Raw genomic sequence first — 947,944 nt, forward strand, 5'->3', positions numbered from 1 at the left:
GTTGCTAATGGGTTCCTGACGCGTTGAAGTTTACTTGCGAGCTTCGTAATCATTAAATAATCGTTAATGGGCGATTGTATGCACCATATTTTATGTATAACTATGCTTGGTTAGATAAGTTACATGAGTGCAAATTGCGCCGTGCACCTATGGTGCGCTACAACGACCAACTGGCGCACTTGTTTCGTCCCCGTCACGCCCTTATGCATTGCAAAAAAAACAAACTCACGAACCGTTGCTACAGAAGCCAACGTTAAACCGGTTTAAATTCTATACGATTTGGTCTAAATATTTTTTTGCTTGCGCTATGTCCGAAATATGTTGATTACCTGGTTGCAGCAAATGCTGTACTGACTGCACGTTGCAGCAACCGCTGTATTGACTGTACGTTGGCTGTGTTTTAAAAGTATTTACAAAATAATCTATAAGTGCAGATGTTGACAGAAATTCCCTTTCCCTCCAACCTCAACCCACCAATCCTAGACCTACATCTTGCTGAATAAACTGCAACTGCCCTAATTTTGTAATACAAATTTAAAAAATAAATTAAACAGCGCATCCAAATAAAACCGAGTTTCCAATCAGTTTTTGTGTAGCAATTGATGTCACATTACTTCCCTCCAACACTAGGCACTAGGCTACGTCATCTTCAACAATTTCAACACATAGGCAAAAATCTGCTTCCGTGGACATCGTTGAACGTGCGTAATTTTCTGTCATACCGAAAACTGAAACGTTGCATATGGTTATGTTCTCGCTTACAATATCATGCGGGTCAAATCCATGGTGTTTATATGACTTTGATTCGGGTATTAGCGCAATGCATTCAAGCGTGACGGGGAGGAAACAAAAATGCACGCAATTCATGTACGTCGGTGACGTAATCTTAGAGGAAGTTTTCAACCCATAGTCTCAATCTCTTGCACAAACTGCCATAGCTTCACTAGACCATGCCATCACCTCCAAAATCCCCCTCAAGGAAAAAAAGTAAATAGCAATAGCCTAACTAAACCATTTGTTTTAACATTGTAGTACTCGCAAACTATATTCCTATATGCAATAGTAAATTATGCGTTTAACATCATAGTTTATTTTGTAATATCATATTATTATCACACTGTGTCTTGCTATATGTTATTATAAAACTATGTATTACCATTGCTCAATGCTTTACTTTTCTTAACAAACAAAATGTTTTTTATTTTAGATCTTCGAAAACAAGTTAAACCCAGGCCGCCTCTACATGACTCACATGATAAAACTATCGACACAGATTCTGAAGATACCACTGCTAACAGCTCAAATTTGGAGACAACAAATGACAGCATAGACCTTTCAACAAGCAGTTCAAATGATGAAAAATCATTTGATGAAAAGTCCAACAAAGACACCAGTAATATATCTGGAAAGAAGAATTCACCAAAATCCAAGTCTCCAAGACAACTGCCCAGAGATGAGAGATATAACACTGTTGAACCTACAGCTAAGAAAGACAAAAACTTTGAAATTTCCCTCTTGGTCACTCTTATTCTTGTTGCTGTTGCTGTTGCAATCGCTATTTACTATGGAAAAACAGATTCCCACTCTGAAAAAATGGAAAAATCTAACGTGGAAATATACAAGGAGAAAATGCAGAGTTTACAAAATGAGTTTCCTTCTCAAAACAAAAAATTGTGGAAAATTGTCAGGTAAATATCTTCAGGTAAATATGATCTTATGTGATGTGCTTTATCATTCCAGAGTTGCCATGCAAGAACACCATGATAAGAAAGATAACCTCCAACCTGCTGTGTTGATGTTAGCATCCAATGCTGATGCAAATCCAACCATGCAGTGTCTTGCATCTAAACTTGCTGATATCTATTCCCATAATTGCTCACAACCTAAATTTGTGGTAAGACTGAAGTTACTTTTTCATTTCATATGTACATCGTAAATCCTAATGGAATTAGAAAATGTACATGCTATGCACGCCAATTTTAATGATGGTACGGTGAGCCCTTGCGAAAAATAACCGCCTTGCATGCGCGAGATCTCGTCTAAACTTCCATATTCTGCAGACTTGCGCCCAAGTTTGTTTACTCGTAGCGTGTTTATTTTTTGTTACTGTATTCGAAGAGATAAATAAAATTTATGCTATGTCTATCCAAGAATACAATGATAATATTTTATGTTCTTTTTTAACCCAAAAAATGTTTACTTCTTTACAGGTGCCTGAAAATGAGTTTAAACACTTGTCACCAGAATCTGCAAAAGTGTTGCTTGACAACAAAATATCATCAAAATTTCAAGCAGGATCATGTGCAAGTGTGGTCCGGCATTTTGAATTAATACCCCCAGCTGCCACAAAAGTTTTCTACCAATTCTGTGAAAATGATAATGCCCCATACAAAAACGTGGCAGTCATTCTAACACTACAGGTAAATAATGTTTATTGTCATTGTGAATTTGTATTGGTGCATGGACGGCAAACAAACGAGAACTAATGACTCTACAAACCAATACAACATGCTATGTTAAGATGCCTTCATTATAATCAAACTGCAAAGTTGAAAAACAGTCATACAACACTGTCTTTGCATATAATTCTCAACCTTCAAATGTTAGAATACAACCTTTAAAATTAAACCAAACATGCCAATATTTACTTTTCGAGGCAACAGTTAATATTGGCTGTTACAGTTCAGTGTTAGTCATATTTTTAATTAAGAAGGCTTTCAATGTAAGTGTATATATTCACATTGTAATACTCCCCAATGTCCACATATGACATACATTATTATTAATAGTAATGCAATACCGACATTAACTCAAGCGCATAAATCGTTTCAGGTAGAACCAGGTGATTGGAGTATGCCATACCCAAACCTTGACAATTTACCTCCAAAATTCTGGGACCGAGTCGTTGACGGTTTCCTAACCCATACATTGGCCACTGGTGACCCAGTCGTCATGACAACTGATATGATTGGTGCATTATTATCGCGTATTACACCTTCTGTTGTTTGGGTGAGACGGGAAAACGACTTACATTGTTAAGATCTTCACAACGAAAATAATAAAAATATATTTTTTCACCTGAAGCAATTAATTTTTTTCTATAAAGTTCGTATTGTATTTTTAATATGTAATTGTTGTGTGTAGTGAGTAGTCGATACCTAGCGTTACCCGTGTGTCGTTAACAATTTCTATATACATGTGTGTTGTGTGTGTGTTGCAATAAAATTAACCATACAAAATCGAATAAAGGCTTCTGACATTTTTGAATATGTATTATGTTTTGAAATCAATCAAGTTAAAGAATAAATCCGAGAATAAAGAATGGGTACATGGAAAAAATCATGACAAATAACAGGTACAAATGTTCGACGAAAAGCATCTGTATGGCCACTTTTATACGTGCTTAATTATACAGTATTGAAGCCCACACAAGGCAACGAGAAATGTGGGAATTTAAATCCACAGCGTCAATTATTTTGGTTAGCCGACGTCCCCCGCTTTTCGTTTATTCCCGGGGCATGTAAAACGTCGTCCTTGCAACACATTGCAACTGTACAAGGCAGTTTAGATGATGCAACGACAAAGCTACACTGTTTGGATGAACTCAGTGTAGGATTATATTTGTTTCTTCTACAAGAGTTAAAGTTAAGTCATATTGCTATTCTTTAGGATTTTCCATTTTTTTGGTTTGCACCTCGTTTTAATATTTTGTTGTCGTGCACATGTGTATGTGCATTCGCTGTATCATTTTTTGTCTATTGGGGTTTCTTTAACCTGCGTGGACAGTAACATCCCGCAAGGGTTTCTCACCAGAGTAGAAACCCACTACCATTGGCTGGGGGCTTGTCGTGCCGTAGTGGCGGCTTTCCACCAACGCCAGCCACATAAACTATTGATCATTTTAGTTCTGATACTTTTTCGGACTGCAATTAATTTCTCGAGACTATTAGCGACTGCTGTAATATTTTTCACTGTTATAACAATAATGGTATCTTCTCGTTTAAATGCACTAAAATAATGCATAAAGTTTTGAATATTTTTTATGACAATCAAGAGAATATTAAACAATAAATGCGTGAATTATGAAATTTAGACACGTGGAAAAACTATGCCAAAGAACAAGAACAAGTATTCGGCGAAAAAGGAAATGACGACGTACTTGCTGAACTGGATGTAAGATAACGTTGGATGTTGTCGGTAGGTGGTGTGAGAGAGCGATATGGCAAGCTTCATTTATATTTCTCAATATTTTTCCACACACGTGACGCGTCCGTCAGGTATTTTAAATTTAGATCTTTATTGCCTAAATTTAAATATCAATTGAACTCAATACAACAAATATTTCTTAGTTTTATTTATTTTAAACAAACTATAAAGCTAAAGTGAGTTTTACTGAAAAATAAAATTAAAATTAAACAAAATTTGTTACACGCTCTTATCAGCATGTTTTGTTTATTTTTCGGCGGCAACTACGTTAGGTTACTGTCATTTTACGAGCGAGGCTGAACGACAAAGGCTGCCGCAGCGATATTGTTTTTTAATACTAATTCTCCGCTTTGTTTCGGGGTCTTAATCAATACATTACGGGCTCCCTATTCAGGTATTGTTAACCGATTCTTTAGAGCAGTGATGCCATGTAAAAATATTTAAAATCCTGATTTTGTTTATACGCCCTCTCTATATACAGATTTGTGTATATAAGCGCATCGTATGTAATATATATATACGCCTCTTTATATGTAAATTACGCGTGTCTCTGGAAAGAATTTAAACCTTGAAATTATACTGCAACGTAACCGAATATTAAACATAGTTTTTTTTCGAGTTGTACCGTATTTTCTACTTTGGTATGCCATATACACCATCAAGGAATATGCGTTTAAGTGTCTTGCTTTCTCAATGCAAGTAAATCTAGTGATCTAAATATACCACAGTTCCTCTCTTGGGACTTAATGCTTGTTGCTCTATCAAACTGGGCCGTTACTTTTCTCTACGGTCCGTCACTTTTTCTCCGGGAACACTGATCTACACCGAGCAACAACAATGGCCACCGAACCTTGTTCCCACGATGGCCGAGAAAAGGAAAAAAGCGGGGGGATTCCCCGATTACGTATATAGTAGCATCGACGAAACATTTCTTGGATTTTGGGAGCCGTCGTCATCCAAATTACTCCAGCAAAATATTCAGGAAAATTTAAGTCTATACTGAAGAGTTTTTGAGCGATTTTTGTCAAAGGACTGAAAATAGAAGCAAAAAGTTGCAGAAAGGAAAAGTAAAGTAGACAGAAAATTGATTCGTGAGGAAAAATGTTTTCGTGACTGAAAATAGAAATTATGACATAAATAACAACGTTTTTTTTATTTTGTTTAAAACTTAAATTTATAAACATATTAATATGGGCGGTTATTTTATATAAGAAACAATTAACCTGTATTTCACATCTATACTTTATATTTGATAGTATAAATATTTTTCCCGTGCATAATATTGACTCGATGGAAATTCATCAAAATGGCGACTAGCGCGCACAGCGAACGCATTGCAGTTTCGGCATTATATAATCGCTGTTATAAAGCGAAACTTTTTTCAAAACCATAATAACTTACAACTATACCCCCAAAAAATCGTAATTCGTTTTTAATTTTTTTAAATATTGCTAGCTTTAAAAATGGTGCGAATGTTTTTATAAATCAAAAGTAGTTTTTTTTTCTAACGGTTCCTATAACACTACTGCGTTACGATTCCGAAACCTGCTTCGGATTAGCTTATTAATTTCGGTGGGACTTTGGGCGTCCACGGGCCGATATCCCGTTGCGTTAATCCGCACCGATTTGGTGCAATTCGGAAAGCCCTTCCATGTCGGCCATTGTACGGAACACCACTCCTCCGAGCCCGAGGTCTCGCGCCACGTTTCGATTCAAATTTTATTTAAAAGTTTCGCCGAAGTAGTTTACAGATGTACGAAAGTAGTTGCCTGTTGCACCTGCTCGTGTAGACTCAATTTCACGACGGTTTAAACCACGGACAACAAGACTCCAATTTTAGGCTTGTTTTCAAGATTCGATCCGTACTGATAAAACTGTTTGCTCACAAATGTAGTAACAAACCCATTTCCAAGGCCGCTTTTCCGCTATCGCTTAACGATAACAGCAGAGTCGCGTGCCCACACCACGCAAATATAAGTATCAGCAAAGTGACAACACCGAAATAGCTCACCGGCGGCTCCAGAACAAATATTAACTCATTCTGTTTATCGCAGTTCCGGCCAAATAAAACAACTGTTCCACGATTAACACTCTGCGGCTACAGGCTCAATATATCCCCGCCTTACCGTGTTCGTCAGCGCCAAATCTCATTCTTATCGCTCCGTCATATGTTATGTTGTCCCGACTTCGATTTTCGTGTTTTGAATTTGCTTTCGGAAACCGCGATATCTTCGAAATTTTATTTTGTCGTCGCTTGTTTTTGTTATGTACCGAAAACCGAGATGGTTAATGTTTGAAATATAAACCTTGGTCGAATTAAACAGGATAATATGTTAAAACAAGCAGACGATAAATAAAATGATATAGTAGGGTGGGGGGAGATAGGACACCTTTTCAATCTGTTTTCTCGTCCAATTTGGTAGTAAACAAAGAACATTCAAAGAAATATGAAACCGTATTTTTACGACTCCCATGCACCGTTGTTAATTGTTTAAAAACACAACTAGAAAGTTTAGATATTATGTGGTAAAGGTGTACCGTCTTCCCCCGTTCTACTTTAAAAAAATATACAAAAAAACATATTAATTACCACCAAGACATATTCTTTGTAATTTTTGCATGCCTTTATGAATTGTTTACCTTATAATTTTAAACCTTACTGACATTATTTTAATGACAGACATATACTGTTATATATAAAGGACTTTTCTGATTTAGGAAAATTTACATTTTCTGTCTCTGGACATTTTCGGCGAAATATTTTAAATGGCGACGTACGATTCTTGTAGGCAAGCCAGCAGCATGGCGTTGTGTTTTAATAGGGAAAGTCTTCCACATAAAGGTACGTTTATATTATACAACTATAGTAGAGTGGGGTAGGATGGGACATGTTTTCATTCACTTTTTACGTCCCATTTGGTTGTAAACAAAGAATATTTTCAGTTATTTAACCGTAGCCATAACTCTAATAGCGTTGTTAATTATTTGAATCAGGAAATGAAATTTATGATTTATTTGCTTACGGTCTCCAGCTTACCCCACAGTACTATATTAGTATACAAATACGAATTATATTGTGCAAGCGTGATTCGCATGTTCTACGTGCACAGCATTCAGCAACATAATATAAATATCGGTGAGGTTGATTAACAAGCGATTTGCGGTTCGCTAAACGAAAGTTCTATGCGTCCACCACAGAGAAAGCTTCCATGATTTGAAATTCCCACGTTACCGTTAAACTGCGGGACTCGATTAATGCGTTGTCTCCTTTGTGGATAATTCGAGCTCCTGCTTTCCACAAAAGCGCATTAGTGCTGGAAGGAACGAAAAGGCCGCGTTCCATTATATGGTTAACACTGATTTTTCAACCGACCTTGATTACCCATCAGTGGCCGAATCGAACGCCATTTATTACGTTTTAAATTGGGCTTGTATAAAACAAACTTGGGTGTGAGAAAAAAAGGTAGTTTACAAATTGCTATGGCCCTACCATACCCCTCGCCTATTGTATAATGGGCTGGGGGGAGACGGGACACATTTAGCACATAATATTGAAATATCCTGAACGTGTTTTAAACAATTAACAACGGTCTATAGGAGTCGTAAGCGGAGATGTACATTTATAATTCCTTGAATACTATATTTTTTTCAAAAAATCACCCGAAAATATGTGCGCATAAAACTATATAGCATTGTATGCATATATTGCAAACGAGATATAAATCCCCTTCTCGAAAACTGTATCAATTCAATAATCTGCCTGATAAGTATCCTAATAATTGTCCAAATACTCGAATCGTCATCCAGCGATCGAGTGGGTCATTCCGCCTAGTTTAACACGATGGGCTAATCCTGCGTCCTTGGAAAACGGCGATATTAAATCACTAAAATACAGTGAGCGCAGAATTCATTAAATGCCGACCGATGAGTCGTGTTTGCCGTTTTCCAGATTGAAATCGGATTGCGTTTGATTGGGAACGAGTGAATGTCCAGACTGTATGTCGCCGCTCGCGTTGTATCAGTTCATCAGGATCCAGATGGAAGATGCGCTTGTTATAATTGATCCAGATCAGATAATAAACTGGACATATAACAAATTGTGAAGTGGCCAAACAACTATTTTTAAGTGCGCAAAATGGCTAAATACGTAGATATGGCGTGAATATATTTACTATACGTTTCTTCATTATTTTTTAAAGTTTGTCGTAGATATTATGTCATAAAGTGTTTATGTACCGCTTGTAGTCGTGTAAGTTTACACGACATTTCAACGAACGTAGCTAATTTTTACGATCTGCGCTATGACGCATTATAGCACTGCTTGTGTAAGATGAAATTTATGTGTGACCTATTACGACACAATCGCTCACGAACCGCAATTTGTCTTAAAAAGCGAACGGTCACCCACGATTTATCACAATAGCGTTAATGGATTGGAAAGAAATGCGACGACTCCTAAAACAATCGAACTGAGGGTTAACCAATTCAAAAATACGCGCACCCCGCCTCGTTCTCGGTTCGTATTGTGACGTCATAGAATAAAACAATTAAACGCATCAGCCTACGCTCGACCGCGCGCACATGATTTACGGCTCCGATGTTTAAATTTTCGCGCGAATTTACAAATTCGCTTTTTAAACATAAAGACAGTTTTAGTACGTTTATGTATAGTAGGTTGGGGTAACATGGAACATGTTTAATTATCTTCATATTTGGTAGCCAATAAAGAATAAAATAGTTATATAAAGGTATTCTCCCAACTATAAGAGCGTTGTTTTTTGTTGAAAACGCGATTAGGAAATATGGGATATTATGAGCTCACAGTGTCCTATTTTACCCCTTATATCGTTATACTAACTCTTATGTATATTTCATAAAACCTGGTACGAATTTGGACAAGCCAGGTCGAACCGTGACATTTTCCTTTAGAGTAACACACTAAAACATCACTAATCCCCCTTTTGTTACTGTATGTCTGTACTTTAAAAGCAAGCGCGAGCGGGCTATTGGGAATAAACGACGCGCAATTCAACGTCTTAGGTAAGGGAAGGGAATATGCCAAACACGCTGTAAGACTACTAATCTATATTTCCTTGCGACGCGTATGTTTATTGTTTACGGTTAAGTTCTGTGCGAAAATCAATGCGCTTTGTAACCTTAAATGATATGAGAAATATTGTATAACTTAATATATAAAAGCAAAGTTTTGTTACGTTGGTGTATCTACTATATATACACATAAACTTTATTGAAACATTAGGTTAACTAGTTTACCTCGATTTTTCTGATTTAAATGATTCAGTTTTAATTCAAATATTCACGGGCTAATACTATGTACACACCTATTTAAAACACGTTACCTCGATTTTTCTGATTTAAAAAACATTTTTGTTTCGCGTTTAGGTCATAGCGGAATGAATCAATTAGGCGGAATGTTCGTCAACGGCCGACCCCTTCCTGACAGTATTCGTCAAAAAATCGTCGAATTTGCACATAACGGTGCGCGCCCTTGCGACATCTCGCGGATCCTGCAAGTATCGAACGGATGTGTCAGTAAAATTTTAGCAAGGTGAGCTTTTGTATATTTTTATGGTTTAAAACTTATTTTGTAATGATTGTTATAAGTGTGTAATGTTAAAAAATATGTTTTACACTTCTGCCATGACAACTTGAAAACTGTGGTAGAGACGACAATGAATATATGTTTGATACGATTTTCATCTCAAACGTTTCGATTTAATTACAAAAAATATTTAGTGATGTCAAAAGTTAAATATCTTTCATATGTGCTGTTATTTTTCTATTGAAATCGACAAATTAAAAAAAAAAGTTTTAAACATAATTTTTTCTCTCGGTCACAGATATTACGAAACTGGGACAATCCGTCCACGGGCAATCGGGGGAAGCAAGCCTCGAGTCGCAACCCCGGAAGTGGTCAACAAAATCGCTTCCTACAAGCGGGAGTGTCCCAGTATATTTGCATGGGAGATCAGGGATCGTTTGTTAAACGAAGGAATTTGCAACAACGATAATATACCGAGTGTAAGCGTTTAAACTTCGTATGAATATAATTATAATGTACAGTTATATGCCTTGGACGTGTAGATTGGATTGGCTGGCTTTGAGAAGCATAATATAAAACGGAATGTATAATTAATGTATTTTAATACCGAACAAATAAATATAACATAAAAATAAAATGTTTTTTTGTATCTGTAAAATATCAATTCAACTTAATGAACTATAGCATATTTCAAAACAGAAACATCAGTAAAAAATTGTGTTAGAAAAATCAATGGCATCAAAAGTTACCTAGACATTTAAATATAGGTGTCTTCCATAAACCGCGTTCTTCGAAACTTGAACGGTGACCACCAAACCGGAGGTTTCATTGAGACGACTGGTCGAGATCCAAAATCGGGTTCGCAGTTGGGGTTAGAGTGGTCATTAACTTGTAACGGTTGGTTGCCCCAGCAAACTATGTGCCAGGAACAAATTGCGGCCGAAGGTCTTATGGGACTGAAAGGTAAGACCCCTGTTTAGCTTACAAATGACGTATATATATGGTGTCCATTTATTTAAAGTCACTTTTGTGAATCGCGGTATTTATAAACGAATTTATATAAGGGTGCATAAAACACGGGTTTTCTAACAGTTTTAATACAAACATGGTGGTTTTAATTTTAAACGGAAATGTTTAAAATGAAAATTATATCACACATGGGGTGTCATGTTTGCATTGGAATTTATAAAGTCTGTGTGTTAAAAAAATATGCTTTCACGATTGTGTGTGCAGGTTAAATTACTTTTTAACTTACGCAAAAACCTTTTCATCAAGATTGCTCGTTACTTTGGTTTTCCCATATTTTTCACCAGTATTTTAGTTTTGTGGGCCAAACAGTTGTGCGTAGGATTAGCTTTATCTCTGTGTGATCATCGCGTCGACATGCAAGCCGCCGCGTGTCAACGCTTTGAATTATCGAGTTTTTAAAATGATTATCGACGACCACGGTGCCAAGGAGGCAAGTGTACTGATTTCAATCTTAACTAGAAATTTGTCCTTTGCCCCGCGCTGTGGGCGACACGCGGCATTAAAAGCGCAAAGTACTGCTGCCCGTCGATTTTGGTGGTTTGGAATTTTCTTAAAGTTGTCTTGCTTTGTCACCTCTGTTTGCCTCTCTAAAATAATTACGTTGAGCTTAAACCATCAACGGGTCTCTGGTTTCCATTAGTTGAAAAAATAAAAACTATTTCCCGACCACTGACAGCCGTATTAATGATTAATTGGACGGGATTTCAAGACGATTCCCGAGCCGCGTTCGAAAATAAATAATAAAAGCTCTTTGGATCTCTCGCCCCGTCGCGTCACGTAAAGATCCGTCGACCGCAACCGGCCAGCCCAGCCCCGCATTTCCTATCTGACGCTGCAGCTAATTCCAAGATAAACCGAGTTATTATGAATCAAGTTGCACCGCGATCGATACCGGCGTGTCATCGATCCGTCGGCGGGCTCTCGACGACCAAAAACCCCGCCGAAGTTTCGCTTAAAACCCGGCCTACTCGATTATGAGCGATCGATTTTGGAGAGAATGAAAGACATCCGTGACACGGCCAGAGCTAAGTAGTTTGTTAGCGAATTCTGTTGACATTCCGTAGCTTGCAACATAACTCTATTTCAAGCCTGAATAAGCGCACATTCTCACGTTTGTACGGCGATAGCTGCCACCCCAGGGGTTAGCCGAGCATAGCATATACCTACGTTAGAGTTTTGGGGTCATGTATTATTCGAGTTATATCTTTGCTAAAGTTTTAAGTCAAGTTGATCAACGAAAATCGTCAGTAAAAATCAGGGAAGGTGGAAAAGACGAGGCAGAAAGTTTCTCGCAACGTATTTCTCTTCCGCGACTTACAGCCTCCGAGAGGAGGATTTATCCTCATTGATTTTTAAGCTTTTGCTTCTCTCCTCATTCGCTCCATTTCACATCGGAATGAATGGGGTCTTAGCGCCGACAAACCCGCTGGGCCTCGACTGTTCGACAACAATCCACGCACCATGACGAAGTATTCGCGGACAATGTCCTTCAATCTACCATTGTATATACTGTCAGAACTCAGCCACGATTCTTCGCCTGTAAAACAAAGTATACGAAGACTTTTAACCTAAGCCGAACGCAGGGTCAAATGAACTGATATTTTATTCACATTTTTTGCAAAGAAATCAGTTGCTTACAATTCGCCCGAAAAACGATTATCGTCTACGACCGATTCGGGATAATCCATCTCAGAATAGTTTCTCACAACGGGCAGTGCACGTCCCTACCCCGCTACCATGTAAGCTACTTCGCCACTCAGCTGGAAGGAAATTAATTTGAACATGTGGATTAGGGTAAACTGGCTGCCGACGTTGTCCAACACAGCAGCATAAAGCAGCCGCGTATATATCTCTTTCCTTTTTACCCGCACCCCCAGCAATAGGCGTGTGAAGCAATGCCAAAAATCGAGTTATTTTTTAGTAACATACAGAACAGATTTCCAGGTCTCAACTCCGCAGGTGTGTTTTCACCATTCGCGACCGCATTCGTATTGTTTATCTTTCCGCCAGCCGATTCGGTCCTAAAGTTTCTGCTAGATTACACACGCTCTCAGATTCCAATACCTGGCTTCGACCAGCAGTTAAAAACGTGCTAAGCTCGCTTTTAACCCGCGATTAAACAGATATAAACAGAAATGCTTTCCTTGGGATATACTTTAGGTCTGAATCATAGTAGATTTCTGCTCCGTGAGAAATAATGACGCATATAGAGTGTTTTATCCTTCATATGCGGATCCGTAAATCGGCGTGAATCCGTTTTCAGTTTCGCTTCAAGAGTTAGTCACTTTGGATTGGAATGCATTAACTCAATTGAGCGAGCGTTAACCCCTGTCAAAAAGACAACAGCACAAATATCCATACCGCCGCAAAAGTATTGGTTCCCATGTCAAATATTTCACCCATAAGTTGCATCGACGCGCGGGCTAATTATTTACAAAAAATAATAATCAAAGCCTTGATGCCAAGATGTCGACATCATCTGCGATATGACAACATTCTGATTGCGCCGAGACTTTAATCATGTGTAGGCCGACACGGGTCACGTCGCCTTAACACGATTTTTAGTTTTTGCTGCTTTAATCCCCACCCGCCCTCCGAAAATTGAATCCCCTACGTCACAAATGTCGCCCGCTAACGCTACAACCCGTATGTGTATTAAAGCTGTCAACGCGTGTTATATTTTGACGTTTACCCTCCACTGCACAAAACGTGGCTCATGATGGAATTAGAAAGTAATCCGGAATCAAAAATCAAATACAAATCAATCATATGACAGTTTTCTCATCTTCTCGTATATCTTATACATAAGATAAAATAGAATATATTTCAATATATACTGTTAGCCTGAGTTACGAGTCACATAACCTATATATACAGTTATAATGAATAAATATTTTAGTATGAAATTAAAACCCGATGCATATATATAGTGGGGGAAGATAGATTTTTTTTCATTATTTTTAACAATCAACAACACACTTTTACTGGACATATTTGTATATTTCTATAAATATTCTTTGTTTGCTGCTAAATAGGATGATAAAATGGAATAAAAACATGGTCTATTTTACCCATACCTACACGGCACTAGACTACATGTTGTATACAAAACCTTTTCCTATTCAAGTTCTGCCAATTCATTCCTATATACCAGCTTAGCAATCCAGATGTATATGTGTATTTATAAACACTATTTCGTGCTGTTACCTCCAGGCAAGGAATCGGTTGTGGAATCAGAAGCCAAAGACGGTAGTAGTGAAGCCCGCCTTCAATTGAAACGTAAACTCCAACGAAACCGAACCTCTTTCACACAAATTCAAGTCGAAGCTCTTGAAAAAGGTATTCATGAAAACCAAAGAAAATATAAACACAACTGCCCATGTGCATAACCCGATTTTCAATTCAATTATTTCGGTTTAAAACAAACACCATCTTTAGCGATGTTGGAAGTTAGAATGACAACTGTCTATTATAAGTGACCAGATACTCCACGTTGTATGTACCTAAGAAAACTTGTTTATATGTTGAAAACAAAATAAAACAAATTTATATGCAAAATGTTAGGCATTGATTTCAAGATCAAACTTGTAATAATTAACACAAATGTAACTTTATTTCTTCAGAATTTGAAAGGACTCACTACCCGGATGTTTTCGCACGGGAAAGGCTGGCAACAAAAATTGATTTACCCGAAGCTCGAATACAGGTCGATATCATATTAACTACAGTTCGGTTTTCCCATAATAGACTTGTGCCTATCAGTTAAAAGTTGTGCAAAAGTTTTTAAATATGCGATTTATAACCCCTATAAAATATGGCATTTCGTATTTAACTTTTTATATGTTTTGTTTTTTATGAGTACCGCTTTTTGCTGACTCGACTCCATTTTGTTTTTAGGTTTGGTTTTCGAACCGTCGCGCAAAATGGCGACGTGAAGAGAAAATACGTAGCCAGCGCAGCAGCGCCGCTAGTGACGGCTCTGACGTAATGCGTAGAACGAACGATCAACAAAGTATCGGCCAATGTGGTGTCTACTCCAGCGTTACACAACAGCATGCACAAGGTAAAAACACAAGTATAGTAAGATGGGGGAAGATGGGACACCTTTTCATTCTATTTTCTCGTACATTTTGGTAGTAAACAAAGAACATTAAAAGAATTATAAAACCTTGTCCTCGCGACTTTCATAGACCATTGTTATTTGTTTAAAACACGACCAGCATATTTATATATTTTGTGCTAAATGTGTCTCATCTTCCCCCACCCCACTAAATAACTTATATACCAAACTCTAAATACGTTTTTCTGAAAGACAGACAAAACGTTAGAATATGTGTAACGTTTATATACAAAAACCGACACAGATTATTTTACATTATACCTGGTAGCAGAAGTAACACAGATATTATTTTACCTGCTTTATATTTGTGCAAAGTAATTAGCCTGATGGAAATTCACTAAAAATAATCACCAATAAAGTTACAAACGTGGTAATTGTAAGCGGGCACGAGGTGTGTTAAACGGAACACCCGTGTTATAACGACTATCGTTGCTCTCCACGCGAGAATAAACAACTTACATTTCATTCATAAACCACTGATTTAACACTACTACCTCACCCAGCCAACCACCAGCTCCCAGCTTACCACATGCCACCCGAACCTTACACGGGAATGAACGGATACCAGATGACGTCACTCCCTCAAACCATGAGTAAGCAATCATTAATTTATCCGTTGTCATTACAAAGTAACATGCGTGGTAATAAGTTAGCGCACACGAGGTGATGAAACAGAACACACGTGTTATAAGGACTGTTGTTTTCCGTTCACGCGAGAATAAAGCAAGTTACATTCATTCATTCAAATTTACGTATAGTTGTGGGGTAAGATAAGACGTTTTTATTCTAATTTCTCGTACCGTTTAGTAGTACACAAGCAGTATCAGCAGAATTATATAACCATATCCGTCGACTTGTTAAAAAAAAACAACCAGGAAGTATGATATATGGTATCAACAGTTTCATTTATTCATTCGTTTCTAACTTGACTTTTTACTCAGAAGTCGAGCACTTCCCACCCATGCACAGAATGCACGAAGCTCCATACTTATACGGGTTATCCAGTGGTGGTCCAAGCAACCTTACACCCCCACCACACTACACATCGTATGATCATGACCGCAGAGTTGAAGAACCATCCCACAACACAATACCCACGCCCCCTAGCTCAGCCAACCAACCATCGCCCGATCACGACCACCACGGCTCTCATATGCAACCGCTAGACGGCGGTATATACCAAGCATCGTTGAGTGGTATGCACGTAGGTAAGTGACCCAAGTGTTTTTATTGCTTTTTCTCTCTATATGTTTCTTTTTTTTGTTTATACTTTTTTTAATAACACATATAGTAGGGTGGAAGAAGATGGGACACCTTTAGCACATAATATCCAAATATTCTGATCGAGTTTTAAACAATTAACTACGGTCTATGAGAGTCGTGAGAATACGGTTTTATAATTCTTTGAAAGTCCTTAGTTTAATACCAAATCGGACGAGTAAGTAGATTGAAAAGGTTTCCCATCTCCTTCTACCCTACTATATGTTAGTTCATGACACAGCTGTCATTATTCAGTATCAGTTGTTCATTTATATAATCAACTAACTGATTAATATTTCTCAACGCAGGCCATCAACACCATGCACTAGTTGGCGCCCAAGCTACTGACCAATCAGCTTCGTCCATGATCGTTCCTCCAATGACTGCCCTGCAGAATCCTGCCAACTTCCATACTGCCGAGGGTTATTGGCAGTCAGGCGTCCAAGGCTAAACAACCGCAAAAGTGACGTTCGATAGTTCAGTCAGTAGGCCATGTTTGAGTTAACCTATATATTATAATTCGGGCACTTGTGTGTTGTAAATAGCCATGAGTTGATGCCCAAACTACCTCCCTAGTCAAAGTTAATTTATGAACATTTCCGTAACGCCCGTCGTGTATTAATCTTTATATATATAAGCACATTGAGGCGTTTATGACTTATTTACTTTTGCTTGACTTGTTCTGCAACCAATATTATACAATGTACTATATAATGATAATTAAACGGAACTGTTTCTTGTACTCCGTGAATACTGATTTGTGCTCGTTGAAATAAATGTCCCATTCATGTTTAAAAGTGTTCACCCTTTTCAATAAGTAAGTATAGTGGCGTGGGGGAAGATGAGACACATTTAGCACACAATATCTCAATATTCTGATTGTGTTTTAACCAATTAACAACAATCTATGGGAGTCGTGTGGATGCGGTTTTGAAATTCTTTGAAAATTTTTGTTTACTACCAAATGAAAAGGTGTCCCATCTTCCCCCACCCTACTATATAAGTATGTATCGAACTTCCGCCATGCGGAGTAATACGAGTCGGCGCTGTGGCAAAGTGGTTCGTGCCACAGCCGCCAACATATAGAGTTACCGGGTTCGAGGCTAGATGTTGCTATCGTTGTGACGTACGTTACCAAGGACAATACATGTAAGCTTACTTGCTTTTAAGTTGTCCAAACTTTAGTTTAAAAAAAATGTAAAGTAACTAGCAACAAAGCTAAACTCGTGATAACCAATAAACATGCACCAGGTTTATGAAACAAAACACACGTGATATAACGACTGTCATTGGCCTGCTACGCGTGGATAAATAACGTACATTCATTCAAAGTACATGAACTTTTCTCTGACGTACAGACTAGTTTTCCACCATAATAACGTCTTGTTAGCGATTCCTGATGATGAATCAGCTGTTCAGTCGTTCTACTTGCGGAAAGATAAATATAACTTTGAGCTAGCCAACATATCAGTTCGTTGTCCTTTGCTTTTGCTAAACAAATTGGTGAGGCGAGGTGACTGAAAAACGCCGCTAGCATGGGGCGTGAGTGAGATACGAAGAAAACGACTGTTACTCTTACATGGCGCTCATGAGTTGAGTAGAGTTTGGTGCTTTCTAGAACAATGAGTCATCGTAGTAGGTTCGGTGACACGGACAGTTGACGTGCATTATAAACTAGATTTGTATGCCAGTTTAGATAGACAGCACGTATATAAAGGAAAACAATGTGATTCAGAAGGATTGTAGTTTTGTGGGGGTTTGTGGAAGGTGGCCAGGCATAGTTTGCGTTGTAAATTATATGAAAAGTTAGTTGACCTATCACATTACAGACTTAAATAAATCAAACCGTAGACCCGCATGTTTTGCAGTGCACGATTTCCTAGTGACACATCGTGTTGTATAAGACAGCATCGCGTGTGTTGGACAGGATTGATAGTTATGACAAAGGTACAGCGACCCGTTGATGCCCTTTGCGTTTCCGTTTCCAGGATACAGAATAAACCATAATGTATGTGCCGGCATATATATGAACACCAGTAGTTATCATATTAAGTAATAGCATTTATACTAAGCCCAGAGGGTATAATATATGATGGGCAGAGCGGAAACAAATGCCCTTAGTAATTTTACTCATGACGTTTGTACCCTAATCAAGCCGCGGGCGTCGTGGTAATAATTTGCTCTCGAGCGAAACATGAATTCAATTTTCGTGCGGCGCAAACGCGTGTCAGCTATTTCTCTCCGTTTCAACACACAGTGTAATAAAGCACAGTGTAAACATGTCAAGACGGGACATGTTTGCTCTGTTTCACTAACGAGATACAAATTTCCCTTAATTACAGCTTATAGCATTGACAAGATTGTGTGTAGATTCGAAACGGTGACAGCAGTACATAGATTTGTTCCAGGTCATTGCGTGTAGCTACAGTGCGTGTCAAGGATACGCAAAGCACATTTTGTCTGAATCTTACATTGCCGACATGGCAGTAGAACGTATATAAGAGCCGAGGAAAATTTCTCCTAACTAATCTTTTTCTCTTGTAGATTTTTTTGTAGATGAGTAACATTTGTCATGGCTGTTACTTCCCTTCAGAAGTTTTGATATCCAATTTTAAATAGGTAAGTTTTTCTTGCTATTTTTATTATGTACCTGCGACAGGTGAATCACAGCACGTTACGTAGGCACAGTATTTTGGTTTTTATTTCTGTATAAACTATTACATGCCATGTTTTCAATTGCGTTGCAATGAACGGTAACGACCGAGTGGGCTAATCTATATTGGATTCGTGTTATCACAATGAGTATTTTCAAAATAAAACGTGCTGGGTTATTTAAAAACAACAATCTCCAAAAGCGTGGAATACGGAACCGTTTTAGCGTTCTACTTTCTGACATTTAGGCGGCTTTAGTTTCGCCAACATGGAGCCGTATTTAGTCCATGGAACGTGCAGTTTCTGCCTTGCGCCGTTGCCATGTGATTAGTATGACTCAACGCAAACAAAATTTAAAAGTGATTGAAGAATAAATATAACTAGGGATCGATATGGACGGGATTAAATAGAAACAAAAGCTATAATTTGCATGTGTTAATATTTATATCTTCACTATTTATTTAAATCGTTTATTGACACAGCTGGAAACTATTTACACAACGCTATACATTAAAACATAGATGACTTGATTTCTTAGGCAGCATGAGGCGCAGTTTATAGATTTAAAATAAATATTAAATTAATTTTAATGGTGTCTTGTCGTAGAGAGGTCAGACGAAATGTTAAAATAATAAAATTTATTAAAATAATAAAATTTATGTTTTTTTACCTGGAGAGCTATTAGTATACATGGGCTATTACGTTGTTCCCGGTAGACACATCAGCCGTTTATTCCTTATCAGGTTTAGATTACGTGAGGGGACTTTACAATATGTTTACCACCGTTTGTTAAATATAGAGGAAAATGATGATGTATTAGTTGTTCGCATTTCTACAGCAATGTAGTAAGGTGGGGTAAGATAGGACATCTTTTCATTCTATTTTCTCGTTAAATTTGGTTGTAAACAAGGAATATAAGAATTATAAAATCGTATCCTTACAAATCCCATAGACCGTTGTTAATTGTTTAAAACACGATCAGGATAATTGGATACGTATGTGCTAAAGGTGTCCCATCTCCCCCCACCCTACTATATTTAGACTTGTATCCCGTGTATAGGAAGTAAAAGGTCATTATTAAATGTTGCATTACGTTAATAATCGTGAAGGCGCAACTTGGTGTATAACATTGTGTGCCTGGTGTATAACATTTGTTCATTTCATTCAGTGGTGAGTGGAACCCAGGCCACATGTACTTTGTTTCGCTGCAAAATTTTATCTCGGAATAGTCGTGTTTCTGTAATTGTTGTTTTCCGGCTTTCTTCGTGATTTTTGAAAACAAATGATGAAATAAATTGAAATTTGTTCAGCAGTTATTAAGAAAAGATGTTATCTTTATTTAGAAGAAAGACACGCGTGAGTCTGTTAACAGCCGTGTATTGAATATATTTATAAAGCCAATGAAGGCAGTGTATTTCACGTGCATGTTTCACAACCGTTCTAAGTGATATTTACGTTTACAGACTTACATGGGCGCACGAAAAATGCCGAGTAGCGACAATCTTTACCGTTCCTCGAGTCTGGATGATTTTATTGATGTCGAAGACGACGATTTACCGCCACCGCTAGATGTTGAGCTTGAGCCAGTAGAAGAAGATAAAAAACGGAAGCTGGCATCTCGTCGCCCCCTCAGACCCAAGCTTAAGACGTCATTATCCACCACAGCACTACTAACCGGCAAACTTGCGACCTCGTTAAACAGAGGTAAGTTGTATATTAAATCACCTGCCTTTATGACAAATGTTCCGGTTATTTGTGCGGTTGTAAACTGTTAAGCTGTTGACATAACGTCCTTCAACAATAACGACATTGGTTTACAAGTATCGGTTAATTATTACTTCGGTAAACGATGGCGTATCCGTACTGATAAGAGTTAACACAAAACCAACCCCGCGTCGCAATGATGGATCTTTTGTTTGTTGTGAAACTGAATTAAAGAAAATGGGATTTTAAATCGTCGAAGCGATTCGGTCCAATGAAGGTATGGCTCATATTTAAAAGCAATGGCCCGCGACCTTTTACACGTGACACTTCTATGGTCACCGGCACAGTTTATTCTTTTGAGATTGTGTTTGATCCTTCAGCTGAGTCAAAATTATTTTTAAAAAAGGTGAAAAACAATGCCAAGAAACCGCCTTGAGGATTTGCTTGGTAGCTTATTTGTTTTGTGTTTCGGTGCGAAATATTTACTGAAAGATCTTTCTGTCCATGAAGTTGCCAAGACTGCGTGCAAACACAGCAAAGAGAGGAGCGAGTGGTTTTAAGAGCAGACTCTCTTTCAACGGGTATACACTTGGTCGCTGATGGGCTCCGTCGTAAAAACGCCGGAGAAAATGCGCCTTTCTCTTTCATTTTCGCTCGCCAAGAAAAAAAGCAAACCCTTGCCCCTTAAAATATGAAAGAACCTGGTTTACCTGTAGAGAGAAGTCAGAATTGAAAGCGTGTTTATCAGAAGCACTCGCCGTGGAATAGTTGTCGTACTATATAAATACATTACCAGTTTAGTTTTCAGTCTATATAGACAAAAATCATGACAACGTAAACTGCTGATATAAGAAAGGCGAATATTGGAACATTCTTTTGGTCAAGAAGTTGCATTTAAGCCAACGACAACAACATGTCTGCTCTTACAACGAGGTCGCACCATGCAATACGAAGGAAAACAAATGGAGAAGTTAATTCTTACAGCAGGAAACAATTACAACTTGAACGCGACTTTTCCGCCGTTCATGTTGACGATATCGACGGCGTGGAGAACTTTTTCGAAACTCGAAAGCAGAATTCAATCTCTGTCCCCAGCATCCGTGTAAACACCACGGCTGACGATCGAAGGAGGGTTTTCTTTCGAGATGAAAGCGCAGATGGAGAAGAATACCAAGATTGTTTGTCGGAGTTAGCGGAGGAAAGTCACAACCAGTTGAAACCATCCAATTCTAGTTATGATCGCACGGATCGTGTTAAGAACCGCCAGTATCATCGTAAGTTATAAGTGATGCTGTGTTTGGTGTTGCTTTACTCTTTCTCTCAAATTGCTCACTGCTATATTATACTAATTTACTGGAATGATAAAGTGTTTACTTTAACGAATAACTTTTGATAAGGGTTATCATAATTGAATAAGATTTTGTTTCTTATTTCGTGACTAAAAAAACATAGTTCAAAGACTCCGTATTCACAGCTTGCATTATAGTTGTTATTTCAGGCATGTAGTTTTGCAATGATGTTTAGTTTCGGAAGCACATCGGCTTATAAACCTGTGACGCATTTATATCAAGCTGTTAGTGAGGTGTATGATGCGGTTAAGAATAATATGTTTGTTAAGCAAAATTTCGGGCTCCTTTCAACAATGGCTTGGAATCCCCAACATTGTCATACTTTCTAATGTGACCAAATTTCCGGTTCCTTGTTTCGAGGATTGATTTAAATGTGGACATGTTGTGGAAGTGAGCATAAGATAGATTTAACAGCCAAGTGCAGTAGGGATTATAGTACAGAATACACGATGCTAAGTATTTTGGAAAGACGAGAATTGGAACCTGCGCCTTATGCTGTTAATTGTGAACTTGCATCTATAAGTAAGTCTCGTCTATTAAGTAAATACGGCCTTTCCAAAAAGATGGTGGCACGATTTGGCAAAATAAGTGCAACAGCAAGATGTGATGCATGTCTTTGTCGCACGATGCCTGAGCTAACCACGTTCACGCCATTTCCGTTTGGGTTTTCGTCTGCATTGAAAACACATTACCGGTATCACACTCAGCAAGCCGCCACGGGTATAACTACGTACCGCGTTTTAATTTACGCTATTAAAATTTGCGCTGTACGGGCAGTGTCGCGCACTCGACCGAGAAGAAAATTTCGACGCAGTCTGACCATCTCGCTGTCTCTGTGACGTCATGCCTGAGTCACCCAAATAATTCATTTCGTCCGGTCGTTATACGCAATGTTATCCATGTCCTGTTACGCCATCAACTTTTCTGCTTATGTATATGTGGTTGGCGAATAACTTCTCGCACGACTTGTTATGCGAAGGCATTTATCGGGCTATGCCCGCAGCGCAAGTGGCCAGACAGACAAAATAAGCAGTTATATTTTTCGGGCTAGCCAGTAGTCTGGAAATGCTGTTTGAGTCAGGACAGCGAAGTGACAGTCGATGTTATGAAGTCGTTATACTAAAACAGATCGAGGAAAGAAATTATTTTGAGGCAGTATTTGTTGTATTGTGTGTTAAAAACCATATGTTGTGTTATATATGTTGTTGTGTTGAATATAACAGCTAACGTGACAAATAAGTTAAACGGTATAGAGCAAAATATGCTTTGTCACGATTCAGAATGTGTGCGTGCTGTGAACCTGTTTTAATAACGGCCGATCACTTGGTTAAAGCAACGTTTAAAGCTGCTTCCGTGTTATAATATCCTGCCTACATACGTATACTCACTTTACTTTAAAACATAAAAGCTATACACAAAGCATTGCCTAATAAACCACGTACATAGGTGACGGAATGCACCTATATAGTCAGAACGTCACCGTTTTGAAATTAGGAAATCACATAAGAACAGCCTCACTGTATTGTACGTGGGATGAATATTATGCGTTGGTTGATTGGTGTTTTTAGTCCAACAGTCTGACATCTACGTTGAATGTTCCTGTATGCACCAACTATTCCTTGTGACTGCATGTTGCGCTTGTTGGAAGTGGTTGGTTGTTAGTGCAGGCAGGACAACCTTTGCAAAGGCTTAGTTAAAAAATGAAAAAATAAGCTTAAATTTTAAACAGACACACTATTTTGAGGAGAGGGTTGAGTTTACCGGATATTTACCCAAAATTTAGTCTTTTTGTATTTAAATTGTTCACAGTTTGTTTTGCAAGTTTAGTTATAGGAAATTAGGTGAGGTTTGGTTATAAAAACGATTTGGAACACCAAAAGCGACAACTATGTCGGTTCGGTTCTTCCAGTTTCCAGACAACTTAGACATCGGGCAAGCGGCAGAAATTTCTGATAACGCGCAGGATTCTGAAGCTGTCCTTAAGGCGTTTTCGGCGCAAACGCTCTCGCGCTCCGGAGCAGTTTATCGGTCAAAGACAGATGTGAGTGATCCCGTCACACAGAAGCAGGTCCTCACGTTTCATCAGCTCAGACTCGAGGCTGAGGCACGCGGAATTTGTAAGTGTTTAATTCATTTAAATTGATGTTATGTGTAGGACCACGCGGGATGCTGGCTCTGATTTATTACGAATTTTAAACCGCGCTGCGATTCGGTATCTGTTACAACCGTTCAACTCGTGCAGCGTATATTTTAACAGTCGGTAAGCTCGATCACAATGCACATGTGCAAACTAAATTAGAGAGGTCTTTTTTTCGCAATGTCAAATGATGTCACACTTGCACAATCGTGTATTTCAACGCACGCAAGAGTCAAATGATTGCGACACACACTTTAATCGGAACCGTGGCGGCATATAATAAAGTGTGAGGTGATATACACTTGTTGTTTTGTTACGAAAAGGTTGCGGTTGTTCAAATCTGTTTGATTCTGGAAATAAAACGGCCCCTCCTCGCGCGGTGCTCCACAACGCTACGTAACGTCCGGTTATATTTTTCGAATTTACTTTGCATGTTGTCGACGTATTCGTTCGAAGCGAGCATAGCCCTAGTAACAGCAAAGAAGTAATTGTACTGTGTGTTTAGTTTAGATTCGTTTTGTTGTTTGCGCGAAATATCGATGGCAACTGAAAACGAACAGCAAAAGTTTGAGGTGGGGGCTGTCAATTCGCGCCTACGTAGAGTTACCGATGGCCAAGTACTCGGAAGAAATCAGACCGAACCTAAAACGGGAGGCAACTTTTCAAACGGTTCTGAAGCCGTTAACGGACAGAAGAGAGAGTTAAACAGGCAGAAATGGTTGTGTAGGTTTGTGGAAGCAAAAGAGATGATGCCAAGCGAAGAAACTCAAGACGTTATGAACAAGAAATCGAACTTGGCTGGGTCGAATCGAGTTAGGAAACTAAGCAGGGGTGTTCACTTTAACGAGGAGGTTACAATACATGAACCACCTGCAACAGAACGCAATAAAGCCGCCGACATCCAAGCTGATATTGTAATGAAGTATTTGTTTGAGGAAGACAAGGATCAAGAGAAGCATCCAGCATCCAGGTGGAGAGGACTTGGTCTCGCTGCGGATGTCACAGCAGCAATGAGGAGCTTGGCGTCCAGGGTCCTCTCTACTCCGGAGACCAGTAAAGAAGATGGGGAAGAAATTAATGAGATGGAGTCGGACAGTGGGTATGCTGATGCGGGCGAAAGTCCGGACGAATTAAAAGACGAAGTTGAGGTTGTTTATGTAGAAGAAGAGGACCCAAATGAAGAGCTAGATCCTCCTAAAGCAAACGAGGAGGCTGGAGAGACAAATATATCGATTCCGGATGTTGTGATTCGTCCTGCACCTGAAATCGTGGTGGAAGAAACGATTGAAACCACTGAGGCTGAGGAAGAGGAGTGTCTAAAGAATTATCTGACTCGAAACCTCACTGTGGAGTATGAGTCAAGCGACGAAGATAGTTCTGTTATGGTTGATTATCAGACCAAGTATTCCCTTCAAGGTCAGGGTTAATCTGCGAGTCTGTGTTGGAAACATCGGACTAAATTCATTAGTAACGGCATGAGGTTGTAGAAATGTGTTAGTGCTACGATGTGTTTAGTTTTTTGGCCAGCAAACGCGATGACAGCAAGCAGTTGTACGTGCTTCCCGATATTAAGCAACTCCCGTCAGAAAGTTTCCGCGTATAGTAACGCGTGTTCTATTTACTGGGAAATAATTACGCACATATTGCCCTACTCTTATATATTGTTAATTTTATATTAAAAACACCGCCTTTATCGTGTACATTCGAAATAACGTTGTTGTTTTTACAGTTCGAGGCAACGGAGAGAAAACTGATCCTTTCCAATTCTTTGAGGTGAGGTACTTGGGCGGTCGGCATGACGTACTTAAATTTATATAGTAGGGCGGGGGGAAATGGGACAATTTTCTTTACAATTTCCAATATTTTCTCTTCACATTTGGTAGTAAACAAAGAACATTCAAAGAATTAAAAAACATATCCCCACGATGGACCGTTTTTAATGGTTTAAACAGGATCAGGATTTTTGGATGTTTTGTGCTAAAGGTGTCCTATCTTTTCCCACCCTACTGTATTTACTTGTGCTTTAAAATACATTTTGTGTTGTATATGAATAGAACGCATCACTCAGCAAAACCATTGTCCACGCTTTAAAAGGCTGTTAATGCATCGCCATTTATTGTGTGCACGCCATAGAACGCAATGTCAACCTTTTAGTCTGACATTAAGAGCCAAATACCGAGTCCACTTACTAACAACCTACGTGCAAAAGCACCCATTCCAATTCCTCAAGCCTACGTCAAACCACGGCCAAAATAGTAGCAAAAGAAATTCACACCAATGCCCAGCTGATGCGTGCTTTGTTTTGTGACTCAATACTTTGTACATCCGGCTGTTTATGTGGCTGTGACGCAATTTGTGTACAGTATATCAAGCGTATTGTGTTGGGCGCTGTATAGATGATCGAACACTTAGGTTATATTATCACCTACTGTGTAAAACACACGGGCAATTTTTAACGTCAGCAGTTCTTTTTACGCGGCCAATGAGACACACTTTCTTAGAAACTATGATAGCAATTTCCCCGGCTTTAATTGACCCGAGAACGTAATGACAACTCATTCACATATGACTACGAGGTCAAACATGTCATGGACCTGGTGTTTCCAAAGCATCAAGGTCCAAGAATAATCAAGCGAGTGTATATAGGTTAAATGCGGTCGATTTATTTATTAAACTGCACTTTGATCGCTTCTCATTTAAACGCTTAAGTAGGGTGGGGAAAGACGGGACACCTTTAGCACGTAATATCCCAATATCCTGATCGTGTTTTAAACAATTAACAACGGTCTATGGGAGTCGTGAGGATACGGTTTTATATTTCTTTAAAAGTCTTACTTTCAAATGTGACGAGGAAAATGAAAAAGTTGTCCCACCTTTCCCCAACCTACTATATATATATATATATAGTATACCGATTACTGTCACAGCTCTTAACATAACGACTTCATATATATTAGGTTGCCCACGAACCCTGTCATGTTTTGAAGGTCCGTGTATTATGTGGGCGAAATATCACCAAAGGCCGTCTCGGGGATTACAGTAAGTACTTCATCCTTTTGTGAGTTCTTCACACACGGTGGTTTTCGTTTCTATTGTGACTATTGCGGGCTTTGGAAATTCCGCGGCGGTGAAAACGATTTTTTTGCGCACTTAACTGTTATGAAAAGGATTTTGATTTGATGAGAAATGTCCCCACTCTGCGGTATAATATGTTTATTTAGTCATAACCTACTTTGGTAGGGGGGAACTAGATTTTAATTCTGACGTATCACCCAGTCCAGTAGACGTTTTGCGTCATCGCTTTAAATATCAAAGGTCCACTCCACGCACTGCCTGTACCTGGTAACATAGCGCCATACGTAAGCCCACGACGCATCTATGACGTCACAATGGCTTGTCAACTGTTCCGGGAACAATGGGAAAATTGCCAACCCGATAAACAACCGGAATTTTTTCTCCTCGCTTATTTAGACTGTTTTCACCTTAAGTGCGCTGAGTGCTGACGGTAGCTAAATACCACAACAGTAGCAGCAACAACCGCGATTGTTTCAACAAAGGGTGTCAAAGGTTATTTTAAATAGGATCTTATGGTTTCAATATTTATCTCTTGTGTTTTGAACAAATAAAATTTCGCTTGAATGTTTAACGCAACACGAACGTTTTTTTTATAAATAACCTTCCTAAGTTAATTGGCGAGTCATCCCATTCAATACCGCGAGGTATAGAAATTAGTGGTTGGAACACTCGCAAAATCAGCTATAGAAACCTGATTCTTGATTCTTACAAAAACATCAAAAACACTGATACACTCGCCTTTAATAGAGCAAAATGACTCTGCTAGGAACACTAGTTTACAAACTCTAGTTTTAGTGACTTTCTTTTCTCCGCCACGCCAAAATAAAATACTAAGAATGTTGCGTTTATTTATTAACATATTAATTTACTCAAAACCACATTAAGATTATACAATGCACACAATCCATTTAACTATGGGGAAATTCTTGTTCTGTCACGTGAGGTTAAAGTAGTTCTTTTTATTTATTAACCTAACAAACACATTACCACTATACAGTGGACACACCGGACCCGTACGTGGTCGTTCACATCAGAACTGCTCCTGATGGTCGAAAAGCTACAAGGCATATCGACAACGATATCAACCCGGAATGGAACGAAGAGCTGTCGTACCTTCTACCAACCCAGGACAACGTACCCATTAAGGCAGAGGTAATTGAAATAATGAATTATATTATATTCTATACTGTTATGGGGTAAGATGGAACACATGTAGCATATAATATCCAAATATACTGGTCGTGTTTTAAACAATCAACAACGATCAACCCAGAAGACATTACCCCAATATTTTATGTGCACATTCTATTCTATATGAGTGAAGTCCTACAGCGAAGCACGCTATGGGACCTGAGATTCAGGGAAGAGTTGGCCCTTTACTCGACTTGATAAATGAGATACTTTGCGTGTGAATCACCCTTGCAATTACGTGGCTAGGGGAATGTTTTTTTACAAGGAGAATTCGCTTGTGGTCGTTTAAGTGTTTATACACGTGGATTGCTATGCGATTTAAAATTCCGCGAATTTGACCCGTGTGTAAAGTTCTCCTGTATCTTTGCCCTGGTGTTTCCCGCGTGGTACAACAGGCCATATTAGAATATGCAGAACCATGACCTACTAAATATATCTCTAGTATGCCATGACAAAACCCACGCATAATATTTCCGGCCCACAACCATTAGCTTAATTGTCAATAGAATTCTGATCTTAATGAATAAATGTCAAACCGCAAATTATAGAAGCAGCAGTTTTATACTGGGGGATTGTAACACCTTGTGCCCAAATATCAAATAGAAGAATAACTTCACAACTTCCCATAGACCGTTTTGATAGTTTAAAACATGATCTGGATATTTGGATATTACGTGCCAAAGATGTCCAGTCTTCCCCCACCCTACTATATATATAATTTTTAATTAATCTTAAAATAACCTTTACCGTTGGTATTCAAAACCCAATAACTGACATCTTTCACTATCATATTTATAGATCAACCTAATGGATGCAAATTATGCCGTGGACGAAAAACTTGGTTGCGTGGAGTTTGACGTCAGCAAAATACCAAGAGACGAAACCGTGTTGAAAACCTTTAGTTTTAATGAGGTAATTTGAAAATTAATTTAAAGATTTTATATGGATGAGGATCTTGTCGGGGACCTGGGATTTGAGCTAAATCTGGTCCATTACCACAACACCCAAGCCGCTTATATGTCGTTCATACATACAAAAGGTTGTGACTCTGTTATAGCGGAAAATAAAAAAGTTATATTTTGTATTTAAAGAACATAACGGTAAATGTAACCTAAATTTTTATCATGTTTCTGGGTTTGGAAATTGAGTCCGGGGTGTTTGGTGTTCTATGCGCATGCGCAGATACTTTATGCGCAGATGCCACATGCGCAACATATTTACCTTTCATCATCAGCATCATATATACGTCGTTGAAATTCTTCTATATGGTCGGCTACTTACATGCCCACGCATTTTTACAGAAGCTAGACTTCCTGCTCGTCAGAATAGTAGAATTCTTATAAAAATCCTCGCTTTTTTTCACCATCACGCTATGCACCTGGAATTTGGGTCAGAGTTGGCAAATTACGCAACTGCTTCCCCAAAGCCTTGTGGTTGCGTGTTGACAGTAAATACACGGTTCACAGAGTTCCAAGTATTGTAGAGTTAAAATAAAATCCTTTCTGGAAGATGACCAATTTCTATCTTTGCAGACATCAGAGGTGGACATTGAATTCACAAAAGAACTAAAGTAAGTTACGATAATGTAAAGGGCGTGTCGGTGTATTTGCAAAGCTTCGAAAAAGACCATATTCTTCCATTCATTCTTTCATTCCGAATGCTTGAACAATACATCAGTAGGCGCCGCAGTTCAACGCTTACATCTTACCGGTCATATATCAACCGGTAGCAAACAATAGCTGTCGAGTTCTTTAACAAAATACATTGAATTACATGGCAGGTACGACCAAGACATTCGATCTAGCCTTGCTCTTTGCAAAGAAGAGAAGGAGTTTCGTTCGGCCCGCAAACGTCGTGCGTTCTCAGCCATGCGAAACATGATGACGGCAGGCGGCCCCCGGTCCTTACGCGAGGTGAATATAGAAGATAGATCTATTAGAACCTGTACATTTACGCACTCAAAGAAATTGGCTGCAATTACGGTTATTTGAAACTAGGCTAAGTGCCGTCGCACGGACCTGGCCAGGATTCAACACCGAAAGCCAGGGTTGCATTTTTAGGTCTATAAGTTAAACTTGATAACAAAGAATTAACTGCAATCCGGGCTTAAAGTTTTGCAACCGCCAGAGTGGTTCCAGTTAACTGAATATCGAGCACCTTGAACGGTTGTTAAATGGTTATCGGCTCTGAACGATTCTTACGTATATAGCAAAGAAATTATGTGCATTGGAAATGTTGGATGCTAAACTTAAACAAACGACTTGTAGTGCAATGAACCTCGTAAAATGAATTAACCCCAAAAAGAACACAACGATGTTTCTACTTGATCCTGTTAACCATTCATAAACAATTTAAAATTAATACTTTGCAAACGACTGCATTTATTTAATTGATTTATTCCCTTTTTCAGACACCAACGATTGCCATCTTAGGTTCAGGTGGTGGCTTTCGTGCAATGACTGGCATGTCTGGCGCCGTTAAAGCTCTCAACGACTCTGGCATCCTCAACTGTGCAACTTATATATGCGGCTTGTCAGGTTCATCTTGGTGAGTTCAGTTGTTATATTTGGTTTTGCCCACCATGGTTTTGGAATTTTTGATTCGCCAGGTGCATTCATTTACATTGGCGCCGTTGCAAAGTGGTTAGCACTTCTGCCTTCAGCCCATGGTTTGCGGGTTCGAGGCTGTTACCATTGCGGGTGCATGTGTAAGATAAACTCCACGGCAATTGTTGCTTTAACCCAGTGGTCCCCTATGAGTTGCCTAAATTTTCAGCCACATGATAGAAAATGCTCTTAAACTAACACCCACAAAATTACATACGTGCTGCGATAACTCGGACACAAAGTGTGAAAATCCGTGTTATACCTGTTGCCCACCACGCGAAGTTAATAAAGTTACATTTATTTAATAAGTTTGATAACACATTAATTACTGCAAAGTAAATGCACAAGAGTGATTACTTTAACAAACACGGGTATTAATTGTTCCAGCGTTAAAGTACATAAAAGTTTTATTGCTTTTTACGACTCTCCTTCCCCTTATTGACAGTTGTATATGTTTGTATATCAAACAGGTATTTATCCGTTTTGTTTGCACACGGTGATTTCCCATCGGTCGGTACATCTGAAGTGAACGCCGAAATTCGACGTCACATTGCATCCAGCCCATTCTGGCTACTCAGACCTGAATGCCTCATGAGATACAGGTATATTTCAATTACCACATAATAACTACCACTCCCGTGACACTGCGTTCAAAGTAATTTTCCGGTGTTTTTCCATTCAGTCATCGACTGCACACAAAAATGAAGGCGGGTCAACCAGTAACGTTCACTGACTTCTTCGGCTTGCTGATCGGACAGACATTGCTTGGCCCAGAGGTTCACTACTTTAAAGTTGCATTTCAACCATCTTCCTACAGTTGGTTTAAATTCATTATTCCTGCAGAGAATGGAAACTGCAAAACTGACTGACTTCCAGGAGAAAGTTCGCGACGGGAAAGCCCCCCTTCCGATACTCACATGCTTGCATGTTAGACCAGATATTTCTGCCATGACGTTCCACGGTAAGTTTAACTTTAAAATAAGTCGCCATACTTTGGTCGCCTCTGGTAAAAAAAACGAAAAGCGTATTTTGTGCACTCGCCGCCTGTCCTTTGGGAGCCGTTTGAAAATTTTCGCTATGAGCAAATGGTAACCCTCAAATTCCGTGTTCACCGCAGATTGGGTTGAGTTCAGTCCGTACGAGATCGGCATGGCCAAGTACGGGACCTTCATGAAAAGCAAATATTTTGGCAGCAAGTTTTACATGGGTGTGTTAGCTAAAGAGTACGAGGAGTATCCACTGCACTTTTTAATGGTTAGTAGCAGTTTTACACGTAAATTAACAGCAAATGATGAACTTTGTATATTTGAAGCTTAAACCAGCTCACATTGGTGCACAAGGGCATTTTTGGTCACACAAAAAATATATATATTCATCCACAAGGTACCATATACGTGGTAACTCGTAAGCTGGGCATGAGGTGTATGAAACAAAACACCCATGTTATAACGACTGTCGTTTTTCGGCCACGGGAGGAAAAAAAACTTGTTTAAAGCTGTTCAAATTTGGATATAAACATTTATTGTCTTTTAGGTATGTTCCCAATGGGTTTTAAAATAAAGTCAGTTTTAAATGTTTTGTAAAAAAACTTTTTTGACTTTCTGCTATTTTATTAAAAAATGATCTTGAATTAGAGTTTTAGAAAAACTGTTTATAACAGGGTGTGTGGGGAAGCGCGTTTTCTATTTTATTCAATCGCCTTGTGGAGAAAAGTCAGGGTTTGAAACGAAATTCACCGGGACTGAACCAAGAAGAGGACATGCGTACTATATTAGGGAACAAGATAGGTAAGTAGGGGGTGAGATGGGACACTCTTTTTGTTCCATTTTCTCGCCCCATTTAGTAGTAAACAAAAAACATTCAAAGAATAATAAAACTGTATTCTTACGACTCCCTTAGACCGTCGTTAATTGTTTAAAACACGATCAGGATATTTGGATGTTATGTGCACAAGGTGTCCCATCCTCCTCCACCCTACTATATATGCGATCCTGTAAATATTTTTTGATAAAAGGAAAAAAAAACAAGGATAATTTTACCCAACCTATTATTTACACTTTCCATGGTATGCAAAAAATATGAATAACCTTTACTCCAGCCTGTCTGTACTATAATATTCAACGTTACTATGGTATGCAGATCAATCGTTCAAACGTGAAACGGGGTCAAACAAAGGCGGTATTTCAAGCGATAGCGACGACAGCGATGACGAAGAAAAATATTGGGATGCAGCGGAAGAAGAAAATATGAAGAAACAGGAACAGTAAGTTTTTATGGAACTTAACTATACTGTGGTGGCAACTACGGACCTCTCGCATAAATCTTCTTTATACGTATACCGTAGTTTAGTTCAGCACTAACTTTCGTGGAGCCGTGATCGTTATAACTTTTTGTAGCGCGTATAAGAATATTTAAAGCGTTTTGCAACTACTGCCAAACCCAAGTCGCTTGAGTTGTTTTGGTCTTACTGTGTGGTCGTAGACCAATAGTTCAAACTGTGTTTTATTGCCGTTATTTCACACGACGGGATCATTTCGGTCTCATATCGTATCGAATGGCCTTTTTGACTTGAAATAAATTCGGAGGTACATGCGTGTTCTTTTTCTAAGTAAACAGTTATTTAAATATTGCGTTCCAATGACTGCACAGGCGTGGAAGACGAAATACTTGGGTTCCTGGATCAAAAACCGAACCAGAGTTTGTTCAAAGCTCAGATAATTCTTCTAACAGGTTTAAACGTGAATTTGAGCATTGGATATTGACACGTCCCGCTTTTGCTCGTATGTTTTTTGTATTGTCTTGTTCAACTGATGCATCGTGTGTTGCATGAGTGGCAAAGTGTCTTCATGTGTTTGCTTATATCAGTTTAAGAAATTTCGAAGAAAAATACTACAGTTTGTGAAAACAGGCGTCCATTGCACAAATTCTTCTTTGTGGGAAAGTAAAATCTTTCCCCGTTGATTGAATACATCGGAAACAGATGTATTCAGTAGGCATTGACGTATTAAGTTTCTTAATAAAGATGTATCCTTGCATGGGAATGGTTGGATGTATTATGCTGCTCGCCAGACATCTCTTTACCCTTATGCTAAATCCTTTTACTTCTTATCTGACCCTGTGTTTTTCTTTTAATAGGAAAACCGATAAACGTCCGAGTATTTGGGGCAGTTTATTTGGTGGCGGATCAGCACCACCACCAAGCAACGAAGAAGAAAAGGAGAAGTCGAAGAAAGGAGGGTTCTTCAATACCATAATCGGTGGAATGTTTGGCACCAATTTTATGGAAGTAAGTTTGAAGTTATGGATGATTGTAATTTACTTTCATACTGTGTGGTAATGAGCCAATTCTGACGTAAATCCAACGTCCTTAGCAAGGACCTCACCTATATGAAAATTATTATATTGAAAATTATTATATTGAAAATTATTATATTGAAAATCTAACTGTTTTACACATGTCAGTACTAAAAATCTTTAATGGTATTCATAACTTATTCTATCCTCTCTAGTCTCGAGAATACAGAGCTGGCAAGATCTTGAACTACATGAGGGGTATCGTCATCAGCCGTACATACCCAATCTCACCGTTTTCACCACTGAGTGCGGTTCCAGAGGTCACAATAGCAGAAGGTAAGCTTGTTATTATCACGTAACAACAGTATTAGCTGTTTTAAATCTAGATGTATAAAACTCGGACATTCTTGCCAGTTTCTATACAAACATAACAGCGCATATGTCCGATCTGTAATGGTTTTAATTTTTAAATCAAGATGTTTGGATGAGAACCGTTTCATACATATGTTCTTTCATGTTAGTTTTGAAACTGTTTAAAACATCCGTCTAAAAATCATTTATTCGGTTTCAAAACCTATTTATGCCTCATAGCGAACGAGTTCGGTAAGATCCACGAGCCGATGGAGGTAAAAAAGAAGAAAGTTCATCTGGTTGATGCAGGACTCACCTTCAACTCCCCCTACCCCTGCATCTTACGTCCTCAGAGAGCAGTCGACCTCATTATTTCGTTTGACTTTAGCGGTCGCCCCAGCGAAGTTTGCGAGCCGTTCAAGGTACGTAGGCTACTACTTTGTATACTTCCATGGTACGTTTTATATACGGTTGAGGTGCGTATAGCTTTGTACCTTGTCACGCTCACAAATTCGTATAAAACTTATCTATTTTAGGAAATCCTGCTTGCTGAAAAATGGGCTCGTATGCACCACCTACCGTTTCCTAAAATCGACCGCACTGTGTACGACAGAGAAGGAATGAAAGAATGTTATATCTTCCAAGACCACTCGGATGATAGGGCCCCAGTTATCATGCACTTTGTGCTATGCAATATCTTGTTTCGAAAGTATTCTAAACCAGGTGAATATAGCGTCCGGCGCATTAATTGGCATAGTGGATATAGCGCGCTTCTCTCTAGCACAGAGTTTACGGGGTTAACGTGCATAAACTGTGGGCATAAGTTATCTGAAACAGAACACCTACGTTCTACTACTGTTGGCCGAACTTACGTCAGTTTGGCCTAGTATTCGCTTTACCACACACGCTGCAAAATATAACTTCCGGGAAAAATAAAATTATCGTGTATAATAAATATTGTATAGGCTTGCTTTATATCTTTACTTTAAACAGTCCTATTTGATTAAAAACATGTTTGTTTTTTTTTCAGGCGTAAAAAGAGAAGTCGGTGATACGAGGGGCGACTTTAACATCTATGATCCTAAGAGTCCATACTCTACCTTCAACTTCCAATATCCTAACGAAGCATTCGATCGCCTACACGAGTTGATGGAGTTCAACACGTTGCTTCATATAGAGGTAAGAATCCTATACTTATGCTATGATAAATCCTAATGCTGGTTTTGCCTGTTGTTATCATCATTATTTGAGCCTTCTTGAAAAAAATATTCTAAAAATTACGTAGTGGAAACTATACAGCAACTGACCTAATTTACCACGTACACACCCATTATTCATTCTTGCTCTGTCTGCAATCTTATAATCTGTTCTAATCTATATGGGTGAGGTTCCGCAGCGTGGCACATCATGGGTCCCTAGACCAAGACTGGCTCATCATTACCACAACACCCCGGGGTGCTGAGGCGTGGGCATCCCCCGATTCTGAAGCTGTATATTTCCCCAAAAGCAGTCTCAAATGTCATAATACGTTTTCGTATTGCAGGACATCAAAGATCAGATCCGGCATTGCATTTCTTTGCGAAGACATTCCCAGTCGAGATGCTCCATTACTCTGAACGACATCAGAAACTCTTTCCATATGAGTGACAAGAACAAGCGTTCCCTTGAACGTCGAATCATAGATTCCGGGAGCATTCCCCTTGATTAAAATGTCCTGGATCGTCTTAGAAAACTAATAGATTCATGACTTTTCCAGCAGCAGTTTTCGCATTTCGAACTTCAGGTGTTTCTGATTAGCGTCGAAACTCTTCATACGTAATTTATTCCCCACTTATCGCAGGCGCACAAGTAAGCTTGTTTGTGATCATCGTAGAAAACAACTGCTTGTAAAGTGCGAGCCTATTTTCGCTGCACTCCCAAAGCTGCTACGTTCCGTTTTAAGAACAACGTTGTGGGTAATATTTGCTTAAAACTGCTATACAATTAAGCTATAAAGTTGTCGCAAGGTGTACTAAAGGGTCTCATTCTACGACAGTTCCTATATCGGTGCGTTTATAAACACTTCCTTCATCGACGTTTGCTGATGCAACCTTTTTATTATATGTAGTAGGGTGGGGAAAGATGGGACATCTTCTATTTTATCTCGTTCCATTTGGTAGTAAACAAAAAACATTCAGAGATTTATAAAACCATATCTTCACGACTCCCAAAACCGTGGTTAATTGTTTAAAACACGATCAAGATATAATGTGCTAAATGTGTCCCATCTTCCTCGCAGTACAATTTGTAATTCTAATCCCTCGATTTTGAATTCTCAAGGCTGCACGGCCTTTTAACAGTGTTGCAAAAACGATTGAACTTTAAATATAAAACCTATTAATGTCATCTTCAGCATTAACATGCTGCTACTCCGCGTCTATTTATTGCTGTTGTGATTTTACTGTCAAATACACCACCACCGTGTATGTGTTATTACTGTTTCTCATTACCTGATATACGTAGTTTAACTATACAATACATTTTTTGCGCGGAAATGTATATTTATCGTGTCGGGGTTTACCTCTGCGTTGGTAAGTAAAATGGACGGCTGCTGCATGTAGAACTGTATTTCCAAGAAGTTAAAAGCGACGCCATATATAGCTCAGTCAGTTGAGCGTATATACGCTGCAAAGATCGGAAAAGTGTGGGTACGAAGCTCAATGCTGCTGGTCTCGGGGGTTTGACAAACTCACTTGTTGACCAATAGCACAGTTTGGTTGGCAAGAAAACAATTATTACACAGAACTGTTCACTTTAAATCGCAATTACGTGACGCACAATATGAGCTGTATAAATCCTGCGGCGAGTTGTTCTGCCATGCTGAAGAAGTGTTAATGCGAAGACTTAGTGTTTGATTAAAAAAGCGCAGGTGTTAGTCTAGTTAGAAGAACAGAGATTCGAGACCAATCTTGAACTAATTAAAGGCGAATCCATATAATATGAATATATAAACAGAAAGCAATATATATTCACGAAGTTACAAACGTTGTAACTTGTAAGCGGGCACAATGTGCTGTATGAAGCAAAACACCTGAATGAATGAATGAATGTAACTTACTTTATCCTCGCGTGGCCGGAAAACGACAGTCGTTATAACACGGAATTAACACCTCGTGCCAGCTTACGAGTTACCATGTATGTTACTTTGTGGGTAATTATTATTTTTTTATGTATGGCTGATAATTTGGACAACCCATTAGTGACCACTGGATTGGAGCAATTGTCGTTAAGTGTCTTGCCCAAGGACACATACGCCCACAATGGTAGCAGCGTCGAGCCTTGTACCCATTACCTCTGGGTTACAGGAAGGCGCGCTAACCACTACACCACGGCGCCGGGCGAACTATGTTATAAACGACTGCCATTTTAATGAAGATATATAGGTTATATTTATTCATGAAATGACACGTTTTGCAAGTAACTGTACAAAATATGAACGAAGAAGCTTTGGTGAGACGTAGATCTTAATTGCTACGAAACCGAAGTCATTCTAGTTACATACAACTTCTTCTATATCGAGTAAGTACCTGCAAGTTTATTGAAAACGTTGTAGTTCGTACGTTACAAATTACAAAATAACTTGTATAGTAGAGTGGGGGAAGATTGGACACCTTTAGCACATAATATCCAAATATCCTAATCGTGTTTTAAACAATTAACAACGTTCTTTAGGAGTCATGAGCATACTGTTTAATAATTCTTTAAATGTTCTTTGTTTACTACCAAATGTGATGAGAAAATAGAATGAAAAGGTGACCAATCTTCCCCCACCCTACTATATAGTGGGGTGGAGTAAGATGGCATTTTTTTCGTAATGAACAAAGGATATTTACCGAACTATCTAACCATAGCCCGTGACTCAAAAGGGGCGTTGTTGTTATTTAAAACACGATCAGGACACATTGGATACAATATTGGATATAGTAGGATGGGGGAGGATGGGACACCTTTTCATTCTAAATTCTCGTACATTTTGGAAGCAAACAAAAAACATTCAAGGAATTATAAAACCCTGTCTCGCGACTTTCATAGACCATTGTTAATTGTCTAAAATACGATCAGGATATTTATATATTTCGTGCTAAAGGTGTCCTATCTTCCCCCACCACACTATATATATATGGGTGGCAACGGTGTCCATTTTAACCCACAGTACTGTATACACACCTTCCTCTGCCCTCCAGATAAGATTCATGAACCCGTTTGATGTCATTCGTTTTCTTGTGACGTTGACAGTGAAGCCCCAGTCAAACACAGATAAAACTTCGACATCGAAAACTCCTTGGTTTCCCGCTTTATCAATCACATCATAACACAATACGGTTGGGACAGACGAGCGGCAACGAGGTGGATTGAATGGGATCTCGTGAACTAAATAAGGGGACCCGGACCCCTGAAAAATGGTGTAGTTTCCGGATATCTCTTCGCCTGAGAATTAAAGTAAGTGTAAGAACTTTTCAGATTGGGTATAAGAATAAACGACCATAAATTAAAAGGCTTAAATTAAAAGGCTTATTTCAGCTTCTGCTGGCTTATATCTGCACTAACATAAATAATTAAAACGTTGTCGTATATTAAAACGTTTTATTTCGCTTGGCAAACTAGGTCTATCACGTTATGAAGGTTTAACGGAGGCGACTGTAACCTACGTTTTAATTTGTTAAATACAATACATTACTTTCTTCTTTTTTTTCTTACCAATTTAAATGTAAACTTACCATTGATGTTTGAAAATAACAATTCAACTGAAAGAACGAACACACAAAACCTTAGAAACATATTATTGCTTAAATGTTCTGCTGTGGTTTGGCTGATATAAGTTAAACTGTGCTTGCTTTAACAAAACAATAGTAACAACATTTCGTCATGGTTTCTACACTAATTACCCGAAAGTAACTCGCATTGACGTCATAACCGAACAAATTCTGTTAAACCACACTCGCGTAATTTCGCGTAAACGACTTTTGTGAAAGAAACACTGCGTTGGCAAATGTATCACAAACTATTTTGGACTCAGTGAGCAAATATGGGTTGTCAAATTGTCAACAAAAAATAACTGCAAAGTTACATATACGTTATAAGTCGTAAGCGGGAACGAAATCTGTGAAATAGAAAACCCGTGTTACAACCACCGCCGCTGTCAGGCCGCCCCAGCACTGCCGTGTTGTCCCAATTTACACAGGTATTTAGTCGTATTCATACGACTCTAAAGGGGCGTTCTTAGTTGTTGAAAACACGATCCGAAAATAAAAAAAAACACATGAGATCAAGGTGCTGAAGGTATCCCATTTTACCACAAAATATACAGTACGTGTCCAATGATTTAACTTGGGATCCCCATTTTGTTGAGCTAAACCAGTTACTGTTGTCCCTCTTACCTTGAATGTTAGGATTTATTCTAGGAGAACGAGCTGTGTATGAATGTTGGGTAGAACAAGGCGTTGCTATGTTTGTTTTCGATAAGCAAATCAGTTTTCATTAATATTCAATCTGTCACTTTCAAACTTCTAAGGTAGACCATTTACGTACACCACTGAGAATCAATATCTGTCCTAAGTAAACGATACTATGTTTAATATGCGTACTGACAAAGCGGAGACTTCTTAGGTAGTGTTTGGTTTATACAATAAATTGTTCCAATGCCAATCCTAGATTGTTTTAATCGTTATATTTAAAACAGTTTAAGTTACATGTCGAAAACCTATGATATTGGAGCTGTGTACTAAAATGCACCACATGCCCTCTGGCATCACGCGCGCCGGTAGCCAAAATGTTTACACACACCCGTAAGGGAGTTTATATATCGCAATTACATAATAATGTATCTCAGTGAAAGTAGACTTTGGCATGGAGATTTGTTATTCCTATATATTAGTCAGAAACAAAGGACAACCTATATTTATTTCAGCTTACAATTTTTGTGATTCACAGAAAGCAAAAACGTCAATAGGTTAATTTGTATCATTGTATGTACCCTGCCCTGTTCGGACCATTGAATTACAATCGTACATGTTATCAGTTAGCTGTAATAGCATTTGTACTTCTCCATGTCTCAAATAATCGCTGATAATGTGGACGTTGCTTGTTATTACACAACAAAGCACTCGTGGAGGGGAAAGTAAGAAAAACTTTGGTTTCATTTGTTTCAAACAGTTACATTACATAAACCTTGTTTATATTTTGCATGTCATTAATATTAATTTTGCTTCCCCTTTGCTGTGTGAATGCCAGTTATTTTATATGCAGTGAATGAGAAAAACAGTGACATGCTGGTATTGGGGTAATGTTGTGTTAACCTTCATGTTTGGGTTCAATAAAAATATATTGATAAACCTTCACGCTTTGTAATGCTGATGTACTGGTTAACTTTTTGTCTAAAACATGAGTGTGTATTAAATGTAGTTACAGCCTATTTGGCTGGCATAGCACCATAAAGCATTATAGGTAGCATAGGCCTATCTTCTTTTGTAATACATAGTAACCATACAAGATAATACTAATAAGACATGTTACCATGCTATTTTCAGATACAAACGTTTGTTTGCCGTTGGAACGAAAGGTATTACGACGTACAATCCAAACTCATTAGAAATTACAAACCAAGTAAGAATCAATAGGAATAACCTAAATTGTTTATTTAACACAAACTAACAAAATCAACATAAAAAAGCTCTTTTTCCAGCAATGTTTTTGACATACAATAATAATAATTCATGTATTTATGAAAATATTTTTACAGTGGTCATACAGCGACTTTGCTGGAATACTTGCCGATACCAAATCGAAAAACAACAATGAATTCATCATATCACTCAGAAAGACCGGAAAAAAGCATGAAACGATGCGATTTTCAAGCGACTATAGAGAAGATGTTATAACAGAAGCTCTGGTAAGAATACTTAATGAAAAGTCATTAGTTAAAATAAGCAATTAGATCAACGAGTTTAGATTTTTTATTGTATGTATGTATTATATAGGATATGTTTTAGGCTGTGTTTATTTTCAGCGCTACTGCAACCATTTCTCCGAGACTTACCATAAAGTACAAAGGTTTAATGCAATGAAACATCACTGGACAGACACCAGGCTACCTGTTGTGCTTGAGGTAAGATACTCCATCTCAAACACATACATATGGTATGATGTGATCATAAATAACTAATATTTTAAAGGTAGTGCCAGAAACCTAGTTTATTTCTGTCTTGTTTTTAGCCAACAATAGTTTTTGAGCCAACAATTTTAACTATGTCACCCCAGATTTGTTAAAAAATATGCCTATGCCGTGGCATTGCATAAGGTAACTGACTTTTGTCAATTAACAGGTTGGGGCTGGTGGCTTGCATCAAATAGAAGCTTCAACCAAAGCCATTTTATCTTCGTATGATTATAAAAGCATTGAAGGTTTTACCGAGGTGAGCAACAACAATAACTTTTATTTTTTATATTGTACATAATGTCTACTGTTTAGCTCAGATTACATATTCGTTCTTGTTTGGTTCTATGATTCAACAGAATCAACTGTTAATTGTTAACCATTGTAAAAGCGATATTATTTTTATTGTTCGCTTTGGTGACTTTTCTACTTTTCTATTTGCGAAAACACAATTATATTTCTACATTACACGTATATTCATTACAGTTGTTATGGTTTATTAATCATGAAATGTTTTAGGTTTCTGGATACCCAGGTGGCATAGCAGTTATTTACAGCTTTGGAAGAATGGTAAGTGTGCCAACTCCTAACTATATATAGGTATACCTCAAACAAACCATTGCTTACTGATTAATGCAAGGCAAAGAATTCCACCCATGTTATACCGACTGTGGGTGTGATAAATAAGTGAGGTATGTCTACCTTGCCACCCCAGGTTGGACATAATAAAGTGAAACGTTAATATCCATGCTATGTGTTCAGTATTGTAAATAATTCTCTTTCGACAGCATTTATTTGCGTGTCAACAAGCGGATGATTTGATCCGAGCTTGTGTGGATGCGGCTGCAAGGAATGTAGGGATTGTTCTAAAGAAGAGGAAGGAGCCAATCACGTTTGATCAGTTTGTAAACTACCGACTGGGTAAATATAGTGAGGATGAACATATTACTTCGTTGGCGGAGTTCCCTGTGCAAAAGATCACAAATCGTGCAATGGTAAGATATTGGATTATTTATTCGGATTATTTATTCAAGTAGTGTATTTTTCATATTATATACCAAATACCAAATAAGCAGAAAAAATTACTATTTTGCAATATGGCAGTTGTAACAAAAAAATGAGTAAAACGTTAGTATGTCTCAATGTCTGTTGTGAATATTTTCAGATTATTTCTTAAGTTTTTGCTGATTTAAATTTTTTGGTAGTTTATCGTGTAGGATTTATTACATTTGTGTTGTTGTTGCAGGAGCCAGTCAGGAGAACTTTATGCTTAAGTGAGACTTGTATATTGGAGAGAGATCCTGGCACTTATTGTATTCCGACTTTGCACCCCTTATCTGAGGTAGCCTATGTTGTGTAATGTACAAGTAATATGGTAGGCCTATGTAATATAATGCATTGGTAATAATGTTTATTGGTATATAAAATATACAGGTATTTTGGTATTTGTGTAATAGTAATAAGTATTACTAACATGTAGCCGTCTATATTGTACCGGTATTTTGTGTAGCATGTTGCACAGAGCATATGTATAATTGGTGCGGGGTATAATAGTACAAACATTACTAATATCTGGTGTAATGCATATCCAGGTTGAATAGCTACACTGTGTCACTGTTGTATTTTTAGTGTTTGTAAATATAACTATGTGTTGCTATGTAACTATGTCTATAACTAGTGCAAATAATGCAATTTCAAAGGTTTTATTTTATAGTAATTGTTTTTTTATCATGTAATTTATTGAGGTATTTTCTTTTCTTTTTATCCCAGTGGTTTATGTTGTGGACTTTTATTGTTTTATTATGAAATTTGTTCAAGTATTTTATACTCTCATTGTCTTATCTTACTAAATATGTTGGAAACTTAAATTATTCCACAATGATAGATCTTTTCACTCGTTCGAAGCATGCATGACCCACAGAGATTCACTATCGAATATCGTAACGGACAAAGTCGGCATTATGCTTCTACTGACAGGGATTCATTGCTTGCTACTTTACTTGATGGTGTGCGTGCCAGTGGTAACAGGGATGTCTGTATTAAGGTTAGATTGTCAAATATTATATAGACTATATAGTATTTCTATTTTATGTATGTGAGGTCTCTGAGGGCTGAAAATTTAGGCCAGGTTTCGCCCATTACCCCACCACCCTTGTGAAGTTCCTTATTCTTGTTTTGGCTCCAGCGCCCCGATAAGTTCCCGTTTTCTGTTCCGACTTTTGTTTTCAGGACTCCATCTAAAAAACACATAGTTTGTATGAATACATCACTGTTGTGGCTACACAAGCCTTATTTACTTTCATTTCGTAAAACAACAGAAAATGAACATTTAGCATTTTAATTGTTTGCAACATTTTACATATTTATACTTTGGTAATAACCTAATTATTACCCCGCGTTTCGAAAGTTGTTTCTTAAATTTTTTTGAATAAAATGATTGTAATACACTTCCATTTGTACATGTTCAGTTGCCTACTGCACAGTGAAAACATTCTGATTTACCCAGCACAGTTGTTCATTAACCCAATGTTTATTGTTGGTTGCTGATCCATATATACGTCTGTATGCAACCAAAGCATATCAAATGGCTGCCAAATAAATACCCGGCTATTTTCACGTTTCAGACACATTTTTGAAAGTTTTTATACAATGAGATTACAAAAACATTTTGAATTTGTATTTTACAATAAAAATCTACCAAATAATTATCCATCTATCTATCTATATATATATCCTAAATACTAAATGATTGGTGTTTTGATTGCTAGTCATAGTTACACCTGCAGTTAAACAATTTAAATGCTACTATGTATTTAATAAACATTACAAGTTTAAACCATAGTGCCCCGGTAGTAAAAACAGTCCATTTTAGATAACTTACTCGTTAAGAACAATTGTTTGCCTATATCTTCCTCTGTCTTTTTATACATATTTTTGTGGTGTATATTTTTTATATTTTACGATTTGTATTTTTTCAACAGATGACCCCAACTAACTTGGGTCAAAGGTTGGGACCCCAGAGAGTTTATTTAGACGAGGATGTGGAGAGCATGCACCTTAAGTTCCTTTCTCAACATCCAACTGGAAACTTTACTGATGCTGTGTTCAGATTTAACAACTGCGTGCAATACAGGTCACATATTGGCATTTGGTTTTATTTAAAGTCATATTTTTGGGTTTTAAAATGTATTTTTTGGGTTATTGAGCGTTTGAAGTTTTTCATAGGCAAAATCTTCTAGTAGACAGAAAGTCTTAATTTTAAGTTGTTACTGTTTATTAAAGTTAGAGCTTACTTAATGCATTCATAATCAGTTGATCAGTTTAAATTTGACCACGTGATGTTAATTTATTTAATCTGCTCAACAGGGGTTTACTATGGGCAGTTAAACAGGATGGATTCTTTTCTGAAAACAAAGAAAAGATGATTAACAGTGCAATAAACGCCCTGCTGGAAAAAGAGGGTAAGCCGTGAAAAGTTAGTTTACATTTTAACAAAAGCTGGATGGTTTCATTTATGAAACTATATTTTTCACTGAATTCAACTCGTTTGACTTTTATTTTGTCTATAACGTAATTCGTAGCACTTTATACTATAGGCCTATATCTTTACTTTGATATTTTTCAAAAGTATATTTTTTTCATTTCTCTCACTAGGTGATCAGGATAAAATATCTGACCAAGAGTTGGAAGCACAGTTTCACGCTCTGCGTAGACTGGTGGCTTCCAAAGCTGGTTTCTGTGCTTTCACACAACTTCCAAGGTAATATCTTAATATAAGGTAATATGTCAACTCGGCCGAAATGTATGTGTGTTATGGTAATGGGTTGACTCTACCTGAATCTCTGGGTGTTGGGGTAATATGTCAACTCGGCCTAAGTTTATGGATGTTGGGGCAATGGGCCAACTCTACCTGAATCTCTGGGTGCTGGGGTAATAGGACAACTCTACCTAAATCTATGGGTGTTGGGGTAATGGAATGGGCCAACTCTGGCCTAAATTTATGGGTGTTGGGGCAATGTGCCAACCCTGGACTAAATCTCTGGGTATTTAGGTAATGGGCAAACTCTGTCTTTATCCCAGGTCCCATGGCGTGCCACACTGTATTGCCATGGCGGACGTTCGAAAACACACTATATTTCTTATACCAGATGAGCCGTTGATAGATTATTTACATTATGCCTGGTAGCAGAAGTACTAGAATATGATATTCCATGTACCAATGTACAATTTGTTTAAATGTTTAGGTTCAGGGAGAGCCTTGGGATGAAAGTGATTAAAGCTTTGCAGAGGAACAGTGATGGTGTGACACACGCTGCTATCGATACTTTGTCTACATTGCTGAGTGTAAGTTCATTTATCTCCTATTTAAGGGCAACATATTTAATATTTGGAATTTAAATTAAGAATTTTTTCACCTGGGTTTTGATCACTACAGTTTACGCATTAGGCGAAATATTTTTAAAATTTCGTACAAAATCTTGGCAGACTTTGCTAAATTGCAGGTACGCTCATAGTTGTAAAACATTCGACACCCTCACTGATTAAGTTTTAAGTACCGTGCACTTTGGCTCCAGTGTTTGTATAAATACCTAACTGCAGAATAAAAGCTGTTTTCAGCCTAAAACACGGCGCTAAAAGTCTAAAACATATGATGTTACCCTTGTAAGTTAGGAGGTCCAAAACCCCCTAATGTTACGCCAGTGATTCAAACTTTTTTAAAATTATGTCTGTTCTGTTTTTTTTGCATTTTGATTAAAAAAAATTTACTGTAATTGCACTCCCAGCCTATGCACGATAAATACGATCTTCGGCAAGAACAACTGAACAAAGCATCATTGCTCTCATCCAAGAAGTTTCTGGAAGCTTTACTTAAGCAGTTTGAAGAAAGAGTGGTCAGTTCTATTTTTACTTACCATAAACTGCTTTTAACTTGTTATAATTTTCAATGGGGCTTTAGACTAAGATAGTGGTTTATAATTTTTAATATGTAGTTGAATTTTTTACTGCTTTGCAGTTATCTAAACAAGTTTACATAGGACGTAGTTAACATTTATAAAATTTCAAAACAATTTTTGCTCTTTACATTTTTTGTTGTAAATTATAAAAACATTTCTTTGTTATTCAGTTCAAAGGCAGGGGAGCATTGGTGATAAGTGCAATGTTGGATTTCCTCACCTTTTCATTATGTGCACCACATAGTGAAACTACTGAAGGAAAATGCTTTGACCAATTGCTGCAGTTGGTGGCTGACATGGGGCGCTGTCTGTTCAAGTTATTTCAGGTATTTATAAATTATAATAGACCATAGAAAATGTGTTATGGGTTTCTACATCAAACCACAGCATAAAATACATAACATATTATTAATTTCCTAAAAAGACACTTACATTTTTTTGACAGTTTTCATACAAAAAATATGCTATGTACAGGTACATGTAAAACAGGAGTTATAGTTTAATAGCAATATGTCTGGCACTGCAACTCAGTAGTTGGGCGCATGTATCGTAACCTAATTACCAGGTCAAATGCTGATACCGACTCTGAGTTGTATGTGGCTTTAGAAAGTTAACAAACATTGCCCTCAGTCTGGTAGTCAGGGACCTCGGCAACTTTGGCGTAAATCTTAAGTCTAATGGTATGCGATGCTGTAGAACTGACCCATATTGAAGCGGCATGGCCCGCATGGGTTCTAGAATTTAGGCAAAAATTGACCCATTACCCCAAAACCTAACCCATATAGAATAGAAAAAAGAATATCATCAACAAACCTCTTTAAATGCATCCTATTTAAACCCATTTACTAGATTCAATTTGAAGTCACACGGCATGGCACGCCTGGGTTCTAGAGTTTAGGCAAAAATTGACCCATTACCCCAAAACCTCGCCCACATAGAATAGAAAGTAAAAATAAACATCATCAATAAACCTTTTAAACTAATTCCACCACCACAGCATCCATCAATGGCGATAGTTAAAGGGGCTGGGTTGGTCATGAAAGCAATTATTGAGGAAGGAGATTCAGAAACTGCAGCTCACATGCAGGAACTCGCCCTTGCTGAGGTACGTGGACGTGCAGTTAATTGCTTCATTGAAATGTTTTTATCATGTTCTACATGCAGTTGATTGCTTTAGTAAATTGTTTTATTGTTTTATAATTTATAAAGTAAAAATTGTGTTATAATTTTTAAATTTTTTAAAAGTTTTGTTTTTATATTATTATATTTCATACTTATCATCTGTATTACCCCATAACAGTTTTTATCATAGTCTTATCATTTTTTCGAGTTTGGTAAGTGCGGTATTAAAACACAGAATTAACTTTATTAACACACAAAACACAACTTGCAGCTGTAGTAGCTGTTATACATTCCGTGAATCGAATCTAGTTCATATAGAGATTCTGTGAAAAAAATCCAGTAAGGATCTGGTGCCACAAAAAACTACAAAAACTGAAAAATCTGTTACATTTTCGTAGCAGCAGATCCTTGAAACTGTAGTTTTCGTTTACGTAATTTTTACCAAAACCGAACCCCCCATTGTAACACTACCCACCAACACAGGGGGCATTACCGCGCCATCTTCACACTGCAATGTTCACGATGTCAGCCGACACTCGTCTCCTCATAAACCGCCAACTAAGTCGTCATCTACTCGGCTTATGGGTGACGGGCCATCCGCCAGCTATGGGGTTACTCAAAAGAATTCTGGTTGGTGTTTGAATAATTTTATAACTTCTTTGGCAGTGACCAGTTTTGCATTTTTTCATCTGCCTACAATGTTGTGGTAATGGGCCTACTCTGGCGTGAATCTCAACCACACTTTTATGTTCACAGCCTGCAGGTTTGCTAGCTTACCTTGATTCAGATGATGAGGTTCCACAAAGTGAACAAGACTTGCTTCATATGCGTGATAACCTTAAGTCAGCAATCGTAAGTTGCATGCAAACAGATAGGTAAAAATGGAAGTCAAAATTTGTTGTTGTTAACTTTAGGATCAGACAAAGCAGAATTCGCAATGGAGGCAACTTGACCGACAACTTAAACAGGTAGGAGCAAAACCATGATATATATTTTTTTCTGCACTATTATGGATTAAAAATTTTCAACGGTGCGCTTACATTTCCATTAAAATGGCCTTTTTCCCTTATCCCATTTCCCTTGGCTTACCATAGGGCCTCAGTCTAGCATGGCATGTTATCCTCAGTCATATGGAACAGAATGCACCAATATTATACAACTAATTATTTCAATATTTCACAAACACCTGTGTTTCAGATTGAGCGACTTGTCAGCAAACAAGCCAATGTTTTGCTAACTCACTGGAGAGACACGATTGGAATTGAAAAACAAAACCAGAATCAACAAAAACCTATTGTTTTACGAAAACGAAGACAGAGAATTAAAACAGAGGCCAACTGGCCCTTGTTTTACTATAAGTAAGAGTTGACGTGCATAAAAATTATTCTTAATTTGAATATATTGAAGCAATAACTTGTTTTCTTCTGGTGTGAACTTTAACTTGATTAGTTATGATGTAACCAAAGCATTTCTTTTGTTTTAGTTTTACGATTGACCACGCCAAGCCAAATCTCATTTGGAACCACAAGGTATGATCAGTTTAAGGTTTGAAAACTATGTAAATAATTATATTTAAGTATTGTTAAAAAGGAACCTTTTTTACCCTATTATTGATTTCAATTGTTTAAGTAATTTTGTTATTGCTTTAAAGAGGTTTTTATCTTACATTACGTAGTGATGCGCAGTTATTTTTTAACCAATTTACCATAACACAAAGTATAGTTTTAAAATCACTCTGCGCAACAGTAATACAATATAATTCTACAGACTCGTGAAGAATTGAAAACAGCTTTAGAAAACGAGATGAGAGCATTTCATATCGACCAGGAACTTGGTAGGACAACCGAAATTGCATGGAATCATCATGAATTTGAGGTATTAAGCTTTTAGACGTTTACCATCATTCATTCTGTTATAGCAAAAAAATAAGTGTAAAAAGCTAAAACAGATAAAAAAATAAGTCGAAGTCAATTTATTTCTTTTTTTGTTGCTAGTCATTTCAAGATAGTCATTATAAACAAGATTTTTTACATAGAAAATTAATAAAAAAAACTATTTTTTATGTGGTCAATTTATATAAAATTTAATCCGATACTTGATAAATTGGACATTTTTATATTTATTGAATTTTAATTAACTTTTGTACCCAATAAATAGTGTTTTAACTCTTTTTTTACTTTATCATTTTAATATACTGAGTTTCCCTTTTATTTTTAGCAGGTTTAACTTTACTTATATGGAATAAACTGTAAGTTATAGTTGTTTATACCCCACACCTCAGGTCCAATACGAATGTCTTGCTGATGAAATAAAGATTGGAGATTATTATCTTCGTTTGCTCTTAGAGGAAGAGTTTGAAGAGGAGTTAGCGATCAAGCGATCGTAAGTTAATGTTTATATTGTTCTGTTACTTTTGCTACCAGGCATAATGTAATTAATCTTTCGTTTGGTATAAGGTAGTGTAATTCCCTTATATCATTTATGTAACCAGTACGTTGGGTATGAAATGTTGTATGAAGTGACACAGCAGTAGTCACTTATTTTGTTACTTCTACCACCAGGCACAATGTAAATAATCTTTCAAAGGCTCATGCAGTATGAAAAAAACGTTTAATCTGGCTAAAAAATGCTTGAAGATTTTCCAATGTTTCGTCTGCCATCCAGCAAGAGGAAGTTGGATCTTTTTTACTAATTTGGACACTAGTTTCACCGACTTATTTAACTGCATATGTTTAGTTATACTTGAGTTGTTCAACAGAAGACAGCACACACTCCTAACTTTGCTTAACACACCTTAGATATGAGTTCTTTAATGATCTTTACCATCGGTTCCTACTTACCCCCAAGACTGCCATGAAATGCATGTGTTTGCAAGCCATGGCTATTGTGTATGGGAAGTGTTGGGAGGACATTGGGGCTTTCAATGACACCAAGTACATTGTTGGGATGCTGGAAAGGGTAAATGCTTGCTGTAATAATCAGCTATTGGTGATTTTTTTAATCAGAACAGAACAGTTTTACACTTTTTTGAACAGGATAGTTTTACACTGAGAATATGTGCAAGTTATTTTATAAGATATTTATAATTAATGTAATAAGATTTCTGTGTTAATAACTAACATATACAGTAATGGCACACATACTTGTCTTATATATTAACACAAATCACTCAAGCAACACAAAGAAAGTTGTATGAGTCTTTTTTTTTCCTATAAATACAAAAGATCGAAATTCTAGATTTGATATAAAGTATTCTAGAATACCTAATTATTCTGTAATGTGTATCCCTAACTCTGGCTAAATCTTAGGTCCCATAATATGCCATGTGATAGGACATCCCACATACAATATAATACAAAATATTAATATATAATTATTATTTTCAAAATTGTTTTATTTCATATATTTATTAATCCACAACCATTTCTTTCATCAGTGTTCAGACAGATTGGAACGAGATCGAATAATTTTGTTCGTTGAGAAACTGATAAAGCATAAGGTTGGTAACTTACTTTGGGGAAGATGGGACACCTTTAGACTTAATATCCAAATACTCTGATCGTGTTTTAAACAATTAACGACGGTCCATTGGAGTCGTGAGGATACGGTTTATAATTCTTTGAATGTTTCTTGTTTACTACCAAAATGTGAAAAACAGAATAAAAAGGTGTCCCATCTCCCCCACCCAAGTATATATCACGGTTGTAAATACTAAACAGATCTAATTCTTAAATGGCATTTTCGTTTGTTGAAGTGATTAAAATGTTGATATATTTCTATGTAACTATCAACAACCAAGCCCTCATCATAACTGTAAATGAATCTTAACTTTCGGACACTAGGCTTTATGGTTGTCTTAACGAACAAGAACAATTTATTCATAAACACAGAATAGGTCTATATATTGTCATTGCTGTCCTAATATTCATGTTCATTTAGTGCTGCTAATTCCTTTCTCTTTGCTGTTTTAATTAATCTCAAATAGAAAAATAAAGTGTATGCTATCTTGTCTTAAACCATATGTTATGATATTTGATATAAGTTTTCCTCTATCTTCTCAGAGGAACGTAAAAGAGGTTCTGGATGCAAACGGAGTCCGGATTCTTGTTGACCTTCTCAGCATGGCCCACTTGCACACGACGCGCGCACATGTGCCCACACAGCGCAACGTGATCGAGGCCACAGCTGAGATGATGTCGGGTGCTGGGGAAAAGGAATGGTATTTTGGGAACAAGGAGAAGGAAAGACTCGGCCCTTACAGCTTCAACGAGGTAAATACTTTGTGCTTTCCAACATGAAGGCCCTTTTTTATTTGCTGAAAATCAAAAAATACAAATTGTATCATGCATATTGGCTGTCATGTTTATATTTTTGACTGTTAACTAAAAACACAACTAATACACAAAGCGACTTTTCCACAGATGAAAGATTTCTGGGAAGACGGGACTTTGACGGCGAAGAGCAGATGCTGGGCACAAGGTATGGATGGATGGAGACACGTTCATTCAATCCCACAACTTAAATGGATCCTTATGGCTAGTGGGCAGGCTGTGATGAATGGTACTGACCTCTCTATTACAATACTTAACATTCTGATCAGGATATGCGAGTATTACCCAAGCAGGTGAGAGGGTGCTTATATATACTTGGTATTTTGTTTTTTTTAGTAGAAAAAAATGTATTGCATGTTTTTTTTTATATTAGAATGTTTATATTAGAATGTGATTAAGATGATTTCAAGCAGTGTAGAATCTATAAAATTTGTCATGTGTTTCTGTTTCATAAGAAGACTAGCAATTTAAAATTGCCAATATACATACAACATACAAGCTAAAATCTAATAACCTTTGTATTTGTTTTGTCCTAGTATTAATATATGCAAAAATGCATTTACAAATTGGCACCTATGGGTGCATGTTTACATTAAAACTTGACTGTACCAGGTTTAGAGTAAAAATCTTTGAATGATTTTCAACTTAATGTGTGACCCCATTATTTGTGTTCTATATGTGTGACCCCATTATTTGTGTTCCATGCAGGGACATGAACAATGCTGTTATACGACCTCTACCAAGAGTTAAAAGGTTGCTTAGTGAGACAACTTGTCTTCCACATTGCATACAGGTGCATAGTTATTTATTTGATGTCAATATAAATATTAGATATATATCATTTTTAATTTTCTGTCATATAGAAACTATTGGAATTGTTAAATATACATTATTTAAAACAGTTGATACAATTACTAGTAGCTGTACATTTTCGTAAAAAGGTTTTTCAAGGTAATATGTCATTATGCCTAATTAGGGCCTTACTTTTGGCACTGCCTGCACATAATAGATCAGATATTCATCGTAATGTATTTCCAGTTGCTTCTTACATTTGATCCAATCTTGGTGGAAAAGGTTGCCATTCTACTGCTTGATGTGATGATGGACAATCCTTCACTCTCTCGCATTTATTTATCAGGTGAGAAAATTTAATCGAAAGTTTATTTTGAATATGTGTTTGGTATCCAGTAAACGATTGCATGAATGAATGACAGTTATTTATACACCTTGTGCCCGCCTACAACTTGTTAAAAGTTACCAGGTATGTGGCTTGTTTATCCTCGCATGGCGGGGCAACAAAAGTCGTTATAACACAGGTGTTCTGTTTTATACACCTTCTGCCCTCTTACAACTTGTTACAAGTTACCAGGTATGTGGCTTGTTTATCCTCGCATGGCGGGGCAACAAAAGTCGTTATAACACAGGTGTTCTGTTTCATACACCTTGTGCTCGCTTATAAGTTACTACGTATGTAATTGTAAGTGATTTTTGTACACATGAGCATTCAACATTAGTGCCTAAAGATATTTTTTTATAAGAATTTTACATATGTTTTTTCACAAGCATTTTTTTAATACAGGATGTAGAATATATAAATTTAAAAAGTAAAATAAATTAAATTGGTTATCATTATTTAAATTAAACTCAATACATTTTCAGGCGTTTTCTTCTTCATCTTAATGTACACGGGTTCAAATGTTCTTCCTGTTGGAAAATTTCTTCAATATCTTCATCTTAAGCAAGCAACAAGAGCTACAGAAGAGGTAGGTGTATGTTGTATTGTATACTAATACACGCAGGAAGTAGGTTGTTTGATTGTATTATGAATCCATGATACATGCAGTATGTATATGTTATATGATAACACCTACAGTCAGTACTACTTTTTTTAAAATCAATATTTTTTCCATTTTTCTGCGAAGTTTTAATTTCCCTTTTTTATATTTTTTCAACAAATTCACCTCCTAGCTCATCATAATCTTCTTTCCTTTCAGTCCTCTAGTGAGATGCTCGCACGCAGCATCCTGGGAGCGCTCTTCCCGGAGGCGATGATCCATTACCTTGAAAACTATGGAGCGGAGAAGTTTTCCGAGATTTTCTTGGGAGAGTTCGATACTCCTGAGGCGATCTGGAACAGTGAGATGAGGTAAGACGGTTTAATGGGCTTTTCGTTGCGTAGGAACCGGTATACACTGGTTATGTGAAAAACAGTATATACTTATAATGTATCAGTGACAGTGTTTACTGGTCCGGCGAAGATCCCAGGTTTTCTGACCAACCATAAGATTGGCAACTTAACCTAAAATGGAAAAATGGCAAAAAATGTCTCTAAGACTTGGGATTAGAGACAAAATCTGCCCTAAAACTTTGAGTAATAAGCTAAATCTAGCATAAAAGCTACCTTAATTGCAAAAAAAACGGGGCTCGACCTACATGAAGTAAAGTAAAAAGCCAATTGAACCGAAACATAACGTCACCCATTACCTTTTTATAGGAGATACATGATAGAGAAGATAGCAGCTCATATTGCCGACTTCTCTCCACGTTTAATGAGCAATGTGAGAGCCATCTATCAGTACGTACCTATTCCTGCCATCAGCTTCCCTCAGCTAGAAGAAGAATTATTTTGTAATATTTATTACCTGCGTCACCTATGCAATGAGACTAGATTCCCAGACTGGGAAATTAAAAATCCGGTAAGATTTTTGAGATTTTTTAGATGGTTTTCATAATTTTTGGTGGGTTAAACATATTGTTCATTAAGATTCAGTCATGTTTTTTTTTTGGGGGGGGGGATATTTTCTAGTTAAGTTGTTTTATATTTTTGGAAGATATTTTGTAAAGTGTCATTGTAGATTTATTGATTTCTGTGTTAGAATTCGGGGAAATAGAGGAACTAACATTTTTTATTAAGCTTTGTGCAATACAGAGGGATTTCTGTTTTATTTGCTCAAAGTCCCGAATAAAGGCACACCCAGGATTTAGGCCAGAGTTGGCTACTCTTATGGTTTTTCAAATATGGTCTGCCCATGTTTCATGTAAATATGATACTTGGTAAAATCTCTTATGTTTAAAGAAATAATCTTTTTATAGTTTAATTTTTTTTTCTCATGATTTACATTTAACACCACACATAGGTCTCATTCCTGAAAGATGTGTTGGGAGCTTGGAAGAAAGAAGTCGAGAAAAAGGGGCCAAATATGTCGTATGATGAAGCATATGATACACTACGTCTGCCTAAGGATAAAGCTCCGTAAGTTTTGTGTTTTAATATATTCTCAATAAATATGTGTGGTATTGCCCATTAAGTTGTTATCAGAAATATGAATGAATAAATGTAACTTATTTTTCTCCACGTGGCAGAGTTATGACAGTTGTTATAACACTGGTGCTCTGTTTTATACATAGGAATATATTTTAGTTAACGTTGATCAATTAACACAGCACTTACAACTCATATTCCCAGGTTTAATGAAAGCCAGATACGAAAGGCTTACTTTAGAATGGCACAGAAATATCATCCTGACAAGAACCCAGAGGGCAGGGTAAGTTTAACTTGGTTTCGAAAAGTTTTTATATTTTTATCAGCAGAAACTGATCTTTGGGCTTTGAATGTAGTTTTATAAACAGTTTTTATTACAGTTTTATAAACAGAAATTGATTTTCAATGTAATTTTACCGGCAAAAATATTTGGTTTTATTTTAGCAATACAGGTATCCAAAACCATTTATTCTCAATACAAATTCGTAATATAAAATACTGTTTTTAATAAGTAATATTACCCTATGTAAACAACCTTTTCTTAGCAGTTTTCTGATGAATCTTGGATTCTAAGTTTAAACCTACCTTACCTAAGCAGGAAAATATATTCTTATGTCCAACTTTTATCCCAAATCCAATTACATTTTAAACAACACAACCATGTACTATTAAATTTCCTGTTACATAAAGCATGACCAATTTCTTCAATTTCAGGATATATTTGAAGCAGTGAACAAAGCTTATGAGTTCCTCTGCACAAAGAAGAAGAGAGTAGTTGATGGTCCTGATCCGCAAAATTTGCTACTTATTCTCAAAACACAAAGCATATTGTTCAGGAGATTCAAGGAAGGTTAGAATGGGGTGGAATATTTTTACAGTGTTTCCTATTTTTGTTTGTGCAAACACAAAGTATAAATTTTTGTTTGGAAGCACTGGTAATATTTGTAATATGGCTGTACTATGAAATTTCTAGGATTGCAAACTTTTAAAAACATAAAGATAGCAAGCAATATATATATCCTGAACATAAATTACTGGTGCCAATATTTTCTATAAGTCTCGTTTGCAATATTGTAATAAACGAAAATGGTTTTATAAAAATGGTATGATAATGATGAATATACCTAATTTATTCATGTCGTGCCCGCTTAAGAGTTACTATATATATATAACTGGGGGTTTTTTAGTTAAGTACAATTACATACACATAAATATACACATTTCTCTTTGCTTTCAGAGCTCGCGCCATACAAATACGCTGGCTACCCTGCCCTTATTAAAACCATCACCATGGAAACTGGGGATGTAGATTTATTCAGTAAAGCAGAACCCTTGTTACCTGAAGCAACCGAACTGGCTTTCCATACCGTCAACTGCTCTGCATTAAATGCTGAAGAACTGAGGAGAGAAAATGGAATTGAGGTTTGTGGTTTATATTGGTTGGTTTACTTATTATGTAATGATGTTGAATTTGGTGCTGTTGTCATTATGAGAGTATGTGTCCTCATTTCTCCAACCTAGTGGTTATTAATGGTTTGTTTAAATTGTCAGTCGAACAGACTTCAGATGATCTGAGTTTAAAGGTTGGTGCTGCTATTATTATGTGCGTATGTGTCCTTGACTACTTGCCCAAGTAAAAGAAAGTTGTCGTTTTTTGCATCACTATATATAAACCAACTAAACTGTTCCAACTGTCAAGTTTCAATAACCTACATATATCTTTTATATCAAATAAAGCTTTACCTATGACTTTAAAAAGGTACGTTTTTCATCAAAAAAAATTTTTTTTTCTTTAAAAACACCAAAAAAATTTATATAAACTATTTTTTTTTATCAGATCCTTCAAGCTGCCTTTGCACGTTGTGTATCCATGCTCTCATTCTCTTCCACCCAAGATGATGTAGCAGTTAAAGTTTGCATGCATGTGTGTCGCTGTTATGCGGTGGCTGCACAGTTTGAGGAGTGCAGGGAAAAATTTATGGCATGTTCGAACATAGTAAAGGACGTTTGCAGAATCCTGTATTACAAGGTAGTTGAGAGTAAATTGTATGCTACATGAATTGTATGTATTTTGGTAAATATTGGTTTTGGAAAAACAAATTGGAATCTAATAGCTTTATTTGTATTTGACTCGCAATTGATTGTAGTCATTTTCGGCAAGATTTGCTTCACACTGAACTTTTATAAACTGTAGAAGTGGCTTTTTAAGAAGTTATTTAGTTGTATATGTAAAGTTTTCAGGGTATAAAACAATTCCTTTTTTTTCAGGGTATTAAACAATTTTTTATTTCAATTTTTTTTTTTAAAACTAGTATTTTTTTACTACTCTATGTTTGTTTAACATAGGTTCAATATTTTTCCAATGTAAACAAACATTTTATATATTTTTTATGTATTTTTTTAACTGAATATTATTTTCAATACCTTATGTTTGTTTTTCAGACCCTACCAAGACTATGCAGCGTTGCTACAGAATGTGTGAGTGCTTTTGCTATGGACATGGCTCTACAAACCCAACTATTCAAGTGTGGAGTGTTATGGCATCTGTTGTTGTATTTGTTCAACTATGACTTTACACTGGAGGAAGGAGGAGTTACTAAGAGTGAGAATACCAATCAACAGGTAAAGCAAGCAAATAATTGGATCTGATGTTCTGTTCTGGATATTAAACTTGAAATAGAGAAAAAAAATGTGTAATATCATACAGTATCATAATTGTTCTTGACTTAGTATGTTTATGTACTCCTAAAAATATACAAAAATTGTTAAATTCCATCAAAAATTATATATATATATATATATATATATATATATATATATATATGTTGTATGTATATATTTCAAATTATTGGACTTTTTTAAACTTCATTTATTACTTTAAAAATCTAAAAAAATAGCAGGATTTTCCAAAATATTTTCGTCTACAGGAAGTTGCAAATAGGTTGGCAAGGCTGAGCATTCATGCCCTTGCTTGTTTGGGTGGTTACCTTACACAAGAACCCGTCAATCCATTGCTTCATAAATCCCTGTGTTCACTAATCACGCCTTATCTCACCAAACTTATTGGGCAAGCAAAATATTCGGAGGTGAAATTTATTTGTATGGTTATTCTGAATTCTTAACTGCTGTAAGAGAAATCTGTTGTACATAGTGGTAAAAAATAAAAGTATTGTTAGTCTTTTGAATATTAGTGTAAGAATATAATTTACAATTGTTTAGTTTTTAACTAAAATCAACCTCTTTGTTACAAGACATTTAGGGTGAAAGTTCAGGTTTAAAAAAATATATTTTGGGCTCTTTTTGTTCATTTTATGTTGACTAAAAAAAAAAATTTAGGCTATTTTTTTCATTTAATTTTATATAAGATAGTGAACTAACTCCAGACTAAAGTGTCCATTTTCTGCTACAAATAAAAATAGATAACTGAGCATTATATTTCATGTATAGGTATTGAAAGTACTTAACAGCAACACTGAGAATCCATACTTAATGTGGGATAATGGTACCAGGTTTGAGTTGGTTGAATATCTTGAACAGCAACAACAAGACACTGTTCGGACTGTAAGTAACTATAGTTTATAAACAAACTTTTTAACGACTCATCTGGTATGAAAAATGTAGTGTATTTCCTACGTCTGCTATACGGTAAGACTTCTTAGAAAGTCTTGGCAGATGAGCCCTTCAAAGATTATTTACGGTATGACTGGTAGCAGAAGTAGAAAAATAACTGTACAGATAAGAATGGGAAAACTAAATAAATCATTTGTTGCGTGTAAGGTGTAAAATATAACAAACCCATTTTTGAAGTATAAAAATTTAAAATGTGGTATTTTTGTACCTCAAATTTTGATTACGACTGTTTAGAAATATTATGAAAATAAGTGAAACTTCCATGATTAATAGGTTCCATGCAAGATATTACAAATCAATTTCTGAAATATTTACAAATAGTTATTTATTATCATTATAATGCAGGGAAATTGTGATCCCTCGTACGGAGCAGATTTTGTCTTCTCTCTTCACCAGAAGGAACTCATTGTTGGCGATATATTTGTTCGAATATACAACGAACAACCAACTTTTGCTATTGAAGTATGTGGATTAAAAAATTAAAATATTTTTTTGTATAGGCCTATTATTAATTTTGTGGCATGCACATAATTGGTGTATGTGTATTAAAAATACAAACAAATTACTTGTTAATATTGTTGTATTGCTAAGAAATTCTAAAATTTGAAAAAAATATATCATTTTGGGGTTAACAAAATAGTACTATAACATCGTTTAATTTGCCTTATACCGTAGGCTTTGTCAGGGTATAACTGTATGGCAGTTAACAATTTTGGGTAAAATAAATCTATAGATTTATGCCAGTGTTTTATATATTAAACTTTGTCCACTAGTGAGCAGCAGGTTTTTGTTTAAATTTAACAAATTTTGTCTTCCAGGAACCAAAGATCTTCTGCCAAAAACTGCTTGAATATCTTCTTAAAATATCTGAGGTAATATGACTTTGTTTATATTAATATATACATATAATATAACTATATAACTGTTTATGTATAATTTCTGTTTGAAAATCAGATACTTTGAGTTTCTTCCCTAAAATGTCTAAGGTAAAATACCTTTGTTTGGTTAAAACGTGGTTTGCTTGAAAATCAAATTGTTTTCTACTCAGCTGGTTCCGTATTCGTATAGATTTATAAACTGCCAACTAGCGGACTCTTTCTACTTAACATTTCTGTATGAAAATCGAATATTTTTCTCCAGTTACCAACATTAAGTGAGGAGAACTTGACGTACTGTAGTTATGCCTTGCAAGCTTTATCCAATGTTATAAAGAACAACCCAGGTAATACATACAACTCAAAGCTATATATATATATATCAGAGATTAATTGCAATTGGTTTCGATTGCAAAATTTTATTTTTGCCTATGATGGTATTTAAATCTTAATTCCATGGGTAAGGTACTGTAGCAATGGTTCCAATGCATGTGCCATCATTCATACAAGATGACAAATCACATTCATTCTGTCCTTTTCAAAATTTTTGCCGTAACAATTGATTTTAATTGCAAAATTTTGGGGGGCTGTGTTGCTACAGTACCTTACCTTAAGGTGACAAATCATATTCATTCTATCATGTTTGAAATTATTGCAGTAACAATTGATTTTAATTGACAAATTTTATTATTGGCTGTGTTGGTTCATAAAACCCAATTGTATCTAGACTGCAATTCGGCATGACATCAGAGGTTGGTTTTTATTGTTTCAACTGTTTGTAAGAGACTTCATTTCCACTCGCACAAGGGTACTGGGGTGATTGCCCAAATCTGGTTCAAATCCTAGGTCTTCAAAGCCCCACTCATATAGAGAATTAAATCAACTTTTATTATATCAACCTAACTCCTTCATACCTCGCAGGCAATGAGGTTGAATGCATCGGACACTTCCAACTTTTATTCAGTTTACTCAACAGTAAATATAAAGCTGATGTTCAACTAATGGCATTGGAGGTAAACGAAGCTTTATTTTTATGTTTTGAGCATCTTGGCCAATATAAAGGACATATTCTGAAAATTTTTCTAAGGGCACATTTGGTGTAAAAAACGCAGTGTATTTCCAATGTTTAGTGTGCTATTCAGCAATGAACGATTAATTGCAATATATGTATTGAAACTGACCTGAAAATCCTTATATTCCGCACAAAAATACCGAATACCTAAACCTCCTTTCTTGCCCAGCTACTAACAGTGGTCACGAACAACAAGATGTGTGTAGAAAACATAGCTGACTGCAGGGTTTGTACTCTTCTCCTTCTAACACTGCGTGGTCTCAGTAGTAATGGCGCAACGAACGTACTCAACATTTTTCATGCTCTATCTTCCAACACCAAAGTCGTTAAAGAACTTCTACAGCAAGGTAATGGAATATTAATATCTTTTTTTGATTATCTTTTTTTTTGGTATTTTAATATTCATTTTTATTTTCTTAAAGAACCAATAATTACCTAGTCTGCATAATTTTACATGTGCAATACCTTTTTCAATAGTTAGTACAATACTTGTACTGGATTCTTTTTGAATAAAAGACTGATAAGATCATTTAGGGAAATACGCATATTTTATCATACAATTCGTTGGACTTAATTTTAAGTAAAATAATTGAAAAAGGAATTTTGTGGTAATTCATTTTGAATTGTTTTTCTAATTAAATTTAACATTACTTCCCGTAATACAGGAGCTGTGTTGTATTTATTGAACGTATTCTGCAACTCCACCAACCCAGCGTTGCGTCAACAAACGGCTGAACTATTTTCAAAACTCACAGCAGATAAACTAACTGGGCCCAAGGTAACCTCAAGTTTCTAATGTTCCCATTAACCAATATGCGCCACATGTTGCTATGCTGTCTATCTGAATGTATATCTTGCTACCAAAGTGTGTTTTATAATGTTTCATAAACTTGAAATGTTTTTCCACTTTTTCATGGAATATTTGATATAGAATCGTCTTATAATGAATGTATTACATAAGCGCCAGATTTACTGAATATGTCATAGTTAAATTTAGTTGTTTAGTAAACACTTTTTAACTAATATCCCAATTGTATTTAAGCCATAATTTACTTTCAACAAATCCAGAAATTGCAAGGTTCTGCATAGAAATATCTTTTATTCACAGTTTCACACAAACTGAAATTTAACTAATTGTAGTATTACAGTGTTTTAATACCACACTCTGTGTTTTAATACCACACTTACAAAAAGTTCAACTCACATTGAATGTTTATTCAGTTTTTCATGAACTTCAAACTCCACTCAAGTTTTCTGTTTGTATAAATATATTTCAACATCTTTGTTCCCTTGTACCTCCCATAGATCCGCATCCATCTCAGCAAGTTTCTTCCTGTTATCTTTGTGGATGCGATGCAGAGTTCCCCTGAAGCATCAGTTCATATGTTCGAGGGAAATCATGAAAACCCAGAGCTTATTTGGAACGATCAGTCTCGTGAAAGTGTCTGTGGTTCTGTGAAGCAAATAACAGCAGAGTGAGTGATAGGTGTTTCATATGTACTCAGAGCAGCATAGGATGGGGTAATGAAGCAAATTTGGTATAAATTTAAGTTTTTAAGGACTTCACCCATATAGAATACAATGATATGTAACTAGTAGTAGTTACTAACTACTTCTAAAGTTCTTACTGTCGCTGTAATGGGCTTATTTCAACTGAAGTCATATTACATAAGCCGTTGAAGCACCCATACAAAATAGAATTAAAAACAGAATAGAGGTACTGGTTTTAATTTAAACTGCAAAAAAATGTAACATTTGGTAGTTTAGGGAATTGGGCACTAATCATATTGACCGGTACACGATTTAATTTTGTTTTCCTTTTTCGTTTGATACAGCAATTTAACTATGCACGAACCTATAACTTGCTTATAAAAAATAAAAAATTACAATTTTTTGAATTTTTTCCACAGTCTATACAAGGAACAGTTGGTGAAACCAAACACCCCGTGGCATCTCCCGAGTAACTTTGTGCCTGTGTACCAAGGTGTGGATGCCGATGAATTAGAGGTATGGTGGTGGTGTGTGGATATGATAAGTTCGGAACTTCACCTCATGCTTATTTTACACTAAAATAGTTTATTTTGTATTCTAGGCATAATTGTTTTTGTATGCCCTTATATTTTAATTTACTTTTTAAGATTAATTGATTTTTTTAGTCTAACCTAAATTATTCTTTATTTTGAGCTAAATTAGTATTCCTTGCCTTCGTTTGCACATACAGTCAATGTTGTGTTGTTAAATGGATATCAGGTGTTATTTTATGGTAATTTATTTCTTTTCTCTAGGTTGGGGGTGTGTACCTGCGTTTGTTCATATCCCAACCAGGTTGGGTTCTTCGTAAACCTCGTGAGTTTACTGTTGAGATCATGAATTCTTTCACGAAGATTATTTCATCAACAAAACTTCACGTGAGTGTTTCATATTCTTGAAGCATATGTGAATGCGGAAATTGCGTAATATATATTTGTCTTGAATAATCAGAATTACCGTTTGTCTTGGGTACAAACGAATAACAATATGCTGTGCTTATCAATTTTAAGTTAGTGTCACATTTATAGTTTATTTTTTACCTCTAGCATTGTTTTAACAACTTTCATTTTGTTGTTGATTTTCTTCTCTTTTTCTTCGCTGTTTTAATTCATTTGATCTTTAATAATGTTTTTGAAAACATAAAAAATTAAGTTATATTATGTAACACTGTCACTAACACTATTTCTAACAGGGTGAGACACTTGAAACTGTTACTCAAGCTGTTTGTTGCTTGTTTGCCATGCAACCGACACTAGCTGAGCATATTCCATCGCTTGGCCATCTCCCAACTGTATTCAAACAAATGGCGAATAAGAACGACGCAATTCCCAACGCGTGCATTTCAGTGGTGCACGTTTTGTCCGATAATGAGGTGAGAGAATTAGGTCAAGTATGATAAGCTTTTCATTGCGAAACACTGGTTAAATTATGTTGACGAACATTTATGTTTAAGAGTATTTAAGTGTTTTACAGAGATGGAGCATTTATGTATAAGTGTATCAACATTTTTTACGCAGACAGAGTATTTATGTTTAGTGTATCTATGTTTTTTACACAAACATGGCGTTGTGTATGATTATATCTATATTTTTTCACAGACATGTGTGCAAGGTTTTGCGGAGACAGATTGCATGAAACCTCTGATAGTTGGAATGAAGGCGAGACCTGACAAAGTTGGTCTTGCATGCGAGGCTCTGCATCGAATGTTCAGTAAAAATATCAGCCCCAAACTTATGGCCCAGGTAATTTGTCGTGTATATATTATGTATAGCATTGTGTATCGTTGTGCCACAGCAAAGTGGTTTGCGTGCCTGCTACTAGAGATCAGAGTTTACGGGTTCCTGAATCGTCGCTGTTACCATTGTGGGCGTACGTATCCTTGTACAGGACGCTTAACAACAGTTGCTCCAAACCATCGGTTGTTTTTGGGTTGTTTAAATTGTTAATTACAAATTATAACAAAAGTATTCTTTACTTTCAAGGTTACATACATAGTAACTTGTAAGCAGGCACGAGGTGTATGAAACGGAACACCTGTGTTATAACGACTGTCGTTGCCTTGCCACACAAGGATAAGAAAAGTTACATTTATTCCTTCAAATTCAAAAACTGAACCCCCTACAATCAATCAGTCCACTTCAATGTAATTGGCCTCGACTTTGTTTGCGTGTTATCGGTCGTTTGGGCAGTTACACTCAATTCCTTGAAATCCAAAAACTAAACCCCTACAATCAATCTGTTCCAAAATGTTCTTTGCTCTTTGTTTTAAACAAAGTCCCAACACAATATTTTTCACATTTCCCATATTTTTCCCATCAGGTTGTGCAATCAGGGCTTGTGGCTTACCTATTACAACTATTAGATGACACAGCTTTACAAAACACTGGAATGTCTTCAACCAAAGCTCAGATCGTGAAGTCTTTGAAAGCAATGACACATAGCTTAGAGTATGGTGAACAGGTGTGTAATGTACAAACTTATTTATGTGGGTGAGGTCTTTGATAAAGATGTGGTTAAGGTTTAAGGTTTGGGATTTAAGCTCGATTTGGCCCATTACCCCAACACCAAGGCTGCTTGTGCATAATTTCAGGTTCTTTAGATTTTATTTCAGGAGCTCCCCAATTTTACCAAAAATTAAAAATTGCATAGTTTTTAAAATATGAAATTTATATTTTCATTTAATGTAAGTACGAACTGGTTTTCTGACTGCATTGGTCCTGTACTGCACATCACATGTTAATATTAAATGAATTGATTATACATTTCCCATAATTTTCCCATCTAATTTAAGTGACTTTTTAAAAATAAATTGGCTTGCTTGTGTAGGAAGCAGGTGTTTCAACAGCTGCTATTTTAAATAACATTTTACAAATCTCTTTTTTCTAAGCTTATATTTAACATATTAAACATATTAAATAAACACATTTTTGCTGTACTGTAAATTGCAAATGATAAAATCACTGATTTGTGCCAAATCTAACCTAAATCCTAGTTTCTTGACCAGGACCTCACCCACGTAGAATAAAGTCAAATGTTTCTGCTTACAAACTTAATCGAATTATTCCCAGATTCAAGAAGAATTAAACAAATCCAGGACATGGGCAGCATACAAAGATCAAATGCATGATCTCTTCATATCCAACACTTCAGTGGCCGGCTATCTAACTGGTAAGTCTCACTTCATAAATCAAGTATCCGGTGAATAGAACTATTTAGAACTGTTTGATTTACATATGTGGTAACCCGTAAAGCTGCAAAAGAGGTGTATAAAATATGGGACCTGTGTTATAATAACTGTCTAAAATGACATTTTTTCTCAGCTATGACACTCTTATTTTAAACCTGTAATTCTGCTGTGGTTTAAAAACTGTTATTTATTTATGCATACAAATATCCATTTATTTAGCATCTGTGTTTGTAGCATAAAGGATATTTTTTTACTTTTTCATAAACGGTAAAACTAATTGCTTTTGTTTCAGGCGGACCCGCAGTGGCTGGCTACCTTACTGCTGCCCCAACTCGTTCAATGCCCCAATCACCCCCTTCTGTTGATGATGTTACCCCCTAAAAGACCCCACATTTATATAGGGGGGTCTCGTGTTAAAGTGGGATCTATTATTGTTGCTCCGTTATTTTTAAATCAACCAATCATTCGCGATACGAGCGCCAAATTTCAGATGGTTGTTTAATAATTTATAAATGATTGAACTCACTTTGTTTGACTTTAACGCCTGTCCGAATGTCGTGTCACATTAACCATTATTGAGACTTAATATTTATCAATTTAAAAAAACGATCCTTCAATGAACTATAGTGCCAACTGTTTAGGAAGTTCATTAAAACCCAACATTTTCATATTTTTGGCAGATTTCTTGTACAACTTCAAGCAACAATTACTCGTATGATTTAAAAGCATATTGTTACCATACACCACTCTATGCATGATCCCAAGTAATATCTCCGTTTCGAAATGCATCATGACTTATAGTAATTGGAAAGTAGCAATGTGACATGCCTTGCTCACCGTGGTCCAATTTGGTCGTTTTTACATTTTTCTCAATTTTTATGTTCCGTTTGTGCAATCTGTTTGTTGTGAAATTGTAACCGTGTCTAAGTGAAAAATTGTCGAGAAATTTACTTTGCTCAATACCTGTTTCCATTATCAGCAAGTGCCGTTCTTGAAACTGCGAGTTCAAATTCCTTCGCCTTTTCTACCCTAATCTGTCAATTCCATAATATTAGACGTGTATTTATTTTCCCGCACTAACGAGGCCTAAATGTGTGATTTCATTTATCTTATAATATTTTGCGATCGCATACAAATAAAATTGTTTTATTCATTGTACAAATCTGTTATTTTTGTAATTTTACCTTGAATTTGAACATCCTAGTATCTAACAAAACATATCGTTTCTGGCAGGTTAAGCTAACATTGTTGACACTTGTAATCAAAACTAGATTTTGTTTGTTGGGTAGATTTGTTCAGTGGACAACGCGAATAGCAAGCAGCGTAATGTCAAGTGTTTACTTTTCTACTGTGTAAGGTGGCTGTTACTGTTTCTATAATAGCACGCAAAGGCAAACATTATTGTATATGATTTCTGTGAGGTTTGCGTTTTTCGGTAATTTTTCACAACAACCACAAGTTGAAGTTTTGTTGACAGATGTAGTTAGGCGGTTTGTTGTACACAATTAGTCGGTGAAGGATTGTAGCAACCGATGTTAACGGTTCGGTCGGACAGAAAAATGCGTGTGAGACCTTTTACGGGATTAAAATCATTTTTGCAACAGTGACAGCAGCTATATTATATATATTTCGTGTTCCCGTGTACGAATTCGCTAAATTGTATTTTACTATATTATAGAAAATGTGCTGCTTGGTATTTTATTTAAGTTTAAAAAATACGCTGTTGACTGAAACGAACTAGTGTTGCTGCTTTGGTATATTGTATCTAGAACGCGTTATTTTGGCACGTATTAAAGAAAAAAATTGCTGAAAATGTGGTATATTCTGCTAACTTCACATCTCATGGTCAACTGAGCAAAACAGTTGACTTGATATGTCAATTTCAACATCTCCTGGATCTTCCAAAGTTGAGTTCAAGATTTCAGATGATGAAAGTTCATCTTTTGATGCGTCATCAGACACTCAGTCCTCCAAGCCAACGAGTGCGCTGCCTGCCATTCCCAGTAGTCTTGCTAGAGAAAGGTGACTTATAGTGAAATGTATATCTTTTAGTATACCATTGGTTTGACTTGATTTTTGTCTGATACGTTTTTTAGCACCAGATCATTACTGTATTTCCTTACACAAGAATCGTTCAACTTTATGAGCACCAGATTGAGGTCAGATTTATTACAGGACAACAGCCATGTAACAAAATAACATTTAGAATCAAGTGTTGCAAAAAAAACTTACAATTCGAAATAATGAATTGTGTAAAATATATATTTCATCTAAAATAGCATCATTAGACTCCTATTTAAATAAAATCTTTATTGTACGGCAGTTTAAAAATCTTTTGTTTTTTATACAGAAACTTCCTAGTGGGCCATATGTCTAAATCGAAGTCAGTCGTCGGTATCGATGAATTGAACCGATATTTTCCTCAGCAAAGACTTCGGCTGTTTGTTGGTGAGAAATTAGCCTGCTCAGTAATTTATATTATAGGGCTACTATGTGTATATATATAATTATATTTAAAATGTAATTAATTAAAACGCAGTTACAGGCCTATCTCTAAAAATATATATATATGAAAAAAATGTGTATAACTCTTCTTTTCTGGCTGTGCCGTACCACACTGTATAACCTTCAACCCAAATCCAACAGCGTTAGATTTTTAACCAGTATTGTTACAACAGGTACATGGAACATGCAGAGATGTGAAGTCCCGGAAAATGTTGATGATTTCATTCTCCCGGACCATGAGGAGTTTGTACAAGATATGTATGTCATCGGGGTGCAGGAGGCCCCTCAGGATCAGTGAGTCAAAAACCTTTTTTAATGTTATGTGTTTTGGGGGGATAATTTTTTTGCTTATTTTAATGATAATTTGTTAAATTTAACAACTGTTTAATGTTTGTGGTGATGGTGCACTAATTTTTGTTTAACATTTTGTTTTATCAAATGGCTTGGTTTTATATTTCTGCCCTTGATTTAACATGGTGTCTTAACCTGTATCTGTTTCACGGTGTTGGTACTACTAATGTTTAATCATGTTGCAAAGTATCTCTTGTTTTTCGTTATACGCACCGTTTTACAAAACAAGTATAATATGCCTGACATCAACAGTATTATATATCTCCACAATTTTTTGGGAATTTGGGTTTTAATTTTTAACTCAAGTTATTCAACCCACCAGGAAAGCTTGGGAAATCAAACTACAAGAAACCCTTGGTCCTAACCATGTTCTTGCTCACTCTGTGTCTCATGGAGTCCTTCATCTTGCTGTGTTTGTACGACGTGACCTCATCTGGTATTTCTCGTGTAAGTGTTTGTTAATTTATTTCAAATTATTGCGGCGTATTTTTTATTTTTGTTACGAAATCTTGGGTGAAACTCTGATTACATTCATAACATGGAACATAGGGAACTTTGTAGATTATGTGTCAAATAAACTATAAAATAGCCCTGCCTGTTTGTTTAGCCTTTTTACAGCCGGGTTAAAGCTATATTAAGGTGTAAAACCAGGGTGCTAAAATATGATACAGAGTTGTGAGGCTTGGCTCCTATGCTTATAAGCTAAAGTTAACCCATTGGCCATTATAATACCAAAAAAACATGAATGAAACTGGATTTTAATACCAAATAAACAAAAAACATGATTAAATAAAAAAAATGTATAAATCATATTACATTCAATTCTCCATAGCACACTCATCCATATATAGATACATAGATATACCATTTAATCATATAGAAACACCTGTTTTCCACCTGGTTCTGCTTATTTTATGTAACCACACGTTATGTGTGTTTGCCGTGCTAGTTCAATTAAATATCTACATTTAAATGTAGCTTGTCCACCCAGTGTTACAGGTTTGTAACTAAATGTTGTCACTTAGATTTTGACGAGGACAGAATAACAACGCGAATGATTTCTCAAATTAAAACCAAAGGAGCCGCAGCAATGTCCTTTCAATTCTTTGGCACTGAGTTCTTATTTTTGACTTCACATTTTCACTGTGAGTTTTTACTTTCTATATATAGTAGTGTTGGGGAATATGGGACACCTTTAGCACATTATATACAAATATTCTGATGGTGTTTTAAACAATTAACAACTGTCTATAGAAGTCATGAGGATATGGTTTTAATAATTCTTTGAATTTTCTTTTTTTTACTACTAAACACAATAAGAAAATAGAATACATATACAACGCCACAATGCTGTCCCGTCTTTCCCCACATTACAAATATACGTTACATTAGACGTTATATTCCAAATAAGAAATTGATATTAATCTTAAATCCCAAAACCAAATCTTCTATAGGTTTGAGTTTATTTTTAAAATTCCTTTTATACCCCTTGGTCATTAAATTTTATTTTCCTGCTAATTGGCAACTGGCAGCTGGTGAAACGAAGGTAAAAGAGAGAATTGATGATTATAATAAAGTGATTAAGCAGCTTCAGTTACCACGGCAGTCGAATGAAATCTACAAACAAGAATCTGGAAACCCTTTTCCAAGGTACATTGTTTACGTTTAGAAAACTTAATTAAGCTTTGTATTCGTAAGCTAATTCAGTGTTCTTATCTTGAATGAATAAATGTAACTTACATTATCCTTGCGTGAAGGGGCAACGACAGTTGTTATAACATTGGCGTTCTGTTTTATACACCTCAAGCCGCTTGCGAGGAAACTTTGGGGCGTTTTGTGTTTATGTATGGCTTAGAATTTATCCATTTTTAATTACTTTAAGTGTTTACTGCTTAGATGTATAAAATTTGTGTGTGTTAAAAATTAGATAAAGTTTAAATTAGTTTTCCTCTCATTAAGCTGTGTTTTGACCAAAGTAATGAAATTTACTTCAGTCAAAATGTGCTGTATAGATTCTAGAAGGTTAAAACATCGCAAATAAATGCCAGAAGGGCTGTTTTTATAAAAGAAGGAATATTGATGGCATTTATAAATACTTTTAAGCTGTAAGTTGGCAGCTTGTAAATATGCAATAGTGAGCCATAGGAAGAACATCTGTGCCAAAACATTATAATCTGGTAAATCTTAAAGTAATCAATATTTCCAAGTCAACATGAAATAAGCTTGGCTGTATATTAACATGATGTGTGTTGGTGGTATTCAGTTTTAACACTATGTTTATATATACTGATATACAGGTTATGCTTATTATTTAAATTACATTGTATTTATGGCTTATGTAAAAACACATTATAGAATAAATATTGTCAGAATTTTTCTTTTGCTAATTTGTTTAGTATCGACTAAACCAAATTTTTAATAAACGTATTTGACAAATTTGAATGAATGAATGAATGAATGTAACTTACTTTATCCTCGCGTGGCCGTAAAACGACAGTCGTTATCACACAGGTTTAACACCTCGTGCCAGCTTACGAGTTGCCATGTATGTTACTTTGTGGGTGATTATTATTATTTTTTGGGGGGATTTTTTATTTTTTTTTATTTATGGCTGATAATTTGGACAACCCATTAGTGACCACTGGGTTGAAGCAATTGTCGTTAAGTGTCTTGCCCAAGGACACATACGCCCACAATGGTAGCAGCAACGAGCCTTGAACCCATTACCTAATGGTTACAGGCAGCCGCCCTAATGGTTACAGGCAGGCGGTAGCAGCGACGAGCCTTGAACCCATTACCTAATGGTTACAGGCAGGCGCGCTAACCACTACGCCACGGCGCCGGACATTTGATCATCATAATTAATTTCTTTATTGTCGTTTATATACGTCATATCAATGACGTATATTAATAATCTTGTTTTTATCAAATATTTTATCTTACGTACGTACAGGATGTTATTTTGAGGTATTTTAATACACGCGTCATGTTAGATGTACCAGTAAATCTCACCATCTTATACGCTATTAATGTAACTGTACTTTAACTATGTCAACCCATTTTGTTAAAAATTCATAAAACGTGACGCCTATGGCCATATGTACTTTAAATGCCACAGTAACCACGCCATATATCATACAGTAATACAACATGAGTGTGTATATTGATTACGATCTGTATGACGATTACGAAAATTCTCCTTACAGATTCGACAATGTATTTTGGTTTGGCGACCTTAACTTTCGTATAAGCCAACCCCACCACCATATGAAACAAGAGGTGGAAAACCCAGCTACATACGATATTAGGGAAGCTCTTAAATGCGACCAGTTGAAAGGAAATATGAAGAGAGGTAGGAAAGAAAGAAATAAGTTTAGTCAAAATGTGACGTTAAACGTAGATTTTTTATGTGAAAATGGGTAACTGTGTTTCTCTATAAAAGGAACGACTGTAAAATGTAGAGTTTTTCAATAAATAGGTTGTGTTGAGCGTAGTAGTGCATGGTTTAAGGTCCAATATTTTGGGTATAATTTCTTCTTAAGACTTAAGTTATGCACGTAGTTAAAAATGCATCTTCTGGCCCGTATATAATTCATACTTTTCGTAAACCTGTCAATCATATTCCAGTCATCAAATCATATGTATGACAAAATGAGTCAGTTATTTTCCACCCCCACGTACTTCCCATCGACTGCGGTTCTCCGTCGTTAATTCTCCATACACGCATTCTTTATCATTACTTGCAATCGCATGGTTGCCCTTTCACGAAAATAAGTATATCTAGCAGATCGAGCGATTGTAAACTAGGCTGTACGGCATTCGAACGACTTATAATAGCCGGTACAACTAAGTCCTCCGACAGATGGCCATACACTGTTAGCTAGTACGGTTTGCAACGTATTAGGAATCTAAACCCTTTAATATTGTAGGGTAAGGAAGATAGATACCGTTGGCACATATTATCCCATATTTATTTACCATTCGTATTTTTAACAATCAACAACGCTCATTCAGAGTCGTGAGGGTACGGTTATATAACTATGTAATGTAATTATTCTTAGTTTAGAACCAAATGAGACGATAAAATAGAATGAAACATCAAACATGGACCATCTTACCCCCACCCACTATATATTCATATGTGTTATTTATACCAGGCAAAATATTCCACGGTTTCCACGAAGCTCCCATCAACTTCCTACCGACGTACAAGTTCAACCCTGATTCGGACCAATACGACACTTCGGTAAAGTTACGAGTGCCTTCTTACACGGTGAGTCGATGCATTTTTTGCCCACTCAAACCGCGTAAAATATTCATAAACTGCGCGTTCTGCAAAGCGAACTTTGCACGTCATGGGTAAATACGTCATAGGCAAATACGTCATTCTTCATACGCGGTGAATTGATTAACTTGAACAACTTACAATTTCACATAAGCTGGAAATAGTTCGCCGGTCTGTTCTTATTGCAGCGCCTGCTTTCATGAAAGCGGCTTATACGGTGTGTAACTTAGTATAGTTTTAAAGCCGCATACGAATGAGCTATCCATTAGATAGTTTTGGTGCGGTACAGTGTATTTACCTAACTATATACGATATTTCAATACCACAAACAGTTGGCAGTCTATATTTAGTTCATGTTTAAACATTTACTTTGATCGAAAACATGTCTGTGTGCTTCTGCCACGCTGCGTAAACTTTATTTTGTCATTAACGCTATGTTATTATCGTTGCTAAACAACGCTGGTGGTCACGCATGCTAATCCACGACCTTAAGTTGCTGATTAACAATTGAATTCAATTGTTATCGCGTTTTAAATGGTGATTAATCGACCACTTAATCGACACACTTGAGGTTTTATCGCTTCCTAATTGCTTTGTAATTATAACAATCATTACAACACATGCTTTAATAGAAAGGCGATGTAATTTCCGAACGATCCCCATTACAGGTCACTTACATAAGGCTGCGGTTTACTCGCATTAACAAGATTAGAATTAAAAAAATGCGATTTGAAATCCGTACGAATCAATTAATTTATTCGATTGGTTTTTAATTCACTAATGCTCCATAAAGTCAATGAAGTTTGATCGATTTTTCATACAGTAGGATGGGGGAAGATGGGACACTTTTTAACTCTATTTTCTCGTTTCATTTAGTAGTAAATAAAGAACTTTCAAGGAATTATTAAACCGTATGCTCACGACTCCCGTAGGCCGTTGTTAATTGTTTAAAATACGATCAGGATATCTGGATATTATGTGCTAAAGGTGTCCCATCTTCCCCCACCCTACTATACATATATATACCTAACTTATAATGTAATAAGGCGGTCAGTGACATTTTAAATTACCCGGCTATTATATACGCACCCATTTACATTGTGTGAATTGTGGTCCGTGAATCGGTATGTATTATTTCACATATAATAAATAACGTGGGTTGTGTTAGGAACAGCATTGTTTAATATGGCTTACCGGGCCGTTGTGGCTATTGTACCTGACCAACACTTAGCAACACCACTACACCGATATTCTTACTTCTGCTATACCCGCCGCAGGCACAAAGTAAATGATTGTTCAATGATTCATCTGATATGATAAAAAAATCCCGACTTTCCGATCTTATTTTCGACAAAACGTTGGAAATAGTCGAAATACACTACGTTTTTATACCAAATGAGCTGTTTAAAGAATATTTACATTCCTACACCTTGTTCGTTAACTTCTTTGTTGCAGGACCGAATTCTTCATCGAAGCAAAACAGAGTCGGATGTTACATGTCTGCATTACAACAGTGTGCAAAATATACGGACCTCAGACCATAGACCTGTTTATGCTGTATATGATGTTCTGCTTAAACCAGGGCAAGAAAGGTAACTTGAAATTCGACTCATAAACTTGCGATAACCTTAGTTGTAGTCATATAATAATGTGGCTTTAGGGTAAGAACATATTTCCTGATTTTGTTTTGAACATTTAACAATGCTATTTAAGAGCCCAATGCTATGTCTTTGTAATTCTTTAAATTTTCTTTATTTACTACATAAGCATAATATAAATAGAATGAAAATGTACCATGTTATCCCAACCTACTATATATGTTAACTTGTATATTTTTCAAATCTAAACTACGCATATTATTTGCCATAATTCGAGGCCTCTATTTCCGCAGTAAAGTCCCGCTTAGCACCGGCCAGTTCAACAGGCAGGTCTACATGGAAGCCGCCAAACGTCGGGCACACGGGACCAAGATGCCACAGCGCAGTACTATCTGTACTTTACTCTAACACCTCATTGAATATTTATAAACCATTCGTTTATTTTTCAACTTATTTAAAGCACTGTGAGGCGTCAATCTTTTTGTGCCCTGTATTCTCGTCTTTAAGCGAGCCATTCTCTATACAGTAGCCAGAATTACCCAATGCCTGTCGTTGTGTACCGGTGTGCATCCCAGCAACGACCTTCAAGTCATATTAACCACGAACGCAATTTTCGCTCAATCATACGTAATCTGTAGATAAACTATTACTTTAGATTAGAATGTTCAAATAGTTATTAACACACTTCCCAAAATTTTAAGATTACACATTTTCACCCGCTTTTGCGGAAAGGCGTTGACTTTTTTAAAACTGTGTCTCGTAGTTACTCAACTTCTGTACAACGACAGCCGATCACAAGAGCTCTCATCTAGTCCGTAATGCTTCAAGTCGATACCCGTGTGGTTCTTTACGGTTTTAAGAGCTTTGAGAATGCTCTTACAAGTCGTTGTGTCTAATACTACAATTGGACCGTTGCGTGACATCTTCTGTTCTGTCTTTCTTAATGTTTTAATCTCAAGCGTGATACTTACCTTCTAAACTGGGCTACCTATACGTTATAGTTTTCGCGCCTGTGCAATGTCCGTTTGTTTCTTTAAAGCTGTTACGTTCTACACTGTGTAACACCCGTGAAAACGAAATTTGTGTAACTATAAAAAAACGCAATTTGTGAAACTATAAAACGCAATTTGTGAAACTATAAATTGTCTATATCCTATAGTACAGTAAAAACTGAAACGAAAACATCAGTTTTGATTCCCAACCTAAAAATCCAAATGTCAAATCACCAGAACGGTTTCCCCCATATACCTTTACCCAATTTTATCCGTTTCCCCCTTATTACCTACAACGATTTTACTTCATTATTTTGTTCATCTTTTCTCTACTTTGCGTACCACTTCTCCTGCTGCTCAGGAATCTGTGGACATCAGTTAAAATAAACGAGAAACAAAATATTTCATTCGTCATCTTCGCTTCAGTAACTATTTGAAGCTATATCCAGCAGTTAAGTTTAGAAGCCTCTTCAAAATTCGCTACACCGTTTTATTACTTCTCTGGTAAGTAAATGCGTTCCACCTCTTTAAAGATATATTTGATATTTTTCTTTTCCCCAGAACTACTTGAATTTCGTATCGGATTCGAATTTGTTTGAATATGTTGCAGTCAACGAGTTCTAACTCTTTTTAAGACAAGTAAGAAACTGTTCTATGCACTTCTCTATTTTTACATTCTATAGTGGGGTGGGGAAAGACAGGATACCTTTAACATATAATATCCTGATCGTGTTTTAAACAATTTATAATGGTCTATGGGAGTCGTGAGGACACGGTTTTATACTTTTTTGAAAGTTCTTTGTTTACTATACCAAATGGGACGAAAATATAGAACGAAAAGTGTCCCATCTTCTCCCACTCGACTATATCACTGTTATGTTTTCAGTTAAAAGTGTGCAATTGTGGTCAACAGTGCTGTCCAAACAGAATTGTTGATACATGAGTAGGCAACACGCGTAAATGCAGGTTACTCATACCCACATACACAATGATGTCTTTGCTCACAAGGCGAATTACGTCATTCATGTGACTTAGATGTGACTTAGAATGCATTTATACCTTCACAGACGGCTACTTCCGTGTAGTTGAGCTTCGTGTCATGCAAAGCGCAGTTGAGCAAACTATGGCAAGAACTGAATTCCGTATTCTTACTTCCTTCTTGTTATCTCTTGGATATTTCATCATTGGGACTAATGGTAAGTTGTTACGTTTAATAGGGTGGGGTAAAATGGGACATGCTTTCTTTTTTCGTACCATTGGTAGAATACAAAGAATATTTGCATAATTACATAAAGGATCCCCACGACTTTTAAAGAGCGTGGTTGTTCGTTAGTAAAGCGATTAGGGATTTAGGTTTTAAAGTGCCCTATCAACTTACCCCACAGTAATATATAGGACTTTTAGCACATTTTATTCAAATATCCTAATTGTGTTTTAAACAATTCGCAACGGTTCATGGGAGTCGTGAGGATACGGTTTTAATATTTTTAGAATGTTATTTGTTTACTACCAAATAGAACAAAAAAAAAACAGAACAAAATAGTTCCCCATCATCTTAACTGGAAGTCCTAATATATATTCCGCCATGTACCGACCTAAAGCAACTTGCCTCTTCTGCCAGGTTATGAAACCGTCGTCGAATCAGTTGGTATTTACTCTACGCCCAATTTTACTTGGACAGAGGGCGTACCTAATGTGACGATCAGATTTGAAATGAAAAATGGATATCACTATTTTTATAGAAGAGCTTATGTTTACAAGGTCGTGAACACCTCTTCCACGTATATCACAAGGGTGTATTTTCGTGATCATTTTCCTGGATATTGTTATAACAGTGGAGTCAACCTTGCCATGTTTGCAATTAGTTGTAAATCGAACGATAGTTACCGAAGCATCGATGTTACTTTTCAAAAACCCAACGTGTCCGACAACGGAACAATAATCGGAGTTAATTGGGATTTTACCACAGTCAAGCAAGTTATACAAATAGCGTGTAAGTAAGCTTGATATATAGTACTGTGGGGTAAGGTGGGATACTGTTAGCACTGAAATTCCTTGGTTCATAATTGTGTTTTGAACAATTTACAACCCCCCTTTACAGTATGGTGAGAACATGGTTATATAATTCTGTAAATATTCTTTGTTTCTCACCAAATGAGACAATAAAAAGATTATAAACATGTTCCATCTTACCCCACCCTACCAGAATTTATGTAAGACTAAACACATTTTTTAAACATTGTTTTTCACGAAGATTGCCCGGATGTTGTGGACAGCATACTGACGAAACCAAAGCAGCAAAACGTAACTTACAATGAGGTCGCACAAGTTCAATGTTTGGGTGGTTTGCCTCTGTTTAAAGGAGCATACGGATCACTCGCAATGAGAAATTCCCCTGGTAGAGCAATCATATATACGTGTGGTGCGCATGCTGAATGGGAAGGTCCTGACGTGGAATGTTGGAAAGGTAGAAATATGGTAGGCTGGGGGAAGATGGGACATCTTTTCATTCTTTTTTCTCCCCACATTTAATATCAAACAAAAAGTATTCACAGAAGCATGTAACTGAACGTTGTGAATTGTTTAAAACACGACCGGGTGAAAATGTATGATTTAGCTGCTACAGGTATCCCATCTTACCCCACAGTACTATATACAGTGTCATCGCAATTGCAGATAACACGTATTGAATGTTTTTGCGTGCGTTTTGCTTAGGTCAAGCTGTTGACATTCAAAATAGCGAGAGCCGCCCCTTCATTCTTGCGCTAAACACTCCCACTCTATTTTTCTGCGACGTCACTGGTAAAGATAATTATGACGTCATAATGACCGTGGGAACTCAAAGATTTTCACAGAAAAACGTAGGTGTTTGTATATATATATACTAATAATCTATGTATAAAAATCTGTAAAAAATAATGTTTGTGTATATACATTTTTCGCATACGTTGCAACAACGCTAAAATGTACAAAAACTATATTTTTGATATTTGAGTGTTGCTAATTTGAACCCTGTGCATAGATGATTGTATTTGTAACAAGGTGTTTTAAATTGGGTGTATCCGTACAATACGTCACCAGTATATACTTAGCCAACTGTGTGGCCTTAATGTTTGAACTTTTAAACAGAACGTTGCTGCTATTTTAACACTGAGTGTGGAGGATTTCAACAAAACAGTCGAGTGCTACAGCCAACGAAATATTTCCTCAAAGAGACAAGTATCGCTATGGTTTTTATGTGCGTGAGTTGTATTATATTGCGTGTTTACATGTGTTTTCATTTCGACGTGCTAAACAGGTCTCATTTTCACTGTGAATGACCCTCAACAAATAATAATTGTTAAATTACTTTTATAAAGACGACCTGTACAGAACGTTAAAACGTTGGTACGCAAATAAGTGTCAGAAGTGACGCTTTGAATAACAAGCATAATATCTCGGGCAGTATTCTTTAATTCTTTGCTTGGGGATGAGAGTAACCTTACAAGACAACTGCTTTGTTTAATCCTAGGTGTTTCGGCAACGAGCCAATTTTGGGGATGAATTTTGGAATTCAAACGCGGCATTTTCACTTCCCATAACCAGCATCCGTGTATGCACAAAAGATCAAAAATAGAATTTTCCCCAACTTTTCATTCATTCATTCATTCATTTTGTCACTTCTTCCATTCTTAAACAGTTCCTCCTCAACTTTTGAATCGGCAAACTTTTGTTCACTACTTGTGTGTCGGTGACGCGTCAACTGCTATTGTGACGTTTCGTTCCAATCCACCAATCACCGAATGCGGGAAAGTTCGTGTTAATAAACAAGGTAAAAACCTTTACCAAGTCTCTACTAACTTTGGTTTAATTTCCACGGTTATTTACTTTCCTATACGTTTTATTCATAGTGTGTTTAAACGACCGTTGTTTTGTTGTGGATTCCATTTTCTTCATTGTTTAGTTAATTTGGTCTTCGCTATCGTTTTAAAAGACAAATTAAAATGACGTAATATAGTAGACTCGGGAAGATGGGACACCTTCTCAATATATTTTCTCGTCCCATTTGGTAGAAAATAAAAAAATCAAAGAATTATAAAACCGTATCCTCACAACTCCGATTGACCGTTGTTAATTGTTTAAAACTCAATCAGGGCATTTTGACATTATGTGGTAAAAGTGTCCCATCTTCCCCCACACTACTATATGTTAAATATTACCGTTGTATATTAACAAGCAAAGAGCATTAATTGAGTGTTAGGATATTTTCATTCTTAGTTTACTATGTTTACACAGTCCTACATTTACAGGAAAGAGTTTCACAAGTTTCGTTTTACAAAGTAGTGGTGTGACAAACTTCATCAAGTTTATATTTCCGAAGGTAAATAAACGTATTGCTAAACCAATATAGTGGGTTAGGGAGATATGGTTCATGTTTTCACTCTATTTTAACCCACAAAGTAACATACGTGGTAACTCGTAAGCTGGCACGAGGTTTATGAACACCCGTGTTATAACGACTGTCGTTTTCCGGCCACGCGAGGATAAAGTAAGTTTCATTCATTCATCGTCCCATTCACCCATTTAGTAGTAAACAAAACATCTTTACAAAACTAAAGGTTTCTTACTTATAAAACTCGCATTGTCTGTTTTTATAGAGGGTATAAATTAAACACCCGAACGCATTTTTCAGTTGTCCAAATCGGATCTCGGATATTATGACGTCATGGTGACGTCATGTGAACCGGTATTTTCAAATAAGACAATTCATATCGAGATTAAAGAATGCAGCACCCCGGTTGCAGTTGTGACAGTTCATAAACCCGATTCTCGTATCACCATCGGTCTGTCCACTGTCTGTGCTTGCCTCGTGTTATTGTTGCTGATTGCAGTCACTTGCATAGCTGTCAAGCGCCGTAATAACGGTTTGTATTATGAAAGTAAACTGCTTTTGTTGTACATTAGAAATTAATATTTCCTATTTGGGCGCTGTTTCTACCAGGTATAACGTGATATTAAAGTGGAATGTGACATCACTATGCGGTTCTTCGTAACAAAGAGGGCATTCATTCCCCTCTTGCCCCCTATCTATATTTACTTATGTGTAAAGATTTTATTAATTACAGCACCACACTCATCTGAACAGCCACGTTCACAGACGCCATGTCGACCAGCCATGTAAGCCTCTAATATTATTTCAAGCATCACATACAAAACTTGTGTTCAAATGACATACATGGTGGGGTGGGGGAAGATGGGACACCTTTTGTTTCTGTTTTCTCGTCTCATTTGTTGCATAGTAATCAAAGAACTTCCACAAAATTATAAAACCGTATCCTCACGACTATCATAGATCGTTGTTAGTTGTTTAAAATATGATCAGGATATTTGGACATTATGTGCAAAAGGTGTCCCATCTGCCCCACCCTACTGTTGTATCAGCTATTCACTTTACTTTCCTATAGCACATTCTAAAGTTGTTTACAATTATAATTTCAAACTTTTTTTGCCCAACAGAAATACCGAGCAACCGTCCGTATATTTTAGACCGAACGCAAGTAACTCCTGCAACGAATATGGACAACAACAATCTGCAGATTATTGCGTCATATCTGACCGAAGAGGTTACGTAAACATGCCGTTACCGGGTGCCCAACAATCTCAAAATGATCCCAGATTCCAAGGCGGAGCATCGCTGGATGCGGGAGCGTATGAATCCTATTTCATACCAGGATAATCATTTTTTATATGAAAATCCCTAAGAAAAAATAAACACCGACAGTTAAATGTCAACGCCTCGCCACGCGAAGATGAACAAGTTCAATTTTTCTTTTTTACTGTGTTATAAAACTGGCCAGTCCGTATTCCGCCATTGTCTAATATACACGTCCGCCACTATAGCACAGCTGTGGTAAGAGCGTGGCTGTTTTGTATTCAGAAGTCTCCGGGTTCAAAACTCGATGCTGCCAGCATTGCGGCTGCTTTACCCTAAAACAGTTCGTGGTGATTGTCTAAGTTCGGTCACTAATGGGTCGCTACAATAGCAGACACACAGAGAATAAGTAAAAACAAAATCACTGACAAATATATCGTACTTCGTAAACTCAAAGGCGGGTATGATATATTATAATTATATAGCAGTTCACCATCGCGCTAGAAAATATTCGTTCTTTTTTGCGTCATAAAATAATTAATCATATTAATTTGAATGAAATTACTTCCAAAGTTCATTCATGCAGACCTTTATGTAGCGAAGTTCATATCTCCTTTGACAACCCATTAGTGACCTCTTGAGTGAATGTATTATTCATTGCTTCTAACATAATAACCCGATAGCTAGAATGACACTTTGAATCCGCGAGTAGCAACGATTTATTGGTTTTAAGAATAGTTATAAGCAGTGACAGCAGATAACCTTAAATATGTTTTACAGTCTTCTGTTTTTATACAGATTCGTGTGCCAAATAAGAAACCTGGCATATATACACAGCACTTTTGTGTCTACGTTGTTTTTTATGTTTATTTTAATAATATCTCATATTACGAATATTGTATCGTCTTTCAACAAGCTTAAGTGTCTCACTTTTGCAAATATTTGTCACTTCGTATAATTATAGACGAACGTCGTTATATTTCGATGAAAATTTCAACCAAATGTTTTTATTATTGAAGCGCATGTGTCAACTCTAAACATTTACTGTGTTTGACTATAACTGTGACTTTATTCACAAGACGCGCAAATATGTAGCCTATCTTAACATAAACTGGCGAAACACCCGACTATGAATTATTACAAGTTTTGTGCATTTGATCCCTGCTTTAATTTTGTCATTTACTTTTTGCACCGAAACTGTCTGAAAAAAATGCACATGAAAAGGTTAAACCTCACACGTAATGCGTCTTAATTAGAGCCGTCTACGTGGGCGCCATCGGCCGTTCATTAGGCAATCGAGCCTTTATTTCGATTATTCCTGTATTTCACCTGATTTGAACTCAATCCTTCTGGAGCGGTTTTCGTTGATTAGATTACTCGACGCCTTTGTTTGGCCGTTGGTCGTGCCTAGAAAACAGTGAGATTGAAATGAACTCTGGTTTGTTTGTTTATTAGTCTGCAGCGTCTACCTTAGCTTGAATAATTCATTTAGTATTTGTTTATTGCCACAGGTTCGTCAAGATTGTATCAGCTAAAGACAGTCGCAGTGCATAGTTGCTTTAGCTTTAGCTATATATAGCGAATGATAGATTTTGTTAGAAGCATTTAAACGTTAAGCTAATGGTAACGCATATATATATATAGTAGGGTGGGGGGAGATAGGACACCTTTAGCACATAATATCTAAATGTGTTTTAAACAATTACCAACGGTCTATGGGAGTCGTGGTACTAAAGGTGTCCCATCTTCCCCCATCCTACTATCCTACTATACAGTAGATTTGGACTGCGGGTAAAAAGTGCGTATAGGGCTGTTGGTTCGTCATTTCAATCCACTATAACCGCTACCAGGCCGTGAATCCATATAATTTGACAGACGTTCCAGCAACAGTCGGGTGCGTGCTTTGATTCAAGCGTAAAACAATTAAGCGCGACCTGCGTGACTTGGCCCTGAGTTTTCTGGCACATCAAGAACACGATTAGTCGTAAAACGTGGGGGAAAACAAGGTCTCGGCTCATTTAAAGATAAATCACTTGCCGTTTATGCATAATGCATTGGCCAAAGCAGCAAGATAGGGCCACCTTAATCCGATAAAAGTAATGAGTGAAAAATCGTAGCATATATTTGATATGGATTGCGGTCGAAGGTGCATAAAGAAATATCCGATTCACCTGCCGATTTGGCTCAGTGGCATATACGTCCGGATGCAGCCATGCACATATTGTCGCAGTGAATTAACCGCCTTGTGCCCCGACTGCTCTCTGGAGACTTTATAAATGAGGATAATATTCCGACTGCTGGTCTGTGGTTTCTTTTTTTCATCCCATATAGCAGACGATGGGTCTACAGGTACTCCATTAGTGTCGGCAATCGCATAGTTTAAGACTGGGATGGTTCGATAGCCGTATTGATATTTCAAAAACTGTTAGCGCGCCCGTCCGGTCAGCTACAGAGTGAAGTTTAAGAATCAGAGAAGAGTGTTTGGATCTTGTAGATTTTTTATATAGTATAGGGTGGGGAAAGATGGGACACTTTTTAATTTTTTATCGTTCCGTTGGTAGTAAACATAGAACATTCAAAGAGTTATAATAATAATATGTACTAAAGGTGTTCCCACATAGTACTATCGTAATTCATATTCAGGTGTAAAATCTTATAATTTGAGCGCCGGTTAATGCTTTACTAACGGTTTAGGAAATCATTTGACGTTTTTTCTGTAAGTTTGGCAGTGTTTTTAGTTATAGACCATTGATTTTAAATGTTATTGGTCGAGACTAATGTTGCCCCTATAGAAGTCGCGTATTAAATTGTTATACTTATCTTTAGTGTGTTTTAGCATGATTAGGCGTGATAAAACAAGATTGAATTAACTTGAATTTAGTCCAGACTTACATACTAATTTTGGTTGCCGTTTTCGGATCAAGCAACCTGCAAAGTGGGATCACGGAGACCTCATGTTAAATTCACCCGGTAAGTATTAGATTTTATGTTTAAACAACTAGGAAAGTGGTCGTAACGCTCGATAGACTAAGACGATTGATTTTCTTGCTAATCAAAAATCAAAACTTTGATTAGCCTGTCCTTGTATAGTGCATGTCAAAGTAACGTTGAGAGGTATAGACTTTGTTACACTTTCGGCGACAACGCGTTGAATATTTATGTGTGTGGTGTTTCTAATGGGTTCGCATTCACCAATGCCCATTATGCTTATTTTAGTGGAATTTCAAAATTGATTCACTGTCATGTGAGGGCACCCAAGTAATTTTTGGGCGCGATTCGAGCGGTGTTGTACCACCGACCACCGATGCCATTAACCTTTTATACCATTACCCACTGCGCGTCGTGCGGTTGAAGCTTCGTTAGGCAGCATATAATATATCCCTGGTTGTATATATTGTATATACAGTAGTGTGGGGGAAGATGGGACACCTTTAACACATAATATCCAAATATCCCAATCGTGTTTTAAACAATTGACAACAGTCTATGGAAGTCGTGAGGATATAGTTTGATAATTTTTTGAATGTTCTTCGTTTACTACCAAATTGGACGAGAAAATAGAATCAAAATATGTCCCATCTTCCCCCACCCTACTATATATAACAGATCCCTGATGCATATAATAGATCCCGCTTATATTGTTAAATATTCACGATCGCGCTTTTTAACGGTAAGATGATTTTTTATTCCCTTTTATGTCGTCATTGGTAGAAAACGAAGAATATTTAGAAGAAAAAAAAAATAACTGCAGTTTTAAAACTGTGAAAAAGCATTGTTAATTGTTAAAAATACGACTGAAAATATGGGGAATTATGTGATAACGTTATCCATTTTACCCAACCGGACCTTTTTGTTTTAAACAATCAACAACGGTCTGTGGGAGTCGTGAGGATACGGTTTATAAATTTTTCAATGTTTTTTGTTTAATTCCAAATGGGATGAGAAAACAGAATGAAAAGGTGTTCCATCTTTCCCCACCCTATAATATATGTTTATTAAATTCTGCATTTTTTCCTGGGCGATGTTGTTTTTTTTTTCTGGAGGTTTTGATCACCGTAGGCAATGCCCTGTCAGTAGCACTGGCATTGAATGAAAGGTGTTGTTACTAAATTTACTCCCAATTGCCTAAACTAATTTAATTCTCCTGGTTTTTCAATAAATTTGTTTGCTGTATGGTTTTACTTTATTTTATTATAATTTTAATTAAGTTAATGCCTGTCACTTACAAGACAAAAAATGAACTGACTTTGTCCATCGATCCGCTAAAGTTTTGATAACGATCAATCTTACTGAGTCCGTGCGCAATAAAACTGCCCTCACATTTAAGCAACTCGTATTGACTTTTTTCGTTTCTGTTCCAGTCGAATCTGACCTGAATCTGCCTGCCTTGAGTAATGCGACGAATGAAACTCGAGCGAGCATGTTGATGGCTGACATATTAAAACCTGATGAAAATGTCTCACGATCAAGTTACGAGGAGTATATGACTGTCGCTTATGTTGAAACCGACAACTTAAGACACATTTCAAATGTCAGTGATCAACCGCATGGTGGAACCAACGGGACAACGTCTGTCAAACAGATATCGACCGAAATAATTGTTCGCTTGGCAACCTCGGTTATATTTAGCTGCATAGCGGCGTACATCGCAATTTCCCTCTCGGTCTACGAGTACAAAATCCGGCGTCGGACACCGAAGCGACGCGTTGGTGTGGTAGCAGCATTTATAGTGCGTTCAGTAGCGGTCAACGGTACCGGTAACTCAGACCAGATGGCGGCAAGGATGAGGGCATGCTCCATCATAAGTTCTAGCGCTGCATGCGCCATGTTCACCGGCAAATTAGTTTACGAATTACTTCACACATTCTTCGACGGCTTCCACCATTGCGAAGCAATCACCAACACTATTTTCGTTCTAATGACGTCCTCGCTAATATCTGTATACGTTCTCCTGTGGTTGCGCCAACGCTCGTTCTATCTACACCCGTGTACAAGGCATTTAGAGACTATAGCAGTAAGGTGGCTTAGCCCGCTAACTCTTGGCTGTATAGTAGTCACTGGACTTTTGGTTCCCGCTCTTTTCGGTCTCGCTCGTCATTACGAGGTTTCTAGAAATGGCTGCCATCTTCTCGATGGAAGCCTAAGCTTCCACTTCGTATATTTAGTCGTAACGGCCGCGCTCTCTATTGTATTTCATCTATGCCTTCTTTACCTTTTTGTCCGCCCGATTCTCACCCATCGAAACAACGTACAAGGAGGTATGAACAATATCAAATCCCGGGGAACAGAAAGACTGATAGCTGTTGTAAAAAGAGCGGTTGGAGTAACGATAGTCTGCGTCATCCTAGACGCTACCATTGCATCCATAACCTTCCTATCAGCCAACGAACCCGTACACACAATTGTGGAAGACATAATAGTCCTTGCGAACATTATAGGCATGCCGCTCACTTTTGTGGATTGGAGGCGCCGTCTTAATATACCGAGAATGAAATTCTCACTGCGGAAAAGCTTTCGCCGGAGCACGAAGTCAAATGCGTCTGGTTTAGCGTTGGCTACAATCGATCCCGAGGTTTACTAATTAAGCCTTTTCAAGATTTATGACTTTTGTTTTAATGCCATCATCTCGTTGCACAGTGTTTTAATACGAACGTTATTAAATATAAAACTTTATATTTAAATCTGGATATCGATGTTTTCACGAATAATAGAAGTAATAACAGTTATTCTCATTTGCTGAAACAGTCGATATATAGTGGGGGGGGGAAGATGGGACACTCTTTCAATAAATTTTCTCGTCCTATTTGGTTGTAAACAAAGAAGAATTAAAGAATATAAAACAGTATCTTCGCGACTTCCATTGATGTCGTTAATTATTTAAAATACGATCAATAATTTGGATAATATTTTTTATAGAAGTGACCCGTCTTCCTCCACCCCACTATACAGAACTGCAGCGATAATTAAGTCACAAAACGAACGGAAAATGGCAATAAAGAAATATCGAAACAAATAAAAATGTACAAGGCCCAGCGTACTGATATTCTCATGATACGTGTTTGTAAGCTTTTAAGATACTAGATTTTTAGCACGAGCTCGGGTATGCGCTTGAGTTTCTAGAATAGGAAGTGATCACTTGATATCGGGCTGTGACATCCTGGTTGTTATCAACCATTTTAACGCAGTTTGAGGATATCGGGCTTTCAAACGTGCTGCACATACACTCAGCGTGTGGGGTGCGCGTGTGTGCATTGGAGTGAGTGGGAGATCCCATGCTTTGGTTAATAGTACCAACACATAGTCGACCGGAATGCAAGGACGTGTCGAACGTGGACTCGCACGCCGAACGTCGTATTAGGTAATTACGAAGTGGTGTACTGCTGAGTGAATCGCTCGCTCCTGGCACTTGATGAGAAGTTTCCTCCTGTGAGGAGCAACAATTAGGTTGGCAGGAGGCGCATTTTGCTCCTGTGACCGATTGGGTCAAACGGGCAAAATTCGTTTTCATTGTAAACGGTCGAGTTTGTATTTGATTGAGCGAATTCACTGCGTCTGTTGTGTTGATCGTTTTTTCGTTGATCTGTACAGATTTTTCGCCATTGAGTCTTCGTTTTGGAGTTTTGTTTGAGCTGTTTGAGCTGCAGCAGTAACATGCATTGCCAGTCGATTGGTTGCAATATCCAGTTACATTTTGTTGCGAAGCATGTATACTGGTAGAACTGCTGCTGTTCGTTTTCCGGTCGTGCTGTACTGGACTACAAGCAGCAAATTTCGCGTTGTAGTGTCGCGAATATTGCGCAAGTTCTTTAAGTTCATAGCCAGAATTTACAGTGTGCCTTCGAAATTTTGTCGGCAAAGACGATAAGATATTATGGTGCTTGATAACTGGTGGTACCGTAGTCGAAAACCCACTATTAGTAGTTGGTACGACGGTTCGTTTTTTCGCCACAAGGCAACTAAGAGATTCGCTCGCTCGGCTGGCGGTTATTTGAGCTGTCGAGTCTGATGTTATCTCAGGATCAGAAGTGACAGTTTTGGCAAGACAAGACAGCCTCGTATTATCCATTTTGCTCCTTATTCGGTCAAGTTCGCAAGCAATGGTTGACAGTTTTTCGTCAAAGTTTCGTTGAGTTGCTTGCCGTCGTTTTTCACTCTCAACGCGCAGGGAACGCGCTTCCTCTTTTACGCTATCTATCAAACCTGTGACATTCAATTTTTTTTTAAATTCCGAGTATCGAATGACTTCATACCCATGGCCTACTCAATATGTATGGAGTAGGTCTTAATGTTTTAAGTACGCCATGATATACAAAACCAATACCAAATCGACGTTATATCGTAGACTAATACTTTGTTTTAATATTACAGCTAAAATTTCTTTCTTTTAAAATTTATTCATTGTTTGCATTATTTCTTTCAAAAGATTTTAGAAAGTTTGTTTTTAGGTAATTTCCCTTCAGGAAAACCACCAAATTGTTGTTTGTTGTTTTTCGCGGTGGAAAATAATATACTAAAACACGCCCGGTGCGGGGCCCGGTGAGGCCCGGTGGGGCCCGGTGGGACCCGGTGAGGACCCGGTGTTACGAGTCATACTAAAACACGCCCGGTGGGGGGCCCGGTGAGTATTTCTTGAAAAGGGAGCTTTCCCTATTCAAGATCCACCAAAATGTGATGCGTGTATTCAGATTTTTAGCCTAATGAGACCCCCGAGTTGAGTTTTTTGAAAATTAACTTTGATTATGAATGTACAAGGTTTGTTTCGTTGTACACTTACATAATGAACTGTATTTTTAGCAAAAGTTTATTCGTTAAATTTGGTTAATAGGGGGTGGGGTAAGATGGGACACCTTTTTATTCTATTTCTCGTCCCATTTGGTAGTAAGCAGAGAACATTCAAAGAATTATAAAACTATGTCCTCACGACTCCCATAGACTGTTGTTAATTGTTTAAAACACGATCAGGATATTTAAATATTATAGTAGGAGTCTTGTAGGACGGGGGGAGACGGGACACCTTTAGCACATAAGATCCAAATTTTCTGTTCGTGTTTTAAACAATTAACAACGTTCCATGGGAGTCGTAAGAATATAGTTTTATAATTCTTTGAATGTTCTTTGCTTACTACCAAATGGGACAAAAAACAGAATGAAAAGGTGTCCCATCTTACCCCACCCTACTATATGTGCTATAAGTGTCCTACCTTAGGCCACAGTACTATACATACACTTATACTTGATCGAAGTTTTATTATTAAAAACTTTAAAAGACGAACAATGTAACTTTTAAAACGAAAAATGTAAATATTAAACATGATGTGTCTTTTAGTTAGCGTGTTAGGCTTTAAAGGGCCTAAACACACCCCAAATGTACTTCGCTTTAATCGATAGAGTGTGTTTTTCTAATTCCAACGACACCTTACTTGTTTTAATCGGTTCTGTATAACCAAAGATATTCCAGCTCAAACACCGTGAAATTCAAAAAACTGATTTGAAAGTTGCGTGGCGAAAAAAATTGAGAAGTGTACTACCCACGTGACAAACACGTAACAAAGTTGTTGAAGCGTGGCCGCTCTCATTCAGAAAGGCGAGAGGCAGTGTTTTCTGCGAAAAACGAGAGAACAAAAAAAAACGCAAAAAAGCACAAAAAAAACGCAGGTTTCGCTTTTACGAATGAATCAGTCACGTGACTAGTACGTTCCTACGTCACAATCACGGAGCTCGTAGTAAAAAAAAGATAGCGCTAGAGATCACTGTTTGAGGACGAATATCTCCGCCTATACTGGACCAATTCTAATAAGCAAAGTATTTTTGGAATCAATAAAACGGTCGCTTTATGAATTTACCATAAAAAATAAAAGTGACGTGGGGTGTGTTTAGGCCCTTTAACGTATTCGGACAAGCCCTCAGTAACGCGATCCCACGTTTGTTTCCGTTTTAGCAGAGCGATAATTAAAGGACTTGCGAATTACGTGTCCATTTTCATCATCATGTTTTATTTCCTATGCACATTTTGTTTCAGCGATGACGTGCGAAGCAAGAATGTAACTTCTACCACCGAAAATTGCCATCTTTATGCCTTGAAGACAGACAGTATCTTCCAATTTTTTCACAAGTTCTGTTTCACACACGCAATTTGGTGGCTCTTGCATAGGGAAAGCTCCCCTTTCAAGAAATACTCACCGGACCCCCCACCGGGCGTGTTTTAGTATGACTCGTAACACCGGGTCCTCACCGGGTCCCACCGGGCCCCACCGGGCCCCGCACCGGGCGTGTTTTAGTATATTATTTTCCACCGGGCCCCACCGGGCCCCGCCGGGCGTGTTTTAGTAGGACCCGTTTTTCGTGAAGTTACGAAGTTGGTCTACAGTCCTATATATATTCATGTCTGGTTTGGTTCAGACCAAAGTTAGTATAGACCAAGTTAGGAAACGGCGCTCGCGTCCGCCATTACGGAGCCCACAGAGCGTGAATCGCCTATACAAATGCATGGTCGGCATGTGTTCATTTAGTTCTTGTAAGCGATACAAAGCTAAAAAACACGTATAGCGGTTGTTTTAACATATAAAATATAATTTCTAATATAAATCTTGTTATATAATATTAAATCTAGGATTTAATGTGGAGTAAATTAGTATTTTGACTGGTTTTCGGCGTACAGTGTGGTTTAACAGGGTACTTTACGTTGGCGATTAAGACTAGCAGCAATCAGCTTAGTTTACATTATAATATATGATCATACCTACGAACCTACAGAGCCATTCTTTACTACATTTATAATCCAACATGAGTGGACATGCAGCTCCCAACTGCTTAAGTACTAGCAGATAAGGTGTTCGCGTTTTCCGATTTCATAAAGACCCGGAACGCAGAAAAGGTAGCTTACTAATTCAAGCAAAGGAACAAAAATAGTAACTCAGTATTGTTTTCCTCAATGTCACTTCGATATTAGGCAAATTTTACAAAGATACCTTAAGTTTCGTTGCCGGGTATACGCGTTGAGTTTGTGAGCCAAAAAGTAAAATCACGGCAATTTACATGCAAAACTGCAGCTAGATACACCAGTTTATGGTAATGTTATGCGTTTTTATATTTTAAACACGTTCTTTTATGTTTTTGGTTAGTAAACTTGATATTTTCTGTTTTTTTACTCTTGAATCGATTGAGTGTTCAATAAAAGTTGATTATTTTTGTGAGGTTTATTATTGTGATAAGATATAACATTAGTAGAAAGCCATTTTTACGCGCAGAAGTGCTTGGTTTTTAAAAAATCGCAATATTTAAACGAAAAACAGCACCCAGCAATGATAAAATGCTATGCCGTGGGCTCCGTAATGGTGGCTTCTATGACGTCATAGACGCGCGACAATGGATAACAAGACTCGTTGTTTTACAATCCGTTTCCTAACTTGGTCTATACTAACTTTGGTTCAGACAGGATAACCTTTACAAAATAAAAAGTAAACCACGTATTTCCTAACAGACATAAAATAAATAGGAAACGACAATAACTTCTCAAAACGTTGCGAATCGTGTAATATTTCATCATCATGTTGGACTTTTATCTTTCACGTCTCACCCTTCATTTTCTCGTTAGTTGCTTGCATTCTTCGTTCCCTTAGTTCGTGATAGCATAACAGATCTTCTGCATTCCGGAGCCTATAACGTAGCGACCCTGCTTGTCTAAACAAACGTTCCCGGTGCTCAAGTGCTATTCTTTCCAGCTTGGATCTCCACATTTGTGCTTCTGCTTTCGCACGTTGTTCGATTCGTAACGAGCTTCTTATTCTATCTGACGCGACTTTATATTCAGCCAGCAATCTTTAAGGATACCGCCAGGTAAGAGAATGTAATACATAATATATATACTTGTATTACTAAATATAACTGTGTATTGTTTATATATAGGCTACCACCGGGTAAAAGATTGTTATATTGTAGGGTGGGGGGTAATGGGACAGCTTTAGCACACAATATCCAAATATCCTAATCTTGTTTTTAACAATTAACAACGGTTTTTGGAGTCGTGAGGATACCATTTTATAAATCCTTATTTTTTGGGGAGGTTTGGAAGAAAAATGTGTCCCATATTTCCCACCCTACCATACATATTATATATACTTATATTACTGAATATATGTGCGTATTGACTATGTTTAATTGTTTATAATTGTTTATATATAGGTTAAGGCTAATATGCATTTATAACATCATCAGCATATGTGTACAAATGAAAACTGTTGGGTATTACATGACAAAAAATGTTTTTACCTGTTTTCGTCTTTTTTCCACTCGAAACTGGAGCCGAATGTCAGGTTGTTTTGCTTCGTTTGGTTTGGTTGGTGTTGTGGTTTTGAATCAAATTTTGTTTTTTTTATGTTGCCACCACCAGCAGAACTTGTAGAAGAAGACTTGCACATGATTATTTTCTTTGAGTGTCTTTTTCTACGGATCCTGGGCGCTTTTTCCTTTTTTGGAGGTTTCGGTTTATTTGCCATCCTCGGCACTGTAGGTTTTGGTGGATCTAACTCAATCTTGTTTGGCAGTTTTTGGGGAGTTTTAGTTTGTATTCTGTTTTTCACAGTAGTGATATTGTTATTGACTCTGTTTGCTCTGATGCTTGCTGCTTTGCTTTCTCTTCTTTTAGGAAGCTCCTTTTGGTTCATAACCCTTGCTTCATCATGTTTGATAACTTTTGTGCTTTCTTCATTAATTGTTTTATCAGATTTCACTTTTTCCACTGAAGCAGGTTTTGTATTTCTTGGTCTGTTCAAAGAGACAGCTTGATTGCGAGTACCACCAAGCGTTACTACTTTTTTCACCGTTGCAACCCCACATGAATTGCCCATGTTGCCCTATCTGTGTCTTAAACAATACAATTCCATGCACAGATAATTAGTTCCTCAACCAGACAGATAATTACTTCAAAATGAAACTGGTCTTCACTCTAAACAAAAGTTGGGTACTAATGCCACCAGCAGTTCAACCAGATTTTCCACTTAAGCTGATCTTAAGTGATATACAAGTAGCCAAACAATTACTACAAGGCTACTTCTTTTACTTCTAAGCTCCTTGACTTCGATTTTTTAATTGATTTATTTTTAACTGAGAATTGTTCATTTAAAAATGAACTTTGCCGCACAGTATTATTTTTTAAGCTTTTGGTTACTTTTTACTTACTACGAAAATACAAAAAATAAAACATATGAATATTTTGATTTCACAATCCTATGTTATTTCATATTATTGTTCTTTGTAGCTGAAACTTTTACCAAACTTTTTTACTTTAGAATGGCAAGTAAAGAAACTGTCGTGCTCGCATACAGTGGAGGTTTGGACACTTCATGTATTCTTGTGTGGTTGATTGAACAAGGTTACAAAGTAATTGGATTTCTGGTGAGTTTATGTTGATTAAGTTTTTTTTACAAGTGGGTGATGCCCTGCATCAAGGCATGCCATGGAACAAGGGATTTTTTATTTTTAAATAAGCTTTGATGCACCTTGTACTAAAGTATGCGATCACAATGATATATGACATGCATGGCATATATTTTAATACTGAAATACTGGATTTTACATCACTAACGTATGGGGTATATATTAGTCATGTCATGTGGTTACACCCATAAAGAATTAGACTTTGGAAAACTTATAGTCAGACGAAATTTATATTTGATTTTTATATTTTAAGTAACTCAAACAGTCCATTCGATTTTCGCAGGTTCAAATTACGTTTAAAATTTTGTGAATTTTTTAACAAAATTGTAAAAAATTTCAGGCAGATGTTGGTCAGAATGAGGATTTTGAAGTAGCACGAGAGAAGGGTTTGCGTCTTGGTGCTGAAAAGGTGACAAACATGATAAATAATGGTCCGTAAAACATTTAACAAGGCTATGTATCTCACATTTTTGTAGAGACTTCTTGTGTATAAAAGACACAAATATTTGGGTTAATCTTTTTTTTTCTATTTGTCCTTATATGTCTAAATGTCATTTTTTCTGAAACACAGAAATATATAAAACAAAAAAAAGATTTTTTTTAGTATTTTTTTATGGGAATAAGAGAAACTAACGCAATTATTATTTCATTTTTGTCATGCTGACCTAATACACATGTTTGACCAGATGTACATAGAAGATTGTAAAAAGGAATTCGTTGAGGAGTTTATTTGGCCAGCAGTGCAAGCAAACGCGAAGTATGAGGATAGATACCTCATGGGCACAGCTCTTGCTCGACCATGCATCGCTCGTAAACTTATCGAAGTAGCAAAGAAAGAGAATGCTACATACATATCTCATGGAGCAACTGGAAAGGTATTTTATATGAACTTTTTTATTGCAATTTTTTTTCAGTGTAAAAATATAATATGACATTTAGATTTTATGTTTTTATTAAATTTTATATAATGAATACTTTTTGTATAATGAAAACTGTTTTATTTAGTGCCATTGGGTCAGTGTAATTTTCTATATTAGTTGCTAAAGTGGGATGATGGATAAGTATTGCTTTATATTTGCCAATTACTATGCACTAACTGATAATTTTCACAGGGAAACGATCAGGTTAGGTTCGAAATAGCTTGTTACGCCTTATTTCCAACGATCAAAGTAATAGCACCTTGGAGGATGGAGAACTTCCTAAGGTATTTCGACAATATGTTGGACTTAAAAATAGTTGTAATTAGTTTATCCGAAATGTACAGATGCTGTGGCAAAGGGTACTGTATGTAGATATAGAGTATCTTGTTCATAAAAGTAAACGTTTATAGTAGCCGTGAAGTGATATGGACATATCCAGTGCTTTTGAGTATTTGTTTACCCGGCGCCGTGGCGTAGTGGTTAGCGCACCTGCCTCTAACCCAGAGGTAATGGGTTCAAGGCTCGTCGCTGCTACCATTGTGGGCGTATGCGTCCTTGAGCAAGACACTTAACGGCAATTGCTCCAACCCAGTGGTCACTAATGGGTTGTCCAAATTATCAGCCATACATAAAAATGAAAAAAAAATATCAAAAAAAATAATCACCCACAAAGTAACATACTTGGTAACTCGTAAGCTGGCGCGAGGTGTACACCCGTGTTATAACGACTGTCGTTTTCCGGCCACGCGAGGATAAAGTAAGTTACATTCATTCATTCATTTTGTTTTCATTGCCCCTGACTCTTGTTGTTTTGTTTTGTATGTAACTTGTTTGCTAGTATATTCTTACTGCTAATATGTTTTTATCATTTAAATTTTAAATCGGGGTTTCCCAAACTAGCGGTCATGTTAAGAACTTTGGGGTCGCCGAGAGTTCACCAAATTTATTCAAACTACGGCTTTACCGCTTATTATATACTATTAACCATGAATGGTCGCGCAGGATTTTAAAAGATTAAAAACAATAAAAACAAAGAATGTGTGCGAAAAAAGTTTGGAAAGCCCTGAAATCTTCACTACTGCAATCGAAGAGACAAATAAAAAAGTTAATATACAATAATATTAAATCAAGTTTAAGTAGTAGTACATGCTTATGTATTTTTCTACAGTCGGTTTGCTGGTAGAAATGACTTGTTACAATACGCTGCTGAAAAGAACATTCCAGTTAGTGCAACGAAATCTAAGTCCTGGAGCATGGATGCTAATTTAATGCATATCAGGTAACGCTATATGATGTATATGATAAGTAACTAATGCAATGCTTAATGTATAAATCTAAATTGTCAGCCATACATTAAATTGAAAGAATTTCAAAAAATAATTGCCAGCATATTTACTTACAGCGGGTAGGGGGATGTGTAAAAAAGACTTTTTTATTCAAATAGTTTTTACCCGTAGCTTATTATTAAGATTTTAATTCTTTTTTTTTTCTTTGTAATTTTAATAATTTGATCTTCATTACTGTATTTCAAGCAATAAATAAAGTTTATGTTGTGTAACTAACTTAACCATTCTAGTTTCGAGGGGGGTGAGTTGGAAAACCCAGCGACAGCAGCCGACTCTGACATGTATATGATGACTGTGTCACCGGAGAAAGCCCCTGACAAGGCAGATCACATCTCTATTGAGTTTAAAACAGGTTATCCTGTCAAAGTGAAGACTCATGATGGTCGTGTATTGGAAGAATCACTGCAACTGTTCGTATATCTGAACGAAATTGCGTAAGTCCACTTTTTCCGTTTGCCATGTTTGTTTTATGTGATATAACTTAGTGTCGTGTTATTATAGGTCTAACACACGCAAGCAGACGTGTTTAGTTTTCTTCATATTTCCCTTTTACATGCGGGCTTATAAAAGATCACGCCTTTTCAGTTCACGTATTATGGGTATGTAACGAAAGAAGAACTTCACTACCGCGAGCACGTCACTTCTGGACGTACAAGGGTGTTGGGGTAATGGGCCAAGTCTGGCCTAAATCCCAGGTCCTCACAGACCTCACCCATACAGAATAGAATAGAATGTAACAAATTAGTGTATGAATGAATGTAACTTATTTATCTTCGCGTGGTGCGTAAGCGACAGTCGTTATTATAACACAGGTGTTCTGTTTCATACCCCTCGCCTACAGTGGTAGCAGAATCGAGCCTCGAAACCGTAAACCCTTAAACCGGAGGCAGACGCGCTAATCACTGTACGACCGCGCCGAACGTTAATGGTCTGAATTTTTAGCGGAAAGCATGGAATTGGACGCATCGACATTGTAGAGAACCGGTTTATCGGTATGAAATCGCGTGGTTGCTACGAAACCCCGGCAGGGACGGTTCTACAAGAAGCACATATTGACCTGGAGCTTCTAACCATGGATCGTGAAGTGTTAAAGTTGAAGCAATACCTGAAACGAGAGTTTGAGACTCAGGTTTATAATGGTAAGCATTGCTGATATAGTAGGGTGGGGGAAGACAGGACACTTTCATTTCCTAATACCCACATATTCTGATCGTGTTTTAAACAATTAACACACACTACGGGAGTCGTGAAGATACAGTCTTATAAATCTTAGTATGTTCCTTGTTTACTACCAAATAGGACAAGTTGATAGAATGAAAAGGTGTCATGGCGACGGTCGTTACCCCGCCGAGTTAGGATAAAAGAAGTTTCATTCATTCATTCACATCTCTGTGTATGACGTCACTCATAATAATAATGCACGTTCAATGTATTACAGGCATGTGGTATAGTCCGGAGTGTGAATACACTCGAGCGTGTATTGCTCTGAGCCAGAACGTTGTTGACGGTACTGTACATCTTAAATTATACAAGGGAGGCGTCTACGTGATGTCACGTGAATCTCCCCGCTCGTTGTATAACCAGGATCTTGTAAGGTAAGTTGTAGCGTGTAAGAAATATATGTGATATGGCAGAGTTAGTGATATTTCCGGTGTTTCTGTGTTATAAGTTTGTCTTGAATGAATGAATGTAACTTGCTTTTATCCTCGCGTTGCCGGAAAACAACAGTCGTTATAACACGGATGTTCTGTTTCACACACCTCGGTCAAACATACTAGTTACCTGGAATGTAATTTTGAGGGGAATTTTTTGGATTTTTTTTTTGTTTTTTTTATGTATGGCTGAAAATTTAGGCAACCCATTAGTGACCACAGGGTTAGAGCAATTGCCGTTAAGTGTCTTGCCCGGATTCACATCTGGTTTTGTGGTGAAGTGACTTTTCGGAGGATTGTATAATTCAAATGTCTAATTATTTGGCCAGTGCCGCGGGAGAATGATTGGCTTTCCTGTGAAATCGTGTTAAGGTTCGATACGGCTAGCAGAACTCTCCTGTTATAACGACTGCCGTTGGCCCGCCACGCAGGTTACATATATGCGGCATATACGGTTCTTTGTTGTTTTACAATATTTGTTTTTCATTCATATTCTACCCGGCCTGCCACGCTAAATAAAATTTACCTGTACTTTTCCACTATAACCTTTTAACGACCCTTCAGTATGGAAGTGGAAGGCGATCACAACGCCGCTGATGCTACAGGCTTCATTCGGTTGAACGCTCTGAGGTCTCGGGAGTTCCAGAGAGTCAAGCGGTCGTAGAAACCCAACATTGTAGCTTTCAACAAGCGGTATATCACCCGTATGCAATATTAGTATATAGCCCGGTGGCTGTTTTCGAATCGTATTGACGGCTTCGCATTTGTGCAATTATTGAATACAACACAACCTTTATTTATGCACATATACATCCACAAAGTTTCGTTTATAATATTGAACACGCAATGTTGATAGTGATTTTTAATAGAACTCTTAATTGCCTCTGCCATAGCGTCTGTGTAATGAATAAAGCGCACAATATATATCAGAGTCTTACAAAAGATCTGGGTATTTTTCCCAGATCTTATCAAACCCTGGATACTCCTTTCCAACTTTCTTCATCTTTTCGTCAATTTCTTGACTCTGTTCCTCCGACAACGTATTCCTCCAATCGCCGGCCGCTCCCTTCCTCATAAATTTCAGATCTTTAGGAGCAATAGTGATGCACTGAAGACGAAAAGAGGATGTGTTCGTTTTCTGCTGCAGTTTTATTATTTGGCTGTCAAGGCTTAAACATTAATTTTCTAGTCGAACACGCGAACAAGTGTAGTGTTTTGTAAAAATACGTTTATCGCACAATTTGGGAATTGCTAAGTTTTGGCCACATTGCACAAAGCACTATATAAATATGCTTTATAAAGGGTTGAAGAGTATCTCCTATGTTCCTTATATGTTGTTGCAACCACAATTCGTATGTAAAAGAGGCCCTTAATAAACAAGAAACAAACCGTATAAAAAAGAAACAAACCAACAAAAGCGAGAACATCGTTCTATTCCAAACTTGAGTTTTTATAACTCACATATTTCAAATGGTTGGACTTCATTGAGTTGAAAGAAGAGTTCTTGATGACGTTTTCTAAAACTCCTTCACGCTTGATTGAATCTGACCATTTCGGCCCCAAGAAATTCGCTAATTTTTCAATTTCCCTGAAATGCATGAACTTTAGGTAATAATGGAAAACCTTCAGTCCATAAACCAACACGCCTCGGCGTAAGACCTTGCTTATATAGAATGAAAAGAATTTGGACTCGGTCATACACAGCAGTCGCTACAAAACAGACGTCGATTACTATGTACCTGTCATATGCTAGATATATTTAGGTATATATAGGTATTTTGCTTGGTTGAGAAATCTTCAAAATACTTACTCGTATGCGACAACACAATTCTGGAGATTATGAAAGTGCAACAAACTGAAATTGAGTAAACTATACGGTCATAACAAACGTACGATTTGGGGTCAATTTTCATGTCTTCGTAAAGCACGAAATGGACATTTTTCTCCTTCAAGCTTTTCTCGTACCACCTTGGCACCATAACGAAATAATCGCCCCAGTCAACTTTGCCCTGCATGAAAATCTTAAAGTAATCGTCAAACTTTCCGCCCTTATATTTGTAGAAGTTATGGAAGTCAAGCGTATGGTGGAAGAACGAGACAACACAATCTTTCGGGTTACGAGCTGCGGAAATAGAAAACAACGTGAATAGATGGACTGCACAATATATATATTGTAGGGGTGGGAGAAGACGAGATACCTTTACCACATTTTATTCAAATATCCTGATCTTGTTTTAAACAATTAACAACGATCTATGGAAGTTGTGAGGGGTTTTATATTTTTCGAATGTTTTTTGTTTACAACCGAATGGAAAGAGAAAATAGAATAAACAGGTGTCCCATCTTCCCCCACCCACTATATTTGGTCTGTCTGTTTAAATAGTAGTGTACCAACGAAAATGTATTTGACGCCTTCTTTGTGCTTAATCATTCGGTCGTCCAAGTGAGTTTTAATGACCCTCGGTGCTTTAAACTCCTGTACCTTGTCACCGCCGACTAATTCTAAGAAGGGATAGTGATAGTTAAGGTTGTCGTTGCTACTAATCATGTTCCCTCCATGCTCAATGAGGTACAGTATATTCAGCATCCATGTTGTCCCACACTTGGGATAGGTGACCACAAAAATGTCGGACGAATCCGGCTCGTAGGCTTGAGCTGAGTCGAAAATCTCTTGCGTGCAACCAGGAAACAAAGGATAACCATCGGGGAATAGCGGGTGCTTGAGATAGCTGTAGTCTGGTTTCGGTTTTTCGGGTGTGCTAGCAGACATACTGATTGAAAATATATACTCTAACCACGTTATAACTCTGCTGAAGTAATGTTTTTTTAGACCAAAAATTCATTTTATGGTTTGGTAATTGGAAAACATATGTATTGTGTTTCGTAAATATAAAAGCGACAGTGTCTTGGCGTGTTTCAATTTAAACTGGTCTGACCTCGAACTTTAATGTAAGTATGCATTGACTTAATATTGCTCAACAAAAACCTGAAACTGATTTCAAACTTTGAACTAAGTGTTTTAAATGCTGTGCAAACAACAGATAGCCTAGTTGCAAAATAGTTTCCAACTAAACCGGAGACCTCGGCAATTAACACTTTTTTAACTAAACAGTTTTAATGTGTGGTTTTTATTGACTGCCATTCGCTCTAGTTACTGTAAACCTTATCCATAAAATTTTTGTTCGCAAACCTCGGCAATGCTATTTAGGCTACGCTGCATGAAATCTAATCCTAAAAGGGTAAATAGCCGTAGGCCTTTTTTTGTTAATAAGTAACCTCAGTTATACTGATGTTAAGCTTTGGTGGCGAGATCACACGTAAGTAAACACCATCCAACCAAAACTTAAAGCAAACCGAAGCTATATAGTAGGGTGAGGAAGATGGGACACCTTTTCGTTCTATTTTCTCGTCCATTTGGTAGTAATAGAACAACATTCAAAAAATTATAAAACCGAATCATTACAACTTCCATAGACCGTTTTAACTGTTTAAAACACAATGAGGATATTTCAATATTATGTAGGCCTACTAAAGGTGACCCATCTTTCCCTACAGTACTCGTTAAAGGCGGGCTAATAAACAAAGACACGGTTAGGCCTAATAAGTAACCTCTTCAATACTAACTCGGGGTGCGATTGAAAGTATATGCGCAATTTTGTTGAATAAAGTATACAGACTACCACTAAACAAGTCTATGAGGGCAAATCAAATCGAAGAATTTGTGGGGCCATGGCGATTTGGGTCGTAACATCAAGGTTTACGCTATATTTTGTGCAATGTTTCATCTTTTTTCTCATACTTATTACGACAGGTGGTTTAGTACATATTACAGAGTTAACTGCGCCCTACTTTGTCTATATTAAACTTCGAAGGTGTCTGCTTACTTTCGAGCGAAACCAGCGTGCACACGTTGTTCGTTTGTAACTTGTAAATAGAGACGCTATAAAGAAACTTTATAAATTATGTCTACGTAACCGCACTCTCTATTTTTCTGTGTTGTTTTTTTGGCTAGTGGTTGTACATTACTGCGAAAAAAGAAACAGCGTTTTAGTTTTGGCAATTTGCGGATATCTATGCGCTCTGACGTCACAAGCTTTTTTAGATTTCTATGCTACGCGGCAAGTACAATTTTGTAAACAACGATTTTCTTCAATGAAATAAAGGATAAATTTAGGGTTTTGATTAAAACTAGGCAGGTTTTTCTGTTAAAATATTACTTAATTTGTTATTTGTGTGTAATGTAGCATATAAAAGGTTATGTGTAATGTAGCATATAAAAGGGCAGAAAAATCATAAAAGTTTTTATATTTTAGCAGTATAGTTGATATAACAAGCAAATTTTTTTTTGTCGGAAGTTTAAAAATATTTTGTTGGAAATTTAAAAATATTAATAAACTTTATTTAGATATGTATTGGCTATATGTGTTTAATAAGTTGATCCGATTTACAGACTTCTCTTAACTAATGAAATAAGATAAGGGAATAATCAGATATCATCTCTTGTATTTAAAATGTCAGTTGGCACAACAAATGAGAACAAATATGTTGGAATCTATGACGAAAATACGATGCACACACAAGTATATTCTCCTGTGCCAGAAAAATACATAAAGTCCAAAAAATCAAAGGCATTTGGCATGACACTGAGGCCTAGGATCCCTCTTAAGCAACTGAATGCTGTCTCAAGCATAGCACGAGTGTACTTGACTACTAAGCACAAACGTTTGGAATCTGAAAGTGATTTTGAACGCCCAACACCCCAGGATTCAAAGTTAAAAAGAAAAATGCAAACCACTTTTAACTTTGTGGCTCAGGTATACTTTGCTTCATTATTTGAGAATACATTTATTTCTTATTTTTTATATATATGTATTGCATATCATTATCATATGCATTTTGCTATGTCATGGAATGCCCTAAGCTTTATTTTTGTGTGATTTTTTGTTAGTAGCTTATTTCACAATATGTAGCACCTTAGATGTTATAAGTCTATTTGTTCTTATGGTGACCTACAGTTTAGTGTTTAAACTGTTTATCCTATAATTTCCTTTTATTTTTGCAGCTTACACTATTTTTAAATATTATTACCAAAGGGCAAAGATCCAAGAAAATTACATTTAATTCAGATCGAAACTGCATTTTTGTATATTGAGTTAACTCTGCTTTCATCATTATTATTAATTTAATTTTATAGTCTACTGCACTATTTTGCCATCAACCATAAATTTCTCAGCATCAGTTTGAATCCAATTTCATGTTTCCCCTTTCTATGCTGTAAGACAGTGGTTCCCAAACTTTTTTTTCACCCGGCGCCACTTGAGCTATTCAAAATGTTTGCGGCGCACTTAGCCAAAGGTCTTAGAAATAAAAACGCATTTTTACAGTTTTATCGTGTATTTTAAGATTAGGCTCGTTTAAGCATATGAAACTTAAGCATATGAAAAGTGTTGTACCACAGTCTGGACATGATTATTGCAAACCGAAAGAAATAATTGGCATTGTTACGTAATATACAAATCTACTGTACAGATAGAAATGCGAAAACAAACTTTTTAAATTTTATTATTGAACAAACACGTTGGATTTTTATATAAAACAACAATTTATATTGCAATAAAATATTAATACAAATCAATTATCTCGACCATGCTAAATTGGAAATGTTTCTGCAAATTTTCACGGCGCACTTGACGAGTTGCGTCGGCGCACTAGTGCGCCGCGGCGCCCACTTTGGGAACCGCGGCTGTAAGAGTTTACTAAATCCTGCAGAAAATCACGGGCAAACAGAAACGCCAACGTTTAGAATCCAATCAGAAAGTAAACGAGAAAACCCCACGTACACAATACAGAGAACGAATGAATTTTTCTCCTTTGACACCAAACAACCCGTTTGATTCCCCTCCAACAAACTCATGTTCTCATTCACTTCGTAGCAGGTAAGTACTACAATTTCCAGCTGGCTGCTGTTAAATGTTTGTATTTAGTATGATAAATGGAATGATACAAAACAAATTCATTTGGTAGCAAGCATGATACATGGGCGGCACCGTTCGCATGAACGACTTAAATGGACTTCCCGGGTGTTGGGGTAATGGGCCAAATCGGATCTAAAAAGTATGATACGTTTTTGTATGAAAAGTTACGTTGAATGCATTTGGTATGATCAACCCCACGCAGTAGTATTTTTGTTGGTTGTTACTTCTTACTTGTATTCAGTATTAACTAATAACTTAATTTTCTTGCAGTGTTTCTACATCTTCTTCTAACAAACGGAAAACACCAATCAGCCGTAAAAGGTTAGCTGATAATATATATTTATAAACATTATTTTTTTCCAGGAGTTAGTTTATAATACCTTGCAAGTGTTTTTAAATCAAACCTTTCAATGATGTTCAACCGCATTTTTTTAGGTTTTTATTGTAAAACTATTTAAACATCTGGCATATAATTGTCACTTATAAAAACTGGTATAATTGTAACTTAATGCCTATATCTTCAGATCATACAGAGCTGATGATTTTAACAACCACTTGGAGCAAGTATCATGTGGAATACAGCAGCTACAAGCGAACAGTGATAACCTGGTTACTGTAATAGATGATAATGTTGGCTCCTCTGCTAAAAAGTAAGTTTATCAGAAACTATGATTTATACCTAATGTTTTACATATGTTTGCTTTGCATTTTAGCAAAAAGTGTTTAACAGTGTTTATAAAATATGATTGTATTTAATATTTTCTTCCCAAAAAGTTCTTTAATCATAAATCACCCACAATGCTACATATGCAGTAACTGGTAAGTGGACAATTTTTCTAATTTTAATCTTACACGATTTATTTTTAGGAAACGTCAAACTCAAACAGAATCCAACCGCTACAAAGAATTGGGAAGCAGCTCACCTGAAACGCCACGCACTCGCCGGGCGGTGGCGCGCAGGAGCGCTAGAAACCTCGGGCTGCGTTTCGCCAAGTCAGCGTCTCACATCCAAGCTCGCGTGTACGGAAAACCCCGATTTGAACCGATGACGTCATCAAAAACGCTCCGCGGAAAATGCAACTCGGCAAGTGACGTTATATCGAAGAATCAGCGGCACAACCATTATGACGAACTCGCATAAGGTGAGCACGTGTGGTGTGAGTGCACGAATCCAAGGTTGTCTGTTCACCAACAAATACGACTCGTATTACAAACTTTTAACCTTGGCCTTACCGTTGTTGAAACCAAGACTCGTATACATTATTAACAATATTTAAGAAGTCGTAACAATTAATGGTTAACTTGGAGACGGTTTGTGTAATTCCCCTACGTTTCGTGGAACTCATTAACAGTACGAACGCCTATTACGTCAAATGCGTTGCTATTTGTAGTTTGTACACATAGAATATTAGAACTAAAAGCAAATAGGTCTATACGTAGACTAGTCTACTCATTTGCAAATTTGTTCTTGCTACTGGCGACTTGTAGTTTAAACAGCAACCGCTAATATACAAATGTTATTGCTTGCTACCATAACAGTGCTTTCGCAACTTAGTGTTAAAATGCCGCTTTTACGCCAAACTTTTGCTACAAACTTACCTATTTCTAATTCATATGTTTTGTAAAATCATGACGGTGCTTCCTTTTTTAACCAACGCATGCTTTTTGTGCCATGCTCGCTGTAGCTATATTGCCTGTGTATTTGTATGTCGATCACTATTTGTAATGTTATAGCTTGTAGTTTGCAATTTAAACATAACAAGCCCAATACGCTATGCTCAGAATCATGATTGCTTTCATAATCTTAAAGGTGTTGATTTTTAAAGGGTTTGGTTGAATACACTCACAACACGCAGTGTGAGGTATTTTTATCAAGGAAATTTATTCAAGGGTTTTATCGTTTAAAGCAGGTAGTCAGTGAAAAAATTAATTTATTATTGTTAAGAGTTTAGAGTGATAAATTAGTTTTCTGGGCGGAACAAATATGGTTATAGGCAGATAGTCAGCAGTGCCTTTAGATATAAGTTTACCTCAGCAAGTGTCTGTATCCACACAAAGAAAGTAGATAATAACTATGTTGCTTAGAAAGCTTCAGTTTCATAAGTTTAGCGGTTTAGCTACGTCTCTTGAAGAAAAAACTATTTACAGATATAGTATAGGGTGGGGGAAGATGGGACACTTTTAGCACATAACATCCAAATATCCTGATCGTGTTTTAAACAATTAACGACGGTTTATGGGAGTCGTAAGGATATAGTTTTATAATTCTTGCAATGTCCCTTGTTTACTACTAAATGGTGCGAGAAAATAGACCCAAAAACTGTCCCATCTTCTCACACTCCACTGTATATATTGGGGTGGGGTAAGATGGAACATGTTTTTATTTCCTTTATTATAAATATGTTGACAGAATAATACAAACATAGCCCGGCCACTCTAAAAAGCGTTTTAAAAGGTTTAAAACACCTTTAGGAAATATGGGATTTATGTGTGAACGGTATCCCGTCTTGCCCCACAGTAGTACTATACTTCTATATATCTATAAAACCCGTCAATTTAAACCACGTATGTTTCTCCAATTAAACCATCGTTTTATTCGCTAAAAAGCATAACTAAGCAAAAAAAAAACGGTTACGTTTCTACTTCTACAAAAGTGCATGTGGGGGTTGTGGGTTGATGGTGGCCGCTCACTTTGGTATTGGACCTCGGTTCATCGCGACCATTCCAATACAAATGTAAAACAAATGCCCCATGAGTGATAGTCAGCGGTAATAAAGATATACAGCTCGTTCTACTTTGTAAAAACAATTGAAGAAATTAATTTATGGAGTCTTGATATTACTGATCTGCTTTTTTTTATTCCCAATCGTCTTTGTGATTAAAAACTGCGTTATCCAGTCATTTCCAGCATGCGGCCAAGTATGGCCATTATTGCTAAACAGAACATGGCGCTAGAGAGCTGAAGTTTATTTCCAGAGCCAGTAGTTGTGGTTAAGTCGACTGGCTTTTCTGTAGGAAGGGTTTCCGATTTGTTTGTTGCTGATGGTGGATTTTCTGTAGGAACGGTTGCTGATGGTGGAGTCGTGATGTTCGGTTCAGTAACATTGGTCGTTGGTGGGACGGAAGCACTGTAAAGTAACGATAATATAACATGCCTTTTATTTATAGTCAGATGGGGTAGGATGGGACATATTTTCTCGTCCCATTTAGTAGTAAACAAGCATTTGTTTATAGAATTATTTAACGGTATGCCCGCCACTCTAAAAGAGCGTTTTTAAATGTTCCAAACACGATTCGGAATTATGGGGTATGGGTGCCAACGGTGTTTTTTTCTTGGCCTAATGGATTGTCTAAATTGTCAGTCATTTATTACAAAATATTACTCACACAGTTACACCCGTGGTTACTCGTAAGCGGACACAATGTGTATGAAACAGAACACCCTTGTTATAACTGTTGCCGTTGCTTCGACACGCGAGGATAAATATAAGTTACATTCATCAACGATTTAACTTGATATCTGTATAGGTTTGAGTATGTATGTGCTTCTATCTATATAGTAGGGTGGGGGAAGATGAGACAACTTTAGTGCAAAATATACAAATATCCTGATCGTGTTTTAAACAATTAAGAATGGTCTATGGGAGTCGAAAGGATACGGTTTTATAATTATTTGAATTTTCTTTATACTAAATGTGACGCGAGAATAGAATGATAAAGTGTCCCATCTCCCCCACCCTACCATAAACGTTATAAATCTTTGCATACTTTGTAGCAAGCACAGTAATCGTATCCGTTGGTAGCTTTACATAGAAGACCATCTTCGATGTCACCACTGTAGCGCTGTAAAGTGATAACGTTATCTTTAGCTAGGAACAAATCGATATTTCAGTTTAATAAATAACTGATTCCCCGGAACGCAAAATTTACTTTCGTTTTGATTTTCCAGCATTACTCTTTATATAACTTACAAAACCGTGTAGTCATTGCTGCTGGTAATTTCTGGTGCTGCCCATTGAAAGACCACTGGAAGTGTCTTATCATTTCTGTCTGTATGGGTGAGAGCACCAGCGGTTGTATTACAATTTAGGGTTTGGTAGTCCGAGCTTGGTTCTGCCCAAGATCCTTGCGCGGTTACTGTATCACCACTGTTTAATCTCGCTTCCAACAAAACTCCTTTGAATTTCTCTGTCCCGTTCAAGGTTACTGAGATTTAAAATAAAAGGTAAAAGCAGCATGTCAGTTAATTCAAAACTGGTATAGTAGGGTTGGGGGAATGGGGCCCCTATTTGTTGTTTTCTCGTCTCATTTAGTAGTAAACAAAGAACATTCAAAGAATTATAAAACCGCAACCTTACGACTCCTATAGAACGTTGTAAATTGTTTAAAACACGATCAGGATATTTGGATATTATGTGCCAATTGTGTCCCATCTTACCCCATAATACAGTATATAGATAAATATGCTTAATGTAATCTGAAGTTGGCGCCAACGTTTCTAAAAACTAAACAGACGCTAAAAAACGCGTAAAATCGAACCGCTGGAGTAAAATAAATTGGATTTCTCATAAAAATGTCACTTACTGTTAACAACCATTCCCGATGCAATGCTCCCAACATTCGCGGTGACATTGTACGGAGACACTTCATTCGTAGTTGCATTGGCGTTATGTTTATCTGGACTAGGATCGGGAGTCATAGTTACGCATGCAGCTTCCGGTGCTCCTGTTGGCGAACCGCGCGCAAACGCTAATAGCCCGAGAAATGCAATGACTGAATATAACATGATGTGATAAAACAAATAATTTTTTAAACATAAATCGCAAAATCTAAAAACAGGAAGTTTTTTGATTATTTTAACATTACGTTCGCTTCATACGCATTTAGATTTTGCCTTTATTTTTTCTGCGATCTAATATTTCTACTTTTATCATTCCTGCACTGCATTATAACTGATCCAATAACGGTTAAGCTTTTTGTCAGCTTACATACTTTATAACAAGCTAATAAATTGCGGAGTTTATAAAAGGCTGCGAATTTGTTTAGCAATTTAAACCCTTACCATAAAAGCTTTCCATTTCTTCCCACATTTACACTAAGTTCATATTAATGTATAGTAGGGTGGGGGAAGATGGGACACCTTTTCATTCTATTTTCTCGTCCCATTTGGTAGTAAACAAAGAACATTTAAAGTATTAGAAAAACGTCCTCACGACTCTGATTAACCGTTGTTAATTGTTTCTAACACGATCAGGATATTTGGATATTATGCGTGAAAGGTGTCTCGTCTTCCCCCACCGTAATATATACCTTCTTACTGGTTGCCACGCAACAACAACAACAAACTTCTGATCTTGCCTTTTTTTAAATGCAACACCAGTTTTTGAAATGACTTCATAAACGTACAAACATTGGTTACGAAACATATTTGCCCAGCCTATTGTTCCTGACTATTAAGTAGCTTGCTCTGATAAGAAGCTACTTATAATCGCTAATTGCGTGACTGCGCGTGACCATGATTGTAGAACTAAGGTGTGCCATGTAAATAACCAACAAGGCTGTAAGTACGTATGTGGACTAAAATGCAAACCATGCAAAAAATTATTCTTGCCCAGCAACAAGGTCCCAACCAGATGGCAACTGCCTTTGTTGTGGCTTCTGCACGGGCGTTGCCTTTCTGGTTATGTCTGTTTTACGTCTTACTTATAATGGCAGTAAAACTCGGTCATTATTCTAGCTTACATAAATTATTTTACAGCTTTCAGAAAATGCTCACAAAAGTTACTGAATTGCTTAAACAAACAATAAGACACCTGCGATACATTATAAACTATTGCTAAGATACGAGAAGTATCACGAGACCGTATCGCGTGCTTCAATGTCGTTTTTTTGGTAACTGCCAACGCACCGCGCCCAAACAATAATTTATAACCATGGTATCCGAGCAACAAATACTAACATGTAAAGCGTCCCATGACTGCGTACCATTTACCTATAGTGAAAATTGTCATCCTATGTGGACTAACTCGTCCGTCACTCATATAGCATTCTTATCACATAGCAAACACTGCGTAGATAAATGTTGTCGGGGCTTTTTTTTGTGACGTCATTGTCTCAGGAATTAATCGGTTTGTATTTATTTTAGGAAATGACAAAATGAAAATAACGATAATATCAATTAAAGCGTGCCCCATCAGGTAGAATATTCTAAAAGGTGGTTCTAGCTCTTATAATTTATAGGAAAGTAAAATAACATTCGTTTAAATTTTGGTTCTATATTTTCTATAAAATTCTAAGGTAAACTTCTTTTTCGTCGAAAACATTTTACGCTTTAATTGATGGCTTAAGAAAAAATAACTTTTTAAAAACAAATAACTTGGTATATCGCAACTACGTTTATAATTCAAAAATGTTAAATTCAAAAAAGGTGTACAACAACAGTTAGGTTCGAAAAAATCACGAAATAGTGAATTATGAATATAAAGTATTTTAATCTGTATACCGCTATAGATAAATCACTTATGTTTCTTATATTATAAAAGTCAATGATGCTAGCATTAGTGTGTAAACATGTTAGCGGTCGATATATCAGTTGATTTTAAAAAACGAACCGTACCGGTATATATCAGTTGATGTTACCGGTATATATCAGTTGATTTTAAAAAACGAACACGGAAATACTTACTATAAATAAATTCTAATGTCTAACGTAAAAGTCGTCTAAAAAATCGTTTTTTTAATGTATTGTTCGTCACAGTATTTTCCAAAGGAGGCTTTAATTTACAATAAACGTTTGGATACAAAATTTGATAAACGGTCCCGAAATTGTTTGCTTTGGATCAATTGATCAAATATTTAATACGAAGTTGTTTGTCTCCGTTGATTATTTGGATTCTGCGGGACGATATAAATTACTGCTGTGTTTTAAACGAGTAAACACAGTATATGGGTAACGCCCATAATGTATAGATCTATCTTAGCAGCGCCACTGCGTGTACGATTGCAACAAATAATGTCATCGATAGCGGCGGTAGAGAAACGCCAGTTCCACCCGAACCCGGTGGTTTGCAAATTCTTTCACCATTGCCACGAACGACTGTATCGCTTGGGATTTTAACGTAGAATGTAGCGTATTCTTGCACGATGGTAGCACTGTGTGAAAACGATAAACAAATTATGTTTGGCAGGTTGGGGTAAGATGTTCCCTGTTTTCATTTTTTCTCGTCTCATTGGGTGGTAAATAAAGAATAATTACATAAATATATAACCGTAGCCCCCCCCCCCCCCCCCGCCACTCTAAAATAGCGTTGTTAGTTGTTAAAAACTAAGAAATATGGGGTTTAAGGTGCTATATCGATATCATGTCTTGCCCGAAAATATACTATGCTTGCTATAACGTATAAAGCAACACAGTCGTAACATCATATTTCATGTCACAGTTTACTTTTTTTAGTCTACCACTGGCCAATGTGTATACCGTGTGATACTCACTAAAATCTGTAGTCAGTTGTTGAGTTGCAGGGCGCGATCCATACAAATCGACTTGGTGCCGCTTTGGACATCCCATCGCTGTGTGTGAGGGCCGAGTTTTTGTTGCCTGCGCATTCCATTTGCTTAAAACTGGTCCCGTTCGGTTTTTCCCACCAACCAATCGCATTGTTAGGACTGTCTTCGCCCCTCGCTTGCAGAAACATCCCTTTAAAGTTTGCTCCGCTACTGAGGACAGTGACTGTAAAAATATATCGTTTTTATAAATAATCGTACATTTTACAGAATATCTGTATTTTCTCAGTCACTCGTTGTGTAAAATTTAATTATTCATGTTGAATTTCCTATCGAAACTCAAGGGTACTTGACTAAAGCTAAGTACAGCGTGTAGGAAGCGCAAGGAAAACTAAACTAAAACTCGGTTCATATAGTATACTGATGTGATAATATACGGTTTTAATGGTCCAATTTCTCTTACCAGTGTATGGATGTTTCATTGTAAACATAATAACCATATCTTGTAACACTTATGTAGTAGGGTGAGGAAAGATGGGACGCCTTTAGCACATAATGAACAAATATCCTAATCGTGTTTTAAAAAATTAACAGCGATCTATGAGAGTTGTAAGGATACGGTTTTATAAGTCTTTAATTTTCCTCTGTTTATGACCAAATGGGTCGAGAAAATAGAATGAAAAGATGTCCCATATCACCCCCAATCCTACTATGTTTAAATATATCGCATTCCTAAACACCAGGCACCTTTAATTGAACTTACCGATTATTTTCTCGCCCGGCAAATATGAAGTCGCAGAAACGTTCAAATAAAAGGGACTCTGGTCTAAGTTGCTTGCAGGAGAACCGTGTGCAGGTGTCATGTGTCCGCATGATCCATCCGGTGCTCCACCAGGATAAGCACTTGTTGATGTAGCAAGATAAATCCACAGAAACCAATACAACATGGCAACCATGTTCTAACAAATATTAAGTATATAGTAGGCTGGGGGAAATAAGACAAGTAGTAAACAAACAACATTTAAAGAATTATAAAACCGTATCCCCACGACTTTAGTATACCGTTGTTAACTGTTTAAAACACGTTCAGGTTATTTGGATAATATGTGCTGAAGGTGTTCTATTTTACCCCACCCCACTATATAATAATGTAGCGTGTCGGGTAAGATGGAATATCGTTAGCACCTAAAACAATGTTTCCTAATTGTAGTTTTAACAAGTAACAACGCCCTTTTAGAGTCGCGGGAATACGGTGTCGGTTGTAAAATTCTGAAAATATTCTTTGTTTACGACCAAATGGGACGAAAACATAGAATGAAAACATTTTTCATCTTACCCCACCCTGCTATAATCGTTACAAAAATTGACTTTACCGGTGCAACCATATTTTACGAACTACTAACTATTCGTTACAACAACAAACAGAATAACTTACAAACAGAATAACTTACAAACAGAATAACTTATTACTATACTATGTTTTATACGACTGAACACGTCCTAGAATGCGTTAGTAACCTGCTGTATATAATGGTGTTTAATTCTCCTCACGTTTGCTTATATTCTGTTCAGGTACCGCTTGTGAGTGTGTTTGTTTACACACAAAGCACTTTATGCGTTCTAACTCGACCTGCATTCTGTTATGACAATGACCGTCTGTATATGCAAATTCATGAATCTCAACAAAACACACAGAGATTATATACGCAAACCTAACAGATAAAGAAACTAAAATACCTTTTACACGCGAAAATTAACTGCTATCTTCTATCCGACATCAAAACAGTTAAAACCCTTTTTCCCTGCACCGAATCGGGTCTAGAGGCTTTAGAAATGACGCCAGCGCAAATTTGTCAAATAGTTTCCGCCTTGGCACCAATTGAGTTGCCTGCAGCAAAATTACTCAACAAAGAGAAAAAACTTGGTCGCTTTTACACCAAACCCTAAAATTACCGTTTTACATCTGTTCGTTAACCGCAGTAATTCTTTGCATGCACCGCCGACTTTAGAGGCTGCATGTTTGTAGTCCGCCCTGTTTCTTGCATCTATATTACAGTAGGGTGGGGGAAGATGGGACACCTTTTCATTCTAATTTAGCGTCCCTTTTGGTAGTAAACAAAGAACATTCAAAGAAATATAAAACCGTATCCCCACAACTTCCATAGATCGTGGTTAATTGTTTAAAACACGATCAGGGTATTTGGATATTATGTGTTAAAGTTGCCCCATCTTCCCCCACAGTACTATATAAAAGATCCAGTGCGTTTATAGTTTTAAATATTGTATGAGAGTTTGCCAATTAAGTTTAAATCAACCCAAACTTGGACTTTGCAGAAAACAAAGTGTATTCATTGCACTTGAATAAATGGATGTAACATGTTTACTTACGCGTGGTGGGGACGATGGTCGTTGTAACACGGGATGTAAATTTGTCAGATTGTAGTTGTAGTGGTGTTTTTTAAGTAACCGCTAGGTGGTGATGCTGAGGGGTTTCTAACGTAAGCGGGAGTCCTAAAAATCTTGAATCCCCTGGCTTTGCTGAACAGTTGCTAAAGTTTCAACTGACTTGTCTACGCTGGCATTTTTTTTAACTTAGTCCAAATTATAAACCGTGTTTTGTGATTTAACTCTCACATCACTAAACATTTTAAACTAAACGAGATGAAAATCGTATCATACATATGGACTGTCTTGTTTGTATTAAAACTGGCAAGAAAATCCATTTTTTCGCCTAAGTTCGTGTGATATATTGTCATTGGTCGTTTATATTGAGTTCATACAAACTTTGTATAAAAAAAGTAAGGTAGGAACAGATGGGAAACCTTTTTATTCTATTTTCCTGCCCCATTTGGTAGTAAACAAAGAACCTTTAAATAGTTATTATTAAACCGTATCCTCATGACTTCCATAGACCGTTGTTAATTATTTAAAACATTGATCAGGATATTTGGAAATTATGTGTTAAAAGTGCCCGTCTTTCCCCATCCTATTCTGTATATTAGTAACCAACGTATGCAGCCTAGCTGCGGAAAAGTAGGTCGTGGTTCGCTACGTAAGGTTTATATTTAAAGGCTTCAGGCTTGTGGTAAGAACCTACACTAGGTCATACGCCATAAGAACATGAACCACGAACTGGAGATATCAAGCGAACCCGTACTTGGCGGTTTAAACCTTCCGAACTGTTTACTGTCAATAATATTTGTCTATAATTTGATTACGAACTTAAGCTTACAAGTTTTTTCACGAAATTTTTAAACCGGCTTCTTAGTCAGGTGTTCAGATAAATTTCAGGATTTATAAGAAAAGTAATTGCACGAATAACGCTCTGGTTTGCAGTATTTTTTTTAGTGTTTTATCTGTGACTTAGCATTTTTTTGGTCAGAATTTCAACTTTATTTTATGCTGTTTGTAAGTATAGTAGGCTAGGGTAGATGAGACACCTTTTCATTCTATTTTCTTGTCGCATTTCGTAGTAAATAAAGAACATTCAAAGTATTATAAAACGTATCCTCACGACTTCCACAGACCGTTGTTAATTGTTTAAAACACGAACAGGATATTTAAATATTATGTGCTAAAGGCGTCCCATCTTCCCTCACTCTACTAGATTACTATACACATACACCGCAGTGACAATTATCTTGTTTTAATTGATTTTTAGTGGAGCAAGATTTATCTTTGTGGTGATATCTTGCCACTTGTTTTGTTCATCCGTGAGCCAGGAATGCCTTTTTACAACGTGGTGAATATTAACTGCTCAATCTTTCGCCACGTTCTTGGTAAACTCGGCCTTGTAGAGTTACTCGGCCCCTGGCTGCGGCAATCGTTGCCCCACTTTAGAGCTCTTGCGGTTAAAGCTGCTGACTGCGCTCGAACCATCGCGTTGCTGATACAGGCTAAGCATACACGTACGAGTCGTTAAACTACTTCGACTCCGAAGAGAAACAAAGTGTATTGTAACCACAGAAACAAGCGAATTACTAACAATGTATTAGAAGCGAAAAACAAGCAAGCGTTGATAATTGCGTGTTGTACTCGATGCGAGCCACCCTTACCGTTAATATTACCAGACGTAGTTACATCATTCACTTACAAAGGGATTTGAAGTTACCCGATACACCTCAGAATCGAAGGTCACAGCGAAAAAGGTAAAAATAACACTGGAAAACGTATGTCTACACTTGAACACATGAACGTTTTTGCGTTACGTCCAGTTGAGAATTACGAAAAAACACCTTCCCGTGCAGGCAAGGCAAACGCTAGTTTTGGAAGTCAATTACATTTCATTCCGCATATTTTGAACAGTTTGGCGTGACTGGTAATGAGAAAAGGAGTGAGTTTAATATTTCCAATTCTCCAATTCCAAAATCTTTCCGATTGCCCGTTTGACGTCAAAGACCGTGTGATCGGCGCGGGTCATTTCCTCTGTGTATGGAAGATCACGGTGTCCGTGATCGATGACCGAATCTCTCCTCTTGGGTTGAGGGGGAGCCACAGGCGAGACGCTGGGCTCCAACTCCGAGTTTTGGAAAACCTCATCCTCCCCAATGGTCTGGTTGGGGTCACCGAGCTCAGGTTTGTAGACTCCAGTGCAAACAAGCACGGACGTGCACCTGAAAGGGCATGATTGGGTTATTTGGGTTTGTATTCCAACCTTTGCGTGCTGTGTAATAGCGGTATATTTGCCGACACCTGTTGCTGCATTGCGTAACGCCGACTCATTTCAAAACACATGACGTCAAAACCGACAACAGGGTATGGAACTGTACTTGACTACATTCGGTTCATGCGCTTGTGCAAACAAAGATTGGTAAGAGTCAGCGGAATTTACAATCGACAGAATGGATATACAGAACGATATCATCAAACACACAACGACCGTTGCACGAAAGGTCAGCACTGTGGCAACGATGTTTGCATGTTTACTCTGCAATAATCATACCGGGGATAAATAACAGTCAGCTATTTTTATCCGTGTGCAAAGGTGGGTCACGTGTCAAGGCTAAATTGGGTCAAATGTACCTTTTTATTCCCCGCACGTTCGTGATATCACCGTGTAAAGAGAAATGGGAATCGGTAGAGCTGTGGTTCGGCTCAACTTTTGCGTCTGATGTGCTCCTCGACCTGCGACCTACTTTTGGTGATCTGCAAGATGATATTTTGGGTTAACAGATCCGATCGAGCTTGGAATATAAAATGTTAAGAGTCATTAAACGGTAGTTTACTTACGCGTTGATCAGCTCGAATTCCCTTTTTTTCTTTTCGATTTCTCTCCGCTTTTTGTCAAGGAATAGATTGAACATATTTGCACCGTATATGTCGGTTAAAGGGTTGTCACTGCGGAATTTGTTCATTAAAAATCAACTACTTTATATTCAGATAATAATGTAGTGTAAAAAGCCTACCCGATAGCATACACTGTATCCAGCTCTGGCATGTTCAGCCCGGTAGCAATTTCTTCGATGAGCTTCTGCGAGTATTCGTACGTAATCTCGCTCGGCTTTCCGATCAAGGCAGTATACTCAAGGTCACGGCCGCAAATCTTTTTGTACAAGTTCTCGAGGCAAACTAAAAACGCCCCATGGCCGAATCTAGAGTAAAGTAAAGCGTCATTCGCAAATCCCAAATGAAAAGACCGACGGGAAACCAGTGTCGTGCTATGCGCCCGGTACAAATTTAACGGTCGGAACAAATATATCGCGACACCGTCGCATGATGCCTCACCTTGGTATATTAGCCTTAGCCATCCATTGCAAGTCCATATTGACAGCCAACACTGGCAGCTGAGGTCCTTCAATACACGGTGGTTGGTTGGGCTTCCCTTGGGTAACCAGGACGTCAATGATGAGTTGCAAGTTCGTCTCCCACCTAGAAAAAGAAACCGGTTTAAAGAAACAACAACCAACACTCCCAATTGCGACAAAGAATAAGAAAACGGACAAGAATCCTCAGAAAATTAACAAAAAAGAAGAGTAACAGAAATCACGAAGAAGTTTCAATGAATAACAACAAAAAAACTACACGTTTTTCACTGCATTCTACCTGATAGGCTCTCCCAGCATAACAATCGCTTCGATGGTGGGGAACGAATCGTCATCTTCCATCTGTTGATTTGGCCACCGTGTTCGGTCCACCCAGTCTAAGTAAGGGTAAGCCTCACGCAAATCTTCAATGGTGATTATCTTTGTGAAGCCGAGGCTGGATTTTAAAGAAATTGAATTTAAAAGTGATTATATAGCGTGGTATATACAATATTGTGGGGTAAGATGGGATACTGTTAGCACATAAATCCCAAATTTCCTGTTTTAAACAGTTAACAACGCCCTTTTAAAGTCGCTAGGCTACCGTTATATAGTTTTGTAAATTTTCTTTATTTTCCACCAAATGGGTTGAAAAAATGGAATGAAGCCATGTCCCATATTACCCCACCCTACGTTATATGGATGAATGTCGTTACCTTTCTGCAACTTTTTTGCTCCCGCCGTCGTGTTCGGGACCCGACACCAAGCACCACTTATCATGGAACTCGTGGAACATCTCAAGTGGAGTTTGCGACATTACGATTTGATCAGGGTTTACCTGGCAAGAAAAACTCGAATCAGTATTTTGAATATTTAAAAAAAATTGCTTAGTATTTTTGTAATTTTGACAAGAAAACATTCAAGAAAAAAAAATGACAAGAAAACAAATTTATTTTGGAGTTTTCGAGAAAAAACTTTGTTCAGTGTTTTGTAAAATCAAAGTAAAGCGATTGATATTTTGTTTCTTTTCTCACCTTAACACCAAGTTTATCCGAAAGCGTGGCCGCTTTCACCTCCCTCAAGCCGAACCCGTTTGTGCAGAAAACAGCGGGAACTTCGTATTCTGTTTCGTCCTCATTCATCAACGCTTTGAGGGCCTCAGCCGCTCCAGGGATGGGGGTTTTCCCCCTTAAGAGAACGCCATCGATATCGAACATTATTCCGAACTTCGGTTTCTTGGGACTCATGTTCTACATTAGAGAAAAGTCGCCGATCAGTTTACGATTTCGTAATAACTATTGTCTATTCCATCCGCCCGATATACAATATACATGACTGGCACATATGTTGCTGACTATCACTTTCACACAATAGCATGTGACGTATACTAGCGTGTTCGATTTCGAAATCTAGCCGGTCTTCGGTCGCGCATTACGAAAGCCGATATTTTGCCGATTCGGCCAATATGTCGAAATCGATTTACAAAATTTGGTTCATGCAGAAATAGGACCGCATGGAATCGAAGGTTCATCTAAGTTCGTTTCACTTATAGTGGATTGGTGTCAATTTACCCTCAGATCGTAGAATCAGAACAGGAATTATAAAACTCAAAACGACCTACTTTATCGTCTTGCTGCTGTAGCGCTCCAATATACGCTTTAAAAACATGGCATTGTCCAACTATTGTTTTCGACTTGCACAAAATGCAGCGAACGCTCAAGCGACCCGGGACTCCGGAAACAATAAAGATTATGAAACGAAACGTCAGCCAATGGCCTTCTCGTTAAATATGCTGGAACGCCAGCTGCTGCAGGTTTACAATCCCAGAACGCTGGTAATGAGTAATTTGCTGCTACCACATGCTGCGCTTGTGCGTTTCAACAGTAATACCCTATACTGGATTATATAGTAGGGTGGGAGAAGGTGGAACACTTTTTCATTTTATTTTCTCGTCCCATTTGGTGGTAAATAGAGAACATTCAAAGAATTATAAAACCGTATCTTCGCGACTCCTACAGACCGTTGTTAGTTCTTTAAATACGATCAGGATATTTAGATATTATAGGGTAAACCTGTCTTTTTCCACCCTACTATATTTTATAACCATCGTATCATTACAAAAGAGATGTTTTCAGTTCGTAACGATTCCTAAGAATTTCAGACGTAACCACTGATCGTCGGTCTTGGTTTGTATTCTATATAACGCACACAAACAAAAGAGGACGTGTTAGAATATTTACCTGTTTTGAATTGTTGTTGTTCATATCAAACGTAGCGAACTTCTCTTGCATGGAGTTCATGATGTAGGAGCGAATAGTTTATACGTTAAACAAGTACAGACAATATAATATGTAACGTTGTCTCGTCTAAAAAAACTGCAATATATAAAACGCCGAGGTTAAAAATCGCACCGGTTTAGAAGCAATCCACTTTTTAAAAAGTTCGTAGCGCGATCGAGTGTCGAATATATAACACACAACTTGTTTATCGGGTGGTAGGACCTGACCAACGCACGTAGCAATTCATGCAGGATTTGTTTTCGCAAATAATTCTTTTCCTCTCTCTCTCTCACGGCCCCGACATAATCAACAGCGCGTATTGGCCGCTTTGCTGCCCCCATAGTCTTGCAGGGCCTACATAGGTTTAACCGCAATTATCGTCATAACTTGGTACCCACTGCTCGCTTCAATAACGTTAATACTTTGGGTTCTTCCGCTGAGCCCATCGAATGCACTATATCCTTAGTCCGAACACTCGTGCTTATATAGCTACCACAAGACCATAAATAAGCAGGCAAGTATATGTTACGCTTAATCAACGGCAGTAAATGAAATAACGACTGCCGTGTGGCGCTACTCAATTGACGTCAGCAACGCTTGTTGTCGCGAATTACAAGATTGCGAAAACAGCGATCGGCCGCGAAAACACAATCACGTGACGATTTTTGAATTCCGAACACCCGAGAACACACCAGCGCTAGAGAGAACCAAATTCGAATTCGGTATAAACAACATTCACTCGTATTTTGTTTGTCGCTTGATGAAAACATCAAAACAATCTACTTCCTTCGGTTAGAACAGGAGCGAATTAACCTCAAAGCAACGTTGCTGCCTATACGCGTGATACATAGTCACTGATACTGGGCAAGCATAAGCGCTTATTAATCAATTCTTATTGCCCACTATCTGTTTACAACATATATCAATAACTAAAAATGACGCTTTGCAAGAACGGAAACGTAACGCGGACCGCAAGACGTATTCTTTGTCATCTGGCAAGCAATGATTTCTACGCCCGATTTTATTCGCGGGATATTGACAGAGCTCTCCACAGCGAGCGGTTTCTCCCACCCTCTGCAAAACGACCCACAGTTGCTTCTGAGCGAGCTGGAACGAACTGAACCAGGTCGTTTGTTTTCATTTCCCTAGCGCCACGTGAATTGTGCAATCTAGGTTTTTACCACGCGGCCGGTGCGTGCTCGGTGTATGCGCAACGTGTGCGTTGTTAGTGGACAGCGGCGGATCGATCTCACTCCGCTCCTCCTCTTGTTTCTTTATTCTCTTCACCGCGCGCGCCGATCAGCTGATACCCATATGCTTGCTTGTTTTTCAGAATTTGATTTGAACTCGGTAGTGTGACGTGTGTTACACATACGGTGCGATTACATCATTGCAAACAAATATAAAATCTTTCAAGTACCATCGCACTTGACTGGTGCAACCTACGGGAAAATTAAACTTTCGAAACCCCCCTGTACATATAGTTCTTTACGGTTACATGGGTACACTTAACTCCTAAATCCCATATTTTCTAATCGTGTTTGGAACAATTGACAACGTTTTCTACAGTCGTCGTGATGTGGTTATTTAATTCCGCAGATATTCTTCATTTATTACGAATAATGGGGCAATAAACGAGAATTAAAACATGTCCCATCTTACCCCACCCTACTATATACACACTTTTATTCCAAATTCTAAAGCAGTTCCATATCTAAATTAAATACCATGGCGGACTTCCTATTGGGCCGTTTTGACCACTTTTCCTGTGGGATATGCGGCACAAACCTTACATTAGGAGTTGCCTAACGAAGTAAACATATGCAATGTTATAAACGCGCCACAAAAAGCTATGAGTAATTACTGCAAATGGGGGAGTAATTTCATTATAAAGTTTGATGGGTTATAATAAATGTTGGAGTAAAATAAACAATGTTTTCTTTCTATTTTTCCTCCCCATTCGGTATTACACAAAGAATATTTACAAAATTATACAAACGCTTTCCTAAGACGCGTTGTTAACTGTTAAAAATGTGATTAGAAAACATGGAATATTATGTGATATTTATATTACCCCACAGTTATATACAACGAATCGAACCCCAAATTTTGTAACTTCCTTATTTAAGAAAAGTTTCGCAATTAATTGCAGACAAGTACCACCCCGCAAATAATTGCGCCACATGTGCGACTTCGATATATACGGAATAAACAACTCAGTATACACATGTCGCAACCCCGCCATCTCCCGACCACAAACTGCGTAATTTTCCGAAAATAAATCGATAATTTTCAGGATATGCGTGGCCAGTGTATGGATAGATTTCCACAATGTGCGTGGGCAGAGCCTGCTTAGCGCGTGGCTGGTGAGATTTCCCATCACGTGACTGTTATGGGGTGATGTAATAAATTTGAACGACGCTTTGAAAATTTTTTACCAAGTCAAAGTTTGGTCACTTGAGTAGTTTAATAGCTTTCGTTTGGCTGCTAACCTTTGCCGCTTTACTTCTCTTTGCCGCTTTACTTCTCTTTGCCGCTTTAATTAATCCGGTCCGCGTTTCTGTATTCGAAGATAAAGGTTAAATGTTCGTTTGAATATGTAGAATATATCTCAGCAAATGTCGCCTAAATAACGCAGACTGTTCCGCAGCAAGATATATTTGTTTTTTACACGTCGTGAATTTTCTGGGAAATAAATTCACCTAAATTGAATCCTGCTGCCTGGTGAGACACTTATTTTGACGCATTTGTTGTTTGAAGACATATATCATCACAACTTCCTGTCCAGTATACGTATCACACGTGTTGCTTCTTGTACTGTAAACACAAACATATTGTTGATGACGTCATATACCGGCCGGCAAATGACGTCATCCATAGCCGGCAGCACGGTGAAGCACGTTGGTCACACATTGTTGTCATGTATTGTACATTACTTGAACTTTGTTGTGCAATTGTAGGCTTTACGTGAACGTTGTAAAGCGATGATGATGTAGGTTATGGCACGTATTTGTGTTCGGCTTAATTGTTGTTTGGTTTGATGTTTTAGAATGACATATAGTCGGGTGGGGGGAAATGGGACACATTTTCATTCTATTTTCTTGTCCCATTTGGTAGTAAACAAAGAACATTTATAGAATTATAAAACCCTATCCTCACGACCGTTTTTAATTGTTTAAAACACGATCAGGACATTTTGATATTATGTGCAAAAGGTGTCCCATCTTCTCCCACAGTACTATATGTTATTTCATTATTATCCCTAATGTGTAGCGTATACGTGATTGGTTTATAGCAAAAAATCGTGTTCGTTTGGAATTCATTGGTTATTTTTTTATTGCAGTCTCTGTTACCAACAAATATTTTGCTAAATACTTTCTGTTGTTGTCGTCAACCTGTTTCTGGGTCAAAAAATAAATATATACGAGTACCATACGAATAATATGTTTTCCGTATATAGCCGCACACCCGTATAGCCTTTGACACATTTAGAGGGCCTATATAAAATACTTGTTTTTCGATCGCTGGTTTAAAGAATGTATGCGCGAGGCTCGATGTACAGAAGTTATATAACTTTTCAAATGACCAAACATGTTTTTACTTTCTGCGGCCGAACCCGTTTGACCTCTACAGTTTCCAGCATAACAGAACGTTTCAGTTTTATGCTCGCTGAGTCCGGCAGATGTTTGATACGCCCGTTTATAAATGTAACTTGTTGCGACCACTAGGCTGTATGGTGTTATGTTTAGTGCCCAAAGTCGCATATACGCCCGCAATGCTAGCAGCCTTGAACCCGTAACATAACATCTATTTTCATTGCTTCAGCGTTATTTGACTCGGATATATTAAATCGTCATTTCCGCTTTGTCAGAAGACGACAAGAGCAAACGGGTTTTGTTTGATGATTTGATTCGTTTTTCATCAGACAACAACACGCTTGTTGATGCGGAAATTGTAAGATTGCATCAGCACGTGTATCGGACAGCCACGTGACCAGCGCGTGCACGGCGCATGCAACTGTGCATGCAAGTATGCGGTTTGAGTAGGACCGCATGCTTCAAACTATAATCAATACAACAGCTGCTATTTCTTTGAATAAGACGTATGTGCCGCCCCCCTGGGTAACGTATATACGGTTAAATGTACAAACAAGTATTGTCATCCAGTTTTCATATGAACCAAGAAACGTCAAACTAGCCGTAAACGGAGTGGGCATCGGCCGACGATGGTACACTTTTTCATTCTATTGTCTCGTCCCATTTGGTGGTAAACAGGAACAAGTCGAAGAATTATAAAACCTCATTCTCACGACTCCGATAGACCGTTGTTAATTATTTAAAACACGTCCCATCTTCCCACACCCTACTATATATAATACTGTGGGGTAAAACGGACACAGTTGGCACATAATTTTTCATATTTCCTAATCGAACAACGCTTAATTAGAATCGCGAGGATACGATTATATTTAGTTCTTTAAATATTGTATGATTACCAAATTAGACGACTATCAACTTAAAAGAGACTAAAAATATGACCCATCTCCCACTATATTTTACCCTATACTATATTTTAAAAGTTTGCCGCATCCATAATCAAGCCCCATTTCCCCCACAAAACTGTATTGTACATTTACATGCAACACATACGACACATTTATTATCCAGTATGTAGTACTGTGTGGGGAAGACGGGACACATTCAGCACAAAATATTCGAATACCGACCACTTCTTTGCTGTTAAGATTCTTGTGACTACAATATCATTATTGTGGTCAGTGCATTATTTTCGAGTGTTTTACCAACATTTCAGGTTGACCATTTTCACAAATGTATGCTCAGTCGCGCCCACAAGCGTCTGTTTTGTTATAAGTTTTATCCGCTAATTTTTACCCGAAACAAAATGTTAATTTATTTGCATACCTCAGCACTTCAAGTGTAATAACTAATTTAGTGACTTAAATACCACCAACATTATCAGACAATTCGTCGTTTAGCATTATATGAAGCTCATATATTTTCTCAACATGGATGAATGTAACTTACTTTATCCTCGCGTGGCCGGAAAACGACAGTCGTTATCACACGGGTTTAACACCTCGTGCCAGCTTACGAGTTACCATGTATGTTACTTTGTGGGTGATTATTTTTTTTTCTTTTTATGTATGGCTGATAGTTTGGACAACCCACTGGGTTGGAGCAATTGTCGTTAAGTGTCTTGCCCAAGGACACATACGCCCACAATAGTAGCAGCGTCGAGCCTTGAACCCATTATCTCTGGGTAACAGGCAGTCGTTAACCACGATGCCACGGCGCCGGACGTACTACCTATTTAATGGATTCTAAATACATGGCATCATACAGCAAAATGCAACTACAAATTTTCCTGCCACACGAGGATAAACAAATGGTATTCACGATTTATTCAACAACGTTAAAATGCAAGCAATGTTTTTAATAAAGAAATCGGTATTTTTTATTCATTTAAACGCAATACCACGCCCATTACCATCACGGTATCATTTAACCTTCTTTCCAAGCCTTTATAGATTGAATCTGCACAGTGGTTTAGGCGCAGCATGTGTTACATCTATATCGAACATGCCTTTATCTGAACGTGAATGCATTATCGGAACTTCAAATGCCATTTGTAGCGAAGTAGATCCAGATCTTGGGTAAGTTCGATACCATTCAGTAAACGGAGCACGCGTACCATTGGACATGTAAGCGACACCCCTCTGCGGAAGCAGGTATAGTATAGTGGGGTGGGGTAAGATAGGACGTGTTTTCGTTCTCTTTTCCCACCCCATTTGATAGTAAACAAGGAACATTTACAAAATTATTTAAGTGTATCATCTCAACACTAAAGGAGCATTAATTGGTAATTGTTTAAAACGTACGATTATGAAAATTGGGATTTAGATGCTCCTAACAGTATCCCAACTTACCCCAATTTGCTGCATTTCATGAGCTATATTCTACAATTTCCCCAAGTTATATATTATATGGTTAATATTTACCTGCGATGTCATTCCTAGCCACACTTGTACATAGGGCTGTATGCTTGTCCAGATACGTTTAACGTAAGCGAAGAATGCGCGGTAGGTTTGCTCGGAATCGACCTCAGCTAATGTACCGCCATGATAACGACACAAGTGCAATGCTGTTGCGAAGTTCACTCCACTGCCCGAGCGAAACAAAAGTCGATAGCAGTAACCGTTGTGAACCAACCCGTCCCAACAAGCGATCTGATCTGTAAAGAAATAAAGCTTAAATCAAACAGATCATAACTTCAACAATACATAATACATATACACAAGCAACCTTGTATTGCACGCAAGCGACTGTCAATTGCTGCGTTCAAAACTTCTTGATTGATTTGTCCGGGCTCTCCTTGGGGCCCGACTGGTCCTATTGGTCCTGGTGGTCCGCGCGGCCCTCTTTTCCCGGGTATACCAACGGAGCTGCTGTGATTGCGACTTGATTGGATTTCAAATAGAGATTCGACGGTCTTACACACAGTGTAAGTTGTTGAGCTTTGTACATACTGCAAGTAGCAAAGTAAAAGAAAGACACAAACAGTTGTCCTCATTGTATGTTTCGTTACCCTAATGCAACGTGCTTGCAACACAGCGTTATTTAAACTCTAGGTTTGCTCTTTTACAACCTCTGAAATTTCGCAGTGTTTATGGAAAGTACAGCCTAGCTCGAGTACTTTTAAGTACTCTATACCACGTAATTTCCGCCAATTCATCGTGATATTTCAATGTTTATTAATGATGTGTTAACACGACCAACACACGCGTCGAAGAAGCACTATTTATCACGCCAGTATCAATGTACACAAATTATAGATAGCATATTAGTTATGCATTTATACATGCATAAAAATGAATATGTAACATTGAAGCATACCCTTACAGTATTCTTTATATCCTTATAATAAACAGACATTACTCTTTACTCCCCATGCGCCCTGTTGATTTTAGAAATTCAGAGTGACATATAGTGGCGAAAGGCAAATGCAAAGACGCACAGCTGATTTACTCATTAATTCTGCTGTGTGATTTGTTTACTGTCGCGAGCCACAATCCGAACTTGCGTTATTTTAAAATTAATTTTAAAACAGAGAACACCCGGTTTGTTATCTCAGGGGAAGAACGGTTAAATTTGACGGGAAAGGAGGCAACATCCATAATTACCGTATCATCGTTACGCATATAGAGTAAACAACCCGGTAGTTATAGTGGCGGGTATATAACGTTATTCCTCGAAAGTGCAAAGGTTGTTTAAATGGATGTAAATGTGGAACTTTTCACTTCTGAAAAGAGCGGACGCGGTCTGAAAGCAAAGCGTAATTTAAACCCAGGTTCTACTGTTCTTTCATCCGAGCCATATGCATATTCACTATCGAAAAAGCAAAAAGGCGTTTATTGCGATTTTTGTTTCAAAAAGCAAGATGGTCTGTTGCAATGTTCTGGATGCAAATATATGAAATACTGCAACAGAAACTGCCAGAAAATGGCCTGGAATGAACACCACAAAGCAGAGTGCCCCGCACTGAAAAACGTAATGCCAAAAAGACCACCAGATTTTGTCATTTTACTTGGAAGGTTGCTATGGAATATGCAGCAGTACAGCAGTGCCAAATTACCAGAGAAAAATTCGATTTTGGATTTAGAGTCAAATTATAATAAATTGTCGCAAGACCAAAAAGAGGCCTTGATGAATTTCCTTGTTATTTTACATACATTTTGGAGCCCAAAACCTCTTCCACCTCAAGTTAACGATAACAAAATGCTGTTGGAATTATGTGCTAGAATTAAAAATAACAGTTTTGCTATATGCAATGAAGAGCTGCAGTCGGATGTTGGCACTGGCGTGTATCTCAATTGCAGCTTCATAAACCATAGTTGTGAGCCAAATTGTGTTGCAGAGTTTAACATGCGAACATTGAAAATAAGGGCAGTGAAAAATATAACTGCAGGGGAAGAAGTCCTGATAAGTTATGTCGATTTGTTTGCTCCTAGCTTTGAAAGACAACGAGAACTAATGAGTATTTACCGTTTTCAATGCACTTGTCATTCTTGCAATGCTAAAACTGATGATGATCAAATGATGCAGGACTTTGATGGAAAAATAACAGAATCAAAACTATCTTCTGTAAAAGACATGTTGAGTCAAATGGAGGAGTTAAGAAAACAATGTGATTATCAGAAAATAAAAGACCTTGTGGAGGGTTGTGTAAAAAGGAAAATACTGCCACATGAGAATATATACATGGCAAAAGTTTTGGATTTTGGCATGGATGCTTGCATTGAACTAGGTGTTTTGACACAGGCATTTGAGTTTGGTTCCATGGCTTTATTTAGCTACAAATTATATTTACATGCAAACCATCCTATGCTGGGCATACAACTTATGAAACTCGGAAAAATTTTACTCCATGAGGAAAAAAATCAAGACGCTATGCAATTTTTGCGTGAAGCATTTAAAATTCTCACTATAACACATTCGCCAAACAGCTCTGTTTTAACGGAGCTACAAAATTTACTGGGCCAATGTTTAGCAGAAATGCAAAACTAAAAATATTTTTGGACTGATAATAAATGATGGCTAGTCTCATTTTAATGATTGTGTTCAATTTTAAATGATGTTTACGTAATCAAATTGTCAGCAGACTAAAACAAACACTAGTAAAACCAACACATGCTGTATTATTACGCAACCGAATTACCTGTTTAAACATCATGAGAATTTAAAGCAGGGTTGATACACAAACCCAATAATGCATGCCCACACTGTGTTGCATGTACACTGTTGCAGTTTTTTTACATTTTTAGAAATATAACCAAGTAGGCGCATTTAAACACAAACAGGCCTGTGCGAGGCAAAGCAAAATGGCGTATCTGCTTAATGGGTCCAAGCAAGTTGCCAGCAGCAAACTTGTCAATGTGTTTGAAAGGGATCATCAGAAAGGAGAGGAGCTTGTCCATGAATTGTGTGATCAACTACTTGACCCATCTAAGTTTGGGGAACGGTAAAGTTAATATAGGATGCGTATTTTAAACTTGATCAAATTATATTGTCTACGATGACATAAGATATTTCAAATAAGGCATATATATATAAACATATACTACTTCGATTTTTTAGGGTTTTAATGCTTAAGTAGAAAAAAATTAACTAACGATTTAAAGTGGGTTGCTCAATAAAAAATATAATAATACACCCACCTGTCCCTGCAGTCAATAATATCATCATGTATCGGTATTTATGTTGTGCATATTGTGGTTTATATATATATTTTTAACAAATATATTTTTGCAGGAGTGATACCATTGAATGGTTGAAAGCTTTAATAAGCGGTGACGAAGACTTTACAAAGTTTTGTACAAGAGTCAAAAACATGGATTCTTCCCCGCTGTGTGGGTGCGTGTGGACTGCTAACTTTGTGGCTTACAGGTGTCGTACTTGTGCAGCCTCGCCATGCATGTCGTTGTGTGCAGGTATGTGCAAATTTTAACCATTATTTTGCTGTAAATCCCCATTTTTCCTGTTCTCTGATCTTCGCTACTTAAACTAAAGACATAAATAAAACAAAATTCAATTTATGTACAATGTGCAGGTATGAGCAGATTTAAACAACGGTTTTGCCGTTAATATTCCTTTTTCCTGTTCTTTTTAATCTGGTCCTCGTTACTGTGTTTGGAGAGATAAATAAAAATTAAACTAATTTATAAAAGAAAGTTTAGTGTACATCATTGATTTATATACTTCCTTTTGTCTGTGTTTTTGTAAAAAAATCATTTATTTTACACAAAAGCACTCCGATACCATACACCACATAAACTGGTGACCCTGAATTATTAAACCTGAGACAAAATCTAGTTTGGATTTGCTTAAAATATATTTCGTTTTTCCATTTTTTTCTGTATGTACTTGGCTAGATGAACTGATAGGCTTACTCTTAAAGATATTGCGACAGCTATATATGTATATTCCTTATCTTTATAATTAAAACACATATTAACCTATTCTAACAAATCCATAAAGTTACATACATAGTAATTTGTAAGCTGGCACAAAGTGTAACAGAACGCCTTGCTATAAAGACTGTCGTTTCCCTGCCGTGCAAGGATATATAAATTACATTATTTCATTCATTACATTCGGTATCTTTTATATTTCATGCAATCATACCTATCTCTTACGTCAGCCTGCTTTGAGAGAGGAAACCACGATGGCCACGATTACAACATCTTCCGTAGCGAGGCAGGAGGAGCGTGTGATTGTGGCGATCCTAGTGTGATGAAGAAGTCCGGATTCTGCTCTCATCACGGACCTAATCGTGTTCCTCCGGAGCTAGCCCCTCCAGGTTTTCTTTCAGCTGGAAAGGTAATTTTTTATGTTTAATATTTTTGGATGTATATGAGTCTTTTATCTCTCATTAAACTTTTTTTCATACGTGATTAAACAGTTTGTGAAATTTTTCTACGTGAAATTTTTTCATGCGTGATTAAACAGTTTGTGAAATTTTTCTACGTGAAATTTTTTCATGCGTGATTAAACAGTTTGTGAAATTTTTCATACGTGATTAAACAGTTTGTGAAATTTTTCTACGTGATTAAACAGTTTGTGAAATTTTTCTCTGTGATTTAACAGTTTGTAAAATTTTCATACGTGATTTAACAGTTTGTATAAATTTTTTACCTGATTAAACAGTTTGTGAAATTTTTCATACGTGATTCAACAGTTTGCGAAATTTTTCATATGTGATTTAACAGTTTGTGAGATTATATGCGCTTGCATAACAAAAATTACATATGTTATTAAACTGTTTGTGTAATCCCGTTAATTGATCACAAACAGGTGATGCTTGACCGCATCATACTCGCGATGGTCCACATATTGAGGAAATTTTCATCTCACGCTTCACTCCATGAAACTTTCATTGTGAACTTCACGACCGAGATTGAAGAATTTTTTGCTTTTATTCTTGAACTTGTAAAGCTGGGTGAGCAAAACTTGTGTTGTTTTTCATCAAAGTTGAAAATTATTTCAAGGCCTTTTATTTTCAAAGACCTCCTAATATTTTACAGTTTTTTTAAAACTTTGTAAGTACTTTATCAAAAAAAAATTCCCATTTTTTTATTCTACACAACAAAAAAAAAATGTAAATATTTTTTGCAATATGTATATATTATATATATATGTTTTTTAAGGATGAGTATTACTTTTTTTGCAATATGTATACTGTATATATATAGTTATGTTTTTAAAGTATGAACACTTATATATATGCTTACAGGTTCGCCAATACGAACTCATCTTACCCAACTCTTACTTAATGAGAAGCTTTACCAAGGTTTGATGCGATATAAAGGATACAAGTCGATTGAAAACCCGGACACATCAATCCGAAATTACCATAAAAACAGCATTTCCTGGTTCTTACATTCGGTTGCGGTACGTTGTGTTTAACTTGTTGATTGATGTTTATTAAAAGAGTTTTTTTTGCGACCCAAAAAAAAGATTTTTTATATCATGTTTAGAATGAATTTTAATTTTGAAATCATATTTTTGCCCTTTTTATAAAAAAATACTGAATTTATTTATCTTCGAATTCCAGTTGAATCTTATGTTTAATAGAAAGGTGCTGTGACCAAGATTTAGGAATAAATTAGTAGTTAGAAACAACAAAACAAAGATTTTTTTATTTTTTATAAATATGTATATATATATTTTTTTGTTTTTTTTTTGTATAACTGACCTCAATTTATTATTAAATTTTTATATTTTTTATCTCAGTGTGTAAAACAACCCATCATACCTCCGGATATCCCAGACAGAGGACAATTTAAACGGAGTGAAGAATATAAAAATTATGTGGATGAGATAACTTTTTGGATAGTAAGGTAAGACAATAGAGCAAACTGCCATTTTTTTGTTCCTGTTATTTTGTTTGTTTTTTTGTTAACTGTTTTTCCATATCTATCGGTATTCAAAAATGTTTTTGAATTAGATTATTTACCAAGGGAAACAAGAGTTTTTGCTGTTAGTGGTTAAGCATGTCTTTTAATAAATCATTTTATTGTAAATTTGTAACTTACCTATATTTGCCACATTAGTCAATGAAGTTTCCATGTTTGCTGACTATAAGTATAAGTGAATTATAATTGTCATCCCAGATTTTACCTCGATGTGTCTACTGTCAATACAAACAAACAAAGCCAAAGTATATCACATTCACTATATTAATCAATATGGTTTTCTATGTTAACCTATTAATTGTTACTAAATTTTATCAGTGCCCCCCCTCCCTTGTTTAAAAAAATATATTTAAAAATTTGGATTTTGTTAAAAAAATGAAAACGTGACGACTTTGCTTTTACTCCAGGTACGAGTTCCCGGAGCCGGTGATTCTTATCATCCTTAACCTTCTTCCTGATCCGGACATGAAAAGGGAGTTTTCGAAAGCGTTTGCCCGCCATTATTCAAGGATCGCTACTTCTCTTGCTAATTCCACGAAAGTGGATCAACTATCTACAAGGTAGGTTGCTGAAATTACATGAACTAAACCTGTAAAGTTTATGCGTGTTGTTTGAACATCTGTTATACAGAATACAATGCCTTGTTTTAATTTTAAATTAAGCATAGCATTTTAGGAGTAATGGGCCAACTGTAGTCCTTATCTTAGGTATACTTGCATGTTGTACCTATTTAATTCCATGTTAAAAGTAATATTATTTAAATTACGAGCCAAATTAAGCTTAGCATTTTTGGGGTAATGCCAAGTTTGGCTTAAATCCTAAGTTTCATTGCGTGTTATTCATTAAGACCTCATTCATATAGAACAGAATGCTAATCTAATATTATATGGTAATTCTTTTAGAGTCGTTCACATATCTGTCCAGCTGTTCAGTAATGACGACCTGGCTTACATGCTAGCAATGGAAGAGCATTTACTGCAGGTATTCTAATCAAGCAAAATATGTTATACCATTTTAATCACTGCAACAGGTCAATGCCTATGAGAGCAACAGTCTGATTGGACTTGGTCTATGTATGCTAGCATGCAAGATAACGTTCTTATAATTAATAATATTTAAATTCATTTTATAACTATTGAGTACTGTAGTATAATTGTATGGGCACAAAATTAGGAATGGCCAACTTTTAAAACTGAGTTGACACCAGAGTTTTACAGCGAAACAGGTATTACTCTGCTGTTAGGTGTCTATACAAACAAGCAAAGCTAATGTATATTGCATTCACCACATTAATCAATGAGGTTCCCCATGTTTGACAACTATGAGTGTAACTGTATTTCATGTATGGCCCCTTAGATTTGACTAAGAATTAAAAAAAAACATGAAACCTATGTCTAATTTATTGCATACTATATATTGGCAATTAGCAGTGTTTGAACTCTGTTTCTATTTTTCAGATCTTTGTAGTTTCTACATACAATATTATAGACCCAAGCCTCCAAGCGTCAAACACCACTGAAAAGGATTTCCACCAGTGCGTCTTTTTTGTTGGTACGGACCCAGGAACCAACGCTTACTGGCCGATTGTCAGTGACTTTGTTAATGTTTTAAGCCACCCAAGGGTTGCAATGATGTTTCTCGCCGATAATAACTTGGTCAGGTAACAGTTTTTGTTTTAAAGATTGAGTGAATGTAACCTAATTATCCTTGCGTGGCCTGGATCAACAGTCACTGTAGCTTTAAACAAATGTTGTGCCACATTAATTAATGCCTTTGTGCACAACATATTAATTTAGCATATTAATTAATGAGCTTCTTATGTTTTACAACTATGAGTGTAACTGAATTTTAGAAATGTTACTCTAGATTTTGTGGAAAATCTCAAAAGAATTTTAGCCTGTAAATCTATGTTTGTTTTTTGTCTGAACTCTTAAACAACTTGACACAGTGTAAAAATGAACTTTGTTTTGCACACAAATAGAATTTGACTTTGACTCTGCAATGTCAGCATTTCAGTGTACCACATTCACTGCATAGCAATTGTCCTTGGGGAATTAACAAAGTTGTTTCGCATGTTGTTGTTTTGCATAGATATATTGTTGTGTATTGTCGTGACCTATGCCTTGTTTAAACGAATGTTTAATTAATCACATAATACGCCATACACTCTTGATGTCATTTTATGCAAACAGTTCTTTAATCAGTTTCTGTTTATCCGCAAACACCCCTAGTGTGTTGAACATGTTTGTGACTTTGTTATTTTAATTTGAGAATTTCCCCACAAACTTAATAAACAAGTCACCACTGTTTGAACTAAATTGACGCAACGTTCCAAAACATAACTATCACCATAGGCGCCTAGATTTCAAAATCAGCGGGGAGGCGATACTATTTTATAACAAAAAGTAAAAACGAGAAACATCAAATACGCTGTCTCTTTGCGATTACGGTCGCGTTTGGACGAGTTTGGGAATTTAGCTTTGATTGCGCAACAAGTTTACCGGTTGCATCATAACTACGAGTCTTACGTAAAGTTAGATAAACACGTATTTCTGTTATGACACAGTACCAATCCACACGTGGATTATTCGGGATTGAGTAACAATTAGATTGTTGCAACACAGCAGCAATTGTTGCGTCGATTATTAATACAATAGTGGTTTATTGCCTTTAAGGTGTTGGGATTAAAAGTGTGTTTGCTTCATAGAACAATTGCGGTTTTATGCTGAGAAATATTTTGAGTATCTAGTCGTTGTTAGCGTATAGAAGTTGCTATTCGCTACAATGCGACGCACACTGAACGAAGGTAAATTGTTAACGTGTGTCGGCGTGATTAAAACTCTTGGTAAGTTTAGCAAGATTAACGAACGCCTTCGCGTAAGGTATTTTCCAGCCTGATGTTAGGTTTCCCCACACTTACGTCAGAATTAATGCAGAGCGCTAACTTGTTCATAAACGTAAACTCGTTCGTATACCTAATTCAACTCGTTCGTAACAATCTAACGCAGCGGTTTCCAAACTGCGGTCCGTATAGCAGTTTCAGAGGGTCCGCAATAAGCAATGATTGTGATTCAAAACCAAACCATACATTGATTTAATTGCAGCAAAACAAGTGCACCCATCCCATTAAACAGCTTACCGTGTTTGATAGTTTTTTCTTTCATTGGTGTGGTTTTCGCATTTTTCTATAGCATTCTTTGATTTTTATAGGTCCGCGAAATATCAAAATAATTGCAAAGGGTCCACCAGGTAAAATTTTTAGAAAAGATTGGGAACCGCTGATCTTACGTATAAGTCGAAGCGTCTGATCAGGCGTCCACCGCATGTCATGTTTATCAGGCGCGTGTAACGTCGAGGTTACTTTAGGTCACTTACGCATTTTTTTGAGCCTCAACGTGATACACAAATAAACTGCATTGGCTGATAAATACAATGTTTGTTTAATGGAAGGGAGGTAAAATTTATTTGAAAAAATTACAAATTAACCAATTAAGTAATTACAAGTTCACTAATAACTAATTATAATAATTAAGCCTGTAGTTTGATTTTTATTAGCTATATCAGATTTTTCGGTTTCAATCAGTCTAGTTTTCTAGGTGCATTAAAGTATCGGATATCGGCAACTGAAATTTACAAAATATCGGTATCGGTTTGAAAAAAGCAATATCGGTCGGGCTCTATATACGAGACACCCGCATTCGCAGTAAAATCTAAACAAGACTTAACAAAAGCAACTGCTGTGCCACCATCATAACTATTACTGGAAATGACACACGTAATATCACTAAGTAAATTTCGGAATGTTTCAACTGTTAAGGAACAACTTTGAATTGCAACGTAGACGGGATTTACTATTACAAACATTCGATTTATCACTTGTATATAAAAGTATGTTTAACACTTTTTCATGCGCAAATGAATAGATACAAGACTTGTAGATGTGATCGTCCATTTCTGAATTTTAAGAAGTTTGTTCCTGCCAATCTAATACGTTTTCGTATTCTTGCAAGAATGCGTCTATCGCTGCATAACGAGGCACCCATCTCGTCGGCCATAAAAGCCTAAGTGAATGTTCATATCTATCTTTACCGAGTTTAAATGTAGTAAAGCTTGCGTTTTGGAGAAGAAAGAGAAAAAGTTACAACGAAAGCCAATTACCGAGTTTCTCGTTAGCCATTATACCGAATAAATGGTGAACTGTTTGCTTCTCTGAATACCGAGCACAAGACGTTTACAGATTCCAGCATTTCGTGTTGTATTTTAAGTCTAAGCAATAAAAAATGTTGCTGTTTTAGACACAACTTAACGTCAAATACAACGTTTGAAATAAGTTTGAATCCTGGTCCTCGTGACCGCGGATAGAACAGCCTTGGCGTGACAGATCGGTTTTGTTGCAGTATTTTGAAGGTTTTATTTCCATTGTTTAAATGGTTCTAACCTTCTATCCAAACTATTTGTTGATCTTGGGCGAGAATCTGTTATTCGAGAATGCAATAAGCGTCTATTACGAATTACTTCTCCGCGAATTCAATACTGTCACGTTATACCGTTTGCCGAAGCTATGTGTACATTGTTTAGACAGCCTAATAATTAGCATTTTTACCTATTCAGCACATGAAAGAAGTTATTCCTTTTTTCGTAGATACGTCGCTTACGTGAGTCTTAGTTTTTGGCGGAAAGTGACGGCCGTCGACGCGTGTTATAGTGAAAACATATAATCGCGCTTGGTCCAACAATGGAGATGGACAATACGTTTTCGTTGCAGGGAACATTTAACATTGTGCAAGAAAAATAAAATTTGTCTATAAAACGGTCAAAGCATTTTTTTCGGTTGGAGAAATACGCGACGTTTAGACTTACGCGACCTGTTTTTCTGACGTCATAACGGTAAATACCGGGGAGGCGTCGCCTCCCCGCCTCCCCATACTAGGCGCGTATGACTATCACTGTCACTAGTTTACAACAACAACAATGTATCTTATACTATAACAACTGTCACTGTTACATTTGACCCAAATTTAAATTGTTTTCTGGAACCATTAATTTAAAGGTGACATATTTTTATTGTGTCAATTAACTTACCATTCAGATTCAATTACTCTAGAAATCCATATCTGTCTTATTGTCATTACCTCCTAATATGTAACCTCTATTACAACATACAGTTCATGGGTCCAGCAGTTAACTTGCTTCAGTGGAATGAACCTTATACGTCGAGCCATTAGCTCCCACATTGAATACGAACCATCTAATGCCCTCATAGCTTTCTACACTGAGCGTGAAGCGTGTGCGTCACCACTGTGGACAATGTTAGATGTTTTACAGGTTGGATCATTAATATGCTACATTGTTATGTTACTTAATCTTTTAACAGCTCTTCTGGTATGAAAAAATAAAGTGCATTTCCGATGTTTTCGTCTGCTATCCGGAAAGACCTGAAGTCTAAACCTTTAAACGTGACTAATTTTACACAACATCGCACTTTCTCAAAAAGTTTCAAATACAGACAGTTGTGTTTTCCACAAAACTTCTCGTCTTTGAACATAGTTAGCTGCTGTTTTCATTACAAAAATAAGGTTAGATTAAAAATTCAGCACATCTTTTTTTAGGATCGTGAGTCCTCCAGCCTCAGCATTAATGTGATCCGAATCCTTCTTGATGCTCTCACTGAGTTCTTCGATGCACTCGGGTTTGAGGGTAAACCACCGCTACCCTACGACCAGATCAGCTTCCACTACCCTCTACATAGATATCTCGCACATTTCTTATGTAATGCCATCAAAAACCAAGGTTTGGGATGATTATTTTAGTTTTATTTTGTTCTATGTTGGTGAGGCACACCAAAGGTCTGAGGGTTAAGGCCAAAGTTGGCCCATTACGCAACACCCGGGGTGCTACCGCATGGACCTTACCAGTTTTTAGAGCCTGTTGCTTCCCAGAAGGTAGGTGACAAGGTCTTAAATGGTAATGGATGGGAGACTTTCGTTGACAGCTTAGCCATGCTTAGAACTTCCTTAGTTACTTATGAATGTAAAACGTTTTAAAATGCAGGGGAGGCAGTAATAGTTAGATGAAAATTCTTTTAAACAATGATACCATTGTTAACTGATTAACACAGTACAAAATATTCAGGTAGACCTGACTACCATGCAACCCAGGTTTGGTGCCGATACCCTTAGGTTAAATATTGATCACTTTCACTTAATGTTAAGCCATGTGTAATTAACCCACTAGCAACTAATATGAGCAGGTCAATTGAGTTTAAAAAGTTAAATCAATAAATCACTACTAAATATGCAGCAAACAAAAATCGATTCTAACTAATAGTGTAGCAACGAGACATATATTTGGTAATTACAATTACTAGCCTTTTTAGTACACCATTACTTTGCCTTCAACCAGAATTTCCCGACAACATGAGTAGCAGACAATGGCAGATGAACGAAACATCCCACATTGCATTTTAGAAATTTAGTTCTTAGGAAGAGCCATGTTAATGTACCACCATTATTTTTTTTTTATCTAAATGTAGTATATTTTTAGTCCACAAACTTGTAGTGGTAACGTTAGAGTGTCATAACACAGATTTTGAAACAACGGTAGTATAAGCTTTAGCTTTTAAACTTTCTGTTAGGTGTCTATAGAAACAAGCAGAGCCAAAGTATATTGCATTCACCACATTAATCAATGAGGTTCCCTATGTTTGACAACTATGAGTGTAATTGCATTTTAACAACGTCACCCCAGATTTCACTCTGCTGTTATGTGTTACTAGATACAAGCAGAGCCAAAGTATATTTTCACCATATTATTCAATGTGGTTTACTATTTTTGTCAAAAAAATATATATAATTTTTTTTTTTCACAGCTGTTGAGATCTCTGACATTGGTGTTGACCATGATGAAGCTGTTAAGTTAATGGCACATCCATTGCAGGTAATGGATGCTTGTGAATTAATTTTGTATAAGTCATTTAAATCAATGAGTGTACACTAACATTACTCTGATAAATATTACAACTTGAATAGGACTTTAAAACATTAAATTTCTAGATGAGTTGTTTTGGGCTTATAATAGACATTTGTAGAAGCAACATGTAAACTGAATATACATGTGTAACAGCCATTATATATTGTACAAGTATTATTATATTTTGTACAAGTGTTTTTTCTGTATGGTTGATAATTTAGACAACACTTTAGTGACCACTGGGTTGGAGTAATGGCCATTAAGTGTCTTGTTTAAGGGCACGTACCCGCATATACCCAAAATAGTTGCATTTATAAAATAAACTTATGTCATTATATTATGTATGTAGGTTCTGGCTTGCATGCATGAGATACAAGTTGGGATGTGGGTCCGAAATGGTGCTTATATCTCAACACAAGCTCTTGCTTACAAACAATATTTCTTCTGCTCATTTTTCTTTGATGCCGACTTATACTTGTTACAGGTATCTATAACTTGTTCTGGGGTAATGGGCCGAATCTGGCCTAAATCCCAGGTCCCTGACAAGGACCTCACTCATTTAGAAAGAACTTGTACTACAAATGTACTCGAATGCAGTAGTTTTTAATTTAAAACAATGTTGTATTTTTTGAACTGTAATAATAATGATAATATTGTTCACAATAAGTGCAACTTTGTTATTTGACAAAAATTGAACCTTTATAATCATGGTTCTAATAAAAAATTGCAACTTTATTGCCAAGCTGACAGAATTACCCAACAATCATTTTTAGAGTTGGGAAATTGGGCTAAATCTTGGCTTTGACCTAAATCCTAGGTCTTTTTTCGCAAAAAAATGAATAAAAAATGATTTATAAAAAAATACAAGCGTATTCTAAACAAATATATATAAAATTATTGCAAAAAAATACAAAAAGTAAAAGTTCACACAATCAATATTCCCCACAGTTTTGTGCTTCCATAATCTCGCCGGATCTTTTCATTGCTTCAATATTTGAGCGATGCCGAGTGACAAACCACCTCACGGTGTCGGATCACAATCCATCCTCATCTGATTCAAGTCCAGATGAGGATCGAGCTCCCAAGATGATGGAAGCGGCTTTCAACATCCTCCTCTCTGTACTTGGGATCCAGATTCACCTTGGTAAGTCTTGTTGCTGAATATTTTTTTTGTAACTGAAAATAAAAAAAGAAAATAATTTGAAACTTAATTTAAAAAAAGTTGTAAAAACTTGAAACTAAAACTAAATAAAGATAAAAGTTTAAAAAATAAACTCAAACAATTTTTCAATTGTTTATCGTGATATGTTAATAGGTTTACCAGATGATGAAGTGATAAGGTCTGAAACAGTTGTCCTGCTTTCCTCTCAATCTTGTACATACAGTAAGTTGTCTGACCATATACCTCAGTGTCATGAGTCGCACTCCGGTCTCAGGTCTCGACATTATATGTCTCTCTTCAGTGATTGCCTAAGCCAGCTTGCTGTCAAGAAAGAAGGTAAGTACAACTAAATATATCTATTTCTGGAAACCATATACTTTATGTAGCTGATGTTTGCATTTTGCCACATAATCTCACTTAAAAATAGGAAACCGTAAAGGTGTAAATCTTAACTTGTGAGTAGGTACTGCCTATTAGGATAAATAAGTTATATTCATTCATTCACTTGTATAAGTAAACCTTTACTTGTAAGTAGACATTGTTGTTCTCAATTAGATATATAAGTTGTCTTGGGTGCTGGGGTATCGGGCAACTTTGGTCTAAATCCTAACTAACTAGACCTCACTTAGATAGCTAAAGGTACAACACCACTAGGACAAAAAGTAAATTTGTGTCTCAGTATTTTTCCTAAAATTACTGATACAACATTACAATAAAGGAGAGGCAATGGACCAAACCACATACATTCTAAACAACACCGCGTGGAAATATTACGACCCGGTGTTTACCGAACATCGGACGCTTTACAAGAAGGTTGTTCAACAGGCAAGTAACATAAGATTTGTAACATCACTGTACACGTTTACTAAGTACTTAAATAAGGATAGTCAATTTTTGTAGCTAAGCGATTTTAAAAATGTGAACGCTCATGCAATAATAATGGAAACACTAAATGCTAGAATAGAATTTATTTAAATAGGAGACTTATATTGCTAGTTTTTGGTGAAATGAACAAATCTTTGGTACACCATTATACCCTTTTTGCATGGTCACTTTTATGCGCGTAAGTACTCGCATATTTACTCGCAAACGCTTATGACGTTATGCGTGTTAACTTTGTTTTTGCGAGTAAATATGCGAGTACTTACGCGCATAAAAGTGACCATGCAAAAAGGGTATAAGTTAGACTCAATTTTTTTCTGCATGTTTGGTAGATTGTGTCCATTAAATTATAAGCTATTATTTATGCTAATAAAAGTTGTTTAATCAATTATTTATTTAATACACCAGGCACATACCAACTACTTCCAACACCTCAGAGATAACAGTCTAATACCACAGCAAGGAATAACTGAATCTACGATATGGCCACCATATATACGTAAGTACTAATTTTACCTTCTACAAAAATGACATCTATATATATATATATATATATATATACAAAAATGAGACCCCCAGGAGTAAAGTTATGTTGGTATAGATACTGCAGCGCCTGCTTGTTTTTGTGCTAGTTTTACAAGTTAATTTGAGATTATTCTCTTCTCGTAATTTATGATTGTAATGCTACAAAAAACTTTAAACTACAAAAAAGCCTCCACTACTAAAAATGTCACATTTAAAAAATGGTCAGCTGTGTTTATATCGGTGTTGCTACATTTAATCTGATACCACTTCTGTTCTATTACAGCTATTTCTGAACCACCCCACAGCTACAAAGGGTTAACTCGTATATTACACTGTCGTACAACTCATGCCTTCATCTATGTTATATTATACAAAGCGCTTCACGATCATGCTGCTGTTACAGAAACAGTAAGTTCGCAGTTTTACAAAATTTGATCTGTGCTAACACTATTTAGAGTAAAATGTTAAAATCCGACACCAATTATAGTGTAAAAAACTTTTCACAGTACCCTAATTGTATTGTGAAAAAAAAAACAACAAATTTTGGCAATAATTATATCGTTAACATTAAAATCGTTATTTGCAATTATAGTTATATATAGAGTATATATAGAGCAATGTAACTGTACATTTTCCTGATAAATTATTATGCCATCAAGATATATAGCATGTCTGTATGCTATACAAGTATAGGAGGGTGGGGGAAATGGGACACCTTTTCATTCTGTTTTTCTTGACCCATTTAGTTGTAAACAAAGAACATTCAAAGAATTATTAAACCGTATCCTCGCGACCCCCATAGACCGTTGTTAATTGTTTAAAACACGACCAGGATATTTGGATATTATGTGCTAGAAGTGTACCGTCTTTCCCCACGTTAGTATTTAAATATTTTCACAGACACTGGCGATGGCTCTTCATGTATTAGAGGCAGCATTAAGCTTACGAAACAACCACACGGAAGATGTGCACGGTCTCAGCTCCCCAGATTTGAAACGTAGCAAAGTGGAAGACTCGTGGCACAAACTCTTCCACTCCTGGTTTGAATCGGAGGACATACTCATCAACATCCGGAAGACAATAGACATGGTGCAGGCTCCTCTTTGGAAGAAGATGGACACTTCACACGATATGGATGTCTCACAAGGTATGGCTTGCTTCTATTCTATATAGGTACATATACTGGTATAGTAAGGTTCTAGAGATCTGGGATTAAACTCAGAGTTGGTTCATTAACTCCTAGTCATATGCAAATTGTTATAGAGTGAAAAATGATTAAAAATTGATACAAAAAGTTTAAAAAAGTGACACTCGTGCTTGTAGTATTCTTTGGTTACTGAAAATATGCATAAACTTTAGACCCAAAAAATCTGTTTAGTTGTGTAATAAAGTATTTTTCCATAGCTACTTTTTGTAGCAATTTTAAAAAAAATGTCCAATTGATTTTTTTGCTAGCACAAACACCTGTGTTGTTAGAGAGAAAAATGAGACAAATGGTCGAAGCAGAAAATTTGTGAAATATATCTTGTTTCTAAAAAGAATATAACGTTTTTATTTACAGAGCAAAATAAAGAGAACTCGGGAAATTCACAAACAACTGGTCAGTCGGCAACCTTTGTCGCAACAGGGGTAAATATTTGTTATTTTGAGATGACCAAAATATATGTAATATATACCAAACTTGAATTTATAAAGCATTGGTTGAAGAAACCTAAATTACAGAAAAACTTCCACAGTTTTGTTAACTAACAATTATGAAAAAAAACCCATAAAAAATATTAAACTCCTACTTTAAAAAAAAACTTGTTTTTCCAACAATTTTTAAAATAATTTTAACACAGAAAAAAACGTTATTTTTGAAAGGAAAATTGTTTAAAATGTAACTGCGCAGGAAAGCATGTTAAGCATGCTGATTAAGCTGCATGATAAGTTTCATGGGAACGCTGGCAGTTTCCATCTTGACATAAATAAACTGTTTGGACGCGAACGTACAACAGTTATACCATCCACCCCAACAAATGTCATTTCCAACGTTCTTCATGTGGCTGCCTCGAAAAGCTCTGAACTCCAAATGGTAATAAATAAGTTTAGTATGATGTTACATTCACTATAACTCGTAACCTGGAACAAGATATGAAATAAAACATCCATGTTATAACCTGAACCGATGTTGCTCTGCCCCACTTATGCTAGAAAAGTACCAATCTAGACTTGTCTAGATTAACCATTTTCAAGAAAAAAATGTTTTCAAGAGAAACCTTTTATCTGTTAAGGAAAATGAACACAAAAAAGAAAGACAAATTTCTGTTTTTATCAAAATAATTTCTGTTTTTATCAAAAATTTAAATAAAAAAATGTTGACAGATTTATTTACTTATGTTTTTTTTACTTTTTTTTAAATGTTAACTAATAATTTTTTACTTTTTCTCAGACCATCCAGGTGATCCTGAAGAGCTTGTCTCCGAGTACTTCCTCTTCCACCTCCCCTATGAACAGTCAGGATGGTGGAGGACCAAGTGTGGATTATGAGAAGATAAAGAGGAGGAAGCAAGCAAGGGAAGCGAGGATTAGAATGATGCAACAACTCGCTGAGAAACAGAAACAATTCATGGGTGAATAATATTCCAGCTACTGTTAAACAATTCATTTGTAACTAAAAAATTTTAAAAATAGTTTGCTCAAACTTTTTTGCAAACTTTTTAATAATTTCCTTTAATTTATTTAAAAAATATTTTTTGATAATTTTTATGTGTTTAAATATTTGTTTGTTTCCCTAACTAAAATTTTTCTTTTTAAATTTAACAATTTTATTTGGGGTGTTGAGGTGACCAACTCTGGCCTAGATACTGCAACATGCCATTCTCCTATAGAGTTGGGGCTACAGGTATTTAATTGTGTAAAGATGCTTAGTTTAATACCAAATAGGACGGGAAAAGATAACAAAAACATACCCCATGACCCATCTTAACCCACCCTACTATACAATTGTTTGAACATTTAAAACAATTCCTGAATCAAGCGTGACCGTTTCCATTTCTTTTATTTTTTAGAAAATGTTGAAATGAATGAACTTGACTCTTCTAATGAGGAAACCACGGCATCTGTGTCCACGGAACCTCCATTCAATACTTCGCCACTTTCTGATGACACTGAACCACCAGCAAAGTACGAGTGCGTGATCTGCGGCACTGTGGAGACAGAAATGGAGGCGCCATCGGTAGTGAATGCTCCAAACCGAGAGCAGAAATTGATGGGAATTATTTGCCTTGCTCAAGCCACATCTGTGCTGGGTGAGATTTTGTTATTTATTGCAACAAAAGTCGCCGTGGCAAAGAACTTAGCTCAGAGGTGATGGGTTCAAGGCTTGATGCTGCTACCATTGTGTGCATCTGTTTCCATAAGCAAGACACAAGTGCTCCAACCCAGTGATGTTTTTTAAATTTTTGAATTGTCAGCTTCACATGAATAATCACCCACCAAGTTACATGCGTGTCAATATAATTTGTGGTAGCTCAAAATAAACCAGACTTTTACATTATGATACTTTTCTATATTCCAGGCCATCGTAGTGACAGCAATAACAGGTTGGCTCCCTTCAAACCTGGAAATCCTCACCGCATGATACCACACAAGAACTCATACAAATATTTTGTTCAGAAAAGAAACAGTTGGTTAAGATTGAGCTCATACAAGCATGTTATTGGAGGTTAGTTGTGATATACGATATTTTTGGGAGAATAGTCTTGTGGCTCATGGTCATAGCTCATCGTGTAGCGACCACGCTTATTTTCTTCCAACTAAATGTAAATATGTTTTTAACAGTAAGCGCATTTTAGCAACTGCTGTTTTGTTCCTATATCCAGTCTTTTCTTTAAATGACAGTATTTCTAAATCTTTGCTACTGTAATCGAAGAGACAAATAAAAGTTGTTATTACATATTATTATCGTAACAAGAAGATACTGGGTTAGGTGTTGCTACTGTTGTGGTTGTGTGACTCTGGACAAGATGTTTATTGGCTATTGCTCCAACCCAATGGTAACTAAGTGGTTCTAGAAATCTGTAATTATTCTTTGTTCACTACCAAATTAAACGAGGAAAGAAAAGCACGTCTCAGCTTACCCCACCCTACTATATAATAATCCACCAAAATACATCTCCTGTCCATCTTTTTTTAAAAAACAAAATCTTTGCAGAGACTGAAACAGCTGACATTGCCGTGGGCGCGCACATATCGACCTGCGGCCACCACGTGCACTTTTCGTGCCACCGGGACTACACGGACTCCGTGTCCCAGCACGAATCATCACAGATCAGCAGGGATATGCCGCATGGTTTCCAATGCCCCATGTGTAGGCAGGTCTCTAATATTATTCTGCCATGCAATATACGATACAGGCGTACAAGTGAACTGAGGTGAGAACTATTTTTATTTACTTTGTTAAAAGAAAAATATTAAACTAATTTTAAACTTTAAAAAAAAAATTAAACTTTACAAACTATAAAAACTGACAGTATGGAATGCCAAGCTTTTTTACTTTCCTGAGAAAGCATTAGTTTGCCTCGGAGTTACTTTTTACTTTGTTATTTACGCCAACACCCAGCCAGAAAAAAATTTGGGGGGGGGGTTAATAATTTTTTTTTTAAATTTTTTTAAAAGTTTTTTTGGGTTTAAAAGGGGGGGTTGTGACCCTCTAACCCCCTGGCTGCGCCAGGCCAACACCTATGGTTGATCGTTACACCTTCATACACAGACCTGATGTTCCATCTGATACAAACATCGTGAATGCTTGTTCAACCACAGCAACAACAATATCACTAACAATTCAAACCACCCTTCATGTTATAATGATGGTACGGCTGAACTTGGAGCAACATCTGCTACAACTCGGCAACACTTTACTTGCGTCTTCAACATCATATGGGTCGCCACGCGGAGCCAATTCTTGCATTCAAAGAAAACTACCTATTGGTAAATATGCATGGATAAAAAATGGCATTAACTTGTTTTGGTGGGGTAAGAACAGTGGTTATAACACGGGTATACACCTCGTGCTTGCTTTTGAGATGTATAAAAAATCATAAATTTGTATATTGGTAGAAATGCTCAAATGCAAAACTGTTATGTTGTTTGATACTTTGGTGGTACTTTTGAATCCTTTAAGGTATTTTCATCTTTTGTCATTGTTGTGCCCGTTTAACCCAGTAATCCTTACAGGTCCCATGTTCTTTCTACTTCAACGAATCAACATAGGTCTACACAAATCCTCCACCAGCAAAACAATCAAAGATTTGCTTTCTAACCTTGAATCCCCAACTTCTGACTTGAACTCGAAACAAGAATTACCTTTGTTGCTACAGGATCCAATCTCTCTACTGATAAAGGTAATTATTTTGCATTTTGTTTTTATTTTTGCAACTCGATTTTTACACAACTTATTGGGTCATATAAAATCCAAAAACAATGTCAGAAAATCTCTTTTATAATACTTCTGGCGGCAACAACGTATATTTTTTTGGTAGTATACAAAGAATATTCAAAGAAACATAAAACGGTATCTTTTTTGTACTCTCATAGGCCATAGACCGTTGTTAATTGTTTGAAATACGATTAAGGTATTTGGATATTATGTGCTAAAGTCGTCCCTTCTTCCCCCACCCTACTATATATATATTTTTAAACTATATGCCTACCCTGTTACAAGACAACCATATTTTCTCAGATCAGCTCAAGTTTCTATCCTTCCCTTACGCAATACCGCAGCCATGTACAACTACTATACAACCTTGCGTACGTGCAATCTCTTATACAAGTATGCACCCAGTTCTCACACGACGAACGAAGGTAATTAAAGTAGATTTACGAATACAGCCCGTTTTATAAGATTAGTCAAATTATTTTCACTGTTTTTTTATTACGTGAGTTCAATGTTCCTACTTTCCCCACTTCTCTAAGAGTGTGCGACTAATTTACTCAGTATCAGTTTAATTGTATCTAAATATGGACTTTTTATCCCAGAAAGTTGTTTATGCTGGACCATGAGTATAGTGTATAAAAGGTTACATGAGTTGTACAATTATAGCTGCATGTGTTACGGGTCATAGTTACATAAGTTACATTTCCAATGTGTCGTTGTTTAAGCAATTACACCAGTTTCACCAGTTAAAGTTAAAAATCTGATGCCGAATCATGCCTATAACATTGGCTACTGTAAAAAAAACAACAAAAAAACGAAGCAATTGATAAGTTGATTGGTTAAACGATCAAAAACGATGCAGATTGATTAAAATAATCTTATTTCCCTCAGAGCATGGAAGAGCAATGTTAGTGCATCACTTGGCGGGATTCCTTTTTCCCCAACTGATATGAACTGTTTGTTGGGACTTGTAATTCAAACACTGGATGCAAAAACTTTTAAAACAGATGAATCTCATTTATTTAGTAGCAGTGGTCTTGGTTACCTTAACACCGTCTTCTCACCCCAGGTTTGTGTTGAATAAGAACATCATCCCAACAATTAAATAAGTCTGAACATGCCATTCAGTGCAAAATATATCTCTTATATTATACAATTTGCTGAACTTAATTTTTGTCTGGTATGTCTTTCGTAGCACCAAATCCTGACTGTATTTCTTTACAAAAGAGTCATAAGATTAATTAAGTCTCATTTATCCATTTGTTCACCAATTTATTTTGTAACATTATGCGAGGATAAATAGTTTACATACGTCGTAACTCGTAAGCAGGCACGAGCTGTATGAAACAGAACACTCTTGTTAAAACGACTGTCGTTGCCCTGCCACACAGGGCTAAATAACTCACATCCACTCAAACATTATGTAACATTATGTGGGGATAAATAAGTTGCATATGGTAACTTGTGAGCGGGCAAAAAGTGGAGAAACCTATCATTGGCTCACCACGCAGGGCTAAATAACTCACATCCACTCAAACATTTATTATGTACCACAACCCCAAACCACAGTCAGTAGTAACCAACGTCGAGCAATCCCTCCTCTCCTACCTCCGGATCGCTGCTCTTCTACAATCTCACATCTTCTCCCAACATCCGATCCCCATCCAATCAGAGTCCGGAAACGAATTCTTAGAGCTTGTCAAAATTTTAGGTGATTTAAAAAAAAATTAAAACAAAATTTTAAATTAATTTTTTTAACATATTTTGAGTTTAATTAATGTAAAAACAACTTTTAAATATATACTTCTATAAAAATAGAAAGGTAACAGTTGTTATGACACAGGTGTTCTGTTTCATACATCTCGTGCTCGCTTACGTATCACCACATATGTAACTGTGTTTTACCATTTTGCAAAATCACTACAAAGTATATATGAATATACTTACCTAAATATTTTTACGCAGGTTTATTTGAAGGCAAGGATAGTGTGAGTGCGACCAAATGCTTAAAATGGAGGTCGCCTAGGTCGGTTATAACGCGGTGGTGTGACGCTGTAAGTTGAATACGAGGTTCTTTATCGATTGTGTTTGCTTGAAATAATCATTATAAAGTTTAGTAACAATCACCCACGTAGTTACATATGTGGTAACTCGTAAGCAGGCACGAGGTGTAACAACTGCCAAGACACACCAGGATAAAACAAGTTACATTCATATATAAGAGTTTGAGACGTTTTAAACACTTTCACTCAAGTTTTTATATCTGTGGTTTGTTTTAACCACTGTCGTTTTGTTGCTATTTTCATTCTATTTGGTATTTTGATTAAACTCTACTTTATTCCTGTATCGAAAGAGATAAAATACAGTTCATATATTAGGGTGGGGGAAGGGACACCTTTAGCACATCATATCCAAATATTCTGATCGTGTTTTAAACAATTAACAACGGTCAATGGGAGTTGTGAGGTTATTGTTTTATATTTCTTTGAATTTTCTTTGTTTACCACCAAATGGGACGAGAAAGTAGAATAAAAAGGTGTTCCATCTTCCCCCACTCTAGTTATACTATATGTTGTTCAAACTCACCATCAAACACAACCTTATAAAACACAACTTTTTTTACAGCTCAACAACTTTGTGAGGACAGATGTCGTAATATCCCGTCAATTAATCAACGCTCGCAAGGAATGGTTTCCACCCAAACTAGTAGAGTTACCACATGAATACAGTGTGTTGTTTCAACGATACAGACAAGTGGTAAACACAGCTATGAGTAATGTCCATGGGATCTAGGATTTAAGCCGTACTTTGCCCATTACCCCAACACCCAGGGTTTTAAGTTAACTTACTAAAACGTTTTTTATTTGAATAAATGAAGTTTTTTATCCTCGCATGGCAGAATAACAACATTTATTATAGTCTCTGTTTTATACACATTGTGATTGTTTACAAGATATATTTCACCACTTTGTTGGTGATTGTTTGTTGATAATTTTGGTAGCAGCGTCGAGCCTTGAACCCATAACCTCTGTGCTAGAGGCAGGCACGCTAACCACTCTTGCCGGATTTTTAACCTCTTTGTTTCTAGGAATGCGACAAATGCAAAACAGTGCCCAAGGACCCGGCCCTGTGTCTTGTATGTGGTTCCTATATTTGCTACAAGAGCAAGTGTAAGTTTGTTGAGACAGAACCTGAACTACAAGAAACCATGGCTCGCTTACTAGAAGCTAACAGAAGGTTGCGACAGGATAATGCAGCCAGTCGCCACTCAAAGACTTGTGGGGCAGGCACTTGTATACTGCTGTTGATTAATTCCTCTATTGTGGTCGTTATAAGAGGGTCCAGGGCTTGCATATGGGGTGAGTAGTACTGTTATAGGTTAAGATACATTGTGTTTGTATTCGTTATGCATGCAAGTTAGTATTTACATGCAGATAACATAGCCAGAACGACTTGTTAATACGTAGCAGCTAGTAACAGACGTGTGTAACAGCTAGGTTAGATTTCAGATAGGAATAACAAAATGGCGCCCATTTTTTTGCATGCTGTAATTGACTTTGCGTGCCCATATCTGCTTACGGATTCTCTGACGCGAAACTTCGATTCAGGAACTCTTTATTTGGACGCGCATGGAGAGGAGGACAAAGGTTGGAAAAGAGGAAAACCACTATTTCTAAAACGGGAACGACTGGAGTTATTAGAACGACAGTGGATTCAACATTCGTTCGATAACTCTTGCAAGAACTGGGCCGCCCATCGGCAAACACTGTGAGCATATAAGAGATATCCGTATATGATTCAACATTAAGCGGCAATGAGTGTACAGCCATCATGCCTACTATCATAAACATAGCGTTCAAAGAGCAAGTTTGAATTGCTAAGTGGAATCTAATGCAAGATAAGTATCACTACATATCGGTCGTGCCGTCTCGGGGCATCTCTTCGTTTATCATCATTACTGAGTCTTATACATGCGGTGACGTATTACTTCTTTATTGTTACATCATACATCTGTGATACGTCACAGGCAACGTCATTTTTTCTCTCCTGACTTCCTGAAAAGTTCCACCTCTGATTTTGATTTTACTTTAAAAATTAATAAATTCCTCTTTTAAGCTCTGCTTTCCGGCACTTCCCAACTTTATACAACTCTTTGATTCTCCTAATACAGTTATATAACCACCAGCACCAGATATTTAAACACTTGTTCCAGCTTTTACAGTGTTCGGTATTGGCAGTATACTTAATTCAATTCATTTGACATTTTCCCTTTAAGCTTGCCATCCATTATTGAACTGTGGTGTTTCTCGTTTCTTGCACCGAAAATGCAACTGTAACCCGTTTTATTCTACCACAAACTTACATGGCGCTTTTCTAGATTTTTTTTTTAAAATAAAAGTCAAACGCGACGATTTTTTCTTGTGAGTTAAATAAATTCTTGTGTGGCGGGAAACGACAGTCGTTATAAAACCTGTTTTATTTTCATATTTTTATAATGTAGCCGCCAATCAGACGACTAATTAAGGACTCTTGGTAGCAGCGTCGAGCCTCGAACCCGTCAGCCCTTTAAATGATAATGCTATAATGAGATGGCTTTAACAACCAATGGTCTTGATAGTTTGCATTTGACTATTTAATACACTTCAGAAACTCCTAACGTATACAGTACTATAGCAATTATTTGTGCTTTTGACAATAAACTTCGCATTTTTAGAGTCGCAGGGCTACAGTGACTTAATTCTGTAAATATTCTTTGTTTACCACCAAATGCGACGATAAAAAGAATGAAAACATTGACAATCTTACCCCATCCTGTTATGTTTAAGTGCAGGTGATTGTATGTAATATATGGACGAGTATATTAGGGAAACACGCGCTTACATTGTTTACCAATTAGGGTGTCGTAGGTTAATAACATGCAATCAAAACATCTGACATCAATGTTAATATTCTCTACTGGCCAATTAGCTTGGTTATGTTTCGTAACCTTTGTGCAGCAGTTGCGATATTGCAATGCCCTTTAAGGTTTTTGGTTATTGCCATATACACAATTTAGTTATTGTCCCACGTGTCACTTTTCAATGGTATCTCTACCTTCAATCTGTATTGTTATACAGCCTGCTATTTCAGCGGCCCACGCGTTCTTTAACTGCCCCCACCTTTCAACGGCAATTTCGGTGCACCAAATCTAAACTTACGGTTCGGTTTGACGGGAATACAGGCGCCGAAAATGTCAAAGCAGATTGTGGGGAATTAGATAATGATTCAAGCTGCAGATAAGACAAGAGAAAATGTCGCTGCAATCAATCTGTTCCCATTGAAGTTTTACTCGTATATAGCTAAAACCGGTCTAACCGCTGCAGCAAAATCGAGCCACTTACAAAACATCCCTATTATAATTTTGATTTTTCAAGACTTCAGTTACACGCATACCGCACGAATCCGTTCGCCCGGCGTGCCCTGCAATCAAATCTTTAAATTAAGGACACCAACACTTTAAAACCCTGTCTTCCACGTAGAGTTAATTTCATGTCAGTATAGATTACGGTTGATCCTTTGCCCAATACGTGCAGTATATTTGTTGTGAGTTCATAAACTTCGAACCAAACGACCTGAAACTTGCTTTCAACAAGACACGGGTTGTTGTTCGTATTTATTTACTAACATGACGTCACGTACAACTCATCGCGCATCAAACTACACAGCGAGAACAGTCGTCATGAGAAGTGGATTTCTTGCAGCTCATTTTCCCACGACCTCCAGACTGCGATACGTTTTCAAAATCAACCCATACCAAATTTTAGTTTTATATACAAGTTAATTGGAGAAAATAACAAAGCTGTCACTTTAATTTAATGTATAAATCAGAGATTTCTTGTCAGTTTTGATACAGTTATGATAGACCATATCTCTATGATACAATTTTCATCTCAAACGTTTTGATTAAAAAGCTAAAAACCATCTTTGGTGATGTGGGCAGAGTTAAAAACGATGTAACTTTGATTTCGCTTTTGTAGTTTAATATATGACCATAATTTCGACATAATTAGCATTGAGTATTTCATTGGCATAAAAACAGCCGCACATAAAAACAGCTGAGATCTTACCAAGAATAAGCAAGTCAATTAGGTAATCAGATACAGACGAATTGGCACCTCAATTTGCCTTGGGGCTGATACACATAAACGTTTATTCGACTATTTGCACAGTTTTGTCTTCGCAATAACCATTCCAATAAAGTTCGGCAATTAGAAAACGACCGTTCATTCATGAACTTATTGCTTGTTGATTTTAAAGAGTCTTTGCCACGGTTCGCTATTTCATGTTTTTCGATACTTTTCGTGTTTTGCGGTGTTAGTTGTAAATTGTACCAGTAATGTGCTGACCGATGAGTTTGTACCTGGACCAAAAAGTGACGTCTTAATTCGTACTTCCACGCTAGCTACGGAATTCAACGCGTTATGACATCAAAGGCATCAAACCTAATCTTTAACCACCTGACATTTTCGACCAACCACAAACCGCACCTGGACCAAGTTTTTATCATACAATCAAATCATGACGTATGCAACAGCTCATGATTTCTGTGAAAACCTTTAAAGGCAAAAAGGAATGCAATGTTGCTGTACTGTATTCCACCAACCGTTAGCACATAGCACTGTGTATTTTATAAACCGTTGTTGTAACATAAAATATAGTGGGGTGGGGGAAGATGGGACACCTTTTCGTTCTATTTTCTCGTCTCGTTTAATAGTAAACAAAGAACATTAAAGAATTATAAAACCATATCCTCGCGGGTCCCATAGACCGTTGTTCATTGTTTAAAACACGTTCAGGATATTTGGATAAATTGTGCCAAAGGTGTCCCATCTTACCCCCCAGTATTATACAGTATTTCGTACACCGTTCTTCAGCACACAGCATCCTTAATACGCTGATAGACCTTACGTTTAGATATATCTTACAAGTTAACATATATGGTTCGTGAATGAATTTCAAAATGGCATTCCAGAGGTTTTTAACTCGTGTTTGTTTAAATTTCAGGGTCTTCTAAATCTGAATCCGTCTTTGTTTTTCCGGTCAGCTGTTACTGATTGTCGGTCTGCATGTGAAATTACAACCTGTGACATGGCCGATGTGGTTCTATTTGCAAACCAGCAACCAGAAAAGCCGGAAAACTCACGAGCTTTAAATGCCGTATGATATTCTACACTCGTGGATCAACTGGTAGGTGAGTCTGACTTAATACAATGTCGTCACGGATTTCGTATTGTAAAGCCATCTTAATGTATTACGTAGCTTGGTAATCAACCTTAAGTGGCTTAATTAGACAAACGAGATTTCAAGTTGATGACGTCAACAATTTTAATGTGAATGACGTATTTGTAGTGGACAATAAGGTGGCGGCGCCCGGGTTCAAGTGGACTCGCTTGGCCTTAAGAGATATAAACACACCTTTTGTCATAATGAACAAATTATATTTAACGTTGAGGTCATGTATTTATGCTGCTACAGTCACCGTGGTGTTATCTTAGGGTCGGAAAAACTTTTCTGCACGTTGTGTATTATCGCGGTCATCATAATTACCGTGTCACCCGCAGATTTGGAAATAGCGAATCCAAAAAGGGTAACCGTAAGCTTCAACCCTATATACACCATCAACTTTGTATATGATGTGTCTATCTAGATTAGAACGATTGCGCTGGTGGTGTTGCTAGTTAATCAGCATTAGTTTAAATCTATATATAATCATCCGTACATGCATATACGCTCCGGGATATACATGTATACTGCGTGTAAAACATCGCTCCCCTGCCCGGAACAATTGGTATAAACAACACTGACAAATGTTGTATATACGTTTTTGTCGTGCGGATTTATTTTCATTGGCGTGTTGCGGTTATTATAAATTGCCTCGCCGTGTATCTAATTTCTCTTATATGGTATAAATTGAACAGTGATGGTCTGTAACTGGACGTTTGTTTTTGCAGCGAACTGCCCGCGCTTACGGCTACATTTAATTCCGGTTAATTGCGATCAGTATACGTCGCCACCAGATGCGCTACCTGTTATATTCATTATAGACCGATGAACTTTACGGCCAATTATTATACGGACACGCTTGTTCCACGGACCCAGCGCCGCAAAGTAATAGCAGATCGTCGATCATGAAACAGTATTGACTCCAATTAGCCGTGGAGAGATTAAAGGCTAAAGGTTTTAGTGGAAAATCACAACAAGTGTTAACGGAATCCTTTGGTTCGGATGCAAACTGATAAACAGATCAAGAAACGTTGCGGATCCAATCGTGGCCTTTCGTTCAGTCACGACTTTGAGAACGGAGTTTTTTTCACGGGCAAATTTTGCTATATAACTTCGTCTCTACGTGGTATAATATGCGACCATGCATAATGTATGCGCCGGGTAAAACGCCGATGGTTTTAAGAGGAATATAAAATTAGTTATCAAACGTTTCTATAGGCAACGATGGCTTATCAGGGGAGGCAGGTGATGTCCACAATGAAACAGCGGTTTAAAAATTAATATGAAAGCCCACGAATTTTACCGTATGCTTGGTCTGTAGAATAATTTGTGTGTAGAATAATTTGTGGAGTTCGTTTATCGCGTAAAAGTTGAAAATCCTGGCCCACTACCCAGTGTTTTATGCAAATTGCTGTCATTACGTTTTTAATTGAGATGTAAGCATGCTTTATGGAACTTGGAAATTGTACATTTGCCGTAATGGACGTGAAATGACGCTCCTGGCAGAGACAACACTTGAGAAACCGACGATTCAGAAACCAGAAGTTGAAAAGTAACGTTCCAATGGGGATTCCGGTTTCCTTTGCAAATACGGCCGAGTCCGGTTCTCGCTGCGGTAATGGACGTCGCTAATTGAACAGCACCTGATATTGCGACCACTCAAACCCCGAATTAATCGGTCGACGCCATTTTGTTGCCAGCCGCAGGGCAGCTCCAAGGTCACGTGACCGACGCCTCGCCTTCGTCGTAATAAGAACACGCAGGGGAAATGCACAAGAAGAAGAAGAAACGGCCAGGTTGCCCTAGCGTCTTGTAGTTTCCGTTTACCCATTTAGGCAGAGCAGTCGACCTGACAGGAGGCAAATTTTTCTCAGATCGAAAAAAACTAACCACAGCTTTAATGATAAGATAGGGGACTTTATAATTCCGACTCATAAAGTTATCAAAACAACCGTAGCGTCCGTGCAGTGCATCGGTACCGTTATCAATCCCGAAAAACTCTTCGGAAATGCGTTTCTATGAGTTGTAAATACGTGCGCAAAATTCACACGCATTGTTTCGGTGCGTACGTGTCTTGTAACCAGATTCAAGTGAACGGCGACAAAGTATTAACGATCTCAATAAACAAAACCGATGTCTCGTCGCGGCCGCTGACACGCAGGTTGAAAGAGTAGTTTTCGCCGCTTTGTTTACAGCTGCCTCCTCGTCACTTCTAAACTTTGCAACTTGGTACACGTATTCGACAAGTCCACGTCAGGGAATTGGTAGCAGGGCACATGTACCACAGTGGTGTAACTACAGTTGATACTTCGCAGTTTGTTTGTAACTTTAACAGCGCGTATTGTGTAAAGGAAATTGTCTATACCGAAATATACCAGTTTTAAAATCGATAGATATACGAATTGCTGTCTTAGACGAAGAAACAGGTATACGCGCTATAGCCAGGAATCTAAATTAGGTCTTTGAAATGCGTGCATAAAATATTCATTGCAGAAATAGTACTTGAAGATCGAAGATATTTTGCGTTTTAAAAACGTCCTTCGATTCTGGCAATAAATACGTGATAATTTCGGAATTCCGGCACTCGTCGGCTGACATCTGTGGGCGGATCGTTGACGTATGCTCTCGACCATTATGACCTAATAATTAAAGCCCACGTGGTATGCTAAACAGTAGGTAGGCTTAATTGCGAAAACGAGCTATTTTTTCTACATGCGCCTCAGCACGAAATCTCCTTAAGACTCCAATATTAAGACCAAATTCGCGAGCCCAAGCCGTAACAGAATATCCCACAGTTTTAGAATGTTCGTACCCGTCAGAGTTTGATTTTTTATTGTGTTACTGATATAATGTATCTTAATACATTCTATTTGCAGCCTTTTCAATATACAGCTGAAATATAGTTGTGTATAAGTGGTATAAAGTGATTGAATTGAATTGTTGCGACGTGTTCTAACCTCTCACTTCCCATCGAAGAAAATCTTTTGAGAACGAAGACAACTACTAATGTGAGTGAACTAGTGATTAACTATTTAAGCATACACCATGTTAGCTTAACGTTTTAAACAGTTACCTTCTAACTCTGATACTTAAACCAGAAAAACATGATTTCATGTAGTAGGTATACTTTAACGTTTGTTCTTTTTCGATAACGGAAGCGTAGTTCGTTTTATTCCAACCGGAAAAACCATGATTCACTTTGATCGGTACACCTCAACAGGTTTTCCTTTTTGATAACCGTAGAGAAAAGTACATTTATTTCTATATGTAAAATTAAGGAACACAGCGATTAAACGAAAATCAATAAACCACGCCTATAAAAAAGGAAAATTTACGTTTCATGTTTAGAATATAGTGCAAAATCAAAATGTTTTAAGTTTGCAATATAGCTGATATTATTCTGTATGGGTTGGATCCTTAAACGGAGTTACAGACCGCACCTGGATATGAGTTAACGAGGGATTTTACTTTATCTTGTTTTTGTTTGGTCAAATTTGACGGCAAGAAAAACAATTTATTCGCGCGTCACTGCTGTCATTGTAATCTTTTGAAATCGACTGCGCATGTAAATGCGAAAATGGCCACACTATAATCCCCAATCTGTAACCCGACACGGCCCCATGCGCGATCGGTTTCTAGAATTGTGTTTAATAATGTAGTTATATGTTATACTGAGGTGTCAATCAAATATTTCGCTTTATATACTGAAGAAAGGGCTTCAGATTTAAAGCACAAAATGGTCTCGTTTTTTTGCGGGAACTGAAAACAGGTTTTAGATAAAACCTTAGAGGAATTCGGATTCGGCCAAGAAAGTGGTGACAGAAACAATTTTGCTCATTTAAAATTCCATGTTGAAAATGGCCGTTATTTTTTCGGACAAAAATATGGAATTCCGGGGGCGTTTTTAAAAAAACACGGTGCCCGCCAAGGCGGTGTCCGAAATTAGAACATTAGGGGATTTATAATTTTGTGAACGGTCATGACCGCTGAGTGCTGGAGTCAGTATACCAAGTCAATTTGCCATTATCCTCGTCCGTGTAGAGGCATTACAAGTTCATCGGCGATAGCAATTAAAAGTTTACATCAGTACAAAGCTCATCAGAGCACCAACTACTCGTGTACTTGCGTCATTAGACCACTTAATGGAACTATTAAAAATTTCGCCGTCGCGAATTTTCATACCGGCACTTTTGTAATTTTGAAAAACTACATTCAAATTCTTACAGTATAGGGTGGGAGAAGATAATGTGGCACCGTCTTACATTGTTTTTCCGTTCCATTTGGTAGTAATAAACATAAAACATTTAAAGAATTATAAAACCCTCGCGACTCCTATATGACCGTTGTTAATTGTTTAAAACACAGGATATTTGGATATTATGTGGTTAAGGTGTCCCATCTTCCCCCACCCTACTATATAAAAGCCCCGTTTGTATAAAGTGTCAATAGAATCTACTTCTGAAAATATGTATCGCTTCTAAGAGCTCAGAGGTAAATTCACGGTGGAAAATCGGGTCTTCTCAGAATCGCGTAAACTCATATATAGCGTCGCACAAAAGTTTAATTTGTAAAGCACAAATCTACGTAAGAGTTTCTACCTCGCGGGTCACGGCAGCAAACTGTCTTCAGACAGCCGTATATAACCCTTCGATTTATCACCCCCATAAAAAACTCTAACCTTGTTTGCGATAAAAATCGGGGAAGTGGGAAAGACACGATACCGGTCGCTGCTATTTCCTTGAACCGAGATATTAACGAGCGATAACCTTAGGGCTCATGTGCCGTATGTGCATCACATCGGTCACCTATTCTTTGCGTATAAAAATAAATAGGGCCACTGTCGTCGTAAATTGGATACAATTCCGTAAATTGTCGGCACGCAATTTTGCGATCAGGTTTCAATCGCATCACAAAAGATGATTTCGGGCGTGGTTGAGATTTTTCACTGTTTTAACCGCCCGACTCTTCTTAGCATGACAGACATTGATTTTAAAATTGCGCCGTCGTGATAAAAAGGGGTCAAGTTTGTGGCATCATTACTGTTTCTAGAAAAAGTGAATAAATGTATCTCTACTTGCGTGGGGGGTAAAAGACAGTCGTTAAAACACGGGTGTCCTGTTTCATACACCTCGTGCTTGATAACGAGTTACCACAAATGTAACTTTGTGGGTGATTCTTTTTAGGATTTTTTTTTTAATTTCTTTGTAAAGTTTGGTTTACAGTGTAAATCACTTTGCTACGACGCCAGAGAAAACGGGATTTTACTGTTTGTGGTTGAACTTACTTGCACACACCTCATCCACATAAAACATTTATTTTCGCCGTGATTTCTGCGTGCAATATTCGCCACAAAACGGTGTTCTTGGTTCTACGTTTTGCTCCCAAACAGTGTCCGGACACGGTGTTAAAAGCCCTCCTGTCCTGCGCGTTGTATTAAAAGGTGTAAGGACACAGTTGTCTACAGCAAACTTCAACATAATGCTTATCTTAATGCAAACTTGGCATTTGCGAGAAGGGAAGTGCGAGTGGTCGACTTTAATAATTCATTCCAGCATTTTTAGGAAAAAATTAAAATTTGCTTCAACTTAATGCATTGTATGCTACCCTATGATGAAAGTCTCGAAAACAACAAAATACATTGCTACCCAGGCGGTATGATATCTGACTATACAAAATATTTCGTTCAACAGGGTGCATAGATTCGTATCAATGCCAATATAAATATATAACCATCTTCGCTGACAAGGCATGACCTGGTTGATAATATTTAAACTTTCTGACGAAGCTTTTCGTGCAAATGAAGCTTCTAATCAACTTTAGATCTAACAGGACGATTTAGTTCTCAAGACGGAGCAAACCGCGTTAGATTTTTGTTAGTTCGCAAATTACGCGGTCGCGATTTCTCACGACTGCTTTTTGACTATATGCCATTTTTTAGCAGCCACAAAATTAATCAGCGACGTTACTTGTCTCTTTGCTAATAAACAACAGCGTATGTTGAACAGAAAAATTGTAATCATCTAATTTAAATACAGCTGGATGGCTTTAACGAGGAATTCCCGGGGTTTAAATTCTGTGACTGTATTGCGTATAAGAGCTCATATATTTAGTTTTAAAAAATAAAGAATAAAATAATATAAGACATGAGATAATGCTTAAATTGTGGCGATTTTGTTCTACTTAAACCAAATTGTGTTGTTTAAACACATACACGTGTCCCATGACGTGTAGAATTTAAGGGCCATTTGAAACAGAATGTCTCATTGAATTTATTGCGTATATATACGGCATTACAGCATTGTAAATGGAGTCTTACCGTGAATTTCAATAGTTATTTATACACTCGTGCGTCGTACACGTTTATATTAAAACTGCGCACGATTTACGGCAAATAAAACGCATTAAATTGACTGAGATGGGTAGGCGTATCATTGGCTTAATTAGCTTTAATTATACTCAAGCGAGTATGATATATAAGAGGGTGATTGTATTTATACGACTCTGTGTGTGTTAAGTGTCTTAACTATTAATTTAAAATTAATGTTGATATAAGCATACGTAAACAAATACTTTCGATTTTATAAATTTCATTACTTTATATGGGTCAATATAACCTTAGCAAAAAAAAAACGCTAAAAGTTTAAGAACAGCTGTCGTTTTGGCCGTTGGGTTGCGCCGTTTACCTTGTAACTGATTTAGGCGTCGTTTAAACATATAGACATATTCACTCTTTTAAATTTTCTTATCGGATTCCGCATCGCATTTATAAGCACTTAGTTGCAGCACAGCTGTCATTAATGCGATTTTTTTGTTTTGTAAGTTTTTCTTAGTTTGGTTATATAAGACCAGCAAGTGACTTTTCGAATAAATACGCGCGACTTTGTATTAATTAAAACGATATTAATTATAATGCGCACGGAATGTAACTTTTTAATCGTATTATTCTGACACAGAATCTGATAATTAACGTCAACGAAACTTGTATTCCACAAGACTCTAAATCTTCGGTCGATTCGGCTTGAAACTTAAGCTGGTGGTTTCGGCACGCATTTTCGCACTATCGGCTTAATTAGTTGCGGCGCAATGTCTACAATCGTTGTATTGTATTCGCACATGTTTGGTACACATATCGTACTCGTGTTTTGACAGCTGTGAAAATCCTATTTGTATTGTTTAATACGCAGAATATAAGCTTATGATATGTCTTCATAACGAATTCAAGCCGTTTTAACCTATCGCGAATATGTACAGGTGACAGACTTTTAAAGTCGGAATTCTGGCTGATTATAGATAGCAGCAAATAAAACAATGCCTGTCGCATTATTAATTTTCTATGTCGAAATACCAAACATGTCTGCTGGCTACACCTTGTGTATTGACCCCGGGTAAAAAGGTCGAACTCATTAACTCCTGATTCCCGCAGATAAATGTTTGTTATGCGAATACATATTGACAACTCGTATGGAGTTTCCGAAAGTCAACTATGAAAATTTCGGGGAAAAAAACGCTATTACAATGTAGGCCATTATAACAGCTGGGTAGATTACATAAACAAAGTTCCTTACGACAAGTTAACATAAATGCAAAGGTTGCATTAAATATAAGTTTCCCTTACATATGTTTAGTTTTCGGTGTTATGTTTTGAGGTATAATCTTTAATCCCGAAGGCAAGGGCTTGAGCCATCGTCTAGGCCATAATGGGAAACACATGTATATACACATAAATTGAAAACTTTAACGTAATCTATAGGATTTCGAAGCATTAGTTAACCGCCTTGTGCCCCGAGCTAGCATATCAACTTTCCAATGAAACAATTGCCTGTCAACGACTTCTTTGATCAGCGAGATGAAAGCCTGAGATATACCTTGAGTTTATTTTCACATATTAGTCACATGTTACATTGCATAGGCGTGAATGGTAATGAGAAACGATAAAGCATAGTTAGGGGGTGGGTAAGATGGGACACCTTTGTTACATATTGTGCAAATATCCAATTAACAACAGTCTATATGGAGAAGCCGTGAAGATACAGTTTTATAATTCTTTGAATGTTCTTTGTCTACCACCAAATGAGACGTGGAAATGGAAAAGAAAAGGTGTTCCATCTTCCCCCACCCTATTAATATTTAAGTTTGCGTGAAAATTTCCAAGAAGTGAATGAATGTATAACTTTTTTATTCTGGCGTAGCGGGCAATAACAGTCGTTCACGAGTTTTCCGAAAACTGGGTTTAGGCCTATTCTAAAACGCTATGTCATTTTTCGACGTCACTTTCCAGTGACGTTTGCGGTCTTGCATCTGCCGAAGTGCTTATTAATCATCCGACCTGGCAATTTCAGAAAAATGCCGAAAAATCCAAATATCCAAGCTATCGGTATAAGTTCATGTCTAAGCTTAATCAATACATCCAACCATACTAAAAGTGCTTGTGTTTTCACAAAACCCTTTTTAAACTATTTTATATAAAAAATGTGCTGAAATGTTTTCTCTTCTTTCCAGCAGAATGAAGAGCGTATTCTTAATCTTAGGAATGCTCGCGGCAGCCGCCATAGCACAAGGTAAAACCTCTAAAATATTCAAAGTATAATTTATTTTGTACGTTTTTACCATCGTAAGAAGTAAATAATTATTCACCGACTCACCTGGTATAAAAATCGCAGTGGGATATTTGTCCCTCATGAAGTCTCGCTAAATGGTGGGCTAGTAAACGTTGGAAATACACTACGTTTTTCATATAACCGATAAGACCCGTTAAAAGAATATTTACGTTATGCCTGGTAGCAGAAGTATAACAAAATATTTTAAGAAATAGTCGTTCCTTGTAGTTTTGTGGTTATATATTTAACTTTATTGGAGATATCTCCAGGCCGTGCTTGTTCGCATCAATTTCTGCATTTGGGACTGACGTATGTTATCCAAATATAGAACACTTCAAGTCCAAATCACGCCCATATAACACGTGTATGATCTCTCACACATGCGTATTAGATGAATTCTAATCACCGGTCACCGTTTTTACAGATGTGGTCCAGGTAGTTTGCTCTCAGGCGTCCATAACCGCGAAGATCCAAAAAGAAGTGGTGACGTCGGCCGGCTACACGAAGGAAGACGTGCATCTCAACGACCGACAATGCCCATTTGACTCTGAGGAAGAACTTTTCTTTGTTAAAGTTATTTCGCCCCTCAGTAGCTGCGGCACTCATCTCACGGTAATACTTATATGCTGATGGCTCTTGCTTGCTTTTGCGGGTTGTCGTAAAGGAGCCGCTCTTGTTTACGTTAGTTTGAAATATTTATTAACATCTCTGACCGATGGTGCTTACGGGTCATCCGTATATGTGATTGGTTCCATATAAGGTGAAGACGTTGTTGTTATCTCATACAGATACAGCTGCTCAAACTATAAATGCTGTTATTTAAAAAAAATCGACTCTGTGGGCTTTCCAATTTGCATAACAACCTCAAAGAATTTGCCCTTAAAAGGTCGACATGACCTAAATTAGGTTTAATTTTCGCATGCTAAACGTTCCTCTGTAATAAGCGCGGAGAAGGCTATGAAATATGGATGAGCTGGCATGCCATTATATTTTCATCGCAATGAATAATGGAGATACGCGCTGAAATACATCGGGTGCGAACCAGGGCGTCAGCCAATATTCTGCGGGTGCTGTCCTCGTTTGTGTACATGGTTGTCATGGCTACCACAATAAACAAACGCTTATAAGTTGTGCAGCTCGTACTTAATTAAACTTTTGCACAACTCTGCAATGCGCTGCAGCTGAAACGTTTATTTATTTAGTTCTCAGATAAATTTTATTTTCTGGTTTTCATATATATATGATTGGGGAAATATGGCTTTCAAACTACATAAGAAATAATATGCAGTTACGCACCGGAATCGTTACAGTAATATAAATATGCAGCGACATTGGTTATTCCAATATTTCATACAATTTCATAAACTGTCGCAACAAAATTGTTTGGACTCATTTTTTTGCAAATTTACATTAGCTTGCCAAAAAAGCTGAAAAATTGTAACGTGTTTTATCCATGCATGGCGGAGTAACGACAGCCAGTATAACACGGGTGTTCTGTTTAACAAATCCTCGTGCCCACTTGCTCACCACGTATGTGACTTTCTAGGCAGTTATTTTTTTGAGTTTTTTTTGTGTGTTTTTTTCGTAATGTATGGCTGAGACAACCCATAAGTAACCACTGGGTTGGAGCAACAACCTTCCCTTACTAGGCTTGTTATTTATAAATACAAAACTTTAACAACCAATAACTTCTTCTTTAGGCAAACGACACTCACGTTGTTTTCACCAACTCCATTTCCACCGTTGACACCGGACCTACATTTCCGTATGGAGTCGTAGTTGGACCGCAAGCAAACGAGAAAGTGCTCAGTGCATTTATCAAATGTACTTACAGAATTGACTTGAATGTGAGCACCATGTTTATCCCAAACATCACAATAATGTAAGTGGAATATTCATTTGTTTATTGGTTTACAAACCATAACTGTCATGATATGTTTTTCGACCCGCGAACTTTATGCACTTATTTTCAAATAATTTACACATAAAAGCAAAAACCTTTGTTTTGTTTTTTAAACATCTTATACACATATAAACAAAATACTTGTTTTTAAGTACCTTATATACGAAATAAAATCAACCACACATTGACAATATGGTGTTTTCAAACTTACCTAAAAATGTTATAACCAGATACTCAATTTATAAACAACAACAAAATTATGATTATTAAAACGTAGTCAGAAAGCACAGTTTAAACTTTTTAGTTTATGCTTAACAGCGACCACGTGCGGACAATAAATTCTTAACTCATTTTTTCTTGCAGTCCCATTCAAATTCCCGATGCCTTTGGCATTGGTGAGTTCCGTGCCGCCATGGCTCTCTACACAGACAACACTTATCTTACTGCATATTCCAGCCCGCCCGTTATGGAACCCGAGGAAACCCTTTACGTCGGTATGTAGTCTACTACTAATTCCTGTACTATTCTACATAGGTGATAAATGATTGTAACATACTTTATCTTCGCATGACCGACGGTCTAAATGACACAGGTGTCTGTTCATAAACCTTCTGCCCGCTTACAGGTTACCACATATGTGTAACTTTGTTGATGACTTTTTTTATGTATTGCTGATAATTTGCACAAACCATTACTGATTGCTGCTGAGTTGAAGGTTTAATCCGAAAATATATGTCATACATAAATGGACCGTGATATTGGTATATATATTTTACACTGTTTGTTTCAAAATTACAGAAATTCATTTTTTAACCGTGAAATTCTTTTAGGTGTTACTCTGATCGGTGACGTCAGCAGTGACGTATACCTCCTCATGAAAGAGTGCTGGGGTACGGTTTCTGACAGTCCAGGCGCATCGCCACAATACCCACTGGTCCAAGAAGGGTAAGCATTCGTTTTATAAACTTGGAATAACAGTTAGTATATATATAAACTTATATATATATACGATTATATACACATGTTTAATAAGCCATTCATAGTATCGCTGTACCAGAGCTCTTTTCTTTGGTAATATATAAACATGTTTGTCCATTGACCCACTTGAAAGGTTCCTTCGTGTAAACGGAATGAGTGATTTGGTGAAACTTAGTTATACAGGCTGTCGAATCGCGAAGACGTTTTATATTTTATATAGAAGTGTGTGTAGAAATTATAAAACGACAGTCACCGCTTTGATTTTGTTTTGTAAATAATCGCAACAACATTGTTTTCACGTTTTCTTAAACTAACTAAACAACCAATATACAGCTTAAAAGTATTTCTAATTTAAAACTGATCATATTTTGTCGAAACACTCCTGCGCGACACCTCGTGTGCGTTAAACAAATTTAAACAATCGGTAGTTGGCGCAACATTTTATTAAGTCGTAGCTTGCAGGTTTGTTTCGTGGCTTTAGATTTTTAACTTAACTCGTAGTAGCCTTGGGCTGTATAACTCATTCTAATCTATATCTCAGACGCTCTGAACAAATTACGATAGAACTAAAGTTAAGGTTAAGAAAATACGCAACGATTCCTTTTGAATATAAACAGTGCGACAAATTGAAATGCTTTTACTCTTACCTAAACTGCAAAGATAACACCTTCAAAGCAATTTAAACAAACATTATAAACATGACTCAAATGCAGGCGGACTGACTCATGTACAGTGCGGGTTATAGCACTGTGGGGTAAGATGGATACCGTTAGCGCATATTATCCTATATTTTCTAAGCGTGTTTTTACAAAAAGTATTCACGCTCGTCAGAATCGTTGGGACACAGTTGTATAATACTGTAAATATTATTTATAATAAATAGTCAATTGGACGATAAAAGTGAATGAAAACATGTACCATCATACCCCAACTTTCTAAACCCATATCAATAGAGTTGTTTAGCTTGCGTAATGTGTGACCGATACTTTGGTTTTCCGTCGATGCGGTTAACTATTTTTTTAAATATGAGCTGTCATGTTTTCATTGAAACTGACCAGAAAATGTGTGTTTTATTCGCCTCAAAGTTGAAACATGCGTTTTAAACCGCAAGGACCTATCATATATATCACCACGTTTTGCGTTTACCTAGCAAATTATAAACTAAGTCATATCTCTTTTCTCAAATGTATTTGTGTAAAGAACAAGACCAAATAATCTCAATCGTTTGTTTTTACAATAGCAAACACATAGTCTTAACGGTGTACGACTTTGCTTAAGATAAGTCGCCATGGAGGGATGATCTTGTAATATACAACATCCGCAACCACACTCGTAGAAAGGCTTCGTTATATTTCGATGTTATTTCTCACGTTTATGTTGCATGTTTGGCATTCAGTGAATTCCATGCTACTTCAGATGCGGCTTTCTCACCAACGGCTTTTCCGTGTAATTTTCAGTAAACAGCCGCGGGCGACTTAACTCTTACAGATAACGGGCAATCTTCATAAATAGTTAAATTGCTGAGTATTTTGCGAATAATTTCACAAGAGCGTTTTCTTAAACAAATGAAATTGCTGCATATATATTGTAACTTAACTTTTTAAATGCGAATTCATATAATAGCCACATTCGTCCTAAAACTAGTTTGAAAACACCAACATACGTGTACAAGCTCCATATAAAGCAGCGTTTCAAGGCTTGATGTTCTGATAAACCCATTTTCGATCGTTGTCTATAAACCACCATCGACTTCAGAAATCAAAATAAGCAGTCTTTGAATATGGCCATAACAAACATTGCCTCATTTTTACTACAGTGACATCATATAGTTTTGAGCTTTTTAAAACTTGCGGGCAAATATATCTAAAACATTTGATATCGTCCTAAATATACTGTAGTTGGTCCAACACATGTTAATAAGTTATTGTTTTCTGTAAGACGCCTGTTTTTGGTAAAAAAACGTCTTGTATGTTTACCTGTATGTCGTGAGTTCGCGGCAGGGGTACAAATCAAATGAAAATCTTTGTATGGATTTACAGATACCTCTATGCCTGCCGCGTAAAAAAGCAAGCATATTTGACTTTAAACATGACCTCGCTTGGCTTGTGTCAAACTGTCCAAGTTTATATCAGTTTATAGGACATTGTATGACACATTGTAGATATGGGACCTGATAAGCCGCTTAAAGAGTTGCACGATTGTACCATCGTAACTATAATCGTGACGAAGTTGGTTAGCTTCGACCAAATATAGAAATGCATGGATAACGATCATCCTGTACGCCCAGGGCGACAACGGTTGCCGTCGATCGAAGACGTTGGTGCGGTAATAACCGGTATTTCGAAATTTCAAAAATATCCAAACAGCCAGAAAACAAGGCGTGCTTAGATTTTCATTGGATGCTGACACCTCGTGACGGTGATACGCCCCGGGCCAATGCGGCTCAAAGTAATCGGCCTCCTGAACCAATCAAAATTCAGGACTTGTTCTCTTTAGTTTTTCTTGCGAGTAGTTAATTACTGACTGCTCCTATAATTGTTAGTCTCACGGCGCGCCAGCCCGCCGGCCATTCCCGGTAAATGCGCGAAAGATTTTTCGCTTATTATCTTGTTTCTTTCTTGACTCCTCGCGCCGCGCTCCTCCGGCGGTAGGTAGGGAAAAACGCAAAGTGAATGAAATATGCTGCGTCTCCTTGCTCCGAGTATCCAAATTACGGCGCAGTTCACCAGCAGTTTCGTGGCATTTGTGTTTTTCTGTCTCAGTTGAAACGTGGCGATTTTGAAACCAGTGTGATTTGGTTTGTTATAGCTGTGGATTAGAAAATGAAATCAAAACTACGAGTTGAACAGAGTGAGTGCATTTGGTAGCATTCTTCTACGTTGTAGGATACAGGTTTAGTTATTTAAACTTGTATTGTAATTTCTAGTTGTGCTGTTGCTTCCTCTGGCGATGGGGCTGTTCGTGTAACACAGAATGGAGTGAGCCACCAGGGTATGTGGAACAGCCCGGTGTTCAAGTTTGTCGGCAACGATCCCAGCTTCGAGAACGTATGGCTTCACTGCAACCTTCAAATTTGCATCAACCGAAACTGCGAACCGGTACGTTTAACCTTTATAAGATTGAACTTCATGCTTCATGGCTTAAATGTATTTAAAATCAATTAACTTTATTTTAATCCCTGCATTTCGTTGTAGACTTGCGCCAAGCGAAGACGGCGTTCCGTTGATAACGAAGGCCGACCAATATGGGGACCAGCAGACCATACCAGTCCCCACGTCATCACCGTAGGTCCAATCACAAGACTTATCGTTGAGACCGTTCCACAAAACGAGACCAGAACCACCTACGAGAATCAAGGCCCGAACCGTGAGCCACACCCAATACTTCTAACCAACACCCCAACTCACCAGACAAGTAAGCGTTCATAGCATCTTACAGCATATAATGCAACGTAGAGTCAGCCTATTGGCCGCTCACCAGTGATCATGAGTTGCCGGAATCTGGCTGTTAGCGCAACCACTTGTGAATCTCCAACACTCGGCTTTGTCCACGACTTTGTTGAAGAATTGCAGGTGGTAGGTGCTTTCAAGCCGTATCTACATCATCCCGTTTCATACAGTGTATACTAAACTATATTATCTATATATATATACATATACAGTAGTACTTCACCAAATATTGGTGCTAATGTGTGCATATTACAGACAACTTAGGATGGTCATCTGGTCATACCGTGATCCTGGTTTCGGTCCTTGGAGGTTTGGCACTCATCTGCGTGATGTTGGCGATCATTGTTGTCATCATGCGCATTCGTGGCCGAACATCCAACACCGGGTTCGACCTCGCTGGCAACTCCAACAAGTCCTATGTTGCTTAAACCAAACTCATTTTGATGCGGCGCGATTGCGGTCTTTGCTTATATATAAACATTACACGCGTACCAAAGAGCTTTAACTCAACTCTACGGGCTTAAACCTTTAAGATTTTTAATGTGATTCGTGATAACAGCCCTTTATACCACCACTTGCGTCAACACGGTCGGCTGAGTTCATCCCACCAGCTTTGAAAATATTGCTTTAAGGCTTTCTGCCGGCAACCCATCTTTTTGAGGTTGCTGTACCATAGGCTGGTCCGCTGTTACGTTTAATGCGGTTCATAGTTCATTGTTATGCTTGCATATTCTCGCTGCGCTTTGGTGTAGTATGGTGGGGGAAGATGGGGCACGCTTATCTTTATTTTCTGCTCACATTCGGTGGTAAACACATAAGAATTATAAAACCGTATCCCCACGACTCCTATATGGACCGTTGTTAATTGTTTAAAACACCAACACAATTTTTGGATGTTATTTGCTAAAAGTGCCCCGTCTTCCCCCACCCTGCTATATATTTCTTGTTGTCTTGGTAAAAGTGCTGAACGCACATGTGTGGTGTTTTGCCACCCAATAGGAAATAATGTGTTGTACAAACCTCAACTCTGGCATATTGTATTCCCGGTAATACAGGTTATTAACAACAGTTGTAGTTTTCTTGCTGTGAACTAACCATTCGCATTTGGCCAATAAAAGCATGTGCTTGCAGTCGTTTAAAAGATTTCCAGTGACGTGGCACGATCGCCACGCACAATACTACCGAACAATTCAAGTCTGTTCTTTTCCACGAAGTCTTTGCGTGCGCCCCAGGGCAGGGTAGGTCACCGCAAAACTGTCCTATCTGTGTTGTTACTCTCCATAAATCTCAATCTTCTAGAAATTGTTCGCTCTAAGCAAGAATTATTGGGTCGACGCTTAAATTTCATTGACTTTGGTACATTTTATACTAAATGTCCAGAACACTAAACTGTTTTAGGTTTGTTATAAAAAATGAAAATACTCCGGTTAAATAAAACCTTTTAGTTTTCCTAATTTGCAACACTACAAACAATTGTGCAGTTTAAAAGTACACTACCTAAATTTACATAGTTCGTGTAATAACTTGGTTACAAAACTCGTTCTGCTTTCTTACATTATTTTTATTGACCGTTAGGTGACACCAAAGAGCTATGACAGTGTGCGTAAAATGCTGATAAAAAACAATCTTTCGTGGTATTTCGTATAGCAGTAAAAACCTTTATGAAAGTGATATTAATAACTATTGTAGTTCAACTTTGTTTTGATGTAGAACAGCATATATCTGGTACGTTAAAACATTTCACATGTTACGCGTAAAATATTTTTATTGTAGTCCTTACACAGTGTTCGCAATATTACACGAAAAAATGTTTAAAAAGTCGGTGAAGAACTTTCTAAATTGAGTTGACGTTTCTTCGCCACGGCGTATTTGTTTTAAGTATGCTTGGGGTGTTTTGATTTCATTCCTGTCACTCGGAACGCGTTGTTCACGTCATCTATCGACCAGCATGAAGCATTAACGCTCCCGCGTGGGAAGCTAAGTCAGTTTCTTGCGAAGTAAAACGCCCGCGAACTCGCTGCGGTAAAGGTTACGGGGTCCAGCTACGCTCCACCGCGAAGCTCCATCCACGAACAAGTCAATGACGTCGCCAGCGGAAAGCTTGATGATATCCACATACGGTACCAATGCGTCATATACACCCCCTGTGTGGTAAACTGTACCGTTTGGATTAATCCCGCCAAAGTTCTGTCTTATTAGCGACGCGTACGGCCTGTGGTTCTTGCGAAGAACGACGTTGATGCGCGGTAGGCTGTCACGCGCATCTCGCTTTAGCAAGAGGATGTGGGCTGTAACCAGATAAAGTCCCGTCACCGGTGACCTGAAATAACCCGATTCGAATCCGCCCCCGTCATTCATGGTGATCTGATCGAAGCGAATGATCTCGCCTGTGGGACCCGGCGAGAAATCTTGTCCCAAAATTGCATGGAAAGCAACGTGATATTCTGAAAAATTGAAAACTATGGTAGGGCGGGGTAAGATGAGACGAGTTTTGATTTTTTATCTCGTCTCATTTGGTAGTTAACAAAAGGGTATTTACAAATTTACACAACCCACTCACAAGAGCCTTATTAAATGTTTAAACTACGATTCGGAAATAAAGGATTTATGTGTTAACGACACCCAATCTTACTCCACAATACTAAATTTTAAGGTGGCCCGCTTGACAAAAGTTAAGATTATTTATAGTCTTTCCACCAGCGCGGTCAACTTTATAATTTATCGAATATGAAAGCCATTTTACCCATGTTTCTGACGATGCCCATGTATTGACGATCCAGTGCTCCTAAACGTTGGTGAATTTGCTGTCTTAGAAATCTCTGGCCGCTTTGAAATTCCCGCAGCGAATCCCCAATCTCGCGAAACTTTGCCACGTAGTAGCGATGTGGGTAGAGAGTTGTCTTCGTTTGCGCATTGTCGCTGTAAAACGTTAGTTATTGACGCATGCATAATTCAGTGGCAAAAATCGATGTACAATCTCGCCTGTTTGAGATGTGTCACTACGCTAAAACAGATGGACACAAAAGTCGTGAACGCGTAACAGCGAGTCGTCAGCAGTACATTGCGTTGGCTCTAACCCCTAACGCCGTCCCATAAGACTTCATGTCCTACCAGCATTTGAATTTCGCTTTTGTTCCATTGGTCACTTCAGCATCAGATAGCGAATCCGTTGTCTGCTTAGGTGTCTCCTTAACAGGGTGCCAGCTCGCTGTCGACGTATCATTGATGGCCTGTTAGATATAATTCTATTTTAAAACCACACGGATGTGATCCGAGCCACTCTAATAAAAAAAGATTGCCACGTATAAGCCATTACGTTTGCTGCGGTTAATTTTTCAGGGTTGAAGACTTCCTTATTCAGCAAATCTATTTTCATCAGTAGCTCCTTGTTCTCGAGCATCCGCTTGTAATTCTCTATCGCTGAAAAACGGGACAGGGGTTGCGTTAATTATTCATTATAGTGTTTGGCCCTGCACATTTAATTCCATAAGCTATGATCGATAATCACACCCGCATATTAGTGCTGGAAATTTTACCGAATATACCATACTTCATACAGGTCAAACGTACAAAACGTACACTACAATTACTCTAAGTACAGCTGCAACACTATAGTGTAATTTGATATGCATAGTGTCCTTGTAATTTGAAACGGGTATGGTTTGGTGTACATTGAATGTTTCACTTTAAAAATCATTATCTGATAAGCAAATTGGAATCGCTTTAAGTTGTTTTTCTCAAATTCATGTCCGGCTGTTACAATTGTCTAGCCGGTGACACCGAAATAATAACTGGCTATGGGGTGTTGTATGCCACTTACCTAAATGAATCGTAAAACTAGATGAGAGTGCGGCGAGACTTAAGCTTAAAATAAGCATGCAGGTGATAAGTTGATCTCTTGAGCGAGCAGCACTCGCCGTTTTGTTTTCGAACTGAATATCTCCGTTAGGATTCCTGTAACTTGGCCGAAATGTGCGTTGTGACGGAGTAGCCATGTAATAACTAATTTGAAACTAAACAAATCTTAACAAAATAATTTACGTTTTGAAATATTTCCTATTGTATAAGGCGCTGCATGAAGTAAATAAATTTGGCATTGTTAGTTCAAGCTCATTGCGGTCATTGATTTTTTTCGACAGCCGGTGTTGGTTTTAATCGCCTTCGCCTTCTTGCAACTATGTTGAAACCTTACTGAATCAATATGCACGTGTACAAAGTCACGAGAAGCAACTGATTGCTAAAAAAATATATTACCCGTTTCACAAAGACAAAAACTCGTAAAATATAGATAGGGTTGGGGAGATGGGACACCTTTTTTATTTTCTCGTCTTATTTGGTGGTAAACAAGTAACATACAAAATATTCTAAAACCTTATCTTCACGAAAACTGCTGTTTATTGTTTAAAACACGATCAGGGTTTTTGGATACTATGTGCTAAAGGTGTCCCATCTTACCCAACAGTACTTAATAGACGAAATGCCACCTATTGTATTTGTATATTCCTTTGCATGCAAATTACAAAACGAACAATAAATCGAACAGCTTGACCAAAAAAACGTTCCACCCTGACTAATCACCTGAAGCACACAGTTTACACTTTTAACAACCATTTAAAAATCGTTGTAATGATTTTACGAAACAAGATAAACGACGGAATGTCCAATGATTGAATTTCAGGGCGACATATGTTCGCCTAAAAGCGAAGTTTGTCCACAATAAGAAATTTACTTTTCGTCTTGTTCTCTTAATTTATGCACCTGTACATTTTCCAAAGGCCTCATACAGCTCCCAATTCTCACACACCTACAACCCATGTAGCACCGCTTTTATCTTGCTCTCATAGACTTACAAAGTACCAGCTTTAAATAACTTACAGTCATGCGGGCGCTTATCTCGAATTCTAAATATTGCAAGTGCGTAAATGCACCGACGAAATGGCCACTCTGCGTAAAACATATAGGCCATGTATACAGCTATCTTTGTTCGCTGCCAATTTCGCCCGACCTTAAGCAGAGGTGTCTTATTTAACACATCTAACCGCGACCCTAATGCACTTTTTGGAAAGCAGCTGCTTTCAGTAACCGCTATACCACAGGGAGAACCGCAACACGTTTTTTTCTACTTATACAATGTATTCGACCGCAGATATTATAATGCACCCAAGCCCTTTGGAATACGTCTCGTTATTTCGACCTAACTGCCGCCACCAACAGCATAAGAGCCAATGCCTACTGTAATTTACCTCTAAACGCGCATCTCCGCATAAAAAAGGGAAACATGTTGTATTTTTTAACACACACAGTATGAATGAATGTAACTTACTTTATCCTCGCGTGGCCGGAAAACGACAGTCGTTATAACACGGGTGTGCACCTCGCGCCAGCTTACGAGTTACCAAGTATGTTACTTTGTGGGTGATTATTTTTTTTGGATTTTTTTCATTTTTATGTATGGCTGATAATTTGGACAACCCATTGGTGACCACTGGGTTGGAGCAATTGCCGTTAAGTGTCTTGCCCAAGGACACATACGCCCACAATGGTAGCAGCGACGAGCCTTGAACCCATTACCTCTGGGTTAGAGGCAGGCGCGCTAACCACTACGCCACGGCGCCGGGGTAACCAGTAGGTTGGGGCGGGATGGTTAATGTTTTCATTCCTTTTTGTTGTCCCATTACTAGTAAACAAAAATCTATACAGAACTATAACTGTATCCTCACGACTCCAAAAGAGCGTTGTTAATGACGTAAAAGACGATAAGGAAGTATAGAGTTTTATGTGCTAACGGTAGGCTTATCTGTATCATACTTCACAGTACTATATGCTGTATATCTTCCCTCTATATTTCGTATGGCTATATGCAATAAATAAAACAATTCTTCACACATCTTAATTACTCTCAGTTAAATAATGTGATAATTGCACAAAATAAAAGCGAAACCCAGTTTCGAAGCTGGCCCTGTCTTACGCAGAGTGCTGGCTTAACGAAGATTTAAACGCAATCGTATGGTCAACTTTTTTCTTATTTACATACCAGGACAGCTTTTCTTTTTGTTTTTTTTGCGGCATAAATCAATATAGAATTTTCCGCTTCGGCTCAATTAGTTTCCAGTGAAAGCCAATCAAAAAAGTTGCTATGTGGAGTAATGCAGCACCTGGATCAAGAGACGCGAATCGATAATTTTCGGCGTTACAGTCATTCTGCAAGAGGGTACGCGTACTTTTCGCGGTTAAAAGCGGTTGTTAACTATGGGATCGCTTGTTCAGTTATTCAATAAATCGTTATTAAGAGTTTTTGAACATTTCAGTTCGTTAGACTTACTAAAACACTATAATTTTAGTTAAAATCCAATATTTGGATATGTATTTCCCACTTTCTAGCCAAAGTTGGTTTGCCGCCGAGACGTCTGACTGTCGGTGTTTTGATCAGCGGCCCAGTTGTCGTAGAAGCCACAACGAGAACCAGTTTGCCAATAAAATACTCACACCAATATCAACTTTCTGTTCAATATGACAAAGTGTTTGAATATAAACACTCAATATTACACATTACTATTTTTTATGACTATGTTTGTTTTCTGAATACATGTTGAACTCATGTATGCATGTCTTTTTCGTACTTAAAACTATTTATTGCTTTATTGCGGCGTTTTAAACCCCCAAGTTAAACGGTCATGCTATATTTGTGCTAAGCCAAAATTCACACCCGGGATTTTCCCTCTGTAAAAATCCGCCTAATCATTCTCGTACACCAAAACAATTGTACATGGTACACATTTTCTTAGAGCGACTCAAGACGTATTTTGTACTCAAAGTTAATTTATTGCATTAAGATGGACGAAGGGATATCTAGTCTTATCCGTAACCTGTCAATTAGCGATGATCGACTTCAAAGTTTGACCGAAATTAAAACGTTTGTTGTGAGTTCCCATTCGTCAACTTTAAAGAATGTAGTGCAGGCGTCGGACTTGGAAACTCTGTTTCAATGCCTTGAAAACAACGACAGGTAAACCAGTATAGTAAACTTTTTGTTTAGTTTGTTATATGCACATTTGGTAGGCTCATGTTGTATTAGTTGTGAATGTGAATGTGAATGTGAATGTGAATGTAACTCACTTTATCCTCGCGTGGCCGGAAAACGACAGTCGTTATAACACTGGTTTAACACCTCGTGCCAGCTTACGAGTTGCCATGTGTTTTTTTTTTGGATTTTTTCATTTTTTTTTATGTATGGCTGATAATTTGGACAACCCATTAGTGACCACTGGGTTGAAGCAATTGTCGTTAAGTGTCTTGCCCAAGGACACATACGCCCACAATGGTAGCAACGACGAGCCTTGAACTCATTACCTAATGGTTACAGGCAGGCGCGCTAACCACTACGCCTTGGCGCCGGACATAGTTATGATAATATTGAATAGTTATGATAATATTGAATAAAATTATGTCTGCCAACAAAACTAGCAACGACAAGACTACTGAATATACTACCATACCAATTAAAAGGGTATGGGAAAAGTTCTATCTTGTTTCCAGTACCTGGCTTTTAGTTTTGAAAGTTTGCTTTTTTGCATGGCCTTGTGCGTTTTTTCGTGTTAATTTATTAAGGTTTAACTCAATGGTATTCATTCTTCTCCAAACTAGCAAAATTATTTTTTCTAACCTGGCCAACCATTTAGTTATTTTTTCATGCTAACTAATAACTACATAACCACTCATTGTAATGTTTGCGTACAGAGATGAAGTTGAAGCAATATGTTTTATTCTCTCGTCACTTCTTCCCATCGTTGACCCAGTAGATGTAGCCGTTAAACTTGCCTCTGCAATTCAGAATGGACTCACTCATCCAAATCCTGATGTGCAACACTTAACACTCAAAGAGGTAGGTGGCAGTAAAGAACAACTTTGCGTCATAAGCTTACTACCAATCAAACCACATAGATGAAGCATTAGGGATGTCTCAATTGTCTGGGCTACCAAATCATGTCACCCAAGTTTTTAAGACACAGGTGACCAGTTTCACACTTTAATATTGGTTATATAAACCTTGTTGTTGGGTATCTGTATCTCTATGATTGGTGCTATTGAAGAATTCTGCTATGCTACATCATGTACTTTGCTTCCACTAACTCTACATGTGCAATGTTATGAATATCTTGGGCAACATGTCAGCCCAAATTTGAAACAGGGACGACCAGTTATACAAATTGATTTTATCTTCGTGTAAGGTGTTTATATAAAGAAGCAGATTTAAATATGTTTTTTGGTACGTGTGTCTTTGGTTAAGACACTTCATGGTCATTGCTCTAACCCAGTGGCCAATAATCAACTGCCCAACGAGTCAGCGATAAAAGTAGAAAAAATCAATGTTTGTAATAGTTAGATACATATATATGGCAACTTATAATTGGCAGAAAGTTCATGAAACTGAACACCCATATTATAGAAACTATAATTGTCCCGCCAAAGACAAATAATAATAAATATATAATATGTCTCATTCATTTATTCAAACTGTACCATTACTGTGTGTGGTCACCTAGTATTTAAACTCTTCTTTTCAGCTACAAAGAGTTGTTGCTGCATCAGATGGCGCCACAGCATTATTGGACTCCCCTGACATAACGAGGTTCGCTATTTTCTTGGTTGGTGACGCAGATGAATCGTTAGCTGCTGCTGCTGTCAAATTTTTGTCGGAATTTGGGCGTACGTCACCCAACGCTGCTCGTACAATGCTTAAACCAGATTTCCAACCTCATTATAGAGACCTTAAGACTGTGATGCAGAAAAACGATGTTGTAAAGTTCAGAGTGTATGAGGTGGGGGTTCATGCTGTTTCTGTGTATTTACAATACTGGTGTATGACTATCAGAATTATTATTTTAGCATGTACAGTATAGTTCTAAGATGCAACTTTGTTTGGTGTGTTTTGGTATTAAGTATCATTTTATTTACAACCCAAGTCTTAACATGGGTAGCACCATATCTTTCAGCACCCTAGTTTTAGACCTAAAACAGCTTTTAACCTGCTGTTAGGTATCTATATGAACCAGAATAGCTAAATTATGTTGTATTCACGTCATTAATCAATAAGGTTTCATGTATTTGATGTTTGTTTAAAAATGTGACGCCTATGGTAACAGTATGAAAAACAACATTTTGTTATTTATATGATAATTCAAGTACATATATGTATGTAATTTTTTTGTTTATGATTTCTTGATTTTATTTTAGATTGTTTGCAACATTCAAGCAGAATCTCAGGAAATGTTGGACTTGTGTGTAGAATCAGGAATTGTTAGCGATCTTGTGAAAGAACTTGACGGTAAGCTGACTTTACACATGTATGTAATACAACTGATATACATATACAGTCAACCCCACCTAATCGGCCCACCCGCTTAATCGGATCAGTTTGGCTTGGTTCCGATGTGGTTCGATTAAGCGGGGTTGACTGTAATACAAACGTAATAGTTTACATAGGTGTGTGGTTTGTATCTCAGTTGTCTCTTACAATATTACAGTTGCTTGGTTATCACTAATTTATGAAAGCCGGTAACTTTTTATCCCCTCGTGGCGGGGCAACCACAGTAATTATAACACAGGTGTTCTGTTTTATACAACATGGTACCCACTTTGTGGGTAATTATTTTTGGTGACCTTTAAATTCTATTTAACATTTCATATAATATAGCCTGCACTAGTTTCATGTATTAATAACGTCATGTAATATACTCAGGTAGTGATGTGCTTGGGAAAGTAACTTGTTGTACAATGTTATCTGGCATGGCATCTTCAAACCATAGTCTGGATTATTTGGTACAAGCTGGCGTCGTGTCCAAAATGACTGAAATGTTGAAGGATTCAATCACTGATCCATTCTCAGACCTTTATGTTCCAGGTAAATATTTACCTGTTCATTGCTTGTTGGGGTAATGGGCCAATCTAGGACCCATGGTGTGCCATGCTGCGGGACCTCACCCACGCATAATAGATAGAGTAGAAAAGTTTGTCTTCCAGACATAGTTTGCTGTTATATTACCCTGTATGCCTGCTTGAATGGTGGATTGAGTGTACAACATCAATTGTTGTAAAACGATGTTGTATAACTTTTTATGTGATACAAGTGTAGGTTTGGGGACATTTTTATTCTTTTCGGGTATGATTGGCAAATTAGAGAACCCATAGGGGTTGGAGCAATTGCTGTTAAGTGTTTTGTTTCACAATGATAGCAGCATCAAGACTTGAACTCGTAACCTCTTGGGGTGGCATGTGTAACAACTACTAGCTTGTCTAATGCTCAATGTATATGTAATATGATTATTTATTATATGTTTCTGTTACTTCTGCTACCAGGCATAAACAATATACACCAGATGAGCCACTAATATATTATTTATTTTATGTGGTTCAACAGGTGTTATTCGATTTTTTGGTAACCTATCCCTCTACAATGGGCCTAAATTTGTGCTTGAAATCTTCCCCAATTTCTGCAAAGTAATCTTTACTATGGTGGGAAGCAACGATCCACCAAAGCAACAGGTTGCCATGGAAACATTGGGGATAATAGGAGAGACTTTGGAAGGAAAGAAAGTTTTATCTGAACAAGGTAAAGATTTTCGGTGCATGATGTAAGTTTTACACAATGTATATAAAATATAACACGTTGATTTTCTGGTCAGTTTCAATACAAGCATGAAATGGCAACCCATATGTTGAGATATATAAATAATATCAAATATGCGGTAATGCGGAATGTCATGTTTTATTGAAAATGTACAGTTTCATTTTAAATCTTAAGGGTGTAGTTTTATAACTAACTTATTTGTTTTAATTGAATCTTAATTTAATAATTGAGGCCAGTCGCTGCTTTATTTGTTCCCATATGTGTTCGTGGGAAAGATTTTCTAATAGGTTGTCTAAATTGTCAGTGATACAGTAAAAAATATATACTGCTTAATTGGTTGTTTTGGAGACCTGAAAAATACATAAACTGTTTTTCCAACCTATTTTTTTTACTATTTTTATTTTTGGCATCCGATGTAGGAGTAGTAACTGACATATGTTAATCCTTAACAGGAGATGATTGTACCACCGCTGTACAAGATGTTTGCCAGATCTTAAAACACGGAAAGCAAGACATGCGACTGATAGCTGTTGACTGTATGAGTCGTCTGCTGGATCATAAAAAGGTACAACCTTCATTGTAACTCTAATAGTGAGGTTTTGTCTGACGCTAATAACTCATACCTGATATTCTATTCTATAAGGGTGAGGTCCCGCAGCGTGGCACGCCATGGGTCCTATGATTTAGGCCAGGACTAGCCTATCACACCACAAACTAATATCTGATAACTATAATGTTAAGGTTTAAATCACTGTTGATAATTTTTATTTTAATTTAACACCAACTGTTGTTTACATTTAAATTTCTGAGTGTGGGTAACTGACTAACTGAATTCTACTTGAAAAATAGACTAATGATACCATATTGGTCCGAGTATATCTAACAGAATACAATTCATTCTACTTATTTGTTGGTGTTTTGTAGCACTGGTTTCTGATTGTTATTCCGTTGAAAGACCATTGAGGTTTATTTCCTATACTGCCTCCTGTTTAATTGGTTGTGGGCACTGTCACAGTGAATGAATGTAACTTACTTTATCCTTCATGGCTGAGAATTTAGACAACCCATTGGGCAAGTGTGCTAACCACTGCCCTAACGGACAAATATCTGTATTCTTTAAATTACACCAAACAATAAATGTTGTGAAACTTTGATAAAAGAGCATAAAACATGCTGCACGTTACCCCAACTTATAACATATGTTGTAAACATACACTGTGTTTAATATTAGGTCAATGAGAATGAGACAGATGTTGCATACAAGATCACATTGTCTTGGTTTCGACTTTTATCAAGCAATCCAATTGACACAATCATCAACTTATGTAAACAACCATTTATGGATATTCGATGCTCTGGATTTGCTTTGGTAATTTATATTTTGATGTTTTTATGTTGAAATTTATGTTTTTATATAGAGTTATTGATGAATGTATAGTCGCACTTATTTATTAAACGGTAGTTGTTTTAACACTGGTGTTCTGTTTCATACAACTTGTGCCCACTTACAAGTTACTACCACATATGTTACTTTGTGGGTGATTATTTTCGTCTTAATGTATGGCCGATGGTTTATACAACCCATTAATTAGGATACATAAGTTACCTTCTTGTTCATTATTGGGGTGTTGTGTACAACTGTGATTAGTTCAGAGCACAATATTGGCAAATTTCTCACAAATTATAAAAATGTTGATCATTTTATACCATTTTTTCATCATTTTATATATAAGTTTAACATATTGATGATATTTTTTTATCCTTTTATATGAGTTTTTTAATTTGATTATATTATACATCTTCAGCTCAACACATTGGCCGACTGTCAGTGGGGTGTTGAAGCAATGGTGGAATTTGCTACGCTCGTTGAATTCCTGATCGACAGGAGCACTGAGACCGAAAAAAGCAGCAAAGACGCGAAGTTCGCAGTCGTAAAAACTCTCACTAAATCTCCCAACGTTGCAAGCATATTCGGCAACCGGAACTATCTTAGATTCAGACAATTCGTCAATGAAGGCCCGTATTATGTCGGGACTCAATTGTCAGTAGCCATTGACGAGGCTTGAGTTTTCAATAAATAAATGAAATTTATTTTCATTCTTCGGTTCTTTATATAAGCTGCTATTTACGGCTATACTGCTGCATGGTTAGTCTGCTGAGTTGTTGTGACAAAGTACATGTTTTTTTTCAATATTGCTCGTTTTTTATGGCCCTTTTATTTGGCTTCTGAATAAAACTTTTGTTTGAGAGCGGTTAAAGCGGTCTGATTGAGCACGTAAGGAGTATATAGACAGTCGGAAAAATTGCAAAGATTTAAAAAAAATATTTGTGAAAAAAATACAAAATTTGAAAAAATTATTGACTAAACATGCACAAAATATCTGTAAAAAAATTTACAAAATTTAAAAAAAATATCGACAAAACATGTGCAAAAATTAAAAATTTTGAAAAAGTTATTGATATACCATGGACGAAACATGTTCAAAATATTTTACAAATTTAAAAACAATTATTGACAAAATATCTGTAAAAAAAATACAAAATTTAAAAAAATTATTAAACAAAATATATGTAAAAAAAATTAAAAAATTTGAAAAAATTATTGATAAAACATTTGCAAAAAAATTTAAAATTCTGAAAAAAATATTGATATACCATGGACAAAACATGTTCAAAATAATTTACGAGTTTGAAAAAAATTATTTTTAAAATATCTGTAAAAAATACAACATTTAAAAAAATTATTGACAAAATATGTGTAAAAAAAATTAAAAAATTTAAAAAAATTATTGACAAAACATAAACAAAATATCTGTAAATAAAATACAAAATTTAAAAAATTTTTGACTAAATATGCACAAATATCTGTAAAAAAATTTACAAAATTTAAAAAAATTATTTTTAAAATATCTGTAAAAAATACAACATTTAAAAAAATTATTCACCAAGCATCGATATCTGTAAAAAAAATACAAAATTTAAACAAAATTATTGATAAAACATTTTTTTTTACAGATTTTTTTTTGTTACAGATTTTTTCAAGATTTTTTTCAGAATTTTAAATTTTTTGCACATGTTTTGTCAATAATTTTTTCAAATTTTTTTACATATATTTTGTTTATGTTTTATCAATAAATTTTTAAAATTTTGTATTTTTTTACAGATGTTGTGTCATTAATTGTTTTTAAATTTGTAAATTATTTTGAAAATGTTTATTGACAAAATATCTGTAAAAAAAATACAAAATTTAAAAAAATTATTGATAAAACATGTGCAAAAAATTAAAATTCTGAAAAAAAATATTGATATAACATGGGACAAAACATGTTCAAAATAATTTACAAATTTAAAAAAAAATTATTGACAAGATATCTGTAAAAAAATATTCAAAAAATTTCAAAAAGTATTGACAAAACATGTGCAAAAAATTTAAAATTCTGCAAAAATATTGATATAACATGGACAAAACATGTTCAAAATATTTTACAAATTTGAAAATAATTATTGAAAAAATATCTGTAAAAAAATTTACAAAATTTAAAAAAAATTATTGACAAAACATGTCCAAAAATTTAAAATTCTAAAAAAAGTTATTCAAATAACATGGATAAAACATGTTCAAAATAATTTACAAATTTAAAAAAAAATTATTGACAAGATATCTGTAAAAAAATACAAAATTTCAAAAAATTATTGATAAAACATAAACAAAATATCTTTAAAAAAAATAAAAAAATTTGAAAAAATTATTGACAAAACATGTGCAAAAAATTTAAAATTCTGCAAAAATTTTGATATACCATGGACAAAACATGTTCAAAATATTTTACAAATTTGAAAATAATTATTGACGAACTATCTGTAAAAAAATTACAAAATTTAAAAAAATTATTGATAAAACAAAGACAAAATATATGTAAAAAAATTTTTAAAAAATTTCAAAAAATATTGACAAAACTTGTGCAAAAAAATTAAAATTCTAAAAAAATTATTGATATAACATGAACAAAACATGTTCAAAATAATTAATGAGAGTGAAAAAAAAAATATTGACAAAATATCTGTAAAAAAATACAAAATTTCAAAAAATTATTGATAAAACATAAACAAAAAGATCTGTAAAAAAAATACAAAATTTGACAAAACATTTGCTAAAAATTTAAAATTCTGAAAAAATATTGATATAACATGGACAAAACATGTTCAAAATATTTTACAAATTTGAAAATAATTATTGACAAAATATCTGTAAAAAAATTTACAAAATTTAAACAAAATTATTGACAAAATATGTCCAAAAATTTAAAAATCCTAAAAAAATTTATTGATATAACATGGACAAAACCTGTCCAAAATATTTTACGAATTTGAAAATAATTATTGAAAAAATATCTGTAAAAAAATTACAAAATTTAAAAAAAAATTTGACAAAACATGTACTAAAAATTTAAAATTCTGAAAAAAATATTGATATAACATGGACAAAACATGTTCAAAATAAATTTACAAATTTAAAAAAATTATTGAAAAAAATATATCTGCAAAAAAATTACAAAATTTGAGAAAATTATTGACAAAACATGTGCAAAAAATTTAAAATTTTGAAAAAATATATTGATATAACATGAACAAAACATGTTCAAAATATTTTACAAATTTAAAATTAATTATTGACAAAATAAATGTAAAAAAAATAACGAAATTTAAAAAATAATTGACTAAACAAGCACAAAATATCTGTAAAAAAATTTACAAAATTTAAACAAAATTTTGACAAAATATGTGCAAAAAATTTAAAATTCTGAAAAAAATATTGATATAACATGTTCAAAACATGTTCAAAATAATTAATGAGAGTGAAAAAAAAATATTTACAAAATATCTGTAAAAAAATACAAAATTTGAGAAAATTATTGACAAAAATGTGCAAAAATTTAAAAATCCTGAAAAAATTTATTGATATAACATGAACAAAACCTGTCCAAAATATTTTACGAATTTGAAAATAATTATTGAAAAAATATCTGTAAAAAAATTACAAAATTTAAAAAAAAATTTGACAAAACATTTGCTAAAAATTTAAAATTCTGAAAAAAAATATTGATATAACATGGACAAAACATGTTCAAAATAATTAATAAAAGTGAAAAAAAAATATTTACAAAATATCTGTAAAAAAATACAAAATTTCAAAAAATTATTGATAAAACATAAACAAAATATAGGTAAAAAATATTAAAAATTAGAAAAATTTATTGACAAAACATGTACAAAAAATTTAAAATTCTGAAAAAATATTGATATACCATGGAAAAAACATGTTCAAAATATTTTACGAATTTGAAAATAATTATTGACAAAATATCTGTAAAATAAATACAAAATTTTTAATTTTTTTGACTAAATATGCACAAAATATCTGTAAAAAAGTTTACAAAATTTAAACAAAATTATTGAAAAAATATCTGTAAAAAAAGTTACAAAATTTAAAAAATTTATCGATAAAACATGAACAAAATATATGTAAAAAAAATTAAAAAAATTTGAAAAAAATTATTGACAAAACATGTGCAAAAAATTTAAAATTCTGAAAAAAATAATGATATAACATGTTCAAAACATGTTCAAAATAATTAATGAGAGTGAAAAAAAAATATTTACAAAATATCTGTAAAAAAATACAAAATTTCAAAAAATTATTGATAAAACATAAACAAAATATAGGTAAAAAATATTAAAAATTAGAAAAATTTATTGACAAAACATGTGCAAAAAATTTAAAATTTTGAAAAAGTTATTGATATACCATGGATAAAACATGTTCAAAATATTTTACAAATTTGAAAATAATTATTGACAAAATAAATGTAAAAAAAATTACGAAATTTAAAAAATATTTGACTAAACATGTACAAAATATCTGTAAAAAAATTTACAAAATTTAAACAAAATTATTGACAAAATATATGCAAAAAAAATACAAATGTAAAAAAAATTATTTATAAAACATAAACAAAATATGTGAAAAAAATACAAAATTTTAAAGAAATTATTGACAGAACATGTACTAAAAATTTAAAATTCTGAAAAAAAATATTGACATAACATGGACAAAACATGTTCAAAATAATTTACAAATTTAAAAATAATTATTGACAAAATAAATGTAAAAAAATTACGAAATTTAAAAAATGATTGACTAAACATGCACAAAATATCTGTAAAAAAATTTACAAAATTTAAACAAAATTATTGACAAAAAATGTGCAAAAATTTAAAAATCCTGAAAAAATTTATTGATATAACATGGACAAAACCTGTCCAATATATTTTACAAATTGGAAAATAATTATTAACAAAATATCTGTAAACAAATTACTAAATTTAATAAAAAAATTGACAAAACATGTACAAAAAATTTAAAATTCAGAAAAAAAATATTAATATAACATGGACAAAACATGTTCAAAAAAAAATTTACAAATTTGAAAAAAATTATTGACAAGATATCTGTAAAAAAATTACAAAATTTAAAAAAAAAATTGACCAAACATGTAAATTTGACTAAAAATTTAAAATTCTGAAAAAAAATATTGACATAACATGGACAAAACATGTTCAAAATAATTTAGAAATTTAAAAATAATTATTGACAAAATAAATGTAAAAAAAATTACGAAATTTAAAAAATAATTGACAAAACATGTTCAAAAAAAATTTACAAATTTAAAAAAATTATTGAAAAAAATATATCTGCAAAAAAATTACAAAATTTGAGAAAATTATTGACAAAACATGTTTAAATTTTACTAAAAACTTAAAATTCTGAAAAAAATTATTGAGAAAACTATTGACAAAACCTGTTTAAAATATTTTACAAATTTGAAAAAAAATTTTGACAAAATATCTGTAAAAAAAATTCAAAATTTAAACAAAATTATTGACAAAATATATGCAAAAAAATACAAATGTAAAAAAAATTATTTATAAAACATAAACAAAATATGTGTAAAAAATACAAAATTTTAAAGAAATTATTGACAGAACATGTACTAAAAATTTAAAATTCTGAAAAAAAATATTGACATAACATGGACAAAACATGTTCAAAATAATTTACAAATTTGAAAATAATTATTGACAAATTATATGCAAAAAAATACTTACAAAATATAAACAAAATTATTGACAATATATCTCTAAAAAAAGTTACAAAATTTGAAAAAAAATTGACAAAACATAATCAAAACTTCTGCAAAACATACTTACAAAATTTAAACAAAATTATTGACAAAATATCTGTAAAAAATTTACAAAATTTAAAAAAAATATTTATAAAACATAAAAAAATATATGTAAAAAAATTACAAAATTTGACAAAACATGTAGTAAAAGTATAAAATTCTGAAAAAAAATATTAATATAACATAGACAAAACATGTTCAAAATAATTTACAAATTTGAAAATAATTATTAACTAAATATGCACAGATATCTGTAAAAAAATTTACAAAATTTAAACAAAATTATTGACAAAATATTTGTAAAAAAATACAAAAATCTAAAAAAATTATTTATAAAACATAAACAATGTAAAAAAATTAAAAAAATTGAAAAAATTATTGACAAAACACAAAATTGCAGAATAGGCTGGTGGAAATGTTAGAGGTTGGTGGTTAGGAGTTATAGGGATAAGTAGTTTGGGTTAGCAAATAAGGTGGGGGAGAACTCTTTATTAGCACCTGTACAAAACTTTATAAAAAAAAACAGTGACAAAACATGGATAGCTTAGTCACTGGGACAAATTGCATTAATTGTTTCACCTTTTTTGCCTAGTGGAATATTTTTGTTTCAGCGAGAAACTTTGTTCAGAACCTATTATTTTGTCCAATATCATTTTCTGGGGAATACTTTAAGCACCTTACTATCTCTGCATTTATCGAGTATTTTAAACTAAACCTTCTACCTTATTAAATCCGTAAGAGACTTACAACAATTAACGTTTAAAAATCATTTATTGCAGCAATGTAACAAAGCGAAAAACTCACGCAATGTTAAAACGAAGTGAAACTACAATCGTGTGGTGGTTGTGATGTATTAAGTAAGATTGTTTTATCTTGTGAATCATCTGTGACATCATTAACCATGACGTCATCGATGACGTCATCACGCTTAATATGTTCAGTGAAGGGGAATTCCCGACTCCAACATCCACTGCTTGTATTCTAGAACAAAACAATGAGTTACTATGATGTCATGAAAACAAACAGAATGCACTATTATAACGTCATAATAATTCCATAAATGTTCGTTAGTGCAAATTGTCGGCCATAAAGAAAACAATCACCCATAAATTTACATACGTAACTCGTATAAGCGGGAACGAGGTGTTTGAAACAGAACACCCGTGTTATAACGACTCTCGCTGCGTGTTATGCGAATATAAATAAGTAAATATAAATCATACTATCTTAATAACAACGAAAACATAGAAACCTCACATTGACGCTTACGTTCGTCCAAGCGCAGAAAACTCTCCGCAAGGTAGGGGTAGAGCACCGCACCAAACTCTTGGAAACATTAAATGGAATATTTTGCTTGAAATAAATTCTTCAATGGTGTAAGTTTGACGTTGATATGGTGAAGTTATAACGATGTTGTTTAGGCATAGCATTTATATTTTGTCCAATTCAGATATTTTGTTCAAGTAAAGCATTTTAATTCATTCAGATACTTTGTCTGTTGTTACGCTTACATTCACACATGAATAACGTGTTCACATAAAGATGAATGAAACATATGTTATATGCTGAGTGAACAATTTTTTTTTCACAATTTTTTTTCTCACAATTTAATACCTTTATCAAACTAACGATTAACCTTTTCACTTCTTTACTTCGTCCATGCGGATGAACAGACAGAGGATCGGTGTAGGGGATATTCCCACTGACGTAGCTCATTTGGCTTGTAACTTGTGATCTGGGGAAAATAACCAAGGTGTGTTTGGGGCATTACAAGATAACTCGATTAGGGGCAATTTTCAATTACTTGTTATTTACTAAGTTATGTAAAGCCGCACGAGGGCGTAGTTGCGTCACATCAGCGAAGTATTTGAAGCATAAATTAAAAAAAACACGGATCTATTTTTGTAGTTAGTCTTAACGCCTTGAAAAGGTAAAATTTCCCTAAAAGCTAAAGAAATGGCTTGACAGACTATTAACAACGGTCTTAAAATTCTTTAAATTTTCTTTGTTTACTACGAAATGCGACAAGAAAATAGAATAATTTAGGTAGTTTTTTTTTAGGAATATATGTTCGCTACCCACGCATCCATTTTTATTCCGTTTATCTCCCACCCTGTTCCAATATATTTAGACATCCGTTTCTGCTCTTGGGTAAAACACGAAAGCCGCCGATCAAAGCGGAAAATCAAAAGTTGTTGTTTAACAACTTCATATTTACGACCCAAACACTCAACGTTAAAAGGAAGGAAATGCAACAGCAACACTTTCAAAGATCAAAGCCGATGAGAGCGAAATTTACCCCATACATAACCGTGTCCTGTCGACTTGTCGCTTTGATATCAACTGATCACCGGTAGGTCGCACCTGGAGACTTGTGTTCTAATAACAAGTTGTCCGACCACCATTATCAAGGGGTGGGGTGGCTAGTAATCCGTGAAAAAAATGTTTACATGGAAGCTTGAACTTCAAGGTGGTCCTGCTGTTCCCACAGTATAATTATTACAGCGTAGGCGGGCGGGATATAATGTTGTATAGTAGAGTGTGGAAAGATGGGACACCGGGTGAGTGGGGGAAGATGGGACTTATGCAAATTTTACCCAATATTTCCAAAATTAAAATACATGACGGGTTTTGGGTGAAGCTACGACCAATATTGTCGTATGTTTCTGTATTGAACCGTACACGCATACCGCGATCACTTTTGTATTTGGTTCACTAATTAAAACGTGATTTTTTTTATTTTAATTTTGTTTGAAATGTAACTGTAACATATTGTGATAAAATGCATGGATGATAGCGGTTCTATTTTCGACATCAGCGTCACGTGCGTGCCCACTTGTCAGTTGTAAATCTCAAAGAGTCGTCCACTACCTTACTAACGCCGTCATGCTAATTAACTTTTACTGCGACAGGGTCTATTAGGGCGGTCGCGGCCAAGAGTGTGACAGCAAGAAGAAGACAAAACGTATGCAGAGTATGACAAGATTTTGGGCAGTCATAGAACAGGTGAAGACGTGTTTAGGTTAAGGTTTTGCTGTTTCTACCGACCGGAAGTAGAAACAATTGATGAAGATGCAATCCGGTATTCAGAGAGCCGAGTGTGTGAAAACTTTGGGAGACGAGACATTTTTAGAAAGAATTTTAAAATGAGTTTTGCGGAGTGCTTTGCGTAATATTGGCAACGACAACGAATACAGAGCGTATAAATAGGGTCGATATGGGGGTGTATTGGTATACGCTGGTTGGGCGCGAACCTTGTAAATTGGGGTGAGACGGTTATTGCGACTACGCGGGGCTCTTAAAATAATACATATGTAGTCACATAACAGCGAGAAGCTAAACCGCGGGCAATTTCTAGCCGGGCGGAAATAGAAACCCGGGATATCCCGTAATCTATGCATTCTGATGACTGAAAGCGTAGCAATCGCGCCCTTCCTACACGTCACAAGCGTCATTGTTCGCGCAATTTTCCGCGGGCGGATATTTTCGGCGGCGGAAATTCGGCCAAAACAATATCATTTGCGGCGAAGGGAATTCGGTTTAGAATAGGCTATCAGGTAAACATATGATGTTATACATACAGATGGAAATACATATGCGTGACGAATAAATAGTAGAAGGTAGGCACCGAAACTATGGAAATTAGGTTCGGTAAGGAAGTAATTAAATTGAAGAATTCACAATTTCAAATTAATGCAAAATCTCTATCGTTTTTACTCTCTAAGCCGTTCTACACAAAAACATGCAGTTATAGTAGAGTGGGGGGTGGAACACCTTCAGCAAATACTGTATCAATATCCTGAAAGTGTTTTAAACAATTAACAATGGTCCACGGTTTTATAATTTTTTGAATATTTTTTATTTGGTACCAAATAGAACGAGAAAAGAATGAAAAGATGTCCCATATTCCCCCACCCTACTTTATAATCAGAATAATCCGTCTTCACAGCGGCGTCTTCCAAACTAAAAACGGCATTCCTCATTTTTGACGCACTCCCCATAAAGTCTCGTGTCTAAATTATATCGACGTTTGATGCAACGGTATGCGATAGAAGTCAACATTTACATTATTAAAGTTAACAATCTGTTAAAATGAGTAAACGTTCGCCATGGTATTAAATCACTCACGTAGCGCCAATGACTCCGTCGGTTAAAGATTTTTGAAAAACTTGATCCAGATAAAACATTTATACGTAATTCGATCTCCAACGAGTGCTTGCTGGGTGTGGTGAAACGGGTGAAACAACAAAATTCCTGAGAATCTATTCTTTGTCATCAATATCGTAGCGATTATCAAAGCTTGGTCAACTTATGACGTATTAGTGGGTACCCGAACCCGCCAACCCTGGTTTAGCTTTCACAAGATGTGAATCTTAGGCCGCAGGGAAGGGTTAGAAGCCGCTAAGTCGAGATAGAACCACCAGAGAGTCAAATCTGAAACATTTAGGGCTCGTGGCGCCTTGTAAATAGATGCGGGTGACCGGAACGACAAATTGATTCAGCTCCTCGGAACTTATATGGAAGTGAATGGGCAACAAGTGCCAGAAACATTTCTGTCATTTTAGGGACGTCGCTCAGCCGAAATATTCAGCGGTACGACTGTCTTGCTGTGGCGTGGAGTTTAGACTCTCTGAGCAGCCATTTGCGATTATAGCAAGGATAATATGACGCAGACTCCCTCGGTTATGATAAATGAAAGGTTATTACATAGGGCAGGTGACACCAGACATTCCGAGGCGTAATTACGGCAAAATTTATCTAAACGGCGATTACGCACAGTAACATCTCACTGAAGCATGCGCAGATCGTAAAAGCGTAAATTGCCCCCGACGATATGCACTCGCAAAGTTAATAGGGTAACATCAACATACTTTCGCATGGCAATCGTAAAACTTCTGCAAGCGCCTCGGCATTCGAAACGCAAAGCAAAAACAACTCCTGTGCATCTATACATGTTCAATGTATAGGATGGAGGAAAATGGGGCACCTTTAGCACATAATATTCAAATATTCTGATCATGTTTTAAACAACTAACAACGGTCTATGAGAGTCGCGAGAATACGGTTTTATAAATTCTTTGATTGTTCTTTGTGTACTACCAAACTACCAAATAGGACGAGAAAATAAAATGAAAAGGCGTCCAATCTCTCTCCACCCCTCCTATTTTTTTATACCAGGTAGGCATTCAGAAAAAAAACTGTTTGAAAGCAAATTTGAACGTAATTGTGGGACCAATTTGTTTCTCAATCACGCGTCAGGTGTAAACGATTACTAAACAAGCATCGTCTTTGTATTGGAAAGAAAACCATGAAACAATCAAAGAGAAAACAGGATTAGTGCTAACTATACCGCAAACCGCGTTGATAAGAACCGACCGTTTGAAGTTCGAAGCCACGCGTTAAAAGCGGGCGGTGGAACAAGCGTGCTGCTTGCTATTAATAGACGGTTGCCGAAAAAGAACCTTTGCCGGGAGTGAAAGTAACAATATCCAGCATAGCAGGGCTAATTGCGTCATTCTGGGTAAAACAGCGGCTTACGTAATGCTTCAAGGAGCCGCGGTGCCACAAAACCCGGGCCATGCGGGCTAGGGGGGTAAGAGTACGCGAAATCAAAGCGGTACTTAAGCCGCACTGATTTCCATACCCAATTAGCCTTATAGTAGCGCGTGCCGAAAACAATAGACAGACCTGACCCATTGTTCACAGCGGGGCCTGCGCTACATCGGGTCTTACTACGCTCCAGTGACGTCACCCGATGCGCTGCGGTTGCTACGGTAACAACGTGGGTGTCGTTGGTGTGACGTAGCACTCTCGTTTCATATTCCGCCTATGCTGGTTTTTCTTCGATTACGTAATGGCTATATTCCGGCACCCGAACGAAGGATGTAACATATATTTATCCTTTAGCAAGCTGTTATTACTTAAGACCATTCATGCGACTAATTCTGTGTGGGTAGTACATATGTCAAGTGAGAAAAAATTTATTGTCAGTTTAGGAGAAAATGTCAATTGGAAATTCGTAATCTTTTCCCCGGGTATATGAAATACCACATAGATCAAAGTAAGTGTATGACACATATGATTAGTGAACTACGAACGCCCAACCCCCTCCCCTTAAAGCTTTGTTTTGATAATCGGCGCCCAGATCCTATGACTCCCAAGCGTCCGGTGGAAAGAAAAACGAGAAAAAATCGAGACGAGTATTTTAAGGCGACCCACTGCACTACCGGTCAAATTGCGTTTGGCAGCATTATGGTGCAGGGGTGGAACGGGCTGCTATGTTGCTGCGAAGCATCCATGTTAGAGAGACAACGAAAAACTGCACGCTGTTTTGAAACGAGATAGAAAATATTTTGCTAAAACGTTTTTTCTGTGTTTACAAGAAGCTGCTTGTACGCAAACTATCCGTGTTAATTTGCAACTTAACCGTAAGCAATTTCGTTTACAGAGATATCAGTTTTGATATGGTGGCAGTTTGGCAGACTAGCCAGACGACGACGACCCAGACGTATCTGTTAAAATGTCTTTATTATAAAGAGTTGTTGTGATTGTGCATTTGCAAACCTCATAATTGGAGAATAAGTGTGTTTTAGCAAAAGCATCAGATAAAGTTCTCGTTAGTTTTTACTTTACCGGTACGTGGTACGGTAAATGGCAAAGTTTTGGGAATGCATTTACGTTAAAATCGGCAGTGTCGTTATTTACTTATCGTTATTAACCCCTTATCTCGGCTCTTCTTGGTCTTTTAAAACATGCGCGCGATAAGCTGGAAAATTCAGTATGCACTTTTCGACGGAATGCTACGCAGTGACAGCCCCGTTTCTTTCGTCATAAAATAAAACAATGAAACTTCGATATAGCGTCGAGGGACATGGGCGACTTCTCTTAATAACCGACGTAATGGTTGCGGCAGTCGCCTTGATTGACAGTTTCCGGCACCCAACGACTCCGCCTTTTCCACCAAGCTTCATTGCTTATGTTTCGCAAGTAAAGGTAAATCGAAACAACACGTAGCTAATCGCCCGTTGACAAGTCTTAGGCAGTTTTCAGGCGTATAATAAGGTGATTTTCAACTTTACTATGCATTTTGGTATTGGATTGCGAGTTCTTCAATCAGTTATTCGTTTTCGTAATATCTGGAAATTGTTTAACGTTAACAGTAATTGAGACTATTTTTCCCGCAAATTTATCAGTTGTACTTTGGCCGTGTCTTAGTCGCAGGTCAAGTTAGGTTCAGATTTCCATTTGTTTTATATTAGATTCGTGATTTATATATCCAGAAAACCGTAACACGCGGGTCCGGTTCTACAAGTCTAACAACCAGTTTAATCTAAATTCGGATTCCTGCAGTGATTATTACTTGTGACTTGCGCGAACGGTGTTAATTCGTGTGATTCACCATACTCCAAATATAACACGATGGAATGTTTCCCGTATATTTGGCGAGCGTGTCGCAGTGGATGTTTCGTGATCGAAGCGGAGGCAGTCGGTAGAAAATTACTAGTTTGCTGTTTCCGTTACCTATCGTGATAGCAGCGAACGTTCTTATTGTTTCGCTGAGACTTTTTTTTAAAGTTCCATTTTAGCGCTTTCTATTTTCGGATTACGTCACTGTTCTACGTCATGCGTGTCGCGTGCTTACCAACGAAGTCAACAAAGCTAAATTGCACTAAGCGTGACAGAAGGTCAACCTATCGCATGACGCAAGTACTTTACGTCATTTACGGTGTGACGTAATCGCAGCCAACGTCACGAGCAATGACGTCAGTACGTGTTTTCGAACGCCAAGTTGCGTTTAACAATATACCAATATTTATGTATGCAAGATATACAAATAACGATCCAGATTATGGGCTTAATATATACTAAAGCAATATAAGCTGATGAGGATCAGAACCATTAATTACGTTTTGTGCAAATATGAATGAGCATGGTATGCGTTTTTATGTTTATAGTTAAATTATGCATTGTATTGGATTACAATCAACAAGGTATACGGTATCTTAATAGATTTTGTCTTCTGCTAACAGCGTGTTTTATCAGCAGCGATAATTTGTTTCACATTTACTGATCACAAACTGTATTACTTAAACATTCACCTGTCTCGTGGTGAGAACCACTAAACCATCGTTGAGAAGCAAAGTCGATCCAGCTATTTCTCGTCTCTTCACACACAGTGACACGAAGCCGCTAAAAGCAAACAAATTCAAGTGTTTCGAATTCCTGGTGTAGAAATCTGCATAGAATAAATATTATTACACAACCAAGTTATTACAAGGGGAACGATTTACACAGCTGGCAGATTATTTCTTTGCGGTTTGAGACACAAGCAACGATGGCAATATCACGTAAACTTTGTCGGCTCTTGGTCATTACAACTTTAACTGGAATGGTAGGTTTTAAAGCTAAAGTTAATGTATATGAGGTATATACATATATAGTACTCTGAGTGAAGATAATAAGACACCTTTAGCTCATAATACCCAAATATCCGGATCGTGCTGTTTAAAATAATTATAACGATTTATGGGAGTCGTCGAGATACGGTTTTAAAATCATTTGAATGTTATTTGTTTACTACCAAAAAGAACGAGAAAATAAAATGAAAGGTATCCCATTATATAGTCGTAAGGATATGGTTTTATAATCCTTTAAAAGTTTTTTGTTTACTACCAATTTTGACGAGTAAATAGAATAAAAATATAAAACATCTTACTCCAATTATATGTGAATTAATTCGATGCATTTGAATATGACAGGTTTTCTCGTTGTGCCCGTACGAGTGCATGTGTCGAGACGAACCAACACATTGTCCTGTAGCTGTCAGTCTTGTAACAGACGGTTGCAATTGCTGCAAAGTTTGTGCCAAACAGACGGGAGAAGAGTGCAACGACCAGGAGAAGGTTTGCGATCCGCATCGGGATCTCTTCTGTGATTATTCCGGGAGCAGGAGCGGAGATTGGGGAGTCTGTAGAGGTGAGAAACTGAGAAATGTTTACCAGATTTTATTAAAAAAACACTTATATTTGGTTGTATTTTTTATTTTAATATATGATTGAAAAATATACTTAGTACTGTGGGGTAAGATGGCATCTAAATCCCATATTTCATGTTGGTGTTTTAACGATTAAAAAAATATAACGAAAACCATGTTACCCCACCCAACTGTATGGTTGAACAAATTTAAGGTTCATTTTGTTTTTCAGCGAGGTCGGGTCGTCCTTGCATGAACAACGGTGTACGATTAAGCAGTGGCGCAATGTACGAGCCCTCGTGTAAGTTTAGGTGCTGGTGCATGGACGGGAACGAAGGCTGCCAACCACTCTGCCCACACGAAACACATATCCCCAAATTTGACATTTGTCCAAACGCGAGGCTACAGCCGGTGTCTGGCGAATGCTGCGACCGCTGGATGTGCGACAGCTCCTCAGGGGAGGAATTCATGCTCCCGATGGAGAGGTTCTGGACTGACTTTGTGGAGGAAAAATCGGAGGAGGTTCCAGCTCCCAGTGTCCCGGAGACTGGTAATGGAGTGATGGATGGGATCATTTATGAGGATGATGTTGGAGAAACGATAGACGAACTGATGGACGAGCAGTTTCCACAGAGCATGGTGTATGAACCTGCCATTGAACCAGAAGCGAACTGGATCGATAACAATGCAATACCAGGGGACGTGGACGGTAAGAGTTTGAAAGTCACATTGTGAAATTAGCTCGTTTGTGCCTGTATAGTAGGTTGGGGTACAATGATATATGTGTTCTTCTAATTTTCGCCCATTTGTTAAAAAAAAACAAAGAATATGTACGGAGTTATATAACCGTATCCCCATGTCTCTGTAGCGTTGGTAATTGTTAAAAACGCGATCAGGAAATTATGTACTAGAGGCATACATCTTACTAGCAATACTATATAAAAGATTAGCTGCTGGCAACTATTGTAGGAATCTTGTGAAACGCAAAACTGGGAAATTAACTTAATCACTGTCGCGTGTTAGACGACTGAGAAATTTTATTTTGTTCTTGTTTTTCGGAATTCTTGTTTACCACGCGTCCCATCCCATTTCACGTCATGGAATCGAAATTGGTTACGAGATATTAATGTCGTTATCTCGGTAACCGAATGACCCCGTGGGTCAATATATACATCGTGTGTGTCTGTGTGTGTACGTTGCGCTGCGATGTACGTGGGGACTTCACGGTTTGGAATGTTGCTGGTCGGTTATTAGCATACTTGTTGTTGATGATAAACGACAGCGGGAGTATTGTCCATACTTCGGGTGGTTTGCACACGTTGTTTATTGCCACGCTAATCTGCACATAACCGTGGTATGTGTATGACGCAGAGGGCCGACCGCTCCGTAATACCCATTCAATCATGGATGATGCTATTTATAGGAAACTCTTGTGGCTTCCCACGCTTGCGACCGCCGCCGAAAGTCTCGCGAGCCGCGACGAATTGCTGAATAGTTCCCAAACACCTGTTCCGTGTGCGAGGGCGCTATGTCCTCACGCAACTGTAGTGTTTAAACACCGGTTTAGCCGCCGCAATTAAAAGGCCCAGTCTGTGATTCCGGCAACGCTGTGGTTAAATTTGTCGGCGGCTGGCGAGCTCGGCCATTTTTAAGCAAACTGATCGCGTCGGTGAAAATCTCGCCGACTGATTTCCGACTTTTTCCAGTCGTCGTTTTTGCATCCGACATCAAAGAAAAGTTCTTTATAGGTTCCAAGCCTTTACGTAGGCAGAAACGGGACAAAGTAATGCTAATAGCGACATAAGCGAAGACCATAAGCCCCGGGTACAAAAGCCGGGATTTTAATTAATTTTTCCTCCTTTGTTCTGGTGGGTATACCGCGCTGCGATTTGCGGCTTTGCCAGTGTAAATAACAGTTATTAGAGTCCTGTAACGTCGCATGGCGGGGAATTCGAGTCCGCTGCCGGACAATAAAGAATCGATTCTGTAAAGGTCCTGTTTGCCCGAGCACAGACGGTTTGTGGTGTGATCGCTTTCGCGACATAACAATCCCGATTCAGACAACAAAGCAGTACTGTCGCATCTGCAAGCGTTCAATTACCGCATACCAGTGCAAGCTGAGGGCATCACCGGTCCTTCGACGCGGCAAAAACACCGCGGCGGACGAGCGAATTCAGCCCACTTCAAATTGAATGGTTTACGAGCGATTTGACACGTTCCCCCACAAGCTTCCACGCTCCTTTTCCGGCAGAAATAGACGGTAGGAAATTGAATCGCGTTTTTGTCGCGCTTACGTGCCCGAGGTGACATTGGGGCAAATTTTATTCTTTCCGTGTTTTTTATTTACGCAAAGGTTTCCATGCGTTTACTTTTATGCAGTACAGTACAGCGTGCTAAGCGTAATGATAAACATGAACTAGGCGACGTAATATTAGCTGGCCGACGTCTATAATAGTTACACACGATTTCAAAGTCATTTAAAAGCAGCATAAGTATACGAAGATAGCAAACACATTTAACTTGATTTAGCCCAACATGTTGTGTCCATATGCCCTTGTATGAAACTCAGACTGCACAGAAATAATTTTCATGTGTGTAACGTCACGAAAGTTACATTGTCGCTCTAATGGAATCTCCGGCATCTGCGAACATTCCATAAGCTTAAACGTGTTTACTTTCCTACAGCTGCTCGTCGAGAACAACGCAGCAGGACAAGAGGCCATTCTTCTTGTGATGTACACACTTCTGCCTGGAGCCCGTGCTCGAAATCGTGTGGCCTTGGCGTTTCCGTACGCGTGTCCAACGATAACCCCCGGTGTCAGCTCGGCAGGGACATGAGACTGTGCCAACTGAGGCCATGCCAAGGAAACCGCTACGGTCCAAAGGTATATTTGTTACATCAAATTACGTCTGGCAGCGGAAAATAAGTTCACCGCATTCAGACTCTTGTTTTGTCATCTTTGTGACACTTTGACAGTGGGTAAACCTAATGGTCCGCCATAATATCAACCAAACATTGGGCGGGTTTCTGTTTACTCCAACTCGGCGTAATTCCATTGGTTTACTGCCGCCTTGGGGTATCACGTTTTGACGCAAATTGATTTTAAAAAGACAGCAACCGTGACACTCTGTGCAGAAATCCAGAAAACCGCAACATTTCGTCCCGAATTAAAACGCGTGCTGCACAAGTTTAGCGTAGGCATGCGCCATCGCATCGACCATTGGAGTCGGGGAAACCAGATATTGCGGCCGCGTGACGCGATGACAGATTATGATAGCGTTGCGGTTTGGTGGATACATACGTCACTTTACAACAGCGATCAGAATCTCTAACATCGTAAACATCAAGCCGCGATCACTGAACGCCGCTAATGTATTTTCCTCGTCTGCAAGCTGGCGTTCCGGGCATGACTCTTGGGCTTGAAAAGAACAAGGTTGTCGTGGGTGCTTTGGATTTTAGCCAAATCGCCGATAGAGTATTAAGGGATAAATGGTAAGAGAGACTGAAATCCGCCTTGATCCAGTTGAAACCGCCACGAGCATCACATCATACTCGTGCGCCGCCCTGCCATGCTTATTCGTGGTGACCGCGGAACGCGAATGTTGTCGGTCCATGGTCGAATTTCAGACGACTGATTGAACGCAGCTGATCAAACAGACAATATAATCATTATAGATAGGCCAATTGCTTGTCTTAAACACCTGGGTTACGGTATGCCGTAAATTGTCTTATTTCTGGGTTGGGCTCGTCAATAGGGCAATGATTCAAAATCAGGGACGGAAAGGAGGGCAAATATAGATCGCGCGGACAGTGACAAATTGCACATCGGTATTCGAACTACGATAGTTACGCATACACTTGTAGATACGGATACATTTACCCGATCGCCTGCTGGATCGGAAACCTATTATTATGCGCCGCAATTTTACGGGATGTTGGAGATTCTGTCTAGCAAAGTTTTTCGAGTAACTTGCGTTTTGTTTGGCGACGAAAATAAACAACTACGTATGTATTTTTGTTTTGCAGAAGGGCCGACACTGCATGCGTCAAAAACGTGCCCGTAAGCGAGAGACACTGACGTACGCCGGCTGTACAAGTGTGAGAAAGTCAAGACCACGATACTGCGGTGGATGCCATGGACCTTCAAGGTAATTATACAGCCATACATTACGACCCTGACATGCCGTCACTGCACTATTTGACAATGCAGTGCAATCTCGCTGCCTATTGTTTACCGAGGCGCGTGCGTCAGAGTTGATACTATTTATATCGGCTGCACCCGGGCCCGAAAAGGTACAAGTTTACAGCCTCCCAAATTACACATCCGGAATCAGGATTAAAAGTTAAATTTACTGATTAAACCAAGCCATGAAAATAAACCTCAAAACGATTGTATATCGGTAGTGACAGCTCTGTTTTAATTCGCGAAGACCTACCAACCAATATTTCTTAACAGGTGTTGCACTCCGAAATCCACACGCACCATCTCAGTTCAATTTCAATGCACGGACGGCAGTTTATTCTCAAAAAAGATGATGGTGATCCGTAGTTGCTCCTGTCATTCCAACTGCTCGCCCAACGTTGTTCATAGAGAGGTGTTCCAGTATGCATTACACAACGACATGCATCAAGCCACCGCCCGATAAGAGATGAACGATGGACTAAGCGTTCCTTCATTGCCGTGTCCAGCGCACCCCTTCGCACCCTTTTCAAGTCACTCTCAGCACCCAAAACCCCAAACACATTTTAACTGTTTCAAAACCAAATTCGTGTCCTGTTTTCAATATAAAAATCGCTGCTTGTTTCGCTTGCCGGTGGGTGTCACTAGAGAGTTTTCACTGTGACTTTCAAAACAGGAAACACTTCGCTGCGTTACCACGGACGGTCCAAGTTATGTACATAGTATTTTCTACACAAAGTTTTCTATTTTTTCGTAAGCCATTTCCATCGTACTTTGCTTCCGTAACTGCCTTGCGCTGATCGAACTATTTATTTATTCGCTTACGACCGTCGGGTTTTATAACACATTTGGTTTCTACTAATCAATACAACACACCAAAGCAGAATGGTGCCAGCGAAAAGTGAAGCGAAAACTGCAAATTTAAAAACAAAAAAATAAACTGTTATGACAATTCCGCGTTTCTATTATAACAAAAGTTTCGGAAAAATCACATGTGGAAATTAATAAGAACATTTAAAAAAAAAAACAATTTTATTTTATTTATGCCATTTACGAATACTACTTTGCTTTTACTGATTTTAATAAACAAAGATTAAAAATTCTTGTGTTTGTACGTGCATTTTAACACGGCGGTAACATGTATGGTCAGGCTATATATGTAATAAAAGTGTTTATAGAAAAGGCGGCACTTATAATGTGTGAGCGTGTGTGTGGTATACAATAAGTTCATATACATATATTAATTAGGCTGTTAAGATATGCGAGACATAAGCGTTCTGATGCGGTAACATAAGGAGTTTTGCCGCTGATGAATTTCTGCTTCGGAAATTAGTCTGTGTTGGAAATGAAATCGTCTGCACCTGGTATTTGTAAGAAGCTATCACTGACTATGCTTATTCTATAATTGGCAACGTTAGCAGGGCACTATATATAACATACTGATCATTCGTAACCATCAGAAGTAAGATGCATGTGTTATGCAGCCACATAATGCGAGCGTCGGGCAACAGATCAACTAACCAAAGTGTAAACATAGGTGGGAAACATGTGAGCCAGCATACCGTTATTTATATTTCCACACGCTTGAATGGAGTCGAAACTAAACGTTTGCGGGCGAGTTTCATCATTAATCAAACTATGAGTCGCACGACTTCACTTGCGCAATGGGAGAAGCAGTAAATGCGGCCGAGATTTCATGCACGGGTTACGTAAGGTTACGGAATTAGAACAGCAAGCACTCTGTCAAAAAATGGCATTTTCGGTAGTCAGGGGAACTGGACCGACGTACGTGATTAATAAAATGCATCCGATGCGTTGATTGGTCTTGGCGTGGTCGACAGAGCGTGGCCCGATTATTGGAAGGCAACGACCGCTGGTGATTGTTTGGTAAACAAACCGAGCGTGGAAAAACAAGATGGACTGTCGACAGACCCCGTCAGCTAATCCGTCGCCTCCACAACAGACAGCACTGTTTTACCGGCTATTTTTAAGTCTTACGTAAGCGGTACTGCGCCCGGGCATTGACTAGGAGCAAACCGCGAACGGCAGATGTCGGTGGTTTACAACTTCCGACTTGCTTTGTTCAGTTCGCAAGCGCCGGTATTTGTACCTAAAAATACAGGCTGTGACAGCTCAGTACCATAATCTGACATTACAAGATTGCGCACGGGAGCCCACTTCCTATCCAGACCGCCTGAACCCAAAGCCGCCTCAGGCGTAAACAAATCCAAAGGGGTTTTCGACGTGAAAGATTTGTTCTGCGTGGGTGGCAATTTGGGAGTTCGCCGCTGTGCGAAGTAATCTGCGCTGTAACGAACAGAGCGGCGTAAAACAAGACCGCGTTTGTCTGACTTCTGCTCAGATTTGATGAATGTGTGTATTAGTTTCGGGCGGTTAGCACGGGCCGACGTTGAAAAAACAGACTTGAGATCTTGGGTTACGAGTTTCGGTTACATCTCGGAGATCGAGCGAATAATCTCATCCAGCGAGGCTTCGTCTGCTCTTGTCAAGCTAAAACGATAAAAACGAAGCGGTTCTTAAATTAGCGTGCCACGGGCAAGAAAAAATAGCCTGCTACATTTGCGGCAGCAACTATAGGGATTAGTTCGTCTTAGAGGGATTATAAAACAGGGTTCAGTTACAGAACAGGTCGTGAATATGAACTTGTACAGATAGGATGCACAGCAGCAAACACAGTTAAGATAGAATTTGGACTTTGAGTTTAAACGAAAAGAATTGACCAGCAAAGAGTTTAGGAATGTGTTGTGTTATTAACTATGTTTAGATCAAACATACGCCTGTAATACGCCCTGGTGGGTGTAGGTCGTCAAAATTAACAATAAAGCAGGATTTATAAAGTCGCTGATATAGCTGTAAATGCGTTTTTAGGGGAAAATATTCGGTTTTAATTTACCTGCCGCGATTTTTAGTTTTTGGACTCGATGTCGATTGACTGGAGCTGCCCATAGACGAGGCTGAAGATGTCTGAAAATCCTTTATGGTATCAGTTGCTGATGTGTTTTGGTCTTTCATTATTCCAGCTAAAGCGTCAGATGTTGAGACTTTTCGGATTAGTTTCAAAATATCTCGTCCTTTCATGCGGTCTGCTGGTACATCGGGCTCGGTGTCCGTACCAAAGCAGAGCTCTTCTAAGATTTTGTCTTCCACGATCCTAGGGGTGGTTGGAGCGACGGAAGATCGTCTCCGAACCCGATTAGGGTGGTTTCTGATGATCATTAGGTCTTCATCACGTTGTAAGCTTGAGGTGCTGAACGGTTTAGATGGCTTCGAGTATATACATCGGGAAAATGTCGTGCCCATTGTCATTGCTAAGTATATACGGAAATCAAGTTACTGATAATGAAAAGCGGTCGTCGCATTTTTCCAAATCAGTTCTTTCTTCCGTAAAGGCTCATGTTTTAATGTTTAAAACTTTGTTTACTTTAAGTTTTTATCAGAGAAAAATGTCACAAAGCAGTTTGTGACGTCATATATCACCATTGTGACGAAGGATGTACAGACAGTTTTAAGTTTCAGACTGTCGTTAGGTGGTGTGAGAGCGCTGCTGGTATGTCTCTTCAACTAACCAAAGAAACACAGTAGCAAAGTACAGCCAGTGATACTGTTGAAATTTACGTGAATAATGTTGACCTTCGCGCCGCCGCCCATTAATTAGCGTACCGCACGCAATAACAACCGTTTCTGGATTTAAACAAACAGCCGAAACATTTGCGTAAGCGCTCGTTAGCAGCGGAAATGTATAATTTCGGTGTCATTGAAGTCGGTGGGAGAAAAGCGAATAAACCGCAGCAGATGGTGTGGCGGGACTACGTAAAGCTGCGATTGTGCTGGCTGTGGAATAATTGCATGTTGCGTAAGCTATAGGGTTATTCACGTTTAAACCTTTGGTCGGTACAGAACGGAAGATGGGATACCGCACATAGTTACGTATTGTGTGTATTAAACCCGTGCTCATGTATGACATAATTTATCCAACTACAAAGCATTCAAGTGTGCTACACTATAAATAGCATAAATAAGTATATACGTGGAAAGAATGAGCAATACCGGCCGGGTAACAGAGCTTTAAATTTTGACATGCGGTGGCGTAAATACAATTGTACGGATTTCGAAAGCGAATTTTAAAGCCATTAATCATCGACTGTCAACGTTAGGCGACCTTTCTTCGGCTCATTTAATATTCATTCCCATCCCTGTGTTATAGGTGGAAGAAGTCAACCTCTCCATGATATTCTCCTCCATAAACGTCCCGGATACGGGTGTGACAAGGGACAGTGCATGGCTTAAGTTGTCTCAGGTTTTACACAAGTGGGATAAAGCGGGCTTATGCGTATTTAGGGGTCCAGTAGACCCAGCGCTTGAATAATCAGGTACTAACCCCACCCTTCCCAACAATGTGTTCCGTCCACAAACGGACCCACCCCGTACGTGCGTTTCCTACGCGCGTGCCGGATAAAGGGTCAACCCAGTGGCGTCTGGGCGACCAAATAAAGACTGACCACCCCGAAATGGATGTCTGAAGTCGGCCGCATTGAGTTATATATGAGTTCGCGAAATCGCTTGCTATTTTATTCAGCGATCGATTGCGAGTCGGTCTACATCATAAATCTATTATAAGTATATACAGCTAAGAGAGAGCCCGGCTATTATCTGGCTATTATATAGCTATTGTATATAGCTTGAACAATATTGATCCAAAGTACCCACTTTTCAATCCATCAAATCTGTTTTAAGATGGCGAAAAGTAAATCAAGTCGTGGTTAAGACATTGACAAGTAGTTGCGCGAATCTGCACGCGAGCTCTGGTTGTTTTGCGCCGTATCCGCTGAAGCGAGCACGAGGTGCCGTGCAAGTGATCGACCCGGTTTTTGAGGCAAGAGTAAGCGAGGGTTGGGAGTTGGAACTGAGTCAGGCACGCAGGGCCGATTAAACCGAGAGTGAGAGAAGTGTTCGGGAAAAACACCCGGTCTGTCGCCGTTAAAAGGAGTGGAAATCGGGAGGGGACTTCGAATTTGTCCTTGCTGCTCCAGCCGCCCTTCAGAATGCGGCGACGAGCGGGCGAGCAGGGCCAAGACAGGCAGGCCATCTGATTAAAAGGGAGATCGGCGCCATCGCTGATGCTCTGCGGCGGCAGGGTGACGCATTCCCGGCAAAGGAGAGTGGCGTTCCCGGCATACCGCTTTCGGTCTCACATTTAGGAATGCCACGAGAAAGAGATAGCGAGATACAGCAGCACGATTCAGTTCAGTCGCAGAAGTTTTGCGATGATAGATAGTTTACGTTTTCAGCGTAATCACTAACGTCCTACGAATTTATGAAAAATTCATATATTTTTAACAACTTTAATTTATTATAAAATATTGAAATATTTTTTTTGTAAGTTTGAAATAAAATGTTTGATCGTTAGTTCTACATTTTTACGTGTTCAGGGAGAACGTCTAAGACGTATTTTAAAACAAATTTGAAACAGCTGTATAATTCCAAACAAAACTATGGAAACTTGTCGAAACCTAAATACTCCATGTTGGGAAAAGATTTCATTCCGAAAGAAGAGTTCAAGACGATCAACAAGATCAACAAGATCAACATATCGCATCACGGGTGCTTGCGTGGCGCTTGTCCTCTTCTGTGTTGTCCTCTCGATCCCGGAGGTTGCGGCTCGGAGGCGAGGGAAGTGGAAGACGGACTGCAAAGTGAGAGCATCGCCGTGGAGTAACTGCAGCAAGTCGTGTGGTATGGGTTCCTCAGTAAGAGTACGGACTCGCGGAAGATGCAAGCTAAGACGGGAGTCGCGCCTCTGCCAAGTTCGTCCTTGCGATCCCGATCACTTTGGCACTCGGATAAGGGTACGTGTATATTGCTGTGTGGTATATTTGCGCAGAGTGTTGACATGAGTGAAGTGGTTTAATTTATGAGCCATAGAACTGCTCGCTTATTGATCAGCAAAGCAAACGAAGCCTTTCCTTTGTCGTGTCGATTATCCCATGCTTGCACAACATGAACGGACATTTTTGTTTCATGCTGTTCAAATATAGCAAACGAAGCCGATTTTAAAGCATGAAACTATGCATGGAACGAGATACAGACTGAACTTATTGCTGAAAATCGCCGAATAATAGGCCCTAAATGGCCACATTGATATATAAGTTAGTTTTGAGCTTCACCAAGACAACCCATTTGCGTGATCAAATATAGAGGTTAAATGTAAACGACGTCAATTAGCAGCTTCACGTTAACGGTCCCGGCAACGAGTCGCTAGACTTGGGCCGGAGTGCTGATGCCGGTTCGTCTGCCGTTAATAGCTGTTTACAAAACAGCAAGTGCAGGATATTAGCATGAAAACTAACGCGCTCCGCGGTTTACGGTTAATGACGTCTGGCCTTGCTGGTATAGTGCTGAATTACGAAACATGTACCCCATAACTGGCCAGTGCATTAGCAGGAGTTGGCCATAACTTGCAAAAAGCTTCAAAAACAAACAAGGTCTAATCATGCCACATTGCGCCGTAAAAACGCAAGGAACCATAGCGATACTTTCGTTGATGAGGCGGCCAGATTATGTGCGCGCTAATGTTTTAAGTGGCATTTAAAGCTTAGCAAGGCAAACAGCTCGGGAGCTCAGCATAATTTACTGTTTATCTGCTTTGTGGGGATTTGTTTGCACAAGCAGAAAAGATTTCGTTTGAAAGGCAGTAAGCCTGGCGCATAAGACGCAGAATTTTTGAACCGTTCTTCGAAAAGGCGAGGCACACGAACTGTCGAACTGAGCTCGATTGATACATGGCCACGGAGAATAATTTAAACGTATGCGCAGAGCGAAATAATGAAGCTCCTTCGAATTCCGAAGCGGGGCAGCGGCGAGTGCTGCCATTATTGACCTGTTATTGCGTTCTGTTTACCGGCAGTGAGGCTTCGAAGCCAACTCTGGCGATTAGAGGCGGCTAAAGTTACAGCAGAAATTCCTGGGCGAAGGCGGGAACGTTTCATTGCTTTTAAATGTCCGATTCTGAATGAACCGGCAGCAAGCTTATACGGCATTGCTTCCTGATTGTAGAGATAAGGAGCGGGATCTGGCTCAGCGAGACGTTAGCCGGACTATGAGTTGACTTTCGCATTCGCTTCTGTTTGCGGAATGTGGCTTTATGAGCGGGTCCGGGGCGAATCAGGTTTTCTCAGCGTCGTGGGCCCCAATCAACCACCACGTACATCCTTGACCTTTCCCACGATGGCCCGATGCCAATACCGGATGTATTTAACATGATCTCCGCTTTATGGGGTAAATGGGGGTAACGAGATCGCGCACCGACCGGGTTAGTTCAAGAAATTCTGGAAATACGTTTTAACATTTCTCGAATACTTAGAATACGCGAGACGTTACGTAACCGAACAGGAAAACGCTGAAATTGAGAAATATAACAATGCGAGAAAAATAACGGTCGTGTTTTGTCCACAGGGTAAACGGCAATGCATCAACCAAGTCAGTAGTCGTTCACGTTTACATCTGGAGTATATTGGCAGTAAAAGCGTGAAAACGTACAAGATGAAATACTGTGGCATTTGCAAAGACAGCAGCAAGTAAGAACATGGGTTTCACAGCTGACTAAACAGGCGAACTGGCTAATTGCAGATTGCATTTTTTTCTATGTCCCCCATAGCTTATAATACCAATTGTGGATTAGTTATAAAGGAGCTGGCTTATAGGTGTTCTATACTGAAATGTACAAGCTAAATAGCATTTGATTTTACAGATGTTGTACTCCGTTCAAGACCCGGACAAAGAAGGTCTGGTTTCGGCGAAAGAACGGCAGTCGTTTCGCCAAAAAGATGGCGTTTGTACGAAAGTGTCGGTGCCACACAAACTGTCTCGAATCTCCGGGAGTTTTTAAGATTAATCTGCACAATGACACTTACCCAGTCACACTTTGACCGGGTTTTTGGACTTAAGCGCCCCAACCGCCTATACCACAAGTAACCTTTCCCGCAGCGCCAAGATGTGACCTTGACCGGGCAACAGCTTCTTATCATCAATCTCACTATAAGAAAACGTTTTATTTGCCGATATTTAAACGCATTTGTCGATTTTTTACAAAACCCAATCTGTAAACGCGTTTTCGCGGATTTTTTTTGTAGAAATCGGGCAAAGGTTGCGGAACGTACATATACTGGGGTCGTGTTACCTCGTTCTACAACGTCCTCATTAACTCAAATCAATGCTAAGCCGTGAACGGCAGAAGCGGAAGAGTTGGCGTGGGGTCTTGCATTCTCACGCGTGCGGTTTACGCCGATGTTTTGGGTTGGTTGGTTGAAACGAACCCAACTAAAGCGACGTTTCGTAACTGCCTGCTTCTTCTAATGGTACAAGAGCATGGATCGTTATATGTTGACATTGCCCCAACACACGAGTGGCCATTTGACAGCAGTTTAACTATTTGAGACTCTGTCGTCAAGGACAAAGGACTGAAAGGACGCGTTTGATCACTCGCTGTTGTGTGTTTGATACAGTGTTTGTCAGCAAGCACTTGGGAAATTGGGAAAGGTCCGACAGACACCTTAGTTTCTTGCATCTCCTTGTGAGTGTCGATCGTCCTCACAATATACATGAACAGACGGTCTAACCACGCATGTGCGTTTGACGCACTTTGTAACATTGGGACAATATTATGGCATCAAGACCCGTGTGCGAAACAGGGCGACTTTAACCGCAGAGGTCGTCGTATTCTACTTACATCATTAGGGTCGTTGGAGCAATCAGTGGGTTACCTTTCGTTGATGACGTCATACCGAACCCGTTACGTCACCTGTCGAAACTAAAGCCACCATTCAATATGTGCCAACATCAACTGATAAAATATATGCTGCCAATTTAATGGCACGCCGTGTATTGTGGCATGTAACACAAGCTTCGGCGCTGCGGACGACGATAAAATATATCGGAAAGAGGCATTTATTTGCATTTTCAAACTTTTTCTTTATCGCTTTATTTATTTTTATTATCTATACATATCTTGCTATTTTATCGTTTAGTTACTGTATACAAATCGCGTGTCGTTTCACTTTGTCGAATAAAAGTTGCTACAACGTACATACATTACATACCTATAAATATGCAGAAGGCAGAAGACCGTATACGTGGGTAAAATGTATTTGACAAAAAGTCGCCGACGTTCCAGGGGATTCTGGAATGTTTGTTTTGCGGTCAAGGGGAAATTTTAAAACTAACAAGCTAGATTTGGTTACAGCCCGTTGCCACTGCTTAGGTCTAAAGCTTTTAAAACGCGGTGCCAAAGTCGTAAGACGAAACATTAACCCCGAATAAGCGTTTTGACGCATGGATAAACGTGTCAAAGCGTTCTGTACAACTTGCAATAGTACATAGTCGATGGAGAATAAAACTAATGCAGAATTTGACTCGAGTGTTAAAAGCGTGAACGATTTGCAGCAGTTTGAGAATAATTTTAGGCGCCATCCTTGCGATATGTCCCGGAAAGACGAGCGAACAAATAGTCCAGCAAATACGTTAAGTGTTTGTGGCTGAGAGGCGCCCAGTTCGAGCACAACGACTCGTTGAAACGCATACAGATCTATGGTTCGCCGCACTAAGTCCACAGGCCGTTAACGAGCGAGACAAAATAACTGTTTCGCTGAAGGCAGAGCGCAGCGAACACGAATAATACTGGGGCCGTGACCTGAGCGTCCTCACCTTTTTAAACACCCAATATATTAATGTAGTTTTTACCAACTTTTTATTCCTATTTTGAACTGTAAATGCAAAATTTAAAAACCTTTATCTAATGTGCTTGTTAACCGGTAAGCAAGGTCTGTTTTATCTGGGGAGACTGATAAAACATAGCGGTTGGAAAATTTGACAGCCTGTGAGTTAAAGTGTATACTTAAGTTTTAAGCGACGGCCGCTAAAATGGCTGTGCAAGTTTGCTCATTGCGTTTCAATTTTATAATTTAAAACCGCGAGGTGCCATCAGACAAACACCGGTGAAGAGGAAAACACTTTTTGTGGCAAGATATTTGGGCAAAAGAAGACACAGATATACGGATCGGCACCAGAATGAATATTCTCTGTTTGTCATGTTGGCCAAATCACATCGTCGACTAGGCGGAATTCGTGGAATGCATGGGGAACAGGCGTCGCTCTTTCCTTTTTAAACAACACAGAAAAGAAAATAAACAGCGCCAGGTGTAAACAGGAGGTTTGCGGCATAAGGTTGGGACTTGATGCACTCTTCGGGATGCTGTTAACCGGAAAGGTAAACAAACGGCGAAGAATGCTCTCATTTAATCGCCACCCACTTTATCGGGCGCGAGATTTTTCAAGATTTATACGAACCACGAACGCATGTTTGCCGATGCGTAGTCAATGGGTCGCTTGTTCTAATATGCAGCGCATGGCGAGCTAAGGAGTTTTCAGTCACTGTCAATCATACGCACGCGTGGTCGACGTCGCTTGCAAACGCTTGGCTGACGCTGCTCACGAGTTTGCTGTTGTCCAAACTGACGATAATCGCACCGAAAAAGCACGCCTTTAAATTATTTAAACCGTTTTTTTTAAGCGATGGTTAATTTATGTTATCTTGATAAGCCGTGATGGAGTTGGCCTAAGCGTTCGCTCTTCGTGAGAGAGTAAGCTTAGCTACGCTTAGATGATTGCAAAAGCGGGGTCTTCTCACCGCATTCTGACCCCTGAAAATGCCGGGTGCACGCAAGAAAGGAAATTTTACAAATACTGATAGTTGCTTAGGGAAAAGTGACATCATAAAACAGCTGCTTAATCCAGGGATTACGGGTTTAGTTTTGTAAGGATTGGATACTATTGCAGAATTTCCTTGGCGGCCCGGCCGCCGGGGTCGGAATGCAAATTGATTTAATTGGGAGGTGGGTAAGAGCTGTTGGAGAGTTTTGGCTGCGAATGGGTTATATGGCTGCATACCAAGTAAAGTCAAAGGTGGAAAGCTTAAATGCTCTCGAGTCCGAAATGGAATGCGAAAAATTCATATCTTTCAGATGCTCTATACAGCGCAAGAACACACAGTGCGTTCAATTAATCAAGTTTGGCTGCTCGGTGGCAGAGGCAGTGCGCAAACACGTTGACAGGTCAACCTTAGACTATATGCCATTACCGCCACTTATTGCGACCAAAAGCAAACTTTAACACTGTCAATAATTCTAAGGGGCATTGTGTATTGGTATAGTGCGGTTAGGACACCTACCGAGATATCCATCGCTGCTTTATCAAGAGAAAACCCACACCACAATCAGCTGCCCCAACACTTCAGTTCAACAAAGAAAGAATACATCATTGTGTAAGTTCACGCTATGACGTTATCTGATTGCAAAGCATTGAGAAACCTTATGCAGTCGCTACACCTACAAAACGACCCATATCGAAAACCTCACTCAAACAGGTGTAATTTTTCGCGGAAACGCAACATAATACGCACAGTGCATAAAACCGGGTCTCCAGAGTCCGTCGTGGCCTTCATAATTGCCACACGGGGTGGCGATTCTGACGATCGCGGGCAAATTGACATAGGTGTTCCGAGGATAAATACATATCCAGTGACACGGGAGAAGCACACGGGCACAGATTAATTACGTTGCAACGAAGGAACACGGGGGGGGTGTAGGTCAGATGGATGTTTGTTATCAAAAGTTTTTCTCATGTTTTTGTTTCGCGTCGGCACCTCTCCAGCAGAATGCACTAACAAGCGCCACACCCATATGGCAAAACGAAAACCAAATATCGAATATACAGCTACCAATACACTGGCAAAATATGGGCAATGGAAAAAAGCTACATTCTGCAATTACACCGTGATAAACATGCGCAAACCTGGTATACGAATTGTTATAATACGAATTCCTAAAACACGGGGCTGATTTTTAAATTGAACTAACAGTGCTTTGTACTTCGTAATTAGTTTTGCGTTGTTAGAGGGTTGAACCTAAAATAAAAAACTTAAAATGTATAAGTAGGCTAGGAGATGGGACACCTTTAGCGCCTAATGTTCAAATGTCCTGATCTTGTTTTAAACAATTACCAACGGTCTATAGGAGTCGTGAGGATACGGTTTTAATATTTATTTGAATGTTCTTTGTTTACTACCAAATGGGACGAGAAAATAGAATGAATAGGTGTCCCATTTTCCCCCACTCTACTGTATGGTTATACATCGTTCAATTTAACACTAGAGGAAACTAATATTAGCTTCTCGACTGGCGATGAAAGACGGGGTTCTAACTTACATGGAGACGTTGGCGTTCACCCCCGTTTTGTGCGGGGTCTGTAGTGATTGACACGAAGTAAGTAGAAAAGGAGGCAATCGCCCAACACGCCCATAATGTTGGCTTTAGCGGCCAGAATTAATTCAACCGAATATTATATTTAGAAGGCTTATGTATTAAACCGACCGCAAATTACAAGGTTCAGTTGAAACGTTTCTATGATTAATGATTGAATTGTACAAAGTCATCGTAAAACTTTGAGGGGATGACAGGCTTTGTATAGCTACACGTGTAACGAGCAACGGATGGGAACTTTAACTTGTCGGTTGTAACATTGTAAGGATATAGCAGGTTGTGTTTATGTATTGGTTTTGAAACACTTCGGAAGCCGAGCCGTGAGAACTTTCAGAGGCTTGAAGTTCGAGGCTTCCGCGAAGTAATTAAGTCGCGTTATTTTGGGCGTTCATAACCCTTTGTACCGCTAGGGTCCATGGGCCGAGACAAAACACAAAATAAACGTTAGCTTCGTTTCAGATGAAGGGCGCGCGTCGCGTGCGTAACACGTATGCGTCACCGCTGACGTAAACGCTACGTAATTGTTCCGGAAACGGGTGTGGAGTTTTGTTGGGCCATTTTCCCGAACTTTAAGCTATGCAAATATTTTTACGAACGTATAGTTGACTTATCGGCTTGAGAAATCTTGGTAAACAAGTAGATTCACACCTTGCACATTCTAAACGGTTGTGAGTTGTTTCGCCGAATCATCCATCGTTGGTTCAAGCGGGTTTCGAAATTAAAAGTGGTGACGCACCTGGCGTTGGGCGTCAGGGTGGAGCTCGTATACCGGGGAAACAGAAAATAAGTGACGCACCCGCGGATTATTGTCTCGGCTACCACGCGACCACACACATTTCAGCATCTGTTCGAACCGGTGAGGCAAGGCTATTAAATTCCAGTTGACGAGCAAAATTAGCGGTCGGGGAAATCGAAATTGGACTTATAGACCGGAATTACAGGTCAGGATTTCGCGTACGAGGGCGAAAACGAAAGGGGCGACACACGCGATTTCACTATTAAGCGCAATAAGGCGTGGGCATATTTCGGTTAAGTGGAAAGTGTATTGGGCGTACAAGCAGGAGGCGCCAAACACGGGCAGGTTGTAAGAAGGTGTCTCCGTCGCAACAAGGTGGCAAATATTGGAGCCAATTGGGGGAACCGTTGACGCGCCCGGCACGTATCTTAGGGCGAAACTACCTCCACACAAAAGTTGATCACGACTAAATAAGTCCGGTGTTGGTTTAACATTTTGACAAAGATCATGCAGGTTCGCGGGGGCGATTGATTGCCAATATCGAAGCGTAGACATCGACGTGACACGCCCAGTCGCTGCGCCGCGTTCTGGTATTTCTTTTGTTGCGACACAACAAAAATATTTACGTATCATGCGGGCTATCATACAAATCCTATGAATCGAAAGGCCTTTACACGTTAAGCCACATACAGTCTCTATAATGACGCAACTCGACTGCGGTATTATCATTTAATGTATTTACCGTAGTAACATATGGGTTGGTAACCCGGGATGACGACATTGAAAACAAATTCCTGTTTTGGATACGCCGTTCATCAGCGCCACCAAACGGACGGTATTTTGTCGCGAATTGCATTACAGCATGGCGGAAGCACGTTGGTTATGCGAGTGATAAAGTATAGCGGTAAGATACAACTGCTTGTTGCGGAGCATGTCAAATGAGTGTGAGGTATAGTTTCCGAGTAGGGGGCGGGGCAAACGATGCCACTTAGTCTAAGGGTCTGCAAGACCACGGATGCCTGTTTAACGTGATTACGAAGCCCAGTGTTGCACTATGTTACGCGGTACACCGAAATTACTACACGGGACAGTGCTGCAGAGTTTGCCAGTGAGCAACACTGACGAATTGGCAATGATGTAAGCGCCTACATTTTAGCATCATCACTCACAAATTACAATTTTCGTCGAGATACGGCGCGGCTGGATGGTGTCAACTGGTCCGGTCGTCGGTAATTTGCCGTTGCGCTCATTAAAGGTCACGCACGCGACGCGAATTATTCACAATTTTAAAAGGAATGACGGGTGTCTTGGGTATGCAAGGCTAAGATACTGGGCGCCTGTTGGACGGCTGCTTCAAAAAAGGAAAACTGCCAACGCATGCTATTACGAATCGTCCTGAATTATGACGTAGTTGGCCGAGTTATGATAACGCTACACGTCTGTCATTGTGAGGGTGTGGTGATCGCTTTGGCTGGAGTAACCGTGATAGATCGAGAACGATAAAGAGCGAATCTTAAGCTATATATGCACACCTAATATGTTAGGGGGAAATGGATGGAAAGAGTGACATAAATCGTGCACTGACTGTACGGATTAACGCCCATACTTATATACTCGGGTGGGGTAAGATGGGACATGTTTTCATTCTCTTATGTAATCCCATTTACAAGTTAACAGAGAATTTTTACAGAATTATGCAACCCCCACAGTACTATATTAGTCTTTCTGGTTTATATCCGCTTTAACGATGAAAAATTTCACTTTTTGCACGGAAAAACGTGTAGAGGGGTGGGGCATGTAACGATAAGTTTACTACACACGTATATCCACCACTGTAAAGAGAACGAGGCCCCTCGCCAGCACGGTAGCTACCCACGGAAAGGGAGGGGTGATATGGGTTACTCTCCCACACTAAACAACCATATTTATATGTGTCGGTTAAAAATAAGTCACTCCCGCGGATGGCGGACGCGGGTTAGGAGATATTCAACTATAAAGCGTCTATGGGTTATGGGTTAATCTGGTACAGCAGTGATAGAATTTCAAACCGGTACCGCTACACTGTCACATCGGATTTGTTGGATTTTGTGGGCGGCGACTAAGCGTCAAGTGTTAGGACTTTACGGAACCGCGAATTCAAAACACTGACTATCGTAAGAAGTGGCTACGCATGTCATTCGTGTTAAGTGTTTTTTAAAGAGCCGAAAATACGATGTTGCGTGCCGCTGCTGGTAGTTTAATTTCCACCAGTAAACAGCTTAAATTTTATAAGAGGGTGGGGAAAATAAAACATGTTCTTATGCTTTTTCTCGTCCCATTTCGTAGTAAACAAGGAATATTTGAAAATGTTATATAACCGAAGTCCCGCGACACTAAAAGAGCGTAGTCAACTGTTAAAAAATACGATCATGGAATATAGATTTTGGGTGCTAACAGTATCTCATCTTAACCACTATAACACCAATCATTTCACCCCGCTTTTGAATTGACCAAATAGTACACATATTTTGGTGAAACTGGAAATAACCAGTTTTGACCGGCCGTTTACGAGTCACTGGTCAAGTTGTGACAGCAAATCTCGCATCTGTGTTCGGGTATATACAGCAACCGAGCCAGGTACAATGTTATTTAAAGCACTTAGAGCTCGAAACCGCAGATTAAAGCAGATTACGTAGACCCCTACAAAGGAATGTTGTTATTACCCATCGCTATTCCATCGTCACCATGACGAATCATTCAGTTATCAAACGTTTATCGAATGGGAAATCTTGATACCGACAAAACAACACTATACGATAGCGCATGATGAATTTATACCATCATTGTTTATTTATCTCTTCCATAGCTAAGGCCATACACTAAATAAAGAAGAGAAAGGAATCTAAGTCGTTATAACACGCATAAAAAGTGTGAGAAAGTGCATCAGTTAAAATGCGCGGTGGTTATATTAAACCAAAACTAGAATTATTGTTTTATGTTAGAGAGATTTAACTGAAAATAAGACGTAAGCATTTTTTTTCCAAGTTAATTACTCTATAAAACAGCTGATATATAAACTTACATAATACTGTCTGAATCTACCAAAGCATTCCCACGCACTAATTTTACTGTTTAAAAACATCGTACTGTTTAGCGCCACCTTGTATTAAAAGTAATTGTAGAATCTGACCACTAGAGAGCAGTGTTACGAAATTATACAACACGAACTTGGCCTTGCTGTGAAGAATAGCATTTTCGATAGTAAGGATACCACTGTGGGATAAGATGCGGTGACATTAGCACTTGTATTCTCGTATTCTCTGATTGTGTTTTAACAATTAACAACCCTTTTAAGAGTCGCGGGGCTTCGGTTATATAATTGTGTTAATATTCTTTGTTTACTAACAAATGGAACGATAAAAGCGAATGAAAACGTGTCCCATCTTACCCACCGTACTGTATGTAAAAACGTTTCAAAATAAAAAGCATTAAAATACAACAAAGGAGAAAAAAATACGCATCTTCAGTCTACTCTTGCGGGCGGGTTTTGCTGTGAAACAGGCTCCGCACACTTGACGTCACTGCTAGGCGCGCATAAAGCGTCGTCAAAAACCGCTGCTTCTTCGGGTCGTACTACTATTATCTGCGGGAATTCGATCACCGTTTTGCCGCGAAGGTTCTCTCTTAGTCCCGTGCTGCCATCCAGCTTAAAATACCTAAGTTAAACGCAGTGTTACTGTTTTTTTTTGCGATACGTCATCAACAATTGCGATACGTCATGCACATTCTTAAGTACTACAAAAAACAAGAAGGTGTTGGGGTAACGGCGACAATCTGATCTAAATCCCAGGTCCTCGCAAGAACCTCACCCATTTAGAATAAAATATAAAAAATCACCTAAACACCACTGATGATGCAATGCGTTTTCAGTCATTAAACGTCGAACAAACCCCCACTCAAAGTACACATGGGAACACTATATAATATACAATACATATTATAATCACAAACACAAAATTGACTCACTGTTTAACATTCGCAGGAGTTTCCTCTTTTTTCAAGTAGAAAAATAATTCCGATTCTTTTGAAAACAAATTCAGTCTATAATACAAGAACGTCCAAACATTAAAAATCATCCAATGTTTAAAACTAAACAAAACTTACTGTGAATTAAATGTATCCATGGATGCTTCTGGCAAAATAAACTTCTTTACGGCGTTGTTTAAAGGAGTTCTATCAGGTAAACTGTAAAAAAGAAGTAATTTAATTATATAAAAGAGTGCTATGTTAAACTATATAAAAGAGTGCTATGTTAAACTATATAAAAGAGTTTGTTAAACTATATAAAGGAGATGCTTTGCCAACGTTGAACCTTTCCACACATGATAATTATTTTAATATAATACTGAATAGCCTTTAACACATATTTTCCGTTCATAGGAAAAGTAGCAGCAAAAAAATGATTTTAATTTTTAAGTTGAAGGTTTGAGATAAAAACCATATTATACAAATGAACTGTTATTTGTATTGAAATTGACCAGAAATCTGTGTTTTATGCACCAAACATAATACAACATCATTTAAAATCAACCAGAATTTAAGACCAACAAAAAATAGTTTGTTTATACATATGGGATGTAATGTTTGTATTGAAACCGACCAGAAAATTTGTATTTTTTGCTGCGATTGTTTAAATAGTTAATAGAAAAAATATAAAATTGCAATGTAATGTAATTTACAATTAGTCAATTACCTTTTATCAATCTCCGTGACACCCGAGTTGTAGAAGATCCATTCTACACGCCACAGGAACGACTTGCTCCTACAAAATGTATAAGCTTGTTGGGTTTTGGCACAGTAGTATGACCTTTGTCAAGGCATAGTAGTTCTATTTTTTTAGGGTCGACGACAACTCGGTTTATTAAACAACGAAACAATAGACATCAAACCGGACAAACGTGAGGACAGAAAGAGTGAAAGAGAGCTGCTACAGCTCTTGGCATAGTAGTTCTAGCCAAAGGATCCTGGGTTCAAGGTCTGATGCTGCCACCATTGGTACCTGGTGGTGAATAAACCCTTGCCAAAAGTTTGAAATTAAGGAAAATAATAACCGCAATGCCCATAACATGCTGTGGTACAGGACCTAATTATATAAATAATATTATCTAGCTGCTATTTTTTTATAACTGAAACAACTACCATGCGAGATAGGTAATAAATAAATACCTACCCATAGTTGTAGTAAGTTGTGTTCTGCTTTCGTTTCGTAAAACCTTGAGGCAGAAGTTTCAACTTAATACGCATGGCGGCAGCTCGGCTGATTTTCTGTTTCATCTGTAAAAACCAAAGTAAAATTTTCAATATTAATTTTAAAATTTCACCAAATGAATTACAACAGTTTAATTTTTTGGAAATGTAAGAGTATGTCCAAATACAGCAACATGGCATGAGAAAAAGAATTCAAACATATGTAACGGTAGATTGCTCACAACAAAAAATATGCCCTCTCGTTAAAGAACCTCTACTGTAACCTATTATGCATTTAAGTTTCTAAAACACTTACATTCTTGGACTTTGGGTAAGGAAGGACATTCCTATCATTGGTACATGCACACCTGTTCACTTCTTCCAAAAACTTGTAATCTGTAAATACAAACACATGGTTTAATATGATATGTCAGTTAAGTTACAACAGATCATAGATATCATGCGTATTCTACACTATGTAAACACCCCATTACCCAAAAATGTTATATGTCTGTTCATATTTGAATGTAAAGTGCTGTGACAACAGCTTGTCCATCTATGTAACACATAGTTTATGCCACACCAACTTTTAGAGATTGTGGCATTACAGGTAATGGAGTAGTGCAGTAATTAGTTAATACAGCATACACATATTTGATTCTCAAATAGTAATGTGCAATGGGGTTGGCATGCCAAGGGACTTAGGATTATTTCCAGGGTTCGGCCGTTACTCAAAAAACATGTGTATACACATATTAAACAGTATATTATACAAAGTATAAAATAGACAATAGACATACCACTTAACAAGTTTGTTTCTGTGAAGTTTTCTTTTGCAACATACTCGGTCTTGCAACGAATTCCGTCGCATTCGTTTAATTTCTTGTGATGTTTCACACATTCAACACTGTTTAGATAAGAGTTGGTTACAGTTAGCAATACAGAAATAGAAACCAGCTTTTGATTTCAACTTAAACTTTTTTGGTTTCAACTTTGATTCCACTATTTTCCCAACCACCATATCATAGCATATTCCAGCAATGTTTCTTAAAGGGACACCAACGAAAAATGAAAATTTGTGTAACTCATAGACAACCATCATAGCATACACCAGCATTATTTACTTGTACAAGATTCTTCACTAGTAATCTCTCTTGGTTTTAACCTTTAATGGTATTTCTACACATAAGATATAATAACTGGAAACTTAAATACATGCCACACACTATTAAGATGGCATGTCATAATGCTATAATCCAGAAGCAACAAGGCCAAAGCTCAGGCCCAAGAGAATTTGTACCTGGATGTTCGTTGATATGCCTCTTTAAAGTACAAGGCTTATGTTAAAACTTCTGAGTTGTCTTACCATGCAAGGATAAACAAATGCCATTTATTTGTTTAGGAAACTTTGGTGCTGATGAAGAATCTCCCCCCCCACCTTATTTGCTAACCACTAATCCCTAACCCCTAGGTAGGGGGTTAGGTGGCAATGGTTAGGGGTTAGTGGTTATAGGGGTTAGCAAATAAGGTGGAGGGGAAGAAGACTCTTCACTAGCACCGAAACTTGTTTTAGAGATACTGTAGTATTGTAAATTAGACCATGGACAAAGTATTTTCACCTGCACGTTCTGATTGAGCATTTGGGACATTTATACTTGGCAACTTTATCCTTGCAACTCCAGCACCTGAGAATATAATTCATTTGTAAGAAAATAAAACTTAAAAAATTGTAGAAATAAAATGACGACATTCGAATAAGGGCTATAATGGTAGCAGCATAAAGTACATAAAAAAGTTTTTTACTTTAAAACTTCTTTCTTCTGCAACGACTGTTCTTGTCCATTTTGCTCCATATTACCCGTATCACAATTAACAATATTTTCCATTGTATGCAGATCTTTACTATTTACCATTAACACTACTTTATTTGTAACAGTTAATGAGTAAAACGCTGCTACTGTTTTGAAAAATTAACATGTGATGATTTTTACTCTTTTCATTTTAGGGACTTTTTTTCTTGATGTAGCATAGAAATCGTAAACATTAGGCGGGGAGAGATGTCCATTTACATTCTACAAAATTTTGTGTGCCAAATTAAAAGGCAGTAAAGTAAATAGTTTTCTGTGTTTGTGTAACAGGCCAAGCAAAATCAATCAAACACGCTCATAAATAAAATAAGTTTAAAAGTTTTTCTTCGTGTAGCCTATATCGAATTAATATCAAATAAACCAACACACTTAAGAAAAACGATTAAGTTGTTTTCGCATTTTGAAAGCATTTCGATTTCGTGAGTTTAAATCGTGTTCCACGGTGGTTTCAAAGTTGATCAATCACGCATTCAGTATTATGCATTGTCATTTACTCTGCCGAAGAACCTATCATTTTAAATCTTTAGTTCGTTGAAGGTTATTAACCAAAGTGTGAGGTAGAGTCGCACCGTATTCACAGATTGACGAGGGTTTATCGAAAACGAGATTGATTTTGATCGCCCGCGCGGATTAAGGATACAGCCACTCAAGTCGAGGCCGACGTTTAAACAAAGCCTCACCTTATAACGACTGCGTCATATCTTCGTAAGAGCTGGTTTTGCCGATCTAATTGGCAGACGGCAGAAAGCTAGCAAGCACTATACTAAATTCTTCCCTATTTTGATTGGATAATCATCTCTCAATCGTTCACACTCTATTCGTGGTTCTAATGACGTCTTCCCACTTATTTTAGGTCTAGTGCGTGGTAATGGACCAAGATCTGACTCAGAAACCCCTCAAACGGAGCTGTGTATATTTTTATAGCTCCTTATAATCTCGTGCGTTTAAATGTTTATGACTCTTTGAATTCTATAGCCTATCTAAACAGATATGACAAATTAAAATGTTGCTCAAACCTGTTCAACATTTCTCATCGGTGTTAAGTAATTCTGACGTAAAGCTCCAAAAATAGCATATTAGCAAATGTTGAATTTTATTGAGAAGGGGAGCACGCTCACTGTTGGCATGGAAAGATTACGTGAAGTGCGCAATAAATACAAAATAAATAGGGCTGTATAAAATAGTGCACAATAAAAGTAAAGCAACACTCTAATGACTATCATTACAAAACGGTCTGGCATACAAAACGCTAAAAGATCGTAGCAAAAATATATTTTTGAAATACAAAAACGAGTGATTCCGAAAGTAATTAACTGTCGACCGCTAAGTGAGATCTAGCACTGTGACTGCCAGGAAGGCCGTTCCATATCATGACGTCTGTGCAGTGGCGATGACACTTGCAACTTTTTATGACCATCATCCGTTTATAGAAAGCTCTTCCATCCTCGCATTCGAAACGAACGGTGGTGGTTCTTGTAGAACGAGGGGTGCAACATCTGCCATGTACAGTGTACGTTTAGTCATGTTATTTCAGAACAAATAAAGCAAGGAGGAAGTGGAACCGTTGTCTCGACGCTATTATTACGAATTTAATAAAAGTTCCTTGAGCACCCGGTAATGTTTGAAGAGCTATTTTAAATTCTACCCCCCAAGTATGTTTCATATTAGTTCCAGGTATCCAGGACATACGGATAGTTTACCTGTCCTCGCTTTTACACAATCCACAATGTCGAGGTCTGTACGATCTGACACTCGTGCAACCCGAGTAAACAATATGTTCCTTGCGCGGAGCTCGCCTCTGTTTCATGCAACGTCTCCCGTGCTAAAATAAAAACAATATTAACACCTTATATTTCTAAGTATGGAGCAGGGTGAAGAAAGATGGGACACCTTTTATTCTATTTTCTCGTCCCATTTGGTAGTAAACAAAGAACATTCAAAGATTTATAAAATCGCTTACCCACGACTCTTAGTATACCGTTGTAAATTATTTAAAAATCGACCAGGATAAATCTATATTATGGGTGTCCCATTTTCCCCAGCCTATTGTATATATGTTTACTTACTCTTACCTTAGGTGTGAGAGATTCTTCTTGGTTGCAAGATCTCACTTCGCATAAACGAACTTCTCTCCTCAGTTTACATTCTGCATTTGCGTTGCTTACGCGAGTCGAAACACCCAGCCCGCAACTCTTTGTACAGTAGCTCCACATCGACGCTTGTTGGCGGCAACCTGACTTGCGATTTCCCGCAAGCGAACGGCCTCGGGTAACTGAAGACGCAAAGGATGAAGTTGAGACTGCGCACACGATAACAGCTGCAAAGACCACGGCGACAGAAGTCGGTATTTGCGGGAATTTCGCCCTTGAATTCCGGCGAGATTTAAGAACACAACCGGATTGTTTTGAGGTTTTCATATCGACTGTCAACGAGGAACTGCACCCGTGGATGATGGATGTTCGCATTTTAATAGAGACCTCACAATTTCTTGGGAAAGGTAATGGGTGTAGCGGTGTACGTTTGAATGCCGTTTAAAGCGGGCGGCACGCGGGCACTTCAGTGGTATTTTAATTGAATCGTTAAATCGAAATTGTCCTAATAGTTGCTGCGTATATACTTCTGTATTGCTGCGAAACACGAAGAAGTAATAAAAACGTTGTTGTTGTCTGAGTGAAAGTATAAAAACCACCCAAACAGGCGCCAGACCACCTGTCTCCTACTTGAAAATTGTCATGCCTAAAACTACATGACAAACCTAAATGATATACTCTTATATGAAATAATATAATGTCCGACTGTCTGCCACGTTGCAGGCTTCCTCAAATTATTTACCGATGGGACCCTCGCTGTCACGAAAACTGCCTGTAAAACGTTAACTAAATTTTAAACTAAACCACCCACTATATTTTCCGGTAATCTGTTTGGCAGGTACGCGGGTTACTGGCACACAGTGACACAACAATCACAATTTCTCGCTAGTTTACACAAATCGCGTCCTCGCGCTACTGAAAGTTAAATGTCGCGATAATTAGAACGCGGCTCGTAACCCCGCGCGTGCTGAGTGATTGCGCGAAAAAGCGTCTCTACTTTATACGAACTACGCTCGCGCGATGCAATCTGCGGATTACGTCAGGCCGACGCTTATCGTTACCACGCGCTTATTAACTGCGGTCCACACCGCGGTTGACGTACGAAAGTGTTTCTTTAATTCGTCCAGAAAAAGCTTCGGTGCGAAAAGCGAACAAAATGATAGTCATTCGCTTGCGTCATTTCACACACAGAGAAAGACGGGAAATATAAATAAATGCGATCTATTTCAATTATGTTGTTTTCTCCTATTTATTGATAGGAATTCCACGAATGTGCTTCCCCGCTTAGTCAGGTGCTAACCAACGCACTCGAACGGTATAAGTGCGCTATTTACGGTACATTTATTCGGTTCATGATGATTAAACAGCACTTACCCTCTCCTGGAATTAGATTCGTTTCTGACCAGCTGTCCTCGTCCCCCACGTCGATCTGCGGTGAATCAACGTACCGAAGCTGATAATCGATGATTTCGTCCCCGTCCGGGCCACCGTCGGACTCGTACACTACGTCATCGGCCACATTACTGCCTAGCTCTTCCACGGTGGCAAGCGGTAACACCGAACTCGAAATATCGGTCGGTTCATGTTCGGAAACATACTCGTTCCAAAACCGGTCCATTGGTAAAACAGCAGACTCCCCAGATGGCGCGTCACATACCCAGGCACTGCAGCATTGGCCAGGAATAGGTTGAAGCCGAGCATGGGGACATACATGGGGCAGTGGGACTTGAATCTCATGCGGACATAGTGAGGTACAAGCATCGGCACCGTCCATACACCAACATCGCAGTTTACATGTTGGTTGAAACATTGTACCGCTACTGATCCTTGTGCCCTCGTGTACGCAAGGTCGGCCATCTTGTGCTGAAAATGGTGGAGACGGTAAATATACACCAAACCGTGTGACCTCGTCAGTATTGAAATTTTTATCCATGAAAAGTAGAATCGATAAGATATGAAATAGTTCCAAATGACAAATGTCATAAATAATGACAAATTGTACTGTGGGGTAAGATGGGATATCGTTAGCACCTAAATCCCATATTTCTTGATCGGATATTTAACTAATAATAACGCTCTTTTAACGTCGCGGGCTGTGTATATATATTTCTATGTTTACCACCAAGATGGGACAGAATAACAAAATAAAACGTGTCCAATCTTACCCTTCCTGCTACATCTCAAAAACTACATATTCTAAAACGTCATATTTAGTTTCTCACCTCTACAGACTCCCCAATCTCCGCTCCTGCTCCCGGAATAATCACAGAAGAGATCCCGATGCGGATCGCAAACCTTCTCCTGGTCGTTGCACTCTTCTCCCGTCTGCTTGGCACAAACTTTGCAACAATTGCAACCATCTGTTACAAGACTGACACCGCTGGGACACCGTGTAGGAGCATTACTGCAGTCGCAGACGAGAGGACACATCCCGTTTACCTATTTAGGAAAATATATATTTAGCTTATGGTACCATTAATACACAATTAGATTTACAGGCAAGTTTAACTTACGATTGACACAAAATGTAGAAAAGCCGCCACAAGAGACAGGGAATAAATAAGAAAACTCGTGCTTCTCATGCTTTAAAATACTTTTTAGTTGTTTGACCTATTACTGAGTTGATCTGAAATTATTTTAAGTTTAAAAATTTATCACAATATTTCGATTTAAGATTCAATTTTTAGAACTCTTTTTCTTGGTAAACTTACGTATTACAGATCTGTTATCTTTTAGCTGAACCTATACTGCACGTATTGCCCCGGGGTAACAGAGGCCCCACGGAAGCGAAACTTCTGCCGCACAATATGGACATTCGACACGACTTATATAGGTAAAGTGAGCAGCAACAACAATGAGGGTACTGTCGTTTAAACCCCTGCTTTTAGTTTGCGTCGGGCGACTGCCTTTCACCGAATACGCGCACGTTTCTAAATCCGTTAAAACACGGAGGAGGATTATTGATCGCAACCTGTGTGAGGGTCAATTTCGTAGCATGACGTCACCGAAATACGCCATCACCCTTCAACATCAAAGGCGTGTGAAAATTAGGTTATTACGAAAAGAAGCAAAGCGGGTTCTGGGATTTTATTTTTGCATCTGTTCGGTATAATCGCGTATCGGGTGTTGCTATATGATACGCGTAAACAAATCAAAGCTGTGAAAATTAGGAAAACAAATTTTCGAACCCGTTCCGCGCGCAAGGTAAATGGCATAGGTTGATTAAGGTGTGGCGAACGTATACGTTTATTGGATTTATCATTCTATTAATTTCTTCGTTTGGCGAGTGGTATGTCCCGTTTACTTAGCACGACATGTGGTGTGATAGTCGAACCGCCAATTCGGGGAAATAATTGATGCCCTCTTAGGCGTTGGCAAATTACGTCCAACCGCAGTGAAATTAAACGAGGTATTAAAGTTGAGGAAAACTACATAAATAGTTGTCAGCGACGAAGTACAACGTTGTGAGAACGGGATTATAAATCGACAAATTATTAATCCCTTTCTCCCAGGGCTAAAGTTTAATCTGCGCAACATCGCTGATCAAAGATGTGATGTTTGCTTGCTAAACATTGGATCCCACAAATCTACTGTGATCGACGTCTATAAAGATGATGTTAACACCCAGTATACCCCTCATTTCGCACCTTCCGCGCCTTTCCCTTAATGGGTGATATACGAGGATCCAGATTACTTGTGTCTGGGGGAAGCAACAATGAGTACCTAGTGTTCACGGGATCTATAAGTGGGGTCCCACGCATTGGGTTGTTCAATCCCCGTATTCACTATAGAAGCAACTGATACTAAGTCAACAGCGTGATGCAGTTACTGTCGGAAAATTTGGTTTCTCACTTCGATTTTTGCTGGGTCAGACTGATGACGGAGGGAAGATCGTCATAACGTGGCGTCATTGTAACAATGACGTAATATGTTTGTAATGGTGCATGGCTAATGACGTAACTACCCTCGTCGTAGAAGCCAATGCCTCGCTAAACAACAACTGAGAGCGCTTACGTAACCCGACCGAATAGATCCTGTTTCGTCTTCCGTCGTCGGGACGCTTTGTCCTAAAAAGAATACGCTCTTATGGATAAAAAAGGATAAAAATAAGAGCACATGACCTCCAAAGATACTAGTTTTGAATGGAACAAGAGCCAAAGACCGCACTGACCCGTGTCGCTTGTAATGTGGCCGACAAAGAAAACGTAGCAATGAGACCTCCTGACCCCAGAGGCCCCGAAATGTCGGTACCGCCACGACTTTGGAAGTTGTCTATGAATACCGTTGTAAGTAGCGGTTTGGGTATAACTCGGTACAGTTGTGTGGCACGAGCGTATATATTCCCTCGCATAACGTAAGTGCTATTTTAAGTGATGAAAGCGATTCGTAACGGCGCATTGTAAACAATAGGTTTACTTACCTAGCGTGTGTATGACTGTATGACTTAACCATATGCGTGAGCTGTTTCAATAACCTTCTTCAAAGAGTGGAAGGTGGTTTCATTAAATTGAAAAGACCATCAGATCGCCGCTTTGTAATTACAGTATCTGAACGGCTGTACTTGTGCATAGCCGGAACAAACAGCTTCGCCGCAAGCGAAAACTTGACAGGTTTTCTGTCGCCGACCGACTGCCGTCAGAGACGAGCACGAATTACGATGCATTATGAAGTGACTAACCTTACACAAACACTGTCAATTACTCTATCGTTGAAATGATTTATAGAAGATGGTGAAGCGGTTGCTTTGCGGTGGTTGCTACCGCGGAGGATCCACTTAAGTCACTCTCCATAACATGCAATCCAGATTACCATCAAACGCAAACAATGAAACAATACAAGAGAGAATATCTGCTGTGTTACAATTTCACGCTGCGGGCTGCTATGACATCAGGGCCTCGCAACGCCAGTCCCGTGTTACCTTGCTGGCTTAATTTCTAATTAAAACTGAGCCGCAGCGTCGTGACACAGCTAGGCGATATCAATCCTAAGTGTCACAATGTTTATCAGGGATAAGCGACTGCGCGGTAAAAGAGGTCGCATTGAGATGAATGGACGTAATTTCGCCGCTGAAAATGACATGGCTGATTGACAGAGTGACTCAATTATCAGCGTGCAATCTTACCATAAGTTCGTTCGAACTTGTTGCGCTTTTAAGTGAGGTATTAACAAAATAGGCCTTTGTTCCAAGCCAGGTGGTCCAACTACAAATACGGAGCCAGCAAGTGTCACCAATGAGCATCATCATTACCGGTGTGTATTTTCAGCGAACGGCCGCTTGCATTAATCGAACAGATGATCAAGATAGGTGCCGGGTCGAACAAGGCGTGAATTGGTATAGGGCATACGAGTGACGCTCGTCCGAATTTGGTTCTCTTAATGGAATTCTAATGCGTCAATGTTTTGCCACAGGAAACGATCGGCCAGCAAACCCTAAATTAGGAACAAAACACACTGAGCGAAAGAATGCCAATACAGACTTATAAAACATTTATAAATTTGTTTCATTTACTTTTATTGGCAGTAATTGGGGTTTGAATTTACTGTTGATAAAAATTAAAGCAACCGTAATTTAAAATTATTAACTAAAAAATTATTATGACTGGCGAACTTGCTTGATATAAAAAATAATCGTGAAATACCATAAGAGTATATTGACAAAACATATGTAATACAAAATAGTGGCAGACTCCAAATAGAATATACGCAGACGTTAAAATGGAAAACCACGAATAACTCGTAATATTAAAAACGGTAACTGAAAATCGGGAATCGATTCAGGCACCACCTAAACCTAAGTGACAATTTGCGCATTAACTTGGCTTTACTTCCATTTACGATTAAATCTTCGTGACTACTGGGTCGTTAGGTAGGGATGGGCGGGACGAGTCAATATTTTGTTGTTAAATAAAGTCGAAACTGAAAGTCTGTTTTAGGTTCGGGCAGAACTTTATAAGTATTAAGATTTTAAATGCAAACTACAAGATAGGCTGCGTGCGTAAAATGCTGATAAACACGACATGGATTCTGATAAATGGTACTGGATTGGTTTTGGATCTGTTTTGACTGTGGCCTCGGGGTTAGCTCTATTTTGTTGTCTACGAGTCGCATTTGGAGTCTGCGCAAATACAAAGTAAGAGAACTGTATATATATATAGTAGTGTGGGGTAAGGTTTCTTTTTTGTTCCATTTTACATAAACGGAAAATATTGACATAATGTAACTGTAGGACCTCTGGGTCAATGGACCAAAAAAAATAAATCCCGGGTCGACCCCAAAGATCGTTGAGCCTTTATTAAATGTTCGAAACACGATCAGGGAGTATAAGGTTTGGGAGCTGAGAGTATCCCATCTTACCCCACAATACTATGTATTGCACAATTAATAGGTTACCATTTGAAAGACTACTCGTGCGGCACACTCGTTTTAAGGAAGTGACCGTTACTATGACAACGGAGATAAAAGAGAGCGGAGACCAATTACCTCCCGAACAAACGCAAAAAGACGAATGGAAACAACCAGAGAAATCATCACGAAAATTTGAAGATCCGCGTTTCGTTTTAAAAAACAACAAAGTAAGAAAAAGTCGGCGTTATTAATGTGGTGTTATTACTTTATTACTATGGCTTTAATAATGTGTGTGCGACTTATACTGGTGCTTGTTGTAGCCAATGAGACTACATAACAGCAATACAAGAAACCTAAAATTTTCGTACCGTTAGGTAACGCCAACGATCACAGAGACAGAGCAGTACCAAACTTCAATAAACATGCGGGTCTCAAAAACATTTACTTCACAAACGTACGTGTATTTATGTTGGTGTATAAAACTAACAGATGTTTTAATATTTCTAAATACCTTGATTTAAAAGGTTGAACGTTCAGAAAAGAAGCCACATTCGTAGTCTATCTCGAATGCTGTACCAAGACCTTAGCGTGCAAAACGAGTGCGAGACAATACACAAACAGGTTTTGGAATCTTTTGATATAATTTATCGATCATAATACCTGCGCTCGAATATATCATAAGCTTTATACAGACAAATAAGTCATCTGTGGGCTTCGCAAACGATGGATTTACTGAAAGACAAACTGAGTCACAAAACAACGTTGTAGTAAACGCGGAAGCGTGGAGCGATTCAGTAAAGAAATTTTTGTTTGCGAAACTGGCGTCTGGCTACTTTACAGTGGACAGTACGGGAGCGTTATGTAAGGTACGACTTCATGTATATTATGTGCATGCTTAATACAGAAGGTAAGGAGTAAAATCACGATAACTAGAAATTGTTGAGATGCACCGAGGGTGTAAAACCACGTCAGTTCGTGTGCATGGATTCTTCTTCAATGTCCATTTATATGATATATATATATCTTAAAACATATATTAGGGTGGGGGAAGACGGGACAGCTTTAGCACATAATTTCGAAACATCCTGATCAGGTTTTAAACAATTAACAACGGTCTATGAGAGTCGTCAGGATACGGTTTTATAATTCTTTGTTCACTACCAAATAGGACCAGAAAATAGAATGAAAAAGTGTCCCATTTTCCCCCACCCTACTATATGTGTAACATATTAAAACACGTTTGGCGCTTCACTACGTTTGTGTTCATCAAGGCTATACACGTGTTGCTGATATAGCAGTAATCTCAAACCGCACTGCTGTGTGTTGTATATCTATTATGGTGGGGAAAGATGGGACACCTTTTTTATTTCTCTTCTCGGTAAAGTAAACAAAAACATTCAATAAATTTTAAAACTGTCTCCCCACGACTCTTATTGACCGTTATTAATTGTTTAAAACATGACCAGGATATTTGGATAGTATGTGTTAAAGATGTACCGTCTTCCGCCCCCACCCTACTATATGTGTTAAAGGTCTCTCGTCCTCCCTCACTCTACTCTATATATCCACATGTAACACTGCAGTAATCGGCGACCTTGTTTGCAGGTGAACGATTGGAAACACGTAAGCGAGAAGGATTTAAAATACAGGGAGAAGGCGATCTTTCAACTTGTATCAAACAATCAATTAGAGGTTATGGAAGAAAAAAAGGAAACAGAAAATAAACCACCACAAAAGTCAAGCTCGGCACCAGCGCTGTAACGTGGTAACGAAAGCCGGAACAAATCAATTACGAATGATGGATATAGGCTCATTATCTATGGTTCATACATTGAGTTTACATATTCAATACACATTAAGCCATTACAGGTGAATAACATGATCTAAAGCGAATAATAAGGGCATGAATAAATTGGATAGTTAAATATTAACTGTTTGCTATGTTGAATGTAACTAATTCATCACGTGAAGTTAATGAAAGACTGAGGTCTCCGGCTTCTGCGGCGTGTAAGTTACACGGAAGAAATCGACCAAGATTTATGACGTAAAGGCTTCGAGATAAATTACAAATTTGAGATAAATTAAAGGTGCTTCACAATTGAGATACATAGTATAGGCTGGGGTAAGATGGGACATGATTTTCTCTTTTCCTTTATCGTTCATTCTGGTTTAGAGTAAAACAACATTATAACATAACCGTAGCGACTATAAAATAGCGTTGATATAATTGTTTAAAACAAGATCAAGAAATATTGGATTTAGGTGCTAACGGTATTCCATCTTACCCCACTATAGAGAATTGACTAGTCAAAAGCGCCTTCGTAGTAAGCTTCTCTCGTCATCTTATCCACGTAGTTGGGAAAGAGAGCTCGCATTAGGGGTATCCATGACACATATCCCGGGAAATAAATCAACTTTTCACGTGTCATTATCCCACGAACTATTTCAGATGCGCATTCAATTTTTGAGGCTCCAGTGGCTTTTATTTTGTTCGCGATTGCTTTTGAGGAATTTGTGGCTGGGATGACATAGAAATATTAAAAATCCACAAAAGGGTTCTTGTCCTCGCCTCTCGTGGCGGGCAACGATGGTAGTTATAAGACGGGTGTTTAAGCAGAGAAAATATGTTAGTATTATGAACGTTAGTTTTATGTTTTAGAATGTTAGTTTCATGAACCATGAATATATATTCAATAATAAATTCTGTATATATACCTACGTATCCTAATTGTATAAGAGAAACGGAGACGCCCGTTTTGTTTATGGTGAGTTCGTGCTCAAGACTCCTGAAAAATCCACCCAAGGCAAATTTTGTTGTTGTGTAAGGTACGGTGAAGGCCCCACCTAACAAAGCTGAAACGAGAGAACAGTTTGGCTAATAATTAATATACGCTATACGTTAGGTTTTACAGAAATTAGTTCAAAAACTATTTTGCTGCTCGCTAATTTAAAGGTTATTTAATACATATGCGTATGCACGTCACGGCAGTCAGTTGTTAACTGCAATCAGTTTAAAGTTTGTTGGTATTACCTGGTCAAAGTATATATTTGATAGATTTATGTCGCATACCACACGGATCAACGGTTTATGTCTATGGTGTATTCATGGCTCACCGACTGCAGATGAAGTTGCGGCAATCCTGCCTTTGTTTTCTATGAGCGACTCCATAGCAACAGACGCTAAATGCGCATGCGTAAGCATATTTGGCATGAAGAGCTTCTCAATATCTTTTGCTTCGTGGCGATAACTGCCGAGATAATTGTTGGTAAAGTGATTTAAAATCAACACATCAATTCCGCCTGTTGAAAAACGAGAAACAAAATTAAATTTCCTTTTACCGCAAAATGCCATTCTTTATACACTGATTACCGAGTTTTTCAAGTGCGTCCTTCACTGCGAGTGTCGAGTTCTCATAACTCGACAAACTAATTGTCAAATGGTGCGATTCGATCGCTCCGAGCTCTTTAGCACGTGCAGCAACCTGTGTACTTAGTTTTGTTAAGTAATGAAATAGGCGAGTGTACGATTAACTTAAAGGGGTAAAAACGAAGTTACTTTTTGTAAGATTGATTCACGTCGAGCAGTGATATGCAGTTTAGCGCCCATTGACGCAAATTTATAAGCGATTTGTTCTCCTATTCCAGAACTAGCTCCCGTGATAACGACTCGCAGTCCTTTTACCTCATCTGCAGGGAAACAAAAAAATTAACTTTATCAAATCCCGATATTAAAACAGTTACTTTTAACACAATTTTAAGTAAATATTAGATTCATTTAGAAGATATAACTGAAAAAAACATTATATATTCAATGAGAATGTTAGTTCAAAGAATCAAAATGTACTGTTTTAACAAACCATTTGAACCGTAGTCATAAACCAAATACTACTACGCGTTCTGTGCGGTAAGGAATATGTTACGTCATCTCGTCTAGTATACCCTTCTTATCAACAAAAACAAACATGGCGGAACCATGACTGGGTCGCTAATAATAAAACAAGGTACACTGCTAGAGTGCTAGCTAACACAGACTTAGTAGCCAATGTATAAAACAAAGTTAACCGCATAGTACGGAAATACTGTTGGTACACTATTTAAAGATGTAGAAAATATGCAATGTTACAAATATTGCACTTTACCTGGATTATATCCGCTCTCACGTACTGCTGAGTACAGAATACAAGCAATTACAACAACAGCAGTAACTCGTAGCCAACCCATTTTCAGTTATGCGCCTTTACTAGTTTGACATAAAGCAGACTTGTTTCTGTTACTGTTTAACTACAGGTGCCACTAACCTTGAAGTCCTACCATACAAACCGCGAAATGTTAAGTCTTTTTTGCTGAGTTGCTACTTCACTCGCAGCCGGAACGATCGAGTTACATAGAATTATTTAGTTACTTGTTAAGTGACGCTTTCTTGTGGGCTTATTTCAAGGAAATAGCGTTTCACACTCGACAGACTGTCTGCATTACGACACAGGTGGAAACTGTACAGTACAATCGCAGATACATGCCTTTGCTGTACAATCTTATGCTCGATTGATCCTGAATCAAAATATTATATTTACGACAAATAGCATCCAATATCTAGTTCACTTTCTGCATAGGCATTTTTTTTATTTTATGCTGGCTCAATATTTCAAATCGTCTAAGTCCCGTTGTCAATATAAATGCAGTGGTGACGTGATGAGGTTGTTTACCCACATAAAATTGACGGATGCGCGTCTACGTATCAGGTTTAAACGTTGACACAACCAAGCTACGTGAAGCCAACCGTGTGACAAGAACAATTAGCGGTTTAAATATCTGCCATTTCAACTCATTAATCAATCAACCAACAAAACGGTGATGACTAATTAAATCGTGAAAGGGGAATCTATAAACCAAGACAATTCAGTTATAGAAACCAGTACCCGCAAAATATTTTAGACTTCCTTGTAAATGTATTTATTTAGATTTTAGCAATATGTCAAGCCACGGCCTACTAGAGATCTAGTAAGCCGTGGTCAAGCGTATTTCAAGTCTACAAATATATTCATTACTGCAAATGGTTGAGGCGGTACCACGTTAAACTGTTTCCTCTTATCACTTATTTAAACATTGTCCTTGTGCTATATTGTACAATGTACATTATGTTCTACTCAATACATAATCAAGTAGGCCATGTGTACATATCATTTCCTCTCAGGCTGCTTTTGTCTACCTAATGTATACTCAGTATTGAGTCAGCTATGCAAGGTTAAATTTTGCTCTAACCTACAGTTCATAGGCCTACGACTGATGTCGACAGAAGCTGCATGCTTGGCAAGAACAGAATCTTTGTACGATTGTGTAATAATAACTGCACGGTGAATTGTTTCAGGTAAACCGACGGCTTTAGCAACATCGGGTAATTCTACGAGTTGCTGAATTTCCAAGCGACTGCCTATACAGTCTACACTACACTGTTAACGGCCTCAGTAATCCATGACACGATGCAATGATGGAATGCACAGTTTCATGAGAGCAGTTTGAAAGCAAATGCAACAATCCAGCAGGTTCAGCAAAAAGTGGCAGATATTTTGAAGCATGATTTATAAAAACTGAATAATCTGATATATTTGAATGTGATATTTGCAATACCGTTGCTGTTTTAATTCGGTTTGTGCTGAAACAATTGCAAAGTCGATTTCACCCTGAAAGTGCAAAACAGTGCACGAGGTTATTAAACATTATGAAAGCATAAGTCAAGGATTAATCACCGCATATACATTCTAATCACCTTTCTGCCATAGGACCACTGGCTGATATTGAAAGCTTTAAAAGTACATCTTGTGCTCCAAGAGCTCGGAATTTCTCTTTTCTAATTGCAGAATCGGCCGTTTCACTTTCACATAAGGTGTACATACATGCTACTGCTGCAGTCTGGAGCTGTGTAAAATATATCCTGAGTGCATGAAGCAATAATTTGTCAAATAAAGAAACAGAACTACATTTTAATTTATATGGGAAGACAGTATATTTAAAAGAATAATAAGTTTGATAGGTATACGATTTCAAAGCTAACAATGTGTCATACCTCTTCGTCTGCACGGCCTGCGAACTCAACTAGTTTTCTCAACAGGTCTTCGTTTTCATGCATGTATTTTCGAACGGTGCCCGTGTCACCTGCAGCCACGCAGTTAAGCACACACAGCGCATGCGTGGCGACTGCAGACGAAACATCACGTTCGCCTAACGTAGCCCAGGTGGCAGGAAGGGGTGGCGAAGTCGTTTCCATGACGACAACACATGCTTGCATGACCGTGTCACCATGTAAAGCCATAACAGTGTCGGTGTGCTGGGATAGTAGGAAAAAGGTAGTGTTTTCGTAATTTAAAAAAAAACAGCAAAATGTGTATGAATGAATGTAAATTATTTATTTGAAGGAGAACAACAGTCTATAATGAGGTCTCTAAAGTTACCACCTCTGTAATTTTGTAGGTAATTGTTATTTTTAGATTGTACTATATGGCTGGCATTTCAAATTTTAGTCAACACATAAATAACCACTGTTGTGCTCACCATTTTACGCAAACATGAAACCACTTACTAAATCCAAAACCAAATTTCCAGTTTTTTTCCCAATTTAAGCAGAGAAGTGGTAGATAGTAACTTACTTCGTTGTTGGTTAATACATTGTTGAGAATTCCTAATGTTTTGGTCACCACATCGTAATCAGTACTTGTAAGTAAATTAAACATCACGTCATGGCCAAGCAATGTCATTACGTCCAACTTTAGCTTTAATTCAGCCTAAAAAAGGTAACTTAATGAATGAATGTAACTTGTTTTATCCTCACATAGCAGGGCAACAACAGTTGTTATAGAGATTGGAACACTGTTTCATACACATAGTGCCTGCCTTTGAGTTATCTTGTATGTAACTTTGTGGGTGATTTTTTATTGGTTATTTATATATAAATACATTTTTTTTAATGTTCACTGACAATTCAGACAACAAAATTACGTACCACACAAAATTAAACACAGCCCCAAACCTGAAATGTAAGATTACATAGACACCAAACAGCGTTTCGTCTCAGGTTTGGACTCGTCTCACTTTCACACCAATTCTTGATGGTCTGTAGTATATTTGCAGAGAGAATTTTCGTCTTGCATGGACTGAACTCAAGCAGAAGGTTGCAGAGTAAGCCGCTCACAGCTACCATCTCTTTCATTGAAGATGGATCGTTAGGTACCAGTGGTTTGTGGGCGATCTGTAGAAATTATTCGCAAAATATAAAATCCAGTATTTACTTACTTAAAGTCCCGTATGGGTTGTTTAAATAATCAGATATACATAACAAAAAAATTAAAAAGAAAAAAACCTTAAAAAATACAGCAAATTTGCCTATGTGAAGGTGTGTGAAACAGAACACCTGTGTAGCTGTGTAGCTGTGTTATAATGAATGTCATTTTCGAGCCACACTAGGATAAAGTAAATTACAATAATTCATTCAATATTGAAATAACAGCTGTTTAATACTGTAATGATGAAACTTACCTTTAAAACTGCTTTCCAAACCTCAGTATCTTCAAATGTAGTTCGTAATATTTGCACCGATCTTGATAAACTTAACAAACATATAAGCGCTGCTATTCGAACCTGTAATGAAACAGTCAGTTAGTCACATGCTTATTTTTTTACACACAAATAAATATAAAACATTATTTTACACTGTACTAACAGCAAATATCCAAAAGAGTTTTTTTAAACTTATTAATATATTGGATTTTTTAGAAATCTAACATTAGAAATCTATAGATAAACAACACAACAACATTTACTGGGTAAATAATTAGCCTGCCCAAATCGTAGAAGCCACCTTAACCTGAATTTGTATTTTTTTTATATATTCTAACAAAGCAAACCACCACTTGAATAAAAAAGTTTAGTTGCAGTTTATAAAATCCTGTCCCCAAAACCTTACATTAGCTGATGAATTGTCCATGGCTTGTACCAGGTGTTGTAGCAACGATTCATTACACACAATCTTTCTCATGTCTTCATCATTGGACAGTAGAGCAGCATACGCGAGGAAAACTGACTCTAGAAGTTCGTTGCCACGCCCTAACTCATTCTTAAACTATAGAAAGATACATTCAAATTAATTTTTAGATTTCCTAAATATTGGTCCATAGTCCAGGTTTTTATTACTAGTCCAAAAATATTCAAAAATAAAAAACAATTTAAAAATACAGGTATGAATAAATGGCATACTGACAAATATGTATGTAACATGTCCTGATTTATGCAAATCTTGTTAAGTTTGGATTGTAGGCTATTGTTTTGGTTCATGGTGGCATTGACTGGTAATTTAGACCATTTGTGACTACTGGATTGGAGAAATGACCATCAAGTGTCTTGCCAAAGAAATAAACATGGTATTAGGCAACAGAATCTATGTTTAAACCAAGATCCTTTGTTTAAAGGTTACAATGCAAGTTGTCTTTAAACCACTGTACCACACACTACTAGTAAATGGCTGCTTTACATATAATGTCTACTCTCCACACATAACAAAACTTATATATTAAGCTACTACTAAACACTCACTCTTCTTATATCAGCCATATTCCCGGTGTCTGCAGCCGTTGGATGTCGAAAGTAAGCTTCTAATTTCTTTGGGAATTGCTCACATATGAGTGCATGCCTCTGTAGTTTTGGTTCATTCTCTATCAAGTAAGCTAACGTCCTTGCACCAACCAATCTTTCCTCTATATCAGATGATGCATCACACATGCGGACTAGGCAGGGCAAAACCTGGTATTAATAGAATTTAAATATGGCTAAATACAAAAAAACAGAATATGTTTGTTTATATGAGCAAAACCTCAGTGAACAAATTAAATGATACTTAAAACAAAGGTTTAAGTTAATATAAATAATTATTGATTTTTAAAAGTTTCAAAAGTAACCAGATACAAGGATTAAATTGTGGATTGAGTCTTAGACGAAGTCACACAGTTTGCATGAACGTGTACATAAGCAGCCTGGGTGTTGGGGGCTCTAAATCCCAGGTCTCAACAAGAACCTCATTCATGAAAAAAAGAAATGAAATTCCTTAAAATACCTTTTTATAAACTACTTCTTTATCAAGACAATGTGCAGCACCGCTTCTGTATAAATAAGTCATGCATTTTGCTGATAATAGTTGAATTTGCACAGGTTGACCACGGGATAACATTTCCTCCAACACAGATACGACAGAGCGGTCTTTTGTTCTAGCTAAAAAATTAAAATTTTTAAAAACATTGATGTTCAGATTTGGATAATTGACCAACTCTGGCTAAATTTGCAGGTTTTATGGTCAATCTTGTGAAGCAGAAAATTTAAGTGAATAAAATATTAATTTTTTCCTGTGTTTTGCTGTGAAGTGGAAAAATAATATAAGGTGACAAAATGTAAAGATGGCTTTGATACAGAAATGTTAATTGTATTTAGTTCATACCTTTTAAAACAGCATCGCATACATTGTCATTGCAGTAACACAAAACTGAAAAAGTGTGAAGTGCTTTTAATTGAACACGTAGAATATTTGATACCAGAAGATCAGCCAACTGTGCGAGGACCCCCAAGTTATACAACAAATCCTGATGGTGCTTTGTCTGGAAATAATATATAAAAAGTTAAACTGTTTATAAACATAAACAAGTTTTTTCATATGGCAGACTAAAGATTGGTTTAAAAACCAAGAAAAAACAAACATGAGTGTATTAAAATGTCAACTTTTACTGGATATAAATTTAACAAATAGCTGAGCGACAATGGAAGCATTTAGAACCTACTCTAAACACAAAAAATACCAGTTGCTATAGAGAATCGATCACTCACCCATAAAACTAAATAAATATATTAAACATTATTACATAAAATTTGTTACAGATAGTAGTTAGTAGGCAGTTACCATGCAACAGCAAGATAGAATTTCACAAGTGCATTCCTGTGAGCATGTGGATCTATTGATGGAATCAAGTAATATTGATACAACTGAAGGATCAACAAATATCAAGTCGGAAGTTGCACGAGATGATGTTACTATGGTTCGTATGCAACGTAAACATGCTTCGTATAACCTGAGAAAAAAAAGTTAAAAACATTTGAATTTTAAACACATGCAAACCTTAGCAATAAATTCATGAAACAATTTTTAGCAAAAAATCAGCTTTGAACTTATTTAAAATTTATTTGAAATTTAAATATTAAAAAAGTATACAAATAAACTTAATGTAGATTGTAGTACACGGTAGAACTTTCTACATTTAAAGAACAGTTTACACATAAACATCTAAACATATACATACACTAAATACAAAATTATAAAATTCATATATAATTTTTTAAAAAGTGTTTCAAAAACGTAAATATTACGGAGACATTTTCTCACTTTATATCTGGTTGTTGTAGTCCATAAAACATGACATCCATCACACCATAATCAAGCAAACTCTTAACGTTCGCTTCCATGCCTTTAGCCAAGCTACCAAGTATAACAGCACAGTGGGTTTTGGTTGAAATATCGCTACTTTCATGTTGGATTAAATACACAAGCCTGGAATTTAATGTTTATTGTTATTTTGTTATGTAAATTAAACTGTATATAGCATGTTTACAATAAGAGTCTTTATATATATATACTTTTAATACTGGTGCCACAGGTTGTTAACTAATCTAACATTTAAAATTTGCATTAAATTTATGTAAAACCTAATTACCACAAAAATAAAAAAAATAGGCTAAATTTTAGTGTCATTTATGGTTAACGTTTGTGTTTTGCCCATGTATATTGGCATTCATGTTCACATTCACATGTCTATTTTCACAATTACAATTTATAGGATAAAAAACAATACTGAATACAATACCCATTCAGTTTAATTACAACAAATATAATGCCAACAATTAACGTAAAGTAACGCAACATACAGTTTATATTATGATAAAAACCTAATACGTACCTTGGGACAGCTCCCAATACAATAAAGTTTGACTTCTGTTTATTATTCCCAATCACAAGGTTCTTGATTTGAGTAAGTCCTTCCACCACAACCTTTCCATTATCGTTATAAAGTTTTTCCACATATGGTTGGTACATTGCGCTCACCTCCTTGGAAAATGTAAGGTGTGCAATTATTTTGGGTGCCAAACTGTGGTCAGCTTGTCTCCCTCTAGCCCCAGTGTTTAAGAGTTCAAGGCCTGATGCTGCTACTAATGTGAGTGTGTATGTCTTTGTGAAAGACACTTAACAAAAATTGTTCCAACCCAGTGGTGTCTTACTCTTATCTAAACTGTTAGCCAAACATTAGGAAAAAAGTTTACCCACAAGCTTACCGAGGTAGTAAGCGAGTCCGAAGTATATGGAACAAAACATTTGTGTTATAACGACTGTCGACTGTGTCTGTCGTTACCTCGCAATGCGACGATGCGAATATCAACAGTTATATCATTCACCTTATGTTTTTAATATAGAGCATCATATTGTTGCTTCTTGAGCAGTACTCACCGAAAGCAGTCCTGGTATTGGAGGAAAAACCTCGTTTATATTCGGTTGATCGACTTCCATCGCGAAACTTTTGTTTTGCAACTTTTCAACGTTCACCCAACTAACGTTATTCAGCATATAAACTGCTGTATCACAATATACAAACAAGAGAGCAACATTTTAATCGCTATGGTGCTCTCTGTTATAAAACTAAGAAAAATATAATTCTGCTACATTAAAACAGAGCTGCGGGAATTTTATCATTTGTCACCACATAACTCACTTCCTAATATATTGGTGTGCATTAGCTCACCGATCACAAAACAAAGTAAAACACAAAAAGAATTGATTTCTATGTGGTGTATGGTGTATTTTCGCGCATAAAATTCTGCAATTGGCAGTTGAAACTGAAATATCGGCCTTAATAGTTTTAATTCATTAGAAGAATGCAGTTCAAATATTTCCACTCCAACTAATGGTCAGTAATCTCCGTCACAACTGTGCCCTGTTGGTTGTTACCATTAGTGGTAATTGGTCCAACAAAGATATCAGTAATTCTCGCTGCTTCCCTGAATCCACTCAACAATGCACCATGCACAGTAGCTGGATAATTTCTCATGGTGTGTTCTCCTTGAAAAAGCAATGTTTGGTTAATTTAATATAAAATACCAAAACAAAAATACAACTATGGCCCCAATAATACGCTTAACCAAGAGCTGTTTATTTCAGAGGCTTATAAGTAGGGTTCAAAGTTCAGAATAATATCAGCATAACAATAACTTGTAATAAAGAACAAGATTAATAAAACAGAACATCCTGTCATAGCGACTGTCGTTTTCCACCATGCAAGGGTAAAGCAAGTTACAAGTTAAAACAACAATAGAATAAAAATTTGTTTGTAACAAACCTGCAAAAAATAGCCTTGGGTTTCCACTACTTGACATCATCTGTTCGTATGAAGCCCCCGCCCCATCAACAGGACACGCCATCACATCGTAATCATCACCTGATGAACCAACAGCAACATAAGAGTAACTTCCTTTTGCCCAAGGATCTGAACCCCAGCGTGTGACCGTGTAATTGACCGGCTGCAATATAACAACAATTGATTAAGGTTGATAAAAATGGCACAATGGCATACAATACAATATGCGCAAAATAAAATTACTTACAAGACACTATGTTATATAGGTGGTAACTCAAAAGCGAACATAAGGTATATGGAATAGAACAGTCTGCACGTATGTTATAACAACCGTCATTGCTCCACGAGGATAAAAAAGTTGCATTCAGTTATTTGTTTATTTAATGCAATGTCGCACATTTATTTCTAAATACTTAAAAGATAATTTAAAAAAAGGGGCAACATTTTATTTTAAGGTTATTGGAAAAAAGAGTTAACCAAAACATACGTCTGGAACATTCTCAGGGCCAAATATTCCCTTCAAGACGGCTATGGCTCTAGAAAGAACAACCCCATCCCCAACATGCTCCATCACATTGGCTGACTTCCCCGCCACCAATGCTATCAACACAGGAGCTCTGTAGATCGCCCAGAAGAGGAAGAGTTCGCCCCTTGAGCTTGTGGTGGCTCCAATATGCCCGAATAAATTGGCAGACGCTGACTCCCAGAAATTTCGGTCGAAACACAAGACTACCTGCATGAAGATGTACGGATAATATTTAGCACTTAAGACGCATACTTAACAGTGACTGAAAGGAAGTTTTCTCATGAAATTTCTTTCTAATTAATAAAATAATTCTTTGGCTTTTTATTTAAAAAAAAAAAATTCAATGAAAAAAAACAACAACATGTTCCACACTAATGTCGACGGATGTAAAAAAATTGCAGAAACACACCTTATTCAAGTTTCCAAATCCCATTCTTTTCATTGCTTCAATTTTCCAACTTGGCAGTGGAGGATCAAACTCTATTGCTGGCCCATGGTCTAACTCAGGGTCGGGTGGGTTCAACACACCAAGAGGTAGGGTACATAATATAGCATCGCATGTTATTGTGGTTTGTGGAGAAGCAGTCTGTGTGGATTGTATTACGACTGAACAACCTGAAAGAACAAGTGTACAACATATAAAATAAATATTCTTGGATACTTAAAAAACTGAAAAAAATCTATCATTTTAGTATTTCACTTATTGTTGCACAAATACTGTCAACAAAAACATCTATTAAAAAGGCAATTTTAAAACACAAAACAACATTTCGAAACTTCTTTTAAACAAAATTCATACCTGTATCGCTGTAGCTCATTTTTCTTACAGTGGTGCTGAGACGAATGTCTAAACCATCTGCATAGGCTGTTGGGAGGATGGAGTAGCCGTTTCTAACAACAAGGTGACTACCACTGAACTCATAAGCATCATCCTATAAGAGATCACTGTTAGTTTACATTCAGTAATATAAGTGTTGAACAGGTATGGTTAGGAATTTTATGATTTTCCTAAGTTGGGTAGTGGATTTTCTTATATTACCAAAAACTACAGTAATGGAAAAAGAACAATTACTGAAAATGTAAGTTGATATAACCTAAAAAAAACATATAGAAAAGTTTAACTTTTTAAAATTTAAATAACAACCTAAATGGTGTAACTTTGCATCATATTCAATGAAATTAAGCTGAGATGTCAAGTACAATATTTCTTTCAATTCTTTGCATAATTATCATTAAAAAATCCACCTACTTGATTCCAATGTTTTAGACTGAGCTTATCTAACGGGGCAGCATTGGCGAACTCAAGGTTGGCGAGATGCCAGTCAAGTAACTGCCGATCTTTAGAGGAGAGGTAAACATCGCTTGGAAGGTTGTGTTCCATGGCTACTATCTCAGATTCAAGATTCTGTCGGGTTTCGTTTAGTTTAAAAAAATCCTAAGAAAACAATATGATTTTTTTTAATAAAGAGATAAGTTGTAGCTTTCCTTAAATAAAAACTTTTAAAAAAAGAAGACTTTCTAACATAATTTAGGTGATTAGACGGTGTACATTTTTTCAGCAAGCTCTTTTATATTGGTTTGAAATTTTTGTAAATTCAGTATAAATAATTCTGTGGGTGTCAGACAACAGAGAGAAGCAGTCTCCCCACCTTGCATGCTTCCCTGCAATCTTTCATGAGGCACCTTCGTCTGAATTCATTAGAAATTGCTTTTTCACTTTCTTTGTCTTCCATATCGTTTAAAGTAGGAATAGTGGATACGACTTCACGGGATTTGAGCGCCTTCTGTTTCAATGTTGCCATTCTCTCCACGATATCTTTGTGTCGTTCGTGCAACTTGGCAATCTGGTGCCAATGCGCCAGGAGTTGTTCTTTTACACTTTTCTCTTGTAGACTGTGAAAATTTGTATGTTGAGTATGCCGAATGGGACAGCATGTTAAATTGATCAGGTTTGTTTAAAAATTTTTTTTTTTATTTTACTGACAAACCTTGGCATACTCTATTTAGTCTACTATTCTTTTAGTTTTATAAAGGTGTCATAAATTTAACAGTCAGTAATAATACATGAACATATCATTCTTTGTATTAGCTAAAACTACGTCAAGGTTTGGACTTTGGACTTTGGAGACAATGAGGTTTACTGAATGCTGCAACAGATGGTAAACAACTGAATTGTCGGCCGTCATCTGTTGGTTTCAAATTACAATGTGTATCAAACCAAGCTTCGGATCAGGCAGGATATCCAAGCAAGCAGTAAAGTCATTCACACCTTATTACAAGCTCAAAGGCTTTTCCTAAAGACAGCTGTTTGTCTTTAAATGTATCAATTTCCATCTCATGGCTTAAATGAGCAGTAGCTTCAAGAAGTTTGTTAAATTCTTTTTCAACAAGAACGTCTTTCTCTTTTGGAACCTGCATGATTTTGATATCAATTGTAAATAAATGTTGAGAATAAAGTTCTCATAAGCCTCAATGCACAGGTAAAAAAAATATTCACATTTTGTTTAGAAACAAAACATTTGTCTAAATTCCCAAGATTCATTTTACTCGAAAAGAAACTAAAACTTGTTTAATACCATTGCGCAAGTTTCATATTATCTTAGTTTTTGACACAAAATAGAAGCAAATTTTGACAGTCTAGTAAAATTAGAAATCTGAATACAACTGTTCATGTTTTGTTACAAAACAACGTAGATTTCTGCAGAGACAAAACATACCCGACTTCCCCCTGTTTCATAAAGAGGGCAATCCTGTTTAATCTTATGCAACTCCATGTTGATTTGTTTACTGATCACTGTAATAGGGTTTCCACCAAGGCCAGTGACCACCATAGCACCAAGATCTGCCACAAATTTCCCTTTTCGAAAAGTGCTCACTCTACCGCCCACTCTGTCCTAAAAATACATAGCTGTTGTTGAAGGTTGAATGAGTGTAACTTTCGTGGCCGGAAAATAATAGTCGTTATAACCTGGGTGTTTTGTTTCATACATCTCATGCCCGCTTATGAATTATTACAACTAACTTTATGGTGATATTACTTCTTTACATTATTTTAAACCAGATAACAAAAACAAATAACATTTTCTATATATACGATAATAATACGAGTGAAAATCAAGTGTTAAATAAAAAGCGTGGTTGCTAAACTCATAACCATAAGGTAGTATATCAATACTAAATAAACTAAATCTCCCGTCAAATTACCCGAGCTTCAATAGTGATAACCTCCATACCAAACGATGTTAGCTGTCGAGCGGCTGCAAGACCAGCCATGCCAGCTCCAATTACAACGACCTTGGCTTTCTTGATTTCTGAACCACAAGATTAAGTTAAGGTGTAAAAGCCAATTATAATCTTTGAACATTATGAAGTTTAGAATTTTAGAAAATGCAAAAACAGCAGTGTAACATGAGAGGATTAAAACAAAATTTAATTGCAAAAGCAAAACTTTTTAATCTGGCCTATTAGTGTTTAAGTGCTTAGGCAAACTAAATGCAACACTAGCCTATTTTATCTTCTAGCACCCACAAACCCAGACAACAGAAACAACCTTAAACTTACTTCTAATTGGATGAATACGTTTGAAAATTCCAAAATTAATAAATCCATGACGTTCCAGGTATTTGTGAATCTTTAAACTGAGTGCAACATTTTCGGGTGTTATTTCTTTTAAGTCGGTCAGTCTTTGAACAGCTACTTCATAAATGAGCTCAATCTTTGGATTATCGAGCCACATTTGAAGCTGGAAATAAGAGTAGTTAAGCAGGTGCAATATTTAGATAGAGAAATGTGATGTATAGTAGCTGGTTCGTTGATTGAACAATTGACCAAATTATGGTTTGCAAAAGTTTGTAAACAAAATCATGTTTGTACATTGCACTAAATAAACTTGCTATACTCTGCAGACAGCCCATGCTCTTCTTATCATTTTCTTTTAATTTAAATAGAAAAAAGTGCATTCTACCAATATGGTACAATCATAATAAAACTCTTTCGAAAAAATTTGGCTTTTAATAAAATGGAAGAAAAATCTGTTAAACGATTGCAATAGGCCTTGGCTCTTTAAATTTTAAACAGAAAATATTTTTTTAATCACCCCACAAAATCAAATTGAATTTACATAAACTTACAATTCTGTTTCTTATGTTGAGAAATCCAAGATGGCCGCCGACGTCACTTGCAACGTCTGGAAACAAATCTCTTTCTTCAGGTGAAAGTTCATTGTAGGGAAGCCTGCTTTGAAATGCAGCACCTTCCAAACCTGAATCAATGAATGTAACTTATTTATCCTCGCCTGGTAGAGTAACGAAATCATTATAACACGGGTGTTTCACAAAACTTGTGCTTGACTATATACACGTTGAACACCTATTTTACTTTCCGTGGTTATTTTATTTTTAGGATTTGCTCCATTTTTTAGAATATATGACTGACAAATTGGACAACACATAAAGGACCAATGGGTTAGAGCAATTGTCGTTAAGCGTCTTGCCCAAGGACACCGCGCATGCATGAAGCACCTACAATGGTAGTAGTATCGGGTCTTAAGCCATTACGGTTACCACTGTGTCAAACCTAAGTTAAAAACATTATTTTAGTTATTAATATGAACTTTAGACTGTTTACCTATGATAAACTGGTGCGGAAGTTGAAATGGTTCAATTATTTTAAAATGTATACAGGCCTACCTCCAAGGTTGTCGGTGAATTCCATGGCAAGAAACTACCGTAGAATGAATTTGTGTGTGTGCGAAAGCCTAAAATACCCAACGGTTGCGTTTATTTCATCAACTTAATGCAGAATTTACTTTTGGTAGCTTACATGTGCAACGCAAAAAAAATAATTCAAAAACAAAAACCATAGAAATATCATTACAAAATTCATAACAGGAAAATAGAAATGTTAAACGAGCGATTGCAGCAGCAACAAGTACATGCGTTGGGTAAATAGGAGATATTAGAATCATTAAACCAGTAAAATACATGTGCCCCTACATCTTGTAAAATGAAGTGTGTGTTTAAATCAAAAGTTTTTAACAAGAAAATTAGGTCAGTTTTGTGTCCAGTCAAAACTCACATTTCTAGACTACGACATGGCCAGCGGATACCCGAACATTTTTACAACTCAGTCGGTTTCCTGTAGGAGCCGGAAATGTTTATCTGGGTAATGCCTACGCATACGTGAAGCTAAGTATGAATCACTGATACAGCAAGTTCGATCGGGCCAGCGAATTTTATAACGCCCACTCAAAACAGTGGGTTTGTTTAAGTTTTCTCGTTTATGCCTATACACAAAACACGCTTTTTCCCGTGTATTTAAACAGAACAAACTTTTTCCCGTGTATTTAAACATAGATAGGAATAAATATTAAATAAACAGCAACCACAGTTAAAAATACGTACATCAGCCGTGGTAACGTCAATTGAGGCATTTAAAAAGGTTACTGCATAGCGAATTGCAATGGAATATGCTATTTTGCTTATACCGTGCAATGCTACTGTTTACCTTATTAGGATAACACCGCTACTGCTTACGCATATTCGTGTTATGTTTGGCGAGCATGTGTAACAACAGTGTAACAGTATAGATTGGCCGAGGTCACAAGAGCAGCATGCTATTATTAGATAAATTGACCGGTAACTCCCGTTCACAGTAGGCTATATGGCGGCAAGCCTTTTCTCACAGTTTCTGCTCCCGGGCATCGCCGCCCACACTTTTATCTTTGCGGCCGACGGAAACGCACGTGAACGTAAAAACGACGGAAAATATTCTGATTACCGCCTACGCTATGTGTGGTTACTCTCATTTGGGTAACCGCTGTTATTTCGTATCGTTTTGAAATCTGTTGCGAGCGTCACGACTTTTTAGGGGGTATTCCACGCGTAGAGTTGCACCGGGTGTAACAACGTAATGTGTACAGCGTTTGTTGTTTCCAATGCGTGACAGATGTAAATGCAACAAAACAATAGACTCGTATAACCACCGGCTTACATTACAATGCTATGACGTTGTTAAATTGACCCAAGATTCTATCATCATATCCTACACATGGTCCAGAACAAAGGGAACGGATGATGCATCCACCCCACATTGTACACGTATTGATGCATATTGTTAACAATACCGTGTTGCTCAAACGTGGAATGAGTAACGGCGACATACTTTACTTAAAAGAAACCCGGTTTAATAAACAGACACATTTGTTTATTACTTGCTGCATGGAGAATACTTTATAGGTGTACATATTTGTCGTTTATTAGCATTTTTTTATTGTTGCCGGCTGTTTTGATAACAAAACAATTATTTTTGTTAATAATTATATAGTAGTGGGGGAGAGGAGACACCTTCAGCACTTTATCCAAATATTCGATTCGTGTTTTAAACAATTCACAACGGTCTATGCGGGGGAGCCGTGAGGATACGGTTTTATAATTCTTTGAATGTTCTTTGTTTACTACGAAAATTTAAATAAAAATATGTCCTATCTTCCCCCACCCTACCATATTAATATATCACGGGCCAACTAACTTCTGGTTGGGTATTTCCATATCGTTAAAAGCCTGTGCTAATGGAAAGATTCCGTTTCAACATAAACAAACCAATAACAACGTATCAGATGTAATTATGTAATGTTTTGACAAACAATTTGTAAATGAAACTGTTTTTCCCTTTGAATGTCGCTTGTGGGGAGTAAATCCTAACAGCAAACAAATTAATCGCAGATTTAATTAATTGCAGAATAAATTAGTTGTAGATTATGGGGCGTTTTTTAAATTTAAAGAAAGGTTGCTCGGCTGGTGCGGTGTGCAAACTCTTACGTCACAAGGATTTAATGTTGCCTTGCGTCATATCGCCCACGCACGCAGAAAAAGGGTCAGGGCTCGCGAAAGCTATAAATCTGCGCGACTGGTTGCAGAAGCAGCAGAATTCGCCGAAGATCAAAGCCAGATTCCTCTGCAATATCTTTGCACTGATATTTAGTTGGGCTGAAAAATCATTTCTTGGCCGACGTGTTAGTTTAATTTTTTTTTTATAACAGCTTTCTGCAACCTAGGGTGTAAAAGAACAACGCAGTAGTAGATCCTGCGGCTTGTATAATGATGTTACATATAACATCGTACGTACTTCTTCTTGGTAAGTTTGCATGTTGTTAATTTAAAATAGAAATTGCTCAGGCTAACACGGTTTTCTATCTTTTTTAGATTTATTCATTGGACATCATTTAGCATTTGCTCAAACAGAAAAAGAATGCAACGATGTGGTTCTTCAGCAGGGGCAAAATTATCCTCTAGAAGTCATTAACGCGTGTGCTCAAAGTAAGTTCAGTCATAAAGTAGTGGTAAGGGCAATAAACCTTTAAAACACACATCGTCTTGCCCCAAGGCTGTTCGTAATATTGCAAAATGTTTTAAGTGCGATCTCTGTTTTGATCTGCAGGAAGATTGAGACAAAACTCGCCGTCAGGAGCTTTAAATTCTCCATGCACCGCTGAACCAGATTGCGGAATTGAAACCTGCGTGTTTGGCTTTCGTAAAGACGCATCTGGTTGTCGTGTTTCTTGCCAATGCAGCGATGGCGAAGGTAATTGGAAAAACACACACACCTAGACACACCTTAAAACGTTGAAGCCACATAAATATTATACACTGTACTTTACCATTAACTTGTACTTAATTTAATAACCTCGCTGCTACCGTTGTCGGCGTATATTTGTCTTCGGAAAGATAGTTAACGGCAGAGTTAAATACGTGGTGACTTGTAAGCGGACACGAGGTGTATATAAAAAAAAACAACCGTATTATAACCACTATCAATTTTCAGCCACGCGAGGATAAAGCAAGTTACATTTATTCAGTTACGTTAACTCAAAACCCTCATATGTTTTCCCAGGTTTGTATGAAGGCGACATCGAGCTGACAGATCTTACCAAAACCTTCCTGTTGAAAAACGTCGACACAGGCGTCCCGACTCCGGCACCCACCTATGACCCACTTGTACAACATGCTGCAGGAAGGTCCATCAGGTTATGGAACAATATAAGAGAAGGGAATAACTTTGTCGTCCCCTACGCGGTATCTAGGGGCATTGGTAAGTTTCAACGTTTGCTCAAGAGTAGTAACTATATTAGAATTTCTCTCTTGCCTGATCTAGAGCTCATGGAGCATCTGTTATTAGAATCTTATATTTGAATCAGAAATACAAAATATAATCTTAATAAAGAAAATACTGGTGATGCCAGTTTGTACGAAGCCTATATCTCCCATACACTATTCGTTAGAAGACTTTTACGTTTTTGTAGCTGATTACTAAAATAATGCCAGCATTCTAAAAATCCTGGTTATACCCTTGTATCAACATATGCAATACTGTCATGGTACGTGGTTAAAATATTCCCAATTATTTGTATTTCAGGATCAAGTGGACGAGCGGCGATTGCTGCTGCAGTTCGTGACTTCGACGCCAACACCTGCATACGGCTTCGACCCAGCACACGATACTCGGGGCGGCCATACCTGTATATGTATCCAGGTGGAGGATGCTCTTCACCTGTAGGAAGGCAATCGTCCAGACAACAAGTAAGTATTAAAATATAATGGTTTGTAAACTGAGACTTAACTTTCCTAACTCATAGTTTTTTTGTTTTTTTTTCTCAACTTTTTTCTAACTTTTTCTTAACTTTTTTTTAACCCTTTCTTAACTTTTTTTTAACCTTTTCTTAACTTTTTCTTATTTTTTTGGACTTTGGCTCGCCTTCCTTTAGCCAAGCGTTTATGGGTTCAAGGTTCGGCACTGCTACCATTGTGGGTGTGGGTGTTCTTGGGAAAAACCCTAAAATACCATCTACACCAAAGTTGCATAAGTAATATTTCGTAGGCAGGTACGCGGTGTGAAACAGATCACCCATTTTATAACAACTGTCGTTGTCCCGCCACTCGAGAATAAATACGTTACATTCATTCTTTCAGCCTAGTGATTTTACTCTTTCCTAAAACCTTATTTAAATTGAGGTATCTTTGGCTTCTGGTTGCTGGCAGAAAGGGACAGTAATCCACGAGATTCTACACTCACTGGGTTTTTGGCACGAACAAAGTCGACCTGACCGGGATTCGCATGTAAGGATCAATACAGCCAATATATTCAGAGGTTAGTAAACTATAATAAGCCCCGTGTTTTAATGTAAATACAGCAGACCATTTAAATAAGTTATACAACTATAGGCATGGCGTACAACTTCAACAAAATGTCGAACCGACAAATCAATTCGCGAAACTCTCCGTACGACATTGGATCAGTGATGCATTACAACAGCTACGCATTCTCTTCCAATCGTAGACCTACCATTACAGACCTGCAAGGAAGGCCTATTACTACTCAGGTGAGTCTTGTAAAATAACTGGCTTTTTATCGTGATGTACCCCAACCTATGTAATGTTATATATAGTAAGGGAAATGTGACATATTTTTGTTCTATTTTATCGTCTCATTTGGTAGTAAATAAAGAACATTTAAAGAATTATAAAACCGCATCCCTACGACTTTCATGGACCGTTGTTAATTGTTTAAAAACATAATCATGATATTTGGATATTATGTGCTAAAGGTCTCCCCCACCTTACAGTATACTAAAGCTTATACCTTGTTTATTTTTGTTAGAGAAACGGATTTTCCCGTCAAGACCTTATCCAACTGAATGCCATGTATGGTTGTACCACAACAGGAACCGGTGGGGGTGGAACTGGCACCGGTGGGGGCGGAACTGGCACCGGTGGGGGCGGAACTGGCACCGGTGGGGCGGAACTGGTACCGGTGGAGGCGGAGGAGGCGGCGGCGGAAGTTGCGTAGACAAAAATTCTTTGTGCTCTTCATGGGCTCAAAATGGAGAGTGCAGAAACAACCCGAGGTACATGCTCCCAAACTGCTGTAGAAGCTGTAGAGGTGGCACCACATGTACCGACAACAGCGTCAACTGTCCAGTATGGGCGAGGCGTGGTGAATGCCAGAATAACCCGAGATGGATGACGCCCAACTGCTGCCGAAGCTGCAGAGGTATATGCTATAGTCGCAATTGAAAAGTTAATATGCAACTAATTAATTATTTTTACAGCTTCACCTACCAGACCACCAACAACAACCCCAAGACCTCGGCCAACCTCATGCTCCGACAAAAGTCGTAATTGTCCTGCGTGGGCCCGAGCTCGCTACTGTAGTGCGCGACTCTACGCATCATGGATGTCAATCAACTGCCAGCGAAGTTGCAATCGGTGCAGCAGAGGTTAATCGTCTCCTTGACGTTTGTCGTCGCCTTAATTGCTCGTGACGACAATTAAGATGGTCAATTCTATTCTAAATCAGTTTTAATGACTTTTAATTGACAACTTGTTTAAATTTTAATGTTTTGTTAGTTCTTTATATCGCCTCAGTCATTTTAGTGCAACGGTCTGTGCTGTAAACATGCTCAGAGCAATTAACCCACTTTACTATTCTCCACGAAGCTGTTTGAACGTTTGTAATTAACAAGGGTTGTTTACCGATTGTTTACAGCACCTAATGACTTCCTATGCGCGCTCCTTCATTCGTATTATGGCCACGCAAGAATGCCGTATGGAATATGTTCAATCTCAACCCCCATTCACCAATCATTTCCACGAAAATCTGGATTTTCGTCTAGATTTCCGTAACTGTGTTCCTTAGCCTTTATTAGCATAGAGGGAACTGAATGTGTAGATGTAGTTGTTTGGCATGAAAGGTATTTTGTTGCATGCTGGACGTGGCTTTTGTTTTTGTTCATTATTCAAGAAATAAAACAATTTTATCAATTCGTGAGGTTCTTTATAAACCGAACCAGGTTTTAAAATGATTGAGAAATTGGTATGTTGTTTGACGTTTAGCTGAAGTATTTAAGTAGCTTCTTACATGTGTATATTATAATACAGTGGGGAAAATATGGCACATTCAAAGAATTATAAAACTTTATCCTCGCGACTCCTATAGACGGTTGTTAATAGTTTAAAACATGATCAGGATATTCGGATATTATGTAATATTGGTGTCCCGTCTTTTCCCATCCTACTACATGTTTATAGTATTGGTATAATGGATTTCAAGTACGATTGTTTACATAAAATAAGCAAGGAATGGTTAAAAAGTTTGTAAAATTTACTTTTATTTATTAGCATTGCCTAACAATGTGCTTCAATGGTAAAGCGTTAGGTTCTGTGGTACCGTATGAACAACTTTCTTCAACGATTTTATCAACTGAAGATGGAACTGCATCAACAATATGCTGATTTTTAAACAACATTTCGTCATCGTCTGTTAAAAACGCCTGTCTTTGGATGTCTTCTTTGCGCCTGGAACGTGGTTGTTTTAAACAGTGAATGTTACGAGTATATGTTTTACCTGTAATACTTCATGGCAACTATTCCAAGCACGAAAACTTGCAGAATCATGGCGTAATTACTGAAAGCTGAAACACAAGGCTGTATGAATACCAAGGTCGAACTAAATCAAACAAAAAAATCCAAAAATATATAAACACCCACAAAGTTACATACATGGTAACTCGTAATCTGGAACGACGTGTATGAAACAGAACACACGCGCGTGTTATAACGACTGTCGCTTTACGACCACTTGAGGATAAAAGCGAGTTACAATCACTCATTTAAACAAGCATATAATGTTCACCAGTAATATAGGTCTTACCGTCGTAATTTTCCCTAAAATTAAACGGTGCTTCGCATGGGAAGACATTATAATGATCCAAAACACTGAAAATTAGACATTCGTATTCAGTTACGAATGTTAATAAAGTCATGCAGAGAGTTTTCCCTTTTATTGCATGCAGTTTCTCCATACCTGTATAATGGACAACACAGTAAGAATAAGCATTGCCCAAACAAATACGGGTTGTTGGATTTACCTTCAATTTTTTTGGCAATACGAAACATAAGGTTAAACCCATACATACACACAACCGCAGATAAGCTGTAGAATATTGCAAGATACAATGCTGGGTTCGTACCCTAAAAAAAGGTTGAAGTGTTATGTTACTTTTTACCACCACCCCACCACACTATATACCTGTGAATCGTTTAACTTGTAGTCCGCCTTCAACAACATGGCGATTACACCATAGAACGGAATCATAATAACGTTTTGGAAGATCATCCACTTGGCAAGCATCATTAGAGATCTGTGTACAGTTTTAAAATACAAAAGAAATAAATATTTCATTATAAACATGGCAGCTCATAAGATACGAATTTTAAACATATGTAAGCCATATACCAGGGTAGGGGATGATGGGACACCTTATGCACATAATATCTAAATCTCTTGATCGTATCTTAAAAAATTAATAACGGTCTATGGGAGTCGTAAAGATACGGTTTTATATTTTTTTTTTATTATTATTATTAGTTTTTTTTTTACCAAATGGAAGGAGAAAATAGAATGGAACGTGTCCCATCTTCCTTCACTTTACTACACATATGAGTTGGCATGTTTGTATTTAAACCGACTAAAAAAATATGTTTTTTTACGAATACTTACACAGAGTTTTTAACTTTTGGGAGACAGATTAAGCAGCAACAGGGTGTGTTGTTTAATCCGACATCTATATGTGTGGTTTTATCCACAAAGGATTTGGTTCCCCCAGCAAATGTAATGATCAAGTAGAAATATTTGTATTCGGCGTATGCGAGATATATTTCGGATATAAACGAGAGAACGACCAGCGACCGAGGTGTGAAAACAGCGACAGTGCCAAGCAGCAATACAGCCTGAAGACATGCATGATGGTTTATGATATAAGAGTGTGGGAGGGAGGGAGATAGGACACTTTTTTATTCTGTTTTCTCGTCCTATTTGGTAGTAAACAAAGAACATTCAAAGAATTATAAAACCGCATCCTAACGACAGCCGCAGACCGTTAATTGTTTGAAAAAAGATCAGGATATTTAAATATTATGTGATAAAGGGGTCCCGTCTTTCCCCAGCCTACTATATATATATAGTGTCTATTGGTTTGGTATGAAGCGAACTTACTGGGTAGCTGCCAAGAATCCAAAGAAGAGAATTTCTAAGATCCTTTGAATTTGACTTTAGAAGTATGTAATGTATTTCCTCGAAGTAAATAGCAAGCATTATTACTAGAAGAATCGGCGGTATAGCAAGGAAAACAACACCCCCAGCACCCCAGCTTTCGAATACAACTGTCATGCAGGAGATTAGAGAACAGTATTGTAATCAGTTTGTGACTGAATACATATTAATCAATTTCGTAATCGTGTTTTAAGAGATAAATAAAATTAATGTTAAAACTTCTACTTACTTTCAGAAAACTTGTCAGAGGTCGGGGCCAACAAGTTACAGACTGACTTGTTCCAAATCTCTTTCTGCAATCTTAGGCCTGCCAAGCCTTCCATTTTATAAAAGCATGTGTAACTACAGTGAACCAGTAACACCTGCTTAGGCTAAGCTTAACTTTAGCTTTTGACAAACTATAACTGCACAACTGTACTTAGGTAACAGTTTTCAATAAAGTTACTGTGTTCAGAAGTAACTATTTCAACTGTCTTGAGCATCCAGTTATACGAGCGGCACATGTGCTAAACAGGTTTCCTATAATGTTCCCATATATTCAGTGTATAAGCTTCGGTTCGTTGAGCAAATAAACCTCGTCACGGGTTACACAAAGCACCAAGCTATATCGCGTTACACAAACATCACGACGAGAACCAACGATATAGCGAAAGTACATAACATGTTCAATACAAGTGAGTATTGAATCTTTATTCAATTATATAGTAGGTTGGGGTAAAATGGGACAGGTTTTAATTTTACTGTATGATCTTATATAACCGTAGCGCGCGACATTAAAGGGCGTATTAATTGTTTATTACATGATAGAAAAACATGGAATATTATGTATTAGAGGTATCCCGCCTTACCCCACAGTAATATATCGATTTAGGTATTGTATTTTTTAACAGTCTTCCTCTAACACAAGATTGCTATTAGACGCACTGTCGGGGGTTTGTACATCATTTGAATTTGAAACTCCGGTTCCGTTATAAGATGGAACATTATCGCCAAGCACTTTTGTCACGGAAGATGCAACTGCTCCATGGGCACGACTGTATGTTATTGTAGTTTCATCGTCAGTTAAGACTGCCTGTCTTTGAATATCAGCTTTTCGTCTGAAAATGCAGTGTTATAAATGGTGTGGTAAGATTGTACACCGAGTTACCTGTAGAAATGTCGAGCCAGCACACCAAGAAGAAATATCTGGATTACTACGGCATAGTTGTTGTAGGCTGAAAAGTACAAGCATGAAGATTGGCATACAAAGGGTTAAGTTATATAGTACATTAGCACATAATATCCAAATATCCTGATCCTGTTTTAAACAATTAACAACGATCTATGGGGGCCGTGAGGATACGGTTTTATGATTCTGGATTGTTGTTTGTTTACTACCAAATGGGACGTGTAAATAGAGTGTAAAAGTGTACCATCTTCCCCAAATCTTTTATATCTTAGCATTTTGTAAGCGCCTACCTTTACGGTTACTGTAAAAGTCGAACGGTGGGTCGCAAGGGAACAAGTCAAATTGAGCTAATACGTTGAAAATTAAACTCTCAAAACCAGTTACGAACATAGTAAGTTGCATGCATATTGTCTTCCCCTTGATTGCATGCATCTCCTCCATACCTGTAGTACAAACATTAATTTCGCTGAAACCAGTCTGTTCAACTGACCATTATACATTAAATATAACAGGAAATAATTTAGGTGGATGTAAGGGAAAAAATGCATTTTATTATAATTGTAAACCAATACATCAAGAATAGTGATTGGGATTAGAGAAAAACACAACTGATCAAGCGGTCGGGTAAAATTAAGAATATAATTCAACAACTTTGTAGCTACTACACCACATATAATGATACAAACCATTGGCTGCTATACCTTCAATAGAATTGGCGATAATTGCGATCGTTTTGAAGCCATACATACATACCACCGTGGATAGACTGTTAAATATGGAAAGGTAAACAGCAGCGGGAACCTCCTGCGTATCAAGCATGAGATTTTTAACACTTTACTATTTAGAATTTCAGCACCTAAAACTTTAAAACTTATACTTTTAGCAATTTCAAAAGAAAACGTTATGTACCGACCGTGGTACTGTACAGCTTGAAGTCAGATTTAAGAATCATCCCAAGAGCTCCGTAGAAAGGTGTGAATATAACGTTTTGGAAGATCAACCATTTAGTTGTTGTTGTTACTCGCCTGTTTATTGGTGCTTGTTAATTCGGAATAAAAACGAATGGATTTATTTTTGGAAGTTTTGGAATACAAATTATTAATTGTTAATATCCCGTGATGTTGGAGACATTTCTTGTCTAACATAGAATTAATATGACGAGATATTATCCATACTTCGTCCTTGTTGACACACAAACTGCCCATTTTATGGAACAAGAAATGTCTTCAGTCTAAATCATCAAATAGAACTGCATCGTGTTTATAGGATGAATACTGCCATGGATTATGTACTTACATTGAGTTGTTTATGGTTGGAATGCAGACCAAACAACAGCACGGGACGTTGTTTAGACGAATGTCATTAGATTCTGTTTTATCCACGAAAGGTTTGGTGCCGCCAGCAAACACGATGATGAGGTAGTAGTATTTGTACACGGCAAACGCGACGTATATTGTGTACATGAACGTCATGTACACCAATGCGCGAGGAATAAACACAGCTATTGTAGAAATCAAGATTACAGCCTGGAAAAGGCAAGGGTGTCAGATCAGTCCAAATAAATAAGGATAGAAAAAAAATATATATGGTAGGATGGAAAGGGACACTTGTATCACATACTACCCGCATTTAAGAACGGTCAATCAAGTCTTGAGGATACGATCTTATTATTCTTGAAATGTTTTTTTTTGGTTTACTACCGTATGAAGCGAGAAAATAGAGTAAAACCATGTCCCATCTTCCCCCACCCTACAATATACGACGTTAAAGTTAATTTCATCGCTCACTGGGTATGTGCCAAGTATCCACAGAAGGGAAGTTCTCAATTCCTTTGAATTCGACTTTAGGAAAACATAATAAACTTCCTCGCAGTAAAGAAGGATCATAAGTAGACTGAGCACAGGCGGTATAGTGAGAAATACAACACCACCTGCACCCCATTCTGTGTTGACGTCTATAAAAAGGAAATAAGTTTTGAATACGAACAAGTATGCTAGAAATTATGTGTTAAATACCTTTTGAAAAATCTTCTGATAACGGTGCAAGCAAACGACAAAATGAACTGTTGTTCGGGGCAGCAAATAACGCGGGGTCTATGTTATTTAAAACCGACATACTAACGCTTGTAATGCCTAACTTTTAATTTGTCATCATTTTACCATAGCCTCTCTGTTATAAAGATGAATAGCAAGCGCAATTATACAACAGCAAACATATTACAAATCTAAAGCATGCAGACGACTAAGTTATAACCTATAATTTCATAGCAATACGTTGATCATTTTGAGTATGAAATGAAAGTGTAATATTACCGCACGTGATTGGCTTGAAAAGTTAAACATTAACGACTGTTTTCGAGTCATACCGTTCGGTAAACACATAACGACATAACTATATCAGGATATCGGTTGTTTACCCCTCACTTATACACTGCACATGCCGTATACTGACACAGGAATATACCAGCACACAATAATCAAGCATGACAATAAATCAGCATGCCTGAGCACGTGGAACTTAAAATATAAGGCATATGGCTATATATAGCAGGGTGGGGTAAGATGGGTTTTCATACTCGCTTGGCCCATTAAGTATATAATGAACAAAGAATCTTTACAGAGTTTTATAATCGTGGCTTCACGATTTAAAAAAAGCGTTGTTGATTAATAAGAACATCAGGAATTTGGGATAAGGTTGCAAGCAGTGTCCCACTTTACCCCATAGTAGAGTAAACTGCACATACGGATCACGTTATACCGATTGTTATTATTTTACATGCGTTCAGATGTGTATACACCTGGCATATATGTGTTTAGCAAGTGGATTTATAGGTTGCTCTTGCATGTCGCTAACTTGTTTTACTGAGGTAATTTATAACTATCAGCAGGATTGCTCAGATTTACATTGTGAGAATTAACTATAGATTGCGACCACCAAGTATTTCGATAGCTTGGGTTTAGAAGGCTTTCGTAACCGAGCGAAATATCTGAGTGATTTCTACAAGGAAAGAAGAGATATGGTCGAGGGTTTGGTTAGGACTCACTTACGGGGTAATTTTCATTATCATTACTCAGCAAATACAACATAATCAACAAAACAATGTTTATTTGACGTTATTTACGCAGGTTTAGTAAACTGGCCGGCTCCAACTACAAGAATGTACTTGTGGCTTAGTATTTCAAATACAGACGGCAGCATGTTTTTGGCAGATGAGGCGTTATGCAGGAAATGAGGCGTTATTATGCTTGTCGTATCCGTTGTCGATTACGCTTGTGGTGTAGTAGTGACAAAGCCGTGCAATAAAGGTCGCCGCTTTGCTTCGCTCGGGCAACTCAAGACGACTTTGAAAAAGTAAATATAGATTAATCTATATATAGTAGGGTGGGGAAGATGAGACACCATTTCATTCTATTTTCCCGACCCATTTGGTAGTAAACAAAAAATATTTATACGATCATACCGCATCCTTACGACTTTCACATACCTTTGTTAAATGTTTAAACACAATCAGAATATTTGTATATTATGAGCAACCGCATATACTTTTTTGCGGGTAGTGGGTTTTTATTGTTATGTGTTGATATATTAATGCTTGAGACTTATAGGGAATACCAATGCTGGCACAAATTATTGGTGAGAACCGGAACAGAAACGTTTGACACGCAAGGCTTTTTTCCATTGAAATCCGTTATAATTCATCGTTTAAGTTTTGTAGAATGTAGAAGCAATAAAGAACAACCGAAAGATCGCAGAAGAAAATGTCATGCAGACGCGCAATGCGTCAAAACTTGGCTTACTTACGAATGCATTGATTTTATGTGCGCATGCATTCATACCTTATTCTACATACTTTGGCAAATAAACCAAAATAATACTCTGGCACTTGACTACTTAATGGTGGAGATAATAAAACGTCAACATTTTAATTGGTTGAATCAGTAGCCGTGTATGAACATGCTAAATTTATACACAATGTATAGAGTAGATCACGATTAAGCGGGTTTTGTGGTTACATCTTGTCTACTGTAATAAATGCCATTTATAAAACATTATGCCAGTAACAACGGCCATGAGAATTGTCATGACGCGGCAATTTGACGTAGAAACGAGAGAAAAGAGAAAGACGGAGAAGTTTGCTTAAGTTTACAGCGGTGCAAGTTTCGCATGATAGCGTTCGTTAAAATTCAGTTGCAGCTATAGCGTACAAACCATGGCGGGTGCAAAGAGCAGAAATTAACAAATATTCCGACAGTTTTTCAGATATTGCAACGGAGTTACAATCAACGCGTTATTGTGACCGCCTTGATAGTAAAGTTTACGTTAATGTTAAAGCTGATTCTCTTTGAGTGTTTATCAAAAGTTGAACAAAGCACAAAGTTCGGTCACTTATAATGGATTACAAAAAGTAAGGTTCCAGAACTGATTTTGATAAAACATAGGTGTACACTGTGTTTGCAGTTTTTATTGTTTAAATGTTTATTTTATTTCAGGTTTCTGTCAGAGGAGATGGACTCAAGTGTGTTTTACTTGACCAGGTGGGTTTGTTTGTTTTATGACGATTTTTCGTTGGTGTGTTGGTGTGTGTTGTTACGTAGTTGATAACGCAAAACGGTCGGCAAAATTTACATTGTTTTTAAAGGAAAATGGTTTATTTATCATGGTCTGTACCTGGGTCAGTGGAAATTGCTTCTGGCATGCCCAACCCGGAAACTGTTCCGTTTTCGAGCGCAACCTTTAAGTGCAAAGATGGGACAGAACTTCATGTGAACGAAGACACGATGAGAAAAATTACTCCTTACCAAAGAACGCGAGGGTAAGATTTTTCAATTTGGACAAAATTTCAACTAAAATTCTTGTAATTCCACAGCATGGACGACCTCTTAAAATGGATTTCTTTAATCCACAAAGAATTCCACAGCCCACCAAAGATGGGTGCAGCCAAAGATGGGAGCCAGTGGGGAGCTTCGGTTTGTCCTGGTTCGTTAGGTGGAATGGACTTCCTTTTCCAAGCCATTATGGAAGAGAATGATGTTGTGTTATTGGACGAGTTCGCGTTCGGAGGAACAAAGAAATTGGTTGGTAATTTACTTTTACATTGGAAGTGCAAACAATAAAGACCTCTTTAATGTTTGTGTTGCAGGTTCATAAAATGAACTCTGTTTATCTCGGTGTTCCAATGGACGGAGAGGGATTAGTGCCGGAGAAACTCAGAGATATTCTTAATCGATGGGAAGAACTTTCGGCACCGATTGCTAATGGACGAAAGATGAACAAACCAAAGGTACTGGTCACAACGCCAGTGGGACAGAACCCGACTGGGGTTAACACGACGCGTGAAAGGAAACAAGAAATATACAAAGTGAGTTGATTGATTTTAATTGATCAATGTCTTCGCCGTAACCTAAATTATCTTTTCTGTTCCAGATAGCTCAAGAATACGACTTGTTAATAGTGGAGGACGATCCTTACTATTATCTGCAGTATGGAAAGGTGAGGATGAGGATTGGAAAATAAACTCACACGGGCATTTTGTTTCGAAAATGACATCTTTGATAGTATATTAACCAAATTTTTCAGACTTACATGCCAAGCTATCAAGCACTGGACGTGGACGGAAGAGTAATTCGATTGGATTCAATGTCAAAGGTGAAACGAAATTTCAATGTATATATGCAACAACCTCGTGATGGATTAGCAATCGCATAATAGTTAAACAATGTAACTTCATGTCGCTTAATGTAGAAAGTTAAATTGCAGTTTATTACTCCTTCAATGAGAATCGGGTGGATGACTGGACCCGAGGCGATCATAGAACGTGCAAGTGGATTTATGGGTTGCTCTTGCATGTCGCTTTCTTGTTTTAGTGAGGTATAGGTTAAAAGTGTTCACTGACATGTACGTGTAAAATAACTTCTTTTTAAACTTCAGATTGCTACCATCAAATATTTCGATAGCTTGGGTTTAGAAGGCTTTCGTAACCGAGTGAAATATCTGAGTGATTTCTACAAAGAACGAAGAGATATGGTTGAGGGTTTGGTAAAGACTCACTTAACGGGTATTATTTTTTATCTTCCTGTAAGTACATATGGTTGTAGGATCGAGGCTTGGCGCTGGCAACATTGCCTGCGAGTCTTTGGATACGACACAGCAAACTCTGATAATGATGTCTCGACGTATGTCTGATGAAAATGTTAGTTTTTTTGAGTTTGGAACACAAACATTTTTAGAAGTTCTCTTTAACATTCAATATGATATATTTGAATTTAGCACACTCGTCACATAAACATCATAGCTAATACACTTATCTTGTAAAACTTCGTAACAATATCATTTGTAATACGCAGGTATAGTAAGTTGGACAACACCAACGGCGGGTATGTACATTTGGCTCAACCTGCTCAACACGGACGACAGCATGTTTTTAGCGGATGAGGAGTTATGCAGGAAATACAAAGTGTTCGTCGTACCCGGGATCGATTTCGCTTGTGACTCATCTAAGACGTATAGCCAGGTCCGCCTTTGCTTTGCTAGGACAACTCAAGCGGATTTTGAAAAGGTAAACAGGTGATATACGCTTTTTAAGAGTTTTACTAAATAACTGTTTTTTTATATCAGGGTATACCACTGCTGGCAAGATTTATTACTGAAAACATCGGTAAAAAAGTTTAAAGAGAACCGTCGCTTTATTATAGCTTTGACTTAATTTTCTAATTCATTAATTTTAAAGGCGATCCAGACATTATTATGTGCATGACGGATAAAGCCTATTGTAGGAAATACAAAAAGTTCGTCGTCCTATCAGGGAACGCTAACAAAAATGTTTAACATACAGAGATTCTATTTCATTCAATCAGCTTTTACATTATCGTATACTAAAAGTCTTGTTTGTAGGCAATTAAAAGACCTGACGTATTGTAGTAGAAAAATTACGTCATGATAACGCGCCTTTTTCGTTAAAATTTATCTCACATTTCGTTACTATTAATGCAGTTGTTTCATGAGCGCATGCATTTCTTCCATAGCTCTGTCGCAAGCATTTCAAAGTTGAAATAAATAATTGTTCACTGTCGCTGGTACAATATTGGTAAAAGTGACAATCAATAAAGTTGATTCCCACGATTATGTCGTGGGGGTGGGGAAGATGGGACACCTTTTTATTATATTTTCTAGTCCCATTTGGTAGTAAAAAATGATCATTCAAACAATTATCAAACCGTATCCTAACGACTTTCATAGACAGTTGTTAATTGTTTAAAACACGATCTGGACATTTGGATATCATGTGCTAAAGGTGTCCTATCTTCCCCCACCCTACTATACGACAAGGGAATAGGAATATAGGTTATGGTTATATATGTAAGCGTATGTTTCGTGGGTCTAATCTCTCTACAGTAGTTTGGGATGTTATTTCTGTAGCCGACAATTCTGTAGACGAGCCGTGATTTAAATGTGATTGTTGTGACTGCTGTGTATTCGACACGGTATACGAGAGAAAAGAGAAAGAAAGATCAGTTTGTTTAAGCTTGAAGAGGTTTATAATAAGTATCGCATGATAACTGTCGGTGAGTTGAGTTGCAGAACACGTGGAAATAGTCGGGTATTAATTTTGACAAAACCAAAGATTCGGGCAGTGTTCCAGGCCTTGGCCCGAAAAACGTTGTCAGTTAAGAATATTTCTTAACGTATTGCCTAATCTGAATTTCTGTGCTAGTACCCCAGAAAACCATTGACCAGAACTAAATAACTATTACGTAAAGTTAAAAAGGTAAACAAGCTTCGGTTACAACTTATTTAAATAAAACACACCAACAAGTTTGGTCAAGCAAAATGGACTACAAAAGGTGAGATTTTACCACTTTTTAAAAAAAACAAAGTTATATTTTGTGTTCACATTAGTTAACTCTTATGAATATTCGTCACGATTAAAGCGGATTGCCATTTCTTATTTATAAGTAACCGTGTCATGACGAAATAAATAGGTCATTTATTTTGTAGTTTTTTCTTGTTTAAATTTATGCCAATTACTGTATAGTTTTTGTTGTTTATATTCATTTTATTTGATTTCTAGTTTTTCATATTTAATTTATAAAACAACCACGTTATTAAGAATGTAATTTGTTAATTACAATATGGTTTTGCTTGTTAAATATTTATTTTATTGCAGATTCTTGTCAAACTTTTCAGAAGCAAGTGAGTTATACATGATCAGGTTTGTTTATTTTAAGACGCGTTATTCAAACTATTGTGTTGTTACTGTGATTGGTGACGTAATAAGTGGGCCTGCGATGCAACATTTACATTGTGTTTAAAGGAAAATGGTTTATTTATCATGGTCTGTACCTGGGTCAGTGGAAATTGCTTCTGGCATGCCCAACCCGGAAACGGTTCCGTTTTCGAGCGCAACCTTTAAGTGCAAAGATGGGACAGAACTTCATGTGGACGAAGACACGATGAGAAAAATAACTCCCTATCAGAGACCACGAGGGTAGGTTTTTCTTATCTTTTTTTAAAGAAGCCTATTTAAAAAAGTCTAAAGTTGTAATTTTACAGCATGGACGACCTCTTAAAATGGATTTCTGTAATCCACAAAGAATTCCACAACCCACCAAAGATGGGTGCAGCTAAAGATGGGAGTCAGTGGGGAGCTTCGGTTTGTCCTGGAGCATTAGGTGGAATGGACTTCCTTTTTCAAGCCATTTTAAAAGAGAATGATGTTGTGTTATTGGACGAGTTCGCGTTCGGAGGAACAAAGAAATTGGTTGGTAATTTACATTCTTATTGAACAGACCTAGCTCATAAACGGTTGTTTTAGATTCGTAAAATGAAATCTGTTTATCTCGGTGTACCAATTGATGAAGAGGGATTAGTGCCGGAGAAACTCAGAGATATTCTCAATCGCTGGGAAGAACTTTCGGCACCGATTGCTAATGGACGAAAGATGAACAAACCAAAGGTACTGGTCACCACGCCAGTGGGACAGAACCCGACTGGGGTTAACACGACGCGTGAAAGGAAACAAGAAATATACAAAGTGAGTTGATTGATTTTACTTGATCAATGTCTTCGTCGTAACCTAAATTATCTTTTCTGTTCCAGATAGCTCAAGAATACGATTTGTTAATAGTGGAGGACGATCCTTACTATTATCTGCAGTATGGAAAGGTGAGGATGAAATTGCATATACAGTAGGGTGGGGGAAGATGGGACACCTTTTCATTCTATTTTCTTGTTCCATTTGGTAGTAAACAAAGAACATTTAAAGAGTTATAAAACCATATTCTCACGACTTCCATAAACCGTTGTTTATTGTTTAAAACTTGATCAGGATATTTGTATATTAGGTGCAAAAGGTGTCCCATCTTCCCCCACAGTACTATATACAGTATGTACATAAGACACTTCCTGAGTTTCTAGCATGATATTAACCAAACCCTTCAGACTTACATACCAAGCTATCAATCACTGGACGTGGACGGAAGGGTAATTCGATTGGATTCAATGTCAAAGGTGAAATTTAAGTGTTACATATACGTAACAGGGTCTAAGAACTTGGTTTAAATTGTAGTTTATGATTCCTTCAATGAGACTTGGTTGGATGACTGGACCCGAAGCGATCTTGGAACGTGTGATTGGGTTTATGGGTTGCTCATGCATGTCGCTATCTTGTTTTTCTGAAGTAAGTTTTAAAGGTGTTTGCTGAAGGGTACTGAATTTTATTTGACTTCTCCCCTATAGATTGCGACGCTTAAGTATTTCGATAGCTTGGGTTTAGAAGGCTTTCGTAACCGAGCGAAATATCTGAGTGATTTCTACAAGGAACGAAGAGATATGGTCGAGGGTTTGGTTAAGACTCACTTACGGGGTAATTTTCATTATCATTACTCAGCAACTGCAAAGTTTAATCACATTTAACGCAGGTATAGTAAGTTGGACAACACCAACGGCGGGTATGTACATTTGGCTCAACCTGCTGAACACGGACGACAGCATGTTTTTGGCGGATGAGGAGTTATGCAGAAAATACAAAGTGTTCGTCGTACCCGGGATCGATTTCGCTTGTGACTCATCTAAGACGTATAGCCAGGTCCGCCTTTGCTTTGCTAGGACAACTCAAGCGGATTTTGAAAAGGTAAAAAGGGTGCTACGTTTTTAATAGAGCTTGAACCCGAAATGGACGCTACGATCCGTCTGTATCCTAATCCCGGGCAGTCGATATTAGTCGTGGTAGAACAGAAGTCAAATTAACGTATTTGGGCAATCACATCCAATGACAATTTAGTAATATTTTATAACTAAGCAACATACAGTTCAAATAAGTAAATAAAACGAGGTCAACGTACGCCGGTATCAAACAACGAATCCACCTTAATCAAGCATATTAAATAACTAGCAATAAAACACGTTAGATTACTAAGAAGAGACTGTAATTCTGAACCACAAAGTTACAACACTCGATTACTGCGATTGCTAAATACTGTACTGCACAGAAACTAAGATAGCCACGTTGAAATTAAACTGCACCAAGAATAGATAAATGGACGTTGGGATAATGCCATTATGACGACTTCATAACACATTGTTATTTTGAAATGCGCCAAAACATAGATATCATAACACAGCAATGTTGGGGAGTAATAATTGAATAAAGTTGCTAATTTTTTTCGTATCAGGGTATACCACTGCTGGCAAGATTTATTACTGAAAACATCACTAGAAAAGTTGAAATGAAGCCGTCGCTTCATTAGCTTAAACTTTATTTGCTCATTTATCATTTTATGGAGGAAACATGGAACTACAGACACAAATAAAATTTGCTTTTCGTTCATTCGTTAAAAATCACAATCTTTATATAATATTCCGGCTGCAGCATTGAGTTGTGTAAGTATTATTTTGCGGTGGCTGCTTTTTTACGGTGTTGGTTTTTCGTTCAACTATTTTATCCAAAATTATAGTAAATTCAAACCATTTGCAACAAAAAAAACATTGCTCGGCCCAAACTTTATCTTAAATTAGTTTTGTATGATTTTTTGTTAAAAAGTTTGGGTGCGTTCAAAGAATTAAATATCGTCTGAAATATAAGTATTAAACAGGTGCTTTTAGTATGTGTGTTTTTAGGAGATTAGTGAATATGTATTTATTATACACCTTTCAAGCTACTGTAATATGGAACAGACACAAACGAATGTATATATTGTGTTGAAGAGTTCTAGCCGATTACATCACCCGCTTAACTACACAGTGTGAGAGTTCAGCAAGGTTCAGTAGAACAGACACTGTGCAAACAAGTCACACTCGCCCTCATATATATAGTAGGGTGGGGGGAGATGGGACAACTTTTCATTCTATTTTCTCGTCCTATTTGGTAGTAAACAAAGAACATTCAAAGAATTATAAAACCGTACCCTCGCGACTTCCATAGACCGTTGTTAAAGTTTAAAACACGATCAAGATATTTGGATTTTATTGATAAAGGTGTCCCGTCTCTCCCCACCCTACTATATAGGTGTACAGTGACAAATTCGAAATTATAATCCGAAATAACGGTTTCCCCTTTTAGCAAAAGAACGTTGAATTATATAGCATGACCCATCCGTTACACCACTTCTCATTTGGGCTGCATTATTTAGTTACATAATCTACCATCATTCAATTTACGAAATGAGATTGTATTAAGAAATGGCAGTGTAATATATCATTACCATGATCCCACTAAAGATAGTTTACCCGACAATTTACAGATAAAACAAAACAAATAAGTGAGTTTAATGGAGAACATGTACACAGCCAAAATGTTTTCAGTGATAGGAATCAAATTCACTAAGTAAAGTCATGCGGTGCTTGATTAGAAACAGAACCGGTTCACCTAAGACGATTATCGTGTGGCAATGTGTATGGTATAAGGGGGGGGTTAAGGTTGCATCATAATAACGAAATCTATAGTATACTGTTGGGTATGATGTGATACCGCGTTAGCACATATAAATCTTTTTTCCTGAGTTCCTGTTTTAACCAATTAACAACACTCTTTAATAGTAGAAGGAAACGGTTATTTAGATCTCTAAATGTTATTTTGTTTACTACCAAGTATGACCAGAAAGAGAATGAAAATATGTTTCATCTTACCACACCTTTAACTAGGAAATGACTAACGTTTTTTTTTATTTTCTAGCCATACAGAAAATGAAACAATCCCATATATTACATAGCCTACTTAGTTACTCTTAAGTCGGTACAAGGCGTTAAAGGTTGAACATTCCTTTACCTTCTCAAGTTACCCCACCAAACTGGGATAGACATGTAAAATTTATTCACATCAACCATTATGTGGATCAAGCAATTTTCACACTCTCTCTACTTTGCTTAACATGTAATTTTACACCGCGCACAATAAAATATGCAAACGAGGACATAACTTCGCCCGTAAAGTTTGCTTTTTAATCATTTCTCTCCAAAGGGATAAGTAAAAAGAAAAAAGTCTCGAAATCGTACGATCTTATCTTCGACAGGACAATACAATCTTACGAATTACTTGCGTCGTTACATTGTTTGGGTTTCAACGGCAAGTGGGAAATTATTGTCAGCTTTTGCAGTTAAGCAGTAATTTCAAAGTCTCATCGCAATAAATGGGAATACTCTACCGATAGCAACTTTATTTGACAGGAAATAGGAAGCTGAATTATTAATCTGCGGTATATATATGTACATGGGTGGTTAAGTTACCGACCTGCCTTGTTAAATGGAGCATACACAGGAACTTTCAAAGACCTAACTTCACGAATCCGGACGTTTGACTTTTTAGGAATATGGTTCTAAGAGAAATGTTGTTGAAATTCTGTAGTGTAACGTCGAGCCAGAAAACGAAATTGTTTATTACAGTAGCTATAGTTGCGTTGAATATTTAATCTGAGAAAACAAAACTGCTCGTTATATCCGTAGAATTTACTTGCGGGTTATACTGTCTATTGTGCGCACTGTGCATTTACAGTTTAACGTTTCCAAAAGGTATAAACAAGTCTTTAAGAATTTTAATAATTTTCATAAGTGTTCCCTAATATAATTTGTAGGATTGCTGTCAATTGCCGATTTACAGATTACAGGATTACATTTGAACGTATTTGTGTTGAAACGAAATTCAGCATAAAATAATTTTAGCTGATAATATTAACCTGTCACTGCCTAATTGAATATTCAGCGCGAAGAGAGGCAAGAAACAGGAGAGAAAAGCGTTGCGAATCGTCGTCGTTGAGCTACGAATGCCACACTATGTCTTTCAGCCTAGCTACCAAGCAAACCGCCATGGTTTGTATTTTATTTTTCGTCTTCTTAACCCTGGCCGCAGAAGGGAATATGCTTGTACGTGCATGCCCCCAACAAGGGGGGGCCTGTGACTGCAACTCCGTTACAAGGTAAGCCTAAAGCATAGCAGCCTAAAAAGCCTAGTGGGATGGCGTTATAGTATCAAGTATGACAAGTAGTGTAACTGGATACCATTGTTGAGCGGTCAACAGTGATTAATATTTTATCCCCGAAAATACTCCTGGAACCTAGGTATTAAAATAGAATTTAAATTATGGATGACTACGAAGTTGGGCAAGCGTGAGAAATTCGGGGAACTTGAAACAGTATAGTAAAGTTGCAAGTCAGCCTTTTCTGTCGCAAACTTTTAATTGGTTGTCGACTAATGGCGACGTTATGTGAACGTTTACGCGTTTTGTTCTCTAGGATATTAATTACAAAGAACGCCATTTAAAACTTAAAATCGACATAGAGAAAACTTCTACATGTCCACCATAAGAGTGGGTAAGTTTTATATTAACGCACGCAACTTTACGGCATTAAAATCGATAAAAGATCGCATTGGGTAAACGGGTCAAATGTTTTCCTGTGTGGAGGTCAAAAGCAACGAGACACAATCAAAGAAATCGCCTTTTCTGTAGCAGCTGTCTATCTCCAGCATGCATAGGATATTTTTAGAAAGAACTTGGGCGCGGTATTGTTTTTGGAGCTTTTTTTATACACTCATCAAAATTAAAACACTTGAAACTCAATTTCAAGTACAAACCAAAAAGCGTGATAAGGCTTTCAGAGCGATATTTGAATTATTCATCGGTTTAAACGCAGATCGTAATTTACGGATTGCGACCTGGTTCGGGATGTAATTTAATTCATAATCACATTTAAAAAAATATTCTGATGCGCGAAGCTGTTAGCGAAGTCGCTTTAGTTCTTCCCGACGTCTATATAATAAATGCTATATAGTACAGGGTGCGTGAAGATGGAAGATCTTTTCATTCATTTTTCTCGACCCATATTGTAGTAAACAAAGAACATTCAAAGAACCATGTCCTCACGACTCCAATACAGCGTTGTTAATTGTTTAAAACACGATTGAGATATTTAGATATTATGTGCTAAAGGTGTCCATTCTACTACAATAACTTTTTCCACAGATCTGTGACGTGTACAAGGCTGGGAAGCTTGACGCGACGACTTCCGCTTGGGATCCCAGCCAACACCAAAGTGCTAACAGTTAATCATTCCACTCTATCGGTGAGTCAAAAAACAACATTGAATCGGGATTACGAAGGTTTCAATCAGGCTACTGGGCGATAACGCCATTCGCGCGCCAATTCTGCATGCGCCAACGTTTAAAATATGCAGCCATGACGCAACCTTGCTGGTGAATTCATACGGATGGGGTAAAGTGTACGGCTGTAATCTCAATGCGTGTGTACGAAAGGAAAGATATTGTATTTTAAAATTTAATAGTTTAAGGCTCGTGCCGACGACCATAAAACGCGACAATAACTTGAGAAAGTCGTGTGCCATGGAAATACGACTTAGAAAATCAAGAACGCTCGTAAAAGTGCATTAAATATTAATCTTCTTTTATGCATTGTAAACCACGTCAAGTGAGAAGTAAAATACATCAACAATTTCGCTCAACAAATTACTAGCAGGTGTAAGAACGTTTAGAGTCTATATGACTGTAATTAGAACAAGCGACAGACGCGCACACAAAATTCATAGTGCTTACGCATTTCGTGTAATAAATTCGCCAATATGGTATAATGAATGGTCATCGTAAAACGATGGCTTCGAAAACATGGTCAATATTTATATTCTCGTTGTCCTTTCGTTTGATTGTGAACACATAATATTTGCGGAACTCTAAAAGAGCGTTGTTAATTGTTAAAAATGCGGATGCAAAATGGGATGTTATGTGCTAACCAGTATCAATCTTTCCCCACAGTACTATATATACCAGACCTCATATTTGCAGAGACTAGGACCAACAGCTTTTAGAAATTGCTATCAACTTGAAGTCGTAGATTTAAGCGACAATCGACTTGAAGATATTTCGCAACTTGCGTTTCAGAGTCTGGGTCGCTTGAGGTCGCTAAATCTATCCGACAACAGACTCCGGTGAGTCAAATGCTTGGACAATACAGTACTAAATATGGTAGATGGTCGAAACCAATTTAAGCAGTTTGGTTGCGAAATTGGTTGAACTTGTTAGAGATGATAAACGTATATATCTATAAAGAAGTTCTGAGCAGTCAAGGCAGGACTACTTCTTATATATATAGTAGTGTAGTGGTAAATTGGACAACTTTCCATTCCTTTTTCGGGTCCTAAATAACATCCAAGATATTACAAAACCCTATCTTCACGACTCCTATATACGTTGTTAATTGTTTAAAACACGATGATGATATTTGGATATTTTGTGCTAAAGGTGTCCCGTATTCTCCACAGTAATATGTTCGTTATGCTTCTTGTTGTAGGGTTGTGACTGAAGATACATTGCTTCACTTGAAACGGTTGGAATTTCTTGATCTTTCGCGGAACCGTTTAATCGTCCTAACCCCAGATAATTTTAAAAATCTTCACAACCTAAAAGAGTTGAAGCTCTCCAACAACCCCACCATGTGTATTGCACCAAGCGCTTTCTGGGGGATGAAGAAACTCCAAGTATTAGAGGTAAACAAAACTGCACGTTAGACTGAACTGTTGTAGTACTGTTGAGTTAATTTAGTTTAAAATTACCATCGGATTTGTTTAAAGGGGTTAAACGTAACATACCATTAATTTTATTCATCTTTTTGAAAAGATAGCGAAATCATGTTGTTTAAAGAACAAAGAGAAGGGATTAACAGCAATGTAGCAGTTGTAAAAACACGCTATAGGTGGCTGTACACAGTATCCGGCGTGCGAATTCGCATGCGAAGTCATATGCAAACCCATTACCGAGTTCCGCATGCGGCAGCGAAATCCGGACAAAACAGACAAAACGGACAAGTTCCGGATGCTGTGTATAGCCACCTTATGAATAAAAGGTGTGGCAAAGAGTATCAGTTTTTGGGTGGAGCCTCGGTGTATTTATAGTATAACTGGTTGAATATTTTATAACGATGTTAGTTTCCCAACACAGATGTCAGACATGATCGCCACTTTAGATGAAGGACTGTTTAAGGATTTAGAAAGGTTGCAGAGACTTGTTCTCCGGTCGTTCAGCCAGGTGACAAAGATACCAGCCAACTTACTACAGAACAACAGAATGTAAGTCGTTTACAAACTGACTCCATATGTTTACAACGGTGAAATTTATTTTGTGTAGGCCTAATCTGTTTCTTTTATTAAGATCCAATCTTTAAATCAAACTTCTTTAAGCAGTTCCCCACTGTACAGATCGTGTCTTTACGCACCCTTCTTTCAAATAACCTTAATTTGTTTTAAATAAATAAAACTCAGTAAGGTGTAAGTTTTTTATCTTTGCTATTTTGGTTAATTCGATCTCTTGAACCTGTTTTAGTGCTTAAAACGACGCAACACTAAACTGAAAGTCCATTTATAAAGGTTATGCGAGCTGAGAATCGAAAACTTTTCAAAGCTTGGCAGTCATGGAATTCCGAAGACCCTGCTGACTGGTTTGAGCCGTTTGCAAACATTGTCACTAAAGGCTTGCAGTTTGGATAATATCCCAAACCAGCTGTTGGATAGAGTACAAAGAAGTATTGTAGAGCTGGATCTATCTCACAACCTTATTAAGAAAGTGAAGGAATTAGATTTTAAGGTACTGGATCTGATGCAGTATAATGGTATACCTCAATATAATGAATATACCTATAACGAGTAGGTTATTTTCTTTACAGAATCTTTACTATTTAAAGACACTGAACCTCAGAAGAACAGGGTTGACTTTAATAGAGTCTGGTGCATTAAATCTTTCCAACTTGGTGAACATCGATTTGTACGGAAATAACCTCAGTGTTATGACTGTAAGTGCTGAATTAGAAAGAGTGCAATGTACCATATCATTTAAACATATATGTAATTTGTTATTATTGAATGGATGTAAATTTTCTTATCCTCGCGTGGCGAGGCAATGGCAATCGTTATAACACAACGTATGCATCTTTGTGGTGATTATGAATATTTTAACGTATGCCTGACAATTTTAAGTTTCGTAAATAACTATTAAATTGGACCAACTGTCGTAAAGGTTCTTGCCCAAGGCCTGTATGACCACAATGGCGGCAGCGACGAGTCTTAAACCCAAAACCCCTAGAAGAGGCGGGCGCTTGAATCACTATACTACTAAGGCGCTTGACAATTTAAACGTATTTTTCAGGAATCGGTATTTGGAGATTCCATGAAAACTTTACGTAACGTGTCTCTTGCAAACAACCCCTGGGTCTGCGATTGTCGCTTAAGATGGATTATCCGAAGCAACTTCGTCACTACAACCGACCGCCCAGTAGTATGTGTACAACCACCTTGGATGCAAGGGTATAACATAAGAAGTCCAGTAGATCATTCGACTCTACGCGTCGACTCCTTCTCATGCAAGGTGCATGTGTTTGCAATATTCACGTATAGTACCGTGTTATAATACAATAGTTTGGGGGAAGATGGCACACCTTTTCATTCTATTTTTTCTTTTCCATTTGGTAGTAAACAAAGAACACTTCATTAATTAAAAAACCGTATCCTCATGACTTTCATAGACCGTTGTTAATTGTTTAAAACACAATTAGGATATTTGGATATTATGTGCTAAAGGTGTCCCATACTCCCCAACACTACTATACTTTTAGAAAATATTATCCAATATTTCATAAATTCGCGTTTTTAACAATTATCCAGCGCCTTTGGGAGTCGCAATTAAGGATCGGAATTTATAATTCTTTTAACGTTCTAAGTTTACTACCAAAGAGGGTCGAGAAAAGAGAATAAAAACATGTATTGGCATTGCTCCAGTCTATTATAAACTAAGCAGGGTCTGTCCGCACAACTTTACGTTTCTTGTCTCTGTTGTAGGGAGCAAACATTACCGAATTCGGTATTGGAAAATCCAGAGAAACGTCTTTGTCTCTCGGGTCGTCCATGGCCCCAGTAACGATAAAGGTGGTTTGCAAGTCAGATGGTTTTCCCAAACCTAAAGTGCGTTGGGTGCTCCCATATACCACTGCATTGAATGATGGGGTAACACCTGAGCGAAACTCCGTCAATTTGGAAAAGAGCAAGCGCGAGAGAATGAATTATAGAAACTCTTGTTTTCTGTGCGACGTTTCCGCTAAACATCCAACCGTAAGACGTTAACTACTGAATATATGTTTTACACAAAACTGCAGGGCATGATTGATTCTCATTGTAATCAGAAACTATATGATGGAATGTAACATTGTTGTGAACAATCTTGAATTATGATAAAACTTAAAATATTTTTTCATTTAAGAATAATATGGTAGGGTGGGAAAATATGGCATGTAATATCCAAATATCCTGGTCCTGTTTAAACAAACAACCAACGGTCTATGGGAGTCGTGGGGATGCTGTTTTATAATTCTTTGAATGTTCTTTGTTTAGTACTAAATGGGCCGAGAAAATAGAATGAAAAGGTGTCTTATCTTCCCCCATATGCTAAAGAAAACTTTTATTATTAAGGTTGACATAAAAGTTTCTAAAGACGGCTTTCTGCATCTACACATGGTGACTCCACAGCAAGCTACCGGGGTGTACACTTGCAGGTCGTCGAATCAGTTCGGGGGTTCGGAAATGTCGTTCGTGATAACAAGACAGAAGGATGGGACAACGGCCATGAAACGAATGCAAACGAACAGACCAGGGGGAGGTCCTGGGATGTGGGGGGGCACAGGAAGACTTCTTGGGAGTAAATCCATGTCTAGTACTGGGATTTCATACTCTGATAACAGAATATTCAGCAATAAAGAATTCCCTACGATTCCCTTGCTATCAAAAGTAAAGGAATCCGAAAAAGACGAATCACCTCGTTGCCGTTCATTACTGGGCAGTCGTCAGTGTGAAACGTTAAGTGGAAAGGAATTAAGATACTACGATTATAACGATTTTTTCTCTGACACTGAAATGACCGATAGCGGCAACGGGAACAGCATGCAGCCAAGCTCATCCAAAGCTGAGAACGTTCCGTCGGTGCTTTCGGTTCAAAATAGCGAACGGAACGGTGGCGAATTTCACAGAGTGGGTGTTTTAACTTTTGCCAAATTGTTGTTTTGTTTGCTGGCAGCTATGGCTGCTGTTGTATAGATAAGGGAATGAAACATGCGTCTCCATGTTGGGGGTTTGAGTGGTGTAGAGAGAAAAAGGCAAGCAGTTGCTGGCCCGAATATGAATTCCGAGGAGACAGGTCGTTACACGAATTATTGCCGTACGTTTTTTTATGTTTTTATTTGTATTAGACGTGTAGCTATTCAGTGTTGAATTTTTAATAAAACCTTATTTTGATTCTACTTTGATATATTGTGGGTGTTATACGGGAATGCAATAACGGCGTTGTTGATTATTGCAAGCATTCAGTCATACATCACTTTGTAGCGCACTATTACGAACTGTTAATAATGCATGCGTGGTAAGGTATGGTGGCGAAACGACTGAGTGAAAAACAACGTAATGATAAAGCTGCTAAACCTGGCTTCCTAATGAATAGCTAATGCGAACTTTTGACATTGGTGTTGTCATGAAACAGCGATAAGGATGAGCTGGCTGGCCAACACCAGCTTATATAATCTTGTGATGAATATAAACGGCTATTGAACTATTTCCAACTTATTAATTATTGAACACTTTATGAGTAAGTGCTTGCCAGTGTGGCAAATGTACTGTAACGAAAACTGCATCAGCAGCCGAAAACTGCGCCAGCACTTAGTGAGAATTTTTGTTTTCGAGAATCAGCCGTGTTAAAGTCGGAATCAAGCGTACATCACTAGTGCCACCTGGAGTTAAAATAAATGTCTTAACGAACCATAGGGCCCCGAATATAATAACGAACCTAATATAATAACGAATGACATGACCGGTCACTGATAATAAGTTACAGAACGACTCGCGCTTGTGTGTTACGTTATGAAAAACGACCGAACGGTACCGGTCAGTTCCTGTTTACTTTTATCCAACCAAACAAATACAAACAATAACCACGACAAAAATCAAAGCAACCACTCACCAGTTCAATGAAAACAATCCGTACATCATCCGGCAATATTAACTTTTGTTCAAATGTTTGCCCATATCGAGACATGCACAGCAACGCGGAAACATATTGTCGGTTTTGTGGCCACATCAAAAGCAGCAAGCACTGGGTCTTGGAATCGTATGTTCATTCGGTCTGTGATTTATACGTAAGGATTAATGTAAAGGTCGCTCGTACACGTTTGTTAATGTTTAGTGGAGCTTAAAACTCCTCCATTATTGATTTTTGGTTTCCAAAGCGTTTAGAAAACGTGGTTATATTAACAGCAGGCATTTGGTTTTTTCATTGGAAAACAGTTTAATGAGAAAGCGTTGACAGGTATGTGAAGAGTTTCGTTGTATTAATTAGTCAGTTACATAAAACACAGATGGTCTATCAACAACGTGAGTCATTTCAGTTTAAAAATTCAGACGAATACACAAACATAGCGATGATTCGCTCCTGTTTACGAAGGAGAAACCCGCTACCGCGCCAAGCAATATCGGATCCTATATTAAATTCATGGCTGATATACCAGGTTGCTTCGCCACAAACATGTATGTGTCTCGTGCGGTTCCGAGTAACCCTGACCGCTGCTCTAAATCTTGGTGCAAAGATATGTAGCTAACAGATTCAAGCAGATACGAGGGAAGTGCGTACGTACCGCAAAAAGCATTACTGCGAATCGGGGAATGACGGAAATGCGGGACATTTTGCAGAAAAATACGTTGGTACGACATTAGTTTAAAGGTCTATCAATTTGCGGCCAAACCTTAATAATATGCTGCAGTTCGCAATCAAACTGATCTGATCAAGTTATTTGATAGAGAAATTCACTCAGTCCGCTTTCCCAGAATTCCCGATGCCCACAACAGCTGCATAAGCCGGTAAATAAATTGACATAAAAGTCGTGACCGAAAGGGGCTGATTTTGGATGACATGCGTCAATTCTCCTAACAAACTACATCACTACCGGGCTGATTATTCAGGACGTTTAAGGACAATTTTTAATGCAAATCATGCGGTGTAAATATTGTTCTTGGGGATTTAACTGGAACGAGGGTGCGGGTACAAGGTTCAACTGGCTTCCCTGAAGTTCCAAACCTAAACATGTCAAACACTGTTATCCTAACTCTAAGCTGAACAGGTTCATTACCTGACCGTATATAGTGCTTCACCATCGGGGAAAATTTGCTCAGGTCGAACAAAGGCGAATGTGTGAAACATGCATAACGTCAATACCTCGAATAAAACATGTTGCAATTGCTTCTGTGTGGCGCTTATCTTGCTGTGATGTAATCTAGATGAGCTGGTAATGACACGCCACAATGCCAACTATGACGTACAACCGCCGACGGCGTGACAACAGTCACTACGGCGGATTTACGCGGCGAAAACGTCATTGCGGCTTTATATAATGTTGTCGTAATGTAGTAACGCTTATGTTATTGTGATGACGGCGAAAGAAAACACAAGCGATACGCTATAGTTCGACAATAACCTACTTTTATAGCATCAAAGCGTCGCATGACCTCTTTAGCGGGATATTTTACACCGTCATTCATGGATTGGGTATCGCATATTTCATCAACAGCATTCTACTAACTCAGCTATCACGATTGATAGGCGTACCCTTTGTTTGATGACGTTGGCCAAGTAATGCAAGCGCTGTCACGCGAATCAGTGCGGGTTGGCGTGCGACTGATCGCTGTATGCGTGCGAGTGCATGAAGCATGCGACAAAGAATGTTGTTTTGATCGGGAGTTACTATATAGGCCGCACGCGCAAACTCACTTTGGGGCTTACCTTGCCACATAATTACAAGTGTGGTAGCATACAACGTAATGGGAAGTGCAGACTAATCTGCTCACCGGATTATACACATGCAAGCGTACGCACATTTACAGTTCCGATACGGTGTTCTAGGAAAAGATTACATCGCATTCTATGCGCTATCATTGCTGCGTTGATAATTGTGCATGACGCGGACAAAAGCAAACCCCTAACAATATATACAAGATAATTCTGCATGTCATATATAGGAGAATTAACTTGTTTACACTCCAATGGAATTGTCTTAAATACTTGCGTGAGAATATTTTCTCCTTACCTTAAAATCCGGAACCTTCCGAAATGCGTTTTTAAACCAATCGAACGAGTCTGATTGCTATATTTAGAAATGTCATATCTTATCACCATTTATCGCTATTTTAATTGATTTACATTTTCTTTGAGACTGACAGAACCAAAACATCAACCAAACACGTTAACAAAACATTGTACAGTAGAATGGGCAAAGACGGGACACTTCTGGCACATAATGTGCCAGATATTCTGATCGCGTTTTAAACAATCAACAACGGTCTATATGAGTTGTGAGGAGACGCATTAATAATTTTTTGAATGTTATTTATTTACTACCAAATGGAACGTGAAAATAGATTGGAAAGGCGTCCCATCTTCTCCCACCCTACCATATGAACAATTCAATCACACCAGTTAAAAATGGTGAATAAAATATCCCACATTTAAAAAATCAAATTTTAAACCAAATGTAGTTTAGAAACTTAACATATAACAGCGTCTTAGTCTTTCTGGTAAACAATAGCATATTTCGCAGCTCCACCGCGGCGAAGTAAAGAAACCGAATCTTATTCATACAAAGTCCTAATTCAATTATATTCACTGGATGGTTGAAATGGCTTAGGTAAAGGGCAAACAACACACGATGTTTCAGCTGTGGGCGCTGCCTATATATTGACCAATGGCCAGTCCTTTAAGCGCACCGGTTATTAATAAACCTTCGACACCACACAAACATTCTGCCCGAAAGCTGGAGGATATTCTCATAAGTTAAAGGTCATTCCGCAATTACTGAAGTGTTTAAGTATAATATAACACCCTACACTGATGTATGCGGTAATTAACTTATGTAATTGCTACGTTGATCAATATATCGAGTGGAGACGATGTGTTGGTTATGTTTATATATCGTACAGGGTCTATAGGGGGAAACAGTAATCCCCTGCCGTTGAAAAACGGGTATTACAGGTTCGATATTTATAGTATTATCTTATGCCCCATGAATCATTTTCCTTACATGTTTTTTCTATGTTTTACATTGCGATAACGCACACCACAAATTACGCTGTAGCGTACGCAGAACGAAAGGTCTTTTGAGAAAATTTCCGCAAATGCTATTGCGTCACGCTTACGTACGTCAAACCCTTTTCTCAAGGTTAAAATACCCGTGTCGGCAGGAAAAGGGGCCGGATACGAAAACTTGGCTCAAAATGCCTTGAAATTCCTAAGAGTTTTGTAAAATCGCGCAGCAACGGTAAAAACACGTCTGCGTTGCTAGGTAATTTGCGATGACATAGGCAGGGGCTTTGCTTTGTTGGAAAGCGCATATTGTCCTGGTCGCTCACCTATTGTTACAGTACAATACGCCGTGCTCAGTGGGGATGACGTTTTTATTCCATCGGCCACTTGAATAGCGTTCCAAGCCAAGCGTCCTGTTGGAAACCTGCCACCTCATTCGTCTCTATTGTTGTGCTGTGTTACGAGGCGCTGATAGAGCTTTTAATTGTCGTTGCTTTCCAGTCGCAGTGGCCGCTATTTAAGAGTGGCGATTGTAAAGCGTGCATGCGATTGTTAAGAGTTATTGTTGAGTTTTTAGTTAATCCTGCACTTGGGGGAATTGTAAGCGCTTTATTGATCCAGTTATTGAGGGACGACGGCCCTGGACCTTTAAACCCCTATACGTTGTAATCAAATTATAACCCACATGTTTTCCTATAAATAAACCAATATTGGCAGCTTACGGTTATGAAGCAGTTTCATTAGTAGCGAAATCGAAAAGGTCGATAGCTTAAGCCCCATTACATATATAGTTACGTGCACAGCAGCTATCGGTATCGATTATGTACAGTATAGGCGGCTGGTATAGCGTTGTTGGGCGGATGGGTGATGCAATGCAGTCAGTCAAACACCCGACAATTATTCCGGTTTATGATTATTCAAACTTTATGAAGTGCCGCTCGTAAACTGGGGTAACTGGTTCGAATGTTGACGCAGTTAATGTTTATGTGTTAGAATTACGTGAACAACGTTGCAGGGATATAGAGGACTGACTACTACAGTTTGCCCTAGTGTATATGCGTACCGCCTCAAAGAGTAGGGATTAAAATGGAATGCATTAAAAGTGATTAGTAACAAATAAAGGATAACGAACTGCCTGTAAGTGTTAAGTGTAATTAAAACCCTGGATCTGGGTGAAGGACGGATTACGCACTTGGCCTAAAACTAATTTGGTTTGACTTTCAAGCTGTTGAGGGAAGAAATGAATACGCCATCTCGTTTTCGGGTGAGCGCCCATAGTACGTCATTCGGAATTTGGTAGCTTTTCTAGCAGTAAGAAGGAGTTGGACTAAACTTTTGGTATAAAGCTGCGTACATACAGTAGCTGACTTGTTTTCGTCTTAGCTCCATTGCCGGCTAGCGTAATTTATGATGCTGACAGATTCGAGCTCTGACTGTAGCACGTTCGCCATCTGAAAATAGAAAAATTAATGCCGGTTGCTTATTACAAACAAGCGCAGTGTTTTGTGGTGCTGCTCTAAAGTTTGTGTTGTAAACTAAAGCACCCATTCCCGGGCAGTGCAGAGCAGAAAGGAGAAGGGCGCTTCTCGGCAGCAGCGAAACCTTGCCCGGAAATGCAACCCTGAAAATCGACTGTTTTTGCGGTAGATGAGTTAGTCGATTGCAGGAAATAATATGATTTCTCATTCACTTGTATTTACAAGATTACGTGTTCAATGACAGGGCTAAAGGTAGTACGTGTGCAACGAGGTAGTAAATACGTATGGTTTCCACTTTGTAGAAAGTTCGAATTATAAATCTAAACTAGGCTATATACAGATTCTACAACAGCATAGGGTAAGATATTGATTTGCGTGATCTGACACTAAAAGAGACAGAAACAAAAATTCAAATCCAAATCAATTGCAAATGTCGACACACGCTAAAACCGTGACGTCATCGAATGACGTCAATGGTGACGTGGATCCGTCTCGAGATGACAACCTGTCAGAAACATCAAGCTCTAGGGAAGAGGCTGAGATAGATAAAGGAGCATCTTCGGAGTCCGGTTCAGTCAGATCTGGTGAACAAATCGAAGAGATTTTGGACGAAGAAACTGCTTCGGGCGGATTCGATCTATCCTTACAAGAAGAAAAAATCGAAATGCAAAGCAATGGAGCTCCAGACATTGGCAATGAGTAAGTGTTAACGTTGTATGTTTTAAATCATCTTTTAACGGCTTATCTTGCATGAAAATACTCAGTGTATATTTCCTACGTTTCGTCCGCCATCCCGCAATACTCAAGGTTTATGTTTTATAACGTTGAGGTTTACCGCTTCACGCATGCAATGTGTACGGAAGTTGACGCGTTTGAATTACGCGCTGTAACGTTGGGTTTAACGGAGTGCATTATATAAGGCTTAGTGGTAATTCAAATAGGTTCAATTCCAAAAAAGGAGGTACGTTCTGTGGCATGTTGTGTGGTCGTGGTGTTTTTCATACGTTTTTAAACATGGACTTTTTATGAAGTGATCTTTGTAACATGTTGCGGGTTGGACGTTTCATGTTGGTTTTTGTTTTGAAACAAACAAGACGCGTGTAGTTGTGTTTTAATTTAAAACAGACACCATAACACAAACGTTGCTATTAAAGCGCTTGGATGCTTTCCGAGATCCACCGCCCTTGGAAACATAAGTAGCAGAGTCCATACAATACATTCCTATTAATTAGCTCTGGGCTGGCACAAACAAGCGGCCGAAGTTCCTTTGACTGTCGGGTGGTCCAATCGGTGTAATTGCCAGCGGTTTTGGATATCCTATTTTAAATGCCATAGCTGAGGACTTATAAGGGAGCGGCGCAATGAGTGAAAGCCAATACGGTTGGTTTTGCTGTTGGGGCAACACCACAGACTGTTGCATAAATGCCGAGAAAGCCAGAGCAAAGCAATGCCGCCTGTCGGTATAGTTTAGAAGGTTGCAACGCTAAATGCTACGTAGGCGAGTCGGGAGTCGTGATTTGGTGCTTTGACGTCATGGCGGTTGGTTGCGGGCAAAACCAATTCCCTTAATTTACATTTCACTCTACATTACGCGCCCGCACCATCCATCAGCGGTGTCTTGATTAAGGGCGAGGAATTGTTGCCATGAGATTTGCGGGCGACTTGGGTTATTTTTGACGTCGACATCGTCACTGAAAAAACACCGACCTGTCTAAATTTCGAATCGGGGAAAGCCGAACATGGAATTAAAAACGCATCAGTCGTATTGCTGCGAGATTTTGTAGCAGTGATTGCTTATCTAAACACTCGCGCCGCTAAATACAATGACAAATCAAAAGTCAGTCACTTGCCTCGTTAGAAGCGAAAGCAACGCAAGATGGTGACAGAGATTTGAAACCACGATATTTGAACAATGTTTCAATGAACCCGGTGTCGCAGTTTTGAAAGGAGCAAAAATGGCGGACGTGTCGTACAAGTTCTTCAGTAAAATTGGTGGGTGTCGTCATTTACGGCATAATTGGGAGGCGCGATTAATCGTTCGTGACGTCAAATTGAATTAAGTTGTCAGGGCGGCGCTTATCTCGCACTTGCACGGCTGCAAATTGCAGGACATAATTCCAAAAGGATGTAAGCCCGCTTTGTACCAACGTCGGCTTAACAACAGATCCCATATCACCTAAAGGCGGCTACACGTGATCGTTGTGGATAACGCTTTCGCGGAACAATATCACACTTCGACCATGAATGGTTGCATAAGAAACATCAAAGGAGGTTTTCAAGTTCAACGGTCGTTTCACTGAAAACAACACTGTTGTGCATTCCATACATTAAACCGGGTCATACTTTACCTGAAATCTACATATTTTGACCTTTGTTAAATAAGGCTTAACAACATTTTAAATTGGTGTCGTTAAAAGGCTTATAATATTCATAATTTTTCGAATAAACAAAACAACCACCGTTGATTTAAAACTTAAACAACAATAAACTGATGGGAGATACAGAATCTACATTGATGAATGATACTGGAGAAGAAAATGCCTTTGGAAGTGGTGTTATGCAAAAATTACCGCTACGTATACGGCGCCTTTAAGGTTATGATCATATTTGCCAGCAGTTTATTAATGTACGAAGTCCATTCGTAAGTCCAAAGGGTAAGCTGCAGCGATGCTGTCGGCTATTTGAGATAAAATCGGATCTGTTGCTACCGAATTCGCCTTAAAGTTCGGCGCGAGTTCTTTTAGCTTTCCCGCGCCTCTGTTTATTTAGAGATGCATTTTGGACAACTTATCGCGCGGAGTTAATTACCCCATATATGTCCAGCAACATCTACGTGCCGTAGATTATGATAAACGTAGACGTTTTTTGGCATTTGGTATTTTGTGAGTAATTCATCATTTTTCCGCCAAGGTGAGAAGTCTTCGATTGACGAATGCCTGCGGTTTCCACCGTGTTTATCTACGTCACGTAAATACCGGGCTCGCGTAATCTAGTTATTCTGCGGGTTGTTCATCCACTCGGGTTAACTTAGACGAAGACTGCGGCTCATGTGCTCACCGATCTAGCTCTACGGAAGCCGCAGTAACGATAGGCTTCGAATCCGTCCCCCGCACAAGTGGAACGAATTAAGATTGCCATAAAAAGTGACAGTGCTCATCGGCGGGCTATGCATTTCTCGTATTTATTACGCAACGCGTCGACTTTCTTGGAAACAACACATCCTGTCGAACCTTCCTACGTCATACATTGACGCCTCGTAATATTGGGCTGTGGGAAATGATTTGCGTCTGACGTCGCTACAACCGTTCATTTTGTGTTACCCGTTCCGGTCAGGAGTATTTCGGGTTTTGATTAAAAACAGGTTGGGCATGAACTTTCGGTTCGTCTAAATTTTTTAGTCTGAACTTTTGCGGAATGTCCGGAAACACGGAGCCTTTGTCCGTTTGTATAATGTCTATACGGTGTTGTTTACGAGTGAAATTCCAAGAAGTGCTACAACTACGGTGGGAAATGCGCAACTGGTGTTTAATTAAATTGGCCAGCGTGAGATAGCCACAGCTTCTTGTTTTAAGACACGAACTCTTCGCGACCGACAATTACAATGAATCGGTAAAAGCAGTTCAAGGAGTGACATCACAATTCGACTCGAGAGTTCACGGCCGAAGCGGCTCGGCCAGACAGAACGCGAAAAATAATTACACGCGAGTGTCGTCATACACGATAACCATCAGCGTTTGTCACAACTAAAAATGACACGGTGCTGGGAAAGTACTGCCGCCCGCGCTGCAAATTGCTACCCTCGCGACCATGTAATAGCCCGTCGCTACAATGGCTCGCATTTGTGCGGCTTCTTGCACCCGCGTGGCAAGATAGAAGGTTGCACTGTTACGATACAATTGAGTGGCGGAAAGAGACGCGGTCAGGATCCGGCGCGCGCCTCAAAGCGCCAGGCGCGAACTGTTACTAAGCACTAAGCAATTGCCATTGTTTTTGGCGTTAATTCCCACGTTCGCGCGACACTGACCGCTTAGAATTCGGAAATTACAATCGCTGGCTTCCCGAACTTACAATGGTACATGACGTCAACTATACGAGCTGTTGTTTAGCCATCGATGCTCGATTGTCTTCTTGATAATCGAAGATCCCGCGTCATTCGGCAGCGACAATTAGTTTACGAATAAATATTGCGCTTTTATCGATTTTATCTTATTGTTTGTTAGTCACAGAGGGTCGCACTTTGTCTGTTTATGTTTTGAAAGCGCTTCGTGGAAATGTAAAAGGCGAGGCGAGCAAAATACGTGAGCTAGCCCTCCAATTTTCATCTTGTGATAAGATTGGATGTGATCTAATCTTCGCTGGATAACGAAACTTGACGATTACTCACACTCAAGAAGATGTGGACATCGATTTCAATTTTAAGGCACAACCCACCGTATTGTGCACGGTAGGCGGGCCACCCGCAGCAGCCACTTACCAAAGCACAAAGTGGGGTTCAACGCAACAATTTTTCGAAAATTTTCGGTAATTTTTCCCTAAAAATAAACCCAATTTTGGTGCGATCAATTTCGTCAGCTTTCGCATGCGAGCTTGTCCGATGCGGGGTTATTTTTAACAAAATCGTGTTGTTTCAAAGCTGGCTTCTGCAATCCAGCAAACGCGATCCCACATAATGGCGAAAAGGATGATCCGCTTAAATTAGTTAGGGTCCGGTTACAAAACAAAGCCCGGGCTTGTCGAAAGACCTTAAAGAAAGGTTCAAGCCGAGGTCATGCAGCTTTTTAGGTACACTTGTAAACTTCGCTTGGAAGATGTACTCACAACACCGCCATGCTAATTAAAATGGAATAGGAACGGTTCTTGTTGCCTATTATGCTGGCTACACCTCCCGTATCAGATGATAAGATCGCAAGCCAAGTCCACATGTATAAATATCGACTGGGATGTAAATTTATACGTCGGCATATCAAAATAAACGAAGGATTGTGCACGATCACGACTGTTTTCTTGCTGCTACGATGGGACAGAGGGCAATGTCTCGTCAGGTGATAGTGTGACCACGATCACGTAACTACATTCCCGCAAAATAGATGAACGGAAACAGCGCTAATCTTTTGCTTGATGTTAGTTTGCTTTTGTGGTTGGATTCGTGGAAATGGCTGCCCTGCTATCAGAAATGTTTGGTTTGACCATGTTTTGGTGGCAACTCGGACATGGGGATCGTTTTCCGCCGCTCTGCCGGGGTCAGCTGGGCGAAACCGGGTGTACGTGCGTTATATTGGGACGTTGAAAACTGTTGACTGTACACGCGGCTTTTCAGCATAAGAGCGTCGGACACGAACGTTTCTAAATGTCAGCTGAAATCGGGAAGCCATATTTGGGTGTGACAATAGCTTTGGGTTGGACGCTTACGCGACAGTTAATCCTAAAATTTAGTGACACCATTTAAAGCGACAATAACATAGAAAAATTAGCACTCGCATCGTTGGGTTGGGCGCTTCGGTAAGGTTTGCCCCGCACGCTATAACCGCGGGCTCTACATACTGTATACTTGTCTTGGTAATATTGTTCCTAATTTGGGCGAGAATTAATAAGAAACGGAGGAAGTTTAGGTGATGAATTTTTGCGGCTTGTTTTTCGCACGTTTGGTCGGCGTGTCTTACAAAGGTGATATTCAGTAAGTATGCGGCGAAACTTATTACTAGGGAGGCTGTGGCGCACGCTTATCCGTCTTCAAGACACCCGAATCCACATTACTAAGGTAAAATGGCGACGTTGGTACAGAAGACAAAGGCGGCCTTGTCTGGGTGTGTTTTACGTACGAGCTGGGGTGGTGGGTTGATACGGTGTTGCGAAACAAACAGAAGACGATGTCAAACGAGCATCAATTAAAATCGGGATACGGATCGAAGGGTGGAGATCTAACGCTTCCCGGAAATCGAAATGGAATTCGCGTCAACTGAACGTTAAAAATTAAACATAAACAACCAACGATCCATCAGTAAAACCATGTTAACAAAATTAGGTCAAACATTATGGCGAACTTGCCAAGTCGACCTCACTAATTCCCTACGACCTATAAGGGATGAACTCGCTATAATGTTGCAGCTTAATTATTTGATTGTAAGCGCTGGCGCTCGTTATAGGCTCGGATGTTTGAGCTGTTATGCTTTCCTTGGTTTAACAACGCGATGCCGGAACCAAAGTTGCTCTTGCGATTTAAAGCGCTATTAATCACGGTCTTAGTCGCTCATCCGCGCAGCATCTTCACGGTTAATCTTCCGTTCTTGTTTCTCGTGTTATAAAACAAACTTGGGTCACAACAAACAAGCATTTTCGAGAACTTAAGAGCACGATCGACCGCGCCATTCCACAGGCGGTTATCCCACAGGTGCGGAATCACCACCATAGGGGGTCAGGTTCGAAACGCCTTCCAGGAACTGCCGAGCGATGGAGCACGGGTGGCATCTTTGTTTTTGTGGAATAATAAACGGATCGGGGCCAATTAATCGCGACCACTGATCGTCGCGTAATTATTTTGAGGCAACATATCGATCAGCGATCTCGGCAACGATAGCGAAATTCTCCCTCAGCTTTCTCGGAAGCGCTCGCTGCTGGTTATCCGGAAAAGTGCGGAACTTCCCTCGCTCTCCAGCAGCAACGACGCGGGAGCAGAGGAGAGATACCTCGCGGTCTTTCGCTTGTTTGCGATCTGACGGATTAATTCCTCCAAATGAAACATAATCTCAAAATCGTGATCGGCCGCCAAGGTAGTAAGGAGAGAGAATAAGCCCCGCCACCCTTTTACGTTACAACGCTCTGCTCTGCATTCTCTTGCCTAGTATGCCCGGTGTAATATCGGCGTTAATCATTAGCATCTACAGTCGGTTTCTCGGGTAGTTTGTACAGTTGGGTCTAATTTGGGAGCCTGTGGATTACTCGCAGTAAAAGTTATTTAATGAGGAATACAGCTACTTAAACAGCTGGTATAGATTGCTACGAAGAATATAATAGAAAATATGCTGCGGAAAGCCAAGAACTTCATTGCCACGGTTGCTGGAAAATGGAGGCGGTTCCTGCCTGGCCGATCAAGGCGGAAGTAAGCTTACAATAAGCGTTAGTTATGAAGTGCAATAAACGAGCTATTGTTTGAATACACGCGGTCGGATTTTGGAGTTGTGTCGATGGGCGCAGTCTTCCAGCGGGTACTTATTAAATTTGCAATTGTCTGCGAATCAGAAGTAAGAGCTCTTTGTTTGTTAAAATTTGAATTGGCTCTCATAAATTCGTGACTGCGTGGTGCAAAGGCAAGGTAATGGCTGACGCTATATTGAGTGGATGGTGACGGACTCGCGATTATATTAAATAAACAAAAATATTTATACGATGACGGCGGTGACAATTTAATGCGCATATTGTCGTTTGGACAACACACGGTGTCCGTGGTTCAATAAACATTCCAGTAATCACTTTTACACGGATGTACAAACACCCCTGAGTGTTTTCGTAGCCCTGGTCGGCCGCAAACGTCGTCAAAGTTTCCGATATAATAAGTCGTTAGCGGGAACGTAGTCTGATTAAAACGAACGCTCTGTGACCTGTATACTATACGGCGTCAGGATTTGTTTTCTTAGTTGTCCAAATAAGTGGAGAATCTGTATGAACGAAAGCGAGCGAAAGTAAATATCACTCCTGTTGTTACCGCCCTAACCTAAACAAGCAGACCGGCCAAGCCCATAGATAACGCTGCTTACTATTATGTGTTATAGTATTTATTTATTCACGGTGGGTCAGATTGATTGACGTGTCCAAGTTAGGCATGTGACACACACGTTCAGGCGTGCCCGTGACGAAACTGATTGTTTTTCTTTCCTGGGTAAATGGTTGTTGATGCTACGTCTGCGGCACACTCGCGATTTCTCGACCAAGTCGTTACGCTGAAGCCAGGGCGAAGCTTCGTCGTGTTCCCAAAATAAAACAGCGGGTAACGACCTTGCAAACGCTACAGTGCGGATATATTAAAATTGCTTGAGTTGATCTCGTAAATGCTTCCCGGGTCGGAAGGGGCTGAAAGCGGTTCTTTATTTGTGCTGTTGGCAGAACCTCGTTTTGTGGCGAACACGAGCCGTCGTTATCGGATCCCGCGCGACAATTGGAAGAGATTTGTTTCGTATGCAACGCGATTACATTACGTCAGGATTCGTGAAGTAATTCTACGTCATAATCGTGTTTGTGTCGTTGTCGATGGGCAGATTGTACGAGTGCATCTTTTGGTAAACATGCGAGAGAGCTCTCTTGCGCCGCACCTGTTAGGAACTGCACCTTCTACTTTTTTCGGTCTCTCCCACACCCAGCGAGCATATAAATAGCAGTGTTTCGGTCAAAGCAACGGCACTGCCAAGTTGCTTGGCCAACAGGCAACAGGTGTAGCTATCTCCATAGCTAAAACCTGATATGACGTGCTGGTCTCTAATAAGCTATGTGATTGAGATGTGATAATCCTGGTTATCCTCCAAGCGTCAATCAACGAGCGTATTGAGCATTCACGGTTATTTATACATAAACCCTGATAGCTCTTTGCCAGCTGCAGACGCTTTAGAGTATTGGAAATGGTTCTTTAGCAGCAGTAATGCATAGAAAACGTTAATGTACATTCATGCGCTTTGAGAGTTGTTGGAAATTATTAACAAAATATTTGCTCGTTTTCAGATTCCAAGAACAAAATAAGACTGAAAGCTGTACGCAAAAAGAGTCAGAGAATTCCACTTTCATCACGAATATCAGCGCAATAGAAAGTGCATTGACCAGCAGTCAAACAGAGGCGAAACAGCTGCAAAAAGACGAGTTCATCAAGAGTACGAAAACCAAAGAGCCCGTCCACGATAACGGTTATATAGAAGAAGACGTTACAATGCCAAGCGTAGAAGTTATAAACTGCCCGAAAGGAATCATGCGAGATCTTGCCGAACCTTACTTTGATGTTTGGAGACTTGACCGTGACTCGATGATCGACCATATCGAGTAAGTACTTTATTTTAATGCGCAAAACTATAAAGTCATTTTTGAGGCACCGAATAGGTCGCAATTAAGTTAAAATTTATGACGTTCTAAAGCGATCGATTGTCAGCGTTTCGAGAAAACGTAAACTTTGTGGGCTGTATTAAACCACGCCGTTCCTAGTAAACCAACTGTCGGTATTTCTATCGCTAATATTTAAACCGCTTAGCTTAAACTGACATGCAAAATATTAATTAAACCTGGGATTTTAACATGCATGTCGGAAAAACAATGTTTTTTATTGAAGGGGCAACCTTTTTGTAGGCTGCTTTTTCGTTCTAAATCCAAAAACGTGATAATGCAGCAATAAATAACGAGACCACTACTTTGGGTTTCGACATGTTGGAACACCCAAAGCATTCGTGACCCAGAGTAACCCCTCCGTGACCAATATTATATCGTACGAGTTTAAGGTCAAAGAAAAGTACACGGAACGACGGCCGCATGTTTATTGCGCATACGCATGTTAATACGATGGGAAACGATAAGTCGCAAGTACATGTGGCGTACAGCGTTTGTTTTACGATGAAACTAATCGTGTGCAGCATCTGCCGTATTAGAACATCATTGATTATTGCCCCGCCAACAAAGGGGCGTTCCGCGACTATTCCGTGTAATCTGTTGTGATGCAAATGGTGGCGACAATGATCTTGTGACTCATGGCTTTGCATATGTTTTCAGATACATGTACCACGACCTTGGGGTAGTGCGCGCGTGGAAAATCCCGCGTTCAACTCTTCGTATGTTTCTTCTTGGTGTGCGAGAACGATACCAAGACAACCCCTACCACAACTTTAAACACTGCTTCTGCGTCACCCAGGTTAGTGCTCCAATCTGCTTTGCACAAAACATTCGGAGACGTAGAAAACTGGGTACGGTTAATACCAGAAATATACACTTGATCCTTTATCTACTGTTGCCAAAGCAGTGGAGATTAAATAAATGTACTATCTCGTAATCGGCCATATAACTGTAATTACCACGCGTTATGTAAGTGTCACAAATATGAATATTGTGAATATTATTGTTTACACATTCCTCCGCAGATGGCCTACAGCATAATATGCAAGCTACGCCTCAGAAACAAAGTATCTGTCGATCACTTGGGGGCGCTATTGACCGCCGCTGTATGTCACGATGTGGATCACCCAGGCCTGAACAATTCATACCACTGTCATGCCCGCACACCACTCGCAATTCTCTACAATTACAAAAGCATTCTAGGTAAGTGTTTACTCCACAATATGAGCTACATCCAAGCGCCCGCGTATGACACAGTCCTGACCGTATGACCTTTCGCAATTACAGAACAGCACCACTTTGCGGTTGCTTGCCGCATTCTCTCCAACAAAGAACGAAATATCTTCCGCAACGTTAACAACCGGGACGAAGTGCTGACGAACGTGGGCGACCTCATTCTCGCTACCGACCTGGCCCGACATAAAGATGTAATGGAAACATACCGTTGCAACATAGACACGGGTTTCGACTTTAAAAACAAGTGAGTTCGTGTTGTTGTTATTTCCCGTAATGTCGTCAAACCGTGTCGTTGTCGACAACAGCTTAAACGAGCGAACGCAAACATTATAGTTCGGGACAGGCGAAAGGGCCTAATCCAAACACACTATTTGCTAAGGATGGGCGAGAGAAAGGCCCTATATGGAACTTAAGAAACGTTTGGCGGTTTTAGGATTATTTACCGACTATTATTAGCTTGTATCAAAGCGGCACGTGAATGCTTAGCAAATATTTGTAGCCATTGTTTAATTTACGATGTTTTCCACAGCTCTCATGTGCTCAGTCTTTTGAAAATTATCATCAAATGTGCCGATGTATCCAATGAAGTTCGACCGGAGACAGTCGCTTCGCCATGGGTAGACCGGTTATTTGCCGAATACTCCGAACAAAGCGCTCGGGAAAAGAGAGAGCGTCTTCCCGTCACTACATACATGGACCCAGACCTGGTTAGTCTAATAATTCTGATATTATTATTTCTTTTAACTTTTGCTGAAAAAAAGCGAAATTGCGGGTTTCAACGACGTCATTTTAACCGAGACGAATTGGATTAACGGTAATCCATAAACCACTCCATCAAATCGTAAGATCTTAATTTTGCTTGCATCTGACAAAGATTCAGATCTGGCTGATACGATGGCATTTGGTGTTGATCCCTGTATTAACTTACCTATCTGCGGTGTGAAGGCACGTATGCGACATTTTGGGCTAGAGTATTCGCTGTGCCGCGGCCACCACCATCGCGGAGTAGAAATGTGATTAACGCAAAGTTGTTCACGCGGCTACAACCGAGACCCGAAATCACCATCGTAATTTACTGTAAGCATGGGGAAGTCGCAGATCGTGCGCGAATGTGAACGCAATGTTTAACACTGGCGACCCAATCGACACAAATGAACGAAATCTCTCCTTCCTGGAAGTCATGCGGCTTGTTAGTGTCAAATCAGAACCATCAAACACATTCGTAACCCTTTAATTGAGTTAGGTGTACGAGTCCTTGAGGTGTCGCTGACAGCAATAATAATCATTCAGGGGGCACGTCCAGTGATTTACATTTGTGACGTCAAAAAGTAGGCGCGGAATGGTCGTTTTCGTGTCACCTGATGTAAACTTATCACCTGTTCGTTTACAGCGATCATTCACCTTCAATAATGTCTCCGTGCATCAAGATATGGGGCACTATGACGTCATTTTTACCTCCGATAACGATCGCAGTGATTCTTTAACTGTTTGCTGTTACATTTTTTGGGCGCAGTAGGTCAGCAATTAGTCGGGAAGAAGAATATCGGCCCACGCCAAAATCTGCTTCACGCGGATTAGCGAAATCTGTTTACTGTCGTAGCTGGAACTGTGTATCGACACGCTAAGCTTGTGAAAGCAATAAAACCGCCAAGCGCCCGTTGGAACGCTATAAATATGCGAACCCTCCTCGGCTGCTCGCGGGTTTGGCTCGTACACAAACTTGCGGCAAGGCAACCTCACAGTCGTGACAATTGTCCGTTCGTTGGCTTGTTCGCTTTTGCTTCATAACAAACCTAGGACGCGTGGGTCGCAAACCCAACCACAACTGCATATAGTGCGACCGTTCAGATTTTGTACAATCAGTATCCGGCTAGAAAACGTGTTATGACATTTGGCTTGCTGATAGGAGATCAGAAAATCTGATACACAGCGCTTTGCGATAATCGAGATGGTGTCGACTGGTGTCAGGCATCGACCGGGTGGCCGCGTAGTGGGGGAGAGAGGAAAGCGCAGCCTCTTTCTAGCTCTTCTCGTTTTCCCTTGTGCTCATTAGAGAAGGACTTGAAACCTCAAGTGTTAAGTTGACTATGCAGCTAAACAACGTTGAATAATAATGTCTCCGGCTATATAGGGTCGAGATTTTATTTATCAACAAAGATAAGACCAAGATCGTGACATACCATGGACAAATAAGGATGCTTGTGTAGCGACGTAGCCTCGTTATCGCTTTTGCGCTTAATAGCACCGGCAATGTTAAAAGGAGCGTGAACAAACAGTTTTACGCTAAAATTAGCGCTTAGTGGAAATTCGATAAAAAAACATCGTTTTCATGCGCGATTTAATACTTGTGGTAAAACAGCTGATGATTAAAAGCTTAAGCTAAGCGGCGAAGTTGTCGAAATATGACAAACACCGCATTTCCAGCTAAAAAGTTTGTGGACTCCGCCGCAGACTATCGCTATAGTGGAAACATAAGTGCGTTGCTTCCCGGCGGGTCACGACCACGCTAATAATCATCTTGTAAGCTGCATGCCGCGGTCATCAATGACCTCTTGCTGAGCCCATTTTGGCACAGAAACAGAATCGAAACGTCGGGCACGCTTTTATTTAGTCGACGCCCGACCACGGAAAGTTTTCCAATACGAACAACAGCATTGGTTGCAAGTTTCTCCTGACGTCCAACGTGTAATCAAAACAAGGCGATTAGAAAAATTCGCGACCATGAGATCTGGTACTGGCCAGCCTTAATTGCCACTTAAAACATCGGGTCATGATGTAATGCAATATCAAGCGGAGTTTATCATCACGGTCGTGCCCCACCCACATATTGTCTACTCAACTAAAGCGTTAAATGGCGACCGCATGAATTGGTGTACAAGCACGTAATCCCGAAAGTGCAGGTTACTGGGCACCCTGGGAATTTTATGACGCTGTGAATGAATGCAAAAAGCCGCGTGATCTTGGACGCACTTAATTAAGAATATTTTCCCACGACTCCGAAATAGAAAATAGTTGAACGCACACAGTTAAAATATAACCCGCAATTTCGCTTTACTTTAAATACAAAACCGACCAAATTCCCACCAGAACAATATGTTTAATTTTTCTTTTTTTACAGGTCAATGTCCCTGAATCACAGGAAGGCTTCATCCGTGGTATAATGCTACCAATGTACGACGAACTATGCCGGTTGGCTACCGATGCCAGAGTCTACTTTGTCAGCCCACTTCACGAAGCACTGCTGCGCTACGAAATTCAGAACATGCGAGAACGTGGTGTGTGAAGTAGCAACAAACCGGCTCCCAGGCCTTGTATACGGAGTACGGGGCACTGCGCCCCTGGTCAGTAGACGTCGAACTGTAGTGTTATACTCAACAGCTATCGGGCCGAGCTGTCTGTCCCAGCAACGCGATACTACTATGCAGAAGATATGGAAGTTGGCAAACAGGTCAATCAGTTTCGTAAAGAAGCTGAACTTCTACTTTGGGCTGCGTGTCCAGATTTTTACCTCAAGTCGCTTTGGCATCGACCTAAGCACTGTAGTCAAGAGCAGAGGATCGCCTCGGCTGTATTTACGTGTTTAGCTTCAGTAATGAAGACATTTCAATTCTCGAGCCGTATAAGGATCCTGAGTTTATTTGGCAACAGCACACCAGGTTCAATCGTGATGCACGGAGCCTAATTCTGGTACCCTAAACACCAGTACCGGAGTTAAGGCTAACGTGACAATCTCATGTCGATTCTACCACACTCTGCGATCACTCACTGTCGGTACATTGCCGGCAATTGTCGACGCCTCAACCCGTTTGCATCTCACGCTATTCGCATATTAGACTTACGGCAGGCCCGACCACAAGTGAGGGCTCGCACGTTATAGCACTGCGCCTGCTCTAGTATGCGGAGGGCCACAAACGGAGATTACTAAGCCATTAACCACCACCCTAATTTCACAGTCTAAAATTAAAATATCTTAGCGGTGGCCATTACTTACTAGTTACCGCCCTCAGTGTTGGCACGATTTCGTATTATACAATTTGCGGTAGTCCAAAGGTAACGTTTAAATTTACATCACTACAACAGCTGACAAGGTCTTGTCACGAGCAGATCGCGCTCGAACAAACTGCTGGCACGAGGCTTTAGTTGTAGCCAAACTTAGCTGTATTCTATTCACTGTTCATTGTTTTATTGTGCACTTTTCTATTAATTTCTAACTTTCACGTGTGCGCCTGTTTTCAGGTTCATGATCACTTTCACTTTACTGTCGTTTTGAACCCATATCGTCAACAAATCTACTGTTACGTGTCGAATAAAAATGTTTTATATCAAACATTGTCAATTTGTCATGATACATTCTCAATACCTAATATAGACAGTAAGAGTTTTAGCAGTTAGCGGCATAAGATTCTAGATTTCCTCGGAAATTAGTATAGGCCTACACTACCAACAAGAAAAACAATAAAAGTGAAATAATGTATAGTTCAGTTTTATATACAGGGCATAGAAACCAGTGTTGGTACCCGCTGTCCGCTAGTCACTGAATATGTAGATTTATACATGCGTTATGCAACAGATTTAACTGGTATAGAATGATACAGCAATATTTATACGAGTAAATAATCATATAGGCCCAGCAATCATGACAAAACAATGACACAGCGATTTTTTCTGTACCTGCTTTGGACTGTACGAACCACTCGGTTAAAGGTGGGGAATTTCAGTATCTAGTCAGCACTTACAGTTTCTTGGAAAAAATAGCTGCCTATGAACGCTGGGTCAAGTGCTAACTGCTGGTTCGAAGCGTTGCTTTTAAACACAAATAAACTTAGCAAGCAGAAGTTCTAATAATAGCTGACTGACCTGCGCAAGACAATCCCTTGTGAGTTAAGAGTGACAGCTTGTTTGTTGCCTTTGCTGGTTTGCTTACCGCATTGGCTTATCGTAATCAGAATAATTGAGTTTTCAGATTCATGGTGCAGTTCGGTATAAACATTCTATTAAAGATAAAAGATCGAATCAAATCGAGAGTAAACAGAAAACTTTCCAAAGTTTTGCAGTAAGCCCAAAACTAAACAGCAATCGCTCTATCTTGGCCACCTTCTAACAGAATGCGAAGCTAAATCCTATACTTTACGTGACACAATCAGCTGCCGCCAACGCACTGTGCTGAGTTCGAAACGGATAAGTTATTTAGGAAATCTACGCCTGTTTTGCTTGTTTGTGCTAAGGGCATACAAGCAATTATTACCACTCGTTTGGACGGTGAATCGGTTTGTACGCTCACCGTTACGCCTTGTGTGAAATATGCAGTCTAATGTTAAAAATGCGACTAGCACAAACATTTCTTAACGTTTATAAACGTAAAAGATTCCACAAACCATATATTTATAAATACCTATGCGTGCAGTATCTACTGTATAATAGTACAGTGGTATAATGATGTCGTAACAATTAGAAAATAAACGACAAGATATAGTTTAATATTATTCTGTTTCATAAAACACATAGGAAAATAGAAACTAGTTGGTAGTATAGTAGGGTGGGGTAAGATGGGATATTTGGTAGTAAAAATAGGTTAAATAATTATATAACCGACTTTAAAAGACTCTAAAAGAGTGTTCTTATACTTGTTTAAAACAAGATGAGTTAGTATGGGATTCAGGTGCGAACGGTATCCTATCTTTACCCCACAGAACAAGTGAATGCGTGACCATAAAAAATAAAGCCAATAGAATTTTAACTTGTTGGGAATATAACTCACCGAATATGGCGTAATCTCTGCGAGTAAATAGATGTAGTGTTCGGCAAATTACCGGAGAATAAAAATAGATTAATATAGGTGAACTAAAACGTGAAATTGCAGCGACATATTTATTTATCCAATATTAGGTCAAACGTTTGATGACGCACATATACTTCGCACTGACGCCGTGCGTGTCTATATTGGATTAAAACATGCGTGTGCGAAAGAAGGTCAAACATGTACGACACCGGCTGCATGTTTTTCGAGCAGAGATTGCCATTTTGACACCAAATACTAAAGGACACCAAAATAGCCGGCCATGAGAACTGCGGCCTTCTGACTCCAGTGTTCCGTACCCTGCTTGCATGTAATCCTCTGTCGTAGGTTGACTGTTCTCCTTAACTGGAATACCACCGATACGAAACGCGCAGGAGAAGATAGCGTTTTCTGGCGAGCGAATGTTATGGAAACAAATGGCAAATTTAAGATAAACTTGCTTTGAGATAATACCATCACCTCGTATAGATTAAACTCTCCCGTACCAGCTTAGCGTTAAATTAAAACAAGCCGCACTAATAAAACTCGGCTTGTCATTCGCGTACCGGTAGTAACCGCAGGAACGCTGCTGCAACGCTAGCTAATTACAATAACCTACACCCACAGCATCGTTTTGTAAAAGGAACAAAAATGGTCGCTAAAATTAATTGCCTAAGCAGGTACCGCTGGATATTAGAAATACCAGCATTACAGCTTAGAGGTTCGACCCGGTGGTTTAATTTTCTTTCATTATTAATTTTCCCGAAGTCGTGGTTTATTGTGGCAACGATTTAGCATAGCTGTATATCTTCTTTGGCGCATCTTTATACGAATCTAATCTTTAATATATAACGCCCCCCCCCCCCCCATGTAAACGAATTTTAAAAGATGCGATAAGCCTAAATTTATTTTGACCTTTCGGGGATAAGGACGCGTGAACGAAATGAGTTTAAATCCCTAAAGACATACACTCAAGCTAAATACCTTGCGGGCCAGTAGAATAATATTACAGATCGTGAGGCTTTCGGGCGATCGGAAGATGTCGAGAAAATTGAGCAATAAGATTATTTTAGGCGCCGATCTATAAACTTACGCAATATAAATAAACCGCTTTGCTTGTCTGATTTCCTTGTTCGTATAGATCAGATCAACGCGGTACACATGGGGGGTTATATGACGGTTTGATCAGACCGGTTTGTTAAGGACTTGTCAATATGCTGATCGAGTTTTCAGCCAGCGGTGTGAACAGTCTCGGTTTATTTGCTCCAACGTGCTAATTGTCGCTTATGTGCGTCATTGGTTTGAAGACAAGCAATCGAACCGGGGTCATGTCCTGTTGCAAAGCTGTGGTATCACACCTTATCAAAACAGCGGTTTCGAAAAGGGCAACTAAAGCACACAGGCTTGGCGAATTTCCGTTGGAGTATCTTCACATTCGCGTATGCATGCTGCGGTGCTCTCTTGTTTTGCTTCAAGTTATTGCCGCTAGCTCAACTTTTCACATAGCCATAGTATGGGACAAAACCCGTGGTTTACGAAACTACGCTAATATTAAAGCGAAAACCAATTACTTGCACCCCAAAGCGACCTTGACTTGACATTCCATGTCATAGAAACCCTATGTTTACGAACGAAGATATTATTGAGGTTCCAGCTGAGTCACTCATGGCAGAGAGTTCCCCGAAATGGCAGCTGCCCACATCGACCGCGTGCGATCACAATCACATTCTATGAGGAAAATGTCAACATACGGACATCAGATTCGCGACCTCCGATTTCATTTACAGAGGGATTAGGCCAGATTCTTGCACGTCGTGCCGGGACATTGTGGTTCTTGCGCAATGTTTCTTCAGCGATAATGTGCTGTTTACTTTTCCTTGAACAGTTCAAAGTATCGCGCAATGTTAGACGTGGTAGTTATTATATTACAGCGACATCTGCTGATCTTTATGGAAAAGAGAAATCGAATGTTTCCAGCTACTGAATAATTGTGTTTACATGTGTGGGCGCTCGATTCAATTGGATTCGTAATGCTGTAATTACGGTCGCTTTGCCCGCCCGTAACGAACCGCAAGATTAAACACTAAATGAAATGGTGTCATTTAAAGATTTCGTCTGAAAGTTGAAAGCGTGATGACGATCACTTTAAGCCTGGCTTAAAAGACAGCGATTACGAAACCATTCATTTAGCAAATGAATTAGACACCAAGTATGTTCAAATTACTAACTCGTTAAACTAACTTGCTTAAGGATCTGCCAGGCGATCACAATGTTAATTACCATGTGCACCCAAGGCGTTCATAACATGCATACCACAAGATGTAAACCCGTTACGTGCCAACCCAGAGTTTATTTACAGCCAAGTCCGCCCTAATCCCAAGTTAGCGTCTCTTACACGGCGACAATCCCAAACTGCTGCCTCAAACAGGTGTTCAAGCCCCGAACGATGATGGACGAAATCACAAATAAAGGGAATCACGATTTCCTTGTCTCGTTTTGCGTGTGTAAACGACAATTGAAAACCCACAACACCCGCGAGGTGAAAAAATTTTCGAACAGATTTAAACTCTGATACGTCATTTTCTCGTGACTTTATAGCAAGGTGAAATATTCGACTTGAATAGACTAGGGATGGGTAGGGTTTGGAGCCTACAAGCCCACTATAAACATACTTCAACCCTTTGCGAGGTCGTTTTATGTTTTTTGTTACAACAAGAAGGCCGTTAGGTTTACAATCAATTGTGTGGTTTTAATTTACATAGCTCTGGCTTATCTCTTGTTAGGAATTCCAGCTTCCCTTATCTAGTTTACAATCCACTACGTCAGTAATCCTGAGCCGTCACGTCTATTGATTTGTTTGCAAACAAAACCGTTTGTTTAATGTCGTCGCTGCGACACGTTGGAGCGCCAATGACACAGCAGGCAATAGACACCGAGTCCACTTTCTAACCCACCGTATCGAACGGAGGAATGCACTCGTAGTGCTGTAATGAAAATGTAGCACGTGATAGGACCCGTTCGACCAATGGCCGCCTATAGAATCACTGGCACGACTATCAGACAAAAACGATGTACCCGTTATCGCAATCTAAAACCTGGCAACAAAACCAGGCGAAGACGACTCGCCCAAAATAAATTGAAGAAAATATTACAAGCACCGCGCGCTCATTTAAACGACATTATTTACCGAAAACGATTCATTTAACAAGTTCGACGAAAACCATAATCTGATAGGACTGCCGAGACCGTATACGACAATTTTATCTTACCGATTCCGAACCAACTGCAAGCAAACTTGTTGGTTCTATTTATGCAACATTTCTTTTGCATCGGTATCGTATTCGTTATATCCGAAACGATCTGATAGCCAATTATCAAGATTTCGAAATTATCTTTTATTAAACACTAAACCGTAACGGCACAGTAAATCGTAGTTAAAGGTTGGCAAAAATTTCAAACGGATTGAAAAGTTCTGTTGATCGGTGCAAATGAGTTCATAATAGATATTTTAACCACAGGGAAATTTCTTGAACAATTTGAAGCCATTTTGTAAAGCTAGAGATATAACTACATACGTAAGCTACAGGAATTGAAACGAAAACCTGGAAAGTAAAGACAGTTCTAAGGACCATGCTGACTCATTAGTATTACGTGGGTTTACGTACTATAAGTACGAGGAAGAAGATTTTTAAGATCGAAAACACAAGTGATAAAAAGAAACACGTTAAGTGGTATTAATAGGTAAAATTAACACTATCAGAATTGGTACAAAAAATGAAAAATTTAAATCGGAATCACACGTTAAATCAACATAAATGACAAATGAAAGGATGTTGATGCACAGCGCCAACCAGCGGTAGAACTTTTATCGACTTTGTGTAGTTTTAAGAAATTGGAAGATCACTTCTTCCCGTTCTCCGTAGTCGGTGCTAAATTTGATTAACATGGTTGTTTAATTGCTAAAAAGCTTGCGCGCTAATTTATCTTATCAACTCATGCCGGAAAATTGAGTTTTTATTACGGCTACATGCAGAACGTGGCTACGACGATCACGAACAAAACGAGAGAAGCAGGATTGAACCAGAATGCCTCGGTTGTTCCGGGAAACTCAATAAGAGCTCGGTTGTTTGCGGTGACTCGCTGGAATACTCCAACAGCGTGTGTCATGTACCGAATTAGCGGGCACGGTGAACGTGACCACCATTTTGGGCGCACGTGCCGTTTGTATTGTAGTTTCTTACACAGAATTACTTGATATGAATCTGGGAAATCGCGACGCAATTTCAAGCCCAATAAGCTAATCGAGCTCATGCACGCCGACGGCCATATTCTCCTAAATGGACAGACTGTTTGTTTTAAAAACACAACCAGTGACGGAATACAGTGACTTAGCAAAATGCTTCTGCATAAAATAAAACCCAAAAGTAATGGCAAAGTTTAAACAACCACATGGTTCTAGGGTGTTAGTTTGACAGTATACAAATATACACCAGCCCCGAGTTTCCGAACCTATAATCATAATGACGTACAATCGGAAGTCAATTGTGGTGTACCGATTCAACTCTCTGAAACGAAAGCCTCGATAACGAAAGGTTACCAAAAGTGTGGCTCAAAATGTTCTAACTTCAAAAAGAATGTCCATTAACGTTTTATCAGATAACCGAAAATAGTGCGCTAAGTATTTTTCTTACCAGGAGAAATCGTTTTGTTTAAGATAACGTCGATCTGCTTTTCGAGCTCAGTTTTTTTCGCGATAAAATCGTCAGCCGTCGCATCTGTAGTACTCTCCAACCATTCCTGTTTTTCGCTGCACGAACCAAGAACCGTGGTCTGTCGTTTTAAAACCAAAGATATTTTAATCCTGTCATAACATTAATATCCAGGCATAGCTTACAAAATCTTACATAATTTTTTATGAATAAAATTCAAATACCAAGCACTACAAAGCCAATTTTTCCCAGAAATACATCAAATTAGCTATAAGTTTCACCAAATAATATGAGATATAGATTTTTTTTGAGCAATTAACTATATCTAATGGATGCATCAGTAAAACCAAAGGTCAAAGAACCTCTAAAATGGCTATATGTTTATAAGATAAAATCCAACTGTTACATAAGCACTGGATTTTCTTGCCACGGTTGATAGTTTTGTATAATGTAATCTGCTAAAATGTAAACAATATCCCACCTTTTCCTCTTTCGTCAGTTTTATACCTTGTAATTTCTCGGGATCCGCAATAAGTTCCCGAGCATGAGATATAAACGCCACCAATGCCAGCTTAGCAGCTAAAGCAGATAATAATGAAACCACAATATCTAAATATTGCAACACTCTGGCTTAAAAACACAAGGAACCATATTAAAGAAATTTTTAGTGGAATAAAAATTATAACTCAAAAAACGAATCTCATTTTTACAATATATAAAAAATAATAAAATAGTGAATGAAACATCTGTATGGTTGGGTATGTTATCTCATTTACTAGAGAGAGGCAGAAATTAACTTTAAATACAGTTGTAGTTAATGCGATTTTTTATATAGGTATTAATTTCGTATTTGACCAGTTCACTATACTTTACCCTTTTTCATTTTCTACAGATAAACTTGCGAAACTCTACCTATCTTTCATTTGCATACAATATGTACTAGTAGAGGATACAGTAACTAGAACAAAGTAACTATCTTTCATTTGCGTACAACATGTACTAGTTTTTTTCTAGCTGTCTTGAAGTTGTAACTGCCTTGTTTGGAAACTAAACATCCATGAACTGAATTCTCTGTTTCTTATTTCTTGCTCACTTTCACTTTACTTGCAGGTTTCTCAGGCTTATAGGTTTCTGTTTAAGCAAGAATTTAAGAATAGGAAATAAGTAGAATTTTAGGCACCAAACCTGGGCTTGCAGGGTAAGCAGGACAATTTTAGAACTTTCAAAACTGAATTAATCGGCAAACATCAGGAACCAATTAGTTAGATTTTATTCAGAGTATAGGGTGTTTAACCACCCCTGCCCACCCTGCATTTTCAATACTTTGGTGGCCATACACACTAATATACTGACCTGCCCAGTTCAAATAGTAGACACAGTGGTTATGGTCGTAACGAAAAGCAATCTCCTTTGCCAATTCACCATGCCTGGTTGTGCAGTCAACTGAAGCTCCGCTTTCTACCAAAGCTTCCAAACATTTGACATGACCCCATGCAGCAGCAAAATGGATGGGACAATAACCTGATAGAATATTATTTGGATAACAATATTTAGTAGCATAGGCTCAGCATTAAAGGTGGTTGGGATGACATGGTTGAAACAAGGGTTGCACTAACATATAGGATTTAGAACTCTTGTTACACGATGGCTGTGAGTAAAACAAACATGCGTAAAACAGCTTTTTCCCCGCTGTTAGTTGTCTTTACGAACGAACGAAGTAAAAGTATTCAGTATTCAATATATTAATAAAAAGGTTTCATACATAACTGTATTTAAGTAATGCCACCACTGAGTTTGAGCAAACTAAAAAAAGGTCTAACAAAAAGCAGTATTTTTTTCTACATTGTACCAAAATCCGTACACTGTTTTTAACAAATAAAATTCAGGGTCTAAAGATAAAAAAAAAATATTTCTGCCACACCTGATCCATTAGCTGCATTGACATCGCATCCCCTTTTAATAATATCTTTAAGTATATCAGCTCTGCCCAACATACAAGCAACTTCTATTGGAGATTTGCCAACTTCACTTCGCTGTTTTAATAACACGGATGCAGACTCATAATACGGGTTTTCAGCATCATCGAAAACCCTGAAAGTAGTTTAAGGTTTAAATTTGTATCACAGCACTTTACTGCTTGTGTAGTCTAAGTACCATCATATACATGTTTTCAAACTATAATAATTGTTTGTTTATTAACTTGATTACAATAACAAACGTCATATTTATTTAGTATTGTAAAGAAATTAAAAATTACAAAAAAATGAGTCATTTATGACACGTTAGGGGAAAGAGGTTGGCAAAAATCATGGCTGTTCCTGTTTGTTAAAGCCTATAAGAAGTAACTCACCACGACATAACCTTTATGCTGTTAGCAATCACAAACAGTTGTAATATACCAACCACTTATTACTTTAATTTTAAGCTTTATAACTGACATCGAATACAGGAAACTGTCCAAACAGAAATTATCAACACAAAACTACTTTGCAAATCTTTCTTTATCTTCGTGTAGCACACAATGCATTATTACATTCCCCCCATCAAACTTTTCGGGAATGCTTTCTCGCGGACTTTCTTCACCTTCTTCAGCTGGCATTTTGAAAAAAACAACAAAATAAATTAACACTTTGTTAACGAAACGCAATGGTAAAAATACATCAGCAAGAAAAAGTGAAATGTTTTTTTTGTAAATGTTTATCGGGACTTCCCCTACGCGTTCGGTTGCTACGATCCATAAAAATGTAACACAAACTTTTTATTCCCCGATTTCGGTAAGACTAAAAATAAACCCTACTCTGTGGCATTATAGCTGTAAGTGTATATTTTTAACTTAATAGTAGTACAGGCCAAACAAGATAATGTTTTTTATCGGTTTTTATTCACTAAAATTCCTTTATGAGCGTTAAGTGCGACCAGCGTTCATCAGAGTCCCGTATATAAACATGTTTATACCAGAGTCCGTATGTTTATATAGTAGGGTGGGAGAAGATGGGACACCTTTAGCACATAATATACAGGTATTCTGATCGTGTTTTAAACAATTAACAACTGTCTATGAGAGTCATGAGGACATAGTTTCATATTTCTTTGAATGTTCTTTGTTTACTACTACATGAAACGAGAAAATAGAGTTAAAAAGTGTCCCATCTTCTCCCATCCTACTGTATACAGACTCTGGTTTATACATTCTAATTGCGACGATTAGGCAGCGTATATTAGTACGGCAGACTACATTACCGCACCCTATTTTGTCATTAGACACTGACAAAGCACTAATTGGCCTATTATCTGCTATTAAATAGGTTATACCGACATGCAGTAAATGGATTGCGATCGGATTAAGTACGCACGAATATATACATATCTTCCTACCAGGTTGTTATTTCATAGACCCCGTATCAGATTCAAACGGTAACTTCTGACTACAAGCTGCATATTCGTACCAGTCTACGGTAAAACGAATTTTAGAAAAACTAGTAACAGCAGGCACCAACGAAATGCTCTTCACGAAAGGTAAATCTGATATTTAACTGGTAAAAAAAGATCTTGGACTTAAAAAAAAGTAAAAAACAGAATTTTCGTTTTAAAGAAAAAAGTAATCATTTTTTTCTATAGGATTTTTTATCCTAAACTATAAAGGTTCGATATATAACTAGTATTTTTGTTCGCAGAATTGTCGTTTGCAATGGTTTTGTTGGTGCACTTGGTTCAGACAGTACCTGTTGTAAACTTAGTGAACATGCCGGACACCGAACTGTGCGCTTCAATCAGAAACGGCACAAACGTTGCATTTTCGATGGAAGAGGCAGAAAAATGCAATGGTAAAAACGATGTTTACTTTATTCTTGTACAAAAAAATAATATGCATTATTTAACAGATACGCAAGACGATTTGGGCGCCGGATGTCCTTCTGTAGAATGTGACAACAGTTTACTTTGCTCTAACGGCTACTTATTAGATGGAGAAGGCTGCGAGACATGCGAGTGCATCGGTAAAATATTTGTGTTTCTATAATTTGTCTTTTTTCGTAGGTGGTAGATTTTGACCGTCAAACTTGTACCAAAATTTATATGTACAATTTTTATCAGCGGAGTAAACGTGAAAATACACTGATTTAATTTAAGGAGCGACACAAAAGGACTGTTTATAAATAAGGGTGAAGAAGATGGGAAACTATTTCATTGTATTTTCTCGTCCCATTTGCTAGTAAAAAAAGAACATTCAACGAAATATAAAAAACAGATCATCACGACTCCAATAGACCGTTGTTGATTATTTTAAACATGATCAAAATAATGAACACTACATGTTAAAAGGTGTCCCGTCTTCACCCACCCTACTTTATCACAGGGACACCGACTGACAAGAATACAACTTCTGATTTACGTTAACTCTTATGTAAATTACAGAATGGGCACGAGATATGGAAATGGACATTACCGGAGACTTTGACGACATTGTTGTGTGGAAAGATTACACTGATGAGCTCGGAGAATTTGTCATAACATATGAAACATCTGAATACCTAAGTATATGCATCATCACTTTGTTATTTGAATGCCATATGAGCCGCACTTTGATTCTACATTTTGTCCCACTATGGGTAAAAATGTATTATCTCACTGGTTCATCTGGTAGAAAAACGCAGTGTATCTATATTTTTCCGTTTACAGACTTTAAACTGAAGTAGCAGTACAAACATAGATTAAAGACGTATAGAAAGTCATACCAAATCTTAAACCTATCATGCTGTAACCATTTTTCTTATTTTGGAAACAGGTTCATCCGAGAAGAAAGCAATTACGCAAGCCATTGACGAAATCAACGAGAACACATGTCTTCAATTTTTACCCCGAAAGATCAATGACTCAAAGGAACACTACATAAAATTTGAATGGGATGAAGTCTGTTCATCTGCAGTTGGGAAGACTGGTGGAGCACAAGGAGTAAGCGTTACGACATAAAGAAATGCTTTAAAACTATTATAGTTGTAGGGTCGAGTAACATGGGACTTGTTCTCATTCCCTTTTCTCCTACCCTTTGGTAGTAAACCCAAAAAAATATTTACCAAATTATATAACTGAAGCCCGCGAATCTAAAAGACCGTTGTTAGGCTGCTTGTTTAAAAACACAACCAGCAAATACGAGTTTTAGGAGCTAACGTATCCCATCTTACTCCACAATACTATATATCATTATTGGTACTATACTACTATAAATTAGTATAAGTTACTTTTCTATCGTAGGTTATTCTAAGTGAAGAGTGCTCCACGAAAGGCGGTGTTCTGCACGAGTTGATGCATACACTCGGTTTCCTCCATGAGCACAACCGACCCGATCGAGATCAGTATATTAATATTGAATGGGAGAACATTATACCTGGTACACTATACTTGTTGCAATGTTAGTTTTAAAATGAATTTGTTAGTAATTCTTCGTCAGGACTGTGGCAAAGTGATTAGTGTACCTGCTTTACAAAAGTTGTTAAATATTAAAAAAAGCTTAAAATAACCACCCACAAAGTTACATATGTGGTAACTCGTAAACTAGCACGAGGTGTATAAAACAGAACACCCGTGATATAAAGACTGTCGATACCTCGCCACACAAGGATAAAACAAGTTACTTGAATTCATCCATTTGTTTTTCTGTTTGAAACCAGAAAAACGAAGCATGTTCAACAAGTGGCAGGTTTCAGAAGACGGTGTATTGAATGAGTTCCCGTATGACGTAAGCTCGGTCACGCATCTTGATTCCTTTGCCTTCTCCAACAATGGTGAACCCACCATTACAGGGCTGGATGGCTTTCCACTTCCAACACAAGTAAGTTAATCAACAGCATCCATTGTCACAAGTCTTAATTTGTAATCATTTGATGATCTTTTCTAATGGGAAAAACTATATTATGCATTGCCCCATGGTCGTTTTGTTTTACTGTGGCGATTTACTGTGATTTCACGCGATGAAAAGCTATTTCGTGTTTAGAAATTCTGCTGGCACTTTTAGATCACATTTTAACATCTATATCCATATACAATTTTTGAGATTTTTTCATAAACCGTTTTTAGTCCAGCTATGCTAACCATTATTTTTTGCAGAACACTCATCTGTCTGTGCTAGATATTGACAAAATTAACCACGTGTATGGTTGCCCTGAGTTCATGCCTTTGCCGCCCATGATGCCAGACAAATGTAAAGATGATTTATTTGCTTGTCCCGAATTGGCGAACACTTGCGCATGCTTATTGTCACCCGCATTCATGATGAAGCACTGCTGCAGCTCTTGCGAGATGGAGGCGACACGTAAGCCCTGCTGTAAATAAGAATATTAACTTTGTGGGTTAATCTTTTAAATTATGTGAAAAAAATTACAAAAATCAACCCGTAGTCTTATACTATGTGGCAACTCGTAAGCGTGCACGAGGTGTATGGAACAGAACGCCCGTTTTATAACGACTGTCATTGCCCCGCGTAAGGATGAATAAGCTAAATTCATTCATGATATCTAACTTTACAGAGATCGTTGACCATTTTCCCTTCTGCAACTTATGGGCATCAAACTGTGGTAAAAGTAGATATTTCGACAACCTTTGCCGCAAGACGTGTCCGAAGTGTGTTCTGGCTGGGTAGTCTATGTTTTAACGACGAGTGCCCAAAATCTTATACTGTATAGCATACACTATACGTGATCGCGTGCAAAATATACCAACTATTTAAATTGTAATATTTGGCAAAGTTGCGCAATCTGTACCTTACAAATGTTGAGCGAAAAGTACGAGACATTTAGTATTGTGTTGCGTACACACTCAAAGTCAGTAAATATTGGTTCGTGGCTGGTTGGTAATTTATTGCACGATTTCTCGTCTGAGTGCAAATGAGAACAATAAGCGAGCGACAAAACAACGTGTTTATCAGAACTGCCCTGCTTTTAATGCGGACTTTGTACTGAATAGTTGCTGATTCAAGAAAACAGAAGCCGCCACTTATTTATATAGAGGACAAAAACCACTTAAGTTATACAGTGCATATGGTTATATTGGCAGTTGTTTAAAATGATCCGAACTATGTAACTAAAATCGCTTTTCTTTCTAAGCAGTTTGTTAGTTAAAGTCAAGATGAATAAGATTTTAATTTCTGTTGCGGTTTTAGCCGTGTTCTTGGCCTATTGCGAGGCCATGCCCTTGTTTCAAGGTGGTAAGTAAAAACATAGGGCGTGGAAAGAAGGGACACCTTTAGCACATAATATCCAAATATCTTAATCGTGGTTTAAACAGTCGACAACGGACTAGGGAAGTTGTAAGGATACAGTTTTATATTTATTTGCGTTTTCTTTGTTTACTACTAAATGCGACGAGAAAATAGAATGAAAAGTTTTCCCATCTTCTCCACCCTGCTATATATACAGAACCTAAACCTGGCCTGGAAATAGTAATGTAGAAATTACAAAAAGTTTATAATTATAGAGCCAAAGGAAAGAGCGAAACGCGGTGTGTGGGACACAATTACTGGAACATTTCACAATATAGACCCGAGCCAAATACCTGCAAAAGCTGCGCTGTATAAGTGAGCAGATACATTTCCATCTTGAACTAAAATATTCCTAAAACTGTGTTTTGAAACTTGTAAAAATGTTTCCTAAACAGTTTTCTAAATCCTGTGCTAAGATATTTCATAAACTATTTGGTTTGCCCCAATTTTAATCAATTTGATTTGATTTTTTAGGGACCATTTATTGGAGTTTATGCGGCAGTACCATCTGAAGCAAAGCTTTGCTAACCTTGGAAGAGCAGGCATGGAATTAACACGAACATCGGTTGCAAAGTTACACCGATTGCTAAATGGAAATGCGGCGCCTGTAGTAATAGCTGGACCTGTAGGCCCCAATACCCCGTAAAGATCTACAAATTCTGGTTTTTTAAGTACTTGATTTTGTTTCCTGCCTGCTGTTGTAATTTTACTGAAATTTGTAACTAACTATTTTTTAAATAAAAAGAACTGCTTGCCTAATAAATAAAAATAACAACAACACGAAATCACCATGCGCAATGTATTGTAGTTCATCTTGTAACAGGTAAACAATAGTTAAACCTATAGATGTCAGGATTTGACGCCAGGCAAAAAGTTTAATTTGTAAGCATGCGATTGTATTGTTACAAACTATTCCGAAATTTAACCGTAAGCGTGGACAACAAAGCGGGAACCAAGGGAGGTTTAGACGCTACAATATGCCCCTGGGGGTGGATATGGGTAGGCAGCACGCTCATATGGTTGGTCATCACAACACCAGTATACGGTGGAGTCGATAAACCCGGCACCGCAGCAAAAGGCATTTGCAGCAGGAACACCAGCCAATTGGTAGACGACATCGTTGCAACAGATTTGTGTCTCAGGGTTCAATGCTACGGCACCTATGTAGAGCAAAGGGATGAGTAATACAGTAGGGTGGGGGAAGATGGGACACCTTTAGCACCTAAACGACACATTTCCCAATCGTGATTTGAAGAACTACCAGCACTTTTAGAGTGGTAAAGGTACAGTTATATATGATTCTGTAATCGTTCGTTGTTAACTACTGAATGGGACGAGAAAAGAGAATAAAAACCCAACCCATACTACCCCATTCTATATAAAAAATACTAAAGCCAAAAAAGTTTTAAAACTGAAGCTGTACCGCAACAAGTTGAAGCAGATCCGTTCTTTTGCTGTATAGTGCCTTCACAGCAAAGAAGGTCGGCAAGTGGGACGCCCAATATAAATTGTGGAGTTCCTCCGCAGCATAGAGACGTTTTACTGTCCATGGAATTAGCTCCTGTAATGAGAATACAGCATAGATAAAAACACGATAACGGGCAACCTAAATTCCTGATCGTTTTTCAAACATTTACCAACGGTTTATATGGCAGTCGTGAGCATAGGATATAGTACGGTTTTATAATTCTTTGAATGTTCTTTGTTTTCTACCAAATAAAATGAGAAAATTCAATAAAAGGATTCTCATCATTTATACCCAGCTATATGACACTTATCCGCCAATAAAACAACGTACCGCAGCAAACATAGTCGTCCGATGGTTTAGCGGCAGCCACCCCATCGCAGCACATAGCGGCTCCTGCTTCAATAGAACCGAGTGGGGTAACGACTCCGTCACAGCAAATGTCTGTGCTTGGGTTCATTCCAACAGCGCCTGCCAAACATTAAATTTACCCTTTAGCCACTGGAAACCCTTTTCATATTTACTTGTTCTCACTTTTTCGGATTATGCAAGCAAAGCATGTATAGCGGTTACAGACTTATAAGTGTGTACGTGTCTAATTTTATTGGTATAATCCTAGGACCAAGATACTAATTTATTTTGTTTATTATTTTTGTACTACAGTTCTCACATAATTTGAATTTGCAAGCATATAGCTGTTACGTTAAAACAAAACATGTGTACGTATGTAATGATAATGATATTTAAATCTTACCACAACATACAGCATTTTCGCTTGGTTTAGTTGTTGGTGCATTTTCGCAACATAACTGCGAAGAATTACTGATGGCAACCGGACCTGTGTAAAGACGAAGGTAAATAATCATGGTAAATATTTTTAAATAAGATAAAGCCATCACAGCGTACCGCAACAGAATGCATCATCCGCAGGTTTGTCTGAGACTTCTCCTTCACAGCAAAGCGATTGATCGTTATTCATAACCACGTCATTACAGCAAGACTCGTCCACAGATGTCAAACTTAGCACGGTCCCGCCACAACACAGGTGGGTCATGACGTTCATAACTTGATTTGCGCAGCACCCGGCCACCTCAGCAGGGACATCACCTGTGTAAAAACACAATTTCGATATACCACACTAGTGGTAGGCTATGGCACATAACGGTGTAAAATTAACAAATAGATTTCGTACCCAATGGAACAATTTCTCCCTCGCAACATGCGTTCGTGTCATAATCGTAAGGGATGAGAGTGACATCGTTGGAAAAGTCGCCGCAGCATCTGGTGTGGTGAGAGACGTTTCCGTTTGACTGTAGAGAAAATAAAACTGACTAACTGCGCTAAAAAAAAACATTAAATTCAGTTTTGACGGTGAGTTTTTGCAAGTTTAAGCAAACTACAGTCAGATTCAGGTATACTTACTAAAATAGGGTTTTCAAATACGGTGGCTCCGCAGCAAGTTCTGAGGTAAGAATCATAAATTTCGTCAACGCAGCAAGACGGGTTCCTCATGCCGTTCCCCTTTGATAAAGTTTTAGTTTCACAAAACAAGGATTTTTAATACAAAGTAAATTTTAACTTCTGAATTTACCAAAAATGGCTTCAGTTTTTAAACCAAAACGTTTTAGATGAAAATTGGCTTTAACATATGGGTTATCAAGTTTGTATTGAAACTAGTTTGATAACGGCAGTAAGTTATTTAAAGCTTCATCAATTAAAGTTGTATAGCAGGGTAGGATTGAACGGAACACCTTTTAACAGCAGGCCATGTGAGTCGTTAGAATACAGTTTTATATTTCTTTGAAGTTCTTTGTTTTACTACCAAACGGGACGAGTAAAACAGAATGAAAAGGTGTCCCATCTTGCCCCACCCTACTTTACATGAAGTGTATACACTTACCCCGACAACTCCCCCACAACAAATATCATCGGCTTGGAAGTAACCGGTATCGTTACAGCACATATCGCCGGCCTGAAACATCAGGTTTTGTCAATTGATTATTTTATAGTAATAAACTACTTAATAAATAAATACATAACAATAAATGACAACTTACATAAATGACATCATAACAGCAAACTTCTCCAACTCCGGAATAAGGGATAACACCGCAGCAGAAATTCCCAGGCTATATTTACAAACAAGTAAATTAATTTACAGCGGTTAACATTTTACAAGCGATTACTTACCACAACGATATCATTGCAACAGACCAATCCATCGCTTACGAATCCGACATTACCACAGCAAGCATCTCCCGCCTGTTATAAAGTTACAAAAGTAATATAGTAGGGTGGGGTAGATGAGTCACTTTTTTATTCCTTTTTCTCGAAACATTTGAAAGAAAACGAGAAACATTTAGAGAATTATAGAACCATATCCTACCGACTTCCATAGATCGTTGATAATTGTTTAAAATACGATCAGGATTTTTGAATATTATGTGCTAAAGATGTCCCATTCCCCCCCATAGTACCATACCGTTACAATCTTAAATTTAATGGTCACTTACAGAAATTGACCCATTGCAACAAACAAAACCATTGCTGTCGAAACCTATATCGCCACAACAAGCGTTTCCGATCTGAAAGAAAAAATATATTTGCTGGGTTTAAGTAAGATTTTCGTAACATCTTACTTTATCTTCGCGTGGCCGAGAAACGACAGTCGTTAAACACGAGTGTTCTGTTTCATACACCTCGAGCTAGCTTTTAAGTTACCAAGTATATGTTACTTTGTTGTTTTTTTTGTGGGAGGAATTTTTCAGGAAGGTTCATGTTTTCATCTCATTTATAGTTCCGCTTTTTTAAAGTGACCGAAAAAATTAACAAAAAATAAAAGTTATATAATTAGCAAATATGTGGTATAATGGGCCAACGGAACCTTATCCCGCAGTTCTAGATTCTATGTGTTCAGTTTTATGCGGTTAGCTTGTATTTGCGCAAATAAAGAAATGTATTAACACGAGTTAACCACCTGTACGTTATCCCCACAGCAGACATTTCCTTCGCTGACGTAGCCAACATCTCCACAGCACATGTCTCCAACCTGTTTTAAATTCAAACGATTACTGGGCGCTTTGTACATTATAACTGTTTACGTTTACCCTAACATGCATGTACAGTTTGTATTGGTCGAACCGCTATGAAAAGGTAATTTATTATAACAATTTGCGCTTGTTTGGCTCGATTTGTCAGTGTATTTAGTGATATTTTTTTTAATGCATATTACTGTATTGCTGATTTTGTAACTCTATAAGTGCGATCATTAAACTAGCATGTTATTATGGGGGGCGTTGAAGCTATGTGGAAAATAACTAACAGAGGCGACACCATTGCAGCAGACTTCGCGACTGGCGTAACAGTATCTCCACAACATTCATCTCCAGTATATTTATATAGGCGAGTCAGTTACAAGTTTACTATGTTTTTGGGGTCTTTAGCTATTTCTAGTGAATCGTCTGTATACTTGCCGATAAATTGAGTAATTTTTGCACAGATTTTACAGCTTAACTGTGTTGTATACAGTAGTGGTGGTGAGGGGGGAAGATGGGACATCCTTTTTATTTTGTTGCCCCTTTGGTAGTACATAAAGAACATCGAAAAAATATTAAAACTGTATCCTAATGGCTCTCAAAGATCGTTGTTAATTGTTTAAACACGATCAGAATATCTGGATATTTTGCACTAAAGGTGTCCCATCTTCCCCTATCCTACTATACAACAAACAGTCCGTTGTTTTAGGTGTAAATATAATATACGCGAATTGGCGTGTTTTCATGCAAGCTGTATAACATCTATAGGAAAGTCACTTACAGAAACGATGTCATTGCAACAGACTTCGCCATCGTTGACGCCCTCTTCACCACAGCATTCATTGCCTGTCTGTGAACGCATACGTGGATAAAGTCAGTTTAGCATATTCATGGTGTTTTAGAACAAAATTATAGCGTACTAACTGCAACATACTGGCATCTTGTTGTTTCAAATCATAGCGTTTTACTTGTAATATTATTATAGTATTTATCTATTTGTTTATAATATACTTACTGTAACAGTTGTTCCACAGCAGATGGCCAACGAACTGTTGTACACGACACCACCGCAACAAGCATCACCTTGATCTTTAGGGAATACTTCGTCCTCACAGCAGAAGTAAAGCTCGGGTGACTGTGTAATGAAAAAATGTAAATACTTCACGTTTTACGACTTTGGTTCAGCTGCTGATTGATTTGGTAATTTTGTTCGCATGGCGCTGCAACGGCAATCGTTATAACTCATGTTCTGTTTCATACACCTTGTGCCCGCCTACGAGTCACTATGTTGTATGTTAGTTTGTTGATGATTTTCTTTGCGATCTCGCGGACGATTTAACTTACGCTGTCAGAGACAACACCTCCGCAGCAAAGTTGGCTATCAGGTGAGTACGCTGCCACGGATCCATCTGAAGCGACACAGCATGCGAGGCCTCCAGTGCTGACACTACCAACAGCGTCGGTAATTACGTCTCCACAGCAGGCCTGTAAATAGATATTGATATTGGCATTTTTAAAATGTTGTTAGCTTTTTGTATTGAAAGTGCAACAAAAACAGCGGTGTAAATAAAGAATATGTCGTAGTATATATCACCTGGGTAGCGGACTCGCCAATTTCGTTGCCACAGCAAAACTGAGAGGCGGTGACGTAATTGACCCCATCGCAACACGATTCGTTTACTTTGTTATACGGAGTTTGAACAGTGTGGTCGGCGGAATAGCAGCAATCAGCGTATACGTCCGGAATAAGTGATACTACACCATTTTGGCATGGGCATGAAGCGACGCGACGATCATAGGAAACGTCGCCACAGCAAGCCGTATAAGCGGTGTCTCCTATAAAAAAATAATGCTGAGATGCAATTCGGCGCCATGGCTCCGTGGTTTAAAGTGGCTGTACACAGTATCCGGCATTTCGCTTGCGAACCCGTGTCCAATTCCGCATGCGACAGCAAAATCCGGTCAAAACGGACAAAACGGACGAATTCCGGATACTGTGTACAGCCACCTTTAGGCGTCTCTGCATCGTAACCGAAGTGTCGCCGGTTCGATGCTCGACGCTATACACATACTGGTATGTGTCCTGGGGTAAGACACTTAACGGGCATTGTTACAACCCAGCAGTCACTAATGGGTTCTAAAACTTATAAGCCATATGAAAGCAAAAATCCTACACAAAAGTTGAAAAGTATGGTAACTATAGGAAGCAAGCAAGGATGAAAATGGTGCGGAAAAATGTTTCTGAGTGCGATGCGGTGCCGTGACACTTGTCGCATGAAAGACTTAAATTGGCTTTCCGGGCTGTTGGGGTAATGGGCCCAATCTGGCCTAAATCTCGGGTGTATGACAAAGACCTTATAAATAAATAATAGAAAGAACGTGCCGTTATTATATTATACATTACCTGCGAAAGAAACCACTCCATTACAGCACATCTCAGTAAAAATATTAATCACGGTTTCGTCATTCGGGTTGCAGCACGCCAAGTCACTATTTGTGTTGTTAAAAACTGCTAAACCGCAGCAGAGGTCACCACCCTAGAATTATAAGCAAATAAATTATAAAATAATAAAAATAACTTTATTTCGCTTTTCGATTATACGGTAGCGAATACCCCAAAAAATATTTCTAACAAAAAGACAGGATATATAGTAGGTTGGGGGAGGATGGGACACATTTAGTAGATATCCAAATATTCTGATCGAGTTTTAAACAACTAACAACGGTCTATGGGAGTCGTGAGGATACGGTTTTATAATTATATGATTTTTTTTTAATTACTACTAAATGTGACAAGAAAATAGAATAAAAATGTGTCCCATATTTCCCCTCCTTTACAGCGACAAAGCAACAGTTCTCAAAACACGCTTTCAGTTGAAAACATGTTTAAAGTTTTTGAAAGAAAAAAGGCTGTGGTCGCTAGTCTTATCTTATTTTATAGTAATCTGCAGTTTACAAAAAGGATAAGATTTTCGTTTCTTTTTTTTACCGTTTTGTCATGCACCACAAATTGGTTGTTGTAGCCACAGCACACTTGTGTTTCTGTATTTTGTGGGACTCCCACTACTTTGTTTCCACAGCAAACCATGTTCAGGTCTCTATTGTAGACTGTTCCACCTGTGATAAAATTTTAAGACAGATAAAATCTAAAAAATCAATACAGAAAAAATATTTCATATTTAGAGTATTAGGTATGTCCCCAAAAATTGTGCAAATGGCCAATTCTTCGGGCTTAGTCTTGGCGCCATGGGGTGTCTCAGTACAATTCATCTTACCACAGCAGTATTGTATGCAGTGATCATATTCAACGTTGGTACTTTCGCCGGTATCTGGGTCGAAGCTTCTGCAAATCTGGATAGATCTCTTGCAGCGGTCTTGTGCTGCGACCTGAATGGTTGCTACCGCAGCAAAGACCAACAAAATGGCAGAAAATTGCATTCTGTAAAAGAGGGGATAATAAGACAACCATATAAATAGTTTATGTATACGTGTATTTATACCTTGTTGGTTGTGACAGGATGTGACGGAGTAAGTCGAAATAGTCAACTACGCTTACGCCTGTAATAGAAAGGGCTGGTAAATTGCACCTTTATGAACCTATGGTCAAAATACGAGACCAACTAATTTAATTCTGTCTGCGACTGCTGCGTTACCCCAGAACTTTCTGATAACGATTGGAGTTGGGCGCGTTTATAACAAGGCTGGGAAGAAGTTTCGTGTGAAGGCGAGGTGATTATCCTGTAACTTTGGTTTTCCTAATTTGCCCTGGAGCCTCCGCCGCAAGTCCAACTTATATTTCGCGGAAAAACTAAACCGTGCATTGGATGTCGTATCGGTGCTGTTGCTGTTCGAAAACAATATGTGTTGTTTCGAAATCAGGCGATCACGTGACTACAAAAACTATCACATGCTATAATTTTGTTTGCATATTGCGCGTATTTTTTGACATTTTTTATGCAATATATATAATAAGGTGGGAGAAGATGGGACACTTTTTCAAAATAGTTTTTATCCCAATTGGTAGTAAATAATGGACATTCAAAGAATTATAAAACCGTATCCTCACGACTCCCATAGACCGTTGTTGATTGTTTAAAACACGATTGGAATATTTGGATATTATGTGCTAAAGGTGTTCCATGTTTTTCCACTATTAAACGATTAAAACTAAAGGCATTTCTACATAACACCGAAAGTTGATTTTTGGAACCGGAATAACAGTAATCGCTTCTTCGTGCAAAACGCGTGATTTAGTGTTTAAGCAAAACTGATGTTCAAATTACACTAAACTGATATTTGAGGATTAGCAGCAATGAGTCATAAAACCGGTTAATCCACTTCTATTGCTGAGCTCAACTAAGCTTGTCCTTATACGGCGTCTATGAGCTGTCGGGCTTGTTACACGCAGTCGAGTCCTTTGGTTATTCACCACAAATTAAGCTGAAGAATCGCGGCAATCGTTGTCGAACCAGGTTAATTGCTAAACTGGTTATACATCAATTTAAGGGATTCTATGTAAGGCTCCATAATTAACCGAAGCTTTATAATTGTTTATTACATTTGTGGACAGCTTGCAAAAAAATGGCATTCAAGGAAACTCGGTACCATGTACGTCACGTTATCGCCTTTGGCGTGCGCTGAAGCAAACAAATTTTAAATCAAGTGAAAACCGTTTATTACTTCTCGGCTGCGGTATCTTCTTTAAATGTCACAAGTGTGCGAACAGCGAGTTACACGGGTCGAGATCGGGTTATCGAAGTTGTCAGTCCGACAAACAACTTTTTGTTGCATTTAATCCACCTATAACTAGTTTTGTAAATGCTTAATTTTCCAAAGGCATTAATTAATTTTGATTTTACATTCAAAATATATAATATAGAAGCTGTTTTGGACGTTATAACTCTTGTATAACAAAACTCGTGTCGGATTTAACTTTTATGTCTCTTACATCATTTTCTTTACACACGTTGGAATAATCGCATCTAGATCTGTTATCCTCCATGCCCGCTTTAAAGTCGAGCTTTTTCTCAAATTGATTTTTCACCACAACTCAGAATTTTCGCCAATGGCAGCGCAGACACGTGTTCAGCATTTATTATTTGGAATGTTGACTAGCCGGAAGGCAATGGCTTAACACTGGCGCTGTCTGCACGTTCATAACCGCATGCCACGCACTTGTATATTATGGCCTCGCTGTCTGTTTATTAGACTAAAAAAAATCTGTGTACATATGGATACACGAATTTTAATTGCTTTGATATTTGAAACGTGCTGATTATATGTTGCAGGTTCGACCGGAGACGTTCACACCAGGTCGTCCTTTCTGGTATTGCCGACCTTCACAGCACCAGTACAGGCTTGCATCAATGCAACCATCGCCGCAACAAATTGCTTCTGCAGGTTCAATTCCATTCAACGACCTCGGTTGATCACTGCAGCAAATTTCCAACGTCGGGTCCATTGCAGTTACACCTTATTAAAATAGATCAAAAATCAAATATATTTTATCATTGTATTTATCGAAAAAAGGTGTTAAATAAAAAGTCTCTATAGAAAAATATCATATAAAATTACTGGGTATATATAATACTGAAATGCGATATTGTTAGCATATAAGTTCTATATTTTATGTCCCATCCTACCCCACCCCACTATACACATAAATGTACGAACCACAACAGATAAAGTCGGTTCCATTGAACGTCTGTAGCTCCCCGTTGCAGCAAAGAGCTTGCTCAATAGCGACACCATTCACGGATTGGGGTATTCCCCCACAGCAAACTTGTGACGTCGAATCCATGGCAATATCACCTGTTAAATATGTGTTCGTTGTAAAATTTATTGTTTAGGAATAATCAATGAAAGTTGCTACCATTGTGGGCGTATGTGACCTTGGGAAAAACACTAAACGACAATTGCTCCAACCCAGGAGTTACTAATGGGTTGTTTAAGTTGTCGGCCATATAGAAAACAATCACCTACAAAGTTAGATAGCTGGTAACTCGTAAGCGTGCACGAGGTGTACGAAACAGAACACCCGTGCTATTACGACTGTCTTGCCCGACAATATGGGGATAAAGTATGTTACATTTAATTCCCAATTCAGTTCAACAAGTTGTATTGTTTACCACAGCATATGTAAGTTTCAGTCGGCTTCGGTTGAACCACGCCGTTGCAACAAATAGTCTGGTTGGGAAGATTTCCATTCAAAGAAGCTGGGACTTCATTATTGCAGCAGATCTCATTACTTGGATCGATACCAATTGTTCCTGTGAAAATAAATGAAGGCTTACTGTTTGGAAACTTTTGCCATGGTTAGCACCTTTCTAAGCAAGGGGTAATGAGTTCAAGACTCGTCCTTGCTACCATTGTGAGCGTATGTGTCCCTGGGTAAAACACTTAACGGTAATTTTTAGCGGTTACTAATATATTGTCCAGTTTTTCAGCCGTACACAAAAAGAAGGAAAAAATTCCAAAGAAATAATTACCCACTAAGTAAAATACGTGGTAGCTTGTATAAGCTGTCACGGGGTGTATGAAGCATAACACCCGTGTTATGACGAGTGTCGTTTTCTGACCAAGTTAGGTTTAATAAATTACATTAATTCATTTACCACAACACACTGCATCTATTGCTGGTTTGTCTGAAACTATACCAGAACAACATATAGCGTTCGATGGGTCTATCACTTGTCCACTACAGCATGCTTCAGATGCAGAGGAAATGTCAACAGGAACACCCCCGCAGCACATTTGTGTTTCTGGATTCATTAGTTGTGTACCACAGCATTCAGCGGTGTTAGCAGTCAGGACACCTGAGAAAAAAACAATTGATGCTTTGAATATAATGTTTCCACATATGCTGGACTAATGTAGTATGCAATACCATTAACAGCATTTCATTATTAGCTGTTTGACGGGGATATATTTGGATTCACGGGTCAGTATAGCATTGTAATAGTAGGGTAGGGGAAGACGGGACACCTTGAGCACACAATATACAAATATCCTGATCGTGTTTTAAAATAATTAACAACGGTCAATAGAAGTCGTGAGAACATAGTTTTATACTTTTTTGAATGTTCTTCGTTTACTACCAAACGAGACGAGAAAACTGACTGAAAAGGTGAACTCTATACTGCTTTTTTCCCCACGCGTTGATAAAGAAAGTTAAATTCATCCAAAACGTTAAATGTACAACACATGCATTATACACTACGGTATTTTGTGTGGTAATATGAGTCAGTGTGGGCGTATTTAAACAGCGTGCAATGTAATACATTATCGTTACCAAAATCTACGATAACACCATTACAGCACGTCTGTGTGTTATAATCGTATGGAACCAACGTCACATCGTCCGACCAATCACCGCAACACCTCGTGTGGTGACTCGTTTCAAAATGGGTCTGATTTATCTGCAAGGAAAATGTTACGTTCCGTATTTTTAATGCATTAGATTTAAAAGGGTGATAATACTGAATTTTGTTATACCAGCTACGCATTACCGTTATGATTAAACGTGTATGTGTGATGACTCATTTCAAAATGAGCTGGATCTATTTGTTAATACAACGTCCATATATATATATATAATGCTAATAATAAGATTAAATGTCATAATACATAAAACCGTAATTAGAGTTATCCATTATCGCTATGACTAAGCGCTATCTATAAGCCTTTGGCATTGCACGCATATTCTGTATCATTATTTATTCGATAAATTTCCTCCATACTTGTATTTGAGGATTTGCATATACGCGACTTCCACAGCAAGTTTCAATGTAAGAATCAAATGCTTGATCCACACAACAGGACGAAATGGTCAGATTTCGCTCCTAAAATGTTAAGTATGGTGATACGTTTATATACTACTGTGGGTTAAGGAAAGGATGCTGCTAGCACATATTGTCATATTTCGTGATCCAGTTTTGAAACTTAACAGGGCTTTTTAAAGTGACGAACCGGTTATTTATTTCTAGTAATATTTCTTGATTACCATCAAATGGGTCAAAAAAAACAGTGAAAACGTGTATCATCTTACCCCATTCTACTCTAAATAAATATAAATCACTAAAAGAGCATTTTAAACATGTATGCCTACTTTAGATGGTAATGTTTCTATGCTGCATATATTTGGTCACCATATAGATTGGTTATCATTACTAAACCATATACCGCCCAGAAAACTTAAAGATAGTTGCAGTTATATAACGTACCTCTAAAACATTGTTACAACAAGTAAATTGGTTCGCGAAATAGCCAACTCCGTTACAGCAGCTATCTCCAGCCTGAAAGTTTAGAAATATACTTTAAGTTTGTTTCAGTGTTCAAGGTATAAGACCTACCGAAATCGCTCCGTTACAACACACCGTGTTGTCGGTGAAATAAGGAACTCCATTACAGCAACCATTACCAATCTACGAATTTATAAAAGTGGATGAAAAGAAATTTAGTTAGGGTGGGGGGGGGGGTGGGGGTGGGACGCCTTTAGTATATAATATCCAAATATCCTGGTCGTGTTTTAAACAATCAACAACGGTCTATATGGAAGTCATGAGGATACGGTTTTATATTTATTTGATTATATGTTTACTACCAAATGGGACGAAAAAATAAAACGAAAAGGTGTCCCATCTTTCCCAACCCTACTATGTAATTGTGAAAGAGATCGTTTGGCGTTTGTTTCGATATCTTTAGGGATCGACATTTTGACTGCCATACAAAAAGACATCATCAGGGCATCAGTTCAGTGTAGTGTCAAAATAACACAAAAGACCTCTTTCACACTTACAGTACATTTACACCTGGCGGCAATAACATATATAGTAGGGTGGGGGAAGATGGGACACCTTTTATACTATTTTCTCGTCCTATTTGGTAGTAAACAAAGAACAATCAAAAAATTATAAAACCGTATCCTCACGACTCCCATAGACCGTTGGTAATTACTTAAAACACAATCAAGATATTTGGATATTGTGTGCTAAAGGTGTCCCATCTCCCCCCATACCAATATGCAAGAAACTGAATGTCTGTGACGGGCATAATAAGTTTAGTTTACCGCAATAATTCCAGCGCAGCACACGGAGCCAGACGTGTTATAAGGTTGACCGTTACAACAAGCGTCGCCAAGACTTTTGCTAAACACCTCGTTGTCGCAGCAGAAAAAATCAGTGCTGGGCTGTTGACAAAAATTTTTTCCACGAATTAGTTTTTTACTATATATAAAAAAATATGTTCCACGAATTAGAGTTTTACTATATATAAAAGCTATGTTTAAATGAAAAAAAAGGCTTTACGTTTCTTAGTTAGGAGAATATAACCAGATTGCGAAGATAAAAAAGGTCGTAGACGTTTTAGTTGTTTTATGATCGCTATCTATATTTGTTGTTCGTCCAAAATCTAATTTCAAAATCTCTGTTTTTTCAGTTGCTTGTCAAAACTGTTAAATGGTAGTGTGGGGGAAGATGGGACACCTTTAGCACATAATATCCAAATATACTTCAAGTTTTAAAAATTAAGTACCGTCTGTAGGAGTCGTAGATTTACAGTTTTATAATTTTTTCAATGGTCTTGCTTTACTGTCAAAATGTGACAAGAAACTATAAAGAAACGGTGTCCCATCTTCTCCCACCCTACTGTACTTTTCAAATTTACTAAAACACTTACGAAGTCTTGTACATTTCCACCGCAGCATAACTGAGTGGTTGGTTCGTACACAGCGAACCCTCCGTCCGCCAACACGCAGCACTGATGACCGACGTTGACTGACTGAATATCGATAATGGTTTCGGAGCAACACATCTAAATATAAACCAACCAGTGGTACAGTAAATATAGGTTTAAATATTTGGTCAAGTGGGGTAAGATGGGATATGTTTTAATTCTATTTTCTCGTCTCATTTGGTAGTAAACAAAGAACATTTAAAGAAACCGTATCCTCACGACTCCCATAGCAATTTTGGCATTTATGTGCTAACGATATCCCATCTTACCCCACAGTACCGGAGGTATATTACAAAATAAAACGTCAAACAGAAAAGGAAAGCGAGTGTAAATAAATCGCTAATGAATTTATAATAATATAACCTGCGTTGCTGAATTTCCAATCAGGTCACCACAGCAGAACTCGGTAGCTTCATTATACCCAACACCATTGCAGCATCCTTCGGTTAAAGTATTATAAGGTCCCATAACAGTCCTATCATTACTGTAGCAACAGTAAGCGACATCTGCTGGTATATTGAAGGCAACCACACCGTCGTTGCAGGGACAGGACGAGTTTCGACGATCGTATGAAGCTGTACCGCAGCATGAGCTATACGCTGTGTTACCTGTAACAGAAAGTGTGACATTAAAAGATTAAAACGTGTATAGTAGGATGGGTAAGTTATGAATGTTATCATTCTTTTTTTCCCGTACGTCTTATTTAGTTGAAACAAGAAACATTTACAGAAATATAAAACTGTAGCCCGCGACTCTAAAAAAGCCTTGTTAATTGTTTAAAACAAAACTAGGAAATTTAGGAATTAGGCGTTAATGGTATTCCATCTTACCCCACAGTACTATAGAAAGAAGAGTCAGTTACCCGGAAAAACGGCTGACGTTATACCTGCGTATTGTTTCACTCCTGCACAACACATTTCATTGTGGTGCATGAAGGCTTCGGGCTTCTGCAAGTGTGAGTGGCAACAAGATTTGGCTTCGGAATAACTAAACACGTCCGTTCCGCAGCAAAACTGTTTCTCAACCCACTGCAAAATTACAAAGGTTTAAATGTATACATAACTATGCCCATAAATTTAGTACGTGGTAGGGTAACTAGTAAAGGGAGTTTGAGGTGCATAAAACAGAACACAGCAGCGTTTTTAATTGGCTTTCCCACACCTTTTATTTATAGCGCGTCTACAACAACTGTTGTTTTGCTGCTGATCCCCTTACCTTCGTTCTTTAAATAACATGATCTTGGCTATCAGTTTCAAAGAGATAAATAAAAACTATGGCATACTACACTGTTTTATAAGGACTGTCGTTGCCCTGCCACGCGAGGATAAGTAAGCTACATTTCTACATATGCTTAAGGTCTTACCGATGTCCCATTCGACTTGTTATGGACTTGATATTCGTCTTGCCAAGTACAACATATCTCTATCGAGTTGTTGTATGGTCGCCCAACAACTGCATTACCACAGCATTCAATATTAACATCCCGATCGTGAATTGCAGCGCCTAAATACGTTAACATCGTTATATGTACAGTAGGGAGGGAAAAGATGGGACACCTTTTCAATTTTTTTTCTCGTACCATTTGGTAGTAAACAAAGAACATTTAAAAAATTATAAACCGTATTATCACGACTCCTACAGACCGTTGTTAATTGTCTAAAAACGCGATCAGGATACTTCGAGAATATGTGTTAAAAGTGTCCCATCTTCCCTCTTTCCACTATATGTGTATTGGCTTTAAAGAGATTGAACAAATTAGTATTCATAACTAACTTTCTTTGTGTGCGATAACACTACTATAAAAAGTGAAACGATCAGTTTCTATTCTATTGGTTAAGGCTTAAAAACTTAAAATGCAGCTACACCACGACTTTCGCAAAAATAACCTATGTGAAAGCAACTGTTATTAGAAATAAAAGACAAATTATATAAATACACCAACTCAGCTGTGGTACAACTAACAGAGCGACTCAAGGAAACTGAGTAACTTTAGATCGAAACGTGAGAAACACAGAAATTTAGATTACAGTGCGGCGCGCGTGGCACGTAAATTAAAAGTGTCGGGATTTACTACGAAGGGTCTGATTATGTATACAGCACTGTGTTGTAGGCTGGGATATCGTTAGCAATAAATCCCATATTTCCTGATCCTTTGGTGTCATGAGAATGTGGGTATATGTTTCTGTAAATATACCTTGTTTGTTACCAAATCGTAGGAGAAGTAAGAATAAAGACATGTCCCATATTACCCCACCCTACTATATACACTTACCGCAGCAGAACTGCCTACAGTTGTCGTAGTTGACCAACGATGCCTCTCCAGTTGTGACATCAATTACTTCGCATTGTTGTGTTGCTCTTTTACATCTGCCAGCCCCGCAGGCGATATTTATCAAAGCAACGAAACTCAGTAAAACATAAAACACTTTCATGATATTGGAATCTAGTATTTTGTATTTGTAAAATACTTTTTGAAATTTCCTGTTGCGAATTTTACTGTTAGCTAAATATTACATGTACTATAAAATCGTTTTAACATTCAGACTGCAATGGATCTTTTATAAAAATTTTACTCCTTATAAAAAATCCAATTTTATTCTAAGCGGCTAGCCGAATGTGAAACCGCCTAAAACCAGAAGTTCAAAAATACTACTATATGAACCACTACTAAAGATATCTCGTACAAAATTCTCAAATACAACAATTACTGCGTATTAAAAACATAAAAAACAAAATTTCCATTTCTCTAAATTTACATAATTGGCTAATTATTTGCAATCATGTATCAGCTATATTTATATACGCAACCACAGAACCACATATACAATCTTTTCCTGCTGCGCTAAACCATACCAACCGACCAAGTTGCAATTGTGGCATGCGCATTTGGATTATTATGTGAGCTTTAATTAACTGATTTTAATCTAGTGACCTGAGGGTAAATATCAGCTGACCGTGAAATGTAAATTACATCGGGTACGCCGTGACGAGTTGTGTTTTTTTAGTCTATTTGGTTACTTTCCTGTATGGTGCGGTAGATAATATTCCAAATGAATATATACAGTCGGGTGGGGAAAGAAAAGAAACCTTTATTTAGCACGAAATATTAAAAAATCCTGATTGTGTTTAAAACCATTAACAACGATCTATGGAAGTCGCAAAGATACGGTTTTATAATTCTTTGATTGCTCTTAGTTTACTACCAAATGGGACAAGCAAATAGAATGAAAAGGTGTCCCATCTTTCCCCACTGTACTATATCACTAAACGAAGACAACTTTTCAGTTTCAAATGAGTTTGTTTTATTGACACTGTCATGCTTAAGCTTATATGATTGAATTTTAAATATTTTAAATTCACTGTCACACCCATGTTTCAGGATATCAAGTCTCCGCTTTTCAAAAATCGTTCACGAAAAATACCAATTGCGAATACTGTACAAGTGATGTCTAATCTCAAAGTGGCAGGTGTGAATCAAACGCTTATCCGCTGAAAAGGTCGTTGCAGGTGAGTCCGGAGACATCGACGCCAGACAAAGCTCCTTTCTGGTATTGCTTTCCGTCACAGCACCAGTACAGGGCACCGTCAATGCATCCATCGCCACAGCAGATTGCTTTGTCAGGATCCACGTTGTTCAAAGTACGTGGCGTGTCGTTGCAGCAAATCTCAAGGCTTGGGTCCATGGCGGCACCACCTTTAAATTAGAACGAATTAATCAGTGAATGCAACTTATTTATCGGGGCAATAGTAGACGTTACAAGTAGACGTTACAGTAGGGTTGTTCATTTTCATACACCTCATGTCAGCTTACGTGTTATTATATATTTTGTGGTTGATTTTTTATTCTTGTTTTATTCTTTTGAATGTGTGGCTAATAATTTAGATAGCCCATAAACAAATAATTAAGATACCGCCTCCAAGGTGAAACAGTTTGAAATTTTACCCTATACACCTTTTCTAAAATTCGATTCATCGACTAAACCATAAGTAAATATCGTTATAGTCTTATACTTACCACAGCACTGAGCATTTGCCGATGGTTTAGGTTGTGGCAAGCCATTACAACACAAGGTAGATGTTCCGTTGATGACAATACCGTTACAACATGCGGATTCTGCTCCGAAATCTTTTTCAAGGGCGATATTGTCACAGCACAAGTAGATTCCCTTGTCGATGACGTCGTTTCCGCAGCAGGTCGAAGTTGCCCAGGACAAACCACCTGTTATGCAAATTGAGATCAGAATGAGTTTAAACGATTTTTTAGTAGAAATTAACATTCACTGAAAAAAACTGTGTGTAACTGTATCATGTAATATTAACACTTAGAAAAGGTTGTTGTTAGAAGACTGTCAGTTTTTAGTAGATATATAGACGTACCTAAATCAGCGATGTTTCCGTTGCAGCACATGCTGCTCATGTAGTCGTACGGGAGAAGTGAAACGTCATTGGCGAAGTTACCGCAACATCTGGTTGTGTGGCTAACTGGATCTTCCTCCTGGAAAATATCAAGGTTTCAGTTCTAATCTTGACCAAAAATTGCGTATCTCTTTTTAAACCAGTTTTTATGTCGTTTTATACAATTTAGGCCATCGGTATTGTAACATGATCGATATTTTGATGATAATCGGCGCATTAATATCCCGCTGTGAGCAATTTTAGTTTTAATCTGATTCACTTACTGCAAGTGCTGAAGGGTTGATCGGGTTGTTGTGTAAAACACCACCACAGCATGTTTGTGTGTACGCGTCGAACGTCTGGTTGGTACAGCAAGCCGGCCATGTCAGACCAGTGCCCTGAGGAAAATACAACGGTCGTTATTTGTGTAATTCTATACCTACATCGGTTAGAGAGTAGCTTAGAAAGTGTATCGTGCGAAAGATAAAACTTACGCTGATTTCTCCATTGCAACAAGTTTGGCTTCCAGCAAAGAAACCAATCCCCCCCACAGCAGCTGTCTCCTGGCTGAAATATTAAAATTATTGTTAAATATAATAAAATTCTGGGAATCTTGTATCAAATCTAGTTCTCGTGAAGTTGGGCGATTCTCGTAACGAAATAACAGTCAGGATCAAGTGACACGAAATACGTATTCGTAAAAAGTCCCTTCTCCTTATTCAGACTAATAATGTCATTTTAAACGAGGTTTATATCCAACAGAATACAATTCGATGAACCTTATTTATGCCAGTTACGTGTTTCTTAACACTTGATTCTAAAACACCCGCTTTATTGTCATTTAGTCGTTTAAATTCACGAATCATATATATTTAAAATTGTGTTGCTATTCTTACCAACACGGTGTTTTCGCAGCAGGCAGAGTCTTGGCTCAAGTAAGGTTCTCCGTTACAACAAGCGTCGCCGAGTGATTTGTTGAACACGGTGCCATCACAACAGATCAAGTCGTCGTTTACCTGTGCAGATATATATAGAATATATAGTACTGTGGGGTAAGGTGTGGTACACGTAATATCTTACATTTCCTGATCGGGTTCTAGCAATTATAATAACGTTCCTTCAACGCTTAGTTGTGAGGATACGGTTATACAATTATTCCAGTGTTTCGTGGTCACTTTCAAGTGGGGGGAATATGATAAAAACATTTTCAAGTGGGGGGAATATGATAAAAACACGTACCATCTTTCCCCACACCTATCCATAGTAGGTTTGGGAAAGATGGGACACCTTTTCATTCTACTTTCTCTTCATTTAGTAGTTACCAAAGACCACTTAAATAATTATTAAACTGTATAACGGTGACTCCCATAGACCGTTGTTATTTGTTTAAAACACGATCAGGAAATTTGGATATTATGGACCAAGGGTGTCCCATCTTTCCCCGCCCTACTATACCTGTATATACAAATTGTATCTGGAACTTATCGTAATGAGAAAATACTTTTAACTTACGTTAATTCCTCGGTTATGAATAGCTCCCCCACAGCAGATTTGTGTGTTTGAATCGTAAGCCTCAGTTGTACCATCAGCCATCACGCAGCATGCGAGGGAAAGTCCTTGTTGGTCTACGGCTACATCGGTAATTGTATCTCCACAGCACATCTTAAGAAACAGAAAACTTAGTTTAAATATTCGATTAAAAACAGGAAATTTTCGTTGTATAGTGGGGTGGATGGGGCACCGTCCTATTCGGTAGTAAACAAAGAAAATTCAAATAATTATAAAACCATATCCTCAAATCTTCCATAGACCGTTGTTAAATGTTTAAAACACGGTTAGAAAATTTGGATATTGTGTGCTAAAGGTGTTCCGTCTTGTCCACATATAATAACTTACCTGAGTGGCTGAGTTACCGACCGTACCACCGCAGCAAAATTGGCCAGTTTTGTTGTATCCTTGACCATTGCAACACATTTGAGTTGCTGTGTTGTATCCCCCCTTTGACCGTCCGTCGCTGCTGTAACAACAGCCGGCGTTTTGTTTTGGGATTCCTACGGCAATTGAACCGTCGTGGCAAGGACAGGATGAGTAACGTCGGTCGAAAGAGGTATCGCCGCAACATTCAGTGTAAGCGGTATCTCCTGAAAATTAATAATCATTAAAAAAGCGGCTTGGGGTAAGATGGGACATGTTTTAATTCTACTTTTTTCTTTTGGTAGTAAGCAAAGTATATTTACATAAAGATAAACCGCATCATAACGACTCTAAAGGACAGTTGACATCCTTTTAAACCATCAGGAATATGGGGCATTACGTCAACGGTATCCCACATTATACTATAACGTTTCTAGAACATAATCTTACCAGCGAATTGCCTGTTTCCGTCGCAGCACATCTCAGTCATATGGTTGAAAACTTCAGGTCTGTTGTAGTAGCCGTTGCAACAAGATTGGGAAGATGCGCTGTTGTTGAACAGAGTAATTCCACAGCAGAATTCGGCAGTCTGTAAAATTATTTTATGTTTTACGGTTTTCAAACATTTTTAGGAAATAATACGCACTTAAAGCATGTTTGAAGTTTTACTGAAAGGCAGAAAAAAAACGTTGCAATAAAAGTAAAGTTTTATTACCAGAAGAGCTAAAAACAGATTTTGTCCACTGGTAGCAGAAATAGAGCAAAACTCAGTAAGGGGGGGAGATAAGACACCTTATCATTCTATTTTCTCGTCACATTTGATAGTAAACAAAGAAAACTTCGACAAATATAAAACCGTATCCTCACGACTCCCATGGACCGTTGTTAATTGTTTAAAGCACGGTTATGATATTTGGATATTATGTGCTAAAGGTGTCCCATCTTCTCCCACTCTACTATATATTTGATACTTACAGCTTATATCACTTACGTTGTTAGTCTTATCATGGACCTCATATTCTTTGCCGAACGGCCAGCTGCAACAATGTTGGGTTTTTGGGTTGTAGGGAAGACCGGTGTCTTCGTCCCCGCAGCATGAGGTGTAGATGTCTCGTTCGTAGATTGTACTGCCTGCGGTAGTTTAGATTAATAATAGTTACTCTGCTTTTTATATACAGTAGGATGGGCTAAACTGGGACATGTTTTTGATCCTTTTTTCTCGTCCATTTATAATAGTAAACAAATAATGTTTAGATAGAGTTATATAACAGCTTAGCGACTCTAAAATACAGTTGTTAATTGTTCAAAACACGATCAGGAAGTATAGATGCAAGTGGCAACTTATTTTACACTTTGGTACTCTACATTCTACTTACCGCAGCACATTGAGGTGCAGCCTTCGTAGTCTACGATGGACCGAAGTCCAGTTGCTGGATCAGTCACGTTGCAAGTCCTGATGGAACGCTTGCATCCTGTGCTGGCAGATGCAACGTTCAAAGTTGCTACAAGGAGAACTGCTGCGATGAAGACCTTCATTCTGTTGAAAAATATAACTTGTTATAACGGGTTACACTTCTTGCGAGCATGGGAAGAGGAAATATCAACATCGCATCAGTTTAGACGTACCTGGAGGTTTCTTGAAGTATATTGAGTTGTTTCACGATCGCCGATCGAAGTGACTGCGGTACGGCGAGGCCGGCTTATATAGAGGGCAAATAGAAAGATGATATATGATCTATTACCCGATCTACGACGTATAGAGACGGGTGACGTGTCCCCGGGTGTCACCGCTGCCTTGAAGGCGGTCGCTTGATCGGGTTACTTGGTAATTAGAAACGGGAAGGACAAAGTGGGTCTAACTACTTTCGTGCAGTTTAGACAGCTATCCACGGTTAAATGTGGCTTTGAAATTCTGTGTAATTCCGGAAAATGGTCGGGTAAAGTTCCCTGTTTTGTTGTGCGTTGAAAATTGTGGGGGTAGAATAACAGGGCGGTCATTGCTTTTGATTTCTTCCTCGTGAGTTGTAAAGTAATTACGTCGGTGCGGCATTTGTTGACGTCATATAAACTGTGAGTGGCAATATATGTATTGCAACGTAATGGGGTACGTGGAATATATGGCCGGGCAACGTGGAGCGACAAACAACATATACACCGCAAAAGACGGCAGGTGCATGGATAGTTACCTGATAAACATAATGCTTTCAAGTAAACGATACGAAAATGGCTTGCACTTATTACTGCAAGAGGATTTGGTGCTGGAGAATTGTGAATTGATGTTGCTTTGGTTATACTACATATTAGGGTTTTAAATAACTACTTCAACTTGCCGATTATTTATGTGAGTAGATTGGGAGAAGATGGGACACCTTTTGTTCTATTTTCTCGTCTCATTTGGTATTAAACAAAGAACATTTACGAAATAATAAAACCGTATCCGGTTGTTCATTGTTTAAAACACGATCAGTATATTTTGATATTATATGGTAAAGCTGTCCCATTTACCCCACCCCAGTATATAAAGTATGTGTATACCAAAGAAACAGTGTTATATATATTGTGCAGTATACACAAGACACATATAATAAAGCACACAGAGATAGTTATCTAACACTCAAAGTTCGTAAACGATTTTACGTCTTGAATTGAATTGATTCTTTAATATATAGTAGAGTGGGGGAGATGGGACACCTTTATCACATAATATTTAAATAGCCTGATCGTGTTTTAAACAATTAACAACGGTCTGTGGAAGTCGTGAAGATGCGGTTTTATAATTCATTGAATGTTCTTTGTTTACTACCAAATGAAAAGAGAGAAAAAGGAAAAGGTGTCCCATCTCCCCCCACCCTACTATACTAATCTATGTTGTTTGTTCGGCTTGGTTTCCGAATATAATAACTTAGTTTAGGAACAAAATACGCACATTGCATATTTAACCTTGCATATATTTAAATGGTTTGAGTACAATGTGCAGGTCGCTCATTTAAATGTGAAGTTTGTTTAAACACATCGCACTTTGTGCTGATATTTTCGACCCCCCTTGTCGATTTACCGACCCCTGCTGGTGCCGCACAATTGCTTGAGAGCGCCGTATAACGGATGGCGTATTATAAGGGACAACGTACTGTACACATAATGCTACACAATGCTGTTCTCGCCATATAAAGTGCGGGTCCTTCAAACTGAATACAGAATATTTTTAAAATGGTTGGAGTATTGTTTTAATGCTTGTGGTAAAAGTTTTTTAAAATTTAATAAGACATGCAGTAGCAGCCGATTTCACTCTTTGGGGGAGAAATCTGGTTTTAAAATGACATAGCTCTATCGCTAGAGAAATCGCTCTATTTTGGAAGCAAAACGACGTCATTCTTTGAAGTGACGTGTGGGTCTGAATTTCTGACGTCACCCTTCCATGACGTATCAAAATTCTGACGTCATACTGCTAAATAAACCATGAAGCATATTCAATAAAAAGTTCTGTGATGTTTTATTTTGCAACGACACGAAATAATTGCACAAAAGAAATTAAATAGTAATTGACTTTTATTGAAGAATCCTCTGAAAAATAGAAACAAGATTAAAAATACCTTCATAGTTTATGTGGCTGGCGTTGGTGGAAAGCCACTACGGCACGACAAGCCCCCAGCCAATGGTAGTGGGTTTCTACTCTGGTGAGAAACCCTTTGCTGGATAGACCTTACCCAAGCAAGGTTAAACTAACCGTCAGACAAAAATAGTAAGGAACACACCAACAAAAAGACAAAAATAGTACAACAAGTGCAGCGACATACATGTGCCAAACATGCAACAAACACAACAGCTCAATCATACAAAAAGGGGACGCAGTCAAAAAGTAATTAACGCGAACATAATCATTGAAACATCTACAAATAAAATATGGTTCAAATCCCGAAGGATAATCATCTGCAGTGTACACCATATTGAATGTCCGACCGCAAGGAGTCGAAGCCAACAACAGCTCCGCATGACCCAATCAAAAGGTAAGTCGCCATGTTGGTACCGCGATACTCTCGTCGTATCTTCACACAATATAATAAAAACGTCGGGGTGTTACGAACTGAATTGACCGTTACGAAACCGCGCCAGGTTGTTACGAACCGCAATGACAGTGACCTAAATACCTAGCGTAGCATCACTGGCGGTGACGTCCACGCAACAAACTGACCGTTAAGTAACTCAATCAAAACTGACGTAACCGCACCGAACGCAGGGTCATGAAAATGCTCTGACCCACCGTATCGACGTCGTAGCGTAATTGTGACGTGGCCATCGTCCCAATCACGCTACATGACGTTTGAGGAATTAAAATTATTTTATCGGGGTGGAGAAGCTTATATTTTACTAATTTAAATGAAAATTCATGGATTTTAGTTATGTGCGCTTATTATACTACGTGTTAATATTACTCGAGTATTTGTGTACCAACATAGCGTTCTCACCAAGCGATCAGGACAATACAGAATCGCTGAAGGGTTCGACCTTTGTAGACGAAGTACCCAATAGAGTGTACAACAACAAAATCTGATCCAGCAAGATAATCGCCATAGTTTCATTGCATATATTTCATAGACATGCAAAATGCACTATAGTAGTGACTGACTAAAAATAGCTGGCGACATTAGGCCCAGCAGAATAAGAATACAGCAGCGCAGACACACATACAACACACAACTCATACTTATAATACTCAAACCTCAAACCGTGTATCCTTTATGGTGTCTTCGTCTTTGTTCTTCGTCTGCAAAGTAGGATAGTTAAGTCGTATGTAAAAGTTACGTAACAAGCAGAAAATTCATTAATTTTATCCCAATCTATTTAATATATAAATTTATCTCAAATTTATCGTTTCTATAATTATAAACAATGATAATACAATACCTTGCGCTTTTCTTCGGCAGCTTTATTCGCTGACTTTTCTGTAAAAACAAACGTCAAACATCGGTTTGAAACTAATATAATATAAATACCGTTAGCACCTAACTCCCATATTTCCTAATCGTGTTTTAAACAACATTATAACACCCAAGGAGTCGCGGACCAAGTATGAACATATTATTTTTATTACTAACAAATAGGACGCTAAAAGAGAATGAAAACCGGTGCCATCTTACCCCACTCTGCTACAATATTGCGTCATAATTACCTTCTTTCTTGCATTATTCCATGGGCCGCTTGATTCTCTGTGACGTCACATACCATGTTCTGTAGATTTAGATTAGATTTTATTGAAAGCAAAATAAGCTAGTCAAGAAACCATGAACTTACGAAGTGGGTTCTTCTGTTGCGTCATCACCACTTCGTGACGTCATATCGTCGATGTTTCTAGAAAAGAGCTTATGTACGTAATAATGCCGATTGTGATTTATACTTTACCAATTCTTTGATCTTCTTGCTTCGCGCGCATAGCGCAAATATAATTAGAATATACAAGTAATGTGCCCTGCGTCGACGCAAACCGCGCATGGGGCCCCATGAAAAAAATCGCAAAACGTAAGCGTGGAACAGTCGCGTATTGTTCGGCTATGACGTAACGAAACTAATGGCGTAACATAACCGCGAGGAGCGGTAGAGAGCGATTGTGTCGAGTTGTGACGTAACAGAACGCAGCGATTGTGAACCGAGGTTGAGCGTTGTGACGTCGCGAGTGACGAAACAAAGAACCGTCGCGATTCCGAAATCGAACTTGATAAAGAAAAATATAAACGCATAAAGTAATAAATGCAAGGCACAAAACTTTTAGCATAATGTTATTGTATAGAATGTAGTGGAATAATATAACTGTGTAGTAATGTAAAGTAATAATATAATAGTAAAAGTAAGACATAATATAATACCGATATAACGAAATAATACTTAACTCAAGTCTTGCAAGAAAACTTCCAACTTGTAACCTGGTGTGCAACCAACTTCATCTAAACTGAAACGTGGGAGTAACTCGCTTAAGAGGAGCGTTTTATGCGCGGGGCAATCAAGGCTGGCGTGACCAGCTGATGCGGGGCGACGGTCGCGTGAGGAATCTGACCAATCAGCTTCAAGAACCGGATGGCGGATTAATTGTGACGTCACTTCAACACTGTGACGTAATACACTAAGTTCACATGGATTCGCGATTTTGAATTGGCGTTTCAAGCGCGGATTTATCTTTAAGTGTCGTTCGTATTCAATACGAGTGAGTTCTTACTACAGCGAGACATGGACCAGCACATGGCGACCATTTTTACTTTTGATCTCAGCGTCACTAATTCTTGTTTTTGATAACTTTCCAAACTAATAGACCTAAAACTTTCACGCTGACTGTTTTAGTAGCAGTGTGCAACTTAAAAAAAAACACGTTATTTACCTGTTGCATTTTATACAAACGAACGATATAATGTGCGGAAAGGCGAATTTAAATAAAAAAAAAGCGAAAAAATAAATACAAGCAAAAATAATTAAACAAAAAAATTAGGCAAAACATACATCGGGTTTATAAAATAATTTTGTTTTTTCTTATGGCAGGTTACTCTCAGTTTTACAATCTAAAATCGAACCGACCTGCTTCGTGTATATTGTTTATGGAATGAATTAATATATCAAACAAACAGTGTTATAATGTACAGCATACACAAAACACACGACTTGATAAAGCATACAGAAATATTCAACACCAAAATTCAAAAACGGTGTTACGTAATGATTCAAGCTCATAACGCTTCACTGTGGTTATCTTTGCATTCGACTTTCGGTTCTGGTATCTTTACCAGTCTGCAAGTTTTGGTTTTCCGGGATAAACCAGGTCGCCGCGGTGGTTCATTCTTGGGCTGTTTTCTGAGTAGAACTGCTGGTACCATCTCCGATGTTTAGCGAGTGCAGATTCCTCCTTTACCAGAACCGGTTGTCGAAAATACGTCTTGTTGTTCCACATCAGTATATCGCGCTCGATCTACGAATGAAAACGTTATTTGGCGGAAGTCCTATATAGGGTTACACAGCTTCCTAAAGATACGTCTGCTAATTTACATTTTACGTTTGAAATTAGAAGAATATTGTATATAGTAGGGCGGGGGAGATGGGACACCTTTTCATTCTATTGTCTAATCCCATTAGGCTGGTGTTAATTGTTAAAACACGATCAGGATATTTGGAAATTACGTGCCAAAGGTGTCCCGTCTCCCCATTAACCCTACTATGTCTCTAATAGGCCATGTTACGTATATAGATTGTTATCATTGTTGTTATGTGTAGATTTGCACGTACATCATCGATTATATGACTGTTAGGTCGAAAATAGGAAAACACGTTTACAGTTGTAATTCATAGGTTTCAAAGTTGATCTTATCGCTATGTTGAGTCACAGGCATTGCACTTATGGATCCAATTTTATTTTAATGCTTGTTTACCTGCGTGGTTTCCAGCAAGTAAAACGCCTTCGCAATACACACAGGGACCCATGGCGATACATAGAACGAGTGTGTAAGTTTTTGCACGAATGGCTCAATCGGTGTGACGTTTTGTAACATGAGTCCTCGAAAGAATGGGGTGCGAACGTGGATATGAACCGCTCCCGGCCCAATCTGCAAGACAAAGATCATTGTTTCAAACTCTATGAACGCCACTACATTCCATTAAGCATAGAATCTTCCTAATATTCAAAGTATAGCACTTTTATATAGTAAGACATATAGTTGTAATTATTTCTTCGAATACAGTAACAAAAATCGGATTAAATAAATCTGCGAAGAGAACGGAATTAGCAGCAATACCAAAGAAGTTAAAAACGTGTTTTTTTGTATGTGATACTTGCATTTAAAATGCTCTTGTTAGCCGCCATTTTGCAAAAGAGCAAAACGACCCACTTTTCCTGGCTTACCTGATCTATTTCAAACTCGAGATACAAAAGGGGGATTTTGATGTTGAAAATGCTCAAGTGAATGTTGTCCTTTATGCTCATAGTTGATCGGTGCGGTTCGTTTGGGTCGGTGGGTGGCTTCCACGAGGCCTAGGTAAAGTAAACATTTGAAATTCTTGCGCAGTTTTGTATATACAGATTTTCGTTTGTTTGACTTTTGGTAACAGTAAAATATCATAAAAGATGATATTCTGTTACTTCTGCTACCAAGCAAACTCATTTCCTGATGAAGTCTGGTCGGATAGCGAGGGAAACGTCGGAAATACACTGACTACGTTTTTTATACTAGATGAGCTATTGAAAGATTATTTATAAAGGATGATCTCCACAGAAGTTCGTCGTTATTAAACTTCTCCACTAATCCTTATTCCAAGCTATAGTAGGGTGGGGAAAGATGGAAAACCTTTTTCCTCTATTTTTCTCGTTCCATTTGGTATAGTAAACAAAGAAAACTCACATAATCGTAAAACCGTATCCTTACGACTCCCATAGACCGTTGTTATAATTGTTTAAAACACGATCAGGATATTTAGATATTATGTGATAAAGGTGTCCCATCTCCCCCCACCCTACTATACCTCTATTTAATAACTAATACCTGTATTACGCTGCATCAGTGGTATTTATAATATTAATTTATGTTGTTTTATATTCTTACTAACCTGGATGGAATGAAATATAAGATTGTTCAGCAAAGATTCGTTTGTTTTCTCTACGTCACTTCCGATAACTGGTTTGTGCAAATGGTCAAGGTGGCTTATGTCGGCGGCATTTTCCGGAATGTCCTGGAATACAAAATGCAATGATTAAGTACATAACACTTTTTAAATGGTTTGAGAATATGTAAGAATACTATGTGTTAACATTTGTTTGTAAATGTAAAAATACGAATGTGTATTTCTCACACAACCGTAGCCCTACAGCTGTAAAACAGCGTTTTTAAATGTTCAAAACAGGATCAAAATAAATATGGGATTCAGATGCGAACGGTATCCCATATTTTACCCCACAATACTATCAAACTGTATTAGTTTAAAGCTACAGGTCGTCGTCATTACTTGTATATGAGAGTTAATGATGTGTTCCGTCTTGCCAGCGTATTTCAAGGTGTTAATGGTAACGGAAGAGGGTAATACCCACTTAGGTTCGCCGCCATCACAGTGGTACCATAGATAAGCCATACCATCGACCTCACAACATGACCATTTCTTAACGGACACGAATGTGGGTACTGCATATAAAAAGTTAGGTAAAATTCAAAAAATATATAATAGGGGGATGGGGTGTATTTTCATTCTCTTTTTTTCGTCCTATTTGGTAGTACACAAAGAATATTTATAAAATTAATGCATATTTTTCCAATTTTAAAGAGCGTTGTTTATTGTTTATTATAAGGAACCCGGGATAGGTTGTATGAGATTGAGTAACTAACAGTGTCCCATCTTACTCAGCACTCCTTGTACATATTTATAAATGGGAAAGTCCGTCACCGGATCAAAAGTAAACAACCGAGGGTTGTATATACAAAACACATACTGAGGATCCTTGTACTAAATATACAGACTCTTATTGCACGAAACAAAGTTTACACAGAAGTTGAACTTTACTGTATTCATGTAATACTCGATCAAAAGTTTCTATATAAGATCTTATCACACTGGGTAATTCCAGGTTTTTAATTAAAAGCCAGTTTCCCGTTCATGCAACGGTTTGTTTGTTGATTCTAGCGACTGTTCTTTATTCATCAAAATAGCCCCACCTTGCGGAAATTAAATAATGAATAACGGGTTACATCGCATGTAACTTTAGAAGGTATAATTTTTGGTTCTTTTTTTTAATTGTTGTAATGTATGTCTTACAATATAGACATAACCACAAGTGGCCGCTGGGTTAAAGCAATTGTCGTTTTTGCCCAAGAATGGTAGCAACATCAAGCTTCGAACCCATAATCTCTGGGTTGAAGGCATGCGTATATACCAACCACTTTTTCATAGCGCGGATAATTTGTACCTTTCTGTGCGTACGGAACATCCACTAGTTTCCCAGTTTCCCCACTAAACTTCCAACCGTGGAATGGACATTCTAAACAATCAGAGTTCACGACTTTTCCCCCGGCCGCCATGTTTGCTCCCAAATGTGGACAGTATGCATCCAGTGCTCTTAGCAAGCCACGTTTGTTTCTGAACAGGGCCAATTGCTCGCCTGCGAATGAGAAATGAAAAATTTTAGAAGAAATTGTATGGTAACTTATGTATGATAAGTTTTTTTTGTTAGACGTTTTCGATTTAAAACTAAAACCATCTTCAATGATGTAAGAAATAATTTTAAAATGTCGTACGCGATAATAAAACAATTGCAAAAAAATCGAAATTCATACTGAACCGAAATGCATGAACTAATTTCGTTATTGGAAAACAGGATTTGCGCACTTACTGCCTCGTCAATTAATTAGTCGAACGTAAAACATTCTACCGAAAACTCCTAAATTGTATTGTCCAAATAAGGCGACATACACTCATAGAAACCTACGCCAATAGATCACCAGTGTGTCGCAATAATTCTATGACAAACACAACAACATTCTCAAAAGTAGGTCCGGAATGTGTGCGGAAGATACAGCTGTGACGACATCGGTTTGATAATTTATCCTGAATTACACACCAGCCTATAGAGCGCTGACGTCACGAAAAGGGCCGGGACGATATTGTGACGTAAAACCCCTTTAATTGTTGGGCAGAGTAAACATTCGGCTACCAATATATGATTAGGATGCTCCCATTAAAAGACGCAACAGAAACAAAGCGATAATTAGGCACAAACATAGTACTTATCATCGTTTCGACAAATAACATACTCGAGTTCTTTGTTTTCGACTGACGATGTTGACGGTTATATAAGATAACTCTTGTGCAATAGCATTTTTATATACAATATACCAAACAATTGTTGGACTTGTTGTTAAAAACATCTGTTATAAACAATATACATACCGAAAAAATATATGCTTTTTACTTGGCCTTTTTTGATCCAGGTTGAGTCGGCTACTTTGAACCATCCGTTCGGAAACACTGGCGGAGTGTTGCCGAGTTTTCTGGGAAAAGATTAATATCATTGGAACATTGCATTGACGTATAGTTTACACGTTTAGGGTGTGTTGTATACGATCACACCCACAGAGGTAGTTGAATACACAAACAACGGTTGTCCTATCACGATATAATTGGCACTTAAGCCGGAATAAAATATTTCCAAAACAGCGTGGAAAATTTCCAAAGGGCTGTGGAAAGTTAGGCTTGGGGGCAGATAAAGACATTTAAACACAATCTCAAAGATGCTGTTGGACTGTTTACTTGACTGTGAAAATAAAGAGACGCAATTTTCGTTGCAGGTCTGACCGGGCTGCTAAATTTAGTCTGCATTACGTAACCGACCGTCTTCAATTGCCACTTGAAAAGTTATATGTTAGTCACTGGTAGGTACGGAGATGGAATTAGAGTTGAATCAGTCAAGTTGTCATCTTGAACAATGGAAAAGCCCGATTTATTAGCGGAAGATGTGTTTCGATTTACAAAGTGATGGTTACCGAATCTTTGACTCACGATTCGGACCGTTTACATTTCTATCAGTCGTATCATGTTTAAATACGAGTGTCATAACCGGGAGGTACGGGGGCTATTACCAGCTTACCAATTCCCCAGTTTTGGTTCGTTTTGTTTTCACCAGGATTTTCCACGAACGCGTGCGATACGCCTAGTTAACAAGCGTTAGCGGCATGCTAGCGGTGGTAATGTTTGTTTCGAATACTTGTTAACGATGTTTAGTAAATCATCGAGACACAAAGTCCTTTAGTGCCTTATGTAAGATGCCATTATATTATAAGTGCAAGAACATCACGTTACTGATTGAATTGGAATTACCCTCGTTTTTAATGTGAGGCAAACAAACATATTTTAAGTAGAATTTCCAGCTGTGTTAAAAACTTCGCAGACAAGGCGGTCGATTCTCATTAACACATTGTCGAGTTAGTCTTCCGATTCGCCCAAAATACTTCATTTGCGTCAAATTTCAAATCCGCTTTCGTAAACTACGGGATGTCTATATACGTTTTCGGTGCGGTTTTAAATACGAAGGAAACCCATGTGCACTGAAACGATTTTCGTGATCTGAACTGTAAACATTATACGAATGTTATTTTCCCTTAAATATAACACCTGATAAAAAGCGTCACGGTCTAAATTTTCCATTTTTCCCACCAAGTGTACGGGACAAATAAAAGGTGATATCCATTCATAGCTACGTCTTTGTATAACCGTTATGTAACTATATACCTGTATGCCACGATAAACCCGGGCAGACCTCGCGCGTACCGGCACCACTTAAATTGTAATATATTCTAAAATCACGAAGGTTCAATTGCGGTATAGCTCCACGTATTTATTGCACCGAACATGTAATCTGATGCAAACATACAATCAAATATATAATGCAGTTATTAAATTTATAACTTACTTTCGACGTTGCGTGTCCCGTATGTTCTCCTCTCTGGATACGCTGTGGTCGTGGTGAACGTAACCCACGTCTTCTAACTTCCTACGTAGATCCAACGGAGCGAAAAGAACTTTGTACAGTTTACTCATCACCAACGCGATTACGATGGCGACAGCCGCGTTGAAAACCACGCGAATCGTGACCGGAAAATGAAAGCTAAAAATGAAAGTCGTGGATTCCCGAATTATTGGTCGTGTTTTGTAGAACTCTGTTTGGGTCGTCGCGGCAGACCTTTTATATAGGCTTACAGTTTATATAAACTAAACCGTAGTGGTTTTGTTCTTGTATTCACCAGTAACTACTGTATATATATCACACGCGCAGCATAATACAAAGGGCTCATTATCTCTTATACAGATAGTTTCTTATACGGTGGAAGTTTTTTATGATTAAAACTTTAACTGCTTGTTTTTATCTGGGAACTTTGTGAAATTTGTTAAAAATATTACAAAGTGAGATTAAAAGACATGGGAAGCACAGAACAAGGTATAACGAACAAAACAATTGCACCGTTTGTGGAATGCCGAAATCATTCAAGCTTTTCCACAAAACCCCATGTGGTAAAAAACCCGAACGTGCATGGTTGTACAAATCACTTAACGCTACTTATTAAGTCGGTAATACTTAAAACCCATAGATATCCATATATGTATGCTAACCGGTGCTAAATGCGGGAACCGGTATTTGGCTCTTGATTTCCATTTGACACGAAATATGTGTTGCATATACACTTATCTATTAACAAATCGAATAGGTTGCACCTACCTCTCATCACATAAACCCATTAGAATGAGAAGCCGCTCCGATGTTATTACCATTACTGTGATATGAATCAGATATTCGATCAACATTTTCAGACGAATAACAGTACGCTATAAATAAAAAATATCTGCAACTGAAAACGAAAGTTAAACAAAGACAATAAAAAAACAATAACATTTAAATTATATACACGCCTGCTCTAGAAAAATGCTACCATATATCCCTGACTTGCAAAAACCCTTTTGTGGTAAACCGTTCGACAGTGTCCATTTATCTTCACCTGCGTTTTTCCTTTAGCGTCGTCCGTAACCTAACATTAGTTTGATGCAAGCTTAAGCTAAGTGTCGGTTACGAATTACGATCCCCTAAAATTGTTCATTCATTCGGAGATTAAGAGCAATTTGAGTCTGTCGTATGTTTTAGATATATATATGTAAAGTTGCAATATTTTCACGGTTGTAAAAATGCAAACACTCGTAACTATTGGGTAGAATTCGTGACCTGTCGTTAAGCGACACGACTGCTGTTACAAGCGACTTCCGTCACATAAAACTAACTGGGTCCCTAGAGTAAAATTTAGCAGGAACGGCACGTGTAACTTTTCCCGCTTATCTCGTAAATCGATTCACGCTTCGTTGCTAGTCAGACAAAACCTGTAGCTTTAGGCTGCCACTAAAAATCTTGCAACATGTTGTATATATAGATGTCTGCGGGAGGAGGTCCTATGGTGGTGCAAGATTGCCAGTGCGCTGCCTGATCTATGCTAGCATCGCAGTACTTTCCACTGCGACTGAGGCGAATGACCCTACTAGTTCCTTATATACCCTTTCGCAGTTCCTGTACCGTATGAGTCATTCGTAGCCGGAAGTCTGATGGTAGTTGCTACCTGACTGAGCGGTATTGACGACGCAATAACAGGTTGTCTGTAATCACGGCAGCGACTTGTGATGTCACAGAAGCGCTTAGTCTTCCCTCGCCGGTGCCGCGCGGCGGTAAAATACGCTATGACCTCATAGTGATAATAAGTAGATCCCAAACGTGCTGTTTTTCAGACCATGAGAAAGCTACCTTCTGTTAGGTATTATTCGTTTAACTAGACTTCTCGTCTAAGCACTTCGTGTATTTTCGTTTTTGTGATAAAACCATACGTATGTATTTTAAAACATTTGCGCACGAGGTGATTAGAGACTCGTCGGTTCGCAATAGTTCCTGATATAGTCACACCTTTGACGCAAGTCCACATATGTCATATCCTGCCGACCCTGAGAATTCCGTTTATCGGTTTCGTATAACCTTGTGATAACAATCTTTATATTAAACAGGGCCTACAGCAATTTATGGATCGGGCGAAATATTGCTTTATTTTTATAGATGCGCAGCAAGATCTAGCACCGGGACTTTTCTGTTTCAACATGCAAAATTTTAGATGCAAACTGAACGGGGATTTTTTCGTGGGGTAATTTTTACCACAACCCTAAACGATTATTTAGCTTCTTACTGTTTAAAGTCACGCATGACTTGCAGCGAAATTGTGCAGGAATTCGGGAGCCACTCACTTAAACATGGCAAAAAACTGGATAAACTCACGTTCTGGGTATTTACTGTCAAAAAGATTTATTTTAGGCATACTTAGACAAAGAAATTTAGCAAATGCAACTTTAAAGACAGTGTATGGAAACATGTCCCACACATTTCTAACAGCCCAAATCAAAATGCTAAACAAATTGCTAAAATGCATTTTCGTCATTTTTGTATCCAAATAAACAAGATAAGTTAAGTGCTAAAACGAACCACGAATTTTTTTACAGCACTTCACAGAATTTTACAGGTGATATTATCAATACACAACATTGCACGAAACCCACCTTTTTTCTGATTTATATCCTTGCTTTCCTTTTAATCGTGATAACGTCGTTAAATGGCAATCACTTCTATCGCGTTTTTTAGCACTTTTCACTTTTCTTCCACCAAGCACTTACTGGCAGAAAGGATAAAAAATATATCCGCCAGATGTCTCTTTCGAGTAACCGCTGCCTTTTTCTTAAAACCTTTTTTCCTCTCTCCCCAAATTACGAGAGCATTTCAAACCAGTTGTTACTGAAGTGCCATGTGGATAGGAAAGGCGTGAGTCGGAGGATACGCGTAGTAATTTTCTTCAAAAAACTTTAAAACGCTTAATTACGCTTAATTTAGCCTCATTTTTTATGTGGTTCCGTTTTTATCATAAAACAAGCTGTAGTGTCTGGTGAATTATTTTTAACATAACCGTTTAAACAGCAACCAAAGGGTCTGCGCGCTAGTTTTGTTTTTATCACTCTATTCCTGGAATCGGTGGTACGCCGATAGTCTATATATGGGGCTTCGATACTCCTAGAAAGGGTAGGCTAATGTAGTTAACAGTTTTCTTTTTGAACATGTAATATACGTGTATTATACGCGTGCACTTAGTCGGCTATCAACTGTTATTCTAATCAGTGTATCAGTAGGTCAATACCCATTTAGAAGCATTACGTGTTTATAATGGTACTTGTCGTTTAACAGGTCTTTCTGCGAATATATATAAATACATTGTACTTTATACCTACATGAGATTGACACTGATCCAAGCTGCTTTGACCTGATTTTGTGGAGTATGGACTAAAACTGCAGGTGTCACATTGAAAGAAAATCAACACAAATCTTAAAAGAGTGTTTACATGCAACTAGTGGTCCCATATTTTAATACTAACTGAAGGCAATACCAGACAGAAGAAAAATGTCAGCAGCATTGGCGAATATCAACTATTCAGTTCTGCCTTTGGAAGTTCGGGCTAAATTGGCGGAACTCGATATCGAAATATCAGAAGGTAAATATGATAAGCATATAATATGGGCTATGTAAGTATTAGTAAATCTTCCAGTACCTTACAGAATAGGCTTGTGGAAAGTGTTATAGATTGGTACTTAGGGGTTATTTATCAGTTAGGAGTGACAGGTTTTATGTCTTTCTTCACTAGCACCATGTTTTTTTTTTGTGAAGGTTTAAAAATGTTAATATCAATCACCAAAGTTTTATGATAGATATTATGTTGTATCACTCATGCTTCATCATGGACAAAGTTTGTTTACTGTTTACATTATTATACAACAACACTAAATTGCTGTGTTTGTTGTGGTTGTGTCTCATTTCTGGATGACATTTCTGCTGATATTGCTAGTTAGCTTTTATAAACTCATCAAAAGTCATAGCATAATACATTAACATTACAGTATAGGAAATGAAATTCATACTGTAAACGGTATTGGTGTCTGAATGTTTGTATTACACATCAAACATATATTTGTTGGTATTATAGTATAATATATCATTCTGTACTTGCCAAGTAAAGTATGCTTCAACTTCAACATTAGACACTTTACCATAATACAAATATTTAATAATCTTTACCTAGCAGCAGGTTATTAATAACACCTGTGTTTACAATATTTTCCGTTCTCTTTTTGATGTAAACTTTTGTGTGTTGGGTGTAAGAATATCTGGATCATCAAATTTATCACATATGACATCATTTCATTTGTCAATTTTCGCTCGAGGGTATTTTCTTTGTTTACTACACTGTTGTTCTCAACTTCTCACAGGGCTGTTCTTGTTTACCATTTCTTTCCTATGTAATAGTAATAGGCTTCATATTCGATTTGCAAAGACAGTAATTGAATCTTGAACTTGGGTTAAATTTTACTATATGAGTATGTTTATACTCTGCCGATGTTTTGGTATAAACACTTCTGAATATCCAGTATGCTTATTAGTATACAGTACAATGGTAGTTCTGTATTGGAATCATTTTACTACACTGTTGTCACCTATATCTATTAGAGTTCTGTGTAGTCCAACATAATGGTATCGCATATCATAGGGAAGGGTTTTATTCTAATGTTGCTGTGTGGTGTTCACATACCAATTTTAAAAATTGATGCCAGACGTAATTTATCAAATTAGGGTGTTTGCCATATTTGGCTAATCATTATTACAGTCTCTCCTTTGAGAATTCATTCTTAACTTTATGGTACCATAATGACATATTAGTTCTTTACTTTTGATATTCTAATCATGTTGATTGTTGAATATTCTTGTTTAACGTGTCTATATACTTTAATTGTACATAAGATTTTCCAAGGTGCCATGTGGCTGCCTAGGCATCCTGCATGTCTGTGTTATGGTTTATATAGGTCAGTTAACAAGTGCCAGGCCTACTTCGGAAATCCGTGTTGTTTTCGTATCAAATTACACTGTAAGCGAGACGTGCTTCTTTTTGTTTTTCGATAACCCCAGCTTTCCTTAGGCAGTTTCCTCCTTGTAGCTTTGGCCTCCCATAACACATGTAAAGCATGGCATACACGGTATTCACGCGACCAGGGCCAGAGTGCAGCTGTGGTCTTTCAATTGCTTCAAACCGTTGCTGATATCGGACGTAGTTCAGCTTGTAACGTACGCCTTTTGTTCAGGCTTATCTGGCGTAAGTTCAGAGTATCACCGCCCTCTGGGAATGAGATGGCGGCCGTGGTTTGCCTGCTGGCTGCGTTTTAATATATGCGCGGCATCCAAAGCTGAATCGCGTGTGTTAAATTGAAGTCGACGCCCTGTTGATATTACGCCAGTTCTTTCATTAAACCCGCTGGAAATCGCATTATATTAACTCTACAGAATGAATTCGCACCAAGTTTTCGTTTCGCAAACTTATTTCTCAAAACCCTTTAAATCGTGGTATCTTCATGTAGCGTAAGTCATAACCCCACAATACAAATAACGACCACAACACGTAAATCACCTCCACATTACGCATAAGAGCCGGATCTCTAAATCAAACCGAATGAGTCGCCCACCACATATTGGCTGACTCGCTAGCAGTCTTGAAATTGTTCAAGTAATTTTAACAAACCTGTCAAACAATATCCACAATTGGACGTTAAACTTGCTATAAAACAATTTTTCAAAATGTTTATTTTAAAATCAGGCATGGGGCATCGTATAGAAACGTAATTATTATGCTCCTTCAATTTGTCTCCAGCGATTTTACGATGCTGTAAACTCTTCGATCGATAACCAATTCACTTTAATAGCACAGGCAGTCCTTACTGTGTGTGTCTGCGCAAAAGATTGCGCCACTCGTTGGACAATTTGATTTTTCTGCTTAGTTACAGCGGCGGTAACTACATGCACTCTTAACAATCGATATACTTGTCGTTTTAAACAGAGTGACCAAAATGCCATGTGTTTTACCACGTCTCTATCGACCTCTCTAGGAGATGTGTAGAGTAGTAAACGTTTTATTTAAATGTAGATTCAAATTAAAATTATGCGTTTTCCGTACTCTCTTTAACTCTATAAATGACTGTCGCTGGTTAAAGCGAATGTTGCTGCAACATTCGCTTGTTGCAACATTGTTGCGATTGCAATATGTTGTATTTCATGTTCAAATTAGGATACAACCGAATGACTTTTGTTTACCAACACCAAATAACTTCCAGACCGACTGGTTCGTTAAGGTGGGGCTTGTTGTAGCGTGGAAAATAACAGTTTCCGCTTTCCCTCGATAATAACCTGCCACCGAGGGTCGTTTAAGTATATTTACTAATCCCTTTGTTTTGCGTTAATCTGCCCGCAAGCGTCACCGCCCTGGTTTATTATACATACAATACTGGAATTCCCAAGGCCTCTTGAAAATTTTGGTTGACGCAAGCGTACCCTTCACACGCTGGGCGCATAATCTTCTCCTTAGTTTAGTGGTTTCGTCCGATCGTAAAATGAATCAGCCTTCTGCTACATTTACGCCTCCAACAACCGCGTTCACTCGACCCGCTACAATAATGAATTACACACCAGTTAAAATTCTTAGAACCCGCCGTGGCAAAATGCTGTCTTTAGTCGCATTAATAAGCGCTGACGTAAATCGCCATAATCCGAAAACGCGTTTTTGTTGCCCATTTTAAGCAATGAATAAACGCTGAGACGTGGTTGTTTAAACCCATTGAAAGTACATCGCATCCCGTGGGAAAATTTCCTGGTCAGCTCTGTGTTTTCAACCCCATTGTCCATCTGCCGAGTCTTACCTTATTCTTTTTCACCGAAAACGTGAAATCCCTATTGACTCGCGTTAATTCACTGCCCATACACAACGTGTCGTATCACTAACCGCTGTTAACATTTCACGCCAAAAGCCAGCCATAAACGATCGCTTCCTATTCAAACATTGGCGTTGTGCCGATGACCGATTAGAGCTATGTGGGCTCCATTTAGCCATAGCTTTGTCAATGGTTTGTGTGTTTAGCTTTCCGACTCTTTTAAAATCCCAACCCAAAGCGGATTTCGTCCGTTCTGTAACACTTCAAAGCAGGCAACGGCCAGGCTTTACCCAAGTTACCCACTTTTCGCTGGAAACGAATTTTGTTTATATAGTTTTCCTACATTATTACCCCACCCTGCTTGTTGGCCTTTTAGAAGAGGTCAGTTTTAAACAGTTAGCCTTTTTCCACTGGAAACGATTTTGTTTGTATAGTTTTCCTACATTATTACCCCACCCTGCTTGTTCATCGAATGATTCAGACCTTCAAGTGCCAGACTATATCCCAAGCCCCCACCGTTTACACAAGAACATTATTTCACCTGCGTTCAATCCTGTTGTTTATTTAGCGTTATTTCGGTTTATTGTGTTAGCTTATACTGCTGCCAAGCCTGGTCACTAGACGGTCATTGTTTGTTCGGGAAACATCGGCTTCGACACGTCTATCGCCTCTTCCTATCAAGATATATCCTCCATACCGCCCTTATTTCGTCCAATAGGACAACATCGGTCGTTTCCAATAGGAAACCTGTCTAGTACCCGGAATATATTTGTAAGCTATATAATATAAATCGTGTACTAATTCAGTTTTCCGATTTACAACCGTTGTCGTGTCTGGTGTTCGTTAGTCTGGTGGGACATACATTACGACCGATCACGACTTTCAGATTCTGACAAAACAAGACTAATCCTTCAAATTGTGTTATTGGTATTAACCGCGCTTTCATTCCAAAACCCGTGAGGTATACACCCAGAAATGTATTCAGCGGCGCGAACCGTGGGCCCTTCGAAACCGCGTACCCTTTGTACACCCGTGACCGCCGACTGCCGCTATGTTCTTAGTTTATACGGTTCGTGACCAACAGAACGCCTGTATCTGGCGCCAATTCTCTAGTAACATCGTGTTACGGAAGCATGTATTTTAAGAGATGTTTTATATTAAACTTTTTTGGCGTGTCTTTCTTTTACTTTTTCCAAAAATCTCGGTTTCTGTATTAGATCTCAGTATCACAGCAACTGCTACAAAGAGACCTCATATCGCGTTGCTAAATTATCGGTTGGCACATGTTCCTGCGCGCATGACGTACTCAGTCTTTATTTGCGTCGTTTGGAGCAATCGTTCCCTCTCTATGTGCTGAAACGCCACTTGATGCTGATGTATTGGACGTGTTATTGCTGTCGCGGGTGTCCTCAACGCGTTAGAAGAACAGCACCCTCGGTAGTTGAGTGGTCTGGTTTCTTTACAAATAACCTCCAACCTGCCTCCGATTCGCGTCACAAGTGATTTAAAACAGAGCTCTGAAACTGCTCCCGACCGCTCATTTTCTCATAGAGGTTTGCCAATGTTACTTAAAGCAGTACTTACTTCAGGTTTAACCTTGGCCTATATACTTGTACAGTCACCAAGGACCCTTGGATTGGCAAACTTTCGTGTCTCCTTTTTACGCTTAACTCTCTTTCTCTTTATAATTGTTTGTTGTCAAGTGCAGCCTTTTTGGCAAGACACTTCAGTAAACGCAGTTGTGTTTATTTGCAGGCGACATAACGCAGAAAGGATACGAAAAGAAACGCTACAGATTACTTGAACCGTATCTCCATGAACTGCAGAAAGGTGAGTCCACAAACCATATCCTAAAAGCAGATCCACATAGCACACATGCATTTCCCCCACGAACCCAAGGTCTTTTGTATTGTAAGAAAACATGTCAATATCACTGTATTAAAAACGCGCAAAGCTTGACGTTGCACTGCAATACCTTACTCAGTGTGTTTGATGTGTTTGAAAACGGTGTTTGAAAACGGAGGTGTTATTCATGTTAAAGCCTATCATTTGCCGAAATAAGCATGAATGTCAATATTACCACTGACGTAAACGTACTAACCGAACTACCGTATATGACCATGCACTGTTTTGCCACTATATGTGTTTTCACTCTACCGTGGTCTGCGTAAACCGACGCAGCGTGCTTTGTCTCACTTTCCAGGAAATGTTTTTTGGCTTCATTTGCTCGAAAACATTGTTATCGAATCGCTCGTATCATCTGCATAAGCTTTGGGTTACTTGTGCTACCGCTATGCTAATATAAAAGTTTGCGCCATGTTATTCGGGTGTACGCACAAAGCACCTCCACTACCACGAAATCAAATATCAGCTTTACGTAAATAGTACAACTGTTCTTAACTTCTTATATACCCCAACTTTGAGACTGGTTTTAAACTCTGCGTCAATCATCGCAAAAAATACAGGTATTGTGGGGTAAGATGGATACTGTTAGCACCCAAAATCCCATATTTCCTAATCGTGTTTTAAAAAGTTACCGAATTTTAGATTCGCGGGACTATAGTTATATAAAAACTGTTTACTAAGCACCAAAAGTAGTAAGAAGAAAGGAATGAAACATGTCCCATTTTACCCCATCCTACTATACGTTTATCGTGCAAGCCATAATGTACATGAACGACTTCAACCGTTTCCAAATAAGTCAAAATACGCGACCTGAGAGACATCTCAAACCACAAACGAGTCTGTAACAAAGACAGATTATGACGTAAACGTCACGTGCTTGACGCTCAGTGAAGGTGACGTAACCCGGCCCATTGAACCGTGACGTTCCCATGAGCATACTTGTCCAGGCTTGCCTGCGCTTCGTATTTTGTCGATAATAAAGAAAGACACCCACGATCTAACAAAAAACTCATTATATATCGACGCTTCGATTTTCAATACCTTTGTACCACAAACCCGAGAAGGTAGTGCGTAGGGACAGTACCCCTTTAATTTCGTCGCTTTATATCGAACCTTCCAATGTATAGTGGGGTAACGGTTCGATTTCAAAGTCAGTAAAAGAAAATGTCATACTTGGCAGTTATGTTTCAAAAGTTACCATTATTCCCAATAGGGAGGCAACTGGTTTGCTATTTCTTTCTCTGTCTTCAGGTATAATTGTCAAACCAATATCGACCTTGCCCTCTCGTTAAATAATTCATCCCGGTGCACTAGCGTTGTTAAAAGATGGCCGGTTGGTTTAAAAGTCTGCTTGCAAGCTTTTGTAAACTTGATGTATCTTGTTTCTGTTAGAGCATTTTGATATGTATATATGACAAAACAGATCGTTTAAGTTTGTATACAAAACAGTAACACAACGAAAAATGTAGGTTTACTTGTAGCATTGGCTTTTCCTCGTCGCAGTTGTCAATCACCCGTTTGTGACGTTAAGACAATAATACCCCCATGGCTAAGTCGTTTTCCCATATTGGCAGAAAAGAATTTATCAAATGGGCCGTGGGCGACTTCATTGCCGTTATATTTAATTGCATTCGACACATGTCGGTACAATTGGCTGGAATACATATTTAATGGGCCTTTAATTGTCACTTTATTGATTATTTAAAGTGGCCTGTAAGTGCTTAATAAAATCACAGACACTTGGCGCAAAGATCGCTTTGTAGTGCCGACCATCATTTTGCAAGGTGGTATCACCGAGGTGCCACTCATGTAGCGATAACCCACGTCTAAGTTCATGCCAGATGTATTACGTGCGCTAAATCGTTTTTATACAACCAATTTGAGTGCCGCGTTCAATAGGCTTCGTAACGCCCCGCAATTGTATAACGATGTATTACGTGCGCTAAATCGTTTTTATACAACCAATTTGAGTGCCGCGTTCAATAGGCTTCGTAACGCCCCGCAACGCTTTCACTTAAACACCGCTTCACTGCCGAATTCCGCGCATACTTGAACAGCATATGCCGGCCGTTGAATTAATACATTAGCGTCCTTCGTCCCCGCTTAACTGTGTTTGACTGCATGGTCAAATGCACTTCGGTGTAGAAAGCCTCTTCTTGAGTCGCCCTTTAATGAGGTAATCGTGTTTGCTCATTTGCACGCCAGTCCACCATCACAGCTGCAAAGCGTACAATATAACTGCCCATAGGTTCGCCCCTTTGGCTTGCAGACTTGGAAAGTTGCACCCGATGTTGAATCACCTACAGTACATTCATTTGCAAGTAATCACTGTCTATAAAAAATAAATCTTCACAATTTTTTTTTATAAGCAACTGTATCGGAAGGGCAAGGTAAAATCGACCTGGTCAAATTCCACGCTGTTAGGTTGTGCGAATCTGCTCTCATCGCTCATTTAGTTCTTCCACGCTTCGTTCCATCCCGAGCACCCCGCGCATCCCCGTCTTCTCCTAGCATTAGTCGTGTGCATGTGGTGAAATGTTTACACTGCTTGGCGGGCTCATTTTTCAGGCGACATTTAATTTTCGAGCTGTAACCTGACGCCGTAGTTATTTAATCGTCTAGACGTAATATGCGCTGAAGAAACCATTTTTTTTGGTTTTGTTGTCAACACAAAAAAACAATTTATCAATTCGGAAATAACTCGGATGGTTTTCACGTTAATTTAGTGACAGCTATACAGTTATTCTAATGTGTGTGTATCAGTTCATGGACAAAATACACAAGTGACAGATTAGGTTATACCCAAAAATAATAATATAGTAGGGTGGGGGGAAGATGGGACACCTTTAGCACATAATATCTAAATATCCTGATCGTGTTTTAAACAATAACTAATGGTCAATGGGAGTCATGGGCATTTAGTTTTATAATTTCTTGAATGTTCTTTGTTTACTACTAAACGGGGCGAGAAAATAGAGGTAAAAGGTGTCCCGTCTTTCCCCACCTTACTGTACACTATACACTACCTTACAAATAGCCTTACATCACCTTACAAAAAGGTATTTTCAATTTTTGTTTCATTTTAATAACATGGTTAACCACACCATATGCCTTGCGCGTGCCGGCTTCTACCAGAAGGCCAATTTTACTGCCTTATTACAACAACCGTTCGATGCCAGCCACCTGCTTAAGTTAAAACAAAAACCGCAACGAGAACAACGTTTTCTAAATTTGTGGTATGCGAACCTAAACACGCGAGCTATTAGATTGCCAATGATAAGCCAGTCTTAAAAACACAGTTGCCCACCCTATATTTCTTTATGATAAATTACCAAAGCCGGCAGTTTCGGTATGAGTCATTCAACGCCAGCCAAAAACTGATGATCCGAATCAATATGTATTTTTAACGGCGTTATGTACACATATCGTTAGGGGCGATTTCTCCCATTAAAATTAGCGTTTCCTATTACACAATGGTGCAGAAATAGCTGGTTTCTTGCGACGCACTCGTGACGCGCACGGTTGACGTACAGATTATATTCTTGTACAGTATGACTAATTTACGTAGCGCGCATTACGTTTACAAGTTAGTAGTTATACACTGTTAGTGTCAAACATACACTTCACGCATAGGCATTAGAAAATACGGTTACGTTACAGTAGTTTTTTATAGCATTATAAATACGTACGATACTTGTATATTGTATATTGTATACCAACACGCACAAGGTGCTATATATGTATATGAATGTACATTGGTTTTAAAGGGGTGTATGTATCTTTATATAGCTTCTCTTCCATAAGTATTTAAGCGTTACTTTACTTCAGGCTAAGACCTAATTGCTTTTTGGTTTGCTCGTCTCCATCCACGCCTTAGAACGACCCTCATAAGTGCTGAAAAGAATTTGGATGCGATTAACCGAAAATGAGACAGCGTAGGCAGACGCGGACCGGTCCAAACCAGTTCGAAGCCGATTTTTCACGCCGTTCCCGCTGCGCCACCGGAGCGCTGTTTGTTTGACATAGGGGTTCGCCAAGTTTGGCTCTGGAGCCGTCGGAAAACCCGGCGCGAGGGGTGATATTAACGCGGTGATGGATATCTTTATAATGTGGGATAATCCAGCCGCCTAATAATACCAGGGAGGCCCCGCTGCTTTGGATCCGTAATTGAGAGCTGGCATAAGCGCAAAGTAAACAGACGCCCAATTAAGGGAATAAGAAATAAAAGTCTGTATCATTTCCAAGGCAGGAAACACCACTAGTCAGTGCTAGAAGTTTCTTTGAGAAAGAGGCAGCCAGGTTTGAACAGGTGGAAAACAAAACGCATTTATTTTCGAGTAGATTTTTATGATCAGTTTAACGTCCTGTACAGTATCAGCAAACATGCGTCGCAACATGTAGATTTAATCCATCAAAAAATGCGCCGCCGCTGCTGTTTTGTTTGCAGGATGACCAAAATAGCTCTTGTCCTGTGAAAAGGTCGTGTCGGTTCGTTTTACTAGCCTCTCAAGGCTCGAGTAGGGACCTGGATATCCGCAGTGCGACCCTCCCCATTAATCGCCTTGTGACTTCTCGTCTCGTCAGTCTAACATCGATAACTTCGATCCCGATATCGCTTCTTTGATTTTCTAATTAAATACCCAGACTGCTTGGCTCGGCCTTAGCGAGCGTGCTTCCTAGTTTGATATAGTAGGGTGGGGTAAGATGTTTTCATTCGATTTGTTGGTCCCATTTGGTAGTAAGCAAAGAACATTCATAGAATTGTAAACCCGTACCATGGCGACTGTAAAAGAGCGTTGTTAATTGTTTAAATCACGAATAGAAAATATGGAATATACGTGCTTACTGCTAACACTATCCATCTTACCTCACAGCAATATAGAATTAATGCAACGCAGCAACACGTCACAAGCGTTGTTGTGTACCAACAAGCTATGGAAAGTTTGTTCACGCGCATTCAATACATTCATTCACCATTGAATACATGCTTCGTCAGAATCAATAGGTTGGTCGTGGTACCTTGCCTATTCAAGTAGTGTGTCTAATCCTGTAAACATCGGATCAATAGTGAATACCACGGAAAGGAAAGCACTTTAGTTTCAACCAGGTAGCAACATAAATATAAGACATCGTTTAGGTATGAGCGTATGCTACGACTTCAATTAATGTGCTTCTTTAGGCCACGGTTGTTTTCTAGATATTGTCTATATCATGGCAGTCGTTATAGGCAGGGCTACAATGGATATTGATTGTAAAAAAAAGCATGGAAAATGTGTTTCATAAAACTAAACACAAGTTGAAACTATTTATTAAAATAAATGGAATTTGAAAATAGGAGAAATAAAGGATGGTCCTAGTTATGTAAGTAGCATTGGTAGCAAATGACTTGTTTGGTGAAAGTTGCTTGCGTTGGCATGTTGTGTATTACAACATCAAAGTCAGCAGGAGTGATTAATCGCACCAAACAGATTCAACTTTGTCACGATTTGTGGCGCAATGCCACCGCACGAAGTTGTGGCGTGTGCAACTGTTGTTGGGCACAGGTGCCAGGTATAGTTGAGCACGCGCGGTAACTGGGCCTCTGCCAGACTTGGTTTTCCAACCGATTGCCCGCCGTCCAAATATACCGGCATCAGCACCTTTGGGATTGCTTTTATATTGAATCGTGCTACCGCAAAGTCGTTGCATACCCAGGCTGTGCTTAATGCATGCTTAAACGGGAATGGTATCGCTAAACAAAGGATTATATACCATGCCTTTTGAATGAAAGCGCATTCTCCTATAAATTTCCAAGAAATATGGAATCCGTAACTAATTGTCAATCAAGCACAATGTCAGTCGATTATTTTACTGTCAAGCGCCGTTTCCTGCCCTTTGGTTCGCTGGCACGGAGTAATAAGCGTCAACATCCTACAGTTTCCCAATATCAGGACGTAGACGATGTTTAACGCCAAACCGAGGCACGAGCCCGTTGAAATCGATGCCTATGCTGCCTCATACATAGAGAGGTATGCGATAAGATACGTATTGAACAGCTGACTGTGAGCTGCTCGATGCATGTTATTTATCTCCTAGCAAAGTGAGTATAGCTTGAGATACGAGCCGGTCTGCAGGCAAGAATAGGGTTGGTTTATCCTTAGTTCCCAGGCAGCGTTTTGAAGTGTTGATAAATTGTCGGTATGCGTGGTTGAAGAAATCCGACGAGGTGGTATAACATCAGCGTCAGCTTGATTTATTAACGAATTCCTCACTCAGTGGATTAGCTTCGCCTCGGTAGAGATTTAGAACAAATAAGAGCATGGTGCCTTCGGAAATCGATAGTTTTCTCGGGTTTTGCGAATCGTGAATGGAAACTGAATGGCTTGCTATATAATTCCAAACGTGGTGTGTGACACCCGCTGTTTTATGGACGAAACCCTTGTAGTGTTTGCACTTAAAAGAATGCAAAGTTTTTTTACTGGCCATGGCCCACTATATAATATATATATAAAGTAGGGTGGGGTAAGGTAGTACACTTTTTTGTATTTAAAACACGATCAGAATATTTGGATATTATATGCTATATGCGTCCCATCTTCCTCCACCCTACTATATATATATGTAGGGGGGGTGATTTGGTTGTTATATGATTCCATTGATTAACAAACAACGGTGAAAAGGTCAGGAAACAGAAACAGTGCGAGCAGGCACGCAAAGCACCGGGCAATAATAGCTCGTCCGCTCATTCCCGTTTCCCTGCGCTTGTACAACCAGCGCATCGATCATCAAAGCCACAAACAGGTGCCTTGACAGCTATTGCGATATCAACCAGGAAATAACTAGGTGTCGAACGACGTTGCGACGGCCGCAAATTTACTACTGCATTCCCTCACGTGCTAGTACTCGTTAAATAAAACCACACAGTTTGCAAAACCGTTTAACAGTTTTGCGCCATCACCGTTTTGTATGTAAATCAATGCTACAGACACTCGTATCATTAAAAAGATCGTCTCGCTGTTCGTATTCGAGCGAAATTCTGTGCAGTTAGTTACAGATCTAACTCAAACAAAAGAACGTATTTGGGACAAGGTTATTTGGACAGGACTTCACGTTTTTCGGTCGGGATAACTGTTTTGTGAAACGTGCTAATTATCTTTATTATCGCTGACTTGTAAGCGGTCGCGCTTTCTGTCGCCTGTGGGTGATTGTTTCGTCACAAAAGACTGCCCCGCTCTATTCAACCACGTAAAACAATTAGCTCCGATCGCGCCAAGCGCTGACACAGCGAAAGTAGTAACAGAAATTCGTTCTTCGTTCTTTCCACGACAGTTACCCAACCGACCATCACAGAATTATGGTTCTTCGCCGTTGATTTAACGAATAGCCACGGGAAGTTAGCGGTCGGATAATTGGACAGCAACCGCTGCTTACCGAGCCGTCACAGCTCGTAAGTGCATGGTGGCGGTCAGATTCCCCTTGTAACTTATAACGACGAAGGTTTCAGGCGCCAAAGCTTTGTTAATCTTAGTCTTCGGTTTAACAGTAACCGTCTTGCCAGCTAGATAAACGCGCGGCTTTCAGCCTTGGTTGTGTAAATTTGCTCAACGTGTATTCAACATTATCCGGGCGCGCGTTAGGCCGTTCACAGGCATGTTCAGTTCGTCTATTACAGCCATACAAGGCAGCCGAATGTAAATCAGATTTACAAGATAAGAAGTACATGAAACGCACTCAGAGTACTGGATTACAAGTTCTGGTCACCTATGTGTGGACAAGCATAGATAACTTTAACCACATCCTTTACTCACCTTGGACTTTTTCGAGAAAAGGATTATTAGCGTTTTTGGATTTACTTATGGAAATTAATTTTTAACTGTGATTATCGACCAGCTGCTACACGTTCTGTGGGGGAGAAACACAGAGGCCAAGTCCGGAATTTAAAACCACCTAGACACCAACAGGAACAGACGAGAATACCTCCCAACAAAAGCAAGAAACAAACTAAAGTCCAGATGAGCCGGCATCGACATTCAAGGAGGGACGACCGCTATAGATCAGGTAAACAACTTGAGCTAATTTTCTCTTAAAAACACAATGTTTGGGTTATCATTGAAAGGTGCTTAGGCAGTAGTTTTATGTAACTGCAGTGTTGAATTTCAAATAACTGTCACTTTATGTGCTTATCATTGAGAAGTCTATATAGAAATTTTACCATACAGTCTAATTAGGGTGTGATATGTAATGACCCCTAATTTTACCCCCCCCCCCATATTTCAAGATATATCTGTCATATTTGTTTCATCAAACTCATTTTTTGTGATGTCACATCAAGCATTCTAAATTGTTTTATGATTCAATCATTGTCATAACCCATTAAGATGTGTCTATAAAGTGTCACATCAACGCAGGCCCTGTTTTAATTGAGCTAGAATAAGTTAGTGAGCAGCATACCAGTGAGGGATTATGGTTCAATAAAGCAGGATCTTGCATGTAAGATTATCAGTGGACTTCCAATCTTAAGCATAGCAGCTAAGCTTTCGTTTATTAATTATTTGGACATACTTCGAATGCCATTAATGTATTGTTTATCACAGACGCGCACACTGAGGCTGTGCAGGCCGCACTTGCTAAACATAAGACAAAAAGGATACCTGTCCTACCACTACCTGTGAAGCGAAGATCTTTGATGGTTCATGGTGGAATCAACAGTGTTGGAGATAGTTCAGGTAACTTTCATCTCATGTGTGGCCAAGTATTGACCAAGATTTTAAACTTGTGTTTTATTTCAAACCCAAACATTAAAAAATGTGTTTAGATACACATACTCCACTTTTAAAGTTATTTTTTCTGAAAATGAATTAAACTATACAGATAACTGTTTTTATGTTAAACAAAACCTTGTGTTTTATTCAAAGAGGGTACATCACATTGTGTTATATCACATGTGTACTGTTTCATACACCCTGTGCCCACTTATGAGTTACCATGTATGTAGCTTTGTTATTTCAATTTTTTGGATGTTTTTTTGATCCTTGATTGATTTCCAGATGACGACATGGAGACGGATGCTTCCACTGGTGATGATGGATCATTGCAGAGGAGGACGGATGATTCCTCTTCTTTATCAGGAGGAAGTGCTGCTCCCTCCCCTCTTTCTCATCAGAGAGGGAACATCCAAACTCAACTCACAAATGAAAAGCAGGTAATTGGTGAATTAATGTAGATGGTTTGCGAATAAGCAAACTTTAGGACAGCATAGAAAGTGGAAGATTAAAATTCCGTTTATTTTTTTTATTTTAATTTATCTTTTTTTTCTCCTTTTCCGATTTAGAAAAAACACACTTTTGCTTCCCAGCCACTTTTGCAAATTTGGATCTTACTTGATTTTGTCCTTGTTGAATAATTAATGTAGATTGCTGAGTAGCTTGCCATTGCATTTCCCATGTGTGTTTTAATACCATCAATGCCAGGGTGACAACCATGCTTCAGGGACAGCCCTGTAATGCAGTTATAGGGCTGGAATTTTTCAGCTTAAAAGTTTTCTTTGCCTGAAAAGTAACGCACACATTTGTTACATTTACATTAGAGCCAGGATACCAGTTTTAACTTGGGGTAATTTTGTTAACATCTTGGTTTCCATTCAGTTAAAGTCATACAGGCAAACCTTGTCTATATTTGAGTGTGAAAACACCAGTTTGGTATTTCATGCTTTATGCAACAAATCAATGAAAACTTTCAAGCCTTATATCTTAGTTAGTTTATTTAATATATTTATAAAACAAATTGTTTTCCCCATTTGATAAAAAAAATCCATTTCATTATTTCCAGGTGATCTCTCGTTCTTCCTCTTCGAACTCGAAATCCCGCTCCTCAGCGGATGACATGTCATCAGGTGAGCGGAGACGGGAGGATTCATCATCCTGTTCCTCCAAGTTGAAGAGTTACCCCCAACCCACCCCGCTAGCACAGAAGCTGGCTGACATCATGCCACAAATTCTTCCCGGTAAATTTTAAACTTTTGTATTATTTATGAAATAATAAATTTTGATCATTTTAATTTTTTGAATTTACTAATTTGTTTTTTTCTCTTTAAATAAGTAAATGCTAAAACATGAATAAGTAATGAGTATAAAAGTGTGTGTAAAATGTAAAAAATATAAAGTACAGTATATATATAATTAAACAAAAAAATAGTTAGTTAGTTCTACAAAATTACTGGAATGTAAAAGGAACAAAAAATATTTAAAATATTGTTTTAACCTTAGGGAGTCGACCTCTGTCCCAAAATCTTCCTCCAGATGTTGCGAACATCTCCATGAATCCTCCCTCCTCCTCCAACACGACCCCATCCTCCATGACGACTCTGGAATCCTCGGATGTCAACAACGTATGGAGGTCAATGTCCTCCAGACCATCCCTAACAAGCATGGATGGGGAAGAAGGTAAATATAATAAACAAACAAAAAATTCTCTAAAGGTAGTGATGAAGACTATATTTTTTCTATTATATTTAGATATAATAAACAAACAAAAAAACAAACAATATTTTTTCTTTTGTTGATGGGGGAAGATGGGACACTTTTTAACTCTATTTTCTCGTCCCATTTAGCAGTAAGCAAAGAACATTCAAAGAAATATGAAACTATGTCCTCACGACTCCCATAGACCGTTGTTAATTGTTTAAAACACGATCAGGATATTTGGATATTATGTGTTAAAGGTGTCCCATCTTCCCCCACCCTACTATATATATATTATTATTATTATTATTACAAACACGAGAAAACGCGCAGAAAAAAGATCATTTTTTATTTATTTTTAACCAAGGTGATAAAAATATTGAACAAACAACAAAATTTACAAAAAGGAACATTTTTTAAATCTTGTTAATATTTCTAATTTTATTAAATTTTATTGATTATTAAAATTATCCAAAACCAACATTTTCCCACTTAAACAACTTTAGAAACCTCTTAACACAGTTTCTGCCACTACTATGAGCTAAGCTATTAATCAGGTCTCCTTATTTTTGTATCTGTGTCACCATGAATGGCAGTAGTGTCTATTTCTTTATTTGTCCATGATAACCGCTTGTTTGCGTTGTACGAGCTTCCTGTTTACTAAGCATGAATCGTTTCTTACAGAAAACCTTTCTGTGACCAAGGTGTCAGCCAAGATACAACAATTACTTCTAACTTTAAAGGTATGTGTTCTAAATTCTATTATCTGTTGTTTAGTTTTGGGTTCAATTCTCTCTTTTTAACTGACATTCTTCCCCACATATTTAATGCGTGTTTTAACAACTTGTTTTGCTGTTGATTTCCTTCTGTTCGTTCTTTAAATAACGTGATCCTTGCTATCAGTGATCCTTGCTATCAGTTTCAAAGAGATAAAGAAAGGTTATGCTATTATTTTATGTATTAATTTTCGTTTTTTCATGTTTTCCATCCCTCTTTTAAATTACATTTTCTTGTATTTGTCCAGCACACTGCCCAGCCTTCTACCTTTCATAGGGGTTAAAAATAGAACAATGGTACATGTTTAAACAGGCCTGTATGCTTAGGATGCTATTTCATGCGTATAGTTAATTACTATTGATATAAATTGAGTCAAACTATTAATATAATACTGAACTATTGGTAACGTCATTTTTGTCTCCAAATTACTAGGTATCTGTATTTCTGATTATTTTATAAATACCAGTATTTAATACTGATATTCTAAATGTTATGTACTACTACTTTAGTTTATATGAAGTCCAGTACTATCATATTCAAATTCATGCTCTATCTGTATATGGCTGTGTGTTTTTAAATATTTAGTTTTTACTTTTGTATATTTTCATGTGTTTTGTTTTACAACATTACTGCTACTAAGTCTGTACTATTAATTTTTACAAAAATGTTAGCCTGTTCTTATAGCAAAATTGTACTTATTTTGTTTTTAAACAATTAAATGTTTTCACATTACCCCTTGTATACTTAATTACCCATAGTATAAATATATAAAATTTAAAGCAAAAACCTCCTCATAAAAAATAAGTATATGAAATTTGAATATATAAGATCCTTATGCTATACAAACATAGCAATACCCTTATGGTCTTATATTAAAGTTTGAAAGTAAGCTCCCATACACCCTATGCTGAGTAATCAGTTTTAAAGAAAAGTTTAAATAATTCATTGAATCGTAATTTCAGCGTCCAAGGAAAAAGCCATTAGCTGAATACTTTCAAGACGACCAGGTTCGTAAATCAACAAATTAACTGATGAATATTATTTAAGCAGCGACTGTTCGTTTGACACAATAAATGTTATGTGAATTTTATTATAAAAATGTATTTTTTGTCATGGTGTGTTTTTAAAAAAACTAGCCAGTCAAAAATGTTTTTAACTTTAAATTGCACAGTTGTTGCATATTATTCCTTATGTGTTGGTACTTCTGTATTCTAGATTATCTATTTCTACTTAGATTATCAACTTACTATATAAACACCTTTACTTCTATACTGTGTAAGGGTAGTAGCCAATAAAATCTCCCCAGTATTCAATTATTCATGTAATATATAGGAGGAGTTATTGGAGAATATTGGCCTCGATGAAAACGCGCCGAAACCAGAAGGACCTGTCACTGCACCAAGGGAGGGGGGTCAACTACCATCTCAAAGTAACATCCCACACTCTATAGAAGCAGCAATACATAGGTAGGTTTGTCTTTAGGCGACATTGGTAGCCATTGTAATTTGTAATATTTGATATGTATAGGCTATTGCCGTAGCACAGTGGTTAGCGCACTTGCCCCTAACTCATAGGTTATCGGTTCAAGGCCCGTTGACACTTAACTACAATTGCTCTGACCAAGTGGTCGCTAATGGGTTGTCTAAATTGTCAGCCATACAGAAAAAAAACATCTACAAAGTTACATACTGGTGAAGTGTATGAAACAAAACACCCGTGTTATAACGATTGTCGTTGCCCCGTCATTTTCTGTCATTTTCCGACCACACGATGATAAATACGTTACATTTATTCATAGGTGTGGGACGGCCAATCCAAAAGCTCCTTGCCTCACCTCAGTGGATATGACGGGGAAAACAGCTTACACTCTGACTTATGGTGAGTTTTAATTATGTGGTTGATATGGTGCAAAGATTGTAGGCTTACTTGTTAATTTATTATATGACTTGATGCGGAATTTGTCATTAGGATTTTCAATTTGTTTTTATGATTATATCACTCTCGGGCTCATTATAAATGTATATTGGTTCTGTTCTATTGTATTTTATGTGGGTGTGGTCCTGCAGTGTGGCATGCCATGGGTCCTAGAGTCTAGGACAGGATTGGCCCATTACCCCCAAATTTTGATTTTTCGTTGTTATTTCGTTGAATATCATACAATAAGTGCTGCAATGTTTCCGCACAGGTAAACTGTTGTCCCGTATGCGTCGTGTAGCTTACACGTTACAAGGGAAGAAGAATGGCTTGTTACCGGGCCAGCGTGTGGCTTTAGTTTTCCCAAATTCTGAACCCGTCCCTTTCACCTGTGCATTCTATGGATGTATGCTGGCAGGTTTGGTTCCAGTGGTGGTGGAAGTACCCATGTCTTCAGAGGTAAATTATGCGTTAACTTATTTATCCTCGGGTGGTGTTATAACACGGGTGTTCTGTTTCATTCACCTCCTGCCCGCTTACAAGTTACCACATTTATAACTTAGAGTATAAGGATAATAAATTAATGCAACATATTAATGCTCGCCTGTCTGGGAAATGACATTGGTTATAAATTGCCCACCATGTTCTGCTTCACACACCTCTTGTATGACTGGCAATTCAGACAACTTGTAAGGGCCTGCCTGTTGGTCTTCCAGCAATTAATCTTAACCTTTATAATACACTTGGAGGCAATAATAATATATACAATAAAAACCTCATGCCTATTACTTTCTATTTTAATTACACATACATGTAATCCCAACCACGCCATAAACCTTGAAATAATCCATTCACATCTGCCGCTCTTACAAACACTTCCCTTCACTCCCTAGGATCCTGGAAGTTCCCAGCTTGGGTTTCTACTTGGAAGTTGTGGTGTTGCCACAGCAATTACTTCGGATCATTGCTTAAAAAGACTTCCGAAAAACGAGCGTGGAGAAGTCAATCAATTAAAAGGTTAAGAATTCTGTTATTTCTAAATTCCATTCCGTAGTTTACCTCTGAAGTTTTAGTTTATATAAACAGAAAAAAATTAACAAAAATTTTGCCAAGTTAATCAATCAAAAGGTGAAAACATTTTTTTACAAATTACCTTTTGGCATCTGCCTGTTGTTTTATATTAAATTTGCCCAAGTTATTTAGACAAACTAAATTATATTCAGTTGACATTTTTAAGGTGAAGATTTTTTAAATGTGTCAAAAAAGCAATAAAATCTAGATGAGTAAATTAAGGTTATAAAACATATGTTTTCTAAAATCTAAAAACATATATATTTGTAAATTTATATTGAATATATTGAATATATTGTTGTATTAAAACCTTTGTGAGTTTATCTTTTGTCAACCAAGCTGAGTTTAATTCCCCTTTAAACCCTCATGCTGAGCTGAATATAAAGCATTAGTCACCACATGAGTTGCGTTAATGTGGTTTTAGACCAGCATTACAATCCCATACACATGATTTCACATTCACAATACAAGCGCTGTATTCACCGTTTCTCCTCACAGGTTGGCCCAAGTTACAATGGATCGTAACTGACTCGAATCATCTTCAACGACCACCATCGAATTGGGAGCCTTCCGGCCACAACCTTACCAACCAACTTGCGTACATTGAATACAAAACAGGGAAAGAGGGGAGTGTTGTAGGCGTGGCACACACGAGAGCTGCAATACACCGACACTGCAGGTAAAAAATTCAAAATTGTGCTAAATTTGAACAGATAAAATTGTAAATACATAACCTAAAATGTAAAAACAAATTTTTAGATTTTGCTAAAATTTGTTAAATTTGTAATTTTTTAAAATAACCTTGAAAAGTAAAAACTGCTTTGGAAATTGTTCCTTACATCCTACCATGGTGGTCTCTCCCACGGTAATCTTGTTTATCTTACGTTATCTGCTTCATAATAACCAGGGCTTCAACATATGTATGTTCATTGCTTCCAACCACATAATTGAATTTAAAAAAACAAACACAGGAGTTTTTAATCTTATCTTATGATTCACATTACTTCATAAGCAAAATATATAGTAGTCTGGGAAAAGACGGGACACTTGTAGCACATATTATCCAAATATCCGGATCGTGTTTTAAATAATTTGCAATGGTCTATGGAAGTCGTGAGGATACGGTTTTATGATTTTTTGAATGTTCTTTGTTTACTACCAAATTGGGACGAGAAAGAATGAAAAGATGTCCCATCTCCTACCACCTTACTGTATAAAACTTATATTAACCCTTACCACCGTACAGAGCACTGGTAGGAGCACTATGCTACAACGCAGCGGATATTATGGTTAATCTACTTGACTTTAAAAGAGGCTTTGGACTTGTGCATGGCATCTTAGCTGTGAGTTTTATTTAAAATTACCAACTAAAACTAAAATAGTGTTTTGAATAAACTACAGCGTTTATTTTAATTCTGACATCACTAAAAAATGTTTTATTTTTTAACTAAAACGTTTGAAAAGAAAATCGTATCATACGTATGTATTATAAGTTGTCATGTTTATATTGAAATCGACCTGAAAAGTTATCCACCAAGATACTACAATTAAGCAAACATTTTTAAATAATATTGTTTTTGTTAAGTTTTAAAAAAAAAAAGAAATTGAAAGTAAGTCCTCATAAAATTTTTACTTTCTGTGTGTAACACCCTCATTATCCACAAAACAACCGCAAAACTTATTATTACCGGGTGCTTTCGATTCGTAACTGCTGTTTACTTTGTTGACAAAAGCCCCAGGCAGTTTGTGGTAGCTTGTACTACAGTCTGTCTCTGTCTCTGAGATTCCATTAAACTACAAACCCCCAAGTGTTTTCTTGTAATTTATTTAACACATTGGTTCAAACTCTAAACCGTTTAAAACTTTTTTCTTGTATGGCTTAGTTTTTTGAAACAAATAATACACTGTAATTTAGTAACGGGCCAACTCTTGCCTAATCCCGAGGTTCCATGGCATACCATACTGTATGTCCTCACCCATATAGAATCGAACAATTTGCCAATTAGAATCAAGCTTATGCAATGCTGCTCTGTTGTGCAATAGCAAAACAAGAATACTCCACTTAACTCAAGTTCAAATTAATTTAAAACTTTTTAGAAAAGGGGCTTGTGTTGAACTAATTGAACAAAAAAACAAAACAATATGTCTATTCTTTATCTGGTATTTTTTGAAGCAAGACCTACTTTATAAACATATTATATCTTAAGCAAAGAAACTTGCATAGTTTCCCATGTTTTATGTAAGGTTTAACATTAATGTTACAAACTTGTATCTTCCACAGAGCATGCTTAGTGGAATGCATGTATACTGCATACCATACGCACTCATGAAGCAAAACCCAATGCAATGGCTTAACATTATAACAAAGAACAAAGGTAAAAATATCTTTATTTAATTAAAAAAAATTAAAATATAAAAAAGTTTTTTGTTATATTATTCAAATACTTTTTGTAAACATCAATTTTGATTGTCAAATAATATTTTGTGATGTTGAGTGTTGTTTATCTTGATAAGGACGACCTGTATATAGGACATTGCAATCTTAGTTTGCAAAATAAATGCCAGAAAAGCTGTTTTACAACAAGTGTAATACACATGGCATCAACAGTATATATTGACAATGTTTATTACATAAATTACTCTTATCTTGAAACTTAGGTTTTAACAACAACAACAACAAGCATTAATATTTAAAAAAAAATTTTAAACCAGCTTCCCTTGCGTTGGTCAAATCCCGGGACCTTCATTGGACCTTAGCCATGCAACGTGATAATCCGAATATTAATCTCAAAACATTAAGGATGCTCCTTGTTTCTGATGGTGCGAACCCATGTAAGTTGATGAACATATTTATATTCCATTTAATTATTTATTTTTAATTTTTTAAATATTTTTTTAATTTATGAATAAAGTTGTTTATTTATGAATGGTAACGCGTGTTTGGCCTGTTTTTATGATTAAAATGTATCTTTAATTCAAAAAGCAATCATACATATTTATAAAATATAAAGAATGAATGAGATTTTATTCTATTCAGTAAGGGTTAGGTTAGGTGACTGTGGTCCTATTTAGGCTTCAGGTGAGATTACCCCCAACACCATGTGTGCTACTGCAAAACAACTATAAGACTTGTGTTGAAAAAGCATTGATTATGTGGTTGAGGTCCCATAGTGTGGCATGCCATGGGCCCTGGGATTAAGACCAGGATTGACACATTACCCATTTTATTAAGAGAATCATTTTCTTTATTTTTTTAATTTTTACACCTCAACCAGAGCAATATATTAAAGATGATATTTCAACCACATGTGGAATATTTTCAGGGTCGATTGGGTCATGTGACATGTTCCTGACGGAGTTTGAGAAGCGAGGTTTACACAGAGACGCCTTATGCCCGTGCGCGTGGTCGGCAGAAGCATTGACTGTTGCAGCAAGAAGGTAAATGCATTGTTATGATGGTATACAGTTCATACAGAATTTATTGCCAAAGTTCGAGAGAAAAAATAAAAAGTTTTATCTTTCCCACTTTAAACTATGTTGAAATATCGAGCATTTTTAAACATGGTTTTGTTTTTTGAAAGTAAAAAATTCAACATAAAGAGTGTCATTACTCTACCTTTGATAATTATTATACATTTCTTCACAGACCTGGCACCCATGCATGTAGAACAGCCCTTTCCTTGCAAGATATGTCGTATAAAGTAATCCATGAGGAACCTCCTAATAGCCAAGCTCCATCAGTTGTGCTGCAGGATTGTGGGAACGCTCTGCTAGGCTGTAAGTGCCAACTATTTAATAATATTTACATTGTTATTTTTCTATGTAAATATGTTTTTTGGTGTTTTGTAATGTTTGTGTATTTTAATTATAATAAAACTAGTTTACATTTTAATAGAAGACCACTGATGCTATTTTAGGCGAAATGTATCTGAATAAATGCAACTTACTTTATCCTCGTATGCCCGGAAACGACGGTCGTTATAACACGGGTGTTCTATACCTGTATTATAGTTCATGCTATGTATGTCTGTTACAAATACAATTTCATTTAAATCCCTCCTTTTACAATTCCTAGGCACTGTCGCAGTTGTTTCCGTCACTGGATCCGCAAATCTCTGCAGAACGGATGAAATTGGTGAAATCTTAGTTTGCCCAAAACCAACAGACAGCGCTGATGAACCAGCAGGCTCGTGGTATTATGGTTTGAGTGGGATCAGTGAAAAGATGTTCAGATGTCACCCAGTAGATGAGAGCAACCACGGGCAAACAGACAACGGACTTTTTATTCGAACTGGTTTGCTCGGATATATGAACCCGGTGTGTATAAATTTAAAAATATTTACTTAAATTTTTGTGTTTTAGTTTTATGTAATGGATTAGTAGAATTTAAGGGGAATAGGTAATATACTACCTACTAAGACACCATATTTTTCTACATCATTTTGTGTTTTTAACTATATCATGTTTTTATATCGTTTTTTTTCTAAACCACACAAGTAGCTATAAATTTTAGTTATAAATTCTCAATATTACGAACAGAGCGGGAGACTCATGGTAACGGGCAAATCTGACGGGATGGTTCAAATCGCTGAAAGAATCCACAACTCAGATGACATAGTGGCCACTGTGTTAGCGATTGAACCGATTAGATTCGTATACAGAGGAAGGTAGGTTATATATTTATTTATAGTTGTTAAGAGTTTAAAACACGATCAGGATATTTGCGTATTATGTGTTGAAGGCGTCCCATCTCCCCCCACCCTACTATACCACATTTTCAAACCATTTACTTTGGTATTTTATTCAGTAATTTTGTAAATTTAAGTGTGTCAGTTAATTTTTATATTTATTTGAGCATGTTAGTAAATTTGTGTATTTTAATCTGTTTTTGTATTAAAAAAAATCCTTGTTTATCTATATATGCTACTTCGCTTAATCTTCAAAAAGTAGGAAAAATAATGGAATTTATTATTTTTTCCAGGATTGCTGTTTTTGGAGTAACAGTCCTTCGAGATGAAAGGCTTATCGTTATTGTGGAACAAAAACCCGATTGTTCGGAAGAATTATGTTTTAAGTGGATGAGCAGTGTTATGCAGGTGAGAAGAAACTTAATTTATTATTTTTTGATTATTTTTGACTCATTATGCTTATGCTAAAGGTTTTTGTTAATATTGCTCAAAAGAATACATAGATGCACTGTTATTCTACTGAAACTACATAGTTCTTGCTATATATTAAATAAACACCCATTCCAAGCAGCCTAGTAACAACTTTTTTAAAATTTTAAACCTAATATAATTTTGTCACATGAAACTAAAAATAAAATAATTAAACATATATCAAAAAAATAATATATACCTAAAAATCTAAAAGATTGGACATTAAAAATTTTTATAAATAAAATATTAAAATTAAAAAAATTCCATATTTCCACAAGGCTGTTGAAAGTGTGCATGGTGTTGGAGTATATTGCCTTTCTCTTCTTGCTCCGAATGCTCTTCCTCGAACTCCACTAGGTGGAGTTCATCTCTCGGAGACAAGGTCTCGTTTCCTCGAGGGAAATCTCTCTCCTCGCAACATTCTGATGAGCCCGCATCAGTGTGTCCTCAACCTCCCCAAACCAAGACAAAAACACAGTGATGTTGGTGGGTAGAAATATTAAATAAAATATTAAAAATTTATATAAACTAAAATTGGTTTAAAACACCTTTAAATGATTTTTTATTCTTTTTAATTTTTTTAATTTTTGTTTCTCAACATTTCCCAAAATTTTACCTTTGCATTTTTTCATCCATCCTGCTTTAACCCACCAACCATCTTTCCAGGTCCGGCCTCCATCCTACAGGGCCAAGTTATCACTGGTGTTCGGCTTGCAGAATCCCGGGGTCGACAACTTACCCCCCTTAATGATGACGAGGTCGGTAAAGGAGAAAGCAGGAAGTTTCAATACCTTTCCGAGATTCTTAAATGGAGAGCACAGAGCACTCCTGATCATGTCCTTCTTACCCAGATGGGAAGCAAGGTAATTTTCCAAAGTTTGCACTATTCCTAAAACAAAATGCATGGAACATGGATTTTTGTATTTTTTTAAAACCAATGATTTTTTCGTCTTATTTGATTTTTGAAAGCACACGGTAATAATAAGTTTTGCGGTTGTTTTGTGAATAATAGGGTGTTACACACAGAAAATAAAAATTTAACAGAACTTATTTTTTAATTTCTAAAAAGACTAAAATACACAACAAAAAAGAATACTTTAAAATTACTGCTAAATTGTAGTATATTGGTGTAAAATTGGATATTTTATGAATTTTTTAACTTGGATATCTTATAAGAATTAAAAAATTTTAAAGTACAAAACCTACAACACCTAACCCACATAATCATCAAGACATCTCAACCCATATTAACTTTCCACAGGGCGTTGTGACAAACCACTTAACTTGTTCCCAACTACACAAGAAAGCTGAGCGTATCGCCCAACTCTTGCTGTCCCATCCGACCCCCCATGGTTTGAACTCTCTCTCGACGGGTGACCACGTAGCGCTTCTATTTCCTCCAAGTGTTGACCTAACTGCTGCTTTCTACGGCTGCCTCTACGCTGGTTGTGTGCCGATTCCAGTGCGACCTCCACACATGAAATCTATCGCGGCAACACTTCCAACAGTGAGGATGGTAGTCGAGGTAAGAATTGTTTTTCTTCCAAGTTTTGATTAAATTTTCATGGGATTTGTTATATATTTTTTGTCATACAGTTTTGAAGAAAATGTTTTTTCAATATATTTTAAAGTATCCTCAGGAAAAAATCCCAAACCTCGAAAAAAAAAAATTTACATTAAATCTCAGTTCAAGCAAAACGTTCACCCCTACTGTAACCCCACCAGGTGTCCAAAGTAGCTGCGGTATTATCGTGCGCTTCTGTTATTAAACTTCTTCGTTCGAAAGAAGCGATCGCAGCCTTACAATCAACCACCACCCCTCTCTGGCCCCCTCTGCTGGACATCGAAGACTCCCCCAAAAAGCGCGTACCGATCAGCTACCGACCCCCCACACCAGAAATGCTCTCCTATATCGACTTCAGCATCACAACAGCTGGAACATTAGCTGGCATCAAGGTATTATTTTACTGTTATAACTTTTTTTTCTTTAGTATATTATTTTTTTTTAGTTTATTGGATTCAAATTTTTTCTTCAAGTTACATAAGTGGTGATTCAAAAGCGGGCACGAGATGTGTTGTGTTCTTGGGTTTGTATTGAGACGCCAAATTGAGAATGAAAACTAAGGCGAGCACACACGTATATAAAAGGCACTAAATTGCGACATAGCGACACTGATTACTACATAACTACACAATTAATAATGAAACACGACACAATTAATAATGAAGCACGCTGACTGCGGCACATTGCGCAAGTCACGTGGCTAAGGCATGCCAGTGCCTTTCTGTCGCGGGTGTGCTCGGAGGCGTGTCCATAACAAGATGTATCATGTATGAAATGTTATATTGACCGTGTTATAATGACTGTCATTGCCCTGCCAAGCCAAGCCAATTAAGTCACATTCATTCATTTAAAGAAAAAAATGGTCAAATCGAACCTTAAATATTAAAAACCAAAGCATGTCAAAATTAAAATTATGTTTTTATTAGGTTTTAAATTCACTATATAACTAAATTGTGATTTTTTATTTTTCTAGATGTCACATTACTCTTCAAGTCAGTTATGTCGTTCCATGAAACTGCAATGTGAGCTTTATCCTTCACGTAGTGTTGCACTGTGTCTGGATCCATATAGTGGCCTTGGTCTAGCATTGTGGTGTCTTAGCAGGTAATTACATGTTATTAATGGTGCACCCTTAAAAAGTGTAGAGCGATTACAAAAGTTTTTTTTTAATTTTTTAATAACTTATTGAATGAATAAATGTAACTTATTTATCCTCGCGTGGCTGAAAAACGACAGTCATTATAACATGGGTGTTCATACACCTCGCGCCAGCTTACGAGTTCATCAAGTATGTTACTTTGTGGGTGGTTATTTTTTTTAAACGAAGTTGTGTTTTCATTAAAAAAACTACTATCTTCAGTGGTGTCAAACTATCTTCAGTGGTGTCAAAGTTAAAATGAACGCTGAAATCACTAACCTAATATTCACTTCTTATTACAGTATATACTCTGGCCACCAATCTATACTAATAGCTCCTGCAGAGCTCGAAACAAACCCACAACTGTGGCTGCAAACATTGAGCCAATTTAAAGTACGAGATGCCTTCATATCTTATGGAGTTGTAGAGTTCTGCACCAAGGGTCTTGCTGCTCACATACCTACTTTAAAAGTAAGAAATGTTTTTTATGAATGTTTTTTTTTAATTTTTATATATTTATAGGATAATTATTAGGTATAAGTGGCCATATAATATATATGTTTGAATTTATTTTAGTTTATGCATTTTTTAGTGTATGAAAGTTTTTTTTAGAAATTGTGATAATTTTTTTTTTAATTTTATGTTGTTTTATTTATTAGAGGCGATATTATATTATGATGGTTGAATTTTATTAGTTTATTACTTTGTTTTTCAATAATTTTACTTAGGTATAAAAAAAACCTGAAGTACAACAAAACATATCTTTAAAAAATGTCAAAATTCTTTGATTAATAGACGAAAACATCTTTAATTTTTCTTTTAAACAAAAAATTTGTTAAAAATTATCCTAATTTTAAATTGTATTTTAAATCTTAGAGTCGAGGGGTTTCTCTTGCTCACATCCGCACGTGTGTCATTGTGGCGGAAGAAAGACCACGCGTTCGACTGACGTCAAACTTTACCAAGTTATTCAGGGACCTTGGATTGTCTTCACGCGCTGTCTCCACTGCGTTTGGATGTCGTGTGAACGTCGGTATCTGTTTACAGGTGGGGTTTTATATTAAATCTAAAAATAATATAAATAGTTTTGGGAAGTGACTTATAACACAAAATTTATACCAAGTTAAAAAAAATGTAAAAATTATTACTAAGCGGGAACATTGCTGTTCAACTATTATTTCGAAACGACCTACATTTTAAACAGGAAAAAACAAAGTTTGAAAAATGTACAAATTAAAACTAAATAACATGATTGTTTAAGTTTTCTTGATTTTTTTTCTTTTAAAATTTCACTTTGCTTTTACATTTCATGATTCTTTCGAATATTATTTTTTTATTTTTTTTTTTACTTTTTTTAAATTTTATTTTTCTTACTTTTTTATTTTTCTTAAAGCCACCTCGGCTTGGCATTCTGTCCGAACAAATAATATCTGAGGAGCCTTACATGGTACGTAGGCAACCCATGTTCACATCTCATATCGTCAACTCATTGCTGTACATTGAATGTGTGTGGCAACCCGTTGTATAGAAACATATGCATGCATCTTGTAGTCTGACTTTCAAAAAATTTCATAAACCATATGTAATTACTAACCATCGAAAGGACTTTACTTTTTATACGTATTCTGTTCTATATGAGTGAGGTCCCACAACATGGCAAGCTATGGGTCCTAGGATTTAGGCCACAGTTGGCCATTACCCCAACACCCTGGGTGCTACGTTTATATATATGTAACCCAAATATCTCAATTTCAGGCATATGGGTAAAGTTAGGTGTGCTTGGGTGACATGTTATGCCAATTTTTGTAACAGATGGCGTTATATGTTAGTTTAAAGTCCTTAAAACAACTTTACCCTGCTGTTAGGTGTCTATGCAAACAAGCAGAGCTAAAGTATATTGCATTTATATTTGACTGCCAGAAAATATTCCTTGTGTATCTACATGTTGTATTTTCTCTGTCAACAAAGTTGCATTGTTATAAATATTGGAAAATCGCGATATGTGTTTTGTTTTTTGGCGATGGTTTTTATGTAACTTTGTGTTTGATTGCATGCTGTTTCTATTACATGCAGTTTGATGACATACATTTAAAATGAGCCATTGGCTTTAAGTATAGACCTTACATGGAATTAATAAATTTGTTCCTGGTTACCAAATTTATTCACTGGCAACTTTTTTCTTTGACTATTTTTTAACCGTTTAACAATAATGTACTATTTTTAACAAAATAAACCGTTTTAAAAATATGTTTAAATATGTCAGAACTTATATTCAGCAATGCTTGTGTGTTTGATACATTGTAGCATCTCGTCACATTCACATCACCCCCATCATAACAGTAGTTATCATTTCTTACAGGGAGCCTCATGTCCTGACCCCACCACAGTGTATGTTGACATGAGGGCACTCAGGAACGACCGGGTAGCTTTGGTAGAAAAAGGTTCCCCCCATAGTTTGTGTCTCATGGAAACTGGAAAGGTGGGTTCAGAAACTATTTTTTCACTAGAAAATAAGTAATTTTAGATTTCGGATTTTTTTGGTTTGTACTTTTTTAAAAAGACTGTTTCTTTTACTGCCAACTGCATCATTTCAGTTTAATCCGGATCTTCGTTACTGTATTAAAGAAGATAAATAAAATTTGTTGAAAGTTATGTAAAAAAGAAAGATTGGTGTATTTTTTTGTATTACAGTCTTTCAAAATGTCAAATCATGTTTTTATTTAAAAAGATACATCAAAAAACGTAAAATGTAAAAAATAATGTTTACAAAAAAAGCTTTACTATCATTGTAATTATTACATCATATTTCAGATACTACCCGGCACTAAAGTTGTGATAGCCGACCCTGATACTCTGGGTCAATGTTCGGACTCCAGGTTGGGTGAGGTGTGGGTCAGTAGCCCCCACACCGCTAAGGGTTACTACTCTATTTATGGGGGCGATGCCGATAACGACTATCTGGACCATTTCCAAGTAAGATTATATCCTACGATATGTCAAGATTATAAATCTAATTTTTAACGAAAAATAAATAAGAATTTAAACAATTAAAAAAATCATATTAATGATAAATAAGTGAAAACAATTGGTTATTTTGGATTGTTAGAAATGGTAGTTTTAAAGTCAAAAACAAAAGGTGAAAATATAAAGTTGCTTTTTTTTACAGGGTTACCTAAAAACAGGAGACACCCAAACTAAATACGCACGAACGGGTTTCCTTGGATTTCTTAAACGAACCGAACTCACTTCTGCAACTGGAGGTTCGTGAACGTGTTTATACTTTAAATACTAAAGAAATATAATATCAACGTTTATTTCCAACTGTATTGTTCATTATGTAATTATGTTTATGAAAGTTCTATAGACTGGGCTATGTATTGTTGTGGTAAGTTGTGAGTAAAATTTTAGTTGATGAAAATTTGTGGCGTACGTCTAGCATATGTAAACTCTAAATAGAAGTATCTAACCTTGGCTGAGGTGTCAAGGGAAGATCTTCCATTCATTACCAATAAAGCCCTTGTCGCCTGCCACCAGGGAACTGGTGAAGTTCATGCAATAGCATCCTTAGTGTTGGTGTAATGGGGCCAACGCTGGCGTAAATCCCAGGTCCAATTTTTGTCTCACTGGCAGGACCTCACCCATATAATGTAGAACGGACCATATTTATTGTGTTTTTGTCCTACAGAGAGACATGATGCTCTGTATATTGTTGGTTCTTTGGAGGAAACGCTTGAGTTACGAGGAATGAGATATCACCCAATCGACATCGAGAACGCAGTTGTTCGATGCAGTAACAGAATCATAGAATGGTGAGTAAGGGAAAAATATTTTACACTTACTAACATTTTTTAGGGATCCATTTAAATAATAAGTTTTAAATATATTTTAACATTTTTTGGGGGCGATTTTTTTTTTGGATTTTATGAAATTTTTTTGACATTTATGTTCTTTTGTTTTTAGCGCCGTGTTTCACTCCACCAATCTTCTTGTTGTTGTGGTTGAACTCGATGGAGTTGAATCCACAGCCCTGGATCTTATTCCACTGGTAAGTTTTAATATCTCTTATCTTTTTCATAGGAGTTTGTTTTGTGGAGAAAAATGATTACTAATAAAGTAAATAAAAACTGCTGCTAAATTTTATTGTCATTTTTTGTATGTCATGTACAGTTACAAATTTGATAAATGATATAAAAAAGAAAACTCTTAAATATGTTTTTTAATTCATAAAACGTTGTTTGCGATTATTCCATCAACTATTTAAATAATAATTTAAAAAATTCATTTTTTTCAAATTTTTGGATTTTTTTATTTTTCTAAAAAATTTTCTCCACCTTCTTTAGGTGACGAACGTGATTCTCGAGGAGCATTACCTGATCGCGGGAGTTGTTGCAGTTGTTGATCCCGGATCAATCCCCGTCAACTCGCGAGGAGAGAAGCAGAGGATGCATCTTAGGGATTCGTTTCTCCAAGATCGACTTGATCCGATATATGTTGCTTACAACATGTGATGAGACGTTAGGTAAGATTTGTTTTACTACAAACTTCTTGTATAATAATTACCTTTTTAGTTCATTTTTGATTTGTTTACAATATTTCAATTTTAATTCACTTTTTTCAGAATATCGTCACTGAATAGTTGTATACTTGTACCAAATTTTTCAGGCGCACTTTTAATTTAATTATAAAATTTCTCTTTCCAGTTTGTGTGTGTGTGCTTTTTGTTAAAATTGTTCAAACATTTTTTCCCAGTTCACTGCCAAAGCTGAACTCTGTGTAGTTTCCTATGGGCCGGTAGTGCCCATGGAAAGAGTCTTCAACCTAAACCTATGCAAGATGGGACATCTGCCACAACGGCCAACACTGGACAGAGTTTACAAATCACTCTTAATGATAAACACAAACTTGCTGCTCTTACCCGAATTCTCTTCTGCGTTACATTTCTCTACATTGGTTTTAATTTATTTTTCATTGTTGTTCTTTTAGTTTTTCCACTTTATTGGTATCAGTTATTACATATCTGCAAACCCTGAATGCAAGGGGCGTCAGACCAGAATTTATTTCAATATTCTTTCTCTCGGCTTGGTGGTCAGCAAGAGATGAAATAACATTCAATTGGAATTGCCTATTATTATTATTAATCACTTTTACCAGCAGTTCGTTCTACTTTACATGATACGAATGCACTGTTGTTTCAATGCAGTCGAAAACGCTTTTATATAATTCCTCTTGCTTCGCGGTTGATGTCACTTGAAATAAACATCAAATCATAATAATTTACTGAGTTGTGTGTTGTATGTATCTGCTGTAGTCCTATGACTTATTCTATTGGGCAGTTGCAGGTGTTTTAGTCATTAATTTACGTCGTTCACTTAACTTACAAGGTTGGTCTTTATTAGAAAAATCGTCAGTAATTCATTTATTTATACTTTGCTAGTTATGTCAAACAAGAGTGGAACGTTGAATGCCTCTGCTGTACTTCTATTCTGTTAAATCTAATGTTGCAGGTGTTTTAGTCATTAACTTGGTGTATTTTACTATTTTGTTAAGACAAAGTATTGAAAAGTTGGTCTTTATTAGAAAAATCGTGAAGGTCTTCTTTATTTTATATCGAATAATAATTTGCCTGAAACAACAGTAGCAATGCAGAAGACCAACCTCACAGATAATCTGCACCTTTTCCCAATAAAACAGATCACAGATATTTGTCATAGATGTTATTTGCGAACACATAGTTAAATAAGATCACGTGAGAGAATCTTCATTTCTTAAATACTCCCCAACATCAGCTTGGTGGAAAGCTATTATAGTCATCGGGTCGGATTTACGACACTCAGCTGTGGATTTTGCTGCCACCCCGAAACCCTGCGTAAAAACAACATTAAATATTCAAGCTTATGGGGAAAGCATAGTGAATGGTTGGTAATTAATAAACAACTGATTATTGGTGTTCCGTTTTATACACCTTTGCTTCAACCCAGTGGTCATAAAACAACCTATTCATGACCACTGGGTTGGAGCAATTGAAGTTATTGTCTTGCTCAAGGACACATTCGCCGACAAAGATAGCAGCGATAAGCCTTGAACCCATTATCTCTTGATTAGAGGAACGTGTGGAACCAACAGTACCACAGCGCCAGCATGACGGCAAATAAATGTAAAGAACTTACAAGTGGCACATCTGCCATAGAATAAACAACAACCCCTTGATATTTTGGCGTGTTGTCCGTTATTCTTCCAAGGCCAGCCTTCATAATGTGATTGCCGTATAAGAAAGTCTGTTCTGCACTTGGTTTAACCCACACTTTGTACTGAAAATAAAAGTTATGTGTGCTACGATGGTAGAATTGTGTAATAAACATAAAGGCTATAGAATTAACATAGAATGAGTTGTTAAATTTTAGAACGCTATTTGAACTAGTTATTTTCTATAGTGGAAAAACCTAAAGTTTTTGTTCCATGCATTTTCTTTCAATCTTAACAGAGGGCCACCATGCAATTCTTTGTACCAGCATGTTAACCAAACTACAGTCGCTTTAAAACCTAAATACCTTTGAATATGGAGCTAAATAATCCAGGGCTGTAACGTGAAGCCGAAATTTCCTGGTTTTCGTGAACTTGCCGAAACAAACACCCAAGCTGATGAGATTTTCTCGACAAACATTCGTTGCTTTTAACATAATATCTTCCGCAACGTAATATACTCGCTCTTTATGAAGTCTGAAACAATAGACTCCGTCTGGTCGGTCAATTAGATCTTTGATGCCTTCGCCGATGCTGAAAATATACGGTTTTATAAAAGTTGGAAACTTAAAGCTGGCAAAACGTGTAAACAAATGAAATAGTGGAACTAACTCACTATTTTGCTAGTTTCTCAAACATAATCTTCGTTTCTTCGTCTGTTAAAGGCCGCATTGTCTTGAACTTTATATCCAAGGTGCTTTAGATTGAATGAAACTTGAAAAATACGCACTGTATATGCTGCAATATTGTATATTTTTTTTTACAATTGAAAATTTACAATTGAAGGGAATTTCCGGAGAACACGTGAATTCTATTCCAGAATTAAAAAATAGAAATGCAATACAAGCTAAGTTTTTTCACCCCAAAAGTTAAATGTCACGTTTGGCCAGAGTTTATATACGGACTCTACGTTTGAAATTTTTTCAGCAGAATAAACGATATAGTTAATTGTTTAAAAATAGTTTGACGCAAGAATATAATTTTAAGCATAGTAATAGTTTGTTTAATATTTTCACCTTTGTAAAATTAATATTGGAAGAGCTGTAATGTTTTACTACAGCACTCGATTTGAAGGTTAATATTTAACGTTATCTAGACTAGAGTAGACAGTAAGAGCGTTTGGAAATCATTTAAAATCTTGTGTTATATAACTGCACCGAAAAGCAAACAGCTCTTACATAATACATGAAGTTATGTAACACTGTTATATAAAACGTCATGTGTCGTTAGTTTGAGCCGTGAAGAACCTACTGGATGATATTCGATGTAACCATACACAGTTTCTAACCGGATGCTCTGTATTTTTTATTTTATTGCAAAACTTGACTAAATCGCGGCATCACGTAATTTAAAAATACAACGGAATCACTGGTACCTACCTTGACAAAGTTGCTAGGTAACACTTGCCATTCGAATTTACAATTGGTAAGTGAGAGAGAGCTTTCTAATATAAAAGCTGAAATTCGTCAAGTATTTTTTGAGTTAATTCATTCTTTGATTATAAGGAATTGCTACACACAGAAAATTACAAGGTTGTATTGTTTTTTTAAATTATTTTTATAGCCATATTTGTGTTTTTTAGACGCTCGTTAGTTAGCTTGTAAATGCGCCCAGTCTGCCGTGTATAACTTTAACTGTTGAACAATGCTTAGCAACGATGTATATAGTGTCACACTGGATGCAACCAAAGTTATTGCGTTTGCCGTTTTGTTCAAAGTCTTTAGCATTTTGTTGGTCGCATATGGACCAGTCCCGTCCAATACTATAGCAATCGGGAAGCAGTTCCGCTGGTACAACATCACAGTTTCTCTCCTACACTCAACTATAACAAGCCTTGGTGCTTTGTACTGCTTTTATCTCGATCCAGACCTAACATCTGACATCAGTAGACGTTTCACCCCAGCTGCCCATCTTATCTCTTGCCTCTCGACTGGATACTTTGTCTACGATTTTACAGAAGCAATAAAACGCAAGAAAATCTCGTCAACTTGGGAAATCATAATCCACCACACCGTTGTTATAATCTGCTTTGGTATCGCAGTTTTCTCGCATCAATACGTCAGTTATGTGATCGTCGCTCTTCTATGCGAAATCAACTCAGTATTCCTGCATGCCCGGCAACTTTTAAATCTCTCTGGCGTATCGCCCTGCTCAGGGGTGTACCGCTTTAATGGGATACTAAATATCTCAACTTATGTCTTGTTTCGCATCTGTACTCTCGCCTGGATGACGCGTTGGATCGTCCTACATAGATCCTCCATCCCCCAGCCCTTCCAGACAGCTGGTATCCTTGGGATGATGGTAATGACGGTCATCAACGTCATTCTATTTGCTCGCCTCCTCTTCAAAGACTATGTGAGCTCTGGTGTCACAAGCAAGCCCCAACATAGTTTAAACAATAATGTTGTAAAGGGAAAAAACACATAAATATTTCCTTAACCACACTATTACATGATTAACAATCCTGATTACACTTCACATGCAATTACTAAGTTGTTTCTAATTCTGTGTACAGTCTTGCTTTTCACTCCCGTTTTTTGTTTTAATACCAATAGCAACAAGCATGTATTATTATTCTTACAAACTTATTGTTTAGTTTTAACCAAAGCTTGACTCCTACTGTATAAGTTGTATTAATATCAAGATTGTAGCAATCTCATTTCTTGCAAAACTTTTATATTTTTAAAAGTACACCCGTCCAATAATAGAACACAATACTCGTTTAAAATCAAGTAGCCGTAATCTCATGCCAACCACGTGTCTTCTCGTTACCATTACCCTATGCATACATTTTCAATTGTTTCCCTTGGAGGTGTATTACACAAATTTGTGCAGTGTTCTCGGAGAAAAACCTGGTTATTTGGATCGTTTTACCATGTACCTTTATCGGTGTAAATGGCCCAGTGTTTTTAGGCACATGTTTGGATGTTGTAACCAGTTTATCTATGCATTTTGCTCCTTTCATATGTTGCAGTGTGTAGTGTAGGGTGGGTGGTAGGCGTATAGATTATCCTTTTTAGATTACGAGGTATTACTCAATAAATCAGACCTCAATCTGACTATAGACGTACTCTACTTAAAGTTATATATTTCCACCCATGACTAAAGCCTATGGATATGGCTAAAACAATTCAAAAAGTATCTGCTATTTTTAAAATGATATATCTATATATAATTCTTTAACCAAAAACATATAATCTAATGAAAGATATATCGTAGCAAAAAATGGAAATGCTATAGTTTAACTTGTGAAACATACTTTATTAACTGTATTATCTAGCGTCTACTATTTCATTGCAACTGTATTACACCTACTTCTAATACCCAATATGACAGGTTCATACCAGTATGTAAAGGTAACTGCGTATTATATTTACAACTTAAACAATTTAAAGAACAATTGTAAAATCTTGGAATGCTATTTTATTTAGCCATTTGTTTGCCTTTACTTCAACTTAAGATTTTTATACATTGCATGCTTTAACCCAGTGAGTGAATTACTTAAATGTGTATTATCATTGTTTCATTTCAGGACTTAAAGTAATAATGTCATTTTTTGGTTTGTTTGCTTTTTTTTTGTTTGAAAGAGTTTCATTTTACCTGTGTGTTGTTATTGTACTTGCCCTACTAAATTGTTTACTCATTCAAAAAAACATTTCGAAATCAAAAATGTCTCAATTTCATTAAAGCGTTTTATTTGTAAAATTGCCATCATTTTTCTCTTTAATTAAAAGACTAATATTGTAAGAGTTATTAATGCATAGTACCATTATACAAGCTTCTTACACATTTTACTAACAAACTTTTTGTATACAGTCTTTATAACTTGTGTTAATGGCTTGTGTTAGTTTATATTGCATATTGTAAACAGTAATACTGATCCTCTACTGAACATTACAGATTCTTGTTAGTTGCATTAGGTAGAAGGAGTGCCAAACCTCAAGTGACATAACCCCGAAGGTATGTACGTGTTTCCTAGTAAGCATACGCATGGGATGAAATGGCATGGTTGTCTTAGCCTTTAATGCAATGTTGTTTTCATAATACATATCTTCTTTCACAGTTTAATTAGTTAAAAATAATTACATGTCTGCTTACACAACAAACATTGTTTAAAATGTTGCATTAAATTAAAATATTGCTTTAAATTAGCATGAACCGAAATATCACAATAAAGTTTTTTAACATTTACATTACTTTTAAATGCCGTGCATATTTAATGTGTGGAAAGTAAGCATATAGTTGTATCAAAGTCTGAAACTGCATATTTGGTTCTTTGTTGTTTCATAATTCTTACATTATTCATATTAATAACCATGCGATACACTCTATTTCAGTTCTCTGGCAGTGACTAATAGTGTTCTAATTCCTGGTAACTATAGACGGAAATTTATACGAGCTAACACACAATTATGGCAAAGAGAAAAGAAGTTATTCTACAGGTACATAAGTAATATTACATATATTTTTTACTTTTTTGTAAGTTTTGTTCTGATTTGTCTTTTACTTAAATCAAAATTTGCCCTTAAATATTATTGTTACTTTAATTAACATAAATTTATATATTACTTTGTTTTGAAAATGAAAACAGTTTTCTTGTATATTATTTTCTTTTTACCGATTAAATATATTTTTAGGAAACATTAAATACGCAGGAAGCATGGGAAGTAGCCATGAACAGTGGTAAACTATACGGTAGGTTACGCGCTGTCATTATTTCTAGGAAACATTACGTCATTCATTATGACTTAATGCACAGATAGTCAGTTGCTCTTTCTAATTTATATAGAAACAAAGGCATGGACTTTGTAACTGTAAGCCATCTATTCTGTTAACATATTATCCAATCATATTTCATTTAGCCCAATTTGTTTCTTAACATTGAATACTGTTAAAAGCAAAAGCAATTTAATTGTATTATGACAACATTTTCTTGGTTTAACTTTAATATCCACCTTTCTAATTTCTCCTAAACGTATCTGAATATGTGGAGTCCAATACCGTGGCTCAGTGCTGATTAATATGCTTGCATTGTAACCAAAGGATACCGGGTTCAATGCTCGACACTGATACTGATTATGTCTTTAAGCAACACACTTTATCAAAATTGTTCCAACCCAGTGGTGACTAATGGCTTGTAACACAAAGATGTTGTCAGGATAATGGGCCAACTCTGGTTTATATTCAAGGTCCTATGTAACCATGTTGTGTCCGGCTGTAGGACCTCACAAATCCACAGTAGAAAAGAATCTCAATATATTAGTATAATTATTATTTATTCTGATAACATCGTGGTGTTACAATTAGTGACCACTTGGTTGGAACAATTTCTGCAAAGTGTGTTGCCCAACGACCTTTAGTATCGGTGTCGCGCATCGAAACTGGTGTCATTTGGTTTAGTTCAAGTACATTACTATGTAATATATATATATATATATGTTTGTTCTCTAGTTGTGGATGCCCATCAGAAATGGTGTGGACCTTGCACTGCAATAGTCGGGATGCTGAAAAGAATAAAGAATGAACTGGGAGATGACCTTTTGCGATTTGCAACGGTGTGTATAACTTAATGTGGTATTGTTGTACTGATGCGTCAAATGCATTATCACATACATATGCATTACAGGCACAAGTTGATGTCATTGATACTTTAGAACAATACCGAGGAAAATGTGAACCAAACTTTCTGTTTTATGGGGTAAGGATTTTGTTTCCTAATTAAACCTAAAATATAGTTACACTTGTAAGGACTGTAATTATAAGCATAAGTTTGGTTTATTTACAACTGGTAAGTTCTTTTACTTCCATCACTTTATGTATTTCAAAGCAATGTTTCTCAATTAAAATTAGAATATGTTACACTTTTTTTAAATGCCACTAAAGTCTGTATGTTTCACTGAATCTTGAAGATTGTCGTGTTGTTTGTTTTACATCAAAACTGTATTTGTGGTTTCATTTGTTTTGAATAATAAATGCCACGAACAGTTGTTATGTGATAGAAAACAACAATTTGCATAATAATGGCTGGAAATGACAGTTGCAGGCATTACACATACAATTGTCAACACATTACATATTTATTTTGTTCATAGTAACATGTTCAATACCTGATGTTGTCAATTAGATACAAATGCATAAATATTACATAATCTTTACACAGTTGATATACAGTTGAACGATTCTTGTGTAAAGAAATACAGTAAGGATGTGGTGCTACGAAATTGTAACAAACCAAACTCAAGCCCAACCATTTGTAAAATAAAAAGGATATTTATTTCACCTAGATGGCATCGTTAGTCCCTTATTTTAATACAATCCGTTCCTTTTTCAAAGCACCAGATCCTAATAAATAAACATAATAATAACTTTATTTGTCTCTTTGATTACGGTAGCGAAGATTTAAAAATATTCTACCTGAAAAGACAGGATATAGCGACAGAACAACAGCTGTTAAAACACGCTTACAATTAATAAAAACATATTTACATTTATTTGGAAGAAAATAAGCGTGGTCGCTACACCTAGAAAACTTGACCTAATGTTTTAAACTTGTTCTAATACAATAGGGCGGTGAATTGGTGGCCGCTGTACGTGGGTGTAATGCTCCTCTTGTTCAAGAAACTATACAAGAAACTCTCAAGAATGAACACAAAATATTAAGCGGGGAGATGGAACGCAAAGTGGTAAGGCTTGTTTAGGATTTGATTTGGTTTTCTAGTTGTTTTGAAATCTGTAAAATGAAACTTATTTTGGACAGGTTAATTTGTAATGGTCAGTTTAAAACAAACATGACAAGCCATATCTGTATAATACTATTTTCATCTTAAACGTTGCGGTTTAAAAAATAAAACCAAATTCAGTGATGTCAGAAGCTAAAATTATACATCTTAACTGTCATGTTTGTATTGAAACTGACCAGAAAATCTTTGTTCTATATATTTTTGTAATGAATATGTTACAATTAGCCTATTGATTTGTTACTTAATTTTTTGACCGGAATTTTGTTGAATCATCCAGTTATAATAACAAATATTTCTTTCCATAGTTCAGGGATGTGTATAGTGACACACCTGACCAGGAGGAGGAAGAGGAAGATGAGGAGGAGGAAGAGGGAGGAGTGGGTAGGAAATTTACTGTTTAATAGAAAAATTACAACATTAATGTGAAAATATTTGTAAACGTTTGGGCTTAATATTATAAGGGGTTATTTCGTGATAATTTGGTCTATTTAAAGGGAATATTTTATATATTTAGTGCAAAAAAAGTTTTAAAAATATAAACATACCCCATTTAACATCCTGATATGAAAGGAAACTAACAAACTAACTAGTAACTATTGTCAGCTTCATCGCTTTTCTTACTTTGTACACAAAATGACGCCGTTTGGCTAAACAATAATCTTAGGTGCCACATCCCTAGTTTGATCCTAACATTCATGAATGCCTGGCATACATGGAAAGTTTAACCGACTCATACCTTCCTACTTTGCATAGTATCCAAGCAGATCACTGTGGCACTAATCAAACCTGATGTCGTACAGAATGGACAAGTGGATGAGATTTTACAAAAGGTACATCTTACATCTGATCTCTCGATTAAACAGTATTATTAGCTATTCCATTAAGACTTTGGACTTTAAGTGCCAAGTTCTAAATTGCAAACACAGTGGTTTTGTTGTGTCCTGTTTTATTGTTTTGGATGCTTTGTAGAAAGTATTAGGCTTAACTACACCATTTCATTCAAATTTTGTTTAGAATGAATAAATAAGTTACATTGCCAAGTTATGAATCCTTAAAACTTTATTTCTTTCCTCAGATATCAGAAGCAGGGATTGAGGTGCTTGCTGATGAGGAGAGAATGCTCACTGTAGAGGAGGCCAGAGACTTCTACAAGAACAAAGAGGAAGAGGCAAGTATTTGTAGTGTATCACATGGATGTGTTCTTAACCAATATTAAAACAATCAAAAACAAAGACGTTTTAAACTAGCATCATTTTTTTCTTTAAAAACATCACTATTTTCGTAAAATCAGGTTACATTTAACACCAAAACCATAATGTCATTGTTTTTCAGGAATATTTCGACCAGTTGATTGATTACGTAACAAGTGGTCCATGTCGGGTACTCGTTCTCACTAAGGGTGAATCTGGGGAAGGGGTCGTGACCTTATGGCGGGATATCATTGGTCCGTTTGATGCGGCAGTTGCTAAAGAGGAAAATCCTGACAGGTGAAGCTTAATGTGCATGGATGACTAGATAAGTGTATATAGCTTTATGTTAAGTACATTTTAATGGGATCATAATAGGTTTTACTGCTGTTAAGCTGCTGTTTTAATAATCTGTCTGTATTGAATATATATTGTTGAAAACATCTGCTTTGAATTTGGTTTTTAATATCACACTGTTAACGTCAACCCTTTAAAAAAATCACATACCAGCCCCACATAATAAATGCAGAAACCCCAAAAGCATGTGTATGACCATGATGATACAGACGATAACATTTGAATAAGCTATTGGCAAACTACTGTAGAGACTATAACTTGTGCCTGCTTGTGAGTTACCAAGTCCTTTTTGGATTATTTTTAAGAAGGTTTTGTAATAATATTTAATGTATGGCAGACTTAATGTGACTTAGATTACAAAACAAAAAAAAACACCAGAAAACTCCTAAATTAAGTATAAAATTTTTCTTACAATCTCAGCTTACGAGCCATATACGGCACTGATGCCACAAGCAACGCACTCCACGGCTCCAGCTCCACGGAAGAGGCGGTCAGGGAGCTCGGATTTTTCTTCCCAGACTTCAAACCTCCAACATATAGATCGGCGAAGTCAGCAGCATCTCGAGCATCTGGAAGAAGAAGCAAAACACCGTCTCAAAAACCTCGGCTTCAGAGGACGCTCGCCATTATAAGACCAGATGCATTACAGGCCCATAAAGGTTTGACAATTGTGATGATTTTTGTTAAATGATATTTCTACTTTCTACTGTATGTTTAAAAAACAGTAAAGCAAAAAGGTATATGTATATCTAACAGAATACAATTATTTGGAATTTTTGTCTGTTATAATGTGTTTTGTGATATTTGATTGTCATTACAGGGTTTATTTAAATTAAAAGTAGTTAAAACAAATTTTTAAGTTTAATTTTTTTTTCCTTTTACAGATTCAATACTTCAGAAGATTGATGAAGCTGGTTTCAAAATCGCGATGCAGAAAGAGATGGTTCTCACAAGGGAACAGGCAGAGTCGTTCTACAGCGAACACAAGGACACAGATTACTTTGAACCACTAGTCAAGCAAATGACGTGGTATGATCAAATTACTAGCATTTTACTGGCTGTAAAATTTTATTTTATTATTTAGCAGCACTAAAGGGGGTGGGATGTTTTATTGCCAATTTTGCTATTGGTGTGTTTGAGCAATTTGTTCGTGTAAAATATGGAATGTTTGCTTGTAAGATATAATGTTTACAACTTAATACAATATGTATCACCATATCACTATATAACTTTCTATACAAAAGTAGCAAAAATAGTTTTATCTGTAGACTGGTATATGTAACCAGGAGTAACACAGTACAAGAAGTATTTTAACATGTATTTACATTTTTTTTAAGCTGCATTTTTTAAATTCTTGTTCTGTGTTATAATTGCCCTACATTACTGTTTCCTCGCGACTCTAAAAAAGCAATGTTTGTTGTTAAAAATACAATCAAGATATCTGAATATTATAGACTAAAAGAGTCCTATCTTACCCACTGTACTATACATCAGTAATACCAACCATGCATTACATCACCAGCGGTCCTGTCCTTGCATTGTGTCTTGCACACGATGATGCAGTCGATCATTGGAGGTCGATGCTTGGGCCTAAAGTAGTGGCGGATGCTGTGGAAGAACAACCTGACAGTTTAAGGTTAATAATCTATTCAGTAGGATTGTAGGAATAGTGCTTGTATTTTATATGGGTGAGGTCCTACAGCATGGCACATTATGGGAAAGATCTGTACCCGAAATACTTGTTTGGCATGGAAAAAATGAAAGTACATGCACAGTTATAAATGTGGTACGTCAAAGGCAGGCATGAAGTGTATGAAACAGGACACCTGTGTTATTACGACTATCGTTTTCCCGCTATGCGAGAATAAATAAGTTACATACGTGGTACGTCATAAGCAGGCACGGAGTGTATGAAACAGAACAACCTTGTTATAACAACTATTATTGTCCCACTATGCAACGATAAACAAGTCACATTCAGATTCATTTAATCAATTCAGAGCTCAGTTCCGTGTTGAGGAAGCAGAAGTGAACATGTTGCATGGAAGCGACTCAGCTGAAGCCGCAGAGGAAGAATTATCCAAGATATTTCACGTGGAACAAACATTAGCTGTCATTAAACCGGATGCTATTGATGAGAAAGGTAAGCATTTGCTTCTATATAGTATTTCCCACTATTAGTTATAATGTATGTATCTCATTACACAGATTACAGTAAGATTGGTTTTATGTATATACTATATTTATATATTTATTATTTTCTTTCTCAGTGTTTAAGCATACAAATTTACTATTTGCCATTTGCTATTAAAAGCAGAATTGTTGGATTATTGCTACTACATTTAAACATTTATGATCACCAGCTTAACCATGAACAAATCAAGTGCTTATAAATAACTGTCTCTCCAGTTGGCTAATTATACTAAAAAGTAAATGGGTGCAATTTATGTATTCTCGTATGACAGGGCAAATGCAGAATTTATGACATAAATAAATGTTCAAATTCCAGTTGCCTAAACTTACCATTAAGTGTCGTGTCCAAGGGATACATTAACAATAGTGGCAGTACCGAGGTTTGAACTCGGTACCCTTTGATTACTTTCATACAAATGTCTGTATTTCCACAGAACAAATCATGGGGAAACTGAAGGAAGCCGGCTTTATGATTTCGTGTCAGAAAGACATGAATCTCTCCAAGGAAATCGCCAGTGAAATTTATAAATCAAAGGTGTGGCCATTATATATATTTATATACATTAATTTAGGAAAAACTGTTAACTACAAAAAGATTTATTTTTAAAGTTTCGTTAAATAATCAATATATAAAACTCTTTACTTTTTCCTTTATCCACAGCATGTTTTAACGACTGTTGTATTGCTTCTTAAAAATAACCTAATCTTTGCGAACGTTTCTAAAAGATAATTCAAAATTTATTTATATTAAGTTTTAATGTTTATTCCCAGGAAGGGTCCGAGTATTATGATCACCTTATAGACCACATGACCAGCGGTCCAACACTGATGATGGTCCTATCTGCTGAGAATGCAGTGGAGAAGTTACGAGATATAATGGGACCTACTGATCCAGAGGTGGCTAAGGAATCTCATCCGGAATCATTAAGGTGGGAGCAATTCTAAAATCTCCGTAATTTATAAAAACAATTCAAAGAAATGTTCAAAAAAGCTTTAAAATGAAAATTCCAAAAAATATGTGCCCGATTTATTTTACCCTGCAGATACCATACCAACAATATATATAACATTCACATTTCCCAGAGCAATGTTCGCCAAATCCATCCTTGAAAACGCCATCCATTCACCCTCCACCAACGAGAGTGCCCAGGAAAAAATTAGAATTGTTTTCGGGGACGCTCAGTTTGATTGGGACGGTACATTACAGGAGAACAGATCAGACGGTACAGCTGCTGCTGCTGTTCGTTTCAGGACTCTGTATCTCCTCTGCATTAAATGCTTCCTCTTCATTTGCAAGCATGCTCATTCTTTCATCTTATTTCATTTTCTTTTGGTGTCTCTAGAATGTCAGTGTACAAAGCGTCCACACTGTAAGGTTTTGTCATCCAATAGTAAGAGTCAAAAGTTTACACGCTACATACACTCGCGTTTTGGAGAAGCTCCTTTTCTTTACTGCATTAAACTCCCTATGTTACCGCATGCATCCAATTTATCAACACAACTCATTCTTTTGATCCCATTTCACATTTAACCACTCCTAAACCTGACTTCACTTTGCATGGTATACAAAATACATCAGTAGTCACTACTGCTTCCTAACCCCAGGACTTCAACCTAAATTAGTTTGGTTTGGTCACTGACTAGTGGTTTAATAGCCATTGGAGTATTATTTTTGTTGACTGCATGTTTTAAAAGTAATTTTTAAGTACCGACCCCCAAAATCACTGAGAAGGTGTGTTCTAGCCTCTGTACTAAAACTTTAATACCCTAGTTTTTATGCCCACAAGTCCACAATTAGTTAGTGGTTAGCTCATTCTGCTTGTCATTTTTTGTTTACTGTTTATTTATGATGTTATATCCTATAATGCATACATGTGTATTTACCCTTTTGTGTTCACCAGTGAATGACATGCAAGCTGAGGAAGGTGAGGTGAATGAAACATCAGGTGAACAACCAACAGATGAACAAAGTAAGTTTGTAACAGAATATGTTTCATTAAACTAAAATTTCACACCTTTTATTGCATACAAAAAATACAACAGCCACGTTTGTTATCTGGCTCTGTTTCGAAGTGGTGTTTACCCATATTATAAATTTTACAACTGTCAAAATAATAAATTATGTTATAATTTTACAAGTGACTGCACCTCTTGGCTTTAGTTTTGTTATAAAATTTCTAACACACAAAAATATACACATTTTAATCTTCTGTTTTTTTAGGTGGGGAAACTGAGAAAACTGAAGAAGGTAAGTTTTATCTTCCCTGCAATTAAATAACCTTTGTTCCATTGAGTGCTTGCTCTAACGTATTGCTGTTCATGTGAGTTATTTAACAAGACTGACCTTGCTTTTGTTTTTTATTTGCTTGCACTAACACCTCATCGTCAACCTACATCTGCTGGTCAACCAAACTATGCTGGACATTCATGGCTGCTTGGCACTTCACCTGTCAATCATCCTTCGCCTGTCAATCAACCTCACATGTCAATCAACAGATGGGGAGCATGAGGGAGCACAAAGTGATCAACAACAGGCAGTGTCAGGTGATAGTCAGAGCAGGCCTAACAGTAGTGAAAACGATAGGCAGTCAATGGGTAGCAGGGGCTCAAAGGGTAGTAGGGGCTCCAACAGATCTGGTAATGATTCCCGAAAAGGGTCACCAAGGGTTTCAACTAATGAAGGCCATTCTCCTGATGATAATAACCACAGCGATGTGAAATCTTCTGAAAATGGTGAAGATGCTGCTGAAAGTGTTAAGGATAATGATAATAGGCCATGCAGTGTAATTGAAGTTACTGGTGACACTGTAGTTATCAATGAAAGTGATGTCCTCGACCGAAAAACTCCCCAGCCTCAAGATCCCATACCACCAGAGCCCAAAACCCCTTACACCCCCTCCCTCTAAAGCTTCACCCGTACCTGGTTCTGCCCAAAGTACCCCAACCAGTCAAAGGGCTAAATTTACCCCAACACCCCCAAGCGAACCAAAACGTCCTCGTACCCCCCGTAGTCGTTCTAGTAGCAGCAGCAGCAGTTCTAGTTCAGACAGTGATAAAAGTGATAAGTAAAAACCCTGTTTCAGTAATTTTCCATCGTGCATTTTTGTAAGTATGTTTTTAATTAATCCCATTTTGTGTCTGCTGGCATTTATTAATCAGTTTGTGGTAACTAATCGTTTTGTATGGCAAATTAAATCCAGGTTGCTAAAACATTATTTAAGGTTTTGGGAGGCATTCGTAACTGGAATATATCTTTATTTTTTAGAAACAAAAAGTGAAATGTCTCATAAAATAATATTTTTTTTTTGCAGAAGCAATGGAAAAGGAAGAGTAACAACCAAAACTTCAAAAGAACTTTATAAACTCAAACTAAATTCATATATCTTCCAAATAAATTGCGCTGCTTTCAAAAGCAAATGTCGCACTGTGCATTTTGTATTGGTGTTTTCACACTGCAAATTCATGGCCAAAACTATTTGATTTTTCCATTCGTTGTAACTTGTGCCTTTTAAACTGTTATTTCTGCACTGTAGATGCACTTTAACCCCACTGTGTAGATACTTTCGTTTAACGTTCTATTTTTAATACGTTTTTAGCAAAAAAAATATACTGTATTTTATGAAAATATATAACTGCACTCCTTCAAAATAAAACTTTTCGCTAATAGAAAAAAGGTAAGATTAAAGTCTGCAAAAATAAAAGGTCAGTTTTGTACTTTTCAGATAACAAAGTAAATATTTCGTCATTTTCGTAACTAGTTAGACAAAACAGTTTTTTTGATATAGACTGCTCCCCGATCAAAGTTTAAAACATCGGCAGCACTTTTCCGGTGCCATGACGTCATTTCTAATGATTCATAATCTCGCCCTCCACTAAGTTGAGTGGTTGTCAAGCGTACGAGTTTCAATATTCGGTTAAAAGTTATGATTCATGTGGTTTTCAATGCCTTAGTGTAATAAGTGATAGCAACATCGCGAGTTTTATAGAGATGTACAAGTTCTGAGGATAGCTTTTATATAAACCTTGTTCCTTCGACCGTAAGTATAACTTTATAAGTAATATAATTCATCAAAGAGTTAACCGCGTATAAATGTAAATACAAGTGCGCTGTTGAGACTTTTTAATTATAACCGGTTTCCTCTGCTTTCAAAGCAGTCTGTAATACCATAACAATTAATGTAAAAAGGACTTTAATATTGTGCTTTTCAAGTATATTTATTTAAATATGCCTATTCTGTTAGTTTTTTAAAAAAAAGCATATAGGCCTAGGCCTTTACATTTTATACCATGTATCACGTTTAATAATGTTTTGCAGAGAGTATAACAGCTATACAGAAATGCATCTTTTTAGTTGTCAGCCAAAACTTATATCATACACTGTAAGAAATATCACTTATTAGCATCTCCAAAGATATTCGCTGCGTTTATAACTGTTGTTTATACTGAAAGGAACTGTCTGTTTTTATGATGATTTAACAATATAGGTTTGGGATATCATTTGTATAGACTACCTAATGGTAAAGAAAGGGTTTCAATTTGCTTATGTGCTAACTGTAATTGAAAAATCACCAAGTCAAACTAGTCAAAGTGAATTGTATTTTTAGTATTTTTACCAATATGAACTTTACGAATAATTTATGATCTTGACAACTTTTTCTCCACTGAGCCATATATATTGAATCAAATTTGACCGTGGTATTCTAATTAATTATTATTAAACCAGTACGCCCCCAATTAAAGGTTAAATTATTAAATCTTTTTAAATTAAACCCAATATTACATAGGTATTGGCCCACTCCCCACTGCAATTGTTTCAAATAATCAGTGTTCTTACTGTACTGATCTGTATTGAATTTGGACTCATGAGATTAATGTTACAACAAACCAGATTAATGTAGTGAATACTAACGTCTCATGAGATCTATTGAATCTTGGTGTTTGTCCAAGATAAATATGTTGTCAACAGCATAATATATGATATATGTCGTCTAGTTAGCATTTCTATTGGCAAGTTACTTAATAAATTTTAGGTATACTGGCTTTAAATACAACTTTTGTTGGTACAGTATTTGCTGTAATGATGTACATTGTATTGTGAATGCAAAAGAGTAAAATGCTGATGTTTTAAGTTATGTATTAGATTAGTACATTATAAGGGAAAACTGGACAGGCTCGTTCACAAGAGTTTAATTTTTTAGGTCTTTGAGTATCCTTGCTTTATAACTTGTGTTATATTTTGTAATTTTGTTTAGAACCAGTATGGCAGTATTATATATTAGGCTATCCTGTTTTGTAATTTTGTATGTATTTATATATTGGTTTTCAAAACAGTAAAGGCTTATCAGTTCTTCATATGCTGTCTTTTACTTACTGTTAGTGGATAATTACTCTTTACACAGAACTAAGGTGTATTCTAATTACACAGTAGTACAGTACACATGCTATGTTTGTTAAGAACCAACATTCACAAGATATAGCAGTTACTGTAGGTGCGAAAGGTCCCAACTAAAATTATGTGTTTTGTTTTGCATTTTTCTTTATTACAATGTATAGCCTACCATTCTACCAGGTATATATATTTTTTGTAAATATTATTGCTGTAAAATTACATCATCCAACATTGTTGTACATTCCTGCATGTCACTACCAGTATGTAGTCTATCAAGCAACTCTAAGGAATCTCATTAGCTTGGTAGTGTAGCAGCAGTGTAGATTGTTAAAGTTTTAACTCCTGAACTAAGAGGTTCTACAAATTCATTGCCAATTTACCGAAACACGGTCAATATATATGTATTAGATTGAAACAGATCTTTTCGTGCCTTTTTTCTTTTAAATACAGATTTTTATTTTATGTAAACATAGTCAATTGGACAGTAAACTGTTATTGACCAGGCATGCCCCCAGATTATGGCACTTCTGCACACTACACACCAATAACCCACTTTTAAGCTGTTCTGGTATAAAAAGCAACTTTTCCTGACTGGTAAAAATGCTTTATTTTTGTTATGTTACCAAATTGTTCTTGTTTAAGCCTTTATTTATGTTTTATTATTTGTTTGGTATTTACTATTTACTAGTGGTAGTTAACCAACAAGTTAACAAATCCAAGCAAAATGTTTTCATTCCCGCTTTATTGAAGCAATTCAATGCATTTTATTGCTCAGTATCAAACAATGTAAATAATGTGTTAGTCACTAGATTACACCAGTGTGTGTGTCAGTTTTTAATTCGTATTTTATTTCGGCGAATAATAGCGGACCCAAATCCATCAAACGCACTTTGTAACTCGGGATGCGGCCGCCTATTCAAACAGCTGACGATAGTTTTGTTGCTCGAAACTTTTGTTGGTGGCGTTAGGCAAGCGGCCAGGTCGCGATTGGTAGTTAGTTAGCTAAAGGGCCGGGCGAAGTTTATTGTCCCCCACCCGACAACTCTTTACAGCAACTACGACGCTTTGTTGGGAAGCTTTATGAACGCCGAGACTCGATCGTTCTGCGAATCTTTTAAAATTGACGCCCTGCCTCTCGTCGTGTTTCTTAAATTACTCTCCAGGATAATATATGCTCCTCGGTACCGCGGAACACGGGGCTTAATAAATCTACTGCTGACAACTGAGATAATCGCATGGGAGGTTTTAATAAGTGAATATTTTTCGTTCGTAATCGCGCCTATCTACATAATTTCAATTGAGAAATGGATTTCGCTGATTACAGCGTAACTAATGTATATTACCGGGCATAGCGGCCGTCGCATCCATATCCGCAATACATGTCAAAATAACGAACGAGTTTCAATTATTTATCCTCAAATAAGCTTGTGTACAAAGGCGACGGCAATCGTTCTTGAGGACGCGTAACTTTCACCGCAGTAGCCTAGTTTGTTTAGCAGTTGCTGCCCTAACAGCGTCTTTATGTTGTTTAAGTGTGAGTTGGCCTAGATTATCCTTTCGTAAGCTTCCCGCCACGTAGGTGTTTTAAGACAAGCCTAAACCAAATATGTAACAGTTTCGTTCTAAATCTCTCGTGATATAAAGCGAAATTATGTTGCCTGTTTAATGAGCCTCGTCTTTATATTGTTGTAACCAGACAGTTCGTCCCCTGAGCGTCCAGCGCAGTTGTTAAGACAAATCAAGACGATTACGTCACCGTCGGCCGGTCTCTTTTTCTCTTGGCTTACACTATTCTGCGACTCTCTATAATTACTCGTCCATCTCTCTACAGTACGTGGGAGTTTGTATTACGAATCGCTGAGTTCAGTTTTCAGAAGGATATCGTTTTTCAGCAAGGTACGTCACATTAGAAGCGCTCTTGTAAGCCAGGCCTATTTTAAGAGAACACGTAACAATGCGAGTGCAGTGTAATGGCCGCGTAATGGTTGAGAGTTCCCGACCCTACTTTGAAGTATTTAACCTTTCCTGGTGTCGGCAATGACACCAGGAAACTCGGGAAGTTGTTTACAGTTGTCAGCTGTATGGCTTATAGTATCATATGAGTCTGTGACAGTATAATATTGCAAGGTTTAAGTTACAGTCTAGAATTTTAAATCTTTAGTGAGTGTCTTCTGAGAATTAATAAACTCGTTTGATGTGGGAGAAAAGATCTGGTCTAGATTTATTTGGCTGGGCCATACTGTGCTAATCTTAATTGTTCTGCTATAACAGGTGCAAAGGCACTGATTAGAGTAATAGGCCAACTTCCCCACAAAGTTTGTTATGCAGGACATTACAGAGTAAAGTTTAATACCTTTTCTATATTAACCACGTATTATATAGTTTTCAAAGTTGTGCCATTGCTTAAGTAATAAGTGTAGATTGCCAGAAGAGATTTTCCAGTTGTTTAATAACTGCCCTTGATTATTTTTGCTTAGAAAGCTGAGTTAACTTTAGTCTGTTACAATGTGTTAAATACAAAAGTTCATGAGGGTATATCACACTAGCGTTCAGTTATTCTGCATGAAACCTTTATTGTTTAGTATATATATATATGCTGAAAGGTTACTAATCTACTGTCTTTTCAGGAATTAGTTGGATTTTAATTTCATATATTACATAAATACTGAAGTGTTAATTTCCCTGTGCTACACCGTCAAACCTCCAATCTCGAAGACTGAATTGTGTTTCTATAAGTTTGCTAGAGACGCCACCAACCCCTAATGGGAAGCATGGGAACATACCACTCAACTTTGAACTGCGACCGCTTTGGGTTTCCGTTCCAAAACTGCTTTGGATATGCAGAGCCTGGAACCGAGTATGAAAATAATGCAAAAGGAAAAAACACAAGTCAGCTTATTAGTAATGGCAGTACTACATCAGCAAACAGTAACCATGTATTGGTGGACAATGCTCCTACGAAAAGAAGGAGCAGGAAACTGTCGAGAGCAAGAGACTCGTGTTGTACAGGAAGCACTGCTATAGATGAAGACTTCTCTTATGACTTATACAACCCACCTAATCATGTGCAGGTTGGAACAAGTTTTAGTTTTTAAGATTATTTTTTGCACATTTTTGCCAGTTTTCTAACTTTCACTATTGTTAAAAGTGGAGATGGTAACTAGCTGTATACTAAGAGGTATGCTGAATTATTATAGCAAAAACAAGCTTGTAATCAGAACAAAATAATGAACACATTATTATATTTATTTTTAATCAACTGTCATACTTAGATGACAACGTAGATGACACTGTATGTTTGTGCTGTATAAAAAGTTTTCTCTATTTCTAATTATACATTTTTTAATCCAGACTCGGAGCAATTGTCGTCGTTTAGAATCTGTCACCTCTCATCACAGCAGTAACTCAGCTGCAGCACCAAGTGATAATGTTAAAGGAACTGACCTTGCCATGGACAGCAGGGACAGCCACGTTGCAGGCATTTTCCTCACAAGTACAGAATCCAGTGTAGACCCCCCTACAACAGTCGCAACAGTTACAAACAACAATGTTAAGGATTCAGATTGCTCTACCGTTGTACCCACGGTGCATTGTTTGGTTTCAAGCCCTGAAATTGAAGTCCAAGCATTAGAAATTCACCCCACGCAAGAAAAGTTAGATGTTTCTAAAGTTGTAGTTGAAAAGAAGTCGCCCGTTCTCAGTGGTAAGTGAAGTGGATGCTTAAGTGTTCAGGTGTGGTGTGAGTGAACTATTTACACCAGAATATTCCTTTAAAGTGAAACTATCCCTCATGGAAAACTAGATTAATAATGTTAAAAATCCAAGGTGTGGTAAACAATTTCAGTAAAAAAGAAATTGTATATTTTCAGTTTTATATAAATATATATTTATATATTTGAGCTAATTAATAATTATTCATAATATTTTCTAGTTTTTTTAAACAAAAAGTTTTTTTAAATAAATAGTTGTCTTTTATATGCCAAACCTGTAGTGTGTATCTGTCAGAATGACATGGGTTGTCTTTGTCTAATAATTAAACACCTGTGGGCATGTGGCTGACATGTGTCACTGACTCACTGTATAATTGATTTTCCAAACTCATTTCTTAGAGCAAATGCGTTAGCATCAAATTTAGTGGGATTAAACAAAAAAATGTCCCAAATTTTTGACAACAAAAAGGTGTTTTAAATCAAAAATTAAAAGTTTGTACCTAAAAACATTGTCATAATTTTCATCTAAAAAAGGTTGTGTAAAATTTTTTTCAAAATTACCCAGACACTAAAGAAGAAGAAAGCACTTCTTACTTCAGGTCTTTGGTTGTAAAGGAAACCGAGAAATTGAATGATCTCATCGAAAAGTGGAATACACTGCCAAGTAAACACATGATACAGTGCCCCACTGACAGTAAGTAAAAGGAACAACAAATCAGTTTAAAAGCTTTTCTGTGGGTGTAGGATTTGATTTAGCAATTTACAGTGAAGTGATGTGTTGTATAGATTATAATATAAAGTTTTGTGCATGTATATAACTGCATTAAACCAAAAAGCAAGTCAAACTATATTGTTAGTTTAGCTTCTATATGTAATGATGAATTATTAATTATAATCAATTTCCTAATTTTAATACAAAACTACTTTTCAATGCTGTAGACTCTGTCTACCCTTTACAGTGTAGATTAGAGTGTGGAAAACAGAATAATTCATGCTAGATTTTAACACCATGTTTAAGCTTTTCCTATATATATATATAGGTTTTAAATCTTCATTTTCATAAATTACATATTTCCCAGTTAATATGCAATAACTATATTATGTTCCATTTCCCTCAGAACGTTAATATAGACGCATTAACATTAACGTGCGTTTTCCCTCGGCGAAACGCGTACAATATTATTGAACATTTAAAGCTGCACTAAATCAATCAGTGTTCATTGATTTTAGCTGCGTAAGGTTCTTAACCATGTGCCGGCCTCTGGTTTGATGAGACATGAGTGTCTACGAAATATTCCCATCGTAATCGTGACCGGTTTTCTTGTCCTTATATGGGCAGTGACGTATCAGAGACATGTGCGTCACTAAATCTTGTGTACGCTTGCTGCTTGTTACTACATTTTACGTCACAGCGGTATGCAATGTTCGTGATATAAATTCATGGTACGGCTACGGCGTGTCCGTCGCAAATGTGTTTAAAAATAACATTGTCTTGTAATTTAGAGCAAAAAGGTTGCGGTGTTTTGGCCGTTCTGCAGTTTTATTCCTATCGGGTTTAGTTCACTTTCAGTTTTCTTGCCCTAGATTTCTAGTTATGCCGCTCGCGGTTTCGCCAAACTCAGAAACCGAATACTCTCCTGTTTAAGCTTTATTGTATAGCGTAGACTTGTTTAGATAGTTCCCATTTACAACAATTACGAACCTTGGTGGTGGGCGTTTGTTTTCTTTTCCACAAAAGCTTAATAAACCTTCAGCCAAGTTCATAGCCCACAAAATATTCCAACAACTGGCACACGTAGCAACATACTTCCTGCTAGGAAGGTGGTCTTGGCATACAATCCAAAACCCACTAGTGACTAGTGCTTCCTAAAATATTCAACTTGTTTCAGTGCATACTTTGTGAAGAATGCAGTGTATTGGTTTTATTTAATATCATTTTTTAAAACTTTTTTTCGTAGTTATTTGTAGTTAAGAAAAATCTTTGTTAAATCAGTAAACTTAAAACGCGACTATATTTGATTCATAAACTAGTAAACTTGTTAACACCTAACCACACACCCACTCCGTTATATATTCATTACACGTCGTATAACTTTACGATCGACAGTCTTATGTGAGCTTGTCAAATACTGTGTTGTTGTACCTACCAACTAAGTGACACACCGTTCATTACATGACGTGTTCGGTCTGTTACAGCACAGTTTTCCACGCGTACATAATGTAGCAATCCATATACTGTTCGATCCTTTATAACAGTAGTACTACTGTGGGGTAAGATGGGATACCGTTAGCATATAGTATCTCCTATTTCCTGATCTTGTTTTAAACAGTTAACAGCAATTTTGGGAGTCGTGACGCTACGGCTCTATAATTCCGTATGTTTTTACTACTAAATGGAAAAGTAAAGAGAACAGAAACATGTATCATCTTACCCTAACATACTGTATCATATATGATATATCAATATATGTCAGATTCCCAGTCTTCCCACCTTTATTAAGCAGCACTGTATTGTTATGGGATCAAATATACGCGCTGTTCAAGCCATCTGATTGCTATATTGCCACAAGGTTCCGTGTAGATTAGATTACAACGCTTAGTATTTGGAGTGTAAATATTATTTCTTGCTCGCGTATATTTCAACAGACTACGCATATAGAACACAATACGCAATTCTTGTTTATAAATAACCTTTAAATTTCCGGACCACCCTGTTACCATATAAGAAAAATACGCCGTTAAAGTAATATTTTTTTGAATTTAATCCTTTATTTTTGTCACCTTAGTCTATTTTACTTTTTATTTTTATGAACTTACGAGTCAAATAAAGTAACGTCTTTTGCCGTGCAGTTTTATCTGTAGTTCTTATGTATCATTGCTCTTTTTTTCTACACCCCCAAAACTATCCGTTATTTTAATCACATTAATCCGTTTTGTTTTCAGTTCGAGACGAGATTCGAACCGTGATCGGGCAAACTAGGCTCGTGATTACTGAGCGTTTCACGCAGTTCACAACCCTTATCGATAGGGCTGATGGTAAGAACGGCTGCAGCAAAGACGACAGGCCAGTCTTACTTTCAGATCTACGAGGTTTTTGGGACATGATTTATTTTCAGGTTGTTATTTTTATCATTTTGGGGTCAAAGTCTCATAATGTTGTATAGTGGTGACTGGTAAGGCCACTGGCTCTAGCCAGGAGTTTACAGGTTTGAAGCTCGACTCTGCTACCATTGTGATCATCTGTGGACACTTAACTACAATTGCTCAGTGGTCCCTGATGGGTTACCTTAATTATCAGTCATACATTACACATTAGTTGGATTAGTTACAAAAAATACCTTTATACTGCATTACCAACTAATTAAACATTTCACAAAAACAAAACATGCTTGAATATTAATGTACAGGCAGGGGCGTTTGAATTAAAGGATAAAATATTTTATACGATTCCAGTCCGTTTCTAATGTTGGCTGATTTTCCAGGTCGAGGACGTTATGTCCAAATTCTCAGCCCTCCAGAAAGTAGCTGACGACGGCTGGAAACGTGCAGAAACCGACAAGAAAAAAACGGCGCCTGTGACGTCAAAGAAAACCGCGACAAAACGCGGCCCGAAAAAGGTAAGAATTCTTATCGGTTCGCTTTCTGGTCTCCTATTGTTGCGGCGAATACTTTGAAGCGGACAAAAGCTTCTGTTTGTCTCAAGTTAAAACCACATTTTGCTTCAAACCAATTTCAAGTTGGTAAGAGGTATAGACTCGTATTCGTTTATTAATATTCCAACATTCGTTTATTGAAATTGTTACCCGAATATTAGATTCAAAGATTAATGTAATCCTTGTTATTAAAACCGGATTAAACAGGAATTAACCGGATTTCCCGCAAATCGTCGCTTAAATCTGATATATCTGAAATTAACTCGTTCCGTTTCATCCCCACTCCCAGAACACTGGTGCTGGTAAACCAAAGACACAATCCGCGGAAGAGGAAAAAAAGAGGCGAGAAGCTGCTCGGAAGAGACTCGCGGAAGCTCGCAAAGCAGCGCAAGCAAAACTGAGCCAAGACAAAGTTTCCCCGAGTTCCCTTGAAATTCTAACTACCTCCTCTCTGTCTGGAAACAACAGCAAGAATGTGGACGTTTCAATTAACGCTGCAAACCCTACAGTGGTCCCTTGTCACCCTGAAACCCCTGACAGTACAACAACCACCCCATCCCCAAACCCCACCCCTAGCTCCTCGGAGAAGTCACTTGAGTCAGTTGACGGCGACTTTCCTCGAGCCAGCACCCCCCGCATCGAGTCTTCTTCTTGCTCCGTTTCACACGTCGCAATCAGCGTCGATTCCGCTTCTATTTCCAGCGTCCCGTCTTCAGTGAGCCTGGTACACTAAAAACTGGTCGAAACTGGCCGTTTCTGGTCAAAACCGGTTGAAACTGACCAGGTTCCAGTCAAAACAGTCAAATGTGGCCGGGTTAACGTCAAGACTAGTCGAATCTGTCCGGAAAACTGCCCGGATACGGTTTCGTGCGCTGGCCGGGTCCAGTTTCGTGCGGTTTTCACCAAACTCTTCATTCTTCTTTACAGTGTTACGCACACAATGTAGTGCGAGGTGCACGACTATATGGGCTCCAGTGCAAATACTCCCCAGACAGCAGTATCAGACAGCTGCTTTCCCACCCGGCATACTCGCTGCGGTTAATACAGACCGCATTATATCCGTTAGCTTCCAGAACAGAAATGACCTACATTTAGACAACGACAAGAATTAATACACACGTCTGTTTGTCGCCTTTTATAAAAAGTACCAATTTTATCGGCGATATACAAGCAGTTTTTGGTCACAACAATTTACTGAGCTTTCCCATTTCCTTGATCTGGTATTATTTACCTTTTTTTAACTCGGGCCCTTTGATTCACTGTGTCCGATGCAATTGAACAGTATTAGGTTCTAAGGTACTTGTAGAAAATCCATCGACACTTAGTAGGCAAACTTGTAGTTGAATCTCTTCGCTGTATATATGCCGACAACCAGCAAACGCAGGTCGTTGGCTTGGCCTTTTTAGCTTTTTCTGGCATTCCTAAAAACCTTTACAGCTACCAAAGGAAACGAACCATTGGTCTGATATTTCACCACTATAAAGCTGGACAACTGTAGTACGATTAAGTTGTTGGCGTCTCATATTGTACAGCGCTTGTTTTATACACATTTTATAAAAGCGAGCGAATTCGAAGAAAGAAATACAAGTATATTATCTTTAGATGATGCCCCTATCCTAAAAAAGTACAAAGTTTGAACTTTTCACCGTTAGAATGTTGTACAAAACATGGAAGCGTTGACGGGCGTAGGTTCCTGCTATATTAGCATAGTATACTGAAGCGACTTCGGTTAATGGCCCATAGTACTGCATTGAGATCGAACCCAATTTATGTTGATTTTCTATTTAAGGTGGTCGTGTAAAGATTCTCAATTTAGCTGATGGCAGCATTCGTGGAACAATCAGTTATAAATAACAGCGGTTTTGTTAATCTTCACTATATATTACGAACATGACGCAACGACACAACAGGTACACACACGTGGGAACTGTACAATAACTTCAAGGATCTCAGCTTGGCAGCGTATTCACACTTTAGCAGAGTTAATTTGAACTTTTCTTTATGTAGGAGTTGTTACATCTCAAACAATGGGTGCAATATAGCGGGGAGGGGTGGAACACGTTTTCACTTTATTTTCTCGTCCCATTTGGTAGTAGTCTACACAAAGAACATTCAAAGAATTATAAAACCGTGTCCTCGCGACCCCGCATAGACCGCTGTTAATTGTTCCCAACACGATCAGGGTATTTGGATATTATGTGCTTAAGGTTTCCCATAGTAATATGTGTTGCCATTTAGTACAAAGTTTTCAGAAACATTTTTGGAACTTAGGTTTCGGTTAGGAAGGACAAAATGTTCGTTGTATTTTCGCCACTAATTTTCACTTTCGTTCTCCATCAATCCGCTAGAGGCGATGTCGCTCAACTCAGAAGTTTGATATTTCTTCTTATTGTTTGCATTCCGTGCTTTAGGTTTGGCGACCGACAACTCCATGTTTGTCCTATATACATATAGTAGGTTGGGGTAATATTGTTCATGTGTTAATATTTTTAACGGGCCATTCGCTGAATAAAAAGTATTTGTAGTATAGGGAGGAGGAAGACAGAACACCTTATCACTTTATTTTCTCGTTCCATTTGGTAGTAAACAAAAAACATTCAAACAATTAAAAAACTGTATTCTAATGAATCCCATATACCGTTGTTAAAATTTCAAAACACGATTATGAAATTAGGGCTTTATATGCAAAGGGTATCCATCTTACCCCGACTTGAAATATACCATCGACTATGGTTTTTAAAAGAGCTTACGTAGCAGTCATGTCTGTCTCCTTAGTCGTTGGGTCGAAAGCGCTATAGTTTCGTGTCTTCTTGCCCGTGTCTCCTTGACGACTCTTGTTGGTAAACGACGACTTCTTCTGTAATTAGCTGCTTTTATGTAAAAACTATACGGATTGCCTATGTTATGTCATTCCTTCATTTTATCTCGTTCTGATATTCATCCTAACCATTTGGTATCGACATATAGTATAGTAGTGTGAGACGGAGTTTTACTCCCTTTTCTCGTTTCATTTGGTAGAAAACAAAGACATTCACACAATTGTAAAACCTTAGCTACGCGGCTCCAAAAGAGCGTTGTTAATTGTTAAGAACACGATCAGGAAATCAGGGAATAAAACTTATGTGCTAACGTCCAGCATCTTACCCAACAGAACTATATATATGCTCACTGTACATTTAGATACAGTGAATGTCATAATATCTGAATAAACACAAATGCATGCACTTTTGCAGTACCTTCTTCTGGCAAAGAATGAACCGCTTGATGTCGCCCAGGAGGTTCCCACTGAACGCCATATAGATCCAGGGGTTTGTGCACGAATTCAGACTCGCGAGCAATTTAATACAACTGGCTGCAATGTCTGAAACGTAGAAGTTATTTACAAAAATCGACTTCCCTTTTAATTAAAGTGTCAGGTTACTAAAATTGTCGATTCCAAAAGCTTTTTCGTCAACTATGCGGTTGGATTTTGTCCCGGTATCGACGCGTTGGAAACGTCACTGCACTAAACGTAGCCAATAAATATCTTAACCAATCAATCGCCTGCATTTAAAATCACATATCGACCGCATTAAAATATTTGCCTGCCGTCACAAAACCATCTATATGTAAAGGGCGAGTCAAACTTAACGAATATTTTGGTGTGAAATTAAAAAGTTCTGTTCACTTTGTTTTGATGCAGACTTTTGCGAGGAATATATAGCACGCCTGTTACGTTGTAAACCCCATACAATATGTTTTGTAAGGATAATATGGGCAATGTTTTTATTCTCTTTTGTCGTCTCATTTTGTATAGTATACGAATATATTTACAGAAATTTATAACCATTTCACTATGACCCTAAAACAGCTTTGTTAATTGGCCAAAACACGATTGAAAAATATGGGACATTATGTGAGAATGGTATCCATCTTACCCCACATTGCTCTATATGTAGTCTTCATATATTTGTTTCTTTCTTTGCACCTAATCTCTTAAACATTGCCTAATAAACTTATATTGCGTCTAAAAAAGTGAAAATCAATTTGAGCGACCCAACACCCAGCAGGCCACATACTTACGGTCTTCGTTAATCGCCCCCCAAGCCGCTAACATCTGTACTGTGAAGAATGGCGTCCACAGTACCACGTACGTAATCACAATCACTAACGTCATCTGCACGGTCTTAATTTTGGCTCGAGAAATCCCGGCAGTGCTGCTTGCTCTTGGTGCGAAGTTGCCTGTAGTAGAAGAAACTGTCGTTTAGCGTGTGAAGCTCATGTATTATTAAAACATACGGATCACAAGTTTACCGCGGATACGAGGCATTTGATGTTGACCTTTGTTTTAATGTGTGTTTACGTACAGCGGGAGAAGCAGGGAGACATACGCTAATTAGAGCTCTTGCCAAATTCGACCCCACTTTATGAATGTCCCAAAAATAAAAATCACAAATCGATTAACGAAAACTGATTTTACGTCATCGAAACCGGTTTCAACCTGTTTAAAGCAGCGATAGCAGGCCTGCGCGTGATCGTTAAAAACAACCGGAAGATACTTGATAAAATTTAATTTGATTTCGAATCTATCTGCAATAAAACCGATCGCGTTTTACAATCTGCTTGTATTGATCGCCAGAAAGACGGTAAGCCGGTTTGAATAACTTTATACACTAAGTATAGTACGATGGGGAAAATGAGACACCTTTTCATGCTATGCTCTCGTCCCATTATGTAGTAAACGAAAAACATTCAAAGAATTATAAAACCGTATCCTCACGACTCCCATAGCCCGTTGTTAATTGTTTAAACAACGATCAAGATATTTGGAAAGGCGTCCCATCTCCCCCCACTATACTATACATACACATATACCTCCTTGTCTGACGGGCGATGTACTTGAACCCGCCTTGTTCTTCTGCTTGAGGTTTCGCATAATTAACACAGCTATCATTCCGTAAAGATAGATGAGAAAACATGTCGGGATGAACTAGAAAACAAAAAGTGAAATTTTAAAAGCGGACAAAAAATACAGAAAAAAACTGATTCGTCGCACAAAAGTACTATATGAAATACCATCAAATAGCCCAACGAATTGTATTCTGTTTGATAAATATTTCTGCTAAAATACCAACGGCCCTATTTAACTTCTATTTATATGGAATCTTACAGAAAAAGACTTCTGCAAAGTTAAATATATATGTGGTAACTGATTGCGCTAAACGGATACAAGGTGTATGTGAAACAGAACATTCGTGCCCCAAATAGGTTACATTCATTCATTTATTTATTCAAAAAATCTAACACATAATTATTGCGTCAAATATTCTTCTTCAAGGGCGAAACTCTTGTCTTGAAGCTATTATAAAATGTAAATATACGTTTAATTGTATTTGGTCGTTTGTAACCTTTGTTTTGAATCATCTAATTTGTTATTGTTTATTATGAACAACAGTTTGCGGTAATTTATTATCGCACAATTTCCCCCGCAAAGAAAACCGCGTTTCGCTTCCATGTCTGTATATAAGGATGCTTGTTCGCTATATACTACGATTTAAAAATGATAAAGATAATTTGCTCTTTCCTCGCGTGGCGGGAAAACGGCAGTCGTTGTAGAGTTAGGGACCGTTTGGTGCATATTAGCGGGCCGGGCGTTTTCGGTCATCTTGTCCAAAAATGCGCAAGGACGGCATTTCGTCATCTATTAGAACGCTATCGAATTATGGGATCGATCACCATTTGATTTCAATGCCAATGGTAAAAAGTGTGAGCACCAAGCACTGAAAACTGCGCAGGCGCCATATCTAAGGAACACGTAAGCATCAACGCCATTGACCAGACCTATATGAGCCCGTGAACGTTGTGAGGTTCTCTGGGAATTCCACCCGATTCGACCTGGGTGGCATTTAAAAGGTGAAACACAAATCCTGGTAGAGCGGAATCCGACAACCAGCCTCCTATAGCAGCTCATGCATTATTGAAAAATCAAATCTCGTCTGATGGGAAACCGGCAGGTGAAGCAATCGATGTGTCAAACTTCGCTCTCGCAATCAAAATCAGCAGTAAAACCTCGTCAAGGCGCCCCGGATCATTGGCCACACTTAGGATTTGTTGGCATCGATTTTGGCTTTCAGGAACGTGTTAACGTTTGCTTTTCAAATCCCAAGGCGACGCGCGGTGGAATGGAGAAACAACTTGTTTGTTTTGATGTCTTTCTGGACTCTAATTGAAGTCGAGCAAACATCTAAAACTTGAATTAATAATTCATTGACCGACAGGCCGCTCTAGTATAAGTGACCTGCGCTGCTTTAATCTTGCTTGGTAATTGATCTCCGCTTTCTGTGCAAAAAATTTCCGGGTTCTCTTGCCCGGGTGGGAATTTAATTTTGCCGACAAATGCCCTAAACTCGTCAACGCGTATTGATTCGACTTAAGATGTAAAGGAAACGACTTGAGTGACATCTCTGAAAATTTATTCGTAAAAAAAATCACAAACGCCTTTTATTGAATCGTTTGGGACAGGCAGGAAAATGAATGCATCCCGTTTCTAAATGCCCAACGCCATAAAACCTTAAATAGAACCTTGAGAAGCCAAATCCAAATTGTTGAGATCCCTTGCCTTTCTGTATATGCATCGCACGTCGTACCCTAACCACTATACATCCTATACTCGCCAGTTCACAGACTGTACATCGTATACACGTCAGTTAGCAACCATACGCAAACCGCAATGGCGATTCCGGTGCCAGAGGTGTTTCACTCTTCCCATATATGTCCTACACAAATGAATGCTGGCAACTTTCCGCTGCTGGCAGTTACAGGGAAAACTTAGAAACAGATATTTTATCTAAACCGTACTTGCAATATGTAGTTTTTAACCATTTATAATTTGTAGTGTAAGCTACTGATGTATTGCATTGGTTTGGCGATAAAATTGGTTCACGCTTCGTAACTCACAGATCGGTCGAAATCCATTTACTTTGTGAACAACTGGATGTATGTCAATTAAGAGGCAGATCGTTATTTTGTAAAAAAAACACTCGTTGTATAATTCGACAGTGAGCATGAGGTGTATAAATATAACATGTGTACATTATTTTTCACAGTGTTGGTTTTTACTCATGGTTTGTAAATTTAGTCTACCTACCATAATAACGAAGAAGTACCACGTGGTGTATGCTTGGTCAAACGCCGCTGAAGGAAATTTTTTCATGCGACACATATTTCGCGTCTCCGGTTTTTCGAACAGGAACAACTGCAAGAAATAGGTTTAAAAGATCACGGGTTCGAAGCTCGACGACGCTACCATTAGGGACGTGTGTAATCATTTGCGTGGGTATTCACCCACAAGTTATATACTGGTCAGTGGGCACGAGGTGTACGAAACACCGTCATGCAAGGATAAAAAAGTTACGTACGTGGTAACTCGTATGCGGCAAGAGGTGTATGAAACAGAACAGCCGTGTTATAACGACTGCCGTTGCCCCGCCACACGATCTATAAAAAACACGCGTTCGTATACATGCAGAAGTCACTCGTTTTTTGGCAAACTGAAATCCAACTTGCAACAAACCTGTGGTGTGGACAAAAATGCTGAGACACCCCAAGCGATTAAAACACTTGTATGAACACGTTTTGCGGTTAATTGGAAAGATTGCATTGGGTAGCGGATCGCTCTGTACCGGTCAAAGGCAGCGCACAGCAACACGTATGTGCTACCGTACATACCAAGGATTTGCATGTATTTCACGAACCTGTAAAAAACCGTTTCTTAAAATTAGGAAACCGTAAGACAATCAATGATACGAATGTTTATCTTGTGTGCCAGAAATTGTTTGATGTGATAAAGATGTTATCAGTCGCTCTTCCCCAAGAAGCCTTTAACAAAACTGTATGTCGCGTAGCAGATATATATAAATGCAAAATAGAGCTATAGCTATTTACGCTCGTTAGACTTGATTTTTTGACGGTTACGTATTTCGTATCAGTTGATTCGGATTCTGAATGTTATTTCGTTACGGGAATTACCCAAATTCATAAGCACCAGACCCACAGAATTCATTGCAATCATAGAATAGACATATCACATTCTTTATTTACTACCAAATTACATGAAAAGAGCAGATGAAATCATGTCCCATCTTGCCCCACCTCACAACAAAACCACATCTTACTTGCACATTGCGTCCGAAGCAAAGAATCCGAACCCGAACCGAATAATCCACTCTGGTAACATTTCAAATAAAACTACAATCAAATCAGCGACCGCCAAGTGGAAAATGAGGATATGCATTCGTGTGTGTTTGGAGTATCGTTGCCACAAAGCGACCAGGACACAAGAGTTCCCAATCTGTAAGAGTTATGTATAGGGATATACGCTTTAACCAGGGTGGTTTCGGGTAGAAGTTCATATATTTCTGATGATATACTTCTAAAATGTTATTCTTTAGCGTTTTATGCATGTTTGTGAAAAACGTGTATTTTTATTTTTCGAAACTGTTTTTCATTTTTCGTCTTCTTACAAATTAATTCCTAATTAAAAATTTTAAGCTGCAAATATGACAACGGAAAACATAAATAGTGTTCGGTTGAGTGAGCATATTTATAAAAAAGTCCTTGCGTTGTTTTGGATATTATCTTAATTGACAGCAATTCATTAAATAACTTTGGCCGTTCGACTTTGTTTTTTTATGATTTGTTCTTTTTTCTGTTTTTTCTGTTTTCTTCGTGAGTTAAATTTGCTGTAATGCGCAAACCAATAATAAAGCCTAATAAGCTCGTTTGTGTAAGTGTGTCACGGATCGATCAATGTAGCAAATGGGGAATATGTAATTGCCATGTATTTTGAATTCGAGTATTGGTGGTGTATCATATACAGCGTTGTATATTTTGCGTTTTCAAACTCGTTTATCGTCTCGATTAGTAATAACTGAATTAAAGCGTGTTTTCAATCTGAAAGCGTGGCGCCAATTAGACTGGTGGTTATTAAGTGCATGTTATGGTCGCACTGCCGAGGTTCGGGATTTAAAGTCATTTCTTTCGGGGTCTATGTAATCGAAATGTCGCAATTACATCTCATGCCAAAAGTCGAGCGCCTCGTCGAAAGCAGCTGAGTGGTTAAAGCCATTCGTGTCGCGAAATCCAAAAGAGAAAATTCACTAGCGTGCCAGGGAGTCTAACCCGCAAATGCTACGTGGTATTCTGTAATGATCTTAATTGGTTGCGGTAACGAGGTGGGCATACTGCGGGTCAATATAACTTACGTCACCAGGTATACGTTGATATTTCCTTGTTTGGAAAAAAATGGCTGACTGGACGCAAAAGTCGTTTCGAATTATTGTTTCTTTTGATTCTAACAACGGCTTTGTTGTTCACACTTTACGTTTGAAATGTAAAGTTTTGCTTGTAATAAGAAAGATAAGATGCGTTGCTGAAGCAATATATAGGCTATAATCCGTAACCAAAACCGGTTAAACTAAAACGCAAATAAACATACGAATTTGGCAATGAGACAACTATATTGTATCTCTCTATATAGGCCAAGTTATTCATACAAACATTGCGGTGGAATAGTAGAATTTACCTTGAAGAAATAATCACCTAATAAGTTACAAACGTAGTAACTCGTAAGCAGGCACGAGGTGTATGAAACAGAACACCCGTGTTATAACGACGGTCGTTGCCCCGCCATGTGAGGAGGAACAAGTTACATTTATTCATTGATTTCACATTAAAACTCACCAGACCCAAAATAAAAACCGTAGCAATAATATAGAGCTCGGTTATTCGTATTTGTCGCTGCAGGGCCGTTCCATTTCGGACACGGTGCACGGCGAGAAGTGGGATGGATGACGTCATAAGTACGTCATAGCTAGCTGTGGTTTCTTCATCGAGAAGGGCCAGATTAGGCAATGACGTCATTTTGCAGCCAAGCTAATCTTAGATAAGGTTTTGACAGCCTCCTGCCACAAACTGTTGGACAAATTGAAATTAGCGGAAAAATATCGGTAAAAATAAGCGAGCGATTGGGCAATTAAACAAAGTAAGAAGTGTAAGTAGCGAAAAAATATGCGATGCGAAAAATAAGCGCACAAATATACGCAGAATGTTTTCGAAAAAAAGTATATTTAAAACAGTTTAGTGAACAAATTTAAAATGGAAGAAAAGTATCTAAAAAACGCACAGTAGCGCAAAATTAATATTTAAAATAAACTAATGTACTTGTTGTAAATAGAAGAAAAGATTGGAAAATTATGCGCGCAGTAAAATAATTCTTAAAAAATTAACATTTAGTAATTCTAACTAATAATGCGCAAATACTTTTTGTTTTTCACTCTTTTACAAAAATGCTTGTTAAACACTGAACTGTCAAATAGCTTCTGAAATCGTTTAGCATCACCTGCTTTCTATACACGCCTGGATTAGAAAACTGTTGTGAAAAAGGCAAATCGATTTTACCGCCCCACTCGCCTTTGGTTTGGCCACCCATCGCGATTATAATTGTAGAGTTTTAATACAATCGTTTATGCATATTAATGCGTCAAACCCCGCAGAGAACATAAAAGCCGCTCAAGGCTGAAAGTTGACGCTTTAATTAATTACTTTAGCAAAGAATCTTTCGAGAAACAATTAAAAGTCGCAACTTGCTCGAGGAAATTTAATTTCTTAATCCTTTTTCATCGCCAAATTTAATTAAAAACTTTTACGACAAATCGGAAATACATAGTTCTCACTACGCCATTTCACACGCAGAACCCGAAAATGTAGCGATTATAATGCTAAACTTCAACTTTGGGCAATTGTATAACTTCCGCTCTCAGCCACTTAAATCAGATACACGCTAATCGTCGCCTGGATAAGCCGATTCCTAATTGCTTTGCCCACGACGACCAGAACACCAAGTGTGTCAGATTGACTGAAATTCACAGAAAACAAGACATACGAGAGTCGACACCCTTCGCGAGTAATCGAATTTACGGCAAGGGCAATCCGTCGCTGTCCGCTTGGAAAACGTCGACAATCAAATGAAAAACTAAACTCAAAATTCAAAGAACGACATCTGAATTTTCTTTGCTGTCTGCATTTTCGAATTCAGCCACAAAATGAAAACCGACTCCAATCTTGTCACAAAATCAATGCTGGCCGGTTCATCAACTCGATCTTCGATTAAAATGACTACACTTCAAGTCATTGCCTATATACCGCATCGGAGATCTATGCTTAATTATTATCTTAACTAAAATCTAATTAGTTACCTGTTCCAAAATTACCAGGCGGTCTGAATGTATATTTAAAACACAAAATCATATACTCGTAAATTTTCAAGTACTTTGTTTGTTTTGGCTACCGTATTTTAATTGGCCAATCAATTCACATGCTATTCTTAGACCCTCGTTTCTATACCTGCCTGTCAAAATATCTCAACCCAAAAGATAAATTCCGTTACGCACTGAAGTACATTCCCAACCCCTAATTATGCGATAATACTTTTAAATTATTGTTTATAACTTAGGTTTGCTGTCGTTGATTTACAACATATGCTGGTACTTTGACTAGAACAGATTACCAAAGCTAGGTATAGATTAGCTGCAGCTGAACGATTGATAGCGCGGTATCTGAAAAGCAATTTCTCGATCACGAAGCTAATCGCACCCAGAGGCATGGCTGGTATCACTGCATGCCCTCGAATAACAAAACCTCTTCAGTCTTATATACGCTAACGACGTTTTGCTTCAGCTACCTTCTCTGCTGAAATAAACAAAACACTCGACCATGCTTAGGCGGCCCGAGGCGACTTTTACGTCAGTCATACATTACAAATACCCGCCGCTACATTGCGGTTACTTAAATCTACTGCAGCATTACAAAACTATGTTATTTATACTACTTTTTACATAGTAGGGTGGGGAAAGAGATTGAACATGTTTGTTTTCATTTTATTTTCTCGTCTATTTTGGTAGCAGACAAGGAACATTTAAAGAATTATAAAACCGTATGCTTACGACTCTCATAATATAGACCGTTGTTAATTGTTTAAAACAAGACCGGAGTCTATACACATTCTGAAGTGTGATCTAAAGTCACCACTAAAGTTTCAAAAACACGAAACAACCACAGAAAAAAAACGAACAAAATCGATCTGCTTGAATTAAAAACACGGCCGTGCGACAATGCATATACGATTTTAAAAAAGAAAAAAACGTCCAATAAAAAAACGTTGCTCTTGAAAAATAACACCTGGTATTTTGCCGCCTGTCTGGGTGGTTATTATATTGTCTAAATATCTCACACCGATGGTTTGTATATCTACAAATATCCGTGTATTAGCCCTAAACCTACAGAATATAGACAGCGTATGTTTACTTATATAGGTTCCCTTGACAAATTGCCTTTTATTGCCAGGGCAACTACTGATCGATTGAAAGTAGGAGTTGAACAATCTATCGGAATCTTAATCAAGAATCAAAAGCTCATTCCGTAATTGAACGAAACCTGGCCTGCTTTATTAAAACGCACAATGGGCTAATACTGGCATGTGTAATAAATCAACGCTTGTCAAAAGCAGCTTTAAACGAAATAATGAATTTTCTATACGCCTGTTGCCGGAATTATCATGAGCACAGCATAGATTCAAAGGTGGTTTATAGCCAATACATTGGAACCTTAGTTACCTTAACTACTGAGTTGTGGCTTCCTATCTGTGTAATTACATTTGATTACTTGCGTTGTGGCAATCCTACTCGCAACCTTTATTTTATTAATCCCTTGGTGGCCAATTCAACGTCGATAACTGAACTGGAGCTGCTCTAATGACGTCATATGACGTCACAGACCCCTGGTTCAAAGGCCAGGGTCAGTGTTGTATTTATATACACACATGAAATCCAACCGCATTTGCGGATATGATACTATGGTTCCAATTCCTTCTGCGGTACAATCCAACCACGATGTTGGCACAGCACGGGGCTATGACTGTCTGTCACGTCAAATCTCGGTTTTGATAAGATCTCCCGGAAAGTAACCTGCTGTTGCTGGCAAGTCGAAAATTTCAGGGTATTGATCTGTGTTGGAGCGGTATTGTAATTTAGGAACTTTCGAGACTCGAATGAGAGTTTGTGAATATATAAAATATAATCGATTATTACGACAGAATAACTCACAAGGGAAGCAAAACAAAGAATCATTTTTTTCATTTTCAAATAATCACCCACCGCGAGTAACATATACATGGTAATTCGTAAGCGGATACGAGGTGTACGAGGCAGAACACCCGCGTTATAACGACCGTCGCTTCCCGCCCGCACATAATCCACCACAAAACGTGGTGTTAGCAAACGCCATATGTCAACTCATTGTTGTTTTTTTCATTGCCCGAATAAATGTGACAGTTTTGGATCCAACATGGTCGTAAATGGCTTTGCTACGCGTTGTAAACGTCCGTACATCCGGTACTTTACCCGCTGAATTGTTCGCTATATTATAATCTGTCGTAAAAATACATTTAGGTTCGAAATAAACCCGACATCTGGGTCGGCCGCTGTTATACCGAAAATACAGAACCCAATTAAACTCAACAATATTTTTTTTAGTTTATTTATATTATTTATAAGTTTTGTGACGTTATTCTTAGAATTAAATTTCAAACAAAGCCGTATTATTATTGTCAATCAAACATTCATAGAGCTCGCGGTATAATTAAAGCAAGGTGCTGCACTGTATTTTGTGCAGCTGCCTCTTCTCAATTCAACCCATACCTCAGAGTGCTGGCATGTATAACAGGCGTCCAATCAATATGCCTTATTTATATGAGGTCCTTAAGCCCTAGAATTGAGGCCAGATTTGACCCATTACCCCAACACCCAGACTGCTTTTTAGATTAGTCAGAAATAAATGTGGACCGTTGTGTGACTTCGTCACGTACGCCAGTAAAAATAAATATACAGTATAGGGGTGGGGAAGATGGGACACCTTTTTATTTTTTTTCTCGTTCCATGTGGTAGTAAGCAAAAAACATTTCAAGAATTATAAACCGTATGGCCACGACTCCCACGAGCCGTTGTTAATTGTCTAAAATGTGCTAAAGTTATCCCATCTTACCCCACAGTATATACTATATATATCAAAACCAATTTTACGTTAAAATCGTGTTCGCATGACGAAGCAACTACGTAAAGATCGTCTGATATATTGGTTGTTCAATGATAACCACCGAAACAAACAATATATTTTTTGGCTTTGGCCTATGGCATTATCATAAATCAATCTACATGTTTACATGCAAACTCCCACGTTCTAACAATTTTAACTTTAAAATAGCTTACATAGTCACCAGGCATATGAGTAACGCTAAGGGGCAACCTGCAACAAGTACGTCATACATTGCGATTAAAATCAATACGCATGATGCAAAAATGATTTTAATGAAACTGGGACTTGGCGCAAGCAAAGCTATCATTTTAATCATTGACGTAATACCAGTTCACCTATGATTCATACACCCTGATGCATGATAGGCTACGGGACCAAAAAAGGTCAAACTTTATTTCGGCAGTAAACAACCTAAAGCTGCTGTTTTTGAAATGCTGTTTCGTCGTGGAAATTTTTGCATTCGGAACAAAGAATTTCCTTCTATGGAAAATATTTTATCCGCTCGATGGCGCAATTGTACTGGTATTTCGTAAAACTAGGTGATCGTTGTTTTTGGGATCTAACTCAATAGCCTTTCATTTTACTTTTTTTAATTCTTAGACCAATATTATTACTAACGAGTATAATAAATATCGATTCGCTTTATTTACGCGTATATAGTTCACCATTTGTCCGGTGCAACAACCATGTTGTTTTGCCGTTGATTCTCTTCTCTTTGTTTTTTAATAAAATGAAAGTCGCTTTCGTTTTAAATCGATAAATTATGATTTCCTTCGTATCTTAATTTTACTTGAATAATGTATAATCGTTTTTGATCTAACTGTCCGCATTATAACTTAAGTTAAGATTCAGATATACCATCATAAAACGTAGGCCTCTTGTACATATATTTCGTCCTGAATATTTAATTTAAAAAAAAACAAAAATTATTAACGTACAAAGCCACATACGTGGTAACCCATAGGCATGAAACATAAAACCGTGTTATGACGACTCTCGTTGCCCGCCACGCGAGAATAAACATGTTTTTTTTAATCATTCAAAGTCTCGGAGCGATTTTCAGAGCACAAGCAGTACGTGTAACACTTTGATTACAAACAGGTTTGGTATTCATGTTAATCGTACCTCCTGTAAACCATATCATACTGGACGTAATACATTTTTTAATCTGATATAAATTTCCCTTCAAAAATTAACTGTCTCTACTTCTCTAAAAGTACAAATTCATTACGCCTACATAGCATACCTCACGGCTCATGTAATACACCTCGCGCCTAAGGTATGACTGTCGCTGTTATGACAGCCGTCATTTAATCTACAACTGCCGAAAGACACTTCTCTATATACACTTAACCGCGCATTAAAGCGACATCCGTATGCAGTCACCGCCGAGTTTAGTTTCACTCTACGACGTTATTAGGTCCCTAGTATTTGTAAAGTCACAACGCGAGATTCCCGAATTCCCAGCGGGTCGTCTTGCCTCTGTAAACGATACGATATAAACTGTCCGGCAATCGCCATTTTGAAACTTCAAGCGGGAAAAAGTAATTAAAGTGTGACTCGTTTTACTTTGACTAATGATATAGACAATATGTTAAATACTTGCTTTATCGTTTCCAATGCAGTTTCATTAAACAGTAAGAATATATATAGATATCTTGTCATCACTATTAAATTGGGGTCGCAACGCCTATATAACTATAGAAGTGGCAAAACTGGCAAGGGTTTTATTAAACCGAACACCTATCTTCATGTTATTTACTTTAATGACGTTGGATGCGCAATTTATCATCAAATGGCAGCAACAACGTCACAATGCAACCTGGTTTAACAGCAGCTGTCTTCGTCCGCGTGCTTGTTGATTAAAATTCCAAAAATATATTTTAAATTATTTTTTATGAAGGTGTGTCGCATAAAAAATCGGCAAATTTTAAATTTGTATTTTTCAAACAGCTGGTTTTCGCTTTATAAACGCTATTGGTAAATTGCATGGGTAATATCTATACGATGACGTAGATGGTGGTCTTTTTGACAAAAAGTCAATTTTGTTTACGTCATATTTACGTAATAGTAGTGTGGGGTCCGATTAAATTTCGTGATGGTGGTTTCAAAAAGGTCATTTGCTAGATGTATTGTAAAATACGTGGTATACCACTGTGGGGTAAGATGGGATACCGTTAACACCTAAATCCTATATTTTCTGATCATGTTTTAAACAATTAACAACGCTTTTTTAGGCCCGTGGGGCTGCGGTGGTAAAACTCTGTAAACATTCTTCGTTTACTACCAAATTGGATAAAAATGGAATAAAAAGCCAAACCAAACCGACTCAAGCCTATACTATACATTGAACAGCTATTATATAGTAGGGTGGGGAAGACGGGACACTTGTAGCACATATTATCCAAATATCCTGATCGTGTTTTAAACAATTAACAACGGTTTATGGGAGTCGTGAGGATACAGTTTTATAATTATTTAAATGTTCTTTGTTTACCGCCAAATGGGACGAAAAATTAGAATGAAAACATGTCCCATCTTTCCCACCCTAATATATGTTGGAACTATTATATTCCAAACATAGTTGTTTATTCCCATGTCTAACTTGACATTGTGGGCCTTATACAGGTTTGCTTATTATGGGCGTAGTTGTCGTACACGGTTTGCTTGTATACGAACTTGGACCGTTGTTCAAGATATGACCTCTAACTACATTTAGGTCACTTTTCGCCATTATACTGTTTGGGCTATTGTTGTTTTGTTTGGGAGCACATATAGTTCTGTGTATATCCTACCGGTAATCTTTCGATTGTGTATATACTGCAGTATTCTAGAGAGTGACACGGACCCCAAGGCAGAGCAAAACTTGTTTTATTTATACAAAAGCGCTCGCCCTCTTTCGAAAACGAAAAGTTACACAGCATGTACTTTTACCCACTGTAGCTAATATACAAACATTCATAACTAAATGTACGATTGCTGTAAAGTAATTTTCATGAAAAAAACTTACAAAAAAATAAAAAACACCATTATTTTTTTGTTTTTATTTTTATTTCTAATCATTTGTGGTATATCATACATATCATAGAAAGGCGTCATTGGTGCAAATCGTGAGTATATGTCTATTTTTAGTTGGAGTTTTCCGTAATAAAGATGAAACTACTTACAAGATATAGTTTGTGGTTTAACATTTAAATTACGCGACCGGTTTACGCCTTACACGGTCACATTGTAAGAAAGTGATCGCAGCGTTTCAAAACGTTAAACATTTTACAAGAACTTGCAAAAGATCAAAACATCGCAGTTTTCGTAATTTAAAAACGTTGTAGTGCGTATCGTTTGTAAACATATTGGATGGGGAAGATGGGAGTCGTGAGGATACGGTTTTATAATTCTTTGAATGCTTTTTTTGTTTACTACCAAATGGGACGAGAAAACATAGTAAAAAGTTGTCCCATCTTTCCCACGCCCTACTACACACCGATTTATGAGACATTTAGATTTAGTTTATTGACCCATTTTGTTATGTGTGGGTTAGCTTACCAATGAATATCTGGCCATCAAGGGTGGTATAACACGGCACAATGCTAAGTTGATCTATGGGCCGCCTGTGGTTTATCGGCTGCGATTCTTGAAACGTTAAAGAGATATACTGCCGCGTTAATTGGGTAGTTATTATATATAGTCTACCTTCAAATATAGCAGGCTACGTTACTGCATGTCGTACACATTAGAAAGACGCGTGCTATGACACATTTTATTGCGGTTCGGCCGAGTTCAACACCGTTGGTGCGCCTAACTCTAAACGTAAGTTGTGGGTGCAAGTTTACGAGCACGATAATGCCGTAACGCTATGTACAGATTTCGATGCAAGTCCTTTGTCTTTAATCGACTGCCGTTATTCAGTTTATAACGAGTTCGGTTGACGTGAATGCTTTCGATAAAAAGGTGCAGACAGTCACCGCGTAAGAATGCATTGTTAGCTACGGAGATGCACGAAAACAAAATCCAGCGAATGAAATTAATTGCCACCTAATTTTTTCCGTGCCAAGTCTGGTGTGCGGGGAATAGTAGCGGCTGATGTATAGTAAGCGGGCATTATAATGTTGACGGTTGAATTTCTGGGAACTCTACTGCATTTAGTTGATTTTACTTGCAAATTGCACGGCACTTACTTCCTTAAAATGAAAGGATTACCGTTTGCGGCGCAATTACGTATTAAGTGCTACACCATATACTCTGCACTTGCATTTCCCCAAAGCACTCTTATGTTTCGTGAAAGAATACACGACAATTATCGACTTTCAACGGGCGCATGTGTATCCTGTCATCTCCAAGCGACGTTGCAGCTCTTACACCGTGCTGTATCATTAACATGTATTTTCTCAATTGCCCTGAAGGACTGAGAGCGATGTTATCGTTACCTGGTCGGTGCTCACTGCGAGAGCGGTGCCGTCCGCGGCGGCGCAAAACTTTTTGCTGGCTTCCCACCGCTGCCTTTTTCCTTTTCTGCGCCGCCGGATTTTACGTTACAATTCCTAGAATTCGCGCCGTCGAGTAATCGCCGGTAGATATTACTTAGACTGGCCATTCGTCCCACGCACGTTGCAGAGTGCAGGTGTTTTGAAGTGCAGTTGAAAAACGTAAAGTCGCGTTGCTATACGGCTTCAAACCAGAAACTTATTTTAATAATAATTTATATTAACGAAATATTGCGTCGTAGAGTTAGGGCCAATGCTTCTTAGTGCGTTGAGGTTAAGTTGTAATACAGTGGTTGTGAGAAGTAACCGTCGAAATTTATTTTAAGCTAAAACCGCTTCTTATCGGTTAACAGTATCTTGTTTCGCCAACAACTTGCACGGGGTCGCACCGTCAGCGAGGGAGTTTACGCACATAAAGATTAAAATATTTAAAGATTTTGAAACGTGTGTATCTGGCGTGGCTTCCACCGTACGTAACAGATACATTACTTACGTAAAAATGTAACTTTTGATATGTTTTCTTTTTGAAATTTTATTTTTGCTGAAAATATTGCAGATTGTTTACGTTGCATTGGTCGTAACGCACTTGTTAGCGAAATGCGTTGCTAATAATAATAACTGCAGTTGCCACACGTTTAGAGAAGCGTCTGCAATCTAAGATCAGCTGATCGGCGGGCAAAGCACAGAGAACGTTGGAACAATCACGTTCTCGCGAAATGCACGGCGAGCATGCTATGAGGAGTGAGCCAAAGGCTGCTGCTGGCATGGAAGCGCCAGGGAAGCAGAACATTTGCGATAAAGCTGGTGTAGAAACGACAGGCCATTTGTCACCCAACTGTGCAGCTATGTATTGCAATCCTCAAAGGGTCGGAGAAAAGCAGAAGCTGCCAGGACCAGGAAACTTGATTGGGAGTTATAATTATCCAACCTACAACAGCAAACCGGGTAGGGGCCTTTCCTTCGATTCGGATAACGGGTTCGCCACTGAACAAACAGGTAGGAACTTAATGTTTCTGGCACCGATAAATACTTAACTTCTCGTTTTTCTGGAAATGTTTTGGTCGGCGTATTAGTCATATCAGTAAGAAACCTTCGAGAGCGTTACCTGGTAGCGCCGAGTGTAGGAATCCAGTTCCGCCCCGGGAAACGCGCTGTGGTGGCACGGATGTCACAATTTGTTTATCTGTCGTAGTTAGTTTCTGGAATCACCATGTCGATGGTCGCAATGTTGCCGTATTTGGCAGATAATCAGTTTATCGCTAAGTGATCTCCCTCATATATGACGTCGATTATAACCGTGGTAATGCTTAAACCAACGCATAATTCTGGGAACGCGTGTCATGGTACACAAATTCAAGTTTCCAGGGACAGTGTTATAGAGTCTGGCTTTCATTATAGCAGGTGTGAACTCGTTTATTTTGGCCAAATTTGACACGATTTCGGTTGTGTTTTGCTAAACGTGCGCCTATTATGATATCCGCCATGATGATATAGAAAACGGGCTTAGTTCAACCATAGTGATTAACGAAGGAAATCCATCAATTCTCCCACCACTTCAATAGCACAGCGCATAATATACGGCAAACCCCTTGACGTCATATAGGCAAAGGTCAATGCGGTTCCTTACCGCAGCTACGAACAATATTTTATAAGAAAGATTTTTTTTCACCGCAAATGAATCCAAACCACTGAGTTTGTAAGCGCGATAAAAGCCGCTAAAATTCCAATATATTTTTGGTTGATTGTCAAGCAATTGTTTGAAATACTTTAACCTTTACAATGGGTCATGTTACCTATATATTACGTATTAGATTCCCATATAAACTGTGTAATCATTTTCGAAAATCCAGAATTGAGTTCGAATATTCAGACGACCCCGATGTCGAAGGTCGGTCAGCTTCAGCAAGTCCACCATCAGACGTCTGGCTTATGTAATGTGCCTCGAGGTGGGTCATTATTAATTCTACTCGTTTTATTGTAAGCTCGTAAACGTGATTTTAGGATACCAGGAATTATGCAATTTAGCGTGAGGCTTTGCATAACTTTTGTATTGTAAAAACATATTGTCAAAGCGTTGCAGCAGATGCATTGTATATGCGTGGGTTTTGTGCAATTACAGCTGTGTTTTGATCCATATATGGTAGCGTTTGTGTTTATTTTTTTGTAAGGTACAAAAAAACGACGAAATATTTTCTTTTTAAAAAATAAAAATTGATACTTTTCTATTTTGAAAAATAAACGAAATAATTTTCTTAACATTTTAGAAATGTTAGGCGATTTTCAGCATCAAATGCAAAGACTGCCAACGACAAACGCGCTCTCCCCACTATTCAACCCAGAAGGAAACATTTTTGACGAAAGTTTTGACTTCGAAGACTTTATGTTCGGGCAGAGCGCTGGGGACGCCACTGTTAACCAGTTTGAACTTGTAGCAAACGGAGCCGATCTCAACTTCAACTGTGACAGCGGCAGATCGTCCAGTCAATCCTCGGCCGATAACAACACTCAGGCAAAAATCGAGAGAGATTTGGTGGACGAGGAGCAACTTTTCCGTACATTGTCCGCCGCAAGCAGTGGTGAAGCGGAGCCAGAAAACCAAATAAACTCAAGCGAAATGAACAACTTTGTCCATCCAATTTCGAAGGATGAACAAACCGATAAAGAAGCCCTAAACCGGGAGAGAGGGTACAGCTTAAGTAACGACAGTGGGGTGGAAGGCTGTAGTTACTTAGACGCAGCGTTTACAACCTCAAAATCTCAGGATTCAGTCTCAATCCACTTGCCCGACGTTTCCACGTTCAAACCGACTTTACCACAAATTACTCAAACACCCGACTCTCTAAGTGCAATCCAAAGCCATCACCAAAACTCCCATGTCCAACATACAACAGCCTCAAAAACGAACCGAATCACCACGAACTCCAGCTCTAATGAAGATTCTGGCTCCTACAAATCCGCATCTTCGGAAGATTTTAGGGCGAACGAGAGGACGGAGAGCAGAGACACTGACATCGGAGAAGAGGACGTTTACGGCGGAGGAGAGACCTTCGGAGCAACTGCGTATCCTAACCACCCGTTTAGCTTAGACGTGAAAAACGCCAGCAAGAAAACTGCGTACAACGAGAAGTGGGGAGTCAAAGTACTTAAAGGTTGGTCTTGTTAATTTGGTTGCGGATATTGGTATTGCTTGCGGGTGGGGCAGTTTATTTGCACGGATACGCTTGTTATGTTTGAAATTAAAACTGCCACAAATTCGTGATATCGCGTCTTAACTGATGCTAAATAGCACGCCGTGTATTTTCGTAATAATGCAGTAGTAATATCGTAAGCAAAACCACAAGAATTTCGCATGTTGTTTAAAGTTCTTGGTACAGATTTGCGCGATACACACCCCACAACCATTTCCGCGTAAGTTAAACAGGTTATTCCGCCTCCGTAACGTAAGAAAGCGAATTACCTCCGCTTATATAATGGCGTAAGTAACGTAAACAAAAGCTCGCTTCAAATTACTTGGCCAATCCACCTGCAGCACAACAATTTGCAAACAAACGTTAAAGGTCGCCGTGCAATTATTTGTTAGAAAGTCTTTAGAAGTTTGACGTTGGACGAGAGGTTATGTTTCTTGCTTGCGGTTCGTTAATGTAAACCTTCCACTTACCGCGCTTTGCACGCAAAAGTGGAGCAGGATCACGGACGAAGATCGGCCACAGATAATGGTCATGTCTGCTTACCACATAAGCAGTACGTTAATAATATTCCGTAACGTTATACACGTCGGGTTTTGGTACATCACTTCTGCAAAGGCGGTGAACAAATAGCGGTCTCATTATTGTGTCAGATCCCCAAATTGTGGTTCATGGGTAATCCGAAACAGCGCTAACAGTTCGCCTGCAAAAATATACTCCGTCAAATTATGGTTATTTCTGTAAGCTTTACAACCGTTGTCTGCAAAGTGTTGTTTTGCTTTGGAGGATTGTTTTGATTCGTTAACTTAATCGCGATTTTACCACATTCATTCGTATTGAAACTTTCGAATCAATGCCGGTAATTAAGAAACAATAATCCTTGAAAGCCATCAATGCAACGTGAGCAAGTACTGCAGTTTAGAAGCGTCCTTTCGCCTTGCAATAATTAGGCGATGTTAAAAGCGCCGGCGGCTTGCGAATTTATATTAACTACATCGGCAATGATCAGACGACCTGTTTTGATTTGTAGTGACGTTAATTGCGGGTTTACGTCACATAAACGACTGCTAACTCCCCACAAACAAATTCCCGCTATAAGATGTAAAAACCCCAACATAAATATTGAGGTTGTAATTAAATATTGTAGGTTGGGGCAAGATGGTTCATTTTTTTCATTTTGTTTTATTGTCTCATGTAGGAAACAAAGGTACATTTACAGAATTGTAGAACCGTAATCTCACGACTTAAAATTATTTTGCCTAATTTGTAAAAACACGATTAGAAAATATTGGATATTATATGTGCTAACAGTATCCATCTTACTCCATGTGTAAGCAGTTTTACAAGTCGAATACATTGCATAACTTGCACCTTTACAATTACGGTCCGGTAAAACAAAAGTTGAACGGCGATATAGCTTTACGCATTTCGACGTAGTAGGCAATATACGTGCAGTTACCATTTTCCGAGAAAATCCTTTTAAATGTGTAAGCAAGCGTCCGAAACGTCGCTCGGGGCTTTGGCGCAAAGTAGACGTCGGAAACAACTGTCCATGTACCATGCCATCCATCAACGTTATTGGGGCGACAATCCCTCGCTTTCTAATTGACCATTCCCGGCGCCGGTCGCTACTTTTGAGTTTGACTTTGACTCGCAAATAACACGTTAGTTTAAACACCGCGCGTGGTTGCTTTCTAACCTACAAAGTGGAGATTATACACCAGGGGCGCCTCCGTGGGAATGTGGGAATTACACGCCCTGAAATACTTGTTTTTAACCATTCATGTTTACCAAGCTTCGATATTATAACCTGTGACCTAAATTTTTGTTTTTTTATTTTTTTACATACATCCACCTTTTTAATGGTTGAATATACCAGATCCAGCGCATGCGCAGTTTAAAAGTTTCTTGTTTACAATTCTTCCAATAACAACATATAGTAGGGTGGGGTAAGATGGGACATGTTTTTTTGCTGTTTAATCGCCTATTTGGTAGGCAACAAAGAATATTCCAATAAATATACAACCGTGTTGTCACGACTTTAAAATAGTTGTTAACTGTTTAAATACAATCAAAAATATGGGTCGTCATTTGCTAAAGGTATCCCATCTCACCCCACAGTACTATAAATTAGTTTTTGCTACTATTTCTTCGCACACCCAATTTTAAAATAAGCTGCAAATAGATGTACTGTAGACAACACTTTGGTTATAATGTAAGCACTCCCCACTGAACTATGTCGCGGGACATGTTATAGCAAGTACGTAATGCAAAACAATTGAGAAATTCTCCTTTACAGCCTGGTGCGTGGAAGCGAACATTGGTGGGGACTTCGAGCGCTTGGGCGCCGATGAACTAAACCAACTGTTGGCAAGATTTTGGTCCGAAGTTCGCAAGTCGAACGGAGATTATTACGGAAGGAACAGTCTGTTCAATCTGCGCGCAATGATCAATAAACATTTGAAAGGAAAACCATACTGCGTGACTTTCGACATTGTAACTGATGATAGATTCAGGTAGTGATGTGATCTAATATACATTTCAAACCCAATGCTCTTGTCTGTATATCTACGGTGCGATGGGCCGTCTAAGTATTACAAACTGCGCCCGTTACGGCATCGAATGGCGATTTAAAATATTAATTTTCATAAAAGGACCTCGAATGAGAGACTTGAAGAACAACTAAAAATATTGAAAGGCATCGGACGAACCATCACACACAAGCAACCGATATCTATCGGCGACCTGAGAAAAATGTACGATTCCGGGGTTCTTGGTACTTCCAATCCTTTGGCTCTACTTCGAAAGGTAAACCAGCTTAATATAGTACAGTGGGGTAAGATGGGATACCGTTCGTACCCAAATATTTCCTAATCGTGTTTTGAACAATTACAAATGTAAGTCTGTAAATATTCTTCGAATTTTACGAGACAAGAGAACGAAATCCACCTACTAGACAATTCCCACAAGAATAAATAGTTTTTTATTTATCTTAAAAAAACGTTGCACGGGTATTAAGTACTTGAGTAAAGGTGTTACATCTTATTTTCTATGTCACAAAAAGTCTAATAGTTTAGGTTGTAGATAGTTAGAACAAACTATATATGTATATTGTTTCGCAGGTTTGGTTCGAGGTGACGCTGCATTTCTGTCACAAGGGTTCAGAATCGCAGGAGAAACTCCGTAAAGACTCGTTCGATATTTTCCACGACCACAATGGTCGAAGGTACATTGCAAGAACCGCCCCTACCGATGCCGACGAGGTATATTGAATGAAAGAATAAGTGAATGGATGTATAACTTATACGTTATCCTTGCGTGGCAGGAAAACGACAAGCGTTATAACACGGGTGTTTTGTTTCATACATCTCGTGTCCGCTTAAGAATTTACTTTTTTCCTATAATATTTAGCTCAAAAATATTAGCAGCAAAAGAGTTAAAGTTGTTTAGTTTAAAATACCTCCAATAACATTAACGATATCGCCAAAGCTAATCTTATATTCCAAATCTGCACGTGTGTGAATAATGCTGCTTTCAAATATAGTAGGGTGGGGAAAGATGGGACACCTTTTCATTTTGTTTTCTTTTTCCATTTGGTAGTAAACAAAGAACATTCAAAGAATTATGAATTCGTATCTTTACAACTTCCACAGACCGTTGTTAATTCTTTAAAACACGATCAGGTTATTTGGGAATTATGTGTTAAAAGTTGTCCCATCTTCTCCCACTCTACTATATCTTTATAAAAACTAACAATTTTGTTCATAGATTCGAATGTACGAAACCGGCGGTGATTTATGTCCCGTAAAAAGTTTCGAGTTTTACCTGAAGAAGTTACACGCACTGCAGCCCCGTTTGTTTCAACAACCTCGTCGCAAATCAACCCCTGATTCCCCCATGTGGTACGGGAAAGCACCTATCGGGGAAAAAGCGCTCCAACAAATGATGGCAAATATATCTAGTGAGTGTTTTACGTATAATACTGTGGGGTAAGGTGGGATACCGTTAGCACCGAAAACCCATATTCCCCGAACGTGTTTTAAACAATTAATAAGGGCCTTTTAAACTCGCGGGGCTACGGTTATATAATTCTATATATATTCTTTATTACTACTAAATTGGACGATAAAAAATATCCTATCTTATACCTCTGCCTACTTTACTGATCCCTTTCTATTCGAATAAATTGATTTAAAACCTTAATTTGTTTTCAGCCGCGTCCACTTTATCGAAGCGTTATACCAATCACTGTGTTCGAACAACCGCCTTGGAACAGTTCAGTAATTCCCGGCGAAAAGGCAACTCGTTAAAAGACAAATCCAGGAACCCAGGAGCTGGTGGGAGCGAGTCGTTTCCAGATGTGTTTAGTCACATTATCTCTCCGCCACAAATGATGTTTCAGCCTGTGTTTACTGGGAACCAAATGCACGGTGCTGATACACAGCCTATGAACGACCCGAATCGAGGCGGTAAAACTGCAGTCCATGTTCACCCTTACCAAGTATTTGACCAGCAGTTGGACCAAGCGTGTGCACAACAGTACAATAACGATATAATGCAAATGCAGAAGCATACGGACTCTGGGAGTTTCACATACAACGGGAATGGATACCGACCTGGTCAAAAGCGTGCGTATGTAAATGATATCCCGTCCTACCCCCCACCAGCTTACAACGATCGAGCAAACTGCATGCAGAGTAATATAATGTCACCACCACCGAAAAGAATCCGCTCTGAAGACTTTATGGACATGGACCCTTTCAACGCAGCAACCTACGACCATGGTTATCATAACTTTGATGTCACCGCTCTCCCGGATCCGGACGCCCAACAGAAGCAAAGGCATCGTTTTTTCGGCATCCCTGCAAGTCAACACTGTGAGAAGAAGCAATATGACAACGTACAGAAATGCTACAGCGATGACAGTGGGACTGGTCGTTCTCTTTTATCTCCTATTTCTATCACTACAATTCCTGGAGAAAACGAGAGCGAGACGAGCATGTACAATCTTCAAAACTCCGCTGCTCCGTTTTCAGAAACGATAGTTTCTTGTTCGTCGTACGGAATGATGGCTCCAGAATTGGAGCACGCGAAGAGCATTTCACCGTTGGACACCAGAGAACATAATATTTACAAGAACTTTGAATATTCAACTAGTTTACATCCAATGAAACGAACGGTGGGCAGAGACAGAAGCAACCAAATAGACTCGTACCAAAACATGCATAGCATGCATCATCCTGTCCCTTCACCGGTCCCATTATCAATGTAGCGTATACGAACTTTATCTATGATACGCCTACATTTTTTCTTTTTTGCGTTGAGTCACGGTTATATAGATTCGTATTTTACCCGCAATTCAACACTCGTTTTGTCGATATTAGCTCAGGGAATGCAACTTACACCTCGTTTCGCTTGGAGTAAAAGTTTTATACAAAGAGATTTTACGTTTTTACCACTGACCTATCAGAGTAATCTTTACATATATTTACTTTTCTACCTTCCGCTTTTAAAAGATTATTTTCGTGCCTTACAGAATTTACGAGCATATTCTATACTCACTATAGGGTGGGGGAAGATGGGACACCTTTTTTTTTAATATCTTGTCCCATTTAGTAGTAAATAAGGAACATTCAAAAAATTATAAAACCATATCTTCACGACTCCTATAGACTGTTGTTAATTGTTAAAAACACAATTACGATTTTTGGATATTTTGTTTTAAAGATGTCCCATCTTTTCTCATCCTATTATTTGTTACATTGTATATCGTTCATCGGACTATAGAGCCTTTATATACACCGGTATCGGCATGAAGACTTGATATACAAATTCTATGCGTCTTCTTTGCTGTTCCACTTATTGGCAATCAACGTTACTATTTTATCGCTTATGATCGCAGCAATACCGTCTCTACTTATATTTTACGTTTTGCGTTAGTAAGTTTTATGAAGTATCCGTGTCTGTTTCATCGATGTTATTTTAGCCCCTCGCTTTGCACACACGATAAAATGAGATTAACTTAGTAAAACCCTGTGAGAATATAAATGTCAATTTGTTTTGCATCGATTCACTTGTGCTTGACGAAATTGTGTGCATCACATTTTAAGACGTATCTATTCAACAAATAACATTATTACTGTTATGCAATATACCAAATTGGCTAGCCGTATTCATTTTTTGTTAAAATTTTCCAAATTAATTACTTTCCGAAATGTTTGTTGTTTAATGTTGCTTTTCGCCACTGGTGCAAAATTATACTCGAAAACTTTTCAATGTTGTTCTGTCTTTTGGTTACTGCACTCTTCCTATCTTTCGAGCACATTTTATCAGACACACAGTGTATTCTTAGTCACGTAATGTATTTGCAAAAAAACAGCCAACTGGTAGATAACGCTTAGAGGTAGCGGAGTAGCCTGTAAGAAATACTTACACGAGTAAATAACATTATCTTAAGAAAAAATCCTGAACGTTTTTAGCGAAATATTCAGTAAGAAAAATGCCTTTTTGAGGTATCGTAAATATTAAATTTGTTGTGAATACTATTCCCGCTATGCCACTGTGACCACCACCAAAATTATGACACCTTAGTTTCAATTTTTCGATATTTAAATTAAAACTGTTCGATGAAATAACTCAAAATCTTGGTTTTGTACAAGCGTTGTTATAACATATATACATGGCTATTTGGCACAAGTGATTCTTACCAAATAGTCATATTTGGTATAAAACGGTGCATAAATAAATATAAAATCGCAAAATATTTAAACGGCTTTTTCATCCTTCTGTCCCAGGTATAACAACGAACTTGATCGGGGACTCCGGTTCGTCCTTAATGTTTGATACTGTGGAAAATGTATTGTTTTAAAATTATACTGTGTTGTGTAATATGGTAGCGATTTTCTGCATTCCTATGTTTTTATTGCATTTCACAAAGTATATATTTCCTGTTAAAGCAAATTTTAACTGATCTTTCCTTTTAACAAAACCTCTTGCTTGCAGATTACCTTTGATCAGTTAAATTTAACCAATCTTATGAATAAAAAAAAACAATAAAAAAATTAAAAACAATGAAAAATTTACCGATCCCAATGATGAGTCCAATGACGATAGAAAGAAGAAGAAGAGCAAGGATCACCGCCATTATGACGGAGATGCATTTTCTTCTCGTGATCGGCTCATCATCATTTTCATCACCAAGATGTTTCCAGATCTGCTTTGGGCAAACACACCAAGATGTCCCAAGACCCTCCAGCATACTGTGCCTGGTAAATAGCCCCATAAAAGTTTTTACTATTTTTTTAACTGTAATCAAATATATAATATTATATGGTAGAGGAGGGGGAATAAGATGAGACACCCTTTTATTTTTTTCTCTCATTCCATTTGGTAATAAACAAAAAAAAACATTTAATAAATTCTAAAACCATATCCTCTCGACTCCTATAGACCGTTGGTAATTGTTTAAAATACGATCAGGATATTTGGATGGTATGTGCTAAAGGTGTTCCATCTTGCCCCACAGTACTATATATATATAAAACAGGCAAGATGTTGCATACTATAAAGTATAAACAGTTCAATATATTTTGATGATGTATTTTCAGTGCTTTTTGGGAAAAACAAAAACTATGCTAATTTTATTCCATTATTTATTGATACTAATTACGAATAAATATTTAAGACAAACAACAAAACTAAATAAAACATTTTATAACTTTCTTATTTATTAAATAAAAATATTGCCACAGATTCTTCACCTGCTTCCTCCCCAACCTGTTCCTGTTCTTCTCCCAGAAGAAGTCGCCCAATCTGATCCTCGCGACTACAAAGGAAATACAAAGTGGGTGAGTTTGCTATTTACATAATTATAATAAATATTATTTGTCTCTTTAATTACCGTAGCGAAGATTTAGAAATATATTAAACAGAAAAACAGGATAAAGCGACAGAACAACAGTTGTTAAAAACGCTTACAGTTGAAAATATGTGCAAATAATTACTTACTGCTCGCTGAATATAGTTAAGTCGTCTCGCTACTCTATGCACCGTGTTCTTCTGCTTCCGGATCACCTTGCGAGTGTGTTTCTTATGCTTATGTTGCTTCTTACGCAAATTTTTTTGCCCTCGTCTAACCTCGAGGACGATGTTTTCGAGGTTGCTAACTTGTGATCGCAACTCCAAAACATCCTGAGAGACGTCTCCTCTTCTCCCTGATCCCTCTTTCGAGGTCCTCCGGTTTGCTTCTCTAGACTGCATCTCATAAACCGCTTCTCCGCTCATATTTTCGAATATCTATGATCCGGTGATACCCTTCTCAATTTGCTCGCCTGTTTAAACTATCTAACTGCTTGCTTTCCGCTAATTAATGAGCGTTGACCGCAAATCGACCATTTGAAAGGCTTAAGACCTCGAAAACAATTCTCCACCACTTAACTGACTCACTCTGGAAAGGAAAACTGACACTCTCAAGTGGTTTGCTTGCTGCCTCCCAGCACCATAGTAGTAGCTGTGTGCTTAGAGCAATCTACTGTGGTTGTTTTGGCTTAAACTCTCCCTTAAACAATAGCTGGGCTGGAAAGAATTCCCTGAAGTGGTAAGTAACTGGTACTTGAGGACCCTACACAAGATTTTATCGAAACAAACAACGGACCGTGCAGGTTTAGATTAAATTTTCTACAAAGCTCACCTGGACTGGTGTGGTCTCCATGTCTAATTGGTTAAGGTCGCTTTCAATCTGTGTGAAAATAAGGTTTGACGTAAATGATGGCGTCAGAATGACCAAAGATTTTCCACTTTAGGCAATTAAGTCCAGATAAACCCATCAACCTTTGTGTTTGAGCCCTTAGTATCATACTTCCACTTAGTATTTATATTACAAACTCAAAAAACACACCTAACAGAAATTGCTGCAACCATATTGTCCCACTTTGATTGTATAAATTGTCAGCCATACAGAAAACAACATCAACAACAAAGTTACACACGTGGTAACCCGTATTTGGGCACGAGGTGTATGAGACAGAACACCCGTATTATAACGACTATTGTTTCCCTGCTACACGAGAATAAAACATGTTACATTTATCTATTCGAATAATGCAAGATACAAGTTGTAAACATACCGTGGTTATTGTCATTTCTCTGTCCAATGAAACACCTTTTCCTCCTTTATGTGAATATTGTTTGGCATCACTGGATGATATTTTGGATATGGCATCACTGCTGATAGCGGATTTAGAATTGGAAGTTGTTTTGCTTTTTGCATCACTTGAGCTCGGCCATGTTGACTTAAATAAACTTTTCTGTAAACATAACATTGCTATTTAAACAATAATATTATAACTGCACAAACTTAACCTTTTGTTTCCCAACATCCGTTTGTCCTGAGCTGGTTTCTGATTTGGGTGTCTGAAAAAATAATAAAAAATCTTCCTGTTATTTTCTACGCAATAAAGGATTAAGTCATATAATATATTAATGTTATACAACCAAGCAATACAACTCATTTATGTTTAAATAATTGCGTCAATAAAAGTATTGTTTATTTCTAACCTACCTTAATTTTGTTGGAGGGCAAAGTCTCCAATTTAATCACTTCTTGCTTTTTTTTCACCTGTTTTAAAAACAAAGTAAAATGTTTCACTTATTATACATTTGTTATGAATCAATCAAAAATCAACTACAGTTTTTTCTCCAGGTATTTTATATGCTAAATTCCCAGATAGAATACAAGATATTATTCTGATTTAACTATTTTTTCATTCATTCCCAATGAATGATAACTATTTATCAGAATTTTAACCCATAGTTTTCTTTTGCATGTGCTTATACCACTACCAGCAATTTTTCATTGAAAATTGCATAACCACCATCTTGTCTCATTTCACCTTTGAAAATTTCTCTTGTAACCAAGATCCAGATGATGTCTTTGCAACAGGAGGCTTAACTGGTGGTTTTTCAGATTTGGGTTCAGCAACTGATATATCTTGAGCGACTTTTGTCTCCTTTTTGAGAATAGATTTCTTGCCAGTAATTTTCCCAGTGTTTGGTTGGGAAGATTCTGGCTTCACTTTTACAGGTTCCTTATGCTTTGAGAAGCTCAAACTTTTTAGAAAGCTATATTTCTTCGTTTGTGTTTCTTTTTTCTCTCCCCCTTTGATTTCTAACAAGTCTTCTTTTTTACTTTTTTTCTCAGAAGATTTTAGAGGTGATGTCAGAAGCTTTTTATCTTCAGCTGGCTTACGAGACCCAAATCCTGGTAGACTAAACCTTGAAAGCTGCTTGAAATATTCGCTTAAAAAAACTGAACAAAAAACACCACCCCCCCCCACTACACACCTATAAATTATTTCAAACCTTTTCTTTTACTTTTGTTGCTTGCTTTTTAGTTACAGAAGACTCTTCAGCCTGACAACAAGTTTAGAAATTAAACAACCTGCTAAAAAAACTTCTGCCACCACTCTACCACCATATTATTTAATTACCTTAACATTATCCTTAGCCCCAACTGGTTTCCTTGCAGAAGTTTCCTCTTTTAAAATGTTATCTTTTTTCCGTGAATCACTCTCCAGATTTAGCGAATCCTTCTCTGTCAACAATGCTTTTGGCTTTAAAACTGAAATACCTTTTTGCGAATCAGTTTTTCGCACTGTTACGGGTTTATTTTCTGCCATCTCTAATTCCTTGATTGAACCCTCCTTTGGTTTTGCAGGTGACAACTTCTGCTTTGTTTCAATAACTTTTACAGCTTGTTTTGGTGGAATGGGCATTACCATGGTTGGTTCAGGCTCAGTCAAATAAATAGTTGCTTGCGATTGCAAACCAACTGTATCTGGCACTTTCTCTCCCCAGTGCTTTTTGGTGGCTTCTGTTTTCAATTCAACCTGTTCGCTTACCAATGGTTTATCCTCACTTAATAGCACGGGACTTGATGGAGGATGTTTTAAATCATCCAGAGATGTGACATCATCCAGGAGTATGATCATTGAATCTTCTTTTGAAAGAACATCTTCCAACTCAGGATTCTTTAATGTGCCTTTATTAGTTTTCAATTTAACTGAATCTTTTTGATCAACACTATAAATTGAAGTGCTTTTTTCGGTCTCCTGTTTTATACAAAAATCATTTTCGTTAGCCTGTTCTTCAATATCTACCTCTTTACCAAGTTCAGTATTGGTTTTCAGCAATGCATCACTCGCTTCAGATATTAAATAAGAACCACCGCCTTTTTCGCCATCATCCTTTACAACATGATCTTTTAAGCTTTGGTGCTCAAGTTTTAAACCTTCAATTGACCCAGCATCATTTAAAGCTTTCTCAACCGAATGATCATTCTCTATCTTTGCTTCAGTAACAGAAAAATCATTGGTAACATTTTCAAGTTTATCATCCAGTTTTTCTGTGATTGTATGAGGAACCGACGCTTTTGTATTTATTTGATCAAGTTTTTCAGCTCTAACTTTATCATTGCATTCCACCACTGTTGTCTTAGTGTCTGTTTTATGACTTGAATCACAACCTTGATATGTTGTATCTGTTGACTTTACAGGTTCTACAGTGAGTTGCACTTGTTGAATGGTTTCCTCTTTTTTCTCAACTTCATTTAGTGAAGCTTGATCCTCAGTTGTGGCTTCCTTACCATTTAAACTGGGGAGACTTGCATTTGTGACCTCATCATCCAACATTATTATGACATCATCATCTGAGGGTATTTCTGGAACCAAAACGTGGTCGGCAACTGGCTCTGAAACTTCCTCTTGTTCTGGCTACGTATTTCAAAAAACAAAAGCAATATTTTTATTGACTTAAATTGAGCATAGGCTTGATATAGACACATGCATTCTGTCCATGTGGTTTTTTATGTGTTGTCTAATTTGTCGTACATAAAAAACAAACATAGAAAATGAAATCATTTGCAAAGATACATTTTTGTGGTAACTTGTAAACGGCTGTGATTACTTTGTTCACGTAGAATAGTTGCCACTGCCTAAAAATCAGGAAAAATATTCACCCACCTTTGGTGTCCCCTCCCCATTATAGTGAAAAAGTTCCGTCATTTTTCTTCTTTCTCCTTCATTCAAAGTCCCATCCACCCCTGAGTTCTTCCTCAGTGATATAGGACTTACTTTGGGGCTGCTACAATAAAAACATAATTTTGAGCTCATTTTTCTATTTTGTTGCTGCAATGAAGAGTTTATATTATTGTAAAAACCAGTAAAATATAAATAAAGTCAAATATAATATAAATTAAAGAAAGGTTTCCAACTATGTACCCTTAGTGTTGATCAGAACACAAACTTATATCCATTAAAAGTTTGTTCATGTCATGTCATACATTGAAAATATTATGCAGTTTAAGATCAAAATGCCACAAGCATACCTTGGCATTCTCAGTAACTTTCTTTCAGAGTTTGGTTTGTTATTTTCAATCTCCCGAAGTCTCTGTTCCTCCGCTCGTCTCTTTAGTTCTTCCTCTTCTAACCTGTTCAACTCTTCTTCTCGCATTCTCTTCTCTTCCTCGTGCATCATTTTCTCTTCCTCCCATTTCCTTCTTTCCAACTCCATCTGTATAAAACATCGTGCATAAATAAATTATACTTCCGCAACAATTTTCTGCCTGCAAACATCTCAATGTTGGTTACAATTTTAGGGGTTTAGTTTATACCCGTTTAAAATTATATCCATCGTCAAGCAAGGCCTAAAAGTTTATGCTGCAACCATTGTAGAAACATGTGCTCTCACCCAGTGGTTTCTTATGTGTTTTCTAAGTTGTCTGCCATACATGAAAGTAAAACAAAAATAGAAAAAAAATCGTTTACAAAGTTACATATTTTTGGTAACTCGTAAACGAGTGTGATTACATTTGTTCATAAAAAAACATAGATACAATGTTTTGTTAAACCTTTTGCTTTGCTTTCCAACGCTCCATTTCGGCATTTTGAATCACAAGATCTGTGTCCATTATCTTCTTATTCATCTCCGCAATTTGCATCTCTAGGTTTGTAACTCTTGCATCTATAACCTGTGAAGATTGTCCACAGAAGTTGTAGTAAGCGCTAACTCTGTTCGTAAACAGGGTTAAAGTGAAAGTAACCTGCATGGTAACCCGTAAACTGGCACGAAGTGTATGAAAGAAAAAATAATTACCCACAAAGTAACATACTTGGTAATTTGTAAGCTGGCACAAAGTGGAACACCCATGTTATAACAATTGCTGTTTACCGGCCACAGGAGGATAAAGCAAGTTACATTCATTCATTCATTTAAACTTACGAATTCAACTTCCTCAGGAATTTCTGGCCTTTGTTCTTGTAGCTGTTGCTCAAGCTCAGCCTTCAGCAAAGCCATTTGCATTTCAAGATCCTCCTGAATAAATCAATAATACAACACCCATTACAAAGCGTAATATATGTTATAACTGATATGTGTGGACATGGTAATCGAAACATTTAAATATTGAAACTAAGCTTAAGCACCCAATGTATATGTTTCTATATGGTGCGTTCATTAGTTTAATATCCCTTCTACCTTTAGCTGCTCCTGTTGTTTCTTTGTTTCTTCCAAGGCTTCCTGATGTGCTGTATAAGATGAAGGAGGAGAGAGACTTCCATGATAAGTGCTGTGGTTGTAATAAGATATCTCCTGCGGTTGCATCATCCCTTCATCCTATAATCAGAATCTTTAGCTATCTGTTTCACCTGTAGTTGGATATCTAGTATCAGCCATCTACCTGCAAGCTGTCGCAGTAGGCACCTTGTGTAACAGCAGCGGCCGTGCCATTTTTCGGGTCACCCAGTATGAACAAGGGTGCATTGCCTGGTAATACATCAGTTGTTTCACCTGATGCAATCTGAAACAAAGGTATTGTAATTTTAAACTTAACTCTGGCCAACTTTGACCGAAATCTTAGGTCTCATGGGCTTCTCGCTGTAGGACCTCACACATATAGAATAGAATATGCATATACAATGTTGGTAATGGACCAAAGCTGGTCTAAATCCCAGGTCCCATGGTGTGCCTCACTGTAGGACCTAACCCATATAGAATATAAGTTTTAACTTTTTTGTTCAACTACAACCGAAAAATTCTTATATTTGTCCATCAAAACTTGCACACAGTAAACCTTTAAACAGATAAAACCTCACTCATACCCTGGTTGTTCTCTTAAGTTCCATTCTCTCCATTTCTGTCTCTTTCAACTTTTCATTGGTTTCGGTCATCTTTTTATCCAGCTCGTCAAGTTGCTTCTCAATCTCCCCGATCTTTTCATCAAACTTTGATCCGACCTCGTTTGTCTCACTTTGCCTCTTCAGCTCCTCACTCAGAATCTTCCGGAGGTTGATTATCTCATCCTCCATCTGAGAAGATTAGGATAAAGATTTTGTGTGTGATGTTCAAATAATCTAAAAATCTTTCAGTATCGAACAATGTATTTGTCAGGGGTGACAGAAATCTATATGTATGCTAATCTTAAAATACACCGTTTCACCTGTCCCTAGACAAGACAATTTACAGTATACCATAATGATGTCTTGCAATATCACAGTAGGCCTCTAGCATCAGTCACACTTAAATACACTTTATTAGAATATCTGTAAGCCCCCACCTGTTGTTGTTCTTTAACAAGTTTATTGGTCCTCTCGTCATTCTTCTTTTTCTGTTCGGCCATTTTCATTTCTTCCTCGTAGAAATGCTGCAAAAAGTGACATAGATTTATTTCAACACAAATTAAACTAAGCAAATGTGAGCTTGAATTGTTTCTACAGATGTAAATGAAAGTATGAAAGAAACAGCAATCACCAATGAAAAGAAGCGATTAGTATGACCTCAGCAGCAAATATAACTATCACTATGATCCTCCTGTTACTAAATGCATGCAACCTTTCCAAATGACAAGGTGTGCATTCACCACCTTAGGTGATGTGACTTCACCCTAACCATGCTATCAACCTTTGCGTCTTCTTTTTCATCTCTTGTCACATCAGCTTCCTCGGCCAAACCACCTTGGTCCAATGTAGTGGCATTGATGCTAGCTGAACTGTTGTTGCATTTAATATCATTGTCTTCCAAAGTAATCTGGTCTTGGTTTTGAACATTGTCACTTTGAAAAGGTAGTTTGTTTATTTCTCCCTTGTCGTTATCTTTTTGTTCTTTATTTTCATCAGATGCAATCATAATTTTATCATCCTTATCTTTATCTTTAGTTGTTTCTGGTACTTGAAGAGGACTTCCTGGTGATATTAACTCAGAGTCAGAATCATCATTGCTTAAAATACTTGGCTGGATTTCAACTTTCAAATCAACTTTATTTTCAGATTCGCCACTTCTATCAGTCTGTTTAAGCTCTTGTTTCACGGACTTCTGAGATGTGGGGATTGTTGGGGACTTCGTGTCTCCATTCGTTGAAGACAAACTTGACATTTTGCTTCTCTCTCTACGAAGGTTAAGCTTGGTTCCCATCTTTTTCTGCAAGTTTTTCGCCAGTTGCCAGAAAGAACTTTTAGATTTTTCTGTGGGTGACAATTGCTGCTCCGACGCCGATTCCTCAACAGGCGTTGCTTTCTGTTTTGCGATATCCAGTAATACAGGTTCGTCTGATTCCTTGGCCACAACATCTATAGACATAGGACTATTGGACGAAGCATCCAACGAATCTTCTCCAGAATTAGAGCTATCGCTTGTTTCGCCTTTGATGTGTGCATCATGGGAAAAGGTTTTGAAATCGTTTTGATTACTGCGATCACTTTTGACATCAATGTCGCCAACGTTTATAGTGGTTGGTTCACGTTCCTGTGAATTTATCAGATTATCTTTCATTTTCCAGTCTTCCTTTACCTAAGATATAAAACGGTTTAATACGATGTTTAATGAACGAGGTACGTAGGTTACAAATGCCAGATTTTACCTTTACGTTATCATTTTGCTCCGTATTAGTTTGTAGCGTATCTCCAGTGAAGAGAGAATGTTGCTTAATTACTTCAGGGGACATAGGTGGACTTCTACACACATCTTGTGCCTTGTTTGGCTCCTGTTTATCTTGCGGGTAACCATGTGAAGTGTTTCGATCGTCAATCTTTTCTCTTTTTGGAGAAAACGCGCGTTCCGCCTCAGCTTCGCTCCTGCTCGCAAACGCCACCCTTTTTCCACTTCTCCTTTGCTTTCCAACTGATGTAGCCGAAGACGCCAGAGATATACAGGGACTGACAGGCGATCTTATCCTGCTTGGACTTGTCTCCTTCATTGAGGAAATGTGTTCCGCCTTCAACGGCGGTAACTGCTTGGGCGAAATATAAGGTGGACTTAATCCTGTGCTCGTCTGATCCGATGTGACATCGTCCACTTTACGAATGTTTCTCGGAGAAAAATGTTGTTGTTGTGGAATTGGCCGCGGTTCTACGTTTATTTGTTGTGGGTGGCCGTACTGCTCACGGGTCGTTTCCTGGTTCTGTACTGTTGGAGAAGTCACTCTCTCTGGGATAAATCTTGTTTCATGATTCTCCGCAATGTTTCTATCGTCTTTGCGTGCGACCGTTCGCGGTGCTTCGGCCCAACGCTCAGATTGAGTTCGATTTTCATTGCGTTCTTCTTTATCACGTTTTGGGGGCGAAGTCGGCACAAAAACGTCGTCGTCTTCGTCCTCAGCAACAGTGCTTACTGCGTCAATATTCCGCCTCTGCCGTCGCGACATTGGTAAGCTACCCCGGCGTTGGTACATCGCTGCGTCCATGTCATGGTATGGCCCTCTTCGTGATCGCTATAACCGGCATATTATAACATTTATTATAGGTGTATAACCCCCCACCACCGTTATTATTGCATAACTAATACCACCGCACTTACAGATCCTTCTCTACTTTCAAGGAAACGCCTGCGACCCTGTCTAGATATAGGAGGCACGGAGGAGCTTGCATTCGTAAAGGGAGACTCCAGTTTATCCGGATACGCATCAGGTACTTGTTGATATCTACCACTGGTGTTGTACGTTGGTACCGTGTTGTTAGGTTCAGGCTATAGCAAAGCGGAGGTTAGTAATTTGCCTCAGCTTATAACGCATTTCGTATTAGCGTGAATTGGTATAACTATCGTTAGGTACCCTGTTATAATCGTGGATCGGCATCTCCTTTTTCGTCCATGGTTCGCCTGCATGTTGAGTTCTCCTATCGTATGGTGCCTGGGGAAAAGCTAATCCCTAACACGACGCATACATAGTATAATTTGTTAGCTAAAATACCACATGTAAGCGCGAACAATGACATGTTTGATATTTCACTCGTCAGAAATTATCGTGCGAGAAATCATGTTAAAAGTAAATTCTTCATAAAATTCTTACACGATTGAGATATACAAAAAGTAAACTAAATAAATGGAATTATCCATAAAGTCTAACCCAGTGGTTTCCTTATGGGTTGTCTAAATTTTCAAATTACCCACAAAGTTACATACAAATAACTCGTAAGCGGGTATACGTGGTGTGTGAAACAGAATACTCTTTTTGAAAGGGTTCGTTGCCCCGCCATGCGAGGATAAGTTTTCTTTTATTTATCCATTCTTAGATAGTTTTCTACAACACGAAATGCTTACCCTGTTATTGGGAGTTGGGTATCCGTATTGATGAGGTTGAAACTCATGGTGGTGGTGGGGTTGGTACTGCAGTGGGCCGCCGTATTCTTGGGAATATCCGTAGTTGTGGAATGCCCCCGGATGTTCTGGTGGATGTTGGTATGGGTTTGGAGGGTAACGCGTATTCCGCCGGTCCCAGTACTGGCCGTATGTGCCATCGTTCGGAGGCTGCGATTAAAATGCGTGTAAATGCAAATACTTAAACGGCACGCCCACGAAAAATCAAAATTTGTGTATATAGATAAAGATGCTCAAATGTCATTTAAAGGTACCACTAAAGTTTTTCAAAAAAGTTTCAACGCTTTCAAAAAAGTTTCATTTTTTTTTAATTCCTGTTTTCGAATTGTTTGAAACTTCGGTGGTATAGCTTTACGTTACATTTGAGCATCTTATACATAAATTTAGATTTTTCGTTGGAACTTTTATTTGTTGTATTTCTCGTCTTCTACAAGCAACATGCTTCAATGCGTGGATGGATTTCCATTCCATCGCATGCTAAATCGCCGCTTTAAAACCAACTATGGCCAGCTATATTGCCTAATGCTGCTTCCACCGCTAATCTACATGAGTTGTGCGTGATTGATTCCACCATCACTGTACATGCTGCTGGTCCCCTAACCTCCATGTTATAGCCGGGGTAATCCCTCTCTCGATGCGACCGATCGACTCTTTTAGGTGGTGACCCCCGCAAATTAGAGCCCTCATCCCGGCCGCGACCCGTATAACCCCGGGGGTCGGAAACTTCTTCTGGGTACCGACTCTCCGGCGGAAAGGCTTGTCCACGTTGTGCGTATTGATACGCTGGTTGGTAAGGGACTTCAGGCTGGTTGTTGTAACCATACCTCGACCACTTTGAAGGCTGTTGGTTCTCGGTATAATGAATGCCCGGTTTCTGTTTCCAACAATGTGAATTCGGCAGTTAGCTTCGAATTATAAACTTAGGTAAAGCGCAAAGTGTAATTAAAACTATGAACACCCGTGTTATAACGAATGTCGTTTTCCTGCCACGCGAGGATGTCGCTATACATTCATTAACAAACAACAACACAGACACTTTATATTTTTCTAAACCACCACCGTGTAACACCTGGCTACCACAACACCTGGTGCTGGTTGCCATAACCCGTGTACGGTTTGTCCCCGTTTTGTGTACTGTAGGCCAGACTGCGATGATTTTCCGTGGGTGATCTGTCGTCTGTTGGTTTTAAACCGCTGTCATTCTGCCTGTCGTCCGCGTTTTTCCAACGATCATAAAAATAGGTGTCGAGCTCCTTATAACAAATCAGGCTGTTTTAATTTTGCTCTCTGTTCAAGCTATATCTAATCTAATGCGCAACAAAATGGCCGCCATTTTGTTGCATCACCCGCTACTAGCCGACCTCTTGCATTCTTTGTCTCGACTCTGCTCTTGATCGCGCTCTAGCGGACTCTGGCATTTGCTTATAAACGTCCTGTGTTGCCGGTTCAGCAGGCCCATCGTTATAATACGCGGACTGCTACAACACGAAACACATTAATGTCAGGTGTTTGTAACTTTTATACAATTCTAACAGCTTACCTCGTATGCTGGCGTTCGTCTTCTTGACTTTGACATTTTTTGCCACTTCCACTGCAGCGAGGTTAGATGCTAATGAAAAGTCAGTTATTTTATAAATTATATTAATCGCATTTGATTTGTTTTATAAATTATATACAACAATAGTTGCATGAATAATATCTCATTTCTGTTGCATTGCCATGTAATATATATATACGCTTTTTATGTAGTGCGTATTTTGAATCCCTTTTTCGATTTTAAAATAATATGACTTTCGCTGTCGTGTTCAGAGATGCCAAATAAATACTCTGTAATAAATGCTAATAACGTACATAATGCGTCCCACAGAATCGGCCAACTATGAATGTCACTTACTCTTTCATTTCGTTCCATGACGAAAAGATCAAGATTCCCTCGCACTTTTCGCCAACGGTAATTTGAATCGGTTTCGTACATTCCCGTAAACTTAAGAAACAAAAATCATGTCGGTTTGAAACTTGAAACTACTCATTACACTATACGGTGCCTCTTAAATTTAAACACTTACTGCAGTAGAGTTATGATGCTCGCCGGTTTCCCCCGGACTCTGTAAACACAAGAAAAACTATATATTTGAAGGTCCGCATTTATTGTAATTTAGTTACGTAAAAATAATCACTCACAAAGTTACATATGTGATAATAACTGGTCAGCGGGTACGAGGTGTATGAAACAGAACAACCGTGTTATAACGACTGTCGTTGTCCACCACGCGAGGATAAAGCAAGTTACATTCATTCATATATTCCATACATTTATTTATTCCATACATTTATTTATTCATTCATTCATACTTTTACTTAAGTAGTTTAACCGAACTCACGTTCATGTTATTGTAGCCGAATCGACTATTTTGTGCTGGTGAGTCGGTTGCGCCCACTTGCCCCGGTAGGTGAGATATCGGGAGTTGTATTTGAGATTGGTTAGGTAGGTGTTGTTGCTGGTGGCGGTGTTCGTCCCTCACAAATGTAGGATAATGGTATGGGTTGGCATGGCGTGAATCGCCGGGTTGCATTCTTTGAATGGGAAACCAGAGAAAAAAGCTTGGAGTCGCACACTTGGTTACTAATTTGGTAGAGTTATTGCTACGCTATTTTATGCTATATGAAATCTGTATAGGAAAATATGATAGTAGTAACACTGGTATAGAATGCGATAAATTTCGGGGTTAAATAAATTTTCGGTGAATATTTAAACCGAAGTGTGATTTAACGACTGTCGTTTTGCTGCCTATATTTCACTTCTCTTTCGCTGTTTTAATTAATCTGATCTTCCTTATATACTGTGTTGGAAGAGATAAATACGATGCATGGTATTTTATAGCAATCGAATCAAATAGTTTGAATCCATGTGAATTCGTGCGTTTTGATGAAATTTTGTACCCTTTATAAAAAGGTATCCGATTTTTTGACTATTCTGCTGTTAAAATAAACGCTACCGAAAACTGTATTAAATCCGTAACCCACTCTGCTTGTTATATCGCGAATTAATCGAAGGACCTTTACGAAAACCTTTTTAAATCTCGTCAAGTTCAATTCAATAAAGCTACTTTTACTCTTTTAAGTGTCGTTGCTATGTAGATCAGATTCTACCGTTGCCAAGATTTTAGGACCACTGAGGTATTTTCGGCTTTCCACGTTCCCACACTAGTTCTTAACTTTACAATACGCTTACGAAATACAACTTAGCCAGTACTTTCGCCTTGTAACAGTCACAAGGGCCCTTAAAAAGTTATTAGCTCCAATTTCCAGCGATTAATAGAAATTCTTAAGTGCAGCTGAGCAACGCAGAGTGTCGATTTTCTCCCCTGTATTTGTGAGTCAGTGCAAAAACAATATTGTGTCATTGTTTTAAAAGTAAAACAAAACTCATACTTTGCGTCATTTGGAAATCCCTTCGCTTATTGTCCACTTGAAACCTTAAATCCAATATCCTGTAAATTCAAACCCTCCACATTCTAGCACGTCACAGAATCTCCGCAAGTGTGAGCGAAACCCGCTGTTATTTTTCAAATCATTCACCATAAGTCAATATCGACTATGACAGTTCAGCTCTTGAGCTACTCTTTACCCTAGCAACAAAACACCCCTCGCGTATTTTTCAGGTTTACAATTAAAATACAGCCCATTAAATCCGGATCAAACCCCGCATTCCCCGCTACTCGCCACTGCAAAACAGGGAGCGTCGAAAAACCTCCAAACCGGCTGTGCTAACACTCGAGCTAGCTGCGTGGCTTCGGACAGCCATTGATCGCGTGCTAGCAATAACTTTTCCACATATAAGTGATTGTCACAATACGTAGCAAATTCGGCGTGGTTGCGGTGGGCAAAATTTAAAAACAAATAATTTTGACTTGTCTGTTTGCTAACACTTACTATAAAAAACAGTAACAGGAAACGTGGGTACTTACACATTAAATCCCTTTATCAAAATCACGCATTATAACAACAAACAGCCGCTTTCATAATAATCCATTTTAAAACACTACTAAAATTTCGAATACTTTTCGCAATGGTGTTTTGTTAAATGCTCTAAATAACTAACCCGTACGGTAGGGTATTAGACCGTATCCCCACGACTTCCATATACCGTTGTTAATTGTTTAAAACACGAATATTTGGACATTATGTGCTAAAGGTGTCCCCCCAATACTATATAATATTAACATTATTAGATTGCGGTACCAAACATTGAAAATTTAAAACGTAAAAACCGGATATAGCGACAAAACGATTAAAAACCTTTAAAGTTAAAAACATATAAACTGATACTCCAATAAAATGCTTAAAGAAAATACTGAATATAGGTCTCAAAACTCTTAAAGGTAAAGACATATGTTTACAGATAGTTCCTACTCGATATGGAAATTCTGCATTAAATGCGTGTTCTAATCTGCCAAATGCTGGTTTATCATTACACGGTATCCTAACTTTCATGTAAAACCTAAGCTGTTCGTCAAAACAGGTGGTTCGTTAACGAATTCCCTATACGCCCACTTAAACTTCAACTTGGTCTTTGTAGTGTGCAGACAGACAGACAAATCCGAGCTTTGCTAATCAGCACTACAAGGGAATCGGTTAGAGTTAAAATCCAACACAAAAGGCCTACCAGAGATATGCGTTAATTGCCCCTACCCGACACAGCGAAAGTTGAGGCTCCAGTTCGCCCCTTAACTTATCGATCTGCACTCAGAGAGAGGTACGAGTGGCGACACTCTCGTTTACAGAATTTCTGGTGGCGAACACGACCCACGGAAATTGCGGCGACCTGCTTTGGAATCCTGGCGAATAGCCCTTAACGTCCATTCGAGTGGACCATGCGTGCGAAATCGAAAAGTGTTTCAGTTAGGAGAGAAACCACAGTACGCGACCACCAGGATATCTTCAAATCTTGTTTACTACGAAACCGTGTAGCAATACTATTATGAATGTAACTTATTTATCCTTGCAGAGCGGGCAGCAATAGTCGTTATAACACGAGTGTTCTGTTTCATACACCTCGTTGTGAAGTTTGTGGTTCTGCTCACGACTAAAAAACGCCTTAATTCAAAACACCCAATACCCATACCTATTATTTTATTAATTTACTAAAAAACGCACATAAGTTGATACGACAGTAATGGCCGCGAGTATAAAATATTGTGGCACAGCTGATGAAGTACGTCAATAATATAGAATTGTTGGCAAAAAGATTCACAGCAAATAATAAACAGTGGTGAATGTGAATATATGTTGGAATTACAGCTCAGATTATACTATGTGTGTAAAGTTATCTAAAAACGGGTAATATATGATATTATTGAACTAAAGGGGTTGTGTGTGTGAAAAACTAGGTTTTGGTGTGCTTTATTTTCCTATACATAGAAAAATGTGTTAAAGACAGTGAAAAATACTGTAGGTTTGGCTGCAAGTGTTTCCATTTACATAACATGGAACTAACGTGTGTGTGTGTTGTGTAATAGGGGTTAAAAGTGCAAACTTTTAAGGCGGCAACACTGGATTGAAGCACTGTTATGTAAGCTTGTGGAGAAGAGGTAGAAAACGTGGTGATGGAATTTCAATTCACAATGGTAAATATGTGTTGTTGCAATACAACAGGACACACACTGGTTGGATTTAACAGGAAAATGTGAGTGTTGTATACCAGAAAAACTGCTAAATCTAACTGACGCCTAAATACGTAAAACGGCCCCAAACGTCCCAAATTTACCATAACCACCTGAAGTTTAAAACTATTTTAAAAATACCTTTGTGGTGCAAGTCTACCTAAAATGACCATTGTAATAATATGTTTGGAGTTCAATTTCACATTGTAATATGTTTGGAGTTCAATTTCACACGCGCCTCATTTTGACTCTAAATGAGGAAGGGGATTCAGTAGTTGTGTTGATTCCATTCTGTGTGGCGTAAGAATGCGAAGAATCAACAGAGGGAGGGGGTTCGCTGTATATTGGTTCGTCGTCTGCAGCTGTGGGGTTTGGGGTTATTACGTTGAATAAATGTAACTTATTTATCCTCGCAAGGCTGGGAAATGACAGTCGTTATAACATGGGTGCTCTGTTTCATACACCACGTGCCTGCTTACAAGTTACCACAAGTAACAATTTAGACAACCCATCAAGGACCACAGGGCAGTAAAATAATACATGTTATAACTCTCGGTGCCAGAGAAAACTTGATTAAAATGATCACCTGTTGAACCAGGGGAGGACGACACATTCTTCTCCCTTTCTTCCTCTTCATTCTTCTTGATCCTCGGATCCGACCACGAAGTGATGTGGTTCACGTGATCGATAAAATAAATCCTCCCGTCACCCAGGCTCGCTTGCTCCCATCCGAACGGAAGTTCTTTCTTCCTGGACTCCGACCTGATGATCAGTGAGTGAGAATTAATTTGGATGGTGTTATTTATCCTCGCATGGCGGGGCAATGACAGTTGTATAACACGGGTGTTCTGTTTCATACAACTCATGCCCGCTTTTAACACATATGTAACTTAAAGTGCGATTATTTTTTGAATGACTGAGAATTTAAAGTCTGTTAGACAATAAAACATTGTCTTGACCAAGGATACACATACCTACTATAGCAGCAGCAAGCATCAACCCCGGTATCAAATACAAAAAAATACCCCAGTGGCTACGATTACAGCCCCCATATAAACGTATACAAGTTAAACACACAATACCTAACAGTAAGATACAGATGCTCAGCTTCAGTGGCAAGTTGCTCTAATGTTTCAATCGCTTCGTGGCTCTTGTTGTATTTCACGAAAGTTTTTGCATCTGCAAATTAACAGCGACATATTGTATGCTTTTTGAGATTTAAACTGTATGCAGTACTGGTAATCATTTGTCCTGCAACACATGTTAAAATTATGGATTAAGTTCAGTCTTGGATACACCAAGAGAGCCAGAGCTATTACCTATAACACTACAATGAAAGTAAAGGCAAGTTGGAATCTAGCACAGAACACATTAGTGACCACTGGATTGGAGCAATTGCCGTTCTAAGTGTCTTAAATGGTAGCAGCGACAAGCCTTGAACCAATAACCTCCGGTTACAGACACACTTGCTGAAAAATATCAAGCCACTTACCAGATTGAACAACTTTATTGACAAACGCAAGTAGGCATTCAACCGTTTCCTCGTTTGATTTTCGCACAATATCCAGTTTCCTCCACTCACACTCAGCTACAGCTACTTGCTTCTCCATCTCGTTGTCAGGGTCAAGCTTAGCCAAGCAGTTTTCACTCGACTGCAGGTTTGTTAACTCTGCTTCAAGAGAACTAGGAAGCAAAAAGAATTCTGAACCTTTGGGTTAAATGTCTGTTCTCATACCGCTTCGTTAAGAAAACCCATAGAAATTTAAACTAAACTCTTCCACTGTTTGGTTTTTATTAAACCAAAATACCCTTCGCCTGTAGCATGCACTGTGTGCTTAGCTTATACTATAAAACAATCATAAAAATATAAACAAACAAATTTCCAACATACCGAATAACTTCTTCATAATCTAACTTGATGTTCTCCAATTCCCTCTGAGATGCCATCCTTGCGTTATCCACCTCGGATGCGTTCCTACGATGGAAATCCTTCATGGCAGCTAACTGCTCTTTCAGGAGAGTATTCTCGCTCTCAATAAGCTGCATTTTCTCTTTTAACTCTTTTAGTTCCTGGGAGTAACAAACATGCATTTGAATGGGAAAGGTGAGTTTTTTGCCTGAATTTAGTGGCTTTTTTTAAGTTACAACATATTTGTGTAATTTTTCTGTAATTCTGACACTTAAATTGTGGATTTTTGGTTAGAATTACAGCTGTGGTAAAACTTTGTATACGAACCAGAGCATTGCAGCGCAATTTAGAAACAAATGTCTTTTTACCTCTGTCAGTTTCGATTCCGTTTCTGTATTACTAGATGTTTTCCTTACTGAGGATGGACCTCCATTTAGATAAGGACTAGATTCATCACTTGTGTGATTTTTTAAAAGTGAGTTATCAACATACAGTGTGTGTAGCTGCTCATGAAACACCTTTAGCATGGCTTTCACAAAATCTGGATAAGAAGTTAAAAAGTGAAGAAAATTTATCAATACGCATTATTCGGTGTCATGTTACCCCAGACAACCTGGATGGAACGGTAGTGAAAACTAAAGTGATCAGTGAATGACAAAATTTTGCAATGTTATTATCTGGCATTACCTCCGTACTGTACTAGATCATTGTCCGATTTTTTTAAGGCTCTTTTCAGCTGCGTAATTTGCTCTTCGCTTGAAACCGTACCGAGGTAGTTAAGCGCTTCACATAGTTTGTAAACCTGAAAGAAAATTGGCAATTTAGTTTTATTTTAATTTATTATATATAAATGAGGTCTTGCAGCCAAGTTATGGAACCTTGGATTTAAGCCCCAGTTGAATATTTACCACCACACAAGGACTTCAATTGTAATGGAGATTTTCCCTTGACAGTTGGCCAATTGTGTTGATTGAGTAACGGAACGCTGGATATATTCCTTTACGCTCTGACATGCGATATTAAGCAAATAATTTGAACTAAACTTTAACCACCTCAATTTTTTCGTTTTCACTGAACGACATTCTTCTTTGTGGTGATGAACGCTGGATGTTTGAAGAGGAGGAGCTTGATCCGAAGGACTTGAAAGATGCGGTGGACCTCCGGGATCTGGGAGCCGGCTTTGGAAACTAGTTTGAAAATAAAGAAAATAATAAAAAATTTGGGCAAAATCCCAGCACCCAGACATTTGATGACATAAATTCTCTCAAGATACATGCATTAGAATTTTCTAAGAGGCGTTCTTGAATAAAGTGTTCTATTAACAAATATATGATGGCACAAGAAAGTGGATAATATGTTAATATATTCATCTTACAGCTTCAAATTTCAAATCAGATGTTTCTGTTGTTTGAGCAGATTGGTTGACTCTACACGTAACATCATTGTTGGAGTTCCTTGGACTTGTGCCTGGATAAAGATATCATGAAGTGTATAAATAACATGTATATACAAGGTAAGATAAAAGGCTTTTATGATAGGCGGCCACAAAACATTTCAACATTTAGTTAAAAAGGTCCTGACTGTACATTTAAGATTGAATCAAGTTTTGCAGTTTCTTTTGTAAAATATTTATATTAAATGAAAGAACACTTACTTGAAATTGAGAGTCTAGATGTTGTTGTACCGTTCACATATCTTCGTGGAAACAAATCTGACAACGGAATATTTGAAGGAACATACCCGATGTTGACACTGGATGAATTGAAAATGGTTTTTAAAATTAGAAAAAAAATTCCTCTCAAAATCTCACTTTTGAACTTTTTTAAATTAGGAGAGGAATTAAATTTTATAAAGCAACAGTACATTAAACACATTATGATAAATGTATATGTAAAAAGTTATGGATTGAACTTTCATTAGAATGGTCATCAGTGGCAGTTTAGGTATTTAATGCAACGTACGTGAAACACACAACAATAGGTGCATGATAAAAGTTTTATGAAGAAAATAAGTTACCATGGTTCCCGCCTCAGTTTTTCACGAAGCAACAATGAATGCAACTGATCTGCTGTGAAACCCACAACAGTGTTGCCATTCAAACTTGTGATTCTATCCCCACAGCACAACTGGCCATCATCTGCGACATCACTGCCAGGAAATATTGCAGATACGAGCAACACTGTTGGAATATAAATGAATCAACATGTCAATGGGTTGGTTGAAATTGCCAGCCATGCAATATAAATAAAAAGTAACCCACAAAGTTACATATGTGGTAACTTGTAAGCAGTCATGAGGTGTATGAAACAGAACACCCGTGTTATACCGACTGTCGTTGGCTCATTGCAAAGCAACAAGCAAGTTACAATAAATCAACATGTTATGTTTATGTTAAGGTAAATATGACACGAATGTAATAGTCATTAAACAATGGTGATTTTAAACTAACAACAAATACAAAAAATATATTCAAACATAGGGTGCATACTATGCATGGTAACAATTTTAACTTTCAGCAAACAAAGTAAGCAAGTTGTTGTGGCCAGCTACCTGCACTACAGCCATAACTACATGCATTGTGTAAATACTGTACACCTATAGCCCATTACATTACAAACATAATATGAATATTATATTATCTTTTAGTAAATAAAGAAGTACAACCATAAATTGCATGTAAAATACCAGGATAATGGTGACAATCCTCTTCTTGAACTCTGAGTCCAATCCCAGCGTTTGTTTTCTTTATTTTAATTCTGATTTCAAACTTATCAATGGAGTTTGGTAAATCCTCATTTAACTCGTCACCTGAACTTGTGATGTCACTGATCATCGAATCTGAACGTTTGACAATAATGACGTTACTTCTGCTACCAGGAATAATGTAAATAATCTTTTAGTGGCTAATCTTGTATAAAACAGTGTGAGTACATTTTCAAAACATCGAAAATACACTATGTTTTATACCAGATAAGCCGCTAAAAGATTACTTAATGAACAATAAGTAATTATAAACCAATGTAACTTATACCACGTATTTGTATCTCTCTGCTTGTTTAACATAATCCTGTTTATTAACAGCAATATGACAGACTTACAACGCTAGAGATAAAATAAATAAAAAAAGTGTGGCCGTTAACTTTATAAAAACCAAATCACAACAGTGTTTTGCGAATGAAATTTTAATTTTACAAATGTAACGCATTAGGTTTTACCTCTCCCATTATTAGCCACCATTCGTAGCTTCTTCTGTGCTTTTGTTTCGCTCAATTTTAAATATCTTGCAAACTCTGATCTGTAAGTTAACGTTTTCATACCTTTGAAATACTGAGTACATGGTTTATCTTTATCTTTATCCCCCAAGCTACTTAAGGTTAATGTTTAACTGTGAAAGCCAAGTATGTGGTGTTTAGTTACCTGGCATACTCATCTCCAGAGATTGTCATTGTAACGCATACACTTGATGACGATTGACGCAGAATGTTTACAGCCCTGTATTAAATGAAACTGTTTGTAATACACAAAATAAAACATATTTATTCACGCCTGTTACTGTTACCTTAAAATCACAAAATAAAAAAAATTTAATTTTGTTTTATTAATGAAAAAAGGTAAAGAAAAAGGCACAAAAAAATTGAGTATTAAGTATTTACACACATATATAAAATCACCTTTGGTTACTTGACTTAGTCAGATCAATGCCATTAACCTGTATTATCTCATCTCCCACTTTTATTGATTTATCCGTAGACACTGCACCACCAGGAATTATTTTCTTGATAAAAATCCCGAAACTGCTTCCAGCGTCATTTGGTTTATTTCCACCTACTACCCTGATACCAAGGCCTCTTGACAGGTCAAAAAACTGAACCACTTTTGAGTTTCTACTAAATCCAGGGCTGTTTAAGTCCGTATCTTTCATTTTAAACGCACAGTGGCCTCTATTCATGAATTACACAAAATAGATGCACCTGTCACCATGCTTTTGGGCCTTAATAGGCCGTTTACTTCATTTTTGTTGATGAATATCTGAATGGAGAGACAAATGTCACAGCATGCATGAATTTATCAGGAAATATTACGATGTAAATTAATAAATAAACAGAGAAATGGAAGTTTACACACAAACATTGGGGTACTTGAAATAATTTTGATCATTATTTTTTCAGGAATCAACAGTTTGGAATTAATTTTGTCTTTTATTTCTGTTTGTACTAGATAGATTATAAAGTGGTATAAATGCATTACAGTGGCAACAAATAATAGTATATATATATATATCCATTTAGCATCCAATATTCGGTAGTAATTTCTTGCTATGAAGCAACCTTGTATTTTTCAAGCATTTTGAAAATGTGGCATTTATAAATAAATACACCAACTTCATGTCTAGATGTATAGGCTTTAAAATATAAACAAAACAGTAATATGAATATTATATACATTTGACATGATTTGAAAGCAGTAAGCCATGTAGGCAGGCGCACAGTAAAATATGAAGGTAGGCTATATGATGCGTACACTATCAATTAAATCAACTATATACTGGAGTACTTTTGTAAATCGACTTGTTCAAATGTAACATTTCTTCTATAGCCTTGAACAACAGAACGGACTAAGTCACTGAAAAATGAAACTTCTTTTGGTCTTTCAGAATATCGCTCGAAATGGTCCAGATTGTCCTGCAAGCGAAGTGTAAGACTATCGTAGTTGTTTCTTACCACTTCTAGCACCTCTTCTTCAGTTAGGGTGGCTTGGTTGTTGTCCTTTGAATACTTGTCGATTTTTGGTCGGAAATGCAGAATAATAGCTCTGATGTTCACAAGCGCGCTGTTGAGTTTGGAAGCAAACTCTTTATATTCCGGGTGGTTTATGTAACGTAGCACCAGGGTGTACATGGTGTCGAATATCTGGGACATGCGCACAATCTCGTAGTACAGTTCATCATAACTGGTGGGAGAAGGTAGGAAAGTATCGCCGAAAGTTACAAACATATTGAACAGGTTAACTATCTGAGTCAACAAAACAAAAACCCCGTTTTTCCATTGAGCGATGAAGCTATTTTCGTTGGACAAAACAAACTTAAGAAACGTAAGTAAAGCGCTCCAGAGTTCTTTCCAGTGATATTGAAGCCTAATCTGGCATTTCTTCTCGTAGCACATTAATCTGTGGATGATACCAATACACCTCATATGTTGCATAAATGGGAAGTCCTTCATCATATGCGTTACAAGGAACTCTGAAGTGAGATCAAACAGCCAGCAAGCTAAGGGTCGACTTCTTTCACAATCTGCAGGGCGTGCTTTGCGGTGTCGCATCGGCATTCTGTGAATCGGAATATGAAAAATCATATTTGCGTCGTGCAGAAATGAATTAGCAAGCTGGTCTTCAGTGATGCATGAAAGAATTATGAAACACAGCTTTGAACTACTGATGTTCTGCTTCACTTTGGTGTCCTGCATGATGATAGACGTGTATTGGATAAAAGTGCAAAGGACATTGCTGGTCTTCCCAATAGGAACAACAGAATCCATCGTAGGTGTGTTTGGTTTACTATGACGCATCTCTCCACCTTTTGGAGTTGTAGGGGGGGCTTCCATAAGAGCATCAGGGTGGGAATGTGTAAGTACGGATATGAAATTCCTGTTGAGGTGTACAGCTTCATACAGTGCAAGCAGTATTGCTTCATTGGACTTGATCATATGTTTCTGTACATCAGAATCACCAATAAACATACTGCCTACCATGTTTGTGATAGTGGAGAACAGACCGGAACTTTTTGATTCTTCTTGTTTATTGGTAAACTGGTTGTTAAACGTAGCCAATGACATTGAAATTACAGAAGAAAGGCCGTTTAGGGCCAACTCGTTATCCAGTATTGAAAGTTTCATAATATATGGGTTAACAGACTCATATTTCCGATAGTTGACCAACAGTGTCAGCAGAAGGATAATATCAACACCATGTCTGCTACGCTCCACAGGATCGGCAAGCATTTCAACTAGAGCAGCTTCTATTCCTTCTTCTTCTAGCATCACATATTCAAGAAATGTGTTCTGGCTGACATTGTCCCTTCCTGTCGAGATGATGAGCAGCAGTTGAAGAGCCAAAGTTTTCAAGATCGGAGGATAATTTCTCTCAAGGTCTTCTTCCTCATCTTCCAAGGATCCATCCACAGTATTTGTGAGGATGGAGGTCAGCGATCGAAGGAGGAGCTGCATCTGCACATCCGCTGATCCGAAACCAACCAACAAATCAATCACTTCAAACCCGTGGTCTCCGAGATCATGTGAGAGGATGATCCGAAACAAACAGGACATCGTCTGGAGAGAATTTATCTTCCGGATTAAATAATCGCACATAATATACTCCGCGCATTTTGCGAAGAATCGATTTAAATCCTCCTTAAAGTTTAAAAGATCTTTGATGGTCATTGCTTCTAACTTCTTCTCCAAGTAGTCCGTGTTCGCTCGGAGTAGGAAGAACTCATCCCAGAAGTTGGGGTTTTCTAGCGATATATCCTCCGCTTTGAAGATTGCATCGTAAAGAAGCAAAACTTTCTCTTTCAGCGGTTTCTTGCCTTCAGATCCACGACGAAGCATGTTTTCGTGATTGTTAAACTAAGAAATAGTACCTCAAAATTTTGCAGTCTTTTTAGGTTAAATAAAGTACACCTAAAGTACGTATTATAAATATTGTATTTCTGTTATTTTTTCCCTAACAATAGCGTTCTTCAGTGAACCTTAACCGTACCTCATAAAAATCTTATACACAAAATGATGTTTAAAATAATTCACGTATCTTTTCTACAATTCATTTGGTTCTAAATTTTCTTTACAGACGTAAGTGACATTAAAATGCAAAATATATTGACTTAGGAGCATAAAATGTTTTTCTAATACAAGGATATCAAGCGCTTTTGTTTCAAACATATTTACGTCATATGGTTTCTATAAAAAAAAGTCCCTACTTCTGGGGAAGCACCTTAACCTAATGTCGGTTTTGAGGTTTTTCACTTTTGTGTAAAACATAAAACTTGTGTTTTTAGTTGTGTTTCCTGATTACACGCTTACAAACTCTAAAGAACTATGCTCAGAAACTTTATTTCGATAAATACTCTTCAGTACAAAGAAGTAAAACGCATTGGGGCGAAGATTTGTAATTTTGCACAGCAAGCAAACAGAAAAACTCAAACAAATTTAACACCAAGTCGTTCAGGTAGCGTGTGGTCTCGTCGCCGTAACTTAAAAGATCAACTTATCAGCCCATCCAATTGGCGAAGATATACGAGCGAAGTTTTTGACGAGTCTGAAACCGAAGACCTGAATACTGAAAAAGTAGACTGGTATTTGGGATCCACACGAGCGGTGTTTGTAATACAACCGTACGAAGCAGAAGGTAATAAAAATTTTCATGTTAAGTGTTGTGAATCCCCCTGCCTCGTCATATGCTAACCCCTGGGCTCAATCTTATCTATTATATAGTAGATAACTAGATAGATTAATAGGTAATATATTATTAGCATAACAGCCACTGTACAAGTGGATAGTAAGTGTATTGTGCGTACGTATAAACACCCTTGTGGCACGAGGTATCTAAACACCTGTGTTATAATGATTGTTGATTACCTACCACTTAAGAATAAAGCAAGTTACATTCAAATACCTATTACAGATGTGAGCAAGGACGTTTATATATCCACCCCACACATAACTAACCCACAACTTGAACTCGATGAATCTGTCGCGCTGGTCGAGACTTTACCAGATTGGAAAGTACATGGTAGTGTTATCTTACGCATACGGTGAGCAGAAGGGTTTTTGGTTTAGACCAGAAAATGTATTTTTCTGCTTGTTTTATATTTTCTAACATCTTTGGTGTTTAGTTTCTGCCCAATAATATAATTTTTAGCACATTCCATTTTTTCCTAAGATTTAAGGTGCTTTTTTCACACAAAACCATTGGATCATTAGTGTTAAACTGTTAACATATGCATCACAGATGGCTATATTGAATACACACTGTTGCCTTGATTTAAGTGTTTTCTTTTAGTTGTAGCAATAATTTATGTTTTGTCTAGAGACTACTATACTGTTATATTGTACAGTTTAACTTGTTTTATAGATTAAGATTTAATAATAATTAAAAATAAATTATAACAATTTAAATTTGCAGAAACAAAAACAGCAATGAGATTTTTTCCAAGAAAAATTTCCAGAACTTGATGGAAAAACTGAAAGAAAAACAAACTGTGAACTCGTTGTTTGTTAGTGTGGAAAAACTTACGAATATTCAGAAAGCAACTTTACAACAGGCGTCAGGCTTGGAGCATATTTTTGACCGGTAAAGTAAATATTTATAGTTTTTGCCGTTTCGTATAGGGCAGGGGAAGTTAAGACACCTTTTTATTCTATTTTTTATCCCATTAGGCAAGAAACGAAGAACATTTAGAGAATTATAAAATCGTATTCTTACGACTCTCATAGACCGTTGTTAAATAGATATTTGAATATTATGTGATGATGGTACCATTGGTATCACATCTTACCCCCATCCTTCTATATTATTCTTTCTCATAAATGTTCCAGCTACAGTCTTGTACTTCAAATATTTAAACTGAGAGCAAAAACCAAAGAAGCCAAACTACAAGTTGCGCTTGCTCAATTACCAATGGACAAAGCTACAATGAAAGTTCCTAATGAAACATCAAAACACCAATCTCAGTATGTAACAAACATAATATTTTTTTAGTCTGGTGTACATTCCAGGTCTCCTGGCACTAAAATACGAACCTATATATAATAGACTGCATTAAATTCACCTCATATAACCGCAAGAAATAACTTAACTGTAACAAAACTTCTAAGCAACTCTTCTTAAAAAAATAACTTTATATTTATTGTGATCAACTGCTAAAGATTAGCAATAATTCAATTGTAAACCAAAATTATATGTAGTACATAGTACTGCACCTAAATCAAATACTGGAGAACCAATTTATTTATCCAGGCACCAGCAGGGTAAAGGCAGTGGTGAAACATACAGTGAACTTGTAAGAAGAGAATTCAATTTGAAAGAGCAACGTTTAATGAAGAGATTAAAACACGTGAAACGAATTCGGAACGAGCATAGAGAAGCAAGGAAACGAAATGCTGTTCCTGTTGCTGCTGTGATTGGATATACTAATGCAGGTTAACTATTGAATGTAACTTGTTTATCCTCACTTGGCGAGGCAACTACTGTAACTAAGAATACAAGTGTTCTGTTTCAAATACCTAAGCTAATGACTTTAATATTAAAACAATTTTGCTCCTAACATTTTATCTTCTTTTGATTTAAAACCTGGGAAATTAAGTTTATTTTTACAGTTTCCAACATTTTTCTACAGGCAAGACAAGTCTTATCAAAGCTCTATCTGTTTTGTCTGAACGAATTCAACCGAAAGATTATTTATTTGCAACTTTGGATGTGACTGCCCATGCTGCTATTCTACCTAACAATTTACGGTAGTTCTCTATCTTTTGTATTATATTCTACACGGGTGAGATAAATGGGACCTGAGTTTCAGGCTAGAATTGGCTCATTACCCCAACACCTAGAGTGCTATGGCATTTCTTTCTTATTCTCAACCTCTACACAAAGTTGTATTTACATGTTCAGTACTGTGGCTCAATCATAGTACCATCCTGGGTTTCGCGACTCTTCGTGACTTTTTTCACCCCCTCTTTGTGCGACAACGAAACTATGACAAGAAAAATAAAGTTTTCTTATTATTTCCAGCTATGTACTGGTTGATACAGTTGGTTTTCTATCCAAACTACCTCATTCTTTGATTGACGCATTTAAAGCCACAATGGAGGATATGCTACAAGCTGTAAGTAAAAATTAACTTGTTTTAGTTTAGTTTAACAAAATAAATTCTAAAATACTTATATTTTGACAAAAAATATGACAGTATTGTTAACCTTTGAAAAACTATCAATAAATGAATGTCACTTTTCTGTATTGCTGACAAATTGGACAACCCTTAAGTGACTACTGGGTTGGCTCAATTATCTTTAATTGGCTTGCGACAGTATACACATTGGGCGATACCACCATATAGAATACCTATAGAAACCATCTTAGTAATAAAAGTTTTTTTATTAAATTCAGGACCTTCTCATACACGTTCGTGACATAAGTCATCCGGACACAAAAAATCAGCTGCGTAATGTTTTGAAAGTTCTTTCCCAACTTAAACTACCGCCATCATTGTTGGAAAATATTATTGAGGTCCGGAACAAAGTTGATTTGGTGAAACCAGTTCGGTAAGTTGGTATATGCAACACTTATGCAACACTTATGCAATACTTAAGTGGTTATTTATATGCAGTAGTTTTTTAGGAAATAAGTTTATTTTCAATAACATTTCGAAGGATGAATGTGACTTATTTAATCTTGAGTATCGGGGCAACGACAGTTGCTGTAACGCCGAAGTTCTGTTTCATACATCATGTCTACTTAAGGCGAATGTGTTGTAAACTGTTTATCGTGTCTACACACTGTGCTAACAGCTGTGCCAGAATTTTGTTGGAGATATGTATGTGGTATTATTGTTTTAAAATTTACATCACAACTAACTGTAATGCCAAATACAATGCGTTGGTAATATTCGCAAATTCAGAATTCCTCTCAACTTTTCAGTGATGACCCGTTCAGTGAGGTCGTTGGTAAAACCAAGAAAACAGTGTTTCCAGATGTAATTGTACCAAAACCTCGTTCACTGACACCTGGTGTGCGCAGTCTTCGCCCGGCAGTTATCTGTCACGTCTCTGCTACAGAAGGAACAGGTTTGTCAAGTCTTGCCATTCAAATACAGAATGGAATAATGAAAGCTACTGATCGAAAAGTTTGTACACTACGGGTTCCTGCCGTTGGAGGGCACCTTGAATGGCTTAGGGAACACTGCGCAGTGCATGAGGTGCGCGGGAGTGGCGATTTTAATTTGGAGTTGAAAGTAATTGTGGCAGACTGGCAGTTAGCGAAATTTACGAGTACGTTTGAGGACGTTGAAATTTTGCCACAGAAATTGGACGCAAAAAGTTTAAAATCGTAATTACTGTATGAAGGGATTTTAAACTGGAAAATATAATATGAAACAGATTATATATACAATGAATCAATACTCAAATTATCATAAGATGGAAAATTGCTAACTGGAACTTTCGTAGAAAAAGGAAAAATAGTTTGAAATTGGAAAAACATATTGGAATAGAAATGAAAAAAGAAAAACAGCGATAATTTGAAATTTGAAAATAGGAATCATTTTATTTCAAATGTACACTGTCACTTTGTCGGCGCATGAGGTGTGCGAAAAAGGTGGCAGTCTGACGCCTTGTTTAAGCACGGGAAGGGACACTGGGAGTGAGTTGCTGCTTGTTTTCGGGCCGGGAAAGCAGGCGTGGGCGTTTCTGCGTTGCTTTGTTGACATCGGAGCTGCTGCGTGTTTCTTCTGGGTAGGAACGCACAGACGCGTATGCGCGCGGCATGGCGTTTGGCACTGGGGAAAATATGAAGATTAGTCTTGCTGTATAAATAATACTTTATTGAACTATTTGTTTTGACACTGTGCAGCACCCTAGTGTTGACGGCTGTTTTGTGTAGCTGATTTTCTACAAACCGGCGTTTGTAGGCTATATGCGTTAAACACTTGCCAATAAATGGTTAAGTATTGCGTCACGACCAAGTTACCAACAATATTGCTGGAAATCGTTGCAAATTAAACTGAAAATGCTGCAGATCTACTGCTACAGGTTATATACAGTGCATACTGTATACGTTTACATGTACAGGTACTACTTAAAAATACCAGTTAGATACCATGATATGTTTAATGAAACTTGCCAGCACGATGAAGCGGTTTCAGTTTCAGCTACCTATCTTACCAATGCCTACCACCGATGCCCTGTGGCTGTGTCCGAACCGTGTTGACTGTACCATCCCCTTGAACTTCTCAGGGGTGTTTGGTGGCCATTGAAAACATTGTCGTTGTATTGTGTTACGGGTGTAATGGACCTCTGGCTGCTTTCTTTGGATCGGGGCTGTGAAACGTTTTTTTGTTTTTTATTAGAGTTGAATTCGGTAATAAAGTGACGGGGCAACGACAGTCTTTATAACACGAGTGTTCTGTTTCGTACACACCTCGTGCCCGCTTACGAGTTACCATCAGGTAAGTTACGTTATGCGTTTGGATTTTTTTGAGAGGCTAACAATATAGACAACCCATTAGTGTCCACTGGGTTAAAGCAATTGCAGTTTGATGTTTTGTACTTAATATACGCGCATACTGTGGTGGCAACATCGAGCAACGAACCCGTATCTTCTGGTTTATAGGTGAACGCTCTAAGTCTAACCGATCAGCAACAGTACGTACCACTGGGTTATTGACGCTAATCTTACCTCCCTGGTTTGCAGGTATCATGTAGTTAGCAAGCATATCGGGATGGTGGGCGCAAGAAAAGTTTGTCGACTCTGTGGATTAAACACAAGTAAGCAGGAAAAGCAACTTAGTGTATAGGTATAGGAGAATATCGTAGCGCCTTTCAAGCCCAGAGTTAACGGGTTCAAGGCCTGGCGCTGCAACCTCTGTGGTCGCGTGTTTTCTTGATCAGGGAGTGACATTAATTCGTTCACATGCATAATAGAACAAAATTCGTTTGACTGTTTTTTCGTTTGTTGCCTGCTTCGTAGCATTTCGATCCAAACCATGAATTCGGTTTTGGAATTTTTGAATCTGATTTTAAGTTCTAAATGTTTCAATATTTCCAAACTGTTATTGACGAATCTATATTTTCAAACTGTATAATGCTGTGCCAGCGGTAATGGTCAATGTACGAGCCGTTGGATGACTCGCGTCCTTTACGGAAGGCGTGATTTAACCCAATTTATCGATAACCAAATGCAGCTAATTATTACGTGGCAAACTGTAGAATGGTACAGTGCAAACTGTACACGCGTGCTTGTGTGAAAGGTACTATAATTAAAAATACGCGTTAAGTTGTAGAAAACGAGTGGCAAATATAGCAGGGCAAGTAGTAATTGAAAAGCGTTGGGTTTTTAACACATAATAATAACTTTTTATTTATCTCCTTAAAAACGATAAGGAAAAAATGTTTTTAACGAAAAAGAGCCAATTTCCGGCAAAACGACAGTCGTTTTTATTCGTTCTTGCTGTATTAGAATGCATAGTATAGCCCATATACTTACGTAGATGCGGTAGAGTGACGCCGCACCGAAGTACCGGCATAAGTTGGTTCGGATTCCAGATACCGAAAACCTGTTGGAAACAACCACAGCTTGATTTGCATAAAAAGTTGATTAATTTCTATACAAAACTATAGACAACATGACGTGTATGTAAACCGTTGTTTTATGATATTAATATGTTGATTGGTTAGTTGTTAGTTGGTTCTCATGTAGCTTTGAAAGGCGAAGTTCTAGGAAAGCAGGTATAAGCATGAGGAATTTATATTTTTTGTTTTTTATGTTTTTAACAATTAACAACGGTATTCTGGAGTGGCTACAGTTATATATTCTTGTATATATAATTTCTTTTCTACAAAGTGGGACGATAAAAGAGAATAATGTACACATGTTCCATTTTACCCCACCGTAATATTACCAATAGCACTAACGTGGTTGTGGCGATTATACGGGCTTTGGTAAACAAGTCCAATGGGCTGTGGGTTCTGTCTCCTAGTTGGCGAGTGTAGTCGCATTTCTTCCATGTTTTCCTTCGCTTTTGCCTGCTCTACTTTACTGCGGAACCCGTAATCCGAGAGCGTGGTAGTCCTGGGCATTTTGCTTCTTTTCGTGAACACATTCGCCATGCTGGATGATTAAGCCGCTCCGCACACTTCTTAAAACGTCTGTAAAACAAAAAAATAAAAATATATAGTAAAGTGCGGTAAGATGGAACAAAACAGAAAATATAGGCTTTATGCGCTAACGGTATCCCATCTTACACCACAACTGTATTTTTACTTTCTTCTATATACACGGCGTTTCATTCTTCCGCGAATATGCTAACTTAAACTGCTGGTCTGAATCGCTTCTATTTTCCATTTACTGTATTTGTAAACGCCCCCCGCCTATTTCAGCAGTCACACCACATAAACCTTGCAGAACTTATTTGGTATGAGATAACATAGTTATTGACGGAAGATCCACGCTTTAAACCGCGTTGTGTGGTCTACAGTATATTCGCTGTTTGGTTTCGCCCAGACAAGCAAGCACGAGCCCTCATTAAATTTATATCCTCATAGAATCTTACTCGCAGAATGTTCTATTGCAAAACTCGCGTAGACTACAATACAATACAAACGCTCGTTAAGCAAGATTTTGGTTTAATTTGAAAGTTTTCTTTATTGGGCTAAATATAGAAGCCTTTAATTTGTTGTACTGTTACCTTAGTCTTCGGTATGTTCGCCCTCCTTTTCGTTCTGATTCTTCGCCTGCAACACGAATTCCTATCTGCTGCCCAAACGAAGGCAATCCTACTTTTAAAACTATTGTTTTTTGTAAACAAGTATTGATATAGTATTTGGAACGAGTGTTCGCTCATAGTAGCTTTAGTACCATTTGTGACGTCAAATAACAACTTTTAATTGATAATTTTTGCATTTTAGTACAGTATAATAACAGTACATTCAAGCTATAATATGTGATACGCTTAATTATTAAGCTTTTTTGCGATACAAATATACAAAACCGATTTATCCGTCGTTACCAAATAAAATTTATAGTGATCAAGACACCCCAGGTCATATTTGCGTCCAGAAACCTCTAGTGTGAAAAATTCTCTTTCCGAGTTTAAAGGAAGCTCTGTAGTGGCTTAATAACTGTTCCAAGCATCCTGTTTCGCAAGCTTGCGTTATTGTGCGCGTCTAACTATTGGACTGTAGGATATATACGCTGGCGTGAGTTGTCTCGCTGTTTGTCAGTTACGCTCTGCGCTATAGTCAGTTTATATCAAACTAAGATATATACAGTTACTTAGTTAGAACTGACTGCTTGGTAAGTACATTAACATTTTAACCTGACAAAAAAATCAAAAGTTGCATATCTAAGATATTTGTTGTTATTAGTTTAGGCAGCATTATCCACACTAAGTCGTTTAGATAAAATCAGTCCCGCGTTTCTGTTAGTACACCCATGTTATCGGTTTGTTAAGGTCGCATATAGACCAAAACTGTTTGAAATTGGTTCGTTCATTCGTGTAAACATCATTTTTTTATTTGTTATAAGCCATAATTATGGTGCAGTCATATAGGATCTCTTCATTTCATATTCACAAAACGTTTCGCGCTGCTTTTATTCCATCGTTGGTACCATATGTCGCGTTACCAGCAGATCATCAAAGCGAGCCACGCTATATAGTAGCATAGTATACTGAAGTGATAGTACGCTAACGAGACCACGTGACCACTTTTCACGCATGAGTGCACAGTTGCACTTCGCCCGACAGTTCAGCCAGACAGTGCAGTATAACAGTGCAAGGCAGAGTCCGTATATAAGCATTTTTATATGTTTATATACGGAAAAGGATCGCGAAAATTGTTGTATAATGTACAGTGACACATTTTTAATAGTTTAGCGAATTTGACTGATCGTTTGCGTAAAGAAATTACATTTGTAGCCAGATTGGAAATAATCATCATAGAGTAGCATATATACAATGGCCTCTGCTTAAACGAAAGTTTTCTGGACGACCTATTTGCTTATTCACTAACCACAGGTAGCACCAGATATAAGAACTTTACAAGTAAAAATCTCAGAACTTATGCATTGAGTTCTGATCTGGCAGATATTCAACCCACTGTAATTATTGAAGATTTCGGAAACAATTCTAATGCAATTCACTGCGTTGTAGCAGATGGATTAAACATCAATAGAGTATTTTTTAAACTTGTAAGTTCAACTGGGGGCATGGATTACGATTCTGTTCTGGTTGCCCCAAATCCCTTTTCAGAAGAACGGCCTATATTTCTTTGTTCCGATCCACCACACTTGTTTAAGGTAAACTACTTTTTTTCTTATTTCTAATTTTTAATATTCAAATATTTTTTTGCAGACTGTCAGAAATTCACTCTGTTCATCGGGTTTTACTGGTACTCGGTTGATGAATTATAAAGGCATGGATATTTTATGGCAACATATTGACCAGCTATACGAACAAGAACAATCAACCATGTTGTTATTTCGAACCCGTTTAACAAAGGCACATATTCATCTAAATCCTTTCTCCAAGGTAGATATTTAATAACATGCAATTTCCATTTGTGTGACTAATGGTGTTTTAAACTTGCACCTTCTATATTGTACTTGGAGTTTTAAAAACAAGTTTATTATTTTTTAAGATGAATCTTAAGCTGGCGAAAGATATCTTCAGTTTACAGGTGGCAAAAAACTTGGATTCTGTCCAGGGAGCTGAAGGTACAGCAATGTTTGTGGCTCATGTTACTGAGTAAGTTACAGTAAATTTACAAATTTCCTGTAACTTACTCAGTTTACAAATTTTACAGTAATTTTCCCAAATTCTTAAAATAAACATCAATTATGAATGTGAAACAAAATGATATATCAAAGTACCCTTTTTCTGTCAAATATTTTTATATTAATTAGAATGTTTTTATTTAGCGTGAAATGGGCAGACGAATGCAAGACCCAGATATACATCAGTTTGGATATTCTGTTGCACACTATACCCAAAGAAAAGTTATCAAAAAAATTAAAGGTGGGAACACCACATTCGGAACCAAAAATATGTGGACCACTGTATGTGATGCTCCGATGCCCAAAAGAAAAAAGTTGTAACTTTTTTTCTTTTACCGTTTTTTTTTTTTTTTTTTTTCTTTTACCGTTTTTTTTATTCTATAATCCTAATATTGATCTCAAGGAAGGGCATCTGTCCTGCTTTATCAAAAAAAACCTTGAGAAATGATGTATTGGGTAGGATAGCAGGACAGATCGACACAGTCGAGGCAAAAGGGTATTTAAATTTATGGATAACTTTTCGCTTCTTAAACTGTATACACATGATAAGCATAAGCTGAATAATAAATAAAACATTTATACTGCACTAACTGATCGCACCCAGAGCAAAACTCTTTTTTAAAGGTCGGTATTATAATAAAATTTTCGAAATACAGTTCAAACAAGAATAATAAAAGGGCAGGAAAAGAACAAAGAAAAAATAAAGCAATGTGTTAAAATAAAATATAAGCGTTCATATATTTACAAATGTGTGCCGGGAAAACGACAGTCGTTATAACACAGGTGTTCTGTTTCATACACCTCGTGACCATTCTCGATAATTGTGTTATTTATAATTTTATATGCTCCTGTTTAGTTAAAAATACTACATTAACTGCTGTCCTCTTCATCCCTATCACCATGTATGTATATCCAGCAAATGATCGATAAATATTTTCATAAATGTTGTTTCCCATATTTTATGAAACACTGCATTAAAATCAATTTCCCTTGGATTTTTGTGTGTTTTCTTCACAGCAAGAACGTAGATTTGCTGGAGCACATACAGGTAGTCTGCATATGGGCATTTCAGCAGTCCAGGCACTTTCACCATCATGTCAATAATTGCATTAGAATTGTTTCCGAAATCTTCAATAATTACAGTGGGTTGAATATCTGCCAGATCAGAACTCAATGCATAAGTTCTGAGATTTTTACTTGTAAAGTTCTTATATTTGGTGCTACCTGTGGTTAGTGAATCAGCAAATAGGTCGTCCAGAAAACTTTCGTTTAAGCAGAGGCCATTGTATATATGCTACTCTATGATGATTATTTCCAATCTGGCTACAAATGTAATTTCTTTACGCAAACGATCAGTCAAATTCGCTAAACTATTAAAAATGTGTCACTGTACATTATACAACAATTTTCGCGATCCTTTTCCGTATATAAACATATAAAAATGCTTATATACGGACTCTGCCTTGCACTGTTATACTGCACTGTCTGGCTGAACTGTCGGGCGAAGTGCAACTGTGCACTCATGCGTGAAAAGTGGTCACGTGGTCTCGTTAGCGTACTATCACTTCAGTATACTATGATAGTAGACTATAGACCAGAATGCGGGAAGAAGCATAATACGTAGATTCGGATAACTCGCCATGTGTAAACCAAGATAAAACAAAACTTGTTTAGTTTCAAAACAAACGTGATAAGCCATATGTGGAACATTCATTTTTATACATCGCTGAAAATGGTTTAAGTTTTTTAAACCGAAACTTAAAAATCGTATATATCATAAATGCGCTGTATTGTTTGTATTAAAACTAACCAGACAATTTGTATTTATGCGAAAAAATTTGTACAATTAAAATCAAATTTCCATGTTTTTAGGCAATGTACAAAACTGGGACACCTGTCGTTTTGCTATTCGTTGTTGTTGCTGTTGTGCCGCTAATCGAGTGCTCAGGGGTAAGTTAAGTAAACTCATAAGTTACATAAGCGGTAACCTGTAAGCAGGCACGAGGTGGTAGGAAACTGAACACCCGTATTATAACGACTTTCGTTGCCCAGCTATGCAAGGATAAATAAGTTACATACGTGGTAACTTGTAAGCAGGCACGAAGTGTATGAAACAGAACACCTGTGTTGTAACGACTGTCGTTGCCCAGCTATGCAAGGATAAATAAGTTACATACGTGGTAACTTGTAAGCAGGCACGAGGTGTAGAAAACTGAACACCCGTATTATAACGACTTTCGTTGCCCCACTATGCAAGGATAAATAAGTTACATACGTGGTAACTTGTAAGCAGGCACGAAGTGTATGAAACAGAACACCCGTGTTGTAACGACTGTCGTTGCCCAGCCATGCGAGGATAATAAGTTAAATTTGTGGTAACTTGTAAGCGGGCACGAAGTGTATGAAACAGAACACCTGTGTTGTAACGACTGTCGTTGCCCAGCTATGCAAGGATAAATAAGTTACATACGTGGTAACTTGTAAGCAGGCACGAGGTGTATAAAACTGAACACCCGTATTATAACGACTTTCGTTGCCCCACCATGCAAGGATAAATAAGTTACATACGTGGTAACTTGTAAGCAGGCACGAGCTGTATGAAACAGAACACCTGTGTTGTAACGACTTTCGTTGCCCAGCTATGCAAGGATAAATAAGTTACAATAATTCAACCCAACTGATCTTATTTTAGTTAAGTTCTTAATCTCTTTGCTAACTATTTTACTTCAGGTTGAGCCAGTTACATGCACTTACTCATTGAAAGGGAAACATTTGCAGACAAAGTGTGAAGGTGCGATATTGTGTTAAGACTAAAACAAAAAAATGATTTTTACATGAGCCATTTTTTATATCCAGAACATGCTGGTGCATATTGCTGCGGGGAAAGAAACGCTCAATGTTGTTATAAAGAATTTCAACCTTACAGCAAATGGTGTAAGTATATAAAGACGTGCCCGCATTAAGCGGAAACACTTGCCGGCTTTTCTTTGAATGAAATAACATGATACAGTCTTCCTTTTCGTTCAGCTTATAATAACCAAGTATGCTAATCAGCAACTTGAATAACTAACATGTGCTGTATGCTGCCGTTTTCAAGGGTTTGCAGCGGCAATGGTATTCATAGCAGCACCGATCGTTCTGGGAGGTTTCTGTGATTCGGACGGATTCTGTTTCCCTTGCTGTTGTTTTGGTTTCGGGGGAGGACACGGGCACAGTCCTTTCGGAGGAGGCTCTTCTTCGTCGTCTTCTTCCTCTGGGGACTCAGATAGCGGAGACAGCGGAGGGAGCGGAGGGAGCAGCGGCGGAAGCTTTTAGAAGATTTTTCTCAAAAACTTCGTTTATTTCCATCCGGACCTAAAATTGCTGTAATTTATTTTCAACTAACAAATCGGGCACACAACGTATGTCGTTGTGGTTATAAATAGTATATATGTTGCGAGCGGCATATATATGTAATGTTTGAACGCGAAAGGAGGTGTATGGTTTCGTGTTTGGTACAAAGACATTTTGTTTTGAAATCGTAAAACGATTTTTTTTCTGACTGCCGCACAAAATGCCATTTGTCTCGTCTTGAAGCACATAAAATCAATTTTCGCATACAGGAAGCACTGTTTTCCATTTACAAATGGTAAAGCGTTTTATTTTGCGGTCGCAAACACGTAAGCTTATACAAAGTGGAGATGGATAAGCTTTTCTATTTGTGGATAAATTATTTAATAACTTTGCCGCATTGCTACAAATAACCCGCATATATAGTATGACCCGGGAAAACATATATTAAAAGTATATAGGGTATTTAATAGTTTGACTGTTGTCAGTAAATTAGCTACAGGCTGAGGTACGACGGTTCATTTCCCTTTATCGTCCCATTTGGTGGTAAACAAAAAATATTTACAGAATTATAAAACCGTATCCTCATGCCTTTGAACGAGCGTTGTAAATTGTTAAATGTAAATAAACGTTTCGGAAACATGGAATACTATGTAACGTTATAGTACCGTGGGGTAAGATGGGATACCGTTAGCACCTCAATCCCATATTTCCTGATTGTGTTTTCAACAACCAACGCGCTTTTAAAGTCACGCGCGGAGCCTCGGTTTTATAATTCTATATATATTCTTAATTTACCTCCTAAGGGACGAAAAAAACAGCACATAAAAACAAGGCGTTTCATATACCCACCCTGTAATATGTCACAGCACACTTTAACGTTACAGGGTTCTGGCTTTGCGTTTCATTATTTGCACTGGTTGTAATTGTATCACTTATCTACACATTGTGTTGCTACTGGAGTTGTATCTTTCAATATTGCTGCTACAGACCACCGACCACCGTATATGGAAGCAGTGAATCCACAACTCCCACTGCAATATACGTAACGGCCCCAACCATCAGAAAATGTGGAGTTATTTCAAGCATGAAGAAAACAGGTGACGGCCGTATTGCTATACATTGCAAATTTTGGTTTGTAAAATTGTAAAGCTTTCTATAAAACATGGGAAATGCGTGAGTAGTTTTGCTTTTTTTTTTTTCAAGTTTTAACCCAGAGGTATCCCATGTGTATGCTAGAAATACAACGGTTGCAGTCACTTTTGTAAGCATAAATTACAGAATTAGAAGTTATTTACTGAACAGTCTGCTAGTATGGCTTTTCCCAACTGCTAGCCGCTACCGTATACCTTTGTACATTTTATATTACAGGGGAAACATGCCGAAGTTGCTTGCCATTCCATAAGAGATTTCTCGAGAATGTTCGAACGATTCTTAAAACTGAGTCTCAGAAGTCGGTCCCTTGGGACGATGAAGAAACAATGTTGATACCAGGTGGAAGTGGAAGAAGGACCATCGGAAGGTGGGTGGTTATATTTAATCATGGACTACTCGGTGTATTTTGTATTGGGTATATTAGGGTGGGGGAGATGGGACACCTTTCATTCTATTTTCTCGTCTCATTTGGTAGTAAACAAAAAACATTCAAAGAATTATGAAACCGTGTTCTCACGACTCACATGCACCGTTGTTAATTGTTTAAAACACGATCAGGATTTTTAAATATTACATACTAAAAGTCTCCCACGTATACATTGTACTGCGGGTAGGCCATGGATTAATATGAATGAATGTAGCTTATTTATCCTCGTGTGGCGGGCAATGATAGTCGTAGGTCAGGGGTGTTATAACGGGGCCATGTTTTCGTTCTCTTTTCTCTTACTATTCAGTAATAAACAAAAAATGTTGACAGAATTATAGAACCGTGTCCAAACGACCTAAAAACGTTGTTGATTGTTTAAACACGATCAGGAAATGTAGGATATAGGCGCTAACGGTATATTGTCTGTAGGCCACTGCACTGGGTGGGGAACTCCCCGAAGTGCGAACAGGACGAAGAAAGGGAGTTAGAAACTGTAAGCATCAGTGACATCACAGCTTGCGAAGACGAGCAAACTAACCGTTCCAATGTATTCGGAAACAACCGTCAAGACAGTGAACAATCCGCTGACGATAGTACCAAAAGTTACCAGGGCAGAGGAAGTTCTTCTATCTCAGTTTTCAGCGATGTTTCAATGAACGGAGACGCCGATCTTGTCCGTCTGTATTCCTTCGATGATACTAAATCAAGAAATGCATCTCTAGACTCGAATACCGATAATAACGTACAGGAATCTGACGGGTCATCAGACTATCACCCATTCGATGAGAGAATGTATCCTTCTAATAGTTTTGACGGCACGGAATTGGCCCAGATTGCTGAGTTGAAGCCGGGGGACACCCACACACCGTCAAACCGCAACTTTTCTATTGCAAAACGCTACAGTGTTCGATCCGCTAGGTTGCACACGAGAGGCGCGAGGAGGTCTGAACACGCGCCTGTTGTTTCACGTCACAGTTCCGAGAGCAATCGAGAATTCGAGGACATTCCCGAAGCAGAGTCAGACAATGGCGACATAAAAACTGAGAGTAAGAATGAGGAGTTAGCGGCTAAAACGGTCGGCTTGAATGACGCCTAACTCAAACAGTTGTAATAATATGTATAAGGACGATTTGTTTTAGATTCTAACTGTATCCAACCAGTTTACGCAGTGTATTTTTACATTAGGTACATTTATTAATAACCGGTTTGGATTTATTCACTGTACAGATATTTGTAAACACTTCACTTTTAACGTCGCATAATTGCACCAGTAAACAATTATAATACCCTATATGCTTGCGCACTATTTATACGGTGATTATTTTAATAGCGGTGGATTATGAATGCCGCTCTCCGTTTGCCGTGTTCGTTTTGAATTCCAATGAACAAAGGCTGGGAGTGCGGCGCGGCGTATTCAGACACTAACAAAACAAACAACAAATTCGCGCTCATGGCACCGAAGGTAATCATTGCTTCATCGACGCTTGTATGATTGGAACGCCCACAGCCTGCAGTTAATAACAAAATGCCCGCCTTTCTAAATTGCAGAGCCGTCGTCCGGAACGTGAGGTGTTGATTCTGCCCGAATGCGCCCGCCTGTTCTTACAAGGGATTTTTCGCAAACTTCCAAGTAAAAAGGCCGTTTTTAAACGGTCGATTTTAATCTGTTTTATACAAGTGTCGGAACGTATAGGCCATTTGTCATGCTAAAGATGGGGAGGGCGCATTTAGTTATGGACCGTATCGTTCGTGTCTAGGGAGTTACTCACTACATAATAAACAGATTTTCTTCCAAAATTACGTCTACTGAGTACAGAGATTACCTTGTTTACCGAAAAGTGATTGTAATTTTTCCATTAAACTCGCGTTAGTGGTGCGATAATGCGTATACAGATGTATACGACAACAGGCCAATTTTCCGAAGAATAGACGAGCCGTGTAGAATAACCGTAGCCTTTAAGTCCCATGCTGTGTGCCGGGATTCGTTTATACGCAGACGACTGAATATGTCGATAGTAATTTTAGGTGAACAGGACAATAGTGACAGCTGGGTAACGCCTTGATGAATTGACCGAACCAAACGGTTGTTGTAATATCGAGTTTTCGTTCACCAGCAAACCACAGGTGTATAGAGTTATCGCAAATATGCAATCGTTTAAATTGTTATTTTTGGCTATTGCTTTATACGTGGTACAGTTTAATATTTTCGTTTAACGTTACGCTAATTTAATAAGATTTCTTTAGGCTAGAGTTTAATTTTATTTTTAAATTTTCGTTATTGCGCCGAATCTATTTTAGCATTATGAGAAATGCTTTTTGCAGGCAACTGGTTTGTTTGCGGTGTTTTGAATTTCCGCATTTGGGTAGCATGAGAGGGCCAAAGACAAAACTAACGTCAGGTTTCGTATTGTTTAATCTTATGTGGTGAATGCTGTGGTATTTCTATACAATTGTTGTATTCGCTTATTCATTTCTCTTTATCCGTCAATTGTATTTAAATCTAACTGCATTAGCTGCAATTGTCATATTATTTTTTATTGTTATAGTAGGGTGGGGTAAGAGGGGACACCTTTTCGTTCTATTTTCTCTTCTCTTTAAGTAGTAATCAAATAAATTTTACAGAATTAAATACCAGTAGCCTTGCGACCCGCGACTCTAAGAAAGTTGTTAAGAGTTTAAAAGACGATCAAGAAATTTGGGATTTAAAATTGGAATTTAGGAAATTTAAGGTTTAAGTGCTAAATCCCATTTTACCCCACAGAACTATATATAAATATACAAAGCGTTTGATCGCGAACAAAGGTAGGTGATTACATACATGGTTTTCACGCACCGCTGGGCGTTAAATACGTGGTGTAAATGGACTTCCTTTCATTACAGACATCACCACAACATAGCGAATGACTGTGAAACTGTATCCTGGATTACTCATAGCTTAACAAGGATCTACATTTGACTTCCTTTAATACAAAGTGACTTTAACACTTCCCTGAACGCTTGTGTTGTGAAGCTAACAAGGCAGCATGGCTGATGACGTCACTGATTTAAAAAGTTCTGGATTCGAAACAACAACGACGACGATGGTTTGGAATTCGACTGATATTGAAAACATGGGGAATATAAACGTTGGCTGTCAGTTGAAACTTGGCACTACAAAGGTAATTCGAGATTTTAAGTAAAACTTACCTGAAATTAAATCATAATATTTATTCGTAAACTGCATTAAGCTTAAAATAGTATAATAGAGTGGGGAAAGATGGGACACATTTTCATTCTATCTTCTCGTCCCAGTTGGTAGTAAACAAAAAATATTCAAAGAAATATAAAACTGTATCCTCGACTCCCACAGACCGTTGTTAATTATTTAAAACATGATCAGAATATTTGGATATTATTTGCTAAATGTGTCCCGTTTCCCCCACCCTACTATACTAAATGTTTTTTTGCAATTTAAATCTTATTGGTATAATTTAAAAATAAATATTATGATTTAATTTAAGTAAAAAAAATAAAACTAAATACAAGAATTAAATAAGCAAGTCTGTACCAAACTTTGAGTGTAGCTTTAATTTTGCCATTATAATATTGTTGGTTCAGTTTTACACAAAAAAAATCTGGTAAATTTTGAAAGATATTTTTAGAAATTCGTGTTGTGTTTTTTAGTTCATTATTTCCGCTACACAACGTTTTTGTCTTGATCACGTTCGTGTAATTTGAAACAGCTTAACGTGTGTGATGTGATACACGCGGTTCAAGGTGTTTGGTACAAATCGGTGCGTAACGATTCTTTTGACCGGGGAAGAATGCAACAATTACACTGTGTATATAAGTGTCTTACACCCTAGCACCCATAAAATCCAGTTGTGTACATTTAAATACAAAAAACTAAAATATCGGAAGATTTTGAAACATTAAAGTAGGTTGGGTAAGATTGTCCATATTTTCATTCTTTCTATATATCGTCCTATTTGGTAGAAAATATAGAATATTTACGCAAACGCATATTCGTATACTAATAACTGTATAAGAGCTCTGTTAATTATTGAAAATACGATTGGAAAATATTGAATATTATGTGATAACGGAATCTCTTGCACTAGAATGAATAAACAAATCTGGTAAATGGTTTTAACTGGATTACTGATGGATAGTTTGCGTTGTAAAGTGCCGTGTGTATGTATAGTAGGATGGGGGAAGATGGGACACATTTTCATTCTATTTTCTCGTATATTTTGGTAGTAAACAGAAAACATTCAAGGAATTATAAAACCTTGTTTTCGCGACTTTCATAGACCATTGTTAATTGTTTAAAATACGATCAGGGTATTTATATATTTCGTGCTAAAGGTGTCCCATCTTCCCCCACCCTACTATACTGTTATAAAAACATTCCATATTCTATAAGTGACAGGGATGCTATAACACCTAATTCATCACATCCACTACATTTCGGTAAATATGTCTATTTTTAGCTCATTATCGATCCGCATGGTTCGGCGTTTCAATTTGAATCAGATTCGAATTTATTTGTCACTTTCAAATTCCGTAATAACATAAATTATATTTATCATTTCGAATACGATAACGAAGATCAATTTCATTAAAACAACGAAGAGAAGGGAATTGCAGCAAAACGACAGTCGTTAAAACACACTAGTGTCAAAACTACTCTAATAAAAGGCCGGCCGTTATTTAAACCCCCCACATTACCTATGCCCCAATACTTGTAGCAAACATAAAATCAAGTGGCATTTCAACTGTTTCCTCTGACATTTTATGCTAAATTGTCGCAAAAAGGGACTTCTGTGAACCAGTACCATACAACGATAGTTTGCCATACAAATCACTCGCTACCTTCATTGGGCCGTAATGTTTGGTGAACCAGAGTGTTTCGATGACGTTAACTATGTTCTTGTTACAGAGCGCGGTCGTTGTGCCAATGACAACTTTTGCTTTGGGTGTCATGAGCAACTCATTAGCGATTGTTACTCTGCTTTGTTTTTTGTTCCGAGCGCCAAAGAAGCGTGACGAAGTGACGTCACACCAGTCGAATACGTCACGAGGGGCTCAACAGCATCTAATGGTCCCCAGTAATACCGAGGGTAAGTTATTGCTTTACATACATCTTCATATTACCAGAATTTATTCAAACATCAAGTGATATAACTACTAATAATAATCGTAACTGGTTACTTCGCGGGCACGAGGTGCATGAAACAGAACATCCTTATTATAATGACTGTAGTTGCCGAGCCATGTGAGGATAAATAAGTCGCATTCGTTCATTCAGTACGGTGCTGCATTTAGAAATGTCAATTGTCACGCGAAATCAAATTTCGACTTTGAACAGTAACCCAAAGTGCTTGACGTCAGTATTGTATTTATATATATTGTCGTTTCAGTGACACCTGTTGTGCTCGGTCTGGCACATTGTACCAAATATACAGAAAAACCACGTGAACAAAATCGAGTTATAACAAAACATCGTTTCTTCTCAGTCGTGTGGTTACATAATGTAGCACTTAATATTTATCCCAACAAGTACAACGGCTCAAAAGATTATTAACAAAGGCAAACCGTTGGCCTTAAAAATATAATTTTCGTTTTTTAGCGTTTTTTGTATTTTTTTTTTCTAAAAAATATTCTAAAAAAAATTTAATTTCCGCTTTTTGTCGAGCAGCGAGAAGACATTCGACTCCGGTCCACGGAGCTACTGTTAAAAGGAAGTCTAGGAAAGTCAAGTTTGGTCCCTTCCACACCCTTGTGCTTACACTAGCCGTACTGGATCTTGCCGGCACTCTGTTCACATCACCGATCACTTTTATCTTGTACTTCAACGAATCACATATCCTCGTAAGCGGTTGTGTGGAACTTAATTTAAATCTGTAATCAGATAAGCGGGCACTTTATCTCAGTGTGTTTTGACGTAAGGCTGCTGGGAGTCAGGTTAGGAAAAAAGACCCAACTGCATTAATAATGTACTGGCAGAAATCAAACACGTACCTATATATATACTATATTGTGCTGTAAGATGATACCACTAGCAACTAAATCACATTTTCCTGAACGTATTTTAAACCATCAACAATGCTATTTTAGAGTCGTGAGGATACTGTTATATAATTGTCCAAGTATTCTTTGTTTACTACCAAATGGGACGAGAATAGTGAATAAAAAACAAGTCCCATATTACCCCAGCCTACTTTACTTTGTATATCAAGTTTTTCCATTTACTTTATAAACGTAAACTATTATCATTACAATTCCTTTACAGTGTCAGGGAGGGACACCGCTATGTAACTACAGCGCGTTCGCCATGATGTTCTTCGGCTTCACTACAATGGCGATGGTAATGACGATGTCGATTGAACGGCTGATGAGCATCAGACACGCCTATTACTATCATAGGAAAGCTACAGCTACAAAGGTGAACCGACATTTCGCTGGCTAATGCATAGTAAGGTGGGAAGATGGGACAACTTTTCGTTATATTTTCTCATCCCGTTTATTTGGTAGTAAACAAAGAACATACAAAGAGTTATAGAACCGTATCCTCACAGCTCCCAAAGACCATTGTTAATTGTCATTTGGATGTATGTGCTAAACGTGTCCATCTTACCCCACCCTACTGTATTAATACCTATAGTCCACCTTTTTTCCAAGGACACGCAGTATAATGTTGCCCCCAGTAAATATTACACGTAGCATTTATGCATCTCTTCAAATACAATAACGAAAGACAAATTAATTAACACAGAAAAGATAAATCAAAGTATTTTTAGCAGCAAAACGACAGTCGTTAATAACACGATACTAAAAACCTCTTGAGTAAAAATTTTAAACAAAAGCATGAACCTAAACCCGCAATACAATATAACTTAACTAATATTAAGTTGTATTCATGTAAAATTAAGATGTAATTGGAAAAAAGTGACATGACCCGTACATTTTGTATGTGAAATGCTTTTTGGCGTTTATAAATTAATTAAAACAATACGCCCTGACAACTGCTAAAGCCCTTAAAGATCCAAACGGTTATAAATCCGCTTATATAGGTTTTACATTACAATGGCGAGGCTTACACAACGAATTTCATCAGCGACAATACTTGTTACAAAAATGCGACAAACAATATTTTGCGCAAATTGACCCCTTTTGTTTATTGTGGTGTCGTCGCTTTATTATATTATAATCCCCCAAGCCATTTGCGTTAATCCTATTTGGCGCTGTGGTTCTTTATAAAGTTATAAAAAACAGAGCTTGTGTTTAAAAACTTTGCGTTTTCCAGTTTGTTTTGAGTTACTGAAAGGGTGCGTTAACGGTAATCGTGGAACATTTTCAGGGCCATATTAGGCCGTCACTAACTTGTTTATCCTCTCAAACTTATTGTGGCACGAAATATATTGTCAGCGAACGGGTTGCCACACTTCCCATCTGACGTATGTGTCATTATAAGACGTCAATTTTCTGTGGCAACCGAATCAAAATGAAACGCCATGTTTTGGGTCACGGTAATGGCAAGCGTCTTTTTCAACCGTGCATACGGGTTCGTTTATAAGTGCCTGTTCGGGTGGGGCGGCAAATTAGGCAATTTTCTTCGCAAATTTGACGCCTACATAATGCGTGTTATGTTTACCAACAAGCATAAACACTTGCAGGCGAGCACTTATACCCATCCAGCTAGAATGTAGAAGTTTAAAATTTTCTTTTAAACGGTTATTTTCATAATGGCAATATTCTGCAATGTTTTGGTCAACAAAAAACGTTTTTAAAGAAGCGTTATCACCTATAAGCATGACCGCTGTACCGTATCAAATCAATTCGCAATATTTCGTACATATTTACAGTATTTAACCCTTTCAAAAACAGGCGCTGCTGGTGGTCCTTGGAATTTTCATTTTCTCAGCTCTACTTTGCGCGATGCCAACTCTAGGCTTTGGTAAAGTTCGACCAATGTTCCCATACTCTTGGTGCTTTGCCGACTGGAATGCCCAAGCGCCAAAAGACAAGGTACAGATATTTGTTTTCATGACACGCATCGGATAATGGATTGGCATACATTCAACGGGTCACTGGAGATATTTTCGTGTTCAATTGCCCGTTTCACCAACCATAGGCGGAAAGGCCATCATAACCTTTTCGTTGCCTAAATTGGCTTTTTAGTGGCCGGAATTGATTTTAGGTTGACCGGCTATCGTGTTCATGTTTAACAGCGTAAACTAAACAAGTCCTTTATTCCTACCACACCAGCAGGTGCAAATTATGACCAAATTTCCCAAAAAGAAACAGTTTGAAATATTGCACCTATATATCACAACGCTACTAAGAATATGCGAGTATGGTTTAGTATTTGGTTTTTAAAATAGGTTGGAAAATATCTGATGTTTTTATTAAATACGAATACGTTATTACTTCGCAATTTTGGTGCTACTGTCGCATGATATATAGTAGAGTGGGGGAAGACGGGACACCTTTAGCTCATAACTTCAAAATATTTTGTTCGTGTTTTAAACAATTAACAACGGTCTATGGGGGTTGTAAGAATATGGTTTATAATTCTTTGAGTTTTTTGTTTACTACCGAATCGGGCAAAAAAATAGAACGAAAAGGTGTGTTCCGCTTCTCCGTCTTCCCCCATTCTACTTTATAGTTCCATTACGTCTCCATTATATATTGTAATTTGAGTCCTGAACATGTTATAAAGCAACTACTAAAAATCAATACAAAGATAGCTTGAGCTGTGTGCCGCACTTTAAGCGTAACCTACATCTCCCGTTGCATAATTCAAACGTTCATCTTCGCCGGCACGAACATAGTCCATGTCATGTTGAAAGCTATTCGCGCGACGCTCGATTTGCGTCATTCGGCTTTCAGTGACTGAAACCATACACGCCCGTCCCATTGACTACACAATATAAAATTGGCCGGTTGCTGTGTTCTTTATAAACAGATACACAAAACAGATAATGGCCCAAACAACCCAATGATATGATACAGTGGGAGAAATGGACGTTTTTATATAAATTGTATATAGAATCAGGGATCACACCATTTGGTAAACAATAGATTTGACGCAATTTTGACGCACAGACGCCGTCCTTTTGTTTAACATATGATTAATATTTCAGGCTTTTAATTTTCTATACGTCAGTCTCGGCGTAACAATGCTATTTGTGACGCTCGTCTGTAATGCCAGAGTGATAAAAGGTCTCGTGGAAATGAAGAAAAGGTAAGTGACATTATATATGACAGGGTGGGGTAAGATGGGACGGGCTACTATTCATTTTTCTTGTCCCATTCATGAGTAAACAAGTTTAAAGAAATATAAAAATCCTCACGACTCCCACATACCGTTGTTAATTTGGACATTATGCGTTGTAGATGTCCCATTTTACCCTGCAGTACTGTACTTAAAGTTAAACATTATATTATTATATAACAGCTTATGTAATTGCAGCTTCTCTGCGAACAGTTTGAACTCAAACCACTTAATTTAAATTGATTTCGGTTCATTACGGTTCGGTCATTATAATCCACGACCCTTAATAATCAGTTTGTCACTTTTAACATTGCAACTAAACGGACGAGAAGCGCTTGTTAAACCAAGATGTAAATTTCTGCTCACTGCTGCCAAGTTTTTGCAGCGAATGCATAATATATGCTGGATCGCGTGAAGTTCTAATCATTATTTAATGGATATTATGGCGTTATGAATAATTGAGCACGTCGAAATTTCACCGAGGATTTTCTTAAACAATTACTCGTAACAAAAAAAGCAAACCGGAACATAAAACTATTTTGTATATTGTGGGGTAAGATGGGATATCGTTAGCAGCAAAAATTAAGCCTTTCTGATCGAGTTTTGGACAGTTAACAATGTTCTTTTAAAGTCGCGGGAATACGGCCACATAATTCTGTAAGTATTTTTTGTTTACTACCGAATGGGACGCGAAAAAGGAATAAAAACATTTTCTATCTTACTCCAGCCCTACCATCCACCAAAACAAAACGTTTATAATAACGACTTACCCCACGTAGACGTTAATATTTACTTCAAGTGTGGTTTACCGCTATACTTCTAAAATCTGTGTCGTTTTCCTAATCCAGAGAAATTAAAACGCTATGTTGTCCTTGGTTGTTGTGGTTTAGCCATACATTGCTGGCGTATTGTTGTTATAATACCACACGTTCACGCAACCACACGCACTAAGTATGGACCATCAGTACTGTGTGGGAAGATGGGACACCTTTAGCGCATAATATCCAAATATCCTGATCGTGTTTTAAACGATTAACAACGGTTCGTGAGAGTCGTGGTATATGGTTTCATAATTATTTGAATGTTTTGTTTGTTACCAATTGGGACGAAAAAATGGAATAGAAATGTGTCCCATCTTGCCCCACCTCACTATATTACAGTTAATGTAACATCGTTATGCTGAAGGACCGAAGCATATTCTCCTGCATAATAAACCCGCGGGAATAACACCTCGCTCCACCCCGTTATATCAAAAGCAATTCTTTGTGAAAGTAAAGTCAAGTTTGCCGCCGTAAATTGAATTACTTCACAGCCACCGTCACAGCGGTCGAACCTAAACGCAATGTGGTAAAATTAGTTGCTCTCCTGGGATTAGCTTTCGTGTGTGTGGGTCGCATAAGGCCAGTCGTTTGGAACAAACGCAATGTTATGTTTTGGCCAATATATATGACTGACAGCCCATATGATACCATTTCTATTTCACACGTTTCAGTTTAAAAACTAAAACCATGATCAGTGATGGCAGAGGTTTCATTTTTTTAATAAACGTGCGTAAAATAAGTTTCTGGCATCACTGAGAGATGGTTTCAGTTTTTAAGCAGAAACGTTTGAAATAAAAATCACATCATACATACGTGCTACCATGTTTGTATTCAAACTGACCGGAAAACCCGTGTTTGGTGCTTCAAAATGTAAGAGTAATGTCATTTTCTTTGCAGCTCCAAATGGAATCGTAAATCACGTCGCAGGACTGTGAGTCGTGAAACGCAGATGATCATACAGTTGCTTGTTATAACACTGATATTCGTAGTCTGTTGGTTGCCACTAATGGTGAGTACCACATACTTTTCGTTGCGTTTGTTTTAGCAGTCACAGATTATAGTAGGATGGGGTAAGATAGGTGGGGTAAGATGGGATATGACTTAATTTTCTCTTCGTCCCATTAGGTGGTAAACAAAGAATATTTCGAGAATTATAAAACCGGAATTCTGCGACTCTAAAATAATTGTTAATTGTTTAAAACACGATTATATAACATGGAATTTATGTGCTAACGATATCCCAGCTTACCTCATAGTGCTATACATTTATGTATATGATACTCCATAAACCAACAGTTTCCCCGTACATGAAACAAATTTGATACATTATGTTCTTTTTTTCTTTTTACCATGCGAACCCCTAATACGACCACCCACAATAATGTCCCCCTATATTTCGATTTAAATAACCATTTTTTCAAGTCAACAAAACGCATCTGCTCCAAACGTCATATTGCTAAATGCCTATGAGTTCAGCGTAATTTAAACCGGGCATATTCATGAAGCAATCAAACGGTTCCGTGATTCTGAACGACTCCGAAAACGTAAATCCGCAAAAAACATCAATTTCAAAAATTTGCGGTCAAAATGTCACGTATCTGACCCCTGCTATAAGCTGTAGCGGAACCCTAATTATTCTTCGAAGCCATGACGATGTATAGAGTGCGCTACGTCGTCCGTGTTTTCTCTGAGCGAAATTTAAACGTCGGGCATGTTTTTTTACACGCGGCAGGTCATGGGACTTGTATTCTTACTTTAATAGCGTCGTGACAGCGTTAAGCCGCAACGATAATCCGATCTTATTCGTGTTTCGCGGCCCAATATTCCAGGAAATGCCTATACACACTCAAAATATACATGTAATATTTTACAAAATGTTATGCAGCCTAAGGGTATAGACATAGAAATACATAACATGACTGATTTAAATTAAGAGACCGCAATACATTTCTCTTGCATCCGGTTACATTTGCGTTTCAATAGACGTTGACAGTAGAATCAGATTCATAGATATTGCTGTCAAACCACAATAACTGTGTACAGCAACATACAAAGCTATATAAAGCTATAAAGACATGTGTTATGTTTAGTTTAAATAGACGATCCTAATCTCATAGATAAACAAGTTACGGTCACATACAATACACGTCAGCAATATGACATGCCATATAATCTATATACCCACGCGTATATTATGGGAGATTGTACCTTTGTGTGCAATCTTACATATACAATGGAAATCCCTTAACAGCCACTGTTCTACATACATGGATTTCAGAGATTTTGTTTTCTTTTCAGTTCCGCATATTTTTCAATCAGCTTGGGATTAACCTTTCTAGTAAAAGGGATCTAGTGGCGATTTGGCTTGTTGCTGTTAACCCTATACTTGATCCGTGGGTAGGTATTTGAATTACTTTGTATGTATTTACCTAGTTTGTAATGGGCCAACTTTGGCCTAAATCACAGGTCCCATGGCGTGCCCCGCCAAATAAGGGCTTCACCCTTACAAAATATGAATGCAGAAATTGTATGTGTTGAGTCAGTTTTAACTCTTCGAGGACAGGTATTCAAATATGCATTCTGAAACAGGTGTTCACAAAATTGTTTATAACTTTACTTATAGTTGGTTCTAGAAAGCTTGCCAAGTTAGCTTTATTTAAAAGAAGAATAATTTACAACGTTTGAAAATATCAATATGGCATTTAAACTTTATTATTAAAGCAAATTAATAATTTGTATGAACTTTTGGTTTATCATACCCGATGCTATGTTATGGGGCGGACACTTTTGTCGCTTAAACACCGTGACAAAATTTTTCGCACGATGTACCGAAGCGACCACAAGCAGAAAATGTTTGACAAGCATGGACGACCGTAACCACTGTCACGCTTCTGTCTATGCCCTCAACACAACGGTATCGATTTTGCGTGACCAGTTTGATGGAAAAGAGTTGTGTCTTATATTAATATAAGCTCTGTCCGTCCATTATATTGTTTTCACTCGTTAGTGGTCATTCGAGATTCTTTTTAGCAAACTTTTAAAAATCGAAGTATCTGTAAATTTAATTTCTAACTTTTTTCTTCAGGTTTATATTCTGTTCCGAAAGTCAGTCGCTCGATGCGTTCTTCGACTTGCCAAAACCATTGTGTGTTTCGAATACAGGGACTGGTGCCTTAAAATTTCGCCCGCGCGGTGGCGCAAAGACGAGGTCGAGACAATAACTGTTGCGGGGAAAGAATTTGAATTGAAAGATTTTAACATCTAGTCTTGGCCTACGCAACGTATCGAGTTGGTCATGCTGTAGTGCAAGACTGTCTGAACTGGCCCATGTTTACACTGTGACGTTTTATTATATTTGTTCCTGCGAATTGCAATAGCGCAGTTTTTATTTTATTTTTGAGTTTATTTTAATTTTCGTTTATTAATAACGTTAACATGGTCGGCCAAGCAGCATTATAAAGATTACTACCATCATGGGCGTATATTTTCGCGTCAGTATTTTCACGGACGGTACTTCGTCCCTGTTAAGTTCAATTTGATGTTACTTTTTGCACAACATGCTTCGCCCCATCCATACGTTATTGCAGATTAAAATAAATAATGCATGCGCATAGTATGTCGCTGCAACGAAGGTTCAATGCCAAGCCTTTTTTCGACGTTTGACAGCATCGATATAAAGTGTTTAGGTGTAATCACGCCTTTCAGTAAACAGTAGGCCTGCTTACAGGAGTTGCGTTTCCAAAAACATTGCTTTTGTTCGCTGGACAAATAATTCTGGAAGCAATTTTTAGCCAAAAGTGTGTTTTGTGTTATTTAAACGAACGTATGGAAGAGTCCACGATTTTGTGTGTCACTCATTCCAAAGAAGGAGCGTTTGACCGCTTTATGATTTATGTAATAGAAACGGTATGCTGCAAAACTTAAAAATACAACAATATATGCTCAATGCTGCTGTCTAACGGCCGGATAAATTTAAGTATTCAAACAACACACAAAATGACGCATGGACTTTTCACCATGCAATGGTAAATCGATTATAAGATTACAGTTTCATTGAAATTCTGTTTCACCTTCATGTTAATCAGACATAAACCCCTTCACTAACTTGGCGATATAAATTTTACTGTGACATTATAGGTGCTTCCCCTGTATTAGGTGATTCCCCATTTTCTTTCAGTTTCAGAAAGAAAGGAAAAGACAGACGGACATCATTATTGTAGGGGCGTTAGGACAATTGCTATAAGCGATAGGACAGTATAGAAGATTTGTGTGGCTTTAGTTTGTATGTTATACAACGACGTCGAACATGGAGCAGGAAAACGAAGACGTTACTGACCAACGTGCGCTCATGTTTCTAACAGGTACAGATTACTTTCATTAAACTTTAAGCAGTTTACGTATATTTATGGAGTTTTTATTATTTTCAGATATACCCTTGAGTTTAAACTCTGCTTTGAAGTGCCATCTGAACAGTGAGCTAAATTTAGATTCAACAAACAATATATCAGAAGGTTTTCTCATTTAAAATTTATTATATTTATTTTGCTGCAGTAAACAAGTCTTTATGTGATTAATATTGGTTTGAAATAGTAACTGTTATTGTCCTATCCTGTTTGGAAAATTTTCTAAGTTTCAATCTTCCAACGCAAACCTATACAACAATAATTACCAAAAATTTACACATGTGGTAACTTGCAAGCAGGTATAAAGTGTATGCAACAAAACACCTGTGTTATAACGACTGTCGTTGCCCCGCAATGTGAGGATAAATAGGTTACATACATGGTAACTTGTAAGCGAGCACGAGGTGTATGAAACAGAACACCTGTGTTATAACGACTGTGACCTCATTCACACAGTATAAAACAGAAACTTTGCGGAATACAAATGTAAACTTGGCAAAAAACATCTTTAAAAAACAAGGTTTACTGTTTAATATTTATATATATATTAGGCTACCAAATTATATATCTTTATATAATTTTTTTTCGTTCAGATTCTTTTAATGATTCTATCAATTCAACGAATTCCTTTGAACAAGAAGCCAGGAAGGATAAAACAGATGATTGGGCCGCCAGGTATTTAAGGTGGGAAATGTAATGTGATAATATATTCTGTTACTTCTGCTACTGGGCATAACATAAGTAATCTTCCATTGGCTCATTTGGTATAAAAAAGGTAGTTTATTTTAGACTGAGTAATATGCTTCACTTTTCCTGTGAACAAAATTTTATGATATTCATGATGTTTGCAAAGTTTTTGCAATCTAACAAGTTGTATTTTTGTGATACGGAACTTTGTATCACGTATGTGTTTGGAATGTAAGACACAAGATCTAAGAATACTATTCGCAACAACAGGTTTCAAGGTTCATACCACTACAAGCGCTCCGTTTCGAATTACGAAAAGGCATCTGGTAATAAAGAAACAAGAAAAAGTATGGCTATTGTGTTATTATATCAACGCCTGCCAAACTATCTATACATTTTAAACGAAAACTTTGGGTAATTTAAAAGACTATAATGTCTATTGCTTAAAACACCTTTAGGCTCATTCATTATTTTAACAGATTCTGTTTAAATTTGTCAGACTTTATTTTTAAAAAAATGATGATGCCATTTTAGACAAATTATATCTGAAAGAATACAATTTTTACAGGTGTATAAACTAAACACCCATGTTATAACAACTGTTGTTGTCACGCCACATAAGAATAAATAAGTTTCATTCATTCATATATAATGTAGGGCCCTTGAGTGGCGGCAACATACTGATGGGCATTCCTTCCAGTTCAAGGCAGTGGCAATCACACCGAAGTCATCGAAAAAACTTTGTAACAAAACTGAAGAACGTTACAACCAATATGATGTTGCATAACAGGTGAGATGGTTTATAAAACTGAACAATCAGATGTTACTTTATTAAGAGAATGCCAGTGATTGGAAGCTGGTTAAGTTTATGATTATAAACTGCACACAACAATTAGAAAAGGTTTATTTCGGGGCCTTTTTGAATGGGCTTTATTTATACTATGTAGATATGATTGGATAATATGTAAATAAATATGATGTTTTAGTTTTTATTCATTATTAAATGCATACTTGTTGACCTGTCTATCATGCCATATCCTTGCTTTTAAACACCCAATGCTAGTAATTCATAAATTCACCTTTATTGACAACCACGGAAGAAAATATACATTTTATAAAATGTTAATTTGGTTAATACTATATTGTCATATGCATAACAATATATTGATATAGAATTAAATATTTTAATTGCAGAGTTCTGCTTGTCTCTCCACCACACAACAACCCATGCGCGATATACTCTGTGATACAGTATGGAAAACACCTTCAAAAGTTAAAAGGGTGAGATTTCTGATGTTTTACATTTTTTATTATCAACTGATTACTTATTAGGAATCGGCAATTTATATGTGTGTATATAGTATATGCATAAAAAAAAGGTGTAATAGTTTTTATAAATTTATATATATATATATATATATTTTATAAAAAGTGTAATAATTTTTATAAATTTATAACTTTTATATGAACAATTTTGAGTTGCAGTGGGTTTATATACTTTAAATACATTGTCTATGTTTTTATCTGACTATATATAAATATTATAACATATTGAATTCACACCTAATCCATATTTGTTTATTTTTTCTAATTTTGGTTTTCCCACTATTGAAAGACCTGTAATATATTTGTGTTTTTTATTACAGTGCGAGCCATGAAAGCAAGAACCAAATCTTACCCCAGCATGATTACACAGATCATGGGAAAATTACTTCTGGGTCAAATATTTTGCCTTCAGACAAGAATGTGGTAAATACTTAATTTTGTGCTAAGGTGTTGTTGGTTTTATTATGTTGTGTTTGTTTCCAGGTCTCTTATAAACATCTTCTTAGTCCAACTATATCTTTACCAGGTAAGAAGTGTTAGTTGGTTGTTTCTTGCTGCTAGAAAAGTTTGGCCTAATAAAATAAAATAACAGCTTGCAGTTTTTTTTTATAACTTGTACATTTTTTGTATAATTCAAATTGTTATTGTTTCACACTTAGCATTTACTTTAGCCTGGTTGCAAAAATATGAATTTTCTGTTTTTGTTTGTTGCAGAAGGAGTGAACTTACAAAGCTCTGAATGGACGTCTGGGAAACATCGGGTAGTTCTTACTTTTAAAAGTCACTTGGTAAGCAAACGGAATATTCCGTTGTGCCAACTGCAGTCCATTATTTGAAAAAACATGCTGTTACTTTCTAAACAAATTTGAAAAAACCACTTTTAAAGAGAAATGACTTTAAAATTACTGTTTTATTAGGTTAGTTTTATCAAGTACACGAAACCCAGTGATCTGAAGCGTGACCTAAACCTTAAGTTTAAAGAAGCTTTTCCTCAGGTCAGTCAGGTTTTGTATTATTATCTTTATGTGACTGTAACTTATTTTCACAGCCTCTTTGGAAATAACATATGTACTTGAATGATCCACATACTGATTGTTAAGTTTTGTTCCAGGTTGCTGTTACCTTGTCTAAAGTTAGATCATTGGAGAGGCAAATGCTAAGAACAGCGAAAATATTTGGACTTCAAACTGGGGTTCTTGCGTGCGCAAAGGCATATTTTGAAAGACTTTTGTTTAATTATATGATTAGCAAGTCCAATCGTCATCATATTGCTGCTGTGTGTCTACTTATCTCTGCAAAAGTTCATGGTGACTTAATGATGGGATCTGTAGCTAATTTACTCTCGGTAAGATATAAAAAAACTATTATACACACAGTTACACATGTGGTAACTGGTAAGCAGGCACAAGATCTGTGAAATAGAACACCCACGTTATAATAGCCATCATTGTCTTGTCATGCAAATAAAATAGCCGTGTGCATTATTTAACTAAAATATTTTTTTTCAGTCACTAGAGCATTCATTCAAGACAAGCAAGTCGAATTTGCTCCGGTTGGAATTTTCAGTGTTTGCTGCCCTTGATTTTTCCTTGGCAGCTCCAATCGACAACGAAAGTTAATGAACAATCTATGTGAATGCTACTGTTGGATTTTGATATGTTTATTTTTATTGTCAAGAGTTTATGTCGTTGGGTAATTTTGAATCTACCTCAAGTAATCACCCTTGAAACTTCACAAAACTAGGCAATTGTGTTTTTGTTATAATTTCATTTATATATATTTATAACGATGATGTCCAGCTATAAGTTGTTTGTTGTATGTTTGGATGCTGTAATCCTTTTATATTATTTTTTTAATGACCCCCGCAAAATGAAAAAATAATAATTACCTTGATTGCGTTGCTTTAACTTTAAAAGGGATGAGACGAACGCTTCATGGCAGATTCTTTTTATACAAACTTATTAATAATCGGTATTTTTATGATTTAAAAATAGGAATAATTGGTTTATATGTCCTAACAAATAACGTTTATGGTCGTTTCGTTTGCTTTGAGCTTTTTATATTTTCATATTTGTATTTGGCGCATTTTAAAAATGAAAATTAAAATGGCTGACAAACCGATGTCGCATCTGTTTCAGCTTCACTTGAATTATAAAATAGTTATGTATGAGGGAGTTTACGGCTAATACAATACTTTTGCTTCTGTACAATAAATAGTAGAATTTGGAACGTTTTAAATAAGGTAACTTAAATAGAAATTATTAAAATATCGTAGTATGTTTTGATGAGAATGCGTATATATTTACAGAATTAAAATTCGTATTTATAGTGGTAAGTTTTAATAACGTTTGAATACGCCAGTTTTTTTTTTTATTTTGTAAATAAACATTTAAATAAATCGCTTTTATGAGTGGCAAACTGCTTCATATGGTTCATGAAAAGTGGGTATAATGGCATTTGAGAACATATGACAGAAACCATATCAATTTATTAAACATATGTTATAGATTAGATGAAGGGCTTTATTTTTGTGGGCTTGCGGTAATTAAAAGAATTTGTTGGATGCTATTTGTTGTTGTATGTTAATACATTCATTATATAGCCTATATAATATGAGTTACTGAGTATATCGTGAAAGTGTTTGTACATGAAAAATGAGATATGTTTTAATTCTTATGTTTACTATTTAAATTGCAAGGTAATTATAGTACATGCGGATGGTTTTGAAATAAATATGTTTATATTAAAAAGTTAATGTAAACCATTATCAACTAAAATCTAAATAAACAAATAAAAATTTTGCTTGACTTATTAGTTTCTTCAAATAATTATATCTTTGACTGTGGCAATTTTATTTGTAAAATGTTTTAGAAGGTCAGCTAGTTTAACAAAAAGCTGTGTGTACTACTACTATTCATTAAGTTTAAAGTTCATGAGTTAAATAACAGGCCCATATAGCCTTTCATAATGTGTTTGTTAACCAATATATTCCTTTTATATTAAATCATTAAAAGTCTGAACTCATCTAAAAATCTAGTCTGTTGGTTAAGAAACATAAAAAACTCCTATAAACAAGTCATTTTCAATTGCCGTCTTCATAAATAATGAATCACTCATTGAGCTATCAACTAAAACTAGGCTATTTTGAATGGTATTTTGCTAGAAAACAGAATGACTCTGTTTTGCCTGGGTGAGGTCCTGCAGTGTGTCACTAAATAGGAATTAAGATTTCAACCAAAGTTGGACCATTATCCCAACTGGGATACTACCACATGGACCTTAACAGATTTTGAAGGCTGTCGGTTCCTCGAAGGTAGAAAGATAATAAGATCTATTTCCAGAAATTATTGGCTTTAAATAGCACTAAATTAACAAGTAGAATAATAGTAATTTAATATTGTTTTTTTTTATTTAGAGCAAATATCGTTTAGTGTACAGTTCATCAACTTAGTTATATTAACAATGTCTGTCCGGCGAAACGTTCTTAACGTGGTTAGGAACTACTCTGATGCGGAGATAAAAGTCAGAGAAGCGACCTCAAACGACCCGTGGGGACCCTCAAGCTCCCTAATGTCCGAGATCTCAGACATGACGTACAATGTCGTCCAATTTTCTGAAATTATGACAATGATTTGGAAGCGAGTAAACGACCACGGCAAGAACTGGCGTCATGTGTACAAGTCACTTGTTCTGCTTGATTATCTGATTAAAACTGGTTCGGAACGTGTTGCCCAGCAGTGTAAAGAGAACATATTTGCCATTCAAACATTGAAAGATTTCCAGTTTATTGATCGTGATGTTAAAGACCAGGTAATGCCTTTGACAGCTCTGTTTATTGATCTGTTAAATGGTGCAATTCCCTTGTGTAACATTTGACTTTAACTTGTATGTTAAAGGCTATATCTGCAATATCATGCTGTTGGTGATATTTTCAGCTTATGGGTCATTCCTTTGTTGCAGTTATTTATCATGAACTTATATGTTGTGCTAGATTGACTAGAATGTCAAAAATACCGGTGCTACAACAAGAACTTTCTCATCACAGCAAGGGTTACTTAATTATTAATGTTTTGATATTTCCAAGGGATCCAATGTGAGAGAGAAATCCAAACAACTCGTAAACCTTTTAAAAGATGACGAAAGGTTAAAAACCGAGCGAGAACGAGCCATGAAAGCTAAAGAGAGGTTTGCACAGGCCACCACTGGCATAGGAAGCAATCACAAGGTGACTTTCTACTAATCTTAACCACAGACCTTTATGCGTACATTGCATCTTTCATATTAAACTACTAAATGGGGCATATAATTAGGAAATGCTATGCTTTTAACGCATTATTACAGTTCTGAAATATACATCTAATTTAATGAAGTTAAAAAATATTTTATGTAGAATTTTATTAATTATTAATTTAAAGTATTAAGAAAATGAGTGATATCTTATAATTTGTCTTTTATAAAAAAAATGTTATAATTTTTATGGGAAATCTAAATAATAACAAACCGTATTTTCGTATTATAATGTTTATTTATCGATTTTTTAAAAATTAATCAGCAAGTGTTGCTATGTGGGCATAGATACACCTTGATAAAGTAAACATAACTCTAATGAATTGTTAGGTTGTCTATGGTCACGGTAGCAGCACTCCAAAACAACGAGGCACTCCAGAATTCCAGCCAAGCAACAGCAACCGAAACGCCGCTAAACTAGGTTTAGATATAGAACAGGTAGGCCGAAGTTACCGTGTATTTTGAACACACTCGGTATTGTGTGTTTGGTTTGTCTGGAACGTGTGGGAGAATAAAAATCTATTGATATCACTCATGTTTGACTCATCATGCTAATAACGGAAAAGTCTGAATATAACCCACTCTATTTGACTCATGAGAATATATTTCTAGTTTTTATCATTAATAGTTTCCCCACATATTCGTATATCTTAACTTCCTATTTAGGCTGTTGTTGAAACCGCCTTATTTACATAGTAACATAGTCACCACAATAGCTATACAAAGAAACTATTACAAGGAAGTTCTTTCTTCATAGCATGCACTGTACACTTTGCTCTTTTAACCAACTCTGAATTAATCTAAAAATACCTATTTTAGAAGTTCTTAACTATTGTATGGTGTCATGAGATCTGGGATTTCTGCCAGAACCTAAGTTGGCCCATTACCTACCATGAGGCCATGAGCATAACATTAGGGATGACATATAAATGTTTCCTTAGTTTAGGGCGTGACTTCATAATATATTAAGCAGCACCGCTCCAGTTTCTCCTAAAACAGCTTGTTCCCCCGGCTGTTAGACCTAACAAACAATCAGAGCTAAAATATACATGAAACGTGAAAATATACACTTTCGATTAGGTTACCCATGTTTGGATGTACCTGCAGCTTTTTTGTTGGGGTGTATACAAACAAGCTGAGCTAAAAAGTTTAACAGTATATGTACCAATGTACGAATGTGCCCTTACCCATCTTTTTAGTTGTTTACTACAAGACTGTTTTTAACAGGCTCGACCACAAACTGCTGGAGAAGAAGAACTACAGCTTCAGATCGCCCTCTCCATGAGTAAAGAGGAAGCAGAAACTGACAAAAAGGTTTGGCAGATTCGTCATATTGTTATTATACAATGGATGCTGATTTTTTCAATTTAATAACAATTTAGATTAATAAATATACCAGATTTAGAAAATCAATAGGCTGTTTTACCACCAGGAAATGGGCCTATAGAAATACTAAGAAATACTAAGAAATATAAGCATAGAAATATAGAAACTACTATAATAGGCATAGACAACAGACAATGTAATTCCCACTTCACCAATGGTGCTCTAAGATCTATTAATGCAATTGCTAGTAATCTTGCTTGTCCAATGTTATTGATTTTTTATTTTCTTAATGAAATGAAGCCATTGTTTCTGATGTATGAATGTATTTACTATAGGGCTGTTTGCAATCTGTGTTTACCATTACCACCCACATTAAGCTTATAAATAGCTAGGTGTGTTGTGTGTAGGGATGCACATTACAGAATTTCGAATCCATGAGATTCGAATCCTTTTGTATTCGAATCTAATTACGGGATTCGGTATTCTGTTTAATGACGTCATTACACGTCATCTCATATACTATATTAACAACTTTTGAAAGTTATTTATTTTGAAAAAAAATATTTTTGTGTTTGTGGGACTTTCGAGAGTAAACGTTTCGTAACGTCTTTTCATAGCCTGCTATACGTTTCATGACGCAAAAACTACCCAATACCAATAGTACAATTTTTGATCATTTTACAACTCAAGATCCAACAAGGCTGTTATGAAAGGGTCAATAAACTGACTTTTGTGGGTAAAATTTTTTTTCCCTATAAATATAAAAAGATTCGAAATTCTAGATTCGGAATTCTGGATTCGAATTAAAGTATTCTAGGATATCCTAGAATACCTAATTATTCTGTAATGTGCATCCCTAGTTGTGTGTTTTGTAACCATTTGATTTAGCTTGTTTTTAACTGTTATTTTAATATGATTTATTGTTTGTTCAGCAGGGTAAAATAGTGTATTTACTTGAATATTTTTAAGATCTTCAACTATAGATAGGTGCTAACTTTTTAATGCAAGAGATGCAGGGATAGTTAAACACACATTCCTATAAAACAAATATAACTGATTGGTTCTATTGTTTACTAATTAATGTATGTAAAATTCCTATGTTGGTCTGCCTACCCTGCAACCCCAGGTTTGGCGCCTATCCTTTAGCTTGCTACAAAACATCTAAAATTGCATCATTTTTCACAGAAAGCTGAAAGTGATAATGTCAGGTTAGAGTTGGCTTTGTCCGAGAGCGTTAAAACAAACGACACCCCTGCTCCCAAGTCCAACCTTGTAGACCTTACAGCGGCCGCTCAGTCACTCAAGGACCCTTGGGGAGGTAGGTCATCCATTAAGTGAATGGGTTAACATATGAGAAACCCAGGTCTGGGCCAAATTTTAATGTGTTTGTTATAAGGTTGTGCGGAGCCCGCGCTTAAAAGCTCATGTCTGGGCATCCCTTTTTTTAGGCTCAGCACTCGGCTGAAAATTGGGCTGAGTGGTCGATTGGGTCATTTATTAAGGAATTGAGTTAACAAGGAACCAAGATTATGGGCCAAACTTTAATGTTTGTTTTTTGCCAAGATCTTTTAGTGTGTTTGTATTTGTTAAGTACTTTATGTAGGTCTGTATGAATCTTGAGCATGGGACTTTGGGAGTTATGCATAAAGTGTCAATAAGCTTCTTTGAAATGAATGGAATCAACTCCTAGTTATCAAAATGAACATTTCTTTGTTAATTCACCACAATCTCTCAAGAGATTTGTGGATCAATATAAATACAATATTATTTTGTCCCTACTTCCTGGTGTATGGCTTTGGTTCGTATGAATATTGTTGCATAGGCAGTAGGCACCAAACTTGGGGTGGCAGGGTAGGCAGGCCAACCCGTCAATTTTATTCAATATATTAATTATTACACAAAAGAAAGTTCGATTTGTGTCCTAGAAAAAGGCATCTATATCCCTGTCTCTCTTGTATTTTAAAAAGTCATGCCCAAACCAGGGTTTTTTAGGGATCTGGAAAATAATTCATGGGATGATAATGCGACACATTTCACCACACATCTGGTTTTCCTGCGCAGTGTAAAGAAAGGTTTTTAAATATGTTTGTAGCGCCCTTCTCCCCCCTTTGCAAAATTTTAGAAATGCCAGTGCCATTTCTTCAATTTCAATTTAAATATTTAAATTTTAGGTTCACCAGAGACTGCACGCGCTGCCCCAGTTGATCCATTCGCGTCAATAAACAACCAACCAAGCTCAACAGATCCATGGGCGATACCAACAAATGCTCCTGCAGTTAACGTTGCACCTGCTGCTGATCCATGGGCGCTTGGTGCAACCAATACACAGCAGAGTGATCCATGGGCTAACCCACCTCAAACTAAGGTAAAGATAACAAACCCGCATTTGCTTTTATTACATGTATAACATTTTTCCATTTATATGTTTTAACAGAGAAAACACTTTTGGGAACTTTTTTGTAAGAATTTATTTTTATTTCTAAAATAATTTTTCCTTTTTTTTTAATTTCAGATTGATCAATCTGCATCTTTTGATCCTTTTGCATCCTTGGACACCTCCACCTCTACTGCTCCTGTGGGAGGTGTAAAAGTCTTTGATCCGATGTCGATGCCAATTTCAACCTCCAACCAACCATTTGATTTCACATCACTTGACAACTCCCTCCAAACCAACCCCACCACATCAACAACTGAGCCAATTAAACCAAAGAAAAGTGCCATGGATTTCTTAGGGGGCGCATCTGACCTCGTAAACCTTGACAGCCTCGTTACTCGCCCCCCCACGCAACAACAACCCGTGAATCCATTTCTGTCCTCAACTTCACCTTACCATCAACCAGCGCAGGTTTCGCCATCTTTAAACCAGATGAAAGGTTTAAATGGAACTCCAGGCCCTGCTATGGGTACAACGATCATGCCACAAACGATGCCTGTAGCCAACATGATGCCAATGCAAAGCCAACCTGCAGTAAACCCCTATGGTTACCCCTCAGTTGCCCCACCTTCGTATGGTATGCCAGTCATGAGTGGTGGTATGCCTATGAACCCAGGGATGATGGGAATGCAGCAACAGCCTGGCATGATGGCTGGTATTCCAAACACTATGCCTGCAAGTGGGGCAGTGGGTATGCAGTCGAGCAACAACCCATTCCTGTGATGATTATGAGCAAAACGCTCCTTGCAGCAGTGCAATTTATCCCAATTCAATTTGCTAATAACTGCCTACTAGATCCGAACAACGAAACCAAAAAGAAAAATATGGCTTCACAGTTAAACATGTCAAATATATGATATATATTGGTGCAGAGTATAAAGTGGATCGATCTTACTTCAAACTGTGATTTTTAAAATATTGTAAAAATTTTAAAACTTCTGCAAACTATTAAAAATGTGTAGAAAGCTTCTTATTAATATGAAAAATATAAAGTACTTTTGACATCAAACTGGTTAAAATTTGTGGGTATAAGTTTGTAACCTGGTCCCACACCTACTATTTCTTCATAGTTTGGATTCAACAGCATATTATATTACTTTCATTACATTACAAATGTTTATACTTACATCTATCTTTCCATTTTTACATAAACCAGTCAAGCAGAAGCACACAAACACTTTCTACATCATTTCAAAGCTGCAAACATTAGAAACAGCTGTGACCATAAACATATTCTTATCGCTGCTAAGCTGTCTTTATGATAAGGCATGTCTGTTTTTGCAGCACAGACCAGATGTGAATAGTCTTGTCTGCAGTTCTTTATATTGAATGTATATTTTTTCATTTTTAGACCACATTGTCAGTTATTTCAGTTTAGATTGTTTTGTAAATAGCGTGTAAATTACTTGTTGCATCTTTTCTTAAAGTGTATCTGGCCCCTGCGCAGACACTTACCCAGTATTAAAGTGTATGGTGAATTTGTACAGCACTCTGCACTATCCCTTAACTCATACTCATCTCTTGGAAAAATTAAAATATCGTAATTTTTTGGGGTGTCAGAAATGTGCGTTGTGGCCATGATTAATCTAATTGTCGTTTGTACAGAATTTGCAGTTTATCTCTTCTATTTATTACCATATTTGTGTGACTATATTAATTTTAACTCCTTTTATATAATTAGTATGTTGATCGTTTTCGTTTTACAATAGATCTAGAAAAGAAACAATATCTCTGCATGCATTACAAAACTATCATAAGAACCAAACTTTATCCAAACTTTTCTATCATAAATCTCATATCACTGTTAAAACTGATGTTAAATTTAATTTCAAGTGCAGATACAAAGATAACGATGGTGTAATGGTGTAATTCAACTCCCAAAATACTTTGATAGTACCAGATCTAAACGACTTTATCCATAAATGACATTTTTCCCGCAGTTAAACTTATTCACTGTACAATACCTCGATTTATATACCACCAACTGGTTTCTTATACAGGCAAAGTTAAACATATGACACTCGCTTCGCTGTCGTAGGTTTGTAACCCGTCATCAGAATCATACCAATAAAACATATCCTGTTTTCATTTTCTGTTTCAAGAAATTGCTGTGTTAGGAGGCCTTTTATAAATTTGGGCATTAAAACAATCATGAAATTTTATTTTAGTTGGCATACAAGAAAAAATTGGCAAGTTAGACACAGAAAGAAATTTACTTAATTTTAAAGTAATGATTAGATTGTTTGTAATCTTTAAAAGAGTTTGAATCACTAGGGTACAGCGCAGGCATCTAATGACTGTGAAAGGGTTTGGCATCCCTTCCCTCTGGAGCTGAAACTGAATATCCGACTCAAAAAAATAAAACATAGCAGTGATCCAGTCCCAGGGTTTAGATATATACAGTAGGGTGGGGGAAGATGGGATACCTTAAACACAAAATAATCAAATATCCTGATCGTGTTTAAAACATTTAACACCGGTCCATTGGAGTCGCGAGGATACGGTTTTATAATTCTTTGAATGTTTTTTGTTTACTACTAAATGGGACGAGTAAATACAGTCAAAAAGTGTCCCATCTTCTCCCACCCTACTATATTTTCAACAGAAGATGTTCAGATTTTTTTCACTGGTTTGTAGATATTACTCTTATGAAAAGTGTTTATAGTTTTGTGGGTTTAAGTATCAGATGTATGTAGGTATGTGTGTAATGTTATTTTCCTAATCTCAAGCAAATGAAATTGTTTAGTTTCTGTATGGGTGAGGTTCTAGTTTAATAACCAAGAATAGACCATACTTGGTCCAGAAATCTTTACATGCAAATATTATTAACTATTTGTTAAAATTTTAGATGATTGATGACTAGGTGTCTGAAAAAAATGTAAAAAATTTGTATGAAGAATCTGAACATCAGTTGAAAAGTCAAGACTCAGATATTATGGTAGTTATTATTAACCTAGAAATGTATATATTTTGTACCATAAATTTAATTGAATTAATGTAACTTGCTTTATCCTTGTGTTGCTGAAAAAACCGACATTCGTTATAACACTGGTGTTATGTTTCGTACACCTCGTGCCCACTTACAAGGTAGCATGTGCAGTATGTTACTTTTGTACTTGATTTTATTTTGTCTTTTTAAAGGAATAAATTTTGTACCATAATGTTGTTACAGGGCTCTGTTGTGAAAGATGTCACATTAAAGGAAGACGCGCCACAAACATTCTTATTGGAGAAACACATTGAATATATTGCTGCGTATGGAGCAAACAAGGAGGATTATGAATATTGCATGACGGAATATTTAAGACTGAGTGGCATTTATTGGGGCTTGACTGCTGTGGATCTTATGCATAGTAGAAACAGGTAATTCTGGTACATATATCATTTTCTGGGTTTTGGTATTACGTATTGTTTAATCTATTCACCATATAAATGCGTTTAAATACAGCAGTTTTCATACTATCATATGATGCCCTATAAATTTGTCATAGTTTTGTTTCTTTATTAAAGATATTGCTATAAGTTAAACCTTGTATTTGTCATGAAATTAATATTAGAATAATTTTAAACTATGTTTTACCTGCAGAATGAACGAAAATGAAATTGTTGAGTTTGTTGTTTCGTGTCAGAAAGAATGTGGTGGTTTTGGTCCAGCACCCGCCCATGATCCAAGTATATTGTATACATTGAGTGCTGTACAGGTTAAAACTGGTTTCATCATGTTTATAGTTACTTTTAGGATTTTAAAATGTTTCATTAAAGGGGCATACTAATAAAAATCAAAATTTGTGTATTGCCCCAACACCCAGGGTGCTACCATTCAGACCCCACTGAGACAGTTTATAGACACTCACCCATATAAATTCACTTTCACCATTACAAAAATATCCAACTTTACTATTAAAAATCTTGGAATGATACTTTAGTATTCTGGTATAAAATAATTCTGTCATCTTTTATACAGGTGTTATGTATGTTGGATAAATTGGACAAAATCCACATTGGCAAAGCTGTTGCATTTATTGCTGGTTTACAAAATAAGGATGGTTCGTTTTCTGGTGAGTGAATAATAAATGTTTCTGTTTAATCATCAACAGCATTAACTGTTTAGCTGTCAGGCATATAAATGATTTGTGGAATTTTTTATATATAGTAGGGTGGGGGAAGATGGGACACCTTTAGCACATAATATCAAAACATCCTGATCGTGTTTTAAACAAATAACAATGGTCTATCGGGGTCGTGAGGATATAGTTTCATAATTATTTGAATGTTCTTTGTTTACTACTACATAGGACGAGAAAATCGAGTTAAAAGGTGTCCCATCTTCCCCAACACTACTGTATCTTGAATTTTTGGCACTGGTGCTAAAACCCATAGGTTTAAGGCTCGTTGCTGCTACCATTGTTAGCAGGTGTGTTTTTGTTTGGCAAATTATTTTCAATATACATCAATAATTTATCAGCAGGAAATGGTTATCGAAATTTAGCTTTAATTTGCACATGTCTGATTTTAAGATATAGAAGCTAAACACTTTCATAATTAACTGTAATAAATTCCGCGAATCTTACCTGATCTGGTGCTCATAGAGTTGAACGATTCTTGTGTAAAGAAATACAGTCAGGACCAGTCAGGATGATCTGGTGCTACGAAAATGCAACGGACAAAATCAAGTCCAACCAATTGCATAATTGCAAATGTTCTCTTTGGTATTTAAACAAAATCATTTTAAAAATCCAGCCCAACATACTGCTAACTAGAGATATCAATTAAACCTAACCCCCCCCCCCTAATCTGGTGTGCAGGGGATAAATGGGGAGAAGTAGACACAAGATTTTCCTTCTGTGCTGTGGCTGCTCTATCGTTAGTTGGACGCTTATGGAGTGACTGCCCCATCAACATCGAAAAGTGCGTGGAATTCATTTTGTCGTGTATGAACTTTGATGGGGGATTCGGATGCAGGCCTGGGTCTGAGTCGCACTCTGGACAGGTGTGGATTTATTTAGTTAATTTTGTAGGGCAACGAACCTCATTTCAATATAAGTGTTCTGTTTTACACACCTGTTGCCTGACTTTGAGTGTCAATCCAGTACTAGGCTTTCAGTTAAGAAATAGCTGAAAAAACCCTGGATTTTAACAAAATCCGATTAAATAATTTTGGCTAAAATAAAAAAACACAATTGTGTTTAACCAGATATACTGCTGTGTTGGAGCGCTTTCAATATTACGTGAACTTCATCATATTGATGATGGTTTACTGGGGTGGTGGCTTTGTGAACGACAACTACCATCAGGTGAGCATATAACCATTATTTCCTGTGTTAGTTTCGGGTGGATTCGTGGATATATATAATAATATAACTTTATTTGTCTCTATATTTATTATTTAAGCCTAGAGTATGAGGCTTGAATAATCCCCCAGGGTGGCTTGTATATCACTGCTACCACATTTACCAGCAATTGTGAGCGAATGTGTGCTTGGACATGACACTTACGAGCAATTGCTCCCACCCAGTGTACCCTTATGGGGTGTCTAAATTGTTAGTAATACATCCCAAAATAAAACTATTAATATAAAAGTTTTATAAGTGGTAACTTGTAAGCAATCACGAGGTGTATGAAACAGAACACCGTGTTATAACGACTGTCATTGCCCCGCAATGCGAGGATAAAAAAGTTGCATTTATTTATACCAGGTGGTTTGAATGGTAGACCTGAAAAGTTGCCGGATGTTTGTTACTCGTGGTGGGTTCTCTCATCTCTAGCAATACTGGGCAAGCTACACTGGATTGATAAACACAAGTTGAAAATGTTCATTCTTGCTTCACAAGATAATGAAACTGGTGGTATCGCTGATAGACCAGGAGATATGGTTAGTTGTGTGTATATGGTGGATTAGTTAGTTGTGTGTATATGGTGGATTGGTTAGTTGTGTGTATATGGTGAATTGGTTAGTTGTGTGTATATGGTGGATTGGTTAGTTGTGTGTATATGGTGGATTGGTTAGTTGTGTGTATATGGTGGATTGGTTAGTTGTGTGTATATGGTGGATTGGTTAGTTATGTGTATATGGTGGATTGGTTAGTTGTGTGTATATATAATTGTGTTGGTGTGTAAAAAGCAATAAAAACTTTATTTTTCCAAAAAAAATTTTTTTGTTATTTAGTATAAATTCTACTTACAAAACAGGATTATTTTTAGGTGGATCCATTTCACACTTTGTTTGGTATAGCTGGTTTATCATTATTGGGGGAAACGTCATTAAAACAAATCAACCCGGTGTATTGCATGCCACAAGATGTATTGAACAAACTTGGTGTTAATGCTCAGATACTAGATTCACAGTGAGACAAAATGTTTTCTTGTCTTAAATTAGGTGCGATTGTAGTTTGCCAACATTGCAAAGTTAAAAGTGGTTTTGGTAAATAGGCTCGATACAGTTTAACTGACTGTTTGCAGATATTCAAACTATTTCTTTTAGTCTTGTTGCATGTTTTTCAATGATACTTAAAACTTCATATTTGAAAATTATGTCGTATTTTATTTGATTATCATATTAAGTATGTGTGGTTAAATCACATTATCATTGTTGTACAATCATTATGTCGGTGACCATGTTCATTAATTGAAATTTGCATTCGGAAATATCACTGTTACCTGTTGGCTGCATTTATGTACAATCTGTATGACAAGATAAGGTCAAATCGTTGCGTATAAAACTTATATGTGTTTTTAACCAGCAAATCTAAGAAACACACACAATCACACTGCTTTTATTGAATGAAGTGCTATCTAGATTCACAGTAAATGATGAATATACACATGATTCTAAAATGGACGGAAGATAAAATCATTGATTTAAATAAACAAACAAATAAATTAGGCAGGTATTTTTGGTTGGTACCCAACTATTTCATCCCAACCTTTGCGACAAGTTTTAATGATCCATGCGTGTTCATCGTCATCTGGGGAACAAGTCAGAAATTCAATAAATTTAAACAAGGTTTTTAACCTATAATATCAAAAACACCAAAGTTTATATTATTTATTTATAGCTGTCAATTCTCAATCTTAAATGCACAACCAAAACTCATAAAAATCAAAGTAACATTAAGGTTGGTAATATGTGTAATAACAACACCCAGTTTTATCCTGTTGCTAGAGGTCTAAACAATCACACCTAAAAATATTGCATTTACTGCATCAATCAATGAGTGTAACTATATATTAACAATGTCAACGAGAAAAATATTTTGTTAGGGCTCTTGGCTCTAACCCTTAACTGTTACTTTTGATATTCACTCACCAGCATTTCTAAGAAACTTCATGTTGTAATCTGTGATGATTTTAGTCTTAGGATTATAAAATCCATCTCCACAGTCATAATGTCCTTCTGGTATTTCACGAGGTGGAATTCTGTTAAAATGTTAAGAATAAAACACCAGTTTAAAAACATGACTATCCATTGGGAAGGGGTTGGTGCTTGGAACGTTTATAAACAAATAAGACTCGGTTCGATGCTGCTATCATTGTGGGCAGTGTATTCTTGTGCGAGCCACTTAACTGTTATTGCTTCAACCCAGTGGTCACTAATTGGTTGTCCAAATTATCAGCCATACATAAAAATCCCACAATGTGACATACGTGGTAACTCAACAGCATGTAAAAGGTACAAAAAATATAAAAAAAATATATAAAAAAAGGTGTTTCCTGTGAAATGAATAAATCAACTTTGTTTGTACAATTCTTCAAACTTATCTTAGTAAAACAAAACCACTGATAGTTTTACCTGTTTGTTAATTGTGAGCGGCCAGCAGGTTTAAGTCCGTTACAGATTTCGGTGTAAAATCTCCGGTCATACCCATCACAGTATTCCCAATCATCAATATCGTATTCCAAGCCATCGGAAAATGTGTATTTACCAGTCACTGCTCTGCATGAAAGATTTTATTGTCTGATATTAATAGATAACATTAATATTTATTGTGGCGTCTCTATTCGAGAACATGGTATACTGGCTACTTCTTGTTAAACAATCGAAATTAGAGGCCATGCCGTTATGATTTTTACTATTGGAGAACAATGTTTATAGGCTTGCCCTTAATAGCAAACATCAAATGTGCAAATAAATAAGTTACACTCATTACTGTTATTATTTTCAATACAGCTTTACTGTCCTTACCTTCCTTCACACCACTGCGCATCATATTTGCTGCCGTTAGGAAAATGTAGAATCCCTTTGCCATGGAACATCCCGTCTCTTAACTCGCCTTCATACTTTGTCTCCGTTGGGAAAGTGTATGTGCCTTTCCCTTCGATTCTGCAACGAAAAAAAGGTTAAAATATAGCAGTCATTATTTAACTATATCTGTTACCGTTCGTTGTTCCATTCGCCGTCGTATTTGCTTCCAGTGTATTGCATATCGGCAGTATAGGATTGAACAGACAGGCAACAAAATAAACAAAATCGCACTTGAGGATTTTCGTTCGCGCAATAATAGCGTCCCTCCCTTAACAACATAGAAAACAAACGTCAAATATTTTAAAATTGCAGGGGAGACATGTTTGCAGTTTAAAACGGTATTAGAAACAAACAGTTTAGTTTTATATTGAATAATATAGTCCTGACTAACCTCAAAGTGCTGCTATAATATAATACCTTTCTTTTAAGGTACTTTAAAAATATATATATATTATTTATATTTTTTATGGAGTATGCTCATTAACTTGTTCTACAAAGAAAATATACGGATCTGCTAGAAATGCACTTTATTTTTGATTTTATCAAAAATATGCCAAGTGTCATTTTCCGCAATAGCGACACACTCCTGACCCTTCAATGCTTTGTATTTTGCATTCGTTGGAAAGGTGAATAGCAAACAGTTTATGTATCTTAATTCGTGCATGTTAGGATATAATTTATAACCGTAACGCTTATTTTATTATTGAAAAACTTCTACAGATAAAAAAAGTAGGTTTCGGGTAATGTAATAGGAAATACGTGGCAATGCCTGGCAACTTCATCAACCCGTACGGTCACGTTCCAGTCGACACAACTGCATTCGAAGAAGCTGCTGGTGTAAAAGAGAAAATTGACCCAGAGCTTGCGGGAATCTTAAAGGACATAAAACGTGGAGATGTCAGTAACTTTTTATGTTAAAAAAGCATACGTATTTCTGTTTTTTTGGTTTGCCTTTTGTCAAACAACTGACTGTGAAATTGCTATGTTTAAAGACAAAGTAGAATTCAATTGTTAAACATTTATGTTAAAACCTCTCACTTTACTGTTGATTCATAAATACGACAGTAAAAACTTCATCAAACGATAACTAAGTTTAATCATTTCCGTTTAACCTTCTATATGACAAATATCATCCTAAAATCTATTCAATTTAAAATTAAATTCTTGCACAGGGTGGTATTTATACTTTTAAGCTGTATTATAACATACACAAAAAGATCCATAAACCAAAATATATACTTTGCATGGCTGTGAAAACATATTACCTTAACTTTTATACAGCTTGGTGTTCCTTCTCATGTATTGAAAGCATCAGCGTTCCAATACGCCAACGAATGCAACGAGGTCAATAAAGAGTTCATGTTATGTCGTGAGGAAGAGATGGATCCACGCAAGTGTTTGAAATACAACATTAAGGTGTCGGACTGCGCTGAAAACTTCTTTAGGTGAGTTTCAACTTTTAATATGTTGTTTGTTGTGTAGGCTATAGAAACGTAAAACTTAGGTTGTATGCACAGTCAAGCTCATTTAACTACAAGCAACAAAATAATGGGCTATATTGCGACCGCCTTTTTTTTATTTTTGCAACTGCGTTTTTCTAGTAGTGATTATATATAGGTTAAAGGCCAAGGTGTTAAAGCATACATTGTTGTACATTTTAAAAGCTATTTTTCACATACAATCCCCTTTAACGTTATATGTAAAGCTTATTTGTAAGTTCACTAGTGTAGATTAGTTAGTAAAACAGAGTAGTATAGTACAGTGATGTAGCATCATAGAATAGTTAATACAGTTTTCTACAGTTTTTGTTTCTCTGTTTTCTTCATTCTATCACTTTTCGGTATTTTTATCTGCTTCTTTTGGGGAGACTGACGTTGCCATTTAGGCGAAATATATTTCTCTAGCACTACTAGTGGTTGGACTTGATTTTTGTTGGTTACGTTTTCGTAGCACCAAATTATTATATTTTTAAAACTTACATTTTTTGGTCACCAAATAACAGTCATTGTTAGGTTGGTGTAGTTGGCCAACAAGTTATATTTATTGTCACTTTCGGTTTAGAAAAATGACAACAGCATGTGCTGATGAAATTGTGGCGTTTGGTAAATGCTTGGAAAGGGATCACAAAAGATCGTTTGTCTAGTAAGTACTGATTTATATGCTATTGTTTTGTTGAAAACCAATAGGTTTGAAATAACTTTTCTACTATTATGCAGTTGCCGCGATGAGCAAGTCAAATTTGATCGTTGCATGTTTGAAAAGTTGGGAATTGATAAGAAATATAACGCTGTTGAACTTGATCAAACGGTATGTTCTATCAATATTTCCAATACATTAGTTAAAACTTCCGATTTTAACTTATATATATATATATGTTGTAGTTTAGTAACACTTTTTACTTCATACTGTTTCTTAATTGGAGAAAAAAATCTACAAAATATATTCGTCCACCACCTAGCAAGCAGGCACGAGGTGTGTGAAAAAGAACACCTGTGTTATAACGACTGTCGTTGCCTCGTCATGTGAGGACAAATAAGTCACATATGTAGTAACTTGTAAGTGGGCACGAGCTGAGTGAAACAAGACACCCGTGTTATAAAACTGACATTACCCTGCAATGCAAGGATAAATAAGTAAAATCCATTCATTCATTTTTAATTTTAGGTGAAAACGGACCGTCCTGCTCCAAAGAATCCATTCAAACTAAAGAACTACGATCACCCGTCACCCCTTATGCCCGACTGGAACCGACCCTTGCCCAAAATCGAAGACTAAATTTGTTCGTTCCTAACTTAAAAAAATTATTCTCTCTAAAAATAAATATCTTTGATGAATTTTTGTTCGAAAAAGGCAGTTATGTAATGTACGGAACACATGTTATTGCACCTTGAAAGCAGATGTGTGCCAATACACAAGACCTGAGACTTAAGAAGGTATGAGAATTAAAATATGCGGAAAGAAGTCTCGCAAATAACAACATAAACAAATGTTTGACGCAAAAGGTTCTTTATGACCACTTACGTGCTCAAAACTAGTTCACAAAAAAGGATCTATATTGTCACTAACGTGCCCAAATATCAAGCACCGATCGTCCTTTCGGAGCCGCAATTGCTTAACCTGCTGTCGCTTGTCGACCGAGAGACGTTGTTCGTTTCGACGCGACTGCGCCCTCTTATAAGAAGGGCGAGTAGAAGTAATGTACTTAACGCCAGCATGGCCGATATTGTGGCGAGCGCTATAATCAGGGCTTGCTGTTTCTCCTTCGTTTTGTTTACTTCTGTCGAGATCAGTTTTTCCAGCTTTAGTTTAAAGCTAGAGTGAGCGGCAAGGTTCATACAGCGCTGCATTTCGTTTAGCTCTGTCCGAATGTGTTCGAATATCCTGTTTTCTGGGCTGTCGGTTTGAGTTTTTTGGATAGTGGTTTCGGCTATAGTAGAATTGAGTCTTTGGCTGGTATACTTTGTATTCAAAGATTGTGTAATCTTCGATGATATTGTTAAAGTTATATGTGTAGTATTCGTTGAAGGCGAAGTTGTACTAAATGTGGGTTGGGTTAATCGTACTTTCTGTGTAGTTGTATTGATACTCTTTGTAGTAGGAACATTCAAGATGGTAGTTTCTTCGTTACGTGATTGTAAATTAACGCCTGTGGTTGTAATGTTCGGGACAATGCTGGTGTAAGTACTTCTTTCGGTTGACATTGGTGTAAATATGGGTTTGAATGTGGTTACTTGTTTAGAAGTTGCTACATTACTTGCAGTTGTAGTTTCTTTGGCCCTGAGTGTGCTTTTGGCTAACTCAGTAGTGGCAACCGTTTCTGACGTAGCGGCTTTCGAAGTTTCTGTCAGCGATGTCGAATAATTTGACGTAGGATTAGAAGTCGAGTATCCTGTACTTTGAATGTTTGTTGACTGTTCATGTACCCCTGTAGTTGTCTTAGTAGTTGTGGTGGAGCTTTGATTTACAAATGGGACGACACTCATGTCGTAACTGACCACACTCGTCCCGTTTAACCGGATAATTGCCGTAAGTTTTAAGTAGCTGACTGCATCAGTGTTGCTGTATTTGTTGAATTCGTTAAAAAGTTTTTGTTCAAACTCGTTCATCATATTGCTAGCGAAAGTAGATTCTGTATTCGTTGTACTTGCAGACTGAAATGCATTGTTTAAATATGTTATCGTTAATTTATATAGAACATAGTACTGTGGGGTAAGAAAAGATCGTTATAGCGCCCCCATATGGCCTGATGGTGTTTTAAACAATTACCATAATGCGCTTTTGAAGTCGTGGGGGCTACGGTTATATAAATCTAATTTTTCCTTGTTTTCTACCAAATATGTTGAGAAAAAGTAGTGAAAACCCAACCCCACTATGCAGGTATTTGTAATAAATTTACCATCGGCTTATTGGTTGTCAGTTCTGTTGCTGTCGGTGTCGCGGCGTCTGTTGATGTTGCTAAAGTCGTCGTAATTATCTCCGTTGGGGTTGTCGTCGTAGTTTCTTTAAATACAGAAACGATTATTAAAACTAAGTTTACTAAGCAATATAAGCAAGTAAATGAAACAGAACACCCGTGTTATAACGACAACCGTTTTCCCACCGCGAGAGGATAAATAAGTTACATACGTGCTAACTCGTAAGTGGGCACGAGGTGTATGAAACAGAACACCCGTGTTATAACGACTGTCGTTTTTCGGCCACGCGAGAATTATTAAATTCATTTACCATAGTGAAATATATGTTACCTGTAGTTGTAGTCATCACTTCTGTCGTTGTTGTTGTTGCCGGTCTCTCGCAAAGGCTTTTGTTAGAACCTATATAAGAAAAACGTTTACCTTCACGTATAAGCGGACATTAAACTGTATTACCAACACAAGATGCAAACATCAATGCGTGTGCGATGTAGTTTTGTTCGTACACACCATTAAAGAGGTAAGACATCGGGCCTCTGGCGAAAACGACAGTGTCCTCAGCGCTGTGTGTCTCGCTCGTCAGGGGAACAGCCGCTTGATAACGATAAGCAATGTCTCCTGGAAGAGCAATACGTTTTTCCAACGATTGTTGATATAATTTTAACTATTGCTCCAGCCCAATGGTCACCAATGGGTTGTTTAATTGTCAGCCATTCAGAAAAAAGACTACCACCCACTAATTTATACATACGTGGTAAGTTATTAGCGGGCACGAGGTGTATGAAACATCCGTGTTACAACGACCGTGGTTGCCTCACGAGGATAAAGCAAGTTGCATTCATTCATAACTATAAACATTCGTATACACAAGTCGTAACTTACGTGTAGTATCGCCGGTAATTCCCTTTCGTTTGCCGGTTGCAGTGTCTAATGTATAACCGGGTCCATTCGCATAAGCTATGCTTGTATATTGAAGCTTGTCAACTGCCTTTCGAGGTTCGTTGTGATTTCTAGCGTAGCCTATATAAAACAAAATAAGTACTGTAGTACCGCATGTAAGGTTAGATGGTCCATGATTTCATTCTATTTTCTCGTCACATTTAGTAGTAACAATGACCCTGTGACTCTAAAAGAGTGCTTTTAATTGTTTAAACACGATTAGGAAATATGGGACATTACCCTATAGATTAATGTCCCACTTTCCCCACTGTAATACACTGTAACTTATATATATATATATGGGTCCACTTTACGTACCATGGATTGGATTCCCTCTATCAGCATATCCACCTAACGTAAATACATGTCCATGATCCGCTGTTACAACAATCAAAGTATCTTCTGTTGATGTCATATCCATAGCTTTCTGGGAAGATGGCTGTTAAGTTTTCACTTCTTCTATACCGTGATATGTACGTTATATAGGGCCATCATACCGTTCTTGTTTCTAACATTTATTCCCTTTTTAAAGGTAGATTCAAAATATTCTAAATTTCTTGCTGCTAAAGTTTTGAGACATTAAAATAACAATACGTTATTGCATCGTGTGTGGTTATAAAAGCAACTGATAATTTGACGAATCTTGTTAAAAAATATGTTGAAAAAATATTAATATCCTAATTTTTTTAGTGGTTCACATTTTGTGTTCAACATATATGGTATTCCTGTATAACAGTACAGACAAAATTAAAACCTTGGTTTCTAACCTGTACCGCCTTTTCGAATGCAAGGAATTCACGCAGAGCAATATTAGCTTGATTATAATGATGTGCGTGATCTATTTTACCGCCTTCGACAAGCAGAAAGTATCCGCTCGGATTTTTTCGAAGTATCTGTATTGCCTGTTGCAGGAAATAGATCGTTTCTTTGTGAAAAAAATGTAAAAAAATTAATGTATCTTATTTATCCTTGCATGCTGGTGGGGCAATGACCGGCGTTATAACACGGGTATTTTTGTTTCATACACCTCGTGCCCGTTTATGAGTTCCCACGTATGTAAATTTGTTGGTAATTATTTTTTGTGGATTTGTACTTATTCTGTAATCTGTAATATTTATAAAAACCTATTAAGAACTTGTAGCATTTGCCGTTAAATATTCTGCCCTAGCGTACACACGCCCGCAACACATTAATTGCTAGCAGCATCGAGCATCGAACCCATTTACTCTGGGCCAAAGAAAGCGCGCTAACATATTTGAAACATTCTAATTTACCTTTTCTGTCATCTCTTCTAAGCTGGGTTCGCCCGCTATATCATTATTTCTGTCATGGTCGTAACGAAGTTCTTTTGGCTGGAAAAGCCCAAGCAAGTAGTCTGTATTGTCTGCATTCACTGCGTTTAGAGCTGAACGTCTCCACACATACCTATAAAACACAAGCATACATATATCTCTTTCATTTTCATCAATCAAAACTTCTGTTAAAGTTATTGTTTGTTTGGAGCAACGACATTCATAATTAAGATGTTCTGTTCCATACAGTTCGTGCCCGCATACGAGTTACCACTTAAAAATCTACCGTTACATATGTTGCACAAAGAACACACGCCCAAATAAGTAGCAGCACCAAGCCTCGAACCCGTATTACCTCGCTTTACTGGATGGTTGAAGATTCTTCCATTCCCTGATAAGATCTCTTCCATCATCTCGCATCCCAGGTCTTCTGCTGAAATATTCTTCATCGTAAGCGCCATCTGGTCTCATGTATGATCTTCCGCCCCCAAGGACTACCTTTATGGGAAAACCGATGTAAGCAATGCTTGAGTTTTTGATAAATCTTCTTCATATAAGACGTTTAAGTTTTCTTTTTAGGGTTTTGGAGTGGTAGTCTAATAGATTGCGAGCATTTTTGCCAAACCCCTTGGCGAAAATTAGTCACCAGCAAAGTTACATATTTGGTAACTTGTAAGCGGGCACGAGGTGCTGAAACAGAACACCTGTGTTATTATGACTGTCGTTACCCCGCCATGCGAAGATAAAAGTTGCATTCATTTAATTTGAATTTCAAATTAGCTTGATATACATCCACAACATGTTTATTTCTCACGTTTATCTTTCTTCCCATTGCAAGCAGTTGAAGCGATATATCTTTACAACCCTCACTCTTAGTGGTGCTGTTCATTGCACTATCTACATACCAACCGCGCGAAGCGGAGTGAGCGTAAGCGGCCGCTGGTGTTGCATGTTGAACCTCTGTGGTTGTCACAATCCCAGTGGACTTACCTGTACCAAACCATACAGGTTTGAAATAGCTTAGCGGTTTAAACACAACAAAGAGATCTTATGTTACGTTTCTACAACACTGTTAATGGGTTGATAAGTTTTAACAACAGTATAATAAAACTCAAAGAAACTTTACGTATATATATATATATATATGTTGAGGTAAAATTGTCTATATACCTTTTCCTCACGACTCCTATAGACTGTTGTTAATTGTTTAAAACACGGTCAGGATATTTGAACATTATGTGCAAAAGGTGTCCCATCTTACCCCATATAGTATTATATATGAATACCTAAATTAGCCGACCGAGTTAAAATACTTTCGACTTCGTTTCCAGCTGCAGAGGAACATTTCTTATGCACGGCCCTCCCGTTTAATCCAAGAACCCCGAACTTAGTTTTAACTCCACTAAGTATTGCTGTGGCCGTGGACGCGCTGTCTGGCGACTGCTTGTCGACTGTTATGCATAAATAATGAGGTTGCATGACTTCAAAGCGGAGTGTATGGTTTGGTTGTGCGAAGTATTGAATAGTTTTATAACAAATAAATGTTAAATGAAAATCATAATTAACGAATTTACTCGAAAACGGTACCGTTTGAACAGAACAATTGAGGAATTGTGGATTTAGTTCAGTAAATTGTATCTTTACACCAATTATAAAATTTGACTTCAGTTTCCCTTTAAACAAAAATCACTACCTTACCGCAATAGACTTTAGACAACCCGACGTTGGGAAATTTATCGAGCGCAGAAATTGTTTCTTCCCCGGGCCGTCCTTCGTTCTGCCCTTTTAATATCCGACCTGAAACGAGAATTACATTTATAATTTTTTTTTTATAAAAAGAGAATTTTATACAGACATGTGTTTTCAAAACCACATAGCTTACCCGGTTATTAGTAAATTTAGACACCTAAGCAATTAAATTTATTGCAAAATGGTTTTAACGGTGAATCGCAACTTTATTATTGAGCGCCAACTTAAAATAATCATCCGACTTTCGGAAAGGTGTTAGCCGTGTGATGTATGTAGGGCGGGGGAAAATGGCACACCTTTTATTTATAATTTCTTGTCCCATTTGGTAGAAAACAAAGAATATTTAACAAATTATAAAATCGTATCCTCATAACTCCCATAGACCGATCGTTGTTAACTATTTAAAACACGATCAGGATATTTGGATATTATGTGCCATCAATGGTATTCCGTCCCCCACCCTTATATAATACATCCTTGATTTTACATTCACTTCTCACCCGCTGTCGCAGTAGATAGACCCATTCCGTCTCCAATAAACAAAATGACATTCTTTGCCGGGTTTCGCTTTATATTTTCCTTCCCGTAGATTTTGTGCAAAGTTTTTTCAGCTGCTTCGTTCCAGTATTCCGCTGTCTCTTCTCGCGCTGTAAAAATCTCGGAAATTATTCTCACGAACTGCGGGGTCGTATCAAATTTAATCTGGACATAATATCTGGTCCGGGTGAAGCGGTACTACGCATGCGCAGATGGTCGAAAATACAGTTCGGCATTACAAATTAATTCGAAAAAGCATTGTTCCCTCACTTCTTGGCTTTCCATAATATTTGCCCGCCATTTCTGCGCATGCGTATGGTAGCGTTGCAGGGCATGCGCAATTAAACCCGGGTCAAATATCACGCCCGGACCAAGTTTCACGCCCGGAACAAATTTTATAGGACACCAGGTCAAATGCTGGTATAGTGAGTGATATAACGGCCGGTATATTAGCCACTTATAGATGTAAATAAATCAGAGAGTTCAACCGTATTCGATATCGCTTTATTTAGCCCAAGGCCGCTCCACAAAGCCCTTTAAAATGTTCAATTTTTATCTTACATAGATGTGTCGATTTTAAATTGCCCGCTCGCTTACTAATAAATGATCAGAGGCCTTAGGGCTTAATAATATCATGCACGAAACTTAATTACATCAAACTAGGTTAATTATAGGCTTCTATATAAGCTACTGTTTTATTTTGTTTAGTATATCATACCCTACAATTTTAATGTTAAACTCAGCGTAATATAGTTAAATGTGTATTCGTGGGTAAATACTGCGTAGTTCTGAACGTTAGGTCTTTATATCCACGTACACAAGCACACAATACACGTAATTGGGACTTACCTGGCCAATTACAATTTCCCTGAGCACTCAGAACAATTAAACACACACACGTTCTAAGTATTTGGTGAATCATCTGAAATTATTGAAGTTACGACATATTAATCTGCACATTTACAAGGCTTTGTATATTTTCGGGCTTTCCGGATTTGGTAATCGACACCTACACACAATTGACGTGCGACCAATTAAAACACTGTAATTATGTTGTTATTTGTACATTCAAATCCTTTTTCGAACATAATACATGATGGAAACGATTATATGTTGGGGTAGGATGGGATACGTTTGCAATTTTCTTGTCGCATTTGGCAGTAAACAAAGATTATTTACGGAATTGTATAACCTGAGAAATTTGTCCCAAAAAATGTTATTTGTTTAAAACACGATCAGAAATATTGGATTTTGGTGCCAAGTGTATCCCATCTTTTTTCTTACCCAAACATTATACCTCTAGAAATCTTTTAGTAAAAGTTGTATCTCGCTCGTACAACCATTTTTTATCACTGCTTTAACAAGAATTATAAAACATGTTGCGTAAAAATAAAAAAAATATTTTAGTTTTAGAAACCTTAGTTGTTAGATTTGCATATCTAATAATACCAGCGACTATTTCTTCAACACTGCACGTATAAAGTAGATTTATTTACATGGCTTCTATGGCTTAATTAGAAGACTAAAGCTGCCGGTTTAATGAAATATATAATTCAACACACGTAGCACGGGTTTAGCTGCGAAACACGAATGGTGTCAGCCATCAAACGGTTTACCATCGCTTGAATAATAACACTCACATTCTCACATAATATATTATCGCGGCCGTTTTGACGTCAAATGACCGATTTATGTTGTTACTTTGACGGGATTGCAACTTAAGTAATAAACATTTCGCCTTTTACGACAACTTTTTGCGATTAAATTTAATTGTCCGATTCCGCCATGCTAAAATATAAGTCTTGTATATCTGTTCTGTTTGCTGATAGGAAACGCCATGCATTTCTGCGAAAATTTATCTCTTTGAGGACTAACGACGACCTTGACATTTACTTGTACTACCTACTTAGCTTTACATGTGGTTATAAACCAACGCACGCCAAACCGTAGACTCTCAGCTATTATAAACGAAAGAAAAAGGCAAGAATATGAATTGATGTACGTAACAATTTATTAATACTTAACCTTTTCGTCACAACTGAAGTTATTGAATTTAACTTTCTTAATCGGTCTGCAAATCAAAAGATGCCAAGAAATGAATCAATTATTTTAATCAGAGTATATCTTTACGGTTCAGCGCTGTGGTAAATAGTGGTTATAGAACGTTGACCTAATAGCGAATACTGGATTCGAGGCTGGGTTCTGCTACCATTGTGGGCGTATGTGTCTCCGAGTAAGACGCTTAAATGTGGTTGATCCAGCCCTGTGGCCCCATAGGTTGTTCTAATTATCAGCCGTTTAAAAACGGAACAATTCACAGAAATATCCACCTAGAAAGTTACCGCTCTTAAGCGGACTCGAAGTGAATGAAACGAAACTCCTGTGTTATAACGACTGTCGTTGCCCCGCCATGCAAGGATAAATGAATTACATTCGTTTCGTTATTCAAGTGACAACACTGGCTTTGCTGGATTATATAAATGCGTTGATTTTAAACTCGTTAAGTGAGGTCACGCCATAATATACACTTTGCTGTGAATACGAAATTTAAATAATTATCAGTTTGGCTTTTCTCGAAACTTGTTTACTGTTTAATTAAATGGCTGATCTGTAAAATGTCTGCTTTCAATTAATCTGCAAACCGCATTTAAATAACGTAAAGATTAACGCTTTCTAAACTTGCCTGGAAAAAACGATTCCTTTTGAAAGCACATTAGGTGTATGCGGTTTGGTTACTGTTGTATAATGCCCGCTAACTGGATACACAGAACTCGTGTCATTTATCTTGGTCAGGGCGAAAAGAAATGTAAATTATTTAGTTGTAGTATAGGCGCTTATGTTAGGCCGTAACATAAGTCCCATAAATTTCAATAGAAAACTGCTGAATGATTTATAGATTGGTTGCAAATGGGCGCTTGAAGAGCGTGTTATGTATTCATTGCTTTTGGGTTGTTTTTAAACAAGGAAAGAAGATTAAGCATTTAACTTATGGGGCGAAAATCAATTTGATAAATACATATGGTGTGTGAGTGGCGGACGTCCCTGTGTCTGTCGGTGTGTTTGTTTTTGGGACGTATGCGTTTTGTCGTTGTTTATTGGGCATGTTTTCGTGTGGTACGTGTGACCTCGCCTAAAATAGATTCTGTATCCAAAATCTACAAACAAACGAAGAAATAAAAATTCACCTAAAAACCTTTTACTTGAAAGTTGTCGGTGCAGAAGCGTGCCCAATGATGTGTTCGCACTCGCGCATTTTAAAACTCCCAGGGTAATTCCCGCAAACAATATTGCCAAAATTGTTTATCTCTCTTTCGCGTTATAATAATACTGACTGGTATTACTATCTTTTGTTTCTGTTTTCTTTAAATCTACAAATGAAAAAAGAAAATGTTTCAATGGTCAGACAATGAAAGAATACGTAACCTTCAAAATCAGTTGCGAAATATGCTGCGGTTTTATAACTTGTTTAAAATCATGTCTGACTCATACATAATAGTAAGTACGCAGTATTTGGCACTAGTGAAGAATCCTCCAGTACATAGCAGAATAGGCTGGTGGAAAGTGTTAGAGGTTGATGGTTAGGAAATGATGGTTATAGGGGTTAGGGGTTTGTGGTTAGCAAATTAAGTGGGGGGAGGATTCTTTACTAGCACCCAGTATTTATACATTCTGGTGAAATGGTAATTTATTTCCGCCTTGGAGTATTTTTATTGTGTCTTTTATTTAATAAAACATAAATTTTTAACCAGAACGATAATTATAAATATATATAGTTTTTTTTTCCTTTTGGGTGTTTTTTTCTATGAATTTATCTGTTATAGGAATTTTTCACAAACAATCACTGGGAAACTCTACCAGAGAAATGGAGACATGCGTTGGATGGATTGAAACCTACTGAGGTTGCACGGTTGCTATTACAACATGAGAATCCAGATAATGGGTATGTATTATGTAATGTACATTTATGTACATGTGTTTGGTATTGTGTTATAGTTATAAACACTTTTATCTGATTTTATTATTCAAGTAATTTTTACCTGCAGCGTGTGTATAATGACTGTTGTTGCGAATTGCTCCAACCCAGTGCTCACTATGTTTAAATTGTCAGCCATAAAGAAAAAACAACCACCCACAAAGTTACATACGTGGTAACTCGTAAGCAGGCAACAGGTGTATGAAACAGAACACATGTGTTATAACGACTTCGGCTGTAGTTTTCTGCCTACGCAAAGATCAAGCAAGTTACATTTAAATAGTAATGATAAAGTTCAAATTAACTTCTTTCATTATTATATATTCTAGATATCCAAAAGTGTGGCCGTTATCATTGCTTGCGTTTAAGAAAACATCAGAAGTTTTGACCAATCTTCGAAATCAGCATAATCTGAGTAGGTTCTTTATCGATTCTATATAATTAGATGTTGAATGAAAAATATCTAAGTTATATCTTATTATCATGTTAAACTGTGTTCAAATATCCTGTTTGTGTTTTAAACAATTAACACAACGTTCTATGGAAGTCGTGAAGATACAGTTTCATAATTCTTTAAATGGTCCTTGTTTACTACTAAATAAACAAGTAAATAGAATGCAAAGGTGTCCCATCTCCCCCACCCTACTATATAATAGGTATATTTCAAACCATTTCTGTCATGTCTTTATTGTTTTCTTGCATAGAATACACAGGTGTCGTGCTTCAGAACAAAAACTTGGATTCAGTTTTTCGCCGTCATGTCAATCCAAAGAAGCAACATGAGATTTCTATTCTTTCTGGAGTAACTATTATTATTTTGCATGTTATATTATAACCAGTATATATATATTTTAAAATGTGTGATCTTATATAACTAGTTAAAAACTGATTTTTGTGAATATTGGAATACAATAAAGTTCGATATTTAAACAGGTCATATCGAAAAGTTTTTCAAAAGGAAAGTGTACCCGTGTCATTGTAAGTATGTAAGTATAGGTGACTGGAAAAAAACTAAAAATAAAAATAAATAGAATAAAAATTTTTAAAAACTCTTTTTATTTTATTCTGTCTGCTCCTCTGTAAAGTAATGAATAAATTGAACGTCTTTATCCTTGAGTGATGCGGTAACAACAGTCGTTATAACACAGTGTTCAAATTTTTGTTTTTACTTAGTTTACCATATATTCCATAGGATATAGGTTCTGGTCAAGGACATTTATCTCGTGTGTTGGCATTGCAACATAGTCTTCCAGTCAGTGCAGTTGACAACATTCAATCACACATAAAAGCTGCAGAAAAATACGATAAAGAGGCAACCAAGCAGCTGTCTAAAGCCAAGGTAGGAATAGGATTTCCTAAATTGGAAGAATTTATAAATCTTCGCAACTAAATGAATGTAACTTATTTATCTTTGTGTGGCGGGCAAGACAGTCTTTTTAAAACAGTGTTCTATTTTACACCTGGTGCCCACTTACAAATGACCAGGCATATATCATTGTGAGTAATTATTTTATGTATAAATAAACTCGGAAATAGTATATGACCAACATCATTGTGTATAAGGCTGTTTGGTGAGTTTATAATGTCTCTTGCTCAAAAATGTTAATCTCAGTAGCTTTATATCTACCATGCATGTTATCGTTCGAAAATATTATTTCAGAAACAACACAAAAATACCTTGATACCACCACAACATTATGTGCATAGTTTACCATGCATTGGTTGCCCTCAAGAAACAATGAAAAAACTGAAAACAGACATCTACAATGCAAATGGCAATGAACACCAAGAGAAAGAAAGATTTTTACTAACCGGTTTACACGCTTGTGGGGATCTGTCCGCTACCATGGTCAAAATGTTTGTAGAGTGTGAAGAAGTTACATCTGTTGTTTCAGTAGCTTGCTGTTACATGAAAATAACCACAGACTCTGAAGTTTCACACTGTGGGGTTGGGGGTAAAGACACTTACCGTTACCCATTGAGTGACTTTTTAAAATCCATTTCTGGTCATGAATTGCCGTACAAATCAAGAGAGGCATCTTGTCATGCAATTGAAGATTATAAGTTAAGACTTGAAGGTTTGTGTTAAGTGATTGTTTCTTGGTTATGTTAAAACTAGTTAATTGGTTAGTTTAAAACCAAGGCTTTTTATTAATCTTTAAGTGGTAATTGCCAGAATGAAGACATCTCAAAATATTATTTTTGACTGCATTTGTTTCACATTACAATGTAGTTGCTGACCCAAAACTGTTTTAATTTAATTTCATGTTTTTTTTTTAAATGCAGTTTTTTTTTATTTTTAAATGCAGTTTTTATTTTACAGAAAACACTGACCACTTGAAAATGCATTGTTACAGAGCAGCTTTAGAAACTCTTATCAGGGAGACGCATCCCAACTTAATTCGCCCCGGTGTTCAAACTGTCAAAAAAGCTTACACTCTTCCATTTTCACAGTCAGTTTTGTTTTGTGCTTTAATAATATGAAATGTGGTTTTTACTCCTAAAAACTCTTTTTTTAACGCTCTAGTAATTTTAATCTCTTACAATTTGTCATAAGTGCTTTTAAAACAGGGATTTTCTGGTCAGTTTTAATACAAACATGACAGTATGATATCATTTTTATTTCAAATGTTTTGGTTCAATAATTAAAACCATTTTCAGTGATGTTAGAAGTTTGTCTTCATATTTGAATGACTATGTAACTTGCTTTATTCTCACATGGTGAGGCAACGACAGCTGTTATAACACGGGTGTTCCGTTACATACACCTCATGACTTCTGCGAGTTACCGTGTATGTAACTTATACTCCATTCCCCATCAAATACTTCAATATAATTAATACTTTCACAGATATGTGGAGCTTGCTTTCAACAAACTAAATCTAAATCATCCAGAAAACCATTCTCCAGTTTCTGTCTCCCATATTGAATCCATGTTATCCAGGTGGCATCAGGTTGTTACTTACTATACATTGACTATTATGGTTGCGCAGGTTGTAGAGATGATCATTTTATTGGACCGTGTTTTATACGTGGAAGAAAATGGTAAGCATCAGAGTCTAATTTGTAAATTTCCTCACCTTGTTAATGTTTTGTTTGTTTTTAGGTTTTGAGTGCGAGTTAGACGCCATCTTTGAACCCACTCTTTCACCACGCTGTTTTAGCATTACTGCCCATAAATGAAGTCTTGATGTTTTGTATTTATTTTATAATAAATGTCCTACAATTTTATGGTTTATCACTAGCGGTTATTAGCAAGCCTGTATGTCATGTTCTTCACGAAACCGAAAACGCATGTGTTTTGTAATATTACGTATCCAGGTAAAAATCGAATCACATGGTTTGATTTTAATACAAAATTGCCGATACCTTTGCAAGTTTACTGCATTATGTTTTGATATTTTCATTGAATGGAGCAGCCAGTCTTCAAATGCGGTTATTTTGTCAAAATTATTTGTGAAAACAGGCTATTTTTCATTAAAATAAACTGTGGAGTGGTTATGTTCGCATGCTTGCAAATGTAGAGATTTATTAAATAAGAAAAGTTTTGTTTTTTGTGCGTTTGATCAGAGCCCGTTTATGGACATTCCATTCAGCACGACAATTTTACGAACATTACCAATGACTTGCCGTGTAAATGGTCGGTTCGGTCATTCTTCGGAAGTTTCGCCACTCACTCGGATTTTACGGTTCCGTATTCTCAGGTTCGGGACAGAATTACATGAGTCAGATTTCAAAACTTTAATTTGCGACTTTGCTTTTGAGTACGCGTTTTCAGTCAAAGTTCCGCCTACAGTTTGATTGAGCAGTGATATATTTCACAAGTTTTGTAACTGCTATTGTGTATTACAGGCACAAATAAAATTTGCAGTGAATTTTCCGCAATTTTCATAGTGTAGGAATGTCCCATGACCGTAAATACGTGAACACTTATTCAGGTCAAGGCGACACCGAGTTTATTTTAGCATCTGTGAAAGAACAGGTACAATTTCTGTTGTTTTAATTTTTATAATTAGTAAACGCGTATATATATAATATATATTATTATATCTGTTTTTTACATTGTACTTCTGCTTTCAGGAAATACAGTTTGAGAAGCTGACGCGTGAATTAGAGGAAGAACACATAACTGTCGCAAATCAATTGGAACAGTTTAGAGTAAAGTCTCCAGAGGCATTTAATTATAGGTAAATACAATTTCATTTCAGTGCAGGAGCTTGTTATGGACCAATGGCCTACATCCAGTCCGCAGAAATAGCTTATGCTGTCACTAACGAGACTTGCAAGATATTAATTTTTTCTTATTCGAATGGGCACGATCCATAGTATACTGCGCATATCTCAGAATATTTGTAGAATGTGCGGCATACCAATTAAACAAATCTGTGCAAAATAGATTTGAAATTCAAATTCTCAACACAAACATTAAACTTTTTAGTTTGATGCAGAAAAAAACCAGTTGCTCAGACTCAGAGTCAGAGAAGTTAAAATGCTTTTCCCTGTGCCATGTACCATGCACTGTAGTATATTTATCTATTGCAATTGTTTAATATCCAGACCAGAGGAAAATGAAAGAGAAATAAGCGACACTGAAAGTAAACAAGGTTCATCGCTTGATCGAGTGGAAACTTCACTTCCGAATGGAACAAAACGTTATGACAGTATGTTTATATTCTTACAGTGACCAAAGGCAATTGCTTGTACACTTGTGCTTGTGTTTGTGAATTTTTATTTTTTACTAATAATTTTAATCAACAATAGATTTAAAGTTCTCTTCGTTCTAGGTGACTGTGCTGAGAATCAAGTTATTAATGATCGATATTACACACAAGCAAGACAACCAGTAGAAGCAAAGGTATGAATGAAAAGATGTGACTTGTATACGACAATGATGGTCATAATAAGTTTTTGTTTCTTACAGCTCATGTCCGCTTATGAGTTAGCACGTGTAACATTGCGAGCATTTATTTAATGCAAATGCCGGCCCATAATGGTAACAGCATCAAGCATTAAGCCTGTAACCTCTGGAATATAAGCAGACTTTCTAAGCGCTGTGATTGTATCCAGAAATATTTAATATACCATACTAGGCCATCTTTAAATGTGTAGACTGTAAAATTACCTACTCATTATTTTGCAGATGTTATACAGTCAAGCATACCCCGTACATCAGCGTTCGTACAGCCAATATCCTTACCATGGCCAATCTCGTCCCGCATCAATCAGTGTAGCTCCCCCCAGACCATCCCATGTCTCTCCCCCTCCCAACCCACCCCCTTATTCGAACCACCAACCTCCCAACCCCACAGTCCATGCTCTTCATGATATAGAGAACCATCCAATACCTATTAAGTACGTACCCGCAGACTGGTTATACAGACAAGGGATGTATTACGACCGACACCAATTAGAGCAACAGCTTCATCATAAACAAAAGGTGGATACCACAGTGCGTGGGAATGGATATTTGCCCATGTATTCCACAGCCCATTACGCACCCCATCACCATCAACAGCATGCACACCCTCATCAACGACCTCGTAGCAATTATACAAATCACAACCAACCACCTGCATATGCATTCGAGCCACAAAGCAAGTACCAACCTCCCATACAAAGTCACAAACCGAAACCACCAGCCATACCACCTCGTGTATCATCATACGCCCAAAACACCCAACAACCAACACTTCGTTATCATCAAAGTAACCCAGAGTTACCTCGACATGTGCATGGGAGTAACAACATTTACCACCAAGTACCAGACGGCCGCAGTAAGTTGTAATTCTGAAACATTAAGAGTAAAGTAATACAAACATTGACAGCGGATAAAATATGATTTTATATCAAACTTACTGGTTGAAAAAATTTTTTTTACTATTTTTCACTGAAGATTTTTGTTTATTTTTAGGTTTTACTTTTTTTAATAAATCTTTTAGATGCAAATTAATCATACATATTGGTCAAGGAGTGTCATATTTGTATTTAAAATGAACAGAAAACCACAGTGTTTAAGAGATATTTTTTCATAGGAACTCGTCGTGAGGTGCGACATTCTCACCGAATAAGTGGCGAGTCATATAACTGGAATAATGACACAGCAAAAAATGAACCACAGAAACCCCAGTCGCCGGTCGTTGTTCCTCCTCTTCATCTTGACAACCATACACCAAGTAAGTATTATATGTGTGTGTGGTTTTACTACTTTAATAGCACCCATGCAGTCTTTCTGCTTACGAGTATCTTTGTGCAAAATAGTTAGGCATAAGAAGATATTATTCTGTGTGTGACCTGGTTTTTACTTTGTTGGCACTCATGCAGTTTTAGTTTTGATATGCAATTTTGAGAGCTCTGTATTCAAAATAATTAAGCATACGACTTTATCGTATGGAAAACACAGGCTGCTGTTTAAAATGTAGCCCATGTTATTATATGTTTAATTGATGAAGTGGTCAGTGCTGTGTAGCGAGACTGCTCACATAATTATAACCTATTTCAAGACCTACCTGCATAGTGCATATCCAAGTTAAATAGGTTCCTATGTAATTAAGTGCCAGAATAAAGACATCATAAAGTAGGATTTTTGACTGCATTCGTTTCACAATACAATATAGTTGCGGAACCCAAAATATTTTCAATTTGCGGACCCCAAAATATTTTTAATTAATTTCGTATTTTTTTATAGAAACTTCGAACTACGTCCCTCCAACGCCATCTAGTGACCCAGTTGAATTCCGACATCGAACACGAACGACATCGTTGTCGCCTCGTGAGTTGATACCTCACCAACGTCAACCTAATACATAGTGAGTTGAGGATTATTGTGCTTAACCATTAGCCCTTTTCCTTACCGTTAGTAAAAGTGGTTAGCGTGCCTGTATCTAACCCAGAGGTAATGGGTTCAAAAAACTTTTCCTCTAGTAACTGCATAGCTGCACACAATTGCGTGAAAAGTTGTACTTTGTATAGTGATTGTTTGATAAAATGATATAACAACTATAAGTGGGTTTATATTTTTACTTTTATTTAGCTTCTCTTATGAAAAAGATCCAGAAATAAGACAAGTTATTCAAATGTTGCGACACCCTTCATACCAGGTAAGGTAACAGGCTACTTCCCTAGTATGCGAGTAAACTGTTCAACCACATGAAAACTAACGTTTGAGTATCAAAGTAAAGTGTTATGACTGTAACCTTCATTTTGTGTTTTTCTGACCCATTTAAAAGATAGCTTTTAATCATAATAGGCTTGACAGCAATAGTAAGCAAATTTATTTAGAACATGTTGCATCTTAATGTTCGTCTTATTGAGTTTGTTTTCTTTTACTTTAACTATTTTATGTTGACCTATCTAATATTCAGGTTGTGTCCAATGCAGCTGCTTACATACAACACTTAACGTATGCTGATGATAATATGAAAGCTGTTATACGTAGGATGGGGGTCATACCTCTACTAGTAAACTTGCTTCACCACCATGTTATTGAGGTATGCACGGTATATTTATGGAGGAATTATTAATTTTAGACTCTGAATAATTTTTCTCCTGATAAACAATGTAAAATGCATCTTTTAAATACAATTTTTTTGTCATGTCTTCTTTATTTTTGATACTTTAATAAAAAAATCAATAATATATATATAAAAAAATAACAATTTTTTTGAAAAAATATTAATTTTTGTTGTTATATAGGCGTATAGCCTATAGATATATTTATATACTAATTTTTTTATCCGCTAATCCCTGCTTAGTATTTATACAGTAACAAGTATTAAACAATACTACATGTGCCTTGCTTTTGCTGTTGTCACCTTGTTTACCCATCCGTTACATTCAGGTGCAGAGAAATGCATGCGGTGCATTGCGTAACATGATATATGGACGGAGTAACGACGATGCTAAGATCATCGTCCGTAACTGTGGGGGGGTGTCATCGTTGACACATGTGCTTAACAACACAGAAGATCATGAAATGAGGGAATTAATATCAGGTAGAGTATCTATGTTTGTAGAAAATATTGTTTTTATTGTTAAGTTTACAACTGAGTTATAAAAACCACTAAAATAGTAGTTAAGGTTGTTTACTGAGTAGGGTTAACAGAATGACTACAGTGATAAAACATCGTTTATGTTTTTAGTTGTATTTATTATCGTTCTGCCAAGTTATGACCTGTGAGAAAACAACCACACAGAATATATATACATGTATATGGGCTATGTTACCTATGTTACCTATGTTACCTATGTAACACATATGCAACTGAAATATGTATTGGTCTTGCTTTTTATTGAGTTTTACCAAGTTATGGATTGATAAAATATTATCCCGGAAGCCGTTTCATAATCTTAGGCCCATAAACTAACTGTATTATACCTCATTAGGGGAAAATAGTTTTTCGAAGGTTCATCTGGTATGACAAACATAGTGTTTTGTAACAAAAAGTAGGAAATACATTATGCCTGGTAGTAGAAGTAACAGAATATTCTTTAGGTGTGTTGTGGAATCTGTCTTCATGTGATGTGCTTAAAACACCAATTGCTGATGGTGCTATTCCAGTCCTTGTATCGCGCATTGTACTTCGGTATGTGAATATGCTGGAGCCAGACCGGTTTGCTCTGCCTTCAACCGGTTCTATGGAGTTTGGTGGATCACATACCGATATGACTACCAGTGAATTCACCATTGATAACCACTGGACCACTCTATTTGTAAACGCAACTGGCTGTTTAAGGTTTGTTTGAAAGTTATTTCACATAATTACCCACAAAGTTACATATGTGGTAACTCGTAAGTTTGAATACCCGTGGTATAACGACTGTTGTTTTTCCGCTATGCGGAAATAAAGCAAGTTACGTTTATATTAGGATTTTTATGTTAATATATTTTATGTGGGTGAGGTCCTTGTTAAGAACCTGGGAATAAAGCAAGATTTGGTCATGTACCCCAAATATTAGTGTAGATTTTCTATAGGTTTTTCTTATGTTATATTAAGTAACACATTGTTTAAAACTGCCTTTATTTTAAGCCACTATGTTATTTAAATATTTTTCATTTTAGAAATGTAAGTTCGGCTGGTGTTGAGGTTCGGTGTAAGATGAGGTCGTGCGTCGGGCTCGTGGAAGCTTTGCTTGTGGTGTTGGAGAGTGTAATCGGCAAAAATGAAGTCGACAGTAAGGTATATACCACCATTCCTAGGTCCTCTAGACCACACTATAGAATAGAATAGAAGGTATGCTGGCGAAAATACATGTCAAATTACAACCATACGAAGAATTATATGAATTGTAATATAGTGGCCTGGGTTTGGTAAATAAAACTAACAGAAAAAAGTCACAAATAATATTTATAATTACCTATTGTAAAATTTTCACTTAACTTGATTGATATTATTATGTTTCAATTTAGGGTGTGGAAAACTGCATGTGTGTTCTGAGGAACCTCTCGTATAGACTTGCTATGGAGGTGGATGCTGCTCATGATCCGATGAGTAGGGATGCGGAGGGGAGGAGGAGTGATGAGAAGGAGGAGGATTGTTGGAGGAGGAGGAAAGAGAAAAAGAGGAGAAGTTACCAGGTAGGGTGGTTTTAAACTTGTACTAAATTATGTGAATCTGACCCTGATATGGTGCTCATAGAGTTGTAATTCTTCTATAAAGAAATACAGTAAGGATCTGGTGCAAAGAAAACCTTACAAACAAAAATCAAGTCCAACCAATTGTACCTAGAATTGTTGTAATTTGGTTATGAAATAATTAGACTTAGTATCTTATGTAAACTCGGGCCGAGCCAGAAAATCTGGGTGTCAAGGTTATGAACCAACTCTGTCCCATGATATGCTGCAGGGCATCACCCACAGAGAGTGATTTTTATATAAAGTTCTAATTTTTTTCTTAGGAAACTCCTGAAAAATCCCCCCAACTCTCAAAGCATGTTACTGATGGGCCCGAGCTGTTATGGCAGCCTACTGTAGTTAGAAGATACCTTGCTATATTATCGGAGACTTGTAACTTTGGTACACTTGAAGCTGCTGCTGGTGCTTTACAAAACCTTTCAGCTGGCCAGTGGGTTTGGGCCGCCACAATAAGGCAAGATATGTGGTTGGTTTTTTAATGTAATTTCAGTACAAAAAATTGCATTTTTGCAAGCTTTACCAAGCTGTATTAAATTTACTTGTGCACTATAAAAACGGCAAAAATACACTTTTTTTGACTACTAACAATAAGACATATTCTATATATAGTTTTTCTAAATATATATAAATGTTTTTAATCTAATATAATAAATATATATAAATTTTTACTCCAAATAATAAAATATATATGGTAAAAAAGTAGACGAGATAAATTTGAACTTTGAGCTCAAATTAAAACTTGTGTTGGTAATGGAAATTTTAAAATTATTATTAATTTTACAGACTTACAGTTCGCAAAGAGAAAGGCCTTCCTATGCTTGTAGAGTTTCTACATATGCAGAACGAACGTATTGTAACTGTCATGTGTTCAGCCCTCAGGAATATGTCACTTGATTTAAGGAACAAAGAATTGCTGGGTAAGACCTATTTAATCTATTTGTTTTTCTCAACATAAATTGCTAAGATTTTATACAACTCGCTGATATCTGAAAAATAAGTTATGTAACTATCAAGATATATTGTCTTTATATGTGTTTTCATGAAAAAATCCCTTATAGTTTTGTGTGCGTTGCTTGATGCTACCATTGTGGTTGTATGTCCTTAGGCAATACACCTAACGGCTTTTGTGGTTGTTTAAATTGTCACACATACATTGAACGTAGCAGAACACTTGTGTTATAAAAACTCCCATTGCCCCAGTACGAGAATCAATAAGTTACATTCATTCACACTCATACTTGCCCAATACCTCAAACTTACAGGGAAACACGCCATGTCAGATTTTGTTGACCTTCTTCCCGTTGTCGAGCTCACACCTACCTTTCACATTGAGAACTCGCCCAACTCTGCCCCAGCTTTACTCACCCATCAACGTACATTGCTGCTGGAAGCTGTATGTGGGGCATTGAGGGAGTTGGTCACATTAAGCGTGGATAACTCCATGGCGTTGTATAACGTGGGTGGGGTTCCGAGATTGGTGGCCATAAGTAAAAGCACACATTTCAGGTTAGTTTTGAATAAAAAGTACATTGTGGTTAACGAAAGCAAACTATGTAATTCTGTTGGAATAAGAGACTGACAATGTCATTTAGACGAAATATATATCGCTTTTATTTTACAATTTGCTGGACTGGCAAGACTTCGAGTCATGTCCAATGGCAGATAAAAACTGTTGGAATTACACTACGTTTTGTCATACCAGATGAGCCAATATAAGACTTTTACATTATGCCTGGTGAAGTAACAGAATATAATAAACTTTTGATTCAGGTACCCACAACGGTTAGTCCAGTGTGCTGGGCGCGTTCTTTCACTTCTATGGGATCATAAACCAGTAAGAAACGTGTTAAAACACGATGGTTGGGGACCTTATCACTTTAGCTTCACTGGAGTTCCAAGCTTTGCAAGTGTAGGCAGTCAAGTGTCTCCTTACACAAGTCCTGCTTCTATGTCGCCTGAGGAACAAAGGCCATACAGAGTAAGTACAGGGAACACACTTTAATAGGTTGTAAGAAAAAAATGTTCTTATGTTTAAGGCTTAAAAAGGTTTGTTAAAACATAAGATGTTTCTCCTGTTAAACAATTGAGAATAGGCATGGAAAACTTTTGTGGTCTGTATATAAATAAGATTTTTGTGGAAGTGTCGTATTTTTCAAATTAGAATATAATTAATTTTAACATCTCCATATCCACCCCAGGTTTCCACGTCTTACGCTTCCACCCAATCCAACGTATTCCGTGAAACCCCCCTCCCTTCACCCAGGTATCAAACCCACAGCCCCCCAACTTCACCCCACACCCACCTCGTATCCCCTGACCCCAACTATGTCACCCTCATTCAACCGGAAGGTCTCGACTCATGGGTTTAAGCCCAAAAATCCCCCCCCCCAAAAAAAAAAATTTACCCCAGGAATTTTACCCAACATCATGTTGTATATATAGTTTAACAAATCGGTTTCTAAAAGGATTGTGTGTGTAAAAGCAACCATTACAAACATAGGTGCCTATCTTTTGTAAAACCAGGGTGGTCTCTGGGTCATATCCCATGTTATTGATAAATCCCACTAATATATACGACAATATGTATCTAGGTTATTCACATATGGTATCATAGTCTATACAAATACATTGGGTGAGTTAAACTACAGCACATCCAGAGATTGTGGGTTAAACATGGAAACGTACGTTCTATTAAAAGTGCCAAACAATACTGGTGAAAATGTTGGAAATCAACATTCGTTGCAAAACCTGATTTTCCAGCCATTTTTAAATTGACTATTATTTCTAGTTTAAACCTTTTTTAAATTGGCCTTTATTTAATTTTTTTAAACTGGTTTTTTACCGGCCTTTAAATTTTTTTGGTAACTTTTCATATAATTTTACTGTTTTATGATTCCATCCATAGACTTTGTTGTTAGTTTCATTGTCTAATAGTTGCACATTCAATCTACGTGTATAAGCTCTACAATACGCATGGTGCTATTTATTATGAGCTTATTAGATTCCCTCGCGCTTGACGCTTTTTTTACACGATCATTTCTTGCCTTATAGCGTTTTTTTACTTCTATGCAATAATGAGATATTGCTACACGTTACAATAATGTCATATATATTTGTTTCTTGTTTTAATTTTTTGATTTTTTTATGTCGATTTTTTTAGAGTGTCACAATTTTGTGTTTATTTTTGAGTGTCACAATTTTTAACGTGTTTCATGTTTTTCTATTTTGTCGACGTTTTTAATGATTTTTCAGTGGGTGCTGTTTTTAACTTCTACAGTAGTTCAATAGGGGATATATATATTTTTCTACTACTAACCACTAACTATATCTCATCGATACATTTTCACTCATGATTTTCAATCGTCTCAGTTATTACATGTATTTAAATTAAACTTAAACTAACATTTTTAATACCTTTCTTCATGTACTAATGCAATTGTGAAATTTACTTTCAGTTTTTCTTCAATTAATTTATAAATAATTTCTGCAACATTTTACACACCATAAGCACCTTCTATATTTCATTAATCTTGGGTAAAAACTTTTCTGTAAAATTTCGAAGCCGTATTTCATATTTTATTGAAGGAAAATGTGTTTGTTCTTCAAGTTAACAACTTTTAATATTTTAACCCTTTGTTTCATGTTTAAATAAATTCGAAGTATGCAATTAACTTCACGTTGTTTCATATTTCTTTAGGTCCTAATTCTCAACCATTAGGGGTTTTATTACTTTGTGACTGCTTGAACCCGTCATGGAGCAAAATGACGAGCAAAGCAAGAAAACGCAACATCCGATGCCGGGTTTGTTCAGTTTCCAACCAAATGCACAGAAAACACAAGAAACCGGCTTTGGCTCCCATATACAACAAGGGTCATTTACACAGACATTAGTTCCTTCTAACCCCTCCAGAAGTGACCAACACACAGGTGGAATCCTCCAACCTGGCTTCTTCAATCCTTCACCAAGTGGGGCGACAACATTTGGTAATTTCCCAACAAGATTTGGAATTTCTCAATCAATTCCATCGAGCTCTACTTCAGACCCTTCCAACAGGAATGTGTTTAAAAGACAAACAGGACCAGTTGGTCTTTTTCAGACAAAAACACCAAATTTCCGAAACACCATGTCATCCACTGCAGGGTTTCCATCACCCACACATAATTTTCCTCCCACTTCAAGCCAAAGCAACGCAGATCACTTCCAAGCAAAACCTGTCTTTCAGAATTTACCAGTTGCCCAAGCTATAGGTAAAGTAGTTACACTTTGTGGGGGGATTTAATCCTATGCTACAGTACAGTGGTTGCCACATCTGCTTCTACCCAGCTCTATGCTGCTAATATAAGGGCATATTACTTGGGGCAAGACATTTTTCCATCATTCCAAACCATTAGTTTCTTATGGTTTGTCCAGATTGTCAGCCATATTTTAAAAACCCATGTTATAATAACTATTAACTACCAGCTTTGCCACGCAGGAATTTTTCATTTATAATAAAAAAATGCAATTCTAACAAACTATTCGTATGTCATCCGAGCTAAATTGCTGCCACCATGTCTGTTACTTACAATATAAACTATTTTATGATTCCATACCGTAGCTCTATATATATATGTCTTTAGTATAAGATCCAAAATCAACATTTCAGATCAAAGCAAAGCAGTGAAACGAAAAAGTGACACGCCCGAGAATATTTTCTCTGTAAGAAGGAAACGCTCCATAGATTCAGGTGGATACGTCATGTTTGGTCAAGCCAGCATTTACAAACCAAATACAAAAAAATGAATTTATCACATTTGCCCAAAGCCAAATTTATCAACAATTTTTTTTGTTTTTTCAAATAAAATAAATATGAACGTTTTTGAACAAATACTTTTTACCTTTAGATTCATCATCTGCAGTAACAGCTGCTGATACAGGAGCTATTAAGTCACCATTGAAAAGAACAAGCCATAAAGGTATGGACTGTTTATGACTGTTTATGATGGAATACATTGTTGTGTAAAGGAAGTATATACATATGTACAGTAGAAACTAATTTATTTATGTGTCTTTTTGATTAAACCAGAGCGGTCATACATTAGTCTGTGTTTTTAAATTCATGCATATAGTAGGGTGGGGGAAGATGGGACACCTTTTCAATCTATTTTCTCGTCCTATTTGGTAGTAAACGAAGAACATTCAAAGAATTATAAAACCGTATTCTCACGACTCACATGACACGACTTCCATAGATCGTTGTTAATTTTTTAAAACACGATCAGGATATTTGGATATTATGTGCTAAAGGTGTCCCATCTTCCCTCATCCTACTATATATATATATATAAATATATATATGTACAATATAACACACTAAATGATGTACATTCTGTACTACACTACATTAAATACTATTATACCCACAATGCATTTCATCAACAGGATTGTTCCAAACTTTAAGCCAGAAACCGAATGAAGAAATGCAACCATCATCAACTGAAACTAGGAAACCCCTCAACAAAATTTCACCCAGGAGCCTCAAAGGTTTAAAAAGATTTTTTCAATAATGTATTATCAAATTTTTTGTTAAATATTGGTTTTCATGACAAAAAATTATTTGTTGTTACCCCTTCATTAAATTTGGGTAAATACAGCCCACTCAAATAGCTCGAGTACCTACTTTTTACTTTAGTAATATTCTATTTTATAATTCATTCAATTTAATTTTTCCTAATTGAGAAGTTAATTAAAGTTAATAAAAATTGAAAGTTTATTTTTTAATGAAAATCCAAAAAATATGTTTGTTTTTAATAAAAAACAATATAATTTCCCAGCTAAACAACCTGCCCGAATACTGGGAGGCCTGCGAAGAAAATCGTCATCTGGTGTAATTGAGAACGCAATCACTAACCAGCTTGTGTGTACTGGGATTCCGAGGGAGTCGAACGACAAGGATCAACTTAGGCGACATTTTTCAAGGTTGGGGACAAATTATTGTTGCAACTGAGAACTAACACTCTTTTGAGCTGACACTCTTTAATTGCCAAATTTTTTTTTAATTGCCCCACTTTTCAACACCTTTTATCCACAATGTGTTTTAATGACTGTTGTTTTGCTGTTGATTCCATTATCTTCGTTCTTTAAATAACATAGACTGCACTGTCGTTTTCGAAGAGATAAATCAATAGTTATGTTATTTAACGTATTTTATTTTATTAAGTATCTGTTGTACCCCTCTTTCACTTCTAAAGGGGGTTTGGTCCTAGAGACCTAAAGTGACATGCCACGAGACATGAGATTTACGCAAAAGTTGTCGCATTACCCAAAGTGTGTATATACCCAATCACAGTGATACCACTAAGGGGTATACTACAGCGAGTTTGTTTATGAATTATGTTACTGCTAATCTAAAGTTAGACTTTGTTTTTTATAAAGGTTTGGCAATGTCATACGTGTTCAAACCAACGTGAACAAGAATTCGGCGTCCGTTAAATTCTCCACCAATGAGGAAGCAGCAAAAGCTAAAATGAAAGGAAAAGTAAGTTGCTGTTTAAAACTAAGTATTTAGAATAAAACAGACAAAAATCAACCATAAATATTCCAGTAATTTAAAATAAAATTGTGTATAGGAACATTCATTAGAAAATTTCACTTTAGTGTAAAAATAATCTTTTTTGTCAGAATCTTTTTGGAAAAGCGATTCACATTTATTTTGGAACGAAGTCGAGGCAATCAACAGAAGATGCAGAGGGTATGTTGTTGATACTAATGTATTTTTAAATGTTCTGTTACTTCTGCTACCAGGCATGTTGTAAAGTAATCTAATTTACTTTTTTTTGTTACAGATACAAAGAAAAAGACAACAGAAAAAGTTGTCAAGGTAAAAAAAAATATGTAAATTATAATATTTTTGGCAAAATAACCAAGATTTTTTATTACTTTTTTTCTAGAAGTTTCCATCTACCCAAAAACCAAGGTTGAACCCACAACAAGGAACTACAGGACACAGGTTTGATATTTACAAAATAATGTAAAACCTTTATTTTAAAGATTTAGTTTTAAAACAAACATTACAGGCCATGTGTTCGATGCAATGGGTTTTTGTATAAGTTTTGCCCTTAACAAAATAATAAGTTTACTGTGAAGGTTTTCTGTTGTAACGTAATAGTGGAATAAATAAATACTAAATTAAAAATTAAAATTATAACAAAAATCTTTTTTTCTCAAGTCTCTCAAAATGCTCTTTTTTCCCTTTTTTATTCTCTTCTATTTCCAGCAGAGTGACAACGATTGCTAAGACAGATACAGAAAAACTTGCTGTCCTTGAAAGAATTGATAAAATACTTCGAACACGCTTAGTAAAAGAATCTGATTTATCCAAAGCCATTGTGACCATTGGAACCTGCCCTGATATGTGCCCAGGTATTATTAAATATTTATTTTACAATTTGAATAAGAATTTTCTGTCTGTTACATTTTCGTCTGTAATAAATTCTGCGAATCTGACCCTGATCTGCTCATAGAGTTGAACGACTCTTGTGTGAAGAAATACAGTAAGGATCTGGTGCTACGAAAACGTAACGGACAAAAATCAAGTCGAACCAATTGTTGTCGAACCAATTGTTATTTATAAAAGATACATATTTCGCCTAAATTGTCAGTCTCTGCAAAAGAGAAGCCTAAAATACTAAATTTCCTGTGGTAATAAATACTATTCCCCTGCAGAGAAAGAACGTTACCTTCGTCAACATAGAAACTTATTGGCGAGCTATGAAACGGAACCTGGGACAAAGAAAATAGATCATAGATTGGCTGTGAAGGAATACAGCAGGTCATCTGCAGATCAGGTAACCATGTTATCTTTATCTTATGCCATTGGTGGATTTTATTCATGCAGGATGTAGTTTTTATGAGTGAATTAATGTATAGTACTGTGGGGGAAGATAGGACAGCTTTAGCACATAATATCCAAACATTCTAATCGTATTTAAACAATTAATAACATCTATTGGAGCCTTAAAGATAGGTTTTGTAATTAATTGACGAGAAAATAAAATGAAAAGGTGTCCCATCTTTCCCCACTTGACCGTATTGTGTGAAACTTGTAGTTGTAACATAGAAATATGATAATAACAAAAACTATTGTTCATTTGTTTTAATTTTCCAATTGCTTGCTGTATTGTAGGAGGAAGCTCTCTCACACGAGCTACGTCCAACAAAAGTTCTTCGTTTAACCATGGATTATCTTCTTACACACATCATTGATAGCATTGACAAGGATAGGATTGCTGACTGGTACGTTGGGTTTATAAATATTAAATATGTTACTGTAGGTTTGGCTTGTGTCCTTGCTTTTTTAGAGGTATGTTGCTGACTTTGTTAATTTAAATGACATATCCCATTGAAAGAATATGTTATTTTATAATAAAATACTTTGAAACAAAAATAGGTTATTTTTAAAGAATGAAGAATACAAATATGTTGAATGTTTGTAAAAATGGCCTTTTAAACCATACAGGTATGACTGTAGCTGTAACTTTTTATCTTAAGATATATAATACATATGTGGTTTGCTAAGTTAATACATAAGAAATATATGAATGTAATTTATTTACCATACAGGTATGACTTCTTATGGAACCGTACACGAGCAATGAGAAAAGAGATTTCTATTCAACAATCTAATGACGTATATGCTGTACAAGTCACTGAAGAATGTGCAAGGTAGGAACTGATGTTTATGTCAAGTTATTTATTAATATAAATGCAGTGAAGCAACCAGAACAAAAATAAGGGGGGGAGAGGGTTTAAATATATTGTTTTATTTTAATTTTGTTGTTTTTTTAAAAAAAGGAGCTACCCCCTGACCTCATTTTGAATGTGTCACTATATATATATAAATGAAACCGTCTTATATACTTTTACGATTGTTACCAGGCATAGAGTAATATACAAGTAATAAATAGTTGCTGTTATTTTCCCGCCACCAGACTCTAGATGCTCTATTGATATCTTCATAATATTTGCAATAAATGAATATAGTTGGAAGGTAAATAGTTGCTGTTACCCCCCAGATTCCACATATGTTGCGCCCATGAACTGTGTGAGGAAGACCGGCATAATTTTGATCCAAAAATAAACAACGAAAACTTGGAAAAAACAATGAAAACCGTGCTGGATATGTATACTGATGTTAACTATGATCAACAAGGTTGTTATAAACACAAATAAAATATTCCTTGTCAAATTTAGCTTTGGCATGTTGGCTAAATTTCATAAATAGACTATTTTATTTTTGTCTTTTAAATTTTGTCAAGTAGCCAAAAGAATTCACCATTGTGGGTTCAATATGTACTTAGGCAAGACAACAAGACATTTCAGGGTAATTGCTCCAACCCAGTGGTCCCTATTTGTAAAATGTTTTACAAATTTATAAAAAAATAAAAAGAAGTAAATTTGATTTCTTTCTTAGTTTTCAAAGGGCAGACATTTTATAAATATAAAAATATATTACCTTGAGCTTGAGCATTATGTTTGTTCTATGTGGGTAAGTTCCTGCAAGTATTTCTGTTGGGATTTAGCCAGTGTTGTTCTATTAGTCACAAAATCTTGATGATTTTTCCACAGATAGTTTACCTGGATTTGAAAATAATGAGCCCGAGTTCCGAGCTTATCACATCTTGCTTAATATCAACAGAACGTCGGATGTTTTAAGGTGAGATTGTGTTTTTGTGCGTCAGGGTATAAAGTTTATGTTAAGATGTGTGAAACAATTGTATTCATATAATGAGAACCGGTATATGTTTGGATATTGCTACAACCCAGTGGTCACTAAGGGGCTTTCTAAATTGTCAGCTATGCAGAGAAACAATCACCCACAAAGTTACATTACATTCATGTAGTAACTCCTAAGCCTGTACTGTCGTTGTCCTGCCACTAAATAAGTCATCGTAGGGTAGTCTGTGTGTTGGGGTAATGGGTCAAATCTTGTCTCAATCCCAGGTTCTCCCACAAAGACCTCACTCAAATAGAAAAGTGATGTTAACCTGCTAGCTGCAATGAATCTTATTCTGTAAAAAAAATTTGAAATCGTAAAATCTTGATTTTCTCCAGAGAATTACAAAATATGAAAGCTGGTACGAGATCATCACCTAGTGTCCAGATTGCAGTAGCAGCGTTCTCGTCCGTACATAGTAACAACTACGCAAGATTCTTTAACGTGGTGAAAAAATCAACTTACCTGCAAGCTGCCATTCTACACAGATATTTTACACAGGTTTTACATAATAATCTATTCTTAAATTTCTGCTTTAAAGTTGTTTTTTCTATAATATATATATGTATATTATATACATATAATGCTTATAATTATAACAATCACTTAAAGATCATTTGCGATCGTTTGGTGTAAACTTGATAAAACCACAGAACTACTGATCGTATGGGAGAGAATAAAACACGATTGTTTATCAACAATCTCGTTTATGATGTAACAATCGTAATGGATTATCAAAGGTATTCTGACGAAAATATTCGTTAAATTATCTACGATGGACATGCGTAAAACTGTCACCAATGTTTCATTTGTTTTTACTAATTTAGATACGTCTTTTTACCAATGTAGATGTAGTAGTTAATTTACCGCGTAAAGTAGAATGTACATTCGTCTGCACAACCAATAAGGGGGTGTTTTATCGCGTCAGAGATAAACGTTGACTAAACGTAAATATGACAGTCCCCTTTTGAACACGCTGGTTGCGCCACTGTGTATATATATTGTGTTTTCCTGGAATATTAATATTGTTATCAGTATAGATTTATCCTGTGCAGTAGTCTACTAGGATTTCAGAGAACCTATGCCTTTTAAAAATTCATGTAGTAATTATTGTGGCAGATTTAAAACTTCCAACAAAATAAAAATTTTCTTTATATTCACCACAGCTGTTACTTTTAGTATAAAAAAATAATTTTCAATTTTTTGCACCAGGTGCGCAAGCAGGCCATTCTTACAATGGCACGAGCGTACACAACAGCCAAAGGAAGCACATGGGTGCCGATGGAGGACGTAATGCGCACGTTATGTTTCAGTAACGAAAATGAACTTAATGCTTTCTGCACTGAGTTGATGATCGCCACCAAACCAGGGTAAAAAATTTCAAACCTAAATATTTCAAAATATTCAATTTAAAAGACAGAATGTGTGTTTTGTATGTTTTATTGTACATGGGTGAGGTCTGCCGCGTGATGCGCCATGGGACCTGAGATTTAGACCACAGTTGGCCCATTACCCCAACAACAAGGGTGCTATCGCATGGATTTTGCCCTCTAGTGTTTTGCAATGTTTAAATAATTCTACAGTTTACAAGTTTAGTCCACTATATATCAAGACATTTAGAATTTGCTTTGAGATCATATCAGAAACAATTGAAAGAAATCTCGTTTAGACTTTTATAATGTATTTGGCACCAACACAATATAAATTGTAATATTTTTACTTTTCCACAATTTTAAATTTTCGTTGTTTTAGTTTTATTGAGTTATCGAGATCTGAAAATTGCGAGGTTGACGTTGCGATGTCGGTCTTCCGCTCACATCTAGTGTCATCCAAGATGTCCGGACGCTCCCTTGGCATCATCATCGCTCACGGGAGGACTCCGTGTCCGAATGTTCATCATCCAGAGTCCAGTTTCGATGAAGAAGGAAGGTGAGAAATAAAGTTCAGAATTTAAAAAAATATTTGAAAATTTGGAAAATTTTGATAAGGTATTTTGAAATTTGTAATTTTAGTTTTTAATTGAAAATATTACAGTTGCTTTTGCCAGGTGTGTGCAATGGTACATGAAATGGCAAATAGTATAAAACAATTTTTTAATTTTCTTTTATTCCAAAATTTGATAAAATGCTCTTTTAGCACTTAATAATATTAAAGTGTTTGATAAAAAACACCATAAAATTTGGTTTCAGAATTTTTGCCAACAGTTTTAAATGCATTGGCTACAAATAAGGAAGTTGAAAAACACAATTTAAGAAATGAAACCATAATTTCCAGGTACATTGGCAAGCATGCCGCTCTACTAGATACAGAAGATACTTTTGAACCACAGAAGGAAAATATAGGTTGGTCGTTTACTGCATATATAAAACATTTCTTTTCAAAAAACAGAGATCATTTAGCAACACCAACGAAGGTGTGGTTTAAATTCAATTGTAGCTTTAAACTAAAAAAATTATTTACAAAAAAACTGTTTAAATATTTTCGAAAAAAACATTTGAATTATAATTTTGTGAATGCTATACTTGATTTTAGTAGTTTGGTTTTATTGATATTATCTTTTTACAGAGACCACACAACAGTCAATACCACAAACACAAGGTTTACCTGCCGGTGTCCTCACTAATGTAAGTTTAACTTGGTGCTAATAAAACTTACTTAAATATCTGGCTGGCTCTGTAGCTTTGTTCGAGAGCTCGTTTCCGCCTGCCTGTAACTCGCTTACTAATTTAAGTAGGTTTTTTTAGGCTGGAAAATGACAGTCGTTATAACACCTGCCTGTAACGCAGAGGTTTGAAATGAGTTCAAGGCTTGTCGTTGCTGGCACGAGGTGTATAAACACCCGTGTTATAACAACTGTCGTTTTCCAGCCGCACCAGGATAAAGCAAGTTACATTCGTTCACTCTTGGGAAAATTAAAAAATGTTGATAGGCTCAATTTATAATACAATAAACCCACAAACCTTAAACCTAAATAATGACACCATGTATAATTAATTAATTATATATATACAGTGGCCAGCCAGGGGGGGGGGAGGAGTTTAGAGGGTCGCAACCCCCCCTTATAAAAAAAAAATTAAAAAAAAATATTTTTTTTAATTTTTGAAATTTTTTTTGATTAAAACCTTCCCTTATTTTTTTTCTGGCTGGGCCACTATATATGTACAATCCACAGATGGTGAAATTAATCGCAAAGTCTTTGTTTCATGAAGTAATTGATGAAATGGTGCTTGATGTTTCTATTGAGGTAAATAAATATACGAACACTTTCTTATGCAATGCATTGACCAACTGCATTCTGTTTTCGGGTTCGGGAAAACCTTTCTTCTTACACCTTTTTCTTGTCCTATGTCGAAGCAAACAAACAACATTCAAGGAATTATAAAACCTTATTCTTACCACTTCCATTGGCCGTTGTTAATTGTTTAAAGTATGATCAGGATATTTGGATAATATGTGCTAAAGGTGTCCCATCTTCCCCTCCCTACCATACCATGATTTCTGAATCTGAGAATGATGATGCAATTTAGGCGAAACATATATCTTCTTTTTTGACATAATGGAATGAACTTGAATTTGTTTGTTTGTTACATTGTAGACCCAGATCCTCACACGCTGAGATATTAATTTTCCTAAATAATCCAAGGTTGTGAAAGCACGAGACTTGGTGAAAGCCAGCACTGAAATAACTGATGTCGTCCTCCATAATGATGTGGATGCTGAAATAAGAATCCTTTGCTCCGAGGTCCTCCAGGAAGAGAAAGTACGGCAACAACAAAAGATCAAAATGTGAGATATTTCGATAATATTTTTAAATGTTATTGTTTTATTTAAAACCTGTTTAATGTGCAAATATGTGGCGGTAAAATGTTTTTAAGGTGAAAATTAAAAAAATACTTTTTGGGGTGTTAAAAAATCTGACAAATTTTTGGAGTAAAACTTTATTTTTTTAGGTAGTTAAAATAATTTTGTTAATAAATCTTACTTTTATTTTCTGTAGGGCTCAGCAGGAGCAAGAGAGAGCATTACGGAGAGCTGCTGAGGAGGAAATGAGAAGGAGGGAGGAGGAAAAGAGGAAGAGGGAGCAGTTGGAGAGGAAAATGAGAGAGAGAAAGTTAAAAGAAGAGAAAGAAGTTTTTCTTCGTGAATATTCAATGGAATTAGCAACGCAGATGGAAGAAACAATCGTGTCGGAACAAATTCATGAAATATCAAAACATGAACACAGGTATTGTTGTGTAAGTTCAATAAGCATGTTTGTTGCATATTAATCATATCAGTGTCTATCGTTTTTTACAAAGTAATATTTTAGTTTTGTATATATTTAAATATACACTTAAAACAATCAGCCTGAAAGTTACGTACATGGTCACTTTATAACCAGGCACGAGCTGCTGTTGCTCGCCACACAAGAATAAACAAGTTTTATTTACTCATTCATTCACCTTTAATTTGTGTTCATGCACTCATTGAATTATTCATAAATAAGTGTTCATCATATATTCGGTTATTCTTCAATAAAAATTCACTCACAATCCCCAATAAATGTTCAATTTTGTTCATTGATTCACATTCACCACAGAGAAGCCCGGTTAGACAAACTATCCACACTCGCAACAGACCAAATATTAGAAGATATAATTCAAGAAGAATCTTTCAAGTCGGTGAAAGAAGTTTTAAGATCGGAGCGAATAACATGCCACACTACACTTCATAAAATAGTGGAGAAAACTACACTGAAAAACTCTTTCAATAAGTGAGTCTAATTTAAATGTTTGGATATTGTTTGTATCTGTTCAACTTTGCAATGACTGTACTTTATATTATTTAATACAGTAAGGATCTCGTGCTATGAACGTAACAGACAAAATTCCAGTCCAACCAATTGTTTAATTAAAAAAATATATATTTTGTCTAAATGGTATCGTCAGTCTCCTATTCCTTTAGAATCACATAAAACTGTGGGATTTTAGTAATAGTTTAATTATCTAATTCTTCCGTTACATATTCCTACCCCCAGGTGGAGAAATATGCTTAGTGATCTACAAAAGCGAAGATACGCTCGAATGAAGTTCCCTGCAGCCCCCGCCATGCGTGCTGTACAACTACAAGTACATGAATTCTTACCCACACCAGATAAAAATCATTCTCTGCCTCGTAGAAACAGTTTTTCGATTGAAGGAAAACGAGAATTTCCGCTTTCCATGGACCCCCTGCCACAGTAAGTAAATGAATGTAACTTTATCCTCTTATGGCGGGACAACGACAGTCGTTATAACACGGGTGTTCTGTTTCATACACCTCGTGCCCGCTTACAAGTTACCACGAATATAGAGTTCAATGGTAATGTTCTGTATAGTTACAGCTATACAGTGTTGTCTAAATTGTCTTCATTTGATTTTTTAGTTTCTATCGTCTACCAATGCCAGTGCTATTCATTTTTAGCTTTATGTTTGTTATGTTTGATTGCATAATGTCTTTATTTGTAATGAAATTGATCTGCAAGTAGAGTACTACAAACATATATTCGTTAAATTTTAAAACACCACAGATTATACGACTCCCATGCTAAAATGTCCAAAGACCTCAAATCCAGAGCTGGCTCGTTTTGTGAAACACAAAAGCGAGCTTTTACTGAGAAACTGCCAGTGTTGGACATGTTATGGGATGCAATGCATGATAAGTTGGATACGGAAGCCACACATCTGTACTGGAAGATTGGAATTCTATCTCATAACAGGTGTGGTCAGAGGGGCAGTCAGCGGAATCTCCGGGTTCCTGGCATGTCTTGTTTAAAAAAACTTAAATAGTTTTTGGATACTTTACATGCATTGTTATGGCGCATGTATTAAATATATACACCCTTCCTAAAAGTAGCAACCTAAATTTACCACTAATTTGGTTCCATATTTACCAGTGGTTCCTTTGGTTTGGTATAGTATGCTTATATATGTGTGAAATATAGTTTGGGTGATTGAGTCTATGTACTAACAAATAATATTTTTAATGTATTTATCATTTGCTTATATTTCATTTATTTCTAAAGAAAAATTAAAAATCGAAAAAAAAGGTTTGTTTCTGTTCTGAAAACTAATCAGTAAATACCGCATGAAACTAAAAATAAAAAAAAAATACTTTTCAGTGACCACACCTGGCTGGCTTGGTTAAAACAAAAGTTTGGTTTTCCACGAACAGAAGACACTGAAGTGAAATTATTTAATCGTTATTCATTTGGTGAAACCAGAAGACAGATATCAGCATGTTGCCAGGTGTTCTATGGGTTTATGTTTTTAAATTTATGAGCTATAGTTTTGATGGGATGCCTTACATTTTGGTATCCTTGCAAGGGTGAGGTCCTACAGCAGGGCACGCCATGGGTCCTGACACCTAAAATTTATGCCAAATTTAGCTCATTATTCCATGGCACCTAGGTTTCCAAACCTCCATTAGTGACCACTCGTTTGGTGTAAATTTCTATTAAGTGTCTTGCCCAAGGACATACACGTTTATCAGTACCGAGCATTGAATCTGGTATCTTTCGGTTACAATGCAAGCTCCTAACCACTTCCCCACAGCAGAATTTATAAGTTTTTACTTAATAGGTGATATTCAACTCTACACCAGAAGTAAATCTATGTAGATCAAACATTCTGTTTGTTATGATCACTCACCCAAACTGTTTCTCTTATTTAAAGGTGAGATAACTATCTACAATTCCTTTGCAGGAAATCACATTTTTTCCAGCAGTTTAAAAAATAAATGTAGTGTAGCAACTGTTGATAAGAGTATGTCCATCTGGTTGTTTTGTGGCCAGAGATGCAGGTGTTTAACAACGAATGTCCTTTAATGCAGGGGAGGTGGCAGGTAGCATTTCAATGTAGGCTTTTAGGGTATTTGTATTTCATTAAAGTAAAACTTAACTGTAGTTATATCTTGTTGGTGTGTGTTTGGTGCGGTCAGTTCACTATCTGCATCCTTTTAGTGTTCGGGACATTTAAACTCGAATTTCTCCTCAAAAAACAAGCATGCCGTTTTGCGCCATTTAAATGCCCTGGTATGCAGTTGATGTCTAAGACAATATTTATCTGATGTTTGTATTCTTAAAGAATCATCTGAATCGAGTATGTGAGGATAAAGGAACAACAACAGTGCTTGTGGTGAACTGTGACACGGGGTTAAGTGAACGGAAAATTCTTCATGGTGAGTAATTTACATCTTTTATCTTAAATATATTTTTCATTCACATTTTTTAATTCTTTATGGGGAAGGCCCTACAGCATGGCATGGGTCCTAAGGTTTAGGCAAGATTTGGCCATTTAAATTTTTGCACGTTATTTCTTTTTTAGTATTTTGTATGATTTTTACAGAACAAAGCATTGAAAATTTACATGGAAGTTTTTCTACATGATTTTTTTACAGAATTGGGTCTTTCAGATGATTTTAAATACGAGTTTCATCTTCTCTCCTTTCATCAGATGGATTACATTGCCAACGAAATAGAGGTTCTAGTTTATACGACTACTTTTGCATATCTAATAAGTAGTATGTGGTAATATTTGAAATTAAAAAAATAATTCACACCATATAAAAGTAAAAAATATATGTTATGTAACTTTATATTTCCTTCAGTTGAAAAGGGGGATTACTTTGGTGTCTTATAGTGAACCAACATTATGGGTGTGTGAGTCGTTGCGTTGTGTACTTGAACACCAAATATCAATTCTTTACATTAAACCAGTGATGAGACATTGCACGCAACGTGAACAACTATATCTGCCAACACTGGTAAGTAATAAGCACTTGTGTGGAATTGCGACGATGGATGTTTCTTAAACACCAAACCTAGGGTGGCAGGCTGACCCCAGGATTTTCTGCACTGCATTAATCCACTAATAGTTAGACTTTTTAAAAGTTGAATGACTCTATCTGCCCCTGCCTCTCTCACACTTTAAAATGTTGGCGCCTATGGATATGTCTAAACCAGATTTCCAGTCTTAAACGTATTAATCAAACTGCTAAAAATTACAGTTAATATAATTATGCTGGGAATATTTTGTTTGAAACCTGTTGCATTATACATAAGTAGAAAAGCCTAAATATGAGCCGTACATTGTTACCACCACTATTGTACCAGGAGCCACACCAGCTTGTGGATATATACAACCACGCCATACAATCAACATGTGATGTACTTACTCATCCAGACTTACACAATCTAGCGTGGCCTTCACCTGCTATGGATACAGGTATAATAATACTTATGATACTGCCCTTGATAAGTGTGGGATTTATTATTAGGAGGGTTTTATTGTTGCATGAATTGGAATCAATATCAATGCTGCAGCACCATGGTATTGCTTTCTATGGACCAGAGTTTGGTGCTTGAGATGGGCGCTGCTACCATTGTGGGCATATGTGCCCTGTCACTTTACAGTAATTACTTCAACCCAGTGGTTGGGGCTAATCTAAATTGACAGGCAAAACACTCAACCAATAATTTACACACGTGGTAACTGTAAGCGGGCACGAGGTGTATGAAACAGAACACCTGTGTTATAACCACTGTCGTTTCCCTGTCATACGAGTGAATACTAGCTTCAAGAAAAATTGTTTTGTGTGCAAATTGATTGGAGAGACTTCAACATTGGATCCTACACTAACGAGCAACAAAGTGTAGAAAGAAACTTCCAGCCGTCTTTATCCTATGCAGGTATAACTGATACTGAGGTGCCTTGTAAAGGTTGGAACACAGCTGATGGGTTCGAAAAGTTAAGAAATATTTGTGACCAGTTGCAACTTCCATCTTTCCCTGTGTTTGATAAATATGGTGTGTATAATAATGTTTCTGCTTTGTTTTAAAATCATGGTGTCTTTAAATTGTATTTTGATTACTGATTAGTATATTTTAAGAATGCATAGGACTAATTTCTTTCAGATTACATTTTTGAAACTCATTTTGTCGAAATTTTTTTAAGTTAGTTTGTTTGGAGTGGACGAGCAAACTACTAGCACACGCCAACATTGTGTATGCCTGTAATATCCTGTTCACATTTTTCATGTTTCCCACATTTTAGCAACAGAACAAGAAATCTATGAAAAGGTTTTTAACTACTGCCAGACTGCCTGCCCCAAAAACGACACCCTCACAGCTTCTGTAGCAGCCACAGTGAAGTTATACCAGCACCAGTATGCATATGACTACCAGCTTGATTTAACCACTGCAGAGGTTCGGACATTTGTTGAGCAATTTCCGTGGCCCAGGATTGTGGATGCCGTGGCCAGTAGTAAACTGCAGGAGATATTGTATGTGGAAAAAGGTAGGTACCATATATTGCTGCTTAGGATTAATATGTTTAAAACTTATGTTCAATGGATATCTTGGTTGCAGGTAGACTTTAATTCGGGCATAACAACCATATTTTATCAATAAATAGTTTTAACCAAATTCCAAACCATGTTATAACCAATGTCATTTCATTCATGTTTCTTTCTGTATTAGTTAATATGGAGACTTCTGTCACAGTTCCCAACCATGAATTTTGTATAATATTATTTTAATCCAAAAGTTAAAATAATACTTGTAAAAGTTATTCATGTTTCTATACAGAACAGGTGGTTTGCTACAATCCTTATAAACTTAGTTTAACAAGCCTTACACAATCAATGCAAGCAATGTTAGATGAAGTGGAGTTTGATGCTCTTGGCTTAGATCTGATAAACCCTACTGTTAACAGGTAGGTTATGTGTTACAGATTAAACTTATAAAATATAAATTTTTAAACTGAAAAAATAAGAATTTTTAAACTGAAAAAATAAGAATTTTTATACGATCTGTTAAAAATGTTTTATTTTGTATATATATTCTCTGCGACTATTCGCTGGGCCTAATTTTTATCTGTTGTGTATTTTGTAGCAACTGTATGAACGCTATATCAGGTTTTTACAGAATTTGTCACATTATTAATATTGAATTACTTTTCCAGTAACTCTGAATGCCAGTACGATACACTACATTCACAAACCATGGGACCAGCAAAGAATTTGACAACCATTTTATCAAAGAATGCTACGGTTTGTATATTTCCTATGTTATTATAATATTCTGTACGGGTGAGGTACGGGTACGGGTACTTGTCGAGGACTTGGTTTATATAATATATGGAATATATAACCGTATCCTCACAACTCTAAAATAGCGTTGATAGTTGTTAAAAAATGATCAGGAAATATGGGATTTAGGTGCTGGTGGTATCCCATCTTACCCCACAGTACTATATACTCTGCATATACTCATTATAGTGTTTTAAAAAATATTTGTTTAGATGCAAAGCAATGCCTCTGCTACTCCATGGTTGGCTGATGGGAAATCTTATGAAGCACAAACTTTGAAGAAAGAAGTTGAACAGGAAAAAATATTAAGCCAAAGGTGTTTTAAATTAGATCATTGTCTATCTGTTTAGTTCAAATTGCTCTGGTAAGGGGGCTTATTACTGTGGCATACACCTTTAGGGTATTGCATTTTTGCTACTTTTATGATGTCTTTTCAAATTAAACTTTCCTTCAGATTTGAGGAGAGGCTGAAGAAACTGTTGGAAGAAGGCGGAAACACTTCCATGGAATAATTTCGACAGTTTGCTCTGAAACTTTCTTTAAACAAAGTTTTTTAAAACTATTTTCTGAAATAAAAAGCACGCAATCAAAATGAGATGAAAAAAATTATATAAAAAAATGATACAGAAAAGTTGGGAATCTTGGGGTAATATATTTTTACTATATTTTTACTGTATTTTTAATCTTCTGCAAAGAACTGCTGACCCAACATTACTTTATCTCCAGGATTTAATTTAAATTTCATTCCCTTTGGTGCTTCAAACACCAAAACTATAGTGGAACCCATGTTGAATTCCCCCACGCGGTCACCCTTGTAATAAGGCAAGCCATTTTCTCCATACTTCATGTCGTAATAAGTGCCAGCTTTCCAGTATGCGCGGTTTGTTTTGAGTAATATATCGTCATATATTTTAATATTGCCAACATCTGTGGCACCAACAGCAGTCATGGAGAAATATCCGTGTTCCCATGTGCCTGATAACACCACTCGTTCGTTAGCGATAAAAAGTTCTTTGACAAACGAAGCGATTTTCGGGTTGACGCTTAAAAGGTCACCAGGAAAATGTCTGCGGTGTTTTATCGTCCAATCCACTGGAGAACTGAAGCCATGTAGGTTGCCTGGTGCGAGGTAGATCACACATTGGTAAAGTTGATTTTTCTCTGGATCTTTCATCAGAGCGCGTTGGTAGTTTTTCAGTGGAAAAGACGTCGCTTGGAAATTGTAAGTGAAGTTTGGTAAAGCACCCCATTTGTCATGTGTTGGGTCTTCAGTTAGAGGACCAAGGAACTTCATGAGAGAATAAGTCATGTCTTTCACCTGCTCCACCATGCCAGTCTCTGCAGTACCTTGTGTTAATATTTTACCATCCGATGGAAAAACAATTTTTGCGTTTTCGTGAATCGGTCGAGCTGCAGGATCTACAGGTCTGGTGAAAAACTGGTTCATAGTTTTGTAACTTTTCAAATTTTTCACGAGCGCTTCATCCATATTTACGTGAAACAACTTGCAGTACAATCCGTACACTGGAGGTCGTAACATTGAAGGAATCTCAATCTGGTTGAATCTACCAAATGCACGAGAAAATACTCTTAATGGTAGTAACTTGTACAGAACAACAAGAGGGGTTTTAGTTTTATCGGGACACAGGAGCAAATCCTTGGTTGGCTTTTCAAAGACCGGTACGATAGATTCTTCAAGGTCAGGATAAAATATCCAAACAGTTAACACAAATGCAGCAATTGCAATTGAAGACAGAAGGATGAACTTATAATCTGGTAAAATTGAAAATGATTTCCTTCCCCGATTTTGCTCTTCAATTCTACGGTTTATTAAACGTAGAACAAGACTTTTGTTTTCAAGCTCTTTTTCAGCTTTTTCATCCAGCTTTTGAAGTCCTTGTCCCGGCATATTAAGTCCAATACTCGGCTGTTGAAAGATTCGCCTCAAAAGAAATGTTCTGTGAGGTAAAGTGTGTATGAACACAGCATTGGAGCTGGCACATAGTACTTTGCTTTGAAAACAAGTTAATAATTGTGTATGACCGCTGGGTCTACAGGTTTGTAGTGGTGTTCTTAGAAGTATAATCCGAAGGGACATCATTTAGTCAAAGTAAGTTTTCTTTTCAAAATTAAGGTTGGTACAGTTGTCAGTTAATACACCTATACTTATTATACCTTTCAAGAAAAGGGGGGGGCTAAATAATATGTACAGAAAAACAACTAACTCAATTCTCAAAAAAGGGGTTTAATAGACAGGTTGTCATACGAATCTTATTAGTATAAAACCAATAAATAGATTAAAACCGAACACATTGCATATAATAGTTAGAGGATTATAAATCCAGCAGAATAGCTTGTTATCTAATTGAAAGCGAATTCGGCTTAAAAATATTGTTAAAACTGCATAAACAACAAAATGAATGGCTAAAATTATATAAAAATACCCCAGATGCAACTAATTTTAACGTTGCCGTCCATATAATCTACGTTTTGCTGTCAACGTGAAAAACGTATCTCCCTTACTACGGTAGTTTCCCTTCTATGAGCCAACGCGTAATTAATATTCCTTCCAAGACGACGGGGTACTTCTGTGTGAAAGTGACGCTGTTATAACTTTGTTGGTGGAAGTACATTTCGAAAAAGGTAAGAAATTGATGTAATGTTTGGCAATTTGTTTTCTAAGACATTATCTTTCAGGTTATTTTAGTTATTTTGATCCTAATGAAAGGGATTTAGATGTTTTATTTTCTTTTATTGAAATGAATGTAATGAATGAATGAACGTTATTGAAATGAATGTAATGTAACTCATACATTCTCGTCCGGCAGGGCAACAACAACAGTTATAACACCTTTTTTTGTTTCATTAACCTTATACCACAAGGTCACACATTTCAACAATTGTATTAGCGTCAAGCCTTGAACCTGTATCTTCTGTCAAGCGTTTTAACCACTGTAAATCCTAATTATGATACTCACATACAATAGGTCAAGTTTACAGCAACGTATTTAATTTTTGTTATGTTTTGAAGCACTTTTTAACAGTTCCTAATATTAATTAAGAAATGAGAAGACGGCCAAACACCTCAACGGGACACCATGTCCACTTTCCTACAGTAAGATATCTGGTTTTTATTTTAAATTATCTATATTTGTTAAAGTGTTTTATATTTTATCATTACAAATTTTAAGCTACCGATTTAAAAAATAGTATAAATTTTGGTATTTTGAGCTTATATAAACCTATCTAGTACCCCAACATAGGTGTGGAGTGATTTAATATAGTTCTATAAAGTTTTGAAGAATTAAATTAATTTCTAATTAATTGCATAATGTATATCCAACATAAAATACAGGAATTTTCTTTATATACCTATGGTTACCAGCCTATACTAACTGATTAGACGCAACAAGTTACTTTGTTTTAAATATTTAGACACTGCCGAACCCTGGGACATGGTACCAAGCTAACCAACTGCACAGAAAGGAATCGCCGTTCATCATATCTCAACACCCACGCAAATTCCATGTTTGTACATTCATGTACTTTATAACTTTGTTATTGAGTGTTACACTACATATTTAGTAGCTCGGCAGTGGGCATGGGGTATAAAACTTGGGTATTCTAAATTGATGTTAAATTCTTGGTTTACTACTGAATTATTGGATAAAAATTAATTTAATTTTTTATATATATATATATATATACTAAATGAGCCGAAAAAAAGTCTATTTTATGTTATTTCTGTTAGCAAAAGTAACATAATAAATTAATGTATTTCATACAAACCTATTTTTAACTCAATAGCCTACTAACTGGCTTTACTTTTAATGAATGGAAATAATCGTTTATGATGTCATAACAACACTTGTGTTTTAATAGATAAACCCACAACCCATATTTTAACTTTAAAATTACATTTTTAATATTTTTTCAGAATGTAGAAACCTTCAATCTACATCCTAATGTCAGAGTCAGCAGATCTGCAGGCAAAGTTTTTGTAACTTTCAAAACAAAGGACGAACAAACTGATTTAAAAAAACAGCCAACAAGGTTTGTGGTTGAGGATTTATTTTCAATAGAATTTCTTTATTTGTAATTTTTTTTTTTCATTTTTAAAAAAATTAAAAAGTGTGTGTATAAATTCTTTATAAATATATATAATGTTTTAATTTTTTATGTTTTATAATTTCTTCATGTGGTATATATATTATTATTATTCCATACATATTGAATTAAATGCCATGTTGTCATTGTAACATATTGTAGCGAGGCAATGTTTTCATGAACCCAAACATATCTCAACACAATACATTGTCGTGTCGTATTTGATCCATTTGTTACTTAATAGCTACCACTTGAAACAGCTCCAAACATCTTGAATAAAGGACATTTGTAAGCCAAGCGTCTATTGTTACCAATCATGTTCCCAAAGTCCCGCTTTACGTTTGGGCATGACAAAGGCACAGATAAAGCCATTAAACTCCTATATTTTCTTGTGCTCTTCTTTGTCTGGGTTTCTTTTGTGAGATATAATATTTTGATTTCAGTAGCCAAGATTGTATTTGACCAAAAGTTTTATAGCGGTGAGCCAAAAAAGCGTGGTCTCACATATTTACATAGCACTACCTATGCACACTACCACAATATGTGTAGGCCCTTTCCTTCCCTACCTATGTATTGAGCTGTGAAAACATTATTCTTTTTCCACAAGTTCCAAACTCACATACAATGAAAACTAAGTATATTTATACAACCACATTGGTCCAACTATTGTGTTATTTTGCAGGAAGCTAAAGCCTCATGAGATGTGAGTATGCTCTAACTTGTATTATGGTGTATATTATAATATTTTGAATTTCAGTATAAATGTAGCATTTTAAAATCTATTGTAAAATGTAGCAATTTTAATTTCAGTATAAAATATAAAGTACAATTGCTGTATTATTATTTAGGCAGTTATTAACACAGATTAACTAAAAATGAATATTAGTTTTACTGAAAACTGTCCTGAAATTGATTTACTTCGACTAGAGCTTTTGGTACATAAAACCTACAATATAATTCTTATGTTTGAGTTCCTAATAAAATCCTTACAATGCCAATATTTATATATGTATATATATTTATTCCTTAATGTTTTCAGGGAAGCGTTAATAATTGACCTGCGAGAGCAAGTTGCCACTTTATCAACATTTCTAGAGGAGGAGAAACTTCACCATGGAGGAAGTAAAAAACGAGCTTTACTTGATCTTGATAAACAAACTGCAGAAATAAAGGAACAACACGCTCTTGATATTAAGAGACTGCTTGAGGTAGATTCATAGAGTTTGTTTAAGTATGATATGATATACAGCGATCTAATACTTAACGTACCCCTTTAAAGTGCTTCCTGACTAGCGAAAATTGCCGGTAAATGTCTTTCCCAAGGACACATACGCCCACAATGCGAGCAACGATGAGCCTTAAACCATTACCTCTGGGTTAGAGTTGCGCTAACCACTTTGCCGCGGCGCTGGACAAAATATCTATTAGGTAGGTATTCAACAACTAAATTTCCAACAGAGCAACGAGCGACAAATAAATTCACTGATAGAATCTCACAGTCAGAAGATAAAAGATGAAGAAATTGCTTCAAAGAAGAGAGAAGATCAACTAAGAACCGAGTATCGGGTGTTGCAAGCGTCTTTCAAGAACTACAGATGTACTTTGCAAAATGAAATGAGCGAACAACTGAAAACTAAGGTGGAGTTGTGGGAATGGATTTAATTGTGTTATAGTAGTGTCCACTTATTTTCCATGCACTCATGCACATAATGTTTTATTGAGTATGAATGAATGTGACTTGCTTTATCCTCGCGGTGCTGGAAAACAACGGTCTGTTAACGCCGGTGTTTTGTTTCATACACCTCGTGCCCGCTTACGAATTACCAAGTATTTAGTGGTAGCATTTGTTGTTAACTGTCTTGCCCAAGGACATATATGCAAACAATGGTAGCAGCGTCGAGCCTTAAAGTCTTGATAACTGAGCTAGAAGCAGGCGTGCTAATCTCTTTTCCAAAGCCCAAAAATCTTAATATTTTTGTTCTCATACTTTGTAGTTATATAAATATATATTCAATATTTATAAAAGACTTTCAACAGTTTTATATTTATTTATTTTGTTAGGTTGAAGAAATGGAATGGGAGAAGAGGAGAGCCGTGCAAAACGCTGTGGATGATTGTAGAAGAGAAATGGAGGAAAAGTTTGGCAGGGAACGTGAAACAAACAGAAAAGAATTTCGAGCAAATATGGCGGAAGTTTTACGGTAGAACACTAAGATAATATTTATTTAAAACTTTTTTCTTTTTTTCTACATTTTTTATTTTGAATTTTTAGTCTTTGCAGATTCTTTTCTAGAATTTTTATTCTGAATTTTTACTCTTTGCAGATTTTTTTCAGATTTTTCAGATTTTTTTTTGTAATAAATTTTATTTTATTTTTTTCTTCCCTAAATTGGTATCCTTTTTAAAATATTTTTTTTAAAATTGTTAGAAAATTTATTTTTATTTAGGGATCACCGTATAGAGTTAGAGAATTTGTCGAAGAAATATCTGGATGGTGGATTTGATCTTGAAGAGCTGAAACGAAGATCAGATGAGCTGGATTCAACAAAATTAGAACTTCAGGAGCTGCGTGCTATTCTAGAGGAGGAAAGATCTTCAGTTCGAAAAACAAAGTTGATGTTGAAAGATTCTGTAAGCTATTGGTTCAAAAATTTGTGTTCTAAAAGATTTGGAAAGCATCTTGAATTTTATTAATTTCTAAACAGTTTAACATTTTCAAAAATAGTGTTTAAATCACTTATTAAATTATTATTTTGTGCAATATTTTTAAGTTTTTGTGGAACTTACTAAACTTTGTATTCCAGGCAACATGTGTCTTGTGATACAATACTTATTCTTGGGTTAATGATTATAATGTAATAACAAAAGTTATTTTACCCGTCATAGCAAACAAAGTTTTCCAACTTGGAAGCTGAGTTTGAAGATCGTGTGTCTTCTGTGGAGGATATGCATCGAGCTAAGATTGAATCTCTAACCTTGGAGCGCGCGGATGCGAGAAGACTATTAGCGAGGAGTTGTGAGGAGATCCAGAGCGAGAAGATGGCAAGAGAAGCGGCCGAGAATGAGAGGAAAGAAGCCGCTAAAAGATCTATGGAGGTTTCATGGGTTTTAGTGATGTACATTCGTGAAGTTTAACTTTTAGGATTTTAAGATTTGCGTATAATTTTGTTGGCTGTTTAGTACTTAATTATGACTAATTAGGGTTAATTTAATTTCAGGGACCTATTTTGAATTCGTTCTGAAATGATATTATCCTAAACTTTATGTTTCTGTTTGAACTTTTAGGAACCCTTGTTAAAAACAGACCTTTTTAACTGCTATGTTTAAGTTCCTTATATTTTTGTTTCAGGAAAAAATACAAAAATGCCAGCAAGCACCTTCAGCAGATACAATATTTGCATTGAATGCGCAAATGTGGAACTCTCCATCTGCTGAATTAAAAACTGCCAGTGTGATTGACATCAAATATATTTGCGACGATACAGACAGTGAAAATGGTGTTTCATCTGACAATGCTTTGCCAGCGTCCACACAAAGTGTTATCTTTAAGAAAAATGAATATTCTCATAAAAAGAAAAGCAATAGGTGAGAGTATTGTTCTCTTTGTTGATTTTAAATAATATATGCTGTTGAAAGACTTGTAGAATACTTGATTACGATAATAAATGTCATTTAGATACATCATGCATGTTAATACTGTGTAGTGTCATGCTTCAAAAAAAACACTCACAAAGTTGGTAACTAGTAAACATGTGCGAGGTGTATGAAACACACATGTTATAAAGATGGTTGTTATACTGCTGCGCGATAAATCAGTTATATTCATTTATTCTAATTAATCCCTAATAATTAAGTTCCATTTTATGTCATTTTTTAAATGGAGCTTATATATATCGAGAATGCACTAACTAATCTATAACTACATCATTAAAGAATCTATCAGATCTTACCCTGGAATTAATTCTGCTTTTCATTATTTCAGGCCCAAGTCAGCCCAATCGAACACAAAACACCCGCTTCGATTCAACGTACCACCAGTGGGAAATAATGACAAACAATCGCCCAGTTCGATAACTCCTGTCGTCAATTCCTTCACAAATATAAAGAACAAACCAACCACTGTCGTACACCATGAGGAAAATGAACAGAGGCCAGATTCACCCGATGTCATTCATTGAATTCTAATCAACTTTTTAATAAACTGCACTGTTTTCAAAGCGTCTTATTTTCTCAAAATGTTCCTTTTTATCATGTCATGTACTTCATCTTACGCTGTGCTTTTAGTTATTTCACGTAGTTTAATTTTAACACTGTGCAATCTTTACCTTCTATCTGCACCATATTTTAAGAAAATATCGCAAACAAGACAATTATTTCTTGATAAGTGGCTGCGGAAAAGTTAAAAAGTGTATTTGCTATTACAGCAATAGGATAACGAAATTGTTAAAAGTAATATTTGATAAAAAGTATCATTCCTGTGTTTTTCCATGGCCTATCCAAATTCCAATTGGTGATTCATAAGAGTTCCGCAGTAAAAAAGTAACCGGTAAAATCACAAATTCGACGAAACGTTGTATTGTATATGTCATATGATCAGATCATGTGTACTGCGTCGTCTCTCGTGACTGAAAATTCCGTGTGTTTGGTTGAGCGTACAAAAGAGACAAGATTGTGAGAAAGGGCGTGTGTAATGTTTTGCTATACCGCACGCGTCTTTAAATAGCGTGCGTGCACACGCGAGAACAGTTGTAGAGGCGCGTGGTTGTAAGCACATGTACTAGCGTAGGGCGCCTTAGTTTCAAAAGACACCGTTCAGTAATATAGGACACCGGTATTACATTTACCAAACAAAGAATGTTTGATTGGCAGTTAGTGCGGTGTCAGTACACTATTAATATTTTATACCGGTGCAGTAGAACACAATTGGGACAGCGCGGTAACGTCTGTTGTTTGTTATGCATACGTAAAAACTCAATTCTATTTCTGTAAACAAAATGCGTTTGCGGCAGACGGTACTGCACTTTAACCCAGACAGGGTAGCGTTACCATACAATGTTTAACGCGACAGTCGACAGAATATAACGACTATTTGTTTCATGCGATCACGTTTATAACATAACGGAAATAATGTTTATATTCTATATTTAGCACAACAAATGCCCTGCAAACAATAACACGGTACAGTGCTCTTACTTTGTTGTTTTGCACATATAACACTAAACTGCTTCATATACAACATGGCTTCTCATTCAATATGGACGCAAGTAAAGGTTCTGGTTTATCGCAATTATCTTCTAAAGAAAAGAAGGAGATCGGAAACTTTTCAGGTTAGATTTTATTCATATAACCTTTTTAGAAAAGCTTAATGTTTATATTTATAGGCACTAGTAAGTATTTCTGAACACAATATGTATTCATATGAAGTTTAAGTCTGTACATACCGTTTCGTTGATAGTAAAAACACAATTGACTTGGTTTATTACATGGAGAATCAAATCCCCTGCCTCTTAACCATAAGCGCCAAACATTACAGATTAAGGCAGTGCAAACCAATTCGGGGTAAGCCTGCCTACCCTACCACCCCTGGTTTGGCGCCTATGCCCAGCGCCCTTAACCTAAGCTGTTTAAAATTTTGGAACTCAAATTCATTATATATATATATTATATCTTTGTACACTAATTTCTTCCCATTTTTTAGGAACTTATAATGCCATTATACTTTGTCGTTCTGCTCGTTATTTTGAAAAACTTTGCCTACAAGCCAGAAAGCAACCCTGAAATCCCACAAGGAAATACTACTGATTTATTCTCAAACCAGAACCTCGTTGCCAACAACACTTTATTCTACGTTGCACCACAATTTGCTGAGGCTGAACTGTAAGTATTGGGGTTATTGAACGGTGGGTATAATGTTTATTTCATGCCATAACAAGATAATCCTGGGTTGTTGATTCTATGTTCATTACTACTAATGAGCAGATTGGAGTTTGCTTTTTGCAGGGTTGGAAAATTTTTCACATATTTTTACACAGAAAATTTTGTTCTGCATGGTAATTGCTACAACCCAGTGGAGGCTTATGAGTATTTCAAATTGAAAGCTGAACTTGCCCTACTTAAGTAAATCGAATCAACTGAAATTTTTTTATTTTGATAATTTTCTTTTTCAGGTTAATAAACACTATTGAAGGCTTTAGTCCAATGTCACCTAAGAATCTAACAGTTACATACTTTAATACACTGGTAAGTTTTATATTATGTTGAAATGTTAACTCACATTTGGTAGAGTTGTTGAGTGGGGTAAATTTCTGTTTACAATTGATTGCACTAGTTTCTTAACCCAAACTACTGTACATCGTCATGCATTTATTAAAATATTTTCTCTATTTTTATTTACTACGGAGTATGGACCCATAATTTTACATTAGTTAAAAAACTTTTTTTACACAGCTTGAAATGGAGACAGCTTACAAAGCAAATAGTGTTTTGAACCCGATTGGAATTTTCTTTCCTAATAAGTCAATAGATGACTACATGTTACGGTTCCCATTCACTTCTTTACCTTCCTCTGCTACCTATGATTTTTCTGAACGTAAGTATTTAAAGTAATGCATTTTTATAAAGTTGCTGCTATAGTTCAGCGCTATGGCACAGTGTACGTATGTAACCTTGAGCAAGATACTTAACAGCAATTGCTCCAACAGTTTAACCCATGGGCCACTAATGGGGTTGTCTAAATTGTCAGCCATAGTGTAAAATATAACCACTCACAAAGTTACATACGTGGTAACTCGTAAGCGGGAATAAAGTATATGAAACAGAACATGGTTTATAAGACTGTCGTTATCCTGCAACGCAAGGATACAGCAAGTTACATACATTCATAGTTACCATATTTGTGTCACTGCAATGCAAGGCATAATATATATTGATCTACTGTTTCAAAATAACTGAATCAAATTTCAAATTTCCTCGCATCTGACTCGTAGACAATAAGTCCAAACGAAACAGGATCCGTATCATATTTCCGATGTGTGTCCAGTTACGACGTTCTTAAGCTTTTTTAAAAAGCACCTTTGACAATAGCTAGATAACCAGCGCCTCTCCTTTCATCTTAAACCTTTTGGTTTTACAACTAAAACCACCGTATGAACTGAGGACTGTCATGTCCGTATTGAAGCCTACTAGAACTCTATATTTTAAAGACAAGTTTACATCATTCACTCGACCCTTTGACTTAAGAACCTCTGCACTGTTTCGTGCATAGCAGACAATTAATTATTTAAAAAATTTGAAATGGAAATTGAAATGCCTACCGACAAAGTAGTGTAATATCACTGTAGCAACTGCAGTGTAGGGTCTGTTTTCCTCTTTGTGTGTGTGGAAAAGTAATATTTTGAAACAGAGTTTGTTATTCCCATTGACAAAATATAATGTAACCCCAGAAGTTCGTACCAATGTTATGACATATAATAATAATATTGGTATAATATATAATATATAAATATATATATATATATATATATATATATATGTACAGGCAGTACAGCCTATATCAATATTAAGATTATATTTTATTACAGGTAATTGTCGTTTGGGTCAGCCATGTCCAGCTAACCTTTACCTCACATCGGGGTTTGCAACATTACAAGCCATGATTGACACAGCTATTATGCAGGTTCACCTTTGTTGTTGTATTTTGTTTCATCAAATTTTATCATTTTGCAATTTTGGTATTTTTATTTTTCCTTTTGAATCGTTGAATATTTTTGGTAGGCCAAATTACCAACATTTTTTAACAATATTCCTTTATATAAGCTACAAATTCTTGAGTATTGGCTGAATCATTTCTTAACATTATGACAAACTTGTTTATGTTTATTTTTTTAACATCAAGGCAAAGAAAACACTGTTTTTTTTTGGTTCACCCAATGTGAACCTTGAATTTGAACCTATTGTTGTACTAAATTTAAACATTAAAGGAATAAATTATTAATTCAGATACAAAATGTTAGTGTTGCATTTCCAAGCATCACTGTACAACGCATGGCAAAATCTGGCAACATAGCAAATGGGACGGTGTTTCAAATCCTAACAGCTCTTTACCTCGTGATGGCGCTCTCTCCATTAATGGTGTAAGTTGTTTAAAACATATAGCAGGGTGGGGGAAGATGGGACACCTTTAGCACATAATATCTAAATATCCTGATGGTGTTTTAAACAATCAACAACGGTCAATGGGAGTCATGGGCATTTAGTTTTATAATTTCTTGAATGTTCTTTGTTAACTACTAAACGGGGCCAGAAAATAGAGTTAAAAGATGTCCAGTCTTTCCCCAACCTACTGTATATATATTTAGAATCTAATTAGAGGTAATTTTTAACATACACATTAATGAAATAATATATTTTTTCAAAAACTTTTGTAATTTTTGTAATTTGTCCCAAAATCTAGAGTTCTAAATAGAATAAATCTTTGGTAATTTTAATAAAAACAATGATTTTTTTTATTCTAAAACTTCTGTAATTTAAAACTAAAAATTTCGCTATGTTTTTTATAATTCTGTAAATGTTTTTTGTTTACCACTAAATGGAACAAGATTAGAGAATAAAAACATGTCCCATTTTACCCCACCCTACTATAGGAATATTCGCACTTGATATTTGATTCAGTGATTGTTCTATAGGTTCCTTCTTGTACATGTGGTGTATGAGAAAGAAAAGAAGATAAAAGAAGGCATGAAAATGATGGGATTATACAACCTTGCATTGTGGTAAGTCAACATGATACTTTTATATATTTTAAATATAAACTGACACTGTAGTGTATGCACCTATACAGGGAGGTCCTTGTCGAGGACCTGGGATTTATGCCAGAATTGGCTCATAACCCAACTGTACTATGATCAGATCACTATTTATTTAATTTTAAATTGGTCTGAACATTACTACAAAATGGTACAAACAAATTTGTTTGTATTCTTCAATGTTTTAAAAATAATTTAGTTTACGAATCCCTTGTCTTGTTAATATTGACTTTACTATAAAACCTTAACCATTATTAGTCTTAATATTAGGATTATTCAGCCTTAGGTTATGAGTTTTGCTGCTCGCGACGTGACTCACTCAATTAAATATAAAACCTGTTTTGTGATCGCTTTACGAACTACTTTTCTTTTTATCGTTGTTAATGTATGTTATATGTATTGTGCAAAACACTTAAGGGACATTGTTTCAAGCCAATAGTCACTAATAAGCTTTAGCACCCTGTGTATTATTAATGCGCAAACTTTAAAATCTCAGGTCCAATTTCATACTACACTGTGAGACCCCTATATGTTGCTCAACTATCGACTACAATCTTCTTCTAACTTTTATTTGTATGTACTTTACACAGGTTAGGTTGGTCAGCCACTTATACCATCATGATGTTCTTTATTACGTTGATAATGACAATGGTGGCCGTGTTTGGAAAACTTTTCCCCAACAGCAACTTTCTCTTGATTTTCCTTATTTTATTCCTGTATGCAATTTCCCTGGTGAGTTAAGTTAACCTTATGGGGCATAAATTTACACTTTACTTACTATTAAATAGACTTTGGTACATATCTTTATCTTTACTTACTATTAAACAGACTTTGGACGATATAGTATATTTACGTGGTGTCCAACCCAGTGGTCACTAATGTGTTGTTTGAATTAGCAAGCATACAGAAACACAATCACCCACAAAGTCACATACGTGGTAACTCATAAACGAGCACCAGGTGTATGAAACAAAAGATCCGTGTTATAACGACTGTCGATTTCTCGCTTTATGAGAATAAGCAAGTTACATTCATTCATTCAACCATTACAGCAAATGATGGCGTTCATGTTGACGCCATTCTTCAACAAAGCACGATCTGCCGGTGCGTTCGCAAGTTTCTTCACTATGATACTTTCTCTGTTTTACCTCCTTGTTGCTTTCGTGCCTAACATAAGCACGGTGGCAGTTTGCTTCCTACACCTCATTTCACCAGCTGGATTCGCAATAGGTCTAGACAAGGTAATCATCCATAAAGATATTTTGTTGATATCGCTACCAAGATAATGAGTGTAAAAAACGATCATCTGGAAAATTTATAACTGAAAATGTTACGCTAACAAAAACGTAACGAAGTTTGTAATTAAGTCTTAAAAAAACTGTTTAAAATCAACTTTTTTTCCAATCAAAAGCTTACCTTTATTATTAGGAATTTTCAAGATGTATATTTTTATCCATTTGAATCTACAATAATAAGTTTCTACAATAATAAGTTTCCCATACTTTACCATAAACATGAGATAGTTAAATATTTGTTTTCATTTATCAGATAGCAGCTTTAGAAGTAACAAGTGGAGGAGCAACTTTTAGTACAATATGGGAAGGGACGAACCCGCTGGGACTAACTTATATTTTCCTGAGTGTTGATATCGTCCTGTACTTCATGCTCACCTTGTATTTTGACAATGTTATACCAAGTATGTATGGCTTAGTGTTTGTGTTCACTACTAGGAGTAGACAGGAGGTTACAGACCTTCATTTTCTGGAGAATAAAAGGCATGAAATTTATTGCGCCACGGTTTCCCTGCGTTGTTTAAATAGATGGTTCAAAACAGAGTTGAAAAACCCTTGTAACTGGGTATTATTGCATGAAGGTGTTGCACCGTGTAAATATGTCTTGTGATGGTAATTAAGTGAAAGTCATTCTGGCAAAGGAGGTTTTGAAACCCATACAAATCGGTCTCTTTTATATAACATGTCTGTACAGTGGTGCATCTAGAAAAAAAGATGTTTTATCGCCTAAACCACCTTTTGAGCCATGATCGACATATCATAGTATAATCGGAAATAACTCTTGTAAAACAAAGGACTTGATACTTACTACCAACCCACCATATCATTACCAATCCATGTTTGTTTTTCCAGGTGAATATGGTCAGAGAAATTCCATCATATTTTGTCTCCTCCCATCCTTCTGGTGTCCCTCCAAATCTGTGAAAACCCATGAAGAGTTTTCGAACGATGTTACATCAGATAGAGAAGCCGTAGACGACGATTTCTTGGGCAAGGAAGCGGTAGTGTAAGTAAAGTTACTTCTCAAACTAAAAGTTTTTGTTTAAGACATGACTTTTTTTTATTGGTAAAATAAATAAACATGAAAAATCAGGAATGAGGGAAAACAAAGGGAGAGGCTTCAAAAACAAAATCAATGTTTTTTCTAAAAGATGTTTCGAGGGTAACGGCTGCTTCCCTGCTGCTACATCATTTTTTCTACCTTTGTCAAACATGTTACTGTATATGCTGTGTTAAATTACTTCCCTTTATAAACAGAACATTTTATTCATCAAATACTTTAAATATTTACAGAATTCGGAATATCACTAAGGTGTACGAACCTTTGGACATTTTCTCGAGCAGTGAAGAACGAACAGTTGCCGTTAAAAATTTCAGTCTCGACATTTATGAAGGCCAGATCACTGCTATACTGGGGCATAATGGTGCAGGAAAAACAACTCTCTTTAATATATTGACAGGTAGTTTAGCTGGCAATCGTTATTAGGGTGGTTTTGCGGTATAATTTTTTAAGTTGTAGTAAAATCTGGGGTGACATTGTTAAAATGCAGTTACACTGAGTTGTTAAACATAGGTAACCTCATTGTTTAATGTGGTGAATGCAATATAGTTTGGCTCTGCTTGTTTGTATAGACACCTAACAGCAGGGTAAAATTTGTAACACCTTTTTGCATTATGTTATATATTTAAATGTCTTCTCTTTTTTTTCTATTTTTCTTCTTTCACTATTATTTTATGTCACAAAGTTATTGTTATATTTATTATTTTTCACTTAAATTCTCCTTATTTTTAACCCGCAATAAACCAGCGTTTGATCTTCCAGGTTTTGTAGAAGCGACCTCAGGTACGGCTTCCATCTTCAACTACGACGTGAGGAATCCGTCGGACATGCTTAAGATCCGGCAAATGACGGGAGTTTGCCCCCAACACAATATACTAATGGACCGACTCTCTGTCCTCGAACATTTAAATCTTTTCGCTGGAATTAAAGGAATTCCACAAGAACAACAAGAGGCAGAAGTAAGCTGAGAAACTTCTCCGGAGTATTACAACAAAAACTCGTTTTTTTTTAATTTTACTGTCTAGTTCCGAAATATTTTTTTTTAAAAATGGTTACAACTCATGAAGCCCCCCAGCCACTGTCACAATTCCTAAACATTTCACCAACCTTGAATTTTTTATCTCAGATTGATCGTGTCTTGAAACTAGTTGATTTGGAAGACCAAGCTGAGACGTTTTCCAACAAGTTATCCGGTGGACAGAAGAGGAAGTTGTCAGTTGGTATCGCAATAATTGGGGACCCAAAGGTAATGAGATGTTTATTCATCCATGTATGTTGTTTGGAATTCAATGTGTGTGGTTTATAACCACAAATTTCTGTGTATTAGTTTATTTTAACTTAAAATAAGCTTAATTAGTTTTAGTTTATACACCTGGCATACCACACTTATGTAGAATCATATTCCCTGTAGGTTCATTTGGGTTCAACACGCATTCCCACACTTCTATATCCACTGTGTGTTTAACTGTCGTTTTGCTGTTGATTCCCTTCTTTTCGTTCTTTAAAAACTATGATCTTTACTGTCTTTTTCAAAGAGATAAAAGTTCCCTCTTTAATAATTAAAAAAATGTTATAATATTTACTTGGAAAACTCGCAAGTCATTAACATAAATTTAAATCCCCTTTTGCAGATATTAATACTGGATGAGCCAACTGCGGGCATGGATCCTTATTCACGACATAAACTATGGGACGTACTACGCAGCAGGAAAGAAGGACGTATCACGTTGCTCACAACTCATTTTATGGATGAAGCCGATATCTTGGCAGGTAAGGATACTATAATTGGGGTTTTATTTGTGTGAAACAAAACACCCGTGTTATAACAACAATCAATGCCTGCCACACAAGGATAGTTAACTGTTTTTGTTTTACTAAACCGAAAACATTATGCTTTTATGCTACAGATCGTAAAGCAATATTAAGCAAGGGCCAGCTTAGATGCGTGGGATCTTCACTGTTTCTTAAGAACAAATATGGTGTAGGGTATCACCTGGGGTAAGTTAACAAACTATGTGAATATTTTTAAAAAGTAACTGCAAAACATGATTGAATCTCAAAATGTACAGATTGTTTTGCTAAACGAAAGGTATATTATTTACGTTTTAATGTTTTTCATAAACTTTATTATTTTTAGAATTGTGACAAAGTCCAGCAACAAAGTGGAAGATATAACAGCCTGTGTAAAATCTCATGTAGAAGACTGTGAACTTCACAGAACAGCTGGGTTCGAACTCTCGTATACGCTTCCACTTAAAGATGTTGACAAGTTTGCTGGTGCATCACTCAAATTTAGTTTTATATCTATTTTATTTTTAAGAAAAAAAGTTATTATAGTTTTTTTTACATTTTTTTCGGGAATTATTGTATTTTATTTTGGTTTAGGAATTTCAGTTGAAAACTAAGCACGGTAAGGTTTTTAATAAAAAAAATGTCAAAAATTTAGGACTTTTCGCTGATCTTGAGTTGAAAGGTGACAATCTTGAGGTTCAAAGTTTTGGCGTTTCGATGACAAATCTTGAAGAGGTTTTCCTCCAGATCGGCGAGGGAGAGTTTTCGGAAGACACGGAGAACCAGCCACAAGGTGTGTAAAAATTTCCGCAAAATTAAAAATTTGCTTAAAAAAAATTTGTTTAAATTATTTCCTTTAAATCAAATAACAGCTATTTCTTTAACTGTGTTTTTTTAGATAACGGCAATGACAATAATACACTGCTGATAGAACAACAAAATGGCGACGGTTTTGAAACGGTGCCTGTAACTGAAATGGAAGGTGGAAATGCTTCAGCTTTCAGTGCTTCCAGAGCCCAGGTAATTCTACCAGTGTTGCACATATGGCTAATAACAGGATTTTTCAGTGGTACCCAAAGTAAATTGTTTTTTAGACTCTTTTCAGTGTTGCCAAAAGTAAAAATTTCACACTTCTGTTCCATGTGGCTATGACCTGCGATATGCAGACCAGTGCTGCATTTTGCGCCAGAATTTTTTTTATAAATACTTTACAAAATATTATTTCTAAACATTTATTCCAACAAAATACGAAATGAACAAATTTATAATCTCCGCCACCACACTACAGGCTGGTAAAGGGAAGAACTGGAATATTTTCAAAGCTCTTTTATGGAAGAACTTTTTAATCGCAATCAGAAGACCTGCGGTTATTATATTTGGCCTCATCCTGCCAATGGGAATCGCAAGTAAGATGGAGGGACTTCGGTTTATTACTATTTTTATGCTGTGTTATGAAAAAGAAACTGACAACGCCATTTAGGCGAAATATCTATGTTTTATTATACAATTGATTGAACTTGTTTTTGTCTGTTACCTTTCGTAGCAACAAATCCTTACTGGAGGGACCGCATTACTATTTTTTTCTATTCTAAATAGGTGAGGTCTTACACCAAAACATCCCATGGGACTTGTGGTTTTGGCCAAAGTTTATCCATCACCCATATACTATGCTTACCCAGTGTTACATTTTTATAAAAAAAAAAGATAAAACACATTTTTGCGAGTTTTATGAACTTTAATTTTGTAATAATTTAACTCTGATTAAATCATATACAGTTGGTGGGGGTGCTGTGTTTAACATAGGGGCCCCAGTTGATGACCAAAACGATCCGCTACCAGTCACACTTGCTGCCTCTACATATGGGAAACTATTGTACAAGAATTCAACAGGTACAGAAAAACTATAACCAGTTAGTTATTCTGTGAATCTGCTTCTAATCTAGCACTCATATTGTTGGCCGATTCTCGTTGCATCATAACAAAATACACCAAGCGCTACTAAATATATCTTCACTGTTTTATTCAAAAAATAGTTTAGTACCCACTTTAATTTGATACATTGTTAGTTAGACTCATATTTTATTGTTTTTGGTTTGTCACATATTTAGTAGTATTTTATGAGCTAGTATGGCTGATTATGGATCAGACTAGTTAGTAGTATATGTAATTTTCAACTAATATAAGTTAATGATGGGCCTAAAAATTACTTTATATATAAAAAAAACATAAATACCTTTTTATTACTCTAGCTGTCAATCAACTTTTATTTCAGGAGCTTCTCTGGATGGCTTCCTACAATACCCCACTGGTGCAGCCATTGTACCAAGCAACCTTACCAACCTATTAAAGGCAGGGTTCAACCCGATGGCGACCCATATATTCAACTATGAAAACTTTACAGTGAGTTGTTTATTTTTAACCAGAAAACAATCTGCATTGTTGTTTTAATTACATTTTTTTTATGTTATGGAGAATAACAAACTAGATTTTGTTGTTTTGACTAAAACAATTAATATATCTCGTGCCCGCTTGCAAGTTACAACGCATGTAACTTTGTGGGTGATACTTTGGGGGTTATATTTGTAAAAAATAGCTTTAATTAGACAGCTTGTTTAGTAATTTTTAATAAAAACCATTTTCCAGCTATCAGATTTTTATATGAAATTCCATACACCGCACTATAATAAAATTCCAAAACTTATTACCAGTTACAGTACAATGCTCTTTACAACACATCAGCCACTCACTCTCTGCCCTCCATTATCAACTACATGAGCGCTTCCATGCTTTCATCTCATGCTGGCAACACTACACATATTACAGCCGTCAGCAAAAAGTGGCCATCTACAAGTAAGAACCTGTACGGTAGTTTTTTCAAGGATTGAACTATTTTACCAACAAGTTGCATTAAATTTTCTTACTCACTTTTACCTTCATTTTTTAGGAAATTGTTTATTTTAAATTTATATTTTAATTTATCCAGGTTCTGAATATTCAATGCTATATTAGTTAGGTCCTAAAGAGGCGTTCCATGGGAAGTGGGATTTAATCCAGATTTGCTTCACTCAATAAATAAAAAGGTTTAAAAATGTGAAATGAAAGTTTTACTCTGAAAAATTTGTAACTTCATTATACATGCGTATTCTTATACAACATAACACCATCACAACTAATTAACTTTATACTTGGTATAGGATACACCCCTCCATTCAGCGGTTCATCGTTTGGTGGAACCCTCATGTCAGCTGTAGCTCTAGTTCTCTCATCAGCACTTGCAATTATCAATCCTGTGAAAGAAAAAGAGGTACGAAAAAAATATAAACTTTATAAAAACAACGTTTATATTTGCCTAATTTGTTTGTAAAGTGTAGGTTTATTTGACTTTTCGGCGAATATATTTTAGCTGATTGTTTTTAAACTATTTATAACCATAGTGTCTAGTGTGCCAACTCTGGCCTAAATCCTAGGAACTACAGGACTTCACCTATGTAGAACAGAATGTCTATACATTTTAAGCCACTTTTAATTCTTATTTAACCCCAAAATGTGGTTGTAATTGGTCAAATCTGGCCTAAATCCTCAAGGTCCTCACCCATATAGAACAACCCCCCTAACCCCCTTAACCCAAATTTCAGCTGAAAATCCGGAGCCAGTTGCGAGTGTCTGGCACCCAATTCAACATTTACTGGTTAGCACAGTTCACCATTGACTACATTTGGTTTATGTTGGTGGCCGTTGCTCTTCTTATTGGGTTTGTTGCATTCCGTCCGCCACCATTTGTACCTCCTGGAGCTTTCCTAGCCACGGTATGCCAACATATTTGGGAAAACTAACATATTTGTCGAGATATTTGTAGCCAAAAGCTGTGGAGAAATTGCTAAGCACATTAATTGGTGCCAGACTTTAAAAAATGCAGGGGAGGCAGGGATAGTTAGCCGCACATTTGTTTAAATTTAATTTTGTTTCAGTTTACTGATTAATACAATTCCGATAACTAGAGTGTTAGCCTGCCATCCCAGGTTTGGCGCCTATGAGGCTTCAGATACATTTATATTCGAAGCAAAAGTTGTAATGGGATTATGCAAGCACAAACAATAGACAGGAATTGTTAGAGCAAACTTTGTTTTTTTTTATCTATAAATAAATTTTATAATGTTTAACTTAAAAAATACTTTGAAATAAATTTATAAAGCTGCTAAGATACTGTTTACTTAATATGTAAAAGCTTCATCAGCAACGCTAAATAAGATTCCATCCTCCTCCTCCAACATTATTCATTCACAGGTGTTTTTACTCATTGGGTGGGGAGCAGTGTGTGTACTTGCATCTTATTGTGGGAGCTTCCTGTTCAAAAAATATGAGACAGCACAATCTGTATGGCCCAATGTCATATACCTCGTATGTATCATTACATAGGCGACAATTTTTTATCAAAATTTGATTTTTTTATTAAAAAAATATTTTTTATCCAAATTTTTAAGTTTGATTTTTTGATTTAAAAATGACTTTGTATCAAAAAAATGCAGTTACACCCATTTTGAAACATAAGGATCCCATTAAATAATTTGGAAAATGTATATATATATTTGGTGTACCTAACATTAGGGTAACAGCTATTTATGCTTAAAGCTGATATACTAAATTAAATCACCCCTGTTTTAAAAACTGTGTTTACATCACTAAGGCACCCCTAGTGTTACACCTATGCTATGTCCCAATAAAATCATATATCTCCTGCTGTTTAGTCACGCCACTTTTCAATACAAAAGTTTCATTTATTTTTTACATAATATATATATTTATTCTGAAACCTTTATTTCCAGTCTGCCATCCTCTGTTATATAACTGTATCTCTGTTGGACCAACTTGGAAATCCAGAGCCAGCACTTTACATCAACATCGTGTTAACCATATTTGTTCCATACTACATTGGGTTTGGAGGAATCTTTTACATTACCAAGGTAAACACAATAAGGATCTGGCTTGAAGACAAAACTCAAATCTAGCCAATTGTATATAAAATATATATTTTGCCAAAATGGCATCGTCAGTATCTTATTCAAATTGAATCTTATGTATGTATTTCTTATTCCTAAATATTATTAAGTTTTATATATTTATATATTTTTTACATTTTATTAATTTTTAGCCCTTTTTTACCCAGGCATAATTATATTATTATATATATATACTATTTTATTGTAACTACATTACAAGTAACTTTTTCTTACATACATATACATTTATAAATATACTCCTCTCTTCCACAGGTATACACAGTATATACAGCACGTGGTATAGCGGATGTTCCAACTTCTGTTTACTTTGATTGGAGTAATCCTATGGTGCCTTTTGCCATCCTCATGTCATATATACACATCGTTGTGCTTTTCCTAATATTGAAAATTTTGGACATAACGAAAAGTGGAGGGTCAGCTACTGATGTTTTCCCATTCAGGTATAAAGCTTGCAGCTATTTTGTAGTTTCTTTAACTATTTATGCATATTTGGCATTACTGTTTTACAAACATATATATATATAATTTGTAATACGTTGCCATTTTTGTGGAGTTTTGGCAGGATGATTGTGTTTAACTTGGCTGTTAAGTTTGTGTTGATTTTAACTTCTTAAATCACATGAGATGTTTATTTTCAACTGAAACTTTTACGATGTAAATCCTACATATGAGCTGTAATGTTTGCACCGACAAGCAATCCATGTTTTATGTCCCTTACGTCTTTACCCTACGCTATTATCTTTACAGTTTGTTCAAAGTCCGTTCGTCAGCAGTAAACACAGCAGATGTCCCCGATTATGACGAAGTCATCGACGAGGATGTGAAACAAGAAGAAGACAAAATAAAAGATCTTCTTAAACAAGATGATCCATCTGAGGTATCACTACTATATTAGTGTCTTTAAAATTTATTTTTTTTACTCTTACTTGTGGGCTTACATTTTGGGATAGATTTAAACAGCTGCTTTTATTTCGGTATATAACGCTTTAATTCGTAAGCGGGCACGAGGTGTATGAAATAGAACACCCGTGTTATAACGACTGTAGTTGCCCCTCCATGTGAGGATAAATAAGTTACATCCATTCATTTATTTATTTATATACTTCCAGCAACGGCCCGTAGTGATCACACATAAGTTGATGAAAGAATTTAACAAAAGAACAAAATCCAAGATGTGCTCTGCTGCTGAGACTGAGTTAAAGGTACTTTTAGGACATAAATAAAGAAAAATATTTTTGAAGTCAAAAAAAATGACAATAACCGTCAATTGGTTGTCAAAAGTTAAACAGTTCTTTTTCCACTGAAACCCCTAAGACTTTAACCGTAGCTTTTATAACAGGTTGCTGTAAAGAATCTGTCACTTGCTGTCTACCCTGGTGAAGTATTTGGACTCCTTGGTCCAAATGGAGCAGGCAAGACTACGGCAATCAACTCTATCATTGCAGACCATGCACCAACCAGTGGGCAGGTACAAATCAAGTTATATTTCACAATCGTTACTATTTTTTCACATTAAAAAAATTATCCCTTAAAAGAAATTAAACTGTTTTTCACTGAACTATTTTGAGAGCAAAATTAAAATCCAGGCTTCATTGTTACAATCCTGTAAAATGCTGTATGACAATGTTTTAGTTTTTATGTTTCATTTTGTAGATTTTTGTGTCCGGACATAACATTCAGTCAAATCTGTCGGAAGTTTTCCAAGAGATGGGATATTGCCCTCAGGTTAGAAATAAGCATACTGTATTGCTATGTAGTGAAAATTAAGTGATGTGATCTTAATCACAAACTGAATGCATGCTATAGGAATAAATTTGTACCAGTATTTTTGGGCCAATTGTTTTTATTTAATACTAATCCTTGTTATACTATATTTTAATGCCAATTTTTAACAGTTGTTTTTACATGCATTGAACACTCGTGTATCAATATCTATATAAGTTAAATCGTAAATATCAATCCATTAATAGGATGATCCACTTTGGGAAGAGATCACATTGAGAGAACACTTGAATATATATGCCTATACTCAAGGTGTATTGAAACATGCTATACCAACTACTGTAGACAGGTAAAATATTGTGTACATGTAAATTCATTTACATATTTTGTATGGCTGACTAATTAGACAGCCCATTGGTGGTCACCAGATTAGAGAAATGCTTGTTTGCGAAAATACAGTTGTTATAACACGGGTGTTCTGTTTCATACACCTCATGCTCGCATTTGAGTTACCATGTATTTAACTTTTTTGTATGGAAACCTAACAGTAGGAAAAGCCCTGTTAAGGTGGTTAAATGCGGTTCTAAAACTTATCATATCACCCCGTTCCCAAAACTAATATTTTCTTCCCAATTCTCTTCCCAACAGTTGTATTAAAGCACTTGGTATCGAAGAACACGCTGAGAAGAAGGCGAAGGCTTTATCGGGAGGCACCAAGCGCAAAGTATGTTTTGCTATTGCTATGATTGGTAACCCACAAGTTGTATTGCTGGATGAACCATCTACTGGTATGGATCCAAAAACAAAGAGATTCATGTGGTATGTTGGTTTATTAACAAAAACACAGTAGTGATTAAATCACAAAGAATAAATTATCAAAGGTTCAACTTTGACACAATAAGATTAGTGGGGAGTGAAAATAAATTTTACAAGTAATAGTTCAAACAATAAGATTGATGGTGTTAGGTAGACTTTCATTCACCACATACATAGACACATAATGGAACAGCAGGATATCGCGCTAATGCTTCAAACTAACAATAGATCCCACACTGTCACTTTAAATGAATAAAACTCATTTTGTAACTTTTTGTGGTTCAATGGTGAGCCCAAACTACCTATCAATGTTTTATTTAACAACTGTTTAAAATTTTTACCAACTTTTTAAAATAATTCTTTGCTGGCGGCATCTGTAATATTGCTATTCCTCGTAAACTCTCAGTTGATTTATTATAACTTAAACCACAGGGACACAATAAGTGGTGCGTTTGCGGGTTCAACACGAGGTGCGATACTTACAACGCATTACATGGACGAAGCCGATGCTTTATGTTCAAGGGTGGGAATTATGGTTAAGGGGCAACTACAGTGAGTTATCTGTTTTGGTTTAATAATTTTTTTGTATAAAAGTAATGTATTTAAAATATATGACAAATCTTGCCTAAATTAAAATAAACAGAATAAATTTTTATGCAATTCTGTTTAAATGTATTGTATAGCCTACCAAGCACTACCACATATGTCAACCTAAAAAAATTAAACATAAATTTAAAAAAATAAAATTACTGCAGTTTTATAGAAATGTATTGTATGGAAATGCATTGTAAAAACCTTAAATAAATGAAACAAAACAAAATTTTGTTCACACTGTTTTTACTCTTTGGATTTATAAATTTTACTTTTGTACCAGGTGCCTCGGATCTACACAGCATCTAAAGAATAAATTTGGCCAAGGATATTCACTCGAGTTGAAAATGCAGCCAAATCATCAGAATGAAAACCAACAAGCAATTCAAGATTTTGTTAAAAATGTGAGTTTTTTATTCATGTATAAAACTGCATGATTGAGGCATTTTAATCAAACACAACTTTAAAATAACCAGGTTAATTGTCCTTCTTTTAATAAACCATGGTAGAATTTTTAAATCGTATTTATTTTAATGAATCATAAAAATAGGCTTGTAATTTATGTACTTGAAATCTATATGCCAATTTTTTTTAGCCCACCAGTATATATAAGCATAGCATTTAATGTTTTTTAAATTCTCAGTTATTTGGTGACGTTACAACGACACACAACTTTGCCCATCGTTTCGTGTACAAAGTTTCCCAGGATTCTATGCCTAACTTATCTAAAGTATTCAGGGAACTGGAACAAGCAAAACGAGACCTTGGGATTGAGGAATATAGCTTCAGTCAGTCAACTCTTGAACAGGTGAGACAACATTTACAACTTGAATAAATGGTTATAACGCGGGTGTTCCGTACCTATTTACAAAAGATAAAGGACTATTGGGTTGGAGCCATTGCCGTTAAGTGTCTTGGCCAAGGACATACTCCAACAATAGTAGCATCCATGAGCCTTGAACCCTGTAACTTCTAGCTTAGAAGCGCGCTAGCTACGGTGCAATGACCCTCATTTAGACTATTTTTTCTGTGTTAGAATTCCCAATTTATTTTATGTTTGTTTTCCAGGTTTTTCTACAATTTGCACGTCAGCAAGAAGAAGATAATGAGACTTGAAAATCTGAGTTTGTTTGCTTTTTATTTTTACAACCAAGTTACTCAGTGTTTATTTAAAGTAGACTTTCTAGAAACATTTGGTTATTTAAACAGGGATGTAGTATAAAAGGTACATGAACCTTATTTTACTTTGCAATATTGTGACTTCACCTCATCTGGGTTAACAACCACACTTTTACTGACAATTTTTTCCACACCTTTATCCATAACATGTTTTAACGACTTTTTATTTGCTCTTGATTTCCTTATCTTCGTTTTTGCATTGATATGAACTTCACTATAGTTTTCAAAGAGATAAAGAGGTTATATCATTGTTGTGCCTCTTGAATACTTGTCAAGTAGTGTGTATTGTTCCAACATTTATCTGTTTCAATCTCGTTTAATAAGTTTATGTCCTATGCATGCTTGTAGTTAACTATTGTAAATTATTTCTCGATACCTTGTCATTCGAATGGCTATCATTGCATTAAAAGTGATCGTTTCAAATTATACTACACTACTTGTGGTTTCTTGATAAATAAGAAATTTTTGTGTATATTAATTACGTCCAGCACAGTTTTAAATTAAATCTATCTTTTTAAAATAAACTTGTAAATATGTTTTATGTTTATTTTGATTTGTTGCTTTGTTGCTTTTTTGCTTTGTAAAGTCAAACCTGTTAAAAATTGCAGCTTGTAAAATACATACCGGTATCGCAATCAATGTGAATTTGATTATATGAATTGGTAGACCGACCGAAACATCAGATTTTCGGGAAATACGGAAATATACAACAAGGTAATCGTACAGTTCGTATGGGTCGTTGTTGTGCCATTAGGCGACGATCCTACACAAAAGTAACGGAACGTCGTTTTGTGCGCGCTTGTGACAATCAATGTTAGATGAGGTTTGGTATCTTGGTCTCGCATTATCGCTGTAGTGTTTGAGTTTGGAGATTCGGCTGTGCAAACGCTATAACGTTACACGATAAAATTCGCACATTTTCCTAAACAGACACCGTATTTAATCACGTGCCCATTCACTGCAAATAGGGGCGCTTTTTAAATTGCTATTTTGTCTGTGTGTGCATTTGAGTAGAAAGTTTCGGCTTGCATTCTATCTGTTACGATTTTAGTGTTTATGTCAGAAGAAAAGCGGTTGTGAGGCAGAATCCGCGTGGTCGGAAATTGCCATGCAATTTTAAGGTACTCGAATCAACTCGATTGACAACCATGTTGTTAATCCATGTTCGATTTTTGATTTGTGATTGGTAACCGATCGTGAATGCTCCGTTACATTCAGCAGCCGCTAGCACTGTTCCTATAGTTAGCAGTTCAGTAGTTAACCTACCTACCTAATGTTAACCAAAACGGTAATCGATGCGCGTTATGTTACTTATTTGATGTTATGTTTAAACTGTATATATTATAATATATACGCCTACACCTTTGTTAGTGGGAAGTAACTTAGTCTCTAACATGTTGTGTGTTGTATTTCCAGTGCCTATTAATAAGAGGTGAATAAACATGTCAGATTTAGAGAATGTCAAAAAGAATTTGCGATCTGTTCTGTTATCATCGAAACAAGGAATTGTTGCCAAACATTTGCAAAGGGAATACAGAGAGCTAAATGGAGAATTTATTCCCCATCAAAAGTTATCTTTTTGCTCACTTGAAGAGTTCATAAGAAGTCTTTCAGATGTTTGCAGGGTTGGATACAACAATCAAAATGAACTGACTTACTTTGCTCTTACGGATGGTTCTACTCAGCATATTAAGAAAATGGTAGCGAACCAAAGACCTGGGAAAAAAAAGTCAAAGCCATCGAGTTTCAAGCGAAACCAGTTTGCGCAGCGTCCTAAATCGCAATATCATCACGGAAGTGGTTGGTTTAACGCACCACCTAGGTTCAGAAAGCACAATACGATAAAAACTACGTTCAAACAGCACACTGTACATGTTTCTCCAAATACGATGACGATAAACGTTAAAAACCCTCAGTATACAAGTAATAAAGTTGCTCCAGCAACACCAGCGGTTGTAAAATCAAATCTTGCTAATTTGTTGAAAAGCAATCCTGCAGGAATACATTCGTGTCATCTGGCAAGATTGTACAAGGAAACTTATAAGCAGGAGTTGCCTGATAAGTTTGTTCAAGATATTTTGGATGGAAAGTTGCCAGAATATGCAAGAGTGGATAAAATAAGCATTGGGAATGAAACAAAAGCAATTCTGTTGTCCGTAAACAAAGTTCAGACCAAGAGAAATATGCAACAAGCGACAAATTTGCAAATTATGGAAGAATTTGTCATAAAGGAACATTTTGTTCTTGAGATTGAAAAAAACTATAAAGTTTCCATTCAACATGTTGAGAGCTGTGACCAAGTTTTTGTTCAGATCTTTGAAGACGCAAATTCAATTAAACAAATGCAAACTCTGATAAAATCTCTTCATCCTTCTTTAAAAACTTGCCAAAGCAGTCTTAAACCTGGTAGTTATGTGACCACAGATTGCTTCCTTAGAGCTAAGGTCATTCAAGTTACGGGAGATGAAGTGGAAATTTACAACATTGATGTTGGTACAACATATTTCGTATCTTTGGGTTCATTAAGGTACATGAACAGCAGTATTGCCAGTTATCCTGTCTTTGGTATTCGCTGTTCATTAAGCAGGTTAAATAAAGGTGGAAGTTGGAGTGAGGACGCCACTAAGTTCTGTTTGAAACTTATTTCTGTTGGGATGTCTATGATTATGAAAGTGGTTCAAATTTCAACTACAATACTTGCAGACCAAGAATATTCCGTCATTCTTTACAGCGAAAAACCGAGTCGTAATCTAAACGCAAGAGTTCTGGATGATGAGTTAAGTCTCATGGTAGCTCGTACTGTGAAGTTTTCAAATCCTTTCAGGTTCCAGCCTAAAAGCTGTGCGAAGTTTCCTAATGATGAATATTTACATCTTTTCATCCTTAGCGTGTTATGCACAACTGAAGTTGAGGTTTGTATTGTGGGCGAACAATACTCGTACAAGTTGTGTCAACTGGAAAGCGCAATGCTGGCCTTCTATAATAAACCAGAAAACAGAGGAGTATTAGCGTTACCACAACCCCCACCTTTAAATTGCGTTTATGCTGTTCTTCAAGAGGAAACTTGCGTGAGGGGAAAATTGATCTCAATAAATGGCAACGAAGCTGAAGTGTATCTTGTTGATAATGCTGCGTTTGAAACGGTTGCAATCTCGTGCTTACACCCGCTCAAATACGCTTATTCACAGTTTCCGACTCAGGTTGTCACAGTTTCTCTTGCTGGCCTTGAGCAACCTACTTTAGCCAACCACTCAACTATCCTACAATACCTCAGCGAAAACATCGACAACAAACCATGCGTGGCGAAAATCGTGGGCAGGTTTGGAGAAGAACAAGACCAGATTGTTGTGGAACTGCTAGACACGAGTGGCTCTGTCGATGTTCATGTTAACAAAGTTTGCAGAAGTCTAGTTTACTCACCTAAACATTACCCTTCACCTGACACTATTGTTCCTGTTATTGTCCGACACATAGATCAGGATGCTGGGTTGATATTCCTCAACATACCGGGTGAAAACCTGACAGCTCTCCATCGGGGTATGAATGAGATCCAATCCATGATCAGTCCAAGGCGTTCCCAGATCTCTAAACTTGCAACAGATCTGTACATTGGTAAAGAGTGTTTGGCTTGCATCTCTGGCTCTTACTATAGAGTTGTAATTGAAGAATTCACAAACCAAAAGCCCCGAGATGTAAAAGTATTTTTGATCGATGTAGGTAGGATGGAATACATCTCACAAGGAGCATTATTGAAAATGGCGTCAGAGTTGCTCCTTTCCATCCCACCACAAGCAGAATGCTGCAAAATTTCATCACCCCAAGAAACCAAAGAGATGCTGGCTGCAGCTGGAGACTTTCTGCACATGAACCTTACCACAGCAATTGACCAACTAACCACCAGTGAGTCAGTAATTGCTCGGTTTGATAAAATCGAATCCAGTGACGGAGGACCCCACTGCATATCATTGTGGATTGATAGCCCAATGGGGATGAAAACAAGAATCATCTCAGATGATGAAGAAGGTCCAAGAGTTGATGAGGTGCGAGACAGATCAAGATCATTTTCTTCCACCTCTTCCTCACTGCTCAACTCTCCTTTGAGCACCAATTCATCAACCCCTGCTCTTCATGATTCATTTTCTTCAATGAATTTAGTCGGAGCTCCGAAAATTGAAACTCCGGACTCGGCTGCAAAGCATCAAGTATGTAAAACCAAGGATATTAACCACAATACTGAGATCATACTTTCAAGTATTTCCCCCAATACATTAGCATTAGCACCACGTGTTAACAAACATGAGAGTCCACCAAAGCCACTGAGGAGAGAGGATGTTGTTTTACCATCTAACTCCCTAATTCCCGTCCGTGTCGAAAATGTAATTTCTCCAATCCATTTTAATCTCATTCTCCTTGATGATTTACAAAAGAGAGATCATCTAAGAAATACAATGACAGCTTTCTATAGGAAAAGGCCCTCACAAAGTAAGGTTGCTCTCAACCAAATAAACTGTGGATCTGTGTATGCTGGGGCATATGAAGATGATGCTGGTGTTGGTTGGCACAGGGTGAAGGTACAGAGCAGCATCAACGGGCAAGTATGCGTCTACTTTCTCGACTACGGCATGTGCGATGTTATAAGTGATACAGCTTCGTTTTATCGCTTGGAAAAAGGCTTTGAAATCCTGCCACCTTTAAGCTTGGTTGGGCGCCTTGCTGGGATTCAACCACTAGATGATGCTGCAGACTGGGATGACGAAACTTGCGACAGATTCACTAACTTAGTCATAAACCAGGATTTTTATGCCCAATTTTTTCGGATGAAATTGGACTTGGATGATAGGATGCCGGATTGTCGTGTCTTCAACATTTCACTCTGTGATACAAAAACTGGGGTTGATGTTTGGATTAATGATGTTCTTGTCGATATTTGGAACTGTGCTGAATATGTTGCCTGAACTGTGAGACATTTATTTGTAAACTGTGTTTTTTTCACTTTGTTGCATTTTCTGTTTTCACTTTTGGTGCCGCAACAAAGTGTATGTAAATACCATGTTGAAAACTGTGAAAAGTTTTGTAAACATTGCAGTGAATTTACCGACATGACTTCCTTTCATATGATTGCAGATTGCAGTGTTTTGTAAACCATATTTCGATTAGTTTGTTGACATTTTTTCTTTTCATTTGTGTTGCAATTATGTTTGAACTTTACTGTGTTGCCATTACTGCTGTAGGTGTAACATTATAAAGATAATTCACAGTGAACATGCCTCTATTGGAATGTGCCTAATACTTGATGCTGTATTATCATTTTTTGCCTTGCAATTTACACTGCCTTTCACACACGCACGTGTTCACATTTAACCACTGCCTTTTGTAATGTATCTTTGCCTCACCATCGTACCCAATATACACCAGTAAACTGTGATTCCGTAAAATCGAGATTCATTCCTTCGTTTGCCAGTTTAATTTACACATTTTTCTGAATTTCTTTTCACAAATTTTCGTTCTTTTTTTCAGCAGAATCAAGTTAGGTTGTGTGTTAGTTTTGCACATTGTATTCATAAATAGGGCAGAGTTTAGTTAGAAATGAACACCTCACTCATCAGTGATCTGTCTGATGCTACCCCCATTTGCCAAGCATTAAAACTTTACCTGAAACCAATCGCAAAACTCAACATATGCGTTGCTCTACCCAAATTGAAGGTAGGTGCAAAGTTTTTTAAGTAATATTCATAGCTTAACACAGTTTTTAAATTAGTGCAATTGGTTTGAGTATTTACGGCATAGGCCCAAGCCGCCGACCATAATTAAATTATATGATATTGTTTTGGATTGTAAAGTCTAGTTAGCTAGCTGGGCTAGTTCAAATTCCTTTTCTCATCAATAAAACTCGAAACATAAATATGCTGTACACCAAATGACTGGCTAACAAAAAGCATTTTTAAGCCAATGTTAAACAGTAGAAAAACTTTAATTATTTTGTTTTAGGCTCCCGGCCAAACTATATCAAACTGGGAAGTTATGGAAAAGATAAAGTTCATGTGTTCACCACACCAGTTCACTTTACTAAGGGTAACAAAAAGTACGCTGGATTTTGTCAGGTAAGCTTTATTATTGTGTAAACATTTTATTTATAACATATTTTTTAAGAAACTGTTTTTATTATAAATAGCCTGTATAAATGGTTATATAATATATCTATTTTTATTGGTATTTGAAATTGTTGGTAAAACATTGAATGAATGAAATTTATTTTGTCTTTTACCCTTGAATTATTGTAAAATAGTATAGTTATAGTTTATTACCAAATTTAGCTTTTGTTCTGTTTAGGTTTGAGGGAGAGACTGAAAACAAAAACCTTCTTTCCAACTTTATAACGTTACTTGATGGAAAACACATCAAATTGTCAGGTTTTCCTGTGCTTTTAAAGGTTGGTGCATTAATCTGTCAATTTTTCTGAACATTTTTGGCTACAAACCATTTTTTTATAAATTTTATCTTCTTACACTTTAGTTTTCTATCATATACTGCAAGTGTTGCTTTGTCTGTTTTGTTTAAAACATATATACATGTTATATATATATTTATATGATGGTATGTATGTTTTTTATTGCATATTTAAACTCTTAAAAATAAGTTTCATATTAAATATTAACTTGCAACATAACATGCACATTTGTCAGTTCAATCCTGTCCTTACCAGATATCTTGTGGTGAAAGCAAACACAGCTTTCCCACCAGGCATGACTGGGATTCATTTTTCCGAGATTCCAAAGACTTTGACGAAACGCAACCTGGTGAACGACCGGATACCGTCCATCTCACAAACATCCCTTGCAAGTTTTTCACCGATAAAGTAAGTTGGAACACAATTCAAGCAAGTTATGACACAGCAGTGGTTAGCACGACCTTCTTTACCCAATAATTTCAAGGCTCGTCACTGCTACCATTGCGGGCGTTTGTAAAATTGCTCCAACCCAGTGGTCACTAATGGGTTGTCCAAATAGTCAGTCATACATAAAAGTCACCATTATATATACATACGTGGTAACTCGCCAGCAGGCATGAGGTGTATGAAACAAAACACCTGTGTTATAACAACTGTACTTGCCCCGCCATGTTATAAATAATAACTTACATTCAACCAAGTGAAGCAATGCAACAGTAAATGCATTGCTTACATGACTAATTACAAGTTCATTTCTGCAGCCATGCAATTTTAAGATGGTAAAAAAATACTTTTTCCAGAAAACCCAGGCTGTGAGTGAAGAGTTGATCAAGATAACATTTCTATCTTTTGGTGAGATTCGTAACATAGATGTACCAATGCTTGACCCTTATAGATCAGATACACTGGTGAGAACATGTTTCGTTTAACTTGTGTTTTTTTAGATCGTCAGTGTTTTTTAACAAAATCTTGCGTGACATTGTTACAATACAGTCATATTTATAGTTTCAAAACATAGGACACCAATCAAAGGTTAAAGAAATGCAGTTACACTCATAGTTGCCAAACATAGAGAACCTCATTGATTAATGTAGTGAATGCTTTTTAATTTGGCTCTGCCTGTTTATGATTATGATACCTCTGTTTTTTAAAAATCTATTTATAAAATCTAAAATATTAACACATTATTTATGCAGGCAGCAGGCGTGAGCAACTTCCAGACATTCTCGTACGGTTCCCGACTCAACTTTGAAATGTACGTTCAGTTCAAGGAGTACATCGGCTTCGCAAAGTGCATGAACGCGCTCAAAGGAATGAAACTTGTGGCAAAAGAGAGTGATGGAAAAGCTGTGGCTGCAACTATAAAGGTGGAGTAATGAGTGTTTGATTTTTCATGTTGTGATTTTTTACTTTTATAATGTTCGTTAGTTGTAAATTGTTTGTTTTCAAATAATGCTGCACGTTTTAAAGTAACATTGCTTAAAAAATTTATTTTGGATTTTGTCTTGAATTTGAAATTTACAATTAATTATGATTGTTTATGGTTGGGTCACTTATTATTTTTACTGTAAATAAGAGATATAGATTTATCAACACCCAGTTTGGAAAGGCTCAGTCCAATATCTTATATTATGTCTGTTGTAATTTAAAACTAACTCATTTTTTTAAACCTTACACTTACAGGTCACTTTTGATTGCACGAAGCACCTATCCGCCCAATCCATCGCACACAGGTTGCAAGAGAAACGGAAAATTGAGAAACTACAACGCGAGAGAGAAGAAGAAAAAAGGAAGGAGAGAGAACTCATACAGAAAAAGGCAGATGAGGAGAAGTAATGAAATATTTCTTATTTGTTTGATGCAATTTATAAAATTTTATTTCTTTTTAAGACAAAGAGAGTTAGATTTGCTTAAAGAGCAAGAGGAGAGGAGAAGAAAACGAGAGGAAAAGAGAAGGAGGAAAAAGAAAGAGAAAAAGGAGCAGGAGGAAGCTGCGAGGTTGGCTCTCAGGATCGCGATGGAAGAGAGGAAACTTCTTCTCGCCCAACGGAAGTTGGAATCAATTAGATTGCTCAGTGAATTACTGGATCGTGTAAAGGTATAACTGTTGGTGTGACGTGTTTTAGGTTTTGTACAAGGATCTTGGGATAAAATGCAGTTTCATTTATAGTTGTCAAACATAGGGAATCGTATTAATCGCATGAATGAGTGTAACTTTATTCTCGCATTAGTGGGCAACGACAGTCGGTATAACACGGGTGTTCTGTTTCATACACCTCGTGCCCGCTTGAGTTACCACTTATGTTACTTTGTGGGTGATTATTTTATTTTTTTTAACATAGTTGAAAAGAGGCAGATGCACAGCAAGCAGAGGTGGAAAAGTTGGAGAGAGAAATCGCTCGAAAAGCTGAAGAGGAGAGGAGGAAAAAGATGGAAGAAGAGAGAAAGAGGATGGAGAAGGAGGAGAAAAAACGAGTAAGTGGAATTTATTAATACCTTATTTAACCAAGTTTGTAATTGAAGCAAAATGTAAAATAATATGTGGTAACTGGTAGGCGGGTACAAGATGCATAAAACATGTTCCTTTGACTTTTGTTGCCCCGTCACCTAAAGATAAATAAGTTACATTCATTCATTCAATAAATTTGTACAAATGCACAATGTTTAATTTATATATTTAAAATTTGTTTTTTTTTAACTCCCTTTGTTTTTTATCTCAGGAGAAACTTCGTCGGAAAGAACTCGAGATGAAATCACGGTTGTTGAAACGTAAACTAGAAGAAGATTACAAGAAAGGAGAGAAAAGAAGGAAAAACGCAATCAGGAAGCTGAATCATGGAAAATCTCTCTCTTCTGCTGTTGTGGTTACTTCCCCGCCGAGCTGAGAAAAACACTGGAGAAATTCTTCTGATGCCGCTGCTGGTATGTGCGCACAGTCGTGTGGCACTGACACCGTTTTTAGTTGTGGGCAACACTTTTTAAACACTGTGAATGGACAATCAAAAAACCACTATCAGACAATGTAAAATAAATGCATTGCGGAAATTTCGATCACCGTTTTTATTTGACGCGCCTTTTGGAATAAGTTACGAGAATTGTATACGCTGTACTGAGAAAAAGTTGTAGTTTGAAATTTTGTTCAAAACCTTAAAAAAATCAGAGCAAAATTTGGTTTTTGAATCCGCGATTTATATTCTTGTTCGGCATCACTATTGAGTTGCGGACCACTACTTCTGAGGGTACTGTGACGTCACGACCTAGATAAAATAAAAATTTCGTTAGTTAGGACATAAAAATATCCCATGTTGTAAATCTTGTTTATTCTTTTATCGCGTTATCATTTTAAAGTTGGACTTTTTAAGCGGTTACTAAATTTTGGAAAAAAATATTAGTTATGTGCTAAAAACACGTCAACTGAATAACTAAAGCAGAAATGCAGCGTTAGTCGCTTTTCGTTAATAAAAATACGTTTTTATTTGTAAATCTGTATCACAATGAAAGATGTTTAAGGACAAATATCGAGCACAAATTAAATTGTAAAATTATTTACAGAATCGTGTAGCTGCATGCAACCTTACAAACTAAAATAGCGTTGTTAATTGTTTAAAACACGATCAGGAAATATGGGAAATTTTGTGCTGATGTTATTTCATCTTGCCCCCACAGTAATATATCTGATAAAATCGAACTTACCGAGAATAGTAATGGAGGGTCGTAGTCGTCCTTGTTCATCAAACAAATAAAAGTTATCAGTCGTTGCGTGGTTAACATTAGGGTCGATCTCGGTGGGTGTTCCTTCTACTCGGCTCCACTCCCCAACCACGCAGTTCCAGCCTATGATGCTGTTCAATATGCAGCAGTGGTCCTATGATTAAACGACGAGTTAAAATTTAATCTACAGTTCTGCTTTAGAAAAAGTGTATTTTAATTCATTTCCTGTGTTAGGCCGGACCGAGCATAATAAGATCTATAGCGTATATAGTTTCGAGGCTTGACGCTGCTACCTTGGTGGCTTGGTGGGCGTATGGGACCTTGGGCAAGATTCTTCAAACAAAGCGTTAGAAAAAAACAGCAATCATTCACATAATTTATATGGTTTCTATTATGAGGGCACGAGGTGTGTATAAAACTAAACACCCGTGTTATAACCATTGTCGTTGCCTCACCACGCCAGGATAAAACAGTTACATTCAACAACATAAACCTCATAATACCTTCATTATCGCTCCTTCTAATATCATTGAGTTTTTCACACGAACTCCTTTCCCAATGATTGCCCCTGCTCCGATTGTAACATGCGGTCCCAACTGTAACATAAGAATTATAAAAACGTTTTATAAATATCAGTCCAAAAAAGCTATAATTCATGGCACATTGGTTAGCGCGCCTGCCTTTAACCCAAAAGTTACAGGTTCAAGGCTCGTCGCTGCTACTATTGCGGAAGTATTTGTACTAACGCGCAAGTAACCAGTAAGCGGGCACGAGGTGTATGAAACAGAACACCCATGTTATAACGACTGTCGTTGCCCCGCCATGCGAGGATAAATATGTTACATTCACTCATTCATTCTTCTTCATAGAACAACACGTACCACTGCTGTTGGATCAACCTCAGCCGTCGGATGAACTGACACATTGCCCATACAGTTTGATTCGTTGTTTAATCTACCAGGGTGAGTCGTCTTGTACAATTCCAATATCGCTCTATTAGCATGTAATGCTGACCCTGCTGATTTTATGTTAAGCCAAAACGTGTTTGTTTTGAACGCGAATAGTTTTCCCGAGCCTGATAATAAAGGCAATAAATCACTTTCCAAAACTATTCGTCCAAGGCCATTACTTGTGCTGTCTTCGTATTTTTCGTTGCTGAAAAACAAATACGGGTTTATAATATAACTTTAGCATATCAATCCTACTGGTAATAGCCAATTAAAACCACACACTACGCAACTTTGTATTCAATAACATCGCCAGTAATATCAGTGTACTATGGTAATATAAAGTATAGGATGAGGGGAGAAGGGACACTTAGCGCAATTTCCAAATATCCTGCTCGTGTTTTAAACAATTAACAAGGGTGTATATTTATACATTTAAACGCTAAAATTCCGCACACCATGCTTTCAACTTACTCTAAACTCCCGCTTATGCTCGGCCTATGTTTGCGTTGAAACAACATTCCGATCTCTTCGAAAATATCAACGTTCAAAAGGTACAAGCCAGCGTTAACGTCTCGGCTGACGAATGTATCAGGTTTTTCTATGTAGTGAACAACTTCTTTCGTTAAAGGGTTGATACCGGCGCACCCGTAGTGCAACGACTGATCTTGTGGTACCTAGGATATATTAACGCAGTTTAAATAACGGTAACTTTAAATATAGGGCGATAAAGTTCGGTGCCCTGGCAAAGAGGCTAGATCGCCTGCCTGTAGTCCAGACTTAAGGGTTCGAGGCTGAATGCTGCTACCATTGTGGACCTGTGTCCTTGGGCAAGACACTTCCCCTATTTGTCTAAAATCCTAATCACCAACGATAAATAAGTTACATACATGGTAACTCGTAAGCGGGCACGAGGGTATGAGACAGAACACCCGCGCGTGTAATAACGACTGTCGTTGCCCTGTCATGCGAGGATAAGTATCTTAAATTCATTCATTCAACTTTTAATATATGCAGAATATACCTCAACCGTCATCATTAGATAAGGCATGAACTTTTCCTTTGCGTCGATCATTTGCAGGAGAGGAAAGTCACAGAAAACATCGCTGAACATAAGGAAGAAAGCGTCCATGTCTCCGTTCATAATAACATCACGGAAATGGTAGATACAGCCAGCTGTACCGAGCATCGTGTATTCTTGCAGGTAACTAGAATTATATGCTATCGGTTAGTTTAATAAATACATGTAACTTGTACGGAGAAACGGCAACCGTTATTACACGGGTGTTATGTTTCATACACCTCGTGCTCACTTACAAGTTACCACGTATGTAACTTTGTGGGTGATTTATTTTAGCGTTTTTTTTTTCAGTTTGAACTTACCTGATGTTTTTGCCATATTTCTGCCTCTCCCTTCGCACGAAACGTTTAATTGCATCGCTTGGTTGGAAGAAACCAATCAACAAAATCTCAGTGACCTCTGGTATCTGTATGAAACACGTAGAAACGTAACTTTATGTCACGTTTAGTTTGATGTAGAGCCACGATAAGCACTTGTAATAAATCAATAAATCTTGTTTCATCCTTGCATGGCAACGACAGTCATTACATTTTTTCACCTCGGGCCCGCTCACGGATTACGACGTGCGAACTTTCGCACATACGCCCACACTGGTAGCAGCGACGAGCCTTGACCGCATTACCTCTAGGTTAAAGTCAGCCGAGCTATATTCACCATGCTATCATGAGTCGTATGTCAAAATGTTAATTTGTCCACAATTATGAATGCTACACATAAAGTGTCAAATTATTGTTTTTTTAAGATTTCCCAATAACTTACTTTACTACAAGCTTCGATATGGTGGTGTATAAGTGGAAAGCCTGCGATGGGGAAAAGTGGTTTGGGGACATCTAAACTCAGTGGACGGAATCGTGTACCTGTGGGAAGCTTGAGTTATATGGTATGTAACTATTATTAGTAACGGTGTTGAAATGTATAGTAGGGTAAGGTAAAATAGGAGATGCTTTGATTATATTTTCTCGCCCCCTTTTGCGTAAGCAATGAATGACTACAGAATTGTATAACCGTTGTTAATTGTTCAAAACACGTTCAGGAAATATGGGATATTATTTTCCAAAGATATCTTATCTTACTGTACAATATAGCCTACCTATTATAGTAAACGGTATTAAAAAATGTCTGGTTCGTTTAACTATATAGACTCGCCACAAATACTTCGCGCATTTAAACAATGCAGAGTTTGAACCTGTAGGCTGTATATGATATACTGTATAGTTGTGAAGCCCTCGGGCTGTTTTGCAACCTACATACAAAGTTTAAAACTGTTTAAGAGTAAAAGTAAAACAGCTTATATGTGATTTCAGCCATGTTTTCTTACGTTTTTTCCAAAACTTATCGATGTAGTTATAATAATGTTGGGTAAAATGTGGGATATCGTTAGCACCCAAAACTCATATTTCGTGATCATGTTTTGAACAAATAACAACGCTCTTTTAGAGTTGCGGGGCTACGGTTATATAACTCTGCAAATATTCTTCGTTTACTACCAAATGGGACGAGAAAGAAAGTAAAACGCGTCCCTTCTTACCCCACCCTGCTATATTTTAAATTAAACTAGTTGAAATACAGTCAATACCGGTATGTAACTCCACCATCACAAACTCACCCTTTTCTGGTCCACCAACTAAAATAACTGCCTTCACTTTCATAGCTACTGTTCTGTTAATCGACTGCTACTGTTTTGTAAAATGGATAAGAACCTAGAACAACACGGTTGCCAACTTTTACCTTTTTCTTTTTTTTTCGAAGTTTTCAGCGCAACCGGTTAAACGACTTCGAAACCTTTAACTGGCAAACATAGTTCACTGTTTCTTAGAAATATGATACTCTCAAGTGACCTGGTGTTTTACCCTTGTAAGTGTTGAGAATCCAAGACGCCACGTTTGTACAACAGTGCTTTTACATTTATGTCATACATATTGGACGCTATAACTGAAATTTAACTAAATACTATTTACACTGACGAACCGCGCAACTCAAGTCTTGTATTTAATGCTCCAGGGTTGTTATGTAATAACAAAATACGTTTAATCAACAGTTGGAAAAAACGTGGCATTCTCCAAGATTGCACAACAAAATCAAGTTAATTTTGTTAGAAGTTCTGAAATTATTTAAACGTGTGGTGGTAGCAGAGAGCTGGGCGGTTCGCCAATGCGGATTTGGTTACGATTTTCATTCATTCACGCGTCGAAGAAAAGAGTAATTGAAATACTCGAGAGGTAAGGTCGTTGATGTGTTGAGCAATTAGTACAAAGGTTGTACAGAAAGTTTACTTTGCGTTTTATGTTGGAATAATTAAGAATAATGATTTGAGGACTTGGAAATAGATGTGACGCTTTACGTTGTAGCGATAATTATTTTCTATATTTAATGCCTTGAGCATTTGTTACGTTCTTGCGAATGTATGGCTGATGAATTCGTGTTTTTATTATCAGCAGGGGTTTTGTTTTCGTACATGGTTCATTTTGGTGTGTACAAACTGTTACATGTAGATGCAGCATCTACTATGGAAAGTTAAATAGTTTTAAATTTGTTTAGGAATCTGTAAGAACATGATGAATCATTACTAATGGCTGGTGACACGAAATACCGAAGGAAACTCTGGTACACTGTCCAACCGCGTGAAAACGGAAGTACAGACTGGGATTTATTAACGCCTGTCCCTTCAACTGAAAGATCAAATGAACCAGGGAATCAACCAGGTTTCGTATTTTAATGTCTTTAAGATACCATTTAGTAAGTTGGGGTAAGATGGTCCATGTTTTCATTTTTCCCATTTAATGGTAAACAGCGAACATTTAGAGGATAACATACCCGCAGCCTTGCGACTCTAAAAAGCGTTGTTAATTGTCAAAACACAATTAGGAAACGTGGATTTTAGGTGTTAACGTTATCATCTTACCCCACAGTACTATAGAACCTATAGTTCCGCCTTTGGAGCGAAAAATCAATGTTAAATTTAAACTTAAGGATCTAACACGACGAGGTATGCTTCGCCCGCAGAAAGAAAGTTGCTTGGAGTGTTTGACCAATACTTCGCTTCAACGATAAGTGAGCTGCTGAATTACTCGTTCACGTTTAAGTTCAATTGTATATTTCGGTTCTGGTCCGATAGCAATCTTTACAACACTTACCACTCAGTAGGCCATTGTTTTCCGCCGTTCCGTTTCGCAATGAGAGATTATATAACTTTCAAGCATAAACAGTTCCGTTTATCGTTTGCTTTTTTCTGCTCTGTTATATGTCGGCATTCCGAATGTCGAAACGAAATTGTTTTCGCCCCGAAACGCAGGTCCACCGTCCGAGTTAAGGGCCTTGTAATTGCCTCTTGAATTTAGCGCGGGGAAACGCTTCGGTCGTTTCATCAAACGTTGCGCCACAAGCTCGAAACAATGTGGACAGGCTTGTTCAAATTCGCAATAGCGAGTTCGCTAAGGTACAGACACATATATAAGCGCTGTACTAATTTCAATTGGTGACCGCACGAACCCGTGTATAACTTAATAACAAAACACATCCCTATATGACTGGAGCGTAATTGGATATCCTGGATCGATTTGACCTATTCGAAAAAGGTTGTATATTGAGACCGCTCATATAAAGCGCTTATAAAGTGTCATTCGATTTGACAGCGGATTATATATTGGCGGCTCACGAGGTAGTGTTTTGTACAGGCAGCAATACTTTCCTTTATTAAACCGTGTGTGCAATCTGTATCTGGCTTCAAATAAACTGCATAGGCATTGACTTGGATTGACAGTTGTGTTCCAACAGGCCAGCAGATGAAAGCAAGAGACATCTCCGAGATTCTGCACAGACGTGTTGCCTTCTTGGCAGGTATGTTTAGTCTCAGTCTTACGTGATCGATAAGTTGTTTAACATAATGAATTTCTGTCATTAATTTGTTCATGTTTATAAAACCGCGACAGCTAGCACTAAGCGTCGATGCAGCGCATTGATTTTATGTATTGTTAATATTTGTATTACTGAGACGGTGTTTGGATACGAACGTCCGGTAGCGCGGTACAAATAATATCGATTCGGATTTGAAACGAAATCAAAAGTTGTTTGACAAAAGCGTTCTGATCCCTTTTCACCGAGGACAATCACGACTTAATTGACCGCTTGTAGCGCGCCTGGAATGCCAGCGGAGCGGTGTGTAAAGCATGAATAGGAGGCGCACGGCGAAACTGAATTGAATGTAATTGTAACTTGCTTTATCCTCGCGTGGCTGGAAAACGACAGTCGTTATAACACGAATGTTCCGTTTCATACACCTCATGCCTGCTGACCAGTTATTATCACATATGTAACTTTGTGAGTGATTGTTTTTCTGTATATGCTGGCTGACAATTTAGACAATCCATTATAGTGACCACGAGGTTGGCATTCTATCGTTTTCTTCACTCACTTGCTATTGTTTTGTTGCTCTTATAAAGGCGGCAAGGACAGGAGAGGAAACCACGTGATCACCATACCGAACGTCAAGGAGAAGTACCAACACACGGAGCACTCGGTTAGCACCACGTTGCGGTACCTGGCTTCAATTCTCGGGTAATGGTTTCTTGTTATACAAACGTGTTATAACAAGCCCGTTAAGTTATCGATTTGTTTGCTGCCTTCAGCAAACGCAAACATTTCTCCGTGGATTTAATTGTATTGCTTTTTATTTAGAAAACGCGAACGATTTACGATTCTGTTGGATGTGAGGTCTTCGAGTTGGAATTCTGCAAAACCAATTATCCGCATTATACAAGTATGTATGTGTTCTACAATGTATGTAGAATCAACATCATGATTGCAGCTACAGCAGCTTTGCAAACACACGGAAGTCGACAAACTTTGATAAAAAAATCAGCTTGTAAGCGGGCACAATGTGTATGAAACAGAACACCTGTGGTATACCGACTGTCGTTGCCCCGCCATGCAAGGATAAATAAGTTACATTCATTTTAATGCTTATTGTTTTATTTGTTTTAGTATTGCCTTCGAGATCAAGTGGATTTAGTCTGCATTGTGAAACCCGGGGAATTCTGGGAGAAACATCGAACAAATTTCAACTTTAAAAAATACAAAGACAGGCTGGGATTTGAGGTAAAGTCATGGTGTGTTCAACACTCAATTATCAAATAAAAAACTTGTAGATTTTGCTTCAATTTTACAAACCATGCGTTCTTGTATAGGTTGGGGTAAGATGGCGAGATGTTATATGATTTCATTCTTTTTATCGTCCTATTTCGTAATAAGCAAAGCTCGACACTGTGATGCTACCGTTATAGACGCATCTGTCCTTGAACAAGATATTTACTTTAAATTACTCCGACCCAGCGTTCCTTATGGGTTGTCTAATTTGTCAGCCATACACTAAAAAATACAAAAAATTATTATCCAAAAATTTACGTATATGTGGTAACTCGTAAGCAGGTTACTATACGTGTGTAAAAACGCAAAACTTTTGATATAATGACTGCTGTCGCCCCGCCATGCAAAGATAAAACAAGTTACATTCACTTATTCGTGTTTTTACTTGCAGACCACTCTAGTATCTGAAGAAAAGCTTCGTCGTTACGTTGATGTTAATAATCTGCCTCGTGAGTTCGGTGGGAACTTAAGCTACGACCACCATCAATGGATAAGGAACCGAATGAGTTATGAGAAATACGTGGAAGAAGCTTCGGAAAAACTGGATTTCATTCAAACTGTGGGGAGTGTAGCGAAGCAAGACGAAGAGCTGGTAAGTGAATGTAAAATCGAATGAAAATATTTTTGATTAACTTTTGGGTAGATGCACATTTAGTCTCGGTGTATTAAAACTAAGTAATATTTGTTTAACATTTTTACTTATATATAGTAGGTTAGGGGAGATCGGACACCTTTTCACTGTATTTTCTCGTTCAATTAGGTAGTAAGCAAAGAAGATTTAAAAAAAAAGATTACCGTATTCTCACGACTTTAATAGACCGCTGTTAATTTTTAAAAACACTATCAGGATGTTTGGATATAATGAGCTAAAGGTGTCCCGTCTTCCCCCACCCTACTATACTTTAATTGTCTCTTTGATTACGATAGAAAATATTACAGCGACAAAACAATAGTCGTTAAAACAGAATTAGGTTAAAAAATTGACGGAAGGAAAGAAAATTAGTTTAGTGTTAGAAAAACTTAAATTATAAATTTATTTTTTCAAAGTCCTGTTGCGATTCCGACTCAAGTGACGATTACACCGACAGCGGGCATGCGACAGGGCACACCATCACCAGTAGCTCTTCCACCACGCCATCTCGCGGTCGGTTATTGGAAACTGAGCACACGGAGTCGAGGTCAAAATCAAGCAGTAGCGATGAACACTACGTTTATCATCTTAACAATGAGAACAGGTGGGTTACCGTTTTATTTAATAAGTTAAAAACTTAACGCTATGCTATAGTGTTGTATATTTTGAATTTGAACACAAATATAAAGCCGTCCAAGGAAGACATCATTGCGGTAATATGTTCCCCGGTCAAGACACTTAACGGCAAATCCTGATATTGTTTTGCTATATGGCGAACATAACGTCGGCGATAAAACATACATACTATATTAAGTTGTTCTGATTGAAATCACATTTTATGTTAAAATCTCCTAGCCCAGAAAAACAGCAACCTGTGCCCGCCCCCAGAACCACCATCGTGTCGTCACCAGTCGCCCAACCGAGAAGACAACGCAGCAGGTAAGCTATGTCACATGCCGCGTTCATGAACAAAAAGTTAGATATGCGGTATCGCATAAGCGGGCATAAAAATAAATACATTTGTAAACTTACAGTTCAAATACCATTCTAATTTAAAACGTATATTTGGCAACCACGCTTTTATTTGACACTTTAACTCAAGTACTTTTTATTACCTCATTTTTTTGTATCACAACTGTCGTTTTGTTTTTAATTTCCATCTTCGGTGATTCCCCTCTTCTGTGATTAATTAATCTGGCCTTAATAGTGTAATTCCGTTGTAAACTTAATATGGTATGTTCTGTTATGTTTTACACAAGAACATATGCAACAGGAGCGTCCCAGCAAAAGAAAACCAACCGAACGGAAAGCCATCAGTTACAAGACACAGCACCAAAGGGAAAGGTCCGCCACCATACGAACACGTTTATACATTACCAACGTACGGTAATAGTAGGAAAGAATCCACAAAACGAAACAGCGAATGTCGTTACCAGACGGTTAACGGTTCGTCGAGAAACGGTCCGCGACAGTTGCGAAAGAAACGCAACAGAGAATATGAGAATATCTATTCTTCGAATCCGCAAAAATCAAGGTATAAACACTCAGTATTTTCAACACTTTTTAAACAATTTTGATTTTTCTTTATTTTTTTACCAAATTTTTAACGAAAAATGGATATAGATTGATGCCTTCTCGTTCTGTTCCTGACCTTGCCCGCAGAACCTCTCGTAGCGAACCAACGGATGATGCCAAGCGACAATTACGAAATGCTCTTCGTAACTTTCCCAGTCCCACAGTTCAACAAGGTAAGTTACACAATTAAAAGCTACACGCAGTTATGAGGTGAAATAATTGTACGTGATTTGAATAATGGCATCGAGGGATTTGTGCACAAGCGCTTTATAACCACAGAGAATGTTGTGGGTTTCTATAATGAGTGTTAAAAGGTGATGTATATAGTATATACACGTAAATGTTATTCACCTATATCTTATAGTACTGCGGTGTACAGGATTGATATCGTTAGCAAATAATCCCTCGTATTATCAATTAAAACGCTCTTTTAACGTTTTGCGAAAACGGCTATGTAATTTTGTAAATATTTTTTGTTTACTATGCCAAATGTGACGAAAAAGTAATCTAGTATCCGTATGTAATCCCAAAATTTTGTTAAATAGGCCGCCGTTGTAATTTCTGTTTCAGGAGAAAAACTTCTCCAACAGTTAGGAACAACAGCGGATGACTCCGATGGTTTTCGAACCGGTATCTCTCAACCTTTGCCCCAGGAAGTCGTGGATATGATGCGTAATATAAACAGATTACAGGTGAGATATTTAGTCGTAAGTTTTGAGGAAGACTTACCCGTGTTAATTTCCGTGTATTTGGTCTTAATATAGAGCTCACAAAATTGGACGCTTCTCGTAATGAATTAACACTCAGTTTTAAATGCTCCGAAATATATAACCGACAAAAGTCGCAGAGAAACAGCCTACTCTGTTAGATATCTCAAATATAATCTGTTTTTATCGCATTTTCAGGTTATCCTTCAAAAACTAGAGGCCTCGTCCCCCAATAAACAAGACGGGGTTAAACAACGAGGGAAAAGAAGAAGAAGGAAAACCTTAGGTGGAAACCCAGACCAAGACGATGGTTTCTCGGAGCAAAATGAAACCGTGACACCCAGGGCTATTTCAGATCACCTTAAAACTGTAAATATCAGTTATAACATATTTTATTTTCTATATAAAGGATAGGGTCAGATGAGACTGTTCTCTTCTCATCCCATTTGGTGGAAAACAAAAAATGTTTACAGAATTATATAACCGTAAATTGTGTATAGATGTTTGCTAACGGTGTTCCATTTTATTCGAAACCCGTTCCACGCTGGTAGATAGGATTTTCTGACCTGCTAAACAATTCACAGGTTTATAATTGGATTCGTGGTCCTGGCGAAGACCATTTGAAAAAAGATTCAACTTTTGGAAACTCTTTGGAAGAAACTGAAAAATTAATTTTGTGTCACAACGGATTATTAAAGAAATCTGCGGTTAGTAAAACTTCTTTTTGTAAAATTTTATATTTTCTGAATGTTTATAATATTGCATGACTCATACTTTAATAAAAGAATAAACGGTGCAACATATTTATCCTCGCATGGTGGGGCAACGACAGTCGTTACAACACGGGTGTTTCGTTTCAAACACCTCGTGCTCGCTTACAAGTTACCGCTTATGTTACTTTTTTAATTTGCAGGAACCGTTTCGAGTATTGGCGGATATTAAACCAAAGTTTTTGGAGTTAAAGTCAAACATGCAGTACATGACGTCAGATCGACATCAGCGACAACAAGAAACGCCACAGGTGAATGTAACTTAGTAATCTTTGCATGGCGGAAAAACGACAATCGTTATAACACGGGTGTTCTGTTTCATACACCTTGTACTCGCTTGCGCGTATATTGCTGTAACTTAAATGTATTAGTAAACACTGGTTTAGGCAATAACTGTTAAATGTGACTTTCATGTATGGTGGAAAGTGCGGCAACAACTTTTCCATAGGGCGCTGTATTTCGCCTGACTGGGTAATTTGAAAATTTGCAGATTAACCATTGTTTATTTTCAGTGGGTTGAAAGTATCGCAAAGAATTTGGCAGTCGTTGAAAACTTCAGCAGAAACTTTCAAAAACAACTTGGTATAAGAGGAAATTTGTTACAAGAGACGCATGCGTTTTATAAATGCGCAGACAAGGTAACTATTGTAGGGCGGGGTAAGATGGGACATGTTTTTTTTTCTTTTTTGTCACAATTGGTAAAACACAAAGAAAAGGAACATAAATTATAACTGTATCCTCACTACTTTAAAAGAGCGTTGTTAAATGTTGAAACACGACCAGGATATTGGGATTTAGGTGCTAACGGTATCAACTTTACCCCACAGTACTGTATGTAATCATAAACACTAAACAGGTTTCGTCGTATCTCGACGATTTACTGAAGATATGTGTGAACGAAGCAACTCTATTAGATACTCTGGATACAATTCAAAACAATCTCAACGACTTGCATTACTTTCACAAGGTAATACAAATGTGCACTGTCTGCAAGATTGCAATAGCATGTTCAATAATACTAATATATTTTCGTAATGGTAATTACTCAAACGTGAAAAGCCTTGTCTGTAAATCAGCGGTAAACTATCCTACCTTTTTTGTAACTGTATAGACTGCGTTTTGTTAACTGTTGTAAGTGAATAAAACCTGGGCTGTAATAGATGCAAGTCCAACGAAGTCTTGGTAAAAAATCCGGTGACATTTAGCGTATAGGCCTATATCAGAGGAGTTTGACAAGCTGGTATTTTGCTGTTGCTACGACAAATTACGCAAATAAACTATAATCTTAATGGCTACAGATGACGTTTGTTGCATAATAGCGACGTTTAGAATCTACATATCTAACGCTTTTTAAATGTAATGACGCACAGTATCATGGTACAGTATCTTATACGCTGTCTCGCACCCTAACTTATTGAGTCAGCTTAGCCTAGTGGTTACTTCACTTGAAACAATTCATCAATTGTTGTGGGTTCGAATCCGTCCCCACCCCTTCCACCACGGGCGCCGTCTGACCATTTGCTAAATAAAACCAACGCCAAATCAGAAAAAAAACGTTTTTGTTAGGAATGTATTCGTGTATAGCATTTGATAAATTTACGTTACGAATATTTGGTTTTGTTTTAAAAAATGTTAATATTAAAAATGCATGTAGTATTGAAGCGTTAGCCTAACTTTCGTTTTCCTACTTGAAAAGTGACAGCTTTGACCGCAGACAAAGAAAATGCGCTGGCGTTGTAAAATATCAAAATGCGTCCCTGGGTGGGCTCGAACCACCAACCTTTCGGTTAACAGCCGAACGCGCTAACCGATTGCGCCACAGAGACGACGTCTGAAACGGTTTGAAATCAGCAATATAAAGAAAGCTCTCTCTCAGTTGCGCGCCTTCAGATTTATTAAGTACAGACAGTTATTTGCGGACAATAGGCCACGCGCGTCAACAGCATTGTGTCCACAATTACAATGTTTTTACATTAGCCGAATACTTCATGTGATATTTAGGAGCTAACCAACTCTCAAGAATCATTGTTGCAAAATGCTACAACTTATCTACGAACGTTGTCTTCACATAATGAATACGAAGATACAAACAGGTAGTAATTAATTTAACAGACCATTAATTACCGTACATTGTCTTGTGCTAGAGCACAATCAACCGCTACAGTCTCTTATATCTATTATGTATTATTGTATTCATATTTATAATTTGATGCATAATCTTTAAATTTCATTTATTTTGTGTTTAGTAATAAACTTATATTTTAACAGCTGTGTCTTCAATTACAGTTGATTGGAGTTGAATATATAATTTGTTGTAGTTTTTTTCTAAAAGATCATTTATTCACTGTACTTTGTCTCTCATATATGAATATTTTTTTGCATAATCTCTAGATTTATTAATTTTTGGACCCCGCAATTTGGTTTCATTAGTCTGTATGTCACAATCTGTTAACTAACCCTATATTGCAGTGCTGTCTACAAGCAATCCACAAAAGCCCGCCACATCGTAGCTGAACTTAAATGTCGTGTAGTTCGTTGTCACGACCTTTGTGAAGCATGCAAGGTCAGGTTGGAGCATATACTTCAACTCAAAACTGCTCAAAAAGATGTAGTTCAGGTATTCTTGTTGCCAACATGAATATATTGTGTGTAATAACTTGTATAATAAGTTCCAACAGCCACCCCTTTGGCCTGAAAAACTTTCCCACACTTTTAATCCATAGCATGTTTTAACGACTGTGTTTTGCTGTTAATTTCTTTTCTTCTTAATTGTTTTAAAAATTTAAACTCTATTCTAAAAAAATATATATATGTATATATATGGTGTTAATAAAAGTTTTGTTATTTAAGGCGATTGAGTGGCTTACCGACACCAGACACACCATACAACAAACACACAGAGCACTCGGAAAATCTGCTAAAGATGTGGAATTCTTGAAAGCTAGACACGAAAACATAAAAGTATATTAGTAATATATGCTCGTAAGTGCATGGATGTTTGAAACAGAACACCCGTGTTATATCGACTGTCATTGCCTTGATACTAGAATAAAACAGTTTATGTCATTCATTCTGTCATTCAACACCTTTGTTATAACAACTTAAGCCCCTCATTACCCTACCACATGAATATTAAATAAGTTTCATACAATCATACATGCAACAACTTGTATAAAAGGATATTAACATTATATAATATATGTATTACAGATAGCAGGCAAGGAAGCTTACGACAATGGTAATAAACAACTTTCCGCTATCTCCGTACTAAGAAGATGTTTACAGCTTTCCCCACCCCACGGCGCTCCTAAACCTCCTGTCTTGAAACGAGCTTACAGCAGGTGAAGCAAATATTTTGCAAAAACTACAAACTTGATTTGTTTGGTATTTTTTACTTTGTAGCGAAATTAGAAACATCTGTCAGTTTTTACTCTAAGTTAATTAGTATGTTTTATCTTGTTAAGCTTTGTGTCTCACAGAGATTAGATTGCTTGCACTGTAGCCAAATTATACCATAATACTCAATGCTGTTACTCTTGCGGGACTGTGTGTCTTTGGCAGATTACTTTAAGGTAATTGCTCTAACCCGTGGTTACCTGTCAGCCATATGTAAATAAAAAAATATATATGTGTGACATAATCACCAAAATTCTTACCTAATTGCGGAAATTGAGATATTTGTTGTTTGACTTTAGTGGACAACTGGTTTCGGAATCCGGCAAGTTACTTCCCACATTAGAGTCAGCTTGGGATAATTTTGTTCGTGCGTGGCATGACAGGAGAAGCCGGTTGTCTGTTGCTCATATTTTCCATCTTAATGCTGAACAGGTATATTATATATGTATGGTGTATTATATTTACGTTCTGTTTTACGATAGTTACTGTAGGGTGTAGTCTTTATTTGTGCCTTGTAATATTCCAATAAAAATGTATGTTTTGTAATGTCCGTAGCTTACTTTATCCTCGCATTGCAATGACAGTTGTTATAACACGGGTGTTCTGTTTCATACACCTCGTGCCCGCTTACGAGACTACGAGTTACCATGTACGTAACTTTGTAGATAGTTATATTTCGCCTAAATGGCTCTGTCAGTCTCTTATTCCAGTAGAATAAAAGTAATTGTTTCCTTAACTTTTAGTTATTTAAACGCGCATCGCAACTTGAGGTTGACATTGATGATGCTTACCCTTCCCCACCAAACCAATACAACACCAACACCAATGATGGACGCACATCAAGGGTATGTGTAGCATATGTTGTGTCTTTAAACATCTATGTTTTGTCTATCTATACGGCCTCACACTCATTACCATTATTTGTAACTTCATAAGCTTTGGAAATCAAAGAAAGTAATGCTAATTTCAGTAATTTGTAACAATAACAAAAATTTTTTTTTTGCTTTTTTACAAACATTTGTCGTTTATTCCAGCAATCCCGTAGTAGCAGCACGAAGAGGAAGATGGAACCTCTTCGTGAAGCTCATTACTCCTTCCATGATGACTTGGAAGAAGTGATGCGGATGGGAGACAATCTTCTACATACTGACGACTATGAAGGACTTTTATCTTCAGATGACGGGTGAGAACTGAGAAATTACAGATTAAGATTTTATAAGTTAATTAAAAAAACAGAGCAGTTATATTTATCTTTTAGTTTAAAATATAACTGTGTTTGATTTTAGTTCTGTTTACAAAAATAAAATAGATATATATATAGACCCATTGTGTCAAACTTAAAAAGGCCTAGGCCGTACATTATACATTAAATTGTTCAATAAACTATAATTCAATAGAGTAGTAACGTACTAGAAAAATATATAGGGAAATAATGTTTATCAAAAATTACAATTTCAAAATATACCCATTCTCACCATGCATCAACTGACCACCTATTTAAACCTCAGTGGAAACTTGGTTGATTCTGGTATACAAGGTAAACTGGACAAGCTAACTGACATACGATGTTCTCTGAGAGAGAAATGGACCTCGTTGAAAGAAAAAAGGGGTTATAACAACAACCGTAGCAGTCTCAAATCAGGTTACAGCTGGGTGGAAGCTGTAAATGAGGTAATTTTAATAAAACTATTACTTTTTGATGCTTATGATATTAATTCGACAAAAAAAATGGTGTATATATATATATATATACATAAAACACAGATTTCTGGTCAGTTTTAATACAGACATGACTGCCCAAATATATGGGAGATTTTATTTTTATTTTATACAATTTTCTATAAAAACGAAAATCTTCAATGATGTAAGAAGCAACAATCAATTACCAAAATGTTAATATAAGGGTGCAGTATGGTTTCGGTGTTATTTGTGCAATTAATTTCACCACTTGAATGAATGGCAGGTCTAAGTAGGCTTATCAGTGGTAACTGTTTCGTTAACAAGAACATACCAGCAGTATGGCCTGCTACATTACCTCTCTGTTGTGTGCCATACTACAGCACTTAAAGTGGCTTCATTTGACCACTGTCCAGTCTGGTGGTTAGACACATTATTATAGTTTAGTGAACTGTAATACTGTGATCATAAAACCTTTAGTACAGGTATTTAGTGCTTATGCATAGTGAAAAAACAAATTTACAGTGTTAATAATCACAGCGTATTTGGTTAAGACATTAAGTACTAGGGAAAATATATTTTTAATATTTAAATTGTTCTGCAGTATAAATAGTCAGAGCCTATTTAGTAATGCAACTTTAAAAGTAGATTGTTGAGATATTTATACAGTGTTGAGAAATGAGTGACAGCAAGCAAGTTAGATGTAGTTTAGAAAATAATGATAAGAATGAAAAAGAAGAATTTGTTGGAAAAATTCGAGTTCTGACAAACGAGTCGGAAATAGAAGTAGATGTTATTGTAAGTTCTGAATAAAATTGAGGAATTTTTTTATGAATGTAACTTATTTGACCCTCGCATAGTGGGCAAGAACTGTTGTTATAACATGGGTGTTCTGTTTCATACAACTCATGCTTATTTTTTTTCACTATGTTGTTTGTGGTTGTTTTTTTTATGTTACAACTGTTGAGTGTCTTGCACAAGGACACACAGGGGCAGACCGTGTTATTAATTATGCTGGGGTTGTGGTACAAATCTTGCCCAAGTCTTAAGGACCGAACTCGTGTAAATAGATTAATTAATTGTTGTTTTACAGTCCACAGATTGGATCCGGATGAAACTGGTTGAATGCGGTCCGAACTCATTTGATATTGGAAGAAATATTAAGGAGGCTTTAAAATTGTTGGAAAGACATGAACAACTTCTGAACGTTATGAAGGTACACATTTAACTGTGAATAGTAGACATTATAACCATGTCACAACAATCGTTTTGTACACCTTATGCGAGTTAGCACATATATTTAAGTTTAGGGTTTTTTTGGCATTACGCATAAGCAACTCCTTGGTTAGAGCAATTGCCGTTGGGTAATTCTTTTATCTTTCAGGAACAAGAAGAGACTGTGACAACATTGCTTCAAAAGGAACAACTTGAAAACTCTGACCTTGCATCAAATGAAACATCATTTGCAACAAACTCATGCAAGCAAGACACCAATAACTCCCAGGACCGTAGAATGCATCGTGCTATGAGTCATTCATTGTCAGATTTATGGAGGGAACTTACAACGCTGCTTTCCAAACGTCATGTTCTTCTTAACAAGTCTGTTGAGTTTTATAAATCAGCAGTAAAGGTGAGACGTGCATATAACTCTGGATGTATTTGTGTAAATTTGAACATGTGTTCATGAATAAATGCGTAGCTTTATTACTATGGTTGTACCCAATATAATAATAAATTTGCAGTGGTTTAACAGGCAGGGTTTTATTTAACACTTTCACCCAAGTACTTTTTACCTGCAGAGTGTGTATAACGAATGTCGTTTTGTTGCTAATTCCTTCTCTTATTGTATTAATTTACCTCATTTTCGTTACTGTATTTTAAAATAAAATTAAAGATTTTTATTGTATCATGTAGTTTGGAAACCAACTGACATGTCTTGAACAATACCTTAACTGGAAGGAGTTGCCTGCCGACCGACCAAGCGCTGAGAGTTTGATTTCCACCCTCGGAGATATGAACGAGGAGATGTTGGCTGCTTCAGTGGATTGCTTAGCATGTGGTCGCCAACTGCTGGATATGTTAAAGTCGTTGAAGTCGTCGCAACAATCTGATCGTCATAAGGTGTGTGTATGTTGCATGTATTACTAGTGCAGGCTATTAATGGAGGATGTGATACTTGTACAGTTTATTACTAGTGAAGATGCATTACTGGTAGGAGTAGGTAGGTTAATCTATAAGTGAATTGTTCGCTGTATGGCAGTTAAAATGTCAGTATAATAAAACTGATTTTTTTACAAGAAAAGTTATTTACTTTTATATTGCTATGCCTGGTAGTTATACAGTAGAATTTAATCATTGTAGTTAGGTCTTGGTTGGTCATTTATAATGGGATATGCTATGGCTGTTTTGCCTGAGTTCTATACTTTTAATTAGAAACGAGTTTTTTTAATAAAGTTGTGGCTCAAGGTTATTGTGAACAAATGATATTTATCGACTACAGCATATATTCGTATCCGTGTGACCCTAAAAACAGTGGTGATTATTCAATGCACGATCAGGAAATATGAGATTTAGGTGCTAACGGGGGTCTATACTATACTACAGGCGAGCTTTGGAAGTGCTTGTACTGCGGTTGAATGCACGTTGGAATCGTTGGTTGAGCGCAGAAGACAAGTTGACTTTCGTGAGCAAAGGAGGAGCTTGGTGTTGAAGAAAGCATTGAAGATAAGGGAGTGGGAGGAAGAGGTGGATGAGGTGGGAGCATGTGTGGTGTATTGGTGTAGGGGTTAGTTTAAAATGACGTTTTTTGGTCCAATTGTAAGTTTTCACTCTGAGTGTCATGTGTGTGGATTCAGATGCATTCTGTACTTAGGAAAAATGATTTTGGAAAAATTGTTTCTGCGTAACATATATATAAATAACCCACATATAGTTTTGAAAAATTAAAGCAAAAAGGACGTTAAGTCTTAAACTAACGACTTGATGAATATTATCTTCAGGTTATAGACTGGTTTGAAATTATCCGTGATTCTAAAGTTGAAGTTGTTGAGCTTGGTTTGAATGCAGCAGAAACTGAAGGGCTGAAGGTTCATCTGGAACAAATTAAAGACCAGGCACAGGTTATTTTTTTAACTATGTTTTTGTTTATTTTCACATAACTGGTTGCACCAGTTTGCTTATGAGTTACCACTTGTGTAACTTAATGAGTAGCTATGTATTTTTTGTTTTATGGATTAAAATCTGGGGTGACATTGATATTGTTACAGTTACAAATACAGTTATTTCCATATTGGTTTTCATTTATATGATTCTAAGGCAAATGATATCACCTGTAAACCCGGGATGACATGACACCCATGCAACCCTAACATTGTGCCCATGTTTTCAAACCAGTCTCAACTGGAACGAGCGAAAAAACTCGTGGAAAAAGCAAATGCTGAGCTGGAGGCATTTGGAGATGAATTTTTGACGATTAAATCCAAAGACCTTGACGTGGTTGGTGAGGACTTCATGAAATCGGTTGATGAAAGAAGGGAAGAACTTAACAGGGCTGTCGGGTTCTATCAACTGCAAAAAGAGGTGATTGTTGGTTATTTTATTGTGTAGTGTATAAAGTAGTCGGGCAGAACACCAATGAGCAATGTCATGGCTCATGGCATGCAATGTAAAGAGATTTGGACTAATAGATTGCTTACTTACTTTAAGAAGAAAAATGGACCAATAGATTGCTTACTTACTTTACTAGTTAATAATTGAAATACTAAAAATAGTACCTGCTAAAATACATGTTGAAAAATAGAAATTGGAGGGTATATAGATGTTAAAAGCTCTCCTGTTTTTAGGGCTTCCTTTTCTATATAATACTCGCACAGAAATTATGCACATTAGTATTTAATATTGCATTCATTCCTAATAATTGTACCCCATTTCTGATCTTCATATTTTCTCATACCAACTTTATTTTCTCTCAGAGCATCATCTCACTTACTGAGATCGAAAAGAAATTGGAAACGGGAAAATTCTCTTCCGATCCGGATGAAAACAAGGAGCAGGTGGAGAGGTTTCAGGAGAGCGTTGATGCGGCTGCTAAACCATCTCTACACCTCGCTAAAGTCATTATCTCAGAACGGTTTGTATTTTTACTTAATTTAAACTAACTGCATTTTTCCTTACATGCGGTTGCTGCTTAGTGTATAAGCCTAAAAGAGATCGTCTGTCAATTGTTTGTTTGTGGCATCATCAGAATATGACGTTATATGTCTTGCCCAATGAGACATTTGCCCGTACTGAATTCCCTAAGTACACTTACTGTTGTTTCATTCTATGTGGGGCCTTGTTAAAGACCTGACATCTATATCATATTCTTCCCATTACCCCAACACCCAGCCCTCTTATGTGTGTTCACTGTGGTTGCATTATTCCACATTTGCCACTAATTTACCATAATTTCCACAACTTTTTAACTAAAATATTTTTAGGGAATCTGGCGAAACCGCAGGCTTAGAAGGGGTTATAACTTGTCGTGACAACGTTAAGCGCCACAAAGAAAAGTTACTTGACACAATATTTCGGTGCCAGCAAGAAGCGCTGCGAATAATTGAGATGGTTACTCTGTTTATCAAGAACTCACAAGAAGTAAATCAAGTTTTATTTTAATTTTTGGAAAGTGTTTTTTAAATGTCCATCCTTTTATTGCACTTTGTGTTGCTTACCAACAAAAACACGGTTAACCAAAGCTAATGATTTTTCATTTTATGTAAGAGTTAATGAATGAATCTAGTTCTGTTTAACTTCATTTTAACTTGCCTTTGTCCTTTCTATTATTTTTACAAAAATAATCCAATCGTAAAATTTAATTTGTGTTTTCACATTTTTATTTCCAGCTTCAAAACTGGGTAACAAACGTAGCAGGAGGAATGCTTGCTACCAATGCCATGGTAGGTGGGAGCCACGACACCGCTTCCCAGTTTCTTATGTGGCATCAATTACTCAGTCAGGATGTGCAGGTGAACAACTACATATATTGTGAATAAATGCTTTATCCTTGCATGGTGGGGCAACCACCGTCGTTATAACACGGGTGTTCTGTTTCATACACCTCATGCCTGCTTACAAGGTATTATGTATAACTTTACAGGTAATTATTAGCATTTTCTTGTTTTTTTACTGTATGGCTGATAATTTAGAAAACCCAAAATGTTGTAAAAGAATTCACAGAAAAAATTAATGCAAAAATTTTTACTTTACAGAAAAAATCTTCCGAATTAGAATCCATCGTGAAAACAGCGAACATACTCCTGGAGACGGGATGCAACAAACCAGAGGATGTTGTGAAGAGAGCGGAAGAAACAAAGGAAGAATGGATGAAGTTGAACAAGAGGATCAGCAGTAGAATCAACTTGGCGGAAAAGTTTACGGACTTTCTCTCTGAAATAGAGGAGGTCGGTGAACGATGGAAAATTAAAAATTATCTTCTTTGCTGTAAATATGATCTTTGTATAATAAGGTTTAAATTCATTTTGTAACCAACCTTTATATTTATCCTTTTTGTTAAGTTTTACTAAGTAATTTGATTTATAAATTTCATATAATACTTTCATATTTTCCCCACTATTGGCATTTACCCAGACTCTTTCTATTTTACGTAATATTGGTAATTTTTCGTAATATTATTTATTCTCCAACTATTTATAATTTCCCGTTTCCTCAGCTTTTCAAGGAGCTATCAGATGTGGAGTCATCGGTGGCGAGCATGAGGCATGTATCGTTGCAAGAATTACCCGAAGCCCAACTAAGACCTATAGAAGTTAAAGTGAGGAAAATACAAGAGGATATTATGGAGATGGTGGAAAAAGGAAACAATGTGAACTGTAAACTCACTAAGGGAGTAGCAGGTCAGTTGAATGAATGTAATTTATTTACCCAAGTGTGGGGACAACGACAGCTGTAATAATACAGGTATTTCATACACCTCATGGCCACTTACAAGTTACCATGTAGGTAACTGTGTGGGTGATTGATTTTTCTGTATGGCCAACAATTTAGACAACTCATTAGTGATCACTGGGTTGAAGGAATTACTGTTAAGTGTCTTGCCCAAGGATACATGTCCAAAATGGTAACAGCGACGAACCTTGAACCCATTACCTTTGGGTTGGAGGCAAGCACACTAACCACTATGCCACAGCTCCGGACATATTGTAATCAAAACAACTTTTCCCAGATGATCCGTTTGATGCCCAACAAGCAGTAACGACAGTAACCGAACTGCTTGGTGAGCTTCACCTTAGAAAGTCAGCCATGATGGATACTTGGATATCATGGAGGTACAAAGCTGGTGTTACTAGAGAGACCGACTCTCAGTGGAAAACAATTGAAGATAAAATTAACAAGGTGCGTTGGATTGGATATAGGACTTGTCTAAGCATGTATATCATATTTGCCAAAAAATATTTTTTGTAAAGAATAATTTTTGAGAATAAATTTTATTTTAAAACAAGGTTAAGTTTTTTTTAACGAGAATGAAGTTTTTTCATAGCTAAAAAATTATTAACTTTTTTTTATAACAAGTTGTTCCCACCAGGTGATGGCTTCTTTGGAAAATCTTGAGCAATCGATCTTTTTAAATGAGGAGGTTCGTCTCGGAGCAGATGAGGAGGAGAATCTTGCTCTTTCAGATCAACTGGAGAATAGTCATCTTTTGCTGCAGTCCTTGCATCTTGAGATTGAAAAAACTGTCAAGGTAAAGAATTTATAGTTTGGCTGATTGTGTGGTGTTATATTTATTTGTAAATCTTTATTTTTTTGATACATTGGTTTCTTGTTATATAAAATAATTAATTTTTAATCATATATAAATATGCCGTCAATTTCTTACGTACTTTTTATTGTAATGTTATAACAACAGCACCCAATAGTAGTTTGCAAGTTCAATAAATTGACTTGGTAATCCATTTTTATCTCTTCCGGCCTCATTTTACTTTTGGTAGTGAACCTGTAATTTGGTACTCCTGATTTCTAACTGTCTCCTCGTCCCAGCACGCAGAGATGCTGCGCATCCGGTCCACGCTCCCAACATCCACAGAGCAGGAGGACAAGGATCAACATCCAGTCAACAACATGATCTCGGCTCTTCTTACACGATACCAGATGCTTAACTCTCGGATGAGGAATTATAAACAAGCTCTGGCAATTGCCAAGAAATGCCTTGACTACATTGAAAAGGTGGGGTATACTTTATTTAGGTTAATAATAGAGACTAACCTAATAACCCCAAATCCCTCAACCCCAGCTCCAGCTCGCGCTTGAAGAATCGGAACAAGATTTACTGAACCGGGAAAAACTTTCTCAATGGAGTGGATCGAGTTCCAACCCTAAAAAAGGGACGTACTTGAATGTTATGCTACGTAGTCATGACCGAACAAAGCTACAAATAGATGAACTGATGAATGCAGTTACTTCCACTAACTTTGAAGTCCATCAGATTATTGAGAGATTTGAGCTCGGAAAGGTGGGTGGTTTGTATTTCTCATTGCATAGATTTATATGGGCTTTACTATTTTGTGCCAGGATTCGATAACCTTTTTAGATCCAAAAAAGCTACATGTTTAAATTTGTATTCTATCATATAATCGCTTTATAAAAAACAGATCACATGTGTTATAAAGGCTGTCTTTTATGACCACAAGAGGATAAGGCAAGTTACATTCATACAAATGCTTATACTATAATATTCTTTATAAAAGTTTCTGAATTGTAATAAATAGTCACATTGTCCGCTAAAATGTTCCTTTATCTCCATTAACTTTGAGTACATTTACACTGAAGTTGTAATTTTTTGATTTTTCAGACTGCCAGAAATCGTCGTTCGTTGGACGAAATTACTATGGAAGTATCGGTTGCTTATTCAAGGTGGAAACAACTATGGCAACAATACAGGGATTCTATGGAGGCTGAACAAGTGTCTGCTTGGTTTGGTCACGAGTATAAGACGGTACGTTTGTACGGCAGTTTAATTTAGACAACATATGATTGTCCACTGGTATGGGCCATTGTTCATAAGCGTCTTGTGTATTTAGCTGGATGTAGTGTCTGCTAAGGTATTTTTCAAATTTAAAATAGTGGTTTCAAAGCCATGCATGATAAATTCTGTACAAAGAGGTTGTACTCCACTTATAGTGTATACAAACTTAGTGTGTGGTATAAATTATATATATATATGAATTAAACTTGATTTTTTTTAAATGTCTGAAATCAATGATATTGATAACAGCTGCATAGCCTAAATCTATTTAGTTTAAAAATTAGTTATGAGTAATACTAAAGTTTTGCAATTGTGTTTTAAAATACCCACTAATCTGTTCCCCAGCATACGGACAAGCTGGTGAAGTTTCAGGAGCGCCTGTGTAACTTGGATGTGAGGATCACTCATTGTAAGAATAGCGGGGAAGCTCGTCACTTTCAGAATGAAGCTGAAACCTTACTTGCGGATGTAAAGGTATTATTTCGCATGCGCCTTTGCCCGCATAGTTTTTAAATTTAGTATGGTTTGCTGCTAGTTCCATTCTCTGTGTATTTTTGTTAAGAATAGCTTTGCTATGCCATGTGAGGGTAAACAAGTTACATTTAATCATTTATTTATTGGTGTTTTATGCTTCTAAAATGACCCTTGCCCAGTTTTGACCAAAAACCCATTTGTCTGACTCGTTATATTTCTTTATTGAATTATTTTATCAAGTTTAACACTGACTCAACCTTTTTCTAGGTGGCTCAAAACTTGTGGTCAGTTTTCACCAAATCTTGCAACGAACGATTGACGACGGCGAGCCCTAAATACGAGGAAATTATCCAAGCTATGGAGAAAATAACGAAGGAGATGAGTTCTGCTGAACGTAGAGCAGGAAATGCGGCTTCTTCGTCTAAGATGTTGCAGAAATTCTTTGCTCTAACTGACGAAGTAGGTGCTTTTATTTAAGTTAGTTATATATTATTGTTGCAGCAGCCTTGCTTTTTAATTGACGCTCTTCCCACACTTTTCATCCATTGCATGTTTTAAGAACTGTCGTTTTGCTGTTAATTCCTTTCTTTTCGTTCTTTAAATAACATGATCTTTGCTATCGTTTTTAAAAGTTAAATACAAATTATATTATGTGTTGTATAACATGATATGGTCTGGTACACAGTGAACCAGTGCTTGCAAAGTTATACACATTGGGTGCAAAGCTGTATACGATTTACCCATATTTGATATTAACGGTCGTTTTCCATTAATAGTGTTTTGAAATGCTTGTTAACACCAGCACAAGGTGCATGTTATTGCTAAGGTTACAACTCCTTTGTTTTATCATCGAGTTAGGTTTTTATCCTAATGGTAATCAGTAAGCGCCCTATGGTATTATGTTCATATATTGTAATGTATTAACACAACACAGTGCGAGGCCTGGAACGATGAATTAAACAAAGTAATTTCTGTCATCAAGGAAAAGTCGTCTTCAATTCGGTGAGTTATCCAATAAAAAGTTATCATGGTTATTTACACAGAATGCTCGTAAAATATATTTCTTTATGAAAAACATAAAATATAGATTTTAATTTACAGGAATATTTTTAACATTGAAGATTTTAAAAATAAAGATTTTAAAAACAAGATATTAACCTAAACCTAAATTTTTTGAAAAACTACATTTTACTAAGTGTTTAATGCGTCATTTTTCCACAATGGTTTACATTGTGTCCTATATAGAACGTCGGATGAAGCAAACGACCTCGTCCAGTTATTTGATACGAAAGTGCTTGGACGTATGGATGAGCAATCACAGCGAACGCATAAGTTTGCTCCGATCATAGTTGAAGCTGAAGAAAGTTTGGCTGATGATTCGCCTGGTTTGGATAAAGCTCTGCCATTTAGGAACTTAATGCAACAAAAACAACGCGATATTTTGGCCACCGTAAACAGGATGAGGTATATTGGTTGTAAAAATAAATTTTATTCTGCATCTAAAATTTTTTAGAATATTTTTTTGGGTTAATCAGATAAAAAAATGGTATAACTTTAAGTTAAAGAGCGAGTTTTACGAAATATGTAATTAATTAAAATCAAGTCTAATGAAATATTATATAAAACTTTTTATCTTTGTTTTTTAGAGACGAAGTATCAGTTCTACAAAGCCTTATCCAACGGGTGAAGCAAAAAATGCATTCTAAACCCGAAAGGCCTAATTTAGGGGTCAATTCACCCCCTAAAAATGACGCCGCCCCGGAATTCCCCCCTCCCCCACCCGCCTATGATATGTCAGTCTTGCTTGACGAGAATTTGCAAAAAGAGAACGAACCACGAGGTTCGAACACGCCAAGAGAAGGCCGGATATTTGAGAGGCCGTTGGTTTGTGAGGATTCAGATACAACATCATTGGAAAGTAAGTGAGCATGAGCTGAATTCTTAGAAAAATAGGGAACTTAAATGTTATTAGGTTTAATGTAAATAGGTTATTTTTAAATTTGTTAAATGTAACTTGGGTCATTTTGAATGCAAATTAGCAGTAAATTATCTTCAAAAATGTTTGTTTTTTGGAAAATAAAACACATTTTTAGGTAGTTTTATTAGGATCACGACTAAAACGAATATATTTCAGCTGTAACATACCGTGAGAGTTTACTGGATGGTCAAAGTGAAGGAAGCACTTCTAGTTTAACAACCAGTAGTTCGCCTTCGTCGTTGTCCGATGTTTATCTTGTTCACGATAATAACAAAGTCTTAACTGGTTTGTAAAATTCACTTAAATTTAATATAATATACGAATAGTATTATGGGGTGAGATGGATTCTGTTAGAACATAATCTGCCATATTTCCTAAGTTTTAACAATTAACACACTGTTTACACTCGTGAGGACGGTCATAAAATTCTGCAGATAGTTTTCCTGGGACCATCTTACCCCAACCAACTATATATATACACATTTTTAAAAACTTTAAAGAAATTGTTTTCTTTTTGTTGTTTTAAAAAGTTATAATTTCCCGTAATAATTTACATTTCACGTAATATTATTTAAATATATTTCAGCTCGCAAAGCTTCGTATAACAATCCACCCGACGACGATGACGATTCGACATACACTGATTTCATGTCCTCGTTCGTTCAAGTCGAAGATCGTATCCGTGGCATCAGGCAGTCACACAGCAACAGCTCAGTCAGTTCAAGCGCTTCTACCAACAGCAGGGGCATGGCAGTGCCTCAAAAACCACCACGTTTAACCAAAAATCGTTTGTCCGACGCTTGGTCCGGTAGCGGAAGTGACGTCACGAAGGTACTTAAACTCACGTGACCACCGAGCACTTAGAAAGCAAAATAACTCGCACAACCACTTTCGTGTAGAACTCACCGCGTAGCCATGCTGCACTTTTACTTTGAAACACCAAAAATTGTGCACGTATTGACGCTGTATTGCTGCGTACGGTCAAGCCGTACAGTGTTGCCGTAATAGTAATGTAATCCAAGCAAGTGCCAAACCTAACTCGTAGCGGGAAAAATATCTGTAAACACTGTTTTCTTAAAGCTTTTTAATGTTTGTATAATCACCCGTATTTGTATTTCATTTTAACCTTGCCCACATACCTTTGTAGCTATAACTACCAAACACTGTCATATAGAAGTACTTGTATAACTTTCTAGATTAATGGTTATGTATAGCGTGACCACTAAATACGTTGTTATCACTCACGTGTATTATATTGCATGCATTTTTCAACATTCGTAGTTTTATGTCACTGTGCACACGTGTGTTACCCACGACACGATATTAAAACGCCTTGTCTTTATGTGTCTGGTTATGTATTATACCTTTCTATAGTACTGTGGGGTAAGATGGATAAATATAGAATCCCATATTTCCTAAGCGTGTTTTATTAAATTAAAAACGCTCATTTGGAGTTGTGAGGACACGGTTACATAATTCCGAGACAATAAAAATGAAAACATGAACCATTTTACCCCAACCTACTATATTTATGCTCGTTTAGTTTCCTAAAGCCGAGTTATAAATGTATCCGGATAGCGTATCTATATCTAATGTCATAGAATAATGTAAGACTAACAGTAATGTATTAACATGGGAGTTTAGTGTAGACGGTGGTGCAGGCTAATGCTTTGTTACATATGATAAAAGAGATACTTTACACACGAGGTGTATGAAATAGAACACCCGTGTTGTAACGACTGTTGTTGCCCCACAATGCGAGGACAAATAAGTTACATCTATTCAATTTGATAGCTTTGTAAAGATATTTGTGTAAAACTAGGTTAGACTGGTTAATTAAATTACTAAATTTGTGTCACATTAAGCCTTGTCTGTTTGGATTACTGAAATTATATACGGTGGACACGGAGACGTCATACGTGTCCTGTAGGCAATACATTACTTTTCAACATATAACGTAACTTTTAGACATAAGTGGGATACGATAGGTTACCTTAAGCACATATTATCGCACGTTTTCATGATTAGATCGAAGATACCGCAACCGATGCAGCGGAATTGGCTGAAGTTTCACCTGTTGCTGCACAAACCGTAACTTCTTCACCCGAGGATTTCGTTACAAGGTAAATATTTCGGCTTTAGACAACAGGGTACAGGTTCGAAACCAACCTAATCATATACATTTTAAAACTTACAGTAACACCGCTTTGGATGCGGATAATCTGACTCCGAGGTCTCAGGACTTGGAATCGGTGACTTCTTGCAACACTGACTTGCTTCTACACGCCGACCCAGTGTTTGGTGTGGTGGGTAACTGGCCACCGAAAGCACAGCAGAAAATTGAAGTGGCTGTGTCTCAGAATAATGCGGGAAGTTCGGATTTGTCGGTTCCGAATGCCCAGCCTTCACGGAAAATAACAGTGAGTCATATAAACTCTGGAGACGCAAGTGAAAACGGTCATGGTTGGCGCGCATTTCGTGTTGATAAAATTAGCGTTCGAACTGAAGAGAGAGTCGACCAAGTACGAGTTGTGCAGACGAGGACGAAAAAGGAGAAACCGTTAGAGGTCGACCTTGAGCAAGGAGAGAAAGACACAAATGGTATGCAAGTTGTGAAACTATTTGTAAAGTAAGAATACGATTTCTCAATTTTATTCACGTTATTTAATGCACGCGGTCAGCCGGTCCCAATAACAAAGAGAAAAAATATCACCTTAAGTTGACCATTAAAATTAATAACGATTCATGTTAAACATAAAATCATGAAATGTAACAAAACAAAACATAAAGAAAATATAAGAATCATCACAACTTTAGTTATAATATTTTCTAGATGGGAAATTTTATCGGAATTTCGTAAAACTGTCGGTCTCGGAGTCAAGCGAGGACATGGACGGTCTGTCAAAGAAAACGAATCCACTTCGAACCAACGTTGGCGACCAGTTCTCTGTTACGGTGTCGCAGAAACGCACGAAGAGTAAATTCGACAAAACAATTTCGCCAAAACGAATGCGAAGCTTCGGCCGACTTCGCGATCGTTTTTTCCCGAAGAAAAAAGAAAAGAAAATCGGAGGAAAAATCACTTTGAGCAAAATGAACCAAACGACCTGTCACCCCAGTGGGAAAGATGTTTCCACTTACGCCAACATCCCAAACTCCCAGATGCAGAATGAGAACATCCACTCCAGGAGCATTTCTCTTCTCTCCTCTTCTTCCTCAGTATGGGATACTGACTGCTTAGTTGCTGCTGATGCTGTTTCGTGTACTGTACCTCCTGTTCTTGCTCACCACGCTAGAGGGCGCCCCGAGGACGACAGCAGTGAAGTAACGGACGACCTCTTGACACGTGACCCGTTTACAGGCATCCGAAATAAAAACTTAAAAGCCAAACTTTTAAAACCAGGTAAAAATCAAAAATTAATTTTTAATGTATAACTCAAAAATTAATTTTTAATGTAACTAGCCAACGAATTAGCGCAGATTTTTCCCATTACCCCAACACCTCGGCTGCTTATGTAAATATACTGCTAAGCTTATTTATGTATTTATACCAATGTATAAATAAATCAATAAAGAACGTTATATAGTCCTTTATGTTAAATTAATACATTTATTTCACAGTGCGAATTAAAGCAGTCTCGGTTAAAGGATCGCCAGAACGTAGTCCAAGATCCACAAGTCCACGAAAGGTAAATGTTGCTAAATATAACCGGACAAAATCTTTTTAAAGCATATGGTAGTGGGTTAAGGTGTGATACTTTTAATACATAATATCCCATGTTTTCTAATCATGTTTTTACCAATTAACGTCGCTCCTTTAAAACCATGGCTACGGTTTAAAAAATATTAAATATTTTACTAACAAATGGGACAACACATTAGAATGAAATGTACCATCTTACCCCGACCTTATAATTCATAGAAAACCCGTTCTGCTGGTGTGTCGAAGTCGTCAGACCTCTCGTTTTCACCACGATCAAGACAGAAGTTATTTGATGTTCGATCTTCGCCACGAACCCGAAATAAATCGCCAAAGAAGTCGTTTCATCACTTCAGGGGAATCTCGTCAAACCTTCAATCCTCTCATGACACCCACGACTATTCTTCCGGAGATTCAACGGTCATCTTTCACACCTTAGCATGCGTTAGGGTTGATAAGAGAATTAAAACCAAATTAGTTTAATGCGTTCCTAATATAGAGTATTACGAAATATCTTGTACTGGTATTCCATCTAGTATTTTCCTATAGCCGTTTTGTCGGTACACTATAGCTAAATGCCTCATGGCAGATTTTGCACTAAACTGTTAAAAAAGTTGATCCTAAAAATAGATTTATTTTCACAACGTTTCCTATATATGTAGATCGAGGCTTCTTCCGATACAGCTTCAACCGTTGTGAGCGCGAATTTCTACCGGGAAAAATCAAAAACCGTACGTCCGTTTCATCAAGCCAAAACATCGTCACGTAGTTTATCGTAAGTTAATGTTTTATGTACTGTATGTATATAGTAGGGTGGGGTAAGACGGGACACGTTTTCATTATCGTCCCATTTTGTTAGTAAACAAAGAATATTCATAGAAAAACGTAGCCCGCCACTCGAAAAAAGCAGTTGTAAAAAAAAGGCATTTGCGTGTTAACGGCATCCCATCTTACCCCACAGTACTGTATACAAAACTATTATGCAACAACATGCAGACCAAGCTAAAAGACAATGATAATGAGATAAGTCTTGTCCCCATTGAGGCAAAGCAGAGTCTCAGCCAGCCACTGCGAATGATTAGAAACTTGTCAAGCGATGCTTCTCGTTAGACGCATTCGACAGTTGGTCTGTTATGTATGACGTCATGACAGCCGCTCTCCGACCTAAAAATACAAACGAATCAGGGTGCTAGTGGCATGCAGCGCCGTCTTTAAGATATAAAAACCCGCTCTGTCCCAGGAGATTCAAACCAGTCAGCGTGAGCTTGGTTATCGCCACGTGAGCCTTCTTTGCTTTATAGAGATACTTATATGCGCGTAATTTGTTTGTTAGGTCTTGCACGCCGAACTACACGGCTAACGGCGGCTTGTTTTTCAGCTCAGGTTTACATATTTCGTTGAAGGAAATTATTTGCCTGTTTTAAAGTTATCTTAGTCAATCTCTTACTGTAGTTTACAGTTTTTACGTCGAATTTAGAGTAAGTCAATAAGTATTTCATTTCCTATAATAATAGCAACAAATGATATTCAATGTAGCAGTAAGGCCTATGTGGAATTTCGACGCTGCCAAGTATTTTAAAATAGCCATTTTTAGACTAGATTATTTATAAACAAATAAAAACTTATAGAAAATGTAAGAAAGAAAAACAAAAAATTAAAATATTTAAAAATTTTAGAAATAGTTTTTATCTAGATTAATATTTGGATTTTATTTCCGTTTTCAGTTTTCCCACCACGAAGGCAAGAATGTCGAACGCAGAACAAACGATGTCGGTTTCCCCACAGTTCGTCCAACCTCTGCAAGGCATTATTGCCGTGGAGGGCGGATCTGCGACGTTTGAAGCCATTGTGGCAGGTCAGTGATATGACGAATAACATTGACTTCCATATAAAATAAAAATCCATTTTTTGCAAAAACTCTATTGAAATTATTTATTTAAAATTGCTTGAACTATTTCTTTTTCAACTAATAATAATAATTTTTAGTAAACCGGCATTTTTAAAACCAATTTTATAACGGTTTTATAGCGCCTGTCTTTTTTAGTAGAGTCGTGCTCAGAACAGTTGTATATTTCCGACGTTTCGTTTCGTTTTATACCAATTGAGTCGCTGAAAGATTATCAAAAGTTTAATTAACCAACACACACGCTTACAGGTTCACCGAGACCAGAAGTGCGCTGGTTCCACGGCGGGGAAGATGTGACCGGTTCGTTGAATTACGAGATATCATATTCAATGGACGGAAGAGCGTCCTTACATATAAACGAGGTGTTTGATGAAGACGCGGGACATTTCACGTGCCAGGTGTCCAATGATTATGGGAAAGCTTCCAGTATGGCGGAGCTGGTGGTCGAAAGTAAGTGGTTTATAATCCCATGTATAAAATATGGGATTTTATACATGTTAGTTTTAGGCGTGTGTAAGTTATGGGGTTAGATGGATACTGTTAAGCACATAAAGTCCCATATTTTCTTATTTTTTTTAACAATCACTGAGTATTATAACAAAAGGCAATGAAACATGACCCTTTTACCCCAGCCCACTGTATACTGCAGAAAGTAATTCCAACACAGTGTAAAACGTGTTGTTTTCATAAAATTACCACAGATTTTATGCAAACAAGCCCCGAACAGAAAATTATAAAAATTTGACGTCCATGGCCGAATTCGTAAACTTATTTTATTTTCGCAGCCACCACTGTTCCCCCTGATTTTACTGAAAGATTGTCCAACGTTGAAGCGAACCAACGCGAAACTGTGAGGTTCGTTGTCCAGGCAACGGGAGTCCCCACACCACGAGTCAAGTGGTACCGAGAGGCAAGTTTGAACAAATATATTTAAACAATGCTAAGATTATGAGCAATTTTTTTTAAGTATCCCGAATATATGCTTGAATTTTGTAAATTACAACGACGCAGTGCTAAGTTTTTTCACAATAAACGCTGCTATTATTCCAATAGTGGTGACTTCAAGATACAAACCGTTTTATTTTTCTACTCTAAACTTTTGCAAATTTATAGCTACGTAATGGTGCATATTAACAACACAATTTTCAATGTTATTTGAAGGGAGCGGAGATTCGCAATTCCAACGACTTTCAGATCCGATGCGAGGGCGATCTGTTCAGTCTGACGATTGCGGAAGTTTATGAAGAAGACACAGGGAGGTTCACGGTCACTGCTGCGAACCAAGGAGGCAAAGCGACCTCTACTGCTGTTCTTACAGTGACAGGTAATATGTTATATACAGTAGGGTGGGGGGAGATTGGAGATCTTTTATTTTATTTTCTCGTCGTATTTGGTAGCAAACAAAGAATTATAGAACCGTATTCTCACGACTGCTATGGACCGTTGTTAATTGTTTAAAACACGATCAGGATATTCGGATATTATGTTCTACAGGTTTAGATATTTAAAGTCGTCTACCATTTTCAACGCTTCGCGGTAGTTAGATTATAAAGATATTACTTTAAACTTTAAAGTAAAGTTTAAAGGTATTGGACTATATAGACATTGCGTCAATTACCATACTGATCTAAATGTTATTCAACAGGAGACGGATCCATCAAAAGTGGGCGAACCGATGAAGATTCGGAACGTCGTATGATGATGATGACGCATGGCGAGGACGTGTCGGCGCATCAAACGTATCAACATAACATGCAAAGAAGCGCCTTTGTTAAGGTTTGCATTAACCTGTGTTTTGAAGTTTTTCTTGTATATAATAACTCTAATATTAGTTTAGTTTAGCTTTTTGAGTTTGGGTGTACCAATATTACTTTTGAATTTGGTGCAAGTGCATTTCGTTCGTTTTGGTTGGGAAGTCCGTTATTAGTCAAAAGACTGTGTATGTAGTTACAGTTCCAAAGTTCTAATACTTCACACTATACAGGGCGAACGGACTTTTTCAAACTCACCGGATAAGAAATCGACACGAACCGAGACACAGCATTCCTCTATGCAGTCAGCTAGTTCGAAAATGACAGGGAAATCTATTTTGAAACAAAGGCACCAAAGCCCATCGCCGATTAGAAGCGTGCGCATGAGCCCGCCTGTGGTAAGTAAACAAAATTGAAATGTGAATATGAAGATGAAGATGCGACATGTCCAACGTATTATAAGAAAAATTATTAAATTTTCCTAAACAAAAAATTTAACATTTTTTTTGTTCAGCTACGAACGACTACAACTACAACTCATCGGGAACAATCATCTTCGCCTATGTCACGCGTACATAGTGTAAAGGCGCCTTCACCATCTAGGAAACAGGACAAAGAATCAACACACGAAGTGCAAGCACCTTGGAAATCAGGACCGCCCGCTTTGGTAAGTTCTCACAGTTTATGGACATTTTTTTCAAGTGCTGTAATTTTAAATACATTACAGAACGTGCATGATTCTGCAAAATCAGAAGAACTATCACAGCCTGGAACTTTACGAGAGGTAATGACTTCCGATGTTACAATGGAAAGTGAACAACACATACAGGAATCGAAGTCTAGACAAAGCACAGAATATTATATGGAGGAATTACAAGAAACATCATACACCGCTACTGCTGTACGCGAAAGCGCGTCGGTTCACCAACAGTCAGTGACCTCAGTCAGACAGGACAATTTATCAATGACATCATCATTACGTCACGAAAATGTGGCTACGTCACTCATTTCGTCATCCACATCGTCATTGTCGTCATCAGACAAGCCACCAGCAGCAAAGCGACCTTACGTCGCACCTGTTCAACAAGTTGGTAGCTTGCCTTCTTCAGTAAGTCACTGCGGAGAAGTTAAACCGATCGCTGGCGTTCATAAAGTCACACCCCCATCGCCCATGGTCCATAGGACTTCATCACAACAAACAATTTATCGGGTAAATTCATGATTTCATTTTTGTCACTTTTGAAATTCTCACCCTAGTTTTATAACATTTTGGCATGCTTCACAACAGTTGTCACCTTAACACTTCACAAAAGGTTAGACTACCAACCAAGCAGCGTATATATCACCTATAAGCCAAGCTGGCATTCTATATCTCCCCCTTTACCGATAAGCTTCTAAATCGAGTGTTTTACTCATTGTGTCAGTGAGATAAGTGGGCGACAGCTGCACTTTCTGTCCCGTCACCTCCAAGTTCTGCCTCGCATGATGCGGTCGCTCTGTACCAGACACGTACAGCTTTAGTGCATGGCTAATATCGCTATACAATATTTCTCTTTCACTGTGCACAAAATATCTCATGTCACTTCACCAAATCACGCTTTTCATCTCACTAACTAGGAATCACAGCATGAACAAGACACTTCATCAATTCACCAACAAATTGAGTCAATTACTGAACAAATGGCTAGCGCTACTATTGGAGATGACGAAACAGAACCAAGCCAGGTCTAAACAGATGCATGATGTAGACTAGATTGATACGACTCTATTATATACCAGTAATTGTGTTACCTCACCAACATCTATGTATGATGTATTGAATTTGTTGTCCAATATTTAATATAAAGCCAACATTTTATTTGCCTGTATCCATATTAAAACACTTGTTGGTCCTTTTTTATCATTTTGGTACAATATTTTTACCGGTTTATGCTTCGTGTATAGGACCTTGCCGCTTTCCCGCCATTTATCAAATCCGGGATGAAGGATCTTCACGTACAAGAAGGCGATATGACGAAACTAGAATGCGAGATTATGGGAAACCCTGTACCAGATGTTATGTGGTACAGAGAAGGTACATTACATACGATTGTTGTTTTTCCAACTTCGGCTGCGGTATCGCATGCCAGCAACGGTTTAAAGGCATAAAAAAACATTTTCTGATAAAACTGCACCAACGTTTTTTGTTACCTTGTTTGTTACCTTGTAAGACAATACTTTTCCTGCAAGATTATTTACTTACCCATCTTTTTACTAAACGGGCATTTTTACAAACGTTAACTTTATTACCATATAAAAAGGATTTTGTTTAAACATAGGGAAATTTTCAGCATTACTGTATACCTGGCAACAGCAGTAATTACGTTATTACATTTCAAGACTAAACTCTATGTTTTATTAAATCTACAGGAGCTGAAATCAAAAGCTCTCACGATTTTGAAATTACTTATGATGGGCAAATCACCCGCTTACTTATAAGAGAAACTTTTGTTGATGATGCCGGACATTTCACTTGCACAGCATCGAGTGTTGCTGGTTCAACCTCGTGCACATGTGTACTAAATGTAAGTTTTAGAACCATATGCAGTTTAACAAGTTTTATGTTTAACTACCATCGTGGGCTTATATGTGTTCATGAGGTGTATGAAACAAAACACCTCTTCCCCACCATGCGAGGATAAATAAGTTACATTCATATTTCATACTACAGGTAACACAGCCTCAGACAAAACCTGAACGCGCCCCTTCAGCTTCTGAAACTGAACTTTCAATGACAGATTTTGATGGATTCGAAAGGTAGTTCTATTTTTCCAATTGTACCACTGTATTTTACGCTTATTCATTCAATGAACACGTTTATTCGTTTACAGTACCGAGGCGGAACTTGATTTTGTCTCCGGCGTTTCCGAAGCCGAACTTACAGATACTGAAATATTTAAACCAAGTGCTGCGGCTGCAAAGCTAGTCAGCAATGCTATTAACGCCGGCGAGCCCGCGCCCGGGGCCACCATGCTTTCCCCGGTCGTCGAAGAAATGTCAACACACTCCGGAAAAGCTTCGTCAAAGAGCATGCAGTCAGAGGGCGCTAGAGTGCCGAATGACGTTTATCCAAGCGGTGAGCCGCCGCAGTTCCTTAGCACGCCCGCCAGTATGGTTAAACTGGTTGAAGGCGCTTCAGTCAAACTAGAATGCGTCATATCCGGCGTACCAGAACCCAGAGTGACGTGGGCAAAGAACGGACAAATGCTACAATCTGGACATCGGTTTAAAATAATTCAGGACAGGACCAAAAGTAAGTTTAAGCAAAAGTTGTTTCGTTTTTCGATACCTTTAAATTACATTTGAACATCTCTATTCATTTACACATGTTTATAATTCGTTGATATTCCCCCTCAACTGTCGATGCTAATCACACCATGTTGCATAGACTTGTATTGCCTCGTCATCGGAATGGTTTTCGCTGAAGACATCGGTGAATACACGATCTCAGCAACAAATCAATTCGGTTTCATCAGTGGATCTGTAATGCTCATATCAGAAGGTAAAAGTTATATACGTGGTAACTTGTAAGCGGGCACGAGGTGTATGGAACAGAACACACATGTTTTACGACTGTCGGTGCCCCGCCATGCGAGTATAAGCAAGTTACATACGTTTCTTTATTAATTATGATTATTCAGTAACGCCAGTATAATTTACAGATCAATACGCACGGTTTGAAGAACAAGATGCAATTGATCGACAATCAGTTGAAGACCAACAACGAGGGGTAATGGCACCTCCTTCCCAACTTCCACCCCGTGGTCGTGGGGAGTCAAGGTAAAGTATTATTGTCTAAATTGACAGCCATACAGAAAAAGAGTCTGGTACGGTGTTATACGTGGTAAATTCGAGTACAAGGTGTATACAACATATTAAAATCAATTTTTATTTCATATAATCAATTTTTGATGATTTATTGAATTATTCAGGGGTCGAGGCGTAAGACGTGTCATCGTTTCGCCAGCTCGCTCTCCAGGCTTGAGAAAAACAAGCGCGAGTCCTGTAAAACGACTACGAGAAACTTCAAGATCTCCCGTCCGCACGATGTCGCCATCGAAGCGCTTGGAGGAAATTGAACAACTGGATATTGAAAAATATTTCAGGTATGCTTGCATCAAAAACAATATTTAAGTTTAATTTACTCACCAACTTGTTTATGTATCTGGTCCCGTGGCACAATGGGTATAGCACGCCTATAGGCTTTTAACTCATAGACTACGGGCTCAAAAGCTCATTGCTGCTATATACCATTGTAGACGGGCAATACTCAATGGTAATTGCGGGTTGTATGAATTGTCAGCAACACATTAAAACATATTTTGCCCAGAAAATGAAATAACCAAACTTTATGTTTAGACCGAAATTCTTGCGAAAACCCGAAAGCAGGGAATGCAACGAAGGTGAAGCGACGAGGATCGATTGCAAAGTTACTGGACGTCCATTACCCGATGTTACTTTCTACAAAGAGGGTAAGTGACTTTTATCATATTGTACCTGCAAAAAATGAAGCAATTTTAGCAGTATGAGCTGAAACTGTCAGTCACTGTCTGAATATCTGCAAATGTTTATTGCAGTTTAGAATATCGATGGGAATTATAACACAATTACTTTGAGTCAGTTAGTGGTATCTTTACAATGCTTTTTTGCAGTCAGAGTTTTTGTATTATAACCACTGCACCAGGAACAGAATGACAAACTACTAAACAAAAGACACAGTTTCCCTATAAATAGTTACATCTTGTTAACACAGTTAGGCACATTACATAGCGTATGTCATGATAACATGACTCCATTGAAACCCGGTATTAAATTCCTCCAGCTATCCAATTACCACCCGCTCGTGTTGTATTGTCCCTGTCTATAGTTCGTCGTGAGCCTGACAAGTTTTATTACCCTTTGAAAGCTAAAAAAATCGCTAGATCTAATTGTAAGGGTCAATTCGCTATTGTCTTGCAATTTTTTATTCTCTTGCGCGCGCAGTGTGGCGTATAATAATCCGTAGCGATGAGCATACATATACACAATGCTCGGAGCCGACAGCGTTAATGAGAGTTCTGTTTCGGGATAATATAGTAAGGATAATGTGTCAAGGGCGGATATGGAGCTGTAAAGAAGCAAGGGGCGTACCGGGCTGTTTGTTTACGAAAAGGTTAAAGTTCAGAGAAACAAAAGCGCTCGCCTTTACTACGCTGTGTAAACGTTCGCGACAAGGGTTATGATTATTTTGATTCGTTCGAGGTCACCAATCGTCGCTTTAAATTTTTCTGCCAAATACCGACAAGACGGTTTACTTTTATTGGAATTCAGCGGTTTTTCCATAATGTCTGCTTGTAGCGAAAACTCAGCGAAACTACGTAAGTAACAAAACTACTTTTTAGATTACAAAAGAGTCTAAACTAAAAAGGTGGCTTGACGTAGTTTTTCCTATAAATTATTAATGCGTTAGCGACGATCTGTTTTAATACCAGCAAATAAAGTCAAACTGACCGTTGTAAATTACAACTCCGAAAGTGCGTGTGTAAATAGATCACCAACGACGCTCGTTATGGTGCATAGAGTTATAGGCTACGACTTCTGGCCACCGTTAAAAGCTAACTGTCCGTCGATAACCAGCAAGAATAGATCCCTGCATATAACAGTGAGGACTAACAATGATTGAAAAGGGTTTTCAACTACGTTGGAAGAATCAAAGCCACTCGTTGAGTTGGCTCAAGTGCCATAACTCGCGATGCCGTAGCCTTTATGGTGATTACTTTTGAATTCAAACTTTGTAGAGAAATGACAGTCATAGTTCAGCGCAAGGCAATTTTGTCTCGGCGACAATGGGTTATTTGTACAGTGTATATTTTCCATTAACTGCGGTGAGCGTAAAATTATAAGTTTAGAGAACGCAATTTTGAATCCACTTTGAGAGTTTGGTGAAAGATATTCAAACAGCTCTTACTTTAAAAAAGTTCATTATTCGCCGTGGTGGTGTGTAGCTTATTAAGTATATGTTCACCCGTGGCTTATGTATGGGCGTGTCCAGGCTGGTATAGTTAAGACCACATAAATCGTTAAGTGGTACCAGTTATTTAATTCTGGTATTCGTACAATGTATATAGGTTAGAACATGTGGCTGCTATATAGTTCTCAGTCTGAATGCAACTTCTGAAACCATGGCCTCGACACGTGACTGTGGCGTTGACGTACGACATCAGAAAATGTTTAGTGTTAGTCTACGGCGGGGAAACCCGGAATTGGAGATTAAAAACTCGAAATCAAATACCACACCACCCAGAAGTCACAGGCAAGCTAAGGCATTGCAGAAGTCGCCACGATATACGAGTTTTATGGACGAGATACTTTCCAAGACAGCTGAGTACAGACAAACTCCAGCTTGGAGATTGGAACCCGACATCCAGGAAAACTTGCGGTTACCAGACACGAAACCATCACCTGTAAAAGTGGATGCTGGCCACTCTTCAGATTCAGATTCTGGATACAGAAGATCGCTTTCAGAGGACGAGTTTTCGTTCCCAGAGTCCCCTGTTGCTGTTTCTTTACCCTTTGACAATACTGCATGTCATAACTCCACTATATTTGGCGAGCGTTTATGCCACATGAACCCAGCTTTAATTCGAGACCGATTGAGCCAAAACGGAATTATAAAAGTCGGTTTAAACCGGACGTTTCCGCCAGCCACCGGTGAGAGACCGACTTTACCACACAAAAGATCTTCTACCTTTCCCAGCTACAGCCGAATCAACAATTTAAAAGACTTGCGCAGCTACATGGAAACTAGACGGTCGGAGTTTGACAGTAAAGATCCGATACGCAAGTTAAAGCCAACTGCAATGAACGAAAAGAGCATTGATGACTCCACAGTCAACACCCCTTCGCAGCCTCGCACCTCAAAAAGGACATTACTACAAAACACCTTAAAACGCGAAAAACCAAAGCATGAAGTGAAATGCACACGAGCAATACGCAATTGTTTTGAAATTAAAGATAAAATTAAACCAAGCGACATCCAGTCTCCCTGGTTAAAGGCAGATCTCAATATTTATGTTTGCGTTTATCCCAAAGGCAAGTGCTATTTATTTGCTTGCCACTTGAGGGTTTGTAAAGTTATCGAGTCGGGTTTGAACACTTGTTCAGTGTTATACTTGTCATAAATCGATTCCGACATAACGCAGTACTGTGTATATAACTAACGCCTGTTGCTAGGCCATAACAAGTTCGAGTTGTCAAAAAATAACACTTAATAAACAATCCAAAAGCGGGTCGGCTTATAAAAGAACACGCTTTTCGTGAGATGCATTCATTTTGAACACGTTTTTGAAACATGTATTCGACTTTACTTACAGGCTCCCAAGTTTATGAAGATTATAATCACCGGATTGTTGTCAAAGAAGACGGCATCAGATCTCTTATCATTTCACCTGCGCGACCAGAAGATAGCGGCGAATACACTGTCGTTGCAAGGAGCGCTGCTGGGAAAGCAGTCAGCACTTTATCACTGACGGTCATACGTAAGTTATGGTTTGATGAAATTACTGTTTGCAGTCACATGTTCACAACAGTGGGCTATACAATGGTTACACTAATAATGTTTGTGAAAATGGCATTGAATTTGTTATTTTCAATTGATACCACTCATCGCTTTGTTATATAAGTGTGGTGCAATACACTTATATCGAATGGCGACCTCTGTTTCTGTATTAAGATATATAACTGATTCAATCCACAGCGCAAGAAGGAATAGAAAGACCACGAATCCTCGAAAAGCCACAAAGCGTGACGGTGAAGGAAGGCGACATGGTTCGTCTTGAAGTTTTCGCTGTTGGCAGGCCCACTCCAGAAATCGTTTGGCTCAAAGACAACGTTCTTCTCATTCCTGAGAAACACCCAGAACTCAGGTAAGGATATTCAAGTGTTTAGTGCGGTCGCATTTAAGTGCCAGGCAGCAAGATGTGACAGACATGGATACATTTATAATTTGTAATTACTTGAAAATAGGACAAGTCAAGAATTCATAACCACTTTAACCTTGCTAGCTTGGCACGAGGTAGATAAAGCAAGTTACATTTATTTAACTTAAAATTTCATAATTTAGAATCGAAGGTGTTGACGGACATGGACTTCTAACTATCGATCGTGCAGCGAAAGGTTTACACGATGCATGGTATACTGCCACTGCTGTGAATAAGGCTGGACGAGACTTGTCTCGATGCAAAGTAAACGTAAACCGAATCGAATACGATCCAGAACCAAGTCGAAAACTGTACATTCCGAAATCGAAAGGTCTAAAGCAGGCGGTTGAGCCTTCACCAGAACGAGTTGACCTGCGAAAGGTAAAGAATTTAGATTGTGCTAACCCAAGTGCTGTTTAATATAGTAGTGTGGGGGAAGATGGGACACTTTTTGACTGTATTTTCTCGTCCCATTTAGTAGTAAACAAAAAACATTCAAAGAAATATAAAACCGTATCCTCACGACTCCTATGGACCCGTGTTAAATGTTTTAAACACGATCAGGATATTTGATTATTTTGTGTTAAAGGTGTCCCATCTTCCCCCACCTTACTGTATACCAATGAAAATATGTATCTTATTACCCTCGCATGGCGGGGCAACGGCAGTCGTTATAACACCACTCTTCTGTATCATACACCTTGTGCACGCTACGTATGCAGCTTATGTTAATGTATTATTTTGTTCGGCAGTTGGACAACTTTGACGAGACTGACTTGTACGATAGCTCTCGTATGCAAAAGCCAAGAATTAAGAAAAAGTTGGTTTCGGCAAAACAGAAGATCCTTGGTTCTGTTCACTTTGAATGTCACATTGTACCGATTGGTGATCCTACCATGCGGGTAATTACACAGCTTAATTAATAAACGACATCTTTGTCTCTGGACATTTAGTATAATGTATTGTTTATGGTGTAGGTTGAATGGCTATTGGATGGCAAGCAACTTGAATACGCAAATCGTATAATGACCACGTTTGAGTTCGGCTACGCAGCATTGGATATTAATGCAGTCTACCCCAGAGACACAGGTTTGTTTTATTTTATTTATAGTATAGTAGGGTGAGGTGAATCGTGTTTACGGTCTCTTTTCTTAATTTATTCGGCAGTAAATAAAAAGCTAAAAGTATCTGTATCTTACCAGATTAAATAGGATTTTTTTTCCGCCAACACCGAAAACATATCGTCAAAGTTTGTCTTTACAAATAAATTAAGCATTTCATTTTTAAGCAAATTTTTCTAAAAAAATTGTTGGTAAGTCTCTTAAAACGCTACATTTCTTCCAGGTGTGATAAGCTGCAGAGCAACCAACGCCCACGGTCAGGTTCAATCATCATGCACTCTTATTGTGAAAGAGGAACGTGGACTTGTCGAAAAGACTCAACTACCGGACACAACCCAACTTGGCAAGATAGAAACAACTGAACGACACAGACAAGAGGTTATTGATTATATTGTAATCTACTTTAATTAAAACAAATGTATAAGTGGCTGCCTGTATAGTGATATCGGTACTTAATAAATACTTGAACTATAATAATAAATCAATACTCAAACTATATCGGAAGTAGGTATTAACGGTATCCCATCTTTTATTTGTTTAGATTTCTCTCGCACATGTTTCGCATCAAACCGATGAAGTCGAAGTCAGATCTGCTCCGAAAATTGTCCTGAACCCCGATCCTGTTGTTGTACAAGAAGGTGAACCAGCACGATTCCGTTGCAGAGTAGTCGGTTCTCCTTTGCCAAAAGTGGATTGGTATTTAAATGGACAAGCAATCAGACAAAGCAAGAGGTGACAATCAGCCATAAAGTTACATACGTGGTAACTTGTAAGCGGGCACGAGGTGTATGAAACAGAACACCCGTGTTATAACGACTGTCGTTACCCGCTATGTGAGGATAAATAAGTTACATTCAGCTGCATAGCTTTAACAGAAAATGCAAATGTATAAATTAATGTTAATGATTTTTTAATACGCTTTGTGCAGATTCCGAATTTGGTCCGACGGTATTCATTACTTCGAGATTGCAACAGTACGCGGCTACGATCACGGCCAAGTCAAAATGGTTGCACAGAACATTGAAGGAAGCGTAGAAGCGACGACCACAATTGAAGTGAGCCAGGCCAGGGATCTCAGGACCGTTCTACACAAAGCTGATATTCAAACCTCTGATTCCAAAACGAAAAGTCGCATCGACACCAACACGTTGAAGTCGTACAGGATCACACGCAATGTGGAAGAACAATTTAAAGGTGGGAGCATTTAGTGGTGATATAGCGGTTAGCACGTCTGGCTGCGAAATATAAGTTGTGGGTTCAAAGCTCGATGCTGCTACCATTGTTAGCGTAAAACTATCACCAATAAAGTCACATACGTTGTAAATTGTGAGCGAGCACGAGGTGCTTGATATTGTCGTTACCCTGCTATGCGCTGAAACCTTGGATTCATTTATGTAATAAAAGTAAAATTGTTTAGCTCATGTATGATAACGTTTAAAACCCCTTCACAGAGGAAAAAGGTCGACATATGGTCCCTCTGCGCGAAGTCGAAAAACCCATCGCTGGCTTGAAGAAAGTAAAGCGAGTGGAAAGACATGAAGAACTGCAATCGAAGTTTAGCAAACTATCGGAGGAAGAACGAATGCTGAACACGTTTGAAGCTGACAAAAAGAAGGTATGTAGCTTGAACTATGTATATATTGTTCGTTCTTTATGAAAGTTTCAAGGTCACTCAGTTCAAAAGGATGTTGACACCAGTAGCACATAATTGTAATGAATCCAAAAACCCCACAAAGCTTAGGTTATATACTCATAAAATAAAACATGGAAAACATATATACAAAAAACAATGGGGACAAAGTTAAGGAGTTTAAAGGGGACACAAACATACAACTTAAAGGGGACAACATATATACACTTTTTATTAGGGGACAACAAAATGGTTTTAGAAGTAATGAGAGATTAACAAATTCATTGTATTTTTTCTTTTTCTTTTTAAGTTAAACATGCATAGCGTAAAACGTTAAACAACGGTATAGATGAAACGCCTTGTTTGGTCAATGCATCAGCCAGTTGTTTTTTCGATTCAACCCATTCCATTGATAAAAGTTTATTTGTTTCCATCATTTCTTTGAGGACTGCAATGTCAATTCGCAGTCGTTTGTCAGCAACCCCCTTCCTGGAATGAACTGCATCGTACAAGGATCTGTTGTCTGTAATGGCGTGAATTGGTAATTTTGTTCCATGTCCTTTTCCATAGAACAACTCTGTAATCATATATGACAAATAATATGCAGCCTCAACTGCATCACATGCTGCAGATGCTTCTGCTGCCAATGTACTTCGAATCACTCTTTTAATTCTCTTCGACTGCCAAGACAAAATGTTACATTTTTTGTTTTCTCCAACAAGAAATATTAGGAAAGCACCTTGGCTACCACCGTCATGTAAATTGGCAAATGCTGCATCAGAATACACAACAAGTTTTAATTTCTCTACGTCACCTAAAGACATAAACTTAATTTTCAGATCTTCGTTATGTAACTTTCTAATAACTTTGTTGCAGTGTACAATATCTTTTACAGTTGCTTTGTTAAAATTTGTAGCCAAAACACAGACATCAAACGATATATCCGGTCTAGTGTGTGAGCTTACCCATAAAAGTTGGCCAATTTTCCTTTGAAGCAACTCCTTTTCAACAGCTGTGATGTCACTATTCATGTTGCCACGACGACAACCGCTAATATTAATAGGTTCCAACAACTTTATGTAAGAGGATTGATCTACTGTTATATGTCCTATCGTCTCTTTCATTTCTAAGCCGATATATTTAAATTTTTCGCTGCTTTCCGATCCAATGGTAAATGTTTTATATAGTTTTTCAATCACGAGTGTTTTAAATTGATCATTACCTATCCACAGTATATCATCCACATAAACACACATCATACCTTGTAGAACATTATTGATATGATAGATGAACATTGCTTGATCTCCTGAACTTGGTTTCGCACCAGCGTCTATCATAAAACGTCGCACTCTCTCATACCACAAACGGGATGCATCGACCAGCCCATATACACATTTGCGAAGCTTCCAAACAACATCTGGTGGACAATTGGCCTCATTGGGCGGTTTCAAATAAATATCCCGATCAACTAATTCACCTTGTAAGAAAGCTGTCTTTACATCAATGCTGTTCATGCGCCATTTCATCTGTTTTGCTACGCTTAACATTATTCTCACAGCTTCTTTAGAACAAGTAGGTGATTCTCTTTGTAGATTTTGTTTTTGCTCTTCGAAGCCTCTTGCAACCAATCTTGCTTTGGGTACCATATCATCACCTTTTTTCTTCATGGTACAAACCCAACGCACAGATACACACTTTTGGTTTTGGTTCTTTACTTCTTGAAACACTTGATTTTCTCTCCAACTTAACAGTTCTTTCTCTTTTGCTTCACTAAAAATATCACTGGTTATTACAAATGATTCTTCAGTTTGTGGTGTAGTTTCATTATTAATTTGTTCATTAGTTTCATCATTAACATGTTCCAATCCGGTTACTTTCGAAAAATCAATCCATGTACGTTTGCCACGAACCTCATTAGGCAAATCATATTCAACGTTGTAAGAATTTTTATACTTTCCTGTGGCTTTACCGGCTCTACTTAAAATTGTAACTTTCTGTTGTACCCCATCTACATTGACAAATTGAACCTTATCATTAGCTCGCAGTCGTGGTTGTTGTACTATTGTTCTTGTTAATTGTGGCGCCGGTTGAACAACTTCTGGTTGATCATCATGATCACTTTCTTCATGATCACTTTCATCATCGCTGGATTCTTGGATTGACGGATCAATTGGAGGCTTTTCTGTGGTATCTTTGGAAATTGGATTATATACTTTATTGTGTTCATTTATCCTTGACACTCTACAGCTATGTGCCTTTACATATTGACCACCATGTCTTAGAAAAATGACTGCCCCATCTTGACCCAAAACCTTTACTGGGCCTCTCCACAATGGAGAATCATCACGTTTATAATATACTAGTTCACCTATGTTATACTTGTCACCGGTCTGACGAGTTTGTCTCCTCAAAGCTCTTCGAATCTTCTCGGATGATTCGGCAGAAATGAATGCCCTCCTGGCTGCATGTAGAGCAGATAGATGTGCACCAACATCAAAACTTTCAGCCTGTCCATTAAGTGCAGGTTGTTTGTCAGTAAGGGTGGTGGGTAGATTAATATTTCTGCCAAAAACAAGCTGGTGAGAACTAAAACCAAACCGGTTTACGAGTGCATTCTTTGCACTTACACTCCACGCTACTGCAGTTTCCCAACTGCATTTTTCTTCATATTTTATTTTTGTTACCATATTGGATAAAGTGAGATTATGCCTCTCACAAAGGCCATTACTCCATGGTGAATAGGATGCTGTTGTCACCACAGTGATATTAAAGTTGTGACACATGTCATGAAATACAGCATTGTTGAACTCCCGTCCATTATCGCTAAAAACCTTCTGCGGAGCTCCAAACAAACTAATCCAATTAGCCATAAAGGTTTTAACAATAACATTTGCACTCTTCGACCTAATTACTGATGCGTTGCTAAAACGAGTAAATGTATCAATCATGTGAAAGTACCAAACATTGGGCTCTAGTTCATGTAAATCCATGGCGACAGTTTCGTTAAAATCTGACCCCCAAGACAATCCAACAACAGGCCTTGCTGGTGTTTTTTTGTGTTTTTGGCATGTATCGCATGATTGTACAACATCCAGAATTAATTTTGATTTTTCTGGTGTCAGTTTGTCTGAACTTTTCAGTAGTCTTTCCAAATTTTCAGCAGACGCGTGGCCAAATTGTTTATGTAATTTGATAATTGAGTTACGCTCATCAGTTGTAGCCAAAACAGACTCGCAGTCGTAAATGTCAGCCGATTCTATTGGTAATATATCAATACAATAATGCCCGTTTTTCGATAAACTGAGTTTGATTTCATTTCCGAATAACCTCGCAGTGTCATTTGATAAATTTAGTTGAGCACCTGCTTTTTTGAGTGACGTTTTACTTAATAAAAGTGGCAAATTCCCAGGAACAACCTCTGCACTAATATGGCAGCGCTTACCAGCAATGCAGGCTGGAAGTAAAACACTCTTCGATGAAATTACTTTTCTTCCATCCCCAAATTTAAAAAGGGTGTGGCTTGGAAAAAACTTTAACTTTTTCCTTTCACTTAAGCTTATAGAATTGATAAATTTATTAAGCCAAACCTTTCCACATACTGTTTTTGTGCACGCCGTGTCTAATATACCATGAGTCTCCGAAACTTTGTCTTCTCCTTTTTCCTCAAGAAGCAGGATGAGATTAACTTCTTCATTTTCATTTGATGAAACAGCTTCAGTATTCCCAAAAACCCTTTTTAGAGAAGACTTCATAGTTTTGAGCTTTAAATCCGCACCCAACGTGAGTGCTAATTGGCGTTCACCATGACTAAGATTGGCTCCATCCATTAACTTGAAAGCTAAGACTGCGTCAGATAATTCCATCCCATGGCTACATATTTTACTATACAAATGTTCAAATTCAAGTATGTAGTTATTGATAGACAGAGATGACCTTGAGAATGTATTGAACCTCACATAGGCACTGTATGCTTCATCAACTTTTTCTGTTTTAAATGCCTCATCCAATTTGTTTAGAAGAATATCCAATCCACCATCACAATGCAGCTCTTCAGTTGATAAACTTGAGATGGCCCTCTGAGCCTTGACGTGCCCCTCTAAGGCATAAAGATTTACAATGATTGCTTGCTCAGATTTTTTAACATCAGAGACTAACTGCCACATTGATATCTTCCTTCTCCATTCTACATAGCAATCATTTTCAACAAATTTTGGTGGAGATCTTCTTGAAAGTGCCATTATTAACTTAATAAATAGAGTACTTAAAAGCAAAAACCATCCTCTGCTACCATGAAAGTTTCAAGGTCACTCAGTTCAAAAGGATGTTGACACCAGTAGCACATAATTGTAATGAATCCAAAAACCCCACAAAGCTTAGGTTATATACTCATAAAATAAAACATGGAAAACATATATACAAAAAACAATGGGGACAAAGTTAAGGAGTTTAAAGGGGACACAAACATACAACTTAAAGGGGACAACATATATACACTTTTTATTAGGGGACAACAAAATGGTTTTAGAAGTAATGAGAGATTAACACTTTATATACAGCCACAAAACGTTGCTTGTTTTATAAAGTCAACTCAACGCGACCGTAAATACGAGTCGTTCATTCGGAAAACTAAGGACAGTTTATCGCATTGGGACGAACCAAAACCAGAAGAAGCGCCTAAAATACCGTTTCTACAACGGCCAAAGCAATCTCTGCCCCCTCCTTATGAAATAAAGGTGTCGATCACGCAGCTTCAAAAACGCATGTCACCATAGTTATCCCAGCACTTTGAATGAATCAATGCCAAATGAAAGACACTTACTGCATCACTTAATACGTTCCCATCTGAAAACTTATTAGAATTAAGCATATTTTGTCAGCATGATTAATCATAAGTGTCCTTGCGTATAAAGTTACCAGCTATACAATTCATTCAAACGCACACAGATCACGTATATCAATAAGTATATCATATTCTCTCCTATTAGGTCACAAGATATATACAAGTTCATTTTATCGCATCACGCAATGAACGCACGCAATTCACGCATGAAAATACCACTGCATTAAATGTGCTCAACACAAACTCTAATCCAATCTCCTTAAACTAGGTCGATGTCACACCTGACATGCAAGCTCCAGTTGTGTTGGAACGTATCCACAATGTCACTGTACAGTCGGGTAAAGACGCAAGGTTCCGGGTTCGATTCCACGGTAACCCTGAGCCCGAGATTTCTTGGTACAGAAACGAAATTGCTTTGGAAAAGTCTGAACGTCTCGGCTGGATATTCCCAGAGGTAGGTGGTATTCTAGTGCACGAAATTTCATGGCGAAATAGTACATTATACAAATCCAACCCTTATTGTGTTTAGAACAACGTATGTGAGCTGTTTATCCGAGACTGCCATGTCGACGATTCTGGATCCATTTCGGTTCGGATTTCAAACCCTGCTGGCCAAGCTGGTAGTCAAGGCTTTTTACTTGTACAAGGTAAGAATATGGAAAACTCAATAGATGTTTACGCTTAGTATGACTGTGGGGTAAGATGAGACACCGTTCGCACATAATATCTCATATATCCCAATCGTTTTTTGTACAATTAACAACGATCTTTGCGAAGCTACGATTACATTACTTTGTAAATAATCTTTGTTTACCATTAACCTTGACGAGAAAACAATGAAAACATGTTTCATTACTTACTTTCCAAATCTTGTAGAAGCGGTCGAGGCTTTACATTTCACCGAATCTCTTACCGACGTCGAGGCAAAGGAGAACGAGAAGTCAGTTATCTTTGAATGCTCGGTGTCTGATTTCACTGCTGAGGTGGAGTGGCGGAGGTGTGGCACTGACGGGGCGGCCGAAGAAGTTTTACGAACCAGTGAGAAGTTTCAGACCAGGGCAGATGGCGCTCAACGTTTGCTGAGAATTGCTGACATCAAACTGAGCGATGCTGGATCTTATTCTTGTGTGATGTTCGCTGCTGGAGATAAGGAAATCAAGTCAACGGCACAACTTCATGTGAAAGGTGAATGAGTTCAAGAATATAGCTTGGTTTTCAATGTACATGTGTATTGAATGCTAGTGTATAGGGTATAAAAAAAAACGAATAGCATAGCTTTTAGTGAATAGGCTGTGTATGAAATAATTTCCGTTGCATGTAATGTTTTAAGGGGCCCTGAAGTTTGAATGAGTTTTATACTAGCATTGCTTTCAGTGTATATTATGTTTATCAATCCTTACCGTTTTCTATATTGTTTAGTTGTTCCAAAGAAAATCCAATCCGGCTTGAAGAACCAGGTCGCTCGCGAAGGAGGGGCTTGCGACTTCACTGCCGTAGTTTCGCATGCTGGTGTTGCAGGTACCTGGATGAAAGATGGCGTTGAAATACAGGTAAATAATGACGTTTAACCGAAGTATCATATTGTGGGGTGGAAAAGCATTAGCACATAATATAACATATTTTTTAATCGTATTTTAAATACCTAAGGACATTCTTTCAGATCCGTGAGGATACGGTTTTATAATTCTGTAAATATTCTTTATTTAATACCAAATGTGACAATAAAAAAGAATGAAAAGTTTACCATTTTACTCCAACTTGGTATATATATAAAACATTGAAATATTATAACATTAATTTTGAAACCCAGGCAAGTTCCAAGCACGTGATCACTGAAAATGGGAACAAAAGATCCCTGACCGTGAACGACTCGCGTGCGGCAGACGAAGGAGTTTACGAATATATTTACTGTGACGAAAAAAGCTTGGCGAATCTTACAGTGCAAGGTATGTATGAGAACTTGGTTTATCAACATTTAAATGATTATAGTATTGCAAGGTAAAATAGATACCGTTAGCACATAATGTGCCGTGTTTACTAATCGTCTTTTTAATAATTTACAACGCTATTCTGATGTAGTGAGAATACGGGTATATAATTCTGAAAATATTCTTTGTTTACTTCTAAATGTGACGAAATAACAGAATAAAAATATGTGCCATCTTACCCCAACCTACTATTAATTGATTTTTACCCAGCCATGCACGTCAGCATCGTTAAGAAACTTAAGGATATGTCGGTATTTGCCGGTGAAGTTGTTACTTTGGAAGTGAAGATATCAAGAGATGACGCCATTGCTACTTGGTCGCGTAACGAACAAACTGTGACCAGCGACAAAAGGTGGATAAGTAAAACTCTTGATATATCAAGTGCAGTCAAAGTTTATCCGGCTCTGTGAACAAATGGTTAGCGCCACTGCCCCTAGCCGGGAGGTTACAGGTTCGAGGCTTGATGCTGCTACCATAGTGGGTGGGTGTATTATTGGGCAAGACATTAAATGGCAAATTCTCAAACCCATTGGGCGATACATTTCATTAAAATGAAAAAAAAACACAATTGTCATTGCCCAACCACGCGAGCATAAACAAGTTACGTTTATTCATTATACCCTGCAGAAAATGATTTTAATTCCGTTTTATTTATATTTTTCAGGTTGATTACGACATCTGATAGAAGCCGCCACATGCTTATTATTGAAAACTGCACGGTCGAAGACAGCGGGGTTTACACTTTCGCAGCAGGAACTGCATCGTGTTCTGCCACTTTAGAAGTTAAATGTAAGTTATACTGCTTAGATGTTTTGTACAGTGGTTGTATTAAACCGTGACCAAACTTAGTGGTCCCATATATCCAACACAAATGTTGGAAAATCTCAATCAATTACCCATAAAGTTACATACGTGGTAACTCGCATGCGAGTACGAGGTGTATGAACACCCGTGTTACAACGACGTTTGTTTCCTTGCTTTGCGAAGGTTAATAAATTACATTTATTCAACATTCATATCGTTTCCAGCTGTGGACGTGACAACTGGAATCCAAGATTCCACCAACGTCGAGTCCACGGATGGTGTCTTTGAGTGCCATGTCAACCAAGCCGGCTATTCTGCTGGGAAATGGTTTTGTGGCCAAACTGAAATCAAATCGGACAACGTAAAATACTCAGTGAAAACTGACGGTAAGAAGCAAGTGTTGGTTGTACACAATACCACAGCACAGGACAGCGGAGTCTATTCGTATGTTACTGGAAGCAAGTCCACCAGTGAAGCAAAGCTGGTCGTGATTCCTGTAGAAATTACCGGCACACTCCAAGATGTGACTGAAGCCGAAACAGCCGCTGTTAATTTGACGGCGACTTTGTCGGAAAGTGGCGTCCATGGAGCTTGGTTTAAAGACGGGCAACCACTGCAGGTAAATAGTTATTCTGAGTGACAATGGAAAATATATTGAGATCAATCATGTTTAAATGACACTGCTATAAGGTTGGAGGGGATACCGTGAGCACATAATATCGCATTTTAAATACCGCTCTTTTAGAGGCGGGAGGCCACAGTTATAAATTTGTGATTGTTTTTTTTACTACCAAATGGGGCAAGAACAAAATAATGAAAAAACGTACCATCTTACCCTAAACTGCTATAGAGCTATATCATACGGCATTACCTAAACTAATCTCGTTTACTGACACAGAACACAAGCAACGTATCAGCTGTTGTGGATGGAAAACAACATTCGCTATTTATTCGATCCCTATCTTTGAACGATCAAGGAGTTTACGAATTCAGAATCGGCAACAAAACTACATCGGCCTCTCTCACTGTACAAGGTGCGTATTATTATAAACAGACTTGTCCGTATTGCCAAACATACATTAAAAATAGTTACTCACAAAGCTGCATATACGTGGTAACTCGTAAGTAGGCACGAGGTGTGTGAAACAGAACACCCGTGTTATAACCACTGTAGTCGATATAGTTACATAAATGTAACCATTAATCCACTCAGGTGCCCAAATCACGAAACCACTCTCCGATGCTACAGCCACAGAAACAGAGTCTGTAAGATTCGAGTGCCAAGTGGCAAGTGACGGGGTCCAAGGTTCATGGATGAAAAACGGGGAACTTCTCGATGCAGATTACTCGCATCGGTTCGTCAGCTCTTCTGAGGGGCGGACGCAGATCCTTATGATCAATGACGTCACAAAGGAGGATTCTGGAAGTTACTCATTCAAATTCGGCAGCGCCAGCACGTCCGCAAACTTGTCCATTACAGGTTTGTTGTTAGGTCTAGGATTAAATGCGGTAGCTTACGTTTATAGTAGGGTAGTTAGGATGAGACATATTTTTCATTCCCTTCTCGTCACATAAGGTAGTAAATAAAGAATATTTACAGCATTATATAACCGTAGCCCAGCGACTCCTTGGTAACTGTTAGAAACACCATCAGAAAATATGAGTTTTCGGTGCAACATATTCCATCCTACTTTACCGTAATATATTGCTTTTGTAATGCAGGCATCAAGTTCTCCAAAGGTCTTCGCAACATTACTGTAGCGGAGGGCTCCGATGCCGACTTCACCGTCGAGGTCGCCAACGAAAACATTTCCAATGTTCGATGGGAACGCAACGGTGTCATGATCAACTGCGATGATGTGAAGTACAGAGTTCAGTCTCAAGGACAAAGGTTTACACTCATCGTGCATTGCGTGACTAAAAAGGACGAAGCTGCATACAGTTGCATTGCTGGATCAGCCAAGACAAGTGCACGATTATACGTCGAAGGTAAACTGACACGCATTACTCTGATTAAGCGTATAGGGCTCTTAAATGCCCGAGCAGGGTGTTTCATAATAAGTTGGCTGGACAATTAACTACCAATTGGAATACCTTATGGTTTAAGTGAATGTGATATATTTTGTAAACCTGGGCACTGATCCAGTGCTCATGAAAAGTTAAACGATTCTCGTAACGGAATAACAGTCAGGATTAAGTGTGACGAAATATATAACCGACAAAAACAAATGTCCCACGAATTATAAGATGCTAAACATATTATAATTCCTCCAAAATAGCATTGACAGTCTCCTATTTAAATAAAACCTTTGAAACTTATCTACGTTGATATAATTTGCTGCTTTCATTCATACAGCTGTGACCATCACGCGCAAACTGACGGAGGTTCGAGCCATGGAACATCGGAATGTTGAACTAACTACTGAAGTTACAAACTCAAGCGTTAGTGGAGTTTGGACAAGAAATGGAGTAACTGTCACTGAAACAGAACGTGTTAAGGTAAACATGACGCTAATTTAAAAGTACATAAACAGCGGGCACGAGGTGTATGAAACAGAACACCTGTGTTATAACGATTGTCCATACGAGGATAAATAAGTTACATTTATTCGATCAATTATGCATTGACCCCACAGGTACAGAATTAAAATATATTTTTCCATTGTATAACAGACCACACACCGCGGCAAGACACACCAGTTGGTCATCACAGACGCCCAGGCGGATGATTCCGGTTCATACCAGTTTGCTGTTGGGAAGTCGACAACTTCGGCCAAAGTGATTGTGGAAGCAATTCACTTGACATCGCGCATGAAGGACGTGGTGGTGAAGGAAACACAGACCGCAACTTACGAATGCGAGGTTTCCCACCCTGATGTTCCGGCAGCTGCTTGTAAATGGACCAAAAATGGAGTCGTGATAAAAGTGAGTATGACACGTGATAGTCTGCACAACTTTTGTTGACATTTTCGTTTAAGTGTTAATTTTGACTTCATCACTAAAGATGGCTTTAATTTTAAAAACGAATTTTATTAAATAAAAGTCGTATCTTACATATGGGCTAAGAGATATATGATGGGTTATGATATTTTCAGTTGCACATTAAACTAAATGACAATTTTGTGTCTGTGCAGCCGAGTAACTTGATATCCATCACCGTTGACGGGCGAACTCATCGCCTGAAAATCCACACTTGCGCTGCAGAAGATAGCGGAGTGTATTCGTTTACCGCCGGCGAGGATAGTTGTACCGCAGCTTTGAACGTAGAAGGTAAGTAGCAATGGTAAAATCTATAAATTAGGCTTCGAGCAGAGTTGAAATATTACTACTGTTCCCACTCTGCTACGTATGTATACCCCTTGGCAAATTACTTAAGACACGGGAACTGCTCCAACCCAGTGGTCCCTAATGTGTTGTCTGATTTATCAACCATACGTGAACATTTGTTTGTACACCTTGAATTTTACAACAATTTTATACACCTTCTCTGCAAAACAAGGTTCATTCATGTTTTCTACACAGCTGTTACGATCGTGAAGCAAATGCCGAAAAAGTTGCAAGCAAACGCCCACGATGTGGCGGTGTTGGAATGTACGGTAGATGCGCCCGGTATTTCAGCCTTCTGGGTCAAAGATGGCAAACGAATAGATACAACGCAGGACAAGTCCGTCAAATATGAAGCCATTAGCCGAGATGTTACGCACACCCTCAAGGTGAAAGACATCGCAGCAGAAGACGCTGGCGTGTACGAGTTCGTGGCTGGCAGCGTACGAAACAAAACTACACTTTACGTCGAAGGTAAGAATATCACTGCAAATACCAAAGTGCGTAAATGAATGCATGGAACTGTGGGGCAAGATGGGATATCGTTAGCAGCAAATCCCATATTTCCTGGTGGATTATTTTTTTTCCCTTCTTCCTAAAAATTCAAATGTTTTAACTCATGATTTACAGTTGTTGCTGTCGAGATCACGAAGTCTTTGAAAAACATCGAAGTTGTGGAAAACAAGAAAGCTACACTCGAGTTCCAAGTCAACAAACCAAACGTGAAAGCGCAGTGGTTTAAAAACGGCGTTCAAATAGACTTCATGTTAATGAAAAGGTAATAAATGTGAATTAGAATAATAGGCGAAATAATTTAAGCATTTGGATTTTTTAAATATTTTAAAAAATTCCATTATAAAAACGACAATTCCACAACGAAAACATTTTGTCGCGTATTTAATCTATTTACCGAGTGATGTAACCGCAGCAAACAATGGCACAATCACCGACGGAGCGAAAAGTTTGTCCTTTCTCTGTTCAACATATTAGCAAATAAAGCATCTTCGCTGTTGCCCAAATATGAATGGGGGATTTAAACAGCGTGTCCGCAGTGGTTATTGTAAAACTGGTGTTTGTAGATCAGTAAGCAAACTTATGACGGTTTTAGTAGCGCGTTGTGCCGTAATAGCTATGATTTATGTGCTGTAGTTACGGATTTAAACAGACACGCAAAAGGAGGCTGCGATATACGTCAGACTGCCATTAAAACCACAGTGTGTTTGGAGAAATTACAATTTCCGCGTGTGTTTGTAGGTTTAAGTACACGAGTGCCGATCTAACGCATAAGTTATCAATTGACGAAGTTGAATTCAACGACGCTGGAGAATACACCTTCGAGGCAGGAAACCAGAAAGCTACAGCTTACCTATACGTGCAACGTAAGTAATATGCAGTTGCATCTTATTGCTGTAGAAATATATTCTATAACGCTGTATTGATTTGTAGCACCAGAAGCGCCCAAATTCGTGCAAGAGCTTCGCAACTGTATTGTTATCGCTGGCGAAACAGCAAAGTTCACAGTGCGGGCGACTGGACGTCCAGCACCTGATGTGAAGTGGTACAAAGAAGGAATTACAATTACACCAAGTATATATTTGCCCATATTCTCAACAAACGTGTTCGTTCTGTACGCTAACGTAATTTTCATACAGGCTTCAAGCACAAGATCTTGAAAGACGAGGATCAATACACGCTTGCTGTCGTCGAAGTCGAACCATCCGATGCAGGACATTACACGTGTGAAGCAACCAACGAAAACGGAACTTTCCGCACGACAGCTACTCTACAAGTTGATAGTAAGTGTACCACTGTGCTTTATGTAAGAACACCCGTGTAATACCGACTGTCGTTTACCGGCCACGCGAGGATAAATAAATTACATTCATATATTAAATTTGCCTGTTTTCGTGCTATTGTAAGTTGCAATACGTTTATAATAGGATGTGCCCGAAGTATTTTGTTAACATTTTATTCCCACTGCAAATGTTAATATATAGTAGCTTTTGTTTCAACGGGAGGCGTGTTTGTCTAATCTTGTCCGAACGCGTCTGTGACGTCATAATGTGCCTGATAAATCGTACAATTATCAATCGTCAATGCAACGATGTCACTAAAATTACATCGTTGGATAAATTTGTAAACGGTAAAATTTTAAGTTGATGTTTTTTAAGTTGCAAATGTTGCATAGCTTGCAAAATTACTAATTTTCCATGCTTATTACTTTGTACAGGCAAAGTGGTTATGCCAGTGCCCAGCACGCCGACTGTGTCACCGCCTGCCATAGTTGAACCAATGCAAGACTTTATTACAAGGGAGGGCCAGAGTGCTCGCTTCCAATGCAAGATTATCGGAACAAGTAAGTTTGACTTTTTACTTAAAAATATCGTTTTTTCATAGGGACATAATTAACATATGCAGTGTGGGAAAAGTTAATATTGTTTACTTAAGCAACCTGTTACTACTGTTTTGTTGATATTTTTCACTGCAAAGACTTTTTTGTAACATAATTAGTTTTGGGTTCAACAGCCACGTTTTTTGACTGACACTCTTTCCTGCATCTTTTATCCACAACATGTTTAAACAACTGTCGTCTTGGTGTTAGTTCTTAAACTGTTTCAATAGTATGATGTTTGTTTTCATTTTTTAAGAAAAAAATAAAAATTTGTGTTATGTAACTTATTAGATCCAAAAGTGACCTGGTCACGAGACGGCAAACGCATCAAACCTTCACGATACTTCAAGATGTCCGAATACAATGGGGTCTACCAGCTTGAGGTTACGGAGGCTTACCCCGAGGATGAGGGAACGTACAGTATCTCTGCATCCAATGGTCAGGGTGATGTGTCGTGCTCTGCGACGCTGAAACTTGACAGTGAGTCATATACCAAGCATGGTTTAAATCACAACTCATATTCTTTTTTTAAAGCAGTTGATCAGAAAAATGGGAAATATGAGAATCAGACAGCTGATTCTTATGTTTATATAACTAGGAGGGCATTTCGTTTTGTTGATGTGTTGCCTATGCATTATGCAGTCAAAAAGACTTGCATTTCAAAATGCAGCAACAGTTCTATTTTTGTCAAGATTATCTGATTTTAGAAAAAATAGTGTGTTTTTGTAGTTTGATAAACATTGCAAAACATAGATTTTGCATAACTTTATATTTCATACATTTTTGCATTTTCATCTCTCACTTTAACATCTTGTACAACTCTATCATCTTTCTTGCTTTTATTTTTATCACGCGCTCGCGGAAGAAAGCTTCAATTTAAACAAGCATAATCTTCTTAGTTTATTAAATTATATATTATCGTATTACATCATATATTGTATTCAGTTAAGCCTTGAGAGCAGCTTAATATTTACAGTAAATAGTTAAGTATTGCCGGACAGATATCTTATCAAACGCAATTAAAGTATTGGTTGTGTTTTGATAAGAAGATTTCAAGTATAGTTGCCTACCACCTACAGCATTATAAATGAAGTCTATTATAAATTTTTTATCAGTTAGACTAAACAGGTTAAAAATAAAGGCAGTTACGCTTTCTCGAAGTTTTCATTCACAAAGACTTCTTTCATCTTCATTTCCCATCTTTCACTTCACCTTCCATTACTGGTAAGTCATTTTCCATCTTTTACCATCAACCTTAATGTTATGCCCGTCCTTATGCCTTAAGTATTAACCTTATGTTTTTGCTGCAGTTGACCCACCAAGAGTTATTGAGCCACTGCAGCCTGCCCATGTAATTGAAGGCAGTGCGGTGAAAATGGATTGTGTGATAGAAGGTGAACAATTAGAAGTGAGATGGTTCAATAAAGGTCGTGATGTAACTGACAACCCTCAGTATAAGGTAAGCATAATGCGTTATTTATTAACAATGGTTTTGTAAGTTACTGTGACTAAAAAAGTATATTTTGATTGTCAGCATATTGATATTTTGATTGTAAAATATTTTTAATATGTAACATATCTATATTTCCCTCTAGTGTAAATGGGAGGAGGCAAGCGGTCACTGCTGGATAGTTATTATGGATTGCAAAAAGAAAGACACTGGTGAAATAAGATGCCATGCTTCTAACTTTGCCGGAGAAGCCGTATGCAGTACAGACTTACTTGTAACAGGTTGGTGATATGATATTTAATGCATCCAACATGTGTTTATGTTTTTGGATGAGATTGTCAAAAAGGTTGTTCAGATTAACCAAACAAGGCGTTATGAAATGATATTTAAATTTTTTAAAATAAAAAAAATTAAACTTTATTAAAAAATTTAAAATTAGAGATACTTAGTGAGTTATGTTAAACAAACTAACAAATTGCATGGTCAATTCTTTTGGTTCATACTTTAATCATATGGCTGTGATTAACAGATAGTTAATATAAAAAAGAAACGTATTATACAACTTCAAATACAAACGCATGACAAAAAAAATTTCCGTCGTGCTCGGGCTTTTATTTTATGCACGCTTGTGTTTTACACTGCTTTCGCCTAAAATGTAAAATTACGTTGCCTGCTGCTTTTAAAATGTGAAGATTATGGTCTTGTCAACCTGCATGGACATTACAACATGCTGCATGCTCTGCTTACCACCATTCACAGACGTCATCAGGTATGATGTGTTTGCAATATGTCATTGAGTTCTTGTGCTTAACACAATTCTAACTTGGTCCCACTTGCTTTCAGAAAAGTCTGACTTGGATGAAAGCCGGAAACGATATCTTTCCCAAATTGAAACACAATTAAGTGAAAAACAAAGGGAATATGAAATCAGTTTTCCTGTGGAGGAAGTTAAGACAGAGTTTTCCCCAATGGTTGCAGAGCCTGCACAAAGCACAATCACAAGGGAAGGTACTGACGCAAGGTTTCAAGTAAGGCTTGCGTCTTTACCAGCGCCTGAAATAGCTTGGTTCAAAGATGGCAAGTCAATTGGTCCCGGTGGTTCTCCTACAAACAAGTTTCAGTTCTACTATGAAACACGAGCTCACAGTCACACGAGAGGGGTTGTCATATCAGGTGTCAAACCAGATGATGCTGGCAAATATGAACTCAAAGCATGGAATAAACTTGGCCAAGTAGCCTGCACTGCAACATTGAATGTGCAAGGTATGAGAAGAAGGCAAAATTGAACAATATAACAAATTTGAAAACCTGTAACTAAAACATTAGTCAAATTTTCTTAAAAAAAAAACTAAAAAATGTAAAAAATTAAAGAAAAATACTTGCATGCAATAAATGTAAAAAAAGAAATACAAAATATAAATCTTTGTAAACGGAATGTTAATTTTATTTTTCTTTCCCTCCCTTCCCCCTTCATCTCATTGTTCTCATAATTCTACCCTCCATCCCATGCTACATGGCCCATTTCTCGAATCTATTTTCTTCCTTTGCACTCTGAAACAAAATTTGCACAATAAACCAAATTCGTAATAAATTTGGACTTTTTTTAATTGAAAGGCAAAGGAAGAAAATATCCAGAGGTAGCGGTTAGCAAACAGTCTGAAACTGTACAGACTGAACCTCCGCGCACCGAATCGTCTAAAACTCGCCACATTAGTCATGTAACCACACGCCTAAGCAAGCCGACGCGGCCTGCTATGCATGCAACCTTACCCAAACAGGTACCAAAGAAATCACCTCAAGAAGTTACCAGACCTGAAAGTGCAGACGAGCAAGTAAAGCGTGGTTTGTCGGTGAGATATATTTCAATGACAGGATTCAAGCACATGCCCCATGAGATAAAACCACAACAGAAACCAAAAGAGCAACCCACCCACTCCATTGTTTCAACTGGTGAAGCTGCAAAGAAGAAAAGAGTTTCATTTTCAACTGACCATGATTATGTTCTCATATCACCCTCCCCTTTATCGCCATTCAGTGATGAAGAATACCCAGAGGATCGGTGGGACAGAAACCTCAGTCAAAAAATGATTAAACGTGAAAAGGAAATTGTATACAAGCCATCAGAAGAAGTCAAACAGTCGCCAATAACTCGAGGCATAGCTACCCTGAAAATGAACATTGTCGGCAAACCAGAAGAAACATTACCAACGGTCAATGTTATTGTAAAACCTGCAGAAAGCAGAGTGCCACAAGCTGCGACACAAACAGCTTTAACCAAAAGGGAACTTGCACCATCACCTAGCCAACTACAACCAACAACCTGGACTCGAAAGTTTAACATTGATCTTGACCGACCAAAATCACCTTCTGTTTCCCCAGTAAGGTCTACAGGTACAGGCATGACTAGGGATAGCCAGAATATTGCTTCTCAAACGTTGGACTCTCAGCGCTCAGCTACAACTCAAACAGCTGGCAAAGCAACACAGAAAAACATACCTACACAAACAACAAAGACACATCAGACTACGGTGACACAAACTACCAAAAATGTTGCTGAAAAGAGAGCAATGGAAACACAGACACCACCTCCAGGGGATTACAAACAAACCCAGACAACATTAAAAACTAAAACTGTATCAACAAGTGCCTCACCCCAAGGCACCAGCAGAAATGTTCAAACAGACAACCCAGTAATGAAACCAGAATCGGTGCAGAAGACAAAATTGGTAAAGGACAATCAATTGCTTCCAGTAGATCAGCCAAGTGATAAAGTCCACCATTATACTGAAGTTGTCACAACACCAAAGTTAAAGACAAATTTCTTTAACAATCCAACTGAAATTGATTTGGGAATTCCAACAACTTTATCTAATCCATCCAGACGTGGTGAAACGGCTGTCCCTCCAAACTCTCCTGCTGTTACAGGCACCCCACCAAATCTTGTTGATAAGCATAACCCTGGACCAGGGAAATCACAACAACCTAGTACTTTAACACTAACTGTTGAAACCATTACACAGGAGACTAAGAAAACAAGAAAAGTATGGAATCCAAGGACAAGAAAGTATGACGAAATTATTATCGAAGACAAGCAAGAACAAGGGGTTAAAACTTCACCTGTCCCTGTCACACAAAAAGAAATTGCAAAGCCAAAAACAATTCCGCCTCAACTTGATCTGAACAAACCAACTACACCAAGCAAAGCAGAAGTCGAAATTGTTCACACACCTACTCAGCAAGCTCATTTCTTCAAAGATGCTAGCGAGCTAGGAACAGAGAAGACACTTGAACCAAAACCTTTACAACTTAGGAAAGATGAGTTTGTGCCTTCTCATTCACCTGAGATTGTAAGAACCCCAACAAAGCAGGCAAGTTTCTTCAGTGAGAAACAAAAGGATTTAATGGACAGCATTACAAAACAAACCAGAGATCTCATCAATACAGAACCAAAAGTTTCAGACGATAACGTCAAGACATCTGTGCAAATTGCAACCACCGAAGTCAGCACAAGACAAAGAACTATTCAAAAAGGTGAACGAACAATGAAAATTGAAGAGAGCAAATCCACACAAAGGTTGTGGAATCCTACTACAAGACAGTTCCAAGAGGTTGTGGTTGAAAAAAGTGCAAAGGATGGTGTTCAGTTTGAAAAAGAGCCAATGGACTTTAGAAGTAACAAGCCAAAACGAGAGAAATCACCACTAAAACAAATGACTACTGAGGAAAATACAAAACAAGTTGAAATTACAAAAGAAACGACTGAAGAAAGCAAACGATATTGGAACCCACTCACCAGAAGGTTTAAAGAAACTAAAGTCCGAAGGGAAACCTCACAATCTCCATCACGAAAACAAGCAGTGAGAGATAAAACACCAACTAAACCAGTTAAACCAGAACAAACTGAACCAGTAGAAGCCAAACCAACTGTTGAACCAATCACTGAATCTCCAGTTTCAAAAACTGTTGTTACAAAAGAGAAAGTTGACCTAGAAAAAGACATGAAAAAGTTGGTAACCACTGAACCAATTGAGGTACAACCAAAGCCTCAACCAAAAATGAAAATAGAGTCAACTGTTGTCACTACATCTGAAACTGTAACAGTTAAAGATGGTAAAACAGAGAAAACTCAAGAAAGTAAAACAACTAAAAGGGTTTGGAATCCAAGAACACGTAAATTCGATGAAATTATTATCGAAGATACAAAAGTCACGGATGTAAAACCTAAACCAGTTGAACCAAAACCAACTAAACCAGTAGAAGCCAAACCAACTGTTGAACCAATCACTGAATCTCCAGTTTCAAAAACTGTTGTTACAAAAGAGAAAGTTGACCTGGAAAAAGACATGAAAAAGTTGGTAACCACTGAACCAATTGAGGTACAACCAAAGCCTCAACCAAAAATGAAAATGGAGTCAACTGTTGTCAGTACATCTGAAACTGTGACAGTTAAAGATGGTAAAACAGAGAAAACTCAAGAAAGTAAGAAAACAAAGATGGTTTGGAATCCAAGAACACGTAAATTCGATGAAATTATTATCGAAGATACAAAAGTCACGGATGTAAAACCTAAACCAGTTGAACCAAAACCAACTAAACCAGTAGAAGCCAAACCAACTGTTGAACCAATCACTGAATCTCCAATAAGTAAGACTGTTGTAACCAAAGAGAAAGTTGACTTGGAAGAAAACATAAAAAAGTTGGTAACCACTGAACCAATTGAGGTACAACCAAGGCCTCAACCAAAAATGAAAATGGAGTCAACTGTTGTCAGTACATCTGAAACTGTAATAGTTAAAGATGGTAAAACAGAGAAAACTCAAGAAAGTAAGAAAACAAAGATGGTTTGGAATCCAAGAACACGTAAATTCGATGAAATTATTATCGAAGATACAAAAGTCACGGATGTAAAACCTAAACCTGTTGAACCAAAACCAACTAAACCAGTGGAAGCCAAACCAACTGTTGAACCAATCACTGAAGCTCCAGTTTCAAAAACTGTTGTTACAAAAGAGAAAGTTGACCTGGAAGAAAACATGAAAAAGCTTGTAACCACTGAACCAATTGAGGTACAACCAAAGCCTCAACCAAAAATGAAAATGGAGTCAACTGTTGTCACTACATCTGAAACTGTGACAGTTAAAGATGGTAAAACAGAGAAAACTCAAGAAAGCAAAACAACTAAAAGGGTTTGGAATCCAAGAACACGTAAATTCGATGAAATTATTATCGAAGATACAAGAGTCACGGATGTAAAACCTAAACCAGGTGAACCAAAACCAACTAAACCAGTAGAAGCCAAACCAACTGTTGAACCAATCACTAAATCTCCAGTTTCAAAAACTGTTGTTACAAAAGAGAAAGTTGACCTGGAAGAAAACATGAAAAAGCTTGTAACCACTGAACCAATTGAGGTACAACCAAAGCCTCAACCAAAAATGAAAATGGAGTCAACTGTTGTCACTACATCTGAAACTGTAACAGTTAAAGATGGTAAAACAGAGAAAACTCAAGAAAGTAAAACAACTAAAAGGGTTTGGAATCCAAGAACACGTAAATTCGATGAAATTATTATCGAAGATACAAAAGTCACGGATGTAAAACCTAAACCTGTTGAACCAAAACCAACTAAACCAGTAAAATCCAAACCAACTGTTGAACCAATCACTGAATCTCCAATAAGTAAGACTGTTGTAACCAAAGAGAAAGTTGACCTGGAAGAAAACATGAAAAAGCTTGTAACCACTGAACCAATTGAGGTACAACCAAAGCTTCAACCAAAAATGAAAATGGAGTCAACTGTTGTCAGTACATCTGAAACTGTAACAGTTAAAGATGGTAAAACAGAGAAAGCTCAAGAAAGAAAAACAACTAAAAGGGTTTGGAATCCAAGAACAGGTAAATTCGATGAAATTATTATCGAAGATACAAAAGTCACGGATGTAAAACCTAAACCAGTTGAACCAAAACCAACTAAACCAGTAGAAGCCAAACCAACTGTTGAACCAATCACTGAATCTCCAGTTTCAAAAACTGTTGTTACAAAAGAGAAAGTTGACCTGGAAGAAAACATGAAAAAGCTTGTAACCACTGAACCAATTGAGGTACAACCAAAGCTTCAACCAAAAATGAAAATGGAGTCAACTGTTGTCAGTACATCTGAAACTGTAACAGTTAAAGATGGTAAAACAGAGAAAACTCAAGAAAGTAAAACAACTAAAAGGGTTTGGAATCCAAGAACAGGTAAATTCGATGAAATTATTATCGAAGATACAAGAGTCATGGATGTAAAACCTAAACCTGTTGAACCAAAACCAACTAAACCAGTAGAGCCCAAACCAACTGTTGAACCAATTACTGAATCTCCAATAAGTAAGACTGTTGTAACCAAAGAGAAAGTTGACTTGGAAGAAAACATAAAAAAGTTGGTAACCACTGAACCAATTGAGGTACAACCAAAGCCTCAACCAAAAATGAAAATAGAGTCAACTGTTGTCACTACATCTGAAACTGTGACAGTTAAAGATGGTAAAACAGAGAAAACTCAAGAAAGTAAGAAAACAAAGATGGTTTGGAATCCAAGAACACGTAAATTCGATGAAATTATTATCGAAGATACAAGAGTCACGGATGTAAAACCTAAACCTGTTGAACCAAAACCAACAAAACCAGTAGAGCCCAAACCAACTGTTGAACCAATGACTGAATCTCCAGTTTCAAAAACTGTTGTAACAAAAGAGAAAGTTGACTTGGAAGATGACACGAAAAAGCTGGTAACCACTGAACCAATTGAGGTACAACCAAAGCTTCAACCAAAAATGAAAATGGAGTCAACTGTTGTCAGTACATCTGAAACTGTGACAGTTAAAGATGGTAAAACAGAAAAAACTCAAGAAAGTAAAACAGCTAAAAGGGTTTGGAATCCAAGAACACGTAAATTCGATGAAATTATTATCGAAGATACAAAAGTCACGGATGTACAACCTAAACCACTTGAACCAAAACAAACCAAACCAGTGGAAGCCAAACCAACTGTTGAACCAATTACTGAATCTCCAGTTTCAAAAACTGTTGTAACAAAAGAGAAAGTTGACTTGGAAGATGACATGAAAAAGTTGGTAACCACTGAACCAATTGAGGTACAACCAAAGCTTCAACCAAAAATGAAAACGGAGTCAACTGTTGTCAGCACATCTGAAACCGTGACAGTTAAAGATGGTAAAACAGAGAAAACTCAAGAAAGTAAAACAGCTAAAAGGGTTTGGAATCCAAGAACACGTAAATTCGATGAAATTATTATCGAAGATACAAAAGTCATGGATGTAAAACCTAAACCAGTTGAACCAAAACCAACTAAACCAGTAGAAGCCAAACCAACTGTTGAACCAATCACTGAATCTCCAGTTTCGAAAACTGTTGTAACCAAAGAGAAAGTTGACTTGGAAGAAAACATAAAAAAGTTGGTAACCACTGAACCAATTGAGGTACAACCAAAGCCTCAACCAAAAATGAAAATGGAGTCAACTGTTGTCAGTACATCTGAAACTGTAACAGTTAAAGATGGTAAAACAGAGAAAACTCAAGAAAGTAAGAAAACAAAGATGGTTTGGAATCCAAGAACACGTAAATTCGATGAAATTATTACAACAGTCACGGATGTAAAACCTAAACCAGTTGAACCAAAACCAACTAAACCAGTAGAAGCCAAACCAACTGTTGAACCAATCACTGAATCTCCAGTTTCAAAAACTGTTGTAACCAAAGAGAAAGTTGACTTGGAAGAAAACATAAAAAAGTTGGTAACCACTGAACCAATTGAGGTACAACCAAAGCCTCAACCAAAAATGAAAATGGAGTCAACTGTTGTCAGTACATCTGAAACTGTAACAGTTAAAGATGGTAAAACAGAGAAAACTCAAGAAAGTAAGAAAACAAAGATGGTTTGGAATCCAAGAACACGTAAATTCGATGAAATTATTATCGAAGATACAAGAGTCACGGATGTAAAACCTAAACCAGTTGAACCAAAACCAACTAAACCAGTAGAAGCCAAACCAACTGTTGAACCAATCACTGAATCTCCAGTTTCAAAAACTGTTGTTACAAAAGAGAAAGTTGACCTGGAAGAAAACATGAAAAAGCTTGTAACCACTGAACCAATTGAGGTACAACCAAAGCCTCAACCAAAAATGAAAATGGAGTCAACTGTTGTCAGTACATCTGAAACTGTAACAGTTAAAGATGGTAAAACAGAGAAAACTCAAGAAAGTAAAACAACTAAAAGGGTTTGGAATCCAAGAACAGGTAAATTCGATGAAATTATTATCGAAGATACAAAATTCACGGATGTAAAACCTAAACCTGTTGAACCAAAACCAACTAAACCAGTAGAAGCCAAACCAACTGTTGAACCAATCACTGAATCTCCAGTTTCAAAAACTGTTGTTACAAAAGAGAAAGTTGACCTGGAAAAAGACATGAAAAAGTTGGTAACCACTGAACCAATTGAGGTACAACCAAAGCCTCAACCAAAAATGAAAATGGAGTCAACTGTTGTCAGCACATCTGAAACCGTGACAGTTAAAGATGGTAAAACAGAGAAAACTCAAGAAAGTAAAACAACAAAAAGGGTTTGGAATCCAAGAACAGGTAAATTCGATGAAATTATTATCGAAGATACAAAAGTCATGGATGTAAAACCTAAACCAGTTGAACCAAAACCAACTAAACCAGTAGAATCCAAACCAACTGTTGAACCAATCACTGAATCTCCAGTTTCAAAAACTGTTGTTACAAAAGAGAAAGTTGACCTGGAAGAAAACATGAAAAAGCTGGTAACCACTGAACCAATTGAGGTACAACCAAAGCCTCAACCAAAAATGAAAATGGAGTCAACTGTTGTCAGTACATCTGAAACTGTAACAGTTAAAGATGGTAAAACAGAGAAAACTCAAGAAAGTAAAACAACTAAAAGGGTTTGGAATCCAAGAACACGTAAATTCGATGAAATTATTATCGAAGATACAAAAGTCACGGATGTAAAACCTAAACCAGTTGAACCAAAACCAACTAAACCAGAAGAAGCCAAACCAACTGTTGAACCAATCACTGAATCTCCAGTTTCAAAAACTGTTGTTACAAAAGAGAAAGTTGACCTGGAAGAAAACATAAAAAAGCTGGTAACCACTGAACCAATTGAGGTACAACCAAAGCCTCAACCAAAAATGAAAATGGAGTCAACTGTTGTCAGTACATCTGAAACTGTGACAGTTAAAGATGGTAAAACAGAGAAAACTCAAGAAAGTAAGAAAACAAAGATGGTTTGGAATCCAAGAACACGTAAATTCGATGAAATTATTATCGAAGATACAAGAGTCACGGATGTAAAACCTAAACCAGTTGAACCAAAACCAACTAAACCAGTAGAAGCCAAACCAACTGTTGAACCAATTACTGAATCTCCAGTTTCAAAAACTGTTGTTACAAAAGAGAAAGTTGACCTGGAAGAAAACATGAAAAAGTTGGTAACCACTGAACCAATTGAGGTACAACCAAAGCCTCAACCAAAAATGAAAATGGAGTCAACTGTTGTCAGTACATCTGAAACTGTAACAGTTAAAGATGGTAAAACAGAGAAAACTCAAGAAAGTAAAACAACTAAAAGGGTTTGGAATCCAAGAACAGGTAAATTCGATGAAATTATTATCGAAGATACAAAAGTCACGGATGTAAAACCTAAACCAGTTGAACCAAAACCAACTAAACCAGTAGAAGCCAAACCAACTGTTGAACCAATCACTGAATCTCCAGTTTCAAAAACTGTTGTTACAAAAGAGAAAGTTGACCTGGAAAAAGACATGAAAAAGTTGGTAACCACTGAACCAATTGAGGTACAACCAAAGCCTCAACCAAAAATGAAAATGGAGTCAACTGTTGTCAGCACATCTGAAACCGTGACAGTTAAAGATGGTAAAACAGAGAAAACTCAAGAAAGTAAAACAACAAAAAGGGTTTGGAATCCAAGAACAGGTAAATTCGATGAAATTATTATCGAAGATACAAAAGTCATGGATGTAAAACCTAAACCAGTTGAACCAAAACCAACTAAACCAGTAGAATCCAAACCAACTGTTGAACCAATCACTGAATCTCCAGTTTCAAAAACTGTTGTTACAAAAGAGAAAGTTGACCTGGAAGAAAACATGAAAAAGCTGGTAACCACTGAACCAATTGAGGTACAACCAAAGCCTCAACCAAAAATGAAAATGGAGTCAACTGTTGTCAGTACATCTGAAACTGTAACAGTTAAAGATGGTAAAACAGAGAAAACTCAAGAAAGTAAAACAACTAAAAGGGTTTGGAATCCAAGAACACGTAAATTCGATGAAATTATTATCGAAGATACAAGAGTCATGGATGTAAAACCTAAACCAGTTGAACCAAAACCAACTAAACCAGTAGAGCCCAAACCAACTGTTGAACCAATCACTGAATCTCCAGTTTCAAAAACTGTTGTTACAAAAGAGAAAGTTGACCTGGAAGAAAACATGAAAAAGCTGGTAACCACTGAACCAATTGAGGTACAACCAAAGCTTCAACCAAAAATGACAATGGAGTCAACTGTTGTCAGTACATCTGAAACTGTAACAGTTAAAGATGGTAAAACAGAGAAAACTCAAGAAAGTAAGAAAACAAAGATGGTTTGGAATCCAAGAACACGTAAATTCGATGAAATTATTATCGAAGATATTCAAATTACAGATAAAGAACCTAAACCTTTAATTTCCACAACTATTGAACAAATTGATGTGTCGGAGCCAAAGAAAGTGAAAGACAAGAAGTTGCCACCTGGATTAGACCTTGAGGAAAGCAAGTCACCTCATATTGCTGAAGTTGAAACGGTTCATACTCCAAAAGAAAAAGCAAAGTTCTTCAAAAAATCAACCGTATATCCAGAGGAAAAGTTAAAACTGAAACCTTTTCCAGTGAAGAGTGGGGAACTTGTCCCAACAGACTCACCTGAGGTTGTAAGAACGCCAACAAAACAAACAAGTTTCTTTCCCGATACTGAGGATATATCGGATAAAGTTGAAAAGAAGGTCAGTGATAAAGTTTTAAAAACAAAACCAAAAGTTAAACCCAAAGTTAAGCAGGAATCCACCGTTGTCAGTACAACTGAAACTATAATTGTTAAAGGTGGTAAAACAGTAACAACTCAGGAAACCAAGAAAAAGAAAATGGTTTGGAATCCTATAACAAGAATATTTGATGAAGTGATCATTGAAGATACTAAAGGTACAGATAAAGAACCATCTTCTACAGACAAGGTTGTTCCTAAATTAACTGTAGAGCCATCTGTTGCAAAATCTACTTCTCCAAAAGTGGAAGACAGTGTTGATGCTTCTCTTCAACCAAAGCTTCAACCAAAAATGGAAATGGAGTCAACTGTTGTCAGTACATCTGGAACTGTAACAGTTAAAGATGGTAAAACAGAGAAAACTCAAGAAAGTAAGAAAAAGAAAATGGTTTGGAATCCAAGAACACGTAAATTTGACGAAACTATTATTGAAGACACTAAAGTAGTTACAGATGTGAAAACCAAGCAATCGCCTGTAGAACCGACTATTGAAAAGAAACCTAGTGCTGATATGTCAGTGATTGAACCTCAAGCGTCTAAGCCAATTCAACCTAAAGAAAAGATCGATTCTGATATTGGTTTGATAAAATTAGATTCAACCAAACCAACCGAGGTACAACCAAAGCTTCAACCAAAAATGAACATGGAGTCAACTGTTGTCAGTACATCTGAAACTGTAACAGTTAAAGATGGTAAAACAGAGAAAACTCAAGAGAGTAAGAAATCAAAAATGGTTTGGAATCCAAGAACAAAACAATTTGATGAGACTGTTCTTGAAGACACGAAAGTCACTGACACAACTGAAAAAACAGCGCCGGAGCAAATTTCAATCACCAGTGTCGTGGAGGAGGGTTCGCAAGTGGAAAAGAAAACTAAATACATTTTCAATCCTAAAACGAGGTCGTTTGATGAGGTTGTTGAAACTGTGGTCGTTCAAAAACCAAAGGAACAAGACAAAACATCTACGGTTGACGAATCAGTTGAGTCAAAGAAAAGAGATTCGATTCAATCGTTGAAAGGTTTGGTTTCAGACATTGATGACTTTGAATCTAAGCCGAAACTACGTAGCAGCAGTAAAACTGTTGTTTCGAGCACATCTGAGAGCGTTTCTGTAATTGATGGCGTACCTGTAGAATCGAAAGAAACCACAACCACAACTGAGTCGTGGAGCTCACAAGGGGACAAGCAAGAAGAAACTAAATTTACAAAAGTAAAGTTCGGGAAAAAGCAAACTTCCAAGTCGTCTTTGTACGAGTCACCTGTGTTTAAAAGGTCGATCCGAAACGCTGAAACCGAGGAGGGTGAGGCAGTTGTGTTTGAGTGCGAGATCGGCGGTACTCCGTTGCCCGAGGTCTCTTGGGAATATGGAAAAAGAAGTGTTGAGATTCCCTTTGAAGGGATAACGTTGTTTGATGATGAACAGAGTAAGGTATACAGTTTAGTTGTTTCGAACCCAACAGTCAAAAAGGATCATGGTAAAGTAGTTAAGTGCACGATCAGAAATGTTGCCGGCGAAATGACCAGCTCCGCTGCTCTGTCTGTTGTTAAAAGTAAGTTTGTTTAAAAACACAATTAGGGCTTTTGTCTTATGATTTTTATTACATTTAAAGAAAAGAAATCAAAGAAATCGTCCGCAAAGACCAAAACTACCAAAGGCAGCGATAATTATCCGGCTCAAATCTTGAAACCGCTCTCCTCTACGAGGGTAAAGTCAGGCGCCAACACTTCATTTGAATGTTTGGCGTCTGGATTCCCAATCCCGTCCGTCAACTGGTATTTCAACGGCCAGGAACTTAGTGCAACATCTCCGGGTGTTGAACTGACGTATAAGCCAGATAAACCTCGCAGTGACGCGATGTGTGCATCACTACACATACGTAAAGCCACATCCGAACATGGTGGTATTTACGAGTGTGTGATCGGCAACGATACAGGGTCGGCAAAGTCGAGCGCGAACTTGACCGTAATAGACCAAAAGCAACAACTGAAAGAGCCCACAGGTTTTTCTAAGTTGCGGTCATCTGTTTGACATCATACGACATTTCAATTCGAATATATATTTATAAACTAAAAGTTTAGGGCCAAGTTATTAATGATTTTTTTCACGCTAAACCGAACGCGTTGCACTCAGACCTTTTTTACTGAGATTTTTTGAACATATATTGTTTAGAATATTCTATATTTGTATAGTCCAGCTACAACAAAGAACTTCATCGTCATCTTCGTTTCTAACATCAATTGCAAATGAACACCGAAGTAACTTTTTTTTGTATCTCAGGGCTCTTCAAATCTCCAGTGCAAGAGGTGGAAGAACAAGCTGCACAAGAAGGTAAGTCTCATTTGTTCAAATAACTTCATTTGTTCACAATATTTTCATCCGCTTTCCATTCTATTATCTTAAAGCAAGTAGGCCTGGTTTAAAAGTGTATCAAAAATAAGGCTACCCCAATTCATGCAACTGAAAACAACTTTAAACCGCCTACTTGCATTGAGATTAACGTATATTCATCCGCGCGCTCGTTCATTCGCTTTGTTTTCGCCGAAACTTCGCTTCTCTTACTTCCTTCTTCGCGTATTCTTCGGATTCTTTCTTTTCTTGCAATTTGAGTCACCTGTTCTTCTCTCACCGGTAAGTGGGGTACCCTTATTGTTGTAAAACGTTGCAATACCAATCCCTTTGAACGCGTTCCAAGTTGTCCCATTCTCGCGTAGAAAAACATTACTCGGTCGATTACGAAGACGACGATTCTTTGCACGTAAGAAGCTCAATGACTGGAAGGCAATTTACAATTCAACGAACTGAAGTCAGTAGACTTGTGGGGAACTATATTTGTCAATCTGATATCGACCCAACACTGGCTAACACCCCAATTCTGTCAAGGTAAATATTAACGTCGTATGAAATTTTATAGTATATAGAACAGTCAGCACGTTATATAATTTCTTGGTCAAGCCAAATTTTAACATTTTCTATTTTAAATCACAGGAATCGCCCGATTAGTGAGTTAGAAGACGATTTAATTCGTCCAGCATTTACACAAAAGACGAAAAGTATATCTGTGAATAGATACGATACTGCCAGGTTCCATTGCCGATTCATTGCATCTCCCAGACCTAACGTGGAGTGGCTTCACGCTGACCAACACATAGCTGTAAGTTATTTAACATACCACATGTGACCTCTGTTCAAAATGACCCAGTCGTGTTATAATCACTGTTCCAATTATGTGTCACTTTTTAAAAATGTGTATGATCACTGATAACTAAGATTTATTACTGTTCAAAAAATGTTATTCTGTTATAATTTTCAGAAGTCGGATCGTATTGTGAGCACACTCGAGCGAGATTTATATTCATACGAAGCTCACCTGGATATACATGAGTGCGCACCAAGTGATGCTGGAGACTACAAGATCGTCGTCTCTAACCGAGAAGGCCAAGTCACTTCAACGGCCCCTTTGGTTGTAACTGAACTTGTTGTTTCTAACGAAGAAAATGAACGCGACGTACGTGGTGAAACGATGTTTAGCCATGATTCAGATCATGAAAGACCAGCTGGAGTGACGCCCCTGAACTTTTCCGACGAAGAAAGCGTGGATAACAGCAAGACAATGCGTAAAAGTGACACTGCCTTGTTAACCAATACACCAAGGTTCCCGTTCTCCCCAAGGCGCTATTACGAGCGCAGAGAAGGCAGATCTAGCTTGACAATTGACTCCAGTCGGGGCTCGGAAAATGGCAGCCCGACTAGGCGATCTATTTCAAGGTCGTCAGATTTCGAACGATCGCTTTCGTCTCTCTCTTCTGTGTCGTCTATCTCTGGAACGAACGAAACGCAAAGAGAAAGGCTGAGCTCTATTCTCTCCGACGTAGAAAGCAGCGAATCGAACGAGAGTGTCTCTGGCGATCGTAATGGTTTTCGTTCGGAACTGTCGGAACAAGTGCCCGACTTGTTTAAAGCAGAAACCCCAGCTTCAGGCGAGATTTCTGTAGATTTACCAGCAGCACCAGAGTGCGCTCGAAGTTCGACCTATGACAGCGGAGTTAGCGAAATGGGGACAAACTTGTCAACTAGAACCAGTGCATTGAACGGACGCTCTTCCTCAAAGCGACGACCGCCAACCTTCCTAAAAATTTTACCTTTGAAAGACTTAATTATCCAGCAAGGGAACTCGTTATACCTGTCGTGCCAGGTTGACGCCCAACCTAAGGCTAAAGTCGTGTGGATGAAAGACGCCACCAATATTACCGCTTCTTCAGAATACAACTTCGATGAGGAACAAACGGCGGACAAGTCATCACAAACGTACAATCTCACATTACATGATATTCAACCGAGACACAGCGGAACATACACAGTGTCAGCCTTCAACTTGTATGGTGACTTGTCGTGTCACTCCCATGTCAACGTGCAAAAAACAGGTCAGTTATAATACAGCATGATTTAATATGTCCATCTGCAAATATAATGTGCATGATGCTTAAAGTCATGTATGGTGTTTTGTTGTAGAAACACAACCACACTAACATACATATTAACTATAATGCCTTGACTTTATCAAACTTTTGTATTTTGAGAAGATGCATGTATTTAGAGTTGGTTTCGCCGTTTTGTTACAAATTCATTAAGTCGTAAGTTCAAAGTAGCCAGAAGCCCAGACAGTAACATATCAGCATGAAGACGTTCAAGTTTGCATGAATTCCACTTTCACGCATGTCGTTCTATATTTGACGTATGCACGCTTTCCTGCCACCAAGGTAAGCAATGTTTGTTTTGTGCTTTGCTTATAAATATGTAATATGACTCGTCACGCGTCTGCATTTCTGACTAAGTTATTATGGCATGCATAATGCTCGAGTGGACACTTTTGGTGTTATCATAAATATTTTATAATTTCCAACTAAAGTCGATGTAAATATAAAGTAACTCCACAACTCCACCATTTTAATCATTGCAACTTATAACAATTAATTTCTAAATACATTTTACAGATCTCGACCCGACGTCTCAGATTCCTGATGAATATCTGAACTGGGAGATCGGCGCACTAGATCACGGAATCAATAATTCATCAAAAACACTCTTGCGCGTCACTAGAAATAAAGAGTTTTGCCATGAAAGCAACAACAACAACGCCCATCAACCAACGACGCAAGGTTTTGTCCACGACGCTGTGGTGGGACAGTTTTCCGATGCTGAAAGTGCGACCGAGGTTTCCTGCGATAACCAAACTAAAGAAGTTCTCGACAACGATTTTCAAACTCTGAACGATTCCGGTTCAACTGAAAGCACTCTAACTGAAGAAGAAATCTCCACAGATCGTCGTGAAGACAACTTTTCTCTTTCCAGCGACGATAACGAGCCTTACTTTACATACGAGCTTCAAAACACAACCGTCCAAGAAGGCGATGAGATTTTCCTCGACTGCAAAATCAACCCCAACCGAAGCGTGCCAATTATTGAATGGTTTAAAAATTCAAAACCGATTCGAATTCAAGATGGCTGCGCAATCGAATCTGAAGAAAACGGTTGGCAACGACTGAGGATCCGCAACTCAAGGTACGTGTATTGCTATTGTTTGATAATTGATATATATTGTACTTTGGGCTAATGTGGGATCATGGCCTACTCAACTCAATACTCAATGTATTGAGTAGGCCATGGTGGGATACAGTTAGCACCTAAATCTCATATACCCTGATCCTGTTTTTAACATTTAACAACGCTCTTTTAAATTCGTGGTCATGTGATTATATGATTCTAAAGATAATTCGTTTTCTACCAAATGAGAGGAGAAAATAAAACGAAAACATGTCCCATCTTACCCCACCCTGCTATGCGTTCATTATGTTTATCTAACTTTGGGTATTTTTCCAGGTGGTCGGACGATGAAGGTGTTTACTCATGCCAAGTAGAAACTGTGTATGGCGTCGCGTGTTCCACTGCCGAAGTTTACGTTGAAATGTCGAAAGAAAAAGTTTTCGAGATACTGAACTACCATGAGCTTAGGGAAGCCGATAATGAACCGAAATCACTCGTACTGGCTCCTCATCAAGACTTCGAAAGTAAGGAAAATGCATCAGAGGACACGGATGAATGTGAAAGTACAACTGCAACAAAACCTGAAGAAGTCGCCACCAATCCAATAGACGTAACCGACGATCCAGACGATACAGACGCTTCCAGGCCTGCCTCTACTGATATATGCAACAGGCCAGCTTCTTCAGAAAGCGAAGGCAGGGCCAGCAATACGCCCGAGTATCAGAACGCCTTCCTCTGCACACAGGAGTTTGAGGCACAACATGAAGAAGAGAATGAAGACGTGGATTTTGATTCAGAATTCGAGACTTATCAGCGACAAGATTTATCCCCAATATGGGAAGAGGACGAAGATCACGTGTCACGCACCTCATCATCACTTGCAGAGAGTGTGCGTTCGACGCCCGTCCTCGTCACTCGTGGTTCATTCGATTCTCTAATGTCGTTTGAAGCTCACGAAAAGTTGATATCGTGTATTGATACTCAATGTAAAACAATCTCAGAATCAAATGATGAATTTACTGAATATGAATCGGAGTTGGAAAAAGTCTTAATCACTCCCACGCTGTCGAGAGCGTCAAGCAGCAGTCGCCCGCTATCAATGACGCCTGATAACATTACGCAAAGCGAACCTGAGGTGGATGAAGATTTTACAGAATATGAAAATCACAGTCAAAGTGAGGTCCAAACTAAAGGACTCGAGCCAGAGGAAAACGAAAGCAAAATAGAATCGAAAGACTTTGACGAAACCGTAAAAGTTACCCATGTGTTGAACGAGGCTGAGTTAGAGAATAAATCAAATCCTGAAGAATCTGGCGTGGTTGAACCCCCCGTTGTATGTCCTCAACAAGAACCTGAACAAGAATCTGAAACTTCCAGCCAGTACACAGATGATGATAGCGACTCAAGTGACACACTGGAAGAAACTTTCTGCGATTTTCCGTCGTCCACGTACGAGCAAGCCGTTCTTCTAGCTCGGCCTAGAAGCTGTGTCAGCCAGCAGAGTTGCACTGAATATCATGCAACACATTCGCGGCCGCAAAGTGTGGAGCGTAGCTTACCACTCGGCTCACTTACACCAAGTGCGATGGCTCACCTGATCGAAACCGACACCGATAGTGCAGAAGAAGCAGCTAGAACGAAAAGCGCCATGGAAGACGACATTAGAGGATATGATTACAACTTACAAAGGGACGATTCCACTTTCGACCTCAATGAACTGATGAAACAGACGAACCGATGCGCTGCTTTTCTATCTCCACAAGCCGACCCCACAAACCCAAAAGAAGAGGGAAATACAGAAGGTCAATTCGACATAGAGGCCGAAATGATAAACACAACGAAGCCAACAGAAATCTCAAACGACGAAGAACATTACGGCTTGGCTCGTTCAAAAGAAAACATTTCATCCAGAATAAACGATAGCGCCTTTGACACGGTGTCTAGCTTTGAAGACGACTTTATGTCTTGTATCTCAGAAGGATCCGCTACTCCCACTGGCCGGTTGTCACCGTTCGATCCAAACGACTGCTTGTCTGATGCAGGATACACAACTCCTCCCGAAGGAGACGAAGGCGTCGCTCTAAAGTATTTCGAAACTGAAGGTCCCAGCTCGTGCGAAACTACAACAGGCGAATTGCAACCAATCTCTGACGTGACCTCTCAAGGCACATCAACAGCAACAGGCTACCACACCCCACCGAAGTTTTACTACATCATACCACCAAAGTTTCTCGGCAAAAAGTCGGTTCAAGTGTCCGTTTTGCGAGGAGGGACCGCTTTACTTGGGTGTTCGTTGGTTTCGCATCCTGAAGCGAAGGTTGCTTGGTACAAAGACGGTCGGTTGATGGATATATACGACCGTGTGTCCCAGGAAATCAGTAACGAGCCGCCATTGGATTTGCTAGAAAGCAATGGAATGCATGACACCTCAGATGTGGATTTTTCTCACGTTGATGCCGGGAATTCACCAAGATTGGACGTTCATTACATTCTAAAGATCAATAACGTTGTTATGAAGGACGAAGGATTATATATTTGCAAAGCTTGGAACGTTGCGGGAGTCGCTACTAGGATTATACGACTCGCTGTGCTGTTGCAAAAAGACTGGAGCTAAGCTTCAATGAAACTGGACAAGTGTTTGTAAATTAAAGAATGCCGTGATGGTTTTATGTTTTATTCACTGTCGCCTTATCTTGCACATAAATTAAAAGTTTTCTTTTCCCGATAAAATTACCTGTTAAATACGTCGTTAAATTTTACTGCATGCGTATTAAAGCTAATTTAAAATATATTTACGCGTGTTTAAGCAAATCCAAAAGAAAAGTACACCACGTGTGTCTTTTCAATTGTGGTTTAATTTTTTTATTGCATTCAGATGTACAGACAGACAGTCAACCGAGGAAATCCAGGTTTCCAACGATCGTGAGCGGGCAATCAAACTTCCAGCAGCTTCAACAAACCGACGTGTTCATGCAACAACCGTCAATGATGATGAAACGGCCAACAGAGGTCTCTGTGCGAGGAAAAAGAACCAAACCCGCGTTTAAGCGTCCTCTCCGTGATATAACCGTTGAATTTGGATGCCCGGCAAGATTCGTCGCAGTGGTGACCGGTCACCCGACCCCGTTAATCACTTGGCAACACTGCGGGAATATTATACAAGACAGTCACCGGTACAGGTACCTTATGGAAGGCAATAAACATAATCTAGTTTTGTCCAGTGTTGACCACGAAGATGATGGTGTCATTACATGTACAGCAACTAATCAAAGTGGGCAAACTACCAGTACTGCTCGATTGACAGTGGGTCAGAACTTGAATATTTCTGAACCAGACTCCTACGACGCACCCTTTGAAATGTCTTCCAGCAGTAACGTGACGATTGTCAACAGCATCGAATGTTCTCGAACTGACGAAATGTACCACTCGGTAGATGGCGCAAGTGATTTGGACTCTGCAACATACAACGCCACAGCCACTGATATGCAATGGACATCTATGAGTGAAAGTTACGCTACCACTATGGAGATGTACGAAACAGAAGACTCGCAGACAACGGCAAGCGCCTCAGAAATGACCACTCTATCCATTTCAGAACTCGATTCCACCTTCAGCAACCAAACTGTCGTATCTCAGAAGACACACACTCAGGCATCGAAACCTACAAGGAAGTCGAAAAAAGTTCGAATCAAGAAAGCGAAGCACACAAGTACTGGTCAAGGCAACGTCCTAGACAAGTCCATTGCTGCTGATTGGACTGAGGAAGTTCGGAAACTGATCCGTGAAGAAATTGACGAACGCGAGAAGATGCACCAGGTAGTAAGACCCGAACCTGAGATGGTAAATGATAAAGAACTTGAAAAATCGTTGGCTCCTCGGTTTGTGAAGAACATTTCCGACTGCGAAGTTGGAGTTGGCGAAACTGCTCACTTTGTTTATATACTTCAAGCTGAACCACCTGCAGATATATTGTGGATGAGAAACGGAAGTCCGATTTCACTGGATAAGAATAAAGTTGGTGATGGTGTCAACAGCGCTACTGATGGTAATATTGGAATAATTAACGATGAAGGCGCTGGCTGTCTTGTTATAAGCGAATCTGAGCCTCACCATAGTGGGATATACGCGTGTGTTGCGTCGAACGAACATGGAAGCACGAAGTGTACAGCGACGCTGTTGGTGACTGGGCATCTTGCACATGTTGATAGAGTGGAAGAGATCACTATCGAGCAACAGCTTGTTCATCGGGAGTCGCAAACACACGAGTCGCGTATGGATCCAGACGAAGACCGAAAGATCAGAGATGCTTTTATGGAGCTGGAAAAAGCGGAGAGGATGCGAACCGTTGCAGATGTTGTGATCGATGAATCTAAAAAAGACGAAGCTGTTGGAAAACCAGAGAAACAAAAGGTTGAGAAGCCAAAGCGGAAGAAAACGCGCCGAAAAGCCGAGAAGGAATTCAGCAGATTTGGCGACAACGAGACCGGTGAAGGTTTGAGCAATGTAGATAGTTGCACTCAGCTTGTGTATGCAGTCAGAGTCAGCAAGCACCAGTTCCAGCACGACACTGTTAGAACTCACAGCACTAGATTAGAACTCACTTATTGTTACGAAGCACTATATTTGTATGGATCAAACCCAGGGCTGCACTGATATTGCACAAACACGCTTTATTTTCTATCGACACGCTTTTTCACGTTTCGAAATATGTCTTATCGAATCACTCGCACGAATTGTGTTGTACACAGGTCGCTGACAATGCATGTTATCTCACATAATGCCTTTAGAAAAATGTAATTCTAAATCAACAATTTACAATTTTATTATTTTACAGAAGAAAAGTTGCAACCGCCAACATTTGAAGAAGAACTCAAAGTCTGCAAAGTTCGACCTGGAGAAACCGTAAGATATTTTACCAATTAGGCGTCTTTAAATGTATATGGTAGATCTTTACCCAAAGCTTTCTTTCAAAACAGGTCAAACTGTCATGTACAGTCTCGGGTTCCTCGCCCATTGAAATAACATGGAAAAGAGACGGCAAAGTCATCGAAGCTTCTTCTAGGTGCAAAGTGAACACAAACGACAGCAATCCATCTTTGGAAATACCAGACGTCTCATTCAGGTATTCTAAAAGTTAACGGGTTCGAGTCTCGATGCGGCTACTATATTGTTGGCGCGTCTTTATACTGACTTACATATGTGGTAACTTGAAAGCTGGGACGTGATGGGTGAAACAGAACACCGGTGTAATAGTGACTGGCGTTTTCCCGGCACGCGAGTATAACAATTGAAATTCAATCATTTTCATATTGTTAACTAATTATCTTTCTATTTAGCGACGCTGGCAATTACTCAGTCACAGCGGTCAACCAGTCAGGCTCTGCCAGTTCCACGGCTTCAGTTATCGTTGAAGGTCGGTAGTGGTTGTGAACCAGTATGTGGAGGAAATGCTTCTGCACGATTTTGCTTGCCGTCACGCTGTTGCGTTTTATTAAACATTTTGTTCGAAATTGAAATATTTGTTTCCCTGCACATTTTGCGAGTGATACCGACATTCGTTATTATTTTGTTTCTTTTACACTGTGTACATATTTTATAAAGTTATAGTGCATGCGTGTTTTATGTTACTGCATCAGTTTGCTCACATTCGCACATAAAATATAGAAGCACTGTTAAGAGAATGGCACCCATACTTATTGTGTTTAAAGTACTGACATGATGTTACTGTGTTATTTCTTACTTTTATTTTGGGCACGGTTTGTTGTTTATTTTTTGCACTGTAATCATAACATTGTGATAACTTTCAAGTGTTTTCGCCGCTACCAATTTTGCTTACAATACGAAGCATGACTTTAGCTTTACTATAGCTTGATAATACAACAACCCTAAATGATGTATGTGTATTACAACCACTGTATATATACTTTATAATTCCCTTCTTCTCCTCATCTCTCCTTTAACTTTCTTTCTTTTCGACTCTAAGGAGTCTCTCCTGCTTTCATCGAGAAACCCGAAGGTGGTACATGCCAACTTGGCGACACCTTTGAGTTCTGCGCTGTCGTTTCGGGAATCCCCGAACCTGATATTTACTGGAAACACAACGTAAGTGACTTCATTTCAACTTGGTATCAGCCGTGTTTGACAGATAATAGCTATCAGCTATTTTGGTAACACTAAGTTAACTGAAGTACCAGGACTATATCTTGTCGTATAGCGTATTGTTGTGTATGTAGCATACATCTTATTTAAGCCTGTCTATCGACGTCAAACTCCTGTCAACACCTTTCCGAGTTCACACAACGATTATCCGGGATTATGCCGGCATGAGAGTGTGACGTCACACCCTCTCCTATTGTAATTATCGCCCTGTCATGTCACAACGTCATCACCTACGCTGCTTGTGATTGTGCGGCAGCTGCTTGCGCCTAGCGTTACATAAAAGCCGAGTACAGTCGTCGTAACTTCACATTCATCTGTAGGGTGCTCCAGTAAGAGACGACAACCAGCGAACCATCACAAGTGAGACAGGGGGACAGTATCTTCTTGAGGTTAAAGACCTTGCGTTAGTGGACGCTGGGAAATACGAGTGCGTAGCCGAGAACGAAGCAGGACAAGCTTCATCGACGGTTACTCTCGTTGTTGAAGGTACCTGAACGACTTGTATAGCTAGCATAGTCATGATCGACAAAGTGGCAAAATATTTACCCACAAGTTGTATATACGTGGTAACTTGTAAGCGGGCACTGCATGCAACAGAACAGTCCTGTTTTGACGAGTATCACTACTTAACATCTGGAGGTCAATAAGATCATAATGCGTTTCAATTTGTAGAAGCGACGTTGGTTGATACGCTTCGAAGTATGGAGTCTAAAAAAGACGTGGCGCAGACAAGCGCTAACATAAAGTTCGTTGAGGAACCGAAAAGTCAAGATGCCGCAACAGGTATAACGTCTTTCTATGAACACAAAGAGTATATTCCTTATGTTGGGCAATTCTAATCATTTGGAATCCATAGGCGACACCGTGACTTTCACCGCGATCGTTGAAGGCAATCCCGAACCCGTAGTTAAGTGGAACAAAGGTAAGTGGAGACAGATCAAGAACTACGGGCGGGTGAAGATTGCTCACGATAAAGAAACAAACAAACATACCCTCACGATGTCAACGCTTGACAAACCCGACACTGGAATGTACAGGTATGATATAGTTGCTGGTATGGTTATGTTTATTGATGCAAGTCTAACGTCTGGTATTCCTCAGATGCATTGCGAGTAACGCATCTGGCGAAGTTTCAGTTCAGTTTGACTTGAGGGTGACCGAACAACTTGTTTCAGAAAAAATGGATAAAGCGGAACTTAAAAAGTAAGTTGCAACGCCTTCAGATATACGGAGTCGTAGTACAATGTACGCATAAACTGAACATTAAAATGCAGGCCCGCGCAAAAAGAAGAACAAAAAATTGACGTTGCGACAATTTCGGATCTTCTCAAAGAAGTAGACCCGAAAGAATACGAGAAATATGCGAGACATTACGGCATCACTGACTACAGACAGCTTCTTTCACGATACGAGGAGCTTCGATCTAAAGAGCCAAAGGTTTGTTATGTAAATATTTCACGATATGCTTCCAATATGTATATTCACCCACGAAGCTACAAAGGTGGTAACTCTTAAGCGGGCACGAGGTGTATGACACACAAAGATAAATAAGCTACAGACATTCAACGTAATTACCAAGTTGTATTTGAATTACCAGGACGTGGAAGCTGAAGCCGAAGAAGTCGGTGCCCTGTACAGACTCATGGAACGCAGTTTGTCGATTGACCAGCCCGTAGAGGTGGTGTCAGACCTGCAGGATGTGGCTGTAAGAAAGGGACGCGATGCTCGCTTTACTACTGAACTAAACATCAAAGTACCGGGAATTGAGATCAACTGGTATGTTGTACAAACTTGTTTTAAAGCTATTTAAATCGTATTTTTACTTTTTACTGGTGATTTACATTACAATGTGTCCTACAGGTACAAGGGAAATGACCGAATCTACGAGAGCTCAAAATATTCCATTCTGCACGAGGGAACGATGTTCACGCTCGTGGTAAAGAATGTATCGGATAAAGACATCGGAGAATTCCGTATTGTTGCTGGACCTCACAAGTCAAAAGCTGCACTTACATTAACAAAAGAAGGTTAGATATAGATCTTGCAGATTTCGAGTATTAGTGTTGTAAACGTATATTGTATATGTACAGAACCTAAAAAAGCGAAAAAGAAACCTGATGCCGAAGACGAAACGTCCGCAGTATCGGTCAATGATAAGAGTGCTAGAGCTGAAATTAAGAAAGAAATGTCAGAGAAAAATGAACAGAGTAAACAGGGAGTTGCTGCAGGTAAAAGCAAAGAAATCGCTGAGCCAGATGTACCTAAAGTAGTTAAAAAGAAGCCAGAAGAGAAACCAAACAAAGTGACCAAACCGAAAGAGGTTACAGATGTACCAGAAGCTAAGCAAAAGAAACCGACTGAGAAAATACCCGAGGAAATTATAAAGAAGAGAATAAAAGAGCAAACCGAAGTCACAGAAGCGGTGAAACTGAGCGCAAAATCCACCATTCAGAAAAAAGACGAGGCTACAGCAGCGGGAAAGCAGATCGTGGATAGCAAGGCTCATAAAGTTCAAGTTAAAACTGTTTCTGTTATAGAGGCAGCAAAAGCTAGCTCAGAACCAACGGATGTGAAAGTTAAAGTCGATAGTTTTCACGATCAAGCAGACAAACCAAAGGCCTCGCAGAAAGATATAAGTGAAGTTACCACAGAATCGCAAGTAAATGTTGACGCAACAATTAAGAGAACTAGTGAAGTCTCACAGTCAAAAAAGGTAGTAAAGATCTCAAAATCTGACCGCGACACAATAGAAAAAGACGAAGCTAAAATTATAAAGAGTGAGTAAAAAATCACACGGAATCAGCCATAAACCATCTCTCTCATTTTTCAACTTTCATACATTATAATCTTGCGGTAGTTTACTAGTTTACAACAGCATACTGACACTTGTCTGTATTTGTACAGTTTACTTCACCAAGCACTTGGAGAACCAGCGCGTGCGCGAAAATTGCTCTGCAGAGTTTGATTGTGCTGTCAATCTCGCCGACGGTGTTGTGACGTGGTACAAGAATGACGTCAAATTGCGCGCTTCTCGCAAATATGAGATCTCCTCTGAACCCTCGACCGTGGAAGGCGAGACTGCCCACAAACTTATTATTACTGAAATGAAACCTGACGATGAATCAACAATATCTGCTAAAGTAACGCTCACCGGCCATGGAACCGACACAACTGCTGCCAAGCTTGAGTTCTCGCCCGAAGGTAAGTTTGTACTAATATATGTGGTTGAAATGTTTAAATTACAAACTAACAAAATCTTTTCTTCTTCTTTCCTCATCGCCTTTCATCCGTCATTGTATATTACATAACGTTGCGCTATATATCGTTACGCGAAACAGCTTTCGTAAAACCGCTGGAAAACCGCGTGGTTAAAGAAGGCGAAACCGTTACGTTAGAATGCGAGCTATTTAACGCGAACGATGAAGTGGTTTGGCTCAAGGAAGACAAGCGTATATATCCTGGTTCGAAGTTCGCTTTGACCAGAGAAAACTCCATGCACCGGTTAACCATCAACGAACCAATGCAGCTGGACAGCGCCGTGTATTCTTGCGCCCTCAAGCGAGATCTTTCACGGCGATGTTCCAGCAGCGTCGCAATCGATACAAGTAAATATTTTAAACGGATTTTTAAACAGCTAAAGCTCGCCCGCGTTAAATAGAATAGGTTACATTGCCATACATCAACTCATGTTACAGCGATCTCATTCACGAAACCCTTGGAGGAAAAAGTGACTGCAAAGGAAAGCGAAAGCCTTACTTTGGTCTGTAAAGTGTCCAGAGAACGGGCCCGAGTACAATGGTTACGCAATGGGGTTCCGCTTAAACCTGGTCCGAGATACAAGACCTCAATATCCGGCTTCGATCGCCGTTTGATCATAAATGACGTCACGAAGGAGGTCGACGACGGCGCGAAGTTCGCTTGTCGGATCCGGGATAACGACGAACTAACAGAGAGTGTTGCTGAAATCTGCGTCCCTTCTATAAGTACGCAAACTCACAGAAACAAATCACACACTCACAGAGCGCATGTATAGCACCGTAGTCACCCATCTTATATCATAGTTAAAAGTTAAGCATGACGTTTAGAACAGATTCATCCATTGTTACGCACTGTTTCGATGTCTCCTACATTGCTTAAAAGCATGCTCGCTTATTCTATCCCCATATTCACTTGCTAATGAAAATGTTTCAAATTAGGTGACGACATTTTGAAACCACTCAAGGACCAAACCGTTGTTGAAGGCAAGAAAGCAACATTCGAATGCTTGATCAGCCGTGATGATGGAAAAGCAGTCTGGTACGCCGGCGATAAACAGATCTCTGCGCAAGACAAAAAATACAAGACCCTTGCCATGAAAAACCTGCGTCGACTTATCGTTGTAGATTGCACGCTTGATGACAAAATGACTTACACATGCGCTATGGGCGATCTGAAAAGCTCGGCTACATTGGACGTTACACGTAGGTGTCTCATATATTATTTTACCCACAAAAATCATACGTGGTAAACCGTAAGCACAAGGTGTATGAAATAACGACTGTAATTGCTCTGCACGCAGAAAAACGAAGTTACATTAATTCATTCTAAATATTCCTTTCATGTTTAGCTGCTACCCGCCAAGAAGAAGCGCGAGTCTTGCAGAAAAAGATCAAACACATTGAAGTTGAACCTGAACCTGAACAAGAAGCTGTCGAACTTAAACCAATTGCTGGCCTCAAGTTCGTCAAGACATTGGAAAACCAATCGGCAACTGTAAGATTTTCAGCACTTAAGTTCATGTATTATGGCAAACGAAACAGCGGTCTTTTAAAATCAAAAAAATATAAAGCCAGGATATCTAATATCTTTCTTAATAAAACATGCACTTTGGGGCAACAACATATACATAGTTAATAATATTTCAGATGAACTCGTCAATCACCCTGGTTTGTGAACTTTCCCACCCCGGCGTCGCTGTGGTGTGGTACAAGAATAAAGAACAAGTTTACGAAAGCAATAAATACACCATCACGGTCGATGACACCAAGCATAGATTGAAAATTGTTGGTCTGTCACAAGACGACAAAGCGACTTTCAAATGTAAAGCAGTGCCGAACCCGGATGTTATTACAACTTGCAAAGGTACGTTGTCTATACACTTTATTTTCATGTAAATATTTCTGATTTATTTAAACCTACTTTTAATTTCAGTTGATGCCAAAGAGCAGGAACAGACACGTAAGTATTTTTACCATGCATGTATCATTATGCAGATAGCATTTACTTGTAATACTAATACATTACATTCTCTACCCATAATAATATCGCCTCCATCTCTGCCATGTTTGTAAATTATTTCACCAAATCATCCCCATTTTCACCTTCATTTCATCGCCACACCAGAAGATCGAATCCGATTCATTGAGGAGCTTGAAGCTATAAACTGCACTGTAAAGGACACAGTTGTATTGGAATGCGAACTTTCTGACCCGAAAGCTAAAGTAACTTGGATGAAGGGAAACAAACCATTGGAAATTGACAACGATAGGTAAGTGCAAAAAGCAATGTTGTAAATGCGCCTTCAGTTTTGTATTGGTGTAATGTTATTTTAGAAGTTTTGCCTACATAAGGTTAAAATAAACATATTCATTGAATGATATTTGTAAAGCAAACTTTGAAAACAAAGTTTTATTGACTTAATTTTCCAGATTCCAAGCGCTTTCGGATGGTGCAAGGCGATCTCTTGTACTGAGAGACGTCACACTTGCTGACAGCTCGGCATATACTTGCAAAGTCGCTGACGTGTTTTCAACTGCGGAAATATTCGTTGAAGAACGTAAGTAGCTTGACTTGAACGAAACATACATCTAGTATTACGGGTTTGAGGGTCGATGCTGCTATTCCATTGGTTTCTTATAAATTCTTTAACTTGTGATATCAGCTATACATTAATCCCATTTATTCCATAGAACCAACATTCCTCAAAGAGATGACCGACCAATACTTTGAAGAACAAGCAGTCGGTATTCTGGAGTGCGAGATCAGCCGTGCGGATGCTACTGTACGATGGCTCTTTAATGGAGAAGAAATTGACATCACAGAACACGGTAAGTTCATCTTCTATTTATTTGGTATCAATTATATTATCGACCTCTATGCAAAACATAACTTTCTTGTTTGTTTTTTCTATTTCATAAACGTGTTTCGGTTTTTAGGAAAACACACATCTGAGGCTTCGGGTAGAAAACGAACATTAGTAATCGACGATTTGTCCAAAAGCGATGAAGGTGTTTACGTTTGCAAGACCGATGGAGATGCTGAAACACAGGCACATGTTAGTGTGGAAGTAAAAGACGTCAAGTTGCTGAAAGGACTTCGGGATGTGTCTGTCCTGGAAGGAGAATCTGCAACTTTTGAAACTGAAATCTCAGACGAGAGGGTAGGCTATTTTGTTTAAATCGTTAAGTCTACCAGTATTTACTTGTGCTTTGTTGAAAATCCTTGTTTTATGTTTAATGCCCCCAAGTTACGCTTTATTTTGTATTAGGTCAAATCCCAATGGCTTCTTGATGGAAAAGAGATTGAATCGAGCGACAATGTCAGCATCATATCCCAAGGTCGCAGACGATCGCTTATTATTAAAGAAACAAACGCTTCACACAGAGGGCAGGTCTGTATATAATACAAGTGTAAACACCAAAAAAATAATAATAAACTTTGTTCAATAAAAACGATTTTGAAATTAACCGAATGTACCATAGGTCACTTTCACTGCTGGACGTTTGAAGACCAACGTACACCTAGCTGTACAGGACCAACCTATTCATTTCACTGAACCTTTAACTGACCAAATCGCAGAAGAGAGAGGACAAGCCAAATTCGTGTGCAGAATCAGTAGGCTTGATGCTAACGTTAAGTGGATTCGGTAAGTACAACAAAAAGGCATACAGACCTTGGAATAATACTTTTGCAATAAAACTTGTTGTTTTAGCGACCGACGAACACCTATTCAAGAAAGCAATAAATATGAAATTAAATCGGACGGGACTTCTCGTATTTTGATCGTACACGATGTTGGATACGAAGACGAAGTAACTTTCACATGCGACACCGAAGATAGCAAATCAACAGCGAAACTTACTGTCACAGGTATATACTGTAACGTATACAAACATATAGTCGGTTGGGATGAGATGGTCCATGATTTCATTATATTTTATTCTTCCATTTGACAGTAAACAAAGGAAATTCATCCCTAGATTCTAACACGCTATTCTTTGCAGCCCGCCTGGTTGAGTTTGTCGAACCACTGCAGGATCAGACCGTTGAAGAAGGCAAAGACGCAACATTTTCATGCGTGCTCAACCATGACGACGTACAGGTCACGTGGTACAAGCGGGGAGTTAAACTTCTGAAAGGACGCGACGTAATTATTGAATCGGACGGTGCAACACACCGGATCACGTTTAACACTGTGTCACTCGATGACGTAGGCAGCATTTCAATTTCAGCCGAAGGAACTCAGGTTTGGAGAACTCCCAACTGTTTAACTGATGCATTGAGGCTTTTACTAAATCGATTTCGATATTACAGGGTGCAGCCGAGTTAAAGGTATCAACTACTGAAGTGGAAATTGTCCAACAACTGAAGGATGAAACAATAACTGAAGGAGAATCAGTGACTTTGACTTGTTTGTTAAACAAACCCAATGTAATAGGTAAGCAATTCATAGTCGTTATAACACGGGTGTTCTGATTCATACACCTCGTGCCCGCTTACGAGTGACTACGTATATGACCCTTTGAGTAAAATTAACTGCCAACCTTTAACTCCACTCTTAATTATATTTTTAGGCTCCTGGTTCCGAAATGGCGTTAAGTTGGCTCGTACCGATTTAATCGTTATTCGGGCCGAGGCTGAAAAACATACACTGGTAGTGAAGAACCTTACCGTTGACGATGCCGCAGAGTTTACCTTTACATGCGATGGATGCCAATCCGCTGCCAATGTATCCGTGACAGGTAAGCCAAGAGTTTTCGGTTTCGAGGCTCGGCACTGCCATTACTGTGGGCGGCGTATGTGTTCCTGTAGACACTTAACGACAATTGCCCAAAACAGTTGTCCCTAACTGGCTATCTTTATTATTAATAATTCATTACGAAAAATGGAAATATTTAACGACTTGTTCAATTTAGAACGACCGATCATGTTCACCAAGAAGTTACAGCCGCTCACGTGCACCGAGATGGACGTGGCTGAACTTTCATGCGAAGTTAGCCGAGTGCATGGCGAGGTATGTAGTGTTTATGCACCACAGTATATTCCTACACTGTTCATGTGAATAACAATTTCTCGTCCAGGTAACTTGGTGGAAAGGCGATGAACAAGTAGTTGCCACCGAACGCGTTGAACTGATCACTGAAAGTTGCTGGAGAAGGTTGGTAATTCTCAAGGCTGAATACAACGACGAAGCAGATTACACTTGCAAATGCGAAGCTGATGTTACAACTGCCGCTCTCACAATCGGAGGTATTGTGTTTGGTTTTGCTGTTGAGTTCTCATTTCAAGATAAATAACGATTATTTGATTTTTTATCAGGTTTGCCCCAATAGCAGGGAATTAACTTGTGTTTTTGCCCAGGTCGAAACATTAAGATTCGACGTGATTTGCGAGATGTGGAAGCTACAGAAGGACAGGGCGTTACTTTTGAATGTGAGATTTCCCACGATGATGTCAACGCACGTTGGTATCTTAACGGAGAAATTATCAAGGAGTGCGACGGTGTCAAGTACGTTTCCTGTTTACCTGTCGGTGTATTTTGTTTTGATTAAACTACAAGTTGTCCAATATTTTTTAACTTTGTGTATAGTAATAATTTGTTCGATTTTTGCAGGATTGAAACTGTTGGCCGCAAACACCGATTAATCATCGAAAAAGTGACAACAGAAAGAGCAGGAACCATCAAGTTCGTTGCATCAAAAGCATCAACCGAAGCCGAGCTCACTGTGATGGAACCTTTGGTGGAGTTTGTTACACCGATCCACGACTTGGACGTCGAAGAAAAAGCAAAAGCAGTTTTCGAGTGCGAAGTATCGCGCCCGAATGCCGAAGTACGCTGGTACAAAGGAAGAGCTATTATTCGGGATTCAGAAAAATACGAGATTCGCTCTGATGGATGCAAACGTACCTTGGTTGTTCTGCAGTGCACATTTGACGATGAGAAAAAATACACATGCGATGCTGACGATGCGAGAACTAGCGCGAAGCTTACTGTGCAAGGTGGTTATACTTTAGTTTATTAAAGCCTATATTAAACAACTCTAAAGCAGATTATTAAAAGTCTATTACTAAAAATTGAATTAATCATCTCAAAAATAAAGTCTTGAATAACTTATACGCTTTGTGTATTTCAGCACGAGCTATTAAATTTTTGAAACCACTTGAACCAAACATGCGGATTGTTGAGAGAGAGGAAGTAACCTTCGAGATTGAACTTTCCCACACCGATGTTGATGTGATCTGGTACAAGAACGGCGCGAAAATGGCTCGAACCAAGAACATAGAAATATACACCGAAGGCGCAATTCACAGGATGGTGATCCACCATGCTAATATGGAGGATTACGGGGTTGAAGTTGAAGCTCATGCAGAGGAAGAGACATCGATGACAACTTTATATATTGACGGTATGGAATGTGTATTATTAACTATATGTTACTGTAGAGTACGGTTGGATTTCGCCCCCAAATCGCATATTTACCGATCGTGGTTTGAACAAAACATGTTTTATCTTACCTCAGCCTACCACATATCTTGAACCAAAACATATAATAAACCGTTCCTGTTTTCGATTCAGAAATCAACGTAAAGATTGAGGAACCACTAAAAGACTTGACCATCATTGAAAAGGAAACTGCAGTTATGACTACAGTCACCAACTATGATGCCGTACCACATGTTTGGTACAAAGGTATGATTATTACACATCATGTTTCAATAACCTATAAGAGCTTTTTAAATATAACTTTTGTATACAGATGACATCAAGCTTGTAAAGAGCGACACTGTTGAAATGACGGACGAAGGAAAACTTCATACACTCAAGCTTGTAGCATGTAAATTGGAAGATACATCAGAAATTAAGTTCGTATCCAAGACAGCAGAGACCAAAGCCCATCTAACTGTGATAGGTAAAAGTTTTGTTTTGCCATTGCACCTATGGCAGTGAAAAAGCATAACGTTAACATCCCGTTATTACAGAACCGCCAGTCAAGTTCCCACAGGAATTAAAAGACAAAACCTGCGAAGAGATGGACAGAGTGGTACTTGAATGTAATGTCAGCCGAGCAAATGCACAAGTTGTATGGAGGAAAAACGACCAAGAAGTCGAAGCCAGTGAAAAGTAAACATACGAACAATAACAAAATGGTTAAGTTTGATTATTGGTAAACTAATTACCAACCGCTATTGCAGATACCTTATTGAATCTGATGGAATCATTCGTCGCCTTGTTTTGGTTGATGCAGCTATGTCGGATAATGCTCAATGGACCTGCGACGGAAAAGACTCGAAAACGACTTCCAACCTGGTGGTGAAAGGTATTATGTTAAATCTGGTTAGAATTCTTGCATTTTGCTAACTTGTATTTCCTCATACAGAAATCGAGATCAAGTTTTTGAAAGACTTGAAAGCAACAACTGTAACAGAAAGCGAAGACACAAAGTTCGAATGTGAAATCAACACCAGCAAAGCCGTCCAAGTGCAGTGGCTTAATTTCGGGAAACCAATCGTTGACTCAAAGAAACTGATCACCAAAAGAACAGGCGGAAAACTTCAACTTGAAATTAAACACACAACAGTTCGGGATGATGGACATTACGCTTGTCTGGTTCGAGGAGTAAAAACCGACGCAAGGCTTACAGTAAAGGAACAGAAAAATAAAATCGCCGTGCAGATGCAAAACGTAAAGGGGGTTGAAGAACAACCTTCTGTGACATTTTCCTGCTTGCTCGAAAAGTAAGTTTTGTAACTACTACAGTAATGCACCAATTCAAAAGTTTTAAACCATATACCCGAACCACAAAACTAAACCACTTTCTCCACAGGGAAACTGGGAATGTTAAATGGCTCAAAGACAACAAACCGATTGACATTTCCAGCGCAAAATACGAAGCAGTGTGCGCTGGTAAACAACGTTCACTGTTGGTCAAGGATTTGAAGAAATCTGACAAGGGAAAATACACTTGTGTGTGTGGCGACAGTAAGACAACAGCAGAACTAACCGTGAAAGGTATATGCAAGTTTCATTATTATTTATAGTTCAGTTGTGTGTATTATATTACCGTATTAATATCGGATTCGATTATTTTAGACGGAGTTAAATTCCTGAAGAAGCTTACTGATACAACAGTTCTTGAGAAAGATGGCGCAATTTTGACTTGTGAGGTTTCTGATCCAGAAGTTAAAGTACGCTGGTACAGAGACGGACTACCAGTTATAGATTCGGACAGAATTTCCGTGAAAGCTGAGGGTAAAACTCATACTGTTTCGATCCCATGGACCTGTTTGGGAGATACTGGATCATATCAAGCTGTTGCAGAGTTCGCCAAGTGTAATGCCAAGCTAACGGTTGAAGGTATGCGCGTTAACGTTATGTTCGTGTAATAGATGTATAGTTAAATATGTTTTTATAGATGCACCACTTGTTTTCCTCGAACAACTCGCCGATGCTTCGGTTGAACATTTGGAAAGTGCAACGTTTACCTGCAAAGTATCACCTCGAGACCAGAAAGTCGAGTGGTATTTAGGAGAGAAACTCCTTGAAGGTTCCGAACGTTTCGTATTTTCAGAAGACAACAAAGTTAGGACATTGACGATTCATCAATGCACCGAACACGACAGGTATTTGTCGCTGCCAAATGTTTATTCGGTTAAGACGCAATTTGTTACTGAAACAATTATTATTTTTCAGAAACAATGTGAGTTGTACCTTCGCCGACCAGAAAACTGTCGCCGTCCTGAAGGTGGGTGATCCACCGGCGTGGTTCGAAAAAGAGCTTGTAGCTTTGGTTTGCATCGAACGGGAAGTGATCAGCATGCAGTGCGAGCTCTCAAGGCCCAACGTTGACGTTGAATGGCTGAGAAACGGTACCGTGCTTGGTCAAAGCAATAGGATGCAGTTCATTGCAGAAGGCATTGTGCGAAAGATTGAAATTGCTGATGTTCTTATGGAAGAATGCGGCGACTACACTGTCCGTGTGAAGGATACTGATACTACAACGACAGCACATTTGACAGTGAATGGTGTGTATTAACCAAACAGTTCCTATATTTGTTCCCGTTTACAATTTATTAACCATTTACATTTTCTACAGAAATTGCACCCGGTATCTTGACAGAGCCGGTTGACGTATATTGTTGCGTTGGGGACGATATTACTTTCAGCTGTGGCATTACCAAAACCCGCTACAACGTGGTATGGTCTCTCAACGATACCGAAATCAACGATGCTATGATTAAGGAAAACAAAAATCGATTCGCGTTGTCCAAAAGTGACGGCGGTTTGACCCATACATTGACAGTTAACAAGGCCATGCTTACTGATTGTGGCGAAGTGAAAGCTATCTGTGAAGGAATTGCATCAACACGTACCGCAACACTCACCGTTGTGCCGATTGTGTTTGATGTACCACCGTCCGATGCAGTGATCTGCGCAACACAGACTGCTACGTTTGTAGGAACCACTAATAAAGAAGGCGTAAAGGTATATTCATATTTATACCCCGTGTGTTGTCTATAGCGCAAAATCACACTTATATATTATTTCAGGTGACATGGTCACGAAATGGTAAAATACTCGAAGCAGGACCACAAGTTGCTATGAGAGCAGAAGGTTTCAACTACTACTTGGAAATTAAAGACTGCACTTTACGAGACGACCATTCGCTCATTACAGCACAGGTATACATAAAGTTTGCACTTTAATCCCAACAGTTATCACTTCTCCAAAACTAAATATTTATTGTTTGATTTTAACAGTTTTGCTAACTATTTTTTCTAATTCGTACAGGTTGCTGAATGCGTGGTCACTTCAAGACTTTTAGTCGGTGAACAACCCGCTAAGTTTGCTTCTGATAAAATGGATGACACCACGGTGGAGGAAGGTGATAGAGCTTGCTTGTCAGTTGACCTCACCCAACAGGGTGGTCGTGTACAATGGATGGTCGAAGGCAAGCCTATTATTCCTGACTCCAGGATGCAGCTTGTAGCAACCGGTGTTAGCAGAACTTTGGTCATACTGGATTGCAAACGTGGTTTGGATGAGGTAAGCAAATGAATGAATGAATGAATGTAACTTATTTATCCTCTCATGGTGGGGCAATGACAGTTGTTATTACATGTGTTCTGTTTCATACACCTCATGCACACTTACAAATAGCCAAGTGTGCAACTTGTTATGTTACACTCATGTTTTTTCAGAAAACATACACTTGTCGATGCAACGGTAAAGAGATCTCTGCAAAGTTGATCGTAACCGAAGCACCTTTGCGTTTTGTACAACGCTTATGGGACCACGACTTCGAACCAAGCAAAACCTGCCTATTGGAATGCAAGCTTAACAAACCCTTCACTAATGTAGTTTGGACCGTGGATGCAAACGTTATCAAAACTGACCGAAGACACACCATCAAAGTGGCAGATGATGTAAGTTTCAGTATTTTACGTTGCAGAGATTTATCGCCATTTTAACATGGACTCTTTGCAATGCAGGGCAAAAAGCATTCGCTTTACATTACTGAGTTCAGCGAAGATGATCGTGGCCGATACACAGCTACCTGTACAGGAACGAATGTAGAAACAACTGCCATTATCGACGTGGCAATTGCTCCAGTGTTGGAGATTACCAACGACCAAATCACCATGAACGCGGATGCTTTATCTGAGGTTACTGCCAAGTTCAAGGCGATGCCCAAACCAACCATTTCGTGGTTAAAAGTTCGTATTCAATACACAAGTTTAGAGTAGATTTTAGATTAGGTTTTAATATCTCCGCTCTGTAGGAAAAGGACGATACCTTGGTTTCTGTTGCTGAAGACAGCATAGTTGTAAACCAAGACGATACGAAACTACGATTCCGTAAACCGAAACTGAGCAACTCCGGCCGTTACAAGGTTGTAACAAAGAACAAATACGGAGAAGACAGCGCTTACGTAACTGTTACTGTGATTGGTGAGTATTTTCATTTGAAAAAACAAACATTTTTTTACCTTCTGCGGTTGGTTGCGAGACCTTACCTATATAGAATAGAAATCATTCATTCATATCTTTTTAAACAGATTGCCCGCAACCACCTGCTAACCTTACGGTTACTGACGTCACTGCCACGAGTGCAACATTGACTTGGGAAGAACCAGAAGAAGATGGCGGTTCACCTATCATGAAGTTCCTGGTCGAAAAACGAGATGTTAAACGCAAGATGTGGCAAACTGTATCTGATGGTGTGGAAGATACGGAGATCACGGTGCGTCATTTGATAATCGGATATTTTAATATTTATTATTTTTTAATAGTTTGATATCTAATAATTTTCGTTCTAAAATCTAATAATGTTATATCTCATAGGTACAAAAGCTTGTTGAAGGAAATACATATCTTTTCCGCGTTTCGTGCGAAAATCAAGTCGGACTTTCGAAACCAACTGAAATTTCCAACCCAGTACTTGCTAAGTCACAGTTCGGTAAGAATATTTACATTTTCTGTTTAATTTATACGCGACTGTTATATACTAACATACTTGTTCACCAACAGAACTACCTCAAGCACCACAGAGCGTAACTTTATCTGAAGTGCGACGTGACCATGCAATTATTTCATGGAAGGCACCTAGCTTTGACGGCGGATCACCGATTACTTTATACGTGGTCGAACTACGAGATAAACTGCATACAACGTAATTGGAATAAATTAATCTTTATTATAAAATATTTTCTATTTTGGAACGATTTTTTACATTTCTACATTTTAGATGGACTCGCTGCGGTGTCGTTGAAAACGACTGCCTTCAATGCGCTGTAACAGAACCAGAAATTACTCCTGGAAAGGAATATGTGTTCCGTGTTTTCGCTGAAAACGCGGCTGGATCCGGTAAACCGAGCAGTCCAACACCTTTGACAAGACTTGAAGATCCAATTGGTTCGTAATATGATCAAGTTACGCATTGTGTTTTAAAATACAGACAGTTTTGTTTACCTTTTGACCAAACCTTTAGAAGCGCCAATGCAACCGCGTAATCTTCGCTATGATAACGTGACCAAGTCATCACTCGAGCTTTGCTGGGATTGTCCTGAGAACGACGGAGGTTCTCCAGTTACTGGATACATCATTGAAGTTTGTGACAAAGCAGAAGGTGTTTGGTCAGCAGAGGGAGTAATTGAGACAGTCACTGGTCTTCACTTCGTGGTTTGCGGGCTTGAGGAGTCTCACGAATACTCGTTCAGGATCAGGGCTACTAACAAAGTCGGGGAGGGAAAACCTTCCGATCCTTCACCGTTCGTTCTTGCAAAAGACGAAACAAGTACGTATTTTGGTTTAACAAATTTAATTTGCTTGTTTCATATTTATAACACTTTACAATTTTTAGAAATACCGGCTTGTGATATTACTCAAGACAAAAAGGACATCGTTGTTGTTGAACCAGAACCTATTCGTGTTTCGGTTCCAATCTCTGGTCTTCCGGCACCTTCTATAACCTGGGTTCGGGTATGTGACGGCCAGGTCTTGTGCCATAGTGAAGACCGCGTCAGTTTGGAATCGGGAGCAACATATGCCAACATGGCAGTGTTGCCTAGCAACCGTCAGCAGGACAATGGCCAATACAGACTGGTTCTACAAAACGATCAAGGAACCGTTGAATTTGATTTTAATGTTACAGTTTACAGTAAGTTATATTTTACCACAAACCAGTATTTCTTTGCCCTTTCTAACCACTATTATTGTCTCTATTTACAGAGCGAAACAACTTTCGTTTCATTTTTCATTTACTCATTAATCACCAATCATTATCGAACACACAATTTTCATTTTTATCATTTCCACCATACCATCTTACTTACAGGCAAACCGGGACCAATCCGCAACTTGTCGGTGGCAGAAGTTACCAGCACAAGCTGTTACTTGTCCTGGGAAACACCGGAAGATGACGGCGGTTCAGAGATTACGACATATGTAGTTGAACGAAATGAAGAAAAACGAAAGGCATGGACCAAGGTGCGTAGTCCACATCCTTCTGATAAGCCTTTATAAAATACCGTTTTAAAATACAAAATCTCTTTTACAGATGAAAGGTTCTTCTGAAGCATCGGAATGCAGCGTTTCTGACATGAAAAAAGGTAAGATTTACAGGTACCGAGTTTGCGCTGAAAACCGACACGGAAAAGGACCATACACGGAGCTTTCGGAGCCAGTGGTCGCTGAGGATCCACCACGAGTGCCTGACGCACCAAGGAACCTGGGATATTCCAACGTGAAGAAAGATTCAATTCAGTTGAACTGGTCGATGCCGGTGTTTGACGGTGGTGCAGCTATTACTGGTAAATTAGAGTGCCAAAAAAACATTGTTTTTAAGTGACCTATTTCATACACCAAAACGCTTTATAAAACATGTTTAAATTTTAAGGTTACATTATCGAGAAACGACCTGAAGGCGACGAAGAAGCACGCTTTGTGGCAGACAACCAAATACCTCACCGTGAGTTAAAGTACACGATCCGAAACCTACCAACAGATACGTTGTGGTGCTTCCGAGTCAAGGCTGTGAACCGATTAGGGCCAGGAGATTGCTGCGAACCAACTGAGCCAATTCTGATTCAGTCGGACGAAGGTAAGTTACCTGCGGCTGTGCATACCATCACTAATATATTCTTCGGTCATGCATATCGGAGATTAAATAACATTTTCTCTTCAGCTGCACCAACCGTACAACTTGACGCGACCGTTACCGATGGTGTTTCTGTCAAAGCTGGTTCCATGATCGAGATTCCTGCCATCGTTGCTGGGCGACCTTTCCCAACAGCCCGATGGAGCAGGAACGAAGTTATTCTTCTGCCCGACCAACGAGTCACTGTCGATCTTGTTGATAATGTTTCTACTTTGCGTGTTCTTATGGTACGTTGGTATTTATTGGGCACGTAGTGACCATAGATTTTCTTCAATGTTTTGTTTTTAATACGCAGGCAAAACGCGAGGATTCTGGTGATTACACTGTTTTGGCTCAAAACCAACACGGCAAAGCGTCCATTAATTGTTCAGTACAAGTGATGGATAAGCCAGGAAAACCGGCGTCAGTTGGTAAGAGTTATTCAACATTGTATAATATTATGAAACTTAATGCCATTTAAGAAACAAGTTTCACTATTATATTATTCCCACAGACATTGAGGACATCACCAAGAACTCGTGCAGTGTTGTATGGACACCACCTACCGACGATGGTGGCACTGGTATTATTCGATACACTGTTGAAAAACGTGAAACCACCAGACACGTATGGACAAAGCTGTGTGGTACAGTGAAGGCAGATGAACGACGTTTTGAAGTGACCAAACTAATTGAAGGAAGAACTTATGAATTCCAGGTTTGTAAAACTCACATAAAAACAATGCGCATTTACAAAACGCGAATTAATCTGAATTTTTCAGGTGACTGCTGAAAACCAAATCGGGTTTGGTGAGCCACAGTGCAGCACATCGGTGGTCGCGAAATATCCATTTGGACCACCTGTTGCTCCTGACGCACCAGAGTGTAGGAGTGTTACTCGGGATGGTATGACCGTAACTTGGACCCAACCTCCTGTAAGGGATGCTGGTGCAGTGACTGGTTACTACCTTGAAATGTGTGTGAAAGGAAGTCAAAACTGGATGAAGTTACAAAAGAAGCCGCTTGACGCCGACACTTTGTCGTACAGAGTAACAGGGTTAACCAAGGACAAGACTTACGTTTTCAGGTAAAATATTCTTGTTCTATCTCTGAGTCAAATACTGTTAGAGTGAGTTTTCTTTTAAATAACCAAACCCGTGATTTTACAGAGTATCTGCTGAAAACTTGGCAGGATGTGGACCAGCAAGCGTACCAAGTGATGGTACATTAGCACGAGATCCAACCAAACCACCGAGCAAACCAGGAAAACCAAATGTTATGGAGGTACGATTAAAAAAAAAAACACTTTTGGTGATTTCAATGCCAAAAGTACGGTTGAGTTTCAGAAACGTTATTTTGAACAGATTACCAAGAGCACATGTCGTCTCCGCTGGCGCAAACCTGAAACTGATGGCGGTGAACCGGTTTCGAATTATATCATTCAATTGAAGAAACGCGAAGTTGGCGTTGAAACTTGGGATGAAGACTTCGTGCCTTGGGAGTTGGATGTTCCTGATGTTGAACACGTTGTTGTGGACTTGGTTCCCAACACATATGAATACGCTTTCAGGTATGCAGTCAGGAATTGGTATATTTGTCCTATCTTACCTCACACTATTATAGATATGTAAAATACGGAGTTGTTACAAAACATTGTGTTGCAGGATTGTGGCAGCTAACAGCGCCGGTAATTCTGAACCTGGTGAAGAATCCGAGACCGTGATCTGCAAGCCTATACTGAAGACACCAAGCGCACCACGGGATCTGAAATCTGCCGGTACTACAAAGAATAGCATCACCCTTCAATGGGTAAGACCCGATGATGATGGTGGTAGCCGAATCAAGGGTTACATTCTTGAAAAGCGTGAACTTAGACGACAGACATGGCAGCCATTGGAAAAGGTAAACATATATCACGCTGTTACTATATGGGTGAGGCTCACTTTATTTTAAATGCTCAATATTTTATAAGGAATTGGAAAACGAGACTTATGTCATTGAAGACCTTAAAGAAGGAGGTTCGTACGAGTTTAGAGTTGCTGCGTTTAACGAGATTGGAACGAGTGGTTGGACACAATCGGAGCCCATTGCTGCTGTTAGCATGTTTAGTGTACCAGAGCAACCACGATCGCTTAAGATCGACGAGTTGTTCAGATACCATGTCGTGCTCAGCTGGAAAGAACCAGTTTTCGATGGCGGTGCACCGGTTGTGAGTTACTCCGTAGAAAAGCGAGAGAAGCTTTCGCAACGATGGGTAAATGTTGGCAAAACAGAAAAGGCAGATTGCACATTCAAGGTAGAGTGTTGGAATCTTCAATACTTATATGCTGTATCTGGATAGAATACAATACATCTATCTGTTTAGGTACGAGATGTAAAGGAAGGAACTGAATGCCAGTTCCGTGTGATGGCTGAAAATGAAGCTGGGCTTGGCAAACCAAGTGAACCAACTGAGATAATCACAATTCAAGACCCTAAATGTAAGATACGACTATAAACATACTTTTACTTTGAGTTTGTTTAATTTTTTTAATGATAAATTTTTAAAACGTCATTCCTTTGCAGCTCCACCATCTGAGCCATTAGACTTGAAATTGGTCACCACAAGTCCTACTTCCATTACCCTTGCATGGACACTACCTGCCCTGAATGGTGGACTCGATGTTACAGGTTACTTCATCGAACGTTGTCTTGAAGGTGGCGAAGATTGGGTCCGTTGCAACGCGGCCCCATTTAAAACAACACAGGGCGAGGTATATACTGTAATTCATTACAAAACATACACGACACTTCGCTTTATGATTTTTAAACGTTGTTTACATTGCAGGTTACTGGATTACGTGAAGAACGATCTTACATTTTCCGTGCCTTTGCCTTGAACGAGGCTGGCGTAAGCGAACCAAGCAAACCAACCGACAGCATTGTAGCTAAAGAACCGGACGGTAACTATTGGTTTATATCTTTGTATTCCGATTTCGCTGTTTAAACCTCGGTGAATAATTTGACATTATTTGTGTAGCGGCACCGACCATGAAAATGCTGCAAAACGACATCGTGCTTGTTGCTGGTGAGAAACTGCGTGTACGAGTTCCAATTACTGGATCACCGAAGCCAAGTATAACATGGACACGTGACGATAAAGCAATGAAAGAATATGTAAAGGTAAACATTACCCCGCTATTATGCAATGACTAATGGTTTACAATATTTTATTTAATTCATTTAATTAGGTTTCACTGGACGACAACTGTTCAGTTCTTTTCATTCCCGCTGCCATTCGTGAAGACGGTGGCCGGTACACTCTAACCTTGGAAAACAAGATAGAAACAATAACCGGATGGTGCCACGTCACAGTAATTGGTATGTTAACTATCTGTATCTGAAGTTGTTAAATTAATGTTACGCAAATGGCGTATAAATTTTTAAACTCGTTTTTTATCTAGATCGACCTGGTATTCCGATCGACTTTGCAGCCACTGAAATTACCAAATCAACTTGCCAACTTACATGGAAAGAGCCACAGGATGACGGCGGTTCCGAGATCCTGTTTTATTCCGTAGACAGACGAGAAGCTGGCAGGAGGACATGGACACCAGTCGTTGCTGAAGTGCGCAAAACAACCTGGCAAGTGACAGAGCTTCTTCATAGGAATGAATACAACTTCCGAGTTACAGCTCACAACAAGGTCGGCGCTGGTAAACCAGTAGAATTGGCAAGTGATATTATGGCTGTGGATCCTTTGTCTGCTCCTTCAGCACCAGAAGAGCTTACTTACTCAGAACCAAGAGCAAAGTCAGTTATTCTATCTTGGAAGCGGCCAACCAACGATGGTGGTTGCACCATTACTGGATATATTGTTGAAATGAAAGCAAGTGATGAGGAAAGATGGAACGTTGTTATTCGGGATCATGATTCTACCTCTGTAACCGTCTTGGGCCAAATCGAGGGCAAAGAATATGCCTACCGAGTTGCTGGAGTAAACAGGATCGGGATTGGACAACGAAGTGAAACACCAGACCTTATCATGGCTAAGGATCCGCTTGCAGTTCCAACCATAGAAGTTAGTCAAATACTAAGAAAGGGGTTGGAAACAAGAGCCGGTAAAGAAATGCGGATAGAGGCAACTTACACGGGTGTACCAAGACCGATGATCAGCTGGGTTCAGCAAGACAAGGTCGACACACCCGTTGAGGAAGATAAGGCAAGATCGACATCGATGATTGCATTTGATGGAACCACAAAATACAGAGTACCAGACGCTAAACGATCGGACAAGGGAACTTATTTGATTACCGCCGAAAATGACCAAGGAAAAGCGACTGCTTCAGTTGTTGTAAACGTGTTGGATGTACCATCGCCATGCAAGGGCCCGTGGTCGTTTGAAGACGGAACGAATGAAGCAGTTACTCTGCGATGGAAGGTACCTGAGGACGATGGTGGTTCAGATATCATCAATTATGTCATGGAGATGAAAGAATCGAACAAGAAGGTTTGGACGAACTTGTCGACAACTCTTCAGTCAACAAAATACCGAGCAACAAAACTCGTAGAAAACAAAGAATATATCTTCCGTGTTTGCGCTGAAAATAAGATGGGACGAAGTCCTTGGCTTGAAGCTGCACCATACGTTGCTAAGTTGCCATTTGATCCACCAGCAGCACCGGAGAAGCCACTTGTTGTGGATGTGACTCGAAAGTCAATGACCGTCAAGTGGGTTGAACCGTACGATGGTGGCAGCACAATCTTGGGATATTGTCTTGAGAAGAAAGATACTTCAGCATCGAGATGGTCGCGAGCATCAAGGGAACTCATCCGAGCCGTGGAGTTTGTAGTCAGCACTGGCTTGACTGAAGGACTTACCTACCAATTCCGAGTTTCAGCTGAAAACGAAGCCGGACCAAGTAAATTCAGTCAGCCGAGCGACTACAATGTGTGCGAGGATCCAGTCTTTGCTCCATCTGCTCCAAGAAAGCCGAGAGTAGTCGACACTACAAGCAGTTCCATTACACTAACTTGGGATCGACCAGAAGGCGACGGTGGCGATGCAAAACTTAAGTACATTGTTGAGCAACGGTTGGCCGATGGATCATGGAGTCGATGTAATGACAAGGACTTGGATTCAACAACTTTCACAGTTGAGAATCTTCAAGACGGACAATTGTATTCTTTCCGAATCAAATCAATAAACCGAGGTGGTGAGAGCAGTCCTGCCACACTTCCAGAAGTAGCAGCTCGAGATATGATTGATCTTCCTCATATTGAGTTGGACGACAGTGTGGTTGCTGGAATCACAGTTGTATCGGGTAAAAAGTTTGTTATTCCCGCCAAGGTTACTGGAAGACCATACCCCGAAATAACTTGGACCAAAAATGGCGAAGATGTTACTGATCGGGGTGATGTCAAAAAGACCGAAGATGGTTCACAAGTGACCGTCAAACGAAGCATTCGATCAGATTGGGGAGAGTACAAGATTTCTGCAAAGAATTCCAGCGGAGCCAAGAGTGCAACTTGTCTCGTCGTTGTTCAAGATGCACCTGGTGCCATAAAGGAGCTCAAGCACGGTGCAGTGAGCAGAAACTGCATCACTCTGAAGTGGCATGCTCCAGAAGATAACGGAGGCTTACCCGTTAAGAAATATCACTTGGAAAAGCGAGACATGTCAATGAGAGCATGGCTCAGCGTTGGCAGCACTGACAAGTTTTCAATGGATGTTACAAACGTGCTGGAAGGAGCTACTTATTCCTTCCGAATCTGCGCCGAAAATGACTTGGGTAAAGGCCCGTTGACAGAATCGATTCCTGTGCTTTGTGCCGAACCATTGGTTGTACCTGGTCGACCTGAAAACCTCAGGATCGAAGAAAAGAAAGACACGTCTATTGCCCTTCACTGGGTCACACCACGATTTGATGGTGGCAGCAAAATCAAAGGATATATCATTGAAAGAAAGGCTGAGGGTGAAGAGGAATATATTGGTTGCAACACCGGACTCATCGAAGAAACGAAGTTTGTTGTTAAGGAATTGGAAACCGGCAAGAAGTACGTTCTTCGTGTGAAAGCAATCAATAACATTGGAGAGAGCCAACCTGCCCTGACACAACTTACTGAAGCAAAGGAACCGGAAGCCGAACCTGAGATCAGTTTGGATGTTGGAATCAAAGGATCAATGCAAGTTCGTGCAGGAGCCAGCATTCATCTTCCAGCAACTGTTCTTGGAGTTCCTGCTCCAGAAATTGTGTGGACGAAGGGAGAAGATGAAAAACTTGTTGATGGCGACCACATGAAAATCATCAATCAAAACAAAACCTCGTCAATGTATATTGAGAAATCAGTTCGATCTGACGATGGTGTTTACATGGTTACTGCCACGAATTCTCTCGGTAGCAAGACTGCTAGGGTTACAGTTTTGGTGCAAGATGTCCCAGCGGCACCTCTGAACTTTAAACCGACAAAGGTAACTGCTGAAAGCCTTCTACTGACTTGGGAAGCAACGCCGGATAATGGCGGCGCTGACTTGATGAATTATGTGATCGAGAAGCGCGAGGGAAAGAACAAAAACTGGACCCAGATGAGCACAACTGTGATCGACACGAAGTTCCGAGTTGCAAAACTGACCGAAGGTACTCAGTATCAGTTCCGAGTCGCCGGCGAAAATAAGTTTGGTGTTGGACACTATGCTGAGAGCGAACCAGTTATTGCTAAGAACCCATACGATCTTCCAGGACCACCATACAAACCAACTGTTAGCGAAACCACCAAGACAAGCATGCTTGTATCATGGGAACCACCGTCATGCGATGGAGGTGCAGAGATTGAAGGATATTGGCTTGAAATGAAGGACAGTGATTCTCCACGATGGAAGAAAGTCAGTCGAGCTCCTATCACGAAACCACCGCTGGTAGGTTGCTCCTACAAGGTTCTGCAGCTCGTTGAGGGCTTAGAATACAAATTCAGAGCATGCGCAGTCAACAAGGCCGGACTTGGACCTGTCAGTGAAGAATCCGAACCTGTAAAAGCCGAAGATCCCACCTTTGTTCCTAGTTCGCCAGAGAAACCAGAGGTTACAGATATTACTGCAACTACATTGTCACTAAGTTGGTGCGAGCCAGCAAACAACGGTGGAACACCAATCCTTGGCTACATTGTTGAATACCAGGACCAAGTGAAATGCGAATGGACGAAGCTGCTTATCGATGAGAAGGAGCTTATTTCTGCAACTACAGCAACCGCTCCAAACTTAACGACAAGACTTCGATACCAATTCCGTGTTTCTGCTGTAAACAAAGTTGGTCAAAGTGAACCAAGCACAGCAACTGCATTTATTGAAATTAAAGATCAAATCGGTACGTATCATTTTAAATTTTAATCGTTTAAACATTGTTTCGGTAATAATGCCTAAATATCCTGTCATTGCAGAGCCAGCCTCGATAACGTTGGATGTTGGAATTCAAAACGTTTTGGAAGTACGAGCCGGTGCTTCAATAAAACTGTTTGCTAAAATTCAAGCCAGGCCAGTTCCTGAGGTAAATATTGAAAAATCCTATAATTTGTGCTATAATTCAGCAACCATTTTACTTATCATTTTTTTTTAGATTCGTTGGGAGAAAGACGACAAACTACCGCTACCGGGAACCGCTGTTGTTAAAAACACTGATGACTCTTCTGAAGTTACCATTCCCAATTGCGGCCGAGATAACAGTGGTCGATACACTGTGCTTGCGAAGAATACTGGAGGTCTACGCACTGCTTCATGCAAAGTGCTTGTCAAAGACACCCCTGGGGCACCGGAACCACTGGTGGTTTCTAATGTCACCAAGAGGGCTGCTAAACTCGCGTGGAAAAGCCCAAGCAACGATGGAGGATCAAAGATTCAAACCTACATCGTTGAGAAGCGAAGAGCCGATGGTCGAGGATGGGTGAAGCTTGATTCTTCAGTGTCAGCCACGCAGTTCAATGTTCTGGATCTTCTTGAAGGCTTTGAATACTTTTTCCGCGTCTGTGCAGTCAATGCAATTGGACAAGGAGTGTACGCTGAGACATCCGAGCCAATCCTAGCGAGAGACCCAACTTCGGTTTCAGACCCTCCATCGCACTTACGAGTGACTGGCGTTACCGGAACAAGCGTTTCATTGAAATGGAACGTTCCACAGTTCCTTGGAAACTTACCGCTTAAAACTTACATCGTTGAACGACTTCTACGTACGTTTAACTTTTTCACTTAATATTATATGTTAATATTATTTGCATCATTTATAACGGCTAATTATTTGTAGGCGAAGAAACTGTGCAGACCAGTACAGTGGTAATTGAGCAAACTACACAACAAACCACGGAAGGCACTGCTATAGTTCAAACTCAAACATCAAGAAGCCAATCAAAGGGCGATAACTGGACAAGGTACTTCATTTTAAATTTGTCTGGCAATGTTTGTGTATGTATACGAAATTAACCACCGTTCTTGTTCATTTCAGCTGCAACCCGGCCAAGTTGACCGAAACTAGCTACACCGTGACGAATCTCAGCGATACTGAGAAGTACACCTTCCGAGTGCTTGCTGAAAATGAGGTTGGCGTGAGCAGACCATCCAACAGCGTGGGCCCGGTAACATGCAAGGACGACCTTGTGTATCCGACCATTGAAACGGTTGAGTTCAAGGAGCTTGAAGCTGGAGCATCTATTGATCTCTTTGCTAAGTTTACTGGAAAACCAAAGCCTGAGATTACATGGAATCTACAAGAAAAAGAAATTAAAAACACGGACAGGTATGTGTTCTTTATTAATGTATAAATAACTTGCATTGTACTAGTTTAATTATTGCACCATTTTCTAGGGTTTCTGTGACAACCGATGACAACTCTACAAACGTTATAATTTCCAAATCTATTCGATCGGATACTGGTGTGTACCAAGTTGTCGCGAAAAATACAGCTGGAACCTGCACTAAGAATATTAAAGTCAACATTCTTGGTAAGTTAACCCCGTCATAGATTTGCGTGTCATAAATATGAACCTGGTCATCAATACAACATTCATTTCAGGCAAACCCACAGCACCTGAGCTGCCATTCACCTTTAGTTCGGTTACTGCTTCCGAGATTACAGTGTCTTGGATGCCACCAAAGGACGATGGTGGAAGCAGGATTACAAACTACACCGTTGAAAGGCAAGAAGAGGATCGAGACTACTGGCATTCGGTTGCTGAGTGCAAAGACTTGAGCGCGACTGCAACGTCGCTTAAAAAGGGAAAGAACTACTTATTCAGAGTCAAGTACGTTTAGGATTTGTTATCTTACTTAAATATGAGTATGCTGCTTAATAAAATTGCCATGTATTTATAGGGCTAATAACAAATACGGAGCCAGCACTTGGACTGTAAGCGACACTCCATGCGAAGCAAAGAACCAATACGAGTGCGCATCTGCACCAGGACAACCACAAGTGACTGGTGTATCAAGAGATGCCATGACCGTATTCTGGAACGTACCTGAAGACGATGGTGGTGCTATTATTTCAAACTACATTCTGGAGAAACGATCTCGCACCAAGAAGAAGTGGTCCAAAGCTACCACTGATGAAATTGGTGGTAATCAATACCGAGTTCGAGGGCTAAGAGAAGGCCACGAGTACATGTTCCGAGTTGCTGCAGTGAACGCTGCAGGACAGAGCGAGTTTTCTCAACCAAGTGACTTAATTTTAGCAAGCGCTGCAATTTCTCCGCCTGGACCACCATTCCCAAGCGTCAAAGACACAACGAAAAATGCTGTATCGCTCGCATGGAAAGTTCCAGATAGCGATGGTGGCTCTAAGGTCAAGGGATACCACGTTGAGATGCGGGTGGCTGATTCCGAGGATTGGGTAAAGGCCACAAAACATGATCAGCGCTCCTGTGAGTTTGTTGTGCCGGATCTCGTCGAAGGTAAACAATACTATTTCCGAGTTGTCGCGTTAAATGCTGCTGGACAAGGAGAGCCTGGCTACATTGCCGAAGCCGTAACAATTCAGGAAAAACAAGATCTTCCAGAAATTACTCTCGATGCGTCTTTGAAAGACAAGATTGTTGTAAAGGCTGGCGGAGTTATTAAAATTCCGTTGTACGTTAGTGGCAGACCACAACCGACTGTAGCGTGGGAGAAAGATGGAAAAGATCTTCCAGAAGAAGCCAGAGTAGGAGAAGCAGGAGGTAGCCGAGATCTCGTCATCCGAAACTGTCAGAGACAACACTCTGGAAAATACACTGTCATCGCAAGCAACGCTGCAGGAGAAAAGCGTTTGGATGTTGAGGTTCTTGTTCAGGACGTACCAGGAGTCTGTGGAGGTCCTATTGAACCAACCAATGTCACACGTGACACAGTTGGATTTTCGTGGTCTCCTCCAAAGGACGATGGCGGGTGTACTATTACAAACTATGTGCTTGAGAAACGGGAATCGTCACGACGATCATGGACTAGAGTTTCAATGACTGTGACACGAACGTCTGCTGTCGTGCAAGGTCTTATTGAAGGCGAGTCCTACATGTTCAGGGTATCGGCCGAAAACATTCTCGGAGTTGGTCCAGGTATTGAGACATCAGTACCTATTACCGCCAGGGATCCAGTTTCGGAGCCCGGCAGGCCAGAGGAACTTCGTGTCACTGACGTAACTCGTAGCACCGTGAGCCTTGCATGGAAGCCACCAAAGTCCGACGGTGGTTTGCCGATCTCAGAATATCTCGTTGAGAAACGGTTGGTTGGACAAGAACGACAATCACCAGCTACGGAAAAGATGGTACGGGACACTGAGGTTACTCTGGAAGGATTTAATGAAGGCGACAACTACGAGTTCAGAGTAATTGCAAAGAACGATCGAGGTACCGGCCCTCCTTCATTCCCAACAAAACCTGTTGTATGTCGAGACATCATTGAACCACCAACTCTGAAAATTGATGCAAGAGAGAAAGTTATTGTTAGGGTTGATGAGCCTTACCGTATCTTGGCTAAGATTTCAGGACGACCGGTACCTACTGTTACATGGGAACAAGATGGCAACACGGTTCAAACCGACGCAAGATTCCAAATCAAGACAACTCCAACTACAAGCGCCCTTGAAGTACACAAAGGAATGCGAAAAGATAGTGGGCTTTACAAAGTTACAGTTCAAAATGAAGGTGGCCAACGAGATGTTAAGGTTATTCTAGCAGTTGTAGATAAACCTACACCACCACGTGAACTTGAGGTTAAAGAGGTTACGCGTGAACATGTGATTTTATCATGGAGAACACCTGAAGATGATGGCGGCTCTGAACTCCTCAATTACGTTATTGAGAAGCGGGACATCTCTCGCATGATGTGGACTACTGTCAACTCTACGAGCCTAAAAACAGATTTCCGCGTTAACAAGTTAACGGAAGGTTCAGAGTACGTGTTCCGAGTCATGGCAGAGAACGACCAAGGTTGTTCTATTCCAGCTGAGACCCAAGGCGTTGTAGTGAAGGACCGATACCGTGTTCCAGATGCACCCGATGCTTTAACCATCAAGGAGGTACGAAAGGAATCAGCCGGTCTGTCCTGGAGCAAGCCATACGACGGTGGAAAAGCCATCTTCAATTACGTTGTTGAAAAGCGTGAACTGAAGAGCGAGCGATGGGTTCGTGTCACTAAGGAACTGATTAACGAAACTAGATACACAGTTACCGGACTTTACGAAGGCAATGAATACGAATTCAGAGTAGCTGCTGAAAACAGCGTCGGAATTGGTGCAAAATGTCTTCCATCTAAGCAAATCAAGGCTGAGAACCCAGTATCTCCACCTGGACCAGCAGTCAACCCACACGTTAAGGGTATTTCGAAGAACACTGTCACTGTTACTTGGCAAAAGCCTCGTCATGACGGCGGTGCACCAGTGCTTGGGTATATTGTGGAAACACAAAAGGCTGGTAGCGAAGCTTGGAAGATTTGGTGCACGCAAGAAACACAAAAGACGACAAGTTACATTATTCCTGATCTGACCGAAAACTACGAATACAGAGTTCGAGTTACAGCTGTAAACAAAGCTGGTCTCAGTGAGCCTGTTATGGTCAAAGGAACTGTTGTCGTGAAGGAGAGACAAGAAGCGCCAGAGATCGAAGTTCAAGCAAGCATGTCTCGAGAGCAAATCATCAAATCAGGATTGCCTTTGAGTTTGAGCGCCATCGTTCGTGGAAATCCGTTCCCAACTATTACTTGGAGCAAGAACGATGAAGTGATTCCGGCTACAAATGAACGATTTGAGCGTTCCGTTAAGCATGGCATTGTCAATATACAAACGGAAGCTTCAGCTCGATCGGACAGTGGGCGCTATTCATTAACTGTTGAAAACGGAGCTGGAAAGAAAACTGCATCTGTCATTGTCAATGTTTTAGACACACCAAACGCCGTATCGCACATTCGAATCAGTGAAATAAGGTCCGACTCGTGCTACCTTAAATGGAAAGCACCGTCAGACAACGGTGGTGCGGTCGTCTCAAGCTACAAGGTTGAACGATACAACGTGGAATCCCAAGTGTGGAAGCCAGTAGCAATGGCAGCCAAGAAGACCAGCTTGATGGTGAAGTACCTGACAGAGGGTCATCACTACAAGTTCCGAATTGCAGCAGAAAACCAGTTTGGCCTCGGTCCAAATATCGACTCTGACGAAATCCTTGCGAGAGACCCAATTCACACACCAGGCCCGCCAAAGAATTTGGAAGTATCAGACATTGATAAAACCGCAATCACTGTTTCATGGATGAAACCAGACAGAAATGGTGGAGCAGCGGTCAGTGGCTACATTGTTGACTTCACTGAGCTTGGTAACGAAAAGGATATTGATGACAAGCGTAAGGCAGGCATCAATATTGACACAACCGGTGAAGAATGGACCAATTTCAAGACTGTAACAGAAACATCATGCACTGTGACTGATCTTAAAGAAGGTGTGCTGTACAAGCTACGAGTTCGTGCCATCAACGAAGCAGGCGAGAGCCGACCAGACCATACTGTGCCGGTTGCCCCAAGACAGAAGTTGTCGTCTCCATCGATTGAAATCGACGTTAAGACTCTGGAAGGTTTGACTGTAAGAGCAGGAAGCACACTCCGCATTCCCGCAACGATACACGGCGTGCCCGTACCTACAGTACAGTGGAGCACTGCTGATGGAAACGTTGTGGTAACAGATGAACGCATAACATGCGACACTGACAACGTATCAACACTTCTTACTATAAGAAGTTCTTTGAGATCAGACACGCAAGAATACACGTTGACAGTGAAGAACGATGCTGGAACAAAATCCGCAGCCGTTCACGTAACTGTTTTGGACAAACCAGCAATGCCAATCGGACCGATGAACATTCTCGAAATGACACCAGAATACGCCATCATTTCTTGGAATCCACCGAAGGACGACGGTGGCTCACCAATAACAAACTATGTTGTTGAAAAGAAAGACACTTCTAAACAAACATGGGGAGTTGTGAGTTCGAAGAGCACAAGAAACAAATGTAAAGTGCCGCGTCTTATATCAGGAAAGGAATATCTCTTCCGTGTCAGCGCAGAAAACAAGCACGGAGTCAGCGATGCTCTTGAATCGAAACCAGAGGTAGCTAAACACACATTTGATGTTCCGGATTCTCCAGGCGTTCCAGAAGCCAGCGAAATCACAGAGACTGGATGCACCTTGCATTGGTCGGCACCGGCTAGTGATGGCGGAAGCACAATTCTTGGTTACACTGTCGAAAGACTGGACAAGGAGAGTGGGCGATGGGCTAAAGTCACACATGATCCTTTACTTGGATTCACAATGCGGGTTAAAGGTTTATTTGAAGGAAGACTATATGCCTTCCGTGTTACTGCTGAGAACCACGCTGGAATGAGCAAACCCTCTGAACAATCTCCATTTATTAAAGCATTGCGACCCATGACAACCCCGGGAGCTCCAATCAACCCCAAGGTTGCTGATCACGATTGTTCGTCAGCAACATTGACTTGGAACAAACCACTTAAAGATGGCGGTAGTGCTATCACCGGATATTACGTTGAGTGCCAACGTATGGATATAAAGCAGTCGGCTGATGACCAGTCGGCCAAGGAATGGGCACGAATCAATACTAAACTGATTGAAAAATGCGAATTCCGCGCACCAGGCTTGAAAGAAAACATTGAGTACAAGTTCCGAGTTCTTGCAGTGAATGAGGTTGGCGAAGGCGAGCCTCGCGACATCCCAGAATCTACAATCATTAAGGATGTTTTAGAAGAGCCAGAAATTGATCTCGATGCGTTCATGATGTCCACAGTCACCTACAGAGTTGGACAAACTGTGAAGTTGACCGCTCGAATTAAAGGACGTCCCGTACCAGAGGTAGAGTGGCTTAAGGATGGCCATGCTGTTGATTTGAACAGATACAATGTTCAACGTACAGCAATTGGAACAGAACTTACCGGTAAAGAATCGGAGCGTTCCGACAGTGGTGTTTACACTCTGAAAGCCAAGAACTCAGCTGGCGAAAAATCAGTAAAGATTAATGTCAATGTTCTTGACAAGCCAGGAATGTGCCGTAATCTAAAAACCAGTTACATCACCAAGAACTCGTGTGTACTGTCTTGGGACAACCCAGAAGATAATGGCGGCACAGACATCATAAACTTTATCCTTGAAATCAAAGAGCCGACTCTTCCCGGATTCTCATCCTTCGGATGGACGATTGTCAGCTCTGAAGGAACAAAGAAAATGATCAAATGCACCATCGTGGAGAACCATGAGTATTTCTTCCGAGTATCCGCAGAAAACAAGTGTGGTGTTGGTCCAAGCCTAGAACTGAAATCTCCTATTACTGCAACGGATCCTGCACAGGTCCCACAATCACCAAGAGACATTAAAGTAATCACAACCACAAAGAACACCGTTGAATTGGGTTGGAGCAAGCCGGATTGGAACGGTGGAAGCCCCATTATCTCATACCAAATAGTTGTGATGAAACGGGGTACAAAAGATTGGAAAGAAGTGGAAACAAACAAGAATGAATGCCAATGGAAACTTACCGACCTTGAAGAAGACGCGCAATACAGATTTGGAGTGATGGCACGAAACAAGGCTGGTGTAAGCCAAGTGTGTGTCACAAAAGATTACGTGACGGTTTGTGAAGATGTCATTATGCCAACCGTCAAGATTCTGACAACACAAACTAAGGGCGAGATTCTTGTACGCGCTGGAACTGATTTGATTATCCGTGCCTCAATGGCTGGCCGACCCGCACCAGATGCAGTGTGGAAATTAGGTGATGTTGATCTTTTCAAAGTTGCCCGTACCAGCATCAAATCTACCGAAGATGAAACACGTCTTACTATTTCGAACGCGACCCGTGCCGACTGCGGCCACTACGTTGTTTCGGCTAGTAATAGGATTGGAAGTGACAGTGCAAGCGCCCAAGTTAATGTCCTTGACAAACCAGGACCTTGCGTTGGCCCGATTAAGATCATTTCACTGAACAAAGACCGTTGTACAGTTGCATGGGAACCACCGACGGATAATGGCGGTTCTGAAATTACCAACTACCAGCTTGAAAAGTGCGAGACGAGAAGGATGGTTTGGTCAGTGGTCACTGCCTCCGTAACAGCATGTACATACCCAGTGCCACGACTCCTTGAGGGCAACGAGTACATTTTCCGAGTGAAGGCAGAAAACAAGATGGGTGTCAGCCAAGCAATTGAATCCTCACCCGTTGTTGCGAAGAGTCCGTATGACAAACCAGGAGCACCAGACGTTCCTGAAATAACTAAGATCGGAAATGGAACAGCTACTGTAGCATGGAAAGCACCTGAAAAGGATGGCGGAAGAGACATCTCCGGCTACTATCTTGAAAAGCGTGAGAAGAAGGGTGTGCGATGGTCGCCTTGCAATACCAAGTCCACCATGGAACGCCGCCTTAATGTGGTTGGTTTATCTAATGGATACGACTACCAATTCCGAGTTGCAGCCGAAAACGAGATGGGCGTCGGTCAACCAAGCGAACCAAGCAAGATGGTCACAATAAAAGAACCTACCGAAGTACCTGGACCACCATCTAATCCAAAGGTCGTTGATACCACAAAGACCTCCGTCACACTGAAGTGGGCTGCACCTGCTTACGACGGTGGTACACGAATCCTTGGATACGTGGTTGAATCCAGTGTCGAGGGTCTTGACGACTGGAGAAAATGCAACGTTGGTGTGGGCACACCTAAGACTACGGAGTTTGTTGTAACCGGATTGCGTCAAGAACAAACTTATGTTTTCCGAGTTGCTGCCGTCAACGAAGTCGGGCAAGGAAAATATGAAAGCGTTCCTGGTGCAGTAAAACCAGTTGAGATTTTGGAAGAACCCGAAATTGATCTGGATGCAGATATGCGCAAAAATATTGAAATTAAGGCTGGGTCAACTCTTAGACTCTTAGCCAACATCAGAGGACGTCCTAAGCCCAGTGTTAAGTGGACCAAGCAAGGAGCTACTTTATCGCGTCGTGCAGATGTTGATGTTACAGATTTGAAGACGACATTGGTAGTACCTGACAGCACTCGTGAAGATACCGGCAAATACACCTTAACAACATCAAACGCAAAGGGCTCAAAATCCATCAATATCAACGTGAAAGTATTGGATACACCTGGACCAGTCAGCAACATTATTGTTAAAGACATCAAGGCAACATCGGCTCAAATATCTTGGACACCACCTGATCTGGATGGCGGCTCCGAAATCATCAACTATGTTGTTGAACTTAAGGAGTCCGACAAGAAGACGTGGTCCGTAGCAACAACTGAATGCCCAAAGACAGCATTCCGTGTTACCAAGCTCGTTGAAGGCAAAGACTACTACTTCAGGATCAAAGCCGAAAACAAATACGGAGTTGGCGTTCCTGCTGAAATCCCGAAACCTGTAAGAGCACGTCATCCAATAACTGAACCAGGTCCAGTCAATAAGTTGAAAATAACTGATGTTACAAAATCAACTGTTACCTTGACTTGGGTTCAACCAGACCATACCGGAGGAAGCAAGATCACTGGTTATGTTATTGAGCATCAAGGAGAAGGATCAACCAACTGGTCAGAGTACAGAACTGTATCTGACACGACAGTGAGCGTGGTAAACTTGTCAAGTAAGAAATACAAGTTCCAGGTTAAGGCAAGAAATGAAGAACTTTCAGGTCCTCCGAGAGAGACAGATGTTGTGGATGTAAAGGAACCAGCTGAAGCTCCAAAAATTACGATTCCAAAGGAAGTCAAGGTTCGATCAGGCAAGAAACTGGTCGTGGAAGCTGGAATTACCGGCAAACCTCATCCCGTAACTTACTGGATGCGAAAGGGTGTTGAGTTGGTGGAAAGTGAGAAGTTATTGATACAGAAAACATCATCGACCGTATCACTCACTATTCCGAAGGCCGAACGACATCATTCTGATGAATACATTATAAGAGCCGAGAACGCTCATGGAAAGAAACAGGGAACCGTCAAAGTTGAGGTTCTGGATAGACCAGCACCTCCAACCGGACCTGTTGAATTCAAAGACATCAACATCGACACTGTTACTCTACTCTGGAGCGCCCCCGAAGACGATGGAGGTTGCCCAATCACAAATTATATTGTGGAACAATCGGAGGCAGATCACCCTGGTTTCAAAGTGATCAGCAGCACCGTATCAAGAACAACATTAAGAGTCGGAAAACTAAACAAGGATTCCGAATACGTGTTCCGAATCAAGGCTGAAAACAAATGTGGAGTAAGTGATGTACTTTCCTCTGCTATGGTTAAGGCAACATATCCATTCACGGTACCAGGAGTTCCATGTAATCTGGACGTGGTTAAGATCGGAAAAGAATCCGTGACTCTATCATGGGACGTTCCAGAAGTCGATGGTGGCAATCCAGTGCGCGGTTACAACATTGAGAAGAAAGAGCTAAACAGTCTTTTGTGGACACCTGTAAACAAATCTCTTGTAAAACGACGTGAAGTCGTAGATAACACTTTGCTTGAGGGTATTGAGTATCAGTTCCGAGTTCAAGCATGCAATACTGCTGGAGCTGGCGCTTTCTGCAAGCCGACCGAACCACAAGTTGCAAGAGATCAATGTGATGCACCAGGCAAGCCTGATGTCATTGATGTCACTGACACAACTGTTGAGCTCGGATGGACAGCTCCTCGAAGCGATGGCGGATCGAAGATTGCAGGATACATCATTGAAAAGCAAAAGCTACCAAGTGTAAAATGGGTGCGCCATATTACAACCAGAGGGCCACAAACTGCTGTGGTTTTGGAAAACCTGGACGAAGGGGAAAGGTATTGTTTCCGCATCATTGCCAAAACGGCAGTCGTTGTGTCGAAGCCATCGGAACCAACAGATGCCACCCTTGTGCGACAAGCCATTGCAGCACCTGGCATTGTACTCGATGCATCTTGCAAAGATTTGCTCGAAGTAAGAGCAGGGCAAGATATTGTAATCGAAGCTACAATTGCCGGTAAGCCAAAACCAACCGCTGTGTGGAACCGTGCTGGTGGAGAACAAATCAAACCTACAAGCGATGGGTCGATTGTGGTCGAGAATGTGCTCAACCAGTCCAGGCTTATAATTCGAAGTTGCAAGCGATCAGATGCTGGCAGCTACGTGTTAACTTTAGAAAACACAAGCGGATCTACTTCAGCCACTGCGAAAGTTCGAGTTCTTGACGTTCCTGGAATGCCAGAAGGACCAGCCAAGTTTTCCAACGTTCTTGCAGATCGACTTAAGCTTACATGGTCTCCACCCCTTGAGGATGGTGGGGCAGCTATCACTAACTACGTCGTTGAACGCCGTGAAACATCTCGTCCAACTTGGGCAATGGTCAGTGGCAGTGCACAGAGCACCGAATTGAGCGTGCAGAAGCTCATACAAAATCACGAATACGAGTTCAGGATTTCTGCAGAGAATAAATATGGAATCGGGCAAGCTTTGGTTACTCAGCCAGTTGTTGCAAAGAATCCATTCACTGTACCATCTGCTGCCGAACCACCGATTGTGTCTAATGCAACGAAAGAAGGCATGACTGTCGCATGGAAGTCACCATCTGATGACGGTGGCAAACCAATCAGTGGTTACTACCTGGAAAAGCGTGAGACTAAGGCTGTACAGTGGGCTAAAGTGAACCGACGACCAGTTTCGGATCGTTCCATCAAAGTAACTGGACTTATTGAATGTGCAGAGTATGAATTCCGGGTAGCTGCAGAAAATGCGGCAGGCATTGGAGCATTTAGTGCACCATCAACGCCAGCAACCGCCGACGATCCTAAGTACCCACCAGGTCCTCCAGCTTTCCCTAAAGTCATCGACACAACTCGAAGCACTGTCGAACTTTCTTGGGGCAAGCCAGCTTATGACGGAGATTCACCGATCACAGGTTATGTTGTGGAAATGGCAAACCCGGAAAGTCCCGACAAGTTCGACCGCGTCGCATCCACACATATCACCAAGTACACAATGACCAGCTTATCAGATGGACGAGAATACCGATTCAGGATCAAGGCGGTAAACACTATTGGTGAGTCGGAAGCCAGCGAGGTACCTGGAAGCGTTGCTCCTAAGGATATTTTGGAACCTCCAGCAATTGATCTGGATGTTTCAATGATGAAAGCGTTGGTCATCCGAGCTGGAAACACAATTCGCTTGTACTGTGGACTGAAAGGACGTCCTGCACCACGTGCGAGCTGGGCCAAGCTTGGAGATGAGCTTACAATGAACAGAGTTGAAGTAAAAACATCAGACTGGGACACGACATTGATGGTTCCAAACTGCAATAGGGACGACTCTGGAAAGTACATTCTGAACGTTGAAAACACCAGCGGTACTAAATCTGCAACCGTTATTGTTCGCGTTCAAGACACACCGGGGGCACCTGGACCAATTGTGTTCAAAGAAGTGACTTTGGAATCTGTTTCTATGGCATGGGAAGCTCCAAACAACGATGGCGGTTCTGTTATCACAGGATATGTCGTGGAGAAACGAGAGTCCACACGAAAAGCTTGGGCGACAGTCACTGCTCAGTGCTCGCGAACGTCATGGACTATTAACAAGTTGGAAGCTGGAAAGAGCTATTTCTTTAGGTAAGTCCCTTAAACCTTTGAAATATTTTTAAGACTTTACTACGTGCATATTCTTATATTGTGTTGTTTTAGGGTCATGGCTGAAAACGAGTACGGTGTTGGTGTTCCATACGAGACTCCTGAACCAGTAAAGGTTACACAAGAACCTGGACCTGTTCAACGATTAGAGGTTGTTGAGACGACCAAGTCAAGTGCCACTCTTAACTGGTTGAAGCCAAACCACGATGGAGGAAGTCGGTTGATTGGATACATCGTTGAAATAGCGCCAAAGGATACCGATGACTGGGACGTTGCTGCTGAAGATGTGAAAGTACTCAGCTACAAGGTACTGTAACGATTCTAGTTTGATCACTTGCTCGGTGCAGCTGGCTTGATTTACCTCATTTATTGTTATAGATTACCGGTCTAAGCGACGGCAAGGAATATTCTATTCGAGTATCTGCCAAAAACCAAGCAGGAACTGGGCAACCAAGAGAAAGAAACCTTGTTGCCAGAGATGAGGTGAGCCTTTGTTTATTCTGTTACGGTTTGGTTACCATGTACAGTCTTTTAAATCGATTTATATAAACAGACAACTCTTCCATCCTTTGATTTGACTGAACTACCAAACATGACTTTCTTCGCACGAGAGGGAACGTCAGCCAAGTTGAAGCTTCCAGTACAAGGCGCTCCAAAACCTGAGATTAAATGGTCAAAGGACGACGAAGACTTGAAACAGGACACCAGGGTTTCCGTTGAAGACACACAGATATCAACTGTTGTCGTCATCAAGGAAGTGAGAAAAGTGGACGCGGGAAAATACTCAGTGGCCGCCACTAACGTTGTTGGGAAGAAGACCGCCATCATTAAGGTTGTTGTGGTTGGAAAACCAGGAGTTCCTCATGGCCCGCTTCAAATCAGCGACTTAACTGCTGAACATGCAACGCTAACTTGGAATGCGCCTAAAGACACTGGAGGTAATGTACCGACAAACAATATTAATACAACATAACTATGTAGTTTTACCAATGCTTACATTTTATCCAAAGGTTCGGAAATCACCAACTACATTGTTGAGAAGCGTGATATCGCGACTGGTACATGGTCGCTTGTGACGTCATCAATCGCCCGACCGACATGCCGTGCATCCGGTTTGATTGGTGGCAACGAATACACCTTCCGAGTAATGGCAGAGAACCGATTCGGTGTCAGTTCACCATTGCTATCCGAGACCGTTGTTGCAAAATACCCATTCAGTAAGAAACGCAGTCTATTTACATTCCACTTCACTTATGGTCCATATCTTTATTCGATTATGTTTTCTTTAGATGTACCTTACGCTCCAGCCGCACCAGAAGTAACGTTATGTAAGCGCGACTCAATGATGGTACAGTGGAAACCACCAAGAAAGGATGGTGGTTCTCCAGTTACTGGATACATTGTAGAAATCAAGGAACGCAACTCTATTCTGTGGAAGAACTTGTGCAAAACTCACACAACAGGTAATGCACTGCGCCATCCCTCTAAATGCACTACCAAATTGCAATCGTGTATTTTGACAAATCACATTTTCTACATAGAATGTCGAGCCTTGAACCTTAACGAAGGGTTGGAGTATCAGTTCCGTGTATATGCATTGAACCAAGCTGGACAATCCGAACCTTCTGACGCATCTGCTGTTAAATATGCCCTTGATCCTGTTGGTAAGTACAAAAGATATTACCTACAAAGTACATGGTAACACCCGTGTTATAACGACTATCGTTGCGTGTTCAAGGCCTGTTTTCCAATTTGATGATAATCATAAACCTTGTACTTCAGGGCCACCATGTCGACCAATCGTTTACGATTCAACCAACGAGAGTATTTCTGTTCGTTGGGAAGTACCAAAGTTCGATGGCGGGCACCGCATTGTAGGTTACGACGTTGAGCGTTTGAATCTGCCTGGAAAGAACTGGGTTCGATGCAATGTTGGAAATATATCAGCAACAAATTTCGAAGTTACAAATCTTACACCGGGCAGTAGATACGACTTCCGTGTACGCGCTAAAAATTCCGCGGGATCCGTTTCTGAACCGTCAGAGACAACAGGAGCCACCGTATGCAAAGAGGAATATGGTAAATTTGAGAATTCACTAATAGTTGCCAAACAATTTTAAGGTCACTTTTAAACTAATGTTTCTATGTTTGCAGAACCTGCGAGTGTCTCACTGGATTTGGCTCTAATGGACGGTTTAGTTGTTCGTGCTGGTGAAGACGTACAGCTTCACGGAATAACTGAAGGCAAACCGCTACCAAAAGGTTTGTGTAATATAAATATGTCAGTATCGTGTTTAACATTACATTCCGGTTACAGTAACTTGGTCATTAAACGAGAAGGAGCTCAGAGATACTGATGACATCAAGATAGAGAGATCAATTGCCCAAGCAACGCTCACAATTAAGAATGTCAGATTGGTCAATGGTGGAAATTACACAGTCACCGCTTCAAACCATTATGGATCAAAGTCAGCAACTTGTCGCGTACAAGTACTTGGTAAGTGGAATAAATCTGTTTGTTTGTTTCATATTATAACACAGATCATTATGCTATCCATTTCGTGCAGACAAACCTGGAGCCGTTACCGCACCTGTTAAGATCACCGGAATGACTGCAGCCAAATGCAAGCTTTCCTGGGGAGCGCCACAAAACAACGGTGGAAGCACAATCACTAATTACGTTGTGGAAAAGAGAGAAACCAGCCGTCTGTTATGGACTTCGGTATGTGCCACGCTATCTGCTGTGCACTTGTGCCTATATTTAAATATAACTTATCCCGATGATACAGCACAAGCAATCCCCGTATTGGCAGACGCGTATAGCCTTTTTTTGTTACTGCTAGGACATGTTTAGCTTAGCTTAGAATGAGCCTGTAGTTTATAAAACTGATACTTGATAACAGGTTGGAGACGCTGGTATGCATTGCGAAATGAACTGCCAGAAGCTCATCACAGGCAACGAGTATATCTTCCGAGTATCTGCTCAGAATAAATACGGAGTTGGCCCGCCCACCGAATCGCAAGCAGTTGTATGCAAAAATCCATTCGGTAAGTTACAGTTTTAGCAGTTATAAAACAGTTTTTAGGTAACATGTTAGAAAATTTATTTAACTTTTGTGTACAGATGCACCAGGCGCTCCTGGCAAGCCAACCGTTACTAAGTCTACAAAGACCACCATGACTGTGACCTGGGACAGACCAGAGTCGGACGGCGGTAGTGAGATTCTTGGATATTATTTGGAACGCCATCACAAGAAAGGATTGAAGTGGATTAGGTAATTTAAAATGATTCTATAGGGTTACAGTTATAGACAGCTGCATCAGTTACTTAATATATCGTTGTTGATTTAGATGCAACCACGAACCGATTCGGGAAAACAGACACAGGGTAACTGGACTCACAGAAGATTATGAGTACGAATACAGAGTATCCGCTGAAAACAAGGGAGGCGTTGGACCATTGAGTGATGTATCTTGTACCACAATAGCCAGGGATCCCATATGTAAGTTTCACACCTTGGTATTATATAACGTTTCTAGAAGATGTTACGTAACCACAACTGTCTGGAATTCCCATTAGGGAATCAGATATAAAGCGCTTTCGAAACTATTCTAATAACATTGTCATTGTTTCCATATAGTTAAAGGTCTCGAGACAGCTTTGTGGTCGGTTCATATTTTTGCTTCAAAACATTAGCCATGCAGCAGGTAGCTAATTCAAGGTTAGAGAAACAGAACGTTAGAACTTCAGTTTCGTATTCTAAGAATGAAAATCGTCGAAAATGGAATAACGATCTTAACGAAGCGAATAAAGCTTTAGAATTAAATAAGCTTGTTTCAGAAGATGCCAACAACTTTTTTCATTCAGCACTTCCTAAATCACAAAGGTCTAGCTCTTATAGTCGAGTTGAGAGCTTGGGGCGAAGTGCTGGAATGTATAATGTTCGTTCATCCTCACTAGATAGGTTTCCATACCTTAAAACTTATAGAGAAGACTGTAAAGGTAGGAATGTTCAGTTCAAAGCAGAAAACTATTTCAACCAGAATATCCATTCCAAGTTTGATCGCAATAGGCGAGCAACAGGCAGAAATTCGCAAGACTTTAAGTGGGTACAAGAAGCACAGCAGCTTACCAGGTCTATTAAGAACCGAACAAAGGAAACAGATACAGACTGGAGAAATACAGACTGGAGAAAGGAATGTAACCGTAGGAAAGAACGGCGAGAAAACAAGAAATGTTACTGTAAGTTTCGGGAGGTAATAACAACCAAAATGTCTTTAACAATTCCTGTCTTTTTCAGACGAACCAGGTGTACCGGGCGCCCCACGAGTCACTGATACCACGAAAACTTCGATCAGCTTGGCTTGGTCCAAACCAACACATGACGGTGGAGCTCCAGTGTCCGGTTACGTGGTCGAGATGGCTAAGGAAGATGGCGACGATTTCGAAGTTGTCAGTGGAGCTCAACCCATTGGATCGCCAGAGTTTGTGGTCACTAGCTTGATGTCCGACTTAAAGTACAAGTACGTACTGAAACTGTGTTTTTTTGCTGGCAGTTAGGTGGTATCAGTTCGTCAACTGAAATATCTTGCCGCTGAACAAATATGCAGTGACGTTACACGCACGCAACCATACGGAATTTCAATTATCGCCACATGCCCATTCAATACACATATTGTATATGGAGCCAATAATTTTTTTTCCAATGGCCTATCAATCTCTCGCTTCAAATATCTCTGTTGTTTAGGTTCCGTGTACGAGCCGTTAACGAAGCCGGCAAATCGGAGCCAAGTTCGGAAACCGAGGCCACTAACCCGGTTGAGATCATTGAGCCGCCAGCTTATGAATTAGACGCTGATATGAAACAAGCACTCACAGTAAGATCCGGAGGTTCTATTCGATTATTCGTAACTATTAAAGGACGACCAACACCGACTGCCACTTGGACTAAGGAGGGCGGTTTGGACACAGATAGAACAGACATTGATACAACTTCGTCATACAGGTACGTTGTAAAGAATTATTTATAAATGTTAGTTTTGAGGCATGAAACCGAATTCTAATTACCAATATCATCTTTTTCTAGCCTTCTTGTGGTAAATAATTGCAACCGACACGACGCTGGAAAATACGAGTTGGTGATCGAAAACACAGCTGGTTCAAAGGTTGTTGCTGTGAATGTTAAGGTTTTGGATTCACCAGGGCCAGTACAGAATCTTGGAGTTCAAGATGTAAGTTTCATTCCCTTTAATTACCATCATACACCTAAGTACTTTTTTTAAGTCGAACTTTGTATTGTAGGTGACACGAAGCACTGCCTTTATAATGTGGGATACACCCAAATCTGATGGCGGCGCAGTTGTCTCAAACTACATCGTTGAGAGGCGCTTGTCGACAAGAAAAGCGTGGACCACGGTATCGACTGAAGTAAACCGCGAGTCCTACAAAGTCACAGGACTCCAAGAAGGCGAGCAATACTTCTTCCGTGTGCTTGCTGAGAACAAATACGGAATTGGCGAGCCTGCTGAGACCCGCGAGGTCGCTAGAACAGCAGAGGTTCCAGGAGCTCCCAAATCATTGGACTTGACCGACATCAGCAAAACGACTGCGTCCTTGGTGTGGACCAAGCCAGACTCTGATGGAGGAAGTCCTATCACTTCATACTTGCTTGAGCTTCAACGTGTTGGAATGGAAACCTGGATTACTAAATCTACTACAAGCGCAATGAAGTATGTATTCTTGTATAGTTTCCGTTATTACTTCTATTATTATGGTATTAACGTTTTATAATTTTACTCTTAGGGCAACCATCAACGATTTGAACGAAGGAGCCGAATACAATTTCCGAGTTCGAGCTAAAAATACGATCGGTGCTGGCGAACCTACCCAGACGTTGCATTCAGTTGTTGCGAAGGACGATATTATCAAACCAGGAGTTGACCTTAGAGATCTATACATGGGCACAATAACAGCTAAAGCTGGGACCAATGTCCGCATTAAAGTTCCATTGATCGGTACGTAGTGATACCTTATATAACGTGCATATGATAAACAGCATTCAACGAGATTGTTTTACAACAGGCAAACCGTTACCTACTGCTCAGTGGAAACGAAACGAAGAAACCGTACGTGAGACACAACGTGTCAACACCGACTTGGGCGATGGTTGCACAATATTAAACATCAAGGATTGTCAACGTACTGACGCTGGAACATACGACATAGTTGTCAAAAATGCTGCTGGCAGTAAAACAGTGCCGCTTAAGGTAGAGTTCGCACTCCAGGCGAAACATTTTGTTAAACTATATATTTTTATAACATTTTTTTTATTTCAACTGTAGCTGACCGTGTTTGATCGTCCAAGCATGCCACGAGGCCCGATCGAGTTTACCAACGTAACGGCTGATGCACTAAATATGTCTTGGCAAGTACCCGAGCAAGATGGTGGCGCACAAATCAACAACTATGTCGTCATGAGTCGCGAAAAAGAAAGTGATAAATGGATAGAAATCGCTGGATCCGTGGCGAGAACTTCGCTTAAGGTGAATAGAGTGATATAAAAGGCGAGGAATCACATCGAGCAAATGGCTAAATATTATGATTTAACAGGTGGGTCGCCTCACTCGGGATCAGGAATATATTTTCAGAGTGTTTGCTGAGAATAGATTTGGTCGATCCGAACCGTTGGATTCGAAAGCAATTCTTGTAGAATATCCATTCAAACGACCCGGTATGCCTGGTCAACCTGAAGTGGCGAAATGCACACGAGATACGGTGACGCTGACTTGGGATGCGCCTACAAGTGACGGTGGTGTGTAGTTTGTTCCATATAAATTGTTTGTATAATTTCTTCGAGCCTTTTGTAAACTTTGTTAAATATTAGGTGACAAGATATTCGCCTACCATGTCGAAAAGAAAGACAGGAACGCCATTTTGTGGACACCAGCAACCAGAGCTCCTGCTAAAGACACTTCGCTCAAGGTACGCACTCCGCACCAGTGTGCTGTGGCTGTTTGGTTCATGGAGCACTTTTAATAATATTTACTTTTACCAGATCACTGCTTTGACCGAGAATTTGGAATACCAATTTCGAGTTTGCGCGGAGAATTTGGCAGGTGTTGGAAAGTTCAGTCGAGTATCTGAGTCAAACATATGCAGAGACAGCGTTGACAAGCCAGGCCGTCCAAATATTCTTGAAGTTGGACGCAATTCCGTGTCTTTGGAATGGGCCAAGCCAGAATACGATGGTGGTGCCAAGATTACTGGATACACAATTGAAAGGCGTGAACTACCAGATGGCCGATGGTTGAAATGTAACTTCAGCAATGTGATCGACACGCAGTTCAATGTTACCGGACTTACAGAAGACAAAGATTATATTTTCCGGTTTGTAGAGACTTGCTTAATATTTCCGCTATGTTAACATTGCGTCTAAATGAAATGATTTCTTCCAGAATCTTCGCGAAGAACGCGGCCGGTGCTGTTTCTGAGGCATCAGATTTATCTGAAGCGATAACTTGCAAGGATGAAATCTCACCACCACGTGTAGAATTTGACGCAAAATTGCGTGATGTTCTCACTGTGAAAGCAGGCGACAACGTGAAGCTTGAAGCTAAGATTTCTGGTAAGATCATCTTCAATTGGTGATAGTTGGTTCAAATTGTATAAGTGTTCTAACTTTTCTTGATTACAGGCAAACCGTTCCCATCAGTCCGATGGAGCAAGGCTGGCGAGCCACTTGAAGATAGCAACTTGCTCAACATTATCAACGCAGATTCCACCAGTGTGGTTCACATACGGGACTGCAGACGTACAGATTCTGGCCAATACACTATCGACCTAAAGAACATAGCTGGCAGCAGGAGCTTGACGGTTAGCTTAAAGGTTCTTGACAGACCTGGACCTCCAGAAAACGTCACGGTTGCTGACGTCACTTCAAGTCGGGCAAAGATCACGTGGTCTGCACCACGTGACGACGGTGGTGCTCACGTGACACACTACGTCATTGAAAAACGTGAAACCAGCCGCTTAGCATGGACGCTTGTATCAAACCAGGTAAATGCTTCCTTCATATTTAAATTAAACTAAACCTAGGACCTATTTAAGTACTTATTTATTGTATAGGCCGAAGGAACCAGCTTCCGAGTTTCAAACCTTTTGGAACACAATGAATACATCTTCCGAGTTATGGGCGTAAACAAGTACGGACAAGGTGAAGCAGCCGAGTCTCAACCGCTGAAGGCCGAGAACCCATTCACCTTACCTGGAAAGCCTTCCCAACCCGAAGTGTGCAATGTAACCAGGGATTCATGTGTGCTGACTTGGACTAGACCTATCACCGATGGTGGATCGGAAATCACCAACTACATTCTCGAGAAGAGAGAAAGGTATATGTCGCGATTATAAATATATTCAGACGGCTTACGTAGTTATACTAACCGGGCACCTTTTAACTATAGGAGAGGAACTCGCTGGGTTCGTGCAACAAGGAAAAACATAACTGAATGTCGTTTCCGACTGACGGGTCTTCCTGAGAATTCAGAAATTGAGTTCCGAGTTGCAGCTGAGAATGCGGCAGGCACTGGTGAACCATCTGATGCTAGCAGTTATACAACTATTGTGGATCCAATATATCCACCGGGTAAGTCTTTTGTTTCAAAACAACGCAATATTGTTTGAGGTAGTAATTACATGACTTAACGTGCGGTTGTATTCTAGGACCACCCTCGAATCCGAAAACCACCGAAACTACGCGAAAGAGTGCGACTGTTTCGTGGGGCAAACCAATGTATGACGGTGGAAGTGAAATCACAGGTTACGCAGTTCAGTATGCTGAGGTGAAGGGCGAAGTCGAGATTGAAGAGGACGCTTGGATCAAATGTCCCCTCCCAGCCCGTTATTCACTTACAGAGTACACCGTATGCGACTTGGTTGAAAACCGAGAGTATCGCCTTCGTATTGCTGCTGTTAACAACGCTGGGGTTGGAGAGTTTGCTTTGGTCGCTGGAAAGGTAGTTGCTAAAGATATCCTGATGGCTCCCGATATTGAAATTGACGCCAGTTTGCGACAAGCACTGAAGGTAATGCTATTTTCAGATTAACAGTAAAAAATCTCAATTCAAATGCTTAAAATGTATTTAATCCCGATCGTTTTTTAGGTTAAAGCTGGAAATTCGATTCGACTATTTTCAACTTACCGAGGAAGTCCCGCTCCAATGGTTACATGGAGGAAAGACGAAGGGAAATTACCTGATCTTTGCCACGTTGATACCACAGATTCAACTACTCTGTTGTTGATTGAAGATTCTACTAGGTAAGTTGTCTCGTATTAAAAAGGTACATATATGTGGTATAATTCGTTAGTCGGCCACGCGAGAAAAAAATAAGTTACATTCATTCACTTACCCAAACTATTTTGGATTTAGAAATGACAGTGGACAGTACAGCCTAGCCCTCGAAAACAGCGCTGGATCAAAAACAGTGACTGTTAATGTCGTGGTGTTGGATACTCCATCCGCACCTACAGCGCTTGCTGCAAAGGATGTTACCAAAGAGTCAGTAACTCTTACTTGGTCGCCGCCTGCTAACAATGGTGGGAGCGTGGTGCAACATTACATTGTTGAAAAGAAGGAAACAACCAAAAAAGCTTGGGCTACCGTCACAATGACTTGTGTCAGAAACACATTCAAGGTAATGATCGTTGAAATGCATTTTTCCTCCATGTTAGAGTAGACTTCTCACATTTCCAATTCGCAGGTTTTGAACCTTAATGAAGGCATGAGCTACTATTTCCGAGTTATGGCTGAGAACGAGTACGGTATTGGTGCAGCCTGTGAGACACCGGGTGCTATCAAGGCATCGGAAGTACCAAGCGCGCCAGGCAGGTTGGAGGTTACACAAACCACTTCTAACAGTGTGTCCTTGGCATGGACCAAACCAGATACCGACGGTGGAAGCAAAGTTACAGGTTTGTGCTCTCTTCCATTTTATTATATGGGGTTCATTTCTCCTGATTTACTAATCGTTAACTCTTCATAGGCTATCTTATCGAGTACAGAGAAGCCAGTGCTGAAAGCTGGAAACAAGCGGCACAGGTTAAGACAATTGCCGGTACAGTAACACGATTATCGGAGGGCAAAGAGTATTACTTCAGAGTGAAAGCGCTCAACGAGAACGGCTTGGGCGACCATCGTGAAATACTACAACCTGTCGTAGTCCGTGATGAGGTAAATATTGCATTGTTGTTTAAACACATATACGATAAACATGTAGTAGCAGAATATAACCGTGTTTACTTACAGGTTGAAGCAGCTGAGATTGACATGGGAGGTCTTTCAAACCTTGCATTCTACGCAAAGAAAGGAGACGACCTTAAAGCTAAAGTCGCCCTTCGTGGAAAACCTCTACCAGTTGCAGTATGGAAGCGAGATAGCGCTGACTTGCGACAAACCAGTCGTGTTAATGTCGATGCTTTCGGAAATTATTCTTTACTTACCATTAAAGGTACGTTGGAATATACAATTACGCCCGAGTATTGTTATTTTTTGCAATGTATAAATTATACCTTTTGTTTACAGACTGCATTGTTGATGATGCTGGTGTTTACGAGATCATTGCTACGAACCCGCTTGCCAAAGTGAACGCCCAAGTTCAGATCGTAATTTACGATAAACCAGGTGCTCCTCAAGGACCTGTTCGATTCGACAAAGTCACGGCAGACTCCATTACCTTGTCATGGGAAGCTCCAAAAGTCACTGGCGGATGCCAAATATCAAGTTACATCGTTGAGAAGCGTGAAGCCACCAGTACTGTAAGTATTTCAACGTTAGCCTCGCCACTACTTTTGCTCAAACATATACAAACAAAATGTCACTCCAGGTATGGACCATGGTATCGGCTGCATGTGCACGCAACACGGTCAAAGCCACCAAGCTTGTTGCTGGAACCGAATACATCTTCCGCGTCAAAGCAGAAAATCGATTCGGTGTTGGACCAATGCTCACCTCCGAGCCTGTAACGGCACAACATCCTTACAAGACACCAGGTACACCAACTCAGCCACAGATGTGCAGAGTTACGAAAGATTCCGTCACTTTACGATGGAGCGAACCAGTCAACGATGGTGGTTCGCCGATCACTGGATATCACATGGAACACAAGGACAGGAACTCTATCTTATGGATGGTAGGCATTATTTACATTTGTTTTATTTACCAGAATGTAAAGTGTGCGATTTGAAATATTCTAACCTGTCACTTTGCAGAAAACCAACAAAACGACGATTTCGGAGACGGAATACCGCGCTAGTGGTTTGGACCAAGGCCTCGAGTACGAGTTCCGCGTGTACGCTGAAAATGCTGCTGGCATAAGCAAGGCAAGCAGGCCATCCGAGCTTGCACATTGTCGCGATCCGATTGACCCACCAGGAAAGCCAGAAGCATTGCAGGTAAAATAAGGTTCCCGGTATATGCATGGGTGATCTTGTTCAGGTAAATAACTCACACTTGTGTTTTCAGGTTGGCGGACGATATGTAACTATTGAATGGACAAAATCAATGTATGATGGTGGAAGCAAGCTGATTGGCTACAACGTCGAAAAACGCGAACTCCCAGACGGTCGATGGCTCAAGGCAAATTACGGCAACGTTTCTGAGACACATTTCAAGGTCGACGGACTTTCTGAAAACCGAAAATACGAGTTCAGAGTGTTCGCTAAGAACGCTATCGGTAAGTATACGGTTTGTGATAAAGTAACTTTTCAAAGTGCTCTATGTAAAAACATCCATTTTACAACTCTAGGCTCGGTGTCTGAACCATCCGAAATTTCGTCGCCAATTCTTTGCCGGGACGAGTTGGAGCCACCAAGTTTGGAATATGACCAGTCGCTCCGAGATACGCAGGTTGTGCGTGCTGGAGACACGGCCAAGTTTACGATCCGAGTTTACGGCAAGCCTTCTCCATCTGTGAGGTGGTGTAGAGATGGCCGGGACATTGACCAATCACCACGTGTTAAGTTCGATCATTCAACTACTCATACAACATTAACTATTGGAGATACTACAAGGAACGACACTGGTAAGCCTACATATCACTAAGTTTACTAATATACATAATATTTTAACAATCTAACCGAATGACGTTTATTTTAGGACAATATACTTTACTTCTTTCCAACGATGCCGGTGAGCGTTCTTTGGCAATCCAGCTCAAAGTGCTTGATATTCCCGGCCCAGTAAGACACTTGGCTGTTGAAGATATCACCGCCACCAAATGTACAGTGACATGGGATCCACCTTGCGCCGATGGTGGAAGCAACATCACAAACTACATTGTCGAAAAACGCCAGACGAGCCGTATCACTTGGACACAGATCGCTTCTGATATCCAAGCTAGATACATTAAAGTTGGACATTTGATGAAAGATAACGAATACATATTCAGGTAAATACAAAAATATTTTTTTTAATTTACATAGCAACTATATTTGTATAAAGCAAATCTGACATAAATAAAAAATCTTACAGAGTACGAGCCGAGAACAAGTTTGGTCTTGGTGATGTTACGGAATCGACACCTATTGTGACAAAGAACCCGTTCAAGGTACCTGATTCACCAAGCAATCTTCAGATTTCAAATGTTAATAGGAAGAGTCTTATTCTAACATGGGATCGCCCCACTGAAGACGGCGGCTCTGAGGTTACCAACTACGTCGTCGAAAAGAGAGAGAAGCTTGGTTCGAAATGGTTCCGAGTCACTTCAAGACAAATCGAAGAATGCCGATTGAAAATCACTGGCTTGCAGGAAGGGCAGGAGTACGAGTTCCAAGTCATGGCCGAAAACGCTGAAGGAGTGAGTCAGCCAAGTGCCAGCTCTGAATCTGTCGTACTTCGGGATCCGATTTATCCGCCTGGAGAGCCAAGAACTGTAAAAGTAACTGACACGACAAGGAGCTCCATAAGTTTGTCTTGGTCGGCACCGACATTCGACGGTGGTAGTGATATCACAGGTTATACTGTTGAGATTTTGCCTGAAGATGCTGAAACCGAAGACTGGTTGGCTTGCACATCAAGCTCCGGATCTATCAGCACCCAGTACACTATCACTGGCCTGCAGGGCGAGAAATTGTACAAGATTCGCGTACGAGCAGTGAACGCAGGCGGATCAAGCGAACCGGCTCAGTTGGCCACTGCTGTGCAACCCAAGGATGTATTGATTGAGCCTGAGATTGAAGTCGATGCCGATGTCGGACAGTTTGTGTCCGTTCGTGCTGGAGGTACCATCCGACTCTTCAGTATTATTAGAGGCCGACCAACACCAACTGCTAAATGGTCGAAACTTGACGGCCAGATAAACGAAATGGCTCAAATTGAAACTACGGTTTATTCAACGCTTCTGCTGATCAACAACTGCTCAAGAAGTGATGCTGGACGATATGTGCTTACCCTGGAGAATTCATCAGGAACTAAAACTGTGTCGATCACTGTTAAAGTTCTTGATACGCCAGGAGCTGTAAAGAACCTTAAAGTTACTGAAGTTACTCGGGACCATGCTGTTATATCTTGGGAGATGCCAGAACTTGACGGCGGCTCCGTTGTCAGTAACTACCTGATACAGAAGCGAGAGACAACACGCAAGGCCTTCCAGGCTGTGGGAAGCACCCCACACAGAACAAGTTTCAAAATCACCGGACTTGTTGAGGGGGATTCATACTTCTTCAGAGTTTTGGCTGAAAACGAGTACGGCATTGGTGTACCATGCGAGACCACACAAGCAGTTAAGATCTCAGAGGTTCCAAGCTTGCCAGAACAAGTAGAAGTCAGCGATATAACCAACACATCTGCAACTCTATCTTGGACTAAACCAGAACACGACGGTGGAAGTCCTATTACAGGGTATGTGGTGGAGCATATGCAGAAGGGTGGCTTCGAATCTTGGACCGTCGGTGGTTCGACGAAGAACATGAAGCTTGTTGTTGGAAAACTTAACACTGGAAAAGATTACGTGTTCCGAGTTCGTGCCCAGAACGATGTTGGCATCTCAGACGGTCGGGAAACAAACACCGTGAATATTCGTGAGCTTCTCATCGCTCCCAATGTTGATACAAGCAAGATATTTAACAACACTGTATGCGAGAAGGTGGGAACCAATATTCATATCAAGGTCCCTTATTCGGGAATACCGACACCAACTGCACAGTTCTTGCGAAATGGAGAACCATTGAAGCAGACCAGTAGAGTCAACTCTGTTACTTCCGACGGAGTTGCAAAGCTCAATATCGGAGAAGTAACCCGAAAGGATGCCGGTGAATACGAGCTTGTTGTTAAGAATTCAGTCGGTACAAAGACTGCTACTCTGCGTGTTGTCGTCATGGAAAAACCAGGACCACCAACCGGACCCATGGAGATAAAGGACGTATCTGCAGAGAGCATCACCGTTGCATGGGCAGCACCAGAAGAAGACGGAGGAACTCCAGTCACACACTACACACTTGAGAAACTGGATAGTAATATCGGGTGGACAGAAGTATCTGGATTCGTAGTTCGAACATCGCAGAAAGTCACCAGACTCACAACTGGACAGGAATACGTATTCAGAGTTAAAGCAGCAAACAAGTTTGGTTTGAGTGATCCACTTGATTCTCAACCTATCATGGCCCGTCATCCATTCAACAAACCAGGCGTACCAAGTCCACCACAGATAGTGTCGGTAACCAGTGATTCTATAGTAATCAGCTGGCAAGAGCCAACCAACGATGGTGGTTCCGCCATTTTAGGTTACCATGTCGAACGCAAGGACAGAAACTCAATCATGTGGACGAAGGCAAACAGCTACATCGTGCGGGATACAACGTTCAAATGCGGAAACCTTTCACAAGGTCTCAGTTACGAGTTCAGAGTGACCGCTGAGAATTTGGCTGGCATGGGCAAAACAAGCAAGACATCAGACGCAGTGATCACACGCGACCCGATCGAACCACCACGTGACGTGCACGTTACTAGAGTCAACAGAACCAACATCACATTACAATGGCGACGACCAGAGTACGATGGCGGCAGCAAGGTTACCGGATATATCATTGAAAAAGCGGACGTACCTAACGGTAGATGGATGAAATGCAACTTTAACAAAGTAATCGATCAGACGTTCGAAGCTGATGGTCTCATCGAAGGAAAAACTTACGAGTTTAGAGTCATCGCACAAAATGCAGCGGGTAGCGTCAGCAAGCCGTCCGAATCCACTGGATCTGTAACTGCACGAGATGAAGTTGAACCAGCAAGCGTGGATGTCGATGCCCAATACCGCGACGTTGTTTGCGTTAAGGCTGGAGAAACTTTCACACTTAAAACACACATCAACGGCAAACCAGTTCCTACTGTTTCGTGGGAGAAAGACGGAAAGGAATTCGTTTCTGGACCTCGCATCAGTATTCTTACAACAGATGTAACATCCAACGTTACTGTAAAAGATTGTCGCAGAACCGACAGTGGAACTTATACAATCAAGGTACACAACGCTGCAGGTGAACGATCTATCGGTATCAACGTACGAGTGCTGGATACACCAGGCGTGTGCGAGTCGGTAACGGTGACCGGTGTTACAGCCGAAAAGTGCTCTTTGTCTTGGCAGCCACCGAAACTAAATGGAGGCGCAAAGATCACTGGATACACGATTGAGAAGCGTGAAACATCTCGCTTGGCGTGGACAGTGGTGGTTTATGGCACAGAACTCACACAGCACAAAGTAACTGGCTTGATCAGAGGAAACGAATACATATTCCGAATCAGAGCAGAAAACAAGTTTGGACTTGGCGATCATGCTGAAACAGATGCAGTTGCTGCTGTTGATCCGTTTGTTGCTCCGGATGCTCCTGGAGCACCAGAAGTATCAAATGTTATGAAAAACAGCTGTACTGTGATGTGGACGAGGCCAGAATCGGATGGCGGTGCCGAAATAGCGGGTTACATCGTTGAAAGACGAGAGAAGAACTCTGCAAGATGGCACCGAGTCAACCGAAGACTCGTATCCGATCTTCGATCAAGGGTCACTGAACTCAAGGAAGGAAGCGAGGTTGAGTTCAGGGTTTACGCTGAAAATCGTGCTGGAGTTGGTCAAGCAAGCGAGTCGTCAGGATTTGTAAAACTAATGGATCCTATATACGTACCAGAAGCACCTGGAATTCCACGAGTTACAGACAGCACAAAATCTTCTGTTTCTCTGCGATGGACGAGACCTATGTATGATGGTGGTGCTGATATTATTGGTTATTCTGTTGAATATGCTGAAGTATCAGAAAAGGAAGAAGACGAAGATTTTGACCAAGAAGCTGTTGTGTGGGGCAAAGCCGTTGACAAGACTTGTCTTAGAAACACAGCATACACCATTACTGGACTTGTGCAAAACAAGAGCTACCGCTTCCGCGTGTGTGCTCATAACAGCTTGGGTGCTTCTGCCCCGGCGATAACTGCAACCAAGGTAGTGCCGGTGGAAAGGTTTGAACCACCAACCTTCGGGCCAGACACTGATCTTAGAAAAACGTTATCTGTCAGAGCTGGTGGATCTGTTCGACTTGCTGTTCCAATCATTGGACGACCAGCACCTAGTGTGTCTTGGTCAAGAACACATAACGGTTTGAAGGAGCGCGCAATTATCGATACAACTGATACTATGACCACTTTGCTTATTGAAAATGTGACCAGAGACGATACGGCCAAATACACACTCACACTTTCCAACCAAAGCGGAACCATTGCTGCCAGTGTTATGGTCAAAGTACTTGATACGCCAGCAGCACCTGAAGAACTTGCGATTACCGGCATGTCAAAGAGTGCGATTTCCGTATCTTGGAAAGCACCGGAGATCGATGGCGGAAGTAACATCACCAACTACATTCTTGAACGAAGAGAAGCCACCAAGAAAGCGTGGTCTACAGTGGAAACCGCTTGCGCACGAACGTCGTACAAATTCACCAAACTCAATGAAGGGTTCCGATACTACTTCAGAGTGATGGCAGAAAACGAATACGGCGTCGGAGCACCGGCACAGACCGAGCATCCAGTCAGAGCATCAGAAGAGCCAGGCCCGCCAAAGTCAATCCAATGCACCGATATTACAAAAGACAGTGTGTCATTGCAGTGGCAGAAGCCTGACTACGATGGTGGAAGCGAAATTCTTGATTACACGATTGAACAACAGCTCAAAGGATTTGATCAATGGACCAAGGTCAAGGTAGTCAAGGCATCGCTTCACAACTACGTGGTAACACATTTGAATGAGAACCAACAATACACCTTCCGTGTTTCGGCAAGAAACGATACAGGAACTAGTCCATCGACAGAGCTGTCAGGATACGTTCTTGTTGTTACTCAAACTGCACCACCGGATGCGGAATTAGGTGGTTTTAGCCAAAAACTTGTTGAAGGGAAGGCTGGTACTACCATTCAAGCTTCAATTGTAATCAAAGGTAAACCAGCACCTACAACCGAATGGAAACGTGAAGGTGAAGAGCTCAAGATGACCAGCAGAATCAACTATGAAACTGTTGGAAATCAAGCGGTTCTTACAATTAAGGACGCAGAACTGAAAGATGCAGGCAACTACCAACTGCTCTTGGAAAATAGCGTTGGAAGCAAGACAATCCCTGTCGTTGTTCGAGTTCTTGATAAGCCGGGTGCTCCGAAGGGTCCAGTTGAGTTCTCAGGAGTGACTTCAGATTCGCTTGTCCTGTCATGGAGTTCTCCTGAAGCTGATGGTGGTGCCGCGGTCAACAACTATATTGTTGATATGAGGGAAACATCAGGTGATGCAACTGAATGGAGAATGATATCGGGATCGACAGCAAGAAATTCTCTGAAGGTGACAAGACTTATACCAGGAATGGATTATGCTTTCCGAATCCGAGCCGAGAACCGATTTGGAATCGGAAAAGGTTTGGAATCTGGTTCCATCAAGGCTCAGTTTCCATTCAAGACACCTGGGTCGCCAAGTGCACCAACTATCATTGCTACTACACGTGAGACTATGACCATCAAATGGGAAGCACCGATGAATGACGGCGGTTCGAAGATTCTGGGCTATCACATCGAAAAGAAGGACAGAAACTCTATCTTGTGGATGAAGTGCAGCAAAACCTTGCTCTCCAGTACAGAGTACAAAATCACCAACTTACAAGAAGGTCTTGAATACGAGTTCCGCGTGTATGCAGAGAATGCTGCAGGTTGTGGAAAGACAAGCAAGCCATCTGACTCTGCTGTTGCGCGAGATTCAGTCGATCCGCCACAAGATATAGAAGTCGTTGGAATCACCAGGAATTCAGCTCATATACAATGGAAGAAGCCAGAGTATGATGGTGGATCCAGGGTAACTGGTTACATCATTGAGCGAATGGAGGTTCCAGCTGGACGATGGCTCAAATGTAACTTTAGCAACGTGTCAATCACCAACTTTAACATTGAAGGCCTAACTGAAGGAACGAAATATCAATTCCGAGTTTGCGCCAAGAACGCAGCGGGTGCTGTAAGCATTCCATGTATGACTATACTACCTGTGCTTATCAAGGACGATTTACAACCACCCACAATTGACATGGACGCAAGGTTTGCTGAGCTGATAACTGTACGAGCTGGCAGAACTATTAAGCTTGAAGCTGGTATTCGTGGCAAGCCGACGCCAACAATCACATGGAAGAAAGACGAACAGGAGTTTAAAACAACCGGGCGAATTGTTATCAGAAATACCGACATCTCGTCCTGCTTGGAAATCAGTGATGCAGATAAAGAAGACACAGCTACTTACTCGCTCACTGTCCAGAACTTTGGTGGTTCTCGCTCACTATCAATTCAAGTCAAAGTACTTGACAAGCCAGGAGCTCCTACAGGACCTGTACAAGTAACCGGTATCACAGCTGAGAAGTGTACGATCAAGTGGAGTCCACCTAAGCGTGATGGAGGAGCACCGATCACTAACTACGTTGTTGAGAAGCGTGAAACCAGTCATTTGGCGTGGGTGCTTGTAAACCCAAGCGTGGAGGGTACAATGTGCAAAATAAGCAAAATGCTTGCTGGCAACGAGTACATCTTCCGTGTACGAGCTGAGAACAAGTACGGAGTCGGTGACGCTCTTGAATCCGAAGAAATTCTTGCTAAGAATCCATTCTCAACGGCTTCTGCACCAACTTCAGTTGAAATCACATCAGTAAACAATAACTCTGTTACCTTGGCATGGGCTCGACCAAAGCATGATGGAGGCTCTGAAATATCAGGTTACGTTATTGAGAAAAAAATCAAATCCGGACTTCGCTGGATTAGAGCAAACAAAAAGCCCGTATTAGATATGCGATACAAGGTTCCAGAACTCAGCGAAAACCAAGAGTACGAATTCCGAGTTTGCGCTGAAAACGCTGCTGGTACTGGACCGATGAGCGAGGAAACACCGTATGTTCTCATCCAGGACCCGAAGTATCCACCAGAAGCACCCATTAACTTAAGAGTGGAAGACACAACAAAGTCTTCCGTCAGTTTATCGTGGATCCCGCCCACCTTCGATGGAGGCAGTGAGGTTATGGGTTACGCGGTTGAGATGACAGTTACTAAGAAGCGACGAACACACTCACAGTCGTCCACATCTACTGTTATGACAACGACCACCATTACCACTGTTGATGGGGTAGAAGAAATACTTGACGACGAGCAGCGACTTGACATTCACCGAGAATGGACTCAAGTATCTGGCAAGACCCTTGTACAAGACACGGAATATGTTGTAACTGGATTGAAGGACAAGACCGAGTATCTCTTCCGTGTAGCGGCTGTCAGTAAAGTTGGTACCGGGACAAAGGCTATGCTGCGCATGCCTGTCATGTGCGTTGAAAGGTTGGAAATGCCAGAACTAGTTATTGATGAAACTGTTCGCCGAAATGTCACTGTCAAAGCTGGAAACCAAGTTAGACTTAACCTTGGATTCCGTGGTCGACCGGCACCGACGATTACTTGGTCAAAGGCAGACACCAGTGCTGAAAACCTGAAACAGCGAGGAATTGTAGAAACAACTCCGTATACTACATCACTTACAATCAGCGACTCGACAAGGTTCGATGCGGGCAGATACATGGTCACTGTGGAAAACAGCGAAGGATCAAAGGACTTTGCATACAACGTCAAAGTACTTGATACTTCAGGACCAGTTACCGACTTGCAGGTGGTCGAAATGACTCGTGACAGTGCAACCATCAAGTGGACAACTCCCGAAAATGACGGGTGCTCTGTGATAACCAACTACGTTGTGCAAAAGCGAGAATCATCGCGCAAAGCTTGGACCACTGTTTCAAGCGAATGTACAAGAAACACATACAAGATTACTGGTTTAACTGAAGGTGACACTTACAAGTTCAGAGTCATGGCCGAAAACGCCCAAGGACTTGGTGTTCCTACAGAAACATCCGAAGCCGTCAAGATTTCAATGAAACCGTCAAGTCCTGGAAAGATCCAGCTTACCGATGTCACTAAATCAACAGTTTCGCTCGAGTGGACCAAACCTGAACACAACGGAGGAAGCGACATCACCGGTTACGTTGTGGAGATGGTACTTTCTGGATTTGAAAAGTGGCAGCAGTGTGCGTCTGTGAATGCTCTGTCAACCACCCTTAAAGGATTGGAAGAAGGCCGTCAGTATCAGTTCCGTGTTCGTGCAAAGAACGACAAGGGACTCAGCGACGCTGCGACTTTAAATCATATCGTGACGATCAAGGATATTGTTGAAGGGCCGATTATAAACCTACGGGATCTACCGGTTGGAGGAATCCACAGCAAAGCAGGAACAAGTATCAATATTTCAATCCCAGTTTCCGGCAAACCGAAGCCAGAAATTTTGTGGAAGAAGAATGGAGAGCCAATCAAACAGACCACACGAGTTTCGACTGTGAGCTCTGCCATTCAGACATCCATTTCTATCAAATCGTGCAAGCTTGAAGACTCTGGAAAATACGAGATCACAGCTACAAATGCTTCCGGTACCGCAAAGGGTGTGTTATCGATTGCTGTATTGGATAAGCCGAGCAAAATCACTGATTTGTCCATTGAGTCGGTGACCGAAAATTCGGTTAGCCTTGTATGGCAACCGCCGCAAGAAGACGGAGGATGCCAGATTAGTAACTACGTTGTTCAAATGCGAGATGCCGAATCTGACGTTTGGGTTGACTGCGCAGCTACTGCTGTACGACCAAGAATAAAGGTGAACAAGCTCACAATAGGAAAAGAATATCAATTCCGTGTATCGGCCGAAAACCGATTCGGGTGCGGAGAATTTGTCGCTTCCGAAAAGGTGTTGGTGAAATATCCTTTCAGCAAACCTGGACCACCGGGTATTCCTAAATCTACTTTGGTCTCGTCGGATCACGTTGTTCTGCACTGGCACGAACCAGTTCACGACGGAGGAAGCCCAATCATTTCTTACCACGTTGAGATGAAGGACCGAAACAGTATCTTGTGGCGCAAGGTCAACCGAATGGACGTTCGTGAGACCAGCTTCAAAGCAACGGGTCTTCAGCCAGGTCTTACATACGAGTTCCGAGTTTATGCTGAGAATGCTGCAGGCTGTGGCAAACCAAGCCAATCGTGCGACCCTGTTGTAGCCAGAGACCAAATATCAAGACCTCTGGCCGTAGAACCAACAGGTGTAACTCGAACGACAGTCGATCTTGTTTGGAGGAAACCTGAAAACGATGGTGGCGCAAGGATTTCTGGATATGTGGTGGAACGAAGAGAGTTGCCAAGCGGACGATGGCTTAAGTGCAACTTCAGTAACCTGATTGAATGCAAGTACACCGTCACAGGTTTGACTGAGGACATCAGTTATGAGTTCCAAGTCATTGCGAAAAATGCTGCTGGTTCCGTATCAGAGCCAAGTGAACCAAGCGAACAAGTCACCTGCAAAGATTCGTTCACCCCTCCACGACTCGACCTCATGGGTAACTTAAAGGACACCATTGTTGTTAAAGCTGGTGAGGCAATCACTTTGGCAGCATCCATCTTTGGGAAGCCATGCCCAACAGCCACTTGGAGCCGCAATAACGTTGAACTTGACAACACACCAAAAACAGAGATCACTGACACGGGATCTACAACAACATTATCCATCAAGGATTCAACTCGGGATGATAGTGGCGACTATGTTCTTCACTTGAAGAATACTGCTGGTTCACGTTCTATATCGATCACAGTTAAAGTACTAGACAAACCAGGGCAACCTATCGGTCCTTTAGCTGTAAGCGAAGTTACATCCGAAAAGTGCAGGTTGTCGTGGCGAACACCAGAAAACAACGGAGGTGCACCGGTTACACATTACAACTTGGAAAAACGTGAAACATCTCGTTTGGCTTGGACTCTTGTCGAATCTGGTATTGAGGGTGTTACCACCAAGGTTCACCGTCTTCTCAAAGGGAATGAATACATCTTCCGTGTTATTGCTGTTAACAAATATGGCCCAGGAGTGCCATTGGAATCAGTTCCTGTTACGGCAAAGGATCCTTTTACTACACCGGGAGCGCCAGGGAAACCACAAGTCTCGACAGTGATGAGAAATTCAGCAGTCATCACATGGGCTCGCCCAAGCACCGATGGTGGGAGCGAAATCAACGGTTACCATATTGAACGGAAGGAACGAAACTCTTTGAGATGGACTCGTGCAGTAAGACGAGCAGTACCAAGTCTGCACCACAAAGTTACAGGGTTGTCCGAAGGCGCGGAATACGAGTTCCGTGTTTCAGCCGAAAACGCAGCGGGAATTGGCCCGACTTCAGAATGCAGTTCGCCTGTTCTTTGCAAGGAACCTGTCTACGTTCCTGGACCAACGGGTATGCCAAAGGTTTTGGACACAACGAAACGAAGCGTAACTTTGGCTTGGGCAGCACCGTCATTTGACGGTGGTTCGAATGTCACAGGTTACCAGATAGAGGTTTGCCAGAAGGACGCAGATACTGAGGAATGGGCCAAATGTACACCACCAACTGGAATCAAAACTACCGAATTTACCGTACCAGACTTGCAGCAAAACAAGGAATACAAGTTCCGAATCTCTGCTTTAAACGTGTGTGGTATTGGTGAAGCTGTTCAACTCCCAATCGCAGTAGAGACCACCGACAGGCTCGAAGCTCCAGAAATTTCTCCTGATGGTGATTTAAGAAAGAACCTTACGGTAAAATCTGGCAGTCCAATCACCTTGACTGTTCCGATCCGCGGAAGACCAGTTCCTACAGTTCGATGGAGCAAGGAAGGAGCACCAAGTGTTGGTGAAAGAACACAACTCGACACAACAGAAACTGGAACAACTCTGTTTATACCTGAATGCAATCGATCAGATTCTGGAAAATACACGCTTACATTGGACAACAGCTCTGGTTCGACGTCGGCAAGCTGCTCAGTGAAGGTTCTAGATACACCAGGCCCATGCAATAACCTTTCTGTAAAGGATGTGACAAAAGACTATGCAACTGCTGTGTGGGAACCTCCAACAAACGATGGCGGAAGTCATATCACCAACTACATTGTGGAAAAGAAAGAAACCGGCCGCAAAGCTTGGTCAACCATTACAACCGGATGCCAACGAACACACATCAAGATTAACTTGAGCGAAGGTTTAACTTACCTTTTCAGAGTGATGGCAGAAAACGAAAACGGAATTGGCGTTCCTGTTGAAACAAGTACACCAGTCAAAGCTACAGAAGTACCTGGTGCACCAGACCGTTTAGAAGTTGTCGATGTGACGCGGTCATCTGTTGCTTTACAGTGGAACAAGCCAGAGGTTGATGGTGGTTCTAAGATTCTCGGTTATATTATCGAGTCATTGGAAAAGGATCAAAACAAATGGGTGAAACGCATAACTGTGAAAGAACCTTTGGCAAACATTACAAACTTGAAAGAAGGACAAGAATATGCATTCCGTGTTGTTTCACTAAATGAAGTTGGTGCATCAGATCCACGAGAAGCAAGTTCCCTAGTTTTGGTTCGAGACACTTTTGTAGCGCCATCATTGGACTTGTCGCAGTTGCCCCACTCGGTTGCTCATGTGAAAGCAGGAGATAATCTTGATGTTCGCGTGCCGTATACTGGCAAACCGAAACCTACGATTAAATGGGTAAAAGACAACGCCAAGGTACGAATCACAAAGCGAGTTGACACTGACAGTGATGAAGAAGGAATTGCAAGCTTGAAAATCCAAACCGTGACACAAGAAGACGCTGGTATTTACGAACTTCATGCAGAAAACCAAGGTGGAAAACGATGCGCGAAGATTTCAGTCATTGTACTGGACAAACCTGGTGCAGTAGAAGAACTACAGACATCAAATGTGACAGAATCATCAGTTACACTGTCGTGGAAAGCACCAGCGTTTGATGGCGGTTCGGCAATCAGTTGCTACGTTGTTGATCTGCGAACATCGGAAGAAGCAGAATGGAGAATGGTTTCGTCAGCAATTGTGCGAACAACATTTAAATGCACAAAACTCGACCTTGGAAAAGAATATACTTTCCGTGTCCGAGCGATGAACCGATTTGGACTTGGCCCTGTATCTTGTGCAGAACCAGTCACAATCGAATTGCCATACAAGGTTCCTGGAGCACCAGCAGCTTGCACTGTTAGTTACGCCTGCAAAGACGCAATGGTCGTGTATTGGCAAGAGCCGGTAAAGGATGGCGGTAATCCAGTGATTGGATATCATCTGGAAGTGAAGGACAGGAACAGCATTCTGTGGAAAAAGGCGAACCGTGGAATTATTCGAAGCACACACTACCGTGTCTTGGGACTTCAAGAAGGCTTGGAGTATGAATACCGTGTCAGCGCTGAAAACGCAGCTGGAGTTGGTAAACCAAGCAGACCATCGGAAGCGGTGTTTGCTCGTGATCCAGTCGATATACCACGTGAGGTTGAGGTAGTCGATATCACACGATCTACTTGCCTTGTACGCTGGAAGAAACCAGAGTACGATGGTGGCCAGAAGATTGTCGGATATAACGTTGAAAAGAGAGATCTACCTGCAGGTCGTTGGACCAAGGCTAGCTTCAACATTATTCCAGACAACGAGTATCTGGTTACTGGATTGAATGGTGGAGCCGAGTATGAGTTCCGCGTCCTTGCCAAGAACGCAGCTGGAATCTTTAGTGAACCATCAGCTAGTACAGGTGCCGTGAGATGCGAAGATGACTTCAGACCCCCAAGGATTAATCTCGATGCGCATTTGCTTGACGAAGTGACCGTATCTGCAGGATCAACTCTGCGTCTACACGCCGGTATTTCAGGTAAACCAGAGCCAGCAATCACATGGTCTCTTAACGGAAAGGACATTAGAGAAGATCTTCGTCATATCATTGACACGACTATCGACCACTGCAGCATTCTCATTAAAGATTGCTCCAAAGCAGACTCTGGTGTGTTTACAATCAGCGCAAAGAATGCGTGTGGCGAGAAGGCGGCCAACATCAAAGTCCTTGTGCTCGACAAACCAGGATCACCTACAGGCCCAGTGAAGTTTTCAAGAATTTCTGATTCAAGAGTTACTTGCTCGTGGGAAGCTCCAGAACAAGATGGCGGATCCAAGATCACTCACTACATTGTATCTAAGCGGGAAACCTCAAGACTTGCATGGTCGGTGGTCAGCGAGAAGGAGGACTTGTGTACACTTACTGTGCAACGTCTGATAAAAAACAACGAATATCAGTTCCGTATTCAGGCCGTGAACAAATTCGGTGTTGGTGAACCACTTGACTCCGAGCCAGTGGTGGCAAAGAACAGCTTCACAGAACCATCCGCCCCTGGAATGCCAGATGTAAACAATGTGACGGCAACCGGATGCACCGTGATGTGGAGACGACCTGAGTCGGACGGAGGAGCAGATATTGACGGATACATTCTCGAGAGACGAGAAAAGAAGAGTTCAAGGTGGATCAAGTGCAACAAGAAGGATCTTCGCGACTTGCGCTTCAAGATTGCCAACCTGAGCGAAAACAACGAGTACGAGTTCCGTGTTGCCGCTGAGAATGCTGCTGGTATTGGAGCATATAGCCCGATATCGTTGCCAGTTGTGATGCGTGATCCAATCGATGTACCAGGACCTCCAAGTAGCCCGAAGGTGCGCGACACTACACGAACATCCGTCGTTTTATCCTGGTCTCACCCAGCCTATAATGGTGGTAGTGCAGTCATTGGTTATATGATTGAATCAAAGATCGTCGAAGATGAAGAACAAGAACCACAGCAACAGGAAGAAGATGAAACTTCCTTTTCCATGGCTGAAGAGAAAGGCTGGAACTTGGTTCAATCCAACGTGCTTGGAACCAAATACACAATCGACAAACTAAACCATGACACAATATACAGATTCCGTGTATCGGCAATTAATAAGGGCGGCGTTGGTTTCCCTGCCGAGGTGGTCGGGGCAATCAAACCTGTAGACAGACTGGACCCACCAGAATATGACCTAGACGCTTCTCTGAGGAAAACAGTTTTGGTCCGAGCTGGAAACACAGTCAACATCTCAATCGCTGTTAAGGGTCGACCGACTCCTAATGTGACCTGGACGAAGGACAACGTTAATGTTACCACTAATCCTCGCGTTCATGTTGACAATGTGGATGGAAAGACAATTCTTGTTGTACAGGATTGCACAAGGAATGATACTGGAAAATATGCACTTGCGCTGGAAAATGCAAGTGGTGTAGCTAACACTTTTGTCAGCATTCGTGTACTGGACACTCCTGGTCAACCAGGCTCGCTCAAGGTGAAACAAATTACAAAGGAATACGCCATTATTACTTGGGATGCACCGCTTATTGATGGCGGCTCTGAAGTATTTAACTACCACGTAGACAAACGAGAAACAACACATCGGGCCTGGTCGTCAGTATCTAGGGACTGCAAGCGACTCACTTGGAAGATCGATGGTCTTAACAAAGGAAGCAGTTACTTCTTCCGTGTTTTGGCCGAAAACGAGTACGGTCTCGGTGTCGCGGCAGAAACCGAAGCGGTGACAGCTACAGAAATTCCTGACAGTGTCAATGATCTAAGGATTGAAGATATTACCAACAAGTCAATCACGGTGACCTGGTCCAAGCCGGACTCTGATGGTGGTACACCAATTTCAAGTTACATTGTCGAATATCGAGTTAAAGACGCTGAGAAGTGGACGTCGGTAAAAACTCGGCACACTTCAACAGTTCTTGAAAAGTTGAAGACGGGTGAAAAGTATGAGATTCGTGTTGCTGCTGAAAACGAAGCTGGACCAAGTGAATGGGCTTTGATCGGACCACTCGTGGCAAAGGAACAACAGATTCTGCCAGAAGCTGATCTAAGTTCTATTCCTGGAAGGAGCATTAATATGAGGGAAGGTGGAAACATCAGACTTGATATTCCATTCTACGGAAAGCCGAGTCCATCCATTAAGTGGAGCAAAGATCGAATCCCATTGAAACAAGGCGAACGCGTTGCATTCGAACGTATGCGCGACGTCGCATTGTTGATGATGAAGGATGTCAAGAAAGCGGACGCTGGTCAATATATTCTTCACCTTGAAAGCGCGGCTGGCCGAAAAGAAGCTGCGTTTACACTCAACGTATATGGAAACCCAGGAAAGATCAAGGGCGTGATCGAGTTCCTTGAGATTACTGCAACCAGCATCGTGTTGAAGTGGTCACCTCCAGAAGACAACGGAGGATCTGATATTACAAACTACATCATTGAGAAGAAAGAAACAACCAGCGATATGTGGTCTTCTGTAAACGCCAACTGCAGCAGGACGACCGTCAAAGCAATTAAGCTAAACCAGAATTCGGAATATGTGTTCAGAATTGCTGCTGAGAATAAATACGGACTTGGAGAGTTCACTGAATCTCCCGAAGTCGTTGCCAAGTATCCATTCAGAAATCCTACAGTGCCACCACAGCCGGAGGTTGTTGAAATTTCCGCCGATTCCATGACTGTTGTGTGGATGGAATGTCATTCCGATGGCGGTTCTGAAATCACTGGTTACCATGTTGAAAGGAAAGAACGAAACGCAATTCTCTGGACCAAGGCCAATCTTGCCACTCTCCGTACACGGGAATTCAAAGCAACTGGTTTAATTGAGGGACTTGAGTATCAGTTCCGAGTCTATGCCGAGAACATGGCTGGACGAAGCCAGGCAAGTGAGCCAAGTAAGCCTGAAAGAGCACACAATGTTGTTAGTCCCCCAAGCTGCCCTGACTGGACAGACATCACTCGTGATTCAGTCACTCTCGTCTGGAAACCACCAAAATCGGATGGCGGAAGCAAAATTATTGGGTACAACATCGAGAAACGATCAGGAGCTGATGGAAGATGGCTCAAGTGCAACTACACCAATGTACAAGAATGCGAGTTCACCGCAACCGCTCTTAACTCCGGTGAGAAGTACCAGTTCCGTGTAACTGCTAGAAACGCCTCGGGAACTGTAAGCAAACCTTCAATACCAAGTGCTGAGGTTGTTTGCCACGATGACTTCCAACCACCTATGATTCAGCTCGACACAGATATTCTTGACGGAGTCAGCATTCGAGCTGGTGTTACACTCAGACTTAAAGCCACTGTAACTGGAAAACCTGCACCGAAGATTGTTTGGACCCAAGACGGGAAGGAACTTGTTTCAAATGCACAAACTGAAATCACCAAGAACAAAAACGTCAGTTTGGTAACGATCAAAGACACGAGTAGACTCAACAGCGGTACATATGTGATTACTGCACGAAACCCTTGCGCCACAAAGGACATGGACGTGAAGGTGACTGTATTGGACAAACCAGGACCACCCGAAGGACCAGTCAAGTTTACATCACTAACAAAAGACAAGGTTACTCTATGGTGGGGAACACCAAAAGACACAGGCGGGGCTACCATTGAAAACTATGTGATTGAAAAGCGGGAAACAACTAGATTGAACTGGGCTTTGGTCACTGCTTGCTGTGAATCGACAAACCAAACGGTAAACAGGTTGATCAAAAACCATGAATATCAGTTCAGGATATCTGCACAAAACAAGTACGGTGTTGGTGCGCCTCTTCTTTCGGAGCCGGTGGTTGCAAAGGTCAACTACACAGTACCAAGCCCACCAGGCCAACCACAATATTCAAGCTCGACTACGGATTCAATAACAATAACGTTCAGTCGGCCAACAAATGATGGCGGTAACGATATCATCGGTTACAACGTTGAACGTCGAGAGAAGAAGAGCATGAGATGGGTCCAAGTCACAAAGAAGTTAACGACAGAGCTTCGATGTCGAGTGCCGGCTCTCACTGAAGGAAGTGAATACGAATTCCGCGTCTTTGCCGAAAACGCAGCTGGACCAAGTAAACCAAGTGAAACCTCGTCTCTCATTGTATGTCAAGAGCCCATTGGGCCGCCTGGGGCACCGGGTGTTGCACGAGTGACTGACACAACGAGAAGCACAATTGCGCTAAATTGGACGCCGCCCATGTACGATGGCGGAAGCATCGTTATTGGATACGTTGTAGAGGCACGTAAGGTTGTAGCACAGCCACAACAGGAGACTGAACAACAAACCAAACAAACTGAGGAAGAAGACTGGATTCGAATCAATCCAGATTTCATCAGATCATGCGAGTACATTGTTCCTAACTTACAAGCTGGAGCCGAGTACAACATCCGAATCCGAGCAGTTAATGCTGCTGGAGTCGGTGAGGCAACTCCTGTGTCCGGTAAAATTATGGCAACTGACAAACTGGAAGTTCCCGACTTCCAAATCGATGCAGATTTCAAATCGCATTACGTTGTGCGCGCCGGAGCTTCCTTGAGACTCTTTGTTCTCTACCACGGACGTCCGCGACCCTCAGTTACTTGGTCGAAACCAGGCACTGAACTTCAGGATCGAGCTGAGATTCAAACTACTGACTACAGCACTCTTCTGTTGATTAACTCAACAACCCGCGACGATTCAGGAAAATATACTCTTACCCTTGAAAACAGCGCTGGAGAAAAGAAACTGCACCTGACCGTGAAAGTGCTGGATACCCCAGGACCAGTATCGCGTATTGGATGCAAAGAGGTTACCAGCAACTCAATCACCATTAACTGGGATGCTCCTTTGATCGATGGTGGAGCGATCGTGAAGAACTACATCATCGAAAAGAGAGAAGTATCAAGAAGAAGTTGGCAAACAGTTGCAACCAAGTGTTCAAGGACCAGTTTCAAGATTACAAAACTACAGGAAGGCACCACTTACCTGTTCCGCGTGTTGCCAGAAAACGAATACGGAATCGGTGTGCCGCGTGAAACTGAAACACCTATCACGGCTACAGAGGTACCGGCCATTCCGGGCCGATTGGACATTGACTCGGTTACAAAGAATACTGTCACGTTGTCGTGGACGAAGCCTGAATACGATGGCGGCAGCAGGATCAGTTCTTATCTGATTGAAGTTTCCGAGAAAGGATCCGGCAAGTTTACCGACTGCGGCCGTGTGAAAGGCACCGTGTTCCGTCATACCATTACTAACTTACACGAAGGATCAGAATACGAATTCCGCGTTCGAGCTAAGAACGAAGCCGGAGCTGGAGAAGCACGAGAAGCTTTCTCTTCAGTTATTACAAAAGATGAACTTGGTAAGTCTCGTAACCATTATATGCCCTTAATCGTAGAACTATCATCAATTAACATTTCTGTTTGTTTTGTAGTTGTACCAGAAGCTGACATTCGACACATTTACCATAAGACAGTAACCGTCAAAGCAGGCAGTCCGATCGAAGTCAACATCCCGATTATTGGCAAGCCGCAACCTGTTGTATCATGGATGACAAACGGAAAAGCCCTGAACGGTAAGACAACACAACCAACCATGAACAAAACTTTGTTTCTAACACCGGACTCCATAGCTTATTTACATGCTAATATTTCAACAGAGAGCGACCGAGTCGCCATGAAGACAACAGCCGATTCAACGTCCCTTCGTGTCAACGACTCGAAGAAGACGGATGCTGGCACTTACACCATGCTTATCAAGAACAACGTCGGTGAAAAGTCGTACAAACTTGAAGTGGTCGTTTTGGACATGCCTGGACCTCCAGCTGGAGAAATCCAGTTCCTCAACGTGACTGCAGACAGCATCACATTGTCATGGAATCCACCAACCGATACTGGAGGAAGCGAAATAACAAATTACGCCGTCGACTACCGAGAGTTCGGACGTTCCACTTGGTCTCCAGTTACATCATGTACAACAAGAACCACAGTAAAGGTTAACAAGTTGCAACGTTACACTGAATATCAATTCCGAGTCATCGCTGAGAGCAAGTACGGCCTTGGAGAACCGCTGCTATCAGAAATATGCAGGGCTGATTATCAATACAGTAAGTTTTTACCGAGCTTAGCTTCTACACTGGGCATTTTGAATAGTTGTTAATTTCTTTAATTTTGTAGCTGCACCAAGACAACCTGGCACACCAGAGGTTCGTGAAGTCACCAAAGACACAGTTACGATCACCTGGATGGAACCAACTCATGATGGTGGAAGTCCAATCACTGGTTATTACATTGAAAAGAAAGAGAAGAACTCGATCTTGTGGCAGAAGGACACTGAAAAGGCAACCCCGAAACTTACCCATACAATCAAAGGTAACGTGATTAAAAATGCAACAATTTACATTTGTTTTTAATAAAGCTTAATATCTTCTAAATGTTATTATTAATTTAGGTTTGTTGGAGGGTCTTGAGTATCAGTTCCGTGTCCTCGCTGAAAATGAAGCTGGAATCAGCAAGCCAGGTGATGCAAGCAGACCGGTCGAAGTCATTAGCGCTGTTGGTCCTCCTTACGACCTGGAGATCGTTGATATATCTCGCCACTCTGCTATCCTGCAATGGAAGAAACCGCTGGCTGACGGTGGAAGCAAGATTGCCTATTATTTCATCGAACGCCGCCATGTACCTGAAGGAAGATGGCTTAAGTGCAACTTTACCAATGTCACCGCAACCACCTTCGAGGTTACAGGACTCACACCAAACGACTCTTACGAATTCAGAGTCACTGCACGAAACACAATCGGTACAATGGGTCAGCCGTCCGAGGTACTAGGCCCTATTGTTTGCAAGCCTAAGTACAAGGCTCCAACAATTGAACTAGACAGCCGGTTCATGTCGGATGTTGTGCAAATTCGAGCAGGCAACGTGTTGAGACTGGAAGCTGAAATTTCTGGAAAGCCACAACCCAATGTATTTTGGTCGAAGGGCGAAACCGACTTGGAAGACAACGAAAAGATAACTATTGTGACCGCCGGCAACTCTACAGCGCTGGTAATCAAGGACATTAGTCGCGAGGACAGTGCCCGATACACACTGTTACTTCGCAACGAGTGTGGTGAAAAGAGAACTTCAATCAATGTGAAGGTACTCGACAAACCTGGCAGGCCAAAGGGTCCAATTGCATTTAGCCGAGTGACCGCTGAAAAATGCAACTTATCCTGGGAGCGACCTGAGGAAGATGGTGGTGCTGAAATCAGCCATTATGTTGTTGAAAAGAGAGAAACCTCTCGAATTAGCTGGATCGCCGTTCACGAGACACTTGAGCACACTTCATGCACGATCCCGAACTTGATTGTCAACAACGAATACATCTTCCGCGTTTCAGCGGTAAACAAATATGGACAAGGAAAACCACTAGAATCTGAACCACTTGTGGCAAAGAATCAATTCGTTGCACCAGATGCACCGGGACAACCTGAGATTGCTGCAGCAACTAAAGACTCCATTACTATCACCTGGACACGGCCAGTAAATGATGGCGGTTCGGACATCAAGAATTACATCATTGAAAAACGTGACAAGCAAGGCTACAGATGGATCCGATGTAACAAGACGCAGGAGGTTACCGACCTCCGATTCAAAGCAACTGGCTTGAGACACAAATCGATGGTAGAATTTAGAGTAGCTGCAGAAAATGCTGCTGGAATTGGCGCTTTCAGCGATGCAAGTGTATGCGGATGTGTACAAGATCCAGTCTTTGCTCCAGCTGCTCCGGTTCATCTCAAGGTAACGGACTCTACAAGAAGCAGCATCAGTTTGGCGTGGGCTCCTCCATTGTTTGACGGTGGTTCTCCGGTCGATGGCTACATCATTGAAGTAACAGAATGCAAAGCTGAACATGCGGACGAGTGGCAGAAGATTCACAAATCCAACTACATTCAAAGCACAGAATTCACCGCGGCTGGATTGAAACATGGTTCTGAATACAAGTTCAGGGTGTTTGCGGTCAACGTTAATGGTGTAAGTGAAGAACCAGCAACTTTCACTGACAGCGTCTTTGCAAAGGAAATTGTTGAAGAACCTGAGCTCGAACTTGACGACACATTCCGAAAGACGGTGAATGTTCATGCCGGCAAACCATTACGTTTGTATGTGTTTGTTAAGGGACGACCTACACCTTCAGTTACCTGGACCAAGGCACCACATGGTGAAGAGCTTTCGTCAAGAGCTTTCATTGAAACTCATGAAGCTGCTAGCAAACTTGAGATCGAAAAGGTTGATCGTCATGATGCTGGAAAATATACCATTGCCGTCGAGAACGCAAGCGGACGCAAAGAAGCTTCTATTAGCGTACGGGTCTACGATACACCAGGACCACCTGGTCCAATTGTAATCCGTGAAGTGACAAGGAACTCTGTCTCATTTGCTTGGGAATCACCTGAGATAGATGGTGGCAGTGCTGTCCGAAGCTATGTCGTTGAAAAGCGCGAATCCACTCGACGAGCATGGAGTACCGTCACAACAAAATGCTCAAAGATGAGTTTCAAGATCAACGATCTGATTGAAGGAGTTTCCTATTTCTTCCGAGTTCTCGGGGAAAACGAGCACGGAGTTGGCGAGGGAAGAGAAACAGAAAACGCCATCAAGATATCAGAACAACCTTCAGTTCCTGCCTCTGTCGAAGTTACCGATGTCACAGCCAGCAGCGTCTCGCTTGCTTGGGAAAGACCAGAACAAGATGGTGGATCTCGTATTGAGGGATACATTGTCGAGGTTATGGAGAAAGGTAAAGAACAATGGATCAGGGCTGGAAAGACAAAGGAGCAACACTACACTGTTAAGGGTCTGAAAGATGGTCTCGACTATTATTTCCGCATTAGAGCCAAAAACGAGAGTGGACTCGGCGATGCACGTGAGTTGCTATCGTCCGTTACCGTGAAGGAACAACTTGCTTCTCCGGCTGTTGATATGAGCAGCTTGCCGCAGAAGACACTTAACGTTAAAGCTGGATCACCAATCCAGTTGAACCTTCCTATTTCTGGCCGACCAGCGCCTACAGCTATTTGGACAAAGAACGAACAACCAATAAAAGAAGATCTGCATCGAACCACTGTCAAGTCAACGGCAACCAATGCTTCGTTGGAGATTCGTGAATCGACAGTCGAAGATCGTGGCGATTACCGCATAACACTGAAGAACTCTTCTGGCACATGCACACAACTTATTCGAGTCGTTATACTTGATGTACCGCAACCACCAGAGGGACCAGTGGAAGTTTCTGATATTACTTCGACATCCATGGTACTAAACTGGAAGCTACCAAGCTACGACGGTGGAGCAGCCATCAGTAATTATGTTGTGGAAAAACGAGAGAGCCATCGACCCAATTGGGTTTGCGTCAGCGGAACAGTTACTAGGACGAACATGAAAGTAACCCACTTGAACGAAGATTCTGAATACGTTTTCCGCGTACTCGCGCAAAATCGATTTGGAGTCAGCAAGCCGTTGATGTCGGATGAAGTTGTAGCTCAGAGTCAATATGGCCTTCCTGGTGCAACCGGTGCCCCGCAAGTTAGCTCAGTAAGTAAAGATAGCCAGACAATCGTCTGGATGGAACCCGTTAACGATGGTGGAACAGAAATCACTGGCTACATCGTCGAACGCAAAGAACCAAAAGCATCACGCTGGATACGAGCGACAAGAACACCTATAACACAGACCCGTTATGTCAGCAGTGGACTTATCGAAGGTGTCGAATACATCCACAGAATTATTGCTGTGAATGCTAAAGGAGAAGGAAAGCCAAGCAAGGAGACTTCTCCTGCTACTTGCCAAGAACCAGTTGCTCCACCAAGCGCGCCAAGAAACTTACGCATAGTGGACATGACAAAAGCATCATTGTCTGTTGCTTGGGACAAGCCAGAATACGAAGGCGGTTCCAAACTACTTGGATACTACATCGAAATTCGCAAAGATGGTTCATGGTGGCAACGATACAATGCAACTCCAATCCGCATCACAGAGTATACACTTAAAGGAATGCCCGAAGGTGACGAGTTCTATCTTCGCATTCTTGCCATTAACGCAGGAGGTTCCGGACCACCGATGGAAATGGGAAATGCTATTGTTGTGAAAGATCAAAGTGGTCCACCAGAAGTATTGAAATCTTTCGAAGAGCCAATTGTGGTCAGGAAAGGCGGAGTAATTAGCCTCCGGGTTCCTTTCAAATGTCGACCATCACCACAAGCAACGTGGAAGAAGATTTCAGGTCCTGAAGTCGATCTCAACCTTCGGGCAATGATAGCACTTCAAACTGATGTCGCTGAGCTGGTCATCAAAGGCGTAGATCGTCGAGATGCAGGAGAATACGAAGTGACCCTATCTAACAAGCTTGGAGAGAAATCAGTGGCTATTCGTGTTCAAGTAATCGGAAAGCCCGACGCTCCAGAGGGCCCGCTGCAGTTTGGCGACATGCAAGCTACGTCACTGAACATCGTATGGAAACCAGTGATTAACGACGGGGGAAGTGAAGTGACCAACTACGTTGTAGAGAAACGAGAGGTTGGAAAAACAGCATGGACAACTGTCGACTCTAAGATTAGATCGACCCAATGCTGTGCTAAAGGTCTCACAGAAGGCAGTGAATATTTCTTCAGGGTATTTGCAGAAAACACATTCGGATTGGGCGACGCTCTTCAATGCACTGAGACAGTCACTCCTAAGAATCCACTATTCACACCACAGCCACCACAGCTTGTTGAAATCAACGAGGTGAGGAAAGACAAAGTGTTCCTTGCGTGGACAAGGTCGCGTGATGATGGCGGTTCAAGGGTAACTGGATACTTCGTTGAACGTAAAGAAGCTGGATCAGATAGATGGGTCCGAGTGAACAAGGTGCTGACCAAGAATCTTTCATTTACCGTTCAAGGATTAGTGGAGGATGCTGAATATCAATTCCGCGTTGTTGCTCTCAATGATGTGGGAGAAGGTGAACCATCTGAACCAACCGAGTTGATTCAGTGCAAAGATCCTTTCGATAAACCATCATGCCCTGAAGACATTGAAGTACATCATGTAACTAAAGACTCCGTTACATTGGCTTGGAACAAACCTGAGTTCGACGGAGGAAAGGGAATTAGGGGATATGCCATTGAACACCGAGAATTCGGAATGACAATCTGGAAGCAGAGTCACGAGGACATGATACGGGATCGAATTTACCAAATCGGAGGTTTGGACCAAGGAGCAGAATACGAGTTCCGCTTGTTCGCTATTAACGAGCAAGGAAAATCCCGCCCTAAGATGATGGAGATGCCGGTGGCCACTAAGAAAGCTGCTGGTGAGAAGCCAGAAATTGTGGAAGCTTTGACCACTGTTGTTGGCGTGCGGGAATCAACTGCTACACTGACATGCAAAGTATCTGGCCGGCCTATGCCTGATATAACCTGGATAAGGTACGGAAAAGAATTACAGAGCGGTCGCAAGTACAAGATGATTTCAGAAGGACAAGTCAACCAGTTGAACATCATTAACTGTTGCGATGAAGACGAAGGTTGTTACTCTATGGTAGCAAAGAACAACGTTGGATCTGCTGACACAGAGGGCAAGGTTGTTGTTGAAGGCGTGCCGGTCTTGGACAACCGAAACTTGAGGTTCAAAGATCATGTCATCGGTAAGAACGGCCAAACATTAAGAATTCACGTTCCGTATACTGGACGCCCCGTGGCACAAGTTGTTTGGTCAAAGGAAGGACGTCGATTCGACAAGAGTGATCGACATGAGATTGAAACGACCGAAACGTACACGCACCTCGTGATTAAAACATCGGACAGAACGAAGGACGTAGGAAAATATCTCGTAAAGTTGACCAACGCTCATGGCCACAACGTTTACTCGATTAATGTTGAAATACAGGATGTACCACACCCACCAACCAATGTCGAAGTATCAGACATCACATATAAGAGCATGGTACTCAACTGGAAAGCGCCAGAAGACGACGGCGGTGCTCCTGTTTCAAACTATATCGTGGAGAAACGCGACATTGAAGACGAAGAAGGCAAATGGTCTCTTGTAACTTCCCGCGTTGCACAAACTTCATACAAGGTTGAACGATTGGTAGAGAAGCATGCTTACTACTTCCGTATTTCGGCCGAAAATTGCTTCGGTGTTTCTAAGCCTTTGGAAACCGACGCCCCGGTTGCAGCCAAGCCACCACACAACGTACCAGAACAGCCAACACAGCTTATGGTGAGCGGTGTTTCCAAAACTGGATGCACACTCAACTGGAAACAACCTAAGGATGGCGGAAGCAGAATCACAAACTACACCATTCAGCGAAGAGATACCAAACGACCTCGCTGGAGACGAATCAACGATGAGACTCACACACAGTCAGTATACAACGTTACTGGACTTGTGGAGGGCATTAGTTACGAGTTCCGCATCATTGCCGAGAACGCCGTCGGACCTTCTGAACCATCGGATGTATCTGAGCAGGTTCTACCTAAAGACGACATCAGAATTGCTGCTCCTAAATTTGCCGAGTCGATCAGAGATTTGGTTGTCAAGCCAAATTCAAACGCAACTTTCAGCTGCAAGGTTACTGGTCAACCAAAACCGATCATTAAGTGGTACAAGGGAGGCAAAGAAATGACAGGATGTTCTCAATACAAGATATCCGAAGCCAAGGGAAATCATTACACCTTGGTTGTACATGATGTTACTACTGAAAAAGAAGGACCATACACCGTCCGTGCAACTAACCAAGGAGGTTCAATCTCACAGACAGTTGATCTGATTGTCCAACTTCCAGCAAAGGTTAACTTACCAAAATATATGATGACTGAAGCTACAGTATGCAAAGTGCACGAAGTCGTTAGCATCAAAGTTCCAATTGAAGGTCGTCCTCAACCCGATGTCACGTGGACCAAAGCTGGCAAATTGGTGTCTGCCGATCACCACAGACAGTTCATTACCACGTCGTCCTTCACATCGATGACTATTACCAACGCAGAGCGAAACGATTCTGGTTTCTACAACGTGATAGTGAAAAATCGCTTCGGTACAAACCAAGCTACTGTTGAGCTGCTGGTTGGAGATGTCCCAGCTAAACCTGAGAACCTCAAGGTGTCTAATGTCACACGAGATTCAGTTGACTTAACCTGGAAGGAACCATCAGATAACGGTGGCAAACCTGTCCTGAAGTATGTTATCGAGAAGAGCACAACATCCAGCGATAGATGGTTGAAGGTTTCATCGTCAGGCACGTGCAAGTACACTGTATGCAATCTCTCCGGAAAGACAGGATATCTGTTCAGAGTCCTCGCTGAGAACGAGTACGGGCAGAGTAAACCATCAGGTCCGTCAGATGCTGTAACAACTAAAGAAGATCGAATGATGGCAGCCAACTACGATGATATGGTTGATGCTACAGAGAAATTTGTGGCAACCGAAGCAGTAGTCAACAAGAGCAGTGTTCTTGATAAATACCAGATAATGGAACAACTTGGACGAGGAACATTTGGTACGGTACATCGTGCACGTGAGATTCTCACAGGCAAGACCTTCGCTGCAAAACTCTGCCGATTTACTGATGAAGCCGAAAAGGCGCCAATCAACAGAGAAGTTGCAATTATGCGTAAACTGCAGCATCCTCGTGTTCTTCAGTTGCATGAAGTATTCGATACCAAGGGTGAAACCGCGCTCGTTGTGCAGTTCGTGTCCGGAGGAGATCTTCTTGAAAGAGTCATTGCAACGAAGTTTGAGCTGAACGAGAACGTTTGTGCATATCTCATCAAACAGGTGCTCGAAGCACTAGCTTACGTTCACCCGCAGAACATTGCCCATCTCGACATCAAACCAGAGAACATATTGTTCGTCACTCGCAAGAGCAGGAAGATCAAGCTCATCGACTTTGGAGTATCACGGGAACTGAAAACAGGAGAAGGTAATTATTCGTTTGATTTTGTACTCAATTTATGTCTATGTAACATATGTTAAGGTATTAAAACCTAACCACGCTTATTTGACAGGTCTACGAATCTCGTACGGCACTCCTGATTTCTGCGCTCCTGAAGTTGTACAAAACGATACCGTAGGCTGTGCAACAGACATGTGGTCGGTTGGTGTTCTGACTTACCTTATGCTCACTGGACTGTCGCCATTCCAAGGCGAAAATGACAACGAAACCTTACGAAATGTGGCTGAGGCCGATTATAACTTCGACCACGAAGCGTGGAGATTCATTTCGGACGACGCACTTGACTTCATTGACAGACTTCTAGTTAAAGAGAAGCGCGAGCGAATGACTGCGGATGATGCTCTTGAACATCCTTGGCTGCGAACCTTGCATCCAGAAGTAGATGAAGACCTCATTGAGCGAAGATCTGTTGCGATCCAGACCACACTCCATAGGAAGTTTTACCAGACGATTAAAAAGCAAGACACCTCAACTGTTATCATCTCATTGGGAAGATACGCATCTGGAGGAGCCTTGCGATCACTAAAGGGTAAATCTGTTGCTAAGGTCAAGGTGCAGTCCGTTGACATGACGCCACAACTTATGCCTATGCACCATGTCTTCGTGAAAGAAAAGGACGACGCCAAGCTTACTTGTCGAATCCGTGACGCCGACGATGATGAAACAATCACTTGGTAAGAAGCGGTTTATTTCCAACAGCTTTATCCGTTTTATAACTAAATATTCGCAGGATGTTACTTACGCATGTGTTTTCTTCTCTTAGGTACAAAGACAACTTAAAACTTGAAGAAGGAGATAAATATGAATTCTCATACGACACCCACACCAGCTCAGCCTCGCTTTACGTGAAGGGAATCGTTCGAACTGACGATGGAACATACAAGTGCAGAGTTGAGAACGCATTCGGTTCATCAACACAGATTTGTGAAGTTTGCGTTGAACTGAAAACTAGGTGCGTATTTCAACCTACACCCGCTTGCACTGTATACCAGTTTTGTTACAGGCACAGAGTTAACCAAATGAATTCCTATTTCAGAGAGTGGACTCGAACTCGAAGAAGCATTTACCTGAACCGACATAAGAAACGCGGCCGCAAGACAGCTGCAAGCGAGATTTCTCGAATTATCAAGTGTCCACCCGAGTTTACTTTGCCATTGTACAACAGGACGGTTTACACCGGGGACACCGCTCTCTTTACCATAACTGGTAAGTTTGCACACCTTTTAATCACAACGTTCAGTCCGACAACGTATTTAATATTTAAACTCAACCTTCTTGTACAGTTACCGTGCACCCGGCACCTGAAATCAGTTGGTTCCACAATGGTCAAAAGATCAAAATTAATCCTGATGACACTCACTACTCTGAAATTCGTGAAAAAGGACTTTACACGCTTGAGATCAGGAGATGCCAGCTAGAGGATTCTGGTGAAGTCATCGTTCATGCTAAGAACGCTTACGGCGAGGACGAATGTAAAGCGGCGCTGGTTGTGCAAGGTTGGTTAACTCTTAACTGTCTTACCCCAACGGGTTATGGTAATTTGTGAATGTTTTTTTATAACGTCTTTGTGCCCAACAGACAAACCACTAAAGGAAGACCTCAGTGTTCGACCAATGTTCCGACGACTTCTTGCTAACCAAGAGGTTGATGAAAGCGAGAACGCGAGGTTCGACATCCGTGTTACTGGATTCCCCAAACCAACAATTGAATGGTAAGCCTTCGCATTCGTGTTTCTTATACAAAAACATATTACCGTAAAAATGTGATTCCGAACTAAATATATTTTCATAACAGGGAGAAGGACGGTAAACCAATTCGACCAGACCACCACCACGACATTGAATGGGAAGACATGCATTCTTGCTATCTGCTCATCCGCGACACCTTCCAACAGGATTCGGGACAATACAAAGTAACTGCCAAGAACTCAGCTGGTACTGCAAGTTGTCAAGCAACATTACAAGTTCACGCAATCACATACCAAAAACGCAAGAAGTAAGTATGACAACACTGTTTATTAATTGTAACAGGAGTGTCGGTTTTGTATTTGCTGATTTCTAAACGTTGTTTTTTATTTCAGAGCAAGAAAAGATGCTGACTTGTTTGCACGAGAAAAGGCTTACCAGTTAGCCGACAAGGTCTCAGTCCTGAAGGGTGAATCGGTTGATGTGCGATTCAACGACGCTGCAAAAGAAGCGCTCCTGACTGCTTCGACACAAGGAATGTTCCACCGCGAACCCATCAGCGATTCGGAACAGAAACTTGAAAAAGAGAGAATCAAAGAAGAACGAAAACGAGAGCTCAATCTGAGGATGCCTTACGTGATGCCAGAACCACTGCAACGATCGGAAAAGAGTCTCAAAGAGGATCCCGCTCTCACCAACTTCGTACCATTGAGCGACTTCAAATGGTACAAGAAGGTTAGAGATGCCAATGAAGTTTATCACCCAACAGATATATCTCGAGATGAACGAAGATCGTACCGTGTGCGTCGCCAGTTCGTTCCGGATGTAGCTTACATTGTACCAGACAAACGTATCGGATCTACCAGGTGGGTAACGAAACATACAATACAAACAGTTATGCTAAACATCGGCAGTCATGATAACAAACTATTCCATTTTAGACGAGAGCGACCACGAGTAATAGACGACATTATGATTGATGATTACGCTCGACACCGTGAGCCGACCCTATCTCCCGACGAAGAGGAGATCCCACAAAGAAAGAGACACAGATCATTTTCTCCAGGTCGAAAACACCATCCACGACCATTTGTTCCACCTGCATGGAAACAATACTTCAAGCCGATGTCCGATGATGAGAAAGTGCTTCAACCAGTGCAGAGTTACTTGGACCAAACCACCGCCAACGAATACATGCAGGAGATGGAACAACGAGGCGAAGAACCGAGACGTGAAGAATTCAAAAGCTACTCCGAACTTCTGCGCGAACAGCGAGAATCTCTTGCACAAAGAGAAGTAAAAACTGTTGAGCAGGAAGATGGTATCTACCAATACAAACCGATAAAGATTCCAAAACGTGACCCGTATTCGCAAACTTACCAAGAACTGAGAGCGAAACACGATAGCGCCGTTTCAAGAACCAAGAAACTAAAGTAAGTATTTTTCTTTGCACAAACTTATAAATAAAACGATACAATTCCTATGATGGGCACTCACCAATTATTCCTTTTTAACAGAACCACCGAGCTCACTAGTGGCAAGGTCGTTGATATCGAATCGGACGATGAACTACTTCGACCAGTTAACTACGACACATGGAAGTATGCCGGTGTAAAAACCGAAGCCGATCTTCCAACAACTAAACCAGCACGCCGACAACGTTCCACGTCTGCATCCTCTGCTGCCTCTGAAAGCGACGGTGATTTTAATTACCAACGCAAACGTCGCGAGCGAGAACGAAGAAGACAAGAACAAGTCGATGAAATGGAAATCGAGATGGAAATGATTAAATCCGCATCAAAGAAACGCTTCACTAAAAAAGCTCGTGATGAGGAACCAAATTACTTGAAGAAACTTAGACGACGAAGGTGAGGTTTCGAGTATAGTAGAACACACTATACAATAATGGATATTACATTGATGTCGTCAGTGTGTTTTTGACAGTCTTCCTAAATCTTGTTCTACTTGCAGATCATTTGAATTCGAAGAGCTGATGCGACCAGTCACTGATGTTGTATCAAAGAAGAAGAAACGACGACCAGTTTACTCTTCGTCCTCGTCATCCTCGTCAAGCGAAAGCAGCGATGAGGAATATTACCGAAGACAACAATCAAGGAAACAACGAAAATCAAAACGATCAAGGTAAGCGTCTGATTCACAGTGTTAACATTTGTCGAATTTGTTCCCAACAATTTCGCTTACACACATAATCTTCCTACAGACGATACGATGAATACGAGGAAGATCTTTCATCTGGAATCGAGTTCACCAGCTCACGTCTGAAAGCAAGAGGTGACCAAGGAGTGACGTCATCTGCTGCAGATTACGCGCCAAACTTCCAACTGCGCATGCGCAGCCATGTTGTTCCTGCTGGTATGAGCACCAAGCTTAGCGCGTTTGTGCGCGGTCGACCTGAACCACAGATCACGTGGTACAGGAACGGAACAGAACTCGCATCCGGAGGAACTAAATATTACGTCAGCAACATTGGAGGTAGGAATCCTAAAATATATCTTCTTCCCAAGTGTTTATATCTTGAATTACTTACGCTAACGAATGTTTGTTCTACAGGAGTCACAACACTTGAAATTGTACGATGCCACGAAGGAGACAGCGGTACCTACCGTTGCTCGGCTAAAAACTACAAGGGCGAAACATCAGACTACGCCACACTCGAAGTTACAGGATCCGAGTTCGAGTCCAGTGCTTCGAAACGAGGTGTGCAAGACTTCCACGTGAGTTTGGACATGATCGACGCACGTACGAGCATTTCAAGAAACCGATTCGAAACTGTGACACATCTGACACCGGCCAACGAACGAGTGGAGTCTCGAAGTTCAACCGCATTTGACGAGCGAGGACTTTCCCGCTCATCTGGATTCAGTCCTTATGTTACATCAGAAAGTAGGATGGGAAGCGCAACTCCTTCGTCATCTGCTGGAGCTCCGTACTTTGTACTACAGCCGAAGAGTCAATATGTGCTCGAGGGAGACGTGGCAACGTTTTCAGCGCAGTGCGACGGAAAACCATCACCAAAACGTAAGTGAAAACTAATTGAGCATTTTCATGTAAAAACCAACTCTCGAATTTTGTGAGATTTTAAACCATCATATTTTGTGCAGTGACTTGGTACCACGATGGCCGTATCATCAAGGACAACGAAAAATACAACCTTGGTGCAAACCGAGGAAAGAGAACGCTGGAAATCCGAGACTGTCGTCTTATGGATGCCGGCAACTATCAATGCATCGCTGAATCCAGCAAAGGATCCGCGACCACTGACTTTACCTTGGACGTGACACCACGACGACGACCAACACCAGCAGCAACTTCTGTTTATGAAAAGTAAGCACTTTGACGAAATATACAAATACAGAAATGCATTGAGACCGCAGTGTTCATTTACTAATGACCCTTCTACCTACCAGATCATCGCCAATGGGTCGAGCTGCATCAAGACAACGCAGAGGGCCCATGGTCGTCGGTCAACTCCATGTTGAGTTGAGACTGGATGGTAAAGTCCATATTGAATGCAGCGTTTCAAATCCAGACGATGTCAAGCGTGTGGAATGGACAAAGGACGGTGCGGCAATTCGGTAAGTTTTAAACTACCTATTTCTCTTTTCCGTGCCCTAATATTTGCTTGGTTTTAAACGGATGATTTATTCTTTCAGTTTTTCAAGCGGTCGCATGAAGTCTGAAACATTCGGCGCTTGCTACTCGTTGATCATCAATGACCTCTTTGAGGAAGACGCGGGATCATACGAATGTGAGTTGATTGGAACCAACGGTGGATCATCAACTACAACTTGCAGCATGTCACCGCAATCTTGCGCCAGCATGCGGAAAAAGATTAGCAAACTTGCCGGCACTCGAGGTCACTCGAGTATGGAACAATCACCGATGAGTGGTTTGATGCAGCACATGGAAAGATCCATTGAACAGACATCGAAAATTACTTCATTTTCATCAAAATCATCTTCGACATCGAGCAAAGGTAAGGTTTAAAATCTACTTAACCTCTTTTGTAAAAACACCGACTACAGACAGAAACATAACATAGATATCTTTTAACCAAAATTCTTATGTAAAGTCAATTATTTTACAGGAAACTCACCTAAAATTGAAGCACTTCCGGGATCCGTTTCCGTTACAACAGGAAAGGTTCTCACGCTCACCACCGCCCTCTCTGGCCAAGCACCTTGTGTTGCGGTGTGGTTTCACAACGGAATGACTTTAAAGTAAGCTTTAAGACAATTAAAATTTAACTTTTTTATGAACAAATACTAAACCCTTTTACCTACAGTGACGGAGACGACTGTGGGCGTATTCGCATCGACAGCAACGACACCTCAACCACTTTGACCATTCTTGGAGCAAAATCGACCGACGCCGGGAAATACCGGTTGGAAGTAGCAAGCCCAAGGGGTTCGGACGCTGCGACCGTGGTAGTTCAAGTCAACATCTAAGACAACCCTCACCGAATTGTAAATATTTGAACTAATTGTACAGCGGAAAGTTTAGCAAAGGACCCTGCATTGAACTTGCCATGACTTACATGAACACTAATAGAAAACCGTAAGGTTGTGACAACAATCTATACTGTGATATATATATGTACAGTACAATCACTATGTTGATATGTTCGACAATGTGTCTTCATTTGAAGACACATAATATGACGAGGCTTTATATCCACAAAAGTTTCATACAACTTGATATTGAACATTTATGAATAATTCTCTTAAAACTTCTTTGTACAAATGCTTAACCATGCAAGTTTATTGAAATTTCGTTTGACATTTGCATCATATCATTGTTAATATCCTGTCAATCTGGCCGCTAACTGTAAAACCTGTTTACGACTTATATTTTTACTTTAAACAACTCATTCTTGACAAGTACTTTACCATTTATTTTCTCTCTATAACCTGACGCAGGAAAAACGAGCCAGTTTATGAATTTTATTGTTGATTGTGAATTTGTCTTTTATTATTTTCCAAACGCTTTTAAATATTCTTCATATTTCTGACACTCCCCCTTCTGTTTGACGAGCCATCTTCTTGACATGTGATCCCATAGTGGACACAAACATGCCTCCTTGATAATGATATGTTGACAAAACTGCAATGTCATTACTTCCATTATACCAATGCCAGTGTCGTGAAGATAGGTAACGTCGCTACCCCTCCAAGCTGATGGGTGGCGAAGTAACCTTCCATTCACGTGATACTACTGAGCGATTTCCCTTCGGTTCTGCCGAAATATTGGCAAATGAAAACCCATATTATGGGAAAACTATTCTGTCTTCTAAAACAGAAGAACAGAAATTCCTGTTATATTAATAGCACTTGTGCTTTTATTTCCCCCAAAACAAAATAGGCCAAACAAAATCTGAAAGTGTCAACAACTTTTACCGTTTATTAACTACAACATGTGAATTTCGTAATATGTTTGTTTGTTTTCAAAATCTTATGTTCCTTCAAATTTCTCAAATCCCTTCATTTCTCACTTGACTTTTAAACATTATTTATGTCTTTTGACAATATTTGATCAATTATCTTGTAAACTCAACATCAATCAGTGTTGCCTTTTTGGCATTTCTTTAATTTCATTTGCAAATGCCACATATTCTGTCTTTTATGGCACTAATTTACCGCATCTCTTGTTAATTCGTATAACGCCACATATTGCCAAGCGCAATTTATTTCAAATTTACTTGCTTTAAAGCTAAAAGTTTGAGGTGACGCCTAGGGTTTTCCCGATGTCGACTGTCGGCGCAGTTGCTGGACTATTGGTCTGTCATTCCCTCGCAAATTATGGCAGAACTCAATACCAGCAACGGTAGCCTTTGCGATCGGGAAGCCCGACTCAACAGTTTTAATAGACGTGTACTGGGCGTGTTTCGTGTTTCACTTGTAACAAATTCAACTTGATGTTTCGTTTTCATAACTAAAATATTGTATGTTCACTTGTTCGCATGATCAAATAAAACACTTTACAAATAAAAATTGTTCATTTGCAATTACAGACGAGAGAAAAAATGGGCAGTTTCCATTGGCAGTTTAGGGCAGTTTGTCGGGTCAATTAAGGGTGTTTTAAAGCAGTCTGTTTTGACCATGTTTTTTTCTTTATGTTTTGTCCATATTTTGTATACGTTTCAATCATGTGTTTTTGTTACTATATTTGATTCATGTAAAATCAGGTACACACAATATAGCAACAAATGGGTCCGGCCACCAAAACGAAATCAATAGAATGCCAGCCGTTCAATCTGGTTAACCGGCCAGCCAACACGTGGTGTTACGTGGCTAACACCACCTGATCGTGTCCCAAGAATGCAGCAAGAGACGCCGTATTTAATTAGGCGCGGGCAAACCACCCACGGGCTCAACAATGATTACTAGGATTGTTAAATTTTCCTCATAGGGGCGTGTTTCGTGTTTCACTTGTTCAACTTAATGTTTCGTTTTCACAACTAAAATATTGTATGTTCACTTGTTCGCATGATCAAATAAACCACTTAACAAATAAAAATTGTTCATTTGCAATTACAGACGAGAGAAAATATGGGCAGTTTCCATAGGCAGTTTAATATTATACCAAAGTACAAATTCAAACAAAGAATCGAAGGATTTATTTGAAAAACTACAGTCGTTAAAAGTGCCTAAAGGTAAAAAGCAGTTGAAAATGTAAAGCGTTCCCGGACATATCGAAACCGTTGTTAACAAATATGTGGATCAGCGCTCACAAGCGTACCGAGCATTGTGAAGTATGTCGTTTTAAATTCTTGAATTGTTTTATAAAAGCTTTTGTTAAAATCGTTAAATAAACCAAGTAGATAAATGTATAGGAAATTGCTAATATCCTTTCCCAGAGCTTACAGTTACGAGATCCATATACAGTCGTGTGATTGTATTTGCTGGTGGTGATCCTGTGGGAAAATAGATGTTACAACATAGCGGTTGGTTTCAATAGCCGCTGGATTTAATATTGTTGGTGCGATAAGCCTACATAATTCTAAGAGGAAATACCTTACAGAAGTTAAACTGGGTTTAAATAATCGGTTCATTCGTGGGCAAGGTTTAGACCTTTAAGTACAAGAATGGCTGAAGATTCAGATGAAAAATTGGACATAAAGCAAACACCTAAAAGGAGACTATCAGGTAGGCTAATATAGGTTAAAATAGAAAACCAATAAACCATAGGTTGCAGAGTATTGGGTGTTTGATATAAAACCCTCGCGTTCGTTACCAACCAACGCGAGGGTAGAATAGGGAAGATTTAATTCTCATTTTTAAAATATTTTAAAATAAACAGTTTTTCATTCTATTTTTTCATCTATTTGCTAGTAAACAAAGAATATTAATGAATTATAAAACCGTATCCCAACGACTCCCATAAACCATTGTTAAATTGTTTATAACACGATCAGGATATTTGAATCATACGCGATAAAGGTCTCCCATCTTCCTAGTATAGGCCTATGTTGGGCGACCTGCTATACATGGTTGTTATCGTCGGGAATTTTTTCCGAAATTTCTTTATTTAAATATATTATTATATTTTATGATTTTGATGTTGTAGAATGCATGCAAACTCTAATAGTTTAATGGTTACGTGAAGTGACTGAATAAAAATTAAATGAATTACTGCGAATGTTTTTTAATACTCGCAAAAATCGGGGTTTACTTTTAATTATCGTATTTTGTACTTGAAGGATTATTCAGCTTAAAAAAGGAAGATGAAAATGTGAGCGTCGTTCCAAAGAGCGACAGCGAGGACGAAGGAGTTGGAAACGAGGTAGAGCCACCAAAGGAAGGAAACGATGTTTCGATTCCCACCTTTACTCCTACTAATACAAGGTAAGCTTTACGTAAGCTGTTGATCTCCATAGATAAAATCTTCGGTACGAGACCGATGAGAGAGAGAAAACGAGCTCACCCGTTTAGAACAAAATCCACGTTATCCATTTTATCTTGTGTTTAGAGTTGATAGATCCGCTCTGTCAGAGAAACCGAAAGATTTTCAAATTCGTTTAAAAGTAATATGCGGTCGCCAACTCGCTGGTTCCAACATAAAACCTGTGGTCACTGTCAAAGCAGGCAAAACACAAACCAAAATCACCAGGATTCGGAAAGGATCGGCACCAATATGGAACGAGGTAATTGAAAATGACTTTAACTACAGTATAGTAGGTTGGGGAAAGCGAGACACATTTAGCATAAAACATCCAAAAGTCCTAATCGTACTAACAGTGAATGGGAATCGTTACTATTCGTGTTTATACTTTATATGCTCTTTTTTTACTACCAAATGGGACAAGAAAATAAAATAAAAAGGTGTCCCATCTTCCCCACCCTACTATATATATATTAAACAGTATGAAGTAAATGAAATGACTTTAATTACAGTATATGCCAGTATGGTTTGTTCAGCTGTATATTTTTAACATTAGTTGCAGCCCAACTATGAAACATAGGGTGAGAGCTAAACTTACTTTTGTCAGATGTTCCTGTTCACTTTCAAAGAGTCATTGAAGGAGCTGTGCGATTATATATTTGAGTTCACTGTAAATAACTCGAGAAATATGAGATCGGATGGGTTGATTGGAACATTTAAATTGGACGTGGGAAGTATATACAATCAACCAGGTATGACAAGAACTGGATAATGTTACTTGAAATACATGCTATGTATAATTGCAACCTTGTGCTTGCTTTAATATGGTTATAAATGTAATTTGCAGAACACTCTTATGTGAAAAAATGGCTACTGCTGACAGATCCAGATGATAATTCTAACTCTACGCAAGGATATTTGAAAATCACGATCTGTGTTCTTGGGGCAGGAGATCAGCCACCAGTAAGAAACAAAAGAATTATAATAGACCTCCCGAATGTGTTTGACCTTCGGCAGTTGTTTAAATCCAATAGTTCCTATTTTCAAGTTAAAAAAAACCAACCACAAAGTTACATACATGGTAACTTGTAAGTGAGCACATAATAAATAAAATGAAACACCTGCGTTACTGTCATATCCCACCACTATGGAAAAAATAAGTTACATTTATTTTTGTAATGGAAAATTCCTTTAATTACAGGATGAAACCGAAGATATTGACGAGGAGGATGACGTGGATGGGTAAGACTTAACTATGTAACAGATGTCAATGGGTTAGCTATGATTTTTACCTGTGTAATCTAAACACCCCACCACTTTTAAAATCACACGGTGCTTGCCATAAGATAGACAGTAAACTCCCAAATGTGGTGGAACTCAAATAATAGCAAACTTCATTGGTCCCATATTTCAACATAGCTCGTCCTAAGAACTTATGATTTCAAACAGAATGTTTTCTGATTCTATCAGCAAGACGTAGTAATGATTCTAGAAACTTGGAAAGTGTATTCGAAACCAACTAACCAAAATATATTACAGCAATTTATTGACCCCAGCTGGTGCATCAATGCGTTCTGCTTATTTTACTCTTCGTGTTTATGGAGCAGAAGACTTGCCACAGAGTAAGTTACAATGACATAACATACCATACGACTAATTAATTATTGTTATTTTCAGTGGACTTAGCTTTTTTTGAAAATATTAAGCAGAAGTTGGGTCTTACCAACGATGAAAACATTGCAAAGAGTTTGGTGGATCCTTACTTGAAGTTTAAGTAAAAAACAATTCCTATCACTTCAAAATAAAAATCTAATTTTATTCGGTCATGTGTGTAGGTTTGCGGGCAAGAAGGTTAAGACAAAAGTACTTTTGAAAACAAACCATCCCGAGTGGAATGAGGAACTCAGTCTTTCACTCAAGTTCCCCTCAATGTGCGACACAGTTCAACTCATCTTAATTGACTGGTAAGTAAACTTTTAAAATGCCAGATAAAAGTAACATGACGCCAATATTTATCGATTCATGACAAAGAATTTTAGCTCATTGGAGATTTAGGGAGATTTTAATCCCCATACAGTTCCTATTGTAATAAGCCATACAACCTGGGTAACTTATGTTATATTATCAATACTAGCACTAACTGCATTTACTAAGAATCGTGTCCATTGTTACTACAGGGACCGAATAGGAGCGGATGATATTATTGGAACAGTGACCATTCCTTTGTCTCGTATTTCTTCTACAGGAGATGGGAAAAGTGGAGGTATCTGTTAAATGTCTGATTACTCAATAAAGGAATGAATGAATTAAACTTATTTACTCTCGCTTGATCAAAGACAGTTATTATAACACTGGTGTTCTGAGTATGAGATATATATATTATTCAACATATAATTCCCCAGGTTTTCTCCCAACCTTCGGCCCATCTTACATCAACTTCTATGGTTCGCCAAGAGAGTTTTCTGAAACAGGAGATGTCTTAGAGGATTTAAACAAAGGAAAAGTAATTAATGTTGAATATATTGCAAGCTCTAACTTTATTGAATATAAATCAATTAGGTGTCCATTATTTGCATTGTTGTTATTTTAGGTATAAAGTTTAATATGATTTAACCGTTTGTACTTAAGTTATCAAAGTTGTCTCATGAGTTATTGCAACTTGTGCAGTGAAGACCATATATATATATATGTAACCACTTATATATGTGTGTGTGTTTGTTTGTTTGTATCAGGGAGATGGTTGTGCATACAGAGGAAGAGCGATGGTTGAGTTGGTAACGACAATGGATGAGGAAGGTGTTGAACCTCCACCCCCCACACAACCAATAGCAGATGAACAGGTTGCTGTTATGCAGGTAAGTTTTTAGTTGGATATTCAATCACACAAGTTGTACCCATACAGTGTGGCGTGCAACTGTTTTGTTATTAGAAATTTTTTTATATACTCTGCTTTTGTAATTTGCATATTTTGCAACATTTATATTATTTAACAGTTTAAAAGTTAATTTGTGGTTATGCAAATACTTTGTTCTACAGAAACATTTGCGTCGAAGAAGGTACCGACTGGTTGTAGGTTTTGAAAGTGCAAGTCTGATGCGGAAACCTCTGGAAAAGATAGAGTTTGAAGTCTCAATGGGAAACAACGGGAATAAATTTGATACAGAAATCTTTGCCCCTTTCTCCGTAACTCATCACGGCAACTCTGTATTTGATGGTTTGTTAATGTGTTGTCAATTTAAGTGTAAATATCAATAATAAATATATTTAACTATTGAGCAATAAGCTTAGAGTTAAATACACCTTTTATTCAAGGCGTGCATTACCACTATATGCCATGGGCCTCGGAGAAGCCGATTACAATTGTGACATCACATTGGGAAGACATTAGCTCACGGCTCTATGCAATGAACTTTATACTTAAGATATGTGACCAAGTGGTATGATTCATTTTAGTATAAGTTATTTGACACTAACACTTGGTTGGTTATAGAGAGATAAAATGAACCAGCTTAAAGTGAATGTTGAAAACAAATCTGACCCCATTGATATTGCAGCTGAAATAGTTTCAATTCTGGATATTTTAATCTTGGAAACATCGTAAGTTTTTATATTTTCCAACATTGAAGATATTCCAGTAAACTTGATATTGCTTGCCATGTTTAATAAACATACATTCACCAGCAAGAAGCTGCCAAATCCACATGGAAAATCTTCCAATCAACTGGATCGTAAAATCTACCATCAAAGGAAGGACGAACTGCTCACAATCTGCCAAGAAGCCAAGGAACTTCGCCAAAATTGTACAGAAGCTAACGAAGCTACTGAAGCAATAAGTAATTTCTTGGAAATCCTTGAGCAGATTTCTTATGAGGTAGAATGTTACATAGGTTTACAGTTATAATTGTTAACAAAGTAAACAAAAACTATTTTTAAATAATCACTCACAAAGTTACACGTGTCAACTTATCTTTCAGCCACAAAACAGTCTTCCAGATGTAGTTATATGGATGATATCTGATGACAAGAGAGTTGCCTACGCAAGGTAATGCATTTGTTGTTGGTGTTTATAAGTGATTGATGTTCATGTTGTTAATGTACAGAATACCTGCATATGATGTATTGTATTCACCCGATAAACAGGAGTTCTGTGGAAGGTTTTGTTCGGAGCCACAAACAGTCACTTTGAAGGTATGTTACTGCTTTTACATATGTGAATGTAGTTTATAAGTGGATCTTTGTAATTCATCAGTATCCCACAACAAATGTCAGAAGTAAGAAGCAATACAAAGTACCAGCACAAGTACGGCTGATCGCTTGGTTGGGAAGGGCAGTGGATCAGGATCATTTTAAATTCAACTCTAACGGACAGATATCAGTGTTTGCCGAGACAGTGAGTAGAACACCGTTCTATCTTTATTTGATTAAATTTACTAAACCACCTTGTTTAGTTTGAAGCAGAAGTGAAAATACCATTAGTCGGCTGGAGCTCGAAGGGATACACAGATATATCAGGAGAGGTGTGACTCTTGACTATAATATGATATGAAATTAACTTTTACTTGCTATGTTGCAGTTACCACTTCCAAAAGATGCATTTAGCTGCCCAACGGATTGGAAATGGGAGGAAGATTGGAAAATAGATTCCATTCATCTACAAGGACATGACGTAACCCAAGGCCACAAGAGTGTGCTAGAGGTAAAGTGTTCTAAACTATACAGAAAATGTTAAATTGGAAAATAATATTCCCTTTTTATATGTTTAATACCATAAGTTTATGTGAAAAAAATATTTTTACTTTTATGTTTATAACACCATATACATTTTTGTTCAGGATGCATATGAGTATGAGAAGAGAAGCTCTGATATGACCTGGGCCATGGATAAGTTGACAAGCGGTAGACATGAAGATGTTGCTAAGTTGTCTGACCTCAAGATTCCTAAAGGTTGGGAATGGGACAATGAATGGAAAGTGGACACGAACAGGGCGTGTGATGAAGATGGTAAGAAATAGTTATCATATTTTTCTTGTTTAAATTTATTTTCAACATCAACTTGATAAAACATGAAGATTGTTGTTTTAGGATGGGAGTATCGTATAGAAGAAACAATCGTGAATTCTGCTTGGTCTACAATGGAGAAGACATACCATACATCAAGAAGAAGAAGGTTGATAAGACACAGAGTCTGTGTGGATGAGAAGATGTTTAAAAAGGCTGAGGTAAAACTTCCTAAAACTCTTTGACTAACAAAACTTTTTTGTAATTCATATTTAAAATGCATAAAAAAAAATTAAAATTATCTCAACAACTTTTTTTATACTAAGAACTTTCCAAAGATTAAAATTCTCTTTCTGGAAATAATTTAGAAAGAAGAACTTCGCTTAGCAGAAGGTTGGGAGTACGCTACAACAATGGGGGGCCAGTTTCATAACATTCCAAGGATGTTGGACCTGGTTAGGAGAAGAAGATGGGTTCGTAGGATGGTTACAACGGGCACAAAACAATCAGCTGCAATATTTAACCTTGATGGTTCAATTGTGGTAAGTATTATTAAACCTATACTTGGTAATATTAAACAAATGTAATATTGAATCGGTTATTCTAGCAAACATTAAGTGAATAAAAACATTCAGCACAAAATGGTGTTGGGTCTGGTCCTATCGTACTCCTCTTCGCGCGTACTAGATGCTGTACCTCGTTTAATCACAGATCAATTGGAACCAGATCAACACTTAATAACTCCTTTATTAGTAACTTGACAGTGACGTAACGATACGATAACGATAGCAGAATTTATGGCTCAAAGCGTCCCGAAACATGGCGCACCCATCTTTTATACAGACGAGAGTTGTGAGAAGAAGGGAACACGTCAGCCTCCAGGCTTACCGCCAGTCACACATAACGCAAATACAGATACAATGTCTGGGTATTGAGCATAGTTCACCATTGGGCATAGTCCACACACAATGCCAGCAGCCACGCATCTTAATTAGGAAACGGCTAGGAAATTGTGACAGTTTCCGTTGTCAGGCAATATCGGTACGTGGACTCACACAATATCATTAAACCAGTAAACATACAACATCGTTAAACATGGAATTACAACGATAACATTATTATCGCCCGCTTTCACACGTCGATCACTACAATGGAATCATAGATTTTGACTTGCAAATAACATACTTCCTGTAACTAAGCTGTAAAAATATATTTTAGAAAATAGATGATTCAAAAACGAAAACAGACTCGGAAAGTGAATCTGTTACGGATTCTGTCAAGACGGAAACCACTGATGTTGAAACAAAAGGTAAAAAATAATTTCTTAAATATAATATAAATTGTGCGATTATTTTTTACACTGGCAGATGAAATAGATGACATGGAGCAATTGAAAGAGGTCCCCGAAGATACAAATTTAGATTCGAAAACTTCTCCAGCAGAAGTTGTTTCAATATTAGAAGCTGATGATAAACCTGGACAACTACCTGAGAAGGAAAAAGTTCAACAAAAAAAATTGAAAAAGAAAAAGATAAAAAAAAAGAAATCTGGGTTATCTGATATTTTTGGAGTGTCAAGTCTGGGTAGGAATATTCTATAAAATGTTGTAACACAACTTTAAGGGTCTGAATTTAACCACCAAGCAATCTTTAGCCACAGATACATTGAAACCTAAAAGCTCGTCCAAAATTCCTCCCAAAATATACATGGTGTATGAGAAGGTTCATCATTTACATTTAAGAGCATACATCTACCAAGGAAGAGACCTACAACCTATGGACCAAGACAGCTTTTCAGGTAAATGTTAAAATCAAAAGTTGAAAAAAATATAAAATGTTTTAATATTTACAACAGATTCAAAGGTGATTGTATCATTCCTGAGTCAAACACTAAAAACAGAAGTTTACAAACACAGTCTGAATCCAACATGGGACCAGACCTTGATGATGGACATGAAATATTATGGAGACTTTGAACACTGGAACAGGAATTGTCCTAACATCTCGATCGAGCTATACGATCAAGATTATATGGTTAGTGTGGATGGTGGTTACAAGATAACTTGCTTAGTCTTATGTTAAAATAATTTAATTTTGTTTTTGAATTAATGAATGAATGAGATGTCCTACTACCACTATATAAGTTACCACATTAGTAACTTTGTGGGCGTTTGATTTTGTCCTGTATGACTGACAATTCAGACAACCAATTAGTGACCACTGGATCGGAATAATGAATGGTATAAACGCCTAAAATACAAACATGACCACAACGCTAGCAGTTTTACATTGGCTGTGGTTACAATGCAAGTGCTATAACGACGCATGCACGGCAGCAGATAATTTCATATATTAACAAAAAATTCTTTAATTTTACCATTAACGTTAAGTTAACACAGGGTTCCCTGGTGTTTATGGGCCGAACAATCGCCAAACCTGTGTTAAAGTTTCATCCAGAAGAAAAGAAAACAACAAAGTTAGAATGGTTTAACCTAAAGAAGAACAATCAGAATGTGGGAAGTCTGCTTAGTGCATTTGAAGTAATTCTAGTAAGTTTTGCCATTCATTATTGAATAATGTGTTAGGCAGGTTTTTATTATAAATTTGATTTAAAATAGAAACAGGAATAAACAGAAATTTTGTTTTCACGTAATATTTTTCATATATTTTTGTTTTAAAATAGAAACAAGATGACAGGGAAATGCCATTGCCACCACCTCTCAAACCAAACACCGACATTCCAATGGTTCCATGTGGTATTCGACCCGTGCTACAACGAACTGCAGTTGAAATATTAGTGTGGGGAGTTCGGGAAATGAAGTCATTCAAGTTGTTGGCAGTGGATAACCCAAGTGTGATGATTCAAGTACGTTGAGGGTTAATTTGTTTCTGTTTACAAACTGGAGGCAGTGAATGAGTGAATTTATGTTTATCTTATTAAGTATTATATGATAACTCAAGAGGGCATGGGGTGTATGAAACAGGCCAACCATGCTATAAGAACCAAAGTTGTCCTAGTTTAAATAAGTTAAGTAGGTTTATTAAGTATGTAGCAATGTAGTTCTGCTGGTAGCTAATGAGCTATTATCTCATATAGATTGGAGAAGTAGAACTGCGGACAAAAGTTATGAAGAACTTTAAACATAATCCAAACTTTGAAGAGCCAGTGTATTACATTGAAGCAGTAAGTATCCCAACATTGTGTGTTTCTACACTAAGCAAGCTAATACCTTATTACAGAACCTTCCAGTTGAAGATCTCTATTTCCCTCCCATTGTAATAAGGGTGAAGGATCATCGTAAATTTGGAAGCAGACCAACTGTTGGTCAACATATTATTACAGATAATATCAAGTATAGATTGGAACCAACACAAAAAGAATCGGGGAATGATGAAGGATACGGTGGGAAAGATAAATAATAATACTGTTTTAGGAGAAAGTTGTGATATGAAAGTTAGGGAGTAATTTCTCGTCTCTATATGCAGATGAAATGGAAAACTTATCACATGATGTCGCAATAGAAGTAGAACATCCATCCAACAATTTACAACTGGTAACTAATGGTTGCATGTGTTTATATACTGTTAGCTGGTAACAAATACATAATATATTTCTAACAGGGTTTCCTCTCAAAGTTACCGAGCTTCAGCTCAGAGAAAGTGAGTACGTTGGTTGCCATTTTGTGGATTTTTAGCTTCAAGGTTGCTTATACATAAATGGGAATTAAATTATACAAGAAATAACTTTTGTTTATAAAATTTTAACAACTGCATTGTTAAAAATATTCTTTAAAATAAAAGAAAATTCGTGATGAGGAAATAGATTGGTGGTCCCGGTTTTATGCTTCTTCTGGTGATACTGGGCTATGTGGAAACTATCTGGAGACTGGTTTAGATTTGATTAAGGTAGGTAACATATCAACAGTATGATCCATTTTTATGCAATGTAGGTTCACAATTTGTTGGGTGGAACAGACACGCTTTTTAACTGACCGTTTTTTCCCAAACCTTTTATTTATAGCTTGTTTTAATGAATGTTGTTTTGCTGTTGATTCCCTTCTCTTCGTTGTTTAAATAATTTAAGTTTTGCTAACTTTTTCAAAAAGATAAATACAGAGTTTAATCACGTTACCACAACATATATTTAGATATACAAGGATGAACTGGAGAAGCAGGAAGACTTTAATTACTTCAGTGATTTTGTCCAAAAGTTCAGATTATTCCGGGGGAAAGTTGATGAAGACGAAGAGAGGGAGTTTGCTGGCGAGTTCAAGGTGAACATCTTACTAATTAGGTATATAGTAGTTTATGGATTCATCAAATAAAAAATTCACCAAGACTGTTATAACCTGTTTGTACTTTTAATAAACCGCTGTAAATAATATCCATATAAAAGGGATCATTCCGAATCTACAAAGTGCCCGAAGATTTGGGAGAAGAAAGACCGGCAAGATGTTTCACCAATGTCCCTTCATCACATGCAGTGGTAAGACGTTTAATAGATTTTATATTAGTTGGTTGTTGAACTACCCACTATAGGAAGTCAGGGTGAGAATTTACGTTGTTCGTGCAATGGATTTGGCTCCTAAAGATTCAAACGGTCTGGCAGATCCATATATCAAAATCAAAGTGAACAAGAAAAGAATTGTAGACAGAGAAAACTATGTTCCAAACACCCTTTACCCAACATTTGGAAGGTATTTAAAAAAACCTAAGAGATACATTTCTTTTTTAAAATTATTTTCTATGTTAAAAAGGATGTTTGAACTTGACTTGAAACTGCCAATGGAAAAAGATCTTCACGTTGAAGTGTTTGATTGGGATCTTATTGGAAGTGATGAGAAAATTGGGGAGACCGTTATAGATCTTGAGGATCGATATCTCAGCAAGTACAAGGCGTGGTGTGGTCTTCCCCAGACTTATTGCAAGTAAAATAAGCTTATATGAATGCTAACAATTAAATATTCATAATTAGTAGGACAGTCCAACGATGTAACACAATCGTAAGTAGTGTTTTGTATTTATGTTTTGCAGCTCAGGGCATTGCCAATGGAGAGACCAAATGAAACCAAAAGAGTGGCTTGAGCAAAAGTGTAGAGAACAATGTTGGGATGATCCAGTGTGGAACGGCAACACCTGTGTAATGGTGGCAGGGAAGACTTATAAACTGGAGGATTATGAAAGAGGAAAAGTATAATTACAAAAATTATGTTCTAATTTTAGTTTGAATTGTTTTATAATTAGAAACCATGCGAAAACTGGGGTCCAGCAGATGAACGACTTGCCTTGTATGTTCTTAGAAGTTTTCCTCATGTTTCAGAACATGTAGAAACAAGACCACTGTTTTATGATGGCTTGCCCAACATTGAACAGGTTTGTTACTACAAGATTATATATAAGCATTTGTTTGACATCACTTAAACACAGGGGCGTTTGCAAATGTGGGTTGACATGTTTCCCAAAGAATTCGGCGATCCTGGACTGCCGTACAACATTGAACCAAGAAAACCTTCAAAGTAAAATTGAAAATGTTTTTTTGCAAAATAAAAGTTTCAAAAAATGTTTTTCACATCTCAGGTACTTTTTAAGAATGATTGTGTGGAATTGTACCGACATCCCGATGATGGATGTTTCAATATTGGGAGACAAGATGACAGATATTTACCTGAAAGGATGGCTCAGTGGGCTAGAGGGGAAACAACAGAAAACAGACGTTCATTACAGGTTTATCTGGGGGAGTTTACAAAACATACAATATTTATTGCTGCAGTCTTATAACAGATGAAGATTATTTTACATTAGGCCTGGTGGCAGAAGTACAGAATATTTTCATCGTTGTTTTAAAACACAGGTCCCTGGATGGCAGTGGTAACTTTAACTGGCGGTTTGTCTTTCCATTTGATTACCTACCTCAGGAGAGAATGGTTCATGTTTCAAAGAAGCGACATCTATGGAGTTTGGATAAAACAGTCACTAAGTTTCCACCTGTTTTGAACATCCAAGTGTGGGACAATGATTTGTTTGGACCAAACGAATACATAAGTAAGACTTAGTAGCTTTCATTTGTGTGGTTATTACGTGATGTTACTATGTGATTGTAACATTAAAATTTTAGGTGAAATTGTTCTTCCACTGACACATGCTCCAAAGTGCTGTAAGTTTAACAAAACATGTACGTTGGAGAATGTTCCAGATGAACAAGGGAATTGCAGAATGGACATGGTGAACCTGTTTGAACAGAATTCACAAATAAAGGGGTGGTGGCCACTTTACAGAATGGTGGATGGTGTCAAAGAACAAGCAGTAAGTTTTTACTGTGGTTTAAAACTATAATTGCAATTATTTATACAAGTGTTAATGATATTAGGAAAGCAGTTGGAAATTAACAAAACCATTTTAATGAATTTAATTTTTGCTATCGCATTTAAAGAGATAAAAATAGCCCATGTTATCGTGTACAAAGTTTAAACAATAAATTAACAGGGTAAGCTAGAAATGTCCGTGGAGATTTTAACATCAGAAGAAGAAGAAGAAAAGCCATCCGGACAAGGAAGAGACGAACCTAATATGCATCCAAAGTTAGAAAAGCCAAAGTAAGTTCACATATTGTTTATAGAGGTTTTTAATATATAATATGGTAAAAATGTTATAATTTTCCTGCAGTCGGCCGGCCACCAGTTTTGCATGGTTCTCATCTCCATTCAAAAGCTTGTATTATATAATATGGCGGAAATACAAATGGTTTATTATTGGGGGACTTGTTGCCCTGCTGCTTGCTGCATTTTTGGTCATGTTTTTGTACTCGTTCCCGGTAAGTTGTGAATTATAAAAATGTAAAGTTTTCATTTATTTTGTAAATATCTTTCAATTAAATTTATTTTTTAATTAGAATCAACTGACAAAGAAACTTACAAAAACACGCTAGGAGATCATGAAGTAAGTTTGCTTGTACTTTTCCATAACTGTTTTCAATTCTATATAGGTTTTTAAAAATGACAGTCATTTAATTCATGTATTTTAATCAAGTTTTTACGAATTACCATTATCAATCATGATGGCATAAAATATGTCGTATAATTCAGAATAATTCATCAGAGAATCAACGTGATGATGTGTACAAGTGATGACTTGAAGTTGAAGAAACAAAATATCAATCCCTCTTGTGTTTCTGTGGAAATATTCCATCGATTTTGAAAATATCAAAATATTGCCCAATAATTATTATTGTATTACAAAGTGTTTAGCATTGTTGGATTTACAGTTTAATGTAATTGTATATATTTGTGTAATTGGAAATCCACTCACCGGAATTGGTTTAAATTATAAATATAGAAGTTTCTTATTTATGTTGTTTTTAATTTTAAAGAATCTTTAAATGTGCTACTATAGAATGCAATATTATATTGTTGGATAAAAATGTATGTCCTGTGTCGCCTCTCTATTGTTGGTTGGAACAAAATACACTTTTCGACCAATTTAACAACTATAAAGTATTTCACAGATATTTTACTTAAACAAATATCTAGAGTAGGGTTGGAAAGATGGGACACCTATCCTTCTGGTGTTTTAAACAATTAACAACAGTCTATGGGAGTCGTGACAATACGGTTTTGGAACTAAATAAATAATTTTTGTTTACTACCAATGAGACGAGAAAATAGAATGCCTAGGTGTCCCATCTTCCCCTACTTTACTGTACACCTCCAGCTTATGTTGCGGCAAGATTCGTAGTTTTATCAACCAATAATAAACTCATGTAAAAAATATTACAGATATCATTTAGATTCATTTCTCTGCTCATGTGTTTTTTATTTGATAAAACATCTGCAACAACAACAACATGTTATTAGGTTTAAATATATATACCAACATTTTATAATGGTGGGCAATATCTTATGTACGTTGATAACTAGGACCAACATTAAGACACCGTCGATAATTAATTTTAGCTCATCCTAAATGTCCTTTATAAAAACGTGACTATGTGTGTTTACAATGTGTATTCCCGTTTCCAACGCAGTTCAAATTTCTGACTCGTTGGTTTGGTTTGTAATCAAACGGCGTGCCAACCATTCACACATGGCGGGTAACATCCGCGGTTTAATGTGGCCGCGTTATCACAGGAAATTGGAAGCACTTGAGCGGCAGCGTGGGCATATGCTGTTCCACAAGGAGTAAAACTGCGTACAGTCAGTCAGTTGCGCAGGAGTTAAAATTTAAGCAAGCTTGTGATATCGTATACGTAGTGTTTCGAGGTTAACATAAACGTGAAAATTAGAAAGGCCAGCTACAGTAATGTAATAGGATCCGCCAAATTAAAACGTACAATAACAGTAAGTCTAGGATGGGTCGTTCGGATTTGTTTTCAGACGTAGAATTAAGCTTTTATAGGAAGTACTTACGCTAGGTATACGCTTGAATGGTAAATAAAAGGTGCCTTTATTCGGTTGAGCGTCAAGTAAGAATAATGTCATTTCTTTTTACATGCAAGTATTATTGACTTAATAGCTCGTATATTAGCTGACAGACAACAAATAATCCACCTGTAAACTACGTCACTTTGCAAAAAACACATCCGCATACCACACGTGCGTTGATGGACTGTTGTGCTGCACTTTAACCCAAGTAAAGTAGACGAAAGTTTTAACGTTCACATTAACAATAGCACTTGCTGAGCAATTAGTTGCTATCGAAAATCTTAGAAAACGTTTTGTGCGAGAAAGTACTGACAGTTTTAAATCCGTTCGTGCTGCTCGAAAGGTTATAACGGCTAATTCTGTTCACACGGTCCTGTAGCGTGTGGCAACCTCACAGAGTAGTTACTTGTGTTTGCATGCTGCTCTATAAAGTACAGAAAGACTGTGTAGACAGCTAATATTGTTTGCTCATTATTATACAGGGTAGTAACTAGTAGCGTGGGCAGGGGCGCATTATCGCTAGGTGGGAAAAGAGAGACGTCACGTAATGTCACCACGGTTTTTGAAACAAACTTAATGTGACCTCGCAATACTGCTTTGATTGCTACTAACTGGTCACTATAGCCAAGTCTACAACACAGAACATAAAATCACGAACATTAGGTAATTTTGCTGGTTGTCTACATTGGACTTCGAATCAAGCTACGTAGCCAGAGGTTAAGATTCACGTAAAGGAACATTTTCCTACACCACTCATATTCCCACACGTTTAGCTGTTCGTGGAAATTCAATAATTTGGTGACGACGCGGCAACACACTAAACCACGCTGTATGATTAACGACGCGATATGATTAACGCATTGCGGTTCCATAGTAAGCCATGCTTATACATGTTACAGTCAAGCGCTTAATTTTATTTTTACAACGCAGTTAGTATGTCATCGGCGTAGGTTGTGGGTGATTATTAACAGTTTAATTAAAGGACGTTGAAAATGGGAGAAAACGACTGCGAGGAGTTACTGTTGTCAACGGAAGAAAGTCAAACTACGGAAATTAGGCAAAAGTTGTTGCCAAAAAGGTGACATTTTGTACCTAATTATATTTTTGTGCATAATATTTCATATTTTTAAAAGTGTTTTTAGCAATTAAAAACGCCTTTTATAGCGTTATATAGATATAACACATAACGTTTGGTTGATACGCATGGCTCATATATGATGATAATTTTAGCGCCAAAAAGGCTGAATCATCGCGAAATTTTGTTCGCATATTTTAGTTCAAACGACCAATTTATAACACCGGCGGTAAAAAGTTATCATGTCGACCAATACTGGCCCAACATGATCGATTATGTCCAACCGCAATGTATGTACAAGGCCGGTGTAGCCTGGCACTGCAGATTTGTGTTATTTTAGTTCTTTTAAATCTTACCGCACCAATACGTTGTGTTACAATTTACATTCCATCGCGAAAATACATGTTTAATCAAACGGTGAGATGTCCGAAATATTAATATTTTTACAACACAGGGATTTAAATTATTATGAACTAGGCATGTATGTTTCCGCACAAGCGTTTAATTTGTCCAAGGCCTAAGATGGAAATTGGTTTGACAAGATACACATTATTAAACCGGTTGCGGTATAACATAAAAGTAGCGTGGTTTCAAATACACCACATGTCTCCGTGAATTTAAAATTAAGTTAATAAAAGTTATAGCGGGTTGGGGTAAGATGGGACAACTTAATTCTGTTTTCATCCCATTTAGTCGTAAACAAAGAACATTCAAAGATTTATAAAACAGTATCCCCACGACTTCTATATAATGTTGTAAATTGATTAAAACACGATCAGGATATTTGGGACCATAAATACTTTGAAATATAACAAAAAATTGAAGATTATAAAAACTGCTGAATCTGTTTGATATTGTTTGTTACTGCAACACGGTGTGATCGATCAACATTACGTGTTCTGCTGTGTTACTGCATACCACCGATCTAAACATGGTAGTGGTATAAGAGTGGGCATCATCCAATTTAAACCGCAAACTTTGATTTAAACAGATGATCGCCGGATTTACAATATACAAGTTCAAGCTGAATTAGTTATATAAAAATTCTATATTAAAACTTGGAATAAAAACTATAATGCAAGTCGCCAACGTCGTAAGCTGTATAACCGGTTAAACATTTTACGAACCGCAACTCGATTATGTATTTGATAGGCCATGTTCTGGAACCACTTTAGCGGGGTTTGTTCAAAACGTCACTGCGTTTATGATTTTCTCACTATTGTGACGCAACAGTCATGATACATCGCGCATTTATCTCGTTTTAAAATATGCACCGAGATTCTGTAAATTACAAGACGTAAAACACCTAATTTCAAAAGTGAAACGATGTAAAAGTGATGGTAATGAAACTGGTTTATCGACAAATAGGAAAATATCTTGTAGGCAAGCACATGTTGCATTTATCTTAAAAGTTATATAGTTATTATATTAGTTACTATGTGTGGAGTGAAACGTTCGTGCTTCATATATTGGTTTACACGCGTTCTAACAATACTAGCTTATGTTTATCGTCACTATATGACAAAATGGGAAACTGTTTTCGTTACTCGGACATTATTTGTCTTAGAAATTCTAGTCACTAGTCTTAAGTAATTTGTTATATTTAATTACGATTTACATTGGCTATAACACGCGCTTTAACAGAATTAGCTTGCAGATATATATACCCAAATTTAAATAGGGCGTATACAACGTGATTTTATTTTGTCCAATAATTTAAAATTGCGACACATTAAACTAAAATAGAATCATTAAACCAAGAACATCGTTGTTTATGTTCTTAATTTAGAGCTTCTTATCAAGACTTCGCCCGTTTGTCGTTCCAAAAACTTTCCTATTTAAAACGACCGTGACAACGAATACGCTAAGATTATAGCGATCCAAAAAGGGCCTGGCCCGCGGGTCCAGAAAACGTAACTACTTGATCCGAATGTTACACTTACATGACAACGTTTTTTAAAGTGAAAAATCGACAAATTAAACCACAAAGGCCGCACAAATATTGGTTCTACTTTTATGGGGAGGGGCATATACGCGTCATATAATGCGGATAACGGCCTTCCATTAAAATTTGCAGTTTTTATTACACGGTCAAATAGTGGGCGTTAGTGGTCGATTCATATGATGTTTGCGAACAAGTTACGGCCCATTGTTACCGATATTACTTGGGCGTTTGTGCTGATCGTCGTTACATGCACAAGGATTTTCCGTCCCTTATGGGTTATGGGTTAAATAGGGTTCACTTATAATGTGATCGCCATCTTTGAATCAGGGCAAAAGTGCAATTACAACATCCGTTACCAATCAAACAATTTGCTGATCCCCGTAATCTAAAATTGGATATCAGGAAACGCACAAATCGCTCCCAATGCCAACAGTTATTATTTTAGTAAATCGAGATTGCTTGAGCATTCACAACAAATACCAGCGCCAGCACCCTTAGTTGTTTCAGCAGTGGAAATTGTGCAACCTGTTTAGTGCTTTATTTTCCCTCAATATCCGGATCTTGCTTACATAAAGCTGTTGCCTAAACCATGTTGTTGTCTCTTTGTGTACTTGGTCTGATGTTTTCAAGGGTGTTTGGTTATCACTGTAGAATCAGCGAAAACGCTGCGGTTGCAAAGGGGGAGATGCGAGCGCTTGCCGTGAAGATCTTTTCCCTTTTTTATGCGGCGGCGTTTTTTCTTTACCCACCAGCTTGTATAAGAGCGGAGATCTATGATAGTTATTTACCGAACGTTATTTGACAGCAAAGTAAAGCCGGAAACTTAACAGCCACGATAAAGAATAATATTGTATGGTTAAGCTATGGAGTTAAACGAGTGAGTGTTTTAATAAGTGTTAAACTTAGATTTTCTATTTGAAACGAAGCGAACAAAAACCTCAAACAAACTAACGTTAATTAAATCTTCTTTGTTAAAAAATGAAATATTTTTATTTATAAAAATAATAGAAATGCAAAGATAATTATTGATGTTATTATTTAAAAAGTTAAAATTTTAAAACCTCTCTAATTTTTTTTGCAATTCGTTTTAACGCAAGTTCGATGCAATTAATAATTAGAGAATAAATGTAATGAATACAAAACCTGGCTGCAGACCTCGAACTTTTTAAGTTTTTGTTTAAATTTATCATAAAGTAACATTGGAAACAGCATAACATTTTTTACTCAACAAAATGGTTATAAAGAAAGCTGGCAAGGGATTCCTCGTTAGGTTATCTTATTCGTCGGCACACAGAGACAATTATACCCATCATCGTGATCTGGCACTTGGTCGCAATGACGAATAAAGAGTTAGAAAAATCGTGAGACGCATTAACGATAAATAAATAACTTGGTGTTGTAACATAAAATTTTCGCAAATAAATCTTGTCATGTTAATTCAACAATTACAAGATCATGAAAATTACCGGCGCCCTTGACATGTGGAACACGCTTTCTCTGCAACTAACATAAATGTAGAAAACAAGTCAACCCCCTAACCCCCTATATCACATTTCTATCTTTCACATTCCCAGACAGACCAACAATGACGTCACGTACCGCTACGTCATCGATCGAGCGGCACGTTCCGTACCAGATTTTGAGAAGGAATTTTCGGGCGTTGAGAAATTACCGCCGTCACCTAGCATGCGAGATCGGGCTCGAAAATGCGCCAAAGGTTGCAACAAAAACTGCTTTATGGATGTTCTGGTCGGGCTCTTCCCAATATTCACGTGGATGCGACATTATAAAGTTAGGAAATGGCTGGCCGGTGATTTGGTTTCGGGAATAACCGTGGGTGTTGTCCACATCCCACAAAGTAAGTGACAACTGAAACTCTAAGGAATATATTGGCCAACGAAATGTGTTTTCTTTGCAAAAACTTTAATTTCACTGATGTTTCTCCAAAGATCTTAATGGTTTTCTTTCAGGTATGGCATTTTCTTTGCTTGCCGGATTACCGCCGGTCTATGGTCTCTACACAAGTTTTTACACCGTCCTGCTGTACAGTTTCATGGGAACATCCCGCCATATATCAGTTGGTACATTTGCAGTTACCAGTCTCCTCACACAAAGTGTTGTAGTTCGGTTGGTCCCGGAACCGATTCCTATCATGAACGTCACTGCGGTGAGTCAGGGCTTACATTTTGAACTAACTAGTTTGATTTATTCCTCAAGTTCTAAGGTACTGCTGTGGGGTAAGATGTGATATCGTTAGGAATTGATTCCTATATTTCATATCGTATTTTTAACAGCCAACAGCGCTCCTTTAAAGTGGGATACGATTATACACTTATGTAAATATTATTTTTTATTACCAAATGGGACGAGAAAAAAATAATGTGTTCAATCTGATTACCCCTTAGTATGATAAGGTTATTTAAACTAATGGCGCATAGTCTGTATGGGGAAATCTTAGCCTTGTTTGCTTGTGTGCAATTATCGGATCTCTCACATGTTTATTAACTCGTACTAACAAGTTTGAAATTATACGCAGGGTGCAACGGTTGGAAACGAGACGTTTGCCAACGGAATTTCAGACATTGAGCTGAGAAAAGTCGGTGTTGCAGCCTCCGTCATGTTCCTTATGGGTGTTTTCCAAGTAAGAAATTTATTGAGATACAACCATAGTAAAGTGTTCTAGCCATCTCTTATATACAGCTAGTGTTTGGGATTTTTCGTTTGGGCTTCATAACCACGTATCTGTCGGAACCGCTTGTGCAAGCCTTTACCACGGGAGCAGCTTTGCAGGTGGTGACGTCACAAACCCCGTCCATTCTTGGAATTACCATCAAATCAACGACGGCAATTCCGGCTTTCTTCAGAGTAAGTTTATAAAAGCTGGTATATTTTGGTTACACATGTTTCGGGCCCTAATTTTTGTTACTATATGTACAATACAGCTTTTTATAAACAGCTTCCAAAATTCCTCTGTACGAATACTATTGTGGTCAGACTAGCAATATATTTTTGCTCGAGGGTTTTTTATGGAGGTATGTTTTTCAGAATTGGATCGAGATATTCCGGAACCTTCCAAACACGCATATTCCTACTCTCATCATTTCCATCATCTGCATTTTGTTGTTGGTTGCGGGTCGTGAGATCAACTTACGATTCAAGTAAGTGATTCCAACTCTGGATATTTTAAGTCAAGTTTGACGCACTGTATGGTCATTGTTCGCTGTTCGATTGTATGCGGTATAACGACAAGGCCTCTTCCATTTACTTTATTTGCATTTAGGGAAAAACTGAAGATTCCATTACCAACAGAGGTTATTATAGTTGTGATAGCAATTCTGGCGTCAACATTCGGAAAGTTTCAGGAGATATTTCAAATCAGAGTGGTCGGTCCTATCCCTACCGGGTGAGTTGAGTTCGGTGGTAACCTGCATTTGCATATTAGTCGACGCCTTGGCATTGTCATGTTTATAAGATGTTTATATAGATCGAAGGCGTGTTGTATATCGATGCTCGCCACCATTGTTGTGCTATCATTGGTGAATGGTAATGATGAGTATATATGTACACAGATTTCCGGCGCCTATGTTGCCCGACTTCAGTATCATGGGGAGCATCATCGGCGATGGATTTGCTCTTGCGGTCGTTGGTTTTGCTATAAGTGTCTCGCTGTCGAAGATGTACGCACAAAAGTACGGATACAGCATCGACTCCAATCAGGTGCGTTTTCAAGATCTACTGTTTTTGATTCGATCGGCAAAAATCCCTATAATGCCACAGCGCTACTCTTTCATGGCCTACCGAAAAATAACTTTTGAAAAATACATCGTTTTAATGACATCAAAGATACCACAAGATGCACATATTGAGATATCACAACCATTTCATCATCGGGCAAATCAAAGCACAAGTCTTTACTTGCGTGACCACAATTAAATTATTTTACAGGAGTTAATCGCATATGGTGTAAGCAATGCCATTCCCTCCTTTTTCCGATGTTTTCCAAACGCTGCAGCGCTTGCACGATGCGTTATACAAGAAAATACAGGCGGAAACACACAGGTACAAGTACACCCATGGTATATTCACGACGCCATGTTAAACCTAATCTTATTTTCGTCGTGTTAACCGATCACGCGTAGAATGAATGAGGTTGCGGTGAAAACAGTTGGTCGTTCCACCGCCATGCATTTCTAGGAATACACGCGGTGACTTGCTTTGCTTAACACAGCAAGTACTCTGCACATATATATGCAGACAATGTCGTTACAAATATTGCATATCTTGTATAGTCTTCTAACAATGCCTGGGACCAAACAGTGAAAGCGGTCTTTAAAAGAACACATTCATACTAAAACTACAAATAAGCTCAACTTAATATGCAAATAGTTAAGTAAAATATTTTTATTTTCCAGTTGGTCGGTTTGATATCCGTAGTTATAGTGTTGGTGACGATCCTCGTGTTGGGCCCCGTATTTCAACCCCTACCAAGGTCTGTTCTGGGATGTATCATCGTTGTTGGTCTGGTCGGAATACTTAAACAGTTGTCTTTACTCAAACCGACGTTTAAAATGTCACGAATCGACTGCGTAAGTATTTCTTAATCTGAATCGGTTCTGGAAAACTTCGAAAGTATGGCAAAAATTCTGCCACAAAAGTTATAGACGTTTATTTACAATAAGGTTTTTACAAAACGGACGCATGCGAACATTTTATCAAACACTTAAATGAATTTTAACAACTTATAGGGTGGCAGTAAGTTGGGACACATTTTTATTTTAATTTCACTTTCAATTTGATATTAAACAAAAAAAATTAGAAGAATTATAAAACCGTATCCTTAGGACTTATAGACCGTTCTTTATTGTGGAACGTTTTATATCTTGTATTGCCAATCGGCCCGTGCACGCGATATCACAACCAAGGGGAAACTGAATGTCACTTAACAGAACCATGCGATCGACTCTTAAAACACAACGGTTCACGCAAAACATAAAGATCATGAAAATATAAAACAGTAAGGTAACTTACGAACACATCATTACAACAAATTATTACAATTGTTTAAAACACGATCAGGATATTTGGATATTACGTGCTAAAGGTGTCCCATCTTCCCCCACCCTACTATATTAACAACAAACATGTTTTTGTTTCAGTTGGTTTGGGTTGTGACGTTGTTCTCTGTTCTTCTCCTGGGCGTAGATTTAGGATTGCTGGCGGGAGTTGTATTTTCTATGCTTACAATAATTCTACGAACTCAGCGGCCACGGTGTGAGGTATTGGGCAATATAGCTGGAACGGATGTTTACCGCAGTTGTCATGGTTACGCTTCGGTAAGACTTGATTTTCAACTTACGCGGTCATGTCTGGCCGGCATGGATAATTTATCACGCATGCTTATGTATAATGATTTATGATAGATAGGATTTACATGGGCGCGGTTTTATCTTAGTTTAAAATTAGCCAAGTTTACAAATCTCATACATCACTTCGACAAGTTATGTGTCAACGATACAAGACCGATAATTTCAACACTTGTTATACTGAACAGGCGCAACCGCACAACGGGATCTTGATATTTAAGTTCCACTCCATCCTCTATTACGCAAACAAGGATTACTTCAAACAGAAACTCTTCTTTGCTACCGGTTTTGATCCAGGTGATTTTAAGATAATAACTTCATTTTTTTTCTTAAATTATTTTGAGAAATGCCTACCTTTAGTCAGCCATATATTTCAATGACATGACATATCTTTCCAGAGGTAATCATTCACCAACGGAAAAAGGAAGCAGACGCCGCCGAGTCGCAGAACGAAAGTTCAAACTGCTGTCGATCCGTGTGAGTATTCCAACAGACATTATGTTTCCCCGAAACGAATTGTAAATACTTTACTTTTGTTATGGCTCGTGATATGCCGTGTTTCAGGCCATGGAAAAAGAAGACCGATATATCGAGTATAAAGGTTGATGTGGATTTAAGCTCTCCGGCGACCTCTGGCGGTTCTCCAAGTTTCCTTCAGCAGTCGCATCCCACTTGTACTGACGACGTTGCTACTCGGACCGAATTATTTCACACATTGATCATAGATTGTTCGAGCTTTTCGTTTATAGACCTCGTCGGTATAAAAACTTTGAACGCAGTAAGTGAGTTAGGCTTACGACTACACAACTAACCACCCGTAAAGATACGTGCGCGGTAACACGTAAGCAGGCACGAGGTGTATGAAACAGAACACATGTGGCATACCGACTGTGGTTGCCCCGCCATGCGTGAATAAATAAGTTCCATCCATCCATTTAATTTAACCTTGCTTTTATTTCCAGCTATGCAAAAACTATCGAGAGATCGGCGTGGACATGCTTCTTGTGAATGTATCAAGTAAGCATCATAATAACTGTTTAAAGACAAACATTTAACGTATTTATTCCCCAGACGACGTTAAAAAATCGCTGATCGCTGGTTCGTATTTTGAAACGGCCGGTGAGAACTGTGAATTTCCAACAATCCACGATGCTGTGCTGCACGCCAAGTACAAGCAACTGTGTATAAGTCAGGTAATTAAACAAGACCGTCGTCACGTAGCGTTAATAGTTTCACACAGCGGCACCATTGGACAATATAAACCAAACAAACGTGTTTTACCACAATAATTCCTCTAATATCAAAGAATTATAATTACAGAGTAAAGAAGAAACTTCATTCGACAGCAATCAGTGATCGAGTGTTGGGTCTGCGAACCCTTCTGTGTCGGATTACAAATAGTTTTATACGATTTCACTCTACGTTCCCAGATCAAGTGGTCACAACCACTCTACATGTATCATATGCATTAGACATTAGGTTTCTTATATCTTAAGTTAAACTCGTCAGCTGCCACGTACTTCACTACCGCTTGTTAGTTTATACAAACTCTTAGTGCTTTGCTTTTTATATGCAGATATTGAACAAATAAAATAGGAAAATAAAAAACTTACTTTATTTGGACTCGGGCCTGGTTATCCAGCCGCGTATTGATATCGTTAAGTATTTCTTGTGTTGACGGGAAGCAACCTAATACACGGGGAAATTTAGACCATTTAACGTTAGGTGGAACATGCGCGTTTTTACACCGCCATTTATTTACGTCTTTTGTGTTAACATTTGTGTTAATATCTTGCTACGATATTTTCACATTATGAATGGAATGTATAGCACTATCTGGGGTAAGATGGAATACCGTTAGAACCTAAATCCCATGCTTCCTGATCCTGTTTTGAACGATTACCAAAGCTCCTTTAGATTTGTGAGAATAAAAGTTATATATTTTTGTACATATTCTTTGTTTACTATTCCATGGGCTGAGAAAAGAGAATAAAACCATGTTCCATCTTACCCCGCACTACTATGTTGATACTCACCATGGAGAAAAAGTCAGGACTTTCTGTTCCTACAGATTCCAATTACATATTGTATTTGTTTAAAACAATATTAACATCAGAAAATAAAACACCTAAAGAAAATGAATGTTTTGAATCTGCTGTTTTGTAATGAAAAGGAGATAATATGACAAAGGAACTTTATAAAAATCAATGTATTTTTTGTTATGTAAAGTTCTTGTTGTCGCATACATTGAAAATTTGACATGATTTTAAATGTACAGCAACAGCATTCGTATCAACACATTCAAACAACAGTTTCAATGCTTATGAATCATTTGTTTCATTAAATTTGCTTACGGCGAAGCAACTATAATACACATAGGTGTAATTCAGTAATTTCATAAACCTTAAATGAATTATTAAGTCAAGTGAGTGAATAGGTTTAAGTGTAAAGCAATTTATCAACATATATCACATCATTGCAAACTAAACTACCACCCATGTTGAATCTGTAGCCAATGTATAGCTGACCACATACAAGAAGTTTGTCAGTAACAAAACTGAAATGCAAAATTTAAAAAAAGGAACTTTGTCGGCAACAATATATAAAAGAAATGCTGTAGAAGCTATTTGTTGTAAAAAGGTAATCTACCAATTGTCATGAACTGGCGCAAATCTTCCGGTAAATATTTTACAAGTTCCTTGATGTGGATCATCTGGTGTTGCCCAGAAGAAAGCTTCCCTGCTCCCACTATCGCGAATCATTCGACACAGATCGAAGAAACCTTTTTCTTCCGGGTAGTGCCATGATTGTATAGATTGATCATCGTTTGTATAAAGTATGAAAGTAATTTCATCTTCAGGTGGAGCGAGGGCTTTATAGACAAAATATTTTCCGGCCATATCTTGTAGTTTGGTCTGCAGACATGCCCACGCATCCTTCATTGTTAAAGGCGGCTTCAACGGAAGATACTTCCTATCGATCTTCTTTGTTACTTTCATTCCAGCTTTTTCACGCATAGCATGGCCAACTACTATGTAACCAGGGCAGTTTTTCCAGTGTTTTTGTGCCCAATGTTTTTCTTGATGCTCTCTGGAGCAATAAAAAGTCACATAACATCTTCCGCAGCGTTTTAAGTTGACACTTCCTAAATTGGTGGCCGAACACAATGCACATTTGGCATACGCCAATTCTTCTTTTCGATCAATTTTTCGACTTAATCTTTCAAGCAATCGTCTCATGCTTTCTGTTTGTGCAAAGTTGATTGGCGCACTTCTTCTGTTGGGTACAGGAAGCTTTAGATTAGCACCGTACTTCACTAAGATCTTCAGGTAATCTTCATTACTCATAATAAGAGCCAACTGGGCAACGTACCAACTTTTACCTTCGTCAGTTTTTGCCAACATGTTTGGATCAGCACCATTGTCTAAAAGCATTCGGATGATTTTAAGTGGAGAACAAGAACCGATAGCCATGAACAGAGTATTATAATCATAATTATTCACAGCGTTCACATCCGCTCCTCTTTCAATCAGTAGTTTACAAATTTCCATGTCCTGCACGTTTACGGAGACTGCAGTGTGTAGTGCAGTCATACCCAACACATTCTTTTTGTTGACAAAATCGACATCTTCACCTTGGTTTTCGAATCCATAGTCAATGAGCTCAACTTTCCGCTCATAAGAAAACGGTGGATGCTGTAATGCAACTGCAACAACAACAGCATGCAGTGGGCAAGTTTCTGGTCTTATTTTCCTTATGGCGTCCGGACTTAATGATAACGGATTCAATTCCCCATATATAAACGCGATGCTTTCGGGTTTACTGTCGCGACTTCGGCCAGTAAGTAGTTGTATTGAAGCCGATTGTCTTTTCTTCATGATATTGTTCTTTTATTTCAAACAAACAACAGATAATATTTTTTACTTGTCCTACTTTTTCACGCCTAAGTTGGTTCTATTTACTAAGGTGCCTTGAAAGGGAAATCCCCGAAGTGGTGTCGCTAGAGCAAGAAGAAAACTGGTTACATATTTGGGGTTCAATTTCATTGGGAATGATTATATTAATTATGCGCGGTTAGTCCATTAGTTCAATGTAAGGTACAATCTCGCTTAAACATTGTATTGTCTGTAAAAATTGGAATTAAACGCTCGTTTCCACTTTTCTATTTAGCTTGGGAAAATCTTTGGGAAAACTTACAGCTCAGTCGATCACCTGGATAATGAAGGCTTCAGATTTTTAAGCACAATCTATTCAATACACATGAGGTTTAAGTATAGTATTGTAATACGTGACAATTGACATGTGTGTGGATTTAAGCAAACCAATGTAAAATTGACATTTCCGGAATCCACTACATCTGTGGCGTGAGAATCAGGAAGTCCCAATTACAAATACGTCAAATACGCAACGTCCCAGAAAATTATCGACTCGAGAATTAAACAAGTTTGACAACCAAGGTATTTCCAACAAATTGTAACGAAATCATAAGAAGCATCTCATACGAGCCGTTGGAAAGTTTCATCACCTCAAACAGATGCTATAGCCTTCTCCCGTGTCATTGACGTCTCTACTATTTCAGCAATCGACACAACAAGCATTAAAAGCAAAATTAGGATTTTAGTTTTTGTACAAGTAAAATACTTCAGATGAGTCAGCAGCAAAAACAGAACAATATTTCTCGCAATTTTTGCTGAAATACCATTGAAGTAGAATGACAAGATAAGTTTGCTTAACATTCTGCATGCGGTGCACCGTACATGACAAGTTTTAAAGGTAGTCTAAGTCTAAAATTTTAAGTCGAATTTGATTCTATTGTCTCTTCCTCTTCTTCTTCTTCTTCTTCCATAAAAGATTCCGAAACTTTCGGTCGGTTCGATACAACTGCAAAGTACATCTTGTTAAGCCTATGGTTAAGCCTATGGTATAAAAAATCTTCCAAAGTATTTGATATAAAAAGGAAACAACAATATAAACAGAACCTTAAGACGATACATTTATTTGTTAAACATGATATAGGACATTATGTGCCAAGGGTATCCCATCTTACCCCACAGTAATATGCTCTATGACTATAGATATCTCATTTCTGGTTATTACAGCGAATACTCACCTTTTTTGTGCGGTATGTTTAATTCCAAGGGTGTGTCTCTTCGTTTGAACATTTTTCGATTATCAGTCAATCCATCTGGATAAAAAGTTAAAGAAGCATTTTAATTTACGTTTTAGCAGTCTCTAATTGAAACTTTCCCATAAAAAAGTGTTTGTTGAGGGTTTACGCTTGGTGTCTATTGATAGCACTTGGCGTCAGCGCATATACGTAGAAGAATCTTTTCGTGAAAATGTAAATATTTTTAAAACTTTTTATCAATGTTGCGACAACGGAATACAACAGCCGTGCGAAACTATGGTGTAATCTGCTTTCTATGAACTTTGTTTCAGCACAAACAATAATCAAGTGAAGTCCCAGGGCATAATACGTCGCTACATTTAACCTTGAAAACGCATGTTATTTTCGACGCAAACGGGTCTCAATTCACGCAACTATGCGCCCACCTCGTTCTACAGGAATAGTAGCCGGCTTCCTTGCTAGTGGGGAAGTATTTGTGTTCTGCTTGTGACTGCTGGAGTTTTGGCAAGCTGGTTGAGCCGGTCCTGAAACGATAAGTGATAAGTATTAATAACACATAAAAAATATTTATACCACAGTAAAAATCATAGAATTTAAACAACGATTAAAATTGGATCAACAGTAAACGGCAGTCATTAAAATACGTTTATGAATAAAAGGTGAAGGAAAGAGCGACAGTTATGGCATTGCTGTTAAACCAAAATAATAAATTGCTTACCAGTTGTGTAGACTTGTGTTCGTGATGATATTTCAGCCATCCTATTGCAGTGTTGTAACGCCCAATTTTAACCTATTACTTTCCCCTGCAAGGCTTATATAGGTTACAGTTTATATAGATAAGCAATACAGACGAACAAATAAATAATCAATATTTGTGTCTGAGATATTATTATCTAAAACCTGTCACTACAACATCAATGCCGAGTTTGTATAAACATTTAATCTTATACAGAACACGTCGCAATTAAATAAATATCAGTTGTTAGTCTTTACATGGTACAATCAAATCAAATGAAGCTGCGTCGTGACTAATTACATACGTTATTATTATTCATGAGGTTGTACATGTTTATTGGCATGAACGAAGATTATCAGAATCTATATCCCATAACTGAACGCATGCAGTTTTGTATCAAACTAGCCCAAACGAAGTTGTAATTATACGCATAACTAATACAGTTGCTGAATTATCATAAGACACATGCGCACATGACTTGAACAACGCTGTTGTAAAACTATGATAACAGCTTCAATTGTACTCGCAAGGGAACAATTACAGTTGTCGTGTAAATTCAATCCTGTTTTTCGATTACTGGCGTCCTTCAAGCGACCAACTGCTCACCTACTAGATGACAAATGACGTGTCAACACACGAGACAGAGAAACTAACGTGAGCCGCTGCGCATATTTTTCGCATTGACCGCTGCTAAACCTGCACGATCCGTTCCTCTGAGCAAACACAGGGTTTTGTCAACGAAACAGCAAATTTACCGAGTGAGCCCCTTCACCATAGACGGTACGTGCTTCAAGTGTACGAAGTGCCACTTTTCGAACATACCACACAATGTATAAAGCAAACGCTCAACTGTCATTAATGTTACAGACAAAACACTCAATCCTCGTAAATCACTGAACTAGATTAAGCAACTGGACGTTTAAACAACTGTACCGTACACAACAGCAGTTAATAACTTCTGACTATTTCCGGAGCTGCAGTGCGTAACTGACATATACGCGTTCCAAGTAGGCCATCAAAGCTTACACTACATTGAAGAAAAATGTCGTTTTTTTTTCAAGTCCAGGTGGCAAGGAATCAATTTGCTTATCGATGACGTTTCGTGAGCGTGTTATCTTCTGCCGTTGCGGTTGGTCGTGTTTTGTAAACATCGAAAACAGGCTGCGCTTCACTCCAGGCGGCACATAACATAACGACCTCACTTAGATTTATCAAACACATTATGCATGCCTGTCAATGAAAATCAAATACACGTTTAAACGGAGTGTGAAAGAATAGCTTGTACCGCTTTCTAAATTTAAATACATATGATAATACCATCTGTCAAACAAATAACGTTTTCAATAACCAACAATGGGAATAAAAGAAGTCACAAAGCTTGTTATGTTCGTCTGCTGGTTTATATATAAAACACCCTGTACGCCACAATCCTAATTCTATTTGATTTCTTGTCACATACCAAGCTTGTGCTTGTAACATTTTTACTGAATCGTTCGTTTAACATCAAAATTCATCACTACGTGAAAAAACTTCAAATATGTGATCATTGGACGCCATCTTGTACGAATGAACGTTTATACTTTTACTGACATGCTTCTGTCAAACACTACATTTCCTAATGTAAAAGCAAAGTAAAACCTAACCAAATGTGTTCAGTTTAATGATGTTAATTACTGTCTTATAGGGATATCATAAAAATGCTATGACGAATTGCGTAAGCGCGTCTGTACTAATATGATGAACAACGAGGCGAATTCAATCCTTCCCTTACAGTCTTACACTGTGTATTACTAAACATATATAGTAGGGTGGGGGAAGATGGGACACCTTTTCAAACTATTTTCGCCTCCAATTTGGTAGTAAACAAACATTCAACGGATTTTTATAAAACTTTATCCTCACGGCTCCCATAAACCGATGTTAATTCTTTAAAACACGCTCAGGATATTTGGTTGTTATGTGTCAAAAGTGTCCCATCTTCCCCCACCCCACTATATTTACTAGCGACGAAGGAAACACAAAACGTCAAACTAATTTAACACAAAGCAGTGTATAAAACGCATTCTCTCTAAAACCGACGATTGTCTGTCAATAACCGCGGGGCAGGCTTGACAAAACACAAACCAGAACAAGTCGGCTAGAATTTTCGAAACAGACTCTATGTAATCAAATCACAGATCAATAAATGCCAGCAATGGCAAAAGCCAGCACCTAAAACACAAGCTTTTAAAATTGCTGAGCTCTACAAAACAGCTACGCAGAAAAACAATAAATTGGAAATACCGCTCTCTATTCTAGTCAAATGAACCCACGACATTTCAAGCGTATTAACAAAACATAACTACAGTCAACACCGATACGCCGCTAAACTTAATTTCACGTTTGCCTCTCAAAATAGATCGAGCATAAAAAGTACAACAGCTTCCAGCTTTATGTGCTATGATTACCGTTACCATCAGGAGTCGACCAGTCTGTTGATAATATGTCAGCAGAAACGTGAAGTTATCTACGTAGGAATGTCTATATTATCTTCATTTCGTTTTAAAACGGTGCCGGACGATAAAGTTTAATTAAAAAAAACACGACACACACAAAGCATACGAGAGCAAGCGCCTCAAATATGAACTGAACAAACAGCGCGCTGACAATTATCGCCTAATTATAGCTTGACGCTGAACGTTATTCCAAAGCACTTAACACACCATAACACCGTACAATTTCAACGTATAAATAATGCAAGCACTCCATTGTAAATCAACGAAACAGGCGTCCGCGCATTGCTATGCTTGGATAAACCTCTCCTCAAAACAGACTCAACCCGGTGTTGGAAATTATCTGCTTAGCGCTTTCGTGTTTAGCGTTTATTTTGCACCACCGGATGTGTTGCATCATCGCTCGGCAGAACTATCTGACTATTTAAACTTTTACGTGACACGCATGCGCCGCAATTTCGCGCCTAAAATATCTTTGAACGTTGAACGAAAAGTTTAGAAAAACAAACAGAACGAGAAGTTCCAGCGAGCGCTCATGCACGCTTAGAACGAAGCCCTTAAAATCCGACGATCTCTTTCAGCTGTCACTCAAACAAAATACCACCAGTATGATAATGCTGCAGCAACTTTGCGCACCGACAGCGAATACTTAACTTTTCAACTTAATCCGATTCAATAATCCTATGTGTAACGTGGCCTTAATCTGCACGACGTATTAAAAACGACACATTTTTATATATTTGCCCAAAAGAAAGAAATCGATAAACATGTACACAAAATACATACAGTATATATTACCTATAACCGATAAAAAGTCGTGCGAAAACATGTTTTTAAGCACAGTGGCGCCCGTTCCGCTTACACCTGCTGTATTGATAATTAAGCCGACCCGTTAATACAACTTTGATTCAACTCATCAACTACAAACATTATCTTATCATTTCTGACACTTTGTTTGATCAAATGTAATTCTTTGACCAGTTGATTGAATAAATTAACCTTTGGACTTCTGCCAACATTTTCTAAATTTTCGACGGTAAAGTTTTGCAAACATGCGATCCTCTTACTAACGACAGGTATAGCAACGACCTTTAACATGGCATTATCGTTAATACAGGCTTCCCTCAACAGTAATACACATCCCAACCTGTCATTTTATATCGCCTGACTACACAAACTACTTGAATACCGTCATTGATGTAGTTTGGTATTCCTCCCCGATACCTCTACAGCAAAACCTTCCTGTTCAAACAGACACAGAGTTTAAGGCAGATTCCGTCGTTGAAACAACAATTGCTTCTTTGATTGCGCGACCGGGAGACTAAACTGTAAATCAGGTCACGACATTTTGGAAAATACACAAATCTCAGTTTAATTCAAGCGTTTGTTGATTCTTCTTATTGTAAATGTTAAAAGTGAATAAACTGAATTATAAAGTGAGTTTCATGTAGATATTCCAATTTCTAATGTAAATATGTCGCAGTCTATAACCGACTGTCAATCACATTTTATCTCCTCGTATTTAACAAACTGGTTAGCTTACGAATACACAAGTTAAAATGCAGCTTGTTATTCGGCGATCCCCATGATACCGCGTTGCTGCTGTTTGCTTGGCTTATTTCCTACCATGGACTTCCAGCGATCCCGTGAAATAAAAATCAATTTCAAATTAATTTAGATGTATATACGCAAAAAAACTTTGTATAATATTATGGGGTAAGATGGGAAACCTTTAGCACGTAATATTCAAATATCCTGACCTTGGTTTAAACAATTAGGAACGGTCTGTGGAAGTCAGGAAGATAAAAGGTTTTATAAATCTTAGAATGTTCTTTGTTTACTAACAAATAAGACGAAAACAGAATGAACAGGTGTCCCATCTTCCCCCAGCCAAAATCTTTAAACTTCTTCGATCTGATCCTACTTTGTATATTCACGATGACAAGTGTGACGTAATTAAACATAGTTGATGATATAAGGTATTTTGATCACAAATATATGCACTAGATATTTTCGACCTAAACCATAAAATATCTGCACTTCTGTACAATTAATTTAAGCCTAAGTTTAGCCCGAGGGATATTGTGTGTCAACTCTGCCCAAGCAGTGAGATAACCGGAGATCTATCTGTCGGTAAATATGTTTGTTTGCGTTTCCAATATTGATGGAATGAGCTTGGTCGGCGTAGAACTGAAACAAAAATAAATATGGATGAATTTCACAGTTACAACATCGGGTATGATGGTATAGCACTGTGGGGAAAGATGGGATACCATTACTTAGTTTGTATTCGTGGTATCATACAGCCAAGTTATACATGCGTATTTTAATTTCCAGTAGTTGGATAATATACAATTCATTCCATGTTTTGGCAAAGATAGTTAAAGAACTCAAACCGTCATAAATAAATCATTCGTATTCAGAAATATCTTTAAGTGGGCTGAGTGAAGTCTGGTGTGAAACACACAACTTTACTTACGAAATCGTCAAAATCTACGTCGTGTTCAACGAGCGCCTTTTCCATCTCGGCCGCACTTTGGAAATGAACGTTGTCGTCTGCTGTCCCGTGGATGAGGGTGTACCAAGCATTTTTAAAGTTGTTGAGATCGTGGCCGCGGACTATGGAAGCTTTCTGAAAATAAAAAGACAACGTATAAAACATTTTGTTTTCAAAACGACCAGAAACTTAAGTTTGAAAATGTTGAAAGACTATTTATGATTGTTCTTAACTTGGTGTAAAATAACGAATGAATGTAACTTTACCTTCGCATGGCGGGGCAACGACAGTCGTTATAACACGGGTGTTTAAACACCTCATGCCCGCTTATGGGTACCACGCATGTGTGGGCGCCTAATTTTGCTTTTTTTCTGTAATGCACAGCTGACATTTGGAGCAACCTATGAGAAACCACTGGGTTGGAGCAATTGTCGTTAAGTGTCTTGCCCAAGAACACAGCCGCGTACATCTGTAGCAGAGTCAAGTCTCTGCAGTCTATTGTTTTGCAATAACTAGCCATAGGCCTAACAAACTTATCGTGAACATAATTTAAACTATACCTCGTAACCGTCGGCGTTCGTGGTCAAATTTCCCATGTATCGCTCAGCGTACATCGCATCTAAATAACATCAATTTAAATATGAATAAAAAATAAAAGAAATTAAAAAAGTAAGAATGTGACATAATCGGTTTCAAATAAACTGGTCTGTCATAATGAAATTCCATCTTATCCGATCCTACTGTCCCATCTCCCCCCACCATGCTGTCCCATCTCCCACCACCATGTTGTCCCATCTCACCCCACCATGTTGTCCCATCTCACCCCACCATGTTGTCCCATCTCCCCCCACCATGTTGTCCCATCTCCCACCACCATGTTGTCCCATCTCACCCCACCATGTTGTCCCATCTCACCCCACCATGTTGTCCCATCTCACCCCACCATGTTGTCCCATCTCACCCCACCCTACTATACACCATTATTACCTACCATACCACGTCCAGTCACCCAGCGGTGCAACGGCCAACCCACATTGAAACGTCTTCCCACCATCGTAACCAATAGTGTGAGAGGTAGTGTAGCCGCCATAAGACTGCAAAATACACGACATTATGTTAAAATGTCGCAATTTTCATCCGTTTATAAATTTTAAGAATTAAGAATTCTACTGTGGGATCTCTGTCGGATGTATTTTAAACCCTGCTAAACTCAATACACTGGTCGTGTTATTTGGTCTCCAAAATTATCCGAATCTCGTATGTGTTGTTCGCCATTGGGTATGCATGGGTAAATACGGGATTCAGGTTATTTATATTTAAATATCATATTTTGCTACAAATAGCTTATCAAATAAAAGTATGAAAACTTATCCCCTATACAAGGTAATGATTTGGTGCTACGAAAACGCAACCAACAAAAATCAAGTCCAACCACTAGTTATTAATAGAGAAAAATATTTCGCCTAAATGGCATCGTCAGTCTCTTATTCAAAAAGAATCCGCTTGATTTTTGTTGGTTACGTTTTCGTAGCACCAGATCATTACTGTATTTCACTATACAAGAATCGTTCAATTATATGAACATCAGATCAGGGTCAGATTCGCGGAATTTATTATAAGTCATCCCATATACAAAGCTCCCTATGTGACACGTATAATAATATATATCTTACCCAACCCCACAGCGCAACGTGGCTTGCATCAACGTAGTCGTACGTATCAATGAGGTAACGAACGAAAGCAGTTTGATCGACAGGTTCGTATTGACCAAGTTTTAGATAAACTTGTCGCATGAACTTGTACCCTTAAAAACACAATACTTAATTACATATGCAGAATATACACTTCATTAGTTCCACAAACCGCGATGGAGGAATGTTTAAATGAACTGTTTTATTAATAGGAGTTAGTTTATACGGCATAGTGGGGTTAGCTGCCACAAGTAGTTTTACCATGGGCGCGTTTTTAACGGCGGTCGTTATGTTGCAAGTTTCCTTTGTTTACTTAGTTGTTTTAAATATTCTGATCTTTCCTATACTGTATTCGAAGAGATAAATATAAATATTTTCGGGTGTTCTTTTTCATACACCTCGTGCCCGCTTACAAGTTACCACGTATTTGTAACTTTTAATGTAAATGGCTGAAACTTCTTTCGTATCTCATCCGTGTATTTGTGAAGCAAAAAAGCTGCTTCTCTAGATGAATAAGTAATTACCTTCAAACGCTGATCCTCTCCCATCCACACTGACAACGATCACATCACGTGTACTAACCATGTATGTTTGGGCAAAACCTTTCCGCCAAACGTCTTGTATCTTTTGGAACTCTGGACCAGCATATCTGCACGAATAGGTGTGAGGATTAGGTGAGAATTCATAGGTTTAGAGTTATAGGCATGATACTCACACTTCTAGTAGGACAGGGTATTTCTTGGTTTGGTCGAAGTCGGCAGGTACCCACATTTCGTAGTTGTAAGCTGTTGTGAACGTCGAAATAGACAACGGTTATTTAGTAAGCAGCCGTGAAACGTTTGTTAACTGACTGTTTGTAATTGTTGTAATTCTTACTTTATCCTCGCGTGGTCGGAAAACGACAGTCGTTATAAAACGGGTTTAACACCTCGTGCCAGCTTACGAGTTACCATGTATGTTAGTTTGTAGGTGATTATTTTTATTATTTTTTTTATGTCTGGCTGATAATTTAGACAACCCATTAGTGACCACTGGGTTGGAGCAATTGCCGTTAAGTGTCTTGCCCAAGGACATACCATGTACTGCACATTTAACGTTTTATATTCAAATCGTTTGTACCAGTTGTTTAAATATAGAAGTAATAAAAAAAGCATGAAATAAAATTTATTTCTCAGCACTGCCGTCTAGCGGCTAACTTACGTTTCGTCGGATAATCCGAACTCGGAAACGTTCCGTAAATTTTCCGCGGCCACTTAACTGATTCAACTTTCGTGAAAAGTTCGGTGTTGTTTTCCAATAAAACTTCACTTTGCCAGGTTCCAGCTGCATCAATGTTAATGTACAGAGTCATTGGGATCCAGTACCCTATAAAGAAATAAAATGACTTATTTTGGATGGTAAAAAACACGTATTTGAATTGACTGTGGACTAAAATATAAACACGTGTTACGTTGCGTACCTTCGTTTTGTTTAATGGGTTTATTTCATGCACAAAGAACACCCATGTTGTAACGACTGTCGTTGCCCCTCCATGCGAGGATAAATAAGTTACATACGTGGTAACTTGTAAGTGGGCACGATGTGTATGAAACAGAACACAATTATAATGAAACTTGTATCTAAATCACCTCTGCAGTTGATGACCACTGCACTGCCATCGTTGTTGAAGGACGGAGTCACCCATCCACAACGGTCGGGGTATGTGTCCATCAATTTACAGGTCATGCATTCTGGGGCTGCCTGGTCGCGTGCGGTGGCCAACACACGGAAGATGTGGCGACGTCTTGCTTCGTTGTAAGCGGCCGTGTAGTATCTGAAAGAAACCGTGTGAGAATTTTCAATTTATGTACCGTGGGGTAAGATGGGATACTGTTGCACACAAATATATTCTGATCGAATTTTGAACAACTAACGATGATATTTTAGAGTCACGGGTCTGCATCATAGCAAACTTAAACACTATAAAGAATGTCCCATCTGTATTTAATAAGGAACATGTATTTAACTGTATTTAAGTTCGCTATGGTCTGCATATTGTTAATCACCAAATGGGACAAAATAAGAAGAAATGTCCCATCTTTCCCCACATTACAGTATATGGGATTTTATTAAATTGGTAAACCCGACACAAAACTATTGTTTCAATAATATATAAAGTGGCCCATTTTCTCAATGAAAATGGTCAGAGCACATAGTTTAATGTATAAGCTCGTTTGTGTCTTGGCCTAAGTTACCAAAGTTAGCGTGTGGTCGTTAAATACATTATATGTTTGTGTTTGTCGTAAAAATGAAGGATTGCAAACATTCCATGTTTTATACGAGGGAAACAAGACGTATAACATTGTAATGGGAATTTGGCCTCAAATTTATGTTTTGTATGCGGATATTAAGACAACAGGTTTTCTTGTAACACAGAAAAGTTTAACAAAAACACTGACAAATTTCTTACACGTATTTGTTCGTAGCATCGTAGTAAGTGACTTCAGTGATGTCGTATTTGGTTTTGGTTATCCATTCAAAGTTGGCGGCACCTTCAGCAACGTATGCCAGCTGCCAGAAACCATCTGAAGCGTCGCCGTCGTTTGCTCTTGCGTAGATGGTGACGTAATCGTTAGTACCAGTGATCCATTTTGGATAGAAAGGACCGAACTGGAAAAATGAAATGTTGAAAAGATTATTATAGCAAGAGGACCACTATAGCATAAAAATAGTAATGTTTATGTTTTATTAGTATTAATACTGGATAAAAGGAAAGTATGTAATTTATTTATTAACACGTTATAACACAGGTGTTCTGTTCATAAACCTCGTGCCTGCTTACAAGTTACCACGTATACGTAACGTGGGGTAAATATTTTATGCGGAAGCACGAGGTGAGCCCGCCAACCACTTTACCACAGGGCTGGTTCAGAGAAAGTTAAACAACTTACACTTCCAACCCAACCACCAACGACCTCCTCCGTGTTGGCTGCAGTCTGAAAATATATAAGTTATATTTGACCCGTGTTGAAGGTTTGCTGGTGCTTTAAGTAGAAGTTACCGAAGAACATGAATACGAAGTATCTGCACCGCTCATAACGCAGAGGTGGCCAATGCTCTTGGTTTGCAAACGGTTTGTCCACGACACCAAGCAATTAGATGGGTCTTGCCACGTGAAACGAGAGAAGTAGTACGTGCTGTATCAAACAATGTAAGTATACTGTGAGATGGCTACGTTTGACTTTGTATTATATTGGTGAATAAATGTTCACAACTCATTAGTGACCACTGGGTTTGGAAAGACAACACAGACTTACCCAGGAGTTGAGAATTCGGCGGGAGCGGCCAATTCGTCAAGTTTATTAGTGGTAATATCGTACACCCACATCTTCACAGTTGAAATTGTGGTTCCTGCTTTCGGGTAGGCGATCTCTATCGTCTCCGGATATTGCGCGTCGCCATACCTATATAAACAATTGTTAAAAACATATACGACGCCTTGGATTGATTCAGGTGTTTCAGAATGCATTATTTGTGAAGACAGCTACAGAAACTGTATAACATTTAGTAGGGTAAGGTTAGAATTATAACCGTATCCTTACAACTTAAAAAACGCTGACAACTGTTTAAAAACATGATCAAAAATATGAGATTTAGCTGCTAACGGTATCCCATCTTTCCCACAGTTGTATGTAAATACGGTTTATACTTTGTGTAATTATAAGCATACAATTATTTTTACAAAAAAAAAACAACTAAAAAAATTAAAAACTTGAAAACAACGCGCATAACCCACCAAGAGTATTTAATCAACTCAACATTGGAAGTATTAGTCTCAAGAAAAGCGATTTTCGTTGAGTCTGTGTTCCAATACAGCACGTTGTTCGTTGAAACCATTTCCTCTAAAGCATAAGTAATATTTATAACGCATCACATACAACAGTTTTTACCAATTTAGAATCTGGTAGATGAATGAAAACCCTGTTCTTATTATAGGCATATAGTAGGGTGGGGTAAGGTGGGACATATTTTTCAATCTATTTTTTTCTACCCATTTGGTGGTAAAAAACGACCATTTACACAATTATATAACCGTATCCCAGTTAAACGTCCTATAAGTTGTGGTGTATAAGTTAAAATATATATAGGCAAATATATAGCATTTATTAAACTGGATTCTGCATACCTTCGTACATCCAGTCAGGGATGCCATAGTACTGAATATTTTTCATTCCATCGGTTGGGCTAACGTCTACGATGGTTGGTGTAGCGGCCCCCACGTCTTCGATTAATTTAACGTTGAATTGGTGCACGTATACCTGCAAGGAAAACACGCTGCAAACTTTTTACAGTAAAATAGCTGTAAGATTCGACAATTTGTTTTTTAATATCGTGTTTTTTAAATATGATTACATAGTTCTGGTGTATAAGGGCTAGAGTATTGACATTGTTGGACCCACCAGTTTATGCCCTGTTGGCGACCACTTCATGTAATGTATTTGAGCATCTTTTGGGAATCCAGGGACCTCGACTTCAACCGCCTTAACCACGTCCCATATTGCAAAGTCAGCTAAATAGGAATGACGCCACACCTGGATATAAAACCTGCTGCTGGTCATGAAGTTCACAGAAAAGTGAAACTCTTTCATGTTTGTTATTTTGTAAATCGGACCATGGCGTTGGGATCATATGGATATACATACTGTTATACCGTGTGTATTAGTTTCACATGCTACAATACCGTACAGTGTCGTTTCCCCACCTTGGTATAGTTGTAGATATAGAAAACAAATTTTGCGTCTGCAGAAACCGACCAACTTCGACAGCCTCCGTATTTTACACACAAGGTGTCTGGAGCAACTTGCTCGACGTCATCGTATGGGTTTTGAATCACACGTCGAGTGACGTTACCTCCGTCAAAATAAAGAAAATCGCTTTGGTCTGAAACAATAAAAAATAAAAATAGAGTTATGTGGGGCAAGATGGGATATACCGATATCACCTAAAACATATATGTTTGCTGATCTTGTTTTGAACAATTAACACGACGCTTTTTTATAGTCGGAGGTTTACGGGTTATAGTTATGTGAACATTCTTTTCAGGAATCAAAAAATGCCCCATCTTATCTTACCGTACTGTATGTTCCGAAAATAAGTGTTGAACTAGTTAGCTATGGCACCCATATGTTTAGCTTTAAACAAGAAATTTCATGTTAAAGTACATACGCATCACACCAACATGCGTTTTAAACATCCAACAAACCTACATCCCAACCCGTGTTCGAGTTATGGTAAAGGTCGAAGTGCAGCTGTTGGCATCGCATGGGATTTGTGGTCGGCCATAATTAGGTGATTGTAAAAATAAACTTTTTACCTGGTGTACTTTCATCCCATGAAGGATAGATACTTTTGTAGTTATACTTGTTGTTGTAAATATCATCAAACGTAAATACAGGCCGTGTGTCGGGTGACGCTTGTGTTGTAGTATCAGAATTAGCAGCGGTAGTTACTTCTGTAGTAACTTCTGTTCCTGGTTTTCCGGGGGTTGTGGTGACAGGTGCAGGCGCTTTTGTGTTGTTTTGTGCTGAAAAAACCTCATTTATGTTCATGGCAATTTATTCAATCATATCGGTCATAAATCACTTGTTTGAAAATCTTGGATTAGATTAGAAAAAGAGAACATAATGTTGTAGGTCTGGAAATGTTCAGAAACATTCTTGCTGGTCTGTTACCGTACACCCATTTATCTCTAGTTTACGATCTATATTGTGTGCTTGGACTTATGACATAATAATTTACTTTACGTCATGGGTGTACATTGCTGAGTTGCAACACAGTTGCTTACCCTGTGGTTAATAATTACAAGCATTAACCGGAGCTTTGTGCAATGTTTAAGCAAACATCGGAGAAATGACGAGTATCAATAAGTGAGTGCATTGAGTCACTTGGTGTATGTCCTCCGTACATAATGTACGACAAACAAAGTGCAACCATCGTTGTACCAGCAAACTAACACGCGTAGGTAGCATGTCATATATCACGCACGAAAACTAAAACTTAAATAAACTAGTACAGTTATAATACATACGTATAAGTATGGCACATGGTATCACAATGGCACAAACGACTGCGATACCACCAACCACCAGTAAAGCGACGTGAAGGGTTTTCATCCTGTTGAAAAAATGTTATAAAATTGATAACCGAAAGCAGAGAACAGCATTGATAAATTTTCTAACTTTATTCTAAACACATTTTCAGTGGATGATTTCACACATAACACGTGTTGGTATCTTTTATTGTGACGAAGGAAATCATATTCATCCGCAACAAAAATATAAAAAAAACAAAAACGTCTGTCGTTAAAATCTGCTCAGAAATAGAACATATAATTTAATTTTAGTATATTAGTCAAACTTACCTTGTCACTTTATCAGCTTTTAAAATTCTGTGAAATAAATATCAGGATCCCGAGTGCTCCGTAGATGGCTTCGGTCTGTTTGCAAGCTTCCTTAACGTCAGTGATTCGGATCGAATGATCTCCATCAAACATTAACTGGGTCTTGTTTATTAAAGTGGGTGAAGAAGGGACGTTAGGTAACGCATGATAACGGTATCCGAAAACTGCGGGCTTGAGTTTCAACTTGAATTGAATTTATTGAAAATTGGTGTTTTTGATTTAGTTTTTTAAATTTTCTTTTCTTGCTTATTGTTGGTCATTACATCTGTTTGGACTATTTTATCCCAAATAGTTCAATTGATGGTTAATTCCACGCAGCCAGTACAGAGCAGCATCACTTAAGTTGCGTATTGGTTAATTGAAACTACTGTTAAACATGTTCCAAAATCCCAGGAGTAACTTACATTACGATTGCGGTTATGGTTTAACACGCCAATGGTTGACAGTGGATTGGTTATGGAGACGAAATATAGAATTATATTGGATAAATGGGACGCAATAATTTTGCGCGCATTCTTACGCAAGTACATTTAGTGGAAATAAAATTTGCTAATACGATACGTGGGCGTATTCCGGGGTTAAGTTCAAAATACTGGATAGCCATTGCAAATAAACTAACGATCATCGCCCAAATATGGTATAGTAGGGTTGGGTCTGGGTGGGGGTAAGACGGGACATCTTTTCATTCTCGTTTTTCGTCTCATATATGGTAGTAAGTTAAAAGTAAATACTGGTTTGTATAACCGTAACCTGCGAAGAGGGTTGTTATTTGTCTGAAGCACAATCAGGAAATATGGGACATTACACGGTAACTGTATCCCATCTTACCCCACAGTACTATTACTGAAGTCGTATTCTGCGGTATAATGCACCGTATAATATAGATTTGGTGTATTAGAAACCTCATGAAAATTGCAATAAATAAAAACACCCCGTTCGGGTTTTATTCCTGGAAACTTTGTTGCCGTCGTTTACTTAATGTTGGTTCAACAACTTTCAACCAAACGCTCGTCGCTGGTACTTAAGCTCGCTGTAGTTGTACGACATTAGAACCATTGCGTGAAGGACAAACCAAGCATCGCTGTCTGCGAGATAAATGAAAAATAAGGACAATAACGTCGCATACGAGATAATCCTTATATGGCTGTTATTTGACTATTATACGATTACAGAAATTTTATGTCGTTTTGTGTAAATTTACTAAATTGCAACAAAAAAATCCTCGTTCGAGGTTTTATCTTAAGTGTTACGTACCATCACATGTTTTAGTTAGTTGAAGCCAGTTGTTTAACCAATATAGTTGAGCTTCCCTCGACAACTCTGCACCGTCAATACCCCTCATCATTGATGCCTGGAACGTATCATTTAATATTTATCTTCCGGACACTTTGTACTAACACTCTATCAAAAACAAGCCTTTCACTTTTACATTTTCATTACAGCCAGTGTTCTTCAAAAATAGCAATTGTCAGCGCTTACCGTAGATAGTTCCAAACTGCTCAGATTGTTAAGTAAGCCTTCTCTCCTTAATTTGTGATCCAAACTGATGATGAGCGAGGCATTTTTCCTCAAGCGATATTTGAGCCATGATGGAGGTTGATACGTTGAAACCATGATTGTACGACAAAACGCACGCTTGAAAAAACGAATGATTGGGAAATAATGTCAAGATAATTGACTAAATACACCGTTTTATTCATAACAAATATAACAGAAAAGTATTGTCGCTGCCAGGTGTATTATTTAACTGTAAAATAGATCTTGGGGCAATTGTTTGATTTGTAATAAAGAGAAATAATAAAAGGGGTATAATATATCATGGGAGAAATAATAAAAGGGCATAATATATCATGGGTTGAAATGTTTTAAAGCAAACCATGACAATAATAAATTAAATCTTTAAAAAGCTCAGAGCAAAATATATGAGTTCCTCACATGTTTTTACCTTCTATATTTTTAATAGAAACTCACCAATAAAACGTACACCATATGATCCACATTACACGGCCCATCGTGTAGCTTGCATAAAGGCTTCAAGTTGTTTAACATGTCAGAATTTGAGGGAATATTGCCGCCTGCTAGCTAAATATTATTGGTTTTTGGGTTAGCGTTAACATGAAAATAAAAAAAGCTCAGAGCATGAAATCGTGGTGAATTTTCTTCCCGAGAAAGCAAGAACGATATGTTCTAATTCTTATCGCAATTACTATGAGTTGTTTAGTATTATTACATATTTTAATATCCAAATACTATAGATAATTTGGTTTTTAGATTTCTCTTGAATTGCGGCCATTTCTGACTTGTTTCACGTGTATAAATAAAATCTTACTGTGTTGCAAATTCCTTCAAGAGCATATTTGGTGTTTTGATCAGAGTTAAGTTTATGATAGTTAAGATGATGAATGATGACACCATAGTCAAGAATTCTACTGCGATGGATTTGTGAGAGAAATTTATATCGTTGATGTTTCGACCAAAATGTTTGGGGCAGAACAAGACGTGGAAAAAAGTACCTGAAAAATGGCACGGTTTTAATATGGTTAATATATGTTCTAATCTGGTGTATGAAAGTTGATAATAAAGATAAAGTGAAATAACTATCTTTTATTAGTAATAACCATGTACACTATTGAAAAATGCAAAGTTAAGTCATCCAACGAACATTTTGTTGTAAAAACTTACACTGGTATCAGTATAAGGAAGAATCCCATTGGTAACACGGCGATCGGTAAAAGTGGCGCAGCTTTGATGCCATCCTGGTTTAACTGGGAAAATAACTTGATATAAGGAAAGTTTTACTTCTAGATTTCCCAAAATAATCCATGCTGTTTCCGCTATTTTCAGTTAGTTTCAGGTATTGATTCTCAATACAGAGGTATCGGTATTAAGCACCAATAATCACACAGGAAAATCAACATGAAATATTTTTTACTCTTTGCAAAAAAAATCCTATCTAAAGGTCATACACGAATACATAGTGATGAATTTGGGCGTAATTTATTTACTCAAATTAATTACTATGTTTTATGAATTTACATTATAGATTGTCATTTCTTCTCTATAGCTGATGTAACTGCCAGGATGGTTGTATTTCCTTTTCGATATTTTCCAATAAGATTGAATATTCGCCCACTCACGTCGAAAACCTGATAAAATACTGGTTTATAAATGTTTTCTACCTTAGTTTAGTGGACATGACACTCAATTCTACACAACTTGTGTTTAACATTCAACTGTTCAGTGGTAAACATAGAGTTAGACATGAAGGTTTTGATGCAAATCTGTGGAATATTCATGATGGTATCATACATGGGAAACTGTGTAAGATTGGCCTGACAGCGAACATTGTTTTAAATTGACACACAAACACATGCATCCCGAGCCACAATATACATATTTTTATACGCTCAATTTTTGTCTAATTTATAAGGGTGGGACAAATGCTAACATAAACCACGAGTGCATCTGCTATACTCTGCAAACTAGTTGATACTTAAGCTTCAAACATTGCGGCAAAACTACATGAGCTACAATAATGGCCAAAAATACAATTTAGAACAAAGTAAAACTTGTTGCAGTAGATAACATGATGAAATAGCAGAGCAAGTTATGTTCTTCATGTTTCTGCCATTATTGCATGCGTGTACCTGCAACGAGGTTATCCATTATTTTTTTAGCTGAAGGTGAAACAGATTCAACCAGCTTGTCAAGTTGAACCTGGGCATCGAAAATCCATCTTTTTGCTTTCTGTGTGTATTTCTGTAGGTCGTTCTTGCGATTTCGAATCGGGCTACTATGGAATGTTCTAAGTTGGTGTGAAAAGCGGGTCAGAGGTGTTTGAGTTTTTTGTACTTTCCATTTCGTACATTGACCAACCATTCCTGCGGCATGGAGTGGCGATCGGCATTGCAAGTGACGTATTACGTTCGTTGTACAGCAGACGGAACTATTTTGCAATACTAAGTAAGAACACCTCAATAACATTTCGAAAACAACTACACTTTTTCTGTTGTTTGTTTTAGAGGTTGGACAGTTAGAAATATAAAATATTGTAGCTTCAACATAAACTACACATTTCAATCAAGTATTGTGTTTCATGACTTTACATAAATGCGCGGCAAAAAAACATATTCTTACATTTGGGGGTTTTTGGCAACGTTAATTTTATATTTCTGTGACCAAGATAAACATCACGGTTCATTGTTGCTTTATATTTGATATAAATGATAACATTGTATATATAAACACTTTCACGATTGTTTTTTTTCTCTCTGTAGTTTAAAGACCCCTCAAAGATTATATAGCATGGATTATCGTAACTTGCTGTATGTTTCGTTTACGGACAAACTTTATTTACTCGCTAAATGGGCTGTTTTCTAATATTAATCGTATGATGTTAGGATGAAAGCATTATTTTGATTCTGACCAATAGTGTTAAAGTATAAGAAGAGTATGAATGTGTTCCAACATATTTATTTTAAGGTTATACGAAGGCAATAAATAAACTGATTAAACACGATGCAGAAATAGGGGGGGTATTTTCCTGTAATTTACCAACAGCTGGAACAGTAACAAGTATAACAACCACTATGTGGGTCTGCACTATTGCTCAAGGCGTTTAAATTCTTGAATATTGTGGAAGTTATAATAGCAGTGTGACACTTAAGCAATTTTAACCGTGCTACTTCAACACGTCGTCCAACAGTTTCCCCGCTTCCAGCTGGCGTTCCATATCAATAAGCCTCGTAACGCTTTGGTAAACTTGCTGAACAATTCCAACTTCCGAGATTCCAATTCTCTTTACATTGGAAATATCAAGCAGTTCCTGATCGGTTGAAGAACGATGTTCACCAAGGTTTCCACGTTTGGCGACACTACATGTGTGAATGAATGTAACTTATTTATCCTCGGCGGCCATTAATGACAGTCGTTAAGTTCAGCTTTATTTTCTTACCCTAATTTCTTTATTATTTCATCTAACTTTGGATGTACCGACATATTAGGAAGTCTAACATGAACGCTGCATCTCATTGAAGTCCCGATGTTGCTTGGACATGTACAAAGATGGCCGAGGTTCTTGCTCCATGCGTATTTATAACCAGCGTTCTAATAAACTTCACACGGTTACTTATGTGATCGGTTAGGTCTGTATTCTAACATTATACTCACCTTAATTGCATCTTCAAGCTGTTTTTCTCCTTTCTTCCAATTTTCGAAGCAAGATTGAAGATCGTTACCCGACTAAAAGTGACAGAAAGTACCAGTACAATAAGTTTAAAGCATTACAGTTGTGCAATTAAATAAACCCGTTAGCAATACAAAAATTCAAATGATAAAATTCCGCAGCCATTTTACAAAATGTATTTCGTTAGAGAGTTGTATAATAATATATACTGTAGTAAGGGGAGGGGGAGGCTGGACACCTTTAACACATAATATCCAAATATCCTGATGGCGTATAAAATTCTTTAAATGTTCTTTGTTTACTACCAAAGGTCGAGAAAATAGAATAAAACAAAAGTCTCATCTTTCCTCACCCTACTATACAAATTACCAGCGGTATAATTAGTTAACACCTGCATAGATATGATCCGAACATGATCCTCTTCATTCACCCAAACAATAAAATCATTTCTTTCGTTCACCATAAACCCTCTTGCGTCAGGCCAATCTCTCGCTATACCATCATTTCTGTAAGAGAATTCCGTAACGTTGTAAAACAGAATATGCTCTTTCGTTAGCTTGTCAATCTCAGCAGGGCTCATTGAATCAATTGTGCGATACGAACCTGTATTTTAACGTGGAATCAAAAATTAAAGTAACTTTTACATATACAGTAGGGCGGTTGGGATACAACTTGCACGTGTTCAATAAACCTGTAAATTCTCTGTCAATGTTCTTCAGCGCCCCCACTACGATCTCTTCCACTTTTCTCCTTTCCGCACGAGTGCAGCAGGGAGCAAATGGAAATCCACTGATTGATCGGCCTGCTCTAATACGAACGGATATGACGTATTTTTCGTCGAATGGTTTGACGATCACGTCATTATTTAACTGCGCGGCGTCATCAGCGTGCATTTGAACTGCAGGGTCGAAATTTTCGTGATATTCTTTGATGACTGTAAATGTAAAATTTAAAATAAATATGCAACGTGTAATATTCGTTAGGTTATCTCTTTGTTTATATATACGATTGACACCGAGTAATCTTACTAGATGAGGTTAACTGACGAGTTATTACCGATTGCTCAATAGTTTCATTATGGTTTACAGTAAGAAGAAGTATTAGGATTCTATACGGGAAGACGTGGCAGTGGAACTGAAATTTAGGCCACAGTTGGCCAATTAAGCCATAAATAAAGTCATAACGGTTATATGACCTGGATATAAGACATCTTTAAACAAGGTGTAGCATTCTTCATCGCCAACCACCAACCCAAACTGAAGTCTTGGTGTATCGACCCCAGTTTGTATACACGTGTCTAACGTTACACCGTTGCTGGTTTTCTACAAAAATTATGTTAATTTACTGACTACCATATTCAAATATTTAAGGAAACATTACCTTCTGATAAAGTGCTGCATATACCGGCAACGTTAGGTGTTTTGACAGAAAGTTGGAGTATTTTAACACGGGGTAGCTTTGTTTCGCTATTTTAAGTTCTTGTGTTGTTAATGCCATTTTATCAACACCACAACTTAAACATGCAAAACCACTTCCTGTAAGACCTTAGACCTGTATAGCAAGAACAAGGGCTATGAGCATATAACTTTTAAATTATTATTTAAACTTGCATAATGCCCATTTTCACCGCAATATATTTGTGCATATTATTTATTGTCTGGTCCAAACGCAGACGATTAAATCGTATTACGTTTTTCAGGAAACCGCATCACCGTTGCAGTAGACGCGTATCCGCTCTTCATAAATCGAAACTAAAATAAAATAAAATGTGATAATGAATGCTATAACACGGATGTTGTGTTTCATTCACCCGTTATGTATCTTGCCCAAGGACACACACGCCCACAACATGGTAACAACATCGAGCTAATAACCCACAACAGGAGAGCAAACCACTTTTCCACACCACTTTGTAGAATTCGTCAAAATTCAACATAACACGTCTAGTGGCGCCACTGCCTTTATATGTAACAGGTTAGGGACCAACATGCTTGACGAGCGTGCATGAACGCAGAAGCAAATATCGCGTTACCAAGTACATATCCACCAATGGAAGCTATATGCATCCAAACGCGTAATGATTGAACAACGTGTAGCCAACAGTAAGATTGCCGCTCGCTGATCCAATGCTGCCCAATGAAAACAAACCTATAGGAAAAGAGATCTAAAATCGTATAAGAAATAAAAAAAGCTTACTATATACAGGTTGATCTCGAATCTATCGAAACAATAAGAAACGAAGCTCCTTCTCTGCTTTACAAGCTGTCGCTGTTAACTATGGCACATTTTGTGCGAACAGAGATCGTGGAGGTTGGTGGTACCAACGTCGTTCAACTGCGCGTAACAAACGTCAACTGCATGTACGCGCCCTATGCTTACAGCGAAGCAAATCCGGTAATAGCAATACTACATTTGCATACAGAATTCCCACACAAAACCGGTATTGCATCATTCATACGTGGGGGATGTTTCATCATCCGCTTTGTCAACTTTTCCCACACTTTTATCTGCTGAAACGAAACACCTCCAGGAACAATGTTTTTATAATAAGCTACTTCACATACAATGGTAGCATATAGGCAGCTAGTACCAGCAAACGTGCTTGTGTATTAGTATCGCAGTTAGAAAGATATCAAAATGAAGTATTTGTTGATGATGGCATGTCTTTTTATAATGGTGTGGAAATCACGTAAGTGGTAAAACTACTTTGGCAATAATTTATTATTTGAAAATTTTTTTCCTTTTTTAGAGCAATCAAGTATTGGGCGTGGAACATATAAGAAGCTGTACGGCTCCAAGAATCCAAAGAAAATGTTAAACGTTGTGTACGAAATGTGTATGACATCAACACCCGCGTACATCAGCGCTACAGCTCGACCAGTGGATTCTTCACTGCCACACACGTTTAAAGTGACCGTCGTAGATATACAACGGTACAGTGTATTGGTGGAACTCGAACGCACAGATCAGAAATCGGGATGGGATGAAATATGGTTGGCTGTAGATTGGGTCGCATCCGATAACGGTTAGTTTTAGTAATGGTTATTCGTAACACTCATGTTCACATATTAAGTTCTTTACATCAGTATTCCGAAGCTGCAACGAATACTTTGTTCAAGGATACACAAGCAACGGCACATACGAAATTTTACTTCCAAACGGGAAAGCGCTTAATGTTTCGTGCTATATGGAGCCAGGCAGTGGAGGTTGGACGGTATGTAGATGGTTGAAACACTCGCACAGAGTCAGGAATTAATATTATTTGTTCTTTAAATACAGTTTGTACAACGTCGACAAAATGGTTCTGTTGATTTTTATCAAGATTGGGCCAACTATACGAACGGGTTTGGGAATCTTGATGGGGATTTTTGGTTAGGTATAAAATAAATTAATAATAGGAAACATGAAATACGATCAAACTAATATTCCGCATATAGGGCTAGAAAATCTGCATTTGTTAACTAGAAATAATAAATCTGCTCTTCGAATCGACATCAAAATGGACTGCTACTACCATAACTGGATCTTCTCCAACAACGTCCAGTACTCGTAAGTTAACATCATGTTTATTGTGTTGAGTTGTGGTATAATAATATTTAGAGTACTGTGGGGGAAGATGGGACACTTTTAGCACATAATATTCAAATACGCTGAACGTGTTTTAGGCAATTGACAACGGTCTGTGGAAGTCGTAAGGATGCAGTTTTATGATTCTTCGAATGTTTTTTGTTTACTACCAAATGGGATGAGAAAAAAGAATGAAAAGTTGTCTCATCTTTCCCCACCCTACTATATATGTAGATTCTTTCGCGTGGCTTCCGCTGCCGAAGCTTACAAACTAAACGTTGGTGGATTCAACACTTCATCCATGTTGGGTGATTCCCTGACCCAGAGCAACGGATTTTCCTTTTCAACTTATGATAAGATTAGTGATCAAATTCGTTCCTTAAATTGCACCGAGCCAAACCACAGTGGGTGGTGGCACCATGGTTGTTCGTACTCCAACATTAACGGGGTATACACACCTTGTCTAATGGGATGGCAATATGCTGGTTGGTATAAATACGGGCATTACGGTGCAAATTACATGGCTATGATGATCAAAGAAAGAGAATAAGTGCGATACCGACCAGCAACAGTTGTGTTAAAGTACATATAACAAAACAATGAACTTTAAACAATGTGCAATGATACTAACATTAGTCATGTAATCACTCAACTTTTAGAGAAATACTTCTCTGTGGCGCAACTATTAGCATTAACAAATTTAAAGTGACATACACCCTTTAATGCATTTATATCTCGTAAATACTATATGGTTCACCTTAAATATAAAATGTTCATGTAAATTTCACTGAGTGTTTCAGTGTATGTTTCGAAACTGTTGACCTAAAAATGCGTAGGACGAACAGCAACATCGCATGTGTGCAATGTCGTTTGTATTCAGTCTCGAATCCGGGATTACTTGAGTACGTTATGAAGTCTTCCACCCACTACCTTTATTTACGTAGTTTTTATATTGTTATGTTAAAAGTAAAACGCCAACAGAACGAGTGCAGTATTTAATTTCGAATGAACATTTTTATCAAATGATTAATCTTGTTGATCCTTCGCTTATTATTAGCTGGACAAAATATGACATAACATTTGATGCACTGATGTACTTAAAACCCTAGAGTTTCGCAATCGCGTGGCAGGACAACAACAGACGTTACAAAATTTAAATTAATTTTACCATCATCCCGTAATCATGACGTAAAATTACGCCAGTCCATAAACATCACATTTCATATTTAACTGAACATAGAAATGAAATAAAATATTGCCACCTCAGTCTTTAATCATTTGTTTACAATATTTGTGAATAAAGTGTGGATGTGTTATTTACTGTCTTGCATTGATTTTGAGTTATATTAACGTAGCAAACAGTTCAAACCAAAGGAAACAACGATCAATATAAAAGTAAACGGTTCATAGTCGTGTTGTTATTAATTTTTATCTATATTAGAGTTACTATAACTCGCTTTTGTGGACTTGTTGGCAATTTTACAATGGAACGACCGACGGAAAATCTTTGGGAAGGTAAGTTATGGCTGCTAGTGAAGAATATTCGTTTGTTTATCTGACATACATATGTATGTAGTTGTACATACATATATACTAGATACAGATATCTATAAGTAACATTATACAGTGTCTTAAGTCTTAGACTGTAAACTCTGCATAATGTAGATATTTTTCTGTTTTAAATGTATTATACAAAGCAAAATTAACCCACACGTTTGTTCCAAACACCCCAGATATGCGCCGACAAGCACGAAGGTTGGAAAACGAGCTGGATTTGAAGCTTGTTTCTTTCAGTAAACTTGGAACAAGTTTCCGACACGAAGGATCGGGGAACAACGATACTTCTCCCTTGCTCAACAGCTCCTCCAGTGACCACATGGTGGAGACAATGGCCATGGAAATTGAACAACTCCTAATGAAGGTTCGATATTACACTGTGTACAATTCGGATAAAACTTCTCTAAAAAATCCGCCCAATTCTGCTAACTTAAATTGTTGTAAAAGTTGCTTGAAAACTCCTCAAAATAGTTGTAAATAATATATATATACTTCTTACAAAAAAAATTCCAATCTGGTATACAATATCTTTATGCTTTTTAAACGACACGTTTTTCAGTTGACCGGAATGAATGACAGCATGTCCGAGTTCCTTGAGACGAGCAGTAACACAAGTTCGGCAATGCTACACACAATACAACGACATAGAGATATATTGCAGGTGACAAGCAAATGACGTTAACTTTTTTGTACCTAACACGCATGCCAAAAATCCAGCCATAGAAAATTTGAAGTATTTTTTTTATGCAGGATTATACTCACGAGTTTCGTAAAACAAAGAACAATATTCACACGTTTAGAGAAAGAGAGGATTTGCTCGGATCTGTGAGGAGAGACATTGAGTAAGTATGTTGGGATATAATGCTATCTTTATTTATGATTCCACTTGTATTTATGGTGTTTATATTTCAGCGCTTACAAAAACCCGAGTGGGGTAAACAACAGGAGAATGGACATGTATATGAAGGAGCACGACCACTTAAGAAAGTATGAAGTTATATAGCATTGTGATGTCATATGTGCTTACATGTTGTATGTATGCAACCTGTGAATGACTGTTTTGTATCTCATGCTTACTGTCGAGTACACAACATCATACCTACTGCCAATCATGATAATTGTATTGTAACTAATACTGGTTTGCATTACAGTTCTGATCGTCTGGCTGATGAAGCCATCGAGTAAGTACTTGTATAGGAAATATGATTTTAATGGTTTACTAATTTCACTTCAATTGATCCCAGCATTGCCATGGCAACCAAGGAAAATCTAGGTCAGCAGAGAAACATGTTCAAAGGCATCACCTCCAGGATGAACACGTTAGCAAGTAAATTCCATGGCTGTTGTTTGGAAATGTTAAACCAGTGTTGTGTAGTAAGCTTTTAGGGTGAGGTCATACACTGAGACCTGAGATTTATACCAAAGTCAAACTATTATCTTATTTTAATTTCCTTTTTGTCTATCCTATAAAAAAATCTGGTTACAAAGCAACTCAAACATAATGATGCATTTCCCGAAGTGTTTTTGAGTTGCAACAACCACGCTTTATCCTTATGTTGTTTTGCTGTTGATTCCCTTCTCTCATTTTTTAAATAACATGATTTTCGTTATTGCTTTCTAAGAGATAAATTGTTTGTTTCTTTCACTTTGTTCCTCCTGCAGATCGTTTCCCAGCCATCAACAACCTTGTCCAGAAGATCAACCTTCGTAAGAGAAGAGACTCTTTAATAATTGCAGTCGTCATTGCTACTTGTATTATCCTCATTCTAATTTATTGGCTGCATTGAAGTGTTTAACACGTGCTTAAAATAAGCAAGCAATGGATTTAGCTTACACAAGCCGGAAGTCTGGCTGACTCTAATGTACGCAAATTGCCAAACATTAAAGCAGCGCTTCTAAATATTTTAGCTTTGTTATTTTAAAAACTCTAAGAAACACCCAACATAATTTTTACAAACAAACCTTTAAATTTAAGATTTCCAATGTTTAAAACGAAGTTCAATTTGAAACAAGGATTTATATGGCTTGCAACCCTGTCCTGCATATGATATTATATATTGGACATCCGTGTGCACAGCACGTTTAAGGGTGGTATGCAGATTAATTTATGTTTTACCTGCGTTTAGAGGTTGTACATAATGTTGGTATTGAACACCCAAGTAATTGTGTATGCTCCTTACTGCAGTTCTACCCTGCATATCGTACACATCTATAGTAGGATAGTCTATGAAAATATAGTAATTTATGGAAGTATATCAGAATAAAAGACAATTTATTCGCAATCGTGAATAATATGCTTATGTCGTAAAGTTCTTTTTATTCTGTTTCAAATAAAGCATATAGATGGTTGTCTTTGATGTAATATGTCCTAACTGTCAAGGGAACTGAAACACAATTTGATTCGAAGATTTTTGGCATTTTTGAAATCTAAGTGTGGTGTAATAGGAAAAACAGGTTTAAACATAAGTTTTGAAAAATACAGGTTTTTGCATAACAGGTGATGTTAGTTTTCGAACAGTGACCTTAAAAGCCACAGTTGGAAGGCACAGTAGGTCAGAATCTTGTTAAAGTAAAAACAGCAACAGATGTTTCAGTATTTAAATAGGAGCATACACGTTGTGCTCGGATAACGTAATTAATATCATACACGTCTCACCTAATTTAGTGCTATATAAAATATAAAAGCTTCTATTGAATAAACGATAAAAATTGAAGACACTTTAACATGTGGAATGTGGTGTAAGGCAACAAGGGGGGAGGATGTACTGCTACGGGTATAAAAATATGTTTCAACTATCTCGGGTAAAATGAAAAAAAAATTCTCACAATTGTCAAAGAGTAAAAATTAAATACGAACTCTTAAAAATATTTCAACCTGAGTGAAACATTGACCTTTTGACATAATACAAAGTTGGGAAAGTTGTTGTTGTACGGGAATGTGTGTGAGGATGGTGCGTAAAAAGTGATGTTTCTTTAAATAAATGGCGAAAATTATGTCAACCAATAAAGATTGTGTCAATTTAAGATGGAACCTCAACAGTTTGATTTCTCTTGATAATGGATGACAAAGTCTACAGAACTCCAGTGGAAACTGTGGTACGAATGAACTTTTAACAAACTGTTCTTTGAAAATACTTTGGAAAGTAAAGCTTGAAGTAGAAGGTAGGGTTGGCAAACGAGTGTTTTACATAGCAAGCAATGTCTACATGGTGTCAGCTAATAGTTGTGTGTGGTACAAATCATCACGAACGGTTCGATACATTGTTCGTGAGCGAGAGCGAAGTCTCTCAGATGCTCGTTCAGCTTTCTCAATCGAGTCGTTTAGGGAGGAATCGGGAAAAGCAACGAGAGGAACTTCTCGATGAAGTTTGCTCATTGACGAAGATCGGCGTAAAGACGACAAATGACTCCTGAGATCAAAGTTTTAGAAAAAAAATTAAAAAGATTTAAAAATTGTTTTTTAAACACTTGAGAATAATTCTTACCTCCTCAATGGTTCATCTTCTGAATCAACAATATAAACATTTGCTTTCCTTACATTCCTGCTAGAGTTGGCACGGCGTGGTGATATGTAGATGGAGGCGTTAGGTTTACTGGGTGTTGTGTAGATTCGTGCTTGTGTGGGCGCTGGTGACGACACATACACCCGTGTAGGGGCGGTGGGTTGCTCCATGTAAACTACTTGTGGCTGAGCTATAACTGGTGGCTGCACTGCAGGGTAGACTGGTGAATAAACTGCTCTGACTGGGGACTGTGTACGAGCGTATACTCGAGCTATTGGGACTTGTTGTGTTTCGATGACGGGTGCTGATGGTGCCACATAAGTCCAATAACCTGCTTGGAACGGATTACGGGATTGAGATCGTGATCTTCTTCTCCTCCTTCCGGATGCTGGACTTTCCTCACGGTTGGTGCTTGCATCACTCAGGTCATCACGATCAAGCGAATGTGATCTTCGGGATCTCGGCGTCTTCTTTTCACTCCTGGATCTTCGTGAGGAGGACATTTCAGCGGACTTGACGCTCGAAGTGTCACCTGTTCCCTATAAAAAGATTAATTGTCATAAATGATGTTGATAACTTGTCCAATACAGATGTTAAGCAATTGTATTGTGACCAATAATACAAGGTCTTCGCTGCTTTCATTGTTGGCGTGTTCCTTGTGCAAGACAGTTAACCAACCATACTTAAAAAACAACCACCCACAAAGCAACAAACATGGTAACTAGGTAGGCATGAGGTGTATGAAACACCCGTGTTATAACAACTGTCGTTGCCCCGTCATACAAGGATAAGTTGGTATCTTATTCAAGTTTGCAACAATCAAATTACTGCATATTTAAACACAAACCTTGCGGTGACTTTGTCGGTGAACTTCATCTTTCAGAGCCTGAAGATATAACAATATATTAGTTGTTTACAATGTTGAAATATCATAAATAATAATATGCTATGTAAGTTAATCATTAAGTTTTATAAATAATTTTTAAGTAAAAACTTGTAAAGTTAGCACGCTTTAAAAACAATGCAGACACCACCTAACCCCTAACCCCACAATGTTGTGTCTATACAACACACCCTTCTATGGATTCTTTGCACTCTTGACCTCGATCTGCTGTTTACAGAACCCATACGTGGTGCTACACTACGTTCACCATATGCTGGTATTCTCTTCTTTATTAAACGCGAGTCCCTGTTTCTTGGAGATGACATACAAGTGCTACATCGTGGAGAAGATGTAAATTCACCGTCAGAAATGCCAGAATCACTGAAGCCATCGGACTCCTCCAGGAGGGGGCAGTAAAACACAGACATCTTATATCATGCTTAACCTTACACAGTGTCTAACTAAAAGTTGTTTGAGGAATTTAAATAAACTACATTGTAATATGCCTTTCAATTGCTACATAAGTAACTTAACGATTAAGTAGGTCTACTAAAACTAAGCCTACATACTGTTGTAGATTTTACAATTTCTACAATTTCTAGATTTCACTTAAAATGGCTGACACTGAAGCATTTCAACACAAGAATAAAGGTGCTATCCTTTTCCTCTTAACTAAAGCATTGTATATATAGATACTGGGGTTCTATAGGAACCAAAGCTTCCTTTCTGTTTGCCACGCTTATAAACTGCCCGTTCAAACAGAGCTATATTTGCCCTTTACCAACGAAACCTGGTTTACTACAGAGAGCATTAGTCGTGTTATAACCTGCCCACTTGACGATTGAACAACAATGGAATGCCTTGTTATTGTTTGTATATCAGATAACACGCCGGTTGATTCGATTGGCTTAACGTGTGACTTTGAGGCAGTGGATTAGTGTTGTATTGTAAATTACTTGATGGTTACGAATGTAAATTGCCGTAATTGGCTGGTGTGGATTCTTCAAGTAAAACTGTGTTTTGTGTAATAAGTTTAATCTTTTTTATTTAAACGACTAACTACTCATAATAGTTGTTTCAATTTAAATTGTTGCTTAAAACTATTACAGCAAAGCGAGATTGTCTCAGTAGATTTCAAACTTGTTTTACAATAACTGTAATATTTTTACCACAAGTATTGAAGCATTTGTTAAAACTTCAACCTAAATGTAAAACCCACTATACTACACCTACATTTTTGAAAACAAATCTTTTTAACCCAAACTTTTGGGCCCACCTTAATATCATCATGTATGGCACGAAGAGCTTCGTTATCCGAAGTTATGATCGGGGAGTGACTTCTTTCGGCCACTAGAGGGACTCGAGGGGTAGAGGTCAACACGGGGTGAACATTCTCTTTGCCCTGATTGGTCGATTTCATTTCCTCGCGTAATTTCGAAATTTCTCCACGAATCGCGTCAAGCGTGCTGTCCTTAGTACTGCTGGCCATCGACCTTAAAAAATGATAATTAGGTTTAATTGAGCTTTTGGTTCGTAAAAATAAAAAAATAAAGTCGATTAAAAAAATTCTGTAAATATATTTTGTTAGTGCATTCAAGATAAATTTTAAGAAAAAAAAAATACTTTTATCATATTTAAAATTAATACAAATTAAAGCCCCTAGCAACCCAACCCTCACCTTCTACTCTTTGAACTATCTTTAGATTTGACGCTTGCCCCACTTCTGGACCCACGTGGGTAAGGGGTAAGGGGGGGTTTTATCTTAGCTTGGTGGGGGCTATGTGAGGGTGAAGATGAGATAGAACGAGATGGGTGACGAGGTTTCAACATTTCACGAACGGTTGACGTCGTGCTGATGTCGTCCATTGAATCGTCAATCGTCTGGAATTTAAAAATAATATAAAGTGTGGTCTGAATTATAACTTAGTGTCCAAACCAATGGAAAAATGAAAAATATCTATTTCTGTTTCCCAACGAATATATACGACATTATCACAGTTATCCTACACCAATGTTATTCCAATAAATTAAAAACACTTAAATTTAACTTACATAAGATTGTGGTGGTTTATACATCCCAACTTTATCATGGTACGCGGAGGATAACCGACGGGCAGGTTTCGGACGATGTCTGTGAAGTTTGTGAGAATTAATTAAAATATCATTTTCATGTAATGTTAAAATATAATGTGTCAAATATATTACTCACAGCAATAAATTTCCCGTTATATATTTTAAAACTATATAATTACACACTGGACATGTATCCGTTACACTAACAGCATAGAGCAATTTGTTTAATGGAATATTTCAACAAAATACTTGTAAAATAACAGTATTTAATCATCTAAATATATCATATATGTATACCATATTAATACTTACCGTTCATTAGTTTGCATTGTAGACGTTGTATCACCTGACAAACACCTTCCTCGTCTCTCCGATGCAACAGGGGGTTTCGAATCCGGAACTTTCTTCACTTCTATAACTGACTGCGGGCGAGTGACTAACTTTGTCTTGACGGGCGTTAGTGGCGCTGTCGTTGTCGATTGCCGACTACTTTCCGAACCAACGAAGCCGCTATCTGTGCCTTTATCTATGGAGTTATAGAGACTGTGTGAGTTGGTGGGAAAGGAGGGAGATTTGAAATTAAACTGTTTGTTGATGTATGGTTGATCATTAACTAGATAACTCGCGTTTGTTACATGCGTTATACTTGGTATCTTGCTAAAAGTGGTTTATTTGCTGTAATAAGTAAGTTAGCTTCAAATTTAAGCAGTGTAAAAAGAAGAATTTTAAAAAAAGAAGAGAAAGATTTTTTGTCTGTATGAAAAGACATATTTTAACCGTTGTGCTCACTTGTAAAAACAAAGGTATTTAAGCTATGTTTTCCAGAGCTGCCCACAATTTTATGAAGCAGTGTTGCACAATAATACCTGTTTGTTTCCGGTCAGCACTGGAAGATCTCCTACCTCTTGAAACTGGACGAGGAAGACGACTTTGTCTTCTGGAAGGAGATGGAGAACGTGAAGTGTCATCATGGACGCTGCTCCTTCTGTAATTAAGGTAATGCCAAATAAATATATATTTTTTTTACAAAATTAGCAAAAAAAAGGTATGTAAGCGATTTTCCCAGAAAATACTTAAAAACCACATACACAGAATTTCTAACACGACTTGAAAAACCACTACATATTATACATATTAGAATTTCTACATATTATAATTCACATACATTTCTACATATTATAATTTACACACAAAACATAAACAACAAAAAAGTTTGATGCTCACTCTTTCCTTGGGGAGGGGGTTTGGGGTTGGCTGGGGGGTTCCCCTGTAAAGGTTGAATCGTTAAGTTGGGACGACGCTGGTTGAAAGTATTTGTTCGGGATGTTTTCGCTCCTCGATGTTCTTCCCCCATCCTCCTCTTCTTCATCATGGGAGGATGGGATCGTGGTGGGGGAAGATTCATTTATGGTGGGTGCACGGTTGTATCTGGGGGGATGGGGGTGAGAAATATACAAGTTTCAATAAGATGGTTAGTGGGTGGGATTGAATATTAAAACTGAAGATATTGATCTAAAATGGGTTGTGTTCCACTTTAGTTACAAACATAAGGTAATTACACGTACAAGTGATACGGCTACTGGTCCCAACCATCTGAATCAAATTATTAGCTCTAACACACCAAGTGTATAAAGTCGAATCCATGTCAAATTACAACTATATAGAATCACAAGAAATATTGAACAATTACTTTTTCATGAGTTGGTCAAACTTTTCATCCACATCTAACTCAGGTGAACTTGGATGGTTGTACGGGGGTTGTTGTTGTTGTTGTACGGGTTCGTTGGACATCTCGTGTTTCAATCCATCAATCATTTGACCAAGTCTATAGCAAGAACATGGTTATCTGTGTGCAAGGTGTTAGGGGGCAAAAAAATAAAACAATTACCGGAAAATATCAGATTCCATTTCCCTGCCGGGGTCAAAAGGTTGACCTTGCTCCACACTGCCCCCGGTGGCCATCGCTAACTTACGTTGTTCCGCTGCGTGTTCATCGACAGCGTTGAGGTAATCTCGCTCCAGGGCATGAAGTGAATCTTCAATGTTTTCCATGGCGTGAGCTTTTTCATGTGGGCTTAGCTCTGTTTCTTTCATCAAAGTTTTAAAGGAATCGATTTTGTCCTGTGGGTGGGGGGGTATAATAAAATATGTATTATCGATATACATTAGCCTTCAACCCATTCATAGAAATTACACTTTTATCTAAAATTTCCGATAGTTACGCTGACCTGCAAATCTTTGGCTTGTAGTTGCAAAGCTACTCTAAGAAACTCGGCAGCTGCAGCAGCTGGAAGTTGTAAACTACTTTCCACCCAACTGTCTTTATCAGATCCAGCAGATGAGGCGTGTAGCTTGGATGGTCCTTCATCAGATGGGAACATTACTGGGGACTGGGGTGGCTGGAAAGTATGTTAAGGTGGGTAGTGGTAACTTTGATATTTTCTGTGCTGTAAACTTTTAAATCGTAAATTTTTTTAATATAATTTTTTAAATTTTAATATTTTTTATACTGTAATGTAAATGGTATGCAATGAAATAATTGAATGTTGTGAGTTTACTATGCTAGCTTTAAAGGCATTTACAGTAATCCAACCCACAGTACTTGATACTTGTATCTTCATATACATCACACACCTGGTTAAGCCCTCCATCGGTTACAGTTGCGAGTTGTGGACGACGATCGGTCGGGTGCGACGTCGATTCTACAAACGGAAGGGTTGGGTCTTCGGGATTCGGGCGAGGGACGGATGCGAATATGTTGATCTGGAAAGCACACGATTACAAACCCTAACACATGGACAGCTTGAACTGTGGATTTGTTGATGACGTCTTGTCTTTTAAATAATATAATCTTCGCTACCATTAGCGATTTTTTTTAAAACAAAGGAAAATAGATTAATCTACACTTAAGTTAATGTGGGAAAAGATGTTAATAATTCAATACATGGTTTACACACATCCATATAATCTTACCTTGGCTCCAAGTCTTAAATGGTCGATAGTGTTTTCAGCTTCAGCGTATTTCATAAGAAGTTCTCCATAATTTTCCTGGAACAACAAAAACTTTCAACATTCTAATGCATGAGAGTTATGTAAAAACTGATAATTAAAATAAGGAGATTCTCACATTTCTGTACATTTATTCTGCCAACAACTGGTATAACTTAAACACTTTCACAAATATTTCTAAAATTGCAACTTTATAATAAAACAAAGGAACAACAAAGAATAAATTCCATAAAACTTCTTAAAACAGGATAAAAACTTCACTTTACAGTGGGTAACCACACACGAGTGTTTACGATGAACCTCCCTGACTAAACGTATCTAAGCTGTAATTTACAATGAAATAAAAGCGAGTTTTGCGAACGCTGAGAAAACTTTGCTTTTCTGTGTACTTTAGGGATTAATAAAGTTGTTTGGGGATTAAAATAACAAGCCACGATCGATGCTTGAAACAACAATAGGGTCAAGTGGTCGTGTAGATCTGGATATTAAAGCAACCATGGCAGAACACATCTACACTCAAGAGGGACTTGAAATTTGTAATTAAATTCCCATATAAATCTTTGCGCCATGTTGTTTGCAAAGGTAAACTGAATTTAATTAATTAGGATTTTTCAAAAATAGTTTAATTTTAACTCTTAAATCGATAAAGAGTTGAACACAATGGAAACATTATTATTGAACACAAAAGATGGAAGCTGGGTAAACAATGTATGGAAGTGGTCACTGCTGCTATTTATTGTTGGATAATTCATCGGGATAAGTTTTTCATATTTATTACTTTTAAAGACATGAACTATATTCTGTTTTTTACTCATTTTTTTAACTTCTGACACTTTTTCCGCAATATTATTATTTTTTTATTTCTGACTACACTAAAGATGGTTTAACAAACACAAACCCCCTCCTCCCCTCTCTTACCTGGAGTTGTTTCACGAACTCTTCATCTCTCTTCCTTGATTGAGCTTCCTGTTTAAGTTTGGAACGTAACTCGCTCCTGGAGACATCGGATCGGATGCTCGCATCGTCGCTGCTCTGGCAAATCAACCGGGATTCTCTGAAGAAAAAAGTTTTTAAAAATAATCGTTTTGTATTTGTAATAAATCCAAGATTTTTAAGATTTTTTTATTTTAATTATACTTTTTTAAATGTTTAAAAATGGCATGCTTATATTTCTTTTAACTTGTTTTAAATACATTCAATTATTTTGGAAAGAATGTAAAAAACTAATGTAAATTTTAAAATATGATGGCCGTACCTTCCGTGAGTTTTATCATTTGCCCTCCTTGCGCGGTTGGCTGCCGGGGATCGCGCGGATCGTGAAGTGTTTCGTCCCGATGCTGGGGTAGATTCTCGTGGTTGGAAACTATCCCTGCTGTTAAAGATACGCTGGTATGGTATGTGAGTGAGACCTATGTGTGGTAGGGGCTTGGGGTGTAGGCCAGGGTTGCTACATTAACTCTTGCTGGCATTTTAGGCTTGGTAAATGTAATACAATGCATTGCAAGGGGATCGTTTACACTGGGTGATGTAATGAGCCAACTCTGGCTTAAATACATGCTGTAGGACCTGACAATCAAACAAAAAGGGTAGTTCACAGCAGCAGCTGCAGCTAAATATGTATATATAAAGATAAAGATGATGAAATTTTACATCTAAGGTTAGAGTGTTGTATAAAATACTTTAAATATTGGACAGTCTTCATAATTAAAAAAAAAAATTTTTTAAATAATTTCTTACTTTGGTGAATTGGCTTTTACTTTTGGCGATAATTTTAATCGGGATTTCACGACTGGTTTGTTGGTGGTTGGTTTGTTCCTCGGGCTGCATGGGAGGGTGTATGTGAGTTGTAGTGAGGAAGCTTGGGTTAATTATATTATATTTGTTCAGTAATTTTATAACAAATGTCAATTCTGGCTTTTCCAACCGTTTTGGTAAGAGCGATTTTTCAAGAAATTTCTTTCCTAGTTTTCTAACCTGGGTCTCGTGTAACTTGACTTGCGCACACTTTCGTTTGAACTGTTTAAGTTTCTGTAAAAAAAATGAAGTAATTATTCTAGTATAGTTATAAAGGTGTAAACTATTGAAGGTTAAACACAGGACATACTTGCTTGTTGGTTGTCTGTTGTTGCCTGGGTGTCTCCATTGTATATCTGTAGTTTGGTTCACTGAAATAATAAAAACATAACATTCACATACTACAGTACTATATATATATATATGCAGGAATAGAACTGGTTAAACAATTTATAATTTCACTTAGCGCAGTTGAAAGACCTTTATCTTCAGTTTATAATACATCTACCAGCTGTTACTGCTATAAAGTAATTACTTGGAAAAACAACTTACCAGCAAAACAAATATGAACTTCCTATTAATACCTAGGAAGTTATATCAACTTACACTGCGTTGGTGATTCTGTGTCTCTACCTGTGTATGTTTGGCCTCTTGTAGCTGTTCCTAAAAAAATATTGACAATAAAAAGAGAAAAACATATTTCGTGGTTATTTATAAAGAAATAACATAAATTTAATACATTTTTTTTTTAATTTCCTAAACAACTATTTTCATTTAAAAAAAACAATTTCCTAATAAACTAATATTCAAGTATGTTAACATTTTATCCATGATGTACATATTATCTTCCAATGAACCCCACGTAAACGAACCCCACGTACCAATATCATCATCATTCATCTCATCCAGTTGTTGTTGCAACAAAACTTCAAAGTCTTCAGTTGTTCCAAATGTAGCAACCAAGCTGGAACAATATAAACCATTACTATGTGCAAGTAACATCTGAGATATTGCTTGGGATATCCAAACACGTAGATGTAAAGCCAGATCACCACTGACACGTGAAACAATGTTACTGTCATATAGTAGGTTAGGTCAAGTCTATTCTTTCGTCCCATTTGATAATAAATAAAGAATATTTACAAAAATATATAATCGAATCCTTACCACTCCAACAACAAAGAATTGTAAAAATTCGGAATTATGGTATATTACTAGGGCTGTGGAAAAGTTAACGGTTAACCGGTTAACCGAACCCATTCGGTTAACCGCTGACGAAAAGTTCAAGTCGTTAACCGAACTATGACGTCATAGGGCATAAACGTATATCAATATCTGTCTTTTTTACACGAAAGGCACGTGTTCGTGTTCGTTGATTGTTGTTTTGCAATAAGACAGAGTGCGCAGGGACGCTGTTGCTTTGATCGTGCCCTACAACGGCGATTGCGTCGTCAATCTTGATTGTTAATACGGCAGGCTAACTAGTTTTGCAACATTATATTGGTGTAATACACAACTTAAATGTTTTCCTCAGCCAAGCAGCGTGTTTATTACGAAAAAGCAGGCATTCACACGTGGATTCATTGCATCATAATAGCGATTGTTTGACCTGGCAATTGATTACGACATAATAGCAATTCACACGTTAATAACTGCGTCATAATTGCAATTCACACGTTGATTATTTAGCCGGTAGGTGCTTTAAAACAGGTTTGAATACGAATAAGAAAGCATTACTTTAACGTTAAGAACGTTTGCCTGTGTATTGCAAGCATAGTCCATACGTTCATCGTAAAGTTGCCTTTAAATTCGCGAAAGAAAAGCGATAAACAAGACGCTTTTATTAGGATTACACTTGTATCGGTTAACCGGTTAACCGGTTAAAACTGAACGGTTAACGGTTAAACAAAAATAGGGAAAATCCACAGCCCTATATATTACCCACGTCTATCCCATCTTACCCCACATGTATCCCATCGTACCCCACATGTATCCCATCTTACCCCACATGTATCCCATCTTACCTTACATTTATCCCATCTTACCCCACGTCTATCCCATCGTACCCCACATGTATCTCATCTTACCCCACATGTATCCCATCGTACCCCACATGTATCCCATCTTACCCCACACCTATCCCATCTTACCCTACATTAATCCCATCTTACCCCACGTCTATCCCATCGTACCCCACATGTATCCCATCTTACCCCACATTTTTCCCATCTTACCCCACATTTATCCCATTTTCCCCCACAATACTAATGTCAGGTAGAAATAGGTTTGTCACCTGTTTGGTTCATTAGTGTCGCCCACAGCACTCCTGTGTGTAGGCACGATGTATCTATCCATAATATGATCATGGTCGCCCCCTGTATCTGCTGTATCCTCCATCACTACACCTTCTTCTTCTTGTGTAATAGTGAGATCTATAGTAGGTTTATGGATTAGGAGAAATATAGTGACAGCTTCAGAGGCGAAATATTTTTTTGGGTACATTGGGTCGGGCATGTTTTTTTGTCCGTTACATTTTCGTAGCACCAGATCTGTATTTCTTTACACAAGAATCATGAATGGTATAAAAGATCATAAAACGAAATTGCCATAAGATGTTTTTCTAACTTATAATACACAACAGGTGTGTATAACATAAGATACGTTTGAATTTTAGTGTTTATACCTTCAGTATTTGAAGTATTATGTTGGGTGTTGACTCTTTCGTTTAGTTCATCTTGTGTTGACACCATGGTTGAATGGAGGTTGGGGTCGTTGGTTGGTATCTCGTGTTCGGATTCACTTTGGGAACTCTCGCTCGCTGTTAATGGACCAATCAATGACATTTATATCGCATGAACATTTCATCCATTAAGACAAAGTGTTCTACATTATATGCTTGCTTACCATCAGCTACCATGTATGTAATTTGAGAGCATTACATAAAAAGAAGGTAAACTAACATATTTTTTCATGAATATATGTACTCTACAATACAACACATATATATTACAGAATAATATAGATAAATTGTTAAAGTATTTATAAATCTTACATGATTGTGTGTCATTGTGTGGATTCTGATCAACGACTTCCATCGATGGTTCGAGGTTTGTTGTTGTTTTATCAACTGAAAAGTATAATAATATATTTTTTAGTTTATAAACCCTTTAAAATACAATAACAGCCTAACAGATAAATTAAAGTAAATAAAAATCACCATCACTTGCGTATCCGGTATCGTGATGTAAAGTCCGGATGTTGGTTTTGTCCTCCTCATCATTTCTCCCGTGATGTGAAGAACTTCCAACTAAACGATTAAATTGTGTAAAGGAAGTTACTGAACACAAAACAGAATAAGAAGCAATGTCAATGAAAAATGGTTCACATTTGATTTGTTTCTGTTTTTGGGTTATATTTAGTAAAATTTGTAAACTCCATACTTTGTGTTCTTACCCCACATGTATCCTATCTTAAGTGTCATATTTTATACTCACGTGAGCGATTTGATTCACGTGAGTGATTTGATTCACGTGATGATGAAGATTTATTTGATCGAGCAGAGAGAGGGGGAAGGGGTTCCGATGAAGATGATTTTGTCGGCAAGCCACTGTTGCGCCGACTATTGTTGCTGCCTGAAGTTTAAACGTGAGAAGTTGTTTATATATTAAAACCAAACCATTTTTTAAACTTAAGTTGAAATTTAACTTTGAAACCGCAATCTTTATGTTTAACTTACAAGGGATTATTCGCCACTTTATTCATTTCGCATCAAAAATCAAAATAAAACAACTTAAAACAAAAAAAAACAACTTTTGGTTGCCTTCTAAAGTGGTTACAATCAGTCAATTTTAAGTTTAACTACATTACAAAGAAATACAGTACGAGTACAGTAATTGAAAAATTTTTTAATTTAAATTCATTTTTTTATATTAAAAAACAAATTTAAAAATTTGCCTCATCTTAAAAAAGATTCTTTTATTGCCACAAGATGAATATTAACTACGTGTACAAACTTACTCCTGCTTATTCGACCCGACAAAATCTTCTTCTCTAAATCTTCCGGGATGTCGGAGAAATCGTCATCGCTGTCTTGTGCCGTGTTCGCTTGAATCAATCTCTCGATCTCCTCGAACTCAGTCAGGGATTCAGTTTCGTCGAGGTGGGGACCTGTATGGTGGGAAGGTTAAGATGAGGAAACTAGAAAAAGAGTATAAAAAAGGTGGGGGGATAAAGGTGAATGGTAAAGATAAAATAAGATTATTTGCACACATAAGGTAATTAAGAATAAAAATAGTTTAAATCAAAATAGATGATAGGCTTGTGATACACCAGGATACAAAAAAAACAGCACATTTTTTATGAACTTAAAAAAAGGTGTAGAATGTCAAAGGAATGATCCCAACAACACTAACTTCCTGAAGCATGTGACTTGGTTTTCGTTGGCAAAGCATTTGAGTCGGTTGTTTTGGAAAAATCTTCTGAATAATCAGCACCTAACTCATCCAGCTGTATACGGAGATCTTCACTATGTACACCACCTATTATGAGGGTTGTTATTAAGTGGTGAGGATGAGAACTTTTCATAAGTTTATAATTTACCCGATTTTTCACTGATGTCAAGAATGGGTTCAGAATCTGATGTTCCACATACTTTATGACTTGTTGGTGACAGAATGTTGTCTTCATTTTCTATATTAACATGTCATCATGGTGTATATATTATATTGTATAATATACTGATTAGTATTTAGAAAAATGATTGTGTAGGCTAATTACTGAGGCTTAAACTGTTAATTATTTATTTGCAATCAGTTTGTTGTTGGTGAAAGAAGTAACATTAAATCAGAGCATGAAACATAATAAACTCAATAACCTTAAACATAAACCATAACATAGCTTTAGATGGGGAAGATTTAATAATAATAATATATAATATAATATAATAAGTGTAATTTCTGTTATCTGGGTTAATTATTATTTCTGTAATCTTAGGTCTTAGAAATCCAGCTTTTCCTTTTAAAACTCAACACATACGGTACGGGCATTTCCTTTGCAAACTGAAAACATATGTCTTACAATTAAAGTTTCACCAGAACTTACCAGAAGCTGTATTTACTTCAAGAATATTCGCAAACGTATCATCATCCGTCAGGTTTAGACTTGGGTCTTCTAAAGGCACAGAATCATCTAAACTCTTGCTATATTCATCCGGTTGTAATATCCCCGCATCATTAATGTTAAGATGGCCGTCACCACTCCCTCTACCAGCAAAGGTTATGCCGCTGGATTTAACAAAGAACATTTAATACAAGAGTAGTACAAATACATGAATGAATGAAACTTTTCGACATATTTTGTTCAATAACATGGGAAATGGTACAGCAGCAACTCTGGCCTGAACACCAGACTTCATAATGAATGGATGTAACTTATTTATCCTTGCATGGCGGGGCAACGACAGTCGTTATAACACAGGTGTTCTGTTCCATACACCTCATGCCCGCTTACAAGTTACCACGTATTCCGTATGTAACTTAAGCAGCAAAATTTTTTTCAAATTTTTGAAATAATAAAGAAAAGAAAACAGTAAAAACGACAGTCATACAATTTTTGGTTTTCTATTAGGTTTCTGTGTTACTGATTCATCACTGCAGACTGCAGTGTTGATAATTCATGTAATGTTAGGTTACTGTTCATATTGCAATTGTCAGCAAGGAGATTTGCCCTAAATAAGTTTATATAAAAAAATGAATAAAATAAAATGGTTTAGTAGATTAAAGTTAGGGTGGGGAGAACATTTGGCAGACAAAATGCTTGCCCATTTAATTTAGACTATAATAAAAGTTCATTTAATCTCAAATATTTTTATCAGAATACCTGGATTTGCGATGACTAATCTTTCCTGGTCTTTGAAAGTCTCCACTCATTCTTCGTCAGTGTGTAGACTTAAGATACATTTTTTAATCCAAAGTCATTAAAAAACACTTTCCATAATGTGCCTGTGTTGGGTGGTAACTTATAACCTGCACAAATAAAAATAACATATCCCGAGATTTAGATGCAGAATATCTGAATAAGACATAAGTATAGTATATACAGTCTAAATAAAAATGTATATATTACAAAAAGACAGAAATAAAAACTGAAATAAAGTTAAAATATTTGAAATATGACAAGCATGCATACCTACTTCACATAATAAAGTGCATATTATCATAACCTGTATAACAATTGCTCAACTATGGGCACTAAACAACCGGAGACAAAAGATGGAAAGTTCTGTAGTAAACAGGCAGGTCATACATCATAATGAATCTAACAATTGTAAAGGTCGCAACTCAGTTAATCAACTCCTCCCTTTATGTAGGAATCGAAATTAAAGATGAATTTTGATGACATGAAACCAAACACCGATTAAAACCAACTCTTCCGAGATAAAAGCATTCCATGAGAAGACAATGAAAGTTCAACAATCTTTGTGTTGTTTTGTTTCGCCACTTGTGGTCAAGCTATTCCATAACATGGGAGGGTGGTTTTAAAAAAGAGCTGCTTGCGGTCGGTTGCTATTTTTAATTCACTATTCAATACTTTGTAAGACAAAATTGCAATTTTATATGATGGGTTCTTCAACATTAGGTAAATGCATCTCTAATCTAAAATTAGGTAAAATAAACTCTAACCTTACAATTACTTTGGTAAAATTCTAATTTTGTCTATTGTGACATGGTATTACAAGTCTGATACAGACAGTAATAAAGGCTTGGGGGTTTGTAAGAGTTAAAAACCATTTGTATGTTATAACAAACCAGCATAGCAACTGTTGTTCAAATATAACGTATGAATTAAAGGTCTGTATAGAAAGCGGAAGCCGTGTAAATCTCCCAAGTAGGATACTCCCTGTAACAACACACCATGAATCAATATCAATGCTTTTCACATTTGATCCAAACAAATACGTTCGTGGCAATTTGCTGAGCAAACATTCCATATCAATGGTAAGAAAGGAATGACAATTTGGTCGACCGCAATGAATGGCAACCTTGACAATAGGAGTGGTGAAGCATGAAGCTCGCTACAAGATATCGCACATCATAGCAATGTCAAAGTCATTAGTCTATTATTATTTAAAAAGACTTCATCAATCAAAATAAGTTTGACAGAAAAATAAACAAATGGGTTTCTCTGTATCTACATATTATAGCTCATTGTGAAATGTAGAGTAGTTTGTTTATTTAGCTGTTACCACAATAAGTTTAATTGTCTATTTCATGTTAAAAACATTAAACAGTTGCAATATACTTGTATATGATTGCTTAATAAATTGAAAGCAGAAAACCACCAAATCAATACACATCATTTAAATTTAAATTTCCAATACAGAATCTTTGTGAGTCTTAGGACACAAACTGCTCGAATAAGATTTATTAAATAAAATAGACAACAATATACTCCATACAAACAGTCGGAAATATTAAGCATCAATCTCACCGACCTATATATAACTTTAATTATTCCTATAACAATATTTGGAACGCCCAACACAGATATTTTAAAGAGCTGTCGTTCCTCCAAGAAAAACATAACAACAATAGGAAAGATTGAAAATAGAAAAGTATTCGACTGATGTAGGTGAGAGGTATCTTGAACAGCAAACTCATGCGTGGGTAATGAAACTGCGCAAAACATCTTTAATGGGCTATTATAAAATTGAATTGTAAGCCATGTAATTACTTCTTAGCAACAAAATATTATCTCAAAGGATTAGTGGTTGGAATCAAAACATAAGATAAATCCACCGTGTATCTGTCAAAAGAAAGTTACCGCTTTTAAAAAGGTTTCCATGGCTATGAAAGTACGACCTTGAACGATATTATATCAACGTCGAAAAGAACGATTAAAGTTGTTGTGTAAGCGCTGTTCAAATATTATTAAACATCAAAACGATTCAAAAAAAATGAATTTAATTTACAGCAACAACTGTGTAAACTTAAGCGTGAGAAACTTGTTTTGTGCAGATTTATACCCATAAAGTTTTAATACAACATCAGAATCTTTTGCATGTTATTGTGCACTTAACAATAACAAAGAAAAACATAACCAAAACAACAACAATAAATTAATACTCAACGGTATTATACACTTATAAAAAAGACTTAAAAAGAACAAATTCACAGCACAAAGCGAAACAGTTGCCAGGATTATAAAATAATAATAACACAGACTGAACATGCTGGATTACCTACTTTTGCGACATCATAGCGAAAACTAAGTTACAAAATACGACATTATATTCATATTCCACGGAAAGAAGACCCGGTGTTTGATTATTACGTAGTGAGTGATATTTTCTGTTGTGACAAACATAGTTACGTAAGCTAAAAATACAAACAGACAAATTCTTTGATTTTCAAGAATATAACCAGACCATTTTTAAATAATTTTGAAGCTTAAAACGCAAAATACACATATTTTACACACATATGTACTTCATAACCGTTTGCTGGTTTAAAGGTACATATATAACGTATATAAATTGTCTAAACTTGCCACAAATCACCTGGAATTGCCACTCCAGCATCATCGTTGGTTACGACAAATATAACGCTCCAGTGATTATCTGTTACGCTATGTTCAATCAACCGTGTCGCATTATGATCAAACAATCATCGTTATGACGACACCGCAAAAAAGCAACTTTATAATGTTTACATTTATACACAATTTATTGCAAAAATGCATCTCTTTTGCTATTATTTTACTGCTTTTATGTGTATTTTGACCGTACACAATAGCTATGCGACCAATGTCATCCCGAGTCACCCTAAAATCGAACTTCATTGCAAGCAAATCGGTAAACCAGGGAGGATCCGTCTAGTTTTATTGAAACAAGCTTCACCGTCGGTAAGATGGCTGTATAACGTAGATTTTGAGCACCGAAAGTCAATGATGTTCTTTTGCAGGTTATCCGTTGCGAGCTGTATAAAAATAACGCGATGTTAAATTTACAAGCAACTCTTTTTCATGGAAAGAAGACCCGCCCTTCCAAATTAACTTATGTGACGTTTAATTCCACCTGGAGCAAAAAGTACAGCGTTATATCACGTAGAAACCAGGTGAAAGTAACATTATTCTTCCCGTGTACCAATCTCGTACCACATAGACGACGAGCGCAGATAAAAGTTGACTACTCGATCTGATCATTTTGTTCAGACAGAATGGACATTCTCAATCGCCGAGCGGGATTTCTTTCATCACGTGACGGATTTTGAAATCCCAGTGACGCAAACGCCTACGTACGTACATACGTCATTAAAATGGTACATGCGTGTTAGCATGTGTCATCCCCGTGTAAACCCTTGCGCCGTGGTGACAATGGTCATCGTGCACCAAGCTACAGGTTGGTATGACGATATAACAGCTGTGACAATCTAAGCAAGGCACTTATTGTTAAACAATACAAGAATGGTCTTTTATGGGCTGTCTAAATTGTCAATCACACAGAAAAATTAATCACACTCAAACTAACATACATGGTAACCTGTAAGCCTGTTATAAAGACCCCGCCATGTGAGGATAAATAAGTTATATATATATATATATATATATATATATGTGGCAACTTGTAAGCGGGTACAAGGTGTACGTGGCACAATAGTTCTATACATAACAAAACTGCTTTCTTCACCTTTTAACTAAGGAATCTTTGAACACAGATCACTTATTTAAGAAGACATGGGGTGTATGGTTTCCTGGTATTCCACCGAATGAATATACAAACCTTATATCATCCACCAGCAGTTACATTCACACCACTCATGTTCCCTGCCAAAGTGGAAGCTCTTTAATGTTTCTTTCCAACACTACAGTTACATGTATGTATATATTATAGTTTGTGTTTTATAAATATTATGTGCTGCTTTGCCACTATTGTGGGCATGTAAGTTGTTCAAGACACTTTCTGATGATTTGTTTCCAAATGTCCTTTCCAAGATTGTCAACCATAAGAAAGCAAACCCCCCTAAAAGTTAGATGTTTGGTGAGTATGTGCAAAGTTGAGGAGTGTGAAGTAGTTCCTGGGCCACATGGGGATATAATTAGGTTACGTTTGGTAGATAGATACTTTAGTAACACCAAGACAAGATATGGTTTAAACTATTTTTCTTGGTTGGTAAGCAGAGGATTGTTTACAAACATTTGTTCCTCTAGATATAGCAGTTAGTTGGAATTCATTTCTTCCAAACTCAACATTGTTCTACAAGTTAACATGCGATGAAACTGATGTCTCCCCGTGTAGCAGCGTACAAGTCTACCATGCAATCATCACTTCATATAACGTGATGCTCGTGACAGAACATGGGATTCTGGTCTCCAATTCATTGGGTAAAGAATGCTCTTCATCAGCTTGTAACAATGTAAGTTTGAACCGTGAACTGAATCATGGGTAACATTGCAGTGTTTTACTTTATAAATAAGATTAATCCATTACACACCATGGTTTAAACATTGCATGTTTATAAACAAATGAACATATAGTTTCTTGCACATAAACGAATTCTTTTCTGCTTAAACTTATTATTTTAACCACATTATAAAATATAAAGAAAGTCATTGTGTGGTTTTTATATAAAAATGAATTGTAAACACTCTTTACGCATCTATCTTGTTTTCAAACAGATTAAATTTCACCGTGTTGGTAATTCACTTCATACATACAACCCTGTATGGGCTGAAGGGAAGTTATCTTATACTCCCGTTTGCATCAGGTTAACGTCTATAGCGCCACTTGGTAAGTCAACATATGTAGCCTCATCATTTTGTACATTTTACAAAGATTTTTTAATAAATAGTTGTAGTTTGTGTTACATAGTTGTTAACAAAAATATATTATTTCGTTTGGTTTCAGATGGTGTTGTTCTGTTTACTTTCAAAGCTGGAAATGGCAAGAATGTAAGTGTATGACCTGATTGCTCAAGAATTAATAATTTTACCCACGCTTATGCAACTTATTTGTTTAATAATACAAAGATAAAATATGAATTGTAATACAAAATAATTTTAGATTTTAATCCTACATTACGTATCCCACCTCACCAAACAAACCATTAATTTTCAGGTAATTGCTTCCTCCAGTGAGACGTTCAAGGTTTGGAAAATTTATTCAACCAACCTAGAAAAAGTTATGGCTGTGTATGACCAACAGACCAGAAGTATCATCTCAATCCACCAACCCAACAACGTATGTAAAATCAACATTAAATAAATTGGTCAAAACACTTAATCTATAAACTTTTACAGAAAATACTAGCAATTAATGTTAATTGTAATTTAGCCAAAAAACTATAACATCGAGTAAAAATAGTTTTCAAAACATTTTACTTTATGATTAATTCTATACAAGCAATTAATGCCCATAAATAACTTAGTCAAAACTTTCTTTACAGAACTTCTCAGTTTCGCAATCCAGAATGTTGTCTTCGAGAAAACAAAGATTTTCTTCATTTAGTTTTCCGACCACCGGACACGTGACCACCATGCTTATGATGCCAAACCATTATCTTTATGCTGCTGTATCGAACACAATGTGGCTTTCCACTGATGGTGGTAACATGTACAGCAAGTACGAATACATAAGCTTTGTATATTCTTCATGAATGTGTTGCATGCAAGAGTGGGACCCGCACTTCTACATGTTTGGGGACCCATTGTGAGTGGGACCCATTATTTTACAAGACACAAATGGGAAAATATTAGTTTTTTATTTAATTTGTTGTGTGCTGAAATATTTAATTTTAAACTTTTACAGAATTCATGAATTGTCGAGTTCTGAACAAGTTATTAAGTTAGTTGGGCACGGAGATGAAAACTCAATCCTGGTTTTAACGAGCACTGGTGCAGTTTGGTGGGGAAAAGCGGGCTTTCTAGGTTTAAAACATCTGCTCACTGTCCAGGTTCGTTATATGGTTTAAATAATCCTAACATCACATTAGGTGCTGGCTTGTGTTGGGGGATCTGTTTGCTAGCTCAGGTTACAGATCAATTTGTTGAGTTTGTTTTTTAGCATATGTGTCTTAATGTATAAAGTTGGTAAATACCAGAAACACCTTACTGTGATTATGAAACAGAAGGAAAATCGAAGTGCTGACCTGGTTATTACTCACATGTAGGTTAAAAACATTGTGCAGGTTTTACTGTAAAGTAGTTTTTTCTTTTAACAAACTAAGCTATGCATGCCTATTATTTAGATCATACAGTGAGGTCCATACACAGTAAGTGGTTGAATGATACAGTAGTACTGTGTTGATGTTAGTTTAACACGCGTGCGTTTATCAGAACCCATTAAAAGGCATGGACATAACATTTGATGGTACTGGCCATCCAGTGTTGCTAAACAGTGAGTCAGGAGCAAACCCGCTGCATGCAAGGCTAGTTGATGTGTTTATCAAGTCAGAGGTTTGCAGGCAAGTTCATATATTGAGCCACAATAAAAGAAATTGTAATTCACATTCACTGATAATTGCCTCTTTACTTTCAGATATTCTATAAGTTCGAACTTGCAAGAAAGTTTATATTATTTGGATCTTTCAACATCCTTTAGTTTCTCTGTGTCGGCCACCATGAAAAATGGTAAAGATTGTTTTTATTATATTGCTACCATTGTGAGGGTGTGAGACACCTCATGTTCGTTACTATAACCTAGAACTGATGGGTTATCAAAATTGTCAGCAATACAAAACAGTTAAAACCCTTATAAATATCCAACGTTGCTCTGCCACACCAAAATTAATGAATGTTTTTATTTTGTCTCTTAAGTAAAAGCTAGTCTTTGTAATACTCTTATAGCTGAATAGGCATGAAACTCAAATAAGTAACATTTAGTAATTTATTCATACAATATATGCGCACATTAATTAAACCCAGCATGCAAGTCAACCAAACAGAACAAAATCCACCGTAATTAATACAAGCTAACAACAATGTTTATTAGACAACAGTATAATTCCTACCGGGAACTCAATGGTATCAATTACGATGGGAAATCCACAAATATTCAAGTTTGAGTTGAACGAGTATCGCGCATCCAAGTTTGTCCATCTTGTGCAAGTGGTGTTGACTGCTCGTTATAATATAAAGGTAGTTGTGTGTATTACATTATATTGATTGTTGCACTTATAGGGCTCTATTAGTTTTGTATGAAAATCATACATATAGGCTGTCTATAAGTAACATTATTGAAAGAAATGAGTTATTCTGCCTGGGGTCCAAACTGGCAGGCATAAATAGGACTTCAGTGAACCTATCTCACTTTGCACGTCATTTCATTGTGTAATGTGGTAACTCTTCTTAACCGTCGAAACATCCATTCCTGTTTTATTTCCAGGGAGTGAGTTCTATCTCGTTCAACCTTAAAAGTGTTCGTAGCCCATGCTCGGTTACCTCATACACCCTGTTGATTGTAGCAGATTGCCCAATCTCAAAGCAACTTCACTTTGAATATTCGTCCCTGCTTATAACTGCCAAAGAAACTGTTTCTGTTCAAGATTATGTGTCTTCTAATGTCAGCACATATGAACTACTGCAAGAACTTCCAGTAAGTGGCGTGGAATTATAAGTGTATTTTAAAAGCTTTTTTTAAATATATATTTTTTTAAGTTGTTTAACATCAATTTTAAAAGTTGGTGTTTAAGTATCTGGTTTCTGCATTGTACCCCTATGATGAAAGCAGGAGTAGCCGATGCCATTATCCTCACTTTGACACGTGTTTGTTCTGGTGCGTAGCACAGTTGTTTGTTCTGGTGCGTAGCACAGACAAGTGTTTGTTCTGGTGCGTAGCACAGTTGGTTAGCGCGCCGAAAACACCCAGGTTATAACGACTGTCGTTTTCCGAGCACACAAGAATACATAGGTTACATTCATTCGTTGGTTATGATTATGACTAGCATTTTACCAAATCAAGTGTGCAACTTCATTGCCCCGAACACTTTTTAAATTACTCATATACAGAATTTGTTTAATTCTATTAATTTGTTTCCCACAAATACCCCCAACAGCGTAACTACCGACCCCCTTCATCGATGGCTGTAGCTATCCCGATATCGGGGAACGTCTACAATGTTCACCCACAGACCATTTCTGATGAAAGGTTTATGACATACAGTTACTCAGCTAAACGAAGGTAACTTAAATATAGTTTGTTCGTATTATACCAACATATTATACGAACACCGAGCTTTGAACCAAGCATCTTCTAGCAACGAGACGAGTATAATCTACCCATTTAATTTTTTGTTAACTTTGTGAATTGCTTGTATTTTTAACTTAGCAGTTTATTTAACAAGTTAGTTTTGTTTTAATAAAAAATGAATAAAACATTTAGTTATAGAAAGAATTTGAAAAGGAAATATTTTCACAGATTAAAAGGATTCTGCGATAATAAATTGAACCGAACATCATGCACTTGTACCTCTGCTCATAAGTTTTCTTCACTTGAGAAATATTCGGACTGCAGAGAAAAAGTAATTTCCTAGAATTATTAACTCAATATTACAAAAGTATTTTTTCTAATTACTTTTTAAATGCTGTATTGCTGCACTTGTTTTAAGCCAGTTTTAAAGTCTACCTAAAACAAAACTTGGTTGTCTTTTAGCATTTTACAGATATTTACTGTTGCGTTTTATCTTTTTATTTTTTTACAATATTTAAGCGTTTTTTAAGTTACGTATCTGTTTTGTTAAACAGGTTTACAAAGTTTTGTACGACTATACATACAAACTTAACTTCTCCATGCTGCACAACAAAATGCATTATACCCATAATGAGGATTCTGAAGATATTTCCAAATACCTTATTTATATTGAGGAAGTGAATGGGAGAGACGACACTGTGTATTTTGCAAGTGATAATGCAGATACATTCTGTAAGTTACACCAAATGCTTGCTTAATCCTCATGAATAACTTATTTATCCTCGCATGACGGGGCAACAACAGTTGTTATAACACGGGTGTTCTGTTTCATACACCTCGTGCCCGCTTACAAGTTACCACGTATGTAACTTATTTATCCTCGCATGGCGGGTCAACGACAGTCGTTATAACACAGGTGTTCTGTTTCATACACCTCATGCGGGCTTACAAGTTACCACGTATGTAACTTTGTGGGTGATTCATGTTATGTACAGCTGAAAATTTAAACAACCCATTAGTGTCCACTGTGTTGGACAAAGCGACGAGGCTTAGTTCCGTAACTGTGTCCTTCCATAGTGTATCAAGCTCACAGCAGTTCTGTGACTTCTTTATATGGATAATGCTCCAATTTCCTTTGATAGGTTCCACCAAACCAAACCAAGTTTTATGTCGGTCAAGGGTTGACGAGCACACCCCGCCCGACAGCGAATCTGCCAAGTTGCTCAACTTTCTCACCTCTGGTAAAACAAAGAGAGTTTTCAATGCAAGTCAACTTTCTATTAAATTCTTGGTAAGTATCATTAGTAAGACGGAAGTTTAATTTGTTGTTGGGAAACTAAGGTATTGTTTTAAACATTTTACCTAAAACAGGTTTTATACGTTTTAAGATCCAAGATATTCAGTTATAATTAAGTTGAATTTAATATATTACGGTTGCTTCTTCTACAAATAAAATAACCCGAACAAATCATTTTTACTTTTGTTATCAAACCAGTTTGTTTTTTTGGTTTTAGTCCAAAAAAATTTCCTTTTTTATAAAAAAATTGAATTTTCAGGGCATGGGCCTTTTTCACTTCCGTGTGACATTGGCAACCGGATATTCATTCTGTTCGCTTCAAGATGAATTTCAGGTCGGTTCACTTAAGTCAAAAAACTTTCCAACCCATAATTCCATCGCATTGTGTTTAATATTTGTATCTCATTACCAGGCTTATGTGATCAACCCTCCATTACCGTTCCCAACTGGGACCATTATTCGTCTCACTGTTTCATTCTCAATGGGAGCAGTAATGGTGGCAATCTACATGAGGCTGATATTTAAAAAATACAACAAAGAAGATAAAAATGTGGAAAGTAATGTAAGTATCTTATCAGTATGTTGGTAATTTATTTCAGTGTTTAGACTGTGGGATCATGAATGTAATTTACTTTACCTTCGACAAACGTGATAAAGCATTTATATCCAATTTGGCTTTACAGGCGGTTACTTCATATAATAGATAAACATATAACAGGTACAAAGTGTGAATAACCACCACAGAAGACCACGGATGTCTATTGTTACTGAGGAAGACATGAAAGCACTGAGGAGCAAATTAAGATCCAGCTTCCAAGCTTAGATATCTCTTGTTTTCTTATCAGAACTATTGCTAATTATTCCAATAAAACACCCGTTAAAAATATGCCTTTTGAGTTTTTCAGTCTGTTTCGGACTTAATACACTGTGTCTGTTGGTATTTGATAGATTTAAATCATCCACAAACCGCTTATTATTCTGGCGGGGTCCATACTATTATTATGGCGCCACGTTATAGTATCGGCGGTGGGTATTTTATATATGCGTGGATTTGTATTGCTGGAAATTTTGACGCTGTGTTTATATTTCATTTTTTGGTAAACGTTAAACGTTTTGCACCGTGTATTGTTAGTATTATTGTAAAGTTGCGAAATATTAAGTCGTAATCTAAAATGCCGAAAATTAATACGACGATACGAACTGTCGAAATGCATACTGGGGGTGGCCCGTTAAGGATTATAGAATCTGGTTATCCAGAAATTGTGGGTGAGACAATACTTAAAAAGCGAGCTTACGTGCGCGATAATTTAGACCACTTGAGAAAGTTTCTTATGTTTGAGCCTCGTGGTCATTATGATATGTACGGAGCTTTACCGGTCACACCAGATCATCGTGATGCAGATTGTGCTTTCTTATTCTTGCACAACGAAGGCTACAGTACTATGTGTGGGCATGCTATGATAGCTCTGGGCAGATACTGCGTTGATAAGAAGTTGGTGAATTACCAAGAACCAGAAACCAAAGTGAACATACAATGTCCATGTGGTCTTGTGGAAGTGTTTGTTAGTTGTTCTAATGGAACTTCTGACGCAGTTCGATTTTTCAGCGTTCCAGCTTTTGCCTACAAAGTTGGTTTGGACATAAATGTACCCGAGTATGGCAACGTTACAGTGGATATATCGTATGGTGGAGCTTACTACATCATTCTCCCAATATCATCTGTTGGCTTGGCTTTTGGTAAAACATCCATCACAGATATTAAGGTTGCTGCTAAAGCTATAAAAAAAACCTGTATGGAAAATATTAAAATTGATCATCCCGGAGACCAGGATTTAGCTTTTTTCTATGGTGTCATATTCACTGATGGGAATGACGTGAACTATTCTGTTCCTTCAGCAAATATAGTTGAGTTTGCGAACGAACAAATTGATAGATCACCATGTGGTTCTGGTGTTACTGCTCGCATGGCTTTAATGTTCGCCAAAAACCAGATCAAACTTGGTGAAAGGAAAACTATTTCCAACTTTTTAACAAAATCATCTTTCACTGGAGTTGTAACTAAAGTAGTTGACAGTGAAATGGGCAAAGTGATTGTTGAGGTTTGCGGGAACGCTTACTACACAGGCACATGCTGTTTCACTGCTGAGGAAAACGACCCACAACAACTTGGATTTCTTGTTAAATAAACTTATTTATATTATTCAAACATTTTTGTATATTGCTGTAAATGTCATGTAATGACTCTATGGTTGTAAGCCCTGATATTTCATCTTTAAAATCAGGTTTAATAAGTTAAGATGGTTCGGTTAAGTGTCCTTAACTTTGTGAGGAAGACGGGGCTCCAAACTCCGTATCGTGTTTCCCGATTCCGGTACGTTGCTAAGGGATCCGAGTATCTTTTCCAAGATCAACCCGATGTAAAAATTGAGCAAAAGTTTGATGGGGAGAAGATCCTGAGATCCGAGAGGACAATCCGGTTAGCTTTAAGTGGATGCACGAATCGACCTTTTTATAGAATTGTTTTAAGTCGAAAGATGGATGGTCGGGACACTGAGGTTCGTGCAGTGCGTGTTGTGTTTTTAAATTTAACATAAATTGGTTGACGGTACTTTAGTGCTTGGTTGTTTAAGCAGCTGCAGGCGTTTTAATAAGACAATTGAGGAATTAAAATTTTGTTTTTAAATAAACACAAACACAGATATATGTTTTGAAACTGTTATTCTTGAGTAAAATAACTTTTAGAATTTTTCCACCAACATTTTGTTTGCAATACAATGAAACATCATCAGTCTTGCCATTATCTTTGCACATAACAACATGAAACAGTAGTTAGAAGTTGTTACTTGCATTAGCTCAGGTTTTGCAAATCCAGTCCTGCCTATATATAAGCTTTAGTTTAAGGTTCCAATAATTTAAAATTATTGCTTTCCAGATTGAGCAGCTCGGCAGTTTCGACCCTTTTCCCAACTTATGGAATGAAAAGTTCTGTGCATTGAACTTTGAGCGCATCAAACATCATCTTGCACTCGGTGCTTATGTGGGGAAACCTGTTCGGAGACTCCTAGGACTCAGTGGTTACTTACCCCTCGATCCCACGCTGCATATATTTGCTGAAGGTTTAAGAAGAAGGAGAGAGATAGAAAAACTTAAGGAAGAGAAAGAAAAAGAAGAAGAAACTGATTAATTTTTTTTTTGATTTTTTATCAATTTTGAAATTGTAGTGTTCAAACTTGTGGCAGTGGGTGTTTTAAATTAACAATGGTTTTCAGCGGTAAATCAAGTGTTGGCCAAGTCAGTTGTGGACGCATATCAGAGAATTTGGTTTTCTGTATTTAACATGTGCTGCTAAGTTACAAACATTATGCTCTCTTATCACTTTTCTAGATAATATTATGTTTGAAGTTTAAACCAGAGGTTTTGTTACCGCAACATGATCTGTGTTTTAACAACCGGAATCGCTGTTACTTTCTGCATAATTCTACCCTGCTTGGCGTGTCTAAAGATTTTGGTTTTGAACCGAAAATGGCGACGCGGAAGCCAAAAAGTTATCGGATTTTTTCATCCTTACTGCAATGCTGGGGGTGGGGGTGAACGAGTTCTCTGGTGCGCTGTTCGTGCTATTCAAGAAAGGTAACTTTTATATATACTTGGTTTTTGCATTCTATCTACATTATGTTTCCTTTTTGGCTGATTTAATCGTTACAGCTATATCAAAATAGCTTCATATAGCCCACAAGCGATAGGTTCTGGACACCGGATCTACGTTTGTTTTCAACATATTTCAAAGTTCTTGTGAAGTGTGTACTTTCTCCATCTAATTATAAACCAATACAACCAAACTTTTTCCCTTTAATACCATTAAAATGTCCTGAACATTCCACAGCCACCCTGGTGTTAAGTGTGTCGTGTACACCGGTGACATCACATCCACTGCCTCACAAATCCTCAACAAAGCCAGCTCCACTTTCGGGATAACATTATCGAATCCTGTTGATTTTGTTTTCCTACGAAGAAGACGCTGGGTTGAAGCAACGAGATATCCAATCCTCACCTTGCTGGGCCAAAGCATGGGATCTGTTTGGTTGGGTGTTGAAGCATTGCTTGCGTGTCCACCCGATGTTTTCTTGGACACGATGGGGTGAATTAAAATTAGAAATCAACAAACGGTTGACTTAATGCAGTATTGGTTTTTAATCAATTTTTATTTATCATTTATTAGAAGCAAAAACCTAACTTAGTAACGAAACTTATCAATATTAAAAAGATAGTTCTTCTTTAAGAGATTTGGTGCTTTGTTACTTATTGGTATTTAACAGTAAGTATGATAATCCAAATCCACAAACACAATATTTGTGTAGTTTATACATATTATCCAAAACATTGTTTTAATTTATGTTTCAGATATGCCTTTACATTGCCATTGTTTAAATACATTGGTGGATGCAGGACTGGGTGCTACGTGCATTACCCAACCATCAGCACTGATATGTTGAATGTTGTGGAATGCCAGAATGATGCCTTCAACAACAGGAAACTTATTGCACGCAGCAAGTTCCTCACAAAGTGCAAACTAATCTATTACAGGTGTTGTTGAAGTACATATTGTTGTTATGAATAAACTCGGTCGGTTAAACTTGAAACAAATGGGTTTCAAGCATTTTTTTTCGGAGACTTGTGCGACAGAACTTCTCGTTTTGCAAATGGTCCAAATTTTCTTCACCTGATTTATTTAATCCTGCAGTGAATATGGGTGTTTGTTCATGATCACTTCATATAGTTACTCTTGTCATCAACCTACAAAGTAAATATTTGTTCCTGGGAGTTGAGATCAATTGTATAAAAGCAACTACAGATACATTTGTACAAATACAAAGTTAATACAATGTTGACAAGTTTGTTTCCCGACCAGAAAACTGCCACATGGCATTCTGAAATAATCAAAATTCAACATCCACTCACTGTTCACTATTTTACATTGCAGGGCGTTTGCGTTCATGTATGGCGTGGCTGGAAGGTGCAGTGAAGCGGTGTTGACCAATTCCTCATGGACTCTTAATCATATTAACCAGATATGGAAATGTCAACAAATCACATCCATAGTTTTCCCACCATGCGATATAAGTGGTTTCCTGGGGATTCCACTCACGAGGAAACCAACGCAAGAAATATTAGGGGAAAAATATGGAGGAAAACTCATCGTTTTGTCAATTGCTCAGTTCAGACCTGAAAAAAATCATTCTTTGCAGGTTTATTGTTTTTATAAATATGGGCGTGTTTGAGAATGCATTTATAAAATTTATTAAATTCTTGAGAAAACTTTTTATATTTGATCTTAGATTCAATAAATTCAGTTCTATAATTCATTTTAATTTTGAAACCTCTTTATTTTGTGCAAATCATCCTTTTCATTATTCTGTTAAATGTTGACCAGGTTGAATCTTTCCATAAATTTCTCTCCATTTGTGAAGACCCTTCAAAACATCTTCTTCTCATGGTTGGAGGATGCAGGAACGAAGGAGATGAAAGTAATTTGTTCACAACATCTTATGTTTACTTCATGTTTACCCACCGAGAAAGTTTTCTAATCATGTAGATCGGTTTATGTCACATCATGTGTTAGTACTTCTTAAAGTCCTCAAAATATAATTATAATTATATTGGTGAAGCTAGTCGCCTCTTTTAAAATAATTCACACAACTTTTAATATGCAATATTAAATCTAAAAAATGTATAGACCCCACACTGCTAATGTGCTAACTGCTAAGTAACTATGATTAGTTTAGATTAGTTGGCAATGCCTGTATTTACTAAGTAATGTCAGTAAAGTGTCTTGTTGTTTTGGTTACCACCCAACTCAACCTCGTTGATTCCACTATAAATATTTGTTTTAAATTACTTCAATCTTAGGCCGTGTAGCGGAACTGAAATCACTCATTTCGAAACTAAATCTTCAAGAAAAAGTGGAAATAAGAACCAATATATCATTCGGTGAATTGAAAGATCTTTTGTCCGTAGCTCATGTTGGGATACATACAATGTCAAATGAACATTTTGGAATCGGTAGATCTTTGAAAATTTCGTATTTATTGTTTTAAAATAGCAATGTGTCAGTATGGCACTCGTTGATGTGGTTTTACATACACAGGTGTTGTAGAGTTCCAAGCAGCCGGAGTAATCGCACTCGCAAATAATTCTGGTGGGCCAAAGATGGACATAGTGAAAGTAAGACCTTCAATTTAATAATAATTACAATCCTGTTTATTCCGCTTGGTGTTGCCTTTTTTAGTTTATTTTTTTAAATGTGGTAACTTATAAACGGGCACGAGGTGTATGAAACAAAACACCCTTGTTATAACGACTCACGTTTACACACAAAAGTTAATTTGAAGTTTCATTCATTCCTGACAGGAAATCCAAGGTTGTCAAACTGGTTTTCTGGCACATGACGTGACCACATACTCCGAAGCTCTGCGCGATATTTATTCTTTAACTGTTGAAAAACGAACGGAGATATTGGGTTCCGCCCGAGCAGCTTGCAAACGTTTCAGCGAGCAAGAATTTAAACAACATTTTTTGGCTGCAATTTCCCCTGTTTTGGTATCACGGCCCAAAACAGAATAAGTATATTAGTGCATTGCGCGTATTATGTGGGTGAAATTATATTTTAATACATATGACGGTTATTTATGGAACTTAATACAGTTTTGAAGCTTAAATCGCCATGTATCAACTACGTCAGTGTATATAAAGTTATAACGTGTTTTCACACTGCTGGCCTTTAGTGTGACACAACTTGTTGGAGGAAGAAAATTCAAGACATGGTGACATTTCGATGAATCTGATGATCACGGATGAATATTACACTGTATTGTAGGTTTAGGAACCACGGTTTTATTTGAAGTTTTTTACAAGTTGTGTCGGAGAAACCGCACAGGACGGCGAACAAGCGTTTAATTACCCAACGTGTGGACGAGCGATGCCGGGTGACATACGGACCAAACCGAAGCTTCATTGTGGACAGCATTTAAACAATTATGTAAGGAAAAGCTAAAAAAAATCGTAGCTTTAGTTCCTGCAATTGCTTCAACCCAGTGGTCACTAATGGTTTTCGAAATTGACAGCTATATAGAAAATATTCACCCAAAAAGTAACATACATGGTAACGCGTAAGCGGGCACAAGGTGTATGAAACAAACACTCGTGTTATAACGGCTGTCGTTGCCTCACCATGTGAAAATAAACAACTTCCATATCCCATTCGCTGCTATAGCCTGATGGTCTAATTTTCTAATATGTTTTAATTATGATTGAACTTGTTCACCATGTCTATACTTGCCCGAAGCTACTATCTCATCACAGCGCCATCTTAATTACAAACGTTTAGCTTCAAATTAAGTTGAAGTTCGTTTCAAATTCTTTATGTGAATTAGAATTGTTGTGGTTCGAGTGACAGCAGAACAAGTAGTTTTCAAAGGGGTTTACAAAGGTTTATAAGTTTGGCCGATAACTCTTTGCAAAGCTGTAACAGTCCAGGCAACATAAGCTGTCGATTCTTGTTGTAAAGGTAACTAATATAAAGCAAACCATGTATTGACTGACACCTTATATTAGTTATCTGTAGACATCATATAAATATGTAGATAATCAAACATTTAAAATTGCGCTAAACTGTTCTATATGGGTGAGGTCGTACACCGAGACACGCCATGGTATTCTATATTAGCCAAACGGTATATTTGTATCTACAGTTCACCAAAGCAATGAACACTAATGCCAACATACGAAGATTGATCTTCCTCTTTATGTCATTATTTATGGTTTCAATCTTTTTACAAATCGTCCAATTTCAATTTTTTGAAAGGTAAGTTTGAACATCCGTGTTATAACGACCGTCGTTGTCCCGCCATGCGTCGATAAAGATAGGGTATTAAACATATAGTACCGGCAAGCGGATTATATTTTCACTTTGGAAATATTGAGCAATATATATAAGGGTCTCGTCTCCCCCCACTCTATGTACCTTCGTATGTTAATTGTTACCGTTCGTTGTATCTTTAACAGGATGATCAAATGTCACACCAACGTTGTAAATACGAGGAGCAACGAAGAACAAAATATTAAACCGCCCATCTTTTTAATGGAGCCAGACATACAACTCCGGAACAAAAGTAATACCAAGTGTTTACCCGGCAGAGGTAATGAACAATATTAGTTTGCATGTGTTCCAATCTCACACAGAAGTGCCGCGTGCTCCCACTCCTACTCCTCTTTTTTCTCAATTCCTCCCACGCTAATTACTTCGATGATTTTTGTCTCCGCCGTAGTGACGTCGAGGCCCAAGCATGATTTGTGTATAACAGCCATAGCGCTGTAGTTTCGTAAACTTTGCTTGGTTTGCAAAATTACAGCAACAAAACAACAGTCGTTTCGGGTAAAAACTACTTAAGTAAAAGTTTCTAAGGTGTCGTATAATAGCTTAGATGTAACTTTATTTATTGCGCACAGAATCCTACTTCGTGCACGTCACCTTCGTTAAGTCGGCGATGGGGAATACCCTTAACCGAGACACCATACGTCAAACCTGGGGATCCGTGTCACATATTGGGCACGTCGATTTTTACACCGTGTTCGTGGTTGGTTCGTATGGAAGTGAAGCCAACTTTACTTCGTTAGAAGACGAAAGCGAAAATCATAAAGATATTTTGCAATATAGTGGCGACGATAAATACGGGTGGGTGGGTAACGTTTAAAGTGTATACGTGGTATACTATGGGTGTCATATGCAAACTCTGGTCTAAATCCTACGTTCTCATGCATGCTAGCACATAATATCCCATATTTCATAATCATATTTTAAACACGATATATGTGATTCGTGAGAATACAGGTTCATAATCATTGCTTTCTACCAACTGGTACGAAAAGATCGGATAAAAAGGTGTCCCATCTTCCCCCACCCTACTATATAATGTAATACGTTATATGACCACAGCGGTTTATTACAGAAACATAGCGGAGAAGACGTTAGCAGGGATGGCGTGGGCCGCTACAAACTTACATTTCAATGCAAAGCCTTCACTTGGGGGTCACTTGTATGCGTCGGCTGATGATGATATGTTGATTGACGTGGACGAACTAAGGAAAAATATATTTAATTATTATCAACATTCAGGATATCTTAGGATGAAATTGTTCCCGATAATATGCGGTTTAAACTGGCGGAGAAAAGTAAACCTCAGAGAACACCAGGCGCCAAATGGTATGTATCAGAAGATGTGTTTAAATGGGGGGTGTACCCACATTTTTGCCATGGCGGGTTTTATACGATGTCTATAGCCACGATGCGGGAGTTGTACAAAGCTTCGATGGAAACAAATCTCTTTCATTTTGATGACGTTTGGATAACTGGGATATTACGAAATGTAATCGGGATGCCGAATAACTATTTGGTTGCTTCGATGGGGAGTCAAATATCCGAACACTATGCGGCGTTCGAGAGCAACGAAATTAACAGAATTAACTTTCGTGAAAAATTCGAACAAAATATGTTACGAGTGACGCAACCTTATTGTAGAAAAGCAGTCGAAACAAAAAGCTCTTGATTTAGTAATAGTAAAGTGATTATTTTTTTTAACACAATAACAATAGAACTTATTAGTTTAAACACATTTATTTCAAGCTGATTCAGCGCGTTATAACATGTTTGTCACGCGTTATAACATGTTTGTCACATGTATTAAACGCATGGCCCACTATATATATGTGTGTGTATTATAGCAGGTCGTATATACAGTCAGCTTACACTGTCGGTTGTTTTTGCACAAGTGTTGATGAGTTTCATCGAATCAAGTATGACGTAATACACAACAAACGCGATGGTGAGGGAAACGGTTTGAGATTTGTATAAGTATTATTTCAACATTTACGTTGAAGCGTGTTGTTGCTGGGATGCGTGTTGGTTCCTGCGTGTTGGTTCCTGTGTGTTGGTTCCTGTGTGTTGGTTCCTGCGTGTTGGTTCCTGCGTGTTGGTTCCTGTGTGTTGGTTCCTGCGTGTTGGTTCCTGCGTGTTGGTTCCTGCGTGTTGGTTCCTGCGTGTTGGTTCCTGCGTGTTGGTTCCTGTGTGTTGGTTCCTGTGTGTTGGTTCCTGCGTGTTGGTTCCTGTGTGTTGGTGTGTGTTGGTTCCTGTGTGTTGGTTCCTGCGTGTTGGTTCCTGTGTGTTGGTTCCTGTGTGTTCCTGTGTGTTGGTTCCTGCGTGTTGGTTCCTGCGTGTTGGTTCCTGTGTGTTGGTGTGTGTTGGTTCCTGTGTGTTGGTTCCTGCGTGTTGGTTCCTGCGTGTTGGTTCCTGTGTGTTGGTTCCTGTGTGTTTGTGTGTTGGTTCCTGCGTGTTGGTTCCTGCGTGTTGGTTCCTGTGTGTTGGTTCCTGCGTGTTGGTGTGTGTTGGTTCCTGCGTGTTGGTTCCTGCGTGTTGGTTCCTGTGTGTTGGTTCCTGTGTGTTGGTGTGTGTTGGTTCCTGTGTGTTGGTTCCTGCGTGTTGGTTCCTGTGTGTTGGTTCCTGTGTGTTGGTTCCTGCGTGTTGGTTCCTGCGTGTTGGTTCCTGCGTGTTGGTTCCTGCGTGTTGGTTCCTGCGTGTTGGTTCCTGCGTGTTGGTTTCTGTGTGTTGGTTCCTGCGTGTTCGTTCCTGTGTGTTGGTTCCTGCGTGTTGGTTCCTGTGTGTTGGTGCGTGTTGGTTCCTGTGTGTTGGTTCCTGCGTGTTGGTTCCTGTGTGTTTGTGTGTTGGTTCCTGCGTGTTGGTTCCTGCGTGTTGGTTCCTGCGTGTTGGTTCCTGTGTGTTGGTTCCTGCGTGTTGGTTCCTGTGTGTTGGTTCCTGTGTGTTGGTGTGTGTTGGTTCCTGCGTGTTGGTTCCTGTGTGTTGGTTCCTGTGTGTTGGTTCCTGTGTGTTGGTTCCTGCGTGTTGGTTCCTGTGTGTTGGTTCCTGTGTGTTGGGGTGTGTTGGTTCCTGCGTGTTGGTTCCTGTGTGTTGGTTCCTGCGTGTTGGTTCCTGTGTGTTGGTTCCTGCGTGTTGGTTCCTGTGTGTTGGTTCCTGCGTGTTGGTTCATGTGTGTTGGTGCGTGTTGGTTCCTGTGTGTTGGTTCCTGCGTGTTGGTTCCTGTGTGTTGGTTCCTGCGTGTTGGTTCCTGCGTGTTGGTTCCTGTGTGTTGGTTCCTGCGTGTTGGTTCCTGCGTGTTGGTTCCTGCGTGTTGGTTCCTGTGTGTTGGTTCCTGTGTGTTGGTTCCTGTGTGTTGGTTCCTGTGTGTTGGTTCCTGTGTGTTGGTTCCTGCGTGTTGGTTCCTGTGTGTTGGTTCCTGTGTGTTGGTTCCTGCGTGTTGGTTCCTGTGTGTTGGTTCCTGTGTGTTGGTTCCTGCGTGTTGGTTCCTGTGTGTTGGTTCCTGTGTGTTGGTTCCTGCGTGTTGGTTCCTGTGTGTTGGTTCCTGTGTGTTGGTTCCTGCGTGTTGGTTCCTGTGTGTTGGTTCCTGTGTGTTGGTTCCTGCGTGTTGGTTCCTGTGTGTTGGTTCCTGTGTGTTGGTGTGTGTTGGTTCCTGTGTGTTGGTTCCTGTGTGTTGGTTCCTGCGTGTTGGTTCCTGCGTGTTGGTTCCTGTGTGTTGGTTCCTGTGTGTTGGTTCCTGTGTGTTGGTTCCTGTGTGTTGGTTCCTGTGTGTTGGTTCCTGTGTGTTGGTTCCTGTGTGTTGGTTCCTGTGTGTTGGTTCCTGTGTGTTGGTTCCTGTGTGTTGGTTCCTGCGTGTTGGTTCCTGCGTGTTGGTTCCTGCGTGTTGGTTTCTGCGTGTTGGTTCCTGCGTGTTGGTTCCTGCGTGTTGGTTCCTGTGTGTTGGTTCCTGTGTGTTGGTGTGTGTTGGTTCCTGCGTGTTGGTTCCTGCGTGTTGGTTCCTGTGTGTTGGTTCCTGTGTGTTGGTGTGTGTTGGTTCCTGTGTGTTGGTTCCTGTGTGTTGGTTCCTGCGTGTTGGTTCCTGCGTGTTGGTTTCTGTGTGTTGGTTCCTGCGTGTTGGTTCCTGTGTGTTGGTTCCTGCGTGTTGGTTCCTGTGTGTTGGTTCCTGCGTGTTGGTTCCTGCGTGTTGGTTCCTGCGTGTTGGTTCCTGCGTGTTGGTTTCTGCGTGTTGGTTCCTGCGTGTTGGTTCCTGTGTGTTGGTTCCTGTGTGTTGGTGTGTGTTGGTTCCTGCGTGTTGGTTCCTGCGTGTTGGTTCCTGCGTGTTGGTTCCTGTGTGTTGGTGTGTGTTGGTTCCTGTGTGTTGGTTCCTGCGTGTTGGTTCCTGCGTGTTGGTTCCTGCGTGTTGGTTCCTGTGTGTTGGTTCCTGTGTGTTGGTTCCTGTGTGTTGGTTCATATATTAGGTTGTGTTATGGAGAAGCCGCTGGAACCAGAACTAGATTGGGTTGCCCAAGTTGTCGGTCATACAGAAAACAATCCCCCACAAAGTTACATACATGGTAACTTGTAAGCGGACGCGAGGTGTATAAAACAGAACACCCGTGTTATAATGACTGTCGTTGCCCTTCCATGCGAGGATGAACAAGTTTCATCCATTGATATAGTTGTATTAGCGAGAATTACGAGCCCGTTTATAATTATAATTATTGGTATAAAATATTCAAATTGCTGTATCTTATTTCGCTTTTATTAGCAGCTCGAATAACCAATTAGAATGTAGAACAGGAATTGTCAAATACCGAGAAACACGTGGTGTAGAATCGCTCATGCGTATAATGGGCGCGGTAACTCAGTTCGTTATTGTGACGTTGTATCATTGCAGCAACAGGATGTTACTCTGTGGGCTTGTTGTCGGGAGCGATTAAAACAATAATTAATAATAAGAAGATTATTATTTGTCGTAGCGAAGGTATAAGAATATTTGAAACGAAAAGACAATAGAGAGCGACAAAACGAAACGCGTTAAAACATATTTAAATTTAGTTAAGAGAAGCATAGTTGGCTACACCTTAGCAGACAAGCAGTGATCCATTTATGTCTAATTATTTCCCAGTTAAACTTTTAATGGGAAGAAAAGTTTGCGTAAAAAGTATTGACCTAAACGTAAAGCGGCTTTCTTGATTTCTGGTTTGTTTCAAACAAATCGAGAAGTTGTTGAGATAAAAGCCGGTTCGAGCAGTTGAGACACGATTCGCAGCGCAAAGTTATTTATAGCCCACTTACAGCATGTGGGCCATAGTTATGCGAACGAAGTTAACTGTATGGGCGTGCCACTGTTGTTGAAGCTGTGTTTGGCAACCAGTGTTTTTTGTTGCATTTATTGTTTGTTAGGTTGCGAGTTCGGTAGTTTAGATTTTATAACTCGGTGTGCTAACTATGTTGGGTTTAGCAGCCACGCTTTTATTCAAGTAGTTTGCATCCATAGCGTGTTTTAACGATTGTAGTTTCACTGCTAATTCCCTTCTAATCGCTGTTTTAATTAATAAGATTTTCGCTATTGTTTTCGGAAAGTAAATGTATACGGTTATAAAGGGGATGCGGAGTTGGCCTATTAAGAAACGCATTAGTTTCAATAAAGATTGAAACAATACTGTACCATGGCCTAAGGCGTGTGACGTAATATTTTCAAAGCTAGTATTATTACTGGAAAATTACGGCAGAAAATATAGGTTGCTGTATATGGTAGGGTGGGGTAAGATGGGACACCTATAGTAAACAAAAAACATTGAAGAATTATAAAACCGTATCCTTACGACTCCCATAAACCGTTGTTAATTGTTTGAAACATGATCAGGATATTTGGATATTATGAGCTAAAGGTGTCCCGATACCGATTGTATTAAATAGGTTACGAACTTTTCAAGCTGAAAACTTCCTCCCAGGTTATTGTGTGTTTTTTGTTTGGGATTATAAATATTGTTGCCGTAACTACTGTGGTAACATTGTGTCTTTAATGTGTCGTGTTGTTTTTGTTGCGACATCGTTGTTGTACGCGGGGGAAACTTTACTTGAATTGAGTTTTCGCCGTCATGTCATGTTTTATCATCTCCTCGTTTTAACGTTAAGTGAAAACATAACATTAATTCAATTTATTAATTTATTTGAATACGATAGCAATAATCAAATTAATTAAAACAACAAATAGAAGGAAATTAGCAACAAAACGACAGTCGTTAAAACACGCTGGAGTGAAAATTACAGTAAAATGTCAAATAAAACTGTGGTTGCAAACTAACTAGTATAATATCCGTCACGTGGCTGCAAAAAGCCCGGTTCTAACGAATGAGAGACAATACACCAGCAATAATGATTAAATTAGTTGGCAATAGAAAAAGTGTTCCAGTTTGGAATCCTGTTATAGCTAACTGTGGGTTGGTTGAGGTAACGCAGAACGCGTGAGATCCGAATAATTACTCATCCGTGTAAATGGGCGCGGCGGATTGTGAAAAGGCGAGATCATTCGGGGAATTCTTGCGAAAAGGAAGATGGCTACGCTGTTTGGATGTTAAGATTAGGTAAAACGTGGAAATCGTACGATAGTGTAGAAAGTAGATGTAATACAGTTCTGGCATGCCGGTCGATTATTTAAAACAAGTGTTGAATCTCGAAAAATGGAGTTTAATGTTCTGTACCATAAACCCGCTCGCCCAAACACGCCAAACCTAAGTAATTAACTTTACCAACCACCATGGGTTTAGCGATGCTTAAGTGCCGTTCAGTCTGATGAAGACGACCTGTATAAGACGTCAACACTTTGGTACGCAAATAAATACCAGAATAACTGTTTTACGAAACCGGTATAATACACCCAGCAACAACAGTATATTAGGTGACTCGTCGGTGAGGAAATGATTTGAATCAATGAGCCGGTAAGATGGCTTCGGTTTTCGTCTCGAATTTCGTTTTTCTTTGTTATTCAGTAACTGAAGGAAAAGGTTGTTTGAAACACAAAACTTTTCAATGGTTTGTCTCCATAGGATACGTTTATAAAAAGAAACGTCTCAGTCTGCCGCGTACGATTGTGTAGCTGTAACCATAATAAAGTACATCGTCATGGTTATGGTGAACAAGATTGTTTTCAATGTAACAAAGTTTCTGAAGTGTCAGGGTTTTGTGAGGAGACGATAGGTCGTGTGCGGCTCCGATTACCGGGGGTTGCTAACGGTAACCACCATGGAAGAACAACAAGCCATCACTTGCCCACAGTCCGTTAGATTCGGTTTGTGTTGAGTTGCAATCTACTAAAACCTTATGTTGGTCCCGGTTTTATAAAGCAATCAATTTCATTCTTTCAGCAGATTTAGTTTTTATTTGCGATAAATAAACAGAAGTATCAGGATGGGCGAATGGACTTACGGATTGTTTGATTGTTTCGGCAACTGCACTCTCTGTATCATCACCTACATCGTACCTTGTGTTACAGCAGGTAAGCATGTACGCAACTATGATAATTTATTATCTTGTTATTGAAGTTTCCATCATTGGCTTTTATATAAATGGCGGGTTGTTTACCGGTTCTATAGAAACGACTTTACGAGCTTTGGTTAAATATATGTTATAGTTGGAAGGGCATTGTGGTGCTTGCCATTTGTGTGCGGCTATGCTATTAAAGCAAGTGATAGTTAAGTCTTTGTAATTACAGCCAACGCTGAGTTAACATTACGTACACATGTCGTATAAAATTAAGGGTATTTTACAACTTAATAACTGATAGCGGTCGTTTAATAAAACAAAAGAGTTAAAACCAAATGTGTAAATTTACGCCACAGTAATTTGCACGACAAGTGTTAAGGAAACGCGGCTTCAAAGATTGCAGTATGCCTGTTACAATCCTATGACGTGCGTTAAAATCGTGACAGAACAATAGAACCAACCCGGAAATGGAAGGATCGCTCTGCGAATAAACCGATTCATTCAACCAGCGGTTGTCATAATACAAGCCTTGGAATAAATTTGCTTGAAACGTATATGAAGCACCTTTATTATTCAATAAGTTATAGTTATATATGTGGTGGCTTAAACACGGATATTACTTTTCTTATAAACATCATTGAATTTTTTTATTTTTTTGTAACCAAAGTGTTTAAGATGAAACCGTATTAACGGGCTGTCGTATTGAAAGTGACCAGAAAATCCATGTTTGATGTAAATTTGTATATATTCATTAGAAACACATCTAGTATAAATACCAATATAGACTCCATTAACGTGTGAACTCCAGGTCAAAATGCGGAGAAGGTCGACCAAGGAAGTTGCATTATGTGCGGCATCGCGTCCATGCTGGGACCTTGTGGTATTTATTTCATGGCAAGAACCCGTGAAGCGACAAGGGAACGGAAAGGCATTGAAGTAAATATCATCGTAGTGTAAACAGTGTTTTCCCATCTTGTAGAAAAACGTTAGTTTTATTCCAACGTTTAATCGCCATTCAGCAAGATATTAGTTGGGGGTTTCCCAGACTTTAATATTCTGTTACTTCTGCTAACAAGTTTATTTGTAAATAGATGTTTCATTTGTTAAACCGTGATAAAGTCTTGCCAAATGGCGGACGAAATGTTTAAGTAAAACAAACGTTTATTTCAGAGAAACCGAAACGACGATTTTAAATTTAAATGAATTGCCCTGAACCTATACTTAAATTATGAACAAACTTTACCGGCGATTACATTGTTGTAATACAAGATCGTTTGACCTTGTGAACGCACAGTCACCGTACATCAGAGTCAACTTTATTAAGTAACTTTATCCGTGATATTGTGTTTTGTGCCTGGGGTCAACAATGTATCCTTGTCCCTTCTTTAACAAAAGTCACTTTTTCACTGCAGGGTTCATTCCTGAATGATTGTCTTTGCTCTTGGTTTTGTGCCTTGTGTTCTATCATACAAGTAGCAAGGGTAAGTCAATGTTGTGTTGCTCGTAAGTGGGGTAAGATGGGATGCCATTAGGATATGATGTCACATATTTACTGGTAGTGTTTCAACAATTAACAACGCCCTATCGCAGGACCGTTTATATAGTTCTTTACATATTCTTTGTTAACTATTAAAGGGACGATGAACAAAATAAAGTCATACCACATTGCACACCAACCTACCGTTTCAGTTAAAAGTTTTATTTTCTTTACCATCATGGTTTATTGAATGTTCTTGTTTCGGCAGGAGCTTGAAGGTAGTCCCATGGGTCAATCGATGTCCCGAGTATAAGGCTTCGACCCGACACATTATATAACCAAGACTTTCATCGTGTGTTTAGCTTGTTTTAAATTTTACATATTCACCAACATTTTTTTAAAGTCTATAATCCAATTGATGCTTCACTGTTACGGTTATTGTGTTTCGGTATATCACCATAATTGCATGGCAACCGGGACATGAAACGTCGCTCTCTTTTATATTGGTTTATCCCAAAACGGCCTCTATGGCTCGCATTGTTTGTTTTGCTGGAAAATCAACCGCAAATTTGGAACCAACGGCAAGCTCTAACCTCTCACATGGTAGCATGTAATCGTATTATAACAAAAGTATGTAAATACTAAATATAATTCAATTAACGACAACATTTCGTGTGCGTTTATTGAAGCGTAGACGCTTTGAAGAGATTGAGGGCCATGACTGGCAACCTTAAACCGTTGGTTTAGTTGTCACTTTGGAACAACAACTACATTGGTATCAACACTTACGTGGAAAGTAGTTTAGAAAATCAAACATGTTAGTGTGGAAAGAAAACTTGCGTTAAACAATCATAGGATTTGTATCATATTTCATCGTTTGTTTAAAACGCCCCTGACTGTGCAATGAGATTTAACGTTTTGCAGTTTCTTTTGTAAAAAAAATATTTTTAGATGTGGGGAATTAAACGCCTAAAGCTACAGCCTACTCGAGGCGTATGTTTTATTAATCGCACGAAACTTAAGCCATCCGCCTATTGATCGCGTGGGTGTTTACGTCTATTGTTGTTTTATTTCATTCAACAATGGGCGGTACAACGCTGACTTGCAGTGAGGCATATAAGGCAATTGTGCGTACTGAGAATTCAAACCGTAAGAAACGTGATTTTTATGAGTAATCCGGTCCATAAGCGAAGAAGCGGGTTTTCTTACCCAACATTGTGCCAACACTGCTCTATAGCGCTACCTGCCGGCTTGACTCCAACTGCTTTTAATTAATTAAAACAACAAAGAGAATGTATTTAGCAACAAAACGGTACAGTCGTTAACCCACACTATGTGAAAGTTATAAATGCAATTCTTACGTAACAATCCATCAATGTTTTGCATACGAACACCTGTTGCCCAGAGGTGTTTGATTCGACGCTCAGTGCTGCTACCATTGTGGGCGTTTGTGTATTCTGGCAAAAAACGGCAGTTGCTCTAACGAAGTCGTCACTAAAGTAACTTGTAAGCAAGCACATGGTGTATGAAACAAAACACCCGTGCTGTAATGACTTTCGTTACCTCGATTTATGATTTATCGGCTCGACGCTGCCACCGTTTCGTGCATATGAATGAATGAATGTAATGTAACTTACTTTATCCTCGCGTGGCTGGAAAACGACAGTCGTTATAACACGGGTTTAACACCTCGTGCCAGCTTACGAGTTACCATGTACGTTACTTTGTGGGTAATTATTTTTTGGGGATTTTTTATTTTTTTTATGTATGGCTGATAATTTGGACAACCCATTAGTGACCACTGGGTTGGAGCAATTGTCGTTAAGTGTCTTGCCCAAGGACATATACGCCAACAATAGTAGCAGCGACGAGCCTTGAACCATGGCCTACTCAATACAAATGAATTGAGTAGGCCATGCTTGAACCCATTACCTCTGGGTTACAGGCAGGCGCGCCAACCACTATGCCACGGCGCCGATATTATGTCTGTTGTTGCTCTCTTGTTTATTTGAAGCACATTTACTCGAGAAAAGGTTGGTTGGTTGGGGTAAGTGTGGTACAGGGAACTTAGTTAGTTCTGTATGGTAAGGTTAATATATTACCAAGCGAATAGGCATGTCACGTATAATATTCAGTTATACAATATCGGTGCTAGTGAAGAATCCCCCCACGTTATCTATTAACCACTAACCCAAAACTAAGCAACCGCCAACATCTCTCATAGGACAACAGGAGGATTCTTCACTAAGTGTCCAATAGTTATATATTAGTATGCGTATAAATGATTTTATATTTTTGCAGAAAAGTAAAACACTTATAGAATAAGTTAATGTTATAGGCAGTGGTTGTGCTTCTTGTGCAATGGCTCTCAGGAGAATAAAGAAAGAGCTTAAAGATTTGGAGAAAGATGGCCCGTGTAATTGTACAGCAGCTCCTGCTGGAGAAGGTTTAGACTTGTTTCAATGGGAAGCCACAATAATGGGCCCTGTTGATTCACCCTATGAAGGGGGAGCCTTCTATCTTAAAATACATTTCCCCATTGACTACCCATTTAAACCACCCAAGGTTGTTTTCACTACAAAGATATATCATCCCAATATTAACAGCACTGGGAATATTTGTTTGGATATTTTGCGTTCGCAATGGTCACCTGCGCTAAATGTATCCAAAGTACTTTTGTCGATCAGTTCGCTTCTGTGCGATCCCAACCCAGGACACCCGTTGGTCCCTGAGATTGCCAAGTTATATGTTGATAACAGGGAGAAATATTTGCAGAATGCGATAGAGTGGACAAGAAAATATGCAAAGCACAAGAAATAATGTGATTTAATAAACATTGTATTTAGTTGATGATTTGCAAACCTATTATAATACGTTTCTGCCAAATCTCAATCTTAAAGATTGAAAACAAGATAACGCTAAAATTGTCCTGCCAACTATAATGCATATTCCACACCAACTTTATATTTTATTTATTCTTTTATTTATTTAGTTTATGGTTGAAAACAAACAAAATTCCATAGAAAGTAACATATGCATCAAATTGAAATAATAATACTAATGTTTCAAACACAATATGTTTTTGTTGCAATTTGTTTTTAAGTTATCATTCTAGCGTATTGTCGAAAATATATTTAAACTTATTTTACACCAAGGCTTTCTGGCACTAACTGCCATAGGTGTCCGTGTAATTCCCACTCATAATATTGCACTTTTTGTTTGTGCGAAAGTTATGTACATATATATTGTCTATAGTTTGCTTTTTATTTGAAGTGAGCACCCAGGTTAATGTATAAAAAACATCCATAATACACAAACAGTATTTCTATTATTTAACTTCATGTTTTGCTCTGCGTGTTTTCTTTAAACAACTTTCGTTTCCAAACAACATATTAAAATAATCATTTAATTTGTTCTCATTTTTGTTTTGTTTTGGCATCCCATAAATAACTGCAACATTTAGTAAATGTTTTTGTGTAATTTAATATTACGAATGATATGTATTGATATATCTGCACAAATTGTGTTATTTTTAGAATTAGTATTTTGAATTTCTGTAAATAATAATAATAATAATAAGATTGGTATTTGTTTTTATTTTACTGTTTGAATTGTGATTACGGGTACATTAGTACACTATTATATGTTCTGCTGTTTTTCTGCGATCATGTTAATATGCATGATGTGAAGGGGCTTGTAAATGTAAAACCCACAATTCTGTATGAATAGGCTTTCGACAATTATAAAATGTCTTTCTTTACCTTCATATAGTGCTTTGCTGAAAAACTGATTAAACTCGCACAGAAACACTTTACTGGCCATGAAAAATGTTTACGTCGATTAAGAAGTGGGTGAAGAATGAAGAAACCAACGCAAACACGGGGAGAGTCGTTTCCCCACAAGGCATGCAAGCCATGAGGTCGGATCTACAGAAGAAATTTTCCAAGGGGGTTCAATATAATTGTAAGCTGGCGTTTAAATAGTTAAAGGTTTTCTTTTTATGAGCAAAACAAATAGATATGTATCCTACTAACGAAATGACGGATAAATAAGTCCTTGAATGAATGAAGGAGTGGTTTTGTTTCATACACGCCACTATTCAACACATGAATATATAATATGTTTAAACTACATTCCAGTGAAGATAGTGATTCGTGGCGACCGAAACACCGGCAAGACATGTTTATGGCAACGATTACAAGGAAATAAATTCACTGAGGAATATTCTCCAACACCAGAGATACAAGCTGCATCGATACATTGGAATTATAAAGGTGATGTTTAATCAACAACCAAGTAATTTGGTAACAAGTTTTTAGAAATCCATGTATTATTGTTCTATTTGAATTTGAAACTCCCGATCCCATTTAGAGGAAATATATTTTTTATTATACAATTGTTTGGACCAGATCGTTACTTATTCTGTTTGTTGAAGTTGAAATATTTCTCTTGCAGCCACTGATGATATCGTGAAGGTTGATGTTTGGGACGTGGTGGACCAAGGTAGTTATATGCGGCTACAATACATATGTCTGGGTAGACATANTATATGTCCTTTCGCAAGACACTTAACAACAACCCAAAGGTCACTAATAAGACAAATGGCAACTTTAACCTAAATCCTCTAACAAAGGACTTTTACCGTACAGGATAATATGTACATTAAGAATGGACTTCATGATTTCCAACTTTTCCACCTTACTGAAATATTTGCAATGTTTCCAGGAAAGTCAAAGAAATCGAAAGATTCACTGAAAATACGAAACGATGATGATGAAATAGATGACCTACAGTTAGACGCTAACTTTCTTGATGTATATAAAGGGGCCCATGCTGTTATTATGGTGTTTGATATCACCAAGAAATGGACCTTCAACTATATTGAGCGTGAATTACCAAAGGTGACATTGTGGCTTGTGTATCGTGTACTGATATCGGAGCAAGTATGGTTGAATGAATGGCAATCCTCGCTAACAAGTTACCACGTATGTAATTTGATTTATTACTTACAATATCCCAAACATACCTCCAGGTTCCTCCACATATCCCTGTGTTAATATTGGCCAACCATAGAGACATGGGGGACCATCGTGTGGTTGTTCTCGATGAAGTCCAAGCATTTGTTGAAAGTGTGGACAGGTAAGTGGTCATGTAACTTGTGAAAGCATCACCTTTTGCATTTAAAAGTTTGGTTTCAAACTTTGTGTAATGAATGAAATCAGGTGAACTTCTTGTAATTGTTGGCAGTTTAAAGTTAAATCTTAACCATTTACTTCATGTATGATCAGTATTATTGATTTTTATTGCAAATATTGATTCTTACTACATGCTATGTATTCCATGCATGATTGATGTTTTAGAAACATTATGTTTAGTTTAATAACCAACTAATCACTTGTAGGATGTTGTAAATAGGCACCAAACCTGGGGTGGCAGGGTGGGCAGGCCAACCCTTGAGTTTCTGCACTGCATTAATCAGTAAACATTACAACTAATAAGTTCGATTTGTTTCACAGCTGTGTCTAACTCTGCCTGCTTCCCCTGTGTTTGTATTGTTTGACATATAATGGCAAAAATTTTAAATATATTAACAAAACCTGGGGTGATAGTGTTGCTTTCTGTCATATTTGTTGGAATATACACAGCAGAGTAAAGGCTGCATAATAAGATTTTGGTGTCCTAAAAACTTTACATAACCCCTGTTTTAAAGTTACCTGCCCCCCATACACCACTAACATTGTATGGCAACTATATTGTAACTAACCCAACTATAAACTTATTGTGACAGGAGATTGTCAATTTATGAATCCAGGATCTACAAAACTTTAACCAATTCCTTAACTAGGTCTTGTATATTGGTTGACACTGTGTGTTCCTGTGTTCTGCATGTTTTCAATTTCATTTATATTTTCTATCAACATTATTATCAAGATATTTTCTATCCAGCTTGTGGTTACTTGGCTGTAATGCTTAAGGGTTTGAAAGATTTATTGATTTTTTTGATTCAAATTTACTTGTGGAATTCATTTGGCAGATTGTGCTGTTGAAAGTTTAGTTTTATCTTTATTTTAATTAAAACAATTAAAAATATTGTATTTCTTCACACACAATAGTTTTATGATAAAAACTTTAATGTTGTTTTAATTAAATAGTTAATTACATTCATAGTATTGTTTGTAGGGTGTAATGGTCACACCTTTTATTGAATAGGTTTTGTATTTTTGTTTTTTTTTATAAGCGTTTTATATACCGAGTTTAGTTTTACCGTTACGGTGTTCTATATTACTCCAACCTTCGTTACCAAAGATACCAATGCTTTTTTTCAAAAAGTTGAATGTTAATTTTAAGTAATTTATTTAAACCCCAAATCCCAATCCCCATTAATCCCCTTGCACCACCAGACCACCAGGGTCAGCCGGGGTTTCATTCTTGGAAACTTCAATGAAGGAAGGTTTTGGCCTCAAGTACATCCACAAGTTCTTCAATCTACCATTCCTGCTACTGCAGGTTGTTATATTGGTTGTTGTTGTGTTACTATTATTCTATGTACGGGTGAGAACCTGGGATTTAAACCAGAGTTGGTTCGTTACCCCTTACCCGATATTAAACTATTCGATGGACTTGATTTTCCTTTGTTACAAGTTGTATAACACATGATCTTGACTGTTATTTGGTTACGAGAATCGTCCAACAACTTAATGAGCATTAGATCAGGTCAGGTTACACGGAATCATAGTTGCACAACATTACAACCAACCCTTGTTTAAACTCCCAGAGAGAAAGTTTATTGAAACAACTTGAAACAAATCACTTGGATGTGGAGAGTTGTTTGGAGGAGTTACAAGTCGACGCGACATCTGAGGAACAAAGTTATCAAAGGTGGGTTGGGTCGTTTATAGGAGTAGAGAAATTTGATTTTCTAACTAACATGTTTAATCTCAAAGGTTCCAGGACCGATTAAAAGGCCGTCCAACTCCCACCACCCATGTTGCCCCAACCACCCATGTTGCCCCCACCACCTATGTTGCCCCCACCACCCATGTTGCCCCCACAACAACAGTGGTGAATGGACAACACAAACCACCCCCCATTGTAACCCCACCCCCCAACCAACCAACACCCCCTTCTACAATCAACCCCACACAGGTACGTTTGTTGTTGAGTTTAAACAGGTTTGTATATTGTAACAAATGTTGGGTTTGGTGGAATGTAGATATAAGAATCCTGCTTGAATATTCCATCACGAATACTTTGGTTAGCAGTGTTTTAAAACCACTACAAGTATTTCATCCATGGTGCTTTGTATTGTCTTTGATCCTTCTCATTCATGTATCAACCAACAAAGTACATGACCCTACATTGCCACAGGCACCAGCCAAACCCACCACCCCCACCACTGGTGGTTTATTCTCTCCTTCAGAGATGGTTGAGGTTCCACCACTAGATGGCGAAAAGGTTCAACCTGAAAAGCGAGGTTTCATGTCAAGGTTGTTTAGAGGTTGGTAGTTCGTCTGTGTGAACAAGAATGAATAAGTTTACATATGTTGTAGGAATGGAAATTGTTTGTTTTGTAATTTTAAAAGACCGTTGTTTTGTCTGCCATAAAGCAGAACATCATAAGGGCTTTTCTACACATACATCAACAACCACAATGATAGCAGCAAACCTTGGATCTATAACCATTAAGCTGCAGGCTGGCGTGAATGGCAGATGAAATGCCGGTTCTTTAAAGATAACAAACAAACCATTGCAGAAAGTCTTCTTTCCTACTTGCATTTGAACGGTTAAAGTTTTCTAAATTACAAATTAATCGGTTAAAACTATTTTTTAATCAGGTTCCACGAGACCTGAACCCACCCCCCCAGCCCCCACGCCCCCAACACACACCCCTATCAACAACCCCCCGGTGGTCAAATCTATTGATGAGTTTGTACCACACGATGGAGCTGTGGAGGATTTCCTCGATTCAATACCTGATGCTACAGCAACGAAAACGTGGGGAGTTTTAAAACTTAAGATATATTGTGCAGGGAGGGCAGGGATAGTTTGAAAACTTTTTACCTAAATTGATAGGATATTATGCAATACATACATAAGCACTAAACGTGATTAAATTGTGGTATAACATGTTGCATGTTGACAGCCAAGACAGCGATACCTCAAGTTCCGATGGAGATATTGGTAATCCTATGGTGGCGGGATATCAGGAGGAGCTTGACTCTGATGATCAAATACCAGATACTGGTGGGTGGGTTGTGTACAGTCACTATCACTATCATTGAAATTTGTCCTAATCACTCACAAAGTTACAAGTTTTTTGGTAACATGTGATCAACAATTGGCCAAACCCATGGAATATATAAAGGTTCCTAAATGTAATTAACTAAGGTTTATTCTTTCATAACTTCTTATAAATTGAATTAAACAACCATATTCCACCAACAGACAGCCACAAAATATACACGTACTCTGATAGTGATGGTGAATACACGGCCGATGCACAAGCAGGTCGCGTCAATCATCCAAAACAAAGGAATCGCACGAAACAAGCGTCACGTTTATCACCAGAGCAGCAACGTAGAAACGACGCAAATCTGCGAAGTTTACGAATCAGTAGTTCAGATGAAGAGGCTGTGCATGGTGGGGGGTTGGGTGAGGATCAACAACAGGTTACCACGATTGAAATGAGACAGACACCTAATAATGTTGAAGAACAAATGGAAGAAGATAAAGTTGAGGTGGAAGATCAACCTGATGTAGTTTACCAATTGGATGATTCGAAATATGATGATGTATTGAAAGATGGGGGATTGGTTGAGAGTGGTGAAAGCTCTGATGAAGATATGAATACCAATGTTATGGTAAAGTTAGGATTCTATATTTGTGTGAAGGATTAATTAAACAACTTAAACTTTACTAAATCAGAACACACAATTTATTTGCAATTATAAACAAGAATCTTGTTGCTCAAACAAATACTTCGTCGGCAAGACTTTTACACATATGTATAAATATAATATTTTATAAGATATCTATGTTAAGTTAATATTTCACCCAGGTATCGAATATTGTTGATGATATTTCATCGGGTGACGAACCCCCTCGTGTGTTGGGTGGTGTGGGGGTGGTTGATGGTTTGCAACTTCAATCAAGCGATTTTGACTTCCTGGAACAAATATCAACAAAACCTATCGATGAATGTAAGTTGAATCTTGGCAAATAAATTACGCAACAACCTTTCAACCTTGGCATGTTTGTAAATGTGCCATGTGTTTAAACTGCTCTTACAGAAAATCATTTCTACTCGTAACCAAATAACAGTCACGATCAAGTGCTTTGAAATACCTAACCTACAGAAATCGAACGAATAGTTTAAAAAAGATAAGATTCCGCCCAAAATGACATCATCAGTACCTGGGAAAATGGAAATAATAATATTTGTTTAATTAGCAATCAGTTCGAAAACTTCTTCCAAACCTGAAGAAAGAAGTCGAAAAAAGAAAAACAAATCTTCCAGTGAAGAGAAAAAGAAGCACAAAAGGAAGAAGGCAAAATCCAAGGAGATTAGTGGGAGCAATGAGGAGAAATCGTCTCGGAGGAAGAGGAGCAAAGAGAAGAAGGAAGATAATGATCTTGAAGCGTTCCTTGGTGGGGGGGAATCCTTTGACAATATTTAGATTTTTATCTTGCTTTGATTTTAAAGGTGCTATATATCAGCTTATAATGCCATACTTAAGTTATAAAGTTTTTACGAAATACACAGTGTAATCAGGGGGGTATCCGGGAGGTTGGGGTCAACTCGATTGTTATGGACCCGGGAAAACATGATTTGCGTTGCAGTAAAGCTCGATCATATGTTGTGGTGTCCGCACCCCTAGGTACAACCCCTGTGTAATATATCCCTGTTGTCGTCATTCAAGTTACTTTCGTTGTTTCAGTTAACTGAAGTTTATTTATCAATATTGTACCGACCCACTTGTATGAGTTATGTGTGTATAAAAACATTAATTATGCAGATGTGCAATAATCTACTTTCAATTTTGCTTCCGTATCTTAACACCAGTTTCGTTTCTTATAAAAGTAACTTTAGTAAAAGTGGCGAGTAACTTTATGTCTTAGTTACGAGTTACAATTTGTTTTCAGTAAATAAAGAACCAAGTTGGCTTGTATGTTTCTTGTTACCGATATTGAACAATGATAACAAAGTTGTGTTATTTTGGTAATAAAACTAGATAAGTCACTTCTACCTATCTTTCACCAGAGATTGTTATATTAACAAACATAGTATCTGCTACAGATATATTGTGTATGCTGTTGGCCACTTCGTCGAACAGCATTACTTTCTTGTTCGAATCAGAGACGTCCAACATGCAGTTTAAACTTCAATTAAGCATTTGGTCAAACCCGTCAGTCATCACAGGACGACTTTAAAGCAACTTATTTTATTTCTTGTATAATAGGTAACAATTAAACATCATATAACTAATAGGGTATAACTACCGCGACGACAATGTTGACAAGTGTGAACGCAAATACATCTCTTTATTGATCGTTTGTAACGAACGTACCCATTCATTAGAGCTAGGCTCTCTTGTGTTTAAATAGTCTAAAAAGGGAATTCCAAATTCACGAATCATTGTGAACTTAGTTTGTTACGTCATAATGTTGAACTGACATCATAATCAGTCCGCCATCCTACCTTGAAGCTGATTGGTCAGATTGCTCACGTGACTGACGCCTCGCACCAGCTGATTATTCGTCCTCGCTTTTCGATGGACGCCTTCTTCACACCACGTATCAGTTTAGATGAAGTTGGTTCTACACCAGATTACAAGTTGGAAGGTTTCAACACGTTTTCTTGCAAGATTTGAGTTAAGTATTGTTTCATTACTTCCATATTATATCTTAATACTTACTAAACATACGCCTTACGCTACTATATGCAGTAATATTATTGCCATACATTGTACATAGCAATACACGCTGGAGTTTTGTGCCTTGCGTTTATTATTTTAAACTTCTACATTCTATTTCAGGAATCACGACGGTTATTCATTACGTCACTCGTGACGTTCCGTCACAATCGTTGCGTTTTATGTTTATTACGTCACAGTTCACCACATTCGTGCGCGTTTTCGTTACGTCATTGCTGATATACACGCTTATTCTACGTCACAATGCGGTTTGTTCTACGCGTGCGTTTCGCGAGTTTGTTTTCATGGGGCCCCATGCGCGTTTTGTGTCGGCGCAAGGCACATTACTTGTATATTCTAATTATATTTGCGCTATGAGCGCGAAGCAAGAAGATCAAAGAATTGGTAAAGTATAAATCACAGTTGGCATTATTACGTACATAAGCTCTTTTCTAGAAACATCGACGATGTGACGTCATAGAAGTGGTAATGATGATGCAACAGAAGAACCCACTTCGTAAGTTCATTGTTTTGTCACAAATTAATTTTGAGTTGTAACGTAAAAAATTGCAGAACTTGGTACATGACGTCACAGAGGATCAAGCGGGTCATGGCATAATGCAAAATCGAAGGTAATTATGACGTAGTAATGTAGGAAAATGGGACTTGTTTTCATTTACTATTATCGTCCCATTTGGTAGTAAACAAATAGTATTTACTCAATTAAATAACCGTATCCTTACGATTTTAAAAACACGACCAGGAAATATGCGCTAATGGTTTCTTACCCGATAGTAGTTTATAGAAACCGATTTAACGTTTATTGTTGCAGAAAAGTCAGCGAATAAAGCTGCCGAAGAAAAGCGCAAGGTATTGTACATTATCATTGTTTATATTTAGCAACAAACGATAACTTTAGATTAAATTGAAATGCGAAAGAAACTGTGTAAAGTTGCTGCCTGTGACGTAACTATTACGTGACGTAGCTAACCATCTTACCTTGCAGGGGGAAGCAAAGACGAAGACGCCGATAACGGATACACGGTTTGAGGTTTGAGTATTATAAGTATGAGTTGTGTGTTGTATGTGTTTTTCTTGTCTGCGCTGCTGTATTCTTATTCTGCTGGACCTAATGTTGCCAGCTATTTTTAGTCAGTCACTACTATAGTGCATTTTGCATGTCTATGAAATATATGCAATCAAACTATGGCGTTAATCTTGCTGAATTAGATTTTGTTGTTGTACACTCTATTGGGTACTTTGTCTACAAAGGTCGAACCCTTCAGCGATTCTGTATTGTCCTGATCGCTTGGTGAGAACGCTGTGTTGGTACACAAATACTCAAGTAATATCAACACGCAGTATAATATGCGCATAGTAACCTTTTTAATGTAATGTAAAGTAACCTATTTAGTTATAAATTTCGTATAAAACTAACTTCCCCACGTGACTAACTTTATATTTAAACGTCATGTAGCGTGATTGGGACGATGGGCACGTCACAATTTCGCTACGACGTCGATACGGTGGGTCAGAGCATTGTCATGACCCTGCGTTCGGTGCGGTTACGTCAGTTTTGATTGAGTTACTTAACGGTCAGGTTGTTGCGTGGACGTCGCCGCCAGTGATGCTACGCTAGATATATAGGTCACTGTCGGAACAGTGATGCTACGCTCAGTTTTAGGTCACTGCCAATGCGGTTCGTAACAACCTGACGCAGTTTCGTGGCGGTCGATGCGGTGCGTAACATCCGGACGATATTATATCGTGTGAAGATACGACGAGAGTATCGCGGTACCAACATGGCGACTTAACCTTTTGATTGGGACATGCGGAGCTGTTGTTGGCTTCGACTCCTTGCGGTCGGACATTCAATATGGTGTACACTGCAGATGATTATCCTTCAGGATTTGAACCATATTTTATTTGTAGATGTTTCAATGATTATGTTCGCGTTAATTATTTTTTGACTACGTCCCCATTTTTGTATGATTGAGCTGTTCTGTTTGTTGCATGTTTGGCACATGTATGTCGCTGCACTCGTTGTACTATTTTTGTCTTTTTGTTGGTGTGTTCCTTACTATTTTTGTCTAATGGTTTGTTTAACCTTGCTTGGGTAAGGTCTATCCAGCAAAGGGTTTCTCACCATAGTAGAAACCCACTACCATTGGCTGGGGGCTTGTCGTGCCGTAGTGGCTTTCCACCAACGCCAGCCACATAAACTATAAAGGTATTTTAATCATGTTTTCATTTTGCAGACGTTTCTTCAATAAAAAAGTCGTCACCTTGTATATACTTTGTATTGTTGCAAAATAAAAATTCAAATTGTTGCAAAATAAAAATTCAAAACACTTAATTTCTAATTCATGGCTTAGTGGTATGACGTCAGACTTGTTACGTCATGTAAAAGTGACGACAAATCTGGTATGTGTCATTCCAAAGACTAACGTCACTGCGTAATTACCTATTCAATTAGCGCTAGTTCGTTTACTGAGGCCACCATGCCCCACCAGACCCTTGGCCGGATTAATCATAGAAATCTAAATACATAAACGCCAACTACCAAATAGTTTTGCCGCTAGCATAAAATTAGATGCGCATATATGATTAGACGTTAAACCGCGTTGATTGTATAATATGCACAAAGTTCGCGATCGCTACCGTACGTATAGGTAACCACCATTAGCATCGTTGCTTTAGTTTAGTAACGTTAGGTCTGTGTGATACCTTGGCGTGAGTTAATGGAGAACACAAACGTCATCGCTTAGTTTGGTTGACTCGAACACCGTACTCACTTTATCTTTGCAGGTGGGCAACGCTCTACGAGGCCTCCGATGAGCTGGGAGGATTCTGTAATTTCAAGCATTCTTATAATATAACGTGCTTATCCATTATAGCCCCGCACTCTTGTTGTCTGTAATCTTTTTTTGTCGAAAACATCCTTAAATTTCCAAACCCTACGGTTTTCGCCAAATTTGCGCTTCTTGTTTTTGCAACAATTGATTTTAAGTTTGAAGAAAAGCTAAGAAGGTTTGAATAAAATGCACAAGTATGAAAAGATCGAAAAGATTGGCGAAGGAACCTACGGGACGGTGTTTAAAGCGAAGAACCGTGAAAGCGGGGAAGTTGTTGCTTTGAAACGAGTCCAACTTGATGACGACGACGAGGGGGTTCCAAGTTCAGCGCTCAGGGAGATCTGTATTCTGAAGGAACTTAAACATAAGAATGTTGTTCGACTGCACGATGTGTTGCATAGTGAACGTAAGATGACGTTGGTCTTCGAATATTGTGAGCAGGATTTAAAAAAGTATTTTGATTCTTGTGGTGGCGAGATTGACAGGCCAACCGTGCAGTCGTTCATGTACCAACTGCTCAAAGGTTTGGCTTTCTGTCATCAACAAAACATTTTACACCGTGATCTAAAACCACAGAATCTTTTAATCAACAAAAACGGTGAATTAAAACTTGCTGACTTTGGTTTGGCTCGTTCCTTTGGTATCCCAGTTCGTTGTTACTCAGCCGAGGTTGTTACGCTGTGGTACCGACCCCCTGATGTTTTGTTTGGTGCTAAGCTTTACTCCACCACCATCGACACATGGAGTGCTGGCTGTATTTTCGCTGAGATATCTAACGCAGGGGTTCCCTTGTTCCCCGGCAACGACGTCGAAGATCAATTGAAACGAATCTTCAAAGTCCTCGGGACTCCAACCGAGCAATCTTGGCCAGGGGTTTCAAAACTCCCTGACTTTAAGATCTTTCCCCTCTACCCCAGCAACGCGCACTGGGCGGCCATAACACCACAATTGTCATCCAGCGGACATGATCTCTTGAAATGTTTGATTGTAGCGAATCCTAGCGAACGACTAACAGCATCCAATGCATTGAAACATCGATACTTTGACGACATACACACCAGCTGACGTTATTCACCATTAACACATGATTCACACAATCACATTTATTACAAAAATACCTAATTTAACAAGATTGGGAAACAAGATTTTACAACTGAAATCAATTTTCTGAGGCTAATATCTGAGGGTTTTTATGGCAGATTTAATTTTTAATTTTGCAGATATTTTTCTAAAACCAATGTTTTGCATTTTCTCTAGTCTTTGAGTTTTGTTAATGTCGGCAACTTGTTTGCGTTCTTCAAAAACATTTATTGATATTTACCTTTGAAGAAATCCTCACAAGTTTATTTTTGTTAAGAAGCTTTTCTTGTTTTACTGTTATGTTTGTTTTAGATTCTGCTGTGTATTCAAGAATTAGAAGAATGAATTTCATTATCGTAATGTATTTCATGCTTGTGCAATATAACATAACATATAGCTATTTGACATTCCCATATTTTCATTTAAACAGAAATATTTTGCTTTTATGTTCCCCTACCAAGCTAAGCTAAATGTTTAAAGTATTTAACTTGGTCTTGCTTCACTTAACTCTAATGTACCTTGTGTAACTATCTGCATAGGCACCAAACCTGGGGTGGCAGGGTGGGCAGACATACCCCTGTAATCAGTAAACATTACAACTAATAAGTTCGATTTGTTTCACAGCTGTGTCTAACTATCCCTGCCTCCCCTGTGTTTGTATAGTTTGACGCCTATGTCCTAACATGCAGAATTCTTTTGCTTTCAGGTTTAGTTTCTTAGCGTTCTGTAGATTTTATTTCCACCATAATGTCTCACACCATCTTGCTTGTTCAACCTACCAAGAAACCAGAAGGTCGAACTTATTCGGATTATGAATCGGTGAACGAATGCATGGAAGGTACGCAACATGGTTGACTTGTTGATAAGGACCTGTAAATATTTCTTCAAAACTGCCACAGTTGGTTGGTGCACCTCTAGCCCAGGGGTTACCATAAGCGCAACGCTGCTATCATTGTGGGCGTGTGTCATTGGGCAAGACACTTAACGGCTTCAAAAAATGGGTTGTACAAATTGTCAGCCATTAAGAAAAATACTTTGGTGAATATTGAATAATTAAGTTAAAAGATTGGCAATGAGATGAAGTAGTTTTATTTCTTGCCTGTATTATGTCAACAGGTGTTTGCAAGATATACGAAGAACATTTGAAGAGAATGAACCCGAACTGCCCGTCAATAACGTACGATATTAGTCAGTTGTTTGACTTCATCGATGAACTCGCCGATCTTTGTTGTTTGTGCTACCAGAAGAACACACTCACATACGCACCTTATAACAAGGATTGGATCAAAGAAAAAATCTACATCTTACTCCGCAAGCAGGCCGGCAAATAATTGTACAACGAGCAGAGTCGGACAATTTCAACACCGATGTTTAAACAAAGTCTCCGTTGTTATATCATCACTTGACCGAAACATTTACAAAGCAATTTCATGAAGGGGTGTTTAAACTTATTCATATTGTGATTAAGTACTTTAGTAGTAGATTAGATGAACTCTTGGTTTTAAATTAAACTTTAAAAAACCTGTAATAGAAGTGAAACAATGTAAATAAAGTATGAAACATGTTTTAGCAGTATTTTAAGTTGTTGCCGAACCCACCCAACCATAAAACATGTGAGACAATGTTATGTTTAATGCGGAGGTGGAAAGACAATGACACGCTGAGATATATGGTTCTAATGTTACCCTTTCAACAAAGCTGTATGCTACGCGAGCCACCATAGTATGTATGTGTGTGGTTTGTGTTCCATGTGGATAACGCGTTTAGTACTGTGGGGTAAGATGGGATAACGTTGGCATATAATATCCAATATTTCCTGATCGTGTTTTTAACGCTGATTTGACGTCGTGAAGATGCGGTTATTGAATTCTATAAATATTTTTTTTATTTACTACTAAATGAGACGAGAAAGTGAATGAAACCTTGAACCATCTTACCGCAACTTACTATTTTCCACCAACTCAAGTTTACCTACGCATGGTTATTGGCCAGCACGGTGTCGTTGAATGAAGTTAAAAGAATATATTTCGCGCCAAAATAGATAAATACGATTCCACGATACTATATTCCTCACAATCATCCGTTGTATTGATCAAACGAATGCAAGGTTAGTGACACCAGTAGAAAGTATCGGAAGTGGCCGCTATATTTTTTTGTATTCTAGGATTACCTTTGTCCACAAGCATCTGTAAATTATAACTAGCAAAAGCGCATGCGCAGTAGCGTATCGGCGCATGCGCAGTAGCGCCCAGTACAAATATATCAACCGGAACGAATATATTACACCGGCCCCGAAGGAAGTTATTTCTCCACTTGGTGGCGTTTCTTCGCCTGGGGCAAGCAGATTGATCGAACTGAGTTACTAACCGACAGAGCAGAGTAGTAGTATCTAAGCACTGTGTGTATGTTTGTTTACATCTAAAGGTAACTGATTATGGCAATGCTAGATATTTATATGTTTGTGGCATGAAGGTTGTTTACTTAAGTTCTCAATGTAGTTTCTCAAGTTAATTCCTGAAAGTAACGTCGCCTCGTGTTTGTATCGCAAGATAATGAATGGATTGAACAATGCGTATTGTTTCGTTTAAACACGACCTCTACACGTTTAGTCGTAATCGGTTGTTTACCTTTATACCTCGGCAGTCGATTGCTGGTCTGCTAAAATAGCGAGCATTAGAAATGGACAGGAGTTTGTATGCAACACTACAGGGTTGAAGTTGTATGACTTTATAACATGTTGCTAATGTTAATACATTAACATGTTGCTAATATATATAGTTTATACTTCAGTACGTGCATCGTAGATTTAATGCTTTAGTTTAAATCGACAAGAAGCTTCAATAACTTTTACTGTGTTTAGAATTATACGTTTTGTATATATACGTAATATAAAGCCTTGCACGCTGTCGGCTTAAGGTGGCGAATCAACACGCATGCGCACAAATATATGTTGTAGTGGCATCGCGTGCTTGGTTTACAGAACTCTCAATTTATTCCGCCTGGAATATAAATAGCCCTTGTGTGTATCATATAACGTTGTCGCATGAAGGTTGATTGGTTACGGCCGATAGGTTGTGGTACATGGATGCTTTTATGGTTTGCTAAAATGTTACCAGCAATAAACAAACGATAAGACAATCAACAAAATGTGATTTGCAATTAATATACTATATGTTGTGGTAAGATGTTTTCATTCCGTTGTTTCGTTACATTTGGAAGTAAACGAAGAATATTTCCGCTGCCCAACGACTCTAACAAAGCGTTGTTAAAGGGCCTAAACACACCCCACGTCACTTTTATTTTTTATGGTAAATTCATAAAGCGACCGTTTTATTGATTCCAAAAATACTTTGCTTATTAAAATTGGTCCAGTATAGGCGGAGATATTCGTCCTCAAACAGTGATCTCTAGCGCTATCTTTTTTTTACTACGAGCTCCGTGATTGTGACATAGGAACGTACTAGTCACGTGACTGATTCATTCTTAAAAGCGAAACCTGCGTTTTTTTGTGCTTTTTTGCGTTTTTTTTGTTCTCTCGTTTTTCGCTGAAAACACTGCCTCTCGCCTTTCTGAATGAGAGCGGCCACGCTTCAACAATTTTGTCACGTGGGTAGTACACTTCTCAATTTTTTTCGCCACGCAACTTTCAAATCAGTTTTTTGAATTTCACGGTGTTTGAGCTGGAATATCTTTGGTTATACAGAACCGATTAAAACAAGTAAGGTGTCGTTGGAATTAGAAAAACACACTCTATCGATTAAAGCGAAGTACATTTGGGGTGTGTTTAGGCCCTTTAATTGTTGAAATGATTCAGATGTGACTGGTGGAATATTAACATTATTGTTTTAACCGATAAATTATATTCCGGCCAAGACTTTATCTGTTTTTAAACCGTGTGGTTTCCTCATGATGTTTAGTGAATAAAAATATCTATATACGTGCTATTACGGAAAACCTGTGAAGTAACTGAACAAATAATCTTATATTGGGATTGCTTCTTTTGTGAAGACTGTTACGTCATATAAGGCAATACATATATATATGTGTGACGTATTGTTTCTTTCTGTGTTTTGCTGTTGTGTTTTCTGCACTTTTTCTGGAATAGTATACCAAAGTTAGTATAGACCAAGTTAGGAAACGGATTGTAAAACAACGAGTCTTGTTATCCATTGTTTCGCGTCTATGACGTCATAGTCGCCACCATTACGGAGCCCACGGCATAGCATTTTATCATTGCTGGCTGCTGTTTTTCGTTTAAATATTGCGATTTTTTAAAAACCAAGCACTTCTGCGCGTAAAAATGGCGATCTGCTAATGTTATATCTTATCACAATAATAAACCTCACAAAAATAATCAACTTTTACTGAACACTTAATCGATTAAAGAGTAAAAATACAGAAAATATCAAGTTTACTAACCAAAAACATAAAAGAACATGTTTAAAATATAAAAATACAAACAAAAACGCATAAAATTACCATAAACTGGTGTATCTAGCTGCAGTTTTGCATGTAAATTGCCGTGATTTTACTTTTTGGCTCACAAACTTAACACGTATACCCGGCAACGAAACTTAAGGTATCTTTGTAAAATTTGCCTAATATCGAAGTGACATTGAGGAAAACAATACTGAGTTACTATTTTTGGTCCTCTGCTTGAATTAGTAAGCTACCTTTTCCGCGTTCCGGGTCTTTATGAAATCGGAAAACGCGAACACCTTATCTGCTAGTACTTAAGCAGTTAGGAGCTGCATGTCCACTCATGTTGGATTATAAATGTAGTAAAGAATGGTTCTGTAGGTTTGTAGGTATGATCATATACTATTATGTAAACTAAGCTGATTGCTGCTAGTCTTAATCGCCAACGTAAAGTATCCTGTTAAACCACACTGTACGCCGAAAACCAGTCAAAATATTAATTTACTCCACATTAATTCCTAGATTTTATATTGTATAACAAGATTTATACTAGAAATTATATTTTAAATGTTAAAACAACCGCTATACGTGTTTTCTAGCTTTGTATCGCTTACAAGAACTAAATGAACACATGTCGACCATGCATTTGTACAGGCGAATCACGCTCTGTGGGCTCCGTAATGGCGGACACGAGCGCCGTTTCCTAACTTGGTCTATACTAACTTTGGTCTATACTAACTTTGAGTAAGTCTTGCGTGAACCACCTTTGAACATGAATGGTCGTCTTGGCGCAAATGCGCCTTTTTCTCCTGTTTCCTACATCCGCCCGAATATTTACGAATCATGAGTTCTTGTTGTGGGTATGGTTGAGTAACGTTACGTTGGTGTATTCGATTGCCGTGTTTAGACGTTGGTGTATTCGATTATTATCCGTACCGTTCTGATCGTTTTATTATATTAGGTTTTGTTATTAACCTGTTAAGAAATCCTACATCAGTCTGGTAAGTTGCGATAGGCCGTTAGATCAGCCAGCAGCGTCCCGGACCACACTCTACGTAGCACATAATACGATTCATTAGGCCTAATTTTTGTTACTTACTTAATTTTTCGTAACACTTGATCGTAAACGTGTACTTCGATGCCTTTATAGATTAGATTGGATGCAGAGAGTGAGAGAATATGAAAGTGGGACGAATTGACATTTTGCTGATGCTTGCTGTTTCATCCGTTGCCAGTTTGTTTTGTTCGTTTTATTTTTACAAACAAACCAAAGACATAAAACGGAATCTAAGGTAAGAATAGCCACGTGTGGCGTTTAATGTTAAATACGTGAATGTAACTTATTTAGCCATGCCGGGGCAACGATAGATACAGGTAGGTTCACACACCGTGTTTCTGACGGATTCCCCCCATGTAGATTGCAACACCCGATACCTACAACTGAAGCAGGGTTCCAACTTAAACCAACAACCGCCAAACCGATGTTTGAACAATTCACTTACATATATGAACCTCGTAAATTATTATTGGATATTTGCCACAAGGATAATTGCACAACCAGCAAAGGTAACTTAGATTGTGAAACATACGGATGGTACTGTGGGGTAAGATGGGATACCGTTAGCACACAATAGGCATATCATATATTTTTAATCGTGTTTTAAACAATTAACAACGCCCTTATTTTAAAGTCGTGAGAATACGGTTTTATAATTCTGTAAATATTCCTTGTTTACTACCAAGAATAAGTCACGCCGTTCATTCAACTTTAATCTTATCATACAGAACACAATTGGCGAATGTTAATGTTCGTGAAGTCCAGTGCTGGCAACACTCGTCGTCGAGAATTGCTGCGGAAAACCTGGGCGTCATTGAGCCGAGTTTGTGGTGGTTGGTTCGACACCGTGTTTGTGGTTGGCGCTACAACGGTGGGGAAGCTGAGGCAGTTTATACATGAGGAGCATGAGAGGTATGGGGATATACTGCAGTATAATGGATCAGACGCTTACCGGTAAGTTGGTGGGTGGGGAGGATTATACATTAGGTGCTGACATCATAGTCTGCTAAATGTCACATAATCGCCTTTGAAACTAACGGTCCAACCGTCACCCGTGACAAGCACGTGACCATCGAATGTCCTGTAGTTATTGAGCACGCTAGTGGTCATATAGATCCTTTTTCGTCGAACAGTTGTTCTTGTTGTTGTTTTTTGGACGACTTTTTTCGGCACTTACCTCAATTTTTAATTCCAGCATTTATTCTTTATTCTCTTGATTAAAATCAAATCATAATATATATTTATAATTTTTAGACTAAGTTTTTAGAATTGAAACCGCACAATTAGCGATTAATTAACGATTACTTTACTGTTTGACCAAATGCGCCAAATTCAAAATGCACCTTAAAATTTAATTAAATGATTGTACTCTATAAATTTTTTTGAACAACACATAGGTTTATAAACCATATTGCATATGATCGTCTAATTAGCGAGTAATTACCAATTATATTTCTGTTTGTTTAAGGCGCTAACCCGTACTTAAAATGTGCTTTACCATTGATTAATCGACTATATTCGATACAATAGTTTTAACTAAGCTTAGCCTTACAAACCATAGTGTATAAAATTGTCCAATCAATGAGTAATTAATGATTGTAACGCTTGCGAGTAAAGTAAACTGCCATGCATCGGGAAGTCGCTGGTAATCGGTAACTTTTGGCTTTGTTTACGTTAGTATGCAAATATAAACAAAAAGTAAATATAGTATTGGTCTCCTATATCTCTTATTGAAAGAAACAAATCCAAAACAATTGTTACGGCAGGCGAGGATCGAACCCAGGACAGTATGACGTTAGTAAAGCGCGCGCTATTTTAGGCCGATTGATCTAGTAATCAACACTGTCGAGACAGCGGTTATATTGTCTGAGAATTTGGAGGGCACGTGTTGGTGAGATAAAGAATCCTCACATCGATTCACGCATGAATCAAACTATTTTCATTTATGTGGGGCGCGTAAAAGTTTTTGATCAAGCTCAGTCGACCATTGTAGTAAAAGGGTTAATCAATACTATGCTAATTGAGCACGGTAGTGGTCATATAGATCCCTTTTCGTCGAACAGTTGTTCTTGGCGTTGTTGTTGTTGCTGATAGGGCGACTTTTTTCCGCACTTATCCTAATTCTCAATTCTAGCATTTTATTTAATCTCTTGATTGAAATCAAACCGTAATATATATTTATAATTTTTAGACTAAATTTTCAGATTTAAAACCGCAGAATTAGCGTGTGTGCACCGAAGCGTAGACGAGTGCCTTTGTCTTATCTTTATCTTCGGTATAAAAACCGCGTCTCTCGTTTTTTTCGCTCTTTTAGTTTACCGCTCGCAATAAATCATTATGCAGCCGCCACAATATAAATAATATTAACTTCTAACATTACCTCTGCGTGATTACGGTTTATCCAAATTCATGAAAACAAACGTTTTTAAGCGACGACAAGGTTAACCAGTGTAAGTTTACAATAAACACATGGTACAGGAGTTGTACAAAGCGTATTTACACATATTCTTTACCAAACTTTCAATCCTTATACGTCTTAAGTTTAATGAGTTAAAATACACCAATTAAATTCAATATATCTACTGCTCCACAGTCACCAATGGCGACTGAATCCCGCTTTGTTGGTTACTTTTGATTTGTTTTTGATCGATCTCAGTCGACCATTGTAGTGATAGGGGTAATTAATACTATGCTAATTAGTTTATACCGTGCTCATGCATTAGATCTGTGATCTCTTGTTAGTTTAATTAATGTGCTCACGCACTAGATTTTTGATTTCTTGTAGTAGTATTAATAAGTCTGTTGGAAACTGATGGAATGAATGAATGTAACTTACTTTATCCTCGCGTGGCCGGAAAACGACAATCGTTATCACACGGGTTTAACACCTCGTGCCAGCTTACGAGTTACCATGTATGTAACTTTGTGGGTGATTATTTTCTTGGGGGATTTTTTTAATTGTTTTTATGTATTTGATAATTTGGACAACCCATTAGTGACCACTGGTTTGGAGCAATTACCGTTGAGTGTCTTGCACAATATACACCTTGTGCCGATTCTAAAGATTATGTTTTATTGACAGCGATATAGCAACGAAGACTTTGGCGGGCATGCACTGGGCATCAAAGTATTTAAACCGAACCGATTTCTATTCATCTGTTGACGATGATTTTATGATTGACATGACTAACTTGCATAGGACGGTTGAATATTATATTAACAAAACAATAACAAAGGATTGGCCGGAGTTTCCAATCATCTGTGGGTTTATACTTGGCCAATCTGAGCTACCAATACGAAACACAAGGTCAAAGTGGCGCATGGAAAAGAATAAATACAAATGGCCAAGTTATCCCCCGTATTGCCATGGAGGTTTATACACCACGAGTGTCAATGTCATCCAGCAGTTGTATAAGGAGTCACAGACAATGGAACTTTTCACTTTAGATGATGTTTGGATAACCGGTATATTACGACGTCGCATAGGAATGCCAGATGAAATGGTTTTGCGGCCAGAAAGATATTACGGTTCCCATGAACCAGGGGCGGACGAAAAGACGAAGATCGACGACTTTTATAAAATGTTATCAATATTAGGAACTGAAAACACGTGTCGATGTTTCGCTGGTGAAATAGTTGGGTGACCAATGCAGACACTTTCACTTAAGCTCCCTCACATTGATAAACACCAAACAATTTTTACTTCAGTTTTATATTTGATGTTTAACTCTTATGCACAATATTTTATTAACTGTAAGACGCGCCATGTTTATTCACATTTACAATGTCACGTGGTGCCATCATGTGATGTTGCATACACTCGTACACTGCCGTCTGCAGATGCTGATAAAAAGTAATCATCGTTTCTGTAAATATAGAATATGATAAAGCAGACACTCATGCCCACAATAGTAGCAACGTTGAGCCTTGAACCCGTATCTTAGAGACAAGTACGCTAACTACTGTGTCGGTATATAAAATGTTTTAAATATATATTATGCCCTCATAATCTTTATGTAATTTAATCGTTTACATCTAATTATGCGACAAATAAATATTATCATGAACCGAATTAATAAAAATATTTAAACACAAATATATTCACGTTGATTTAACACAACCATTCAAATTCGATGTTGAATAACTCCCCACTTACGATGTAACAGCAATATCATATATTTCCCCCTGGTGTCCAACGAACGTGTCCTCCACCTCCCCCCCTCTGGCCCCCCCACAACCTACACACACCATCCAAACACCCGGTGTATATCGAACTACCGCGGTTGTTCCATGACATCACACTAACACCAGCCTGTGAGAGAAAGGTTTAGTTGATGAGGTTGGAACATCAGACATGTTCTGTTGTTTATATGGGTGAGGTCGTACAACGTGGGCGCTGGGGTTTATGTCAGAGTTGCCGCTACCCCAAGTTAATGCTGTTGTGTAATGACAGATAACAACATAAATGACAACATCAGAGCGTTTGTATCATTAATATTGTTGGTGTTTTATGTTAGACACAACTTACTGGGTGCGGACATTTATGTCTCGGTTTGGAAGATTTTAAATCCCAAATTGTAAGTTTGTTGTTTAATGATGCGGACGCTGCAAGCGGTAACCTGCAAGAATATATATTTTATTGCAAAATGCAGTAGTGGTAGTATGATTATAGCTTGTATATGTTGTTGTTGCTAGGTGTATTATAAATGCGAAAGAGATCTTCTGGCAATTGTTTCGTGATCTTAAAGGACCAACATTTTGTCCGCCATAATTCTAGGAAATACATCATCAAACAATCAAATAAATCAAGTGAAACCATACATAGATGAGAAACCAACGCATTCAACGCTGTTCTCTATTTCTTCATCACTTTTCTCATCAATAACAGTGTATGATGATGATACCTGTATGACATATTATATTTACATTCTACAAACTACAAAGTATATTCCAGGCGACCAACAACTCCACATTATCTATGTCACAGCTTACATAGGTGGTATCGTAAAGGCTAATAACATTGTTAGGTGGGCCTTATGGTTATATAGTTTATGTAGATCCTTCATAGTTATCAATTGTTTGTTTAACAGATTGGAATGTAAATGCTAATGTGTAGCAACAAGAGCATGAATACCTTGCCCGTGGTTGCATTAACCAGCTTCACCATCCCGTTAACACACCCCGCCAACACTATATGACCATCATTATCGCTTGCTAGGTGATTCACACAGCTTGGACGAGACTTCTGTCCTGTGGGGAAATATTTGGGTTTTTATTTTTGTTTAAATGAACATGTACTAGAATTAAGCGTAGTAACTTGTAAGCGGTCGCGAGGTGTATGAAACAGAACACCAGTGTTATAACGACTGTTGTTGCCCCGCCACGCGAAGATAAATAAGTTACATTCATATATTTAATCTTGTTTGAGTTACCTTTAGCCAACGTAGATTGTACTTCCCCTGTTTTAAGTTCAATGACCCTTGTAGAACCATCAGCATAACCAAAGCATGCCAACTTTCCACCAGGCAGGATAACTCCACAATTGCATGACGAACCAGGGCTCTATATGTTAAACAACTCAAGTTTCAAATCAATGTAATAAATATATAACAAGTATTTTGGAAAAGATTTTTATTTTTCTAATTTTAACAGAATATTTTGCTAATATCAAAAACAATTGCTGCTCAATAACTAAATGTATTTACCTTTTGATATACAGTAGATAAGAAATGAATTGTAACAACAAAGGGAACGGAATTATCAGCAAAACAACATTCGTTTAAACACGGTATTAGCAAAAACTACTTTATTAAAATACCAATAAATATTGAAACACGGATGCAACTTACAGGAAATGTTTTGCAATCCCCGCTTGGTATTTTCCACATCCAACATTCGCCGTCATGAGTTCCAGCCAATAACACTGGAGCACCCGGGTGCCATAGCAACCACTGTAATGTGTTATAATGTTTGTTATTTCCGCAAAATTAATAGTAATGTATCTCAGTGTCGCTCATACCATTGTAAACATTTTATTTTACATCAAATAGCCTTACACAACTTACACAACTTTATTAATGTATTACTGTGGGGTAAGATGGGTACCATGCCCCATGGACGCTCTTTCAGTCTCGTGAGGATATGGTTATTTAATTCTGTAAATACTCTTTGTTTACTATTAAACGGATGAAAAAAAGTGAATTTGAACTTGTCCCATCCTCCCCAACAACTATAACTTATACTTGGGTTCCAATCTAGTTGTTTACACAGCATTAAAGGCACCTCCCACCTCAAGATCTGATGTTTCAAACGACCAAACAACTTGTTTAGATTCAAGATTCCAAACCTTTACATTACCGGCCATATCCCCCACAGCTACCATGGTTGAATCGTGGTTGAAACGTGCGCAGGTCACACTGTCTGTGTAACCTGTGTTGAAAGTGGGGCTAAAACTTCAGTTTAGTGGCTGATACTTCGATTCAAAAGTATTTTTACTCCCTAACAAAGTATCAACAATGCTTGCGGGGATATGATAATTACAAGCAGAGGTAAACATGAGCTACCCGTTATAAACATCACCTTCGCATTGAAACATCACGTCCCCGCTTTTAATCTCCCACACAAATGCTGTGTCATCTTCCCCGCCTGACACAGCATATTTTCCGAACTTTGGATCGACATTCACAACGAACACTGAACCTGTAAACCCAATCAACTTAATTATCTAAGTGGAGATGAAGATCATGTCAATAAAAGTAAAAACAATAGCGATGTTTAAAAGGACACAATCTATGAACCATATGTAGGTAGATGGTCCAATGTGCCAGGCTACCTGAATTATACAATGTAAATATATTTGCTAATCTACAAACAGCATGTTTGAAACCTTTATGTTGTGTGAAAATAACATCCGAGTTATCGTAAGCCTCATGCTCATCGTCAATTTCAACGTCATCAAGATCTGTTTCTTCTATTTGGTTCGCAAGATCTTCTGTTGTAAGGTATGGCATAGTAAAGTTACATACATGGTATACTAAAGTTACTTACGTGGTAACTTGTAAGCGGGCACGAGGTGTATGAAACAGAACACCTGTGTAAGACGACTGTTGTTGCCCCGCCACACTAATATAAACGAGTTATTTACTCACAAGAAACAGCCATAATAACCCTTAATATATGTTGTAACATATACAAGTAATATTATTATATTTATACACAAGACACATTTGTACCTTCATTAATTTCGTTTTCCATTTCTAATATAGTTGATTCCTTTAAATAGTTTTATATATATACACAGCATATTTTAAACCCCAAACCTCCTGCGCATGTCTGTCTGTCTGGGGGATTTTATAAAACACGTGACAATTACGAATCTCGATTTTGTGTCTTTAAAAATTTTGAAAAGGCTAACCGGTAAAATAGAATGGTTATTTTTAGTTGAAATTTGTTTAAAAGTTATATGTATGGTAATATACATTACGGTTGTTTCTTTGTATTTTTCACGAATGCGTAACCTACAGGGTATCTGGATTATCGTATATCAACATAGGGGAAACCCGATGAAATTATAAACAAACCCTATCAAAGCAACATGACTTCACAGTTTGTACAATACTAGTTTATGGAGTACTCGCTATATTCCATATATACATCATATATTAAAAGAAATGTACAGTCTTCCATGTGTCGAAAGCGTTTTGCACAATTCTTTTACAGTATGTAAGCAACATTTACTTCATACACGTTCAAAATTTATTCACTAACATTCAGTGCATAAGTTGAATTGAAACCATGAAATAAACAACCAGTTAATACATGAAACAGAATATGTACAAATACAAAAGAAGTTGAATAATGAATCAAAAACTTGGCAAGTGTTAATAATACAGGAATGTTAGGTAACAAAAACACATTGTAATCAGTAAGTACATAATATTAATAAAAGGTTCAACATAATGTTCATTTTGTTTGTAAACATAATCACTGTCGTGCTTCCGGGACAAAGAAATCCCAATTCTGGCTCAAAGGAAACATATAATGTATTGCGCTGTCCCGATATATTTCAATACCAGGAAAGATTTTCAAAGAATTTCTCTAGAAATAAAGAAATTGTAAACAATCTATACTTAATTAAGTCAGCACAGAAGGTTTGTTTAAAATCTTGGTAAGCAAGCACGAGGTGTCACATAAAATGTAACATTCATTTAAAATTGTTTCTTTCATAAGTAAGGTAAACATAAATATATTGTTTCAACTTACGATTGCAAATTTGTCCACAGTCGAGTAGACTTTCATGGCGCCCAATATTGCCGACAACATTGCCACCTTCTCATAGAAAGGAAATTGAGCGTTGACCGAACTTTGTATCTCGGGAAGTTCGATCACTTCATATTTAAGAAGTTCCACGGATTCAATAACATGGGGTGGTGGGGGTTGTTGTTCGGATATTATCGCGCCAACAATGTATCCTTTACCAATCTGTTACAAGGTAATGTTATATTGCCCAAGTATAATAAAATAACCACTAATATCATATTTGTAGGTGTAATGTATGTTATCATTATCAACCCAGAACTTGTTCAAAGCACACCTATATAGGTATAACCCTCCACCTTTTGCACAGCATCATAATCGTAGCAGATTCCAACGCATGGTAAGTTAGGGAAATCCTTCACTGTTTGAGGAAAATGTTTCCCGCATTCCTTGAAGTCGCCCTTGTAGTATTTATAAGCCACCCAAGCTTTGCCTAAGTTTGGTTTGCCCACGGAAACTTTGACTGTAGTAAAAACACCGAGTTTGTAAGCTGCTAATGCGACAAACACCCCGATCGGGCCCAGCATAATAGCAGTGTAAGAGTAATCCATCTTATATGTAGCGTGGTAATCTGCAAAACAATGCAAATAATTATAAAATTAACTTATATATCCTCGCGTGGTTATAACACAGGTAGTATGAATGGTGATACTTGTAACATTGCATACACCTTAACCATAAAACACGCTGCCATGTTTAGTATCTACAGGCGCGCTACTGGTTATATAGCCTTGCTGTGGGCGAGTCTGGACTTGCCTATGATAAGTTTTTCTCACGGCTACCGCTTCTCGCTAAAGCCACGGTCTCACATTACGTAGCTAAGCCTAATATTGTGCGATAAATCGCTTTTAGATAAATCTTCCATCGGGACGAATGTAATGTTATGTACCAAGCTACGTCCTGGGGAAAACAAGCGGTAATGGCTGGCACAGGTGGCATCAGTGCTGCCTGGTACAGCGGACGGTTCGCCTCTGACGGTGGAGGGTTCAAGACCCGTCACTGCTACCATTGTGGGCGTATGTAATGTATGAGTCCTTGTGTAGGATACTTAACAGCAATTGCTCCAACCCAGTGGTCAATAATGGCTTGTCTAACCTGTCAGCCATACAGAAAGAACAATCACCCACAAAGTTATATACGGGGTAACTTGTAAGCGAGCACGAGGTGTATGAAACAGAACACTCGTGTTATAACAACTGTCGTTGCCCGGCCTTATTGCTTATTCACGCAATGGATAAATAGTTTTCTTCGGTAGAACACATGAGCGTCACCACGCGGACACTAAATAAGTATTTGATCTCCACAAAACGCGCTATTGAAGAATCAAAGAACGATTTTCACCAAATGTTAAAATGGTATGTTTTATTTTTTTTTGCATATTCATAGATTTCATATAGAGTATGGTTAGGAAAGCGGGACACCATTTCATTCTATATTTTCGTCATGTTTAGCAAACAAAGAACATTCAAAGAATTATAGAACCATATCCTCACAACTCCCGTGGATCGTTATTAATTGTTTAAAACACGATCAGGATATTTGGATATTATGTGCTGAAGGTGTCCCATCTTCCCCGCCTTACTATATTGTCGACTTTTAATTTGTAAAATTCCAACATTATTGTTTATAATCAGAATGACTTGGCAATTGTTCGGCAATAGCATGACAGGGCATATAAAGTTCCTAACATAACATCAGTAAAACTAAAATTTAAATGTTGTTTTGCGAGCGTACCAGTTACGCTACTGTTTGCATTAAAACAAATTAAATATGTTGCGAAATAAATTGGATTATAAACGTGTATGAATGTAGGTCGTTAAAGTAACAAGGCGACACGCATCGATGGCACGAAAGTTGTTAAAATATACAGTCGTATATGCATTTCGTTTTGTTGGGTTTACGACCAAATATACAGTCCATATGGAAACAATTATTCAGTCTGTTCCCGTTTCAATCATTAACTGCGATATAACTCGTATTTCGAAATTGCATTTAATTTTTGAATGCGCGCCCTGGACCTGCAGACACGCATTGGAAATATTTGTTGCGGGAAATATTGGCGTAAGTTTACAAGCGCATGGAGACTGGTACTTAATACAACGCATAAATAGCAATGCAACTTATAAAACATCCAAACACTAGAACAGCGTTTTAGTGATAAAGTTCGTTCGTTGATGCGGTTTGATGTGTTCTGTAAGAAAGTTTGTTGTAATATTGCAAATGTTAAGATTTAGAAAATGGGACAAAGTCCGCATGTTTCGCCCTAATTCCCACAGTAATTTGTTGTTTGTTGGAAACTGAGTCCTACTGTCGGTAAATTCAAACGACATCGCCCTCGACATTTTTACGGCTAATCGTTGCTAAATTGACCGTTTACTTTAAAATAACATTTATTATTTCAGCCGCATGTTATTTGTAGATTATGCGGTATAAAGGGCCGGGTAAATTCATTTCAGGCGTTATGAGTGTAACAGCCACGTTTTTAATGACGCTTTTCTTAGGTATATAGAAAAAGATGGGAGAAGATGGGACACCATTTCATTCTATTTTATCGTTATGTTTAGCAGTAAACAAAGAACATTCAAAGAATTATAGAACCATATCCTCACAACTCCCATGGACCGTTGTTAATTGTTTAAAACACGATCAGGATATTTGGATATTATGTGCTAAAGGTGTCCCGTCTTTCCCCATTCTACTATATATAGAATATATAATATAAAAAATAATAATTTAAGTATATTAATATTATATATATAGTTTTATATTATTTTAACGCTATTTTCATTCTCATCGCTGTTTTAATTAAATTGATCTTCGCCATCATATTTGAGGAGATAAGTTAAATTCATGTTGAAAGGTTGCCCACGAAACACCCGCAGACAGGTTATCAATCCTCAACCACTATAGCTCCCCATATCAACGACTAAGTTTATCGTTACAGAATACAAGTTTATAACAACCCTGGTACTTATAATGTAGAAAATATTTTGGGTTAAAATTTGCCGTTTTTTCTCAACTATGAAGATTTTAACTTTTATCTCGATTTTCTACTTCGTCTCCCAGGCCGCTGCAGGTTTGTTTAATATTATATCACGTGGTTCAATTATTGTTGATAATATTAAATGTACATAGAAGTTCTAAATTGGTGTAGTGCTGTGCAAGTATTGCATATTTTAAAACTAATATATTATTCAATATGCAGCAGCGTGTTCTACAGTATATCTTCTCACATTACAATGAGTTTCCCAACGTAGTTGGAAGCTATGATATGTTTTAACGTTAACTGTTTTATATGTGATGTACTTCTGTTGTTTTCATGTTTAATTCTTAGAATGTTCAACCGGTGAATTTGAATGCATGAACGGAGCTTGCATACCTACGTCATGGGTGTGTGATGGCACAACGGATTGTCTCGGTGAAAGTGTGCCCGGCTCGGATGAAAAGGATTGTCGTAAGTTAGAAATCTAAATAATAACTTATACCTTTTTTGCATGGTAAAAAGTTAATGCGAATAGCGATTCGTTAGCTTACTTAAGTTAGCTTACTTAAGCGTAATATTATTAAATCTAGTTTATAAAATAGGATTTGATGCTTTATAAAGCTATTACCAGCTAAAAACTATTAAAATAATAACCGAAAAAGATTAGGCTCTTAAAAGTGAAACTGTACTTTCACCATACTTTACTTTACTCGCATAATGCGAGTAACAACCAACCTTCTACAGCAGATGACACGCTTATGACGTTATGCGTGTTAACTTTGTTTTTGCGAGTAAATGTGCGAGTACTTACGCGCATAAAAGTGACCATGCAAAAAGGGTACTAGTTTGTTATATTTCAAATGTGCTGCAAAAGTAAGTCTCAGGTCCCATAGCGTGCCTCACCGGAGGATTTGATCTACACGAGATAGAGTGTGCATAGTAGGGCGGGAGGAAGATGGGACGCATTTTCATTTGATTTGCTCGTCTCATTTGGTTGTAGGTTTAAAGAAGAATAAAACCAAGTCACAACTACCATTGACTGTTGTTAGTTGTTTAAAACGCGATCGCGATACTTAGATTGTATGAGCTAAACGTGTCCAATCTTACTCCACAGTATAATGTTGGGGTAATGGGCCAATTCTGGCCTAAATCTAAGGTGGCGTACTTTACTGTAGAACCTCACGCATATCAAACTACTTCACCCACTACCTTGCTAACACCAACCCACATTTAGCATCGGCAAGCTGCAGCAGTTCCACCCAATTCAAATGTAGCGATGGTTCGTGCGTTCCATTAGAATTCAAATGCGATGGCGATCCTGATTGTTCTGATGGAGGAGATGAACAAGCTTGTCGTAAGTTGAGGAAACTAATTCATATTACTGTGTGGGGATTAAGTTTGGGTAAAGGCACCAATCAAAAAGTGTGGCTGTTACAAGTGCAATGCCTGACGCTGCCACTAGTGTGCGTATGTGTCATTATGGGCAAGACGCTTAACGACAACCCAGCGGTAACTAAGCCATATATTAAAACAAAAAATAAAAAGAAGGGGGTTGCAAACTATGGGTTTTCAAGGTTATGAAACCGCTTGCAAGAAATCTCCGCTAAAAAGATATTGTTAATATTTATCGCTTTTATAACACTAAATACTACCCAGTATGTAAAACCTTTGATCATCCAGTTTGGTAAACACTTCATCACATGTAGAAACCGTAAAATAACAAACACGCATCGTCTGCAGATGGTTTGGCACAAAATCAAAGAAATGGTTATATGTTAGCATCAAACATGCGATTAATTTTGTGGTTTCTTTTGTAAAGTTTTCCAAGTAAGCCTCATTAACTTGCGAACATGAATAAATATTATTACAGCTGGGTGGGGTAGGACGGGACACGTGTTCACTCTCTTTTATCGTCCGTTTGGTGGTAAAAACAATATTCACAGAATTATAAAACCGTATCCTCACGACTCTAAAAGAGCGTCGTTAATTGTTAAAAACACGATCAGGAAATACGGTATAATATATGCTATGCTTTTTGATATTACTATATGCTATGATATTATTATCTGCTAACATGATGCTATAAATGTCCCAAATAATCAAACTTATGTTAATGTTCCAGCGGATACAACTTGTCCACCAAGCGACTTTACATGCGACAACAATTACTGCATTGATCTATCGCTCAAATGTGACCATGTTAACGACTGTCCGGATAATTCTGATGAAAACGGCTGCAGTAAGTGAATAAGCTGATGTGTAGCTCCAACTTAGTGGTCATTGATGGGTTGTCCAAATTATCAGCCGTACATAAAAACAATCACCAACAAAGTTACATACGTGGTAACTTGTAAGCGGGCACTAGGTGTATGAAACAGAACACCTGTGTTATAACGACTGTCGTTGCCCCGCCATGCGAGGATAAATATAGTAGGTTGGGGGAAGATGGGTCACCTTTTCATTCTATTTTCTCGCCCCATTTGGTAGAAAACAAATAAAATGCAAAGAATTATAAAACCGTATCCTAACGGCTTCCCTAGACCGTTGTTAATTGTTTAAAACACGATCAAGACATTTAGATATTATATGCTAAAGGTGTCCCATTTTCCCCACCCTACTGTAAGTTACATCGATTCATTACCTGGATCCACCCTTTCAGCATATACACCATGTACCGACATGACTTGTAAGAACGGCGCTTGCTTCACCACCGCCCAACTATGCGATGGAAACATGGATTGCCGGGATCAGTCGGACGAATTCAATTGCAGTGAGTTGTTTATTTCTCATAAGGTAGAATCTGCGTATTTATTATTTCGTGTTTATCATTTGGTTATTTATTAACCAGGTAACTTGGATCGATTTTGTGTTTAACAACACCGACGCAGTTAAAATACAAAAGCATTCATTACAGTTTACAACGACAGTTGTTATAACACTGGTATTTTGTTCTATACACCTCGTGCTTGCCCACAATGATAACAGCGTCCATTACCTTATATACATACATATATATAGAATATAAACAGCCCGTAAGTTAATGTCTCCATATTTCAGCCTCAACTTGCGATGCCGGTGAGTTTATGTGCGACAACGGGCGTTGCATCCCTCAAGTATTCTTCTGCGATGTTTGGGACAACTGTGGGGATGGAAGTGATGAACCAGACGATTGTGGTGGGTCGCATAATATAATAATATCTTCTTTAACACAATAGCGAAGTTCAGATTAATTAAAAACAACGATTAGAACGGAATTAGCAGCAAAACGACAGTCGTTAAAACACGCTATGGGTAAAAACTACAGTAAAATGTCAAATAAAAAGCCTGGCGGCTGAACCATAAGTTTGTCGCGTTAATTGATTGTTGTTGCGAATGAATGAATGTAACTTACACATCCTTGCGTTTTTCGTTATAACACGACGGTTAAAATGATGGGTGCGTACGTTGGTGCATGGCCTACTCAATACACGGCCTAGGAATACACCGAAACTGCTCCGAAAATAAGAGGCCTATTGACGCGAATAATGCGCATTATAATACATTGTTACGTCACGGTTTTATGAATGGATTTCCTTCATTTTGAATGCAGTTTGCAGTTGTTGGTAGGTTCAATACCAGTTCTAGGTTGTTTTAACTTACAGTTTATCACAGAACGTGTCGCCGGGATATTTTCTTGTTTAGTTAAAATCATACCAGACATATAAAGCAGCGCAAAAGGTTTATTAGTATATAAATATCAGTTTATTAAGCATAAAGAGAGACGAGCAATCAGATTCAGTTTACCAACACAGAAAACCTACGTTTTGATTATATTTAATTTAGTAGACAGGCATTTGGCAAGTTTTATAATGCAGCACACCTTTATAATTTTATTTAGATTAAATTGTAAGCCACCAGAATTATTAAGCAAGCTATTTAAGCATGGTCAATAGGTGTTCCGTAGTTGGATAAAAATATTTGGATAAGGGTACCATCTGTGCATGTTATGATCATGAAGAAGTGGCAAGAAGATCTTCAGGAAGGAAGACTAGTCAAATTTAAACAGCGACAAAGGTCTAAAGTTAGACACAACACTTAAGTACGAAGGGAGGCTATCGTGAGTTTGTTTGTATTAAACAGTCTTAATTTATGATGTGGTGTATGACCCATTTTTTGACCTTGAGGAAGAGCCTCTGTCCTGCTTTAACAAAAAAAAAACCTTAGGTAGAAAATGAGTTATGAGCAGCAGGACAGATCAAGGCATAAGCACCTTGAGACAAAAGGCTGATGCTTGTGTTTATCCAATATCCTATATTCATATTGTTTTTAAGGACCGGTTTTAAAAGTCCGCAACGAACATATCAATTAACTTACTTGTTGTTACTGCGGTGTTTTGTTTTGCTAGATATGCATAGGCTGTCTTAAAAAACTTCTGTTTTAAGCCAAATACTATTTTCACTCAGCGACTGAGCCAAACTAAACTGTCGGTAAAACTTACTTGTATGCCGCACGTGGTTAAAAGTAACTCCTATCTGTTCAGTCATGCTTAAACATTTATAAAAAATATAAGATGTTGACAAAATAACCCGAAAAATAAGGTAATTTAACCGGGAATGGTAAATAAACTGTTATTTGATGCAAAAACTACAGCCAGACAGCAAAATCCATTCATAAAACCGTGACGTAACAATGTATTATAATGGGCATTATTCGCGTCAATAGGCCTCCTATTTTCTGAGCAGTTTCGGTGTATTCCTAGGCCGTGTATTGAGTAGGCCATGTATTGAGTAGGCCATGGTACGTTGGTGCGTATATATCGTCTGGCGTCGTGAAAAATATGTTTACTCGTCGGTCTATAACCGGTAGGTAACGGGTTCAAGGCTTGACGCTGCTAGTGAGTTGGCGTGTTTATGGGCAAGATAGCTGACGGCAACTTCTCCAACCCAGTGGTCACTAATGAGATAAAGAACGCTACATACATCATAGATATCTATGCTACCACGAGCATTTGGCGGGAAAACCAAAATGTTGGACATTTTTCAAACCACGTGTTTGCAACCGTTGTGTTTTCAATAAAAACTTAATTTTAATAGAATTTTAGTTAACATACTATTTAATACAACCTATTCTGTGGGTGGCATTTATTAACATTATTTCGTAGCATAAGTTCAGTTGCATAAATAACTAACCCCCTGATTCACCGTAGTTTACCCTTCTTGCCCGGGCAATACTTTCACATGCGACAACTCTGTATGTGTCAACCAAGAATGGGTTTGCGATGGAACTGATAATTGTGGAGACGGATCAGATGAAGCGAATTGTGGTTCGTATGTAATGTATATATGTGCTGTCATGTCTGTATTGAAAGAGTCAGTTCATGTTTTGTTCGTCCAGTTTTTATGGAGTTGTTGTAGTATATTTAGTAGTTAAAGTTAAGTAAAGGTTCCATTACTTAAAAAGCAGACTTCCTATCGTTCAGAACAATTATACTGTGTCTTCATAACTTCCGCTCATATCCATCGTTTTTACTTCTATACCAACATTGTAACTTGTACATAAACCTGATCTGCATTAACTTAAAATACTTAGTTTTCTTTTGTTAGTTAATAAATTGTTCCAGATTACTTGGTTGGCTGCCTCAACAACCAGTGGCGATGCAGCAACAGTAGTCGATGTATCAATGTCGTACAAATATGTGACGGAAACAACGATTGCGAGGGAGGGGAAGATGAGGCAACGACAACTAAAACTTGTAGTATGTTTGTCATCACTTGGTTGTTTATTCCATTCTTTGTGGGGAATTTAGGCCAAAGTTGGCCCATTATCCCAACACCCAGGGTGCTTACTTAAGTATATAATGAATGCGACAAGTGGAGATTTTGTTCTGGTTTTATTTCTGTTAATGTTTATGTATTGTCGTTAACTTTGTAAAATAAACTTAAACTTCTTGAACTTTAGGAGGGGACTCGGTTTCTTTAAAATAATCCTAACCTGTTATAACCCGTCATACCGTAAAGTGATGTTTATATCCTGCTAATACAACACAGGTTCAACTAGATGTGGAATACTTAGTTGCGATGGCTTCTGTAGAGCCACCCCTAATGGTGGTATGTGTTATTGTAGTGATGGATACCAAGTAGCCGATGATGGGATATCTTGTGAAGGTAGCTACGTTATATAAATCTATATCTAATGCTAGTAACGCTACCATTGTGAGCGTGTGTTTCTTTGTGCAAGACACTTAACAGCAATTGGTTTAACACAGTGGTCACTAATAGGTTGTCCAAATTGTCAGCCATACAAAAAATAAATAATCCATAAAAAATTACCCACAAAGTAACATACGTGGTAACTTGTAAGCTGGCACGAAATTCATGAAGCAGAACACCGTGTTATTGAATTATCCAAACACCTAACTCTCCCCCAGATTTTGATGAATGTTCTGTGTTTGGTATGTGCGAACAAACATGTGAAAACACGGTTGGATCGTACAAATGCGGTTGCGGGTTGGGGTATGTACCTGAAGAAGAACATGATCATCTACATTGTAAAGCTGCTTCAGTGGGTAAGGGAATAATTATAACTTTTATTTAAATCAGTTGAGTTATAGTTTAGCCACAAGTGTTGCGTAATATACAAGGGGATATATATATGCATTACTTATACACGTTGTGCCCAACAACTTCTACCGGGTAAATAATAATATAAAGTATTTTGCCTAACCTTGTGTATAAAACAAGACACATCAAGGTTTTTATAAACAAATAGTTTATAGATATAGATTTATTTTTAATACTCACCAAATCAAATATAAACATATCCATGTAACACATTATATTTATTTCAGCGGGTGCACCCCGATTATTGGTATCTGCCGGTCCCAATATATATTTCAACAACTTTATGAACGATGCGTTGGATATTGCTGTGGCAGCTAATGGCCCAGATGGGGTGGATTACCATTATGAGAAAGGAATCATATTTTGGGCAGATCCAGGAACTAAAAAGGTGGTGGTATATACTATGTTTTGCAAGTACTGTGTACGGATGATTTGCTATTTATTAAAATAAACAACTAAGTTTAAACACAGTTCATTTATTATTAATTTTCCAACCTTGATTAGCAATGCAATAAATACGTTATGAGTGGATGTAACTTGTTTGTACTCACATGGTGTGTTTACAAGTTATAACACGACTGTCCTACAATGTACCTTATGTTTGCTGAAGTAATACTCAAGTTTTGGTTTGAATAATAAAAGAAAACATTGTGTTCCATGTTAGATCATGTCATGCAACGTTGACGGAAACAACCAGAAGGTGGTGTTGGACAAATCCATCGAAGACCCCGAGTTGGTGGCTGTGGATTGGGTTGGTAAGTAATCGTTGTTCATTATAACTTGTATATATATTGATTAAAGCTGTCACTTATGAAATTGATCTTAAACTTCTATACCTTAATAGCATCGTTGTAACATGTTCGTCTACCCAGGCAACAACCTATACATAGTTGAAACAAAAGTAGCGAGGATTGACGTTTGTAACTTTGATGGCAGCCATAGATCGAGTGTTCTAACCGAGGGATTACGGCAACCCAGAGGTCTTGCATTGGATCCAACTAAAGGGTGGCGGTGTTTGTACTTGAAAGTTAAAACATATATTACAAACTATTGCAATGTACCTTGTCCTTAAATGCTTTTTGTATCATTCCTTTAATATATTATTTCCTTCTCTTTATTGTTTTAATTAATATTGGTTTAGTGTCTTTACAAATATAAAATGTTATGTGTTAGTTGAATTATTTAGTTTAACTTTTCAACCCAAAATAATATTTCAGTTACATGTTTCTTACTGACTGGTACACGGCGACTGCAAGGTTGGATCGCGCGTACATGGATGGAAGTGAATTATATACACTGGTGGATACTAGTGTGGGGTATCCAAGTGGCATCACGCTTGATTTTGAAAACACTCGTGTGTATTGGGTGGACACTAAGTTTGATTGTGTGGAGACCGTGGATTATAATGGGAAGAACAGGTTGGAATATGTTTGGGGGGGTATGGTGGGGGTTATAACTTTAATCTATTTGTTTGACTTGATTTTTGTTTACTATATATATATTTATTAGTAACTTGACCCTGGGACAACTCTTGTATATTGAAAAAGACTTTGTGTGATTTCCATCCTAATCACCCTCGTGGTGAACACCCATGCTAAAACAATATATATATATGATGTTGTTTTTTTATAACTTTGAATCACAAAACAAATTATTCCCTGAAAATACTTATAATAATAATAAAACTAATAATTAGTTTTTATAAATAAAATCCCCATCTCAGGAGAACAATCTTGTCGGGTTCCCACCTGCTACCCCATCCATATGATATCACACTGTTCGAGGAACATGTTTATGTAACGGACTGGACCAAGTTGGGGATCGTGAGATCGAATAAATTTGATGGGTCCATTGACTATGATGTCATCACTGACACTGGTGTTATACCTAAAGGTTTGGTTTCTTACCATCCAGCGCGACAACCTACAGCTACCAACCCATGCGCCACACAGAACGGGGGTTGTTCACACCTATGTGTTCTAAGTCATGTTTCTAATGGACTTGGATATTCGTGCTTGTGTGACCTGGGTTTTGTGTTGGACAAAGACCGCAAATCTTGCATTCGTAAGTTGTTGTTTGATTCTGTTGAATTCATCCAGATACACAAGCACGCTTTGTTTCTCATCTCCCTCATTTCTAGATTCCAACCAATTCCTCCTCACCGCAGCTTATTCATCCATTCGTGGGATAGCCACCGGTCGATACCAAAACAGTGACGCGATGGTTCCTATATTATCTAATGGCAGACAATCGTTTATGGCTGTAACAGGGGATGCTATGAATGGTTTTGTTTATTATGGAGATAATAATAAGGATATTATTCAACGATCACTGGTTAATGGAACAGGTTGGTTTGTGATGTAGTGCATACCCCAGACACTTGTGTCAAATATCCTCGTTTTACGCATTGAGACAAAATAGGAATATTAATATCCCAACTTATCATTGTTTGTTAGCAAGATAAATGCAAATTGACCAGATTTTTGTATTTAATAAGTGAAAACTTTTATAAAATTCAATTTTATTTAAAATTTAAATGCAATAAATATATTATAATTATGTGTCTATACTAATGTCACCTTCCACCCCAGGGTCACCCGAGGACGTTGTGATCAACCGACTTCAAACAATACGTGCTCTTTCATTAGATTGGACCACAGGTAACCTATACGTGGTCGACAGCAGCAAGCGTCGAATATTTGTTGCAAACACGAAAGATCCAAATAATCAACGCAGAACCATCGTATCAAAGGACATCCGATCTCCAACCTCTGTTGCTGTGAGCCCAAGAACTGGGTAAGAAGTTGTGGAATGCGGTGACTGAATGTACTAACGACTGTCGTTTTGCCGCTAATTTCCTTCTCTTTGTTGTTTTTATTAATCTTCGTTATCATTCGACAACGAATATTAAAGTAATGTGAAACCTAAACCCACTGTGTTCACAGTTACATGGTATGGACCGACACCTACAGGCCGGCTAAGATCGAGAAATCTTGGATGGATGGAACGCACAGGACACCACTGGTTAACCAGACACTGTGGATTCCTATCGGGGTTGCTATTGACCATAAGTAAGTTATATATCGGGGTTACTATTGACCATAAGTAAGTTTTGTTTTTCTTCCAAATTTAACGTTCCATTCTTTTTCTGTTTTTTAATCGTTTTAAAAGTTACGGCATGGAAAGTTGAGCTGTTTAATTTAAACACAAATCAATCAACATTGTTTTGGTTTTAAAACTTGTTGCAAGTTATCGAGTTCCATGCAAGTTGGTGTTCATTGATTGTGTTTTATCCTCACAGAACAAACTATGTGTATTGGATGGATTCGGGTTTCGATCGAATTGAAAGCATGAGTTTGTTTGGTTACAACAGAAGGCAGCTATCGGTGTCCCAACCCATAAGTTATCCTAATGGTATTGCAGTGCTGGGTGATTATTTGTAAGTTTAAACTTATTATTATTTACAAGCACGATGTACTGTGTATATACTTTGAATCAATTTGTTGTTGCTGAGTTTTCTTGTAGTGAATAATTGTGAAAATAATTAAAAGAAATCTTCATTTTGAACCACTTTCATAGATGCCAAACTTAACTTGGATAGTTAGACACACAATCGTGTGAAACAAACCTAACTAGGGGTGGCCTACCCACCCTGCCACCCCAGGTTTGGTGCCCATGGTTACTTTACAAACCCACATACAGGTATTGGTATGATGGACGATTCTATTCAATATTCCGAGTGTCAACCCGGTTCACATCTGGCACCATTATGACCGAGACAGTTCGTAGCAATATATTCAGCGTATATTCCATGAACAACTATGATAAGGACCAACAGGTACAGCTATTGTGATATATGTATAACACTCGTGTAATGTTATTAGCTAATCTTACAATTTACTGGTATTATCATAATTAAACCAAACAAAATCAATTCATTCTCAAATTAACATAAATAAATATTCCTACATTATATTCATACCAACCAACCATACCCACCCCCCCAGCAAAAATACTTCACCAACCAATGCAATCGAGCCTCCCACCCCAACGGCGGATGCCAACATCTTTGCTTCCCTGCTCCTGGAAGTAAGTTTGTTACAATACTTAGATTAATTTTTTTTAAATTGACATAATTTTACAAAAAAAAGAAAAAATCCTTCAAAAACAATCATCCGCAAAGTTATATACGTGGCGACTTGTAAGCGGACACGAGGTGTATGAAACAGAACACCCGTGTTATATCGACTGTCGTATATGCAGCCCTCAAGGATCAATAAGTTACATTCATTCTGGATATTTTTTAATAACACTCTTATCAATAATGACGGTAACTGTACCCATGAACAACCCCCCTTGCCCCTCCAGATGCTCGTACATGTGGTTGCCCCGATGGAATGCTACCCGATGACGGCGGAACCACTTGCCTACCTGACCCGCACACCACTCCTGAACCGCCATGTTCAGCGTACCAGGTAACTTGTGTTGCCAGCACATCTACATAGTCAGAATGAGGAAACAAACAAAATTTATCACGTTTTTCTTCCTTTTAATTAAATTTAAACGTGTTTTTTACTGTAAGCGTGTTTTAACAACTGTTGTTTTGTCGCTATATTCGGTCTTTTAATTTTAACTTTTAAATATTCTTTAATCTTTGCTATCGTAATAATAAAGTCAAATAAAATCTTATTATTATGTAAATACAAACTTACATAATATCGCATGCACCTAACATGAACCCTCCACAGTTCACATGCGATAACGAGAGATGTATCTACCAATCGTACAAATGTAATGGAGTGAATGATTGTGGAGATAATTCCGATGAAGATGATCAAATTTGTGGTGAGACAACAATATATTATTGTGATTTGTTGTTTGTTTTATGGTTTTAACTTTTCCTTCAAGCAATAAATAAGTGCTCAAAAGAAAAGTAGTTAATTCAAAGTCTTGTTTATACTTGTGTTGTTTCCCAACAATGACAACAAGTTTATGTAAAAGCTTACATTTAAGTAAGATGATGCGGCATGTCCCATCAAGGGCCAGGGAATTAAGCCAGTGTTGCCCCATCACCCGTGTAAATAACCATCATCCCCCCCACACACAGGAGGGACATGTCGTTCCTATCAATCTCAATGCGACAACGGGAAGTGCATTCCTACAAGTTGGAAATGTGACGGCGACGATGATTGTGGAGATAATTCCGATGAAGCTGGATGTCCCTCGTAAGTTTGCATGGCTCAATAACATCATAAACTTCATTATGTTGACTTGTATTCTTGTTTTATGACATATGTAGTAATGTTGCATAAACTAATTGTAACAATTTTTATATTTGAACCAAATATATACAATATATATACATAAGTATCCTAGGTGTAGTCTGGCCTAAAATAAAACCACTTATATATAAAATACAAAGTAACTTTATATATTCCAGGGTTCGTCCATGTAGTATTTACAACTTTCAATGCGATAATGGGAAATGTATTCCATTGAACTGGGTGTGCGACACCAACAATGATTGTGAAGATGCCAGTGATGAAAAAGATTGTAAGTTAAATAGATATGTTCCAAGACTAATGTGCTGAAATTTTAATGTCTAATGTGAAAATGTGTGTTAGAAGTTTTCATATCTGCAAAATTTTAAACAATCTTTTTGTTTAAACATTCATAATATCCCATCTAACCCCCAGTTAACCCCCACTTGACCCACAGGCGCGGCACAAACCTGCAACACCAACCAGTTCACATGTTCCTCCCACTTGTGTATAAGTCGCTACCTTGTTTGTAATGGATTCGATGATTGTCCTGATGGATTGGATGAACAAGATTGTGGTGAGTGAATGTTTGTTTAATCTTTCAGTAAGAAAGATAAGAAACTATATTTGATATCACAACAGTTTCCACAAATATTATTACGTTGAAAGTTGATGTTTCTTCCCCTCAGAACCTCGTGTTTGCAACCCCTCGTATTCCTTTGCGTGCGTTGATGGTAAACAGTGTGTGGGGAATTCGTATCGATGTGATGGACACCCTGACTGTAGGGATGGTTCAGATGAAGTTGGATGTCGTAAGTTGTGTGGACATGTTGTGTGCAAATCAAACAAGGAGATAAATAATAAATATGGCTGTAAGCCACTTGTTTAAGACACAGTTTCTTTGTTTTATGTTTATTGTTTATTTTTCCAAACAAACCAACACTGAATCCTTGTTAAGCATCAAAACCTCCTGGTTTGTGTGAAACAAATGAGTTCCAGTGCCAAACCAGTGGGATGTGCGTCCCACAAAGCTGGTTCTGCGATGCAAGAGTGGATTGCGATGATGGCTCCGATGAACCTCCTACTTGCCGTGAGTTGTATCTACTTTGTGGAGTATTTTATTCAGACCTTCCATAACTAAATGGTTTCAAAAAATCTGTTGATTGTTTCCTAGCATTTGTGTTCAAAATATTTTGTTTAATTATGAATAATATTTAAAACCAAAGATCCATCAACATCATCCTAATAATGTTTATTCCATTCAAATATTATATTCTGTTTGTTTTATTCTAATTGTTTGTTTTTTCTATTCATGAACTGTTTACGACTTACTTAACACATAACAACCACATTTTGTTTCTGTACTTCCCCACTTATATAGCATAGTCAACATTCATTTCATAATTATTTATGTTCAAATATATCCTCCCCCACAGCGGAAACCACATGTAGGTCATATCAGTTCCAATGCAAGAACAGAGTTTGTATTTACATGAGCTACAAATGTAACGGACATAATGAGTGCGGGGATAACTCTGATGAAGAAGATTGTCGTAAGTTTGTCAACATAAACACTCATCTGATGCCTTGTCACATTGGTTGGCACACTTGCTTTTAACCCAGTGTTTATGAGTTCAATACCATTGTTGGTGTATGTGTCCTTGTGCAAGACACTTAAACGATAATTGTGCCAACCCGGTGGTCACTAATGGGTTGTTCAAATTGTCAGCCATACAGAATAACATTCACCCACAAAGTTGCATACGTCGTAACTCGTAAGCTGGCACGAGGTGTATGAAACAAAACGCTTGTGTTATACCGACTGTAGTTGCCCGCCATGCGAGGATAAATAAGTTACATACGTGGTAACTCGTAGCAGACACGAGGTGTATGAAACAGAATATCCGTGTTATAACAACTGTAGTTGCCCGCCATGCGAGGATAAATAAGTTACATACGTGGTAACTTGTAAGCTGGCACGAGGTGTATGAAACAGAATATCCGTGTTATAACGACTGTCGTTGCCCCGCCATGCGAGGATAAATAAGTTACATACGTGGTAACTTGTAAGCGGGCACAAGGTGTATGAAACAGAACACCTGTGTTATAACGACTGTCGTTGCCCCGTCGTGTGAGGATGAAAAAGTTACATTCACCAACACAACCTTCTTTCCCACCCCAGCAACCCCCCCACCCACTTTACCCCCACCCCCATGCGGAACAATGGACTTCGAATGCCCCGGCACCAAGAAATGTATAAGTTACGACAAAGTTTGCGATGGAAAAGCTGATTGTTCGTTTGGGACCGACGAGGACCATTTTTGTGGTGAGTTCATCGACGGTTCGTTCTGTCGTGTTTCCTTGTTTATTAAAGAGAAAAGTTTGCATTATTTTGTTAATGAAATTTTTTTAAGAAGGTTTTACATTTAGGTATTTGTGTTAGCTTTTAGGGTTTATCAAGAAACTTTAACATAATAATAGTTTGCTGTTTTATTTGTAACTAACAGTCACTGACCTTTGCTCATCATTTGGATGCACTGACAAATGTACAAACTTACCAACTGGTCCTGTATGTTGGTGTGATGGGGCTGGTTATGAACTGTTGAACGATAGCAAGACATGCGCAGGTAATCCAACATAGCTGGTTTATTATTGTTGTCGTAAATGTAAACTACCTCTTGAACGGATTATTTTATTTTTGATACTAACTTGTGTTTGGTCACTTTCATTAAACTTTTGAACCACAGATATCGACGAATGTGCGCGACATTATTGTAGTCAAGCGTGCGATAACACGGAAGGTTCATTTTATTGCAAATGCGATGATGGATATCTGCTTGATTCCGATGGTACAACTTGTAAAGTTACAAGTAAGTATGTGTTGTTGTCAATATGCAAATGCCCAGATATACACGCCAAACTTTATAAACACATGGGAAACAAGTCTAACTTATTGGTTGTAATGTTTACTGATTAATGTATAGAAATACCAGGCTCACCCTGCCACCCCAGGTGCTTTTAATACAAACCCCTCAACCAGGTGAGCCACGGATCATCGATGTAACGAACCGTAATTACATCTATGAGTTGAATGCGGACACAAACTCCCGACGCACTACCATATATGGGAGGTCTATGCTGGGGATGGACTTTGATTGGTTGACACGGAAGTTGTATTTCGCTGATGTGTCAGATGGGATATTATATAAAGCATATAGAAATGGAACACAGAAAGAAATTGTAAGAAACACAATATATGTACACACTGATTGTTTATAATTACTAACACATGTTATTACATAGGTGTTCCGTAGTGGGCAAGCCCTTACTGAAAACGTAGCAGTGGATTGGGTGGGGCGCAACTTGTACTGGTGTGACTACTCGCTTGGTACTGTGGAAGTGGCTCGTATAGATGGAACTCATCGAGCTATACTTCATGCAGAGAATGTAACAAACCCACGAGGGTTGGCGCTTGATCCTAGGGATGGGTAAGGCATGATGAACTTTGTGGATGTTTGTATGGCTGACAATTTGGACAACCCATTAGTTGTCGTTAAATGAATTGCACAAGGTTAATACCTACAATAGTAGCAGCGTCGAGCCTTGAACCTGGAACTTCTGATATAAAATCCAACAATTCTACCACAACATTCATTCAAACTTGTGTATTTTTATGAATCCACGAACCTAATTATTTACATAACATGAGCGTTAATATCCAAACAGTTACCACTTCCTGTTCTGGACCGACTGGGGGCAAAACCCTCGCATAGAGAGATGCGACTTGGACGGCGCGCACAGGAAAACAATCGTGGATGACCGCTTGTTCTGGCCTAATGGTCTCACCATAGATTACCCAACCAAGACAATTTACTTCGCCGACGCCAAGTTAGACTTCATACATAGATGTGGCTATGATGGACAAGGCAGAGCTGAGGTGTTGGCTGGAAATTTGGTGAGTTTGGTTTAATCTATGTGGGCGAGGTCCTGGTGTTGTCCTGTTACCCCAACATTCAGGATGCTTGTATAAATAAAACTGTGAGATCTTTAGTGGAGGACCTATGGCCAACTTTGACCCATCACCCCAACTTTGACCCATCACCCCAACTTTGACCCACCATGAATTACCTTTTCTTGAATGTTTTAAATATTATTATATTTGCCATCAAATTCAAAGATTGTCACACCCCATTACCCCCCCAGTTCATCAAACATCCCCATGCCCTCACTGTGCTTGAGGATTATTTGTATTGGACGGATCGAGAGACGTACAGTGTATCGCGGTGTAACAAATGGGACGGTAGCAACGACCAACAACGAGTTATGACGGGGTTATCGTACCCCGGCGATATCATCGCGTTTCACCCTGTAAGGCAACCCCAAGGTAAATGCATTTGTTTGTTTTTGTTAAACTTTTTTCGAAAGCCATGACATTAATATGATGTCTTCAGTTGGACAATCTTAGCAAAATGCTAGTTATGGCAAATTACTCTACACCAGTAACAAATACTTTTGTTTTAATGTAATACCCTGGTCCATTGTGCAGCATATCACCTTGCATGTATAAACATATGAAACACATCCACTAGGTACAAACTATTGTGAAGACAACCCGTGTTCTCACATATGTTTATTAAGTTCATTCCGTCCAAGATATTATACGTGTGCTTGTCCTGTTGGTTCAACATTGGTGGACACTCACACTTGCTCCTCTACAAAGGTTGGTATGATTGGAGTTGTTTGAATCTTTGTGATTACAAACTAGTTTAACAAACCAATATAATACAAGATATCTTGTTTATTATAATCTTATACAGTCTTGATAAATTTCCTTGTTTCAACATGGATGTCTTGTTTCATACGCCTGTATAACTTATTTATCTTTTCAAATATGACAGCACATATCACCCCCCCTTACTTTTCAGGATGATTTCATATTAGTTTCGACTCCGAGCCGAATCTTTGGTATTTCCCCCGACCCCGATGACCAGGACAGCGACAAAATGATCCCGGTCACGACAACGGGAAACGGGATGGATGTGGAGCATGACGATCATGGAGGATGGATATTCTGGGTCAACACCTTGGTAAGAATTAACCTTATGTTTGATGTTGTTCAGCCAACACTGGTCTACATCCCAGGTCCCCTGGTGTGCTTTACTGCAGAACCTTGTCTTTGTAGTTTCAAAAGTTTAATAGTTTTGCCGATAAATTCTGATCATACTTTTACACATACACTTCCTACAATATATGTGTGTGTGCTCGTCTTCGCACAAGAATCCGCAAATGTTACCCTTGTATATACTTTACCGTGTATATGTTATTATAGAACAAACGTATTGAGAAGATCCACATCGATGGAACGAACCAAACAGATTTTGCTCCGAGCTCAATATTAGGTTTGCCTAATGCCCTCGCGTTGGATTGGGTTTCAGGGAACATGTATTACACAAACCCAGGATCAAGGTGATCATTGTTTTGTGAAGAAACAAAAGTCAAACTCTTACTTTGTATTTACAAATAAAACATCTATATTTGGAAAGTTTTACACAAAGACTTAGTTATTTAACTTATATTTAAAACACAAATCCTCTGGTTTATCACCAGATCCATCGAAGTGATTCGTGTTGACCCTGGTCCGAACGGTCAATTCTTCCGCACGACAATCGTGGCAAACATAGGCAACGAAACGGGGGTGGCAAACCCTATCGGTTTGGCTGTGGATCCTTCCAAGGGGTGAGGTGTTGATATTGTGGGGAGCCACACATATATTTAATAATAATGTCTAACATTACAACTCACCATCTAGCAAGTTATATTGGTCGGACCAAGGATCCGGCATCATACCCGCTAAAATATCCCGTTGTAACACGGACGGATCTTCATTGGAAAACATCATCACAACCAAAGTTACGCGAGTTCAACATGTAGCTCTCGATTATAACGGGAGGATTTATTGGACGGAACAAAGTTCGGGCTCGGTGGGTTTTGTGTTGCTTACTATCTGCTGGTGCTGTGGGCCACGATTGTGGTGAAAGGTTGATGAGTTTCAATCTCGTTTCAGATCAACTCAGCGAACACAGATGGGAGCGACATACGAACAATCGTTGACAATGTAATTCAACCGATGGCAATCACTGTACTTGGTGATTATGTTTATTACTCCGATCTTGCGTTGGAACTCATTGAGAGAGCTGATATCGCAACTGGTAATATGGAACTTTTATACTTAAGCTTTTACTAATGTTTGAATATTCAACTTTATTCTTATGCGTGTGTTGTATATGAAACCCCAATAAACAATATTAATCGCCCCCCATGTTCCACAAGGGAAGATACAGGAGATCCTCCGCAGCGACGTACAACAAGTCACCTCAATGAAGGTTTTCAACCGACCACTAACCATAAGCAATCCATGTGGTGTGTTGAATGGAGGATGCCAACAACTATGTTTCATTGTGGGTGGGAGGTCTGTTAGTTGTGGATGCTCTACTGGATACAAGGTTTATATATACGTATATAAATGCCTGCCTATTGTATTGTACACAGTAAGGATCAATAAGCTTTAAACAGTTAGTTTTCAATCTGTGCAGAATTCCCTTTATAAACATAGTTAGCTGGTGTTTGCATTGAAACAATCGGATGTTGCGATCAACTTCCCTTTATATTCCCAGTTAAACAGCGACGGGCAAACATGCGACACTTACGATTCGTTTGTTGTTGTAAATCTTGGTACAAACTTACGAGGGTTTGATTTGGAAGGTGATTCACATGTTGAAGCCATGCCTCCTATTACTAACGCATGTAAGTTGCTTGTAAGGTGGAAGTTGAATGTAAGGATTTGTTGTTTAACTTTATGTATGTTTGATGCACACCATAGGCGCCGTTTTATATGGTGCAGACGAGGCCGGCCTACTCTGGATATTATGCAGACGGTGCAGCACCTGCTGCGTATAACTGCATTTTATTAATAAAACCCGTTTAAAATTAAAAAGACCTAGTTGTTTTAAGCGTGAAAATTATTTAAGAACTATATATTCCAAGGTAATCGGATATCAGTTGTTGCGTAATCGGTTTTACGTAACAATGATTATCTGTTATCAGCATTTCGTTGATTATTGCGCAACAGAGTTCAGAACACAATACGGGTTATTTGAACTAGTAGTGCGAGTTCATAAGGTAGAACAACATTAGATCTAAGATTTTTTATATATCGGTTATAATACAGCTGCATGCCATGTCCAAAAGAAAACTTCAACCCGCAATTTCTTCATTTTTTAAACGTTCGAATACTGAGTCTGAAACATCGCCGTCAGCAAAACAGGTGCAGGTGGAAGAATTATTAGAAAAAGAACCGGAGGAGCCATCGTGTTCAGTCGCCAGTGCCAAAACGACCAACCCCGAAAGAATAGGGAACAGAAAGTTTCAGTTGAGTTGGGAAGAACAGTTTACCTGGTTGGAGTATGATTTGGAGCGAGATTTAGCTACGTGTAGCACTTGTCGGTGGGCAGTTCAGTATAATGCGGTACCGAACAGTACCGTTAATGCAATAAAATACCGTTACAACGCTTGGTATGCCGGTTTTTTCCGATTGGAGAAAAGGAAAGCCGGCTTTAAAACTACACGAAGAAAGTCGCTTGCATCGCGATTGTGTAGCGGCACAATTAAATTCACCGGAAAGGGCAGCGGTTTTAGTTTCTAACCAAACTTTAAAAAATATGAATAAAAACAGACAGGCTTTGGAGGCTATTTCTGATGTTATGATTTATTTATGCAAGCAAGGTCAGGCAATACCTGGTCATGTTGATTCTACATCTAATTTGGTAGAAACGCTAACTTTGTTGGGCCGCTATAATGATGTAGTGGCATTCTGGATGAAACGCAAGGGAAACAAATGGATCTCCCATTCCATACAAAATGAAATAATAGAATTTTTGGCACAGTCATTATTGAGAAAAAAAATTGAAAGTATTAAATGCGCCCGTTGGTTTAGTATAATTGCTGACGAAACAACAGATATTTCAAACAAAGAGCAACTGTCCGTGTGTATTCGGTACACAGATGACAACTTTGATGCACACGAGGATTTCATTGGACTTTATCAGGCAGACGAAACCAATGCGCTAAGTATATTCAAGATGTTACAATTCTCGCTGTTGTCGGTTGGTTTAGATGTGATGAACTGTCGTGGTCAGGCATATGACGGGGCAGCAACCATGAGTGGAAAAATTTCTGGTGTGCAAAAGCGTTTCAAAGAGGTCAATTCAAGTATGACTTACATTCACTGTTCTGGGCACAACTTAAACTTGGTTTTACAAGATTCTTTTAAAGAAGTACCAGAGTGCGGTAAAACACTTGTTTTGCTTAATTCTGTTGTGAATTATATTAAAGGCTCCCCAAAACGTCTGGCAGCATTCACTTCCTTTAGTTCTGCTGATACAACCCATTCCTCCCTCAATAAAAGTTTACGCCCAATTTGCCCCACGCGTTGGGCGATGCGATACGAAGCATTCGATAGTTTTCTACGAAACTACGAAAACATTTTAAATTGGCTTCATTCAATTGCAGAGGACATCCAATTAGATCGGAAGAGTCGCAGCGATGCAAAGTCTTTCTTACTTTCACTTGAAAGTTTTAAAAAATATTTCATCATGCGTGTCATGCATTTCTTGCTAGGGATTATTCAACCGGTTCATTGCCGATTTCAAAGCAGCAGCATCAGTGTGGGCGAATGCCACCAAACTGTTTCAAATCTTTTAATTACGCTTGCTGGCATAGACACTGAAACAAAAAGCCAGAAGTATCAACAATATGTTGAAAAAGCCTCTGCACTTGGCTTAAACTTGCCCAGTGTTCCACGTGTTTCTGGCCAACGTAGCTCCAAACTTTGTTCTCCAGTTCAATCCAATGAACAATATTTTGTTGGTTTGTTCAGTCAAGTTGTTTCTGCTGCTATGAACTCACTGTCAATTCGTTTTTCAAATAATGATATGGATCGAGTTCATGACATTGAAAGTGTTTTGATGGCCAGTACCGACGTCAAAAAAACTGTAGACGATTCTACGATTGAGCGTGTTGCCAAGTTATATTCCAATGACCTAGATTTTTCTTTTAAAAACGAGATCGAGAGAATGCAGATGTTCTTACGCGCCAAAAATCAAAGTTGCGCTTCCTCGTCCGATATGAGATTGTTGTTTAAAGAAGACAAGACCTTACAGCTGGTATTTCCTAACTTAACAAAATTGATGCGAATATTTTTAACTCTTCCGTGTAGCAGTTGTGAAGCTGAGAGATCGTTCAGTTGCCTCCGCCGATTGAAGACATACTTACGTTCTACAATTTCTCAAGTTCGGTTGAACCACGTTTGCTTGTTAAATATACACAAAGAGGATGTAGACGTTTTAAACAAAAGAGAAATCATCAACGAATGGATTTTACGCTCCACTTCGAGAAAAAATGTGTTCTCTCTCTCATAAATCACGCCATTGACCATTCGAATGTGTTGTAAATATTTCGTTGTTGATTTATTTTTAAAATACACAGTTTTTTAACCTTTGCATTACGATTATTCTCTGTCCAAAACCACGTAAACGTGCAGCAGCAGGAGTTCAACTTGTGATGAACCGAGTTACAGTCCCTATATGACGGAAATATTCAGTGTATTAAGCGTTACAAATCCCTATAAGCTTAAGAACAATAGTTTTGGAAAATTTAGTAGTAGTCTAAAAAACCTTAAAATATTCTTGCAATATTTAAGTTAGATTGCGCAACAAGTTTACACTCGTTTTATAATTAGGATTGTTTCTGCAAGTTAAATTAACATTGTCTGTTACGTCGCAGTACCTATTCACACGTGGATTATTTACGTCATAATAGGAATGGAGTAACTGTTGGATTGTTGCAACATAACAAAAAATGTTGCGTCGATTATTATTACAATGGTGATTAAATGCATTTAACCTGTTAGGATTAAAATTGTGTTTGCTTTATAGGACATTGGAGCTTTTAGACAGATAGGTATTTTGCGTATTTAATCTTTGTTAGCGGAGACGTTGTTATTGCGATGATCAAAGATCGATTGCAAAGAATGTGTTGGCGTGAATGATTAAAACTTGCGTATACCGTTTTTTCCTATTTCTGTGAAACGAATGACGTCATAATTAACGTGGCCTCTTCTACCATTTAAAAAAATCGGCGCCTATGATGCACACCCATACTCACATACCCACCAGTTATATAATATGTGCGTTAACTTGCAGTGAAACTGTTTCATACTTTAATCTTACTTTAACACCTGCAACCCAAGCTCAATGAAATATTCAACAGAACAGTAGTTTGTGATTGTTCAATATATGTTGATGTCATGTCTCATGTTAGACACAAAATAAATTATTGGCTTGGTGGAAAAAACAGTTAATTTCACAACTTGGTCAACATCGAACTACAGTTGTTAACATTTGATTCCTCACAGACCAACAATCCAGTGTATTAGATGTTGATGTCAAACAAAGCAAGATAATGTGGAACAATTACTATAGAGGAGGCAGCAATGGTGGATACATTGGACATTATTACAACACTATATACGCCATGGATGTTAGTAGCGGGTATCCATATCCTCGCCAAATGGTGTTGGGAGGGATTGGGACCAATGGAATAACTGGCTTCTCATACGACTGGGTCACTCGTAAGTTTTTTTTAAACAAGTATCTATGTTGCTGTATTTAATAGATAATCAAAATTCAATTCACGTAATAAACTGCCCGCAGCATATTTTAACAACTTTGTCTGTTCCGTTAATTCCCTTCTCTTTGTGTTTTAGTTGATTTGATCTACTTTACTGTGTTCGTAATTAAACAACATGTTTTACGTTGCAGAGAAAATATATTTCCTGAACAAGTTTACCAGCGAGACTTACATAGAAGTTATAACTAGCGATCGAAGATATAGATTGGTTTTGCTGAAGGTGGTGGACGATCAACCCATAGCCATCACTGTTAACCCCATCAAAAGGTGAGACTTGGGTTAATATTTGGTTTCGTCCGCCATGTGTCATCATTAAGGTTTGCTGTTAAGTCTCTTGTCCATAAACATAATATTAACATTTTAATTCAATAATGTTTTGCGATTTTTTGTAACTTAATCTTTCACCCACAATCATCTTTTGCACAAGTTGTTTATCAACTAATTCCTAAACACCTGGTTATAACATTAAACACCCAATATATAACACAGGTTGTTGTATTGGGCTGACTATGGACAAAACCCTAAGATTGAATCTGCGTATCTTGATGGGAGCAATCGTACAACACTTGCAACATCAGGTGTTGTACAACCACGTAGTATCGTGGTGGATTATACGAACCATGATGTGTATTGGTGCGATGCTAAGTCATCCACTATTGAAAAGGTGAGATGATGGCAACATAATGTTATTCTACATATGGGAGGTGGTTAGAACCAGGAATGGGAAATCCTGGTGTTTGTCTTTATATTTGAACCATTATTGCAAAATATCTTCCTATTGTTTATGTTATAAGAACATTGGTAATGTGAGATTTGATGTAATGAAAGGAAAATATAAAAGCAATGATATGAAGTAACCATATATATTCAACCCATCTACCCACACAGATGACATGGGATGGTAGTGTCAGAACAACTATTAGATCAGGGCGTAATTATCCGTCGCCTGAAGGGGTAGCTTTGTTCAATGGTTTCGTTTATTGGGTGGATTCCACTTGGAAAGCTGTGAGTGTGGATATTATATCTCTCTGGAAATATTCGTTTTAAAGCTTGAAACATATTTATTAAATTGTACCATTTAGTGCTGCTCCATGTTTAAACAGTATTATAAGAATTGTTCCCAAAAAATAAAGTTTAAAAGACGTCATATTCATATACATTCTCACATTGTAATTATCTTTGCTAGTTTAATAGTTATACCTTCTACACACACCATTTAACCCCCCCTAGTTGTTCCGAGCCAGCAAAGACCCCACCAACCAAGATGACCCCGAGAAACTACGTGATGGTTTGGATAACTTACAAGATGTTGCGATATACGATTCATCCATGCAACCTGACGCATCTGCTGTGAGGGATTGTTTATATCAATCTGCATAAGTTTGTGTATCTTGTTATTTGTATTCCATGGTTTTCATCTCAAGTGTTTTAGTGTAAAAACTAAAACCATCTTCAACGTTGGAAGAATTTGAACCAACATTTGGCGACAATTGTATCGTATTTACATGAGCTGTAATGTTTGGGTTGAGAATCTATGCTTTGTAAGGCCAACCAATGAGTGGAAGCGACAAACCTAATTGTCCAATTAATTCCAGGACCACCCGTGCCTCACCAACAATGGTGGTTGTTCACAACTCTGCTTTGCCATGCCTGGTGCCAGCAGGGTGTGTAAGTGTGCGTTTGGTAAACTAGGTGAAGATGGAACATCATGCGATGGTATGTCGTCTATATATGTTGTTTTATACATAACTGTTTGTAAGACATACACACGTTTCAAGCATATTCACTCTTGTTTTGTAGAAATAGTTCTAAAAGCATGATAAAGGTGTAATTGAATATAAATATGTTTTAATAAAGTTACATTATATTATAATTACACGACCCCCCAGATACTGAGGACTACATAATCTACACGACCCAACGTGACATATCTTCCTTTCATATCGACCCCGATGACCACGCGCAAATATTCCGAACCGTCACCGCCTCTTACCCGATAGCCGCCACATATGATTTACAAGAACAAAGAGGTTATTTCTCAAATGTGAGTCGAACTTTATGTAAACGAAGTCTTACCATTATACTCGTGCATTGTATTTTACTAAAAATGAAATAATTTTGTAATTTGTCATACAGTAGAAAAACAAAAAGCAAACAAAATATTAAAATGGTCATAAATTTTTTAAATGAATTTTTTTTAAATTTAAATCAAAATAAGTTAACACACAATCTATTTAAATACCTCCTTCAATATCCCCACATTACCCCCAACCCCACATTACGCCCAGATGCAAGGTAGTCGTTCACGCATCGGATACTTCCAACTTGATCAAGATCCAAACTACCCAAGATATATCGTGACATCTGGATTAAGAGCCCCTGAAGGTGAAGTCACCACAACATAGTGGGCATGGTTTATTATGGGGTGCTTGGGGGGTTAACATATACTTAAAGTTATAAATTATCTACTACATATAATATGAGTAACTTTGAAGGTAAATTATCCCATTTTGGAGTCAGCATTATCATAAAATTGTTTCTTTTGTAAGTTTTCATAACTCCATACAAAACCTCACCTACATAGAATAAATATATCCACCCAGGTTTGGACTTTGATTGGATACATCGTCGACTTTACTTCACGGACAACGGGTTGAAGATCATCGGCTCCACTTCACCGGACGGCACTAACACAAGTACCGTGGTATCGGGGTTGTCACTGCCACGTGGCATCGTCGTGGATCCGTGTAGAGGTGATGACTCCTTGTCGGAGTGGATAGTTTAGATTTCCTATCAGCGGTTGGATTGCGTGTAGACCAGGGGTTTTAGGTTCAAGGCTCGGCGCTGCTACCATTGTGGGTGTATATAATGTATGTGACCTTGGACATCACCTTTAAAGGCAATTGCTCCAACCCAGTGGTCACTAATGGGTTGTCTAAATTGTCAGCCATACAAAAAACAATCACCCACAAAGTTTGTAATAGAAAGAAAATTATATTTAAAACTATTTCCCAAAATGACAACTTTCCCAGGTTATTTATACTGGAGTGACTGGGGAACGCACACTATAGAAAGGTCATCGTTGGTTGGTAACGGACGTACCGTTGTTATTGGTGATGATTTATTGTGGCCTAATGGTATTGCCATTGATTATGGTGAAGACAAGTTGTATTGGGTGGACGCTCAACCGTGAGTCAAAATATTTGTCTAAATTTTAAAACAATTAAGCGTTTTTTAACCGGAACTGATTATTGTTGCAGCTTTTTTTACTTTCTAAACTGAATAATACCTAATATGTTGCTCTTATGTACCATACACAACCTTACCACTTACATATATAACCCCACCTGAGCAGAAGCAAGGAACGCGTGGAACGGAGCAACATGGACGGTACGGATCGTGAACTTCTCATACAAGGGTTGGACCATCCGTTTGCATTAGCTGTGTTGGATCAGTTCATCTATTGGACGGATTGGAGCACTAGGGGGGTGTACAGGTGTTTAACTTATTACAATATAATGTTTATTCTGATTTCCATTTATTATTTCTTGAGGATTTTATGTGTTTGGGTGAATATTTTTTTATAGTGTTTAAACCCTACTTTATTTTACTTTATCTGTTTTATTCTATATATTCCGACCCACTTTTCTTTTGCAACCTTTATTTGTTTTATATTTAATCCCTAATGTTTCAATCCTGAACAAATATATCCGAACATTAAACACCAACCAACTTCCACAGAGCTGAGAAGCAGACGGGGGGTTACGTGACGCAGATGCGGACACAATTACCATCAACACCCATGGACGTCGTTGCTTTCTCCACGCGAGGGCAGGGTGAATGTAAAGGTTACAACCCATGCAACAGGTGGGGGGGTACAAGTTGTTGAACCTATGTGTAAATGTTTATGCGTAAAAGTTGTTTTTTTTTATAATTTTATAACAACTTTGTATTATAATTATTCCTCCCCCCAGATTAAACGGAGGTTGTAGCCATATTTGCACCGTTGGCCCCGAGAACACGGCCGAATGTAGTTGCCCGACCGGGGACGGGAAGAAATATTATCTTGCGAATAATAACAAGGATTGCATTGTGGATGTAAGTTGTTGGGAATTAATACAATGGTGTTTTATAACTCATGCAAATTTGTTGTTATTGTTGATTGTGTTCTGTATAGGCAAGGTCCATTAATGCAGCACGCTGGCAGTTATAGAATGAATTCTCTATCATTATATAGACTAAAATATAATGTGTTAGATTATTCATACGATAACACCCAGCATTACAGACTGGTCAAGATCGATGCAACACAAACCAATATACGTGTTCGAATGGTATTTGTCGTCCCATTAGTTGGTTGTGCGATGGTTATTCTGATTGTAGCGATGGAGAGGATGAATCGGAGAGGTCGTGTGGTGGGTACATAGATATCTTATGAACATATAACTTGTGATGGTGGTTATGTCAGCCATACAAAATATTGATCACCAACAAAGTCATATATGTTTGTTTGAAACAATTTATCGCAGCCTTCTGGTAAGGTTGGTAAGACTGTCATTACCCCACCATGTGAGGAAGTTCCATCCACTGTCCTATACAACTGCCCACACATGTAATGTTATTGTACTTGATGATATGTATTTACCACCACAATGTTTACAAACCCAGCGGACAACACTTGCGAGTCCCATCGACACCGGTGTCCCAACGGACGTTGCATCCCGATATCGTTCGTTTGTGACTTTGACGATGACTGTGGTGATGGCTCAGATGAACAAGGGTGTCGTAAGTTTCTACAAATAATATATTTGTTATATTTAAATTGATTTTATTTGAATATGAGACTGTTGATACTATTTTAGACAAAATATATTTTTTATGGTAAACTATTTGTTGGACTTGATGTGTTGTATAACTCAACCTCATAATCCCCACGCAGCTGTCCCAACTTGTTCAAGCGATGAATTCACTTGTTTATATGGTCGTTGTTTATCTATGAGCCAAGTATGCAATGGGTACGATAACTGTAAGGACGGGGTGGTCTCGGATGAAGTGGGATGCGAACATACAACGTGCAGACCTGGTTATGTAAGTTGGGTAGCTTAGTTCGGTTCATTAGATTTGATATTTACACAGGTGTTTAACACGCATGCGGGGGCATATGTATAACTATAACACGCATGCGGGGGCATATGTATAACTATAACACGCATGCGGGGGCATATGTATAACTATAACTATAAATACATTAAACAGGCAAAGTAACATAAGGAATAAACAAGTAGTGATAGTTGAATGATCAGCGTGTTGGACATAACCTGAAAACTCTTGAATATTATCACAGCAAAACATGTTCATATATTGTGTATACGTATCCCCTTTTGTATTTACCGGCGTCGTGATGTTGTGTGTCTATGGATATTTATATTAATATTAACTTTCCCCCCCACAGCATAAATGCACGAATACCAATGTATGTATATGGGGTGGTTGGGTTTGCGATGGAGATAATGATTGCGGGGACAACTCAGACGAAGCTCCCGTGTTTTGTGGTGGGTAGTTTATTCAATGTAACTTTATGTTAATAATATAGTTTAAATATAAACTGGTTTTGGTAATAATAGCGAAGTATAATTTATAAATATGATATGACATTGCCCGTTTGACTATGATTCTCTGGTGTATAAATATAATATGAAACTTAATTAATAACCTTGTATATAATGCATTCAATGAACCCCAATATATATAAAACCCCACTCCACAGATGGTAAAACTTGTCGATCAAACCAATTTCAATGTGACAATGTCTACCAGTGCGTGTCCTTAAGTTGGTATTGTGACGGATATAACGATTGTGACGATGGCTCAGATGAACCAAGCGATTGCGATCATCCTGATCGAACGTGTCCTGCCGGTTCCTTTACGTGCGATAACGGGAGGTGTATCGATCTCGATTGGGTGGGTTGCGTTAAAACATGAAAATATCAATAAAACTGACTTTAACTTTAAGTTTGTAAACTGTAAAATAATGTAAAGAAAAATATTTAGAATAAAAAGAATAAGTTTGATAACTTTTAATGATCCTTGGCTTGGAGCTGTTATGTGTTTCGTCCATGAAACATCTTTGTAATGATGGTAGGGTTATGGTTGAAACACGGTGTGTCTTGTTGCTGTGACTTTTTTAACTTTAGTTTCCCAGCAATTGATATTTAGAAGTTGCGTTGTATTTTAACAACACGTGTTTTTATTTAAAGATCTGCAACGGGAACAACGATTGCAGCGATAACTCCGATGAAGACGACCGACACGACTGCGATAGTCGGACCTGTCAATCAAATGAATTCACGTGTGCGGCAAATCCACCGGGACATAGCAGGTTAGTTGTCATGTTGGAACGCCAGCTAGACCAGAAGTTACAGGTTCAAGTATCTATGCTGCCATTCAGTGGTCAGTAATGGGTTGTCTAAATCATTAATTTAATATTCCATAACATATATATCCAGATATATTTCAAACTTATCCCTCCAGATGTATTTCAAACTCGTTCGTTTGCGATGGTGATCCTGATTGTGAAGACGGCGCGGACGAACTTTTACCGTCTTGCCCCAAACCAACTTGTAACAGCAATCAATTCAACTGTAGTAACGGATTGTGTATTCCTAAATATTTTGTGTAAGTTTCTGGTATAGAACAGCGTCCTTATGTTTTTTATAACTTTAATGTTATTTATCTTTAAATTAAAAACAAAATCTAGTTTTTTTAAATGTTCTAGAATCTCCTTAAATGTACACAGAGATTTATATTAATTGATAATCAAACATTTCACAAACTCTTAAAAGAACTTGTTTAATTGTGAATATATTGGATGTCATTAGTGGTGAAATTTATAGTAAGGACTTTGGAAAAATGTTTGTTTTATAAATTAAACACATGGTATATCCCAGTTGCGACCATGACAACGATTGTGGTGATTATAGCGACGAACACACAGATTGTGTCTACCAAACATGTCGTGCGTACCAGTTTACGTGCGAGAACGGGAAGTGTATTTCAACATGGTGGAGATGCGACGGCAGAGATGACTGCGGCGATGGTTCAGATGAAGATGGTTGCCGTGAGTATTATTGTTCCGTGTGCTCATTGTAAGCGTGCTGTAACCACTGTCGTTTTATCGCTATATCAATGTCTCGCCGTTTCAAATATATTTTAATCTGTAATCGAAGACACAAACACAAGTTATTACTACCCACGCAGCCACCGGCCCCCCAACCTGCCCCCCCGATCAGTTCCGGTGCAAGAATGGTCAATGTATTGATGGCGGGTTAGTTTGTGATCGCAACCCTGATTGTACGGATAGAAGCGATGAAGAGAGGTGTGGACTGAACGAATGCGCAACCATTGCATCGAACCAATGCGCTCAACTATGTGTGGATACGCCTACAAGTTACTATTGTGATTGTAACAAAGGTATATTGTGATTCATGTTTTGCAATTTCTTTTGTTGTTTGTATTCTTTGCAAAAATCTTCACTTTCGTTAAGATTATACATGAAGTATATTTAACCGCAAGCCATGCAACACAGGGTACCGTCTCCTACCCGATGGCAAAGCATGTGAGGATATGAATGAATGCATTGAAACACCGTGGGTTTGTTCGCAATTGTGCGATAACACGGAGGGTTCATATTACTGCAAGTGCGGGGACGGATACTTACGCGAAGCTGACGGGAAAACTTGTCGACAAAACTCGGGGGTTGATCCTTATATAATGTTTAGTAACAGGTAAAGGTCTTATATATGTTTTATTAGTTTGTACAAAAGTGCATGAATTTGTAGACAAATATATATTGAGTTTGGTATTCTATGTGCTTACACACTATTAGGAATATATTTAACTTCACCCCAGGTATTACATAAGGAAGATATCAACAGATGGAAGGAACTACCAACTCGTAACAGGGGGAATGGATAGAGTCGTGGCGTTGGACTACCATTACCAGTAAACCAAGTTTTTACTTTTTGTGTTTAATTGCGGAATAAGGGCAAATAAAGATTATAATTGTAAAAAAGCTTTAAATGAAGTTCTATATATATTTATATATTGAACTTTTGAAAAAAGTTTTTTTTTTGTGATTTTAAAGAAGATATCTTTCAATTATTACACACACATGGCAACAACATCTATTGTTTGTTCAGAGATCAGAGATTGTTCTGGACGGACGTTATGGCTCATGAGATCGGTAGCATTAGGTTCGACGGAAGCGATCGCAAGGTGTTGTTTCATCGTGAAGTTCCTGATGGGGAGGGATTGGCTGTGGAGTGGGTGACACGGAAGTTGTATTGGGTGGGTGGTTGTGCATTGATGCTTCAAGCAGTGTATGTACGTGGTAGCTCAAAAGCGGGCACGAGGTGTATGAAACAGAACATTTGTGTTATAACGACTGTTGTTGCCCCGCCATGCGAGCATAAATAAGTTAGATCCGTGATAACTTGTAAGCGGGCATGAGATGTATGAAACAGAACACCCGTGTTATAATGACTGTCGTTGCCCGCCATGCGAGGATAAATTACACCCACTCTCCCAACAGTTAGACGGTTCATTACAAGCATTGTTCGTATCGGAGCTGAACGGGACGAGCAAGCGAACTTTAATGTCGGGTTGTATCGATGTTAACCGAACATATTGTTTCCACACACCTCGCGCATTGGTGGTTCATCCAAAGAGAAGGTGGGTCAACCATGGTTTGTTGGTGTCCTGTGTTTTAGTTGTTAATATTATTTAATTTTGCTCCTAATGGAACAGAAAATAAAGTTTATTATGGTTATAATAATTTACTTAGGTAACTTGTGAGCATTAAAATCTTCACACACGCACGTGTTGTAATAAACATTCACTGATTGTTTTGTTCCCAGTTTGTTATTGTGGTCGGACGCCGGGGTCGTCCCTTACATCGGCAAAGCTTACTTGAACGGGGGGGAACCAACCGCCGTAATAACTACCGGTATAAGTTTCCCGTCAGCGCTGACTGTAGATTATGTGACGGAACGTATTTATTGGGGAGATTCTCACATTGATTCAATACAGTGAGTATTTGTGGTGGGTGTTTTACTGGGCTTGTCTTTGTCTTTCCCACGATTTCCTTATGCTGTATCATCAATTTAACCGTTTAAACACACGTCAAGTCATACATAGTAACCTAAAAAAACAAGGTTTATGAAAATCCATCCAAGTAAATATATTGTTTCCGTTTAATTTATGTTGAATTAAAAAACCCATATGAAGTTAACTGCGCACCACCTTCAAGTTGGTGACCATGAAACATCCGCATCTCAGGTTCTCGGACATGGACGGGAACAATCGACATCGTTTATATTTACAAGGACAACAATTTTACCCAAAACCTTATGCTTTATCTTTCTTTGAAAGTTATATTTATTGGACTGACTGGTCAACTTACTCTATGTATAAGGTGAGTCCATATCACCAACTTTCTTTATTAATTTAAACTTTGACAAATTTAAAATTTAACTTTAGAATTGATTAAATAATTATTAAACATTCTTCAGAGGTATAATTAGTAAAAAACAAAATGAATTATAATTTAAATGATTTTAAGTGTTTATAGGGATGGCTAAATGTTAATTTGTGTCAGATGATAACAACGGGTTTATCTCCTACCCCAATATACCCTATATATAAATTACACCATACGAACATTACTACTTTGTATAACCATAGGCCCATGGATTGGATGGCTCAGACTTCCAACTTTTAGTCAACACGACGCATCGACCGTATGATCTACACGTCGTGCATCCGTATAGACAAGATACAACATGGAAGCAACCACAGTCAGCGGCCGGAAATAATAGTTTTACAGAAACTTTAATTCTTTTTTTATTGGTGAATGTGAGTTAATATTATTTATCACTTCGAGTCTGAGAGCGAAGATCAAATTAATAATTACCAACAAAAAGGTGGAAATTATCAGCAAAACAAAAGTTATTAAAATACTAAACATGAATTTTGACGTAAAGTTACAAATTATGAAACAAAACTCTGCCCACACTTTTGTTCCTAACCCCCATATCCCCCCCCAGTGTCGAACCCATGCGCCACGAACAATGGCGATTGTTCTCACTTATGTTTGTTAACAATCAATGGACAAAGGGAATGCAAATGCCCCGATAATTTTGAATCTGTTGGAATCGGAATCAACAGTCACAAGTTAGTTTGTTTTAAATATTAAGAAATTCACTTAAATAAATAAATAAGTGTAGCGGTAAAAGTAAGAAAACTTATTTAACTCAACTTTTTAAATACTTGGTTTTAGTTTATTTAAATTACCTGCTGTTGTTTATCGCTTAGACTAATATTTGTCTCAGATAGTAGTTACCAGATACCTAGCAACCAACATTAGACCCCCGTGTATATTCCAGATGTTTCCCCGCGTGTACTTCTGCACAATACAGGTGCGACACCAGTGAGAAATGTATCCCGATATATTGGAAATGTGACGGCGTGAATGATTGCCCCGATGGCAGCGACGAACCTGACACTTGTCGTGAGTTGATGTGTTTAAACAATTAGCTTTATATAGACGCAAACTACTTAATAAAAAAGTTAATTTTTATTCTAAACCTGCTTTACCTATTTTAATGCTGTATAGTGTTGGAAACAATCATGTTGCCCGGATGTTATGGGTTCAAGGCTCGATGCTGCCACCATTGTGGGTGTATGTGTCCTTGGGCAAGACTCTTAAATTGCCACCCCGTGTCATTGTAATCCACTGTCTTACAATATTAGTTTGAATATTTATTCCAAATAAAGCTAAACATTTCCAGCACCTCGATATTGTGATGCGGGTTACTTCCAATGCGTCGACTATGGTTGCGTTAAACCTGAATATATGTGCGATGGTGACAACGATTGTGAGGACGGGAGCGACGAGGTTAACTGTGGTAAGTAGGGGGAGGGGAAGATGATACATGAGAAAGATTTATAGGTTTTGTTCCAAACTTTAAATCTGTGATGTGGTACTTGACAAAGTTGCAAAAATATCAATGAAATATTTAGTTTATTTACAAAGTCGTTATTCGCAACAGTTTTTTAAAATGCAAAAACCTTTTATTCTAAATCCTCACCTTGCACTACAGATGACTATCCGTGTCTGGACAGCCAGTTCAAATGCAACAATGGTAAATGTTTGAGCAACACATGGCTGTGTAACGGTATCGATGAATGTGGTGACGGTAGCGATGAAGAGGAAGGAATGTGCAGGTGGGAGTTGGGGGGGAGGGTGTTGTAGCGTGATCTTTAAACTGATTATTATTCCCCACCAGCGAACGTACTTGCCCCGTAGGGAACTTTCAATGCGATAACGGACGTTGCATCCCGAGTAACTGGTGGTGTGATGTGGACGATGATTGTGGAGACGGATCCGATGAACCAGCTGCTGTTTGTAGTAAGTTGGTGTGCTGTATGATGGGTTACGCGTTCAAGGCTCGTCGCTGCTACTATTGTGAGCGTATATGTCCTTGTGCAAGACTACCTTTGATTGCAAGAAGCAAAGGGTTGATGTTGCTTGAATAAAGCGAAGTTAATATGTTTGCATTATATGATTTAACACACAATGTTTTCCTCCACAGACAGCGACCAACATAGATGTCGGCCGGAGATTGACTTTGCTTGCCATACAACGTACAGGTAAATACAACATACAGGTAAATACAACATACAGGTAAATACAACGTACAGGTAAATACAACGTACAGGTAAATACAACATACAGGTAAATACAACGTACAGGTAAATACAACATACAGGTAAATACAACGTACAGGTAAATACAACGTACAGGTAAATACAACGTACAGGTAAATACAACATACAGGTAAATACAACGTACAGGTAAATACAACGTACAGGTAAATACAACGTACAGGTAAATACAACGTACAGGTAAATACAACGTACAGGTAAATACAACGTACAGGTAAATACAACATACAGGTAAATACAACGTACAGGTAAATACAACGTACAGGTAAATACAACGTACAGGTAAATACAACATACAGGTAAATACAACGTACAGGTAAATACAACATACAGGTAAATACAACGTACAGGTAAATACAACGTACAGGTAAATACAACGTACAGGTAAATACAACGTACAGGTAAATACAACATACAGGTAAATACAACGTACAGGTAAATACAACGTACAGGTAAATACAATGTACAGGTAAATACAACATACAGGTAAATACAACGTACAGGTAAATACAACGTACAGGTAAATACAACGTACAGGTAAATACAATGTACAGGTAAATACAACATACAGGTAAATACAACGTACAGGTAAATACAACGTACAGGTAAATACAACGTACAGGTAAATACAACGTACAGGTAAATACAACGTACAGGTAAATACAATGTACAGGTAAATACAACATACAGGTAAATACAACGTACAGGTAAATACAACATACAGGTAAATACAACGTACAGGTGAATACAACGTACAGGTAAATACAACGTACAGGTAAATACAACGTACAGGTAAATACAATGTACAGGTAAATACAACATACAGGTAAATACAACGTACAGGTAAATACAACGTACAGGTAAATACAACGTACAGGTAAATACAATGTACAGGTAAATACAACATACAGGTAAATACAACGTACAGGTAAATACAATGTACAGGTAAATACAATGTACAGGTAAATACAACATACAGGTAAATACAATGTACAGGTAAATACAACGTACAGGTAAATACAACGTACAGGTAAATACAACGTACAGGTAAATACAATGTACAGGTAAATACAACATACAGGTAAATACAACGTACAGGTAAATACAATGTACAGGTAAATACAACGTACAGGTAAATACAACGTACAGGTAAATACAACATACAGGTAAATACAACGTACAGGTAAATACAATGTACAGGTAAATACAACGTACAGGTAAATACAACGTACAGGTAAATACAATGTACAGGTAAATACAACATACAGGTAAATACAACGTACAGGTAAATACAACATACAGGTAAATACAACGTACAGGTAAATACAATGTACAGGTAAATACAACGTACAGGTAAATACAACGTACAGGTAAATACAACGTACAGGTAAATACAATGTACAGGTAAATACAACATACAGGTAAATACAACGTACAGGTAAATACAATGTACAGGTAAATACAACGTACAGGTAAATACAACGTACAGGTAAATACAATGTACAGGTAAATACAACGTACAGGTAAATACAACGTACAGGTAAATACAACGTACAGGTAAATACAATGTACAGGTAAATACAACATACAGGTAAATACAACGTACAGGTAAATACAATGTACAGGTAAATACAACGTACAGGTAAATACAACGTACAGGTAAATACAACATACAGGTAAATACAACGTACAGGTAAATACAACGTACAGGTAAATACAACGTACAGGTAAATACAACGTACAGGTAAATACAACGTACAGGTAAATACAACGTACAGGTAAATACAACGTACAGGTAAATACAACGTACAGGTAAATACAACGTACAGGTAAATACAACGTACAGGTAAATACAACGTACAGGTAAATACAACGTACAGGTAAATACAACGTACAGGTAAATACAACGTACAGGTAAATACAACGTACAGGTAAATACAACGTACAGGTAAATACAATGTACAGGTAAATACAAAGAAAACACGAACCTGTTGTTGCAACACACAGTGTCGCCCAATATTATTCAATATCCATCAATTAGGCCGTGCAATAAAGTGAATAAATATTGTGTAAACACCAACCTCCGTATACACAGATGCATTCCTATGTGGGCAGTTTGTAATGGCAACGACGATTGCTACGATAATTCGGACGAAGCTTTGTGTTCTGAAACCACATGCAACCCGTGAGTTATGGCTTGGGTGTTTCAACTTTTCCCCATTAACCCTCCCCCCCTGACAGTGTAAACGACTTCCGTTGCACCAACCATCGTTGTATACCCCTACGTTGGAAATGTGATGGTTGGAATGATTGTGGAGATAATTCTGATGAACTTGGTTGCGTTCCACGATCATGCAGTGAAAGTGAATTCAGATGCGACAATCAACAGTGAGTATTTAGCAGCAAAACTTAAATACCTATGTTTTTCATGTTTGGAGCAAGGTTTCAGTCTATTTTAATATTACCATAAATATATATTTAATAAACCATTTAATAAACATCCACACAACAGATGCATCCCTCAATCATGGGTTTGCAACCAGAACGACAACTGTGGCGATGGGTCCGATGAAAAAGGTTGCACGGCTTCCACTTGTTTACCAGGTTTGTGGATTCATATGTTTTAGTATTAGGAGGGCAACCGTTATAATATCCCTATGTTTTTTATGAAATGCTGTCATTAAAAGTGTGCCCTGAAAGTTGATTTAAATTTGATATGAACATCATCTTATCCCAGGTTACTTTGAATGCACATCGGGACACTGCGTTCCATCGTCCGTACAATGCGATGGAGATCGCGATTGCATGGATGCAAGCGACGAAGCATCGTGTGTACCAAGGTTTCCAGGTGGAAGGTTTTGTCCAACAGCGAGGTTTCAATGCGATAATCACGTTTGTATAAACCCAAGGTAAGTTTATGTAAAGTATTGTGGGGACAAAGTTTGTAAAACTTAATCTTAATCTCACGCACATGTGAGCTAGAGAGAAATGTTCACAATGTTTATGTGGTCAACACACAACAACTATCCTTGTTATAACATGGTTGACAATAACAATAACTTTTATTGGTCTCTTCGATTACGGTAGCGAAGATTTAAAACAGAAAGTTGTTGTTCCATAGTTTCCGATGTGATGGACATAACGACTGTGGAGACGAATCAGATGAACTACCGAGTGTGTGCGGTAAGATCTCGACTGCTTAGGTGGTTCAAAGTAACATGGGTGGTCAAGTATTTGATTATTTCATATTTGTCAATATTTGGTTTTTAACTGAAAATAAGTTTCTTATAAAACAATGTGTATATGTAGCTGCGGGTCGATGTATTGACTAAATAATAATAAACATTATGTTTCTTACTTGATAGTAAGCATTAGGCATATATTGACCTCTTTGCACACATGTTATATATTTGAAATCTGATTTAACGCTGTGGTAGTGTATATGGATTAAAATATTAATGTGATTACATTATGTTATTACTCGTTTATTTCTTTATAGAATCGGTAAATTGTACGGGTCGTTTCCGTTGTTTAAAAACACGAATCTGTATTTATAATAATAAGAAATGCGATGGCAACGATGATTGTAAAGATGGAAGTGATGAAAGCGTTGAGATGTGCCATCCAACCACTGTTGCCCCTGTGTGCAAGTAAGATGTCTGTATGTATAATATTACTATCTTAATCTAATTGTTCGTCACCCTAGACCTGGTGAATACAAATGTTTCAACGGCAAATGTGTTTCCAAGAATGTGATTTGTGATTCAGTTGACGATTGTGGAGATGAGACAGATGAAAGTGGTTGCCGTGAGTAATAGACTAAAGATTCTGCAAGTAATGCATAAAAAATAGACATAAAAGTTACTTTGCTTCGAATTTTATTCCATCATGATAGTCAATTCAACCTTATTATGTTCACACAGATAAAGGCGACACGACCCACACCTGCAATGACAGTCCATGTGAACAGACGTGCACACCGATACCAGCATTGGACGGGGTGCCCGGGTATTATCTTTGTTCATGCGATGCAGGGTTTAAGGTCATTCAATATTAAGTTAATGTTTAGTTTTACTACAATTGTGCATATGTTGCTTGTTGAAACATATGAAGCAAACATTCCTTCACAACCAGATAAACGACGACGATCGATCATCGTGTCTTGATGTAAACGAATGTGTTGAAGATTGGGCAACTTGTTCACAAATATGTCAGAACATGAAAGGTTCTCGTCAATGTTCGTGCGACGACGGATACGTGCTCTCTGGTGACTCAGAGTGTTCAGCACAAGGTAGTGCCGGCATTGAAGATAAATTGTGCTTAACATGGATGTTCGGCGACAATTATAATTATTTTTTTCACTATTTTTGGTGTAAACAACTTCAACTATACTCTGGGTTCCTCGGCGAATTCAAACCTTATATTATAACCAGGGTTTTCGATGTTATTGATCGCTGATGAACAAGATGTGGCAACATATGATATAGTGAACGATAAAGAGGCCAAACTAATACAAAGGCAACTACGTGTTGGTGCGCTCGATTATGCTTACTTGGGAGGGGAACAAAATGTTCTTGTGTGGACGGACACTGCATCTCATACTGGTGTGTCATTCATATTAATACCGTGTGTGAATAAACCTATATATGTTATAGGATGTCTATGGATCCCAAAAAATGACTTAAAATTAGTTCATGGTGATTAGATTTCAAACTATGTTGATATTTTTTTTACATTTATAAACTGCAGTTTGTGGGATAACAAGGTGATTACTTGTATCGTCACGCAGATGTCACAGGGATCCAAACAGTTAAACCACGTATTGTACGAACAATGATGCCGTACGTTGATGGGGTTTCCAATAACTTTGGTATCGCACAAGATCTGGGGGTGGATGGTTTAAAAGAACCCAATGGCATCGCAGTGGATTGGGTGTCGGGGTAAGTTGGGTGTCAGGGTAGTTGGGTGTCGGGGTAAGTTGGGTGTCTGGGGTAAGTTGGGTGGGTGGGTAAGTTGGGTGGGTGGGGTAAGTTGGGTGGGTGGGGTAAGTTGGGTGGGTGGGGTAAGTTGGGTGGGTGGGGTAAGTTGGGTGGGTGGGGTAAGTTGGGTGGGTGGGTAAGTTGGGTGGGTGGGGTAAGTTGGGTGGGTGGGTAAGTTGGGTGGGCGGGGTAAGTTGGGTGGGCGGGGTAAGTTGGGTGGGTGGGTAAGTTGGGTGGGTGGGTAAGTTGGGTGGGTGGGGTAAGTTGGGTGGGCGGGGTAAGTTGGGTGAGTGGGGTAAGTTGGGTGGGTGGGGTAAGTTGGGTGGGTGGGTAAGTTGGGTGGGCGGGGTAAGTTGGGTGGGCGGGGTAAGTTGGGTGGGTGGGGTAAGTTGGGTGGGCGGGGTAAGTTGGGTGTCGGGGTAAGTTGGGTGGGTGGGGTAAGTTGGGTGGGCGGGGTAAGTTGGGTGTCAGGGTAAGTTGGGTGTCGGGATAAGTTTTGTGTGGGGTAAGTTGGGTGGGTGGGGTAAGTTGGGTGTCGGGGTAAGTTGGGTGGGTGGGGTAAGTTGGGTGTCGGGGTAAGTTGGGTGTCGGGGTAAGTTGGGTGTCGGGATAAGTTTTGTGTGGGGTAAGTTGGGTGGGTGGGGTAAGTGGGGTGTCGGGATAAGTTGGGTGGGCGGGGTAAGTTGGGTGGGGTAGGTTCGGTGTCGGGGTAAGTTGGGTGGGTGGGGTAAGTTGGGTGTCGGGGTAAGTTGGGTGGGTGGGGTAAGTTGGGTGTCGGGGTAAGTTGGGTGTCTGGGGTAAGTTGGGTGTCGGGGTAAGTTGGGTGAGTGGGGTAGGTTGGGTGTCGGGGGTAAGTTGATACAGAACAGACGTCGTTATTTACTACCTTACCCCCAGGAATATTTACTGGACGGATGAAACAGCTGGTACGATATCTGTTGCGACGTTAGATGGTAGATATCGTAAAACATTGGTCAACAAACTTGATGCCCCTCGTGCTATTGTGGTTAATCCTAAAGCGGGGTAAGTTGGCTCATGTAAGCGTTTCACTTTGGTATGCTCACACCAAGTCTTAGGTAAAAAAACCATTGTTAATTTACATTGGAAATTGTAAAAAAGTTATTTCAATGAAACATACAAAGCAGCATTATAAAGTTCACCATCTTTACCAAGGATGCTTGATACCTTTATTTATTTGTCAACAACTTATTTATTTTGCTCGATATAAATTGAACTTCCCCCCAGATATTTATTCTGGTCGAGTGTTGGTCTCTCTCCTGCCATCTACAAGTCGCACATGGACGGGGGGAACATGAGGAAACTTGAGGAAGTTGTTGTTGGGTTCCCGTCGGGATTAGCGGTGGATTATCAACATGGGGGGCGGTGAGTGGGCGGGGGGGGTCGTCTGCAATATATATATACACAAAACAATGTCATGACAGTTACATTTTTAAATCTTCTCAAACAAATAATAAGATAAATAATATTAATAATACATCGAATAAATATGAAATGATATATATATTTTAATGTTGACTTCAAACTTCAACACATCCTCGCAGGTTATACATATCCGATGAAGCAGAAGGAACGATATCATCAGTGTCGCAACATGGACATCATATGCAAGTTATTGCCAGAGGTAAAACTATGGTTGAATAATGTTAAATATTGTGAGCAGCCTGTTATTTATACAACATACTACGGACCATCATGCACGGCTATTATGAAATATGTTACTATTGTTGTTATAGTGTAGCTTACATCTGATTCTACTATGATAGAATTAACATCACATGACCATAAACACAATGATATTTATCAGTGGTGTAAACTGTCTGTGTCTTTTCATTTAAACTAAACTTTCAATAAAAACGTTGCACTTGCTTATTATGCTGTGTTATAATATCGGGAATAACAAACCTTTCAGGTGTTGGGAGGCCACTAAATATTGAAGTGTTTGAGAACTCTGTTTACTGGACCACCAGTGATATGTCACTTTATTCGATGAACAAGTTTGGTCAGGGTGCAAAGTCATTGTTAAGGAAAGGGTTTCGAACGGCAAGCGATATCAAGGTTTATCATCCAAGCAGATATGAGAAAGGTTGGAACTTATTTGTTTAAATATTTCTTAGGTTTATTATATATGGGTGAGGTCCTTACAACCAAGGATGCCACAGCCGGTTCGTTACCGCGTAATCTGTTTAACTTAAAACTAAACTTGTTTTATTTTCATTTCAACTCTTAATATTATCTGAACGATATTATTAGCACAATGATATTTTAGTAAGATTCAACCTTAAATAATATGTTAAATGTTACTAATGTAACAAAGTTGACAAATAAGTTAATAGCTGTGTTTCTAAACAACTTGACACCCACTAGTCCCCCCGCGTTGCAAGGATAAGTCGTGCAGCCACCTTTGTTTATTGAGCCCAAGCTCTTACACATGCGCTTGTCCCGATGGAACCTCTTTCTTCCCTGGCAACGCACGCGATTGTGACGCAAGTTACGAACAACCCCTTCCCACCATAGCTGTGTGTCAGTGCATGAACGGTGCGTCGTGTACTTATGATGAGGGCGATAAACCTACTTGCATGTAAGTTATAACTCCTTAGCCTAAATGTTGTTATATATATTACTTTTATAATTATCATTTTTAATCTGGGTTTAATTAAAAGTTTAGCTTTTATAAAGTATTATTGTGGAAAAAATTGTGCTGTTAGCTTGTATAAGTATTATGACAGCAAACATACAATGTCACCTAAATATATTGTTGTAAACCTTTATAGTTGCGCTTCTGGGTTCTCGGGCGATAATTGCGAGACTGGTAGTCACGTGCCTGTGCCGCAACCACTAGGTGGAAGTGGTGAGTATATATCATTAATACCTCATGTGTTTACACTGAACGTTTACTTTTATATAAAATAAACGTCATTACTTCCACTCAGCCATTACTGGGATAATAATCGCCGTGGTGATCGTCTTCATTATACTGGGAGTAGCCGGCTTCATTTATTTAAGAAGGAAAAATTCGAGGTGAAAATTAAGTTCTTGAACATTTTCATTTTGTTTGTTATTTATGTGAATTTATGGAAAGAGTATTTAAGATGGTTTAATTTTTTTATGAAACTGATTTTCTTTTTATGTAGTTATTGTTGCCAGGTTTATTATAAGTATGAAGTCTTCTGGCAATTGTTTATTTTTATTTTGAAGAACCAATGTTTTGTCTGTTATATTTATAATTGGGAAACAGTTTGAAACTAGTTAGTTAAATAAACAATCCACCCGAATATTTAGTGATGGAAAGACAGAGTGTGGTTTGCCAACGATACAACTCCCATGTTTGAAAACATCGGAATCGGCGATCGCAAGTTTTGACAATCCGGTAACTTATCATAAAGATGAATCTGCGGCTGAATCTGCGCCAACATTTACTAAATATGTAAGTATTCCGTTTGTATGTGGGTTAAGTTGTATAACCCATGTTTTGTAGGTAAGCGATGACATTGCACCATCTTACCCCAACCCTGGTTACAATAAAGAGGTGAAACATACTGGCTGTTTATGCTTAACATAACGTTTAGGATAAATATTTAATTTATAATTACATAGCAACCTTGGTAGCAGCATCGAGCTTCGTACCCTGCACGCTCTGGTTTCTAATAACATTTCATTTATCTCTTCGAATGCGATAGCGAAAATCAAATTAATTAAAACAGAGAAGAAAATTAGCGGCAAAATGACAATCATTAAAAACGCGCTATGGGTAAAAACTACTTGAGTAAAAGTGTCAAATTATTTGTGGTTGCTGTCGAACCCTCTGTAATTTATCCCAAACCTCAATCGCAGGATTACTCTGGTACGACCTCTAGTGATGATACAGGCCTTGCGAGTATGAGGGCAGGCTATAACAATCCAACTTACAAGGGCGGCTCGTCAGATAAAGTGGACTTGGTACCAAACATGGGGGATACAATGACTTAAACAACTTTATTTTACTTTTTCTTTTTGCCTTAATTGTTTATAATTTGTGCTGTTTCTGCGTTGTCAGTTTTACCTAAACCAAGAGTTACAGCAAGTTTGAAATGAAATAAAATCATGCATCTAACAGTGTGGCGATTCAAAGCAAATTATGTTCACGTGGTGGTTGCAACGTGTAACCCCCCACAATTCGTTGTTTCCAATCCCAGAATATTCTGCTGCTGATCGTTCTTTAATTGATTCCCATCACCTGTAATGTGTATGGTTTTATAGCATGGCATACCAAGGCACTTGCGATGTGTAGTTGCAACAAGTAATTGGAGAAGTTAGGAATTAAACGTATCAACTTGTTTACCATCATACTTATATATTCAGTTTGTTTTATCGATTTAAACAACTTGGGCAAAGGTTGCTTGACAATGTTATGACCAAGTATTAAAATGCCGTTGAGTTGTACAGAGAATGTAGTTGTGTGTTTGTAGCTTTTTGGGGGAACAAAATATTTCTGTGGTTACAGGAAACAATCAAGTGCATACGCATTACGCCAGCTGGCCAGCTGTTAAAGTTTCACAACGCAAATTTCAATCTTTATGCATTAGGTTAAATTTAAATAATTATATATATTAAGTATCTGTGCTCGGAGCACACTCAACCGCTACAGCTGCATTATATATTGCGTTCTCTTCGGACTCGTTCTGACTTTTTTAACAACTAACGACTAATAACTCGAATAGTTTGACATTCCCAATAACCACCTCTGCATCAATGAATGTATTCACCCACAGGTTAATTATAATGCTTATTTTATACGAAATAACTCAACAGATGAGTAACGCGCGTTGTTTCTGTTTTAAAGCATTAGTAAAATAAATAATCCAGTTCTGCGAGTTCCTTTTATTTATTTAAAGCACGAATATTTGTTCATGAAGAATCTCATTTCTCGTGTAGACTTTCAACCATCATCATGAAGTCTTTGGCTGAAGCGATTTCATCGTCCACTAAAAATTATCAACAATTTAAAAACAAGGAGATAATTTAACGAATGTAACTTATTTATCCTCGCATGTTGGGACAACGACAGTTGTTATAACACAGGTGTTCATACACCCTATGTCGATTACAAGTTGCCACGTATGTAACTTAGCTAACGATATCCTTGCTGTACTGTTGTTACTACTAAAATACTTATGATAAAAAAATGTATAAAAAAAAAAACCAACCGAGCAAATTGGCCAGTTTTTGATTCCAATTCAATCCGCTCCAAACAGCGTCAGATGTTTCGGCGAGCACGAGGAGTCCGACGACAAACAAGACGAGAATTATTGACTTTTTCATCTTTCAAGCGAACGTTGATAAACAGCTTTGTAATTTTATCTCCTTCCCAAGAACAATGATCTTCTACGCATCAGGCGTCGCTATATAAAATCCAATCTGCAAGAAAGTTTAGAAAAAAGGCAGCGAAGCCTTTTTCCATTTTCTGAAGAACCGATTCCAGTTGAATTTCTTAAAACTTAGAGCTTTGCCATGCAGTTGGGCGTTAATGATCCCTGTTTAGAATGCAGCATATAGTTGTACATGAATGTAACTTACTTTATCCTCGCGTGGCCGGAAAATACATAGACTGCATATAAATATATTTGGTATCTCCATGTTACACCTCACATGGCATAATCACCATACAAACAAAAAGTTGATACTGTTTTGTGTCAGAAAGATATAGAGGTGTCAGAAAAAAAGCGTTAGCTGTCAAAAAGGCGGGTGCTGCCTTTACTGTTTCGATTCGCCGGTTCTGTCAATAGTTCTTGGATCAAAGCTGAGATTAAGAATGTAAAGAGATTGCCAGTAAGCGGATAGAGATGACAGAGCTCAATGCTGATGTTTCCACTGCCCCGGTGCATTATCCAAGAACCACAGGCGGATTAAAAGGAAATGTCGATTGGGATTGTTGGAGGTTTTACAATTAAGAGATAGAAAGCGAATGGAAATGACAAGGAAGTTTTCGAGAAGTCAACGCTGTTTCATTGATGTCGCCAAGCCAACTCAGCATACGGTAACAAGAACTCTCTTGTGGATGGTTGTAGCTTGCTTTGTTATAGCGTTAATTATACGATCTTTTTATAGGAGACAACACAACATAGCAGCACCACGTTTAACTACGCATAATTTCCATCATATATTTAATATTAAGAATTCAGCAAACACACAACGAAAGGAAATGTATTGGTGTTATACACCTATAAAAAAACATCAATTTCAGAAGTATAAAAGTTATAATAACGTATTATATCATCCTTGATTTATTACATCAGGTTGTTCATCTCCCAACCAATCGTCGACGTCGATATGTTTGGTTTGAATATAAAGTCTTGTGTGTGTTGGGTGTTTAACTACAGATATAACTTCTGTTTCTAACGAGTTTAAGCCATCGTTTGGCTGCCGTTGTTTCCACTTTAAATAAAGGCGACGTCCATAATCGTTGTTGGGGTTATCTGCATCTCGTTTGTGATGAACCATAGCGTATCTACAAACGTTTGGATTGCTACAATAACCTGATTACAATTCTAATTGTTTAAAACGAAAACAGCTTCGTCGTTACAACCGCTCTCATAATGCTCACACGATTGTTTAGATATTCATCGCAAATTGGCGGTTGATTTATAATCGCCACAATAAAGTTACACCTTTGATTTACCTGTTGTATTCATCAACAGGCCGATATATCTTGTATCCTCCAAGTTCCGTCAACCTCGCGTTCATATCGTCGTCTTCCCCTCCCCACCCCTAAATATGGCCATGATGGTGTGCCCCATATTTGGTTAATTTATTAAACAGTTACGGAGTTTTCTTGCTTAAATTTTTATTTTACAAACTTTCATACCTCTAGAGATTAAGGTTTATAAATAACATCACTTAATTATAACATTATTAATCTTACGCTGTAGATGTTGGAGAAGCCGTTGACTTTGGCAAACTGTGTCGGCAACATCCCCAATACTCCGCCCACAGTTACCCCGCAACAAAATCTATAGTTAAACTTTTCCATTCGGTGAGATAAGTGAACAACCTCCTTCTTACCTGGGACCATGGGTTGTAAAATTATCAGCGTTGCAGGAAATAGAGATGACAGAGCACAATCACCCACAAAGTTACATACGTGGTAACTTGAGGTGTATGACACTAAACGTGCATGAGGTGTATGAAACTAAACATCCGTGTTATAACAACTGTCGTTGTCCTGCCATGTGAAGATAAATAAGTTACATACGTGGTAACTCGTAAGCGGGCATGAGGTGTATGAAACAGAACACCCGTGTTATAACAACTGTCGTTGTCCCGCCATGTGAAGATAAATAAGTTACATACGTGGTAACTCGTAAGCGGGCACGAGGTGTATGAAACAGAACACCCGTGTTATAACGACTGTCGTTGCCCCGCCATGTGAAGATAAATAAGTTACATACGTGGTAACTCGTAAGCGGGCACGAGGTGTATGAAACAGAACACCCGTGTTATAACGACTGTCGTTGCCCCTCCATGTGAAGATAAATAAGTTACATACGTGGTAACTCGTAAGCGGGCACGAGGTTTATGAAACAGAACACCCGTGTTATAACGACTGTCGTTGCCCCGCCATGCGAGGATAAATAAGTTACATACGTTCAGTATATGTTATGTTGGTTACTTCTAACCGCCCCCATCTATAACTGTTACCTCTGCATTCATAAAGTGTCCTATCATCCTCACTAATGCTATCTACATCATGGAAGAACACGCAATCGACATCCAACTTCAACTCCTTCATCACATAGTTAAACGCTGTGTTCATGAGTTGACCCTTGTTAAAAATATCCAGCCCTTCTTGTTCGGCTACTATGATCACGTGACGTGTTTGTTGACGGAATAAAATACCGAGGAGGTAATGCAGTTGAAATCTGTGGGATAAGATGGTACGGTGGGGTAAGATGGTTATTGTGGGGTAGGATGGTATGGTGGGGGTAAGATGGTACGGTAGGGTAAGATGGTACGGTGGGGTAAGATGGTATGGTAGGGTAGGATGGTACGGTGGGGTAAAATGGTACGGTAGGGTAAGATGGTACGGTGGGGTAAGATGGTTATTGTGGGGCAAGATGGTACGGTGAGGGTAAAATGGTACGGTAGGTAGGATGGTATGGTGGGGGTAAGATGGCTGCTGTGAGCTGCTACGCATATTATTAAATGTAATCCAACAAATAAAGGATGAAACGACCTGAGTATGACGTCGATACATCGGTACGCTCTTGTATTAAACTTACATTTTTTCTACATTTATGTGGACCCCACCTTAAATGAACATCACGATCACGATAAGGGATAATAATCGCCACTGTTGCCTTGGGAGTGCATGTGCTTGGGCCAGAATAGAAACCGCCTGCTTGTAAGTGAAGGTTTTCCTGATTGATCTCCTCGAACGTTGGCGGCCAGTTCGTTCGACCACCTCCGTCTGTAAACGTTAGAGTGCTTGAATGAATATTATCGGTTGTTGTATTTAACATAGCCCAGTAAAATGCGACGACCTTACCAAACAGATATCGTAACAATCCCAATTACTTTCCAAACAAAAGGTGCGACAGACGTCACTTTATATCAAACAAGGCGTATTGTTAAATGTTGCCGGATTAAAACCACATGCCTCTTATTCAAACAACAATGTATTTCCAACATGGTGGCGCGTCTCAAGTAACAACGGATTATAAAATTTGATTTTGCTTCGGTGGATTTATAAATAGTTGGGGGGATATCCATCAATCACATGTACGATACACGAGTAGTGATATATATGTTACCTTCAAAGTTAACGTTGGTACTTCCCGTTAGCAATGGTGATGGAGTCGAACAAAAGTTGGTTGGTTCGTTTCCTGTAGTTGTTGGCTTGTTAGAAGATAAGAAAACAAACGTATATAAAGTTCCAAACAACAACAACATAGCTAATATTTTGTTGATTCGCTTCCCGGAATTCATTGATGTTTGACGCCACATCATAACTAACAAACAATTCCCGGCTGTCCATAAATACCCTATTCCTACCTACACTAACCGATAGTGTAAACGAAGCAACGTTTAGGCTTGCCCGGGTGTAACGGTAGGATCAAATCACAGTCACGCAACAACAATCGGTTTGAAACACAATAGATTCGGCCGATATCCTTCTTCCTCAAACCACAGATTTATAATATTGAAACTTTAGGTTTAAGGCAAGTAGTTGTGCGGCAATACATGAACCAACACATGCGAGCTAGAATATACTTAATAAATATTTCTTCCGTCCCAACTTTAAATATGAGCTTTCTTTCTTTTGCATATTCACTAAAACTTTGCAAACAACTTTTAAAATGGTTCTGTGGGTGCGAAAAGCCAAACCCACACAAACTATATACGTGTTGCCATCCGTGACGACTTAGATACGACCGAACTTACTCGTGGATTCAATGTTTGCTGTTGGTTACTTTGCAACTTATAACCCAACATGTAACTCGCAATACTTACACGTTATCTCTCTCATAACTGTGTCAATACTTCGTATAACACTAAAATATATCCTTTTCATAACTGACTGTAAATAGCGACGCTAACATGGGTGTTGCGTTGTTACATTTGCAGGAATAACTTAGCCGTACTTGGAAAGGAAGTTTCGTATTGCGTGTAACTAACTATATGGAACAAATCGTGCGATGCTGATTTGTGACTATTCCACTACAGCGTGTAAACAGCTTTTAAACTTGTGCACCGTCAGTGTTGCGCGTGGTTCATAAAAGATTGATTTATCAACTCTGGTCCCCTAACAACATATGTTGTATAATGTTTCTATGGTAGCAACCACGCGAGCGACTTTTCGAAACCGTTTGTGTGTCGTCACAATGCTTTAAACTACAAATATTAAAGTTTAGATTCGATAAGGGTTGCCAGGGCAAGTCGTAAATAAACAGTTGTGTAAAATGTATTCATGCAGTTACGGACGTGTAGATATTTAGTGACAAAAACACAGAGGGGAGGCAGGGATAGTTAGACACACAATCCTGTGAAACAAATCTAACCTATACCCTTTTTGCATGGTAAAAAGTTAATGCGAATAACGATCCGCATTAACTCGTCATATGATAACTCGCCAACCGCGTTATTTTGCATGGTCATTGGTTTATGCTAGTATCAACATTGAGTTAGCTTACTTAAGCGTAATATTAGTAAATCTAGTTTATAAAATAAGTTTTAATACTTTATGGTGCTATTACCAACGAAAACCTATAAAATTAATACCCGAAAAAGATTAGGCTCTTAAAAGTGAAACTGTACTTCCACAATACTTTTCTTTACTCGCATAATGCGAGTAACAACCAACCTTCTACAGCAGATGACAAACTTATGACGTTATGCGTGTTAACTTTTGTTTTTGCGAGTAAATATGCAAGTACTTACGCGCATAAAAGTGACCATGCAAAAAGGGTACTATTGGTTCTTGGTTGTAATGTTTACTGATTAATGCAGTGTAAAAATTCCCGGGTTCACTTGCCCACCCTGCCACCCCTGGTTCGACGCCTAAGTTTAGTGACAGTTGGTTTGTAACATGAATATCCTGTTCCTATTTATACATTAATGTTGCGTTTCGTATAATTGTTTATTTTGTTTTTAGGTTTATTCAATATTTCCTCTTGGAATTGCATTCAAGTAACTCAAGATGGCCTACAAAGGACAAAAAGTACAGAAAGTTATGGTTCAACCAATAAACCTGATATTTCGATATCTTCAAAACAGATCACGGGTTTCAATATGGGTGTACGAACAAGTAAACATGAGGATTGAGGGGCATATTGTTGGATTCGACGAATACATGAACCTTGTGTTGGATGATGCAGAGGAAGTCAACATTAAAAAGAATGTTCGTAAAACATTGGGTCGAGTGATGTTGAAAGGAGATAATATTACCGTCATTCAGCAAGTACAAGAACTTGGGCAAGGAGATTCGTGAAGAGATAAATAAACGCTGCTTTAAAGAAACTTACAATTCGAATGTTTCGTTTAATACTGGCGCTCATTTATAGTGATGTCATAACATATAATGTTTGCTGCCAATAACAATGTGTTCTATAAGCTGCCCATATTGTTTTGTTGTTTTGGAACAAATTATTCCAATCCTTACTCAGTTAAAACATGCGTATAAAAATTTGGTTGCCCACCATGTTTGTTGTAACTTCTAAATTCCATAAAAATTAAAATATTTTGTAAATTAGATGGAATTGCATCCGATACTAGAGCATGGTGAGACACCTAGTGGCAGGTTATGGTACGTTGTGTCGTCTCCCAATCCCCCATGTGCGAGGGTTGGGCAAGCAGCTGTGTTTTGTAAACATACAATGGAATGCCTTATAATAGGAGGGGCCGATCCATCAACTACACATAAAGACGTTTACAAGTAAGTTTTACAACTTGTGGTAAAATGTTGATGATTGTCAATTTTGTCATTTATTCACTGGATTTTAAAAGTTATTTGTTTCTGTTCCTCAATATTTTATTTATTTCAGCTGGTGGTCATACTGTTTTATTAGTTTTAAGCAAAACTCTTAACTGTGTTTTGAATCCGTACTGTTTTTAACTTTTTAGTTGTTTACTTTCTAGCAAACCTTTTGCTCCATTGGTGCAGGTTTTACCTTCCAGTTAAAAGATATAAATATAATAAATTATATTTTATTTGTAGATTACAAATGTCGGATTTCTCGTGGCACAGCCATGGACCACTAGAGGCACTAGAGAGATATGAACATAGTTGTTTTCAACCAACTTGTTCAAATGATGTTTATATCTTTGGTGGGGCAAGTAAACAATCCAACACAAACACTGTGTTAAAATTAACTTCAGGTTATTATTTTAAACAACTTTTTTTACAACTGTGCAGGCATGTACCTTGTTACCTGATTTAATCATCTGAGATAAATTATTAGCGTATGTTATAAATGGGATTGCCTGGTCGTATCACTGGTGTAAGTCTGCAAGGCTGCATTTTATAAAATAGTAGAGTAAAGTGTGGTAATAAAAAACAATGGGGTACTTGCATAGGCGTAAAGTTTTACTAAACGTTAGGGTTGCAAAAACCAGAAAAAAAGGAAGTCTTCGCGCCGATAGGCACGAAAAAAAAAAACGGTTTGCAACCCTTTGTTTTCGGTTTGCAACCCTTTAAATATGTGCTTTGTAAAAGCTCATGCAAACGTAAACGTATTCAGAATTACGTAGGGATGAGACAAATTAAAATTACGCGCGTTCGGCGAGTCCGTGTAATGAGAAACGGTCGAATCCGATTGCCTGGCGAGTGACGTCACAGTAGCTATGTCGCATGCGCCTTTCGTCAAGCCCGCACGAGTGTGTGGTTATCTTACAAACGAAGACCCGTCCGTCGGAAATAGTAGGTTTCCAGAACGAAATATGGCGGAAATAAACTGCCTAAAACGTTTCCAACACTGCTTTATATTTATATGCAATGTTTTCCTCAGGCAAGCAGCATATTTATTACGAAATAGTAGGGATTCACACGTGGATTCATTGCATCATAATAGCGGTTGTTTGAACCTGGCAATTGATTACGACATAATAGCGATTCACACGTTGATTACTGACGTCACAATAGCGATTCACACGTGAATTATTTAGCAAACAGGAGTTTAAATACCAGTTGAATGCATTTGTGTCGTGAATGACGCATCGGTATTGACATATTTTAACGAACGTAAACGAAGTTTGTTCGCAGTAACAATGGCGTCTTCGTTTGGTCGAACGTAATTCCCTACGCATTATTAGTATGGAGAAAATCAAAGGGTTGCCAGGCAACCCTGCAACCCCGTAACTTTACGCCAGTGGGTACTTGGGGTAAGAAAGGACAACCCCCCTAGCGCGCTCAAAAATCACTTTTATCTCAAACAGCTTTTGTGGGTAAAAAATACATTTATTTGGCTTATTTTTTATCCTAACTGTTCTTCTAGGTGGTAATTATTTTTTTGGTAAAACACAAATTACTAAATCAAACAAAAAATTGACCAAAAAAACTTTTTATGGGGTTTGGTAAGCTTTTTTTTGTGATAAATTTATTATAAATGCAGGGATTTGCTACATATTTAAGTACCTAGCTGCTGGTATATTTTAATTTTAAGTTTTACGATTATTGTATACTTTTTTCTCTTGTTTCTTTTACCCCAAAATCGCCTTATGGGAAGGGGTGAAAAAAACAACTGTGTTTTTTTTTCTGTTTTTATTTTTTCTTCCCAGCCAATATTAACTTTGTGGTAAAATTAATTTTAAAGTTATGTATCGTATGTAAACTATTTTAATTTAATTAATGATTTAATTGATTTGAAAGGTATCCAAGTATTAAAAAGAGATATTTTACAGCTTTGCCTACATTTTCTGATATTGTAATTTATGTTTTGGGTTAAGACTGTTTAGTTACAGGTCATTTTTATGATTATTGCTGAATTTAGTTTAGAAAAAGTCAAGATGTCATTTTAGATTTTCAAAAGCCTTTATAATTTAGTTAATTCAAGTATAATGCTCTGGTTACTTCATGTGCACTATGTAGGTTATGAAATTTATGGGCTTTGTTTTTGGTCTAATGAATGTTTTTTGCGGGTAAGCTTATGTTTTAAAGGAAGTAGTGAAGTAAAAATGATAAATTATAAAAGAAAGAAAAGTTTTAAAACAAGGCTGTTAAAAGTATGTAGGTGATATTTTGCTTTTGTAAAAAAAAGTGAAAAAGTTGAGGTTTCTGAGAAAATATAGGCTGCATAAAAGTTGTATGACTAATATTTGTATTATTACCCTGTACTTCCATTATTAATTTATTCATTTTTAGGTTAAGTTAAGTTGCTTTTGAAAACATTGTTTTTTATTGCCCCGCTAATGTTTTTTTACCCCAAATCCTGGGGAATAAAAAAAAGCTCAAAATTTTGAATAAAATTTTAAGTAATCATAGAAATCCTACAATCTTTTTTGGACATCAAGGTATGATGAATACTGTTCCTCCAGACTAAAAATTTTTTTTTTAGTTTATTACTTTGGGAGAAAATCGAAAGTTTATGTTTTCTGTTTTTTATTACCCCACTTGACTATATCTTTTTCTTTATAAATTTTATTTTTTAAGTTGGCTAATATAGTGGCCAGTTGGTAACTTTAACGTTATTTTAGTTCTTGTTGTGTTTGATTCCAGACATGACCTGTGCATTAGTGGGGTGCACGGGTGTTTCCCCCAGCCCGAGAACACTTCACTGTGCGGGGTCAAAGGGGAATTCCCTGTACATATGGGGTGGGGGGTATGAAGGGAGTTCCCCAACCCCAGACACCAAGCTTCATGTGTTTGATGCAAATACGGAAACTTGGAGCCAACCCACAGTTAAGGGTGGGTTGTTAATATGTTGTTTATGGTGATTGGTTCACCAGGAAATCTTGGAGTAAACTTATTCAAACATATATTGGCGTACTTGCGTCACTCTATGCAACAAACCCCTGCTATGCAGTCAATAGTAACATCGTGTAATAATAATAAGGATGATTTTAAGTTTAGTGGGGGTTGGGCAGAAGTGCTGCTGTGTACATTATATTTATCTTTATGAAATTAGATTTATTTGAATAAACTTTTTATTACTGAAGGTAAACTTCCAAGTGCACGACATGGCCACATATTGTGTGTGATTGACAACCATCTATACATACATGGTGGGATGGCCGGCGCAACATTTCATAAAGACCTTCATTCAATCAACCTTACAGATCTAACGTAAGATCTTAATTTTCAAATATTTTGTTTTGTTCGAAATTTGTTATTCTATTTTGACACAGGTGCAGTAGGTTGAAACCTCGTGGGGAAGTCCCTTGTGCGAGAGCTGCACATGCGGCAGCGTCTCACAATAAGTTGTTGTTCATATTTGGTGGGATGTCGCAACATGGCTCGATGGATGATTTATCTTCATTAAACACCGGTATATGGAGGGGGGGGGGGGGTTGCATCACGTATCGTATATATTGGTGGTTGTTCGTGATAAATCCAGTTTTGTATTCATATGGGAAGATTTAGAAGATATGCAGAGTTAGTTTAGAAAACGCTTATTTGGAAAACTAGCTGTTTAGTTAAGCTGTGTTTTTGTATGTTTGATAAATATGATATCTTGTTATATAATACAACACCCAATAACATAGACACCATGATTTGGAGCAAGGTAACATTTGATTCCCCCATGCCGACACCAAGGTTGGATCATTCAATGTTTATTGCTCAGATTGTTTGCAACAAGGTAAGAAAAATATCAGTTGGATAATCCATGTTGTTGTAGCTTGTATACATAATATATGAAATTTCTTCAGGATGTTCCCAATGTTACCCCGTCCACCCCACCTACCACGCCTGTAGCCACTGGTGACCAAAACATCATTCCTGTTGATTTATGGCATGGTGTGGTAACCCGTGGCAACGATGGTGTGGTAACCCGTGGCAACGATGGTGTGGTAACCCGTGGCAACGATGGTGTGGAAACCCGTGGCAACGATGGTGTGGTAACCCGTGGCAACGATGGTGTGGTAACCCGTGGCAACAATGGTGTAGTAACCCGTGGCAACGATGGTGTGGTAACCCGTGGCAACGATGGTGTGGTAACCCGCGGCAACGATGGTGTGGTAACCCGTGGCAACGATGGTGTGGTAACCCGTGGCAACGATGGTGTGGAAACCCGTGGCAACGATGGTGTGGAAACCCGTGGCAACGATGGTGTGGAAACCCGTGGCAACGATGGTGTGGTAACCCGTGGCAACGATGGTGTGGAAACCCGTGGCAACGATGGTGTGGAAACCCGTGGCAACGATGGTGTGGCACAGATTGGCGAACGACTTGCTTGTGAGCTCACCCTAGTGGAGAGCGATACTTTACCAGTGCTTGTTATATTCGGAGGAATGGATACTTCCGGGAATCTTTACAACGATGTTTCACTCACTCGGTTAGATGCTCTAACGTAGCAATGCTTGTGTTTGGTGGGGATTTTTACATCAATATTGTTCCTTTAATATTTTTTTATATTCGTTTAATATAACTCGATAGTTGTCGTTCCTTAAACCTCCTTTCTTCATCATAAAGTTGTATATCTTGTTTGAAATCTTTTTAATGTGAAATATATTTCCTATTTCAACCAACTTCGTTCAACACCATATTGTTTACATTGTGTTTCTTAACAAGCGTCAACATTCATTACATTCGTGCCAACGCTTGTACCAAAGCAGTGTGTTAATTGAAACCGTGTTCTATTTTGTTCACATAACCCCACGGTTTGTCGACTGGTGTATTAAGTTACGTTCATATTATTGTGACAATACTGTATTCTTCTTATACTTTCTTGTAATTATATTTATTTATTTGTAGAAACACTTGCTGTAACTTGTTTTACGAATGTTGCTTTCTATTCTTATATAATAAATTTAGCATTTTGTACAAGAATGTTGGAACCTTATGCGCGAAAGGTCGTTTATGTTTTTTTCATTATGTAAGGCAGTGAGTATAAAGTATTTACAACATTTATAAAATATGATCCTACAGCGACAAACAAAGCTATGGAGTCATTATCCAGCGGAACCTTTGTCGGCGTCGGCTCGTCTTTCCATTCAAGGCTGGGAAAGAAAGGAAAGAATTACTGGAGAGGTTTGGAGTGCTGGCTGTCGTGACACTCACCCGGTTTAAACTGGATTGGATTAGTTGACAGATCATTAACAAGTGTGCTGCTGGGCTGTTGTAATTATGGCGCATAAGAATGCGGGGAAACAAAGCGGAAATATCTTTGACAGGGAAAAATATTCAAGAACCGCCAACAAGTTGGATTGTAACCGAGCATTACGTAATGTAAGAAGTTTGCATGAGAAATTAAACATGTCTGTTCCTCAACTGCCTGCCGTGTTGACGTATTTACGATGGTTGGATAAAATGGAGGCTTGGCATGGTAAGAGGTTTTCATCCACCATACATGATGTATCGGCAAGGATGAGGAACACTGAGGATTTATATTCATGGGGGGGAGACTTCGGTTCCCCCATTGTTCTCCCCAAGATCAAGAAACATCCGAACCCAGAGAAGTTTCAAAGCGCTCAAGTCAAACGTAACTTTGGCGGCAACGAAGCCAAGACGCGTGGTGTTGGTTCGTCTGTTGCGCAAAATACAACAGGTGTTAAAGTTAAAACAACGGAATGGTTCAAACCTAACGTTTGGACCGTTGCGGATCAAGGTAAACTGGAAAAACCAAACCAAAAAAAGTCGACCAAGAATCGTTCAAAATCTGCGTGGAGCAAAAAACCGACAGCATTTTATGTTCACGCCATGAACGGATTTAAATATTGGCCGGTAGAGTTGTACCGACCCGCTGTTCCCGCCACTAAATATTCATTCGGCGATCGTTTTCACCCTGGCAGGGTTGGTGTTATAAACGACCGAATCTACGCAAAACCTCGAGCTAACAAGCATTATTGGACCGAGTTTCAGCTTCATCAGAATCCTATAGGGTCGGGTAACGTTGTCACTGGTGCCGTGTTAAGAAACTGATGCTTTGTGAAGATTGTTGATTCTTCTTTCGTACTATATTTTTCCTAAACTTTTCTTACACTTACAATTATTTTTCTTTTTGTATTTTTGCACATTTTCTTTTTTTATAAAGTTCCAATATTACTACATCTACTAGATTTTATTTTAAAAATTCTTGTAAAATAAAAACGGTTAGTAAACGAATTAAACCGATAAAATTACAGCAAATATACGTCATATGTACGGTAGGATGAATGAAACATATTTACAACAAACATATTTACAACAAACATATTTACAAATATAATGGTCCAGTGGTTTGAACACAGAGCGTTAAAGTATGATTGTCATCGCCCAACAGTTGCATATAGTGTGTAGATATATATTTACGCGCAAGTGTTGAGAAACGGGGTTGTTTCGCTGGTGAACCTGAGATTTGTAAACATTGTAGTTGTGTATTGGGTGGTGTGTATATTTTTAGTAGGCCATGACTGCATATAATAAGGATATTAAATATTGGTTGTATAAAGATGATTGCGTAATTAACAATTTGGGACGTAACCACTTTAATTCTTGATATGTTTATTAATTATTTGAATTAAACTTACAGCGCAAATACTTTACAACCTTAAGTCGTTTTCATCATCGCCGCTAGATGTCGTAGGGAGTAGGTTCTCATTCGAACCCTCAAAGACGCAACAATTCAACTCGGTTTCGTCCATGTTTTGATAAGTTTTTCTATGCCGCACCTGTAACACAAAGGTTCTTAATATAAGTATATTGATCGTCTGCATGGTCGGCACTTTGCGGTGAAAACGTTAAATTTATCTATTTGTCATCCGTTAGATAAAACAAGCCGGGTGACTTTCCCCACACTCCGTATCCTCACAAACAAAAGATAATGTTTGGATTAATATTGGTCAAGCTAATGTTGCCAAACGTGTTTAAATATTTACATTCACCAAGATAATACGGTGGGTCGCTCACCACTCCTATATGGGACGTCGGTTCAAACTAACCCCAACCGCGTCATGGTTAAAATGTTTCGTGAACTTTGGCCCAAACTACTCATCGCGTACAAAGTATATCATACAATATTATGTATGTTTTGCGATAACAACAAATTAATACTAAACTTGTTTCATGTATTTCTTATATAGTAACATATACGTATAAACACAATGAAATTACGCGCAAAAGTTTAAGCTTACGGTCGATTGAATGTGTATAGTTGGCCGGGTAAAATATTGACGTTTTAAAAAGTTTCGTTGTGATAATTAACAATTTATATTGGTGCCTATTTGTAGTGAATATCTACAGCAGATAGATACGTGTTTACTTTGGATATGCAACCTTGGTTGGAACATGTATACGCAGGAAGTGTTTTATGATTTTAAAACTACGGTATTTATATACTTTACCTCGTGTGTATGATTCATGGTTGTACAATGTATATGCACTCCAAGTTATAAATATAGATAACTTGGAACAGAAGCATCGTGACCGGTTTGAAACTTACATTTATTTATAGATTGATAAATATTTACTTGGCTAACAACATTCAATAGTAGCACCGTTAGTCACTAAGTTAGCTTCATATGGAATGGTATTATAGTTTTGGTAGATCAAGCAGTAGTGTTCGGTGAAAAACGTGGTTATATTTGATCTTTGTACTCGATGTTGATTGGTTGGGTAATGGCGGGATATGTGAGAGTGGTCACGTATGCTCTGTGACGTCACATAACATTTGTGTGATGTCACAAAACAATACCAAAGTTACACCATGGGTGAATTTGTTGCATTTACATATCTAGGGATATATAGGTGTTAATTGTATAATCTTCCAAAACAGACGCCTGTAACAAATATTCGAGGTATTTTAAACGGAAGCGCATTAGGTAGAATTTGAAAGGCTGTTGTGGTTTTGTTACTGTCGTATTCATCAAAACTACTGAGGTACAGACTATATTCTTTGGCAGTTTCGGATTTTGAACTAAACTTGTGTATGCATGGGGAATAATGCTATATTAGGGCAACGAATGCGATTTCCTGAGTTACAGGGACACGTACATATAGCATACACTCGTACCTTAATCCATAGATATTGCATTGTAAATATAAGGGCAAGTATAAAACAGTTAAAGAAGATATGCCAGCAGAAGAAAATTGGTAACACCATCTGGTTGTTGCCGTCATCGGGGTCCCAGTGTTTCCCGTTCAATGGAAACAAAATGAAAGCGAGGTTAAAAAGCCAACTACCCATCTGTAATGAAAGATTCGTGGTTGATGTGAAATACATAGATGCAAAACATATTTTGGTTTAAATGTATATGTTGTTAGCATTACAATACTACTGTACATAAACATATACGTACCTGCATCACTAATACTGTATGAGCCCACATCAACCGTTGATCAAACGGCCACCATATCTCAGCAGTTAGAACAACACACATAGATAGGTTGGCATATAATAGGAGGGTGTGGGCGTCCATTTCTAGCTCGTGCTGGGTGTAAACGGTTGCGGGGATAACATCATGTTGTTTATAATGGTTGCATACGCCTTGTTATAGGAGATCACACTAGTTATGTACAAGTAACAATACGGTTGCAAAGCATATGAAACCTTGAGCGCAGTATAAAGTTGTCCCATTATCTTAACAAAGTCATATTGTAGTTCATAAACTTACACCCTACGTTGTACAACGAAGCAAATATTGACAAATACCTTTCCGTGCCGATGAAAGAAAAGTAGCAAAGCTGTGATATAGAAAGCTGCAGCGACTGCCGCCTTCTCTAACGAAATCAGCCGTTTCTTGGCGCATCTTATGCTTAACATATCCACGATTCCACTTGCAGCGAACGACATATACATCGTGAAGTGCTGCCATTCGTTCAAATGCGCCTGTGAAGACATTGGTTGAAATTCTGATTAATTTACATCATGCTAGCAGAAGTAACAGAATGTACAAAAGCGGGAGTTTTTAGGTTTTGCATAAGCTTATCAACTCCCCGATCTTACCCACGTTCCATCCGGGTAAACCATGTACAGCTTATTGGTTCCTGGGGGGTAGAAAAGTTCTGCCATCGCCGCCCCGAATCCGTACAATATCTTCATAAAGGCGTCTAATGGAACCAATCTTAACCTGATGTGATGATGGGAATGATATTAAGGATTATGAATTGTTTAGCAGTCAGTGATGCATTTAAATGTACAGAAACATTATTTAGTCTCTATATTGCTCGTAAATTTCGTAGAAAACGAGCAACATATAACACTTAATCACAGCAACGGTAGCCAGACATGTTGCTTAGAAACATTTTACCTCTGCCACACTTTCCCCAACCATGTGGTCGCCATCTTGTTTGTCGTCTTCTTTCCAATTCTACCTTTCATCAAATATTGCTTCGAATATTGAAAACAAAACACAATTCCGAATGAATAGAACGCCAGCCCTGGCGAAATATGTCCTTCCCATGTTCCCATGGTTATACCTGGGGTTTACTTTATTCACTTATTTTGATCACCTTAAAAATATATAATACGTTATTTTATATATGCAGTAGGATAAAACGCATTTCGCTTGTAAGCAACTTATATTTAAACCTTCTTTAATATCGTAAAGCAAATCGAACACGCGTCTATATTATTACTTCGCTATAAAGGTTCTTGGTTTAATATTAACCCCGTAAGAAATGATCGGGTAACTGATCGACAATGTTGCAACACCACAGCGTAACTTCTAACGCCTTGCTTGGTTGGTTAAAATACCTAGAACGTTCAAGAAATTCAATTTACACATGGCGTTACGTCATTCTACATGCGTAAACGAGTTTCGTAGAATCATGTTTGTAATTCTTGTTCGTTTCTATCAAACTTTAATCGCTAATGAAACATTGCCGATATTTCCCACTAAACGAAATATCAGCAGGCACTTTATAATAAAAAACCAAACGCGACAACAACCCACACAAACATTATGGCTGGCAATTCACCGCACCTATTAACCGTATCTGGAATCCCGTGAATAGTTGCCATTTGTTCTTTTCCTTGGTTGCCGCACAAACCTGATATTCCCCTTCCAACCGCTTGTATGAAACACAAACATGACTTGGTTACTTTCCATTCTCCATTATTGTGAATACGAAATGGAAGTTGAGATTGTTTGTTTTCATTTTACTTTAATATAAATACAACATTTTCAAACCAAAACTCAATTCATTAAACGGCGGTTCACATGTGATCGCCTAACATAATTGCGAACATACATCTAAACTAAACTTTATGTTTCTGACATGTGAACTATACCTACCACAACATCAACCATGGCTGTTAATAAATATTTTGACACGGTTGCCACCGGATCCTTCCACTCGCCAAATGAACCAAACCCATGTTTAGCGTCTTGGTTTGTATATTAACCAACCAACGCTTAACGACGCCATCGCCTCACTGTCTTAGCTCATCTTTATATTACAAGCAAACATGTCGACTATATTTACATTCCCTCCAACACGTCCATGTTTCAACAAGCTGTGAAATAAACAAATAAAAAAGTAATATTATGCCTGTTATTTCCTGCATATTTTCCGACGTTTACTCTTATGCCACACTTATAGGGTATCATAGTTTTGTTGTTGTAGTTTTTTTGATTTCCGAGGTTGCGTGCTCTTGGACTGAACCCTATAGTTTTCGGACTCGTTCTGGATGCCTTATCAAAAGATTAGCACTGAAAAGTGGTCACCAAAAATATCTATTAGACAGTTGAGGTTTCGTGGGTTACTACGAGTTAAAACAATTAAACATTCGAATGTATAGCGTGCCAAAAGAAGTTTCATGCATGATCACTATTGCGTTACCGCTGGAAATCCCGCAACTTACACTTAAACAACAGTAAAGCACAATAACAAATAAATCGCCAGCAAAATAACTTTGAAATGACGTCACTTATTTGACGGACAGAATCGGGTGGTTCCCCAGCTAGCCAACGTCGGTTTGTTTCAAAAAACTTTCTAACGGTTCGACGAATTGGGCGATGACTGGGCATTATGGTCACGTGGGTGCCATTCATGATACGTCATGCTCGCTGACGAGGTAATTACAGTGACAGCGTTGGGTAGAGTGACACCTTACACATCAATTGAACTGTGGTCACAAACCCAACTATAAGTTGAAACACTTCCACATCGCTTAAAACCATTTTACCGGTGAACTGGGTTCGCGAGAAATCGTCGTGGGTTGTATTTTAACGCGTCATTCAATTCAATCTTTTCAAACTAAACCTATAAGTTTAAGTTAAATTTAGATAAACTAATCAACGAAACTATGCTCGGAGCAAAGTTAATCGCTACAGCAAAACATGCTCTCCATTAAACTATCTTATGCTTCGGTTGTTTCTTCGAAGTTTTATATTCAAGTAAAACACAAACGCACCACAAATGTTAAATTGCACATTCAATAAAAAAAATTGGAACAAATGAAATAAAACAAAAGGAAGAAGTTAGTTTGTCATTTCATGGTGTATAAAGTGTTGGCGTATCTCGTATACAGGGCGTCGGTGGGTTGGTTTATAACTCCATGTACAAACATAAATATCACGATATGATAAATATCACGATATGATAAATATCACGATATGATAAATATCACGATATGATAAATATCACGATATGATAAATATCACGATATGATAAATATCACGATATGATAAAATAGTTTTCACGGTCGAACTTGCTCTGGTATAACCATCCCATTTGTTGAAAGCTTATGCGAGGTGTCTTCAAACAATGGATTGTGGATCTCCATTGGTCCTTCCACTACCTGTGTATATGCATGGTATGGTAGGGGGAGATTGGACACATTTTCATTCTATTCTCTTGTCTCATTTGGTAGTATTCAAAGAATTATATAACAGTTTTCTCACGACTCCCATATCCCGTTGTTAATGGTTTAAAACACGATCAGGGTATTTAGATAGTATGCGCTAAAATTGTCCCGTCTTCCCCCACCCCATTTATACTTATTTTCTATACTAGGTGATTGAGTATGGCATCGTATAATGAATCCAACATATTAACCCACCGATGCGAACCCGCTACATTCATACACCGTGTATTCCCCATCACTCGTTTCTTCGTCGTTCATCTCCGCAGCGCCACCATGCGGCTCATGATCGTGTGTATGGTTGTGTATGCTGAGTAGATATTACATGTCGAGTATTGGTATAACGTGTTATAATTTATGTTTATTGTTAATTTTTATATAACACACTTCATATGACGTGCTACCATTGTGAGCGTATGTGTCCTTGGACAAGACCTTAAACGGTAATTGTTCCAACCCAGTGGTCGCTAATGGGTTGTTTAAATTATCAGCCATACATAAAATCACCCACGAAGTTACGCAAACCTGTTCGTTGCTTTAATCTTCTTTTTTGTTTGATTATAATGAAACACTTCGGCACTTTTATTTAAATTTCCGTCGCATTTCTGTCCAGAAAAATTATTTGAATTAAAAGCCAACATTTAAATCGAATACTCAATAGCTCACAGCGTTATACATATACGGTAGCATAAAGTTGAATATTGGCACCCATTATCGTCATGTTTATTGTTGGAGGATTAAACAACTAATTGTGCACGCAGCCATACATGAGCTATCTATCCCATCAACTCACCGGTTCAAACGTTTGATCATGCAAAGGGTTGGGCCCTGTGACGCCATAAGCCGGGTAGTCCGTCTTCTTCGCCAACCCGCTAACTTTAATTGCTCTTTACATAAAGTGATATTTGATAAATTGCCACAAGAAGCATCAAGTTTAAAACATTTTTATAAAAACAAATATTGTTCAAATCACAACAGTTTCCCAAGTTTCTGAGTAAATTATTTATTAAAACAAATAAAGTTAAAATTTTAAGGCGTCTAATCTGCTGTACAAACATGCGTTTACCTTGTGGGTTTGTGCCTAACACAGGACAATAGAAATTAAAACAACAATAAACACAACGTATAAAAACAATAAATCATAATAACACCCAACGCTGTTTTTGACGTTTATATCAGCTGTGGGGCATCTTATAGTTAACTTTATCTTTGCATTATATACCGTGTTCTGTTGCATGTCGTTTGTTAGTCGCATAGGTTATATAATATTTATGTGCATTCTATGTTCGTAACCCCTACAGCTCACCCCGCCTTTGATTGGTGGAAACCTCCGTTCATTGAAGCGTATCCATTGTTGATCAAAACAGAAGAATCGCTGGATCGATACAAAACCCTCTGTGACGTAACAAGCACATTGTTGTGCCTAAGATGACCGAGCGTTAAAAACGATTTTGAAGACTTTGTTTTTCGCGTGTTTAATGTTTGTCGTTATGATTGACACGGTTTTAGGAGGTGTGCGAAAATAAAAACCTTTCTCATTGAAAAAAACATTACCTTAGTTTAGTTGTTTCTTAATGGCGGGAAATGTAAATGTCTAAACACGACATTGTAGTGGCTTATACATCATGTATTGCACCAGCAGACCCATGTTAAACGCAACCACCATGTACGTCACAGTGGGTCGATAAAAGCCACGTCACGCTAATTCGCGACTTCTATTTATACAATATTATAGATTGATGACGTATTCCGTGTTAACACTCAATCACGTGACGTAATGAGCCAATATGAACGCTCACAAGTAAATTATAAATTTAAAAAGTCGCCAATAAGCACCAACATTGTTAAATAGAACCTCCGAGTTTGTGGCGAACTAACCTTGTTAAATATTTAAATCATGGAGTGCTCGCCAAATAAACACGTTCCTACTTACTTGAGTTGCCAATAATCAATAAACGACGTTGATTCAATTTGCTTGGAAACAAATTATTCGAGTAAACTATTGACCCCGGCATTTACATTTTGTAGAAGCACCAACAATGGTTGGTTCGGCCAACCAGTAAGTGGTTTAACCACTTGTAGGTTGGTTTATCACCATATACAACATAATACCCACAGTATAATTTCCCCGCGTGTTCAAATCGGTTCTGATTATAACCCCCAGTAGTTAATAATGTTAAAATCACATCCATGCAAAAACATGCGTGGTGTTTCGTCATCACACATAGACAAAGCATATTCAGGCACGTTATCAACCTTATTTACCTGAACCAACACACCGCTGCTGCTATGAATCCGACTAACCCAATCACACAAGACGCGACAATGACAGCTGTGAAACATATACTTTGTAAAGTGTTATTCGTTATAAGGTGATAACATTCAAGCATATAATAAGCACTCCTGTATGTACTATATAAACACAACTGTAAATAAACGAGTAGTAAAATAAAAGAACTTACAAATATACACAGTGTTGGTGAACGATGGTTTGTCTGAAATACCAACATCGGCGTTTTCCTCGAGTGGTTTGGGAGTTTGTGGGGGTTGTGGGGGTTGTTGATTCTCACTTGTATTGCCTGTATGTTGGTTTGTTTAAAGTTGACGTCTCAAGGTCTAATGGCTTTAAGTTTATGGTCTCACCAAGAGAATACCCTACCATATATAAACCACCAAAGTTAGAAGCTCACCTTTCGAACCCGATACAATATCCAGGGTTATAAAACTCAAAACATAGAAGTCAAGCAAAACCCTCTTCGTAGAAAACACCATTATTCTGCTGGACGTTGAATTATAACCACAGTAACCTTATACCAGTAATCTGTGTCTTCGGAAAACAAATAAGAAGTTTAATAACATGCATAACAAAACGTACTGTTGCGTAATATAAACTACATTAAATGTCTCTTCCGCCACAGACAACCCAAAATCAATTTTGAAGCGATTCTATGCTAACCCGAATGAATCAAAACGATTCTCATTTCTATAAAAATCAATAAATATCAAGGAATTGCACCGACGTCACTAAAGGACACGTCACACATGTGAACAATGGGATCAATACGACCTCAGCCCTAACGCATATACGCGGCATAATAATATACGTTCAATCACAATACACCACTGTTTGTATTTGGTAGGTTCGTCGTTAATGACGCTTACGGTGCCGGTGTTCCCGTCTTTACCCTTTAGACCCACCCCCTGTTTGTAACCCCCACCCCCTGTTTGTAACCCCCACCACCTGTTTGTAACCCCCACCCCCTGTTTGTAACCCCCACCCCCTGTTTGTACCCCCACCCCTGTTTGTAACCCCCACCCCATGTTTGTAACCCCACCCCTGCTTGTACCCCACCCCCTGTTTGTAACCCCCACCCCCTGTTTGTAACCCCCACCACCTGTTTGTAACCCCCCACCTCCTGTTTGTACCCCCACCCCTTCCGTTTGTAACCCCCACCACCTGTTTGTAACCCCCCACCTCCTGTTTGTAACCCCCCACCTCCTGTTTGTAACCCCCCACCTCCTGTTTGTAACCCCCCACCCCTTCTGTTTGTAACCCCCAGCACCTGTTTGTACCCCCACCCCCCTGTTTGTAACCCCCACCCCCTGTTTGTAACCCCCACCCCCTGTTTGTAACCCCCACCCCATGTTTGTAACCCTAACCACCTGTTTGTACCCCCACTCCCTGTTTGTAACCCCCACCCCCTGTTTGTAACCCCCACCCCATGTTTGTAACCCTAACCACCTGTTTGTACCCCCACTCCCTGTTTGTAACCCCCACCCCCTGTGTATAACCCCCACCCCTGTTTGTAACCCTAACCACCTGTTTGTACCCCCACCCCTTGTTTGTAACCCCCACCACCTGTTTGTACCCCCACCCCTGTGTATAACCCCCACACCCTCATAAACAATACATACCCCTCAAACTCCACGCATCCACACGGAACTAACCCTGACTGACAAGGAAACGACATAGATGGCTTTTATAGCTTTGTAAGATCAGCTTCGAGATACCGACGAAGCACATTAATTATTCAGAAGCATTCGCCCTTGTTAAAGCCTATAGTAGGCAGGTGTATTTTCACGCGGCCGATAATCTGACGTATTTGTATCGCATATGACGTATGTCCCCAAGGTGTTTGGGTGATAATACTAAGTTTCAAAACCGATAAATTTATTGCTAATATAAATAGCATGATATCTGGAATATAAAAGGCAAACTGAGCCATTTAATTCTCGCTGCCGTTTATACGATGTTAACAGTGTATAGACTCAAAGAGATCATGGTCTTACACAACTTTAATTCCTATGATATTTCGGTTGTCTCGCGCCTTTTGGTATAACTGAATATAACTGTGTTCTGTCCAAATGAGAAGTTTTTACTGCATCTTCAAAGCGAAAATCCTACTTCGTATCCATATTATATTTAAACAGCAACCATAGTACGCATGATGACATTGATAGCAACATAACCACGACTATACAAACATTGTAATCGTGGCAACAACTATATATACGCAACCATGAGTGACGTATGGACAACCAACTAAGCGTTAAATACTTAACGAAACCTGCCTCTTATAACAATATCGTGCATGATGGTAGCGACAGGTGTTTTATATTTAAGATAATCTATGTACACACCCCACGTATCTAAGTAAACATGTACAATACTAAAACAACTATATATTCTGCGGTTTATAATTACCACGTTAAGTATGTTTAACTGCTGTTATATTAGTTGTCACCACAGAAATAAAAAAGATTAGAACGCGCATCTCTAATGTCGGTAAAGGAGAGAGCATGATACACTCTCTCTTTTTCACGACTCGTTCCCGTTTACTATAGTAGACAATGGAAGCCAGGCCGTTTTATGTAGTTTTTCTTTGTTTTTTTTGACTTAATTTAAGTTTATAGGGAAAAATAAATATTTCCAAACATATATATATGTCTATCAAACCGTTTGTTTGAACGTTTTTAATTAAATTTATAAAATAATTAATTTTCCTAAACAAGCGCTAAAGTGCAAGCATTAACCTACCAAAGACTAAACTGGTTTAATAAACTGGAATAGTTAGTGTAGTTTTTAAAATAAACAGCTAAAACCTTCTAAAATCACTGTGCGCCTGTCTTTTACAATGGAGACCAAGCGAAATGGGGACGGAGTTGGCGGTCACGTGAATAGAAAAAAGAATATATCACGGTTTTGGGCAGTTGCGCGTTCTACTCTTTTTTATTTCTGTGGTTGTCACCAACTTAAACCCGGATATTATGACGTAATAAAGGGCCCTTAATGACGTCATAAACCACGTTGAACTAACATCTAAGTGTTGGTCGCTTAATAACCACTATACCAAAGCAACAATCATCCACACATATTTATTTCATATATTGTTATTCAAACATAAAATACTAAGGGTATAGAAAACTCTGTCTACAAATTTAAACCAACAAAAGTCGTCAAACATCGAACAACAATTCCTTTGTTTGCATTTGTATAAAAATATCAGCATTTTTAAAGTATATAAAATTTGCAAAAAATTGTCTTCAAAATATCATGTTTATTGGAATAAATCGGTGATCTTGAAGAAACTAAAATATTAAGGCATCATTATTCAGGTTTTGGTTTTTGCAAAATCAAAATTGCACAAATAATAATATGGTGTCTCATGAAAAATATTGACAATAAATTTACGACATGCAATAGTGACAACTTGTGTAATAACTGAGGCAGATAATAAAGTTTAACGTTATGGCTTTCCAAGACAACATATATCAGCAACAATAAAAAAATAAAAACTTTTACCTAATGTATATTCTAAATACAAAACAACAGTGACAACAAACACACACGCTACAATAATCAGGAATATAAAAAACACTTTAGAATTGCATAAAATGTTATGTTGATATTGTGTAACCAAATATATTTTAGACAAATGTTTAATTGAAGAAATGATGTTTAGAAATATAAACCTTATATTTATTCTTCAAGTTCTTGTGTGAGGGAAGTGACGTTCTCCCATTTTCCTGGTTTCATGCACTCCTCGCGCTCGTGAAGATACAAAGTATCAACCAGAGATTCCACGATCCATGTTTGGTTCCAGTTGTCGAGCGCAACATCGCACAACCTGGTAAACTGAGGTAGCAGCGGGGCCGTAAACACGGGTATATGAGGATGATCGAACATGATCTGCTGTTCCATCTTTTCCACTGTGACCATTTCATCTTCGCGCCAAGCAAAATATTTACGATATTCATCATTGTTAGCGTCGAGAAACATCAAATATTGTGCAAGTTCTTCAGGGCTGGCAAACCAATCGGCATGAATATAGGAATTCCTGGGTGCGACTGCTATCACATCTTCATCTTTAGGCCCGTACACAACAGGTACTACACCATGCCACAACGCTGCCTCCCAAAACTTCTCCGTCATATAATCTTTGCAGTGCTTGTTGTTTTCAAACGAGAAATAGAACTTAAATTTCCGAATAGCATTTCCCCACTCATCAGCTTTGTGCAAAGGAAGGTCTTTGCAAAGATTGAAGCAAAATCCGCATCTGCATTTAACAAACACATTATTACAAGGTTATTTATTTATAGTAGGATATTTAAAAAGATAAAGAAAGACTTAACCAATCTGTGTTAAACAATAATGTTCATAAATTTGTGAATAAAGTTAAATATAAAACCTGTGCATTTTGAAGCCAGATTGAACCATAGCATCCACATAAGCAATCCTTTCCAATGCTCCACGCATGGTATTACAATTACTTACAATCCATATCTAGTGAAACATATATTATGTTATTCCTCTTATTATAAAAGCTGCAAAGCCAAAGTCTGATATTAAACTTAAAGATCCATCATATTAAGAAAATGACTTACCGCAGTATCAGATTTCTCTTCCATAATCTGATCCACAACATGCTTTCCCCGCGTAACTTTATTTAAAGTACCTTCACGTGTGCCGTAACTATCATAAATATCAGCTGTACGATGGTATGTCATTGTCATGTTGAAAAAGTTGTTAAACCTTTTGAAATCTCGTCGATACAGATATTTCATCACCCACGGATTCTCCATCGACCAGTATACATACAGTTGTTCCGGCCACCTGTGTGAACAATGCAAGTCACACACGTTGGTTGGAAATCAAAAACGTAGAAACAATCGACTACAACATACACGAAAACGTGAACATTCATTTTTTTTTAATGCTTAAAACCCCACAAATCCTAGATTTGTATCCAACCATATAATGTAGATTTGTACACTGCCACAGCATGTTTTAACATTGTGATTGTGACTTAAGAACAAGATAGGCAAATCTTTATAAAATGAACCTTTGATGCATCCATGGTATGTCTACTGATGACACAGATGTTAAATGAAATACAACGGCATCTGCTTGAGGTAAACGTCTACGACTGTATGTTATTTCACATCGACCAAACCTTGTACCTTCAGGGGGACTTGTACCCCAAACCCCCCATGGTTGACTCCAAAGCAAGATTGTCCCCTCTGAACGACCTGATTAAGTTTTACAACATGTTTATTATACCGGTATAACTTCAGAATACTAACTTAACCATTGTATAATATATTATATGTTGTGTAAAACCTTACATTACTTACGTTGTGATTTATTAAACACAGACCGGTTTGGAATGAAGAATGAAACAACCGAGCGCGAACTCCACAAAAGGGTGAAATAACAAATTACTCCAATTAAGATAATTAAAAGTATCTTTCGACGCGACGCTACACGCATGACTAATAATTACATCAAGCGCAACCAAACCGGACTGCAATGCACTAAAGTTAAATTACCACATATACTATTAATCCGCCTTCCAGAAGTGAATACCTGGTTAAACTTATGTTGCTATTTGCTGTACAGCGTAAGTTTAAAATTGTTGCGTCTTTTCGTGACTTGTTTAATTTGAAACGTTAAAAATAAATAATAAACGTACGATGTGTCCCTGTGTCTGAGTTAAAGTTGGTAAAGGTTACTATGTGTTAAGTAAGTAATTATATTGTTTTATGTATCTACGGTTGTATAAAATAAATTCTGCTTTACTTGTTTAAGCTCCCCAGTCATAAACCAACTGTAAACTCTATGCTACCACCTATAGCAGTTATTTTACTAGAGCACAGAAATAAAAAAGATTAGAACGCGCATCTCTAATGTCGGTAAAGGAGAGACGTGATAGATAGACTCTTTCACGGGTTGTTCGCGTTTACTATTGTAGTCAATGGAGTCGACGACGTTTTTGAACACGTTAGTGGTCATATAGATCCTTTTTCGTCAAACAGTTGTTCTTGGCTTTGTTGTTGTTGTTGTTGCTGATAGGGCGATTATTTTCCGCACTTATCCTAATTCTTAATTCTAGCATTTTTCTTTAATCTCTTGATTGAAATCAAATCGTAATATATATTTATAATTTTTAGACTGAATTTTCAGATTTAAAACCGCACGATGAGCGATTAATTAACGATTACTTTCCTCATGCACTTTACATAGCGGAAACACTGTCTGGAGTTTGGCGGGGAACGAGAACGACGGCACGTGTTATATAAGATAAGAAATCCACACAACGATTCACGACTGAATCAAACTATTAGCATTTAAGTGGGGACGCATTAAATGCACTACTCTTATACCGTATTATCATTAATTGTAATTGAAACATTATTTTTAATTCAACATCATATGATTAATATTAACTTCTAACATTACCTAATTACTGCGTGATTACGGTTTGTCAAAATTCATGAAAACAAACGTTTTTAAGCGCAACAACGTTAACTAGTGTAAGTTTACAATAAACACATGGTACAGGAGTTGTACAAAGCGTATTTACACATATTCTTTACCAATCACTCAATTCTCATACGTCATAAGTTTCAGTAGTTATAATACATGTATAAATACATTCTGCCTACTGCTCCACAGTCACCCATGGCGACTGGAACCCGTTTTGTTGGTTACTTCAGATTTGTTTTTGATCGAGCCCAGTCGACCGTTGTAGTAAAAGGATAAACTAATATAGCAGGGTGGGGGTAGATGGGACACCTTTTCATATTGTTTTCTCTTTTCATTTGGTAGTAAACAAAGAACATTTAATGAATTATAAAACCGTATCTTCACGACTTCCACGGACCGTTGTTAATTGTTTAAAACACGATCAGGCAATTTGCCTAATACGTGTTAAAGGTGTCCCATCTTCCCCGACTCCACTATCTTATGCTAATTAGTTTAAAACGTGCTCATTCATTAGAGCTGTGATCTCTTGTATAGTTTTTCTCCGGCGCCGTGGCTAAGTGGTTAGCGCACCCGCCTGTAACCCAGAGGTAATGGG

At 37.9% G+C, this 947,944-nt stretch overlaps 106 protein-coding genes, 3 long non-coding RNA genes, 1 other non-coding gene and 2 pseudogenes across 211 annotated transcripts; 63 read left to right on the forward strand and 49 right to left on the reverse strand.

Annotated features, from left to right (window-relative positions):
* The first annotated feature begins 641 nt into the window (after positions 1–641).
* LOC149731847 (torsin-1A-interacting protein 1-like) lies at positions 642–3,248 on the forward strand. Of its 2 annotated transcripts, none has more exons than XM_089885161.1 (5): positions 642–987; positions 1,274–1,688; positions 1,741–1,894; positions 2,211–2,420; positions 2,833–3,248. In XM_089885161.1, the coding sequence occupies exons 1-5, from the start codon at positions 951–953 to the stop codon at positions 3,037–3,039; spliced, it is 1,023 nt and encodes a 340-aa protein (XP_089741287.1). In that variant the 5' UTR covers positions 642–950; the 3' UTR covers positions 3,040–3,248. The 2 variants fall into 2 exon arrangements, with proteins under 2 accessions (XP_089741287.1, XP_089741286.1); XM_089885160.1 differs by having other exon boundaries at positions 655–987; positions 1,208–1,688.
* A 3,615-nt stretch (positions 3,249–6,863) lies between these two features.
* On the forward strand, positions 6,864–17,336 carry LOC149731848 (paired box protein Pax-6-like). 2 transcript variants are annotated; one of them, XM_089885140.1, is made up of 10 exons: positions 6,864–7,048; positions 9,610–9,775; positions 10,068–10,248; positions 10,537–10,732; positions 14,012–14,137; positions 14,422–14,504; positions 14,696–14,861; positions 15,422–15,511; positions 15,863–16,126; positions 16,487–17,336. In XM_089885140.1, exons 1-10 carry the CDS (start codon positions 6,973–6,975, stop codon positions 16,627–16,629), a joined length of 1,491 nt encoding a protein of 496 aa, XP_089741266.1. In that variant the 5' UTR covers positions 6,864–6,972; the 3' UTR covers positions 16,630–17,336. The 2 variants fall into 2 exon arrangements, with proteins under 2 accessions (XP_089741266.1, XP_089741265.1); XM_089885139.1 differs by having other exon boundaries at positions 6,866–7,048; positions 15,860–16,126.
* A 1,322-nt stretch (positions 17,337–18,658) lies between these two features.
* On the forward strand, positions 18,659–37,009 carry LOC149731849 (cytosolic phospholipase A2-like). 7 transcript variants are annotated; one of them, XM_089885103.1, is made up of 22 exons: positions 18,659–18,797; positions 20,294–20,534; positions 25,750–25,793; positions 26,978–27,059; positions 28,093–28,247; positions 29,085–29,198; positions 29,819–29,856; positions 30,067–30,199; positions 30,697–30,833; positions 31,363–31,494; positions 31,575–31,668; positions 31,736–31,853; positions 32,010–32,146; positions 32,553–32,679; positions 33,032–33,155; positions 33,542–33,622; positions 34,028–34,178; positions 34,402–34,522; positions 34,778–34,959; positions 35,074–35,260; positions 35,568–35,716; positions 36,081–37,009. In XM_089885103.1, the coding sequence occupies exons 2-22, from the start codon at positions 20,300–20,302 to the stop codon at positions 36,243–36,245; spliced, it is 2,706 nt and encodes a 901-aa protein (XP_089741229.1). In that variant the 5' UTR covers positions 18,659–18,797; positions 20,294–20,299; the 3' UTR covers positions 36,246–37,009. The 7 variants fall into 7 exon arrangements, with proteins under 7 accessions (XP_089741229.1, XP_089741227.1, XP_089741228.1 ...); XM_089885101.1 differs by lacking the exons at positions 18,659–18,797; positions 20,294–20,534 and adding an exon at positions 20,904–21,808; XM_089885105.1 differs by lacking the exons at positions 18,659–18,797; positions 20,294–20,534 and adding an exon at positions 21,934–22,405.
* Positions 37,010–37,653: 644 nt separating this feature from the next.
* LOC149731850 (uncharacterized) lies at positions 37,654–39,635 on the reverse strand. The gene is made up of 3 exons (XM_089885196.1): positions 39,295–39,635; positions 38,744–39,004; positions 37,654–38,103 (listed from the first exon to the last, which is right to left on the reverse strand). The coding sequence occupies exons 1-3, from the start codon at positions 39,353–39,355 to the stop codon at positions 38,087–38,089; spliced, it is 339 nt and encodes a 112-aa protein (XP_089741322.1). The 5' UTR covers positions 39,356–39,635; the 3' UTR covers positions 37,654–38,086.
* A 767-nt stretch (positions 39,636–40,402) lies between these two features.
* LOC149731851 (dnaJ homolog subfamily C member 13-like) lies at positions 40,403–66,851 on the forward strand. The gene is made up of 54 exons (XM_089885084.1): positions 40,403–40,694; positions 41,104–41,179; positions 41,316–41,465; positions 41,583–41,681; positions 41,899–41,988; positions 42,249–42,299; positions 42,518–42,724; positions 42,976–43,071; positions 43,615–43,773; positions 44,711–44,862; positions 45,096–45,190; positions 45,384–45,489; positions 45,974–46,073; positions 46,514–46,621; positions 46,855–47,010; positions 47,682–47,789; positions 48,290–48,436; positions 48,563–48,658; positions 48,721–48,774; positions 49,004–49,164; positions 49,290–49,335; positions 49,574–49,681; positions 50,088–50,188; positions 50,605–50,764; positions 51,243–51,305; positions 51,868–52,077; positions 52,228–52,430; positions 52,846–52,930; positions 53,176–53,275; positions 53,797–53,900; positions 54,132–54,283; positions 54,632–54,833; positions 55,275–55,390; positions 55,604–55,682; positions 56,114–56,249; positions 56,637–56,821; positions 57,237–57,428; positions 57,842–58,021; positions 58,327–58,485; positions 58,847–58,960; positions 59,375–59,491; positions 59,848–59,901; positions 60,170–60,251; positions 60,826–60,917; positions 61,146–61,323; positions 61,642–61,754; positions 62,282–62,451; positions 62,887–62,983; positions 63,262–63,384; positions 63,699–63,878; positions 64,105–64,248; positions 64,826–64,966; positions 65,575–65,674; positions 65,986–66,851. Exons 1-54 carry the CDS (start codon positions 40,624–40,626, stop codon positions 66,072–66,074), a joined length of 6,657 nt encoding a protein of 2,218 aa, XP_089741210.1. The 5' UTR covers positions 40,403–40,623; the 3' UTR covers positions 66,075–66,851.
* A 515-nt stretch (positions 66,852–67,366) lies between these two features.
* On the forward strand, positions 67,367–75,826 carry LOC149731852 (phosphatidylinositol polyphosphate 5-phosphatase type IV-like). Its single transcript, XM_089885152.1, has 10 exons — positions 67,367–67,715; positions 68,044–68,141; positions 68,372–68,492; positions 68,872–68,996; positions 69,575–69,694; positions 70,082–70,199; positions 71,756–71,901; positions 72,707–72,822; positions 74,290–74,426; positions 74,726–75,826. Exons 1-10 carry the CDS (start codon positions 67,567–67,569, stop codon positions 74,838–74,840), a joined length of 1,245 nt encoding a protein of 414 aa, XP_089741278.1. The 5' UTR covers positions 67,367–67,566; the 3' UTR covers positions 74,841–75,826.
* On the reverse strand, positions 70,984–71,757 carry LOC149731853 (uncharacterized). The gene is made up of 2 exons (XR_016385727.1): positions 71,348–71,757; positions 70,984–71,276 (listed from the first exon to the last, which is right to left on the reverse strand). It is a non-coding gene; the product is annotated as an uncharacterized LOC149731853 (long non-coding RNA).
* A 638-nt stretch (positions 75,827–76,464) lies between the features above and the next one.
* On the forward strand, positions 76,465–82,494 carry LOC149731854 (uncharacterized). Its single transcript, XM_089885134.1, has 10 exons — positions 76,465–76,620; positions 77,046–77,417; positions 77,679–77,891; positions 78,140–78,285; positions 78,554–78,662; positions 79,104–79,235; positions 79,714–79,784; positions 80,097–80,328; positions 80,530–80,581; positions 80,921–82,494. Exons 1-10 carry the CDS (start codon positions 76,524–76,526, stop codon positions 81,138–81,140), a joined length of 1,644 nt encoding a protein of 547 aa, XP_089741260.1. The 5' UTR covers positions 76,465–76,523; the 3' UTR covers positions 81,141–82,494.
* A 399-nt stretch (positions 82,495–82,893) lies between these two features.
* On the forward strand, positions 82,894–87,093 carry LOC149731855 (uncharacterized). Of its 2 annotated transcripts, XM_089884907.1 has the most exons (3): positions 82,894–84,026; positions 85,418–86,628; positions 86,973–87,093. In XM_089884907.1, the coding sequence occupies exons 1-3, from the start codon at positions 84,011–84,013 to the stop codon at positions 86,976–86,978; spliced, it is 1,233 nt and encodes a 410-aa protein (XP_089741033.1). In that variant the 5' UTR covers positions 82,894–84,010; the 3' UTR covers positions 86,979–87,093. The 2 variants fall into 2 exon arrangements, with proteins under 2 accessions (XP_089741033.1, XP_089741032.1); XM_089884906.1 differs by lacking the exon at positions 86,973–87,093 and having other exon boundaries at positions 82,896–84,026; positions 85,418–86,857.
* On the reverse strand, positions 86,630–91,792 carry LOC149731856 (uncharacterized). The gene is made up of 2 exons (XM_089884903.1): positions 91,633–91,792; positions 86,630–88,256 (listed from the first exon to the last, which is right to left on the reverse strand). Exons 1-2 carry the CDS (start codon positions 91,790–91,792, stop codon positions 87,142–87,144), a joined length of 1,275 nt encoding a protein of 424 aa, XP_089741029.1. The 3' UTR covers positions 86,630–87,141.
* LOC149731857 (argininosuccinate synthase-like) lies at positions 91,784–98,333 on the forward strand. The gene is made up of 10 exons (XM_089884909.1): positions 91,784–91,892; positions 93,344–93,449; positions 93,832–93,900; positions 94,178–94,366; positions 94,604–94,695; positions 95,580–95,690; positions 95,988–96,191; positions 96,700–96,896; positions 97,196–97,352; positions 97,974–98,333. The coding sequence occupies exons 2-10, from the start codon at positions 93,345–93,347 to the stop codon at positions 98,071–98,073; spliced, it is 1,224 nt and encodes a 407-aa protein (XP_089741035.1). The 5' UTR covers positions 91,784–91,892; position 93,344; the 3' UTR covers positions 98,074–98,333.
* Positions 92,321–93,348, reverse strand: LOC149731858 (uncharacterized). Its single transcript, XM_089885546.1, has one exon. It carries the CDS (start codon positions 92,900–92,902, stop codon positions 92,321–92,323), a length of 582 nt encoding a protein of 193 aa, XP_089741672.1. The 5' UTR covers positions 92,903–93,348.
* Positions 98,334–98,343: 10 nt separating the features above from the next.
* Positions 98,344–100,594, reverse strand: LOC149731859 (sulfotransferase 1C2-like). Its single transcript, XM_089884915.1, has 4 exons — positions 99,801–100,594; positions 99,303–99,531; positions 98,871–98,997; positions 98,344–98,517 (listed from the first exon to the last, which is right to left on the reverse strand). Exons 1-4 carry the CDS (start codon positions 100,177–100,179, stop codon positions 98,344–98,346), a joined length of 909 nt encoding a protein of 302 aa, XP_089741041.1. The 5' UTR covers positions 100,180–100,594.
* A 1,220-nt stretch (positions 100,595–101,814) lies between these two features.
* On the forward strand, positions 101,815–126,160 carry LOC149731860 (uncharacterized). Of its 4 annotated transcripts, none has more exons than XM_089884914.1 (6): positions 101,815–102,223; positions 103,179–103,345; positions 103,655–103,705; positions 103,909–104,034; positions 104,252–104,526; positions 124,447–126,160. In XM_089884914.1, exons 1-5 carry the CDS (start codon positions 101,921–101,923, stop codon positions 104,523–104,525), a joined length of 921 nt encoding a protein of 306 aa, XP_089741040.1. In that variant the 5' UTR covers positions 101,815–101,920; the 3' UTR covers position 104,526; positions 124,447–126,160. The 4 variants fall into 4 exon arrangements, with proteins under 4 accessions (XP_089741040.1, XP_089741039.1, XP_089741038.1 ...); XM_089884913.1 differs by lacking the exon at positions 124,447–126,160 and adding an exon at positions 109,143–109,770; XM_089884912.1 differs by lacking the exon at positions 124,447–126,160 and adding an exon at positions 106,445–107,309.
* LOC149731861 (putative defense protein 3) lies at positions 105,955–108,234 on the reverse strand. Its single transcript, XM_089884917.1, has 4 exons — positions 107,969–108,234; positions 107,356–107,590; positions 107,153–107,227; positions 105,955–106,512 (listed from the first exon to the last, which is right to left on the reverse strand). Exons 1-4 carry the CDS (start codon positions 108,168–108,170, stop codon positions 106,275–106,277), a joined length of 750 nt encoding a protein of 249 aa, XP_089741043.1. The 5' UTR covers positions 108,171–108,234; the 3' UTR covers positions 105,955–106,274.
* On the reverse strand, positions 109,506–111,893 carry LOC149731862 (putative defense protein 3). The gene is made up of 3 exons (XM_089884919.1): positions 111,651–111,893; positions 110,876–111,113; positions 109,506–110,536 (listed from the first exon to the last, which is right to left on the reverse strand). Exons 1-3 carry the CDS (start codon positions 111,841–111,843, stop codon positions 110,356–110,358), a joined length of 612 nt encoding a protein of 203 aa, XP_089741045.1. The 5' UTR covers positions 111,844–111,893; the 3' UTR covers positions 109,506–110,355.
* LOC149731863 (haloacid dehalogenase-like hydrolase domain-containing 5) lies at positions 114,812–119,040 on the reverse strand. The gene is made up of 9 exons (XM_089884901.1): positions 118,869–119,040; positions 117,663–117,878; positions 117,345–117,466; positions 116,930–117,085; positions 116,612–116,755; positions 116,293–116,478; positions 116,117–116,224; positions 115,910–116,032; positions 114,812–115,500 (listed from the first exon to the last, which is right to left on the reverse strand). Exons 1-9 carry the CDS (start codon positions 118,926–118,928, stop codon positions 115,227–115,229), a joined length of 1,389 nt encoding a protein of 462 aa, XP_089741027.1. The 5' UTR covers positions 118,929–119,040; the 3' UTR covers positions 114,812–115,226.
* On the reverse strand, positions 124,313–125,498 carry LOC149731864 (uncharacterized). The gene is made up of 3 exons (XM_089884918.1): positions 125,231–125,498; positions 124,927–125,159; positions 124,313–124,644 (listed from the first exon to the last, which is right to left on the reverse strand). Exons 1-3 carry the CDS (start codon positions 125,496–125,498, stop codon positions 124,450–124,452), a joined length of 696 nt encoding a protein of 231 aa, XP_089741044.1. The 3' UTR covers positions 124,313–124,449.
* A 39-nt stretch (positions 126,161–126,199) lies between the features above and the next one.
* Positions 126,200–127,757, forward strand: LOC149731865 (histone-lysine N-methyltransferase SMYD3-like). The gene has a single exon (XM_089884902.1). The coding sequence runs from the start codon at positions 126,200–126,202 to the stop codon at positions 127,490–127,492; it is 1,293 nt and encodes a 430-aa protein (XP_089741028.1). The 3' UTR covers positions 127,493–127,757.
* Positions 127,758–127,806: 49 nt separating this feature from the next.
* Positions 127,807–150,265, forward strand: LOC149731866 (E3 ubiquitin-protein ligase ubr3-like). Of its 2 annotated transcripts, XM_089884898.1 has the most exons (34): positions 127,807–127,946; positions 128,237–128,415; positions 129,126–129,304; positions 129,779–129,923; positions 130,218–130,375; positions 130,718–130,824; positions 131,307–131,459; positions 131,802–131,880; positions 132,357–132,559; positions 136,065–136,224; positions 136,509–136,689; positions 137,768–137,835; positions 138,218–138,352; positions 138,817–139,012; positions 139,184–139,366; positions 139,749–139,855; positions 140,321–140,411; positions 140,721–140,845; positions 141,338–141,584; positions 141,999–142,066; positions 142,329–142,511; positions 142,869–143,049; positions 143,488–143,727; positions 143,997–144,143; positions 144,633–144,852; positions 145,191–145,408; positions 145,655–145,821; positions 146,160–146,281; positions 146,745–146,922; positions 147,423–147,564; positions 147,819–147,907; positions 148,479–148,610; positions 148,942–149,212; positions 149,462–150,265. In XM_089884898.1, the coding sequence occupies exons 1-34, from the start codon at positions 127,807–127,809 to the stop codon at positions 149,623–149,625; spliced, it is 5,358 nt and encodes a 1,785-aa protein (XP_089741024.1). In that variant the 3' UTR covers positions 149,626–150,265. The 2 variants fall into 2 exon arrangements, with proteins under 2 accessions (XP_089741024.1, XP_089741025.1); XM_089884899.1 differs by lacking the exons at positions 146,745–146,922; positions 147,423–147,564; positions 147,819–147,907; ... (1 more) ...; positions 148,942–149,212; positions 149,462–150,265 and adding an exon at positions 146,456–146,718.
* Positions 150,266–155,968: 5,703 nt separating this feature from the next.
* LOC149731867 (uromodulin-like) lies at positions 155,969–169,173 on the forward strand. 2 transcript variants are annotated; one of them, XM_089884904.1, is made up of 9 exons: positions 155,969–156,124; positions 161,616–161,674; positions 162,138–162,325; positions 163,414–163,595; positions 163,980–164,110; positions 164,447–164,561; positions 167,521–167,692; positions 167,789–168,008; positions 168,299–169,173. In XM_089884904.1, exons 2-9 carry the CDS (start codon positions 161,620–161,622, stop codon positions 168,469–168,471), a joined length of 1,236 nt encoding a protein of 411 aa, XP_089741030.1. In that variant the 5' UTR covers positions 155,969–156,124; positions 161,616–161,619; the 3' UTR covers positions 168,472–169,173. The 2 variants fall into 2 exon arrangements, with proteins under 2 accessions (XP_089741030.1, XP_089741031.1); XM_089884905.1 differs by having other exon boundaries at positions 161,619–161,674.
* LOC149731868 (uncharacterized) lies at positions 168,995–174,058 on the reverse strand. The gene is made up of 5 exons (XM_089884910.1): positions 171,864–174,058; positions 171,360–171,463; positions 171,155–171,273; positions 170,787–170,962; positions 168,995–170,487 (listed from the first exon to the last, which is right to left on the reverse strand). The coding sequence occupies exons 1-5, from the start codon at positions 172,036–172,038 to the stop codon at positions 170,021–170,023; spliced, it is 1,041 nt and encodes a 346-aa protein (XP_089741036.1). The 5' UTR covers positions 172,039–174,058; the 3' UTR covers positions 168,995–170,020.
* A 215-nt stretch (positions 174,059–174,273) lies between these two features.
* Positions 174,274–180,928, forward strand: LOC149731869 (26S proteasome non-ATPase regulatory subunit 5-like). The gene is made up of 9 exons (XM_089884900.1): positions 174,274–175,049; positions 175,781–175,925; positions 176,608–176,862; positions 177,278–177,368; positions 177,783–177,944; positions 178,461–178,652; positions 179,123–179,235; positions 179,902–180,039; positions 180,476–180,928. The coding sequence occupies exons 1-9, from the start codon at positions 174,877–174,879 to the stop codon at positions 180,734–180,736; spliced, it is 1,530 nt and encodes a 509-aa protein (XP_089741026.1). The 5' UTR covers positions 174,274–174,876; the 3' UTR covers positions 180,737–180,928.
* A 12,998-nt stretch (positions 180,929–193,926) lies between these two features.
* LOC149731870 (CCN family member 1-like) lies at positions 193,927–204,519 on the forward strand. Its single transcript, XM_089885369.1, has 6 exons — positions 193,927–194,306; positions 194,674–194,890; positions 195,121–195,597; positions 197,574–197,773; positions 198,916–199,037; positions 199,346–204,519. Exons 1-6 carry the CDS (start codon positions 194,250–194,252, stop codon positions 199,533–199,535), a joined length of 1,263 nt encoding a protein of 420 aa, XP_089741495.1. The 5' UTR covers positions 193,927–194,249; the 3' UTR covers positions 199,536–204,519.
* On the reverse strand, positions 199,861–202,396 carry LOC149731871 (uncharacterized). The gene is made up of 2 exons (XM_089885387.1): positions 201,984–202,396; positions 199,861–201,580 (listed from the first exon to the last, which is right to left on the reverse strand). The coding sequence occupies exons 1-2, from the start codon at positions 202,394–202,396 to the stop codon at positions 201,520–201,522; spliced, it is 474 nt and encodes a 157-aa protein (XP_089741513.1). The 3' UTR covers positions 199,861–201,519.
* Positions 204,520–204,581: 62 nt separating the features above from the next.
* LOC149731872 (CCN family member 2-like) lies at positions 204,582–208,171 on the forward strand. Its single transcript, XM_089885386.1, has 3 exons — positions 204,582–204,936; positions 206,543–206,664; positions 206,838–208,171. Exons 1-3 carry the CDS (start codon positions 204,583–204,585, stop codon positions 207,013–207,015), a joined length of 654 nt encoding a protein of 217 aa, XP_089741512.1. The 5' UTR covers position 204,582; the 3' UTR covers positions 207,016–208,171.
* Positions 208,172–210,494: 2,323 nt separating this feature from the next.
* On the reverse strand, positions 210,495–219,362 carry LOC149731873 (box C/D snoRNA protein 1-like). Of its 2 annotated transcripts, none has more exons than XM_089885377.1 (9): positions 219,167–219,362; positions 218,983–219,048; positions 218,164–218,270; positions 217,680–217,759; positions 217,347–217,450; positions 216,870–216,938; positions 216,281–216,361; positions 216,143–216,217; positions 210,495–211,046 (listed from the first exon to the last, which is right to left on the reverse strand). In XM_089885377.1, exons 1-9 carry the CDS (start codon positions 219,274–219,276, stop codon positions 211,019–211,021), a joined length of 720 nt encoding a protein of 239 aa, XP_089741503.1. In that variant the 5' UTR covers positions 219,277–219,362; the 3' UTR covers positions 210,495–211,018. The 2 variants fall into 2 exon arrangements, with proteins under 2 accessions (XP_089741503.1, XP_089741502.1); XM_089885376.1 differs by lacking the exon at positions 210,495–211,046 and adding an exon at positions 215,261–215,832 and having other exon boundaries at positions 219,167–219,360.
* Positions 219,363–220,307: 945 nt separating this feature from the next.
* LOC149731874 (CCN family member 1-like) lies at positions 220,308–224,172 on the reverse strand. Of its 2 annotated transcripts, XM_089885367.1 has the most exons (7): positions 224,033–224,172; positions 223,835–223,947; positions 223,544–223,760; positions 222,696–223,184; positions 221,304–221,503; positions 220,932–221,053; positions 220,308–220,727 (listed from the first exon to the last, which is right to left on the reverse strand). In XM_089885367.1, the coding sequence occupies exons 2-7, from the start codon at positions 223,901–223,903 to the stop codon at positions 220,541–220,543; spliced, it is 1,284 nt and encodes a 427-aa protein (XP_089741493.1). In that variant the 5' UTR covers positions 223,904–223,947; positions 224,033–224,172; the 3' UTR covers positions 220,308–220,540. The 2 variants fall into 2 exon arrangements, with proteins under 2 accessions (XP_089741493.1, XP_089741494.1); XM_089885368.1 differs by lacking the exon at positions 220,932–221,053 and having other exon boundaries at positions 224,033–224,170.
* Positions 224,173–224,524: 352 nt separating this feature from the next.
* Positions 224,525–233,533, forward strand: LOC149731875 (uncharacterized). 2 transcript variants are annotated; one of them, XM_089885385.1, is made up of 5 exons: positions 224,525–227,893; positions 228,041–228,120; positions 228,191–228,287; positions 228,359–228,573; positions 229,272–229,411. In XM_089885385.1, the coding sequence occupies exons 1-4, from the start codon at positions 227,687–227,689 to the stop codon at positions 228,563–228,565; spliced, it is 591 nt and encodes a 196-aa protein (XP_089741511.1). In that variant the 5' UTR covers positions 224,525–227,686; the 3' UTR covers positions 228,566–228,573; positions 229,272–229,411. The 2 variants fall into 2 exon arrangements, with proteins under 2 accessions (XP_089741511.1, XP_089741510.1); XM_089885384.1 differs by having other exon boundaries at positions 226,932–227,893; positions 228,359–228,532; positions 229,272–233,533.
* LOC149731876 (hydroxysteroid 11-beta-dehydrogenase 1-like protein) lies at positions 229,245–232,441 on the reverse strand. Its single transcript, XM_089885378.1, has 7 exons — positions 231,806–232,441; positions 231,223–231,353; positions 231,037–231,148; positions 230,781–230,966; positions 230,382–230,519; positions 229,952–230,184; positions 229,245–229,830 (listed from the first exon to the last, which is right to left on the reverse strand). The coding sequence occupies exons 1-6, from the start codon at positions 231,885–231,887 to the stop codon at positions 229,970–229,972; spliced, it is 864 nt and encodes a 287-aa protein (XP_089741504.1). The 5' UTR covers positions 231,888–232,441; the 3' UTR covers positions 229,245–229,830; positions 229,952–229,969.
* Positions 232,593–239,348, reverse strand: LOC149731877 (armadillo repeat-containing protein 8-like). Of its 2 annotated transcripts, none has more exons than XM_089885348.1 (14): positions 239,194–239,348; positions 238,649–238,797; positions 238,078–238,242; positions 237,598–237,766; positions 237,142–237,298; positions 236,764–236,918; positions 236,247–236,453; positions 235,621–235,776; positions 235,194–235,295; positions 234,688–234,906; positions 234,308–234,442; positions 233,728–233,988; positions 233,431–233,579; positions 232,593–233,344 (listed from the first exon to the last, which is right to left on the reverse strand). In XM_089885348.1, the coding sequence occupies exons 1-14, from the start codon at positions 239,308–239,310 to the stop codon at positions 233,302–233,304; spliced, it is 2,184 nt and encodes a 727-aa protein (XP_089741474.1). In that variant the 5' UTR covers positions 239,311–239,348; the 3' UTR covers positions 232,593–233,301. The 2 variants fall into 2 exon arrangements, with proteins under 2 accessions (XP_089741474.1, XP_089741476.1); XM_089885350.1 differs by having other exon boundaries at positions 238,649–238,794; positions 239,194–239,335.
* A 169-nt stretch (positions 239,349–239,517) lies between these two features.
* LOC149731878 (lysine-specific histone demethylase 1A-like) lies at positions 239,518–245,572 on the reverse strand. 3 transcript variants are annotated; one of them, XM_089885353.1, is made up of 13 exons: positions 245,312–245,572; positions 244,754–244,884; positions 244,185–244,365; positions 243,828–243,934; positions 243,341–243,517; positions 242,893–243,035; positions 242,273–242,516; positions 241,873–242,028; positions 241,423–241,555; positions 241,033–241,238; positions 240,585–240,830; positions 240,080–240,260; positions 239,518–239,802 (listed from the first exon to the last, which is right to left on the reverse strand). In XM_089885353.1, exons 1-13 carry the CDS (start codon positions 245,334–245,336, stop codon positions 239,645–239,647), a joined length of 2,088 nt encoding a protein of 695 aa, XP_089741479.1. In that variant the 5' UTR covers positions 245,337–245,572; the 3' UTR covers positions 239,518–239,644. The 3 variants fall into 3 exon arrangements, with proteins under 3 accessions (XP_089741479.1, XP_089741478.1, XP_089741480.1); XM_089885352.1 differs by having other exon boundaries at positions 241,873–242,058; XM_089885354.1 differs by having other exon boundaries at positions 241,873–242,058; positions 245,250–245,474.
* A 1,960-nt stretch (positions 245,573–247,532) lies between these two features.
* LOC149731879 (zinc metalloproteinase nas-15-like) lies at positions 247,533–251,440 on the forward strand (annotated as a pseudogene). Its single transcript, XR_016385738.1, has 9 exons — positions 247,533–247,757; positions 247,826–247,939; positions 248,061–248,204; positions 248,514–248,711; positions 249,036–249,199; positions 249,632–249,767; positions 249,842–249,999; positions 250,278–250,670; positions 250,729–251,440. The product of XR_016385738.1 is annotated as a zinc metalloproteinase nas-15-like (transcript).
* Positions 251,441–251,647: 207 nt separating this feature from the next.
* On the reverse strand, positions 251,648–254,242 carry LOC149731880 (organic solute transporter subunit alpha-like). Its single transcript, XM_089885374.1, has 8 exons — positions 253,960–254,242; positions 253,674–253,840; positions 253,179–253,408; positions 252,708–252,819; positions 252,547–252,649; positions 252,330–252,482; positions 252,024–252,090; positions 251,648–251,974 (listed from the first exon to the last, which is right to left on the reverse strand). The coding sequence occupies exons 1-8, from the start codon at positions 254,051–254,053 to the stop codon at positions 251,794–251,796; spliced, it is 1,107 nt and encodes a 368-aa protein (XP_089741500.1). The 5' UTR covers positions 254,054–254,242; the 3' UTR covers positions 251,648–251,793.
* A 157-nt stretch (positions 254,243–254,399) lies between these two features.
* LOC149731881 (organic solute transporter subunit alpha-like) lies at positions 254,400–296,884 on the reverse strand. Of its 2 annotated transcripts, XM_089885373.1 has the most exons (9): positions 294,955–296,884; positions 275,387–275,548; positions 256,686–256,852; positions 256,195–256,424; positions 255,812–255,923; positions 255,600–255,702; positions 255,189–255,341; positions 254,878–254,944; positions 254,400–254,827 (listed from the first exon to the last, which is right to left on the reverse strand). In XM_089885373.1, the coding sequence occupies exons 3-9, from the start codon at positions 256,782–256,784 to the stop codon at positions 254,614–254,616; spliced, it is 978 nt and encodes a 325-aa protein (XP_089741499.1). In that variant the 5' UTR covers positions 256,785–256,852; positions 275,387–275,548; positions 294,955–296,884; the 3' UTR covers positions 254,400–254,613. The 2 variants fall into 2 exon arrangements, with proteins under 2 accessions (XP_089741499.1, XP_089741498.1); XM_089885372.1 differs by lacking the exons at positions 275,387–275,548; positions 294,955–296,884 and adding an exon at positions 256,914–257,419.
* On the forward strand, positions 259,075–261,967 carry LOC149731882 (kynurenine/alpha-aminoadipate aminotransferase, mitochondrial-like). Of its 2 annotated transcripts, XM_089885364.1 has the most exons (11): positions 259,079–259,303; positions 259,389–259,433; positions 259,538–259,711; positions 259,766–259,973; positions 260,039–260,257; positions 260,323–260,388; positions 260,476–260,544; positions 260,656–260,766; positions 260,827–260,953; positions 261,243–261,454; positions 261,514–261,967. In XM_089885364.1, exons 1-11 carry the CDS (start codon positions 259,290–259,292, stop codon positions 261,565–261,567), a joined length of 1,299 nt encoding a protein of 432 aa, XP_089741490.1. In that variant the 5' UTR covers positions 259,079–259,289; the 3' UTR covers positions 261,568–261,967. The 2 variants fall into 2 exon arrangements, with proteins under 2 accessions (XP_089741491.1, XP_089741490.1); XM_089885365.1 differs by lacking the exon at positions 261,514–261,967 and having other exon boundaries at positions 259,075–259,303; positions 260,827–260,973; positions 261,243–261,273.
* On the forward strand, positions 262,112–267,543 carry LOC149731883 (kynurenine/alpha-aminoadipate aminotransferase, mitochondrial-like). 2 transcript variants are annotated; one of them, XM_089885363.1, is made up of 11 exons: positions 262,112–262,739; positions 263,063–263,107; positions 263,210–263,383; positions 263,449–263,656; positions 263,711–263,929; positions 263,995–264,060; positions 264,337–264,405; positions 264,464–264,574; positions 264,634–264,760; positions 264,816–265,027; positions 267,068–267,543. In XM_089885363.1, exons 1-11 carry the CDS (start codon positions 262,726–262,728, stop codon positions 267,080–267,082), a joined length of 1,260 nt encoding a protein of 419 aa, XP_089741489.1. In that variant the 5' UTR covers positions 262,112–262,725; the 3' UTR covers positions 267,083–267,543. The 2 variants fall into 2 exon arrangements, with proteins under 2 accessions (XP_089741489.1, XP_089741488.1); XM_089885362.1 differs by lacking the exon at positions 267,068–267,543 and adding an exon at positions 265,569–265,990.
* Positions 267,702–274,673, forward strand: LOC149731884 (uncharacterized). Its single transcript, XM_089885351.1, has 10 exons — positions 267,702–268,304; positions 269,349–269,448; positions 270,182–270,324; positions 270,687–270,882; positions 271,334–271,461; positions 271,759–271,975; positions 272,055–272,180; positions 272,534–272,752; positions 273,223–273,492; positions 273,850–274,673. The coding sequence occupies exons 1-10, from the start codon at positions 268,162–268,164 to the stop codon at positions 274,468–274,470; spliced, it is 2,163 nt and encodes a 720-aa protein (XP_089741477.1). The 5' UTR covers positions 267,702–268,161; the 3' UTR covers positions 274,471–274,673.
* Positions 280,283–294,610, forward strand: LOC149731885 (high affinity cGMP-specific 3',5'-cyclic phosphodiesterase 9A-like). 2 transcript variants are annotated; one of them, XM_089885357.1, is made up of 7 exons: positions 280,283–280,671; positions 288,679–288,990; positions 289,708–289,846; positions 290,073–290,250; positions 290,335–290,527; positions 290,813–290,990; positions 293,402–294,610. In XM_089885357.1, the coding sequence occupies exons 1-7, from the start codon at positions 280,403–280,405 to the stop codon at positions 293,564–293,566; spliced, it is 1,434 nt and encodes a 477-aa protein (XP_089741483.1). In that variant the 5' UTR covers positions 280,283–280,402; the 3' UTR covers positions 293,567–294,610. The 2 variants fall into 2 exon arrangements, with proteins under 2 accessions (XP_089741483.1, XP_089741484.1); XM_089885358.1 differs by lacking the exon at positions 280,283–280,671 and adding an exon at positions 286,754–287,068.
* Positions 296,885–299,439: 2,555 nt separating the features above from the next.
* LOC149731886 (ankyrin repeat domain-containing protein 45-like) lies at positions 299,440–303,685 on the reverse strand. 5 transcript variants are annotated; one of them, XM_089885379.1, is made up of 6 exons: positions 303,255–303,670; positions 302,690–302,859; positions 302,122–302,289; positions 301,250–301,347; positions 300,751–300,889; positions 299,440–299,988 (listed from the first exon to the last, which is right to left on the reverse strand). In XM_089885379.1, the coding sequence occupies exons 1-6, from the start codon at positions 303,365–303,367 to the stop codon at positions 299,960–299,962; spliced, it is 717 nt and encodes a 238-aa protein (XP_089741505.1). In that variant the 5' UTR covers positions 303,368–303,670; the 3' UTR covers positions 299,440–299,959. The 5 variants fall into 5 exon arrangements, with proteins under 5 accessions (XP_089741505.1, XP_089741509.1, XP_089741506.1 ...); XM_089885383.1 differs by lacking the exon at positions 303,255–303,670 and adding an exon at positions 303,119–303,254; XM_089885380.1 differs by lacking the exon at positions 299,440–299,988 and adding an exon at positions 299,997–300,392 and having other exon boundaries at positions 303,255–303,685.
* A 438-nt stretch (positions 303,686–304,123) lies between these two features.
* LOC149731887 (hatching enzyme 1.2-like) lies at positions 304,124–308,805 on the forward strand. 2 transcript variants are annotated; one of them, XM_089885371.1, is made up of 11 exons: positions 304,124–304,284; positions 304,443–304,592; positions 304,650–304,763; positions 305,182–305,301; positions 305,552–305,718; positions 306,019–306,154; positions 306,435–306,595; positions 306,871–307,087; positions 307,290–307,966; positions 308,236–308,335; positions 308,495–308,805. In XM_089885371.1, coding segments are annotated over exons 1-9 (1,083 nt in total). In that variant the 5' UTR covers positions 304,124–304,268; the 3' UTR covers positions 307,292–307,966; positions 308,236–308,335; positions 308,495–308,805. The 2 variants fall into 2 exon arrangements, with proteins under 2 accessions (XP_089741497.1, XP_089741496.1); XM_089885370.1 differs by having other exon boundaries at positions 306,871–307,075.
* Positions 308,806–316,181, reverse strand: LOC149731888 (uncharacterized). Its single transcript, XM_089885347.1, has 20 exons — positions 316,021–316,181; positions 315,796–315,959; positions 315,510–315,637; positions 314,925–315,057; positions 314,115–314,356; positions 313,865–314,005; positions 313,536–313,655; positions 313,302–313,370; positions 312,463–312,534; positions 311,999–312,070; positions 311,676–311,747; positions 311,543–311,614; positions 311,386–311,457; positions 310,908–311,006; positions 310,678–310,795; positions 310,392–310,592; positions 310,240–310,323; positions 309,819–309,956; positions 309,444–309,581; positions 308,806–309,180 (listed from the first exon to the last, which is right to left on the reverse strand). Exons 2-20 carry the CDS (start codon positions 315,956–315,958, stop codon positions 308,984–308,986), a joined length of 2,331 nt encoding a protein of 776 aa, XP_089741473.1. The 5' UTR covers position 315,959; positions 316,021–316,181; the 3' UTR covers positions 308,806–308,983.
* Positions 316,182–317,749: 1,568 nt separating this feature from the next.
* On the reverse strand, positions 317,750–324,794 carry LOC149731889 (uncharacterized). Of its 2 annotated transcripts, XM_089885355.1 has the most exons (14): positions 324,525–324,794; positions 323,616–323,755; positions 323,139–323,280; positions 322,616–322,860; positions 322,196–322,330; positions 321,588–321,707; positions 320,872–320,943; positions 320,743–320,814; positions 320,260–320,361; positions 319,812–319,938; positions 319,135–319,335; positions 318,649–318,789; positions 318,194–318,331; positions 317,750–317,992 (listed from the first exon to the last, which is right to left on the reverse strand). In XM_089885355.1, exons 1-14 carry the CDS (start codon positions 324,682–324,684, stop codon positions 317,796–317,798), a joined length of 1,992 nt encoding a protein of 663 aa, XP_089741481.1. In that variant the 5' UTR covers positions 324,685–324,794; the 3' UTR covers positions 317,750–317,795. The 2 variants fall into 2 exon arrangements, with proteins under 2 accessions (XP_089741481.1, XP_089741482.1); XM_089885356.1 differs by lacking the exon at positions 320,872–320,943.
* A 736-nt stretch (positions 324,795–325,530) lies between these two features.
* On the reverse strand, positions 325,531–330,348 carry LOC149731890 (uncharacterized). Its single transcript, XM_089885547.1, has 13 exons — positions 330,188–330,348; positions 329,938–330,098; positions 329,553–329,692; positions 329,012–329,150; positions 328,544–328,788; positions 328,160–328,309; positions 327,544–327,663; positions 327,138–327,214; positions 327,091–327,106; positions 326,932–327,045; positions 326,630–326,747; positions 326,268–326,471; positions 325,531–325,946 (listed from the first exon to the last, which is right to left on the reverse strand). The coding sequence occupies exons 2-13, from the start codon at positions 330,095–330,097 to the stop codon at positions 325,735–325,737; spliced, it is 1,695 nt and encodes a 564-aa protein (XP_089741673.1). The 5' UTR covers position 330,098; positions 330,188–330,348; the 3' UTR covers positions 325,531–325,734.
* Positions 330,349–332,027: 1,679 nt separating this feature from the next.
* Positions 332,028–341,941, reverse strand: LOC149731891 (cholesterol 7-desaturase nvd 2). 2 transcript variants are annotated; one of them, XM_089885359.1, is made up of 12 exons: positions 341,787–341,941; positions 340,983–341,177; positions 339,464–339,564; positions 338,484–338,675; positions 337,532–337,704; positions 337,136–337,258; positions 336,435–336,563; positions 335,965–336,138; positions 333,851–335,507; positions 333,729–333,787; positions 333,464–333,501; positions 332,028–333,323 (listed from the first exon to the last, which is right to left on the reverse strand). In XM_089885359.1, exons 1-9 carry the CDS (start codon positions 341,870–341,872, stop codon positions 335,322–335,324), a joined length of 1,359 nt encoding a protein of 452 aa, XP_089741485.1. In that variant the 5' UTR covers positions 341,873–341,941; the 3' UTR covers positions 332,028–333,323; positions 333,464–333,501; positions 333,729–333,787; positions 333,851–335,321. The 2 variants fall into 2 exon arrangements, with proteins under 2 accessions (XP_089741485.1, XP_089741486.1); XM_089885360.1 differs by having other exon boundaries at positions 333,697–333,787.
* Positions 341,942–344,298: 2,357 nt separating this feature from the next.
* LOC149731892 (disco-interacting protein 2 homolog C-like) lies at positions 344,299–377,125 on the forward strand. Of its 2 annotated transcripts, XM_089885421.1 has the most exons (37): positions 344,299–344,629; positions 349,641–349,715; positions 357,660–357,827; positions 358,364–358,495; positions 358,817–358,971; positions 359,598–359,772; positions 360,035–360,211; positions 360,914–360,972; positions 361,969–362,013; positions 362,339–362,472; positions 362,805–362,884; positions 363,192–363,379; positions 363,814–363,937; positions 364,490–364,670; positions 365,238–365,334; positions 366,273–366,366; positions 366,704–366,823; positions 367,315–367,429; positions 367,638–367,768; positions 368,067–368,308; positions 368,531–368,658; positions 368,973–369,087; positions 369,429–369,636; positions 369,817–370,013; positions 370,412–370,675; positions 370,876–371,106; positions 371,688–371,818; positions 372,155–372,323; positions 372,729–372,899; positions 373,246–373,299; positions 374,212–374,331; positions 374,664–374,825; positions 375,019–375,112; positions 375,538–375,661; positions 375,813–375,897; positions 376,193–376,371; positions 376,602–377,125. In XM_089885421.1, exons 1-36 carry the CDS (start codon positions 344,539–344,541, stop codon positions 376,358–376,360), a joined length of 5,004 nt encoding a protein of 1,667 aa, XP_089741547.1. In that variant the 5' UTR covers positions 344,299–344,538; the 3' UTR covers positions 376,361–376,371; positions 376,602–377,125. The 2 variants fall into 2 exon arrangements, with proteins under 2 accessions (XP_089741547.1, XP_089741548.1); XM_089885422.1 differs by lacking the exon at positions 373,246–373,299.
* A 282-nt stretch (positions 377,126–377,407) lies between these two features.
* On the reverse strand, positions 377,408–378,903 carry LOC149731893 (60S ribosome subunit biogenesis protein NIP7 homolog). Its single transcript, XM_089885495.1, has 4 exons — positions 378,709–378,903; positions 378,401–378,626; positions 378,020–378,160; positions 377,408–377,714 (listed from the first exon to the last, which is right to left on the reverse strand). The coding sequence occupies exons 1-4, from the start codon at positions 378,762–378,764 to the stop codon at positions 377,595–377,597; spliced, it is 543 nt and encodes a 180-aa protein (XP_089741621.1). The 5' UTR covers positions 378,765–378,903; the 3' UTR covers positions 377,408–377,594.
* Positions 378,904–379,319: 416 nt separating this feature from the next.
* Positions 379,320–381,993, forward strand: LOC149731894 (TLC domain-containing protein 2-like). Its single transcript, XM_089885488.1, has one exon. The coding sequence runs from the start codon at positions 379,737–379,739 to the stop codon at positions 380,517–380,519; it is 783 nt and encodes a 260-aa protein (XP_089741614.1). The 5' UTR covers positions 379,320–379,736; the 3' UTR covers positions 380,520–381,993.
* LOC149731895 (thioredoxin domain-containing protein 3 homolog) lies at positions 381,914–392,208 on the forward strand. Of its 7 annotated transcripts, none has more exons than XM_089885446.1 (21): positions 381,914–382,052; positions 382,430–382,534; positions 382,730–382,787; positions 383,544–383,647; positions 383,719–383,790; positions 384,659–384,775; positions 385,138–385,213; positions 385,586–385,662; positions 385,908–386,000; positions 386,165–386,319; positions 386,797–387,035; positions 387,261–387,405; positions 387,899–388,012; positions 388,377–388,519; positions 389,004–389,104; positions 389,341–389,498; positions 389,653–389,792; positions 390,471–390,539; positions 390,791–390,817; positions 391,066–391,674; positions 391,881–392,208. In XM_089885446.1, the coding sequence occupies exons 2-20, from the start codon at positions 382,505–382,507 to the stop codon at positions 391,473–391,475; spliced, it is 2,328 nt and encodes a 775-aa protein (XP_089741572.1). In that variant the 5' UTR covers positions 381,914–382,052; positions 382,430–382,504; the 3' UTR covers positions 391,476–391,674; positions 391,881–392,208. The 7 variants fall into 7 exon arrangements, with proteins under 7 accessions (XP_089741572.1, XP_089741574.1, XP_089741575.1 ...); XM_089885448.1 differs by having other exon boundaries at positions 389,653–389,765; XM_089885447.1 differs by having other exon boundaries at positions 381,991–382,052; positions 382,475–382,534.
* A 4,360-nt stretch (positions 392,209–396,568) lies between these two features.
* LOC149731896 (uncharacterized) lies at positions 396,569–402,922 on the forward strand. Its single transcript, XM_089885464.1, has 6 exons — positions 396,569–397,029; positions 397,310–397,661; positions 398,234–398,362; positions 400,612–400,784; positions 401,151–401,285; positions 401,611–402,922. Exons 1-6 carry the CDS (start codon positions 396,721–396,723, stop codon positions 402,052–402,054), a joined length of 1,542 nt encoding a protein of 513 aa, XP_089741590.1. The 5' UTR covers positions 396,569–396,720; the 3' UTR covers positions 402,055–402,922.
* Positions 402,923–403,181: 259 nt separating this feature from the next.
* LOC149731897 (arg8-vasotocin receptor-like) lies at positions 403,182–411,331 on the reverse strand. 2 transcript variants are annotated; one of them, XM_089885469.1, is made up of 9 exons: positions 411,042–411,331; positions 409,475–409,650; positions 408,874–409,054; positions 408,448–408,555; positions 406,176–406,290; positions 405,384–405,542; positions 404,558–404,682; positions 404,072–404,188; positions 403,182–403,761 (listed from the first exon to the last, which is right to left on the reverse strand). In XM_089885469.1, exons 1-8 carry the CDS (start codon positions 411,219–411,221, stop codon positions 404,114–404,116), a joined length of 1,119 nt encoding a protein of 372 aa, XP_089741595.1. In that variant the 5' UTR covers positions 411,222–411,331; the 3' UTR covers positions 403,182–403,761; positions 404,072–404,113. The 2 variants fall into 2 exon arrangements, with proteins under 2 accessions (XP_089741595.1, XP_089741594.1); XM_089885468.1 differs by having other exon boundaries at positions 404,072–404,178; positions 411,042–411,320.
* Positions 411,332–420,465: 9,134 nt separating this feature from the next.
* LOC149731898 (uncharacterized) lies at positions 420,466–429,390 on the forward strand. The gene is made up of 8 exons (XM_089885442.1): positions 420,466–420,925; positions 421,780–421,875; positions 422,194–423,078; positions 425,414–425,630; positions 425,769–425,922; positions 426,237–426,377; positions 426,883–427,075; positions 427,329–429,390. The coding sequence occupies exons 1-8, from the start codon at positions 420,646–420,648 to the stop codon at positions 428,384–428,386; spliced, it is 3,024 nt and encodes a 1,007-aa protein (XP_089741568.1). The 5' UTR covers positions 420,466–420,645; the 3' UTR covers positions 428,387–429,390.
* A 71-nt stretch (positions 429,391–429,461) lies between these two features.
* Positions 429,462–443,623, reverse strand: LOC149731899 (uncharacterized). Of its 3 annotated transcripts, none has more exons than XM_089885426.1 (24): positions 443,136–443,620; positions 442,821–442,859; positions 442,649–442,738; positions 442,295–442,363; positions 440,698–440,904; positions 440,210–440,287; positions 439,957–440,124; positions 439,022–439,870; positions 438,067–438,951; positions 437,723–437,809; positions 437,268–437,474; positions 436,847–436,966; positions 436,645–436,782; positions 436,390–436,482; positions 436,019–436,138; positions 435,497–435,681; positions 435,132–435,252; positions 432,674–432,730; positions 432,475–432,525; positions 432,240–432,419; positions 431,804–431,851; positions 430,875–430,939; positions 430,198–430,373; positions 429,462–429,959 (listed from the first exon to the last, which is right to left on the reverse strand). In XM_089885426.1, the coding sequence occupies exons 1-24, from the start codon at positions 443,325–443,327 to the stop codon at positions 429,892–429,894; spliced, it is 4,293 nt and encodes a 1,430-aa protein (XP_089741552.1). In that variant the 5' UTR covers positions 443,328–443,620; the 3' UTR covers positions 429,462–429,891. The 3 variants fall into 3 exon arrangements, with proteins under 3 accessions (XP_089741552.1, XP_089741551.1, XP_089741549.1); XM_089885425.1 differs by having other exon boundaries at positions 430,198–430,379; positions 443,136–443,619; XM_089885423.1 differs by lacking the exons at positions 429,462–429,959; positions 430,198–430,373; positions 430,875–430,939; ... (2 more) ...; positions 432,475–432,525; positions 432,674–432,730 and adding exons at positions 433,330–433,524; positions 433,602–434,882 and having other exon boundaries at positions 443,136–443,623.
* Positions 443,624–445,870: 2,247 nt separating this feature from the next.
* On the reverse strand, positions 445,871–452,275 carry LOC149731900 (syntaxin-binding protein 4-like). 2 transcript variants are annotated; one of them, XM_089885456.1, is made up of 15 exons: positions 451,998–452,275; positions 451,744–451,818; positions 451,542–451,621; positions 451,012–451,164; positions 450,343–450,505; positions 449,981–450,078; positions 449,702–449,793; positions 449,379–449,513; positions 449,014–449,128; positions 448,695–448,867; positions 448,309–448,487; positions 447,910–448,100; positions 447,500–447,596; positions 447,004–447,179; positions 445,871–446,779 (listed from the first exon to the last, which is right to left on the reverse strand). In XM_089885456.1, exons 1-15 carry the CDS (start codon positions 452,273–452,275, stop codon positions 446,646–446,648), a joined length of 2,139 nt encoding a protein of 712 aa, XP_089741582.1. In that variant the 3' UTR covers positions 445,871–446,645. The 2 variants fall into 2 exon arrangements, with proteins under 2 accessions (XP_089741582.1, XP_089741583.1); XM_089885457.1 differs by lacking the exons at positions 445,871–446,779; positions 447,004–447,179 and having other exon boundaries at positions 447,549–447,668.
* Positions 452,276–452,354: 79 nt separating this feature from the next.
* LOC149731901 (armadillo-like helical domain-containing protein 3) lies at positions 452,355–455,078 on the reverse strand. Its single transcript, XM_089885458.1, has one exon. The coding sequence runs from the start codon at positions 454,926–454,928 to the stop codon at positions 452,865–452,867; it is 2,064 nt and encodes a 687-aa protein (XP_089741584.1). The 5' UTR covers positions 454,929–455,078; the 3' UTR covers positions 452,355–452,864.
* A 215-nt stretch (positions 455,079–455,293) lies between these two features.
* LOC149731902 (putative GTP-binding protein 6) lies at positions 455,294–459,645 on the forward strand. The gene is made up of 9 exons (XM_089885460.1): positions 455,294–455,724; positions 456,001–456,130; positions 456,502–456,669; positions 456,915–457,049; positions 457,336–457,517; positions 457,715–457,832; positions 458,107–458,200; positions 458,482–458,636; positions 459,013–459,645. The coding sequence occupies exons 1-9, from the start codon at positions 455,415–455,417 to the stop codon at positions 459,422–459,424; spliced, it is 1,704 nt and encodes a 567-aa protein (XP_089741586.1). The 5' UTR covers positions 455,294–455,414; the 3' UTR covers positions 459,425–459,645.
* LOC149731903 (uncharacterized) lies at positions 459,286–463,134 on the reverse strand. 2 transcript variants are annotated; one of them, XM_089885491.1, is made up of 6 exons: positions 462,776–463,134; positions 462,003–462,236; positions 461,575–461,644; positions 460,768–460,839; positions 460,264–460,409; positions 459,286–459,868 (listed from the first exon to the last, which is right to left on the reverse strand). In XM_089885491.1, the coding sequence occupies exons 2-6, from the start codon at positions 462,195–462,197 to the stop codon at positions 459,641–459,643; spliced, it is 711 nt and encodes a 236-aa protein (XP_089741617.1). In that variant the 5' UTR covers positions 462,198–462,236; positions 462,776–463,134; the 3' UTR covers positions 459,286–459,640. The 2 variants fall into 2 exon arrangements, with proteins under 2 accessions (XP_089741617.1, XP_089741618.1); XM_089885492.1 differs by having other exon boundaries at positions 460,254–460,409; positions 462,776–463,131.
* Positions 460,837–468,467, forward strand: LOC149731904 (uncharacterized). 3 transcript variants are annotated; one of them, XM_089885499.1, is made up of 5 exons: positions 460,837–460,856; positions 466,735–466,812; positions 467,593–467,653; positions 467,719–467,796; positions 467,960–468,467. In XM_089885499.1, exons 2-5 carry the CDS (start codon positions 466,738–466,740, stop codon positions 468,175–468,177), a joined length of 432 nt encoding a protein of 143 aa, XP_089741625.1. In that variant the 5' UTR covers positions 460,837–460,856; positions 466,735–466,737; the 3' UTR covers positions 468,178–468,467. The 3 variants fall into 3 exon arrangements, with proteins under 3 accessions (XP_089741625.1, XP_089741627.1, XP_089741624.1); XM_089885501.1 differs by lacking the exon at positions 460,837–460,856 and adding an exon at positions 461,793–461,816; XM_089885498.1 differs by lacking the exon at positions 460,837–460,856 and adding an exon at positions 463,224–463,383.
* Positions 464,224–465,857, forward strand: LOC149731905 (uncharacterized). Of its 2 annotated transcripts, none has more exons than XM_089885503.1 (4): positions 464,224–464,385; positions 464,441–464,617; positions 464,727–464,833; positions 465,007–465,857. In XM_089885503.1, exons 1-4 carry the CDS (start codon positions 464,296–464,298, stop codon positions 465,308–465,310), a joined length of 678 nt encoding a protein of 225 aa, XP_089741629.1. In that variant the 5' UTR covers positions 464,224–464,295; the 3' UTR covers positions 465,311–465,857. The 2 variants fall into 2 exon arrangements, with proteins under 2 accessions (XP_089741629.1, XP_089741628.1); XM_089885502.1 differs by having other exon boundaries at positions 464,727–464,802; positions 465,007–465,084.
* LOC149731906 (uncharacterized) lies at positions 465,794–466,446 on the reverse strand. Its single transcript, XR_016385742.1, has 2 exons — positions 466,087–466,446; positions 465,794–466,017 (listed from the first exon to the last, which is right to left on the reverse strand). It is a non-coding gene; the product is annotated as an uncharacterized LOC149731906 (long non-coding RNA).
* A 519-nt stretch (positions 468,468–468,986) lies between the features above and the next one.
* On the forward strand, positions 468,987–471,068 carry LOC149731907 (uncharacterized). Its single transcript, XM_089885486.1, has 3 exons — positions 468,987–469,292; positions 469,564–469,714; positions 470,204–471,068. The coding sequence occupies exons 1-3, from the start codon at positions 469,280–469,282 to the stop codon at positions 470,868–470,870; spliced, it is 831 nt and encodes a 276-aa protein (XP_089741612.1). The 5' UTR covers positions 468,987–469,279; the 3' UTR covers positions 470,871–471,068.
* Positions 471,069–471,106: 38 nt separating this feature from the next.
* Positions 471,107–483,492, forward strand: LOC149731908 (prostaglandin E2 receptor EP4 subtype-like). 2 transcript variants are annotated; one of them, XM_089885471.1, is made up of 11 exons: positions 471,107–471,236; positions 471,323–472,173; positions 472,655–472,932; positions 474,696–474,876; positions 475,455–475,627; positions 476,049–476,201; positions 477,644–477,784; positions 478,903–479,003; positions 480,752–480,863; positions 482,153–482,251; positions 482,940–483,492. In XM_089885471.1, exons 3-11 carry the CDS (start codon positions 472,798–472,800, stop codon positions 483,117–483,119), a joined length of 1,275 nt encoding a protein of 424 aa, XP_089741597.1. In that variant the 5' UTR covers positions 471,107–471,236; positions 471,323–472,173; positions 472,655–472,797; the 3' UTR covers positions 483,120–483,492. The 2 variants fall into 2 exon arrangements, with proteins under 2 accessions (XP_089741597.1, XP_089741596.1); XM_089885470.1 differs by having other exon boundaries at positions 471,204–472,173.
* A 524-nt stretch (positions 483,493–484,016) lies between these two features.
* Positions 484,017–488,391, forward strand: LOC149731909 (CDK5 and ABL1 enzyme substrate 2-like). 5 transcript variants are annotated; one of them, XM_089885476.1, is made up of 12 exons: positions 484,018–484,215; positions 484,282–484,365; positions 484,851–484,932; positions 485,215–485,291; positions 485,602–485,734; positions 486,139–486,225; positions 486,591–486,693; positions 486,754–486,796; positions 486,985–487,058; positions 487,188–487,265; positions 487,382–487,615; positions 487,779–488,391. In XM_089885476.1, the coding sequence occupies exons 1-12, from the start codon at positions 484,161–484,163 to the stop codon at positions 487,887–487,889; spliced, it is 1,161 nt and encodes a 386-aa protein (XP_089741602.1). In that variant the 5' UTR covers positions 484,018–484,160; the 3' UTR covers positions 487,890–488,391. The 5 variants fall into 5 exon arrangements, with proteins under 5 accessions (XP_089741605.1, XP_089741602.1, XP_089741603.1 ...); XM_089885474.1 differs by having other exon boundaries at positions 484,019–484,215; positions 484,851–484,941; XM_089885479.1 differs by lacking the exon at positions 484,282–484,365 and having other exon boundaries at positions 484,017–484,215.
* A 1,270-nt stretch (positions 488,392–489,661) lies between these two features.
* On the forward strand, positions 489,662–496,405 carry LOC149731910 (epsin-2-like). The gene is made up of 7 exons (XM_089885461.1): positions 489,662–490,080; positions 490,355–490,495; positions 490,888–490,995; positions 491,785–491,871; positions 493,069–493,201; positions 494,055–494,248; positions 494,396–496,405. Exons 1-7 carry the CDS (start codon positions 489,733–489,735, stop codon positions 495,038–495,040), a joined length of 1,656 nt encoding a protein of 551 aa, XP_089741587.1. The 5' UTR covers positions 489,662–489,732; the 3' UTR covers positions 495,041–496,405.
* A 695-nt stretch (positions 496,406–497,100) lies between these two features.
* Positions 497,101–501,021, forward strand: LOC149731911 (geranylgeranyl transferase type-2 subunit beta-like). Its single transcript, XM_089885483.1, has 8 exons — positions 497,101–497,255; positions 497,490–497,680; positions 497,904–498,018; positions 498,282–498,375; positions 499,123–499,307; positions 499,512–499,611; positions 500,014–500,189; positions 500,519–501,021. Exons 1-8 carry the CDS (start codon positions 497,253–497,255, stop codon positions 500,663–500,665), a joined length of 1,011 nt encoding a protein of 336 aa, XP_089741609.1. The 5' UTR covers positions 497,101–497,252; the 3' UTR covers positions 500,666–501,021.
* Positions 501,022–501,074: 53 nt separating this feature from the next.
* Positions 501,075–502,898, reverse strand: LOC149731912 (MORN repeat-containing protein 5-like). Its single transcript, XM_089885493.1, has 5 exons — positions 502,693–502,898; positions 502,500–502,637; positions 502,107–502,250; positions 501,624–501,733; positions 501,075–501,282 (listed from the first exon to the last, which is right to left on the reverse strand). Exons 1-5 carry the CDS (start codon positions 502,836–502,838, stop codon positions 501,197–501,199), a joined length of 624 nt encoding a protein of 207 aa, XP_089741619.1. The 5' UTR covers positions 502,839–502,898; the 3' UTR covers positions 501,075–501,196.
* A 350-nt stretch (positions 502,899–503,248) lies between these two features.
* Positions 503,249–505,393, forward strand: LOC149731913 (NADH dehydrogenase [ubiquinone] 1 alpha subcomplex subunit 8-like). Its single transcript, XM_089885494.1, has 5 exons — positions 503,249–503,456; positions 503,841–504,004; positions 504,621–504,701; positions 504,776–504,866; positions 505,224–505,393. The coding sequence occupies exons 1-5, from the start codon at positions 503,325–503,327 to the stop codon at positions 505,332–505,334; spliced, it is 579 nt and encodes a 192-aa protein (XP_089741620.1). The 5' UTR covers positions 503,249–503,324; the 3' UTR covers positions 505,335–505,393.
* Positions 505,394–512,794, reverse strand: LOC149731914 (alkaline phosphatase-like). Its single transcript, XM_089885444.1, has 14 exons — positions 512,338–512,794; positions 511,452–511,598; positions 510,901–510,999; positions 510,489–510,653; positions 510,017–510,192; positions 509,558–509,700; positions 509,185–509,335; positions 508,678–508,812; positions 508,229–508,337; positions 507,854–507,991; positions 507,428–507,589; positions 507,305–507,373; positions 506,956–507,059; positions 505,394–506,710 (listed from the first exon to the last, which is right to left on the reverse strand). The coding sequence occupies exons 1-14, from the start codon at positions 512,408–512,410 to the stop codon at positions 505,637–505,639; spliced, it is 2,745 nt and encodes a 914-aa protein (XP_089741570.1). The 5' UTR covers positions 512,411–512,794; the 3' UTR covers positions 505,394–505,636.
* On the forward strand, positions 510,082–518,966 carry LOC149731915 (methyltransferase-like protein 25B). The gene is made up of 10 exons (XM_089885485.1): positions 510,082–510,210; positions 515,310–515,428; positions 515,791–515,876; positions 516,166–516,263; positions 516,395–516,439; positions 516,654–516,800; positions 517,122–517,539; positions 517,785–517,914; positions 518,313–518,506; positions 518,568–518,966. The coding sequence occupies exons 7-10, from the start codon at positions 517,200–517,202 to the stop codon at positions 518,642–518,644; spliced, it is 741 nt and encodes a 246-aa protein (XP_089741611.1). The 5' UTR covers positions 510,082–510,210; positions 515,310–515,428; positions 515,791–515,876; positions 516,166–516,263; positions 516,395–516,439; positions 516,654–516,800; positions 517,122–517,199; the 3' UTR covers positions 518,645–518,966.
* Positions 518,967–519,106: 140 nt separating this feature from the next.
* On the forward strand, positions 519,107–528,789 carry LOC149731916 (uncharacterized). Its single transcript, XM_089885441.1, has 18 exons — positions 519,107–519,443; positions 519,542–519,648; positions 520,019–520,122; positions 520,246–520,316; positions 520,602–521,235; positions 521,494–521,634; positions 522,147–522,267; positions 522,492–522,558; positions 522,823–522,948; positions 523,299–523,452; positions 523,953–524,193; positions 524,520–524,637; positions 524,868–525,035; positions 525,356–525,546; positions 525,876–526,009; positions 526,355–526,598; positions 526,863–527,070; positions 527,291–528,789. The coding sequence occupies exons 1-18, from the start codon at positions 519,363–519,365 to the stop codon at positions 527,459–527,461; spliced, it is 3,081 nt and encodes a 1,026-aa protein (XP_089741567.1). The 5' UTR covers positions 519,107–519,362; the 3' UTR covers positions 527,462–528,789.
* On the forward strand, positions 528,769–545,546 carry LOC149731917 (uncharacterized). Of its 4 annotated transcripts, none has more exons than XM_089885427.1 (38): positions 528,769–529,340; positions 529,739–529,819; positions 529,977–530,048; positions 530,515–530,616; positions 530,907–531,051; positions 531,508–531,610; positions 531,754–531,823; positions 531,918–531,952; positions 532,023–532,102; positions 532,349–532,494; positions 532,798–532,919; positions 533,258–533,367; positions 533,695–533,796; positions 534,147–534,283; positions 534,700–534,787; positions 535,186–535,348; positions 536,060–536,217; positions 536,600–536,776; positions 537,122–537,189; positions 537,413–537,471; positions 538,020–538,091; positions 538,491–538,633; positions 538,845–539,072; positions 539,427–539,600; positions 539,865–540,065; positions 540,396–540,584; positions 540,987–541,113; positions 541,447–541,539; positions 541,951–542,044; positions 542,264–542,346; positions 542,474–542,629; positions 542,979–543,090; positions 543,555–543,671; positions 543,919–544,161; positions 544,452–544,578; positions 544,828–544,915; positions 545,167–545,270; positions 545,409–545,546. In XM_089885427.1, exons 1-38 carry the CDS (start codon positions 528,845–528,847, stop codon positions 545,464–545,466), a joined length of 4,923 nt encoding a protein of 1,640 aa, XP_089741553.1. In that variant the 5' UTR covers positions 528,769–528,844; the 3' UTR covers positions 545,467–545,546. The 4 variants fall into 4 exon arrangements, with proteins under 4 accessions (XP_089741553.1, XP_089741554.1, XP_089741555.1 ...); XM_089885428.1 differs by having other exon boundaries at positions 532,023–532,081; XM_089885429.1 differs by having other exon boundaries at positions 532,023–532,081; positions 532,352–532,494.
* An 80-nt stretch (positions 545,547–545,626) lies between these two features.
* Positions 545,627–547,055, reverse strand: LOC149731918 (phosphatidylserine decarboxylase proenzyme, mitochondrial-like). Its single transcript, XM_089885466.1, has one exon. The coding sequence runs from the start codon at positions 547,053–547,055 to the stop codon at positions 545,634–545,636; it is 1,422 nt and encodes a 473-aa protein (XP_089741592.1). The 3' UTR covers positions 545,627–545,633.
* A 193-nt stretch (positions 547,056–547,248) lies between these two features.
* LOC149731919 (uncharacterized) lies at positions 547,249–553,630 on the forward strand. The gene is made up of 12 exons (XM_089885462.1): positions 547,249–547,597; positions 548,017–548,069; positions 548,390–548,482; positions 548,892–549,007; positions 549,744–549,764; positions 550,101–550,269; positions 550,520–550,699; positions 551,123–551,262; positions 551,509–551,692; positions 551,948–552,157; positions 552,411–552,646; positions 553,044–553,630. Exons 2-12 carry the CDS (start codon positions 548,019–548,021, stop codon positions 553,237–553,239), a joined length of 1,596 nt encoding a protein of 531 aa, XP_089741588.1. The 5' UTR covers positions 547,249–547,597; positions 548,017–548,018; the 3' UTR covers positions 553,240–553,630.
* Positions 553,631–554,185: 555 nt separating this feature from the next.
* LOC149731920 (cholesterol transporter ABCA5-like) lies at positions 554,186–571,973 on the forward strand. Its single transcript, XM_089885431.1, has 38 exons — positions 554,186–554,388; positions 554,760–554,938; positions 555,229–555,301; positions 555,509–555,650; positions 556,642–556,736; positions 557,060–557,193; positions 557,746–557,832; positions 558,456–558,597; positions 558,918–559,106; positions 559,414–559,561; positions 560,010–560,163; positions 560,451–560,617; positions 560,980–561,176; positions 561,344–561,463; positions 561,849–561,987; positions 562,125–562,215; positions 562,355–562,494; positions 562,664–562,801; positions 562,907–563,028; positions 563,297–563,414; positions 563,785–563,898; positions 564,281–564,408; positions 564,717–564,858; positions 565,203–565,312; positions 565,644–565,814; positions 566,293–566,406; positions 566,832–566,969; positions 567,279–567,466; positions 567,774–567,903; positions 568,136–568,228; positions 568,366–568,494; positions 568,680–568,751; positions 568,997–569,097; positions 569,397–569,567; positions 569,997–570,116; positions 570,439–570,559; positions 570,799–570,963; positions 571,224–571,973. The coding sequence occupies exons 1-38, from the start codon at positions 554,299–554,301 to the stop codon at positions 571,269–571,271; spliced, it is 4,920 nt and encodes a 1,639-aa protein (XP_089741557.1). The 5' UTR covers positions 554,186–554,298; the 3' UTR covers positions 571,272–571,973.
* A 738-nt stretch (positions 571,974–572,711) lies between these two features.
* On the forward strand, positions 572,712–576,850 carry LOC149731921 (tudor domain-containing protein 7B-like). Its single transcript, XM_089885440.1, has one exon. It carries the CDS (start codon positions 572,777–572,779, stop codon positions 576,287–576,289), a length of 3,513 nt encoding a protein of 1,170 aa, XP_089741566.1. The 5' UTR covers positions 572,712–572,776; the 3' UTR covers positions 576,290–576,850.
* A 46-nt stretch (positions 576,851–576,896) lies between these two features.
* Positions 576,897–581,265, forward strand: LOC149731922 (A-kinase anchor protein 17A-like). Its single transcript, XM_089885467.1, has 10 exons — positions 576,897–577,037; positions 577,323–577,435; positions 577,665–577,764; positions 578,038–578,190; positions 578,583–578,690; positions 578,979–579,149; positions 579,466–579,614; positions 579,673–579,880; positions 580,135–580,257; positions 580,503–581,265. The coding sequence occupies exons 1-10, from the start codon at positions 576,921–576,923 to the stop codon at positions 580,665–580,667; spliced, it is 1,407 nt and encodes a 468-aa protein (XP_089741593.1). The 5' UTR covers positions 576,897–576,920; the 3' UTR covers positions 580,668–581,265.
* On the reverse strand, positions 580,828–585,319 carry LOC149731923 (mannose-1-phosphate guanylyltransferase regulatory subunit alpha-A-like). Its single transcript, XM_089885472.1, has 9 exons — positions 585,128–585,319; positions 584,281–584,378; positions 583,824–583,927; positions 583,465–583,648; positions 582,915–583,117; positions 582,375–582,648; positions 581,997–582,089; positions 581,476–581,647; positions 580,828–581,039 (listed from the first exon to the last, which is right to left on the reverse strand). Exons 1-9 carry the CDS (start codon positions 585,168–585,170, stop codon positions 580,939–580,941), a joined length of 1,272 nt encoding a protein of 423 aa, XP_089741598.1. The 5' UTR covers positions 585,171–585,319; the 3' UTR covers positions 580,828–580,938.
* Positions 584,263–747,569, forward strand: LOC149731924 (titin-like). 28 transcript variants are annotated; one of them, XM_089885393.1, is made up of 252 exons: positions 584,263–584,401; positions 585,560–585,740; positions 586,060–586,223; positions 587,296–587,358; positions 587,961–588,075; positions 588,196–588,277; positions 588,502–588,615; positions 589,055–589,255; positions 589,711–589,898; positions 590,150–590,233; positions 590,568–590,828; positions 590,918–591,042; positions 591,440–591,561; positions 591,775–591,945; positions 592,161–592,283; positions 592,490–592,597; positions 592,859–592,984; positions 593,203–593,313; positions 594,348–594,439; positions 594,816–594,963; positions 595,197–595,307; positions 595,557–595,687; positions 596,042–596,174; positions 596,486–596,587; positions 596,777–596,925; positions 597,251–597,413; positions 598,513–598,635; positions 598,804–599,049; positions 599,334–599,540; positions 600,024–600,173; positions 600,419–600,538; positions 600,813–600,998; positions 601,391–601,548; positions 601,898–602,054; positions 602,303–602,425; positions 602,669–602,860; positions 603,130–603,313; positions 603,643–603,812; positions 604,003–604,161; positions 604,458–604,643; positions 604,711–604,929; positions 605,269–605,412; positions 605,788–605,916; positions 606,184–606,375; positions 606,851–606,918; positions 607,162–607,380; positions 607,563–607,834; positions 608,051–608,179; positions 608,481–608,725; positions 609,923–610,017; positions 610,092–610,495; positions 610,728–611,297; positions 611,516–611,583; positions 611,817–612,014; positions 612,257–612,369; positions 613,319–613,449; positions 613,750–613,950; positions 614,286–614,414; positions 614,666–614,824; positions 615,146–615,276; positions 615,485–615,649; positions 615,766–615,918; positions 615,979–616,461; positions 616,869–616,976; positions 617,196–617,325; positions 617,661–617,815; positions 617,962–618,047; positions 618,122–618,543; positions 618,679–618,792; positions 618,953–619,070; positions 619,223–619,396; positions 619,650–619,762; positions 622,643–622,807; positions 623,026–623,194; positions 623,392–623,629; positions 624,001–624,150; positions 624,226–624,337; positions 624,593–624,747; positions 624,911–625,101; positions 625,298–625,563; positions 625,821–625,984; positions 630,583–630,732; positions 631,108–631,293; positions 631,369–631,486; positions 631,716–632,024; positions 632,259–632,389; positions 632,650–632,785; positions 633,038–633,179; positions 633,492–633,616; positions 633,856–634,250; positions 634,530–634,665; positions 634,845–635,111; positions 635,354–635,620; positions 635,988–636,130; positions 636,305–636,556; positions 636,766–636,901; positions 637,154–637,429; positions 637,586–637,733; positions 638,210–638,334; positions 638,402–638,542; positions 638,608–638,751; positions 639,186–639,311; positions 639,639–639,827; positions 640,658–640,806; positions 640,943–641,078; positions 641,641–642,060; positions 642,412–653,481; positions 653,542–653,931; positions 654,210–654,260; positions 654,644–654,812; positions 654,918–655,083; positions 655,243–656,353; positions 662,308–662,375; positions 662,450–662,595; positions 662,810–662,886; positions 663,457–663,575; positions 663,953–664,118; positions 664,305–664,415; positions 664,489–664,669; positions 664,734–664,835; positions 664,907–665,069; positions 665,230–665,408; positions 665,493–665,659; positions 665,723–666,409; positions 666,537–666,833; positions 666,971–667,237; positions 667,328–667,615; positions 667,829–668,092; positions 668,239–668,384; positions 668,537–668,753; positions 668,823–668,849; positions 669,015–669,159; positions 669,320–669,447; positions 669,581–669,718; positions 669,827–670,050; positions 670,159–670,281; positions 670,373–670,536; positions 670,603–670,760; positions 670,895–671,136; positions 671,205–671,328; positions 671,465–671,632; positions 671,807–671,904; positions 671,972–672,140; positions 672,252–672,399; positions 672,505–672,890; positions 673,025–673,297; positions 673,468–673,581; positions 673,649–673,801; positions 673,872–674,013; positions 674,085–674,209; positions 674,270–674,627; positions 674,717–674,901; positions 674,983–675,246; positions 675,305–675,512; positions 675,583–675,914; positions 675,986–676,374; positions 676,440–676,571; positions 676,681–676,935; positions 677,091–677,315; positions 677,382–677,606; positions 677,672–677,840; positions 677,948–678,132; positions 678,234–678,348; positions 678,420–678,561; positions 678,637–678,803; positions 678,880–679,185; positions 679,252–679,548; positions 679,726–679,877; positions 679,948–680,200; positions 680,287–680,490; positions 680,575–680,774; positions 680,843–680,957; positions 681,041–681,243; positions 681,308–681,612; positions 681,695–681,809; positions 681,890–682,095; positions 682,190–682,427; positions 682,498–682,821; positions 682,891–683,005; positions 683,091–683,278; positions 683,353–683,467; positions 683,545–683,687; positions 683,756–683,885; positions 683,969–687,865; positions 687,939–688,045; positions 688,115–688,721; positions 688,796–688,919; positions 688,994–689,284; positions 689,353–689,489; positions 689,561–689,789; positions 689,860–700,620; positions 700,693–700,945; positions 701,017–701,121; positions 701,192–701,576; positions 701,649–701,855; positions 701,928–702,101; positions 702,180–702,302; positions 702,421–702,717; positions 702,793–702,900; positions 702,956–703,135; positions 703,206–703,360; positions 703,542–703,686; positions 703,763–703,913; positions 703,990–704,141; positions 704,940–705,162; positions 705,387–705,644; positions 705,726–705,870; positions 705,941–706,368; positions 706,442–706,653; positions 706,721–706,905; positions 706,981–707,181; positions 707,249–707,450; positions 707,523–707,620; positions 707,694–708,025; positions 708,094–708,263; positions 708,333–708,694; positions 708,764–709,026; positions 709,099–709,280; positions 709,358–709,719; positions 709,798–709,952; positions 710,065–710,329; positions 710,396–710,606; positions 710,678–710,865; positions 710,941–711,142; positions 711,217–711,449; positions 711,518–711,823; positions 711,903–712,085; positions 712,156–712,366; positions 712,439–712,714; positions 712,789–713,080; positions 713,164–731,258; positions 731,331–731,471; positions 731,556–732,002; positions 732,073–732,267; positions 732,347–739,840; positions 739,926–740,547; positions 740,637–740,825; positions 740,910–741,079; positions 741,157–741,369; positions 741,452–741,584; positions 741,668–741,868; positions 741,954–742,424; positions 742,500–742,991; positions 743,076–743,426; positions 743,530–743,700; positions 743,780–744,051; positions 744,130–744,597; positions 744,681–744,903; positions 744,987–745,154; positions 745,233–745,555; positions 745,667–745,799; positions 745,865–747,569. In XM_089885393.1, exons 3-252 carry the CDS (start codon positions 586,091–586,093, stop codon positions 746,025–746,027), a joined length of 100,590 nt encoding a protein of 33,529 aa, XP_089741519.1. In that variant the 5' UTR covers positions 584,263–584,401; positions 585,560–585,740; positions 586,060–586,090; the 3' UTR covers positions 746,028–747,569. The 28 variants fall into 28 exon arrangements, with proteins under 28 accessions (XP_089741519.1, XP_089741520.1, XP_089741515.1 ...); XM_089885394.1 differs by having other exon boundaries at positions 654,671–654,812; XM_089885389.1 differs by lacking the exons at positions 654,644–654,812; positions 654,918–655,083; positions 655,243–656,353 and adding an exon at positions 660,349–661,965.
* Trnan-guu (transfer RNA asparagine (anticodon GUU)) lies at positions 594,099–594,172 on the reverse strand. Its single transcript has one exon. It is a non-coding gene; the product is annotated as a tRNA-Asn (tRNA).
* LOC149731926 (uncharacterized) lies at positions 606,814–608,203 on the reverse strand. The gene is made up of 2 exons (XR_016385741.1): positions 608,062–608,203; positions 606,814–607,856 (listed from the first exon to the last, which is right to left on the reverse strand). It is a non-coding gene; the product is annotated as an uncharacterized LOC149731926 (long non-coding RNA).
* Positions 626,058–630,550, reverse strand: LOC149731927 (uncharacterized). 5 transcript variants are annotated; one of them, XR_016385739.1, is made up of 3 exons: positions 627,261–630,550; positions 626,965–627,049; positions 626,414–626,522 (listed from the first exon to the last, which is right to left on the reverse strand). XR_016385739.1 is itself a non-coding variant. In XM_089885436.1 (2 exons), the coding sequence occupies exons 1-2, from the start codon at positions 630,235–630,237 to the stop codon at positions 626,305–626,307; spliced, it is 3,756 nt and encodes a 1,251-aa protein (XP_089741562.1). In that variant the 5' UTR covers positions 630,238–630,550; the 3' UTR covers positions 626,058–626,304. The 5 variants fall into 5 exon arrangements, 4 of the variants coding, with proteins under 4 accessions (XP_089741562.1, XP_089741561.1, XP_089741563.1 ...); XM_089885436.1 differs by having other exon boundaries at positions 626,058–628,190; positions 628,368–630,550; XM_089885435.1 differs by having other exon boundaries at positions 626,058–627,125.
* A 559-nt stretch (positions 747,570–748,128) lies between the features above and the next one.
* On the forward strand, positions 748,129–762,223 carry LOC149731928 (myoferlin-like). Of its 2 annotated transcripts, none has more exons than XM_089885419.1 (49): positions 748,129–748,724; positions 749,279–749,423; positions 749,548–749,722; positions 750,068–750,212; positions 750,308–750,423; positions 750,662–750,702; positions 751,000–751,082; positions 751,138–751,234; positions 751,296–751,424; positions 751,638–751,723; positions 751,863–751,963; positions 752,193–752,315; positions 752,497–752,674; positions 752,773–752,897; positions 752,951–753,057; positions 753,142–753,331; positions 753,435–753,502; positions 753,561–753,648; positions 753,710–753,850; positions 753,909–753,977; positions 754,034–754,156; positions 754,293–754,461; positions 754,543–754,679; positions 754,827–755,000; positions 755,677–755,767; positions 755,826–756,041; positions 756,112–756,255; positions 756,313–756,491; positions 756,857–757,006; positions 757,141–757,323; positions 757,555–757,641; positions 757,698–757,860; positions 757,944–758,011; positions 758,079–758,117; positions 758,259–758,363; positions 758,606–758,731; positions 758,854–758,943; positions 758,997–759,154; positions 759,215–759,385; positions 759,492–759,648; positions 759,702–759,830; positions 759,885–759,973; positions 760,035–760,181; positions 760,309–760,499; positions 760,573–760,760; positions 760,941–761,050; positions 761,121–761,268; positions 761,347–761,393; positions 761,540–762,223. In XM_089885419.1, the coding sequence occupies exons 1-48, from the start codon at positions 748,664–748,666 to the stop codon at positions 761,380–761,382; spliced, it is 6,036 nt and encodes a 2,011-aa protein (XP_089741545.1). In that variant the 5' UTR covers positions 748,129–748,663; the 3' UTR covers positions 761,383–761,393; positions 761,540–762,223. The 2 variants fall into 2 exon arrangements, with proteins under 2 accessions (XP_089741545.1, XP_089741546.1); XM_089885420.1 differs by having other exon boundaries at positions 761,553–762,223.
* A 1,566-nt stretch (positions 762,224–763,789) lies between these two features.
* Positions 763,790–772,880, forward strand: LOC149731929 (prestin-like). 2 transcript variants are annotated; one of them, XM_089885454.1, is made up of 17 exons: positions 763,790–763,952; positions 767,469–767,752; positions 767,865–768,061; positions 768,431–768,535; positions 768,595–768,759; positions 768,940–769,052; positions 769,175–769,297; positions 769,464–769,611; positions 769,840–769,953; positions 770,307–770,480; positions 771,051–771,227; positions 771,446–771,554; positions 771,656–771,734; positions 771,822–772,035; positions 772,220–772,274; positions 772,329–772,450; positions 772,578–772,880. In XM_089885454.1, the coding sequence occupies exons 1-17, from the start codon at positions 763,867–763,869 to the stop codon at positions 772,611–772,613; spliced, it is 2,301 nt and encodes a 766-aa protein (XP_089741580.1). In that variant the 5' UTR covers positions 763,790–763,866; the 3' UTR covers positions 772,614–772,880. The 2 variants fall into 2 exon arrangements, with proteins under 2 accessions (XP_089741580.1, XP_089741581.1); XM_089885455.1 differs by lacking the exon at positions 763,790–763,952 and adding an exon at positions 766,614–766,771.
* Positions 772,881–773,385: 505 nt separating this feature from the next.
* Positions 773,386–775,384, reverse strand: LOC149731930 (uncharacterized). Its single transcript, XM_089885473.1, has one exon. It carries the CDS (start codon positions 775,133–775,135, stop codon positions 773,903–773,905), a length of 1,233 nt encoding a protein of 410 aa, XP_089741599.1. The 5' UTR covers positions 775,136–775,384; the 3' UTR covers positions 773,386–773,902.
* A 139-nt stretch (positions 775,385–775,523) lies between these two features.
* LOC149731931 (uncharacterized) lies at positions 775,524–777,244 on the reverse strand. Its single transcript, XM_089885504.1, has 4 exons — positions 777,104–777,244; positions 776,811–776,909; positions 776,368–776,442; positions 775,524–776,138 (listed from the first exon to the last, which is right to left on the reverse strand). Exons 1-4 carry the CDS (start codon positions 777,141–777,143, stop codon positions 776,050–776,052), a joined length of 303 nt encoding a protein of 100 aa, XP_089741630.1. The 5' UTR covers positions 777,144–777,244; the 3' UTR covers positions 775,524–776,049.
* LOC149731932 (prolyl endopeptidase FAP-like) lies at positions 777,189–790,967 on the reverse strand. The gene is made up of 20 exons (XM_089885445.1): positions 790,202–790,967; positions 789,869–789,954; positions 789,155–789,364; positions 788,543–788,721; positions 788,241–788,372; positions 787,967–788,099; positions 787,577–787,682; positions 787,098–787,244; positions 786,842–786,977; positions 786,732–786,776; positions 786,251–786,450; positions 785,430–785,614; positions 785,002–785,166; positions 784,517–784,586; positions 784,326–784,450; positions 783,784–783,914; positions 783,102–783,204; positions 782,671–782,729; positions 782,093–782,245; positions 777,189–781,803 (listed from the first exon to the last, which is right to left on the reverse strand). Exons 2-20 carry the CDS (start codon positions 789,951–789,953, stop codon positions 781,681–781,683), a joined length of 2,487 nt encoding a protein of 828 aa, XP_089741571.1. The 5' UTR covers position 789,954; positions 790,202–790,967; the 3' UTR covers positions 777,189–781,680.
* Positions 790,968–791,116: 149 nt separating this feature from the next.
* LOC149731933 (LETM1 domain-containing protein 1-like) lies at positions 791,117–794,366 on the reverse strand. Its single transcript, XM_089885480.1, has 8 exons — positions 793,888–794,366; positions 793,277–793,386; positions 792,923–793,005; positions 792,570–792,753; positions 792,212–792,322; positions 791,720–791,875; positions 791,495–791,591; positions 791,117–791,325 (listed from the first exon to the last, which is right to left on the reverse strand). The coding sequence occupies exons 1-8, from the start codon at positions 794,222–794,224 to the stop codon at positions 791,237–791,239; spliced, it is 1,167 nt and encodes a 388-aa protein (XP_089741606.1). The 5' UTR covers positions 794,225–794,366; the 3' UTR covers positions 791,117–791,236.
* A 331-nt stretch (positions 794,367–794,697) lies between these two features.
* Positions 794,698–796,971, reverse strand: LOC149731934 (lombricine kinase-like). The gene is made up of 7 exons (XM_089885481.1): positions 796,806–796,971; positions 796,621–796,747; positions 796,117–796,359; positions 795,817–796,028; positions 795,410–795,481; positions 795,195–795,346; positions 794,698–795,114 (listed from the first exon to the last, which is right to left on the reverse strand). Exons 1-7 carry the CDS (start codon positions 796,920–796,922, stop codon positions 794,922–794,924), a joined length of 1,116 nt encoding a protein of 371 aa, XP_089741607.1. The 5' UTR covers positions 796,923–796,971; the 3' UTR covers positions 794,698–794,921.
* A 922-nt stretch (positions 796,972–797,893) lies between these two features.
* On the forward strand, positions 797,894–799,774 carry LOC149731935 (microfibril-associated glycoprotein 4-like). Its single transcript, XM_089885484.1, has 6 exons — positions 797,894–798,114; positions 798,175–798,450; positions 798,512–798,639; positions 798,705–798,801; positions 798,863–798,974; positions 799,227–799,774. The coding sequence occupies exons 1-6, from the start codon at positions 798,063–798,065 to the stop codon at positions 799,540–799,542; spliced, it is 981 nt and encodes a 326-aa protein (XP_089741610.1). The 5' UTR covers positions 797,894–798,062; the 3' UTR covers positions 799,543–799,774.
* A 476-nt stretch (positions 799,775–800,250) lies between these two features.
* On the forward strand, positions 800,251–802,906 carry LOC149731936 (Golgi SNAP receptor complex member 1-like). 2 transcript variants are annotated; one of them, XM_089885490.1, is made up of 8 exons: positions 800,251–800,507; positions 800,726–800,913; positions 801,109–801,210; positions 801,300–801,391; positions 801,462–801,536; positions 801,701–801,730; positions 801,794–801,936; positions 802,212–802,451. In XM_089885490.1, exons 1-7 carry the CDS (start codon positions 800,477–800,479, stop codon positions 801,933–801,935), a joined length of 660 nt encoding a protein of 219 aa, XP_089741616.1. In that variant the 5' UTR covers positions 800,251–800,476; the 3' UTR covers position 801,936; positions 802,212–802,451. The 2 variants fall into 2 exon arrangements, with proteins under 2 accessions (XP_089741616.1, XP_089741615.1); XM_089885489.1 differs by having other exon boundaries at positions 800,252–800,507; positions 801,794–801,876; positions 802,212–802,906.
* Positions 802,803–820,073, reverse strand: LOC149731937 (uncharacterized). 3 transcript variants are annotated; one of them, XM_089885434.1, is made up of 31 exons: positions 817,689–820,073; positions 816,912–817,093; positions 816,411–816,500; positions 816,224–816,349; positions 815,829–815,978; positions 815,306–815,443; positions 815,035–815,118; positions 814,864–814,938; positions 814,495–814,629; positions 814,105–814,243; positions 812,693–812,775; positions 812,418–812,474; positions 812,122–812,182; positions 811,992–812,045; positions 811,755–811,838; positions 811,273–811,389; positions 810,936–811,071; positions 809,982–810,056; positions 809,643–809,771; positions 809,237–809,407; positions 808,897–809,129; positions 808,699–808,833; positions 808,233–808,436; positions 807,875–807,993; positions 807,321–807,534; positions 806,988–807,066; positions 806,614–806,816; positions 806,212–806,428; positions 804,900–804,938; positions 804,035–804,591; positions 802,803–803,959 (listed from the first exon to the last, which is right to left on the reverse strand). In XM_089885434.1, exons 1-31 carry the CDS (start codon positions 817,736–817,738, stop codon positions 803,752–803,754), a joined length of 4,344 nt encoding a protein of 1,447 aa, XP_089741560.1. In that variant the 5' UTR covers positions 817,739–820,073; the 3' UTR covers positions 802,803–803,751. The 3 variants fall into 3 exon arrangements, with proteins under 3 accessions (XP_089741560.1, XP_089741559.1, XP_089741558.1); XM_089885433.1 differs by having other exon boundaries at positions 811,273–811,386; positions 815,029–815,118; XM_089885432.1 differs by having other exon boundaries at positions 815,029–815,118.
* A 471-nt stretch (positions 820,074–820,544) lies between these two features.
* On the forward strand, positions 820,545–828,176 carry LOC149731938 (uncharacterized). The gene is made up of 21 exons (XM_089885443.1): positions 820,545–820,712; positions 820,772–820,924; positions 821,022–821,208; positions 821,525–821,683; positions 822,018–822,223; positions 822,486–822,597; positions 822,715–822,758; positions 822,925–823,047; positions 823,253–823,428; positions 823,615–823,759; positions 824,142–824,269; positions 824,344–824,435; positions 824,797–824,942; positions 825,190–825,399; positions 825,860–825,984; positions 826,222–826,324; positions 826,548–826,725; positions 827,136–827,284; positions 827,550–827,624; positions 827,703–827,852; positions 828,009–828,176. Exons 1-21 carry the CDS (start codon positions 820,545–820,547, stop codon positions 828,111–828,113), a joined length of 2,934 nt encoding a protein of 977 aa, XP_089741569.1. The 3' UTR covers positions 828,114–828,176.
* Positions 828,177–828,229: 53 nt separating this feature from the next.
* Positions 828,230–829,572, forward strand: LOC149731939 (trans-L-3-hydroxyproline dehydratase-like). The gene has a single exon (XM_089885482.1). The coding sequence runs from the start codon at positions 828,463–828,465 to the stop codon at positions 829,474–829,476; it is 1,014 nt and encodes a 337-aa protein (XP_089741608.1). The 5' UTR covers positions 828,230–828,462; the 3' UTR covers positions 829,477–829,572.
* A 15-nt stretch (positions 829,573–829,587) lies between these two features.
* On the forward strand, positions 829,588–830,678 carry LOC149731940 (small ribosomal subunit protein bS16m-like). 2 transcript variants are annotated; one of them, XM_089885496.1, is made up of 2 exons: positions 829,588–829,854; positions 830,223–830,678. In XM_089885496.1, exons 1-2 carry the CDS (start codon positions 829,588–829,590, stop codon positions 830,472–830,474), a joined length of 519 nt encoding a protein of 172 aa, XP_089741622.1. In that variant the 3' UTR covers positions 830,475–830,678. The 2 variants fall into 2 exon arrangements, with proteins under 2 accessions (XP_089741622.1, XP_089741623.1); XM_089885497.1 differs by having other exon boundaries at positions 829,588–829,845.
* Positions 830,679–830,720: 42 nt separating this feature from the next.
* Positions 830,721–834,006, forward strand: LOC149731941 (GDP-Man:Man(3)GlcNAc(2)-PP-Dol alpha-1,2-mannosyltransferase-like). The gene is made up of 8 exons (XM_089885465.1): positions 830,721–830,920; positions 831,174–831,428; positions 831,692–831,874; positions 832,272–832,536; positions 832,722–832,815; positions 833,198–833,350; positions 833,436–833,512; positions 833,699–834,006. Exons 1-8 carry the CDS (start codon positions 830,721–830,723, stop codon positions 833,909–833,911), a joined length of 1,440 nt encoding a protein of 479 aa, XP_089741591.1. The 3' UTR covers positions 833,912–834,006.
* A 154-nt stretch (positions 834,007–834,160) lies between these two features.
* On the forward strand, positions 834,161–837,190 carry LOC149731942 (beta-1,3-galactosyltransferase 5-like; annotated as a pseudogene). The gene is made up of 5 exons (XR_016385740.1): positions 834,161–834,326; positions 835,039–835,151; positions 835,352–835,485; positions 835,796–836,021; positions 836,296–837,190. The product of XR_016385740.1 is annotated as a beta-1,3-galactosyltransferase 5-like (transcript).
* A 5,338-nt stretch (positions 837,191–842,528) lies between these two features.
* Positions 842,529–844,824, forward strand: LOC149731943 (uncharacterized). The gene is made up of 4 exons (XM_089885531.1): positions 842,529–842,694; positions 843,490–843,617; positions 844,094–844,162; positions 844,427–844,824. The coding sequence occupies exons 1-4, from the start codon at positions 842,607–842,609 to the stop codon at positions 844,469–844,471; spliced, it is 330 nt and encodes a 109-aa protein (XP_089741657.1). The 5' UTR covers positions 842,529–842,606; the 3' UTR covers positions 844,472–844,824.
* Positions 844,825–846,430: 1,606 nt separating this feature from the next.
* Positions 846,431–847,929, forward strand: LOC149731944 (ubiquitin-conjugating enzyme E2-17 kDa-like). Its single transcript, XM_089885530.1, has one exon. It carries the CDS (start codon positions 846,520–846,522, stop codon positions 846,976–846,978), a length of 459 nt encoding a protein of 152 aa, XP_089741656.1. The 5' UTR covers positions 846,431–846,519; the 3' UTR covers positions 846,979–847,929.
* Positions 847,930–847,945: 16 nt separating this feature from the next.
* On the forward strand, positions 847,946–854,327 carry LOC149731945 (rab-like protein 6). 2 transcript variants are annotated; one of them, XM_089885528.1, is made up of 15 exons: positions 847,946–848,121; positions 848,298–848,432; positions 848,614–848,661; positions 848,884–849,059; positions 849,191–849,297; positions 849,947–850,003; positions 850,560–850,665; positions 850,934–851,037; positions 851,103–851,304; positions 851,527–851,656; positions 851,994–852,153; positions 852,302–852,402; positions 852,604–853,019; positions 853,217–853,358; positions 853,609–854,327. In XM_089885528.1, exons 1-15 carry the CDS (start codon positions 847,986–847,988, stop codon positions 853,833–853,835), a joined length of 2,247 nt encoding a protein of 748 aa, XP_089741654.1. In that variant the 5' UTR covers positions 847,946–847,985; the 3' UTR covers positions 853,836–854,327. The 2 variants fall into 2 exon arrangements, with proteins under 2 accessions (XP_089741654.1, XP_089741655.1); XM_089885529.1 differs by lacking the exon at positions 849,947–850,003.
* Positions 854,328–857,858: 3,531 nt separating this feature from the next.
* On the forward strand, positions 857,859–859,712 carry LOC149731946 (cyclin-dependent-like kinase 5). Its single transcript, XM_089885240.1, has one exon. The coding sequence runs from the start codon at positions 858,113–858,115 to the stop codon at positions 858,989–858,991; it is 879 nt and encodes a 292-aa protein (XP_089741366.1). The 5' UTR covers positions 857,859–858,112; the 3' UTR covers positions 858,992–859,712.
* On the forward strand, positions 859,705–860,575 carry LOC149731947 (enhancer of rudimentary homolog). Its single transcript, XM_089885245.1, has 2 exons — positions 859,705–859,844; positions 860,123–860,575. Exons 1-2 carry the CDS (start codon positions 859,754–859,756, stop codon positions 860,335–860,337), a joined length of 306 nt encoding a protein of 101 aa, XP_089741371.1. The 5' UTR covers positions 859,705–859,753; the 3' UTR covers positions 860,338–860,575.
* A 705-nt stretch (positions 860,576–861,280) lies between these two features.
* LOC149731948 (beta-1,4-mannosylglycolipid beta-1,3-N-acetylglucosaminyltransferase brn-like) lies at positions 861,281–868,393 on the forward strand. 5 transcript variants are annotated; one of them, XM_089885235.1, is made up of 5 exons: positions 861,281–861,430; positions 864,576–864,717; positions 864,804–864,991; positions 865,211–865,394; positions 867,565–868,393. In XM_089885235.1, exons 2-5 carry the CDS (start codon positions 864,605–864,607, stop codon positions 868,124–868,126), a joined length of 1,047 nt encoding a protein of 348 aa, XP_089741361.1. In that variant the 5' UTR covers positions 861,281–861,430; positions 864,576–864,604; the 3' UTR covers positions 868,127–868,393. The 5 variants fall into 5 exon arrangements, with proteins under 5 accessions (XP_089741361.1, XP_089741357.1, XP_089741359.1 ...); XM_089885231.1 differs by having other exon boundaries at positions 861,282–861,430; positions 865,211–865,436; XM_089885233.1 differs by having other exon boundaries at positions 861,283–861,430; positions 864,843–864,991; positions 865,211–865,436.
* LOC149731949 (angio-associated migratory cell protein-like) lies at positions 868,179–871,876 on the reverse strand. The gene is given in 12 exon segments (XM_089885230.1): positions 868,179–868,348; positions 868,639–868,706; positions 868,708–868,794; positions 869,011–869,101; positions 869,304–869,386; positions 869,617–869,732; positions 869,915–870,044; positions 870,332–870,433; positions 870,772–870,911; positions 871,062–871,181; positions 871,369–871,473; positions 871,715–871,876. Coding segments are annotated over 12 exon segments (1,143 nt in total). The 5' UTR covers positions 871,737–871,876; the 3' UTR covers positions 868,179–868,269.
* A 338-nt stretch (positions 871,877–872,214) lies between these two features.
* Positions 872,215–873,483, reverse strand: LOC149731950 (testis-expressed protein 264-like). Its single transcript, XM_089885244.1, has 3 exons — positions 873,098–873,483; positions 872,745–872,963; positions 872,215–872,579 (listed from the first exon to the last, which is right to left on the reverse strand). Exons 1-3 carry the CDS (start codon positions 873,347–873,349, stop codon positions 872,466–872,468), a joined length of 585 nt encoding a protein of 194 aa, XP_089741370.1. The 5' UTR covers positions 873,350–873,483; the 3' UTR covers positions 872,215–872,465.
* A 1,885-nt stretch (positions 873,484–875,368) lies between these two features.
* Positions 875,369–919,638, forward strand: LOC149731951 (low-density lipoprotein receptor-related protein 2-like). The gene is made up of 100 exons (XM_089885248.1): positions 875,369–875,874; positions 876,133–876,252; positions 877,016–877,135; positions 877,904–878,020; positions 878,441–878,551; positions 878,839–878,955; positions 880,967–881,083; positions 881,381–881,515; positions 881,808–881,924; positions 882,188–882,325; positions 882,608–882,768; positions 883,045–883,135; positions 883,253–883,385; positions 883,598–883,798; positions 884,104–884,444; positions 884,521–884,727; positions 884,972–885,176; positions 885,326–885,451; positions 885,682–885,819; positions 886,083–886,218; positions 886,388–886,469; positions 886,749–886,855; positions 887,129–887,225; positions 887,488–887,605; positions 887,821–887,933; positions 888,099–888,218; positions 888,331–888,453; positions 888,600–888,731; positions 889,078–889,194; positions 889,824–889,967; positions 890,149–890,268; positions 890,389–890,511; positions 890,682–890,881; positions 890,945–891,129; positions 891,368–891,596; positions 891,845–892,025; positions 892,231–892,361; positions 892,567–892,728; positions 892,971–893,107; positions 893,249–893,377; positions 893,451–893,622; positions 893,706–893,850; positions 893,972–894,144; positions 894,316–894,445; positions 898,113–898,328; positions 898,519–898,654; positions 898,877–899,051; positions 899,276–899,392; positions 899,618–899,737; positions 899,983–900,103; positions 900,277–900,431; positions 900,676–900,772; positions 900,991–901,140; positions 901,420–901,576; positions 901,743–901,883; positions 902,129–902,254; positions 902,362–902,485; positions 902,676–902,802; positions 903,056–903,172; positions 903,327–903,475; positions 903,840–903,939; positions 904,155–904,348; positions 904,645–904,766; positions 904,919–905,062; positions 905,335–905,504; positions 905,645–905,857; positions 905,973–906,171; positions 906,296–906,388; positions 906,586–906,733; positions 906,978–907,117; positions 907,303–907,473; positions 907,724–907,859; positions 908,129–908,228; positions 908,491–908,617; positions 908,830–908,954; positions 909,235–909,351; positions 909,547–909,670; positions 909,733–909,854; positions 910,039–910,096; positions 912,267–912,356; positions 912,413–912,559; positions 912,684–912,775; positions 912,909–913,080; positions 913,293–913,354; positions 913,671–913,821; positions 913,878–913,978; positions 914,095–914,213; positions 914,306–914,462; positions 914,605–914,775; positions 914,961–915,111; positions 916,048–916,173; positions 916,396–916,533; positions 916,713–916,792; positions 917,081–917,254; positions 917,536–917,749; positions 917,943–918,019; positions 918,102–918,189; positions 918,451–918,595; positions 918,647–918,697; positions 919,003–919,638. Exons 1-100 carry the CDS (start codon positions 875,820–875,822, stop codon positions 919,135–919,137), a joined length of 13,728 nt encoding a protein of 4,575 aa, XP_089741374.1. The 5' UTR covers positions 875,369–875,819; the 3' UTR covers positions 919,138–919,638.
* Positions 919,639–920,013: 375 nt separating this feature from the next.
* LOC149731952 (beta-1,4-galactosyltransferase 2-like) lies at positions 920,014–924,709 on the reverse strand. Its single transcript, XM_089885236.1, has 7 exons — positions 923,958–924,709; positions 923,455–923,614; positions 922,846–923,066; positions 922,070–922,209; positions 921,827–921,915; positions 920,355–921,655; positions 920,014–920,132 (listed from the first exon to the last, which is right to left on the reverse strand). Exons 1-6 carry the CDS (start codon positions 924,151–924,153, stop codon positions 921,421–921,423), a joined length of 1,041 nt encoding a protein of 346 aa, XP_089741362.1. The 5' UTR covers positions 924,154–924,709; the 3' UTR covers positions 920,014–920,132; positions 920,355–921,420.
* Positions 924,710–925,843: 1,134 nt separating this feature from the next.
* LOC149731953 (small nuclear ribonucleoprotein E-like) lies at positions 925,844–926,397 on the forward strand. Its single transcript, XM_089885247.1, has one exon. It carries the CDS (start codon positions 925,844–925,846, stop codon positions 926,132–926,134), a length of 291 nt encoding a protein of 96 aa, XP_089741373.1. The 3' UTR covers positions 926,135–926,397.
* Positions 926,397–931,627, forward strand: LOC149731954 (uncharacterized). Of its 2 annotated transcripts, XM_089885228.1 has the most exons (7): positions 926,397–926,578; positions 926,861–927,021; positions 929,357–929,545; positions 929,797–929,923; positions 929,986–930,125; positions 930,343–930,437; positions 930,508–931,627. In XM_089885228.1, the coding sequence occupies exons 1-7, from the start codon at positions 926,397–926,399 to the stop codon at positions 931,150–931,152; spliced, it is 1,539 nt and encodes a 512-aa protein (XP_089741354.1). In that variant the 3' UTR covers positions 931,153–931,627. The 2 variants fall into 2 exon arrangements, with proteins under 2 accessions (XP_089741354.1, XP_089741355.1); XM_089885229.1 differs by lacking the exon at positions 929,357–929,545.
* A 161-nt stretch (positions 931,628–931,788) lies between these two features.
* LOC149731955 (uncharacterized) lies at positions 931,789–932,847 on the forward strand. The gene has a single exon (XM_089885241.1). The coding sequence runs from the start codon at positions 931,925–931,927 to the stop codon at positions 932,717–932,719; it is 795 nt and encodes a 264-aa protein (XP_089741367.1). The 5' UTR covers positions 931,789–931,924; the 3' UTR covers positions 932,720–932,847.
* On the reverse strand, positions 932,840–936,226 carry LOC149731956 (transmembrane protein 45B-like). 2 transcript variants are annotated; one of them, XM_089885237.1, is made up of 8 exons: positions 936,025–936,226; positions 935,721–935,844; positions 935,427–935,603; positions 935,074–935,205; positions 934,788–934,961; positions 933,326–933,447; positions 932,986–933,127; positions 932,840–932,955 (listed from the first exon to the last, which is right to left on the reverse strand). In XM_089885237.1, the coding sequence occupies exons 1-7, from the start codon at positions 936,183–936,185 to the stop codon at positions 933,085–933,087; spliced, it is 933 nt and encodes a 310-aa protein (XP_089741363.1). In that variant the 5' UTR covers positions 936,186–936,226; the 3' UTR covers positions 932,840–932,955; positions 932,986–933,084. The 2 variants fall into 2 exon arrangements, with proteins under 2 accessions (XP_089741363.1, XP_089741365.1); XM_089885239.1 differs by lacking the exon at positions 932,840–932,955 and having other exon boundaries at positions 933,307–933,447.
* Positions 936,227–938,084: 1,858 nt separating this feature from the next.
* LOC149731957 (neural proliferation differentiation and control protein 1-like) lies at positions 938,085–941,464 on the reverse strand. 2 transcript variants are annotated; one of them, XM_089885242.1, is made up of 8 exons: positions 941,273–941,463; positions 941,045–941,161; positions 940,848–940,914; positions 939,889–940,005; positions 939,376–939,469; positions 939,108–939,187; positions 938,781–938,892; positions 938,085–938,519 (listed from the first exon to the last, which is right to left on the reverse strand). In XM_089885242.1, the coding sequence occupies exons 1-8, from the start codon at positions 941,352–941,354 to the stop codon at positions 938,418–938,420; spliced, it is 771 nt and encodes a 256-aa protein (XP_089741368.1). In that variant the 5' UTR covers positions 941,355–941,463; the 3' UTR covers positions 938,085–938,417. The 2 variants fall into 2 exon arrangements, with proteins under 2 accessions (XP_089741368.1, XP_089741369.1); XM_089885243.1 differs by lacking the exon at positions 939,889–940,005 and having other exon boundaries at positions 941,273–941,464.
* A 2,475-nt stretch (positions 941,465–943,939) lies between these two features.
* Positions 943,940–946,485, reverse strand: LOC149731958 (alpha-(1,3)-fucosyltransferase 7-like). Its single transcript, XM_089884127.1, has 5 exons — positions 946,218–946,485; positions 945,926–946,112; positions 945,468–945,696; positions 945,272–945,366; positions 943,940–945,139 (listed from the first exon to the last, which is right to left on the reverse strand). The coding sequence occupies exons 1-5, from the start codon at positions 946,351–946,353 to the stop codon at positions 944,563–944,565; spliced, it is 1,224 nt and encodes a 407-aa protein (XP_089740253.1). The 5' UTR covers positions 946,354–946,485; the 3' UTR covers positions 943,940–944,562.
* Positions 946,486–947,944: the final 1,459 nt, after the last annotated feature.

This window comes from Ciona robusta, chromosome 9 (genome assembly GCF_009617815.1).
Source record: "Ciona robusta chromosome 9, ASM961781v2".
NCBI classification, from domain to species: domain Eukaryota; kingdom Metazoa; phylum Chordata; class Ascidiacea; order Phlebobranchia; family Cionidae; genus Ciona; species Ciona robusta.

Bases quoted from the DNA above. Each gene is read 5' to 3' on its own strand.
- LOC149731847 (XM_089885160.1), top strand. From the start codon at position 951: ATGCCATCACCTCCAAAATCCCCCTCAAGGAAAAAAA. The intron at 988-1,207 runs GTAAATAGCAAT...TTTTTATTTTAG, and splicing joins ATCCCCCTCAAGGAAAAAAA to ATCTTCGAAAACAAGTTAAA. The intron at 1,895-2,210 runs GTAAGACTGAAG...ACTTCTTTACAG, and splicing joins GCTCACAACCTAAATTTGTG to GTGCCTGAAAATGAGTTTAA.
- LOC149731848 (XM_089885139.1), top strand. From the start codon at position 6,973: ATGGCGACGTACGATTCTTGTAGGCAAGCCAGCAGCATGGCGTTGTGT. The intron at 7,049-9,609 runs GTACGTTTATAT...TTTCGCGTTTAG, and splicing joins GGAAAGTCTTCCACATAAAG to GTCATAGCGGAATGAATCAA. The intron at 16,127-16,486 runs GTAAGTGACCCA...TTCTCAACGCAG, and splicing joins GTTGAGTGGTATGCACGTAG to GCCATCAACACCATGCACTA.
- LOC149731849 (XM_089885098.1), top strand. From the start codon at position 24,560: ATGGCAACTGAAAACGAACAGCAAAAGTTTGAGGTGGGGGCTGTCAAT. The intron at 27,060-28,092 runs GTAAGTACTTCA...ACCACTATACAG, and splicing joins AGGCCGTCTCGGGGATTACA to TGGACACACCGGACCCGTAC. The intron at 33,156-33,541 runs GTAAGTTTTTAT...ATGACTGCACAG, and splicing joins AATATGAAGAAACAGGAACA to GCGTGGAAGACGAAATACTT.
- LOC149731850 (XM_089885196.1), bottom strand. From the start codon at position 39,355: ATGTTTCTAAGGTTTTGTGTGTTCGTTCTTTCAGTTGAATTGTTATTT. The intron at 39,005-39,294 runs GTAAGTTTACAT...TTTAATTCTCAG, and splicing joins GTTATTTTCAAACATCAATG to GCGAAGAGATATCCGGAAAC.
- LOC149731851 (XM_089885084.1), top strand. From the start codon at position 40,624: ATGTCTCAAATAATCGCTGATAATGTGGACGTTGCTTGTTATTACACA. The intron at 48,659-48,720 runs GTAAGTTGCATG...TGTTAACTTTAG, and splicing joins ATAACCTTAAGTCAGCAATC to GATCAGACAAAGCAGAATTC. The intron at 49,165-49,289 runs GTAAGAGTTGAC...CTTTTGTTTTAG, and splicing joins TGGCCCTTGTTTTACTATAA to TTTTACGATTGACCACGCCA.
- LOC149731852 (XM_089885152.1), top strand. From the start codon at position 67,567: ATGTCAATTTCAACATCTCCTGGATCTTCCAAAGTTGAGTTCAAGATT. The intron at 68,493-68,871 runs GTGAGTCAAAAA...TCAACCCACCAG, and splicing joins CAGGAGGCCCCTCAGGATCA to GAAAGCTTGGGAAATCAAAC. The intron at 68,997-69,574 runs GTAAGTGTTTGT...GTTGTCACTTAG, and splicing joins CCTCATCTGGTATTTCTCGT to ATTTTGACGAGGACAGAATA.
- LOC149731854 (XM_089885134.1), top strand. From the start codon at position 76,524: ATGCAAAGCGCAGTTGAGCAAACTATGGCAAGAACTGAATTCCGTATT. The intron at 76,621-77,045 runs GTAAGTTGTTAC...CTCTTCTGCCAG, and splicing joins TTTCATCATTGGGACTAATG to GTTATGAAACCGTCGTCGAA. The intron at 78,663-79,103 runs GTGCGTGAGTTG...ATTCTTAAACAG, and splicing joins AGTATCGCTATGGTTTTTAT to TTCCTCCTCAACTTTTGAAT.
- LOC149731856 (XM_089884903.1), bottom strand. From the start codon at position 91,792: ATGTGGAGATCCAAGCTGGAAAGAATAGCACTTGAGCACCGGGAACGT. The intron at 88,257-91,632 runs GTGAGACGTGAA...TGAATGTCACAG, and splicing joins AACTAACGAGAAAATGAAGG to GTTTGATAGATAGCGTAAAA.
- LOC149731858 (XM_089885546.1), bottom strand. From the start codon at position 92,902: ATGGGCAATTCATGTGGGGTTGCAACGGTGAAAAAAGTAGTAACGCTT.
- LOC149731857 (XM_089884909.1), top strand. From the start codon at position 93,345: ATGGCAAGTAAAGAAACTGTCGTGCTCGCATACAGTGGAGGTTTGGAC. The intron at 93,901-94,177 runs GTGACAAACATG...ATGTTTGACCAG, and splicing joins TGCGTCTTGGTGCTGAAAAG to ATGTACATAGAAGATTGTAA. The intron at 97,353-97,973 runs GTAAGTTGTAGC...ACGACCCTTCAG, and splicing joins TATAACCAGGATCTTGTAAG to TATGGAAGTGGAAGGCGATC.
- LOC149731859 (XM_089884915.1), bottom strand. From the start codon at position 100,179: ATGTCTGCTAGCACACCCGAAAAACCGAAACCAGACTACAGCTATCTC. The intron at 99,532-99,800 runs GTACACTACTAT...CTATTTCCGCAG, and splicing joins CGTCAAATACATTTTCGTTG to CTCGTAACCCGAAAGATTGT. The intron at 98,998-99,302 runs GTACGTTTGTTA...CATGCATTTCAG, and splicing joins ATGAAAATTGACCCCAAATC to GGAAATTGAAAAATTAGCGA.
- LOC149731860 (XM_089884914.1), top strand. From the start codon at position 101,921: ATGTCAGTTGGCACAACAAATGAGAACAAATATGTTGGAATCTATGAC. The intron at 103,706-103,908 runs GTTAGCTGATAA...CTATATCTTCAG, and splicing joins ACACCAATCAGCCGTAAAAG to ATCATACAGAGCTGATGATT. The intron at 104,035-104,251 runs GTAAGTTTATCA...ATTTATTTTTAG, and splicing joins GTTGGCTCCTCTGCTAAAAA to GAAACGTCAAACTCAAACAG.
- LOC149731861 (XM_089884917.1), bottom strand. From the start codon at position 108,170: ATGTTATATTCAGTCATTGCATTTCTCGGGCTATTAGCGTTTGCGCGC. The intron at 107,228-107,355 runs GTAAGTTATATA...ATCACTTTACAG, and splicing joins AGCAATGACTACACGGTTTT to CGCTACAGTGGTGACATCGA. The intron at 106,513-107,152 runs GTATGCAAAGAT...GTTACTTTACAG, and splicing joins ATTACTGTGCTTGCTACAAA to TGCTTCCGTCCCACCAACGA.
- LOC149731862 (XM_089884919.1), bottom strand. From the start codon at position 111,843: ATGGTTGCCATGTTGTATTGGTTTCTGTGGATTTATCTTGCTACATCA. The intron at 111,114-111,650 runs GTAAGTTCAATT...ATATTTTTACAG, and splicing joins GCCGGGCGAGAAAATAATCG to TCACTGTCCTCAGTAGCGGA. The intron at 110,537-110,875 runs GTGAGTATCACA...GTTTTCACACAG, and splicing joins ACAACTGACTACAGATTTTA to TGCTACCATCGTGCAAGAAT.
- LOC149731863 (XM_089884901.1), bottom strand. From the start codon at position 118,928: ATGAACTCCATGCAAGAGAAGTTCGCTACGTTTGATATGAACAACAAC. The intron at 116,479-116,611 runs GTGAGGCATCAT...ACTTTACTCTAG, and splicing joins GCTAAGGCTAATATACCAAG to ATTCGGCCATGGGGCGTTTT. The intron at 115,501-115,909 runs GTACATTTGACC...ATGCCCTTTCAG, and splicing joins AACGTGCGGGGAATAAAAAG to GTGCACGTCCGTGCTTGTTT.
- LOC149731864 (XM_089884918.1), bottom strand. From the start codon at position 125,498: ATGAGGACAACTGTTTGTGTCTTTCTTTTACTTTGCTACTTGCAGTAT. The intron at 125,160-125,230 runs GTTGCTTGTGTA...ATTTCTTTACAG, and splicing joins TCGCTTGCGTGCAATACAAG to ATCAGATCGCTTGTTGGGAC. The intron at 124,645-124,926 runs GTAAATATTAAC...CTGCTTCCGCAG, and splicing joins GGCTAGGAATGACATCGCAG to AGGGGTGTCGCTTACATGTC.
- LOC149731865 (XM_089884902.1), top strand. From the start codon at position 126,200: ATGGATGTAAATGTGGAACTTTTCACTTCTGAAAAGAGCGGACGCGGT.
- LOC149731866 (XM_089884898.1), top strand. From the start codon at position 127,807: ATGGCGTATCTGCTTAATGGGTCCAAGCAAGTTGCCAGCAGCAAACTT. The intron at 139,367-139,748 runs GTAAGTACAACT...ATTACAATAAAG, and splicing joins GCTTGCTGTCAAGAAAGAAG to GAGAGGCAATGGACCAAACC. The intron at 142,512-142,868 runs GTAATAAATAAG...ACTTTTTCTCAG, and splicing joins AAAGCTCTGAACTCCAAATG to ACCATCCAGGTGATCCTGAA.
- LOC149731867 (XM_089884904.1), top strand. From the start codon at position 161,620: ATGAAGAGCGTATTCTTAATCTTAGGAATGCTCGCGGCAGCCGCCATA. The intron at 161,675-162,137 runs GTAAAACCTCTA...CCGTTTTTACAG, and splicing joins GGCAGCCGCCATAGCACAAG to ATGTGGTCCAGGTAGTTTGC. The intron at 164,562-167,520 runs GTAAGCATTCGT...TGTAATTTCTAG, and splicing joins TACCCACTGGTCCAAGAAGG to TTGTGCTGTTGCTTCCTCTG.
- LOC149731868 (XM_089884910.1), bottom strand. From the start codon at position 172,038: ATGGCTACTCCGTCACAACGCACATTTCGGCCAAGTTACAGGAATCCT. The intron at 171,274-171,359 runs GTAATGGCTTAT...TATATCTAACAG, and splicing joins AAAAATTAACCGCAGCAAAC to GCCATCAATGATACGTCGAC. The intron at 170,963-171,154 runs GTAGGACATGAA...AACGTTTTACAG, and splicing joins AAAGCGAAATTCAAATGCTG to CGACAATGCGCAAACGAAGA.
- LOC149731869 (XM_089884900.1), top strand. From the start codon at position 174,877: ATGGACGAAGGGATATCTAGTCTTATCCGTAACCTGTCAATTAGCGAT. The intron at 175,050-175,780 runs GTAAACCAGTAT...GTTTGCGTACAG, and splicing joins TGCCTTGAAAACAACGACAG to AGATGAAGTTGAAGCAATAT. The intron at 176,863-177,277 runs GTGGGGGTTCAT...ATTTTATTTTAG, and splicing joins TAAAGTTCAGAGTGTATGAG to ATTGTTTGCAACATTCAAGC.
- LOC149731870 (XM_089885369.1), top strand. From the start codon at position 194,250: ATGGCAATATCACGTAAACTTTGTCGGCTCTTGGTCATTACAACTTTA. The intron at 195,598-197,573 runs GTAAGAGTTTGA...ACTTTCCTACAG, and splicing joins AATACCAGGGGACGTGGACG to CTGCTCGTCGAGAACAACGC. The intron at 197,774-198,915 runs GTATATTTGTTA...TTTGTTTTGCAG, and splicing joins GAAACCGCTACGGTCCAAAG to AAGGGCCGACACTGCATGCG.
- LOC149731871 (XM_089885387.1), bottom strand. From the start codon at position 202,396: ATGACAATGGGCACGACATTTTCCCGATGTATATACTCGAAGCCATCT. The intron at 201,581-201,983 runs GTAAATTAAAAC...TTATCGTTTTAG, and splicing joins AAAACTAAAAATCGCGGCAG to CTTGACAAGAGCAGACGAAG.
- LOC149731872 (XM_089885386.1), top strand. From the start codon at position 204,583: ATGGAAACTTGTCGAAACCTAAATACTCCATGTTGGGAAAAGATTTCA. The intron at 204,937-206,542 runs GTACGTGTATAT...TTTTGTCCACAG, and splicing joins ACTTTGGCACTCGGATAAGG to GGTAAACGGCAATGCATCAA. The intron at 206,665-206,837 runs GTAAGAACATGG...TTGATTTTACAG, and splicing joins ATTTGCAAAGACAGCAGCAA to ATGTTGTACTCCGTTCAAGA.
- LOC149731873 (XM_089885376.1), bottom strand. From the start codon at position 219,276: ATGGTAAATAGTAAAGATCTGCATACAATGGAAAATATTGTTAATTGT. The intron at 216,939-217,346 runs GTAGGTATTTAT...TACATTTTGTAG, and splicing joins ACAACTTACTACAACTATGG to GAGCAAGTCGTTCCTGTGGC. The intron at 216,218-216,280 runs GTAAGTTTTGTT...CTTGTATTATAG, and splicing joins ATGGATACATTTAATTCACA to ACTGAATTTGTTTTCAAAAG.
- LOC149731874 (XM_089885367.1), bottom strand. From the start codon at position 223,903: ATGAGAAGCACGAGTTTTCTTATTTATTCCCTGTCTCTTGTGGCGGCT. The intron at 223,761-223,834 runs GTAAGTTAAACT...TTTCCTAAATAG, and splicing joins TTCTACATTTTGTGTCAATC to GTAAACGGGATGTGTCCTCT. The intron at 221,504-222,695 runs GTAAGTGCTGTT...TTGCGTCTTCAG, and splicing joins GAATCTAATTCCAGGAGAGG to TTACCCGAGGCCGTTCGCTT.
- LOC149731875 (XM_089885384.1), top strand. From the start codon at position 227,687: ATGTATTGCACAATTAATAGGTTACCATTTGAAAGACTACTCGTGCGG. The intron at 227,894-228,040 runs GTAAGAAAAAGT...TCGTACCGTTAG, and splicing joins TCGTTTTAAAAAACAACAAA to GTAACGCCAACGATCACAGA. The intron at 228,288-228,358 runs GTTTTGGAATCT...AGCTTTATACAG, and splicing joins GCGAGACAATACACAAACAG to ACAAATAAGTCATCTGTGGG.
- LOC149731876 (XM_089885378.1), bottom strand. From the start codon at position 231,887: ATGGGTTGGCTACGAGTTACTGCTGTTGTTGTAATTGCTTGTATTCTG. The intron at 231,354-231,805 runs GTAAAGTGCAAT...GTTTCCCTGCAG, and splicing joins TGAGAGCGGATATAATCCAG to ATGAGGTAAAAGGACTGCGA. The intron at 230,967-231,036 runs GTAATCAGTGTA...GTTTTTCAACAG, and splicing joins GGACGCACTTGAAAAACTCG to GCGGAATTGATGTGTTGATT.
- LOC149731877 (XM_089885348.1), bottom strand. From the start codon at position 239,310: ATGCTGAATAACGTTAGTTGGGTGAACGTTGAAAAGTTGCAAAACAAA. The intron at 238,798-239,193 runs GTGAGTACTGCT...ACATTTTCCAAG, and splicing joins CAATACCAGGACTGCTTTCG to GAGGTGAGCGCAATGTACCA. The intron at 233,580-233,727 runs GTATGACACATT...TATTTTACACAG, and splicing joins CAGGCCGTGCAGACGAAGAG to CTCCAGACTGCAGCAGTAGC.
- LOC149731878 (XM_089885352.1), bottom strand. From the start codon at position 245,336: ATGGAATTCACCGACAACCTTGGAG. The intron at 243,935-244,184 runs GTAAGTTTAAGG...CTTGTGGTTCAG, and splicing joins ACGTATTCATCCAATTAGAA to AAATCAAGAAAGCCAAGGTC. The intron at 242,517-242,892 runs GTGTGAATGACT...AAATTTTCACAG, and splicing joins GCCTTTGAGCTTGTAATAAG to TCTACAAGAGAAAAGTGTAA.
- LOC149731880 (XM_089885374.1), bottom strand. From the start codon at position 254,053: ATGGAAGGCTTGGCAGGCCTAAGATTGCAGAAAGAGATTTGGAACAAG. The intron at 252,820-253,178 runs GTAAGTATTCGT...AACTGTACACAG, and splicing joins CCAAAAGTTAAAAACTCTGT to ATCTCTAATGATGCTTGCCA. The intron at 252,483-252,546 runs GTAAATCCAACA...TCCATTATACAG, and splicing joins TATTGCCAAAAAAATTGAAG to GTATGGAGAAACTGCATGCA.
- LOC149731881 (XM_089885372.1), bottom strand. From the start codon at position 257,013: ATGTCGGTTTTAAATAACATAGACCCCGCGTTATTTGCTGCCCCGAAC. The intron at 255,703-255,811 runs GTCGGTACATAA...CTTGATACGCAG, and splicing joins TCAAGCTGTACAGTACCACG to GAGGTTCCCGCTGCTGTTTA. The intron at 254,828-254,877 runs GTAACTCGGTGT...CTGCATTTTCAG, and splicing joins CTGGCTCGACATTTCTACAG to ACGAAAAGCTGATATTCAAA.
- LOC149731882 (XM_089885364.1), top strand. The intron at 260,258-260,322 runs GTGAGTTGATTG...TTTCTGTTCCAG, and splicing joins GGAAACAAGAAATATACAAA to ATAGCTCAAGAATACGACTT. The intron at 261,455-261,513 runs GTAAACAGGTGA...TTTTTATATCAG, and splicing joins CTCAAGCGGATTTTGAAAAG to GGTATACCACTGCTGGCAAG.
- LOC149731883 (XM_089885362.1), top strand. The intron at 264,061-264,336 runs GTGAGGATGAAA...CAAACCCTTCAG, and splicing joins ATTATCTGCAGTATGGAAAG to ACTTACATACCAAGCTATCA. The intron at 264,406-264,463 runs GTGAAATTTAAG...TTTAAATTGTAG, and splicing joins GATTGGATTCAATGTCAAAG to TTTATGATTCCTTCAATGAG.
- LOC149731884 (XM_089885351.1), top strand. From the start codon at position 268,162: ATGTCTTTCAGCCTAGCTACCAAGCAAACCGCCATGGTTTGTATTTTA. The intron at 269,449-270,181 runs GTGAGTCAAAAA...TCATATTTGCAG, and splicing joins TTAATCATTCCACTCTATCG to AGACTAGGACCAACAGCTTT. The intron at 270,883-271,333 runs GTAAACAAAACT...TTCCCAACACAG, and splicing joins AGAAACTCCAAGTATTAGAG to ATGTCAGACATGATCGCCAC.
- LOC149731885 (XM_089885357.1), top strand. From the start codon at position 280,403: ATGTCGACACACGCTAAAACCGTGACGTCATCGAATGACGTCAATGGT. The intron at 290,528-290,812 runs GTGAGTTCGTGT...TGTTTTCCACAG, and splicing joins GGTTTCGACTTTAAAAACAA to CTCTCATGTGCTCAGTCTTT. The intron at 290,991-293,401 runs GTTAGTCTAATA...CTTTTTTTACAG, and splicing joins CATACATGGACCCAGACCTG to GTCAATGTCCCTGAATCACA.
- LOC149731886 (XM_089885379.1), bottom strand. From the start codon at position 303,367: ATGCCAGCTGAAGAAGGTGAAGAAAGTCCGCGAGAAAGCATTCCCGAA. The intron at 300,890-301,249 runs GTGGGATATTGT...TTAAAACGACAG, and splicing joins AACTGACGAAAGAGGAAAAG to ACCACGGTTCTTGGTTCGTG. The intron at 299,989-300,750 runs GTAAGAAAAATA...AATCAAATTTAG, and splicing joins AAACAAAACGATTTCTCCTG to CACCGACTACGGAGAACGGG.
- LOC149731887 (XM_089885370.1), top strand. The intron at 304,764-305,181 runs GTAAAATATTTG...TGTAAATTACAG, and splicing joins CGAGACATGCGAGTGCATCG to AATGGGCACGAGATATGGAA. The intron at 307,076-307,289 runs GTAAGCCCTGCT...CTAACTTTACAG, and splicing joins TTGCGAGATGGAGGCGACAC to AGATCGTTGACCATTTTCCC.
- LOC149731888 (XM_089885347.1), bottom strand. From the start codon at position 315,958: ATGCAATTTTCTGCCATTTTGTTGGTCTTTGCTGCGGTAGCAACCATT. The intron at 311,458-311,542 runs GTAAGTTGTCAT...CTGATGTTTCAG, and splicing joins GCTGTTATGATGTCATTTAT to GCCGGCGATATGTGCTGTAA. The intron at 309,181-309,443 runs GTACAGCTTCAG...TGCTCTACATAG, and splicing joins ATCTGCTTCAACTTGTTGCG to GTGCCGTAGCATTGAACCCT.
- LOC149731889 (XM_089885355.1), bottom strand. From the start codon at position 324,684: ATGAAAGTGTTTTATGTTTTACTGAGTTTCGTTGCTTTGATAAATATC. The intron at 323,281-323,615 runs GTAAGACCTTAA...GTAATTTTGCAG, and splicing joins ACAAGTCGAATGGGACATCG to TGGGTTGAGAAACAGTTTTG. The intron at 320,815-320,871 runs GTAGGTCTTATA...CTAAACTTTCAG, and splicing joins GTTGTAACGGAGCGATTTCG to GCTGGAGATAGCTGCTGTAA.
- LOC149731890 (XM_089885547.1), bottom strand. From the start codon at position 330,097: ATGAAGGTCTTCATCGCAGCAGTTCTCCTTGTAGCAACTTTGAACGTT. The intron at 327,664-328,159 runs GTAAGTTAAAAG...ATATCTGCACAG, and splicing joins TTCATAACCGAGGAATTAAC to GTAAACGACGACTTGATCTG. The intron at 327,215-327,543 runs GTAAGAATAGCA...TTAATATTTCAG, and splicing joins GCTGCGAAAACACCGTGTTG to CCAGGAGACAGCTGCTGTGG.
- LOC149731891 (XM_089885359.1), bottom strand. From the start codon at position 341,872: ATGTTGATCGAATATCTGATTCATATCACAGTAATGGTAATAACATCG. The intron at 341,178-341,786 runs GTAGGTGCAACC...TTTCATTTTTAG, and splicing joins ATGGGTTTATGTGATGAGAG to CTTTCATTTTCCGGTCACGA. The intron at 336,564-337,135 runs GTTAGTAAGAAT...TACTTTACCTAG, and splicing joins TTATATTTCATTCCATCCAG to GCCTCGTGGAAGCCACCCAC.
- LOC149731892 (XM_089885421.1), top strand. From the start codon at position 344,539: ATGTCAGCAGCATTGGCGAATATCAACTATTCAGTTCTGCCTTTGGAA. The intron at 367,769-368,066 runs GTAAGTGCCAAC...TACAATTCCTAG, and splicing joins TGGGAACGCTCTGCTAGGCT to GCACTGTCGCAGTTGTTTCC. The intron at 369,637-369,816 runs GTGGGTAGAAAT...CCATCTTTCCAG, and splicing joins ACAAAAACACAGTGATGTTG to GTCCGGCCTCCATCCTACAG.
- LOC149731893 (XM_089885495.1), bottom strand. From the start codon at position 378,764: ATGCGGCCTTTAACAGACGAAGAAACGAAGATTATGTTTGAGAAACTA. The intron at 378,627-378,708 runs GTGAGTTAGTTC...GTATATTTTCAG, and splicing joins TTTGAGAAACTAGCAAAATA to CATCGGCGAAGGCATCAAAG. The intron at 378,161-378,400 runs GTATTTAGGTTT...TTTTATTTTCAG, and splicing joins ATTTAGCTCCATATTCAAAG to TACAAAGTGTGGGTTAAACC.
- LOC149731894 (XM_089885488.1), top strand. From the start codon at position 379,737: ATGCTTAGCAACGATGTATATAGTGTCACACTGGATGCAACCAAAGTT.
- LOC149731895 (XM_089885446.1), top strand. From the start codon at position 382,505: ATGGCAAAGAGAAAAGAAGTTATTCTACAG. The intron at 382,788-383,543 runs GTAGGTTACGCG...TTTGTTCTCTAG, and splicing joins GAACAGTGGTAAACTATACG to TTGTGGATGCCCATCAGAAA. The intron at 383,648-383,718 runs GTGTGTATAACT...TATGCATTACAG, and splicing joins ACCTTTTGCGATTTGCAACG to GCACAAGTTGATGTCATTGA.
- LOC149731896 (XM_089885464.1), top strand. From the start codon at position 396,721: ATGGGAAGCATGGGAACATACCACTCAACTTTGAACTGCGACCGCTTT. The intron at 397,030-397,309 runs GTTGGAACAAGT...TTTTTAATCCAG, and splicing joins ACCCACCTAATCATGTGCAG to ACTCGGAGCAATTGTCGTCG. The intron at 397,662-398,233 runs GTAAGTGAAGTG...AAAATTACCCAG, and splicing joins GAAGTCGCCCGTTCTCAGTG to ACACTAAAGAAGAAGAAAGC.
- LOC149731897 (XM_089885468.1), bottom strand. From the start codon at position 411,221: ATGACGTCATTGCCTAATCTGGCCCTTCTCGATGAAGAAACCACAGCT. The intron at 404,683-405,383 runs GTAAGTATGTGG...TCTACGTTTCAG, and splicing joins GGGGGCGATTAACGAAGACC to ACATTGCAGCCAGTTGTATT. The intron at 403,762-404,071 runs GTAAGCTCTTTT...ATATGTATATAG, and splicing joins GAGACAGACATGACTGCTAC to GACAAACATGGAGTTGTCGG.
- LOC149731898 (XM_089885442.1), top strand. From the start codon at position 420,646: ATGCACGGCGAGCATGCTATGAGGAGTGAGCCAAAGGCTGCTGCTGGC. The intron at 421,876-422,193 runs GTGGGTCATTAT...TTAACATTTTAG, and splicing joins CTTATGTAATGTGCCTCGAG to AAATGTTAGGCGATTTTCAG. The intron at 425,631-425,768 runs GTAGTGATGTGA...TTTTCATAAAAG, and splicing joins GTAACTGATGATAGATTCAG to GACCTCGAATGAGAGACTTG.
- LOC149731899 (XM_089885423.1), bottom strand. From the start codon at position 443,327: ATGCAACCCGGCGATTCACGCCATGCCAACCCATACCATTATCCTACA. The intron at 440,125-440,209 runs GTACCTAACGAT...GCTTTGCTATAG, and splicing joins CGATCCACGATTATAACAGG to CCTGAACCTAACAACACGGT. The intron at 435,682-436,018 runs GTTTAACAAAAC...TGTTTTATACAG, and splicing joins GTTGGAAAGCAAAGCAAAAG to ATGGAGTTGGAAAGAAGGAA.
- LOC149731900 (XM_089885456.1), bottom strand. From the start codon at position 452,275: ATGAATAGAGGCCACTGTGCGTTTAAAATGAAAGATACGGACTTAAAC. The intron at 451,165-451,541 runs GTAAAACCTAAT...TCAAACGTTCAG, and splicing joins GGTGGCTAATAATGGGAGAG to ATTCGATGATCAGTGACATC. The intron at 448,488-448,694 runs GTAAAAAGACAT...TGTTACTCCCAG, and splicing joins CGGAATCGAAACTGACAGAG to GAACTAAAAGAGTTAAAAGA.
- LOC149731901 (XM_089885458.1), bottom strand. From the start codon at position 454,928: ATGCTTCGTCGTGGATCTGAAGGCAAGAAACCGCTGAAAGAGAAAGTT.
- LOC149731902 (XM_089885460.1), top strand. From the start codon at position 455,415: ATGCTCAGAAACTTTATTTCGATAAATACTCTTCAGTACAAAGAAGTA. The intron at 456,670-456,914 runs GTAAAGTAAATA...TAAATGTTCCAG, and splicing joins TTGGAGCATATTTTTGACCG to CTACAGTCTTGTACTTCAAA. The intron at 458,201-458,481 runs GTAAGTAAAAAT...TATTAAATTCAG, and splicing joins TGGAGGATATGCTACAAGCT to GACCTTCTCATACACGTTCG.
- LOC149731903 (XM_089885491.1), bottom strand. From the start codon at position 462,197: ATGGCGAATGTGTTCACGAAAAGAAGCAAAATGCCCAGGACTACCACG. The intron at 461,645-462,002 runs GTTAGTGCTATT...TGTTTCCAACAG, and splicing joins CGTATAATCGCCACAACCAC to GTTTTCGGTATCTGGAATCC. The intron at 460,410-460,767 runs GTAAGATTAGCG...AACGTTTCACAG, and splicing joins GATACCTGCAAACCAGGGAG to CCCCGATCCAAAGAAAGCAG.
- LOC149731905 (XM_089885503.1), top strand. From the start codon at position 464,296: ATGGATTACGATTCTGTTCTGGTTGCCCCAAATCCCTTTTCAGAAGAA. The intron at 464,386-464,440 runs GTAAACTACTTT...ATTTTTTTGCAG, and splicing joins ATCCACCACACTTGTTTAAG to ACTGTCAGAAATTCACTCTG. The intron at 464,618-464,726 runs GTAGATATTTAA...TTATTTTTTAAG, and splicing joins ATCTAAATCCTTTCTCCAAG to ATGAATCTTAAGCTGGCGAA.
- LOC149731904 (XM_089885499.1), top strand. From the start codon at position 466,738: ATGTACAAAACTGGGACACCTGTCGTTTTGCTATTCGTTGTTGTTGCT. The intron at 466,813-467,592 runs GTAAGTTAAGTA...ATTTTACTTCAG, and splicing joins CGCTAATCGAGTGCTCAGGG to GTTGAGCCAGTTACATGCAC. The intron at 467,797-467,959 runs GTAAGTATATAA...GCCGTTTTCAAG, and splicing joins TCAACCTTACAGCAAATGGT to GGTTTGCAGCGGCAATGGTA.
- LOC149731907 (XM_089885486.1), top strand. The intron at 469,715-470,203 runs GTGGGTGGTTAT...TATTGTCTGTAG, and splicing joins GGAAGAAGGACCATCGGAAG to GCCACTGCACTGGGTGGGGA.
- LOC149731908 (XM_089885471.1), top strand. From the start codon at position 472,798: ATGGCTGATGACGTCACTGATTTAAAAAGTTCTGGATTCGAAACAACA. The intron at 476,202-477,643 runs GTGAACCGACAT...TTTCAAAAACAG, and splicing joins GGAAAGCTACAGCTACAAAG to GCGCTGCTGGTGGTCCTTGG. The intron at 480,864-482,152 runs GTGAGTACCACA...TTTTCTTTTCAG, and splicing joins TCTGTTGGTTGCCACTAATG to TTCCGCATATTTTTCAATCA.
- LOC149731909 (XM_089885474.1), top strand. From the start codon at position 484,161: ATGGAGCAGGAAAACGAAGACGTTACTGACCAACGTGCGCTCATGTTT. The intron at 485,735-486,138 runs GTGAGATGGTTT...TTTTAATTGCAG, and splicing joins AATATGATGTTGCATAACAG to AGTTCTGCTTGTCTCTCCAC. The intron at 486,226-486,590 runs GTGAGATTTCTG...TTTTTATTACAG, and splicing joins CACCTTCAAAAGTTAAAAGG to TGCGAGCCATGAAAGCAAGA.
- LOC149731910 (XM_089885461.1), top strand. From the start codon at position 489,733: ATGTCTGTCCGGCGAAACGTTCTTAACGTGGTTAGGAACTACTCTGAT. The intron at 490,496-490,887 runs GTGACTTTCTAC...ATGAATTGTTAG, and splicing joins GCATAGGAAGCAATCACAAG to GTTGTCTATGGTCACGGTAG. The intron at 494,249-494,395 runs GTAAAGATAACA...TTTTAATTTCAG, and splicing joins CTAACCCACCTCAAACTAAG to ATTGATCAATCTGCATCTTT.
- LOC149731911 (XM_089885483.1), top strand. The intron at 498,019-498,281 runs GTTAAAACTGGT...TCTTTTATACAG, and splicing joins ATACATTGAGTGCTGTACAG to GTGTTATGTATGTTGGATAA. The intron at 498,376-499,122 runs GTGAGTGAATAA...TCTGGTGTGCAG, and splicing joins TAAGGATGGTTCGTTTTCTG to GGGATAAATGGGGAGAAGTA.
- LOC149731912 (XM_089885493.1), bottom strand. From the start codon at position 502,838: ATGTTGTTAAGGGAGGGACGCTATTATTGCGCGAACGAAAATCCTCAA. The intron at 502,251-502,499 runs GTAAGGACAGTA...TCTTTCATGCAG, and splicing joins GCGCAGTGGTGTGAAGGAAG to AGCAGTGACTGGTAAATACA. The intron at 501,734-502,106 runs GTAAAACTATCA...ACATTTTAACAG, and splicing joins CGCTCACAATTAACAAACAG to AATTCCACCTCGTGAAATAC.
- LOC149731913 (XM_089885494.1), top strand. From the start codon at position 503,325: ATGCCTGGCAACTTCATCAACCCGTACGGTCACGTTCCAGTCGACACA. The intron at 504,702-504,775 runs GTAAGTACTGAT...ACTATTATGCAG, and splicing joins CACAAAAGATCGTTTGTCTA to TTGCCGCGATGAGCAAGTCA. The intron at 504,867-505,223 runs GTATGTTCTATC...TTTTAATTTTAG, and splicing joins CTGTTGAACTTGATCAAACG to GTGAAAACGGACCGTCCTGC.
- LOC149731914 (XM_089885444.1), bottom strand. From the start codon at position 512,410: ATGATTCACCAAATACTTAGAACGTGTGTGTGTTTAATTGTTCTGAGT. The intron at 511,000-511,451 runs GTGAGAAGTGAA...TTCTCGTTTCAG, and splicing joins TCTATCTACTGCGACAGCGG to GTCGGATATTAAAAGGGCAG. The intron at 509,701-510,016 runs GTGAGAAATAAA...TTTCCCATAAAG, and splicing joins CAATGGGAAGAAAGATAAAC to GTAGTCCTTGGGGGCGGAAG.
- LOC149731915 (XM_089885485.1), top strand. From the start codon at position 517,200: ATGAAAAAACTGAAAACAGACATCTACAATGCAAATGGCAATGAACAC. The intron at 517,915-518,312 runs GTCAGTTTTGTT...ATACTTTCACAG, and splicing joins TACACTCTTCCATTTTCACA to ATATGTGGAGCTTGCTTTCA. The intron at 518,507-518,567 runs GTAAGCATCAGA...GTTTGTTTTTAG, and splicing joins TTTATACGTGGAAGAAAATG to GTTTTGAGTGCGAGTTAGAC.
- LOC149731916 (XM_089885441.1), top strand. From the start codon at position 519,363: ATGTCCCATGACCGTAAATACGTGAACACTTATTCAGGTCAAGGCGAC. The intron at 519,444-519,541 runs GTACAATTTCTG...TTCTGCTTTCAG, and splicing joins TAGCATCTGTGAAAGAACAG to GAAATACAGTTTGAGAAGCT. The intron at 526,010-526,354 runs GTAAGACCTATT...TCAAACTTACAG, and splicing joins AAGGAACAAAGAATTGCTGG to GGAAACACGCCATGTCAGAT.
- LOC149731917 (XM_089885427.1), top strand. From the start codon at position 528,845: ATGGAGCAAAATGACGAGCAAAGCAAGAAAACGCAACATCCGATGCCG. The intron at 535,349-536,059 runs GTTTTACATAAT...TTTTTGCACCAG, and splicing joins TACACAGATATTTTACACAG to GTGCGCAAGCAGGCCATTCT. The intron at 544,579-544,827 runs GTAGGTTATGTG...TTACTTTTCCAG, and splicing joins ATAAACCCTACTGTTAACAG to TAACTCTGAATGCCAGTACG.
- LOC149731918 (XM_089885466.1), bottom strand. From the start codon at position 547,055: ATGATGTCCCTTCGGATTATACTTCTAAGAACACCACTACAAACCTGT.
- LOC149731919 (XM_089885462.1), top strand. From the start codon at position 548,019: ATGAGAAGACGGCCAAACACCTCAACGGGACACCATGTCCACTTTCCT. The intron at 549,765-550,100 runs GTGAGTATGCTC...TAATGTTTTCAG, and splicing joins AAGCTAAAGCCTCATGAGAT to GGAAGCGTTAATAATTGACC. The intron at 552,158-552,410 runs GTTTCATGGGTT...TTTTTGTTTCAG, and splicing joins CCGCTAAAAGATCTATGGAG to GAAAAAATACAAAAATGCCA.
- LOC149731920 (XM_089885431.1), top strand. From the start codon at position 554,299: ATGGCTTCTCATTCAATATGGACGCAAGTAAAGGTTCTGGTTTATCGC. The intron at 555,302-555,508 runs GTAAGTTTTATA...TTTTTTACACAG, and splicing joins TTACATACTTTAATACACTG to CTTGAAATGGAGACAGCTTA. The intron at 559,107-559,413 runs GTAATCATCCAT...TTCATTTATCAG, and splicing joins TCGCAATAGGTCTAGACAAG to ATAGCAGCTTTAGAAGTAAC.
- LOC149731921 (XM_089885440.1), top strand. From the start codon at position 572,777: ATGTCAGATTTAGAGAATGTCAAAAAGAATTTGCGATCTGTTCTGTTA.
- LOC149731922 (XM_089885467.1), top strand. From the start codon at position 576,921: ATGAACACCTCACTCATCAGTGATCTGTCTGATGCTACCCCCATTTGC. The intron at 578,191-578,582 runs GTAAGTTGGAAC...TACTTTTTCCAG, and splicing joins GCAAGTTTTTCACCGATAAA to AAAACCCAGGCTGTGAGTGA. The intron at 579,615-579,672 runs GTAATGAAATAT...TTTCTTTTTAAG, and splicing joins AAAAAGGCAGATGAGGAGAA to ACAAAGAGAGTTAGATTTGC.
- LOC149731923 (XM_089885472.1), bottom strand. From the start codon at position 585,170: ATGAAAGTGAAGGCAGTTATTTTAGTTGGTGGACCAGAAAAGG. The intron at 584,379-585,127 runs GTGAGTTTGTGA...AGCTTCCCACAG, and splicing joins AGTTGGTGGACCAGAAAAGG to GTACACGATTCCGTCCACTG. The intron at 582,090-582,374 runs GTACGTGTTGTT...CTTATGTTACAG, and splicing joins AGGTTGATCCAACAGCAGTG to TTGGGACCGCATGTTACAAT.
- LOC149731924 (XM_089885389.1), top strand. From the start codon at position 586,091: ATGGCTGGTGACACGAAATACCGAAGGAAACTCTGGTACACTGTCCAA. The intron at 602,426-602,668 runs GTGAACAACTAC...TTTACTTTACAG, and splicing joins TACTCAGTCAGGATGTGCAG to AAAAAATCTTCCGAATTAGA. The intron at 683,279-683,352 runs GTATATACTGTA...TTTACATTGCAG, and splicing joins TTAAAACAACACAGGGCGAG to GTTACTGGATTACGTGAAGA.
- LOC149731927 (XM_089885435.1), bottom strand. From the start codon at position 630,237: ATGGCACTTTCAAGAAGATCTCCACCAAAATTTGTTGAAAATGATTGC. The intron at 627,126-627,260 runs GTATGATGTGTG...ATATCGGCTTAG, and splicing joins TATCAATAATGTTCTACAAG to AAATGAAAGAGACGATAGGA.
- LOC149731928 (XM_089885419.1), top strand. From the start codon at position 748,664: ATGGCTGAAGATTCAGATGAAAAATTGGACATAAAGCAAACACCTAAA. The intron at 751,425-751,637 runs GTAAGTAAACTT...TTGTTACTACAG, and splicing joins CAACTCATCTTAATTGACTG to GGACCGAATAGGAGCGGATG. The intron at 761,051-761,120 runs GTAAGTTCACAT...ATTTTCCTGCAG, and splicing joins CCAAAGTTAGAAAAGCCAAA to TCGGCCGGCCACCAGTTTTG.
- LOC149731929 (XM_089885454.1), top strand. From the start codon at position 763,867: ATGGGAGAAAACGACTGCGAGGAGTTACTGTTGTCAACGGAAGAAAGT. The intron at 763,953-767,468 runs GTGACATTTTGT...TCACATTCCCAG, and splicing joins CAAAAGTTGTTGCCAAAAAG to ACAGACCAACAATGACGTCA. The intron at 769,298-769,463 runs GTGAGTTGAGTT...ATATGTACACAG, and splicing joins GTCGGTCCTATCCCTACCGG to ATTTCCGGCGCCTATGTTGC.
- LOC149731930 (XM_089885473.1), bottom strand. From the start codon at position 775,135: ATGAAGAAAAGACAATCGGCTTCAATACAACTACTTACTGGCCGAAGT.
- LOC149731931 (XM_089885504.1), bottom strand. From the start codon at position 777,143: ATGGCTGAAATATCATCACGAACACAAGTCTACACAACTG. The intron at 776,910-777,103 runs GTAAGCAATTTA...TTATCGTTTCAG, and splicing joins AACACAAGTCTACACAACTG to GACCGGCTCAACCAGCTTGC. The intron at 776,443-776,810 runs GTGGGCGCATAG...CTTTTTATCCAG, and splicing joins TACTATTCCTGTAGAACGAG to ATGGATTGACTGATAATCGA.
- LOC149731932 (XM_089885445.1), bottom strand. From the start codon at position 789,953: ATGAAAACCCTTCACGTCGCTTTACTGGTGGTTGGTGGTATCGCAGTC. The intron at 786,451-786,731 runs GTAAGTTGTTTA...TCATTTTTCCAG, and splicing joins TTGGTGGTTGGGTTGGAAGT to TTCGGTCCTTTCTATCCAAA. The intron at 783,205-783,783 runs GTAAGATATATA...TGTATTTTGCAG, and splicing joins ACGTTGCGCTGTGGGGTTGG to TCTTATGGCGGCTACACTAC.
- LOC149731933 (XM_089885480.1), bottom strand. From the start codon at position 794,224: ATGTTATTGAGGTGTTCTTACTTAGTATTGCAAAATAGTTCCGTCTGC. The intron at 792,754-792,922 runs GTAAGTTTTTAC...GCCATTTTTCAG, and splicing joins TTCCTTATACTGATACCAGT to GTACTTTTTTCCACGTCTTG. The intron at 792,323-792,569 runs GTAAGATTTTAT...AATAATATTTAG, and splicing joins TTGAAGGAATTTGCAACACA to CTAGCAGGCGGCAATATTCC.
- LOC149731934 (XM_089885481.1), bottom strand. From the start codon at position 796,922: ATGGCATTAACAACACAAGAACTTAAAATAGCGAAACAAAGCTACCCC. The intron at 796,360-796,620 runs GTCATATAACCG...TTACATTTACAG, and splicing joins TAAAGATGTCTTATATCCAG to TCATCAAAGAATATCACGAA. The intron at 795,482-795,816 runs GTGTTAACTAAT...TGTCACTTTTAG, and splicing joins TTCGGATCATATCTATGCAG to TCGGGTAACGATCTTCAATC.
- LOC149731935 (XM_089885484.1), top strand. From the start codon at position 798,063: ATGAAGTATTTGTTGATGATGGCATGTCTTTTTATAATGGTGTGGAAA. The intron at 798,451-798,511 runs GTTAGTTTTAGT...TCTTTACATCAG, and splicing joins TTGGGTCGCATCCGATAACG to TATTCCGAAGCTGCAACGAA. The intron at 798,975-799,226 runs GTAAGTTAACAT...CTATATATGTAG, and splicing joins TCCAACAACGTCCAGTACTC to ATTCTTTCGCGTGGCTTCCG.
- LOC149731936 (XM_089885489.1), top strand. From the start codon at position 800,477: ATGGAACGACCGACGGAAAATCTTTGGGAAG. The intron at 800,914-801,108 runs GTTCGATATTAC...CACGTTTTTCAG, and splicing joins TTGAACAACTCCTAATGAAG to TTGACCGGAATGAATGACAG. The intron at 801,537-801,700 runs GTATGAAGTTAT...TTTGCATTACAG, and splicing joins GAGCACGACCACTTAAGAAA to TTCTGATCGTCTGGCTGATG.
- LOC149731937 (XM_089885432.1), bottom strand. From the start codon at position 817,738: ATGAGTGGAGACTTTCAAAGACCAGGAAAGATTAGTCATCGCAAATCC. The intron at 815,119-815,305 runs GTGAGTATAAAA...TTAATCGTTTAG, and splicing joins ACGTGAATCAAATCGCTCAC to TTGGAAGTTCTTCACATCAC. The intron at 810,057-810,935 runs GTAAGAGAGGGG...TTGTTGTTCCAG, and splicing joins AGTTCGTGAAACAACTCCAG to GAAAATTATGGAGAACTTCT.
- LOC149731938 (XM_089885443.1), top strand. From the start codon at position 820,545: ATGCATCTCTTTTGCTATTATTTTACTGCTTTTATGTGTATTTTGACC. The intron at 821,684-822,017 runs GTATGTATATAT...TTGTTCCTCTAG, and splicing joins TTCCAACACTACAGTTACAT to ATATAGCAGTTAGTTGGAAT. The intron at 827,625-827,702 runs GTCGGTTCACTT...TCTCATTACCAG, and splicing joins CGCTTCAAGATGAATTTCAG to GCTTATGTGATCAACCCTCC.
- LOC149731939 (XM_089885482.1), top strand. From the start codon at position 828,463: ATGCCGAAAATTAATACGACGATACGAACTGTCGAAATGCATACTGGG.
- LOC149731940 (XM_089885496.1), top strand. From the start codon at position 829,588: ATGGTTCGGTTAAGTGTCCTTAACTTTGTGAGGAAGACGGGGCTCCAA. The intron at 829,855-830,222 runs GTGCGTGTTGTG...ATTGCTTTCCAG, and splicing joins GGGACACTGAGGTTCGTGCA to ATTGAGCAGCTCGGCAGTTT.
- LOC149731941 (XM_089885465.1), top strand. From the start codon at position 830,721: ATGATCTGTGTTTTAACAACCGGAATCGCTGTTACTTTCTGCATAATT. The intron at 832,537-832,721 runs GTTTATTGTTTT...AATGTTGACCAG, and splicing joins AAAAAAATCATTCTTTGCAG to GTTGAATCTTTCCATAAATT. The intron at 832,816-833,197 runs GTAATTTGTTCA...CTTCAATCTTAG, and splicing joins CAGGAACGAAGGAGATGAAA to GCCGTGTAGCGGAACTGAAA.
- LOC149731943 (XM_089885531.1), top strand. From the start codon at position 842,607: ATGGGCGAATGGACTTACGGATTGTTTGATTGTTTCGGCAACTGCACT. The intron at 842,695-843,489 runs GTAAGCATGTAC...TGTGAACTCCAG, and splicing joins CGTACCTTGTGTTACAGCAG to GTCAAAATGCGGAGAAGGTC. The intron at 843,618-844,093 runs GTAAATATCATC...TTTTCACTGCAG, and splicing joins GGGAACGGAAAGGCATTGAA to GGTTCATTCCTGAATGATTG.
- LOC149731944 (XM_089885530.1), top strand. From the start codon at position 846,520: ATGGCTCTCAGGAGAATAAAGAAAGAGCTTAAAGATTTGGAGAAAGAT.
- LOC149731945 (XM_089885528.1), top strand. From the start codon at position 847,986: ATGTTTACGTCGATTAAGAAGTGGGTGAAGAATGAAGAAACCAACGCA. The intron at 851,305-851,526 runs GTACGTTTGTTG...ACATTGCCACAG, and splicing joins CTACAATCAACCCCACACAG to GCACCAGCCAAACCCACCAC. The intron at 852,403-852,603 runs GTGGGTGGGTTG...TTCCACCAACAG, and splicing joins TGATCAAATACCAGATACTG to ACAGCCACAAAATATACACG.
- LOC149731946 (XM_089885240.1), top strand. From the start codon at position 858,113: ATGCACAAGTATGAAAAGATCGAAAAGATTGGCGAAGGAACCTACGGG.
- LOC149731947 (XM_089885245.1), top strand. From the start codon at position 859,754: ATGTCTCACACCATCTTGCTTGTTCAACCTACCAAGAAACCAGAAGGT. The intron at 859,845-860,122 runs GTACGCAACATG...TTATGTCAACAG, and splicing joins GGTGAACGAATGCATGGAAG to GTGTTTGCAAGATATACGAA.
- LOC149731948 (XM_089885231.1), top strand. From the start codon at position 864,605: ATGAAAGTGGGACGAATTGACATTTTGCTGATGCTTGCTGTTTCATCC. The intron at 864,992-865,210 runs GTAACTTAGATT...CTTATCATACAG, and splicing joins TAATTGCACAACCAGCAAAG to AACACAATTGGCGAATGTTA. The intron at 865,437-867,564 runs GTAAGTTGGTGG...TTTTATTGACAG, and splicing joins AATGGATCAGACGCTTACCG to CGATATAGCAACGAAGACTT.
- LOC149731950 (XM_089885244.1), bottom strand. From the start codon at position 873,349: ATGGATTACTCTTACACTGCTATTATGCTGGGCCCGATCGGGGTGTTT. The intron at 872,964-873,097 runs GTGGAGGGTTAT...ACCTTGTAACAG, and splicing joins ATTATGATGCTGTGCAAAAG to ATTGGTAAAGGATACATTGT. The intron at 872,580-872,744 runs GTAAGTTGAAAC...CTTTATTTCTAG, and splicing joins CTGTGGACAAATTTGCAATC to AGAAATTCTTTGAAAATCTT.
- LOC149731951 (XM_089885248.1), top strand. From the start codon at position 875,820: ATGAAGATTTTAACTTTTATCTCGATTTTCTACTTCGTCTCCCAGGCC. The intron at 890,512-890,681 runs GTAAGTATGTGT...CCCCTCAACCAG, and splicing joins TACAACTTGTAAAGTTACAA to GTGAGCCACGGATCATCGAT. The intron at 910,097-912,266 runs GTAAATACAACA...CCGTATACACAG, and splicing joins GCTTGCCATACAACGTACAG to ATGCATTCCTATGTGGGCAG.
- LOC149731952 (XM_089885236.1), bottom strand. From the start codon at position 924,153: ATGATGTGGCGTCAAACATCAATGAATTCCGGGAAGCGAATCAACAAA. The intron at 923,067-923,454 runs GTGGGGTCCACA...CTTATCCCACAG, and splicing joins GATCGTGATGTTCATTTAAG to ATTTCAACTGCATTACCTCC. The intron at 921,656-921,826 runs GTAAATCAAAGG...AAACGTTTGTAG, and splicing joins CCTGTTGATGAATACAACAG to ATACGCTATGGTTCATCACA.
- LOC149731953 (XM_089885247.1), top strand. From the start codon at position 925,844: ATGGCCTACAAAGGACAAAAAGTACAGAAAGTTATGGTTCAACCAATA.
- LOC149731954 (XM_089885228.1), top strand. From the start codon at position 926,397: ATGGAATTGCATCCGATACTAGAGCATGGTGAGACACCTAGTGGCAGG. The intron at 926,579-926,860 runs GTAAGTTTTACA...TTTTATTTGTAG, and splicing joins ACACATAAAGACGTTTACAA to ATTACAAATGTCGGATTTCT. The intron at 927,022-929,356 runs GTTATTATTTTA...GTTTGATTCCAG, and splicing joins TGTGTTAAAATTAACTTCAG to ACATGACCTGTGCATTAGTG.
- LOC149731955 (XM_089885241.1), top strand. From the start codon at position 931,925: ATGGCGCATAAGAATGCGGGGAAACAAAGCGGAAATATCTTTGACAGG.
- LOC149731956 (XM_089885237.1), bottom strand. From the start codon at position 936,185: ATGGGAACATGGGAAGGACATATTTCGCCAGGGCTGGCGTTCTATTCA. The intron at 935,845-936,024 runs GTAAAATGTTTC...TCATCACATCAG, and splicing joins TTGGGGAAAGTGTGGCAGAG to GTTAAGATTGGTTCCATTAG. The intron at 933,128-933,325 runs GTTGTAAAGTAT...TACAAATCTCAG, and splicing joins GATGATGAAAACGACTTAAG to GTTCACCAGCGAAACAACCC.
- LOC149731957 (XM_089885242.1), bottom strand. From the start codon at position 941,354: ATGGTGTTTTCTACGAAGAGGGTTTTGCTTGACTTCTATGTTTTGAGT. The intron at 940,006-940,847 runs GTAAATAAGGTT...CGGTCATCTTAG, and splicing joins GCAGCGGTGTGTTGGTTCAG to GCACAACAATGTGCTTGTTA. The intron at 938,520-938,780 runs GTGGGTTAATAT...GCATATACACAG, and splicing joins AATGTAGCGGGTTCGCATCG to GTAGTGGAAGGACCAATGGA.
- LOC149731958 (XM_089884127.1), bottom strand. From the start codon at position 946,353: ATGCGTGTAGCGTCGCGTCGAAAGATACTTTTAATTATCTTAATTGGA. The intron at 946,113-946,217 runs GTAAGTAATGTA...AAACTTAATCAG, and splicing joins TGTGTTTAATAAATCACAAC to GTCGTTCAGAGGGGACAATC. The intron at 945,367-945,467 runs GTAAGTCATTTT...ATGTTTCACTAG, and splicing joins AAGAGAAATCTGATACTGCG to ATATGGATTGTAAGTAATTG.